This window comes from Maniola hyperantus, chromosome 21 (genome assembly GCF_902806685.2).
Source record: "Maniola hyperantus chromosome 21, iAphHyp1.2, whole genome shotgun sequence".
NCBI classification, from domain to species: domain Eukaryota; kingdom Metazoa; phylum Arthropoda; class Insecta; order Lepidoptera; family Nymphalidae; genus Maniola; species Maniola hyperantus.
The window spans coordinates 9,324,893-10,154,210 of NC_048556.1; the positions used below are offsets into that span (position 1 = coordinate 9,324,893).

At 37.9% G+C, this 829,318-nt stretch overlaps 12 protein-coding genes across 19 annotated transcripts; 6 read left to right on the forward strand and 6 right to left on the reverse strand.

Annotated features, from left to right (window-relative positions):
- Window positions 1-33,436: 33,436 nt before the first annotated feature.
- Window positions 33,437-47,152, forward strand: LOC117992615 (uncharacterized). Its single transcript, XM_069505951.1, has 17 exons — window positions 33,437-33,792; window positions 34,847-35,002; window positions 35,856-35,946; window positions 36,344-36,536; window positions 37,386-37,583; window positions 38,436-38,655; window positions 39,140-39,359; window positions 39,869-40,088; window positions 40,302-40,563; window positions 42,671-42,856; window positions 43,000-43,090; window positions 43,247-43,439; window positions 43,865-44,062; window positions 44,993-45,212; window positions 45,525-45,744; window positions 46,018-46,237; window positions 46,829-47,152. The coding sequence occupies exons 2-17, from the start codon at window positions 34,850-34,852 to the stop codon at window positions 47,091-47,093; spliced, it is 3,150 nt and encodes a 1,049-aa protein (XP_069362052.1). The 5' UTR covers window positions 33,437-33,792; window positions 34,847-34,849; the 3' UTR covers window positions 47,094-47,152.
- Window positions 47,153-48,500: 1,348 nt separating this feature from the next.
- LOC117992486 (UDP-glucosyltransferase 2-like) lies at window positions 48,501-53,447 on the forward strand. 2 transcript variants are annotated; one of them, XM_069505834.1, is made up of 9 exons: window positions 48,501-48,598; window positions 48,754-48,909; window positions 49,363-49,453; window positions 49,624-49,816; window positions 50,274-50,471; window positions 51,408-51,627; window positions 51,940-52,159; window positions 52,439-52,658; window positions 53,088-53,447. In XM_069505834.1, exons 2-9 carry the CDS (start codon window positions 48,757-48,759, stop codon window positions 53,350-53,352), a joined length of 1,560 nt encoding a protein of 519 aa, XP_069361935.1. In that variant the 5' UTR covers window positions 48,501-48,598; window positions 48,754-48,756; the 3' UTR covers window positions 53,353-53,447. The 2 variants fall into 2 exon arrangements, with proteins under 2 accessions (XP_069361935.1, XP_034836076.2); XM_034980185.2 differs by having other exon boundaries at window positions 48,550-48,602.
- Window positions 53,448-60,180: 6,733 nt separating this feature from the next.
- LOC117992484 (UDP-glucosyltransferase 2-like) lies at window positions 60,181-75,880 on the forward strand. Its single transcript, XM_069505952.1, has 14 exons — window positions 60,181-60,283; window positions 61,080-61,229; window positions 62,013-62,097; window positions 63,556-63,748; window positions 64,175-64,372; window positions 65,660-65,879; window positions 67,268-67,417; window positions 68,201-68,285; window positions 69,752-69,944; window positions 70,371-70,568; window positions 71,857-72,076; window positions 72,576-72,795; window positions 73,307-73,526; window positions 75,314-75,880. The coding sequence occupies exons 1-14, from the start codon at window positions 60,281-60,283 to the stop codon at window positions 75,588-75,590; spliced, it is 2,412 nt and encodes an 803-aa protein (XP_069362053.1). The 5' UTR covers window positions 60,181-60,280; the 3' UTR covers window positions 75,591-75,880.
- Window positions 75,881-76,339: 459 nt separating this feature from the next.
- LOC117992617 (UDP-glucosyltransferase 2-like) lies at window positions 76,340-96,168 on the reverse strand. The gene is made up of 8 exons (XM_069505860.1): window positions 95,974-96,168; window positions 89,802-89,892; window positions 84,538-84,730; window positions 82,268-82,459; window positions 78,856-79,072; window positions 77,520-77,739; window positions 76,782-77,001; window positions 76,340-76,641 (listed from the first exon to the last, which is right to left on the reverse strand). Exons 1-8 carry the CDS (start codon window positions 96,121-96,123, stop codon window positions 76,371-76,373), a joined length of 1,554 nt encoding a protein of 517 aa, XP_069361961.1. The 5' UTR covers window positions 96,124-96,168; the 3' UTR covers window positions 76,340-76,370.
- Window positions 96,169-101,784: 5,616 nt separating this feature from the next.
- Window positions 101,785-111,240, forward strand: LOC117992482 (UDP-glucosyltransferase 2-like). Of its 6 annotated transcripts, none has more exons than XM_069505829.1 (9): window positions 101,785-102,014; window positions 102,927-103,082; window positions 105,277-105,379; window positions 106,064-106,253; window positions 106,652-106,846; window positions 107,206-107,428; window positions 107,907-108,126; window positions 109,951-110,170; window positions 110,670-111,240. In XM_069505829.1, exons 2-9 carry the CDS (start codon window positions 102,927-102,929, stop codon window positions 110,938-110,940), a joined length of 1,578 nt encoding a protein of 525 aa, XP_069361930.1. In that variant the 5' UTR covers window positions 101,785-102,014; the 3' UTR covers window positions 110,941-111,240. The 6 variants fall into 6 exon arrangements, with proteins under 6 accessions (XP_069361930.1, XP_069361931.1, XP_069361932.1 ...); XM_069505830.1 differs by having other exon boundaries at window positions 101,785-102,006; XM_069505831.1 differs by having other exon boundaries at window positions 101,785-101,970.
- Window positions 111,241-112,770: 1,530 nt separating this feature from the next.
- On the reverse strand, window positions 112,771-161,603 carry LOC117992618 (uncharacterized). The gene is made up of 11 exons (XM_069505972.1): window positions 161,371-161,603; window positions 145,082-145,175; window positions 125,692-125,838; window positions 121,489-124,677; window positions 118,668-118,962; window positions 117,570-117,738; window positions 116,510-116,664; window positions 115,501-115,600; window positions 114,776-114,879; window positions 113,746-113,804; window positions 112,771-113,167 (listed from the first exon to the last, which is right to left on the reverse strand). Exons 3-11 carry the CDS (start codon window positions 125,778-125,780, stop codon window positions 113,041-113,043), a joined length of 4,287 nt encoding a protein of 1,428 aa, XP_069362073.1. The 5' UTR covers window positions 125,781-125,838; window positions 145,082-145,175; window positions 161,371-161,603; the 3' UTR covers window positions 112,771-113,040.
- A 6,723-nt stretch (window positions 161,604-168,326) lies between these two features.
- Window positions 168,327-170,868, forward strand: LOC117992492 (uncharacterized). The gene is made up of 2 exons (XM_034980198.2): window positions 168,327-168,999; window positions 169,659-170,868. The coding sequence occupies exons 1-2, from the start codon at window positions 168,798-168,800 to the stop codon at window positions 170,306-170,308; spliced, it is 852 nt and encodes a 283-aa protein (XP_034836089.1). The 5' UTR covers window positions 168,327-168,797; the 3' UTR covers window positions 170,309-170,868.
- Window positions 170,869-193,073: 22,205 nt separating this feature from the next.
- On the forward strand, window positions 193,074-823,927 carry LOC117992619 (dystrophin, isoforms A/C/F/G/H-like). Its single transcript, XM_034980350.2, is given in 65 exon segments — window positions 193,074-193,294; window positions 213,289-213,350; window positions 215,239-215,331; window positions 215,756-215,894; window positions 216,226-216,347; window positions 218,366-218,564; window positions 219,317-219,498; window positions 220,292-220,507; window positions 221,122-221,229; window positions 222,005-222,129; window positions 222,909-223,093; window positions 223,470-223,636; window positions 224,146-224,364; window positions 225,262-225,465; window positions 225,781-225,949; window positions 226,488-226,909; window positions 226,911-227,235; window positions 227,767-227,909; window positions 228,569-228,956; window positions 229,933-230,041; window positions 231,022-231,166; window positions 231,960-232,112; window positions 232,468-232,605; window positions 233,284-233,409; window positions 234,201-234,434; window positions 237,473-238,102; window positions 239,699-240,883; window positions 241,258-241,491; window positions 242,601-242,813; window positions 243,864-244,343; window positions 245,011-245,157; window positions 245,872-246,038; window positions 247,259-247,400; window positions 248,378-248,538; window positions 250,190-250,340; window positions 258,047-258,160; window positions 268,061-268,225; window positions 270,458-270,719; window positions 324,087-324,175; window positions 330,987-331,085; window positions 340,537-340,642; window positions 441,890-442,101; window positions 443,519-443,673; window positions 443,889-444,030; window positions 720,138-720,310; window positions 727,809-727,953; window positions 735,267-735,390; window positions 742,077-742,243; window positions 806,292-806,551; window positions 806,907-807,065; window positions 807,658-807,794; window positions 808,571-808,689; window positions 809,722-809,891; window positions 810,884-810,965; window positions 811,657-811,789; window positions 812,646-812,868; window positions 813,333-813,444; window positions 814,323-814,443; window positions 815,045-815,192; window positions 815,434-815,580; window positions 816,275-816,401; window positions 816,864-816,992; window positions 818,225-818,357; window positions 819,079-819,165; window positions 820,355-823,927. Coding segments are annotated over 65 exon segments (12,351 nt in total). The 5' UTR covers window positions 193,074-193,182; the 3' UTR covers window positions 820,471-823,927.
- On the reverse strand, window positions 434,392-436,817 carry LOC117992490 (uncharacterized). Of its 2 annotated transcripts, XM_034980194.2 has the most exons (3): window positions 436,304-436,817; window positions 435,111-435,325; window positions 434,392-434,990 (listed from the first exon to the last, which is right to left on the reverse strand). In XM_034980194.2, the coding sequence occupies exons 1-3, from the start codon at window positions 436,606-436,608 to the stop codon at window positions 434,437-434,439; spliced, it is 1,074 nt and encodes a 357-aa protein (XP_034836085.1). In that variant the 5' UTR covers window positions 436,609-436,817; the 3' UTR covers window positions 434,392-434,436. The 2 variants fall into 2 exon arrangements, with proteins under 2 accessions (XP_034836085.1, XP_034836084.1); XM_034980193.2 differs by having other exon boundaries at window positions 434,392-435,325.
- Window positions 565,767-585,521, reverse strand: LOC138403858 (uncharacterized). Its single transcript, XM_069505953.1, has 24 exons — window positions 585,384-585,521; window positions 584,114-584,155; window positions 583,812-583,883; window positions 582,754-583,203; window positions 582,291-582,329; window positions 582,020-582,145; window positions 580,163-580,981; window positions 577,534-577,945; window positions 577,100-577,167; window positions 576,990-577,019; window positions 576,853-576,909; window positions 576,020-576,289; window positions 575,231-575,368; window positions 574,847-574,879; window positions 572,817-572,957; window positions 571,980-572,105; window positions 571,707-571,772; window positions 571,076-571,213; window positions 570,969-570,989; window positions 570,857-570,883; window positions 570,265-570,436; window positions 568,352-568,497; window positions 567,126-567,143; window positions 565,767-566,896 (listed from the first exon to the last, which is right to left on the reverse strand). The coding sequence occupies exons 1-24, from the start codon at window positions 585,487-585,489 to the stop codon at window positions 565,767-565,769; spliced, it is 4,647 nt and encodes a 1,548-aa protein (XP_069362054.1). The 5' UTR covers window positions 585,490-585,521.
- LOC138403859 (spidroin-1-like) lies at window positions 586,067-588,965 on the reverse strand. Its single transcript, XM_069505954.1, has 4 exons — window positions 588,908-588,965; window positions 587,622-587,722; window positions 586,250-587,254; window positions 586,067-586,183 (listed from the first exon to the last, which is right to left on the reverse strand). Exons 1-4 carry the CDS (start codon window positions 588,963-588,965, stop codon window positions 586,082-586,084), a joined length of 1,266 nt encoding a protein of 421 aa, XP_069362055.1. The 3' UTR covers window positions 586,067-586,081.
- On the reverse strand, window positions 823,747-828,479 carry Cks85A (Cyclin-dependent kinase subunit 85A). The gene is made up of 2 exons (XM_034980201.2): window positions 828,288-828,479; window positions 823,747-826,940 (listed from the first exon to the last, which is right to left on the reverse strand). Exons 1-2 carry the CDS (start codon window positions 828,344-828,346, stop codon window positions 826,694-826,696), a joined length of 306 nt encoding a protein of 101 aa, XP_034836092.1. The 5' UTR covers window positions 828,347-828,479; the 3' UTR covers window positions 823,747-826,693.
- Between the last annotated feature and the right edge of the window lie 839 nt (window positions 828,480-829,318).

An 829,318-nucleotide genomic window follows, 5' to 3' on the forward strand; every position in this document is an offset into this window, starting at 1 on the left:
TTCCTTTTGAGGTACGGAACCCTAAAAAGAGAAGGCGGCCGCTTGTTAATTAAGTAGGTAGATATACTTTCCTTCATAGCCTAGAGCGGTGATAGCCGAGTGGTTAGGATATTGTCGGTATTTTCGGGAGGTCGGGGGTTCGATCCCGGGTAAGCACATCTAACTTTTCGAAGTTATGTGCGTATTGTGCGTGCGATAATTAAATATCACTTGCTTTAACGGTGAAGGAAAACATCATGAGGAAACCTGCATGCCTTAGAGTTCTCCATAATATTCTCAAAGGTGTGTGAAGTCTGCCAATCCGCACTAGACCAGCGTGGCAGACTACGGCTTAAGCCGTAACCCGTGCTCAGTAGTGGGCTGACTAGCTTGATCATGACTTTCCGTCATCATGATCAAACCATCGCCCGATTACTACTGAACATGGGTCTTCTCTCAGAGTGAGAAAGATTTAGGCCATAGTATGCCACGCTGGTCCAGTGCGGATAAATTCGCGTGCATAAGTAGATTTCAAATAAAATTAATCAAATTAGAAAATATGAGTATTCCCCTTACAAATTACAAAATTCAATTTGCTCGTGACAGATCTCAAGGTTCTAAGCACACTCAAAGTTGTTAAGGTCGTTAGGTAGAGAGGTTCTCAAGATAGGGACCCTACTTTCACTAATCATTAGGGTGACCAATCAACACTGAGCTATGCTGCGCTATGCTGTGCTTGTGGTCTGTCGCTCCTCTAAAATTATACAGTACCTATGCGGCAGAAAATAATGTATATCGACCTTTAGAAAGGTCAGGCAAAGGAAAGAGATTGTCTCTGTCGTTGAGACCGACAAAACATCACATAGGTTAAGGTATAAGTGACAAAGACAGCGCTCTACTAAGCCGAAATCTCATTCTAAAGGTCGATGCACATTATTTTCTGCCGCGTACTGTAATGAAGATAAAAACAAACCCTGCTGCGCAGTGCTTTGTACGGCTGTTCTGTGGTTAAAACCACGCGATATTATGTATAGGTCCTTACTGTAGCCTCTAAATATATTTACAATAACATAATTTTTGTTACACAAAATATTGTTAATTACAATAAAAGACCCCTTTTTGGTAGGAAAGGCATTCTGAACCAGTGGTAGATGCATATTTTGACGATTCACAACTACTATAAAACTACTTGTAAAAGTTTAATTGAATAAAAAATATTTATATATTTTATTTATTAAAGGATCACGTGATAGTCAGTATGATTCGCTCGTCATCACATTGCCCATCTCGCTCAGTCTTCCATCTATCTCGCTTGCACTTGTGCGCATGCATGTCGCGCTGTCACAGTCGCACAGCGCACCGCGCAAATGTTGTTTGTAGAAAAAACATAGCACCAGAAAGTTAGCTTAGCTGAGTACAGCACAGCGCAGCATAGCTTGTAGTTGATTGGTCACCCTGTCGTATTAAAGTTGTTCAAATGGCCCAACTACGTAATCAAGTAATGGATAATCTTAGCGAAGTGTGTTTACAGTTTCGTTTACTTTCGTCCTTGAAATTCACATGGGACACTTTCTATATCCCTTGGTGAATTGGCGTCAATCCTGGTAATTTTTATTTTAGAATAAAAACGTTTTGTTATTTACCAAAATACCTAGCCTACTAGTAGTCGTAGATAAACATTTACAACTATTTACAATGAAAAACTAAGTAGGTAGGTAGGTACGTAAGTATATGAAATAATCAGTACCCTTATTATCAATGCGAAAGTGTGTGTTGTTTGTTAGTTTGTTAGTGTGTTGGTTTGTCTTTCAATCACGTCGCAACGGTGCAACGGATTGACGCGATTTTTTGCATGGTATAGATAAAGAACTGGAGAGTGACATAGGCTACTTTTTATCCCGGAAAATCAAAGAGTTCCACGGGATTTTTAAAAACCTAATTCCACGCGGACGAAGTCGCGGGCATCAGCTAGTCTAAATATAGGTATAACAGGAAAAGGTGACTGACTGACTGATCTAACAACCCATAGCTTACACTACTGGACGGATCGGGCTGAAATTTGGCATGCAGATAGCTATTATTACGTAGGCATCCGCTAAGAAAGGATTTTTGAAAATTCAACCCCTAAGACACCGACACTAATGCAAATAATGCTAAGATTGGTAGGCTAGGCTAAAAATATGTAAGCGCTATAGCACGGTAATGTATGAATTACCGTGGCTATAGTCTAGATTTTTAAGAGAAGTGCGTCTAGTAAGGTAGGAACATAACGATCAACCTATCACCGTTCCACTACTGAGCACGGGTCTCCTGCATATTTAGGCCATAGACTGCAACGCTTGCCCAATGCGGATTGGCAGACTTCATACACCTTTGAGAACATTATGGAAATCTCAGGGGTGCAAACTAGTAAGGTTATTTCTATTCAATTATTTAGTGATTTGGATCAAAATTGAAATGGACTTAAATACGATGTCTAATTGGGCCACACAATTCCCAAACGCTGTTATCTATGTCAGAAATATCTATACCACTAAAATGAAATTAAAGCATCAATAATTTCCTTAATTTCCCTTGTCGGACGAATCAATTGAATTTTGCGTATGACAAACCTCAAAGTTGGGAAGAACACTCAAAGTCGTTTGGGTCGTTAAGCTGAGTGGCCTTTAAGATATCGGTCCTAATTTCTATAACTTTTGTTTGTAAGTACGAAATTGTCTTCAACATTGTCAAAGGACTAAATTATTCGATTAACTTAATACCCTACTTATTAATACTTCCATTACTTATGTGCATTTTAATTAATCACTACCCATATTATAATGCGAAAGTGTGTTTGTTTGTTGGTTTGTACTTCAATCACGTCGCAACGGAGCAACAACGCCTCAACATGTTTTTTGCATGTGTACGTATATACCTATAGTTGAAAAGACCTGGAGAGTGACACTACTTTTATCCCGGAAAATCATGGAGTTCTCACGGGATTGTAAAACACCTAAATTTCATCCCAAAGCTCAACCGAGCTCAACTTTACACCCACTTTAAAACACTTTTTACTACCAAGAGATATCGTTTCATATTTTTTACGATTGCATTAAACGATGCCGTTACGTCGGCAGTTAAATGTAAATCGATTGTTACGTTTATTGCTCAGTGTAAGTACCTACTACCTACCTAGGCAAGTAGGATGAAAGCTTGTACCTACAAGATGCCTCAATAGCTCAGAGGCTCAATAGCTTCAGGGCCGGACTGAAACTCCGAAAGGTCGGCGCTTCAAACCTCATCCGTTGCACTATTGTCGTAATCACAAAAAAATTCCGACCACAGTAAAAACATTTAGTTTTAAGTTAACGTAACTACAATTAGCACTACTATCATCTACATCCCGACCATCAACAAGAGTACCTACAATAGTATCGACTTTGAATAAATGATTTGAATTGAATTGAATATCCGATCAAAACCTATTAACTGCAAAAAATAGTCCAAAGTAGGTACTGACCGCGCCTTGGCACTACAGAACCGAGATAACCGCAACATTCGACGACCTCCCTGGCGCAGTGGTGAGCGCTTTGGTCTTATTAGTGGGAGGTCCCGGGTTCGATTCCTGGCAGGGGTCTGGAATTTTATAATTTCTAAATTTCTGGTCTGGTCTGGTGGGAGGCTTCAGCCGTGGCTAGTTACCACCCTACTGGCAAAGCCGTTCCGCCAAGCGATTTAGCGTTCCGGTACGATGCCGTGTAGAAACCAAAGGGGTATGGGTTTAATAAAAACTGCCATACCCCTTCCAGGTTAGCCCGCTATCATCTTAGACTGCATCATCACTTACCGTCAGGTGAGATTGCAGTCAAGGGCTAACTTGTATCTGAATTTAAAAAAAAAAATCCTGAACGCATTATTGTATTGGACTCGCAGCGTTTATACTCGCAGTGCGGCAAAATACAATAGTAAAAACATAAAGAACTTTTGTCCTTTGCGGACAATAGTCCTTCGTCTGTGCAGGCCCTAAGTCACACATCCCTCCAGTTATATCGAGGGTAACTCAAAATGTCCATGCAGAAAATTCCAGTAGAAAATTTATACGTGGACCGTTACGTATTTGGCAAGCAGTTACAATTAATCTGGACATATTATCGTCCGTGTTACGTACCTTTGGAATGATGCCAGTTTCAACTAACGTTGCCTAGTACAGTACCCGTAGTACAAGATTTTACGTCTCAACTCTCACCAAACCAAACCAAATTCGAGAGTCGAAATACTTCCGCGTTACAGTAAACTGGATCTTAAATGCATTGTCTTAAAGCTCAAGTTAGTCTACACTTCTACAGCCAGCGCTCCAAGCGGAAACATTGCGAAATTAAAATTGGCAGTGGCATTGAATATTTGACTTCAATTCAAGGCTGTTTAGGTCCATTTTACTGTAACGCGGAAGTATTTCGACTCTCGAATTTGGTTTCGTTTGGTGAGACGTAAAATCTTGTACTACGGGTACTGTGCCTTGTACAATACAGTACGGTAGGTATATTATATGGTACAATACAGTACGGTATGTATACCGCTGTGGCACGCATTAATACCTGAGCCGTTTTACAGTGTTGATACACTTCGAAAAGGATATTTTTTTTATTCAGATACAAGTTAGCCCTTGACTCAATCTCACCTGGTGGTAAGTGACGATGCAGTCTAAAATGGAAGCGGGCTAACTTGGAAGGGACATTACAGTTTTTAATAAGCCCATGCCCCTTTGGTATCGTACCGGAACGCTAAATCGCTTGGCGGCACGGCTTTGCCGGTAGGGTGGTAACTAGCCACGGCCGAAGCCTCCCACCAGACCAGACCAGAAATTAAGAAATTATAAAATTCCAAATCCCTGCCAGGAATCGAACCCGGGACCTCCCACTAATAAGACCACAGCGCTTACCACTGCGCCAGGGAGGTCGTCTAAAGGATACTGTGCCTAAGTTTATAATATTTTCTTCAGAATAGTATTAGAAATCACGTCATGCATTGCCTGACACTTAGGGTGAAATCTATAGAGCGCACTCTGACTTTGCTTAGACTTAAGACAGAGTTAAAACGAGACAGATGTATATCTCTCACATAAATCTCGTTTTAACTCAATCTTAAGTCTGAGCAGAGTCAATGTGCGCTCTATAGATTTCAGCCTGAGTGTCGTGGCAACTCCCCCCCCCCCCTGCCAGACATCCCTAAACTTTAATATTATGTCTTGGGTGTCTCTACCTCACCTCTATCTATACTAACTACAATAATCTATGTATCATGTCCAGTCATAGCTTGGACCTATTGTAAAATAAATTCTCCTATATCGTAGGTAGAAATTAAAAACTAACTGTATGGGTTAGTGTGGTACGTACTACTAGAACTACAGTTTGCACTTGCTAGATTTTCCTTAAAAGCAACCGAATAGCGTAGAAAATACATTTTGGGAAATTTATGGCGTATTCTACCCAGCCCGGTCGGATGCTAGGTGCTTTACACAGAATAATTCTAAATGAAATAGAAATAGTATCGCTTACATGTCTTTAATAGCGGGACAGGTGTTGCAGGTTTCTAGCAAATCACGCATACAAAAATAATTCTTAACCTAACTCTTGCATTTAAAGTTAAGCTTCAATATATAAAAGGAAAAGGTGACTGACTGACTGGCTGACTGACTGATCTATTCAACGCACAGGCTGAGGATCAAGCTGAAATTTGGCATGCAGATAGCTATATGACGTAGGCATCCGCTAAGAAAGGATTTTTGAAAATAGAACCCCTAAGGGGGTGAAATAGGGTTTTGAAATTTATGTAGTCCACGCGGATGAAGTCGCGAGCATAAGCTAGTAGGTAAATAAAACTATAGCCCCGCTGTGCAAATAAGATACGTATGTTTTTACATTGCATTAATTAATAACATTGTGAGATTGCAGTCAAAGTGGTTAAAGGTTGAAGTTTATATGGAAGTCGCCGTGCCCATGCGCATGGAGTTGCGGCGACTGCGAGCGCATAGACACGGCGACTTCCATATAAATTAGAGATTCTAACGGTCATCGTCGTAGGTCACCGACAGTCCTCTGTGCAGGGCCTGCATGGAGGTCGATGAAACACCGACGCACGTGCTCCTGAAGTGCACGGGCGTAGCAGATCAACGCGAACGCCATTTAGGTTCCCCGACCTCACTCCATGAAGCCCTCGGCAACCTAGGCGGTCTATTTGGCTTCTGGAGCGAGCTTGGATGGCTGGAGTGAAGACTTCGACGGGAAGGGGCGATGCACGCACAACATACGGAAACGTTTAAGTGCGGAAACCAGCCCAGAGTGAAGAAGAAGAAGAGGAAGAAGGTCATCGTCGACTGAGTTGCCAGGCGACTAGTCGACCGTGCGTAATGGGGCTTAAATTCTGTCATATATTATATGTAAGTCGCTGTGTACGCATGTGTAAGTTGCGGCAACTGCGTGCGTATACACAGGACGACTTTCTTATAAATTACAGATTCTAATCGAGCGAGTTGCCGGGTGACTAGTCGACCGTGCGTAATGGGGCTTTAACTAAGCGATGACAATAGCTTACACACTTTCTTTACCACTTCTATCCCTATTCTGAAGTTTGTGATTCCACAAGATACAATGTTAGACACGTCATAATAATAATATGTAGAATAGCATGTACGGCGTACCCACCATAGATAAGATAACAGCGTCTAGCCCATTGTTATTCAATTATTCAACGTTTTGCATTTTGCCCGTCTTCGCCAGAGGTAATATTTTATACTGGCGACACTGCGAAGAGGTAACTGTAAAACGTTTATGATAAGAACATCTTGCATTTTTAGTGAAGAATGCATAGCATTTTGTACAAAATGCATATGGTTTTTACTTTGTCTAATCTCGAGGCTACGGTATTGGAATTGAAACAAAAAGTGCCAACAGGTTATTTATAAGTGATTAATGCTACATCCACACAAACTCTAGAGAGTTTTTGGATGTAAAGCGGATAAATGTACATTTATTATTTTGGTCGAAATAAAAAAAAAAAAAATGAATCCCTGATTAATTGCTCCCTTTGAGGTCAACGACTACCACTTGATAAGTTAAAGCAAGAAAAAAATCGGCCAAGTGTGAGTCAGGCTCGCGAACCGAGGGTTCCGTACTACAGTCGTATATTTTCGACATTTTGCAAGATAAATCAGAAACTATGATGCGTAAAAATAAATAAATCCTGTTTTAGAATGCACAGGTAAAGCCCTTTCATAATTATGATATCCCACTTAATATAGTTATCTTACTTTGAAAGTCGAAAATAGCAATATTTGTCCATGAACACATTTTTAATTTTTTCTTGTGATGTTCACGGTTTTCAGATTTTTCTCCTAATGTTTGCTGTAAGACCTGCCAAGTGCCAAATTTCATCATTCTAGGTCGACGGGAAGTACCCTGTAGGTTTCTTGACAGACAGACAGACAAAGTGATCCTATAAGGGTTCCGTTTTTCGTTTTGAGGTAGCGAACCCTAAAAAGGCACCCGAACTGTACCAGCGGCAAATGATTTCGTGGAAGGTCATCGTCGAATCGAAATATTTGCTAAAATTATTGAAATAACAATTGCATTACCAAAGTCTACAATAATAACTTCATTACAAGGGCCGCTACTATTGATTACTGACGAGTAAAGGAAACAGTAATTTACTCTGACAAAGGCAAACCCGACAATCTATCTAAATAAACATCGTGCTCGTTACTATAGATATTTATTTGGGCAAGAATTCCAAGAATGAAAGTCATCATCATCATCATCATCATCATCAACCAATAGACGTCCACAGCTGGACATAGGTCTCTTGTAGGGACTTCCACACGCCACGGTCTTGCGCCGGCGCCGCCTGGATCCAGCGGCTCCCTGCGACTCGTCTGATGTCTTCCATCCACCTAGTGAGGGGTCTTCCAACGCTGCGTCTTCCGGTGCGAGGTCGCCATTCCAGCACCTTAGGACCAACGTCTATCGGTTGTACGAACTATGTGCCCTGCCCATTGCCACTTCAGCTTCGCAACGCAGAATCAAAAGTACTTACATTCCAACAGAAACTGTAAGGTAGTAAGGACAGGCACAAAAGCAATGGATAGCCTAGAACTAGGATGTCGGCCTCTTGGTCAGGGGGTCCGGAGTTCCCGGTCACACATCTCCAACTTTCAGTTACATGCGTTTTAAGATCAGTCAGTCAGTCAACTTTTCTTTTTATTTATCTGATGATACCCGCGACTTCATCTGCGTAGATTTAAAGTTTTTTTAATCTTGTGGAACTCCTTGATTTTCCGTGATAAAAAGTAGCTTATGTCTTTCCCGGGGATGTAAGCTAACTCTGTACCACATTTCATCAAAATCAGTTAAACTGTTGGGCCGTGAAAAGCTAGCAGACAGACAGACAGACCCACTTTCGCATTTATAATATTACTAGCTGATGCCCGCGACTTCGTTCGTCCGCGTGGAATTAGGTTTTTAAAAATCCTGTGGGAACTCTTTGATTTTCCAGGATAAAAAGTAGCCTATGTCTTAATCCAGGGTATAATCTATCTCCATTCCAAATTTCATCCGAATCCGTTCAGCCGTTTTTGCATGATTGAGTACCAAACATCCAAACATCCAAACATCCACACTTTCACATTTATAATATTAGTAGGATAGTAGGTATGGATATGGATTAATCCATATCCAAGTACCTATGGATGAGTATACTATTCAAATTTTAGTCATAAGTAATCCATTACAAGTCTGACTACCCTAATGCTGTTATAATATTCTATTTAAGCAAAAAAACGGCCAAGTGCGAGTCAGGCTCGCGCAATGAGGGTTCCGTACTACAGTCGTATTTTTTCGACATTTTGCACGATAATTCAAAAACTATGATGCATAAAAATAAATAAAATCTGTTTTAGAATGTACAAATGAAGACCTTTCATAATATGGTACCCCACTTGATATAGTCACTCACTTCGAAAGTTGAAAATACTAATTATTAGTTCATGACCACAATTTTTTTTTTTTTTGTGTGATCTAACCCTAAATTCACGGTTTTCAGATTTTTCCCCAAATGTCAGCTATAAGATCTACCTACCTGCCAAATTTCATAATTCTAGGTCAACGGGAAGTACCCTGTAGGTTTCTTGACAGACAGACAACAAAGTGATCCTATAAGGGTTACGTTTTTCCTTTTGAGGTACGGAACCCTAAAAATGACCTTTTTGATAAATTATGTTTGGACCTAAAAAAAAGGTACCTAAATCCCTTTTTGATACGACCTAGAAAAAGCAAATAATTAAAATGTGCTGTGGTAATATTTCACCTGATATAAAAAGGATTTACTTACTTAGGGCTTTTGGGCGTTGAAATTAATCGGTTTAGGTACCTATAATATAGTTATCCAAAACATGCCAACCTTTCAAGTTAGTATAATAAAGGTATTTTATGATAGGCAAAAAGGCCTAAGCTTTAACTCTTTTAATATTAAATCCATTAAGTATGTTATTACTTAAATGTTAATGTTTTTTACATAATACCTATGTTTTGGTGAAACAAAAAAAAATTAAAAATCCTCAAAATCGAAGCTTTTCCTGACGACTTTCGAAGATTGCCTGTTTTACCTATTTATTGACGCGACTATAGTATAGTACGTGACAGGTCAAAATGGCAATCGGGGAGGGATTGCCATCTCGACCTGTCGCATACTATACCTATTTGTCACTTGTGCTGATTATCTAGAATCAGTCAGGTATATGATAGGTACCTATCTATGCTAAATCACTATAATGACATTACGTCCAATCCCAGTATTCTATATTCAGCGATAAATCTAATCTCATCAAGCCTAAATCCTAAATAGATAGGTACCTAAAACAGAATATTTTAGCGTTTAAACAACAGAATAATTTCCTATTGACAGATTAATTTGCAACAGCTACGCTTAGTCACTGCATACTTGTCATAGTGAACTATAGTTCGCGACAGATCGAGATGGCTATCGCGGTGTGAGGCGAGGGGGATGCCCCGCACACCAGCACGTCACTCGCGCTCGCCCGCACCGGGTTAGCGCAGGGACTGTGCGGGTGTGCGGGGCACCCCCACCCCGATTGCAATCTCGACCTGTCGCGTACTAGGTTTATTTAATTCGCATACCAATTTCGTTTAAAGTTTTACCTGCAAAATTCATTAAAATAGAAACCACTGAAATTACTGAAACATGTTCAAACCCACCCAAATGTTTTACTGATGTATGTTTATAGTTTATTACGTAGTACTACGAATATGCCTGAAATAATCTAAAACAGATTCAGAATTACTTACCTACCTACTACTGAAACCATGTTTCTACTAACATCTGAATCATCATCATCATGATCAAACCATCACCGGCTCACTACAGAGCGCGGGTCTCCTCTCAGAGTGAGAAGGGTTTTTGGCCATACTCTACCACGCTGGCCATGTGCGTATTGGTAGACTTCACACACCTTTGCGAACATTATGGAGAACTCTCAGGCATGCAGGTTTCCTCACGATGTTTTCCTTGACCGTTAAAGCAAATGATATTTAATTAATTAAAACGCACATAACTCCTAAAAGTTAGAGGTGCGTGCCTGGGATCGAACCCCCGACTACCGATTACAAGGCGGACGTCCTCACCACTAGGCTATCACAGCTTATATATTATGAATACTTATAAATAAAAGTCTTAATCCCAGAAATAGCAGTAAAATTTAGCCTCAATAGCCAAATGGTTAACCACACATGGTTATAGTTTCGATGTCTTACGATGCCGTCTTGGTTTGGATAATTCTACCACTGGATTCCACATACTTGCTAGTTTAAAACCATCCTCGTGATTGAAATTCTGGTATTTGCGAATTTCAATCGTGAGGATGGTTTTAAACTAGTAAGTAACTATGTGGAATCCAGTGGTAGAATCTTGCAAACCAAGACAGCATCGTTAACCAGCATAGTATAAACAACTTAACCTCCAATCCGGGTTTATTAGTCTTGGGATGACCCTAATATGAATCAAACGCAGTTCCGATGTCCACAGTCTTATATTCAGGTACACTTGTAACATCCACTTAGTTTATATCTAGCTTAATTAATCACCTAGTACTTATATCTCGCTTAATTACTTTTATCTCGTCCATCTTTTTCTCTCACTGCGTCCGTCCGACGCCGCTACCACTGTCACACCTCCACTCACGGGTGACAGATGGCAGGTTTTCTGTGTTGCCTACAGTCGTCCATCCTGCTCCAGATATGTCCTCATATCTGACCACTCGGCCTTCCAACCGAGGGTAATGCCCTCATACCCATAACTCAATAGGAGCAACATAGAATACCTTAACAGTCCTATATTATAATTAATATGATTAGTATAATAATTCCTCTAACAGATCAAAGCTAACATTGTTAGATTTAACAAGTGCACAAAACAAGTGCCAATGAGACCTACAAAATACTGGTATCAATAATCATTATGTACATTGCAATCAACATCTTTAAGTCTAATTCTTATAAATACACAACAAATCACACTGAGATAAGTAAATAGTAAATACTATAAGTCATTCTGATTTAAGCTTGATATTAAGAAAATTGTATGATCTAGTTATTGTTAGTGATATACGTATACAACCCATTCACAATAGTATAATCAAATATTGAAATCAACACAATTTATGTTAATACTTAATACAAGGAAATTATAGTGAAATCAATAATTTTATTTTTAAATATTATTATGAACTACATATTCTTCAAGTTTGTATTTGTATTTAGTAATACGTGAATAAATATTTGCATGGCAAATGTGGCAATACTAATTATGAGAATTATAAAACATCTTTGGTAATTTGCATTTAAAGCGAATAAAATATAATCAACCTTAAACAAAACAACAACGAGGAAAGAAAAGAAGGATAGTGAATTATCACCAACTTGAATTCTGAGTGCTAAGTACTCTATGATTTTAAACAATGTCACTATCAGTTTTCAATTAAAGTAAGTTTGTTTGCCCTTTCCTTCTTACCACTGTAATGACATGAATTCTAATCCTACATAATGCTCTAATGCAACACAAATTACAATATTTTCACTAGTATATACATTTTAAGAGATATGGTAAGAGTTGTTGGATCCCATTGACCATTACTAACACTTTATACAAAATTAATCACAAAGTTTTACAATATACTAATGAACCTAACTACTTCTGTAGACTTCATAATTTCTTTAAACTTAAAAATAAATTAAAAGAATATCTTATAATCCAATGTTCTCATACAATTGATGAATATTTGATATGAGTTGACCTTGATTATAATGTCTTTGTAGTGTTTCATGCATTACCAATTTGACTATCGTGAATTGACATTTAATTATTCTCAAGTGGTACCTACTGATTGACACCGTTGAAAAAAAAAATAAAAAATATATATATATATATATATTACAATATAAGTATGTAACGTAAAACAAATAATAAGAAAACAATATGCCAATCTTTAATTGCATATATGTAGTATTATACTAAGCAATATCGGTAAGTATATGAATAATGATTGTAAAATAATTTTGCAGACCAGAAAGGCAGAGATGTCGGCACAGATATTATGTGACCATATTTTGTACTCTACTTGAATAACAATAAAAGATAATTACCTATCAAATTGAGTTATTGAATATTGAACCTATGTCTACGAAGTCAAGATAAATAATATGGTTAAATGTAGTTGTTATTATTAATAAGTACTAAGATCGAAACAAACCACAATGTATTCTAAGGAGACCCCAATAATCATATTATTCCAGAAATTTAAAGAAACATGAATCCACTAATTGATAATGATACACACAGTACAGATCACTATGAGATCTACAATGTGTAAAATGTAATCCTATATTTTCAAATAACTGAGACGACTGCCTCTGACTGTATCTCGATTGTAGCACAACAAATACTATTATTAATATAACAAAATAAGTCACAATGATGTTAGCCAAGGTATTATTGTATTATTATAAACTCGTTACCTGTGATGCCCCATATCATCCTTGCACTAGGGGCAGATGCATGCATAACTGTGTCTACCATAAGCCCCGTAAGTGCGATAGAGAGCGCAACAGACGGCGTTTTGTTGCCCCATTTTATTGTCTCGCAAGCAACGAGTCCTTCATGGCACTATAGACTTAATTGATGTAACATACAATAAAATCTGATTTCTGGAAACTTCCATTCTTGTACATTCTTGAGCGCGTAAGGACGAACGATGCCAGAGACCCTCGTCCTCTTATGATAATATGGTTAACTTGAACACGGTGATTGAGGACAAACAGCACCAAACGCTGCACCAACCCAGCGTCATGCTGAGCCGTGAATTGCCGCATCGGTCACCGTTGCTTGTCTCGTGTCAGTGTGTAACAAATGAATGACAAAGATGTAGGAAATTATTTCGTGATACATTGGTGTACTTATACGCTTTAATAACATATCAGCGATCCATACATTAATACCTAGCGAGTGAAGTAAGCAAGCCTTCGTGCGCGAACTGCTTATATAGTCTATTGGAATAGATGTTACTTGAAATAGTATTTAAGAATTTGCTCTTTACTGTGCTGTTTCCACCAAACATCAACGTAATACAATGAGTGACTGCGAAGATGTACATTAACATGAACCGATATTTAGCATTTACAATCAGCATGTCATTTTAGATCTACTTTAAAGGGTCTATACAACTTCTAGCTACTACGTACCGAATTCAGCAAGACATAATTAATATATCATAACGGAATACGTCAATTATAAGAACTTTAATTTGAATTTAAGTAACCCTTGAACATTAGTGAGTATCTGCTAGAACAGGTAAAGTGATTTCCAACCATGATATCTACTTCTGTACCTCTATTCTGTAGATAAATCTATTATTATTAATAAAAAGGATACACCCTTTCCACTTGCCGACCCCGAATTAGTCTGCTTGTTTTCCATCAAATTAACTAGACTCGCTCTTGTCACCATCGCGACCCGATCAGTTGCTGAAGTTCATACTGAAGATCACCGTCCACTCGCATCGGGATTATCGAATCAGGTTTTACCAGACTATTATTGTTCGTCATTTTTCAGACGCTTCGTCAGCCGTTTTCCAATTCGTTTGTTGGTTCTTACTAGGACCAGCTTTTGTCACCGGAATACGATCCATTGTTTACGTCAGTATTGCCACCTTCCATTTGTCATTCTTGATTCCTTATTCTTAGGTCTATATTATAGTCAATGCTGCCCTCCTTTGGCACGATTGCTACAAAATCAAAAATTTCCACTTGCTGTATGTCACAATTGGGACATGAATTAAATTTTCCAATAACAATATGTCTCATTTGGAACATATAAAATAGACAACCTTTGACACAATTGGGACAAGTTATATTACATAAACTATTCTCAGTAATTACCGCTTATCACACCAGGAATAAGTCCATACATAAGTCGGTATTCTTTTCTCCCATTTGCCACTTGGTTCATCATAAAATATTCTCAGGAATCACCGCTTATCACACGAGGAATAAGTCCATACATAAGTCGGTATTCGTTTTTCCTATTTGCTTGTTGGCTTATCATAAACTATTCTCAAGAATCACCGCTTATCTCACCAGGAATAAGTCCATACATAAGTCGGTATTCTTTTCTCTCATTTGCCGGTTGGTTCATCATAAAATATTCTCAGGAATCACCGCTTATCACACCAGGAATAAATCCATACATAAGTCGGTATTCTTTTCAACTATTCTCAGGAATCACCGCTTATCGCACCAGGAATAAGTCCATACATAAGTCGGTATTCGTTTCCCTTATTTGCTTGTTAGGTTACCATAAAATACTCTCAAGAATCGCCGCTTATCACACCAGGAATAAGTCCATACATAAGTCGGTATTCTTCTCTCTTATTTGCTCGTTAGGTTATCATAAAATACTCTCAAGAATCACCGCTTATCACACCAGGAATAAATCCATACATAAGTCGGTATTCTTTTCAACTATTCTCAGGAATCACCGCTTATCGCACCAGGAATAAGTCCATACATAAGTCGGTATTCGTTTCCCTTATTTGCTTGTTAGGTTATCATAAAATACTCTCAAGAATCACCGCTTATCACACCAGGAATAAGTCCATACATAAGTCGGTATTCTTCTCTCTTATTTGCTCGTTAGGTTATCATAAAATACTCTCAAGAATCACCGCTTATCACACTAGGAATAAGTCCATACATAAGTCGGTATTCTTTTCAGATATTCTCAGGAATCACCGCTTATCGCACCAGGAGTAAGTCCATACATAAGTCGGTATTCGTTTCTAATATTCTCAGGGATCACCGCTTATCGCACCAGGACTAAGTCCATACATAAGTCGGTATCCTTTTCTCTTATTCACTGGTTGTCAGTTCGTTTAGAGTCTAAAAATAATAATCACATTCATAACAATGACACGTTATATCATAACAATATTAAACACCATTTTTTTTTTTTATTAGCTTCCCCAAGACAGCCACCAGAAGCGATTATTTGTGTACAGTCAATAGAATGAATATTATAGTGTCAACGTTTATGGCAAACCCGCTAAGTGTTTGCTCCCTTAATATCTCATTTGATTAATCTTCTTCTTAATTTGCTTTATGGCTTTCAGTAATTTGATTAATGATTTGAAAGACTAGTTATCGAGACTATTGAACTCAACACTCAAATCGATATTCTCAACTATTTGTGGAGTATCTACAGTAGTAAACATCTTTAGTTCACCGTGGGCTCTACCGCGGTTGTTTGACAGCTACAATGTCACGATCGCAATCATCTCTGATTGGTTAATGCCCGCCCACTACTGGCCACAATGCATTGCTGCAACAAGAATCGCACAAATTCAGCCAATCAGAACAATAATGATTGATGCAGGTTTTAGACAATCGCCCTACGTGTAATGTCTGCAGGTGATAATAATTGTGCAACTCGTTTGAAATTTTAATATAATTTAAGGGCACACACACAAGAGACAAATCCGTCTTTTGTTTATAATAATTATATTAATAATTTATTTATTTAGTAAAAATATGCATCTCATAAGCTCCTTTTTCCAAAGTCAAATGGCTAGTCAAAATTTGGGCAGTAAAGGTAGGGAATCCGTTTCTCCACTATTTATCCGATGGGGCTTGCAAGGTTAAGATTTACACTTCTCTGTATACTGACAATTTCATTTCTTATTTCAGATCTAAACCTAAGTCAGAGATCGAATTATTCGTGCATTATTTATACCCGAGAAACAACGATATGATAAAATTATGTGTTAGTAGGCTATATAAAGAAATACAACAATCCAGACCCTGTTATACATAACATTGCCACAGTCATTGCCGCTTCATTTAATAACACCTTCGTAACTCTCTTTTGTTATTAGAGACACATGTTTTAAAGTTTCCTTTACTCGTACATAAAAATTGAACTTCGTAACTTAGTATTTCTTTCTAATTTCTATTATTACAGCAGATAGTATCATCTATTAAGTTGGTAAGCCAATCCAATAATAACAACAGTAAATATGATGTACTTGGTAGTTAACCTGTTGTTCAGTGTGTGTTTTTCCGAGGTAGTAAGTACCTAAAGGCTTTGATTTATGAAAGCAGATTGTACAACAAGGGCACCAAACAAGCCACTTGAGCCGAGTTATAAACACTGATTTTCACTTCGATTGCGAGGAAATGTAACAATATAATATTACTATAAGTACATATCTATAGATTGACCGAAAAGAGTAGGGATTAAATGAGGGTGCTGTAATGAGTTTGTAGGTAGGTATAGGTCGCAACCTCAATACAAGTGCAAAAGTTCACTGGCACCATAGAAATTACATAAATTCTTTCTCATCCATATGTCATTCAGAGAGACTGTTGTTTACCTCTAAATACCTTGTGTATAACAGCATGAAACGCACTTTAGTCCTCTTATAGCCTGCGTAAAATAGAACCTTACGAGCATGAGAAGTGGAAACGTGTTTTTATTTTATTATTATTTTTATTTTCCAAATTCTAAAAATCACGAATGCATGTCATCTATTAGTATAAGAGGATGTCAGCTACTAGTGACTTTATATGAATGTGATAGCTCACATAATTTTACCTTTTTTAATTATAAAACTCTAAGAACATTTGAAAGAACCACTGTTATGCTGATAAATAAATATTTTAATTCAAGTCCATTTATTTATTTTCATCTGATCTGATCAGTTAAATTCACTTTAGGTTAATATAATAATGATTCAATTCATTTTCCTTTCATAACCTCACCTCTCCTTAAATGGTGGTTGCAGCAAATGTAATTTATAATTTCCACAAGGGTGAGCAAACGGAACAAAAGTACATACTAGCACTTAATATAAATTTTATTGGTATAAGAATCAAATAAAATTCCAACATCCACATGGCTACTTTCGTGAGCATGAGTGTTGTATGTCTTTCTGTTTCTGGTATGTACATAGTTAGATTAATTCAAACCTGATATTTCATACCCTATACTTACTAGGTATTCAAAGTAATCTAATAACTCTAATTTGGTCGAATAAGTAAACCTACAGATTCAAAATAGGTTCAATGTTACCTACTTTATCTAGTGGACCAATTAATTATTTATTAGCTGATCCACCCCAGGTCTAATTTTCCAAAATCTTTTCTTTATGTCCAGTAGTAGCTTAGTAGAGAACTCAAATCATATTTGATTATGCAGGGCCTGCGGGTTGATCTATGTCTGTCAGTACATAATACAGACTATTCAGTCGGTAGATAGGTATTCAATGGGTGCATCTGGCAATCGACTCTATTAGTCTCCCTATCACTGTCTATCATTCTCACAACCATACCATGCCTACCATAGACCCAAATCCAAAAATCTTACATTAAATGGTAGGTAATGAAAACACATGCACCTGACACATATTTCAGGCATTCTATCCTTAAATTGTACTAAAATATTACTATGTGTATAGTTAAGTATGTAATTATTTAATTAAAGAAGAATAACTACTCATATTGAGACTATTCAATTCAAAGTTTTAAGACTTTATTTTAGTTACTAGGTAAACTAGATTTGCCTCAATTAACCATAGTAGTATTCAGATGTTTCTTACCTTCTTATTACTGTATTACATAACAATACCTTGAGGTTACAGCCTCCATCATAATGAGGCAGGCCGGGATGGCTTTTTTTTCTTTTGTATCATTACAACAGGCCTCACACCAAGAGTTACTGTGTTCTTATCCGATCCATGCAGGTACATGACTGCTTCCAATCACAACTTGAAGGTTATGTGCACTTCTCCACCACAGATGCAGGCCAAAACCACTTGTTCATCTCACATTCGTCGACCTCATCGTCAAGTCGGGGTCACAGGGTCGTGGACATCATCAGAAAAGTTGTCAAAACATGAAAAAAATGGTAACAGTTGAATAATCTCGGAAATATTTCATTTAAGTGACACCAGTATCAAGTACATACCTACTTGATTATATCAGACCCCTGTATATAACCCAAATTTTGCACTAAAACCATTGATTGACCCATTGATGTAGATATGACCGTTGTTATTGTAAGATTATTATTTCTATTTTTAACTAAAGCACATGTACATATTTCTTTTTTTAAAATGATTGTTGAATGATTTAAATTAAGACTTGAATAAAATTATATTGTTAACATTACTTCCTAGATAGATAAAGTTAAGTAGATATTCATTCTAAATTTTCACATTTTATTATGCTATGATAATGTACTATAGGTAATAATTTACACACTCAGTTATTGGTTGAATGTGTTAGATCAAAACAGATTTAAGACCAAATTGTACCACATTCTAGCAAATAAACTCTATTTTTTATATTTCTACACTAGCTCATGTATCAAGTACTTACCTACATAATAATCTAATTGTTTTCTTGATTCTACTTTAATATAGGTAGGTGCCTATTTGGTTTAAAGTATTTCATATCACTTATTACCTTATTTCGATTTTAAAATACAAGGTGTTAGTACTACTCTACTATAACTTCATAGATCAAATCTTGGGCTAGGTATGTCCCTACATAATAATCCATTAAAGCAGTCAGAACAAAACTATAATCCCTTACTTTGAACTCTCAAATAAGTCATAATGCTGATATCTACTTACTATTAATAATTATAGCCTTCACTTACTCTGTTCTAAAAGTATCAATTGGTAATATTGTAACTTATCAAATACCTACTTAGGTATTTTGATGCAGTAATCTAACATTAGGCACTCTTAATATTCACCCATGCTTTAATGAACATCCACTGTAAGAAGGTAAGTACACAGATTCACCGTTTCAATACAACCTATAGATGCATTGGACCCATCGACCTACGTACTTCTGCTTGTTCCAGACAGTGCAAGGTGCTTTCCTCAAACCAATCTCTTGAGTAGTTGCGTTGGAGACAAGCCCTCCAACTCGATACAGGTCTACTCAAGTACTCCCAAAGTAATAGTGTAGCACCATTGCAGTTTGTATATATTTCATTTTCACTTTGTTATTCGTTCAGGTAGGTTTCTTCATATAATTTCCGATATAAGTACCTAATAAATATGTTGCTATGCGTCTTGTACAGGCACTTTTAACATCTTCCAGGATAGACCCGCATTTTTGGGCATGAATCACATCCAATCTTCTGATATAAACAACTTAACCTCCAATCCGGGTTTATTAGTCTTGGGATGACCCTAATATGAATCAAACGCAGTTCCGATGTCCACAGTCTTATATTCAGGTACACTTGTAACATCCACTTAGTTTATATCTAGCTTAATTAATCACCTAGTACTTATATCTCGCTTAATTACTTTTATCTCGTCCATCTTTTTCTCTCACTGCGTCCGTCCGACGCCGCTACCACTGTCACACCTCCACTCACGGGTGACAGATGGCAGGTTTTCTGTGTTGCCTACAATAGTTAACAGTGACGTTGTGACTTGTGAGTGTATTTTGCTGGACAGCTCGTGAAGTTCCAGCGAAAAGAACAAGAAAGAGAGTAGATCGCTACTGCCCATGATAGCTCGAACTTTATCTCTCGCAGCACCGCTGTCCCGTCGTGACCACGACCCGTGCAATTGGGTTGAAATATCGACAAATAAAAACTTCTAAACTTTAGACCGTTGGCAATGGGTTAGAAGATCTAGTTATCACGCAAAAAGGATCATAGAAGATTATTGGGTAAGAGATTATAAGGCGGCCGAAGGTCTTACCCTTCTTACTTAGTATGTAAATAATAGACCCTAAACTTGAAAAGGGGTCTTCAATGTACTTGTACACGCTTTAAGGGTTAGACAAATAACCCGCGACGAAGCACATAAGGTAGGAAATATTATGACTCGAAAATTTCCATCAACGTCATAATCATCATCAACCCATCGCTGCTACCTCACTACTGAGCACGGGTTTCCTCTTAGAATGAGAATGGTTTGACCATAGTCCACCACGCTGGCCAAGTGCGGTTTGTAAGACTTCTGACACAGCTTTGAAAACATTATGGAGAGCTCTCAGCCATGTAGGTTTCCTCACGATGTTTTTTATCATCGTTAAAGCAAGTGATATATAATTGCTTAAAATGCACATTTAACTCCAAAAAGTTAGATGTGCGTGCCCGGAATCGAACGGCACACCGCCCCTGAACAGGAGGCGGATGTCTTAACCACTAGGCTATCACCGCCTTTTTGCTGCTTGCCGGACTACTACCGGTTATTTCAAAAACTTTCACATCAATAATCTGCACATTGATGCTTTGGCTTGCCCAATCTAGTACTTAGCGGCGTCCGCGGAAGCAATTCGCAGCATGCGTATATTTGCTTCGAGTTATTCACTCGTTGACGTTATGGCAGCAGCGTATGACGCCAAAGCGTCTAAAGTGGCTTCTAGTGATTTAAATTAATATTAAAAATCTAAATATATAAAAGGAAAAGGTTACTGACTGACTGACTGACTAACTGATCTACCAACGCACAGCTCAAACTACTGGAAATTTGGCATGCAGATAGCTATTATGACGTGCGCATCCGCTAAGAAAGGATTTTTGAAAATTCAACCCCTAAGGGGGTGAAATAGGGGTTTGAAATTTGTGTAGGCCACGCGGATGAAGTCACGAGTATAAGCAAGTATTATATGTATAATCCGCCTGCTTCTATACAAAAATATTATAATTATATTGAGTAGGCACAAACACCAAAATGTATATTGCAAAGTGGGCTCCCGCGTTCAGCGATATTACACGTTATATACAATTCCTTGAACTACAATGTACACGTATTCTGTGTTATTCTGCCATACTTTGCCGTCGCGCTTTGTATTCGACCAAGGCTTTAATGTTCTCGCAGACGGGTTTTATCGAAGGGTCGCTTCGAAAGGTCAAATTGGCTGAAAAATTACAATGGGCTTTACCCTTTAATATGTGGCAAGTAAATTTAAGTAATATCTTGCTGAACACATTTAAAAGACTTCACAACTTCTTTAATCTTCATAATACATAGAACTTTTTGTTTTTCACGTTGTAACTTAGAGAAACTTGTTAGGTACCTACCAGACTAGTCAATTTTAATAATATTTGGTAAAGAGATAGCATGTACTACCCTTTATTGTAGGTATATGGATTTTCCCTTGGGTTTTTAAAAAACCTAAATCCATGTAGATGAAGTCGCTAGCATCGTTTAATCAGTATCTCAGGCCTCAGTACCCATATTATAAATGTGAATGTGTATTTGTTTGTTGATTTGTTGGTTCATTGGTTTGTTGGTTTATTGATTTGTTGGTTTGTTGCTTTGTCTTTCAATCACGTCGCAACGGAGTAACGGATTGACGTGATTTTTTGCATGGATATAGGTTTTTTTTAAAGAATATTAGCCATGTTAAATGACTAATATTCCCTTTACCTCTCCAACTAAGCGTCAAGCTTGTGCTAGGTGTAGGTTCGACAATAGTGCAACGGGCGGGGTTTGAACCGTCGACCTTTCTGTTTTCAGTCCACTCTTTTACCGGTTGAGCTATTGAGGCTCTAGTTAAAGACCTGGAGTGTGACATAGGCTACTTTTTGTCCCAGACAATCAAAGAGTTCCCACAGGTTTTTTAAACATAATTCCACGCAGAAGAAGTCGCGGTAGTATTAATATAAAGTAAAGGTATGCAAATTTTAATTTTCCTCTAAATGCAAAATGTCTGCGCCAGGCGAGCTAAATGAAAAAAGAAAACAGAGCACAAATGAAAAATAATGGTTCCTGACTGTAAAGCTGGTTGGTCCCCAGGGGAAACCAGTGGACAAATTCTTTTTTATAAACCAGCTTTTGCCATACGGATTTTACAGAAGCTCCAAACCTTGGCTTTTTAAGGTTTCGTAATTTATCAAGACCCCTGTATCACTTGCTCTAAGTGTAACATCAAGTTGTAAGCAAAAACGAGTTGCAACTTGCAACAATGATTCCTCTTGTCTATAGCTCGGGGCAAGTGCCTATAGTCCGCGACAGGTCGAGATGGCAATCGGGCTATGAGTCGGGGGGACGCTCCGCGCACGTCACGCCCGCTGTCTCGCACCGGGCTGGCGCGGGGGCTTTGCGGATGTGCGGGGTATCCCCGCCCCGATTGCTATCTCGACCTGTCGCGTTCTATAGATACATAGACGTTTTACAAGGGTTAAGTACCGACAAGTTGTTCAAAGATTAGTTAAAAGCTATTACACAAACTGTATCCAGCTATCTGCTGTTAACAGTCACTAAAGTCGTAGATCGTCCGCGAATAATGGCGCCAAGCCAGCCGGGAATAGGCAACAGTTCGCACTAATTGCCTATCAGCACTTTCGGCTAAATTGCCGCTATCGCCTACAAGTGCCTACAACTTGCGTGACTTATAGTTTCTGATTTACAGTTTGACTTTGAGAGGACTTAAAAGTAAAAAGCTTTTAGCGAATGTTGCTTTTATCTCTCCATGCCTCTGATAGTAGGTACAGTACGCGGCAGAAAGTAATGTACATCGACCTTTAGAAAGAGACAGGAGATTTGTAGAGCATTGTGTCTGTCGTTGAGACCGACAAAACGTCACATAGGAATGAGTGACAGAGAAAACGCTCTACATGAAATGTCATTCTAAAGGCCGATGAAAGTACATTACTTTCTGCCGCGCAAAAATAAAATTAGCACTTTAAAACATCATATTTTTTGGATCTACAGTACCTACATTATTTTTAAAAGACCTATTTAACGATACCCCACACTATGGGGTAGACGAGACCAAAAAAAATCATCCCCACTTTACATGTAGGGGAGCTACCCTAAAAAAATATATTTATACCAATTTTATTTCACCACTTTGTCGGCATGTTAATATTTATTTCCATGCCAAATTACAGATTTCTAGCACTAATAGTCTCTGAGATTAACCGAGGACGGACGGACAGACGGACAGACGGACGGGCATGGCGAAACTATAAGGGTTCCTTGTTTACTACGGAACCCTAAAAAGCTAGTGTGAATTCACTGGTACGTACGATCAACCGCACACTTGGTTATTCCTGCGTCATTAGGCGACCTGAATTCAGGTCAATTCGGTAATGCAATTATCTCACCTGATACAATTTGTGGTTTCCTGTTTTACGACTATTTAGCTATGTAGACAAGTAACATTGAATTATTTTTAGGGTTCCTTACCCGAAGGGTTGCCACCTTGATGGACTAGCTATGGTTGACCAGCCTGGTGGACTATGGCGAAACCCTTCTAATTCTGAGAGAAGATCGATGCTCAGTAAGAAAGAAAGAAAGGAAAAACGTTTATATTTGAAAGCTCAAGTAATGCCACACATTACTTACCAATCTGAGCCTCAATAGCTCAACTGGTAAAGGAGTGGACTGAAAACCGAAAGGTCGACGGTTCAAACCCCGCCCGTTGCACTATTGTCGTAGCACAAGCTTGACGCTTAGTTGGAGAGGAAAGGGGAATATTAGTCACTTAACATTGCTAATATTTTTTTTTTTTTTTTAATATACCTACGGGTTTGGTTATCTTACCAATGATTCTTCTTGGTTGGTTACCTCTAATACTTACTTGAACGTTAAAACCAAAAGACCTCAAGCAGAAGAAGCTTCGGAATATACTATGTCGTCTGTGGCACAATCCGGAAAAAGTCACAGTAGTGAGATAGGTTGATGATGATGACGATGATGTGGATTTCAGCCAGTCAGTTCCTTCTTTTATATTTTGCAGGAAGAATATAAAGATACCGCCGAAATTCCTTAACACGTGTTGCGGAAGGAATATTTATAAGTCAAGGAAAACCTTCAATATATTCGATATTTGATGCCACGATGAATAAAACGGGGCAAAAAGTGGCCATGGATATTTCATATTCGGGTGTTCGAAGATAGCACGACTTGAATACGAAGTTGTATAAAGGTCTGTACGCACCTGAGCTGCGCTGCGCGGCACAGAGCGTCAAAATATTATTTCTATCATTTTGTAGGGCGCATATCGCACTAGAGCGGCGCTGCACAGCGCTTTACTGCGCGTTGCTGCGCGTCGCGGCTGGGAGAATAGTGTGAAGCACAGCGCAGTAATGCGCTGTGCAGCGACGCCAGTGCAACATACCCAGCGGTGCGTCTCGTCGCTTCAGTATGCGTACGGCGCTCGGATAAGATTAGGTATTTAATGTACATAGTACACAGGCGTGATAGACCTCAAAATAAATAACATAGTTTTAATTTTTGGCACAAGACGTGATCCTTATGCTTTTAGAAGTATATCCTCAAAAGTCCCAACCCCTAGGATGTCGGCTTCCACCCTTTCCCTCTTCACTGTCGCTCATCTTAAGATGTTGTTGCTCGTACGCGAACGGGTATAGAAGTGACGCGCAAGTGACGCGAGCTGTCGCTTACTGCAGTTGTAGTGCGATAGGTACAGTCAAGCGGCCTGAAGTGACGCGCTCTGCAGCGACGCGAAGCGCAGCTCAGGTGCGTAAGCAGCTTTATTAGATCATCGGCTGCTGGCTCAAGAGGTGCAAGGCTCAAGACAACACAAGACCAGCTATAGACTAAGAGCCAGCGTGGGCCAGACCTTCGTAATTTTATAAAAACTAAAAGTTTCTCGGCGTATTGTTTTCGAATAAATGTCCTAATTGACATTCGCGCGATGGTCGCATCGTTTACTCGCGCGATGACCGCGTAATCGCGTTGTATTAGGACGACGCCTTAGACTTATCCACGCGTACAATGTCGTGGGCATCAGCTAATAGAAAACACTAGCTTATGCTCGTGACTTTATCCGCGTTGACTACACAAATTTCAAACACCTGTTTCACCTCGGGGTATAATTTTCGAAAACCCTTTCTTAGCGGATGCCTTCGTCATAACAGCTATCTGCAAGCCAAACTTCAGCCCGATCCGTCCAGTAGTTTGACCTGTGCGTTGATAGATCAGTCAGTCAGTCAGTCATTCACTCAGCCAGTCAGTCAGTCAGTCAACTTTTCCTTTTATATATTTAAGAAAAATAAGTTCAAGTGACTCATATTGCATAACAATTTTTTCAAACTATAGGTCTCAATTAACTGTAGCATGTAACATAATATAACTGCCTGACGGATTCTTATAATTCAAATATGTTTATTCCTAACGATGCCTTTAGATCGCTCAATAAGACTTTCTTATCATAGCGACAGGTGCTAACGAGGAAGCCCGCGTCTCGTTATCAGTAAAAGCTCGCAACATTGCTTTTTATTATGGTCTAGCCCGCACTGTGAAATAAAACTGCCCGAATTATTATTTTGGAATTTAGTAGCTTTACTCGGCTGTGTTTGTTGTAGGCTTTCTCTCAGGTTGCCTTAGGACCCTGGTAGTTTTAGTTTTAAGTTTAAAAAGAAATAAAGCAAAATGTTTATTTTGTGCCATATTATCCATACTAACTTTACTATTACCTACTATTACCATTTACTATTTACTACTTTACTACATCTAAATATATAAAAGGAAAAGGTGACTGACTGACTGACTGACTGACTGACCTATCAATGCACAGTTCAAACTACTGGACGGATCGGGCTAAAATTTGCATGCAGATAGCTATTATGACGAAATGATTTTTGACAATTTATTTGCTAAAGGGGTAAAACAGGGCTTATTATTAAGTTATCCAATTTATGTTTAATTTTTTTTCATAATAATAGCAAGCAAAGAGCAAGCAATCCTGTAGGGCGATTGTCTAAAACCTGCATCAATCATTATTACAATCTCAATTGATCTGATTGGCTGAATTTGTGCGATTCTTGTTGCAACAATGCATTGTAGCCAACAGTTAGCGAGGCTTTTAACCAATCAGAGATGATTGCGATCGTGACATTGTAGCTGTCAAACAACCGCGGTAGGGCCACTGATGTTAAGTGATAACCACCGCTAATAAAAATTTACATCACCAGAGGAACCGCTAATGCGTTGCAAAATTGCCGGCCTTTGAGAAATTTGCTGAGCCGCCCGGTGCCCCTTGAATAACCCCATGTTAAAATCTAGTGGGAACACCGCCGATGGGAGTTGGTTCCACAATTGGTGTGTTTATCCTCTTTTATCTTGAAAATATTTATTTAAGTACTTAAATATTTTGGAGTTTAGTTATATTTTTAGTAAGCTTTGTACAACAACATCATCATCATCATCATCAACCGATAGACATCCACTGCTGGACATAGGTCTCTTGTAGGGACTTCAACACGCCACGGTCTTGCGCCGCCTGAATCCAAAGGCTCCCTGCGACTCGTCCGTCCACCTAGTGGGGGGTCTTCCAACACTGCGTTTTCCGATGCAAGGTCGCCATTCCAGCACCTTGGGACCCCAACGTCTATTCGGTTTTACGAACTAGTGCCCTGCCCATTGCCACTTCAGCTTCGCAAACCGTTGAGCTTTGTACAGAGTAGGTATCTTAATTATTTTTTTAAAATTCAGATACAAGTTAGCCCTTGACTGCAATCTCACCTGGTGGTAAGTGACAATGCAGTCTAAGATGGAAGCGGGCTAACCTGGAAGGGGTATGGCAGTTTTTAATAACCCCATGCCCCTTGGTCTACACGGCATCGTACCGGAACGCTAAATCGCTTGGCGGCACGGCTTTGCCGGTAGGGTGGTAACTAGCCACGGCCCAAGCCTTCCACCAGACTAGACCAAAAATTTAGAAATTATGAAATTCCAAATCCCTGCCAGGAATCGAACCCGGGACCTCCCACTAATAAGACCACAGCGCATTACCACTGCGCCAGGGAGGTCCTCAATTAAGAACTTCTAACAGCTTATTTACTGGATGTTGGCGAAGTCTTTACAATATAATCAGGTCAGTAATAATTGCTCTAGCGCGGTTTTTGAGAATGCAAAACACGTATTCAAAGTCGCATAACTAGCTGGGTATACTGCAAAGCGAAGCGCTTAGGCTCGAGACATATTGACACAGAGTTGAAACGTAGCGAGGCGTATTTTTAGTGAAGTGAACATTAACTCCAAAACATTAACTCACCAGTGACCGTGATTAATGGCCTCATCTGGTCACAGAAGGGCTGGCTCATTTTTGGGCAACGGATCAGCTTGGCCATCCAGCGCGCAAATGCAGCTAGTATTCTTGACACCATTCCACGCGGGCATGATTTGTACAGTAATTAGATAAGGCTAGCGATAAGTTTTATCAAAATATATAAAACTAGCTTTATATATACCTAGCTATAATTTCAAACCCCTATTTTACCCACTTAGGGTTGTCTTTTCAAAAATCCTTTCTTAGCGGATGTCTACGTCATAACAGCTATCTGCATGCCAAATTTCAGCCCGATCCGTCCAGTAGTTTGAGCTATGTAAGTACTTGTAACAGTTTATTCGAATAAAAAAGATTTTTATTTTTATTTATTTTATTTTTTATGCGTTAATATATCAGTCAGTCAGTCACCTTTTTCTTTTATATATTTAGATTAAAAGGTGACTGACTGACTGACTCGTCTATCAACGCACAGCTCAAACTACTCGACGGATCGGGCTGAAATTTGGCATGCTGATGGCTATTATGCCGTAAACATAATATAAGAACGGATTTTTGAAAATTCAACCAGTGCGATGAAATAGGGGTTTGGAACTTGTATAGCCCACGCGGACGAAGTCGCAAGCATAAGCGAAGTAATATATTTTTAATATGATATGGATGAGGAAGGCTGAGGACCGTGTTTGGTGGCGCGCTCTTGGAAAGGCCTATGTCCAGCAGTGGACGCATACAGTCTGATGGAATGGAATGGAAAATTGCCATAATAAATATGTACCTACATGGATTTTTAGGGTTCCGCACCTCAAAAGGAAAAACGGAACCCTTATAGGATCACTTTGTTGTCTGTCTGTCTGTCTGTCTGTCTGTCAAGAAACCTACAGGGTACTTCCCGTTGACCTAGAATCATGAAATTTGGCAGGTAGGTAGAACTTATTGCTGACATTTGGGGAAAAATCTGAAAACCGTGAATTTAGGGTTAGACTTAGATCACACAAAAAAAATTAAATTGTGGTCATGAACTAATAATTAGTAGTTTCAACTTTCGAAGTGAGTGACTATATCAAGTGGGGTATCATATGAAAGGTCTTCATCTGTACATTCTAAAACAGATTTTTATTTATTTTTATGCATCACAGTTTTTGAATTATCGTGCAAAATGTCGAAAAAATACGACTGTAGTACGGAACCCTCATTGCGCGAGCCTGCTTGGCCGGTTTTTTTTAGATACAGAGCAATGTTAGTGTGAGTTAGTGTCTGCGTGTCTGAGTTAGTTATAATGTTATTATGTTATCTATTATTGACACTGGACACACATTAGGTAGAAGGCCAAACTATTACATACAAGTACCATAGTTATCTTACATCTCTTAATATCCGGAGAGCCAGCTTGCGTATAAACGTTTATGGTCCAAAGAGAGCAAAATGACGATAAAAGCTATGGCCGAACCTGTTTAAAAGGTTTCTTGGAGCTTATTCAACGAGAAATACACTTCTAACTAGTTCTGTAGTAACGTTTGGTGAGACGTAAAATCTTATACTACGGGTACAGAATCTGTACCCGTAGTATAAGATTTTACGTCTCACCAACGTTGCTAGAATTCGAGAGTCGAAACACAATAACATCAAAGTAAAATGGACCTAAAGAGCCTTGAATTGAAGTCAAATATTCAATGCCACTGATTTTAATTTCGCAATGTTTCCGCTTGGACCGCTGGCTTTAGAAGGTGAGACGTAAAATCTTAGACTACGGGTACTGTTCAATCCCCATCGTTTAGATTACTATTATTTCGTCGATAGCTCAAGGCTGAAAGGAGTGGACCGTAAACCAAAAGGTCGCCGGTTCAAACCCCACCCGTTGCACTATTGTCGTACCTACTCCTAGCACAAGAAGAGGAATATTAGTCAGCAATTAACTTGGCAAATATTGTTTAAGTTTTTGTATTTCGATGTATCGATTTTAAACTTTAACGGCGGATCAATATTATAATAGGTATTGTTAAGACTTTGAAGGGGTTCCGGTTGATAAAAAATATATCACCAGTGAGGGTATCTACCCTATCTAAGTATAGCAGATTTGTAGAGCGTTGTCCCTGTCACTGAGACCGATAAAACGTCATATAGGTATGAGTGACAGAGACAACGCTCTACAAAGCCGAAATGTCATTCTAAAGGCCGATGTACATTACTTTCCGCCGCGTTCTGTACGTTATATAGAGTATGTATCTACAATCTAAAATCTCTAGTTTGTAGACCTAAGTACGTTGATAATAATTAGGTTAATCAATTTGACCTTTTAGATAATTTACACATATCTACCTACGAGCGGTAGTAATAGTACGTTTATGATATAATATTTATTCTTATCTTGTTTCCAGTAGGTCTCTACTATCTATCATCAAGGTTGGTAAAGCTCGTTCACCATCTTATTAAACTTTAAGCACTTTTCTTTTCATTAACAAAATAAAATGCCTACACCTTATCTGCCATGTCACGTATCTGCCATTGCGGAAGGGAGAAGTAGAATAAATACGTATGGTTCATAAAAATGTATTTAATTCACTACGAATAATAATAATTCTAAATATATAAAAGGAAAGGGCATTTACTTATTATATCACTGGGAAAGGTGACATACAGCTCAAACTACTGGACGGATCGGGCTGTAATTCAGCATGCAGATAGCTATTATAACGTAGGCATCCGCTAAGAAAGGATTTTCGAAAATTCAACCCCTGAAGGGGTGAAATAGGGGTTTGAAATTTGTGTAGTCCACGCAGACGAAGTCGCGAGCATAAGCTATGATTAATATAAATACTTACGGTCATACTTCACCTATGACCTATCTGACTTTCGAAATGTGTAGGTACCTATTATTATAGTTAATTTAGTTGTGGGTCACATACCAAAATTCAAACTTTTAGATCTGCAAGAGATAAGTTTTATAGCTCTGCAAGCATTTTCCGTGCCTTTTAATATTTTAGTATCTGTGTAGCATCCATATCAGTATCCCTACTGATAATAATAAATATACCTATTATGATATTCTTATGTTAGGTCAAGTGCGTGTTAGAACACGCATAAGGAAGGGTTCCGTATTCATGCTAGTTACATAAACAAACACTAAAAGCCCCTTACAAAATGTCAGATTAAAAAAAACACTAAAGTTTGTGTTGTGGCGTCATAATTACTGCTTCAATGTGTTGCTACCATAACTTCAAAGTCACGATTGTTAGGGTTCCTTTGAAAAATAAGGGAAATAAAAAAAACATGGGCGGCAGTAATCACTTAACACCAGGTGACCCACCTGCTCGTTTGCTCGCTATTTTCATTTTAAAAAAACCTACAGGGTACTTCCCGTTGACCTTTTTTTTTTTTTTTTTTTTTTTCGTAGGAGGGGAAAATCCTCATGGACATAGTGCCGGACTCCTACCGACTAAAAACCCCTCCTTTCTTCAAGCAATAACGTTCCCGCCTTGTTGGCCTACCATTACTGCCGCGGTCTGACTCATCTTCCTTCTCTTTCGTCTTTCTCTTTTCTTTCCATTATGATTTCTATATATCTCTGGATTGTCACCCACTTCTTTTTCTCTTCCAGAATAGTATTTACGAGGCTCTCCACCCTAAACTCGTCTCCCAGCTCGTCCACGACATTCTTTCTTTCTACCTCAAACTGAGGACACCGGAACAATGTATGTTCCGCATCGTCTATTGGTTCAATGCAGTACATACATTTACTACTGTCCCTTTTTTTTATACGCTCTGTGTACTGCATAAACACCCCGTGTCCTGTGAAACATTGTGTCATCCGGAACGTCAGTACACCGTGTTTCCTGGATACCCAGCTCTTTATATCTCTAATCAGCCTATGTGTCCATCGTCCATTTGCGGACTGGTCCCATTCTTCTTGCCATCTAAGCAGGGTTCTTTCTCTGGCAGCTCTTCTTGCATCTGGCAATTTTAATCCATAGCTTTCTGATCTTTCCCTCGCCAGGAGATGAGCTGGGATTAAATTCGCCAGTACGAGGGCAGCGTCGGTGGATGTTGTTTTATAGGCGCAGCAGGTTCTCAATGCCATCATACGCTGCGTGCTCAACACTGTCCTCCTGTGTGTTACCTTGTCCATGGCCGTAGCCCATATTGGAGCCGCATACATTATGGTGGACTGCATTGCTAGAGCTAGGGTCCTTCTTTTTCGCGAGTTCGGTCCACGTGTATTTGGTAGTATTGAGGTGAGTGCCTTAATAGTTTTTTGGGCTTTTTCACATACCAGGTTTATGTGCTTACCGAAGTTCAGGCTCGAATCCAGAGTCACTCCTAGGTAAGTAACGGTAGAGGTGCCTATAAAATAGTCAAAAGCCAACTTCAGCTACCTAATCCTAAGACAACCCTATCTCTGGAAGAGAAAAAGAAAGTTTTTAGTGACCTGTTTATAGTATCAAAATGTGAAGAACTGAAAAGAGAATATATAGATAAAGAATATGAAGATTTCGAAGGCTTGAAGTTCTCAGTGAAGGATATAAAGGATGCTGCGGACAGAATAAAGAAAGGAAAAGCCCCGGGCCCAGACTCAATACCACCGGAAGTTATAAATCAGGTTATACTAAAATTTCCACTCTATTTTACCCAGCTATTTAATGGGCTCCTAGAGAGCGGAAAGTTCCCTGATAGCTGGAAGCTCTCAAAACTCATCCTTATTGACAAACCCAAAAAGTCGCCAAGGGAACCTAATAAATATAGACCAATTTGTCTGATCAATGTCCTAGCAAAGACCTACGAAAGACTTCTTAACACTAGACTCATACAGGAAATAGACAGAAACGGAGGATTCCAGGAAAATCAGTACGGCTTTAGGAAAGGAAGAACGACAGTAGATGCAATAACGCAAGTAACTAATATCGCAAGACAAGCAAAAAAAGACAATAAATGGAACGGTTTAATCCTGGTCGATGTGCGAAATGCGTTCAACACTGCATCCTGGTCGAAAATAATAGCTATGCTGAAAAGGAAGAACGTAAGCAAATATCTAATAAATAGCATAATAGACTACCTAGATCATAGAGCTATTCAACTACAGAAGGGAGTTCTAGTCGAGATAGGAGGAGGTGTTCCCCAAGGTTCAGTCCTTGGTCCAACCCTATGGAACATATTGTACGACGATGTCATGTCGGTGGAGGTTCCGGAAGGTGTCAAACTAATTTGTTATGCAGATGATTTAGCAGTGTCAGTGACAGCCAATAATGTGGAAGATCTAGTTAGGAAAGGGGATGAAGCTCTGCATAACATAATTTTATGGATGACCCACAACCGACTAGAAATCGCTCCAGAAAAAACGGTGGCTATTATTTTCAACAGAAGATTAAACGCAGAGTACGTCTTCACCTGCGGCAACACACACATAAAACCCACCTCTACTTCCCGTTGACCTAGAATCATGAAATTTGGCAGGTAGGTAGTTCTCATAGCAGACATTAGGGGAAAAATTTGAAAACCGTGAACTTGTGGTTACATCACACAAAAAAAATTTAATTGTGGTCATGAACTAATAATTAGTATTTTCAATTTTCGAAGTAAGATAACAATATCAAGTGGGGTATCATATGAAAGGGTTTCACCTGTGCATTCTAAAACAGATTTTTATTTATTTTTATGCATAACAGTTTTGGATTTATCATGTAAAATGACGATAAAATGCGACTGTAGTACGGAACCCTTGGTGCGCGAGCCTGACTCGCACTTGGCCGGTTTTTTTATGTTTATAATACATGACTAGGCAATTCTATATGTAATGAGTATTCTGCTGGTTCTGACGTGCACTTGATTTGTTTACATAAAAGTTTACAGTAGATACCGGTTTTATATAATGTTATATACCTACTAACTGCTAACACAGACATCATCATCGTGATTCTTTTATATTAATGGTATTTTATCTACAAAGCCCTGTAAAGGCAGACCTGTTAACTTTAATCAATGTTTTCGAGTACAATAATAGTTGCTATCATTTTTATCACATCCATTTATCGTTTCACTACGGGAGTAATTAACTAGTGAACTTAATATTCTTTATAGTGATAAGTGTTATGCATGTTTAATGTGATAGTTTTTTTAATATTAATTATATTGAAAGTGCGATACATAATATTAGTAGGGACTAATTTAGTGCTTTCATGTGAACTCGCAGACTCAATTTTTGACATAAATTGTAAGTATAGTTGTGTTTTATTTAATTTAATAATATTATAAATGGTGTTTCCCACGCGTATTTCTAAATTTTATAGCTTTGGTCTACACAAACTTTGAACCCTATTTTACCCCATTAGGGGTTGAATTTTCAAAAATCCTTTCTTAGCAGATGTCTACGTCATAATAGCTATGTGCATGCCAAATTTTATCCCGATCCGTCCAGTAGTTTGAGCTGTGCGTTGATAGATCAGTCAGTCAGTTACCTTTTGTTTTGTATAATCAGATTAATCTTGTCTCGCCTCTGTGTCATATTAATCATTGCTAAGGGGCGTGATCGCTTCCCACTAATCACATAATGAAAGGAGTTTTCTTAGGATAGGTTCCCAGGTCCTTCCAACTTGATACCTAAACGCGTTCCTGAGAAAAGGAGTATTGACAGCATATGACAGATTGAACGAAGTGATCCTAATTATAGGATCACTAATTCCTTCCACTAAAAAAAAAAAAGAGGTAGGCTTATTTATTTATTTATTTATTAATTCCTTCAATCCTTTTTAGGGTTCCGTACCTCAAAAGGAAAAACGGGACCCTTAAAGGATCACTTTGTTGTCTGTCTGTCTGTCTGCCGGTCTGTCATGAAACCTACAGGGTACTTCCCGTTGACCTAGAATAATGAAATTTGGTATGTAGGTGGTTCTTATAGTAGGCATTAGAAGAAAAAATCCTGAAACCGGGAATTTGTGATTACATCACACAAAAAAAATTTAATTGTGGTCATGAACTAAAAATTAGTATTTTCAATTTTCGGAGTAAGATAACTATATCAAGTGGGGGTATCATAATTATGAAAGGGCTTCACCCGTGCATTTTAAAACAGATTTTTGCGCATCATAGTTTTTGAATTATCGTGCAAAATGTCGAAAAAATACGACTGTAGTTCGGAACTCTTCCTGCGCAAGCCTGACTCGCACTTGACCGGTTTTTAATTTGCTAGGAACGTAACCCTAAAAACTATAAAGAGCTTTAAATTATAACCTGTTATTATAAGAATAATCATCTTAATTTTTTTACAGAAGATGTATAATCCGGTGCTTTGTTGCGTACTCCTTCTGGCTTCAGCGTATGAAACAAATGCCTACAAACTTCTAGTTGTCAGCCCGATCCCGGGCAAAAGCCATTCAATCCTGGGAGAGGGGATGGCTGAAAGTTTAGCGAATGCTGGACACGAGGTAAGTGTTTTTTCATCATCATCATGATCAACCCATCGCCAGCTACTAAGCATGGGTTTCATCTCAGATTCAGATTGAGAAGAATCGAAAATTGAGAAGAGACTCGTCTCAAAATGAGATTTGCCCATAGTCCACCACGCTAGCCAAGTGCTGATTAGCAGACTTCACGTACCTACCTCTGAGGTTATGAGAGCTCTTAGACATGCAAGTTTCCTGACGATATTTTCCTTCAACGTTAAACGTCTTTTTTTCGAGGGGGGAAATCTTCTTGAGCCCATTCGGGTGATGTGGGATTTCTACCCTCTAAAACCCCCTCGGTGGCCCACCTCAGCACGTTATTGAGAAGCTCCGGGAACTCTAAAGAACGTACGTCGTCGGTGCCTCTCTCGCGCGACGCCCATTGGATCATCCTGGAGAAAATATTTCTCACCTATAGACACCTATAACCGGACACTCCCGATCGCCAAGGCTGGCTTGGCATAAAAATCGGCCCAAAGCCCGTTTGGTACCCTCATTCCGCACATTGTCTTGATTATGTGACTTTTGATTCCACCAATCACAACAAAGCATTCTCCCCTGTCCCCGTCAACATTTTACGATTTTGTTTTTATGAAAATCCTTGTATAAGTCCCGCAAATTGCTATTGCGCTGGAACCATGTCTCATTAACATCGAAATGACGTCGTTTTGACGTCAGCTGAAATAAAAATATACCATCAGCTCGAAACTTCAGTCTTGTGCTGACGTCACTAAAATGGCAGCTACGCGCATTAGCGATTTGCTGGACTTATATATGCGTACTCTTGAGTTTTAATTCTCTGTGTTTGTTACTATTCTAGTTTTTATATCCACAGGTAACTTACATAACAGTTTACCTGCCGGACAAGCCAATACCCCGGGTAACGGTGGTTGATCTAAGCGATAACCTCAAATATTTCCCTACAGGTACGAACTTGCTACACAAATAATTATCGTAGAGATAATTGCTTCCCTGTCCACTTTTACTCTTCTTTTCTCTTTGAACTTATTTACTACTAAAATTTAGTTGTGTTCAGAATTGACAGTACCTATATCTATTCAAATACCCATAGAATACTTATTTTAATACTTCGTAATGCCATTGAACAAGCAAAATGGCACCGAGTCATTGGATCTAAAATATTTATTTAGCACCAATGCAACCTCAGTGACGTCTGGATTTCAAACGGGTCGTTCATTAGTATATCTAACAGGTGGCGCTGATTTATTTGGTTCCAAAACCGTGAAAAATTTTGTTCGCTTGGGCATATCTTGTCATTTATATCGATGCAAATACCTAAATATTTTATTAATTTCATTTTAGATGGAGCTCTAAATTTAAAGAATGTTTTGGACAATACAGGAAGCGGTAGTAGTTTCTTCGCGTTCGTGCCAATGATCATGAATATGAGCAGAAATACACTAGAGCATCCAAACGTACAAAAGCTAATGCGTGACAAAAACCAACAGTTCGATGCTGTGGTTGCAGAATGGATGTTCAGCGAGATGAATGCTGGGTAATTGTATACACCTTTTTGTGGAGAGTGGTGATAGACTACTAGTATGAGCCTCGATAGCTCAACCGTTAAAGGAGCTGACTGAAATCTAAAAGGTCATACATTATATAATTGTTGTATTGTATACCAGAACACTAGCAAAAATGAAGACAGGTGGTAGTACTGATGATTACTGATAATATGATACCGCAAAAAAAAAAACGGGAAAAAAATTTAAAAATCCTACATTTTGTAAAAATTCACGATATTTATATTGCAAATAAAACTTCTGACTGACGCTAGAGGTTAACGAACGTTGCGTAAGTAGGCCACTCGGAGTCAATGCCGCGTCGTAAGTGGGACATTGACCCGAGTTTTGCATGCTATACATTGCGGGTTTGAAAAATACTAAAACTAGAAAATGAGACAAATGGTCATCGGATTGTGTTTAGGTAGTTAAACAATTACATTAAGTTTTTGCTAGCGTTCTGGTTACACCCTGTATAGTACGCGACTGCTCGAGATGGCAATCGGGGTATGAGGCGGAGGGACGCCTCGCACACCCGCGCTACCCCGCATCGGGCTAGCGTGTGGGTTATGCGGAAATGCGGGGCGTCCCCACATACCCGCCAAAAAAAAGCCAAGTTTGTCATAATGATGATAAGGGGAATATTAGTCATCATGACAAACTTGGCTTTTTTTAAGTTAAGACATTGCGTCAGCCTCCTATTTGGAGGGTCGGGGGTTCGATCCCGCACGCACGTCTAACTTATTGGAGTTCTGTGCGTTTTAAGCAATACTTATTGTATCTAGTTACAGGATCTCGTGCTATGAGTGCTTAATATACCTACGTTATAATTTATGTTTCAGATTTGCAGGCGTGTTCAACTGCCCACTAATATGGTTATCTACAGTGGACCCGCATTGGATGGTGTTGCAGCTGGTGGACGAGATGCCCAACCCTGCGTATACAGTGGATATCTTGTCTGACAGTATCCCTCCCTTGACGTTTGTCCAACGAGCGATTCAGTTGGGCTTACAAATTATGGGCAAGCTTCTTAAGATATTGTAAGTAATTCTAAGTAATTCTAGTCAAGCTGTGGTAGCCTAGTGGTTAGGACGTCCGCCTTCCAATCGGAGGTCGGGGGTTCGATCCCGGGCACGCACCTCTAACTTTTCGGAGTTATGTGCGTTTTTAAGTATATCACTTGCTTTAACGGTGAAGGAAAACATCGTGAGGAAACCTGCATGCCTGAGAGTTCTCCATAATGTTCTCAAAGGTGTGTGAAGTCTGCGAATCCGCACTTGGCCAGCGTGGTAGACTATGGCCAAAACCCTTCTCACTCTGAGAGGAGACCCGTGCTCTGTAGTGAGCCGGCGATGGGTTGATCATGATGATGATGAATTTTAGTACTTCAATACTTATCCATATCCATAGTTTTTTAGGGAATCGTACCTCAAAAGGAGAAACGGACCTCTTATAGGATCACTTCTTTGTCTGTCTGTCTGTCAAGAAACCTACAGGGTACTTCTCGTTGACTTAGAATCATGAAATTTGGCAGGTAGGTAGGTCTTGTAGCACACATAAGGAGAAAAATCTGAAAACCAAAAAATATCGATAAGATAATAAGATTAAATACTATAGAATGACTGTTCCTAATGAAAATCGTACTCCACAAGCTGTTAACTCATCGTATTTATTAAACACCAAACAGACTAGGGCCATGAAGAAGCGAAGGCTTCAACTCGCCTCAAGAAATCCTTGTTTGTATATAAAATAATCAATCCATTACCATACATACATATCAATTTGATTTCTACTTCTTACGGTATTTAAAAAAACGACATGGGCCAAGCTGCAAGCATAATCTAATATTGTAAAGAGGTTAATCTATTTTGTTATATTTTCCTTGTTTACAGTTGGGTATCTGGCCTTGAGCACGACATGTATGACGAATATTTTGTTCCGGCTATTCGTCATAGACACAATTCTGTACCATCTTTTGAGACGCTAAGGAATAATGCTTCTTTAATTCTAAGCAACTCTCACGTGTCGACGGGTAGTCCTATTCGATTGCCTCCTAACATTATCCCTATAGGAGGATTTCACATCAAGCCTAATGTAAAACCTTTGCCTGAGGTACGTCTGAACGTTGTTTTTTTCATTATCATTATCATCGTCAACTGTACATAGGTCTCTTATAGGGACTTCCACATGCCACGGTATTGCACGCGCTGCCTAAATAGCGGCTCCCTACGACTCGCTTGATTTCGTCGGCCCACCTAGTGGGCGGTCTCCCAACGCTGAGCTTTCTGGTGCGAAATCGGCATTCTAGCAGCTTAAGACCTCAAAGTCTATTGATTTGCGAACTATGTACCCTGCCCAGTGCCACTTCAGCCTCGCAACTTGTATATAACAACAAGCTATATCGGTTACTAAGTTTACAAAGCATGGTTCTCTCCGTAGCACGCTGTCGAAAGGTTGATTTTTATCATCAAAAATTATTTCACTTGTTTTGGCAGTCTTTGCATAGTTCCAACTTTAATCTCGCTAATCAGACGATTGAAAAATCAGCCCTAATTAGAATTTAAACATTAACAATACACTTAACTTTCTATTTTAGGATCTGCAGAAACTTATGGATAAAGCTCAGCATGGCGTTATTTACTTTAGTATGGGTTCGAATTTACGAAGCAAACATTTCCCTGATGTAATGAAACAAGATTTGTTAAAAATGTTTAGTAAATTCAAGCAGACAGTAATATGGAAATTTGAAGAAGACTTGCCTAATACGCCTAGCAATGTCCATATTGTTCAATGGGCTCCACAACAAAGTATTCTGGGTAACTACGGAATTTTATTTTATCACGAAATATCGACTAATCTTTAAGTAGCCTCTAAAATTCTATACTCTAGACTCTATTTACATGTAGTTATCAAGAATATATCAGGGTAATAGAAAATATGGAAAAAATTGAAAATGTAAAAGTTGGATCGCGCCTGCTAAAATATACTCAATAGATAGACTTACATAAAAATAAAAGCTATAAAGGTCATGAAATTCAGGGATTGGCAGCCAACGAAATAAAATGGAAGTGCTTTAATGATGACAATAACCACGGAAGTGGGAATAAGCTGCTTATTAAAAACTTCACATTCGAATCGTCAAATGAATCTACCACTGTTTCAGAAAGATCAGTTGGAACTTAAAACTTAGAAAAAAAATCAGTATTATGATTAAATTTATCTTAGAACAAAACTTTTCTATTGGACATTACAGCTAAAATACTGAAGATAAAATAATAGAAAAAATTGAGTTAAGATCTTCAATAATAGTAGTATTTTTTTACAGCACATAAGAACTGCATCGTATTCATCACTCATGGAGGCTTACTCTCAACTACCGAGTCGATGCATTTTGGAGTACCAACTATTGGTATACCAGTTTTCGGTGATCAATATGTAAATGTACAGAGAGCTGTTAAAAAGGGCTACGCTCAAAAAGTAGATTTATCTTATTCGATGGCTGCAGACTTGGGAAAAGCTATTCAAAATTTACTGGATAATCCAACGTGAGTTTCATCAAATTACTTTGTTTAAATTTAGTTTTTATTTCAATAACATTATATTGAAATTCATTAGTGATTGTTCAAAGTTTACCTACTAAGTTGAATCCGTAAGCGAAACATAAAACATTAAAAAAAAATACTAATAACACATTTGAAAACTCGGAAATATTTTGGTGAAAGTGGTCACCCTTGTATAACCCCAAACTTTGCTTCCAGATACGCAGCGAGAGTCAAGGAATTGTCTCAAATATACCACGACAGACCCGTGCTACCTGCTAAGGAACTAGTTCATTGGGTTGAACATGTTGTAAAGACTAGAGGAGCACTACATCTACGCTCTCCAGCATTTTTGGTACCCTGGTACCAGAAGCTTTACTTAGATCTTATTTTAGTTTTACTAGTCATATTTCTAACTTTAAAATATGCTTTTGTATACATTGCGAGTCGTTTATTTACAAAAAGAAAAGAAAAAGTTAATTAGATTACATTGTTATAGAAAAGATTTTATTCTGAATTAGATTAGAGTATGTTCCAGAAGTATAGGGATGGTCTTCAATAATAGTCAGTTTCCAATTTCACTTCACTGTATTTTTAAGCATAGCTTGCGCCTTAGACTTAATTCTCACAATTGACGCCATTTTTATTAAACCTACGCTTTTTATACTAATTTGACAGGACAGCAAAACTGATATATTTTAAAGGTTGGTATTATTTAACTTCCGGTATTTTACAAATTGCAAAGTGATTGAACTAAATGATACTTCCTGTGACGTCACAAATCATTAACGTAACAATTAAATCAGCTAGATGTTAAACATGACACAAAATATGTTGATTCAAATAGTTAACAATTAAATATGACTCATAGTCCATTCCCGCCAGATATAAATAACAATCAATCCATTGTATAAGTCTGGATGCTTCATGATGATGGCAGCCATGGAGATGTGGTTTTTGACAAGTAAAAATAAATTTTGTAATAGTCGTTTGTAATTAAGGGTTAGTGAATATGTGAAAAACAAACAAAGACAATAAATGACATAATAACTATGTGATTTTGTTTTAATTATTTCTTAGAATAAAGGCGAACGTCATTACTACGAACGTATACAACACGCACGTTTTCTTTGTAAGAATTATTGTATTATTTTCTCGTAGCTTTAGTTTTTTTTTAGTTAAGTGATTACCGCTGCCTTTGATTTAAATGATGAACATTTGCAGCACCAGAGGAACCGCCGCGCCGATGCGTTTCCGTCCTTTCAGGAATTTATTAGTCTGCCCCTTCAATAACCACATGTTGTAATCCAGTGGAAACACCGCCGATGGGAGTTAATTCCACAGTTTTCATGTGCGTGGAAAAAAGGATCTGGCACAACGGGCGGTCGAAGTGCACTAGACAGTGTCGAAGTGTACAGTGGTGAGGGTGAAATTGCTAACGGGTCGGCGTGAATTATATAATAATTTAACACCTAGGATTTGAATAATGTAATTTTTTGTATGATTCTGTTGGCAGTTCAATTAATAAAATTGTATCCAAATGATGTACTAACCGCATTAAAGTCAAATTAGAAGATTCAAAAGAAGAGAAATTACAGTCCCCACGCTAACCCGGTGCTGGATAGTGCGACGTGCCGTTGTGTAGGGTGGTCCCCCCCCCCTCATACCCCGATTGTCGTCTCGATCTGTCACATACTATAGACGCACAGCGTTCTACCTTAATCTTAAATCTAATCAATTTGATAGAGTATCAAATAGGGGCTTATCATTTTGATTTTCATTATCATTTTCTACAGATGATATAATATTTCTACATATGAAATGATAGTGAATAATTATAGTGCATATGGTGTGTGATTGTGTTAATGTTTTGTCATATTAAAGAGCAAAAAGTTAGTAAGTATTTCGTATTTTATTAAAATTCTGAAATCTGGATTGTGGACAATAAAGTTAAAACTTGTAAAAAGACATACTTTGTGTGCTTCAAAGATTATTATTATAAAACTTAATCCATACTATTAATATTATAATTGCGAAAGTATAATATCTGTCTGTCTGTCTGTGTGACTGTCTCTCTGCTAACCTTTCAAGACCCATCCGTTCAACCCATTTTGACGAAATTTAATACAGTGAGCTTGCATCCCGCGAAGGACACATGCGACTTTTATCCCGGAAAATCAAAGAGTTCCCAACGCATTTTAAAAACCATATCATACCATAAATCCACGCGGACATCTAGTTTGAAATATAATCAACTGAGAATTTAACAATAATAGCAGAAAGACCGGGAGCCGCAGCAGAAATTGCTAAAACCGTTAAGCGGCGCAAGTATGCCTCTGTTATCGAGAGTTACATTTTTGTTCCGTTTGCCGTTGAGACCCTGGGGCCATGCAGTCTTAGTGCTAAAAAAAATTACAAGACATTTCACCGCGATTAATTGCCTCATCTAGTGACAGAAGGGTAGGCTTATTTTTCGTTCAAAGGATCAACCTGGCTGTCAAGCGCGGAAATACAGCCAGTATTCTTGGCACCATTACACGCAGACATGATTTATATTATAACATTTTCAATTTAAAAAAGAATTTTAGGATGAATTCAGTAAAGTTTTCCACTTGCAGAAAATGTTGAAGAAGATACAGTGCGTGGTGTTAATTCTAGCTTCCCTATATGAAGTAAATGCCTACAGATACCTGGTTGTAAGTCCGATACCAGGCAAAAGCCATGCAATATTGGGAGATGCACTTGTTGAATATCTAGTTAATGCTGGGCACGAGGTAAATGATTCACTTCTGTGGTAAGCGATTCACAGGTCATTAAAAATGCACAGGCAGTGCGTTTTATAAACAAAGTGTTACAAGCTCAAGTGTCCAATGACACCTCACGGTTATTTGTGTTAATTTACTTATTCATTTTTCAGGTAACTTATATAACAACATTTGTCCCAGAAAAATTACCATCACAAGTTACTATTGTTGATGTTACTGAAAATTTCAAGCATCTTCCTACAGGTATAACATTTAATTTAGTAATAAATCCCGATTCCTTTATAATATGATGCCAATTGACGTCAATTATTCTGTTAAGTCATTTAATATACAGAAAAATATGAATCCATAAAATATAAATGAACTGCAGATGATATAATATAGATTAATATATTTTAGATGAAACTTTTAACATAACAACAGTTATGGATAATACAAATAAGATCACTTCCATTGTTTATGTTTTATCAATGATGATGGATATTAGCAAAGCTACAATAGAGAACCCGAATGTACAAAAGTTAATTGCTGATAGAACTCAAAAATTTGATGCTGTGATTTCGGAATGGATGTTCAATGACGTCTACACTGGGTAAATATATATCTGCATCTTTTGAAAGAATCGTTTTTATGGTTCATTCGCATTAAGAGAATAATTCAGCCAAAATCGTTCATTAAAGATTGATAAATTATTTATTTTTTCAAGGCAAAACACGTGGAGAAGGTAAAACTCATCTATGTGAACACCATTCTATCAGTATAGAATGGTGTTTACAATCGATCGTCAACAGTCAAATTACAGAGACTAAGAGAGTCTACACATCTCCTCTGTGAAATAATTACTTCCAAAAAGAAGGAAATCATCACTGATATCATAAGTACATCCGCTAAGAAAGGATTTTTAAAAATTCAACCCCCAAAGGGGTAAAATAGGGGTTTGAAATTTGTATAGTCCACGCGGACGAAGTTGTGGCCATAAGCTATTTAATAACATAATATGGTATTTTTATGTTTTAGATTTGCGGGAATTTTTAACTGTCCTTTAATTTGGTTCTCGTCAGTAGAACCTCATTTCGGGATGTTGCAATTAGTAGACGAGTTACCTAACCCTGCGTATACGGCCAGTTTAACATCTGATTACGTCCCTCCTTTGACGTTCAAGCAACGAGTCACTGAATTGTACTATCAAATTACGGAAAGACTCATGAAAATTTTGTATGTATAATGTGGCCGATTCTCTTGTACAAAATCTCCAAACTAAATTGACAGGTATAAATCTAGTGCTATCTTTTTCTGCAAGTGACATTATAAAAGAGGTAACAATAGATTTAGACGTGTCATTTTTGTTTAGTCTAGAGATTGTGTACAACGGAATTAGCCCCACTGTATAGGCATAACGCATAACAGAGGAGGATCCTGCGATAGTGGAGCTGCAGTGCGAGATGGTTGTGATGACGCGACACGAGAGCTCAGTAACTCCTCAACTTGTGGAAACTATAACCCCTCCTTCACCGCTCCACTATCGCAGGAGCTTACGGAGTTATGCACTATATCTATAATTCAACATGACTTCAAATAATAATTGGATCCAGTTATGCCAAAATGTACGAAATGCAAGTAACGTCGCATTGATTTCGAAAAATTACATTTTTTGTTCACTTTAGGCACACGCTTAACCACAATTATATCTGATTGAAAGTGATAAAGTGGCCTAAGAGGCAGTGATATGATATCTAGGAGAAGACTCATTTACCTAGAAGATGCTTATTCACTCTTGTTCGAAAGATGCCCGGATTGTAAACGGACCTATGCTTATGAGGAATGATGACATAAGGATGGAAACTCGCCCAACACGTCTTGCAGTACGCTAATCTAATATTCTATATCTATGAGTACGGTGGTGAAAATATACGTTTATTAAAGTTACACTTTTGATTACGCATGATCCAAATGTAATTATGCTTTTTGATTTGAGTTTTGATACATTCTTAGCTTGTTTATGTAATTATTTAGGATTTCCCAATACTTTAATTTTATTAACTAACTTTATGTCAATGTGTGGGTTGGTATATTAGGGCATAATTGGATCCAATTTACCATAGATCAATTTTAACACAATTTTTTTGCTACAATGTTTTTTTGCAGTTGGATATCTGGCCTTGAACATAGTCTATACAATGATTTGTTTGTACCGGTTATCCGTGACAGACATAATTCTGTGCCACCTTTTGAAACGTTAAGGTATAACGCGTCTTTGATTTTGAGCAACTCACATTTATCTATGAGTACCGCTGCAAAATTGCCACCTAACGTTATTTGTATAGGAGGATATCATATTAAACCTAACGTAAAGCCTTTATCTAAGGTAATTTTATACGTTGTTTCTATTCGATGAATTTAATAAAACTTATTTAAAAATTAAATAGATATATTTTTTATGGTTATTGAAAATGTTACAATAAAACTTAAAGCTAGCCTTATCTAATTACTGTATAAATGTTGCCCACGTGGGGTGGTACCAAGAATACTGGCTGCATTACCGCACTAGACAGCCAGAGGTGATTCTTTGCGCAAAAAATGAGTCAGCCCTTCTGTCACCAGATGAAGCTTTTAACCGCGGTGAAATGATTCGTAAAAGTTTAGCACTAAATTAAATATTGTATTTTTATATTTCAAGGATCTGCAACAACTTATGGATAATGCCAAGCATGGCGTGATTTACTTTAGTATGGGTTCAACTTTAAGAAGTAAAAATTTCCCAGATGGTGTCAAGAAAGAACTGTTGAAAATGTTTGGCAAACTCAAACAGACAGTCATATGGAAATTCGAAGAACAACTACCTAACAGCCCTAGCAATGTTCATATTGTTCAGTGGGCTCCACAGCAAAGCATTTTAGGTAAATATGGGTTCTAATTTATAAAAATAGTTTTTTGATCTGGGCTACTTAGGCGGACAAGTGTCCAGATAGTGGTTGTAAGTAAATAGTTTCATTATAGATGACATAATATTATGGATCCGAGACATGGCCGCTAATTAAGTATGATGCACACTGATGCCTCATCAACAGAGTAAACTATCTTCTGCGCAGTGACAACCAAAAACTCCTTTACTACTTCTGTATATATATCTATGTAAAACTGTGAGATTATGCCTTTAACATTATTTACAGCACATAAACACTGTGTCCTGTTCATCACACACGGTGGTCTTCTCTCAACTACAGAAACAGTGCACTTTGGAGTACCAATAATAGGAATACCAGTTTTTGGTGATCAATTTGTAAACGTAGCGAGAGCTGTCAAAAAGGGCTTCGCTCTGAGAGTTGATTTGTCTTATATGATAGCTTTAGATCTCGAGATAGCTATAGGAGAAATACTTGATAATCCAAAGTAAGTACTAATGAATTTAAATTTTAACATGAAATGTATAAAATATGTCCTAGGCTGATACTGTAACTAAATAAAATACGTTACTAAATATGGAAAAAAACCTTGACTCACTAACTGACTCACCAACGTCCAGCCCAAGCCTTTGGACCTAGAAAGCTGAAATTTTGCAGAGACGTTTCATTTATAATGTAGACAAATGTTCATCGGTTTACAATATTTGTTATTGTAAGATTTCTATACTCAGATACATAATATTATTATAATATGCGGTGGTGACTTCGGTCACCTATTATATAGGGATCCAGGGTACGTTCCTCTAATATTGCAGAGTTTTGAAAAAAGATTAAAAGATTGATTATGCGTGTTCTCCACAATTCAAATGTGGGTGAAGTCTGTCATACCGCACTTGGTCAGGTGAACTATGGGACTATTGTCTAAAGTTTAGACATTAGATTTAGACTTTAAACCCTTTTATTTCTGAGAGAAGATCCGTGCTCAGTAGTGGATCAGCGTTGGGTTAGTCGATATTATGATACTCAAATACACCGGTGACAATAGGCAACCTTGTATAACCCCAAGCTTTTATTCTAGATACACGACGAGGATAGAGGAATTGTCTCAGATATACCACGACAGACCAGTGCCACCGGCCAAGGAACTAGTTCATTGGGTAGAGCATGTTGTGAAGACAAGAGGAGCGATACATCTCCGCTCTCCGGCACTCATGGTTCCTTGGTACCAAAAGCTTTACATAGATCTTATTTTAGTTTTACTAATCCTATTTCTAGGTTTGAAATATGCTTTTGGATACATTAAGAATTGTTTATTTACAAAAAGAAAGGAAAAAGTTAATTAGATTAAAAGTTATTAATGTTCAAATTCTTGATTAGATATTTGATTATTAGCCATAATTATATCATAATTAGAGTAAAAATAAAATTTTGTAATTTTCGTTTACAACTAAAGGTCATTGAATATGATGAAAAAAAGGAAACAATGAAAATAAATGACATACATACTATGAGATTTTGTTTTAATTATTTCTTATAATAAAGGAGCCCGTCAATTACTGCGCACGAACATATTACTACGAGAATTTTGTAAATTACTGAGAAAAATGGTCAGCAATATCACCGCTAGGAAGAATACTTTCTCGGACCATGTTTGATTGACAAACAGTCAAGCTAATTTTTTTATTATTATTAGAACAACCAACAGAATAATACACATAAAATTTTTACATAATTTAAATCTTAGGTGCTAGGTAATAATTCCATTTGTACAGCTTTTTACTTTAGACTAGATAAATTGTACGAGAAAGGTAAATTCATGTTTTAAAATGTTTTTAATTTTATTCGTGGTGGTATTTTTTAAAAGATTTATGAATGTGTGATTGCCGAGGTTTATCCAGGTGCTGACGAAGACATATTTACCCATAAGTAGGTACTTCCTATTTCTATAAGTGCTGATTACAAAATGAGGTCAGGGCATTAAACCTTTATTGTAATGAGTATAATTATTTACAAAACTACAATAATATACCTACTACATAGCTGATGGCCGCAACTTCATCGGTGTGGGTTTAGGTTTTTAAAAATCTCTTAGGTTTTTAAAACTTTTTGAATTTGCTCACTTTACTTGATACTTTGCGTGAATGTATGTTGAAGTCGGGCGAGCTTTGATTTCTAGTTTTTTTTTATTATGGTCGCAAAACCACTACGTTTTGGAAGTCGGTTTTTTAAGCTTTTTTGTGTATGTAGTCAATGCTTGGTACCTAAAATATCAATTCAACAGCAAAACTTTCCAAATCCACACGGCTTAGGAGTTCAGCACGTTGTAGCATCAGGATTGAAGAGTTGGGACTTGTAATTCAAAAACAAAGTTTTTGCTCGGCATTTACAATATTATTTTACCAAGAACAGTTCCTGAATCTCTACAGTTTAGGAGTGCTGTACCATGCATCATCAGGTTTGAGAAGTTCGGACTTAGAGAGTAATCATGAAGCCGTTGCTTAAGTATCAATTCACCATCAGAAATTCTCCCGAATCTCCACGGCTTAGGAGTTCAGTACTTTGCAGCATCAGAATTGAGGGATCCGAAGTTCAAGGGTGTAGTAGATGCTTGACACCAAAAATAATATTGCATCACCCGCAATTGGATCCGCATCAAGTGGATGCGCATACAAAAGCGTTTTTATCTGAACCTAATCAAAAGATTGAGCTTATCGTTTTGCTTTTCACTATCATTTCCAATAAAATATAACAGATAATAATACCATAAGAAATGATAATAAATAATAATAGTGCATAACGTGTGTGATTGTGTTAATGTTATGTCATGTAATAAATATTTAAATAAAGAGTAGGTAGATATTTTATACTGAAACAAAAACGAATAATAAAGTTATACTTGTAAATATACAGATTTAGTGCGCATTAAAGATAATCGTATAACTTAATATCAAATATAATCAATGAGAAATTCAGAATGAATTCTATAAAGTTTTCCTGTTGCAGAAAATGTTGAAGAAGATACAGTGCGTGGTGCTAATTCTAGCTTCACTATATGAAGTAAATGCCTACAGATATCTGGTTGTAAGTCCGATACCAATCAAAAGCCATGCAATATTGGGAGATGCACTGGTTGACTGTCTAGTTAATGCTGGGCACGAGGTAAATGATGAATGATTCTGCGGTAAGCGATTCACAGGTCGTTACATTGTAGCTCTACCTGACACTGTTCACATCGAGATGCAACCACTGGGTGAGCACTCTCTATTCCATGGACTCTCATAGTTCCCTTCACCTCTGCTACCTCGCGCTGTTGATATAGACCTCGAGATGCAACCACGGTGTGAGTATTCTCTACTCTGTAGTCCCTGACTCTCATAGTTCCCTAGGGCCCCCTCTGTTGGTCATATAGTATGGTCTACAGCTCTAGCAATTCATTCGATATGGCATATATATGAGTTTAAACCTTATTATGTGCGATCTGGTGTACGCCAGGGTTCTATCTTAGAGCCCCTATTCTTCCTAATAATAACAGGAAATGCACAGGCAGCGCGTTTTATAAATAAAGTTTTATAAACTAACGGTTTTTGTGGTAATTTACTTGTTCATTTTCAGGTAACTTATATAACAACATTTGTCCCAGAAAAATTACCATCACAAGTTACTATTATTGATGTTAGTGAAAACATCAAGCATCTTCCTACAGGTATGACATTTAATTTAGTAATAAATCCTGGCAAGCCTGGTTCCTATATATGATGTCAACTCTGTCAACTGCTGTCAATCTGTCAAGTCATTCAATATACAGAAAAATAAAAATCTATAAAATGTGCATGAACTGCAGATGATAATATAATACAGATTAATATATTTTAGATGAAACTTTTAACATAACAACAGTTATTGATAACACAAATAAGATCAATTCTATTGTTTATATGATATCAATGATGATGGATATTAGCAAAGCTACAATACAGAACCCAAATGTACAAAAGTTAATCGCTGATAGAACTCAAAAGTTTGATGCTGTGATTTCGGAATGGATGCTCAATGAGGTCTATGCTGGGTAACTTTATATTTGCATCTTTAAAAAATCGTTTTTATGGTTCATTCTCATTAAAAGAATAATTATTTAAGAAAAATCGTTCATTAAAGATTGATAAACTATTTATTTCTTCAAGGCAACATAATTCACTAATATGTACATATACTTTACTTTATAGTAGCTACACCTGGATAAGATAACATCTTGATATGGACTGATAGAATGGTGATCACAATCAATCGTCAACAGTCAAGTTACAGAGACTATAAGAGTCCTACACAGCTCCTCTGTGAAACTAATTACTGCAAAAAGAAGAAGGAAATCATCACTTATATTATAAGTTGTGTCGTAGACATCCGTTAAGAAAGGATTTTTAATAATTCAACCCCTAAAGGGGTTTGAAATTTGTATAGTCCACGCGAACGAAGTTGCGGGCATAAGCTATTTAATTACATAACATGGTGTTTTTATTTTGCAGATTTGCGGGAATTTTTAACTGTCCTTTAATTTGGTTCTCGTCAGTAGAACCTCATTGGGGGATATTGCAACTAGTAGATGAGTTACCTAACCCTGCGTATACGGCCAGTTTATCATCTGATTACGTCCCTCCTTTGACGTTCAAGCAACGAGTCACTGAATTGTACTATCAAATTACGGAAAGGCTCATAAAAATTTTGTATGTATAATGTGGCCGATTCTCTTGTACAAAATCTCTAAACTAAACTAAATTGACAAGTATAAATCTAGTGCTACCTTTTTCTGCAAGCGACATTATGAAAGAGATAACAATAGATTTAGACGTGTCATTTTAGTTTAGTCTAGAGATTGTGTACAACGGAATTAGCCCCACTGTATAGGCATAACGCATAACAGAGGAGGATCCTGCGATAGTGGAGCTGCAGTGCGAGAAGGTTGTGATGACGCAACACGAAAGCTCAGTAATTCTTCAACTTGTGGAAACTATAACCCCTCCTTCACCGCTCCACTATCGCAGGAGCTTACGAAGTTATGCACTATATCCATAATTCAACAAGACTTCAAATAATAATTGGATCCAGTTATGCCAAAATGTACGAAGTGCAAGTCACATTGCATTGATTTCGAAAAATTACGTTTTTTTGTTCACTTTAGGCACACGCTTAACCACAATCATACCTGATTGAAAGTGATAAAGTGGCCTAAGAGGCAGTGATATGATATCTAGGAGAAGACTCATTTACCTAGAAGATGCCTATTCACTCTTGTTCGAAAGATGCCCGGATTGTAAACGGACCTTTGCCTATGAGGAATGATGACATAAGGATGGAAACTCGCCCAACACGTCTTGCAGTACGCTAATCTAATATTCTATATCTAGGAGTACGATGGCGAAAATATACGTTTATTAAAGTCAGACTTTTGCCTACGCATGATCCAAATGTAATTATGCTTTTTGATTTGAGTTTTGATACATTCTTAGCGTGTTTATGTAATTATTTAGTATTTCCCAATATTTTAAGTTTATTAACTAACTTTATGTCAATGTGTGGGTTGGTATATTAGGGCATAATTGGATCCAATTTACCATAGATCAATTTTAACACAATGTTTTTGCTACAATGTTTTTTTGCAGTTGGATATCTGGCCTTGAACATAGTATATACAATAATTTGTTTGTACCGGTTATCCGTGACAGACATAATTCTGTGCCACCTTTTGAAATATTAAGGTATAATGCGTCTTTGATTTTGAGCAACTCACATTTATCTATGAGTACCGCTGCAAAATTACCACCTAACGTTATTTATATAGGAGGATATCATATTAAATCTAACGTAAAGCCTTTACCTAAGGTAATTTTATACGTTGTTTCTATTCGATGAATTTAATGAAACTTATTTAAAAATTAAATAGATATATTTTTTATGGTTATTAAAAATGTTACAATAAAACTTAAAGCTAGCCTTATCTAATTACTGTATAAATGTTGCCCACGTGGGGTGGTACCAAGAATACTGGCTGCATTACCGCACTAGACAGCCAGAGGTGATTCTTTGCGCAAAAAATGAGTCAGCCCTTCTGTCACCAGATGAGGCTTTTAACCGCGGTGAAATGATTCATAAAAGTTTAGCACTAAATTAAATATTGTATTTTTATATTTCAAGGATCTGCAACAACTTATGGATATTGCCAAGCATGGCGTGATTTACTTTAGTATGGGTTCAACTTTAAGAAGTAAAAATTTCCCAGATGATGTCAAGAAAGAACTGTTGAAAATGTTTGGCAAACTTAAACAGACGGTCATATGGAAATTCGAAGAACAACTACCTAACAGCCCTAGCAATGTTCATATTGTTCAGTGGGCTCCACAGCAAAGCATTTTAGGTAAATATGGGTTCTAATTTATAAAAATAGTTTTTTGATCTGGGCTACTTAGGCGGACAAGTGTCCAGATAGTGGTTGTAAGTATGAATAGTTTCATTATAATTATATGACATAATATTATGGATCCGAGACATGGCCGCTAACTAAGTATGATGCACACTGATGCCTCATCAACAGAGTAAACTATCTTCTGCGCAGTGACAACCAAAAACTCCTTTACTACTTCTGTATCTATATCTATGTAAAACTGTGAGATTATGCCTTTAACATTATTTACAGCACATAAAAACTGTATCCTGTTTATCACACACGGTGGTCTTCTCTCAACTACAGAAACAGTGCACTTTGGAGTACCAATAATAGGAATACCAGTTTTTGGTGATCAATTTGTAAACGTAGCGAGAGCTGTCAAAAAGGGCTTCGCTCTGAGAGTTGATTTGTCTTATACGATAGCTTCAGATCTCGAGATAGCTATAGGAGAAATACTTAATAATCCAAAGTAAGTACTTTAATTTTTAACTGTAACTAAATGAAATACGTTACTAAATATGACAAAAAAGCTTGACTGACTGACTGACTCATCAACGTCCAGCCAAAGCTTTTTTGGACCTAGAAACCTGAAATTTTGCACACAGGTTTCATTTATAATGTGGACGGAAGCCTCAAGCGGTCATCGGCTTACAATATTTCTTATTGAAATGTTTGAATAGTCAAATACATCCATAATTTTGTCATATCGCACATGGTCAGGGGAACTATGGGACTATTGTCTAAAGTTCAGACGATAGGGTTTAAACTCTAAACCCTTTTCTTTCTGAGAGAAGATTTGTGCTCAGTAGTGGATCAGCGTTGCGATAGTCGATATTATAATACTCAAATGGAACGGTGACAATAGGCAACCTTGTATAACCCCAAGCTTTTATTCTAGATACACGACGAGGATAGCGGAATTGTCTCAGATATACCACGACAGACCTGTGCCACCGGCCAAGGAACTAGTTCATTGGGTAGAACATGTTGTGAAGACAAGAGGAGCGATACACCTCCGCTCTCCAGCGCTCATGGTCCCCTGGTACCAAAAGCTTTACATCGATCTAATTTTAGGTACAGTCGTCATTGTTTTAGTTTCAAAATATGTTCTTAAATTCATACACAGTATTTTATTTATGAAAAGAAAAGAAAAAGTTAATTAGTTCATATACTTATTAAAATAAAGTACCTACGTGTGTCGTGTTTTTATAATAGGTACCATAATTATTCTATAAATAGTTTGTAACAATTGAAGATAAACGACACAAAAAAACAATAAAAAGATTATAATGACAATGTGATTTTTTTTTAATTATTTCTCATCATACAATAAGACATATCAATATATTTAAATTACAAAAAATTTCATAATAAGCACTGACTATTTATATACTTCGTAGTTTTTTGCTAAAAGTTTGCTAATAATTGATTGTATCTACAACATAAATAGCAAGGAAATGGTTCTAACTTAGTGATACGGTGTTAGGTAAAAAACAAATACGAAGTGTAAAGTGATGTAATTCGACTAATTTTATATTACGTGTGACGAATAATACTTACTATTTCAATTTATTTCTGAATATTTTATACTCAGTTAGGTACCTAGTTGATTGATTTACCCATGACCTCGATTACAAAACCCAGATTCGTTTTTAACAAGGTTAAGGTTTTTTTTAATAACTTTTATAAGCTTGCAAGAAAACATTGCAATCGGGACTACATATTTAGGTGCAAATAATGCATCTTTATAAAAGTCTTATTCGCAGTATCCTAGAATATGGTGCCCCAGTTTGGTCCCCTTACCAGAAAACGTATGCCGACGCCGTTGAATCCGTGCAAAGACGTTTCTTACGAAGACTTCTCTTTAAATTCAATAGAAAGCTTGTCAATTCCTCTTATGAAGACAAGTTAAAATATTTTAAACTCGATTCTCTATGCTTGCGCCGTATGCTACTTGATACAATCCTACTGCATAAAATTATCAACAATCAAACGGATACCACACTTTTGTCAAAAATAGGTCTAAATTGTAAAATCCCAAAACGAGCAACTCGCACTTACAACGTATTTCCAACTAAGCCCTGCCGCACTGTTTTTGCGACGCACTCTTTCCTCAATCGCATTTGTCATCAATTTAATACGCTTCATCAGAAAGATCGACAGCTAAATATTTTTAATTCTACGACAACCTGCTTTCGTCGTAACGTCATTATCTCCCTACGAAAGGGAGCTAATTAATCAGTTTGTAATGAGACTTAACCGATTTAACGTGCTAATTCCTTATTACATTTTGCTTTACTTTACTGCCTTTTAAAGTCATAACATCATTGTACCTAAATCTTTTGTACTAGCCAGTTGTTAATGTTTATGCTATGTGTCCTTTAGTTATAAATCCTTTTGTATGTAAATACTTGTGTATGTGTAAATGTTGTTGGTTAGTCAAATAAAAAAAATAAAAAAAATACATATAATGTCAGTGCGTCGCCGTTCTTTATTAGAATTTTTGTCTATAAGAATTTGGTGGATACACTAACGTGTAGATAACGTATAAGATCTAACGTATAACGTATAGATAACGATACCAAAATTATTAATTTGATGATTTTAATTTATCGATATTTCGACTTAGTTGCATGTATCACAACGGGACTGTACGCTTACTACGAGATTTTATGTTACACCAACGTTGATAGTATTTGAGTATCGAAACACTTCCACGTTATAGTAAACTGTTTTATAGCTCAAGTTTGACTACACATCTACAGCCAGCGTTGAAATGAAACGTTGCGAAATTAAAATCAGTGGTATTGAATTTTTGACTTCAATTCATGGCTCTTTAGGTCCATTTTACTTTGATGGTATTGTGTTTCGACTCGAATTCTAGCAACGTTTGGTGAGACGTGAAATCTTATACTAAGCATACTGCTATGTCGCGAGCGATGAAGTTTGAGCTCTCATGGGCAGTACGGAACTACCTTTCTTGTTCTTTTCGCTGGAACTTCACGTTCCGGTAAAATACACTTACAACGTCAAATTATTAACTTTGGACGTCGTACTATGCTGCTATGGTTTTCAAAATTCTACTACCGGATTGGACACTAACGTGTGTCTTGATCATACATCGCAATCGTCATCTTTGTCCAATGACGTCCATTGCTGGACGCAGGTTACTTGAAGGTATTTCCACACTTTGCGGTCTCTTACTGCTTTGTTCCAGCTCCATACGACTTGATGTATGATGTATTTTTTAATACAACAACAACGCAATATTAGTTAAAATCAAAAAATAAAAAAGCCAAAGAATAAAAGGTACTTATAAGTTGAAACGGGGGAATAGAAATTGCGAAAATAAACTCGCTAACTACATTTCGAAGTTGTAGCGAATTGTCATCTCGGGAACGCTAAATTAAATACGAGTTTCTCGCTTCATAAACTTGAAACTTCCGGCAACTTGAGTTGTCATCTTAATTTATAAATGTTCATTTAAGTTACAAACATTAGTAAGTTTCTTAATGGAACGAGTTGTCATCATGTCGTCCGAAGATATTATAAGGTATCGAAATTTTTTAATAAGTTAAAGTGATCTTGTAAAGTGGTGATAATAAAAAGAATACCTGGCTTTGTTGTGGGCTCTTCTCAGACCTGAGCGCATTTGGAACCCTCGTAGCTTTAATTTTTAAGTTCGCGTAAAAATTATCACCACTATAATAGGTATCATTTTACAAATGCAACAACTTACTTTCAAAAAGTGTAATTTATTAGCTATTTTGAATAAACTACTTGATTTGATTTGAATGACTATACAGCGTGTTTTTTTTTAAATGGGAAGTATGGAGAAATCCAAAACTATAGCCGATTTTTACAGGGAAACTGTCTTAGGAACAATTAAGTAGGTCTTCTTTTGTGAAAACAATCTTAACATAGTCGTACCTACTCCTAGCACAAGCTTCACGGTTAATTGGAGAGGAAAGTGGAATGTAAGTCAATGGCTAATATTCTATTTTAAATAACCTACACTGGCAGGCATCAAATAAAGGCTATCAAACGACTAGGTATGTGACATGGGCCGTCATGGCAAAGAGTTTTAATATTTAAAACTCTTCGATTTACGTCACCCCTTGTGATCAAATATCTAATATTTTGACAGATGCTGATTCAGGATCCAATAGAGAGCTCACTCACTCTAGTTCACTCTGCTCTAACAACGGCAACTCTCTGTTACAAAGAATGAAAGGACAATTACTGTCTGAAAGTTTTCTTTTATTGTTTTTCTTATCTTTAAAGTTTCGCTTGACTCTGTGAGGTCTCGAGCACAGAATTCTAAATAAAATAATGGTAAGTTTAAGCTATCATATTACGATTATTAGGGTTCCGTAGTACAAATAATAAACCGTGCGAACCTGCGAGCCAATATACAGAATGTAATAATTAGAACGCTAGCAAAATCTTAACGCTATTATTAATTTATTATACTACCTACACACAATCCAATACCAATAACCATTTAACTTATACTTGTAGTTTTAGCGATTTAGTATTTTTAAAACCCGTAATGTATAGCGTGCAAAACTCGGCGTCACTGACCCACCTACGACGCGGCATTGACCCCGCCGCACCTATCTACGCAACGTCAGATGTTTTATTTGCAATAAATTGCAACTATTAAAAATACAAGTTTTTTTTGCCTATTTGTGGTATCATAATAGTAATCATTAGTAGTATCCTTTATTAGTATTACATGTCTTAGTTTTTACTAGCATTCCAATTACACCCTGTATATTACATCGAACTGCTTTTGCTCTCCTTTCCCTTTCCACATCGAGGTCGTTCTTTAAATACTCAGTTACAACATACATCACACAAAAAAAATTAAATTGTGGTCATGAACTAACAATTAGTATTTTCAATTTTCGAAGTAAATCAAGTGGGATATCATATGAAAGGGCTTCATTTGTGCATTCTAAAACAGATTTTTATTTATTTGTACATGCATCATAGTTTTTGAATTATTTTGCAAAATGTCGAAAAAATACGACTGTAGTACGGGACCCTCGTTGCGCGAGCCTGACTCGCACTTGGTCGGTTTTTTAATATTATCAGTAGTATTGTTATCTCAAACAGCGTGATACGGCAAAGAAGATAACATATAACTCAAATAGACGTGACACAGCAAAAAAGGCTATATAATCTTGCTAACGTTATAATTATTTTGTTTATGTTGCACGTTTGAAGGCCAATGTACTTGTTATCCTGGTAGTAAGTATGTGTAAACCTCATCATAGAATCATAGGTTCACAATTACATCAAAGTCAAAGTCAAAGTCAAATGATTTATTCAAAATAGGTAATAAATTACTCGTATTGATGGTCTGGTATGGTGTTAGATTTGTAAGATATAGTGGTGATAATTATTACGCAAACTTAAAACTAAAGCTACGAGGGAGAGGGACAAACATAGTATAACCCGAACACTTTCATTAGCTCGTCATTTTATCTATGAACTTTTGTATTTTTAATTTTGTGTTTGATTACAGATGATTAGCTGTTGGTGATCCTAATAAATGAAAAAAAAAAAAAAAAAACGCGAACAGTGGTAATGGGTACTGGTACTGGGTAGGGAGCATTGTTAAATCAAGCGGGTCGCAGGGAGCACTTAGGCTGAGATCTATAGAGCGCCCTTTGACTTTGCTCAGACTTAAGATTGAGTTAAAACGAGACAGATTTATGCGAGAGATATAGCTGTGTCGTTTTAACTCTGTCTAGATTCAGGTGGCGTGCGCAAGTCCGCGGGAATTGAAACCCAGCTGTGGACGTCTATTAGTTGATGACACAATCACATCAAAGGCTCTGTCTAGGGGCCAGAACTACTGTTATACTGTGACTCTCATAGCCATCGAACTATGTAAGCGAAAAGAGAGTGCACTTGTGTTTGGGACAGCAACCCAACACGACCGGAGAGAGATCAGGAGCACCATAGCTTTTTTGCTATCTACGAGACGGGGGTGTAACACTTTCAACTTCCCGAGAATCCACTGAGAATTTCTTGACAAAAAAACCCAATTCGGTCCAACACGGGACTCGAACTCGGTACCTCGTGATCAGCTGAATACCTAAATGAATAATTGATGTAATTTTAGTTTCCATATCATCACTTATCACTTAAGGGAACCAAGTTCAAGCGGTCAATAATAATGGTATCATTGTACCTACAACTTTGAGTGTATTCACTAGCAACACAAATTGCAGAAATCAGCCGTAAATAATTGCCATGTCAATGTCAACCTTGATACGTAAAATCGTAAAGTTCTGTGCCGGCTTTCGGTTAAATCGTATCTGTATCGTTCACAAAATATTATGTGATTATGAAACGCGTCGGCGATACGGATACGGTCGCGGTGATCGGATCGGGCAAATGATGATACATAGATGGCCAGTGCCGAATTAGGCAACGCCCTAGAACGTTTGAAATGTAGGTGCGGCTACAGCGACTGGCAAAGGCACAGAGGGGCGCTGAAATGCCCCCTTTTGGACAATATTTAAAAAAAACTATCGCACTTTATCGATATGCGAGTAGCCGAGTAAGTATTCAAATATTACATTTTGATTCCCAAAATTCAGTAGAAAATTAGCACTATAAATAACAAAATCTTTGCTCGCTGCGCTCGTACTCATGATCAATTTATGTCTATTTTATAGGTACTTTATTTTTTTTATTTTTTTATACTTTATTGCACACAACACAAAGTAAACATTGGAAAAACATACACGGATCTTAATCTAATAACTCTAGCATGCAAAGGCGGCCTTATCGCTAACGCGATCTCTTCCAGGCAACCTTTGACGAAAGGAATCACGAAAACACGGGTTGGTGCGGCAGCCGAAAATGGCCCTATATTATGTTATAAATTGGCTATACTTTGTTACGTTTTGTCAGTTTTATTGCTAGTAGACACTTGGATTAATATGGCCAAGACCACGGAATAGACTGTTCCGTGGCCAAGACAGTAACAAAACAAAAAACAAATAAATATTATATTATATTGGTTCTTATCAGTAAGTATTTACGAGTAGGGTAAAGTTCTAATTTGTGGAGCTTTGAATTTATTATTTAACTAGCATATGCTCGCAACTTCGTCCGCGTGGACTACACGAATTTCAAACCCCTATTTCCCCCCCTTAGGGATTGAACTTTCAAAAATCCTTTCTTAGCGGATGCCTACGTCATAATAGCTATTTGCATGCCAAATTTCAGCCCGATCCGTCCAGTAGTTTGAGCTGTGCGTTGATAGATCAGTCAGTCAGTCAGTCAGTCAGTCAGTCAGTCAGTCAGTCAGTCACCTTTTCCTTTTATATATATAGATATAGATAAAAAGGAGAAATTGACTAACTGATGTATTATCAACGTACACATGGCAAAATTATTAAGTACTAGCTGATGCCCGCGACTTCGTCCGCGTGGAATTAGGTTTTTTACAAATCCCGTGGGAATTCTTTGATTTTCCGGGATGAAAGTAGCCTGTGTCACTCTCGAGGTCTTTAACTATATCCATGCAAAAAATCACGTCGATCCGTTGCTCCGTTGCGACGTGATTGAAGGACAAACCAACAAACCAGCAAACCAACAAACACTTTCGCATTTATAACAGTACTGATGATGATGATGATGATGATGATGATACTGGTGGATGATGGATTATCTAAGAGAGATGCCGCGCAGAGACGAACAAGTTGACTGCGTAACAGGAACATCGCATATTTAACCGAGACGACGTTTTTAGCGCGACAACGCGACACGAATATTCGCCCGATAATGTAACCCCAGCATTACAAGTGAGAACCGGACTATGTTTGTAAGAGACGAGACCGAGAGTCCTCTGTTAAATTATTAACTCCATTATCGCTTAATTCTAGTTTTATTATTAGTATCTATGTATCATTATCATTAATTTATCTGCAGGGGCCATACAAAACGTTCGCTATACAAAATAATTAGATATTTTTGTTTAAATCAATCTACAACCTATGTTACCGGTATTAAAACGTTTAAAAAGTGTTTCTATTCGATGACAACGCTTGGCCGTAATTTTATCTAATGGTAAGTGACAATACAGTCTACTTAGTACGCTAACGTTTAGTGTCAGATTCTTGTTCAAAATGGATTTGAATTTTAAAAACCGGTCAAGTTCAAAATCAAATAAAAATCGTACAAGTAGGTACCTACTTATTAATTATTTTTATTTACATGGGGGTTGGTCATGTTGATTTCTTTATTATTTGTTGTCATAGCGGCAATAGAAATACCTACACCACACTCTGTGAAAATTTCAACTCACTACCTATTACGGTTCATGCAATACGGGCCCCGCTGACAGACAGACAGGGGGGTGGACAGACGGACGGACGGGCAGCTAGTAATATGGTCCCGTTGGCACCGTTCGGTTGACCTAAATATCATTGTAAGATTATCATAAGCTAGCTGATGCCCGCGACTTCGTCCGCGTGGATTTAAGTTTTTTTTTAATCCTGTGGGAACTCTGATTTTCCGGGATGAATAGTATGTCCTTCCCCGGGATGTAAGCTACCTCTGTACAAAATTTCATCAAAATCGGTTAATCCCTTGGGCCGTGAAAAGCTAGCAGACATACAGACACACATTCGCATTTATAATATTATAGTATAGTATATAGTATGGAAAGTTATAGAATTGATTGGTGATTTTGCGGGATAAAAAGTAGCTATCGCAATCGAGCGGCAAATTGTATCACATCGAACGAGTGAAATATCAATTTTATTAAACTACCTTCAATTAGTAAATTAATAATTTTGTATCATTTCTGACAGTTTCATTCAGTCATCAATTTTTAAAAATAACCTAACATGATATGTTTCAGAAAATGTGGAAACCAATGCTACCTATACTATCAATGCTAGTATGTTTCTCGGAAGCCTACAAGATTCTGCTAGTAACTCCAACTCCTAGTAGAAGCCACGATATCCTGAATCAAGGGTTGATCAGACATTTGACTAAGGCTGGGCATGAGGTTAGATGAGAGAAAACAATACAAAGTAATATACAGGGTGTAATCAGAACACTGGCAAAAATGAAGACGGGTGATACTACTGATGATTACTGATATCTTCTATATATATAAAAGGAAAAGGTGACTGACTGACTGACTGACTGAATGACTGACTGACTGACTGACTGACTGATCTATCAACGCACAGCTCAAACTACTGGACGGATCGGGCTGAAATTTGGCATGCAGATAGCTATTATGACGTAGGCATCCGCTAAGAAAGGATTTTTGAAAATTCAACTCCTAAGGGGGTGAAATAGGGTTTTGAAATTTTGTAGTCCATGCGGACGAAGTCGCGAGCATAAGCTAGTAATACCATAAAAAACGAGAGAAAATAAATATAAAAAATCCTAGAATTTTGTAAACGTTTACAATATATTTACAATTGGCACAATTTTAAAAAGACCTTTTAAAATAAATAAATCATTTCATTTCATTTCATTGCAAATAAAACATCTGACTGACGCTAGAGGCCGACGAACGTTGCGTAAGTAGGCCACTCGAAGTCAATGCCGCGTCGTAGGCGGGGCATTGACTTGTGAGTTTTGCACGTTATACATTGCGAGTTTGAAAAATACTAAATCACTTAAACTACAAAATCAGGCAAATAGTTTTTGGTATTGGTTTATGTTTAGGTAGTATAACATAGATAGATCCAGTATACATAGGTAGAAATCTACCTATACATACATAGAGCGTTGCGTTGAATTAAGATTTTGATTTCCTTTACTATACTTGTTACAGATTACTTATATCGCTTTCATTCCACAAGAAAACCCCCTACCAGGAGTAACTGTAGTCGATATTAGTGATGCATATTATCTTACAGGTATTTAATAATAATAATTAATAGCTATATTATCACTTAAATTAGGTTTACCCCACGGCCATATTATAATAACTAGCTGATTCCTGCGACTTCGTCCGCGTGGATTTACGTTTTTTAAAATCCCGCGGGAACTCTTTGATTTTTCGGGATTGTTGTCGTTGCTTGGTACCTACAATATGAATTCACTATTAACACTTCCTGAATCTTGATAACCCAGGCGGGCAGTAACCCTGCAGCATCAGGATTAAGGAGTTGAATCCAGAATTTTTTATGTGACCACGACGTAAACTTTTTTTGTTGATTTAAAAAAAAAATTTGCAAATCGGTCCAGAAACCTCGAAAAAATCGATGTAGAAAAAAGAACCACCTCCTTTTTGACAGTCGGTTAAAAACCGATGACCTTGAAATATCAAAAACACAATCTTTAAAATATCCCCTTTCTAACAAAAAAAGAATGAATGAAATCGGACTACGCGTTAATGAATTACAACTCAGTATACATTTTAACTTTCATCCCCTCTCCTACGGGAACCATGCTGAATTTCGGGATAAAAAGTATCCTATATTCTTCCTCATAGTATGACCTCAAATCGTACCAAGTTTCATTGGAATCCATTCAGTAGTTTCAGTGTGATGCGCGGCCGTGATACAGACAGACAGACAGACAGACAGACAGACAGACAGACAGATAGACAGACAGACAGACAAAAATGAAAAAAATTACAGTTTTGGGTTCAGTACCGATTATAGAGTGCCCTCGAAAAAAAATTTTCAAAATATCTTCAATGTACAGAATTTGACCTGTTACAGTTTTATTATAAGTATATTGATTGATTGATGATAATTCCGGCCACGGCGCGCGACGGCCAATCTCCACAAAGATTAGTGCGCGGGAGACTTAACAACTAGAATAACAACGGGAGATATAAGTACAGTACGCAACCAAAAGTAATACTACTACCACTACTACTAACAGTACTAATAGTACATCGAGCTTTAAAAGGAGATAGCAGATTTGTAGAGTAATGTCTCTGTCGTTGAGACCGATAAAACGTCATATAAAGGTATGAGCGACAGAGACAACGTTATACAAAGCCGAAATGTCATTTCTTTCGGCCGCGTACTGTAGTGCACGTTATACATAGGTATAAGTCACTCAAATTGCTATTGCGCTGGAACCATGTCACATTAACATCGAAATGATCTCTCATTTTGGCGTCAGCCGAAATATAAATATACCACCAGCTTGAAACTTCAGTCTTGTGCTGACGTCACTGAAATGGCGGCCACGCGCATTAGCAATTTGCGGGACTTATACGCGATGAATTTAAGTAACGAAAATAACTCGCAATTAGTGTAAGAGTTTAGTTTAGTAAACTGTATATACTATATACTCGTAAGTAAATATTAAATGGGTACAATATTGTTTATTTATTAACATTTTTGTTAAATTTCCAGATGATTTTCTAAACGTTCAAGATATTATGGAGAAGAAATTTGATATAAATGAGGTAACTGGTTTTCTGCCATTGATTTTGCAAACGAGTAGAGTTGTAATAGAACATCCGAGGGTACAAAAGTTAATGGCAGACAAAACTCAAGAGTTCGACGTTGTTATTGCAGAGTTTTTATTTAATGCTGTCTATGCTGGGTAAGCAGAATATCTAAATATTATGGAAAAGGTGACTGACTGACTGATCTATCAACGCACAGCTTAAACTACTGGACGGATCGGGCTGAATGGGCGCATATATCCAAGCATTTTGAATTAGAAACGAGGAGGCAAAACGCTTCGTATACGACTAAAACTCTTACCTATCGCTCTCCATCGCCTGCTGAATGACCCTGAGCTTTCTTATGAAGCCAATAAAGCCACTGTAACTCAACTGATCATTAGCAATACGCGTGTTTCGAAGATTTTGGTTTCAGGCTCTGAAGGATTTTCGACAATCTTTTTCTTTCATGAATTCAAATTTCTTGAAATTTACCGAACGCTACCCAGTCGATAAAAATTATTTTAAACAACAATAAAAAATAATTTAAACTAAGAATTATATACTTTTTCATACATTTACAGATTTTCAGGGCTGTACAACTGCCCATTGATCTGGTTTTCACCAACCGTCCCCAACTGGATGGTGTTCGAGCTGATAGACGAGGCTACCAACCCTGCGTACAGTGTTGGAGTAGCATCTACCAGCATTCCTCCCCTGACCTTCACAGAACGAGTTGCTGAGCTAGGCAGCCTTGTCTTTAGGAAGCTAATACAAACACTGTACGTATCGATTTTCAACAGATGACAGCTAACTGCCGTACTCAGAGTCGCTAATCGGTACTTAAGATTGAGTTAAAACGAGACAGATTTATGTAAGAGATATAGTTCTGTCGTTTTAACTAAACTTAAGTAACGATTAAGCGACTCTGAGTACGGCAGTTAGACGCTTAGATGAACGACTGATTTTACTCTGGTTTTGTGGGATATCTACTATCTGCATTAAAAAATGGTCATGTGCGGGTCGGACTTGCACACAAAAGTTTCGCGACGGTACGAAAACTTTTGTGTGCAAGTCCGTCGTCGTGTAAATAATAATGGATTCTCTTGCCAAAGGACCTCTGGTAGGCTATTTAGGCATGGCTCTCTTAACGATACGATTAAAAGGGCTCACTAAGCCGGCAGGGATTAGTCGGTGGCAAGAGACCTGATGGATTGACGCTGGTTTCCTGGGAACAGGGACGGGCGCTAATATGGGACGCAACTTGCGTTGACACATTGGCCCCGTGTCATATCTGGGAGATAGTATCAAGACCGCAAGCCGCAGCAGAAACAGCTGAAAACGGCAAGCGGTATGTAGTATGCCTCTCTTATCGAGACATTTTTGTTCCGTTTGCGGTGGAGACCCTAGGGCCATAGTCGAGTCAGTGCAAAAAAAAATTGCGAGACATTTCACCGCGATGAATAGCCTCATTTTTGCGCAACGGATCAGCCTGGTTGTCCAGCGCGGAGTATTCTTGGCACCATTCCACGTGGGCATGATTTGTATAGTAATTAGATAAGGCTAGCTTTAAGTTTTATTGTAATATTTTCATTTGAAAAAAAACTTTATTTTTCCTCCGGATTTCATCTCAAAGAGTGAGATGTCAGTGTAACCCAACATATAGCTCGCTCCATAGTGCGCTGAGCGACATTTAATTTGTGGACCAGGCGAATCCTTGGTGTTCACGTCCCCGCTCCCTACGTCACATTACTCATCCATGGTTCCATACTTCCATACTATAATATTATAAATGCGAAAGTGTGTCTATCTGTCTGTCTGCTAGCTTTTCACGGCTCTGCTAGCTTTTCAAGGATCATCCGTTCAACCGATTTTGACGTAATTTGGTACAGAGGTAGCTTGCAACAAGGGGAAGAACAAAGCCTACTTTTATCCCGGAAAATTTAGGAGTTCCCACAGGATTTTTAAAAACCAAAATCCACGCTTACGAAGTCGCGGGCTAGCTACTTACTGATATGATAGCCACTCTTTAGTCTCAAGGCTTAAAAAGTTGCCATGATTTATTGCAGGTGGAGCTTAAGATTTGACAACGATATGTACGAGAAAAATTTCGTTCCGTTGATACGACAGAGAAGAAGCGCCGTGCCAACTTTCGAGAGTCTTGCGTATAATGGATCTCTTGTGTTGAGCAACTACCATTATTCGACGGGAATTTCTGTACGGGCGCCGCAGAATCTTATATCAATAGGAGGTTTTCATATCGACCAGAATGTCACATCCTTACCAAAGGTAAATTAGTCCCGCAAATTGCTAATGCGCGTGGCCGACATTTTAGTGACGTCAGCACTAGACTGAAGTTTCGAGCTGATGGTATATTTTTATTTCGGCTGACGTCAAAATGAGATCATTTCGATGTTAATGAGACATGGTTCCAGAGCAATAGCATTTGCGGGACTTATAACGCGTAAATTTAAACTCTTCTCTTTTTGTGTTAAATTTCATGTCTTTATTTTAAAGGTAAACCTTACTTTTGACATGACAGTGTACCCCTGGAGTTAAAATAGTGCGCGACTCCGTGAAGAGTATTTTTACGGACTATACACTTTTTGATTGTCAATAATAATTATTGTGGTTGAATGAAATGCTTTAACTTTTTTTGGAATGATTTTGCCAAAACCAAAACCATCCTAGCTTTTGTTTTTTATGAACCAAAGGCATACAATTATCATTAATTTATCTGCAGGGGCCATACAAAACGTTCGCTATACAAAATAATTAGATATTTTTGTTTAAATCAATCTACAACCTATGTTACCGGTATTAAAACGTTTAAAAAGTGTTTCTATTCGATGACAACGCTTGGCCGTAATTTTATCTAATGGTAAGTGACAATACAGTCTACTTAGTACGCTAACGTTTAGTGTCAGATTCTTGTTCAAAATGGATTTGAATTTTAAAAACCGGTCAAGTTCAAAATCAAATAAAAATCGTACAAGTAGGTACCTACTTATTAATTATTTTTATTTACATGGGGGTTGGTCATGTTGATTTCTTTATTATTTGTTGTCATAGCGGCAATAGAAATACCTACACCACACTCTGTGAAAATTTCAACTCACTACCTATTACGGTTCATGCAATACGGGCCCCGCTGACAGACAGACAGGGGGGTGGACAGACGGACGGACGGGCAGCTAGTAATATGGTCCCGTTGGCACCGTTCGGTTGACCTAAATATCATTGTAAGATTATCATAAGCTAGCTGATGCCCGCGACTTCGTCCGCGTGGATTTAAGTTTTTTTTTAATCCTGTGGGAACTCTGATTTTCCGGGATGAATAGTATGTCCTTCCCCGGGATGTAAGCTACCTCTGTACAAAATTTCATCAAAATCGGTTAATCCCTTGGGCCGTGAAAAGCTAGCAGACATACAGACACACATTCGCATTTATAATATTATAGTATAGTATATAGTATGGAAAGTTATAGAATTGATTGGTGATTTTGCGGGATAAAAAGTAGCTATCGCAATCGAGCGGCAAATTGTATCACATCGATCGAGTGAAATATCAATTTTATTAAACTACCTTCAATTAGTAAATTAATAATTTTGTATCATTTCTGACAGTTTCATTCAGTCATCAATTTTTAAAAATAACCTAACATGATATGTTTCAGAAAATGTGGAAACCAATGCTACCTATACTATCAATGCTAGTATGTTTCTCGGAAGCCTACAAGATTCTACTAGTAACTCCAACTCCTAGTAGAAGCCACGATATCCTGAATCAAGGGTTGATCAGACATTTGACTAAGGCTGGGCATGAGGTTAGATGAGAGAAAACAATACAAAGTAATATACAGGGTGTAATCAGAACACTGGCAAAAATGAAGACGGGTGATACTACTGATGATTACTGATATCTTCTATATATATAAAAGGAAAAGGTGACTGACTGACTGACTGACTGAATGACTGACTGACTGACTGACTGACTGATCTATCAACGCACAGCTCAAACTACTGGACGGATCGGGCTGAAATTTGGCATGCAGATAGCTATTATGACGTAGGCATCCGCTAAGAAAGGATTTTTGAAAATTCAACTCCTAAGGGGGTGAAATAGGGTTTTGAAATTTTGTAGTCCATGCGGACGAAGTCGCGAGCATAAGCTAGTAATACCATAAAAAACGAGAGAAAATAAATATAAAAAATCCTAGAATTTTGTAAACGTTTACAATATATTTACAATTGGCACAATTTTAAAAAGACCTTTTAAAATAAATAAATCATTTCATTTCATTTCATTGCAAATAAAACATCTGACTGACGCTAGAGGCCAACGAACGTTGCGTAAGTAGGCCACTCGAAGTCAATGCCGCGTCGTAGGCGGGGCATTGACTTGTGAGTTTTGCACGTTATACATTGCGAGTTTGAAAAATACTAAATCACTTAAACTACAAAATCAGGCAAATAGTTTTTGGTATTGGTTTATGTTTAGGTAGTATAACATAGATAGATCCAGTATACATAGGTAGAAATCTACCTATACATACATAGAGCGTTGCGTTGAATTAAGATTTTGATTTCCTTTACTATACTTGTTACAGATTACTTATATCGCTTTCATTCCACAAGAAAACCCCCTACCAGGAGTAACTGTAGTCGATATTAGTGATGCATATTATCTTACAGGTATTTAATAATAATAATTAATAGCTATATTATCACTTAAATTAGGTTTACCCCACGGCCATATTATAATAACTAGCTGATTCCTGCGACTTCGTCCGCGTGGATTTACGTTTTTTAAAATCCCGCGGGAACTCTTTGATTTTTCGGGATTGTTGTCGTTGCTTGGTACCTACAATATGAATTCACTATTAACACTTCCTGAATCTTGATAACCCAGGCGGGCAGTAACCCTGCAGCATCAGGATTAAGGAGTTGAATCCAGAATTTTTTATGTGACCACGACGTAAACTTTTTTTGTTGATTTAAAAAAAAAATTTGCAAATCGGTCCAGAAACCTCGAAAAAATCGATGTAGAAAAAAGAACCACCTCCTTTTTGACAGTCGGTTAAAAACCGATGACCTTGAAATATCAAAAACACAATCTTTAAAATATCCCCTTTCTAACAAAAAAAGAATGAATGAAATCGGACTACGCGTTAATGAATTACAACTCAGTATACATTTTAACTTTCATCCCCTCTCCTACGGGAACCATGCTGAATTTCGGGATAAAAAGTATCCTATATTCTTCCTCATAGTATGACCTCAAATCGTACCAAGTTTCATTGGAATCCATTCAGTAGTTTCAGTGTGATGCGCGGCCGTGATACAGACAGACAGACAGACAGACAGACAGACAGACAGACAGATAGACAGACAGACAGACAAAAATGAAAAAAATTACAGTTTTGGGTTCAGTACCGATTATAGAGTGCCCTCGAAAAAAAATTTTCAAAATATCTTCAATGTACAGAATTTGACCTGTTACAGTTTTATTATAAGTATATTGATTGATTGATGATAATTCCGGCCACGGCGCGCGACGGCCAATCTCCACAAAGATTAGTGCGCGGGAGACTTAACAACTAGAATAACAACGGGAGATATAAGTACAGTACGCAACCAAAAGTAATACTACTACCACTACTACTAACAGTACTAATAGTACATCGAGCTTTAAAAGGAGATAGCAGATTTGTAGAGTAATGTCTCTGTCGTTGAGACCGATAAAACGTCATATAAAGGTATGAGCGACAGAGACAACGTTATACAAAGCCGAAATGTCATTTCTTTCGGCCGCGTACTGTAGTGCACGTTATACATAGGTATAAGTCACTCAAATTGCTATTGCGCTGGAACCATGTCACATTAACATCGAAATGATCTCTCATTTTGGCGTCAGCCGAAATATAAATATACCACCAGCTTGAAACTTCAGTCTTGTGCTGACGTCACTGAAATGGCGCCCACGCGCATTAGCAATTTGCGGGACTTATACGCGATGAATTTAAGTAACGAAAATAGCAAAATAACTCGCAATTAGTGTAAGAGTTTAGTTTAGTAAACTGTATATACTATATACTCGTAAGTAAATATTAAATGGGTACAATATTGTTTATTTATTAACATTTTTGTTAAATTTCCAGATGATTTTCTAAACGTTCAAGATATTATGGAGAAGAAATTTGATATAAATGAGGTAACTGGTTTTCTGCCATTGATTTTGCAAACGAGTAGAGTTGTAATAGAACATCCGAGGGTACAAAAGTTAATGGCAGACAAAACTCAAGAGTTCGACGTTGTTATTGCAGAGTTTTTATTTAATGCTGTCTATGCTGGGTAAGCAGAATATCTAAATATTATGGAAAAGGTGACTGACTGACTGATCTATCAACGCACAGCTTAAACTACTGGACGGATCGGGCTGAATGGGCGCATATATCCAAGCATTTTGAATTAGAAACGAGGAGGCAAAACGCTTCGTATACGACTAAAACTCTTACCTATCGCTCTCCATCGCCTGCTGAGTGACCCTGAGCTTTCTTATGAAGCCAATAAAGCCACTGTAACTCAACTGATCATTAGCAATACGCGTGTTTCGAAGATTTTGGTTTCAGGCTCTGAAGGATTTTCGACAATCTTTTTCTTTCATGAATTCAAATTTCTTGAAATTTACCGAACGCTACCCAGTCGATAAAAATTATTTTAAACAACAATAAAAAATAATTTAAACTAAGAATTATATACTTTTTCATACATTTACAGATTTTCAGGGCTGTACAACTGCCCATTGATCTGGTTTTCACCAACCGTCCCCAACTGGATGGTGTTCGAGCTGATAGACGAGGCTACCAACCCTGCGTACAGTGTTGGAGTAGCATCTACCAGCATTCCTCCCCTGACCTTCACAGAACGAGTTGCTGAGCTAGGCAGCCTTGTCTTTAGGAAGCTAATACAAACACTGTACGTATCGATTTTCAACAGATGACAGCTAACTGCCGTACTCAGAGTCGCTAATCGGTACTTAAGATTGAGTTAAAACGAGACAGATTTATGTAAGAGATATAGTTCTGTCGTTTTAACTAAACTTAAGTAACGATTAAGCGACTCTGAGTACGGCAGTTAGACGCTTAGATGAACGACTGATTTTACTCTGGTTTTGTGGGATATCTACTATCTGCATTAAAAAATGGTCATGTGCGGGTCGGACTTGCACACAAAAGTTTCGCGACGGTACGAAAACTTTTGTGTGCAAGTCCGTCGTCGTGTAAATAATAATGGATTCTCTTGCCAAAGGACCTCTGGTAGGCTATTTAGGCATGGCTCTCTTAACGATACGATTAAAAGGGCTCACTAAGCCGGCAGGGATTAGTCGGTGGCAAGAGACCTGATGGATTGACGCTGGTTTCCTGGGAACAGGGACGGGCGCTAATATGGGACGCAACTTGCGTTGACACATTGGCCCCGTGTCATATCTGGGAGATAGTATCAAGACCGCAAGCCGCAGCAGAAACAGCTGAAAACGGCAAGCGGTATGTAGTATGCCTCTCTTATCGAGACATTTTTGTTCCGTTTGCGGTGGAGACCCTAGGGCCATAGTCGAGTCAGTGCAAAAAAAAAATTGCGAGACATTTCACCGCGATGAATAGCCTCATTTTTGCGCAACGGATCAGCCTGGTTGTCCAGCGCGGAGTATTCTTGGCACCATTCCACGTGGGCATGATTTGTATAGTAATTAGATAAGGCTAGCTTTAAGTTTTATTGTAATATTTTCATTTGAAAAAAAACTTTATTTTTCCTCCGGATTTCATCTCAAAGAGTGAGATGTCAGTGTAACCCAACATATAGCTCGCTCCATAGTGCGCTGAGCGACATTTAATTTGTGGACCAGGCGAATCCTTGGTGTTCACGTCCCCGCTCCCTACGTCACATTACTCATCCATGGTTCCATACTTCCATACTATAATATTATAAATGCGAAAGTGTGTCTATCTGTCTGTCTGCTAGCTTTTCACGGCTCTGCTAGCTTTTCAAGGATCATCCGTTCAACCGATTTTGACGTAATTTGGTACAGAGGTAGCTTGCAACAAGGGGAAGAACAAAGCCTACTTTTATCCCGGAAAATTTAGGAGTTCCCACAGGATTTTTAAAAACCAAAATCCACGCTTACGAAGTCGCGGGCTAGCTACTTACTGATATGATAGCCACTCTTTAGTCTCAAGGCTTAAAAAGTTGCCATGATTTATTGCAGGTGGAGCTTAAGATTTGACAACGATATGTACGAGAAAAATTTCGTTCCGTTGATACGACAGAGAAGAAGCGCCGTGCCAACTTTCGAGAGTCTTGCGTATAATGGATCTCTTGTGTTGAGCAACTACCATTATTCGACGGGAATTTCTGTACGGGCGCCGCAGAATCTTATATCAATAGGAGGTTTTCATATCGACCAGAATGTCACATCCTTACCAAAGGTAAATTAGTCCCGCAAATTGCTAATGCGCGTGGCCGACATTTTAGTGACGTCAGCACTAGACTGAAGTTTCGAGCTGATGGTATATTTTTATTGCGGCTGACGTCAAAATGAGATCATTTCGATGTTAATGAGACATGGTTCCAGAGCAATAGCATTTGCGGGACTTATAACGCGTAAATTTAAACTCTTCTCTTTTTGTGTTAAATTTCATGTCTTTATTTTAAAGGTAAACCTTACTTTTGACATGACAGTGTACCCCTGGAGTTAAAATAGTGCGCGACTCCGTGAAGAGTATTTTTACGGACTATACACTTTTTGATTGTCAATAATAATTATTGTGGTTGAATGAAATGCTTTAACTTTTTTTGGAATGATTTTGCCAAAACCAAAACCATCCTAGCTTTTGTTTTTTATGAACCAAAGGCATACAATGTTATAGTGGTATTGTTATTAGTTGTGTGTACTGTGGGGACCAAACAAAAGATTTCTTGATTTAGGATTTGCAAAAACTTATGGACGACGCGAAAGACGGCGTGATTTACTTCAGCCTGGGTTCTAATATGAAGAGCAAGCATTTCCCAAGCGAAATAAAACGAGACCTGTTGAACATGTTCGGTAAACTCAAGCAAACAGTTATATGGAAATTCGAAGAGGATTTACCTAACAGACCGAATAATGTCCACACTGTACAATGGGCGCCACAACAAAGTATTTTAGGTAACGTACTCTTTTTTTATACACCTGTATAACAGATGTCTGTCTATCTGTCTGTTCCTTCCTTTTTAGGGTTCCGTAGCCGAATGGCAAAAAACGGAACCCTTATAGATTCGTCATGTCTGTCTGTCCGTCTGTCAGTCCGTCCGTATGTCACAGCCACTTTTTTCCGAAACTATAAGAGCTATACTGTTGAAACTTGGTAAGTAGATGTATTCTGTGGACCGCATTAAGATTTTTACACAAAAATAGAAAAAAAACTATAAATTTTGGGGTTCCTCATACTTAGAACTATGTGCCCTGCCCATAGCCTTAGCTTCGCAACCCGTTAGCTACATCGGACCTCCTACGAATCTACTATTTTCTGATTTGATCACGTAGAGAAACTCTAAGCATAGTTCTCTTTATCGCCCGCTGAGTGACTGAGATTTCTTATGAGGCCCATAGTTAGCGACCATGTCTCGGATCCATATGTCATCACTGCCAAGGTAATAATGATATGATCTATTTACAGCACATAAGAACTGCGTAATCTTCATCACACATGGAGGTCTTCTATCGACTACAGAAGCAATACATTTTGGCGTGCCCATTATAGGTATACCGGGTTTTTATGACCAGTTCGTAAATATTCAAAGGTCTGTTATTATGGGTTTCGCGAAGAAAGTTGATCTTACCTATTCGATTGTTAAAGACCTGGAGTTGGCCATTGAAGATATACTTGAAGATCCCAAGTAAGTAATTCAATCATAATTAAAACGGCTTGATCATAAGTTTTTTTTATTTGAAGACTAATTACGGCAAATAAAAACATCGTGAGAAAACGTGAGAATTCTCCATAATGTTAGCTGCTAGTTGTTGCTAGCTCAAACGTAAATGATATTTTGCTAATAGCACTTGGGCAACGTGGTGGACCTAAATCCTTTCATTATGAGAGGAGATCCGCTAATAAAAAAGAAGATGTGTACCTAGTAATAAAATTACTTTATTTTTATATTAAAAAACTGTCGTTTACGGATTGTGACATCATTTTTCACCTTCCGTACAGCGTGACGTTCATGTTAAAAATAAATAAAAATCATATTTTTTTTTAATTATTCTCTACCAGCAGTTGCCCGCGACTTCGTCCGCGTAAAATTTCTGGTTTCTCATGAGCTCTGAAATTTTCCCGCTGCAAAAGGCCTCACTTACCTACTCACTCAGTCTCACCTTAAGGCACGGAACCCAAAATACCTAAATGCCAATTTTCATATTATATCTAACTTCAAAAACATAGGATTTTCATATAACTTTTCAACCCCCATTTCACCCCCTAAGGGGGAGAATTTGGTTAGATCCTTTCTTATCTGATACCTACCCCCTAGAAAGAACCTACGTTTCAAATTTCAAGTAAAAATAACAATAGTTGAAAGTTTTCTATAAAAACTTTTCCGCCCTATTTTACCACCCTTAAGGGGGAATTGGCCAAATTGACTTATACAGATGTTTATTATTTAAAGCTAATAACCTAAATGTCGATTTTCATGTCTCTAACTTCAAAAACATAGGACTTTCACCCCCTTAGGGGGGGATGTTCTCAGAACCGTTTCTTCTGACACCTACGTCCTAGAAGGAACCTACCTTCAGAATTCCAAGTTTGTAAGCTTTATAGTTCCTGAGATTTCGTGATTAGTCAGTGAGTGAATGAGTGAGTGAGTGGTATTTCTCTTTTATATATTTAGATTCTAGCCCCATAGACTACTGCTATACAAAAAATTATGTCATTCAGTCCTAGAAGCTATTGTGGACTGGCGATGGATAGAGATAATGCAAATCACAAGTGGTGATCTCACCTGTGAGCATGTAAGTACCTAAGTGACAGTCTAAGATGGAAGCGAGCTACCTAAGAAGGGGTAAAGCGTCTAGCAGTTTTTACACCTAAATCGTACGACTTTATCTGTAGGTGATAACTCGCTATGGCCAAAGACGCTATCATTCTGTTTCGATTTCAAGTAAAGCATCCGCTATGGAGGTTTCTAAGTCTCATTACATTACAATCCATCTCCAGCCACTATTGAGATCTCGGACTATAGTCCACTACACTGAACGAGTGCGAATAGGCAAACTTCACACATCTTTTTATAACATTATAGAGAACTCGCAGCCTTGCAGGTTTCAACGTCATCTTTTCCTTCGCCGTTAACGTTGGACGTTGGTATGTGATATTTAATTTCTTAAAACACACAAATTTACCTAAGTCCGAAAAGTTAGAAGTGCCTGCCCGTAATCGAATCATGTCCTTCTTCTTCTTCTTTCTTCTTTGGGGCTATACAGGTCCTTACTATCCCTGAATCACTGCGACCGTCTCCGATCTATTGTGTTTGCCTCCACTTCACACTTCCTTATCAAATCCTGTGGCCGCCAGATACAGCAGCACCTTCTTGACTGGAATTGAAGTAACATCCTCCGGATAAATGATGTGTCTCCCTAGGTGGACGCTACGGACGCTAATCATGTCCTTGGTTATGTTTTGTTGTTCCAGGTACACCTCTAAAGCCCATGAACTATCAGAGATATACCATGACAGAACAGTTCCTCCAGGAAAGGAGATAGTCCACTGGGTAGAACATGTCATAAAGACGCGAGGGGCGATTCATCTGCGCTCTCCTGCATTTCTGACGCCCTGGTACCAGAAGCTATACCTAGATCTTGTCTTGGTACTGTTGATCGTAGTTTTAATGTTGAAATATGCATTACGGTTCATGTGTAGGTGTACAAAAACTAAATTAGTAACGAAAGACAAACAGAAGAAGAATTAACGCCTATTTATCTTAAATGAATCGCTGAATGTGTTGCTGATGGTAAATTTCGAGAACAGCTGAATTTTCATAATATTCCTTGAAGTACGGGGATGGTTCTTACGGAGAGAAAAATTTAAAAAAAAATCCTGAAAAAGAATCGACTGTTCGGCGGTACGAAGTACGCCGGGGCAGCTAGTTTTTGTATAAAAGCCATAATATGCCAAGCGAAAGCCATATACATATTATATATAGTCCGTAGAAAATGAGAACCCACTCGCCACGTGTCAACTGTCATGTCAAGAGTACGATTTTAATCCTTATTTCATAGGTGAACCGTACTTTTGACATGACAGTTGACACAAAAAAATAAAATGGCGAGTAAGATCTCAAAATGTACGCAATATACTTTTGAATTTCCCAACATACCTACATAGGATTTGATTTGAACAAATTAAATATTGTAAAGTAATGGTGATGTATTATTCCATACGATCCATACTCCATACTAATATTATAAATACGAAAGTTTGTCTGTCCGTCTGTCTGTCTGTCTGTCTGCTAACTTTTCACGGTCCATTCGTTCAACCGATTTTAATGAAATTTGGTAAAGAGATAGCGTTCATCCCGGGGAAGGCCATATGCTACTTTTATCCCAGAAAATCAAAGAGTTCCCACGGGATTTTTACAAACCTAAATCCACGCGGACGAAGTCGCGGGCATCATCTAGTACCTACTCAAATAAAACTACTTATACTGTGCGTAGAAAGTAAACTGATTAAAATAAAATTTAATAATTAACTAAGATGTTTTCTTCTTATGACTTCCGCCTATTCTTACTAACCTATACAGATATTTACAAAGTTTCAAACTTAAAATAACTCCTAATAGTAAAACGAGTACTAAATCCAAGTGAAGCGTTTTGTACCAGCTGACTTTGAGTGCTGGTGACCTAAGATGGAAGGCACCTTTGGTTTTGACCACGTATTCGACCCAGTAGGCTAACTGTTGACCAGGAGTTGCAATGTTGTTTTTAAAGATGGCAGAAAATTCTTTGGCGCGTTGCCGGTAACTGGAAAAGAAAGCAATTTATTATATAAGAAGATATGGTTAGGACGTCCGCCTTCTAATCGGAGGTCGGGGGTTCGATCCCGGGCACGCACCTCTAACTTTTCGGAGTTATGAACTCTGAAACTGAGAAACTGGCCTCACCTTGGCTTTTCCACCATTTCCTTTATGGCAACTCTTAGATTCTTAGGACCGTTTTCATCAAAGTCCATCCGCATTCCAAAGCCCCTAGCCTCTGCTCTTTCGCTGTTGATGTATTGGTCAGCGAAGAACGGCATTCCTATGATGGGTACACCAGCGTGCAGGGTTTCCATTATAGACAGGAGACCTCCATGTGTGATAAATAGTATGCAATTGGGATGAGCTGAAAACAGCAGAAAAAAACCGGGTCATTGACAACCTTCCTGTAAAAGCTTTTAAGTGGGAGGATCAGGTTCGACTCCCGGCAGGTGCATTTGGAAATTTATGATTTCTAAATTTTTTCTGGTCTGATCTGGTGGAAGGCTACGGCCGCGGCTAGTTACCACCCTACCGGCAAAAACCGTGCTACCATTGTGCATTGTACAAGATATACCTACCTAACACACTGCAAGTTAATGATATGTATATATATATATTATAAATATGTGATTTAGCAAATTAATTTTATTAAATAATTTCGTGAACTCATTTTCATTTTTTTTGTGATGGAACCACAAATTCACAGTTATCGGATTTTCCCTTTACGTGTGCTATAAGACCTACATGCCAAATTTTATGATTCTAGGTCAAGGGGAAGTAACCTGTTGGTTTTCTTGTCAGACTCGACAGACAGACAGACGGACAGACAGACAACAAAGTGATCCTATAAGGGTCCTATTAGGGTAAATGGAAAGGACGTACCCAAAATGCTTTGCTGTGGAGCCCAAGTGATAACATGCACGTTCTTTGGCAGGTCCGGTATAATTTGTTCCAGCTTCCAAATCACAGTTTGCTTCAGCTCCCCGAACATATTCAGTAGGTTTCTCTTGATATGGTCTGGTATCCCACTACTCTTTAACATGGAACCCATGCTGAAGTAGATTACACCGTTCTTAGATTCGTCCATGAGCTTTTGCAAATCCTAAAAACATTGACTTATATTATATTATTACTTCGTATGGACAGGGTTATTGAACAAACAAAATTTCACCGACTCATTGGTGCTACAACACCAATGCAACTTCAGTGACCCCTGGATTTAAAATGGGTTGTTTATTAGTATCGAAGAGTGGCGCTGATTTATTTGGTTTCTAAACCGTGAACAATTTTGTTCGCTTGACCATTATCTTGTCATTTATATCGATGCCTAAAAATAATATTCTGTTAAGTGGTTGTAAAAAAGCGGTGATAACTGATTTTCGGGAGGTCGGGGGTTCGATCCCGGGCACACACCACTAACTTTTTGGATTTATGAGCGTTATGAGCGAACCTGCATGCCTGAGTTCTCCATGTTCTCAAAGGTGTGTGAAGTCTGCCAATCCGTATTGGGCCAGCGTGGCAGACTATGGTCTTAACCCTTCTCACTCTGAGAGGAGACTAATGCTCAGTAGTGGGCCGGTAATGGGTTGATCAGGATGATGATGAAGTGGTTGCAAAAATTGAAATTGTAAGTCCTTCTCCAGCAGGTCATGAAAGTTTTAGCAACACCTTGGTTATAAGTATTGCAATCTCATGTGATAGCTGACTGTTAAGTTTAAATAAAAAGTAAAATAACTGTCTCCGATAGAGAAAATTTGACTAAACCATCTCTCACTAACAATAAAAATTTCGATTTATCGAATTTAGCAGATTTAAGCTAAACAAGCCCTGGTATAATATCATAGACGTTTGCAAAATACTTGATGCCTGTTTCTAACCAATAAATTAAAACATTCGACCATCTTCGATAGAGAATACTTGGCATAATCAACCCTAAGTACTTATTGCTGAAAAATATCATGCATCAAAAATATATATAAAAAAAGCTAGTTGTCCCCTAGGGTATCCACCTTAAAACTAAAAAATCTACTTGGGGCTTAAAAATGCAGCGTTGGCAGACCCTCACTAGATGGACAGACGAATCGCAGGAAGCCACTGCATTTAGTCGGTTCAAGACCGTGGTGTGTGGGAGTCTCTATAACAGACGTATGTCCAGAAGTGGACGTCTATGATGGTGATGCTGAAAAAGATAAACTGTTTAAGAGTTCCCAGTTCCTACCTTTGGTAAAGGTACATCCACATCTTTCATATGGTATCCTCCTATATGCTTATAGTTCTCTGGTAAGGCGACACTGTCACCTGTGATCAGGTGAGAGTTGCCAAGTATTAGGGATCCGTTGTATCTGAGGTCATCGAAGTGCGGTAGTTGGTTCCCTCTTTTGATTGTGGCCGCTCCGAATACGTTCTTGAAGTTTTCGTTATATTCATTGCTCAACCTTAAACATTATAAGTCAGTACCCTTATTATAAATGCGAAAGTTTATTTTTTCGTTGGTTTATTGGTTTGTTGGTTTGTTGGTTTGTTGGTTTGTCCTTTAATCACACCGCAACAGTGCAACGGATTGACGTGATTTTTTGCATGGGTAAGTATAGATAAAGACATGGAGAGTGACATAGGCAACTTTTTATCTAGAAAATCGAAGAGTTCCCACGGTATTTTCAATAACCTAAATCCACTTGGCTGAAGTCACGGGCATCATCGAGTGCATAAGGCATTCAGTCAATTCTCTCCATCAATTACCTACAGTAAATTTTCTTAGCAAAGTATAATTTGTGTTAATTGCAGCAAATTGCATAGGTTTCATTTTCTATCGTTTTTACAACTCACTATCTAATTATTTTAAGATAAGTGATGACAGGTGAAGGAGCAGAAGTATTAATTATTTATTATTATTAATATTACAACCTCGTTTATTACAACGATTAACCAGTTCGTTTAATTGCTGTTAAAAAAAATCGGTCAAGTACGAGCTGGGCTCGCACAGTAACACCCGCACTCAGAGTCGCTAATCGTTACTTAAGATTGAGTTAAAACGAGACATATTTATGTGAGAGATATATCTCTATCTGGAAGGTGGTGGGACTCATAACAGGGCATAGCCCACTAAACAAACACCTTTTCGTTAAAGGTGTTACCGACAGTCCTCTGTGCAGGGCCTGCATGGAGGTCGATGAAACACCGACGCACGTGCTCCTAGACTGCACGGGCGTAGCAGATCAACGCGAACGCCATTTGGGTTCCCCGACCTCACTCCAAGAAGCCCTCGGCAACCTGGGCGGTCTATTTTGCTTCTGGAGCGAGCTTGGATGGCTGGAGTGAAGACTTCGGCAGGGAGGGGCGATGCACGCACCACAGACGGAAACGTTTAAGTGCGGAAACCAGCCCAGAGTGAAGAAGAAGAAGAAGAAGCTCTATCTCGTTTTAACTAAACTTACGTAACGATTAAGTGACTCGTAGTGCGGCAGAAAGAGTTCCGTACCACGGTGACAGATTATATACTTTTAATTTTGTTTTCATTTACATGGCGATCATTTTAAAATTTTCATTGTTGTCAAAGCCTCTCCACCTATTACGGTTTATGAGATACATCCCGCTGTGTCTGTAAGCGAACAGATAGATAGACGGACGGACGGACAGCGGAAACTTGATAATAGGGTCCCGTTGGCATTCTTCGGGTATAAAACCGTAAAAAAATGCGAATAAGCGTTCTTGAAACTCACCATCTGTAATACGTTAGTTTAGTGATGAAATGCCAGTGGACCAATCTGGCCCACAAGGAGGTGGTGTAGTGGCGGGATAGATGATGGACGTTATACGCAGGGTTGACGTGTGTGTCTATCAGGGACAGCACTGCTGTGTGCGGGATCATTGAGGATGCCCAGATGTAGGGGCAGTTGAAGACTGTCGAGAGACTGTCATTGAAGACTGTTCATGAGATAGGTATGTGGCGGTCACCACAATTGCAAGCAGATAGCGCTTCACATTCATGCAAAGAAATCAATCAGCAATCACTGGATACGAACCCAAGCCTTGATTACTCACGACGCTCTCACTAGATGACAGCACCGGTACCTTCATCGTTAGTGAAACTAGAACATGCATATCTGAATCGCACTAACGGTGTGTTTAGAAATAAGGGACAGCACTGCTGTGTGTGGGATCATTGAGGATGCCCAGATGTAGGGGCAGTTGAAGACTGTCGTTGAAGATGGTTCATGAGATAGGTACCTACATCTCGCTGACAGACAGACAGACGAATAGGGGAAGCTCAGTAATAGGGTCCCGTTGGCATTCTTCGGGTATAAAACCGTAAAAAATGCGAATAGTCGTTCTTGAAACTCACCATCTGTAATACGTTAGTTTAGTGATGAAATGCCAGTGGACCAATCTGGCCCACAAGGAAGTGGTGTAATGGCGGGATAGATGATGGACGTTATACGCAGGGTTGACGTGTGTGTCTATCAGGGACAGCACTGCTGTGTAGTATCATTGAGGATGCCCAGATGTACGGGCAGTTGAAGACTGTCGAGAGACTGTCATTGAAGACTGTTCATTAGATAGGTATGTGGCGGTCACCACAATTGCAAGCAGATAGCGCTTCACATTCATGCAAAGAAATCAATCAGCAATCACTGGATACGAACTCAAGCCTTGATTACTCACGACGCTCTCACTAGATGACAGCACCGGTACCTTCATCGTTAGTGAAACTAGAACATGCATATCTGAATCGCACTAACGGTGTGTTTAGAAATCAGGGACAGCACTGCTGTGTGCGGGATCATTGAGGATGCCCAGATGTACGGGCAGTTGAAGACTGTCGAGAGACTATCATTGAAGACTGTTCATGAGATAGGTATGTGGCGGTCACCACAATTGCAAGCAGATAGCGCTTCACATTCATGCAAAGAAATCAATCAGCAATCACTGGATACGAACCCAAGCCTTGATTACTCACGACGCTCTCACTAGATGACAGCACCGGTACCTTCATCGTTAGTGAAACTAGAACATGCAAATCTGAATCGCACTAACGGTGTGTTTAGAAATCAGGGACAGCACTGCTGTGTGTGGGATCATTGAGGATGCCCAGATGTAGGGGCAGTTGAAGACTGTCGTTGAAGATGGTTCATGAGATAGGTACCTACATCTCGCTGACAGACAGACAGACGAATAGGGGAAGCTCAGTAATAGGGTCCCGTTGGCATTCTTCGGGTATAAAACCGAAAAAAATGCGAATAGTCGTTCTTGAAACTCACCATCTGTAATACGTTAGTTTAGTGATGAAGTCAGCAATCACTGGATACGAACCCAAGCCTTGATTACTCACGACGCTCTCACTAGATGACAGCACCGGTACCTTCATCGTTAGTGAAACTAGAACATGCAAATCTGAGTCGCACTAACGGTGTGTTTAGGAATCATGGACAGCACTGCTGTGTGTGGGATCATTGAGGATGCCCAGATGTAGGGGCAGTTGAAGACTGTCGTTGAAGATGGTTCATGAGATAGGTACCTACATCTCGCTGACAGACAGACAGACGAATAGGGGAAGCTCAGTAATAGGGTCCCGTTGGCATTCTTCGGGTATAAAACCGTAAAAAATGCGAATAGTCGTTCTTGAAACTCACCACCTGTAATACGTTAGTTTAGTGATGAAATGCCAGTGGACCAATCTGTCCCACAAGGAGGTGGTGTAGTGGCGGGATAGATGATGGACGTTATACGCAGGGTTGACGTGTGTGTCTATCAGGGACAGCACTGCTGTGTGCGGGATCATTGAGGATGCCCAGATGTAGGGGCAGTTGAAGACTGTCGAGAACCTGGAAAAAACATTTCACATTTTTGTTATTGCAATTTTGTATGATAATGGTACTATTCTAAGCACAACTAAATTTTAGAGTACTCGCATCCTCTTCTTACTAATGTAATATGAAACGGATAGATACAGTTTGACAGTTTAAAATTTAATTTAGAGCTGACAAACCTCGTGACTTTTACTGCCAAACGCGAGCCTATTGTTTTTTGTAGCGTGCACTAAAATTTAGAGTCTTTAAATGTAAAATTCATGTTCCGTCCCTTTTTAGCAATATTAAAAATAAAAAGATGCAGTTACTCTTTATTTAGTTCAGAGAAAGACTAAAGAACCAGCACCACTAGAGCTTAAATAAAAACCGCCTCACTAGTTTTTTTTTTATTCAGATACAAGTTAGCCCTTGACTGCAATCTCACCTGGTGGTAAGTGACGATGCAGTCTAAGATGGAAGCGGGCTAACCTGGAAGGGGTATGGCAGTTTTTAATAAACCCATGCCCCTTAGGTTTCTAGACGGCATCGTACCGGAACGCTAAATCGCTTGGCGGCACGGCTATACCGGTAGGGTGGTAACTAGCCACGGCCGAAGCCTCCCACCAGACCAAACCAGAAATTTAGAAATTATAAAATTCCAAATCCCTGCCAGGAATCGAACCCGGGACCTCCCACTAATAAGACCACAGCGCTTACCACTGCGCCAGGGAGGTCGTCAATATAACATTCTTTCACCTCATAATGTAAACGCTCCCACTCCCATAGAACTTAAAAGATTCCGAACCAGTGGTAGATGCATGCGACTATTCGTAAGTACTTGTAAAAGTTTATACGAATAAAAAAGATTTTTATTTTATTTTATTTTATTAGGATCGGCCGTGTCTTTTCGTACGTGTATATCTATGCCGGCACTACAACGCGATGCAGAGCAGAACACAGACTGACACATGTCTGCGTCACACGTGCCGTGCCTGCGCCGTAGCTGTTATCCGTACCCTTATATAAATGCGAAAGTGTGTTTGTTTGTTGGTTTGTTGGTTTGTTGGTTTGTCCTTCAATCACGTCGCAATGGTGCAATGGATTGACGTGATATTTTGCATGGGTGTAGATAAAGACCTGGAGAGTTTTTTTTTTATTCGTTATAGGCGCACGCTTGACCACGATCACACCTGATGGGAAGTGATGATGTGGCCTAAGAAGTAACGCGTTTGCCTAGAAGGTGCCTATTCACTCATGTTTTAAAGATACCCGGATTATAATTGACAGGAAACACTGATCTAGGAAGAGTATTCCAGACCCTAGCCATGCGTATAAGGAATGATGACGCAAAGCGTTTCGTACGCGTGACATAGGCTACTTTTTATCCCGGAAAATCAAAGAGTTCCCACGGGATTTTAAAAAACCTAATTCCACGCGAACGTAGTCGCGGGCACAGGCTAGTTAGTACATATTTCATGCATTACAAAATCTGCTCTGCCCTGCACTGCTCTGAATTACGTCGCCTGCGTGTCAGCAATACAGCATACGCTTCGCCTTGTGGCCTAGTTCTGCGGCCCAGGTGGGAGCGGCCAACGTGTAGAACAAACTTACAGTACGCGACCGAAAGTAATGTACATCGACCTTTAGAAGGAGATAGCAAATTAGTAGAGCACTGTCTCTGTCGTTGAGACCGACCAAACGTCATATATAATTAACATGCACTTAAATAAGACTATTTTAGGTTTTCTTTGACATCATATTTTAATTATTTTTTTTTGTATGTTAATTGTAACTAAATGTGTAACTGACACTATTGTAAAATTGCGCGCCATTGATGGCAGATTTTAATTGGACTTTTATATTTTTGAGACCCTATGTACATACAATTTTTGAAATTAATAAACTTATCTTTTCTAGGTAAGAGTGACAGAGACAACGCTCTACAAAGCCGAAATGTCATTCTAAATGCCAATGTACATTACTTTCGGCCGCGTACTGTAAAATTTACAAGAAATTGGAAGGAAGATGCGCGGACGCGTCCTAATCGAGAGCGGGTGCCGAGCGGCATGGAGAGTATGGCATCGCAGCTAGGCCGCAGAATTTCTATTGCTTACCCAGCAGACAACTCCGAGTACAGCCATTCCGCCACAACAACGTCATATCGCTCCTTCGGGTCATTTAGAAACCTCTGTATGACAGGCAGTTGGTACGTTTGGTACACCAGACCTTGCATCACATCCTGGAACAGGAAATAGTCCTGCACATCCAACTCCTTGCTCATCAACTTCTCTATGTCGAAGACTTCATCTGGAAATAAAAAAGATCTGACATCACTACCTATTTTTAGGGTTCCGTATCTCAAAAGGAAAAAGAACCCTAAGGCGCGTCGCTCATACACTCAAGAGTCGAGACGACGTCGAAGCTAGGGCGCACAAGCGGCGCGCCGCGTCTAGGTTTATAAATAACTAGCTGATCCCCGCGGCTTCGCCCGCGTAGATTTAGGTTTTTAAAGATCCCGTATAGCCTATGTCACTCAGGAATAATGTAGCTTTCTACTGGTGAAGGAATTTTTAAAATCGGTTCAGTAGTTCTAAAGATTACCCCCTACAAACAAACTTAACGACATTAATCGTAATATTTTAATTTCGCCATAACTTCAAAACCAAACGTCCAATTTTAATCATTCAAAGACCAAATATTATCTCCATAAACTGTTCTTAGTGATGAAATCATTTATTTTGATAAGGATTAATAGCATGAGTAAAATAAACGCGTTTAAATGTAGTCCAAAAAAAATTCAAGATTTTTTTAAATAAAAAAATGGTTGCTGTGCCTCACTCGACATAGATGGGTATAGTGTGTCGCGGACTTTTTTGTAGATATTTATAAGATCTACAATTAATTAGAACATTTTATGGTTCTATCTTTTATAGTTTAGGCAGCGTACGCAAAATAAGTAACTTTTCTGGTTGATTTTTTACACCTTGTGTCCGAAAAACCCAAATATCTTACGGAACCCTATTTTTTTCCAAAATAAAATATAGCCTATGTTACTCGTGGATAATGTAGCTTTCGAATGGTGAAAGAATTTTTAAAATCGGTCCAGTAGTTTTTGAGCCTATTCAGTACAAACAAACAAACAAACAAACAAACAAACAAACAAACAAACAAAGTTTTCCTCTTTATAATATTAGTGTAGATGTAGATAAATATCGGTGCGTTCATTATGTGCAGTCGCGGCACGGGCGAGGTACAGGTGCGGCGGGGGCCAGGTGCAGGCGCAGCGGGGTCGAGGTCCAGGCGCGGCGGGGGCGCTATATTATGTGCCCACGCCGCCACATTTTGAATGATTTAAAAAAAATTACAAAAAAAAAAAAAACCGACTTCGTTACATAAACACTAAAAATTGAAAAATAATTTAATTTATTACCGAATATATTATGTATACAAGAGTTAATATAGTTCCATAATAATACTTTTTGGTGCCGGTGCCAATTAGCTTTAGCTGCGCGAATCGTCTAGACTTCATATTTTTAAGGGACTCCACAATGGCACCTCATTGGCACCGACCCCAAAAAATATTATTATGGAACTATATTTACTCTTGTATACATAATATATTCGGTAATAAATTAAATTATTTTTCAATTTTTAGTGTTTATGTAACGAAGTCGGTTTTTATTTTTTTTGTAAAAAATTTTTATTTCACAATTTTTAGTGGCCCCATGGAATTATGCTATGACTGGTTAAAAATCTACTGTTTACTAAGCTATTACACTGATCGCGAGCAATTTACTCTTATCCGTTGAGGAGTTCCAGTATCTATCTTCGAAGGTGTTCATCAGATCTTCACCAAATTGAAATGGGACCAACTTTGAAGTATACCCTTTCAAACAAAAAAAGAATTTTCAAAATCGGTCCAGGCGTTTTTGAGTAATCGGGGAACATACATAAAAAAAAAAAAAAAAAAAAGAAGATTCCGACGAATTGAGAACCTCCTCCTTTTTTTGAAGTCGGTTCAAAATTAAAAGGAAGCATAGCGGGTCGCGCCCCGACTGCTGCAAAGACTACGCCTCGACCGTGCCGCGACGACGCCGCGACGCCGCCTCGACTTAGCAGTGAGCGACGCGCCTTATAAGACCACTTCGTTGTCTGTCTTGTCTGTCAAGAAACTCGTGTACTTAGTACTACTTCCCGTTGACCTAGAATCATGAAATTTGGCAGGTAGGTAGGTCTAAGGTCAAGTAAAGGAAAAACCCGAAAACCGTGAATTTGCGGTTACATAAAAAAAATCTAATGTAGGTACTTGATGGTAGTTAATAAATCATAAATCAAGGAAAACATATTATTATGCATTACAAAAAAACAGTCAAGTACGAATCGGACTCATACACGAAGGGTTCCGTACCGCCGTACAAGGTAAAGCACTATATATTATGTACTTTTTAATTATTTTTTTAATTTGTACCGCAGCCATTTTGATTTTGTTATTATTATAAGTTATAACCTATTAGAAGCAATAGAAATACGCACTCTGAAAATTTTAACTCTCCACCTAATTATCGTTCATGTGATACAGCCCGCTGGCAGACAGACAGACAAACAGACAGACGGCGGACAGACGGACGGATAGCGGAGGCTTAGTAATAGGGTCCCGACTCCTGTTGGCACCATTCGGGTACCAGTGGCGTGCAGTTCATAGAGGCATAAATGCACTGCTTACCCCAGTTGTAATAGCTTAATGCATATTTTTCATTATGACCTGCCAGTGAACAGGTTCCTACTTAACTAATGCCTACCCTGGCTTCAAACTCTGTGCACGCCACTGTCGGGTACCTTCCTAAAACTTAGACATTCGTAGTGTTCGGGTTATATTTTCAAACTTTATGTCCGACTTCGTCCGCGTGGAATTGGGTTTTTTAAAAATCCCTTGGAAACTCTTTGATTTTCCGGGATAAAAAGTAGCCTATGTCCTTATCCAGGTCTTTATCTATACCCATGCAAAAAATCACGTCAATCTGTTGCACCGTTGCGACGTGATTGAAGGACAAATCAACAAACAAACAAACACACTTTCGCATTTGTTGGTATCCTACGTGTATGGAACCCTAAAAACTAATAAGGTACCTATAACGATTTTACTATTTGTGTGATTTATTTCTGTAATTCATAAATTATGCCACTAATAACTAATAATATATCTATGTCAATTTTTTGTTGATTATCCATGGATTTTACATAATACACATTTTACAAACCTATTTACGTAATGACTACCAACATAATTTACCTATTATGAAAACACCAGCAATTATTGTTTCTTACTCAATGATGCCCGCAACTTTGTCCGTGTGGACGTTTTTGTTTTAAATTCTCTGTGATTTTCCACGATAAAAATAAAAGCTTATGCTTGTCTCCAGCAGGGCGATTGTCTAAAACCTGCATCAATCATTATTACAATCTCAATTGTTCTGATTGGCTGAATTTGTGCGATTCTTCTTGCAACAATGCATTGTGGCCAATAGTGAGCGAGCATTAACCAATCAGAGATGATTGCGATTGTGACATTGTAGCTGTCAAACAACCGCGGTAGGGCCACAGGATGCTGTACCAAACAGAATATAATGCCCGCGACTTCGTGCACGTGTTATTATCATTTATAACCATCAGTAAGTACCCTTATTATAAATGCGAAAGTGTGTTTGTTTATTGGTTTATTGGTTTGTTGGTTTGTTGGTTTGTTGGTTTGTTGGTTTATCCTTCAATCATGTCGCAACGGTGCAACCGATTGACGTGATTTTTTGCATGGGTATAGATAAAAACCTGGAGAGTGACATAGGCTACTTTTTATCCCGGAAAATCAATGAGTTTCCACGGGATTTTTAAAAACCTAATTCCACGCGTACGAAGTCGCGGGCATCAGCTAGTATTATTTATAATGTACTAGCAGTTGAACTCAACTTCGTCCGCGTAAAATTATTGGTTTCTCATGAGATCTGAAATTTTCCCGCTGCAAAAGGCCTCACTCACCTACTCACTCAGTCTCATTTTAAGGCACGGAACTCAGAATACTTTCATTATCTCTAACTTCAAAAACATAGGGTTTTTATATAACTTTTCAACCCCCATTTCACCCCCTTAGGGGGAGAATTTAGTTAGGTTCTTTCTTATCTGATACCTACCCCCAGAAAGATGCTAAGTTTCAAATTTCAAGTGAAAATAACAATAGTTAAAACTTTTCTATAAAAACTTTTCCCCCCTATTTTACCACCCTTAGGGGGGAATTTCCCAAATTGACTTATACAAATGTTCATTATTTAAATAATGACCTAAATGTCGATTTTCATGTCTCTAACTTGAAAAACATAGGACTTTCATACAACCTTCGACCACCCCTATTCACACCCTTAGAGGGGGAATTTTTCAAAACCGTTTTGAGCTGACACCTACGTCTTCCAAATTTCAAGTTTGTAGGCTTTATAGTTCCTGAGATTTCGTGATTAGTCAGTCAGTCAGTCAGTCAGTCAGTCAGTCAGTGAGTGGTATTTCGCTTTTATATATTTAGATAACCATATTATAAACCATATTATATATTATACCTAACCATATTATAAAAGCGAAAGTGTGTTTGTTTGTTGGTTTATTATTGGTTTGTTGGTTTATCCTTCAATCGTTTCGACGTGATTTTTTGCATATTAAGTAGGTATATTTAACGACCCGGAGAGTGACATAAGCTACATTTTATCCCGGAAAATTTAAGAGTTCCCACAGGATTTTAAAAAACCTAAATCCACGCAGACGAAGTCGCGGGCATTAGCTAGTCATTTATAGTTTAGCTTTTTTTTAAATCCAGTGGTAACTTCTTCATTTTCCTAGATAAAAAGATGCAAGCTTCTTCTGTATCTTTCATTAAAGTCGCTTAAAAGGATGGGCTGTGAAAAGCTAGTGATGTCTTAGGGTGAGATCTATAGAGCTCACTCTGACTTTGCTTAGACTTAAGACAGAGTTAAAACGAGACTCTCACGTAAATCTGTCTCGTTTTAACTCGAACTTAAGTCTGAGCAAAGTCAAAGTGCGCTCTATAGGTCTCAGCCTTAGATTCACTTGACGATACAGAATAATTTGTTTAACTGAATAGGTAATAATTAGCTACTAATAAATAATAATTTGTAAAAGTTTAATTGTTTTTTTTTTATCAGATACAAGTTAGCCCTTGACTGCAATCTCACCTGATGGTAAGTGATGATGCAGTCTAAGATGATAGCGGGCTAACCTGGAAGGGGTATGGCAGTTTTTATTAAACTCATACCCCTTTGTATGACTAATAATAAAAATTATTTCGTTTTCATTTCTAGTTTTGTTATACTTAGGTACTTACCTACTGGGAGATATTTAGTATTTTCAGATACATCCACCTGGCGCAGTCTTGGAGGTGGTTCTTTCACAGGAACTGGTGTTATGTAAGTCACCTGTAAAAAAATTATTACATGTAATCTTTATGAGTCGTGAAAAAGTAACAGACTGACAGACAGACACACTTTCACAATTTATAATATTAGAATGCATGTTAATATGGATAATTTTAGTATGGATATGATACACTTCATCATCATCATCATCATCAACCAATAGACTCCACTGCTGGACATAGGTCTCTTGTAGGGACTTCCACACGCCACGGTCTTGCGCCGCCTGGCTCCCTGCGACTAGTCTGATGTCGTCCGTCCACCTATTGGGGGTCTTCCAACGCTGCGTCTTCCGGTGCGAGGTCGCCATTCCAGCACCTTGGGACCCCAATGTCTATCGGTTGTACGAACTATGATACACTTATTCGGAGTTTGTTCGGTGAAGAAATCGACCAGTAATTCTAAGGTGCTAGTAATCTTTCAATTAGAAGGCTGCTTCGGAGGAACTAGCGCTGAGTAGACACTAGAAACCATCGATGTTAGAAACATTCTAGTGCGGGCAGTAATGGGGCTAAAATTCATTATTAAAGAGAATAATAATATTATTTTAAAAAAATCATGATTTTTTATTTATTTTTAACATACTAATTTTAATTGATACTAATGATAAAAGAGCGTGGATTTGACCTGCAGCTCGTTCCAGCAACGCACAGGACTGCAAACACTTTTTATGGCATACTTAATATTGTATATCAAATATTTGAAAAGAGCAACCGCCGAGTTTCCTGCTGGTTCTTATTGGTAGGAATGGCATTCCTACTAATAAGAACCAGCAGACTATTCGAAATCGCTTTTGAAAGTTTACTTGAATAAAAATAAAAAATTATTTGTTTTTAGGGTTCCGTACCTCAAAAGGAAAAACCAAAAAAAAAAAGGAACCCTTATAGGATCACTTTGTTGTCTGTCTGTCTGTCTGTCAAGAAACCTACAGGGTACTTCCCATTGACCTACAATCATGAAATTTGGCAGGTAGGTAGATCTTATGTCTGAAATTTGGGAAAAAATCTGATACCGTGAATTTGTGGTTACATCACACAAAAAAAATTAAATTGTGGTCATGAACTAATAATTAGTATTTTTAATTTTCTAAGTAAGGTAACTATATCAAGTGGGGTATCATATGAAAAGTCTTCACCTGTGCATTCTAAAACAGATTTTTATTTATTTTTATGTGTCATAGTTTTTGAATTATCCTGCAAAATGTCGAAAAAATACGACTGCAGTACGGAACCCTCATTGCGCGAGCCTGACTCGCACTTGGCCGGTTTTTTTTATTTATTTATTTAATTATTAACGTCACGCTGTACGGAAAGGGAATAATGACGTCACAATCCGTAAACGGCAAATATTTTTAATTTTTTTACATAAAGTAGAATAATTTCTGCTGGAAAATAATTTTAATAAAAATAAAAAAAACATTTGTCGTTGACGCATTTTGATGTAATTAATCGCTTTCCGTTGCAGCGTGACCTCTATGAGCGTGACGTTAATAATTAAATATGTTAAAAATAAATAATAATCATGACTTTTTTAAATTCTAGCACCATAATAATTTATGGGGCTAGAATTTAAAAGTCAAATATATCTATCTACCTATAGAAAAATAACATCATTTTATTGCTACAGTCCAAGACCCTATTATGTGCCGAGATGAAATAAACAAAGCGAAGCTGGGCGGATCAGCTAGCTATGCTAGTAAAGGAATGATTTTTAGAACAGACTGATAAGATAACTTACCAAAGTCAAATAACGTCTCGGACCACAGATATGTCCAGATATGCAACTAGCGCGCGTGGCCCCCTCAGTCCCTCTCGCTCAAGCAGAGGTACTTACTTGTGAAATGTTATTCCGTCTATTTTACGTTCGCTTCGGCTATTGTAGCCTAGTATACTGCAACCCACCATTGCACAATAACTTCAAAAACAAAAAACAACAAAACGAATCAATTATTTATTTACAATTCTTGAGTCAACATAACCTCACTGTTATGTTGACTCACGGAACAGAAAAAACAGTGGAAGTGCTAAGTAGGCGTGGCACGCGTGCCACAATTAAGCGTAGTTACGTAAAACTGATCCCAGTCGCGTTCTAACATCGCGTGGAGTTGGTAGTCTCGCGACAAATTCATATTGCCCTAGCAATGTTACTGTTCCGTTTTGGAGTGTAAAAATGATAGTAGGAGAAAAAATCTTAAAATGGAGGTGTTTCGTATCATCGGTAAGTACGATTTTCATTGTTTTCTATAAAATCTTAATTTATTTCAATTTACTAATATTTAATAGAACGGTTAGTCAAAATCAACCTTAAACAATTAAGATAAAGTTTATTTTGGATTGATTCTATTCCGAAAGTACTTCGCTCCGTGTTCGCTACTCAAATAGTGATGTGGCCAAGTAGAATATTGAATTTATCGATTGATATCGATACAAGGATATAAATAAATAGTAACGCAATAATTATAATTTATTAATGAGTGAGACGTTGCATTGATCACTAATAGACATCAGTAGTTCCTCTAACCTTCATTTAAAATATTTTTAGGTTTCCCAAAGATGCAAGCATCAAAGAGAAATGGATAGATGCAACGGGTAGAGTTAATTGGATGCCAACCAAATCAAGCATGATATGCTCTGAACATTTTTTTAGAAGTCGATTTTATAATATCAAATAAAGGATATAGATATACGAAACCTACTGCGCTTCCATCAATGAAAATCGTTAAGTCTTTTAATCAAATAACCTTGTTTTATTTTATTACTTTCAGTAAGTATTGAAAATACTTGATATTATAATACAAAACAACACACCTCTTAGTTATATTTTTGTATGAAGATTGACTGACTAAATATCAAATTTAATTCATAAACACACTAATTAATTTTTCTCCTATTCATTTTTATATAGGTACTAGATGATGCCCGCGACTTCGTCCGCGTGGATTTAGGTTTTTAAAAATCCTGTGGGAACTTTTCAACTTCCTATGTCCTTTCCCGGGATGCAAGCTATCTCTGTACCAAATTTCATCAAAAACGGTTGATCGGTTGAGCCGTGAAAAGCTAGCAGACAGACAGACAGACAGACACACTTTCGCATTTATAATATTAGTACGGATTTATTCTCAAAATTTAATTTTGGTTTCAGCCACAAAATGATAAATGTGGTCACTCCAGGTTCTTCAAAAAGACAAAGTGATTCGGAGATTCCTGCGTCTAATCACGTTACCGATTTGATGAAGGCAATAGTCGAAAAATATATACATAAATGTTACATAAATGTACATAAATGTATTAAAATTAAAAATAAGACTTTCGAAACGCCAGTTTCTTAACAAATATGTTTTATTTCAAGGGCAATAAATAAAATTTATCTATTTTCATACGTTGCAGTATTTATTGTGCATACTTGTAAAAGGCATGCATACATACCAGCACTTTTATTCAATTTTATAATTACCTTTTTTAATTTTATTTTTGCGAATGAACAAAATAACGAGTATCTATCGATATCGATAGGTAATTCATTGAGCTACGTGGTGCAGCCTTAACTGAGGAGGAAAAAAAATCGACCGATCACGCAAATGTCAACCATATGTTTAAAGTAATTAAGTTTATAATTGCTACTACTTAGAATACCGCCATCTATGGTCAAGTAGCGGAATTAATTGGACAATTGAATCTAGTGTGACGTGAGTGTGACTATAGCTCGTAAATACGTTCTTCCGCTAAAGCAAAATAAATCTTATTTCTAGAGCGTCAGGGTTTATTTCCAAATCTGTGACGTAGGCTAGTTTTGACTAAACTTAAACGACAAATCAAATGATTTGTTTCTTTGTAGTGCAATATATGACTATCGGTATATTTGTATGAGTTTGGCGACAGCGGTTCCTATAGTAATTTTGGTGAATTGCACTTCCACTGTTCTTTCTGTTCCGTGTGTTGACTCAATTGTTTGCCAAAATCTCACGTACAAATACATTTTGGCAAACAAAAAAAGTGGCCACGGTGATAAGGACAAAACATAATCATTTAGTCACGTTCTAACAAGAGCTTAATGCATTTAGCTATCTCGCTCTAACAGTGGTGTACAATAGGGCTACTTCTAATAGTCCTTGTTCCGAGTCTCGGACGAAGATCAATCCATAGTTCCATACTTACTAATATTATAAATGCGAAACTGTGTTTGTCTATTTATCTGTCTGTTAGCTTTAATAAGGTAAATATAAAGATAGCTTGCATCCCAAGAACGGTCACAGCTACACTGCGACAAGGCTCTCTTGGCACTTGAATGACATCGACAGGGGGGCGCTGTTGGAGAACAAAGGCTAAGAATATGCAAACAAGAACAAACGGGACACTTGACGGTAACGTTAGTTCCGATTTTCGCCACGCGCCAAGATAGCCTAGAGTTCCCACGTGATTTTTAATCTAAATATGTAAATGAAAAAGCTGACTGACTGACTGATCTATCATCGCACAACTCAAACTACTGGACGGATCGGGCTGAAATTTGGCATGCAGATAGCTATTATACGGACGAAGTCGCGAGCATAAGCTAGTCTAGTAATAAATATTATGAGTAAGATAAACTTTGCAATAGGCGGTTGTGTGTGTTTGTTTGTTTATCGGTTCATCTCGTATTTGCTAAATACCTATAGAACTCACTATAGAACACAGGTCTCCTCTCAGAGTTAGAAGGGTTTTGGCCATAGTCTGTCACGCTGGACATGTGCTGATTGGTAGACCTTTGAGAAAATTATGGAGAACTCTCAGGCATGCAGGTTTCCTCACGATGTTTTGCTTCACCGTTAAAGCAAGTGATATTTAATTATTTAAATAAAATAACTCGAAAAGTTAGAGGTGCGTGCCCGGGATCGAACCCCCGACCTCCGACTAGAAGGCGGACATCCTAACCCTTTCTATCACACTATCACAGCTTTGATACCTTCTTTTATCTATGTTTGATATCACAGATTAGAGAACTTCTTTTATCTATGTTTGATACTTATATTATGCTTATATTACACTGAAATATATAGATTTCAGTCATAGATAACAGAGTTATCTACGATTTCAGTATTAGCACAGTATTAGTATCAGACGAATCTCTCTAAATAGATAATAATTTTGACGACGTCCCTGACGCAATGGTGAGCGCTGTTGGCTTATCAGTGGGAGGTTCCGGGTTCGATTCCTGTCAGGGGAAAGTAGAAATTTTATAATTTCTAATTTTCCCTGCAGACTTCGGGCTATGGCTAGTTACCACCTTACCGGCAAAGCCATGCCGCCGAGTGATTTAGCGTTCCGATGCCGTGTAAAAATCAAGGGGTTTAATAAAAATAACTGCCATAAGTAGGGATAGGTATATCTTCCAGGTTAGCCCGCTTCCATCTTAGACTGCATCATCTTACCACCAGGTAAGATTGCAGTCAAAAGCTATCCCGAATATTCAAGAAAAATACCTATGTCCCGTGTTTCAAATCTAAGTACTACAACAAAATCTACTCGGATGAAACACGACGATATGACGTGGCTATAGGTTAGTTATACATACCTACCATTTATGTGTTTCAATGAGAAGAGACATTTTTTTTTAAATAGAGATAGCGAGCAAATGGTCATCTGATGTTAAGTGATTACCGCCGCCCATGAACATTTGCAGCACCAGAGGAACCGCCGATGCGTTGCCGGCCTTTTAGGAATTTGTTGGATGGATATATTACTTACCTTAAATTCATAAGTTATCAGTGCCAAGGCTAATTTAAAAATAAATGATTTGTATTTACTTAATTTTTTAGGTGCGGCCTACAAATACTCGTTTAAGTAAACATAAAAATATCAACATTGCTAGGTAGATACTTTCTTGGAACTTTAATTTAGGTAAATGTAATCACTACAATATGTCATGCCTGTAGTCTTTAATTATAACTGTTTATACTAAATAATGTAGTGCAAGCTGTGATAGCCTAGTGGAAATCGGTTCAACTGTTCTCGAGATTTGCGATCAGCAACACATTTAGCGATTCATTTTTATATGTATAGAGAAGATAAATATCTGTGCCAACCTACTAAAATAATGATTACCTACCTCATGTCCAGCGGCCAGCAAATGCCTGATATACCCCTCTCCGAGGATTGCGTGACTCTTCCCAGGAACCGGAAACACCACGAGCACTCTGTACCCATAACAATAGTTAACCACTACACACAATAAAATAGCTATTCTGATAACAAACATGTCTGTTACTGAGCCGTTATCGACTAAATCTGACTGTAGTTCACTGCTTTTTTGTTTGTATAAGTCCGCGACAGGTTGAGATGGCAATCGGGGTATGAGGCGGGGGAACTACCCGCACACCCGCACGTCACCCGCGCTCGCCCGCACTGGGTGAGCGCGGGGTCTGCGCGGGTCTGCCAAGCGTTTCCTCTCCGATTGCCATCTCGACCTGTCACCGACTATATTATGACTGCAAAATTACATAATATATTATACGTATTACCATCAGTAGTTCCGTACTAATATTTTAAAACCATATTGTGGCTAATTCCATTGTACACAATCTCTAAACTAAACTAAAATGTCACGCCTAAATCTATTGCTATCCCTTTCATAATGTTGCTTGCAGAAAAGGATGGCACTAGATTTAGACCTGTTAATTTAGTTTAGTTTAGAGATTGTGTACTAGAGAATCGGCCCCAATGTGCGTCTATTTGTTACTTCTCTGACACCTCAACTACTTGTGTCTTCAACGAAAGACAATTGAATGAATTTGGAGGCGTGGTTGATTTGCAGGAGTGTGTGTTGGTTTGTTGGTCTGTCTTTCAAGAACCATTTTTTTTTTCATTAAAAAAAAGAATATTAGCCTTGTAAATTATGACTAATACTCCCCTTTCCCCTCCAACTAAGCGAAAAGCTTGTGCTAGGAGTAGGTACGGCAATAGTGCAATTGGTGGGATTTGAACCGGCAACCGTTCGGAATTCAGTCCGTTCCGCTCCTCGACCGTTGAGCTATTGAGACTCTATGAGACAATGGATCGACTTGATTTTTTGCACAAAAATATACTATAGCCCTGGCATATTTAATGTCCCTGAAAATTGAAACTCACGGGACTTTAAAAACTAAAACCACGCGAACTCAATAGCGGACATCAGCTAGTAGAAAATGAATAGAAATAATCTTAATCTATATAAAATACGAATATATGCAAAAATATGCGAATATCCGCGAATGCAATACTTGTTACATCACTAATAATAATATATCCACGAAAACGCTACCCGCCATCTTTTTAGGTTCATGAGCTGTCATGACGTGTTTTCTTAGTGAAATCTATATATCTATACCAATATTAAGAACGTAAATTCTCCATTATACCACCAGCTATACCTACTTTAGTAACTATCCATGTTGAATTACATTACAGCTTTTAAATAGGTACCTACTAAAAGTCCCTGAGCTAAGCTGCGGGCGGACAAGGCGAAAAATTAGGGGTTCTTTGTTTACTACTAAACCCTAATTTGGGGCACATCGCATCGGTTGGATTGTTTCAAAGTCCATACCGGACATACGTAGAACAATTTTTGTGTTTTCAGTTTATATTAAAAAACTATCTACCTACCTAGTTCTTCTTTCTTTTTTCGGCGAAGTACCTAACGCCATTTGGTAGGATTTTTTTTATTTATGACTAGATGATGCCCGCGACTTTGTCCGCGTGGATTTAGGTTTTTAAAAATCCCTTTGGAACTTTTTGAATTTCCGGGATAAAAAGTAGCCTATGTCGTTCCCTGGGATGCACGCTATCTCTGTACCAAATTTCGCCAAAATCGGTTTAACGGACGGGCCGTGAAAAGCTAGCAGTCACACAGACACACTTTCGCATTTATAATTTATATTAGTAGGTACTGGCGACCCGCCCCGGCTTCGAATGGGTGCAGTTGTAGATACTAATGTGGTGTCAGTGAGATTTCAATTTTCCTACGGATCTCTAATTTTTTTAAACTAAAACTATACCTATAAACCTTCCTCTTGAATCACTCTATCTATTGGTGAAAACCGTATTAAAATCCGTTGATACATACAGACAGCGGGAAGCGACTTTATTTTATACCTACTATGTAAAGATTTTTTATTTTTTTATTTTAGTGACATCTCTTGGTCGCTGTAGAAATTAACTAAGTACGCTTAAAGAGCTGATTACCATACGTCATCTAGTGCACACTTAACGTACTACAGTGACTAGTTCTGAGCTTTGACATAGATGGCGCTCCAACATAATGCAATATGGAAGTGACGTAAGTATAACCGTACCTAGCATGGAACACAAATTATTTACAAGGTACATAGGTAGGTACCTTGTAAATAATTTGTGTTCCATGCTAGGTACGGTAGATAGCTTGCATTCCAGAGACGGGCATTATAGAATGCCCGTCTCTGGAATGCAACCTATCTAATCTTCGTCATCATGAGATCAACCCATCGCCGATCCACTATTGAGCACGGGTCGCCTCCCAGAATAAGGAGCCGCCTTATCAATTTTTTTTTCCGTGGGGAAATGGATACCACCGTGCCCGGGGAACACGGAGGTTATGTCGGACTCTTACCGACTAAAACCCCACGATGTTCCACGCATCGCATTCGCCTGGTGGTTGGGCTACGGAGCCAAACACGTTCACGCTACCCAGCCAGAGACACCTGCTGAGGACCCACCTCAAGGGACCAATATAGTCCCTACACACCGTCTGAGGCGCACCAGGAACACGAATGTGCGACTCCCGACTTGAGGACTGGTTTCTATCCAGACGATAGACTCCCCGTGTCTAGGGTTGCCAGGCGTCCGGATAAAGCCGGACATAGGTAGGCTTTTTGATTGCATGTCGGGCCAAAATAAACTGTGTCCGGCTTGTCCGGCTTTTGTTAGGCTTTTTACATTTCACAAACGAGCGTGGCCGAGCGCAGGCGAGTCGACTGTCGGTCACTCCCGTAGGCGGCAGTGCCGCCTGAAAACAAGATTTATGACAATAATAAAAAAAGCTTGATTTTACATACAATCTGTTTGTCGTACCTATTAATATTAAGACACAAAATCCTCAATAATGTAGGGTGTCCGGCCTTTCTACCCAAATGTCCGGCCAAACTGGCTGTTCTGTCCGGCTATTAGATTTGACGACCTGGCAACCCTACTCGTGTCTATTACCCAAAAGCCCTTCTCAAGGGGGTAGGCGGCGGTCGTGGACGGGGTCTATCTCTTTCCTGCATCCAAATCTGATAAGGGGGTGGGCATCCGTGAAAGGGTAAGAAATAGACACACACTTTCGCATTTACCTACAATATTACCTACAAGCGGATGCCCGCGACTTCGTTGGTACTTTCAAAGTCTATAGCGGACATGGATTGATTAAGGAAAACCGATCCATGTTATTCCCCTTTATAGTTTGCAGTAACCTACTACCTGCTTGTTAGTCACAACTCAAGAAGGCCATGATAACATTACCGTGCCATGATCGTACGTGTAAAGAACTGGTCACACAGAAAGCGGCATGACAACGAAGCATAACGGCATCGACTCAATAACTTTTTGGCAACCTCCCAGGCGCAGTACTGTGCTCTTATAAACAAGAGGTCCCAAGAACAGTTAGTACCATTTGATAATACCAAGGACCAAGCTCTCTTGTGCGTGTTCTATCGCCTTTGTTTACGGGGAGTGTTCTGAGATCTTTTTCCATGCACATGCAAATTGTCAAACCAACTACTTTCGGCGATATTCTAACAATTTTTCAACATGGGGTTATTCAAGGACCGGATCAACAGATTCCTGAATCTGCTGCTAATGTTCATGGACGGCGGCGGTCACTTAACACTCTTACAGCCGCACTCAGAGTCACTTAATCGTTACTTAAGTTTAGTTAAAACGAGACAGAGTTATATCTCTCACATAAATCTGTCTCGTTTTAGCTCGATCTTAAGTAACGATTAGCGGCTCTGAGTGCGGCTGTTACCACTTAATCACTTAACATCAGTGACTTGCTTCCTTGTTTGCTCGCTATTGACATCAAAAAATCTATGCGTTAGTGTAGAATGTAAGTAAATACTCGATGACAAGTCAGTCGCTAATGGTACCTACGATTACACCTAACGAGTACAGTGGCGAGTCAGTGTCCTCGGCCGAGTACTCGGTTGCAACAGTGTTTCATTTGACCAAAAAAATTTCCCTCTTCTGTTTTCAGTATTAATCGATTAAGGGATGCATTTTAAATGCACGAGTAGAACACCCACGTGTCAATTTCAAATACTTTTTTTTATAAAAAATGTTAAAGTTTGAGTGACCTTTTCATGAAAAAAAATTAAAAATATTCCTGAAACTTAACTATCCAAGATATTTATTTCCGATGATTTTAGGCTGATGAAACATCTTTAGGCGCATGTTTTCCACTTTTTAATTTTGGAAAATCACCTCTGGATACCGAGTAATTAATTTTTTTCAGATTTTCGTTTTCATTTTTTTTCTCCTTAAAAACTCAAAAGTGGGACTTGTGACTAGCACTAAAAGATAGCTCTTAATAAGGCCTATCACTGATAAAAAACCCACGTTCCACTATTGCGGCCTTTGGGAGTAATTACACTTCAAAAAATTGTGTTAGGGTTGTCACTCTATTTGACCTTTTCTCGCTTTATTTTTGGACTATATTTTTCCGATATTACAATATTTTATCTCATTTAGAACCTAACTACTAAACATCGAAATATATGCATTTGCATGTTTGCATATGCAAATGCATATAAAGCTATTTTCATAGCGTTATTGCATATTTTCGTGCTTTTTCATTGATAGTGCATATTTCAGTATCATATTATATCGGAAAAGGTCCGTGGCAATTTAAATGCTGTTCCATATAAAAAGGTCCAGGTCTTGAAGGAATAAAGTAACTTAACGCATTTACAACATCACCGGTTAAACTGTGCATATAGAGGTCCAGTAACGTCAGTTGAGGTAGAGATAGCATTTTCAACCTACAAATTAATGTTAAATTTCAAACATCACAAGTTTCCTCTAGAATATCTGAAGAAAAAATTTAATTTTACCTACTTATATTATCAATGATGATGATGATGATGATCCATCGTATGATGATGAAGACTGCCCGTTATTTCTCGACAGCTTATTTATTCATATCAATATTTATTCATACAAAAAGAAGTTAACCTTTAGCGACAACCCTATGTTGTATTATTTGACCTTAGAATAAAATGATATATTCCTCCCAAGGGCCGCAATAGTGGAACGTGGTTTTTTTATCAGTGATAGGCCTTATTAAGAGCTATCTTACAGTGCTAGTCACAAGTCCCACTTTTGAGTTTTTAAGGAGAAAAAAAATAAAAACGAAAATCTGAAAAAAATAAATTACTCGGTATCCAGAGGTAATTTTCCGAAATTAGTAATTGAAAAAAATGCGCCCAATGATGTTTCATCAGCCTATAATTATCTGAAATAAATATCTTGGATAGTTAAGTTTCTGGAATATTTTTAATTTTTTTTCATGAAAAGGTCACTCAAACTTTAACATTTTTTATAAAAAAAAGTATTTGAAATTGACACGTGGGTGTTCTACTCGTGCATTTAAAATGCATCCCTTAATCGATTAATACTGAAAACAGAAGAGGGAAATTTTTTTGGTCAAATGAAACACTGTGGGTTGGTATAAACACTTTAACGAGTGCAATTTCTGCAAATTCGCCACAATTTCTCAGCCACAGCACTGTCTCGGCCAAGTGACATTTTACTGTCTCGCTTCACTACTCGGTAGGTGTAATCGTACCATAAGTAAGTAGATACCCGCTAACATTGGAGTAAAAATACGCTGCTGCACAGGTTTGCTGATGGCTTGATACCGGGAGATCGTGTCGTGTAGTTACATTCAGTCCGTCATGGGAATCAGGTCTGTGTTGGTACTTGGTGTGAGTGCTAACCGATAGTGCATTTAAATACTATGGTGACGAAAGTGTACCTTAGCGTAAAAAGAAGAGAATAAATTGTTATTTAAGGTTTTAAAAGCTTTTATCAGAATAATAATTTAAGTGTAAAGAAAGTAGGTATAACCTGGTGCAACAGTAAATTACCTACAGTAAGTAGGTATGTGTTTATAATTAATTGTAAGAGGCATTTTTAAAAGTAAAAGGTAGTGTACAGAGACAGACTAAAAAAGTGCATTTTAACAAGATAAAGTTGAAAACTAAAACCCGACTACGAGAGTATCTTCACACTCTGGCATAGCGTGTGAGGAATAACAAAAAATATCATAGGCATTCTAATAATAAACACGTGCGTGTGAGCACACCTACGACGAAAATGACTTTTTATTCTGCTAAATGGATGTCGCCTCGGATTGGCTACGGAACCCCCAAAAACCCGTGAACGTGTTCCTTTCTATAAGACATTATTATCGAGCATTAGCATTATTAGACGTTTTATATCGTAAATTGCGACATCTTCGTATTTAGTGTGCTGACATAGTTCTAATCTATTCATAAGCGATTACATCCAATATGACGTAGGTACTTACTCATGGTGTACCTACTTGACCATGACTACAAATCAAAGATTAAACTATTCTATTTATTCTATTGTAACACAACTTCACGTGTATTTTTTGCAATAAAGAATTATGAATTATGAATGGAGTAGGTAGGGTAGGTATTCTTCAAAAATATTCGATACGTGAAATCTTTCTCGATAACAATTCTAAACTGAGCGCTGAGCGTTAAACTATCGTGATTGATATCCATCTCTATATATAAAAATGAATCGCTGTATGCTGATCGCAAATCTCGAGAACAGCTGAACCGATTTTGCTAATTCTTTTTTATAATATTCCTTGAAGTACGAGGATAGGAGGAAGGAGGAAGTAGGTCACGAGTTTAATTTGTTACTAAAAAAGAATTCCCTCCTCTTCACTCCGTCTGTATGCACTGACTCTAACAATCCTTTTGCATTGATACTTTTTTTTTTTTTTGGAAATATTTTTTATAAAATCTCTCATTACAGATGGCTTCAAACGTCATCGCTTTTGGTTTAGCCATCGCATTGCTGGTGTCTTCCAGTGAAGCTCTGAGGATCCTCGTGTTCTTCCCACTTTATTCCAAGAGTCACAGCATATTGGGGCATGGCGTCGTCAATCGATTACTAGAAGCTGGCCACGAGGTATGTTTTGATGCTTTAGAAAATATCTTATACTAGCTGATGCCCGCGACTTCGTCCGCGTGTACTACAAAAATTTTAAACCCCTATTTCACCCCCTTAGGGGTTAAATTTTCAAAAATCCTTTCTTAGCGGATGCCTACGTCATAATAGCTATCTGCATGTCAAATTTGAGTCCGATCCGTCCAGTAGTCAGTAGAAAATCACGTCAATCCGTTGCACCGTTGCGACGTGATTGAAGGACAAACCAACAAACAAACACACTTTCACATTTATAATAAGGGTATTTTTTTGTAAATAATAACTCAAAAAAAAAATCAAAAAAATTAGGGTAGGTACTGATTGAGCAAGTTCTGGATATGAAAGATCTCTTGGGTCTTCTTCTTGATGCTGAACTCATGACAGTGCAGGTTGTGGTGGCTGGTGTAACTTCAGTCTAGAGATAAATATAAGGTATTTTTAATATCGATAGTAATCAATAGAAGGTATAGAATATTTTTATCGATCTTATCCATAAGAATTGATTTTTCAATCGCTCGATAAACATTGACGTTTTGAACGTTTGACAGATTTCCTATAAGTAGGTACAAAAAACTGTCAAAATCTGAAATCTAATTCCTCGGATCAAAGTTACATTTGGCGATTGAAAAATCCGTGCTCAAAAGTCAAACAGCTATGAGCTAGTTATTTTTATATACCTACGAATGCATTCGGCGTTACTCAACTTTTAACAGATGGTAACGTTGCGGGAGCATTTCTTTTAATGAATCTCTAAATATCTCCATTGTGTACACACATAGAGATTCTATTCACAAAAGATTCTAAAAATAAAATTTCTATATATAAAAATGAATCGCTGAATGTGGTGCTGATAGCAAATCTCGAGAACAGCTAAACCGATTTCGCTAATTCTTTTTTTATAATATTCCTTGAAGTATGAGGAATGGTTCTTACGAAGAGAAAAATTTAGAAAAATTGCCTGAAAAAGAATCGACTGTTAGGCGATACGAAGTTCGCCGGGGCAGCTAGTAATGTATAAATTTTGAGTTTTCACTCGCCATTTTAACTGTACGTGCCAACTTCATGTGAAAGTACCTACGACTTAGTCCTTATTTTAAAGGTGAACCGTATTTTTGACATGACAGTTGACACATGGAGTTAAAATGGCGCGTGAGTTCTCTTTTTGTACGGACTATTATATCCAGCGAAGGAAGGTGGCATTACTGAGGCCGAGGTTCGCTGCTTCAAATTTTTTTTGGATTTGATTCTCAAAGGAATCCACGTAGTCAAAGTCACAATAGGTATATTATGCAAAGGTACATTGTACACTTTTTGAACGTGAAATAGTAATTTAATTCCATTCCATACTAATATTATAGATGCGAAAGTGTGTCTGTCTGTCTGTCTGCTAGCTTTCCACGGCTCAACCGATTTGACGAAATTTGGTACAGAGCTAGCTTGCATCCCGGGGAAGGACATAGGCTACTTTATATCCCGGAAAATTTAGGAGTTCCCCACAGGATTTTTAAAAACCTAAATCCACGCGTACGGAGTCGCGGGCATCATCTAGTATTTAATAAGTGATAACAATCCATCGCCAGCCTACTACTGTACGCTTAGTACGAGATTTTATGTCTCACTAACGTTGATAGTATTCGAGTGTCGAAAACCTTCTGCATTACAGTAAACTGGATCTAACGAAGTGGTCAGCACGAAGTAATGTGATACGGTTCCGTGCTGATCTCGCTGAGGGGGAGGTCGTTTAGTCCGTGCGAGTCGGACACACCCTGTCGATAGACAGAAGTCCGTTAGGGATTTTTCCTCCTAGAGAAAAAAAAAAAGTAAACTGGATCTAAATTTCCAAGTTTCTCTACACATCTACAGCCAGCGCTCCAGGCGGAAACGTTGCCAAATTAAAATTAATAGCATTCAATTTTCGACTTAAATTCAAGGCTGTTTAGTTCAATTTTACTTTGACGGTACTGTGTTTCGACTCTCGAATTCTAGCAACGTTTGGTGAGACGTAAAATCTTATACTAAGCGTACTGAGCACGGGTTTTCTCTCAGAATTTATAGGCAATGATGCAAAAACCACGGCGTACATTATTATTGGTATTGATTTTTCTCATTGTGATTGACTTCTCCGTATATTTATAAGTATGTTCTATAAATAGAGACGTTGCTTTCATGGTTTCAGGTGGTGCATATAACTTCATTTCCCCGGGAAAAATCAGTAGCGAACTTGACTGAATTAAGCCTGGAAGAGACGGGGAAACAATGGAAGGCTGCGAAGGCAAACGGTAAAGTAGCAACCCTTTAATTACAGTATAAAACTCGGGTCAATGCCCGGCCTACGATGCCCCATTGAGTCTGAGTGGCCTACTTACGCAACATTCGTTGACCTCTAGCGTCAGTCAGATGTTTTATTTGCAATATATCGTAAACTTTTACTAAATTATACCTTGGATTTTTTAATATTTTTCGCGTTTTTTTGTGGAACCTATTTAATAACATAAAACTCGGCTCCACTCTATGACGTACCTAGAATAGGATATATTTTAATTCAAGTAAACTTTTTCTAACTTTAAGCTAGTAAAACTTAAAGCTAGCCTTATCTTATTACTATGCAAATCATGCCCGCGTCAAATGGTGCCAAGAAAGTAAACTTCAGCACGAGACTGAAGTTTCGAGCTGATGGTAGGTATATTTTTAAAAACATATACGTCAAATGACGTCAAAATGACGTCATTTCGATGAGACATGGTTCCAGCGCAATGGCAATTTGCGGGACTTATACCACAGATATTACAGAATCTTTTTTTTATTCACATACAAGTTAGTCCGTGACTACAATCTCACCTGGTGGTAAGTGATGATGCAGTCTAAGATGGAAGCGGGCTAACCACCTGGAAGGGGTATGGCAGTTTTTATTAAACCCATGCCCCTTTGGTCTGAAATCTATTTAATACACACTTTACTTATAGATGAGACATATAAAATCAAGAATCTAGTGGGTAAAGGGAACTTCGGTGACTCCATATTCTTCGTGTACTTCACTTACGAGATCCACAAGGCAATCTTCTCAGCGCCAGAACTGGTGGAGTTCCTCAAGGATCCATCACAGAAGTTTGATGCTGTCATCTTAGAGTGGTTCTTCTCTGATGTTATCGCTGGGTAAGTAACTAACAGGTCTCTTCATACTGAAGTACGAAGTACCCAGTGGCTATGTAGATTAGTTGTGTCCATCAACATCAACTAAGCTGTCAATCTTCAAATTTTTAAAAGCTTTTTACTTCAGAATAAATACCTGTAGAAGACAGCCCTATTAGGTATTCTCGCTCGCTCTAACGAGCGTGATAGCTGAATGCATTTAAGCTCTTATTAGAACGTGACGAAATGATCATTTTTTGTCCTTATCACGGTGGTCACTTTTTTTGTTTGTCAAGACACAAGATTTATTTTGTACAGGGGGTGAAATAGGGGTTTGAAATTTGTGTAGTCCACGCGGACGAAGTCGCGAGCATAAGTTCGTAGTACATACGTATTAGAAGATAGATTAATTCTTTTTTCAGAATAGCTCCGCTTTTCCAATGTCCGCTGATCTGGTTCGGGTCTACCGAAGCTCACTGGCAAACCCTTAAGCTCATCGATGAAGTACCCAACCCGTCTTATAATGTGGACATATTCTCCGTCAGTAGGACACCTCTGGGATTTTGGGAGAGGACTGTAGAACTTTACACAATGATCAAAAAGATGATTATACTTAGGTAAGCAACAATTGAAACTATTTCGAAACTATATATACAACAAATAATACCTAATATATATACAACGTTAGTTTTAGTATAAGCAAAACGTAGTTTGTTCAGACTCAGAAACAGAACTAATTGCAATCATTTTTACAACGGGTTATATTTTGACCAAAAAATACTTTAAAATCCTACAAGTTTGAACACCTAGTTGAATGACCACATGTACCAGTTGATTCAAGCTGCAAGCTTGCTTGATAACTAATTAATAAAATGTGGTAACTAGCCATGCCCTAAGTCTCTATCCAAATGTGCATATTATGTTACTGATGTACAAACAATGGACATGTGAGCAATGTTTGTTTAAAAAATTTCAGTGTAATATTCACACCACTGGAGAAATCATTATACAGTGATGTATTTCCGAGTATCGCTGCTGCAAAAGGACTTACCATGCCTACTTACAATGAAGCTATTTACAATGGATCATTCATATTTTTCAACTCCCATCCATCTATTGGCACTCCGTTTAGACTTCCACAGAGTGCTAAATATATTGCTGGGTACCATATTGATAGTAAAGTCAAGCCTTTGCCTAAGGTAAGCGTCAATTATCATAATACATTAGTTAACTTTTTTTTTAATCAATGGAATCGTTTGAATTAAGTACTAGTCACAAGTAACGCCACCTATCTGGCAGTGACGCACATAATATGATAATTATTTTTTTATAGTGAAAGTGACTCACTCATATTCGCTGTCCAGCAATTAATGAGTTTCACTTTTTACCCGACTGCGGCGAAGCCCAAAAAGGATATTTATGTGTTTGACCTGCATGTGCGTTCCTCATTCCTATGTCCGCTCGTAACTACTCAACGGCTCAACCAATTTTCATAAATGATACATCATGTGATTTGTCTTGATGGCATGAGTGTCACTGTAAAATTCTTAAAGAATCAAAATGGCGGATTTTATGCGCTTTAATGTACGAACTGAAAAGATGCACAGTAAAAACCGCAGTTGGGTATTTTTATTGAAAAATTTCATCGAAACGCTTCAAAAATATTTGAAATTCCAGGATTTACAGAAACTTATGGACGAAGCGAAGCATGGGGTGATATACTTCAGCATGGGCAGTAACTGGAAGAGTGTGGATATGTCGGACAACATGCAGACTTCTCTATTCAACATGTTCGCCAAGTTGAAGCAGACGGTGATTTGGAAGTTTGAGGAAGATATGGAGAAGGTGCCAGCTAATGTTCATCTGGTGAAGTGGGCACCACAACAGGCGATACTCGGTAAGTCAACTGATGAGTGTGATCAGTAACAGAAATCTAACCAATCTAAAACTTCGGTATATACTATGTACCTCACATGACAATGACTTAGTTGTCTAAGATTGGTTTCGCTCCCAACCTCCTACATCTAACGGCAAATTATCTGCAAGATCGAAAGCAATTTGTACGGCTTGGCATGTATGAGTCCAAACCCTACCACACTCGTTCAGGCGTCAGTCAAGGCTCGATTCTTGGTCCTCTCCTTTTCTTGATAATGGTCAATGACCTGCCATTAGTGCTGGAAAGGGCCAAGTGTTTACTATACGCTGACGACCTGAAATTGTTTATGGAAATAAAATCTGAGGCCGAATGTGTTGAACTCCAGGATGATATCGATGCTGTCATCAAATGGAGTGACGAAAACAGAATGGAGTTCAACACCAATAAATGTTCGGTCATGACTTTTGGACGCGGAAGGTGTCCAGTTTTCTTCCCGTATAAAATGAGCGGAGTTCAATTACCCAGACAAACTAATGTAAAAGACCTGGGAGTAATATTTGACCATAAACTGACATTCCATGACCATATTTCTACACTCGCCTCCGAATCATTCCAGCGGTTGGGGTTTGTTTTGCGTAATACTCGAGATTTTCAAAATTGTTACACGATAAAACTGCTATTTGACGCTTTGGTTCGTGCCAAGCTAGAAACCAGCGCTTGTATTTGGAATCCATATGAAAGCACGTACACCTTGCTACTTGAAAAGGTTCAAAAAGCCTTTCTAAGGTATTTATATAAAAAATTGCACGGGTATTACCCATTTATGTATCCCACAAAATTTCTCCATGGGCACTTGGGTTTCCACTCGCTCAAAACCCGAAGAGACTGCGACCAAATTGGTACAATTTGCAAAATTCTTAGGGGTGTGATTGACTGCTCTGAACCACAGAACAAGCTCTGCTGCGTTTATGCACCATCTAATTTCTTTTCTCCGCCACCGCTCCAAATTTTTCGTAAGTCCGTTTAGTCGCACGGTAGCGCGTTCCAGGTCACCCATACCGCGCACTTTGGCTGCGCTCAACGCACTGCTGAAGGAGTCCCCTCGCTGTGACATATTTGCTGACAAATGGGCTGACCTCATGGGTCAGATCTTGCACTTTTGTGAAAATTTATAATTTTGCTTTTTAAAATTTATAATTTTAAGTTGTTAATTTTTGTAAGTATGTTTATGTTAGTTTGTACTAGTATTTTAATTAGTGTAATTGGCTTTATGGCCGTTCTAATTAAATAATAAATAAATAATAATAATAATAATAATGACCTCCTGGGTGCAACAGAGACTCATCAGTTTTATGAATAGGAAGTCCAGTGGGAGACCACTGTCGCAATTAGTTGTACCATCAAATAATTAAGTGTTCCTATACTTTCACGTTAACCAATTTCCACCTTAACATCCAATGGCATCCTCACTTACCAGTAGGTACTTACCACCAGCAGAGATCGCAGTCACGAGGGAACTAGTCATTCAATTAAAAAATCCAAGACAAGTTGGTACTTTTACCTAATATGAAATTGTCATCGCTCAATATTGGAAAATAAATGACCGCGAACTCTTGGGTTATAGAAAAAGCCTTAGCATTTAACGTTTAAACATCTTATCCCCCCATCATCTTTAAATAACCTGTTCCCACCAATTTTAACTTTCATAATGTTATCACCATCATCATAGTCAGCCCGTGGACGTCCGAGTGAGTGCCACCACACCCGGTCCTCGCAGACTTCTTTGTTCAGCCACATCCCACCACCTTTTTTGTATCGTATCAATTCTTTTTTTTCTAATTTCAGCTCATCCAAACCTGAAATTCTTCATCACCCACGGAGGTCAGCTATCAACAACAGAGGCTATACACTTCGGAGTGCCCGTCATTGGCATACCCATAGCGGGAGACCAGTATGTAAACATGCAATCTGTGACCAACAAGGGATTTGGTTTAACAGTGACCTTGGCGGAAGATATGGCTGACCACATTTATGAGGCTATCCAGAAGATGTTGGGAAGTACAGCGTAAGTAATTTTTTTTTTAAACTCTCTGGTGAAGTTGTTTGTGGCGTTAAAGTAAGAAGGCCTGGGCTTCATCCTGGCTGGGTCAATCAGAGTCTATTATAATAACACTAAGTTTTTGTTAGCGTTCTGATTACACCCTGTATTGCAGTGTTAAATGACTCCAATGAAACCGTACCTTCTTTTCAGCGAGAGTTTTCCATTCTGCTAAGAGCAGTTTTAAGTCGTCATTGCAGTGTTGTGACTATTTAGTTCTTCTATCTCTCTAGAATCTTCTTCTTCCTGTCCTTATCCCACGCAATGTGGGGTCGGCGCAACATTTATTTTTCTTCCACTCACTTCTGTAATCCGTCAACGTATTATCCACTCCTTTTACACGCATATTCTCTCTCACGCAATTCATCCACCTTTTCTTTAGTCTTCCTCTCCTCTTTTGTTACGCACCATTTGGGTTCGGACCCTTGTGTTGTTCATTTACCTACCAAATTTTTTGATGTTACAGGTACAAGACAAAGGCTAAAGAACTATCGTTCATCTACCACAACCGCAACCAGAAGCCCGGTGATGAGTTGGTCTTCTGGGTCGAGCATGTGGTCGCCACGGGTGGCGCCAAGCACTTAAAGTCTCCCGCGTTATCTGTACCGTGTTACCAGAAAATGTATTTAGATGTGCTTGCTGTACTGGCTGCAGTATTATTTATAGCTTTTAAGTTGATTAAGAGGGTAGTTAGGAAAGAAAAGAGTTCGAAAGGCAAGAAAGAGAAAACAAAGTAGGTAGGTAAATGTGATAATTAATTTTGAGCCACCCAATAGTAAATAAATGGAATTCTATTTCAAGCAACAAAGACACTACAAAGGGAATCACGCTAAGTATTATGACTAAATAAAATATAATGAACTAAACGTATGTGGACTATTTTGCGTTAAACACAGTCATATCGCATAATTAAAAACTTTATTAATTGAGGGCTCACCAAAACTTCAATATTCTGCTACTCATTTGGTAAATTAGTTAAAGAAAATAGATATTAAAAAATATTTTTATATGCCAATAAAGACACTATAATATCTTAATCTTGTTTGTGTATTTAATATGTAAAAAAAGCTCAAATATGGAAATAACGACATAGTACAATTAAAAACAATGTTTAATAATTTGGTTAACATTTTTGTACTTAGATAACTATAATTGAAATCACTACTTTCCATACAAATTTTAACAATAAGTACGCGTACAGTACCAACCACTTTTATAAATAGGCAAAATTCGTTGGAACAGAAAAGGGCAACCTACCGCCGACTAAAACCACCAAAGAAATACAGACCGTATTGCTTGACGTTAAGGTTTTAAACACAAGAACAGAGACTCGTGCTATCTCGCTCTTAATTTGTGTGTAAGAAACATGGCGCATAAGCAACAACCAATAGCTGATGAACGCGCACTATGATTGGCTGAGATATTATCACCTCTTTTAGAAATAAGATTTCTGCGCAGGTACATTGGCGTAACTTATAAAAGTGGTAGTGCTGTATTAAACCATATTTACCTATATACTGTACTATTTTTATATCTATTAGTACTTATGTTACTACTTAATTTTCCAACTTGACCACAATCAATTGCCATGAATGGCATCATAATTAATTATGAAGGATAGAGAAGAAAGACGCAGGTATGATAATTAGGTTATGTTTTACACAATCTCTATACTAAACTAAAATGGCTGACCCAAATAATATTTTTGCGCCTTTCATAATGCTCCATGCGAAAAACGATAACACTAGATTTACAGTACGCGACATGTCGAGATGGTAATCTGGGTGGGGACGCCCCGCACACCTGCACAGCCAGCGCGATAGCGGTACGAATTTAAGATTGTGTACAACAGAATTAGCCACATTTTCCTCAAAAAAGAGATATCTGATCTGTAATATTATTTAGTAGGTTCCACGGGTTAGAACTAGAACTGCCTTATAGAACCGGGAGAGCAAAATAATTAGTTTATGTAATACACTAAATTTTCAGAAATTACATTCCACGGACTCGTACGAAGTGATTCGCTTCCTCGTTCTTTAACATGCAGTTCTAGAATACGGCAAGCCCTTTCGACTTCCGCTTTCTCTGCCAAATATTGGTAGGTACGTACTACGTAATTTCAAAAGACTAGTGAATAGGCACCTTCCAGGCAGGTGTGCTCCACCTTAGACTACATCATCACTTACTAGGTGTGATTGAAGTCAATGCAAACTTATTGAACAAAGCACAATAATTCACAAATCACAAGAATTTCAAAAACAGGATAACAGGAAAGGAAATAGGAATATCAATTCCCAGGCTACAGCATAGGCAAACCCAGAATGGTTGATATGGTCTGATCATAGAGCAGAAACAAAGAGGAGATGTTGTATTAAGATTTCCCTATGAAATATCGAGTGAGATTTTGCGGGGTGAGGGGTTGTGGAACGCCGCCCACTTCTCAATTTTCCATCTGCGGGTTAGTAGCAAAACTACTCGCTTAGCGACCTAACATCGATATATTGATGTCACTACATAGTTCAGCTATCTCACACTAGATGTCAATAAGTGTAGAAAGCAATATAAAATTACTTACAAATGAAATGTGATACCATTCATAGCATCAGAACGTCTGTCTGAATAACTTTGACACGATAAAACACAACACTTCATCCTTTTGTTCTTAAAAACGCGAAAACACACCGATAATACGAGTCTCAATATATGTGAACCTGACGAACGCAGACAGCATACTAACTAAGGCCCCGCCCACAGTGATGACGTCAGGACCTAGTTGAAAATCACAGTGCACAGTTGCTTAGGCCAACTCCTCTTTGTTTCTGCTCTGTGGGTCTGATCTAGAAGAGATGTCGTAGGTGTCTGGAGAGAGGTCCACGGGTGAGGTCTCGTTCACTCATTGAAGGCACTCGCGGTTTGCGATGGGGCACGATAGCGCTTCCTTCCACAGCCAGGCCGTTACGTGCTCTGAAAAATATAATTTTGTACATTTTAGAGAAGCAACTAACCAAGGGACGTCTGCAAAACATTGCCACTTTACAGATGTCCATAGTACAGTGATCGCAAAACAAACCATGTAGTCCAATCTGAACAGGTTCTTATTGAGAGTTACATTTTTTTTCCGTTTGCCGTGGAGACCCTGGGCCCATAGAGTCTTAGTGCTAAAAAAATACGAGACATTTCACCGCGATTAATAGCCTCATCTGGTGACAGAATCACAGACATGACAGACTCATTTATTGCGCAACGGATCAGCCTGGCTGACCAGCGCGGATATGCAGCCAGTAGGTATTCATGGAAACATTCCACGCGGGCATGATTTGTATAGTAATTAGATAAGGCTAGCTTTAAGTTTTATTTTAATATTTTCAAAAAAAAGGTGGTTCTCAAATTTATTCTCAAAGGTTTGGGAAGTCTGCTAATCCGTTCTTAGCCAGCGTGGCAAATTATAGCCAAGCCCTTCTCATTCTGAGAGAAGATCCGAGCTCAGTAGTGAGTCGGCGAGGGAATGGGATGGGTTCATAATGATGGTAGTGTTCTCTAACCTTATCGGCGTAGGTTCTTCTTCTGGAAGCCAGCAGTGCAGGGAGTACCCCCGCCGCGTCTGAAACAACCGCCTTCTTACATTGGTAAATAATACGTTTGATCACGTGCCTTTTGCTAACCAAAATTATTTGTACCGCCATTCTTTTAGATTTGACTATCAAAAGTGGGATTGAATCCTATAGATCCTATAGCTAGTGGGATAAACACTGCCTGTATATATTTTTGAAGTATGTAAATTGACAAGCGACAAGCACACTTTAATCTTCAGCAGCTCGATTGCGACACGAACGGCAGCGACAACGTCACGATCGCAATCACCTCTGATCGGTTGACGCTCGCTCACTATTGGCTACAATGCATTGTTGCAACAAGAATAGCAAAAATTCAGCCAATCACAACAATTGTAATAATGATTGATGCAGGTTTTTCGGAATCGACCTGCCGTAAGCAATATGTGTTGCTGGTGCACGTAGATCAATAAAGACCTTCAATCCCAAGCCTTGATATTTTACAATAATTCGCAAATTTTATTTTGCAAAATATGTAAAGGTACAGATGGTATTTCCCTTAAAATTGGCAGGATTCATTGAACCAAAATATGGTTGTTTTAGTTCAACGCGTTGAAACTATCGTTATAAATATAGACGAGTTCGTCTGTATTCACGCCGGCATAAACCCGACTAGTTTTGAATCCATGCGGGGTTCTTTTTTACAGGGACTCAGCACGCCACGCGTCGCGATTGAGACCATAGATAATATACTAATACGGGTAATTGAGACTGACAACCTAACTGACTGAGACAAAGGACCCCGGATGGGTTCGAAACTAGTCGGGCTTACGTCGACTCAACACGTGAGTAGGTACAGCCGGATTCTTCTATATTTATAATCAAAAAATGGTTCCTCTATTTCTCTAGGGCAAAATCCAGTTACGGTGCTGCATGATTCATAAACTGTAGTAAAATCTGCCTCATGTCAGAAAAGTTTAGCAAAGTACCTAAGTAAAGGATTATGACGTAGAACTCCTACCTTGACAGAGCTTCGCGTTTTGCTTCGAGAGGCGCGGTACGTGTGCAGGTCAGGCAGGAGATCCGATGACTTCTTAACACTCTTCGACGCTACGATTGAAGAGTCTGAAATGTGTAACAAGCATCCTATAGATGAATTTAATTTTGACGTAAGTATAGACTTTGGTGGCACTCAAGAAATCGTGAACTTTGAATGAAGTTAACTGAGAACACCTCCACTCAGAGAGAATACAGTCTGCAATTATATTGTTTTATTAAACTAATCTTTAAAAAACCGGTCAAGTACGAGTTCGACTCGCACACGAAGGGTTCCGTACTGTCATACAAAAAACACTTGAAAGGCATACCTAACCCTAAAAAAATGTAGCATCAACTAACGGCAAGATACAAAACTACGTTTTAAACTTGTAAATAAAGACATCTAGCGGTAAGTGTTGAAACTCTTGCGACTCAAACGTTCGTCAATTGTTTAGCAAAAGTGACATAAATACTTGCCAATAGATGGCGCCCTAAATAATATTTTTAATTTCATTTATTTATTTTTCAAATTTTTATTATTTGTTGTTATAGCAGCATTTAACATTCTAGAAAAATTTCAAGTCTTGAGATACAGCCCCACTGACAGACGGAAGAACGGACGGACGGATGGACAGCGGAGTCTTAATAATAGGGTCCTGTTGGCACTCTTCGGGTACGGAACCCTAGAAAGTAAAGAGTAGGACTAACCTGAAGCCTCTTTCTTCACAGTAAGGGTGAGCCTGCTGGTGTCGTCCAAGACACGCCGTGTTGTGTGGCCGCTCTGCGTGCATTGCGCGCTGCATTGCACCTAGGTATCAACAAAAGAGTAACCATCATCAATCTTTTAATAAGTATACCACCTCAAAAAAACTTAGGTACCAAAGGTTCCATACTTTGTACTTACCTACGTGTTATTATTTTGTTGCTCAAACTATCTCGAACTGCAAAATTAGTTTGTAATCTCTAATGTGATAGGTACAATAATGATAGGTAGGTATATCATAACTTTGACGACCTCCCTGGCGCAGTGGTGAGCGCTGTGGTCTTAATAGTGGGAGGTCCCGGGTTCGATTCCTGGCAGGGGTTTGGAATTTTATAATTTCTAAATTTCTGGTCTGGTCTGGTGGGAGGTTTCGGCCGTGGCTAGTTACCACCCTACCGGCAAAGCCGTGCCGCCAAGCGATTTAGCGTTCCGGTACGATGCCGTGTAGAAACCAAAGGGGTATGGGTTTAATAAAAACTGCCATACCCCTTTCAGGTTAGCCCGCTATCATCTTAGACTGCATCATCACTTACCACCAGGTGAGATTGCAGTCAAGGGCTAACTTGTATCTGAATAAAATAAAAACAATAAAATAAAACTACTTTCGGTATTTCTCTTTTGAAATGTGGTGCGAACGGTAGGTACCGGTCTTTTCTTTTTTTTTTCAAAAATAAAAATGTAGATTAGATTAATGCCCGCGACGTCGCGTCGTCCGCGTGGATTTAAGAAAATCCCATGGAAACTTTTTGATTTTCCGGGATAAAATGTAGCCTATATCACTGTCTAGGTCTTTAACTATCACGTCGATCTGTTGCTCCGTTGTGGCGGGCGTGATTGAAGGACAAACCGACAAACAAACACACCTTTGCATTTATAATATGGGTAATGATGTAATATGGGTAGTGATGGGTAGTGATAATATGGGTAGTGAAGAGATATGCAAAATATGCTTACGGCGCGGGGGCAAGCGGGCGGCGGAGGAGGCTTGGCCTGCGGGGTGGACGCGGGCGCCGCAGTCCTGCGACACGGGTCGGGGAAGCGCAGTCGCATCTCCACGTCGTTGGGCAGCGCCGCCGGACACGAACCCGCCACCGTCACCGCCCATTCCCCTGCGGTCACACTGATCCTTTATCTATAGAAAACTGATACAGCTCGCACGGATTGCTGTTAGCGTCAAGTACAAAAACTGTAACCTTGAACTTGCGCAGTAGATAATTTATCGATCTAAGTATTTGGTAATATGAATTGAGGCACAAAGGTGAGAGTGTCTGCCCTGCCGCGCAATTGGTTTATTAGACAACCTTTTGCGTCCTATTCTGTAGGCAAGAACAGTAGGTACCTACAACCATTGTAGACACATCTCCTTTCTGTCTATGGTCCGAAGCTCTTTTTTCCTGCCGCCTTCTGAACGTCACGTTTGTGATAGAGCTCGTTCGTGATCACGGCGCGTTTAGCTAAACGTCTTACCTTATTGTTTGTTTATAAGTTATACGCGGATCGGTATACTATCATGATTTTACTTGACCAGTATTTTGATTTCATCAAAGGAGAAGTCGAATTAATTCACTAAAATACCTTTGAACTACAAAAGAGTCGTCTCAATCCATGCAGAGATGGATTAAAAAATGAACAGAACAATTTTTTAATAGTAAAGCTATGGCATGTGCACACCTGGCGGTGCGGCGCGCCGGCGTCGGTGCCGCGCGGTGAGCCACGCGGGCGCCAGAGAGCACAGCAAGCTGCCACTCGACTCGCTTGAGTTCCACATCTCTTCCGCTCCATCCATAAGGCGTTTGTGCACTCATCCGTGAAATCACGGATTCCGTAAAAATACGAATCGAATGAGTACCCACGTATTTATATGACGGCCACTTAGAAGAATCACGGATATGAACCGAATACGGACGAGTGCACAAACGCCCATACGCGGCTTTTTGTACTCGCTCCTTTCTTTGTAACACCAGCTTTATAATTTTATATTTTAATAGTAGGTACAGCTAAGGCATGTGCACACCTGGCGGTGCGGCGCGCCGGCGTCTGCGCCGCGCGGTGAGCCACGCGGGCGCCAGAGAGCACAGCAAGCTGCCACTCGACTCGCTCGAGCTCCACATCTCTTCCGCCCCGTCCTCCTCGCTCCGTCCATACGCGGCTTTCTGTACTCGCTCCTTCTTTTGAGACTCGACCTTTATAATATTTATATTTTTAAAAGAAAAAAATATTTAAATAAACAAAAAAACCTATACCTACAAAAAAAAATTAACTTTTTAGTTTTTACTGAATAGATTTTTCGGATGTACATATTCTGAAACAAACTACGTGCAACGGCATAATTAGTGCAATAATGGATTCATCTTGGCATATAGTATGATGATGATATGTAAAGTACGTCACAGTAGATTGTGTGAAGGTTACTTTAGAAGCCTTTTTAGAAGCGCTTGCCTGTAGATTGTAGAAGCACGACTTAGAGCTAGCGCGCACCACGCTGCGGTTAGTTGCGGTGCGTTTTAAAATCCGTAAATTTTAATTTTAACGTATCAAAATCCGGTGCGGATTGACTCCGCAGTGCGTGCGCTTCCATATAGTTCTATAGTTCACAGATTTTGCGGGAAAAAACGTACGGAAATTTACCGTGGTGCGCGCTAGCTCTTAAGGCAGGTAGGTATAACTTGAATACCTTCAAGGCAAGAATGAATAGGCATCTTCTAGGCAAGCGCGCTCAAACCTAGACCTCATCATTGCTCTGTTTCTCAGGCATGATTGTCGTCAAGCGCAGGCCTGTCTCTCAAAAAAGGGTCAGGTTTGTGTACATTATTCGTTCTACAAATCTAGAGCTTTAATTATGCGCACTGTAAACGCCTTCAAAATATCTTGCATTATAAGGCCCGAAAATTGCTAATGCGCGTGGCCGCGATTTTAGTGACGTCAGTACTAGACTGAAGTTTAGAGCTGATGGTATGTATATTTTTATTTCGACTGACGTCAAAACGACGTTCGATGTTAATGAGACATAGTTCCAGCGCAATGGCAATTTGCGGGACTTTATACATTTTTGCTGAGCAATGTTTCTCAGTATTTCATAATACTTCTTACCATAAAATAGTTTTGGAATTACCGTAACTTCCGTTTTTCCCCGTCTTCCACCCAGTACATCTTTGACTCTCGTCCGCTCTTTCCTCCGATCTCTATCCCCGATGGAGGACACTTCCTCCGAAGAACGTCTCTCGCTCATTAAATTGGACCCAAGTAGTGCGTCCTTCTTTCCACGTTTGAGCCGAAAAAGGGGATTTGATTCAGTTTCGCTATAACCCCCACGCAAACGTCTAGTAGGTTCATGTTGTGACGATATAGATGCACGTCTTGTTGAACCTTTGGACATACAATATAGGAAAAGGTGACTGACTGACTGACTGGTCTATCAACGCACAGCTCAAACTACTGGACAGATCAGGCTGAAATTTGGTACGCAGGTAGCTATTATGGCGTAGGCGTCCGCTAAGAAAGGATTTTTGAAAATTCAACCCCTATGGGGGTGAAATAGGGGTTTGAAATTTGTGTAGTCCACGCGCGTGAAGTCGCGAGCATAAACTAGTACCTACAATATATTATGATTGTACCACATACCTCTCATAAAGTATTTGAGAAGGAACTTCGCACTTTAACAACACTAACACGATCAAAGTTTTGTAAAGGTGGCGGTGTTCCCACTAGATTACAACATGGGGTTATTCAAGGGGCGGACAAACAAATTCCTAAAAAGCCGGCAACGCATCGGCGGTTCCTCTGGTGCTGCAAATGTTCATGGGCGGTGGTAGTCACTTAACATCAGGTGACCCGCCTCTTAATTTTCTATTTAAAAAAAAGTTTCTATTTCTATCTATACATATAGTCCGCGACAGGTTGAGACGGCAATCGGGGTATGAGGCAAGGGGACGCACGTCACCTGCACCGGGTTAGAGTTGGGGACGTGCGGGTTTGCGGGGCGTTCCCTCCCCGATTGCAGACTCAATTTGGACTGTAAGTCAGCAACAGTTTGGTTGTGGTTTATTTCAGTTGACATACCTAACTTCTTCAAACCTACTTCAACATAAGCAATGTGTTTGTAAACTAAACTATTAAAAAACCATTTAAAAACTATTAAATTAAAACAATAAAGTTACTAGCGTGTGAAAATCTTAATATTCTGGCAATCGATACTATGAGTGCCTGCAAAAACCATAGCCGCTTTTTGAAAAAAAAAAAATTTTTATTAGGTAGGTAGTTAAATATTTTAGCGTTTAAACTATCGTGTTGTGACTCGTGAGTGATTTCCATTATACAATATCTCACACTCGCCTTTACTCACGTGTGTAAAGCCGGGTGTAAGATATGTATTATAGCTAAATACTTTTGTGTGAATAAACAACAAAAAATACAAAAATAAAACTACATTCTAATTTCAATATTATTTTATTCAGACCACAAAAATATAATCTAGTCTACAAACAGTGCTTGCACGTGCCTCTCGAAATGCTGTGACGTAACAAATAACAATGTTAACATAACTTTGGTGTTCAAAATGTGATATACAGGATGTTATATTTTAGTAGGACAATTTTGGAAACTATCAGTTATTAAATTAAATAAATTACGCAGTATTAAATATTGATCTGTCTTTTATGTTTGTATTCTTTTTCACAGATGTCAGACACGTATGTCGCATCTATCTATGTCGTCTATAGACGATTAAACATTGTGTGTAAGCACCTGACCCCGATGGTCACAATACTGACAGCATTTTCACCATTAGAGTTACTGACGTACGCGACCAACATCATTATTAAAAGAGGGCAAGCTCGTCAATACCAATCCACCTATCAGTATAACTATTTAACAATTTTTTATGAGGGAAGCTGAGTGAAAATCTAGTAAATACCATCAAAGTTTTAAAATATAGCTTGTCTAACATCTATTTTAATTTAAGAGCTCTCTCTTCCATAACGTATCTCATAAATAGAAGCACCCTGTATTTTCTATCTTACAAATACATTATAATATGAAACGTAACTATATAATTTGACGTAAGCGATATTGCACGACGCAAAGAAATGCTCTAATTAATTTAACATGTGCAAGAATGCGGCAAAATTCGTGCTCAAATCGCGAACAAGAAACTTTTTTAACATAGTAAGATCTATGTACAGATGGTTCGACCCTTTTCATTAAAAATCCAACGTTCTATTTATGCCTCCAATAACTAAAATATATGAGGATACTCTTTGCATAGATTGTGCGGGCATTAGTCAATTTTGACTAGCCTAGAAAGGGGCCAAGAAATGATCTAATCATACATTGACATCCTATAGTTTAATAGAAGTTAGTTAAATTATTTATGATGCCATACTAACTTACTCATTTTTATAACTTTTATGATAGGTAGTGTTTTACCTACACTTTAAAAATTATTTAGTAACTTACTCATTTTCCAAAACAAGACCATGTTTCAATTAAGTAGCAATTTTTTTAAAGGCTTGCACTTTTTACAATCGTACCTTATGGAAAGCAATGATGAGTTTTAGGTTGGAGCACGTACGCTTGCCCAGAAGATGGATATTCACTCTTAGCCTGAAGGCAAGTGGCACTGCCACGTGGCAAGAAACACGGACCCGAAAGGACGTTCCAATTTTCAAACCTTAGCGATTCATATTAGAAACGTTGAACAAACGCATAACCAAAATGAGTTAATGATTGCAAAACTGAACTATTTGTGTTTCAGGTGGTAAGAATACGCTGCTAAGAGACACTGGTCCCCAAAAAATTATTTAGTTCGCTTAGGTTTAAATTACTAGTAATTTAGAAAGTTGGTCTGTTTACCCAAATACGTTTAACTATAGGAGTTCACTAGAACGATTTTATGTGAGGGTGTAAATCTCCACTTTGGCCGTATTGGTCGGAGCTATTCTACAAATATGGTGGAAGCTGTGCGGTGAGATAGCAGCGGTGCGAGAGTGCGCGGGATACCTTCTTCTTCCCGTCTCTGTGGGGTCACCCGCTTGGTTTTTTGCTGCTGCTGGCTTGTGGGTGACTGATAGTGAACTTTTTCCTTCATCTCCGCACTGGCTATTCGAATCGGGCTGGTCCCAGCAGATTTGCGGATCGGAGACGTCATTGCACCTACACTAACTTGCAGTCGATAAGGATCGGCCATTGGAGATGTCCCAGTATTCCTCACATCAGGAACTCGTGACTCCTTCGACCGGTATTGAGTCTCAGGCGGTCGAATTCTCCTTTCATCCTGATCAGTGGAAAGTAATCCTTCGCTCAAACTTGGCGCCGATGCTCTACGGTTATATGAGTCATCAGTCGATTCTATACTTAGACTACTCCTTTCTTCTGGTATGATGTCGAATACGTTTTTGAAACGTAAAGAGTTCGATCTGGCACGTGTTTCACAAGGCACGGAAGCGCGACGGACTGGCATGTCATGGGCGATATCATCGTCTTCGAGCACATCCAGCAACATATTGGCTAGCAGGTGACTCGGCTTACCGTTTCTCTCTCGTGAGAGGATCGGCGGAGTTATTCTGCTACCGTTACTCCTTTGGCTCTTCTGGGAACTGCCTTTATGTGTTCTTTGAACTTTTTCACTAACAGGGACGGGGATTCTCGACTTTTTATTCCTTGAGCTCAAATTATGGTTTTCATCTGAATTAGTTGTGTCAGAATTTTGCGGACTGTTCACATATTCGAGTATTTCGAGAATTTCTATACATTTGTTCCCATCACGTATCTCGGATTTCTGATAGATTCTTTTAGGAGGGCTCTCATCAGTCGATGAATTTGAAGTCTGGTGGGATTGAAGAGAAAGTTTCCCTCGAATGAAACGCTCTCCTTTACGATGTTCTTTATCAAGGTTTTCTGAACATGAATGGGAAACTATATTTTTGGACAATTTGCGAGCGTTCCTGTTGTTGTTATTTTCACTGTCTTTCTTCCAGTGTTTTCTTAACAGATTTTCATCTGACTTAGCGGCACCTAATTTATTTGATCTTTGACTTATACGCATACATTTATACTCATCTTGTGCAATTTTTGAAATTACATCGTCAATAAGTGCATTTATTATGAGCATGCATTCTTTTTCCATTTCTTTCTTTGACTTATACACTTCCTTTTGATTTTTATGATTTTCATTTTCAAGTTCCCTTTTGAGCTGTTTTACTTTACTTCGCCTAGCACATTCCATGCGCATTTCTCTTTTCCTATGTCTTTTGAATAACCTTTGTTTGATTGTTTCTGGCATATGATCAGCTACAGTAATATTTTCTTTTTCACAATCACAATCATCATCTTTTATTCTTATAAAGAATGCTTCACCTTTCTCTTTTGGAGATAAACTTTCGTTTTTATCGGCATTTTCTGGCAGTAAATCTAAAACATCTATAGCTGAACGCACAAGCTCACTTCTTTTATTATTACTGTTAAAAGACCTTCGAAGGAAAATTGATCGTGGCGAGTTTGGGTCATCCAAGCTATCGACAAGACTGGTGCAATCCGAACCCAGGATTTCAGCATCATCTGATGACGAAGTGTTAACCTCCATTGATTCTGTGTGTGGAAAAGCAGAAAACCGTGGAACAATTGCATTGTCATCATTTTCCTCGAAATAATTTCCTGCGCCAACACCACCCAACACTTCATATTCAGAAGAATTTCTTTGTGTTTGCACTTCAATGGCATCACTGTTCAAGAAAGAACCTCCGTTGTTGTCTATGAATACATCTACATTTGAGATTTCAATATGCGAGATGCTCGGCATAGGTCCGTCTGGCGAGTTTATATCAGGTTCCATACTCTGAAGCTCTTCCTGGAAGAGTTTTTGTATCTGTTGTAAGACAGCTTTATTCACTGTTTCACCTGAAATATTTAGAAACGGTTCTACTTTAGATTGATTGTTAATATGCGTTGTATCATTAATTCGTAAGCTCTCCGCAGATGTAAAGTTGTTATTGGTTTCGATGCTAATTGCACTTTCACGGATATTGCTGCTACAGATGTCGCGTGGATTGTTACAATCATCGCGTCTGTTATCACTTTCATAAAGTTCCTCATTACCAAAAATTATTTGATTGTTTGACGTTGGACTCAAATGTACAATAGTGTTAACGCCTGTATTCTGAAGCTTCACCTTTATTTCTTTTTCAACTATACTCATTTTTCTATCATTGCCAATCGATGCATTCATTGACTCTAGTTGATCTGTTAAAGAATTGAGGCTCTCTACCAATATATTTGAAACGTATTCATCTAAATCTATATTCGGTGGTGGTGGTGGCTTCTTGTGATTAAACAGCTGTGGATTAATCACCTGATTTCGGACTATCTGTGGAGGTGATTTTTCAGGCGACATACTTTTAATAGCTGGAGGTGGTCTAATATCTAATGTTTCCGATACAACAATTTCTAAAACATCGTAAGGTGTTTCTACCGTCAGTGGTTTATTATACGGTACCATATTGCTTTCCTCATTCTCAGCGCTAACAGATCTTTCACTTACTCGACCATCAATATAATCGCTTGTAGAAATCTGGGCATACGATTCCGAACCTCGGTATCCAACTTCTTTCATAGTAGGCATCGATGTCGTGAAAGCATCTGAGGAGTCTGTAAAAGATCGATCGTCTACATGGAGTATTGGACTATCGACCGGGGTACGAACGATTCTCGTCTCTGGCATCCGTCTTGGTGATATCTCTCTAGGGATTGATACATCCGGTATGGGATCTGTGCAAGATGATGCAACTCGGGCTGGTGATCCTGACGAGTCTGAGTTTCGGTCTCGAGATGTATCTAAGCGTAACCGACGTGGTGATGTATGCAGCTCAGAGTGGGAAGCATCGAGTGACCGAGTTCCACACGGAGCACAAGGGACGCAAGGACATGCTCTGGCAGGAGATGCTCCTGCACGTCCCCAAAGGCGTAAAAGCGCAGATTTGCGCATATGTTCTCTTTCCCTTCGTGCACCGTTGCCGGCTCGAACACCGCACCATGCGCAAGAAGCTCGCGTTCCTGATGATGCCTCGGTAGCGCTCCATCTGCCAGCGTCATCACCCTCACCTTCTGATCGTTGCTGGGCTAATCGATATCTGCAATGAAAAAATGATTGTTTGAACAACATTATCTAGTTCTATACATCAGTTTGTCAAAAGAGTGAATTGCGATTTGGTTGATATCAGGGGTTGGTTTGAATAACTAGCTCTCGGTTATTTAAGTAATCGATGTCTACTGCTACGGAATTGCAACACGCAAAAGAGATTTTGTCCTCGATAAAGGTTACGTCGTTAAACTAATTGTTTCTTGGCAATGTAACTTGTTAAAGCACCCAAAAAATATCACGGTAAATATTTTAGCGGAACTAGCTTCTAAAAGCTGTTGCTTGAAACTCTCAGCACAAATGCCCATTATTCCGTAAGACAAGTTCTTTGCTACAATTGTTGAAGACTTGACTGAAGACAGAAATACGTTTACCGTACCTCAGCCTACTAGGCGAAATATTTGTTGTGTTTCTGAAAATATCTGATGGATTTTATTTAGGTCAACATGCGTCACGTCGCATGACAGAGGGTGGCGTGTTGAAAATTAATTGGCATTATTTGACCCATTTAGCAAGCATTTAGCACACGGTAGATAGTTACTTACGCATCGTGGTATTTATTACCTTCGATGCAGGAAGTTAGGCTAGGTGGAAGGAACAACGATGGAACCTCGCTGTTTCAGATATTGGCTTACATCTTTCACCCTAGTTAATGACGATCAGTAGGTATTTATGGTGCAAAGATAATACGTACTTCCTCATGATGTTTCAGGGATGGAGTACCTCCAACGGACGAGGCGTAGAGCGGCAGTGGCACCTCCACACTCCAAATATTGGTGCGCACCTTCCACCCTAGTTACTGGATGATCTAGTGTAAAGATGATACAAAATGGTAATGGTCTGTGGCACGGAGTATCTCCGACGCAACAGGCTAGGCGATGCGGAAGGCTGTATTGTACGTCTCCACTCCACGAATTAACTCTCACCTTCTATTCCTTCCATTATTATTCCTCCTATTTACTGGATGATCAGAGTTTATACTATCTGGTGCGTAGATGTTACTTACTTCCTCATGATGGTCTCTGGCATGGAGTACCTCCGACGCAAGAGGCCAGGCGAGGCGGAGGGCCGCGCTGGGACCTCTCCACTCCACATGTTGGCACGCACGCTTGCCTGCTCACACGTTTCACAGGAATCTTCGCTCACCGCTTTCCTGAAGTTAAAAAAGTGCCTACATGAATATTTGTATTTTTTTATTTAGATATAAGTTAGCCCTTTACTGCAATTTTGCCTGGCGGTAAGTGATGATGCAGTCTAAGATGGAAGGGGTATGACAGTTTTTATCAATTAATCTACATGCGTGTTTGTTTCTTGGTTTATTGATTTGTCCTTCAACGTAAGCAACGGATTGACGTGATTTTTTGCATGGGTATAATTAAAGACCTTGAGAGTGCCATAGGCTACTTTTTATTCCGGGAAATCAAAGAGTTCCCACGGGATTTTTAAAACCTAAATCCACGCGTACGTAGTCGCGGGCATCAGCTTGTTAATTATGAAAACAGAAATCCTGAGCAAAGTACATTTCACCGCCTAATTTTTTGACGAGGGTTTGGGACAACGACACAAAATGTAGATCACAATGAGAAGAACATTCGCACCGCATATCGAATTCAGTCATTAGCGCTGCGGTAACTCTTAAAACAGTGTTACCCCGATATGGGACGAGGTCAATGTGTCAAAGAGGTGTCAAAGTAATTAGGGTCCACCCCCGTTCTCAAAAACATGTGCCAACCCATCTCGACTATTCTCTAATTACGTGCCCTCATTTATAATACCTATTACCTATTTAATTACATACATATCAACTAAGTTTAAGTGATCTTGTAAAGTGGTGACGATAAAAAGAATACCCGGCTGAGTTTGTTGTGGGCTCTTCTCAGGCCTGGGCGTGTTTGGAACCCTCGTAGCTTTAGTTTTTATGTTCGTGTAAAAACTATCACCACTATATAATAGCATCTTACAAATGCAACAACTGACTTTCAAAAAGTGTAATTTATTTTATTACCTACGAATGATTAGCCCGTTCAAACAGTTAAAACTTAAATTTTATTTATTATTATAGAATTTGAATAAACCATTTGATTTGATCTGACTAGTGACTAACTCAGACTTATAGGAACACTGGTATTTATGGGAGTTTGTGTCTAGCATGGGTAAATAACAATAAATTTAGGTACCTTCTCACATTTTATTAACAACTAGCTTCTGCTCGCGGCTTCGCCCGCGTGGCCTACAGGAAACAAATGGCTTTTTTTTTTCTTAGCTGACACCTCAAGAAAAATTTCCAAAACTTTCCAAATTTCAAGTAAATAATATCAATAACTAAAACTGTCCCATACAAACTTTCATCCCCTATTTTACCACCCTTATGGGCGAATTTTCCAAAAATCCTGAAACACGTATTTCTTCATTTGTCACCGAAACCCTAAATACCAATTTTCATGCAAATAACTTGAAAAATGACGGACTTTCATACAAACTTCCATCCCCCATTTAACCCACTTCGGGGTGGAATTTCGAATAATTATTTCGTAGTGGATACCTACTCTTTATAAAGAATAGACCCTTAAAATTTCATGTCTTTAGGACCAGCGGTTTAGGCTGTGCGTTGATATATATGTCAGTCAGTCAGTCAGTCAGTCAGGAATTTTATATATATAAATTTAGCTAATTTCACTAATAATATGCTAATACTTCAAATAAATCGGCCTTGAAAGCCTTTCATCTAAATACGTAGATAAACCTGGCGTAGACAGCTATTTCCGATGGAAAACTGATTAGAATTTAATGCTACTTCAGGTAAAAGCAATAAGGCGAAGTAAAGGTACAAATTAATTACGTAATAGCTTTTACAAACCAAGCACCTACCTACCTACTTTTTTTTTTCTTCGGGGGAGGAAAAAATCCCTACGGACTTCTGCCTGCTGGCAGGGTGTGTCCGACTCGCACGGACTAAAATAACCTCCCCATGCCTACCAAGGTGAGCACGGAACTGCGTAAGCATTACTTCGTGCTGACCTCCTAAATTTCTATCTTCCTCTTTTCTTCTTTTTCCCTCTCTGAGGTAACCTACCTACTGAGGTAACACACAATAATAATAATGAAGTTAAGTATTTTGTCTACTAGCTGCCCTGGCGAACTTCGTTCCGCCTAACAGTCGATTCAAATTTTTTAATTTTTTTCTCTCCGTAAGAACCATCCTCGTACTTCAAGGAATATTATAAAAAAAGAATTAGCGAAATCGGTTCAGCTGTTCTCGAGATTTGCGATGACCAACACATTTAGTGATTCATTTTTTATTATAGAAGAAGATATACCACACTACACTTTTTTTGAAAAAAAATTAAGTGATGAAAAGCAGACCACTTTAAGCATCGATGTACTTTAAGCCACCTGAAGTACCTATCAGCCAAATAGTGCTAGTCGTTCAAATTGATGAGTTTTCATATTTTACAAAGGCGTGCAACCAACTAACATGGCATATCAAACAATATGCTTTCCATTCCGCGCAGGTTATTGGAAAATGTAATAATTTATGGAAACGCGATGGTAGAGGCCGAGGAAACGGAGCGTGGTAAGAAAATATGCTGGCTATTTATGAGGTGTTTGCTGGTCTGTATAGTCCATTGAAAATGCTTTTCTTTAACTTTTAAAGATAATGGACTAAGAGCCAGGGCATGCCAGACCTTCGTTATTTTATAAAAGATAATAAGCCTCGGAATGTATACTTTCACAAAAATCCATATTCAGCACTACTCAGCATAATTCCCTGCTTTCGTACTAGGAATTTATTGCTTTGTTTACAGCGTCTGAGAAATAAAGGGGAGTTCTCAGAATTTATGGCTGTCAACACGAAGGCTGGGCCACGACTCTTTATCGCTACTAACGGTATTTGTATAAGCGGCAAGCGGAAGCGTTGAGACATTTGATCCCCTCCCTAGCGCAGCAGTGTAAGCTGTGATCATAAGTAACTGTGGCTTCGGGTTCACCAATTCGGTCTGGTCTTGGCCGTTGAGCCGTTGTTTGTGCCATTCTATCGTGGAAGACGTACCGGCACGAGAATAAGAAATCAGCTGGTCAATTAAAAAAAGCAGCAACAAGTATTGTTACAATCTCAATTGTTGCGATTGGTTGTTGAAGTATTTTTACTGCAACAATGCTTTGAAAAAACTGTACTTAGAAGTGGCGATGGGTTGCATTAAACTCAGAAATGAGGAGATCCGTAGGAAAACCAGAGTAACCGACATAGCTCAAAAGCGAAGCTGAAGTGGCAATTTGCAGGTTACATAGATTGAAAACTGATAGACGGTGGGGTTCCAAGGTGCTGGAATATCAACCTCGTCTTGGAGAGCGCAGCGTCGGAAGATCCCTCAGACGTGGACAGGCGAAATTCGCAGGGAGATTCAGGTGGCGCAAGACCTTGACGTGTGGAGGTATCCAGCAGTGGACGTTTATCAGTTGATGGTGATGATCAACCAAACTATTTTATTCAGGATATTTACATAATATAGAGATCGCAAAACATGTAGTCCAATCTGAACATGAGGCGTATATTATGACTGCGCAGTGTAAAAAACAATTTTTCAGCGGATTTTTTATAGTTTATCCACCACTAATTGACGCAGACTGAATGTAGAAAATTCAGAACTACTTCTTTTGCAATCACTAAGTAGGTATAGCATTCATCCGCTATAGTAGACGCTACATTCATGCCACCCGTGACCCTACTGCAAGGGTGTTCAAGCGTCAGTGCCCGAGCCGGGAATAGAACTGGCATCCCAACAAAAGTATACCAGGATCAATCGTCCGTGCAGTCGCAGCTTATGTGACTCATGGAGAAGCTAAGTGGAGCTTAGTAATATTCATATATCTAAACGACTTTAAGTCGAAGAAATTTCCCTGAGAAATTTCCCCACGCGATTTTCCTGCAGAATTCTGTGACACCACTTATAAATGCGAAAGTGTGGTTGGTTTAGAGCGTGATTTTTGCATGGATATCGTTCAAGACCTGGAGAGTGACATAGGCTACTTTTTATATCGGGAAATAGAAAAGAGTTCCCGAGGGATTTTAAAAACCAAAATCCACGCGGACGAAGTCGTGGACATCAGCTCGCAATTTTATATTATGGAAATTGTATAAAGCCATGCGCGCGTATTTTCTTCGCGAGTGTCTGCTTCGTGCAATTCCCATACGTCACAGAATTCTGCGGGAAAATCGTAGTGAAATTTCGCAGTGCAGTGAGATTGAAGTCAGTCGAAGTTACGGCAGAACAGTCAATTAGGATTAGGATTTTCCTGATTTACCAAGCCATCAACTAAATATGAGATCTCCTCTGAGGAGAAGAAGGGCCCATATCACGTATCACCACGCTGGCCAATTCTGGATTAAGAGTTCACACACCTATAAAATATTATGGAGAACTCTGGCATATAGATTTCTTCACGATATTTCCCTTACTGTTAAAGCAAGTGATAATTTAATTGCTTAAAATGCACATAACTCCTAAAAATCAGAATTGCTTGCCCGGAATAGAGCCCCAGACACTCGGATGATGTCATAGCATCAGCAAACTAATAATGCACAAAGGATATTGTATGATGTATCCTTATTGCATCTTCTCACGACCATGAGCAGACGGAAGCGAAAAGCAAAATGACTAAAATAGTCTACTACTTATATTAGAACTAGACGCTGCTCTAGAAGGAATCTCTATATCGATGCGGTCTTATTAGTCTTTGCTGGAATGTTGGGTCATGGATGTTTATAAATATAACTGCAACGCTACGGTGTTACACCTTTTCTTGCATACAGCGGAAGTTACGTAGGTATAAAATCTACACTATATAATGTTCAAAGTATGATTCCTTTCTGCATTCAGGTTAAAATAATATAATATCTTCATTTATGATTTATCTGATACCAAATATCACAAAGGCAGTATTCGTTTTACTTTTTTCAATTAAGTAAACTATTTTTTTAGGGTTCCGTACTTCAAAAGGAAAAACGGAACCCTTATAGGATCACTTTTTTGTCTGTCTGTCTATCGGTCTGTCAAAAAACCTACAGGGTACTTCCCGTTGACCTAGAATCATGAAATTTGGCAGGAAGGTAGGTCTTTTAGCAGACATGAGGGGAAAAATCTGAAAACCGTGAATTTGTGGTCAAGAAAAAAATTAAAATGTGTTCATGAACAAATATTGCTATTTTCAACTTTCAAATTAAGATTACTATATCAAGTGAGGTACCATATGAAAGGGCTTCACCTGTGCATTCTAAAACAGATTTTCATATAGTTTTAGGCATAATAGTTTTTGATTTATCGTGCAAAATGTCGATAAAATACGATTGTAGTACGGAACCCTCAGTGCGCGAGTCTGACTCGCACTTGACCGGTTTTTTTGTGAAAATACCAACGATATAAGTGATTTACGTCACTCTCGTCTTTTCTTCTCAAAAAAAGAATTAACTACTGGGTAGGTATATGTAATTCCTTTTCAATGAGGACCACAAACAGTTTGGAAGCTATCCAGTATACAGGATTCTCTGAATCACCGCCAGAACGGGACTAAGTGTTCTTTATCCTATTGTTTGTTAACTGATTTGGTGCTTTGCCAATTGCCAGTGAAATTATATTTAGGAAGTTCGCGCTCCGTCTGAACTGAAGTTTATTTACTTATTATTTTAATGTTCTTCCGGTTCGGTGCTGACATGACGGTGAAAATGGTGGCATTGCTCGGCAATCAAGTAACTAACTGGTACAAGTCAGAGGCGGATTAAATGCCGAGAGCGCTCTAGGCAAGCACCGCATAGGCTCCCCACTAACAGCCATATTATAAACTAGATGATGCCCGCGACTTCTGCGCGTGGATCTAGGTTTTTGAAAATCCCGTGGGAACATCTTTAATTTTCCGGTATAAAAAGTAGCCATGTCCTTCCCCGGGATACAAACTATCTCTGAACCAAATTTCGTCAAAATCGGTTGAACGGTTGAGCCGTGAAAAGCTAGCAGACAGACAGACAGACACACTTTCGCATTTATAATATTAAGTATGGAAGTATAGATTACTAACTAACTTCGAAAGAACAAGGAATCTTCTCATGGCATAGCTGGTAGTTAGTGATTATACTATTTATATGAACGAGTGGAGAACATCACGTCATGACTTTTGGTCACTCCAAGATAATATTTGTAGATTGAACTCCACATGATCGCGCGCGCCCCTTCGTAATCTCACGCCCCTAGGCACGTGCCTAGTTTGCCTTAGGGATAATCTGCCTCTGGTATAGGTATCATCGTCATCATCAAGATCAACCCATCACCGGCTCACTACAGAGCACGGGTCTCTGAGAGGGGTTTTGGCCATAGTCTACCACACTGGCCATGTGCGGATGGTATACTTCACACTCCTTCGAGAACATTATGGAGAACTCTCAGGCATGCAGGTTTCCTCACGATGTTTTCCTTCACCGTTAAAGTAAGTGATATTTAATTACTTAAAACGCACATAACTCCGAAAAGTTAGACGTGCGTGCCCAGGATCGAACCCCTGACCTCCGATTAGAAGGCGGACGTCCAAACCACTAGGCTTCACAGCTTTTTTTAAACTCAATCAGAACGATAAAATGTTTGGAAGTTTTCCAGCTTAAACAGCATCTAGCATAGCTTTCAGGATGTCCTGAATCATCGCCAGGATAGGTTCAACTGTTCTTTATCTTATTGTTTGTTATCTGGTTACAGCCACGTCATATTTACTCTTACTGGCTCTTAGTCCATATTGGCCGTTTGCCAAATACCAATGAAATAATATTCAGGAAGTTTACGGTCCGTTTCAATTCAAGTTTATTACTTAAAGTAGCTTATGCTCGCGACTTCGTCCACGTGGACTACAGAAATTTCAAACCCCTATTTCACCCCCTTAGGGGTTAAATTTTCGAAAACCTTTCTTATCGGATACCTACGTCCTACGTCCTAATAGCTATCCGCATGCCAAATTTCAGCCCAATCCGTCCGAGATAAGAACGTTTTTAACTGACCTAGTTGAGTGAATATCATCATCAATCATCAATCAATATATTATATTATATTATACTTTTAATAAAACTGTAACGGGTCAAATTCTGTACATTGAAGATATTTTGAAATTTTTTTTTCGAGGGCACTCTATAATCGATACTGAACCCAAAACTGTAATTTTTTTCATTTTTGTCTGTCTGTCTGTCTGTATCACGGCCGCGCATCACGCTTAAACTACTGAATGGATTCCAATGAAACTTGGTACGATTTAAGGTCATACTATGAGGAAGAATATAGGATACTTTTTATCCCGAAATTCAGCATGGTTCCCGTAGGAGAGGGGATGAAAGTTAAAATGTATACTGAGTTGTAATTCATTAACGCGTAGTCCGATTTCATTCATTCTTTTTTTGTTAGAAAGGGGATATTTTAAAGATTGTTCCGTAAATATTTCAAAGTCATCGGTTTTTAACCGACTGTCAAAAAGGAGGTGGTTCTTTTTTCTACATCTATTTTTTCGAGGTTTCTGGACCGATTTGCAATTTTTTTTTAAATCAACAAAAAAAGTTTACGTTGTGGTCACATAAAAAATTCTGGATTCAACTCCTTAATCCTGATGCTGCAGGGTTACTGCCCGCTTGAGTTATCAAGATTCAGGAAGTGTTTCTAGTGAATTCATATTGTAGGTACCAAGCAACGACAACAATAACGAAAAATCAAAGAGTTCCCGCGGGATTTTAAAAAACGTAAATCCACGCGGATGAAGTCGCAGGAATCAGCTAGTGTGTTAATAAGTAGGTATGTGGAATCTGATGAGATGCAGTTTCCAGGCTAACGCGGTCCGATAAGTATAACCGTTGTGCTCCGGACTCCGGAGCCGTTCAAGTGTGAACGGAACAATTTCTCCGCATTGCTAATCACAGCCAGTGCGGAGTGCCAAGCAAACGTTCTCATTAAATCTCTATATTATGCAGTAATGTTCAGAGAATGCCTTTCCATGGCTACAAGAAAGAGGGGTGGGGGAGGACCACCAACTACAGTAGAAACTCGATTATCCGGCCCTCAGTTATACGGATTCGCGATTATCCGGACTACCAACCGCAAATTGTTCGGCCAAGTGCGAGTCAGACTCGCGCACCGAGGGTTCCATACTCGGGTATTTTTTTCGCCATTTTGTACGATAAATCAAACTCTATTATGCATAAAAATAAATGAAAATCTGTTTTAGAATGTACAGGCAAAGCCCTTTCATATGATATTCCACTTGGTATAGTTATCTTGCTTTGAAAATTGAAAATACTATTATCGTGAACTACATAATATGCACAAAACCCGCTTTTCTTCATACATTCGATTAGCCGGATTTTCGATTATCCGAATCCCTAACGACAACAATTACTCCGGTTCATCGACTTTCTACTTTACCTGGATAACAAACGTCCAAAGGGACATGAAACGCCTCGGCCTCAATGACGAAGACGCGAACACGCAAACTACATAGCTTTCTTTAACATGGCGCCGCATGATAAAGAAAGCCGACCCCGCGTAACGGGATAAGGCGAGGACAAAGAAGAAGAGAAGAAGTTCAGAGAATGCCTATCTAGTATCTACCCCTCAGAAGGCCTACCCACTTTGAATAATAACATTAGCTATGTCTTATAACATATTCTTCGACCAATTTGTTGATCTGAGTTGAATTGAATTATGAAAACGTGTAATTTAATTTTCAGGGCGGAAATGCAGCCAGTATTCTTGGCACCATTCCACGCGGTCATGATTTATATAGTAATTAGATAAGGCTAGCTTTAAGTTTTATTGTATTAAAAAATTTTGAATAAAATATTTGACTTTGACTTTGACTTTGACTTTGACTTATCGTGAACTGTACTACTTGCACTATTCAAACTTATATAATAGATGCGAAAGTGTGTCTGTCTGTCTGCTAGCTTCTCACGGGTTTGGATGAGTATAAGTCCCGCAAATTGCTATTGCGTTGGAACCATATTGTATTATAAACATCGAAATGACGTCATTTTGAAATAAGCCGAAATAAAAATATTTCAACCCGATTCGTCCAGTGGTTTAAGCTGTGAGTTGATAGATCAGTCAGTCAGTCAGCTTTTCCTTTTATACATAGACTAGCTTATGCCCGCGACTTCGTCCGCGTGGACTACACTTCCTATCCTATTTGAAATTTTCAAAAATCATTTCTAAGCGGATGTCTACGTCATATACCTATAATAGCTATCTGCATGCCATTTCAGCCCGATCCGTCCAGTGGTTTGAGCTGTGCGTTGATAGATCAGTCAGTCAGTCAATCAGTCAGTCTTTCACTTTTCCTTTTATATACCCAAGAAGGTGTACCTTTCCTTGTTTAATTAAGACTCCGTTACAAGAAGTTTGGAAACGCGCCAATTTTCTACGTGAACATCTGCCTTAGTCTCGGGTACCTACCTATAGTCGGATATAATGTCTTACATAGTCGGATATGGATAATCTCATAGTTCAAGAGTGTCGCGCACTTTAAACTCGGAACGGACCGATCTTCTAAATTAAGCGTCCCCTATTAGGCACATGGGGACAGATGATTCACGCGACGACCTAAAAAGGGAATAACAGTCATGCGAACCGAGAAACTAAGTTATTTTTTTTCTTTGTCACGGCACGCAAACCTAATCTTATTCTGTAACAAAGTAGAATTTACGAACTTAAGAAATTCCAGATATTGTATTTTATAACAAAACTACTCATAGCTTATGCTCGCGACTACGTCCGCATGGATTACACTTTCAAACCCCTATTTCACCCCCTTAGGGGTTGAATTTTCAAAAATCCTTTCTTAGCGGACGTCTACGTCATACTTAATAGCTATGTATCTGCATACCAATAGCCCGAGCCGTCCAGTAGTTTAGGCTGTGCGTTGATAGATCAGTCAGTTAGTCACCTTTTTAGTATACCTACCAAGTATACCTACCTAAGATTTTCTTTAATCATATAACGAGAAATCTTACCTGAAACACAAAATACTATTAAGTAATTTGTGCCTGAAATACCTACCTTGTGACATTCTCAAAGCTGGGACAAAAAGTATTTGATGTAGGTACAAGTTTCTTACTTCGGAAACATACGCATGAACCTCACTCGTTAAAGTCGGTTGAAAATCAACACAAAATGTAAACCGTCATTCGACTCATAACTCAAATAAGCGATCGCGCGTTAAAAATAATAAACTGAAGAGAAGAGGTATGTGCCAGTCAGATAGAAATGTCCAACCATTACTTATTATGTAGGTCTAACCTACATAATAAGTAATGGTTGGACATTTCTATTCTACTAGTAGAAGAGTAGTAGTAGAGTAGTCGGAGTTCTATTAGTAGAACTTTGGAAAAATCTGTACATAATATTATTAGGGTTCCGTACCTCAAAAGGAAAAACGAATCACTTTGTTGTCATGTAGCATGTGTCACGTAGCTGTCTTCTTTAGTAATTTTTAGGGTTCCGTACATCAAAAGTGCAACAAAGTGATCCTATAAGGGTATAGGATCACTTTGTTGTCTGTCTTTCTGTCAAGAAACCTATAGGATATTTTCCGTTGACCTAGAATCATGAAATTTGGCAGGTAGGTAGGTTTTATAGCACACGTAAAGGGAAAAATCCGAAAACCGTGAATTTGTGGTTACATTACAAAAAAAAATTAAAATGTGTTCATGAACAAATAATTAAGTAGTAGGTATTTTCAACTTTCAAGGTAAGATTAATATACCAAGTGAGGTATATATGTAATAATCATATGAAAGGGCTTTACTTGTACATTCTAGAACAGATTTCTATTTATTTTTATGCAGTATGGTTTTTGATTTTTTCGTGCAAAATGTCGAAAAAATACGACTGCAGTACGGAACCCTCGGTGCGCAAATCTGACTTGCACTTAGCCGGTTTTATTATATTGAAAATTACGCTGAGTTGTTCGAAAGGAATTAAATTTAAGTGGAGATTAAACTTAATAATCGCGAGACGCCATAGAATTTAGATTAAATTAGTTTAATCTCCACTTTTGAGTTTGTTTTGAAAAAAGTAAAAGATTTCATCCAACTGTACAATCACGGAACAGCTGTTCCGTGTGTACAATATCCGTAAAACAAAAGTCACAGTTGGTAACCTAAGTCAACGTAACGGAATATCATTTTTTTTTAAATTCTGATAAAAATATTTTGTACTTACCTACTTATCAAAATTTTCAAAAGTTTTTAAATAAGTAGGTACCTACCTACTTAGCGTATTAAAATTGGAAATTTCTATATGACCAGGGCATAAAATATAGGGCTTACCTTTCAACGTCCAATAATAAAGCATCCGTGGCGCTACATTTCGAAAATAAAAGTTATATTTGAGTCACACACTAAACTTATTTAATTTCGGAGTTTGCACATGTTCGTTCGTAATCGTATTATATTTTTAATTTATTTTTAATACAAGACCCTACACGACCGTTCGGCGCGATAGTAAGATCATGACTGAAGAGTAAAAACTGAAGACTGAAGTGCGGATCGGATTTTCTGTAAGCACTGAAGTGGAATGGTTCATTCATAAATAATATCTTTTTAGCGCAGGTTAAACTAATTTATAAGTGAATAGAGCAATACAAAATAATATAAAGTTTATGTATGGCTTTAAGATAATGTTTTAATATATAGCATCTCTATATAGTATAAAATAAAGTTGCTTTCCGCTGTCTATATGTATGTATGCACGCGTAGATCTTTTAAACTACGAAACGGATTTTAATGCGGTTTTCACCAATAGATAGAGTGATTCAAGAGGAAGGTTTATAGCTATAGTTTAGTTCCCTAAAAATTAGAGATCCCTAGAGAAATTGAAATAATGTGAATTAGGTCGGAAAAAAACCTCTTCATTTGAGAGTTTCCGAGGCAAATACACCTCAATGACACCACATTAGTATCTACATTGCACCCATGCGAAGCCGGGGCGGGTCGCTAGTATTTTACTGTCAGTTATAAGTAGAGCAATACTAGCCAAACTTCCCCGGCTTCTTATTTATTTATTTAAACATCCTCTTTGCTAACTACAATATTACAAAGAATAAAAATAAGGGCGACCTTATAGGTATAACACTACAGGCTACAGCGATATAATGGATGAGTGTTCATAAGAGTGAATTCCTGAAAATCCTTTCTTAGGAATGGTTTATTGAAAAACCTCAGGTCAAGTCAGTCAGTGGTTGAAGAACAAACCAACAAACAAACACTTTTGCATCTATAATATGGGTAGGGATTACAGTACGCGGCAGAATATTATGTACATCGACCTTTAGAAAGAGAATAGCGGTTTTGTAGAGCATTGTTTCGGTCGTTGAGCTTGAGACCGACAAAACGTCACATAGGCACACGAGTAGCCATAGGCACAGAATATATAATCGTACCCATAGGTATGAGTACGACAACGCTCTACAAAGCCGAAATCTCATTATAAAGGTCGATGTACATTATTTTCTCCAGCTTACTGTACTTACCTATTATTAACAGTAAGCTCAAATCTCTGGAGGTTCTAACATGGTATCGGCTATTTTAAACAGCACGGTGGATCTGGGTTTCAGATCTTATCGTAAAAATGTAACTAAATCATACTTTCTAGTCTATCTACAGTTCAACGCAGAGTTTAACTGAGTCATCCTCCAGGATTCCTAAGTAATTACAAATATACTTAAGAAGATAATTTAGAGAATCATTTAGCATGATAAGACACGTCTTGTGTAAATGATATTCTGACTAATGCGGTATGTATAATTTTTAATTGTAATGGATTCTCCAAACTGCTAAATATGACAAATGTTTTTTGAATTTTCGTGTCTAACTAGATATAGGTACGTAGGTACTTTTTTACGCCATGTTTAATATAATATAATATAATATATTTATTTATTCAAAAATGTTGTACAAGACAAAGACTCCTTAAAACTAGTACACATAAAAAAGGTAGAAACAATAAAAATATGAGAACCTGAAGGAGTGCTTTGGCGTCCGTGCTAGGTAAACCTGTGTTACGGGCGCCGCAGCCTTCCATTACAAGTTAGCCCTTGACTGCGATCTGAACTGGTGGTAAGTAAGCGATGATGCAGTTTTGACGACTTCCCTGGCGCAGTGGTAAGTGCTTTGCATTAGTGGGAGATTCCGGGTTCAACTTCTGGCAAGGGTTTGGAATTTTATTATTTCTAAATTTCTGATCTGGTCTGGTGGGCGGCTTCGGCCGTGGCTAGTTACCACCCTACCGGCAAAACCGTGCAGCCAAGCGATTTAGCATTCCGGTACGATGCCGTGTAGAAACCAAAGGGGTGTGGGTTTAATAAAAACTGCCAACCCCTTCCAGGTTAGCCCGCTTTCATCTTAGCCTGCATCATCACTTACCACCAGGTGAGATTGCAATCAAAGGCAAAACTTGTATCTGAATTTAAAAAAAGATGATAAGGTTTTTATTACACCCATATAGGCCATACTACCGTGAAATGTAAAACAGATAAGGGTATCAGTTTCAACACGTCACGGTTTTAGTGAACACAAAACCATTTAGTGACTCGGCATTGCCGATGGGGTGGTAGCCACGTCAGTAGCCTCACACCAGACTAAACCAGAGACAATTTAGAAATTATAAATTCCTTCCACTTCATCTAAAATCACATAAACATAGGGCTTTTGTTGAGATAATAACGGCGAGTTACATCCGTTCACGTGACAGTATATAGTCAACAACATCAAAAACAAAATATTTTACAATAAAACGTAACGATTTTCAGTTTTTCTTTCATTCACCGTTTCATAACTCCATTACGCCGACGTAAACCAACTAATCCATACGGATTAACTGTCACGAAATCCCTATCGAGCTGGGCGCAGTATGGGCTCGCTTTGTTGCTCATAATTGTTTATTGGCTTCTTAAGGCTTAATACTTTTGTCCTGAAGTGTGTGTATAGGCTGCTTAATAATGTATACTACATGTTCATGTAACGCTGAAGAAAAACATCGTGAGACAACCTGCAAGCCTGAGAGTTCTCCATAATGTTCTCAAAGGTGTGTGAAGTCTGCCAATCCGCACTTGATCAGCGTGATAGACTATGGTCAATTAGTCAACCCTTTTCTGTTCTTCAAAGAACTTTTCTACTCTTTCTTTTACGTATTTATGGATAAGAAATTATACCTATAAGTATTTTTTTTAAATGAAAAGTGAACATTTTACACCATACTTTTAGACCGAAGCACTCTGTGAAAGCACTAGATAAAAGCTGAGACTGGTGTTTGCAATTTGCAGCCCAAATAGACCGTAGTCTGTACTAGGGCTGACAAAGGTCATCGGTCGATGATTACACGATTTATATATTTTTAGGTACGAAAACTTACATACAAAATATGAACAAGTCTTTTTGCTATTCAATATGTACATATTCACGTTGAATCCGCTAAACCACCATATTCACCACAATCCGACTTTGTGCTTCACTTAGATGAGTTATTATACATCCCCATTCCCTAAACCAGAATCACAATTATTCACTACAATCACAAAACAAAGCACGAGCCATTGATCAAACGACATTGTTCCAGAAACTGTGATTGTGTTCAGAATTGTGTTGAGTTTGGACTATGCGATACGATACTGTGTTTTGTGTGGAGTTGTGTGGATTTCGCGGTAAGCAATTAGCGAGATATGTCCGCGACACTTGTATTCAGGTTACCTTCATTACTGACTCTTGAAAAGCGAGAATATAATGTCTTAGGTTCAGTATATTATTTATTTTTTACTAGATGATGCCCGCGACTTCGATCGCGGGGATTGAGGTTTTTTAATTTTCCGGAATCAAAGGTAGCCTATATCCTTCCGCGGGATGCAAGCTATCTCTATACCAATTTTCATCAAAATCGGTTAAACGGATGGCCCGTGAAAAGCTAGCAGACAGACACACTTTCGCATTTATAATATTAGTATTAGTGTGGATAACTTCTGTAGGTGTCGGTATACTTGCAAGCTAAGAGCTTTTAAAAATAAATTTGTAAAATGAAGTTGTAAAAACTTTTAATTTCAACAAAGACTGGATTAACTCTTTTAAAAAATAAGAACCAAAAAGTATAAACAACAATGATTCCGGTTTACGAGTACTTTAATTTTACTTCAAGTAGGTTCTCGGTTGTTTGGCTTACGCTATTTTTAAAAGAAAAATGATTTTATTTTCGAAGTAAAGCAAAATTTTTGTATTGTAGAGCATCTTTGAATGGCCATTTTTATTTTCAAGCTAAAATATATTTTAGCTCGAAAATAAAAATGGCTATTGTACAGATAGAATGAATTATTTTACAATGGGAATAATTTTGCGTGAATAATTTGTTATTATAATAACATTTTAATGTACAGTAGAGTATTATAAAACGACTGAACCGATTTTGAAAATTCTTTCACTAGTAGAAAGCTACATTATTCTTGAGAGACATGGGCTATATTTTACTTTCTAAAAAAATAGAGATCCCTACGAAAATTGATGCACCCGTGCGAATACTATCCCGTTCTGTGCCTCTACGCTCTTCACGCATTTGCCCAAGAAGTTTTCAGGGATTTGTCTAAGAAAAATAGTTTATATGTTAGTTTATATAGTAGTACCTATAGCTAATATTCTTTATTAAAAACAAAAAAAAACAAAAAAAGAGTTGCCTGCCTAAAAAAGTTAAAAAAAGTCTTAAAAATTAATAACCTTTCTTATCAGCTACCATTTATCAATCAGAACCAATTTGTGAGTCATAAGCACGTCATAGTTCGTTTGTATTCTGTAAATACCTATAACCTACATAATATATTCCAACTAACTGCGGTGTAAAGGCTTGGACAGATAGAACGCGCGACGAATGGGACGCGAATGGCAGTACGAAACACAATGCAAAGGCGATAATTTACGGGCTCTATCGCGCGTTGCTGGCCGGTTGGACACTTTTTAAATTTAGAACTAATTCAAAATTCTGCCAGTTCTTTGAGACATCGAGCGATATTTTTCCCGTCTAGGCTTCAGAAGACAACAGATCTTCAGTTAGTGTGACTAGCATCTGAGCAATTCAGCCAGGACTTGCTGAATTTGTTCTGTGATTTTAATGTAGTCACGCAAGTGTTCGCTAGAAGTTTGTGTTTACAGCATTTCAGATATTATGTTATGATTATAATGAAATAAATACTAAAGTAGCTCTTGCAAGTCATCATCATGATCAACCCATTGCCAGGTGACGGTTCTCTTCTTAGAATGAAAAGGGGTTGGCTATACGCATATCCTTGAGTGGAGACCGCGTTTAAGCAAGCGTAGTGTGGTACGCCCTCCAGCACGATGGACCGACGATATAAAGAGGCTGGCGGGAAGTGGCTGGATGAGGAAGGCTGAGGACCGGGTGTGGTGGCGCTCTTTAGGGAAGGCCTATGTCGAACAGTGGACGTCCACAGGCTGATGATGATGATGATACGCATATCTAGACTACCGCTAGGGCCTTTAAGGCTACCAGAGATGTGTTTCCACTAATGCTGACTGGTGTGGCGGAGCGGGTAAGATGTGCTATGAACATGCGCCCCCGCGAGGTAGCTGGTGCGAGGAAGATGCGCCATTCGAGCAACGCGACGATAGGGAGAGCATGTGGTTTCACCCCTCATTCATCTGTAGCTGCAATCCGTAGCTCCCATCCGCAGCTTTCATCCGAAGCACGCATCCCTCCATAAAAAACGTTGAAACTGTTTACATCATTGGAGCTGTGGAGCGATGAAAATTGATGGATATCACTTACATCCGTAGCAACGTAGCATAGCACTTCTTTGGCGGAGAAGCAGCCTAAAGTTGTCGCGACTCGCGCACCGTAACGCTCTGTGTTTGTCAGGCCTTACCTGCGGTACTCTAAAAGTATTGTGAACGAGCCACCCGTGTGGTGACACTTTCCCCCCTCTCCCCACTCCACGGGACGGTAGCCAACAGAATCAGATCACGACCGAGATTCCAGTAAAAATATTAACATATTTTTATTTTATTATACTTACTATAATATTTTTGTGTAACAAACTACAGATTTTTATCTAGGACGCACAGTCGCACATAATAATACCTATTATGCAGTTACTTAAGTAAATGTTGAAAAAAATACGATTTAGCTTGCATTAACATTCATCATGATTAACTCATCGCCGGCTGACTGCAGAGCACGGGTCTCCTCTCAGAGTGAGAAGGGTTTTGGCCATAGTCTACCACGCTGGCCATGTGCGGATTGGCAGACTTCACACACCTTTGAGAGCATTATGGAGAACTCTCAGGTATGCAGATTTCCTCACGATATTTTCCTTCACCGTTAAAGCAAGTGATATTTAATTACTTAAAACACATAACTCCGAAAAGTTAGAGGTGCGTGCCCAGGATCGAACCCCCGACCTTTGATTAGGAGGCGGACGTCCTAACCACTAGGCTATCACAGCAAAATGGAGTTAGGCGTTTTTGCTTTGCTCTGTAATTGCACTGCACAAATAGAAACGTATGTCAGTTCCAAGAGCGCAGTCTAATAATAACCATAGGAAAGGAAGTAATTGCATGTACCGGCAGTTATATTAATGCACATGTTCGCATTAGCTCGAGAGGCGGAATTGATGCTGTGCAACTCATCTCCCATATAGAGACGCCTTGTAGGGGATAGGTACTGTATTTATAAACGGACATTGGGGAGCAATATGTGTACCTACACTTAGATGTGATAGCGTAGTGGCTAAGACGCCGGCCTCCTGTTCGAAAGGACGAAGTTCGTTCCCAGGTACGCACCTCTAACTTTTCGGAGTTACCTATGTACATCTATCATCTATCCATCTATCATGACTAACATACATTATATTATAATATAGTTACTAACATAGGTTAAGATGGTGTTAGTAACCATCTATCATCTAATATTGTGGGCCTTTGTTGTCTGACAAAATAAAGATTATTTATTATTTATTATGTGGGATTTAAGCAATTATTAAATATCACTTGCTTTATCGGTAAAAGAAAACATCGTGAGGAAACCTGAATGCCTGAGAGTTCTTCATTATATTCTCAAAGGTGTGTGAAGCTCGGCGGCACGAATTAGAATTATAAAATTGACTCAGCCGTGAATCGAACCCGGGACTTCCCACTTAATATATGAATAACGCTGCGCAACACACCAGGGAGGTTGTCACACACATTATTGCTAGAAAAACAAGACCTCTTACATAAAAACCATTTAGAAAGTAGCAAACCACTAAAGTCTGACTACAATAATACTATAGGTAACTTAAGAGCCGGGTAAAAGTGGAAAAACCTCCAGGGTGGCATTACAAACTTATATAAGAAACCAAACTACGCACAAACATACCCTGGCTCGTATTGCCTTCGGAGTAATGCGGGGGCTACGGTTTATTGCTATAGAATTACTTGTAGGCGGTAGGAATAAATATATGTAGATTACGAGTATTGTAAAAGTTTGATAAGTTTAGTGGTAAGTAATGAATATAGAAGCTGTGATAGCCTAGTGTAATAGGCAAGATTTTATCCCAAAAAATAAAGAGTGCCCATAGAATTTTTAAAAAACCTAAATCCACGAGTATAATGCACCATAGTCTAGGACTCTAGGTATTTCGTACAGCTTGCATCCTAGAGACAGACATAGTTAAGTACTTTTTTTTCCCGGAAAATCAAACATTTACGGTATTTTCAAAACCTAAATCCACGCGGATGAAGTCGCAAGCATCATCTATTTAGTTATCTATAAAAATAAAATTGAAATGTCTCTCCAACACCCATTAAAAAAATTATCTGTGTGGCTTATTTAATTATTAACAAGATTTTTTTTTAAATTCTTTATTCAATCAATTCTTTACCCTCCCTTATTTGATTATATTATCGTCACCCACTCAAGTAAATAAATATAACTAAATTAAAATATATATTCCCAACGAGTCACACCCAGAGTAACATGTGACTCGTTGGGAATTACCACAGATTACTTCTCTAATCTGTGGAAATTACGCTGGATAAAAAAGTTGAGTACCACTGTGACACGATTGAGTGTGACTCGTTGGGAACCCACCCTGTTTATCCGGGCTAGTTGACGGTTCAATGGAAAGTAAAATAATACAGAGCAATAAAATATGGGTGCTGAGGCAGACGTGTTCTGGAGTGTCCAGACCGCGTACCAGCGAACGCAGTGTGGGACGATGGACTGACGAGCTCACAAAGGTGGATGGCGGAAGGCCGTGTATGGTGGCGCGCTCTCAAGTCTCAGGAAGGCATATGTCCAGCTGTGGAAGCAGACAGACTGTTCGATTGATTTATTGGAATTCTTTCTTACCAGCGGTCCCTGAGCGCTCTAGGCTCGGTCCACGCCTCTCGCAGTACTCTCAAAGCTTCGCGCAGAGCTGGCGACGCGTGCCTCACCCTTTTTCCTGGAAAGATCGAGAAAATTCATATCAAATCAATGAAAAACACTTTTTTTTTACACAATTGCAAGCAAAAATATCTAAACATATAAAAGGAAAAGCTAACTGACTGACTGATCTTTCAACGCACAGCTCAAACCACTGGACGGAGTTGAAGTTTGGCATGCAGATAGCTATTATGACGTAGGCATCCGCTAAGAAAGGATTTTTGAAAAGTCAACCTCATAGAGGTTTGAAATTTGTGTAGTTCACGCGGACGAAGTCGCGAGCATAAGCTAGTTTATTATAAACTAGCTGATGCCCGCGACTTCGTACGCGTGTATTTAGTTATTTAAAAATCCCGTGGGAACTCTTTGATTTTGATGTGATTGAAGGACAAACCAACAAACAAACACTTTCGCATTTATAATATGGGTAGTGATGCGAAAGTGTGTTTGTTTGTTGTTTTATTGGTTTATTCTTCAATCACGTCGCAACGGAGCATAGGATTGATGTGATTTTTTGCGTGGGAATATTTAAAGACGTGGAAAGTGACATAGGTTACTTTTTACCCCGGAAAATCAAAAAAAAACCATGGGATTTTTAAACCTAAATCCACGTGGACGTAGTCGCAGGCATCAACTAGTACCTAGGTATAGTTTATGAAGCAAGTTCTTTATGTTCATACAATAAAACAAAAAGCAAAGTTTCAGTACAGAGAAGGAAAATGTTTTCATTACGAAAATTGAAATGTTTCATATTCTCTTTGCGGCCGAGCCATCTCTTTAATAATACAAATTAAAAAGAGGAGAGGAGGTTGTTTATCGCATAAAAATGTTAAGTGGGTATAAAATTTTCAAATTAAATTTCCTATTTCCTTACTGTTAATTAATGTTTTCCCGACCAAATTTCTTCCACGGAATCGTTGGATTTGGATTGCTATACCTACCTACAGCACTTACGATTCTTAAAATTTGGATGGCAGCATAGTCCGATGGGCAGTGGCGTGCAGATCATAGAGGCATAAATGCACTGCTTACCCCAGTTGTAATAGCTCAATGCATATTTTTAATTATAACCTGCATGTAAACAAGTTCCTACCTAACTGATGCCTACCCTGGCTTCAAACACTGTGCACGCCACTGCCGATGGGACAGAAATCCGATACAACCGGAGAGTCAAAAAGTGACAGAATTACAAAATTTTACTAAACCCTTACTAAATCAGTTAAACGCTCCTTGGCGGCACGACTTTGACTTGCTTAAAAAATAAGGCTTGTGCCCTATTTTTTAAGCAAGTCAAAGTCGTGCCGTCAAGCGATTTAGCGTTCCGGTACGATGCTGTGTAGAAATCAAAGGGGTGTGGGTTTAAAAAAGCTGCCACACCCCTTTCAGGTTAGCCCGCTTCTATCTTGGACTGCATCATCACTTACCACCAGGTGAGATTGCAGTAAAGGGCTAACTTGTATATGAATTTAAAAAAAGCAATACGTATACTAATCGATAAATAATCGATACTATTTAGTCTGATAGACTAGAATGAGTACTTAACGATTATTTACTTCCAAAGAACCTACTAAGTAATAGCACGTCCTAGGAAGTAGGGCCCAAGAAATGAATCATAAGTGGTAGTAGATCATTTATGTATAGTATAGGTCTCAATCACAGGTGTCCTAGGTCGTTGACCGTAGAGTAGAGAGTCGAGACCTACATTTGGGTCACTCGCGTCGGCCACTTGGTAACCTACTTGAATTACCCTTTGGAGCTTGGAATTAAAATGTTTTTCATGTGAAAAATATTATGTTGGTTATTTTAGTTTTTTTTAAGCTGGTTTCTGCGTTCATTATAGCAGTCCAAAAATATAAGGATTTTCTGGGTGGCCCATTTCTTTCATTGACAAGTGAATTTATTAAGTACACTAGTTACTAATAGGTTTTATTCATAGGCATATACCTACCTACATATTTTATGGTTCAGTATACATATATATTATAACGTTTTAAATAAAAACATTACGTGACAGGCGAATTCTTCAGGGCCAATATGAAAAAATTAAGTTTTGTTTTTTTTAATTAGAAGCTTACCTACTGTATATTTGTTTTGTCCCTAAAAGTTACAAAGTAAAAAGTACTGTACATAATTTTACCAGTTCTTTCCCAGCACCGCTTCTTGTAGAGAGCCACTCACCAAACACTTTTATTGCTCTACTAGCTTATGCTCGCGACTTCGTCCGCGGGGACTACAAAATTTCAAAACCCTATTTCACCCCCTTAGGAGTTGAATTTTCAAAAATCCTTTCTTAGCGGATGCCTACGTCATAATAGCTATCTGCATGCCAAATTTCAGCCCGATCCGTCCAGTAGTTTGATAGATCAGTCAGTCAGTCAGTCAGTCACCTTTTCCTTTTATATATAAAGATTAGCATATGCGACATTGGCGCTTACGACTACGAGTATGAGTTAGGACGTGACTCATAAGTGTTCTTGTTAGGGATGTCACCACAGGTTGTCACAAACTCAATTCATCTATTTCAGGCGTTCATATAATTTACAGGCGTTTTTATCAACTTTTCGCACCTTCAGAATTATAAAGACCTAATTCAAAATTTAAGGATTTCGAATTTGAGTGATAAAATGACTTTGGATGATCATTTCCATCGACTCCTAATAAAACCACCCATTTAAGTGTAGAAAGAGACAAATTTTCTCTCTACTTTATTTTATTTTGAGTTGATAGAAGTCATCCAAAGTTCATACAAATAGGCTACTTGACAATTTTTTTAAGTTGGTCTTAAATGGTTAATATTTGTCCTATTATATCAAAAAAATTAACACTATATTTTTTTGCGCCCTAAAAACCGTAAAACTTTAATTTAAAAAAATATTTTTCTTAGACAGGTGAAAACACTGTCGGCCATGTTTGGCCGATAGATTATCTGTGCTCTGACGTCATGCATTTGTAAACAACAGTATAACCACAGGACAGGTGAAAACACTGTCGGCCATGTTTGGCCGATAGATTATCTGTGCTCTGACGTCATGCATTTGTAAACAACAGTATAACCCTGTGGTTATACTGTTGTTTACAAATGCATGACGTCAGAGCACAGATAATCTATCGGCCAAACATGGCCGACAGTGTTTTCACCTGTCTAAGAAAAATATTTTTTTAAATTAAAGTTTTACGGTTTTTAGGGCGCAAAAAATATAGTGTTAATTTTTTTGATATAATAGGACAAATATTAACCATTTAAGACCAACTTAAAAAAATTGTCAAGTAGCCTATTGTGTAGATTTTAGGTCTCTATAATTTTTTCGTTTTGTTGAGCATGACTCCTTGTAGAGAGCAGACACTTTTATTGCTCTATTAGCATGCAACATTGCCGCATACGACTACGAGTATGAATTAGTTAGTAGATTATGGATGTAGAAGATCCTTAGTTCTTACAATCTAGCTGGGTCATTCTGGCTGAACCCCTTAGGATATCAACTGACCTGAACTGACTGGTTGTGTAACCAAAACAAAATAGCTAGGTATAGATTGTACGCAATAGAAAAGCTAGACGGTTAGGGATCTAGATTCTAGAATAAAATAAGATTACGCAATGTCGTTGGGGTGAAGTGAGTCATACTCTTAATACTAGTGTTGCCATATTATGTGACGTGTTTCGCGGAAGTTTCCCGAAACTTGGGGTATTTTCGTACCGGGGCTTCATATAACAAGGCACAGGTTTTAATCGCTACAAGGGCGGTGATAGCCTAGTCTAAATATATAAAAGGGAAAGGTGACTGACTGACTGACTGACTGACTGACTGACTGATCTACCAACGCACAGCTTAAACTACTGGATGGATCGAGCTGAAATTTGGCATGCAGATAGCTATTATGACGTAGGCAACCGCTAAGAAAGGATTTTTGAAAATTCCACCCCTAAGAAAGGGATGAAATAGAGGATTGAAATTTGTGTAGTCCACGCGGACGAAGTCGTGAGCGTAAGCTAGTGGTTAATAAGACTTCGACATCCTATTAGGGGGGTCTGGGATTCGATCCCGGGCACGCATCTTTGACTTTTCGGAGTTGTTTTTAAGCAATCTTTCATTTGCTTTAATGTTGAAGGAGAACACCGTGAGAAAGTCGAATGTTTCCATAATAGTCTCAAAGGTGTGTAAAGTGTCTGCCAATCCGCAGTTTGCCAGCGTGGTGGACCATAGCCTTTGACCCTTCTCATTCTGAGAGGAGACCAGGTGCTTACTTGTAGGCCGGCGATGGGTTGAGACTGTCACTATTCTCTACCCTTATCTCTACCCATATTATCACTAAGGTACCCATATTATAAATGCGAAAGTGTGTTTGTTTGTTGGTTTGTCCTTCAATCACGTCGCAACATGTCGCGGCATGATTCAAGGACAAACCAACAAACACACTTTCACATTAATTATGTGAGTAGTGATAAATAATTAAGTAATTACCACCGGATGAGGTCAAGCGCAATAAAATTAAATTATAGCTAATAACTAAATAATTTGACGACCTCCCTGGCGCAGTGGTGAGCGCTGTGGTCTTAATAGTGGGAGGTCCCGGGTTCGATTCCTGGCAGGGGTTTGGAATTTTATAATTTCTAAATTTCTGGTCTGGTCTGGTGGGAGGCTTCGGCCGTGGCTAGTTACCACCCTACCGGCAAAGCCGTGCCGCCAAGCGATTTAGCGTTCCGGTACGATGCCGTGTAAAAACCAAAGGGGTATGGGTTTAATAAAAACTGCCATACCCCTTCCAGGTTAGCCCGCTATCATCTTAGACTGCATCATCACTTACCACCAGGTGAGATTGCAGTCAAGGGCTAACTTGTATCTGAATAAATAAATAAAATAAATAATAGGTAAGATAGGTATGAAATGCTAGGTCGAAGGAGATTCACTATGACTGTAATGATATCTTATGATGACAGACAATGTCAGGGCCGACCACTAGTCGCTTCGTAAGTCATTCGTTGGCCTTGTTAGGTAATTGTGCACTGACCGGTTTGGTTTCATGATAATTTTCCATCTTGGTACACTTACTTACTTAATAAGGTCGTGGTCATTCATACTGGACATAAAGGCGAGGGATAATGGAATAGCTTGGGGGTCTAGGGAATACAACAATATGGAATCAACATTATTAAAGTACGCGGCCGAAAGTAATGTACATCGGCTTTTATATTGACACTAGCTGATGCCCGCGACTTCGTCCGCGTGGAATTAGGTTTTTCAAAAATCCCGTGGGAACTCTTTGATTTTCCGGGACAAAAAGTAGCCTATGTCACTCTCCAGGTCTTTATCTATACCCATGCAAAAAATCACGTCAATCAATGATTGAAGGATAAACCAACAAACCACCAAACAAACACATTTTCGCATATTTTTTTTAAATCTTTTATTATTAGTCTACCAATCCGCATATGGCCAGCGTGGTAGACTATGGCCAAAACCCTTATCACTCTGAGAGGAGACCCGTGCTTTGTAGTGAGCCGGTGATGGGTTGATCATGATGATGAATCTTTTATTAACAGGCTTTTACACTTTCGCATTTATAATAAGGGTACTGATTTCGGCTTTGTACTGTCACTCATACCTATATGACGTTTTGTCGGTCTCAACGATAGAGACAAGTGCTCTACAAATTTGCTATGCCCTTCTAAAGGTCGATGCACATTAATTTGGGTCGCGTACTGTACTAGTTATTTCACCCTCACCGCCCAGGGTTCCTGATGTTTTTAGACCACCCGTTGTGCCATAATATCTTATTTTTTTCGACGGACATGCAAATTGTGGAACCAACTGTCTCAAAACGGTCTTCTTAGGTTTTATTAAGAGATTACCTTCACCGAAGCATTAAAACCACGCAAACGCAAAGCTAGAGGTGCATGCCCGGGATCGAACCCCCTACCTCTCGAATAAGAGGCACTAAACACTAGGTTATTACGACTTCTTTATTAGCATGTCATGTTATGCACTAATTTGTTATGGAATAAAAAAAAAATCAATATATTCGCATTTTTAACTAAGAATGTCAAAGCATCCGGAAAAATTTGCAAACCAAGCGAGTGAGACAGCAAAGTTTTGAATTTAAAATCTAGGGCAGACACGAGCCGGCCTACGCCTGCGGTTTAGGTATTGATAAAGATGAGATGAGAAATGCAGCGGGAAGCTTCATTGGTGGAGCTTTAATAAGTAAGTAAGTAGTAAGTAATTCGAACAATGCGAAGTTTCAATCAAATTGTGGAACTATGGAACTAATATTATAATGTACCTACTTTGTGCTGTAGAACTAAGTAAGTTAAATTTTAGGAAGTTTGTAACTTTAGGTTGAGTTACTATTCGCTTTTGCTTGGAGTCGGTATGGCTAAAACCTCTGACGTAAAAAGAGTATTGGAACCACCAGAGCCAGAGCGCTGTATAATATTTTGTCCTAGGTATAAACAACTAGGTATTTGCTTACTTCACGTATGTAGGTGTAGTCCGCGACAGGTTAAGATGGCAGTCGGGGTGTGAGGCGGGGGAACGCCCCGCACACCCGCACGTCTTTTTATTTGTTACAGCACACTTATACTTTGTTAAAAAACCGGCTAAGTGCGAGTCAGGCTCGCGCAATGAGGGTTCCGTACTACAGTCGTATTTTTTCGACATTTTGCACGATAATTCGAAAACTATGATGCATAAAAATAAATAAAAATCTGTTTTAGAATGTACAGGTGAAGACCTTTCATATGATACCCCACTTGATATAGTCACTCACTTGGAAAGTTGAAAATACTAATTATTAGTTCATGACCACAATTTAATTTTTTTTGTGTGATCTAACCCTAAATTCACGGTTTTCAGATTTTTCCCCAAATGTCAGCTATAAGATCTACCTACCTGCCAAATTTCATGATTCTAGGTCAACGGGAAGTACCCTGTAGGTTTCTTGACAGACAGACGGACAGACAGACAGACAGACAACGAAGTGATCCTATAAGGGTTCCGTTTTTCCTTTTGAGGTACGGAACCCTAAAAAACGTTGTAACCCAAGAAAGTGTAATTGATCGCGTCATACTCGTACGTACATCATACGATAGTGTTATTGTAACGGAACAGCCGCTAATGGGGTCTTTAGATCACTTTAGATCATCCCACGCTTCAGTGGTACTGAGATAATAAACACATTGTAACGGGTAGGCTGTTTGGTATGTAATAATTAGGCAGTAGGCTCTGTTATGTTAGGCCAAAGTTCAAAAGATATTGTGCAAATATCAATTTCTCTGGTCCGTGATCAATACAAAGTTATAAAGTGAGATTAGCTAGAAATTAGAATTATCATCATCATGATCAACCCATTGCCAGTTTACTACAGAACACGGGTCTCCTCTCAGAGTGAGAAGGGTTTTGGTCATATAGTCTACCACGCTGCCCAAGTGCGGATTGGCAGACTTCACACACCTTTGAGAGCAGTATGGAGATTTCTCAGACATGCAGGTTTCTCACGATGTTTTCCTTGACCGTCAAAGCAACGGAAAAAAGGGACCCTTATTATATCCAATAAGGGTTCCTTTTTTCCGTTGCTTTAACGACGACGACAACAAAGTGATCCACTTTGTTGTCTGTTCGTCTGTCCGTCTGTCCGTCTGTCTATCGTGTCTGTCAAGGAAACCTATACCGTTAATAGGTAGGTCTTATAGCACAAGTAAAGGCAAAAATCGGAGAACTGTGAATTTGTGGTAACATCACATAAAAAACTAAAATGTGTTCAGGAACAAATATTGATTAGTATTTTCAACTTTCAAAGTAAGATTACAATACCAAATGGGATATCACAAAAAAGGGCTTTCCCTGTAGATTCTAAAACAGATTTTTATTTATTTTCACGCATAATAGTTTTTGATTTGTCGTGCAAAATGTCGTAAAAATACGACTGCAGGACGGACGGACATAGGCTACTTTTCCCGGAAAATCAGAGATATATGGCATGTATAATGGATGATGGAAGGAAATTCGTCCGTCCGTTTTCAGCCCAATTCATTTCAGTTCAGCTCCGATATTATGCTGAGCTGTACACCCATGTGGGGTGGTGTCACAGATGAAAATGTTACATTTGTACTTTGTTTTTATCTGTGACACCAACAACAAATAAATGCATTTTCTTTTTTTCTTTCTTTCTTTCTCCGTCGTCAGTCGTCCGTTTTTTGTGGTTTCTTTTCATAAAAAGAAACCACAAAAAACGGACTCATCAAATAAATCCGCAAAGAATGGTCACCCCACAATAGCAGCTCCGATGACCTTCTGCTCAAAAGTCGCATAAGTCGAAACGAAGTTGGTATTTACCGAAACAAATTAGTGGCACCAAGTGTGAAAGCTCGCCATTCTCTGTACTCTGTAGCCCTATTTTCAATCACAATCTTTTTAGGGTTCCGTACCCGAAGACTGCCAATGGGACCTTTTACTCCACTGTCCGTCCTTCCGTCCGTCTGCCTGGCAGCGGGCTGTATCTCGTGAACCGTAATAGGTAGAGAGTTGAAATTTTTACAGAATGTTTATTTCAATTGCTGCTACAACAATAAAAATTTAAAACTGGTCGCCATGAAAACTACAAAAAAAGTACCAACGTAGTTATAAGTAGATATAATTATATTGTATATCTTGTACGGTGGCACGGAACCCTTGGTGTCCGACTCGCGCTTGACCGGTTTTATTTCCTTGAAAATTAAATAAATTAACTTTAATTAGGTAATTAAGTACTTAATTATTTTATTTATGCAAGCTCTACTTTTTTGAACACAGAATAATGGTCTTACTTTTTACTGCATTACTTTTCCTAAAGAACCCAAGTAGGCATTATTCATTGGCTATACGATATATCACTTTTATGGCACTCTTTATGCCTACCTATCATTTTATTCGTTGGCCTCTTTTTATCGCAAGCACAGTAATATTAGGATTAAAAAAGGCCAAGTGCGAGTCAGACTCGCGCAAGAGGGTTCCGCACTAAAGTCGTATTTTTTCGACATTTTGCACGATAATTCAAAAACTATGATGCATAAAAATAAATAAAAACCTGTTTTATAATGTACAGGTGAAGCCCTTTCATATGGATACCCCACTTAATATAGTTATCTTACTTCGAAAATTGAAAATACTAATTTTTAAGTTCATGACCACAATTTAATTTTTTTTGTGTGATGTAACCACAAATACCTACACGGTTTTCAGATTTTTCCCTAATGCTGCTATAAGACCTACCTACCCGCCAAATTTCATGATTCTAGATCAACGGGAAGTACCCTGTAGGTTTCTTGACAGACAGACAGACCGACAGACAACAAAGTGATAAGGGTTCCGTTTTTCCTTTTGAGGTACGGAACCCTAAAAATTTAAAATGGTTCAACTCAACATTAATTCCTACCTACTTAGATTTAGCTAGATAGCTAATCTTTAGGCGCAATGCACACCGGCAGAGTGTGGTGCAGCGTTTATTGATAACCAAGACTTTGCTTAGGAAAATCCTGGCTGACTACAAATTTTGTTATGCTCAGCATAATCTTTGATTCGGAATTTTCAGTCGTATCTGGCTAAGATTTGCTGAGCTTATGCTCTACCTTTACTCGCTTCCTGTAAGTTCGGGCCACCTGTTTTATTAAAGAAAGAAAGAAAAGACGTTTATTTTTCAAACAGTGCCACACATCACATCTGATAACTAAGAGCTGGTTATTTCGGCGCTTCTTCCACCTGAGTATTAAGCCCAAAACGGTCCAAGACACCAATGTAACACAAATCAAGCAAGTATAGGTTGTTATGGCTATACACACGTCGACGTAAGCCCGACTAGTTTCGACCCCACCCGGGTCCTTTTTCACAGGGAGAACAATATAAAGATCAAGTAATTTCAAATTGTTGTGTTAGCGACATTTATCAAAACTCAACAGTTTCTTGACAGACAGACGGACAGACAGACAGACAGACAGACAGACAGACAACAAAGTGATCCTATAAGGGTTCCGTTTTTCCTTTTGAGGTACGGAACCCTAAAAACTGTAACAAGACACAAGTGTTATAATGCGGTCATTACAATACGCATCAGTGAACCATTAGCAATGAAAAAGCCCATTGAGGAGTTATCTCCCCATCAAATAAAGTTCATGGGAAGACAGACTCGAAAGCTCTCGAGGTTGTTAACATTTGCCATGGGAATATATGGCAATGCTAAGCTTAGGACACACTCAATAATGGTACTGATTTAGAGTATTCACATCTTTCTCTTACCAAAGTCATAAGAAAAGCTCAGATAAACTTAATTTAATTTTCACACCACTCGTTCTAGAATGCCTTATTACAGATCTGTTAGCTAAGGGTAAAGTACCTACGTCAAAACATTCCTATGACTTAGCCGGGTTGTAATGTTGGACTGAAATCCATTACGCCTTAATGTATGTAATGTTGTACTGATATCTATTACGTCTTAAGGGATGTAATGTAGCCGAAGCAAATTTTGTTCCTTACAAAGAGTTTTTAGTTCAAGCTGCTACTGCTGTCTCTTTTAATTTGTATATTTTTTTATTTGTTTATATTGTCGGGCTTATTGTAGGTAGATAAAATATTGGTCCGAATTTGTAATTTATTCATTTATTATGAGGTTTTCGCAGTGGATTATCCCATAAGTTTTCTGTCAATGGTAAACACTGGTAAATGACAGATTCTCACTAACTTGAAAAGTCTTCCGCTGCTGGTCTAGACTCGAGATCAAGCATTTCTACGGGAACGTACGAACGTAGGTATAAGCCACGCAAATTGCTATTGGGCTGGGACCATGTCTCATCGAAATGACGTAATTTTGACGTCAGCCGAAATAAAAATATACCATCAGCTCGAAACTTCAGTCTAGTGCTGACGTCACTAAAATGGCGGCCACGGTCATTAGCTATTTGCGGGACTTATAATTACCTTTTAGTCAAAATAAATTCGTACTATATTATGTGATTGTACTCTAAGCTTTACATGAATTGGCAATCTTGCCTGCATCCGGCATAAGTCTGTATTACTCATGTGCTCATACCACACTGAATTGATACACTTTATAGTTCACACGAAGGATAAACCAATGCTAAATCAGATCATTATAATATTATTACTAGCTTATGACCTCGGCTCCGGGCGCGTAGAATTTGGGCCAAGAACTCATTTTATCGGGATCTAGGTATGCAAAAATTCAAATGATACAGTAGTGGCGTGATCACAGGTTATCTCTCAGCACAATTATTAACGACAGTTATGAAACTTCTAACAAAACATCGAGGCTTCATCCACAGTGTCACACGTCAAATGTTACTTCACTCTAGTTCACTCTGCTATCAGTAGTATAAGATTTTACGTCTCACTAAACGTTGCTAGAATTCGAGAGTCGAAACACAATAACATCAAAGTAAAATGGACCTAAACAGCCTTGAATTGAAGTCAAATATTCAACGCCACTGATTTTAATTTCGCAATGTTTCCGCTTGGAGCGCTGGCTGTAGAAGTGTAGACAAACTTGAGCTTTAAACCAAAGGGATTTAAGATCCAGTTTACTGTAACGCGGAAGTATTTCGACTCTCGAATTTGGTTTGGTTTGGCGAGACGTAAAATCTTGTACTATGGGTACTGTATGCATCATAGATATGCATAGTCAAAGTGTAGATTGGCAGCCTTCAAACACCTTTGAGAACATTATGAAGAACTCTCAAGCGTGGTGATTTCTTCATTAAAGTAGGTACGCTGCAGAAAATAATGTACATCGCCTTTAGAAAGAGATTGCGGTTTTGTAGAACATTATCTCTGTCGATGAGACCAACAAAACGTCACATAGGCATGAGTGACAGAGACAACGCTCTACGAAACCGAAATCTCATTCTAAAGATCGATGTACTTTATTTTCTGCAGCCGGGTACTGTACTTGTTATTGGCTTAAAATGCGCATTGCATAGGTAATTCCGAAAACACATGAGTAGACTACTCGTGTGCCTGGACTTTAGGTAGTGTTTGCTAATTTTGCACCGAAAGTGACAATTTTATGCAAAGAAATTAGTGCGCTGCTTTAATTACTCCTGTTTGCAGTAGGTACTTACTTATTGGCTTTACCCAAGGTCAAACGGTAATCGCTATGAGGAAAAGTTAATCCGTCAAAATATATAGGTAGTCTTAGAAACTTCTGTAATCAATGGCGGCATGAGGCCTTGAACGGGGTGATTCGCTAAGTCAGTGATCATCACTAAACGAAAATCATCAAATCAAACTCATTTGAGTTTAGTTAGTTTGCTATATTCTGATGGTAGGAATGATTGATAAATACAGTTTTTTCAGCCGGCAGCCGGTTTCTTATTCAATATTTTGAAATGAAATTAATTTTATTTTATTTCATGTAGGACAGCATAATATATAGAGCCTCAATAGTTCAACGGGTAAAGGATTGGACCGAAAACCAAACGGCGGGCAAAGTCGACAGTTCAAACCCCGCCCGTTGCACTATTGTCGTACCTACTCCTAGCACAAGCTTGACGCTTAGTTGAAGAGGAAAGGGGAATATTAGTCATTTAACATGGCTAATATTCTTTTTTTTAAAAAACATAGGTATTATGTCAAAACTCTATCACCAGATCGGAAAGAAAATTCCGAACTCCTCTTTAATTAAATTATTAATGTGCTTTACCTACTTCAATTACTGAGTGGATTAAAATCAACGTCCCTATACAAATATCGTCAGAAAGATAGGCGTAATTTGCACCATAATCTATGCTAATGTAACATGTGGATTGTGGAGCTCCGGTTGGCTTAGTGTTTAGGTATCGATTTAGTCATGGCAACTAAGCTAGCAGTTCTACCACTAAGTTAACCTAAAATAGGACTGGATATTAAGTATTAGGCTGTCTGTCCACTGGTGAGGAGAGGAGAGGAGACAAAAATATTAATCAATAGCATTTAAAAAATCCCGCTCCGCTTAAGTGGACAAGGATTTGCAGACTAGTTAGAATAGTAGTAGACAGAAAAATCATACATTTTAACGCGGAGCGGGTAAGCGCAGCGGGGAAGCGGAGCGAGGAAGCGAATATTTCGCGTAGAACATCCATTCATTCATTCATTTCATTTATTGTATAATTGTCAGTATAAAAAAGATGTTACATAAATTATTAAGTAGGTACATGTCACAATCTGCCATGCAATGGCGTGCAATATAAATATATAGTAGGTATACACTAGCTGCCCTGGCGAACTTCGTTCCGCCTTTTAATTAGTAAGTATTTTCAATATTTGAAGTAAGATTACTATATCAAATGGGATATCATATGAAAGGGCTTCACTTGTGCATTCTAAAACAGATTTTGATTTATTTTTATGCACCATAGTTTTCGAAAAAACATGCGAGCATGACGTTTTCGCTCGCGAAGTTCTGTTATATTCAAAAACAATAGTTTACTGGGATAGATTTCTTATTCTTTCAGAAACTAGGTTTTAATTTACCGATAACAAATGCATAATACAGCGCAGCGTACGATAACAATGATAGGCAAACCGTGACCGTCAAATCACGCCACAAAATACCTAATTTGTCATCCACCTATGCACGTGTTCTTAGTACTTATCAAACAGCATATAAAACCTCATCATCATCATCAACCGATAGACGTCCACTGCTGGACATAGGTCTCTTGTAGGGACTTCCACACGCCACGGTTCACACGGACACGACTCGTCTGATGTCGTCCGTCCACCTAGTGGGGGTCTTCCAACGGTTTTAGAATTTATTTAGAACTAGATGATGCCCGCGACTTCGTCCGCGTGGATTTAGGTTTTTAAAAATCCTGTGGGAACTCTTATATTTTCCGGGATAAAAAGTAGCCTATGTCCTTCCTCAGGATGCAAGCTATCCTTATACCAAATTTCGTCAAAATCGGTTGAACGGTTGATGAAATGAAAAGCTAGCAGACAGACAGACAGACAAACGGACAGACAGACAGACACACTTTCGCATTTATAATATTAGTATGGATTTTTTTATTTATTTAACTAAAAAACTAGATTTAGGAACTACCTAGGTATGTGCCCTGCCCATTGCCACTTCAGCTTCGCAACCAGTTGAGCTATGTCGGTAACTCTAGTTCTCCTACGGATCTCGGATCTACGTACGGATATAAAACCTACTTTATGGTAACTTAGTAGGTAAGCGAATTCATGTATAGTTCGCGACAGGCCAAGATAGCAATCGGGGTGTGTGACCCGCACAGCTCCCGCGCTAACCCGGTGCGATATAGGGCGGGTGACGTGAGGGTGTGCGGAAAGTCCCCCGCCTCATACCCAGATCGACATGTCGACCTGTCGCGAATTATTATACAGGTTGTAACCAGAAAGCTAGCAAAAACTTAGCGTTATTGTTATACTGTCTAAACACAACCCAATACCCAACCATATACCCAATAAATATTTGCCTCATTGTGTAGTTTTAGTGATTTTGTATTTTTCACCCGCAATGTATAGCGTGCAAAACTCGGGTCAGTGCCCCACCTACGACGCGGCATTGACTCTGAGTGGCCTACTTACGCAACGTTCGTTGACATCTAGCGTCAGTTAGATGTTTTATTTGCTATATATATGATGTAATATATCGTGAAGTTTTACAAAGTATAGGATTTTTTCCCGTTATTCATCAGTAATATCACTAATAATATCATCTGTCTTCGTTTTTGCTAGCGTTCTGGTTACATCCTGTATACTTAACTAGAGACGTTTAAAGCTATGTGCTAGGAGTCCATCCACTCCTTAATTTTCCAACTACTTAATATAATTCCACTATTTGGATCGTACCTATTCCTCCTTGCTGAGGGTTGTGATCCCTTTCCATTTATCACGAGGGTAAACTTACCCTAGTAGTAGTTTTCTTGGCATTTGGGATAGTAGTAGGTATTAGTAGTAGTAATGCGGTTAGGGTTGCCAGGCGTCCGTATAAAGCCGGACATAGGTAGGCTTTTTGATTGCGTGTCCGGCCAAAATAAACGGTGTCCGGCTTGTCCGGCTTTTGTTAGGTTTTACATACAATTTTTTGTCGTACCTATTCAGACTCAAAATCCTCAATAAAGTAGGGTGTCCAGCCTTTCTACCCAAATGTCCGGCCAAACTGGCTGGTCTGTCCAGCTATTAGGTTTGGCGACCTGGCAACCCTAAATGCGGTGGACTCCCAGATTCATCCGCATACGACTCGGCTAATACATATTAAGTAAATTGGGTAGTCAATTGTTTAACTTGAAAGATAAAAGAAAGTACCTACCTACCTACCTCGAATAATAAAACAAAGGTAACCTTCTATTTAATCATACATAGGTACTTACTACCTTCTTAGTCACAATCATAAAATACCCGATAATCTTAAGCTTGACAGGCAAAAGGGTAAACCTTGAAAGCGTATAATAATCCAACGTACCTACCTACATATATATATATCCTGGTAGGCTGGTAAGTGGTAAGTGGTAACTGCAATTTTACTGAAGTTCACCTGAAGGATAGCTACGTATAAAGGCCTGGACACACAAGCAGCCGTATCGCAACCTTTAGCTCAATAGTTTGGGGTTGATGATAATTTCTTAGATTCAAATCCTACACGTCAGAGTTATAGGTAGATAATTATTGTAAGTTGGTTGTAAATTTTGTCGGTATCAACGACAGGGATCGCTACCTCTTTCTAAAGGTCGATGTAGGTACGCAAACCCTGAAAACGAAGGTATATAGAAACTGGCATACATACATAAATCCTGAAAACAATACACTCGTTTTTTGAGCAGCCGTTTAAAAACTCAAAAGTTTCAAACTCGCTATCGTTTAGTAAGAAACCTTACGTTTTAGCACTACGCGTGGATTTCCGATTTAGGTTTAAAAAATCCTGTCGGAACTCTTTGATTTTCCGAGATAAAAAGTAGCCTATATCACTCTTCAGGTCTTAAACTATATCCATGCAAAAAATCACGTCGATCCGCTGCTCCATTACGACGTAATTGAAGGACAAACCAACAAACCAACAAACCAACAAACAATCACACTTTCACATTAAATTTATAATAGGGGTAGTGATACCGAATCTAACTTAACCTATACGTAGGCATCCCTAGATCTACCTAATAAAAAGCTTCACTAACGAAAGCTTAAAAAGTAGTGCACGCTATTAGCATATAACAAAAAGAAATCGATACTAACTTCAAACAACGTACGGTGACCACTCGTTGACCACTCGAATTAAAAATATTCAAAACAACAGTAACTTTAAAAAAATTATAATAAAATCGGTACCACGTTCAACACCCTTCAGGGATTTCAGAAACGCGGCGCCTATTCGATTTATTTTTAATTTCGTTTTTAAGTTCGCTCGATTCAGTTCAGCCCAATGGGCTCTAACTGATTGCGCGATCCACGTTCGGCCTGCTTTAGCGGCCGGCTGATACTGTTGGGCCGGCTTTTTGTTTCTTGGATCGTGGGCTTATGTTGCTATGTAGAGCCTTCCAAGTTCCCGAAACCAAATGAACACTTCAATCTATCAAAAAACCCGGACAAGAGCGAGTCAGACTCCCGAACCGAGAGTTCCCTACTACAGTGGTATTATTTCGACATTTTGCACGATAAATCAAAAACTATTATGCATAAAAATAAATAAAAATCTGTTTTTAAATGTACAGGTAAAAAGCCCTTTCATATGATACCCCACTTGATATAATTATCTTACTTCAAAAATTGAAAATAAGTAAGTAGGTACTAATTATTAGTTCATGACCACAATTTAATTTTTTTGTGTGATGTAACCTTGACAAATGCACGGTTTTCAAATTTTTCCCCTAATGTCTGTTATAAGACCTACCTTCCTGCAAATTTCATGACTCTATGTGAACGGGAAGGTTTCCCTGAAGGGTTCTTGACAGACCGACAGACAGACAGACAACAAAGTGATCCTATAAGGGTTCCGTTTTTCCTTTTGGTGTAGATACGGAACCCTAAAAATAGGTAGGTACTAGGTAGGTAAGTTTTCAATAAACGTAGGTATATTATTTTTTATGCATCTACTCTATAATAATAATCACTTTATAGTTTATTATAATAATCCATTTATTTTCAGCAAACGATAACAACATTTTATCGAAGCCATCAGTATATCTATTATTTATGCATTAATTTAACCAGATAACTTTCCTTTTTACAGATAAAATGTTTTGTTAGTGATAACAATGTACTTGAGCCGCGGCAAGTGCATGTACAATAAAAACAGATAGGTATTAGGTGAGCTGGGACCACAGATATGTCCAGATTTGCAACTAGCGTGGCCCCCTCAGCCCTCAGTCCCTCTCGCTCAAGCAGTAGGGCGATTGTCTAAAACCTGCATCAATCGTTATTACAATCTCAATTGTTCTGATTGGCTGAATTTGTACGATTCTTGTTGCAACAATGCATTGTAGCCAATAGTGAACGAGCGTTAATCAATCAGAGATGATTGCGATCGTGACATTGTAGCTGTCATTTTCCCGCAATCGCGCAGCTGATTTTCTTACTTGTGAAATGTCATTCCTTCTACACTTCACGTTGTTTGTCAAATACTCACGTACAAATACATTTTGACCTCTATGATTTTGACCAACAAAAAAAAGTGGCCACGGTGATAAGGACAAAACATAATCATTTTGTCACGTTCTAACAAGAGCTTAAATGCATTTAGCTATCTCGCTCTAACAGTAAGTGTCACAATAGGGCTACTTCTAACAGTCCTTATTCTGAGGCTGGGACCCTTTTTCGGGTTGTGCCATCCATGACAGTTTGTTCCGGCGCTTTTTTGCTTGAAGCGCGTTGGGGATGCTCAGGTGGAAGAAGCGCCGGGATAACCAGCTCTTAGTTGTAAGATGTGATGTGTTTCTTTCTTTCTTTCTTATAGTCATTGGCAAAATGCTCTGCTTTATAGGTTGGATAGAATCAGGCGTTACTTTGCAGAAGTCCATGACACACAAGGAGTAACAAGATTCATCATGATCAACCCATTGCTGGCCCACTAATGACCACCGGTCTCCTCTCAGAATAAGAAGGGTGTAAGGCCATAGTCTGCTACGCTGATGCTACGCATCTCTTACTTTTCGGATTTTTATCAGAAATACATCGTGGGGAAACCTGCATGCCTGAGAGTTCTCCATAATGTTCTCAAAAGTATGTAAAGCGTTGTGGCCAGCGTGGTGGCCGGTGGGCCAGGTTCAGGATCTACTCTTCTGATTCTGAAAGGAGAGCCGTACTCAGTAGTTCACCCGGCTGAGTTTGTTGTGGGCTCTTCTCAGACCTGGGCGCGTTTAGAACCCTCGTAGCTTTAGTTTTTAAGTTCGCGTAAAAATTATCACCACTATATCATCTTAAAAATGCAACAACTGACTTTCAAAAGTGTAATTTATTACCTATTATGAATAAGCCATTTGATTTGATTGATTTGATTTGATTTTTAGGGTTCCGTACCTCAAAAGGAAAAACGGAACCCTTATAGGATCACTTTGTTGTCTATCTGTCTGTCTGTCTGTCCGTCTGTCTGTCAAGAAACCTACAGGGTACTTCCCGTTGACCTAGAATCATGAAATTTGGCAGGTAGGTAGATCTTATAGCTGACATTTGGGGAAAAATCTGAAAACCGTGAATTTAGGGTTATATCACACAAAAAAAATTAAATTGTGGTCATGAACTAATAATTAGTATTTTCAACTTTCGAAGTGAGTGACTATATCAAGTGGGGTATCATATGAAAGGTCTTCACCTGTACATTCTAAAACAGATTTTTATTTATTTTTATGTATCATAGTTTTTGAATTACCGTGCAAAATGTCGAAAAAATACGACTGTAGTACGGAACCCTCATTGCGCGAGCCTGACTCGCACTTGGCCGGTTTTTAGGTAGTGGATCGGGGATTGGTTGTGATGATAATAGTGGTTCCGCATGATATAGGCAGTTGATTTGAGTAGAGCAACACTGGTTGCCGTGGTGCGGCACTCTGCGACCTCCGCGCGAGGTCCCACGGAAGGAAGTAGCCACTTACCGGACAATAAAACTTATTGGGCAAACTAATAGCCTATGATAGTCTAATTAAGAAAAAAACCGGCCAAGTGCGAGTCAGGCTCGCGCAATGAGGGTTCCGTACTACAGTCGTATTTTTTCGACATTTTGCACGATAATTCAAAAACATAAAAATAAATAAAAATCTGTTTTAGAATGTATCTACAGGTGAAGACCTTTCATAATATGATACCCCACTTGATATAGTTATCTCACTTCGAAAGTTGAAAATACTAATTATTAGTTCATGACCACAATTTAATTTTTTTTGTGTGATCTAACCCTAAATTTACGGTTTTCAGATTTTCCCCCAAATGTCAGCTATAAGATCTACCTACCTGCCAAATTTCATGACTCTAGGTCAACGGGAAGTACCCTGTAGGTTTCTTGACAACAAAATGATCCTATAAGGGTTCCGTTTTTCCTTTTGAGGTACGGAACCCTAAAAACTGGTAACTACTTATAATTTGTAAAAAAAATGCTGCTATCCGAATTGACACTTTGATAGTACCTAAGTAATAATTGTATGTAGCCTGCGCATATCATTCGATCACGCTGTGCTGAGCAACCTTGACTGATAACTGGATGGGTTGGACTGATTTTAGATGTCCGAATTTCGGAATCGAACCCAGAACCTCCCATTGATAACCTCACAGGGCAAAGTTACCACTGCGTCAGGCAGCTGACTGTTTTAGGTGTAATAGCTCTAGCATCCATGACTCTACTACATCCAGATCGCTTTAGCGATAAGGCCGCCTTTGCATGCTACATCTATTAGAATAAGATCCTGTATTGTGTTTTTTCAATGTTTACTTTGTGTTGTGTGCAATAAAGTGTCAATAAATAAATAAATAAATACTCTTCGATAGCTGTAGTAGTAGCCTGTATGCATCCACTGCTGGACATAGGCCTTTTCATGAGCGCGCCAACATACACGACTCTCGCACCTCACTTCTGCCTTCCTCATCCACCCGCCTTCCGCCACCTTCTTCAGGTTACGTATCAGTCCAGGGGATTGGAGGTTGAAGGTCATCCTATAGCTCTAAAAATGCTAAGTTACACTTAGTTGGAGAAGCGTTCCGAGTTTTTAAGAAGAACCTAGAAAAGATGTGATGTGTGGCACAGTTATGTAAATAAACGTCTTTTCTTTCTTTTTTTTCTTTAAATTACTGGTAGTGTACTCTAGCATTGATTTACCAAACCTATCGATGACTTGTAGCTGTAGAATATAGATTTTATGGTCTTCAAACTTATTAATCTGCTACTACATATAAGTGTGTAGCATTATGAAGATGCTCACGATATGAAGGAGTGTCTCCAGTCCACGCCCATCACTCATTGTTTCATTCGTGCTGGTCTCATGTCAATTGGCGATTATAATGATATCAGTCACATCAATGACCGTGGCACGTCTCGATCCCAGGGGGGCTAGCACGGAACATGTGACTATCACATTGCAATCAGCGCAATTTCCAAGTTCTAATCATTATCATCATCATCATCATCATCATGATCAACCCATCGCCGGCTCACTACAGAGCACGGGTCTCCTCTCAGAGTGAGAAGGCTTTGGCCATAGCCTCCCGACTAGCGCAGGTGACGTGCGGTTATACGGGGCGTCCCTCCGCCTTATACTCTGATTGCCATCTCAACCTGTCGCGGACTATAGGTACAGGCACTTTATCTGTTCGAAAAACTTAAAGACGTCGAAGTCCCAAGGTACCTACTACAATGGTGACCTCGCACCTGAAAACGCAGCGTTGAAAGACCTACTAGGTGGACACCGGACAGGCGATATCAAACAAGTCTCAGGAAGCCGCTGGATTCAGGAGGCGCAAGACCGTAAAAGTTCCAGGAGACTGGAGACAGAGAGAGTTTACAAGATAGCTAAATCCAGCTGTGGACATCTATCAGTGGGAATTGACAAAAATCTGGACCTATTCTGCATCACTGGTACCACTATTCGAAAAGCTCTGGCCAATGAATTCTTTAACGCTCATACTTTAGTTAAATAATTCGTTGGCCAGATCTCGTTTTTTATTACTTTTCCCTGAATTTTCTCTCCCCCAGTCGAGTTTTTGTGTTACTCTTATGTTTATTCTATCTGTGAAAACTTGTCATTAGCTTTAACCTTCTTCTGTTTTTACCTATTCAGTTTTTCATATTAGCTGTAAGTTTTCCTGTTAAATAAAATAAAAATAAAATAAAATAAATAAAATGATGGTGAAATTCAAAAATTCAAATTATTTATTTAAAGTAGGTAGGTACACTAGGTACCTACTATTAGGTAGGTATTCTCGGTTTTGCTGTGTATTTAAATTTTTATCCACCAGTAAAAGTGTCAGCAGATTTAATCACTGATTGCGATCATCGCATTTAAGGTGTCAAACTTTGGTGCTAGGCCTACAGGCAGACAGGATGAGCTTATCAACTTTAAGTGGTGATATTGGTATAGCTATTTAGCTACCTACATTCTTGCACGTATAAGTAGGTAAATCCTACTATGGTTATTTTTTAAATAAAACCTCTAGGCTATAAATTATAATGCATGCTGGCCTAAGCAGTTTCGTAGACTACCGTAAAAATGGAATATGTACCTATTCGGTAGTAATTATAGATTCATATAATATATTTACCTATTATTCTATTTAAATGTATCATTTTTATTGCCTAGAAGTTAATATCATTCCTATTTTAGGTAGGTAAGTACTTAAGTAGTTTAAATATTTAGATGTAGGTACCTACTTGTGCATATTTTCAATAATTTCTTAAAATTATTTCTGGAAATATGAAAGCGCCATCTTTCAATTGACTAGGAACTAACGTTCTTCTTTTCGTGCTTTCTTGCTTACACAAAAGATGGCGTTAGCCGCGCGTACATGATTTGAAAAAATTACAGAGGAATAAACTCGAAAAATAATAATATAGGATGTATAAATAATGAATATTTAATTAGAAGCTTAATTAATTATTATTTAAATTATTATATAGTAGTAGGTAGGTATAACTAGCTGACCCGGCGAACTTCGTACCGCCTACAGTCGATTCTTTATTTTTTAACCGACTTCAAAAAAGGAGGAGGTTCTCAATTCGTCGGAATCTTTTTTTTTTTTTTTTTTTTTTTTATTTTTTTTAATACCTACCTACCTACTTATTCTGCTATTCGGGACACCGGGTCCGGGGTCAGCCTTCCCGGAACCCCTCCACTAACACTTAAACTTACCTACCCAAAAGTACCTACATAGGTAGGTACCTATAATATAATCATACTCAGCATAAATATAATTATATTAATAACTAGCTGATTCCTGCGACTTCGTCCGCGTGGATTTTCGTTTTTTAAAATCCCGCGGGAACTCTGATTTTTCGGGATTGTTGTCGTTGCTTGGTACCTACAATATGAATTCACTATGAACACTTCCTGAATCTTGATAACTCAGGCGGGCAGTAACCCTGCAGCATCAGGATTAAGTAGTTTAATCCAGAATTTTTTATGTGACCACGACGTAAACTTTTTTTGTTGATTTAAAAAAAATTTTGCAAATCGGTCCAGAAACCTCGAAAAATCGATGTAGAAAAAAGAACCACCTCCTTTTTGACAGTCGGTTAAAAACCGATGACCTTGAAATATTTACGGAACAATCTTTAAAATATCCCGTTTCTAACAAAAAAAGAATGAATGAAATCGGACTACGCTTTAATGAATTACAACTCAGTATACATTTTAACTTTCGTCCCCTCTCCTACGGGAACCATGCTGAATAATTTCGGGATAAAAAGTATCCTATACCTATTCTTCCTCATAGTATGACCTCAAATCGTACCAAGTTTCATTGGAATCCATTCAGTAGTTTCAGCGTGATGCGCGGCCGTGATACAGACAGACAGACAGACAGACAAAAATGAAAAAAATTACAGTTTTGGGTTCAGTATAAAATATAAAAAAAAATTCAGAATATCTTCAATGTACAGAATTTGACCTGTTACAGTTTTATTATAAGTATTGATATTGATTGATTATACTACGTCGATACCTACTTGTAGGGATTAAAACTACGCAGTATCTTTGGAAAGACCCTGATTCGGAACGGTCGATTGCGGATGGATGCGATGCGAGGGGCCAGCCGCCAGAGAAACGAGGGGAAGAGGGGCAACCTCGCCCGGTCGCCTCGCTTCGCTTCGTATGTCATCGCACCGTGTCGTCACGTACACACGCTAACCGACCAAGCGCATAGCTCATGTAACAAGACGTAAAACCAGTCATTCATTTGTGTTTTGAGTTAATTCGTGATTAATCTTACAAGCTTTTAGTTTTGTGATGTTTAGATAACAATTGAAAGAAAATTTTGTGTTGTGTTATGAAAAGTTTGCCTTTAAAAACCTTCGTGCGTATTCGTCTACATTCGGCGTCACTTGTTAGCGATGTGATTGTTCATTGTGACATTGTGGTGCGACTGTTGTTTTCATCTCGCTCTTGCGCCATCAAACCCGTTACTGTAGGAGAGAGAAAACAAATCTAAACCCGCGAGTTTTAAAAATATAACAAAAAGGCAAAACGATGGGGACGAAAAGTAGGAAGATTTTAGAAGAAATCCATCCACTAAGTTTGATCCAAGAAGTGCAAAAATGGCCGGTTCTATACATGAAGGACAATCCGGACAGATTAAATATTCACTTTAAGAATAAAGTGTGGCATGAAATAGCAAAGACGCTATTCTCGAATTGGGAAACTTACACAGATTGGGAGAAGGAGTCCAAAGGTACGGTCAATCTAGATAAATAATAATTTAAATATTGGTCTGTGTATATTAAATTGTTTGCACGTTATAATTTTTAAAAATCGAACAGCGTTTCGTGTCCATGTGTGGACCCTAGCTAAGTATAGCTCCCAAATGAATGAACCGATTGCGATTTAGTTTTTATTGTTTTGGTTTTTGATTTGTCCATTTCTAAGTAGGTATAGGTATAATTTATAATTAACTTATGGGTTTGTCTGTCTATTTGTCCCATGTTACATAAATACATGGACGAACACTATCCACAGAGGACAATACTACCTATCGTTACGGCGATTACGCACTGCACTTCCATCATCTGAGTTCTATCCGTCATCCGTGAAAATACCAGCGATTATCTCTACGACATATTATGTCATAAGCTAGGTACCATACAAAACAAAAAGGAACGTATTTTCACGGACTCGGATCTGATGCAGTGCGTAACCGCTCCTATTGGAAATGAGCTGTTATTTAAGTAAGCATTATAACCTACCCTACCTACCGTTGAGTCATCTAGTCTAGAAATAAATACTGCCATAAGTACACTGTACAACTTTCAGAACCTTTATTTTGACTTGTCACTCAGCAGTTCATAAGAGCAACCTATTACTTAATTAAAATAACATTAGGTTTTTTTACAGTTACAGATTTAATAAAAAAATGGCGGAACCTTCGTGACACATTCAAAAGACAAATAGAAACGGAGAAAAAGATCAGAGAAGGCCATGATATTAAGAAAAAAACATACGTTTTTTTTAAACACATGTTGTATCTGCTACCTCATATGTCGACTTCTGGGGACGCAGCATCAGATCCTGTTGTCGAACCTAAACTCAACGAGTTCTTTAAAAGATCAATCAAAAGAACATCATCAGACAAACAACAAGATATAAAGATTAAGAGAAAGAAGCGTCTTGAAAAACACATGCCTATAAAATCTGTAATAATCCCCGAGATGCCTTCAAGATCTACAGATATAGAAGGTTTAATTGACGAAGACAAACATTTTTTAATGTCTCTTGTACCGTCTTTTAAACGAATGAATGACGATGAAAAGCTTGAGGCGAAAGTCAAAATTCTTAAAGTTATTAAAGGTATAAGAAGAAATAAGAATTCCGCTGATTCTGGAGAATATAATAACGCTGATCCTGTAACAGATTCCTTGTCATATAATTTAGATGATATTGTTTATAACAACGTAAAAATGGAGATGGTCACAGATGATCGTGATGAATGTGAGAGTCAGTCCAATGCATCTGAGTCTAATGATATTGATAATAATTCCGATTAGATAAAGAACTGAGTTGACTCTAAGGTAAGCTGAAGAAGATAGAAAGTGGAGGGAGACTGGTTGAATTGTGTTAAGATAATTATTTATGATTATTATTTTTAGCCAGATTGCAATAAGACAAGAATACGTTGTGGCTAATAATAAAATGTAGTGATTTTTTGTATAGCGGTAGTTCATAGGGCTAGAATTCATATTAAAGAGAATAATTTAAAAAAAACACGATTTTCATTCATTTTTAAATAATCACGTCATTTAATTACTACAGTCCAAGACCCTATTCTATAAAGATTGTGTACATTACAGAACTAGCCACAATGCGTTTTTTAAAATCTAATTTAAGTTAGTAAAAATATTATAATATTTAAGTTGATTAATAAGTATTTTATGATAGTTAAGTTAGTCTATTCCATCGTTTCGATATGTTGTGTTAAAAATAAGACGGTTTACTTAATTACGCAAAAGAAAAAATATATTTTTTGTAAACCTTTTTTTGTGTTATAAATAAATAGGTAATACTTTTATACTTAAAAATGAATTTTAATTATACAAATTGTACTAGTTTGGCTGTTTCATTCAAAAACTACGCATCGATTATTGAAATCAATTTATACATCGATGGCATCGATTGAAATAAAAAATTCACAACTCATTCCTTCAAAATCGGATAATCAAAACATCAGATAAGTAGGCACCTGAATTCGGAGCAATGTGAAAATCGTACAAAGCAAACGAATTCATTAGAGCTTTTTCTGTAATCTACAATCTCTGTAGATTGAAATATTATTTAGAAATCAGTGTATTTTTCCTAGACAACTGCTTGATACTAAATTATTGTTATAAAAACTGAAGATCTATGCCGTATGCCAGATGAGTTATGGGCCAAATCTGCTTCTTTCTGGACGATCCAGAATCTAAGGACTAAAAGAAACATACCTCTGACATTTCGCTGTATGAGATACGTGATCATCCTTCGCACACTGCCAGCCCGCGTCTTCCTTCTCTGCTTTCTAACTCCGAATACACGTCGATGTCTCTTAAACGCTTCACTATCACACACTGACACTTTATCATCAAAAAAATCCTCACTCGCACTACTCACGGGCAACTCGATTGGGGGTAAAGAAAACTTTCCAGGATTCAAACACTTTTTAGGCCAAACATCGTCCGAACTGTCAAAATCCAATGGTAAATCTCGCGGAGTAGGAAGTTGGAGCGGTGGTAATATCCTATTGTATGGGACGACGCGTCGTTCACACCCGAATCTAGAGCTAGCACTCGAACTAAACCACATATCACTCGAAAATAGTGATGAAGATACGGAATCTCTTCTGATATCTAACTCATAGTTCCGAACTAGATTGATAGGGTTTCTGTGAACTGTTGCATTTCCAAGGTCATAGCTTGGACATGTAGATGTGGTGTCATATCCCGGGGAAGAAGATGAGGTCCAGAATGGTGGAACGGGTTCCATGTTGACGTAAGTGCGCGCGATGTTTTGCGGTGCCACGGTAACCGTGGGCGGCTCTGGAGAGAGCACCCCGAATGGATGCGTGAAGTAGAACAGGCAGAGTGGCCGTCCCTGAAAACGTAGAATTTAATAAATTTTATTGGAGGATACAAGGAAATGTGTAGAGCTTTTTATATGGCAGTACCATCGATGTAGGCAGTACTTAAATAAAGTCCAAATGGCCCCACTGTGATTGCTAATCATCAATAGAAGAATAGGCTTAGGATTCCCTTGAATAGCCATCAGCGCTTAACAGAAGTTAGTGATAAGTAAACCAATAGATTAAAATAATTAAGGGGAATTTTTGTCTTCTTGAACAAAGTTGAAACTTAATCTGGTTTCAATATTCACATACATTGAAAAGATTTTAATAAGCTGCATACCTTTACATCATCGGTAGACGTAGATGCATCAGCTCTGCCACCATTCATGATTATAGACTTTTTACTATCAGACAAAAATAATCTCTAACACTAGCAATAAAATACAAAAGATCAAAACACAGCTGTTGTTGCATTTTTTGAGATCATAAGCATGGACCTAGATTGATAAGTTTATGAAAGGATTATAAACTTTTCACAATAGATTCTAAAATGAATTAAGTAGTTAAGCACTTAACAATTACTTTTATTCCGTTTTTTTAATATTGAATCCGAGAATAATTGATTTGAAATTAATTAATTTTTGAATTTTGATTTTGAATGAATTTCAAGGGACAGTACATAACAAAATCGAATAATAACGTCTTTTTTTCAGACACTTTCACACGAGACTCGAGACTAAGGTACCGATTGCAGGAGGTTTAAAACTTGGTCGTGGAGGGTTGATGAGTTAGGAGAGGTATCGGAACAAGACTGAAGGTTTGTTTGGCTCACGAGGTCGGTGTCAGGCACGCGTCGCGCACGCCCCGTGCCGCCTTTCAGCCGTGGCCCGTGGGACGGACTGATTATAAAATTGTTTAATCGAACTTCAATTTCTTTTTCTTTTAAATCACAAGACTTTGTAATAGTAATGATTGTAAGGCTCGTCTACAAATAAAAGGATAAATTGACTGAACAAATCTATGTACAAGTTACAGAGGCTTAGTTAAGAAACATTAGCTGTTAGCATGGTTTTCTCTATAAGGTAGACCCTCAATAAGAAAGGATTTTCAGAAATTCCAGCTGAGCAAAGCCGGAAGCTTAGATTTTCTATAGTAGAAGAAAGATCACGCTTCTCTACGGCAGGTATAAAATGCTCAAATACTTTGATTTGGATGAGCCCCGAGCTCGGGCTTTCGGAGCTTAGGCTTCCATAGAGGGCTATGGAAGCCTAAGCTCCGAAAAATCAGTTGCTCAAAAAGAAGCGATTACTCAGGTGATAGACGCCCACTTCAGTCTCGCATGCTAGAGACATTAAATTGTGGCTTCTCAAGGTGCATAAATTATGGATAATATCACCAACAGAGTAAGCTACACAGCTCAACAAATTACAAAGCGAAAGCGGCAAACGGTGGGCGCACAGATTTCTGAAGGGCTTGAAGGAAGTTGCTTGAACGGTGACCACCACAGAGATTTGTCTTATTAAGGATTTCCGTGGTAACCACACTAGAAAACGCAGAATCCCAATTCTGCGTACTCCACTCCCTCCACTGCGTAGTCCCTCCACTGCTGGACATAAATGATTTCAAGAGAGTCACTAGGAATCGCTGGACACAAGCGCCCTACAACTCCTACAAGTAGGTTCTGTGACTATCCGTGTAAGAGACCTATCTATATCTAGGAATGGACGTCTGTCACTTCAGACCACGATAACAACTATGGACAGTTGCACATCACACCGAAAGGCAAATGATGTGTGAAAGGATTTAGACAAATAGAGGATCAAGAAAATGTACAAAAACTTTCTCGCAGAAACGGGCCTGTGGCATTCAAAAGATTTCATTCAGCACATTATTTCAGGAACATCAGTTCAGCCGCCATTATTCCGTAATGAAGCGGTGCCGGGCCGCGACGTCGCTGCCACCTAATTCATCGGCCTTTCTTTGCCCTCGCACCACAACGTCCCTCCGGCCCTCTGCCGCCCTCTGCCCTCCGACAACAAACACTTTCAGACCGTTCGCGATTGCTATTTAGCGCTACCTCAACTCAATGTGCCCATTCTATCGTACGTATAATTACTTACTTGACTTTAAAGTCTTTGTCAGAGTTAACGATTGTTGAAGACAAATGATAACTAGCTTATGCTCGCGACTTCATCCGCGTGGACTACACAATTTTCAAAACCCCTATTTCACCCTCTTAGGGGTTGAATTTTCAAAAATCCTTTCTTAGCGGATACCTACGTCATAATAGCTATCTGCATGCCAAACAGCCCGATCCGTCCAGTAGTTTGAGCTGTGCGTTGATAGATCAGTCAGTCAGTCAGTCACCTTTTCCTTTTTAGATGACTTCTATGTATACCTACTATAGTAGGTAAACGTCAGGTTGAAATATAATAGGAATCGGGGAGAGAATGCCCCGCACACTCGCACAGCCCCCGCGCTAACCCTGTGCGGGGCGTCCCCCTGCCTCATACCCCGATTGCTAACTCAACCTGTCGCGGGCTCATAAGTCATTGGTTAAACCCCGTGGTTAAACCACACAAATCAACCTCTTTAGCACACTAACGTATTCGCACGCGTGTAGTGTAAAAACCGGCCAAGTGCGAGTCGGACTCGCGCACGAAGGGTTCCGTACCATTATGTAGATAATGGTACGGAACGTTTATTCTATGCGAGCCCCCTTAAATATTTATTTTATTCTGATTTTAAGTATTTGCTGTTATAGCAGCAACAGAAATAGATCATCTATGGAAATTTCAACTGTCTAACTATCACGGTTCGTGAGATGCAGCCTGGTGACAGACGGGCAGACAGACCGACGGACAGCGGAGTCCTAGTAATAGGATCGTTCGATTTGTGGTCAAGCTTGAAAAAAAACACCTGTACGTTTACCATTTGAGCTGCAGCTACCCTTGCCCCACTTGTGATTCCTTTTAAATTTTTCTTTTTGGTAACAACGCCATCTTTGTGAATCAAGTAATACCAAGTACCTACTAGCAGTCTAGCACCAATACAGTTTACGAAGTAACCATTTTTTTAGTGAAGAAGTTCCATACTTCGACGCTAGATGGTGTATCGTGTAACCTTTGATTGCTGAAAATTGTAATCCATCGCTGAAATCTGAATTCTAACTTCTTCTAAAAAATCTTACGTCCAAGTATAAACTTTTTTTTTTTTTTTTGGGTTTTTGTTTTTTTTTTAATACAATAAAACTTAAAGCTAGCCTTATCTAATTAACTAGTAACAAGTATAAACTATTTTTTCATATTATTTTCTTCGGTATAGTCAATGACATTCTAATAAGCATGTCATTGGGTATAGTATTAGAAATCACGTCATGGCCAGCCCCTTGTCAGTCGTGGTAACCCCCTGCCAGATGCCCTTAAAGTTTAAAAGTTTAAGGGTGTCTCGCTTGGCAGGGGGTTCCACGATACCTACTAAGTGTCTGGCAATGCATGAAGTGATTTCTTCCGAAGAAGATTTAAAAAAAAGTGTTGGGGACAATACGCAGAGAAACTTTCAGCTTTTATAAAATAACGAAGGTCTAGCACGCACTGGCTCTCTCTCTATTGCATTGATCTGATCAGGCGGCACCCTGGCTTACCTACTAATTAAATGCTAGCTAAATACGGAAATTCCTAATTACTTTAGAGTTCAGAGAAACTCTAGGACTCCTAAGTTTGACGTCCACTCAAGTCCACGTGCTGTTCTCAAATAGACCGTACACATTCTCTAATGAATATTAAATATTTAGAACAATGGCATACACGAGGTAACAAATACCTACTAGGGTTACCACCTAAGATAAGTGGGTTACCACGTAAAGATTTCCCAGCGATAAAAAACGCTACTTGTAGGAGGATTTAGAGCTACTACGGCCTGTCTACGCTCCATCAGATTTATGACAAGTGGTTCAAGTGGAGTTGGAAGGTTAGCGAATCTAGGGCCCTTTTTCCCCAGTTCTAATGAACCATGGCATTTCACAAAACAGGTAATTTTTGATAGACAGCCCTGACTATTCCGTTGAACTTCGAAGCTCTGTTCGAAGTATCTCGGTCAAATATTAATTTAATGCGTGATCATAATTCGTAACCACTGCTTACTATGAGCACTATGATGACCTGTTGGGCAACGAGATGCGGAACAATTAAATTGCGCTACAAATGATTTTGATTCCTATAAATAATTGAACAGAAGTCGCTGTACTTTATTTCTATCAATTGATGAAAGTAGGATGCCTACTGCATTGACTATTCTAGGGTCACTATAAAATATTTTTTAACTATAGATATTATGTAAGTATCGGCAGAGATTCGGCGCCGCGCCGGAGTGCGAAAGGCCTACCTGCCCGTACACCCGCACGTCACCCGCGCTCGCTCGCACCAGGTTAGCGCGGGGACTTTGCGGGTTTGCGGGGCGTTCCCTCCCCGATTGCCATCTCGACCTGTCGCGAACTATACTATATTATTATACAGCCTATAAGCGCGAGCGAAGCGAACGCGAAATCAATTAAAATTTAAATAGAGAAATATCTCGGAAATAAGGGAAATCTAGGGACCCTAAAACTCGAAAATCACGAGCGAAGCGAGTTCGATTTTTTTTAAATATCGCTCAAGGGACGTGGAAAGTTGTGTCCTTTTCGGCATCCCCAAAATCAAATCTAGGCACTCAGGAAATAAAAAAAATTACCTACCACCTAGTCTAATAGATTAACTGATGCAGGTATCAAGATCAGACTGAGGGCTCTTCCCACTAAAGTGTACTTACATAAAAAACTTGATGGCTCCACTTCTTAAATCGTTTCAGCTTTCCTAGGTTCTTAGGATCAATCCTACCAAAAGAAATTCACGAAACGGCGGGCCATATAAAATGCATTATATTACAGCCTGTGAATTACAAATGATAAGTCGCGGACAAAACTTACCTACACCTAACTCACTCAAACTATTTTTCTATTCAACATTTCTACAGTGTCTAACATGTCTATTGCACATGCACAGCATCCCGGGGCGCAGATGTTATCTCCGAGCCTCAGGCGGTCGTTGACCCCGCCGCTTATTAATTTAGCGGCTTTGTCAACCGCATCACTTGCTGTGCCCGCTAGTTTCCTGGTAATTGAAAGTGTGCCAGAAAATTTATCAGTGGGTAAATGAGTAAGTAGGTAGTTAGGTATACGCACCTTGCTACTAGCTCTACATAATATAGTCTATGGAGGCCTACATTATAATCTGTAGACCAAGGAATAGGTACCTACTCTAGCTGTAGAAGATGTAACGACTAAGGTAAATAAATAGGTAAATAAAAAAAAAATTCAACACAAGTTATAAGGTACCTAAGTAAGGTAAATTAACTTCATCATCATCTCATTGGTGGCCTACTACTGAGCACGAGTCTCTTTTTTTTTTTGGATACAAGTTAGCACTTGACTGCAATCTCACCTGGTGTTAAGTGATGATGCAGTCTAAGATGAGAGCGGGCTAATCTGGAAGGGGTATGGCAGTGTCACTTCTCAAAATAAGAAGACTGTGTGTAGCCGACAGTCTTTCTCTTACAGTACGCGGCCGAAAATAATGTACATCGACCTTTAGAAGGAGATAGCAGATTTGTAGAGGCTAGAACACTGTCTCTGTCGTTGAGACCGACAAAACGTCATATAAGTATGAGTGACAGAGACAATGCTCTAGAAAGCCGAAATGTCATTCTAAAGGCCGATGTACATTACTTTCGGCTGCGTACTGTACGTCCTAAGTTATTTTAAGTCCTAGTAGACCCTCCAGATTTAGATCATATTAGGAGGTAGGTAGGTATGACTACGTATCGATGCAATCTCACGAGTCCCACGAGTCACCAGTCCACACATGGGAGGCATCAAGCAATAAACAAAACGAACCCGATTAATGGGACAGCCGAATTAATTACTGACCGTTTTTGTACGTAAACAACATTTTGACATTTGCGGCTACATTCGAAGAACACGCATAAAATGTGTAGAGTATGGATGCCGATTATGAGATACCACTTTTATTTTTGGCCATAAAAACAATATAAATGCACTAACGACTATGAAAATGGCAATATTCAATAGGGTATTTAATGAGGTTTACCTATAAAAGACCGTTTTGTACTAAGTATGATAGGTACTTTTTTATTATAACAGATAATAATTATCAGAAAATGCAGAAATTACGTCTCCGGTAAAAGGTTTCATTTTATCCAAGGCTGTCCAAGGTAAGCGTGGATATAGGTTTTTACAAATCCCGTAGGAACTCTTTGATTTTCTAGGATAAAAAGTAGCCTATGCCCCTCTCCAGGTCTTAAATTATACCCATACAAAAAAATCACGTCAATCCGTTGCTCCATTGCGACGTGATTGAAGGAGAAACCAACAATCCAACAAATCAACAAACACACACATTTATAATACGGGTAGTGATTAAAGGTTCATTCGTTGACTTTATTGTCGATTGTCGTGATTTAGCCTCAGAAAAAAACTATAAAGGTGTTGTTACCAACCATATTAATACCAACGCTGAGCTTTTTGAAACAAATTCAAAGATTAAGTAAACAACTTTAATCAGAAGAATCCATTAAAAAGGTAGATATCATGCATAAATTACTTTGCGGAGTGGAAAAACTAAACCTCCACTTAAATTTTAGTTTTTTTTCGAACAAGTGAAGAAAGTAGTTTGCTTCAAATTACATGTGGTAGTTTAAAAAATAGTAGTGTGAGTATAGCGCAAGTGGATTTACGGACAAGTGCCAAAAAGTCAAACAACCAAGATCCAAGACGGATAGTTTCGGAAATATTGATGATTGACCATAAAACATAATACTTATTGTAAACGATTAAAAAATGAACTACTCATTTCTAATCTTATTGCCTAGAAAATAAAGAAATAAAAAAATAGATTTTTTATTTTATAATTTTTTATTCGATATCAAGTAAACTCTTTGATTTGCGAACTCTCCTGTAAATGGCGATGCAGTCTAAGATAGAAACCGATAATACTTTAGAGATTATAGTCTCATTTTCCAGGGAAAATCGTCAAAATTGAGCATTATTTATCATACATAATACACGGATGGAGCCGCGAGAACATATTAGTTTATAAATACAGCACGCGATCGTCTCGCCTGTATTTATTTTATTTACGCTATAACAACGCGAAAGTTGCATTTCAGTGTTTACTATGTACAATCGAAATACATTGAGCAGACGCGGATTCCCGCGTTTTTTGACAGTTGCCCGCCGCGCACTCGACCGTAGACACGCGTTCTACGTTCAGGAATTCGACCGATATAAAATCGAACGCGAATCGTATCGTAATTACTAAACTTGTCATTTTATCTTGATGATAGGTACTTTATCTCTAATTTGTAATCGCAATTGTTTTATTGGTGATCATTCGTTATGTATACAAAACTTAACTAAACTAAATTGCTATTACCAAATTTCTGTTTTTTTTTTTCAAAATATGACACTGCAAAATAATGTAAACGTACAAATTTACAAAAAAAAACCATAGCTTAATATTGCACTCTAAACATGTTCTGAAATAAGACCGTTTAATTTTTTATTAGTTCTTGTCAGGAGGACGAAAATCATTTTATTAATTACTACGTGTTACTACCAGACTCATTATCACCTGACAGCCGTTGGACTTTTTTTATGCTTCAGTTGGTAATTTCAACTTAAGTTTAAAAATTGGCTCTACATTTTGTATTATCAATTTTTTTTAAATAGAGATAGCGAGCAAACGAGCTGGCGGGTCACCTGATGTTAAGTGATTACCGCCGCCCATGAACATTTGCAGCACCAGAGGAACCGCCACCGATGCGTTGTCGGTCTTTTAGGAATCTGTTGGTCCGCCCCTTGAATAACCCCATGTTGTAATCTAGTGGGAACACCGCCGATGGGAGTAGGTTCCACAGTTTGCATGTGCGTGGAAATAAGGATCTGGCACAGCGGACGGTCGAAGTGCACCAGACACCCAGGTGGTGAGAGTAAAATTCCTTACGGTGGCGCGCAATTATTTTGCGATGTTTAATAATTTTGTTACATACAATCAAATTATCATTGGTTGAATTACATTGTTACAACTCTAAGTTTGAACCAATAGCGTAAAAGTGTCTGTTTATCAGCCAATCAGAAGAATTGAGATTGCATTGTTTAGTTCAAAGTTTAGTACTAAATATTAAATAGTGTACTGTTTAGTGTTGTTTATATTATGGTATGCTGTATGACAAATTGATGCACGACAATGATAGCCTGATATAGTGCACTGTGCCAGTGATAATTGAAATTTACTGCCTCTAGCGTGCTACATAGCGCCGCGATTAGATAAAAATATTACGACTCGTATCGATCTATTTTGTCACAAAATTTCTACATGATCGACTTAGATAGCGTTTGTTCAATTAAAATATTATTAGTAGCAAAGTTGACGTGAAAATTTAAATTTAAGTTCCTGGTAATTTTTACTAGGGTCACCAACCTTTTCACATTCCCCTGGAATAAATACTCTTTGGAATATAAAACGAAGATTATTTTGAGTAGTGTGCACGAACCAAAATCCTCTTCATCCGATTCAATCTTCTTACGATCATAGAATTGATAGTTTTTAGGGTTCCGTACCTCAAAAGAAAAAACGGAACCGTTATAGGATCACTTTTTTGTCTGTTTGTCTGTCTGTCAAGATAGGTCCCGTTGACCTAGAATCATGAAATTTCGCAGGTAGGTAGGTCTTATAGCAGACATGAGGGAAAAAATCTAAAAACCGTAAAAATCTAAAAATTTGACTCGCACTTGGCCGGTTTTTTTTTAAATTATGTCTTATTTCATTTCAAATGAAAGGCGGCTCTGGCTTTAAAATCTTTAAAATAACTTTATTTAGCCAAACTTTTTTGATGTTTACGGTATCTAATACTCAATAGTCGTACAAATATTATTATGTGAAAGATTACAATATAATACCTAACACTCCAGTTGATTGTATTGTTATAATTAATACTTATATCGTTAATCGAATTTTAAGTGGTTTTGAATAACAATATGAATTTGAGTAGCTCCGCGTTATAATTTTCCTAAAAAGGGTAACTAAGTAATTCATATTATTAATTCATGCTTAACATTATTATATGTTTTTTTAATTAATTTTTTAATTGAACCAAATAATAAATGTACTTACATTTTTCAAATTGACATCCTGAAACTCTCTTGAGTTTATGTGGATATTGCAAATGCAAAAGTATGTCTCCCTGTCAGTTTACATAAACTAGTAAATGGTAAGTGATAATTACATAAAATCATTAAAACATTTGAATTTTGTGCTAATGAAAAGTGCTAAAAAATGTTTTCTTACGAAGTAATCATCTGTGTACCTAGAACAGAAAACTTAATCTAAGTATATCTACGCAGTTTCGCAGTTTTTAATAATATTATGTACTTACTTATTTGAAATTATTTAGGAATTTCCTTGAAGTGTAGTTAGGACTCAATCATAAATTGAATCAAGTTTTTTTGTTGTATATTTTGCAAGTTATCATTGTAACTATTTTTCACCCACCAGGTAATAGGTACTTGTTGTTCCACCTACAGCCTCTACATAAGGTGCTGCGATGCACAAGGTTGCGAAAACCCACACTTGTATGATTTTTAACATACAATTTTTTATACATACTCATATTATACATTCTCAGCGTACATATTCAAAATCCTTTGATCTTTTATCGTTTTGTATTTTATGTCTTTTTTCTTGTACCTTTATTTGTATTTAAATTTATTATTAATCATCTAGTTAGTGTAAGTGGCACTGTCGTTCTAATAAGATATAAAAAAAAATAAAAAAAATATTAATTAGGTCCATCTTCAGATTTTTGTTCGTTTCATATATTTTTGGATGGGGACCATTTTTTACCCAGGTAGAGTACCTACCAAAAAAATTTAAAAATGTTGCTTGTGTTTAACGTTTCCAATTTTAAAAATTAGACACATCCTTAAATTTTGAATTGTTTCTTTTTCCTCTTACGTCCTTGAAACAATTCTGTTCGATAGTAACCCTATCTCTATTAATAACTAGCGTTTAATTGGCACTTTTTACTTGTCCATACAATAAGCACTAGTCATTTCACGCATGAATTTTACGATAAAAAATATCGTTATGCCTACATTAAAAAAATACTCATACAGTAAAAAGTTAATAATTATCCCCTGTAACATTAAGTAACATCTAATTATATCCTACTTCATTCTTTATAAGTAGCTATCGAAGCGAGAAATTCTATGGTTGACAATCCAGAATCCCGAAAATTATTCACCCCAACCCAGAATGTAACAATTTAGATTTTCAGTCAAGTTTTACAGATTTCACGATATTATATTATTTTGTCAAGAAATGATATGCGTTTATGTACAAAATGTATACATACATACATACATACATACATACATACATACATACACACATAACATAATAATACGTACATAGTATTTAAAAGGAGTCCCTTTAATAGCACACGAAGTACGAACATGTAAAATTAACTTATAATAAAAATGGATTTCGACAAAACATATTATCATAGGTATAAGTACTAGTTTGAATATTTTTTGAGAATCTCTAGAAGATTGTCTTATAATATCTATATTGTACTTTCTAATAATCAAAATACATAAACATCTTACACGATACAAAGCAGGGATTAAGTAAAGTTGAAGGGCTTAAAAAAGGAAAAAATAAATCTGCTGAGTCAGCGGAATTCGAGCCGTTCGGCTGTTATATCAAAAGTTCATTTACCTACCTGATACCTACCTCAAACTTACGACTACGACATTTAAATTAATCGCTGTATTAATCAGGGCGGTATAGTAAGTTATAATATGTAATGACCGTGAATTCATCCGCGTGGATTTAGGTTTTCAAAAATCTCGTGGGAACTCATGATTTTCCAGAATAAAAAGTAGTGGGCATCTCTGTATCAAGTAAATGATGTCCGCAACTTCAGCCATGTGGAAAAGCCATGTTTTTTGAAAACCCCGTGGGAAGTTTTAGATTTTCCGGGATCAAAAGCAGCCTATGTCCCGGAATTTAAGCTATCTCTGTTCTAAATTTTGTCGAAATTGGTTGGCCGTGAAAAGTTAGCAGACAGACAGACGGACATACAGACAGACGGACATACAGATACATACACTTCAGCATTTATAATATCAGTATGGGTTAGAATGGATAGTATTAGAGGTGTTCAGGTCATAGAGATATAAAAGAGGAACCAATGCCTGCCTTGGCTTAGGACCCTATGCACACCACTGACTATATTATAGATATGGATTTAAAATTTTATCCATTATGTACCGTAATTCACAATTTTTAACGACAACAAGTTGAGCAACCATGCATGGCGATCAATTAAAAATGATGATGAAGTTTTATGGAATGTGCTAATCTCTAAAGTAGTAATATCAAATGAAAGTAAGTTACTATTGTAAATGAATAGAAGCGTAGCAAAAACACATTTAATTTGCTGACTCAGCTACATGAGTAGATACCCCCTCAGCTAGGCTTAGTGCTAGATTCATCTCATCAACATTGATAGAATTCGAGCATCGAAATACTTCAGAATGAAAAAATAATAAGTAAAAAAGTAATCAGTCGTAACTAAAAAATTTAAAAAAAACGACTGCTCTGCTAAAAAACGTACTAAAAAGTAATATTTTTTACATTTGAAAATTGCACCATACACCAGCCAGTGTCACTTCGGATGATGTATGGTTTCTAAAATATCCCTTACTGGATGTAATCTGTTCAGACATTTAGAAGTTATGGTGGAATAAAGAAACTCAAATAATATTATTATATTATGTGTAACATACATGTGTGTCGTGTCTAACATGAATACTGAAAACATTACACTACTTTTTTTCAGCAGTCGTGTAAATTGATTTTGGTCTGGTTTGAAATTCAAATTCGTCCATACATCTACAGCCAGCGCTCCAAGTGGAAACATTGCGAGATTAAAATGATATTACTGATTTTTCGACTTTAAATCTTTACTTTACTTTAGGTCCATTTTACAGTAACTTTATTGTATTTCGTCGCTCGAATTCTATCAACGTTACGCGTTGGTGAGATGTAAAATCCCATACTAAGCACACTGGTGGAGCTGTTTATAACAGCTCAGTTAACTGGCTTCGCTGACAAGTCTACCGACCCAAATTGATTACAATATAGCCAGACAGACACCATTTAAACTTATAGGGATACCTATACTTACCATGACTATGCACTGAATTGGTGCGTAAAGTAGGCGCATTCTAGGAGATTTTGGCATGGTGTACAGGCTTTAAGGTTGCGTCACCGACGACGCCGATAGATGTAAAAACTAAATGAATGTTAATGGTTTTATCACTATTAATCTACCATTTATGAAATTTTAATTTTTGATACTACAATTAATTTGAATATCCAGATAAATACTGCTATTTCGGTTTTAATATTTTACTTTTATCAGCTTTTTACATTTGCCAATTTTTTTAATTCTCTAAAAAATATGTGACCTTTTTTACAATAAAACCTTGCTGATTTTTGAAAAATCCCGTGGGAATTCTTTAATTATTTGGGACACACACACACATCCTATCTGCATCCCCAGGATGCAAGGATCTCTGTGTCAAATTACGTTACAATTGGTTCAGTGGTTTTGTCGTGTAGTACTTAAGTGTAGTTTTAAGATAGACACAATTTAACATTCAATAAAGTATCAATTTAACTTTGTACTTATAATTTAAACTAAGTACCTAGGTATTTATTATACCTATAAGTTATAATAAGTTATGATTGCGTGGTGTGGCGCCAAGAATACAGCTGTATTTCTGCACCGAGGTAATTTTTCTATAACATTCTCTTGGTTTTTATTTAATTTTTAGTAATTTTTTTAACGAACAACTAACAAAAGTTCACACGAGAAAAAATCTCATTCGGTTTGTTAGTTTTCAAATACTGTCCCAGATAAATAAAAATCATACACGCCCTAATTTTCTTTAAACTATTTAAATAAATAAAAAAGATTCATTTATAGTTATTTATTTATACCTACTGGATGGAACAAACATTAATATAGGTAAGCAGATTTTTGTCTGGTAGGAGGTTTTACGGCTGTGGCTAATTACCACATTCCGGCAAAGCTGTGCCGCCAAGCAATTTAGCGTTCCGGTACGATGCCCTGCTCAAAGTAGAAACCGAGGTGTAGGTAACAAATTTGCCACACCCCTTCCAAATTTACCATGATGACACCAAGTGATATCACAGTCAAGGGCTAACTTGTAATGGAATTTAAAAAATTCAAACTTTCTGAAATAAATAAATAGTTGACATTAAGTAGGTACAAGTAAATCGTGCGTGAAACCAGATATACAAACAAACCAATATAATTGATTGCTTGGCTTGTACGCAACTCTCTAAAGACTAAATAGATTCTGTATGATGTTATGTCCGTCTGTATACATAGTTGGTACCTATAATATATCTAACACAAACTCTCTCTGCGAGTAAGTTGTAAAAGCTGAATGGCTTAGCCATTAAAATCTTCACTAACACTTTGCCCATGTAAACTATAAAGCACTAGGCACACAGCCACATAGTAACCAGACCAGGCGGGGTGATTCGCTAACTCAGTTTCTAACACTGAATGATAGCCACCGAGCTCATTTTTTAATCCGTTGAAGGTTTTCTACGAAAAAATAAACCTACCTCGGTGGCTATCATTCTGTGTTGGACACTGAGTTAGCGAATCACCTAGCTGCAGGGTGATTTGCTAACTCAGTGTCTAACACTGAATGATAAAACATTCATTCATTCATTTATTCATTCATTGATTAAAACACTAGATTCACAAAATGTACCTATTTTGACTTGGGCTACTAATAGAGAGCCAGCGTTATTTTATAAAGTCCCATTGGTCCCATGTGATATGTGAATGATTTGACGCCCTTGACTTCGGTTCCCATCGAAGTGGATATGATTTCATTATTTGACGTCCTTCATGATAAATATCTAAGTCCTTATAGCAATCAGTCGAATAAGTCATTAACATTGATTAAGTTGCTAAGAAGGTAATTAATAGGTGGGTAGACAACGCAGCGAGAACTTATTGCATACCAAGGTACCGTAACTAATAACCGTCCTCTTTAGGAAAATTACTCTAGACTAGATGAAGCTCGCAACTTCATCCGCGTGGATTACAGTTTTTAAAAATCCCGTGAGAACTCTTTGATTTTTCGGGATAAAAAGTAGCTTGTGTCCTTCCCCGGCTTGCATGCTACCGTTGTACCATATTTCGTCAAAATCGGTTAGACGGATGGGCCGTGAAATGGTAGCAGACAGACCGACAGATAGACAGACAGACAGACAGACAGACACACTTTCGCATTTATAATATTAGTATGAATTTATTGAGGGCAATCTAAAATAGACAAACTGGTTTTTTTCGCAGATTCATTTTTATAGGATAATTATATGTTAATAACGAGTAGGTAAGTACAGAACGCGGCCGAAAGTAATGTACATCGGCCTTTAGAATGACATTTCGTCTTTGTAGAGCGTTACTCATACCTATATGACGATTTGTCGGTCTCCTCGACAGGGACAACGCTCTACAAATGTGCTATCTCCTTCTAAAGATCGATGTACATTACTTTCGGCCGTGTACTGTACCTACGACGTGACTATTCCACAATATCCTTCAACTATTACCTACCTGTGTGCTGTGATAGCCTAGTGGTTAGGACGTCCGCCTTCTAATCGGAGATCGGGGATTCGATCCCGGGCACGCACCTCTAACTTTTCGGAGTTATGTGGGTTTTAAGTAATTAAATATCACTTGCTTTAACGGTGAAGGAAAACATCGTGAGGAACCCTGCATGCCTGAAAGTTCTCCATAATGTTCTCAACGGCGTGTGAAGTCTACCAATCCGCACATGGCCAGCGTGGTAGACTATGGCCAAAACCCTTCTCACTCTGAGAGGAGACCCGTGCTCTGTAGTGAGCCGGCGATGGGTTGATCATGATGATGATTACCTACCTACCTACTCTAGGATAGGAGTGCATGCGTCCAGAGTAAACCTCCCTACCTTTTTAAGGTTCCGTACCTCAAAAGGAAAAAAGGAACCTTTATAGGATCACTTTGTTGTCTGTCTGACGTCTGTCTATGGCCAAAACCCTTCTCACTCTGAGAGGAGACCCTTGCTCTGTAGTGAGCCGGCGATGGGTTGATCATGATTGTTGCCGAGACGGGCATCCATCCCACTGAGTCAGTACGCTTATTATAAGATTTTACGTCTCACCAAACGTTGCTAGAATTTGAGAGTCGAAACACAATACCGTCAAAGTAAAATAGACCTAAAGAGCCTTGAATTGATGTAAAAAATTCAGTGCCACTGATTTTAATTTTGCAACGTTTCCGCTTGGAGCGCTGGCTGTAGATGTGTAGGCAAACTTGAGCTTTAAAACAAGGCAGTTAAATCCAGTTTACTATAATGCGGAAGGTTTTCGACACTCGAATACTATCAACGTTGGTGAGACAAAATCTCGTACGAATTGTACTGATGTTGTTATTACAGTAAATATATCCCAGTTACCAGAGACGGGGAGATCTAAAACAGGCGCGAAATGTCAGTTAATATTAGCCCCCTCAGTCACACATATACCCTTGTACCGGTGCTTATTGTCTCTTCTTCGAGCTGATACTGTCACAAAAGGTATAAATAGTAGATTATTAACCAAGGGGATAAAGCAGTGTCTTCTGTCGCGGGTGACGATTTAATCGTGAGTGTAGCGAGGAATTTAAGTTCACCCATAGACAGCTTTATCACCGAGGAAAATACTCTACTTTTCGTACCATTTGCGAAAAAATTAACACTTAATAATAATATGAGATAAGCATTTATTAAACGTATTTTTAGAACATTAACTTATTTATAAAAATAAATTAAATTAAACTTAACGTATATGTATTTGAAGGAAACAAAAACGCGGCAAATTCCTAGACTCATATTTTTTGTCGGAAAAGCAAAGGCATCAAGCTCACACGGCCTCGTCGGTTTTCGTAATTTTATTTAATAATCATAACTGCATAATAAATGCGTATTCCTTTTTCAAAAAGATGTATAATATAATGCTTTATATACAAACTCAATGGTGTAAACACAGATGTAGTTCAGTATAAATGTCGGTAAGTATTCCAAATTTAAATTACATTCTTTCCCTAGAGGATGAATGAAATTCAGTTCAATTTTCTTTCCCTGTTTTTAACAGATTAAAAATGACTATTGTTATGTTCGCTTTTTGTGGCATAGAATGTCACTTTTTGAGCAAGTGGTACGAAAACGAAATTTTCTCTAAAGATTCCTATGCGACATGTTTATCGAAATTCGAAATTCTAAACACGTACAGTACAGCAAGATTTTTTAGGAATCCGTAGTATAAACCAATGAACCCTTAGGCCGGCCTTACACGAGCAGCTTGATGCCCTGACGAGGCTTCATGTTGTAATATTATAATGTACTAGCTGATGCCAGCGACTTCGTACGCGTGGATTTAGGTTTTTAAAAATCCCGTGGGAACTCTTTGATTTTCCGCGATAAAAAGTAGCCTATGTTACTCCAGGTCTTAAACTATACCCATGCAAAAAATCACGTCAATCCGTTGTTCCGTTGCACGCGATAGAAGGAAAAACCAACAAAACAAATACACTCTCGCATTTATAATAATATGGTTAGTGATATTCTTTAGTTGTTAAGATAGCCTGATTCCTCTAATGATTAGGGTTCCGTTTTTATGGCAGACGTATGGAACCCTAAAATCTAAAATGTCACCCAATTATTTTGGGATTCTATAGAATTGCCCATAAAGTAGGTACCTAAGTATGTATTTAGGTGTGATGTGTGAATGAATGTTGGTTGTGTAATGTGTAAGTGACAAAATGCTACCGGACTAAGAGCCAGCGCGTGTCAGACCGTCGTTATTTTATAAAAGCTGTAAGTTTCTCGGCGTACCCAACACAGGAGGAACGATCAGCGACTACGAAGGCTTTGGGAGATAACAGGTAATTCCTCCTGTGTTGGGTACAATACGCAGTTAAACTTTCAGCTTTTATAAAATAACGAAAGTCTGGCACGCGCTGGCTCTCGCTCTATACCGTTATGCGGTATGGGTTTTGTTGCTATTGTGTTGTGTCGAGTGATTTATGACGCGGCGGAATACGCACCGTGCATAGCTAATTATTATAGTGCGTAAAAAATGACTCCACACGCACCATTTATACTCTATGGGTCAACTGTCATGTCAAAAGTACAGCTGCGCGATTGCGGGAGAATGACAGCTACACTGTCAAGATCGCAATCACCTCTGCATTGGTCGACGCTCGCTCACTATTGGCTACAATGCATTGTGCAACAAGAATCACATAAATTCAGCCAATCACAACAATTGAGATTGTTATAATGATTGATGCAGGTTTTAGGCAATCGCCTTTAAAATAAGGACTGACATGAAATTCGACACAAGTTAAAATGGCGCGTGAGGAGTTAAATTTTACGCGTTACACCAAATTTATTAGGTAGGTACTTACCCAGTTAAAAATATCTAATTTTTAGCTAAGTATATTTTTCATGATTACACAGTTTCTACTACTACGTCGAGATTTCAAGCACTGTGATTGGCCTATTCACGGTCCGTTCCGCTCCACTCCAGCCAGCTCCGCGTCAGTGGAAAACTAAAGTATAATACGCGGCCGAAAGTATTGTATATCGACCTTTAGGAAGAGACAGTTAGCTAATTTCGGCTTAATACTTTCTGCCGCGTACTGTACAGCAATGTTAAAGGTATGATTCCGAACCACGCTGCACGCAGCAGCGCTGCCGCAACAGTGCTGTCACCAGCTGTCACAGTCCTGTCGCGGCACTACTAGTCCCCATACAATCTCTATAAGCTTATATGACACTAGCTTATACTCGCGACTTCGTCCGCGTGGACTACACAAATTTCAAACCCCTATTAAACACCCTTAGGGGTTGAATTTTCAAAAATCCTTTCTTAGCGGATATGCCTACGTCATAATAGCTATCTGCATGCAAAATTTCAGCCCGATCCGTCCAGTAGTTTGAGCTGTGCGTTGATAGTCAGTCAGTCAGTCAGTCAATCAGTCAGTCACCTTTTCCTTTTATATAATATTTAGATTACATTCCGAGCTAGGCAGCAATGTAGCGGAACATTGCTGCCTAGCTCGGAATGTAATGTCAATTATAAGCTTATAGAGATTGTATGGGGACCAGTAGTGCCGCGACAGGACTGTGACAGCTGGTGACAGCACTGTTGCGGTAGCACTGCTGCGTGCAGCGGTGGTTCGGAATCATACCTTTAACCAAATGAGATTGTTACCAGTAACCAGTAACACGCCTTGTAACTGTCACTATATCGTAATATTATGGAAGTATTTTAAAAGGCTTAACCGCGGCAGACGCGTGACAAAACGAAACGTGCGAGTCGAGAGAGCAGGTGATGTTAGATTGAAAAAAGATAAAAAAATCAACCGCCCGCGTAAAGCGCTCCCAGACTAACATCATTATTATCGTAGCTGGATAAAGTTAATGCACTTACTTAGGCATACTTAGTAGGTAGTTAGTTATACATATTTTAATTTTTAATTATTATCAACATGTTTTTTTATATGGGTCCCAGACCTGAAATAAAATGTTTTTATTTTATTTATTATTTATTTATTTAGTACGCGACAGATCGAGATGGCAATCGGGGTATGAGGCGGGGGACGCACCGCACATCGGAGCTATGTGCGTTTTAAGTAATTAAATAGGTACTACTTGCACGGTGAAGGAAAACGTCGTGAGGAAACCTGCCTGCCTGAGAGTTCTCCATAATGTTCTCAGAGGTGTGTGAACTGTGAAGTCTGCCAATCCGCACTTGTCCAGCGTGGCAGACTATGGCCAAAAGCCTTCTCACTCTGAGAGCTCCGTGCTATGTAGTGAGCCGGCGATGGGTTGATCATGACGATGATGATGACCATGAAAAAAAAATTGTAACTACCTACTCGCGCATAATATAATAATGGTCGCAAATAATTATCCGCAAACAATTCGAAGTTCGAATAGCTATAAGCTACAGCCATTGACTTATATGTTACTTCTTAAGGGCAGGGCCATTGTGTTAGGACTTGTGAAATAAAAGTAGTTTTCTGGAAGCTTGAATATCTGTATAATTTAGGTTCAGAGCTAACATGTCGACTTCTTTTATAAAACACGCAATGATTCCTCACACAACTAGGTCGGACATATTAATAGACAAAACCAAAGACAACTGTGTTGCCACTGTTCAAAGTATTGTATTGTATTGTTCACACATTGAACAAGCAAAATGGCACCGACTCATTGATCCTAAAATGTTTATTTAGCACCAATGCAACCTCAGTGACGTCTGGATTTCAAACGAGTCGTTAGTATCTAAGAGGTGGCGCTGATTTATTTGGTTCCAAAACCGTGAAAAATTTTGTTCGCTTGGGCATATCTTGTCATTTATATCGATGGCTACAGCTGTTCTTGCCCAACCTTTAAATGTAAAGCCAAGCAATGTTGTATCTTATCTGTTTTATCAGATAATTTCCTACTCTACACGCGACGACGTAGGAATGCTTGCTTTTAGAATGCCATTCAAACATTCCTATTGAATAATATTTGTACAGTTTCTTTAGTTCTATTAGATAGGAATTAGGAGTTAGGGCCAGCGCATACTTACAATGTACGGATGTAGACACTAGAGTAGATAAGGGTACGTTTCCACTGACTGAAACGTAAGCGGAGTAGAGACCAGACTCAGCTCCGCTCGACGAGTTCCCCACCACACTATTGTAACACTACTCTGCTGGTGTGTACACTTTGAACTAGCTTTAGAACGCGACTTCCTCCACGATGATTTTTTAAATCCCATGGGATCTCTTTGTTCAGGTGGGTAGGGAAAAAGTAAGTAGATATCCTATTTCCGTCTCCGGGATATTATAATCTATTTTTAAATCCTAAATTAGGTAGTTGAGGACGTGTCGTTGCGTTACGTCGTTACATCGTCAGTGTATGACACACAGACAGTTAGACATGTGGTGAAACCGTAAACGCTGGCACCCTTAGATATTATGTGGTGAAACCGTGAACGCTGGCACCTTTAGACATTATGTGGTGAAATATGCTGTGCGGGGCGTTCCCTCCCCGATTGCCATTTCAACCTGTCGCGTACTAGGTATATCTAGTTATGAACTCTGAAAGATAGGAAGAAAAACTTTTCTTAAATTAATAGTTTGTTATATCGCACGCAACCTCCAACTTGAACTCTGCTAAACGGGCCTGCAAAAATCCGTCGATGCACTTTCGTCATGGCGGTCGGCGCGGTCCATTTCGTTTTATTCGTCCTATTTTATCTCCTCCGGCTATTTTAAGCGTGGTTCACCTTGAGACCGCATCCACGATCCTGCTCCCTTGGTCTCTTGCACCTACGAATTAGCCCCGAGCCTAGGTATTTGCGTGATAGTAGGTACTTACTTAGTTACCGACCTTTCCAACTGGTTCATCATTAAAAAGCTTTAAAATACTTAGTTCTCGCTTATAGGTACGTAGGTACCTATAGTTCGCGACAGGTCGAGATGGCAATCGGGGCACGAGAGGGGGACGCCCCGCACACCCGTATGTCACCGCTACCCCGCACCAGATTAGCGCGGGGGCTGTGCGGATGTGCGGTGCGTTTCCTTCCCGATTGGCATCTCGACCTGTCGCGTACTGCATCCCAGGGCGAAATGTCATTCTAAAGGCCATTTTCTACCGCGTAGGTACTGATTATTTATATTCTGTGGTACTGCACTTTTATCCATAATTTTGTGTAAATACCCGCAACAATCAATCAATCTGTGCAGGTTTTGTAGGTACACTAAAAAATTGTAGAAATTGATTTGCTGCGAGTGTTTACCTACACTGTGAAAGTGACTTGCCAGAGATGATTTCTGGAAGTTTTTTTGCTAATGGGGCACTTAATTTTTGTTTGAAATTTAAATCGTAATCAATAAATTAAAATTGAAGTCAAGTCTACTTATTTGTGTGTTTTCAATAAATTTTCAGTGAAAAACATTTGTACCTATTGTAACTTTTAGTGAATCCTTTGTAAACGCCATCTAGTGTACAACATGGATATTAAGTGGTGTGCGTGATGTAATGTACGTTGTGATGTATAGCGCTGCCACGAGATGGCACTACCATCGCCGTTACGCCAACGCCAGCTGACATGGATCGTTGAAATCGGCGAAGTACCGCCCTACAGGACTGGGCCTTACGAAATACATCTCAACAATAGCAAATGTAAGTACATAAAATACCTTACAGGCTACAAATGATTATTTACAAGAATTTTATTATTTAATGATTTTATTGCGTCTATATTATGTCACAACCACAGAGTACATTGAATAACTCACGACTCGCGTCTACTCTCCGCTCTCCGCGATATTCGATAAGACAGAATGATCAGAAAATTAATAAGAATGGTGTACCTACAGTGCAACAATATAGAGCGAACTTTAGTGACTTTAATATTTTGGAAGTAAAATGTTATTTGTAGAGCAACCTTAAAATTAATGTCAGTGCTGTCAAAGATAAAAAATACTTTGTTGATTTAGATAGGTTTTTCGGCAAATTTTAACAACAAGTATTAGTTATTGCCGAAACTTATTGTTGTTTGTTGATAAGACTTGTTGCGGACACTTGTCGTTGAAACTTGGTGACGAAACTTATTGATGGAACTAATTGTTGTCGATATTTGCTGCCGAAATTAGTTGAAATTGCATTTAATCAAAATAATAAACTAGGTTACGATGTTTCATTTTGAATACCAGTATCAGGAGAATAAAGAGGTAGCGCACCCCGAATACTCGAATAAATGTTAGACTTAAATCACTCAACCGATGTGCCACAAACTGGTATAATTATAAAGGCAATAATGTGCAGATGGTTTTAGAGTTTTTTTATTAAGTGTAGTAGAAAACGCTGGACATCCACTAGTGTTATATATATTCAAGAAGTAGGCAAGTTAAAAGTGAATTATTAACTACTAGTAGTAGTTTTGTTTGTAAGTTGTTACAGTGTCCATTCAATTCACCAGTTTATTTCAGTGTAAAAGTTTAGAATATTATGGAGTTTGAATAATAATTGATAGTCTACACGAGGTATAATATAAATACAATAATTTTACTATTATTACGATATAGGTTTCTCCAGTGTTTTTCATAATTACAAAAATATCAAACTTCGGTTTCTGTACATGGTGCTACCACAACAAACGACCGAAAGTGGCGCCCTCATTTAATTTCTGCTCTTTTCGGACAAATTATAAGTGATATTTTTGACGTTTTAAGTTTGCCGCCACCAGACGTAATTTAAATGCCAAAACAGAAACAAACGTACCTACCAATTTGATCGGAGAATGGATCAGACGATTTTATCATCAATTTTTCAAACATTCATGACACTTATAGTTACTTAGTACAGTGCCCGGTAGGAAACATTGTATGCTAAGCTTTAGAAACAGAGTTCAACTTCGTAGAGTGCCGCCTCTGTCATCACACCTGTGTGACGTGTTGTCAGTAGCAAAGAAAGAGACAACGCTCTACGAATATGTTATCTCATTCTTAAGTTCTATATGTACAATGTTTCCACCGGGCACTGTACAAATTAATGATTAAAATGTGTCACAGCTGTCTCACACCCGACTCTATCAGAGACAACTAAATTGGTTCGTCTGTTAATAATTTTAGCTATCTGTGGTTAGCCGGACGGCGAACGACGTACCTACGCGGGTGCTCTCCTGTCATTGTGCCTGTCATTTTGCTTGAAGTTTTGTTTCGATAGTTTCGAAGTTTGGTGGTTTGGTTGTTGGAATTCGCTGCGATAATGATTACTACAATTTCGAGCGCTTTTTTCGGCATATCCCGCGCGTTAATGTGAAAGAAGTGCTTAAAACTCGTGTTTTAAGTTGTGATAAACTTAACGAAGAAGTTCGTAAAAAAGTTTTGTGATTGTTTCAAAGTTTGGAATAAGTTTGCTGTGGGAGTGGTTTGTGTTGTCATGTCTAAGAAAGTTGGTATCATCACATAAACTTGGATCTAAACGGATTATCTAGCGAAGATAATAGTTTTGAGAAGATGGAGCCGAGTTGTGTGGGTGAGTGAACTAATTTTATTGAGCGGACGCGCTTGAGCGCCAAAGCAGTCTTATTACTTAACTTCTCAAGTTATTAAGACCTTGATTCCGGCGTTTTATGTCTACTTGTGATGCAACTATGTATCGCCGATCGCGTCTCAAAAGTTACGCATATTATACGCTATAGATATATAGTTATAAAATTATACTTTCAAAGTAATTCTGAAGCAGTGATGTTATCTTATCTCAACAATGTACACATACATAAATATTTGATAAGACTTTCTTCTCAAACTTTTAATAGATTATCCAGTAGTTTGTTTAACATGTGATACTGAAAAGTGTATGTAGGTCACACTTTTAAATACTTTAAAGGTTAAATGTTAAATCAATTAAAATTTTCAATAATGGTTTGTCAGAATGGGTCTATGTTCTTTGTAGATTATTCAATTTAATAATATGTAGAGGAAGTAGAGGTAATTACCTAGTATATAGTCTTATTTACTGACCATACAAAACCTTAGTCAAGTAATGTAGTGTGCCTTTTAGTATTTATAAATTGTATGCAAATGCAAAGAAATTCTATACTTCTGTCTGCCTGTCTGTTAAGTTTTCACAGTCCATCTGCTCAACCTATTAATTTAACAAATTAATAGGTTATTATTATAACAAAATTTGGTAAGTACAGGGTTAACTTGAACTTAAAGATAGACATATGCTACTTTTGATCCCAGAAAAGAATTTCCACAGGATTTAAAAAAAAATACCTAAATCCATGATGACAAAGTCATCCACACATCATCTATTTAATACAGAAGAAAAAGATCATCCCCAAGAAAAATATAAGACCTACCTACCTGCCAAATTTGATGATTCTAAGTCAACGGGAAGTACCCTGTAGGTTTTTTGACAGATGGATAGACAGACAGACAACAAAGTGATCCTATAAGGGTTCCGTTTTTCCTTTTGAGGTACTGAACCCTAAAAATTAATTTGATTGCTTGTTAATAATAGAGCAAAAACATCACAAATTGTTAGGTTCATGCATAAGTCTGCATATTGTATAAGCCTACATTAATCAATGTTGTTAACATCTTTATATATGTATACTGAACTATGAATAATACAGTTTGTGAATGATAAACGTTGATCATAAAGGTCACACTTCTCTTTTAGTATGTTTGGGTACAAGGCTAAAGCATTAATTTACTAAATAATAGCCTATCTAAACAATCACTCATAGAAACAAGGAGCTAGACCTAGTGTTTAAATGTACAGTAACGCTGACTATTAAACTACAGTAGGCACCTTTATAGGATTACACGATGATTCCTGTAACTTCATCTACATGGATTTATTTATTGTTTAAATCCTGTAAGAACTCTTTGATTTTCGGGACAAAAAGGGTTTTTGTGCCCAGGATAGAAGCTATCTCTGTACCGAATTTCATCAAAATCAGTTAGACAGATGAACCATGAAAAGCTACCAGATCGACAAAGAGAAATGCAATAATTATAATATTAGTAAATTAATACTTAATATGGAATGTGAAAGTAATTATCACTTGCTTTAACGGTGAAGGAAAATATTGTGAGGAAACCTGCATGCCTGAGAGTTCTCCATATTCCCAAAGATGTGTGAAGTATGCCAAACCACATTGGGCCAGCGTGGCAGACTATGGCCTAAACCCTTCTCACTCTGAGAGGAGACCCAGCTCAGTAGTGGGCCAGTAATGGGTTGATCATGATGATGATCTGTATGGATGTTTTAAAATAAATATTTAATCTGGAACCTGGCCTAAAATCATCCTCAAAATACTACTTAACTGTATGTGATAAAATTGTAGCATTCCAAGTCATGCTCCAATTGCGCTAAAGAAAACAAACTCAAAGTCTTCAGACACTGCATCTTACAAAAAGACCAAGTTTTATACACTAATATAATGTAAAGCTACACGGCTTTATGTTACTGCATACTGAGCTGACCTGTTAGTTATGCAATATTATGTTACTAGTTAGGTTCCTATTTCACTTTCATCATACAACTTTTAATTTCAATTTTTTGTTTAAATCTTGTAGTGTTGTAAGAACTCGTAGTAGGTATGATGCAACTCACACTCACTTGATGTTTGGACAACCAATGATACGTAATTATTTTGTCAATCATGATAATGTGACAAACAAAAATATTGTGTTGATAACATTGAAAACAGTCAGTGGTTGATAAAATTAAACATAAGATGAAATTATTACTTACTCTAAAACTTAACCATACTTTCGCTAAAGCTTAAAAAAAATATATAAAAAACTAGCATAATATTTATTACATTAAAGTGTCATAGTTCAATAGCTTTTTTTAATTCAGATACAAGTTAGCCTTTGACTGCAATCTCACCTGGTGGTAGGTGACTTGCAGTCTAAGATGAAAGCAGGCTAACCAGGACGGCGTATGGCAGTTTTTAATAAACCTATGCCCCTTCGGTTTCTACACGGCATCGTACCGGCTTTGCCGGTAGCTTGGTAACTATCCACGGTCGAAGCCTCCCACCAGACCAGACCAGAAATTTCGAAATTATAAAATTCCAAATCCCTGCCAAGAATCGAAACCGGGACCTCCCACTAATAAAACCACAGCGCTTACCATTGCGCCAGGGGGGTCGTCAATTCTAATTAAAAGTATTTCATGTAAGAGAACTTGTGCCACTTATGATATGTCAGGATTTTACCACCACTGGTTTGGAAAGAAGGTTCCACTGAGAAAAGCCGGCATGCAACTCAGCGGTCACACAGCTATATCAATGCCTAAAACAGGGACCAAAATTAGGTGCAAAACCATACTCTATTATAAATTACGACAAGCCGATAACACAGCTAACTCGACAACACGCGTCTGTGTGCGTGACAATTACCAGTAGGTACAAGTGATGTCATGACACTAATTTTTTGAAGCAATTTACAGTCTACTGCTATTAAAGTTGGGAGACCTTCGATTCTATTATTGTCTAGTTTTTAGGGTTCGGTACCTCAAAAAGAAAAACGGAACCCTTATCGGATCACTTTTTTGTCTCTGTCTGTCTGTCTTTCTGTCAAGATACCTACAGGGTACTTCCCGTTGACCTAGATTCATGAAATTTGGCAGGTAGGTAGATCTTATAGCAGACATTAATAGGGGAAAAATCTAAAAACCGTGAATTTGTGGTTACATCACAAAAAAAATTTAAAATGTGTCCATGAACAAATATTGGCTATTTTCGACTTTCAAAGTAAGATTGCTAAACCAAGTGGGGTATTATATAAAAGAGCTTTACCTGTACATTATAAAACAGATTTTTATTTATTTTTAGGCATAATAGTTTTTGATTTATCGTGCAAAATGTCCATAAAATACGATTGTAGTACGGAACCCTCAATGCGCGAGTCTGATTCGCACTTGGCCGATTTTTTGTCTTAATAATCAGTCTTTGTTTAAATTACAAGTTACGACCAAAAAAATTAATTTAGTTGAAAATCAGAGTTCCCGCGGGACTTCTTGAAAACCTTAATCCATGCGGAAGCGCGATTAACAAATGCAATCAATATTTAAATGCAACATCTTCATTATTAGATATAAGTAAACCACAAAGTCCGATATAAAAACCAGTTGGTAGTGATTTATATCGGGATTTGATCCAAATGGTTATACACGCAGAATGCCATGCTACCGCCGAGCCGCGCCAGCCGGCATCCAATAGGGTTAGTATGAGACTGTACATCTCATAAATGTTTATAGAATTCGGGCGTCGCAACACTCCAGCTTTAAAGTAAAAGGAACCTTAATTGCCCGACGCTCTAACCACTAAGCTACGGCACGGTTGCCGCCAGTGACGTTTGATGGTGTTGAATTTTTGACTTTAAAGTATGGTCCTTTAGTCCATTTTACTCTGGCGTTATTTTATACTAGCTTATGCCCGCGACGTCGCGTGGATTACACTTTCAAACCTCTATTTTACCCCGTTAGGGGTAAATTTTCAAAAATCTTTTCTTAGCGAATTACTACGACGTAAAAGCTATCTGCATACCAAACAACATCCGTCTAGTATTTTGATCTGTGCGTTGATAGATCAGTCAGTCGGTCCTTTGATAGATTTCAACACTCGTATTCTACCAACGATGGAGGGATATAAATCTCATACTAAGCACTCAGGCTATGATAAAGAAAATCTTTCGTGCGTGTTATTACAATTCGCTGAGTTTATTTCTTCACTACTACAGACAGTCACGATGCGATGAAGTCAATGAATTATGTATTAATTAATTATATTGGTTTAATTAGAGAATGGGAAGCATTTCAGTTAGTAGTTGCTTAGTTTAATGAATTTACTACGTAGGCATGTTTCAATATTCGGCCGTTAAATAATTTTATTTACTTCCTAGATGATGGCCGCGACTTCGTCCGCGTGGATTAAGGTTTTTTAAAAGCCCCGTGGGAGCTCTTTAATTTTCTATACCACATTTCATCAAAATCGGTTTAACTGTTGGGCCGTGAAAAGCTAACAGACAGACAGACAGACGCACTTTCGCATTTATAATATTAAACTAGCTTATGCTCGCGACTTCGTCCGCGTGGACTACGCAAATTTCAAACCCCTGTGTTACCCCCTTAGGGGTTTAATTTTCAAAAATCCTTAGCGGACATCTACGTCATGTACTCATAAGTTATGACTCATAAGTCATAACTCATAATAACTATCTGCATGCCTTTCAGCCCGATCCGTCCAGTAGTTTTAGCTGTGCGTTGATAGATCAGTCAGTCAGTCATTCAGTCAGTCACCTTTTCCTTTTATATTTAAGTTTCTATTTCGTAAATAGTAACCAATTTACTATTTACGATTTTATAATTACTTGTAAAATAAATACCGTGCCCCCAGACTTGGTATCTTAAAGTAAACTAAAAATAGTCATAGAATGCGTAGAATTCAAACGAAGGATTCTGTTTATTGACGGAAATGAATGTTTTGACAGCCGGCTTCGATGTGCGTGTGCGCGCCGGCAAATATCCTTTTCCTAGCTTCTAGCGTACAAGTTTATTTAATCAAGTGATTAATAAATACCTAGAGATACGAGCGATGATGGCGTGTTGCAATGTTTGTTCATAAGTTGATTAGGTTTACGCTTATCTCCTACATTGTTATCTCTTGGTCAGTGATGATCAGTTCCTAAACCTTCTGCGGTAAGACTTAGGTAATACCTACTCGTATTACGTCGAGTTGAGTAAGTCAAGTACTACTGAGTAAAAATCCGTGATAGCCCAGTGGTTAAGACATCGGCCTCTTATTCAAGGAGTCCGGAGTTCGATTCCAGGCGCACACCTCAACTTTTCGGAGTTGTCTTAGCTGTCACTTGCCTTAACGGTGAAAGGAAACCTGCATGCCTAGAGTTCTCCATAACGTTCTCAAAAGTCTGTCAATCCACACTTGGCCAGTGTAGTGGACTATCACCTACTCCCTACCTAACCTACTCACGATTATAATATGTTACATACTTACGTGATTCTTCGCGTTATATACCTACTGTTGATTATTTCTTTAAGTAATTAGTTAATAGGTACCTTCGTTGCAGCTAGCCACCGAGGACAAACCTCTGTGGTTTTTTCGGTGTTTTTAGTTTAAGCTTTATTTGTATGTATTTTGATTTGATAATAAATTAAAAAAAAAAAAAAAACCTAAAACCTTTTCACTTTGAGAGGAGACCAGCTGTGCTCATGGGCTGGCGGGGTTGGGACTTGTGAGTTGTGTTTGTATTTTATGGCATCTCGTATACTCCCGTTACTGAGTAAGTAGATACTACAGAATTTATGTTAGTCGTCTTCATCTCCATACTAAAGTTTTAAATATATTCCACAAAGAAAGGTGACAAACGATAAGCAAACAAAGTATAACGTAAGCTCACACCCGGTATGCATCGACGCGGAAACACGTGTCACCCAGTTACGGGGAACAGTTAGGTGGTTACACAAACGTACGTAGGATGAGCCGACCACGCTGTGAATAATGATGTGTGCTGATGACTTTGTGACGTGACTGATGACTTTGTGACGTGACTGATGACTTTGTGACGTGACTGATCGTAGCTATACGTACTACAGAGATGCCGAATAAACAAGATTACAGTGAACCAACAGCTCAGGAGATGTCAGGGGATGTGCTCCGGTGTCGGGGCGAAACACAGACGTTTATACGTGCGTCGAGTGTGTTTTGGGATTTGTGTGGTGCTGCGTGGTGGCTGGTTTTTCCTACATGTTTAGCAGTGGGAGGGCGGGCGGTGTACGTCGCATGCTGCATGTTACATACATACAGTTTTGATCGGTTTCAGCGGATTATAGCAAATTAAGCTTTTGTTTCATTGTATATCAGGGGGCGCGTCAGTGCCCCCGCGAAGACGAGCCAAACTAAAGGACGGGACACTACGTACCTTTTCTCGAAGTGTTTTGTCGTATTTTCGAGCAGTCAAAGCTTCGGTCTGGATTACGCTAGAAAGTTGAAATTTTCAGGGTCATAGATTTCCGCAAAGTAACGCCTGCTTCTATACATTTAAACAAGATTTGTTTGATGACGTAGTTGTAGGTAGGTCAGTCTCAGTACCTAAAATGCAGTTATTTGCTCAGTAGCAAGTAACTGCATTTACGTAGGCAGTGTAGGCACATAGAGATCTTCATTAAAAAATTCAGATCCTCATGAATAAATAACTTCTATAAAAAACTGATTAGGGGGACAGATAGGTATACCTATCTAATTAATCCATCAGCCTGATTGGTTCACTGCTGGACATAGGCCTTTTCGCGAGAGCGTTATCAAAGACGTTTCTTCGCCTTCCTTATCCACCCGTTTCTTGCCACCTTAGTCAGGTCATTGGTTCAGTGGACTGGGGGTTGTCCACAGGGGTTGTCTTACATTGCGCGGTCTCCACTCCAGAACACGTCTACCCCATCGGCCGTCGGTTCTGCGTTTCTTATCACGCTCTTTCTCAGCTAGCGACTATTTCACAGATCCGTAGGGCCATTCTAGATTTAGCAGTAAGGCAAAGCATTCATTTAGTCACTATCATGCACAAAAGAAATTGCATTTACGGGCCCATAATATAATTCTTTCACACGACTTTCACGTACAAAACGGGGCATAGTTCCACTCGGACCACGTTCTTTGCACATGTTTCGCTGAGTACCTACATACAACGCTGGGCTTTTCTCTTGTCAATGATTTTCGAGAAAAACTTGCACAATCCATTGCCATGAATGGGTTGATGTAACTACTTGATGTTGACCGGAATAAAATATTTTTGGGCAAGCTTAAACGTTATTGCCTGTAATGTCTGAGAGTTCTTTATAATGTTGTCAAAGGTGCGTGAAGTCTGTCGACACGCATTTGGTCAATGTGGTGGACTATGTCTTAAGCAATTTTTATTCTGAGAGGAGACCCATGTTCAGTAGTGATGGAGGATGATTGACGTAAAGTACGTTTATTTAACTAGGTGGTTAACTTTAGTACGCGACAGGTTGAAATGGCAATCGGGGAGGGAACGCCCCGCACACCCGTACAGACCCCGCGGTGACGTGCGGGTGTGCGAGGCGTCCCCCGCCTTATACCTACCCCGATTGACATTTCAACCTATCGCAGACAATAGGTAAGTACATACTTAGTAGTTATCGTTATTTCCAGAGTTTCTGGTTTATTTTTCTTCTGCATCTTTTCCCGGTCTTCTTTTTTATTCAGGGCCCATTTCCGTGCGCTTGACTGTGATTTGGGCCAATAATGACATTGTCAAGAAATCGAAACCTCAAATGAAACAATTCGTTGAAATAGATGCGCAAGCGCAAATGGTCAAGGAGTTATGATTGTCGTGTGAAAATGATTGTTGGATGAATGACTTCACTGATGGAATAGTGCATGACTGTTGAGATCAACGACCTCTATATTACGCACTAGATGGGTTATTGCGAACAGGAACGTGTTCCATGAAGCTGTCAAAATTAGTATGACACTGGCTTGGACGAATTCGTCCAAGGGCACTGGCCATCACGTTACAGTTCTTGCAATTCAAGAAGGCGTGTGAACTTTACTTGTGGTTACGTCGTTTACATGGGCATTCCATAAGTGTGCGTGCGTGTCGGACCAATCAGTCGCGAGCAAGCGCTCGCAAACGCACACGTTTACTTTACCTCACTTATACCGATACGGCTTAAACACAAGCATGAGCCACTCGTCCTCGTGAAATGCAAGAAAAAAAAAGTAACAACCCGCGAAAATTTTGGGTCGGAATAACCCGTCTAACTAACTGTGCGGTGTGCCTAATAATATGCGGGAGCTGTGCGGGTGTGCGCCCCGCATTGCTTTAATGAAAGCAACTAATTAGTTAGTAAGAAAGGCACGCGAGAATGTCATTAGCTAAGGAAGAAACGGTCCACTTATTACAAATGCATTAGGACCAATTGTTACAAATAAACAAGTAGAAGTAACTATACTTAACTATTGGTTCGCCCCGAAGCAAGACCTCGCGGTATTCCATAATGAGGAAGTTTCCAGGCAGCAGGCTCTGAATACTACCACCTAATACCTAATATGTAATTATATACAATACTAAAGACGAAAAACAATACCTATAATATATCTATATGATCTATGCTTTAATGTTTAGGTCGTGTCAATCAATGACATAGATGAAGAGTAAAAGCTAGCGTGCAATTTTCCTTACGTTTCTTCCCCACAGAATCTGTGAACTATAATAGAAGTAATTCATTAATTTCGCATCGGATTTAAATTTTAAGATTTAAATCATAGATTTTTTTTCATCAACCCATCTATGGATAGGTCTTCAAAAATTATATTGAGGTTTCTAATATCATTTTTTTCTAAACTGAATAGTTTGCGCGAGAGACACTTCCAAACTGGTAAAATGTGTCCCCCCCCCCCCTGTAACTGACATCCATAGACTGCTAAAATCATAACCCTTCCGTCAGTCGTAGTCGGGTAAAAACACCGGTGCATTGAAAAATGACGCGGCACCTTGTCGCCGGCGCCGCACGTCGTAGCTATTATGCAGGCGGTATTCAGTGGGTGTTATGTAACGCAGGTAATTCATTCATAGCCATTATCAGTAGATAGGTACCTAGTAGCTACACTTGGGCATGACCTTACGTACTTGCATCATAACTAGTATTACAAGTAAATAACTTATGTACATTAAACATCTATATTAATATTATAAAGAGGTAATGTCGTTAAGTTTGTTTGTAGGGGGGTAATCTCTGGAACTACCGAACCGATTTTGAAAATTCTTTCACCAATAGAAAGCTACATTATTCCTGAGCGACATAGGCTATGATATATATACACGCGGGCGAAGCCGCGGGGATCAGCTAGTAGATTAATAAATCAGTTATTATTGGCGACCTCTCTGGCGCAGTGGTAAGCGATGTGGTCTTATTAGTGGGAGGTCCCGGGTTCGATTCCCGGTAAATCTAGTATGAGGATGATGTTGCGGTCATCATCCATACTAATCTATATCTTCTATACTATAAGAGGTAATATCGTTAAGTTTGTTTGTAGGGGTTAATCTTTGGAACTACTGAACCGATTTTAAAAATTCTTTCACCAGTAGAAAGCTACATTATTCCTGAGTGACATAGGCTATACGGGATCTTTAAAAACCTAAATCTACGCGGGCGAAGCCGCGGGGATCAGCTAGTAATATAAAAAGTGTGTCTGTCTGTCTGTCTATCTGGCTGTCTACTAGCTTTGTAAGGCCCATCCATTTAACCGATTTTGATGAAATTTGGTATAGAGATAGCTTGCATCCCGGGGAAGGATACTTTTGATCGCGGAAAATTAAAGAATTCCCACGGAATTTTCAAAAATCTAAATCCACGCGGACGAAGTCATGGGCATCATCTTTCATGAATAAATAACTACAAAAAGTCTTGTAAGTTGACAACTTGTAAGTTAAAAAGACAAAGTTAACAATCTTCTATCTACATAGTAGTCGATGTTGTACGTAAACACTTGTGGAATTAAGAGAGGATTTTTTACGAGGAGAAATCTCGTCGGCAGCGCAGCGTGGCGCGGTCGGCATCCCGAGCATGATCCGGCCCGTTTGTCTACGAGTGCGCTACTAAAAGGAGAATAAATCGCCTCACGACTCATTCTATCTGACAAGTAGGTAGTTAGATTGTGTGCAACAGAATCACGTACATTCAAAAACCTTTGAATAGAAGAATTATTACGTCCTATTTCCATGGCCACATTATAGTCTTATTTTGCGACTTCAATATCAAATCGAGTTGAAGGTGATAATTAAATTATTTATCAGCCCAAGCAATCCTTTGTATCACATCACAACCACAGATCACAACTAAATCAATTGTTATTTAGCCGTACCTATTTTTTTTATTCAAATACAAGTTAGCTCTTGACTGCAATCTCACCTGGTGGTAAGTGATGATGCAGTCTAAGATGGAAACGGGCTAACCTGAATGGGGTTTGGCAGTATTTTTTTAAACCCTGTGGTTTCTACACGGCATCGTACCGAAACGCTAAATCGCTTGGCGGCACGGCTTTGCCGGTAGGGTGGTAACTAGCCACGGCCGAAGCCTCCCATCAGACAAAACCTGGTTGATCTTGTAGAAGATACGCATGAAGGAACAAGAAAGCTGAATCCAACAGTAAGAAAGACATTTTTAGCGAGGCGTTTAAAAAGTGTTCCAATCTTGGTTTCAATGTAACTTACCTTACAAGTTTAATTGGACTCATAAAATTATCCAAGTTTCTTCACATAGACTGAAATGTTCTCAAGAAAAAAAACCCCGGCCTAGCACGAGTCAGACTCGCGCACTGAGGGTTCCGTACTACAGTCGTATTTTTTCGACATTTTGCACGATGAATCAAAAACTATTATCCATAAAAATAAATAAAATTCTGTTTTAGAATCTACAGGTAAAGAACCCTTTCATAATATGATACCCCACTTGATATAGTAATCTTACTTTGAAAGTTGAAAATACTAATTATTTGTTTAACACATTTTCATTTTTTTTTTGTGTCATGGTTTCGGATTTTTCCCTTTACTTGTGCTATAAGACCCTACCTACCTGCCAAATTTCATGATTCTAGGTCAACGGGAATTACCCTATAGGTTTCTTGACAGACAGACAACGAAGTGATCCTATAAGGGTTCCTTTTTTTTTGGTACGGAACCCTAAGAACATGCTTAAATGTCAGCGAGCAAGAATTGACTAATTTGGACGGCTGGCGAGGATGGATATGGGCATAACTTTCCATTAACTAGGGGCTTCACCCACGTGTGACCGCCCGGGCGTGACGGCTACGCGGTTATCAGAATGATAATAATATGGGTGAATCTTTAATTTTTTTTGTATTATACGTACTTATCGCGTGGAATTAGGTTTTTAAAAATCCCGTGGGAACTCTTTGATATTCCGGGATGAAAGTAACCTATGTCACTATCCACGTCTTCAACTATAACCATGGGTATAAATACCCATACCTATTATCCATATTAAAAAGCGAAATGCCAGTTTAACTAAATCCGTGTTAATTTTCGTTGGCGCGACACAACATACATGCCGTACTCAGAGTCGCTGAATCGTTACTTAAGATTGAGTTAAACGAGACAGAGCTATATCTTTCACATAAATCTGTCTCGTTTTATCTCAATCTTAAGTAACGATTAGCGACTCTGAGTGCGGCTGATAGAGTTTAACCATTTAACCCGTAGTTACTAGACCCGGTGTTATGTCATTTAACCCCGCTCTTTGACGCAAGCGGGCCTGTATTCTAGATTATTGTAGAGCTCTAAAGGATTATGAGTAAGTAATAAGTAGAAGGTAGAACTTATAGATTTTTTTTTTTATGATTTATGATTTATTTATTCATTTGCTTTCATGGTTACATGAAGCCCCGTTAGGGCATTGCAAAGTTAGGTACATTAACAATACATACATGCTAAATATAAAATTACATGCAAGCTACTTGTTACATTAATTTATAATAGACTAGCTGACCCTGCGAACTTCGTTTCGCCTAACAGTCGATTCAAATTTTTTAATTTTTTTTTAAATATCAATTCACTATCAGAAATTCTAAAATCCCCACGATTTAGGACTTCAGTACTTTGCAGCATCAGGATTGAGGAGTTAGGATCCGAAGTTCAGTGATGTAGCCTATGCTTGGTACCTAAAATAATTTTGCATCATCCGCAGTTCCTGAAACATTATAGTTTAGGAGTGCTGTACCCTACATCATCAGGGTTGAGGAGTTGAGACTTGAAGTCTGAGAATAAAGTCGTTGCTTGGTACCTACAATATGAATTTACTATGACCACTTCCTGAATCTTGATAACCCAGGCGGGCAGTAACCCTGCAGCATCAGGATTAAGGAGTTAAATCCAGAATTTTTTATGTGACCACGACGTAAACTTTTTTTGTTGATTTAAAAAAAAATTTGCAAATCGGGCCAGAAACCTCGAGAAAATCGATGTAGAAAAAAGAACCACCTCCTTTTTGACAGTCGGTTAAAAACCGGTGACCTTGAAATATTTACGGAACAATCTTTAAAATATCCCCTTTCTAACAAAAAAAGAATGAATGAAATCGGACTACGCGTTAATGAATTACAACTACATTTTAACTTTCGTCCCCTCTCCTACGGGAACCATGCTGAATTTCGGGATAAAAAGTATCCTATATTCTTCCTCATAGTATGACCTCAAATCGTACCAAGTTTCATTGGAATCCATTCAGTAGTTTCAGCGTGATGCGCGGCCGTGATACAGACAGACAGACAGACAGACAGACAGACAGACAGACAGACAAAAATGAAAAAAATTACAGTTTTGGGTTCAGTATCGATTATAGAGTGCTCTCGAAAAAAATTTTTCAAAATATCTTCAATGTACAGAATTTGACCTGTTACAGTTTTATTATAAGTATATTATTATTATATTATATTATTATAAGTATTGATGATTGATATTGATTTTATCAGGTACTATTAGATACTAGATGATGCCCGCGACTTCGTCTGCGTGGATTTAGATTTTTAAAATCCCGTAGGAACTCTTTAATTTTCCGGGTTAAAAGCCTATGCCCTTCCCCGGGATGCAAGCTATCTCTGTACCAATTTTCGTCAAAATCGGTTGAATGGATAGGCCGTGAAAAGCTATCAAACAGACAAACAGACAGACAGATAGGCAGACAGACACACTTTCGCATTTATAATATTAGTATGGATTTAACATAATATTATGAAACTTGATGACCATTTAAAACAATAACATCGAAAAGAAGGGATGTACGTCTATATTATGCAGGTAATTAAGACGTAAGGAAAATGGTGGAATCATTATAATACCAAGTGCGCAAAAAATGACATTGACTCTTGTCTCGTAGTGTTATTAGGTACCTAGTTAATACTATAGTAGTTGTTTTATCAACATTGTTTTTCAAATGAACGTCACGCTGTACGGAAGGTGAATAATGACGTTACAATCCGTAAGCGACATTTTTTTTACATTAAATAGAGTAATAATTTCAAATGTCAAAAAATGAATACAATTCCTCATTTTTTTGAAATTAATTCTATAATAATACCGCCCCATAAACTACCGCTATACAAAAAAATCACGTCATATTGTGTTTTATTACTACAGTCCAAGACCCTATTGCTCTATTTTGCTTTATCTTGTACTTAGTACTTAAGTATAAATGAATCATCATTGGGTAGGTAGGTACTTAAATAAAAGTAGTTTCAAGTCATGTTTTTTTATTACGAAATTTTGTTGCTAGACAGTTATCTGAGGCTCGGATGTCGGGCACAAGGCCACGGGCACGGGCAAAGGTGCGGTGTAAACTTAGGCAGGGACTAGACGATTGTGATTGTCGCAAAACTCTTGAACAGCTTGGGTATTCAGATTATAAACATATCTCCCGTACAGATGGACAAACTCCTCATGGATATCCAAATCGAATAGTGTCGGAATCCTGCCGGCAAAACCCCCTCCTTTCCTCAAGCAGTAATGTCGACGCCTTTATTTGGCCTGCGGAAAGTGCAACAAGACTGTAATCTGTGGAGATCTTTGCAAGAGACTTTCGTCCAGCTGTGGGAAGTTTATCGGTTGTCATACGGTTTCACTCTTGATATTTAAGTGTATGATTCCCGGAAATCTAATGCGCGTGGCCGCCATTTTAGTGACGTCAGCACTAGACTGAAGTTTCGAGCTGATGGTATATTTTTATTTCGGCTTACGTCAAAATGACGTCATTTTGATATTATGAGACATAGTTCCAGCGCAACAGCAATTTGCGGGACTTATACTTATGTAATTTGCATGCGAGCCCATTGCGGCGTTACATAACAATGCAAACATAGACTTATATCCGTCGAAGCGCATCTAACGGGATCTGTCATTTGCTCCTGTGCATATCCAGTCCGCGATATATGCTCGAACAGCTGGCTATGTTAGTGAGAGTGATTTGTACTAGTGATATAATTGTAATTGAAATATTGGGGGCAAAAAATTGTGCATATTAAAATCCCTTAAACGAGAGTTGGAAGCAGGGTTACTTGGCGAAAGTTCACAAATCCACGATACATACGAAGATTCAGTGAAAAATTGCAATGGTTTAAAGATCCGACGTAGATTATGGCCACCCCGCTACGTGACTGAAACGCCGTCTGTTATGAACAATCTGCTGTCTTTACTTCATCTTTCTAGTAGAATCGAGGACAATTTATAATCACAGTCGAGTCTTGACGACCTCCCTGGCGCAGTGGTGAGCGCTGTGGTCTTAATAGTGGGACGTCCCGGGTTCGATTCCTGGCAGGGGTTTGGAATTTTATAATTTCTAAATTTCTGGTCTGGTCTGGTGGGAGGTTCGGCCGTGGCTAGTTACCATCCTACCGGCAAAGCCGTGCCGCCAAGCGATTTAGCGTTCCGGTACGATGCCGTGTAGAAACCAAAGGGGTATGGGTTTAATAAAAACTGCCATACCCCTTCCAGGTTAGCCCGCTATCATCTTAGACTGCATCATCACTTACCACCAGGTGAGATTGCAGTCAAGGGCTAACTTGTATCTGAATAAAAAAAAAAAAAAAGGCATCTATGAATTCTTCTTTTCTTCACTTCTTCTCAGAGATGTCTGGTTTGATCAATCTCTTGTATGTATGTATTTCTTCACTTCCTGTGATATCGAGGACAATTTATTACAGTTGAAACATCTCCTGGGCATTCTTCTTTTCTTCTCTCCTTCTTCCCAGAGATGTCATGTTTGAGCAATCTCTTGTTTTTCTTCACTTCCTGTGATATCAAGGACAATTATTTATTACAGTTTAGACACCTCCTGGGCATTCCCCTTTTCTTTTCTCCTTCCCAGAGATATTTAAGCAGAATTCAGTAGAGACATCCTTGAAGATTTTGTTAAAAAACAAGGGTTTGATTTAGTTTTGAAAGGCTTTTTCATTTCTTGCTAAAAGAAAAACTTTGCAATGAGAGTTTTTGTTAATTATCATCTCGACACATCGCCCGGCTCACTACTGAGCACGGATCTCCTGAAAGCATGAGAAGGCTGACTTCACACACTTTTTAGTTAACTAACAATGCATCAAGCAAACAATATCTTTTGATTGATTTTCCCACTTATCAATTGATTGTTTTCCATTCATTGATTGGATGAAGGAGCCCTCCGTCGTCCAATTGGCAGTCTATTTCTGATCTATTTCAATTCATTGTTTAGTGCCACTTTAGAGAGGAATCAATTCTTAGTGATAATTTCTCTCAGTGGTTAGAGAAGTGGTTTCTTCCTGTAGATCTTTCTAGATTTTAGCCCTTAATTTGTAACAGCTCTTATAGCACTGCCGTCTTATACTATCTAAAAAGCGTTAACTGCAACAAATAGTTTCTAAAGAGTTCTTCTCAATCGTTCACTCTTCTCAGAGTCGTCGTGTCTATGAATTGGGTCTTGGACTGTAGTAATAAAATGATATGATTTTTTGTATAGCGGTAGTTTATGGGGCTAGAATTCACCATTACAGAGAATAATTAAAAAAACATGTTTTTTTTTCATAATTAATTCCCTGGTATGCACCTCTAACTTTTCGCAGTTATGTGCGATTTAAGTAATTAAATATCACTTGCTTTAACGGTGAAGGAAAACATCGCGAGGAAACCTGCATGCCTGAGAGTTCTTCATAATGTTCTCAAAGATGTGTGAAGTCTACCAATCCGCACATGGTAGACTATTGCCAAAACCAGTGGCGTGCACAGGGTTTGAAGCCAGGGTAGGCACTAGTTAAGTAGGAGCCTGTTTACTGGCAGGTCACTATGGAAAATATGCATTGAGCTATTCAACTGGGGTAAGCATTGCATTTATGCCTCTATGACCTGCACGCCACTGGCCAAAACCCTTCTCACTCTGAGAGGAGACCCGTTCTCTGTAGTGAGCCGGCGATGTGTTGATCATGATGACTATGTCGTTTGAATGGTCCTCTATAGAAGCCCCTATCTGGACTATGAATTCCAGTGTTAGTTATGATTATCGTCTACTTGCTAATTCGGTGCTAAATCACTCGTGTCCAGTATCTTGGTCAGTATCTTAGTCAGTCGGATCAATCGCATTCACCTCAATGCCCATATTGGTTTCAAGTGTATAACTAGACATTTTTGCAATTTGTTGTGATTTCTATGTTGTTATAAATTTTGGAAATATCAATTCGTTTCTTGTGGTTTACTCTGAACAACATTTGAAAAGTGTGGTTTTTTATCATTGAAAGAGTATAGAGGTTATCTTCTCTATATATAAAAATGAATCGCTGAATGTGTTGCTGATCGCAAATCTCGAGAACAGCTGCACCGATTTCGCTAATTCTTTTTTCATAATATTCCTTGAAGTAGGTACGAGGATGGTTCTTTAAAAAAAATTAAAAAATCCTGAAAAAGAATCGACTGTTAGGCGGTACGAAGTTCGCCGGGATAGCTAGTATATATAAGAGAAGTTTCCACGTGAAAAAGGAGGAGAGGAGAGATCCGGTACGAGACGAAGATCTCGAAAACTTGATAGAATGACGTTTTGAATCGAAAGTTCTAAGTGGTTATAGGAATTGACTGCTTACATTTTTATTGATAACTAATTAGGAATACAAAAATTAGAGATTCAAAAGTTTATTGAAGCAAGAAATATGCTACCTGAAGAAGAGTTTAAGAACGCAATGATAGAATGTTGACACTGTTGAAAACTTGGGAAGTGTTGGTCGGAACTAAAGTACAATCGGAAGAGAGTGACAATCACTTGTGTAATTAAGCTTATTAAAATATAAATTGATTAGATGAAGTAGACTTTTTATGCTGTGTATTTGAATGGTTTTAAAATTTAAAACATGATGCATTTCTAAAAAATCTACTCCACGCGAATAATCTAAATCTACGCTAGCGAATCCGCGGGTGTTGTTTAACTATATTTACTTACTTAACTTAGTTATTTATAATTCATTGATGCGTGACATTTTCTCGTAAATGAAAGATTGATGCGTATTAATTAAATAAATTATTAACTTAGTACAATACTTAATATAAATTTCTAACGTGTTTAAGAAAGAAATAACTTATGTTGTTAATTAGATACGATATTATGATAAACTACAATTATTTAAGTATTTCTAATTCAAAAATACTTGTAAAAGTTTAGTTGAATAAAAAAAAGAAATTTGATATATTCATTTTATTATATGTGGTTACAGCGAGCTGGTCCAAACAAGAACACATAATGTACCGCAGCAGAAAGTAATGTATAGGACATTTAGGAGATAGCAGATTTGTAGAGCGTTGTCCCTGTCATTGAGACCGACAAAACGACATATAGGTATGAGTGACAGAGACAACACTCTACATTGTAGAGTGTTGTAGAGTCTACAAAGCCGAATTGTCATTCTAAAGGCCGATGCACATTACTTTCTGCCGTTTATACGTACGTACCTACCAATACATATAGTGAATCATAGAGAGATAGAATAAACAGACTAGAATAAACATAAGGTACTAACTTAAGTAATTAGTAATTAGGTAATAGGTACATTCTTATCTATCTGAAAATTCAATGTGGTTTTCTTTATTTTTCAGATGAGCGGGAGGATGTACAAAAGAAAACATTTGCCAAATGGATAAACTCACAACTCGCCAAGGTTTGTACTTGATTACTTTATTAAGAAATCTTAAAACTAGAAAACAACAATTGTCAAGTGCTTGTAAGGTAGGGAGGTCATGCTAGTTGCTAAAAACTTTGGTGTTCATAATTTTTTAAACGGTAGTTTTTTTAAGGTTCTCTACCCAAAGGGTAAAACGAGACCCTATGACTAAGACTCCGCTGTCCGTCCGTCTGTCACCAGGCTGTATCTCATGTTTTTTTCAAATTACCACAAATTCATGGTTTTCAGATTTTTCCCCGAATGTCAGCTATAAGACCTACCTACCTGCCAACTTTTATGATTCTACTATTTATATCTTCAACGGGAAGTACCCTGTAGGTTTCTGGACAGACAGACAGACAACAAAGTGATCCTATAAGGGTTCCGTTTTTCCTTTTGAGGTATGGAACCCTAAAAATATCTTAATTTTATTACTACAATCCAAGATCCTATTCTAAGCTTCAAAGTTTGGAACTTCGTCTCGTCTCGTCTCGTCGTCGGAAAGTCTCTCATTCTACAGGATATATTTCGGAGATTGTGCCCAAGAACTTTTTGCCCTGGTTCCTCCTTCACCTTTCTACTATAGTACCGCAAGGCATTGCCAAGGTCTGCACCTGTACGTAGTCGAAATTCCACGGATACGTACCTACTTCATGTAGTAACTACAAAAATGTTAATCGGTTCACCATTAATGTAACCAGCGTGTGAATTGGTCTAAACTAGTTTATTAGAATATAAACTATTGTTACTCATTGACTACAAATTAGACTAAAACCGCGTATCGGATTTTTATTAATATTGATAGGGGCTTCAATCGCTTGAAAAAACCGCCGTTCTATTCACATCACACATGTATCAATTAAGGACAATTAGAGTTTCCATTGTAGTTAGCTGTAAAAAGTTTACTCACGCTGAAAACTAATTTGCTAACTTCCCGTTATAGATAAAGTTAGACCTAGTATTTACAGTAAGCGTGTGTTTCCACAAAAGAGGAACGGAACTGAGACGTGGCAATAAACCAAACTAGTTATTAATGATTTTAAGCTTATTTTGTTTTGATGTAGACTACCTAATGCTCGCGACTTAGTCCGCGTGGACTACACAAATTTCTAAACTCTATTTCACCCCCTTAGAGGTTGAATTATCAAAATCCTTTCTTAGCGGATGCCTACATCACATTAGCTATCTGCATGCCAAACAGCCCGATCCGTCTCGTAGTTTGAGCTGTGCGTTGACCCGCTAAAAAAGGATTTTACAAAATTCAACCCCTAAGAGGGTGAAATAGGGGTTTGAAATTTGTGTGGTCCACGAGGACGAAGTCGCGAGCATAAGCTAGTTCGTAATAAATAAGTATAGAGTTTTTCTGCAAGCTAATAGGCCTGTAACAACTTTTGTTAAAACGTTTGCGTTGTTAAACATTTTGTGAACTTCCCGTTATTTTGAGTTAAAAATACTTGAGCTTGCATTTAAGAGCATTAATGTAATGTTACACGTCGGTTAATTCAACCACTTAAACTAATTGTAAGTGCAGAAAAAAGGAAAACTCTAGAATCGGCGATAGCAAGTCATATATATATTTAAGACATTATCTAGTTACAGCGGTCGCCGGCCGACCATCAGATTTTATTTATTTATTTAAACAACTTTATTGTTCGCAAAATTACAGAGAGTAAGAATACAGGATACACTAAAAAAAACAAAGGGCGACCTTATCACTAAAGTGATCTCTTCCAGGTAACCTAACTTATAGAACTGTAAGATCTTATTAGTAGAAAAGATTTTTCGCCTAAATTTTTTTTCCGACCTTTTAGCAGACTATACAGGTGTTGGAAATGTCCTACTTAACTGATAGTTTACTGAATCACTTTACTCTTGTGTATTTCAGAATGGAAAGCCGTTAGTAGAAGACCTATTCCAAGACCTGCGCGATGGAGAAGTGCTGCTGTCCTTACTGGAGATACTCACCGCACAGCAGTTTGTGAGTAATATCTTTTGAGATTTTAATTGTATTGAATAAAGAACTAGCAAACTTAGCGTTATTGTTATACTGACTAAACACAATCCAATACCAATAACCATTTGCCTCATTTTGTAGTTTTAGTGATTTAGTATTTTTCAAACCCGCAATGTGTAGCGTGCAAAACTGCGGTCAATGCCCCACCTACGACGCGGCATTGACTCCGAGTGGCCTACTTATGCAACGTTCGTTGACCTCTAGCGTCAATCAGATGTTTTATTTGCAATATATCGTGAACTTTTACAAAATATAGGTTTTTTTTTTTGCGTTTTTTTGTAGTATCATATCAGTTATGTACTATCACCTGTCTTCGTTTTTACTAGCGTTCTGGTTACACCCTGTATAAAAAACTGTAGATTGTTAAACATGTCTCCACCTGTCACAGAAACGCGAACGCGGACATATGCGTGTACACCAACTCAACAATGTGAACGCAGCGCTACGGGCCTTAGCTGCGGCAGGGGTGCGTCTCGTCAACATCAGCAGCGGAGACATTGTCGATGGCAACCCTAAGCTTATTCTCGGTAAGGCTCAGCCCTATTTCCAATTAATAAAGCTTCCAACTGAATACGGTCGCTTTTAACTTTAATTTGTCTGTTACTCGTTGAAACTAAAACTGAACCGTTTGAGTGAATCACGATTTGGTCCAGAATAATATGTTTAGAATTTAAAACTGGTGACCCTGATGCTTGCAGATCTTCTGCACCAAACCATAGAAAAAATCTTATGAAAACTGTAGAATTCAAAAATTCGTTACGTAGAGGACATTGTACAATATGCCAGCAAATAAATCCAAGATGTTCTACTCATTTAAACTAAGTAAATTTTTTAATGCTAAAAGAATTTTAATTCCAGGTCTAGTATGGAGTATAATTTTGCACTGGCAAGTACATTACCATCTAAAGGAGTTGATGTCAGAACTGCAACAGACCAATTTGGAGAAAACGCTACTCGCCTGGTGCCGGACACACACGCAGGTAAGACAAAAATAGACTTTCTCTGGGACTTCCACTTCTTCTTCTTCTTTCTTCTTTGGGGCTATACAGGTCCTTGCTATCCCTGAATCACTGCGACCGTCTCCGATCTATTGTGTTAGCCTCCACTTCACACTTCCTTATCAAATCCTGTGGCCGCCAGATACAGCAGCACCTTCTTGACTGGAATTGAAGTAACATCCTCCGGATAAATGATATGTCTCCCTAGGTGGACGCTACGTTTGTGCATCAGAGCAGGGCAGAAGCAGATAATGTGCATCAGAGTCTCGGGAGACTCGTGGCACAGCCTGCAGATGTCCGAGCCCTGGAGCTTAAGGTTATACATGTGCCTTTTCAGGCCACAGTGACCCGTTAAAGCTCGCACCAGGATGCACATGTTACTTCTGTTAAGCGACAGCACCTCAGATGCTACCTTCTTGCTGAAGGATTTAACCAGCGCTTTCGAGTGGTTTAACCCTGGCAAGTTTCTCCAGCGGTTGAGTGTGTCATAGTAGCAATAGGTTAGAAGGGTGAGTTGAACCAGGCTTTTAGGTATACCGCAGACAGGCTCTGGGCCTATCTGAGGACTTCCACTTAGTCTAGCTAGGAGTTTTTCTAATTAGATTAAAATTCGAAAACTACTCTGACGAAATTTCTGATTTGATTGAAACCTGATCATCTATTTTTTTTTTTATAAAGTTGTTACAGGGATGAATCAAGTAGCTCAAATGCGATTTGGGTTATGCTAATCATCGAGGAGTATGTTTTCTATCAAAAGCCGTAGTTCTGGAATAAACATAAGCCAGAACCAAATGCAGAAAATGTACTCTCTAAAACTAAACTAACTTGACAAGACTATAGAAGTTATATACTTTTCTGCAGATTACAATATTATGGCATTATTATTACAATAAAACTCAAAGCTAGCCTTATCTAATTACTATATAAATCATGACCGCGTGGAATGGTGCCAAGAATACTGGCTGCATTTCCGCGCTGGACAGCCAGGCTGATCCGTTGCGCAAAAAATGAGCCAGCCCTTCTGTCACCAGATGAGGCTATTAACCGCGGTGAAATGTCTCGTAAAAAATTTTTAGCACTAAGACTCCATGGCCCCAGGGTCTCCACGGCAAACGGCAAAAATATGTAACTCTGTATATGAGAGGCATACTTGCGCCGCTTGCCGTTTTCAGCTGTTTCTGCTGCGGCTCCCGGTCTTGATGCTGTCTTCCTGATATGACACGGGGCCAATGTGTCAACGCAAGTTGCGTCCCACATTAGCGCCCGTCCCCGTTCCCAGGGAACCAGCGTCAATCCATCAGGTCTCTTGCCATCATCCCGACTAATCCCTGCCGGCTCAATGAGCGCAGGAATATTTATGGTGGCAAGAGCTCTTTTAATTGTATCGTTAAGAGAGCCATGCCTAAAAAGCCTACCAGAGCTCCTTTGGCAAGAGAGTCCGTGGATTCCAAATTTATCAACCTCTTTTCCACACGGACATCTGTGCTGATGGCACAGTGGTGTTGCCAATCTGAGACCTAGAGCCACACGAAAACTTTCGTTATCTAAAAGTGTGCCGAGATTTTTTGATGGCCAGGCATGCAGCCAATACCCAGATTCCTTATTTGTTAGTACTACCAATTACAATAGTATGGGGCAGAAAGTAATGTACATCAGCCTTTAGAATGACATTTCGGCTTTGTAGAGCGTTGTCTCTGTCACTCATACCTATATCACGTTTTGTCGGTCTCAATGACAGATACAACCATCTGCTATCTCCTAAAAGTAGATGTCCATTACTTTCTGCCGCGCACTGTAGATGGTAAAGAAGTAGAAGTTATAAACAAATAAAACAAAGTATAACAACTAAATCAATATAATCATAAGATCCTTTTTTTGACTAAAAATAATAAACCCTTTCACAATGTTCTCTACATTGTGAAAAGGTTGATATAATATTATTTTTAGTCCTTTCAACTAAATCTAATAGCAACCCTTAATTGTAAAACATCACTTTACAGAACTACATGGGTGTTAAAGTCGAGAACTTCACATCGTCATGGTCAGACGGGCTGGCATTTAACGCGTTGCTGCACAGATGGAGACCACAACTCTTCGACTATTCCACGTTATTGCGCTTGACAGCCGCGCAAAGGCTCGAACACGCTTTTGCTTTGGCCCAAAGACACCTGGGGATTGACCGCCTGTTAGACCCTGAAGGTAACAATTTTTTACACAAGTTAACAAACATAGATTTTGATTGTGACTGAAAGCCAATTGGACGTTATAAAAACGCGCGCAGTCTTAAATAAACGTGACGCGTACGCGAACTGACCCCCTTGATAAAAGACCCCGGATGGGTTCGAAACTAACGTCGACTGGATACGTGAGTATAGCCGTAGAAATATACTATATATAATGTTATAAAAAAGCCAAAATAAAATCGGTGTCTCGACTCTCAAGGAAAGAGCTGATATGGTGTACAGTACACGACAGAATGTACATCGGCCATTAGAATGACCATTCGGCTTTGTATAGCGTTGTCTCTATCACTCATACCTCATACTCAACGCTCTACAAATCTGCTATCTCCTAAATGTCGATATACAATATTTTCTGCCTCGCATTGTACACATACTCTTTCTTACCCACACCCCTTGAAAAAGATTGATGATGCATGGCAGATTATCTTGACGTGTGGTAACCAATGCGGGAAGCAGAGTATCCACGTGATATGCCAGCCAACTACAAAGACGGAATCACGGTAATGACCATCTATATGAGAATCAAACCTAAAATATGAGTTCTGCTCATTCAAGCCCTTAGATCCTTGCCTTGAATCGAAGTTACCGAACCCATATCTTTCCGAAAATTTTCTGAAAGATTCAGTTGATTAGATTTAACTCCTGTTTATTGTAAGCTTATTATAGTTCACCAACTCACTTCGATAATATTTTTTTCTTCCATTTCAGATGTGAACACGCCAAATCCAGATAAAAAGTCAATAATGATGTACGTAATGTGCCTGTTCCAATCATTGCCTCATGCAAGTGAAGAAGTCGCCCATACAGAAAATGCAGAACAAGTAAAGCATACGGAAGGACCTTCAGACACTGGAGATGAACAGACTAGCCCTGTTGATGCTAATGCTGAGGTACAGATCTAAATCTTGTCCTTATATCTTGTTCTTTATTATTGCCAATATTCCTACCAGAATTTGTTGACCAGGAATGTTATAAAATTATGTGGTAGTAAGGAAAAAAGTAGTTAGGTGTCGAGGGACTCCTGAAAGAGGAGAACCATACTCTGTTTCACTCACTTATACCAGGTGATGTCCGTTCGTACTTTAGTTTCACTATTTTCCATTTGCGTCTTCATACCAAGCAACCGTTTAAAAAAGGTGGGATATTTTTTGTAAGAATTTTTATCCCACTTCTGATGTTTTATTCAATGTGTCTGAACCCAGCGGCTCCCAGCAAATGCGAGTCGCTAAATCCAGGTGACGCAAGACCGTGGCGAGTGGAAGTCCCTACAAGAGACCTTCCATGAGATGTCCAGCTGTGGACGTATATCAATTGACAATGATGACGATTATGTTTATTTTAAATCTGCAAAAATAAAAAAAAATAAAAAAAATAAGCCTTTTATTACTGAAAAAGGTACAAATTTACAATATTATTACAATTCTAAATGTGTAATTAGATACATGCTTTTAGGTATAAGTACATAATATAGTTGCTTATAGTTACAGTAAACAAGTTGGTTTACAATATTTTCTGGTTTTTGTTTTATTTTATAGAACACAATTTTTAAATTTATTAATACATCTGAATATTTAAAATTTTTGATACTAAATCACAATTTTTAAAAATTTGAAAAAACATTTATTTTTATTTTTATGGTAAGCTTAGACTTTTTAAAATCTGCAAACGTAAATCTTATTTCAGGTCGGTGGCGGAGGAAGTGGCGCGGCATCCCGCCCAGTATCAGTAGCAACAACTTGCTCAGTAGAGTTAGGCACGTATGGCGCTGCATTAGAGGACGCACTTGCTGCTTTATTAGATGGGGAGGAGAGATTGAACGCTTCGCCGCTGCCGGAGGAGGGAGAAGACCAACCGGGCGCGTACCTTGCTGCACTCAAAGAACACTTCCACTCGCATGAGGTAAATATAGTGTATCCGGTTCGAAGGACCATTCTATGGAATTACTTATTAGAGTTACACATCCTCAAAGTCCCCCACTAGCATGTTAGTTAAATTCTAGTGATGAGCCAAAATAATGTAGCTAATTGCATCTACTTATATGCAATTAATGACTTTTTATCGCGATGCGACTTGGTATAGAGACATCCGTGTATTATTTTGCGAATTACAAATATCCAATACTTTGTGGTACAATTTAAAAAATCATGTGACTTAGGCTAGTGTCCCATTACCTCCAGGTTATACATTACATACTTTATTATATGTTATCCCACTTCTGATGTTCCGAATCCTACTATCCTACTAATATTATAAATGTGAAAGTGTGGATGTTTGGATGTTTAGATGTTTGGATGTTTGTTACTCAATCACGCAAAAACTATTGGACGGATTTAGCTGAAATTTAGAATGGAGATAGATTATACCATGGATTAAGACATATGCTACTTTTTATCCCGGAAAATCAAAGAGTTCCCGCAGGATTTTGAAAAACGTAAATCCACGCGGACGAAGTCTACGACTACGACTACGACTACTTACGTCGTACGTAATAAATAATTAATTATTCATTACAGAAATTCCTATTGGAATTGTCAGAGCAGCAATGTCGCGTCGGAGCCGTGTTGGAAGAAGGCGCACGTTTAGTCCGAGAACAAGCCTTATCTAGAGATGAGGCCAATGAGGTGAAGAATCTTTCAGATATATTATTATTTGCTAATCCTTCATTTTCTTAGCTGCGATAGCCTAGTGGTTAGGACGTCCGCCTTCTAATCGGAGGTCGGGGGTTCGATTCCTGTGTGTCGAGTTATGTGTGTTTTAAGTAATTAAATATCACTTGCTTTAATGGTAATGGACCAGCCCCCCAATTGTGTAAGAATAACCATTTCATGGCTATCGCAATCGTCCAGAAATTCTGCCATTTGATTGGTTGATTTGCTGTTTACATTTTTTCACAGCCAATCAAAGGGCAGAATTCTTGACGATTGCGATAGCCATGAAATGGTTATTCTTACACAATTGGGGGGCAGATCGTGAGGAAACCTGCATGTCTGAGAGTTCTGCATAATATTCTCAAAGGTGTGTTAAGTCTGCCAATCCGCACTGGGCTATGCCCTAATGAACTATGGTCTAAACCCTATTCTCATTTTGAGAGGAGATCCCTCATTTTCAGAGGAAATCACTCATTTTGAGAGGAGATCCCTTTCAAAATGAGAGGGATCTCCTCTCAAATGAGAGGGGCGCGTGCGCGAACGGACTCCCTTGAAAAAGGACCCCGGATAGGTTCGAAACTAATCAGGCTAACGTCGACTAAACACGTGAGTAAAGCCGGGACAGATATTATATATAATGGAAATCACTCACGATAGTTTAAACGCTAAAAGAGATCCCTCTCAGTAGTGAGCATGATGATGATCATGAATACTGTAAATCGCGCTAAACTTTGTTGATATTTTGCAGGTCCGGCTCCAAATGCGTTTGCTCAACCAACGCTGGGAACAGTTACGTTTAGGCGCTATGGACAAACAGGCGCGCGTACACCGCGCACTGATGCGGGCGCAACATCAGCAGCTCAATGCTTTTCGGTACGTAAAGACCTTTTGAATACAGTACTACTGCTAGGCAAGTGCGCTCCATCTTAGGCTGCATGCTCACTTGCCAGAAGGTCTGATTGCAGCCAAGCGCTAGTCTAGAAATTAAAAAGAAAAAACCGGCCAAGTGCGAGTCAGGATTTTGCACGATAATTCAAAAACTATGCATAAAAATAAATAAAAATCGGTTTTAGAATGCACAAGTGAAGCCCTTTCATATGATACCCCACTTGATATAGTTATCTTACTTCGAATATTGAAAATACTAATTATTAGTTCATGATCACAATTTTTTTTTTTTTGTGTGATATAACCCTAAATTCACGATTTTCAGATTTTTCCCCTAAAGCCAGCTTTATGACCCACCTACCTGCCAATTTTCATGATTCTAGGTCAATGGGAATAGACAGACAGACAGACGGACAGACAGACAGACAACAAAGTGATCCTATAAGGGTTCCGTTTTTCCTTTTGAGGTACGGAACCCTAAAAACTATCACTTTGATAAGTTGCATCAGCATAAATCGTCTAAACAGAAAAGCGCAATGTAATATAAAACCCAATGAAATACAGACCTTATTGCTTGATGTTAAGATTTTAAACACAAATACAACAGAGACTCATGTTATGACACTCATGACATCATTGACAGCTCGAACTTTATCTCTCGCAGCACCGCAGTCCGCAGTCCAAACGTGACAAATGAAAACAAAAATTAATCGTGGTATGTACCCGTTATATACATTAAAATATATCCCACTCATTATTTGCAGGCAATGGCTGACATCGACCGAGGACCGCATGTCTCGGATGGAGACGGAGGAGCAAGCTTCAGGGCCGAGTACCGCTTTAGACAGCACGGTCGCATTGCACGCGGACCTGCGGCGCCAGCAACCGCTCGTCGACGCGCTCGCGGACTGCGTACTTGTAGTCGACGATGATGACGCGCATTTGGCCAGTGAGTAAAACCAAGATTCACTGTTACATAATATCGTTTTTAGGGTTTCGTACCCGAAGGGTGCCAACAGGACCCAATTACTAAGCATCCGCTGTCCGTCCGTCCATCCATCTGTCTGTCAGCGGGCTGAATCTCGTGAATAGGTAGAGAGTTAAATTTTCACAGAATATGTTCTATTGCTGCTATAATAGCTATAACAGCAAATAATAAAAATTTTGATTAGCCATGATGAAAATTTAAAATATAAATAAATTGCTATTTCTTGTACGAGGTACGTATTAAAATTTTGTGCTCGCTTCGCTTGCGCTGCAGTTGAAGTTGCCTTGCAAAACAATATTTTTACTAACTTATTTTTAAAATGTTCATTCTTTAACAGGTGTATCAGAAATCGAGGACCAACTGCGCGCTCTGGGCGAGCGTTGGTCGCACGCGTGTCAGTGGACGCTCGCCCGCCTCGAGCGGTTGCAGCGCGGCGCGGCGCTCGACCAGCAAAGCGCCGAGTTGCATGAACAAGTGCATACACTTGAGGCGGACCTCAAACAGGTATGTGTTCAAGTTCGAGCTACTAATATAACGATGTAGTTTACGCTTCTTGATCATAGATGTCGCTGTAATATACAGGCATCGCGCTATCAATTTTTTTAATATTTATTCAGTATCTATGCCCCGCGTGGGGGAGCCCCGCGTGGGGGTGAGCCCTGGGGCTCGAAGAAATAATCTAAGAGGTCGAGGGGCAACGTCTTCCTAAGGGCGCCTTCTGTGTTCCTGTGAGGCTCGGACCACGGCTTAGGATGGCGTTGGGATGGGTGGATTGGTTGGACTACTGGTTAGTCCGTACGCCCCCGAGGCCGTGGCGTGAGTCCACGTCCGGGTGACGACGTTAGAAATCGGGTACCTCGTCGTCGCCGGTGAAGATGCTGTACTAAGGTTGGATTGTGTAGCCCTACGAGATAGGGAGCATTGTCGGTCATGATTTGATCGTCGGGATCGTTAAGGACGTGCTTAAGGCGCCTTTTATCTTTCAAATGACTTCAGTAAATACTGTTTTACAGATGGAAGCATACCCAGCGAGCGAGATCGGCGAAGTCCTCGAACGCATTTCAGCGCTGCAGCGCTGTAGTTCATCACTAGCAAGTCAAAGACGGGGACTCGCAATGCTACTGCAGCGCTTGTCAGCGATTGAAGGGACAGAGCGGCTAGCGGACAGTGCGGATGCCTTGCATGATCGGCTTGACGCTTTAGAGTTGATACTTCGAGTGCAAGCTGATAGAGTAAGTTTTTTGTAACTAACAAGTTGAATTATCTTGGTGAGACAACGCTCAGTCGACGAAAGATACGTTTTTACATCAAGTAACGTTTTTATATGAATTTTGATGCTGTTTTGACTATAATCGAATCACCATTCCGACATTAACTAACCTAACCTAACGACCTAGGCGTCCGAATCACACACTTTGGTTTATTGGACGCGTAAATAGTTGAATACTCTAATAGTAAAACTGCATATGAAAAAAAAATGCAGCGATGTGTGAAGTCATGGGTCAATCGATAGCTCAAGGACGTAACCCAAACAAATTGTTCTTCTAGGTAAACGCGTCCCATCTTAGGCCGCATTATCACTTTCCATCAGGTGTGTCATAATGAATTAAAAAAAAAACTTCGAAACTACTTTTGTCCAAAAAAAGTTTAAAGGCAGAAACAAACTATAAAGCGTAAAACTAACTATGGGACACGTCCGTAAGCTGTCGTGTGCACAGTCGTCTTGCGAGATAATAATATGTCTTGGACATCCGCAAACGTCCTAGCGCTCAAGGTTACATCTGCGACTTTCGTCCGACAGTGAGTGTGTACAGTTCAGTGTATTAGTATTGTCCAGATACCTATAAGTCGCGGCTGACGGACGCGTCCCATAGTTTGTTTCACGCTTAAAGTCGTTACACTTTCAAGTTGCACTGAAGAATTTTTTTTTTTTTTTTTTTAAGAATATTAGCCATGTTAAATGACTAATATTCCCCTTTCCTCTCCAATTAAGCGTCAGGCTTGTGCTAGGAGTAGGTACGACAATAGTGCAACGGGCGGGGTTTGAACCGTCGACCTTTCGGTTTTCAGTCCACTCTTATACCGGTTGAGCTATTGAGGCTCTTTGAAAACTTTTTATTTCTTTACAGATAAAGGAACTAGGTTTTGAATTCGACATCACGACGGAATCTAGTGCTGATGGTACCACCACTATAACTACCACGACCACCACGTTGGAACTCGACCATCGAACGAAGAAGCCACGACTTAGCGACAAATCCAGCGCAGACTTCCAGATTGGGTACAAAGTGTTTGACAACTGGGCTGAGGCTACTGAGAAGGCTCTTGCAGAGGTGAGTTTAAACCCCCCTTTTATATTGTCAAGGGGGCCCCCCTTTGTTTTATAACTTGTGAAGTACCTTTGGCATTTGAGAGGGGGGGGGGTTGGGGGGATTGACTGTTTACTGGATTATGTAGTTTGATTTTAATTTAGTTTGTAACGATGTTTGCTGGAATATAGATCGTCTTTAAAAGCCCCTTACAAAATGCCCCTTAAAAAAGGTTTTTTTTTAGTTCAGGTACAAGTTAGCCTAACTAACAAAACCTGACGGGCTAACCTGGAAGGGTTATGGTAGTTTTTATTAAACGCATATTTTTGTTTGTTCCAGTGTATGCGAGAGCTAAGCGAAGGATCGAGCGACCAGTCTCGCGACCAGTCGCGCGACTCGGCGCGTGCGTTGCTACAGCGCGTACAACGCGAGAGCGAGGAACAACGCGCGGACTTCGCTAACGTTGAGGAGATACAGAGGCGATTGGCTGCTGACTCTTCTCTCAGAGGTAATTTTTTTATGGTTCCGTACCTCAAAAGGAAAAACGGAACCCTTATAGGATCACTTTGTTGCCTGTCTGTCTGATGTTAAGTGATTACTGTCGCCCATGAACATTTGCAGCACCAGAGGAACTGCTGATGCGTTGCCGGCCTTTCAGAAGTTTATACTATATACTCTATCTCTTCACTCGGTTCAGGGTCCTGGCTGAAAATCAGCGCTGTATGCTCTTGTGTATCAAAGCATACAGCAAAATGCTGAGCTGGAACCATTGAATTTATTCCGTCGGCAATCTTACAATTTGTTGCCAAATATTTAAAACTAGGCGATGTCCTCGTAAGTTTCGGTTTTTAAAAGTCCCGTGGGAACCCTGGACTGTAGGCTATCTATGTACCAAATTTTGCCAAAATCGGTTAAACGGATGAGCCGTGAAAAGCCAGCAGACAGTCAAACAGACGGACAGACAGTCAGATAGACAGACAGACACACTTTCGCATTTATAATATTAGTATGGATAAGTATAGATATGTAAAACATTCTTCTTTCAGACGAAGCGAAACAACACGCGGACAGTATAGATGAACTTAAAAAACGATGGGAGAACATACAAGAGACCCTCCTTAGCATACGAAATATGATGAATCTTCTAGAAGATAAAGAGAACTTCTACAAGAACGTAGAAGGTTTGCAGAGGGAACTTGACGACGTCCACAAATGGAAAGACAAGATGTTGAAGGAACCACCTTCGAATAACCAATTAATACACTTACGAAACCGAATACGTGCAGTCAAACAACTAGAGATGAAACTCAAGGAATTAAACGCACAATCGATTATATTACTAACGAAATCGATATCGAAATCGCACAAAGACGATATCGAGAGAGACGCGAAACGAATAAACGAAGACTTCGAAGAGCTATTACTATATCTAAGCAAACGAGAAGTGGAGATTAAAATAGCTTTGAACAAAAAAAACGCCGACCTTACCAACTGAAGATGATTATAAAACTGTTCAAAGAAAGATTCAGGATATGGAGTCACAAATTATTGCAGAACACGCAATTATATCTTCAAAGGACGAAATGGCGAAAAAGTTGGAGGATTTAAAACAAATGCGGAAACAATTCGATGATCTGCAATCCTCTTACGATAGTGTAGTGAAACAGAAAAGGGAGAAGTATGAAAAAGGAAGTGTTGAGGAGTTGAATTTGAGGAGCAGCCTTGAGAACCTGGTGATGAGATTCTCGGATTCTAAGACGATTCTGGAGCAGAAGATAAATAAAATAGACAAAGGTAAGGTTTTTAGGGCCTAAAGTTTGGAAAATAATGCGTCTTATACTTCTGGCTCCACGGAAGAGCAGAGTTGTGTCTATGTTCTCACCACAGGCGCAGAAAATGCTGAGTGGAGTCCATTTTGGTACTACGTACCAGGCATCTTATTTTGAGTGAATTTTAAATTTTTTATGTGTACTTTCTGTGGCACCGAATAAACACTTTTTCTTTCTTTCTTTCTTTATAATTTCGTACAAAACGGCGGCCTCTTTTGTCGATTTTTCTTAAATTTTCAAACTCACCTGAAATCGTGGGTTTTTGGTTCGTATAGTCGTAGGTTGACCTAACCCTCGTTAAGTCGACATAAAGAATTGTTCACTACCTCATTTCTATTTTAACTAAATTCAACTATTTCGATTTTTACTTTTTATTTTTGATTTCGAAATAAAGAATTGTTCACACTACCTTATTTCTATTTAGTTATTAAACTCAACTATTTTGATTTTTACTTTTTATATTTGATAAGTTGACCATAAACAATTTAATTTTCAGCCATAGAGCTACTAGATAAACTAGATGTGGAGCAACGGGAGTTGACTCAATGGCTGGACAAGGCACAAGCGTTTGTAGACAGCAATAAGTCAGTGCCTTTTGGCGATGTACAAGAGTTGGAACGGCTATTGGATACTAGCAATGTAAGTTGTAGTCATTCTTAACAATATGAGCAATTTGATATAAGATCAAGACTTTGATACTTCAAAATTCCAATGTTTTCATCTAAGACCGTATCATCATTCATCATGTATAATCACAGTCAAGTTTTATCCATTGATGGAAAAAAGTTTAGATTACAACACAGGTGTTATTCAAGGGGCGGACCAACAAACTCCTAAAAGGTCGGCAACGCATCGGCGGTTCCTCTGGTGCTGCAAGTGTTCATGGGCGGCGGTAAACACTTAACATCAGGTGACCCGCCTGCTCGTTTGCTCGCTATCTCTATTAAAAAACAGTTTTGAGAACGCCATTTTTGCTCTCATGTCGAAAGTATGGTTTACCCTTAAGGACTAAAGTCGTCTTTCGACATGACTTTTCAACAAGAGGTCTTGGTCTATGAATCAACTGATTCATAGAGCGATACCTCTCAAAATGTTTGGTTTTATAAAAATCCTATGAGTACTCTTTGATTTTTCGGGACAAAAATTAGGTTCGTCTTGGTAACTAATTTCATAAAAATAGGTTAAAAGCGGATGTGTCATGAAAGGTAACAGACAGAGTACAGACAGACACACTACATTTATATTATTAGTATGAACCAAAATCGTACGACTTATTTTATAAAACTGATTTGTTTTAGAAATTCCACGACCAACAAGCTACCTACAAACAGAAAATGGAGAGCATCGAAGCAACCAAAGAAACAATACTAGAAGACTGTGACGAAACCCTAACCAAAACCCTAATGACGGATGTCAAAGAGTTGCGAAAACGATACGAAACCCTTACCGAGACTTCTCTTAAACTTAACGAGGGTTTAAGAAGGGGTTTAGAGAAATCTGAAGGACTGTTCCGTAGGATTGATGAAATGGAGAGATGGTTGGCGGATTTCGAACAGGAAATGCCGAAGGAAGATGAGTGTAATATAACAGATTCAGCTGAGTTGTATCAGATGAAGACGCGGTTCCAGACTCTGAAGGACAAGTGTGATGATAAGACGCCAGAGTTCAGGAATTTGAATGAAGATGGTGAGTTTTGTAAACTTTATGCTTTTACTAGATACGGGCTTTTTCGTCGGCATAGGTTTAAAAGTGTACCATATGTATGTATGCAAGATATCTCTGTACCAAATAGATGATACGCACAACTTCTTCTATGTGGATTTAGGTGTTTCCGGTACAAAAAGTAGCGAATGCCGGCTAAATCGGTTAAATGAATGGATTGTGAAAAGCTAGCAGACAGACACTATTTCGCATTTATAATATTAGTATAGAGTAAAGGTCTGTACGCATCTGAGCTGCGCTGCGCGTCACTGCAGGGCGCGGCACAGAGCGTCAAAATATTATTTCTATCATTTTGTATGGCGCATATCGCACTAGAGCGACGCTTCGCCGCGCGTTGCTGCGCGTCGCGGCTGGGAGAATATTGTGAAGCACAGCGCAGTAACGCTCTGTGGACTGTGCAGCTACGCTAGTGCGACATACCCAGGCGTGTCGCGTCGCTTCAGAATGCGTATGGCGCTCGGATAAGATACACGCGCATCGAGTTAAGTATTTAATTTACAGGCGTGATAGACCTCAAAATAAATAACGTAGTTTTAATTTTTGGCATATGACGGCTCTTAGAAGTATATCCTCAAAATTCCCAACCCCTAGGATGTTGGCTTCCACCCTTTCCCTCTTCACTGTCGCTCATCTTGCGACGTTGTTGCTCGTACGCGAACGGGTATAGAAGTGACGCGCAAGTGACGCGAGCTGCCGCGTAGTGTAGTTGTAGTGCGGTAGGTACCGTGAGCGGCCTGAAGTGACGCGCCCTGCAGTCGGACTGCAGTGACGCGCAGTGCAGCTCAGGTGCGTACGCAGCTTTAGGGAAAATGTTTGAAAAACGATAACGATACTTTTTTAATGATTATGGATGCTATTGTGGGGAAAGTTGTTTGGGGTGCTCATTACGAAAATAATGCCCATTTCATGTATCTACGCAACTTTTTACTCTATTGTTTAGGAAACGAAGCGTTACTCGCAGCGGAAAGTGCTCCAGCGTTGGCTAGACGTCTCACGCAACTCAATGCTGGTTGGACGCGGGCCACGCATTCTGTGTATGAGAGATATAAGTGAGTATGATCGAGTTTTACGTAGTTATAGTAGTTGATATAAACTTCTTTATGCAGTGGTCCGACCGCCGGCGAGAAAACGACTAACTATCGGCGATTTTCTCTCTCAAGAAACGCACAATAAGTGTACATTCCGTGTAAACGAAACAGATGCATATATCAAAAGTTGCTTACTGAGTGCCGGCGACGACTCGCTTTACTAGTTTAGCTGAGCGACGAGCTTTCAAAAATAAACTCGCTCAGCGATATTCGTTCAGTGATGCTCGCTGTTTGTAAACACGTGTAGGTTTGCATAGGACTGAGCGACCGCGGGCGAATGGCGCGCGTAATCGCTCGTCGCACTTGCACACTCGCTTATAGCCCAGCGACAAAACTATCGAAACTACACACTCGCTTCCCGCTGATCGTCAACTTGTTTATAGTTTCTAGTTCTACTCGTTTCTCGTTCATCGTCGGCGGTCGGACCACTGCCTTAGGATTAATTAGGGCTTTGGAATGGATGGAAACTTTTAGCTCACGACAAGCGACATGCTAATGTTAATAGTATATCTGTATATGCTATAAGTTTGACGTATGATATACGCATTAGATAATATATTATATACCTATCTGTAATTTTTGAAACTTCAAATAATTTGAAAATCCAAAATACCCAATGTTATTTCATAGTTTTAAGTTTTCACTTGTGTCAGCAGTCAGCACTGATTGCCAATTTTTTAAATACTTTAGTTTCTTTATACTTTACTAGTGCTCCGCCTCGACTTCACCTAGGTTGAGCAATGAAAAAAGTACCTTTCAAATGGTAAAATAATTTTTCAAACAGGTGCAGTGGTTCCGGAGATAACCCTCAACATACATACAAACTCATAAAATTAGCACTCTTTCTTTATAATATTAGTATAGTATTTTTCGTGAAATGCAGCTAATTTGAGACCAGCTGGTCAGTGTCCAAAGTTTAAAAACGTTGGTCTCTTTACCAGGGTCCTGGCAGAAGCATGGCACGAATCAGGCGAGCTACGCGCATGGCTGGCCCAGCAAAGCGCATGGTTAGACGGCTTACAACGACGACTGACCAAGGAGACGAGAGCTAGAGCTGATGCTGAGGACATCTCTGATGAGCTTTATGTGAGTTAATTGTAATAGCCTCGATAGCTCAACGGTTATAGGAGCGGACTGAAAACCGAAAGGTGGCCGGTTCAAATCCCACCCGTTACACTATTGTCGTACCTACTCCTAGCACAAGCTTTACGCTTCATTGGAGGGGAAAGGGAAATATGAGTCAGGAATTTGGCTAATATTCTTTTTAAAAAAAAATCGCTTTTTACTGTTTGATAACTTTTTAAAGAATCTCGGATAGTGTATCATTATCAGATTACTCTTTCAACGTCAGAAAATTAATGTACATTGTACATCGACCTTTAGAAGGAGATAGGATGTGTAGAGCATTGTTTCTGTCTTATAAAGAAAGTCTCTTTTTATTAACACTTTTTTCCACGACCGAAAGGCGGACTCCCTGTCGGTCGTGGAAAAAGTCTTTATAAATACTTCTTGTAGATTTTTATGGCAGGGCAGGTTATGTGTGCCGTATGCCAGATGAGTTATGGGCAAAATCTGCTTCTTTTTGGACGCCCCAGAATCATCAACGCCAGCGTGGTCGGCCGAGGCGACGTTGGCGTGATGAATTAGATAGATAACTCTACAGTTACGTGGCCTGAAGAGGCACGAAATAGAAAATTGTGGAAGGATCGGAGGGAGGCCTTTGCCCAGACGTGGGACAGCACAGGCTGATTTAGATTAGATTAGATTTTTTTACTCTCTGGTTGTCAAAATTTAGTGCTAAAGCCTCTTTTGTACCCTATTTTTGCGTTAAATTTTATTCATAAATTTATTGTAGTCACGTTAATTGTTTTTGGTATAGGATCTAGAAAACTACGTGTCGAACCGCAGCGAAGAGCGTATGTCTCGTATCGAGGCGGTGGGGCGACAGTTGGCGGATGCACACATCATGCCCAACTGGATCAGAGCCGAGATCGATGCGCTCACACGACGCTGGGAATCGCTGCAGAAACAAGTAAGAACAGTCTCAGACGTTAGTCATCGGAGCGCCTAATCTAAATATATAAAAGGAAAAGGTGACTGACTGATTGACTGATCTATCAACGCACAGCTCAAACTACTGGACGGATCGGCTGAAATTTGGCATGCAGATAGCTATTATGACGTAGGCATCCGCTAAGAAAAGATTTTTGATAATTCAACCCCTAAGGGGGTGAAATAGGTGTTTGAAATTTGTGTAGAACACGCGGACGAAGTCGCGAGCATAAGCTAGTCACATCTATATATATATATATATTTGAATAGTAGGCACCATCCGTATTGGATGAACTGTTTGAATTAGGTGATTCTAAGACATTGTTTTTGAACAGGCAGCTGATAGAACCGCGGAGTTAGAAGCCGCAGCTCGGGAGGCGGCGCGCTGTGAAGTCTCTCTCGATAACCTACAGCAATGGCTGACTTCGGTGCAGAACAGGGCCTTTAGAGACGAGCCTCTGGATGAACAACAGGTAAAAATTGATATATAGATATATTTAACCTAGCTGTAGCAGTATAAGCAGTATAAGTGTAGAATTTGATAGCTACAGTATGGTAATCTTTCCGGATGTCTCCCTTAATTGGCTAAAACATAGTAGCAAGAATATAATATACTTTTAACCAATAAAATTGTTATTAAATTGGCGAAGGTCATAATTTAAATATTACTAGGGGACTGTTGACATAAAACAGAGAGGTTACTGAAAGCCCGTTCAAAACAAAGGCGATAACAGGTGCACTCGAATAGGATGGATTTAAGTTTTTAAAAATACCGTGGGAACTCTATGATTTTCCGGGATAAAAAGTAGCCTATGTCCTTCCCCGAGGATGCAAGCTATCGCTGTACCAAATTTCGTCAAAATCGGTTGAATGGATAGGCCGTGAAAGGCTAGCAGACATACAAACAGACACACTTTCGCATTTATAATATTAGTATGGATAGTATGGATTATTTTGTGCGTCAAAAAAGAAACTAAATTAAATCGTTACCTATTATAAGTTTTAATAATAGCTTTAAAAAAATAAACTAAACTGTTGACCATTATCAGTTGATATTTTGTTAGGGGTACCAGATTTCATGAAAAACATGCGATACCCTGTTTATAATTCTTGTATGAAAAACTGTAACTGAAAGTTTGTTTTTTTCGTAGTTGCCCGTGGAGTTCGCAGCACAGCGTGAAGTATTGCGCGAGGTCGAGCAACAAGTCGAGGCGTATCGCGAAGCGGGAAAACTGGAGGCGGCCGACCGGTTGCGCGACCAGCTAGATCATGTCCGGGTAATGTATAATTTACTAAGTGCTTAGCAAGCTAAACTTTTTTGTTCGGAATATCCGACGCTTCATTATTTAAAAAAAAATCTGTTTGTAGGTGGGCATTTTGACTTTTCCAGATGTTTGTACTCAGCCCTGGTACTCATACACAACTCAGGATTTCTTTAGAAATGTAGGTATCCTCACTACGTTTTCCCATACCGAAAAGCGATTTAGCCCTATTAATGTCTTAGAGGGCATGATGCATATTCAGGATTCTAACTCGTTATTGTCAAGCATTCTAACCACACTGGGCCATCGCAGCTCATTTCTATCTTCTCTATATATAAAAATGAATCGCTGAATATGTTGCTGATCGCAAATCTCGAGAACAGCTGAACCGATTTCGCTAATTCTTTTTTTATAATATTCCTTGAAGTACGAGGATGGTTCTTACGGAGAGAAAAATTTAAAAAAATTGCCTGAAAAAGAATCGACTGTTAGGCGGTACGAAGTTCGCCGGGGCAGCTAGTAATCCATACTAATATTATAAATGCGAAAGTGTGTCTGTCTGCTAGCTTTTCACGGCTCAACCGTTGAACCGATTTTAACGAAATTTGGTACAGAGATAGCTTGCATCCCGGGGAAGGACAAGGCTACTTTTTATCCCGGAAAATTGAAGAGTTCCCATAGGATTTTTAAAAACCTAAATCCACGCGGACGAAGTCGCGGGAATCATCTAGTATAATATAATATAATATTATGTTAAAGAAAACGTTTCATTGTGAAACGGCTAATGAACAAAAACTTCTGAACAGCGCAACTTAAACGAAACGGAAGAACAGCTTAAAATATTGAAGAAAGAGCAAGACGAAGACTCGAATAGCGCTACAGAGGCTGGAACCGAATCGGAGTCAGAAGCAACGCGACTTGCGACGAGACTGACGCGTGCCACTGACGCGTTGCGGGAAGTGCAGCGCGGCGCGACTGCTGCGTTGTCTCTGCGCGCTGCTGATCCTGATGCAGTGCGCGCTCAACTGCGGACTTGCCTTGTAAGTACTGTCTTTTGTATCTAGTGCGAAAATAGCATCACGGAACAGAAGCAGAATCAGAAGCAACGCGACTTGCGACAAGACTGACGCGTGCGACTGCGGGAACCGAGAAGATAGGGTTCATTTTTAGCGAACAAAATCAATGTGATGGCGGTTACTTTAAAAAAAGTGGGAGGTCTCTGAATTTTTTTGCTATCCGAGTGGGATGTCAAATAAAAGAGGAGAATATTCTGAGTTCATAAATATAAGTAAGTACAATATTAAAACAAACCAAGTGACAGAAAAACAATTGAAGACGTGATTGAAGGACAAACCAACAAAACAATAAACAAACACACTTTCGAATTAATAATAAGAGTACTGATTTAAGTTTACAGTTTAGTTTGAATAACAGTTGCATTATCATTTTTATTTTTGAAGCTTTTGCTTGAAAAATTTAAAGTTCTGCGCGAACCACCAACTAGTTTGGACAAATGATGAGTACAGTGTTCCGAACCGTCCATGCGGTGCCACACCGCATGCTAAGTAGGTCCAAGTATTGTATTAATCCCATCAATAACTACGATGAGCAGTTCAATAAACTACTGTATCGTGCGGCGGTTGAAAGGATTCTGGGCGCTCGTTGTGATGTACGAATGGATGGAGTGGGTTATAAATACTGATTCAGGAGTATATTAAGACTTCTTCGCAACAAAGTTTGAATTTGACTCGCTCCAGCAATGCGCGGGACTCACAATTACTATATTGTTAATTGAATGGTACTGATTCTGAGCACAACCTAATTTTAGATTATTCGCATGCTCTTCTTACTAATGTAATATCAAAAGGAAAGACGCAGTTTGACAGTTTTAAATTTTATTTTTAGTTAGTAAAACCCGTGATTTTAGCGCACAGTCGCGAGCCTACTGTTTAAATTTGTAGCGTGCACTCAAATTTAGAGTCTTTAAATGTAAAGTTCATGGTCTGTCCCTTTTTAGTATTGTTAAAAAGAAAAGGATGCAGATACTCTAAATTTAGTTTAGACGAACGACAACGGAATCGGTGCCATTATTTAATTAAATCTGAAGAGCAACCGCTGAGTGTCTTGGTAGGAAAAGCATTCCTAACATTCAGGCATTCCAGCATTAGTAAAACACAATTTATTTTTATAAATTCTGTATTATCAATAAACATTTTACAAAACATTATACATAACGTTATATTATAATGTTATTCTTAAATTATTTGTTACACGTTTAATCATAGATAGGTACATTTATAGGAAAACTTATTAATTTAATGCTATATACTTAATTGGTATATTCGCTTACATTCTATTTTATTTATAGTCCTAGAAAAAATTGTCTGTATAGTCCTAGAAGAAATCAGTTTGCAAAAATCAGTCAGATCAATGCTTGAATTTTTATAAAAAAATTGTAATATATACGCCGTCACTTTTATTTTCGAAACCTATATCAACAGATATGCTCAATATTTACTTCGATTGTATTATAAAGAATGCCGCCTCCAAACGTTTAATGCATCGCTGCCTAGAATCAATCGGCGTAGTACAATAGAGCTACTCATTTGATTCAGCCGCGCCTCCGCATACCGTTAACTAGTACTAGCCAATTATTATTGTAGTTTAAAATACGATCTTTTTTGAAGTCGGTTTAAAAAGTTTACGTTTCCATGCTGGAAATGAATGTGGACCTTTTCTATTTGATTGTCGTCCTGTGTCTCGCTTTGCTCAAGTGGATTGTAAGATTTTTTTGCAATTTTTTACTTTACACTGCATCATGATGATCATGATCAACCCATCGCCGGCTCACTACAGAGCACGGGTCTCCTCTCAGAGTGAGAAGGGTTTGGCCATAGTCTACCACGCTGGCCATGTGCGGATTGGTAGACTTCACACACCTTTGAGAACATTATGGAGAACTCTTAGGCATGCAGGTTTCTTCACGATGTTTTCCTCCACCGTTAAAGCAAGTGATATTGAATTACTTAAAACGCACATAACTCCGAAAAATTAGAGGTGCGGGCCCGGGATCGAACCCCCGACCTCCGATTAGAAGGCGGACGTCCTAACCACTAGGCTATCACTGCATACTAATGTAGTATTAAGTAAAGACAGTTCGCAGCGTATGTCTTCGCGCAGCTAAAGCTAATTGGCACCGGCACCAAAAAGTATTATTATGGAACTATATTAACTCTTGTATACATAATATATTCGGTAATAAATTAAATTATTTTTCAATTTTTAGTGTTTGTGTATCGAAGTCGGTTTTTATTTTTTTTGTAAATTTTTTTTATTTCACAATTTTTAGTGGCCCCATGGAATTATGCTATGACTGGTTAAAAATCTACTGTTTACTAAGCTATTACACTGATCGCGAGCAATTTACTCTTATCCGTTGAGGAGTTCCAGTATCTATCTTCGAAGATTTTCATCAGATCTTCACCAAATTTAAATGGGACCAACTTTGAAGTATACCCTTTCAAACAAAAAAAGAATTTTCAAAATCGGTCCAGGCGTCTTTGAGTAATCGGGGAACAAGATTCCGACGAATTGAGAACCTCCTCCTTTTTTTGAAGTCGGTTAAAAATTATCACCACTATATCTTACAAATCCAGCAACTGACAATCAAAAAGTGTAATTTATTACCTATTTTGAATAAATTATTATTTGATTTAAATGTTCCAATCTCCACTTTTTTAGACTATGTTTTTTTCTACTTCTTACCCCTTAGTAGAAGTTAAATTTGTTAATTTTTTTTAAACTAAAGCTACGAGGGTTCTAAACGCGCTCTGGTCTGAGCAGAGAGCTGACAGTGTTTGGAAAAATACCTCTATATCCATAATACTTGACAAGAAGTAAAACTAATAAAAATATTTATGTGATTCTAAAGTGGGAATTCGTCTGTAAGCCTAAGCCTATACTTATAATTAAGAGGATTAAGAATCAAGCTCTCTCTTTCTACAGGGCACTTTCCTAGATTGGCATTTAGCTTTTTTAGGATTTGAGCCAATTGACTAACGTAATTTATTGTCCACAGAGATTTTATCGCACACTAAGCGAAATCAAATCAGAAGTTGAATCAATAATAAAAACCGGCCGCAAGATGGTCGAAGAGAAAGCCGTGCCAGGACCACAAGAGTTCTCCAAAAAGATCGACATGTTAAAAGAGCTCTATAATAGACTCGGGGCTCATGTCACTGAATCCAAGACTAAGTTGGAAACTGCCTTATTAACGGCTAGGGAGATACAAAACGACCTGCAATCCCTTACATCCTGGCTTCACGGCTTAGGCAATGTTGGCAAACAGACACTAGAACTAGAAATGTCTCGCATGGAAGCTATTAAAGACAAACTAAACGCAAATTACGTAGAGTTCGGCAAAAATTGTGATCAGGTATACTTAGAAAGTCTTCGCGAACAAATCGACGATATTAACACAAGATGGGACAACTTGAAACGACATGGTTTAGGAAAGAAGGAAACTGAAGTGGAAAGTCTTCAAAGGTACTTAAATGATATAGAACAGGAGTTGGAGTGCCCTGAAACTTTGTCGACTGCGAAATTGAGGTTACTGAAAACTGAGGTTCGAGGGAAAGCTAGCGATGTTGACGCTATGGACAGTAAGGCGTTGTCCAAACAGTGGGAGAGGATATTGGAGAAGATTACTGTAAGTATGCGCTTTTATATTTAAAGCCTTTTAATTTATTCCTGGGTTCAGACAGTTAATAAATATCGTGATATTGATCAATATAATTAATTAATTTTATTTATGAACTAGCTTTACTGGGTTAAATTTCTAAAAGCTCCTTTCTAGTTGCGTTAAGTTGTACGTTAAAGAGAAAATACACATACAAAATCTTGTTGAATAAAACAAAATAAAAAAGTTGTTAGTACCGTAATCTTCTAAATATATAAAAGGAAAAGGTGACTGACTGACTGACTGACTGACTGACTGACTGACTGACTGACTGACTGACTGACTGATCTATCAACGCACAGCTAAAACTACTGGACGGAGCGGGCTGAAATTTGGCATGTAGAAGAATTGTTTAAAATTTAACCTCTAAGGGGGTGAAATAGTGGTTTTAAACTTGTGTAGTCCACGCAGACGAAGTCGCGAGCATAAGCTAGTAATAATTATTATTATTGATGAGAGCGTAAATCTCGCGATATTAATTGACCGTCTGACCCTTGTCCTATACCAGATTCAAGGCTTTGACAGCCGCAACTAAGTACGGCAAAAAAGCTTCAAAACAAGCTAGTACTGTTGAACTATCTAGTTGAACAATAATGTGTCTTTCTACAACATACAGTATTCATGCTTTGCCATTAAACTTTGAATTGAAATCTTGCTTACTTCGACTTTCTTTGTCGACGGATAATTTTCGCAAAAGCAAAAAGCCTTGGCTCTGGGATTGAATAATTGCAGTCAGATAAATAATTTATCAAAAAGTCATCTATCGATTACGTAGCACTTTAAAAAATACTCGTCAAATTAAGAAACTCTTTAAAAATCGGTTAAAAATTTGTAGCGGATCATGTTTCACTGTATTATACAATATTGCACCTCCACAATGATATGAGTAACTCTGCAAGGGATGGGATAAAAACTACAAAAAATACAGTACGTAATTAATGGATGACTGTAAAATAAAATATTTGTGCTTGATAAAGTTTTTCATATTATTGTCTCTGGATGTTTTAAACTTTCCTATCATATAAGATCGTTTTTCCGCAAGAAATTTTCTTTTACGCTTTTGAGCACTGTTTATACACGAGAACACATAAACGCTTCGTCGGCCGGCATTCTGTATTGTTTACCCGTGTTTACATGACTGTGCAAGTGGACTAGTTTAATAATAAACTAAAACATACTTATAAACAGTTTGTTGTGTGCCATTCATTACTAAAAACATCGGTATGTACAAAACACTACGCTACGTGAACTTTTACAATTAAACAACGTTACTTATGGTACTTCATTTGTAAATAACTAGATGTGTAAATAAGTGAAATTGGTGTTGGTGTTATTTTTGTGTGGTGTAAAAACGCTTAATGTATCACAGCATAAAGACCATTATACCGGAAAGGCTTAAGGAGTCACAGGGATCATGCTTTCACTCATCACGCGATGCTTTGGGAATCATGCTATAAGATCATCTCGGTCATACACCGAATGGGGATCATTGAGATTTCGACTAACATGTAAATAACAAGTTTTAACAAACATTAACGCAAAGTCTAAGACGGTTTGTGCTTGCAGGCCGCAACAAGTATCAATGACAAAGAATCGACGGTAATCGAATACGAAAACGTCACTGACACTATTAAGAGGCGATTAGAAAGTCCAGTAAACTCACCTGAAACTGAGCGACCAGAATTTAAAAAGTCCAGAATTCCTCTAGCTTTGAAAAGTCCCGTTCCTATTAAAAAAGACGTCAAAGAAGGCGGTAATAGAAGTACAGGATCTTCGTTAGAACGACGTAAAAAGAAAGCCGATAGTCCAATGACTGATAGCATAACAAGTACAATGTCGACGGATTCTATGGAAGGGTCTATGTCATTGATGGGTTCCGTACCATCAACTCCGGAGACGTCGCGGAAGGACAGTAGCACTTTTAATTTGCTAAAGGATAGTGATTTGTTCACGCAAATATCTAAGAACAAAATAGAGCCAAAACCACCTCTTCCCCCAAAAATGTCAAAGCAGGATACCTGCCATGTGGTAGAAGTTAAAGAACACGAGATTGTCAAATCCACTGTTAGTCCGATAGAGCCAATGGAAATATATCCGTCTGATGCAGTAGAAACCGTTATGGAGTTTATTCCTCAAACTGTAGAAACTGTCAATATTATTGAGGACACAGAGAATGAATCCATCGAATCCGATGAAGATACGGATTCGAAACGATCATCGGTCGACTTGGGAACTGAACCGAAAACTTTTGTTGTTGAAGTAAAAACGTTTGAACAGCGAATGAAACCAACTCTTGGGATACTAAAACGCAGAGGTGCTAATGACGTAGAGAAGGCTAAAGTCATGAAAGTTTCTATAGTTGATGTTCCTGATATAATCCCAACATCAGAGAAGCAAGACCAAGACGTATCTATGAAGACACCGCCTCCCACACCTTTAGAAGAAGTTAACCTGGAATGCCCATTATTGTATGATCTTGCGGTAAGACAGACCGAAGCTCAGAAGCATTTGTTGAGGGACGAAGTCAACGAGTACTTGATTTTAGACGAAGTGCCTAAAGACCAGGCTGCGTTGCCAGAACCTTCTGCTACAGAGACGTTAGCTTCAGATATAGTTGAAGATTTACGTACTGGTAAAGCTACAGAAGTAAAACAAGGAGAATCTGAACTTGAGTATGCTGATAATAGCAAGCCATCGGGTAGTGTTGCAGAAGAAGAAGTCATATATTCAGAAGTTGAATATGCAACGCAGGTATTGAATTTGAATTGATAAAAAAAACAGTGCAACATTTAGTTTTGTCTCAATCCTAAACACAGAACATTACTAAAAAACTGTTAAAAGTCATAGTTGTTTATCAAATAAATCTTGGCGTAGGACGCGCAGTTTTAACATCAATAATTTCTGTCACTCATGATTAAAAATGCTCTGATTATTTATAGTTATATTTTAATTAACCCGCTAAACTTACAGAACAATGCTCAAATTGTTTTCTTGTAATTTTAATTAATGTAATTGGAAAATGTCCGTACTAATTGAACAATTAAAAATAATAAATTAATGTCGTGAATATATGTGGTAATTTATATCTGTTAAAGCTTTTTGCTATAAATTACAAATATTTATAGGTCCGTCTCTCATCATCGGAGTTCGATGTAAAAGAGCCGTTATCGACATCGACACCAATTAAAGACGACAAAACTAAGAAACAAGTACAAGTAGTCGCCATGTCTCCCAAACCACCTCAAGAAGATGAAGTGCCCTCATCACCAAAGACCAAGTCCTCCGCTAGTCCATTATTGGTACTGAAGTCACAGATACCTGTTAAAGAAAAGTATCAGCGCACGGATGATTATTCGCAAGTAAGTGTCCGACTTTCCAGTTTACCGTTAAACCTATATTTTATCCCCATATCCCGTTGTATTAAAAGAAAAATTCGCATTTCTAATTTGTTGAATTTATTGTGGTTTTTTCACTTTTATATAGAAAAAATGTTGACTATAAAAAATATATTTATGTCTTCGTAACTGTTTTAATTTTCATTTATATGAGGATTATATCGTTGATTTATAAAATTAATGCTTAGATTGATAATTTAAAAATGCTTTGTAGTTCAAGTTTGTCTAATCTGTTATCGAGTTTAGCTTACCCGAATGCAAGTAAAATCGTATCATATGTTTCAAAATAGCAACAGCAATTAATTAGAACTAGATGGAGGATCTTTAAATTAAAAGTGTATGTAAGCTTTGCTAGACTATCAGTTAAATTATTTTTATTTAGATTTTACATCATCTTTTCCCGTCCTAAATAAGCGTAAAGCATATTATACGGTTGCCGTTTGAGATATCGGAGTTTCGGATTTCAGTCTGTTCCTTGACCGTTGAGTTATACGTCGCTAAAACTTAGAGCTTAATGTTGAGTGGTATTTTAAAAATCTCTCTTATCGGGTCACAATCGATTGATCGGTTAAGCCGTTCAATTTTAACAGACAGACGAACACTTTCGCTACAATATTTATAGCCCCAATAGCTCACGGTTAAAGGAGCGGACTGAAATCCAAAAGGTAGACGGTTCAAACCACACCCGTTGTACTATTGTCGGACCTACTCCTAGCACAAGCTTTACGCTTAGTTGGAGGGGACAGGGGAATATTGGTCATGATAAAGATAGCTAATATTCTTTAAAAAAACAATATTAGTGTAGAATGTAAATATAAAAGTATAGATAGTGATTGATACATCGATACAAATGACAAGATATGGTCAAGCGAACCAAATTTTTCATGGTTTATAAACCAAATAAATCAGCACCACCTCTTAGATACTAATGAACGACCCGTTTGAAATCCTGACTTCACTGAGGTTGCATTTTGGTGCTTAAGCACCAATGAGTCGGTGCCATTTTGTTTGTTCAATAACACTGTCCATACGAAGTAATATGTCAATGGTTTGACCCGTTTCTTTATTACCAGGGATCCAAATCCGAAATCACAGACGACGATATAAGTGAGACCTCAGAAGTTATCGAGGTCACATCAGAGTTAAAGAAACGGTTCCCCACTGCCTGTGACGAGGAACTAGAACGGTTTGAGGCCGCGGCAGAACGTATGGCGCGTCGTATGCATGTTATGTTGCTCACTGTTGGCGGCGTGGCCAGTGAACGGGATCCTGCTAAACGACTTGAGGTTAGTGTACTTAAGAGCTCTTTACGCTTTCTTAGATATAAGAGATACCTTAGAAGTTATGTTTCAGCTACACAGAGCGTTTCTAATAGCATGCCGCTTAAAAGGTTTAAGGTTAGTAACTTCACTTAGTTTGCTAGCTCAGTGATCCAAAGAGGACGACACCAGAAGCATTTTACTGACACCACCCATATGTCTTGTGTTCTTAAGACCGCAACCGTTTCTTCTGAGGTCGTCAAAGTCTTTACAAACTTCGATGGTTCTTGCGATATCCAGGACGTCCAATAGGACCATTTTCTTTGTAAACGGTATAAGCGAGACCTCAGAAGTTATCGAGGTCACATCAGAGTTAAAGAAACGGTTCCCCACTGCCTGTGATGAGGAACTAGAACAGTTTGAGGCCGCGGCAGAACGTATGGCGCGTCGTATGCATGTTATGTTGCTCACTGTTGGCGGCGTGCAGTGAACGGGATCCTGCTAAACGACTTGAGGTTAGTGTACCTAAGAGCCCCTTAATTAGTTTCTTAAGGATCATCGGCCAACGATGTAGCCTTGAACGCAACTTGTTAATTGACCTTTGATACCATAAGTTGCCTGTCCTGCGTTATCTTAAGCCATTCAGCCATCTGTTCTTCGAGGATTTCCAGGTCAAAATTGACATTTGATATCATAAGTTGCCTGTTCTGCGTCATCTTAAGCCCATCATCCATCTGTTTTCAAGGATTTGTAGGTCTCAAGAAGCGTTACTAATCCAGTGATATCTACTACGACCACTGAAACGGACGCTAAACGCCTGACGTAATACCCCAAACACTATAATAAAATAGTATTCGACTACTGCGTTGGCGTTCATACGCACCTTTAGAGATTTTTGTACATCTTTTTTAGAATAGAATAGAATTTATTTTATTCAAGTAAACTTTTTACAAGTGCTTTTGAATCGTCACCACAATCTGAATCAGCACCACTATCAGAAAGTCTAAAAAAGTTTTTCCTGATTTTTCTACTGGTAAATCTACTTTAAACCCTAATGATTGTATTTTTGCCATTCAGATCCTAAAGAACCAATTAGGAGCCGTAGCACCAGACGCCGCAGCGTTAATATCACGCGGAGACAGTCTAGTTTACGCCAAACACAAAGACAACCCACAGTTAGCAGAATACCTCCAAACACACTTCCAAGACAAACTACGCAACAAATGGTCCATGGTCATGTCTGAAATTGAGACCAAAAGAAACGCTGCCATAAAAGCTGAAGACGATGTCAAAGAACTAACCAATCTAATAGAGTCTATCCAGAAATGGGGGGTAGGCAAGGATTACGACATGAAAAAACAAAACGGCGTTGAAAATCTCAAAGCGGAACTACTCGATCGGGAGAACGATTTGGAAAGGATGCAGGATCTGTGTCGGGAGTTGAGGGTACAGAGAGTTGCGTTCCCGGAAAAATCTGCAACGGAGGTGGCAACGATTGTTAGCAAGATCAGAGATGCATATGAAGCCACCGCGCCGAAGAAGGATAAGAAGAAATTGGTAAGTTAAATCGTATATTTTTCTCACGAGAATAGAATTTTTTCGGCTGGTTATAGAAGTTCAGTAAAAACGTGCTAAAAACTAATAAGAGTTCTGTCTTAGTGAGTCACTTAATGACCTAGTCACTAAATGCCTTAATCACTAAATGGCCTAATCACTTAATCATTTAATGAGCTAATCCCTTAAATATCTAGCAAAACTATATTCTTAACTCTATCTTATACAAGGCAGAATACTTCTGCCCAATTGTGGGGTTTTTATAGACTTAATGAAAAGTGAACATTTTACAATACGCACTTTTAGACCAAAACACTAGATATAAACTGAGTGTCGTGTTTGCAATTTGCAGCAATTAAATGCAAGTTGCCATTTTATTTTGCCTAAATCACCTTTTTCATACAATCTGAGTTGTAACTGAGTCCTAACTCCTATTTTTTTTTTATTTTTTTTTTATTCAGATACAAGTTAGCCCTTGACTGCAATCTCACCTGGTGGTAAGTGATGATGCAGTCTAAGATGATAGCGGGCTAACCTGGAAGGGGTATGGCAGTTTTTATTAAACCCATACCCCTTTGGTTTCTACACGGCATCGTACCGGAACGCTAAATCGCTTGGCGGCACGGGATTTGCCGGTATTTGAAGTAAACAAGTTTATTTGTGTACATAGGATACATCCGACGCCCGTAACGGCGAGTTCGTAACCCGTACGAACCGCGCCCGTGAGGCTATTACCACTATCATGTCTGCGCTCCGATCGCCTCCGCTCTCCGGAAAGGACTACGATGAATTCCCATTACAGGAGGACGCTTTGGCGGTAAGACTCATCTATCTTACTCTATAATATTATTATGTATTTTGGGTTGTTTGTAAGTTATATAAGTTTTAGCATTCTGAAGCTCTAAACTATTTTGGTAATAGTAATTTTGAAAATTTTTCGGTACTTGGTGATAATAGGTGATAATATAATTTCATCATCATCATCAACAACCAATAGACGTCCACTGCTGGACATAGGTCTCTCCTACTAATATAATTTATAGTCTACTAAATTATCATGCCTACAACTTCGTCCGTGTGTATATAGGTTCCGTGGGAACTCTTTGATTATTCGGGATAAAAAGTAGCTTATGTCCGTTTCCAGGATGCAAGCCGTCTTTGTATCAAATAAGTAATGTCCGCGACTTCGTCGGCTTGGATTTAAGTTTTTCAAGAATCCCGTGGGAACTCAATAATTTTTTGGGACTAAAGTAGTCTATGCCTATGTAGGTAAAGCTGTAAATCATAAAATTTACACGGTTGCAAACAGAAGACAGACAGGCGGACAAACAGACACACTTTCGCATTTGTAATATTAAGTAAGGATCACTTCGGGATAATGTAGCTATCTATCCCTAGGGTAATCTCTCGATCTGATTATTAGTTCCGGAGATTACCCCTTATATACAGGCGCACATACTGACAAATTTTTAATATTTAAATATGTTTCTGCTGATACTGTAACATTTGATATTGGTTGTTATCTGTACAGAGGATAAAATCATCAATGGAGGACGTACAATCCCAAGTGGAAGAAATAGAGAGTTCCTACTCTTGGGCTGTACGGAAGTCTGGTGCGGAGCAAGTGCGTCGAGTACGGGATAAGTTACGGACCGAGTGGAGCACGCTTCTGGACGCCTACAGAGATCGACATGAAAGGTAATTTATTAATTACGTGTGGCCATAAAAAGCTGTGATAGCCTAGTGGTTAGGACGTCCGCCTTCCAATCGGAGGTCGGGGGTTCGATCCCGGGCACGCACCTCTAACTTTTCGGAGCTATGTGCGTTTTAAGTAATTAAATATCACTTGATTTGGTGAAGGAAAACATCGTGAGGAAACCTGCATGCCTGAAAGTTCTCCATAATGTTCTTAAAGGTGTGTGAAGTCTACCAATCCGCACATGGTAGACTATGGCCAAACCCTTTCACTCTGAGAGGAGACCCGTGCTCTGTAGTGAGTCGGCGATGGGTTGATCATAATGATGATGATAAAAAAATTAATCGACGCAAAGCATTCCGTCTCACTCATATACTAAGCGCAGGTATACTGTGCAAGTGAGATTGAATGATCCGTAATGAACCATTAGATTCGTTGCATCCAACACAACACTGCCAACATTTTTATCGAACTACCCCCGGGAGGGTTTAATGTTTGGCACTAAAGTGTGTGTGTGTGCGTGCTTGCGGGCGGGCTTGCGGGCATGCGTGAGTGTGTGCGTGCGTGCTAGATTCTAGTATTTCTAAACTGTAAATAAACACATCTGAACAGGAAGGATGTAGCGTTAATCTTTTTTTTTTTAATTAGCCATGTTAAATGACTAATATTCCCCTTTCCTCTCCAACTAAGCGTCAGGCTTGTGCTAGGAGTAGGTACGACAATAGTGCAACGGGCGGGGTTTGAACCGTCGACCTTTCGGTTTTCAGTCCATTCCTTTACCGGTTGAGCTATAGAGGCTCTAATTTCAATTTCAAGCAAATATCTGGAAGTTTTTATATCGAATTACAATTTTCTTGTTACTTATTTGATTACTTTATAAGTATCACAGTATAAAGAAAGACACAGTAGTCCGACACCTTAGATTTCGTGGTAAACCACTACGACGACCCTTTAACGTAGGGCCCTAACTACGTAGACCAGTTTGGGTCGCTCCTTCGTCCTGCACTTACTGCACGATTGCTCTGTCTACGTAATAATCGTAATATCATATCCTTAGCGATAATTTATGCCATAGTTTATACAACACCAATAAAATTTGCCATCAGGTGTTCCGAATCCGAGAAAAAGGCAAGCACTCCACAGTCCACTCCTTTACCGGTTGAGCTATTGAGGCTCAAATCTGCATAAAAATAGATAATTAATAACAAAAATGTTCACACAGATGGTCTCGCTGCCAAACATCTTGGGCTGCACTATACGCGGCGTTGGAAAAGGGAGGTGAAGCGTTGGATTCCCTCGAACGTGATCTAGATTCCGCCGTGGAGAATGTCACTTCGCAACAGCTGGAAGAATTGGAGAAACAGGTATCATAGAAAAAAATCTAACATGGTATAAGTCCCGTAATTTGCTATTGCGCTGGAACCATGTCTCATTAACATCGAAATGACGTCATTTTGACGTCAACCGAAATAAAAATATACCATCGGTTCGAAATTTTAGTCTAGTGCTGACGTCACTAAAATGGCGGCCACGCGCATTAGTAATTTGCGGGACTTGTAGCAGTAGTTCACTGAATTAGAATGGATCCCCAAAAGGAGCTATTGGAGGATATGCTCCGTAATCTAAATATATAAAAGGAAAAGGTGACTGACTGACTGATCTATCAACGCACAGCTCAAACTACTGGACGGATCGGGCTGAAATTTGGCATGCAGATAGCTATTATGACGTAGGCATCCGCTAAGAAAGGATTTTTGAAAATTCAACTCCTAATGGGGTGAAATAGGGGTTTAAAATTTGTGTAGTCCACGCGGACGAAGTCGCGAGCATATGCTAGTTTTTATAATAATACTAAAGTCATGTTTTTGTCATGAAAACTGAAGACAGTAGAAACACAGAAGTCGAATACTTTTAAAATATAATGTATAGGATTATTAATTGACTAATTGATACCCGCGACTTCGTACGCGTGCATTTAGGTTTTAAAAATCCCGTGGGAACTTATTGATTCGTATAATAATATTGTAAATTGATGACTTGAAAAGAGCAACCGCCGAGTTTCTTGCTGGTTCTTCTCGGTAGGAACGGCATTCCGAACCAGTGGTAAATTAAACTAGTTAACGATTCAAAAGCACTTGTAATAAGTCTACTTGAATAAAATAAATTCTATTCTATTCTATTCTATTCCCGGGATAAAAAGTAGCCTGATGGCGCTGTTGTCATTTACTTGCAGTGTTGCACATATCAATGTTAAAATCTTGTACGATGGTACGGAACCCTTTGTGCGCGAGTCGGACTTGCACTTGACCGAATTTTATTTGATCTTATGGTATTTAAACAGGTCCGAGCCCGTCAACGCGAAGCCAACGAAATAACAGCGATGGGTCGAGCTGTGGTTCGTTCGTGTGGAGGAACCCTAGCCAACGCTATTCGCGAGCAGCTCGACGCGCATCACTTGCGAGCCAGGCATGCTGCGCTCGGATTGAATAAGCTGCGTGACAAGTAAGTCTCTTTACATACTGTACCATCATCATCATCAACCGATAGATGGCCACTGCTGGACATAGGCCTCTTGTAAGTAGTTCTACACGCCACGGTCTTGAATCCAGCGGCTCTCTGTGACTCGTTTGATGTCGTCTGTCCATCTAGTGGAGGATCTTCCAACGCTACGCTTTGCGCTGCGAGGTTGCCGTTCTAGCATCTTGGGACCCCAATTGCATCCTTATCGCACTGCATTCGATGTGAATTCGAGAATTCTCGATTTTAAGTAGCCATGTATGAGTGCGAAGCCAACGAAATAACAGCGATGGGTCGAGCTGTGGTTCGTTCGTGTGGAGGCACCCTAGCCAACGCTATTCGCGAGCAGCTCGACGCGCATCACTTGCGAGCCAGGCATGCTGCACTTGGATTGAATAAACTGCGTGATAAGTAAGCCTCTATGGAGTACATCATCATCATCGACCGATAGACGTCCACTGCTGGACATAGGCCTCTTGTAAGTAGTTCTACACGCCACGGTCTTGAATCCAGCGGCTCTCTGCGACTCGTTTGATGTCGTCTATCCATCTAGTGGAGGATCTTCCAACGCTTTGCGCTGCGAGGTCGCCGTTCTAGCATCTTGGGACCCCAATTGCATCGTTACGCATTGCATTGAATAAAATGCGCATTGCGCTTGGATTGAATAAACTGCGTGATAAGTAAGTCTCTATGGAGTACATCATCATCATCAACTGATAGACGTCCACTGCTGGACATAGGCCTCTTGTAAGTAGTTCTACACGCCACGGTCTTGAATCCAGCGGCTCTCTGCGACTCGTTTAATGTCGTCTGTCCATCTAGTGGAGGATCTTCCGCTACGCTTTACGCTGCGAGGTTGCCGTTCTAGCATCTTGGGACCCCCAATTGCACCCTTACACACTGTATCCAATCTGAATTCGAGAATTCTCGATCCCAAGTAGCCATGTATGAGTGCGAAGCCAACGAGATAACAGCGATGGGTCGTGCCGTGGTTCGTTCGTGTGGAGGCACCCTAGCCAACGCTTTTTTATTTGTTCACTAGCTGCCCCGGCGAACTTCGTACCGCCTAACAGTCTATTTCAGCCAATTTTTTAAGTTTTTCTCTCCGTAAGAACCATCCTCGTACTTCAAGAAATATTACAATTTTTATTTTTTATTTTTTTTATTTTTTATTTTAAAAAAGAATATTAGCCATGTTAAATGACTAATATTCCCCTTTCCTCTCCAACTAAGTGTCAGGCTTGTGCTAGGAGTAGGTACGACAATAGTGCAACGGGCGGGGTTTGAACCGTCGACCTTTCGGTTTTCAGTCCACTCCTTTACCGGTTGAGCTATTGAGGCTCTAATTTCAATTTCAAGCAAATATCTGGAAGTTTTTATATCGAATTACAATTTTCTTGTTACCTATTTGATTACTTCATAAGTATCACAGTATAAAGAAAGACACAGTAGTCTGACGCCTTAGATTTCGTGGTAAACCACTACGACGACCCTTTAACGTAGGGCCCTAACTACGTAGACCAGTTTGTCCTGCACTTACTGCACGATTGCTCTGTCTACGTAATAATCGTAATATCATATCCTTAGGGATAATTTATGGCATAGTTTATACAACACCAATAAAATTTGCCATCAGGTGTTCCGAATCCGAGAAAAAGGCAAGCAGCGAGAAGAGTGTTGTGAGTGCTGCAGAGGCGGCTTTACACAGCGTACGAGAACTACTGCTGACTACCAGCGCCAACCCTTCCGACCACACTAGCCTGGCCATCAGACTGAGTCTAGTTAAGGTAAGCTATAACTAGTAAGTAGTATTAGTTTAGCCTTAAACGAATACCATACAATACATAATAGACTACTTCCAGGTACAAAAGTTTCACTCCGATGCGACGTTTAAATGAATAGCGGCCCCAATTGTACCCGGCCGGGTACACTTGGATACGTGTCACGATAGATAGATGTACACACACACACACACACACACACACACACACACACACACACACACACACACACACACACACACACACACACACACAACCACACACACACACACACACACACCCACACACACAGAGATAGAGAGAGAGATAGAGAGAGATAGAGAGAGAGAGGGGGGGGAGAGAGAGAGGGAGAGAGAGAGAGAGAGAGAGAGAGGGAGAGAGAGAGAGAGAGAGAGAGAGAGAGAGAGAGAGAGAGAGAGAGAGAGAGAGAGAGAGAGAGAGAGAGAGAGAGAGAGAGATCAGAGTTTACGTGATAGAAAGACAGGCGTTTGTTAAACTTTAGACTGCAGTGCTGTGCGAGCTGAATTGAACTTTATTGTGTCGTAATAAAAACCTATATTTATTTAAACTGCTTTGGCCTTTGGTCTGGATAAGGTGAGTTACAGAGAAGAGTCTGAGTAGTCGAAGGATTTCAAAGGGATTTAAAACCGTAAATAGGTACACGCGGGAAAGCACTTGATAAATAAAACTGACTGATACCGTATAGACAGACGGCAGACGACAGACAAAGTTGATTACACGTCCACTCGATGAGCGGTCGACGAAACTTGAGCAAATAACGAGCATGTCTAAAACAGAAGCATGGAATGGGCTTACCCCGAGCGAAACGATGTGGATCACGATACGACATTCAGCCAGTGAGATGATCTCTATAGAGGAGCAAATCTTATAGGTGTCGCAGGTATATTGTCAAAGCAGTGATATTACAGTTTCACTAGTGATATAATTAGATATCATCTCACTCAAAAGAGTAACAGCAAGCGCGCACCACGGTTCGGTGAGTTGCGGTGCGTTTTAAAATCCGCAAACTTGAATTTAAGTCTATCGAAATCCGGTGCGGAAATAAATGCAGTGCGCGCACTTCTATGTAGTTCTATAGATTTTGCGGAAACAAACGTTCGGAAATTTTCCGTGGTGCGCGCTAGCTAACGGCGATTTAATTATTTCTTGGTTAATTTATTATAGGTAGATAATTATTATGTGGCATGTGATATTATATTATGTGATATGTGACCGTTGAACATTATAATTCTAAAAAAGTTATAAAATAGCTTATTAATAATCTAAATATATAAAAAGAAAAGGTGACTGACTGACTGACTGACTGACTGATTGACTGACTGACTGACTGACTGATCTATCAACGCACAGCTCAAACTACTGGATGGATCGGCCTGTAATTTGGAATGCAGATAGCTCTTATGACGTAGGCATCCGCTAAGAAAGGATTTTTGAAACTTCGACCCCTAAGGGGGTGAAATAGGGGTTTGAAATTTGTGTAGTCCACGCGGACGAAGTCGCGAGCATAAGCTAGTAGATAATAAGAAAATAAATTTTGCATGCCCACTGTATGGTGGATTGTAGCTGTAAATAAATCACTGTAACACCATCATTGTACCTGCAATCGTGCAAACAAATAATTTGATTTGATTTGATTACGCACTGCACTTCCGTCATCCGAGTTCTATCCGTCGTCCGTGAGAATACTAGCGATTATCTACTACATATATGTCATAAGCTACAAAACAAAACGGGACGTATTTTCACGGACTCGGATCGAATGCAGTGCGTCGCTCTTAATGTTGAGTTTCTTGCAAGCTCTTCTCTAGAGTTATGAGGTAGAATAAGCGCCACATGTTGGCCTCCATCAAATAAAGAAGTTTGAATTAGAATTCAACATTAGACTCTCCTGGGGCTCGATTGCGGTAAAATGACAGTTACAGTGTGACGATCGCAATTAGCAGAGGGCCGTACTCTTGTACACAATCTCTAAACTAAACTAAATAAATCAACATGTCTAAATCTAGTGCTATCCTTTTCCGCAAGCAACATAATAAAAGGGATAGCAATAGGTTTAGACGCGCCATTTTAGTTCAGTTAAGAGATTGTGTACAACGGAATTCGCCACTTTAAGTAATAGCTTTTAATTGGCATTTGAGGCCACTTGATTCTTTGAACATCCGAAATGTGTCTCAACACCGCTTTTGGGACGCATATCGCCTTAAGATTAGCTCAACGATCATAGAACGGAAATCCGGTAGGTCGTACATAACCCCGTAGCAGTATTGCTGCTCTAGTAATGTGACTATACATCCAGCCACGATACTCGAACAAATAAAAACAAAGCCTGTATCAACACACCGCCAACTTTAAACTTTATTGACTCTGTAATACGAACTAAATAGCTGTAAAGTTTGTTCCAATATTTGTTTCAAACAATCGCAAACATGCCATTGCAATTTCAACCGTAAACCACTGTTTTGAGAGTCTGTTTTTAAATGCGTCAACTATTGTGTACGCCTGGCGTAAAGCCAGAGTCATGGGGTAAGCCAAAACTGTGACAGTATAGGTTTCAGATTTAGTACCTATTGGTAGTTGGTGCACTGACATCTTCTAATGTACCTATAGCAACGAGGCGCCATCGGCAGTTGTATTTATAGACTTTCAAAAGAATGTTTCAGCTTCAAAAGCTTTAAGGGTGACTTTCTTCCTACAGTACATTCTGTAGTTAAAGTCAGATTTTTTTATTTATTTCAACTTTTCGTATTTAAGTATTCACTAGCAAGTAGCCATAAAACTAGCCGAAGTCAACTGACATTGTCATGTCATTGTCAATTTATGCTAGTTTTAGTTGCTATAGTAGACACGGCTTTAAGATACTTTCTATTTTCGCGTGATTTTTGCGCAATATCAAAAACTGTCACCTTCGTAAAAACATGATTGGAAACCGTCAATAGTCGTTGAGATTTGTATGGAGATGACAGCCTTCGACTCAGTGGCCCTACCGCGGTTGTTTGACAGCTACAATGTCACGATCGCAATCATCTCTGATTGGTTAATGCTCGCTCACTATTGGCCACAATGCATTGTTGCAACAAGAATCGCACATATTCAGCCAATCAGAACAATTGAGACTGTAATAATGATTGATGCAGGTTTTAGACAATCGCCCTACAGTTGTTAAATGTCAAAACGATTCAGTCCCCACTGAACTTCTACTGAAGATGTTATCAAATCTGAACCAATCGCTCAGCTAAAGAAAAGAATAAAGTTAAACTAAACTACTTAAACTAGATTCTAGTTTTAGATTATATTTCTGCAGCAAATCAATTTTATTTGTACAGTACATAAGTCAGAGCGAAAATAAACTGAAAATATGATTCGCAAACGAAATATTCTCCGCCCGGTGCGGGACAGGAAGTGAGAGACGCCGCCGGAAGTTGTCTCTTGCGATCGCGACGCCCACCGGACCTCGCCTTATTGCGAGTTTTTAAACCTTCCGCGCTTCAAATACTGGAAGCAAGTGATAGGTATTTGCAGTTTTATTGGTCTTGTTTTTGCACTTACAATTATAGAAATATCCGAAATATCTGAAAATCAGCGCTGCAGTAGTCAAATACTGCAGCATCATGCTGGGGCAGTAGCCCTTTCAGCTCAAACAAGACATCCTTTTTTTTTTAGTATCTACTGCCGAGCTCGTAGTTTTAAGTTTACCTAGTTTTAATTGTTAATATTTGGTTTATATGTTTTGCTTTTTTTTGTCTTTTCTTGTTTTGCGAGCTGAATAAACTTTTATTTATTTATTTATTTAAATAAACTATGAAATAACGAAAATTTATAATTTTGGTAGTTATTTTATATGTGGTGTTTTAGTTTTGTTAGTTTCTCCATCAATCACATCGCGACAGAGCCACGGACCGACGTGATTTTTTTGCATAGTTACAGACCGGGATTTTAGAAACCTAAATCCACCCGGACGAAGTCGCGGGCACCAGCTACTGCCATAAATCGATGGCTACTGCATTTATTTTTACGACCTCCCTAGCTCCGTGGCTAGCTGTGAAATAGGCACGGCCGGAGCCTCCGACCAGACCAGACTAGAGAAAATTTGGAAATTATAAAATTCCAAATTTCCCCTGCCGGGAATCGAACACGAAACCTCCCACTAATAAGACTAGCGCTTACTTCTGCGCCTGGAAGGTCGTCGATTATTGACTTACCGGGACTCCAGATTGAAAGTAAACACAGACTTGCCAGTGTTTAAACAAGACTTTTTGAACATTTTTTCACTTGCCAATGTTTAAACAAGACTTTTTGAACATTTTTTCAACGTGAATTCCACGTTTCATTCTTGATTACACGCCCCATTCATTCGGAGTGGAGTGAGCAAACCCTGCGGGACCGCGATTCTGGATTGGAAAGCTGAAAATGAGTTTAAAATGTACGCTGCGAAATTACGAATTAAATAAAAGTGACGATGACGAACGGATATTTTAATACAGTTTTTGCAATTCACGAAGGCGAGTAAACTTTACTTATGGTTACGTCGTTTACACGGGCATTGCGTAAGTGTGCGTGCATTTCGGACCAATCGGTCGCGAGCAAGCGCTCGCAACCCGTTTTCAGCAAATTCGGTTGTTCTAATAGCCCTCAGAATAATAAAGAGGGCCACCCCCTCTTTATTATTCTGAGGGCTATTAGAACAAGCGAATTTGCTTCTTTTTTAGCGTTTGAACTATCGTGAGTGATTTCCATTATACTTATCTCACACCCGGCTTTACTCACGTGTTTTAGTTGACGTTAGTCCGACTAGTTTCGAACCCATCCGGAGTCCTTTTTCAAAGGGAGTCAGTTCGCACACGCGTCGCGGTTGAGACTCCCATCCGGGGTCCTTTAAAAAGGACCTCGGATGGGTTCGAAACTAGTCGGGCTAACGTTGACTAAAACACGTGAGTAAAGCCGGGTGTGAGATAAGAATTTGCTTTTTTTGGCAAGCGATTAGAAATTTCAGTTACATTCAGGTCAAATACATTTCTAGAGGCCTTTGTATAATAATTGTATGATATTATACTCGTTTCAACTCCAGGTCCTTACCCCCGCTGCCTAATATATTTTTAATATCAACTCGGCGTTGCAGTTGTCACAACAAACCGTTATTTCGAGCGCGTACCGAAATAAATGTCCACTATTTTTATCGTTACATTTACATTTTTCCTTCTACATGCTGTGTTACACACATGTAGATCATTTGTTTTTTATCTTTCACTACCTGATGCCTGATGTAAAAGTTAAATGAATAAAAAATATTTTATTTATTTATTTAATAGTTAAATCTAATTAAAATATATAGAAATAGAGATAAAAGCTAAAAAGCCGCTCAATAAGGAAGTATTAGCAAAAGAAAGTAAAAGGTGTGAAATGCTCTAGTAGCGTAACGTGCGAGTTATTTCTGAAACCATGAAAATATTCCTGTCCCATCCTCCTGATTGTATCCCAAACACTTATAGTCATATCCCTCTATATTAATCCAAGGAAAATTCAACTTTATCTCAAAAGGATTAGCTTTATAATCCTTTGGTTGGTGAATGTTTGAAATGATATGTGCAATGAAATATATTGGTACACATCGCCGGTCTTAGTCGCACACGCGGCTTTTCAGTGAGTGTCCGCTCATTCGTTTTGTTTTCCGCATTTTTCCTATGGAAGGATTATTTTGAAACGTGAAAAAGTGGTCTTGAAAAAGTGAATACAGTGTACAGGTTGTTTCAGCAGTGTATGAACGATATAGTGATTTGAGTGGGTTTAAAAGGATATTTTGGGTTGAAACGTTCAAGGTAATATTTTGTTCAATTTCGAAAAAAAACTTAGTTAGTATGTGAACTGCATAGACGTATTTTAAAAATTAATTAGGCATTTATCTGCTCAAAGTTGTAATTATGCATGAAAAACACATTTTAGTGTCTGAATCCTCATTCTAAGTTTTGGCATAGGAATTCCAAAAAAGTCCAAAAGTCATTTGTGGGTATTGGTATTACCTTTTATAATAAAATCCCGCAAACTATTTTGGACTTACCTTTGCACAAGTTTAAAAAATCTATTAAAAATATGCTCCTGAAAAAAGCATATTACACAATTGAAGATTATCTAAATGATAAAAGAGCGTGGATTTAACCTGCAGCTCGTTCCAGCAACGCACAAGACTGCAAATACTATTTTATACATGACATAATCTTGTACCTATATCAAATATTTGAAAAGAGCAACCGCCGAGTTTCTTGCTGGTTCTTCTCGGCAGGAAAGGCATTCCGAACCAGTGGTAGATGCATCCGACTATTCGTAAGCACTTGTAAAAGTTTATACGAATAAAAAAGATTTTCATTTTCATTTTTTTTCATACTTCGCTCTGATTTTAATCCCCGCTAGAATGTTACGGTTTTTGGAAGCACGAAAGATTTCGAAACAAGGGCGCTTTTCCTGAAAAAATCATAAAATACTATAAATACTATCACCTTACAGGATACTAACTGAACCGATACGGCTTCGCTTCGATGAAATTTCTGAAAATCATTTCCTAGTAAAGTTCTTCGTTCTAGAGAAAGCCAACATGAAAAATCTCAAGTTTCTAGACCTGACGGTTTAAGCTGTACGTTGATATGTCAAAAAGTCAGCTTTTCCTTTTGTCGCTCTTTCTCTCTCCCCCCGATCGTTTCCTCATTGTCAAGGATCGTGATCATGGCGGGAGCCTCTAACGGATAACTTGTTTCCACCGAATTGGTGGCCATTTTTACGAATTGTAACGATAAAGTCTACTACTACTCAGCTGGTCAGAATACCTGGCTAATTAGCGCTATAGAATAAATAACTTGTCACAGTCTAGAGTCATCCCCACGGCGCATGATACCGAAATACGGAATTCTCTTTTTTATTAGGTGCATACATAGACTTATATAATATTATGGGTGCATATAAAATTTTATAGATAGATTCTTCCCATTTTTGTCTATTTTAGAATGCAATTAAAACGTATTTCCTATCTACACAATATCTCGTCCCGGCTCCGCGCCTAATGCAAGTCGAGGCGCGCGCCATAAATTTGTTTTACGACAGTGCAAGCCGCCGCCGCGACAGCGTTTTGGAGCGTTCCGATGAGATGGCAAGAAACTATTTAAAATATTTTTGGGCAAAGCTTTCCATTTTACATTGTTTTTATTTGTAACTCGATAACTGTAGAAAGCGTGAATCAGAACAGCTCAAAACTGAGTCTGGTCTCTATAAGGAAATTCCATACCAAATTGAAATTTGCAAGCTATTTTCAAGGCGACTTTTTAGTGTGCCAGATTAGTATTATAATTCTAATTATTTTTACTTTATTCAGTTTATGTATAATTTGATTTTAAATGTTGTATAGAAGCAGGCGTTATTTTGCGGAAATCCATGATATACAATGAACCAAAAGCTTAATTTGCTATTATCCGCTGAAACAGATCAAATCTGTATGGTGCAACATGCAGCATGCGACATGCACCGCCCACCCTCCCACTGCTAAACGTGCAGGAAAAACCAGCCACCAGGCAAGCAGTACGTGTGGTGCTGCGTGAGGGTGGTGCGTATTGCTTGCCTGGTGGCTGGTTTTTCAATCTTGTTTTATTCAATAAGTATTCATTTTGTTTGTCTAATAATTCTAATAAAAAATTGCATTATCTTCTACCCAGGCTCGAGAAGAGGAGTTGGGCCGCGCCGCTCGCGAAGCAGAGTCTCAGATACGAACATCGCCTGACTCACCTGATGCACGCCGCTTGCGAGGTGTTCGCGACGAACTAGAAAAGGTACGCTAAAATTACCCTACTTATACCCTATCCGCGGACTGGATATTAGCTTCATTCAGTGGATAGGGATGGATTCCCAGCGTGATAGACTCTGTCCAAAACCCTTCTCATTCTGAGAGGAGACTCTTGCTCTGTTGTGAGCTGGCAATGAGTTGATCATGATGATGAGATGCTTCCAGGGACTTAATCCGCGTGGATTTAGGTTTTTAAAAATATCTCTGTAAAAATCGGTTAAACGTATGAGCTTTTAAAAATCTTGTGGGAACCCTTTGATTTTTTCGGGATAAAAATTAGCCTATGACCGTCCCAGGGATGTAAGCTAGCTCTGTACCAAATTTCATCAAAGTCAGTTAAATGTCTGGGCCTTGCAAAACCAGCAGACAAACAGACTGACTGATAGACATACACACAGACAGACACTTGCATTTATAATACTAGCATAAGCTAATCCATCCATATGGATTAGCTGATGCCTGCTACTTCGTCTGCGTGGATTTGGGATTTTAAAATCGTGAGGGAACTCTGATTTTCCGGGATAAAAAGTGGCCTATCACAGTGTAGTGTCTCGGACCGTAAAGGTATAAGTCCCGAAAATTGCTAATGCGCGTGGCCGCCATTTTAGTGACGTCAGCACTAGACTGAAGTTTCGAGCTGATGGTATATTTTTATTTCGGCTGACGTTAAAATAACGTCATTCCGATGTCAATGAAACATGGTTCCAGTGCAATAGCAATTTGCGGGACTTATACGTAGGTGGGCCCAATTCTCCGAGGTCTTAATTCAAGGCGAACCACTCGTTCCAACGGTAAAATATTGTTTGAGAACAATCTATTCTGTTTCTGATACCTACGCTCCTAAATCCCTTTTGGAGATCGGCCTTTGAGAAATCCCTTTTGAGGAAATTGTATGTTACGAAAGAAGATACCTTTCCGATCCCAAATTCCACGTTGCACGTTGCTTCAATGGTTTACGAGTGTTCAGGATGTAATGACTTTATTTGTATACAAAAAAAGATATTCGCCTAAAATGTTTTTGGAAGGGACGCCAGTTTTTAGAGTTCCGTACCTCAAAAGGAAAAACGGAACCATTATAGGATCACTTTGTTGTCTGTCTGTCTGTCAAGAAACCTACAGGGTACTTCCCGTTGACCTAGAATCATGAAATTTGGCAGATAGGTGGGTCTTTTAACTGGCATTAGGGCAAAAAACTGAAAACCGTGAATTTGTGGTTACATCATACAAAAAAAATTAAATTGTGGTCATAAACTAATAATTAGTATTTTCAATTTTTTTAAGTAAGATAACTATATCAAGGGTATCATATGAAAGGGCTTCACCTGTGCATTCTAAAACAGATTTTTATTTTTTGTTTTGGTGCATCATAGTTTTTGAATTATCGTACAAAATGTCAAAAAAATACGACTATAGTACGGAACCCTCGTTGCGCGAGCCTGACTCGCACTTGGCCGGTTTTTTTAAATGGAAACATACAGTATTATACTCAAATGATAGGTAAGTAATACTTAAACCTAAATTGATTCCAATGAAAGATTAGCACTTATTGCATAATTATATGCCCAAAACTACAATAATTACGTATAGCAGTGAAATATCCCGCAATGTTAGGCCGGCCGCACTTTAGATGCGTACGAATTTGATTCGTGCGAACACGTACTGAACACGCGCGAACAATCCCGACCTTCCGAGTACACATTAGCACACACATTGGGTGCGAGTTAGAGCGGTTACGCACTTATCCGTTCCGAGAAAAAAATGAAAATACAGATATAAAAACCCGGACCGAACTCGGATATTGCTTGCTCTACGTTTCCTAAGTACTACCTATAGAGAAAAGAATAAGAAATAAGAAAGCTCAGAGTCACTCAGCGGGCGATGGAAAGAGATATGCTTGGAGTTTCTCTACGTGATCAAATCAGAAATGAAGAGATCCGTAGGAGAACTAAAGTAACCGACATAGCTCAACGGGTTGCGTAGCTGAAGTGGCAATGGGCAGGGCACATAGTTAGTAAAACCGATAGACGTTGGGGTCCCAAGGTGCTGGAATGGCGACCTCGCACCGGAAGACGCAGCGTTGGAAGACCCCCCACTAGGTGGACGGACGACATCAGACGAGTCGCAGGGAGCCGCTGGATCCAGGCGGCGCAAGACCGTGGCGTGTGGAAGTCCCTACAAGAGACCTATGTCCAGCAGTGGACGTCTATTGGTTGATGATGATGATAGAGAAAAGTATAAGATTGTAAACTTGGCAGATTGCCCAGTTTTCCCCGGAAGTATCAGTTTGTTACGCATCGCTTCGCTTAAAGTTCTATCATAAATTGTGGTGTAAAGAAATGTTTATTGCGGTTATTAATTATTTATTGTTTGTAAAGAAAATGAAGCGGTTGTAGCCTAGTAGTTAAGACTCATCGTCGGTCTTCTATTTGGGAGGTCGGGGGTTCGATCCCGAGCACGCACGTAACTTTTTGGAGTGATGTGGTGCAGGAAAACATCGTGAGATTGCAGTCAAGGGCTAACTTGTATCTTAGCGTTTCAACTATCGGGAGTGATTTCCATTATATATTATATCTATCACCAGCTGTACTCACGTATTTAGGCGACGTTAGTCCGACTAGTTTAGCGGCACGCGCAGCTCGCAGTCTCAACCGCGACGCGTGCGCGAACTGACTCCCTTGAAAAAGGACCCCGGATGGGTTTGAAACTAGTGGGGCTAACGTCGACTAAATACGTGAGTACAGCTGGTGATAGATATTATATATAACTTGTATCTGAATAAAAAAAAAAAAATTTTTTTTTGGTTCCTTGAGTATTATAACTTATAACAAGGCGTGTTATAATTCAAATTTAATTTCAAAGCTACTCCTATCACATTATAACAATTTGTAAATACCCCATCCTCACTACATCTCAATAGTTAATGACCAATTCAAATTAACCCTAAACTGCTGACGACAGCTAACATACAGAACGAAAGCCAATTGAATACCACAACAATGATTAAAAGTACCCCCTCCGATAGCGTGCGGCACAGAATTAGTATGCACCGATGATGAGAGCAGCAGCCTGTGATTACTACACAATTTAGGAGTGTGCACACATGAGATTTTGTGTCGCTATACAAATTAACTGAGATTTATGCGCAAATGTTATCATTCTTCAAATAGGGTCTTGGACTGTAGTAAAATGGCGTGTTTTTTTTGTATAGCGGTAGTTTATGGGGCCAAAATTCTTCACTAAAGAGAATAATTAAAAAAAAAACATTTTTTTTTCATTTGTTAAGTCCAAATTTTTTGATTGCAAATAAACTTTAACTGAGAACGTTTTGGCAGTTATGTATTACAAATGGACGAAAATTACTAATTTATTCATCGGTTAAAATTTATTTGGCGATTGAAAAATCAGCTACAAGTAAATAAATGAACTGGAATACATATTCAGAATTATGTATTGTTGTCCTCACATAATATGGTCACACGAGTAAATATAGAAATCTACTCATGTGGCATGGTTTCGCGCAAACGCTTCCGTCACGCACGGAATACCATACAGTAAACACAACAAATATTACACTAACATAGACATAACCACTGTTAGTCATTGTTCAAGGGGAGAAAATAGGAAAAACTAAAATTACAATCGGTTAGGGACACACCTACCCCATGCAATAACCTGGCTGCACTCAATTTGCACGCGCCGGTTGATGCAGTCGCTGACGACACATTATAGCGCCGCGTAAATTAGTAGGGGTCGCGTCGGCCCCCGCTCGTATTTTGGGGTTGACTAGAGACTTAGGGTGGGCTTACACAGTTTAATTTTATACTACAAAGAAATATTGTTATTGTTAGGCACGATGTTTTTATAGCACTTTTAGAAGCTTATTTACATAAATTACAATAAAATAAAAATGTATGTAAACAAAAAGCGGAAAATGTAACTAACTTGCCATGCTTAGGGAGGGCTTCTTCTCCGTGATAGAAATATAGAAAATCAACTAACTATTGTAACCTTCAATGTAAGTAAGATGGTAAATATACCCCCAATATTCTTGCAAAATATGCAACCCCTATATAACCCCTTCTCATTTTGAGAAGAGCAGTGTTCAGCAGTGAGCCCGATGATGGTGATGCAGGATAATATTATTTTGAACAGTCTTAAAACTAAACGAATCCAAAAAACATTCAAGATTTCTCTCGATCAGGGCATGACCTCTGTGGTCATCTTCAAAAAATTCAAAGTCCTGACTGACGACTGACTTATATATCAACGTACAGCCTAAACCGCTGGTCCTAGAGACATGAAATTTTGAGGATATTGAAATTCTTTGTAAACAATAGGACTATAACTAAGAAAGGATTTTTCGAACATCAACCCCTAAGTGGGTTAAATGAGGGATGGAAGTTTGTATGAAAATTCGTTATTTTTGAAGTTACGTCGATGAAAATTGGTATTTAAGCCTTCTATTAAAAATACAAAAATACGTTATTCATGATTTTTGAAAATTCTACTACCATGGGGGTTAAACAGAAGATGAAAGTTTGTATGAAAGTCCGTCATTTTTCAAGTTATTTGCATGAAAATTGGTATTTGGAGTTTCGGTCACAAATGAAGAAATACGTGTTTCAGGATTTTTGGAAATTCAACCCCCACCTCGATTTTCTAAATTCCACAGGACGGGTCAGCTAGTAAGTAAAATCGTCCCCAGAATGCAAATTCTCTTAAAACTAGACAAGCTGATCAATCTCTCACGAATACGTCTGGTCTCACTTTATTTATGCAGTGATATTGATGTTTTTGTACTAGAACTGTGTGATGTAGCTCAAACTTAACAGACAGAAATTCCCAGGGGGTGTATGGGTCCGCGCCTCCTTGATTTAACGCGGGTCCGCGGCGGGCTATTGTTGTGACCTAATCCCAATCGCTACCTTTTTATATCCTACCTTTACCTTTCATACTCGCTTTTGTAATATGTTTGTTTTGATCTATTATATTATGGCAACTCTACACAAATTTTTAAAACCTCTGAAGCATCTGTTATCCCTTACCCTTATTATCAGTACCCTTATCATAAATGCGAAAGTGTGTTTGTTTGTCCTTCAATCACGTCGCAACGGTGCAACGGATTGACGTGACTTTTTGCATGGGTATAGATAAAGACCTGGAGAGTGACATACGAGTAGGCTATTTTTTACCCCGGAAAATCAAAGAGTTCCCACGGTATTTTTAAAAACCTAATTCCACGCGGACGAAGTCGCGGGTGTCAGCTATTTTATGAATAAGGCAGTATTTACACAATCGTACAGTTTCAAAGAAGTGACAGAGTATCGTAGACTTTATAACATTACTAGCTGATGCCCGCGACTTCGTCCGCGTGGAATAAGGTTTTTAAAATCCCGTGGGAATTCTTTGATTTCCGAGATCAAAAGTAGCCTAATTTTTTCGGGATCAATGTCAAAATTTCCGATAACACAATTTTCGGAATGTGTAAACTGTAAGACAATAATGCGTAGGTTCGGGTGTAACAGACCGTCCCAGGGGGTGTAAGGGAACACCCGTAGTGGGCCATTGTTGTTTCGTCCGGCCGATTTAGCGACAACTCTTACCAATGTGAAATGTAATCGTACTGATTCAAGCTTTTGTCACGCTCTTAATTTTGCCTGCAATTTCGTCTGCGTGAATTTTGGTTATATAAAAATCCACTTGAAATGAAATTAGAGAGATAGACTCCTTGTGAAACAATAGATAGATAAGTAAATAGAAAACTTTATTGCACACAAAACTAGAAACAAAAACACAAAGAATTATTGCTTAAATCAATCTCTACCAGGCAATCATGGGGCGAGAGGAGATATTATATCAATATAGAAACTGAGTCATAGTCTGTTCAAGTGCACTAGTGTAATAGTGCGTGACTCGAAAAGGAATCTAATTAGCATTGCACTCGCAACGAGTGGTCGGGTTGTCGCGACTGCACTCCACGACTCTCCGCGCCCTCCGTCTGTGCCGATAGCCGTATCTGATTCACGAGGACGTGCCTAGACACTATGTACGAGTATTGTACATGTCTAGTTGTCAAAGTAATGTACATCGGTCTTTAGAATTACATTGCATTGAGCCTTACGCGTATGTTTAGCTAACAAATAGAGTACAAAATGTTTCATTCAAAGCTCTAAAGCTCAAAATACCCATGACCCATCATCATTCATTCAATTCCTAGATATCAACATGAAAATTCCATAAAGTTCTCCATACGATCCCAAAGGTGGCCTGCATCGTTTGTGCGTCAAAGATTATCTCATGCACAAAGCATTGCCTCGGGCCTTAAGCGTATGTTTAGCTAACAAATAGAGGAAGAAAGCACTGCGGTGCATTTCTTAGAATTCCTTCCAAGACTCAGAGCTTTATTTATGCAGTATTTTCCTTTGCATTTATAGATACTCATATGCTAGGTCTGGAACTGTCAGGTTCAGAAGTGGGATTCACGTAGATATATATTTTTAAAAACGTCGTATCATTATTGTAATGTATGGTTCAAATGCTTCGAAAAATATTCTTGGCTAAATGGTGCCCGCAACTTAGTCCACGTGGATTTAGGTTTTTAAAAATCCCGTGGGAACTCTTTGATTTTCCGAATAAAAAGTATTCCATGCCCATCTCCAGTATGCAAGGTATCCCTATCTTCCAAATTTCGTCAAAATCTAACAGGAAAACTAGCGGACAGAGAGACAGTCAGACACACACACACACTTTTACATTTACAATACATATTAGAATGGATTTCTAAATACCGTTTGCCGAGATCATTGAATTATATTGCGATGGGCGCCTGGAGATTAAACTAATAATAATCACAAGAATGATGATTTTCTGTTATGATTCTTGTGATTAAATTAGTTGCGTCCATGGTTCCTTTTACCTACTAGTTATTTTTAAGAATCCTTGTTACCTCCATGTATGGAACAAAATTTTTAAAAAAACTTCCTTCGTTTCGTTATTGCATACTCGAATATCGATGTTCAACTTTCAGTTCACATTCGGTTCTTTGTGAACTTCGCAGACGGCACTCCCGGTAAAATGACAGAATTCCGGAAGTACAAAATTATCTTATCGAACCAAACCAAAGGTACGTAAACCTTTAAGTACTAATATGGCGGGCCAACCTGCCTGGAAATGTCACCATGGTTTTTGTGACTATCGACAGATTTTTAAGATATACAAAAAATTCTATACCAAAATTTCAGGAACGTTCGCCGCGCCGCGACGGCCTGTATTCACACTGATAGAAAAATAATAATTCAAAATGAGCTTAAAGCACAAGCCTAAGCTGCTGAGTACTAAGATCTGTTTTTATACATTACGCAGTCATACACCTCGTGTTCTGGTTAAACTACTCGTTTTGCGCAATCTATACAACTAACATCTTGTGATATTAATTTGTTTTCACGTATTCAACTTTACCACTCGGTCAAATTGCCCAGCAGAATCGGTTTTTGCGGTAAAGCCGGCCTCATTCTAGAGAACGATCTCTCCTAGATCTGATCTGTCTGGTCGTGTCGGATTGCCGTCCTATCGGAAAATCCCGCGGGAACCATAGATATTTACGGGATAAAAAGTAGCCTATGTATCAATCCAAATTTAGAATGGAGATAGATTAATTCTAAATTTCAGCAAAATCCGTCTTTCCGTTTTTGTGTGAAACAGTTACAAAAATACACACACACACACAAACTTTCGCCATAATAATATTAGTAATGTGATTGCGTTCGGTCTAAGATACGTACTAACAACATCAACAAAGTTCTTTAATACCCTCAAAACTTTGGCCGTGAAAGTTGAAACATGGAAACAAACCACCTTAAGTCCTTTCGCCGTCAACATGCTAAAATTCCGTAGCGTCGTACTTTGTACGTAAGTTGCGAATTTATTTTATGATAAACAGGAAATATGGTTCCGCTGGTAAATAACAATGATAAAACTACTGTTCTCGAATAAATCATGGTTATATGAGATTTTGAGTTTGTTTAAAATTATTATTGTAAGTATATGTAGAACACTAGTTTATGGATTACACAAATTGCAAACCCCTATTTTACCTCCATATAGGTTGAATTTTCAAAAATCCTTTCTCAGCGGAGGTCTGCGTCATAATAGCTATCTGCGTGCCGAATTTCAGCCCGATCCGTCCAATAGTTTGATCTGTGCGTTGCTAGATCAGTCAGTCACCTTTTTCATTTTCTTCCTTATATTTAATCATGATAGACATCTGTGCCACTGTGTAACATACTTTGAAGAGATGTTTTTACTTGACTGGAAAAACTGATTTAAACTATAAACTATGTGTGTGGTTTAGATCAGTATTTTTCATTCCTTTTCCAGGGTTTGAGAGTTCTATTTTAAGATGCCGTCTAGACAACAAAATATTATTAAACTGATAATAAGATCGCAAAGCAAACTTTGATTTCTTTAATTTAAGAAAAACAATATACGAAAATTTCAATATTCAAATTCCTAAGTCTGAAACCCCAAAGTTTGTTCACCAAATTCGACTACTATCAACATCAAATTTCTTTTAATACTCGCGAAATTTGGCCCGCCAAAGTTAACCCAAGTTAAATAAATAACCGTGTTAAGGTGATCGTATACCAGTAGGGCGATTGTCTAAAACCTGCATCAATCATTATTACAACCTCAATTGTTCTGATTGGCTGAATTTATGCGATTCTTGTTGCAACAATGCATTGTAGCCAATAGGGAGCGAGCGTCAACCAATCAGAGGTGATTGCGATCGTGACATTGTAGCTGTCATTCTACCGCAATCGACAGGCAGGACACGTCCAACAAGAGCCGCGGTAGACGTAATAGCCGTAAGGTGGCCACGCTGACACGCTGGCAACGATTTTTTTATTGAAAGTATTTATGTCAGCAGCAAGGCAGAACAAAAGCTGCAGATATCAGCACAGGTTACTGCTGACGTGGTCTCTAGCTTTACACGGACCTATAATATACTGGTACTAGCTTATGCTCGCGACGTTGTCCGCGTGGACTACACAAATTTCAAACCCCTACCATTACTAACCCCTTAGGGGTTAAATTTTCAAAAATCCTTGCTTAGCGGATGTCTACGTCAAAATAGCTATCTGCATGCCCAGCCCGATCCGTCCAGTAGTTTGAGCTGTGCGTTGATAGGTCAGTCAGTCAGTAAGTCAGACAGTCAGTCAGCCAGTCAGTCAGTCAGTCAGTCACCTTTTCGTTTTATAAATTTAGATAAAAAGTGTACATTTTGCGGCTCTTACGACTACTGCGAGTCTTGCAACCATGTATGCGGTCTTCTTGAAGCCCACTTTTCGTAGAACATGTTAAAATTCCTGCGGCGTACTCCGCAGAAAACTTCCAAGTTTATTTGCGGCTAAACAGGAAAATATGCTCCGTCCGGGAAGTAAAAATAAAGATAAAAGTAAACATCTTGAATTAATGCTGACTAAATGTGTTCTTAAGACGAAAATTCGTCTACAGTTAAAACCCGGATCTTGCGTATTCTTATTTGGGAGATAAGGCAGCTTGATTTTACATTTTATATCTGTTTTTAGGTGGTATTTAGTATAAAAATATAGTCGAATTATGTTGTTGATTTTAAATTTTTAGCATATTTTTTCATCGTGCATCATCATCATCATCATCATCAAACGATAGACGTCCACTGCTGGACATAGGCCTCTTGTAGGCATTTCCACACGCCATGCCTGAATCCAGCGGCTTTCTTCGACTCTCCTGATGTCATCCGTCAAAAATTCCCCCTTTCCCCTCCAACTAAGCGCAAAGCTTGTACTAGGAGTAGATTAGACTACTAGTTTTTCGATAGCTGTATAATGTGACATTTTGTCAACAGGCGCAAGGAAATCTATCAGCGCACGGTGAATACGTGAAAAGTAAACTAACGGCTTTGGGCAAATACACGACGCGTCTCGACGCCGCACTTGCCTGGACCATGGAGACTCGGGCTCGACTGGCGCTGGCTGATAACTTGCCCAATGCTGCGCCAACGGATTTAGACGTAAGTAAAGAATACGAGTGAAATATATTTGATCACTATTCTTATTAAGGCAAATACACGACGCGTCTCGACGCTGCACTTGCCTGGACCATGGAGACTCGGGCTCGACTGGCGCTGGCTGATAACTTGCCCAATGCTGCGCCAACGGATTTAGACGTAAGTAAAGAATACGAGAGAAATATATTTGATCACTATTCTTATTAAGGCAAATACACGACGCGTCTCGACGCTGCACTTGCTTGGACCATGGAGACTCGGGGTCGACTAGCGTTGGCAGATAACTTGCCCAATGCTGCCCCAACGGATTTAGACGTAAGTAAAGAATACGAGAGAAATATATTTGATCACTATTCTTATTAAGGCAAATACACGACGCGTCTCGACGCTGCACTTGCTTGGACCATGGAGACTCGGGGTCGACTAGCGTTGGCAGATAACTTGCCCAATGCTGCCCCAACGGATTTAGAAGTAAGTTAAATGGAATGGCTCTTTATCTGGCTTTACGGAAGCTCACATCTGTGTCTAAGAGATAGAGTATAATATGCTGAGTGAAGACCATTTTGGGGATCTTAGGATGAGGATCATAATATTTTATTGCTTGTATCTCAAATAAACGTTTCCTTCTTTCTTTATCGTATAGCATATTCGACTCTGAGAGTCGTGTCCTGTCTCCCCTTCTCTATTGTACCGTCGAACCACAAGATACCATGCTACTATGTCATCGATGTCCCACCTACTCTGCAAAGCGTTGCCCGTCTTCCTTACAAGCTTACTAGGGTTTGGAAAACTCTTTTGAAGTCTTGTCTTTTGACATTTCGGGATATTTAAGTCGAGAGTTAAAAGGCATCATCTTTAAAAACACACAAGTCCCGTCGTACAAAAGTATAAAAAAAGTTCAGGAATTGCCCATAAACTGCTAAACTTATCGTAAAACTTATCTAGCAATTGTCTTCTTCAATTAAGATTCTTTTATTCCCAGCTTTATGTGTAGGACCAGCTGTTTAGGCCTTGCAGTCTGCTTTATTAGTCGGCATAAAAATCAAGTTGGGATTAATTTGTATAAAATTTCGAATCAGTTGCAAATAAAATAAACACAATAAAAAATATCGCACATTTATAAGAATCGACTGAGTAAGAAAAACAGAAGCGAGCAGAAGGGGCCTTATTACTAAAAGCAATCTCTTAACAGGCAACCTTTACAAAAGAGAAATTGTTATTTAATAAGCGGGATAGTGAATGATACAGAATGAAAGGTCTGATCTAATCTTTCAATGAAAATCCAAATGCCTCGTTCCTCTTTTTAACCGACTTCAAAAAAAGGAGGAGGTTCTCAATTCGTCGGAATCTTTTTTTTTTTTTTTTTATATATTTTTTTTTTTATGTATGTTCCCGAGTACTCGAAGACGCCTGGACCGATTTTGAAAATTCTTTTTTTGTTTGAAAGGGTATACTTCAAAGTTGGTCCCATTTAAATTTGGTGAAGATCTGATGAACATCTTCGAAGATAGATCCGGAACTCCTCAACGGATAAGAGTAAATTGCTCGCGATCAGTGTAATAGCTTAGTAAACAGTAGATTTTTAACCAGTCATAGCATAATTCCATGGGGCCACTAAAAATTGTGAAATAAAATTTTTTTACAAAAAAAATAAAAACCGACTTCGATACACAAACACTAAAAATTGAAAAATAATTTAATTTATTTCCGAATATCTTATGTATACAAGAGTTAATATAGTTCCATAATAATATTTTTTGGGGTCGGTGCCAATGAGGTGCCATTGTGGAGTCTAAGTCTAGACAATTCGCGCAGCTGAAGCTAATTGGCACCGGCACCAAAAAATATTATTATGGAACTATATTAACTCTTGTATACATAAGATATTCGGAAATAAATTAAATTATTTTTCAATTTTTAGTGTTTGTGTATCGAAGTCGGTTTTTATTTTTTTTCTAAAAAAATTTCTTATAGAGGTACAGTTCTTGCAATTCACGAAGGCGACTGAACTTTACTTGTGGTTACGTCGTATACAAGGGCATTGTGTAAGTGTGCGTGCATGTCGGACCAATCAGTCGCGAGCAAGCGCTCGCAAACGCGCACATTTACTGTACCTTACTTATATCGATACAACTTAACACAAACATAAGCCACTCGCCCTCGTGAAATGCAAGAACTATACGGAAACCTAAAAAAATTGTAGACTTTAATTTCAACCCAAAGTTTTCTTTACAGACAATAATAAAGGACAAGGAAACAGAAATCCGCGAAGTTCTTGAAAACTACAACAACATAGAACGCGAATGCGTCGCCGCGAAACAGACTGTATCCCCTGAAGTTCGCGAACGAGTTCTCAAGCTGAAGGAAGACTGGGCGTTCATTCGAGAAGCTTCCAAGCCGAAGGTTCGGGAAGAATCGGTGCAAACTCGGGCGCCATCGGTCCCTAGAGCAGGAAGCCTGTCGTCGGAGAGCCAGAAGTCGTCGGAGAGTCAGCTAGGTAAGTGTCGCTTGCGTGTCGGCGTCACTTAACACTGTAGTTAGTGGGATTTGGTTTTGCTATTGTGCTATGCTACTAACACTTGGTGCCGTGTTTTCTAGCATTCTATCAGAAATTGTCTGTCAGAAAAAAATCTGACCCACGCTTGAACATACTCTGCTCATACATTTTGTATACCTACTATGTCCCTAGACTAGCAGCATTTTGCTGGATCGGATGTATGTTTCTGATGCTCGCAGAGTGATTGGGACAGAAAGTTTTCTGATAGATGATTTCTTCTAATATGCGGTTGGTCTAAGGGTTTTAATAACACATAGGTATTTCCGAGACGTGAGGCCTAAAAATGTTTTACAGTGCGTACATTTTGAGATTTCACTCGCCATTTTAACTCTATATGTCAACTGTCAGGTCAAAAGTACGGTTCACCTTTAAATTAAGGACTAAAATCGTACTTTTGACATGACAGTTGACGCAGAGTTGAAATGGTGAGTCATCATCATCATCATCAACCGGTAGACGTCTACTGCTGGACATAGGTCTCTTGTAGAGACTTCCACACGCCACGGTCTTGCGCCGTCTGAATCCAGCGGCTCTCTGCGACTCGTCTGATGTCGTCCGTCCACCTAGTGGGGGATCTTCCAACGCTGCGTCTTCCGGTGCGAGGTCGCCATTCAAGCACCTTGGGTGAGTTAAATGGCGAGTGAGATCTCAAAATGTACGCATAAAGGTCCAATGCGGAAACGCTGGCGTATCGTGAACGTGATTAGGCTAGGCAATTCTCAGAAATGCTGAAATAGATAACTCAAAAGCTAAACCTTCGGCTTAAGAATTTTTGTTCCATCCTGAATGCCTTTTGTAGTCCAAAGCCGATACTCAATTTTGCCAACTTTATTCTGGCGCTGCACATGTTCATGGATGGCGGTAACCACTTAACATTGGGATGGCTATGAGATTTTACACCACCGTTGATAGAATTCGAGCGTCAAACACTGATTACGTCATAGTAAAATTGATCTAAAAAGTCGAAAATTCAGTATCACCGGTTTTAACATTGCAAGGTTTCCGCTTGAAAGGCTAGCTGTAGATATATGTATGAACAAACTTGAGCTTTAAACTAAGGCTGTAAAGTCCATTTTACTTTAACGCTAAAGTGTTTTGTTGCTCGAATTCTATGAACGTTGGCAAGATGTAGAATCTCAATACTAACCCTATAGATGGGCGGCCTGCTCGTTTGCTTGCCATTCATATTAAAATATTGTAAATTATTCTGGTTCAATCATATTTCGTACCTACTACATAAACGTCTCTGAATACGGTAATCAATGGGTGACGGATGATTTGTGATCGTTGGTCGAAGTGTTGGATCAAATGTTTTTGGCCACTATGCTTTTACACTATAGGTAACATCTGGTAGAACCTTGGGCTTTGATTAGTTATTACTTGAAAACTTGCAGTAGGTACTCGGCAGTATATTTCACACCAAATAGAGCTTTAGAAAGAGATAATCGACAACTTCGGCTTTACAAAGCACTAAATGATGCCCGCGACTCCGTCCGCGTGGGTTTAGATTTTTAAAAATCCCTTGGGAACTTCCGGGATAAAAAGTAGCCTAACGCCCTTCCACCGGATGCAAGCTATCTCTGTACCAAATATCATTAAAATCGGTTGAAATGATAGGTCGTGAAAAGCTATCAGACAGACTTTCGCATTTATAATATTAGTATGGATTATCTCTGTCACTCATACCTATGTGACGTGTTATCACTTATCACTAACTTGTCAGTCTCAACGACAGAGACGACGCTCTACGAAGCCGAAATCAAATCAAATCAAATTTTATTCTAGTAGTGTCTACTTGAGTTCGAAGCTTCTGGCTATCTCTTTCTACGGCTTGATGTGTAATATACAGTGTGTTTTTTTAACTTGCACAGTGCAATACTGCTGGGTACTGTAAAACTAGAAGAAAATTGAGAAGTTGACAAGAATAGAGCATAAATACATCATTAACTCGGCTTCTTAAGACGATCCAACATTTCGTAGAATTTATGACTAAGCTAGCAATACTGTTACTTGGAGTAAAGTTTGAATTCCCTTTAACTTTGTTTTAAAATTAAAATATGAATTAGCAATCACGATTGATTAAATTCGTTCCAAATAATATCTGTCCCGGCTGTACTCACGTGTTTAGTCGACGTTAGCCCGACTAGTTTCGAACCCATCCGGGGCCCTTTTTCAAGGGAGTCCGTTCGCGCACGCGCCGCGGTTTTGACTGCGGGCCGCGCGTGCCGTTGCCCGTAGAGCCCGTTGTGAGGGTGGCTAAACACCCACGTCGACTAAACAGGTGAGTACAGCCGGGACAGATATTATGTAGAATGGAAATCACTCACGATAGTTAAAACGCTGATTAAATTCGTATTGATTATTGATAAATCATTCTTTGCTCCATACGTGTGGCGTTTTCCTCCATGTGCCATTTGTAATAAGTCTTGTGCTGTTTTGGCAAATAAATGGTTCACCTACTAATTGCTTGTTTCATTCGCTAACCTGTTACACCGAACTAAAATTATAAGGCTGAATACATTCAAAAGTGCTTGAAAAAGGGCTTGAACTCTATGGGTGAGATCTATAGAGCGCACTCTGACTTTGCTTAGACTTAAGACAGAGTTAAAAAGAGACAAAGCTATATCTCTCACATAAATCTGTCTCGTTTTAGCTCAATCTTAAGTCTGAGCAAAATCAAAGTGTGGTCTATAGATCTTAGCCTAAAAATCATTTATCATAGGTGCAACGCACATCTGTAGAGTGAAGTTGAGTCGAGGCGCAACGTCGTGTAAAAAAAACTAAAATTCAGCTGTATTTATTTTTACATACAGTCGAAATTGGTATCATCATGATCAACCCATCACCGGCTCACTACAGAAATTGGTATATCTCTACCTAAATTATAAATGCGAAAGAGTGTTTGTTTGTTTGTTGTTTTGTCCTTCAATCAAGCCGCAACTGAGCAACAGATTGACCTGATTTTTTAATACATGGCTGAAGTTGACAACCTGGAGAGTGACATAGGCTACTTTTCTTAATGTGTCCAAGTAAATAAAGCTGGATTTAAGTGTTTATAAAAAAAAACTCGGGCTCCACTTCGGTCTTTAAGTGTGCGTTGCTCTTTTATCTAAAGTTGCTGATGTTTCTTTGTATGTATTTTGCCTTATAAACTACTATTGGTACGCATTTGTAAATATAAGTGATAAGTTGCACTTTACTATTAATACTTGTAAGACATAATAATTAACATATTTAAACAAATTGTTAAATAGGAAAATTATTGACGTGTTAGTTTAGGAGAGGGTAGAGGCGAAAATTTAAATTTAGACTAAAGAAAATTTAAACTTAGACTAGAGAAAATTTAAACTTAGGTTAAATAAAGAAATTTCGCCGAGGCATCGATTTGAAAGAATATAAGAACTGCATTCAAACATTGGAAAATATCTCACAAACACGTCCGGACTCAAAAAATTTGTTAGTTGTTTTTCTGTGGTAAGTTGGTATCTAATCGATGGACTATGTTGTTAAAAATGCTACTGACTCAAAAAACCGGCTATGTGCGAGTTAGACTCGCGCACCGAGGGTTCCGTATTACAGTCGTATTTTTTAGACATTTTGCACGATAAATCAAAAACTATTATGCAAAAAAAAATCTGTTTTAGAATTTACAAGTAAAGCCCTTTCATAAATATGATACCGCACTTGGTTACCGTACAGTTATCTAACTTTGAAAATTGAAAATACTAACATTTTAATTTTTTTTTGCGATGTAACCACAAATTCACGGTTTTTGAATTTATTCCTTTACTTGTGCTATAAGACCTACCTACCAAATTTCATGATTCTAGGTCTATGGAAAACCTATAGGATACTTCTCGACTCTAGTATCATAAGGTCGGATGTGGATTTTTGCTACTTTTCAGGAGAGCCAAAACAAAAATGCTAGGGAAATCGGGTCATAATTTCTAAACTACTAGAGATACAATTTCAGTTGTTTTTGTAATATTTAACACTTAACTGTACCTATCATTAACCATTACTAGAAATACTTTATCATTAATAAATAAAATATAAACTCACAATTTCATCAAAATGGACGATATGCGACTTTATGCTGGTAATATTCGTAACTGTGCTAAAAAATTGTGTGCATAAGTTGTAAACCGACTTTATGGCTGCAATTTTTACTATTACAAATTTGAAATAAAAGTCGGATCTATTACTTAATATTTCATAATACGTCTTAACTGATTATACATAAGTAATATTCGGACAAAAGATCACAGTAGTTATCTCACAAAAATCATTTAGGAGTTTTGTGAGATAGCAACAATGTACCTATCTGATTTTTCTGAAACTGATTAGTTAGATCTGAAACATAATAATTGCATTCGCCCGATAGTCTGACCATTGCATCCGTGTAAACCTTGTGACTTCTGAATGAATGAAAATAACATTAACAAATTCACAAATAAAGCCCATTAATTAAAAACAACGGCCAAAAATTGGAAAAAAAAATTACAAAGTAATTAGAAACCTACAGTGGGCCAAAAATTTTTTGTGGAATTGCATACATGACGGTTACATCAATATAGAAATCTAAAACATGCCAACATAGCCTGATTTTCCTTATAATGATTAGGTACGTAAAGTAAGAATGGAGGTCAACAGGTACCTACTGCAAAAGTTGGTTATATTTTACAGTGGATAATGGTTTCTCATTATGTCGTATATTGGGCGAAAGCGGGGAAGAATTTTAAGTTTATATGTACCTATAACATACTAATGAAATACAAAAAAGTCTTTATAAATTAATAACACCCAACATTATTGCGTTAGTTGTAGCCAGAATTCTGAAAATCCCCGCCGTTCTTATTTTTTTTTTTGATATAACAAACGGTCCTGATATATCACCTTTGTAAAGGGATGTGGTCTTTAAAAATATGTTGTAGTGCCAAATCAAACTTATCAAAAAGTTTTGTTCCTTCGCATGTTCTTGTAAACTGTGACCAATCTCTTAGTTTAGTAATCTGCATTGTTTTCAGCTGTTCCCTTTTTTTCTATTTGTGCATGGATTACATCTTACTCCACGTAGGTACATGTTGCATTTTAGCATAAAGCTTGTGATTTATCACCTTTTAGTGTGGTAATCCTTATAATAATCATAAGTAAGCCATAACGATTATCGTGCTCCGATTTTTGTGACACAAAGTCAATTCTTCAACAATTTCGAGAATACTTTGTTTCTTCTCTAGTAGATTAATGAAATAAGACAAGATACTGTTTTATTCCTTCCGCTGCAGCTGATGTTTTCAGACCACATTAAAGTAGCAACACTGCTGGTAGCATCATGAATCGTTTTTAAGGTGCAGAAACTACGCAGGTATAAGGATTTACTGTTAGTCAAATCCGGCATTGCCACTTTTGTAATAAAAAAATACTTTCTGCTTTCTTGAAAACTCCATTGCTTCGGTTTCGACTGTTCTTTTTAACAGATACTTTTTTAAACTGTTTCTTTCGTGTTTTAGTTAAGTTTTTTTATTTTTTTACTTTCACTTTTATTAGTTGTTTAATTAATTAATTAATTTATACTACATTTATATTTAAATTAACATAATCTAAAGCTTCCTATAATTAGGTGTGTTTCGTTAGAATCACTATCATCACATATTGTAGGTGCCTTATAATTTCTGCTCTCGATTAATATCAAATTCGGTCGATTATAAGACGGGTAACGAAGAAAAAAATTGATTAGGTACTCTAATTTTTTAAGGCTACCTTAAAAACTAGGGCAATAAATTTTTGAACTGATGATTTGAACTATGAATCATAAAAAACACCATAAATGCACGGTTTTTTGCTTAGTGGGGTATTATTATAATATATGTTTAGATTTCCATGCTGTGATTTTCGTGGTCCTAAAAGATTTTCTAGTCTATATTTTCAAAATGTCTTCAGCTTTATTCTGGCTCTTTACTTTTTTCCCGCAGTTTAGTCCAAAATTTTGGTGAAATAGGATGGATCTCTTACCTATTAATCACATCAACTTTAATGTAGTCACAAACAAAAAGCTTTATTTCAACTTACTTCCATGAATTTTATTGCAAAATCATTTATATTACAAGGCAAAAAGTCTTAAATGATTCACAGTCCAAATATTAATACAAAAAATTCGAAGCATAACATCTGTTGTGATTTTACCTAACAAAATTATTACATATTTTAGAAGCAGAAGTGCGTAACTGCAGTACCAGCTAGTATTACAAATAAACTTATTTCGTAGCATAATGGTCGAACTCAAAATACATCTATCATTTTTCTCCATTGCTTTGGTGCATACATACGCAAGTCAAAAAATATAATTATGGTTCTCCAAATTTTTAGAATGTGTTCAGATACGACATTATGCATGTATTTATCTTTGCAATGAAAAGAGATAGAAATACTGGTGTCAGCTTGGCAGAAAGAGCCCGAAATGCTCATTACCTTTATGTAAAAAAGTGAGTTTGGTCGGAGGTACACATCCGACCTTATGATACTAGAGTCGAGACTTCATCCTATAGGTTTTCTTGTCAGACACGCAGGCAGATCCTATAAGGGTTCCTTTTTTCCTTTTGAGGTATGAAACCCTAAAAAAGAGTAGGTGTGTACGGGAGCAGTGTGCAGGCTCGACCGTACCAAAGGGAGATCTCCCACCGAGCGGTTGGTTGTGCTCGGTAGCGCCAGCTGGGCCGACGGTTGTATCTTGAAACTTCTATAATATATAGTCCAGATTGCAGAAAACTCCGTTAGTGCGAGTACTGTCGGCGGTACATTTGTTCTGGACTACTTCATGAAATGTCATCGATTGAACAGCGCCATCTAGTTTCTACTGTGGCAACCGCCACAGGTGCAATAGTATAAATAATTTTGACTTTGACTTTTAATAATGTTGTGAAGTGAAGACACCTAGCCGTTGTGCGTTCACACAGCGATATGCACATTATAAACACATTAACATTTTTGATACAAAGCAGATGCTCTTGTTTACTTTACCTACTATGCATCCACGAGGCAGTTTAGTCTAATTTTAACGTTTAGCCATAGTTCAGCCACGATAATTCGATGCAGCGTCGCTCGTTGTAACAATGTTTGGTACTAACTAGTTAGCTAAAAGATAATAGCGCGGCCAGCCGGTAACGTAAGGATCAAAACGTACTTGCGACTTTTTGTAGCAACACTTTTTGTCTCGTCGCGTTACTACACACGCTTCAGATACTTAGGGAGCTAGCGTAAATAATCAGGTTTCCAGAACCTATCGGTTCAGGTTGGTACCGATCGGTGCAGATAAATAAGTCCCATATTATCTTACTAGATGATGCCCGCGACTTCGTACGCGTGGATTTAGGTTTTTGAAAATCCCGTGGAAACACTTTGATTTTCCGGGATAAAAAGTAGTCTATGTCCTTCCCCGGATGCAAGCTATCTCTGTACTAAATTTCGTCAAAATCTGTTTAATGGTTGGCCCGTGAAAGGCTAGCAGACCGACAGACAGACACACTTTCGCATTTATAATATTAGTATGGATGAGCTCTCGCATAAAGAGACCGGTAATACGTATAAGACAATAGAAGGCTATTTTATCCGCACCGAGTGGTACCGATCCGCACTAACCTGTCGGTACTGGAAACCTGCTTCTTTATGTAAGCACCCAAAGGCACTATGACTCGCTGTAAATGCTGTAAAAATAAGTTCATGGCTGGTTTAGTGGGAAGTTTAGGTGATCGATCAACCGAGTGTTCCGGTACGAATATATTTCGAATATCTACCTATGCGCTCTGGGAAGACTGCAGATATTACGATCAGGCTGATTTTCATGTTAGAATCGCAGAAAACCGCCGAGCTTCATCGAATAAATAAATATTTTGCAGTGTTTGGCAGCTGAGCTTATTTTCGTGTCGACGTAACCCTTGTGTGTGTGTGCATCTTTATGATTTTCCATGTAAAATCCAGAGCCTGTAGCAACTTCGTCGAGCAACATGTCGCTAGTGTGATCTTGCTGTAGGTATCAGCAATTCTAATTAAACTGTCGGATCCACCAAACTGTGTTAAGCCAAAATTTTCACAAAGTGCTGTTTGTTCAAATTCAAATATGATTTATCTTCGAGTAAATTGGCTTTCCAAATAAGTTCACCTATTTTGTTGTATGTGTATTGCAAAATAGAAACCGATAGTCGTTGGGGTCCCAAGGTGCTGGAATAGCGACTTCACACCGGAGAGTGCAGCGTTGGAAGACTAGGTAGACGAATGACATCAGGTGAGTCGCAGGGAGTCGCTGGACCGTGGCGTGTGGAAGTCCCTACAAGAGAGCTATGTCCAGCAGTGGACGTCTTTCGGTTGATGATGATGATGATGATGATAATTTCTTATTCAAATGTTTACAATAAGGATTGGCTAACGTCCAAAAGGCTTACAAAATATACCTAACTTATAGTGCATAGGTATGTACCTACATAGAGTCGATATATTTAAAACGCAGGCTTGCAGCTTGCAGCCAAGTTGGAAGTTGGAACTAATGAAAAAAGTTAGGCTACTAATTCGTGATCAGTTGTTAGTGACATCCGCCCTTTTGTTTAGCTCCATTTGTTTAATTATAAATATAAAAAATAAATGATTATGATAAGCTGCCTTCTGAGCACGGGTCTCCTTTCAGAATAAGAATGGTTTACGACCACACTGGCCAAGTACCTACGAATTATGGAGAACTGAATGTTCAGGTCAAGTTTCCTCACGATGTTTTCCTTCACTGTTAAAGCAAGTGATATTTAATAGCTTTGACCGCATAGCTTTGAAAAGTTAGGAATCTCACGCACTAGTAGTCCAAGTACAAGACCATTAGATGCAAGCTAAATGCTTAGGCCAAAGCGACCAACTGCGCGATAGAATAAATAGTTTCATAGAACATCTATTCTAATCCAGTAGACTTGGATTTGCGTGTAGATCCCTTAAAGGTGCGTAACCGGGAGGGAATACTGTACCTCTCGTAAAAGAAGCCCACGACTTAACTACTAGACTATCACTATTATACCATGCAAATAAACTTAAATGAGATAACAATGTGGTTACTTAGCAAAGTCCGAACCAAACTACGTTCTCCGACCAATGGGAAAGTTAGTGCTTGAAACTTCCAAGTTTCGCCTTTAATTTCTACGCCTTTGTGTAGAACCGAGACATTCTATGAATGCTAAAGAAGATAATGGTATTGTTTGGTAAATTAAGGAGCGTGACTTTGCATAGAAAAGTTTAAGTTGTTAAATTTTGTTTGATCTAGGTCATAAAGCTAGATTATAGCCGAGTGTACTAGATAGAGGAGCGAAGAGAACAAAGAGCTTTTAACATAGAAGCAGTTTTATTTTACTTATAATATAAATACTTCTATGCAAATATTATAAACGTGAAAGGCTGTCTGTCAGTCTGTCTATCGGTTACCTTATCACGGCCCAGCCGCTTAAAGAATTTTGACAAAATTTGGAACAGAATATCTCCTGCGTCCCAAAGACGGACGTAGGCTACTTTCCCCCCAGAAAATCACAGAGTTCCCACGGGGAAAATAAACAAAGTCTACTTAGTCGTAGGCATTATCTAGTAAATCCAGAAATTACTATATATTCTATCTTCACGGATTATGCGAGTTTTCAAATTCAAATGAAATTATACATTACTAGATGATACCCGCAACTTCGTCCGCGTCTATTTAGGTTTTTGAAAATCCAGTGGGAACTCTTTGATTTTTCGGGATAAAAAGTAGCCTATGTCACTTCACTCACTCTCTAGGTCTTTATTTATACCCATGCAAAAAATCACGTCACTTTGTTGCGGAGTGATTGAAGGACAAACCAACAAACAAACACACTTTCGCATTTATAATAAGGGTACCTACTGATAAAATGTAAAATTCGATTTATAAGCATCTCTACTCGTAACTGCTTGATCCGCTCTGATTTTTCTTGAAAAGAATACTTTTATCTGTTTAAAAAAAATGTTAAAAACATTTTACAAAGAGATGAAAACACTGTCATTTTAGGTCAAAGTTTAATACCACTCACAAACAGAATTAAAGCCAGAGAAATGTACAATTACTTTTGTTTGCTCGTCCGCATTCCCATTCATTATGTAGTAGCTTTCATGCACATCGCAAAGCGCATACCAGAAATGTTTGCAGAGAGTTTTTAAAGAACGACCCATTTTACATCAGCGCTGAAATGACAAACAACAATGGCACAAAGAGCCAGGCCACGGAACCAGGCCGCCAATAGCGGATACTGGGGAACGGGGAAATGGGAGGAAATGCGGCGTGTTCGGCTATCAAACATAACCTATATATGGGGAAAAAGCGGATATTTAATACTAGCTTTTACTTTTCTCAGTAGTTTTTTTTGAATGGGAGAAACCAGAAATAGTTATTTGTTATGCAAGGGTGCAAAGTATATATTGACTAGTATTATATCGGGTATTATATCGGGTATAATACTGGTCAAGCTTTATATCTCGAGTTCTGCTAAACTGATTTATATCAAATTTAGGTCTATGTCTTTACTTTTGCTTTAAGACTGTGAAAACCGAAATAACTGCACGTGAATCTAATACAAAAAGAAGGGCTGCAATGCCTGTACCTCAATAGTTCAGTGAAGTCTAAAAGATCGTAGGTTCAAATCCCTGACATTTAAATGACTGTCATACTCAAACCTAGCACAAACTTTACGCTAAGATGGAAAGGTGAATATCAATATTAGTTGTTTATTCGTTTTATTTCAGTGCATTTTTATAGAAGGAAAACCCTATACTCCAGAGCCTAACTAGCAGTATGAGAATTAAAAAAAAGTAGTAAAATTTTCATAAAATATAACGCGGTATAGCCATCTGCAGATTGTTGCGGGACCGCCAGACGCTTTATAGTCCCATCGTTGACTATTAAAGTGGTGATAAATTCTCAACTTTAACACCATTGTAATAAAGGTCTTGCACTTGACAGTCTTTGCTTAGTGCTCCGACAGACTAGAGACTTTTTATCTTAGAACTCTTAGGTTTAGCTCGAGGTACTTTGAATTTGCTAAGACTTTGTTTGAAAGTTTAAAAGAGACAGATTTATATATATGCGGTTCATAAATCCGTCTCACTTTAACCATGTGTTGTCTGAGCAAAGTAAAAGTACCTACGCTCTACAGATTTTCGCCTTAGTCCTCTGCTTATAAATTTTATCATTACAGTAACAGATCTTACGCAGAAATTTAGGTATAGAGCTTTAATTTTGCTCAGCCTTTGCTTAGAGTTAACACGAGATAGATTTATATCTTTCACGTACATCTGTCTCATTTTAATTCAAAGTAAAGACTACTTTGAAGTACTTTACTGTAAAGTATGAGTAAACTCTAAGTAGGTATGCTCTACAGATCGCAGCCTTTGAAGACTTACTTAAAACTCTGCAGACTAGACTTGTAAGATTTGTCCTAGTATTTATTTTGATTTACTGAATAATACAAATAAGAGACATTCCGTTACGTTAGATATAACATCATGTATACAGTGTGTGCTACATTTCTTTCATACAAAAATCGCGCAAGCAATTTTTTGTCTTGCGACATAATGTCTCATGTGATCTCTTGCCTTTACAACATTATAAGGCACTGGACTTGTAAAAGTTACCCATGGTACCTAGGCGAGCCATAAGCTTGCGGTAAAGATTACTGCGGTTTTGCGACGGTTCACCAGCGAGCTACCGGCCAGACACCAAAACGGTAGCGAAGATAGGTCGTCTATTAGGGCTTTAATGGAATTGTTTACATACTTAAAACAATAGCGTCTGATCTAAGCAAGCATTAAATTCTAATGTGTAGGAACCCTAAGTCTTGGCTTAGTGCTCTCGGGCATAGTTAAAGATTCAATGCCCCGCAGTAGGTATCGGTTCTCGAGGTGAGCTACGGTCTACGCTTTGAACTTGCTACGACGCTACGGACCCGTAGCAGCCGTAGCATGGTTAACTTTATTGCCTTCGGTGGTCGTATGTCTTTGAGGATGTACTTTAAATATAAAAAATGTAAGAAGTAAATAATTCCAAACCGCAGCCAATGCCCATTTTCGTTTGCTGCATCCGCTAATGTAGAGATTCTTTCAGTATGTACTATGCATACATAATAAAATATAAGACGGTATAAGGGTGCATTTGCATTGACGCGGATCTGGGCGGAGTGGAGCGGAGCCAACCTTGAATTAGCCAATCACAATGCACGAAATCCCCAATCCGTATCAGTGGAAACTGTGTGATTGGCCAATTCACGGTCCGCTCCGACTCGGGACAACACGCAGAGCAACTTTCAGCTTTTAAAAAGTAAGGAAAGTCTGGCACGCGCTGGCTCTTAGGCCAATAGTTCTCTTGTACGGATTTCCTAACGCCACGATCTTGCGCCGCCTGAAAGTAGTACCTCCTGTCCAGTATGGATTCATCATCATCATCATCATGATCAACTCATCACCGGCTCACTACAGAACACAGGTCTCCTCTCAGAGTGAGAAGGGTTTTGGCCATAGTCTACCACGCTGGCCAAGTGCGGATTGGCAGACTTCACACACCTTTGAGAACATTATGGAGAACTCTCAGGCATGCAGGTTTCCTCACGATGTTTTCCTTCACCGTTAAAGCAAGTGATATTTTAATTACTTAAAAACGTACATAACTCCGAAAAGTTAGTGGTGCGTGCCCGGGATCAAACCCCCGACCTCCGATTGTAAGGCGGACGTCCTAACCACTAGGCTACCACAGCTTCATGTACCAGTATGGATTGCACGAAACAAATAAATAATTTCCGTTTCAATTACTTACTTACTGATTAGACCACGTAGAGAGACTCCGATACGCATATATTGCAGATAATATATAAATTAGCTAACCGTAGCATAAATTCGAAACATCATTAACATAAGTTCTAATAGAGATCTGTGAATAAACGTAAATAGTAAATATTAGGCCATAACAAAGTAACCTGCGTAGAATATTAATTCGTATTTACCATAGTATTGGGGAACGATCCACAGAACTAAAGAAAGGTAATAGAAAAGGTATCTACTGTTTTGCTTTTTTAAGCAACTCATGCAAAAACAATTCGAAAGGTCATATCTCTAGCAACCACAAAACTCATATAAAACTGGAACGCTATGTAAATAAGTCTGTCACCAATTATTTGGTGCAGTCGTTCGAAAGTTATGCGCTTAGTTACATACTATTCGGGAATACATTTTTATTTATACATATAGATAAGATATCTTTTCCCGTATATTTACCAAACAAAAAAATTCACACTAACCTCTTCCTGGCAGTAACAAACACAACAAACAGAATTAACCAATTTAAAACCTCGACGTTACAATTACGGAGTACGAAATAGCATCAAATGAAATAATCGAAAATTTGAGATAGGTCATGTTGCCAGCTCACTGTTTATAATATTATGCTCCTTTAACAAGTCTTTATCTGTTCTATACCTGAATTCTGTGGTCGTAATCCATATTGAAATAATAATGTGTAGGTACCGTTTAACATTTGTATACATGGAGGTGAGTACATTTATTGAATAAAATAACAAGATCAAGTGGATTGGATTTGAATGGCATCCCTTGACTCGGACGGCCGACCTATTTAGTATGCAGCTTGTGTTTGTGTAGTCTTTCCCGCGACTTTCTCCGCGTGGATTTAGATTTTAACCGAAGGTACAGAAACAGCTTGCATCCTGGGGATGTTTAAAACTGCTTTTTGTCCTGGAAAATCATAGAGTTCCCACGGAATTACGACGACGACTGAAAAACCTAACTCCAGAAGGTCAAAACCACCGGAAAAATCGCGTGCCTTACTCGTTTTTCTGAGGAGGTTTTTGCGATTTTTTTATCGTTTGAGTTAACTAAGGAAAACTAGAGTAGGTACTTATACACATATTTTTGTCATTACCATGGGCGCTCGATGCGAAAATAGCATAGTAAGCATCTGATTAAAAATCTAATCGGCTAACAGGGTGTCATGTAAATAGATGGTAATGATAATGTCACAGTCGCCAAAGCACCACTTTGACATTCATGAGCCGCTCATTACCATCCGCCGGCTCAGCGAGATTTTAAATGAATTTTAAATAAGAGTGACCTGTGTCAAACTTCTTGTTTTTAAATTTTAAAAATATTTAATTTAACCATTTACGTTAACGCACAAGAAAGAAGAAGAAGTCGGGAACTAAAACCCGACTTCTCTTAATAAATGCTGAAATATAATAAAATTGTTTTTCTGCCGCTTGGTATATTTTAAAGTCAAAGTCAAATTCATTTATTGGATTATACCTTATACATTGCTTTTTAATGTTCACTAGCTCTACTTAGGTCATCGCAGAGACGATATCGCATGATGAGCAAATCTTCTTCACGTCGAACCTTGGCAAACTCGCGTCCACACAGACCTGAAGAGAGGTTCTGAGCGCGATAAACTCAGTGAACCTGGAAAAGTGAAAAGGTCGAAGGACTTACGAACGACTGACATCGTGTCTTAGGGTGCCCAGTGTACTACAGGAACATGTGTGCGGAGGCTATACAGCACTCCACAAAAGCTGCTTCACTTTGAAATAAAAGATGATCCGCAATGCACGGAGGAAGCTTTGCTGAAAACCTTACGAATTGTGGCATGGTCCGTAGGAGTTTGTTGTGAATGGAACCATGGAACGGAGAGATTAGTCCTCTTCATACATCACGTCGGGGTCACCAATTATGTAGCTGAAGGGTTGATGTAATGAAGAACCAGCTACATATAGTGATGTTTATTTTACACTTTACAATTGATATGTTATGTACAATACAGACGGGCTCGCGAGCTTTATATAATACAATGGTAGAAGATGTTGACGTGACGAGCGGATGATAGGGAATGTGGAATCTTGTAACGTGCGTGACCAGGAGGATTCTCTACTGCGTTCCAAATTTGAATATTGTTGTGTGGCAGCTGCGAAGTTTTCCTAATAGCTGCCAGCCAAGTAACGGTAGAGGTTGCACCTCTACAATATCCAAGGCGCCCTGAGGAGGGATCCAGGTTTTATAAGGACATTATTTCTTCTGTGCTGAAAAACAATTTCTAACGATAATATTTGTGACATTGCATTTTGTTTTGTGAAAATTATTTTTGAGTGACGTATTTTTGTAATTTTCAAATTCAGTGAAAAAGAACATTAACATTCCATAAACAATATAGACAATAAGTGACGTCTCATCATCTCATTTTAAAAAGGGAATTTTTTATAGACGTTTTACTTTTTTAGAACAATTTTATTTAGTTATATTGTCATGTCATAATTGCCATTGTATTTTGTAAAATTTTCCTGTCATAACAATTTAAATTTTAGCAATTTATAAAGAAACAGTATTACATGTATGAGGAGGATTCTCTACTGCGTTCCAAATTTGAATATTGTTGTGTGGCAGCTGCGAAGTTTTCCTAATAGCTGCCAGCCAAGTAACGGTAGAGGTTGCACCTCTACATCAAAAATAATTTTCACAAAACAAAATGCAATGTCACAAATAATAACATTATCACCCCCCTACGGAGTGAGAAACAGAAAAAAAAAGAAATATTAAGTAAGGCAAGTATTATATACATAAGAATGAAGGAAAAGAACCCTAAAACTAGAACATGTATTGATAAAAATGAGAAGGCAAATAGGATTGAAAGTTGCCTCAATGTTGAGTCTTCTGTAGCAGTATCTGGTAATGGTGTAATACCTCAGGTCATTGTGTACACAATGACTGGGAGGCAGTACTTAAGACCAGAGAAATAAGCAGTGGACCTGTATGCCTAAGTGACACGGAAAAAATTAATTACAATAAATGAAGCGTTCGGAGTGCAAAAAGGTTGATGACGGAGGAGACGCATGATGAGCAAATCTTCTTCACGTCGAACCTTGGCAAACTCGCGTCCACACAAACCTGAAGAGAGGTTCTGAGCGCGATAAACTCAGTGAACCTGGAAAAGTGAAAAGGTCGAAGGACTTACGAACGAGTGACATCGTGTCTTAGGCTGCCCAGTGTACTACAGGAACATGTGTGCGGAGGCTATACAGCACTACACAAAAGCTGCTTCACTTTGAAATAAAAGATGATCCGCAATGCACGGAGGAAGCTTTGCTGAAAACCTTACGAATTGTGGCATGGTCCGTAGGGGTCTGTTGTGAATGGAACGGAGAGATTAGTCCTCTTCATACGTGTAATACTGTTTCTTTATAAATTGCTGAAATTTAAATTGTTATGACAGGAAAATTTTACAAAATACAATGGCAATTATGACATGACAATATAACTAAATAAAATTGTTCAAAAAAGTAAAATGTCTATAAAAAATTCCCTTTTTAAAATGAGATGATGAGACGTCACTTATTGACTATATTGTTCATGGAATGTTAATGTTCTTTTTCACTGAATTTGAAAATTAAAAAAATACGTCACTCAAAAATAATTTTCACAAAACAAAATGCAATGTCACAAATATTATTGTTAGAAATTGTTTTCAGCACAGAAGAAATAATGTCCTTATAAAACCTGGATCCCTCCTCAGGGCGCCTTGGATATGTACTCACAAGGCATGCACGTATGAACCTCGCGTCGGGTTCAGGAGGTTGTGTTGTGGTCAGCGATGTAGGACAGGGTAGGTTGCGTAGCGTGCCGCGTCGAGTTGACTGGATTGCGTCCACGAGGGACACCATCTGTGGCGTCCATGTCGAGTCGCAGTCGTAACTCGTAGCTTTCGCGTTCAGAGGGTGCAGCTAATGTGGCCGCACGTCGTTGCTTGTTGCGTTGAGTTGCTTGCACGCCGGAGATGTACGGGAGCAGTGTGCAGGCTCGACCGTAGACGCAGGTACCCAATGTGGCTGATGTGTTCCTCAATGATGGGTCACCAATTATGTAGCTGAAGGGTTGATGTAATGAAGAACCAGCTACATATAGTGATGTTTATTTTACACTTTACAATTGATATGTTATGTACAATACAGACGGGCTCGCGAGCTTTATATAATACAATGGTAGAAGATGTTGACGTGACGAGCGGATGATAGGGAATGTGGAATCTTGTAACGTGCGTGACCAGGAGGATTCTCTACTGCGTTCCAAATTTGAATATTGTTGTGTGGCAGCTGCGAAGTTTTCCTAATAGCTGCCAGCCAAGTAACGGTAGAGGTTGCACCTCTACATCATCTATAGTAGGCGACAGGTCGAAATGGCAATCGGGGTGGGGACGCCCCGCACTCCCGCGCAGCGCTCGCGCTAACCCGTTCGGATATTTCGGATACGGCCTGCCGAATTTCATCATTGTAGTTCAACGGGAAATAACCTATAGGTTTTGATTCCCTTGATTAGTCTTGGTAGACAGACAGATAGATAGACAACGATCCTATAAGCGTTCCTTTTTCCCTGGAGATACGGAACCTTATAAAAGCAGTAGTTCAATGGACTGGTCTGTATTAATTTTGATTCATTTATTTACTCTTCGCATAAATCCCGAAAAATTTATTACGGCGCTTTCATGGCGCGTCATAAATTTCAAAATTTAATTAATAGGGGCGTTCATGTGAATATTTTAAAAATCAGTTTTAACTTGTTTTTAAAATTTTCTCTTTCAAAGGTTTTGCGACTTTTTAACTGCTTTGCAACATGCAAACTTTTGACAATTCAGCTATTTTCTTTTTTAAACATTGATATAAAAAACAAAGATATATACAGTCAATTTTACATAGGAAGAATTTATAAAGCCTTAACAGGAAATTCGACGCAAAGAGATACACATAAAAATGTACTACCAACTTTAAAGTTATGATTTTCTTTATTTTTTGCACATTTTAAAAGAGAGAACGTGTGACATTACCGACTTCACCTATAAAAATAAATACTGTTATAGTTTATTCTGATAAAAACTAATGCTGTATGCAAGTCACGCTGCGCGTTCGTTTTCTCTGTATGTTTTTTGCTTAGTTTTCGCACTAACGCTTTTCCCACGTCTTTTTATTATGAGCTCATTTTAGGCTGTAAGGGTTTGTTAATGACTCGTCATTGAAATTAATATTGCCATGCAAACGTACACGACTGATAAAAATAAGGTAACTTCACTAAAGTTATTGTTGTTTAATGAACTAGCTTATGCCCGCGACTTCATCCGCGTGGACTACACACATTTTGAACCCCTATTTTACCCCCTTAGGGGTGATTTTTCAAAAATCCTTTCTTAGCGGATGTCTACGTCATAATAGCTATCTGCATGTTAAATTTCAGCCCGATCCGTCCAGTAGTTTGAGCTGTGCGTTGATAGATCAGTCAGTCAGTCACCTTTTCGTTTTATACATATATTTAGATGACAAGGTAGCCCTTGACTGCAATCTAGCATGGTGGTTAGAGGCGATGCGGCCTATGATGGATGCGGGCTAACTTGGAAGGGGTATGGCAATTGTCATTTTGGGACTTGTGAGGCTGTATATCTTGGGTTTAAATATCTCTATGTTTAAGTAAGAATCTTGACATGGCTTGCGAGCGAACCCTTTTCACTATCGCTCCACCTGTCAGCATGAGTTAAATTTCTTTTTTCTTTTTTCAGGTATGTTTGTTTTGAGTTTTCCTGTTAATGGTATGTTTTCTTTTGTTTGTATAATAGACAATTAACTTTTCCGGTGGGGGAGAGGTGGTACTTACAGCAGAATGAGTTTATTCTGCCTATTTTAAATATGTTTTATTATAATTTGTTAGGTCTATTAACAGGGCTGGAATATTAAATATAAAAAAAATCAGTTTTAGACATGTTTTGTATTCCAGTTTGAAACGCGTTTTGTTCTTTTTTTAAATGCATTTTCTTTTCCAACTGTCTATTAGTTTCATAATTAAAAACCATCGGTATAAATGACAAGATATGCCCAACCGAACAAACATTTTCTCGGTGACAGTGATCTAAAAGATAGTTACATTTATTTTCTTTTTGCCACGCATAAAAATATATGCAAATTTTATTTACTTAATTTAAGAAGCTTAATCAAGTTATTCTGACGATATCTTAAGAACTCCTGTGATTTTTTGGAAAAATAAGCCCGTGTCAACCGGAACGTCGAGGGTCGGTAGGTGGTACCGTTCGTTACCTACTCGTAAGTTTACACTGCAGTCTGCAACGTAAGTGTTTAATAGCGCACTTACAAGCAATTTGCATTACAGACCGTCTAGACGTATACAACTATACACCAACGTTGGCTGTAGTCTCAAGAAGTTCTTGTGGTACTTTACCACAGCTCAGCAAAATACAGTCGTGAATCGTGAAACTAAAGAACTTGCGTGGACTTTTAAACACGACCTAACTTTGACAGGTCCACCGTCCAATGAGCGTCATTCAAATGTTTTGATTTTTGATACAAAAGAAATTTAGGCGGAACTTTTTCGGACGAACGTGGTCTTAATAGTAAAGGTAAGTACATTTTATAAGGCTTCTATTTCCGTTGTTTAGTTCTGCATTAACTAATTGTCTTACCGTTTACTTCCACAGTCAAAGGATTTGTAAGATACCCAACTGTACGGTTGCTAATCTGTCTCTATACCTACCATGTAGATTGTTGCCATCTACAGTACGCAAACAAATGTGTGCGATTTATTAGACGACGGTATTTGGCGTCTCTCGTGACAATATTACGGCGTACGTCTGTATAACAGGCTGATAACTCGTGCGGGATCAACGCGGGATTCATTTCGACGCGGATGGTGTTGTGCAGTAGGCAACAAAGATGAGTATGGAACACACATTATCGCTTAAACCTAACCATTTGATTGCTACACTATTTTTCGAAAAACATAAATCGGGATATTTTAATAACATCTTTGTGAAAATTAATTAACTAAATCTTTAGGCTTCTAAAAGGCGAGCGATGTTTTTTTGTATGATGAAAGGGACGGAAAAGTTTTGTATCCGTTTCCCGTCCATATTAAATACCAAAACGCACAGCTTACGTTACCTTGAAAAGTCACATATTCTGCACGCTATCTATTTACTTATCGATTTGGAAAAAAGAAGAGAATCCTAATCTACAGACCTCAGTCCTTCCTTAGATCTGTGGTATAGGTCTCGCAAATTGCTATTCCGCTGGATTCTAGTGCTGACGTCACTAAAATGGCGGCCACGCGTATTAGCAATTTGCGGGTTACTTATAAACCGGTAACTGCTTAGTTTTTGCTAACATTAATTTGTTCTGTACCGGGTTATGCCTATGCATGGCATGACATCTCCCTGTGTTGCATTTGAATAAGGTTAAAGAGCTAAGATAGGAGGTACCTACTATACTTATTATAAATCTTTGCAACATTTTATTCAACCGAAAAATACAGACGATTGCATACAGCTCGCCAGATAAGCGATTCAGCATGTAACTGTTTAATTAAAGGGAATACAAGCCGTGAATCGCTGCGCTGTCATTACATTTAACTTCCATACCTTGTATAACATTCATTGATAAGTATGTTATGAAATAAATATCACATCCTGTGTATGAGTAATACACGATGTGTTCTTTATCTTACCTTTTAAAAAAATAACCTAACCTAAAGAATATGAAAAATATACCAAAGCTTATAAATACTAAAAGAATATTATAATGAAATGAATAGTTAGTTAAAGAGAGCTGGTGCTTATTTCGCTCAACGGTTGAGCCTTGCCGTTCAGCGAGGTAATAGCGCCAGTATTTTGGGCACAATGCCCATAAATGACCATTTGGACGGCGTATATTTTTTGTAAATATAAATTTTTTAGTGATAAGTTTTTCTGTATGTATATACTATATATAGTTTTTTTTTGTTGTGTACATACATGTGAATTTATAAACAAATTAAATGAAGTTAAGTTAGTTAAATTATTTATTTTATTATACTTACAACTAGGGCCTGACATTATTATCCTACTTAGGAATCATGCCTATTGCCTTATGTAGAATTCTATGGCTGACAGTAAAACTCTAAACTCAAACTCAAATTATTTATTCAGAACTAGCTAACCCGGCGAACTTCGTACCGCCTAACAGTCGATTCTTTAATTTTTTTAATACTTAAATTAAATAATAAAAAATTAATAAATTTTTCTCTCCGTAAGAACCATCCTCGTATTTCAAGGAATATTATTAAAAAAGAATTAGCGAAATCGGTGCAGCTGTTCTCGAGATTTGCGATCAGCAACACATTAAGCGATTAATTTTTAAATACAGAGAGAAAGAAGATATGTAAAATTTTACGCTTCCTGATTGTCAAAATTTTAATTTGTAAGATGATATAGTGGTGATAATTAATACGTACGTAAAACTAAAGCTACCAGGGTTCCAAAGGCGCCCAGGTCAGTTTCCATCTACTACGTAGAAGAGAAATTATTGTAGCAAAATCTTCTTTAACTAGAACTCGCGAGGAATGTTGGAGCCTGGAGGGTACTCAGAGGGCATCTTGTTTTGTCAGGTTTTGTGCTTCAAGGGCGTGAGGGCCCTCGCCCGCGTCGCTGCGGTGTCGTTTTTCGCGACAACTTTTTTTATTTTTATAAAAAAGGAATCACGGTTCAGGAAATTGGTTAGAGGTTTAATTTAAAATTGAGCGAGTTAGTGGTTTTTACATGACTGTCCAAAAAGGGAGAGTATTGTTTTCATGGTTTGTGTAGTTATGTATGTAATGTGTGTATGTGAGTTTTTGTTCCACCTCGACTTCTAAATGTCTGAGCAGATTTGGATGTATGGGTAATCATTAGAATCCCTACATCATCCCGAGTGCCACTTGCTATTCTTTAAAAAAAAATCAGTAAAGTACCTACTGTTTTTTTTTTAAAAAAGCTCACATTACATTTTATCATTTTTGTGTGTGCTCGAAAGCGTTATAACGAAATGGTTAAAACGTCGACCTTCTTTTTGGGGGGTCGGGAGTTCGATTCATCATCATCATGATCATCATCATCATCATCATCATCATCATCATCATCATCATCAACAACCAATAGACGTCCATTCCAGCACCTCGGGACCCCAACGTCTATCGGTTGCACGAACTATATGGCCTGCCCATTGCCACTTCAGCTTCGCAACCCGTTGAGCTATGACGGTTACTCTAGTTCTCCTACGTTCGATTTCGATTCGGAGTTCAATTATTAAGTATTTAAGCAATTAGATAACACTTGTTTCGGTGAAGGAAGACATCGTGAGTATTTTCTTATAAAAAGTAAGGATATTTTAGGACAAGGGTGTGTGGACATAGTTCGAAAATAATCGGCAATTTTCCGCTTTCATGTCAGTCCGTGTGACATGATTAATGCGCGGGTCATGTCACACCGTGACTCGCTTATCTTTGTACCTGCTAACGTTAAGTCACGGGTCAAAGGAGAGGGTCATATCAAATGCCTTGGATTTTATATGTAAACCTACGCATATTAATTGTCCACGTTGATTACATTTTTTAAAGATCTTGTTAGAAAATTTTAAAATTCTTTCGGTAAAAAAGGGAAAGTTATCGTAAATATAAAAAAACAGGCAAGTGTGAGTTGGCCTCTCCATTCGAAGATTCGAAGTGGGGGGGAAATAGTTTCAAAGCTGACAAACAGGCACACGAGTGATCCTATAACGGTTCCGTTTTTCACCGGAACCCTAAAAACTAGAATTAAAAAAATGGCTGTGTCGCTAATTAGAGGGGAAAGGGTAACCTTTTCTATCGAACAAAGCGTTTAGCTTGTTCTAAGGGTAGGTACAACATCAGTCCAATAGGTTGTCCGTCCAATTTGGTCTTTTGTCGGCCCCTTGAACCATTAAACTTACATAGGTTACAATTAGGTAAAGTATGCGTGAAGTTAAGTCGCCGGCCGGTGGTTTTTTCAGCGATGAAAAGCTGGCAAATACTTTTATTCAATCTTAATCTTAACAATATATTTTGGTAGAGCTTATTAATTTACGCTTCACTAGGTATATCTTTTTCAAACAAATTGATATGATGCAAGTAGGTAGGTATATGTTCAACATGTCGAATATCGTATCCTATTCAATATTCCAGGTTCCAATATGTTCACGTAAAAGCTGTTTGTATTGTTCGATACACTTAAATTGCAATTTTAATAAAATTCGCGTGCAGTTTTCATAAAAAAGCTCCATTGTATTTTCCCGTTATATCCTTTTTATTAATAAAGCCAATGTTCATTTGGCAAAGTCTATAAAATTCCACGCCCGCAATACGCTCAAAGAAATCGCATAAAAACCCGGAAGCTGCATTTTATAATGGAAGTTAGTATCACAGAGAAATAATACGCGCGAATTCTCCCTAAAAACTTTTTTTGCTAAAACTCAAAAGGAAATGTGCTCTACCTTTTGAAGGTTAAGGATTATTTTTGTTTAAACGATTGAAGTCGTACCTTAGAGTCCACGGTGAGGGGCAATAGGAAATATATTACACTCCATATTTCGAACAACTGTGAAAGAAAACAACATTTAATCTGCTAGCGTCAATGAAACGACGAGCGCATTGAAAGTACCACCAGGAAAAGTCGAAATGAGATGTAGATATACCAGACAGAATGAGAAGAAAAGAGAGCTGACGCTAAGGGGAAAATTTCCCTCTCGTTTGGGAAAAGCTAAGCGTCAGTAATACCACGGCATTCGGGGGAGATAGACGTGTGTGAAAAATCATTTTCAGTGCCGACCACGTGTGTTTTTGATCGTAAATCTATGTGTTTTTTTACGTGTTAGTGTTGTGCTTTCAGGGGATTGAATTTGGTTTTAAGAGCTATATGAAGGTACGTGTTTGAAAAAAAAGGTATATATAGTTAATGGGACCTGTAACTTAGTTAAGGGAAAATTCAGGATCAACGCATGATGGTTTACATTGTTTGTAATTTGTATCAATTTGTTTGTGTCTATTATTGTGAAACTGTTAACATTGTATTTATTGTACGCTGTTTTGTACTTTACATTGTCGGCTCTTTTGAAGATTCATTGAAATAGTCCACAATGACCGTAACTAGCGATGATAGCCTAGTCGTTAAGACGTCGGCCTCGGGAAGTCAGCGGTTCGAACCCGGGTACGTACCTCTAACTTTTTCGAGTTACTGCATTTTACGCAATCAAATATCACTCGCTTTACCTGCTCGCATGATAGTTCCTTATAATGTTCTCAAAGGTGTGTGAAGCCTGCCGATAAGCACTTAGCCAGCGTGGTAGACAATACCTCTCATTCTGAGAGGAGATCCGTGGTCAGCAGTGCGCCGGCGATGGGTTGTTCATAATGGTCTGTAAATAATGGTTTAGTCCGGTTATTTATATAGAAAAACTATCTAATTTTATTTTGAAAGAATAAATTAGTATTAATAATTCAAAATAAAAGTTTTTCCTAAACTCAAACTGATCTTTATATCTTTGAAGAATTATCTTACTGTTAGATATAGCTTTGGTATCCCGAAAAAGTACGATAGTACATAATATATTAGTATTCTATATCTGAGGAAAAGCAATTTACCAAAATGATAAATTATAATCGGTTTGTCAAATTCAAATTATTTGGCGTAAAATTCAGTGGTGCCAGAGAAGAGCTATTCCTACAATTACAGCCGATAGAAGTCTTGGACTAAGATACTGTGAGAGCCAGACATTCGTTATTTTATAAAAGCTGAAATTTTCTATATGCGCATTGTCGCCAACACTGGGAGGAATAGCGACTATGAAGTTGGAATCATGATCAGGCTTTGGCAGATAACAGGTAATAAAGTCGTATACATCTAGCAAGGGGTTGCCACGATACTGTCAGGTAATGCATGACGTAGTTTCTAATACCATTCCGAAGAAAATATAAGAAAATTAGACTTTATATTTTGCCGAAATATTTTATACATCTTTGTTACCTACCTGTTATCTGCCAAAGCCACCATGATCCAAACTTCATAGTCGCTGATCGTTCCTCCCTGTGTTGCGGACAATACGCAGATAAACTTTAAGCTTTTATAAAGTAACGAAGATCTGGCGCTCACAGCCTCCAAGTCTGTTTCGACCTAAATATGAAATTTGTTCAGTCAGAATAGAAGTTAAGTTTTTAAGCCTGTCGGTTTAGGGGTACCCTGTTTATGATAGAGATGAAATTCCAAGTTTAATTTCCAAAATGAAGCCTTCCACCGCTGTGACCGCAGAGTAAACACCCACGCGCTTTTATAAGTCCCGCCCGCCGCTGATGCCCGCGACTTGGGCCACGTGGAATCAGGTTTAAAAAAATCCCGTGGGAAGTTTTTGATTTTGGCTCAGAAAAGCCGCTATTCCGACAATAATTTTGTAAGAAAAGAGAAAATCTCTGATCGTTATGCACCGCCAGCTTTAGCATATACAGGAAAGTTCTGAGCAGATCCTCTATTACACATTCAACGCACGTTTCGCTCCAAAGCATCCTCAGGATACAGAGTTTGGATAAACACAGATATGAAAGTGTCTTGTGTCACTTTAAAGTGTCCGTCATAATGAAGAATGTAAATTGATCTTTTTTTTACTAGGGTAAGCGATGCTTAAGCCTTTATGACCCGCACGGGCTGCACACACACACTGTGTGTGTGTGTGTGTGTGTGTGTGTGTGTGTGTGTGTGTGTGTGTGTGTGTGTGTGTGTGTCTATGTCTCTGTGTGTGCATATGCATGTGCGTCATTTATGTAGGAAAGTGTGTTTATGCAAGAAAAAAGCAAAAAAAGTCTGAGTGTAAACAATACAGACTTTGAAAAGTCACCACACAGATCCTCTGAAGCATCCTTAGCATATAGACTCAGAACAAACAGCTACGCAAGAACAACGTTTCCAGTACGCTTAGTATAAGATTTTACGTCTCACCAACGCTGCTAGAATTTGAGAGTCGAAACAATAACGTCAATGTAAATAACCTTATTTGTTCCACATAGACACTCCCGTAGTTTTATATCCCCAAAAATCTTCCATATACCTTTCACCAAATCTCATCTAGGAAATCAAGCCCCAATTATGCGTATATGTGCGAAATTTAACGAAATATCAAAAAAAATACCTGGCATCGACATATTTCATGACTCAGCTACTGCATTCAAAAAAAGCTCTTATCATTTTACGGTGGATTCATCTCCTAAGTAACTTAGTTATTTGTTTAGTTAATTAGTTAGTTAAGTTCTTTTTATTTGTCTAGATATTTTGCAAATGCTGTGTACACATTTTATAGATACATTTATCAGCCTGTGTTTGTTTATAAGTGTCGTAGTTTGTGTTAAATTAATGTATTGTGTGTGTTCCTAATAAATAAAATAAATAAATAAAATGTAAAATGGACTTAAACGGCCTTGAATTAAAGTAAAAAATTCAATGATTTTAATTTTAGCGTTTAAACTAGCGCGAGTGATTTCAATTCTAAATAATATCTGTCCCGGCTGTACTCACGTGTTTAGTCGACGTTAGCCCGACTAGTTTCGAACCCATACGGGGACTAAACACGTGAGTACAGCCGGGACAGATATTATTTAGATTTTAATTTTGCAACGTTTCCGCTTGGAGCTCTGACTGTAGATGTGTAGACAAACTTGAGTTTTAAAACAATGTAGTTAAGATCCAGTTTACTATAACGCAGAAGTGTTTCGACACTCGAATACTATCAACGTTGGTGAGACATAAAAGCTAGTACTAAGCGTACAGTTATCTGAATCCTGAAATGAAACGTTTAGCGTCCCATCATCGTCCCATTCAAAACGTCGCGTGTGTCAAGTTCATAGCTTTTGATGGCCATAAAAGGCAGGAAGTGCGTATGGTGCTTTGAAAAAGGAAAAGATATAGACGTTATTACAAAAACATTACCTACCGTGACTGACTGACAGGAAACGCACAGCCTAAATTAAATCTAGAAACTTGAGATTTGCACTTAGGTTATATTCGACGACCTCCCTGGCGCAGTGTTAATTGTGGTCTTAATAGTGGGAGGTCCCGGGTTCCATTCCTGGCAGGTTTTGGAATTTTATAATTTCTAAATTTCTGGTCTGGTCTGGTGGGAGGCTTTGGCCGTGGCTAGTTAGCACCCTACCGGCAAGGCCGTGCCGCCAAGCGATTTCCGGTACGATGCCGTGTGGAAACCAAAGGGGCATGCGTTTAATAAAAACTGCCATACCCCTTCCAGGTTAGCCCGCTTCCATCTTAGACTGCATCATCACTTACCACCAGGTGAGCGGGCAAGGAAGTGCAAGGGCTAACTTGTATCCGAACTAAAAAAAATATCTACGACGTAAATCCCCAGTCAGCACTAAGAAAGGATTTTGAAAAACTTCAATGGTACCTATCTTTAAAAAACTTAAATCTACTAGAAATCTAGTCGACTTCGAGTCGAGTCGAGTCTTTTTTCAAAAGTCTAGTCAGTAGTACCTACAACCACAGAGGCCAGTTGGTAATTTTCTCGGCTTAGTTATTAGGTAATAGGCATTTTAGTCGCATAACGGCTTAAAGTTTAAAGAAACCTTAGGAGTCCTAAACTGCTGACTTCAAAGAGGTTTAAAATAAACCACGGTTAGGGTTGCCTCATTTTTAAAATGTATTATTATTCTGTCTTGTCGATTGTAGGGTAATTTTTTTTTTTAATAGATATAGCGAGCAAACGAGCAGGCGGGTCACCTGATGTTAAGTGATTACCGCCGCCCATGAACATTTGCAGCACCAGAGGAGCCGCCGATGCGTGGCCGGCCTTTTAGGAATTTGTTGGAATTAAATATTGATTACTTTTTAAATTAAATTTTTCTAAAAACCTGTAGAACTCGCAATGGGATCACTTACTTATATTACTTATATATTTGACGATGCATATAGAATACTAGCTGATTCCCGCGACTTTGTTCGCATGGATTTTGGTTTTTAAAATCTTAGGGGAACTCTTTGATTTTCCGGAATAAAAGTAGCCTATGTCACACTCCAGGTCTTTAACTATACCCATGCAAAATCACGTCGTTCCGTTGCGCCGTTGCGACGTGATTGAAGGACAAACCAACAAACAAACACACTTTCGCATTTATAATAAGGGTACTGATAGTATAAGGTTACATCTAAAATAGTTTTTGTAAGAGACAACCCTGAGCGAAAGGTATAAGAGTCAGGGGTGAGCATGGCAATAAATAATCAGATAATGGCAAAGGGGTGAAGCCATAAGGGTGCCAGGCACAAGTCTTAGTGGCCTGGCATTTCGGCTCTATTAAGACGTTCAGGTGTTTTGTTTTCTATACTATACTGTTATATGAAGCTATAGTGGAGTAAAACCCGACTAAATGGCTGATTAGTTAAGGAAGAGGACTAAAAATTAGAAGTTGAACCCTAAAAAATGAAAATAAAATAAGTAAAATAGTATTCGATTTTTTTTAAATAGATATAGCGAGCAAACGAGCAGGCGGGTCACCTGATGTTAAGTGATTACCGCCGCCCATGAACATTTGCAGCACCAGAGGAACTGCCGATGCGTTGCCGTTCTTTTAGGAATTTGTTGGTCCGCCCCTTGAATAACCCATGTTATAATCTAGTGGGAACTGCGCCGATGGGAGTTGGTTGCAGCTAATGATGTGAAAAGCTAGTGTTTCCTAGGAAAACGATATCGTAATATTGCGGGCGTTATAAGCGTCGACCAAATTTTCTGTGGAAACAAGATTGCTTACATATTTGCATGGCCAATTTCAATAAATGCTTTGAGTTTGGACTTTGGAACTACGCTTAGGAATATGCTTATTTATTTACTAGCTTATGCTCGCGACTTCGTCCGCGTAGACTACACAAACTTCAAACCCCTATTTCACGCCCTTAGGGGTTGAATTTTCAAAAATCCTTTCTTAGCGGATGGCTACGTCATAATAGCTATCTGCATGCCCAGCCCGATCCGTCCAGTAGCTTGAGTTGTGCGTTGATAGATCTGTCAGTCAGTCAGTCGGTCACCTTATCCTTTTATATATTTAGATTCTGTGGATGTTATAAACAAAAGCTCTATTTTAAATTGTTCTTTGTTTACTTTAAAGATTTATCTAGTGCTAACGAAACGCAATACATTACCTGAATCAAAGCAAATGGAGGATTTTTATGGTTTTTATTGTTTCTCGTGCGGGGTATAGCCATTTGTGTTATTTATTGCCGAGGTTCGATTCTCGTTTGAATCAATTTTAGTAGTATTGTATATCTCTTAACAAAACTAGGGCTAGTTTTGTCTAACAACTCAAAAATCTATAATAATAATCTATATACTCGTATATGAACGGAAAAGCTGACAGACTGACTGACTTACTGATCTATCAACGCACAGGTCAAACTACTGGACGGATCGGGCTGAAATTTGGCATGCAGATGGCTATTATGACGTAGATGTCCGCTAAGAAAGGATTTTTGAAAATTCGATCGCCAAAGGGGTTGAAAAATTGATTTCGGCCGTATACTTAATATCAAGTTGATTCTCACTTTTGATATTAAGAATGTTCTAAATTAACTTTTTTATCCGGTAAAGTTAATAAAAATAAAAGGTGCAAATATTACGAGAAATATTGTCTGTTTTTCGTTAAAAATATGATATTAGGAAGCGTCTCTTTTACGCGGGTAATAAACTTTTATCTTTTATCCAATATCTTACAGTGTCGCAGTTATTTGTATATTAAAAATCACTGGAATACCACTCGGAAATGGGAGAAAAAAGTAGGTAAATAAATATAAAAAGTTCTCGCGACTTTGTCCGCGTGGATTACACAAATTTGAAAGCCCTATTTTACCCCCTTAGGGGTTGAATTTTCAAAAATCCTTTCTTAACCTCTGCATGCCAAATTTCAGCCCAATCCGTCCTGTAGTTTGAGCTGTGCGTTAAAAGATCAGTCAGTTAGTCAGATTTTCCAGGCGTGCAGATGGCTATTATTAGTTTTTACGAAGATATCCGCTAAGAAAGGGTTTTTGGAAATTCTGCCCCTAAGGGGGTAAAACAGGGGTTTTAAATTTGTGTAGTCCACTAGGCCTAAGCTAGTACGAATAATAAAAGAAATCACCCCTCTTTTTACGACGTGAAATAAAGTAGGTCCCACGAAAGATGTTAAGACACGTGTACCGAGATAATGAAATGAACTTAGGTGCAACCTTGACACTGCCTGACTGGTACGAGTATAAGATCATTTAATTAAGAAGATTTGTGTAGTCCACACGGGTGAAGTCGCGAGCGTAGGCTAGTCTAAATATATAAAAGGAAAACGTGACTGACTGATCTATCAACGCACAGCTCAAACTACTGGACAGGTCGGGCTGAAATTTGGCATTCAGATGGCTATTATGACGTAGACATCCGCTAAGAAAGGATTTTTCAAAATTATACACCTAAGGGAGTAAAATAGGGGTTTTAAATTTGTGTAGTCCACTAGGCATAAGCTAGTAAAAAAAATAAAAGAAATCACCCCTCTTTTTACGACGTCAAATGAAGTGAATCCTACGAAATACGTTAAGGTACGTGTACCGAGATAATGAAATGAACTCAGGCGCGACCTTGACACTGTCTGACTGGTACGAGTAAAAGATCGTTTAATTAAGAAGACGAGCCTTTACTGTACGAAATAAATAAACTTGAACGCACATTTTATTATTATCAAAAACATGGCTGTGAATTTCGTAAGTAATAAGTGCTGGATACAATTTTGTTCCGTTAATTAATTTTAAATTATAGGTCCAAAAAGGAGCAAATTCTGACTTCATGAGGGGCTTTGAAGTTTTGGCCTAGATTGTAGACTTTGTGGCTAGACTGTTGTACTGCTGACGCTACCAGTACAACTTTGATAGCTTATATCTCGGAAAAGTGACACTTTTGTCTCATTCAAATTTCAATACCTGTTTGTATTGATGCCATTTCATGCGTGGCCGCTATTTTAGAAAAAAAGTAAAATGGCGGACTACTAGGTAGGCTATGCTAGATTTCTACTAAAAATTCAAAAGTAGGTAGGTACACCGTACAATTTAAGAATGATATACCAAGCGACAGAAAAACAATTTTACTATAATATTTTAGAGTTTAGTTTTTAACTTTATATTGTTTTAAATTGAAAACTTAAAATCGAGGCCAATCCATTTTATGACCTAGTCATCTCAACTTAGATGAAGTGACAAGATTGTAAAATTAATCTGCGGCGTTGACAGTCTGCCTGGGAGGGAGACCGTTTAATTAAGAAAATGACGTTCAACTTAGTAGAAGTAAAATAAATAAGTAGAATAAATGAAATGAATTTGCTTTTTTAGGGTGTCAACGGTGCCCCCTCCACCGTACTTACCTACCTACTTACTCCGCGTAAGTGGAGGCTTAGGCGGTGTACTAAGCCTCCGCTGTCTGTCCGTTCGTCCATCAGCAGGCTTGTATCTCATGAACCGTAATAGGTAGAGAGTTGAATTTTTCAATGAGTGTGCATTTCTATTGCCGCTATAACAACAAAATAACAACAATTTCAAAATGGCCGCAACGCAATTTTTTATTTTTTTTAAAGTGTATCGCGTCCTACCTTGTACCATTGTACGGAACACTTGTGTGAGTCCGACTCGCACTTGACCTTTTTAGGGTTCCGTACCTCAAAAGGAAAAGGGAACCCTTATAGGACCACTTCGTTGTCTGTCTGTCTGTCTAGAAACCTATAGGGTACTTCCCGTTGACCTAGACTCATGAAAAGGTAGGTAGTTGGGTCTTATAGCACACATTAAGGGAAAAATTTGAAAACCGTTTTGTGGTTATATCACACAAAGAAGAATTAAAATGTGCTCATGAACAATAACGTACTATTTACTAAACTTCAAATGTTTTTAAGTTAGATTTAGTTGCAATAGCTGGTACTTATTGGATGAATTGATTTACCATTTTACTATTTCACTATCTCTAGTCTCGTAGACGAATTTCAAGTTGGAATATTTATTCTAATGGTATCTGGAACGACCGGGAATCGAACCCGGCGCGTCGTAAACGTGATTTATGTGAGTTTGACGTGCCGTCGCGTGACGTGCCTTTGCCTTTGTTTTGTTGTGTCGATATCAATGTTAGCCCAATATCCCACTAGGATACTATGGCGACACCACCGGTCGCGCTACCATGGTGTCTTGAGCTACCAAACGGGAAACGCCCGTGTTAAGACACCTAAGACAGACACCGTGTTAAGAACAATCACATCAACAATGTATAGTACGCGACAGGTTGAGAAGGCGATTGGGTAGCGAACGCCCTGCACACCCGCACAGCCCCCGCGCGAACCCAGTGCGGGCGAGCGCGGGTGACGTGTGGGTGTGCGGGGCGTCCCCCCGCCTCATACCCCGATTACCATCTCAACCTGTCGCGACCTATACTTGTGGCAATGATATTCTTACGCATGAACAGTATGCGACAGGGGCGCCCTTTTTAGCGCAGTCGGTGATCGAGTGAGTGAAACGCCAACTAGCTCTGTAGTCTATACATTATTATTAGTGGTTCAGCCACCATGGTGGGTGGGTGATCGCGGCACTAAATTGGTTGCGCATACAAGCGAACACCAGGCGAGGTATTCTCCATAGAGCTGTATGCATTTTGTTGGTAGCGCCACTGCTTGCGCCGCCACTGGCGTCCTAGTGAGATAGTAGCCTTAGCTGCGAGTACGTAGGTATGACTAGCTCTCGATATAAAATGCAGTGTTTTTTATTGAAATCGATGAAAGGTTTGTAGAGTCCCAATAAAATTGGGCTCTTGTATATTCCAGTTTTAATTATATTTTTCCAAATGGTGGGGTGTGCAATTTTGATTTTGAAAATTTCTATAAATAGGAAATAAGTGGTACAAGTCTCGCAAATTGTTAATGCGCGTGGCCGCCATTTTAGTAACGTCAGCACTAGACTGAAGTTTCGAGCTGATGGTATATTTTTACCTAAATATAGTCAAATGACGTCATTTCGATGTTAATGAGATATGGTTCCAGCGCAATAGTAATTTGCGGGCTTTATAATTTAAAAAGAGCCATAATTAAATTGGCAAATGGCATGACTTAATTTTTTAATTTAAATCCCTTGAAAGCACAGAAATATCGATTCCAATCATGTGGGGTTGAATGTTGGTTAAGATTTTTTTTCTTGTTTTGTTCTTCCTTTTATTTATACCATATATTTCATATAATTATAACTACATATTATATACTAAGTAAACATAAAAAACCAGCCAAGTGCGAATCAGACTCGCGCACTGAGGGTTCCGTAGTACAATCGTATTTTATCGAAATTTTGCACGATAAATCATAAACTACTTACTAGATCTCGTTCAAACCAATTTTCGGTGGAAGTTTGCATGGTACATCATATATTTTTTTTAGTTTTATCATTCAGTTATTTTAGAAGTTACAGGGGGGGGGAGGGGGCACATTTTACTTTTCTTAAAAAAAATGATATAAGAAACCTCAATATCATTTTTGAAGAACTATCCATAGATACCCCCACACGTTTGGGTTTGATGAAAAAAAAATTTAGAGTTTCAGTTCTAAGTATGGGGAACCCCAAAATTTATTGTTTTTTTTCTATTTTTGTGTAAAAATCTTAATGCGGTTCACAGAATACATCTACTTACCAAAAAAGTTAAGTTTCGGAAAAAAGTGGCTGTGACATACGGACGAACAGACAGACGGACAGACATGACGAATATATAAGGGTTCCGTTTTTTGCTATTCGGCTACGGAACCCTAAAAAGTTGAGGTAAGTTTACGCTAGACTAAATAATTGACTTATTGCTAACTTCCAAGTGGCTGTGACATACGGACGGACAGACAGACGGAAAGACAGACAGACAGACATGACGAATCTATAAGGGTTCCGTTTTTTGTTATTCGGCTACGGAATCCTAAAAAGTTGAAGTAAGTTTACGCTAGACTAAATAATTGACTTATTGCTAACTTCCAAGTTCCAAACATATCAAAGCTGTCTCTCTCACAGACCCCACGCTGTCCGTCACTACACCTGCAATGCAGCAATATTCGATCACCCGTTAATTGCTCTGATCTAGCCCACAGCTTTGAATAAGGCGGCTCCTTTCAAATTCATCTGTTCGCTTTTGAAGGGAGCTTAAAATATTTTAGCGTTTAAACTATCGTGAGCGATTTTCATTATATTTCATATCTGTCCACGGCTTTACTCATGTATTTAGTCGACATTAGCCCGACTAGTTTCAAACCCATCCGGGATCCTTTTTCAAGGGAGTCAGTTCGCGCACGCGTCAACCAATCAACGCGCAGTCTCAACCGCGACGCGTTGAAACTAGTCGGGATAATGTCGACTAAATACGTGAGTAAAACCGTTGACAGAGCTTAAAATAGATCTAGGAGATGAAAATGTTGACAAAAAGAAAATACATCAAATTTTCTTTTAAACTGTCTCATTTTTTATCGGAATGTCCTCATTTCTGAGGGTCGCGAAGCGTGCGCGAACTGATTCCCTTTGAAAAAGAACCCCGGATGGGTTCGAAAATAGTTGGGCTAACGTCGACTAAACACGTGAGTTAAGCCGGGTGTGAGATTCGTATAATGGAAATCACTCACGATAGTTCAAACTCTAAAATAGTTCTCCATAATGTTCTCAAAGGTGAGTGAAGTCTGTCAATCCGCACTTGCCAAGTGTGGCCAAAACCCTTTTCACTCTGAGAAGAGACCCGTGCTCTGTACTGAGCCGGCGATGAGTTGATCATGACTATGAAACTATGGAAAACTAAAGTATAAGCATACAGAGCTCGGGAATTTCATAAGGCGGTCCTAAATCCAAATCTCGCGTGTAATCCGTATCACTTGAAACTTTGCTCGCTTGGTATTTGTTTTCGCCTGTTTACTATTCGGCTTTGTTCTCAAGTTAAGGATTATGCCATTTACAGCGTTGGGAATTTCATACTAACCTACATACTCGTCGTTATATAGGTTGTTACTGAATTCAACAGCCTTTCTGACTGTAATACATACTAAGTAATATAATTAATGTGAAAGTCTGTCTGTCCAATAGCTTTTTACTTTAACATCATGTACCTAGATTGTAGACGGACATAAACTACTTCAGGAAAACCTAATTCTATACGTGAACGTCATCGCGACGCGGAAGTCGCGGCATCATCTAGTTCTGTTATATACAGGGTAGAAAAAAATTATGATCCCTAAAGTACTAAATATTCAATTTTGTAGATATCTTCTGGAAAAAGCTGTGACAGCCTAGTGGTTAAGACGTCTGCCTTCTCGGACGTCGGGAGTTCGATCCCGGGCACGCACCTCTAACTTTCGGAGTTATGTGCGTTTTAAGTAATTAAATATCACTTTAACGGTGAAGGAAAACATCGTGAGCAAACCTGCATGCCTGAGAGTTCTCCATAATGTTCTCAAAGGTGTGTGAAGTCTACCAATCCGCACATGGCCAGCGTGGTAGACTATGGCCAAACCCTTCTCACTCTGAGAGGAGACCCGTGCTCTGTATTAAGCTGGCGGTGGGTTGATCATGATGAAGGATACTTATCTTGTGCGACAGACGAGTGTAAGACCTAATGTTTCTCGGAGAAATTTTGTCTGTATATCGACTAGTGGAGTTTTAGCTGGTTTGATTCCCGGGTGAGACAAGCGAATTTTCGAAAATCTTTGAATGCAGTTTTGTTTCTTTTTAAAAATATGAGAAGGTTTTCTTTAAGTAAAATGATCTAACTTAAGGATTTAAGGTAGTTCCTCTGGAGGGCCTATACTTTTTTCACCCTGTATATAAAAGCCTTCTTTGGACAAGAACACTAAAGCTGTGCCAATAGTTTGAATAGGATCATGTTTTAGATAATTAAATTTAGTCTGTCGGAGAACTGTTAATTAAAATATAGACATTGCTTTTGAAACTCCATTCAGGGCTTCCATTTATAGCAATTTAGTATAGCTAAAGCCCAGATGACTTAGGCAGAGTGAACTAGAGTGAGGGAACTCTCAGATTGATCCTGAATCGACGAAATGTCAAGTGCATTGACTTAAATATTACTTCGTATGGACAGGGCTATTGAACAAACAAAATGGCACCGATTTAGTGGTGCTTTAGCACCAACGCAACCTCAGTGACGTCTGGATTTCAAACGGGTCGTTCATTAGTATCTAAGAGGTGGCGCTGATTTATTTGGTTCCAAAACCGTGAAAAATTTTGTTCGCTTGGGCATATCTTGTCATTTATATCGATGGTCAAAGAAAAATAGGGCAACCTTAGGGCTAACTAGCGCCAAATGTAGTAACATTTGACGCTTGCCAGCATTGACGGAGGATACTCATTAAGGCCTTTGAAAATTTTGTATTGAAGTTTAGACGTTACTAGCTTTTGCACGGGACTTTTCTCGTGGATTGAGGAGGTTTCAATTTGAACCCTTTAAACTGATAGCTTTTTTTAATTATCAACGCTTTAGACACGGCAAAAAAACTACGAACTATGTCACTCCGTCTACTCATCAATACATAATAGTGCTTCTATATAAATAATTGCTTACATTGTTTGTAGAAGCACTTATTACGATATTAAATTACATTTAATTCAAAAAGAAAGCTAATGATATTATAAAACTTCAAAAGTGTACATAGTTTGACAAATGATTTTTGTAAGAACAGGCAGTTTCGTTCCTGTTTCGCTAAGCGAAACGTGTAGCGGTTTCGCTATGATTTCGCGGCTGTCTGCTACGGACATTAAACTTAGGTTTGGGCGGACAGTAATCCAAAAAGTTCTAGATACAGATTAACTTATTACATTTAAAAACTCGCAATTTTTTTTATCAAGATAAGCTTTCTCATACGGTGCATAGTTACTTTATCACTACCACCCACGTAGCCATAAATTTTGAAAATAAGATATCTCAAATCAAATGACTCGGACATCGAACCTGAATCCTTTAACGAGCGTGATTGTTTGCAGGTTTGTTTTAAATTTATAGACTAGCGCATAGTGCAGCCAAGCGCTAGTCTATAAATATTAAAAAAAAACATATAGTCGAATTGAGAACCTCCTCCTTTTTTTTAAGTCGTTTATAAAAAGAAAATCAGACCTCTTGGCATGTGATGATGCAGCCTAAGGTCTTCTGATTTTCATGGAATTTCTACTCAGTTTTCCGTTTACGCAAACGAAAGTCATAAAAAAGTTACGTCTCTTAATATAAGTAGAGTAGCGGCAGTTCATCTTCTGAGAAGAGTCGTAAAAACTAATAAAGGAACGTGACCTGGAAGCTTGAGTCTAAAGACAACTCGGCTTGAATACCGGTAGTAGGCAATGGGTGGGTATTAGCCGGGATGAACCGGGGAACTTTAATATATCGAGTTCATCCCGGATCAGACTTCGCTAATCTGCGAAGATCAATTCATACTCGCTCGGATATCGAAGCCTCAACTTATACGCGGGACCACGGAAAAGCTAGATGCAACATTTTCATGTGATTTGCCTCCACATTTCTGATTCGAAGCGCTAAGACTTGGCACACCCTTCCAGCATCAGTTTTCCCCTCCAATTATAATATGGGTACCTTCAAGTCAAGAGTGAATAGGCATCTTCTAGGCAAGCGCGCTCCTTCTTAGGCTGCATCACTTGCCACCAGGTCTGATTGCAACAAAGCGCTAGTCTATAAATTTAAAAAAGAAATCTCCGGCTAACTACTAAGAACGAGTGTCTTGGAATGAGAACTGTTTGGTCATAGTCTACCATGCTGGCCAAGTGCGGATTGGCCGACATTGGGAACATTATGGAGACTGTTAAAAGCAAGTGATATTTAATTGCCTAAAACACGCATAACTCCGAAATAAAAGATGCGTGCCTGGAACGAACCTATTTCTTTTATTAACCTGGTTCTATTCAATTCAATTAGGTATATTGGGTTGTTGGATTTGTTACAAACCTCACTTAAATGCATGTTAAATAAAATTTATCTTGAGAAAGGGAGTGTAAAAGCAAAATGAAACAAAATTAGCATTTAAACTATTTGCAGAAAATTGTTCCACTTAAGGTAAAAGCGTACTCGACTATCAGTCAATGGATGCTGCGCGTTTTTCATTCCAGGCTACTTTCAGGTGGCACAATTTCTTTGAGCTTAAAGAAAATGGCGCATGTCATAAGGGAAGATCTAAAAGTAGATTGATCACCTATAAAATCCAAACGAGTTCTGTCATTAGTTTGTGTTTGCACTTTCCCTGTGATGTCACCGATAGGAAGTTGCGATATAGTCTAAGAGCTAGCGCGCACTACGGTAAATTTCCGTGCATTTTTTTTTACAAAATCTGTGAACTATAGAACTACACAGAAGCGCGCGCATAGCGGAATTAATTCCGCAACGGATTTTGATAGATAATTTAAATTTACGAATTTTAAAACGCACCATAACTCACCGCAGTGTGGTGCGTGCTAGCTCTAAGGTAACTAGCTAACTTGGAACTCTCTCTCTAATTTTTTGAGAGTAAAACTATAGCTATAAACCTTCCTCTTGAATCACTCTATCTATTGGTGAAAACCGCATTAAAATCCGTTGCGTAGTTTAAAAGATCTACGCGTTCATACATACATACATACCGACGCGGGAAGCGACTTTATTTTATACTATGTAGAGATGTAGAGAAGCGCACTGTGAGGTCAAAACATACATCTTGGTTACTGGTTCTTATCTTGGTTTGGTACTTATTGACATACGGGGTGTATTGCTAGTTTGCTTATTGCTATTAGGGTTGTCAATAAGCAGGGGTGTCATTAACTGGTGATTTACTACAAAAATGTTGCGCTTCTCTCGCATCTTGCGGCGGTGTCAAGTGACACGCTTCTTAGCTGATTGATGTTGACAGGGCTTACAGTACGAGGTGACCTGTTGGCGTTACCCCCTATCAGGGTTGTCATTTAAAGAATATCGACGTTCGGTTGTGTCATAAGGACTTTATTAATGGTGATACACAAAAAGTTCGCGTTTCTCTCGCATCTTGCGGCGGTGTCAAGTGACACGCTTCTTAGCTGATTGATGTTGACAGGGCTTACAGTACGAGGTGACCTGTTTGCGTTACCCCCTATCAGGGTTGTCATTTAAAGAATATCGACGTTCGGTTGTGTCATAAGGACTTTATTAATGGTGATACACAAAAAGTTCGCGTTTCTCTCGCATCTTGCGGCGGTGTCAAGTGACACGCTTCTTAGCTGATTGATGTTGACAGGGCTTACAGTACGAGGTGACCTGTTTGCGTTACCCCCTACCAGGGTTGTCATCTAAAGAATATCGACATTCGGTTGTGTCATAAGGACTTTATTAATCTTGATTCACAAAAAGTTCGCGTTTCTCTCGCATCTTGCAGCGGCGTCAAGTGACACGCTTCTTAGCTGATTGATGTTGACAGGGCTTACAGTACGAGGTGACCTGTTTGCGTTACCCCCTACCAGGGTTGTCATCTAAAGAATATCGACATTCGGTTGTGTCATAAGGACTTTATTAATCTTGATTCACAAAAAGTTCACGTTTCTCTCGCGTCTTGTGGTGGTGTCAAGTGACACGCTTCTTAGCTGATTGATGTCGATAGAGGTAAGTACAGAAGATGCGATGACTTGTTTGCGTACCTTACTACTAGGGTTGTCAGGTACGTCAAAATACTACCTACTTGCTTTTTCTTCTATTGCTTCCTTTGCTGCTTTCATACAAAATGCGAGTAGTTGTTGTTATTAGCGTTATCTTTTTTAATCTATTCTTGTTTTATTTTAGAACAGTTAGACCATTTCATTGAACGCCTATTTTTTGCGAGCTACAATTTAAAATTGTATAATAAACCAAAACTTAATTTCAAACCTGCCTTATCTCGTTTTTAAAAACTTGTCAGTCATTAATTATAATGTTTACAATCAGAACAGGTGGCTTCCGGTATGTATGCATACATCGCGAGATGTTCACCGTTTAACAAGCATACAGTCATCACCCGTCCCGTTTCTTGGTCAATTTTAAATATTCTGGGCCTTGACTATGATAACGTTAATATTACTTGTAATTACATATTTGAGGCGTCAAACTTGACAGTTCTTTCATGAATAAGTTGGCTTTTAAAAATGTTTTTTTTTAAATAAAAATAGCGAGCAAACAAGCCTATACTTAATCATGATTTCCATTGCATGAGCTATCCCTGATGTTGTAGTTGAATTATAACCTCAGTGAGTTGAAATAAAATAATCAAAAAACAACCAATATAAATGCCCATGTTGCGCCATTTCTAAATATCATTGAAGTAATGTAAAATCAAAGAATCTATAATTTGTTCTGTGTTAAAGATAGAAGTTTCGAGCATCTTCGCAAAGTTGCCTGTCTATCAGTTTTTTACAGGATATATTTAGAAGAGTGTGCCCAAGAACTTTTCGACCTGGTTCCTCCTTCACCTTTCTACTATCGTACCGCAAGGCATCGCCAAGGTCTGCACCCGTACGTAGTCTAAATTCCACGAATATGTACGAAGAGATTTGCCTCCTCATTTCTAATTCGAACCCCCATGATTTGGAACACTCTTCCAGCATCAGTTTTCCCCTCCAATCATAATATGGGTACCTTCAAGTCAAGAGTGAATAGATATCTTCTACGCAAGCGCGCTCCATCTTAGGCTGCAACAACACTTGCCACCAACCTACTGATTCGCTAACTCAGTGTCTAACACTGAATGATAGCCACCGAGCTCATTTGACATTTATTTTTAATCCATTAAAGGTTTTCTACGAAAAGTTATTTTAATGTCACTCACTGAAGCAGCAATGCAGAACCAACCAGTATCAAATGAGCCCGGTGGCTATCATTCAGTGTTAAACACTAAGTTAGTGAATAACCCCGCTGATCTGATTGCAGCCAAGCGATAGTCTATAAATTATAAAAAAGTACATTGTACTAAAGATGTGCCACGCTTATCTATCTACACTCATTGTAGGACTGTATGATAGCTAATCTGTGGTGATGCTAAAGTAACGAATCGCTGTTTCAAATTCATCCTAAAGTTTAGACAGGGAGGGGTGCGTACAACGTTGTATTGAAAATATTTCGCTCATGGGAGTTATCTTGGAGCGCGTTTTTCCATAACTCATTAGGTGCATGATTAATTGCCATCCCGTCCGGAGAGAGCATATTTTCATCATCATCATCATCGTCAACCGATAGACGTCCACTGCTGGACATAGCTGGTCTCTTGTAGGGACTTCCATACGCCACGGTCTTGCGCCGCCTGAATCCAGCGGCTCCCTACGACTCGCCTGATGTCGCCCGTCCACCTAGTGGGGGGTATTCCAACAATGCGTCTTCCGGTGCGAGGTCGCCATTGCACTAGCACCTTGGGACCCCAACGTCTATCGGTTTTACGAACTATGTGCCCTGCCCCTATTTTACTGGTAGGTTAAAAGGCGGACGTCCTAACCACTAGGCTATCACAGCTTCTATTTCACATCCACACTCAAACAATTATAATATGAAATGGCACTCAAAATTTATAGGTATGAGTGAACATAACAGTTTTTCACGCGCGGATGTAATTAAATTCCTCGCCCGGGATAGAATTCCCGAATGCACTACGTGTGAACATTCGCCCTCTGTCTCATTAGTTACCTGTTGGATTCGTATGAGTTTTACACACAGAACACCCCCGTTTTACATATCGCTAACGTTAATGGAATTCGAGCATCGAAACACAGTAACGTCAGAGTAAAATGGACCTAAAAGTTCTTTATTTAAAGTCAAAAATTCAGTACTACTGATTTTAATTTCACAATGTTCGCGCTTGGACCGATGGCTGTAAAATTAGATGACGTATGAATGAACTTGACTTTTAAGACAAAGCAGTTAAGATTAGTTTTGAATTAACACTTAAATTCTATCAACGTGGATTAAATGTAAAATCTCATACTTAGCCTACGGAGTACCTACTTACTTTTATATTCATTGAGCCTTACTTCAAGTTATTGGTCTCGTGCTCATACTTGCAACTTGTACTAAATCTACTGATGGCTAGTTACGAGTTTGCATATCTCGATAACATGAATATATTTCGTGTATTAAAATAAAATGTCAATAGTGTGTATTGTCAAATTAAAATGGTCCTATTGCCTTGTTTTAGAGTTCACCCATACATCTACATCTAGCCCCCTAAGCGGAAACTGCATGCTGAAATCAGATATTACTGAATTTACGACTTTAAAATAAGTAATTTAAGATTTACATACATATTATTGTAACAGTGTAGTTAAACGGTACTCGAAATCTATCATTGATATCGAGATATCGAAACTCGTGCTAAGGGTAGTTAGGCAACTGGGTTGCTCGTGTTAAGATATTTTAATCTCTCTGGGTATTTTAATAGGGGCTAAAATTTGTTGACTAATTTTAACGTTTCTAATACTAAGGCATTTAATGCCCTGAGCAATAAAATTATGAAAAATAATTTACCTAAGCTGCCTTCCAAACATTTGCAACAAGTACTTCCGTAATGTACCGACAATTTCGGAACTGAAAGTATAGTAGTAGTATTAAAGTTAAGCTAGGTAAGAAACATACAAACCAATAGTCCCTGGCGCTAGGACTTCGAAGTCGTGAGTGGCTGCACTTTCTCCAGGATGTGTCCAACGGGCGTCGCGCGAGAGAGGCACCGGCGTACGTTCTTTAGAGTACCCGGAGCCTCACAATAACGCGCTGAGGAGGGCCACCGAGGGGGTTTTAGTGGGTCGAAATCCCACATAACCCGATTGGGTATCTTCAGAAGACTTCCCCCTCGAAAAAAAAAAAGGCAAGAAACGTACAATTTTTTACGAGGATTTTAGTAGGGCACCATTACTTAGCGATGTAATAATATTATTATTAAAGTAAAGGTTTTCGACTAATTTCTACGTAGATTTCCTTTTTAACTGTCTGCCTTATATCTTGGGTGCTAAAAGACTTTCGTACAAATACTTAAAAAACTTGGGCTAAGCTCGTAGACTGAGTCTTTATGCACGTAATTTTATGCAAAAAAAATATCAAGGTGTGGCTGCTTTTATGTAGAAAAGGGCAATCTGGCATTTTCATTAGTAGACGACATGGAGTTGTAGATCATAGAGGTGCAGTTTAACATAAGATACAACAAGACAAGCTGAATAAAACCGTTAAAAACCTCCACAATGAGCTAATAATGAAATAAAATAAATAGAAGTTTATTAACGTTTATAATATGTTTATTTTTGTTAACGTAACTAAGATTCATGTAGGTAGGCTATTTCGCTAAATATTGTGGCTAATTCCGTTGTACACAAACTCTAAACTAAACTAAAATGACACGTCTAAATCTATTGCTATCCCTTTCATAATGTTGCTTGGGGAAAAGGATAGCACTAAATTATGACCTGTTAATTTAGTTTAGTTTAGAGATTATGTACAAGAGAATCGGCCCCACTAAATACTACGGCATGGTTTTTGTACCAGCTGATACCTTTCAGCAGTGGCTTGCTAGTAATTAAATTATGTTAAGTAAATCCAAGTAGGAAAATGTGTTTCTTGTTTTGTTGGTTTTTCCTTCAATTACGCCGTGACAGAGAGGATCGACGTGATTTTTTGCTCGGATATAAAAACCTGGAGAGTGACATACCTAGTCTACAAGAAATAAAACTTTTTTTTTTAATTTTCATAGCAACCATTTTGAAAAATTTAATATTTATTGTTATAGCGGCAATAGAAATACACATTCTGTGTAAATTTCAACTATCTACCTATTATAATATTGCGCTTCACTGGCCCCTGACAGACAGGCGGACGGATGGATGGACAGTGGATGCTTATTAACTCGCACATTTCGGGGTACGAAACCCTTAAAATGGCGGCACATTACTAGAGTGCCAGGTACTAAAAAAAAAAGTTTCGGGCCGTTTTATGAGACATCACCGCCTCTATTAAGCTGGCACCTCTCTGGCTGACGACATTATAAAAGAGGCTATTGTTCCGCCATGTTGTGACGTCATGCTCTAATGGCGGCCGGAGGTTCACGCGTTTCACGGTGCCCCCTTAATTGCATAATTACTCGGGCTATTTGACGGCTGCATGGCGAGGAAAGTCTGGATGAAAGTACTGTTTTATTTATTACTAGCTGCCCTGGCGAACTTCGTACCGCCTAACAGTCGATTCTTTATCAAGATTTTTTAAAAAAAAATCTCTCCGTAAGAACCATCCCCGTACTTCAAGGAATGTTATGAAAAAAGAATTAGCGAAATCGGTTCAGCTGTTCTCGAGATTTGCGATCAGCAACACATTCAGCGATTCATTTGCACCCGCCTGTACAAGCGACTATGGACAAGTGCAAACATAGCTTTGTTGCTGACCCTACCTAAGGGTTTAGATAACAAATATCCAAAATGCAAGCACGGGGAAATAACTTTTTTTGTAATCGACAAGTCTACCAGCACCCCAAATCGCTTTCACTTGGTAAATAAAAACGCGAGAATTCAAATTACGTATGTAGATAATATGTAATGCAATTTACGCTTCAATTCCATTTGATCACGCCAATGTATTTCATTTTTTTTCTCAATTACTTCGAAAATCTCTATGACGATATTACACTGTACTCTACCCCAGGGGTTCCCAATTTTATTTGGCCATGGAACCCTAATTGATCATACTTTTTTTGGCGGAACCCTAGCTGGCTGTTTTGATAATGATAAATAATTATTATTATAAGTATTGCAAAACATTTATTGTGACAAAGAAATACTATGTCGTTAATTACCTCCGTGGCGCAGTACGTGCACTGTTGTATTAAAATTTGGTGGTACCGGTTCGATTTCCGGCTGGTCTGGTCTGGTGGGAGGCTTCGGCCGCGGCTAGTTACCATCCTACCGGCAAAGACGTAACGCCAAGCGATTAAGCGTTCCCGGTAAGATGCCGTGTAGAAACCGATTAGGAGTACCTATACCTACGACGTACGACGTACGAGTACGGTGGAACCCCTTTGACCCTTCCACGGAACCCCAGGGTTCCGCAGACCACCAATTGGGAATCGCTGCTCTACCCCATACAACATGCATGAATAATAAACTTTAATGGAATAAGTTTAGAGTTGATTTTCGTATGATTTGGATGCAGAAATTGGTTGGTAAATGTCATAGTAATTTGGAGGGTGTAATAGCACTTGGTACGCTATTAGGTGACGTCATTTGAAATCCTTTTTAGGGTTCCACTACTACTATTCTAGCGTACTGCGTACTGCAGGGGCACAGAACACCCCCAGGGGACTCAAAAAAACACTAGACACGAAATCTTGAAAAATCTATTTTATTTTTTACTACATAGCTTAAGTCCGTGATTTCGTCGTCGCGGATTTAGGTTTTTAAAAATCCCGTGGGATCTCTTTGATTTTCCGGAATAAAATTATCCTATGCCACTCTTCAGGTCTTTAATTATATCCGTGCAAAGAAATCACGATGATCCATTACTCTGACATGGCGTGATTGAAAGACAAACCAATAAACCAACAAACAAACTCACTTTCGCATTTATTTAGGAAAGAAAGGAATTGAATGCGACTTATAGCCACGCTATTCAAGCAACAATGTATGGTTATAATAAAAATGATCTACCGAACCTTATTTTATGACCTGATTCGCACTTTACCGATTATTACGATATGAAATTGAAAGGTGCAAGGAAAGCCACTTTCTTTGAAGATGCTGTCTGGTGTATTTGGTTAAGGTTATTCACAAGGGGGGGTTGATATTATGGGAATAATATTGTTAAACGTACAGCGGGAAGATATTTAAAATAATTCACATCAAAAATACCTTTTAAGATAAAAATTTCAATTTTTTTAAGTGTCTAAAGCACGGGAATTTTTAAAGATTCCCGTGCTTTCTTATATCATGTAGAGAAAACTTACATACTAATATCGCAAGTTTCTTGACCGAGCTAATTAAATAAACTAATTTTATGTCAGTCAGTCAGTTTATCCTTTTTATGTAAATACTTAGGTAATCATTGTATAAATGCGAAATTTTTTCTGTCTGCCTGCTAGCTTTTTACGGTCCATCTGTTTAACCGATTATATGAAATTTGGTTATAGAGATAGCTTGCATGTCGGGGACGGATAGGAGCTACTTGTTATTATTTATAAAAAAAATCAAACATTTCACGAGATTTTTAAAAAGCCTAAATCCACGGATGAAGTTGCGGGCATGATGCCCGCGACTTCGTCCGCATGGATTTAGGTTTTTTTAAATCCCGTTGGTATTTCTTAGTTTTCCGGGATAAAAAGCCTATGTCCTTCTCAAGGGTGTAAGCTAACTCTGTACCAAATTTCAGTAAAATCGGTTAAACTGTTGGGCTGTGACAAGCTAGCAGACAGTCAGACACACTTTAGCATTTATAATATTAAAAATATGGATTAGAATAGAAATGCTCTAAAAAAAGTCTTCACATTCACCTTCTAAACTGCCTCTAATCAATAGATATCTGCCTCTATTCATAAAACAGGTTGTATGCAAAGGTTGTATATACGCGTACGGACGCATGTGCTCTCACAACTAGAGCGTGAACACAATCGGCGTACTTGCTTACTAGAAAATAGTCCCTATCTCTTACAAAATTAGAACCATTCTCAAACCCTCGGACTTTAAGAAAACATGTGTTTATTCGATACTAGGCTTTAAAACGATGGCAATAGAAGTCATTAGAGTAATAAAAGCTTTGTTCTGATCAAAGGGTAGTTTTCTGTGAGTCTTAAATAACGCTATTTCTATAGAATTAGCTCGTTCTGTTTGTATTAGGATGCTGCGAGGGCGTTTTTTAATCAATTGGTATTGATTATTAATAAATTAACCGCTTCACAAAAGCTTCCATTAGAATTATTGAAATTTCATATCTAAGGGCTGATTTTTAGGGTTCCGTACCTCAAAAAGAAAAACGGAACCCTTATAGGATCACTTTGTTGTCTGTCTGTCTGTCGGTCTGTTACTTACAGGGTACTTCCCGTTGACCAAGAATCATGAAATTTGATAGGTAGGTGGGTCTTATAGCTGGCTTTAGGGGAAAAATTTGAAAACCGTGAATTTGTGGTCACATCACACAAAAAAAATTCAATTGTGGTCATAAACTAATAATTAGTATTTTCAATTTTCGAAGCAAGATAACTATATCAAGAGGGGTATCATATGAAAGGGCTTTACTTGTACATTCTAAAACAGATTTTTATTTATTTTTAAGTATAATAGTTTTTGATTTATCATGCAAAATGTCGATAAAATACGATTGTAATACGGAACCCTCGGTGCGCGAGTCTGACTCGCACTTGGCCGGTTTTTCAATGCTCAAATAACTTTTATCGCAGGAATTTTGAGGTTTTGACAGTTTTTACAAAGACAATCTGTCAAAATGTCAAATTTATTCAGACAAAATCCATAATCACTCTCAGTTAAAAGTTATTTGACGATTGAAAAAGGGGCCCTAAGAACTAAAAAGTCTCGACTTTTTTACCGACTTCCAAAAAGGAGGTGGTTCTCAATTCGGCCCGTTTTCAAAGGTATCTTTGGATAAAGGATAAATCCTTCGATTCGTATTTTTTACCTTTGCACCTACTTCTAGCAGCTTGCTCTTAGTTTAGAAAGAGGAATTAAAAGTTTATCAAAAATTTAAACCAAAATTTCTTTAAAATTAATCAGCTGGTCGATTGTGGAAAACCTTCATTAATCGTTATTACAATCACAATTGTTGTGATTGGCTGAATTTATGGTATTCTTAAATATATTCGGTGCGGACTAGCGCGGATGACGTGTTGGTGTGCGGGACCCCCACCGCCTCATACCCCGTTTGCCATCTCGACCTGTCGCGGGTAAAAGTAAAAGTAAAAGTAAAATATGTTTTATTGTACACCAAAACCAAAACAATAGACATATAACAAAGATAGCATGTACAATAGGCGGCCTTATCGCTAAAATAGCGATCTCTTCCAGGCAACCTTAGGGTAGAGGATATTATAAAAATTAAAGAAAGCGGAAGGGGTGTAAAGCTATAATGTTTTCCAAAATGAAAGCACTAACAGCTGTAGATAGTCGTCGATTATGTGTAAAGCCCGCGCGCTTTGGCTTGCTGTTGACTGCCATTGAAATCCTGGAAGCCATTAGTTAGGCTTGTGGTATACTAAGAGTTTTATAGTGACTCTCCTAAATAAATAATGCAATTTTTTAAATATTCAGAGGCAAATAAATACTGTACATCGACCTTTATAAACAGTAAAAGTAGAGCGTTGTCTCTGTCGTTGAGACCGACAAAACGTCACATAGACCGTATGAGTGACGGAGACAACGCTCTACAATGCCGAAGTCTCATTCTAAATGTATCGATGGTCGATGTACAATATTTCTTGCCGGCTACTGTATAGACTTTTTTGTAATTCAGATACAAGTTAGCCCTTGAGTTGCAATCTCCCCTGGTGGTAAGTGATGATGCAGTCTAAGATGAAAGCGGGCTAACCTGGAAGGGGGGGAACTTGCCAGCAAATCTTATTGGAGCCTTAAATGGAGTTTAACTCAGGTGCCATGTTTTTAGGTTAAAATAAATCCTTATTATTTCGTTTAGTCTTTGTCCAATTAACAACAAACTTCCTATATAATTAATTTTACATTCGAACTATGTTTAGTAAACAAAGAAAATAGATATGAAAGCGCAAACTCTCAGACCTGGACGCGTTTGGAACCCTCGTAGCTTTAGTTTTAAGTTTGCGTAATAATTATCACCACTATATCTTACAAATCTAACACCAGACCACCAATAAGAGTAATTTATTACCTATTTTGAATAAATCATTTGACGTTGACTTTGACTTTGACAAACTTTTAACATTACTTCAAAATACATAACCCGGTGTGTCCACAGCCTAAAGTCCTTAGTACGTACCTACCAATATTGTTTTTGTTCGGAAAGCATTTAGCAATTTGCATTACATGCAGCGCCGTTTGAACACTTGTCCATGGAATCGCTTTCTGATAACATTGTTTGATCTCAGATATTTTACGTGATAATGTGTTTTACACGCTTTATATAGTTTGCCTCTAGCTACTTTTCACCCGGTTTTAAGGGTCAAAAGTAAACGCATTTATATAATATCTGTCAACGGCTGTACTCAATCTACTCGGGCTCTGCGGGCAGCGGCACGCGCGGTGCGCAGTCTCAACCGCGACGCGTGCGCGAACTGACTCCCTTGAAAAGGACCCCGGATGGGTTCGAAACTAGTCAGGCTACCGTCAACGTAAATACGTGAGTACAGCCGTTGACAAATCTATATATATAAAATTCAAAGACCTGACTGACTGACTGACATATATATCAACGCCCAGCCTAAACCGCTGGTCCTAAAGACATGAAATTTGGAGGGTATATTCTTTGTAATAAGGCTTTTCGAAATTCCAGCCCCAAGTGGGTTAAATGGGGGTCTAAAATTTATGTAATCCGTGCAGACGAAGTCGCGAGCATAAGCTAGTATATAATAAAAGCCTTGTTGCTTTGCAAGAAACAAAATAATTTTCTTGATCCAGTCCCACGTAGGCGAGTAGCTCTGCATACCAAAATTCTTCAGCAATACATAAATTTATCCCTTTTCTGCCGAGGAATTTTAATTATGTTTCAATGTGAAAGGGTCTGGCAACGAATAATCCAATATACCTACGACGTGACGACATTAGCTATTATATATACTAAAGTACTACGTAATATATGTACTTACTTTTGTGTTTAGGTCGCTATTTTGATTATGTGGTTACAATAGCAATTGTGCCCTAATCAAGTTAATATTGCAGTAAGGTTATTATAAAGAAAGCCTCTACGCGTTGTGATCTATATCCACGCAAGCTTTATATGAGGGAACATTTTAATAACTTATAAAATTAGTTAAATTTAACCTGTTTTTCTGACTTACGCTTAAAGTATTGAAAACAACGATTCTTGAAGTAGTCCGTAAACTAAGACCAAAACATAATGGTGTAGGTACGCAATCACGGAACCTTGAAAGAGCAAGGCCTGACTCGCACGTAGATGGTTTTTTTAACGTTACTGTCATTCGCAGTTGTGTAATAAAGCAAAACCATGATAAAGCTGAAAATAAGCACATTATAGTATGATGGCCGAGTTACTCGTGGGTGAACTGAGTTATTCAGGTCGCTGCATTTACCCCGTATCTATGTTACCGATTCACATTTCACGGGCTTCGCTGGTACTAACAGTTATTTACAACGACCTCGGAAGGGAAAAATGGTATTTTTGAACGCTGTAGTCTTGTGCAAGACTGTACTGTACTGTAGTACAATAACAACAGGTATTTAGTACAATAATTACTATTGTTAGTATTGTCTCAGAATATATCCCTAGTGTAGGATCTAGGGATTCTGAGACATTACTAACTTTGCATAAATCTGCCAAAATTCTATGTCTTTTGGCTTTTTACCCGACTGCTGTAGTCAGGTAAAAAGCCAAAGGAAAGGCCTACGATTTTGACAGTCTACTACGGATTTTTAATAGTGTAGATTTTTTTTTGGAAAATAATAATTTAATAGTAGAGTTACTAAGTACGAATAGTGTAGTATTTTATAGAAGCAGGTGTAGCCGACTCGGCCACTTTACACACGTTTATAATATATATTTAAAGCCAATATTTATATTTATATAGTATGTTATAATATACACAAATATTTATAATATACTTTGTAATATCACGTATATATAACATTACGGCGTTACTTTGTGGAAGTACATGATATACAATGAACCAAAAGGGAGGGCGGGCGGTGCATTTCGCATGCTGCATGTTGCACCATACAGATTCGACCTGTTTCGGCGGATTACAGCAAATTAAGCTTTTGGTTCGTTGTATACGAATAGTGTAGTATAAAATATAACGTAGGAATAGCAAGATATTTTTGTAGATAACTTAGTACGATAACATAGTATGTGTACATATACGGAACTAGGAATCAGCTTAGATTTGGAACTAGCTTATGCTCGCGACTTCGTCCGCGTAGACTACACAAATTTCAAACCTCTATTTCACCCCCTTAGGGGTTGAATTTTCAAAAATCCTTTCTTAGCGGATGCCTACGTCATAATAGCTAGATATCTGTATGCCAAATTTCAGCCCGATTCGTCCAGTAGTTTGTGATGTGCGTTGACAGATCAATCAGTCAGTCAGTTAGTCACCTTTTCCTTTTATATTTAGATAAATAATGACAAAATCTGAAGACAAATTAATCATACAGTCGTCATACTGAAGTGATAAAATGTGTGTAAACCGAGCCCTCATGTAAAACAAAGCCGCGCAGTAATCTGAACCCTTCCCAAAGGGTTCGGTGTGAGCCTCTGTTAATACGGATTAGGGAGGAACCGGCGACGGATTAGCGGGGCGCGCCCGCGGTTATACCATTAATACTGCGTGTATTAGCTCTATGTGGTATCTGATATTAGCAATAAGTACCGTTAATACCGGTTAATCGTACTAAGTATTTTTAAATACGAAGCTTTGAATACGAGAATCAGATAAGTTCGTTTATCTTCTTCTATCTATTTATATATATATATATATATATATATATATATATATATATATATATATATATATATATATATATATATATATATTTGAATTATATATATATATATATATATATATAATTCAAAGTCCTGACTGACTGACATATATATCAACGCACAGCCTAAACCGCTGGTCCTAAAGACATGAAATTTGGAGGGTCTATTCTTTGTAAAAAGTAGGTATCCACTAAGAAAGGATTTTTCGAAATACCACCCCTAAGTGGGTAAAATGGGGGATGGAAATTTGTATGAAAGTCCTTTCTATTTTTCAAGTTATTTGCATGAAAATTGGTATTTGGGTTTTCGGTCACAAATGAAGAAATGAATGAGGAACGTGTTTCAGGATTTTTGGAAAATTCCCCCATAAGGGTGGTAAAATAGGGGATGCAAGTTTGTATGGGAAAGTTTTAATTATTGATATTATTAACTTGAAATTTGGAAAGTAGGTTTTTTCTTGAGGTTAGGTGTCAGTTAAGAAACGACTATGAGACCCCTCCCCCTAAAGGGATGAAATGGGGGTTTGGGGGTTGGAAGGTTAAATGCCATTTGTTTCGTGTAGGCTACGCGGGCGAAGACGCGGGCAGAAGCTAGTTTTATAATAATTATTCTAGTACCTAAGACCTATTCCACTTTTTAATACACCTTACTCACAACCTTGAATGGGAAGCTGGAAGAAATCTCTGTTCAGATATAAGCATTTCCAATGTAACTTTATTACCACCATGTAACTACAATATCGGCACATGAAAAATAAATAAATAAATACGAGAATAGCAAATACTAGTAACAAAAGTTTATTTTTGTAAGCAAAGTTATTTTAAATTATGTTAATTTGGAGCTGCAAACAAACTGCAAGAAAAAAAATTTAAGAATTTGTGAACAGCTATTTTTCTATTCGAAACTTGTCCACTTATTAGTCAAGTAATTTTTGTAAATTCTTTTTAAATCTCGTACAACAATCGAAAAAATATCACTTGAATATATTTCAGCTCTTTTTCAATGTTTAATTAATTAATAAGTGAAGATACAAAGATAGAATATAACTTTTCTCCAGTAAGTAATATAACTACTTTACTAACTTCTTTGGCGAGTTTAATTTAACTTTGGCTAACTTCCCACTGATAAGTTTTATTTCGTGTAGGTACGAGTACGTGACTTCTCGATCAATCTGCGTGTAGTGGTAACTTACTGAGACCTGCATTAAGTAACGTAACTTGCTACTTTTTAGGGTTCCGTACCTACGGACTTGGATTTTGGACTTGCCTTTACACAAGTTAAAAAAATCTATTATAAGTATGCTCCTGAAAAAAACCATATTATACAATTGAAGATTATCTAAATGATAAAAGAGCGTGGATTTGACCTGCAGCTCGTTCCAGCAACGCGCAGGACTGCAAATACTTTTCTTATACATGGCATAACATTGTTTATCAAATCTTTGAAAAGAGCAACCGCTGAGTTTCTTGCTGGTTCTTCTCGGTAGGAAAGGCTTTTCGAACCAGTGGTATATGCTGTTGACGATTCAAAAATACTTGTTAAACTTATTTAAACGCTATACGGCTTGTAATAGTTGTTTAAACGCTAAAATACTTGTAAAAGTTTAATTGAAAAATATTTTTATTTTTCATTTTTATTTTTATTTTTATTTTATTCGTACAAATTTTCAGCTCTATGCGAATTATAGTAACCTTGAATGTTTAATTTGACTGGGCTATAATGAACCTTTTCTGTGTTGTTGCAGAGTGGGGCGCGCGGGTGGGGTCGCGGCGTGGCACGTCGCTGAGCTCGCCCGGCGCGCTGCTCGCGCACTTCGACACCAGCGTCTTACAGGTAAGCTACTTACTCATTATTGCTAACTGGGGGAAAATCTCCTCAAGATAAGCAACTTCGTAGGGGGAAAATCGGGTGACATGAGATTTTATTGTTATCCCTTAAACCCTCTAGAGTCTAGGCGGTCACCTCGTATTCACTAGAGGACAAATGCCCCGTGACATGTGTCGCAAGAGACGTCGGGCAAAGTCACTTGATGCGCCGCGCGTTGGTGCCTATCGCACTATAACTACAGTAAGCGGCAGCACGCGTCATTTGCGTGTCACTTCTATACCCATTCGCGTACGAGCTACAACGTCGCAAAATGAGTGACAGCGAAGAGGAGAAGGAGGATAGACGTTGGGGGTCCCAAGGTACTGGCATGGCGATCTCGCACCGGGAGGCGCAGCATTGGTATAACCCCCCCCCCCCCCCCCCCCACTAGGTGGACGGACGACATCAAGTAGCAGGGGGCCCCCCCCCCCCCCCAATATGTCATATCACCCTCAGCGCTTATTAGAGCCTTATTTCGACACCAACGTAGTACTTACCTATTACTGGAAAATTACCTTTTTCTATTGCTAACTGAGGAAAATCTTATCCACTAAGCCGTATTAAGACTAGGTTATCATCACCTTTTTCATATTTCACCCTAAAAAGCTTAACTCTTGGTTCGTTTTCCACGCCACAATACAATATACCTACCTGTTCAACAAAGAAATAAAGAAAGAAAGAATGAAAAGTTTTTATTTGATCACAATGAACACTCCAATAAACCTTAAAGCTTTAATTAACTACATAATAATTATACTTATAGGTAAAAAACTATTCTAAATAAAGTGTCACATGTGACTCAATATAGGTCTCCCACTCAGCATCATGCTGCAGCAAGCTGCAGGAAGCTGCAGCGCTGGTTGTCAGTGGGAGCGGTATAAATCATTTGTACCCGCGGTATAAAGGACGTTCGTTAATATCTCGCGACCTAAAAATCTAGGCTATCACAGCTATCACAGCTTTATGTCATTACCCGGGGGAAATTTTCTTAACTACTTTTTACCTCACCTTATCCTACCTTTTTCATATTTCACCCCTTAAAAAGCTTAACTTTCGGTTCGTTTTTATGCCACGGTATAAATACAGTATACCTGTTCAACAAAGCGGTATAAATCATTTGTATCCGCGGTACAAAGGCGCGACGTTCGCTTATATCTCTCACTCCATTTATTCCTTCCGCACAGTTACGTTGACTGGAAAGGCGGCAATTTTTTTTTTGGAACGCATTCGAGATGTTTGAACTTGGCAACCTAAAAAAACGCTTTATACATCTATGTTTCTATATAGGCTCGACTCTTTTAAGGGTTCCGTACCTCAAAATAAAAAGAAATCCTTCTAGAATCACATCGTTATTCATCTGTCTGTGTATCGGTCAATAACCTTTTACTCAGACTCGCATGGAGGAATCAAGTTGAAATTAATATCAAATACTTAATATTGTGTGTAAAGTCTTTTGATGCTTCAAAAGTTAAAACAAAATCAAGCTCCTAAGTCATCGCTTCAAAAAACACGATCATTAATTTTAACACTGGCAAGTAAATCAAAACCTATGTAGGGTACTTCCCATTCACCTAGAATCGTGAAAGGCAAGGAGCAAGGTCTCACAGCACCATCAAACAAGGAAAAAAATCGAAAATTGTTTATTTCTAGTCATAATCACAAAAAAAATACTTAAATCATCTCGAACTGCAAACTTACATTTGTAGTTGTAAATAATTGAAGTACTTAGCAAAATAATTACACGTATCCATTCAATGTAGGTACAGAACCCTCGGTGCGCGAGTCTGGCTCGCACTTTGCCGTTTTTTTTTCGTTGCCTTGACTATAAAACTGTAAAATACACAAAGGAAGAAACAAGCATTTGAAAACAGAGCTGGTAACTATAGATGGTAGGCTAGGCTGGTAGCTACGAATATTCGTAGAGGTAACGTTCATTCGTTTAATTTGATAGACCCAAAAACTCTAAATTGCGGTCCCCAACCCAATAACAATGTAGTCGGACATTGTTCAAAGAAATAGGAGTGAAGCCGTTACAAATGTAATCACGGCCAATTCACTGGTTAATCTGATATTCGAATTGAAATAAGGGTGTCTAAAAACTGAGCGTTTTCAACGCTACAAAAACGCTGAAGATAAACTACAATGTTCTAGAATTTTATACATTTTTTTTGCAATTTTTTTTCCAAAGAAGATTAATGGTTGTAACTGGCTTATAGTTGGGCCAAATGATATGCCGTTACAATGCCGTATAAAAACCGGTTTTTATGCTTTAAAAAACTTTCCAACTGCGATTCGGACTCGCGCACCGAGTGTTCCGTACTACAGTCGTATTTTTTTACTATTCTTAAGCTTGGTCACCAATTAATAGTTTGAAATTTGAACGCTATGTGTATTAGTTTTAAGGCAAATTAATTCAATAGTAAATTCACTGAGCCCGATCTGTGCCTGCATTCAATTCCTCCTTGAGGCAACGCGATTTATTCAGACAACGTTCCAGTGTTGTTCTTTTTGGGCTAAAAGCGGTAAAAGGATCCCGTTTGTTACTCTTCTGGTACGGAATCCTAAAAATGAATTAACTGATTCCGACCTGTGCGTAAATCTTAAAATTAATCATTTTGTCCTATGATATTATAAAAAACGCTTTTGTAACATCAAATAATAGTTGGAACGTTTGAAGGCTATATGTGTAATATGCTCTAGGGGAAATTAATTCAATAGTAAATTCACTGAGCCAGATCTGTGCCTACATTCAATTCCTCCTTGAGGCAACGCGATTTATGCAGACAACGTTCCAGTGTTGTTCTTTTTGGGCTAAAAGCGGTAAAAGGATCCCGTTTGTTACTCTTCTGATACGGAATCCTAAAAATGAATTAACTGATTCCGACCTGTGCGCAAATCTTAAATTTAATTAATCATTTCGTCCTGTGATATAGAAAACGCTTTTGTAAGTAGCATCAAATAAATAATAATAGTTGGAACGTTTGAACGCTATGTGTATATTATGCTCTAAGGCAAATTAATTCAATAGTGAATTTACTGAGCCTACATTCAATTCCTCCTTGAGGCAACGCGATTTATTCAGACAACGTTCCAGTCTTGTTCTTTTTAGGCTAAACGCGGTAAAAGCGATTTTAAAATACGTTTCACCGTTTGGTACTCGGCAAATGGTTTTAGTGCTTTAATAAAAGTGGTTGTGTATCCGAAAATTGTACTTTGGCGCATAGTTATTTCAAGCCTCGAAAACGGTGATATCCCAGTGGTTAAGACGTCGGCCTTCCAGTCGGGGGGGTCCAGAATTTGACCCCGGGCATGCATATTCAGCTTTTCGTAGTTATGTGCGTTTTGAGCAGTTAAATATCACTTCCTTTAACGGTGAAGGAAAACATCGCGATGAAACCTGCATGCCTGAGAATTCTTCATAATGTCTTCAAAGGTGTGTGAAGTCTGCCAATCCGCACTTGGCCAGCGTGGTGGACTATAGCCTAAACCTTTCTCATTCGGGGAGGGGGCCTATGTTTAGTAGTGGGCTGGCAATGGGTTGATGATGAGTGTAGAACTCAAAATCTTATCAAACTTCTTGGTATGGGTGACGTGAAATCAAAGAAAAATTAGCGGTTTGTAGGCTACCTAGCGTCAAATATAGGAACATTTGACGCCTGCCAGTGACGTCGAAGCCACGAATTTTTCTTACAAGTCAGTTGTGAACTGTGATACTATATCTACACGTCATAAAATACGGGATCAATATGTTTTTAATCCAAGCCCCGACCAAAGCTATAGGACGGAATAGCTCAACCTTCACCCGGCGGATCGCCATCCCGACAAAACGATATACTAGAACAGAAACTTTGTAAACATACGGGCTAAAATGTACATAAAAAACGTAGTGGTGTTTGTATCTAAGAACTTAAGCAAATTATCAATTAATTATAATGTACCTATATTTTGTTATCCCCTTACAGGGTCTCATAGTTATGTATCTCATGTTATTATTGTAAGTGGATGCATGTGAAATGCATAATTAAAGAAAAAAGAATAAAGAATACTATTCTTCAATATAATATATCAACAGAACGACTAAGCTAAACAAGTTATTCAATTTGGAATTCAATTTTTTTGCAGGTTTTTCTCTTGTTATGTTTATGGTTATCGAGTTTATCATTTTGTAGATAGTGTTTTTTTAATATTTCAAAAGTATGTTTTATTTTTCATAATAAACATTATTACATTGACAAAAATTATCAACCAAAGCTGCTTGAAATTTAAAAAAATGTCTGAAAGTGTAATATAATCCTAATCACGAAAATCAGATGCTTATCTCCACTTTAAACGCGTACGTAATGCGCCGTAAAAGCGTACGAACGCAGCAAAATAATGTGTGGATGGTTTCTGGTTCGCGCTCTGCAACGTTGCCTGTCCGAGGATTTGTTGCCAACGTTATTTTTGATTTATTTTTTAGAGCAAAAATTATTAAAATCACCACACATATTATAAAGGCGAAAGTTTTTGTGTGAGAAGTGTGTGTATGTTTTTTACTCTTTTACACTAAAATAATAGTTTTTGCGTGAATGGATTTGGCTGAAATTTGGAATGGAGATAGTTTATACCCTGACTATTCTGCTTTTTATTCCGGAAAATCAAAGAGTTCCCGCGGAATTAAAATAGTCGCGAATATCATCTAGTCATAAAATAAATATTTGGAACACGCTACGTTTTTTTACATTTATTGAAGCGTGTGTTTAAAATTTCGGCATCAATATTGTAAATCAGTATTCGTAATGGTGACGTAACGGGCTGCGGTCCCAGATGACCGTAACCCGTGAGACCTCCCGCCCTCCCAGGGCCTCTCTCATAAATAAGTAATCCGAGAGGTCATGGATTTTATTTAGCAGGTGTTTGATAAAAACTAAAAGTTTGGTAGTTAATTTTTCTGTGCTGTGGTCCGTGGTAGATTTAAAAAATAATAATTAAATATTAAATACTAGCGCTTGACTGTAATCAGACCTGCTGGTAAGTGATGATGCAGACTAAGATGGAGCGCACTCCCATAAGAACATGCATATTCACTCTTGACTTGTATGTATATTAAAATTGGAGGGGAAAACTGAAAACTGATGCAGGAACGGTGTTCCATATCTTAGTAGTTCGAATTATTAACGAAGAGGCAAATTTCTTAATACGAGTCTTTGGAAATTCGACTACATATGGCCGCAGATCTTGGCGATGCCTTGCGGTACGATAGTAGAAAGGTGAAGGAGGAACCAGAGGAAATACCCATACCCATGCGTCTTTACTTCTACAACTCCTTAGAAACAGCCTGGTATATGCCCATGAGCCGTTCCAAAAATTGTTAGTGAAATGAAAAATAGTTAGAATTTGAAATGATGAATGAATCTTCCCTCGAGATATCCATTATTGCAAACAAAAGTGTGACAGATTTACTTTTTAAAAAATATTAAAAAAAATAACTACATATATCTGGCCAATGATTTTTTAGCAAAGAGAGTTTTTATTCTGTAGCTAACAATTTTGGGAACAACCTAGTATATTGGTATTATGCTATATCCACATAAAGATCTAGACTAGAGGGTTTATATTACAAAGTTACTGCTTTATGTCAAGCACTTCGGCGAAGTTTCCCACGGCCTCTTAAGCTAAGAGGAGGCCTTTGAAAATGACTGTGCCATTTTATAGATATTGTTTCCGTAAATTATTATCGAAACCCGATACATTGTACAGTTTGAGGATGCCTTTATTGTTTAGGAAAATCACTTTAGCTTGATAAGCCAAAATATGAGTGGGGCTTTAAGAATTATGATTGCATTAATTTTTTTTTTAAAGAATATTAGCCATGTTAAATGACTAATATTCCCCTTTCCTTTCCAACTAAGCGTCAAGCTTGTGCTAGGAGTAGATGCGACAATAGTGCAACGGGCGGGGTTTGAACCGGCGACCTTTCGGTTTTCAGTCCACTCCTCTACCCGTTGAGCTATTGAGGCTTACAGGCTACCTTGAGGATATTTTTTAATCGGGTTTCTTTTTTTCAAACTCAGCTTAAACAGTTTTAAAATTATTTGATACTTAATAAGTTAATTATTTCCCCTTCGTTCGATTAGCTAATTAGGCTTATTGGGTTTTCTGTCAAAAATTCGTAGTACTTACCTGGAGTTAAGAAGTTAGCGGTGTTTCAGTATTTCGCCATAAATATATTATCTTCTTATACAACAAAATTAATCATTTAATCATTTCATACTATTCGGATCAGCACCTATCGTTTCAGCACTTATGCCGCATATTATATTGCACTTATTATTTTTTACAATGACTGTCTAATAATTCCGTTATACCTCTCCTCATGTTTAAGAGCCTCAATAGCTCAACTGGTAAAGGAGTGGATTGAAAACCGAAAGGTCGATGGTTCAAACCCCGCCCGTTGCACTATTGTCGTACCTACTCCTAGCATAAGCTTCACGCTTAGTTGGAGAGGAAAGGGGAATGTTAGTCATTTTAACATGGCTAATATTCTTTAAAACAAATGTTATTTCTATGTACGGTCTAAGTTTTCTTATATTGCTATTTTTTTTAAAATTATTTGTATAATCTTTATCTGCGTATTTTTTTCATAATATTCTGTAGTAGGTAAATACCTCGTTGTCCGTGACTTCACTTGTTAAGGCTTCCACTGAAAACCAGCGCTGCAGCTTGCTGCAGCATGATGCTGAGTGGGAGACCTATATTTGGTTACACGTGACACTTTATTTAGTATATTTTTGTCTAGATCCGTGACTGGCTGTCGGTGGAGGTGGACATGCTGCGGGCGCAGCCGGTCGCCGTCGGCGATGTCGACGATATCCTGCAGCAGCTCGACAAGCAAAAGGTATGTACGAAACGTGAGGTATGTACGAAAGGTTTTTTTTTAAAAATAGAAATAGCGAGCAAACGAGCAGGCGGGTCACCTGATGTTAAGTGATTACCGCCACCCATGAACATTTGCAGCACCAGAGGAACCGCCGATGCGTTGCCTGCCTTTTAGGAATTTGTTGGTCCGCCCCTTGAATAATCCCATGTTGTAATCTAGTGGTAGGTATGTACGAACGGCTAAGTTGCCATCTCCACGGAGGAGAGAATCGTAGTGATTCTCGCCGTGTGACAAAATTCGATACAAACTTACAGATTTTGCGGAAAAAAAATGGAAATTTTCCGTGGTGCGCGCTAGCTTTTACGAATTTTAAAACGCACCGCAACTCAAAACACCGTGGTGCGCGCTAGCTCTTACTAGTTATCTGGAATATTGAAGGGACATAAATAATTTGGTTTACATCAAAGGAACGCGCGTTCCCGATGTATCGATCGGTCCATGAGATGAATTTAAATTAGGTAAAAATAGAATTTGAGGTGACATATACTTGAGTGTGTATGGGGTGTGGGCCCTTGTTTAAAGCATCAATCGATTCCACATAAGAGCCGAACCACTCTAGTTCACTCTAACACTACTCCGTGGGTATACGTCGGCCGTTAGTCGCAAATTTTAAAAAAGAAAAAGTTGAAAACTAAAACCCGATTACGATCGTCTTAATAAACGCTGAAATATTACAGTAAAATTGTTTTTCTGTCGCTTGATATATTTTAATGGTGTAATATATTTATGAACTTGAAATTTTACGTTTATATAAAAAGTTTTGAGACCCCCACCTTTTTTGGGTGCTACATCCGCCATATTGATTTTGTTCAAATGTAGTATATGCCACCCGGACCATAACAAGAAATCAATTGACACCTCATTAATCAAAATCGGCCTAATAGTTTAGCCGCTGCAGTGGAACACACATAAATACAAACCTACATACATACATAGACTGCCAAAATCATAACCCTTCCTTTTAGCTTTGCCGTAGTCGGGTAAAAAGGGTTCCTTCTGTACATATTCATCATGATCAACCCATTACCGGCTCACTACAGAGCACGGGTCTCCTCTCAGAGTGAGAAGGGTCCGCACATGGCCATAGTCTACCACGCTGGCCATGTGCGGATTGGTAGACTTCACAAACCTTTGAGAACATTATGGAGAACTCTCAGGCATGCAGTTGTCCTCACGATGTTTTCCTTCACCGTTAAAGCAAGTGATATTTAATTAATAAGAACGCACATAACTCTGAAAAGTTAGAGGTGCGTGCCCGGGATCGAACCCCCGACCTCCGATTAGAAGGCGGACGTCCTAACCACTAGGCTATCACAGCTTTTTTACACTGTACATATTACTCATGTCTAATCTATGATGAGAATCAAATTGCAGAAGATTATGCAAAATAACCAAAGTTATAACCCATTACTTTTTTGCAAGTTTAGGACGGATTCGGAATATTCAATAACATAAATCGGGAAATGCGTTCAAAATGATTGAATTATTTAAAGACGTGATTTGGTTTGATTTTCAGGAATTGGGAAACTTTTTAAATTTATTGTAGAATATCTGTTCGGAATATGAATATTTTTTGTACTCATCATCATCATCATTATCAACCGAAGATGCCCACTGCTGGTCATAGGTTTCATTTAGGGACTTCACATGCCACGGTCTTGCACACCCTGAACCCAGCGGCTCCCTTCGACTCTCCTGATGTCGTCCGTCCACCTAGTGGAGGCGTCTTCCGGTGCGAGGTCGCCGTACCAGCAGCTTGGAACCGTTTATCGGTTTTTAGAACTATGTTCTCTGCCCATTGCAACTTCAGCTTCGCCACCCGCTGCTATTGTCATTTCTGATTTGATCACGTAAAATAACTCCAAGCGTATAATATATTGTGCTGTATTTATAAAGATATTATATCTAAGTAAGAATAAATCACTGATAAAGATTTTCTAATCCATTCTTCCATACTAATTTTATAAATGCGAAAGTGTGACTGTCTGCTTGCTTGTCACGGCTTATCCGTTCAACCGATTTTGATGAAATTTGCCACAGAGATATCTTGCATCCCGCGGAATGACATAGGTTTCTTTTGATCCCGGGAAATCAAAGAGTTCCCACGGGATTTTTAGAAACCTAACTCCACGCGGACGAAGTCGCGGGAAAATTTCATAAAACGTAAACTTATTGATAAATCCTATTACAATGTAAAGGATTATTTTTAAGTGATAAGAAAGTTTGGGAATGAGTTGCAAGTGGTGATATTAAAAAGACAATCACGACTACCAAATTCGGCTTAGAATAATTAACAGTTCTTGATTAAATACCACGAACATGCTCTGAAGCAGACTATGTAAATGTAACTAAATGTATTTAACGGAAGCTCCACCATTGTCTAAACCGTTAGAGGATTTCTCTACTATGTAATCCAAAATCAATGGCGTTGGAAACTGAGCTAACCGAGCCTCGTGGTTTTGTATGATGGATCAAATATCCTTTGTAATCTTACAATCAAATATCAACTTTATTATTACCTTAATAGAGTTGCTTTCCTTTGGTAAGTTTTTACATTCACAAATTGGTGCGCATCCTTATTCCTTACAATGAGTTTTTTTGAAAAATGAGCCTTATATGCATTAAATTGCGGATTGTTTTCCAATAGCCAAAAAATGTTCGTTTCTAAAATTACTCGTAATAACTGAAATGATAATTTAATTGTGACTGAAACTAAAAAAGTTGGTTATTAACTAACTTTTCTGAAATATTTGTTGATTGTTTAATGTTGTCAGAATAAAGACTGAGCAGCTCAAATAAGTACAAGTTGGCGCTTACTACTGAAACTTAGTGGTAGAGTAACCGGCATACATAGCTCAACGGGTTGCGAAGCTGAAGTGGCAATGGGCAGGCACATAGTTTGTAAAACCCATAGACATTGGGGTCCCAAGGACCTAGAATGGCGACCTCGCACCAAAAGACGCAGCGTTGGAAGACCCCCCGCTAGGTGGACGGACGACATCAGACGAGTCGCAGGGAGCCGCTGGATTCAGGCGGTGCAAGGCCGTGGCGTGTGGAAGTCCCTACAAGAGACCTATGTCCAGCAGTGGACGTCTATTGGTTGATGATGATGATAATTTTTAAGTTAGTTCTTGACTTTAACTTAGTGGTAGATGACGATATGGGTAGTTATGTCAGTTTTTCTTCGCTGTTTACATTTTTAAATAAAATGACTTATATGATGATTTTTAATTTAAACTAGCTTATGCTCGCGACGTCGTCCGCGTGGACTACACAAATTTCAAATCCCTATTTCCCCCCCCTTAAGGGTTGAATTTTCAAAAATCCTTTCTTAGCGGATGCCTACGTCATAATAGCTATCTGTATGCCAAATTTCAGCCTGATCCGTCCAGTAGTTTGAGCTGTGCGTTGATAGATCAGTCAGTCAGTCACCTTTTCCTTTTATATATTTAGATGACTGTTTTTATTTCTATTTTTTTTCTCTTGTTTTTGTATGACTTAATTAATCTATTTTTTGAATATTATTATTCGACCTATTCTATTTCTTGCTATTTCGACCTGTCGCGTACTATACCTACCTACTCAATTTGACTCAGCTGGGTTGAACCCGGGACCTCTTTATAAGACCACGGTTCTTACCACTGCGCTAGAGAGGTCATGAAACCCTATAATTTGAAAGCCTGATATGGCAACGCGCTAGCAATTGTATTATTCCGTGCACGTAAATTATTTTCTTTATTCGGGGACGCGTAGCAATCGATAGAAATTTGATGTACGCTCCGCTATCACACACGGGCACAAATTGGAAATATATTTGACATCTACATCCACAGAACATTGAATACCTATCTAGAGGATGTAACCAGAACGCTAGCAAAAACTTAGCGTTATTGTTATATTACCTAAACACAATCCAATACCAATAACCATTAGCCTCATTTTGTAGTTTTAGTGGTTTAGTATTTTTTTAAACTCGCAAAGTATAGCGTTTAAAACTGGGGTCAATGCCCCACCTACGACGTGGCGAGTGGCCTACTTACGCAACGTTCGTTGACATCTAGCAATATATCGTGAACTTTTATAAAATATATATCTATACTATTATATAAAAAGGTTATGTCGTTAAGTTTGTTTGTAGGGGGTAATCTTTGGAATTACTGAACCGATTTCAAAAATTATTTCACCAGTAGAAAGCTACATTATTCCTGAGTGACATAGGCTATACGGGATTTTTAAAAACCTAAATCCACGCGGGTGAAGCCGCGGGGATCAGCTAGTATATTATAAACGTCTAAACTCCAGAAATATAAGCACGGTTCTTTTCGTATTGTTGATTTTTACCTAATTAATAAACGGCACTATGAAAATGCAAACAGTGGGCCGTTTCCTTTGGGCTACTCTGTTTACAATTTGTTAATGAATTAATAGTTCTGTACCGGTCTGCATTCGCTTGCAGACTTCGCGTTTTGTGGCTTAATTTGCTTAGTAGGAAATAAGGATACCTTGTATACGTTTATATTATTTTGTAACCACTAGGCTATCACCGTTTATTTTTAAACAATCCGGTATTTGATAACTAGTCAAAACAGTAACTTTTTATCAAACGTCGCGCGCTTAGTATGAGAGTTTCTATGAAGTACTCTCTATGAGCTTTTTGATGCTGCGAATAATGTTCTCAATTAATTAGCTCAACCGGTAAAGGAGTGGACTGAACACCGAAAGGTCGACGGTTCAAACCCCGCCCGTTGCACTATTGTCGTACCTACTCCTAGCACAAGCTTGACGCTTAGTTGGAGAGGTCAAGGGAATATTCGAAAGTACTTGTAAAAGTTTATTCGAATAAAAAAGATTTTTATTTATTTACTTATTTATTTATTTATTATTAGTCATATAACATGGCTAATATTCTTTTAAAAAAATAAAAAAAATAAAAAAATATTTGGCACAGTGACAGCTTGCATCCTACTTTAATATACACAATTACTTAGATACATAATACTTTAGTCCTAGGAAAAACAAAGATGTCCTACGGGATAAAGAAAATCCACGCTAACGAAGTCACAGCATTAACTATGTAGTACTAAATTTTTCGATTTATATTCTGTAGTTAGAATACATTAGTATACACCTCGTACACTTAGTGGCATGCTCTGAGCGTTTACATTGCGGATCTGTGTGTAGTGATTATGCCCACAGAGCTTTTAGCTTTAACTCTAGACATAGTATTCGCTTATGTTCATAGTAGCTGGCTGTCTGTGGTGTTTCTTAATGGTACTATAGGTTTTCCTTATTACGTAGACCAAGTTTTAAGGAAAGCGACAGGTCGAGATTGCAATCAAGGTGGGGACCCCCGCACTAAAGCGGGTGACTTGCGGGTGTGCGGGGCGTCCTCCCGCCTCGTACCCCGATTGTCGATTGCTATCTCGACTTGTCGCGTACTAAACATACAAAATCGCAAGTTTCTTGACCTAGTAGTGAACTATAAGTTGATATTGTCAGTCAGTCAGTCAGTCAGTGTCTCCTTTTATCTATATATACGATTTAATATCCTTCTTACTGAATTTTTTGAAAACAACTGAGTATTTTCACGTGAAATCTGGTTTATATAACGCGGTGGAAATAGCTACGACGCATGCGCGAAGTTTAGTGATGGAGAAATTCGATAGAATTTACTCGATAGGTTTGGACGCCCAGAATTGTTTCCAAATAAAAAAAAACACTGTAAATAAGATAGCGTGGTGTTTTGTGCAGATTTAGGACTACTTAAAACCAAAATAAACAAAAAGACAATCTCTAAATTAATAGTAAAAAACATAATCACAATCCATGTTTGTCTGGATTGACTGCTCCATTGTTCCTGAGTAACATAGGCTATATATTTTTTTTAAAATAGAGATCCCTATAAAAGTTGGAATAAGCTGCGAAGCTGAGGCGGATCGCTAGTTTCTAAATAAATATTTTTAGATATTGTGGTTTTTAGTACTAAACCACGATACATAATATACATAACAAGTTGACTTTTTGATCAGTTAAAGCAATATCAATAGCAAATACATACCTATTCATTTACTTCAATTGTTTTGTGTCAAGTCATTGTAAGTGTTTAGCTACCGATATTTTGAAGTTTTGGAGATATTCTGTGTCCAAGTTATTTTCCTATCATTTTGAATTCTTGATATGTAAATACTACCAGTATATGAGACATTGATTTTAAGTTTCTCTTTTAAAAATCATTTGTTTAATAAATCCTTTATTTTGGAAACTATTCGATTTATCGACAGTCGATGTATTTTAAAATGTATCGATAGAACACTTGCCATCACTATAGTACTGCACATGCGCTGAAAAGCTCTAGTGGTGTGAGCGTGGCGGGGGTGGTTGCTAGGCAACCGCCGCGCCGGCTAGCTACGAATGCTACGATACTATTTCTGAACGTAAGCCGTAAAATGGGTTCATACTTTATCAGTCGGGCTGTGCCCCTCAAAATGGAAGGACCTATTCTAGCCGTTGATTAATTTGCTTATTTATTTTACTCAAAACTATTTTTTTAAAGAAATATAATGCGTTTATGCTACTATTTATATCCTTTGTATAAGCCACTGTAATTAGGCAATAATATTTTTAGTTAGAGGATGAATTTCAGTCGTCGATCCTTAGATTGCTTTAATTTCGCATGAGGAGATTCCAAAAATAAGCCTTTTTATAAAGAAAAAACTCCATATCTATATAGGTAGCCATTCCATGTTCAAAATAGAGTTAAATATAAGCCAGTGAAGAAAATAGGGCCTTGGACTGTACTAATAAAATGATGTGGTTTTTTAATTAAAGAGTACCCACAGGATTTCCTGCGGACAAAGTTGCGGGCATCAGCTAGTACTCATATTATACTTGTAAATAATACTAATTAACTAAATTACTGGTCGAAAAACTATCTTGAATTTACTTTTAAATAGAAAACGTCCTTTGTAGAGCCCTGTGACCCAGATGTTATATTTTTAATATTTTACATGAAAAGCTGAAAAACGACGAGCTCGTCAATTAGTGTAGTGAGGTTACGTTAAACCAATTTGCGTGTTATATGATTCAGTTGCACTCATTAATGTGATGCTCGTGAGAATCGTGAAGCGTTTATTTTGAATATTCGACGGTGCAAACGGGCAAAAATCCTTAATTTTCATATATCATACTAGCTTATGCTCGCGACTTCATCCGCGTGGACTACACAAAATTCAAACCTACTAGGGGTGAATTTTTAAAAATCCTATCTTAGCGGATGCTTACGTCATAATAGCTATCTGCATGCATAATTTCAGCCTGATCCGTCCAGTAGTTTGAGTTGTGCGTTGATAGATCAATCAGTCAGTCAGTCAATCAGTCACCTTTTCCTTTTATATATTTAGATATTCGACGCGTGGTGAAAACGGCAAAATCCTTAATTTGGTGCTAAGGCTATATGCGTCCCAAAAGTGGTGTTGAGATACATTTCGGATGTTCAAAGAATCAAGTTATGACCGCAAAAACCACAATTTGATTTTTTATTTTTTTTAATTATAAAAATTAAAGATATTCTTTAGTGAATTACGAGAGCCAAAACACGATTGGCACAATTTTACAAAAAAATCGCGAAGTTTACAAATAGTTTAAAAATACGCATTTTTCACACGAGCATTAAAAGAAAAACCAGTTTTATTCGATTAATATAAAACTAATTTCAATAAAATTTCTATAAATCTCTAAAAATGCCTATGTCGATTCAGGATAAAACCGAGAGTTTCCTTTCTAGTTCACTCTCCGGTACTACTAGGTAAGAGTTTGTGAAGTTCTACGTATCCCCAGGGCGTCGATGCGATTAATATTACCTACCATAAAAATTAGCTAAGTGTGGCGTTTATTAATCTCGTAAGTATTAATAATAATTTTAAATATTTGACGACACGAAACGAAGCGGCGAGCGTGCCAATTAGCTCAGTCGAATATCGTTAAACCAAAATGAATTACGTTCTATAAATTCATTTGCACTCATTAATATTGCACTCCATATTAATAATATAAATGCTAAACCATAAGTTGATTGCAAAATTATGGGCTTAATTATTCATTACCTTTGTGTATTAGAGTGAGATGAATATCAAAATAAAATTGTATCGGATTAGTGCTCGATACAATAATATCGCATTGGAATTATATGAATTATTTTATTTACTCTCTGAATTATTATATTCTAGTTGAATTATCGAGTTTGTTATAGTATGATTGCCTTTAATCAAAAGAAGTTATCTAAGACAGGAACGATCGCATCGATGGACTGGGTAATTGATGGTCTTTCTACACTACACAAATTTTAAACTCCTATTTTACCTGCATAGGGGTTGAATTTTTACAAATCCTTTCTTAGCGAATGTCTAACGTCAGAATAGCTAACTGCATGCTCAATTACAGCCCGATCCGTCCAGTAGTTGATAGATCAGTTAGTCAGTCAGCTTTTCCTGTTATTTAAATGTAGATTGTACACCATATTTATATAAAGAAACATGTTATTATCTTTCTCAATTATAGCGATCTATTTTAATGTAGATAACGGGTACATGCCACGATTAATTTGATGTTTTTATTTGTCGATATTTCAACCCAATTGCACGGGTCGTGGTCACGACGGGACTGCGCTGTTACGAGAGATGAAGTTCGAGCTGTCATGGGCAGTAGCGAAATACCCTCTTTCTTTTTAAAATCATTAGTGTATAGCGATCTCTTCCAGGCAACCTTTGGCTAGAGGATATAGTAAAAATTAAAGAAAGTGGAAGGGGTAAGAGACGCTTAAATAAACCTGTACCTGTAATGGATGAAATCGATTCGAGTATTTACTACGTAATAGAACCGAGCAAGCCTGGAAGGTTTCCCGGGCGAGTGTTTACTTTCCTTCCTTTATGTGCCTGATAGCTCCGAGCAAACCTTTGCGCACGTAGGTTTCTTTAATAACGCTTAGGGCACGTCTTTTTATCTTTGACAAGTTCGTGGCTGGGCTTCGTTCGGTCTCTCTTGATGATAAATGTATGAAGAAAAAAGCTATTTACATATTTTGGCATACTTACTTTAAATATTTAAAAATAGATGATGATGATGCCTACGATTTCACATGTAGAAAAATACAACTCCTCCTTTTTTGAAAGTCGGTTAAAAAAAGCCTATGTTTCTCCTTGCTTAATCTTCAATTTATCTGTGAAAGTCCCGTCAAAATAGGTTTAGCCGATTTAGGTAGATCAGAAGATTAGCCCGTTCAAACAGTCAAAAGTTATTTATTAAAGTATAGATAATACCCAATTAATTATTAATGAATATTAAAAGAAAGAATGACTTCTTTTGAATGAATTCTTTGCCTGAAAGGATGGCTTTAACTGATTGTTCTTTCCAGGGTGTACTTCGGGAGCTGGAGCAGAAAAAGCCGCAGTTGGACGAACTCCTGCACACGGCGGAGAGTCTTAAAGGCACCGAGAATCGGCAGCAGCTACATGGGAAAGGTAAGTCTAGACTCTAGAATCTAGATAATAGTTTTACCTTTAGTATCCATTTTCATCTTCTGTGCTATACGCACGAAGCGGGCGTGGTCATCACGGAGTGACTTATTTAAGGTGACGCAGTACGCTCGACCTAACCTGTTTGCTTTTCACTTGACATTGTATGAGTAAGGTAAGAGGCACGATGATTTTCACTGAAATCAAGGGTTTAGGAAAAGTATTTTTGAGAAAAAACTACTGAGTTTATGTTTGCATAGTATAGTTATTTCAACTAATAAATAAATAAACTATGTCTAATGTTACATTTCTTTAGAATTTTCATACCCCTAATCTTATTTATTTACGCCCAAAGTCTGTCATAAATTTAGTGTTAAAATAGAAATCTTTTGAGGCTCGTAACTTTAAAATCAAATTTTTTTTTTTAATGTTTTATATATCAATAAACCTAGATAACGACGAGATTAATCGATATAATACTTAGTTTTGAGCGTACAAATTAAAAAAATGTAGTAATTACCCTCCTACGTTTGTATGAAGTAAGCTCCGTCCTGAGCCCTCTTAAGGGTAGATGTTGTTTGCCTTACAAAATCTGCCACTTCTGCCTGCTGGCTGACTGCCTGGTACACTCTTGCCAAGGCCCGCTCACAGTAGACTTCATTTGGTCGAATGGATTGCATGGGTGACCTTTCTCGCTCTATGACGCCCGCACCTTGCCTCGCACGACAAGTCGCTCGATGGAGGATCGCTCGAAGGATTATTTAAATGATAAGCAAGCTTGGGAATGAGTTGCTTAACGGCTATGTGATAGTTCTAATAGGTTTAACTAATTTTGTAAAGTGGTGATACTAAAAAGAATACCCAGCTGAGTTTTGTGGGCTCTTCTCAGACCTGAGCGCGTTTAGAACCCTCGTAGCGTTAGTTTTAAGTTTGCGTAATAATTATCACCACTCTATATTACAAATCCAACATCTGACTATCAAAATGAGTAATTTATTACCTACTAGATGATGCCCGCGACTTCGGCCGCGTGGATTTAGGTTTTTTTAAATTCCCGTGGGAACTCTTTGATTTTCCGGGATAAAAAGTAGCCTATTTTTTTTCCTTGTCCTTCCCCGGGATGTAAGCTACCTCTGTACCAAATTTCATCAAAATCGGTTAAACCGTTGCGCGTTGGGCCGTGAAAAGCTAGCAGACAGACAGACAGACACACTTTCGCATAATAAATCATTTGACTTTGACTTTGGAGGCACTCTTGTAGACAGATGTGTCCGACGAACTTTAATATGCGACTCAGTCCTAACTCGGAAAGACGCTGTTTGATGCCAAGTAGTTCAAGTTAGCCCATGACGGCAATCTCACCTAGTGGTAAGTGATGATGCAGTCTAAGATGGATGCGGGCTAACTTGACTAACTTAATAGGTAATGCTCGCAACTTCATCAGCCTGGACTTAGGTTTTAAAAAAATCCGTGGGAACTCTTCTGTTCCGGAATAAAATGTTGCCTATGTCAATTTTCGAGACGCGAGCTACCTCTGTATAAAATTTTATGTAAATCGGTTAAACGAATGGGCCTTTAAGAATCCCGTGGGAACTCTTTGATTTTCCGGAATGAAAAATAGCCCGTTATTGTACCCATTGTTATTTCTAAGAATAACTAGCTGCCCTGGCGAACTTCGTTCCGCCTAACAGTTGATTAAATTTTTTTAAATTTTTCTCTCCGTAAGAACCATCCTCGTACTTCAAGAAATATTATAAAAAAAGAATTAGCGCAATCGGTTCAGCTGTTCTCGAGATTTGCGATCAGCAACACATTTAGTGATTCATTTTTAAATTATAGATATACAAATCCGTCAAACTTTTTTTTTAAAGATATTAGCCATGTTAAATGACTAATATTCCCCTTTCCTCTCCAAATAAGCGTCAAGCTTATGCTAGGAGTAGGTACGACAATAGTGCAACGGGCGGGGTTTGAACCGTCAACCTTTCGCTTTTCAGTCCACTCCTTTACCCGTTGAGCTATTGAGGTTTTAAATTAGAAGTTAGTGTAGGTTGGGTATTTTCTCTTAGGTTAAAGTAAATTCGAAGTTTGCCCGAATTCATTATAAGTCCGTCGGCAGTTTCAAATATGTTTATTTAACAATATGAAGCCATAAACTTTCTCTCTAAACAAATGCTTTTCTTTTACCACCCTTATATAACCAATTTCACTTAAACAGGCTCTGAATTCCACTTTTCTTTTTTTACTTTTATAGTACTTACCTACTCCACCGTATCTTAGGGTGTGGCACTCAAGTTTTGTTCCACCATGTGTAGGCAACACAGAAAACCTGCCATCTGTCACCCGTGAGTGGAGGTGTGACAGTGGTAGCGGCGTCGGACGGACGCAGTGAGAGAAAAAGATGGACGAGATAAAAGTAATTAAGCGAGATATAAGTACTAGGTGATTAATTAAGCTAGATATAAACTAAGTGGATGTTACAAGTGTACCTGAATATAAGACTGTGGACATCGGAACTGCGTTTGATTCATATTAGGGTCATCCCAAGACTAATAAACCCGGATTGGAGGTTAAGTTGTTTATATCAGAAGATTGGATGTGATTCATGCCCAAAAATGCGGGTCTATCCTGGAAGATGTTAAAAGTGCCTGTACAAGACGCATAGCAACATATTTATTAGGTACTTATATCGGAAATTATATGAAGAAACCTACCTGAACGAATAACAAAGTGAAAATGAAATATATACAAACTGCAATGGTGCTACACTATTACTTTGGGAGTACTTGAGTAGACCTGTATCGAGTTGGAGGGCTTGTCTCCAACGCAACTACTCAAGAGATTGGTTTGAGGAAAGCACCTTGCACTGTCTGGAACAAGCAGAAGTACGTAGGTCGATGGGTCCAATGCATCTATAGGTTGTATTGAAACGGTGAATCTGTGTACTTACCTTCTTACAGTGGATGTTCATTAAAGCATGGGTGAATATTAAGAGTGCCTAATGTTAGATTACTGCATCAAAATACCTAAGTAGGTATTTGATAAGTTACAATATTACCAATTGATACTTTTAGAACAGAGTAAGTGAAGGCTATAATTATTAATAGTAAGTAGATATCAGCATTATGACTTATTTGAGAGTTCAAAGTAAGGGATTATAGTTTTGTTCTGACTGCTTTAATGGATTATTATGTAGGGACATACCTAGCCCAAGATTTGATCTATGAAGTTATAGTAGAGTAGTACTAACACCTTGTATTTTAAAATCGAAATAAGGTAATAAGTGATATGAAATACTTTAAACCAAATAGGCACCTACCTATATTAAAGTAGAATCAAGAAAACAATTAGATTATTATGTAGGTAAGTACTTGATACATGAGCTAGTGTAGAAATATAAAAAATAGAGTTTATTTGCTAGAATGTGGTACAATTTGGTCTTAAATCTGTTTTGATCTAACACATTCAACCAATAACTGAGTGTGTAAATTATTACCTATAGTACATTATCATAGCATAATAAAATGTGAAAATTTAGAATGAATATCTACTTAACTTTATCTATCTAGGAAGTAATGTTAACAATATAATTTTATTCAAGTCTTAATTTAAATCATTCAACAATCATTTTAAAAAAAGAAATATGTACATGTGCTTTAGTTAAAAATAGAAATAATAATCTTACAATAACAACGGTCATATCTACATCAATGGGTCAATCAATGGTTTTAGTGCAAAATTTGGGTTATATACAGGGGTCTGATATAATCAAGTAGGTATGTACTTGATACTGGTGTCACTTAAATGAAATATTTCCGAGATTATTCAACTGTTACCATTTTTTTCATGTTTTGACAACTTTTCTGATGATGTCCACGACCCTGTGACCCCGACTTGACGATGAGGTCGACGAATGTGAGATGAACAAGTGGTTTTGGCCTGCATCTGTGGTGGAGAAGTGCACATAACCTTCAAGTTGTGATTGGAAGCAGTCATGTACCTGCATGGATCGGATAAGAACACAGTAACTCTTGGTGTGAGGCCTGTTGTAATGATACAAAAGAAAAAAAAGCCATCCCGGCCTGCCTCATTATGATGGAGGCTGTAACCTCAAGGTATTGTTATGTAATACAGTAATAAGAAGGTAAGAAACATCTGAATACTACTATGGTTAATTGAGGCAAATCTAGTTTACCTAGTAACTAAAATAAAGTCTTAAAACTTTGAATTGAATAGTCTCAATATGAGTAGTTATTCTTCTTTAATTAAATAATTACATACTTAACTATACACATAGTAATATTTTAGTACAATTTAAGGATAGAATGCCTGAAATATGTGTCAGGTGCATGTGTTTTCATTACCTACCATTTAATGTAAGATTTTTGGATTTGGGTCTATGGTAGGCATGGTATGGTTGTGAGAATGATAGACAGTGATAGGGAGACTAATAGAGTCGATTGCCAGATGCACCCATTGAATACCTATCTACCGACTGAATAGTCTGTATTATGTACTGACAGACATAGATCAACCCGCAGGCCCTGCATAATCAAATATGATTTGAGTTCTCTACTAAGCTACTACTGGACATAAAGAAAAGATTTTGGAAAATTAGACCTGGGGTGGATCAGCTAATAAATAATTAATTGGTCCACTAGATAAAGTAGGTAACATTGAACCTATTTTGAATCTGTAGGTTTACTTATTCGACCAAATTAGAGTTATTAGATTACTTTGAATACCTAGTAAGTATAGGGTATGAAATATCAGGTTTGAATTAATCTAACTATGTACATACCAGAAACAGAAAGACATACAACACTCATGCTCACGAAAGTAGCCATGTGGATGTTGGAATTTTATTTGATTCTTATACCAATAAAATTTATATTAAGTGCTAGTATGTACTTTTGTTCCGTTTGCTCACCCTTGTGGAAATTATAAATTACATTTGCTGCAACCACCATTTAAGGAGAGGTGAGGTTATGAAAGGAAAATGAATTGAATCATTATTATATTAACCTAAAGTGAATTTAACTGATCAGATCAGATGAAAATAAATAAATGGACTTGAATTAAAATATTTATTTATCAGCATAACAGTGGTTCTTTCAAATGTTCTTAGAGTTTTATAATTAAAAAAGGTAAAATTATGTGAGCTATCACATTCATATAAAGTCACTAGTAGCTGACATCCTCTTATACTAATAGATGACATGCATTCGTGATTTTTAGAATTTGGAAAATAAAAATAATAATAAAATAAAAACACGTTTCCACTTCTCATGCTCGTAAGGTTCTATTTTACGCAGGCTATAAGAGGACTAAAGTGCGTTTCATGCTGTTATACACAAGGTATTTAGAGGTAAACAACAGTCTCTCTGAATGACATATGGATGAGAAAGAATTTATGTAATTTCTATGGTGCCAGTGAACTTTTGCACTTGTATTGAGGTTGCGACCTATACCTACCTACAAACTCATTACAGCACCCTCATTTAATCCCTACTCTTTTCGGTCAATCTATAGATATGTACTTATAGTAATATTATATTGTTACATTTCCTCGCAATCGAAGTGAAAATCAGTGTTTATAACTCGGCTCAAGTGGCTTGTTTGGTGCCCTTGTTGTACAATCTGCTTTCATAAATCAAAGCCTTTAGGTACTTACTACCTCGGAAAAACACACACTGAACAACAGGTTAACTACCAAGTACATCATATTTACTGTTGTTATTATTGGATTGGCTTACCAACTTAATAGATGATACTATCTGCTGTAATAATAGAAATTAGAAAGAAATACTAAGTTACGAAGTTCAATTTTTATGTACGAGTAAAGGAAACTTTAAAACATGTGTCTCTAATAACAAAAGAGAGTTACGAAGGTGTTATTAAATGAAGCGGCAATGACTGTGGCAATGTTATGTATAACAGGGTCTGGATTGTTGTATTTCTTTATATAGCCTACTAACACATAATTTTATCATATCGTTGTTTCTCGGGTATAAATAATGCACGAATAATTCGATCTCTGACTTAGGTTTAGATCTGAAATAAGAAATGAAATTGTCAGTATACAGAGAAGTGTAAATCTTAACCTTGCAAGCCCCATCGGATAAATAGTGGAGAAACGGATTCCCTACCTTTACTGCCCAAATTTTGACTAGCCATTTGACTTTGGAAAAAGGAGCTTATGAGATGCATATTTTTACTAAATAAATAAATTATTAATATAATTATTATAAACAAAAGACGGATTTGTCTCTTGTGTGTGTGCCCTTAAATTATATTAAAATTTCAAACGAGTTGCACAATTATTATCACCTGCAGACATTACACGTAGGGCGATTGTCTAAAACCTGCATCAATCATTATTGTTCTGATTGGCTGAATTTGTGCGATTCTTGTTGCAGCAATGCATTGTGGCCAGTAGTGGGCGGGCATTAACCAATCAGAGATGATTGCGATCGTGACATTGTAGCTGTCAAACAACCGCGGTAGAGCCCACGGTGAACTAAAGATGTTTACTACTGTAGATACTCCACAAATAGTTGAGAATATCGATTTGAGTGTTGAGTTCAATAGTCTCGGTAACTAGTCTTTCAAATCATTAATCAAATTACTGAAAGCCATAAAGCAAATTAAGAAGAAGATTAATCAAATGAGATATTAAGGGAGCAAACACTTAGCGGGTTTGCCATAAACGTTGACACTATAATATTCATTCTATTGACTGTACACAAATAATCGCTTCTGGTGGCTGTCTTGGGGAAGCTAATAAAAAAAAAAAAAATGGTGTTTAATATTGTTATGATATAACGTGTCATTGTTATGAATGTGATTATTATTTTTAGACTCTAAACGAACTGACAACCAGTGAATAAGAGAAAAGGATACCGACTTATGTATGGACTTAGTCCTGGTGCGATAAGCGGTGATCCCTGAGAATATTAGAAACGAATACCGACTTATGTATGGACTTACTCCTGGTGCGATAAGCGGTGATTCCTGAGAATATCTGAAAAGAATACCGACTTATGTATGGACTTATTCCTAGTGTGATAAGCGGTGATTCTTGAGAGTATTTTATGATAACCTAACGAGCAAATAAGAGAGAAGAATACCGACTTATGTATGGACTTATTCCTGGTGTGATAAGCGGTGATTCTTGAGAGTATTTTATGATAACCTAACAAGCAAATAAGGGAAACGAATACCGACTTATGTATGGACTTATTCCTGGTGCGATAAGCGGTGATTCCTGAGAATAGTTGAAAAGAATACCGACTTATGTATGGATTTATTCCTGGTGTGATAAGCGGTGATTCTTGAGAGTATTTTATGATAACCTAACGAGCAAATAAGAGAGAAGAATACCGACTTATGTATGGACTTATTCCTGGTGTGATAAGCGGCGATTCTTGAGAGTATTTTATGGTAACCTAACAAGCAAATAAGGGAAACGAATACCGACTTATGTATGGACTTATTCCTGGTGCGATAAGCGGTGATTCCTGAGAATAGTTGAAAAGAATACCGACTTATGTATGGATTTATTCCTGGTGTGATAAGCGGTGATTCCTGAGAATATTTTATGATGAACCAACCGGCAAATGAGAGAAAAGAATACCGACTTATGTATGGACTTATTCCTGGTGAGATAAGCGGTGATTCTTGAGAATAGTTTATGATAAGCCAACAAGCAAATAGGAAAAACGAATACCGACTTATGTATGGACTTATTCCTCGTGTGATAAGCGGTGATTCCTGAGAATATTTTATGATGAACCAAGTGGCAAATGGGAGAAAAGAATACCGACTTATGTATGGACTTATTCCTGGTGTGATAAGCGGTAATTACTGAGAATAGTTTATGTAATATAACTTGTCCCAATTGTGTCAAAGGTTGTCTATTTTATATGTTCCAAATGAGACATATTGTTATTGGAAAATTTAATTCATGTCCCAATTGTGACATACAGCAAGTGGAAATTTTTGATTTTGTAGCAATCGTGCCAAAGGAGGGCAGCATTGACTATAATATAGACCTAAGAATAAGGAATCAAGAATGACAAATGGAAGGTGGCAATACTGACGTAAACAATGGATCGTATTCCGGTGACAAAAGCTGGTCCTAGTAAGAACCAACAAACGAATTGGAAAACGGCTGACGAAGCGTCTGAAAAATGACGAACAATAATAGTCTGGTAAAACCTGATTCGATAATCCCGATGCGAGTGGACGGTGATCTTCAGTATGAACTTCAGCAACTGATCGGGTCGCGATGGTGACAAGAGCGAGTCTAGTTAATTTGATGGAAAACAAGCAGACTAATTCGGGGTCGGCAAGTGGAAAGGGTGTATCCTTTTTATTAATAATAATAGATTTATCTACAGAATAGAGGTACAGAAGTAGATATCATGGTTGGAAATCACTTTACCTGTTCTAGCAGATACTCACTAATGTTCAAGGGTTACTTAAATTCAAATTAAAGTTCTTATAATTGACGTATTCCGTTATGATATATTAATTATGTCTTGCTGAATTCGGTACGTAGTAGCTAGAAGTTGTATAGACCCTTTAAAGTAGATCTAAAATGACATGCTGATTGTAAATGCTAAATATCGGTTCATGTTAATGTACATCTTCGCAGTCACTCATTGTATTACGTTGATGTTTGGTGGAAACAGCACAGTAAAGAGCAAATTCTTAAATACTATTTCAAGTAACATCTATTCCAATAGACTATATAAGCAGTTCGCGCACGAAGGCTTGCTTACTTCACTCGCTAGGTATTAATGTATGGATCGCTGATATGTTATTAAAGCGTATAAGTACACCAATGTATCACGAAATAATTTCCTACATCTTTGTCATTCATTTGTTACACACTGACACGAGACAAGCAACGGTGACCGATGCGGCAATTCACGGCTCAGCATGACGCTGGGTTGGTGCAGCGTTTGGTGCTGTTTGTCCTCAATCACCGTGTTCAAGTTAACCATATTATCATAAGAGGACGAGGGTCTCTGGCATCGTTCGTCCTTACGCGCTCAAGAATGTACAAGAATGGAAGTTTCCAGAAATCAGATTTTATTGTATGTTACATCAATTAAGTCTATAGTGCCATGAAGGACTCGTTGCTTGCGAGACAATAAAATGGGGCAACAAAACGCCGTCTGTTGCGCTCTCTATCGCACTTACGGGGCTTATGGTAGACACAGTTATGCATGCATCTGCCCCTAGTGCAAGGATGATATGGGGCATCACAGGTAACGAGTTTATAATAATACAATAATACCTTGGCTAACATCATTGTGACTTATTTTGTTATATTAATAATAGTATTTGTTGTGCTACAATCGAGATACAGTCAGAGGCAGTCGTCTCAGTTATTGAAAATATAGGATTACATTTTACACATTGTAGATCTCATAGTGATCTGTACTGTGTGTATCATTATCAATTAGTGGATTCATGTTTCTTTAAATTTCTGGAATAATATGATTATTGGGGTCTCCTTAGAATACATTGTGGTTTGTTTCGATCTTAGTACTTATTAATAATAACAACTACATTTAACCATATTATTTATCTTGACTTCGTAGACATAGGTTCAATATTCAATAACTCAATTTGATAGGTAATTATCTTTTATTGTTATTCAAGTAGAGTACAAAATATGGTCACATAATATCTGTGCCGACATCTCTGCCTTTCTGGTCTGCAAAATTATTTTACAATCATTATTCATATACTTACCGATATTGCTTAGTATAATACTACATATATGCAATTAAAGATTGGCATATTGTTTTCTTATTATTTGTTTTACGTTACATACTTATATTGTAATATATATATATATATATTTTTTATTTTTTTTTTCAACGGTGTCAATCAGTAGGTACCACTTGAGAATAATTAAATGTCAATTCACGATAGTCAAATTGGTAATGCATGAAACACTACAAAGACATTATAATCAAGGTCAACTCATATCAAATATTCATCAATTGTATGAGAACATTGGATTATAAGATATTCTTTTAATTTATTTTTAAGTTTAAAGAAATTATGAAGTCTACAGAAGTAGTTAGGTTCATTAGTATATTGTAAAACTTTGTGATTAATTTTGTATAAAGTGTTAGTAATGGTCAATGGGATCCAACAACTCTTACCATATCTCTTAAAATGTATATACTAGTGAAAATATTGTAATTTGTGTTGCATTAGAGCATTATGTAGGATTAGAATTCATGTCATTACAGTGGTAAGAAGGAAAGGGCAAACAAACTTACTTTAATTGAAAACTGATAGTGACATTGTTTAAAATCATAGAGTACTTAGCACTCAGAATTCAAGTTGGTGATAATTCACTATCCTTCTTTTCTTTCCTCGTTGTTGTTTTGTTTAAGGTTGATTATATTTTATTCGCTTTAAATGCAAATTACCAAAGATGTTTTATAATTCTCATAATTAGTATTGCCACATTTGCCATGCAAATATTTATTCACGTATTACTAAATACAAATACAAACTTGAAGAATATGTAGTTCATAATAATATTTAAAAATAAAATTATTGATTTCACTATAATTTCCTTGTATTAAGTATTAACATAAATTGTGTTGATTTCAATATTTGATTATACTATTGTGAATGGGTTGTATACGTATATCACTAACAATAACTAGATCATACAATTTTCTTAATATCAAGCTTAAATCAGAATGACTTATAGTATTTACTATTTACTTATCTCAGTGTGATTTGTTGTGTATTTATAAGAATTAGACTTAAAGATGTTGATTGCAATGTACATAATGATTATTGATACCAGTATTTTGTAGGTCTCATTGGCACTTGTTTTGTGCACTTGTTAAATCTAACAATGTTAACTTTGATCTGTTAGAGGAATTATTATACTAATCATATTAATTATAATATAGGACTGTTAAGGTATTCTATGTTGCTCCTATTGAGTTATGGGTATGAGGGCATTACCCTCGGTTGGAAGGCCGAGTGGTCAGATATGAGGACATATCTGGAGCAGGATGGACGACTGTAGGCAACACAGAAAACCTGCCATCTGTCACCCGTGAGTGGAGGTGTGACAGTGGTAGCGGCGTCGGACGGACGCAGTGAGAGAAAAAGATGGACGAGATAAAAGTAATTAAGCGAGATATAAGTACTAGGTGATTAATTAAGCTAGATATAAACTAAGTGGATGTTACAAGTGTACCTGAATATAAGACTGTGGACATCGGAACTGCGTTTGATTCATATTAGGGTCATCCCAAGACTAATAAACCCGGATTGGAGGTTAAGTTGTTTATACATGTTTTAGTCTCTATTAGAATGTATTAAGAACTGTTCACAACATTCAGGACCATTGTACTAAGAGGTTGTAAATCTTGGACCGGCGTTGATTCACGAGGTAAGTGGTGCTACATTTTGCAGCAAACAATTGAAGGTTTAATGCTAATAGGTTTAGGGGTTAAGTTTGCGTGAAATGTTTTAATTTTTGTTACGTTGCTCAGTGTATAAGAATGGCTAGATGTTAGCCGGTAAGTAGCAATATCTCGAGGGGTTTTATTCTCACCTGGTAATAAAGGAAGCTGATTGTACTTTATATTTATGTCTACGTATACGGATGTATTTATGTTATACAGCTGACTTCCGCCAGTTTCGCATGGGTTGGGTTTACCTATTCTATAGACTGAATGTTGAATATGTTATTTAATCCATACTATATACTATTATACTATCTCTGAATCGCTGAATGTGTTGCTGATCGCAAATCTCAAGAACAGCTGAACCGATTTCGCTAATTCTTTTTTTATGATATTCCTTGAAGTACGAGGATGGTTCTTACGGAGAGAAAAATTTAAAAAATTCCTGAAAAAGAATCGACTGTTAGGCAGCGGAAGTTCGCCGGGGCAGCTAGTAATATTACAAATGCGAAATTGTGTCTGTCTGTCTGTCTGTCTGCTAGCTTTTCACGGCCCAACAGTTTATTCGGGAGAATTTGTTTCCCTGGGAATCGCGCTCGGAGCGCCTTATAGACCGCTAGACCACGGTTCACTTGCTTCACGAGTTTATAAAATTTCATTGACTTTGGTGACTTAATATTCAAATGAGAATAAAACTACGTTTGTATGAAGCGTATGACAGAGAGTCCTTTGTTAAGGCCGCAAAATTAATGTTTCCATTTGTAGAATTTAGTATTGTCAAATGTTTTTTCTTCAGCGTAAAACAGTCTTTAGATACGACCAATGTAGAAGGCGAAAATAAAACTTATTATCCGTATCAACAAAAGCTTGGGGAAAGAAAATCAGGGGCAAAGTGTGGTCCTTGATAACACAATGGGGGGGACATTCGAGCAGATAGCACTAAAGACCCCTCAGCGTCGGGTGTATCTCGAATCGAAAGCCATTCATCTTTCTAAACGATTTGCAAATTAATTGATAGGAATTTCGGTCCGTTTTGTCTCGTTCTGAAATACAAATCTTGACAATATTTATTTACAAAGGCTTCGAAATTATGTCTGTTAAGATAATTTTCTGATAAGAGACTACTTGACTAGCTTTTCCTACGATTTCGTCCGCGTAGATTAAGGCTTTCAATCCGTCAAATTCTTTTCTTATTGAGGTTTTACATTACGCAGAGAATCATCGTGCAAAATCTTAAGTTTTTCATAAGTACTTTTTTATTTTTTTATTTGGTTTTTTTTTTTTCTTATAATGCATCAACACGTAAGGTAACAATTTATTTCTCGCCAAACGGTATATCAGTTTTTGGCGAGTTTGCGCTCATAACGGATTAACTATTATTTATAAATAAACTTCACTGTATTCAGTAGGATATCCTTGACTGCAATCTCACTTGGTAGTGATGATGCAATCTAAGATAGATGCGGGCTAACCTGGGAGGGTTATGACAGTTTTTATTAAACCTCTACACGGCATTGTACCGGAACGTTGAATCGCTTGGCAGTACGGCTTTGCTGGTAGGGTGGTAACTAGCCGCGGCCGAAGCCTTCCACCAGACAAATACGTTGATAGGTCAGTCAGTTTAGCCATCCATCATCATGCCAATCTATCACTGGCACACTACTGAGAACAGGACTCCTCTCAGAATAAGAAATCATGTTGGCCAATTTTATTGTGGATTGACGTACTTTACACACCTTTGAGATCATTGTGGAGATTTCTCAGGCGTGCAGGTTTCCTCGCGGTGTTTTTCTTTCACCACTAATGCAAGTGATATAAATTACTTGAAACGCACATACTTAACTGTGTAAAGTCCGGGATCGAAATCTGGACCCCTAAATAGCTACGAGGTTATCACCATTTATTTATTCATAAAGATAGATAAAGTTTAAACGCTAAGATATATATATTTTTTTTAGTAGTCCATAATAAAAACTGAAGAAAAAGTTAAGAGGAAAAAAGGGGATTTTTATTATTCAAGATTTGCATATTTTAAATTGTAGGTATTCAATCGATATCTCTTCGTAGTAGCGGACGAACGGGTCCCTGCATAGATTATGATTCCACTTTCGTATCTAGCGAAAAAAGGTATGAAGGAAAAACATGGGTTTATGAAATATAATGGAGCTTTTTAGAGCTAGGTGTGTTTCGTGAGAAATATAGAGTACCGGGTAGGGATACCCGGTACTCTGTATGAACGTTATTTGTTTCTCAATGAAAATTTGTATAGTCCATACAAAATGCCTCCTTACGTGCCATTTTAACTCGATGGTTCAACTGTCATGTCAAAAGTACGGTTCACCTTTGAAATAAGGACTATAATCGTACTTTTGATATGAAACGAAATGGACAAAATTTGCCCCAGGCTGAACAAATATAAAGGTATTATAATAAATTCAGATAAAATATACAATGAATTATGAATAACTATTTACATTTAAAAGCAGTTGCTGAAAATAATTGAAAAAAATAAATAAGAATTTAAATCGATTTTGTGCAAGATTTTCCCTTTTTTTACTTTACGGCCCTGGATGAAAGTCTTTTTATGCGTATTACAAACTTAATGCCACGACTGCAAAACAATATGCGACTTTTTTTTTTAAATAAAAGCTTTTTACTATTAAATGGCACATATATCATCTCTTTACATTCTGGGGCACGTGTCTATACAATTTTTATTTCTGAGATTTTTATCAAGTTTTTATTCATCTCCTTTGACACAAATAGCTAAACAAAGATGGCTAAGTTCTTTTCATGTTTTCATGCAACATTTCTTTTCACGGAGTCTATGACAGTAAAAACTCTTTTAACATCGACACTCATACAGATATTGAGTAACACCAAGAACTTAAATCGAGGAAAATAATTACCAATCGATGATTGATTAGATATCGATAATCAATATTTAATAGATCATGGGTATGCGGCTCTTAAGTCAAAGTTTTCTCTTTCTAATTACTAAAAAGCAAACGCCCCGTTTCTCAAAGGGAAGTCGACATAGAATGTTTATCTTTGCCAAAGTACCGGATCACTGGATCAAAAAAATATATTGTCATTGAATTTTCCGTGAATTTTCGTTTATTTGTGTATACTGTGTCGATCGATGGTAAAACACAATGCACGAAAATAAAAAGCAATCTATTTGGTATTACATACTTTGTCTTTGTATAATTAATTAGGAAAATGTGTTGAATACGTTTTACTCTTATATTATTGATCGAAGTCTAATGAAAATATGACAATAAAACTTAAAGCTATCCTTAAAATACAAATCATGCCCACGTGGAATGGTGTTTAGAGTACTGGCTGCATTTCCGCGCTGGACAGCCAGGCTGATCAGGTTCAAAACTGTCGTGAACTGGGACTTTCAATATAACCTGTAAAGTAGATCTATTTGAATTTAGAATCTGTTTGGAGGAGTCTATGTCTTCTCTTAGACTTCTTACTTGATGCTAATTACCGTTGCTTTGCTCAGCGTTAACGAAATTGAATCCTTTCCCTGGAGATGGTACACTGTATATTATATTAACTAAACTACCAAGCAACAATAAACTCTATTTTGATAGTACTAAGGTTTATGGTATATTGTGATTCCTTTACGAAGATTCAAAGAAGTTAACAGTTGAATGATACTGAACTTTAAGTAGCGTAAGCTAAGATTGAAAATTTCTTCCCGTGGACGGTTTTAAGTTGGGATGGGATGCAGATTCAAAGTTATGCATTAAGATTTATTTAACAAGTATTGATTTCGTTGTTTGTCTGTCTTTCCATCTGTCTGTCTGTCTGCTAGCCTTTCACGACCTATCTGTTCAACCGATTTTGACGAAATTTGGTACAGAGATAGCTTTTTTTTATCCCGGGGAATTAAGGGGTTGCCACGGGATTTTTAAAAACCTAAATCTACGCGGAGGAAGTCGCGGGAATCATCTAGTAATCCTATATATCTGGTATCCAGTATTGTTTCGTTATGTGGTTTTGAAGTTTTCAAGAGATGGCCATTCACAACAGAGATTTTATAGAAGTAGTTGGTTGATCATGATCAACTCATTGATCGGCTCACTACTGATCACGAGTCTACTCTCAGAGTGAGAAGGGTTACTTATCGAAAAAATATTTTTCTCTCAAACAATGGGACCCCCCGAACAGGAAGCCTACGTCTTTAGGCTATTACCGCTAACCACGAACTCAAAATCAAGATAGTAATGGGAGATCCTTCATACCTGGAATCGACATACCATTTTTCAGTATCATTTTCTATGCAATGAGCTCTATATTACCACCACTCCCTATTTATTAGAGATCAGCGCCCAGCGGTTAAAATATCACGACTAACCCATCGCCGCGCCACTACTGACCACAGCTCTTCTCTCACAATGAGAAAGGCTTGAACCATAGTTCATCACGCATACCAAGTGCGGATCGGCAGACTTCAGATACCTTTTTTTTAAAGAATATTAGTCATGTTAAATGACTAATATTCCCCTTTCCTCTCCAACTAAGCGTCAAGCTTGTGCTAGGAGTAGGTACTACAATAGTGCAACGGGCGGGGTTTGAACCGTCAACCTTTCGGTTTTCAGTCCACTCCTTCACCCGTTGAGCTATTGAGGCTGATTGAGAACATTATGGAGAAATCTCAACCCTTCGATATACACGTTTCCTTTTGATGTTTTCCTTTACCAAAATCATCTTAAAGCAAAGTACTTATACACAAAATCAATATTTTTTATTTTATTTATTTTGTTTATTTGAAAGTAATCAACAGCGTTAATACATAATTATTATTTAAATTTAAATCTAGGTATAACAGAAGGCCAAAAGAGATTACTTAAAATTATAATTAAACTATTTTAACAGAATAGAGTTAGAATAAATGTAGGTATATACAATAATAAAATAAAATTACAACAGTGTGTGTATGATTGTATGTGTGTGTGTATGCGTGTGTGAGTGTGTGCTTATGAGTATGTGTGATATGTATAATGTGTACTTATGAGAGATATCATTTCCTTTCCACCTGGAATCGACACACCATTTTTCAGTATCATTTTCTATGCAATGAGCTCTATATTACCACCACACCCTATTTATTACTCGGTGCCCAACGGTAAATATATGGTAGGCTCTATTTTCACTTCCGACACGCATAGGTAGCTACTAGCTATAGTTACACCGCCAAGACCCCTATTAGGGAGTTAATGTGATTCGTCAGTGTGAGGTCCTGAATTTTATTCCGGGTAGAAAGTTAGGAACCATGTTTTGTAAAATGGATGATTGGCTGTTGTCAATCAATCAAACAATCAATCAGCCTGTTTGCGTCGACTGTTGGACATATGCCTTCCCAAAGAGCACGCCACCACACACGATCCTCCGCCTTCCTCATTCACCCACTTCCCGCTATCTTCTTAAGGTCGTCAATCCAGCGGGTTGGAGGTCGTCCCACACTGCGCTTGCTGATACGCGGTCTCCACTCCAGAACACGTCTGCCCCATCGGCCATCGGTTCTGTTGTCAATGCTACTTGTCAACTAACGGCTAAGATCCAAGTTCCGAAAAACTAAGATTTTAGTCAGGAAGTCATCTAGCAGCCTATCGAAGTCTTGTTTAAGTATACCATTAATTATTGCTTTTACAAAATCTTTCTTGGAAACGGCTCCATTCGGAAAAAAATGTATTTAAATAATGTTGTACTTTAAAACACCCGGCTGAGTTTGTTATGTGCTCTCAAACCGATAGACGTTGGGGTCCCAAGGTGCTGGAATGGCGACCTCGCCCCGGAAGACGCAGTGTTGGAAGACTCCCCACTAGGTGGACGTACGACATCAGATGAGTCGCAGGGAGCCGCTGGATTCAGGCGGTGCAGGACCGTGCCGTGTGGAAGTCCCTACAAGGGACCCATGTCCAGCAGTGGACGTCTATCGGTTGATGATGGTGATGATGATGATGGCCAGCATGGTGGACTATGGCAAAACCCGTCTCATTCTGAGAGGAGATCCCTGCCCAGTAGTGACCATGATGACGGCCACTCCTGGTAACTACAAGGGATTACCGTCATCATGTGTCATCATCAGAAGAACAGGTTTCAAATTGTCTTGTCGTAGTCGTGTCGTTGTTGCGTCGTAATCGTGTCGTTGCTGTGTAGTTGTTGTGTCGTTGCTATGTCGTTGTTTTGTCGTTTTCGTTGTCGTGTCGTTGCCTTGTGGTTGTCGTGTCGTTGTCGTGTAGTTGCCGTGTCGTTGTTTTTTCGTTGCCGTGTCGTTGTCTTGTCGTTGCCGTGTCGTTGTCTTGTCGTTATCTTGAAGATATCTATACAATCGGGTGTCTATTTTAAGCGTTTTAATGCTCAATTTATTATTAAAGAAGTTTTTGCGGCACTTGCGTTAGTCTCTGGGCCCGTGTTCATTAGATATTAATGCCGTGTAGCAGAAGTTGATCGTGGACCTCAAGTGAATCTGACTGAGCTTGGCTTATATTTAGACCGACGGCTTAGCTTTGTAAATTATAATCCAGGGAGGAAATAGCGGTAGCGTCTGGGCACCACGCCCATGAGTGGTTATTGGACGGTGTATATCCATCCATAATTCCATACTAATTTTATAAATGCGAAAGTGTGTCTGTTTGTCTGTCCGTCCGTCTGTCTGTCTGTCTGCTAGCCTTTCACGGCCCATCCGTTCAACCGATTTTGACGAAATTTGGTACAGAGATAGCTTGCGTCCCGGGGAAGAACATAGGAACACACAACATTTTTTATTCCGGAAAATCAAAGAGTTCGGGGTTTTTAGAACACCAATGAAGCAAGAGTCACGGGCATAATCTAGTTTTGTACAAATCCATCTATCACCTTCATCATGACTTACTCATTACCAGTGGTAAATGAAAACTACCTGACTATTCATAAGCACTTGTGAAAAGTTTACATGAATAACAAAAACATTCTATTCTATTCTATTCCAGCCCACTACTGAGCACAGGTCTCCTCTCAGAATGAGAAGGGCTTAGGCCATAGTCCGCCACACTGTGTGGATTTGTAGACTTCACAGGTCTAAATATATAAAAGGAAAAGCTGGCTGACTGACTGATCTATCTACGCACAGTTTAAACTACTGGACGATCGGACTAAAATTTGGCATGCGGAATGTAGATAGCTATTATAACGTAGACTTCCGCTGAGATTTTTTTTTGAAAATCCATCCCCTAAGGGGGTAAAATAGGGGTTTGAAATTTATGTAGTCCACGCGAACGAAGTCCCAAGCATAAGCTAGTATTAGTATAGATAAAGCGTACCCAAGCATATCTAGTATCTACTCCTGTATTTTTGATTTAAATATCGACATGATATACCATAAAGTGAAATCGTATGTGACCCAATCTGTTACAAGGAAAAAAGCAAAGAGAAGAATGTATAGGGAATGTTCAATAGAGGGCAACCGCCGTTGTTCATATTGACACGTCTGTTGGTAGGGAGGGAATGTTTTCCTAGAGTTGAAATATTACTGTCGATAATACATCCGATATCGATAATTTAGCACAGTATCATAAACCAAATTAGGTCTTAATAGTGTTTTAGCTTCGACCCAAAAGACCCTTTTAAGTAGCTTAAGCTCGCGACTTCGTTCGCGTGGACTACACAAATTTCAAACCCCTATTTCACCCCCTTAGGGGTTAAATTTTCAAAAATCCTTTTCTACCGGATTCCTACGTCATAATAGCTACCTGCATGCCAAATTTTAGTCAGATCCGTCCAATAGTTTGAGCCGTGCGTTGATAGATAAGTCAGTCAGTCAGCCATTCACCTTTTCCTTTTATATAATTAGATTCCAATGCTTAAAAAGCTTCTAAAATAAGATTTAACTTGAACTTCATTACATCTGTTTCTTATCAAATGCTGTATATTTTAAAATGAGGATTGATTTTTTTTCCTAAAACTGATATTAAATACAAAAAAAAAAAATTTGCTTTACAATCAACGACTTCTATATACAATGCACTAGATAGGTCATTTAAAACAAAAATGTTTGCGAGCTGTAGGTCGCTTTTGCATAACAACTTAATGGTAAGTGTCCAGTGATGTGGCCTAGTATCATAACTCTATGTAAGTGACAAGTGTCATACTAATTTTAACAGTATAGGCTATAAATTCGTTCGAAATGGCCCATCTTTTTTATAACGTTACTCACAATACTTATTAAAAGTAATCAATTAATAATATATAATCGATTTAAAGGTGATATCGATTAAATAGTATCCTATTACTGTAAAGAAGTCGAGTGCGGCAATGTCAATAACGATGCAGTTACTATCGTTATTGACATTGCCGCACCCACGAGTTTAATGTTATTCGATGTTACAGTTATCGTTCGATAAATATGTGCTTATATTGAAATATCTGTATCCAAAGCTTTAAAAGCAGTCGGCTTAAGTGTAAGGGGTTAAGGTGGTAGGATGTTACTACTGCCAGCTTCAATATAAACTATTGTCACGGCCACGCCTGCGTAGTGTTGAGAACTAAAATGTCGATGAACTATCTCAACGTCGATAAATTATAAAAGAGTTCTCCATAATGTTCTCAAAGGTGTGTGAAATCTGCCAGTCCGCACTTCGTCAGCATGGTATACTATGCTCAAACCCTTCTCATTCTGGTAGGTGACCTGTGTATCACGGGTGTCCTCGCTGGCTCACTACTGAGCCCGTATCTCCTCATTCACGGATTTTTGTAACGTAACAAATTTTCAATGAAATTAGTGCGTAGCTTTTATCGAATATTTTGACGAAAACGAAAATATCATGGGATGCCATGTACGAGTATCACATGGATTGAAGTTAAGAGCTAGGCGACTTTGAAAAGCTAGATATTTTGAATTAGTTTTACAGTCGGTTTTTCTGTATACCTACTTAACAAATTAATTTGTTATTATGTATAAGTATGTATTAGTAAGTAAGTATGTATAATTGTACCTATGTTTTTTGATCAATAAATAATTTATTTATTTATTTATTATTAGTTTACATAAGAAAACAATAATTATAGTACAGTAATTCCGTGTTACTTGAAGTAAGTTTTACCGACTCTCAAGTTATACAAGATCAATGATCTTAAATACGACCTCAAAGATACAGAGAAAAGTCGATGCTATAAAAAATATCGACCATGCTACATCACTTTACTACGCCCCGTAGCAGTCTACGCGTCTCTTATCTCTACGACCCTCGCGTAGCCCCACGCAGCTACGAGCCCTCTACACAACTCAAAGGGACTTTCAAATTCACGTCTATGCATTGTGCCAGTTTCATTCATAACCCACGGTAATTTGTGTACGTTACACATGCAGTTTGCTAAAATATTTATCTGGTTTATTTTACTTAACGTATACATATAGCTTTTCAATGTTTTTAAAAAGATTTTTAGAAGTTGAGATTCTTGGCGGCTTTTCTCAGTAGATTTTGATTTCCGAACTTGTTGGTAGGGCCTTGACATGTTATAATAGTGACACGCAGCTAGTAAAATTTGAAGATAAAAGTCTGGTTCCAAGAATAAAGTTGAGACTTGGAAACATCAACTGTAAAAAGCAATAGCACAGATTTTTTATTTAGATGTAAGGCTAACTTGTAGTTGATAGAGAGAGACTTAAAAGGAAAGAAAAACAAGGTAAGTCGCTGTCGGAAAGCGATAAGCGTCCACTGTTGGGCATAGATCTCTTGTAGGGACTTCTACACGCCGCTTGGACCCTGCGACTGGTTTAATGTTGTCTGTCCACCTAGTGTAGAAGAAAAGTAGTTTTATTTTTATTGTTATACAAGTTGGCTCTTGACTGTGACTCACCTGATGGTAAATCATGATGCAGTCTAAGATGGTAGCGGGCTAGTACAATCATTTATTTTTATAATTGGCGGCTTAACTTTGTTGTTTGCTTCAATCTATTGTGTAAGATAAAGTTCACGATAATTAGGGAACTTCTAACAAAGCTTCGACGTCACTGGCAGGCGTCAAATGTTAGTACATTTGACGCTAGGTAGGTATTTTTCTTTGATTTCACGTCACCATAGCCTAATAGTTGACAAAATATCGTCGAATTAGGATCAAACCTTTCCCTCAATCTACATAGTTCACTCTAAGATTTGAGTGGTTTTAAAAGATTTGTTGATAGGCTCGCCCAAGGGCTGTTACCACCACCGGTGTTCAAGGCCAGGCACCGCTGCCCGGCACAAGACGAGCTGTTATCGGCGGGACGTGATCGTTAACCTATTCCGAGGGGGGAGCAGTCGACGCTGGCCCGCCCGCCTGGCTACACGCGTCCACGGCGAGGCCTAAACCAAACATATCATAGTGTTTCTAAGTGTTTTTTTATAAGCGTGAGTTTTATTGTGATGTTTTACCACCTACTAGTGGTTACACACCCTGCCTCGGATTTTTATGTGAAAAAAAACCGCGTGAAAATTGATGAAAATTAATCGAAAATATGTCGTATGTATTGGCTAGGAAGGGCGAAAGTTATGGTTTTTGCATTTGCCTTTTTTCACCGAGGAAATATGTACCATATTTGTAGCTAGTTTTACTTTATGTTTTATTAGAGCTTACTCAGCTTGCCTCGGATTTGCTACATACTATCCGAAAATTCACGTGTGAAAATTGATGAAAATTACTCGAAAACATGTCATAATATTATTGTTTGTATATCATCATCGATATAGTATTACTTTTTTTCATTTTTCTCTAGCTAGCTCAGATTTACGCTACATAATATGAGCCGCAAAGTAAGCGTATACTCGGAACTAAGACGTATGTTTTGGCTAGGAAGAAGGAGATTTGTGAATTATGCCATGTTTGTATCTAGTACCTACTTGATGTTTTATTAGAGCTTAGAGCCTCGGCCTTTAGCTACATATAACCAAAAAAAACCGGCCAAGTGCGTGTCAAACTGTCAAACAACGCGCGCCGAGGGTTCCGTACTACACTTACAGTCATACTTGGTATAGTAATCGTACTTTAATAGTTGAAAATACTAACTATTTGTTGTGAACACATTTTAATTTTTTTTTTTATTATGTAACCACAAATTCACGGTTTTCAGATTTTTCCCCTTACGGCTGCTATAAGACCTAGCTACCTGCCACCTACCTATTTCATGATTTTAGGTCAACGGGAAGTACCCTAGATTTCTTGGCAGACACGACAGACAGACAGACGAGGTGATTCCAAAAAAAAAACCTTTTCCGTTTGAGGTACGGAACCCTATAAATTACATTAAAATTGATGAAAATTACTTGAAAACGTGTCGTATGTATGGCTAGGAAGGGTGAAAGTTTATTTAGGTTCATTTAGCTCGCCTAGTTTTTTTTTAGTTTTCCACATGTTATCTGAAAAAATGCGTGAAAATGTATGAAAAATGATTCGAAAACACTTCATATATCGTAGGTATATGTTAGTAAAGAAGAGTGAATATTTTCTTCTGTTTGAAAGTATATTTTCCATGTTTGTTTCATACCTATCCAAATTCATAGCGCGCAGGTGTGACCGTACTTTATAATTCAGAGTCAACCGTAGTGTTGTGTTGTCACGAAAAGCAGCAATTTATTATATCGATAGTACATTATATAAGGGTAATTTAGGCGGAGCTTTTGCGACGTCATCCATCAATTTGACTTGTTGATATCGAGCACACACAATTTAAATAGGTACAATCTGCGTGTTCGAGTAAATTATAGTATTAAAATAACTGTCGATAAAAATTACTTATTTTAGTTTAATACTCATTTTTTTCCTATTACTCAAGATCTTATTTTGGGCGATTTTGGGATAGGTAAAAATTTTACCACTGACAATGCTAATTTTATTAGCTACTAGACTAGATGATGCCCGCGATTTCACAAGCCTGGATTTAGATTTATAAAAACCCCGTGGGATGTAAGCTAACTCTATACCAAATTTCATCAAAATCGGTTAAGGTGTTGGTCCGTCAAAAGCTAGCAGACAGACAGACTTATGATATTGGATTGGATTAAAAATTGTTCTTTAAAGCTTCCTATTAACCTTCAAAAATTAATAACTTATGTTTTTAATAGACGGGAAAGGCAGATACAGGTAAAAGGCCATTGCCTATTCTGTAATTAAAAACCGATGCAGTTCAGATATTATAGTGAAACGCGATCTTAATTAGTTTCCAACTAGTAGTTGTGCAACACTGTAATTTAGTTCCCAGTCGTTGCTAAATTAGGTTTTAATACTAACTAGGGAACTTTATCAGGTCTTTTAGCGCAAAAAATATTTGTTTAGTTTATATTCTTTTTAACAATATTTACACACTATATTCTGATGTCCGCAACTTCGCACGCGTGGATTTAGGTTTTTAAAAATCCCGTGGGAACTCATTGATTTCCCGAAATAAAAAGTAACCTATGTCACTCTTCAGGTCTTTAACTATATGCATGCAAAAAATCACTTTAATCCGTTGCTCCATTGTGACGTGATTAAAGGACAAAACAACAAACCAATAAACCATCAAACAAACAAACAAACACACTTTCTCATTTACCGGGTAAGTATCCGCTAGTCTGGTAGGGGCTGTATCTCATATGAAGCAAACTTAACGTATAAGCTTTTCGTAGCGAGATAATAAATTCGCACCGGTCAAGGGTTGGCCTGATAAACAAAAAGCCTTTGACCCCGACCTGTCCCAGGTGATAACTTATTTAAGGCGCAGTTCTGACCCGGCAAAGAGGATTATATCCGAGAGCCAGGCGTACCATACTCGATCGTACGTACCTATATTAATAATGACTAGCTTATGCTCCCGACTTCGTCCGCATGGACTACACAAATTTCAAACCCCTATTTCACCCCCTTGGGGTTTGAATTTTCAAAAATCCTTTCTTAGCGGATGCCTAAGTCATAATAGCTATCTGCATGCCAAATTTCAGCCCGATCCGTCCAGTAGTTTGAGCTGTGCGTTGTCAGATCAGTCAGTCAGTCAGTCACCTTTTCCTTTTATAGGAATATTTAGAAGATTTCTGCCTCTCGCTATGTTTTTTTTTTTAAATACTAGTTAGCTCTTGACTTCAACCTCGGTAAGTGATGATGCAGTCTAAGATGGAAGCGGCTAAAGGGGTGTTGCAGTTTCATTAAACCCTTCATAGTTCATACCCCTAATCGGTTTCCACACGGCATCGTACTGGAACGATAACCATCGACTGGCCATCGACATTTCGGCTTTGTAGAGCGTGTCTCTGTCACTCATACAACGACAGAGACAATGCTCTACAAATCTGCTTTCTCCTTCTAAAGGTCGATGTACATTATTTTCTCCCGCATACTGTACTTGTGATATTGCTTATATCTTCGCAGAGATATCATCCTTTTTACAAATACAAATGCAATTATTACAACTAATTATTTATTTGCTGATTGTAGGTAGGTAGGGTCAGCAACAAACCTAGGTTTGCACCCGCCAGTATTAGCGACTATGGACGTGCACACCTAGCTTTGTTGCTTACTGTACATTAATAAGTGAGCAATTTTAGTGAAGTGAATGTATCGATATACAGGATGAATTAGCTTGAAAGGGCTGAAAACAGCTGTTCTGTTTAGCAACCATTTAAAATACGGACTCAGGTAGCGTTCGCGTTATTTCCAACCTAAAAAAATTTGAGCTCTCAAGTCGCCCCTTAAGAAAAATAAGTTTCGAATTGAAAACCTCGTCCTTTTTGTGAAATCTGTTAAAAACATAATCCTCTTGTACCCAATTAGTGGCTTCGACATTTTGTACGTTAAATCGTTAGGGCCCAAGACACGGGTCTGCCCGCGAAATTCAAATTTAATTTGATTTTTCACAATTTGTAAACTAATGCGACAGAGTAGACTTATCGCATTCAAATTTCTCCCCTAGCGATATCATCTTCACAGGTTTATATAAAAAAATTTAATTAAAGTGTCTAGTTTAAGAAATTAGTCAAAATAATGAGAGTGTAGTCAAGGTCATTATTTTGACTAATTTCTTAAACTAGACACTTTTAATTAAAGATTTTTATATAAACCTGTGAAGTTGATACTGCTAGGGGCTCAATTTGAATGCCATAAGCCTATTTTGTCGTATTAGTTTATAAATTGCGAAAAACCAAATTAAATTTGAATTTCGCGGGCAGACCGTGTCTTCCACCTTAACGTGAAGTGCTTAATTATTGTCATGTTAAAATTATCTTTATTATAATGACCGAGACGGGGTAAAAGAGTTTTAATTAACAACTTTGTCGTAGCTTGATTTTAATTAGTACCTCCCTAGTTTTGACGACCTCTCTGGCACAATGGTGAGCGCTGTGGTCTTTATAAGCGGGAGGTCCCGGGGAATTGATCCTATAAGGGTTTCTTTTTCCTTTTGAGATACGGAATCCTAAAAATCAATAAAATTTTGTCAAAGTTCATACTATCATAGAATGATATTTCATCTTATTAGAGCGTTGTCTCTGTCACTCATACCCATATGACGCTTTGTCGGTCTAAACGACCGAGATAGTACTCTACAAATCTGCTGTCTCCTTCTAAAGATCGACGTTCATCACTTTTGGCCGCGTACTGTACACTGTACAGTCGACTCAATCGATACGTGTAGGTTGGGCCCACTTCAAGTGAAGTACAAGCGGCTTAAGGGGCCGAATTCGGGTCGTATTTCATGAGACATGCCTCCAGTACCTTGAAGTCGCCTTGACCTAATTGTGAACGTATATTGCCAAGCTATTGGGTATTGATACAATGCTAATCAGGAGAGAAGGATTTCTAAGGTAAGTTAAGGACTTAACACCATGCACACGATGTGCTGTGCCTCGATGGTGCAATAAATTGTCAATACTTACGCGCAGCACGGTTTATATGAATTACTAGCTGATAGCTGATGCCCGCGACTTCGTACGCATGAATTTAGATTTTTAAAAATCCCGTGGGATCTCTTTGATTTTCCGGGATAAAAGTAGCCTATGCCCTGCCCCTTCTTCAGGTCTTAAATTACTATGCATGCAAAAAATCACGTCGTTCCGTTTCTCCTTTGCGACGTGATTGAAGGACAAACTAAACGAAATAAACTCACATATTTTATAATAGGGGTAGTGCCAGTACCTTGTCCGCGAGAACTACACAAATTTCACACCCCTATTTTACCCCCTTTCCTTGTTTATTTATTAACATTTCATAGTAGGTACCATATCACAGATTCTTTCCACCGTGCCCCGTCCTTGTACTGACCCTGTCTGAGCTAAATTGACTCTAACAGATTACAGATGAGCTGGAAACAGGCCTTAAATTCTTTAAATCAAAATCGGCAAAGTATATTTTTTCGTAATATTTTTATTTTGGTTTGAAACTGTAATGATAATTTCTTATTTATAATGACTAATGAGTACATTTACAAAAACTGGTACGATTTTTTTGTATAGACTTTTGTAATTTTTAAAACAATATACCTACTTCATTTGTTTTTTTTTCTAACTTCGCGGCCAACTAGCTCCATTGCCTTGCTCTTAAAGTACACGAAAGTGAATAAATTTTCCATTTTACTTAAAATTAGTTTTTTGCAGCCCCTAAAACTATAAAAAACATATCTGTACCCGTAGTATAAGATTTTACGTCTCACCAAACGTTGCTAGCATTCGAGAATCGAAACACTTCCGCGTTATAGTAAACTGGATATTAACTGCCTTGTTTTAAAGCTCAAGTTTGTCTACACATCTACAGCCAGCGCTTCAAGCGGAAACGTTGCGAGATTAAAATCAGTGGCATTGAATTTTTGACTTAAATTAGTTTAAGGCAGTTTAGGTCCATTTTACTGTGATGTTATTGTGTTTCGACTCTCGAATTCTAGCGTCGTTTGGTGAGACGTAAAATCTTATACTACGGGTACTAAGCATTGAAATTGCCTTTGAAATATGCGAATATAGATGTCGATATTACGATATCGTAAGTTCACCATCACTACTCGTATTCGTATCTTGGAAAAGGTCCAGGCGGGTAGAGTTGACTCAATAAATATGTATAGATTGGACCACGTATCGCGAGACTTGGAACGTTCAATAATTTATAATTTGTATGAGAATATCGTGATATAGAATTTCAGGAATCTTGGAGTCCGATATTTTGTATGAAGAAATGTTTGCAATGTTAGAGCTAATGTATCTTAAAGTAAGCAACGTATCTGGGGTACTACCATCTCATAATTTCTGTTTCATCACAAAAATTACAGATTAGAAAAACTTAATCAGGTTTTATATAGTAACTAGCTTATCCTCGCGACTTCATCTGAGTGGATTACACGAATTTTAAACTTTTACTTTTTAAGGGGCTGAATTTTCGAATATCCTTTCTTAGATGTCTACGTCATAATAGCTATCTGCATGCCAAACTTTAGCCCGATCCGTCCAATAGTTAGAGCTGTGCGTTGATAGATCAGTTAGTCAGTCAGATTTTCCTTTTATATATTTAGAAATAGCTGCACAAAGCTATGAAAAAGCTGAGTGGTAGTGGTGAGTGGTTTTTCCTCGATAAAGATGGATGTTTCATTCGTTCTATTAAATAACTTATAGGGGCACTCTTAAAAGGCAATCCAGCAAAAAAGCTGTGTCTTCTAACAAATCACTTAGGTAACCTATACATATTGTACAGTTTTGTTAGGGCGTTTGCGCACTCATTCGTACGCGTGCGTACCTACGTTTTGTATGACGGCCAACCGAAAACTAAAAGATGGGATTATATTTTCACGAATCACGAAAATGAACCCAATGCGAATGAGTGCACTAACACCCTTAATGTAGGTAGAGTATTTTTGTAAAGAGTTACCATAACGCGCTATCTAGCGCTTTCCATACAAACGTAGTTTGGATCTCATTTGTACATTAACCAATTAGTAAAGTCAATGAAATTTTGTAGATTTTGAATATCTAATGTCAGCTGTGTCTGTGGTTAAACAGATTTTCATAAAAATAAAGTAAACAGTTTTTTTTGCACTGCACTTCTTCAAAAATTTGTATGTAAATACTCGACTCTGTAACTAAATATTTTAACGGAAGTCTGACAAACCGCAGTCACAGATGTCTAGAATATGTATACAAAATTACATTGAGTTCGATTGGTTAGTTTTCAAATGAAAGGCAAACTACGTTTGTCTGCAGCGCGCTGCGGATAAACTCCTCTTAAGTGAGCGCATAGGATGGAACGCATAAACATCGCGGTTTTGGAAATGTCTGTCATCGCAACGGCAGTAAACGTATTTATACCAACAAACTGAAGGTAAATACAAGTTTTCAAACAAAACTTTATACTCCCAATCTACTGGCAAAATATTTACGATCGACAGTCATAGAAATCAGTTCAAACTAATAAAATAAATAAACGGACAGTAAAACAGACGTTTTAGAACTCGGTATTAAAATATATTATGTATGGACTACAGTCGAAGAGCTGGTTAATAAATTGATACATTTTCTTTTAAAGAACTAGCTTATGCTCGCGATTTCGTCCGCGTGGATCACACATGTTACAAACCTCTATTTTATCCCTTTAGGGGTCGAATTTTCAATTGCCCTCTATCCCCTGAACCCGACAAAATCCATATCGGTGATGGTTACCAAATTTGTTGTGACCTGCCGGACCATTAGTAATGTAATTGTAATGTCTATATCATAATAGCTATTTGCATGCCAAATTTCAGTCCGATCGATCCGTCCAGTAGTTTGAGCTGTGCGTTGATTGATTAGTCAGTCAGTCAGTCAATTAGTCAGTTTTTCGTTTTATATATTAGATGCTCTATGTTATGTTAAGAATCATCCACCGGTTCAGAAAACCGATTCTGTTGAGAGGAATCCATGAGAAACGCGTGAGTAATTTTAATGGTGTGTTAAAAAACCATTTGAATAAATGTTTCGTCAGCTCTTAGTAGAATATTTCGTACTCACATTAGTTATGATATGATTTTCGTTGTGATTTAAAATTCTATGATTTATTCAAGGGCAATCCTTCCGGTATAGCGATAAAATACCTAAACATTTTTCAGGTTTGTTTTCAAATCTGTATCAATTCATTTTTAACCCACTTTAAAAGAAGGAGACGAGGTTCTTAATTCTCATTTTTTTTGGTAATTAATGATATTTTTATATCTTTTAAAAGAATATTAGCCATGTTAATCGTAACTAATATTCCCCTTTCCTCTCCAACTGAGTGAAAAGCTTGTGCGGCACTTAGTGCAACGGATGGGGTTTGAACCGCCGACCTTTCGGAAAAAGCTATTGAAGCTCTAAATCAATCAACTGTAAATCAGGGTTCGATGATAGTTTCTTTTAATTAGGAGTGATGAATGATTGATGTAGTAGATAAATATCCAGATCATCATCATCATCATCAACCAATAGACGTCCACTGCTGGACATAGGTCTCTTGTAGGGACTTCCACACGCCACGGTCTTGGGCCGCCTGGATCCAGCGGCTCCCTGTGACTCGTCTGATGTCGTCCGTCCACCTGGTGGGGGGCTAATATCCAGATAGGTCATTATAATCAACAAATTGCCGTCCCCATACTGAGCAAGCACAGTGAGAAGGGTTTAAGCCATATTTAGTCCACCACACTTGCTCAGTGGCAGATTGGCAGACTTCACACACCTTTGAAAACATTATGGACGACCACATGTAAGTTTCTTCACGATGTTTTCCTTCGTCACTAAAGCAAGCGATATTTAAATGATTTACACCCACATAAAGAAAAGCTAAGAGTTGTGTGCCCGGGTACCCCCGACCTGCTGAAAAGGAAACCAACGTCTAAACTACTAGGCTATCACCGCTGGACCACACGAGTAGATATATAGACCAGAGGGGAAGCTTCATACTAGCGGCTGGTGGTAGGTTCACTCACTCACGCACACCACGACGTGTCACGGACGCTCTTTGCCGCCGTTTGCCATCGAACTGGGTGTAAACGGAGCGTCCGTGACACGTCGTCGTGTGCGTGAGCTAGTGTGAAGCTTCCCCTCTGGTCTATAATATCTACTCGTGTGGCTGGACTGGCAATACTGACAGCGGAACCTATTACCTAATGGATGCTTTGTAGACTGTCTTGTGAATTCTATTAGAACACTGTCTGTACTTCGCGACAAGTTGATATGGCAATCGAGGTGGGGACGCCCCGCACACCAAAACAGCCCCCGCGCTAACCCGATGTGGGATAGTGCGGGTGACGTGCGGGTGTACAGGGCGTTCCCCCGCCTCATACCCCGATTGCAATTTCGACTCGCGTACCATAGATACTTAGCTATGTGCCTGGTTGCTTAGACTCCTGAATAGTGGCGCGGCTATTTACCTCAGTGACAAGACGCGTGGAAAGAGGAGACGGGGAATACAAAACACCCTGTTTAGGTACCGACAGCAAAAATCACATGGCTTTAAATTTTGAAGTGAAAACTTGTATAGTATCGTTGTGATTTGAAACTCAATGAAACGAAAAACCGCTTGAAAAAGTGTCTATTTTTGTCAAAAAAAAACCGGCTAAGTGCGAGTCAGGCTCGCGCAATAAGGGTTCCCGTACTACAGTCGTATTTTTCGACATTTTGCACTTTACAGTTCAAAAACTATGATGCATAAAAATAAATAAAAATCTGTTTTAGAATGTACAGGTGAAGACCTTTCATATGATACCCCACTTGATATAGTTCTCTCACTTCGAAAGTTGAAAATACTAATTATTATTTCATGACCACAGTTTAATTTTTTTTGTGTAATCTAACCCTAAATTCACGGTTCTCAGATTTTTCACCAAATGTCAGCTATAAGATCTACCTACCTGCCAAATTTCATGATTCTAGGTCAACGGGAAGTGCCCTGTAGGTTTCTTGACTGACAGACAGACAGACAACAAAGTGATCCTATAAGGGTTCCGTTTTTCCTTTTGAGGTACGGAACCCTAAAAATAAATGTGGCGGCTGTACGGCGGTTTTCATATCTTCATTTTTTTCGAATTTCCTTCATTTAATCAGTTATTTGCACGGCAGTCGTGTTTTTTTTAATTCACGACTTGTTTTAAAAGTTACGTTATTATTGGGAAATGGGGATATTTTGAAACGGGGAGATTACGATCTGTCGGGGCGAAATCGACACCTTTTTAGGTAATTTAACGGGTCCGACCCGTTAATCTGGGGACTAATCCCCGAACATTATCCGTAACACAAACTCGATTAATTGGGTCTGACTAAACGACGATGACTTGACGGATTAGATTTTCAGCAAACTAGTCCGGTGATGCTATGTAATGGTAGATATTTGACGATTTATATTGAAAGAATGTTCAGCACATGACGTCTATCGGTTGATGATGATGATAATGATGATGATTGAAAGAATGAATGAATGAATATTCTTGTTTATGCGTACAGTTCTTGCATTTCACGAAGGCAAGTTGCTCATGCACGCAACTGATTGGTCAGACATGCACGCACACTTACGCAATGTCCGTGTATATACGACGTAATCACAAGTAAAGTTCACTCGCTTCGTTGTTGTAAGTTCTAAGTTGAATTGCAAGAACTGTACCATCCAAAAATAAGAAAATTTACGCAAAAAAATCGATAGGCATCCATATCTACTAATATCTGCAAGCTTTTCACGGTCCATTCGTTTAACCGATTTTGACTAAATTTGGTACAGAGATAGCTTGTATCCCGAGGAAGAATATAGGTTACTTTTATACCAGAAAATAAAATAATAAAATAATAAAAATAATAAAAGAGTTCCCATGGAGTTTTTAAAAAAACCGAAGTTTCCGTGCTCGAAGTCGTTACCATCTGTAAAATATAAAAGGAAAAGCTGACTGACTGACTGATTTATCAACGCACAGCTCAAACTACTGGACTTGTCGGGCTGAATTTTGGCATGCAGATAGCTATTATAAAGTTGACATTCGCTAAAAAAGGATTTTTGAAAATTCATTCCCTAAGGGGATAAAATAGGTGTTTAAAATTTGCGTAGACGAAGTCACGGGCATCAGCTAGTCATCTCATATTATTCTAAAAGTCAGGTAGTCTTTCAATTAAGAAAGTAAAAGTTTGGACTCCGAGTTTGAATGTTTTGTTGGTAAACAAATAGTTTTCCATTTACCACACTGAAAAGAAAATTTCAATCAAAAACTCTTTCTATTTTACGAGTGTAAGCTCTTACAGCTTGTTTCACGACAAAAAGAATCTTATCTCGTACACAATAAATAACTGTATCTAAGCCCGTATAGAAATGCATCGAGACAATTTTCTCGTACACCCGGCGTCTACGTCGGCGAGGAAGGGGGGTGGGAGGGGGGATGTCGTGACGCGTTCTGAATACGGAATAAGCACTATTTGATCCTCTTTCGTACTTGCAGTGACAACTGTGTGTAGCTGATGCGAAGTATATTGAATTGAACGAAATTAATTCGTATTCGAGGCATCTATGGTTCGATCCGTGTCGTTGTGGCTCCAAGGTGCTGTAGAATGGCGACCTCGCACTGGAAACCGCAGCGTTGTAAGATCCCCCATTAGGTGGATAGAGGATATCAAACGAGCCGCTGGATAAAGACTGCGCAAGCCCGTGGCGTGTGGAAGTCTCTACAAGAGACCTATGTCCAGCTGTGGACATCTATTGGTTGATAATGATGATGATGGTAGTCTAGATCGATTCTCCCTCTCTCTCTCTCTTCTCTCTCTAAACTCTTAGTGCAGGTGGTATCACGACAAAAATAATCTTATCTCGTGCGCAATAAATAGCTTTATCTAAGCCCCTATAGAAATGCATCGAGACGATTTTCTCGAACAGAAACTCAGACTAAGATTCTTAGTCTGAGAACAGAAAGACGCGTGTCGCGGCGAGAGAGAGGGCGGGGGAATGTCGTGACGCGTTCTGAATATGGAATAAGTACTATTTGATCCTGTTTCGTACTTGCAGGGATAACGTATAACCATAGAACAAGGGTAGAATGTATATTACATACATTTTCATCCATTTATCTGCACTTGGCCAGTGGCACGTGGGGACTATGGGAGAGGATACCCATGCTCAGTAGTGGGCTGGCAATGAGTCAATGATGATGATGAATCCTACTTTATAAATAACTAGTTAATGCGCGCGGATTTGTTCGTGTGGATTTAGGTTTTTAAAAATCCTATGGGGATTCTTTGATTTTCCGGGATAAAAAGTAGCTTATGTCACTCTCCCGGTCTTTAATTATACCCATGCAAAAAATCAAGGCGATCCGTTGATCCGTTGCGACGTGATTGAAGGACAAGCCAACAAACCACTAAACCAATATACACTTTCGCATTTATAATATGGGTAGAGATAACGACTATATCTAGCTTATTGGATGAAACGACTACATTATTTCTGTATCAATGGATGAAACTATTAAAACTGTCTGCCTGTCGAATTAGTTGACTTTTCATAAAACGAAGCTTAAAACAAGCTTAAGCACATATATGTTTTTTAAAACTTAATAAAAATTTAATGTAATAGTAGCTATTTTTTATATAAAAATGTATTCTTTGCTGACGCTACCATTCTCTTAAAAGCTCCTTTATTGCGAAACAACTCGGATTCGGGTACTTACCTACTATAGAGAAAATCCGAGAATTATGTTTCTGTTTCTTATAAAGAAAGCGTCTTAGTGAAAAAACTTCCATAACGGAGTTAGAGCTTTTCTACTTTTCCTGCATTACTTGCCGTCAGAGTTCTGAGTGGATTTTGTCTGTTTTTGTTTCTTGCCGGCTCTTTCTTCTCAGTAGAAGCTGATAATATACAAATCATGCCCGCGTGGAATCATGCCAAGTATACTGGCTGCATTTCCGCGCTGGACAGCCAGGCTGATCAGTTGCGCAAAAAATTGAGCCAGCCCTTTCTGTTACCAAGTTAGTTTATTTAGAGATTGTGTAAAATAGAATTAGCTACATTATTTCAGTATTATTACTTTCGTGACAGCTGTGATACCCTAATGGTTAAGACGCCGGTAGGGTGGTAACTAGCCACGGCCGAAGCCACCCTCCAGACCAGACCAGACCAGAGATTTAGAAATTATAAAATTCCAAACCCTTGCCAGGAATTTGATTTGATTTGATTTGAAAAGTCCAAATTTAGAATGCAGGCTTGTTGTGACAAAAAAACTGAATCCGTTTCCCATTCATACCAACTTTTTATATTGTTAACGAGTGCTAATAACAGATTTGCGCTAGTGTGCGAGTTTTAACGCTTAAAGTTAGAGTGCAAACTTGTTGTGACAAAAAACCCGTTTTCTATTGCTGAAATTGTATCACGTCAACAATAAACGATTTCGGAGTTCGTGCATTGAAACTATAGAATTAGGAATATGTATAGAAATGGTAAAAGAGCGAGAGTTTAAGCGCACAATATATATTAATACAAAGCTGAAAGTTTCTCTGCGTCACTACGCAGATAAACTTTCAGCTTTAATAAAATCCCCAACACTGGGAAGAACGTTTGTTTGGATCATGGTAGCTTTGGGAGTACCAGAGCTTTTACCATAGTACAGGTTAGGTTATCCCGTATTGATTAGATGAAATAAGCAAGCGTAGAGATATTATGGTAAGGTAGCTAAAGTAGGCGGTCCCGGCATAAAAGAACAGCAGATACCATCTCTATTGCGTTATTTAGAATTCTGCGAATGGAATTGAAACGATACATTTTTGTATTCACTTGAATATAGCCTTGCGAAGTCCTCCGAAAGCAAAATTAAACTACAATCCGAAATGAAAGCTATCAAAATTCATTGAAAACGTTTCGATGGCTACGTGGATTTCGTAGAGAGGTGAATAAACGGAACGCTTATTACTTACTAGCTGACGCCCGCGACTTCGTACGCGTGGATTAAGGTTTTTAAAAATCCTGTGGGAACTCTTAAATTTACCGGGATAAAAAGTAGCCTATGTCCTTCCCCGGGTTGCAAGCTACCTCTGTACCAAATTTCGTCGAAATCGGTTAAACGGTTGAGCCGTGAAAAGCTAGCAGACAGACAGACAGACTTTCGCATTTATAATATTAGTATGGAAGTATGGATTAGGCGACTGTCCAAAAAAGGAGTGTAATTTATTTATTTATTCATTTATCTTATCATAATGTTCATTATCCTTACAGGAAGTCCTAATGCGACAATACTCTAATAAACTATCTTATACCTCCTAAACAATAATTATAACAAACATTAAACTACTACTTCAGTAATGTTTTGCGTGTACCACCCGAATCAGGGGCGCGTCATAAAAATCTATACTAATATTATAAAGAGGTAAAGTTTGTAAGTTTGTTTGTAAGGGGTAATCTGTGGAACTACTGAACCAATTTTGAAAATTCTTTCACCAGTAAAAAGCTACATTATTCCTGAGTGACATAGGCTATTTTTTATTTTAAAAAAATTAGAGATCCCTACGAAAATTATAATAAGCTACCCATGCGAAGCCGGTGCGGGTTGCTAGTATTACATAAAGTGTAAGTTCAATATACATCAAATTTTATTTTTATATCAATCTTTAGGTATTAGGTATATTATTTTTATTATGTTATTAGGTATATAGGTAGGTGTTGTAGATTTTTTGATGATTTTTTTGATTTTTCTCAAAAAGTTTGATTTCGGATCGTTTTGATGTAGCGCTCAATCGTTTTACTCAGCGTATATTCAGGCTCGGTCGATACCTGCTCACCGTATACCGGGCAGTGGATACGAGCTGGATAGACGCCAAGTGTTTTAACTCTTGCCGCGAGAGTGGCGGTACTGCATTAGTGGCCTAAACGACGCGGTGTCTATAAAGAACCCAGACGCCGATTGCAGTGTACTTACAGCTATATCGTGAGATTTTTCACAATCGAACTGCTGAGCACCTATAACCCTTTTGCGCAATTACGCTACGTAAGGCAGCACCGCCAACGATGAACAAGAAACGAGTAGAACTAGAAACTTAAACGAGTTGGCGATAAGCGGGAAGCGAGTGTGTAGTTTTGATAGTTTTGTCGCCGGGCTATAAGCGAGTGTGCAAGTGCGACGAGTGATTACTCGCGCCATTCGCCCGCGGTCGCTTAGTCTAGTGCAAACCTGCGCGCGCGTTACACGTGTTCAAGCGAGCGAGCATCGCTGAACGAATATCGCTGAGCGAGTTTATTTTTGAAGGCTCGTCGCTCAGCGACAAAACTAGTAAAGCTAGTAAAACGAGTCGTCGCCGGCAGTGTGAACAGTCAGAGAGCAACTTTTGACAAATGCATCTCTTTCGTTCACGGAGTGTATATTTATTGTGCGTTTCTTGAGAGAGAAAATCGCCGATAGTTAGTCGTTTTCTCGCCGGCGGTTGGACCACTGCCTAATGTTAGTCTAGCGGTAACAGTCTGTCTCAGCCTAGGAACAAATAAGTGGAATAATGCATGCACAACGCGCTTCCTTAACATTTTGATGCGACAGTGGAGCCGAATTCCACACATTTTTTCGTTTGATGTTTTTTTCTGGATTTGCCCCAAACCTTACATAAAGGATATTTAAGACTGTACAGAGTCCATGACGTGGCTCAGGATTTTTTAGGTATATCAAAATCATTGTTTGGTATATTCGTTCACACACGATTTTTTCCATGTCTTTGCCTTGGATGTATAATCGTTTTGATGCAGCGCTCAATTGCATTACTCGGCGTATATTCGGCTCGGTCGATACCTGGTTACCGTCGGGCAGTGGGCACGAGCTGGATGAACGCCAAGTGTTTAACCCTTGCCGCGAGAATTGTAGGACTGCATTAGTGGCCCAAACGATGCGGTGTCCATAAACAACCCAGAGTATATAATTATATCCCTTTTGTTTAAAGTTTAACAAGCAAAGTAATCTTATTAAGCTACTGACAGACTGTCGAAGACTGAGATCTATGGAACATACTTTGACTTCGCTCAGACTTAGGGTGAGATCTGCAGAACGCACTCTGACTTAGCTTAGACTTAAGACAGAGGTAAACGACACACAGCTATTATATCTCACATAAATCTGTCTCGTTTTCACTCGATCTTAAGCCTGAGCAAAGTCAAAGTGCGCTCTATAGATCTCAGCTTTCAATTTCGGTTAAAATGAGACATATTTATACTAACGATATAACGCAGGCATATATATAGTGTGTATTATATGTAGTGTGTAACCACGTCCCGCGTGACAGTGTCTTAAGTCTGAGCAAAGTCAAATTCCTGCAATGCATTGACCTTTCCTCCGTTGCTACAAATGTTCATGAGCGGCAGTCATGCCGCTCATGAACATTTGCTCGCTTTTTTTAGTAAAAAAGAAAAGTGCACTCTATAAATTTCATTTTTGGTTCAGGACAAATCTAGCGAAGTAACCTTTTCTACGTTAACTCCGTGCAGAATATGGCGCTCCGTTTAACATTTTAACGTGCGGATTTTTTCCAGATTTGCCCCAAGCCTTACATAATGTATATTTAGGACTTTGCCACAGTGCAGTGTGAATGACATACATGGTCGTGGTAGGAGCTCTCTACATCATTTATAGACTAGCGCTTGGCTGCAATCAGACCTGAATTTTTCGCATGCTTTGTTCCGTATCTTTATCATTAACCGACTTCAAAAAAAGGAGGAGGTTCTCAATTCGTCGGAATCTTTTTTTTATTTTTTATTTTTTATGTATGTTACCTGATTACTCGAAGACGCCTGGACCGATTTTGAAAATTCTTTTTTTGTTTGAAAGGGTATACTTCAAAATTGGTCCCATTTAAATTTGGTGAAGATCTGATGAACATCTTAACGAGATGACGATGACGGCACCAAAAAATATTATTATGGAACTATATCAACTCTTGTTTACATAATATATTCGGTAATAAATTAAATTATTTTTCGTTAAGTCGGTTTTTATTTTTTTTTGTAATTTTTTTTTTGATATAGCGCTTAATTGTAGAGGCATTATATTCAGGCTCAGTCTTAAGTACTTAAAAAAAGTCGCAACTAAAATTAGTCTTTGATAATAGCGCTAATACATAGAAGTTATTACAATGTACTTGCCTACTATTAATTTCTGCAATAAATCATTTCCAACATACTTTATCGACCGTAAAACGCGGTTACTCATTAGTAGAGAACCGGCGAGCTGAAATAGAATTCCCGTATATTATACAACAATACCTTCATTATACAATTCATATACATAGTTCACATCCAGACTTCGCTCCACAAATAAATAAACTGGATTATCGCGGACGCCTCGGGGTGTCTAACGAAGTGTTCACTTAAATCTGCAACCAAACATCAACTTAATCTTTTTAACCATAAAACACAAGTTCGCTTGGCAGGACCTATTGTCGGAAAATCTATTCGCTACTTTTCACGTCCCGACCTAAATATTGCAATAGAATTTCAACCTTAATTTTATAGCAATAGATTTCGTTATTGTGTTACGTTTACAGTCAAAGTTACGCACTTTTAAATCGAAGTAAGAAAAAATAAACGTTAAACTACATAATAATAGAATTGGTATTCGATTCGCGCAATTTGTGTATTGCAGAGGAAAATATTTTTTAGTTATGAAATATCTCTCGTATCAATGCAATTTGAGACTTAAGTATTTGTTGGGAGAGCCTAAATTCGTTTGATATTTTTCTATAATAATTGGAAGAAGGCACCATGTTGTCGAATAATAATTTTTAGGAGTCTATTTTGTTAGGGTTAAACATGCGTATGTGTATCTTTGGCTTTTGCGTTAATTAAAAAATAACAAAAGCTATTAGGTGATAGAAATTATTATCTACTCTAACCACGTTGTTTTTATTTGTTTCACGGATAAAGAATAATTGCTAATTGATTCGTTTTCAAGTTAAAAACAAGTTAAGTTTCAAGTTAACAAACACATACATTCGTATTTTTTATAATAGGATTTTTTTTTAATATTAGGATATTTTTTTATATCAGGAAAAAGGAAATATTTTTTATATTAGGGAAAATTAGCGTTTAGTACGCGACAGATCGAGTGGTAATCACGCACGTCACCCGCGCTCGCCCGCACTAGCACTAGCGCGGGGGCTGCGCGGGTGTGCGGGGCGTTCGCTCCCCAATTGCCATCTTGATGCCAACTGTATTTGATGTGGGCTCTTGTCAGACCCGGGCGCATTTGGAACCCTCGTAGCTTTAGTTTCAAGTTCGTGTAATAATTATCACCACTATATCTTACAAATCCAACAACCGACCATCAAAAAGTGTAATTTATTACCTATTCTGAATAAATTATTTGAATTGAATTAATCTGTGGCGTACTTATAATAATTAATTACGTAAACTTTAAACTAAAGCTACGAGGATGGATAATTGATTAAAACATTAAAAGCTGTCTGTCACTAATAAAGAAAAACCGAGGCAGGCAAATCTAGCTACTGAATTACATGGTACATTAAAACTTGATTACGTTAAAATAAAACTCACGCAATTAAATTTCCATGTACAGCCCATGTGTATACGGTTGTGATCATTTTCCTAAACTATTACAAACATTTTGCACATTATAAATGTGGTGTATATATAAGGCACTTTTGATATGCTTTACGTGTAGTCAATTTTACGGTAGTGATTTATAAAAAAAAAAACATTTTGATGTCGTTTACGTAGTGATTATTAAAAAACTAAACAAAAATGACGTCTCAGATGCCGCAGCAGGGTTTTGTGCCTGAAAAAATCCAGGAATTCAATCGACGAGCGTCGCAAGACGCGACTTCTACTACTGAATCAGGAAAAAGAAATTCGCAAGAATCCACTCCTAAAAAAGAACCTACTCAAAATGAAGTAGACAAGCCAAGCGATAAACCTAAAGTAGAAGACAAGCCAATCAATAGAACAGAAGTGACTCCCCGTCAAAACCATGACGGAAAAAACCCATTCTCTCCCCATTTTTATAGAAGCGGGAGAACTCATGGACACTTCGAAATGGGTCCTAGAGGAATTGATTACTCTCCTCATAGAATGGGAGTAGATTACTCCAACCGTATGCGTGATTACGGACCTCAGCGCTCAACATCTATCCACGGCCATGAATTAACTGATGGACCCGTTCCAATGAAGCCTGAGTATTTAGGCCATCGAAGTCATTATGGAAGCCAGATTGTGCCGGGTGGTATTAATCACCCGGATGTAGTGTTCCGTCAGGATTATTATGGGCAAGTTGGGTTTTCACCGCCGCGTGCTTCAAGGTTTTCTTCCCAAGAGTATTTGAATGCCCCGGCCCAGTATGGACGATGGCCGGATTATAGGGCTGAGTACCGACAGCGGAGACGGTCTCAGCAGGATCTTCATTCTATTGGACACAGCCCTGAATCAGGTATGTTTTAACTCTAATCGTTTGTATGGAATTAGATAATGTTAAGAAAGGTATAGCGTATATACATTAGTTATATAGGCGACCATATATTATTTTTAAATAGTTCAATCATTATCATCATCATCATCATGAACCAATAGACGTCCACTGCTGGACATAGGTCTCTTGTAGGGACCACACCACACATCCACACGCCACGGTCTTGCGTCGCCTGGATCCAGCAGCTCCCTGCGACTCGTCTGATGTCGTCCGTCCACCTAGTGGGGGTCTTTCAACGCTGCGTCTTCCGGTGCGAGGTCGCCATTCCAGCACCTTGGGACCCCAACGTCTATCGGTTTTAGGAACTATGTGCCCCGCCCATTGCTAACATTCTAACATACGTTAAGGAATTGTTTCTGTACTAACACACAACTATACTTTATTTATTTATTTTTTATTTATTTATTGCCACTTCAGCTTCGCAACCCGTTGAGCTATGTCGGTTACTGTAGTTCTCCTACGGATCTCCTTATTTCTGATTTGATCACGTAGAGAAACTCCAAGCATAGCTCTCTCCATCGCCCGCTGAGTGACTCTGAGCTTTCTTATGAGGCCCATAGATAGCGACCATGTCTCGGATCCATATGTCATCACTGGCAACACGCACTGTTCGAAGACTTTGGTCTTCAAGCACTGAGGAATTTTGGACAAGAAGACATTTCGAAGCTTCCTGAACGCTGCCCAACCGACACTGTATGGCATACATGACATGATTTCTAAAACTATTACGAAGAAAAAAAATGCTTATACTCTAACGTAAGATTTTACACGTCTTTGCTACCTGTTATCTGCCAAAGCCATCATGATCCAAAGTCACTGATCGTTCCTCTCTGTGTTGGGGACAATGCGCATAGAAACTTTCAGCCTTTATAAAATAACGAAGGTCTGGCCCTCACTGGCTCTTAGACCTTTAGTAAATGACACATATTTTAAGATTCTGATAGTGGGCGTGCTTATATTACGACAATTCTTGCAAATGTTCGAGTTGTTAACTACAAACATTGTGTATAATATGTTCAAGTGAAATATTATTCTGTAAGTAATTATGATTGTTATAGTTATTATTAAGGGAAATGAGTTTGTTGTTCGCCTCAAGAATAGTTTATACTACGTTTGAAGAGTTGCTGAAAATTTCATTTCGCCCAAGGGAGCGACAAATTGTGTTTTGTAAGCATTTTAGAGAGAGAGCCAGCGAGGGCCAGACCTTCGTTATTTTATAAAAGCTGAAAGTTTCTCTGCATATTGTCCGCAACATAGGGAGGAACGATCAGCGACTATGAAGTTTGGATCATGGTGGCTTTGACAGATAATAGGTAATAAAGACGTGTAAAATCTTACGTCGAAGTATAAAGTCTATTTTTTATATTTTCTTCGAAATAATATTAGCAATCACGTCATGGATTGCCAGACGCTCAGTATCATGGCAACCCCCTGCCAGACACCCTTAAAGTTTAACAATTTATTAAAATTCGTACGTCTTTGTTACCTGTTATCTACCAAAGCCACCATGATACAAACTTCATAGTCGCTGATCGTTCCTTCCTGTGTTGGGGACAATACGCAGAGAAACTTTCAGCTATTATAAAATAATGAAATTCTGGCCCTCGCTGGCTCTTAGTCCATTTTGTAGGTAATATATGGCGTGCCCTAACTATTTTAATCAGTTGTTAGGTTGTTTTATTACTGTTTCACGGGACCTTTATTATGGCTTGCTATATATTTATGATTACATTAATTTGCACACGAGACTTATTCTAAAACTAGCTTAAGCGCGCGACTTCGTCCGCTTGGACTACACAAATTTCGAACCCCTATTTCAACCCCTTTGGGGAGTAATTTTCAAAAATCCTTTCTTAGCGTATGCCTACATCATAATAGCTATCTGCGTATCAAATTTCAGCCCGATCCGTCCAGTAGTTTGAGCTGTGCGTTGATAGATCAGTCAGTCAGTCACCTTTTCCTTTTATATATTTAGATTGAGTCTACTAAGCAGTATATTACCTTAAAATACTGTTTAACATAAAGTGGCAAGTGTAGTGGAATGTTGCAAGTAGAAAATCGCACGCAAAAATTTGAAAAGAAGTGAATCTGGCCCCCGGAGCTCGCCAAGGGCAGCAGGATTTTCGAATCGTTCCGAATTCAAATGGTGTTAAGTGGCAACTGCAAAGTGCAATGTTTTCTTCGCAGCTGCCAGCCTTAGGGCACCTACGCACTATGTGGTTAGCCGGAATGCGGCCAGCCGTGCGGCTGACCGCAGGGCGCAGTTGCGCTTGCGGTTAGCCGGGTGGCGGAGAGCTGCAAGTTGCAACCCGAACCGGAATTTGCAAACTAGCACTATCCGCGTAGTGTGTAGGGCAACCGTCTGGTTAGCCGTCAGTCGGGCCACAGCGCTCAGAACAACCGGAGCGGTCAGCCGGCAGCCGCATCGCAGTGCGAATAAAAACTACTTTCCCGCACAAATTTTAGATTACGGTCAGCCGCATGGCTGGCCGCATTCCGGCTAACCGCACAGTGCGTAGGTTCGTAGGCCGCACGCCTCTACAACAGAAACGTTGAGCAAAAACGTGATTCAGTTTATTAATTTCATAATCAAATTCAGAGCGTTCCGGGGAATTTACACCGAGGGATGCTCGCGATTATCCAAAATTACATTTTACCCGGATATCAGTTTTCACGGATAAACTTGTAATGAACGTGCCCCTTTTGCTTACCAAATTTCATCGATGTGTAATTAAAAGTTTAAGAAATGCATAGCTCTTAGAGTTTTGTCTCATTATTTATAAATGTCTGCGTGGATTTAGGTTTTTAAAAAGCCTGCATTTCGTAAAAAATGCATTCGCATTTTGCATAAAACGTTGCTTTTTATGTCAATCTCCTAAAGTATCTAACAAGTACCTACGGAATCTACCTCTATACTGTACCTGCCTTTCGTCAAAATCAGTTAAACTAATGGGTTACGAATACTGACGGACTGACATACACACTTTCGCCTTACGTATGAGAATGGCTTAAATAAATAATAATATGTGTGTATTGATAATATTTCTAGCTGATGTCTGGGACGGGTAATTTCCATTTTGTTTTCAAATCGTATGAAATATAAATAGAAAGATTTTCAATTCATATGAACTTTAACAAGTACAGTACGCGACGGAAAATAATGTACATCGGGCTTTAGAATGACATTTCGGGTTTGTAGAGCGTTGTCTCTGGCACTCATACCTATATGACGTTTTGTCGGTCTCAACGACAGAGACGATGCTCTACAAATCCGCTATCTCCTTCTAAAGGTCGATGTACATTACTTTCTGCTGCGTACTGTACCTACTTTTGAGTGGGAAATCTTTGATTGCAATGTCCGGTATGAAATGTAACTAATTCTGTCGGAATTTCGATTTATAGTAGTTAATATCAAAACAAGTTTTTTTTTTAAATAGATAGGTATAGCGAGCAAACGAGCAGGCGGGTCACCTGATGTTAAGTGATTACCGCCGTCCATGAACATTTGCAGCACCAGAGGAGCCGCGGATGCGTCGCCGGCCTTTTAGGAATTTGTGAATGTGAAGTGAATTTGTGCAAGTGAAAACTTTGTAACTAGGTACTTGGTTCCGTTAATTTGTTGTTCTAATAAGCGACCGGGTGGCGAGTGCCAGCTGTTCTAAAGGAGCTGGCTTCCGGTATTATTGCTTTCGTATTATAACTGTGGCTTTTGGTTTCCGATTCAAAACCTTATTGGAAAACTTTTAATAATTGGATCAGTAAAGTAAAAACCAGCCAAGTGCGAGTCAGGCTCGCGCAATGAGGGTTCCGTACTACAGTCGTGTTTTTTCGACATTTTGCACGATAATTCAAAAACTATGATGCATAAAAATAAATAAAAATCTGTTTTAGAATGTACAGGTGAAGACCTTTCATATGATACCCCACTTATATAGTTATCTCACTTCGAAAGTTGAAAATACTAATTATTAGTTCGTGACCACAATTTAATTTTTTGTGTGTGATCTAACCCTAAATTCACGGTTTTCAGATTTTTCCCAAAATTTCAGCTATAAGATCTACCTACCTGCCAAATTTCATGATTCTAGGTCAACGGGAAGTACCCTGTAGGTTTCTTGACAGACAGACGGACAGACAGACAGACAGCAAAGTGATCCTATAAGGGTTCCGTTTTTCCTTTTGAGGTACGAAACCCTAAAAATCAAAAGTAAACTGTGGTAGCCTATTGGTTAAGACGTCTGTCTTCTAATCGGAGGTCTGGGGTTCAATCCCGGGCACGCACCTCTGACTTTCTGGAGTTGTGTGCGTTTTAATTAATTAAATATCACTTTCTTTAACGGTGAAGGAATACATCGTGAGGAAACCTGCATGCCTGAGAGTTCTTCATAATGTGCTCAAAGGTGTGTGAAGTCTACCAATCCGCACATGGCCAGCGTGGTGGACTATGGCCAAAGCCCTTCTCACTCGGAGAGGAGACCCGTGCTCTGTAGTGAGCTGGCGATAGGTTGATCATGATGATGAAAGTAAAAATCGAAACTAAATTCATACTACATTATTATAAAATCCGGCCGAGTGTAAGTCGGGCTCCCGCACCGAAGGTTCCGTAATCAAAGAGTTCCCACAGGATTTAAAAAAACCTAAATCCACGCGAGCGAAGTCGCGAGCATCACCTAGTCCTTTATAAAGGTAGTCAAATGAAAGATAGGCAGATAGAAGATAGAATTTATTCAAATCTTTGTAAATCCCAAGTGTTCTGAACTTTTTCAAAGTCCCTTTTTCAGAAAAGCATTTCCATGAAGACGTGATTTAATTTATTAATTTCATGTTAATTTCATAATCAAATTGGAAGTGTTCCGGGACACGTTTTACACTGACGAGGTGCTTGTGATTATGCCATTGAGCTACACGTGTAAGAGTAGACAAGGTTGTCTCATTGGAAACAAGAATGTCTGTAGCTTGAGTGTTCGATAACATTAGCGTTGGCACTAACCTTTCACTAAGACGCGTCGCAAATAGTCGGATGGGAGAGGAGTCGAGTTTTTTTTACTAACTCTAGTTCTAACTTAATCTAAATTTAGATATATTTATCATTAAAATTAGTATAGGTACTTAAAAAAGGATGAAGACGTGCGTTGCACAAAAGTAAATAACGCTTATTTTGAGTTGTTATTACAAAGGATTTAACGCCTCGACTCTGTTGGTGAGTCTTGCGCTTAAACGCTTTGGGTTTATTGCGAGTGGGACCTGTATAACAAAAGACTCACACACAGTAAATAAACCGTCCTTCACGTCTTATCCTAGAACAAAAGTATATACTAGAACAAACTCTTATCATTTCAAACACACTTTAATGACACATCTACGTAGTTTTCCGACCACGTGGTCTTATATTTAGAAAGAGAGCAACGTTACGTATAGCATATTTTAATGTATATAACGGGTAGTTACATACCAAGATTAATTTTTGTTTTTATTTGTCGATATTTCAACCCAATTGCACGTGCCGTGGTCACGTGGTCAAATATCGACAATTAAAAAAAAATATCGTGGTATGTACCCGTTATATACATTAAAATATGTCGTTAAGCCACGAAATAAGCTTAAAATCATTAGTTGCGTATAGCGTCTCTCCATCCATGGGTAGGAGCTCATTGCTTTTTGTGATTATGCAAAATTACTTTATACCCGTATATTGAAGTATACAGAACATGGCTTTTTACCAATTTTCTTAGATTAAAGCAAGCTTTGAAGTGAATCCAATTCCTTCGTTATATACCTGCCAGCTTTGTGGAATCTGTTTTCGAGTCTTTCGTCAAATGATTAGGTTTAATCTCATACGTCTTTCTTAATCTTAATTTGGTTCCTTATTCCGTATTTTCCGAATTCTAAATTATGTAAAGACTGTTTTTGTTTTGCTTTTTCTCATATAAATATGGGAACTATGCCGTTACATAGGGGGCAACTGCAGGGGGTGCAAAAGGAAACAGCATTTCTATAACCTAATTTTATTACTAGACATTATACTACTACTAGCTGATGCCCGTGACTTCGTCTGCGTGGAATTAGGTTTTAAAGAATCCTATACTTTCGGGACTTCCCCAACCTCCATCATACAATATATACCTACCGTTACTTTGCAAAGAAAAAAGTAAGTGTAGGAACTCTCTGTGTGTTGTTATTCTCATTACTAAGAGTTGTGATCTTTTGCGGCCACACGCTGGCCAAGTGCGGATTACTTCACACACCTTTGAGAAGATTATGGAGAACTCTCAGGTACGCAGGTTTCCCCAGGATGTTTTCCTTCACCGTTGTTTCCACAAGCGATACAATGAACCAAAATTTGCAATTGTGCAATGTAAGGTCTACATCTCCTGAGGATGCTCCGGCGTCGTGGCGAAACGTGCGTCGAGTGTGTTTTGGGATTTGTGTGGTGCTGCGTGGTGGTGGTGCGTATTGCTTGCCTAGTGGCTGCTTTTTCCTGCATGGTTAGCAGTGGGAGGGCGGGCGGTGCATTTCGCATGCTACATGTTGCATCATACAGATTCGACCTGTTTCAGCTGATTATAGCAAACTAGCTTATGCTCGCGACTTCGTCCGCGTGGACTACACAAATTTCAAACCCCTATTTCACCCCCTTAGGAGTTGAATTTTCAAAAACCCTTTCTTAGCGGATGCCTACGTCATAATGACTATCTGCATGCCAAATTTCAGCCCGATCCGTCCAGTAGTTTGAGCTGTACGTTGATAGATCAGTCAGTCAGTCAGTCAGTCAGTCAGTCAGTCAGTCAGTCAGTCAGTCAGTCAGTCAGTCAGTCAGTCAGTCAGTCACCTTTTCCTTTTATATATTTAGATTAAGCTTTTGGTTCATTGCATATCATGGACTTCCGCAAATTAACGCCTGCATACAAAACAAGCGATATTTAAAGACTAAAGCTACTTGTAACAAAATTGGGTATCACAGTAATCTCACTAGATCGCAATTTTTACGTAAGACGTTCATTCATAAGCCGGTCACGCACGGGAGCCGGATGCAAACCGGATGATACACGACACGGGTAAAGAATCGTATACTTTGGGGACTTGGCCCTACCTCCATCATACAAGGAAATAGAAGTACAGGAACTCTTTGTACGCTGTTTTCTCATTACTAATGGTCGTGACATTGGGTCGTCTATTAATCACAATCATCATCATCAACCCATCGCTCCCTGCGACACGTTTGGTGTCTATCCACCTAGTGGGAGATCGCAATTCTAGCACCTTGGGGCTCCAAGGTCTATCGGGTTTTCGAACTATGTCGAGTTTCTTGCTGGTTCTTCTCGGTAGGAACGGCATTCCGAACCAGTGGTAAATTAAAACTACCCGACTATTCGAAAGCGCTTGTAAAAAGTCTACTTGAATAAAAACATATTCTATTCTATGTGCCCTGCCCATTCAGGAAGTCAGAAAGTCATTTGTGGGAATTAATGTAATTTTTTTGATAGTAAAAAATCTACTGTTTATTTTAGACTTGCCGTTACACACGTTAAAATAATCTTTTAAAAGTATGCTTCTAAAAAAAGCATTATATACAATAATTGAATATTATGTAAATAATAATAATAAAAAGCGTGGATTTGACTTGCTCGGCAATGGGGCTTCAATCTATACTATTATATAAAGAGGTAATGTCGTTAAGTTTGTTTGTAGGGGGTAATCTTTGGAACTACTGAACCGATTTTAAAAATTCTTTCACCAGTAGAAAGCTACATTATTCCTGAGTGACATAGGCTATACGGGATCTTTAAAAACCTAAATCCACGCGGGCTAAGCCGCGGGGATCAGCTAGTTACTTATAAAATGTGGCATAATATTATTGTAAATTGAGTATTTTTAAAAGAGCAACCGCCGAATTTCTTGCTGGTTCTTTCTTCTTGTAAGGAATGGTAATAATTCTGAACCAGTGGAAAATTCTTATAACAATTCAAAAGCACTTGTAAAAGTTTATATGAATAGAAAATCATTTTACTCTATTCTAAAGATTTTTTAATAAATCAAAGTGTAGGTAGTACCCTTAACTATCCACTAAGTACCATTTCCGGTATGTAGTACTTTATAGACCCACGCGAGAATAGGATCGATAGAGATCGGGTCAACGACCTCACAGCTGATACCTGGGAGCCAGCCGAATAAATATATTATTATAAAAATTACACTTTCTCAGCTTCCTAACGGTAACTCATACATTTTTACTTAATATTACTAGCTTCTTCCCGCGACTTCGTTCGCGTGGACTACACATATTTCAAACCCCTATTTTACCCCTTTAGGGGTTAAATTTTCAAAAATCCTTTCTTAGCGGATGTCTTCCTCATAATAGCTATCTGCATGCAAAATTTCAGCCTGATCCGTGTTTCTATGGCATAACATTAGAAAAAAATATAAAAATCTTAAGGTGAAAAGCACATAACATTGTATAGTATTTTTTGCTTTGTCCCTTAATGGTCTACGTAAGTGAGTGCGACACTCAATTGGGACAAGTACACTTATGGCTCGTGGCATATATGAGTACGGTGGACATTATTTATGTAGCAAGTCTCACAATAGGTATATTATGTTACGTAAAGATAAGTTATTTAGTTTGCGCTTCTAGTGGTTTTGTGGCCCAAATTAATTATTATTATTAATCAATGGTATTATATAGGTAAGTTATTTACGAACTAAATTAATTAAGAAAAGAAAATAATCTGTATATTAGGTGCAATAGTATCGTGAATTAATTAAATTGCTGTTTAATATTTCCGTCATCATTCTGAGTTTTGAACAAATAAATTTTTTTGTTGCACCATACTGGTCGACCTGTTTCAGCGGATTATGGCAAATTAAGCTTTTGGTTCATTGCAAATAATTTTTGTCTGTAGTCTGTGTGAATGTAATCAAATGAAGATTCGAGTGGAATTATTATTTTCAAGTGGAAATTTTGACAAGAATAGTATTGATAATACTATTTGTGTGCCACGGCAACATTGGTAGACATGATAGAATTGACCAATAGCAATTGAGCGCGGGGTTTATCTACAACAAACAGGGTCAACATATTATATAGATAGATAGGGTAACAATTGATCTTCTTCTTCTTATTTTGCTTTATGGCTTTCAGTAGTGCCACACCGAGCACAATGCACTTTTCTAGAGACTAAACAAGTAATCAAGCGTCAATACCAACACGATATTGTTTATAGGTCAAAGTTTATTGGTAAACGTTAATCGCCTGTCATGCATCTGACTCTGAGTGGAGTGGAACATATTCTTTTGTTTTATCTCCACATTTGAAATAGAATGCATAATCTGTTTTTAAAGCTACATCAGTAATATCTCGTATGCTTTTGTCTGAAATGGGTTACCGAGATAACCGCCTCGCTGAGTACAGACAAGAACTCTCAAACCTCGTGACATTATGAGTGCAATGGATTTAATGCCACAGACACAGAACTCTAAAGTATAGAAATGGTATTTGCTGTTTTAATATCGGGACAGAGTGTCGCCTACTGTGAGTACCTCACTCTTAAAAATATCTACAAAAATAATAAGAAAAAACATCTCTCCAACATACCTACATAGTGTTTTTTATTACAACTAGCTTATGCTCGCGACTTCGTCCGCGTGGACTACACAAATTTAAAACCCTTATTTCACCCCTTTAGGGGTAAAGTTTTCAAAAATCCTTTCTTAGCGGATGCCTACGTCACAATAGCTATCTTCATCCCAAATTTCAGCCTGATCCGTCCAGTAGTTTGAGCAGTGTGTTGATAGATTAGTTAGTCAGTCAATCCTTTTATATGTTTAGAAGATAACGCGCACTGGTGGGCCACTGCACAGCTGCGCGGTGAGTTTTTAATATGAAATGGAAATATAATATGCTTTACTTATCTTCTCGGTAGGAAACGCATTCCGAACCAGTGGTAGATGCATTTGACGATTCTAAAGTACTTGTAAAAGTTTAGTTGAATAAAAAACATTTTTATTATTTATTCATTTATTGCACACCATTATAAAAAAGGAAGACATAAAAGTAAAACAAGCAAGGGTCGTATCTATACGCTCTATTAACACTTCTATACGGTTTATTTTTAATTCTGTGGTTACAAAGAAGCACGGCTGATTGTTCTTAGTTGATATTTTAACCTAGATTGTAGTCTTTAGTTTTTTAATTTCATATTTTAAATGATATTTAAACGTTTTTGTACATTTTTTTAGGACTTATTTTATGTGATATAAGCCCTTACATTTTTTCCTGTAAAAGTGCTCACCCACTATATTTAATCAATTTTAATAAATAGTTACAGTGTTTCATGTTTGTAAAAGTTTAATAACATTTTTTTCAGTATGTAAAAAGCTCAAATCAACTTTTGACGGAAGTAACTCTGAAACGTCACTTCCGTTTAAAATGGCCGCTAAACCGAACAGGTTTTTTGAGGTTGCTGTCTTTTATCGAAATGGCATAAAGGTGGCAATTTTTTACTTTGTCATATTATTATGATATAAACACCTTTTGCCGACTTATTTTCAAATATGGAATCTCGTGTGAGTTTTATTTTATTTAAACACTTTTTTTAAATAGAAGGTACCTTTTGAAAGAGATAGCAGATTTGTAGAGCGTTGTCCCGACAGAACGTCATATAGGTATTCGAGTGACAGAGACGACGCTCTACAAAGCCGAAATGTCATTCTAAAGGCCGAGGTACATTACTTTCGTCCGCGTACTGTACAAAACTACTGTTTACTAGAGTTTTTGTGGTCTTTTAAATTATAACACGTCTTTTGGCAACGTATTTATTACACTCACTTTTCAGCCGGTATAAGTTCTTTGGAATTCAATTCAAAGTGCTTCCCGAAGACCCATCAATTCCGAAAAGTTCGGATTGAAATACGCTTTCATAAAACAAAAACAAAACCACCTTGGCTTTTATATTTGGTTATAAACTGTTTTTTTTTTTAATTTTCTTTAAGAAAATATCGGCAATGTATATGAGAGCTTTATTTATCCTTTTATTATCCCGAGTGACGCTACTACATAGCTACATATTTTTTGAAAGAAATCACTATTACGTATGGCAGAGAAATCGTGTTTAAAAAAATAATCACTAGGCATTTATATGCGTACTCACTCGACATTTTAACTTTACGTGTCAATTGTCTTGTCAAAAGTCCGATTTTAGTCCTTATTTTAAAGGTCACTATCTCTATGGGTCAATCGTACTTTTGACATGACAGTTGACCCATAGAGTTAAAATGGCGCGTGTGAAGTCATTTTGTACTACTTACTGACTATACTTATTTGTACTTAAGTAATACTTAACGTTAATAATATACCTACCAAAAAAATCCACAGTAACTTTAGAAGGCCCAACGAGAATTTTCGGCTCTCGTTCATGCAAATTGATGCGCATATCATTATTGCCTCACAATCGGCGGTGTTTATGATGGCTCCCAATTATATTTTGACGCCATTTGCATTTACCGTGCGACCATCCCACGCGTGTTTCACGGGGGATGAATTGATTGATTCAGGCCTTTTCGTAGTATTTCGTAAAGTGAATCCATTTGAAAATTAAATTAGATCTACTCTCCCATGAGGTCTCTACGTTTCCTATCGTTTCTTGCGTCGTTCTCTCAACTTTGACGATCGTAGCTCCCCTTTGCTACGATATTTTTACATTTTTCTCTATTTTTTGCTGCGTTGATTGCATCGCAAATAGGTGTGTTCTTATTTGGTCCGACTAACGTCTCGTCTCTATGTATCATTAGAAATTTTATAATGTAGGTAGGTCTACAAGTTAGTAGGTATGGTTTTAAACATTTTCATAATAATTTTCCTTTTTCTTTTTTCAGGTAAGCGCCTAGAGACTGTACCTACTAATATTATTTGGTAAGTTTTCAAAGTAAAGGATTCTTGCTGTAAATCATCTTTACTGATTTGTGGAAACTTCCTATGCTTTTTTATTTTATACTAGAGGATGCCCGCGACTTCGTCCGCGTGGATTTAGGTTTTTAAAAATCCCGTTGGAACTCTTTGATTGTCCGGAATAAAAAGTAGCCTATGTCCTTCCCCGGGATGCAAGCTATCGCTGTACCAAGTTTCGTCAAAATCGGTTGAACGGATGGGCTGTGAAAGGCTAGTAGACAGACGGACAGACAGACAGACAGACTTTCGCATTTATAATATTAGTATGGATAATTCCCGTAAAATTTAATTGTAAACGTTCTGCCTGGATATTGTGCTGATTTTTCGATTTAAAAAGCGCTAGGCGTATTATATGTTAGGTTTTAATTTGAAGGAAAATCCAAATAAATTATACAACAGGCAATCCTGCTAACGGCCACCATTTTTTAAAGCACCCTTGAAGGTGTCCAAAATCCGTAAACCCCGCGCAAACGGGGCCGATTCTCTTGTACACAATCTCTAAACTAAAACTAAATTAACAGGTCTAAATCTAGTGCTATCCTTTTCTGCAAGCAACATTTTGAATGGAATAGCAATAGATTTAGACGTGTCATTTTAGTTTAGTTTAGAGATTGTGTACATCGGAATTAGCCACAATTATCTATTTATTCAGTGTCGCTAGTCGCTACTCGTTACGTGTGTTACATAGTTACACATAGCGTACGAATTTATCTTCTCTTTTTAAAATACAAAAATGAGTTGTACCTATCTTCAGTTGAATAATATCTTTGGTAGGTAACAGGGTACATAAATTCAAAAACTTTTTAGTACGCAAAGAAAATGACGTTACTCAAGGGGGTTCATAAAAATTTAGGAATTGAAGTCGTCTTAGGGCGAGGCTACAACACTGCGGTGAGACATCGCATCGCAAAAATTTCATCGCATACGGCATCGTACGAGAAAACTCTGACCATCAATTTCTAGTGAGCTATGGACCGCCCTACATGTATCCTACTTCTACTTGCGTTAAGATGCTTAAAAAAATACACACATCACAGGATGGCACTCAGAGAGGTGTGGACACCGACTGAATAGCAATTTTTTATTTTTATTTTATTTTATTTTTATTTCGACTTAATGAACGGATGGATGAGGAAGGCGGAGGACCGTGTTTGGTGGCGTGCTCTTGGAAAGGCTTATCTCCAGCAGTGGACGCAAACAGGCTGATGGATTCAATTGGATTGTATTAATGAACAGTGAACATTTTACACCACACTTTTAGACCAAAGCACTAGATAAAAACCGAGACTGGTGTTTGTAATTTGCAGCCCAAATAGACCGTAGTCTGTGCTAGGGCTGACAAAGATCTTTGACCTCACACGATTTTTTTTAAGTAGGTACCTTCTTATTAGGTGTTAGTTAACCTTTTATACAAAACATTCATACTTACTAGCATTCATACAAACCTGTACCTTTTTATTTTATTTTAAATTACCATTTATGTACTTACTTCTTTAAATAAACAATGCGTCGTCGCATCGCATTTTACGATCGACGTCGCATCGCAGTGTTGTGGTCTCCGCCTTAGCGTGAAGCCACACAGTGCGTTGCGGTTGCAGTGCGGCGCCTGAGCGGCGTCATCCTACATATAAATGACTACCATATGCCACACGATGCGTTACCGCATGTGGCTGCACCACACGCGCAACGGACTTGGAACGTGACAGACGCAGTGGGGAGGGGTGGTCGCACGCCATATTTTCTGCCGGCGCCGCAACGCATCGAAAACGCATCGTGTGGCATAAGTCTTACACAGGGGGGTTCACAAAAATTTGGGAAATGAAGTCGTCTTACAACGATTCCTGTTTAACGTGTAAAATTATGCGGCAAGCGGGCTGGAGGGTTGTTTTTATGGGCTACATTTAAATTTTGGTTATGAATAATGGGGTAGGTGCGTAAACAGCGTTCCTTTTTATTATTTTTACTAGTAACAATGTATGAGAATGTTTTTACTAAATTACCCATTTTTGAACACGCATAGGATGCTATTTCTTCTATCCCGAAGAATTAAAGAGTTTCCACGGGAGTTTCCAAATCCAAAATCCATGTGAAAGAAGTTTCGAACATCATCTAGTATGGTAATCTAATATCAAAACCAGGTGATAAAGGTTATAAAAACAGTTTTCCGCAGTGTCTCAATTTAACTACAAACGCCAAATACTTAATTACTTTCAGCTTTCGTTAAATCGGACTTTAGCACCCAAGTTCGATTCTGGAAAAAACCCACGACTTTCCTTGCAAAGTTTTCCAAACCGCGCCATCTTTGCGTTTTTTAAAGAAAAAAATCCTCATTCAATTTAATAGTCTAATGGACGTAAGGCTTTAATCATCAAACACTCGACCTTGACCCTGCCCTTTAGCCGACCTGGCCAAATTACAAAAAGCTTAATTATTTTTCTGAAAATCAAATCTAGAATGTCAGATTAGCTTGTATTTACGCCACTGCACATTTACAAGAGAAATCATCCACACACTACATGTTTCTTACAATCGTGTCTTGTTCACGCTCGCTTCTAACAATAGTTTCATTACTTGCACTACTACTTCAGTAATTTCACAACGTTTCACTGAAATACTCGAGTCCATGCATTGTTGAGTATAAATTCCGTAGATCAGCCCAAGCACGATCGGTGTGAAAACGCTTTCTCGCGGGTTTAGGTAAAACTTCTTTAGGCTTGACTAAAGAACTAAACAACTAAAACTGCATTAGGCTTTAACTTCATAACCCCTTCAAAAAAGAGGAGAGTACGAGTAACTCAATTGAATTTCTACAGAGGTAGAAACCGAATGTTATTTCCTCATTTAACATCGATGTCAAACAGAACAGCCGTCTCTGGAAGGCAAGCTATCTCCGTGCCATATTTCGTCATTATCGATTAAGAAGACCGTGAATAGGTGACAGACAGACAGACACACTTTTTTATGACCTCTATTATCATACCGCTTACTACAGCTCCAGGGTGGTCTTCAGGAAATTTGGATCGAAGCGTTGCAAAAGCTACGGGAAACCGTTGTCGCATTGATCGTTTTAGGGGATTAGCGTTCGCCACATGGGCTTATTTGAGAATCTAGCGCGGTCAGTCAGTTGCTTCCCTACCGCCGCCTATACTAGTCCTATCTATCTTGTTTATCGTATTTATCTTATATGTGTGTTTATAACCTATGGAAAGAATTTATTAAATCAGTAACTTATTGGTGAACTTTTGTGTCATTTACCCCGATAGACTGACAAGAACACGGTGCTACAGATTGGTAAGAGACTATCACATAAATCACCCATAAACCGGTGACATTGATAAAATTGTGCTTGGACTGCAGACTGTTCTAACTCGTATAATGTGGCAATGGAAGTTTACAGCTTTCACTTCTTATCGTCAAGGAGTTTACGTTTTTCCTCCTACGAGTATATAACAAGTTCCCGGGATAACCAGGACTCGCTTATTACTTCCTCTTTTTCGTATTTCGAGCATTTTCTTTTAATATTATTCCACCAGCTGATGCCCCCTACTTCGTCCGCATGGAATTAGGTTTTTCAAAAATCCCGTGGGAACTCTTGCATGGGTACAGTTTAAGACCTGGTGATTGACATAGGCTACTTTTTATCCACAGAGGTCCCACGGGATTTTTAAAACCTAAATCCACGCGTACGAAGTCGCGGGCATCAGCTAGTAAATCTAAATATATAAAAGGAAAAGGTGACTGACTGACTGACTGACTGACTGACTGATCTATCAACGCACAGCTCAAACTACTGGACGGATCGGGCTGAAATTTGCATGCAGATAGCTATTATGACGTAGACATCCGCTAAGAAAGGATTTTTAAAATTCAACTCCTAAGGGGGTGAAAAAGGGATTTGAAATTTGTGTAGTCCACGCGGACGAAGTCGCGAGCATAAGCTAGTTAAATATATTTGACAACTTTATGTGCTCGAGTGTACTTAAAGCGGATTAGCCCTGGATTTGGGGCCCAGGTAAATATTAATGGGGCTTGAAACATGTAAATTGTTAAAAGTCCACCTCGGGGCCAAAATTGGGTGCTTAAAAACTGAATTCAGCGAAAAGTTTGTGTGCGGTAATTGCCCTTTTTGGTAGTCCATGGAATGGAGTAAAAGTGTTTGTAACACTGAGGAATACCTAATGGTTTATGTAGGGTCAATAGGGTATTGGACTGTAGTAATAAAATGATGTGATTTTTTTGTATAGCGGTAGTTTATAGGGCTAGAATTCATTATTAAAGAGAATAATTTAAAAAATCACGATTTTTATTTATTTTTATCATAAACGGCACGCTGCGCTGTAATGATGATTAATGACGTCACAATTCGTAAACGACAAATTAAGGACAAATTATTTTCAATTTTTCAACATTTATAAAAATTTAGTAACTTCTGCGGGAAAATATTTTTTATGTAAAAAATAATTGTCGTTTACGCCTTGTGACGTCATTAATTGCTTTCCGTACAGCGTGACGTTAATAGTTAATTATTTTAAAAAGAGATAAAAAACATGATTTTTAATAGGTAATTATTCTCTATTCTAGCCACATAAACTACCGCTGTACAAAAATCACTTTATTTTATTACTACAGTCCAAGACCCTATTATTGAGTTAAACGTTTTTATAAATATTATATATCTGTTTATATATATAACCGCATATCTATAAAGTAGACCCTCACTAAGAAGAGATTTTGAGAAATTCCAAACGATTTCAAACAAACCTGATTTTACGCGAACGAAATCACACGCATCCGCTAGTATTCGTATATAAATCACTCAATTTTATTCCGAAAGATAACCAATTTTTCGATCATATCGTATTAAAACCCACTAGAGACTGGTTTGATTTATCCCCGGGAAATGGTTAAAACATAATATTTTTTGCTGAGGCGCCACTCGTATTCGGCAAGGATTTATGGATCGGGCGCTATTTGTCACAACTTACTATCTGTTTGATTTAAAGCAGTTGCGATGGATTCAGCTGCGCCGATTCTGTACCCAGTTTTTATTTACTGGATTATCATCATCATTAACAACCGATGGACGTCCACAGCTGGACGTAGGTCTCTTATGGGGACTTCCACACGCCACGGGCTTGCGCCCCTTGAATGCCTGCGACTCATGTCACCATGTCATGGACTATAAGTACCTATCCACAAGTACAATATAAAAGTGATTTTGAGTTGTTCCGAAAAACCTAAATAAAACTGACTATACATGATAAAATCATAGTTTCAAAGAGATGAAATGCCATTCATTTTCTAATTCACCATCAAAACAAGTACATCTTTGATGTCAGCAAAGCGAACACTGAAACGGCTCTATTTACGTTCTTTGTAGCGTTTTACTGGCTCGGGAAATACTCTGCCGCCTGTTTATTTATACTGTTTAGATAACCCGGTTAGTCGATAGGTGCAGTCAGCAACAAAGCTAGGTTTGCACCCGTCCATAGTCGCTTGTACTGACCTAGCTTTGTTGCTGACTGTACCTACGACCCGTTTCAGAAGGTCTCACGAGGGGCTTTTTGTTTTACAACTTTTTTAAAACCGATGTCAAAAGTACGGTTAAATTGAAGACGAAAATCGTACTTTTGGCACAGAGTTAAAATGGCGAGTGAGATCTCAAAATGTACTTATATATTATCAGCAATGTGAACACTGAAACGGCTCTATTTACGTTCTTTGTAGCTTTTTACTGGCTCGGGAAATACTCTGCCGCCTGTTTTATACTGTTTGTATAACCCGGTTAGTCGATACTACGACCCGTTTTAGAAGAGGTCACACTAGGGACTTTTTGTTTTACAACTCTTTGGTGTGTTGCGATCCTGCGCACGCCAACTGAGTGAATCGTAACACCAAGACTGAGCACAGGAAGACAACGCTTTCTTATGTTATATTTTCCTTCCTTTTAACGGACTTCCTAAAGAAGTGCCTTAAGAATTTTAGATGACTCCGTTTCATAACAATTTCTTTTACTGAACATGGGAATCTAATCCAGAACCTTCTACTTGTAAAGCTTAGATTTACACCAGAAAGTAAATGATAAAAATGAACCTAGTAAGTACTACATATTCAGTTGTAAAACAACAAGTCAAATAACTATAAAGTAAACCAAAAAAACTCAAACTGGTCCAGATTTCAACTTGTTTGAACATTTAAAAAGCTTTGTCATTGAACTTGTTACTGAGTCGATCGGAACGCAAAATTTCTGAATAAAAATATAAACGGATCAAAGTTCTTTTTTTTTCGGTGAAGCCAGCAGAAATATTGGGTTTCGGAATATTATATCAACAATTCTGAAATCTGTAGTATTGAGAAGAGCGATGTAAAGAATATATTATAGTTACCACTTAACATGACGTGCGTCGATCGTCTAGGGGCTAAGCAATGTACAAGTATATCAAATAACCGTTTCAACGAAACAGAGAAAGAAAACTTTTATGGAAATAGATATTTTATTCAAATAAATTACAAGTACTTTTGAATCGTCAGACGCATCTATACCACTGCACTGGTTCGGCATGCCTTTCCTACCGAAAATAACCGACAAGAAACTCAGCGGTTGCTCTTCAAAGATTCGATTTATAATAATCTGCCATGTAGGTATGAAAGTAATTGCAGTTCCTGGATCGAGCTTCAAGCCCAATTCTTTTATGTATCATTAACACAACCTCTGTCGGATCAGGCTGGGGCTCTGTTACAGTTGTACAAGAAGGCATTACGTAAATAAGTAATTAATATATGTGAGGCCTTACGGAGTGGCATATTCCAATAGGAAAAACTCCTGAAATTACAGATAATAAAAAAAAAAAAAAAAACAATCTTCGCTTGAGTAATTTGCTTTTGTCGGGAATTTGTGTAAAGGCCAGTCTAAAATTAATTGCGGAATTTTGTCAAGCCGCAATTACATAAGTTTTACTCACGTAATTGGCTTACGTGAATAATTTACGCCAATATGTACGTTTACGTTAGTAATTTGTTGTCAACTAATTACGTACATAAGCTGTGATAGCCGAGTGGTTTGGACGTCCGCCTTCTAATCGGAGGTCGGCGGTTCGATCCCGGTCACGCACCTCTAACTTTTCGGAGTTATGTGCGTTTTAATTAATTAAATATCACTTGCTTTAACGGCGAAGGAAAACATCGTGAGGAAACCTGCATGCCTGAGAGTTCTCCATAATGTTCTCAAAGGTGTGTGAAGTCTACCAATCTGCACATGGCCAGCGTGGTAGACTATGGCCAAAACCCTTCTCACTCTGAGAGGAGACCCGTCTCTGTAGTGAGCTGATTATGGGTTGATCATGATGATGATGAATTACGTAAGCTACGAACGTGAGTTTAACTTACAGGTGTTAATGGCGGAATCTAAATATATAAACAGAAAAGATGACTGACTGACTGATTGATCTATCAACGCATAGCTCAAATACTGGACGGATCGGGCTGAAAGGCATGCAGATAGCTATTATGACGTAGACATCCGCTAAGACAGCATTTTTGAAAATTCAATCCCTAAAGGGTAAAACAGGGGTTTAAAATTTGTGTAGTCCACGCGGACGAAGTGGCGGGAATAAGCTAGTTGTGTTATAAAATTTTACTCTCATTCTTGCAAAGCACTTACGGATTTTCTTGAGAGTGCAGGAGTCGAAAGCCTATTGCTGTTTTTAGTTTTCTTTTCGTGTAGATCGCCAATCTTTTTTTTTTTATTCTAAATTTTTTGGGATCTTTCAAGCCAATTTTCTTGTAACTAAATTCACAAACTTATAGGTATTCGTGACAAATAGGATTACACGAAAATAGTTACAATATATACCGTAATATAGCTGCTTAGTAAAATCTTTGAACGTTCATCGAGGCGAACTAATTCTATTATGACAAGCTTAGCACCTTGCATTGTGGCTATTAATCCCAACGTATAGGATTAGAGTAGGCATATGTATCAGATACGAGATCTAATAAATTTTAAATGATTTTGTGAATATGTAATAGTAGGTAATGGTGATCAGTACCCTTATTATAAATGTGAAAGTGTGTTTGTTGGTTTGTCCTTCAATCACATCGTAGCGGTGCTACGGTTTGTCGTGTTTTTTGTATGGGTATGGGTAAAGATCTGGAGAGTGACATAGGCTACTATTTATCCCGGAAAATCAAAGAGTTCCCACGGGATTTTTAAAAAACCTAAATCCACGCGGACGAAGTCGCGGGCATCAGCTATTAGATAAAATGATTCGGGGGTACGGGGTTTGATTCCGGGTACACACTTCTGACTTTTTGGTGTTAAGGGCGTTTAAATAAATATTAAAAATCATGTTTTATCGTTTAAGGAAACCGCACGAAACATTGAGATTGTTGCATAATTTTCACAAAGGTCTGTAAACACTAGTATCCTCTCAGAATGAGAAGGCTTGTCCACCACGCTGGCCAAGTGCAGATTGACATCACACACCTTTGAGAAAATTATGGAGAACTCTCAGATTTGCAGGTTTCCTCACGATTTCTCCCTTCACCGTTAAAGCAAGTGATATTTTAATTCCTAAAATATAGAGGTGGGTGCCCGGGATTGAACCCCCGACCTCCTATAGGAGGATGCCTTAACCACTAGGCTGCCACGGAAATATATAGCAACAATATAAACTCAATTAGCAAATGAAGTTATCAGTCAACACAATATTCGGGATTGGCGAAGCAAGTGGAAAAACTGTGTAGTCACGGGGCGCGGGGGTGTCGCGACCGTTTTGGTCACAGACAAACATGGCGTGGGGGAGGCAGGCAGGAGGAGGTGGAATGTATAGGGGTGAGATTTTTATCATATAATTATTAAAATGATACGGGATGTTATTTCATTGCATATGGTTTCTATCACTACCCATATTATAAACTAGCTTCTGCTCGCGGCTTCGCCCGCGTGGCCTACAGGAAACAAATGGCATTTTTTTCAGAAACAAACATTATAACATCAGGACACGCACCCTGAACAGCACCGAATATATAACATATATATAACACATACATAGGTTATAACACATATAACCTTCCAACCCCCATTTCATCCCTTTAGGTGGGGATTTTCTTATAGTCGTTTCTTAGCTGACACCTAACCTTAAGAAAAAACCTACTTTCCAAATTTCAAGTTAATAATGTCAATAATTAAAACTTTCCCATACAAACTTTCATCCCCTATCTTACCACCCTTATGGGCGAATTTTCCAAAAATCCTGAAACACGTATTTCTTCATTTGTGACCGAGAACCCAAATACCAATTTTGATGCAAATGACTTGAAAAATGACGGACTTTCATACAAACTTCCATCCCCCATTTAACCCACTTAGGGGTAGAATTTCGAAAAATCCTTTCTTAGTGGATATCTACCCTTTACAAAGAATAGACCCTTCAAATTTTATGTCTTTAGGACCAGCGGTTTAGGCTGTGCGTTGATATATATGTCAGTCAGTCAGTCAGGACTTTGAATTTTATATATATAGATTGAAAGTGTGTTTGTTTGTTGGTATGTCCTTCAATCACGTCGCAACGGGTCGACGTAATTTTTGCATGGGTATAGTTTAAGACCTGGAGGGTGACATAGGCTATTTTTCATCCCGGAAAATTAAAGAGTTTCTACAGGATTTTAAAAACTTAAATCCACGCATGCGAAGTCGCGGACATCAGCTAGTCAAGTAGGTATATTTAAACAATTGGATTCTTTTTTAAATCTGCTTTTTAAGTTTTGCTGCGTAAACGTTGTTTTTATATACAGTCACTTAGTAAACATAATTAAAAATATCTATGTTGTAATATTTATTTTTGTCAGTTAAAATAAAGATCATCGATCTACTCAAAATTATTTTATGCCCGCGACTTCTTCCGCGTGGATTTAGATGTTTAATAATTCCCGTGGGGGAACCCTTTGATTTAAGATTTAATGGATGGGCCGTGAAAAGCTAGCAGACAGACAGACAGAACACAGACATACACTTTTTCGCATTTATATGCCCTTATCTGTATTTTTGTAATAGAACAAAAATCTAGCATGAACCTTAACCTTTCGATGTTAAACTATTTGTACACTACTGAGCTATTGGGGTTTTAATTCATCCTGGTTTTAGCTTTTAAGAAGCTAAGTATCCTTTGTAGCCGTAATAGTTCCCGTATAAAGATAGGAATGTCGCGCTGAAAGCGCGTTGTCACAAGCTTTGTCATAGAGATGTACTTAAACTATAGAGCGTCTATTAGACATCATTAGCATATCAAAATACTAATATCTAGCTTCAGGAAGGCGATCTAGAACCCTTTACTCTTTTTGACTTATGTTGTATCTACTAGCTGATACCCGCGATTTCGTCCGCTTGTCTTAATAAGGAGTCAGAGATTTACGTTTTTTTTAAATAGATATAGCGAGCAAACGAGCAGGCGGGTCACTGGATGTTAAGTGATTACCGCCGCCCATGAACATTTGCAGCACCAGAGGAGACGTCTAAATTTTCTTCCGTCTTTGAGAACAAATATTGTAAAAAATCAATAAAACTTCGATTTCAAGTCTCAGAAAGTTGAAAAACTAGCAATCTATTTTGTCGACAAGTATCGATATGGAAATAGACAATTGACCATTTTCTAGTCTTTGGACTTTGTTGCCTTATACTGTGTCATTGCGTTGAAATATCTTTGAGCGCGTTTATTTTAGGCGCAGACAATCTAAAATGGCGGAAAGGGGAGGCCGGGGGTAGATAAAGTATAGGGGTGAATGTTTTTGAGAATTCCAACAGCAGGAATTAAGCTTGGTTGTTATCAAAGTGTGAACAATTACCTAGTTAGGTAGTTAGAGATCGTTTAAACTAAGTGCTTTTTTATGATTGATTTTTTGAGTTATGACTTTTTGATTGTTTGAGAGTAAAAGTTTTCCAGTTGCCTGTTTAAAATTAAAATACTAAATTCATAAATCCGTGATAGCCTAATGGCTAAGACGTCCTCCTTCTAATCAGGAGGTCGAGGGTTCGATCCCGGGCACGCACCTCTAACTTTGAGAGTTATATGTGTTTTAAGCAATTTAATTAGAAATTTACGATTCTGTACGGAGATTACCTTGATAATATAGACCCCAATTAAGAATTTAAAAAATCCAACCGAGTGAAGTCGGGCGCATTAGGTAGTAAAACGTACGAGTATATGAGTAAAAACGTTTTTAACGCGTCACAGAGCAATAAAAGAAAATAAAAAGCGCGATATAAAACGTCATGGGAATACTTTAGACACAGACGGCCGAAAATAGCGTCGTGAGGAAGCAGGGGCAAATACAACATAGGGGGTGTATATTCTTGGTCCTTCACCGCCAAATCAAGTGATACACTGACATACCGCTGAGTCTTGAAACTTAAGATTTTGTTCGTAGGTTTACTTGATAACGTGGAGCACCATTCCAACCGCGTGAAACCGGGTGCATTAAAATAGTAAACAGACAGGCAACAAAGTGATCATATAAGGATTCCTTTTTCCCTTTTGAGGTACGGAACCCTAAAAAGTCCGGTATCTCGGTTATCTCGGTAAAAAATTTTTTCGCGCGTCCCAACTCACAGATAAAATAAAAGAAAATAAAAAGCACGATATAATATGGGACTATTTTAGACACAGACGGCCGAAAATGGCGTCGTGAGGAAGCAGGGGCAAATACAACATAGTGGGTGAATATTCTAGAATATTCGAGAATTTACAAAATATGCTTGAAATCGCTTCCGGATTTAGGATGATTGATGCTGAATAATGCATGAGGTAACGAGTAATGTTCATATTTTGTTTCAAGTATATTAAGTGTTGATATTTTGCTTGAACTAGCTTATGCTCGCGACTTCGTCCGCGTGGACTACACAAATTTCAAGCCCCTATTTCACCCCCTTAGGGGTTGAATTTTCAAAAATCCTTTCTTAGCGGATGCCTACGTCATAATAGCTATGCATGCCAAATTTCAGCCCGATCCGTCCAGTAGTCTGAGCCTTGCGTTGATAGATCAGTCAGTCAGTCAGTCAGTCACCTTTTCCTTTTATATATTTAGATAAAGTGTTTTTTTTTTGGTAAAAATATGCAATGAACTAGCTTACCCACCCTGGTGTGACTTGAATGAAATTTTGGAAAATCGGTCAGGAGGTTGAATTTCCACAAATCCTTAAACACTTCTATAATTTTTCGAAAGCCCAAATACCAATTATCATACACAAAACTTGAGAAAAGATGGTTTTTCATACAAACTTTCATCCCCTATCTAACCCCTATGTATTTACATGTTTCTTTACTTTACCCACTGCCTAAATACCAATTTTCATGAATAAACCTTGAAAATGGCGGACTTTCATACTCAACCCCTATGTAACCACTTTAGGAGTGGAATTTCCCAATATCCTTTCTTAGTTAGTACCTGCCTACGTCATAAAAGGAACCAACTCTCATAAATTTAAAGGCTGTGCGTTGACAGATCAGTCAGTTAGTCAGTCATTCAGGACAAGTCTATTTATATGTCCCGACTTTGCATACCTTACCTTGTGTAATAAACCCTTTTCTTGACTTCGTAACACCCGTGATACATCACGAAATTCTATTCTCTACTGTACGAAAACATCTTAGGGCCCTTTAACAATAATTGCGGTGCGACGTCATTCCTGCGATGCGCTGTCGCACCGCGAGTATTGTGGAAAGACCCTTAGTCCCATGGGAAAGTAGAAAGTTTTGAAAAATACCCTAATTCCATGCGCAAGAAATCGCAGGCAACACGTAGTCTTCAATAATAAATATTTAAGCATTGTTTATCATCCCTTTTAACCTTCCTGAGGGAGTCGTTAATGTTTAATTGTGAGAAAGCGGATAATTCGAGGAGTCTCCCTCGTGTTAGGTGTTTGTTAGTGAGGGACTGACTCGCCTAATGCGAGGGTGTAACGAGCCATCTCCCGCCTGCTTTGACACACTACGATACTGTAAGTAATTTTTCTTCCACTTGCTTGTTTAATAAAACTCTTTCAATAGTATCGATATTAATATATAATTCTGCACACTTATTATGAACAATAAATACAATTATGAACAACACGTTTTGTAGTACTTAGGAGACACTTTTACTAACCTTTCGGTTTGGATGCTCGGATCGGATTAACTTAAAAACTAAAGAGCTGTCCGGACCGAATATCATGTTTTACATTCATTCAACTGAACTAAAAAGAGTATGTGATTGAACTGAACTGAAACTGAATTGACCAATGAGATTCCACTTAAAATTCCATCCAATGCGATCCTTCTAAAATTCAAGGCCGTTTTAAAAAGGTACGTGATTTGACTCAAACAATAAATTATTTAAGTCAAATCTTGCACCCTTAATTTTTAAACCGTAACAACATGTTGGACTGACCAATGAGATCCTCTCAAGATTCCATCCAATGAGATTCCTTCTAAACTTCAATGTTATTATTAAGAAAGTACGTGATTTGACTCAAACCATAAATTATTTAAGCCAAATCACACACCATCAGTTTTAAAATCATCACAGAATATTAGTATTATTTGGAAATCATGACATTCGGCCATCAGACACTGTGTAGCCTCCTGGCACACACAATCATCATTTGTACTTTTAAATAAATCATGACATTTTAGTTTTATTATAACACAACAAAAATACTATGACCTTACATTTTCCGGGAATATTATTGACATACAGAAAATAAAAATCATCTTTGTATTAGGTATATCACTCATACAAAATCAACTTCCTGTGTAAATAATAAAAACCACTGAACATAACATTTTCTAGGACATTATTAAAGAAAATAGGTAATTACAATTTATTATTAACATAAATAAAATCATCTTTGTATATATCATTCATACAAAATCAAATGCCTGTGTAAATAATTAAAAAAAATCCCTGAACATAACATCTTCTAGAACATTATTAAAGATAATAATTACAATTTATTAATAACAAAAATAAAATCATCTTTGTATATACCACTCATATAAAATCAAATTCCTGTGTAAATAAAAACCCACTGAACTTAACGTCTTCTAGAACATCATTAAAGATAATAATTACAATTTATTACTCGGATTCACTTTTACCAGCATCGTCAGAGCTACTGCTCTGATCGGAGCTATGTAACTCTAAAGCTTTTATATGTATCCAAGGTCGGATTCTATCAGCTGCAATGACAGTTTTATAAGGTTTGCCTTTCTTAATGAAACCAGGAACATCTGTTATCCTATAGCGGTCATTGCCTAGAACTTCAGTAACTTTATATGGACCCACAAACTTCGACAGGAGCTTTGTACTTTTCTTTTTGTTATCAAAATTATTTCGTGAAATTTTCACTAAATGACCGATCTCATACTTAGTTGCGGGGATTCGATCTACATCATGTTTTTCTTTTTGTTTTACTTGATTTTTCTGGATATTATTACTAATTTGCTCTCTAACTTGTTGTAATTCTAAATTATTACTCGAATAGTTTTCGGTATTAAGTTTATTCGATAAAACATCGCGCAATTTAATTCGAACATAGCTTCTGTCGCAGTTTTCTGTGTTGAAGCATTTACAGTGTTGTTGATGCCCCATTGAATTTTACTCAGACACTTGTCCCAGTCGCGTTCATGGCTTGCAAAGTTTTGTGCTGACAATGAATTCAAGATGGTTTGGTTAAACCTCTCTGCTTGCCCATTAGCTCTGGGACAAGCTACTGCGTTCAATATATGCTTAATACCAAGTGTCTTACAAAAGGTCTAAAAAGCTGTTGATGTAAAACTTGTGCCTCGGTCAGAAACAATTCTAGCCGGAACACTAAAGTCATAAAATAGGTTTTCTAAAACTTTAATTGTGTTTTTCGTTTTTAAATTTTTCACCGCTCTTACGAACACATATTTAGTAAAAGCGTCTACTACCGTTAGAATGTGGGTATTACCGTTTTTACTCCTAACAAAAGGCCCAAGATGATCTATATGAATCGTGTGAAATGGTATTTGTACTTTTTCTATGGGATACAAATGACCAGACTTTTGCTTTGACGCGCTATCTTTATTATAAGCACACTCTAAACATGCTGCAAGATATTTTTTTACAAATTTTCTTAGTTTAGGGAACCAGTACGAATGTTGTATTATTTCTAGAGTTTTTGAATACCCTAGATGGCCAATTTCATCGTGGTTGGCACGACATATTTGCCATCGAGCACTTCGCGGAACGACTAGACATAGCCTATCATCTACCTTCCTATACACGGTATGGTCTCGTATAACATAACTGTTGCGAATGTCCTTACTTTCTTGGTCATTTTCGGGCTTAAGAATTTTGTATATGCGGGATATTTCGGGATCTGCTAATTGCAATGATAAAATCCAGTTTTCTTTGCTTATAGCATACACACCGACAGAGGGGCTATTATCTGGCTCCGCAGACAATCGGGTGTTTCTGCTCAGTGCATCCACGTGTGACATTTGAACACCAGGTCGATATTCAATATCAAATATGAACTCACTGATTTGCAACCACCACCTCGCTATCCGCGGAACGAGATCCCTCTTGGTTAGTGTAGTGCGTAAAGCGGCGCAATCTGTATAAATTTTGAAATGAATGCCTAACAGATACACGCGGAATTTCTTTAAAGAACATACGACAGCTAGCGTTTCTAGTTCGTAAGAATGCAGGTGTTTTTCTTCGGGAGTAGTCTGCCGACTGAAGTAAGCGACTGGTTTTAAAACCCTAGTATCCTTTTGCCATTGCATAAGTATACCTCCTATGCCTAATGCACTAGCGTCCGTGTGGAGTTCTGTCTCGAGGGTGGGATCGTAAAGAGCTAAGACAGGCCGACTGATCAACCTATCCTTTAAAGTTGAAAATGCTTGGTCTTCTGTATTAGACCATCGCCAAACAGAGTCCTTCTTTAACAAAGATGTTAATGGACGAGCAATCTCCCCATAACCCTTAATAAATTTCCTAAAATAACCAGTTAAGCCTAGAAATTGGCGGACCTCATGGACATTTTGTGGTGTCGGGAATTCCCTAACTGCCCTAATTTTTGATTCACTAGGCTGAATGCCTTGTGGGGAGATTTCATATCCAAGATAGCTGACAGTATTATCAAAGAATCGACACTTGCTCAGATTTAAGGTCAAGCCATATTCTCTAAGAAGTACTAACACGTCTTCTAGTCGTTGAAACATTTCATCAATACTTTTTGACGGAATTAAAACATCGTCTAAATAAGCTAACGCGTATTCAAACCGCCGGTTTCCGAGTATTTTGTTAACCATTCTCTGAAACACGGCTGGAGCATTTGCTAGGCCAAAAGGCATTCTTTTAAACTCGTAATGCCCATCGGGCGTAACAAAACCAGTGAGATGTTGACTTTCTTGGGCCATGGGGATTTGATAATACCCTGAAGCGAGATCAAGAGTCGTGAAGAAACTATTGCCACTGAGATTTGAAAGTTGGTCTTCTATAAGCGGCAACGGAAAACGATCCTTAATAGTCTTATTATTCAAGGCCCGAAAGTCTACGCACAGTCGCTGCTCTCCCGTTTTCTTTTTAATCATTAAAATCGGGCTGGCGTAGTCAGACTTCGATTCCTGAATAATATCATTTTGAAGTAATTCGTCAATAGTTTCTCGGACTTGCTCTCGTTCATGATGTGACAATCGATATGGACGGTAAAAAATTGGCTTATCATCTGCTAAATCAATTTTCATTTCTACATCAATCGCGCAACCTATTTCACTAAGGTTTGTAGCAAAACAATCGCGGTAGTCTTGCAGTAACAAATACAGTCTATCCAATTGTTCACTATCCAATCCTGGTCCCGTTTTAATCTCATTTTTATTGAGAGGATTTACAGTAGATAAGTCTTTCACTATTCGATTTACATGACAGACTTTTTGTTCGCTGAACGGCGTGGCTCTAGCTATTAAAACGTTTGGTTTTAACGATATGGTATACGGCGACAAATTAGTGATAACAACGGCTCCCTTACCATTGGTAATACTAAAAGCACCCTGCAATAGACAAAACTCTTTACCCGTTTCAACACTATTATAACCTTCGATAAACACATCACCCGTGAAGCTACAGTTTGAATGAACAGGGACAGTACTGGTTTTTGAAACTTCAATCGTATTAGTAATATATAGCTTTAAAGTGCCTTTTGAATCTTCAGAAAAGGCTAGGTTTGGGCTTTTATAAAATGTAAGATTAGAGCTGTCTTTTAAAACGGTAATAAATGGCAATTCCGTAAAATTCTGTCCGACAATAAGCGAGGTCTGCATGTGAACATCATCTATAACTAGAACCTCAAGATCCGATTCAATTTCATCGACCCTAACAAACAAGTTTGTCTTATATAGAGGTACAACTGACGATTGTCCAAAACCTTTGACTACTGGAACATTATCAAAACTCTTAACTACATTAAGTTGTTCGGCATCAGTACTACGCAAGAGTGTACACTCGCTACCGAAGTCAATAAATGCTTTGAAAGATTTATCATTGATTACCACGGTTTTAAAGAATTTGGCGTTACTATCATTGTTAGAATCAATTTTTAAAATATTTTTCTCCGCTGTACTCTCCGCTTGGTTAGATTTAAGATTTGGGGACGCACGGGGCTCTAATTTACATGCCTCAAAATCGTGTCCTATTCGATTGCATTTTCTGCATTTGATAATGGGCCTAGGACACTTATAAAAAGGATGTCCCCTAGCTCGGCAATTGTAACAAGAGAATGAATTGACGCTAGTACCATTGCTGTTGGAATTAGTACTGTTAAAATTTGTGTTGGGATTAATAGAGCTTGGCCTCTGAGTAGTACGTTCATTTATTCTACTTTTAAGCGGTGGTTGAACTTTTTGGGATGCAAGAAAGCAAAGTAAATCTTCAGGTTCCGAACTATTTTGTGCCTGCGCCCCATTCCTAATCGAACGATCACTAATACCGTATATAATACAGTCAACAGCCTTTCGTCCACTAATTTCACATCTATTTAGTAATCCTAGTTTATCATAAAAATACTCACGAAGGCTTTCATCAAAACGTGAAGTCCGACTTAACATTTCTTCTAAAAGACGTCCATAATTTTCTTCACTAGGGAAAGCCTTCCTGAGTTTAACTTGCCACTCCTCCCAAGTGAAGACGACTGTTGGCAATGCCTCGAACCATCTTTTCGCTAAACCCGCTAACTTTTGCAAAGAGAAGTGAACAGTTTGTTGCTCGTCCCATCCATATATAGCCGCACATTCATTAACCTTTCGGAGCCAGCTTTCGATATTTTGAATTTTACTTGACGGATCAAACTCCGGGATAACATTGTTAAGGTTGTTGTAATTCCAGGAGTTTTTGGAAGGACCTCTTGAAACATGCTTAACTAACTTTAGGATATCCTTAGCAGAAAGTTCTTTTACACGCTTACGCATCTTCTTAGGTACAACCTCTTCACTCGAACTAGAAGGAGACGGACTTCGCCGCCTATTCTTCTTTTTCTTAGAGTTACGCCGCGATCTCGGAGGCGTATCAGGTGGAGTACCGGGCTCGTCATCAGACATCATCATCATTACACCTCCCTGAAACACATATTCGGGACATAATCTATTCACACTCCTTACATAATAGGGTCTTGATCTTTAAACTGATGAGAGAATCGATAAATACAATATTTGAGAATAAGTCTTCTAAGTAGATAAATTTATGCAAAAATGTACAAGTTTTCTATATAAGTTCTTCAATATAATTGCAGTAGTTTCATAAAGCAATTCAATTGACTTGATTCCAATCGTTAATACATAATACTAGCTGGCTCAAGCTACTAAAGGGTCCATAGAATAAGTATTATCCGACGACTAGCGACTCACTCAAAAAAAAAACCAGTGGGAAGCATACCCACTCAATACACCAGTGAAGCCACTAGTACGTCCCCTAACCTAACACTATCTGACGGCCAGTGACTCACTCAAAAAAAAACCAGTAGGAAACATACCCACTCATTAAATACACGAGTGAAGCCACTAGAACGTCCCCTAACCTAACACTATCTGACGGCCAGTGACTCACTAAAAAAAACCAGTAGGAAACATACCCACTCAATAAATACACACCAGTGAAGCCACTAGAACGTCCCCTAATCTAGCACTATCCGACGGCCAGCGACTCACTCAAACACCAGTAGGAAACATACCCACTCCAACCAGTGAAGCCACTGTACGTCCCCTAAATTACTATAATCCGACGACCAGTGACTCACTCATGAACCAGTAGGAAGCATACCCACTCAATAAACTAGTGAAGCCACTAGTACGCCGCCTAAGCTAAATAATCCGATGAACAATTACGCAACGTGATGTTCATAATAATATGAATTAGGCAACTTTTCATGAAGACTATTATTAGTGAGAATAAATAACCTTACAGTTTATTGCTTGTAAGTAATTTTACAAAAAAAAATAGATCATCAAAATAATTAGTTAAGGGTATGAGATAATGAAGCAGAAATCACAAAAGGGAAAACGTGGTTTCGTTCAAAGTAGGTATCAGAAAATCACGATTATTGGTTCCATTTAGCTCGAACATATCCCATGCTATCGGAGGGTGGCCCCGACCAAGCTCAAGATATGTCATGCTAGTATATGTAACAATGCGCGCTACCGTACTGCTAGAGAGTAGCCCTAGCCACGTACATGCACACACACACTATTACACATAATTTAAACACTAACACATTATCAGAGAGTTGCCCTGACTTAATGTGCAGCGAGTCACGTAACCAACAAATCGCAACAGTGTAGATACATTATTTTATTCAAAGTGGGTAGGTAGGTAACAGAAAATTACGATCATTAGTTCCGTTTAGCCAAAACACATCCCGTGCTAACGGAGAGTAGCCCCGACCAAGCACACGATATGTCCCACCAGAATATGTAACAATGTGCGCTATAGTACTACCAGAGAGTAGCCCCAGCCACGTACCCGCACACACCGTTACACATAACCTAAACAACCACACATTATCAGAGAGTTGCCCTGACTTAATGTGTAGCGTCACGACTCACGTAACCAACGATCGCAAAATAATAAATTTGATAAGTTTGTTAAAAAAAAAAGTGGGCGTTTAGCAATCTCGTTTTAGAATAAAATTAATTACAAGCAACTCTTTTTTTTTTTTTTTTTTTGGATTCTTTGTCACTTCTGAGATTTAATAAAACTCTTTCAATAGTATCGATATTAATATATAATTCTGCACACTTATTATGAACAATAAATACAATTATGAACAACACGTTTTGTAGTACTTAGGAGACACTTTTACTAACCTTTCGGTTTGGATGCTCGGATCGGATTAACTTAAAAACTAAAGAGCTGTCCGGACCGAATATCATGTTTTACATTCATTCAACTGAACTAAAAAGAGTATGTGATTGAACTGAACTGAAACTGAATTGACCAATGAGATTCCACTTAAAATTCCATCCAATGCGATCCTTCTAAAATTCAAGGCCGTTTTAAAAAGGTACGTGATTTGACTCAAACAATAAATTATTTAAGTCAAATCTTGCACCCTTAATTTTTAAACCGTAACAACATGTTGGACTGACCAATGAGATCCTCTCAAGATTCCATCCAATGAGATTCCTTCTAAACTTCAATGTTATTATTAAGAAAGTACGTGATTTGACTCAAACCATAAATTATTTAAGCCAAATCACACACCATCAGTTTTAAAATCATCACAGAATATTAGTATTATTTGGAAATCATGACACTTGGAATTTGCTACTTTACTCAAGAGAGGTCAGGACTTCAGAGGACTGTTATCGGGTCTTTACTGACCGCACGCCAGCAATTGGGTATTTGACTCCAATTTTTTTATTACTTCATTATAAACTTGAATAACTCCCGCGACGACCTCCCTGGCGCAGTGGTGAGCGCTGTGGTCTTATTAGTGGGAGGTCCTGGGTTCGATTCCTGGCAGGGGTTTGGAATTTTATAATTTCTAAATTTCTGGTCTGGTCTGGTGGGAGGCTTCGGCTGTGGCTAGTTACCACCCTACCGGCAAAGCCGTGCCGCCAAGCGATTTAGCGTTCCGGTACGATGCCGTGTAGAAACCAAAGGGGTATAGGTTTAATAAAAACTGCCATACCCCTTCCAGGTTAGCCCGCTATCATCTTAGACTGCATCATCACGTACCATCAGGTGAGATTGCAGTCAAGGGCTAACTTATATCTGAATTAAAAAAAAAAATTATGTAAAGTAAAGTATTGAGTTTTTAAACTAAGTATAAATAAATTAAGTATAAATATCTTAAACTAAAATAAATAGCTTAGACTTAAGTTTCGGTTAAAACGAGACAGATTTATACCAGCGGTATAACGTTGTCTCGTTTTAACAGTGTCTTAAGTCTGAGGGGGCTCTATTATATAGATCTCGGCCTATGTGAGGACAAGCTTGCCTAATGCGAGGGTATAACAAGGCATCTTCCGCCCACTTTTACTATTATACTGTACAAGGTTATGCTTGCGACTTCGTCCGCTAGGACTACACAAATTTCAAACCCCTGTTTCACCCCTTTAGGGGTTGTATTTTCAAAAATCCTTTCTCAGCGGATGGCTACGTCATAATAGCTATCTGCATACCATATTTCAGTCTGATCTGTCCCGTAGTTTGAGCTGTGCGTTGATAAATCAGTCAGTCAGTCACCTTTTCGTTTTATAATATTTAGATTTGTATGCCGGAGATCGAACCCCGGAGTCCCCGACTAGAATGCCGACGCGACGTCTTAATCACTAAACTATCAACCCTTCAATAGTTATATTATCTTTGAAGAAATAGCCCTTATTTGATAGTACGTAGAGGAGGTAGGGGTGCTAGGAACATTAATTACAGCGGCGCAGTATCGCGATATGGTAATCGCGCATAATGGCGGCGGTCAGGCGATAGCCAGCACGCACACTCAAACATACCATAAACACTGGCACAGCAATTCGCGAATGAAAGCCTCAACAAAGATATACATAAGAAAGGCATTCATATTTTAAAATGTTAAGACAAAGTCGTACGCTTGGGTGTGTAATGTGTATGTGTGTGTTCTTTCGTGCGTGTGTGGGGGGGGGGAGGGGTTAGCATTTCATCATGCCGTGATCTACCCCTCACCGACTTACAACTGATCACAGATGCCCACTTAGAATGAGAAGGATTTATGCTATAGAACCTAACGTTGATCGGTATTTCGAACTATGTACCTATCGACATTCCCATTGCCACTTCAGCTTCGCAACCCGTTGAGCTATTTTGTGGTAAAATATAAGCAAAGACTATTCCTCGTACTACATTTCAAACAAGGTCAAAAATAACTGAAAATTCACTTGAATACGGCGAGCGAAAGCTGTCCACGGCTTACGGCGACCGTCCGGCATTTGAATTATTAAATAGGTGCCGCCCGCGACCCAAAAATGCTAAAATAGAAAACAACCTAAAAGAACCTGAAATCTGCACACAACAATGTGGTGTGATAAAAGAAAAATCTCGTACCGTCCAACAGCATAGCATAAACTATGCGACAAAGCCGCGATAGTCGTGATAGAGTATAGTACGCGACAGGTCGAGATGGGAACGCGGGGGAGGGAACGCCTCGCACACCCTCACAGTCCCCGCGCTAACCCGGTGCGGCCGTGCGCGGGACACGTGTGTAAGCAGTCTCGCTCCGACTCGAAACTAGACCTCGAGGCCCTAAGCCAAGAAGGCAGGCCTTAGCCAACAACGGCTTAAAGGACGTTACCGGGGAAGCGTTCTTCCCCGCGCCTCACCCGGGCAAGGAAGCCATGCCTCGAGGCCCGTACCCCCGTCTTGGCCTAAGTCAAACGGAGAAGACCCCGCTGCTGTGAAACTAGACCAACTATTAATTAATACTTTTTGTGTTTAGGTTGTGATTGAAAGGTTGCAATAGCAATTATTGAGCCCTAACCAAATTAATATTGCAGTTACATTGTTATAAAAGGTAAAACTCTCGATAAGCCTCTGCGCGTCGTGATTAATATTTAACTTCACTTCTGGTATGTTTATATTATCTTAAATTGGAATTAAAAACATCTCCTCAGATCCGTTTCACATCTCAATCGATCCCTTCCTTACAGTAGGCACTTTCTGCTGAGCCCTTTTCACATAAACTTAATTACGGCTGTAAAACGCGCGGACAGAATGCAAATGGCCGAATTGAGAAGGATTCCGAGTTTCGACAGATGTTCCAATTAGTTAATAGCAGTGTTTGATTGAATCCATAATTTGTTGGATTATGGGAAAGTGTGCGCGTGATTGCCTAGTGGTTAAGACGTCCACTTCCTTTATTCGGAAGGTCTGGGGTTCGACTTGGGGCCTGTAACTTTTCAGAATTTTGTGAGCAATTAATATAAGCTACTTTAACGGTGAAGGAAAACATCGCGAGGAAACCTGCGTGCCGGAGAGTTCTACATCATGTTCTCAAAGGTGTGTGAAGTCTGCTAATGCACACTAGGCCAGCGTGTTGTACCATGGCCAAACCCTTCTGAGAAGAGACCAGTCAGTCAGTCACTCAGTCACCTTTTCCTTTTATATTATTTAGATGACGAAAGTCTTTCCATACGAGAAGTCAAAAGGAAAAGCGCTTGTCGTCTCCCCCTTCACTCCGGCAAGGGCGTTACCCCAAGACGCTCCCATTTCCCAATCATATCCCTTATTGTCCCGAATTTCCGTCAATAAAGGGTTTATTCTAGGGTTCCGTAATACAAAAAGGAATTCCTATAGTTCGTCCATGTGTCCATTTTATTGAGAAATTAGCTGATGTTCGCGACTTCGTTCACGTCGATATAGGTTTTTAAAAATTCCGTCGGAACTCTTTGATTTTCCGAGATACAAAGTAGCCTATGTGGTAATCCAGGGTGTAACCTATAACCATTCCAAATTTCGACTAAATACGTCTCGTAGTTTTTGCGTGAAAGATTGACAAACATACATACACACATACTTTCAAACTTTCGTCTTTATAACATTAGTGTGATGACGAAAGTGCTTGTCATCTCCCCCTTCAATCCGGCTCAAATCCCAATCATATCCTTTATTGTCGTGAATTTCCGTCAATAAACCCTTTCTAAAGATTCCGTCGGTGATAATATGAGCGGTGAGTCTATAGTGATTAAGACGTTGGACGTAGGTTTCCTATTGTAGGTTCGATCCCGGGCACATCTTTTTTTTTTCTTTATTTATTTCGGGGCTTTTATATTTATAGGGCACATCTTACTTCTTCGGATTTTTTAAAAATCTAAATATATAAATGGATAAGGTAACTGACTGACTGATCTCTCAACGCACATCTCAAATTTCTGGACGGATTGAGCTGAAATTTGGCATGCAGATAGCTATTGTGACGCAGACATCCGCTAATAAAAATATTATAGCTATTTAGTAAAGGTTTGAATAAAGTCACGCAGACGAAGTTCATCAGGTAGATATTAGTTTTACCAAGTCCAAAAGCCATCTATATAAATGACAAGATAATATGGTCAAGCGAACAAAATTTTTCACGATTTTGGAACCAAATAATTCAGCGCCGCCTTAGATACTAATGAACGACCCGTTTGAAATCCAGACGTCACTGACAGGCCCAAGTCGGTGAAATTCCGACTTAAAAACACTCACCAGGGCACAAAGTTGTCCTGCGCCGCACCCGGGTAAGGAGGCCATGCCTCGAGGCCCGTACCCCCCCGCTTGGCCATTCCGGCCAAACGGAGAAGACCCGCACTACGTCACTGAGGTTGCATTGGTGCTAAAGCACCACTGACTCGGTGCCATTTTGTTTGTTCAATAACCGTCCATACGCAGTAATATATAAGTGAATGCCAAAAAATGAATAAAGTGTCTGACTTTGACGTGACGTAAGCCACCTGACGCGGAGGCAACAGTTAAGGAGATTACGGTTTGCGCTTCAATGAATTAGTTTAATGCGCTAACTTGACACGACACAACTTAGCTACGAAGTTAGCTACAAAAGATTTATCTTGCTAAGCAATTCTATTTTCACTTACATTTTGATGGTTAATGGACTGGTAAATGGTTTTATTTTTCTTATACTCCACTAGCTGACCCCCGCTCTTGCTTAAGTGGAAATACCGATTCTTTATAGATATAACTTGAAAAACGAATGATTCTCAAATTTATCATCCTCTATTTAGTCTCCTTTAGGATGGAATTCCCTAAAATTCTATATTAGTCTATATACATATCTACAAATACGTCATAAAACGATTCTACTGTAAGATCCAATTTCTAATCCCAGTTGTGCATTGATAGATCAGTGAATCAGTCAGAATGTCTTTTTATTTATATAGATTAGTGGAAATGACATAGTATATAAATAGTCGTCGTCTACGACCTTTCCAGCCCTTGAGCCCCCAACATCTATCGGTTCTTCAACTACGAGTATATACGTATGTAAGCTCATTACTACTTAAGCTTCTCAAACCGTAGAGAAATGTCGGTTATTCTAATTCTTCTATGGATCTCTTCATTTCTGATTTCAGAGAAACTCTGAGCATGCTCTTCATCGGCCAGAAAGCTCAGAGTTAGCTTTCTTATATGATATCATCATCATCATCAAACTCTGCTTATAGAGATTCTGCTAATGTCATTGAGCATTGTATTTAAGGCTTTCAGAGTATTTGCCAAAACAGCTATGTCATCGGCAAATCAAATGCTAGTGATGGACTCGCCGTTGACATTAATGCCAAGTCTGATCCAACCCTAAAGCTTAAAGACGTCTTATAAAAAAGCGGTAAAGACCAAAGAGCTTCGGGGAGATAACGTCTCCCTGTCGCATTCCCCGCTGCAATTAAATTGGTTTCGTAGTGTAGCATATGATACAAAGCTTATACAATTTTAACTTTTATAATAATATAAACACTGGTTTGTGTTTATAATACCCCTTTGCGGTGGCAAATCAGCTTAGCAGCTTATTCTCCGAGGGAGGTAAGTTAGTTATCTCAACTTAATCCGCCATCTTAGACGTTGCGTTACGCTAATCGTGTCTGATAAGTGATGTTATGTGACGTTCCTTTCCTTACCTACTTAGTAAATCTAAATTTATAAAAGGAAAATGTGACTGACGGACTGACTAATCGATCAACGCACAACTCACACTACTGGACGGATTAGGTTGAAATTTGCCATGCAGATAGCTATTATGACTTAGAAATTCGTTCAGAAAGGATTTTTGAAAATTCAACCCGTAGGCCTAAGGGCTGAAAGGGTTTCATTTCGCTCTTCATATGTGGGAATGAGTGTAATATTTTATAATAAAATTCCACAAGCAATTTTTTATTCTTGAAACAAGAATATTATGTTATTAAATATTAAGAAAAAGAATTTAAATTATTGTAATTGACGTATAATGTGTATTTATGAATAAATGACTATGACTATGACTATGACTATGACTAGACTTGCCTTTACACAAGTTGTTTACAAAAAATGTGTTAAAAGTATACTCCTAAAAAAAGCATATTATACAGTCGCAGACTATGTAAACGATAAAAAAGCTTGGATTTGACTCCAGCAATGCACGGGGCTGCAATGGCTTGTATAGTACGGTATAATAACATTGTAAATTGAAAAGTTAAAAAGAGCAACCGCCGAGTTTCTTGCTGGTTCTTCTCGGTAGGAACGGCATTCCGAACCAGTGGTAAATTAAAACTACCTGACTATTCATAAGTACTTGTAAAAAGTTTACATGAATAAAAAAACATTCTATTCCGATTCAGTGTATAGACACCCTAACACTAGATCGAATAACGCCGCCTTATTGGAATGTCAGCCTGTACGTGTTTGCGACGCTTGGTGAACGCTTTGAACGTGATTATGGTGTATTGTCTTGGCAAAGCTAATTTTCTTCAAGACCTGTGAAACTTTATGAATATTATACAGCGTTTAAACACAAAGTGGCATACATGAAAACTACTAGGCAATTAAATGTTAAGACTAACGGAGGTTTAAAATATACTTCTATACTTCCTTCAAAGGATTTATGTATTTACGGCCAAATATTAAAAATATTTTAGAATCTACATATACGTTGACATTTTGGTCTTTTGCTGTGTAATAAAAATGCTTTCCTCAATCACTTTGTGTTAAGGAAACTCTTAAATATGTATTAAAAAGTGTTTTAGATAGTAGGTAGGTACATGGCCGTAAAAATCTAAGTAAAGCAAATTTTGCAGGAATAAACTTTTAAAACTAAGTTGTCACTATCGATTAGTAAGATTTGGAGTTTAGGAATCGGAAATTGTTTTAGCACCGACGAAAAGCCGTATCTTTAAATATTTAAGAGAAATAGCCAGTGGCGTGCACAGGGTTTGAAGCCAGGGTAGGCATTAAGTTAGGTAGGAACCTGTTTACTGGCAGGTCATAATGAAAAATATACATTAAGCTATTCCAACTGGGGTAAGCAGTGCATTTATGCCTCTGTAACCTGCACGCCAGTGAAAATAACCCGTGGACCTGAAGACAGTTATATGGGCTCAAAGATTAGTATGTAACTCTTTGAGCTCGTGTCACTTTAAAAGTACACATTTCTACAGAAATCTGAAAAACTACAGACAACTATAATTTGTAGAACATAATATTGTCTACAACATTTTATTGAGATTTATTGGTGAGTATTCAAATAAAAAACAAACCACGTTTGTCTGGAGCGCGCTATGAAGAAAAAATTTTTCAATTCACTTATGTAGAACAGTGTTATGATTATGTATTTTTGTATTGAATGTCTCCCATATTTTGTAAATGAGACTTTTTTTATTTTTATTAGCGCGATTAGTTGTTTAAATTTTTATGTATAGTTTAGTCGTTTGCTTGTATTTTTATATTATTATATATATGTATGTATTGTATATGTTTGTTAATGTTGTGTCGCCCTAGTTGTTTGTAGTAAGCTGTGGATAGTGTAGTGGATTACATATTTATCAATTTTGTTAGATTTAAGTCGTACCTAGTTTTAACTTTTAATATGCAATTGTTTACTGTCCCAAATAAAAAAAAAAAAAAAAAAAAAACTCCTCTAAGACAAAACATTATGATAAAAGCTTGATGTATCTATCTACACTAATATTATAAAGAGGAAAACTTTGTTTGTTTGTTTGTTTGTTTGTTTGTTTGTTTGTTTGTTTGTTTGTACTGAATAGGCTCAAAAACTACTGGACCGATTTTAAAAATTCTTTCACCATTCGAAAGCTACATTATCCACGAGTAACATAGGCTATATTTTATTTTGGAAAAAAATAGGGTTCCGTAAGATATTTGGGTTTTTCGGACACAAGGTGTAAAAAATCAACCAGAAAAGTTACTTATTTTGCGTACGCTGCCTAAACTATAAAAGATAGAACCATAAAATGTTCTAATTAATTGTAGATCTTATAAATATCTACAAAAAAGTCCGCGACACACTATACCCATCTATGTCGAGTGAGGCACAGCAACCATTTTTTTATTTAAAAATCTTGAATTTTTTTTGGACTACATTTAAACGCGTTTATTTTACTCATGCTATTAATCCTTATCAAAATAAATGATTTCATCACTAAGAACAGTTTATGGAGATAATATTTGGTCTTTGAATGATTAAAATTGGACGTTTGGTTTTGAAGTTATGGCGAAATTAAAATATTACGATTTCTGCTGCACGGCCCGTTGTATTATATAAAGAGGTAATGTCGTTAAGTTTGTTTGTAGGGGGTAATCTTTAGAACTACTGAACCGATTTTAAAAATTCTTTCACCAGTAGAAAGCTACATTATTCCTGAGTGACATAGGCTATACGGGATCTTTAAAAACCTAAATCTACGCGGGCGAAGCCGCGGGGATCAGCTAGTCCTAAAATAAAATCACGGTGTTCTCTCTGAGTATGAAACATCCTATTATCCCTTGAGAAAGTGTATTACGAACTCTCTTTTATTTAACTATGACAAACGACCGTAATATTCCGCTGGGTAGGCGATTATTCCGGAATACCAAATGTTTTCTTAAGGGATCCTAGGTCCCTAATATTTTCAACACAGTTAAACAAACATACAGTTGGGTTACGTTCATACATAGCGAATTATACCCACCACCGACTAAAATTTATTTAAACAACATTTATACGACTCCAGCTTAAGGCAGCTATGCACTATTAAAGTACCCATATTGCCTAACTTTATGGTTGCTAAACTGTGTCTAATAGTGTCCCAGAAAGATATTGAACTATAAACAAGCGCCCGGTTATTACTCGGGCAACGTTCTATAGATAACTGTTTCATTTGATTTTAGACTCTATGTCAAAGAATATAAAGTCCATTTGGATAAAAGATTAACTTTTTTAATACTATAGAAAGATGTACATGATTTTCAACTGTATCGTGAGGGTATTAGGTGTATATTGGCTTGATTCCGTTAGCAAACTTTATTATTTATCAGTGAAAATTGCGTAGCGGATATAAAAGTTCTATAGTCAATGCACTTTTTGTGTCATAATTTTTGTTTTAGACGCTATTTTTATACGTATTTTACTTTTTAATTTGAGCTTCTTAAATATTAGAATTTTAATTTAGAAAAGAAAGATCAATCAAAAGAAGATATCCTGAATTTTGATTTTTTTAAACAAAATTGTTTAAATGTTAGTCTAAGTTTTTAATGGTCGTATTTAAATGTTAGTCTAAGTTTTTAATGGTCGTAGGATATTGTATCGTTCTTAGATTTTTTTAAATTTGGGTATTAATCAATACTTCTTTATGTCCTCTCTCTTTTTCTTCGTTTTTTATACTCATGACCCCTCAGGACCATACATTTATTCCTTATGTAAAAAACAACACGTGTTTCGGTTTCTGCGTATACTAAAACTAACGTTGTATAGGTCCACTCAGTACCTATGTACTTTTTTTTTAAATTTGCAATATGGTCATTTCGAAATTCGCCATATTGATTTTTCATTATTTGTTCTTAGAGCGGCAAAAGAAATACACACTCTGTAAACAGAAGGACGGACAACGGAGGCTTAGTAAGACGCACCCTTTGGGTACGGAACTCTAAAAACGACAGAAAAATTACTGAAGTTCTAAACAAATACAAACAAACAAAAATGATGGGTGGAGGTAAGTCGTTCCAACAATTTGTAAACATATACAATCATTATATTAAAAGTATTAATAGTATACTCACCAGTCACAACACGTCCCCTATCAAACATTACATTACAGCAATATAAACCCTAACATCTATTAATTAAGGCTCGAAATCCCCTGCAGTTGTATTTCCACGTGATTACACCCCTATTGTAATTCATCCCCCGTCCAGATACAAGTTGCTACATTACCCTGAGTTATGAGATACGTATGATATTAATAACATCATTCTTTATTCGACTGTGCAACGTGTGTTGCTGCTTTAAAATGTACTATGATTTTCATACTGTATACCAGACCAACGATGTATTGCTACAATTATATTTTATAGCAAAGCTTTTTGCTGGTCGTCATGGATGAAGGGATAAGTGGCAATAACTGGCTTCCTTGTTCTCATAAAAAGCGGCGAGCTTCTGAAAGCACTTTGTGAGCTATCGTCAAAAAATATGGCTATTAAAAAAAAACTTGTTTCTAGAAAGGTTGCTGCGTAGTTTTAAACAAATAATTAATTAAAAACCATAATCCTACATAGCATTCTGGCTATTGATAGCATGATGGCTTAAAATTTTATACAGGGTGTAACCAAAACGCTGACAAAAACGAAGACAGATGATTACTGATAGGATAAGTACCACAAAAAAAACATTGTAAAAAATTACGATATATTGCAAATAAAACATCTGACTGACGTCAGAGTTCAATGAATGTTGCGTAAGTAGGCCACTCGTAGGCGGGGTATTGACCTGAGTTTTTGCACGCTTTACATTGCGGGGTTGAAAAATACTAAATCACTAAAACTACAAAATGAGGCAAATGGTTGGTATGAGATACTGGATTGTGTTTAGGTAGTTTGACAATAACGCTAAGTTTTTGCTAGCGTTCTTGTTACACCCTGAGCGGGTGGATGAGGAAAGCGGAGGCACATAATTAGTTATCCCTATCAACTCGTGTGGCGGAGGACCGTGTTTGGTGGTGCGCTCTTGGAAAGGCCTATGTCTAGCCGTGGACGCAAACAGGCTGATGGAATGGAATGGTTCCAACAATAGCAAATATATTACGTGTGGGTATGTAGAAGTCTGAAGTCAGAACTCCAGACTGTTGGAAGTATTTTCAACATCTTAGAGCAGATGACGAAGTAGAACTAATTAAGGAAACAACTTATAATTACTTCAACGAAATGAAAAAGTTTGCATCCGTAGAAATTTTATTAAAAAGATTTTCTTGTTATAAAGAGAAGTCTTTCAGTTGGTGGTCTTCCATCTTCGGACGTCTAATTCCTAATTACCTTATTTCTAAGAAATATACTCCACCTTGAGTAGTAACACTATGCGCTTTAAATGAGTAGGACAATCCGGATTTTAAAACATTTCGAGCTGTTTTTTTAAATCGTCAAATACATTCTAACATATGAATAAATTCGACGTTTTGACAGATTCTGTTATACAAAAACTGTATGTGATTACAATCTTAATAATTGCTGAAAAATTATGGTGTTCTTGTTGCATCAATGCATTGTAGAAAATAATGAGCGAGTGCCGGAAAATCGGACGTGATTTTGATCAATACACTATACAGTACGCGGCAGAAAGTAATGTACATCGACCTTTAGAAGATTTGTAAAGCGTATGTCTCTGTCGTTGAGACCGACAAAACGTTATATAGGTATGAGTTACAGAGACAACGCTCTACAAAGCCCAAATGTCATTCTAAAGGCCAATGTAGGTACATTACTTTCTGCCGCGTCCTGTAGCTGTCAAACTACGGCAGTTGACCTGTTAGATGTAGTAAGCTTGATAGATGCCTAAAAGTTGCTATACTGAAACTTTATAGTCATGCAATAGATACCTATCTCCCTTTTCGTCGATTCATAAATATAAGAGAAAACCACACCCTTAACACGTAAGCCACCCGCAAAGCGAGGACGATTTAAACAATATGCCTAACCGCGGGGCCCGAGGGACCACGACCGTAATAGAAAAGTGCGATGACGGTTGCGTCAGATAGCTTTATATGCCTGAAACGCTTACAAAAGCAATACCATCAAAGTCCTGTGCATAGACTGTCTAATAAGATGTATGAATTTATTTTTGCCTAGAAAAATCTAAATCACTCCGCATCACTACCCGTATTGTAAATACAAAAGTGGCTCATTGGTTTGTTTTGTCCTTCATTTTTTGAATGGACAAAATACCTGGAAAGTGATACATACTATTTTTTATCCCACAAAATTAAAGAGTTCTCACGTTATTTTTAAAAACCTAAATCCACGTGGACCAAGTCGCGGGTACCATAATAATATAGTGTCTTATAATTTGTATGAATTTGTTTTTATCTGGAAAAAATCTCTATTTTTCATAAAGTGGCTCTTTTTTAGTGTTTTATCCGTCTTGAAATAATTTACTTGATCAAACGATTTGCATGCAAACAATATAAAAAATATGTAAAGAAATTTTAAAAGAATAACTGTCTATTTTTTACTAGGCTAAATATTAGACAGCTATCTTTAATAAAAGCGTATGCCCACAATTTTTTTATCTCGAATATTTTTGTGTGGTTATTGTTACACTGATATATCTAAACAATATGCAAGACTGCGGGGCCCGAGGGACTGTGACCGCAATATAAAAGTATCATGAGAGGTTGTCGGGATAGTTTTATAGCCCTGAATAACCCTTGCAAAGCCAATCCCATCAAATCTTTTTGAAGAGACTGTCTAATAACTTCTACGAATTTATTCTTATCCCAAAAATATTTTTTCATAAATGTGTACCCTACGATAATGAAACTGCAAATTGTGGAGCTGTTGAAAAAATTTTCAAAGTATTTTTTTTTTCAGTGTTAAAGTATTTGTTTTGTCTAGCATATTTTTCACATTATGATCGGTGATAGGTGGTTAAGACATCGGTCTCATATTCGGAAGGTCCATAATGTTCTAAAAGGTGCTTGAAGTCTGCCAATCTGAACTTGGCGCCCATGGTAGACTATGCCCAAATTCTTCTCATTCTACGAGGAGACCCGTACTCGGTAGTGAGCCGATGATGAGTTGATGATGATGATGATTTTTATATCAAAAGTCAAGTCAAGCTGACTAAGACTTGATTTACTTAATGGTATTTTGGTCAAAACGCTCTTTTTCCTGCCTGCGGTACCCTAAATGTTAAAAGGAAGTTTCGAGATGAATCTCATTACTTATGAGGCGTCTTTATTTGACCCCCTACTTGGACGGAAGTTACGTCATGGGGGTCACTAGCCTCTCGGATTATGGGACAGAAGAGATTGCTCTAAGAGCTGGTGGAAAATGTTAATAAATGCATAAAATCTAATCCAAAACACGTGCGTAAAATTATCAAATCGAAAATAAATTTTAGACAAACCATCCGGTTTAATTTTTTTTTTATTTAAAATTTTTTCTTCTAAAAGACTTATATTCATGTTTCAATTTGGTTTCAAAGAGTGACAGCTGAGTTACTCCTCTGTAGAATCTGCATTCTGAACTGGGGAACCTTTCGTCAGTCCGTCCGTCAGTATGTCAGCGGACTATATTTCATGAACCATAAAAGAGTGAGAAGTTTTCTCATAGCGTGTATTTCTACTGTCGCTATAACAACAAATAATTAAATTCTTAAAATGGTGACCATGCATAAATTCACTTACGTCATTATTATCCAAGTTATCCTAAAACAATCACTAAAAATTGTTTTTGACAGTTATTTTTCGCTTTGATTTGATTTGAATTGACACATTGCATATAGTGTTAAAAAATCCCATGTGCACTGATTTATGAAAAATACCTATATAGGTTCGTGGAGGTAGTGGACACCACTACAATTATGGAATTCCTCCTGAAAATTTAACACCAGCTCTTGAGTTATAATTGTAGGGCGGAAAAGATTGCTCTAAGAATTTCCCTCTTTTGTATCGAGGACTTCAAAGCAGATTTTTTGTGGTTTGTCTTTGTATTGTGTTTTTTTTTACGTTTTCTCGAGCGAAAAGGATTTTTGAACAAAGTGGGCATTTGTGGTGAAGGTGGAATGGAATGTCTTTTTAAAATAATTGTTATATGAATTCATAATTTGTCTCAATGCCAAGGGTGTCCATTTTTTCCATTTTTTTCTAAAATAAAGGCAAGATGAAACTCACTAAATAGGCATGTGCCTGACTATTGTACCTGATGATACAGCCTAAGATGTAGTGCGCCTGCCTAGAAGATGCCTATTCAATGTTGTTTTGAAGGTATCAGTATTGTAGCTGGCAGGGAAAACTGAAGTTGGTAGGGCATTCTATATCTAGCGGTGCGTGGAAGCGAATCGCTTTGTACGGGTTCGTGAAATTTCGACCATGAGATGAAATTCTTGTTGTTAATCAACAAGAATTTCGGTAAAATAGGGAAGCTTATTAATGCTAATTCGGTTTTACGCAAATTAACTAGCAGATCTTAAATTATATTATCCTTATTTTCCACAATATTCGATATGGAAAATATGGCAATAATTTTAGACACTAATTTTGTATTCACCTATTTAGTTAGTCAAGAGAGAAAGAGGGAGATATTAACAGACATTACTCAGAGTCACTTAATTGTTACTTAAGGCATTCCTTATACATACATACTAATTCATATCTTAAGTAACGATTAAGTGACTCTGAGTGCGGCCGTTAGTCTGACTTACGTTGACCCAAGCCATTAATTGGATAGGTAACCAGCTTTGAACTCTCAGCGATCAGTTTTACCATACGTGCACATGTACAACTTAACTAGCATTTTTATAATTTTTATGATAGTGTTTTAACCTACACTTCAAGGAAATTTCTAAATAAATTTTAAATACATATCAAGCTGGCAGCAAGCGAACCGTGGCCTAGCGGCTAGGACGTCGGGCGTGACTCCAGAAGACGCAGGTTCTAATCCTGCCGGTTCTACATTTTTGATATGTATTTAAAAATTATTTAGAAATCTAATTAACGCACTGTTACAGTCAACTTTTCAAACGAATACGAGTGTATTGTGACCCTTCCCGTTAAGGAACAAAAAACGTTTAATCTTGGTAGTTGTAGATTACGGTCGCAACAAAAACCCTCAAATGCTTCCTGGCCTTTTTTCTGTACTATGGCCTAATTAACCCCTGTCGTCGTAGCACTTTGGCTGTAATTTTTTGCGAACAAGGTTACGTCGTACGCCAGAATTGTATTAGACGGTGCAAAATTTATGATATTTTCGTTTCTTTTGTTATATTAAATATAAATCTTAAATCTAAATATATAAAAGGAAAAGGTGACTGACTGACTGACTGCCTGACTGACTGATCTATCGACGCACAGCTCAAACTACTGGATGGATCGGGCTGAAATTTGGCATGCAGATAGCTATTATGACGTAGGCATTCGCTAAGAAAGGATTTTTGAAAATTCAACTCCTAAGGGCGTGAAATAGGGGTTTGAAATTTGTGTAGTCCACGCGGACGAAGTCGCGAGCATAAGCTAGTTAAATACAAAATTTAATACAAGTTTTGTAAGAGGCGGCCGTCCATCTTATACCGGCTTCCCACGGTGCGTGATATTCCGGACAGACGCGGACGAGCCCGCACTAACGGACCATGGGAAGAGTATCGTCTGTGGTAGCGCAGACACGTCGTCGTCGTCGCCCGAGCCTTGTGCGCGGCGCGTGGCTGACCGTAGTCGTCGGCCATGCGTGATAATCCGCAGAATTACATACCGTGGGAAGTAAGCATTAGCCACCGCTCACCGTAAACATTGAATTTGTGTAGGACCATCGGATATTATCTCGGGTATAAAATGCAACACCGGAATTCAGGAAAACTTCGTGTCTATTTGCCCACTCATAATTTACAACAACTTTACAACTATGTACCAGGTACTTTTACATTATTTTTTAGTCTAGCATGCGGATGTACGGAACGGGAACATAGTCAGCATTTTTGAAACTGCATATCCATACTAATATTATATTATATATGCAAAAGTGTGTCTATCTGCTGGTCCGTCTGTTTGTCTGTCTGCTCGCCTTTCACGGCCCATCCGTTCAACCGATTTTAACGAAAATTGGCACAGTGATAGCTTGCATCCCGGGGATGGACATAGGCTACTTTTTATCCGGGAAAATCAAAGAGTTCCCACGGGATTTTTAAAAACCTAAATCCACGCAGACGAAGTTCTCTATAAAATCTAGTTTGCGTATAAAATTTTATTGATTTTGTTGGTTAATCTAAATAATATACAAAAGGAAAAGCTGACTGACTGACAAACTGACTGATCTATTAACGCACAGCTCAAACCACTGAATCAAATCTGAAAGATCGGGTTGAAATTTGGCTAAAACTACGTAGGCTTCCGCTAAGAAAGGATTTTTGAAAATTTAACACCTAAGGGGCTAAAATAGGGATTTGAAATTTACGTGGTCCACGCAAACGATGTCGCAGGAATGAGCTAGTATTCAAATATGAATTAAATTTCGTTTGTATAGGGTGTGCCCGGGAGTGCTCGAAGGAGCTCTAAGCGGCTGACCCTTTTACGCCTCTACTTTATCCCGGGGCATAATTAACCCCTTGCGGTGCTTTGCCCATAGTTTTTGTGAACGGCGTAAAATTATACACCCTTGTTTAGCAAGCCGTGGAAATTTCATTGTTAAAGTTTTGTTTTTGTTAAGGAACGAAATATTTTACATGGTTTCTTGTGAAACTGTGCATTTGGCACAAAAGTTTACTGTTTTCTACAATTTCACCTAAATCCTGTCTACATCGATATAAATGACAAGATATGCCGAAGCGAACAAAATTTTTCACGGTTTTGGAACCAAATAAATCAGCGCCACCTTTTAGATACTAATGAACGACCCGTTTGAAATCTAGACGTCACTGAGGTTGCATTGGTGATATTAGCACCACTGAGTCGGTGCCATTTTGTTTGTTTAATGGCTCTGTACATACCTGTGTATAAATGCCTGGAGTTCTTCATAATGTTCTAAAAGGTGTGTGAAGTCTGCCAATACGTACTTGGCCAGTCTTGGATTATGGCCCAAACCCTTCTCATTCTGAGAGGGGACCAGCGATAAATTGTAATAATGATGATGATGACGAGGAATTGGATATTATGCTTCTTAGGTAGGTATGTTTTTTGAAAATCTGTTGAGCTGTTTACAGATTTTATTTCTTTTTCAACCGTTTTAAGAATCTTGGCTTGTTATAGGGTGAAATAGGGGTTTGAAATTTTTGTAGTCCACGCGGACCAAGTCGCGGGCATAAGCTAGTTTGGATATAATATCGAAATAAGAAAAGTAAAATAGTCCATAACTCTTTTCGTATTTACAAGGTATGTTGGACCTACCTTGTAAATCCTAAAAGAAAATGGTTGAATTAAGTTGAATGAGATTTTACTTAATATTTAATACAGTTCAGTAAACATACGTTAATAAATGTTATAATACCTTTATCTTACAACCCCGAAGGCTTTCAAACAAAAATTTACTCAAATGTTATTCTTTGGATAAAAGGGGTTGAACTAACCGAATTCAATTATAACTTCCTTGGAACGTCTTAGAAGTGGCCATGTTGAAAAGCAGTGTAATTTAGTCTCAGCGAAGTGCCGCCTTAAGGCTCGGATAAACAGGGAGTAGCACGATAGAAATTCGCATAAAACGCAAATGCTATTTGTAGTACAAAGTACTGTATAAACTATGAAGTATTGCTCTATTAAAGCCTGTTTAGCAAGAACATTCAGTTTTTCATCACACTGCAAAGATCATTTAGGCCCGGTATTCACCAAAGCGGAGATGGATGGATATAAGATAAGCACACAGACACAAGATTATTGATATAAATGCGAAAGTGCGTACTTGGTTTTTTTGTCTGATGGTTTGTCTTTAATTACGTCGCAACAGAGCAACGGATTGACGTGATTTTATGCATGGGTTTTGTCAAAAACCTGGATAGTGACATACTTTTTATACCGGAAAATCAAAGGGCTTTAACGGGATTTTCAAAAACATAAATCCACGTGGATGAAGTCGTGTGCATCAGCGGCAGGAACACGGTGCGCACTCCGCGTTGTAAACGTCTTTCTTGTACTATAACTTCTAGTACCCATGTTGGATTACCGTCACGCGTTGTGTCTGACCAAACCTTTGCTTAAAGTGAAGAGCCTTAGTTTTAGCCCTTAAGGAAGTTTAAATAGTAGGTGAAGCTTGTTGGGGCGGTGATGGCTTAGAGGGGTTAGTGTATGAACCCTGGATTAATTATTAAATACATATTATGAAACACTAGTTTGAAGTTTCTACACACGGAAAGTAATCTTGAATATTTCGTTACTTTATAATCTTGAGATGAATATTACGTTACTTTAGCACTTAGGAGCTTTTAGAGCTAAGATTTGAAAACATCTCTATATATAACAATGAATCTCTTAGTCTAAAATAGCTGTCAAGGAATTGTTCCAATCGACAACCCTCACCCGGCGGCGCTGGCCATTATCATACAACCGTCTCCTCTCGGTCGATTAGACCTCGTTAAAAAAAGATTTGTATGCCTGCGGTGCCGTTTGTAGCAGATTAGAGATTACGCGTCAATAGGGCTCCCCGATAATACGCATCTTTCTGCGCTCAAATATTATATTTATAGCCCTTTCCGTGTTAAATTAAACCTTTAATATCCTTGTCGAAGTAAGTTGAATATTTATAAATAATATGACGTGTTAAATAAATGAAATAGCCCAACTTTACCCTCAGTTGGATGGAAAAAACACTACGGATTCTTTATTTGTATTTATTTATTCAGTAAAAAATGCATCGTTCCTCCGTTTAAAATATTCAAAATAAATAAAAAAATCCGTGATGACTGAAAATATTGAAAAAGTAAATTTTGATGTTAAAAAAATAAAATAAAGTTTTTTGTTTAGTCAAAAAAGTGTTATTTTATAATTCAAATTTGAATATATTCATTTCACGTAGAACAACTTGTTTCACTGCTTCCTTAAATATCTACTAAGTACCGGTTCAGAAAACAAACCCTACTGGGACACTCGACTCGGCAAGAAACTTATCAGTTACTCATTTCAATACAAAAATATATATTTCAGTAAAAATATATAGCTATTATCAATGTAACGAGTTTGAAGAGTTATTTCACTTTACGTGCACACAGGTTAAAGTTAATAAACAGGTATAATTAATACATTGATTTTTTCCATTAAAAGTAAAAACTGATTTTTTTACAATTTAAACGTATTATGTTTTTCTTTCAGCTGATATAACCGGGTTCCCGGTCTCAAAGACCAACGCTCAGTTGTTGCACTTAAGGTCGCTATTGAAAGGTTCGGTTTCCGTTTTATGTAATTAACTAACAGTGTGATAATTAATAAAATTAATGTAAAAATTAATGTGAAACATTATTGTTTGTTAATTTTCTTCACTTAATTTTTAATAAATAAATCAAAAATGTAGTTAATATAAACCAATATTTATATTGTTACTAATATTATTTCAAAATTCATGATATCATAACACATTAAATACACAAAAAAGAATGACATGAGCACGCTAAAACGCTTTTTTGATCGTTCACTCATAAATCATAATTTAAAAAAAACAAAAGTCCAAGGGCAAAATAACATCAAAAATTCACCGCCCATGACTATTAAAGAATTAGCATTATTCATGTCTACGTCAAGTATAAGGATCCTAATGCTAAACCAATTTCACTGAAAGCTGATTGTAAAGCTGTTTTTTTTAACTTCTGTAGGTATATACCTACCGTCGAACTATTTATATGGCTGTAGAAGAATTAAAAGAAAATATTTTGAACTAGCTGATGCCCGCGACTTCATGCGCGTGGAATTAGGTTTTTAAAAATCCCGTGGAACTCTTTGATTTTCCGGGATAAAAAGTAGCCTATCTCGAGGTCTTCAACTAGGTATCTATTGTTTATTATTCAAGTTAGTTGACATTGTAACTAGACATTGACATTGTAGTTAGTTTTGAGATTGTGTACAAGAGAATCGGCCCCATTGCTACTCATTCAGTTAAAAATTAGATGCCAAAAGCAACATTAAACTTTAAATTGCACAAGTTTAGTTTGCACAAAGCTTGAGAACAAGAAAAATCCAGCGCCACTCAGCACTAACAACTGTTCGCAAAGTTGCAACGACGTATAATTAATCTCTACTGGTGCTTCAGATTGTTTGAGTTCATTTATTTTCCAGCTTAAGTTCATTGGATCATTAAAGGCCTACGCAGACCGGGACGGCAAGGCAAGGGATTTTAATTTTTACTAATGGACATTCAACCGTACTGGTACAGAAATACGACATAAATTGCTATGCTTTAAAATGATGCCGTGGCATTGAAAGGGATTTTATCGCAACACGCGCCACAGGCTCCCGTGGCGGGATGCCGTGGCATACTGCGGTAGGCAACGGCATGCCACGGACTCCGGCGCTCGTAGTGATATACTGCGGGGTGCGGCGGCGGGAGTAGAGAAGCGGGGAATGCACACCAATATTGACCATCCATTTGCGCCCGCGTCTTTGACGACTGTGCTACGTGATTTTTTCGGAGACCAGTTTTTTACGTTTTTTATTCCAACATGGAGGAAAAATTAATAACTTTAGTTCAAGACTATGATTATTTATATAATATGTCATCAAAACATTATATGAACACTCAAATGAAGAACAATGCGTGGAAAAGAATTGGAATAGAAATGAATAAAACAGGTAAGTAAATATTTTTGCACTATAATTATATTTTAAGATTTAACACAGTATTAATGTCTATTTACAATATCGTTTTGCCATGGAATAGAGCCCTCATCAGACCTAAAGTAATCTTTAAACATCTCCCGTACTGTCATACCATCTAATGCATTGTTCATATTATTATCGTTTTCTAAATTAATGCTTACACTTGCTATATTTTGGCTTTCTGTGCTTGTACCACCTATGATGAAATTGTGTAAGCAAGTACATGCTAAAATGATATTATCAACATATTTTGGTTGAACCTGAATTCCTTTTTGACATAATTCGAAACGTTCTTGAAGTATACCAAATGCATTTTCGACGATACGCCTGGCTCTACTCAAACGATAATTGTATATTTTCATTGCTTCATCTGTCAATCGATCGCCACTAAATGGTCTCATAATGTTTGTGGTTAACGGAAAAGCCTCGTCTGCTACAAAAACATACGGCAACTCAAGATCAGTCCTCGGTAAACGTTTTTTTGGGGGAATATCGAGGGCATTAGAAGTCAATTTTTTTCCAAATATTGAGTTTTGCATTATACCTCCATCACTATTTCGTCCATATGATCCTACATCTGCAATCACAAATTTATAATTTGCATCCACAACCGCTAGTAGTACGATACTGAAAAACTTTTTATAGTTTATGTAGAGACTTCCACTATTGCGAGGTGCTTTTATCCTGAAATGTTTACCATCTATTGCACCGATGCAGTTCGGGAAATTCCATTTTTCATCAAATTCCATCGCGATTCGCGTCCATTTTTCCCTTGTTGGTTTTGGCATAACACTAGGTCTTAGGACATTCCAAATGACTCGGCAAGTTTCATGTACGATAGAGCGCACTGTACTAAACCCCATGCGATAGCTGTAACCTAGAGACTTGAAGCTACTTCCCGTGATCAAAAATCTGAAAGATAATATACCATTTTACCTGCTTATGTTTTGTTTTAGGTGAAGAATGCCAGAAAATATGGGGTAATATACGTAATAATTTTAGGAAAGCTCTGAATAACAGAAAAACAAAGAGTGGTGACCCGTACACAAAGCGACGCCCTATCAAGTTTGAAAAAGAGCTGGAGTTTTTGAAAAAATTCATTCAGCACAGAAAACAAACCTCGAATCTGGACTCCTCTTCAGAGGATACGCAGACTTCTTTCGCAGAATCCGCTGTCAATGATAATGATGAACGTTCAGTTTCGCGAATGACCAATGATTCACACCATTCCTTAATAAGACCAGAACCTACAACAACTGCTGAAATACTAAATAAATACATTGAATCGAAAAAGGAGGTGGACCCCATTGATTCGTTCTTTCAAACAATGGCTGCCACAGTAAAAAAACTACCAGAAAGAGTGCAGGTCCAAATAAAGAGACAAATATTTAATGTGGTAACTGACGCCGAATTAAAATACATAGAGGGAACTCCAGCTCCAACATCTGAAGATGTCTCTAGCTATGAAACCACCTCAGGCTCTGGTTATGAAGCTGCTTCGGGGTCTGGCTATGGAACCGCCTCAGGCTCTGGTTATGAAGCTGCTTCGGGGTCTGGCTATGGAACTGCCTCAGGCTCTGGTTATGAAGCTGTTTCACGGTCTGTTTATGGTACCGCCTCTGGCCCTGGCTATGAAGCTGCTTCAGGGTCTGGCTACAAAACTGCAGTTTCTGAATACGAAACTAATCTAAACTAGTAGGTACTCTAAATTAAGTAAAAACAAATAAAGATCCAGGGATTATCAGTGAGAAGGTTTATCAGTGCAAAAACTTGAAAATCGTTATTATGTGTCTACAATACATGATTGTACTTGGCAAAAAATATTGTTTTTTTTTTTTAATTTAATAAAAGAAGAAAAAATAAAACTTATACAATCATTTAACTACCCACCTCAAACACAAGGATAATCTCTGATCGGCTTCAATGGGGTTGCGAAAATTGGTCCTCTGTTTTTCGATATATGGTCGACATATATTCAACAGTGCTTGAAATTTCTCATAATCCATTCTATGATAGTCATAAAATTTTTGCACGTCGTATTTTAAATCATTAAATAAATTATTGAATTCACCCTTTGATTCCCTTTCTTTCCATAAATTATCAACCCAAAATCTTCTTCTATCCCTATTATTAGCCTGTGCACCTTCTTCTTCATCTGCAATAATCGATATCAACACCAAATCCCAATCTACCATTTTAAAACTGAGGCACACCAACACTCGATCAAACGCAACTGAAGACTAAAAGTGTATCAGGCAGCAGGAGTCGCTGAGGCGTGCTTTGTCGTGCCGCGGCACGCCGTGGCATGCCGTGGCAAAGTGCTGGAATGCCGCGGTATCTAAGCGGCCAGTGTGCGCTGACTCACGGCAAAATCCCTTGCCTTGCCGTCCCGGTCTGCGTAGGCCTTAAAGTTACTTGTAGTAATTTAATATTGTAACGTTTGATTTAGGAATTACTTATGGATACTTTGCAGAATTTCGTGACGTACTACAGTAAGCATCGTTTTGCTTTTATAACTTTGCAACAGTCCACAAAAATTAAACTGCAAATCACGATGTAAGTTAAAGTAAGATGTAAGTCAAAATTAGTGACAAGAGTGATATATTTATCACACTACTCAGCACTGGTTCGCAGTTGGTAAAGTTCCAAAGCAAAAGTAATTTTAACCTTGTTACATTTTTTGATGTAAAATGCTTATATTATTTTGCAGAATTTCTTGTCATACAAAGACAAATAAGCTGTATTTGCAATAACCCGCAGGTCGCAATAAAAAGCTTTTCTTGACAAACTTATAGTAAACCTTAGATGATGTAAGTGTTATACAAAGCTGGAAACAAGATGTACTCAGCACTAACGGTCCGTAGTTGGTAAAGTTCCAAAGACGTTTAATTACTCGGTGTCGGTGCTTGAGATTGTGCTTGGGTCCGTTTATTTCGAGCCTGAAATACGTTGTATGCCATTAAAGTTGTAACCGGTTAGTATTTTCATAGCACTTTATTTCACTTGTTAGCCGACTGTACAAGAATTAAATTCCTACCTCTGTGGACTCTACCAGTAGGTACCTACCTAGTACCTACCTACAGCTTTTGAGCGCGGTAGCAATACTTATAAGTGATACCCGCGCAACCGCCAGTCTGTCGAGGGACAAACACAGGTTTTAGTGGGTGCAAGCCCCACCCTTCCGTTTCCTTGACCGAGGGGTATGCGTCAGGCATTTCCGGTGTATAAAAAAAAGATACAGCTTTTCAATTTCCATTATTCTTTCACAATAGAGACACTAGTTCATATAGGCTACTTTTAATCCCGGAAAATCAAGGAGTTCCCTCGGGATTTTTAAAGGTCCATACGTATAAACGATTTTAACGAAATTTGGTACAGAGATAGCTTGCATCCCGGAGATAAATTCGTCCTTTCGTGGTATTTGTTGTATTAGTAGTCAAAGTTACAAAAAAACTTAATAAAGATATCTGCTAAAACTTCCAGTCAACTATAATATTGTTATCATCGCTTGTTTACAAGGCTCAACTACAAAAGAAAAAAATGCCAGTCAAGTTCGAGTTGGACTCGCACACGAATGGTCCCGTACCATCCTACAAGAAAAACACTTTTTAACAGTAAGGAAACAGAAATTCCACGGCAGAGCGTCCCAAATACAATTACAATTTTCCAGATTATCCGGGAGTTTTCCCGGGAAAATAGAAAATGATATTTATTACGTTATCCAGCCGAACTCCTTTCAATCAGCATTACGTTCCGTGTTACGTACGTCATGCATAATTTAATAATATATTTTCTCATGCATATACGCTGCGTAACAGACAGCGCGTGAAACGGAATGCATTGGGCTTATATTTTATATGGTTCTGCACAACATCGATTTTTTATGCACTAGTTTATGCCTGCGACTTCTCTCGCGGGGATTACACATATTTCAAACCCCTATTTTACCCCTTTAGAGGTTTAATTTTCAAAAATCTTGCTTTAGCGGATGTCAACGTTATAACAGCTTGGGTATCTGCTTGCCAAATTTTAGCACGATCCATCCAGTAGTTTGAGATGTGCGTTGATAGATCAGTCAGTCACGTCAGTCAGCTTTTCCTTTTATATATTTAAGATAGATAGATATCTAGGTATATCTGTCACTGACCTGTACTAACATTTGTATGCAGAACTTGTGATTGCCGACCTGTTTTTGAAAAACTTAAAGTTGAAAACTAAACATATATAGGTATAGGACAGCGTCCCTTGTAGGGACTTCTACACGCCACGATCTTGCGCCGAATCCAGCGGCTCCCTGTCTCGTTTGATGTCCTCTGCCACTTGGTTCTCCCACGGATCTCCTAGTTACTGATTCGATCACGGAAAGAAACTCCAAGCATAGCTCGCTCTAGTCGCCCGTTGAGTGACTCTGAGCTTTCATAAGGCTCATAGCTATCGACCATGTATCGTCAGATGTAGTCGTCCATATGTCAGAACTGGCAATATACACTGGTTTGAAAATTTTGGTCTTCAAGCACTGAGGAATTTTGGAGGAGAAAACATCTCGAAGCTTGCCGAACGCTGTCCAGCTGGGAGAAATTGACTGACAGACATATTCAATATTCAAAACTCAAATAATTTATGGAAAATAGGTAATAAATGACGCCTTTTCATGGTCGGTTGTTGGATTTGTAAGATATAGTGGCGATAATTATAACGCGAACTTAAAACTAAAGCTACGAGGGTTCCAAACACGCCAAGGTCTGAGATGAACCCGCAACAAACTCAGCCGGGTAAATATCAGTGCAAACCTCTGGGTTTACAAAATTGAGATTTTGGATTGAGGTTTTCTCCTAACGTAGAGACAGATAATATATTATATAAAACCCAACGCAAATACATTTCTCTTTCCAAAAATTCATTTGGCAGCCATATTTGCCCCCGTTTTCTTTGAACATTCGTGTATTATTTGATTTCATGTTTTGTTTTGTCAAGGATGGCTTTCCAATCTGACTGCTGAATAATGTTTCGCCCGAGGCGAGAAATCAGAAACCTTGGAAAAGGCCTGGTATATGTTGGCCAAAGGTTTGGTCCAAATTATGTTTGGCCAATGAACTTGAGCAAGGTAGATTTCGCAGATAACATGGGACGAATTTGCTGACCTACGTGTTTAGGCAAGATAAGGTTTTTTAGAATAGTTTTACATAAATAAATTTATTATCCCTTGAAAATACATTTTATAGGACTAGGCATCTTATTTTGTTATCTAGGTACAAAGATACAAGTTACACAAAATTTAAGATATCTTATTACTGAGATTCACTCACTGAAATTTGGCATGCAGATAGCTTATGCCTTATGACTACACAAATTCCAACCCCCTATTTTAACCCGTAGGGGTTGAATTTTCAAAAATCCTTTCTTAGCGGATGCCTACGTCATAATAGCTTCCATGCAAAATTTCAGCCCGATCCTTCCAATAGTTTGAGTTGTGAGTTGATAGATCAGTCAGTCAGTCAGTCAGCTTTTCCTATTAAATATATTTTTTACACTTTTCTTCTATAACTTAACCAAAATATATATGTATTTGAGTTGCACGCTCCATAAAAGCTATCTAAATAATCCTTATAATAGTGTCACAATCCACGGAAAATCAAAACGTTCTATCGCAGTGTGCTTTAAACCTTAGGACTGATGCACACTGCACTCTTTCCCGCATCGATGTGACATCAAAAGTGAATTGACAGCGTGCACCGTATTCCTCGCCTCTGATTGCACTGGCATGACAAAATTGCCAATTTTTTATATGGAAATGTGTCCACTGGGCACTGATCGACACAGCACAATATCGTAGCAAACAAGACTAGTAATTTTGCCGATGTCCGCTACCAAAAACTAGCAAAACCCGTTTTGCTAGTTTTCTAGTTAACGATTGGTTCAAAGATGAAAGTATAGAGTCACAGTTCTATATTTCATTTGGTGGCAATTTTTTTTAAGCTGAAAAATATTGTACGTAACTAGTTATCACTATCCACATTATTATAAATGCGAAAGTTTGTTTGTTGCTTTGTACTTGTAAAGGTTTCTGAAGACAACAAAATATTTTTTTTCCTTTGATCATGTTATAGGTATTCCTTTTATTGACTATTAATTTTTTGTTCCTAATAATTATGAGGAAGGACGTCGTGTCTTGGAGTATGCAGCCCTATGGGCAGTTATAGGGTATTGATAATTGTGACAGGCATGAATCGGTTATAAAACATCTGGATCTTAGCCATAGATTTCTCAATCACCGGATGATACTCCTTATGTAAGCAATACATTTAACATTTTGAAGGTTTTTGTACAAAAATCCTGTGACTCTGTTATTTTATAACCTGCTGATTAGAGATGGCTATAAAAGTTGAACTCAAGAAGTCGGTTTGGCCTTCTAAAAGGCCGCGTTTTCAGATTATTGTAAGAGCTATGCCCTGTCTATCTATCTACCTAAACAAAAAAGAAAATGTATCTGACAGTTAAAAACTCAACCATAAAATCTTATTGCTAGTCAAACGCTTTATGCGTATTGGCCCTTAGAAAGATTATTGCGCCCAGTTATTGCTCTGCTTATAGAATTGACGTTGCACAGCGGATTAGGACGTCGAGTCTTGGAGTATGCAGCTCTATGGGTAGTTGTAGAGTATTGATAATTGCGAGAGGCATGAATCGGTTATAGAACATCTGGATCTAAGCCAGGGAAGTCAGATAATAATTGGTTTAGTCTAGACCTAGATTGAAGCTGTCTATAAATGTAAATGCCTATTAATCTATTACTGTTGAGCAAATACAGTGGTAGGGCAAATAAAATGTTGCATTTGTATGTAATTTGTCTGACTTTCTTTCCAACAGATTTTGCTAAAGGTTCTCGGCTGAGTTTGTTGTGGGCTCTTCTCAGACCTGGGTGCGTTTGGAACCCACAAGCTTTGAGTTTATGTTATTATTTATCACCGTTTTTTCCTCTTTATTTTTTTAGGGGTTGAGTCATAGCTGACTATGTCACCCCCGTAAGTTAAACAACGCATCGTCAAAAACACACAAAAAAACAATTTTAAAACAACAAAAAAAAACAAGCACATTGTTATTAAATATCACTATTCATAATACTTACAAATCCTTGGACGTATTACCAACCAACTATTGACAATCAAAAAGTGTACAATAATGGTACCTATAGTACGCGACAGGTTGAGATTGCAATCGGGGAGGGAATGCCTCGCATACACGCACTGCTCCCGCGCCAACCCGGTGCGGGCGAACGCGGGTGACGAACGGGTGTGCAGGCCCTGCCTCATACCCCGACCTGTCGCGGACTATACCTATTTTAAATTTATGATTTGAGTTTCACTTTGGTGCAAGAAAACAAGTAATTTCAGGAGCTTCCCATGTTCTTGACCAGGAAATGTACCTTTTGTAATACTAAAAGCCATGTATTCATAAAACTATTCTCTTCTATTCCAGTTACAGCGCTGCGAGAACACTGGGATGAGGCGAACGCCCGCGTGCTTCAACGCAAAGCTCAGCTCGATGCGATGCTGGGCGACTCCCAACGATACGAAGCGAGACGACGCGACGCGGACGCCTGGCTTACGCGTATGGAGACGCGTCTGGCCGCCATGACAGCACCCGGACATACTGCTGATGTTCTGGAGATGCAACTTAGAGAACAAAAGGTAAGAGAACAATGTACTTTTTTCGTCTTCGTAGTGGGTTCAGACCCCCGATAGCTCAACGGGTAAAGGAGCGGACTGAAATCCGAAAGGTCGCCGGTTCAAATTCCACCCGTTGCACTATTGTCGTACCTACTCCTAGCACAAGCTTTACGCTTAATTGGAAGGGAAAGGAGAATATTAGTCAGCAATTAGCTTGGCTAATCTGTACATATAAAATTCAAAGTCCTAACTGATTGACTGACTGACTTATATATCAACGCACAGCCTAAACCTCTGGTCCTAGAGACATGAAATTAGGAGAATGTGTTCTTTGTAAAGAGTAGGTATCCACTAATAAAGGATTTTTAGAAATTCCACCCCTAAGTGGGTTAAATAAGGGTTTGAAGTTTATGTAGTCCACGCCGACGTAGTCGCGAGCATAAGCTAGTATTCTTTATAAAAAAAAAAAAAAAAAGAGAAAATTTCTGTAACCATTCGACTTGAGGTTGCTGCTACGCGTTGACGCTAGATTACCTTAGCACCTGGACTTACTCTACGACCTAAATACTCCAGACTGATTACCCCAGATTTGCACGAAAGGCCCCGCCCCACCCGCCCCGGCGATTCAGAAACAAATTTTTGTAGAAATGTAATCATTATTCCAACAACCACAACTACAGTGAACAATTGATATAAACTCAAATTAAATACTTAGGGTGTGTTATAATTTCAGACCACACCAAGTTCATAAAATTTTGTCTATACCTCTGGAAAGTGTCTCGAAATCATTGGTAGTCTTTTTTTGATGCCATTTTGGAGTCCTGTTGTGCTTGTTCATAAAGTCTGGGTAATCAGTAAAGCCCTGTGTAAAATAAATGCGAAAGTGTGTTTGTTTGTTGGTCTGTTGGTTTGTTGGTTTGTCCTTCAATCACGTCGCAACGGTGCAACGGATTGGCGTGTTTTTTTTGCATGGGTATAGATAAAGACCTGGAGAGTGACATAGGCATACTTTTATTCCGGACTTTTAAGAATTTCCACGGGATTTTTAAAAACCCAATTCCACGCGGACGAAGTCACGGACACCAGCTAGTGGTCCAATAATACGAAGCCATCTGATCATATTATTACAACACTCAGAAATAAAAGAAGTCAATTTGTATAAATCTACAGGAATTTAATTTCCACATTCACAAGATTATGATGAAGCAAGTACATCACTCAAAAATACACGTTATAATGCGCACACGCGGCCCGACAACCGCTTTCATACATCGCATTCACTCTTCCCCTCTCCTCTCCTCTCCTCTCCTCTCCTCGTTACGCTACGCCTCTTCTACCCTCTCCTCGCCTCGCCTCACCACTACTCACTCACTCACTCACTATCCCCGCACCTCGTTCGTTACAATATTTTCAACACTGCGTTAACTTCTATTTCCAGTCGTTCCATGCTGAAGTGCATCAATACAAGCACCAGATCGAGCTGTTTGGGCAGCTGACCCAGCGCCTCATCGCTGTGTATCGCAACGACGATACCACACGCATCAAGCGCGCCACCGAAGCCATAAACCATCGATACAATGAGCTGAATAACAGGTAACTCCTATTTTATCACTCCATGTCTCTTCAAGGGAGTTACTTCAAGAATTCCTAGGGGTTTTCAAAAATCTAAATCCACGCGGATAAAGTCGCGGGCTTCATCTAGCAATTTGTATCTAAAATCATCTAGTTTTTAGCACCATTTCACGTGGCCAAACATCACGTTCATTGCACAGTCATAAGAATAAGACTTATTAATTTTTCTGTTGCAGCATTGTGGCACGTGGGAAAGCACTCCATTCAGCGGTTTCCTCGCTGCAGAACTTCGACCGTTCTTTGGAGAAATTCGTCGCATGGCTGAGCGAAGCGGAATCGTTGCTGGACGCGGCTGAACGGGATCCACATCTGCTCAAGGTAAGAGAAGTGCTAGAACTATGAATGAATGAAAAAAAACCTATATTGCTCTCTAAACAATAGTAACAAAATATACAGGAAGATGTAATTAATTAAGTAGCATCCAAAATTGAGCATTACGGCTGTAAATTCTAATTCATAAATATTTAATTCACATATAATTTATACCAACTTGTGTCTCTTATGACAAGACTACATCGATTCGGAAAACAAATTCCACCGGGAGTACGTAAGAAATGTCTTCCAGGCAACTCTTGGCTAGAGAAGAAAAATGGCATTAAACTCTTTCTTCTCGCATATTCTGCTCATTTACCGACGGAACTAGGCACTCATGTTTCGGGCTTACAAAGTAGCTTATACGATATTTGCCATTTGCGGCAACCTCGCCATATTCTAACAAGATAAACTAGTTAGTACGAATATGAAGCGACTGCCATCTTACTAAAGCAGTTCCTAGCTCAGGTTTAGAATAATTTGCTTTTTTTACGTAACATATTACCCGTGCGCGATAAGTTGAGACTCGCCTGGAATGCATCCCTCCGCCCGCTTCCCCTGTAACTTCCCCTCAAGCTCCCGTGTTGTACTGTAGACAACGCCATTTTTTTAACATCTTAGTCTCGTACTTGCTTACGTGACGCAACGACGACGCGCTCCGATTTTTGTCTACAGTACAACCACGCGTCTGTGGCGTCACCGCCCCCCCCAGGTCTCAACTTATTGCGCACGGGTAGTACTAATAAACCCCAAAGACCAAGAAAGAAGACAAATAATTTTAGTCCTGTGTAATCAACGCCATCTAGTAACTTCAAAAATAGTACTCAAAATCTTTGTATCTTTTTTTTGTAACTAGCGGCGTCTCTAGGAGGACGGTTAAACTATGCCAAGCAAAACCAAATGTACACAAAGTTTCAGTTCAAAAACATAGATGTCTCTGAAAAATTTAAATAGATGAATAATAATTATTTTTGGAAGTATTGAAACTTTTGCTGAAAATTTTCTTCAAAGCGACATCTATTGCATGTACTATGTTATAAAATGGTTCATAGAAATAAATGACGCATGAAAATTTTCTTCAAAGCGACATCTATTGCAGAGTGTTTGTACTACGTTATAAAATGAAATAGTATGTTGAAATAAAAGAAACCATGAAAATTTTCTGCGAAGCGACATCTATTGAAGGGTGGTTGTACTACGTTATAAAATGGTTCGAAAAGAAACCATTTAACGTTCTCTGGAAATATAACGTTATCTGAAAAGCGACATCTATTGTAGGGTGGTTGTTTTAGGTCATGAAAAGGTTTGTAGGTACAGGTCTGGTAAAACTTGAAACAAAATGTAGGTAGGTAGTTCATTGGGTTAAGGGATAAGGGATGGGTTTAATAAACAACTGCCATAGCCCTTTCAAGTTTCCACCTTAGACTGCATCATAACCTTACTTACCACCAGGTGTTCAAAGTTTAACTTAATATAAAGGAATAAAAAATTGATTAAGTGCAAGTCGTACTTTCACACGAAGGGTTCTATAAAATCAAAAAATAAAACTTTTTAATTTTTTTAATTTTCGTGGCAGTTATTTTAAAATGTAATTATTTGTAGTTATAGCGGCAATAGAAATACAGATTCTGTGAAAATTTTGACTCTCTACCTATTACGGTTCACGAGATATAGCCTTCTGACACCGTTCCGTTAGCACCCTTCGGGTATTGGACCCTACAAAATACCCAACCAACAATGCAGCAAAAAAATTGATATCAAGAACATACTAATAATTAATTAATCCAGGCCACAAGTTGGATCAACAAGTTTTAAAATGGGAATTAGTTAATAGTTCACAACTGAAGTTTTAACGACCGCCTCCAGTCACTTCGCTAAGCAAACGAAACAGTAAATGTGAAAATTGTAAACTGCGAAAATTTACGATGAAAATTATTTCATTCACTACATAATTTTGATAAACTCAAATTATTATTTGTTCAGATTGGGTATTATTGTATGTCTATGTATAACACAATGTGCAGGGCTGCATAGTTCGAAATACCGATTGACTGTTGTATAGAAGCAGGCGATACTTTGCGGAAGTCCATGATATGCAATGAACCAAAAACTTAATTTGCTGTAATCCGCTGAAACAGGTCGAATCTGTATGATGCAATATGCAGCATGCGAAATGCACTTTGCAATTGTGCATTGTAAGGTCTACATCTCCTGAGGATGTTCCGGTGTCGGGGCGAAACGTGCGTCGAGTGTGTTTTGGAATTTGTGTGGTGCTGCGTGGTGGTATTGCTTGCCGAGTGGCTGCTTTCCCCGCATGGTTAGCAGTGGGAGGGCGGGCGCTGCATTTCGCATTCGACCAGTGGCCCTACCGCGGTTGTTTGACAGCTACAATGTCACCATCGCAATCATCTCTGATTGGTTAATGCTCGCTCACTATTGGCCACAATGCATTGTTGCAACAACAATCGCACAAATTCAGCCACTCAGAACAATTGAGATTGTAAAAATGATTGATGCAGGTTTTAGACAATCGCCCTGCCGATCATACAGATTCGACCTGTTTCAGCGGATTACAGCAAATTAAGTTTTTGGTTCATTGCAAACCGATTGACGTTGGGGGTCCCAAATTGCTAGAATGGCGACCTTGCACCGGAAAGCGCAGCAATAACTAGCTAGACATACGACAGACGACATAAAGCGAGTCACAGAGGGCTCCCTGCTGCTCGGACCTACTATCCAGCGGCTGCTGGATTCAGGAGATGTTGCAAGACGTGACGCGTGGTGGCGTGTGGAAATTATGCTAAAAGAGATCTGTGTCCAGCAGTGGACATCTATCGGTCGACAATTATGATTATTATGATGACGATCATGATAGTTATATTATAACGTACTAGATGATATTGGTTTAGGTTTTAAATATTCTATAACTCTTTATTTACGGGATAAAAAGTAGCCTATGTAACTCAGGTTTTTAACTATTAGACCTGGTTATTTTACAAAGATGCATTTTTGTTTTTCCATGAACTGAAATGTAGCCTACATATCATTCATTTCTTTTTCACTATAATTTCACGGTAAAGAATAAAAATCAGTACCCTTATTGTAAATATGAAATGGTGTTTGTTTGTTGGTTTGTCCTTCAATCACGTCACAACGGTGTAAAGGATTGACGTGATTTTTTTGTATGGGTATAGATAAAGACCTGAAGAGTGACATAATATGCTACTTTTATCCCGGAAAATCAAAGATTTTCCACGGGATTTTTAAAAAACCTATTTCCACGCGGACGAAGTCGCGGGCATCAGCTAGTATGTATATAAGTACTTATATTTACTTAACTTAGTAAAAGAAATAACATACTTTCTTACCAAGTTCGTGAAAGTGCGAACATTGTATTCGTGATTATTTACAAGTAAACTTCGAGAGCACGGCTTCCTTTCACGCCCCTGTTCTCAACTTTTGCTAACATAATATTTCGCGATAGCAACTTGCATTAACAAAATAATATTAACAAGTTCAATACGAATTTGTTAATAGTTCGCAGCAGAAGTTTTAACGACTTGCAGCCACTTTGCTAAGAAAACGAAATAGCAAATGCTAAAATCGTTTGGGTCCGTTATGACCACTTCCATTTCGGTGTGTATGTGTGTGTCTTAGACGCAAAAACTACCGGACTGATTTTGCTGAATTTGGAATGGAGATAGCTTAATACCCTGATTACTTTTCATCCCAAAAATAGAAAAAAAAAAAAACAAAGTATTCACGAGATTAAAAAAACCCATATCTGTGCGGACGAGGTCGCGGGTATCGTCTAGTTATATTGTCTGTCTATCTGCTAGTTTTTCACGGTCCATGCGATTAACCAATTTCGGTGAAATTTGGTACAGAGATAGTATCATCTCAGGGACGGACATTGACTACTTTTTGTTTCGAAAAATCAAAAAATTCCCATAGATATTTAATTGCATAAAACGCACAAGTTTATAGACATGCGTGTCTGCGATTGAACCCTGGACTTTCTGACCAGACTCAGACTTGATGAGTAGGCTTTTAGGAATTCGCGATAATGGTTTTTTCAAACGAAAAAATCCATAGTCATTCCTCTAGAAACTATTCTCAATACTGTTTCATTTTAAAAATACACAAAACTCCAAGAACGAAGCTTTACAAATAGAAATCCAACTTTGAAAAAATACTTTTGATCTTTGCGCTGGTTTAAAAGTTTTCAGCAAAACGCATCAGTCGGCAACTGTGTTAAGTGGCACCATGCTTTTTACTATTCTTGGACATGTTTTTAATTTTATTTTGCTGAATTACTTTGAAAAATATGGATGTTTTAAAATTCAGCTCGTTGTCTATAAGTACTTACTGTTAAGTACATAACACAGAACCTCATAAATAATATAAAACAAATATTTTCTTATTATTGTTGCACACAGTTTACTTACTTCTCCGATTTACCATGAATCCCACTAATATTATAACTATTGAGAACCTGTTTGTTTCTTTGATTGTCTTTCAATTACGTCGCATAAAGGATCGGCGTTATGTTTCGCAAGGAATACATAGTTATATAAAGACCTGGAAAATGTCACTGACTGATTTCTGTCCCGGAAAATTGAGCTCTCATTCTCGCAGAATTTCGAATCTCGAAATCTAAAATCTCGAATTCACGCAGATTAAATCGTGGGCCTATCCACCAGTTTGGCGAGATAGAGATGTAAGAAACCTGTACAATTAATAAGATTTTTTTTAAAACCAGCCAAGTGCGAGTCAGGCTCGCGCAATGAGGGTTCCGTACTACAGTCGTATTTTTCGACATTTTGCACGATAATTCAAAAACTATGATGCATAAAAATAAATAAAAATCTGTTTTAGAATGTACAGGTGAAGATCTTTCATATAATATCCCACTTGATATAGTCACTCATTTCGAAAGCTGAAAATACTAATTATTAGTTCAGGACCACAATTTAATTTTTTTTGAGTGATCTAACCCTAAATTCACGGTTTTCAGATTTTTCTCCAAATGTCAGCTATAAGATCTACCAACCTGCCAAATTTCATGATTCTAGGTCAACGGGAAGTACCCTGTAGGTTTCTTGACAGACAGACAGACAGACAGACAACAAAGTGATCCTATAAGGGTTCCGTTTTTCCTTTTGAGGTACGGAACCCTAAAAACCTAGAACCTATTCACGCGGACGACATCGCGGGCCTCATCTAATATTTTATGAGAATTTGTCCTGCATAATATCAGTCAGTTGGTCACCCGAGCGCTACAATAACATTGTAAAGGCGACGTCTTTAAGCGCAAAATTATACCGAGCTCACTTGTGCTCAGCGAAATCATAACTTTGCATTATATTCAACATTTTTACATTGATATTATTTTTCCTTCTATTACGGAAAAGCTGTAATAAATTCTGGATATTATTTTTGAGTTCCATCTTCACTAGCATATTTCGTACAGTTTGCTACTTCTAATACAGAGATTTTATGGGGACCAGTAGTGCCGGGACAGCACTGTTGCGGCAGCACTGCTGCGTGCAGCGTGGTTCGGAATCATACCTTTACTAAATTCGTTCACAGAAGTTATCGTAATTTGTGTGGTAATCCAATGATGTTCGAAAGACTCCGCAAAGATCATCACCTCTCTCAAGCTGGCCCATTACTCTCACAAAGAATGAGAAAGGCTTAAGCTATAGGCCACCACGCTGGCTAAGTATTGTCAAACTTCACACACTTTGAGAACATTTTTTTAATTTCACTTTATTGCACAAACAAGTAAGTCATCGTACAAACTGCCATGGCTGACTTGAAGCTCGAGAACCATATCTGCCAATCAAACTTACGAATGTGTGATAGGCGAGAAGTGGATGTGCTAAAAAAATTACTGGTATATTGTATTATTTTAAAAATTAACTTTTAAATAAAGCATTAAAATACAGATCTTTCTCTAGTTAAAGTTAATTAAGAGTATCTGCATCTTTTTCCTTTTAATTTTGCTAAAACGGGACGGAAAATGATTTACATTTGAAGATTCAAAATTTAAACAGTAGGCTCGCGACCATCTCGCGACTGGCAGCTAAAGTCAGGCGGTTTGACAGCTCTAAATTAAATATAAAACTGTCAAACTGTCCTGTCTGTCCTTTTCATATTACATTAGTAAGAAGAGGATGCGAATACTCTAAAATTTAGGTGTACTCAGAATCGGTACTCTAACAGAATAAGCTAAACTCTGCCGCACTTTTAAATTGCTAAGTAAAGTTAGATTATGTGCGGCGCGCACCGTTTCGTTCGCTCTAAAAGGGGAGCTCGGTAATTGCTTATTAGCTATATTTTAAACTAGCTTTGCCCGCTGCTTTGCACGTAAAATTTAGGTCAGGCTGTTAATACAGCTCTTGTTATATTAACTATTAAAGTTGGAGCAATATTTGAATCTTATAGATATAATATTAACTGTTATAATTTCGAACTGCGAGAAAAAAATATTTCAGTTTACGAGGAAAGCCTTCCTAATTCAAACTCAAAATTCTTTTATTCAATTCAAAACGTATAATGTTAGTTAAACTATACACTTTTAAAATTTTGAAAACTAAATACTTTTGATTTCGAAAAAAATATCCTTTAACCGTGTTTTTTATAGTTTTTATTGTGGTAAGATCTGATAACTTAAATAAACTCAAGGCACGAGGGTTTTAAATGCACCCTGATCTTAGAAGAAGCATTATAATTTTTTTGACTTCGTGCTTTATTTAAGGTTTTATTTTTTGTATTTTTCTCTTTAAAATGTTTTTCTTTGCAGGTAAGTTCCGAAAAACATTAGCAGAATAGTCTTTACTTATCGGTAAGTCAACTTTTAAACTTCATGATTGAGATCTATGACTAAAGCGCAACGCATACTTGTAGTGTGGAGCGTATAAACGCGACGCAGCGTCTTTTTGATAATAAATGAAACATAGATCTTTGTGAGGCGTTGCGGATGCGTTTAGTGGACATAGAGTCAAGTCGAGAGCAAATAGGCATCTTCTAGGTAAGCGTGCTCCATAGAGTGCATCATCACTTGCCAGCAGGTCTGATTGCACCCGTACGCTAGTCTATAACCTAAAAAAAACGGTTCAGTTTGTAAAACTTTAAAAAAAGATGACTTCTCTCTGCCTACTTCCACTATACTTAATCTCCAAAGACAGACTTTTCATCTAATCCAAATCTGCAAAAAAATAAGGGCAAAAAAAAAACTCACCGGAAAATATTACTTACCTACCGATATTTTCTTTATTCTTAAGCCTCTCATACACTTGATGTGATTTATCTCAGCCAGCGAGTTAGTAATAACAAAATCTACATAAGGCGTCCTCCACATGCGACGGGCGTTTGTGACAATCGTCTCATAAATAATGCGCATATCAATTCGAATCAATTGGGATTTGTCAAATATTAATTCACAGGCGTGTACAGTCGCGAACGAACACACCTGCGATTCTCCGGTGATATCATATAGAAATTTTCCCAAGAGATTATAATATTGCCTTTTTATGAAACAGAAATTAATATGTTTAAGTAGCGATATGTTAAAAAGCGCTGATAGTCTTGTGGTTAAGACCTTGGTCTCCTATTTCGGGAGGTTTACCTCATTTCACTACCAATTTATAGTGGTATATACTATACTATAACAAAATTGTAATATATTGCAGTCTTATGATGTTGCATTCTTACAAAGGATTTTTGAAAATTTAACCCCTAACGGGGTTAACCCCTATAGGTGTTTGTAACTTGTATAATCCGCGCGGATGAAGTCGCGAGCATAAGCTACATTAAAAGTACTTATTTATGAAGTTAGGTATACCAAATAATATTTTCGTATTACCGAAAGCTACAAAGCGAGATTCGAAAGTCGATAAAACGATTCCCAAACGACCTTCACGAATCAACGACGATTAGAAGAATCGTTTTGAAGTCGTTTAAAAACAATTCTAGCCCTGGCATCCCGATTTTGTGCGAGCGAATGCATTTTATATCGAGGGGCCTTTCAGACTAGGGACCTGGCGAAAAATACCGGCATTTCAGCACGGACCAACAATCTTACAGTTCGATTAATAAGGTCACGCAATGCTAATACGCGTGGCCGCCATTTTAGTGACATTAGCACTAGACTGAAGTTTCGAGCTGATGGTATATTTTTATTTCGGCTGACGTCAAAATGACGTCATTTCAATGTTAATGAGACATGGTTCCAGCGCAATAGCAATTTGCGGGACTTATATATTCGTGATTGCATGCCACTCCATGGCAGATTGTAGCTACTGTACCCATAAGTATAACATCTATTATACATCAATCTATGCAAATAAATAAATGAAATGAAATGGAAATATGTGATTAACGACTCATAATAGGGGCATAGTTCAGCGCAATATCATACCAACATTTTTAAGGTAGAAATGAGCAAAATACGGTGTAGCTAAAGCATGATTTATTCAAATGCGATGAGTGGCGTGAATATGTTTACCATGCCTCCTTCATAGATTTCTAGCAGCGTTATACGCAACGAGTGAAACCCTTGTATGGGAACGTGTACCGCTCGTTGCTCTGCGCAACTGAATTCACACCAGTTTCTGAACTGTACGCTTTCTAAACTACGATTTTAGTGAGGAATTACAATATTTCCGCGCGGACGGCCCCAAAGAAAGACGTTCGATAATAGGCAACCCTTGTTATCGATAAAACGCGCGCTCATACTCTTGAGAAGCCATCAGTGCGACCTTTTGTTTCCAACTTTTAATTCAAAATGTTCGGAATTCTTCTAAAAAAGATAAGGATCCCTGTTTTGGCTCGTTCAACTGTTAAATGTATTTTTGACCCAAAAAAGCTAAAAAGAAAGGTTCGGAATTGGGCTGAATATCTTATATCTATTTTCGCAGTTTAGAGTTATATCTTCATTACGACTACACTAGTTATTATAATTGCAAATCCTCAAGTTCTGTGGGCACATTACAAGGAAGAGTGGTACCATCGAACACCTCGTGGTACAAGGTCGAGTGTAGGGCACACGTCCACGTGAGCGTTCCCCAACTAGGTGGACGGACTTAATCCGCTCTGCAACAAACACGCCTGTCTCCGTGTGTGCCCATAATGCCACCAACATGTCGCTGGAGGGAGATCGCTCGAGCAGCAGTGAAGAATTCATAGCCACGACCACTCAAGAGTAAACGATTGAGAAGAAGAAGTTATTATAAAATGTGAAGTGGTTTTTTTGTTGGTTTATCCTTCAATCTTGATGTTATGAAGAACGCAACGGATCTATGTGATTTTTTTATAGTTACAGACGTGGATAGTGGCATAGAAAATTAAAGAGTTCCCACGGAATTTTAAAAACTTAAATCCACGCAGATGAACTTGCGGGCAACAGCTGTATTTCACAAAAAAGAAACTGACTGTTTGAAAATCAAAGAGTTTCCATGGGTTTAAAAATTAAGTCCACGCAGTCGAAGTTGGTAATATTTGAAACTTCCTTCGTTCATCGCGATGAACCTAAACCAGCCCCAATAATGAAGGCATGGCTCGCTTTCCTTAAAAAAAAGTTTGGAATCATAAAATATCTAGTACACACAATCGGTATTTAAGTTTTGGTTCATGCTCTCAAATAAATTGAATTTTTCAATATAAATTTCATTTGTATGGTAAACATTTAAAACTTTCATATTCAGGGGCCGCTTACATAAAATGCCGAATTTTGAATGTTACAATTTTATAAATAACTTCCATAGAGTAATTTACAAATAAGTTTTTAGTTTGCATGGCAGCAATTATTTTAAACTAGATGATGCCCGCGACTTCATCCCCGTGGATTTAGGTTTTTTAAATTCCCGTGGGAACTCTTTAATTTTCCGGGATAAAAAGTAGCCTATGTCCTTCCCCGGGATGCAAGCTATCTCTGTACCAAATTTCATCAAAGACGGTTGAACGGTTGGGCCGTGAAAAGCTAGCAGACAGACAGACAGACAGATAGACAGACACACTTTCGCATTTATAATATTAGTATGGAGTCGGCATCTTAGTTTTTATTATTTCTTGTTATAACAACGGCTGCGGCAGTTCCAATAGACACTCTGTGAAAATTTCAAGTCTCTACCTATTACAGTTCATGAGACATACAGCCGGAGGGACAGACGGATGGACAGCTGACGCTTTGTAATAGGGTTCCGTTGGCACCCTTCGCGTTTTGTACCCTAAAAAAATGCTTTAGTAAAATATTTCATCAGAAAGAAAATAATCCGTAAAAATGTTATTAAAGTAACTGCGCTAAGTCGCAAAGCTGATTAAAATTTGTGTTCCATTCACAAGTTGTCGTTCGACCACTGCGGGGCTTAAGTCTTCCAAACTAACATAAAGGCTTGGCTATACAAAACGTAAGGTGGCAGCGTGTCAAACGCGATTTCTAGGCGTTATTCAAGAAACTGTACAGAGGCGTTAAAGTCTCGGAACGACGGTGGCAGAGCCTGTCTGCGCTTGTGTATGTGGTTGTTTGTAACTTTGTACATAAGTACCTATAATGGTTTAGTACTTACATCTCGCGAAGTGAATTGTTGACTATAATCAATTGTTGAGTCAATAGCGAATAGAAACTCCGCCGTTCGTTGACTTCGCACTACGATAAAAAAAATTGGCAATGTGACACTGGCTGTAACGACATGTGAATAGAAAATCTATATACCAGCTTTTTTCACATGGGACTTTGTCTAGTATGCCTGGTTTTCGTACGCGTGAGTTCAGTTTTAAATCTTGTTATGCAGTTTCCGTCGTACCGCGGCACCGCTGCGCTTTGTATCTGCCCATGCCTTTAATACTCCAAACTAACTAACTATAAACTCGTAAAGTTAAAGTAGCCTTTTAAAATGTAATATTAATTGTAACTTAATCACTATTTCTCCTGCGAATGACTTTTATAATTAATGTTTTAGATTTTGTACAAAAGCTTAAATAGTATTTAATTACTATTTTCGTCTGGAAATGAGAGATTCTGTAATTAATGTTAAGATTTTGTAAAAGAGCTAAATACTCCTAATGGAATATTTTAACTAGCGGCCCATCCGGGCTTCGCACAGCCTATTACAATTTTCGTACGGATCTATAATTTTTTTAAATAAAATGCCCTATGTCACTAAGGAATAATCTAGCTTTCTACTGGTGAAAGAATTTTCAAAATCGGTTACTCCCTGCAAACACACTTACAAACTCTTTATAATATTAGTATAGAGTATAGATATAGATATATAGGTATACACAGTAATACAAATTGTAAGAATGCGCCATAGCCACGGTGTAACTTTTAAGTAATCTATATATATAAAATTCAAAGTCCTGACTGACTGACTGACTGACATATATATCAACGCACAGCCTAAACCGCTGGTCCTAGAGAGATAAAATTTGGAGGGTCTATTCTTTGTAAAGAGAAGGTATCCATTAAGAAAGGATTTTTCGAAATTCCACCCCTAAGTGGGTAAAATGGGGGATGGAAGTTTGTATGAAAGTCCGTAATTTTTCAAGTTATTTGCACGAAAATTGGTATTTGGGTTTTCGGTCACAAATGAAGAAATACGTGTTTCAGGATTTTTGGAAAATTGGCTCATAAGGGTGGTAAAATAGGGGATGAAAGTTTGTATGGGACAGTTTTGATTATTGATATTATTAACTTGAAATTTGTAAAGTAGGTTTTTCTTGAGGTTAGGTGTCAGCTAACGTAACTTATTACCAATTTTGAATAAAAATGACTTTGACTTTAAGCAATTAAGTATCATTTGCTTTGACGATGAAGGTGTGAAGTCTGCTAATCTGCACTAATTTGTGTAGAGCCATTTAAAATATTATCCGCTATTTTTTAAAATCTATAGCGGCATTCCTTTAAGCATGAATTCTACACACGAAGCTCGCAATAAGTTATTTTTTATCCGCAAAAAGAAATACAGACGTTTAAGCCCAGAAAACAAGCTCGTTTCCTAAATCGAGCGAAAAGAAACTCGAAGGGGAAAATGTAGTGAATTGTAGTTTATTTCATTGCTAAGCCATTTGCAATGGAGTTTTGTCCCTTGTATAAACAACTGCGGATAACGGGACGTTACCAGCAGTGCTGGATTGTCGATAGCGAATTACCGTAGTGTTGTACCTACTTGTCGATAATTTGGATTGAATTAGGACAAAACTTATGTTGATATAATTTTAGGTTTACTAACAGTCGCCATTCATTCATCATCAACCCATCGCTGACCCACTGTCTATAATGAGAGGGGTTTAGGTCATAGTCTGCCACGCTGGCCAAGTGCGGAATGGCAGACTTCACACCTTTGAAAACATTATGGAGAACTCTAGGCATGCAGGTTTGCTTACGCACATAACTCCGAAAAGTTACAGGTGTGTGCCCGGGATCAAATCTCCGACCTCCCGAATAGAAGGTGAACGTCTTAACCGCTAGGCTATCACGGCGAGTAACAACTGTGGATAACGGAACGTTAGCAACAGTGCCGGAGAGTCGATAGTGTTAGCCATTCGGACAGCGTTTCTGCAAGACTGCCACGGAATTGCAGTAGTGCTGCGCCTACTTATCGATGTAATAATCCATGGCAATATTATAAATAAATGCAAAAGTGTATCTGTCTATATGTCTGTTTGCTGCTAGCTTTTCAAGGCTCATCCGTGCAACTGATTTTGACGAAATTTGGTACAAGAATAGCCTTTATCCCGGGTAAAGATGAAGACTATTGCTTACTCCGGAAAATCAAAAAATTTTCACGGGATTTTAAAAAACCTAAATCCACGCGGAAGCAGTTGCGGATATCGTCTAGTTTTTTAATGAAATTAAAAACTCATCCATATTAAATTGATATGTAATTGATTGTGATGTGATAGGTGACTTAGTTAAATGACGCTGATTACCAAAGATTTTTATAGCTAACTATTGACCCGCGACTTTGCTTCCGTGGGAATTTCGAAATGAATGTGGGCTAGTTATGGAACCACTCAAGAAACGTCTGTGCCAAATTTAAATTGACTTTTTAAATTTTTGCCTGAAATATTTATAAAAAAAAACTATGCAAATATTGAACTTTAACGTTTACATGTCTTATTAGGTACACACAGCAAAATCATTCGCTGACCAGAGCATACTAATGCGCGTGTAAGAATAACACACAAAGATGCGACGCGATGCTATCCGATATAAGATACACTCACTCTCACTATACTCAATTTTACAACATTTGTTGTAGTTCTGGTGTCTCTTAATAGTCTCAAATCAATTTTTTTATTAAATTAATATTACAATAAAACTTAAAGCTAGCCTTATCTAATTACTATATAAATCATGACCGCGTGGAATGGTGCCAAGAATACTGGCTGCATTTCCGCGCTGGACAGCCAGGCTGATCCGTTGCGCAAAAAATGAGCCAGCCCTTCTGTCACCAGATGAGGCTATTAATCGCGGTGAAATGTCTCGTAAAAAATTAAATTGAATATCGATATCTTACAATTACAGCACATCACTACCCCGAACAAGCATTGCCTGCACCACACAGCCCTTTCCGAGTAACAATCTAGCAAATTGATTTATAGTTTTACATGAGCATTCGCACTGAGAATTTCTAATATACCTAACTAGAAACTCAATTCTGTGTATGCCATAAATTATTATTTTTCTTCTTATTTCTTCTCTACTTGACCCAACCCAGTTTTGTTCAAATTGAATTTTTGACAATCTGTAGTCTATATATATAAAAGGAAAAGGTGACTGACTGAATGACTGACTGACTGATCTATCAACGCACAGCTCAAACTACTGGACGGATCGGGCTGAAATTTGGCATGCAGATAGCTATTATGACGTAGGCGTCCGCTAAGAAAGGATTTTGGAAAATTCAACCCCTAAGGGGGTGAAATACGGGTTTGAAATTTACGTAGTCCACGCGGACGAAGTCGCGAGCATAAGCTAGTTTGTAGATATAAGTGCTTCCCTGTCCACTTTAACTCTCTTTTTCTTTTAAATGTAAAGGTTTTCAGTACAAACGATAAAAAGCATACCTACATGTAAAATCTGAAGTTTTAAGTTCCAAAGTAGTGATTTTATAAAGCCTATTCGTGGAACGGATACATACCACGATTCATTTGATGTTTTTATTTGTCGATATTTCAATCCAATTGCACGGGTCGTGATCACGACGGGACTGCGGTGCTGCTAGAGATGAAGTTCGAGCTGTCAAGAGCAATAGCGAACTACCCTCTTTAAAAACATCAAAACATCCAATTAATAAAAAGATCAAACTAATCGTGGTATGTACCCGTTATCTACATTAAAATAAGTCCCAAAAGTTTGAGCTGTACGTTAGTATTATGTCAGTCAGTTTATCCTCATCATCATCATCGTCATCATTATCATCATCATCGCATCGCCAGCCCACTACTGAGAACAGGTCTCCTTTCAGTGTGAGCCAGTTTAGGCTTAAGTCCACCTCGCTAGTCGCTGGTCAAATGCGGAGTGGCAGATTTTTGAGAACTTTAAGAGAACTAGTCATCATGTTTTCTTTCGTCATTAATGTGGCCATAGCTTAAAATGCACATAACTCTTTCAGAGTTATAGGTGCGTTGCGCAAGATCGAACCTTGGACTCCCCAAATAGGAGACAGACGTCTTAACCTCTAGGCTATCACTTGTTTAAATCCTTTTATGTAAGATTCTGGGTCTATCCCGGGGTCTCCTTTGATCCTTCATTACGTTTTGTTTATGATCGGGATTTAAAAAATCCGCCCAGATTTTGCCTTTGCCCGAAAAACAATGTACCGGACCCTATAGGTTTTCTTATAAGCTGAAGATTTATAGCGAGGGTGAAACCTTTTTTCTAAATAAGTTCGTAAGTATCTAAATATTTTATAATGTGAACCACAAGACCTTATTTCTTAACTAGCTGTTGACTGCAACATCGTCCGCGCGGGTTTAGTTTTCTTTAAATCCCAAGGTAACTTTTTATTTTACGGGATAAAAAACAGCTACGTCCGTTTCCGGTATGCAAGCTATCGATGTTACAAACGTCAAAATCGGTTAAACAATTTAACATAATACAAGGTGTAACCAGAACGCTAACAAAAACGAAAACAGGTTATAGAACTGATGATTACTGATATGATACCACAAAAAAAAATGCGAAAAAATATGTTTAAAAAAAATCCTATATTTTGTAAAAGTTCACGTTACATTGCTAATAAAACATCTGACTGACGCTAGAGGTCAACGAACGTTGCATTAATAGGCCACTCGAAGTCGACGCCGCGTCGTAGGTGGGGCATTAACCCGAGTTTTGCACGCTATACATTGCGAGTTTGAAAAATACTAAATCACTTAAACTTCAAAACGAGGCAAATGGTTATTTTATTGGTATTGGATTGTGTTTAGGTAGTATAACAATAACGCTAAGTTTTTGCTAGCGTTCTGGTTACACCCTGTATAGAGTGGATATAGATTAATTATAAAGGCAAGCGTTGTTTGGGATTCTATACTATTTAGAGATTCATCTCTTCAGATCAAAAGCTCATAAAGTACTTGAACAGTTGTAATAAATGGCACGGAATAATAACCTTTTAGAGTACTTACAGGTACCAAAAATAACTATCCTTGAGATTTATAAGATATAGGAGTTCGTTGCTACCACTTTTATGTGCAGTAAGGATACAAGTACTTTACCCGTTCTATTGAAAGCTGATAAAAACCAAAGACTACTTAGATTTAAGCACATTACGCGGCCGAAAGTATTGTACCTCAACCTTTAGAGTATTTGTAGAGCGTTATCTCTGTCGTTGAGACAGACAACTCATATAGGTATGATTAACAGAGACAACGCTCTACAAAGCCAAAATGTCAATCTAAAGGCCCATGTACATTACTTTCTGCCGCGTACTGTAACAAGTTATGACTAATATAATACTATAATAATTGATACTGATAATCCATACTAATATTATAAATGCGAAAGTGTGTCTGTCTGTGTGTCTGTCTGCTAGCTTTTCACGGCCCATCTGTTTAACTGATTTTGATGAAATTTGGTATAGAAATAGCTTGCATCCCGGGGAAGGACATAGGACTTTCGAATCCCAGAAAATGAGAGAGTTCCCACGGGATTTTGGTTTCTTAAAATCCCGAAGTTAGACGAGCCGGAATCATCTAGTACCTACTATAATAATTGATACTGATACCAGAGAGCTTTCATATTAAAATAGCGCACAACATTATAATCTTTCCAAAAATGGCAAATTGGCGAAAAAATGGCGGAGGTGCTACGGGAGGAAATCTTTAGCTTTTTATGTTACATTGTTGTTATAAAATGCCTGATATTATTTTAAGATAAAAAGTTACTAGTAGGGTCTTGGACTGTAGTAATAAAATGATGTGATTTTTTGTATAGCGGTAGTTTATGGGGCTAGAATTCATTATTAAAGATAATATTTTTAAAAAATGATTTTTATTTATTTTTAACACAATTTAATTAATATTAACGCCACAATGTACGGAAAGCGAATAATGACGTCACAATGCGTACACGACAATTTATTTCCGTTTTTTAACACAAAAATATAGAAATTTCTGCTACAAAGTATTTTTATGTAAAAAAATTGAAAAGTATTTGTCGTTTATCATGATTTTTTAAATTATTCTCTTTAATAATGAAATCTAGCACTATAAACTACGACTGTACACAATAAATCACATCATTTTATTACTACAGTCCAAGACCCTATTATTAAGTATATTTCCTACTACTAATCGTCATCATTCTAAAAATCCATAACTAAACACTTGCCTCTTGCAAGGATTTCTACAGAACACGGCTTTGTGGCAGCACAAAACTGTGTTCTGTAGAAATTCTTGCACTAGCAGCTGTGTCCAGTGACTGGAAGTGACTCGCTGAGATCGTCCATCCACCTAGTGGGGGTCTCCCAACGCTACGTATTTCCTTAATTGCAAATTAATTATTCAGCACTATTATAACTAAAACAAAGCATCTATAATTAAGTTTTTTGTACTCCATTATTATTTTTGTCCTCACAGAGTTGCAGGGGAAGTATTTTTTTCAAAAGTCAGTGCCCACTGTTCGGGCTAACGACTTTTTAATGCGAGGTAGTTACTTGATATTATTTTGCAGAGTGAATTGTTTTCCCAGGCGTTCCCGAGTGTCTTTATTAAAAACTCGTTGATGCCCGTGACTGCAGTGACTGTCTGTGTCCGATCTATAAGGCTTTGATAAATTAAGATAAGATAAGATAAATTTTATTTTCGGCACAACAACAAAATATATAACACTTAGCTTACGCTCGTGACTTCGTCCGCGTAGACTACACGCATTTCACCCCCTTAGGGGTTTAATTTTCAAAAATCCTTTCTTTGTTGATGCCTACGTCATAATAGCTATCTGTATGCCCGAACCGTCCAGTCGTTTAAGCTCTACGTTGATAGATCAGTCAGTCACCTTTTCGGATCGAAAGGAAAATCGGAAACGAATCGGTGTAATTTTATCCATGGATATTGTTAAAGGCATGGGGGCTTTATTATACAATCCCTACAATTTGCAAATCAAACAAAATATGCATCATTCGATACTTTATAAGTTTCCATGTATGAGAATATGTTGAGAAATAATTCTGCACTATGAAATTAGCAATAGCCTTATACCTAGTAGTTAATTTAGTTTTTTTAACATATTTATTCATTTTACAATAGAACGTTTACCTACTGTTTACTTTTTAACCATACCTACAGACATACTGTATGGAATCTTTACTTAATTTGTTATCCCCTTTGTAACTCTGATATCTGTACGGAATTTGCATGCAGTGTTAATTTTAAATGATTTAACATAGTTGTGCATGATAGAAAAACCTATGTATTTATTATAGTTAGTAAGTTTTATGTTAAAACCGCTAGTAAACCATTCAATAAAAAAAAAAAAACAATAATGGTTCTTATAATACTAGCTATACTTATTTATAATTGAAAATTATGAAATGCTAAGTATTTCACCAAAGAAGTAATTTATTAAGGTTTTCAACAATACCTTACGCTGGCTACTTCCTGAAGTACAGTTGTTAGAAACTTATTACACAAATCGTAACGTTTTACTTTCTGACTTTGCGCCATTAAATTAATTCTGATTCTCTACTATTATGGAATAGTAAAGGTAATAAAATTACCACTTTTAACTATTATTACGCTTAATTGAACGCTCAGACTCGTACCCATACGAGTCTGATTATGGAAAATATTCAAACTAGCTTATGACTACGGCTCAGACTACACCAAACCCCTATTATTTCATAAATCCTTTCTTAACGGATGCCTACGTCATAATAGCTATCTGCCTGCCAAATTTCAGCCCAGTCCTGTAGTTTGAGCTGTGCGTTGATAGATCAGTCAGTCAATCAGTCACCTTTTCCCCTTATATATATATAGAATACTTATGTGTTGTTTTTAAATAATTAGCTATACCTTCACATACATTAAAACATTTGCAACTCCAGTCGCGTTAGCTTCTCAGAAAACTTGTTTATATATAAATGTCGCAGGGGAATATCTATTATCAAAAAAATCTATTTGATTCTACCGGGAATCGAACCTAGAATCTCTAGCTTGTTAAGTGAACTCTCTGGTAACGTTAGGGAGATCTTCGCAAATTGCATTGTCCAGTAATTCATGTGAATGTATGTCTGCAGGCTACAATGTAGGCAGTCGTAGGCGCCTTCAAAGTGTTTCGTAGAGCTGCCGTAGCGTCTCGTAGACACACTGTAGCTAGTAGCTGCATTTTGGCCTTTGGGTAATTACTTTTCTGTTTCATTAACACATTATTTTTTATGAAGGTATATTTATGTATGATTTAATTAATTAATTTTAAAACGTTTCCGAGAGCTTCATACCTAGTTGATAGATATAGTATCTCATTTTTTTTAGGTTTTTGGAACTGTTAAATGTTTAACTAATGGATAGTTAAATCCGTTCTCTTTCATAAATCATATTCCAAATAGTGACTGTACAATAAAAATAATACGTATCTAAATATATTATGCAGGTTGTTTAGAATTTTTCTAATTTGTTCAGAAAAGTAATTATGAACAGGGCACGAGTGTTTTCGGCATTCGAATTTCTTCGCTTCGTTATCTTTAATTAAAAATCTGCGCTCTCAACCTCCGCGTGCACGTAAATAGAACGGAAACCCTTCAATGCAATTCCCACCTATGAATCCGAACTCAAACAGGGCGCTAAAAACGTGAAACCAAAACACGGGCGTCGATGCGGGGGTGAGGCGTCGCGACGGCAGTCGGCCGGCGGACGCCGCGCGCGACGCACGCCCCGCGCCATGTGACCCTGCCGGCGCCCGCCATGACCGAGGGGGCGGGCAGGCCCAGGCCCGCGCCGCCCCGGAAACCCGACTCGCTGACCCTCGCCTGGCCGCGCTGGGACGACCCTCCCCCGCCCGCGCCCGAACCCACTAAGCCGCCGCGGACGGTTGCCGACGCGGCCGACTTCGGCGGCTTCTCGCCCTACACGCCGCCTGCCCCAATACAACCCGACAGGCGGCCCAGGAGACCCCAGAGCGTGGTCTCCCCGCGTCAAATCCCACCGGTTCCACGACGGCCGCACTCGATCGGCTCTATAGATGATGAGTGGTCCGTACCGATCCTGCAGCCGGTGCCGCGGCGCCCGGTGCCCAACTTACAAAACATTGCCACGCTACCGCGCGCGAGTTTCAACTTACCGTCCTCGAGAAGTGATTACCAGTTGCAACGGCCCGCGATTATGACGAACGGTTACGGCGCTGTGCCGCCGGCGACGTCTCGCAGGCTGTCCCTGCCTGGCGGGGTGCAGAGCGCCCCGAAGCTGTCCGCCACGTTCCACGGGCTCTCGGGGCTGATGGGGCCCGTCCCCACGCTGGGGACGCCCGGGACCCCCAGCACGCCAGCAGCGGTGCGAGAGGCCGTGAGACATCTCTTGGCGCAGCCGAGGAACGGATTCCCCATCATGGACCACAAGCTGTCCCTCTTCATCGACATTCTCGACGCCCAGGAAAGGTTTTCACAGGTGAAATGTTTAGCGCGTTTATGAATTATAAAAGCACACCCTTTAGCTGTATTTGAGGTCGTGTTTACATCGCTGTGGACTTATTTTCTAGCCCGTTATACATAATGCAGAGTTCGTTAGCGCGGTATTTAAAAAGGACTAAATCCAATTTAAGTAGGGTTTCAAAAACGGTGTTTACGTAGTCGAGTGTGTGCTCGCAAGTTTATTTTGTTAACTGTTGTTGGTTTGTTGAGCGCAGGACGTTTCTTGGAAACGTTCATTATATAGATGTACGAGTACAAGTGTGGTTTTGGTACAGGTAAGTATCAAAGTTTAATTAAGACGAATGCAGTTAAGTGTTATTTATTTATTGCCAAAGTAGACCTACTTATTCATTTTATCTGAAGATTTTCCAGAATCTTTCCGACTACGACTGGTAGACATGTCAATAAACAAACAACTTTTTGCTTCGAACTCTAAACCATATTAAATAATTTCGTGATATCTAAATCTAAATATACAAAAGGAAAAGATGACTGACTGACTGACTGACTGATCTATCAACGCACAGCTCAAACTACTGGACGGATCGGGCTGAAATTTGGCATGCAGGAGATAGCTTTTATGACGTAGGCATCCGCTAAAAAAGGATTTTTGAAAATTCAACCTCTAAGGGGGTGAAATAGAGGTTTGAAATTTTGTATAGTCCATGCGGACGAAGTCGCGAGCATAAGCTAGTAATTAATAAAAACACGAACGCCGAAACGCCACATCTTAGCGATTCGTATCAGAAACGTTCAGCAAAAACGTTTCGTACGAATAGCAGCAGAAAAGGATGCCAACGTTCGTGGTGTCTCGTTTTTCTGTGGTAAAACGGTGAAGGCGGAAAAAGGTTGTTTTTACTATTAAAAAAAATTAGAAAAAAAGTAACATAACTTTCCACTAAGGTATACGCGAAGTGAAAGAGTGCCAGTCGGTTAAGTACAGTGAAATGAATGCTCTGGCCAGGCATGCCGAGCAGGCTTTTTGTAACATACAAATTTAAAGCGAAAACGCAAAAGTTCACCTCTTAGAATATTACGAAATGGCTGCAGGAAAGGTACCCAAGTATTGCAAGCTATATTTTCATGCTGTTATAGTCTACCCTTGTGATGTACAAACTAGTGATGTAACGAATATTCGCATTCGCATTCGCGGATATTCGCATATTTTTGCATATTCGCATTCCGCTACGAATGTTTAGCGAATTTAAAAAAAAATTGATGTAATAGTTTTCTATGTTTTTTGATGTATTTACTATTTTTTTTTAATGTATTTCCCATGTTTTTTAATGTAATAAAAGTAACTTAACCTCGTGATCACATTATCAGTCTTCTCTTTATCATTTGGTAACGGGACTGCCGCCAAGGTCACCAAGCCAGAGACTAATGGCGTCAAATTTAAACAGAAACTGAATATTCGCACGCATTCGCGTTCGTGAATGTTGGCAGCAGATATTCGCAGCAGATATTCGCATCCGCATTCGCATCCCCGAATGTCGAAAATATGACATTCGTTACATCACTGCTACAAACTTACCTTATTTTTACACATACAGTAAGTAATTATTGAACATCGTGAGGAAACCTGCATGCCTGAGAGTTCTCCGTCATTTTTTAAAGGTTGAAGCCTGCCAATCCGCACTTGGTGTGGTGGACTTCTCATACTGAGAGGAGCTCCGTGATGGCGATGGGTTAATCATAATGATGGTCATCATCATCATCATGATCAACCCATCACCGGCTCACTACAGAGCGCGGGTCTCCTCTCAGAGTGAGAAGTATTTTGGCCATAGTCTACCACGCTGGCCATGTGCGAATTGGCAGATTTCACACACCTTTGAGAACATAATGTGGAATTCTCAGGCATGCAGGTTTCCTCACGATGTTTTCCTTCACTGTTAAAGCAAGTGATATTTAAATAATTAAAACGCACATAATTCCGAAAAATTGGAGGTGCGTGCCCGGGATCGAACCTCCGACCTTCGATTAGAAGGCGGACGTCCTAACCACCAGGCTATCACAGATTCAATTTTTTCAAGATTTTCAAGATTTTCCATACGTAAGCTTTTTACTCTACAAGATTCATCAATGCAGCCTAGGCTTATTCTACTTACTTACTTAACATTCAAATCGTATCAGACTGAATCGAACCCCCGACCTCCGATTAGAAGGCGGACGTCCTAACCACTAGGCTATCACTGCTTATAATGATGGTTATGATGGTAATGATGATGAATCTCTCAAGAAGTTTTACTGCAAAAAGTTGTAGCACATAAAGCTAGTATGATTTTACGCGTGTATGACTATGTTACGAGAGTATGATAACAGTTTCAGCTCTGTGACATGTTATACGTCGCGTGGCGCTGGTAGCCCGGGGCGGTTCCCGATTCACGGTGTATTTACTTAACCGACTGACACTGTTTAACCTTGTATGGAGAAGTTGGGAACTTTACGCTGTAAAACATTCGAGGAACTATATTTGAGCCGTCAAATATACAGGGAGTACCCAGAACGCTAGCAAAAACGAAGACAAGTAATAGTACCTACTGATTACTGATACGATAACACAAAAACACAAATAAAATATCTGATTGTCGCTATAGGTCAATGAAGGTTGCGTAAGTAGGCCACACAGAGTCAATGATGCGTCATAAGTGGGGCATTGACACAAGTTTTGCATGCACATTGCGGGTTTTTAAAAATACTAAATCAATAAGAACTTTAAAATGAGGCAAATGGTTATTGTTATTGGATTGTGTTTAGGTAGTATAACAATAACGTTAAGTTTTTGCTAGCGTTCTGGCTACAGCCTGCATAGAGAGAGAGTAGTATCACACGAGTAGGTAGTGTCGCCGCTTAAAATAAATAGAAGATAGATTGTATCATAAAGTATTCATAGAGAAGACTTGCTTGAAGAAGCTTGTATCATAGAGAAGACCTGTATCATAAAGGTGTCGTTTAGCTGATATCTTTGATGTAGATCTAGGTTTTAATCCATACTAATATTATAAATGCAAAAGTGTGCCTGTCTGTCTGTCTGCTAGCCTTTCACGGCCCATCCGTTCAACCGTTTTTGACGAAATTTCGTACAGCGATAGCTTGCATCACGGGGAAGGACATAGGCTATTTTTTATCCCGGAAAATCAAAGAGTTCCCACGGGATTTTCAAAAACCTAAATCCAGGCGGATGAAGTCGCGGGCATCAGCTAGTTATTAAAACATCGTGAGGAAACCTGCGTGCCCGAGAGTTCTCCATGATGTTCTCAAAGGTGTGTGAAGTCTACCAATCCGCACATGGCCAGCGTGGTAGACTATGGCCAAAAACCTTTCTCACTCTGAGAGGAGACCCGTGTTCTGTAGTGAGCCGGCGATGGGTTGATCATGATGATGACGAGATCTAGGTGCTCAGCAAACTAACATGTGTTAGAATTTGGATTGAAACAAACTTAAGTACTTCAGTTAGAGATTAAAGCAACGCGTATAGGCGCTCAGACTCAGGTAAATTTAAGCACGAAACCCATTAAGCTTGATTATGTTTTAATTTTGTTTCCAATTAAAACTCATTAATCCGACCTGAATTTCTGAAATTCACGAATTAATCTCAAATCTGCAGCTAATTCAAATACATAATTACATAAAATATTTACAATGCCGACAAGAAATTTAATTACATATTAATTTACCTTGATAGCTTAGTCATTAGTGGTTAACGTTCGCCTCCCATTCGGGTCGGGGGTTCGATCCCGGGGCACGCAAGCAATTTAATGTCACTTGCTTTAACGGCGAAGGAAAACATCGTAAAGGAACATGCCTGCGATTTCTCCATAATGTTCTCAATGGTGTGTGAAGTCCACACTTGGGCAGCGTGGTAGACTATGGCCAAACTCTTTTTATTCTGAGACCCATTCTCGGTAGTAGTGGCGTGCACAGGGTTTGAAGCCAGGGTAGGCGTTTGTTAGGTAGGAACCAGTAGGACGATTTCGTAAAACCTGCATCAATCATTATTACAATCTCAATTGTTGTGATTGGCTGAATTTGTGCTATTCTTGTTACAACAATGCATTGTAGCCAATAGTGAGCAAGCGTGAACCAATCAGAGGTGATTGCGATCGTGACATTATAGCTGTCATTCTACCGCAATCGCGCAGCTGTTTACTGGCAGGTCATAATGAAAAATATGCATTGAGCTATTACAACTGGGGTAAGCAGTGCATTTATGCCTCTATGACCTGCACGCCACTGCTCGGTAGTGAGCCGGCGATGGGTTGATCATGATGATGATGGTGGTGGGATTCCAAATCCTTTCGCATACCACTCGACTAATAAAACTCTACAATTAAAATCAGATGTTAATAATAATCACCGGAAACGACAGCTTAACGTGCTCTCCGATGCATGGAGAACAGGCCAAGGTCAAATTCAGTCCTCTAATAATAATAATAAATTAATTAATAAAATAAATGAATCTCTTTATTTTGTCGCACAAGGGTTATTCCCGTTGAGTCACACCCCCGTGTGTAACACTGTGACACAAGGTGCCAACAATTTCAAAACATTCCCGTTAAGTAACACTGTTACACAACGGGAATTTTTTGAAATTGTTGGCACCTTGTGTCACACCTACATAAATACATATTATTGCGCGTGTAACAAGTATTAACTGAATGTGCACTTTTCCGGGATGTTAAGGCCCACAATATTATGTTAGTAAATAGTGTAATTTCTGCTGGAAAATATTTTTTATGTTAAAAAATTGAAAAATATTTGTCGTTTACCTATTGTGACGTCATTATTCGCTTTCCGTACAGCGGTGACGTTAATAATTAACTACATATGTTTAAAATAAATAAAAATCATGATTTTTTAAATTATCCTCTTTAATATGAATTCTAGCCCCATAAACTATAGCCTCAATAGCTCAACGGGTACAGGAGTGGACTGAAAACCGAAAGGTCGACGGTTCATACCCCGCCCGTTGCACTATTGTCGTACCTACTCTTAGCACAAGCTTTACGCTTAGTTGGAGAGGAAAGGGGAATATTAGTCATTTAATATGGCTAATATTCTTAAAAAAAAAAAAAAAAAACTACCACTGTACAAAAATCGCATCATTTTATGACTACAGTCCAAGACCCTATTCCGAATGTTTTTTGAAACAAGTTCTGATTGGTTGGTGTCTCAAACTGGTTAACGCACACTGAGATTATTGGCTCAGTCATTTGTATGGGATACGTATACTAACTTCTTTCCGTGGACAGTGTATAACTAGGTTATCCACTTAAAAATCAAACAAACCCATACCTCGCGTCCCGATTAAATAACAATTATGCCCGAAGTTGGAAAAGTTCGGCTACCGTTTCCAGTTGCCTCACAAACAATGCAAATAGACCCGTGTTCGATTCCCGAGTTGGTAAAGTATTCGTGCAGGTTGTCTGTTACATTGGGTCGAACATTGTTTACCTTTGCTTCTGTATGCCAAAGTTACCAGGAATTTTTAGGTTGTATTTTAGGGTTCCGTACCTCAAAAGGAAAAAGAACCCTTTTAGGATCACTTTGTTGTCTTTCTGTCTGTCGTGTCTGTCAAAAAAAGGAAATCAAAACTTGTAATTACCGCGACTTAGAATCGAAATTTGGCAGGTATAGGCAGCATATTCGACCTCTAATTAATTTTTATCGGAAGTTATAATATACTTCCGATTAAAATTTATCGGAACCGAAATCGAAAGTGCAAAATCAATCGGAAAGTCTGAACTTTCGGAAGTGGATTTGAACCCTCCGCACATCCCTAGAATGTACCACAGCACTGGTCCGTTACAATTCGGTCTATAGCCCAAACCAAAGTTTACTTATCGGGACCACATGTTATTTATGTTTTAAGATTAATAATAATTAAGTAATAACATGACGCGGGAAAATAAAAAATACTGAACAAAAAACACCAACTCCGTGAAACAAAATTCATCACAAAAGCAGTGTTACCAGTTTTTAGCACAATGTTACTCGTAGGCATCCCATTAAAAAATATGATTTCGCTAAAACACTTAGCCTGAAAGTGTGGGGTACCCCCCAACAAGCAACACACCTAACAGTAGGCATTGCTCTCTCGTATATAACATTTTTTAATGGAAAGTAATTTTACACTTTCGGTTACCTTAGTTTGCTTATACTTTAGGTTTCTAAAAACTGACTGACTGACTGATCTATCAACGCACAGCTACTGGTTGAGCTATTGAGGCTCTGAAACAACTAAAAACGAAAACTATCAACGCACAGCTCAAACTACTGGACGGATCGGGCTGAAATTTGGCATGCAGATAGCTATTATAACGTGGACATCCGCTAAGAAAGGATTTTTGAAAATTCAACCCCTAAGGGGGACACGCGGATGAAGTCGTGAGAATAATCTATTAGATAAACAAATTGCAGAAACCTTCTCGGACAACAAAGTAAGTTAGTTAGGTAGAGTTAGATTTTTCACTCGTATCATGATTTTACTGTCAGTTCGCGGTAACAAGGTCGTATGGAGCCCGTAGACTGCGCTTTCACGCATTTCACCGAGAAACTACTTGTTTACTAGTGTATAATTTAGTGTATAATAGTGTAAAGTGTGTTCTGACAGTGAAATTATTACATCGGTACGAAATTCTCACACAATTCCATACTCGTATATTCCTACCCACCCACCTAGTGACCCAGTGGTCTGGTGTCTTTGTAGAGTGGAAACATGCGTATTTCACATCCCCCAGGAGGGGAATGTCCGCTCTATGAACCCCACACCGCATTGTCGACTGAATTTCAGCCTCACTTGACCTCCTTCTTGAAAAATACCTTTTGTTTCAATATGAAAAATCCGTGGATCGGGATGAAGCGGTTGAAATGTTAAGACCCCCGCTTCATTATATTTGGTCCATCTATTTCAATTTCGCTTGTCGTAAGTCTTTGGGGGTGATCGAGGTTTCTATTTTAGTCAGCAGAGTGTATAAAATTTTAAAAGTTTCTGTAGAAAGTACTTATAAGAAAGTAAAAATTGTTGATGATTTTATGCATGATGAAGTGCTTAGAATGCAATAATGTAATGCTAGGTTTCATTGATTAAAAAAAATAGGAAATCAATACCACATAAATGACTTATTGTACTTTAATTTTGTAATAATTAATGAAAATAATTTAGGTTTCTGAAATAAAATATTGTACAAGATTATAATGCGTCAATACATACTTTACGCTTATTTCCGCGGACCCATATTTTGCCCCCTTAGATGATGAATTTTCAAAGTCAAAGTCAAAGTCAAATGATTTATTCAAAATCCATACTTAATATTATAAATGCGAAAGTGTGTCTGTCTGTCTGTCTGCTAGCTTTTCACGGCTCAACCGTTCAACCGATTTTGACGAAATTTGGTACAGAGATAGTTTGTATCCCGGGGAAGGACATAGGCTACTTTTTATCCCGGAAAATTAAAGAGTTCCCACGAGATTTTCAAAAACCTAAATCCACGCGGACGAAGTCGCGGGCATCATCTAGTAGGTAATAAATTACTCTTTTTGATAGTCAGATGTTGTGTGATTTGTAAGATATAGTGGTGATAATTATTACGCAAACTTAAAACTACAGCTACGAGGGTTCCAAACGCGCCCAGGTCTGAGAAGAGCCCACATCAAACTCAGCCGGGGGAACCGGACAAAAACCCTTCTTTTACGTCATAATGACTATCTGCATGACAAACAGCCTGATTTGTCCCGTAGTTCGAGCTGTGCATTAATAGATCACTTTTCCTTTTACATATTAAGATAAAAAAAATTGATAAAACTTTTGCTTAATCTAAAGTGCTACTTGTTTTATTTATAAGAGCGCTCCTTGTAACATAAATTAAAGTCTTCCGTCTAAAAGCTTCAGGGTGTAAGATGACAGAATAAAGGGATTAAAAAGAAATATTAACAAGTGAAGCCGTTGGATCGCCTTGCACAACAGCTTCTGTGTCCGCGACAATTCTGCCGTCTTATATCTAACTAGCGGATACCCGGCGTGTGCTACTACGCTTGAAAAACCGGCCAGTTGCGAGTCAGACCCGCGCACCAAGGGTTTCGTACTACAGTCGTATTTTTTCGAAATTTTGCATGATAAATCAAAAACCAATTAACATAAATACCCCACTCGGTATAGTAATCTTACTTTGAAAAATTAATGCGCCTAATCCTTCTTTCCACGCACATGCAAACTGTGTCGTCAAAACGTACGTACATACGTACATACGAAGCGATTTTCCTCCTCATTTCTAATCTGAACCGCTAAGATTTGGAACACCCTTCCAGCATCAGTTTTCCCCTCCAATTATAATATGGGTACCTTCAAGTTAAGAGTGAATAGGCATCTTCTAGGCAAGCGCGCTCTATCTTTAGCTGCATCATTACTTGCCACCAGGTCTGATTGCAGCCAAGAGCAAGTCTATAAATTAAAAAAAAATGGAAGTGGGCTAACTTGCAGTAATTTACATTGCTTGTAAATTACACGACGCCATTCATTCTAATTTCTATTCCAGTGCTGAAAAGAATGTACTGGATCGAGTAGCTAGAATAATGTAAAGCGGCTTTAATAGAATTAAATTAAAAAAGAAATGCTATCACGTAGAGTTGTTGCATCGTCTTGCACGACCGCCTGTGTCCACGACAATTAGTTGATTGTATAAGTTTTTACATCGTACGATCACAAGTTTTGAAGTAAAATTTTACTATGCGCGACTTGAGAGTTTTTTTTTTTTTAATCAGATACAAGTTAGCCCTTGACTGCAATCTCACCTGGTGGTAAGTGATGATGCAGTCTAAGATGATAGCGGGCTAACCTGGAAGGGGTATGACAGTTTTTATTAAACCCATACCCCTTTGGTTTCTACACGGCATCGTACCGGAACGCTAAATCGCTTGGCGGCACGGCTTTGCCGGAGAGAGAGATTGCTTGAATGTAACTCAGAATAGATTTTTTCAGATATTTTTAAGTTTGGAATACACACATAAATAATTGTAATTTATTTTTGTGTTTATTTCAACTCAATAACCTAAATAAATTGTTTATAAGTTATCTTGACATAAAAAGCTCATGCAGAAGGAGAAAAAAAAACAAAAAAAGAATCTTATTTTTAACCTAGTTTCATATTCTTTTGTTTGTAATAGCCATATTGTATTTCAAATACACGAGTGGGTATTAGAATGCAACAAAATATATCTTATGCGAACCAAATCTATAAACTCCCCACTACTTCATTCCATTACGCATTCCACGTACGCTATTCAATAATGGAACCTTCCAACCGAAGCAACGAATTTTACGACAGCACTACTTGATAAAATAACCCAAACTATAAAAGTAGTTGTAATCCAGTCTAGCACTCAGCTCATGGATCCTTACGAAGGGTTGTTTGTTCGAATCCTAGGTATTTGAGCGGTGTTCTCAGACTTAATATTGACTTTTATGAGTACGGAGACTCATTTAAAGGACCGATAAATATATTACAGAGCTTTTTTTAGCTGCGATTATGCATGGTTGGCATTGCTTTAAACATTTTTTGTTTAAATTAAAAGACAGATTTAAACAAAAACCGTTTTGTTGTTTTAAACTGTTTTTATTCTAATTTAGCAAATATATGCATCACATAAACATTATCTGCTCGATTAATTTAAAAGAAAATTAAACTGTCTTTTAAAATCGTGCATGACTTGATGTCTCACTCAGAAAGTAGGGCTCAGGCACAGCCGATTTTCATAAAATGTTGCACTGATTACAAATCTTCAAGCGCTTGGTGAAGGAAACGTGGTAAGAAAACTTGCAAATCGCCTACCTATGTAAAACGCACCAAGGTGCTTTTGCGTAACGTAAACCTAGTGCTACATGCTAAAATACAAGCCATAATAATATTATATCGTATCGTAATCGTCTCGTTTGGTTTAAATTAGTTAAAATATCCGCCGCTAAAAGCACAGTGCTCTATTTTGTTGGCCGACTTAAAATTAGTAGGTGCACTTGCTTGCATTTACGGGTACACTTACTTGAATTTTATTTGAGTTAGTTTTTGCTGTAATGCGAGCTGCCATTGACGTAAAAATATGTTGATGCTCTTGTTGGTAGTCTTAGTTTTCCTATTTTAAAATTAAAATTTGGTTTTTGAGGGTTCTGTGTGTAAAGTTTTTAACCCCTATTAAATACATAGTTTTCGTAGCTCAGTTGCCTCGGCATGGCATTGGCAGTGGCGTGCACAGGATTCAAAGCCAGGGCAAGCATTAATTATGAAGACCACCTATTAACTGGAAAGTCATTCATTAGGGTAAGCATTGTGTTTATGCTTCTCTGACCTGCACTCCTCTGGGCATAGGTAGGCCAATGTTATATATTTATAATATAATATATTTTTTACACATAATATTATAAACATAGGTATAAGTAAATTACATGTAAAATAACAAAAATAATAGTGATTAAGTGAAAATTGTTGCATCGAAACGCATACACGAAGTTCTAAGCAACATATGAACGTGGATTGCGATTTTGTTTTAAGTACCATTAGAGGCGAAATAGCAGATATATTATAAAACTAATGGCTTGACTAGGATTTAAACCCATCACTGTTTAAATCCTAATCAGGCCATTAGTTGCTGTGCTTAAGATCCACATTATGACCATTTACTTTTAACCATAAAGTTTTTCTTTGCAACAGTTGCTTAGAGTCGTTCCCAATCTTTGATTTGATATTTCAAAATCTTAATAAAAATATCGACGTATACCTAAAAACAAAAATTAATCGTGATATGTACCCATTTATATACATTAAAATATGTCGATAAACCACGAAATAAGCTTAAAATCATTATGTAGTCTAAACTAACCTGATTTACTGTCCCACGACTGAGCAAAAGCCACCCTCCGATTTTTCTATAACTCCGTACGATCCCTCTTTGGCCACCTAACTGTTTATAGGGTTTTGTACCTCAAAAGGAAAAAGGAACCCTTATAGGATCACTTCGTTGTCTGTCTGTCCGTCTGTCGTGTCTGGCAAGAACACCTATAGGATACTTCTCGTTGATCTAGAATCAAGAAATTTGGCAGATAGGTAGATCTTATAGCACAAGTAAAGGAATATTTCCGACAAACCGTGAATATGTGGTTATACCACAAAAAAAAGTGTTCATGAACAAATAATTAGTATTTTCAATTTTCAAAGTAAGATAACTATACCAAGTGGGGTATCATATGAGAGGATGTTACCTGTACATTCTAAATCAGGTTTTTATTCATTTTTATGCACAAATAGTTTTTGATTTATCATGCAAAATGTCGAAAAAAGTACCCGAGCGCGGAACTCTCGGTGCGCGAGGCTGACTCACACTTGGCCAGTATTTTTAATTTTTCACACCTTCGTCGGCTTGGCTGACCACGCTAGCATTGATGATCTTGAGAGAGAAAGAGCCAGATATTTTACCCATAAGTCAATTTCAATCCATCGCCGGTTCACTACTAAGAACAAGACGTGTCCTTTCAGAAAATTAATAATTTTACTATGAAAATCAAAGCAGTTTAAAACTATCGAAATTAAATTTAGATGTTAGTAGGTATTATAAATCCATACTAATATTATAAATGCGAAAGTGTGTCTGTCTGTCTATCTGTCTGTCTGTCTGCTAGCTTTTCACGGCTCAACCGTTCAACCGATTTTGACGAAATTGGTACAAATATAGCTTGCATCTCGGGGAAGGACATAGGCTACTTTTTATCCCGAAAAAATGAAGTCGCGGGCATTCATCTAGTAGGCTATAAAGTAAAGCTTACAAAATTGTATCGTGCAAGTTTAAAAAGCCCGAAGTTTGTAAAGTTCTGGGAATATTTTTTGCTCTCGACTCAATATTTCAAGTGCCTCTACAGTTTTTCTAGTCTCGAATTGCAGTTCCTGCAGTGGTGCAATTAAGCGTGTCTTTTAATAAAACCTAGATCTATATAAGTGCGCTGTAAATATAATATGCACCTATATTTTAGTAGGTGCACCTCCACCTACTTGGCGCAGTAATAAGTGCTGTGATCTTATTAGTGGGAGATCCCGGGTTCGATTTCCAGCAGGGGTTTAGAATTTTATAGTTTTTAAAATCTCTTGTCTGGTATGATGGGAGGCTTCGGCCGTGGATAGTTTTTTTAAAGAATATTAGCCATGTTAAATGACTAATATTCCCCTGTCCTCTCCAACTAAGCGTCAAGCTTGTGCTAAGATTAGGTACGACAATAGTGCAACGGGCGGGGTTTGAACCGCCGACCTTTTCGGTTTTCAGTCCACTCCTTTACCCGTTGAGCTATTGAGGCTTAAAGTGTGTGGCATGGGCCACACAATGCGTTATGAGGTCGTGCGGTGCCGCGCACGCACGCGCAACGGACTTGGGACCAGAGAGACGAGGCGGCAGAGGTGGTGCGTTGCAACGCTATACTTTTTGCTGGAGAGACTACGCAGTGCCCGTATGGCACCCTATACTCAAATCCATACTAGTGCGGCGCGCGCCGCAACGCATCGGAAACGCATTGTGTGGCTTCAGTCTTACTCACCCTATAAATTAAGCAATCTAGATGCCTATATTGATATAAAAATAAACCATGCAAGTCGACTTATCAACCTATCCACGCTTAGCTGGTAGGGATTTATAGGTATGGATTATACCACGGAAAAATCCTGGTCTATTAATAGAAAATTTTGAATGTTATTGTTATTTCTACTAAACTATGCGGTACGGCTCTATATAATGGATGAAGACCTTTATTATCAATTTAATAAGATGTGGAACTGTATGCGACGGCATTTCTTGACCATTTATCAGGAAGAAAGCTATGCGGAGACGGAATGAGTTCTCATTTAAGTTACTTTGTAATTGAACGTTTATAGCGTCTGTTTATAGAAAGTTATTCCTATGAAACGGATGAACTCCTATTGCGCAAAGTCTTCAATTCGTCGACACCCCAAAGCCTAAAGACGAAAATCTTTAATGAGTGTGTCCTACCTGTGATGACGTATGGCGCTGAGACGCGAACACTGACAGTTGGCCTTGTCCACAAGTTCAAAGTCGCTAGCGGGCTATGTTGGGTGTCTCCCTGAGGGACAAAATCCGTAACAAGGAAATCCGTTGGAGAACCAAAGTCACTGACATAGCTCAACGAATTAGCCAGCTGAAGTGGCAGTGGACAGGCCACGTCTGCCACAGAACCGATGGCCGCTGGGGTAGACGTATTCTGAAGTGGAGACCGCGTATCGGCGAGCTCAGTGTGGGACTACCTCCAACCCGCTGGACTGACGACCTTAAGAAGATAGCGGGAAGTGGGTGGATGAGGTAGGCAGAGGATCGTGTGTGGTGGCGCGCTCTTGGGAAGGCTTATGACCAGCAGTGGACGCAAACAGGCTGAATGATTGATTGATTGATTGCTTCCTATGAAAGAGTTCTAGAATTTAAGTAAAAACAAATACTTACCTAATAATGTTTGCGCGAGAAAAACCACATAACCTCAAACCACCACGATCGCCGGTTAGCGAACTCAACTGGAAATCACGTTCACTCACTCGAAGTTAGCCGAATGATGCGCGACAATTCACGAACACCTAGTTTCGGTGGGGTGGAAGGTTCGGCCAATTATTGGCCGAATAAATAGCTGCAGCCGAACCTTCGGTCGGTCCTCAGAACCCAGAGTCCTTTTATAACGTGACTAACTTTTCTTCGCGCTGCGTGATAAAATCTAGAGCCTATAGCAGTTAGCACTAAAAAGAATTTTCAGGATCGAATCAGCAGTTCTGAATTATCCCCTACATCCACACTTATACAAACTTTACCCCTTTATAATATTTGTGCAGATATTCAAATAATTTGTCGAATTTGTCGTCAAAATAAATAGCTGTAACGGAGTAGGAGAATTCCCAATTCCCGTAAATAAACGTTGCCCGGCGTGGTATTAATTTTCTCTCGATTGCTGCTATTTTTCCTTCGCCGGACTCTTTTCCAATATTACCGGTACGCTTAATATAAGATTTTACGTCTCGCCAACGTTGATAGTATTTGAGAGTCGAAACACAATAACTTCGAAGGAAAATGGATCGTAAGATCCTGGAGTTGAATACAATGAACCAAAAGCTTAAGATAAGATAAGATAAGATAAGTTTATTAATTGCAAAATTGTATGTACATAGGGTCTTAAAAATATTAAAGTCCAATTACAATTTGCCATCAATGGCGCGCAATTTTACAATAGTGTCAGTTACACATTTAGTTACTATTAACATAGGTACTAAAAAATAAAAAATAAATTTAAAATATCGATACCTCTGGGCTCAAAGGTCGTAAAGGACAAAACGCTACTTTTCAGGAGAAGCAAAAAACGAAAAAAATAAAATTCTTTTTTCTCTAGCACCTTCGTTTCTTTAGCTATTTAAATGAAACCTAGGAAGAAAGTGCTTAGAATTTATAGTGTTTTCTAAGGCAGTGTTCAAAAATTGCGCTAGTGCTGTATTTACTGAAATAGATTTCCTTTACGACCATAAATTTGAAAATAAATGTCCTTTACACCCTACAAATTATCGTTCTATGATATTACCTAAGGGCGTAAATCTACTTTACTGCACAAAACTGAACAAAATAAGGAAATAACCGACATGTGTAATAATTTTTAGGTTCTTAAGGGTCACCCGCTAAGGTATTCTGTAAGGATAAAATAATAATTACAGTTAAGTATTAAACGCATTATGTAATTTTGTATGTAATTATGCATAAACTATTATATTTTCTCTAAAAATAATAATGAAATAACATAATTGTTCAAATAAAACGTATTTTTTCTAATCAAACCGAGATCATTTATTTGGATTTGAACACGAAGCCTTACAATAAATCTTATAAATTAATATTTTGGTAACTAATTATTTTTTTATCCACTCTCTTCTTTAATGTTATAATTAGTTTCACTTCTTTCGTAAATCAACTTAATAAACATAAGATGATTTATTTATTCATCTTCCTTCTCACTTTCTTCATCATCCTCTTTATCTGTTTCGTTCAAGGTTTCAAGTAGCTCATAATCGCATGGAAGTTCACTGTATTCGTTATCAAATCTTTTACGTGTTGTTCCATTTCCACACTAGCTTATCAGGTAAATATAAAGGTAAATATATTTAACTAATGATTTTAAGCTTATTTCGTCATTTAACGACATATTTTAATGTATTTAACGGGTACGGGTACGGGAAAGACACATGGCCTACCTACCTTTTGTAAAAGGAGTAACTGATAAAATAGGTACATTGTTAAAAAAACAATACAACATTAAGATCGTGTTTACTGCCTTACAAAAGATTGTCCATTTGATGCTATCAACGAAGGATCGTCTGCCATACCAATGTCCGGCTGTGTATAAGATCGACTGCAGCTGTGGGAGCTCCTATATTGGTCAAACGAAGAGACCCACAGCAACTCGGGTATTAGAACATTTCAAAGCGGTGCAAAACAACGATCCTCAGAAGTCTGCGATCGCGGAGCATATTCTACAGCCAGGCACAAAACATTGGATTGAACTCCACAATCCTCGAGTTCTCTCCATAGACCTCCACTATATACCTAGACTAGTGCGCGAAGCGATTGAAATTCGCAAACACCAGAATTTCAATCGTGAGGATGGTTTTAAACTAGCAAGTAGGTATGTGGAATCCAGTGGTAGAATTATGCAAATCAAGACAGCATCGAACGACATCGAAAGTTAATAGTGACGCTGTGAGTGTATTTTGCCGGACAGCTCGTGAAGTTCCAGCGAAAAGAACAAGAAAGAGGGTAGTTCGCTACTGCCCATGACAACTCGAACTTCATCTCTCGCAGTACCGCAGTCCCGTTGTAACCACGACCCGTGCAATTGGGTTGAAATGTCGACAAATAAAAACAAAAATTAATTGTGGTATGTTCCCGTTATATACATTAAAATATACAGTATTTATATAATCTTTCTTATTACAATTTACTTACTTTAATTCTAAGAACAATAAAGTACTTGCTTGTACTAGGTATCTTAACCTCATTAGAAAAAAGTCATTTATATTAAATAAAAAATGCCCAAAAGTAATTATACTTCTTTTTTCTATGTTCATCTTACAGGAATTCTGAGACCAATCATGTAAATTCCTATAAATATCCTTATTTACTGCTAAAATATTTCTACTATTTACTTCTGTGAGATGTGTAAATTTGTCTGGTGTACTAGTACTATCATAGATATAATTTTGTCTGAAATTAAAAGTTTGAAATCACTGGAAAACTCGAATAAACCCTCCAAAATTATATGTTCTATCGAAGCAGGCGTTACTTTGCGGAAGTCCATGATATACAATGAACCAAAAGCTTAATGTAGACCTTACAATCCACAATTGCAAAATTGCAATTGTGGATTGAAGGTTTTAAAATTGATGATAAAATTGAAGCTGAGCCAGCACCTACATTAGATAACAGTGAAAGATGTTAATATGTTGGCCAATCTGAAGTATTTGTAATAAACGCTTTTTGTAGTCGAGCGAGTAGTGTACATTTAAAGATACATAATATGTAAAAATGACATCATAAAACCATTGGAATTGTTTTATAATATTGACATTTATAGATATAAAATATTGTTGTTCATATAATTTTGTATGGTTATTTCAAAAATTTGACAAGAATAGTATTAAAAATCAATATTTTTACTTCGCGCAGACACCGACATGCAGTTTATCAATTTCAGGTTCTGCTGAAAATATGATGTTTCAAATAACGCATTTATATTTTTTTTGTAATTTAGTAGTGTATGAACTAATACAATATTAAAAAAATAAAATTAAAAAAGGTTTCGTGTAGTGTCAGGATTTTTTGAAAGTGTGTTGTGCATTACAATGCACACTGCCAAGAATAGGGTTAATCAAGTTAGGTAGTATATTCTAGGACTTATGGGACTATTCCTCATCTACTTTTGTTTATTTACGCCCTTAAGGGCGCAAACGAAAGCGCATTATTAAAATGAAACTAGGTAGTAAAGAACGCTTTCATTTTTTTATTTTAAATTGTAAGGGAGTACAAGACAATTTGTAAACGTGATGTCCTTTACGTCCAAAATTTTGAGGTGTTATATTAACCATCTAAGGTGGTATAAGACAATTGATAATTTATTTGTATGTTACGCCCAAAGGTTTTTTTTATACTTTGCTTTACTACCAAAAGGAGTAGACTCTGGTAACCAAGTGTTACTTACACCCATATTTTCACGGTAAACTTTGTTTAACGTGCCAAATTATGTGGGTCGTAAAGGCATTTTTTTTACGAATTTCGTGAAACGGAATATACAGATCGATAGAGAATTAAAAACTGAGTAAAGCAGTGTCAAAAAGTCATTTTCGACCAAATGTCCTTTACGACCTTTGAGCCCAGAGGTATCGATATGATGATCCGCTGAAACACGCTGTTTCAGCGGATTACAGCAAATTAAGCTTTAGGTTCATTGTATACCATGGACTTCCGCAATGTAACGCCTGCTTCTATACAACCTGGAGTTGAAGTCAAAAATTCAATACCACTGATTTTAATTTTGCAACGTTTCCGCTTGAAGCGTTGGCTGTAGATGTGTCGATAAACTTGAGCTTTAAAACAAGGCATGTAAAGATCCAGTTTACTATAACGCTGAAGTGTTTCGACACTCGAATACTATCAACGTTGGTAGAGACATAAAATCTCGTACTAAGCATACGGGTCGCTCGTTGTTACACAAACTGCAGTAAATATTGCGTGTGTAAGATTAATTCCTTTTTATTCCGGCGTAATATTAGTGAAAAATTGTTGGGAAGTTATTCTAAAGGTTTGTTAGCTCGATTTATTTTGAAAAATTGAGTATGTCTAGAGAAGTTTTTTTTGTAAGGACTTGTACGTACACTAGCTTATGCCCGCGAATTCGTCCGCGTGGACTACACAAAATTTTAACCACTATTTTTCCCCCTTAAGGATTGGATTTTAAAATCCTTTCTTAGCGAATGTCTACGTCATAATAGCTATCTACATGCAAAATTTCAGCTAGACCCGTCTAGTAGTTTGAACTCTAGAAGTAGCTCTAACAGTAGAAGTCGCGTTCATAAGCTAGTCAATCTATAAAGTCAATTTCTATCCACTTCAAACTGTCGGATTAATTTGGACCATTGCAAACTTATGCAAGTCTGTAGACAATACAATCAATTCTGCTATTGAACTGTGAAGATCGTTGGTGTAATTGTGCATCGCACTCGCAATCAGTATGGCTTTGACTGTCGGCTGTAGGGCGATTACGCACTACATTCGATCGGAATCCGTGAAAATACGTTCCGAAATAGTCATAGAACTATTTGTATGGTAGCTTACGCACTAGTTCGACTTCCGTCATCCGAGTTCTCTCCGTTATCCGTGATAATATTTCGGATGTGCTTTGGATTCAAATCGGACTTATGACGTAGATAGATATATCAAAGTGATCGGATTAGTGCGTATGCAATGTCCGAGTTCGGTCCGAGTTTTTTATATCCGTATTTTCACGCATTCGGATCGGATGAGTGCGTAACCGCTCTAACACACTTGACTTGAGTTGTCAGACAATTTGATATATCAGTAAAGTACGCAAAGAACCGCTGACTCAAAGAATTAAGATGGTGAAAAAACACGTCTGTGAAAAAATCAAGTACTCTCTTATGAAAGAGAACGTCTTTTTCTAGGATAATGGCAGCGTATATTAAGGGTAAAATATAAAAGTCAGTCAAGTGGGTTCTATGGGTTCCGTAGCATCGTATAAGATAACACTATTAATTATTCTACTTTTTAAATTGCATGGTGATTGGTGGCCATTTGTCATACATATGCTATTTGTTTACTTTTTCTTTTGCGTGTTAAAAAGAGGGAAAAAACATTTAGTATAAATCTGTGGAATTTTAGCTATGATTTAAAACTATGAAATTGGGTACCTACCTAATTTGAGTTGTCAAGAATATCACAAAGCGAGAATTTAACTTAGTAGGTATGTACACAAACGAAGTGCTGACTTAAAGAATAACTAAGAACACCTCCCTCCCTGTGAAAAGCCAAGTAGCTCTCGTATGAAAGCGAACGCTTTTTCCTAGGATAATGGTAGCGTATAACATAAGTCTTGTAGGAGTACGACTATAAATTAAAACCCCTTTTCAGGGTTCCGTAGTAAACAAGGAACCCTTATAGTTTCGCCATGTCCGTCCGTCGGTCCGTCCGTCCATCCGTCCTCGGTTAATATCAGAGACTATTAGTGCTAGAAATCTGTTATTTGGCATGGGTATAAATATTAATCCCGCCAAAAAAGTGGTGAAATAAAATTGTGAATTGAAAAACTATCATGGCTAAGTAGGGTTCACAGGTCAAGGAGTTATATTTGTTTTTACCTACGTATTTTTTTTAATTGTTACCGAAAAGCCAAATATCAATTTTCATGGAAGTAACTTGAAAAATGACGTATTTTCGAACAAACTTTCATCCCTCATTTGAATTTTCAAAAAACGTGAAATATGTATTTTTTATTTTTAACCGAAAGCCAATTATCATCGATGTAACTTTATAGACTTACATACAAACTTCCATCTCGTATTTCCGTCCCCCTTAGGGGTGGATTTTCAAAAAATCCTTTCTTAAGGGATACCTACTCTTTACAAAGTACACAGACACACCCTCCAAATTACATGTCTCTAGGACCAGAGGTTTAGTCTGTGCGTTGATATACATAAGTCAGTCAGTCAGGACTTTGAATTTTATATATATAGATTCAGAAAAAAGAGAAGATAAGAGATTAGATATCTTTCAGAATTTGGTCGAAGCGGGTGAAACAACAAAAAGAAACCTAAATAATGTTTCAATGCTGACAATATTTTACCCAAAGGTACATTTACCACATTTTCTTTTCAATATGAAATACGCTGTCCCGTTGTTCCCTGTAATATTTCTCGGCTACCTCTTTCGATTTCCATCATATTTCGTCCTTTATCAGATATCCTCGAGGGTGTGACATTTCGGCAATATTGTCCCATATATCTATTGTGATAAAGCACATATTTCTATATCTTTGTTTGAGGATAGTACCCGTTTTGAGAACCCCGGGTCCGAATCAATCGATGGTCAGACGTATCTTAAATTATAAATTTTTAAAAATGATCTTTAAGAAGTAATGTGTTTATATAAAACTAAGTCAGCAAGCAGTGCAATGCGACTCATTGTATCACCTACGTTAATGTCGAAAAACCTAGTCGCAGATCCCAACAATAACTGTACAAATTCTCAATTCAATCAGATTAACTAATAGACTAGACACTAGGACAATCAGTCAGTCAGACAAACTTTAATTTTTATGTATGAATGAATGAATGTTTTATTCAAAAAAATTATTTATTTAAATCCGCGTGCTACGAATTAAAAAACACCTTGGTTTATATCACTGAAACAAGATTACTCTTCAAAACTTTTCTTACTTATTACACACTACCTTATGGCCGCGACTTCGTCCCCGTGGAATTGATTTAATTTTCAAAAATCCTTTCTTATCGGATGTCTGCGTCATAATAGCTATCTGCCTGCTAAAATTCAGCCCGATCCGTCCAGTGGTTTGAGCTTTGCGTTGATAGATCAGTCTATCAGCTTTTTCTTTCATATATTAAGACTAGCTTATGCTCGCGACTTCGTCCGCGTGTACTACACAAATTTCAAATTCCTATTTCACCCCCTTAGGGGTTGAATTTTCAAAAATCCTTTCTTAGCGGATGCCTACGTCATAATAGCTATCTGCATGCCAAATTTCAACCAGATCCGTCCAGTAGTTTGAGCTGTGCGTTGATAGATCAGTCAGTCATTCAGTCAGTCAGTCAGTCAGTCACTTTTTCCTTTTCAATAAGTATATAAGATAATCTACTACATACAATATTAATCTACTCATAGGGCTATGGAGTAGGTAAGTATATTATGCGACAGCACCCGCACAGCCCCTGCGGCAACCCGGTGCGGGCGAGGGCAGGTGACGTAGGTGACGTGCAGGTGTGTGGGGCGTTCCCCCGCCTCATACCCCGATTGCCATCTCAACCTGTCGCGGACGCGGAGCTTTGCTGTTAGCTCTTCACATTTTTTCACTTTTAGTGATACTTACGCAAAACAAACTTAATACTAAACTTACTACTTTTAGCGCCTTTGAAAATAAAACAATGCATTTTTTATATTATTATAAAATGTATTTAATACTAAAGAAGTGGTAATATATCGTATTTTATAACATCATTTGTGCTATACTCACTTGGCAGGGTTGCTCGAAGTAATATCTCACTGAGATAAGCTTCCCTTTGTGTACTGTATTCTATAACTTTTTTAATAACAGAATTCCTTAGTACATAAAAGATAATAATGAGAAAATATTTTATCAGTTAAATGTATCGTTAACAATTTGAAGGATGGAAATAATAAGAAAAATATCCTCAGCATAGGTAGGTAATCTATATATATAAAAGGAAAAGGTGACTGACTGACTGAATGACTGACTGACTGACTGACTGATCTATCAACGTACATCTCAAACTACTGGACGGATCGGGCTAAAATTTGTCATGCAGATAGCTATTATGACGTAGGCATCCGCTAAGAAAGGATTTTTGAAAATTCAACTCCTAAGGGGGTGAAATAGGGTTTTGAAATTTTGTAGTCCACGCGGACGAAGTCGCGAGCATAAGCTAGTAAGTAAATATAAACAAACGCCAACAAACCAACAAACAAACACACTTTCGCATTTATAATATGGGTGCTGATTAGGTATCGTAGGTATACGCGACATGTTACGGAAAAATCAGTATCTCAGTATCGCACTTATTATAAATGCGAAAGTGTGTTTGTTTGTTAGTTTGTTGGTTTGTCCTTCAATCTCGTCGCAACGGAACAACGAATCAACGTGAGTTTAAGACCTGGAAAGGGACATAGGCTAATTTTTATCCCGGAAAATCAAAGAGTTCCCACGGGATTTTTAAAAATCTAAATCCTCGCGTACGGAGTCGCGGGCATCAGCTAGTAGGTACATAATAAATGAGATTTTGTATGTTGGTTTTCTCTATAACGTATTCTATGGAAGAATGACACAGCGTTTGCAGAAATTCTATGAGCGACGCCGGGATAGGTCAGTTAGTTTATTTTTAAGTAGCTTATGCCCGCGACTACGTCTGCGTGGACTACACAAATTTCGAACCCCTATTTTACCCCCTTAGGGGTTGAATTTTCAAAAATCTTTTCTTAACGGTTGTCTACGTCATCATAGCTATCTGCATGCCAAATTTCAGCCCGATCCGTCCAGTAGTTTGAGCAGTGCGTTGATAGATCAGTCAGTCAGTCAGTCAGTCACCTTTTCCTTTTAGATTTAGATAAGTTGACCGATACCACACATATAAAACATGAAAACAGGAAATTAGGGGGAAATATATCTATACTAATATTATAAAGAGGTAAAGTTTTGTAAGTTTGTTTGTAGGGGGTAATCTCTGGAACTACCGAACCAACTTTGAAAATTCTTCCACCAGTAGAAAACTGCATTATTCCTTAGTAACATAGGCTATTATTTTATTTTCAAAAAATTAGAGATCCATACGGGAATTGTAATAAGCTACCCGTGCGAAGCCGGGGCGGGTCGCTAGTCATTAATAAAATTAATTTAAACGAAACACAATTACATTAATGAACAAAAAAAAATGTCCTTATTATGCACAGCGGATTTTCGTCAATCATAGCGGACCTTTAACAAGCGGCGAAAATGAAAATTGGAGGGAAATTACAATTTTTAAGCCACTAAAACTCATTTTTTCCCCTACGCTAATAATAATTAGGTCAATTGGGAGAAATCGCGGGGACTGCCACTCCTCAAATGAGGGTAGATTTTTTTTCTGCTTGAGGTTGAAAAAAGGGAAGTATTGAAGCTTTGGTTTGCATTTTTGTATGAAATTTTGTATTTTGTAAGTTTAAAAATTGTCTTTGAGAGATCTGCCTGAAGTTGAAGCTTTTTATTTTTCCAGTAAACTAGGGTTCAATCACAAATGATGCTAAACGATAATGTGGGGTGGAGAACCACAAATATCGAAAATAATAGTTTGTTGGAGATGTCTGTACCCATAGTTCAAGATTTTACGTCTCACCAAACGAAACCAAATTCGAGAGTCGAAATACTTCCGCGTTACAGTAAAATGGACCTAAACAGCCTTGAATTGAAGTCAAATATTCAATGCCACTGATTTTAATTTCGCAATGTTTCCGCTTGGAGCGCTGGCTGTAGAAGTGTAGACAAACTTGAGCTTTAAAACAAGGCATTTAAGATCCAGTTTACTGTAACGCGGAAGTATTTCGACTCTCGAATTTGGTTTGGTTTGGTGAGACGTAAAATCTTGTACTACGGGTACTGGTAAGTAACTCACACCTTGTATCGAAATTCTGGAAAACATTCTGAAATAGCATTTTTGGTTGGATAAAAAACATTACGAAAATATAATTATAATAAATAAATAATAACTAATCGAAATTTTAACTTTTTTTTCTGTAAAGTGATGTCTCCATAAAATTATCTTCAAATTCAAAATAAAAGATTGGTACGAGTAGAACCGGCTGTCTCCCTGGCACGCACCACCAACTTTTTGAAGTTATGTGCGTTCAAATATCACTTGCTTGGCATGCTTGAGTTCTCCATAATGTTCTTAAAGGTGTTTGAAGTTTGCCAATCCACACTTGGCCAGCGTGGTAGACTGGTCAAACCCTTCTCATTCGGACAAAACACCCGTGTTAAGCTGTAGTGAGCCGGCGCGGCGATGATCATGATGATGATGAAATTAAATGTAGGATGAAATTAATATTTAATATTAAATATGTTAATATAAAATCAAAGGACTGAGCAGAATAATAATAACATCTTATCATAACTAGCACTATGGGATCAAGTCTCAACGGTCCTCAGACGTTACATTACAGAATTTAGCTGAAAGGGTGTCTCTTATTGAATTACAGTTGAAAGATGATACTCGGTCCCTCTTCACGCTCTATGAAAAGGGACCAATTACTGCATTTATTCAGTTCGTGGGGTCTTTTGGGTACAAAGTATGCCTGAGACCCTTATAGGGTAAGATATTGTTGGGGCTATAATATACGATTTCCATTGACTGCGTCACGCGTTGCTGACCGCAAAGAGAATAAGGCTAAGTACCCACCAAAGCGGAGATGGGCGGATACGTTTTTAACAGACCAATCAGATTCACAATAAACTTTCTTATGCCCATGACTTCACCCACATGGACTACATAAATTTCAAACCCCTAGGGGTTGAATTTTCAAAAATTGTTTCTTAGCGGATGTCTATGTCATAATAGCTTAGAGTCAATTACGGTCACAATATTATGTCCAAACCAAATTTCATCAAAATCGGTTAAATTGTTGGGCCGTGAAAAGCTAGCAGACAGATAAACACACAGAATGAAAATAGTATAGCCCTTATTTACTGAAAAATTTCGTTAGATACTTATACTTATCCTAGTGTAATCCTATTAGTGGCTGGATGAGGAAGGCAGGGTGTGGTGGCGCTCTTTAGGGAAGGTCTATGTCCAACAGTGGACGTCCACAGGCTGATGATGATGATGATGATGATGATGATGATGATGATGATACTTATCCTATAAATAATACAAATTTACATTTACATTTCATTACCTACTTTACACAAACACTTTCGCAATTATAATATTAGTAATTATTAAAGCAGGTTTTGTTTTGTTAACTCCTAGTTTTTGAAGTCGTTTAATAAATGCAAATGGCAATAGATCACGGCAGAATCGTAAATCGCAAACAAACACCCATTATGTTTTTTTTTATTAACCAATAAAACACTCCGACTAAAATAAATCCCCCATTACAGTGGAGTACACAAATTAAAAGTACATCAGTCTAACTGACATTTTCGTTCAACTTGTTTACAACGATGTGATTTGTTATACCACATGCCATTGTAAGAAGACCTCTGGCTAGCGTTGACATGATCTTTGGCAGTGGTCCGACCGCTGACGATGAACGAGAAACGAGTAGAACTAGAAACTTAAGCGAGTTGGCGGTCAGCGGGAAGCGAGTGTGATGTTTCGATAGTTTTGTCGCCGGGCTATAAGCGAGTGTGCAAGTGCGACGAGTGATTACTCGCGCCATTCACCCGCGTTCGCTCAGTCCTCGCGAGTCCAAGCGAGTCTAACTACGTTGGAATCTACTACTCGCGTCTCCAACGTGGGATAGTTTAGGCATTCCAAGTGGAATACTTTTACAAATGGTATTTTATTAGTAATCATCATTACTATCACCTGTCTTCATTTTTGCTAGCGTTCTGGTTACACCCTGTAGATAGAGTTCCCAATAAACTGGTACTTAGAGATGAGTTAACAGAATCGATGGACGCATCATTAGGCGCCGCTTTATGCGATACGATCGTTATTTACAAATTACTCGAAAAATGATCGATTTCGGCTCTTTTTGTGTGGCGCTAAACTCGAATGTAATTTACTTTAATTTATTACTCAAATTTTGAAAGTCAGGTTGCTCTACGCTACTGAAATTTTTGCTTTCCATAATAAGCAAAACGTCGTGAGGAAGCCTGCATGCTTGAAAGTTCTCCATAATGCTCTCAAAGGTGTGTGAAGTCTGCCAACCTATACTTGGCCAGCGTGGTGGACTATGGCCAAACTCTTCTCATTGTGAGAGGACACCCGTTCTGAGTAGTGAGTCGGCGATGGGTTGATAATGATGATGCGTTAATTCACGGTATACAATATCACGAGATGGCTTCTCCATTTCTCAGCCGAATCGGTTCTTTCATTATGGCATGAAGGAGTAACAAATATCCATGGATTAGAATCAAACTTTTGTTCAGTTCATACTTCGTAGCATTGCTATTATACAATTTTTATCACCTTTTACCTATTTTCCTTTTCCTTGATATCCTGACCTGTAAAAAGTATTTTCAATTTTCTCTTTATTATGTAAACATCAGTCTGCTATTTTCTGCCATTATAGGTTTTCCAACAAAAGGCCCACTGCAGTTTTCCTATATAAACAAAAGGCGTAGAAAAACTAGTTCACGTTTAAAGTTCCGGTACAGGGGTGCGCAGTCGGAACAAAGGGCAGTCTTTATGAGAAACGCCATTGCCATAGGTTGGCGAGGAGAGTAGGGCGAAATAAATAGAGTTTTTAATTAAGTAGGTGTTTTTAGTTTTTTACTTAGATGTGTCATCATCATCAACCGAGAGATGTCCACGGCTGGACCGTGGACATATCTCGGTACTCTCATAGGTCTCTTGTAGGGACTTCCACACGCCACGGTCTTGCGCCGCCTGAATCCAGCGGCTCCCTACACCGTCGAATTATCGATACCTACTCAGATGATTATTCACAATAAGATTATTGTCGTCTTTTGATACTAACACGAGTAGGTACCTTCTTTAAAATAAAATAAAAAATAAAAATAAAATAATCATTTATTTGCAAGAATGTTTGTACAAGAAAGATGAAAATTACACTATAATCAGAGGCCATAACATTCTACTAAATTAATAGTGTGCAAATATTTTTGATTACCAATTTTTAAAATAATTACTTAATAGTCAATGAAACCAAAAAAAAAAAAAAAAAAATTAAATTAATAGTCAAAACACAATTACAAGCAAAATACATAATAATGATTAGGTACAATTTTATAATGTCACAAAGTTAGAAATTATACCATGGTATTAATATTATCCTCGAAAAACTCATTTACCGCATAATAGCACCTATATAACAATAGTTGAAACAGTTTTGATTTAAAAATACTTGTATTCAGTTTTTTTAAGCTTTCTGGTAACTTATTATAGATGCGTATGGCCATGCAATACACGTTTTTTTGGTATAAATTTATTCTTTGTCTTGGCACTACAAGTTTGTTTTCAAATCTATTCGACCTTGAAATTGTGTCAGCCGTACTCAAAAAATAATTTCTATGCTTATGTACAAAAACAGATGTTTCGAGTATATAGAGGCACGGGAGAGGTAATACCTTGCAACTTTTAAAAAGTGGCTTACAAGTTTGTAGGGGTTCAGCTCCACATATAGCTCTAATACATTTTTTTTGGACCCTAAAAGCTTTTGAAACATATTTAAAAGTATCGATACCAACTCGTATCGATACTTTTTAATTTTTTTATGTTAATGAATTTATCAGTAGGTATCGGTAACAAGTACTTTCAGGACATTATTTTATAGTTTAGTTTTTTATTTTGTTAGTAATTTATTAAAACACAAATTGATTGAACAATGGTTATTGCTAATTTTAGGTTATATTTTGCTTTTGAGTATATTTTTTCTCCCACTTTTTTAGACTTACTTACTATTTCCTTTTTTCTTAGTTTTGTTACGTTCTCTAATTATTATTAATAAGTTTCCATGATGAACGCTACCCCATTTCAGTGGGTCCCAAAATACATGCATTCTCGCTATCCTCCGTTAGAGCGGCGCACCTTGGATTGAATCCCCAACCTCCTGAAAAGAGAGCGGACGTCTTAACCACTAGGCCATCACCGCCTCAATTTGTCTCTACAGCATAATTATATTCCAAGTCCATTACAAAACAAATTAAAACCAAATAAAAGCTATTCATAGAATTCAATTTCAGTTCCAGAAAGAGATAAACAGGTTTATTATTTTTTCATAGAAAAACTTATTCATTTCCACAAAAAGAATTTTCTTTCACAACTCAAGTTTATTTTGTTGAAAGTTTTCAAGTAGTTATAGTATATTCGTACTACTTGGGAAGTTTTTTAGGTCTATGGGGCGTTAGTTTTGCAGGGAGTTAAAAAGTTAGCGGTGTTACACCCGCTTGCCTTGTAGAGCACGTAAACCCGCTTTATAACTCTATGGTCAATTGGTCATTTATAATGTTATAATATGGTCATTATCATCCCTTCGAACTATTTTGTACGATAATTAAAACTATAGCATAAAAATAAATAAAAATCTGTTTTAGAATGTACAGGTAAAGCCCTTTCATATTATGATACCCCACTTGGTATAGTTTGGTTACTGTGAAAATTTAAAATTATTATTTATATTATATAATTATTTGTTAATGTTATTTTAATTTTTGTTCTTGTGATGTAACCACAAATTCACGGTTTTCCGATTTTTAGGGTTCCGTACCTCAAAAGGAAAAACGGAACCCTTATAGGATTACTTCGTTGTCTGTCTGTCTGTCCGTCTATCGTGTCTGTCAAGAAAACCTATAGGGTACTTCCTGTTGACCTAGAATCATGAAATTTCGTAGGTAGGTCTTATAGCAAAAGTAAAGGAAAAAAATCGGCCTAGAAAATCTGTAATTCAGTCGTATTTATTCGACATTTTGCATGATCACTCAAAAACTATGATGCGTAAAAATAAATAAAAATCAGTTTTGGAATGCACAGTTTTTGGGGTACGGAACCTTAAAAAATACTGTGAAGAAAAATATAGTTTCGATATTCTGTAAGATCTATAGGCAAGCCTAAAATAATGTCCAAAATTGTATAAAAATTTTACTACAGCGGTGTTCTTTATAAAATATTTGTGGCATCCATTCATCTCAACACCAGTAGCGCAGGTGGGAGTAATATCACAAAAATACACCGCACGACACCCGACGGGCTATGTTTCAATATTGGATACTGTTTTACACACCTTTGCAGGATACTGTGTCAAAGTTGAGAAAATACTGGCTGTTGTTTGTGACTTGAACTTAATTTTTATAATGCAGACTATAACATAGTCATAATCAATTAATTTTATTACTAACTAGCTTATGCTCGCGACTTCGTCCGCGTGGACTACGAAATTTCAAACCTCTATTTAACCCCCTTAGGAGTTGAATTTTCAAAAATCCTTTCTTAGCGGATGCCTACGTCATAATAGCTATCTGCATGCCAAATTTCAGCCCGATCCGTCCAGTAGTTTGAGCTGTGCGTTGATAGATCAGTCAGTCAGTCAGTCAGTCAGTCAGTCAGTCACCTTCTCCTTTTATATATATAGACAAGATGGATGTAATACCTATCTGGAAAAAAGATGATTTTTTTTTCTATCATTTATTAATCTCTTTCAATTTTATTATATTTAAAAAAAAACAACAAACAATAAAATAACAGAAACAACAAACGATAGAATAACAGAAACAATCACAAAATTAAATTAAAATAACGGAAACAACATAAAATAAAATAACAGGAACAACAAAAAATAAAGTAGCAGAAACAACAAAAATTATGATTATTTTTATTATTATAACGGATAGAGCTTTAGATGTAGTTTTATGAAAACCTAAATACAGTGTTTTTTGAGAGCGGTCATGGGGCCAAAATTTGAGCTATTCGAGATAAAGGTGTTTTTTTCTAAGGATAATATCACTAGCTGATGCCCGCGACTTCGTTCGCTTGGATTTAGATTTTTAAAAATCCTGTGGGAACTTTGATTTTTCGGCATAAAAAGTAGCCTATGTCACTCTCCAGATCTTTAACTATATCCATGTAAAAATCTCGTCAATCCGTTGCTCCGTGGCGACGTGATTGAAGGACAAAGCAATAAAACAACAAACCAATAAACCAACAAACAAACACACTTTCGCATTTATAATATTAGTATGGAAGTATGCATTATAAAGGCGAAAGTTTGTGTGTATGCGTGTCTGTATGTGTGTGTATGTTTGTTACTCTTTCACGCAAAAACTACTAAACGGATCTGGTTGAAATTCGTAAATGAGATAGAATATACCCTGGTCTAACGCATAGGCTACTTTTTATCCCTGAAAATCAAAGAATTTCCGCGGAATTTTGGAAAACGCGGACATCAGCTAGTTGTTATGAAAGTCACAGTGCTATGAAAGTAAGGCAATGAACAATACACCACTGCACGTTAAAAGGCTCCCACTTAAAAATTATTCCGTCCACACTATCCATTATTCCGGAAAATATTTTCAAAGGCTTTTCTTTGTCGGCGGTCTAAAAGCCAAAATCGATACCCCTTACATTTAAGTGTAGGGTTTCCCGCTACTTTTTTTACAAAAATTATTTGATTTTGGCTGTATTTTTCTGGCTTCTTATCACCATTTTGAAATATCAGATTACTTTCCGGCTGTCAATGATATGCAATGGCCTAAGAGCCAGCGCGTGCAACACCTTTCTTATTTTATAAAAGCTGTAAGTTTCTCTGGTTATTTTTCCCCAACACTGGGAGGAACGTTTGTTTGTATCACGGTGGCTTTGGGAGATAAAAGGCCATCAAGGTGAAAAAATCAATTCAAACTCCTATTTTACCCCTTCAGGGGTTGTATTTTCAAAAATCTTTTCTTAGCGTATGTCTACGTCATAATAGCTATCTGCATGCCAGCCTGATCCATCCAGTGGTTTGAGATGTGCGTTGATAGATCAGTCAGTCAGACAGTCATTTAGCTTTTCTTTTTGTATACAATAGAGTTTCTCTCTCTCTAGATCTTTCATACAAACCTTGTCCTGACCGAACAAAACAAAAAAATCGGCCAAATCGGTCAAGCTGTTCTGAAGTGGTAATACGTGCGGTACCTAAGTATATTAGATTTTTGTTTTTTTAAATGTGAAAATATTACAATAAAACTTAAAGCTAGTTTTATCTAATTACTATACAAATCATGCCCGCGTGGAATGGTGCCAAGAATACTGGCTGCATTTCTGCGCTGGACAGCCAGGCTGATCCGTTGTGCAAGAAATGCGCCAGCCCTTCTGTCACCAGATGAGGCTATTAATCGCGGTGAAATGATTTTTTTAGCACTAATTTCTGATATGTGAAACGATTTTTTTATCTGTCCGTCTGTTACCTTAATTTTCACGTTTAATTCAAAAATGTATTTTGGCATAGCTTGCATGAAAATCAAATTTCCTCGCGGGTTAAAAACATCTGAATCCACGCGGACGAAGGCGCTAAAGTCATCTTATATTATCTAGAGTATTCAAGTAGAAAATTCTCAAACCAGTTGGTACAAATGGTACGTAGAAATGTAAAAGAAAACAAAATCTTAATAGCATAATAAAAAAAACCGTAAATGCTAATTTTCGTGCGCGTGGGCTTTGTATTCCAATGCATTTTTAATCATCCAGAAAGTTGTTTATTCTGGCTATTCTTATATAACGGCTTAGTGAATTCTGTAATTTCGACCTTATTTTAGAGGATAGTTATCTGAGTAACATATTTAACTGAATCGCAAGATAACAAAAAAAAATCACACTTAATCGATTTAAAAATATCAATTAAATGTGATTGCTTTGACTTCTCACTCAGCCAAATGAGTAAATCATGTTTTGCAACTCTTAAAATATTCATCATCATCATCATAGTAATCAATCCATCGCCGGCCAACTACTGAGCACGGGTTTCTTCTTAAAATGAGAAGATTCAGACCATAATCCACGATGCTGCATGTTTTCATTCTAAGACGAGACCCTTTCTGTTTATTTCATTGAAACCCCTATTTCACCCCATCAGAGGTTGAATTTTCAAAAATCCTTTCTTAGCGGATGCCTACGTCATAATAGCCATGTGCATGCCGAATTACAGCCCGATCCGTCCAGTAATTTGAGCTGTGGATAGTTTTGCGTCACAGACACGCATTCGGGGACAAAATTAATTTTTACTGTACTTATTATTAATTTTTGTGTTTTGTATAACTGTATACTGTGCCCTATGGTCCTAAATAAAAGATTATTATTATTATTAGTCAGGCAGGCACCTTTTCCCTTTATATATTTAAATTCCATCCTTTTAGGTTGTGGTCCTTTCTCTTTATTATTTAGCACACCCAGTGCCTCACACACTTTGTATAAATCCAGAATATAACATATCGTGCTTAATTATGAAATACTGTGGAAAAAAAAACATTAATTAAAAAATAGTGTCAAGCGCCCCATAGAAAGTTCGTAGCAAAAATTAGTTCGCGGTTGCAGTGTGCTTTTATTCCCTCTTGGAAAATATTGTATTTGCCTACTCTACTCTCTGGTTATCTGTTCTATGATAACAATCTTTATGGAGAAAATGGGTTTCATCATCATCATCATCATCAACCGATAGACGTCCACTGCTGGACATAGGTCTCTTGTAGGGACTTTCACACGCCACGGTCTTGCGCCGCCTGAATCCAGCGGCTCCCTGCGACTCATCTCATGGCATCCGTCCACCTAGTGGGAGGTCTTCCAACGCTGCGTCTTCCGGTGCGAGGTCTCCATTACAGCACCTTGAGACCCCAACGTTCATCGTTTTTACGAACTTTGTGCCCCGCCCATTGAAGACTTTAGTCTTCAAGCATTGAGGAATTTTGGACAAGAAGACAGATAAACAGACAGACACACTTTTGCATTTATAATAGTTTATTAGATTAGATGATGCCCGCGACTTCGTCCGCGTGGATTTAGGTTTTAAAAAATCCCGTGGGAACTCTTTGGTTTTCCGGGATAAAAAGTCGCCTATGTCACTCTCCAGGTCCCGGGATGTAAGCTAGCACCAAATCATCTAGGATTAATTAATTAATTTGCTAGGATAGACCAAATTTTATCAACTGTTGGGCCGTGAAAAGCTAGCAGACAGAAACACTTTCGCATTTATAAGTAACTAGCTTATGCTCGCGACTTCGTTCGCGTGGACTACACAAATTTCAAATCCCTATTTCACCCCCTTAGGGGTTGAATTTCCAAAAATCCTTTCTTAGCGGATGCCTACGTCTTAATTGCTATCTGCATGCCAAATTTCAGCCCGATCCGTCCAGTAGTTTGAGCTGTGCGTTGATAGATCAGTCAGTCAGTCAGTCAGTCAGTCATTCAGTCAGTCAGTCAGTCAGTCACCTTTTCCTTTTATATATATAGACTAGCTTATGCTCGCGACTTCGTCCGCGTGGACTACACAAATTTCAAATCCCTATTTCACCCCCTTAGGGGTTGAATTTCCAAAAATCCTTTCTTAGCGGACGCCTACGTCTTAATAGCTATCTGCATGCCAAATTTCAGCCCGATCCGTCCAGTAGTTTGAGCTGTGCGTTGATAGATCAGTCAGTCAGTCAGTCAGTCACCTTTTCATTTTATATATTTAGATATTAGTATGGATATGCATAATATTTCCTCACATCAAACGAACCCCTGATGTTCAGCCCCTGCACCATGAATAAGCAACCCAGTGGACACTTCATTACGTATTCACCATTTCAGCGGCCCCGGCTGCTACGGTGATGCAATTTGGATTTGACTTGATTACTTCACTCATTTACTATTAATTGGAGGTTCGCATTAAGTACCACCTGTTCCTTAGTGCTAGGATTAAGTTAATCATTGCGTTAATTAATATTACTAGGCTATCCTTAACACAGATCTAAAAATCTAGCTAGGATAGCCAGTTCTTGATCTTGTAACATTCTTAAAATTGTAAATGCTTATTCCAACAAGCATGCAAATTGTTCAAGATCAAATCCATGTATGTGTGTAACTTTTGTTGTGTAACTCTTTAACATGTAAAGAGAAACAGAAAGCTGCGCATCTTACCAAACTACAAGAAGTTTAAATTACCTAAGAATAATAATAAGTATGGAACTAGAACATGTTCATATATCTTAGCAAATATAATGAATAACTTACCCTTAACTCTGCAAAATACCTACAGTAAAAGAGCGATTTTTATAAGAAATCGTAAGAGGCACTTCCTGGATCTAGGTGCCTCTTTGGATGCCTAGTCTAGGTCTAGGAAGTGTTTCATGTAACGATATTTTATATGTACAAATATGCACTAATTAACAGCTTTTAATTTTTATAACAGTTTTTTACCTAGATTTTATTAAATTTGTATAACGCGAACTCGCCATCCTCACATAAACTTTAACAGTTTCTAGAGGATGGCGAACTGTTTATTTTAAAATGTATTATTGAAATTTACGTGATCAATAAAAAAAAAAACTAGATGATTGAAAAATAAACGTTTTATTTATTTTATTTATATATTGTCTGTCAATACACCTGAGAATCATCATCATGTCATTGCATTAATTAATAATGTCTGTCAATACACCTGATAATCATGATCAACCCATCCGCGCCGGCTCACTGCAGAGCACGGGTCTCCTCTCAGAGTGGGAAGGGTTTGGCCATAGTCTACCACGCTGGCCATGTGCGGATTGGTAGACTTCCCACACCTTTATGAACATTATGGAGAATTCAGGCATGCAGGTTTCCTCACGATGTTTTCCTTCACCGTTAAAGCAAGTGATATTAAATTACTTGAAACGCACATAATTCTGAAAAGTTAGAGGTGCGTGCCCGGGATCGAACCCCCAACCTCCGATTAGAAAGCGGTCGTCCTAACCACTAGGCTATCAAGCACACATATCGCTTCACTCATTTACTATTAATTGGAGGTTCGCATTAAGTACCGCCTGTTCCTTAGTGCTAGGATTAAGTTAATCATTGCATTAATTAATAATGTCTGTCAATACACCTGATAATAATTAGGCTTAATTAATGACGTATGATCGAAGTGCACTGTTGTCACGTGCTTTACTTATCAACTCGTGTTAAAGTAGGTAGTTACTACTTACTGTCAATTATTATTTACTAGACAAGCTTATGCTCGCGACTTCGTCCGCGTGGACTACACAAACTTCAAAACCCTATTTCACCCCCTTAGGAGTTGAACTTTCAAAAATCCTTTCTTAGCGGATGCCTACGTCATAATAGCTATCTGCATGCCAAATTTCAGCCCGATCCGTCCAGTAGTTTGAGCTGTGCGTTGATAGATCAGTCAGTCAGTCAGTCAGTCAGTCATTCAGTCAGTCAGTCAGTCAGTCAGTCACGTTTTCCTTTTATATATATAGAAGATGATGCCCGCGACTTCGTCCGCGTGGATTTAGGTTTTTAAAATCCCTTTGAAACTCTTTGATTTTTCGGGATATGAAGTAGCCTATGTCCTGTCGAAAATCGGTTAAACTGTTGGGTCGTGAAAAGCTAGCAGACAGACAGACACACTTTCGCATTTATAATATTAGTATGGATTTAATAATAGGCTGGTTATGAAGACGGCCCAGAAGACGAGTCCATTTAAGCAGCCTTAGTTGGAAGCTAGAGAAATCTGTTTAAAAAAAACCGGCCAAGTGCGAGTCAGACTCGCCCACTGTGGGTTCCGTACTACAATCATATTTTATCGACATTTTGTACGATAAATCAAAAACTATTATGTATAAAAATAATTAAAAATCTGTTTTAGAATGTACAGGTAAAGCCCTTTCATATGGTACCCCACTTGATATAGAAATCTTACCTTGAAAGTCGAAAATAGCAATATTTTGTTCGAAACACATTTTAATTTTTTTCTTGTGATGTGAACACAAATTCACGGTTTTCAGATTTTTCCCCTAATGTCTGATATAAGCCCTACCTATCTGCCAAATTTAATGATTCTAGGTCAACGGGAAGTACCCTGTAGGTTTCTTGACAGACCGACAGACAGACAGACAACAAAGTGATCCTATAAGGATTCCGTTTTTCCTTTTGAGGTACGGAACCCTAAAAAGATCAAACAGAAAACTAGAGGGTGCAAGACAAAGTTTTTATTACATCCACGTTGCATTCTATTCTCAGAATCAGACAAAGGCCGAAGAGTCTGCAGGAAGTGATATTACAATTGACCTTCCCGATTTTATATTTAAAGTCCAGCTGCAACAGAAAACTATTTTGGAGACAAACCAAGAAGGGTTTTCTTCGGAAAGTTTCCTCTAGTTCCAATTGTCTTACACTGCACACGGACAACTTTTGCGTCGCAAGATTAACTTGCAAGTGTATTTTTAGTGCAAGGCTCGGGTTTTGTTACCAGAAATAGTTTAATTGGAGGATAGACAATAAAAAAAGAATGTGAAAGAAAAAGAGGGGAAATGATTGCATTTTCAATATTATTTTGTATTTGGACTATAATGTTGATATTAATAATATGATTACTTGCTGGTTCGTCTCGGTAGGAAAAGCATTCTGAACCAGTGGTAGATGCATTTGACGATTCAAAATTATAAAGTTAAATAAAGTGTAAAGTAAGTTTAAGATATTTTATAATAAATATATTTTAAAATTTAAGGTTTGCCAATATAATAAATTAATTAACGGTGCGTGTTTCGTTTACTTAGAACAGTTTACAAATAATATATTTGCGTTAGTCACAACAAAGTGTTGCCAATATTTTTTAATTTTGTGTATATTTTTTATATTAGCTATTTTATTTTTACTACATTTTCATATTAATTAACTTGCGATTGTCGCAAGTCTACAGCGTACTGGGGCGACTTCCTCCGGTGGATATTTTTTAATTTTTCCTCGCGCTCTTCAAAAGGAGCTCGCCCATTGTAATTACGCACTCATTTGCCACGGAGCTCTATTTTTAGGTCACTGGAGTGTAACTTTTCAACTTTATACTCGTATTTATCTTTCTAGCCAGTTTTTTTATGATGAATTCTGTGTTGTACCTATCTACTTTTGCATTCAGTGGGTTAATTTATGTTACGTTTTTTTTTATAAATTAATAGTCTAGCGCTTGGCTGCAATCAGACCTGGTGGCAAGTGATGATACAGCCTAAGATGGAGCGCGCTTGCCTAGAAGATGCCTATTCACTCTTGACTTGAAGGTGGTGGTGCACTTCGACCGTCCGCTGTGCCAGATCCTTCTTTCCACGCACATGCAAACTGTGGAACCAACTCCCATCGGCAGTGTTCCCACTAGATTACAACATGGGGTTATTCAAGGGGCGGACCAGAAAATTCCTAAAAGGCCGGCAACGCATCGGCGGTTTCTCTGGTGCTGCAAATGTTCATGGGCGGCGGTAATCACTTAACATCAGGTGACCCGCCTGCTCGTTTGCACGCTATCTCTATTTTAAAAAAAAGGTATATTATAATTTGAGGGGAAAACTGATGCTGGAAGAGTGTTCCAAATCTTAGCGGTTCGAATTAGAAATGAGGAGACAAATCGCTACGTACGTATCCGTGGATTTTTGACTACGTACGGGTGAGGACCTTGGCGGTGCCTTGCATTACGATAGTAGAAAGGTGAAGCAAGAACCAGGTCGAAAATGCTTTTTTTATGACGCTCGTTTAGTCATCATCATGATCAACCTATCGCCGGCTCACTACAGAGCACGGGTCTCCTCTCAGAGTGAGACGGGTTATGGCCAACGTCACTTAGCACCAGGTGAGATTGCAGTCAAGGGCTGACTTGTATTTGAATAAAATAAAATAAAATTGCGTTTGGACCTTTAGCCTCTTCTGAAATCCTCTTTGGTCTACACCTCGTTAAGCTAATGTTATCGCATTTATATTTGGCGCCTTTTGGAAATGAAGTCGCGTGATCTATGGCGTGGCGAGGCAGCCATCTTGAGTCGATTGCATAAATACGGGTGGTTGGTGGTATTTAAACTAGTCTCGTTCCGACGCAAGACTCGATCGACTATTAAATGCTTTTTGTGTTTAGCTCGCCATTTTGATTGAGTGGTTGCAATAGCAATTGTGCCCTGATCAAGTTAATATTGCAGTTAGGTTATTATAAAAGGTAAAACTCTCGATAAGCCTATTTGCGTCGTGATTAATATTTAAATTCACTTGGTGTGTTTATACTAGTTTAGTAACTTTAAACTAGGTACTTCACATTTTAGTATGCGTTTAAAATTTGAATAATATTTAATTAGGGTGGACGGTATCTGCATTTTTGGTTTGCAAATAAAAGCGGAGTGTGAACAGTCAAACGGTTTTAACATTTTAATTACTGGCGAGTCGCGGTGAAATATAATTCATGCTGCCGGGGTATAATTGTGATGGTGTTCCAGTAGAAGCTACTTCCGATGTGACATAATATGCTAGGCCACAGACACTATTTAAATGCCTTAATTTATTTAGGCTATAAAAATACACAAGTTTGTGATAATGTTTACACAATAATCGTGATAAACCTTGTAAGTATTTTTTTTGTAAACAAATAAATAAAATTAAAAAAAGTCCTGGCGAATGGTGGCCATGACTTTAGAGTTGCAGTGCAGCGAGTGACGATGCCGCGAGAGAGCGTACATTTTCACTAAACAATTTCAACCATTTCAAAGTAAAAAGCTGAGTTTTAATTGATGAAAGACTTCGCGGTGTGTGCGTTGCGCTTGAGAAAGAATTTTGAGAAATTCTAATGCTTTCTTTAAAAAATTAAAATCCACACTGGCGCGAATAAAGCTAGTTATCTTAATACATATTGTAGAGCTTATAAATACGCACCTGCTCCTTCAAAGTGTGTTATAAATTATAAAGTTTTCTTAAGTTATTCGAATTTTGAAAAACATGGAGAATAATAACCATGGTTCTTTACTAAACACAACTTTATAGTATGCAGATTTTGTCACCATGTTTTCCCACGTTACAAGTGCGAAGTGATAATATGCGCTTGGGTATAATTTTGTACTAGGTATATCTTTCGAGGGAAAGGCCGTCACGTGATTAACGTTTTTCTTGAAACTTGTTAATTAAAAAAATCGTAGTGAAAAAAATAGCTTCTCTTAAAATATAGCACGAACTTTACAAATAGTTGAAGCTGCGGTGTTTTATACCTACCTAACTACAGTTCTTGGTGCGTTTAAATTTTTACCCCTTTGCACGGTTATAACTTAAACATTGAACTGTGGGTAGTTTGAGATTAGAAGACTGACTGAACTTTAGCTATTAATGTAATATTTCTTTTTGAAGTTGTTCTCCGAGTTTGATTTTTACCTACCTACAGGAGACTATGTCCAGCGGTGGACATCTATCAGTTGATAATAATGATGATGATGATAACTGTAAATAATATTTGACTAGGTAGCTTTAGTACCTATTCCATCAGAATGTTTAGTAACTATATATACTCTGATTTTTAATTTGGTGGAATTCTGACGTTGTCATTTTTATACATCAGGGGAGTTATTTGTATGAAAAACAGTGTGACCACCACCTGAAGTTCGATTTTACCCCAAATTACATTAAATCCCTATCAATATAAAAAGCCCTAAGACATAACTTCGCACTAAAATAGGGTGCAATCTTTAACAGTGGAAAGTGGAAACTGGCAGCAATGGGATCAGTTGATTTGAGGATGTAATCTTGACTTATATGTTGAACATTTCTAAGTTTATTTTTAGTTGCTTTTGATTTTAATCATCTTGATGTGCCTAAAAGTACACGCTAAGATTATCGTTCAGGATTTTTTAAGAAACTTCTTTCACAAAAACCTTGTTCTTTACGAAAACAACAAAAAATCGGCCAAATCGGTTGATTCGTTCTCAAGTGATGATCTTACATACATGCGGCAATTGATTTATGTACTTAAACTTACCTATGTACAATATTTAAAGTTTTCCTCTTTGTGGGAATTGTTTTATCTCTGGTAACATTAAGAAACGCCAGAATTCCACGGAATTAAAAATCAGACTATAGACTGAAATGTTGGTTGAACAGTGAACAGACAATAATAACAACCGGCATCGGCTTAACGTGCTCTCTCAGAATAATCGAATACAAATAAACAGACAAAATAACCGATCTATATTTAAGGCGATGCCTCGCTTCCAGACCGATCGATAAGGAGCTAAAATTATCATCGCTCGGCTAACACCGTTTCCGAATGCACTTAACTGCATCGCATTGAACGACTTTAACAGACACTCAAATTGTATCGATACAAGATGCTCCTACTACCTTCAAAATATGATATCCGTAAATATAGTTCTCACTACATAATATTACATAAGCTGTGATAGCCTAGTAGTTAGGACGTCCGCCTTCTAATCGGAGGCCGGGGGTTCGATCCCGGGCACGCACCTCTAACTTTTCGGAGTTATGTGCGTTTTAATTAATTAAATATCATGTGCTTTAACGGTGAAGGAAAACATCGTGAGGAAACTTGCATGCCTGAGAGTTCACCATAATGCTCTCAAAGTCTACCAATCCGCACATGGCCAGCGTGGTAGACTATGGCCAAAACTCTTCTCACTCTGAGAGGAGACCCGCGCTCTGCAGTGAGCCGGTGATGGGTTGATCATGATGATGATGATGATGACATAATATTATGATATTATTTTACATAAGTATATGCACATGCTTTTTCTAGGGCTTAAATCATTTGATTAGTGCTAACTTACTTATAAATACTACTTTCATAAATCTATCATCCCTACACATATTAATCATGCGAAAGTGTTTGTTTGTTGATTTATTGGTTTCTTGGTTTGCTGGTTTGTCATTCAATCGCGTCGCAACGGAGGAATGGATCGACATGATTTTTTTCATGGGTATAATCAAATACCATTTTAGCTACTTTTTATCCCGGAAAATCAAAGAGTTCCCACGGGGTTTTTAAAAACCTATATCTACGTAGATCGTCCAAGATCTACGTGGAGGAAATCACGGGCATCATCTACCCCAAAATAATTTATAACTCAACAAAAGAAATATCATGTACACTTAACAATATGTCGTGACCAGGACCCGAAAAAGGTGAAATGAAGCGATATTCAGATAATTGCATGGGGTGCCCCTTTTTACGTCGTACGGTGAATAGGCGTATTTATGTTAGTCGAGGGGTGTATGCCCGAATGAAGCAACTCAAGATTATGCGTACACTTGACTAGCGACATGACGTCTTCTTCTCAATCGTATTCCTCATTCCTGAGGGTCATGTCCTCTTACCATCTATGCAAATATGTCCAATATTATAAAGAGGTAAAAATAAGAAGTAGTTTGTGAGTTTGCATGTTCTGGTATAAGTCCCGCAAATTGCTACTGCGCTGGAACCATGTCTCATTATCATCGAAATGACGTCATTTTGACGTCAGCCGAAATAAAAATATACCATCAGCTCGAAACTTCAGTCTAGTGCTGACGTCACTAAAATGACGGCCGCTCGCATTAGCAATTTGCGGGACTTATAATCTTCAGAATTTTTTCAAAACAAAAAAGTCATAATTTTTTTCTAATATATAGCTATATTAAACCAGAGTGCTATAGATATAGACCGCGACAAGTTGAGATGGCAATCAAGGTATGAGATCACCCGCAACCGGTTAGCGCGGAGGATGTGCGGGTGTACGGGGCGTTCCCTCTCCGATTGCCATCTCGACCGGTCTACCTATAGGCCATAAATGATATCACGCGGACGAAGTCGCAGGCAAAGTGTTTGTTGGTTTGTCCTTTAATCACATCATCACCTGCCACCAGGTATGATTGCAGCCAAGCGCTACTCTATAAATTAAAAAAAAAGCTATTCCACCTGAGTGTTTTATGTTAACAAAACGATGGATACAAAATATAGAAAAAAGGGCGATGGAGAGATTTTTGAAAAACACAAAAACCATGGTGTTTAGGTTTCGAAAACTTCCACGGCCGCAACCCATAGACTCTGAAGAAGTTTATTAAGTTTTACCCCTACATTACATTCAGAAGTAAAGACATTGTACATATTTAAACACATTAATACGGTTTAAACCGGCTAGGCTTATTCACGAGACCCGGTTAACCGGCACACGAGGGGCTTAGCCGGATCCGCTGTGGTTTGCGTAATTAACCGGGCATTTGTTACTTGTCCGCGAAATGGTTTTACTAGTTAGTTCTGCCATAATTTCTACAATATTAATTGGAGTTTTTTTTATTATTAACTACCGAATAACACATATAACCTTTCCAACCCCCATTTCACCCCTTTCCATCTTGAATCGATTTGTATAAATACCGGTGTTTGAAGGTTTTTAAGCCAGTCTCGTTCCGACTCGAGACTCGACGACTATTAAATACTTTTTGTGTTTGGGTCGTTATTTTGATTAAGTGTTTACAATAGCAATTGTGCCCTAATCAAGTTAATGTTGCAGTTAGGTTATAACAAAGATTAAATCTCTCGATTAGCCTCTACGCGTTGTGATCTATATCCACGTGCAAGCTTTATATGAGGGAACATTTAAATAACTTATGAAATTAGCTAAATTCAACCTACTTTTCTGACTTATGCTTAAAATCGTGAGGAAACCTGTAGGTATGCTTAAGAGTTCTTCATAATGTTCTCAAAGGTGTGTGAAGTCTGCCAATCCGCACTGGGTCACCGTGGCAGACTCTGGCTTCTCATTTTGAGAGGAGACCCGTGCTGAATAGGGGGCCAGTGATAGGTAGATAATGATAATGATTAGATAACTGATGAACAGGATTAAGAGAGTGCTCGGGATCGAACCCCGACCTTCCGAAAAGAAGGCGTATTTCCTAACCACTAGGCTATCACCGCTTCTATATCATATCACCACGTTATATACAAAGTTAATCCTAAGTTCTTTGCTCAGGTGCGTCATATTCTTAAGTGGTCGCGGTAACTTTTTCATCTATAAGTCCGCGACAGGTTGAGATAGCAATCGGGGTATGAGACGGGGGGAAGCCCCGCACACCCGCACGTCACCCGCGCTAGCCCACATCTGGTCAGCGCGGGGGTGGTGTGGGTGCGCGGGGCGTTCTCTCCCCGATTGCCATCTCCACGTGTCGCGTACTATAGCTCCCCAAGTGATTGATGACACGTGATTAAGAGGCGCGGAATAACATTGTCATGGTAACGGAGTGCCTTAAATCCTTAAAGCATATTAATGTTGAGCGTTTAGGATTTTGCCTTGAAGTGGATAATAATATCAAGCTCAATATGAGTTCTTGTTGCTTGTTCATCTAAATATAAAAACCGGCCAAGTGCGAGTCAGGCTCGCGCAATGAGGGTTCAGTCCTACTACAGTAGTATTTATTCGACATTTTGCAGGATAATTCAAAAACTATGATACATAAAAATAAATAAAAATCTGTTTTAGAATGCGCAAGTGAAGACCTTTCATATGATACCCCACTTGATATCGTTGTCTTACTTAGAAAATTGAAAATACTGATTATTAGTTCATGACCACAATTTAATTTTTTTTGTGTGATTTGACCACATATTCACGGTTTTCAGATTTTCCCCGAATGTCAGCTATAAGATCTACCTACCTGCTAAATTTTATGATTCTAGGTTAACGGGAAGTACCCTGTAGGTTTCTTGACAGACATACAGACAACAAAGTGATCCTATAAGGGTTCCGTTTTTCATTTTGAGGTACGGAACCCTAAAAATGAAAAGGTGACTGACTGACTGATCTATCAACGCACAGCTGAAACTACTGGACGGATCGGGCTGAAATTTAGCATGCAGATTTTATGACGTAGGCATTCGCTAAGAAAAGATTTTTTAAAAATTCAACCACTAAAGGGGTGGAATAGCGGTTAGAAATTTGTGTATACCACGCGGATGAAGTCGCGTGAGCTAGATTAGCCTCAGAATATAGAGATAATAGAGCCAGGAAATAATCTACAAGAGCCTAGACCTGAATTATTTACCATTAAGCTTGGGCGTGGTTTAAGGTAGAAAACAAAATAAAAGATTGTATAAGTAAATAGACTGTTTTATTCAGGGAAAAACACCTTCAAAATCAAAGTTTATCTTTACCATTTCTCATCTCTTATTTACTTTATCATTAAATAATTTATTGTTCCTTTTTATTTAAGTAATTTTAATTGAGAGAAATCCAGTTATCTACACGTGCATAAGCTAGTTTAAGAATATATATTTGTCTGTTCATTTCAAAAACTTGGCCGCTTCAGCGATGTCATTTTGTACCCGATCTGTACCCGTAGTACAAGATTTTACGTCTCACCAAACGAAACCAAATTCGAGAGTCGAAATACTTCCGCGTTACAGTAAAATGGACCTAAACAGCCTTGAATTGAAGTCAAATATTCAATGCCACTGATTTTAATTTCGCAATGTTTCCGCTTGGAGCGCTGGCTGTAGAAGTGTAGACAAACTTGAGCTTTAAAACAAGGCATTTAAGATCCAGTTTACTGTAACGCGGAAGTATTTCGACTCTCGAATTTGGTTTCGTTTGGTGAGACGTAAAATCTTGTACTACGGGTACTGTAATCTATACTTACCTACCTACTACTATTCTATATCAATGGTTTTAATAACGTTGTTTTTTGTTAACAGGTAATTATACTCAATACCTACGCGTCTACTAGAGTATCATTTATGTCGGAGGCATCTAGGCTTATCGTGAATATAATCTATACATATAAAAGGAAAAGCTGACTGACTGGCTGACTGACTAATCTATCAAAGCACAGCTTAAACTACTGGACGGATCGGACTGAAATTTGGAATGCAGATAGCTATTGTATTAAACTCTACTTTTAAAGCTATTATCCCTTGAAAAAGAACCCCGGTTGGGTTCGAAACTAGTCGGGCTAACGTCGACGAAACACGTGAGTACAGCCGGGTGAGAGATATTATAATGGAAATCACTCACGATAGTTTAAACGCTAAAATACTAATACCTGTTAGTAGTAAGTTTGTTTTAATTGAATTTAATACCAAACAAGTTCACGAAAGATCTAATCTAAATACCTATTTCACTGACTGCTTCAAGTTAGCAGGAATTAGTTACATAGCCGGGCACGGGGAGCATTCGATAAACTTATCCGGATCCCCGTTCCCAATTACCGGACAAGTGGCAATTTTATCTGGATGTAATAAAAATTACTAGGTTAAAACTGTTTACATGCGGTCGACTCTTCATGCTACCTTATTACCCTTTACTTGTCGCGAAGGTAAGATTGCTCTAAAGAACTTGGATTTTAATCGGGTGGAGTGTAATCTTGTTTTAGCCTGATCAAGTCATTATCGAGATATGATTCCATTATTTAATAATAAAAATATGTAAGCATATTTCAAATAAAGTTTGTAAAATACTAGTTAAATACCTAGTGAAATAATATCAAACAAGTTCACGAAAGATCTAATCTAAATACCTATTTCACTGACTGCTTCAAGTTAGCAGGAATTAGTTACATAGCCGGGCACGGGGAGCATTCGATAAACTTATCCGGATCCCCGTTCCCAATTACCGGACATGTGGTAATTTTATCTGGATGTAATAAAAATTACTAGATTAAGGCTGTTTACATGCGGTCGACTTTTGATGCTAGACGTTTATCCTTTATTTTGTCGCAGAGGTAATATTGCTCTGTAAGAACTTGGAGTTAAGTCGAGTGGAGAGCCTGATCAAGTCATTATTGAGATACGATTACAATAAAATGACATGTCGCAAGATAAATAATGCTGGACTGATAAACTAATATAATATGTAATTTGCAAAAATAACTATATCGTATTTTGCTATTTCTACCATCTTATTTTGTTTAGAAACTAGGTGGCCTAACAAAGGTAGACGTATGAGTTGATATTTTTGACAAATGTACATAATATTAGGGAATTTGTCCATAACCCTTTCGCATTTATAATCTGTAGCCATATTATAAAATATGCGAAAGTGTGTTTGTTTGTTGGTTTGTCCTTCAATCACGTCGCAACAAATCGACGTGATTTTTTGCATGGATATAATTAAACACCTAGAGAGTGAAATAGGCTACTTTTTATGCCAGAAAATCGAAGAGTTCCCATGGGATTTTTAAATAACTGAATTCCACGCGGACGAAGTCGTGGACATCAGCCAGTTACTAAGAATAGAAGTGAAATTTTTTTCGAGTTCCGTTTGAACCGTTCCGTTAGTGTCTTGAAACGATAAACTAATTTACTAAAAGCGTCAAGTTTCAAACGTCTTTCCCCTAACTTTTTTAATTAGTTACCTCTTGCAATGCTACTTTCTCGCTACTCGGTTAACTATTTGTATTGTGTTAAGACATCTTTAAATTAAATTAGGGTCTTGTTAAAGGACCTTTGATCGTCGTGTCTAAAGTAGGTAAAGTATTGCTTCTTTTAATTTTTTTTCATTTGGGGGAATTATTATTTTTCTTCACAAGTGATTTTTGCACAGTAGTTTGCTTCTTAATTTAAGTAGGATTTGTGAATAAGATCCTCTGATATTTTACTGGTGGGTTTTCAAAATCAATTTTCACGCTTACAATCGTTTGCTATATTAATTTAACTTTATGTTTTTCTTTTCAAAACGAAGCGATGCGAGTGTTCTTGCTCGCTTGCTTTAACTTTTTAACTCGGATATGATTATGTGCGTGTCGCATGTAGAATCATGATATTTGGCAAATAGGTAGGTCTTATAGCACAAGTAAAGGGGAAAATCCGACCGAAAAACCGTGAATTTGTGGTTACATCACAAAAAAATTAAAACGTGTATATGGACAAATGGTATTTTCAATTTTCAAAGTAAGAAACTTTACCAAGTGGGGTATCATATGAAAGGGCTTTAGCTTTACATTCTAAAACAAACTTTTATTTATTTTTATGCATAATATTTTTTTTTTATCGTGCAAAATGTCGAAAATAATACCCGAGTACAGAACCCTCGGTGCGCGAGTCTAGCTCGCACTAATAATAGAAACTAGCATGTGAAAAAACCGGCCAAGGTTTTTTCACATGCTAGTTTCTATCTGTGATATCACATATAATTCATCTCTAGTCTTAAGTATGTAGGCGCCCTTAGCTATCGTGAACACTCGTCTAATCTGCCGATCGATTGCCGGATTAATTTGAAACTGGTGGATTAGTTAGTTCATTCAACTAAAATTCATATTTTTCATTTCGAATTGCAGTTTTTATTTTGCTATGGATTGTAATTTATGATTTTTTTATGATTTTTTTATTTAAAAAAAGGAACATCTTGTCAAATGTTACTTATGACTACTACTAGATGATGCCCGCGACTTCGTACGCGTGGATTAAGGTTTTTTAAAATCCCGCGGGAACTCTTTGATTTCCCGGGATTAAAAGTAGCCTATGTCACTCTCCAGGTCTTTAAATATACCCATGCATAAAATCATGTCGATCCGTTGCTCCGTTGCGACGTCATTGAAGGACAAACCAACAAACCAAAAAACCAACAAATAAACACACTTTCTCATTTATAATATGGGTACTGATAATAAAGCTTGTGCTAGGAGTATAGGTACGACAAATACGTACGTACGTAGATACGTAGGTAGGTACAGGTAGGTACGGGTTTGAACCACCGACCTTCCGGATTTCAATCCGCTCCTTTAGAATTGCTGTAGAAGTTGAGAAAAAAATCTTTTGTGAAGTTTTTCAATTAAATAGGTTTTTTGTTTGTTTGAAAAATATCTTTATTAATAATTAACAAAAATATATACATAGTTTATGACCTATTAACCTAGGATAAACACATAAAAATATAATTAAACATAGTTTGGCAGGCTAAGACGCCCCTTTCAAACTTACCAGCTTCATATTTTACCGTTCTATTTACACCATAAATACACCAACAATAGGATAAAAATTAGTTATGCTAACCTTAGTACACCGGTTATCACTTGTAAACATATTTTTTTACATTTAAAGCACTATTTCTTATATTCAATTAAATAGGTACCTACTTAATTAAACTATTTAATTACAAGATGATTCCGCGCGGATTTTGGTTCTTTGAAATCCCGTGGGAACTCTTTAATTTCCCGGGATAGAAAGTAGCCTATGCCCTTCTCCGGGATATAAGCTAACTCTGTACCAAATTTCATTAAAATCGGTTGAACGGCTGGACCGTGGAAAGCTAGCAGACAGACAGACAGACAAACGACAGACAGACAGACAGACTTTCGCGTTTATTATATTAGTATGGATTTCTATTCCATTTTAACTTCCACTATACATTTAACAAGAACTTCACTTTCAAAGAACTCAAGATCATTTTATTTTATCTCACCCTTAATGATATTATTAATTAACACCCCCCTTTTACCCCTTTTGAACAAATTCGATCCCCATTTCAGATGAATATATTTAACAAATGATTACTTACCCCTGTTTTAAATTGAAGTTTAATTTGTAATGAACTTTAATTCTAGGTGTTACATTTGATAGTTGCGTGGATTAAAACTTAGCTTTGAAAGCGCACCTGTTGCCTCCCGACAAGTTTTCTTTGGTGTAAGAAGTTGATAGTGACGTTGTGAGTATATTTTGCCGGACAGCTCGTGAAGTTACAGCGAAAAGAACAAAAAAGAGGGTAGTTCGCTATTGCTCTTGACAGCTCGAACTTCATCTCTCGCAGCACCACAGTCCCGTCGTGACCACGACCCGTGCAATTGGGCATAAATATGTACAAATAATGCCAAATTAATTGTGGTATGTACCCTTTATTTATATTAAAATACATACAACATAAATTCCAAATTCGATTGCGATTTCGATCCAAACTCGTTCTCCGATAAGTATGTCGGAGGATTGCCTGCGAAACATATAACAAAAGAACGCGACCGATCTTCATACGAAACTAAGTCCCAAGTTAGCAAATAACACGACCTCAATTAACCGAGCGCGGCGGCGAAATAATCTATTTAAAAATTCAAATCCGCCCGTTCCGTTCCACTCTCTACACTCACTTTACAGAATCGTAGGTACAACTGCTTCAAATCAGAACGCTGTAACTACATTAATAAAATGGTCCAATGTGAGTCGGAATACGCAAAGGTAGAGTTCTGTAGCCATGCTAGTTGCTTCTTGCTAAAAACTTTGGCGGTAATCTTCGATCATAAACGGCAATTTTTTTTTTCAAAAACTGTTAATATATATATATGTCAATATGTATAGTGTCCGGCATACAACTTGGACCTGAAGCAGCGTAGTGAGTGAAAGTGAAAGTTGACGAATCCGGGAAGCGAAAGTCGGCGTATCAACCAATCGCGTGCACTCGCGCCGATTGATCAACCAATCGCGTGCACGCGTCAATACTCAAGTTGTTTTTTTTAATTCATTATAGGCAAAGCTTGACCATAATCACACCTGATGGAAAGTGATGATGTGGCCTAAGATGGGACGCGTTTACCTATAAGGTGCCTATTCACTCTTGTTTTAAATATACCATTTGCCAGGCACTGTAAACCCATGAAGTAGAAGAGAGAGGAAGTAATAATTCTTATTTGGGAAAACCTAATTAAGAACTCTCTTTCGTCTCTTTCGACTCTTTTTTTTCATCAGGAGATATCCTGAAAAAATTTTTTTTTTGGATTTTTAATATGCCTCTGTGTATATAACTGTTTCAATAAACGCGCTAAATTTTCATTTTACATCACTTTCCACTATCCATATTATTATAACATATGGCTGTAGATCAGTGGCGTGCACAGGGTTTGAAGCCAGGGTAGGCACTAGTTAAGTAGGAGCCTGTTCACTGGACGGTCATAATGAAAAATATGCATTGACCTATAACAACTGGGGTAAGCAGTGCATTTATGCCTCTATGACCTGCACGCCATTGCTGTAGATGTATGGACGAATTTGAACTAGGTATATTAACGATGGCAAAATGTTATATCTGTTTTCAAATAGATATCATTTATTAAAGGAATATAGTTTGGAACCATTTAAAATTAAAAGTTAATTAATTAATAATTTAAACTAAAACTAAAACCTTAAAAAATATAATATTATCACTTCACTAAAATATATTATTAAAAGGAGTCCCTTTAGGCAAGGTTCCGAAAATACTGGCAGCGTTCCCCCTTTGAATAGCTAGGTTAATTCTTTGTCCGAGGTAGCTGCCAGCTCTTCGGTCTCCTGTGAAGTCGACTAACCTTTTTGCTATTTCCTTAAAAAGTCTATCTGTTTTAATATTTATGTATATTGTATATGTATATTGCTCGTAATTCCATACGTTTCTATAATAAGCTTCCAGAAGACATATTGGAGATGTCTCTCAACAAGTTCAAAGTTTTCATAAAACGTAAACTAATTGAAAAATCCTGTTACAATGTAAAGGATTATTTTAATGATAAGCAAGCTTGGGAATGAGTTGCTTAACGGCTTTGTGATAGTTCTAATAAGTTTCAATAATTTTGTAAAGTGGTGATAATATAAAGAATACCCGGCTAAGTTTGTTATGGGCTCTTCTCAGACCTGGGCGCGTTTGGAACCCTCGTAATAATAATTATCATTATATCGTAGTAATAATTATCACCACTATATCTTACAAATCTAACACCATACCAGACCATCAATAAGAGTAATTTATTACCTATTTTGAATAAATCATTTGACTTTGACTTTTGACTATATTATGTGTTGCCAAGTAGTAGATATAATATGTTGTATTAATTGTCTACCTGCATCTTCATCTTCTCGAGTCGACACGGTCACCTCAAATGCGGGCAGCCCAAAAAGCCGCAACCGCGATAGCTCGGTCGGTAGCCTCGTGTAGCTCCTCGTTCGTGCAGGTTGTCAGGCACGCAGGGCACCCACTCATGTGCGCAATACCCCAGATTCTACCTGCTAAGCCAGGGGTCTAACCTTTTGCTATAGCAGGGCCACAATGTTACTAGAGTAACAGTGCGGGCCGCACTTATTTTTATATGTTCAGACAATGATAAGCGCAAAAGAAATTGCCAAAAATTGAATACAGCAAATCTTTATTTTCGGTAGAAACAATACATAACATCACAGTCTTGATAAACAGTTCTTAAGAAATGAAATAGGTAGGTATATTTTTATCACCCGGCGTAGGAGCGAGCTTTCAAGTTCTCTCATGGTCCAGCAGCATGGCTGTATAAATTCTATTGAATATGGCCTTTTGCTTTGGTATTTTTTCTTACGGACCTCAGACTTGCGGGCCGCACCGAGAAAGTCCACGGGCCGCCGATTGCCGACCCAATTTGTTTGTTTGCAATTTACTTTTCGGCCCCTAAAAAGAATTAGTTATGCACTTACTGAGTTTTGATTTACAGTAGTCGCATGCAGACCACACACTCAAACCTACAATCAAAATTCAACCCAAAACACATGGTATTAAAATACATTTTTGTTCGGTCGTTTCCGCCGCTAATAAAACCCCTGGGCTAATTGAGTGCCGGTGTTTGGGATACACCGCGCAATCGGATAAACGCTGTTTGCATTTGGGGGTAGATAGAAGTTATTTCGAAAAAATGTAATATTCATTGCTGTTAAGTAAATGATTTTGGAGCTTACATACACTTTTTTTAAATTTATCCAAATATATAAAAGGAAAAGGTGACTGACTGACTGACTGACTGACTGACTGACTGACTGACTGACTGACTGACTGACTGACTGACTGACTGATCTATCAACGCACAGCTCAAACTACTGGACGGATCGGGCTGAAATTTGGCATTCCGATAGCTATTATGACGTAGGCATCCGCTAAGAAAGGATTTTTGAAAATTCGACTCCTAAATAGGGGTTTGAAATTTGTGTAGTCCACGTGACGAAGTCGCGAGCATAAGCTTGTTCATACTAAAAGGCATATAACTTTATTAAAATAGTTTGAATACTAATATTTTCTATTTATCTTCAATTAAGTCTTTATTTTACTAGACTATTGTATAGCCACAGGTGGATATGGCAATCGGGGTATGACAGCGGGGCGCCCTGCACACCCGCACGTCACCCGCGCTATCCCGCATCGGGATAGCGCGGGGTGCGTCCCCACCCCGATTGCCATCTCGACCGGTCTGGACCAGATTTTTAAGAATGCTGTGGGAACTCTTCTTTGATTTTATAGGATAAAAGTAGCCTATGTTCATCCTCAACATAGAAACTATCTCTGTAACAAATTTTACCAAAATCGATTCAGCGAATGGGCTGTGAAAATTCAACAGACTAACAGACACACTTGAACATTTATAGAATTAGTATGGAATATTTTAGCGTTTTTTTTTTAAAGAATATTAGCCATGTTCAATGACTAATATTCCCCTTTCCTCTCCAACTAAGCGTCAAGCTTGTACTAGGAGTAGGTACGACAATTATTAGTGCAACGGGCGGGGTTTGAACCCGTCGACCTTTCGGTTTTCAGTCCACTCCTATACCGGTTGAGCTATTAAGGCTCTAAAACTCTCTTTAAACTTCCGTGAGTGATTTCCGTAAGTACAGCCGTGACAGACATTATTTATATTATTTATAGTAGGTGGAAAACTGAATAAAATTACACTTATTCTAAGTAAGAATAGGTCTGCACCAGGTTTTTTTGGCATAATTTGTGTTATTTGCCCTCACAATTTCATTTACTAGTGACAAATACCTTTTTTTAAAAAAGAGATAGCGAGCAAACGAGCAGACGGGTCACCTGAAAAAAAATTTTTTGATGCCAATTTTATCGATGACAAAAAATAAAGTGAAATTACTATCTCAGTCTCGAATCTCTATTTCATTAATCGCGACCTTTTCTTCACAAAGATTTTTTTCGTCTAATAAAACCGAAATCCCCAAAAACACAAAGGGCAAAAAAGAGAATCGCAGCAATTTGCTACGTATTGTCATTCCTTGCATTAGCCGACAATGCCGACAATGGTTGTGAGGTATTCTCACACAGAGGGGCGTGATCAGCATTAATTCCGTTGTATTACATTCATTCCGTTCATTTGTTCGTTCAGTTGTACTTTAGTATGATTCGTTTTTAGCTACAGTAATTTGCCTCGGAAAAAGTAACTCTAGTTGATTTAATAATAAAAATATATTTTAATTTGACTAAATATTTTTAGTCCACAAGACAGACGTTGGTATATAATAAAATTTATAGCCTAATTATGAGCTATTGAGAGCCTCAATAGCTCAACCGGTATAGGAGTGGACTGAAAACCGAAAGGTCGGCGGTTCAAACCCCGCCCGTTGCATTATTGTCGTACCTACTCCTAGCACAAGCCTGACGCTTAATTGGAGAGGAAAGGGGAATATTAGTCATTTAATATGGCTAATATAAAAAAAAGCACAATTTAGACACAATTTGCTACGTTTTTGTGATTCCTTACATTAGCCGACAATGCCGACATATTAGTGGTGTATTGTTACACAGAGGGGCGTGATCAGCATTAATTCCGTCGCAGTACATTCATTCCGTTCATTTGTTCGTTCAGTTGGGAACAACTGAACGAACAAATGAACGGAATGAATCTTTTTTGGGCAGTCGTATAAAAATAATTTTATACGACTGCCCAAAAAAGAGTGTACTTGCCTAAAAAGGAGTAACTCTAGTTGATTTGGAGAAGGCGCAGGTGTCATCACCTATAATATCTAGAAGTGAAAATAAAAACTTGTACTCCCATATTGTGCGAAGTCCTTAGAGTAGGTCCAGTCCTAGTGTATTGTCCACTTTTGTTTGATCCCCAAACAAGTGGTCATTGAGTTGATAGATGTTAGACCCATTGCCACAAATCTTTGTTCACACTGCTTTTGACCCTTGAAATTCTTTTTAACCTGCGACATAAAATTTAGAAAGAATAAGTAAAGCGAAGCTTTTTAAGACTGTTCTACGTTGCTCCCATTATAGTGGATTTTACTTTCACTTCTATAGTAACATCACCATAGAAGTTTTTTTTTCAGATTCAAGTCTAAAGCTGAAATCTATAGAGTGCACTTTGACCCTACTCAGACTTAAGTTTGAGTTAAAACGACACAGATTTACGTAAGAGATATAGCTCTGTCTCGTTTTAACGCCGTCTTAAATCTAAGCAAAGCCAGAGTGCGCTCTATAGATCTCACCCTAGGATCCACTCAAACCCCCCTCTCCTTCATGGAAAAAAAGGAAATAGGTACTTGAAAAAACTATAGACTTAAGGTCAGGCGTGCGACTGGCTCCCCATAGCACAGGGAATCCTAGTTTGGGGGCCAGGAACTTTGCTGTTATTACCATGGATTACTTAGTGTACCTATTGTATTGATTCTAAACATTCAATTTTTCTTTCACTTCTTTAGTAACATCATTATAGAAATTCCCTAAAAATAACTAGCTGAAGAATACACCTTATTTAACAACTATCCTTATTTAACTATTTTCTCGGAACCCCTATTTGGTAGATCCTAAATGTGTCAATTCACTGTTTGTGTTTACGGGGGCCAGGAATTTTGCTTGTTATTATGCATGCATTAGTTACTTAGTGTACAACTTTAGTGTACCTATTTTATTGATTCTAAACATTCAATTTTTCTTTCACTTCTTTAGTAACATCACTATAGAAATTCCCTAAAAATAACTAGCTGGAGAATACATCTTATTTAACAACTATTCACATTTTCCTGCAACCCCTATTTGGGAGGTCCCAAATGTGTCAATTCACTGTTTGTGTTTACAATGGACGTCTATTCGGAGTACGGCCCGGGGTCCAACGGTAATTTGCCGTTTTTCGCAAATCATTCTATCTCGTTATCCGGCTTGGGGATGTCTATTGCTTTCGCACAAAGAGTTAAAATACGTAATATTTTTGGATTTTTTTTTTTTGTAGTAATTCAATAGAGTTTGCTGTACCGATGGCTTTACAGTACGCGGCCTGATAGTAATGTACATCGACCTTTAGAAGGAGATAGCAAATTTGTAGAGCGTTGTCCCTGTCGTTGAGACCGACAAAACGTTAAACGTCATATAGGTATGAGTGGCAGAGACAACGCTCTACAAAGTCATTCTAAAGGCCTATGTATGTGTATTACTTTCGGCCGCGTATTGCACGTGCTCTTTTAAACATAGGACATGTATGACAAACCGGCTTCACTCACGCATAATAGAAATCACTCACGATAGTTTCAAAGCTAAAATAGGGTGTAACATCGCCAACTTACAAATTTGTTGCCGTTGCAAAAAAATCTAGACAGAATGACCTATTTTTTTGGCTATACCCGGGTCTTGAACCTGGGACTTCATAAGCCGTGCCTGAATAAACTAGCCACTTGACAGACCAGTCGCCGGCCTATAACATATAGGGGTCTCTCCTCAGAATGAGAAAAGTTTAGGCTATACTCCATCACGCTGGATTAGTCCAAGTGCGCATCGGCTGACTTCACACACTTTTGAGAACAATATGGAGAACGCTCAGACATGCAAGTTTCCTCACGATGTTCCATTTCTGTATGTGTAATCAACTATTACAGGGGCAGACTACGGTAACTTGACAGCTACAGTGTGACGATCACAATCATCTCTGATTGGCTGATTTCCCTTTATTTGCTAAAAACATTATTTTAGCAAAAATTTCATAAATTTAGCCAATCACCACAATTGGGATTGTTAGATTGATGCAGCTTTTCCGGAATCCGCTCGCGGATTTAAATCTGCGACGTTTACGGATACCTACCTATTTCAGTCCACCCCCTCAATCGATGAGCTATTGATTAAATTGGTCACGCACTTCTAATCAAATTAAGGCACCATTCAAAATGTCATCAAGACGTTCCATTGATGGAAAAAAACGGGCGCAATTTTTACAAACGCCCACGAAATTGTCTAAATTTCAATCTCCCTCAATTCAATTTCACTGTGCAAATCTTCAGGAATTAGTTACTCGAGTGAAAATGCCAGTTGGTCCTGATCCTTGCTGAAAGGTGTCCGTAATTTTGGTAACATTTTGGTAACATTCCGGGAACATTTCGGGAACGTTTCAGGAGGGTATCACGGTCCCCTAACGAGCTGTCTGATAGATGGGCGATAAAAACGGAAGAGGCGTGGGACCTTGTTTGATTTAAATGGGAATTCTTGAGAAGGGGTGATTTTTCGTGTATTTCTCACTTGTATCTGTGAATTTTCGACTAAATGATTTGTAGGAATTTGTAGTCTCAATTGAATTGTGTTTAACTTTTGCTATTAATAACATTCACAATACAATTAGGTAGAAGCAATTTCGACGAGGAAGCCAACAGAAGAATTCGGCTAGGTTGGGCAACTTTTGGGAAATTAAGTCAAGTCTTCTCATCGCCAATTCCTCAGTGACGAAAATCTTTAACCAGTGTGTTTTTCTCGTCCTCACCTATGGTACTGAAACGTAGACACAGACAAACAGCCTTGTTCACAAATTCAAAGTCTCTATTGTTCAAGGTGGGTGCTGTGAGGTGTCACAGTTACCTATCTCTTACAGTAAAAAGCCTTACGGCTTCGAATAAATAGAGACTATTTTTATGATTCGATAACTATGAAGCGAGCTATAGAGAGGGCTATGTTAGGAGTTTCCCTGAGGGGTACGATCCGAATTGAGGAGATCCGCAAAAGAACCAAGGTCACGGACATAGCCCAAACTATTAGCTAGCTGAAGTGGCAGTAGGCAGTTCATGCCTGTCGTAGAAGCGATGGCCGTTGGAGCCGGAAAGTCCTTGAGTGGAGACCGTGTAGTGTGGGACGCCCTCCATCACGATGGACCGACGATATAAAGTGGTGGCTGGTGGGAAGTGGCTGGATGAGGAAGGCATAAGGCACCCAACTTTTTTAATGTAATACACGATGCTCAGGATGGAATACATAAATTATATCGCGATCTACCTTCATATTACTGATGCAACAAATCAGCAGAAATTATTTTGTTTGCCTCCCGAAGTTTTTTATTACGATCAAAACCTTCCAAAGTTTCTTGTTCAGTTGAACCGTGAGATAGAGTTGTGTTTTTTCATTTGCTGTCAAAAGTTTCCCTTCTGCTTTTTCATTTAAAAGTGTACTGTAAAAAGAAGGATCAGCCTATTCCGGTGTTTGTATTTGCACACATTTGCAAACCTGGCCACTTGAGCGATGTAATTTTGTTTGTGATCTGTCATCTATTCCTATAAGTACGGGTCAGGTCGAGATGGCAATCGGGGTATAAAGCGGGTGTGCGGGGCGTTCCCACCACGATTGCCATCTGGACCTGTTGCGTGCTATACTATCCTACATCAATGGAATACGAAACGAAATACGGTTTGTAATTTACGAAGGCTCTAAAGGACTTCGTAATTTTGACATTAAAATATCTCCCTCATGTTAAGGCACTCCTGTCTTCATAATAATACTTTGTGGATCGCATGTCACTCTCACATAATTTGCTAAATTAAGATCGCACTACACAGAATTATCCACAGGCAAATTTGAATCCAACCTGTTGAACTTTAAAGTTGAAAATGGATTGCGGGGTAATAAAGCTTACGCTCAACTTTGGCCGTTTTGAGGTAAGAAGAGTATTAGTTCGACAAGTTGTGGAGGTTTTCGAGTTATCTAGAGCATTTGGCGGATTCTGTTGGAATTTGCACTTTGTTGTTTGTGTCGTAAGGTTGATAGTTGTGTGCAAGTTGTTGGCGATAAACGAATTCACGCGAGCGCAGGCACTGGATTCCAACGCCTGGCTTTGTTGTAGTTAGGACTTAAACTATTACAATACCGTGTTATACAGTCTAATAGTATAAAGTCATTGTGGAATGACGTTATGGCGCTATATTATGTTAATTGGATACAGAAATTGTTTAGTAAGTTGTGCCAAAGTTTGGTTTAAGTACAAATACTTAGGCAGCTACCATAGAGAATAGAGATACGTACGTTAGTGCTTAGTTTAATAGTAGCTACTATAGAACCAATATAGAACTATATTGCATTCATTGAAGTGTATATTTTTTTGTTTACTAAAATTTTATGTAAAGACTAGCTTATGCTTGCGACTTCGTTCGCGTGGACTACGCAAATTTCAAACCCCTATTTGACCCCCTTAGGGGTTGGATTTTCAAAAATTATTTTGTAGCGGATGCCTGTACATCATAATAGCTATCTGCATGCCAAATTTTAGCCCGATCCGTTTAGTAGTTTGAGCGGTGCGTTGATAGATCACTCAGTCAGTCAGTCAGTTACCTTTTCTTTTTATATATTTAGATTTACTATTAAAATAATCGATGATAATGGTTAAGATTTCGTCCGTCCATTTGGGGAAGTCGGAGTTTGATTCCGGGCATGCACCTCTAACTTTTCGGAGTTATGTGCGTTGTAAGCAAATAAATATCACTTCTTTCCATGGTGAAGGAAAAAAGATGTGAGGAAACCTACGTCATGTCTGATAATTCTCCGTAATGTTCTCGGAGGTGTGTCAAGTGTGTACACTTGGTGCTCAGCTTGGTGGTGGTCAGCTTGGTGGACTAAAATCTTTTTCATTTACAAAGGAGAGCTGTGTTCAGTAGTGGACTGGTGATGAATTGAGATGTAGGTTAAAGGTGATAATATTAATATTTTGAGACGAACAATAATTTCTTTTTTTTCTCTTGCAATGTACTTCTTCTTAATTTGCTTTATGGCTTTCAGTAGTGCCACACTGAGCACAATGCACTTCGCCAATGTCACGTAGAATTGCAATGTATAAGTCCCGCAAATTGCTATTGCATTGGAACCATGTCTCATTATCATCGAAATGACGTCATTTTGACGTCAGCCGAAATAAAAATATACCATCAGCTCGAAGCTTCACTCTAGTGCTTAGTAAAATGGCGGCCACGCGCATTAGCAATTTGCAGGACTTATAGCTATAGTTCGTGCTAATAGTACTTGTATTTAGGATGTTAATAATATGGATAATATAGTTGTATACTTAAGACCTTTAGCAATTTACCCGGCCTTTATACAGTAAAACAGTTTGTTAAGTGGTTTCGTTTGTTATTCAATGATTCCGTTTACAAAACCCTTACATTTGTGACATCAAAGCTTGGCACCCCCCTTAATTGACATTCCGGGAATACGTGTAGGGATTCTCTTCCTCGTTTTAAAGGGCTGGGCAGATATAAAGCGATACGACAGTTTTTTATTCGATGCCCTCCAACTCTCTCTTTCCCTGCTTCGTATTAATTGCTGAGGGACGTGACTGATTTCCATTACACTTCACGCTGACATTATAAAGGTGAAAGTTTTTGTGTGTGTGTTTGTATATTTGTTACTCTTTCACGCAAAAACTACTGGACGGATTTGGCTGGTAATGGAGATAGATGATAATATGTGGATAAACTCATGGGCTACTATTAATTCCGTAAAAATCCATGGTTTTTGGTGGATTGGTGACTCAAAATGTTTAACACTCATTGAGATTTTTGTCTCTGTCATTTGTATGGGATTAGCTAACAGAAAGAGCGCTATACTGATTTCTTTCCATGGATATAGTATACCTAAGAGCTGCATTTTTTTTAAATTCAGATACAAGTTAGCCCTTGACTGCAATCTCACCTGGTAGTAAGTGATGATGCAGTCTAAGATAAAACCGGGCTAACCTGGAAGGGGTAGGCCAGTTTTATTAACCCCACGCTACACGGACAAATTCCAATTCCGCGTCGCTGCCGTCATGTGGTTTGTTTACCCAAGACTTAATACGCACTTCTAAAATATAAAATCTTCTTCCGGAATCCGTTTGCTTTTCACGTATACGTATAAATAAGTACACAAGTGACTTCAAAGTAAAAGTGAGTAAGCATATTCTAAGGAAGCGAACTCTAGATTTGCATTATTACTTGAGATCTGAGCTACAGATCTAATCCCTGAACAGGTTGTCGAGTTTCAATGTATCGTAATTTTTGGATAAGTTATTCAGCAAAATGTTATTTGACAAAAAATGTATGGTGTTATAGCAACGTGCTTATTAACTTAGGTACCTAATTGTTGACATATTATCCATACTAATATTGTAAATGCGAAAGTGTGTCTGTCTGTCCGTCTGTCTGTCAGTCTGTCTGCTAGTTTCCACGGCTCATAAAATTTGGTACAGAGATAGCTTGCATCCCGGGGAAGGACATAGGCTAGGGGGCATAAGCTTTTGATCCTGGAAAACCAAAGAGTTCCCACGGGATTTTTAAAAACCTAAATCCACTCGAACGAAGTCGTAGGCATCATCTAGTTACAGCTAAACTGATTATGTATTACTTACGGTTGTAATAGCTCAAGCACAGCAGTGACAAAAACTTTTTTCTGGCATACAAAAAGTTCGCCTAAGGCACTTAATAGTTTATATGGAGCCAAGACTAGGCTAGGACAAGGCAAGTCTGGCTTTCTGAGTGACGCCAGACGCATCGCACAGACGTTTTGTGCTGTACAATCCAAATCAAAATTAAAAGCTACGAAAAGCAAATGGCAAACAACTTCGCTATAAAGATCAAAATCACAGCACGTCGTCCGCACTATTAAAAATCTCAAATAGAACCATATTATACGCCATTATTTTTAATTACGTCCTTTGAGAGGGTCGTAAATGGCTGTAAAAGGCCGTGAGCGTAATATCGGGTTATGACCGAACGTTTGTGTTTAGTTCAAATCGGTATTTTGATGATTCTGGAACATTCCAGTACTAAATGTTGCGGCCGGCTGACATTACTCTAGTAGCGTTCCAGTCTTCTAATGTAATTCGGTCTTTGACTACATCAAAAATAAATTATTTCACAGTGATGATTAAATAAAGGGTCTTTCGAAATACGTAAAATTCACGTACTTTGTTAGTTTACGTCTCACCAACGTTGATAGTATACGAGTGTCGGAACACTTCCGCGTTATAGTAAACTGGATCTTAAATGCCTTGTTTTAAAGCTCAAGTTTGTCTACATATCTACAGCCAGCGCTCCAAGCGCAAACGTTGTGAAATTGAAATCAGTGGCATTGAATTTTTGACTTCAATTCAAGGCTCTTTGGGTCCATTTTACTTTGACGTTATTGTGTTTCGAATCTCCAATTCTAGCTACGTTGGTGAGACGTAAAAGCGTATAGGTACTAAGTGTACTGTAATAATGTAAATCGTCCACATCTTTCATTTGGGGGAACAAAACTGCCTCTTAAAGGAAGGTATTTTAATGAAGGTACACATATGGAAACACTTAAGCGGATCTACCCTTATTATGGTTGTATAGAGTTCTTAATACGAATTTGGTTGTATTATGGTTATATAATGGTTTGTTCGTAGCTCTTTGGGTTGGAATTTTGGTCTTTGTGATTTCTTGGTGCAAATTTATTCTAATTTAAAGCTAAATTAAGATTTTGATTGTTTGCGTGTTGTATCTACGAATATACGTCCCGCAAATTGCTAATGCGTGTGGCTGCCATTTTAATGACGTCAGCACTGGACTGAAGTTTCGAGCTGATGGTATATTTTTATTTTGGCTGACGTTAAAATGACGTCATTTCGAAGTAATGAGACATGGTTTTAGCGTCATAGCAATTTACGGGAGTTATACCCGGGCTTATGGTATTAAACTGTCAATCTTAGACAAAAGCTACGGATAAAAGTGAGTTAAATTATAAACATTTGTTTACGATTGGCTAAATGCTAGAATAGCGTAAAGTCCACCCAATCTAAGTAACAAAAAATACTTAAAAGTAAAACCTCTTTTTATGGTTCTGTACCACAAAAGGAAAAAATGAACCCTTATATCCTATAGGTTTGTTTGTTTGTTCTTCCTATTGACCTATAATCATGAAATTTTGCACGTAGGTAGGTATTATTGCACAATGAAAGGAAAAAATTCAAAAACCGTTAATTTGTGGTAACATCACAAAAAAAATTACAACAATTGACAATCAAAGAGCGTACAATGGTACCCTTATTTTAATTAAATGGCTTTGACTTTGACTTTTGATTTTGAAAAATATTTTTAATCTGTTATCTGAGTAACAGCCAAACTCGACTCTCACACAAGTCTTTTTTGTTGAAGATATTTACAAAAAAGATGTAAAACATTCATCATAAAATTCGCTATCTGTATCCCAAAAAGCATTACAGGCTTACGTAATCATGCAATATGCCTACTGTAGGATTAGTATGGGTTTTTATGTCTCGCCAACGTCAATAGAATTCGAGCGTCGAATTACTTTAACGTCTACATATTTTTGTCCTCGTAACTTCGTAAAATAAAGACAGATTATTTTGTTGTTAGATAATGGGTATATACCACGATTCATTTGATGTTTTTGTTTGTCGATCATCATCATCATCATCATCATCATCATGATCATCTCAGAGTGAGAGGGGTTTGTCGATATTTCAACCCAATTGCACAGGTCGTGGTCACGACGGGACTACTACGCTACGAGAGACGAAGTTCGAGCTGTCATGGGCAGTACTCGTATATAACCGTTATCTACATTAAAATATGTCGTTAAACCACGAAATAAGCTTAAAATTATTAAAGACAGATTGTACAGAAAACATGACTTTAAATCAAGGCAATCACATTATTGCGATTCGAATTCTATCAACGTTGGCGTACAATCTCATACTAACGCTACTGTTATTTGACGTCAAAAATTCAGCCGATTTTTACGTACGCTACCTTGCCTTTACTTTCTTGTCTGCTTCAATGTTATTTAGGGTGCAGGTCTATGTAGCATTGTTTTTATGGTTTTGTGTATTGCTATAATACGTGTTCATTCATTTTATATTTTTCCCGTGGGCGGGTGCTATGACCTAGTAATGAGAGCGCACAATATAAATTTTGATCATCAAATCAGTAACTGGATAAATGGCTGAGTTAGGTTTTACTTTTGCTTGAAGATTACATTTTTTTTTTAAAGAATATTAGCCATATTAAATGACTAATATTCCCCTTTCCTCTCCAATTAAGCGTTCTATACAACCATTATATAACAGTTAGTAAAATATGAAATACTAGCTTATGCTCGCGACTTCGTCCGCGTGGACTACACAAATTTCAAACCCCTATTTCACCCCCTTAGGAGTTGAATTTTCAAAAATCCTTTCTTAGCGGATGCCTACGTCATAATAGCTATCTGCATGCCTATTTTCAGCCCAATCCGTCCAGTAGTTTGAGCTATTATGACGTAGGCACTAAGAGGGTGAAATAGGGGTTTGAAATTTGTAGTCCACGCGGACGAAGTCGCGAGCATAAGCTAGTATTTCATATTTTACTAACTGTTATATAATGGTTGTATAAAAGCTGCCATATAAATAATTACGATATTACCATGTCTTAGGAACTTTTTATTTTTCTTTGGTCCTATATCTGTTTATTTACATTAATCCCCATCAGCTAGAGCCCAGCAATTTTGAGACATGTTCTAATCCGTCCGCTGTAATGACCGAAGTTGGAACGAGGCGTCCCCAGTGGAAAACTTTCCCTTTTTATGTACGAATTTGGGTGAAAAGATAAATAAAACGAAAGTAGGGTCTGACCAGAGATGGTTTGAATTAAAATTTAATATTTAGCTTTACTTTTTAAACAGAAATTTTAAGGTAACCAAACGCACGATAAAATGTAGAATTTTAAAATATATTGACACAATTTCGACTGGCCAAAAATGTTTCACTCGGAAAAAGGTAAAATTTAACTGAAACAAAAATTCTGTACTTACTATCACTATCATCATCATCTTAACATCTGAACCCATCGCGCCAGTCCGTTACTTAGCATAGTTCGCCTTTCAGAATGAGAACCGTTTAGGTCAACAGTCCACTGCCCGAGTGCGAATTGGCAGGCACGCAAATTCCCTCACCATGTTTCCTTCACCGTAAAAACGAATACTTAGTATTTTATTGCTTACTGCTATTAGTAACATTATATCATTGCTATTGCATACAAAATTTAAAATGGTAAAATAAAGAGCGCAAATTTTGTTTAAACTGCTCCAAAATGGAACTACGATCTTGCGATATTTTTCTCGCAGTGCTGTGAAAAGTGAGTTACAAGAAACGCTTTACCTTATAAAAAGTGCCACTCACGATACTAGGGGAATCTTTTCAGATAATGGGAATCTAGACAGCGAACACCTTGTAGAGGTATTGGCGATAAATTGCTTCACAATGCAATTGCAAGGACGTGACAAGGTATGCTCCTGAAGAAAGGCATATTACACTAATGAAGATTATGTAGATGAAAAATAAACCGACCAAGTGCGAGTCTGGCTCGCGCAACGATTGTTCCGTACTACAGTCGTATTTTTTCGACATTTTGTACGATAATTCAAAAACTATGATGTACAAAAATAAATAAAAATATGTTTTAGAATGCACAGGTGAAGATCTTTCATATGATACCCCTGATACTTGATATAGTTATCTTACTTCGAAAATTGAAAATACTAATTATTAGTTCATGACCACAATTTAATTATTTTTTTGTGTGAAGTAACCACAAATTCACGGTTTTCAGATTTTTCCTCGAATGTCTGCTATAAGACCTACCTACCTGCCAAATTTCATGATTCTAGGTCAACGGGAAGGATACTCTGTAGGTTTCTTGACATACCGACAGACAGACAACAAAGTGATCCTATAAGGGTTCCGTTTTTCCATTTGAGGTAAGGAACCCTAAAAAGTAACCGCCGAGTTACTTGCTGGATAAGACTCTTTCTATAAAAAATCTTTCTATTACTATTAAAGTCTACATAATAAACGAAAAGCTTTGTAGAATTCAAGTACCTAGTGGTTAGTTAGGTCAATTTAGGTTACGATCTCAGGTAATTTAGCTAAGTTCTTGGCTCCCTCAAGTGGGAAGTTTAGACTGCGGTTACTTACCACCCTACCGACAAAACCACACCGTGTAATACGGGCCTGTAATGTCTTCTGTTTAAGCAAACTGTCTTTAAATAAACCTTTGTATTATAGAGTCTGTTTTTCTTAACTAAAATAAATAAAAATAAAGTGATCTTATAAGGGTTTCTTTTTTCCTTTTCAAGTACGGAACCCTGAAAATGTACCTATATAAAAAAAGTGCCTCGCTAGCAGTAAAATATTTCTCATCGTGAAAGTGCACTTTGAGAAGTGCGACGTTTTCAAGATATAGGAATCCGGCGACGTTTACCGCACCGGGCGTCGCTATTGAGTACAAATTGCCCCACAATGCGATTGCCGAGACGTGACACTTTAGCCCCTCATGCCACGTGCAGGGGACATGCATTCACCTGCAACAAGGTTGCGAGATAATGCCGTCTTGATAAATGAAAAGACTTCTGGTAAAGCAACTGTAGTTAGGACCACTTTTAATCCCGTTTGAAATTCCCAACTTTTACTTACTTAAGTATAAGTATGCCAATTCCCTGTGATACCAATCGGTGAAAACTTATAAACTTTAAGAGGCGCGACTTAGCCTGTAAATCTATAATAATACTTCTGTCTGTGTAATAATTTAAGTTTAACAGTATAATATAACGTTATATATGTTTTGTAAAATGTTTATTGATAATAAAGAATTAAAAAAAATAAAAAAATCTGTGAAAAAAATATTATGATTGGCTTTTTTCAAGATTCTCGCGACTATCACTCGAATTGATTTAGGTTTAATATACCGTAGAATTTAGGTTATCTGCAGTAAACAGCAGCCTATGTCATTTTCCAGGTCTTTAACTAGCAGAATAACAAGTCAATCTGCTGACGATCTGTGGCTCTACAGCGGTTGTTTGACAGCTACAATGTCACGATCGCAATCATCTCTGATTGGTTAATGCTCGCTCACTATTGGCCACAATGCATTGTTGCAACAAGAATCGCACAAATTCAGCCAATCAGAACAATTGAGATTGTAATAATGATTGATGCAGGTTTTAGACAATCGCCCTACAGATTTATAATACCAGTGGCATAAAAAACCGGTCAATTATTATCGTACAAGATGCAACACTATGCATTTTGCACTTTTATTTTAATTTATTACAAGGCGGCCGTTTTGAAATTTTTATTATTTGTTTTTATAGTGGCAATAGAAATACATACTCTGAAAATTGTAACTATTACGATTCATGAGATACAGCTCGCTGACATACAGCTGGATAGAGAAACGGAACGAACGGACAGCGGAGGCCCTTTCGGGTACGGAACCCTAAAAACAAGGTTGTAGAATCTGAGTTATTGTAATAACTAGTTTAATATGGATATGCAAGTTGAAATACTGTATACCACTTGCAGTTAGCGCGCGTCCATAATTTGCAATTACCTGCCACGGCAATCAAAGTGGATGTTTTTTTTTAATACTCCGCCAGGGTTTTGCATAAGTAACGTTTGCGTAGTCATAATTTAATATTAAATTTATGCTTATGCTGTAGGGTTGCCAAAGCAAACGTTATTTTTCTAGGACGTGTCCGTGGGGCAAGTGTAGCACATACACTTTCCCAACTTGACCTAATTATTATTTATTAATATTGTAGGTTTAGCTGAAAGAAGTCGCTAAAGAAGAAGTATCTGCCCCGGCTGTACTCACGTGTTTAGTCGACATCAGCCCGAACTAGATTCGAACCGGGTCCTTTTTCAAGGGAGTCGGAGCCCGTGTGAGGGTGGCTGGGGTGGGGGGGTGGGGGAGGAGACAGCTGCCGATCGTCTCCCGACAGTTCTTGCTGATCTTCATCGCTGGAACCGTCCGCGTCACCGTAATCCAGGCAAGCGGAGCTAATGGTGTCTTGTCCCACGACTGATGCCCTTGTCTTAGCGTCAAAAAACGGTTTCCACGCTGAGGGTAGCATCCATCCATTGTCACGATTGAAATTCGTTCCGCAGTAGTTTATAAAATTACTAGCTTATGCTCGCGACTTCGTCCGCGTGGACTACACAAATTTCAAACCCCTATTTCACCCCCTCAGGGGTTGAATTTTCAAAAAATCCTTTCTTAACGGATGCCCTACGTCATAATAGCTATCTGATGCAAATTTCAGCCCCGTCCAGTAGTTTCAGCGTCAGTAGTTTGAGCTATGCGTTGATAGATCAGTCAGTCAGTCACCTTTTCCTTTATATATTTAGATTACTACCTTATACTACATATTACGTAGCTTCCAATAAATTAGTTACTTGTTTGTTCTAACCACTGCCCTCATCAACGCAAAAGTCAGCGAATATTGCAATGAGGATTAAACTCTATAAACTATTGTTTGGTTGCTAGTATGTATATACCATTTTTGGAGCAGTGCATAAAGTTTATTAATGTAAACTGTACTGTCTGTACGCGAGACCCAATACACTGTATTGATTTCCATTTGGCCCGCCGCCCAATGGCTGATTTAGTTTTGATATATGGCTGCGCCGCGGCGTTGCTTGACGTACGCGTGATTTATCTACGGCTGAAAAAAGTATGGTTTTTCTATGTTGTTATATTTTTGTGAGATTCTTATTAGCAGTGGTGCTATCTAGTCCACCTCCTGTTCGGGAAATCCAGAGTTCAAATACGATCTGGGCAAGAACGTCTTACTTTTCGGAGTTATCTGCATTTTAAGCAATTAAATATCACTTGATCTAGACATCCTCAGTGCTTCGAACAGTGATGATATGTTATGGATCCGAGACATGGTCGCTAACTATGGCCCTCATAAGAAAGCTCAGAGTCATTCATCGGGCCATAGAGATTATACTTGAGGTTTCTCTATGTGATCAAATCAGAATGAGGAGGTCCGTAGGAGAACCAGAGTAACCGACATTGGCACCGATTCTAAGCACAACCTAATTTTAGAGTATTCGCACACTTACTATTGTAATATGAAAGGACAGAAGCAGTTTGACATTTCTAAATTTAATTTTTCGATGGTAAAACCCGTGATTTTAGCGCGCAGTCGCGAACCTACTGTTTAAATTTGTATTGTCTAAAATTTAGAGTCTGTAAATGTGAAAGTCATGTTCCGTTCCTTTTTTAGCATTAGTATAAAGAAAAGGATGCATATACTCTAAATTTAGTTTAGAGAGAGACTAGAGAATCGGGCCATTGCCATATTAGGTCGTCAGTTTCCATAGCCTACGGTTTCCAGATCTGTACTCTAAACAATAGTGAATACCTCCGCGATTAATGCTTTTCAATTTACTGTATGAGTTATTTGTTTATTATAAACCGGATTACGAATACTATTATATATCATTTAATAATATGCAATAATTCTCTTCATTTGTAAAACACAGTGAACGTAATTAAAGTAACATTATTTTTGCTTTTTCTTATGAAGAAAATACATGGAAAAAGGAACTTAAATCGTTTGTATAGAACTCTATTTGTGTCAAAACAAAAGGCTCCCTCATAATGGCAGGCTTCTAAGAACCTTTTTATTATTGATAATTTTCCGCTTTGCGGAGCGAATTTATTAAAAAATTGCGCGGATGCCGCAGATGGCGGCCGAGTGTGAAATGTTCATCATCATCATCATCATGATCAACCCATAGCCGGCTCACTACAGAGCACGGGTCTCTTCTCAGAGTAAGAAGGGTTTTGGCCGTAGTCTACCACGCTGGCCATGTGCGGATGGTAGACTTCACACACTTTTGAGTACATTATGGAGAACTCTCAGGCATTCAGGTTTCCTCACGATGTTTTCCTTCACCGTTAAGCAAGGTGACATTTAATTACTTAAAACGCACATAGCTCCGAAAAGTTAGAGGTGCGTGCCCGGATCGAACCCCCACCTCCGATGAGAAGGCGGACGTCCTAACCACTAGGCTATCACAGCTTTCTACTGGAGAAAAATATACTTTTTGACCCCTCTTGTACAGCGCTGAGAATTTTGGAGGACTCCACTCCAATCCCACCGTGTGGGGATGGCAAGGATGGCATTTTGGAGGCTGAGACGAATTCGACTTTCGGTATAGCACGCTGCACGCTCCTATAACACTAGAGCAGAGTACAGTGTACTTAAATAATCAATTATACTATGTTGTATACGGTAATTATATCACGAAGGAGCGTATCTGAATTTTATAAATTTTACCTATTGCCATCGATATAAATGACGAGATATGCCCAAGCGAACAAAAAACTTCACGGTGGTTTGAACAAAATAAATCAGCGCCACCTCTTAGTTACAATGAACGACCCGTTCGAAATCCAGCGTCACTGGGTTGCATTGGTGCTAATAACATTTAAGGACCAATGAGTCGATACCATTTTGCTTGTTCAATGGCTCTGTCCTTTACGAAAAGTCAATGCCTATTGCGATTTTAATAAAGTGTATATATATCGTGATGCATATGTCGTAAAACTTTATATCTGAACTATAACGTATTTTGTAGGATCGTCGTTTAGATTTAAAAAAAACAAAAAAAAATTCCCAACTAGTCGCTTTCGTCTACTCTAGTCTATTATACAGATATCACACAACGGCTTTACCTCACTTAACTAAAACTAATCGGGCTACTATTTAAACTAGTCGATCTCACGTGTCTATTTAGGTACGATCAACTGAGGTTTGAATCAACTGCGCCTAAATATTGGCACCGATTCCGTTGTCTTTCTCTAAACTAAATTTCTAGAGTATCTGCATCCTTTTCTTTTTTAACAATGCTAAAAGGGACAGAACCATGAACTTTAGATTTAAAGACTAAATTTTGTGCACGCTACAAATTTAAATAGTAGGCTCACGACTGTGCGCTAAATCACGGGGTTACCATCTAAAAATAAAATTTAAAAACTGTCAAATTGCGTCTGTCCTTTCAAATTACATTAGTAAGAAGAGTATGCGAATACTCTAAAATTAGGTTGTGTTCAGAATCAGTACCATTGTTTACCTAAACAGAAAGTTACTGAGGCAACATCCTCTTGCGGTTTCGTATAAAGACCATGGGATCCTGGTTGGTTATATAAATTTTATTATGGGTTTATGCAACATAGATCCCTTGGTTATGTTGATGTGTAAAAACGGCGAGCCCGCTTTATCCGGTGAAAAATACACATCCCCCGTATGTTTTTGTTGAGTATCAAGTTCATATGGTTGAGAAGCTAAGAAAAATAAACAAGTTTGTTTGGTAACTGTCATTTGTCGGTTACAAGTTTCCGTACCTACTACAATATAGGTATTGCAGGTTAGTTTAACGGGAATCTGAATTTTTAATTGATGAAAATTCTACATCTAATAAACGAAAAGCTAACTGATGACAGACTGATCTACTATTAACGTACCTATATCTCAAACTACTGGACGGATCGAGCTGAAATGGTATGCAGATAGATAGTTATTATAACGTAGACATCTGCTAGAAAGGGTTTTTGAAAATTCAATCATTAAGGGGGTAATTAGGGGTTTGAATTTGTGTAGTCCACACGGACACAGTACGTAGGCGAGCTAGTAAATAATCATCATCATCAACCAATAGGACGTCCACTGCTGACATAGGTCTCTTGTAGGGACTTCCACACGCCACGGTCTTGCGCCGCCTGGATCCAGCGGCTCCCTCGACTCGTCTGATGTCGTCCGTCCACCTAGTTGGGGGTCTTCAACGCTGCGTCTTCCGGTGCGAGGTTGCCATTCTAGCACCTTGGGACCCCAACGTCTACCGGTTGTACGAACTATGTGCCCTGCCCATTGCCACTTCAGCTTCGCAACCCATTGAGAGTAAAATATATTATGATAAAAAATCATCATTTTATTCGGAGCTGTTGAGCTTTTGACTGTAGAGATAGGTAAGTTGGTACACCTCACAGCACCCACCTTGAACAATAGTGAGATTATAGAAAATCTATTTCGCGGTGTACGACACCCTTTTATTAGATTTCAACGCCATCGAGCACCCATCTATTCGTAAATAAGAAGCCACTAGTGCGGAAATCGAATTGTATCGTAAAAATGAAATAAAAGCGCGAGGTGGCGAAATTCTACCTGTGGATTATAGATGGGAAACAATATAAAGTTTGTTTATGTTTAAAAAAAAACTAAATATAAGTAATTTAAAAATACAAATTTGCATGTTGGTCACATTACGCGAAATGCCGAATCGCGTGATTAGAACGCCAAAACGCATACAATATACCTACGCAAGACGCTAAAGCACTTTGATAGTAAAAAAAAATAAACCGAGTACCTAGATAAACTAAATTAGAATGATAAAAATATATGGCATGGTCTTTCTCTAAACTAAATTTAGAGTAGTATCCTGCATCCTTTTCTTTTTAACATGCTAAAAAGGAACGAAGCCTGACTTTCACATTTAAAGAGTCTAAATTTTAGTGCACAATACAAAATTAAACAGCAGTTCGCGACTGCGCGCTAAAATCACGTGTTTTAACATCTAAAAATTAATTTAAAACTGTCCAAAACTGTGCCTGTCCTTTCATATTACATTAGTAAGAAGATCATGCGAATACTCTAAAATTAGGTTGTGCTCAGAATCAGTACCAATAAGGGTTTAAAAATTTACGAATTTAAGAAGTCTTAATAATGTTTAAGAGCAACTTGCAGTAGATACGAAATTCTGGATTCGGTATTTCTAAACATTACAATTTTGGGCATTTTACTTGTTTGGCGACAGACTTGTAGCTTATTTTGGGCAAGTAATCATTCAAATTATGATAAAATACGGCAATTTTAATTTTGGTAACTTATTAAACGACGTAGAAATCTAAGAATAGAAGAAATGACGGAGGACTGGAGATTCTACCCAGTGGCATCGGCAACGTATTCAATTCGTGTAAAATTCAGCCCACAACATATCCCATGCATTAATATAGACGACAACATAATCCTTGTCGTGTTAATTACCCAACATGGCTCACAGTTTAATAGCTTATGCTTATGGATGACCACACGCGGCGAGTGTACTTGCTTACTAATAAATAAGCTTTAAATATGACTAATTAATAACAACTCTTACTGACACCTTTCCAATTGTGGTAGCTGATTAGTCAACTCATTAACATAAAGGTAATTTAAAATCCAGAGTTTATTAGTGCTAGCTTTATCTTGCGCGGCAGCTGACGTACAGCGGGGAATCAGATTTTATAAGGTCCTAAGAATATAATAATAATTTCTCCAAATCCATTGGTACTGGGGGGTCTATGTTATAGTGAAACCTGCAATGTAATGCAAAATTTCAAGTATCTTGACGCACTGTGGTTTCCCATTATTGGTGGCATTACTGTCTTTATTAAATGTAGAGGCGGGTAAAATTAATATAAATTAAGAAAGAATGGTACTATATTTGACTGCGATCCCCCTTGCTGTCAGCAGACAGTGCAAGAAGTAACAGTGCTCGTACAAGTTGCTTGAAACTTAAGGTCATGTAGTCCAGCCATTATCAGGGATTCCGGATTAATCAAATATGCAGGAGACTGGCCCAACTAGAAGCACGGTATCATACACATCACATGTCAATTATGCGTACTAGCTTGGGCGACATGACCAAGCTCATAATAATTATTGTGGCCTTAAACTAGTGAAATAGGTTATAAGACAACTTGGTAAACAGACAGTATGGATGACTTATACATTACTAGAGTCTGGTTAGCGAAAAATGAGACTGAAAAAGCGCGACAAATTAAAAAAAATATAAGTATGGCAGCTCTGAAATTAGTATGACAGACCTATAATAACGTCATTTGATAAACAGAAATAAAATAAGTAATTCTAAAGTATTTAGTTCTGTCTGTCTGTCATGTCTGTTCAGAACCTACAGGGTACTTCCCGTTGATCTACAATCATGAAATTTGGCAGGTAGGTAGGTCTTATAGCAGCTATAAGGGGAAAAATCTGAAAACCGTGAATTTGTGGTTTCATCACAAAAAAATGTGTTCACTTCACAACAAATAATTAGTATTTTCAACTTTTAAAGTAAGTTTACTATACTGGCTTGGAAAGGACTTTACCTACAGGTAAAGTCTTGTAGTACGGAACCCTCGCGTGCGCGAGTTTGGACTCGCACTTGGGCGGTTATTTAAGTAAGTCTGATGTCTAACATCATCTTAAAACGTGAAAAAGGTATATGATATAAGTCCCGCAAATTGCTAATGCGCGTGGCAGCCATTTAATTGCGTCTGCACTAGTACTAAGTTTGGAGCTGATGGTATATTTTCATTCGGTTGACGTCAAAATGACGTCATTTCGATGTTAATGAGACATGGGTTCCAGCGCAATAGCAATTTGCGGGTCTTATACACCGATGCATCCCTATTAACGATCAATGTTACGCTTCGAGGCTACGTGATCATAATGTGGAGAACAGCCTAAGAAAATAAGAAAAAAAAAGCGCCTGATGAAAATTGATCGCATGAACATCAAAGCAAGTGGATCCGACTACGAGACTCTCCATGTGTTTAATTCCTAGCTACGAAGCGCTTGAATGCTCTAAGGGAGTCACGTAGGGCCGTGTAACTATTTAAGAGGGGGTTTCCGTAGTGCGCTCCAAACAAACGAAGTTTGGCTCCATTAATTGAAACACCAGTCATAACCTCTATAGCTTAACAGTTACAGGAGCGGAATGAAATCTGAAAGAACGGCGGTTCAAAGCCCACCTGTTAGATGGTCGTACCTACTCCTAGCACAAGCTATACGCTTGAGGAAAAGTGGAGTATTAGTCATGATTAACATGGCTATATTCTTTAAAAAAAGAAACTCGATTAAATTTTGTAGATACGTTCTAAGAACTGATACTAGCCAGTATTTTCCAGATTTCCGTTGTAATTTTTTTTTTTAAAGAATATTAGTCCATTTTAAATGACTAGTATTCCCCTTTCCTCTCCAATTGTGCTAGGAGTAGGTACGACAATAGTGCAACGGGCGGGGTTTGAACCGTCGATCTTTCGGTTTTCAGTCCACTCCTATTACGGTTTGAGCTATTGAGCCTACGTAGTTTCAAGATACGTGGTCTCAAGAATTTTCATACGTTAATTTTTAAACTTGTGTAATTTTAAAACTTTACCTACCTATAGTTATTTTTAGGAAAAACTGGTAAACTACCTATACAACCCATTGAACCTAGTAAGCACATAGAATCAATTTCTTGAACGTAGCTCCAAAATGACGTCGAGTTTAAATTAGTATAAGTCCCGCAAATTGCTATTGCGCTGGAACCATGTCTCATTCGGCTGACGTCAGCCGAAATAAAAATATACCATCAGCTCGAAACTTCAGTCTAGTGTTACCGTCACTAAAATCGCGGCCAAGCGCATCCGCAATTTGCGGGATTGATACCTAATGTTAAAATACTAAACAAGAGCCAAACTACGTTTGTATGGGGAGAGTGACGTAGTGTCCCTTGTTAAGGGCTGGAAAACTGGAGCGGTACTAAAATATTTACAGCCCTCGCCGACACTTAACCGATTTCTGAGCCTGAGATCCTTAGCCCGATGATCCTGTAAGTTACGATCTTGGAACTTTGGAGATTTAAAGTTCAGCCGAAGATTGGCGGGAATCGCTTTTTGATTTACGCCGGAAATGAATTTTAGATTCGGATGTCAGTCTGTCGTTGGGTTGTTTGGATTTAGTAGGGTCTATGGACTGTAAGTACCTATTAAAATGACTTGATTTTTGTATAGCGGCAGTTTATGGGGCTAAAATAATTTAAAAAAATCATCAGTTTTATTTATTTTTAAAAATAATTAATTATTAACGTATCGCTGTATCAAGGCGTTTTATGACGTCACAAGGCGTAAATGACAAATATTTCAATTTTGTGAACAAAAAATATTTTCCCGCAGAATTGCTCTATTTCATGCTTCCATCTTAGACTGCATCATTACTTACCACCAAGTGAATTGCAGTCAAGGGCTAACTTGTATCTGAATAAAATAAAACAAATTAGACAAATCTCAGATCTGCAGGTTTCCTAATAGTGTTTTCCTTCGCCAATAAAGCAATTATCAACATAAATCCAATATTTTGAAGATTATGCCCCGAAATCGGCTTCGGGTCCCCCGTTTAGACAACGCTATCACAGCTTCTTATAGTATTTGGGGTTTATAGTTCCCTCAAAATAAACACAATTTATCATTAGTAAGGACTACGTATCACGGCCGCTTGCGTTTGAGACTCGACACGAAAGCTTTTATAAACGTCGTGTCCCAAAAGCTGATCCACGCGTCTGGTGACCCAAGAGCTGGTGCTTATTTCGCTCAACGGTTAAGCCTTGCCATTCAGCCAGGTAATAGCGCCAGTGTGTTGGGCACGATGCCCATAAATTACCATCTGGACGGCGTATATCTTTTGTAAATATAAAATTTTTAGTGATAAGTTTTGCTGCATGTACCTAAATATACTTTTCTTTTACTTGTGATGAAATATGAAAATAAACAATTTATCTCCAACGAATAAACCCTGTCAAAATCATTTGCACTCGGTTCAGCAGATCCTAAAATAGTTTTCCCGTTGTTGTTTAGTTTGTACCAGTTTTCATTGCTCGTTGCTTCGCCTTAGTCCATTCCTTCGCGAATAGTTTTTGCTGTTTCCCTTAGTTGTAGAATGTAGACAGTAACACAAATTTACAATGTTCCATGGTCGTTTGTATCCCGCGCGATTGTTTGATCTAAACTTTTGCTATCTAGGACTCTTTTTTTTTTATTTATTTCTTTCTTTTCATTTCTAACTTCCGACTCCTACTCCGAATTCCTTATAGTGTCTGCATTCTAATAGCTTAGTTAAATTACTTAGATTTTCGCACTGATTAATACATTATTTATTAGTAATAAATTGTAAATCTATGGATTTTTAATTCGCTTTACTAAAAGTCTCATGTTGCACAGCATAAGTCCGCCATGTTTTGTTTGTGTTCCAATTTCAACCGTATGACAAAGAGTATAAAGCTGAGTTTAGTTAGTTATCAAAAAGACCTGAATATCCACTCTATCTATACATGCTCGTGAGCTACCTTTCTGTAGAATCGGCATTTGAACTAGACCTAGAATCACTACCAACAGAATTGATATTTCAAAAGAGCATGTAAACAAGGCCTTTTATGAATGCGAAAATGTGTTTGGTTTTTATCCCGGAATGTCAAAAACATCAAAACCTAAATCCACGTGGACAAAGTTGCGCGTATCGTAAATAATATGTTTTATCACGAAAATGTTACGCCACAAGAATTAAGCGTATATATAAATAGTTACATAGCTAAACGGAACGACCATTTTGTATTCGCACCATCCATCTTGCAACACAAATAAATTGCCCGTTAACACATTGCATTGAAAAAAAGCACCACAATGGCATTGTGATGATATAGGCGGTCGGTTCGTCATGCCCCGGCAATCTATTAACCGACAAAAACGCCCCCCCCACAACGCGCTCTTAGATCGCATAAAATATTTATGAGACCCCTCCCGTAGTTATTGTGGTATAAAGGAAGAGATCTTGACGTTTTGGGCGGTTTCGTGTCTATGGAATCGCTGTTTCATTTTGTAGTTTGTGGTTGGGCAGATCTATAATAAAACCCACGCTTGGCAAAAAAATATTATTATGCCGAATGTAGCGATTTTTACTGTTCTGTAGAAAGAACTTCCTATATTAGTAATTTTAAATTTTTTTATTTATTTATTTCTATCAAACTTTAAGATAAAGAAGAAAAACTAAAGACTTATTAAAACACTTATCTCTTTAATAAAAGGTCTTTACGAATGCGTGTTAGGTACGGAAGAAAGAAAACAAAAAATTGTTTAAATGCTAAAACAAAAAATGCATAATAAGTAATGTACATCGGCCTTTAGAATGACATTTCGGCTTTGTAGAGCGTTGTCTCTGTCACTCAAGTCATACCTATATGACGTTTTGTCGGTCTCAAAAACAGGGACAACGCTGTACAAATCTGCTATCTTCTTCTAAAGGTCGATGTACATTACTTTCGGCCGCGTACTGCACTTTCATTGATGACTGTTTTTAATAACCGCCTACCTTTTATAATTTGGACCACCCCAAAACCCGAGTGGTACGGATTAAAGTTGGGTTGGACAAGATCCTCGGAAATCACGCTACATAAGTGAATTTTCTGAGTTCAACTGAAAACTCTCACGTTGTTTGCCATGTACCTATGTAGTTGTGTGTCGTGTACGCTCGTTGTAGTCGTTTGTGTTTTGTATGTATGTGAGATGCGGAAACTTCCTGAATGTTCTGGAATTTTTGAATCGTTTTATGTATTGAATATTGTTTGTGTTTATATGTACCTATGTATTTTGTTTTGCTTCTCGGGGGTTTGTGCCAACAGGGCCCTATTACCAAGCCTCCACCGTCCGTCCGTCCATCTGTCTGTCAGCGGGCTGTATCTCGTGAACCGTAATAGCTGAAATTTTCATTTTCTATTTACGCTATAAAAAAAAAAAAAATGGCCGCTATGAAATTTAAAAAATAAAAAGTGTTATATTATCTTGTGCGATGCAACGAAACCCTTCGTATGAGAGTCCGACTCGAATTTGGCCGATTTATTGACATATACAACAACAGTAGCTTTAGTTTTAAGTTTGCGTTATAATTATCACCACTATATCTTACAAACCTAACACCATACCAGACCATGAATAAGAGTAATTTATTACCTATTTTGAATAAATCATTTGACTTTGACTATTTTATATAATAATATGCTGTTATTAGGTGTTCACAAAACGAAGTTTTTTGTTACATCATTTGAATGCACCTTAACTTGAATGTTAAAATTATGATAAATCTTAATCTGATCACATATAATACTATGAGGCAACTCACATGAGGCTCAAAAGTCGCAAGAAAACCAGATGACGTCAGCAGAGGCTGACCTTCATGCGACAATAATTAGTATGCGATTATCTTAAAATTATTCTACTCTAAAAAGAAGCACCCGATAGTTCATCATAAATAGCTCTCCCTTAGTAAAACGACGTGGCATCAAAAGACTTTTGAAACAAATAAATCAAAGTCTTTGTTCTTTCATGTAATTTTTTCACAAAGTGGTTAATGGCTCACTTTATTAGCGCGAACTGCGTAAAAAGTGATGAAACAACTTTTTATTGCCGGTAGATGGTACATTTTCAAAAGTCTCTGAATATTTGATGTTTAGGATCTTAACTTTACCTTGTAGCTTTTATCTAATCCTTGGTTGCTCTCTTTAGATGATATTCGAGAGGGTCGTGGTCCTTACCATGGTAGAGGCTATCCTGGGAAAATTTCTTTATTAATTAATTGTAAGAGTAACGTTGTTAGAGTAGAAAAAATCTATACTATAATATATTGTATGAAAGGAAAAACTGATTTACTGACTGATTGACTGATCTATCAACGTATAGCTCAAACTACTGGATGGATCGGGCTGAAATTTGGCATGCAGATAGTTATTATGACGTATATCTATATATAGGTTATCCGCTAAGCAAGGGTTTTTGAAAATTTTACACCTAAGGGGGTAAAAATGAGGTTTGAAAGTATGGTACACGTGGACGAAGTTGCGAGCATAAGCTAGTTAAGTATATTTTCATCTGAACAATGAATAAAATTTTAACGTATGAATGTCCCTCCCTAAGTATGCCAGCTGGATTAGATTCCAGATGTAAAGATGATTATTTCAAAAAGGGCATCCGTCTATCACACCGTTACTTTATATTAAGCATAGCCAGAATAATCAAAATACTCTAGCATCGAATGATATGGATCTTTATATATAATATCTGTCCCGGCTTTGCTTTTTGTCGTGTTTAGTCGACGTTAGCCCGACTAGTTTCGAACCCATCCGGGGTCCTTTTGACCCCCTGACTCCCTTGTCCAACTGACTCCCTTGAAAAAGGACCCCGGATGGGTTCGAAACTAGTCGGGCTAACGTCGACTAAACACGTGAGTAAAGCCGGGACAGATATTATATATAATGGAAATCACTCACGATAGTTTAAACGCTAAGATACGGATCTTATTAAACAAAACATTCACCGCCCAGTAATCATTCATAATCAGATACTGTGCCCAAGACGATGTTGCTATTTTCAGATTTATGTTAGCGAAATATGTAGATTGCAATGATGTGATTTTAGACTTTCGAAATTCGAAAATGATTTTTCACAACATCGCAGCAGCCTGAAGTTCACAGTATGCCTACTCATTTCTAATTCAAACCGCTAGGAATTGAAACGCCCTTGCAGCAGCAGTTTTAACCTCCAATTATAATATGGGTACCTTCAATTCGAGCGTGAATTGAAGGTAGACGAAGACGAAGGTAGAAGGCATCTACGCAAGCGCGCTCCATCTTAGGCTGCATCATCACTTGCCACCAGGTCTAATTGCAGCCAAGCGCTAGTCTATAAATTTTAATCTGAAAAATCTCTAAAGTTAAGAACACTTCAGGCTGTATAACATACCACCTTAAATAAAGGACGTGAATTATAAAATTAATTAATGCCTAAAATTAAGCTTACAAAGTAAATGAATCCCCCATGTATGACGGTGTCATGTACGGCCGGTAGCCCTTATAAATTTTTATTAGGTCCAGTTGTTCAAATTAACGACAGCGGGCGCCCCTGGGCCGGGGCTGATAAAAGTAACACCCTTTTTATTATCATACTTGTTTAATATAGGTACTTGTACCTTACAATTATGAACCTTACCTACTCGTACCTTACAAATTATGGACCTTACCTACTCGTACCTTACAAATTATGGACCTTACCTACTCGTACCTTAAAAATTTAGAGCCTCAATAGCTCAATCGGTATAGGAGTGGACTGAAAACCGAAAGGTCGACGGTTCAAGCCCCGCCCGTTGCACTATTGTCGTACCTACTCCTAGCACAAGCCTGACGCTTAATTGGAGAGGAAAGGGGAATATTAGTCATTTAACATGGCTAATATTCTTTAAAAAAAAAAAAAAAGAAAAAAAAAACATGGACCTTTCTGTATGAATACGTCACCGAATAATATAATTATTGTAAGCATCATCATCATCATCGTCATAAGACGTCCACTGCTGGACATAGGTTTCTTGTAGGGACTTCCACACGCCACGGACTTGCGCCGCCTAAATTCAGCGGCTTCCTGCGACTTGCCTGCTATCAAAACCGTTTGATTACACTTGCAAAGCACAAAAAAAAACGGTCAAGTGCGAGTCTGATTTGGAGACAAAGCGTTCCGTACCATCTTACAAAATATAACACATTTATGTGCAACACTACAAGTTAATAACGGACAGCGCCATATACCTACATGTAATTTAAGTAAACTAATAATCCATACTTACTAATATTATAAATGCGAAAGTATGTGTCTGTCTGTCTGTCTGCTAGCCTTTCACGGCCCATCTGTTCAACCGATTTTGACGAAATTTGTTACAGGGATAGCTTAAATCCCGGGGAAGGATAGACTACTTTTTATCCCGGAAAATCAAAGAGTTCCCATGGGATTTTTAAAAACCAAAATCCACGCGGACGAAGTCGCGGGCAACATTTAGTTAATTATATTTTGTTCATAAACTTAGACACATTTTTTTTTTGATGTAACTACAAATTCATGGTTTTCGGTATTTTTCTTTACTTGTACTTTAAGACTTACCTACCTGTTAAATTTTATGATTCTAGGTGTACTGGAAGCACCCTATATGTAGGTTTTGATAACCTTTTCTTGACAGACACGACGGACAGACAACGAGGTGATCTATAAGGTTCCCTTATTTCCTTCAATTTTGTAATTACGCTTGCTACTATCTAAACTCTCCAATAACATCTTAACCGGATTTCACCCTCCAATAGGAAACGAAAACAAAATGAAACTTATTTTTAGGAAAAACAAAACCGTCCAAAACAATCTACTGTACAAACAACCTTTGTCAGTCCACCACTCAGAATAAATATCGCGGCAAAAACCGACCTGAATAAATAAAGTGCTCGCGTATTTCTTCAAACTTTACCAGGTGTGTCGCTTCCAAACAAAAATTCGCCTTAAATTTTTGATAAGTCAAAAGGCGACATCTTAATATCCATATAAGCGAATTTTTTTACAGACGGACAGACAGGCAGACAACAAAGTTATCCTATAATAGCTTCCTTTTCTCCTTTTGAGGTACGAACCCCTAAAAATCTCTCGTTTAATTGAAATATAAGCAGACCAAAAGCAGACATAAGTCTGAACTCTGAGCAAAGTCAAAGTTCGCTCTACAGATCTTAATGAGCTGTGCGAACTGCCATGTAACTGCAGACTGGACTACTTTTTTACAGTACGCCGCAGAAAATAATGTACATCGGCCTTTATAATGACATTTCGGTTTTGTAGAGCGCACTCTACAGAGCGTCGTCTCTGTCACTCATTACCTATGTGACGCTCTGTCGGTCTCAACGACAGAGACAATGCCACAGAGACATTACTTTTTTCCCGCGTACTGTACGCGCATTGTACACTCACTATTTTTTTTTATGACAACTTAGCTCTTGACTACGATCTAATCTGGTGGTAGTTTTGTTAAACTAAACTAATCGGTTTATTTTAGCCTTTCCTCCTACATGTATAATTGGTTATTGCTGAAACGTTGCATTCTGGTTTGTATACCTAGTTCTGCCACTAGATTTCACACGCTTGCATAATTGTTTTAATGCAAATAAGCTTCAAGTACATAATAACGCTTTGTTACTGAAATATTCATTACTAGATGATGCCTGCGGCTTCGCCCGCGTGGAATGAGGTTTTTGAAAATCCCATTGGAAATCTTTCATTTTTCGAGATAAAAAATATGTAGCGTATGTCCTTCCCTAGGATACAAGCTACCCCTGTAGCAAATTTCATCAAAATAGGTTGAACGGATGAGCCGTGAAAAGCTAGCAGACAGACAGACACACTTTCGCATTTATAATGTTAGAATGGATTTCATTCATATGGATAACAAAAATGTTACAATTAAACAAGAAAAAAAGCAATTGCGATATGATTTTGTTTCGAAATTACATCATATTAATTGTAATATGAAATTCTTCAATATTCCAAGTTCCTCGACCTAGAAACATATTAGCATACTTGCTTACTTGTGTCGAAAATATTTGGTACTCCAAGCATCCTCGTTGCTAAATTGATTTCCACATGGGTTGAGTTTTAATAAAATGTAATTAGGGCCGAGGTTGGGGAGGTCCACCGCGGAATTAAATTTTGATGTTGTTATTTTTGTTACCTGCTTAGGGTTCCGTACCCAAAGAGTAAAACAGGACCCTATTACTAAGACTCTGCCACTGCTGTCCGTCCGTCTGTCACCTGTATCTCATGAACCGTGATAGTTAGACAGTTGAAATTTTTACAGATGATGTATATATCTGTTGCCGCTATAGCAACAAATACTAAAAACAATGTTTTAGGGGGATCAGATACAACAAACGTGAATTTTTTTTGCGTGTTTTTATAAGTAATGGTACGGAACCCTTCGTGCGCGAGTCCGACTTGCACTTGGTCGATTTTTTTAAAACTGAACTAATGTATTAATGTTATCTTTTCAGGTAAGCCAAAGGGTCCAAGAACACGCTCTGAAACATCTCCCAACACAGTATGTTTATACGATTGAATATTCTTAATTTTACTTATCGCCTTTGATATAGAATATAAAAATTAAAATCCTTTTACAGCTGATGAACAAAATCCTTTTACAGCTGATGAACAAATTTTTTAAATCAGCTGTAAAATTAAAATCCTTTTACAGCTGATGAACAAATTTTTGGGTGTTCAATTAGTACCCTTATTATAAATGCGAAAGTGTGTTTGTTTGTTCACTCACGTCGCAACGGTGCAACGGATTGACGTGATTTTTTGCATGTGTATAGATAAAGACCTGGAGAGTGACATAGGCTACTTTTAATCCCGGAAAATCGAAGAGTTCCCATGGGATTTTAAAATAACTGAATTCCGCGCGGACGAAGTCGTGGGCATCAGCTAGTTACTAAGAATAGAAGTGAAACTTTTTTCGAGTTCCGTTTGAACAATAGTGTCTTGAAACGATAAACTAATTTACTAAAAGCGTCAAGTTTCAAACGTCTTCCCCTAACTTTTTTAATTAGTTACCTCTTGCAATGCTACTTTCTCGCTACTCGGTTAACTATTTGTATTGTGTTAAGACATCTTTAAATTAAATAAGGGTCTTGTTAAAGGACCTTTGATCGTCGTGTCTAAAGTAGGTAAAGTATTGCTTCTTTTAAATAATTTTCATTTGGGGGAATTATTATTTTTTCTTCACAAGTGATTTTTGCACAATAGTTTGCTTCTTAATTTAAGTAGGATTTCCCACGTTCCCACGGGATTTTTAAAAAACCTAATTCCACGCGATCGAAGTCGCGGGCTTCAGCTGGTTTCTACTAAAGCAATAAAATGACTATTTCTTTTTTGGCAGAATATATTATAACCTTACCATATAGATACGGAAAACCGCTGTAAAATTAAAATATAGTATAATCTCGTAATAAATTGACCCGCCACTTCGCAGCCTGTACAGCAAGGTACTTGTTCGCCATAATTGAGCCGTGTGGCGTTGATTGGTCAACTCGTTGACACTGTATAAAGATGGCCGCAGACTGAGCAGTTTCGCACAAAAAATAAATAATACCATTATGAACAGCTTTTTTACTTGAACCTAAACTACTTTAAAACAAATTAAAAAGAACATTTACTAGAACACCAAAGTACAGTACGCATCCGAAAGTATTGTACATCGGCCTTAGAATGACATTTCGGCTTTGTAGAGCGTTGTATCTGTCACTCATACGTATATGACGTTTTGTCTGTCTCAACGATAGAGATAGTGCTCTACAAATTTGATATCTCCTTCTAAAGGTTGATGAACATTACTTTCGGCCGCGTACTGTACAAACTTATCAGGCCATTCATCTCGATGGCGCGCAATGTCGTCACTACCCAACACTGGCCTGTGCTATCTATCCAGTCTCCCTCCATTATGTCTACGTAAAAAAAAATATTCAAGACAAAGCCACTAATTGGTATACAAAATTTCAAATTTCCTAAGTAAAACTATTGTAAACGCTTTTGTATACAAATGCAAATACTTAAAAAAAATATTCAAAATTAAAAATTAAAATTAAGAAGTCCATAACGCATACTCATATTATGTGCGTTTTATAAACTACTAGCTTATGCTCGCGACTTCGTCCGCGTGGAATACACAAATTTCAAACCCCTATTTCACCCCCTTAAGGGTTGAATTTTCAAAAATCCTTTCTTAGCGAACGCCTACGTCATAATAGCTATCTGCATGCCAAACTTCAGCCAGTCCAGTAGTTTGAGCTGTGCGTTGATAGATCAGTCAGTCAGTCAGTCACCTTTTCTTTTAATAATATAATTTGATTTTGATAGAAAACATTACGATTCTCCTGCGTTGTTCTTATTCATTTCCATAGTTATATTGCAATGAAGACACCGTGAAATTATACTTGTAGGGAGAGGGGTGCTTCATACCTGTACTCAATATAGCGGTAATGGACTTAATGCGTTTAAAACTCTCCGTGTGTCGGCGCCCTTGAGGGCATGATGCGACAGAGGGCTGAAATGGGGTTGTCGTTGATTACCTCGCTAAATTAATTACGCAGTTAATATCGCTGTAGAATAAAATATAAGGTAAAATAACGGGCTAGAGTTCTGAGTTCTGCATTCACTGTAATTTATGCACATACTAGTTGATCGCGACGGTCATTTCTGCAACTATTTGTGTTTTTAGTTGAATATTATATTATAGGGATGTAGATCTTACATTTCAAAATTCTAACTGCAATTTTATAGGTTTTTGAATTCAATCTATATCTAAATATATGTAAGGTAAAGGTGACTGACTGACTAACTGACTGATCTATCAACGCACATCTCAAACTACTGGACGGATCAGGCTGAAATTTGGTATGCAGATAGCTTTTATGACTTAGGCATCCGCTAAGAAAGGATTTTTGAAAAATTAATCCCTGAAAGTACGAGTAAAATAGGTTTGAAATTTTTGTAGTTCACGCGGATGAAGTTAGGTATAAAGTTAAACTAGTTATCTATAGATTTTGTCACAAAATCATAATACAACTTACTATTCTGTTACCTATATTATTATTATTTTTCGTAAACTTTCCATACCCTTTATTCCCATTTTTATAGAACAAAGCTTCCGAGAGCCAGCATTCAAAAGAGAACGTATAAAGAATAATTGTACCAACCCTCCAATATCGTGGGGTAATATGGACCCGGCGCGAATTTATTTCGTGTATTATTGTAACCCTATATTACTTTCTTCCCTATTCTTTGACATGCCGGGATTAAGGCTGGGTTATTATTTTTGGGGCTATATTGTGTTTTGAGATGGGTTTTCAATAGATTAATCTGGAGTTTTTTTTTTTAATATCGATGAAAACCACTATAAAACAGGTTATCTGTGCAAAATTTCAGCTTTCTAGGTCCAAGGGCGTTGATGAGTCATTCATTGACCCAAGCCTTTTATTGTATTAGATTTGTTGCTTGTCTACCGATCCGCACATGGCCAGCGTGGTAGACTATGGCCAAAACCCTTCTCACTCTGAGAGGAGACCCGTGCTCTGTAGTGAACCGGTGATGGGTTGATCATGTTGATGCCCGTGACTTCGTCAGCGTGGACTACAAAAATTTCAAACCCCTACTTCACCTTAGGGGTTGAATTTTCAAAATTTTTTTCTTAGCGGATGCCTACGTCATATTAGCTATCTGCATGCCAAATTTCAGCCCGATTCGTTCATTAGTTTGAGCTGTGCGTTGATAGATCAGTCAGTCGGTCAGTCAGTCACCTTTTCCTTTTATGTATTACTAGATGATGCCCGCGACTTCGTCCGCGTGGATTTCGGTTTTTAAAAATCCCGTGGGATTTTCCGGGTCAAAAAGTATTTCCCAGGATTTAAGCTATCTCTGTACCAAATTTCGTTAAAATCGGTTGAACGGATGGGTCGTGAAAGGCTAGCAGACAGACAGACACACTTTCGCATTTATAATATTAGTATGGATTTAGATAAAGGTCTAAAGTATATATAATAACTGACACTTTTGTATGCACCTAATGCAATTACATTTTTTTATAGTTTACATAAACATCAATGAAGTGCATTAAAAATTGTTTCACCTGGAAACTGGAAAGTATCAACTATTAAACATTTTCTACAATATAATTTACCGAGTACCACGTCCACCATCTTTGCTTTTAGTCGAAAAGTGTATTCTGCGTTTAAAAGGATTTATCACAACGATTTACCGTGAAAATAGTTTAAAATACCTTCCAGCAAAACAAACCACCTCAGATACCTTCATACTCTTTTACCCGGTCCATTACCAGCGTATTTACAGCCTCAGCACTCATTTGATCTTGCCACACGAAAATCACCTGTATCGCCATATAAATAAAGTTGAAACAATCGGCAAGTGTAATCCTACCCTCATTTTACGCTATACAAATTTAAGTGAAACACCCGTACAAAGGAAAAGGTTCTTTGTGCGTGTTATAATAGGGGTGGATGAAGGAGCACTATTATTTTGGATAGCGTTGTGCACTTAACGTTTCATTGTAGTCTGTCTGTCTGTCCGTCTCGATGACAAATTGTTCACTTGGCGCGATTAATGTAGTTGTGATGTTATATGTATTTATGATGTGTGAGATAATAGATCGTGTAATACATAAGTATTGAACTCCAAGTTTCTATTGGATTTTTGGTCTTCTAATCGCAATCCGAAAGATCGACGGTACAAACCCCGCCCGTTGCACTATTGTCGTACCTACTCCTAGCACAAGCCTGACGCTTAGTTGAAGAGGAAAGGGGAATATTTGTCATTTAACTAATATTCCTTAAAAAAAATGCATGTTAAAAGGCTAAAAGGCTTAGTATGGAATGAGGGATCATGAAATATTACAAAATATACCTAATACTGTCAAAAATGAAGTGAGGTATAAATAAAACACATTCATTTGTTCATTTTAACAATCTTTCATTTTATTTAAGGTGGAAACTTATTTTATCACACAGCAAACTGTCGATGCAACTTGCTATCGGGTGTGTAGAATGTGATTCTAGCATCATTTATATTACCACTATCGAGTTTCCCAACCTAGTACCCAACAAGTCACCTGCCATCGGGTGGTGTTACAAAATTCTTCCTTTCCACCTTTAGAGGAGTGTATTCAGAGCGAGCTCCATACAAACGAAGTTAAATTCTTATTTCAAAATTAACCAATCACATTACACTCAATGAAGTTTTATAGACATGCTTTAGAAACTAATAACTTTGGCAGTTGTCAGGATTCTGTAGGTTTGAAGTAACATGCAAAGATTTGTTATTGGTAAATCTTTAACACCGCCTAAAAATTTCATGTCTCTAGGACCAGCGGTTTAGGCTGTGCATTGATATATAAGTCAGTCAGTCAGGACTTTGAATTTTATATAATATATAAAAGAAGAATAGGAGTTTGGTTGATTTTCGAAAAGGAATCTTTCATTTGTATGGGGCACACTTGAGAGAGACTCCTCTTATGCTAGTCTAGTAGCTATCCGTGCTGTCATCCGTCTCTACTGAAGAGTCGTCGGTAGACATATCTGTAGAATCACCAGGTAGGGGAGCCTTGTAGTCGTAAAAGAAGTGTATGCCGTGAGGCCTTGGGTCTGTCGGCGTGTCATTCGCACATCTGTGGTCGTGGATTTTTATAAACACTGGAAATTTAACGGGGTGGATCAACAAATAGTACTAATAGTACTAGTAGTACTAATAGTACTAGTAGTACTAATAGTACTAGTAGTACAGTACGATTCAAACGTAAATGTGCCCCTGAAGTTTGCGCACGACGTTGCGCAATGCGCACCACACACATTTTGGGTGTCAGCAACTTCACGCAGACGCATTTAAGTTTGAATTGTACTGTACTAATAGTACTGATAGTACTAATAGTACTAATAGTACTAGTAGTACAAATAGTACCAGTAGTACTAATAGTACTAGTAGTACTAATAGTACTAGTAGTACTAATAGTACTAATAGTACTAGTAGTACTAGTAGTAAGTAATACAGTATGTCAGAATAAAATTTTGTGCTTAGTAAAAATTAATATTTCTAAAAACCAATGGAGTAAATAGGAATGATCTTGTAATATCATTATGTTAAAAATAATGAAAATTCCCGCCTCATACCCCTATTTTTTTTATTTATTCAGATACAAGTTAGCCCTTGACCGCAATCTCACCTGGTGGTAAGTGACGATGCAGTCTGAGATGGAAGCGGGCTAACCTGGAAGGGGTATGGCAGTTTTTAATAAAGCCCTTTGGTTTCTACACGGCATCGTACCTGAACGCTAAATCGCTTGGCGGCACGGCTTTGCCGGCAGGGTGGTAACTAGCCACGGCCGAAGCCTCCCACCAGACCAGACCAGAAATTTAGAAATTATAAAATTCCAAATCCCTGCCAGGAATCGAACCCGGGACCTCCCACTAATAAGACCACAGCGCTTACCACTGCGCCAGGGAGGTCGTCAAAAATTGCCATCTCAACCTGTCTCGGACTATACTTACTCGTTCCATCCTGACAGTTCCTGTAATGCATCATGCAGAGACTCTTGAAGGACCTCCTAGCTCGCTGGTATGCCCCGCAGATCCATTTTATGGTTGGGTCGCGCCACTTCTTCGACATCTCCTCTGGACAGGCTTGGCATTTTCTGTGCCATTTTCTCCTTACAATTACAGATTATTTATAAAGTATAATCCATACTTTCAAACTTTTCCATACTCATATTATAAATGCGAAAGTGTGTCTGTCTGTCTGCTAGCTTTTCACGGCTCAACTGTTCCACCGATTTTGAGGAAATTTGGTACAGAGATAGCTTGCATCCCGGGAAAGGACATAGGCTATTGTGGAGAATTCCCACAGGATTTTTAAAAACCTAAATCCACGCGGACGAAGTCGCGGGCATCAGCTAGTAGGGATATACGCTTAACCTGATTGCCATCAGACTAGCGGATACCCGGCGAAGGGCGTGTGCTACTACGCTAAAAAATGAATGTGCCTAATGCATTGTTTTATAGGTCTAAAACTATCTTCGCATTATTGCTTTTCTAATGAAACCGGTTTGGGACACATCGGACAATCATTTTATATATCGAGATAATATTGTAGACTTCATACGCGTGGATATGGATATTGAAAATCCTGGAAAATATTTTTTTACCTACAAACTATCTCCGTCTCACATTTTAGCCCAGTCGCTTCAGTCATTGTGGCATGATAGCCATTGTGAAGACGCCTCGTATTCGATCGGGTCGGGTGGGGTGCAATCCCAGGAAATTAAAGAGTTCCCTCAGGATTTTTAAAAACCCTAAATCCACGCGGACGAACAGCTGAACTATACGGAAAAGAAAGAAAGTAACAAAGCGTACCAGCCTGTCCTTTCCACAGAAGACTTGATTTCTGGTCTCTTTTCCGACGAGCTGGTGTATGACGTGTCATCCGATGACAGCCCCAAGCTCTCCCCATCTCCATCGCCGGAACTACTTCTACCTTTAACAAATGATGCGAATTTTAGGGTTTCGTACCTCAAAAGGAAAAAAGGAATCCCTATAGGATCACTTCGTTGTCTGTCTGTCTGTCGGGTCTGTCAAGTCTGTCAAGTCTGTCAAGAAATTAGCTTCTGGTCTCTTTTCCGACGAGCTCGTGTAATGACGTGTCATCCGATGACAGCCTCAAGCTCTCCCCATCTCCCTCGCCAGAACTACTTTTAACAAATGATGCGAAGTTTAGGGTCCCGTACCTCAAAAGGAAAAAAAGGAATCCTTATAGGATCACTTCGTTGCCTGTCTCTCTGCGTGCCTGTGAAATAAAACCTATAGGGTACTTCCCGTTGAATCATGAAAGGCTAACTTAATTTTTTTGGATGTACCACAGTTTTTTTTTTTTTTTGTCAATTTAAAGGTTTTAAAATTACATACAAAACTTTTGTAACTGACTGTACCTTTTATCTTTGAGCTTGTTTTGGTATTTTCTATTATTTTACCATTGTATTAAGTTGATACAATGGTATCCGTTAGGAATAGAAAATAAATATGAGTTCAAACAAATACCAGTGATATTAGTTTTTGGTATTAGAATGGAATAAATTAACGCTTCGGAATAAATTAAATAAATAGGTCATGTGCGAATCGGACTCGCACACGACCGATTTTTTACAGCCGTTTTTTTAGTTTGTAAATAGAACTATTACTATTGTCTCCTTCGGAAGATGTTGATCTTGATTTACTTGACTTCTTTCTTCTAGTTCTAAGTATTCTTCTAGTTTTGACTCCCCTTAATTCGTTCTCGACTTCATCTACTTTTGTCTCATTTGGTATGAGAGATATTGTGACGTCAGCTAAAACCAAGGATTTCTTATTAAATTATATCAATATCAATACTTCCAACTAATATCCATACTTCCATACTAATATTATAAATGCGAAAGTGTGTCTGTGTGTCTGTCTGTCTGCTAGCTTTTCACGGCCCGGAAAACGGAAATTTGGTAGGTACAAAGATAGCTTGCATCCTTGGAAAGACATAGGCTACTTTTTATCGCGAAAAATCAAAAAGTTCAAAATTTAAAAAAAAAATGGCGGCTGTATTGTGCCATTTTCAAATGTGTTTTTTTGCACACTCCCGTAGCTTAAAGTATAGGTATCATCATCATCCTCATCGCCGGCTCACTACAGAGCACGGGTCTCCTCTCAGAGTGAGAAGGGTTTGACCATAGTCAACCACGCTGCCTATGTGCGGATTGGTAGACGTCACACACCTTAGAGAACATTATGGAGAACTCTCAGGCATGCAGGTTTTCTCACGATGTTTTCCTTCACCGTTAAAGCAAGTGATATTGAATTACTTAAAACGCACGTAACTCCGAAAAGTTAGAGGTGCGTGCCCGGGATCGAACCCCCGACGTCCAATTAGAAGGCTGATGTCCTAACCACTATCACAACTTGTTAGTATAGGTATGGAAGTGCAGAACTTATAATAATTGCAACCAAGACAAGTTCCGATCTATAAATTAAAGAAAAATGTGTCAGCAACACTGGCTAAATTATTGTTTATATTCAACTTTTGTTTAATAAGTCTATGATAAGTATTAATAAGAATAATGTAATTAGTTATTGTTAAATTAGTTTTTGAATTGACACAACTGACTAGAGCGGGGCAACTCTCTTGACCAATCAGAAACGGTGGCTCTTTCGACCAATCAGAGACGTTCACGAAGAAAGGGTAATTAATATGTGAGTAAATTCTATAAAAATTTTTACAAAAAAAATAAAAACCGACTTCGTTACACAAACACTAAAAATTGAAAAATAATTTAATTTATTACCGAATATATTCTGTATACAAGAGTTAATATAATTCCATAATAATACTTTTTGGTGCCGGTGCCAATTAGCTTTAGCTGCGCGAATCGTCTAGACTTCATATTTTTATGGGACTCCACAATGGCACCTCATTGGCACCGACCCCAAAAAATATTATTATGGAACTATATTAACTCTTGTATACAGAATATATTCGGTAATAAATTAAATTATTTTTCAATTTTTAGTGTTTGTGTAACGAAGTCGGTTTTTATTTTTTTTGTAAAAATTTTTTATTTCACAATTTTTAGTGGCCCCATGGAATTATGCTATGACTGCTTAAAAATCTACTGTTTACTAAGCTATTACACTGATCGCGAGCAATTTACTCTTATCCGTTGAGGAGTTCCAGTATCTATCTTCGAAGATGTTCATCAGATCTTCACCAAATTGAAATGGGACCAACTTTGAAGTATACCCTTTCAAACAAAAAAAAAATTTTCAAAATCGGTCCAGGCGTTTTCGAGTAATCGGGGAACATACATAAAAAAAAAAAAAAAAAAAAAAAAAAAAAAAAAAAAAAAGATTCCGACGAATTGAGAACCTCCTCCTTTTTTTGAAGTCGGTTAAAAAGGAACGCTGCCCCGCTCCGCAGTGGATTTGTGTGCGAGACATTGTGAAGTATAAAACGGCAGGCTGAGATATGTGAGTATAAAGTGGCCACAATATAATATTACGAGTAAGTTATCTTTTATTTCACTACTATTAATTAATAATATAAGATTATCTATCATTGGATCACAAAATGTAGGTTTTTGTTGACGCAGTCATGAGATAGCGTCAACAAAAGATATGTTTCCAATAGTAACATAGTACATACCTAGCACCAGCAAAATAACTACGCGCGTTCTCAATAGCATCTTAATGGCGGCTATATTATAACTAGTATTTTATTATCACGAGTATGTTTCTCAAGAACCATTCGGAAAATCATAAATTCGTTTACTCACCGCGTTTATCGCTTTTCAATAACGTTTTGCGGAACGCCGCGCCGATTCGATAGATCTTTTGGTATTTCGTTTTGTATGACTTTACATTGCATTCTTTAGAAATTGGATTTTTACTTTATTCCCTTTCCCTTTTCGGTAGACACCGTTCGGGAAATAGAGCTGATTCCATAGACTTATATATTACTTCGTAAGGACAGGGCCATTGAACAAGCAAAATGTTGTTCCGACTCATTGGTCCTAAAATGTTTATTTAGCACCAATGCAAGACGTCTGGATTTCAAACGGGTCGTTCATTAGTATCTAAGAGGTGGCGCTGATTTATTTGGTTCCAAAACCGTGAAAAATTTTGTTCGTTTAGGCATATCTTGTCATTTATATCGATGGCTGATGTGTAAAGATTTTTTTACAATGTAGAAACCATAGAAACAGCCCAGCGTTTATCAAAATAATGTAATTATATAGCTAGTACTGGGTGAAAGTTTTTTATTTATGTATAGTCTAGCGCTTGGCTGCAATCAGACCTGGTGGCAAGTGATGATGCAGCCTAAGATGGAGCGCGCTTGCCTAGAAGATGCCTATTCACTCTCGACTTGAGGGTACCCATACCCCGCCCGTAGCACTATTGTCGTATCTACTCCTAACACAAACGTTACACTTAGTTGGAAGGGAAAGGGGAATATTAGTCATTTAACAGAGCTAATATTCTTTTGTAAAACGCTTAGTATGAGAGCTTAAATGAAATAGTAAAACTATCTTCTTTTTGTACCTATTCTACTCCCTCTACAACCTCTCACACTGCCAAGGGTCACTGGTAGAGATCTCCCACAGAGTTAAGTGCTTCCCTCTTCACTTTTACTCTCTTTTTCTCCTTATAATTGTAGGTAAATGTTTTTGGTACAAAAGAAAAAAAACATGTGACGTCATAAATATTTGTCATACTTACCTACATTTTTTAGTTTAATCGTTAATTGAAAATAATTATTTTACTTAAAACTAACAGAGGGCGTGGATTTTGTGTATAATAACAAAGAAATATTCCCTTTTTCACACTGCAACATCCTTATTCATTCAACATTAAAATGCAAATAAAACGATGCGCATTTAAATGACACAGCCATTATTCGTTTATATTACGTTTTACATTTAAATGCTATTAAATGTAAAACAAGTATCTGCCATGATCGAATCGTCTTGTCATAATATTGTTAAACATAAAATAATATCCAAATGAAAAAAGAAATGTATTGTTGATTTATTTTATTACTTTATTTATTATCAATATGTATTCTTAATTAAAAACTGATAAAAATAAAGCGCAATTAAATGAAACGGTCACCATTCATTTACTTCATTTATTTTACGTTTTGTACACATAAAACCAGTGTCTGCCGTGGTAGGGATTGTCCTTACAGCGGTGATGGTACAGTTTCACGAACACTGAAATAAAATAAACAACATGAATACAAAAAAATTAAAGAAAACTCAACTTGAATATTCTCACAATCACTCATCGCGGTTAGAAAGCTAGCTAGCTGCATTAAAGTGTTTTAGGGTTCCGTACTCGAAGGGTGCCAACGGGATCATATTGCTAAACCTATCTGTCTGTCAACGGGCTGTATTTTTCTTCTTCTTATTATTATGGCTTTTATTAGTGCCATACCAGCACAATGCACTTCGCACAAAGTCACGTGGAATGGAATAGCCACAGAGGGGAGAATTTAAAAAATAAATCTGTTAATATTGACAACTTTGAAAATTGATTTTGTAATAGGTAGATTTGCCGCCATAACAACAAATAATAAAAATCAAGATGGCGAGTTCAAAATGGCCGCCATGTAAAAAAAAGTCGGTGGTCTTAGAGTACGAGGGTACGGAACCTTTCGTGTTTGACTCTGAATCGCACTTGACTTGTTTTTACTTATTCTGAAAAGGAGATGAAAAATTTGTATAAAGTCGGATGAATGTATAACAAAAGCAAGATTAAAAATTGTGTCATTTATTTGCGGAATTAAAGTTAATTCTATGAATTCAGAACATGGTACTGAATAACATGCATGTATTTAGTCTCCACTAGCGTCACATTAATTTGCATTCCTACTTTAAAGGGAAAATAAAAGTAAGGTTGCATTTGCGTTGAAGCGGAGCTGAGTGAAGGCGTTATGGAAATGACGTGACAAAATTATATCACGTCTAAATATCTAAATATAGGTACACGCTGAAATTTTAATGGTTGTTTTCCCGAAGCGAAATGATTTTGTCGTGGTATTACAATCGATTTATAAATATTAAAAAAATATTAGGAGTCAAAAATGTCAAATTTACAATCGAGAAAAATAAAAATCGAATGATACCTTAAACCAATAGCGATACCGCGTGCGCGCAGGCTAGTTTATGCCGTATCACTACGCGCGAGAGCTTATTTTGCTCTAAACTTTTTCACTTTATTGGCAGCGCGGTTCGAGTGGATGTACCTACCTACTATTCACGTTTCGTCTAGGGATTTACTATTGTTTCTCACACTTTCGAGTTGTCGTTTTTTTTAAAACAAAAACATTTTTATTTTTAAGTTTAACTCAAAATTTCAATAGTATCTTTGAGGGCAAATCGTTCTGCCGCGGGAAGACAACCACTGAAACTTCACCGTGTACATATAACAGGAAAAGGAAAAACGGAACCCTCATAGGATCACTTCGTTATCTGTCTGTCTGTTTGTCTGTCGTGTCTGTCAAGAAACCTTGAGGGTACTTCCTGTAGACCTAGGATCACGAAATTTGGCAGGTAGGTAGGTCTTATAGCACACGTGCGAGGAAAAATTCGAAAACCGTGAAGGAGAGAGTCAGAAAGAAATTCCTCTCAGTGTACCTACTAGAAACATTTTGTGTAATCTAATATTTTAAGAGCTTTTAAAGGTTACTAGATGATGCCCGCGACATCTTCCGCGTGGATTTAGGTTTATTAAAAATCACGTGGAAACCCTTTAATTTTTTCCGAGATAAAAAGTAGCCTATGTCCTTCCCCAGTATGTAAGCTGAATCTGTACCAAATTTCATCAAAATCGGTTGAACTGTTGGGCCGCGAAAAGCTAGACAGACAGACACATTTTCACATTTATAATATTAGTATGGATCTATATGCAACCCTTTAGTTATACACCAAATTAAATCTAACAGAATAACAATTTGAGAGAGTCACTCTCATTGTTGAAATGCTCATAGGGGTGCTATAAAATAGAAAGATACAATTTTTTTACGGTAAATGAAGTTTCATAAAACACATGCTATTGCTAGAAGCAGTTTAACATAATATCTACAAGCTATTAATAAAAGAGAACTCCATCTAGTGAGACAGGAAATTTTGTCTTCTGAGACATAAGGTTGTCACTTTTCTATCCCCAACTTTGTCGTGACAAATTGTATGAGCTTTACTAAAAGACTAAAGCAAAATACAATTTCTTATTTCATTTTTCATTCTTTCGTAGCGCCAAAGAAATAATAGATGATTCAATAATGTCACTCGGACTTAAAAGTTAATTTGAAAATTTATTTCAGAATGGCAGTGGACTGATTCTTAATGAAACTTTAATATCACTACAAAATATCTCTGTGTATAGTTTTTGAACTGTTGGTGTTAAAAATAAGGCTTCGGATTTTTACTTGAAAAGTTCTTGGGTCTGACCCATTGAGTACTATCGGTACTTTGTATTGCAAAACTTTTAACAAGGTAGGTAGGTACATCATGTTTGTTTTAGCCATGTTTTATTAAAAAAAAAATTCTTACATGCCATAGATGAAAATCTAAAATACCTACTCGTATGTATTAACTCGCAAAATGATACTTTGCAGATACCTTGTCACTATTAAATTAATATCATCCTAATGGTACCAAAAATATACGCCTTACAAAATTGGAATTTAAAACAAAAATATTTGTATAAAGCGGAGTTTCATTAAACGCTATTATTTATAAAAAACTTACCACTAATTACGAGCAAAACAATCCACGGCCTCATTCTTTTCATTTAATAACCCTTTCAAGTTGAAACGTCACATTTTTATCACAAAAAGTATGAAAGTTGCTGGCGATATCATTTTATTGCTTATTGTTAGAATTATTGTTCTGTAACATTTTTCTGATATTTATACTAAACTAGTATTATTATATTCCCGTATGTTAGCAAGTCTTGTACTTAATAATTCAATTTCATGGATGATTATACTCGACATTTATCGTTATTTATTTACAACAAGTTTAATAAATGAGATTATTTATTACTATTAACTATAGTTATACATATAAAATTACTACATGATGTCCGTGACTTAATCTCCGCGTGGATACAGGTTTTTTTAAAAACCCAGCGAGATCTTTTAAAATTTTGGGGGAGAAGAAGTAGTCTATGTGTTAACTCTGAGTATTAGCTATCTCCATTCTAAATTTTAGCCAAAACCATTCAAGGAGTACAAACATCCATCCGTCACCTACACCTTCACATTTATAAGCCATATCTATAGGAATAATATAAATGCGAAAGTGTGTCTGTCTGTCTGTCTGCTAGCTTTTCACGGCCCAACAGTTCAACCGATCTTGATGAAATTTTGTATAGAGTTAGCTTACATCCCGGGGAAGGACATAGGCTACTTTTATCCCGGAAAGTTTAAGAGTTCCCACGGGATTTTTTAAAACCTAAATCCAAGCGGACGAAGTTGTGGGCATCATCTATTTCTAGTAGGTATTAAATTAAAATTATGATGGAAAAAAATTATTTAAATCTACGATTTTTTTTGTTATTCGTAATAAATTTCCAGTATTATTTGGTCCCTATAATTTGGTTTCGAAGCTTCGTGTGTCTTATTTAATTTATCTACAACTGTTTTAAAATCTTTTCTTTGATTACGTTTATTATAATATCGTACGGTTTTTCTTATATCTACTTAAACTTATGTTCGCGACTTCTCCGCGTGGGCTACACAAATTTGAAACCGCTATTTTACCCTCTTAGGAGTTAAATTTTCAAAAACCCTTTCTTAGCGGACGTGTGCTTCATAATAGCTACCTGCCAAAATTCAACCCGATCCGTCCAGTAGTTTGAGCTATGCGTTGATAGATCAGTCAGTCAGTCAGCTTTTCATTTTATATATTTTGATAAATAAATTATTATTTAGGGTTCAAGGGTTTACTGGAAATAAAGGAACCTGTAATACTTTATTTGATATATAATATACAAAATGTAATTTCATTTGCAAATGTAATTTTATTAGTTGTAAGCGTGCTGTCATTATGCTAATCACACGTGGTTATATTCTTCTGGTACCTTTACATTGCCATATTACTATTGATAGTAGTTGTAGTTATATATTTAGTCGTCTAGTGCTGATGTTACTTCCACATCTTTCTATGCCTCTGGTGAGTTTGAGGTATTGTCATCTTCTCGACCTGAAAATTGGAAAAATTGATGTAGGCTTATTGTGCTATCAAATTTTTTGTTAGTATTGATGCTTGTGCTTTGTTTTTTAAAGCCAATTTTGTGCCAAATTAGTTATAATTTTAGTTTGCTTGAAGCGATTTTATTTTTAGTGTATTTTCCCGCCTGATAATATTTTTTTATGATCAATAATATATTTATACAACTGAAATAAAGCATGAAAAGGAAGTATAACAAAGAGAAAGAGATAGAACAACATTTTGGATTTAAATAATGAAACATTTGGTTATTAAGTGCTTTAATGTGATTGTTAAATTAGAGAAAAGCTTGAGTGTGAAAATGTGAGTCAATAAAAAATAGAGTAATTAATTCAAAATTGTCTTAAACCAGACTTAATTGCCAGGCCAAAATCTTATAGTCCTTTTCCACAAATGATGAAAAAGATGGCAGAAGTTTTGGATCTTTCAGCTTATGTTTTGTGTTCAACTGTATTAGCACTGTTGCATTTGAGATTAGTACTGTGGAAAATGGCTATGGTACTACCATTTTTATAAGTTACGCTGATGTACTTGCACAGAAGTCTTATGTAATGGCGCGAAAATATTTCAGCCAATCATAGCGCACGTCCGTCCGCTATTGGTTGTTGACTGCGCGCCATGTTTTGAATGCATGAATTATGAGCGAGATAGCACGAGTCTCTATTGTGCTTGTGTTTTAAATCTCAACATCAAGCAATAATGTCTGTATTTCATTGGTATACATTTGCGCCGATTTTGTTGTCTTTCTCTAAACTAAATTTAGAGTATTTTACATTTATAGACTAAATTTTAGTACACTCTACAAGTTTTAACAATAGGCTCGCGACTGCCAGCTAAAGTCACGACGTTTGACAGCTCTAAATTAAATTTACAAATGTCAAACTATGTCTGTCCTTTTCATCTTACATTATTAAGAAGAGGATGCGAATAGTCTAAAGTTTAGGTGTGCTCAGAATCGGTACTATTCAGTTGTAATATTCGTTCGGTTGTGCTTGTCTGCACAAACGACTTTTGCCGATGCAACTTATAAAAGTGGTACTACTTTTGGTATAAGTAGTGGTTTTGATTTGTATAGTAAATAAAGAGAATTTCTTAAAACCTTGTCCAGGAATCCTACGCGCAAGGGTTGCCCAGACAAAGGGTGTAAATTTTGCCGCTGGCCTCCGCTAGGCAGTAACATGCTTGACAGTTGTGATGGTATTGGTCACCAGCGTACTTGCAAAGACCTTTTCCTATAACAATATGGACCAAATAGGTGTGTCATAGGTAGAGGTTTCAAGGACGGAATTTAAAATAGATTTAGAAGTGGTAAAGCTGTGCAGATGTCTAGTGAAACATCAACGCGCGTAAAAACAGTAGTATATTGCGTTCAATATTCCACTTGAGACCGTCATTTGAAATAACAATAGAATTAAGTCGTGGCGGGTGAATTCAAAAGTATCAACACTGGTTGGTTTGCAACAAAATATATAAGGTTGAACCGGATCCTTTAAAAATTAATGGGCTCTATAAGTGTTTGGTTTAAATTACCCCTATTGTTTAAGTGGCATGTCGAATGTAATCCTATTGTTATTGCTAATGACAGTCTCAAGTGGAAACACGCCAGTTAATATTGAATGCTCTATACATATTTACTTAGCGTTGCAACTTAGATTAAAGATTGGTATCCGCTGCGTAGCAAAGACCAATCCTTACAGTTTAGCTGCTTTGGATGCTAGAGATATTGGCGTACCTAATATTCTATGTATGTATGAATAGCAAAAACTGATAACACTCTTTGTTGGTATTACAGAGATAGGAAATACCATTTCTATTATTCTGTTTAGAATTCAGTGGTGTTAACATGAACTGCAACTGTATCTTAGAGCGGCAAATTAATAAAATTTTCAATACCTTACATTAAAGTAAAAAGAAAGTAATTTTCATTAAAGAAAAAAGTTGTAGTATAACTTGTAGTTGGCATTTTTGAATTTGCTCGTATTTTTGTAAATATGCTTGTAGAAATTGTAGTATTTAAAATAAGAAAACATTAAGAAACAAGTTTAAAAGGAAAACAGGAGATAAATCTCAGATTATATTCTTGCGAAGCTAAAGAAAAGTATGATAGAGATGGATTCGAGGCAACGGGTATGAGAAATTATATTTACAGCAGTCTTGCTTTTACAATTTGACTTAATGAATTACAACTAATTTTACTTAGAGTCTTGATTTGATAAATTAAATTAAAGAATAATTTCTTATTATTTTAACGGCGGTCTCTCCGCCACTCGCACCATACAAACTAAGTTTGGATCTCATTTGGATATTAACCAGTCAAACTCTATGTAATTTTGTAGACGCGTTTTAGAAACTAGGATCTATGTCTGTGTTTTGCCAGACATCCGTTGAAATAACTAGCTTTAAAGTTACATGGCTTTAAAGATTTGTAAATTCTAGAAAATATTCAGTTTCAAAGTTACACAACTTTGAAACTGAATATTTTGACAGCAATCTTGAAAATCACAGACATAAACACTAGTTCGTAGAACATACCTATATTATTATTACACCTACAAAATTTCATTGAGCTTGATTAGTTAGTAATCAAATGAGAGCCATTTTGGGATTTGTGTGATGCTGCTTGGTGGTGGTGCGTATTGCTTGCTGACTAGCTTTTCCTGCATGTTTAGCAGTGGGAGGGCGGTAGGTGCATATGGCATGCTGCATGTTGCACCATACAGGTTTGATCAGTTTCAGCAGATTAAGCAAGCAAGCAATTTTAGCAAGTTAAGCTTTTGGTTCATCGTATATCATGGATTTCCACAAAATAACGCCTGCTTCTATACAACTTATTTATGTTATTCTGCCTCCTGAAACACAGTTTATACTAACTACCTCAGGAGGCAAGGCCTTACACTAAAGCTTGTTAAACTACATGTTTGTAAAGATATTAACGATTTTATTTATTGATTATTTATTATTATTTTCCATCTAAGAGCATTTGCATAAAAATGTATACTTAATAACTTTATTAAATTTCATTTATGGTTCATTATGTAAAGGATAACATAGCTTCTGCTGATCTTATAAAATATAGACTAACCGTTGCAAGAAAATCTTTCTGAAATATAAGTTGTGTACGAAAAAATTCAATAAGTAGTAAGCCCCGACCTGGGGGATCCAGTGGAAGTTTGATTAAATAGAATTTGCATGAGATCCCCACGCCATCTGCTCTGGCTAATATATTTTTAATTTATATCCCAAAAGTTGACGGGGCTCACGGGGCTATTACAGGGATATGCTTGTTGAAAAATTGTACGTAACGTCGGCTCAATGGTCCCCTCAGAAAATCTCTGGGCTTTTGTCCGTGCCACAAAACTTCTTAACCGTAAGAGGTGTTTCGTATAAAAAAGTCTATAAAGTGATCGACAGTTTTTCAAACTCACCTGATTTTATTAAAGGTCTTCCCGATAATGCTGCGGCTTGTGTTAAACTTTGAGCAGCTGAAAATATATAATAAACAAATCAGGATAACTGTAATCATAGTATAAGGAGAGTAATATATACCACCCCTACTCTATGCCATTGTCTTCTTCTCCGAAACAAACAAACGGTAATAGCCTAGGGGTTTAGACTTTGTCCGGCTATGCTAGTCGGGGTGTCCGGGGTTCGACCACCTTTAATTTTTCAGAGTTATATGCGTTCTTGCTTTAACGGTGAAGAAAAACATCATGAGGAAACCTGCACGTCTGAAAGTTCTCCATATTGTTCTCAGAGGTGTGTGAAGTCTACTAATCCGCACTTGGCCAGCGTTTTGGACTTCATTCTGAGAGAACCCGTGCTCAGCACTGAGCCGGCAATGGGTTGACGATGATAAGCCGAGCCACATTTGTTAAAAATGTACGGATTCTTTCATAATCATTGAAAATGTTAGAATATGTGAGAGAGCAGGAATTCTTTTCTTTTGTTTTGTTATGACCGTCGTAAAATGAAGATGGAATAATAATGCACATCGCGTCCAGTATGGAATATCGCTCGGCGTGTGTTCCGCTAATGGAGTTCAGGCGTTAATACCGAGGGTTTAATCAAATCCCGTTTTGTTGAGAGCTTCACTTTCGGGGCTTCCATCAACGGCCGGCCATTTCACTTGATGACCAGCCTTTTCGTACTAAATTATTAATAACCCTACGTGAAGTTGTCATTTTTCTATGGTAACGATCTTGGGACTATAGTCAAAATCCATACTAATATTATAAATGCGAAAGTGTCTCTTTCTGTCTGTCTGCTAACTTTTCACGGCCCATCAGTTTAACCGATTTTGACGAAATTTAGTACAGAGATTTCTTGCATCCTGTATATGTATATTATGTAACAATCTTACTTGCGCTTGAACTGCTTTGTGCTATAGCTTGCGACTGAGCACTAGCTGAAGATCCGCCAAATAATGATGATTGACTCAAAACATCCGCTTGGGCCTGTGCCTGTGCTTGTGCTGATGCCATTGCTTGTGATTGACTTGCGCTGTCCCATCCGTTGACTCCAGTCTGATACAGTTGGCCTATATTCGTGGTTGGATAATGATACAGTGATGGATACAACTGAGACGCAGCGATCGATTCCGCTTGTGCCTGTGCACTAGCTTGACTACCTCCAAAATAGCTGCCATATGGAGAACCTAAAGTTTGGGATTGGGCATTGGCCAATGCTTCAGCCTGCGCTTGGGCAGTAGATTGTCCACCTGGATAAGGCTGATTAATACCGTATGGCGATGTGCCGAGGTTGCCTAAAATTTGTGCGTTTGCTAACGCCTCAGCTTGGGCACTAGATTGACTTTGTCCAGGGGAATAAAGACCACCATATGCGCCACCGTATGGAGCGCCATATAATGATAGACCGCCAGATTGGGCTAATGCTTTAGCCTGTGCCTGCGCACTTGACTGACTTTGGCCATAACTACTGGACTGGGAGAATGCTTCTGATTCGGCAAGAGCACTAGATTGACCACTTGAGGAATATGGATACATACCATATGGAGACATGGAAGAAGATTGAGCATTCGCTAAAGCTTCAGCTTGGGCTTGTGCACTGGACTGTCCACTTGGAGAATATGGATATGAATTATATGAATTGCTATATGGATATGTATTTACATTTCCAGATTGAGCATTGGCAAAGGCTTCTGCTTGAGCCTGTGCACTAGACTGCCCTGTGGTATATGGATAAGAATTGTCAAAAGGGTATAGATTTATATTGCTAGTTTGAGCATTTGCTGATGCATCTGCTGAACTGTAGCTGGAAGGAGATCCGCCAATAAAAGGGTATTGGTTGCCAGTATTGGCAAACGCATTTGCTATCGCAGAACTGCTGGCTTGGCCTTGATTGTAAAATCCTCCTGATATGGCATTAGAAAAAGCGTCTGCGGATGATGACCCAGTTCCACTAGCTTCAGCGAACGCTGTTGCTGATGCGTCTGCGTTGCTACCTGGTATTAAACCTAAAACAGAATAATATAATAATCAACCATTATACATATTTTTGTACCGAGTACCCACCACGCTTTTGAAGATTGAATTAATTATTGTTGTCTTGCGAGTATTTCTAAATACAAATGAATTTTTTTAACAATGTTTGAACTTAACTACGTAAATTCATTTATCTAAAGGAGGGTGAGAAAAAGATGGTAAAACAATACAAATTAGAAGAAGATAGGGATTTTTACATACCATATGGCTGTATTTGGCCTGGAAAAAATAGTATTTCAAAATTAGACCATTTAATTAAACTTTTTGGTAGATACATGACTCAAAATCGAAATATATTCCTACTAACCTATTTGATTATAGTATTGTGGTAATTGTCCTGAAAATAAAAACTAAATTAATGTAATTAATTAATGGAAAAAATTGAGAATTGGTGGATGATGGAAGGGTGGTGATGGGTGGACTTTAATGTAGATCGTGCCTAAAGATTATCCATGGTCAACAAATTGTATATAAAAAACCGTTACACGTTCCGCTGCAGAATACGTTCGTGTTCCTTCTCTGTACCTGAAATTAGAAGATCTGCCTATCGGCTCTTCGGTGTTAGTTCCAATAACTAACAGCTGTATATTTTTGTATTTCATACAAGCTCCCATACTAAGCGAGCGCTTTAATGTTTGATGAAAAGATGCTGATTTGACTAGTAGGCAACATCCCTATTGCACAAAAGATAAATAAAATATAGTATATAATATTAAAGCCTCAACGGTCAAGTATATGTCAAATGTACAAAAATTTAGTAATAAATTAATATTCATTCATTCATTCATTCATATAATAATAGAGCCTCAATAGCTCAACGGTTAAGAAGCGGACTGAATTCCGAAAAATGGCCGGTTCAAACCCCACCCGTTGCACTATTGTAGTGCCTACTCCTAGCACAAGTTATTCGCTTAGTTGGATTGGAAAGGGGAATATTAGTCATAATTAACACGGCTAATATTCTTTAAAAAAAACCGGCCAAGTGCGAGTCAGGCTCGCGCAATGAGGGTTCCGTACTACAGTCATATTTTTTCGACATTTTGCACGATAATTCAAAAACTATGATGCATAAAAATAAACAAAAATCTGTTTTAGAATGTACAGGTGAAGACCTTTCACATGATACCCCACTTGATATAGTTATCTCACTTCGAAAGTTGAAAATACCAATTATTAGTTCATGACCACAATTTAATTTTTTTGTGTGATCTAACCCTAAATTCACGGTTTTCAGATTTTTCCCCAAATGTCAGCTATAAGATCTACCTGCCTTCCAAATTCTACGGAACCCTAAAAATTGCCGGTTCAAACCCCACCCGTTGCACTATTGTCGTGCCTAGCACAAATTATTCGCTTAGTTGGATTGGAAAGGGGAATATTAGTCATAATTAACACGGCTAATATTCTTTAAAAAAAAATGTAATTACCACAGTTAGGTTGAGGATTACACTTCGCGTACACGTATTGGAACACCGTTTCACACACGCAGATGTCGCAGTCTACGACGTACGGCTCGTTGGGGGCATGGTAGCGGCATTTTGGCTCTGGATAGTTGAAAAAAAAAATTACGTAACTTAGAATTTTAATAATTGGGTATTTGACTCCAATTTTTTTGTTACTTTATTATAAACTAGAATAAAAATAATGACGTAAACTGAAAAAACTAATTAAATCGATCAAATAACAAAAAAGTTATAAGCATTTAAATATTTCTGATAAGACAGAGATAGCGATACAGCAGTTTGACGTCACACCTACTAATGCCATAGTAGCTTCGTCCGGTTTCATACAAATTTTCATTTTGCGAGAAAGGGATAGAAGACCATCCCACTCCAAAATTAAAATGCCTGTACCTTTGTCAATCTTTGTTGGATTTTAATATTTTTTTCAGTGTACGTCTTTATTTTTATCCTAGTTTATAATAAAGTAATAATATTTATCAAATTCAAAAGTAGTAAAATACCCGATTCCAAAATGTTACAAATTTTAGCGTCTAACTATTGTGAGTGACATCCATCATAAATATAAATATCTAACGGCTAGACACATGTGATTAGTCTGAGTATGCCCACTAGTTTCGAACCTCCGGGGCCTTTGCTCGCATGCTAGTTAGACTAGTTTAGCTAGCTAGACTAGTTTAGTCGGGCATACTCCGACTTATCACGTGAATCTAGACGTTAGATATTTATATTAATAATGCTACAAATTTGTTTAAGAATATTATAGGTAACTAGATGATGAAGTCATCCAAAAACTTCAAATTCGCCACTAAATTCATACTCGTATGGTATTAAGATTTGCTTATTATCTCACCTATTATGAGTATAAATTACTTACCAATAAAGATTAGGTTCCCTGAAAGGAAAAAAATACGATTGGTCATTACTGTCCTCTAATAAAAATAAGTTATTTCACGCAATAACTCTTATAAGTAACACCCTCACCTGAAATGAGCGAAAATACTACGTGAGTACAAACATAAAGATCCATCGGAATTGGGACCCCCTGGGGTGAGAGGCCGATAAATGGGCATCGAGAAAGCAATACACTTAGCTAGCGGTCAATCATTGAACGTTTGCCGTTTGATGGTTACAATGATTGGCCAACAATCGGTGGGACCTCTATCGTTATTTCGTTTGCTGTTAAAGCGCCCCTTTATTCGATCACTGCGAATTTTTGGCGTTCATATTATTTGAGCCTTTAACGACACCTGTGGCGATTGTGTACTGCCCCAATTTTTTCACTCGTTAGTCAGTTTTGATGGTTGCGTCGTTTGTCGTTTTATATTCTTCACGTTGAGCACTACAGTTAACGCCTTTCTTTTTATCCTGTTGTTCCCTATATCTGATCTGAGTTTTGATGATGTTCTACTGTTGAAGATTATAAGCGTCAATGTTTGTTTTAAATTTAATTGCTACTACGATTGCCCGAAAATAAATTTTTTGATGCTCTATCATCAATCTATTCTTTATTGTGTTTGCTTTGAAAGCTCCCCTTTATCCATCACTGCGAATTTTTTGCGCCCATATTTGAGCCCTTAACGACACCTGTGGCGATTGTGTACTGCTCCAATTTTTACACTCGTTTGTCAGTTTTGATAGTCGCGTCCTTTGTTTTATATTTTTCACTTTGATCAGGTACTACAGTGGACGCTTTTATATTTACCGTGTTGTTCCATATACCTAATGTTGGAGTTTTGATTTTCTATTATGATTTTCTATTATTGAAGATACACTATTTGATCAACAGCCAGTGTTTGTTTTTAATTTGATACAACAACGATTGACCGAAAATAAATTGTTTGATGCTCTATCTTCCATCTGTTCTTTATTGTGTTTGCTTTGAGAGCTCCCCTTTCTCCGATCGCTGCAAATTTTTCCCGCTTATGTTTTCGCCCTTAACGACACCTGTGGCGATTGTGTATTGCCCCCACTTTTTCACCCGTTTGTCAATTTTGACGGTCATGTCGCACGGCGCGTCGTAAATTTTTCGTTTTATTTGCTTCCCGTTGCCTGCTGGGGATAAACGCTTTTATTTTTGCCCCTTTCTGTATTTTCATGCGGGTCCGTATTGCTTTAGAATTATTGTTTGGCAATTTCATACTTATTGGACTTTTTCCGCATATTAATTAAACACCACAGTTGATCTGTTTCAGTAACTATAACTATTACGTATATTCAACGGTCTCCTTGTACGACGTGTGTTTTTGGATGTAGTTTTCACTATTATACTCGTAGCACTAATATTGCTTTAAGTTAGTATATAATGCGTAAGTTACTAAAGCTAAACGGTATAATTTATTTATATTATTGAATGCATACCTATTACACCCGGTGAAGGCACCGCTAAAACGAAAATAATAAGTCTTTTTTAATTATTGTCATAGATACAATAAAAAAAATTGAATATCTGAGATTATTTTTGTTACTTACGTAGATAAGGTAGAGCTGGTACAGGTTCTGGAAAATCAAAATTGAAATATAATATAGGTCTATTAAAAATATTAATTATACTTTTAAAGATTAAAAATAAACGACTCCTTACCCGGTATTGGTGGCTCGATACCTATAAAAATTAGAAGACGGGTATTTTATTGTTTTTTTATTTTATTTTATACATTCATACTCCAGTTTTGTATAAGTTATACGTACAGCATGATTTCTTAGTGTAGCAGTTAACTTCGATGTTGACTACATTGGTGCCGTGAATCTCGCTGCAAATACAGATTTGACATTCGTCCCATGGATGCTGGAAGGGTGTATTTGGAGGATATGGTCTGCAAGTCTCATCTGCAATTATAAAGTATTTTTTTAAATACATTTTTTTTTAATAATATTATGATGAGGTGATTGAGAATAGGTAGGTAAAAGATGCTAAAAATGCTTTTGGTTTTTACTATTAAGTACCTACCAACTTAAAGTTGGGTAAAAACACTTTAAAACCAAAACGTGAACCTTAAATTTTACAATTAGACGATGTTTAAACTATCGTGAGTGATTTCCATTATAAATATAGATGATTCCGGATGTACTAACGTGGTTAGTTGTCGTAAGCCTGACTAGTTTCGAACCCATCTGGGGTCCTTTTTTAAAGGGACGCGCCGACGATGATGCTTGTGGTCTTATGGTATCAAAGTTCTAATTATTTTATTTTATTTTTATTTTATTTTATTTGGAAAACCAACAGCTTAAATTAACATATTATAATCTTAAAAATTAAATAACTAGAAGCTAATAATAATATGTTCTCCCAGGCCAGGACCTGGCTATAGTTTTGACTTACGCGGTGGTGGTCCAGGAAGCGGGCTTGGTAGTCGTGGCATTGGTGTCATGACTGGTGGCCAAGGAACTAAAAGGTATAACGCAAAAATCACGTGTTGATTGATGTAATAAATTTTCAAGCTGTATTAGTATGAGTGTTTAAGCACTCCTTTGTCAGGATCACATGTGAAACTAGCATAATATAATACCTATGTATTATATATAACGAGTAATAAAAAATTTATACATTTATTTTTTTGTGAAAAAAAAAAACAATTAGATTAGAAACATTTACCTGGATCTATGTCTCTGGGTGGTATTGGGGGTGGTGGTGGAACTGGGTATGGTATTATTGGGAACTCAGTAGTTGTTGGCTGTGGTGGTAGTGGTGGTGGCGGCACAATCACTTCGTGAATTGTTCCTGAAAGAGATAAAAGTATTAGAACGTGATATACTCGTATGTAAACTCATTACATCTAAAGTGAAGAAAGAATAAAATAGCGTTCTATATTTGTAAGTCTGTCACTTATGAGTTGTCGTTATCGTTGGAAAAGTAATGTCTTTCTGTTAATATAATAAATTATATTTATGTATTTACGATGATTGAGTTTCATGGGTGATCCACCTCCTGATCATAAATAAAAAGTCACTCTAAAATAATATAACTCTAAAGATTGGTAGTTTTTTGGATCTACTAGTTTTGGTGAGTTAAATTAATTATTAAATAATAGCAAGTCAAATAAAGCTAATAATATTTAATAATAGATAATTAGGAGGGGATGAAGGAAAACGTCTTGAGGAAACCTGCATGCCTGAGAGTTCTCCATCTTGTCAAAGATGAAACGAAATTGTTGTAAACTGCGTTTGAGCTGCCACGCCCTCTTCCTAAACTTATAGAAATTAACAGAGTATTGTTGTTGTTTTCTTTTAATTTTTAAATAATATAAACTAATAAATATAAAAATGTGCAGCATACAACATATAAATACCTACTAAGTGTGAAGTCTGCCAATCCACACTGGTCCAGTGTGGCAGAGTATGGCCTAAACCCTTCTCGTTCTGAGAGGAGACCCGTGCTGATTAGTGGACCGGCGATGGGTTGATCATGAAGATGATGATTAAAATTTCTTACCACATTCAACATCTGGTTCACATAGCATCCTCCTTTCTGGAATGAGGTAGGGAGTCATCTCTACCACGCACCTACATATCATACAGTTCTCAGTGGGATGAGGGAACTGCACGTTGACAGGTAAGCTCTCGCAGAGCGACACTGTGGAGTTATAAATCCATAAGACCTTGTCCAGAAGGAGCGAGTTAGCTGCAAAGCGTTCTGCGCGAAACTATACGCGCGTTCGCGAGGTATTTGGCGCCAATAAATCGCGTCCACAAGCATCACGCGAATTTAAAAGTCGCGCCTAAATGGCCTGTAGTAATTAGCATATGTAGGTTCATTACAGTATTTGACAAATAGTCAAATCAGTAACTTTTTATCAAACGTCAAAACGCGCACTCAGTATGCGATATTCTATGAAATACTGGAATGTCACATCATAATGACGTACTTTTTTAGTTAAATCGATAATTAAAAATGGATGTTACACTTAAAACTAACAAAGGACGTGGATTTTACGTATTTTGGAAGACCTTGTATTTTTTAAGTACCAAATCCCCAATAAAGATAAATTCCGTGGCGCAACCCAAATCGGGAATCCGGCTAAAAATCAGCGCTGTATATATGTGTGTTTGTGGAAGGCGTACAGCATCATGCTGAGTTGGGACCCTTTTTTCAGGTTGTATCACACCTGGCATAGTTTATTCCGGTATCTTGTAGAGAGAGTAGAGAATGCTTAGTTGCATACAGTTCACGCGCGAACTTCAGAGCGTGTTTCATGGGAAATGGAGCGACATGAATTCTCGCGCGTTACAACATACGCACGTATACGCGCGAAATAATTCACGGCGAATTCGCTCCTTCTGGACGAGGTCTAATATTGTAAATGCGATTGTGTGTCTGTCTGTCTGTTACCTATTCACAGCCAATACCTATGCTTTTCCAATTTCGACGAAATTTGGTACAGAGATACCTTGCATTTGGGAGACACAGACTGTTTTTATCCCAGAAAATCAAGGAGTTCCCACTAGATTTTCAAATAGGTACCTAAATCCACGCGGATAAAGTCGCGGTTTTCACTTATAACAAAATAGTTTATTACAATAAAAAATTTGCCGATATTATTAGGTAAAATATTCATATTAAAAATATTGTAAACAAAAATTTAAATTGTGGAAGTACCTAGTAGAGTACTTAATATTGCAGTAAATTATCTTAGCACATAATATTATTGACCATCTAAAAATTAAATAAAATTAATAAAGTACTAAAACTAATCTAAAAAATTGTTGGTAGACCTAGAAAGTTAAAAAAAACTAGTCAAATAATCACTATGGCAAACTGCCTTATCTGTTAAACTATGTTATACTAGCTTTGTTTTATTACGAAAACAAATGTGCAGTTTTAAACTTGTAATTTAAATGAATTTAAAATTTAAAGTGAAATTAAAGTAAAGTGAGTTGGAGTAAAGTATTGTCTTAGTATACTCTGTACTGAGTTTGTAATATTGGTCATTTCATTGATAATACTTCTTTACACAAAATCTATTAAAAGTATGCTCCTGAAAAAAGCATAATGCACAATCGAAGATTAGATAAATAATAAAAGAATGTGGATTTGATCTGCAGCTCGCTCCAGCAATGCATGGGACTGCAATTACTTTTTTACATGGTATATTGTACACTAGCTTATGCTCGCGACTTCGTCCGCGTGGACTACACAAATTTCAAACCCCTATTTCACCCCCTTAGGGGTTGAATATTCAAAAATCCTTTCTTAGCGGATCCCTACGTCATAATAGCTATCTGCATGCCAAATTACAGCCCGATCCGTCCAGTAGTTTGAGCTGTGCGTTGACCTTTTCCTTTTATATATTTAGATAAAAATTTTGAAAAGAGCAACCGCCGAATTGTTTTGCTGGTTCTTCTCGGTAGGAAAGATTCGTCAGTATTAGATGCATTTGACGATTCAAAAGTACTTGTAAAAGTTTGTTTAAATAAATAAAAATCTATTTCTGTATCTATATGTATTTCTATTTTTATACGCACTTGGCTGGCGTGTTGGTGGCTCTGGTGGAGGAGCTGAAAATAAAATTAAAATCACTAAGTGGGTCTACAAAATAGCATTTATAGGTATTTATTTCTTGTTGTGTAGTTCTAAGTTTTTTTTATGTAACCTGTTGATTGTCCTTTCAAATAAAAAAATAAAAATAAAAAACAAATATTTGTTAGTTTCATCATACCGAGGGCTAAAAGCAAATTTTTATTATTGATATTTTTGTCATCATACTTACGTATCGGAATAAATCCAGGCGGTGATACTGTAACAAAAACGTTTGGTTTATATCCCGTCCAATTCGTTCCCTGAAGTTTAAAGTATTTGAAGCTTAACATAAGTATGATAAAATATTTGGATAAAATAATGGAACCTACCGCAAATTGGATTTTCTTCGCATTTGATCAGAACATCCTCTTGACCATAAGCGTTTACAATGTTCTGGCATATGCACGTTTGGCATGGGTTCAATGGATTTTCGAATGGCGTGTTAGTTGGTAACGGTGAACAAGAAACTGAAAAATATGTTATTGATACAGATTCTGCACATGTTGAAATTATTTTTGTTCTTGGTACAGTTTATTGAAAAGTCAATAAAATATTAAAACTAAATTTTCAGCTCCGTGAAATGATGAGGAATTTAATTTTTTTTTTTTGCGAGAATACTTTGTATTTTAAACGTGCAAAATGCAAGATTACATTGAAGATTAAACAAGCACATCAAATTTTTCTAGTACTTGTAATAATAAAAATTAAGAACGATAGTTTAAAACTAACGAACTGGTATTGATTTCATAAATTGGCGTTTTTTAAAGCCTCCAACATTGAAAACACTCTGAATTTTATCGTTACGTTACTCGATCATCATCATGAGCCACTACTGAGCGGAGTGTAGGCCACAGTCCGCCATATTGGACAAGTGCGGATTGGCAGATTTCAAACACCTTTGGGAACATTATGGGGAACTCTCGGACATGCAGGTTTCCTATGTTTTCCTTCACCGTTAAAGCAAGTGGAATTTAATTTCTTAAATCACACATAACTCCGAAATGTTGTGCCCGGGATCGAACGCCCGACCTCCTGAATATTATGGTTATAAAATTTATCAAACGCAAAGAACTTTAGTGCCTGAAGAAGAAATATAGAAAATATTATTAATTTTGTACCTTGTGACTCAGGTATTAAAGGTGGCAATGGTGGTGGGAATGGAATTGGAGGCTCCGTTGGTGATGGGAATGGAATTGGAGGGTCCGGTGGTGGTGGTAGTGGTGGTAGTGGTGGTGGTGATGGTCTTGTCGCACACGAGCTACAACTGACACATATAGATCTTAAAGCCCATCCATCTCGAACACAGACGCAGACCAGACATTGCAATGCCGGAGCCCAAATAGTGTGAATTTCATTTTCTCGCGTACAATGAATCAAGTTTAGTCCTCCTGCAAGTTAATCATAAAATTAATTTCACTGATTTTTATTAAAATGCAAAACATAATGGAATAAAAAATAGCGATAGGCAAATTAGAAATCGTAGTAGGCTCGCGACTCCTACGCTCTGCTTCAGGAAAGTCAAAAAGTTATTTGTGGGAATGAGTGTAACATTTCATAATAAAATTCCACTCCAATCAACAAATTTCAAAATATATTTAAAGTATGCTTCTAAAAAAACATAATAAGTATACAATCGTAGATTATGTAAACGATAGAAAGGCACGGATTTGACTCGCTCCAGCAATATGCAGAGCTGCACATTATTAGAAATTGAACATTTGAAAAGACCAACCGCTGAGTGTCTTGCTGGTTCTTTTCGTGAAGAATGGCATTCTGAACCAATGAATTTGTTTGACGATTCAAAAGCACTTGTAAAAGTTTATTTGAATAAAAATCTGTTATATTCTAACAAATATCTAACAGTCTAATGATTTGTGTTTGATCAAAAATGAATTTTATTTATTTTAGCAAACAAATTCTAATTTTCAACGAATTACCCGTGTTTTATTACCTGGCATCAAATCTGGTTGTATAATTTCATTTTGTGGAACTACTCTTGATACAGCACCTGTAAAAATGTTGTGTTTGAAGTGCTCATAGTATATTAGCCTCAACATATTAATTTATCGTTAGTCATTTCATCATTACCAGTGAAAGCTCCGTAATTACTAAAGCCTCCTGAAAAAAAGTTTTGGTTTAATATTTTCAAGGGTATCTGTTAAATTATGAGACAAATATAAATCAATTTGAAGTCGTACCTCCCATTCTGCTTTCATCATCAGCAGTGTCGTTGCTATCAAGCTCCTCTCTTTCTGCTAGTTTTTCTCTGTGTTGGATAGAAAAAACAAGTTTAAATTAGATTGATGGTATGCAAAAAAAACTTAATAAAATATCATCATCACCAACCCATCGCTGGCTCACTAGTGAGCACGAATTTATTCTCAGAATAGAAAGAATTTGGCAATAGTTCACCACACGTGTCAACTGCGGATCGGCAGACTTCAAACACCTATGAGAACATTAAGGAAAACTCGTAGGCGTTTAGTTTCCTTCACCGTTAAAACAAGCGACAAACACACATAACTTTGAAAAGTTAGAGGTGCGTGCCTGGGATCGAGAGTAGGAAGTGGACGTCTTAATTACTAGGCAAGGCTGATACAGTTTATTAAACTTGATAAAATTGCATACTTACCCTACCGCTAGGTAATCAGAGTTTAATTCAGATTCATTTTGAACAGTATCCGACTTGAATTTTGAGGGGCCATACGGAAAACTATCACCTGGGTTAGCTTCATTTACACTAGGATAATTGTAGCTATATACAGGATTATTATTGCCAGTATTTCCTGACGCTTGCGCGTTTGCTGATGCTTGTGCGTTTCCTTCTGTATATGTATTTGTATATACATTTGATCCCCAAGGTGGAACAGCCCAGTTAGGTCTTACCGAGTTTCCTGGATTACCGCTTTCAGCATGTGCAATAGAGTATGCGACATTTGATCTATCATTAGGTTCAATTTCGTCCTGGACAGATTTGTCGTTCGAGTCATCTCTATTTTGTTCGAAACTAGCTTCTGCAACTGCTTGTGCTTCACTTGTTGAACCTTGAAATTAATTTTTGCTTAGTAAGGAACTCCCTTAGCTAACTTTTTATGTATTATGTTAACACTCTTCCTATACAAATAATTTATACTATGCAAATTATTTTTATTTGTAAAACTTTACATGTGTAGCGTAAAATATCGGAATCCAAAGTTCATATTTCCAATAAAAATACTTTAATAACATATTTTTTTCATAGCAAAACTAATATGTCATGCAAAAACATTAGAAGCTGCAAGGTCAATTTCAACAGAATATATTCAAAATAATTTCGAATATATTCGTAAAACACGATGTGAAAATATAATATGACTATCCTCTCTGTAATGTAAAATCCTAATGTGCTTATATCTTTCATTATTCAGATGTAAACGAGGTGTATGGACCTTACTATAACTTTAATAAATATTTTACTTTATCCTTCAAACTACTAATCTGTACAATTTAAACTTATACTTGTTTCATGTTGAATTTGATATTTTTTAAGTAATTAAATTTAAGGAAATAATCTTACCTTGGAGATCTTGGGAATTTAAAACATTTTGACCTTTGGTACCCGAAGATAACAGGAAGGCGAGGAAGCACAAGCCTCCAACTAAGCCTCCCCGCATCTTTTAACTAATTTAGATCTTCGTGGTCCACTTTTTCTTAGATTTATCCCTAACGATGTTATTTAGGCTTCTATTTAAACTGAACGATTTGCACCACGTTCCTCGTTATAAATACTTGACAGTGTTCCGTGAAAATTGCAGGTCATATTGATTTATGGTTTACAAATGAAATTCTGATAAGGAACTAATATAATTCGTTCTATCAATATGATTTGTTATACTCGTACATATCAGCACAAATTAGCCTACATTACGTTTAGTGCTTGATTTACGATTGATGTAAATATTAAACCGCTTGATACAATAATCAATACATATTATCAAAGAAAGTGTACAATGTGCGTGCCGCTAAAACTCAGAAATGAGTCCCGGTACGATCAAGGTAGATATGGTGTGATAGCTCTCTATCTCCCGTCCATGAAGAAGGTTCCCGTTTTTACCTGAAGGGTGTGCTTTTGAAGATATAAGGGTTGGAAGTTTCGCCATATAGAAATTTCTAGAATAGTCGAGAGTTTTCGAGATAATTCCACAGAATATCCCAGATCATTGTAGAGCATTCCAGAACATTCTAGAATGTGTGTCGAATATTCTGGAATCTGGAACATTGTGGACCATTTTCGAATGGTGGTGGTGGACTTTTCTCTATGGGTAAAGCTACCTGCTAATAGGGGTATATAAAGCAAGATCTGTCGTAAGTTCGAACGTTCTAGAACATTCTGGAATGTTGTGGAATGTTCGGGAATAGTTTGTAATGTTCAGGAATACACTTACTACGCGGGCGAAGCCGCGGGGCAAAAGCTAGTATATAAATATTGGAGTGTGTCGTGTATTTTCTATTGGGTTATTTCAGGTTTTTGAATAAAATAGTTTTCGTATCCCACTAATTTATTTATAAAATTTATTATAAGTATTGATTACGAAGCGTGCTTATGTGTGTTTTCTAATGCTTATCTTATACTACTTTTGACGGATCCAAGGTACGTGCCAAATCATTGGAAGGAGATCATATTGAGGCTTACCTGTAACCAAGAAAGTAGTATTAAACATAGGCTTTAATTACTATACTTATAATAATAACAGTTATCAATCTTTATGATGCCCGTGACTAAGTCCGCGTAGATTTAGGTTTTTAAAATTATAAGGCAATAATAAAAAGGGTAGTGTATGCCACGCTCCAGGTCTTGAACTATATTCATGCAAAAAATCACACCGATCCGTTGCTCCATTGCGGCGTGGTTGAAGGACAAACCAACAAATAAACACACTTTCGTATTTATAATATGAGTAGTGATTTCGAAAGACTATCGCCAAGCGATTCAGCGTTTCCGTACGATGCCGTGTAGAAACCGATCAGAAATATGGATTTCATGAAACTGCATACACTTTCCAAGTTAGCTTGCTTACATTTTAAACTGCATCAGCACTGGTGAGATCGTAGTCAAGGGCTAATTTGTAGTGCAATAAAAAAATGCAAGTTTTCTCCAAACGTCAAACCCCACTTAGTAAGGTTTTGCGTGCGAAGCCAGGACGGGTTAGCTAGTCACTAATAAAAATGAAAAAGAAAAAAATACGTACTTTGTTATTTACAATTAGGTGCTCCAAATATTCATTCTTCATCATCCTCAGCGCTCTTGAATACAGGTCCCCAGCCGCCTCCTCCAGTGCTAGCCTGGGCTAAAGCGTTAGCTTGTGCGGATGATCCTCCACCCCAACCGCCGTATCCTCCTAAACCTGCATTGGCTAAGGCGTCAGCTTGTGCGGATGATCCTCCACCCCAACCACCGTATCCTCCTGACATTGCATTCGCAGTGGCATCGGCTTGTGCGGATGTAAGACCGCCATAACCACTATACCCTCCGGCTGCTGCGTTGGCAGCAGCAGCAGCTGAGGATAATCCACCCCATCCACCTGTCGCTGCATTAGCTGCAGCGTTAGCGTCTGCGGATGAAACACCTCCGTAACCACCGTAACCACCTAAGCCGCCGTAACCACCTAAACCTCCATAACCACCAGATACCGCGTTAGCAGCAGCGTCAGCCGTAGCCGATGATAAACTGCTGCCTAATATTCCGCCATATCCACCGCCGGTCATTGCATTGGCATTGGCCATGGCATTTGCATCAGACCAACCACCGCCTCCCATGGCTGCAGCGTTTGCTGAGGCATCGGCTTGACTTCCTGACCAACCATATCCAGGCATTCCGCCGATACCACCATATCCGCCGCTCATTGCGTTAGCGTTGGCATTGGCGTTGGCTCCTGACCAACCGCCTAAACCACCTGAATAAGCGTTTGCATTTGCGTTTGCTTCGGCTGAACTTCCTCCATATCCTCCCCAGCCACCAGCGTTGGCCATAGCGTTGGCTTCAGCATTGGCAGATGATCCACCCCAACCGTAAACAATAGGACCTGGTGATGGCCCTGGATCTAAAAAAAGACAATAACATTTTACCAAAAAAAATGATCTTGCAAACCAAAAAGTTAGGCATCTAAGGATCAGTTCCGAGACATGTGGTTAAAGTTCTATTACGGTTACCCCTATACTTTTGGCGTCAATAATAGCAAAATGGGTTGCTCGTGGGTAAGTTTAGTCTTTCTAAGTTAAATAATCAAGAAGGTAAAGTTCAGTAAATATCCGAAAATTGTCAAAGTCAATATAGAAGATCTTTTAAAAATGCATTTTGTGATACGAAGTGGTTGCTAGCTAATATTTAATTTAGAGCCTTAACCCGTTAAGGCTCTAAATTAAATAATTAGTGGATGAAAACCGAAAAGTCGACGGTTCAAACCCCGCCCGTTGTTGCACTATTGTCGTACCTACTCCTAGCACAAGCTTGACGCTTAGTTGCAGAGGAAAAGGGAATATTAGTCATTTACTACCTAATATTCTTTCAAAAAAAATCCACGTCTAGGCAAAGGCCTCTCTCTAATTTTTCCACCATTCCCGTAACTATTTTATTTAATTCATCACGCCATCGTCACCTCAGTCTACCACGCTGGTGTTGATGATTCTTGGGAGTCAAGAATGAAGCGGATTTTGCCCATAAGTCATCTGGCACACATGACCTGCCAAGTCCATTAAGGTAAAACGACTGCAAGAATCTTCTATCTATATATATAAAAGGAAAAGGTGATTGACTGACTGATCTATCAACGCACAGCTCAAACTACTGGACGGATCGGGCTGAAATTTGGCATGCAGATAGCTATTATGACGTAGGCATCCACTAAGAAAGGATTTTTGAAAATTCAACTCCTAAGGGGTGAAGTAGGGGTATGAAATTTGTGTAGTCCACGCGAACGAAGTCGCGAGCATAAGCTAGTATATGTATAAAAGAATTCGTGACGGGATCTGCTAGTTTTATTCCAAGTATGCTGCGTTCTATTGCTCTCAGACCAAGTCTGAGCACCATATGTGAGAGTTGGTAGAATGCACATAATATGGTAACAAAAACAAAAACTTACAGCATCCTGGTATAACTTGTGACTCAATGTAAACGTAGTTGTATCTGATCTTGCAGACATTTATGTGGCAGTTGTCTCCAGGAATCGTAAAAGGAACTAAAGGCCTTTTCATTCTGCATAGTGGCTCTAAAAATATAATTATAACTCTTGTTAAATGTAAGATCGTTAATGTTAAATGAAGATTAAAGGTATACTCGAATTAAATTTCTCTGAAGCTATTTGTCGTGAAATCTCGCAAAAATTAATTTAGTGAAAGATTTAGTTTACTCACCGACGTAGATGATGTAGGGCACCGTGTATATCTTCGTATCTGTAAGACAAGGATATCAATAAATTCTTTGAACAGAAAATTTTGTGAAGTAGAAAACATGGTAGCTAAATAAATCTTTTGATGACCTCCTATTCCTGGCGGAGTGGTGAGCACTGTGCTCTTATTAGTGGCAGGTCCCGGATTCGATTCCCGGCAGTGGAACTTAGGAATTTTATAATTTTTAAATTTTTTCTGGTCTGGTCTGGTGGGAGACTACGGCCGGTGCTAGTTACCACCCTAGCGGTAAAGCCGTGCCGCCACGCGATTTAGCGTTCCGGTACAATGCCGTGTAGAAACCAAAGGGGTATGGGGTTTAATGGGAACAACCATACCCCTTCCATCATAGACTGCGTCATCATCACCAGATGAGGTTGCAGTCAAGGGCTAATTTGTATCTGAATCAAATAAAAAAAATTAAACTCACTAGTTATAGGCACTGGAACCGGTATCAATCTGTCTCTGCCTGGTACAGTGATATATTTGGGTACTGGGTAAGGTACAGGCATGGGCGGGGATGGCACAGGCACAGGCACTGGGCGGTTTATGACTGGTCCTGGAACTGGGACCGGTACGGGTACTGGAGGTGACGGAACTGGGACTGGCACCGGGATGTCCCTTGTAGGACCTGGTACGGGTACAGGCTCGGGTACTTGGATGATTCTCGGTGGTGAAGGCACCGGGTAAGGACGAGGTACGTCGACTGGATATGGCCTATCAACTGGGACGGGCACGGGCACAGATGGTCCAGGCACGTATATCTTCTCCGGTGGTGATGGCACGGGTACCGGTACACGTACTATAATGTTTTTTCCTGGAACTGGGACCGGTACAGGGTAGGGTCTAGGTGGTCCGGGTATGACCACTGGTGGTGGACCTGTCAAAATCAACACGGAAATTGAATACGAAATTTTTCCGACTGTTAAAAATAAAACCGGTGATCTGGGTTCAGCAAAAAACTATCGTCCAATCTCACCGGTAAAATTCTTGAACGTTTGATACAGCCCGAACTGCTGAAGAATATTGTGATCGATGATGCGTAATTTGGTTTCCGCCCCGGTCTCTCGACAGACTCAGGCAGTTCTTAGTAGCATGCTGTGCTACTACACAATTCGGAAAATATCTGTGTACGCATGTTTTTTAGACTGAGCCAAGCTTTCGACCTGGTGAATTATAATACTCTCTGGGCGAAATTGAATTGATCTAATGTTTCAAGTGAGGTAATGCATCTTTTGAAATACTGGTGCGGAAACCAAATCAACAGTATTAAATGGGGCGACACGACATCTAATTCCTAAAAATTAGATTGTGGAGTATGTCAGATAAATTTTATGTATCTTTACTTTACTTTTATTTGATTTTATTTTTAATAAAATTGTATATCTTGTGAACAAAAAAACTTATTGTATAAATCTTTTACAAATAAAGCCAGAATTTTAAGAATATAATGCTTTAACGTTAATATTCTTTTAATACCATACTTACAGATTGGTTCTGGATTTGGTGGTACCGGTACGGGCCATGGATTCGGTGGTACTGGCCATGGATTCGGTGGTACTGAAAAAAAAGGTTGATATTTTTAAAATTTATAAACATAAGTGATGGTATATGCCAGTACGTGGCGGGCGCGGGCCGTGCCACGTACGACGCGCGGACGAGGCATGGATTCAAAATATCACGAACATTTTACATGAAGCAGTTTATGCTTCACCGTGCCGTGTTCCTGTACGGACGCCACACGGTGACGGATGAAACTGATGACGTCAGAAATAGGTTAGAAAACATACCTGGGACTGGCATCGGCGGCACAGGTACTGGTTGTGGTTGAACTGGAAAAAAGTATAGTTATATTAAAAGGATCTTTGAATATCAATTATTGATTTTAATTAAAGCCACACACTGATCAATTAGTAGGAAAAGCATTGAATATGCTTCTTCTACTTCTTGCTATGTATAAATAAAAGAAATAAAAGGATTATAAGGAAAATTGCCTAAGGATGTGGTTATGTCAAGTTCTGTTAACCAGTTCAAGAATATATTAGACAAACATTTGAGAAAACTCGAAGCACTTCTGATATAGACGCATCAGCGAAAGCTGCTTAGACTATTAAAAATAATAATAATAATAATAAAAAATCTACGACGAAGCTCAGTTGGCGATTTGGTGATCTTAGGAATTAATTAGGTATATGGAGTTAACTACCTCGTTGGTCTAGTGCATACTTGACTGCGGATAATGAGGTCCTGGGTTCGATTCCCGGGTCATGCCAAAAATAGTTAGGCATTGGGTTTTTCTGTTTAGAAATTCCCAGTACTAGCCCGGAGTTAGGAAGTTGGCGACGGTGTAAAACTGTCGGTCCTGTGCCTATTCTCTCTCGGGTCGTTTCGGGCTTACGTCTCATCGGGCTATGAGGGAATAGAGAGTGCACCTGTGTTTGCGCACACTTTTGTGCGTTATAATATCTCCTGCGCAGTTGGCTCATCTCTATGGAGATTGGCCACATTGACTGAAATTCGATCGATAGGACATTGTTGTTATTATGGGTTTAATAAAATTGCCATACTCAGTCCAGGTTATAACCCGCTCGCTTCTTAGTCTGCATCAACGCTTATCACCAGGTGAGATAGCAGTCAAGGGCTGACATATTGATGGACGTTTGACGACCTTTCTGACGCAGTGGTGAGCGCTGTGGTCTTATAAGTGGGAAGTTCCGGGTTCAATTCCCGGCGGGGGCAATTTATAATTACTATATTGTCGTTGATCTGGTCTGATGGGAGGCTTTGGCTGTGGCTATTTAACCCTACTGGCAGAGCAGTACCGCCAAGCGAATTAGCGTTCTAGTACGATGCGTGTAGAACCCGATACCGATTAGAGGAATGGGTTTAATAATAAAAAACTGCTAGACCTCTTCCAAATTAGCCCGCTTTCATCTGCTGCATCATCACTTAAAGTCATGATGCAGTCTACGATGAATATCACTTAAACATCATCACCAAGTGAGATAGGACTTAGCATGCAATGGCTAACATGTAATAAAATTAAAAAAAAGATCTTACTTCCACAATTTCCGCACGGTGCGCATTTAGGGTACAGTAAGCCAGAAGGCGAAGCGAAACACGCACAAATATAATAGCAGTCAGTTTCCGTACGCCTGTAGAACATGTCACCGACGTTTGTGCATCTCTGGCCTGGTACTACGAAAATAATATGATTAATTTTATTGTTGCAACTACCACTTCACGTACTAGATGGCGCTGTATGGAAATATATCACGCTAACGAAGTATCAAAGATTAAAAAATATTTTTTTATGGAAAAATCAATCTTTTTGGTTAGAAAATGATAATGTGGAGAAATGAAAATTTATTTTATGATGTACAGGTACCTAAAGCCCTTTCATAATTGTGATACCCCACTTGGTATAGTATTCTTACTTCAATGAACACATTTTAATTGTTTTTGTGATGTATCCACAAATTCACGGTTTTCAGATTTTTACTCTCATGTTTGCTATAAGATCTACCTACTCGTACTTGCCAAATTTCATGATTCTAGGTCAACGGGCCTGTAGGTTTCTTGACAGACACGACAGACAAAGAGACAGACGTTAATATTATTTTAATACCATACTTACTGATTGGTTCTGGATTTGGTGGTATCGGTACCGGCCATGGATTCGGTGTTACTGGCCATATATTCGGTGATACTGAAAAAAATGTTCGATATATTTAAAATTTATAAACATAAAGGTAGATTTATGCCAGCACTTCATCATCCTCACCGTTCTTGAATAAAGGTCCCCAGCCGCCTCCTCCTGTGCTAGCCTGGGCTAAAGCGTTAGCTTGAGCGGATGATCCTCCGCCCCAACCGCCGCCGTACCCTCCTGCACCTGCATTGGCTAAAGCGTCAGCTTGTGCGGTTGATCCGCCCCAACCACCGTATCCTCCTGCACCTGCATTGGCTAAAGCGTCAGCTTGTGCGGATGATCCTCCCCAACCACCGTATCCTCCTGCACCTGCATTGGCTAAAGCGTCAGCTTGTGCGGTTGATCCGCCCCAACCGCCGTATCCTCCTGCACCTGCATTGGCTAAAGTTTCAGCTTGTGCGGATGATCCGCCCCAACCACCGTATCCTCCTGCACCTGCATTGGCTAAGGCGTCAGCATGTGCGGATGATCCGCCCCAACCACCGTATCCTCCTGCACCCGCATTGGCTAAGGCGTCAGCTTGTGCGGATGATCCGCCCCAACCACCGTATCCTCTTGCACCTGCATTGGCTAAGGCGTCAGCATGTGCGGATGATCCGCCCCAACCACCGTATCCTCCTGCACCCGCATTGGCTAAGGCGTCAGCTTGTGCGGATGATCCGCCCCAACCACCGTATCCTCCTGCACCTGCATTGGCTAAGGCGTCAGCATGTGCGGATGATCCGCCCCAACCACCGTATCCTCCTGCACCCGCATTGGCTAAGGCGTCAGCTTGTGCGGATGATCCGCCCCAACCACCGTATCCTCTTGCACCTGCATTGGCTAAAGCTTCAGCTTGTGCGGATGATCCTCCCCAACCACCGTATCCTCCTGCACCTGCATTGGCTAAGGCGTCAGCATGTGCGGATGATCCGCCCCAACCACCGTATCCTCCTGCACCTGCATTGGCTAAAGCGTCAGCTTGTGCGGATGATCCGCCCCAACCACCGTATCCTCCTGCACCTGCATTGGCTAAAGCGTCAGCTTGTGCGGATGATCCGCCCCAACCACCGTATCCTCCTGCACCTGCATTGGCTAAGGCGTCAGCTTGTGCGGATGATCCGCCCCAACCACCGTATCCTCCTGCACCTGCATTGTAAAAGTAAACCACGTAAAACCACGCTGCACGCAGCAGCGCTGCCGCAACAGTGCTGTCACCAGCTGTCACAGTGCTGTCGCGGCACTACTGGTCCCCATACAATCTCTATAAGCTTATATGACATTACATTCCGAGCTAGGCAGCAATGTCGCGGCAGCAATGTAGCGGAACATTGCTACCTAGCTCGGAAATTAATGTCATATAAGCTTATAGAGATTGTATGGGGACCAGTAGTGCCGCAACAGGACTGTGACAGCTGGTGACAGCACTGTTGCGGCAGTGCTGCTGCGTGCAGCGTGGTTCGGAATCATACCTTAAATAGGCATCTTCTAGACAAGCGCACTCCATCTTAGGCTGAGTCATCAAATACCAGGAGCTCTGATTGAAGCCAAGCGCTAATCACTAAATTAAAAAAAAACATTAAGTAGGTATAGATATATTTACCTAGTACCGGTGATGGTCCATAAGGGTAAATGTTAGGTGTAAGAGAGCCAGCGTTGGCTAAAGCCGATGCTGCTGCTTCAGCAAAGCCACTGCGATCGTCTTGGTCATCTGAAAAATAAGATTTTCTACTTATTTTATTTTATTCAAGTGCACAGGGGTAGTTTTTAAATAGTTTAACTTTTCTATTAAATACTAGCTGCCTGGGCGAACTTCGTATCGCCTAACATTCGATTCCTTTTCAGGCAATTTTTTTAATTTTTCTCTCCGTAAGAACCATCCTCGTACTTCAAGGAATAGTATAAAAAAAGAATTAGCGAAATCGGGTCAGCTGTTCTCGAGATTGGCGATCAACAACACATTCAGCGATTCATCTTCTATAAATATATAAAAGGAAAAGGTGACTGACTGGCTGACTGACTGATCTATTAACGCACAGCTCAAACTACTGGACGAATCGGGCTGAAATTTGGCATGCAGATACCTATTATAACGTAGGCATCCGCTAAGAAAGGATTTTTGAAAATATAGCCCCTTAAGGAGGGTTGGGGGGTGGGGTTTGAAGTTTGTGTAGTCCGCGCGGACGAAGTCGCGAGTATAAGTTAGTTTTTATATATAAAGATATAATTGAATACTTTTATTTCTAGATTATTTTATACTATACCTACATGTTTTGTTGACTTAAATCACGTTTCCGTTAGAAGAATTTGAGTGTTTTTTTCATATTTTTTTAAATAACAAAGTCAGCATTCTAAAAATTCTTTTATACTCAGTGTTATGATTTTAGGGTCCGTAACCGTCTAAAAGGAACCCTTACAGGATCACTTCGTTGTCTGTCTGTCGTGTCTGTCAAGTCCCGTCAAGGGAATCAAAAGGTACTTCCCGTTGACCTTTTAGTCAGGCAGATGGCCAATGCCTTACAGAACAAGTAAAGGGAAAACTCCGAAAACTGTGGATTTGTAGTTACATAACCAAAAATTAAAAATGTACCTTTTTGTTTTGTAATATCTGCACTGTTTACCCATATTCGCAATAAAGAAATTTGATAGAAAAAAAATATTGATTTCTTGGTACGGAACCTTTCGTGTACGAGTCCGATTCGGACTTGACTGGTTTTTTATGTTAGATTACAGATACCACAACAAAAGTTTGTTGTTTCTGAGTTTAAAGTGAAAGAACGAAATACAACAACCTATACAATTGTAATAAAACCTTGTATAAATAGAAGTACTCAAAGCGATTTTCAAAATTATTTTGAGATCAGGAAGTTATATCCAAAAGAAAAAAAAAACTTACCATCCGCGTACACCGCGGCCGCTGCGGCGATGCACAACAGCCAAATTTGCCACGACATGGCACCGAACCTAGGACCCAGTGAGCGGAGACCACTCACCAAAGATACCAAATACGCCCATACCTTTGTATTTAAACAAAATACTCTTTACGCGTTGATAGGTGCGTCCAATCAATTCACTTATTAAAAACATTGCTTCATATTGTAAATGAGGCGTGGCGAAATATTGCAACATCCATGAAGGGGTAAAATTAAAATTTTTCATATCAACCGACGTATGACATTTTGTATGCCTATTTTATTTATGTAGCTAGCTTTTGCCTGCGACATCGTCCACGTGATATAATTTATAACCTGTAGCACTCGGGGAAAATTAAGTTGTCTATCAGTGAAAGTATTTTCATAATCGGATCATTTCCGGAGATTGTTACCTAGGTACTTACAAAATCACAAATATTACTTGTATTTATTTTTATTTCGATTTAGACTTATACAAGCGCTTACGAAAGTCAGATCGGCATAGATCGGCGCAGCTTGCCTTAAAGGTGCCTATTCACTCTTCTTTTTAAGCTCCCATTATTAAAATTAGCGAGGAAAACGGAAGCCGAAAGGGCATGCAACATTAGTCTTCCACTAGGAGGGAAGCCCAGTGAGGTGACTGTACCGCTGAGACGGTATAGTAGTATGCACTAAGCAAACTGTGTTCCTGTGCCGCCTCATCATGGCGTTGACGGGTCCGCTGGGTTTTAGTGGGTATTCTGGTATGTTACAGTGAGTCCCACGACCCACATACCTCCCCGGAAGAAACGTGGTCAACTGCGTTGCTTCCGGGGAGGATGCGTAAAAGCATTTCCCAGCGAAAAAAAAAGGTGGACAGACGACATCAAATGAGTTGCAGGGAGTTGCTGGATTTCCAGTTCTTGAAGTAAGTTATCCGACAAGAAATTAAACAGTTACTTTTCGAAAAGCTTATTATTACATCTCGAACAAAATGAGAATAATGAAACTTTTAAGTTACAGAGAAAACGTGATTTTTAAGAGTGCCTTAACTTTTTGGATAACATGAAGTTCGCATGTATCGTAGAACTGCTATTATATTGAGATAGGCGTAAGGTATTTCTACTCACCAATTTATTTTCAAAGACCTCTATGAAGTAATCTATTACTTACAAGTTACAAAACGGGTCGTTGATCAAAAATTATTGCGAAGTGTAAGTAGTTTTTTGCTTAAAACTTTATGTCCACAGTCATACTATTTTTAACAGATCCATTGAACACGATTTTTGTTTAAAGTAGTCCTTCTAAACCCCCCCCCCCCCCTCCCCTCATTCCCATTAGTCGTTTGTCGTTTGGGGGGTTAAAGGTACCAATTTTGATCAACCTATTTTATTTTCAATAGATCAAAAAAATCACTTTTAGTTTGTAACGATGGGGCTGGCATATAGGTTACCTATAAAAGTTTCTTAAAAATATAAGAATTAAAAAAAAGACTTGCTGTAGACATTCAGACACGTACCTACTTATTACATATTTAGATGATGCCTTCGTCTAAAATAAGATTCTTAAAATATCCTGTGGGAACTCTTAGATATTCCGGGATAAAAAGGAGTAGCCTATGACTATCTCCGTATCGTCAAATTTCGTTACAATCAGTTAAACGGATAGACCGTGAACAGTAACAGACATGCAGACACACTTTCACATTTATAATATTAACATACTTAGTGATTGTGTTCATTTTTATGGCTTTAAATTATTAATGGTACTATGTATAATGACTTTTATTGAAGTTAACTTTTTTCTCTGTAGTACAAGTGATTTTTTTGTAAGTACACAACATAGTTATATTTAAATAAAACAAACATACAGACAATCTAATTATTAAGTTTAGTTTTGCGCGTTGAAAACTAGAACGAATTTGTTAAATATATTATTATTAGATATACCTAGTCTAGTTATATTATTCAGCATAATTACTTTCATTCTCAGTTGAAAACATCTTATTTTTGACCAACTGCCAAAAAGGAGGAGGTTCCCAATTTGGTGTTTAGGAATCCGTACCCGAACTGCGCATATTACTAAGCCTCTGGTGTCTATCATCATCATCACCATTAACAACGTCCGCGTGGACTACACAAATTTCAAACCCCTATCTACCCCCTTATTATCGAAAATCCTTTCTTAGCGGTTGTCTACGTCATAATAGCTACGAGTATCTGCGTGCCAAATTTCAGCCCGATCCGTCCATTAGTTTGAGCTGTGCGTTGATAGATCAGTCAGTTAGTCACCATTTCCCTTCATAATACCCACTTATTAAATAACTCCATAATGGTAGAAGTACGTGCCCAGCTAGGTGATTCGCTAACTCAGTGTCTAACACTGAATGATAGCCACCGAGTCCATTTGACATTGGTTGGTTCTACATTACTGCTTCACTAGGTGATTTTTCGTCGAAAACCTTCAATGGATTAAAAATAAATGTCAAATAAGCTAGGCGGACGTCTTAAAGCATACTTTCACCGGTATTTGACGTTATCATTTATAGCAATTTGCTAATTTTATCCCATATTTTCACCTTTTCCACCTAAAACGCATGATGAGATTCACGGTAGATGGCGTTGCCGTCATTAGCGGGCCGCTTCCGCTTCCGGCTCACTTCCGGTTGGGCGCGAAGACTATTGTGTGTGCTGTTATATCTTTGTTCGCAATTTTTAATTTTTCCGCTGAAGATTTGTAATCTTGGCTTGAACTTTGACCTCTTGATAATACTAACGATCGCCCCCGGCTTCTCTCGGAAAAAATATAAATCTCCACTTCTACACAAATAAAAAGTGGTGATAGCCTAGTGGTTAAGACGTCGGCTGCCTTTTCGGGGGTTGCCAGTTCGATTCCGGGCAGCAATGACCAACCTCTAACTTTTCGTGTGTGTGTTATGTGCGTTGTAACTTGTTAGAAATTGAGTAGGTACATATATCATATTTTGCTTTAACACTCAAGGAAAGTCATCGTGAGTAAATCTGCATGCTTGAGTGCTTGGGAGTTTCCGTAATGTTCTCATAGGTGTGTGAAGTCTGCCAATACGCACCTACTAAGCCAGCGACCAGTGTGGTAGACTTTGGCTAACCTCTTCTCATTCCGTCCTCAGTAGATAGTGTGAGCAAGCGATGGATTGATCATGATTACCCTAATAATATTATGGTAATCAATCTTTATAATATTAGGCTAATATTATAGCTACCAGTGCTATACTTAGGCTAAGAAATTGTATCACGTGGACAAAGTCACGGGCAAAAACTATAAAGTCGTTCCTCACGCATTCGCTCGAATTACCATTCGAGTAAAAACCAAATGTAATTCCGTTTTTAGATAGAAAACAGATAAAAGATAGATATCGACGTTATTTATCATAATAATTTAGACGTCAAAACGTCCGGACAGTGTAAACAATAGCCGTGAATTGTAAACAACGCCGCACTTGTCCGCCGTGTGATTGATTGTAAACAGAAACAAGATGGCCGACAACAGCGCCGATCGTTATTTTATATTTTATCGACAATGCATCTACCTCATCTACACATACTGAAGAATAAACTGACCGACTGAAATGCTTATCAATGTAAAAAAATCCATATGCCATTGCCGAGTTTCTTGCTGGTTCTTCTCGGTAGGAACGGCATTCCGAACCAGTGGTAAATTAAAACTACCCGACTATTCGAAAGCGCTTGTAGAAAGTCTATTTGAATAAAAACATATTCTATTCTATTCTATATAGGTTTCAAAATTTTTCATCTGTATTTACCCATATAAAAGGAAAACCTGACTGACTGACTGATCTATCAACGCACAGCTCAAACTACTACCAACTATCCAGCACGCTTAGTACGACATTTTATGTCTCATCAACGTTGATAGTATTCGAGTGTCGAAATACTTCGGCGTTATAGTAAACTGGATTTTAACTGCCTTGTTTTAAAGCTCAAGTTTGTCTACACATCTACAGCCAGCGCTCGAAGCGGAAACGTTGCGAAATTAAAATCAGTGGCATTGAATTTTTGACTTCAATTCAAGGCTCTTTAGGTCCATTTTACTTTGATGTTATTTTGTTTCGAGTCTCGAATTCTAGCAACGTTTGGTGAGACGTAAGATCTTATACTACGGGTACAGATAGCTATTTTGACGTAGACATCCGCTAAGAATTTAAGCTTTAGTTTTAAGTTTACGTAATTCATTATCACCATTACATTATTATCTTACAAATCCAGCTTATTGACAACCAAAAAGTGTATAATGTTACCTATCTATATCTATACTCTATACTATTATATAAAGAGGTAATGTCGTTAAGTTTGTTTGTAGGGCGTAATCTTTGGAACTACTGAACCGATTTTAAAAATTCTTTCACCAGTAGAAAGCTACATTATTCCTGAGTGACATAGGCTATACGGGATCTTTAAAAACCTAAATCTACGCGGGTGAAGCCGCGGGGATCAGCTAGTTTTTAATAAATTATTTGACTTTGAGTTTTGACTATTGTCGAAGAAAACCCAATCTTTTGTTTGAAACATTTGTATGAATTTATGAGCATTTTGATACAAACTGCACGCTCGTTTCACAAACTAGATTCCTCATAGGATACATTCCAACGATTCGTAATAATTTCTTAGACGACATGCCTCGGAAGGTACACAAGTTTCCGACGTGGTAATAACATCGAGCTGTCAAATAGATTATGTACCCGCCTGTCTCAAATATTAATACACAGCCTGTCACAGACAGACAAGGTGGCCCCTCTGTGAATTATGGACACGGACGGTGATGATATTTCATAATAGGAAATAATAGGTTATTTGTCATTTTTATCCGGATTATTGGATTATTAGCTTGTAACATTAGGCATTAGGTGGTTACTTTCCTGTCTGCGCAAAAGTTAGTCTATGACATTTTGCGCTTATGTTATTGGATTAACTATCTGTAAGATTAAGAAAGTTTTCTGTATGCGCAATGGTGAGTCACACATTTTGCGCCAATGACACATCGCGTTAAAATGAGTCTGAGATACTTTTGCGCAAAAGTCACTCTCTTTGCGCTTGTAAAAAAAAGTAGAATAAATTCCCTACAGTTCCATTCCCGTAGTACAGATGAAAGCGTATCAGGCACCAGAAAATGAGATCATCTCGAAAGGCGGAATTTTTGAGTTGAAACAGTTTTCATTTAGTGGTACGTTATGATCCTTTGACTAGGGTAGATTGCTCAGACATCAAGGTACAGATAAAAACGATTTAGAAACCAGAAAATGAGACCATCTCGAAAGACGAGGTTTTTGAGTTAAAACAGTTTTCATTTTCGTTTTCAGTTATGATCTTTTGGCTTGGGTATATGCCTCCGACCTGAATGATTAAATCTATTCTGGTTTCAGAATGGGCTATATTACATTGTGTAATAGGTATTTGAAATTGCTTAGTCGGCATAATATCACCATAATTCAAAACAGCGGAAGGAAATGCCTACTATCAAAGAGACTATATTGCTAAATTTAATACAGTTTGACAGTTATTTATCCTCTTATACGGAATATTAAACACCCTGTAGCAGACAGCAGGGGGGATTTATTATGAGTTATAGTTTGGGAGCTTGGGGACATTTTATGAGTTAAAAAAAATCGTCATATAAAGGTAATAACTTGTTAAAACGAGACAGCTTTATCATCTTCATCATCAACAATAACAACCGATAGACGTCCACTGATGAAGATAAGTCTCTTGTTGTGACTTCCACACGCCACGGTCTTGCGCCGCTGAATCCAGCAACTCCCTGCGTCCCTCGTCTGACGTCGTCCGTCCACCTAGTGCCCCCCACTACTATCTTCCAACACTGCGTCTTCCGGTGCGAGGTCGCCATTCCAGCACCTCGAGACCGCAACGTCTTTTGGTTTTACGAACTATGTGCCCTACCCATTGCCACTTCAGCTTCGCAACCCGTTGAGAAATGTCGGTTACTCTAGTTCTCCTACGGATCTCCTCATTTTTGATTCGATCACATAGAGAAACTCCAAGCATGGCACAGCTTTATGTCGCTGGCATAAATCTGTCTCGAACTTAAACTTAGAGCAAAGTGCGCTCTATAGAACTCACCCTAACAACGGATCAGCTGGTATTCATTAATTAATGACAGTAATCTTCTCTATAATATAAAAATGAATCACCAAATGTGTTGGTCATCGCAAATCTCGAGAACCGCTGAACCGATTTCGCTAATTCTTTTTTTTAATATTCCTTGAAGTACGACGATGGTTCTTACGGAGAGAAAAATTTAATTCAACTTCCCCTCAATTTTCTAAACTCCACCCGAGCGAAGCCGGGGCGGTTCAGCTAGTTATGTTTATAAATGAAATTAACTAAATGATATAGCAATGATTAATGAGTCAATAGACAAAAGCAAAGCTCTTAAGTTCGATGATGCTACAAATCTTCGTTTCCATCACCTTTCAAATGTTGCATGAATTTAGCTCGTAAAGGTGAGGCGAGCTTAATTATACAAAACTGTTATTCGAAATTCTTGAAAACTAACAAAACGTCGGAACTTCTAACAAAACGACGAGGCAAAGGCAAGGACGTCACTGGCAGGCGTCAAATGTTCTAGTATACGTATTGACGCAAATAGCCCTAAAGTAGCCCTATTTTTCGCCATAACTGTCTAAGGCTTGAAAAAAAACACGAGTTACGCTAAGATCTGTTTTTGTACACTGCAGTCATAGGCCTCGTTTTCAGATTGAATCGATCACTCTAGATACTTACTCTGTAACATAATAATAACCTAACCAAAGACATTTTAGTTAGGTTTTGTGTGTTTTAGTAAAGTGTAAGAGCAAAAACGAACGAACGAAAAGGTTATAGTGTTAAGATTTTAATACACCTGTGGATGGATGGCGTAATTAATTTTAGAATCTTTCTTTGTTGCAGGTAATTTTCGACATGGTGTCATTACAGGGGGGTATCTACAGGATGCTCCCTATATGAACGGGCCCGTAACATTAAAAGGGTAGGTATACGCAAACAATACGAGAGTGTTCCCGTGACCCCGTCGCCAGGCGAAGTGCAGGAGCGCCGCCTTAGGTTTTAGTGGGTATACCGGTCGCTCCTCGGCCGGCGGGTCCCACATACCCTCCCCGTTCCCTGGGCAAGTTGCAAAAAAGGCAAACAATACCAGAAGCAGAAATGGGATAAGTAGGATTCACTTCTAACATTTCTACGACAACAATGCGTTCGGAGCTCTACACTCCTTTTTCCACAATAAGTTGCATAATATAATATATATCTAGGTACCTAAGGGCTGTTTTACCGTTTACGTCTAAGCAACAAGTTGCGACAGTACGGCATGCTGCAAATGGAAAAATTAATTTGAATTTTGCGCTTTAAAAAGCATGCGACAATCTAATTAATACCTACTGAAAAAACCTCGAACAAAAAATGTAGAATAGAATGGCTACGGAATAATACGGTATGTCAGTATTGCTGCATGCGTGGACTACACAAATTTCAAATCTCTATTTTACCAGTTTAGGGGTTGAATTTTCAAAAATCCTGTCTTAGCGAATGTGTACGTCATAATATTTATCTGCATGCCAAATTTCAGCCCGATCCATCCAGTAGTTTGAGCTCTGCGTTGATAAATCAATCAGTCAGTCACCTTTTTCTTTAATACAATATTTAGATGCGGCCCTGTGGCATGCAATAATATCGCAATATTATGTTGCTCTGGTTTAAGTGAAGTTTAACAAACAGTAGATATGTCTTGTATAATTGAAGTTGCATACAAATTAGACCGTTCAAACATGTTCCACTCTATCCCACCTTAAGCCCGGGGGTCGGACTAGACTAGTCACTAATACGAACATGTTACTGTACGAGATAAACATGTCCCCAGCGAGTTTATGAACGATAAGTTAACTTGCGGCATAATTTGTGCTGCATTCATTTGTTTTGTTACCTATTAACACAAACTACTATAAGAATTTCTAATGTGGCCTACATTATTTAGCTTGTGTTTGTATTATGTTAACCTCTTGCCATGGCATGACCGCCTGGTATCAATTTGGAATTTGGTAGGTACCTAAATACTCTATCTTTGGTACTCTATTATTATTTTGTCTGAGGACTGAGGTTAAGAGAAGCAATTTTATAGGAAGAAAAATTACTCTTGTTTTAGTTTGCAAAATAAATAAGTACATACAAACTGCAGGATGCACTTAGTTTTTTAGGGTTCCGTACCTCAAAAGGAAAAACGGAACCCTTATAGGATCACTTTGTTGTCTATCTGTCTGTCTGTCTGTCTGTCGGTCCCTTTCGGCCAAAATTCATGATTTTCGGTCGTTGACCTAGAATCATGAAATTTGGCAGGTAGGTAGGTCTTATAGCTGACATTCGGGGAAAAATCTGAAAACCGTGAATTTGTGGTTACATCACACAAAAAAAATTAAATTGTGGTTATGAACTAATAATTAGTATTTTCGAAGTAAGATTTAAACTGTATCAACTATCAAGTATCATATGAAAGGGCTTCCCCTGTACATTCTAAAACAGATTTTCATTTATTTTTATGCATCATAGTTTTTGAATTATCGTGCAAAATCTTGAAAAAATACGACTGTAGTACGGAACCCTTGTTGCGCGAGCCTGACTCGCACTTGGCCGGTTTTTATCATTATGCTGTGTTCCTATTTCCTTAAATAATCATATAATCAATAACCACTTTATATGATAATCGAACTATAAAACCATACGCTTGGATTGCAATACACACATCCTGAGCTACCGAAACCGCAACCACAGGCCGTAACCAATTCAAAAGGCCCTTATTGAATTCAGCACTACCCACTTACTCAGAAACAACCACATCCGTTCCAAAACCAAATCTATCAATCAATAAATAAAGTCCATATTTCACTACAGCCATCAGAATTATAAATGCTATTCTGAATTGAATCTTATATTGGAATGTTTTAGTTTGATATTCAAATGCAAGCGGTTGAACCGGTGTGCAAGTATGAACGCCATCTGTCGGTGTTAATGGGTAGCGAGTTAGTACGAACACATGACGCGGTAGACCTCAAGACGCCCACCGTGGAGGAGTACGTCCGTACACTTGCGCGGCGCATGTTTGCGCGCGCGGATTACGGACCTTACACACACCTTCACGGCATCGCTCCGCTGACCATTCGACCACCGACCGGGCGTCCTCTGCCTCGGGAACTCCTACGATCGCCACCACTAGCGTGGCACGCAGGCGATCCTAGCGATGATGATGACGACGCGAGACCCACCGGATTTGACACTATCTCCGCGCCTATCTTCCGCAACGCGGAGATCTCCACCGGACCAGACACCACCCCCGCGCGCGACGGCGACTCTATCGCCCTCAGCGCGGGGAACACAACCAGCCACGAGGCCCCAAGCCAATGATGGCGGGCCCTAGCCGGTGAAATTCCGGCTAGAAGACCAACACCGGAGTAATTGAATACCCCGCGCCTTGCCCGGGTAAGGAGGCTACGCCTCGAGGCCCGTACCCCCGCTTGGCTTTCGGCCAACCGGAGAAGACCCTGTCGTCGTCATGACGCGGTTTTCGCGCTATGCGTTTATTACCCCTACTACGAATGCATCTCGATTTTAGTCACAATTTGATATGGATTTAAAGCGTTCAAACTAAGAAAGGAACCCTTTATCTGTCAACGGTCAATAAAAAATTACGGACATAAAACGATTTTTTTCTACATTGTTTAACTAATTTTGCTCGCTATTTTTATTAAAAAACATTAAAATTTTATTAAATGAAAATTGGCGGAAAATTCCTATTCTTAGTTTAAACGCATTATAATTAAATTTATTTAATGGTACAAAACAGTAAATTTTGTGGTATTTATTAAATTGTGACAGTGATCATAACTAACAAAAATAAATATAAAAATCTGTCTTCGTCCCATTCTTGTTAAAAGTAAAAAAATAGTACTAATTTAAATTTCACTCGCTAACAAACAATTTTAAAGAAATGACTTTGCTAGGATTGAATCTGAATTCAATTTTATACTAACAAACTTGATTTTTTGTAATAAATGTATTTTTGGATTCAATTTTATATATACTCAGGTACCTACTTGAATCTTTCGTAATAAATCATTTTTTATAAATAAATAGATGTGAGCTTAATATTATGAGTTTTGAATTAAGTAGGTAGGTACATATTATTATAACTAAATATAAAATATTCTGCAATGAAATAAAAATGTAATATTTTAAACCTATCAACGAGTAAATTTTTTTTCTCTCTTCACAGAAGTCGAGTAGAATCAAACGCAAACCGTTAGTATCGCCCTTTCATCCTTGAACAGCCATGCATTTTTAAATTATGCATTGCATACAAATTCATATCGTAAATTGCAGACATAAAGTTGAAATTGGCTTGCTAATAAAGTTATTGCACTCGGAATTATATCAAACGAATTATAGTTTTACTTTGTCGGATTTAAGGTTGGAAATGCATTGGTTGGTGATGTAGTATTAAATATCATAATTTGCTGTATTTTATAGTTCCCTTCGGTGCAGGCATGATGGCCCGTGTCTTCATAATAAAACCGCGCTAGCAATTTGTTTGGGTATTCTGTTACTGTATCTAAGTATTTTTCAGCATTTTCAGGGGTCGTCTTTTCGCTGGGGAAAATGCAATTACGCACAAATAGGTTAAGTCTAAATATATAAAACTAGATAAAGCCTATTTCCTTCCCCGGGATGCAAGCTATCACTGTACCAAATTTCGTCAAAATCGGTTGAACGGATAACTAACGGATCGGCCGTGAAAGGCTAGCAGACAGACAGACAGACAGACACACTTTCGCATTTATAATATTAGTATGGATATGGATGAAAAGGTGACTGACTGACTGACTGACTGATCTATCAACGCACAATTCAAACTACTGGACGGATCGGGCTGAAATTTGGCATGCAGATAGCTATTATGACGTAGGCATCCGCTAAGAAAGGATATTTGAAAATTCAACCCTTTAGGGGGTGAAATAGGGATTTGAAATTTGTGTAGTCCACGCGCACGAAATCGCGAGCATAAGCTAGTTGTAATAACAAAAACAAAGGGTTTTCATAAAGGCAAACAGGATTGAGCTCACTTCCGGGCGGGATGCGGAACCCTAATGACGGTTCCGCACCTCTCTGATTGTGCCGTGCGACTGCGGATATTGAGTCCTACATACTTTGCATATCCCCATTTTGCTTCTCACCTGTATCAGTATTCAGAGTGAACTAGATGTGACTAATGACTTTCTTAGGTCTAGTTCTAGTTTCTTTTTACGTCTCACCAAACCAAACCAAATTCGAGAGTCGAAATAATTTATTCGATCATAGGTATTGTATGTCTATTATAATATATGAAGGTATGTAGTTATATATATAACTACATACCTTCATATATTACAGGTGAGAAGCAAAATGGGGATATGCAAAGTATGTAGGACTCAATATCCGCAGTCGCACAATCAGAGAGGTGCGGAACCGTCATTAGGGTTCCGCATCCCGCCCGGAAGTGAGCTCAATCCTGTTTGCCTTTATGAAAACCCTTTGTTTTTGTTATTACAACTAGCTTATGCTCGCGATTTCGTGCGCGTGGACTACACAAATTTCAAATCCCTATTTCACCCCCTAAAGGGTTGAATTTTCAAATATCCTTTCTTAGCGGATGCCTACGTCATAATAGCTATCTGCATGCCAAATTTCAGCCCGATCCGTCCAGTAGTTTGAATTGTGCGTTGATAGATCAGTCAGTCAGTTAGTCAGTCAGTCAGTCACCTTTCCCTTTTATATATATATATATAGATTATACTACTTCATTTTTCTGTATTGCGTGTAAGTACTATCCAACACACCTAGTTTCTCCTTTCACCAAAGGTTGCCTGGTAGAGATTGCTGTGAGCAATAAGGCCGCCTTTGCATACAATTATTTTTTAGTTTTAGTTTCTGTAATAATTATGTAATATTTTTTATATGCAATAAAGTATTTCTATCTATCTATCTATTTCTACCTCCGCGTTACAGTAAAATGGACCTAAACAGCCTTGAATTGAAGTCAAATATTCAATGCCACTGATTTTAATTTTGCAATGTTTCCGCTTGGTGCGCTGGCTGTAGAAGTGTAGACAAACTTGAGCTTTAAAACAAGACATTTAATAGATCCAGTTTACTGTAACGCGGAAGTATTTCGACTCTCGAATTTGGTTTGGTTTGGTGAGACGTAAAATCTTGTACTACGGGTACTGCGTGCCAAGTTTCAGCCCGATCCATCCAGTAGTTTGAGCTGTGCGTTGATAAATCAGTCAGTCAGTCAATCCTTTTATATATTTAGATAAAGCTTATACCCTGCGACTTCGTTCACGCCTATACTCTCGGTACGAAAGGCATTCCGAACCAGTGGTAGATGCAGCTGACGATTCAAAAATTCTTGTAAAAGTTTAATTGAATAAAAATATTTTTTATTATTTATTTATTTATTTACTAAGAATTTATGATACCTATACCTACACTGATCCTCAGTTTATTTCGCGGATCCGGTGAAATACGACCCACTTACCTGATTGGTTCGCATCAATATATCGGATGTTATTTGAAAAAATTCCAAGAGGGAGGCTCATGTATCATAATACTACTTAGCCTAACGGTCCGGCAAAATAAAGAATTCCCACGGGATGTTTATAACCTAAATCCACGCGACCAAAGTCGCAGGCATTAGCTATTAATAAATCACTACCCATATTATAAACTAGCTGACCCGCCCCGGCTTCGCTCGGGTGCAATTTAGAAAATCGAGGTGGGGGTTGAATTTCCAAAAATCCTGAAATACATATTTCTTCATTTATTACCGAAAACCCAAATGAGTACCAATTTTCATGTAAATTTCTTGAAAAATGACAGACTTTCATAAAAACTTTAATCCCCTATTTAAAACCCCCTTGGTAGTAGAATTTCCAAAAATCGTAAAATGCGTACTTTTTATTTTTAACCGAAAGCTGAAATAACAATTTTCATCGATGTAACTTCAAAAATGACGGACTTTCATACAAACTTCCACCACCCATTTAACCCACTTAGGGGTGGAATTTCAAAAAATCCTTTCTTAGTGGATACCTACTCTTTACAAAGAACACACCCTCAAAATTACATGTCTCTAGGACCAGCGGTTTAGGCTGTGCGTTGATATATATGTCAGTCAGTCAGTCAGGACTTTGAATTTTATATATTTAGATGCGAAAGTGTGTTTGATTGTTGGTTTCTGGGTGTATCGTTTTGTCCTTCAATCACGTCGCAACGGAGCAACGGATCGACGTGATTTTTTGCATGGGTATAGATAAAGACCTGGAGAGTGACATAGGCTACTTTTTATCCCGGAAAATCAAAGAGTTCCCACGGGATATTCAAAAACTTAAATCCACACGTATACGAAGTCGCGGGCATCAGCTAGTAATGAATAAATAATACTAACTGTTGGAGTGATGTACATTTTAAGCAATTCAATGCAATAATAAGACGGCATCATCACTTACCACCAGGTGAGATGCTAACTTGTATCTGAATAAAAAAGAAAAAAAATCTCCAATAGGTACAAAATGAAGAAAACTCTATAAAATATTTCACAATTCGCTTTATTAACAATTTTCCGATATTCAACAGCGGGAAAACCAACTTCGCAACTTAGCCACAGCATTTATCGACTAACTAACTACATTCAAAGTTTTGTTTAGTTAACGTGAATATAATTAAAATTCATTGTGGAGGTATTTGTCTAATGAACCTATTTAAATGTACCTACTGCTTACTGAAAAAAGGATGTAAAAAACCTCAATAGTTCAACGGTTGATAAGCGGACTGAATTCCGAAAGGTCGGCGGTTCAAACCCCACCCGTTGCACTATTGTCATACCTACTCCTAGCACAAGCTTTACGCTTCGTTGAAGGGGAAAGGGGAATATATTCAGTCCTGATTAGCATGGCTAATATTCTTTTTCACTCACGATGGAAATCACTCACGATAGTTTAAACGCTAAAATATTTTTTTTTTAAACAAAATAAAAATTTCTGTCTGTCTGTTAGCTTTTCACGGCCCAACAGTTTAACCGATTTTGATGAAATTTGGTACAGAGTTAGCTTACATCCCGGGGAAGGACTAATTTTACCCTGGAAAATCAAAGAGTTCCCACGGGATTTTTGAAAAACCTAAATCCACGTAGACGAAGTCGCGGACATCATCTATTAATATATAAAAGGTTATTAATTACCACCATTACGGACGTGTTGTATTTTGTTTTTGGTAATTTGTGCAGTGTCATGGTGGTCGTGCGTAGTGCTTGCTCGGTGGCTGGCTTTACCTGCATATGTAGCAGTAGGGGGGCGGGCGGTGCATATCGCGTATTATATGTTGATTATAGCAAAATAACCTTTCGGTTCTTTGTGAATATTTCCGAAGAAGCTCGGTGGCTATCATTTATCGTTGGACACTGAGTTAGCGAATCAGCATGCTGGGCATATTTATGACTTTTTCTTCTAACAAAAAATACAATTTAACTCCATAAAGTTCATAGAGCGTACTAATTATCATACTTGTGTTGTGTACCAAGCGGCGCCGCGGGGGAAAGTTAGTGAAAGATGCCTACGGAAACTAGAATATTTCAGCTTAAATTATGAACAGCTGGCAATTTCAACATGGCGCAGGATAACGTCCGACTTCGGAATGGGGTGCGACTTGATTCCGAGGTGTTACAAAATGGCTGAATTTTTAATATTACTCTTTGACTGGGCGCACATTTGGCTACTTTTTTTTTCTTCGTTTGGGGAGGAGGAAAATCCTAATGGATACCTTGCTTTATTGTACACCATCATAAAAGATAACACTACAAAAATAGTCTGTAGTACAATTTATTTCGCCACAATAAACCAGCCTCACCGTTGCCACTGCGGTGACTGTTGATGCCTACGGTCACCATGGGCTCTCTTGTTCGAGAAGCGCTGGTCGCTTCTCTCGACCCTTGCCACTGCCCATGTGCCAGCTGTACTAGGACCTATTGGTTTGGCACGTAGCGATGGCAAGAGACCGGATCGTATGACGCTCGTGCATGGAAGATGGGCAGGTCGCTTGTTTGGGATGCAAGGTGTGAAGACACTTTAGCTTTTTAGGTTTTTTAAAATCCCGTGGGAACCCTTTGATTTTCCAGGATAAAAGTAGTCTATATATCTCTCTAGGTCTTTACCTATATCCATGCAAAAAACCACATCGATGCGTTGCTCCGTGGCGACGCGATTGAAGGACAAACCAACAAACCAACAAGCAAACAACACACTTTCGCATTTATAATAATGGGTAGTGAGGGAGTGATAGAATATGAATTCAACACAGGCTAAGTCGCGGTTAACTTCTGATACAAAATAAATAAAAGCTTTCTTCTTCTAAGCAGGGTTTTATTTTTATACCTTTCCGGATACGCCAAAACCTATCAATGTTAAGTAGCCACGAGAAAGAGCATCTAATCCTCCTAATGGATACCTACTAATAACTTTCCACCATTATTCGCGGATAGCTTAACGAAATAAGTTTTTCGTTAATAAAAACCAATAATAGGTATACCCAATAGGTTTAATCTCTTACCTTACAAGTTACATCCACACTCTCGACGAGCCGCCACGATGAAACACGAGTGCGAAAGTGTGGTCGGCCGTCGCCTCGCCTTGAAGTTTTACTTTTGATGTTGGTTTTTGGCTAGAATAAGGCTATGTTAGGGCTAATTTTGACTTAGCTAAGATTAATGCTGCTAAAACAAGACAGTTTTATGGCTCTCACTTAAATTTGACTCTAAATTAAAGTCTGAGCAAATTCAAAATCCGGTCTATAATATCGAAGCTTTAGAGCTTACTTTGAATTTGCTCGGACTTAAACAGTTAAAATGAGACAGTGATATGGCTCTCACATAAATCTGGCTCTTAGTAAAGTCTGAGCAAACTCAGTGTTCACTCTCAGCATTAGAGTTTACTTTCACTTTTTTCAGAGCTAAGACACTATTAAAACAGTGCAGCGTTGTATCGCTAACATAAATCTTCCTCGTTTTAACTGAAACTTAAGTCTGAGCAAAGTTAGTGTACGCTCTATAGATGTCAGTCTTAATAATGAGCCAGTGATTTTAGGGCAATTTAGGGCATAAAGGAAGTAAGTAAGTGAATGCATGAAAAGTGAGGAGTGATATAGCTTGCGTGGCCTCAGTTTGGCAAACTCGCGTGAGGATCTCGGGGAAGCGTGTAAGCGAGAGTGTAGATTCCGGATAGATTCTTTAGAAAAGTATATGTTCTCCGGAATATAATGAGGTACCTATAAAAAGAAATATTAGTTTATAGATAAAAAAAGAACTTTGCAGCCATAGTTTTAATACCACCAAAATTCTTAACGAAACTATGTACCTACAAATTTAAAAACTTCACCTTTTATACTTAACACACTTACGTATAGTATTTTTAAAATAGGACTTCTTATTTTACTTCTACAGGAGATTTTAGAAAACTAAAATCCGTTCCTTTGTATCTCTATAAATTGGTGTATAATTATTTCTCCAAGCCCAATCAAATAAAAAGCCCTGTATTATGGAATTCCTTTACCCTAATACAAATCTCATAGAGGTTTTATAGAGTATTCGATTGCGTTCTCTCTATAGCGAGGGAATCCAGGCCACTGTACTAGTGCGGGAATCGATACACTTTCAGGCTCGAGTGTCGAATCGTCTACATATGACGCCGAGCCTGGTGTAGGGTGACGATCATTCCTTTTTATTTATTTTTCCAATATGGCTTCTAGTAGGCACCATATTGTTTTTTTTTTAAATAGAGTGTGGCGGTTACCACAATAGAAACTAGATGGCGCTGTTCAATCGATGACGTAGTCCCGAACAAATGTACCGCCGATAGCAATCGCACTAACGGAGTTTTCTGCAATCTGGACTATATATAGAAGTTTCAAGACATAACCGTCGGCCCAGCTGGCGCTACCGAGCACAACCAACCGCTCGGTGGGAGATCTCCCCTTTGGTACGGTCGAGCCTGCACACCGCTCCCGTACAAGAGATAGCGAGCAAACGAGCTGGCGGGTCACCTGATGTTAAGTGATTACTGCCGCCCATGAACATTTTCAGCACCAGGGGAACTGCGGATGCGTTGCCGGCCTTTCAGGAATTAAACTTTTAAATCTTATTTAAAATCTAAATATATAAAACGAAAAGGTGACTGACTGACTGATCTATCAACGCACAGCTCAAACTACTGGACGGATCGGGCTGAAATTTGGCATGCAGATAGCTATTATGATGTAAGCATCCGCTAAGAAAGGATTTTTAAAAATTTAACCCCTAAGGGGGTGAAATAGGGGTTTGAAATTTGTGTAGTCCACGCGGACGAAGTCGCGAGCATAAGCTAGTATATTTTATTTTCCCAAAATCCTGGTCACCCTACACGCCTTTATCACCCACATAAGTCGGCAGCACCGCGTGGAGAGCTCTCAGCGAATATCGTAGCTCGACGTACTAATAAAGCATAGCTTTTGTATCCCGCAGGATAGCAGGTGCCGTAACTAATGGCTTTATACACCAATTTTCCCACACAATTGACAACTATATAGTGGAATTGTTTGCCACCTCTAATAAACAAGATTTTACATAATTTACATGAATTCAATTTCTACATAGATTATAATATATTAACCTACTAGCTGATGCCCGCGACTTGGTCTGCGTGGAATTAGGTTTTTAAAATCCCGTGGGAACTCTTTGATTATCCGAGATAAAAAGTAGCCTATGTCACTCTCCAGGTCTTTATATATACCCATGCAAAAAATCACGTCAATCCGTTGCACCGTTGCGACGTGATTGAAGGACAAACCAATAAACCCACAAACAAACACACTTTCGCATTTATACTGGGTACTGATCTGTGAGCTCTCCATGATGTTCTCAAAGGCCTAAAATTTAAGCCATAGTCTGCTCCGCTACCTCAAAACACTTATCTTTCTGATAAGAGATCCGTGCTAAGTAGTGGGCCGGCAATGAGCTGATCATGATGATGATGATGATGATGAAACTGATAACATTTGTTGATTTTTCTTTCAATCAAACCGCAACGAAGCAACGAATTGGCATGCTTTTTGCTTGAATATCTATAGCTTTACCTAAAGACCTGGAAAGTGATATAGGTACCTATTTTTATCCCGGAATGTTTAAAAACTTAAATCCAATTCAAGTCGCGAGCATCTTGTGTATAAATTACCATAAGTCAAGATGAGATAGAAATAATAATAATCGATTTCAAATAATTATGCTTAATCCATAAAAGCTCATTTGAATCATCAAAGACGTATATTCTGATATTGAATCTACGATCATTCTTTAAGAGCCTCAATAGCTCAACCGGAAAAGGAGTGGACTGAAAACCGAAAGGTCGACGGTTCAAATCCCGCCCGTTGCACTATTGTCGTACCTACTCCTAGCACCAGCCCGACGCTTAGTTGGAGAGGAAAGGGGAATATTAGTCATTTAACATGGCTAATATTCTTTAAAAAAAAAATCATCGATCAATGTTAAATCTAGATTATGCAAGAAGTCAAGATGAACGCCCACCGTACATCATTTATATGGAAATATAATTTTCGCTTACGAAATCATCAATGGACCGACTGTCTAGGGCACACGAGGTCTTTACGCATGGCGTGTACTATTTGTTTGAGTACCTATTTAATTTTCACTTTCGAGATTTAAATCATCAAAATTTTATCAAACTTCTGCGTACTAAAGTAGCTTTTATTCGATTGGTTGTTACGGCTTAATTGCTCTGAACCTTTGTTTTAAACTTTTGATGACTTTTGTTTTTTTACTCTACTCCAAAAAAACGTGACGTTTTCAGGATTCATGTATGTATGTGAGTTTCTTTATTCCACCATTAATTCTAAATGCCTATACAGATTTGGATGTATAGGGTATCGTTAGAATCCTTATATCATCCCGATTGACTATAAGTTTTTTGGAATAAATCAATGTGGTAGAGAGGGCCGTCGTGTTTTCAATAATTTTTATTATTCTTGTTCATAGATCATGCAGTTGAATATTAGCTAGCTATTACTCTTTATTCTAATTTAAACTAATATGCAATGAATTATTAACCGACTTCTTTTCGTTCCTATTTAATTGTAAAATGTAGTTCTAGGTTGTGATGTTGCAGTGATAAATCCATAATTCATACACTCTCTCACAGAATTATTATTTCGAATCACATTAATCGATGTTCCATGGTAGGGGTCACACATATCTTCATTCATAAAATATATCGAGAAAGTGCGTAGGAGTCGAACTTTGGTCCCGTTAGGTGCCTGTTTAACTTCTAGCTGTGTTTACGAGTTTATTTTGATTTTATTAACACCTTATTTTACGTAGATGCCTAATATAATTTACTTCAATTACTATAACGTTTTTAAGAGTCCCTACAGTGTTAAGTTTTTCGAGAAAATTCTAAATGGGTACAACCCATCGGAAATATCTGCGCACCTCGCTGGAATGGGCTTCCCCGCAGCACACCCATTTTCGCCTATCCAGTACTATTGCCAACGCAAGCGCGTTGCATGACGTCACTGAGCCAGATTCTCGGATATTTCCGACGGGTTGTAATTGACCTGACTCTTATCAAAGGCTTGTGTCGTGTCGTGGCTACCTTACTTATCCTTTCGGCAAAGTCGTACCGCCATACCATACGGATACCGACTGCCATCTCGTCCTGTCGCGTACTATACAATAGAGGTTATATAAACTTCCCACAATGGGAAAGTAAAGCCCGCGTTGAATTCGGTCAAGCACAAACCTGTCCACTTGTCAAGTGGCTGCCATCAATCTATTACTGGCTTCCTACGCAGTATTTGAGTATTTAGGTACACGTTGTATGGTCGAAGCTATAATATGGAAGAAATAAAAAGCGTTTTAAATGTGTTTCTTGTGTAGAAGAAGAAATCTACGTAAAATTTATTTCACAAAATATAAATATCCATAAAATTCCCAGCTATGTCAAGGAATGCATAGAAAAGTCAAATCCAAAGTCCACATCTATAAGAAGTCAGAAAGCTAAATGGTTTATTAATGATTTAGAAGCTTAATTTTCTGTGAAACCAGGGCGGGTCCCGAGTTAATAAAATCTAAATTACATGTTCCAAAACTATTGAACACTAGCTTATCCCCGCGACGTCGTCCGCGTGGACTACACAACTTTCAAACCCCTATTTTACCCCCCTTAGCGGTTGAATGTACAAAAATCCTTTCTTAGCGGACGTCTACGTCATAATAGCCATATCTTCTTTAAATATATAAAAGGAAAAGGTGACTGACTGACTGACTGACTGACTGACTGACTGAATGACTGACTGACTGACTGATCTATCAACGCACAGCTCAAACTACTGGACGGATCGGGCTGAAATTTGGCATGCAGATAGCTATTATGACGTAGGCATCCGCTAAGAAAGGATTTTTGATAATTCAACTCCTAAGGGGGTGAAATAGGGTTTTGAAATTTTGTAGTCCACGCGGACGAAGTCGCGAGCATAAGCTAGTAAATGCTAAATTTCAGTCCGATCCGTCCAGTAGTTTGAGCTGTGCGTTGATAGATCGGTCAGTCAGTGAGCTTTTCCTATTGTATTATACAGATTGAACTCCTATTATTCTTTACATTATAACCTCTTATTATTTACATGATACAGGTAATCAGTTTTCTAATAGCTTTTGTTTTAATTTCGCGTAAAAATTATCACCACTGTATCATCTTACAAATCCAACAACCGACCATCACAAAGTGTAATTTTTTACCTATTTTGAATAAAATATTTGCCTTTGCCTAATAATATAGAGGATATCTGTAAGAAGGTGAAAAGGAATTTGTTCCCTTTTTATTTTTAGACAAACAAATGTGTAACTATTGTATTATTATAATAACGAAAGCTTTCATATTTTATATCTTTCAATGGACGCGGGGCTTTAGGCGTCAAGCGCGCGGTATCGTGTGAAACTAGTAGGCCGATAAGTGCGCCCTTAAATGGTATGGAATTTAATTGTTTTTGATTTGAGGAATTTTAATTGAAACTTAACGCGCTGATTGAAAGTCTGAACAACATACTGGGAAATAATTATTTTGATTAAATCTCATGGAATTTTAATTCAGTTTATTTTTGACCGCTTTGAAAATAAGGTTAGGCATAAGCACAGGTATAAGTTAGAACGGGTAGGAATTTGAAATGGATCTGTAAGCAATAGTCACAATTCTGGGTTAATTCCTCCTATCCACCCTAGGGTGTAGGACTGTAGGTATATTGAATACTAGCTTATGCTCGCGACTTTGTCCGCGTGGACTACACAAATTTCAAACACCTATTTCACCCCTTCAGGGGTTGAGTTTTCAAAAATCCTTTCTTAGCGGATGCCTACGTCATAATAGCTATCTGCATGCCAAATTTCAGCCCGATCCGTCCAGTAGTTTGAGCTGTGCGTTGATAGACCAGTCAGTCACCCTTTCCTTTTATATATTTACATCCAGAAACGTGAGTCCATTTATGAACCCTGGACTTAATAATAAGAGGTATACAAATTCAGTTCAGTTCAGAGTGATTCAGACTGACTGACTGACTGACTGATCTATCAACGTACAGCTCAAACTACTGGATGGGTCAGGCTGAAATTTGGCATGCTGATAGCTATTATGACGTAGACATCCGCTAAGAAAGGATTTTTTTGAAAATAATTCAACCCTTTAGGGGCTAAACTAGAGGTTTCAAATTGGTGTAGTCCACGTGGAGGAAGTCGCGGGCGAAAGCTAGTGTTGTTATAATATACTTTCCTACTTGCTTAAATTCTTCATCAAGATAATAGACATCTAACTTCGAGGTTAATCATGAGACCTTTATGTCAACGAAAAGTCCTCGACCCTTAATGTCAAGGCTTCACTTCCTTTCACATAATAATGACCTTTACACTGTTGTGATAAAGGATATAATAGCGTGAAATGTAATGCGTAAATAAACGTATTATGAGCTATGTATTACATCTTAAAGAATTTAGTAGGTTGGTAGGTTTACCGAACATCAAAAGTATTTCAAAAACAAAGGAGATTTTTTTGGTTGTTATTTAAGACCCTAAGCTCACAGTTTTATTATAAGTGTAGATTAGACAAAAATTATGCATCCTAGTCTTTACGCGCGATTGAAGTATCTAAAACTAGACGCGCTCAGTCGAGCTATTAATCTGTGGCACTAGCTAGGCTACTTGGTAGTTAGTACATTAATGGAAAATGGTGGCATATAAGCAACTGATATGTTTGGTGGTCATTTTCGGCGGAAGTGACTTATAAACGTTTCTTCCGTCCGAAAAAGGATCTGAGTTACTCCCAAGCAATTTCTCAAGTAGCGCCTAATGAAGCTTTACTAGACGAAGTCTTATCTAGATACTAAATAAGACTTCTTCCTGCACGTGGATGAGGTTTTTAAAAATCTCGCGGAAACTCTTTGATTTTCGGGGATAAAAAGTAGCGTGTTAGTTCAGGATAAGTATCTCTATTTACTAGCCAAATCGGTTCGTAATTGTGACGTGAAGGAGTAACAAACATCCAAAACTTTCACTTTTATATTATTAAATACTAGCTAATGCCTGCGACTTTGTACACGTGGGTTTAGGCTTTTAAAAATCCCGGGGGAACTGTTTGATTTTCCGGGATAAAAAGTAGCCCATGTCACTCTCCAGGTCTTTAACTATACCCATGCAAAAATCACGTCGATCCGTTGCTCCATTGCGACGTGATTGAAGGACAAACCAACAAACCAATGGCATTTATAATATGGGTAGTGATTAGATAAGGTAAGATTCCCTTCCAACGCAAGTGTTAAGTGTAAAGGATTTCCTAGTAGTAGGCAAAACTAATTTATCGGGTAAGATTCCAACCTAAGATCTGAGTTTGTTGTGGGCTCTTCTCAGACCTGGGCGCGTTTGGAACTCTCGTAGCTTTAGTTTTAAGATTGCGTAATAATTATCACCACTATATCTTACAAATCCAACATCTGACTAACAAAAAGAGTAATTTATTACTTATTTTGAATAAATCATTTGACTTTGTCTTTGATCCTTCGATTTGAAATCCGTATTTTGAATCGTTGAGCTATTGGAACTTCTAATGAATTTGATTTCACTCATTGCTTATTTATAGACTTCTCATAACAACTTCAAACAATCGGATTAAAGAAACGCATAACCCAAAACTTGTAATCCTATATTTATACAGTGTAACCAAATGTACCAATCGTTACACTATTATAGATTTTAATGTATTCCGTTTAGTGCTAAAACCGTGTGCTATATTTAACGTTGTTACAATGTGGCATATTGTAAAGCATTCCGTATTGTTCCGGGTTCAATGCTCAGTTAAACAGCAACTAGGGATTGCGTATGGATCCGTTTTATAATAATTGTGTCATGGTTTGTGATTTTGCTGCATCGCATTTTCATCCTAGCGTAGATTTTAACAAAAATTAAATCTACTCAAAAATGTTTGCTGTACCGTACCGCTAAATTATCACTTATAGAATTATACAGATCTAATTGAAAATTTGAAGATTTTGAGTTTGATTGATAATGAACATTTCCATCGACTCGTATAAGATATGTCTCTCGTATGAGACAAATAATTGTATCTCTTTCTACGCTAAATGGGTCTCTATTTTATTATGAGTCGATGGAAATGGTCATCCAAAGTCATTTTATCACTCAAACTCGAAATTTTTAAATTTTGAATTAGGTCTCTATAACTCTAAAAGTTGATTGTTAGATTTTAAGGTAGAATTTCCAAAATACGGTGGCGCTCACGTCACCTGGAACAATTTATTAATTTAAAGGGTTATCATTTGTATTTTAAAAGAAACCTACATCGCTATCTAGGTATAATTTTCTCAAAGGTGTGTGAAGTCTGCCAATTCGCACTTGTACCGCACCAGTGTAGTGTACTAATGACCTTAACCCTTCTCATTCTGAGAGGAGACCCAAGTCTTTCTGTGGGCCGGTGATGGGTTGATAATGATGTTTTATCATCATAATACCTACCCTTTTTTACAACTATCTCAAATAATGACCTAACTGAATCTAAATCATTTTCAAACACTAACGTTTGCAGAAGTAAAACTTTAATTAATTATTATTTTCTTATTTTATTCTGTCCTATATAAAACATCTCTCTATAATAAGTCATTAAATGCAAAGTTTTCTACGATATTTTTTATCTTTTACTTAAGAAGTTACTACATCTACTGATGACTTTTAACAACGATTTAATTACAATGAGAAATAAATTCTCCTAACCACTTTGCCATATGGGTAAAATTTAAATGAGGCATTTATTAAAACAACAATCGACACAGTCTATCATTAGTCTATCAAATAGATAGTCATCACGGAACCGCGTTTATTAACCAAACGAAGCTTCAAACTCCATAATTAATCATCCACTTTTTAGCCTGTAATTATTTTTAATCTATGCACATTCCTGACACCCACATGACAGGCCACAGACAAAATAATATCCCTTCATCAGCTCGCTAGTACAGCCAGTGTTCAAAGTGTGTTTGTACGGTATTTAGTAGCATGTGACAATGAACTGTGCGCCTACGCGAAGGTGCGATAGACCATGGAAACAAAGAGTTCAATACCATTTTGTTTCTTAGACTAACTACCTATTTTTGGAGGAAATGAATTGCGTTTAGAAATAACAATGGAAATCGTGATTCAACAGCCTTTATAGAGTTTGTTGGAAGAATAAAGGTTAGGGAATTTGAGTTGGTTTAACTTACACACAAAAGATTTATGTTTTTTAAAAAGATAATCTCAAAATATACATTTTGCTTTGTTTTTAGGGCTTCATACCCAAAGGGTGCCAATAGGGCCCTATTACTAAGCCTCCGCTGTCCGTCTGTACGTTGCCAGCGATCTGAATTGTATCTCATGAACTGTAAAGTAGAGAGTTGTAATTTAAAATTTTCACAGTGCGTCAACCGCTATCAACAAATGATGATGATGGCGAATTTCAAAATGGCCGCCATGCAAATTAAAAAAGTACACTAATATTATATCTTGTATGACGCAATGATACGGAACCCTTCGTGTGCTAGTCCGACTCGCACTTGACTGGTTTTTATATTAACAGCCAACAGAATTCTTTGTATAGGTAGACCGGTACCTTGTACCTACCTAATTAATTAACGTAATGAAAGCTATTCTTTCAAGAATAAGCTGCAATATTAAAATTAACATAATATTGACATTATAAGACCAGAGAGGTAAATGGCATTTTTTTAAAATACCTAGTTGAAAAAGTAAATATTTTGTCTAGACAACTATTTAGTTTTAATTCAATCAACAAACTAACCAAAAGTTTGATAAAGCTCGAAATTTTATTATGTAATTTCTTATTTTGGAACTTCGGATAAAATTTAAAAACTTCCTCTTTGCTGAAATTGTTTAAATATGTGCTGTTGAAACTCAGAAATTAGTCGTGTAAATTATGAATATTAATGACGTCTCCCAATAAGGCGAGTTCACACTTAAGATTACCGTTCTGTACATAAAATCATACTCTGTGACCCGTTAGTGTTACGCAACGCTAGAGCGGGACGCACGGACGGACAATCGGGCCGTTATTCAGTCAATGTGATCGCTTGAAACGGCGAGCGCGTGAACTTTAAAAAAAAACTTTTTTGATTTGTCTATGTACCCGTGTGACAGCGCGCGAATTTCAAGATTCAAGTTCCATTTCTCCACCATTTTGAATTAGGTTGTTTATCGTGTACAGATTGGATTGTTAGGTCTTTTATCATACACCGATTGGATTACTAAGGTCTTTTTGAAAAGTTTTTTTTTTATGTGGGTGTTTTGTAGTGTTGTATCTGCAGTGGTTTAAAGTGAAGTGAGAAAAGTTATAGCGTTGAATGAGATGTGTCAATGGAGTGTGCGCATGCGTAAGCGCGTTTCCATTCATAAGATTATGTTAGGTAAGTAACTTACTACTTGTAACTGAAGATGTGGTGGGAATTTTTTAATAGGTGCTTGATCCTGTTATAATTATCTTTTTCTTATTCTATGCCTGTTAGCCCTTGACTGCGATCTCACCTGGTGGTTAGTGAAGATCCAGTCTAAGATGGTAGCGGGCCAATCTGGAAGGGATATGTCAGTTTCATTAAAGCCTAATGGCCATACCCCTGGTCGGTTTCTTGGCGGAATTGTATCTAATATAGTATTTTACCTAAAGGAAACTTAGACTTCTCAGCTAATCTGGGGTTGTTCATGTATTATTTCCAAACTTACCTTAAGGTCTTTCGACCTCTTCAGTAGTCTTTGCACCAACATTTTGTGCTGCTAGATAGTCTATGGTGGGTCCATTTAATGACAGCTTTAGTAGTTAAAACTGCCAAGTTATTCGCATCGCCTCATTTGCATATCTTTGTAAACATAAAAAACTACTAGTATTCTATGCCGAGATGCTCTAAAATTTATTTTTTGAACACGTCTGATCATCGTCGTTATCGCTTCAACTGATACACAAACAACAAAGGTCTTTTGTAAACATCTACACAGAGCACAGTCTTTTGCCGCTTGTGTCGAGAGGAAAGGGAGGAGAGCTCCCAGAGTTTTGCTTGAGATCATAATATTCCGTCCATCTATTGATAGTGGTTTTTCAACGCTGCGTTTACGCCATTGTGAGGTCACCATTCGAACACCTTAGAACCTTAACCTAAATCGGTTTTTCGAGTTTTATCAAGCGCCTCGCAAACATCTACCACCAGCTCTCTTACCAATTTTTCATGACGCATTCGTTAATCACGTTAAGGCTTTGACTTACGTCATTTTGTTGTAGCTAAGTTCGCAAGGTCGACCTTGTAAGGAATTAGTAACTTGACAGAAGCTGTAATCAACGTACCTCTTTCGGCATGTTCAAAGGTTGTATTGGACGTTTTAGAATGGCATTCTTTTAAGGCATTCTTTTATTGTACTTATCGAGGTTATAGGACCTTCCATTATAGTTCTTTGTATCGTCAAAAGTCTCTAAAATAACAGATCATCAATTCAATTGAATTGTTTACAATTTGAAAAAATACGATCTTCTAGTTCATGTACAAAGGAGTGCTTAAACACTACAGAACAGTAGCTGGCAGAAGATAATGTACATCAAACTTTAGAAAGAGACAGTTTTGTTGAGCATTGTCTCTGTTGTTAAGACCGACAAAACGTCACATAAGGTGACGGAGACAACGCTCTACAAAGCTGAAATCTCATTTTAAAGGTACCAAGACGTATCTGCAACCGATCAATCCATGCCCACTACTGAGCACAGATCTTCTCACAATGATAATATGGATTTTGGCCATAGCCATAGTCCACCACGCTAGCCAGTGTCTTGCTAATGCGAATTGGCAGACTTCAGGTACCTTTGAGAACATTAAACCTCAGGAAAGTCCAAAAGTCATTTGTGGGTATTGGTATTACCTTTTATAATAAAATCCCGCAAACTATTTTGGACTTACCTTTGCACAAGTTTAAAAAATCTATTAAAAATATGCTCCTGAAAAAAGCATATTACACAATTGAAGATTATCTAAATGATAAAAGAGCGTGGATTTGACCTGCAGCTCGTTCCAGCAACGCACAAGACTGCAAATACTATTTTATACATGGCATAATTTTGTACCTATATCAAATATTTGAAAAGAGCAACCGCCGAGTTTCTTGCTGGTTCTTCTCGGCAGGAAAGGCATTCCGAACCAGTGGTAGATGCATCCGACTATTCGTAAGCACTTGTAAAAGTTTATACGAATAAAAAGATTTTCATTTTCATTTTCATTTTCATTTTCATTTTCATTTTCATTATGGAGAACTTTCAGTCATGCAGGTTACCTCATGATGTTTTCCTTTAACCTTAGAGCAAGCAATATTTATCGTTTAAAGATTATTATCTAGTTGATGGGTTTGAGAGATGGACTTTAATTCAAAGTCCATGACTGTGATCTCATGGCGGTAAAGATGTGATCTAGATGGTAGCAGGTTAACCTGGAATGTGTATAATATGACAGTTTATAATTAGTCGCTAAATCTGTCAACGGGAAGTCTTTTCCAGTAAGTTGGTAACTAGATACGTCTGAAGCCTCCCACCATACCAGACCGGAGATAACTTAGGAATTATAAAAAGACATTTTTTGTCCATATAATATTTTACTTGTGAATCTACCATTACCGCGACCCAAATTGCCCCTGCCAGAAATCGAACCTGAAACCTCTTGAAACTTCATAGCTTACCGCTGTATCAGGGAGATTGTAAAAGGTTTTTGGCTTGGCCAGAATCAAAACACGCATAGTTCTTATCACTATACCTATTAAAAGAGATCATTTCTGTACAACACACAATAGGCTACTTGACTCATATCTAATTTCGTCCAATAAATGATTATTTATTATAGTATTTTGCTTAAGACAACGAAATATATCAATAACAATTATTAATGCAGGCAGGATGGATATATAAATCCAATTTAAAAAAATACAGTTTTTATTTTTATTTGAAACGCAGAAAACGCTGTCAGCCATGATGTGACGTCATTAAATATGTAAACAAAGAAATGTCATCCCGATGTGACGCAGGGACTAACGTAGTATCCATATATATAAAATTTAGAGTCGTGACTAACTTATTATATCAACGCACAGCCTAAACATCTAAACAGCTGATCCTAGATACATGAAATTTGGTGGGTGTGTTCTTTGTAGGTAAAGAGAAGGTATCCACTAGGAAAGGATTTTTTGAAATTCCACCTCTGAGTGGGTTAAATGGAGGTTTGAAATTTATGAAGTCCACGCGGGCGAAGTCACGAGCATAAGCTAGTTTTTATATATTTCTAAAAACTCATAGTAAACGTAAAAAAATATCGTTTTCTCTTTATAAATTGAATAAGTTATCAAGTAAGACTTACAACAAAGTGATCTTTGCAAAAATAAATTTGGGTTGAAGTCGTTAGTCATATAGGATCCCTTTAAGCAAGTCTTCGCGTGTTACGTATATTTATTTCACTGGGCACTCTAATCCACAACTTTCCTGTGGTCTTTATCGATGCGTTTTTTACATTCTCGGATGATACAATAACGATAATTACTATATTTTTCATGTAAACTTGTATAATAGAAGTCATGTTTATTAACTTTGGGAGGTTATGCTGTTGTTTACAAATGCATGACGTCAGAGCACAGATAATCTATCGGCCAAACATGGCCGACAGTGTTTTCACCTGTCTAAGAAAAATATATTTTTAAATTAAAGTTTTATGGTTTTTAGGGCGCAAAAAAATATAGTGTTAATTTTTTTGATATAATAGGACAAATATTAACCATTTAAGACCAACTTTAAAAAAGTGTCAAGTAGCCCATTCACAAACCCGACCTAACTTTTCCAATAAAAATAAATTAAGTCCAAATGTATTCCCCCCTTACACCCCTTAAATCAAACTCCATTTAATTCCACAATAAATACGTAACGACCGCTATTAATTCCGTTTTCAATTTCAAAAATTTCCATACATTAGCATCGGTAACGCGTTTGTAATTACAACGGATTTGTATTACGACTGTAATTATTGGTACAATTCGTTCCGCCATGTTTAAATTCGTTCCTTTTTTGTTGTTATCCTTACTTCACTTTCTATGTTATTTTATTGATGTATCATAATCATGATCAACCCATCGCCGGCTCACTACAAAGCACGGGTCTCCTCTCAGATTGAGAAGGGTTTTGGCCATAGTCTACCACGCTGCCCATGTGCGAATTGGTAGACTTCACACATCTTTGAGAACATTATGGAGAACTCTCAGGCATGCAGGTTTCGACATGATGTTTTCCTTCGCCGTTAAAGCAAGTGATATTTAATTACTTAAAACGCACATAACTTCGAAAAGTTAGAGATGCGTGCCCGGAATCGAACCCCCGACCTCTTATTAGAAGGCGGATGTCCTAACCACTAGGCTATCACAGCTTATTGATTGATATTGTATAGGTCAAATTAATTGTGTAACTTGTAATATTAGGCTTTTATTTCATGATTTGGGGGCACGGGAGTCCCCCCGCCAAGACGAGCCAAACTAAAGGACGGGTATATTTATTTTGCTAGTTTCCATATTCCGATATCACAAAGATATCATAAAGACTCATACTTTAGTCGATTATTTAGTCCATAACTCGCTTAATACCCAGCATGCGGGGACTCCCCACAAACCTAAAATACCTAATGCAGATCTTATGGCATGCTTTCTAGAAATCTACCGCGTACCGAATGCTGTATCAATGCAAATATTTCCTTAATACAAGGCTTACAGCATTCACTTTATAAATCTTCTACAACCCGAATGTAGATTTAAAAAAAACATCGAAGCTCGACTGTAAATGTGGGGCCTATGAGTAAAGGCATGCGTTTATGAAATTTTCTGTATCCAGAATGCATTCCGTATCGACTAATGAATGGAAAGAAGTCTTTATTGTAGATGTATTACCATTACGAAAAAATAGTTATAATTAGTTTTCTTTAAAGGATCGTACTCTTTATACCTACTGGAAGAGACTACAATACATTTTAATAACTTATTGTTTGGCTTCGAAATAATATAGGCGAGTGGGTAGAAACTACTAACACCACGGGGTTCTATTATTGTGCTATTATTACGTAAGTTTGATGGAGTACATAAACAAACACTTTCACATTTAAGACTAAATATCCGCGTTTCTGTCTTTCTGTATCTAACGGTTAATTCAGCGAACAAAGTGGGGTTATTCAAGGGGCGGAGCAACAAATTCCTAAAAGGCCGGCAACGCATCGGCGGTTCCTCTGGTGCTGCAAATGTTCATGGGCGGCGGTAATCACTTAACATCAGATGACCCGCCTGCTCGTTTGTTCGCTATCTCTATTAAAAAAAAAGCGAGGTCTCTGAGTCAAAATCATCAAGCTATAATTATAAATCTTGTTACAGCAGAGATGCTAAGCTATATAATAAGAGAATGCTCCCGAAAACATCTTAAATGAGGCTGTAATTACGTGAACCTTGTCCTAATTGCAGCGTTTATTATCACTAGAGATGGCCGTGATAAGAAGTTAGGGCCGCGATAACGGTTTGTACGTAAGACATCGGTTTCAAAACGTTTTATAGAATAAAAAATGTAGTTAAAAAATTGTATTTTAATTAATTGTGCATTGTAAATATTACTTGTCGTTACGCATGCGGGATATCCCCACTTGTCTTGTATCGACCGGATCTGAAGTTGTTATCTCGCCTGCAGGGAGTCCCCGCATGCTGTGTAACGACCGAGTTGTCCACCAATGAAAATGCACTTTTCACTTTGACTGTCACTTGGCCTACTAAGTAGGTACTAATATAACTAAGCCCAAGATAAAAGAGTAATTAGCCGATAATATCGATAAGAGAAAGCGCTTTTAAAGTTTTATAATTAATCAGATCGCCCGCAGTCAAAAATACAATGTATTTCACGTTTAAGCCCATCGCAGACGACTAAAAATTTGAGTTGATATCATACTACAAAAGTCTGTGAAAGTAGAACACATGATATATTTTACTACTGAATTTCAGACGTAAGAAAAACAGACGGCCTTACAACAATTTGATGTACGATCAGCCTCAGAATTCGAGTAGCGATTCAGCAAAACTATTGCATGAAAAACCAGTTGCACTTATGAACTTTTACTGTAAACACGCCACACAAACACTCAGATGTGCGCACAACCGTGCCGTGCAGAGCAGCTGAATTTTTGATCATTAAGGTGCTAAACGAGTTTTGACCTTTGACTGTACCTAAGTAATTTCAACTTCCGCTGAAGTGATCCCATTTATGACGGAGACACAATAATTAAACGAGTGAAGTTTTTTGAAGAAGTAGACGGAAGTACATTAAGTCGGCGTTAAATCGGACCCATTAAATCCATCTAAGATGGCTGAAATAGAAATATAAAGATTTTTCATTTAGATAAAATTTTACAAGAGCTTTAAAATCATCAAGTGAATCTACCACTTGTTCGGAATACCCTTTTACCGTTTCTACCGAGAAGAACAAGCAAAAAATTAGATGATGGCTCTTTGTTGATGTCGCATTAAATCGGTTTCAGACAAAATCGGTTATCTGCGTCGGCTCTTAACTGAAACGTTAACATCAGACTGGTTATGTTTTTTTATCGTTATCGATTTGGCATGGAATCGATTTGCGGTTTCAAGTAGGTAGGTATTCATTAATTGGATTTCAGAGTTTTTATCGTGTAGTCGAAGGTTTTAATGATTTTTAATACGGCCACCGCGATTGTAGAGTGCTCAAGTGTTTGTGGGAAATTAATTATTTACTTTATTATTTTTTGATAAAGACCTGGAGAGTGACATAGGCTACTTTTTATCCCGGAAAATCAACGAGTTCCCACGGGGTTTTTAAAAACCTAATTCGCGGGCATCAGCTAGTTCTAAATAATATGTATAGTATGCGACAGGACGAGATAGCAATCGGAGAGGGAAAGCCCCCCACATCCCCACAGGCCCCGCGCTAACCGGATGCGGGCAACGCGGGTGACATGCGGGTGTGCGGGGCGTCTCGATTGCCATCTCGACCTGTCGCCGCCTATATTCACTTAATCTATTCACTCTTGACATCTAAATAATTCGCAAACGATTTTTTCCATCAAACCATAACATTCCCATTGTTGTTTTTATCACCATACGAAGGCGGGGTCTCAAATGTATTTGACAGGTTTTTGTCGTCCGCGTCGTCCGGAAAATAAGTTTGTCGTTTGCCATTGTAACGAATATGCTATGCTCAAGTCATTATAAGTCCCGCAAATTGCTAATGGCGGCCACGCGGCCATTTTAGTTACGGCAGCACTAGACTGAAGTTTCGAGCTGATGGTATATTTTTATTTCGGCTGACGTCAAAATGACGTCATTTCGATGTTAATGAGACATAGTTCCAGCGCAATAGCAATTTGCGGGACTCATACTTTACTGCATTCCGAAAGAGTAAGAAAGTGTACGGGGTGTCCTCCCAAACCATATCCTGATTGCCATCTTGACCTGTCGCATACCTACTATAGTTGCAATACTTATTATAATAATAGGTTGATATGACATTGGAGAGATCTAGATGCAATAATAAATTTATCATAATAGGTAGATACTAGATATGTATTGGACAGATCCTTCAGCATACGATTCAACCCGAATCATCTTTTTAACCTATCACTGGCCCACTACTGAGCACGAGTCTCCTCTCGAAATGAGCAGCGTTTAAGCCATAGTCCACCTCGTTGGCCGAGTGCAAAAAGGTAGACTTCAAAGAATTTTGGAGCAAAAGGCCAATTAAATAGGACTTTCAAAACCCACTAAATACTTGAGTCAACGTTGCTTAACCAGCGTAAACAACTGATCTACAACTACACTACACGACCCTCTCAAATTTCTTTGACTCTATAAGGCGCTTAAGTATAACCACAGTAGAACCAAATATCGTATGTCAAATCTATCCTCGAAATTCTATTATCTTATTTGTGCAGAGCGGTTCAAATCACGTTGAATAATGCTCCTGGTTACTATAAATTTATTACACGCAATATTCACCCATAAACTGGATTGCATAAAGGTTATATTCGGGTCTAGATTTAATTCGAGCCAAGTTTATAGAACAGTAACTGTCAAAGGCATGCGTTGTAGAGACTATAATATTTTGTATCGCGCACGGGAATCTATGCTATATTTCACAGGTGAGTAGGTTGAAAATGGAATGTTGCAGTTTTTTAAGTCGGCAAAGCCTAGGTTTGTAAAAGCCCGTCATACGTTCGACTATGTTTCGTTTCGTGTGATCATTAGTTTCGACTTCAGTTACGGCTTTTTGAAAGTTTTTTCACGGCTTTATATGGGGGGCTTCTGGAACGTAGTTTGAATAGTCTACGTCGAACTATTTTTTTAAGGATGAAATACATTTTGTATTCATTTTAAATGATGAATACGTAGGCATTTATTTAGTGTTCCCAATATGCAAGTAATAAAGCGAATGGATGCAATACATTGGGCAGATGTTTAAAGATAACGTGATGAATAAGTCCATGTAGATTTTTCATTATACAGGGTGTTAGCCCCTTCATATGATACCACACTTGGTATAGTTATCTTACTTTATAAGTTGAAAATACTAATTATTTTGTTCAAAACCCTTTTTAATTTTTTTTTATGATGTGACCACAAATTTACAGTTTTCAGATTTTTCCCCTAATGTCTGCTGTAAGACCTTCCTACCTACCAAATTTTATGTATCTAGGCATGATTCATGACAGACAGACAGACAACAAAGTGACCCTATAAGGGTTCCGTTTGTCCTTTTGAGGTACGGAACCCTAAAAACTAGGTGTTGTTGTGATTAATGAGTGTTTTGTGTCACTAATAAAATAAGTGTAACCGCGTTTCAATCCAGCAATCGAAACATCCTGTATAACGCAGCAACTAGCAAGTAATAAATCTCAACGATGTGACTGCACCAATCAGCTACAGAATGTCCCAGCCCAAACTGTGTACAGGATGTTACTATTATCGCACGCGTATAAGTGACAACTCCGACTGCACCACCTTGTTTATTGGGCAATTTGAAACAATATAACCTAATCGCTCGTACTAGGGTACAATTGGGACACGACGACCTAAAAAGATAATTCTCACACTTTATCTATTTAGGCACTTATATCGTAGGTACGCGACAGGTAAGTCCATCAATGCCTACTTGTTGCCAAGGTTTGTATAGAACTTTTCTCAAATAATACGTGGAATTTAAAACTAAGATACCTAGGCAGAACTTTTTGATTTTGATGTTTGATTTTGGCGGTAACAAGTTTTCTATTACGGCTATTTGTTTTCTCTAGACATTTACAGCATAAATTCTCTTAGTAAAGGTAGAGAAACATCAAGCATGTCTCCTGTCATATCGCGCTGACCTAGTCTTACGGTCTCTATGTACTAGGTGTATTTCAAAGTACAATCTATGTACGTACAAAACGCAAGTCAGCAAGTGAAGTGACTTTGTACATTTCACGCTACTATCCTGGCAGCTTGAAGGACCTTAGTTCGTGTTACAAAGCTTTGTATAAGGGTGACAATTGGTGCTGATTCTGTTGTTTTTCGAAATTCAGATTATCTGCAACCTCTTCTTTTTAATATTGCTAAAAAAGGATGGAACATGAAAAACTCTAAATTTTAGTGCACGCTACAAATTTAAACGATACGCTCGCGACTGTCAGCTAAAGTCACGCGGTTTGACTGACGGCTCTAAATTAAACTTAAAACTGTCAAACTATGTCTATCCTTTTCATATTATATTAGTAAGAAGAGGATGTGAATGTTCTAAAATTCCGTTGCGCTCAGAATCAGTACCTACCATTGTTTTGCTCCATCTTTGTGTTCTAAATGTTCCCATGCTCTATTACTCTACATTGTTACACATGCTAACTACACACGCAAATCCTACTTAGACCATTAGATCAAGTTACGACATCGGTCTTCCACCTTCGAGCAATTACTTCTTCGTTACTTGGATGGGAATTGGGATGCGTCGTAAACTGACCGACAGTTTTGATCGACATTGTTGCTGCATCGTAGACCGTAGTTAGAGTGTAGACAGTTCGACAACACGTTGATCGACACTAAAAGATTGCCCGACATTTTAAATCGACACTGTAGCGGCCTTCATGATAATGGTGATACTTTACAAAAGAATTTGTACCAAACAGTTGAATTTCCGAAAAAAAAATGTAAAAAAATTAGACATAATATTTGACGTTGTAGTTCGCTTCATGATGTGATAAAACATAGGCATAATAAACAGTACGCTTAATACGAGATTTTATGTTTCGCCAACGTTGATAGTATTCGAGTGTCGAAACATTTCCGCGTAATAGTAAACTGGATCTTTACATGCCTCGTTTTAAAGCTCAAGTTTGTCTACACATCTACAGCCAGTGCCCCAAGCGGAAATGTTGCGAAATCAAAATCAAAGGCTCTTTAGGTCCATTTTACTTTGATGTTATTGTGTGACTCTCGAATTCTAGCAACGTTGGTGAGACGTAAAATTTTATACTAAGCATACTGAGATAAAAACGTGTGACGATTTCTGCTTTGCAAATAAAATTAGTATTGTTTTAAAGAATTGGATTTTTCGAAAAAAAAAAGTATGTTAGATGGCTTTATAAATGAGACCACTTTAAGGTTAAGTGAAATTCCCAGGCCTGTAGGTGGGTAGGTATATATGTGTAATACATAATGCTTGGGAACTTTTCCTAACTTAAGCCACATTGGGCCATTAGACCGCGTTACGACATTGCTCTGCCATCTTCAAGCAATTACCTCCTACGTTACTTAGGTGCGTCGTAAACTGACCGACAGTTTGATAGACATTGTTGCTTAAGCTGCTTTCATCTACATGTCACACAGGTCTATTTGTAGCATTCAGTAAAAAACCGGCCAAGTGCAAATCAGACTCGCGCACTGAGGGTTCCGTAGTACAATCGTATTTTATCGATATTTTGCACGATAAACCAAAAACTACTTAGTAGATCTCGTTCAAACCAATTTTCGGTGGAAGTTTGCATGGTAATCTACATCATATATTTTTTTTAGTTTTATCATTCTCTTATTTTAGAAGTTACAGGGGGGGGGGAGGGCACATTTTACCACTTGAAGTGTCGCGCAAACTATTCAGTTTAGAAAAAAATGATATTAGAAACCTCAATATCATTTTTAAAGACCTATCCATAGATACGTATAGGTTTGATGAAAAAAAATTATTGAGTTTCATTTCTAAGTATGGGGAACCCCCAAAATTTACTGTTTTTTTTCTATTCTTGTGTGAAAATCTTAGTGCGGTTCACAGCATACGTCTACTTACCAAGTTTCAACAGTATAGCTCTTATAGTTTCGGAGAAAAGTGGCTGTGACATACGGACGGAAAGACAGACAGACAGACAGACAGAAAGATATGACGAATCTATAAGGGTTCCGTTTTTTGCCATTCGGCTACGGAACCCTAAAAACCGGTCAAGTGCGAGTCGTACAATATACAATACAACCCGTTGTAACACCCGTTTTATAAACGGTACGGATAAAACGGGTACTGCAGCCCCGTCGTGAGTCGTGACCACGACTCATACAACTGAGTCGAAATATCGGCAGTTAAAAATCGCCTAATTAATCGTGGTATGTACCCGTTTTATACAATACAATATGTATGTCGTTAAACCACTAAATTAGTGTTAGGTATATCTTAAAGGGTGGTACGGAACCCTTTCTGTGCAATCCGACTCGCGTTTGACCGGTTTCTATACCTATTGATGATGTTTTCCTGTTTCCTAAACACGAGGAAAATAAAGCATAGCATAATTTCCAAAAAGTAGCTGCAATACCTCTATCAAATCACGCACACAAATGTTAATTACTCATTCACTTTTCAATTAAGCCAACGCATAAATTAACGAAATTAACATAAATTAACGAAATTAACATAAATTAAGCGAGCGTATTGCGCGTCGATTGCGTAACCTGTGCGTAAATTGTTCGTTTTATTTATGTGCCAATTATTTCATGCGTTCGAAGGAAATGAGGAACCTAATTTCGTGTGTTACATCCTATCCTACTAATATTACAAATGCGAAAGTGCGTATGTTGGTTTATCCTTCAATCATTTTTTTAGGGTTCTGTACTTCAAAAGTAAAAAAGGAACCCTTATAGGATAACTTTGTTGTCTGTCTGTCTGTTCACTTTTCAATTAAGCCAACGCATAAATTAACGAAATTAACATAAATCAAGCGAGCGTATTGCGCGTCGATTGTGTAACCTATGCGTAAATTGTTCGTTATATTTGTGTGTCATCTGGGAGGCAGGGATGAGTTTACCTAAATAGTAAATACCATTTCAGTCTTTTTGCTCCGGTCTCTAACAAAACGTTAACACTGTATTAGCAGGATTCCCGTCTGAATTAAACTTGATAATATTACCTACTATTGCAGTGAACAGAACGGTTTGCGGTCCTAACTTAACCGTGCGAATTTAACCTCTAAACCATATAGAATAGGAGCTAAACTTAATTTTGTATCACGTGTAATATTGACTACGATCGTCGCTTTTAAGACCTGGTCACATAAAACGCGGGAGGGCAGCGACGCGTGATGGCAATTACTTCATAGCGGCTAATATTGGTATGTAATACCAATAACATAAAGTCATTCGCAATAAGGAGCTTCGCGTAGGAAGATGGCGTGGTTGGATTGGGTAAAGAGCGGTTTTTGTAACCATTAGTATGCGCTTAGTTTATATACTTAACAAAGTCGTCGCACTAGTTTTTGACAAAACAAATGTCACACTAGTTTGCGACAAAACAAATCAAATGTCAATGAATGCTATGTAATTATTTTAGACATTTTTTATTTATGTATTGTGTTAGAAAACAGGATTTAACTTAACTTTTTAAAACTTTCGTATCAAACTTCTGCCACTAGTTACTTGTTTTTGGAGTAAATAAAGTCAAAATCAATTAATCTATGCAAAGTAGGTGATAAAGTACAATTTTTGATTGTCAACTATTGTATTTGTAAGATGATATAGTGGAGGTGATTAATCACATAAACTAATCTAAAGCTACGAGGGTTCCAAACGTGCCGAGCCCACTGATTTTCTAACTCAGTGTCTAACTCTGAATGATAGCCACCGAGCTCATTTGACATTTTTTAAATGCATTAAATATTTTCTACGAAAAATTATTTTAATATCAGTCAGTGAAGCAGCAATGTAAAACCAACCAATATCAAATGAGCTCGGAAGATATCATTTAGTGTTGGACACTGAGTTAGCAAATCATCTGGCAGGTCTAAGAAGACAAAAATTAGCAACAATGCATGTTGTAAACGCAGTATTACGTGGATTTTAAAATAATATGATGGCACCTCTTATATAGGAAACCAGAGCTTTGCCGAACTGCTGGATCCACGCGTCTTGTGTGACCCCGGCTTTAAATTGTATAGTAAAAGAGCAAGATAGTACAGGAGCTAGGGTTTGATAGGGGTGTGTAATAATCGCCTGGCAAGCGGCCAAGTTTAATCTCTGTTTAGTTTATTTGTTTATTATTGTCCCGCCTTAGTCGCAGTGTCATCGTATGGCGTTATCAGTAGAATTACTCGTATATTGTTAGGGTTCCGTACCTACCTCAAAAGGAAAAACGGAACCCTTATAGGATCACTTGGTTGTCTGTCTGTCTGTCTTGTCTGTCACGAAAGCTATAGGGTACTTTCCGTTGTATCTACAATCTACATAGTACATAGGTACACGTGCGTTGCTTCAATATTGTGCTTTGTGTCTGTATCCTTTAAGGATCAAAATGCAGGCATCTCAATGCATCATGACAGATGAGCAGGGTATATGTGATAATGTATGGTACGTATTTCAGACTGTGATGGCCGCACGTCTGCAAGCTTTACAGTGCTTACCATATTCATGTTTCACTACTGTAGCAAATGACCGCTAGTTTTAGTGAAATCTCTATATCTAGTAACTTAAAGAGTATAACAATTTCAAAAATCTATATAAAATCTTGTCATAGTTGTAATCATGCTCGAAATTTACTAAAAATCATAGGTACTATTGTAGAGTAATCGTGTAAAAAATTTAAGGATCAAAATGCAGGCATCTCAATGCATCATGTCGGATGTGCAGGGTATATCTGGTAATGTATGGCGCGCGTATTTCAGACTGTGATGTTCCCACGTCTGCAAGCTTTACAGCGCTTACCATATTCATGTTTCACTACTGTAGTAAATGACCGCTAGTTTTAGTGAAATCTCTATATCTAGTAACTTAGAGTATGACAATTTCAAAAATCTATATAAAATCTTGTCATAGTTGTAATCATGTTCGAAATTTACTAAAAATCATAGGTACTATTGTAGAGTAATCGTGTAAAAAATTTAAGGATCAAAATGCAGGCATCTCAATGCATCATGTCGGATGTGCAGGGTATATCTGGTAATGTATGGCGCGCGTATTTCAGACTGTGATGGCCGCACGTCTGCAAGCTTTACAGTGCTTACCATATTCATGTTTCACTACTGTAGCAAATGACCGCTAGTTTTAGTGAAATCTCTATATCTAGTAACTTAGAGTATGACAATTTCAAAAATCTATATAAAATCTTGTCATAGTTGTAATCATGTTCGAAATTTACTAAAAATCATAGGTACTATTGTAGAGTAATCGTGTAAAAAATTTAAGGATCAAAATGCAGGCATCTCAATGCATCATGTCGGATGTGCAGGGTATATCTGGTAATGTATGGCGCGCGTATTTCAGACTGTGATGGCCGCACGTTTGCAAGCTTTACAGCGATTACCATTTTCATGTTTCACTACTGTAGTAAATGACCGCTAGTTTTAGTGAAATCTCTATATCTAGTAACTTAGAGTATGACAATTTCAAAAATCTATATAAAATCTTGTCATAGTTGTAATCATGTTCGAAATTTACTAAAATTCATAGGTACTATTGTAGAGTAATCCTGTACAAAATTTAAGGATCAAAATGCAGGCATCTCAATGCATCATGTCGGATGTGCAGGGTATATCTGGTAATGTATGGCGCGCGTATTTCAGACTGTGATGGCCGCACGTTTGCAAGCTTTACAGCGATTACCATTTTCATGTTTCACTACTGTAGTAAATGACCGCTAGTTTTAGTGAAATCTCTATATCTAGTAACTTAGAGTATGACAATTTCAAAAATCTATATAAAATCTTGTCATAGTTGTAATCATGTTCGAAATTTACTAAAATTCATAGGTACTATTGTAGAGTAATCCTGTACAAAATTTAAGGATCAAAATGCAGGCATCTCAATGCATCATGTCGGATGTGCAGGGTATATCTGGTAATGTATGGCGCGCGTATTTCAGACTGTGATGGCCGCACGTCTGCAAGCTTTACAGCGATTACCATTTTCATGTTTCACTACTGTAGTAAATGACCGCTAGTTTTAGTGATACCTGAACATATATCTAGTTACAGAGAGTATGCCAATTTCAAAATCTATAGGTACTTATGGTAGAGGGGATTTTGGGATTTACTCGAGCGCGTCAGATTAAGACAAGGTCATTAAGATGGAAGCGGGCTAACCTGGAAGGAGTATGGTAATTTTTATTATACCCATACCCCTTTGGTTTCTACACAGGGTGGTAACTAGCCACGGCCGACGCCTCCCACCAGACCAGACCAGCAATATAGAAATTATAAAATTCCAAACCCCTGCGGGGAATCGAACCCGAAATCTCCCACTAATAAGACGTCGTACAGCTCAAACTATTAAACAGATCCGGCTGAAATTTGGTTACGTAGACATAAGCTAAGAAAGAATTATTGAAAATTCAACCCCTAAAAGGGTTATATAGGGTTATAAAGGGTTATATAAGGTCGCGGGAATAAGCTAGTCTCTAAATACAAATAAAACAGATTTCCAACAGATCTTCACCAATCCCCATACATCAGGCGGTGTTATCTAACACGTCGCGGCAGACATCTGACAAATTACGATTCACCGCCATTAATCTAACTCGCATTGTCTACAACAACCTATTAAACGAACGTCCAGTAGTAGCATGTTATTAAAAAAAAAGATTTTACGAATGTCAAAATGTTTTATAATCTAGACGTTATTTTGTTAACACGTTTTTTTGTTAACACGTTATTTTGTTAACACGTTTTTAAAGTTCCGTATCTATTGTGCCACAGCTGTCCGTCCATCTGTCAGCGGGCTGTATCTCGTGAACCGTTATAGGTATAGTGAAATTGTCACAGAATGCGTTACCTATTTCTATTGCCACCGTGAAAACAAATAATGAAAACTTCAAAATGGCCACCATAAAAAAGTGTTATTTATGGTACGATGTTACGGAACCCTTCGTGTGTGAGTCCGACTCGAACTTAACTAATTTTTATAAAACGTTTTTCTTGTCGGTCTGTTTGTTTGTTTGTTTGTTTGTCTGCTCAGCAAAAATATTGCAATCGATTTTAAACTAATTTCCTGATTAGTCTTTTTTTTGTTGTTTGTCGAAAAAAAGTTTGCAATATAACAAGGTGAAAAGATCATACAGACATTTAAAAGTGAGCGAAAACTTCCAATTAAACCGATCCTAATTGCAACGGCAGTTATTGATCGCATTCCGTAATAGATCGACGATCGACCGCAGATATGTTACACGGATCGATCCCCGCATACCGCAAGACCGCATATCCGCTACGTTTCATGCTTAATACCTATGCGAGACCGGCCACGCGCTATGAATATACTTATTAGGGTTCCGTACTTCAAAAGGAAAAACGGAACCCTTATAGGATCACTTTGTTGTCTGTCTGTCTGTCTGTCTGTCTGTCTGTCTGTCCGTCTGTCTGTCAAGAAATCTGTAGATTTCTTACAGGGTACTTCCCGTTGACCTAGAATCATGAAATTTGGCAGGTAGGTAGATCTTATAGCTGACATTTGGGGAAAAATCTGAAAACCGTTAATTTAGGGTTAGATCACACAAAAAAAATTAAATTGTGGTCATGAACTAATAGTTAGTATAGGGATAAAAAGTACCTAATCTATGTCACTCTCCAGGTCTTTGACTATACACCAATGCAAAAAAATCACCTCAATCCGTAGCTCCAGTAGCAATCTCACCTGGTGGTAAGTGATGGTGTAGTCTAAGATGGAAGCGGGCTAACCTGAAAGGGGTATGGCAGTTTTTATTAAACCCATGCCCCTTTGGTTTCTACACGACATCGAACCGAACACTTAATCGCTTAGCGGCACGGCTTTGCCGCTGGGTGGTATCTAGCCACGGCCGAAACCTCCACACAACAAATTCAGCCAATCAAAATCGACCTACAGGTATTCGACCCCCAAAAGGGTAAAATAGGGCTTTATAATTTGTGTAGTCCACGCGGACTCTGGCATAAGCTAGTACTAACATCAGTACCCTTATTATAAATTCGAAAGTGCGTTTGTTTGTTGGTTTGTCCTTCAATCGCGTCACAACTGTGCAACGCACTGACGTGATTTTGCATGGGTATAGATAAAGACTTGGAGAGTGACATAGGCAGTGGCGTGCAGGTCATAGAGGCATAAATGCACTGCTTACCCCAGTTGTAATGGCTCAATGCATATTTTTCATTATGACCTGCCAGTAAATAGGTTCTGCTAAAGCCTACCCTGGCTTCAAACACTGTGCACGCCACTGGACATAGGCTACTTTTTATCCTGAAAAATCAAAGAGTTCTTACGGGATTTTGAAAAACCTAATTCCACGCGGACGAAGTCGCGGGCATCAGCTAGTAATAACATAATTATAAAAACGTGTCCACCGTTATAATAATAGTTCATCTGTGACACATAACTCTCCTTCCTTATAAGTCGAGTGATAATTTTCCCGGACCGTTACTGTGTCGAATACCTCGGCCCTGTAAGGGAATCTGGTTGATCTATCTCTAATAATTTATAATGTGCCTTATATGTAATAGAATAAGATTCATTTTGAAACCATAAAAGGGATGTCGAGACGATAGGCTACAAACGTATTTATAACAAACAAGCTCTTCGATAAGAAGTCTTACACTAGAAATCATAGTCAAGACAGAGGCTTCTTCAGGGGACCATTCACATGACATGTGTCATAAATAAATTGCATAAAGGTTGAATATGACACATATCTGAATGGCTCCCTCAATAAAGAAACATCTATCTAGACTATACAGGGTGTAACTAGAACGCTGGCAAAAACTAATACAGGTGAAAGTACTGATATGATACCACAAAAAAACGTGAAATAAAATATAAAAATCCTATATTTTGTAAAAGATTACGATATATTGCAAATTAAATATCTGACTGACGCTAGAAGTCAACGAACGTTGCGTAAGAAGGCCACTCGGAGGCAGGTCATTGACCCGAGTTTTGCACGCTATACATTGCGGGTTTGAAAAGTACTAAATCACTAAAACTACAAAATGAGGCAAATGGTTATTGGTTTTGGATTGTGTTTAGGTAGTATAACAAATGACGCTTTTTCTAGCTATCAATTTACAGCAATACCTGAAAATTTTAGGAATGTTATGCAAAATAATTGCTCCAGATTGCTGCACTTATTGCTTCAGATTGATCCATACGTGTTGCCGAGCAACAATTTGCTTAAAAATTGCCAATGGGGCCGATTCTCTAGGCGGTTTTCTAATTTTAAAATGTCTAATATTAGACTTAGAAAGGTGTGTTATTCTGAAAACCCACTTAAATGACAGGTCTAACCTAAAATTGAATTTGACAGCACTAAACTATTCAATTTAGATTTTAAAGAGCAAAAGTTATTCTGTTGCACGAACTAAATGCCTAAATTAAGAAACGTCGACCTAAAATTTTCTAAAATTAGAGTGGACCTCGCGAGGTGCCCACTAAATTTAAAGAGTCTGCTTAAATGGCAAAATGGACGTGTTTTGAAAGAAATATTTTTATTTGAGTTTAGAATTGTTATATTTAAGATAAAAAAAAGTGTCTTTTAAGTGTTTTAATTTAATTTAAACTTTATAAAATGGAAATATACGTGGTTTCTCTGGCTCGTCGTTAATTCACAAAAAATAATTAGGTTGGTTATCTACTTTGTTGTCTAAGAGTATCAGACACCTCCACAGACATCCTGGCGGCTTCAGCAAGGCAAACCTAAGATCCTTAAGTCTCCTTATTTCTTAACTAGCAAGTGGCAGCTGTTCGAAAATCCTGTGGGACTAGGATACTTTTCTGTAGGTACTTAGCTTACCTACCTACCTAATAAAAGTAGCCTATAAGTATATCCTTCACTAGTATGTGTCCTTGTGAAAAATCTCTGTGCCCAACTAGGTTAGATGCATAAAGGAACATACCCAGAGACAAAAACTTGCATAGGTAGCTACCTAAATATTAGTGTGAACATAAATCTTTGCCAATTAGGTATGCCAAGGTAAAACTTGATGCCTTGTTATCATTATCAATGAGATTAATTCCTACTACCTACTACTTATTGCTAAACATATCAATAATAAAGCAGAATAAGTGTGGTGGTAGAGTAGGTACTTATAATAAAGTTTAAGTTCTAAAATCTTAATGAGTTCACCTAAAGGTTTATTTATAGGCTAAATTAACAGATTTTACATTTAGTTATGTCTTATACTTACATACCCCTAGTATTGAACTAAGTACTTGAGTAGTACCCAGTTACTTCTTTATTTTCAACTCAGTAGATACCTGCTTGAAAGACTACCTATTACATGCATAAGTAGGTACTTATACTAGCTACAGTACAGTATAGATAACTACAACTAACTGACATAGCCTGGGTTCACTTTAATCATCTGATAAGTTTTAGTTGAGAAGTACCTAGTAGATACATCTTGTAATTCCTAAACATATCATGATAGGATCTTGTTGAGTTTACCTATATAGGTATACCCATAGCCATATGGGTATCACATTTCAGGTTAACTAGCTGACCTGCCTGAGTTGTACCTGCCCCAGCTTTGTTCAGGTGGAATAAGTACCTATGTAAGTATCTGAAAATTATGTCGTAGTGGTCTATATAGGTACTTAAAGTAAACGTTCCTTACATGCAAATTCTCAAGTTTTTAAACTCAGCAGCTTAATAAACTACTAGACTCAGGAGTCAGCAGCTTATATGCTGATGTCAGTCAGTCAGTTTATATTTTTACATTTACATAATATGTACAGAAGAGAGAGAGAAAAGCTAGGACTTCTCCATAACATCCTCAAAAATGTGTGAAGTCTGCCAATCCGCACTTGGTCAGTGTGGTAGATTATGGCCAAAACACCTTATTCTGAGAGGTGACCCGTGCTCAGTAGTAGTGACCCGGCGATGGATTGATAATGATGATGATGATGATGATGTACTGACCTAGCTACCTGCCTTTAGGTCACAAGAAGTATATAGGGTACTTCTAGTACCTAAAGTGATCCTATAATGGTTCCTTTTGAGGTATGGAACCCATAGTTAGAAGAGAAATAACGTCAAAAAATAATTTGATTTCTTTTATCTTTTCTAGATCTATTTTATTGAAAACGGACTAAAGTTTTCTACACATTCCTATAATTCTACAAATTAATACAGAAATCTATAGACTCAACCTTTATTTAGTTTGAAATCTATAGATCTCTGACTTTGCATAGACTTAAGATACTGATAAAAGAGACAGAGTTATATCATTGGCATAAATCTGTCTCGTTTTAACTGAAACTTACGTCAGAGCAAAGTCAAAGTATGCTCTCTATACATATCTGTGCTTAAAGTATTATGTTTTAACTATGTCTAGTCTGAGCTAATTCAAAGTATAAGTACTCTATAGATTTTAGCCAAAGAATATGCAAACCTCAAAAAATGATTTTATAATTGTTATGGTGAAGACTGCATTGAAATTGATATAAATAGGGACTGAAAACTAATTTTGAACTATTTATACCTATAGATTATAAATTTCATTTTTCAGGTAGTACTAGTACAACTAAGTCATACTACAGCTGCTCAGTATGATGAAGGCAAGAATTTCCTAACAAAAGCAAGAAAACTTCAATCAGATACTTAATTAACAATTACTTTTATTAAATAAAATAATAAAATATATACATATGTTTCATTCTGTACTGTACATAATTAATATTTATTTCAATAACATTTAAATAAAAATTAAGTTTAGGAAACAACTGTTCATTTTTGGTAGATGAGTGACGGAACATCTTTTTAACTCGCAGACTCCATATACTTGGTTTCATGAAATGGGCTGAAATAAAAATTATCAACGTTGAAAGTTTGTTATGATGATGTGTTGAAAGGTGTAATGTATCCTACACTTCAATTTTTTGCTATGCATACTAGCTGTTTACTATGCAATTAAGCATCACTTTCTTTAACGGTGAACCAAACCATTGTGAGGAAACCTAAATGCCTGAGAGTTCTCCATAGTGTTCTCAAAGGTGTGTGAAATCTGTCAATGTGCACTCGGCCAGAGTGGTGGACAATGGCCAAACTCTTCCCGTTTTGAGAGGAGTCCCCTGCTCAGTAGTCAGCCGGCAATGAGTTGATCGTGTGATGATACTAACTGTTGCCTGTAATTATTATTTTTATATAGGTATGCTACACTTCCATTTTTTGCTATATTATAATATGTACTAGCTGTTTAATAAGCAATTAAGTATCACTTTCTTTAACCGTGAAGGAAAACATTGTGAGGAAACCTACATGCCTGAGAGTTCTCCATAGTGTTCTCAAAGGTGTGTGAAGTCTGTCAATCTGCAATTGGACAGAGTGGTGGACTATGGCCAAACTACATTTTGAGAGGTGAGCTGGCAATGAGTTGATCATTATGATGATACCAGCTGTTACCTGTTATTATTCTTATTATACACGTAGGTATATACATTCAATCTTGATCTTGTAGGTACTTTCATGCCTTAAATCACATTACCGCCTTAGTTTGTTGAATTCATAGCAGAATTCATGGATACCTCGTTCCACGTCCTTGCACGCCAGATTTGTAAGTATACCGCCAAGTTTCAGAACTTCCTCGCTGTATATTCCTTTACCTGTATATTCAATGTACTCTGTGGCAGTCAGTTATTTAGGATGATTGCTTTTCATCTGTTTGCATTGATTTCCTAGCAAGAGTTTGACAATTAGGTACCTCGGTGATTTCAAGGTAAGGTAGGTAGGTAAGATTCCAAGCAAAATTCTTTGCTTTTATCTATTTTATGCACATAACCACTATTTTCACAAAGTTTTGTAACAAAAACTAAGATTCTTTAACCACAAAACATAAAGAAATTAGGTTAGAAATTATATTTGCAACAAAAATAATAGATCTGTTTTTTTAACTGGTTTTACGGCTCTGGGTTCTAGCACTTTTGATCAAACACTTAAGCCTACTTCACACGATAAAATGAACAAAACTTCAATTTTCGACACTTTTATTGTGATTCGACCTAAATAAATCAAGTTAAGTTATTATTTTTGTATTTCAAGTAACATCGTTCGATATTTTTCGCAAAAAATAGTTTTAAGATTAAAGGGGAAAATCAAACACAAATTTAGTGCAGTTCTTGTTATCTTAAATAGCAACACTTACTATTCAATTCAAACGTCATTTTAGACGGCCATTTAGGATGTTTAAATTTAGTTGAAGCAAAAAAGCGAATGCAGTTTAGAAATAGAAATCCTAAAATTAAAGAATCTAAAATTTAGTTTAGGTTTAGGTTAGAGTACAACAGAATTAGCACCAATGTAAGCGCAAAATTACATCGTTAAAGGAGAAGCTAAAACGCGTAAAAATAAGTCTGGGCTGTAATGTGCGATCACCATATTTTTTTTTTATTACCAACATAGAGAATGTTTAACAAATCCAATTTAGACATAGCAAAAAACCACGAAGGTTTAAAAAGTGTGTCAAAGTATATACCAGCCCCTATACAAGCCATGTCAATCATGTCTAGTTCAATAATCTACACTGAATTTCATAAGCTAATTTCCTATACACCATGTCATATTCGTCACTCATCTTAGACATTGATTAATAACGTTCAACCCCACTTGCGAAATTGATCCCTACATTGATATCATTAAAGTTGAAATTACATTGAATAGTCGGCGTGTAAAGGCGTGAGCATATTATAGTAATTCGTGCAAGTAAGTTGTATTACATTAGGGAGTATATTAACTTGAAATGTGATAGTTTGTATTGTTGATACATTTAATATTAACGTAGGTAAGTGAACTAACTTTAACTTAGCTTGAACTAAGTGCATCATCACTTCCCACCAGGTGAGATTGCAGTCAAGGGCTAACTTGTATCTGAATGAAAAAAAAAGAACTTAGCTTTTTTTGTTTAATACATACTATACAAAGACTTGTCTTGACTGACTGACTGACTGATACTATTACTGCACAGCCGACGACTTTCGCTGGAATTTCACGAGCTGTCCGGAAAAATACACTCACAACGTCACTATTAAATTTGATGTCGTACGATGCTGTCCTGCGGAGTGATTACGTAAAACGTTGCGGTAGCGACAGCAACGCGACAGCAGTAGCAATGCGACAGTTCATTTGCTGTCTCTCTTCTTCTTCTTCTTATTTTGCTTTGTGGCTATTGCTGTCTCTCTCTAGCCGCTGTTACGTGTGACGTTTGACAGCAATGATCGCGAGATTTACGCTTGTCGCAAGCCTGTCGCGAGGCACGTAATCGCCTCTCGCAGCACTGCAGTCCCGTCGTAACCACGACTCATGCTGAGTCGAAATATCGGCAGTTTAAAAATCGCCTAATTTATCGTGGTTTTTAATACCCATTTGATACAATACGATTTGTTGTTAAACTACGAAATAAGCTTAAAATCATTTTCGTCAAAAGCAGTTGAACGCGTGGGCCGTGAAATAAAAACAGACCGACAGACAAAATATCAGCAGTTTTATACAATACGATTCGTCGTTAAAGTACGAAATAAGTTTAAAATCATTCAATTTCGACAAAATCGGTTGAACGGATGGGTCGTGAAAAAATAACAGACATACAAACACACTTTTTAATTTATAATATTAACAGTAGGTATGGATAATGTAATTTCAGTTCAATGGTTTCATCCCATTAGTGAAGCTTTCCACTTGTATCCCATCCCCTTCTGCCATCAACTTGACAATAAATTCAGCTATCAGAAATTGGATATGAAAAAATACAATTCCTGACGTGAAAAACAGTTGCTGATCCACGATCGCATTGTAAAATTAACCTTAGTGTACTTATAAATTGGGTCCCTTTTCGTTTGTATAGTTCGTGATGTGGTACAATTTTTCATTGTGGATGGTATGGTATATTGATTCTGATGTTGTTTTTGAGTTGTTCTAGTGACTAATGTCTATATTAGATAACCTATACTTCATTTTGATGTTCTTCTACTCGAGTGCGTTTGGAAAACGAATGTTTCCTATATTATCAAGCTGTGCTAGCCTAGCAAGATGTGTTGGACTAGTGGTTAGGACGTCCGTCTCTTAATCGGAAGGTCGGGGTTTCAATCCCGGGCACGCACCTCTAACTATTCTGAGTTATGTGCGTTTTAAGTAATTAAATATCACTTGCTTTAACGGCGGTTACGCACTCATCCGATCCGAGTCCGAGAAAATACGATCCTTTTTGTTTTGTATGGTAGCTTATGTATGACATATTATGTCGAAGATAAGTCGCTGGTATTCTCACGGATGACGGATGTGCAGTGCGTAATCGTCGTAACAGTGAATTATTCAACTTAACGCAGGGCTAGTAATTGAAACCTGCGTGCCTGCGAGTTCTCCATAATGTTCTTAAAAGTGTGTGAAGTCTGCCAATCCGCACTTGGCTAGCGTGGCTATGACCAAAACCTTCTCACTCTGAGAGGAGACCCATGCTCTGTAGTGAGCCGGCGATGGGTTGATCATCTAGCCAAGTGCCCTGCACTAGCAATAAAACTCAATCTCTCACCGACCCACTACTGAGAACAGATCTCCTCTCAGAATAAGCTGGGTTTAACGGTTAGGAACGGCATTCCGAACCAGTGGTAAATTAAAACTACCTGACTATTCATAAGCACTTTTAAAAAGTTTACATGAATAAAAAAACATTCTATTCTATTCTTTTCTATTCTAAGCCCATAGTCCACCAAGCTGGCCAAATATGGAATGTAAGCTTCACATACCTTTGACATGACAACATTAAGGAGAACTCTCAGACATGCAAGTTTTCTCGCGATGATTTCCTTCACAGTTAAAGCAACTGATATTCAATTACTTGAATCACACATAACTCCAAAAAGTTAGAGATGAGTGCCCGGGACTTTCCGAACAGAAGGCCGACCGAAGTTTTTAACCATTACGCCTCTTCTGAGCCCCACAAATTCATAAAGCTTTCAACCATAAAATGTGGAGACTTAATTTGCCTAACAAAGATTTATTTTTCGCATCCCGTCTTTCAAGTCAAATAATCCCTTATTTAATCTAACCACATAGTGGAGTGACGCGCGAAATGTAGTCCGCACCCCCCGGGACTCGGGCGAGAGTAATGAAAGCGGGTAAATTCCGGGATGCGGGATACGGGATACGCCCGGCTAACCTAATATCGCTGAAGGCAATTACAAAAATTAACACTGCGCGGACCGCACGCGTCCGAACTAGATATGGGATGGGAGATCATTTTCATTTGGTGAAATTATTTTTCATTCTTCACAGTGATTTTTCACAGAAAGAGATTTTTCAATATTTAACTTACAATCATCTGCGCTGTTATGTTTAGGAATTATTATATCTTCACCAACTATCTTCGCCTCACTGCTGAGCACAGATATCGTCTCAGGATGAGTAGGGTTTAGGCCATAGACCACCACACTAGCCAAATATGGATTGGCTGACTTCACACACCCTACTCAGGCATTCAGTTCCTATCGATAAATAAATTTGATAAATACAACTTACAAATTATGAAATCTATATATATAAAAGGAAAAGGTGACTGACTGACTGACTGACTGATCTATCAACGCACAGCTCAAACTACTGGACGGATCGGGCTGAAATTTGGCATGCAGATAGCTATTATGACGTAGGCATCCGCTAAGAAAGGATTTTTGAAAATTCAACTCCTAAGGGGGTGAAATAGGGTTTTGAAATTTTGTAGTCCACGCGGACGAAGTCGCGAGCATAAGCTAGTTTTAATTAAAATTGAAACTAAGATTATGTGATATTTCTATTATTGCCTTACGTTTTCTACATTAAGTTAAGTAGAAATTATCATCAAGATCAATAGAGTAGATACTTCACCGGTGGTTTTTACGCAAAGTGAATTACACACTTACGGAATTACGCACTTACGGTAGTTTGCTACATTAATTTTTTTTTAATGAACTAAAGGTTTTTCTTTCTCTAACTCAAAGTGGTTAGCGTCTTAGCTCGGATAGATGACCATGCTCGCGCGAAATTTAAAAAATGAAGTGCGATTAAAGTAATAATTTACAAACTTTGTAAGACTTTGCTTAGTGATTTTTCACAGTAAGGTGGCTACAGGCATAACGCATAACTGACTAGGTTCTTGCGGGAGTGGAGCGATGCGGGAGGGGAGTGATGACGTGACGCGAGAGCTCAGTGATTCGTCAACTGTCACCGCCTCACTACCACAGGAGCCTACTCAAATATACGCTATATCTATAGCGTTACATTATGAAGAGGCTTTTCGCGTGATTTTTCACATGCTACCTACAAAATGGCCCATCTCTACTCAAACGCTCGCGAGCCCGCAAACGATTTCACGGCCCGCTTATTAGTTCCCCCGGGAACTACTGTTAATCACGCTGTCTTACATTCTCGCTCGCACACTCTTTAGTGTCCTAGCTCGGATATATGACTATGCTCACGCGAAATTTAAAAAAGCAGTATTTAATGTAATAACGTTGAAACTTTCTGAGATTCTCCTTGTAATTTTTGATAGGTTTCGTAACGTAAGGTAGCAGTGTTACATGAAAAATGCTTTTCAAGTGATTTTTCACATGCTACCTGTGAAATGACCCATCTCTACTCAAACGCTCGCGAGCCCGCAAATGATTCCACGGCCCGCTTATTAGATTCCCGCGGGATCTACTGTTAATCACGGCGAGATTACGCCGTCTTACCATCCCGCTGCGGGATTATCCGGGATGACGTGTTATTTATTGACTTATTTGATTGGTTTTCCATGACCTATTTTTTCGTTCTTGGCTTATTATAATCATGCCCGATTGTTATATTATTTAAGGTATAAATGTGATAGAAATGATTGATTTGAAATGGATTGTGTATTGTGTGTGACAACTTACTTCTCTAGTCCGTGGTGACAACAATCATTTTAGAATACAAAAAGAAAAGGTGACTGACTGACTGATCTATCAACGCACAGCTCAAACTACTGGACGGATCGGGCTGAAATTTGGCATGCAGAAAGCCTATTATGATGTTGGCATCCGCTAAGAAAAGATTTTTGCAAATTCAACCCCTAAGGGTGTAAAATAGGGGTTTGAAATTTATGTAGTCCACGCAGACGAAGTCGCGAGCATAAGCTAGTTGTTAATAAAATTAATGGTTCATCCGTCTCTGAAAATGTGATTTCTTTGTGAACCAAAATTATTTTACTTTTATGAAAGCCGAATGAACACTCAGTTAATCTAACCAACCGTGTAATTTAGTGACGACGCAAAAATATAGTCCGCTTCCCGCGGGACTACCTAGACCGACGAGCGAAAGCCAGAAAATGCTTAGTAATCTAATATCATCATCATCACCACCCTACCGGCAAAGCCGTGCCGCCAAGCGATTTAGCGTTCCGGTACGATGCCGTGTAGAAACCAAAGGGGTACGGGTTTAATAAAAACTGCCATATCCCTTCCAGGTTAGCCCGCTATCATCTTAGACTGCATCATCACTTACCATCAGGTGAGATTGCAGATAAGGGCTAACTTGTATCTGAATTAAAAAAATTAAAAAAAAAATCATCATCTTCAACCGACAGTCGTCCACTGCTTGACATGCTTAACTTTGACGACCTCCCTGGCGCAGTGGTAAGCGCTATGGTCTTATTAGTGAGAGATCCCGGGTTTAATTCCTGGCAGGGGTTTGGAATTTTATAATTTCTAAATTTCTGGTCTGGTCTGGTGGGAGGCTTCGGCCGTAGCTAGTTACCACCGTACCGGCAAAGGCGTGCCGCCCCGTTACAATGCCGTGTAGAAACCAAAGGGGCATGGGTTTAATAAAAACTGCCACACCCTTTCCAGGTTAGCCCGCAACCATCTTAGGCTGCAACATCACTTGCCACCAGGTAAGATTGCAGTCAAGGGCTAACTTGTATCTGAAGAAATAAATAAAAAGACTCGCGCCGCTTGTAGACTATGCTAGATCAAATCAAATCAAATCAAATGGTTTATTCAAAATTGGTAATAAATTACACTTTTTGATAGTCGGTTGTTGCATTTGTAAGATGATAATAGTGGTGATAACTTTTACGCGAACTTAAAACTAAAGCTGCGAGGGTTCCAAACGCGCCCAGGTCTGAGAAGAGCCCACAATCGTGCCTAGTATATAACTTTCTTCGGTTTGGTGTCCCTTTCTCATGTAACAAATAAGTAGCTAACCTTTATGCATTTTTAAGAACCCGAGCCGAACAAAGTTTTTAGAGTGGTCTTAAAATCCGGATATATAAAGCTCTGCTCTGGTCACCCATTTCGCCAAAAGGCAGTGAAAAGTGACTCTAAAGCGGTTTCAAATTGCTATTCACACTGCATAAACGCATATATTATTAGCCAACACACAGAATGGCTTATAAAGTTTTATCCTTTGTTTATTCACTGCACTGCATCATTACTTTGGTAGTACAAGTAAAATTTGGCATTTTTTTTAGTCAGGCAATTAAATTGTACAAATATAATGTCATTCACTAACTTCGCTATGTCATTGGAATACCCATTTTTGGGCATAGGCCTATGCCCAAAATTTGGCATACAGATAGCTATTATGACGTAAACATCCGCTATAGGAACGGATCTTCAACCCCTAAGGGGGTAAACGAAGTCATAATCAGCATGCTAAATTTCAACCCAATCCGTCCAGTAGCTTTGCGTTGATAAATTAGTCAGTCACCTTTTCCTTTTATATACATATATAAAGAAAATTTAGATTTCGTGCGATTCGCTGCTGTAGCCAAAATTCGGTCAGTGGAACACTTCTTCAACAATTGTTTTGCTGCTGTTGCCGTGAAGCAATGCTGCAGTCCCGCTTTAAGCGTGACGTGCTGCTGTCATGCGTTGTTTGAAGAGGGCTTTACCCTGTGAATATTTAACAACATTTGTCCACGCCGCGGTGAGCTAACTCGACGTGGGACGGACAACCGGACAGGGCAGTTTTGTAGATATACGGGCGATTGTTTAGTAGTTTAGAGACTTTAAGTACTAACGCGTATCTACCTTCTAAGATTCCTACGCTTTGTATAAGACTAGCTTATGCTCGCGACTTCGTCCGTGTGGACTACACAAATTTCAAACCCGTATTTAACCCCTTTAGGGGTTGAATTTTCAAAAATCCTTTCTTAGCGGATGTCTACGTCATAATAACTATCTGCATGCCAAACTTCAGCCCGATCCGTCCAGTAGTTTAAGCTGTGCGTTGATAGATCAGTCAGTCAGTCAATCCTTTTATATATTTAAGATTTTACGTCTCACCAACGTTCCAAGAATTCGAAAGACGAAACACAACAACGTTAAAGTAAAAATGACCTAAGGAGCCTTGAATTGAAGTCAAAAATTCAATGCCGCTGGTTTTTTAGGGTTTCGTACCTCAAAAGAAAAAACGGAACCCTTATAGGATCACTTTGTTGTCTGTCTGTCTGTCTGTCCGTCCGTCTGTCTGTCAAGAAACTGTCTGTTAAGAAGGGGCACTTATGTGAAAACGTCGTGTTTGAGGTATCCATAGTTCATACAATTGTCATATTTATGCATTGAACATGAAAACTTACAATGTAACTTTCTAGTTAATATTAACAGTAGGTAGGTAGGTACTGTACGCGATACATCAGCACAGCCTCCGCGCTAACCCGGTGCGGGATGAATGCAAGAATCCGCAGTTAATACATGTACATACAAAAAGATATATAATATGTCTATGGTATCTAATAAACTACATAAATATCTCATAATAAATACCTAAATAAAATACTTACGTACAATAATTATATATTTAATAAGCCTCAATAGCTCAACGGGTAAAGGAGTGGACTCAAAACCGAAAGGTCGACGGTTCAAACCCCGCCCGTTTCACTATTGTCGTACCTACTCCTAGCACAAGCCTGACGCTTAGTTGGAGAGGAAAGGGGAATATTAGTCATTTAACATGGCTAATATTCTTAAAAAATATATATATATATATCAATTTTTCTTTTTTTTTTGTTGCAGGTAAGAGGATCTATGTTAAACGTACAACTAGCTAGTACGATAACTGTGCTCGACATTTTACTTCACAAGGTAACAAAACCACTCTAAAGTCATTAATTAATACCTACTTGTTAATAAACAATAATTCTAATTGCGATTAAATTAGCTGCAGGAACATAGTTGTCAATGTTAAACAATCATTAGATTTAATCTTTATCCGTACTAATCCATACTAATATTATAAATGTGAAAGAGTGTCGTCTGTCTGTCTGTCTGCAAGCCTTTCACGGCCCATCCGTTTAACCGATTTTGACGAAATTTGATAGCTTGCATCCCGGGGAAGGACATAGGCTACTTTTTATCCCGGAAAATCAAAGCGTTCCCACAGGATTTTTAAAAACCTTTAACCACGCGGACGAAGTCGCGGGCATCATCTAGTTAACAATAATTATTTCATCTGATCCCGGATAAATCTGCGCAAGTATAAGCAAAATTAATTAACGAAAATCTTCTCGGAGAAATGCGTAAGCGACGCAATGTACCCGGCGCTTTAGACCTTCTGGAGTTTGGCTGTTTATTACTCGTATCATGATTGCATTGTCAGTACACGGTAACAACGTCTTCTTACGCCATATTTTAATGTAGATAACGGGCACATACCACGACTAATTTGGTGTTTTAAATTTTCGATATTTCAACCCAATCGCACGGGTCGTGGTCACGAAGGGACGGGCAATTGGGTACCACGAAATAAGCTTAAAATCATTAGCTTCTCACACATTTCAGCGATAAGTTGTTTACCTTTTAACTCAGTTAAGGTAAAATAGACTATACCTGTTAACGTTAACACACAAATAATCTGATTGCGATTAAATTAGCCACAGAAACATAGTTGCTAAGCGTTAATGTTAAACAATTATTGGATTTAATTAACAATTACACCCGACCCCGGATAAATCTGCGCAAGTATAAGCAAAGCCGCACGATTTTAATTAAATTAATTAACGAAAACGTTTGCGCCGCGGTAAAGCAAGGTATTCCCTATGGTGCAAAGTAAAGGCGGTACCTTTTTATATTTATTTATAAACATATAGCGTTCATTTTGATAAATGACTCGCCATAATTGGGTATTTGACTACATCAAAAAAAACTCAGTGTTTATTAAATAGTTTATTAAATAGAAAATCTTCCAAAATACGTAAAATCCACGTCCTTTGTTAGTTTTAAGTTTAATGACCATTTTATATTATCGATTATACAAAAAAAGTACGTCATTATGATGTAACGTCACATTCCAGTATTTCATAGAATATCGTATACTAAGTGCGCGTTTTGAGTTAAAGGGTGTCTGGCCGGAGGTTGCCACGTTACAAAGTGTCTGGCAATCCATAACGTGATTTCTAATACTATTTCAAAGACAATATAAAAAATACTCTAAACTTTGACGTAAAAAAAAATAAACCTTTATCACCTGTTATCTCCCAAAGCCACCATGATCCAAACTTCATAGTCGCTGATCGTTCTTTCCTGTTGGGGAAAATATGCGGAGAAACTTTCAGCTTTTATAAAATAACGAAGATCAGGCACGCCCTGGCTCTCTCTCTCTATTATTCAGTGTTTACTAATGATTTCTAAAATATTGCATGTTTAAAGTAAACACAGACATCAAATAAGATTTCAGAGTTAAGTCATTTAGCTTATAATAATATTTTTTTCTGATAGATCGTTTTTCTTGTAACTTGTACCACACATCAACCCTTTACTAATCCCTAATAACAATAATGGAGGTATGTAAATGCGTGTGTGTTAAAACCTTGTCTGCATCAGCAGTGTACGAGAAACAATATATTTTGATAATTTCTTTAATTATGTAGGTTATACATATTTTATTTTGTATTATGTACTACCTATGTTTGTTACATCTTGTAATTTATTTAAAACTAGCTTATGCTCGCGACTTTGTCCGCGTAGACTACTCTAGTTTCAAACCCCAATTTCACCCTTTAGGGGTTAAATTTTCAAAAATCCTTACTTAGCAGATGCCTACGTCATAATAGTTATTACTTTTTAAGATTTCGTCTTTGAGTCATTAAACGAATTTGGATGACTATCTTCATCGACTCCCAATGAACCAATAGCCTATTTTTTGACGTTTGCTAAGTTTTTAGGATTCCGTACCTGAAGGGACACTAAGCCTCCTCTATCCGTCGGTCTGTCCATCAGTCTATCTGTCAGCGTGAGTTGAAATTTTTCCAGAGTGTGTAATTTTATTGCCGCTATAACAAATAATAAAAAATTCAAAATGGCCACCCTGCAAATTAAAAAAATTAAAAGTACATAATCTTGTATGATGGTATCGAGTTCTTCGTGTGCGAGTCCGACTCATACTTTGTCAGTTTATTTCAAGAAGATATATATAGATCTGAAAGTGTGAAGTGTTGGTTTCTTATACCTTAGACCACAAGATAGGTGTAGAACTAATCCCCCAATAATAATAATAGGGGATGTACATTGTACATGCGTGTGTCATATCAGGATAAAAATATATCCAAATTATTATGCTAAAATTGACCCAATCATAAACTTGGAGTCTACAATAAATATTTGTAGTAATAATTTAAACAGAATCGTTATCCCGCGACAGGATATCAACGTCAATGTTACCCAGCCCGAAGGATTATGATTTAATAGTGTTTTATATTCTTAATTGTTGTCCAATTTAATATCTAGGAATGTGACAATACGATAAATAATATTATGTGAATTTTCAATACTGGTAACTAATTATTCATTGTAAATTAAATACTGTCAATGTACTAAGAGTGACATTATACTAAGCTATTGTCAACATACAGTTGGCAATAGCTATTATGTGAAATAATAATGTTGTGTAAACTGACAATTTAAGTCGCTTATTATTATTGTAAATTATTAATACGTAGACCATCAATGTCACTGATTTTATTATTGTAAATTGGGTGTGTCAACATACCTTTTGTCAACAAACTTAAAATAAATAATGATTAATATTAAGATCATGTGATAGTCGATATCCGCCTTGTTTGCGATGGCAGTGTTATAAAAGTACCCTACCTCGACAGAGAGGGGACAGTCTTGTATCGACAGCCCAGAGCAAACACAGCGGACCTTACTGAAGTTAAGTATTCTTATATTGTATTATAATGTAATGTAATCATTTGCCTTTTGTAGGTTACCTGTTGTAACTGTGTACCAAATATGTACCTACTACTTTACTCAACGTTCTAATGTTTTAAAAGATGTGTGTTATGGAGTTTCTTTGCCCTTTCTTCTCCATGACTAAACACCTTAGCGAAATGGGTGGTAGATTCTATTTTAATATAAATAGATCAATGCTGAACAAATACAATTCAGTTATTATTCGACTTGGTTGGTTTTACTTCTGTATTTATCACCTACCCTCTTGTGCTATTTATTTTATACATTGAGATAAAAGTAAACACTAGGTTGTTAGCTTCTAATTATTATAGAAGCCTGTTTAGATGATTAGGATTCTTACTTTGAAATAATACAGCAGATGCTTTGCTTGATTTTTAATTACTTAGTATTTGGCCTTACCTGACAAATAATTGATAAATGATAACTTTCATTAGTAATCATTGGATTTAATTTATCATCACTATTAAAGCCCACTGTCTTAACTTCTCTCTTTATCTAAATTTGTCACGTGCGAGGTGTTACCTTGTTCAAATTAACACTCCACGCCAAATATTTGGTGTTCGCATTATGTAGAATTATAGGGGCTTGTGTGTTATTTTGTTAATTTAGTTGGTTCTCATCTTGTTCGACGTGTTTGGCGAATGTTTGTACAAAGTTTGGCTATAACAATTTATGTCACATAAATTCTTTTACGTTGCTTTTTTTTGTTACACATAATAGTAGGCTTACGATAGAGGATAAGAAGATGCCTATATGCTTACTTTAAAGAGATTTTTCATACTTACTTTTTGTAATGAAAAATATTGAACTCTTACTATGTTTAGATACGCTCTATAATAAATTCTGAAAGTGCGTAGTGTAGGTTTCTTATACCTTGGACCACAAGATAGGTGCAGAACTAATCCACCAATAATAATAATAGGGGATGTACTTGCGTGCGAGGTGGTATGACGTCTTCATACTAAATATTTGGTGTAAGCATTTAGTACAATATTATAGGGGCTTGTTTATTATCTTGTTAATTATGTTTGGTTTTTGATACGAATTGTTTGCTTTGATTTGTTCGAAGTTTTTGGCAAATGTTTGAACAAAGTTTGTGTGCTGGTTCAAACTGAAAGAATGCTGATTGCGAAGAAACTTGTAAAACTTATAATTGAGACTAATAAAACAACGTTATAATATAACAACTTGATTAATAAAGAGGTCCTCAGCCGAGGACGAAGATAAGTATAAACTATTGGTCTTGGTCGTTGAATATGTCCCCGCCTGCGACACTCATTACTTCTTTTCTCTTTACCTTTTATCAAAGTTATTATCAACCAAGAGACGTCCACTGATGTACATAGGTCTCTAGTAGGGACTGCCACATGCCACTGTCTTATGTCGTCTGCCCATGGAGTCTATCAACGCTGCGTTTTCCTGTCACCATCAACATGATCAACCCATCTCCGGCTTACTACAGAGCACGGGTCTCCTCTCTGAGAGAGCGGAGTTTGGCCATAGTCTATCACGTTGGCCAAGTGCGGATTGGCAGAATTCACAAACCGATGAGACCATTATGGAGAACTCTCAGCTAGCTTTATGACGTAGGCATCCGCTAAGAAAGGATTTTTGATAATTCAACCCCTAAAGGGGTGAAATAATTGGGAGCATAAGCTTGTAATAATATATTACTTAACATACCAAAATAACAGTAATATTAATTATGCTTACATAATACAGCTGTTAAAATAAAGAACGCCATATCGATTTAAAAAATAACATTTTAACACCTACCTACTTCCTTTTAAATTCGAATCCATATAAGGGAGCCCTATAATAGTATATTATTACTTAAAATTTACATACCAAAATAACAGTAATATTGATGCTTACATCAGTTGTTAAAATAAAGAACGCCATATTGATTAAAGTAAAACATTTTAACACCTACTTCCTTTTAAATACGAATCCATATACGGGATGCTCCAGTGAAATGTAAACGGTTTTGCGGCATTACCTACTCGCATCGGTTTTATTTGTTCGGCGAACGAGTGAATGAATGGACTATTGAGCGAATGGACTATTGAACGAATGATCGGGCCGATAATTGTTTAAATGGGGGTAATCAATGCACGGGCGAGCGGTCACGAGTGGTTCTTGAATACGTTTAAATGTTGCATTTGGATTCGTGTTGATATTGGGTTTTCTGGATTCGGTGAGGTTTAAAAAATATCTCTTTCGGTGAAAAATAAACTTGATAGAATTTTACTGAACATTTCTGTAGCAGAAAATTTCTGTCACTGACTTTGGAGTACTAACTGATGCTTGAATTTCCAGCATAAAAATCCTTTGTCCGTTTCCATAATGATACTTATATGTCTAGGGTTGCCAGGCGTCCGGATAAAGCCGGACATAGGTAGGCTTTTTGATTGCGTGTCTGGCCAAAATAAACGGTGTCCGGCTTGTCCAGCTTTTGTTAGGCTTTTTACATTTCGCAAACGAGCGTGGCCCAGCGCAGGCGAGTCGACTGTCGGTCGCTCCCACAACAAGATTTATGACAATAATAAAAAAAGCTTGATTCTACATACAATTTTTTTGTCGTACCTATTAATACTAAGAGACAAAATCTTCAATAATGTAGGGTGTCCGGCCTTTCTACCCAAATGTCCGGCTAAACTGGCTGGTCTGTCCGGCTATTAGGTTTGGCGACCTGGCAACCCTACTTATGTCTATGCAGCATAGTGGGGCAAATAGTAACAGATTTAACTGTCATATGCCTTCATATTTATACGAGTACTATAGGTACTAACTTCTTTCAGCGGACAGAGTAGGTATAGACCATGGATTTCCATCTAGTTATTTGAAAACACATTTTTTGCTGTATCTTATACTGATTAGTGCGTCTTCGCTGATAAATCATGAGAGTGATTTATAGCTGCATTGTAATATGGGCCTTTGCCAGTCAGTCAGTCAGTCACCTTTTCCTTTTAAATATTTAGATTTTTATAATTGCTGTAACATACAGACTGACGGATAGATAGACTGGACAATGGACGTAACTATAAGATTTCACTAATTTACTATAGAACCTTAAAAAATTCCTTCGCAACAAAACCATTATCGATGTAAGGTAATCCTGTGTAATTAACGCATAGGCCAGTGAACATTATCGATAATGCGTTAATCGCGAAATGGCTTAATGGCCGAAGTACATCACTAGCTCCACTAATGTGTGCTAATCATGATGATAGGCTGTGGGCACAATGAGTTCACATGTGTAACAGAGCTCCAGGTCTTTATCTATACCCATACAAAAATCACGTCAATCCATTGCACCGTTGCGACGTGATTGAAGGACAAACCAATAAACCAACAAACAAACACACTTTAGCATTTATAGCAAGGGTACTGATAAATAGGCATTTTCACCTGCGCAACGTATAGCTATACTCTATCCGCGGAAAGGAGTTAATATAGCGCTCTCTTTGTTACGTAATCCTATACAAATGACAGAGACGAAAATATCATTGGACGTTAACCATTTTGGGTGATGTCCTTGTGTTGTTGTCTTTCTTGTTTTAACTTTGCAATTGACATGCAATTACATGATTTAGATGGCTACAACGGCAACCCAATGGCTAGTGAGCTGTTGAAAAATGGGATTTTAAACCGTATATTTGTTTATTTTGGTTTGTCCCAAGTACGTTCCTGTACCATTAAAACACTCAAAATAGTAGCTATGCAATTAAAAAAAATTAATAGTTACATAGCGTTAGGTATATCTTGTAAGATGGTACGGAACCCATCGTGTGCAAGTCTGACGCGCACCAGACCGGTTTTATTAACAATCTGTGCATAAGAAACGTGATCAATTTACGACCGCGCCACGTCTCTCTATATGATTCGCAACTCGGTGTGACTCCATCTCAAAATTCGATCGGAATCAATCCAACCGGTATCGGTTCGATAATCGCAGTCTAACCGGCGGCTACCGAGCTACCGACGTCGGTAATTGTTCTAGTTACCGGTATTAATTGCACCATCGCGTCCGACGTGTCTGTCAGCAGGCTGTATCTCTTGAACCGTAATAGGTAGGCAGAAAATTTTCACAGACAGTGTATGTATTTCTATTATTTCTATTATAAAATTTTCATCGTACAAGTTATAAAATGTGTTATAACTTGTACGATGGTACGGAATCCATCATTTGCATGTTCGACGAGCAACAACCCAATGGCTAGTGAGCTGTTGAAAAATGGGATTTTAAACTGTATATTTGTTTATTCTGGTTTGTCCCAAGTGCGTTCCTGTACTATTAAACCACTCAAACTAGTAGCTATGCAATTTAAAAATATTAATAGTTACATAGCGTCATATCTTGTACGATGGTACGGAACCCATCGTGTGCCCAACAAGTCTGACGCGCACTAGACCAGTTTTATTAACAATCTATGTATGAGAAATGTTATCAATTTACGACCGCGCCACGTCTCTCTATATGATTCGCAACTCGGTGTGCCTCCATCCCAACATTCGATCGGAATCAATCCAACCGGTATCGGTTCGATAATCGCAGTCTAACCGGCGGCTACCGAGCTACCGACGTCGGTAATTGTTCTAGTTACCGGCATTAATTGCACGATCGCGTCCGACGTGATCCGATTTGTTGCGGTCGCCCGTCCGACCGAATTATTTATTTTTAGGGTTCCGTACCTCTAAAGTAAAAGCGGAACCCTTATAGGATCACTTTGTTGTCTGTCTGTCTGTCTGTCAAAAAACCTACAGGGTACTTCCCGTTGACCTAGAATCATGAAATTTGGCATGTAGGTAGGTCTTATAACAGATATTCGGGGAAAAATCTGAAAACCGTGAATTTGTGGTTACATCACACAAAAAAAATTAAATTGTGGTCATGAACTAATAATTAGTATTTTCAATTTTCAAAGTAAGATAACTATATCAAGTGGGGTATCATATGAAAGTCTTCACCTGTGCATTCTAAAACAATTTTTATTTAAGTATTTTTAGTCATAATAGTTTTTGAATTATCGTGCAAAATGTTGAAAAAATACGACTGACTGTAGTACGGAACCCTCGTTGCGCGAACCTTACTTGCACTTGGCCGGTTTTTTTTATGTTTTAGCCCTTCAACGGCATTTTTTGCGATTTTTCTCGCCCTGCCTTTCTTGTTTTAACTTTACAATTATTCAGAGTGGCTAGTGACGTGCCGTCGATAAACGGAATGTAGATTTAACATTTTTGATTAAGTCCTCCTGACATATCGACATATGCATGCGGAAACTTGGCATTTAAATCATCATCATCATCGTGATACTTAGATATTTTTATTCAAATAAACTTTTTCAAACATTTGAATCGTCAAGTAAATCTACCATTGATTCGTAAAATGTCGTAAATCTGAATTTTTAATTAAAACGGTAATACATTTCCCTTTTTCACACAACTCCACAATCTTAGCAGAGGGCAGCAATAAATTCTGTTCTAATGGACATGGGTAGGATTTTTGTCCGGACAATGCTCGGATTAACCTGTCCGCAACCGGGATTACCCCGGGTGTATTCCGGCGCGGGACACCGGGAATCCGGGATTTCCGGGTACAAGTGTGCCGTTAGCGGGTAGCAATTTGTCTCTAATATTAATTAAGATTTAATATTATTTATTTGTAAGTAGAATTCAATCATATTCAATGAACTAAAAGCTTAATCTATATATATAAAATTCAAAGTCCTGACTGACTGACTGCCTGACTGACTGACCGACTGAGTGACTGACTGACTGACTGACATAGATATCCACTAAGAGTGGTAAGTATCCACTAAGAAAGGATTTTTCGAAATTCCACCCCTAAGCACCTCTAAGTGGGTTAAATGGGGGATGAAAGTTTGTATGAAAGTCCGTCATTTGTCAAGTTATTTGCATGAAAATTGGTATTTGGGTTTTCGGTCACAAATGAAGAAATACCTACGTGTTTCAGGATTTTTGGAAAATTCGCCCATAAGGGTGGTATTGGAAAGTAGGTTTTTTCTTGAGGTTAGGTGTCAGCTAAGAAACGAAAAATACCCCCCTAAAGGAGTGAAATGGGGGTTGGAAGGTTATATGTGTTATTCGGTTCTGTTCAGAGTGCGCGTCCTGATGTTATAATGTTTGTTTCTGAAAAAAAAAATGCCATTTGTTTCCTGTAGGCCACGCGGGCGAAGCCGCGGGCAGAAGCTAGTTTGCTATTATCCGCTGAAACAGGTCGAATCTGTATGGAGCAACATGCAGCATGCGACATGCACCGAGGATGCTCCGGTGTCGGGGCGAAACGTGCGTCGAGTGTGTTTTGGGATTTGTGTGGTGCTGCGTGCTGGCGGTGCGTATTGCTAGCCTGGTGGCTGGTGGTTTATATAACCATAGCCATATCGTCGATTCAGGATCAAACCGAGAGTTTCTTCACTTTAGTTCACTTTGACAGTGGTGAGTTACGTGCTCTTGTAAAGGAGAGGTCTCAGATTTAATTCCCGTAAGGCGAAAACAATTTATACATAGGCTTCGACCATAGCTAGTTACTAACCTACCGGCGAAGATGAACTGTGAAGTGATTTAATGTTTTTTAAGATGCCAAGTTTTAATTGAAACCGATTAAAGCTAATATTGTAAGGGTGGTAAATTGGGCGGAATAGAAATATACCCGGATACGGAATAATCTACCACCTTACAAAGATTAGAGGAAAAAAAAATAATTTTACTTACTTGATCTATCTACCTAGTAAAGAATAGAAGCTAGCCGTCGACTCCCTTGTAATGTATATGAGGTGTTATAAATGAAATTTGCTAGATGTTAGGCAAAATTGTTTTTAATGTAACTTTTACCGGGGTCGCTTAATACATAGTGATGGCTAATAATGCTTAGTTATTCTAGCTTAATGCCAAGACTTAATTTAGATACATTAGAATGCCTTAGGTAGATAGTACATAAAATCTATGTTTTAAATTTAAGATGCCATTGGCATGGAATAGACAATGACACAGTAAAATTCATAAAATGGTTTCAAAATAAAAGCTCAGTAGTAAAGACAGGGTTCTTACTTTACACATACACTAAGAAGGTTCACTAAACTGTTCCAGGATACAAACATTTGCTTACTTGTAGGTGCGAAGACTGCAAGGTAGCTGGACGGCATCGGCCAAGATCCAAAACTCAATTTATTTGATTCTTCACAACCGAAATGTTTCATTACAAAGATTTTCACCAAGTCTTATCCATAGAAATTAAGTTGCCAACGTGAATGTGCAAAAGAAATAAATACGAAAACCGAAAACTAAAAACGGAAACGCAAACGGAAACGCAAACGGAAACGCAAACGGAAACGCAAACGGAAACGCAAACGGAAACCCTGTAACAAAGAAAAACAAGATTATAATTTGTGCTGTGTGAAAATTTCGACACGTGGAATTTTCCCGATCAAACACAACTCACCTATTGAACTCCTGGCCACCAATGGTTTTCAGGAGTCCACCCACAACCCATTATCCTCATTTATTTGGGAAGGTAAAATAAACTGGAACTGAAAGGGAAATCATGAAATTAGGATTTTCTCTAACCAAACCGCCATTTTGTCGAATCCACATTACTTGATTTTTCACTCACCATAATTGATGAAACATTGAAATACGTTAGGATGACTAAATTTATAACAATTGTATTTTCCCAGGCGAAGCCATGGGCGAAAAAGAGTGAGATTTTCCTGGAACGAAAAAATTCGTCTTCACATGTTGACTCCAGAAAAATTCTAATTCTCACCAATCGGTGTTGCCAGACGCAACCCGAGTGTGGCCGCTCTCAGTTAGTTTGATCATAAGGCCAATTCATTTTTGAATATTTGCGGAACCTAAGGATATATTATAAGAACCGTTTTGTTAATGACTTAACAATAAACAAATGATATTATGGTTTTATTTAATTATTTTGTTTTATTTTTACGACAATTGACAACGAAGCAAACGCCATCTATTGTGGCTCGAATGAACTCTGAACATCGACCCACGCGTAGTTCTGCACCTTGATGCTAGGTGGCACCAACATACTTTGAACAAAATTGATTTTTATTAAAAACGAAACGCTAGTTAGTAGTTCAAAATTTACAACGTCACAATACTTCCCCTCCTACGAAAAGGTTCAACAGGTTGAACCACGCTGCCCTCAGCGTCATCCAACAACTACTAACAATTTGCCTGAAACAAACAAGAAAAACACAGAAGTTACGCGTGAACGCACATCTACTACTAACAAGGAAAATTGTCTAACAAAATAAATATACTGAAAACAGTGTAAGGATTTATACATTATACTTAACTACACAACCCTAACTTCTAAAAAGAATATATACAAAAAAACTTCATGGTGTCTAAGACACTTGAGTGGAAACATCTTGGCATCATTCTTCAGCTGACTGATAGAATGCGTCTAGGCCTACGGTGGTTCACTCTTTTAAACTACCATCGTAATATTTGTTACTCAACAAATACGGAAAATCTGGTTGTGAACGGGTCCATCTGATATGGCAACCGTTCTCTATCCCATTCGGAAAAATAAAACCGAATCAAAATCGGAATATGAGAAAAAAAACGAAATAACTCTCCTAGAAAATAGATCTCGGAACAGAATCGGAAAAATAACAGAAATGATCCATTATCTAGAAGGAAAACGAAAACAAAACACAAAACCCCCCCCTTTTCGTTATCCCCAAAGTACGATATTTGCATTTTTACTTTCTCAACCGGTTGGTCTACCACAAACATTCCAATCATCACATATTCATCCCTACATACATCCACTACATTCATCCTCAACTGAACCATGGTAATGTTACTGTTAATTCAGAACATCACTACACTCATACAAATTCCTAATTGAATATTGATAACTTAAATATTCAAACAGTTTAGACCAAACTAAGTAATGGCAAATATCTACTTCTTAATATCCTTAATATGCCAAGTGCCTATTGGGTGGTTGTCAGCTACTCTAACTAGTTCGTAAACCAAAGGTGACAAAACCTTGACAACCCTGCACTTTTCATACTTAGGTGCCAGCTTAGCTGCGAAAAAATTTGTAGCGTCGCTTTGTGGATAGGTCTTTTTCCACACTATATCCCCAACAGAATAGCTTGCAGACCTACGCCTTAAGTTGTAATGCGTTGCATACTCTGCATGAGCCTGAAACAAATTTCTCCTAACCTGACCAAATATGTCCTCCAAAGTTCCAAACTTTCCTGCGTATTCCTCCCTTGGAATTCCGGCCTCGTACTCCTTATCCGTGTCCTTATAGAAGGAACCATTTAAGACCGGTTCTCTAGCGTGGACAAGGAAGAACGGGGAGAATCCAGTGGATTCATTAACCGCACTGTTTATGGCGAACTGGACCTTGTACAGGTTTTCGTCCCAGGACCTGTGGTTATCTTTCACAAAAGCGGCTACAGCAGTCATAACAACCTTATTGTACCTCTCAACAAGGTTAACTTGCGGAGTGTACAGTGGTGTGTAGTGTAATTTCGGAATATTATAACGCTTAATGAGATTACGGAATTCAGATCCTGTAAATTGGGACCCATTGTCCACAATCACAGTCTCTGGAACACTATGGTTCAAAAATACAAAATTCTCTAGCGCTTTAACAACAGCGGCACCTGTGGCACGCCGTAACGGAAACAACATTGTATATTTCGAAAAACAACACGTCACCACAAAAAGAAATGTAAATCCTGATTTAGACCTAGGCAAAGGTCCGACTAAATCAGCCGAAATGACCTGAAAAGGTCTCTCGCAGACTTTAGGCTTCCCTAGCAGACCTGGAGTGGCTGATGTCGTGTGTTTATACGCAGAGCAAGTATCACAATTCTTAACGTACTCAACCACGTCCTTATACATACCACGCCAAAAATATCTGAGGGATAATCTGCGATGAGTTTTGAACACACCAAAATGACCTGCAGTTGCGTCTGCATGGTTTTGTTGCATAATTCTAAGGATGTCGTTCTTGTGGACTACCTCTTTCCAGTCGAACTCACTGAGAAGCTGGTATTTACATTTACTGTAACGATATAGTTTATCGTTCAAAATACAAAAATTCGGAAAATTTGCTGGATTGATTTTACAGCCATTAAATGTTTTGTCATACCAGTCATCTACCAAAACTTGTTGACTAGAGTTATCATTACGATCACCAACTACATCTACGTGTATGAGTCTCGACAAGGTATCCGGAACTACATTATCACAACCCTTCCTATGTTCGATAACAAAATTATACTGTGATAATCTACAACCCCATCTGGCGAGTCGTCCTGAGGGATTTTCTAAATTTAAGAACCACTTTAGGGATGCATGGTCTGTGATAATTGTGACTGGCTTGGAACCAAAATAAGCCTGAAATTTCTCCACTGCAAAAATCACAGCTAGAGCCTCGCGTTCCGTCGCGCTGTAATTCCTTTCGTTTTTATTTAGGCTCCTACTGACATACGCAATGGGATGATCGCAACCATCGGTTTCTTGCGTTAGCATACCGCCAACACCATATGCAGAAGCATCACAATGTATTTTGAATGGTTTTTCAAAATTCGGTACCGCAAGAACAGGTGCGGTTACCAACGCATTCTTCAATGTATTAAATGCTACCTCTGCCTGTTCGCTCCACTCAAATTTAGGTGCGTTCTTTCCTTTACTCGTTAGTCTATTGAGTGGTGCAGCGATGGTTGAAAAATTCCTAATAAAGCGCCTGTACCAAGAACAAGTGCCTAGGAAAATCTTTACCTCCTGTGCAGTTTTTGGGGTCGGAAAGTTCAAAACTGCGGCAACTTTTCCAGGATCTGTGCGTAAACCAAATTCATCCACTATATACCCTAAATATTTCAAAGAGTTTCTAAAAAAATTACATTTATCAAAATTTATGGATAGTTGAGCCATTTTTAGTTTATCCAGAACTCTGTTTAATAAAATTAAATGGGTTTCAAAATCAGCAGAACAAATAACAATATCATCTATATAACAAAATACTATTCCATTTTCAATATCACTACAAAAATTTTGATTAAATAACTGGTCCATTAACCTCTGCTGTCGTGCTGGTGCACCGCATAGGCCAAACGGCATGACTTTAAATTTGAATAACCCTCTACCAGGAACTGTAAAACTGGTTTTTTCCTGAGAGTCGTTAGCTAACGGAATTTGCCAGAAACTTGAACTTAAATCAATCGATGATAAAAACCTTGCCTCTTTCAAGCTATCTAGAATTTGTGGAATGTACGGTATTGAGTATGAATCCCCCTTTGTCACTGAATTTAATTTCCTGCAATCTAGGCAAAATCTCCAGTCTCCATTTGCCTTTTTCACTAAAATTGCTGGGTTATTCCAAGGGCTTTCACTCGGAGTAACTACGTCCATTTCCAGCATCCTATCTAACTCTTTACTTAAAGCTTCCTTCTTTTCGGGAGAAAGTGGATATTGTTTTATTTTTATTGGCAAGGCATCACCGGTGTCAATAACATGTTCAATTAATTTTGTTCTACCCAATCCAATTTTCTCTGAAGAAATATCTAAAAATTTATTTACTACAGATTGGGCTAATTCTTTCTGTTGAGATGATAAGTTTTCAAAAGAAGTGATGGTATGAATTTGTTCATTATCAATCGCACAAATATTGTAAAATTGAGAAGGTGCCTTAATTAATTCTAAATTATCAAAAATGCCAGGGGCTAACTGAAATGTTTTCCAAAAGTCACAGCCAAAAATAACATCCGCTATTATAGAGGGTACTACAAAAAATTTTATTATGTGAGTTACGGAATTATAAGTAATCGGAATAAACATATAACCCATGCAATCAAGTTTGTCTCCATTTGCCACTGAAAATGTGGTATCAATACTGCTATGCAATTTATAACCGAATTTCAAAAAAACCTTGTGCGCCTGGTTACCCAAAATTGACGCGCAAGCACCGGAATCTAGTAAACCTGTAATCTCAAAACCGTCAACAAAAACCTTTAAATGTGGCCTAAAGTCTCGTTTATCCACTGAATACAGAACTGTGTCAGGTAAAAGGGATGTTTTGTTGTTAATGACCAAGTTATTTACTTGTGTCTCTGCACAGTTCTTACTAATTAGTTTTTTGAATTTTTGTCCGGAGCGGGTTTACTAATCGCCTTTTTACTACAACTTGGACATGTCTTTACTGTAAAGTTCTGACGTCCACACGAAAAACATCTAATAAATTTCGGAACTGTCCTGCAAAATTTAAAGGAATGGTTACCCTTGCCGCACTTGTAACATAGTTGTTTATTTGTTTTCGTAAAATCAGTGCCTTTACTTGTATCAACCTTAGGTGCAGGTGTGACTGAAAGTGTGTTTATCTGTTTTGTCACTTGTTTGTAAGCAAACTCTGAACTTAAAGTTGCCTTACTGTTAGTAGGCTCAGAAAATAAGGCGGAACGCTGCCTCGCAGCCTCTAGTTTGCGACACTTTTCCTTCAACATTGCGACAGACTTAATGTCAACAAGAGCTAATTGTTCTGAGTAAAAAGGGCGAATATTATGTAATAAAATTTGTAACTTTTGTTCTTCGGAAAGTGGTGTTGACAACCTTGAAAACATGCCAAACATTACAGCGAAATAGATAGACACAGGTTCTTCAGAGCCTTGTGTTCTTGCTCGAATTTCACCTAGCAACCTGTAGTCATAATCTACTGCATCAAATTCCTCTAAAAATAAAGTTTTCAATTCTGACCAAGACGAAACTTGACATTTGTTGCCTCTGTACCATAACAATGCTCGGCCTGTAAAAAGATGAAATGCAGAAACAAATAATTTTCCATCTGAAACGCCATAAGATCTTTTATATTCCTCAACGCGTTCGATGAAACTGCGCGGATCACCCTGTCCGTTGAAATGTAACTTCCACTTGGCAACATTTTTATCACCAGTGCAGTCAACGGCGGTACTCTCGGAATCCAGTGATTCGTCGTGAGACGACTCATTGTCAGCATCTAATCTGGAAATCAAACTCTGCAACTTTGTATGTAATTCACTCTTCCTACTTATTAAGCTGAGTTCGGAACACTGTATTCTCAAAATTCTAAAGTACAAATGTGAAGCTAAAGCTTTAGACCTACAGAGGGCATGTCTATCTTTAGTGTCAGAACACTTTTTTAATAAATCTTCTAAGTCTTGAAGTTTTTTAGTAATAACCCCTAACTCACTTTCAGAAGTGAAATCCGTCTCTAAAATTGATTCAGAAGGAATTTCCTGAATTAATTGTTTTAACTGTTTCTTTAAACCTAGCACTGTAGGTGCTGGAGTTTCGGAACGAATGGATACCTCATAACACAATTCGTCCTTCAAAAGTGAATGAAACTGGGCAAAAGTCTGTTCCATTGTGTTAAGTCAAAACACATTTAACAAAATATCGAGCTTGTGTAACTGTCTATGTTTAGCCTTATACAAATTGGTTAAACACAAACACAAAAGAAGTTATTTAAACTATTAAATATACACAAGCAAAATACACAACAAAAACAATATTCTTAAGTCTATCCTAACTATTTTATCAATTATGTTCCTATTCCAAAATATCGTTAATAATACAAGCACATATTATTACTAAAGTAAACAAAATATAACAAAATAAAACTTCCCAAAATTGAATAAATGATTGTAAGGTGCAGTATCACCTTTATGAGTACACAGTGTGTTACAACCTTTACAATTACAAAAGTAAACAGGCAACAAAGTTGCAATGAACTCTGAATAGCATATTATCTTTAAAAAAAACAAAGAGATTGTGCAATGGTTTGATGACTGTTACTTTACACTTTTAACACATAACCTAAAATACAACAAAATCTGTTTCTAAATGTCACTTTAAACTACCAGCATTCAATTAAACTTAACATGTTTTGTGTGTGAAGTAGCTTTTATCATAACCTTAACACAGCTCTAAACAAAATTTCAACAAAATAATGAAGTATCAAGTCACTGAAAAAAAATTGTTCATAACTTCATACTTGAACTTAATGTAATCTCTGAATATAGTTTATATATTTAGTTTCACAAGTTGTAACTCTTAGTATTTATAAATGTATGTGTGTAACTAGTTAACGGCACATAGCGTTTCAAAACTTTAATTATACTAAGTTACCGGAATTTTCAAACATAAGATGTACTTACTATTGAAAGCAATACCCAACAACAATTCAGTTAAGCAATGTTTATTACTAAACTGAAGGCAAACATTCACTTATACACCTCAAAGGTAAGTCAAATAACATAATTGAACGGCATAAGCACCATTTATAATGTGTTAATTAAGTAAGAAAAAACAAATGTTGGACTATACTCAGAAAATTACTTAAACTATCAAACAAAATTTCTAACTATTAGTTATTATTTAGTTAGTTAACCATAAAAAAACAGCTTAGTGCTCTTTGCAATGTGTCACTACTTAGAAAATTGTACAATCAGCGGAGTACATTTCATAAAATTTACAAAATTTCTCAAAATATACAGAAATAACTATATAAAAAAACGTTCGGGCGCCATTTGCAAGTAAGTAAAATTATTATTTTTTCCTCTAATATTTGTAAGGGTGGTAAATTGGGCGGAATAGAAATATACCCGGATACGGAATAATCTACCACCTTACAAAGATTAGAGGAAAAAAAAATAATTTTACTTACTTGATCTATCTACCTAGTAAAGAATAGAAGCTAGCCGTCGACTCCCTTGTAATGTATATGAGGTGTTATAAATGAAATTTGCTAGATGTTAGGCAAAATTGTTTTTAATGTAACTTTTACCGGGGTCGCTTAATACATAGTGATGGCTAATAATGCTTAGTTATTCTAGCTTAATGCCAAGACTTAATTTAGATACATTAGAATGCCTTAGGTAGATAGTACATAAAATCTATGTTTTAAATTTAAGATGCCATTGGCATGGAATAGACAATGACACAGTAAAATTCATAAAATGGTTTCAAAATAAAAGCTCAGTAGTAAAGACAGGGTTCTTACTTTACACATACACTAAGAAGGTTCACTAAACTGTTCCAGGATACAAACATTTGCTTACTTGTAGGTGCGAAGACTGCAAGGTAGCTGGACGGCATCGGCCAAGATCCAAAACTCAATTTATTTGATTCTTCACAACCGAAATGTTTCATTACAAAGATTTTCACCAAGTCTTATCCATAGAAATTAAGTTGCCAACGTGAATGTGCAAAAGAAATAAATACGAAAACCGAAAACTAAAAACGGAAACGCAAACGGAAACGCAAACGGAAACGCAAACGGAAACGCAAACGGAAACGCAAACGGAAACCCTGTAACAAAGAAAAACAAGATTATAATTTGTGCTGTGTGAAAATTTCGACACGTGGAATTTTCCCGATCAAACACAACTCACCTATTGAACTCCTGGCCACCAATGGTTTTCAGGAGTCCACCCACAACCCATTATCCTCATTTATTTGGGAAGGTAAAATAAACTGGAACTGAAAGGGAAATCATGAAATTAGGATTTTCTCTAACCAAACCGCCATTTTGTCGAATCCACATTACTTGATTTTTCACTCACCATAATTGATGAAACATTGAAATACGTTAGGATGACTAAATTTATAACAATTGTATTTTCCCAGGCGAAGCCATGGGCGAAAAAGAGTGAGATTTTCCTGGAACGAAAAAATTCGTCTTCACATGTTGACTCCAGAAAAATTCTAATTCTCACCAATCGGTGTTGCCAGACGCAACCCGAGTGTGGCCGCTCTCAGTTAGTTTGATCATAAGGCCAATTCATTTTTGAATATTTGCGGAACCTAAGGATATATTATAAGAACCGTTTTGTTAATGACTTAACAATAAACAAATGATATTATGGTTTTATTTAATTATTTTGTTTTATTTTTACGACAATTGACAACGAAGCAAACGCCATCTATTGTGGCTCGAATGAACTCTGAACATCGACCCACGCGTAGTTCTGCACCTTGATGCTAGGTGGCACCAACATACTTTGAACAAAATTGATTTTTATTAAAAACGAAACGCTAGTTAGTAGTTCAAAATTTACAACGTCACAATATGGAAACTGATTAAAACTAATATGGGTTTGGTAAACAACTAAAATTACTGACATACTCTAAGTTAGTCCACCTCAATCTTAGACTGCATCATCATATTATATCAGGAGGCTAACTAGTCATCAAAAAAAAAACCCTGTGGTTGCGTTTACGGCCATAATTTTGTCGGTATTAATTACATATCAGTACCCTTATTATAAATGCGAAATTGTGTTTGTTTGTTGGTTTATTGGTTTGTTGTCCTCCAATCACGTCGCAATGGAGCAACGGGTTGACGTGATTTTTTCATGGGTATAGTCAAAGACCTGGAGAGTGACATAGACTACTTTTTATCTCGGGAAACCAAAGATTGTTAAAAACCTAAGTCAGCTAGTAAAATCAATAAAAAACTGTGAAGTGTTTTGTAAAAATTGTATTTTGGAAGGACTAAATTAGCGATGGAAAAAATGGTAAATTTTCGAGCTTTACCTACACAAAAAGCTTCCAAAATATGATATCGCCAATTGCCCATTATCACACGCTGCGAACTTTTGTAATATTCCGGTGTTTTGTAAAGGGCTATTGTAACATAAACGCTTAAAAAGTTAAAATAATTGATTTTTTACAGGAAAGTCATAAAGTATTCACAAAATATAAGTATTTACAATCTTTTTAGCTCCACTATTTTACACTGATATTAAGCTGTGATAGCCTAGTGGTTAGGACGTCCGCCTCCTCATCGGAGGTCGGAAGTTCGATCCCGGGCACGCACCTCTAACTTTTCGGAGTTATGTGCGTTTTAAGTAATTAAATATCACTTGCTTGAACGGTGTAGAAAAATATCGTGAGGAAACCTGCATGCTGTGCAGAGTTCTCTATAATGTTCTCAATGGTGTGTGAAGTCTGCCTATCCGCACTTGGCCAGCGTGGTAGACTATGGCCAAATGTCAAACCCCTTTTCACTCTGAGAGGAGACCAGTTCTCTGTAGTAAGCCGGCGATAGGTTGATCATTATGATGATTAAAAAGAGTTAGGGTTTGAGAAAAAACCAAGAATTATTAGTACTTCTTCCATGGCATCAGACGAGTCGCAGGGAGCCGCTGGATTCAGGCGGCCCAAGATCGTGGAGTGTGGACGTCTATCGGTTGATGATGATGATGATGATGATGATGATGATGAAATAGTAATAGGCTTAGTATATTTTTGTTTAAGACTTCGATATCATAAAAATAATACGATCTGGAAGATACCCAATTTAAGCTGTCTGTTATAATAATAAAGTGAGAAATTAGAAACGTAAGAAAACGATTTTAAATACATAAGATTCGCAACTAAAAATTATACGAATATTGAGTGAACCTTACTGAAAAATAAATTATAAAACAAAAAAACTCCAACCCGATGTGATAAAAAAACACTCAAAATTATTATTTATCAGTCACCTTTTACCCAAAAAATTAGGATAAAATCTATGAAAAAGGTAAGTATACCTAACATACCGTAGGAAAATTAAAGTTAATGAGTGAGTAGGTAAGAGGAAAATGGGTCGTAACGAGCTCGGCGCGTGCTTTATCTGCCTTCAATCTTGTCCAGCTGGGCACGGGCGGTTTACATTGTACTGTGGGTTTTGATAAGTACCTATATTTGCTTTATTTTTTTACCGAAATATACTACTATAGCTGATGCCTGCGACTTGGTACGCGCGGATTTAGGTTTTCAAAAATCCCGTGGGAACTCCTTGATTTTCCGGGATAAAAAGTAGCATATGTCCCTTTCCAGGTCTTAAACTATACCCATGCAAAAAATCACGTCGATCCGTTGCTCCGTTGTGACGTGATTGAAGGACAAACCAACAACACACTTTCACATTTATAATAGGGGTAGTGATGAATTTCACAATTTAACAGTCAAAAAGTGTACAATGATACCCAATTTGAATAGATGATTTGATTTAATTTTTCTAAAAAGAAGAAAAAAGTAAAATATATTATAATAATAGGTATGACTAATAATATTCTATAAAGAACGGGCCAAGTGCGAGTCAGGCTCGCGCAATGAGGGTTCCGTACTACAGTCGTATTTTTTCGACATTTTGCACTATAATTCAAAAACTATGATTCATAAAAATAAATAAAAATCTGTTGTAGAATGTACAGGTACAGTACCTTTCATATGATTCCCCACTTGATATAGTCACTCACTTCGAAAGTTGAAAATACTAATTCTTAGTTCATGACCACAATTTAATTTTTTTTGTGTGATCTAACCCTAAATTCACGGTTTTCAGATTTTTCCCCAAATGTCAGCTATAAGATCTACCTACCTGCCAAATTTCATGATTCTAGATCAACGGGAAGTACCCTGTAGGTTTCTTGACAGACAGACAGACAGACAGACAGACAGACAGACAGACAGACAGACAGACAGATAACAAAGTGATCCTATAAGGGTTCCGTTTTTCCTTTTGAGGTACGGAACCCTAAAAAAATAACCTGGAAATTGAATTGAATCGTTTTCTTGTATTTCGATACTTCTTAGGTACTACTTTACTTTTTGAATTGTAGTTTAACCCGATACACAAAGTTTCCCCAAACTTACAAAATTTCATATTACTCTCTCCACTAGGGTCCTGACGCTTCCATATGAATCCATAATGAAAATGAGAGGAAATCTCGGGAAAACGCTTGAAAATGAAAGAGCACGGGCCAAAATAATGCTTACACAGCAACGTCGCTGCAAACGGACGGACGGCGCTGATTGATCGTCGAGCGAAAACCATTTAGGGTTGCCGATTTTCATGATTTTATAAGCCACTTCAATAACTCGATAAAAAACGGCCACACCCCTTCCACGTTCGTCCGTTAGCATCTTAACTGCATCATCTAAATATATAAAAGGAAAAGGTACTGACTGACTGATCTATCAACGCACAGTTCAAACTACTGGATGGATCGGGCTGAAATTTGGTATGCAGATAGCTATTATGATGTAGGCATCCGCTAAGAAAGGATTTTTGAAAATCAAACCCCTTAGGGGTCATCCCCTTAGTATAGGTTTGACATTTGTTTAGTCCACGCGGACAAAGTCGCGAGCATAAGCTAGTTATTTTCATGGGTCTTAAGAATTAGGTGATTACATATCCTGGCAACTTCGATTCGTACCCACCCACTGAAAACCAGCGCTGCAGCTTGCTGCAGCATGATGCTGAGTGGGAGACCTATATTTGGTCACACGTACTCGTATATATATAGTATATTTTTATTATTTTTATTTTTTACTTATCAGTTTAATTATGTAGATTAACTTAATTAGCTTTTAAGGTTTATTGTAGTATTGTGATCAAATAAAAGTTTCATTTCTTTCTTTCTTTCTTACCCGTCAAAATCAGTTAAGCAGATGGGCCGTAAAAAGGTATGAGATAGGTATTGTTGACGTAGGTATTGTTTGTACGTAAAGACACTTTCATATTTATTATATTGTAGTAGACATAGGTATGGATTAGACATTTTAGCGATGCGTTTATTTGAATACTAGCTTATGCTCGCGACTTCGTCAGCGTGGACTACATAAATTTCGTACCCCCATTTAACCCACTTAGGGGTGGAATTTCGAAAAATCTTTATCTATTGGATACCTAATCTTTACAAAGAACACATCCTCCAAATTTCATGTCTCTACGACCAGCGGCTTGGGCTGTGCGTTGATATATAAGTCAGTCAGTCAGTAAGGACTTTGAATCCATACTAATATTATAAATGCAAAAGTTTGTTTGTCTGTCACGTAAATAACGATGTCGAAAATGCATAAAATTAGGAGTTTTGAGCTTTTATTTAATCGTGGTACATTTCAGCCTTCCGGCTAGATCAGATAGGTAAGCTAGAGCCTACAAAAACATTTTGCGCAACGATATTAGAGCTTTGTAAACATTTTGTTTTGCAGTTAAAATGACTGGTATAAAATTTATTTTTTCACTGTTAACTGACGTTGATCGATCGATCGTGTTTAATGGCTCAACGTTTGTCAGTGGCCGTGTTCCCGGCTCATGATGTATTGGTTTCGGTAGCTGGCTTTTATCAGTGCATTGCTTTAAAGCGCTGATAACGTACTAACCAATGTTATAGAGATAGTTATGTAACTCTCAATTAATAATTTTTTAGCACACTTGCTCATAAAGTGGCTCTAATTTCACCGCAATTAGGCACATAATGACACCTATTATAATCAAACTGTGACTTTTTCATTGCTATTATTCACAAGTGAGCTATAGGGATCCGGCTAAAATTTGGCATGCAGATATTCTTTATTCTTTATTATTTGCGTTTCACATGCATCTGCTTAAAATAATAACATGAGATACACATGAGACCCTGTTAGGGTATTGCAATTATGACGATAGCTATTATGACGTTAAGAAAGGATTTTTGAAATTTATATCACTAAGGGGGTAAAATAGGGGTTTGAAATTTGTACAGTTTTCGCGGACAAAGTCGCGAGCATAAGCTAGTAGTAATATCTATCGTATTAATGTGACAACCCTAAGGTCGATGGTAAAACTAAGTCGGGAAGCGAGTGCGCTGCGAGTTGCGACTTCTTAATCTTTGAAACGGATTTCCGCGAATGTTGAAAAGGATTGCGAACAGAAGGATTTGCGATTCAACTACCAATGCATCACCGTTATCTCATTCGCATTTTTGTGATTCAAATTCTGAATTTGTTCTTTTTATCTAATATCGGTTTGAACTATTTTCGTTGAGACTGAAGCTTCAAGGGAAATGAGTTATACACAAGCGACCACTTTACCTTTGATAAATTCAGGAAGTCAGGTAGTTTATGCACTATTCACTTTAGTACTTTAGCATTATTCATAATATACAAATATTGATAAGATAATGCATCCTCAATAGCCTCAATAGCTCAACCGGTATAGGGGTGGACTGAAAACCGAAAGATCGACGGTTTAAACCCCGCCCGTTGCACTATTGTCGTACCTACTCCTGTCCTGGCACAAGCCTGACGCTTAATTGGAGAGGAAAGGGGAATATTAGTCATTTAAAAAATGGCTAATATTCTTTTTAAAAAAATTTTGTATGAATGAATAATGAATCGAAGCTGTGATAGCCTAGTGTTTAGGACGTCCACCTTCTAATCGGAGGTCGGGGGTTCGATCCCGGGCACGCACCTCTAATTTTTCGGAGTTATGTGCGTTTTAATTAATTAAATATCACTTGCTTTAACGGTGAAGGAAAACATCGTGAGGAAACCTGCATGCCCGAGAGTTCTCCATAATGTTCTCAAAGGTGTGTGAAGTCTACCAATCCACACATGGCCAGCGTGGTAGACTATGGCCAAACCCTTCTCACGCCTGAGAGGAGACGCGTGCTCTGTAGTGAGGCGGCAATGGGTTGATCATGATGATGATGAATAAGATAATGCAAATGCATATTGGTTAGGTCTGAAATTAACGTTACTCAAGTGTTTAAACAAATACAGTTGACAAATCACAACCGTCGGCCGCGAGGGGAGGTTGGGGAGTGATTGATGATGGCCGCTCACGTGTTTACTCGAGGTAATTTGGTAGGAATTGAATCGGGTATAGTTTATCCACTACTATACCCGATTCAATTCCTACTCACTCTAGTATCTCTACCTTAGCATTATCCATTCTAATCCATACTTTCATACTAAAAAAAAAAAAATTATAAATGTGAAAGTGTGTCTGTCTGTCTGGTACAGAGTTAGCTTACATCTCGAGATAGGACATAGGCTTCTTTTATCCCGGGAAATCAACGAGTACCCACGGGATTTTTAAAAACCTAAATCCATGCGGACAAAGTCGCGGGCATCCTCTAGTTCATAATAATTAGGCTTATTAATATAAAGGTAAAGTTAATATTAGCTGTCTTAATACCCTTGGCTTCTGAACCTAAACAAATGAAATAACTATATTACCCGCAGTGGAATGGATGCAGCAATTTTTTGAGCAGATTGAAAGCAGTCTCTATAGAAAATAAACAATTCCCGTTAATTCGTACACGTGGATATAGATTTTTTTTAAATCTCGTAGGAACTTTTAGATTTTCTGAGACATAAAGTAGCCTATGGCCATTGCAGAGATGCAAGTTATCTCTGTACCAAATTTCGTCAAATTCGGCTGTAAATATGGGTCGTTAAAAGCTGACAAACAGACACTTTCGCACTTATAATGGTAGTATGGATATGGATAGATTACACAAGTTATTAGTAAACCTGTAATGTACACCCTTGCACGTTTAGGTATCACTTGCTCAAGTGAACTTAAACACACACTCTTGACAAATCACAGCGTTCGGAGGGGAGGTCGGGGAGTGATTAATGATGGGCGCTCACATGTTTGCTCTCGAGGTAATTCGGTGGGAATTGGATAGTTTATAGATAGCCGGCCCGACCCGCCCGACCCTACTCTGCGATATAGTGCGCTATTGACGGATACCCTTTCAGAACACTTCTCGGTTTTCTTAGGATATAATGGTAGAGCTGAGTTGGGAAAAATCTAAAGTGACTTTAATTATATCTAGTTAGTATGCTGCTAATGGCAGGGAACTATCCGAACATAGTTTGAAAACCTGATCCAAGATGCTAAGATGTTAGAAGACCTCCTGCCACGTCATCAAACAAGTCGCAGGAAGCCTCTGAATTCAGGAGGCGTTGAGTGCCCTTTCGGAACATTTCTCGGTTTTCTTAGGATATAATGGTAATGCTGAGTTGGGAAAAATCAAAAGTGACTTTCATATTACGTAGTTGAGTTTAGTTATAGTGAAAGTGTAGTGCTAGTGCAAATCAAAGATCACACGAACAAAGTGAAAGCATAGTGCTAGTGCAATTTAAAGAACACAAGAACAAAGTGTCTTCCAATAAGGTATCTTAACTATAAACTAAGCTAAGTCAATGGACAGATTCTTAGGTATAAGTACGTTTATAAGCTTAGGTTAATATAATATTGCTTATTAGCCTCTTTCATAGGCTAGATTGTAATGGTAGTAAAGTACTGGTGACAGTGCTTTACGACAAAAAAAAAAAAAAAAAAAAATATTACGTAGTTAGGTACTATGATAGCATATTTGTTAAAATGTCGATTTCCATTTCGAAAGATTTGGGACTCAATTCCTAGCACGTACCTACGACTAATTTTTCAGGGTTACTTATGAGTGTTTTAATTAAATATCACTTGCTTTAACGGTCTGAAAAGTCTGAAAGTTCTTAATATAGTATTTTTAGAAATATAGGTATGAAGTCTGCTAACCCGTACTTGGCAAGTGTGGTGTACTAGGCATAACCCCTTCTCATTGTAAGCGTAGAACTTCTCAGTAATGTGCTGGCCTTGGTTGATGATTATGATGATGATGAAGTGTTAAAGTAAGTTCTTTAATATAACTATTTAATTTAAAACATCTTCATTGCTTAATACTATGACAAAGAATAAAAAATACAGCATATAATTAACCTTATCACTACCAATGATTTCTTCCAGGTAACCCATACTTAAGAACGTATAGAACTGTAAGACAACTGTAACAATGTGTGGCACAATTTAAGAAATGAACATTTTTCTTTCTTTCTTTTACCGACGAAAACTGAAATGACAAATAATAAATAAATAATAAATAAATAAAAATCTTTTTTATTCGTATAAACTTTTACAAGTACTTACGAATAGTCGGATGCATCTACCACTGGTTCGGAATGCCTTTCCTACCGAGAAGAACCAGCAAGAAACTCGGCGGTTGCTCTTTTCAAATATTTGATATAGGTACAAGATTATGCCATGTATAAAATAGTATTTGCAGTCTTGTGCGTTGCTGGAACGAGCTGCAGGTCAAATCCACGCTCTTTTATCATTTAGATATTCTTCAATTGTGTAATATGCTTTTTTCAGGAGCATATTTTTAATAGATTTTTTAAACACTCATTCATTGTTATGGCCAACTCAAATAGTTAATGATGTTTCAAAAATAAGCATATTGGTTTACAGGAAACATTCTCCAAAGAAGAATAAATCTACCTTCTGAGATTTCCTTTGAAGTATTCAAAGGAATACTCCAAGACATAAAGTTTTAGACTGTAGAATAGTTCTCGAGGGTCGTGTTTTGTCTAAAACTATTTATACACCGTCTAGTATCTAAACTGAGCTGCATTGTTTCAGAATTCAGCATGCTTGGGAACTACCCGAGATATAAGAAACAATATCTAAATCTTTATATCCTTTGAGCAACGTGCCTTGAGAGGAGACATAAGCGCTCTCGGTGAAACAAAAATTCTAACATTTGACACGCGGTGGATATTTTTGAAAAAACCGGCCGGAAATAATTCGTAGTTATATTTATTTAGCAAACTATTGTAAGTTTAAAACTAAAAAAAGTGCCAGTCAGACTCGCACACCGAGGATTCCGTATTCGGGTATTTTTTGCGTCATTTTGCACCATAAATCAAAAACTATTATGCATGAACATAAATAAAAATCTGTTTTAGAATGTATAGGTAAAGCCCTTTCATATGATACAATACTTAGTATCTTACTTTGAAAATTGAAAATACTAATTATTTGTTCATGAACACATTTTAAATATTTTCTTTGTAATGTAACCACAAATTCGCAGTTTTTGAATGTATTTCTTTATTTTTTCTGTAAGACCTACGTACCTAATAAAAATGTGTTTTATTTTTATATTTTTTTTATAATGGTCTGGTAATTTGGCAGATATTAACGTCGTCAACAACGTATCTCCTTCGAGGATAGGGTCTCTAATTTTACCCGTAGTTTATAGCGGAGATTTTCCGCTATCCAGAGAACAATGTCTGCCGTCTGTCCGTTTATTATAAGCTAGAGACCTACTTAACAGGATTGTTGCTATTTCGGTTGATTTACGGTGTACAAGTTGCTTTTTAGGGTTCCGTACCTCAAAAGGAACAATGGAACCCTTATAGGATAACTTTGTTGTCTGTCTGTCGGCCTGTCAGTAAACCTATACGTTACTTTCCGTTGACCTAGAATCATGAAATTTGGCAGGAAGGTAGGTCTAATAGCATACATGAGGGGAAAAATTGTGGTTACATAACAAGAAAAAAATTAAAATGTGTTCATGAAAAAGTATTGCTATTTTAAACTTTCAAAGTAATATTACTATATGTCAAGTGTTTTTATTTATTTTTATGCATCATAGTTTTTGAATTATCGTGCAAAATGTCGAAAAAATACGACTGTTACTACAGTTGAACCTCTCCTTGGGCGAGCCTGACTCGCACTTGGCCGTTTTTTTTATTTAGGTACGTGCACAATGTTCCTTATTAAATATTAATGTGGGAAAAGAGGCCATGTTGTTCAGGAATAGCATAATATGGGCTTTATACAATACTTTCGAAATATAACTAGTAGTAGATATTATTAGATACATAGTTCAAACAGGTCACCGATAAAAAATCCTGACACCTCAAATTAGCTTGAACAAAACGCATGCAGCTTATTCGTCCGCATATATTTAGGTTGAAAATCACGTGAGAACTCTATGCTTTTCTGAGATATAAGTAATCTATGATCGTTTCCTGAATGCAAGCTATCTCCGTCAAAATAGGTTAAATGGATAGGACGTGGATGTAAACGTTCATATTTTATAATATTAGTATGGATACACAAAAAATAATACTCAAACTCATACGAAGGATTCTACAGCCGTTACTTGCTTCGATGAAGTAACTTACAACGACCAAACTAGATGTCACAACAGGTTTCTTCAACCTCTCGCCATTGATCCTAAATCGCGCTAACAAATTTTCTGATGTTTCATAGGTTTTGTCGTCCTAACTTTTTTTATAAAAAAGAATAAGTAATATTTTTGATCGTTTTACCTATCTGTTTTCTCTTTGTCGACAAGAATACTTCTAAAACTATTCAAATATGAAACTAATGAAAATATAAGCGTCCAAATATACAATATTATCGAGGAGCACCAAATTCGCGCCATCACGAAAACTAGTGCGGGGTTATAAAAGGATTTACGAGCAATTTATTCCGCGCGAAGTCCATCGGTGATTTAGTATGGGTGAAATTGGCACATAAGTTAACACGGAGCAGTGGACATGCGACATTTGACAACGTACTTCGCGAATAGGGGGGAATATTGCTTTTATTATAAAAAGGTTGGACGGAGATTGAAGAGTTTCTGAGACTTGGAAATGATATTTTGAATGAGTCTCTTTATTTTTCCGGTCTTCGTGAAAAGGTCGAAAAGATTCGTGTTTATATTTTTCTGATCATGTTTTTTTCGAACATTGACATAAAATAACCGTGTACATAAGAATTGTTTTTTATAATTTCTGAAGCTCGTGATCCTTGCCATTTATAGCTAATTTCTTGGAATTATAAGTAATGTAATGTATTGTTTTAAGAATATAGCCAATGATGACTAATACTCCCTTTTCCCCTCCAACTAATCGCTAAGATTGTGCTAGGAGTAGGTACGAATATAATAAAACGGGTGGGGTTTGAACCGGCGACCTTTCGGGTTTCAGTCCGCTCCTGTAACCATTGAGCTATTGAGGCTCTACCTACTGTTATAGACTCTCTGTCCAGAAAGTTTAAAATTAAAAAGTTTGGAGCATCGCATCGGCGCAAAGTTGCCTGTCTTTCGGTATTGTACAGGATTTTAGAGGGTGCCCAAAAACTATTTGACATGGTTCCTCTTTGACCTTTCAACTATCCTACCCCAAGGCATCGTCAAGCTCTGCAACCGTACGTAGTCGAATCTCCATGGACACGTACGGAGCGATTTGCTTCCTCGTTTCTGATTCGAACTTCCGGCATCTGTTTTCACCTCCATCAAGCCTAGGGTGAATAATAGGCATGTTTATTTTATTTATTTATTTTATTTTTTATTTTTATTTTTCATGTAGGTACCAAAATTGTAGTTACATAGTAGTAATAAATTGGAAATGCTTATCTCTAAACAGAGATTTCTTCCAGCTTCCCATTCAAGGTTGTGAGTAAGGCGCATTAAGAAGTGGAATAGGTCTTACGGTACTAGAATAATTATAAAATGAATACAAGAATCCTTAGTTAATATATGTAGGTATATACAAAAAAATATTTATTATATTTATGGCAAGCGCGCTCCATCTTAGGCTGCATCTTTACTTGCCAGCAGGTCTGATTGCAGCCAAGCGTTAGTCTATGAATTAAAAAAAATAGATAGAAGATTTTGGTAAATTTTGCACACACAGATATATCGATATTGATGAAAGTAGTCTCAATACGTAATCGAGAAGGCACACAGACGTTAAACGATCAATTAGTCGATAACCGTGGCGTGTCCTCTCAAAATGCAGATAACGTTTGCCATAATGGCGTCTCTTTAGCATAATTCTGATAAGAGTTCTTTGCAACTGACAGTGTGTTTGACTACAAAGCATTTTAGTGTTAATGTCTAATTAATATTATAATACATATAGCAAGTGTATTATAATATTATGTGTATATACAGAGTGTAACCAGAACGCTAGCAAAAACTCAGCGTTATTGGTATACCTACTACCTAAACCAATAACTATTTACTCATTTTGTAGTTTTAGTGACTTAGTAATTTTCAAACCCGCAATGTATAGCGTGCAAAACTTGGGTCAATGCCCCGCCTACGATGCGGTATTGACTCCGAGTGGCCTACTTACGAAACGTTGCAGGTTGATCTATAGCGTCAGTCAGATGTTTTGCCTTTAAAAACTCTGCAAAACTTTACTTACTTGATAGAAGAATTTGGTTGCAACAAGTCGTACATGTGTATTAGACCTAACACGAACGACTGGTAAGTTGCAAGTGTGTATTAGGCCTAAGTGGGTGTGCGGAATTCAGATGGTCAGCGATCAATTAGCCGATAAGCCGCGTGCTCACTGACAGCGCGCAGATATCGCGACGTGAATAGCCGGCTTTAGCATAATTTCACTCAATAGACACTTTGTGCGGAGGAAATGATTGGACGATAAAACCAGAGTAAATTGTGATAAAACTGAAGTGATAGATAAGAAACACTTTAGATGGCAAACTTAATTCTAAATTTAAAGATGCTTTAAATTCTAAAGGCTCCTGTACGCGTTGGCCTAATTTGTTCGGCCAGTACTGGCTATTGTGTAAAACCTGTACCCAAATTGCTCCTAGATCGTTTTATATTTGTATGAAAAACCCAGAAAATTTTGCGAGCGCGCCCGCGGTTGCCACATTTTCTGGTGTGGACTAACCTGGAAGGGGTTTGGCAGTTTTATTAAGTTGGTTTCTACGTGGCATCGTACTAGAACGCTAAATCGCTTGTTGGTACGACTTTGCCAGTAGGGTTAACTAGCCACAGCCAAAGCGTCCCACCAGACCAGACTTTACTTTTTTCTCAGGTTTGCCGAGTGCATTGAGTCAATGTGAACAGTAGCCTTAAAAAATTTTAGGTAGGTAAGTATAATATGACACAGTTTATTCTGGCGCTTCTTCTGCTTGAGGCTTGTTGGCTTAATACTGCTCAAGTGGAGGAAGCGCCGGGATAACCAACTCTAAGTTAAGTTATAAGATGTAATTAGTCTTAGTGGCACAACTTAAGAAATAAACTTTTTTCTTTCTTTCTTCTTTCTATAATATTAAATTATGGTACCGTATGAACAGTAAGTTATGTATGGTAGTAACTTACCGAGTTTATAGTAAAATGCAAAGTAATTCGAAGGAGTATCGAATTAAAATTTGTTTTGTTACAACCGGTAAAAATGGATTCAGTTTTATCAAAAGGATTCCTTTCATAAATATTTACTCAAAGCCATTGCGAATAACTCAAAGGAGCTTCGGAGCTGTTCAGACACGGAATATCTAGACAAAGAGCCGGTGACAAAAATAGTTTTAGATAAAGTCTTTTTGTCTAGTGTTGTAGTTTTTAATGTAACTGTTTTATGAAAAGTAGCTCAGCCTATTGTTTACATAACTAAAATGCTGCTAAAAATATGTGTCGTTTATCGCCTTGTGATGTCATTCGTCGCCTTCCCTACAACGTAACGTTAATAATTAGTTATGTTAAAAATAAAAAGATTTTGCTTTAATTATTCTCTTTAATAATAAATTGTAGCCCCGTAAACTACCGATATATGTACAAAACATCATATCATTTTATTACTACAGCCCACGACCGTATTCGTGAAAAATCAACTTTTTGCATTGTGGCCTCCAAAAAATGTTTGCCGAATAGGTACATTTGGCCGAGTGTGTTGGGACAATGTGAACTGGAGCTTTGAGCAATAGCAAAACGAATTTATAGTACTGTCAGTACCTAGGTAAATAGGCTTTAGTTCGTGCGGACACGGAGAGTACCTAGACAAAGGAGTCTGTAACATCTGGTGATTTTTTGATGGTCGGTTGTTGCATTTGTAAGGTGATAATTTTTACGCGAACTTAAAACTAAAGCTAAGAGGGTTCCAAACGCGCCCAGGTCTGAGAAGAGCCCACAACAAACTTAGCAAACCCCGGACCCTCGACTAGAAAGAAGGTTGACGTATTACCGCTCGCTGTTGAAATGAAATGTTATAGGTATAGATAGTAGGTACTAGCGGATACCCGGCGTGTGCTTCTACTACCTTAAAAAAAGAATATGCGTAATGCATTCTTTTAGTGCTCTAAAACCATTTTCGCATTATTGCCTTTCTAATGAAATTGAAATTGGCACACAGTACCTACTCAAACTACGAACATAGCTAGAAACATTTTTTGTGTTTTTTATATATTAGGAGGACTGAAACATGCATGCATTCACAAACTGATATAAAAAGCGGTAGAATCCTTTGACAGCGGGCCGAGAGGTCGAACGGTCAACGTGGCAATTTTCCGCCTCCATTCATACACGGCGTACGAATGCTGGGGAATTTTTCACCTTTTGATGTCAACGGATATTATTCTATTTGTCGTTTAAGTGCCGGCAAATGTTTCGATGGTATGTTTGTATACATTTTTTTGAAGAGTTTAGTAGTCTACGTGGGTTGAAGACCTCCCTGGCGCAGCGGTGAGTGCTGTGCTGTGTGGAAGTGGAAGGTTCAAGATTTGATCTTGTCTGGTCTAGTCTGGGTGGAGGTGGAAAAATGGCAAAGACAAGCTAAACGATTTAACGTTCCGGTGCGATGTCGCGTAGAAATCGATTAGGGGATACATTAAACAGTTGACTACCATACCCAAGTTAGCCTGCTTCTAACTTCGGATCTAATTTTTTTATTTAATAAAAATAGAGAGCAAGCAACCAGGCGGGTCAACTTACTTTAGTTAAGTGATTACCGCTATCCATGAACATTTGCAGCACCAAAGGAACCGCCAATGCGTTGCCAGTCTTTCAGGAATTTGTTGATACGCTTTTTGAACCCCATGTTGTATCTAGACAGAAGAACTGCATAGCAACTGCAACTACAGTTGCTCTGCAGTTGTGTCAAATGCAATAAAACTGCTTCCCAACCCCCCCCCCCCCCCCCTCCAAAAACCTCCCCCCTGCCAGGTCATTAGCCATAGGCAACAATATTCCCGAAGGAAAAAATTATTAGCCATGTTACCGGGGTGCACCGGCCCGAATACTGTTCTTCTCCTCTGTGCCTTGGTGCTGCTCGTTCCATCCGGGACCAGCAGCGCCCAGGCACACTGGTAGGTTACCTGTCTGGCACCCCATATACCCTAACACTGCATCATCACTAAAACACGTAAGACCGCAGTCAAGGGAGCTATTTTGAAATGTCACAAATAAAAACATCGATATTTGCAACTACTGACCTATTAAAATTCAATACGGTACCATTATCGATTCGTAAAAGCATTGGCAACCCTTCTTCGCTTTCAGTATTTCCCATGTATTTTCTGTGAATAAAAAGCGAAATAGCAGCCAGCTGAAACAAGATAAAACTCCAACCCGTTGATAATGACTGTCAGTCAGGCAGTTTGGAGTGGGATTGCTTTGCGCGGTTTTTGCGAAAGCCCTCGATTCCACCTGACGTAGGCGAGCCGAAACGAATCCCGTTAATGGCTGACGGCCGGGATTTTTCCTCTTATTTTAGTGAATATCAGAATAATTAATAATGAGAATAGTTTAGGCCATAGTCTGCCACGCTGGTCTATTTGGGATTGGCAGACTTCTTACACCTTTTGAGATAACCATTAAATAAACAATAATACAACAAACATTTCTAAATTCTAATAAGCGTTAAAATCAGTTATGAAACAAGATTTAATTGCATTTCTGTAATATGGAAATATTCATTAATATTGCATATTCAAAGCTGTGCGGTAACCGCAATATAATTTAATTACGGACCAATTGATTGTATCAATTACACTTGATTAATATGTTATTACAATTATGGAATGCTTTGATTTCGTAGTATGATATGGGAAAATCCATTATCATCATCAACGCATCGCCAGCTACCTTTTGAGCATGGGTCTCCTCTCAGAATGAGAAGAGTTTGGCCATAGTCCACCTTGCTGGTCAAGTGCGGATAAACACACTTTTGACACGCCTTTAACGACATTATGCAGAATTTTCAGGCATGCAGGTTTCCTCGCGATGTTTACCTGGTAATTACTTAAAACGCATCCTTCGAGTATGAGGCCGTCATCTCAACCCAATGGACTATCACCGCATCCTTCGGGTATGAGGCCGTCATCTCAACCCAATGGACTATCACCGCATCCTTCGAGTATGAGGCCGTCATCTCAACCCAATGGACTATCACCGCATCCTTCGAGTATGAGGCCGTCATCTCAACCCAATGGACTATTACCGCATCCTTCAAGTATGAGGCCGTCATCTCAACCCAATGGACTATCACCGCATCCTTCGAGTATGAGGCCGTCATCTCAACCCAATGGACTATCACCGGTCTTTTATCTTTTTTGGGAAAATTATTTTGTCCACATGAAATTTTGATCAGCCATTAACTACGTGTAAAACGAAATACTTAGTGCTAAATCTATTAATTAATCTTCTAAATATATAAAAGGAAAAGGTGACTGACTGACTGACTGATCTATCAATGCACAGCTACTGGATGGATCGGGCTGAAATTTGGCATGCAGATAGCTATTGTGAGATATAGGCATCCGCTAATAAAGGATTATTGAAAATTCAACCCCTAAGGGGGTGAAATAGGGGTTTAAAATTTGTGTAGTCCACGTGGACGAAGTCGCGAGCATAAGCTAGTATTATAATTATACTATTGCGTATGATAAAATTAGTCATAATTTAATTCATACAAATCCGAAGGTTTAACTTTCTTACTTTATCAGCACTAGCATAATTTTTTTTTCCAAAATCCTTCTCTGTCGAAGTCGGTGCAAGACATATCGTAAGAAGTCATTAACACGCGCGAACACAGGCCCGCATGAATATTATTCACGGTTCAACGCCGCGCCCTTGTCTTCCCTACATTTGCTTGAATACACACGGCTGACTTGTTCAGCTAGCTTAGAACATACCATATTAAACAACAATGTTGCGACTCAGGTTTATTATGATACCAACAGACTTGATATTGTATAAAACGGGATTTATTTACACATTAATCCTAAGCTTACATAATACTAGCTTAATCCCGCAACTTCATCCGCGTGGACTACCCAAATTTCGAACCCCTATTTTACCCCCTCAGAGGTTGAATTTTCAAAAATTATTTCTTAGCGGATGTCTATGTTCTTTGCATGCCAAATTTCAGCCCGATCCGTCCAGTAGTTTGAGCTGTGCGTAAAGGGTGTAGGCCGTGAAAAGAAAAGATTTAAAAAGGGATCAAACTAGATTTAATTAATTATTTGGGAGCACATATAAAAACACAGCGAGTCGGTGGCCAGTCGCAGGCAGACAGAACATAGACGTTTGACAGGAGTAAAGACAATGCAACACCATAGAAAAACCACCTACTCTATAATGCTTCGTTTACACTTCCAACAGTGCGTCGATAGATCAGTTAGTCAGTCACCTTTTCCTTTTATATATTTAGATTGCAATTTTATGTTTAACATTTCATTCATTTGGTATAAGGATTCGACATTGGATAATCTACCAACAAAACCGTGTTATATAAGTTCGTTTTCATCTTAGAAATCATTAACACAAGCCCGTATGAATATTATTCACGGTTCAACGCGGCGCCCGTCTTCCCTACATTTGCTTGAATACACACGAGCGGCTTGTTTAGCTAGCCATACTTTTCGCCTCGAGACGCGTGGCGTTGCGAGGCCAAAAGCCGAATGAGATAAGTTCATGCAGAAGCGTTGTCACATGTTTGCTCGCGGTGGAGCACGCGGTGGAAACCGCCGCATATGGCGTAGCTTCGTCAACCGCGTTCCCCGTAGGCACTTAATAAAGTATGAGAAATTGTTAGAACTGGCCAAATAAGATCGAGCGAAATGTAGATCATGTTAGCTGAAAGTTACGTCCGTATGTTCACAGCACATCACAGCGAAGGTGGGTGTAACAGCGTGGAATGAAAAGAGGCTGTTCGCGAGCGATTTGCGCCGGGAACTCTTTGATCGCGGATAACTGTGGACGTGGAGAAATCTTGCTTTCGTATTGTTCGAGGTTTGCGTGGTGAATACCAGCAAAAAATACGTACCACTCATTTCGGTAGGGCTACAATGTTTTGCAAAGATTCCGCTCATCAGCAATACGTACGTATTTATGTACGTCAAAAATAAATTATTCCTCAGTGATTATTAAATTGACGGCCTTCCAAAATACGTAAATTCCACATCCTTTGTTAGTTTTATGTGTGACAACCATTTTAAATTATCGAAAAGTACGTCAAATGATTGTGACGTCACATACCGGCATTTCATAGAATTTCGCATACTAAGCGCGCGTTTTGACGTTTGATAAAAAGTTACTGATTTGACTAGTTGTCAAATACCGGAATATTATATACCGTATATTCAGGGTATAACCAGAACGCTGGCAAAAACGAAGACAGGTGATAGTACTGATGATTACTGATATGATACCATTAAAAAAACGCGAAAAAAATTAAAAAAAAACCCTATATTTTGTAAAAGTTCGTGATATGTTGCAAATAAAACATCTGACTGACGCTTGAGGTCAACGAACATTGCGTAAGTAGGCCACTCGGAGTCAATGCTGCGTCCGCGTTGTAGGTGGCATTGACCCTAGTTTTGCATGCTATACATTGCGGGTTTGAAAAATACTAAATCACTAAAACTACAAAATGAGGCAAATGGTTATTGGTATTGGATTGTGATATAGATAGTATAACAATAACGCTAAGTTTTTGCTAGCTATAATCTTGTATATAGTAAAAACCTTTTTACTATTTACATCCTGTATATAGTAAAACCCTTTTTACTGAGACGGCTCGTGAGGTAGAACGCGGGTTGCGGGCGGGTGAAAATTGACGTAAAAGTCAAGAAATTCAAGGTTGCTGTCACCCTCCCGCAACCAACACTCAACTACTCTACGAGCCGTCTCTCAGCCGAAATCAACTAATTTATCTACAGTTTGAGATTAAAAGCAATCTCAGATTGGTCGATATCCACTGGTACAATCTTCAATATGCAAACTTGGCAATTATGATCTTTTTTTCTCCGCTGATCGCATGGTAAGCTATTCCCTTCTGAATGTTTATTTTTAAGCCCGAACCATAAGATTTTACTGATAATTGTAAACGAAACGTGGTGGACTATGACCTAAACCTTTCTCATTCTAAAAAAAATCTTTTTTTAGAAAATAGAGACACTAATAGTACCTATTTTGAAGTTTTGTCAAGAGATGCATATTGTAAGTTCTAGGCGTATAAAGTACGATACAGAGTAGAACATGATAGAGAGGCGTAGGTACATAGTATAGCAAGGTATTCAGGCGTACAGAGTAAGGCACAGTAGAGAGGAATGAGTATAGAGGGCATAGTTGTTCGCGTGTCTTACTGAACGCTACTGAGGGAAATGGCGGTGTGTGGTACAAATCATAAGAGAAAATATCGCTGTGACGTGACAAACACGAACGGCCTTACTTTAAAATTGTTTCTCATATTCTGTCACTTTAAAAAAGAAGATAAAGCATTGTTTGACTATATAACTCTATAAAACGTCAATTTAAATATAACTATCAAAACAGGGCAAAGAAAAACTGTTACGGATTAAGTGGTTAGCAAAATGTTCTGTGAATTAATTTGTTAGGAATTGATTATTTTTCACCTAATAAAATCATCGCGTGAATGATAGTATCTTCCAACTTTCATTTTCCTAGCATATTTTTGCAAAATAACTAGGTTTTCCTTTAGTGGTTAAAATCCCAAGCAGAATTTAGCAGCTATTTAAAAAATCGGCCAAGTGCGAGTCAGGCTCGCGCAACGAGCGTTCCGTACTACAGTCGTATTTTTTTGACATTTTACACGATAATTCAAAAACTATTATGCATAAAAATAAATAAAAATCTGTTTTAGAATGCTTTCATATTATAATACCCCACTTGATGTAGTTATCTAACTTCGAAAATTGAAGAGACTAATTTTTAGTTCATGACCACAATTTAATTATTTTTGTATGATGTAATCACAAATTCACGGTTTTCAGATTTTTCCCCTAATGTCTGCTGTAAGACCTACCTACCTGCCAAATTTCATGATTCTAGGTCAACGGGAAGTACCCTGTAGGTTTCTTGACAGACCGACACACAGACAGACAGACAACAAACTGATCCTATAAGGGTTCCGTTTTTTCTTTTGAGGTACGAAACCCTAAAAATTCAAACAATAATAAAAATTATCAAAAAACCGGTTTTGAAATGCTGTCTATACCCTTATTGTCAGCTGACATGCTATGCTATCTTTAAATAATATATGAGTAAAATTTGAGACATTCAATTTTACGACCATTTTACGACCAAAATAGAGCGGCGAAATAATCCAAACCTAGTCGAAAGATAAAGACTTCGATCACATAACGCGTTCAGGTAGAAAGATCGTGAAAGACAGAACAGCTAACGTAGGCAACGGTTTTGCTAAGCGATAACAATGAATAAAATGTTGATGGTTCAAATTGTAAGCGGAAAGCTGCGGTCGGTTTTTATACATTTTAAAGAAAAATAAGTGCAATATTATTTTAAAACTTTTCAATATAATCTCCTTTCTAAAAGTAAATAAAAATATTTTTAATAAAACTATTAAGAAATCATTTAATAACGTAAAAAATTCGCAAGTGAAATAATAATAAGCTGGATAATTTTAGTATGGTACTCAAATATTCCAAACTAGCTGCTGCCCGCGACTTCGTACGCGTGGATTTAGGTTTTAAAAATCCCGTGGGAACTCTTTGATTTTCCGGGATAAAAAGTAGCCTATTGCTCCAGGTCTTTATCTATACCCATGCAAAAAATTACGTCAATCCGTTGCTCCTTTGCGACGTGATTGAACCAACACACTTTCGCATTTATAATAAGGGTACTGGTTATTACAATAAATGTGTTTAGTTTGCCGTTTGTGACTTGTTCCACACTCCAAATAGGAAATAGCCGGGAAGTGGATGGAAATAAGAGCTAAACGCTACGAAGACAGATTTGTTTTATTCACCATTCGGAGGGAATACACGCCGAAATTGTGCCACTCTCCTAAACAGCTTCGAGGCGTTTTCTGAAATACTATATTCTTTTGCTGAACAAAGTGCATGGGAAAGGATTTGTGTGCAAACTCGCGTATCGAGTCTTCGTTTGTTCGTGTTTCTTTCCTTTGTAGCTGTAAGGAATTTCTTTATGTGTAACTAGATGATGCCCGCGACTTCGTCCGCGTGGATTTAGGTTTTTAAAAATCCTGTAGGAACTCTTCATTTTTCCAGGATAAAAAGTAGCCTATGTCCTTCCCCGGGATGCAAGCTATATTTGTACCAAATTTCGTCAAAATCGGTTGAAAGGTTGAGCCGTGAAAAGCTAACAGACAGACAGACAGACAGACACACTTTCGCATTTATAATATTAAGTACGGATAATGATAGTTTTGATAGGTATACCTACCGTTTCTAAGAAACTTATAAGATAATGTTCTGAAATGTTGCCGTCTATTCCGGATACCTAAATATATAAAAGGAAAAGGTGAATTACTGACTATACGCTTAGTAAGAGATTTTATGCCTCACCAACGTTGATAGTATTCGAGTGTTGAAACACTTCCGCGTTATAGTAAACTGCCTTGTTTCTTGCCTGTCCTGTCTTGCCTTGTTTTAAAACTCAAGTTTGTCTGTATCATCTACAGCCAGCGCTTCAAGGCTCTTTAGGTCTTTTACTTTGACGTTATTGTATTTCGACTGTCAAATTCTATTCGAAAACGTTTGTGGAGACGTAAAATCTTATACTAAGCGTACGTATGCGTACCTACTGATCTATCATTAAAAAAAAGTCTTTTTAACGGAGCTTATTGGCGGATTTGACGGACGTTTGGGATGGGGACTTAACTCGCAAACAGTGAAACGAACAGACAAACAGACGAAACCGCACAGCTTTTTTAAAAAGCCGCTACATCACTACCAATCATAAAAGTTTACTTAAATACATACTAAAATCAAAATATTAATATCACAATATTAATAAAGCAATCAAACAATTAAAATGATTAAGTACCTACTTAAACATCCATTTAATCATTCCCATAGATTTCACGTTCAGTGAATCGCGACGACGATAATTTTCCCATAGGACCAGCTTTAGGAGAAACGTAACAAAATGGAATAAGTCATTGGTATACCCTTGGTACCTTAAAAAGCTTGTGATTTATATTTTCTTTAAAATCCACCTAAGGTGTTTCTTTTAATTCGTATCGTGTGTTTGTTTGCCAGTCTGTTACGCTTCCACGGCCCATTATAACCGATTTTGACGAAATCTGTATTTCATACATATGAAATTCAAAATCCTGACTGACAGACTGATCAACGCACAGCCTAAACCGCAAGACCTAAATACATAAAATTTGGAGGGTGTATTCTTTGTAAAGACTATACCTAGGTATCCACTAAGAAAGGATTTTCCCACCCAAATTCCACCCCTAAGTGGGTTAAATGGGGTCTTGAAATTTATGTTGTGTTATTTTGCAAAATATAAATCCACGCGGACGAATTTGCGTGCATCAGCTAGTATTTAATAAATAATTTTTTTTTTCTTCCTACCATAAAGCACCATTATAAAATGGCAGCTTTATTACTACTACCATCTAGCCGATGGGCTTATAAGTAATATTATTCTAGCTTAACCTTCTACTTATGATTAATTTTTAAATCTAATTTACAGTCCAGTAACTGTCCTTAGTTTATTCTAACACGTACTTACAGTTCACTATGTTCTTGTGACCTAGAAAAATAAAGTAGCACAAGCACTATTACACAAACGCTGCACTTATGTACTTTTTAACACTAATTCGAACGGCTTGGTTCTTTTGAGCCTCCTTTTGAAGTCCATGTTATCTAGAAGCTTCACAGCCTCCAAATTAACATGATGGCGAAGTCGATGTTGGTGAGCTTCTGCGTAGAAAAATAAATAAATAAACAAAATATAAAAAATCAGTTTTTATCCCGTAATGTTTCATAACAATTTTATTCAATGTTTTTTTTTTTGTTTCAGGTACTCACTGAAGTAAACTGCTTGAATCTGTATTACGGTAAACTTAACTATATTCCGCGAAAGGTTGAGATGGCAATCGGGGTATGAAGCGGGTGGACGGCCCGCACACCCGCGCGACTGACTTGCGGGTGTACGGAGCGTCTTCTCGCCTCATACCTCAATTGCCATCTCAACCTGTCGCGGATTATAGTTTTTTTTTTAAGAATATTAGCCATGTTAAATGACTAATATATTCCCCTTTCCTCTCCAACTAAGAATCAAGCTTGTACTAGAATAAGTACGACAATAGTGCAACGGGCGGGGTTTGAACCGTCGACCTTTCGGTTTTCAGTCCACTCCTTTACCCGTTGAGCTAATGAGTTACTTGTAGAAATCGACAAACTTTCGTTCACTCTCATCACAACTTTAGTTGCAAAAGTTCAACTTGATGAACAACAAACTCGTTGGAGCAACTAAACTGCTAAGTAGACCACAGACTAAGTAGACCTAAACTGCTAAGTAGACCACTATTTATTTTAAGTTTCAATATAATATACCTATCTAGGAGTGTATATTCTGGGTCCTGACCTAGGTGTACCTAAATAAAATAAAATAAAATAAAAATCTTTTTTATTCAAATAAACTTTTACAAGTACTTTCGAATAGTCGGATGCATCTACCACTGGTTCGGAATGCGTTCATCCAAATCCATACTAATATCTAAATACATAAAAAATAAAAATAAAAGATTCCGACGAATTGAGAACCTCCTCCTTTTTTTGAAGTCGGTTAAAAAGGAAAAGGTGACTGACTGATTGATCTCTCAACGCACAGCTCAAACTATTGAACGGATTGGGCTGAAATTTGACATGCAGATAGCTATTATGACGTAGGCATCCGCTAAGAAAGGATTTTTGAAAATAAGGGGGTGAAATAGGGGTTCGGTCCACAAGGACGAAGTCGCGAGCATAAGCTAGTTATAAATGCAAAAGTATATTTGTATGTCTGTCTGTCTGTCTGCTAGCTTTTCACGGCCCAACAGTTTAACCGATTTTGATGAAATTTGGCACAGAGTTAGCTTACATTCCGGGAAAGGACATAGGCTTTTTATCACGAGAAATCAAAGAGTTCCCATGGGATTTTTAAAAACCTCGATTCACGCAGTCGTAGTCGCGGGCATCATCTAGTAAAATATACATCTTGAATTTTAATTTTTTCTAACCGTAGGATTAACGAATTTATTTAATTGTATCTTCAACTACAACTGCAAAGTTTTAGTTGTAAAAAAAGGAACTAAACTTGTTGCAGCAACTAAATCGGCAACTAGACCACAAACTTAACGTAAACTATTTATTTTAAGTTCAAATAGAACCCAACTCGGCTAACTAGAAAGATTAGTTAGTCAAGTAACCGTATCGAGTCGCTATCTTACAGTATTGAAGCCATCAGTGCACTTCAGTACCCGTAGTACAAGATTTTACGTCTCACCAAACGTTGCTAGAATTCGAGAGTCGAAACACAATAACATCAAAGTAAAATGGACCTAAACAGTCTTGAATTGAAGTCAAATATTCAACGCCACTAATTTTAATTTCGCAATGTTTCCGCTTCGAGCGCTGGCTGTAGAAGTGTAGACAAACTTGAGCTTTAAAACAAGGCATTTAAGTCCAGTTGACTGTAACGCGGAAATATTTCGACTCTCGAATTTGGTTTGGTTTGGTTTGGTGAGACGTAAAATCTTGTACTACGGGTACAGTAAAATTGAGAGGAAGTTACTAAGATGTATGGACGCTAGATGTGACAGTTATTTTATGAAATATATCTGTTTATAACTGTAACAAATTTTATTTGGCAAGCTTCCATTCTTCTTTTAAATCTTTCTATTCAAATTCTTTTAGTTTCCTTAATGTTTTCTGCAATGTTTTGTTCAGGATTTCTGATTGAAACAGTTAATTCGTTATTATTTCGTAAATTCGTTAGTATCCATTTTGTGCTTACCTTAAGTGAATTAGGTTTATTATTCGCTTGCGACATTAGGACATAATATTTTTAGGATCTTAAATGAAGAATCATTGATATTTCGTTTTAAGAACCACCTTCCTTACTTTACTTAGCTTCAATTTGAATGCTCCTGATTATTCTTAAGTGATATAATTATAGCGTAGTGCTTAAGACGTCGGCCTCCAGTTCTGCGGTCCGGGGTTACATTCCGAGCACGCATCTCTAACTTTTCGGAATTATGTGTGTTCTTAAAGGCACATAGTTAAAGGTGTGTAAAGTCTGCCAATCCGCACTTGGCCAGCGTTGTAAACTATAGCCAAACTCTTCTCATTCTGAGAGGAGACCCGTTCTCAGTAGTAAGCCGGCGATGGGTGGATAATTTTTTTTTGTAAAGAATATTAGCCATGCTAATCATGAATAATATTCCCGTTTCCCCCCCAACTAAGCTTAAAGCTTGTGCTAGGAGTAGGTACGACAATAGTGCGACGGGCGGGGTTTGAACTGCCAGCCTTTCGGATTTCAGCCTTTGCCTTAACCGTTGAGCTATTGAGGCTCTTGATAATGATTATAACTTTCCATCAGGTTATCATACTAAACCGCAAACTACGCTCTAATTCGTTGTCTTATCTAGTAACTCTAAATCAAAGTCTGTTTTAACAGAGATCCGGTTAGCAATCGTAAATCGGAAACTCGTTCCGAGCGATTGTAGGCAAAGGAGGATTGGAATTTATGCTCTGTTTAAATGTTCCGTCGACTCACAGGCTGACCTGTTTGTTATTGACTTTTGGGAGGGACTTTGTACTAGAGGACGCTCTGGGTTCGGCATTTTAATTGTCATCTCAAAGGGAATTGTGCAATTCATTCAACTCTACCAGATTAACTGCCGGAATAAATAATATAATCAATCCTATCTGTAATCGATGGATAGGTTAGGTACCTTGCATCAACGTTGTTACAATACGACAAGGCTATTTTGGCAAGGACAGGGAGGCGTAGTTGTAGAGCTAAGGCTGCCAGCAAATAAAATCTCCTCAATTTTACGGTATATAATCAAAATGTCGAAAATCGAGTAAGTTTTATCTAATTTTATAAATAATCTAATTTTTCCAAATCGAGAAAGAATAATAAAAACCATGGACTTATCATGTTTACCTGCTCCAATACTATATTTACCTAGTGCTAAATATACCTATTAATTCAGACATCCGCAACGCATCCGTGGATGTGAACTTCTAATAAACCGCATTCGCATCCGCATCCACGGATGTCAAAATATTAGCATCCGTAACAACCCTGCTATGTATCAACCTCCTATAAGTCGTCGCATCCGTCTTATAATTTGGTTTCGCTTTAATACTGACTGCCCTATCCTATCTGATTGTATTCCAAAATACCATGTTATAATTAATAGAACTGTTGTTACAATTTTGAAACAATTTTTTGCAGTTAACGGCTTTTAGTTATAAAAGAAGCCTAGGTAGGTACATGCATGATCAAGTTTCTATTATCCAGCCGTTTGAGCTACAGTCAGTCTCGATTTTCTTTATGGCATATTATATTACAGTAAAAGGACTGAGGATTTAAACGATAAAACATGATTTGTACTTTAATCCCGATTATAATTACGACGGCCTGCGCTACGGAACGCCGCGTGCTATTTACGAGTTATAACGAACATTTGCAGCAACTCTGCTGTACGGTCTTTGTTTCGATTCGTTTTAATTTTTTCGTAACGAATGACGCTTTTACAAATGAAGGCGTTTTATACGCAATGTCGTCCGCGCTGATGTAGGTTTTTTTAAAAATTCATGATATTATTGGTCAAATACTATAGCTGTGTCCTTCTACAGACATACTTGATACAGACACACTTTCGCATAATATAAGTATGTATTTGTTGGACTATTGGGTAGTCCGTACGCCCCCGAGGCCGTGGCGTGAGTCCACGTCCGGATGACGTTAGACAACGGGGACCTCGTCTTCGCCGGCGAAGACGCTGTAATAAGGTTGAGTTGTGTAGCCCTACGAGATAAGGAGTATTATCGATCATGATTTGATCTTCGGAATCGTTAAGGACGTGCTTAGGACGTCTTTTATCGGGGGGTCGTTTCGGTCGGGGGTATGGAAAACGCAGCGTTAAGATCCATTTTAGGCTACCCCCTTCTAGTTCAAACTGCGTGATCAGAGGTTTAAACGTAACGCATGAATTATTTAGACAAAATATTATGAACTGTTACGTTAATTATATCAACGTTTAAATACCAATGGCGGTTCGATCACAGAATCAGACAGATCACAGAACTGTCGCAGTGGTATTCGCTAACAACCGCTAACAACCAATAAACTGTGTCGTACGTATAAAACTTTCTTCTTCTCAATCGTTCACTTTTGACAGAGAGATCGCGGCTATGAATTCTTCACTGCTGCTTGGGCGATCTCCCTCCAGCGACTTCTGTTGTTGGAATTATGTGCACACACGGAGACAGGCGTGTTTGTATAAAGATTTACTGTTGTAGCAAATATTCCGAGCTAGTCCCTTAAAAGATAGTAAAGTACCTACAAACAAGCTCCCTAGAAGTGTATTAGTCGGATCGTTTAGGGAGGCTCGGAAATGAAGAAATCCGGTTCGGGGGATGGCTGAATTAATGGAATCTTGTTCCAGCCGTCTACGAGATGAAAAATGCCCGCCGGGGTCTCATTTTACCCGCGATTTTCGAGTGGACATTTTTAGATTATGCTTCATTTAATGTCGTTAGTCTTGGGTGACGGGAAATTGGGTTTAGATTGAATTTGCTAAACAACCGATTATGTAACTTTGCGGCAGTTCGCAATGATTAGATGGTAATTTGGAAGCCGGAACAGGGAGATCGCTAACCGAAACTTTTTGCAGCGATACAATAGCGATGCAGCTACAAAAAGGTCGCGCTACAGTAGCGATGCGTCGCTGGCCTGTCTACCTATAGTACCTACAATTTTGTATTGCCACTGTTGCGATTCAGAATCGTGTTCAAGATACGCGCGGCTGTATCGCCCTTCTTCTTCTTCTTCTTTGTCGTATCACTCTTGGCAGAGCGGCCGTGGTCATCACGAAGCAACGTCTTTGAGGGCAGATGTTATACGCCTCACGAGCATTCGCCATTTCTCCCTGCTGGCCGACAGCCTGGTACACTCGTGCAAAGGACCGCCCACAGCAGACTTAATTTGGTCGGTCCATCGCATGGGTGACCTTCCTCGTCCTCTGGTGCCCTCCACCTTGCCCTGCACGACATATCGCCCTACAGATAATAATAATCTTTAAGTCTTTATGGTACCCACCAATCTTAGTAGAATTTTATGTGGAAAGATCTGGTAACTTACTGCAATATTATCCCAAGGAAACTCCTTCGATTCGATGATTATCCTCAGCCAACATGACGCGCAGAAAGAGAGAGATACTCTGACATTAGAGTTTCTATAATCGAAATCTATCAGCGTTGTCGAAACTTGTTAACTTGTACTAGGCCTACTGATCGATTTTCGAGTCTTATCTATGAAGCCCACATCGGACAAGCCCCCAGTGCAAGTTGGTCAAAGTTCCCTTCCGAACTTCATCTCTAATCAGAACTCAAGTTTGTGACTGGTCAAATATCTTTAATGGATTGTGATTCTATGGATACCTTCTTGCTAACTCAGTAATTTAGGGTCAGTTAGCTAATTTTATGACGGAAATTCTAATAAAAAAAGATGCAACTTAGATGATAGACTGAAAAGTAGGTACTGCTTAACTCTAGTTACTTGTATCAATACCACCAATATAAAAAAACGCTTTATTTTTCTTTCTGATGTTTCGATATGCGAAATCTATCATCGCAGTATCATAACTGATTGATTTTCGAGTTTTATCTGGAATGAAACTTTATTATTCGTTTTTTGTGAATTTTGCAAGTTGGTCAAAGTTCCCTTCCGAACTTCATCTCTAATCAGAACTCAAGCCTGTATCTTATGTAATATCTTTAATAGATTGTGATTCTATGGGTATCTTCTTCATGATCAACCCATCGCCGGCTCACTACAGAGCACGGGTCTCCTCTCCGAGTGAGAAGGGACATGTGTGCCAAGCTGTGACCTAGTGGTTGGAGGTCGTGGAATACAGCTCTAAAGGCTAGACTAATACAGAAAATAATTTCGTTAGGTGTTTAAAAACCATCGGAATTCGCGAAGCATTTTATTACCACCCACAGAGTCTGCCAGAAGCGCTTTATACATTAAGTGAACGCTAAACGAACCACAACGATGCTTTCAAGCACGAAGGACACTCGAAAATGTGCTCTAACACCGTCGCGTTGATATACAAAGCCGAAAACTTCCAGTCTTATGTAAAAATGTTGAAATAAAAAGTAAAAGTATTTATTTACTACATTTATAATTTTATGATAGTGTTTTTACCTATACTTCAAGGATATTTCTAAATAATTTTAAATATTATTATTATCATTATTTATTTGTACCAAAAACATTTACAGTAAAGAGAAAAAGAGAACAAAAGTGGACAGGGAAGCTTTTATCTCCATGAGACATCTCTACCAGTGACCCTTGGCAGTACGAGAGGTTGTAAAGGGACTAGAATAGGTACAAGAAGAAGATAGAAATACTCATGAAAAGAACATAATAGATACTATGTAATATATCAAAAATTTCGGAACCGGCAAGATTCGAACCTGTGTTTCCTGGGATCGCACCCGACAAGGAATGAGGCCGATTTTTGGAAAACGGAACTTAACAAACATGTACTTACGCGTTAGCTAGTCGCAAGTTCTATCACAATACAAAATTTACATTATATAAAAGGAAAAGGTGGCTGACTCACTGATCCATCAACGCACACCTCGAACTGATCGGACTGAAATTTGGCATGCAGATAGCTATTATGACGTAAAAAGAATTTCTGAAAATTCAACCCCTAAGGGAGTAAAGCCTATTTACTCCTTTTATGCTCCCGAATTTCTTCTCGTGCATTCGCGAGCATACGGTAGTTTCAATTAAAAGAACTAGGATTTGTACATTTTCTTCGGTTTTTTATATCAATGTGTAACGCTTTGGATACCAAATGAAGTCGGATACGTCCTGAAAAATCCGGTCTTAGCGAGATTTATACGCTCGAATCGTCTACTCCTTTATCTGGTTTATGAGAAGCACCTCGCAATTATCATAAAGTCTCGATGTTGGATTTTGAATCGAAAATCGAGACAATTTGTCTTATGCAGACTGACGGTCAAAATTAATAACAATCTATCTGTAATCTGTCGAGTAGTTACTTAGCAAAGTTATTTGTCAGAAATTGTATGGTTTTTAGACAAATAACAACGTTGCTAATTAAGTTATCGACAGACGATTTCAAATAGCTTGATTAATCATTATTATTTTCTTTGTAAATTGGAATATATTATGGTTTAACTTACGTATTTGTCGGAGTATGCCTAAGAAATTTCGAATCTCCCTTTTCTTTTGAAAGACTAGCCACGGCCGAAGTTTTCCACTGGACGGACCAGAAATTACAGACTAGACCGAAGTGATATAATTACATTTAGATCCCTTGCCGGGAATCAAACCCGGCATTCTCACTTATAAGACCTCCACCACCACCACTGCGCCAGGACGGTCGTCGTTTAAAGCCTCAATAACAATAAAAGGTCATAAGACCACTAACTAGAGTCTTGGGTCCAAAAACCCCAGGATAATTGAATCGCGTAACCATGAAACAATTGTGAATTTTAAGTGCACCGCCGCCCGCCCGCCCTGGCAGGAATCCAGTGGCTGCATAATTGCTGGCCATGAAGCAATTGTAGAATTCTGTTTGTATGCATTGGAACTTGGAAGACTAATTAAGTATCTCGCTAATAGACCAAGAGCAGGCGTGCTTTTTGTTTCAAGTTTTTTTTCGTAAAATTTGGAGACGAATTAGCCCTTGACGTGATCTTTCCGGGTACATATTTGACGTTAAGTTAACGTTAGATGAAAGTACTACTTTGTGGAATAGTAGCATTTTATAGTGTATATTTTTTTTAGTTTTTTTTAAAAAGAATGTTTGCCATGTTAATCTTTAATCTTAATATATAAAAGGAAAAGGTGACTGATTGACTGACTGACTGACTAACTGACTGACTGACTGATCTATCAACGCTCAGCTCAAACTACTGCACGGATCGGGCTGAAATTTTGCATGCAGATAGCTATTATGACGTAGGCATCCGCTAAAAAAGGATTTTTGAAAATTCAACTCCTAAGTGGGTGAAATAGGGGTTTGAAATTTGTGTAGTCCACGCGGATGAAGTCGCGAGCATAAGCTAGTTGACTAATATTCCCCTTTCCTCTCCAATTAAGCGAAAAGCTTGTTCTAGGAGTGGGTACGACAATAGTGCAACGGGTGGGGTTTGAATAGAATAGAATAGAATGTTTTTTTATTCATGTAAACTTTTTACAAGTGCTTATGAATAGTCAGGTAGTTTTAATTTACCACTGGTTCGGAATGCCGTTTGAACCGGCGACCTTTCAGAATTCAGTCGGCTCCTTAACCGTTGAGCTATTGAGGCTCTTATTTTAGCATAAGCGTTTAGTTCTCGTCGTCGCCAGTAACCGGTAGAGGTCCACAGCTGGACATAGGTCTTACCTTGTCTACCTAGTAGCACAAGTAGGTAATGCGTTTACTTGTACTTGCTAAATGTCTTCACCTAAACCGTGAAACTGTTCAAATAGCATGTTTTAAATGGAAGATTTATAGAAACAACTAATGAAACATTAATAATTAAGAAAATTAAAAAAACCATACAAAACTAGATGATGCCCGCGACTTCATCCTCGTGGATTTAGGTTTTTTAAAAATCCCGTGGGAACTCTGCTTTTCCAAGATAAAAAGTAGCCTATGTCCTTCCCCGGGATGTAAACTAACTCTGTACCAAATTTCATCAACATCGGTTAAACTGTTGGGCCGTGAAAAGCTAACAGACAGACAGACACCCTTTCGCATTTATAATATTAGTATGGATTGTCTTTGTTTCCCAATGTAATAGATGCGTGAGGTGCCCATTAATTAGACACTTAATCTAATTTAAACGTAACCTTTAGGTAAAATCAGTAAATCATCGTTCACCCTCCATTTCCCCCTCCCCCTAATGCCATTGGAGGCCTATTAATCAAATACTCCCTTGTGATTAATTAGAAAATCAGCAATTAGACGGAAATCGCCAAAATTAAGCCCGATAGTAACCAGGGATGGTAAAACCAAGACGCGGCGGATAAGATACAGGACAAGATTCTTCAGAACTGCATGCTAATATTTTAAATGCAAACATGTGTATGTCTGTCTCACGGCCCACCAGTTCAACCGATTTTGACGAATTTGGGACACGGATAGATTACATCCCGATGGCTACTTTTTACCCCGATAAATCAAAAATTTCCCACGGGGTTCGTAAGGCCTATTCGTTTAATCAATTTTAACGTTTGGTATAAAGTTAGCTTGCATCCCGAAGAGAATTTTTTTTATACCTAAGTCCGCGCGTTATCTTCTTTTATCTTCTTCTTTGTTAGCCTTTATTTATCCATTGTTTGGCATAACCCCCCCATGTGCACGTCATTCTTCTCGGTGTTGGGCCAATCCCTTCCAAGTCTTTCCCGGTGATATCGTCGCAGCAACGGAAAAGTGTTCAGTTTTTCCCGGTTTTTTTCTGTTGTTTTTTTTTTTTTTAGTTTGATTAATTTTAATATTACAATAAAACTTAAAGCTAGCCTTATCTAATTACTATATAAATCATGACCGCGTGGAATGGTGCCAAGAATACTGGCTGCATTTCCGCGCTGGACAGCCAGGCTGATCCGTTGCGCAAAAAATGAGCCAGCCCTTCTGTCACCAGATGAGGCTATTAATCGCTGTTTTAAAGAACAACCTTGACGACTTCCCTGGCGCAGTGGTGAGCGCTGTTGTCTTATTAGAGCGAGGTCCCGGGTTCGGGTTTGGAATTTTATAATTTCTAAATTTCTGGTCAGATCCGGTGGGAGGCTTCCGCCGTGGCTAGTTACCACCCTATTTGCAAAGCCGTGCTGCCAAGCGATTTTGCGTTCCGGTACGATGCCGTGTAGAAAGTCATCCCCTCCCAGATTAGACCACTTACCACCAGGTGAGATTACAGTCAAGGGCTAACTTATATCTGAATAAAAAAAATCTCGCCTCTGTATTTCCACATAACATAAAGAGGAGACAGAAAACAGAATTTAAGGATTTATACCCACTCAAGCAAAAACATTTAGCGCATCCAAACATAAGCAGATTTTGTGGCTCCCTAAGCTTAGTCAGTAAGAAATGAATTTGATGCTGTAATCCGTTTTACTTGGGATTAATTTCTTATTGCGGGTATTTTGTTCGGAGCAATGGTTTCGACTCCGCCGCTAAAAATATTGCGCTAAAATAATGCGAAGAAGCCTTCTTGTTATATTAAATACATCGTCATCTCTATAATCCATACTGATATTATAGGTAAATGCGAAATCTAAATATATAAAAGGAAAAGGTGACTGACTGACTGACTGACAGATATATCAATGCACAACTCAAACTACTGAACGGATTGAGCTGAAATTTGGCATGCAAATAGCTATTATGACGTAGACATCCGCTATGAAAGGATTTTTGAAAATACAATCCCTAAGGGGGTGAAATAGGGGTTAGAAATTTGTGTAGTCCACGCGGACGAAGTCGCGAGCATAAGCTAGCATATACATATCTGTTTGTCACGATTTTAAGGCTCAAAGACTATTCTTGGCATAAATATAGCTTGCATCCTGGAGATAGATGTATACGATTTTTATGGTTGAAAATGTTTAACGGGATTTTAATCTAAATCCAAAAAGCTTTAACTGCTTACATCACTCATCAGTTAGTTATCTATCAGTTTCTAAAACTCCATTGACATATCTCAAAACCAAAATCTACAAAACAGTGCTAAATGACATCGCGTGACAATCACGAATGATAAGAATTATGAGAAGACCAGTCTAACCAACAGTCCAAAATTAGAATCAGTGATCTCAAAATGGAGATGGAGGCCAGACCAACCAGCTGATAGGCACACCGAAGCGTGGAAGCTGCAAAGGACTCTACAAGGCCTCAGGCCTCAGAGCAGCTCGGGGACATGGCCTGGCCGCCCTCGGTCCTCGGGGGCGGCCTCGCTTTGGACTGGGACCTTCCAAACCCTCGAAAATTTTGGGCAATTCGAAAAATTCATCACAAAAGGACTCTGTCAAGGCTGCGGTGGTGACTACAAGTTCAGAGGTGCCTTAAAAGTGAATATAGACAGTTCGGAGTATACGGGTTACAAGTATTTCTACAATAGACCTGGCTACAGGGTCAGGGCCAAGTCCTGTGAGGACGCGCGGTTCATACATATCAACTTTGTGCTGTTGGCTGAGATGCGGTGCTTCGAAACGGTAAGTTTTATTGATAAGATAGTTTTTACCTTAACTTAGGTTTGAAGTAGTTGGAACTTCTCCAATTCCTTTAAAACGCCAGCGCAAACAGACGGAGTAAGTCAAGTCTTTTTGAGACCCAACGTTATGAATTTACCTTATGACTTTATTTACCCGACTGTTTTAATTAGATCTTGAAATCTAAAAACTCTAACTAGCTAAACGCTAACGGGGTCGTCGATTTGCAAAAATCTTATAAAGTAATTTTTTAATCAAAATAGTTAGTTAGTACTCCTTTTTTAAGAAATCTTTATTGCACACACATATTATTTACATGAAAACAGGATCAGAAGAAACTATACAAAATGGGTGCAAAGGCGGCCTTATTGCTTAAGCAATTTTTTACAGGCAACCTTTGGTGAAAAGATTAAATTGACTAGAGCACGGGATAGTATAAGAAGTAAAATAATAAGCATATAAGTACATATACATATTATATACCTACTGCATATATAAACTCCTTGTATCACGCCTTGTATGTAAATCTTACACGCGTACGTGCGCGTTTTATATGACGAATACGTCAATACACGGCACGAACAGAGCATTGCGTTACAGAAACTGTAAGGATATTTCCTTACAGTTTCTGTAACGCAATGCTCTGTTCGTGCCGTGTTAGCAAACGAGTTGGTGTTAGGCTCCAGCTACTTAGTGAATTAAAAAGTTAAAACTACCATACTATATTTCAATAGAGAAAGTCCAGAAATTCAAGTTGGTAGTAGGTAACTAATGAAAATAAGCTTTGATAAATTAGTTTACGTAAAGTAAACAGTGTTAAAACTGGAAGCGGGCCGGGTGAGCTAATCCTATTATGGGTGGCCGCAAACATCCCGGTAAGGGTTGGTCCCTTGATTATGCTCCCAATATGTCGAAAATTGCGTACATTTTTTGCTGATTACGGCTGAGTTAGAATGAAAAGCGAAAAGATGTTTTTGCAATATTTACAACTAGCTAAACGCTAACGGGGTCGTCGATTTGCAAAAATCTTATAAAGTAATTTTTTAATCAAAGTAGTTAGTTAGTACTCCTTTTTTTAGAAATCTTTATTGCACACACATATTATTTACATGAAAACAGGATCAGAAGAAACTATACAAAATGGGTGCAAAGGCGGCCTTATTGCTTAAGCAATTTTTTACAGGCAACCTTTGGTGAAAAGATTAAATTGACTAGAGCACGGGATGGTATAAGAAGTAAAATAATAAGCATATAAGTACATATACATATTATATACCTACTGCATATATAAACTCCTTGTATCACGCCTTGTATGTAAATCTTACACGCGTACGTGCGCGTTTTATATGACGAATACGTCAATACACGGCACGAACACGAGCATTGCGTTACAGAAACTGTAAGGATATTTCCTTACAGTTTCTGTAACGCAATGCTCTGTTCGTGCCGTGTTAGCAAACGAGTTGGTGTTAGGCTCCAGCTACTTAGTGAATTAAAAAGTTAAAACTACCATACTATATTTCAATAGAGAAAGTCCAGAAATTCAAGTTGGTAGTAGGTAACTAATGAAAATAAGCTTTGATAAATTAGTTTACGTAAAGTAAACAGTGTTAAAACTGGAAGCGGGCCGGGTGAGCTAATCCTATTATGGGTGGCCGCAAACATCCCGGTAAGGGTTGGTCCCTTGATTATGCTCCCAATATGTGGAAAATTGCGTACATTTTTTGCTGATTACGGCTGAGTTAGAATGAAAAGCGAAAAGATGTTTTTGCAATATTTACAACTTTACTTGCTAATATTTTAATGCAGATAACAAGTAAAGACCACGGGAAATATAGACAAATAAAACCATCAAATTAATCGTGGCGTGTACCTATTTACTGCATTAAAATAATATGTCGTTAAACTATGAAATAAGCTTAAACTCCCAAATTTAACATCCCGGTAAGGGTTAAACTGTTCCCTTGATTATGCTCCCAATATGTGGATTGTGTACATTTTTTGCTGGTTACGGCTAAGTGAAAATGAAAATATACATTTTTTACATGCATATTTATAACTTAACTTGCTAAATATATGATGAATATCAGGTTCTCCAATCCATTCTAATAATATTAGAATGGATTGGAGAAATCTGAATAAATGAAAAAATCTGTCTGTCTGTCTGTCTACTAGCGTTTCACGGCCCAACAGATCTTCCACTAATGTTGATGAAATTTGGTTCAGAGTTAGCTTACTTGTCGTTAAAGGACATAGGCTACTTTTTATCACGGAAAAGCTAAGAGTTCCCACGTGATTTTTAAAAAACCTAAATCCACGCGGATGAAGTCGCGGGCATCATTTAGTGTTCTATAAAGACGTATAAGAAGAATTTATTGTACTTCGTGAGAAGGGTTTTGGCCATAGTCAACCACTTTGATTTCAGATTGGCAGACTTCACACACCTTTGAGAACATTATGGAGAATTCTCAGGCATGCCGGTTTACTCATACTAGACTTCTCATAATGCTATGGTTTTTTTCTAAACTTTTGTGAATTTATTCTTTGCGAATAATAGAACCGGAGCGTGTGCGGCTATGCTAACTATGGTCAGCTAGTCAGCTTCCCTCTGTGATGCTCTTAGGTTTTTATAAAGCCAATAGCGAGCGCAAACAACATCAATATAGCCCTGCCGCCGGGTGTTGGGCGAGTGAGGGATGGGATGTATCGATATCGATATGGATTAAAATAATAGAGTAATATTTTTCACTTGAATATTCGAGGACGTAGAGTTTATCAAGAGCTTGTATTCTTTGTATTTGCTAGCTTCATACGCTCGGATTGCCTAGTTAAAAGGTCACTTTAGTGATAAGGCTGCCTTTGCACCCTAGCAAGTCTAAAGCCCGTGTAAACTACGCTCGAGTCGCCTAAGCCTCGGACTCCGGTACCGACTACCGGCATTTATTTATCCGTATCTGCCGGCTACGTACACCTGCGACTCGATACTAGTGGTGTCAAATACTGTTAAACTTACATAATATAATATCAATAATTGTTATTAAAATTTATTGATAAATAAACACGTTAAAAATATAACACTGACTAAAAAAAAAAAAAAACTCGATACCTACCCCACTTGATTTCATCTTACTTTGAAAATTGAAAACACTACTTTCATGAACACATTTCAATTTATTTTTGGTGATGTAACCAAACGAGTCGCAGGGAGCCGCTGGATTCAGGCGCCGCAAGACCGTGACGTGTGGAGTGGAAGTCACTCCAAGAGACTTATGTCCAGCAGTGGACGTCTATCGGTTGATGATAATGATGATGATGATGATGATGACGTGACCAGAAATTACGGTTTTCAAATTTTCCCCCTTGCGTGTGCTATAAAACCTAGGTACCTACCTACCTGATAAATTCAAGATTCAAGGTCCATGGGAAGTACCCTGTAGGTTTCTTGACAGACAGACAGACAGACAGACGGACGCACAGACAGACGGACGGACGGACGCACAGACAGACGGACGGATGGACGCACAGACAGACGGACGGACGGACGCACAGACAGACGGACGGACGGACGCACAGACAGACAGACGGACGGACAGACAACGAAGTGAGCAAAATAAACTACACCATCAAATTACCCGAAAAAATAAACTAGCAAAAAGTCTATGAACGCGCACTATCGTTAATCGAACAGTATCGGTAATAAACAGAAATAACAAAAATTTCGACTATTGTATTATTTATGTATCAAATCAAAGCATCAACAAAAATAACAAAATTATTTAACTTATTTATTAACACTTCGTAGGTATTCGATGGGAACAACAAAATCATTTGATATGCTAAATTTATCATCATATCGATGTGGTGCTATTTAACATTAGTTGACTTGTTATTTTTAACCATATTCAATGCATCGGTATTTTTAGCGCATGACGTAATCGGTCGCAATCGGTAGGTATAATGTCGTCGCGCGCGCGTTTAGCACCGCGCGCCCCCTTCGAAATTTAATTTCCTGGAATCTTCGCGCTACCTACTTAAGCACCTACTGCAGCTACTTAGAACGTAGGTATAGGTCCTAACTCCTAACTATAATAATTTGTATTTTTTGATTTAATAATATTTTTTTATTTAAAATTGTTAAGTTTTAGTATCGCAGTTAATCAACAAACTTTAATATGTGTTAAATTAACAGGTTAATAAATAAATTGGTCACCTCTACTCGATACAGAGTCATTAATAAATAGAGAACTTTAATACTTTAAACTACAATATAGTCTTTGGAAGTGTAATCTACAAACAAACAACAGTAGAACTGTCAAGTCTAAAGTCCGTGTGAACTACGCTCGAGTCGCCTAAGCCTCGGACTCCGGTTCCGACTACCGGCATTCATTTACTCGTACCTGCCGGATACGTACACCTGCGACTCGATACAGAGTGATTAAAACATAGAGCAATGTAAACTACAGTTTATGTATAGTTGTAGATACACTATGGTAGAATTGTGAACAAACAGCAATAGAACTGTCAAGTCTAAAGTCCGTGTAAACTACGCTCGAGTCGCCTAAGCCTCGGACTCCGTTTCCGACTACCCGCATTCATTTACCCATACCTGCTGGCTACGTACACCTGCTACTCAATACAGAGTCATTAATAAATAGAGAACTTTAATACTTTAAACTACAATATAGTATATGGAAATGTAATGTACAAACAAACAACAGTAGAACTGTCAAGTCTAAAGTCCGTGTAAACTACGCTCGAGTCGCCTAAGCCTTGGATTCCGGTACCGACTACAAGCATTCATTACCTGCTGGATACGTACACCTGCGACCCGATACAGATTCAATAAAACATAGAAAACTATAACACATTAACTATAAACAACAGTTTATATTTAGTTGTAGATACACTGTGGTAGAATAATTGTGAACAAACAGCAATAGAACTGTCAAGTCTAAAGTCTGTGTAAACTACGCTCGAGTCGCCTAAGCTTTGGACTCCAGTACCGACTACCGGCATTCATTTACCCATACCTGCTGGCTACGTACACCTGCGACCCGATACAGATTCAATAAAACATAGAGAACTATTAACTACAAATTGTATATCGTTAAACAGGGTGGATTTTAATCAATGAGGAGTCTATCGATTTGAATCCTATTACAATGTAAAGGATTATTTAAATGATAAGCAAGCTTGGGAATGAGTTGCTTAATGGCTTTGTGATAGTTCTGTTAGTCTAGTTGTAAAGTGGTGATAATAAAAAGAATACCTGGCTGAGTCTGTTATGGGCTCTTCTCAGACCTGGGCGCGTTTGGAACCCTCGTAGCTTTAGTTTGCGTAATAATTATCACCACTTTATCTTACAAATCCAACAACTGAGTACTGACAATCAAAAAGAGTAATCTATTGCCAATTTTGACTAATCATTTGAATTTTGAATTTTTTGAATTTTGAATTTTGTCTAAAACATGCGATGGCTGGTTGACTGGCTGGGTTTTGTTTTTTTTTAACCACAATGGCATAAAATACAAAATGGTAGTAGAGAAGAAAAAAATTGCATATCATATTGAGGGTCATATCACTGAATAGGTCTTTCAAAATCAAGACAATGTTTCTTTGATTATTATTTCCCAGTCATTAGCTCCGTTTAAGAATTAGGTACACAACCTATATAGGTATATATATCTATATAGGATCTCTACATAACATCTCTTATTTATCTATCTCCTTCTTCTTGTTCTTCTTCTCTAAATATATAAAAGGAAAAGGTGGTTGACTGACTGACTGACTTGACTGATCTATCAACGCACAGCTCAAACTACTGGACGGATCAGGCTGTTAGCTATATTGCGGCGCATGCGGATAGCTATAGTTATGTAGGCATCCGCTAAGAACGGATTTTTGAAAATTCAACCCCTAAGGGGGTGAAATAGGGGTTTGAAATTTGTGTAGTCCACGCGGACGGAATCGCGAACATAAACTAGTTTAATGATAAACATTGGATACCATGATGTAGTGCAAATTGCAATCGGATTTTTTGAAAACTTATTGATTTTAAATAGCCTCTGTATTAACATTACTCTGTGCTAATATCCGATATAGTATAAAAGTGGGCAGCCAGGTAAATGCGGAAGATAATAAATCTCTCCTAAAGAACCCCGACGCAAGATGGATCGCGCTTCGGCTTGCCAATAATAATGAGCCATCGCTGAGATTGCGTCGGGATTTATCAAAACAATATATTATAATGGACCATTAATTATGTTACGGGACTATGTAGTTTGTGATAAGATTGAGTGTATGAGCCTTTAATGAGGCTTTAGTTACAGCGAGACGCCGTTGTAAACGTTGGCATCCTTATGTGATCGACAATCGACATCTATTGTTGTATAGAAGCAGGCGTTACTTTGCGGAAATCCATGATATACAATGAACCAAAAGCTTCATTTGCTATAATCCGCTAAATCCCATCAAATCTGTATGGTGCAACATGTAGCATGCGACACGCCCCGCCCGCCCTCCCACTGCTAAACATGCAGAGAAAACCAGCTACCAAGCAAGCAATACGCACCACCACCACGCAACACCACACAAATCCCAAAAGACACTCGACGCACGTTTCGTCCCGACACCGGAATATCCTCAGGAGGTGTGGATTGTTAGGTCTACATCTCCTGAGGGCGGGCGGCGCATGTCGCATGCTGCATGTTGCACCATACAGATTTGATCGGTTTCAGCGGATTATATTATGCACCCTCTAATTACAGCTATCTCCGCCACCGCTCCAAATTTTTCGTAAGTCCGTTTAGTCGCACGGTAGCGCGCTCCAGGTCACCCATACCGCGCACTTTGGCTGCGCTCAACGCGCTGCTGAAGGAGTCCTCTCGCTGTGACATATTTGCTGACAAATGGGCTGACCTCATGGGTCAGAATTTGCACTTTTGTGAAAATTTATAATTTTGCTTTTTAAAATTTATAATTTTAACAATTTTTGTATGTATGTTTATGTTAGTTTGTACTCGTAGTTTAATTAGTGTAATTGGCTTTATGGCCGTTGTAATTAAATAGTAAATAAATAATAATAATAATAATAATAATAATAGCAAATTAAGCTTTTGGTTCATTGTAATCGACAACTAGTCTACTGGCACTTAACGTTTTTGCTCAATGTTTCTGATACAAATCGCTAAGGCTTGGAACGCCCTTCCAGCGTCTGAATTTCCTGCCATGCATAACTTGAGTAGGATCTATTTTCAAGGCAAGAATGAATACGCATATTCTTGGCAAGCGCGCTCCATTTTGTCGTCAAGCGCAAGCCTATCTATATTATTCTATGTCTATTAGCTTTTCACAGCCAATCCTTTTAACCGATTTTGACGGGTATAAAAATGGCTTCCATTCCGGAGACAAACAAGCTTCTTTCATCCCGCAAAATGAAACAGTTCCCACGGGATTTTAAGACCCCTAAATCCCTGAGGACAAGGTCGCGGGTATCATCTAATAATTATGTGATCTATATTATAAAAGGAAAAGCTGACTGACTGACTGATCTATCACACTCAAACTACTGGTCGGATCGGGCTGAAATTTGACATGCATCTATTATATGACGTAGACATCCGTTAGGAAAGGATTTTTGAAAATACAACCCCTAAGCGGATAAATAGGGGTTGAAAATTGTGAAGTCTACGCAGATGAAGTCGTGGGAATAAGCTAGTATGTATATTTAGTAGTGGGGTAAAAAATGTTAACTCAGTCTCAAAAGTAATATTTCACAACTCCGTTCCGTGTGTATTTGTTAGTCAGTTCCACGAATCTCTGAACAAATATGGCGGGAAACTAATAACAGTTGCGAACTCAAATATAGCTGCAACAGACGTTACTTGCTCTTTGCCTATATTGTTATGCATTCGTTTGTGTGAAGTTAATACTGTAAGTAAATGTTTGGTTTGTACGAATGGAGTTTTAGCTATTGGCTCTTACTCTTTGTTTTCTCAATAAATAGGGTGTAGACAAGACTTTATCTGTAGGGTTAAACCATCGACCTCTATGAATTCAATTACACTGGACTTGCGATGGCCGAACTGTTTTTGAAGCAACTTAATTTTCAGGTGATTTGATACAACCAGAAGCGAAAATTCAAATTTTAGTTAGTTTTTCGAAAATAGTAGGCTAATCATACATCGAAGGCTTAAGATAATGAGTTTTGCGGGCATAACATATTTTATGCATCTGCATGTTTTTTCAGAAAAACTTTGGTCAAAAATGCTCATTTACTTCATATTTCTTCCGGACCGATAATTTTCTGAATTTTCCCAGATTTGCACAAATATGAGTATTTTTGACCAAAGTTTTATAGAAAAACATGTAGGTATGGTAAGTCTACTATTTTCGAAAAACTAACTAAAATTTGAATTTTTGTGGCTGGTTGTATTCAACCACCTTAATAGCAGCAGTGGGCATCATGTGAGCGTACTCGTAACTGGATGTTAGTGATGAGAGAAATCTGTCAATACACGAGGACCATTTGACACAAAGTGTCAATTTTGATTCCCAATTCGCTCAGTGTGGCGCTTCGAATCGGCACAAAAAATGATTGTCATTTTGTATGGCACACCTCTTCCAGCGTACTTGTATGTTTCACTTTCAGTGGCTAGAACCCAGAGCCGTGATGCCGGTTTAAAAATATAGTTATTAGGTGTTCAATTCAAAATCCAATCGCTACATCACCTTTTCTTCTCTAATCGTTAATTTTAAATCATCATCGCCTTCATATCGCTGACCTACTGACCTGCTGATCTACCTCCTGTCAAAATGACAATGGTTTAGGCCACAGTACGCCACGCTGGCCCTGTGCGGCTTCACACACCTTTGAGAACATTATGGAAAACTCTCAGACATGCAGGATTCCTCACGATGTTTTCCTTCACCGTTAAGCAGGTTATTTTTAAAGGCTTAAAAATAGACTACTAAAAGTATAATCCTTCCTTAATTCAGTAAAATTAGTAATAAATAACCGGGCATGAATATTTACAGAAACCTTTTATAACCTACTTCTCTATGGGCATTTAAATTCTAAACACGCACGTTTCGAACCCACGTTAAATTGCGCGAAAAATGACAAATGTGACAGTTTACGTGATTTCGTCGACAATCCGCCATTTTGTCCGGCCGATGTCCGGCTGCGACGGGCATAATCCGGTTCATTAGCGATTCGGGACACGGTCAAACAAATATCTCAACACTTTATGTGCTGTCATATCCGGATTTTATGTTTTGCACAATCTCGATGTTTTTGGATCTGACGGTTTAGATTGAAGCCACACGATGCGTTGCGTTGGGGGTGCGGCGTATGAGCGGTGCCGCTTCATCATCCTACATAGAAAGTGCTGTGCAGTACGTGGCCGAATGTAATGTACATTGACCTTAAGAAGCAAATTTGTAGAGCACTGTCTCTGTCGTTGCACCAGCCCGAATACGGCTCTTCCCCTCGGATGCCCGATGCATCCAAAAATGGACCAGCAGCACCCAGGCACACTGGGAGGTTACCCGGCTGGCACCCCAGAATGAGGAACCTATTACAAGTTCTAGCGACAATTTCTAACCCAAATTTTCTCCCAGACCAGAATGCAAGCTATGCATCATGGAAATTACTTTGTAAAATGTTACCTTCAAGTTGCCTCCGTATTTCGCTAAACCACAAACCGCAATAACTATACGCATTATTAAAATTCTAGCCTCAAAATATTTCACTATCCATCTTGGATATTAAATTTTTGCTCCACCGCGTTTTTGCTTCAGGCTGAAAATGTTAACTCAAAGTAATGTGTACAATGTTTTTTACATTGAAACGGTTTGCTTTTGCCGAATTTCTTTTAATTTTTTGGTTAATGAAGTGAGAGAACTTTAATAACGTGTAATACTTCGATTTCAGAACAATAAAGAAAAACAATTTTCCAAGTTTAATCAACTTATCTAACATAATCATCTGTAAATAGTACCTACAGGTTGTCTTTAAAATACTGTGGAAATAAATCACAGTATTGTAAAGTAAGTCGTGTGGTGACGGACTTTTCTGTCTGTTATAGATTTACTTAGTTGTTTCCTTATTGACTACTTTCAAAATCTCAGAAACCTAATAATCTTTGTTGTAAGGAACTACCTTCCATTTTCCATCATATAGGTAAAAGCATAGGTAAAATAAATAATAATAAAAAAAAACATTCATGCAGGTAGAGTTACATACACTTTAAATATAATCTAATAGAAGCGATAGGTACCTACTTACCTGAAAATATTTAAAAAAAATATTGGTATTCATGTGATATAACTATGTAGCACTTGAATAAGTAAAAAACATACAGTACACATTTGACCACCAAAAAATGCGGGAAGTGAATAAATCAAGTCGGAAGCGACTGAAAACCGGATCAAGGCGGTAATCCCTAGCCTGGTAACCGGTTGTAACAGGATTTAACTGGATATAACCGGCCCGGGCACCTGAGATAACGACCCGGATGTAGGGTAGCCAGGTAACTTTGAATGAACTTCAAACAAGATAAGAAAATAGATGAACGCGTTGTATATTTTTTATTCTTCTGCTATGAAGGGTAATAAATTTAATCCGGTTGATTTTCCATACGTTAGCTTTTTACTCTACAAGATTCATCAATGCAGTCTAGGCTTATTCTTCTTACTTGACATTCAAATTGTATCAGACTGACTTCACGAAGAAGCTGACTGGCATATTATAATAGTTGGGTCTAGATATAGTGTAGACTCTCACTAAGGATTTTTGAGAAATTTCAGCGGGATTTTTAAATATATCGCTAAGAACATGTCAGAATGTGCCCAATGCATTGTTTATGTCTATCTATGCATTTATTGCCCTTCGAATAAAACCGATTTGGGGCACATCGGTTGAATAGTTTCAGAGTCTATAACGGACATAGGTAGAACATTTTTTGTGTTTTATATATTACTAGCTTATGCTCGCGACTTCGTCCGCGTGGACTACACAAATTTCAAACCCCTATTTCACCCCCTTAGGGGTTGAGTTTTCAAAAATCCTTTCTTAGCGGATGCCTACGTCATAATAGTTGTTAATGACGTCCAGTAGTTTGAGCTGTGCGTTGATAGATCAGTCAGTCAGTCAGTCACCTTTTCTTTTTATTTATTTAGAAAAAAGAAGATTAGGTGGTAACCCTACTAGAACCGCAGCAGTCAGTTCGCCAACTTGCTCATTCACTCGGTCGATAGCTGTTCTATCTTTGGATCGTTGTTGAGAATTTATGTACTCTCGATCTCTACTTTTCAATCCGTTTGTGGTAGACTAATCTATCGGTGTACCTTTTTATTCCAATTAGAAGGAAAACAATTATTTTCCGAGCAGATGTAAAAAAGGAAAGAAAAACCGGCCAAGTGCGAGTCAGGCTCGCGCAATGAGGGTTCCGTACTACAGTCGTATTTTTTCGACATTTTGCACGATAATTCAAAAACTATGATGCATAAAAATAAATAAAAATCTGTTTTAGAATGTACAGGTGAAGACCTTTCATATGATACCCCACTTGATATAGTCACTCACTTCGAAAGTTGAAAATACTAATTATTAGTTCATGACCACAATTTTTTTTTTTGTGTGATCTAACCCTAAATTCACGGTTTTCGGATTTTCCCCTAAATGTCAGCTATGAGATCTACCTACCTGCCAAATTTCATGATTCTAGGTCAACGGGAAGTACCCTGTAGGTTTCTTGACAGACAGACAGACAATAAAGTGATCCTATAAGGGTTCCGTTTTTCCTTTTGAGGTACGGAACCCTAAAAATTGTTGTAGAGTTACTTAGTTGTATTCTTTAGTACTAGACTCTACATTGTTATATTGCTACTGATAAACAGCATTGGGAGCTGCTAATCAGCTCTCAATGCATATGCTTTATTCATACAAAACGCTGCTGCTTTGACTGCCTTCAGAGGCTACCAAGCTTTAAGCTCCTAACTCCGAAAAGTGCTACCTCACGGACTCCCATATAGGCTAATGTTAGGAAGTTTTCAAGTTAGAATCGTCATCATTATCATGATCAACCCATCGCCGGCTCACTACTGAGCCCCGGTTTCCTCTCAAAATGAGAAGGGTGTAGGCCGTAGTCCATCAAGCTGATCGAGTGCGGATTGGTAGACTTCAAACACCTTTAAGAACATTATGGAGAACTCCCAGGCATGCAGGTTTTTTACGATGTTTTTCTTCACCGTTAAAACAAGTTGTATTTTAATTTTAATCGTGAGTGATTTCCTTATGAAAAAAGGCATCGGATAGATTCGAAACTAGTCGGGCTAACGTCGACTAAACACGTGAGTATAGCCGTTGAGAGATATTCTATTTTAATTGCTTAAAACTGACCTAACTTCGAAAAGTTATTACAGCTATCACCCGATTTTATTAAATAGTTCACAAGTATATGAAAATGTTCGCCTTTCTTTAAAATATAGAAGAAATTGGTACTCGTACCTGAATTTTCCGAGCAATTAAATACAATTTGAGGAGCTCAGGTGTTCGCCATTTGGTATTCAGCGTGCGGCCCGTGCCACGTGCGACGTTCCCACACTAGAGCCTTAGTGCTCACGTAGTCACACTAACCACATGTCAGGCTATTATGCTATTTAGAAAATATATACGCTTTACATGTAGGTACTACTGGTAGGTATAATAAGTAATTTTACCCAGAAGATGCAGGTTCGATTCCTGCCGGTTACGCAATTTTTGATATGTATTTAAAATTATTTAGTAATTTCCTTGAAGTGTAGGTAAAACTCCAAAAAAAAATAAAAAATATGGTAGGTATAATAAGTGTTAAAGCGAGTGTTTTAAACCAAAAGATGTATAAAAATTGTATTGCATCTTTTTCGTCACCATCATCACCTCAACCCGTCTCCGGCCCACTACTGAGCACCGGTTTCCTCTCAGAATGAGACGGGTTTAGTCCATAGTCCATCACGCTGGTCAAGTGTGGATTGGCAGACGATAACATTATTGAGAACTCTCAGGCATGCTATCACGATGTTTTCCTTCACCTCAGGTGTTCGGCTCTGGTGTTCGCCACTTGGTATTCAGCGTACGGCCTTTGCCACGTGCGACGTTCCCACACTAGAGCCTTAGTGCTCACGTAGTCACACTAACCACATGTCCGGCTATTATGCTATTTAGAAATGTTAGCTTTACATGTCAACAATATATTAGAGCTTTCTAGCGTTTTATGCTAAATTCAGATTTAAAAACCCGTCCAAGTGCGAGTCAGGCTCGCGCACGCTTCGAGGGTTCCGAATTACAGTCGTATTTTTTCGACATTTTGCAAGATAAATCAAAAACTATGATTTTTTTTTATTCAGATACAAGTTAGCCCTTGACTGCAATCTCACCTGGTGGTAAGTGATGATGCAGTTTAAGATGATAGCGGGTTAACTTGGAAGGGGTATGGCAGTTTTTGTTAAACCCATACCCCTTTGGTTTCTACACGGCATCGTACCGGAACGCTAAATCGCTTGGCGGCACGGCTTTGCCGGTAGGGTGGTAACTAGCCACGGCCGAAGCCTCCCACCAGACCAGACCAGAAATTTAGAAATTATAAAATTCCAAACCCCTGCCAGGAATCGAACCCGGGACCTCCCACTATTAAGACCACAGCGCTCACCACTGCGCCAGGGAGGTCGTCGGATGATGCATAAAAATAAATAAAAATCTGTTTTACAATCCACAGATGAAGCCCTCTTATATGATACCCCACTTGCTATAGTTATCTTACTTCAAATATTGAAAATACTAATTATTATTTCATTACCACAATTTAATTTTGTTTGTGTGATATAACCACAAATTCACGGTTTTCAGATTTTTCCCCTAATGTCTGCTATAAGACCTAAGGCTCGCCACCATCTTAGACTCCATTTTGCTTTACTACCATGTGAGATCGCAGTCAAGGGACAGCCATCGAATAATAAAACTGGTAATAACTCTTCTAAGTTGAAAAAAATAATATACCTACGGAACTCTAAAAAGAAAACCATGTAAAATTTCCCTCTCAGGAATTCCACGCCCGCTCATTGCAGAGTACACAGCGAGAGGATTCAATCTCGACGTGCCATACATTCCGTAGGTTTCAAAGGAACGTATAAATAAAACTTGTTTAAATCGTATAAAGCCTTGGGCAGATATAACGCGAGACGGCAGATAGGCGCGACCAACAACCATTATCCATTTTTCTTCAAAAAACTTGTCGTCCTGACTGACTTATCTGTCAACGCAAAGCCTAAACCGTTGGAATTAGAAACTTGCGTCAAAATTGATTGAACGCACGGGCCGCGAAAAGCTAGCGGACATACAGACAGACACACTTTCATATTTATAATATTAGTATGGATAGCATTTGTACATACAAAGTTCGACATTATTACACACATGTAAAATTTCCGTCCTCGGAATGCCAAACGCGCATTTATTGTACTGTAAACAGCGTGCGGATTCAATTCGGACGTGCCATACATTCCGCAGGTTTCAAAGGAACGTATTAATAAAACTTGTTCAAAACGTATAAAGACTTGGACAGTACGTACGCACGCACGCCTTAAGAGGGGTTTATTCGTAGTGTGATCAAAAAAATCATAATTAGGCTCTCGTTTGAATATTTGCCACAATATAGTAGTAGTTACGATTGCTTGGTGCGATTGTAGAAAGTGAAGGAAGGACCAGGTCAAAAAGTAATTTTTTATTTTTTATTCGGAACAGTAAATTATTTATTAAAACTATAACTTAAATCTATAAAACAAAATTGGTAAATATGTAATCAACAACACTATCCACAGCTTAGCTACAGAACTGAGGCGACACAATATAAACAAACTGCTTAGCGTAATTTAAACAAACTACTTAAACTATATACAGAAATTTAAATTGTTGGGTACACACTCCGAAATATTCTATTCTCTAGAATACCGATAGACAACTTAGCGCCAAACTTGGAAGTTTAGAATTGATCAGCGCTTTGCTACCTTCAGTGTGACGTTCTGCAGAGCGTACCGTGACGCGTTTTGTTTCTCCAGGCCTTAAAACGTAGATATAAAAGTAAAAAGCCTCTTGCAATCAACGCTTTCCCACTACAGAGGGCCGATCGCGCTTTTTTCGATTGTATTTTTAATTAATACTGCGTTATTGTATTAATTTTCACATTTCGGCACGCCTGATCTGAATACGAATATAACTTTTTCGGCGAGTCCCGAAATTCGATGTGATAGTACGTGATTATTGAATTCAACAGCGATGGAATATTTCGCGTGCATTTAAAATTGATAGAGAGTTATTGATACTGATGTTATATCAGTTATTCAGGAATGGACACGTATAAAGCGATTTGCCTCCTAGTTTCTAATTCGAACCTAGTGGTTACGATATGGAACGCCTTTTCGGCTTCAGTTTTCCCCTCCAATTTCAATATGGGATACTTTCAAGTCAAGAGTAAAATATAAGCATCTTCTAGGCAAGCGCGCTCTAAAAAAATCACACCTTACATTATGTTGTCAGTACCCGTAGTATAAGATTTTACGTCTGACCAAACGTTGCTAGAATTCGAGAGTCGAAACACAATAACATCAAAGTAAAATGGCCCTAAAGAGCCTTGAATTGAAGTCAAATATTCAATGCCACTGATTTTAATTTCGCAATGTTTCCGCTTGGAGCGCTGGTTGTAGATGTGTAGACAAACTTGAGCTTTAAAACAAGGTATTTAAGATCCAGTTTACTATGACGCGGAAGTATTTCGATTCTCGAATTCTAGCAACGTTTGGTGAGACGTAAAATCTTATACTACGGGTACTGATATTTTCCGCAACCGAAAAATCCCGAATGCGTTTACTCTAGTGTAAACAAAGTGCGAATTGAATCCCGGTGTAGCGTGCATTCTGCAGGTTTTTGAGCGAAGCGGTTTTTAAAGCCCACAATCAACGCTTTTAGACTGCCAAAAATGACGATTTTCCGAATTTCCGAATTTTTAACTGTCTATTGTTCACCATTCTCGCAGAAAATAATCGATCCCATTTTTTATATTTTACTAGCTTGTGCTCGCGACTTCGTCCGCGTGAACTACACAAATTTCAAACCCCTATTTCACCCCCTCAGGGGTTGAATTTTCAAAAATCCTTTCTTAGCGGATGCCTACGTCATAACAGCTATCTGTATGCCAAACTTCAGCCCGATCCGTCCAGTAGTTTGAGCTGTGCGTTTATAGATCAGTCAGTCAGTCACCTTTTTCTTTTATATATTTAGATTTGATAACAAGTGGCTTGACGTAAAGTCTAAAGTTGAACTAAAAATATAGTGTCTGCATAGAAAATATTATTTTTGTCTGTTTTTCTATTGAATAAGCACACTTGTTTTTCAAAAAAGCTCAAAATACATTCTATATCGTGACATACCTACTGTAAATCATACTGCAGTTTTATATTTTAGTAAAAAACTCTTTACGTAAGTATATTTTATTTCAAATACGGTATTTGACAACTATTCAAATCAGTAACTTTTTATCAAACGTCAAAACGCGCACTTACGATATCCTATGAAATACTGGAATGTGACGTCATTCATAATGACGTACTTTTTTTAGGTTAATCGATAATTTTAAATGGTTAAAACTAACAAAGAACGTGGATTTTACGTATTTTGGAGGAGACCCTCTATTAAATAATCACTGAGAATTTTTTTTTTAATTTTTTTTTAATGTATCAAATACCCAATTGTCTAATAATTTTCGTAACCAAAAAGCCCCGAATCCATTAACTGTAATAAAAACAGAACTGCTGTAGTGCATGCCGCAGGTTTTTAAGCGAAACGGTTTTAAAAGCCCACAATCAACGCTTTTACTCTGTCGGAAAACCAATAATGATTTTCATCCGAATTTTATTTCTATTGTAAAGTTTTTACAATTCTCTCAACAAATAGTCTCACTCATGTCTCTGTACCTTAAAACTTTGATACAATCAGTGAATAAACCAAACTGGTGATGTTTATTATTAGCCGAAATATCTTCACTGTTTTTTCAAAAGTACAATTGGTGGAAATTGAATTAAAACGAGTTAATCTGGTCACTTTTTTGGGCAGACCATTCAATGGTAAGATCGCGCCTTACGCCTCCAGTTTACATTGGCCCAAAATGTTTGCCGAGCGCCAGCCAGTGGGTAAATTATATTTGCGCATTGCGCCGACTTTCAACAATAAAATGTGTGTTTGAAACTACGAAAATAGTGCTCACGAAGAAGAAGAAGAAACCAATTTTGTAAATATTTTATTTGTAAATTTAACTCATAAAATAAAATGTTCTGTGTTTGTACAGGTGCAAATGCGCAAGGCCTATTACACAATATTTTTAGATAGCTTTTGCCGAATGGCTTCGGCCAACGTGAACTAAGCCCTCTACAAAATGTCTATCTACTCGATTCCAAGTTTGAATAGGCATACCCAAATGATAAGCGTCAAATTAAGCAAATTATCTCCTCAAATACGTTCCCTTCAAGTCTTAAGTCACTTTAAAACAGTTGTGTTACTTAAATAAGTTGCAGACGAAGAAAAGCGTTTAAAAGATTAAGTTCCTGAACCGATTGACGCAGAGCAAGATAAATGAGACGGTGAAACTGAGATGTGAGTGAAATTAAAACGAATGAGCATTGTAAAATTGCGAAGCATTAATCAAGTTAGCGTGAATTAAGATGTGGACGCCTGTGGTGCTTTTTTTTTTCACTTTGAAATAAAGGGTGATTTAGAGTGGAAGACTTTATTAGGTGTGTTAATGATTTTATACTTATTTCGTGGCTATACAATTACTATAGCTGATGCCCGAGACTTCATCCACGTGGATTTGATTTTTTAATCCCGTGGGAACTCTTTGATTTTCCGGGATGAAAAGTAGCCTTTGTCACTCTTAGCGGGAATTAAGATGTGGACGCCTGTGGTGCTTTTTTCACTTTGGGATAGAGGGTGATTTAGAGTTGGAGACTCTATTAGGTGTATTATCGATTTTAGAGGTATTTTGTGAATACATTTATGCAATAACTATTTCTGATGCTCGTGACTTCGTCCAACGTGGCTTTAATGTTTTTTTTTTTTGGGAGTGGAGAATGGAGATAGATTACGGTAATAAACGCAAAAAAAGTATTTTTTTATTTACTAAGAATATGGCTGTAACTCAAAATCGTTAATGAGTAACGATGTTCTACCTTGCTGGTGTCGAAGAATGACTTACTTTGACTGCGTGCTAAGAAAGTACTTACAAATGAGTTAATAGCACTTCAAGGCAATTCAAAGAAAATTGTATATAATCCACACGTAGGCGCAAATTAATAACGTTTAATTAAAAAGTTTCCAGCTCTCACAATGCTTATAATCCTCAGCCCTCAGGCGTGCTGAACTCTCCGTTTTACTTTTGCACAGATTTTGCGAATACATCCCGGCCTAAGGCCATAGTCCGACCGCCGACGATGAACGAGAAACGAGTAGAACTAGAAACTATAAACGAGTTGGCAATCAGCGGGAAGCAAGTGTGTAGTTTCGATAGCTGTGTCGCCGGGCTATAAGCGAGTGTGCAAGTGCGACGTGCGATTACTCGCGCCCGCGGTCGCTCAGTCCTGTGCAATAATGCGCGCACGTTACACGTGTTCAAGCTAGTGAGCATCGCTGAACGAATATCGCTGAGCGAGTTTATTTTTGATAGCTCATCGCTCAGCGACACAACTAGTAATGCGAGTCGTCGCCGGTAGTGTGAACAGTCAGAGAGCAACTCTTGATATATGCATCTCTTTTGTTTACACGGAATGTACATTTATTGTACGTTTTCTCGCCGGCGCGGGTGGTCGGACCACGGCCTAAGAGAATATAATATACGGTTGTTTGTTTCGAGTTATTGAGTTTTAGAAAGTAAAATTTTACTATTGGATTTAGTTTTCTATATACAAGCTTAGGCCCGCGGCTTTGTCCGCGTGGACTACACAAATTTCAAACCCCTATTTCACCACCTCAGGGGCTAAATTTTCAAAAATCCTTTCTTAGTGGATGTCTACGTTATAATAGCTATCTGCATGCCAACTTTCACCCCGATCCGTCCAGTAGTTTGAGCTGTGCGTTGATAGATCATTCAGTCAGCTTTTCCTTTATTGTAATTTTTATGATATATTTAGATTGCAAACAGGTAAAGTTTATAAGTTTGTTAGTATGGTATAATTTCTGGAACTACAGAACCTATTTAGAAAATTCATTCACCAGTAGAGCTCCTATTCGGGGGTTTTTTTTGTTTTTCTTCTGACTTTACACAGATGTACGAAGTTTCCCGGCCTTTTCCTCTATTCGGGGTTCCCACGGGATTTTGAAAACTATAGTGTCTTTACCCCCCCCCCCCCCCTTGTACTGTAAGTAGTGTAGACTGCAGATGAAAGGCATTAGACCCACAGTAAAATGAAACATACGAGACGTATAGAATAAAATCTTTTTGGACCGTAGTAGACTCAGCTGATTACGGAGTCTACGGAAGAGTTATTGTTTTGCTAGTTTTTCTAAGCACGCCATTTTTCTCTGAGCTCTGAATCCCGGTACAAATTGGTGCCTTTTCAATACTGACGCGGGAACTTATTTTTGGATTCCCGGTAATACCTTACGATCAAGCGCTCGAAATCCAATGGGGTTTTACTCAATGTTAAAGTAGTAGGTACCGATCTAAAATAACATATAGCACATGCAAGCTGTAGAATCAATTCCCTTCGGCGGTGTTCCCATTAGATTACAACATGGGGTTTTTCAAGGCGCGGATCAACAAATCCCTGAAAGGCCGGCAACGCATTGGTGGTTCCTCTGGTACTGCAAATGTTCATGGGCGGCGGTAATCACTTAACATCAAGTGATCCGCCTGCTCGTTTGCTCGCCGTTTTTATTTAAAAAAAAAGACTATCAAACTAACACAAGGCTAGTACAGTACGCGGCAGAAAATATTTTAGACCTTAAGACAGAGATAGCGGTTTAGTAGAGCGTTGTCTCTGTCGTTGAGACCGACAAAACGTCACATAATATGTATGAGTGACACAGACAACTATTAATATATAAAAGGTGACTGACTGACTGATCTATCAACGCACAGTTCAAACTATTGGACGGAGCGGGCTGAAATTTCGCATGCAGTACCCGTAGTACAAGATTTTACGTCTCACCAAACGAAACTAAATTCGAGAGTCGAAATACTTCCGCGTTACAATAAAATGGACCTAAACAGCCTTGAATTGAAGTCAAATATGATTTTAATTTCGCAATGTTTCCGCTTGGAGCGCTGGCTGTAGAAGTGTAGACAAACTTGAGCTTTAAAACAAGGCATTTAAGATCCAGTTTACTGTAACGCGGAAGTATTTCGACTCTCGAATTTGGTTTGGTTTGGTGAGACGTAAAATCTTGTACTACGGGTACAGATATCTATTATGGCGTATAGGCATCCGCTATGAAAGGATTTTTGAACATTCAACCATTAAGGGGGTGAAACAGGGGTTTGAAATTTGTGTAGTCCACGCACACAAAGTCGCGAGCATAAGCTAGTGTCAAATATAACGCTATGGTGACGTAAAATCAAAGAAAATAGGGCGTCAAATGTAACTAACGTTTCACGCCTGCCCAGTGACGTCGAAGCCTCGGCGTTTTGTTAAAACTTCCCTAACTGTCGTAAACAGACCTATTGGCTAAAATGTGGCTACACGTGCCGTAAGAATAAATTAAGCCAATCCCAACAATTAGGATTGTAGCAAAGTGATAATTACAATGATTGCGGGATAAAAATTAAAGAAATCCCCGGAGATCTTGCGTTTACGGGCGAGTAAACAAACCTGCCCCTCGTAAAATAATGATGTCTCAACCCTCGTTAACGAATTCACAAATTACCGGCATACGATGATCGCTGTATTAATATTCATGGGCCGGCTCGTCACAAGACGTTAAATTGAATTCGTTAAGGGAAACCGCGTCTCATATTGCTGTTACTTCACGTAGTAAAATTAAGGATTAACTACTCTAGACATTGTGGCTAATTATGTTGTATTGTACACAAATCTCTAAACTAAGCTAAATTAACAGATCCATCCTCTGAGAGCATTATGAAAGGGATAGCAATAGAGTTAGACCTGTAATTTTAGTTTAGAGATTGTGTATAGCGGAATTAGCTACATCTAATTCGAAAATATATAAAAGGAAAAGGTGACTGACTGATCTATCAACGCACAGCTCAAACTACTGGACCAATCGGTCTGAAATTTGCCAAGTAGATAGCTATTATGACGTAGGCATCCGCTAAGAAAGGATTTTTCAAAATTCAATCCCTAAAGGGGTAAAATTTGGGTTAAAAATTTGTATAGTCCACGCGGAGGAAGTCACGGGCATAAGCTAGTTATGTCTATAAGTACAAACACATTATTATGTTTATGTCATAACAGCAATCTACATGTCAAATTTCAGCCCAGTCCGTCCAGTAGTTTTAGCTGTGCGTTGATAGATCAATCAGTTGACAGTCAGTCAGCTTTTCCTTTTATATATTTAGAAGAGTAAAGATTATGAACTAGGCGGCCAAATCAGTTACTTAATCATAATATATCTTTGTTCCAGGACCTACAGTCAGAGATCGAGACGCACAGAGATGTGTACGCCTCTCTCACGGGGACGGGGCGGAGGCTGCTGGGCTCCCTGTCCTCGCAGGAGGACGCTGTCATGCTGCAGAGACGACTGGACGAGATGAACCAGCGATGGCACCATCTCAAGGCGAAGAGTATGGCCATCAGGTTAGTACAACATCATCATGATCAACCCATCCCCGACTCACTGCAGAGCACGGGTCTCCTGATGTGATAACCGCCTTTGCCGCGGCCTTTCAGGAATTTGTTGATAACATAATAACAAAATATTAGCTAATCCGAATTCTGATGGAGCTTGCAATCTGTTCAGATTGCTACAGGGTACCTAAGTAACATTGTTGTGAAGTTTGTGTGATGGGATGGGATTGTAGGATAAGTTAGAATTGTATATATAAATAGAATTGTACAATAAGATATAGTACAATAAGGCTGACATACATAAATGTAAAAGCCTGTTAATAAAAGATTAAAAAAAAAAAAAAAAAAAGTATAGACGAGATAGCAATCGGGGAGGGAACGTCCAGTACGCTTAGTATAAGATTTTACGTCTCACTAAACGTTGCTAGAATTCGAGAGTCGAAACACAATACCGTCCAATGTAAAAAGGACCTAAAGAGCCTTGACTTGAAGTCAAAACTTCAATGCCACTGATTTTAATTTCGCAACGTGAGTGCTGGCTGTAGATGTGTAGACAAACTTGAGCTTTAAAACAAGGCAGTTAAGATCCAGTTGACTATAATGCGGAAGGTTTTCTGCACTCCAATACTATCAACGTTGGTGAGACATAAAATCTCGTTAAGCGTATACTGTACACCCGCTCGGACCCCCGCTAACCTGATGCTAGCGAGCGGGTGACGTGCGGATGTGCAGGGCGTCCAATGCCTCATACCCCTATTGCCATCTCAACCTGTCGCGGACTATAGGTACAGTGCGACAAGACTCTGGAGAACAAAGGGTTAGGATATTTAAACAAGAAAAAAGGAGACACTTGACGGCAACGTTAGTTCCGAATTTCGCCACGCGTCAAGATAGCCTTGCCGCACTGTAGGTAGGTATAGTGCACGATTCGACGGGACGTCCAGCAAAAATGGCCGCCCTCGGAAATGAAATTCCCGGCGGATATTTATCGCGCTGTCAATGAGGGCTGTTCGCGTACAAATCGCCTAATTTTCGCTCACTTCATCGAAACGTCACAAATGCGAAGTAATTTAATTTTGCTATGAGTTTTGCGAGATTTTAATAATGGCTTTGGCGTTTGCTAGTAGCTTAAATAAGTATTTTTAGAGTTCCGTACCTCAAAAGGAAAAACGGACCCTTGTGGGATCACTTTGTTGTCTGTCTGTCTGTCTGTTAAGAAATCTATAGGAAGGTAGGTCTTATAGCAGACATGAGGGGCAAAATCTGAAAACCGTGAATTTGTGGTTACATCACAAGAAAAAAATTAAAATGTGTTCATAAATATTGCTATTTTCAACTTTTTAAGTAAGATTACTATACCAAATGGGGTATCATATCATATTTTTAGGCATAACAATTTTTGATTTATCGTGCAAAATGTCGTTAAAATACGACTGTAGTACGGTACAGTGCGCGAGTCTGACTCGCACTTAGCCGGTTTTTTTTCAACTCGGTCTTTCTGTTTCCTATTCCTTACGGCTGAGAGTCGTGACTCTTTAAACACATGATGGTAGGGATTTTTTTCTCGGGATACGTGGAAAACTGCAAGTTCCTTCAGCATCAGACTCTTCTAAAAGCAACGGATTTCGATTTCTATAATCGAATTTTTCGATAATCTTTATTTTTCTAATTTTCAGCATTAGTGACTGATTGACTGACTGACTGATCTATCATCGCACAGCGCAAACCACTGAACGGATCGGGCAGAAATTTGGCATGCAGATAGCGATTATGACGTAGACATCCACTAAGAAAGGATTTTTGAAAATTCAACCCCTATGGGGGTAAAATAGGGGTTCGAAATTGGTGTGGTCCACGCGGCCAAAGTCGCGGGCCCAACTAGTTATAACTACGGAGTTGATTATCACACTGTATCTTCTCACTAAACTGTGCACTACTGATACAGATATGCCTGCCCGGCGTTAACTTCGTCTGCGCGATCAGTCAGACCGCAGCTAAGCCAATTACGATGCAGCTCTAATTGGCATTAAGTCCCGATACCACTCCGCTCGCAATCTCTGTAAATGAATTACCGATACTGCCGTGTTTTACAAATAGAACGAAATAAATACATGAATCTGGTGGCGACACCAACAGATGGAGAGATGTATGCTTGGAGTTTGTCTACTTGATCAAATCTTAAATGTATAAAACCAAAAGGTGACTGACTGACTGACTGATCTATCAACGCACAGCTCAAACTACTGGACGTATCGGACTGAAATTTGGCATGCAGATAGCTATTATGACGTAGACATCCGCTAAGAAAGAATTTTTGAAAATGCAACCCGTAAGTGGGTAAAATAGGGGTTCGAAATTTATGTACTCCACGCGGCCGAAGTCGGGGGCATAAGCTATGTGTACCTGTTAAGAATAAATTATTTGACTTTGATCTGTGGCGGACTATACGTTTGTATGGAGATCACTAGGGAGTGCGCTAGAGAAACTATGCTTTTAAACTAAATAGACTAGCTTTACATTCTTCTAGTACATTTTATCGTAATAATATTATCATAAAAGCGGATAGCTATATAAGAGAGCTCGCTAAAGTCATTATAGAAGCTCATAAACCGATTATACAGCCTACTTTACACGCAGTAGCTTCAGATAAGATATGTATAGGACGTAAAGTGCCTTTATTGCCTTTCAATTGCATATATAAAAGTTGCTGAGGCGCGGCGTTAGATAGAGCGATAAGCTTTTTCGTACTGCCTTGTCGACACAAATGAATAAATTAGTTATTAGATAAAGGTAAAAGTATCACGAAAGAAATTAGAAGATGAGTTTGATGAGTTTGAACTTTAAATTTATTCGGGCACTCTGACAAAACTTCGTATAAAACCGAATCATGATCAACTTGTGTTTATGGAGAACTCTCGGGCATGCAGGTTTCCTCACGATGTTTTCCTTCACCGTTAAAGCAAGTGATATTTTAATTACTTACTTTAAAACGCACATATACCTCCGAAAAGTTAGAGGTGCGTGGCCCGAGATTGAACCCCCGACCTCCGATTAGAAGGCGGACATCTATCCACTCGGCTATCACAGCTAAGTTGAATTAACGTATTAGTATTGTTTGCTACGGATTTATCTTCTATCCTTATTCTTGTGAACATTTTATAAGAAAAGTATTGCCAGTGTAAGTCAGATTTTACTTGCTGTCTGCTTCAAGACGAGCACAAACTCAAGGTTTCACTAAAAGGAAAATAGGAAGTTTTAAAAATCGTCTGTACTGTACCTCTTAATATACTGACACCACACCCTATCTAGAGATAGGGTATTTTGCATACGTAGCACCATAAAGAAAGCTGTTTAGTGATTTCATAGTGAAATAAAAGTGGGATTGTGCGGACATCTTTATTTCGAAGTTTTACGACCAGGAGCGAGCGTAAAAGTTGTTTATATTTATTTTTGATAGTTAAGGAGGGCTATGAACCCTGCCAATTCAACCCTTAAATCGAGTGGGTATTAGGTAGGTATACTGTAGAAGCTGTGATAGCCTAGTGGTTAGGACGTCCGCCTTCTAATAACTTTTCGGAGTTATGTGCGTTTTAATTTATTAAATATCACTTGCTTTAACGGTGAAGGAAAACATCGTGAGGAAACCTGCATGCCTGAGAGTTCTCTATAATGTTCTCAAAGGTGTGTGAAGTCTACCAATCCGCACATGGCCAGCGTGGTAGACTATGGCCAAAACCCTTCTCACTCTGAGAGGAGACCCGCGCTCTGTAGTGAGTCGGTGATGGGTTGATCATGATGATGATACTGTAGAAAAACTTCAATTAGGTATTTTCTTTTCAAGAAGGTTTTTTAAGTTTCGGTGACAATATCTCAAAGATACGAGTACGAATGTCTTGAGATGTCAATTATTAATAGCCATAAAACCAAGTTCTTTTAACTCGTTCTTAAGAATATTTCAAAAAATGTCATCGAGTAGGTACCTCGAGGGACCCTAGAGCGGTCAGCTATATCTTGGACAAACATTTGGCTATCCAATGCTGTCGGCATCTCGGGCACAATGCCTCGGGTATGTCGGGTATTGATGAGGTTTTAGATTTAATTTCATTTATTTTAGTTTTTATTTAATTCTCATTGTCTGTGTAAATATCGCCCTTGTCACACACCTATTTGAGTTTCCACGGTCTGCCGCCAGGTGGCGCCTTTCGCGGTTAGCCCTTTGATCCCTTTAGATATGCGGGGATGAGCCCTTCGTGCATGGGTTGTTATGTAATTTTGAAGGTATTTTTGTTAAGGATTTCTGTCTTTTTTTTTGCTTCTGCGGTATTTGCGTGATTCTATTTTGACTATTGGTATTTCGGGGTGTTATTTGAATTTCAACTATAGATAGATACAGATATCTACATACTGACATTTTTGTGTGTTTATTTAATATAGATTGTGAAAAATATGAAGAATATTTAAGCAGCACAATAAATTAAAAACAAATCGATATCACATAAAACTCTGAATAAGTAACTAGTTCATAAATTAATAAAATTAGGTTTAGGTTTAAAAATCCCGTGGGAACTCTTTGATGTTCCAGTATAAAAAGTAGTCTGAACAAGTAACAGACAGACATACACTTTCGCATTTATATTAGTATGGATAATTTAATCTCCTTTTCCCGTCCAACTAAGCGTAAATCTTGTTCAAGGTAGACACAACTATAGTAGTAGATGTAAAACTTAAATCTACAACCTTTGGCACGAGATAGTCTCTTTGATCAAGATAAATTTAATGTCGCCTACGTCTCGACCCGTATTGTGGAACCAGCTTTAACCTCGTTATCGTCGCTTTCAATCGACAGACCTCCACTGCTGGACATAGATCTCTTTTAAAGCTAGCGCGCACAACGTTGGGATGAGTTGCGGTGTATTTTAAAATCCGTAAATTTTAATGTAAATGTATCGAAATCCGGTGCGGAAATAATCCCGCAGTGCGTGCGCTACTAGATATCGTTTACAGATTCTGGTCGGATCGGGCTTAAATTTGGCATGCAGATAGCTATTATGACGTAGGCATCCGCTAAGAAAGGATTTTCGGAAATTCAACCCTTGAGGGGATAATACAGGGGTTCGAAATTTGTGTAGTCCACGCGGACGAAGTTGCGAGCATAAGCTAGTCGTCAATGTAATAATTCAAAGTGCTGTAGATACCAACGTCATATATAAAGTTAAAATCCTCTGATATACGATTTAAGACCCTAATCTTTTATAATAAGACATGTTAAGTTAGTAATGCATATTCAACTTGGCGTACTTAAAGTTTAAGGCATTCGTGCCAGAATAAAATTCTTTGCAAACGTTGAGATTTATACAATTGTGTAGTGATGGGGCATGTAGACTTCAGCGTATCGACATCGATAAAAAACAAAAACAAAATATTATCTAACAACCAAAGCAATATAATGATTTTAATCGCTAAAAGAATATATTTATATATATTTATCACTACAATCAACACCTGATGTTTAAAATCCTTGGCCTTTCGAACCTGTTCAATCCAGATGCTAGCTTAGGTTACTTTACAACCAACACTAGAAGCTGCTACTCACGGGTGTCCTACGCCGTTTTAGCCAATCGGCTCTTCCAATATTCCAGGTCTTGGTCTTGGTCTTGTCGATTTATCCGTCGTCCATCTAGCGGAACTTAGACAACCAACGCGACGGGGTGTTTTTATTTATTGGACTACCCAAGTATGTTCTATCGATAAAACTTATCCATATTCTGCCATCTCTAATTCTATGTAAATCCTTGGCTTTACATATTAAGAGTGTCGGCCAATTCACCAATGTAGCCAAGTTTCCCGCAAGTAGCTGAGACTCGAAAATAGAGAAATAGTTTAGAAAATGTTTCTATCGATACAATTTATCGATATTCCGCCATCTCTAATTCTATGTAAATCCTTGGCTTAACATATTAAGGAGCTGAGCGTCGGCCAATTCTCAACAATCGCAGTCATAGCACACTGCAGCCAAGTTTCTAACATTGTTTCGGGCCACGAGACCATGTCGGGACGATAGCTTTTATGGGGAATTATAATAATATCTTGTTTAACCTATTATGTTCCTGGTATTTAAACAGAGTTTGTTTGTTATTATCCTTATGTTTTTTGGTTACCTACATTTTATAATGGGCTGTAATAAAATTAGTGTGCATGATCCAAACTCTGGTTCTCCAACGGATCTCCTCATTTCTGATATGATCACGTAAAAAAACTCCAAGCAAAGCTCTCTCCATTGCCCGCAGAGTCAGTCTGAGCGTTCTTATGAGGCCCATGTTAGCGGCAATATGTCTCGGATCCATATGTCATCACTGGCAGTGGCAACTGACGACATCAAACGGGTCGCTGGGAGCCGCTAGATCCCTTTAGTTTCTTTAATCTGTACGCTGGATTCAGGTGGCGCAAGGCCGTGACGTGCGGGGGGTCTTTCAACACTGCGTTGTGAGGTCGTCATTCGAGCACCATAAGACCCCAAAGTGCTCGAATGGTGGATTACCATCAGATGAGATCAAATTGTTAGTGAGACCATGATCATACCTATCGTAATAGTCTGATCGCTTGGCGTTATACTATTGCCTTCAGCACAACATTCAACAAGCCGGGATGAAATATTGTACATCGACATTTAGAATGAGATTTCGGCTTTGTAGAGCGTTGTCTCTGTCATTCATATAGTACGCGGCGAAAAATAATGTGCATCGATCTTTAGAATAAAATAGCGGTTTCGTAGAGCATTGTCTCGTTGAGACCGACAAAACGTCACATAGGTATGAGTGATAGAGACAATGCTCTACAAAGCCGAACTTTTCATTATAAAAGTCAATGTATTTTCTGCCACGTACTGTAGCTACTTACCTATGTGACATTTTGTCGGTCTTAACGACAGAGACAACACTCTACAAAACCGCCCATCTTTTTCTAAAGGTCGATGTATAATATTGTTTGCGCGTAAAAGTTTGAAATGATAGAGTGTGCTGCTCCAAATAGACTTCTAATTTCGTTTTTACAATATAAAAAACCGGCCAAGTGCGTGGCGGGCCACGTGCAGTGTAGGGTTTGTACTACTGTGAATTTTTTCACGTTCCTATATACTGCCTAAAAATTAGCACTTTAAAACATCATAATATTTTACAAACGGATCTAGAAATCGAAAAATGATGTTCCCACACCCACAGTATTTTTAAAAGACCTATTCAACGATACCCCACACTATGGGGTAGACAAGAAAAAAATTCAACCGCAACAATATTTTCTGCCGCGTACTATACCTACCTATTTCCTTAACAAGTTTTTTTTTTATTTTTATTTTTTTATTCGTTATAGGCGCACGCTTGACCACGATCACACCTGATGGAAAGTGATGATATGGCCTAAGATGGGACGCGTTTGCCTAGAAGGTGCCTATTCACTCTTGTTTCTTGTTATTTTCGACTAGTGTAATTTAATTACGTCATCAAATTTCCAGGAATCGTCTGGAGAGCAACGCGGAGCACTGGTCGGCGTTGCTGCTGTCCCTCCGAGAGCTCACGGAGTGGGTGATCCGAAAGGAGACCGAGCTGAATGCGCTTGCGCCGCCTCGGGGGGACCTGAACGCACTCATCAAACAACAAGTAAGAATTCATTTCCGTTTTTCTTCAAATCAAATGTTTTATTCAAAATAGGTAATAAATTACACTTTTCGATGGTCGGTTGTTGCATTTGTAAGGTGATTATATAGTGGCGATATACGAACTTAAAACTAAAGCAACGAGGGTTCCAAACGCGCCCAGAGGGTCAAACATGCGCCCCGCGAGAAAATTTTGTCTACGCATTATCTCGTGTTTTTTCATACAAATAAGACGAGTAAATGCGTAGACAAAATTTTCTCGTGGTGCGCATGTTAGGCGTGCAGGTCTGAAAAGTGCCCACAACAAACTCAGCCGGGTATTCTTTTTACTATCACCACTTTACAAAATCACTTAAATTTTGTTTTAAAACCTCAGAACCTCCTGACGACATTCCTGGCGCAGTGGTAAGCACTGTGGTCTTATTAGTGGGAGATCCCGGGTTCGATTCTTGGCACAAGCAATTTGGTAATTTGTATCTTCTAAATTTTCTTTTACCTGGTCTGGTGGGAGGCTTCGGCCGTGGCTAGTTACCACCTTACTTGAATTTGGCAAAATGATGTCGCGGCAGCAATGTAGCGGAACATTGCTGCCTTTTTTTTCTGAAATCTTCTGAAGATACCCAATCGGGTTATGTGGGATTTCTACCCACTAAAACCCCCTCGGTGGCCCTCCTCAGCGCGTTATTGAGAGGCTCCGGGAACTCTAAAGAACGTACGCCGGTGCCTCTCTCGCGCAATGTAATGTGTCTTATCGGAATGTAATGTCATATAAGCTTATAGAGATTGTATGGGGACCAGTAGTGCCGTGACAGGACTGTGACAGCTGGTGACAGCACTGTTGTGGCAGCGCTGCTGCGTGCAGCGTGGTTCGGAATCATACCTTTACAGATGAAATTCGCAAGATGACAATGCGCATTGCCGGATTTGTTAACACCCCAACGCACGGACGCGAGCTTTGCATCAACAGTGTAGTATCTTAGATCCACGAACTATGGCCAAGCCCTTCTCATTCTGAGAGGCCGGGTGACCCACGGTCAGTAGTGAGCCATGACATTGCTTGACTTATATATTATGTATATTTCTTTGTATGGACAGGGTTATTGAACAAACAAAATGGCACCGACTCAGTGGTGCTTTACCACCAATGCAACCTCAGTGACGTCTGGATTTCAAACGGGTCGTTCATTAGTATCTAAGAGGTGGCGCTGATTTATTTGGTTCCTAAACCGTGAAAAATTTTGTTCGCTTGGCCATATCTTATGGCTAAAATAATCTGCAAAGGGAATCCAAGTGCCAACTTAGTTTTATACCACTACAATTGCTGTACATTATTAATTAAAATGTCAATTGAGCTATCGGAATGAAGAAGAGGAAGAAAGGAAGTACAATAAAAACAGTTCTTAGAGAAAAGGAGACAACAAAAGGGATTACTGTCGATGGCAAGAAAACAGATTAGTTGCCGACGTCGCATCAAGTGAGGCTTAAGCGCCAGGCTATTTTTGGAGTCCGTTTAGACGTGCCACACAACCAGGTATACCAGGCCGGGAGTAATGTCATGAAACTGTATGAAAATGCGTAGTTCTGTCACACGTACCGCAATTTTTGTTTGTAATAATGAATACCGACAAAATTGTGGCCGTAAACGCAACCATTGTTTTTTTTATTTATGACTAGTTAGCCTCCTGATATATGATGATGCAGTCTTTGATTGAAGATTGAGGTAGACTAACCTAGAATTTTTTACTAAACCCATATTAGCTTTAATCGGTTACTAATTACTATTAAAACTTGGCATCTTAAAAAACATTAAACCACTTGACAGTACGTCTTCGCCGGTAGGCTAGTAACTAGCCATGGTCGAAGCGTAAATAAATTTCGCCTTACGGGAATCAAATCTGAGACCTCTCCTTTATAAGATCACGTAGATCACCACTGTCAGTGTGAACTACAATGAGGAAACTCTTTGATCCTAAATCGACGATATGGTTATGGTTACGTAAAATCAAAAAAATTGGGCTACTTTAGGGCTACAACCGCCTGCCAGTGACGTCGAAGCCTCGACGTTTTGATAGAAGTTGCCCTAATTGTCGTGAACTGTGCCACTGTGCCAAACAGCGCTGGGTAACTGTTCACCGCTGTGTGGTCCGTCTGAATAGACGCTTAAGCAGCAGGCTATTTTCTTAGCACCAGGTACCTTGTCGAGTAGCTTTTCTCTCTATTGTTAGTAGTATTGGGAATTGATGGCACTTATTTCCGGAGTGTCTCTTATGTTGGTAATAAGGTTCTTTTTCTTTGAACTTCTGATAGGCGTTGCTAAATTGGTGTTAAGGTGAAAGTTCTGATAGATTTGCGATCAAAGAAAGTGACGAGGAGCTTTTTGAAAATAATAATGGATCTATCAGTCTGGAAGAGGAATAAATAGAACCTAATCCTTCGTCACTACTTTCTATTTTATATTACTAAATGATGCTTGCGACTTTGTCCTTAAAGAATTTAGGTTTGAAAAACCTGTGGAAACTCTTTAATTTTCCGGAATAAAAAGTCGTCTAAAAAGTCGGGGTGCAAACTAGTACCTACTCATAGCTCTGTACCTTTGACCGTGAAAAGAATTATCTTATCTATTAAGATAGATAGAGAGATACACTTTCGCACTGTCTGTACGTCCGTACGTCCACCTGTCTGTCTGCTAGCTTTTCATGATACATTTTTTAATCGGTTGTGACGAAATTTTGTGGAGAGATAGCTTGCATTCCAGGAAAGGGTACTTTTGTCTCGCAAAATATTTTTCCCACGCGATTCTTATAAAACTTTAAATCCACATGCATGAAGTCGTGAGAATCATCCGTTTCTAGGTACAGGAATAATTTGCATTCTGGAGAGGGGATATAGGCTAGGTACTTAATTTTCATCCCGGAAAATCATACAGTTCATTTTTAAAGAAACTAAATCCACGCGGATAGCGGGTATGTTATAGTTTTAAATAAAGTATAAAATTAGTATTTCAAAAGTAAGCACCCAAATAAAGATATCGCAATATTATGTGATAAACAATTTAAACTAACCGCAACAATACGTTAAATCACCCGGTGAAAATCGTTTCGGGTGCGCGGCCATTTTGGTTACAGTCGCACCGCAAAATGGCGTCTACATAGCTATAACCATTGAGTTATAGTCTATAGAAATAGAGACACGGACCTCTCAATACCTCGTATACCTACTACTGACTTAACAGTTTATTTAAGCTAGTGTCACATTACACGAAAGTTATGAAACTTCGAGGCTTCACCTAAACTGGCAGGCATCAAATGTTACCTACATGTGACACTAGGTAGGCTATGGAACGGTTAGGTATCTTTTTGTTGATTTCACGGCACCGCTAGCGTAATATTTGAAAGAAAGAAAGAAAACTAGTTTATTCATCCTGTGCATAACGTATTAACAAACTTCAAATGAATGGTTAGTAGGTAGTAGTTAGTAATAAAATACTTAATAATAATTATTATTAATATTTATTTGACAAATATCGATTTTAGGATCAAAACGAAAGTTTCCTCACTCTAGTTAACTCTGCTAGGTGTGACAACCGCAATCACCTGTAATTGGCTATCACTTTTACTGTGGGCCAGAAGGCTTAGTTGCAACAAAAATTACCACCGCGACAGGTTGAGATGGCAACCTAAACAGCCTTGAATTGAAGTCAAATATTCAATGCCACTGATTTTAATTTCGCAATGTTTCCGCTTGGAGCGCTGGCTGTAGAAGTGTAGACAAACTTGAGCTTTAAAACAAGGCTTTTAAGATCTAGTTTACTGTAACGCAGAAGTATTTCGACTCTCGAATTTGGTTTCGTTTGGTTAGACGTAAAATCTTGTACTACGGGTACTGAGGTTGAGATCTATAGAACGCACTTTGACTTTGCTCAGACTTAAGACTTTGTTAAAACGAGGCAGCGTTCTACCGCTGGCATAAATCTGTCCCGTTTTAACTGAAACTTAAGTCTGAGCAAAGTCAAAGGGCGCTCTATAGATTTCAGCCTGAGCCTCTAGTATACGGCAGCTCCTTACAAAATGGCGTTCACATAGCAATATCGGCCGCATGGATGCTGTAGATTTATCAACAGCTATTCCCATATCCCAACTGATTGTAATTTCGCAGTTAGTTAGTGCGTTTATTTTCTAACCTGCTGCGTGTAGATAATTGAATTAAGTTTGGAAAAACTATAAAATTCGCCGTGATAAAATGAACAAAGAATAAAATCGAATATATTGTTTTTATTTTATGCAAGCTTTGGACATGCCTGTGGAAAACGGTAGGATAGTTCATTCATTCATCATCAACCTCTCGTAGGTTCACTACGGAGCACGGGTACCCTCTCAGAATGAGAAGGGTTTGATCAAAGTCCACCACGCGGTCCAAGTGCGAATTGTTAGACTTCACACACCTTTGAGAGTATTATGTAGACCTCTCAGGTATGCAGGTTTCCTCACCGTTGTTGCTTTCCTTCACCATTAAAGCAAGTGATATTTAATTGCTTAAAATGCACATAACTCCGAAAAGTTAGAGGTGTGTGCCTAGAAGCGAACCCCCAATCCCGAATAGGATCCGGACATCTTAACCATTAGGCTATCGTGGATCTACCCACACTATTTAGAACTAATTCGGCGTCCATTCGGTTTCGGAATTTAACAACGCTTCTATTTACCTATCCTATGATAAAATGTTTCGTATAAATTGAATTTATCCGCTCTGCTTCCGAATTGGCTCTCCGCTAATCCACTTACCCCGTTATCAGAAGAACGTTATTCTCAAAAGGCCTGTTCGTTTCTCTGATCCTAATATAGTTAACTCCCACGCTTAGGTTAGATACACCAAAATACCTAGGAATTTAACTACACTGAGCAAACAAATAGCTGCTGTGATAGCCTAGTGGTTAGGACGTCCGCCTTCTAATCGGAGGTCGGGGGTTCAATCCCAGGCACGTACCTCTAACTTTTCAAAGTCATGTGTGTTTTATGTAATTAAATATCACTTGCTTTAACGGTGAAGGAAAACATCGTGAGGAAACCTACATGCCTGAGAGTTCTCTGTAATGTTCTCAAAGGTGTGTGAAGTCTACCAATCCGCACTTGGCCAGCGTGATAGACTATGGCCAAACCCTTCTCACTCTGAGAGGAGACCCGTGCTCTGCAGTGAGCCGGTGATGGGTTGATCATGATCATGATCATGATGAGCAAACAAATTGTTGAATAATCATCATCAAAATGTCAGTAGAATCTGTTTCCAAAAATATCTTTAGTGCCCATAGATAGTCCATTGGATAGTGGATTTTTTTTGGAACTAGATGATGCCCGCGACTTCGTCCGCGTGGATTTAGGTTTATCAAAATCCCGTGGGAACCCTTTGATTTTCCGGGATCAAAGTAGCCTATGTCCTGCCTAGGGATGCAAACTATATCTGTAGGCACCAAATTTCATTGAAATCGGGAAAATGGATGGGCCGCGTAAAGCTAGACACACAGACTGACAGACAGACAGACAGACACACTTTCACATATTTTATAATATTAGTATGGATTTTCAGTAAATCTGAATTGATCTAAATTGAGTAGAGTTTGATAGCATATTTTAAAGATGGCCTAATTTTTTGGTCCACCAATTTATTTTGAAATGAAATGAAATGATTTATTTGTTTTAAAAGGTCTTTTTAAAATTGTGCCAGGGACCCTGAAGTAAGTTTGCAAAACCTGTATCTCAGGGTCCCCGCTCTCCCTCCTCCATCATTAACAAATAAACACTTATACAAAACTAAATTTAGTGATATGATATGAATATGAAACTTAAAAATAAAGTCCAAACTAAAAAATAAAAATTTTGGATATCTACGAAGTAATTCTTGCTGGTATCGACACCTTATCTTCGTGCAACATTGCATCCTCGGCCATTAATGTCTGTACCCGGCTCAGATAATGCCGTATCGATTGGCACCGAGGGCTCGTTATTCATAATTTCCGCACTTGCCCGCGATTTATTGCGAGCGGCGCGGCGGCCGAGAACAGAAATATGCTTTCCGTGAACCGTATCCGCTGTCAGCTGCGGTGTCGTTATCGTAAACAGTGTCTTCTTTGTTACAAAGTGGAAAAATAACTGTTTTATTTTATATTTTACTAGCTTATGCTCGCAACTTCGTCCGCGTGGACTACAAAATTTCAAAACCCTATTTCACCCCCTTAGCAGTTGAATTTACAAAAATCCTTTCTTAGCGGATGCCTACGTCATAATAGCATGCCAAATTTCAGCCCGATCCATCCAGTAGTTTGAGCTGTGCGTTGATAGATCAGTCAGTCAGTCATTCAGTCAGTCAGTCAGTCAGTCATCTTTTCCTTTTATATATATAGATATTCTGTTCCTGTATCTCCGGTCAAACACTGAATAGTCTATTTATACTCAGGAGCAATCTTCAAATTCCGCAATCTATTTTGGACTTGCCTTTAAACAAGTTTAAAAAATTTAATAAAATGCTCCTGAAAAAACATAATATTATTACACAATCGAAAATTATGTAGATAATAAAAGAGCGTGGATTTGACCTGACGCTTGTTCCAGCAATGCAATTACTTTTATAGCTTAATATTCTACTTATATCAAATCTTTGAAAAGAGCAATCGCCGAGTTTCTTGCTGGTTCTTTTTGGTAGAAAAGGCATTCCGAACCAGTGGTAGATGCATTTGACGATTCAAAAGTACTTCTAAAAGTTTAATTGAATACAAAATATTTTTATTTATTTATTTATCTAAAAATGTAAAATCGCTGATTATAAATAAGAGGCTATCAGTGATTTAAATCAACCGTCTTTTTTTTTCAAAGCAATCTGAACTGAATGTTTTTTTGATTGTAGGTTAATTTTCGTAGCCGTTATCAAACTAAACTTTGTAACAACAGTTTCAAAAATAGTTTCCGACACAGAAGCTGAAATTGTTTCTTTTGTGTCTGAAATAGCTTCTGGTAGTTCTTACACGGATGCTTTAATTTTACCATGTCACCTATTTACCATACCATTTCCAAATTAAATATTTTCATCTTAGACTGAGATCATGGGTTTAATAAAAACTGCCATACCCCTTCCAGGTTAGCCCGCATTCATCTTAGATTGCATCATCACTTACCTAACACCAGGTGGCATTGCAGTCAAGGGCTAACTTGTATCTGAATAATAAAAAGACTGCATCGTCATTTACCCGTAGTTCATGTCTGTGAAGAATATAAACCTTTAAACGGATTTCCTTGCGTTTTTCTAATACAATACTTTTCTTTTCTACAGGACGACCACAGAGCGTTTAGAAGACAGCTGGAAGACAAACGACCAGTTGTCGAGAGCAATCTACTGAGTGGCAGACAGTATGTTGCCAACGAACCTCCGCTCTCTGACACCAGTGACACTGAACGTAAGTAGAGGCAACATAATTTTAGAAAACTCTAGAAAATCTTCTACTGGATAGATATCTTTCAAAAAACGTCACAGAATAAAGTTGTGGCACTGGTTCCCATCGATTTTCTTGAGGTCGTCTGTCAACCTACTAAAGATTCACCCAGAAGTGCGCATTCTGGTTCAAGGTCGCTAATTAAGCACGTTAGGACCCTAAAGTCTACTATGGGCCTTGCTCATTGCCACTTCAGCTTCGCGACTTTTCAAGCGATTTCGGTAAGTTACTACTCTCAACTAGAAAAAATCTAGTAGAAAAAATTTCTGCGGGCTTTATTTTGGAGAGTTCGTTTCTTCGTCCTTGAGCACTCTCGGAAAGTCAACCTCTACAAAATTTTCCAAACTTTTTTCAGTAGAAGTATTCAGGGATCGTCGCATTTTGTAAAAATAATTTAGATCAGGGATTTAGATTTAGGAATATCTGAACGGTATTTTGTCTTTACGCTTCTCTGATTTTTTTAATTTTAGCAGTAGTTTACGTCGTCATTTATCCCAAAAGGCTCGATATACCGAGCTCCACATTGGTACATCATCAAATCAGTCAGGCTTAGCTTTTTGATTGTTATCGTTGTTATCTCAACCGATAGAGGTGAGGGCGTAGGTTTCTTGCAAGGCTCTCCACAGAGTACGGTTTTGTGTCGCTTGTGAACGTTCTGAGGTTCCAGCAATTTGCTTGGTATCGTCCTCTAAATTTTGGATCGTTTTCGTCTCAACAGTTGTTCATTTTTAGGGTTCCGTACCTCCAAAGGAAAAAAGGAACCCTTATAGGATCACTTTGTTGTCTGTCTGTCGGTCTGACAAGAAACCTACAGAGTACATCCCGTTGACCTAGATTTATGAAATTTGGCAGGTAGGTAGGTCTTATAGCAGGTTAGTCGTTCTTTAGTATCTAAGAGGTGGCGCTGATTTATTTGGTTCCAAAATCGTAAAAAAACTTTGTTCGCATGGGCATATCTTGTCATTTATATCGATGCACAAACCTCATTAAATTTATTTTTAAGAAATAGAACCGGATATTGTATACAGAAGTAATTAAGACTTTGAAGTATTCCGTTCCGGTACCGGATTGAGACCGGCTTTAATTAAAAGAGTGCTTGTGCATTCAAAGGCTTGCATCGTTTTTGAGGTAACTTCGTTACTTGCTTCATTTCTGTTACTATTTCTTTTTGTTTCTACCCACAAATCTCAAATCCTCTGGTGCTGCAAATGTTCATGGGCGGTGGTAATCACTTAACATCAAGTGACCTGCCTGCTCGTTTGCTCGCTATATATAATAGTAGGTGATTGAAGTTTATAGTTTTGTGTGCAGTTAAGTTTTCTATCTATATCGAAGAAAATATATGGAAATGTCTAAGTGACACAGAGCCTGCGAAGTGTTCTTCGCATATTAATCAGTTATGCATTATGCGCTGCGATTATGCATATGCAAGCCATGCTAATTCAGTGTAACGAACTGTGATACGATACACGGACTCAGACTCTGCCAATAATACCATTGTTGGACTTAGGATATGATAATAAAGTACATAGTAATATCGTGATAGAGCTCTATTAAGCTTCACTTACGCCAGAGAGATGCAAAAAATTAAAAAAAATAAGTTTTACTTAACCTGGTGATTAATAAAAATACTATTTATTGAATACTAGCTGCCCCGGCGAACTTCGTACGAACCATCCTCGTACTTCAAGGAATATTATAATAAAAAAAGAATTAGCGAAATCGGTTCAGCTGTTCTCGAGATTTGCGATCAGCAACACATTCAGCGATTCATTTTTATGTATAGAGAATTACTAACTCATCTTTTGACAGTTTGTGTGTTAGTACATTTTGGCATAACTGTATTCAATTCCACTTGATTTGAAAGAGAAGCGAGGGGCCCCGAGGTTTGTATTGCGTAGGGGCTTCCACATGGCCTAATCCGGCCCTGTGTCTGACCCTTTCTAAACTATATTCAGTGTAACAGTGTCACTAAGCCCACTAATTAATGAGTAAACCCATTCTCCTAATGAATTGCAACAATGATATCGAGCCATGTCAATTCACAAAATAAGCTTGTAGGTATTACTGTAGTCTAAAAAGGATGTGAGGGACCCCAAGGTTTGCATTGCCTAGAGGCGGCCCTATGTCTGACCCTTTTCTAAACTCTATTCAGTGTAATTATTGCCACCAAGGCCACTAATCAATGAGTAAACCCACTCCCCAAATCAATTGCAACAATTATATAGAGCCTTGTCTATTCACAAAATAAGCTTGTAGGTATTACTGTAGTCTAAAATGGACGAGAAGGGCCCCAAGGTTTGCATTGCCTAGGGGCCTCAACATGGCTTAATCCGGCGCTATGTCTGACCCTTTTCTAAACTCTATTCAATGTAATCATCGCCACCAAGCCCACTAATCAATGAGTTTACCCCTTCCCTAGATCAATTGCCAACAATTCAATCGAGGCTTGTCCTTCGCATGACCGATTTCTATCAACACACGTAATTACTGTCAGACTTTAGTCTACTTACCTCTTTACCATGTAGTACTTCTAAATAAACGGAATCACTAAACAAAATCATAGTTTTGACGACCTCCCTGGCGCAGTGGTAAGCGCTGTGGTCTTGTTAGTGGGAGGTCCCGCGTTTGATTCCCGGCATCGGTTTGGAATTTTGGAATTTCTTAGTCTGGTCTGGTAGGAGGCTTCGGTCATGGCTAGTTACCACCCTACCGGCAAAAACGTGCCGCCAAGCGATTTAGCGTTCCAGTACGATGACGTATAGAAACCAAAGGGGCATGGGTTTAAAAAAAACTGCCATACCCCTTCCAGATTAGCCCGCATCCATCTAAGATTGCATCATCACTTACCACCAGGTGAGATTGCAGTTAAGGGCTTACTTGTATTTGACCTCCCACTAATAAGACCACAGTGTTTATCACTGCGCCTTATCGTTGGATTCACTCATACCTATGTATGTGCCGTTTTGTCGGTCTCAACGGCGGAGATGCTCAACAAAACCGCTATCTCTTTCTAAAGGTCGATGTACATTATTTTCTGCCGCGTAGGTACTATTTAGTAGGTATAGCCTCCGTTGAGATTGACTGCCGTGCCCGAAATTCGGTTAGGAATTCATTAATAGTTATTATATACGAGTTATATACGGGTGTATTGTTTAGGGCCTTTGTTACCCGTCAGTTTGTTTGTACCGATTGTTCTGCCGCCATTTTATTGTAGTTGAATTGATTTTGATTATTTCGGCACGAACATTTGGCCTCTGGGCATAGGTCTGGGTACGGTTCATTGGCATTTAGTGTTTGTGGTTCGAGTACCTATTGTATCTAACTATAATTACCTATCTTTAATTAATAATATACCATAGCATTATATTTACTATATAAAATATATCTTTTTCTTATAATTTGGGGCTATGCAGGTTCTTGAATATCACTGCGACCGTCTCCGATCTAGTGTTTGCCTCTACCTTATCTTACATGTCATTGTATCCTACTAAATCCATACCAATATTATAAATGCGAAAGTGTGTCTGTCTGCCTGTCTACCAGAATTTCATGGGCCATCCGTTTAACCGATTTTGATGAAAGGTACAGGGTTCTATTCTATTCTAAGTACACGTGTTAATCAAGCTTCATGCAATGCATTAAGGTTGTGTATGACACATGTCATCTGAATCGTCCTCTAAAAAAGCCCGTATCTTGACTATGAATAATGAATTCCAGCGTAAATGGTTGTTGAGTAATCAAAAAGATTCGGCTCAACTCCACTCTGTCTGTGTGCGTTGGCCCTAAGGCAGTGGTCCGACCGCCGACGATGAACGAGAAACGAGTAGAACTAGAAACTTAAACGAGTTGGCGATCAGCGGGAAGCGAGTGTGTAGTTTCGATAGTTTTGTCGCCGGGCTATAAGCTAGTGTGCAAGTGCGACGAGCGATTACTCGCTCCATTCGCCCGCGGTCACTCAGTCCTGTGCAAACCTGCGCGCGCGTTACACACGTGTTCAAGCGAGCGAGCATCGCTGAACGAATATTGCTGAGCGAGTTTATTTTTTAAAGCTCGTCGTTCAGCGACAAAACTAGTAAAGCGAATCGTCGCCGGCAGTGTGAACAGTCAGAGAGCAACTTTTGATATATGCATCTCTTTCGTTTACACGGAATGTTCATTTATTGTGCGTTTATTGAGAGAGAAAATCGCCGATAGTTAGTCGGACCACTGCCTAAGCCGGTAATGAAAAAATTCAGAGATAAAAATTCAAAATATTCCTCAACGAACCTCGCCAGTGAATGCCTCGTTTACTCTCGCTCGAGTACTGGCACGCGCGGTATGGAATTCATCGAATTTTTATTTTAGAATTTTGTTGCCCTCTTGAAGTAGCTACCTAGGTAACGTAATACCGACGCAAGTGAGAGGCCAATTTAGGCAACGCTTTTTCTGAATTTACTGTGTCTACATCATATAATACTCGCGAATTCGTCCGCGTGGATTTAAGTTTTTTAAAATACTGTGGTAACTTCAGAATACCATAGGATAGAGTGACATAGGATACTTTTGATTATTTCAAAGATCAGTCTTTGAAATCAAAAGTATTCTGTGTCACTCTCCAGGTCTTTCCGGACATATGTCCGTCAATGGGTTGCAAACTATCTATCTTATGTGTATACATTTCGTAAAAATGAGGTAAGCGGATCAGCCGTGATTAGGTAACAGATAGGAACACACGGGCCACACTTGGAAGTCATATATGGTCCCCAAAATACACGTTACCTTGTGTAGAGACCACTATTAAACGATACTGTAACGACCTTTTTTGAAAATAAAGATTTTTTAAATTGTTAAAACATTATATCCAGACAAAATTTTACATGTATAATATTCTTAGTGAGTATGTTTTATATAATACCAACATCGTCAAGACAAAGCAGTTCAACGCACGAAATCCAATATGTACCGCCATTTGATACATTTTCACCTAAGAACTCTCTAATTTTACGTAAGTGAGACTTAAGTAAGTAAGATTCATTTCATAGTGAAAAGGGACCTGATTTAGTGAACGAACATCTGTATTATTCCAAAAATAACCACTAGAAAAAATCGTCATGACACTAGAAAAATTACGTTTAAAAATAAAACCCTTAAAATTTATTGGAAGCAACGGCGTTTTCCGTAGATAATTTTATTGTGAGTTGTTGAAACGGTTGGTAAAGATAAAACACGAGCCCATTGGTACAGAAAGTGCAAAGCCAGTGTTCCTTGGTGCGGAAGTAACGAGGTAATTATTACATTCCTTTCGACTGCACGCGCCATGTATTATATTAATTGATCTCTTCAACCCATTGAATTAAATGTATGGAATGGTTTACGAATAAAAATCGTGTTCTATTAAGCTGTTCGGAATGTCTAGTTTGTTCAGAATTCTTTGTTTCAACCATTTGAATAAAGTCAGGATGTGTATAAACATGTGTGGATGTGTGTAAAGTGTATAATGTGGATTCGCCGATAAAAAATATTTACCTATTATAGGATGGTAAGACTTCGCGTGGATTTGGATTTTCAAAATCTTATGGGGACTGTTTAATTTTCCGGATTTGGAAATGAAACGGCAATAGAGACATCACACTTTTTAGCATTTTACTATTATTAGTAACATTTTGAGTTTTCAAAATTCATCCGCGATGGAATTGGCTTCATTTATATGTAGAGCTGTTTACATAGTTCTACATTGGTTGTCATCGTGTACTGATCCACGTTAATCACTGAGGGCCCGTGTCGGTTTAATTAAGTGGCAACTCGAACATTTGCACTGCGATGTCATTACCTATATTGATTCGTGTAGGGTTGTAGACAACAATGTATTCTGACTGATCTGACTGATCTATTTCGTCGCCGTCGTTGTCGTCTCAAACGATAGGCGTCCACTGCTGGATATAAACTTTCATGTATGTTCACAGAGTATTATTATTGTAGCGGTTGCATATCATGAGGTTCCGGATTCTAATCCTGGTCTGGGCAAGAAAATCATTACTTTTTGGCAAAAAAACTCGCAGCAGCAGTCCGGGGTTGACAAGATAGCGATATTACACCCATAACAGCATGTAAAGGCGTCGGTATTTCGCTTAAATTCTCTTCGGTTGTACCTATTAGATTGCTCTCCCATTGGATTAAGAGAGTGAGGAAATTGAAAGTGTAAATATCGATCCACACTCTTTACTTTATGTTGTGGTAAAAGGTCAGGAGCAAATTAATAATAATAAGTAATATGTATAAAGTCACCCACCTGTAGGTTGATTCGCTAACTCAGTGTCTACAATGAGTTAGCGAATGATAGCCACCGAGCTCATTTGACATTGGTTAGTTCTACATTGCTGCTTCACTGAGTGATATTAAAATAAGTTGTCGCAGAAAACCTTCAATGGATTAAAAATACCTAAATGTCAAATGAGCTTGGTGGCTAACTTTGTTCGGGTGGAATATATGCGAATTCTTTAATAGTTGAAGTTCATATTTTTTTATAATATACACATCCAATCCACATTATTGGTAATACACATGCGAAGTATCATGTTTTAGACCCAGTGGTTTGAACACTACGTTTATTATGTCAATCAGTCCGTTTCTCCTTTTATTAGTTTCTGATCAAAATATTTGTCCAGCAGCAAGCCGCGACAGCGAAGGTGACTCTCGTAGCTACAGGTCCGCGGAGGAGCAGGCCCGAGAGCTGGCGAGGTCGATACGCCGTGAGGTTGCCAAGCTAGCTGACAAGTGGAACACCCTGGTGGACCGCAGCGATGCCTGGGGACGGTGCTTGGATGACGCTGTACAGGTAAGCAAACTATAGATAATCTTTCAAATAAAAATACCGGCCAAGTGCGAGTCTGGCTCGCGCAACGAGGGTTCCGTACTACAGTCGTATTTTTTCGACATTTTGCACGATATTCTTTTCCGCAATCAACATCATGAAAGGGATAGCAATAGGTTTAGACGTGACATTTTAGTTTACTTTAGAGATTGTGTACAGCGGAATTAGATTAGCCGCAATAATCATCCTTAAATCTTAAGAGATAACAAATCGCAAATACTTATTATAGTTGTATGTTTTTATAAAAGAATATAAATGTTACTTTTAAATAAATTAAATTAAATAAATCATATTAAATTAAATTTTCTTTTATTCATTAATTAACTGCCAAACTGTCCGAAAACAAGCAGACTAAACGAAGCATAAAACACCGCGCCATCTATGAGAACACGCTTAAAGTGACATAGACAATCGATCGCAGTTTCTAAACCAACGTCGCAGTTCACTTACTGAAATGTAGGTGGCGTCACAAGGATTGAATATAACTAGCCCATTCCCGCAAAGTTACATCCTCGTGGATTTAGATTTTCAGGAATTAAAAAAAATCTCTTTTTTGTTATTTGAAATTTCCATTCCTTTAAAATAGTTAGTATTCTTTGACTGTACGTTCAACCACAGAATATATAAAGTACCTAGTTACTAGCTTATGCTCGCGACTTCGTCCGACACAAATTTTAATCCCCTATTTCACCCCCTTCTTAGACTAGATAGACTTCCAACCAGCCCGTTATTTTTTTTGTACACATAAACATAAGTATGATACAGTACGCGACAGAAAGTAATGTACATCGACATTTAGAAGGATGTAGCAGATTTGTCCCTGTCATTGAGACCGACAAAACGTCATCAAACAACGCTCTACTAAGACTAAATGTCATTTTAAAGGTCGATGTACATATTACTTTCTGCCGCGTAATGTACGAAGGTACGGTTAATGTACTTAATTCCCGTAGAGTATGTACTTACCTATGTTAGAGCGCTCGCGGTGAACGCTTGAGTGCAGGCAGTTTCTAGGCTGTGTCTCTAGGTTAAGTGGGAAAGGGTCAGACTTAGGTTGAAAAATGCCATTTTGATGTGAACCGTACCGTTAACATTTTAATAATTCTAACTTTCATCGTCATCATCAACCGACAGACGTCCATTGCTGGACATAGGTCTCTTGTAGGGACTTCCACACGCCACGGTCTTGCGCCGCCTGAATCCAGCGGCTCCCTGCAACTCGTCTGATGTCGGCCGTCCACCTAGTGGGGGGGTCTTCCAACATTGCGTCTTCCGGTGCGAGGTCGCCATTCCAGCACCTTGGGACCCCAACGTCTATTGGTTCTATTCTAACTTTAATTAATATACCTTGCTAGCGACCCGCTGATTAGCCAGGGCCAAAACCTAAATCTCGCCGCGCTAACTTTATGCCATCTAGGTAGGTAGGTACTGGTACTGATTCTGAGCACAACCTAATTTTAGAGTATTCGCATCCTCTTCTTACTAATGTAATATGAAAAGGACAGACGCAGTTTGACAGTTTTAAATTTTATTTTTAGATGGTAAAACCCGTGATTTTAGCGCGCCGTCGCGAGCCTACTGTTTAAATTTGTAGCGTGCACTAAAATTTAGAGTCTTTAAATGTAGAGTTCATGTTCTGTCCCTTTTTTAGCATTGTGAAAAACAAAAGTAGTACTTTAAATTTAGTTTAGAGAAAGACAACGGATCGGTGCCATTCGGGGCCGATTCTTTTGTACACAATCACTAAACTAAATTAACAGGTCTAAATCTAGTGCTATCCTTTTCCGCTAGAAGCATTATGAAAGGGATAGCAATAGATTTAAACGTGTCATTTTAGTTGTCATTTTAGTTTAGTTTAGAAATTGTGTGCAACGGAATTAGCCACACTGTATTATGTAGAGATGATTTAAAAAAAAATTGTAACCGGATTTCCGACTTTACTCTCAAGTATAGAAATAAGTTATTATAATAACAAAAGGCTATTTGCTCAATAGAGCACGTGAGCGCGCTTTAGTTTACATTTATTGGTCAAAGATTATGTTATCTAAACACCAGATATGGCTGTTTAAAGTTTAAACATAGATTAAAGTTAATCAATTGGTTTATTATTGTTACATAATATGAATAACTATACAAGTATGGAATAAAACTTATGATAAGTGCACAATTGAATAATTTACAATTTAATATCACAAAGATAAGACACAAAATGATCAAATCACGTAAAAAATTCGAGTATATAGTCAGTACCCTTATTATAAATGCGAAAGTGTGTTTGTTTGTTGGTTTGTCCTCTAATCACGTCGCAACGGTGCAACGGATGGATAAAGACCTGGAGAGTGTCATAGGCTTTTTATCTCGGAAAATCAACGAGTTCCCACGGGATTTTAAAAATCCTAATTCCACGCGAACGAAGTCGCGGGCATCAGCTAGTTAAACAATAAATCGTCCTGTTAGCTATACCTGATAATATAGCTTATGACGAAGCCTCATCGTAGCAAGACAGGGAATTGAAATTTACCCGTCTATTGTTGTTAAGCCGAGCGAAGGAAGATTTTGCATACATCAGCTATTGTCGGCTAGCCGCCATTATTCTGTATGACAGCCATTTAGAATTAAGGCCATGAATAAAAATATCAAAGGAAATCGAACCTAAAAATGAGTCAAAAATAGACATTCGATGCCAATATGACTTAGAAGTGCCGAAAATTCTATGAAATTGACGTTTTGAGAGTGTGTGTGAGTGTTTAATTGTATTGCTGTATGTTGGTTGGTTCGTTAATTGCATATATTAATAATATACTTACAACAACAGAAAAAATTAAGATGAACTTATTTGTGAATAGGTACATTGAACCTATTAATTAAGAACACGATGGGTAAGTGCTAATTTTTATCTCTACAGGCGCTTGTAGTAATAATTATTTTAATTTAACAAAATTAAATGGTTTGACTAAGTATATTTAACATTAACAATATTTTCCAATCTAGGTACTTTGTCATGTGGGTCTCTCTGAGTAATCTGCAAATTAGGCATAAAACTCGACACTACTTGATAGACACCGTCATAAATGTTAATTATTTAATCTATGTGAATCAGGAAACGTGCGCATGCTCAATGCTCGATTAATATCCATCGTGAAGTCCAGATCACGCCCATGCTGACCTGAATATCTTATATTCAATGCATGCTTGATAATATGCAATAAACATGGGTGGCGCATTAACTAGATACGTTAATAATTAATTAACAAGAATAGTTGTATATGGCGCCAATTCTCTTGTCTTTTTCTAAAATAAATTTAGAGTATCTGCATCTTTTTCTTTTTAATATTGCAAAAAAGGACGGAACATAAATTTTACATTTAAAGACTCTTAATTTTAGTACACGCTACAAATTCAAACAACGCGACTGGCAGCTAAAGTCACGAGGTTTGACAGCTCTAAATATGAAATTTTAAACATTATCCTCAAGACTGGTGCCTAAAATCACGAGTATTGATAGGTTTAAATTAAAATAAATTTATCTGTTCTTTTCTCATTACATTGTAAGAGAAATCAGTGCCAGAACCAGAAAAAAGAATCAGTACCAATATGGCTAAATGTGCATACAACTTCTCAAACAAAACTAGAATGACAGGTCTAAATATATTGCTATCCACAACATAGTAATTATAATGCTCACTGCAAAAATGATAGTACTAGATTTAAACTTGTCATTTTAGTTTAGTTCAGAGATCATGTACAAAAGAATTAACTGTACCTAATATCAAAAACGCATTCTTTTTTATTAATTCTACAAAATAATAAACTAGCGCGCTGCATGCTGTCTCTCAGAGTCTTTGGCAAAGTAGGTAAGTATATGTAAACTCGTTAGTAAATAGAATAGGCATTAATTTTTAATTACTTAATCACTATTGCTCAATACAAAATATCCATCGAAGTCCAGATCACGTCCATGCTGACCTGAATATCGCATGTTCAGTGGATGCCTGATAAAATATGCAATAAACATGGGTGTCGCATTAACTGGATACGCGAAACTGTAATTATTAATACTCATAATTAAAGAGAAAATCCACATAATTGAAGAAATTTTATTTTAATTTGTACACCAAATAATATTGGGACCATTAATTTCGTTTCATAAAATCTCAATATTATCCTTATTAAACTTTATCATAAACAGTTTTTGTCATAATCTTCAACGCACTTTGGCTGCGCTCAACGCGCTACTGAAGGAGTCCCCTCGCTGTGACATATTTGCTGACAAATGGGCTGACCTCATGGGTCAGATCGTGCATTTCTGTGAAAATTTATAATTTTGCTTTTTGAAATGACAAATTTATTTTTAATTGTTTTTTTTTTTTTTTTTTTTTTTTAATAGATATAGCGAGCAAGCGAGCAGGCGGGTCACCTGATGTTAAGTGATTACCGCCGCCCATGAACATTTGCAGCACCAGAGGAGCCGCCGATGCGTTGCCGGCCTTTTAGGAATTTGTTGGTCCGCCCCTTGAATAACCCCATGTTATAATCTAGTGGGAACACCGCCGATGGGAGTTGGTTCCACAGTTTGCACGTGCGTGGAAAGAAGGAATTGTAATTTTGACTTAATTTAAATTTTTTGTAAGTAGGATATATTATGTTAGTGAGTAGTTTAATTAGTGTAATTGGGCTAAAAATCGAACCTGGGCTCTTTACAAGTAATCTGCTGCGCTTAAAAGTTCGTCAAATGGCCGATTCTACGCTCACTAGACCCTTCCATTAATTCTATGGTTGTTAATTGCGGGCCATGTTCAGATTAATTGCATCGACCATTGTCTGCCTTCGCCCTAATCCTATACAAACGGAGCTTTCTAAGGAATTGTACATACAATTTATAATTGTATACGCTTAGTTTGTTTTCATTAGATATGGGGTCGCTTACCTCTATTTAAAACGCAGTGGTTAAAAATATATTCGCTAAGTAAAATGTCGGGAGTTTGATTCCCAGCTGTGGCAATTAAATGATTGGATTTAAAAATACTATCAAGTGCGTGACAGGACATGGATAAAGTAAGGTTCCGTAGACATTCTAGTTGCTAAAATCTTTGATGCTCAAATTTCTTTAAAGTTAGTAAGTAGGTTTTCATAAACTGTCTAAGAAACCTTATAATGGGTTTAAAATACTCGTATTTAACGATGCCGTTACCTACGCGAAAGGATAAACCAAATTTTTTTTCGAGCTGACTATTCTTTTTTTTTTTAATTTAATACGTAGGTACTTGCTTGCTTTCGATGTCTGAATTGAGCTTCCGTGTTTTAGACAGCATAATTATTATCTTACTAGCTGATGCCCGCGACTTCGTACGCGTGGATTTAGGTTTTTAAAAATCTCGTGGAAACCCTTCGATTTCCCGGGGTAGAAAGTAGCCTATAACACAGGTCTTTAACTGTACCCATGCAAAATATCTCATCGATCCGTTGCTCCGTTGCGACGTGATTGAAAGACAAACCAATAAACCAACAAACCAACAGACAAACACACTTTCACGTTTATAATATGGGTTGGTACTGATTATAATAATGTAACAATCGATAAACCTAAATCGGAATCCTTGAAGCCTCAATAACTCAACGATTAAAGGAGCGGACTGAAATCCGAAAGGTCGGTTGTTCAAACATTAGCCGTTGTACTATTGTCGTTCCTACTCCTAAACATACAACACATAACTCGAAAAGGTTAGAGGTGCGTGTCCGGGATCGAACCCCTGACCTCCGATTAGAAGGCGGACGTCCTAAACACTAGGCTATCACAGCATATCACAGTTACACAGAGATATACAAGGCTAATATGAACTTGAGTATAGGTAGCATGTACGTATGTAGAGTAGAAATGCATTCTCTACGCTGATCCGTAAAGGCTTTGTGAATAGGCAGTGGCTGTAACGTTCTGTAAAGCACACTGTAGAATGGTACCTACTCATAACACACTGCACAGTCTGTTCTCTCTATACTCTATAGTTATACAAATTACAGCTGCAAGATTTAAACATCAGGGTGCAGTACAATGATGCCTACAGCATCCTGTAGGTCGATTTCGTAAAGCCTGCATCTATCATTAGTACAATCTCAAATTGTTCTGATTGGCTGAATTTGTGCGATTCTTGTTGCAACAATGCATTGTAGCCAATAGTAAGCGGGCTTCAACCAATCAGAGGTTATTGCGATCGTGAAATTGTAGCTGTCATTCTACCACAATTAAGCAGCTAGCTGGTCTTTAATTTGTCTACCTGTGACGGCCGACCTCGTCACAATAGCTATACAAATTACAGCTGTGCAGTACAATGATGCCTACCGCATCCTGACGAAATAACCGCGAGTTTGTAGTGCATCGAACAAGTTCGCATCGGCAAGAATGCCCGATTTCTTCGCGATGATACGTTCCAGAATCCAGAATAGCTTTCGTTTTGGGAGCGACTACGTCACTCTAATAATGAGATTCTACGGACGATCTATGAGCACTTAGATGTCGCCATTTTCCGATATTGGTTGACGCAGCATCGCAGTGCGAATCGAAAAGAAAGATCGAAATATTAGACATAATACATTATTGAACTTGTAATAATGTATGTTTGTTGGTTTATTGATTTGTCCTTCAATTACGCCGCCACTAGAGCAACGGACCGGGTGTGATTTTTTGCACCGATATAGTTATAGACCTGAAAAGTGAGATAGGCTACTTTTTATCCCGGAAAATCAAAGAGCTCCCACGCGATTTTAAAAACCTAAATCCACCTAAGGCAGCCACTTATAATATATTATATATAACATCATAATATAACTGATAATAATTATACTAGTATCTATAATAGTACATAAATCCGCATAATATCATAACCCACAAGCACGCACTCACGCATACTCTCTCACGTATTCTCTCTCTCCCACACACAAACACACACCTACACACACACAGACACACATACACTCACACATACACACACACATACATATTATGTTGTGAATCACCTACTAGGTATTTTTACTAGTTAATTGACTTTTCATATTATTATATTATTGTAAAGCTTGTTTAAATTATCAAACGTACTGTTATAAATTTATAATTAATATCTATTTAAGTAATCTGTAAAAAATTGTAATCCTATTTGGCCTTATTTTCAGTCTGTTATTATGTAAAATTATATTGTATATATCGCTGTTGATTGCAAAAAACGAATAAAATAAAATAAAAATAAGGAAATTTGTGGAGAATTGATAGAAATCTTGGACGATAAAGGAAGAAGGATTTTTCAACAGACAGCACAGCGGCTCAAAACTTTCTCGTCTAAAATAAAAACTCAAAATTAAACCTTGTTTTTCCGGTGGTCTATTTTGTTAACCCACGAAAAACTTTGACGGAGCTACTAGCTAGATCCTTCTCTTATCTCAAAAATCCTTGAAGCAGGTAGCTCGCTCGCGTTCTTTTTAAACTCTTTTTAAAACTACCAACCAACTAATTTACAAAACTTGTTGGTATCTCCAAAAGGAAGAGGTACAAAACCACAGATTAGCTACTTAGTATATAATATTTCAGACTTATCTGTCGTCTTTTCCTCTTTTATTTACTGTTTTATTTTTATACATATACATTATACATATGTATATTATGACGTCTTTATTTAATTTAATTAGTACACAGTCGCGCTCACAGCACAGAAGTTGCGAGCATCATACATTGGATTCTATTTTGTAAAAGATTCTGACGAATTGAGAACCTCCTCCTTTTTTTGAAGTCGGTTAAAAAGGTTGTGTACTCACTGTGTAGCTATAAAACTTCCCCCATATGTAATTTTTGACAGAAATGTGCTTAACTAGCTTATGCTCGCTACTTCGTCCGCCTACAAAATTTCAAAGCCCTATTTCACCCCCTTAGGGGTTGAATTTTCAAAAATCCTTTCTTAGCGAATGCCTACGTCATAATAGCTACCTACATGCCAAGTTTCAGCCCGATTCGTCCAGCAGTTTGAGCTGTGCGTTGATCAGTCAGTCAGTCAATCTGTCACTCAGTCAATCACCTTTTCCTTATATATATTTAGACTAGAGCCTTATCTTCTCCTAAGCGTCTCCTCATATTATGATGGGTTTATGATGAGGACTGTCGTAGATAAAATAATACATGCATATCTGTCACAGAAAACAATTTTCATGTTGCTTTACATAGATCTTACGCTTGCTTGGAGCGTACAAGGCTCTCTGTATGTTTGCTACACTGTGCAAGAACTATGGCACAGATAAACTGGAAAAAACATAAAGCACCGGCCTTTGACATTCATTTCAATATTTCGCTTTTCAAAAAAGGATCCTGAAGGGGGTCCTTTTATCTTAGAGCCTCGCCCGGCCGAGATCGTGAAATAAAAGTTTGGAGTGCTCTCAACGAATATAATTAAAGTGCTTTACATTTAAAAATCGGTCAAGTGCGAGTCGGACTCGCACACGAAGGGTTCCGCACTATCATACAAGAAATCTTAAACCAGTATAATAAGCAAGTTAATGCCGTACAGCGCCATCTTGATGTGATTTAGTAAACTAGATTACAACATGGGGTTATTCAAGGGGCGGACCAACAAATTCCTAAAAGGCTGGCAACGCATCGGCGGTTCATGGGCGGTGGTAATCACTTAACATCAGGTGAACCGCCTGCTAGTTTGCTCGCTATCTCTATTTAAAAAAAACAACTAATAATTTCACAAAACACGAATCTTTAATTTTTGTGATGGACCTACAAAACGGTTTTCAGATTTTTCCTTTACTTTTCTGCCAAATTTCACTATTCTAGATCAACGGGAAGTCCCTATACTATAGGTTTCTCTCCAGAACCAGATACGACAAACAGACAGACAGACAACAAAGTGATCCTATAAAGGTTCCTTTTTTTCCTTTTGAGGTACGGAATCCTAAAAGTTTAGGAAACTGGTTAAGATAAGGTGGGATTATTATTTAAAGGATTCCGTAACCTTTAGAGCTAGCGCGCACCACAATGCGGCGAGTTGCGGCGCGTTTTAAAATCCGTAAATTTGTATTTAAATCTATGAAAATTCGGTGCGGAATCAGTTCAGGCATTTAGAAATGATATCCAGTAGAATATTATAGAAACTCATATACCTACATACATACAAAATGAACCGTGAAAACATTGCATTCCTTTTTTCAAGCAGTTGTGCATTAAAATTAGTTGAGGGTTCCCTTAAGTGCGGAACCCTAAAAGCATATAAAATAAGATATAATTGTGGCGAGTCAGCGTAGCTTTGCATGTCGATAACAATGCCAGGCTCGTTATCGATGTCGTTATGCGGCCACTTGCGATGAGTGCTAGTGACGTCACTTTATCGATACTTTGTATGTCGATAACAATGCCAGGCTCGTTATCGATGTCGTTATGCGACCACTTGCGATGAGTGCTAGTGACGTCACTTTATCGATACTTTGCATGTCGATAACAATGCCAGGCTAGTTATCGATGTCGTTATGCGACCACTTGCGATGAGTGCTAGTGACGTCACTTTATCGATACTTTGCATGTCGATAACAATGCCAGGCTTGTTATCGATGTCGTTATGCGACCACTTGCGATGAGTGCTAGTGACGTCACTTTATCGATACTTGGCATGTCGATACCAATGCCAGGCTCGTTATCGATGTCGTTATGCGACCACTTGTGATGAGTGCTAGTGACGTCACTTTATCGATACTTTGCATATCGATAACAATGCCAGGCCTGTTATCGATGATGATGATGAGTGCTAGTGAAGTCTACTTTATCGATACTTTGAAAATATTTGTATCAGCTTTGTACGGGTTTTGTTATCATCATCAACCCGTCGCGCACCCACTACTGAGCACAGATCTCTCTTCAGCATGAAAAAGGTTTTGATCACATTCCACCATGCTGGCCAAGTGCAGATTCGCAGACTTCACCCATGTTTGAGAACATTATGAAGAACTCTTAGGCAAGCAGGTTACCTTACGATGGTTTTCGTCTTCTTTCGGTCGTTTTCGTTCGGTCTTTTTTAATTGCTTAAAACGCCATAACTACGAAAAGTTGTTGAAATGCGTGCCCGGGAATCCTGGACCTCCGACTAGGAGACCGATGTTTTAGTACTCGGCTATAACCGCTTTTTAACATTAATAGCAAAAAAAACAAATTCGGTAACCCAAATTCCTTTTAACAAATTTCCGAATTTGATTTATTCAAGTGTCACCGAGTGTCAGATAGTAAGTATAGGTAGGTAGGTAGGTATATACAAATACCTACCTACCTACCTATACTTACTATATATATATATAACATATATATATATATATATATATATATATATATATATATATATATATATATATATATATATATTTTATAGTTCAGAATTTTCATCGATAGGTATATCGTCCAAAAACATGAACATCACTACCGTAGAGCTTCAGCGCAGCCCCGCAGCTCGTTAGTATTACGAGCCACAATCCATTTCGGATTTTTCCTGATTATCTATTTTCTCCCTTCCGTACTGTAAGTGACAGCAATATAATATCCACTGAGAGAGTTTCGGTCAACCTAAACCTGATATTTTCCGAGGAAAACTCCACTTTTTTTCTTCAACCAATCATTAAGTCAGTAGGTAATGATTCTACCACAAGTTGGACCAATTTGCTTCAAGATTTGTTGATTACCTATACCAAACTATATAGAGGGTGTAACTAGAACGCTGGCTAAAAAACGAAGACAGGTGATAGTACTGATGATTACTAATATCATACAAAATAAAACTAAAACGAAAACATGTAAAAAAATCCAATAATTTTGTTAAAGTTTACGATATATTGCAAATAAAACATCGGGGAGGGTGGGGCCTTTAGAAATAGATAGATGATTTGTAGAGCATTGTCTCAGTCGTTGAGACCGACAAAACGTCACATAGGATCATGTTAACAGAAACAAACAACGCTCTACAAAGCCGAAATCTCATTCTAAAGTTAGCTAGCGGTGAACACGGAAGCCGGATAGGATAGGAATGGGCGTCGTCCACTTTTTATAGAAACGCCGTTTATGAGAGTAAAAACTTAAAAAGTGTCTTACGTCCAGGATACAACCTAAAATGTCAAGCCACACATTTCGCTTATGCAATACATACATAGCATTATAATTAATGTGTGCGTATGTACGTCAGCATCAATATCACGTGCCACACTCGACGAGGCGTCATAGTGTTAATTTATGCGCGCGCACGCTTCCCGACCATCCATCCAGACATTATTATGGGAATATGCAAGCCGTGCTTTAAAAAACATTCTGTATATGGTGCCTTTATAATGGTAGCACATATTATGTCTAAATAAATAAGTCTCGAAAATTAGTTCGTAGCAAACTTTAAAATCGGTTAAGTGATGGGACAGACAGATAGACGCACTTTCTCATTTGAAAATTAAGTATGGCTTCAAAAATGTGTAGTGCGTATTGCTTAGTTTTCCTGCATGTTTAGCAGTGGGAGGGTAGACGATGCATGTCGCATGCTACTCATCTGTTTCAGCGGATAATCGCAAATTCAGCATTTGGTTCTTTGTTCAAATCCTGAAAGTAGACATAAGATAACAATAGGTATATTTTTTATCACGAAAAATTAAAAAGTTCTCGCCACGAAGTCGCGGATATAATCTTTCATCTAGTATGTAATACAGAAAGTATACGCAGCAGAAAATAATATACATCGACCTTTAGAATGAGATTTCGGCTTTGTAGAGCGTTGTCTCTGTCACTAATACATATGTGACGTTTTGTCGGTCTCAACGACTGAGACAATGCTCTACAAAACCTCTTTCACTTTCTAAAGGTTGATGTACATTACTTTCTGCCGCGTACTGTAGGTCTATAAGCAGAATAGTAGGTGAAGATATCAATAAAATAGTCTTAGACACTTTGTTAGTGCGAATCCGGCGCAAGTCATGCGGAATGAATGCGCAGGCGCCGGCAGGATCGTATATCTGTCACTTGTAATCACGATCTCACTCAAACTCGACTAAACTCACGCGGCATAGGCTCTGGTAGAAACAACAACTGCAACTCATATCTATATATTTATACAAAAGGAGGAATTGACTGACATCATCAACTTACCTATACCTAACTCAAATAGCTGAGTAGGGACCTTTTTTTTCGGGTTGTGCCACATATGACATAGTTTATTCCGGCGCTTCTTCTACTTGAGGTCTTTTGACGTTACTACTCAAGTATTAGAGGCGCCGGGATAACCTAACCAGGTCTAGCTGGTAATGTGTGGTACAGCCTTAAAAAATAAACGTTTTTCTTTCTTTCTTTCTTTTCTTTCTCTAAAAACTAGAGATTTTACATGCATTGTTCTTAAATATATAAAAGGAAAAGGTAACTGACTGACTGACTGACTGATCTATCAACCCACAGCTCAAACTACTGGACGGATCAGGCTGAAATTTGGTATGCAGATAGCTATTATGACGTAGGCATCCGCTAAGAAAGGATTTTTGTAAATTCAACCCCTAAGAGGGTGATATAGGCGTTTGAAATTTGTGTAGTCTGCGCGGACGAAGTCGCGAGAATAAGCTTGTTCTTTATAAGAAGGTAGATCCCCATTAGGAAAAGGTTTTTAGAAATCCCACCCAAGTGCTGCTGGGGTGGGTCAGCTAGTTGCTAAGGATTGCTATACTCATAGTCGGCTCGGTACAGTCAGGCGTTAGAATCGGATATAATATTATTATGCGAAAAATACACACAATATACCTGATGCAGATGCCGAGCGAGGACGATCTAAAGAAAATTTAAGCACTAAAAGCGCTGATAAAACTGAAAATCGAATATAGTTAGTAGAAGTAACATCAAGTCGGTTTTGTTCTTCAATAACTCCATAACTAGTTACCGGCAAATCCGTGGCGCCTAGAGATTTAGCATTCCAGCACGATGCTGTGTGCTCAGAATACGGAATCTGTGTGTGCCGATAAGTGGTAATTTTTTTTAACTGGTTTTACGGCTCTGGGTTCTAGCCCTTTTGAGCCTTAAGTGGTAAACTGTCATACCCTTCCAAGTTAGCTCGCTTCCATCTTAGACTGCAAATCACTTACCTAGCACCAGGTGAGATTGCAGTCAAGTGCTACCTTATAATGAAAATAGAAAAAAAATTGTCGAATCCAATGTGGCGACTCCACTATGTGTAAAGCAATTCTAATAAACTTTTCTCTTATAAGAGTTTTATGTAACCATTATTTGTACTTAGTGCCACATAAATATGATTAATGTACCAAATGACTGAAAATTTTAATGTTTTTCTTCTTTTTTTGCAGGTAAGCGCGCTGTTTAAAATACACGTAAATGGAAAATTGTTGGTAAGTACACAAATAAAATGTTAAATTTCGTTCACAGTAAATGTAATTTTCTACAAAACACACTGCTTGCTAAAACGAAGAAAAATTGAGCTTTTTTTAAAACATTTATGAAGCTTTCAGAAATGCTTTATATTTTCCAAATGTCTGCAAAATGTTTTGAACTTTTTGCGACCCTAAATATCTTCAGGGTAAAAGGATTCTGATTTCGGATTCTAGCTAGATTTTTCAAATGCTCCAATGAATTTTCAATAGATTCTTACATGCTACGTTAAAAATAAAAAGCTGTGATAGCCTAGTGGTTAGGAAGTCCGCCTTCTAGTCGGAGGTCGGGGGTTCAACCCCGGGCACGCACCTCTAACGGAGTTACGTGCGTTTTAAGTAATTAAATATCACTTGCTTTCACAGTGAAGGAACAAGCCGCTGAGATAGCCTAATGGTACAGAGAATTCCATCTCAAGAGTAGGCATGGCATATAAATAACTAAATAAATAATTTTTTTTATTTATTTCTTATTTAGATACAAGTTAGCCCTTGACTGCAATCTCACCTGATGGTAAGTGACGATGCAGTCTAAGGTCGGAGCGGGCTAACCTGGAAGGAGTATGGCAGTTTTTATTAAACCCATACATACACCTTTGGTTTCTACACGGCATCGTACCGGAACGCTTTAATTTTAGGTTAACGCGCAGAACGCGTAAATTTCAGGTTAACATACCCATAATTACAAGTCCCTCTTAAGCGTGATTGTAAGAAACTTCGTATCACATCTGCATTACATATAATACCTAAAATAATCAAATTACTACCAATGTACTTACAACATTTAATATTTGGATTTTGAAAAAAAGAAAAGGGACATAGACTATAAAGTATGCATTGCTACCTCAGACTAATACCTGTATTTTAACAGTCCGCGGATGAGTAAAGTGTTATAATAATTTATGAGTAGAAAATTACTCGTCTTTTTTTTTTTTAAAGAATATTAGCCATGTTAAATTACTAATATTCCCCTTTCCTCTCCAACTAAGCGTCATGCTTGTGCTGGGAGTAGATACGACAATAGTGCAACGGGCGGGGTTTGAACCGTCGACCTTTCGGTTTTCAGTCCACTCCTTTACCGGTTGAGCTATTGAGGCTTCAAAAGGCTTTTCCGACCGCCATTGTCGCTAATTGTGATTCTAGTTGTAAATCGCTTTGTGTTATTTATTGTGCCATAAATACGGGGCAGGATGTCGTCAATTCACGGCACAATGGTGGTAATTATGTAATCATGGGTGTGGTACAAACGGGACACGATTTAGAATGGAACTTCGCTACAACTACATAGAAGGTTGGAAGACCTATGTACAGGGCCCTTCTGTATGAGACGCGACGTTCAAATCGTCGCAAAACTTGTTTTTTAATAGAGATAGCGAGCAAACGAGTAGGCGGGTCACCTGATGTTAAGTGATCACCGCCGCCCATGAAAATTTGCAGCACCAGAGGAACCGCCGATGCGTATCTATATATATATAGTATCTAGTAACTTGTTAGTAGTGTTAGATTATCTTTAAAAAACCCGTCTTACCGGTACTTTTTCCGACATTTTGCACGAAAAATAAAAAAATAAAAATCTAGTCTAATTAAATTTTTAATCTATTTAAATTTTAATGTATAGATTTTAATCCATGGGTATTTCTCTTAAATAAAGTTAATTATTAACGTGTTTTTATTGGCAACTAGCTGCCCTGGCAAACTTCGTTCCGCCTAACAGTCGATTAAAATTTTTAATATTTTCTCTCCGAACCTCTCTCTCTCTCTAAGAACCATCCTCGTACTTCAAGGGATATTATAAAAAAGAATTAGCGAAATCGGTTCAGCTGTTCTCGGGATTTGCGATGACCAACACATTCAGTGATTCATTTTTATATTATAGAAGATAGCCGTATTTGATATTAACTTACAGAAACAAAACTAAATAACATGTGTGTAAAATTGAATAGTAGATAGGACATACGTGATTCATTTGTCAAAATGCGCTTCTCAAATACAGGAGCATTATTTGTTTAGCTCGCTGTAAGTGCCGCTGGTGCTCACAACAGTGTCTTAATTAACCAGACACAGTACTAGAATCAGTATAGGCATAAGCAGAAGCGGCTTGAGTCGTCTAAGTCATGAGAGGTAGCGGTTTACTCATTTTCATAAAAGTGCGATGGCAAAATAATAAAAAAACATAAATTTCATTGCTGTTTTCTATTCGTTGCGCATAACAGAAAATGCTGGTTAAATTTGTTGTCTGCTCACACGCTGGAACTGTTGTGCTTGATGACTATTTCAGTTGCCGAACTTACTTATAAATTACTTTGGTCGATTTCAAGTTTAAGCGATCTGAATTGAAATGGACCCTATAAATTCCTAGTAAAATTACGGATTAATTGAAAAAAAAATTACTATTTATTTAGCGCTTGCCATTATATTATGCCAATTGCGAATATGAAACCGCTCGTCGCTATGTTTTGGTTATTTAAACGTTACCGCTTATGCCTTGTTCCCGTTCACTGTCCCACATCTTCGCCTAGGTTTGCATTTTCCCCGCTGCTCATAAATTCATAATTAAATAGCGAACTACGGCTTTGGCTCGTTACGGAGGATTTTATTTAATTTTTCCCTCCCGCTACCGTCTCTCTGAGTTACAGACTTCTCAGTTTTCAGTCGCAGTATTAGCGGATGTACTCGTAATGGAGAGAATTAAGAGGTTTTTTAGTCCTCTGCTAACTTAGTGGTGTACTACACCTGGGTAAACAGTGGAGATGTTACAAAAACAAAAAGGTACAACCAAATTCTGCCTATTAGCATGTAATACGTGTAGATAGTTTTGATAAAATTAGTCACATCAAATACTTAGTCACAAAGAAATTAAAAAAATAATATGTTACGAATGTCAAAAATTAAAATAAAATTTAAACTTTTCTCAAAGGTTTGAAATTGAGTATGGTACATATTGTCGTATTTTGGCTGGGTAGTTGTTTTTCCATACTTATAAATTATTAATAGCTGGGCTTTGCAGGCGTGGATTAAGGTTTTTAAAAATTCCGTGGGAACTCTTTGATTTCACGGGATAAAAGTACGCGGACGAAGTCGCGGTCATCAGCTAGTCTAAGTAGAGATATTCAAGTAGAGTAGTTACGCGCAAAACGATGTAAACCCACTCGTAATCGCCGCAGGGAGTGTGCGGTGAGCTTTATTTCAATTTCATGCTGCGAACTGAATTGCTTATGTCCGTATGATAGTTTAGTTTTGTTTATTGGCTTATTTATTTTAATAGTTATTCGTAGTTTAGTCATTTAAGGTGCTAGTTTACGGGTTAAATCAGAGGTTAAGTCCTATAAATGTATAACTTAATTACTTTAAAAAAGAATGATCAGGTTCTCGACCACTCGGCGGCACTTGAAAATGTTTCTTTGTCAGCAAAGCTCGAGCTTACAACTTAGCTCAACTTTCCATTACTTAAAAGCTAACTTAATTAAGTGCTTTAAGCGCCATAGTTGCCGAAGTTCATTAATTATTATGGATGATATTACTGGAGAAGATTTCAAAAGTTCAACGGCAAAGAACTGTAGAGTTTATGGACTCTTAAGATAGGCTTATAATTTAGTTATAATAATCATCAGTACCAAAGCAATCGATCAGTTTCACCTTTTATAATAGTTGTATATAGATAAAAATAAAACAAAAACAAAATTTTACTGTCGAAAATATGCGTAACAAAACATAAAAGTTTAGTAAAATCAAAGTCAAATTGAAAACAAAGGAAATTCAACCATACAAATCAACATTCATACAATAGAAGCCCGTTGGTAAATAATAGATATTGAAAGCCTAAAATAGTTCCCTAATAAAGCAGAACTCGAATGTGCCTAAAATAGTCAAACTGTTCGTATAGCGAGCGAGCAAAATTAAAAACTAGAACACGCTCAAACTAGGGTATCCATTAATTACAGTTTTCTATGACGTCCGCCTTCTACTCGGAGGTCGGGAGTTCGATCCCGGGCACGCATCTCTAACTTTTTTTTAAAGTAATTAAATATCACTTGCTTTAACGGCGAAGAAAAACATCGTGAGGAAACCTGCATGCCTGAGAGTTCTCTAAAATGTTCTCAAAGGTGTGTGAAGTTTACCAATCCGCACATGGCCAGCGTGGTAGACTATGGCCTTTCTCACTCTGAGAGGAGACCCGTGCTCTGCAGTGAGCCGGCGATGGGTTGATCATCATGATGGAGAGTTCGAGACTCTTTGTGAAAGTTATAAAAACAAAGTCCTATTTACACTAGGTAAACATTTTTATTTTTAACACTTATAGACGGACGGACGGACAAATATGAATTCAGCCAAGTAGACTCGGAAGGGTTTAGTTTAATATATTCTTTATTGTACACCATTATAAAAAGATAGACACAAAACTAACACAAAATCTTAATATATAAAATGAAAAGGTGACTGACTGACTGACTGACTGATCTATCAACGCACAGCTTAAACTACTGGACGGATCGGGCTGAAATTTGGCATGCAGATAGCTATTATGACGTAAGCATCCGCTAAGAAAGGATTTTTGAAATTTCAACCCCTAAGGAGGTGAAATAGGGGTTTGAAATTTATGTAGTCCACGCGGACGAAGTCGCGAGCATAAGCTAGTCTAAATATATAAAAGGAAAATTTGACTGACTGACTGACTGATCTATCAACGCACAGCTCAAACTACTAGACGAATCGGGCTGAAATTTAGCATGAAGATAGCTATGATGACGTAGACATCCGCTAAGAAAGGATTTTTGCAAATTCAACCCCTAAAGGGGTAAAATGCGGGTTCGAAATTTATGTTCCACCCGGATGAAGTCGCAGAAGTATATGATGGGGTAAAACAGGTTGTAAAAAAGGCTTTCCAGTTCAAATATAAACCGATGGTGCCCCTAGCGGCGTCCAGATTGTGCATGCAAATTGACAGAGCAGGCAATCACGCGTATTGCAACGCTAAACGTGAATTAACTTTGTTTTAACAGATTTGTATGAACACTGCTTTTATGTTATTAGTATATAAGTAAATAGTACTGTTTGTGACTGGCGTATAATTCGCCATTGGCCGAGTGATGTCCAGTGTTATTTTTATCATTGTAATTTAAATATATAAAAGGAAAAGGTGACTGACTGACTGTTTATCAACGCACAGCTCAAACTATTATGGACGTATTGGGCTAAAATTTGGCATGCAGATATAGCTTTTATGACGTTGCCGTCCGCTAAGAAAGGAATTTTGAAAATTCAACCTCTAAGGGGGTAAAACAGGGGTTTTAAATTTGTGTAGTCCACGCGGACGAAGTCGCGAGAATAAGCTAGTTGCTACATACAATATGTAACCAGAACGCTGGCAAAAACAAAGACAGGTGAAAGTACTGATGATTACTGATATGATACCATAAAAATACGAAAAAATTAATAAAAATCTCAATCTAAATAGCTATATAAAAGGGAAAGGTGACTCACTGACTGACTGGCTGACTGATCTATCAACGCACAGCTCAAACTACTGGACGGATCGGGCTGAAATTTGGCATGCAGATAGCTATTATGACGTAGGCATCCGCTAAGAAAGGATTTTTGAAAATTCAACCCCTAAAGGGGTGAAAGAGGGGTTTGAAATTTGTGTAGTCTACGCGGACGAAGTCGCGAGCATAAATAAGCTAGTATCCTATAATTTTGTAAAAGTTTAAGATATATTGCAAATAAAACATCTGACTGACGCCAGAGGTCAACAAACGTTGCATTAGTAGATCACTTGGAGTCAATGCCGTGTCGTAATCGAGGCATTGACCCAAGATTTGCACGCTATACATTGCGGCTTTGAAAAACACTAAAACTTCAAAATGAGGCAAATGGTTATTGGTACCTATTGGATTGTGTTTAGATAGTATAACAATAGCGCTAAGTTTTTGTATAAATAAAATTCAAATTCTACTTTTTTAGCCATAGTGGCCATAGACCGACGCGATCGTTTTGTTTGAACCACCAATTTGGTTTGTAGTTTTTGGCTATAATTAAACAAAAGTCTAAATGGGTATGTACCTACCTACCATTTAAGTATACCTACCTACATTGATTTGAACGCGGAACTGAACCGATGACCCGTGACTGAGAGCGCATTGTGTCCGTGATCTGTTTGTTAGCATCCTGTACTGCAGTCTGTATACAAACATTGCAACAGACATATTCATATGGACTAAGAGCCAGTGCGTGCCAGACCTTCGTTATTTTATAAAAGCTGAAAGTTTCTCTGTGTATTGTCCCTAACACAGGGAGGAACGAACAGCGACTATGAAGTTTGGATCATAGTGGCTTTGGGATATAACAGGTAATAAAGAAATAAAAAATCTTACGTCAAAGTATAAAGTCTATGTCCTTCCCAGGGATGTAAGCTAACTCTGTACCAAATTTCATCAAAATCGGTCGAACTGTTGGACTGTTAAAAGCTAGCAGACAGACAGACAGACTGACACACTTTCACATTTATAGTATTAGTAAGGATATGAATTTAATGAACCTACACAGCGCATACCGCAACTTTCCTATGAACTTTACACTTAACAGCTACTTATAACCCGCATCATACCAGCCCCTACAGCGTAGCTAAAACTCATTACTCCCCCTTTCGCAGTAAAAAACGCCCTAATTTAACAGTGCGTTGAAAAAAATTAAATAAAACCTCGTATGGTTTATTTGTGTCGCAGAATCACTGCTTCTGTCTTTGGTAACTCTTAAAAGGGATGCGCGTGTGTGGTGCTTAAAATTATTATCGATATTTGGTCGCCATGTCTGCCTGCTAGCTTTTACGGCCTATCCGTTTCCGGAATTTGGTAGGTACAGAGATAGCTTACATCCCGGGGAAGGACATAGGCTTACTTTTGATTCCGAAAAATCAAAGAGTTCTCACAGGTTTTTAGAAACCTAAATCCACGCGAAGTCCCTGGCGTCATCTAGTAATAAATATTATTATGTTTAAGACTTTTGTTGTTAGGTATGTGTTTTTTAATTCATTATAGCTGATAATAAAATAGGTCAACTATTATGGTGTGACATAGTTCCCAGAATAAATTTCCTTCATTTCAGATTTCGCGCTAGACGTTATTAACTCTAGTTAAGTCTAGTTCATATTTGTAGCAAATGGAGAAAATTCGCAGTTACATAAGTCAACACAAGCGATTTCTATGCTGATTTTATTTTTGCATATTTTGCATTATGACACGATACTATTCTATGTTGCACTCTTTATTATAGATTGCAACATTTATACCAACCAGTTCAAATTCACTAACTGTTCAGAGCCTGCGCCGTTTGTCAAAATTAAAACAAATACAGTCGATTGGTGTCGATAGTAATGAAATAGCGAATAAAAAGCAAAAAGTCTAGGCCAAACATCTCAAAATTCGTAAAGTCAGAGCCTGGAGAGTTCGTCAAAATCAAAAAAAATTAAGACATCTAGTACAGGATAGTGAGCTTTTTATGCCAATTCACGGGACGGATTTTGACGGGTACAGAGAAGTTTCCATACCGGAGACGAACATAGATTTCTAAAACTTAAATCCATGCGGACGAATTCTCATCTGCCAATCAAGTGCCATTAAAGTGCCTATTAAAAAATAAACACAGTTCAACCTACTGAGCTTTTTATCGATAAGTAATAAATAAAGTATCGGTAAAGACCCGTCTCTACGCTGAGATCATGTATGGCAGGAGCAAACCAAGTACAATAACGATTATGTAAATACATGCGCCGGCGCAGGGCGCGCTAGCTTTTGCATTTTGACGCGTCCAGTGTAATGGCGGCCGGCTGCCAGGCGCCCGCGCGTTCGCGCCTCGCGCCATCTTGAATAAATAAACAATTAATTAAAATATCTCCATTTCTCACAACTTTTTGAATTTACCACATAGTTTTTGTGAGACATCTATGCAATTTAATGATAATAAGTGCAATACTGATAATAAGTTTACATTCGGATAGTTTATAATTTCCTAAACGGTAAATTGTCACTTTTTTTCGTCTGCGAACTTTTTTGCATGCCGATCGGATTCTTGCGGTTTTGATCTTCCTTTTTTTCGTTGTTTTCTTTCAAAGTGACTTTGATATTTGCGAAGTGGTGCACGGATTAGGCTTCAAGCTGTTTTATTTTTTGTTGTTTCTTTTGTTTAACAACTGTATTATGTTTGTCAGGGTCCCAGCTAAATAACAGCGCTGTATGCTCTTGTGTATGAGCTTTATGCTGACCTGAACTTTTTTCTGATTTAGACAAATAATACTATGACATCTGATACTGCTATCACTTGGGAGTTTTAGCTCATTATTCAGGTGTTGAAGGCGCCGGGATAGAATATAGGGATGGGTGCTCGTTGGGTCTTGAGGAACCAAGGAGCATAAACCTCGGGGTTTGATTGGCTTTTTAGTTCCCTGAGGCTTAGGTACTCCATATTCCATTAGTCTCCATCATTGTCTTTGGGGAGCGGTGATAGCCTAGTGTTTAAGAGTTAAGACCTCGATCTTCTATTTGTGAGGTCGAATTGTAAATAAAAGTTTGTTTCTTTCTTTATTTCTTTATGTTTATATCTGGAAGGATTATGGTTGAAAGCTCAAGTGGAATGTCCCGTTTCTGATATCAGTGTAGAGTTACTGCCATTTGTCCGTGTGTCGGTTTACATTGTGCAGTGATACGGACGGATTAGAGGAATTGTGTCAAGTGATTAATTCAATATTTGTTTATCATTAAATTTTATAACTATTTGTCTGTTATCACTTATCAGTATTAGGTACTATTTGGGCCTGATTTAAGTAATAGGTACTTCAAATTATTATAGGTACAAATTAGTGTTTAGAGGCGGACAGAATTTGTATTTTGAAGAGCCTCAATAGCTCAACCGGTATAGGAGTGGACTGAAAACCGAAAGGTCGACGGTTCAAACCCCGCCCGTTGCACTATTGTCGTACCTACTCCTAGCACAAGCCTGACGCTTAATTGGAGAGGAAAGGGGAATATTAGTCATTTAACATGGCTAATATTCTTTTAAAAAAAAAAAAAAAAATTTAGAACTTTATTCATTGATTGCTATAATATAAGCCTTACTATAGATTGTTGAAGAAAATGAATAGGTATATATGTACCTATTGGTCATATTTCAAGTCAAACTACTTAAGTACCAACCTTCACTATTTAAGTACCAATTTTTGCTTTGCTTACAAATTCATCTCACACTTTTACTTCTGATATTCAATATCTGAATTTATCACAAACTATTTTCGCTTGGGTGAACTTTATAAATATCCTCCTCTTTTTTCCTTCCACATGCATATTATTATTAAAAACAATAAACTACTTATACCTATATTAAATACAATTTTACCTAATACTTTCACGAGGTCTATTTAGTATCTTATTTATTCCACCTTGACTGTTTATAGTAGCAGTAGCAAATTAACGGAGTGCAACGATATTGTTTAATTAGCTTAGATTAATATGCAATAGTAGGTATCGGTCAGCGATGCCTGACCTTAATAACTGCTAATAACACTAACGAAGATTGATTTGTCCTGTCTGTTCATATTTTAACGACCTCAATATTATTATTTTTAGTTCTGACGGTAGATATCCTCTTTTCTTCTAATATCATTGGTAGATATCCCCAAAATCAAAACAAATTACAGTAGGTTATACTTACTGCGAAATGTTTAAAAAAACCGGCCAAGTGCGAGTCAGACCCGCGCACCGAGGATTCCGTACTCGGGTATTTTTTTCGACATTTTTACGACAAAAATTATTATGCAGAACAATAAATAAAAATCTGTTTAAGAATGTACTGGTAAAAGCCCTTTCATATTATGATAACCCATTTGTTATAGTTATCTTACTTTGAAAATACATATTAACTTTTTTGTGATGTAACCACAAATTCACGGTTTTCGGATTTATTCCTTTACTTGTGCTATAAGACCTACCTACCTACCAAATTTCATGATTCTAGGTCAACGGAAAGTAACTACCGGGTTTTCTTGACAGACACGACGGACAGACGGACAGACAGACAACGGAGTGATCCTATAACTTTTTTCCTTATGACTTATGAGTTACGGAACCCTAAAAATTGCTTTGGATGCTAAGTATATAATATGTTATACGAATCATTAATTGTGTACATTTTTGAATGAGTTTCTCAAAACCGACGACATGCGCTCCGATAGATATCAGATTGCAGACACCATATTTTATATTACCTTAATAAGCCTCAATAGCTCAACGGTTGAGGAGCGGACTGAATTCCGAAAGGTTTTAACCCCATCGGTTGCACTATTGTCGTACCTACTCCTACCACAAGTTTTACAGTTAGTTGGGGGGGAAAGGGGAATATTGATCATAAAATAACATGGGTAATATAATATTCTTTAAAAAAAAAATAGAGTTCAGTTCTGTTTATGTAGATGTCTCCTCAAAGAGTCCAGGTATCTCGAGAAGATTTCCCCCCGTCAAGAAAATAAGGTATATCTACTCAAAACGATTTTGTTCTTCTGCTAAGGCCCGTAACCTAAAAAGTTAACTAGAGAATAGAGTAAACGTTACTCATTAGTCATTAGCTACCTTACTCATTATGTTATTGTAAACATTCTTCTTCGACTCAGAATGTTATCAGTATACAGCACCATATCCGTTTAACTTTATTTAGAAAAGACAGAGTCATTAGGTCTTGTCTACGTTTAAGCCTAAAGTCCTAAATTCTCCAAATCTTTACATTGCATTACGAGGTTTCACTTAAAATGTACGTTAGGTACTCAATAGAGCCTCAATAGCTCAACGGGTAAAGGTGTGGACTGAAAACCGAAAGGTCGACAGTTCAAACCCCGCCCGTTGCACTATTGTCGTACCTACTCCTAGCACAAGCTTGACACTTAGTTGGAGAGGAAAGGGGAATATTAGTCATTTAACATTCTTTAAAAAAAAACCACGTCGCAACGGTGCAACGGATTGACGAGATTTTTTGCATGTGTATAGATAAAGACCTGGAGAGTAACATAGGCTAATTTTTAACACGGAAAATCAATGAGTTCCCACGGGATTTTTAAAAAACCTAATTTCACGCGGACGAAGTCGGGGGCATCAGCTAGTTACTGATAATCTAAATATACAAAAGGAAAAGGTGACTGACTGACTGACTGACTGATCTATCAACGCACAGCTCAAACTACTGGACGGATCGGGCTGAAATTTGGCATGCAGATAGCTATTATGACGTAGGCATCCGCTAAGAAAGGATTTTTGAAAATTCAACTCTTGAGGGGGTGAAATAGGGGTTCGAAATTTTGTGAAGTCGCGAGCATAAGCTAGTTAATGATAATAATGAAAACCAACGGTTATGGTTAAATCTTATTACTTTATGGTGCAGTATCCACATAAAATGATTGCATCGCAGTGCTATTATAGGTCTGTGAACCGGTAAAATGAGTCACAAAGTAAACTTCCGCGCATGGCGTTTGAATGTGCTCGCTGCACGTGAAAGTGTAGGCCCTACAATGTACCATTGTGTCCTGAGAGACTATAGGGCCGGGTACCTAGCAGGACGTACAACGCTTTAGATAAATGATTTCGAATGAAATGAGAAATAATAAATGAATGAATTTGGGCCTCATAAGAAAGCTCATAAAAAGCTGTGATTGCATAGTGGTTAGGACGTCCGCCTTCTAATCGGAGGTCGGGGGTTCGATCCCGGGCACACACCTCTAACTTTTCGGAGTTATGTGCGTTTTTTAATTAATTAAATATCACTTGCTTTAACGGTGAAGGAAAACATCGTGAGGAAACCTGCATGCCTAAGAGTTCTCTATAATGTTCTCAAAGGTGTGTGAAGTCTACCAATCCGCACATGGCCAGCGTGGTAGAAGACTATGGCCAAACCCTTCTCACTCTGAGAGGAGACCCGTGCTCTGTAGTGAGCCGGCAATGGGTTGATAATGATGAAGAAAGCTCAAAGTCACTCAGCGGGCGATGGAGAGAGCTATGCTTGTAGTTTCTCTACGTGATCAAATCAGAAATGAGGAGATCCGTAGGAGAACTAGAGTAACCGACATAGCTCAACGGGTTGCGAAGCTGAAGTAGCAATGGGCAGGGCACATAGTTCGTAAAACCGTAAAAGTCGGGGTCCCAAGGTGCTGAAATGGCGACCTCGAACCGGGAGACGCAGCGTTGGAAGTAGAATTGCTTGGCGGCACGGCTTTGCCGGTAGGGTGGTAACTAGCCACAGCGGAAGCCTCCCACCATACCATAAAACAAATTGAAATTGAAATGAAATTATTTATTTGCAAGAAACATTGTACATACGATGTTAACATACTAAATATTATTAATTATCTTATATACTTAATAATATTAATGTTTCGTCAATTGACATGCAATAGTAGATTATTAACCATTTCGTACCATTTGCGAAAAAAATAACACAATAATAATATGAGATATATTGTATTTTTAGAACATTAACTTATTTATAAAAAAATAAATTAAAATAAACTTAACGTTTATGTACCTATTTGAAGAAAACAAAAACGCGGCAAATTCTTAGACTAATATTTTTTTGTCGGAAAAGCAAAGGCATCAGCTCATACGGCCTTGTCGGTTTTCGTAATTTTATTTAATAATCATAACTGCATAATAAATGCGTATTCCTTTTTCAAAAAGATGTATAATGCTTTATATACAAACTCAATGGTGTAAACACAGATGTAGTCTGTCTGTCTGGTGGGAGGCCTCGGCCGTGGCTAGTTACCACCCCACCGGCAAAGCCGTGCCGCCAAGCAATTTAGCGTTCCGGTATGATGCCGTGTAGAAACCAAAGGTGTATGGGTTTAATAAAAACTGCCATACTCCTTCCAGGTTAGCCCGCTCCCACCTTAGACTGCATCGTCACTTACCATTAGGTGAGATTGCAGTCAAGGGCTATCTTGTATCTGAATAAAAAAAAAGAAATAAAAAGTTCAGTATAAATTTCGGTACCTAAGTATTCCAAATTTAAATCACATTCTCTCCCTAGGGGATGAATGAAATTCAGTACAACTTTCTTTCCCTGTTTTAACAGATTAAAAATGACTATTGTTATGTACGCTTTTTGTGGCATTGAATGTCACTTTTATGAGCAAGTGGTACGAAAAATATATTATGAGTTGTCTACATGATCATTATTGACCCCATAGATTAATTATTGGTCTCGCTCCGCTCTACATTGACCCATTAAGAGTACTTCCCTTTTTTGCACAATTACGATAATTAGGTACATAAAGTATTGCATTGCACCTCAATGGGTGAATGTCAGTATCTTACGTAGGTAGTAACTTGTAATATTATTGTAAGTAGGTAGGTATAAAGTAAAACATAACATTTTATTTTTCTGGATCGTAATAAATGAGCTCTCAACGAAAAATTTATGTAGCAATGCCCGGCGTCCATCTGCAAAAATGTCGCGCCATGAGTCACGGGTGACAGATAAAAAAGCAGATGTCCTGTCATTTCTCCCGCGCAAACCGCAGTGTTGCCACACCGCGCATACAAAGTGGCGGCCATCTTTATTCAAGGCAGGCCCGTCTCGAATGTCGACCGATTTATTTTCACTCGCGTTTCAAATGAAACTCACTTTCTGCTCGGTTTACTTGGAACAATCTATTTTCCTGAACGAAATGGAAATTAATAATGAAGACTGTATTCATATCCAAGGCAGGTCCGGTTTTCTATGGGTATCCTTTTGACCTAAAATGTTATATATGAAACTTTTGTAATAGGTATTTAGGTAGGTACATGGACTAAAAGATTAAATAAAAATTAAGATTAACTTTTTAGGGTTTCCTACACAAAGGTTAAAACGGGACCATATTGCTAAGACTCCGCTGTCTGTCCATCTGTCACCAAGCTGTATCTCATGAATCGTGATAGTTGGACAGTTGAAATTTTCACAGCTGATGATATATTTCTGTTGCCGCTATAACAGCAAATACTAAAAAAGAATAAAATAGATATTTAGGTGGGCTCCCATACAACAAACGTATTGTTTTTGCTCGTTTTTTTTAGATAATGGTACGGAACCCTTCGTGCGCGAGTCCGACTAGCACTTGGCCGGTTTTATTGAATCCGGTTTCCGGACCTCCTTTTTTCCTTTTTTTCGTTCCTACGATTCTCTTTCCTAAGCTATGAATCTATCCATCCTTCTCAGGTATTTTTCCATAGATAGGTACATTCAAGTTTTTGGTCTGTTTTTTGTCTTTTCTGTTCGAGCGTCCACCTACTTAATAAGATTCTTATGGTCCTTTTGTAAGTATATTATCTGAATGCCTACTACCTAGTTACTTTCAAACTGTAACAACAGTATTTTACAAATGTAAATGACTAGAAGACCTACTCCGTGCCAACTCGGTCGAGTTTAGTAAGCCTCCATGAAAGCTAGATAAATAATCTAGGCCTTGAAAGTTGAAATGTACTTAGTATTAGATTATAACTCTTATTCTAATGATATCTTTTCAGTTTTAGGAATTGCATTACTTTACTCTATTTTTAACATTAAAAACATTCTCTTCTAAATGCATTTGCAGAAAATAGTAAATTTTACTCACTTCATAAATTAAATTGTGGGCAAAACTGCTAACTTGTACTCAGACGCTGAATGCACACGTAATTTGCTGCGACACTGCAATTTGTTTATACATTGCCGTGTTGGTTCCGCGAACTTTGAAACGTTCACTAATTTACCCAGCAGTGGACCGAGTTGAAACAGTTTGCGCCGGTTCCGGGTGCGAAATGTTAAACTAATTATGTGTGCGCTTCCCTTTAGAAATGTACACATTCATACATAATTTGCGTGTTATTTTTAACTTTTTAATTATTGTTGTGAAATGCAAAGGTTTTTTCCATTTTGTCACAATGTGTAAGATGACAATTGACTAAATGTAGCAAAGTTCATTTTGATTTTCAATGATAAAAATATATAAAAGGAAAAGGTGTCTGACTGACTGACTGACTGATCTATCTACTGGACGGATCGGGCTGAAATTTAGCATGCAGATAGCTATTATGGCGTAGGCATCCGCTAAGAAAGGATTTTTGAAAATTCAACCCTTAAGGGGATGATGAAATAGGGGTTTGAAATTTGTGTAGTCCACGCCGACGAAGTCGCGAGCATACGCTAGTGGTAAATATTTTGATACCTTGGTAAAGAGAACAGTTTTCTCCAGAATCTAAGAAGTAGGTACGTATAGGCAAGAACCACCGCCCTTGCTGCATCAGTTTTCCCTTCCACTCTTAATATCATCTTCTAGAATTGTGCTCTACTTTAGGCTGCATCATCACTTGCCAGAAGGTCTGACTGCAGCCAAGCGCTAGTCTATAGGTCCTTATAATAATAAATATAATAATAAAAAGCTTTACTTTTATCCCTTACTAATTAATTTTATATTTTTATCTATTGTTTATTTAACTAGATATTCTTATTTTTATTCTTCCCAACTTACTTAATATTTACACTAAACAATTTAAATAATCTAATCTCTAGAATAAAAGTTTTATATTGCACTTTTTAACTTAAGTTCTATGTAAGGGCCGAGACTGGCGGTAAAAGCCTCCTCCATTTTAATCCATGTACACCTATCTCTGGCCAGCGTACTCCAAATCTTCCCCGCAAGGTCCTTACCAAGTCAATTTATTCCGAATTTCAGAATCTATCTTCACTTTCTCAGTAGAATCTGCTTTCCGAACTGGTAGTAGAGTCACAACAGACGTGGACATAAGATACAATAGTGGTCTGCACATGAAATCACTTCACTACCCCTATTATAAATGCGAAACTGCGTTTGTTTATTGGTTTGTTGGTTCGTCCTTCAATCACGTCCCAACGGAGCAACGGATCGACGTGATTTTTTGCATGGATGTAGTTCAAGACCTGGAGAGTGACATAGGCTACTTTTTATCCCGGAAAATCAAAGAGTTCCTACGGGATTTTCAAAATCTAAATCCACGCGTACGTAGTGGCGGGCATCAGCTTAGGCAAATAAATTTTTGAATATGATTTTTTTTGTACCTCTAAACTCCAAGCTATGCTTATCTATTGTATTTTAAAACAACCCGTATTAAAATTATAATATTATGAAGTTGAAAATAGTTTGGCATGCAAATTCGAGCACTTTAAGGCAATAAAGTAGGCTAAGACAAATCAGTGCTCCTCGGAACCCCGTACCTAGATCCTTTGGGATGCTGCCAACGCAGTGCTATTATTAAATTGGTCTCAAAGTGGATTTCATTTGGTTTGGTCTCATTTGGTTTGGGTCCTAGTCACACCTTGTTAAGTTAATATTATTCAAGCGAAAATACGTAGTTACCTAATTACCTCTGTGTTTTTTTTGCAATACGTGCTGCCGAATATCAATTTTTTTTGTATGTTGATAATATAAAAAGAAATTATTACCTATGTGAAGTGACCTACCTTTGTGCATTAAAGTAAGCGAAGTGATAGCCTACCGGTTAAAGATGTCGTCGGCCTCTAATCAAGGGTCCGGGGCCCAATCTTGGACCCCGGTGCCACCTCTTTCCGTGACTGATTGATTGACTGACTGACTGTCTATCAACGCACAGCTCAAGCCACTGGACGGTTCGGGCTGAAATTTTGCATTATTAGCATTAGCTATTATGACGTAGGCATCCGCTAAGAAAGATTGTAAAAAATTCAATTTTACCCTATTTAACCGTCGGTTCGGTTCGGTTTAAAAAATTTGTCGTCCACGCGGACAAGTCACGGGAGTGAGCTAGTTCGATATAATCCTGTTGTTGTTCCTTGTATACCTATATTTATCATGGACTTCCAAAATTCGAACTCCCTCGACTCGGAATTGAACCTGCCCCCCAATTGTGTAAGAAAAACGTTTTCATCGTTATCGTAATCGTCAACAAATTCTGCCCTTTGATTTGCTGTGAAAAATGCAAACAGCGAATCTACCAATCAAAGGGCAGAATTTTTTGACTGATGAATACGATACGTTTTTTTCTTACACAATCGGGGGGCTGGGATTAGGTGCAACAGAGATTATTTAAGAACGACCGATTCCTACTTAGTTGAACAGGATCAGGTTACGGCATACGGACGTTTTCTTGGCTCTTTAATAATGTGGCGGTGACGCGACAAATTAGTTTATTTCTGACTGACCATAACTTATGTAGAGTTTAGACGTTGACAAACCGGTGCTTAAAGTATTTTTAGACTAAAACTCAACTAATTCCTAGGATAGAATTACTGCAAGCTCACTATAATGGTAGAATAACAGCAACAAAAAGATGCGATGTATAATTTACTAGCTTATGCCCGCGACTTTGTCCGCGTGGACTACACAAATTTTAAACCCCTATTTCACCCCCTTAGGGGTTGAATGTTCAAAAATTCTTTCTTAGCGGATGCCTACGTCATAATAGCTATCTGCATGCCAAATTTCAGCCCGATCCGTCCAGTAGTTTGAGCTGTGCGTTCATAGATAAGTCATATAATATAGACTACGTGGCATGGGTCTGTGCAATTCACTCAGTCAGATTTCGCACACCTTTGTCAATATTATGGAGGATTCTCGAGCATGCCAGTTTCTTTGCGATGTTTTCCTTCTTCGTTTAAGCAAGTGATATTTAATTGCTATAAACGCACATAATTTCGAAAAGTTAGAGGTCTTAGCCAGGCTATCACCGCTTTTAAAATATACTTACTATAGTATACATAGAGTCTACATATATTAGCATTTACCATTCACGATTAAGATAAATCAATATGGCAATAAATCTCCATTTTCGAAATATAAACAACTTCTAGCTAAATGTCAAATTAAACTGACATTTTCAGTGCTAGTATGCCCATGTTCTATTTATATACAGTGTGTTTCAGTAAGTTTTTATTCCTTTTTTTATTTTCGAGATAAAAATTTCCTGCTTTTTACATAATATTATAGTACAACACTTAAATATTAAGAGTATGTCATTACATTAAATACATATACTTTTGAAACTGAAATCTTAAATAGTGACTAAAGGTAATATTGTAAGCCTCAACCATGCTCCAACTTTATTTTAAAATAACTAAATAATGTACGAAAAAGTACTCCTTGCATTTCAAAACATTTCAGCAATAAAAATAAATTCTTATGACTTTCAAAACGAGGCAATGACAAAATCAACAGGCAATCTTTATATGCAATTTTGATAAGAATATTACCTACATGGAGTTGGTACAAAAATTAAGCAATAAAATATTTCGTAAGAGGTCCTTTAAGTGTGTCAAAGTGACTACAGAAACAACTTTGATTGCAAAATTTCAACAAATTACACCAAAATATTATATCCAATAACATTTGCATCTCGAAGGTAATTTTGAATTACCAAAACTCGTTCATTTATCCACTTTTTTATCATATTTTGTCACCGTTAATATTGTAAAACAATTTACTGTGTAGTTTTCTGTAGATAATTGTATATTTTTTTAATATCCCTATATCTATCTATAGATTTATATTATTTTTTACTAATATCTATAAGAATTCTTTTAATATATTACATAATATTCATAACAATTCCACGAGAACTGCACCATTTCTCAAATATTACTATAACATAAATAACACAAACCAAAGATTATGTTAAAACCATAGTTGATAATAAAGTGATGTTCACTTTTTCCACATTAATATTTTTTCATTTGAATCTCTTCTTACCCAGCACCATGTATCAAATACTTTCAGAATAACCTAACATTTAAGCAAAATATACATATGTATATATACGTATACCATAACCATAGCCATAGTAAGTTAAGTGACATGAAAAGTTACACGTTGGTGAAAAAGTGACTATAAGTAGTATACTTATCGTTACTGATAAAGTGAAGTGAACTGAAAGTGAAAGGTCTAAAAGTGAATTAAAAGTAAAAGGTTAAAAAGTGAATTAAAAGTGAAAGGTTAATGTAAAAGTGAAGTGAATAACACAAACAAAATGCATCTCCAAACGGATTTGACGTGCGAGATCACCTGCTGTGAGGGTGAGAAGGTGGTGATATCGAAGGAGGCTGAAATGCTCTACTATGAGCTGATGCGAGCTTTGGAGGAAGATGAACTGGTAGGTACAGCGACATTCAACTATACTCATTTAAACTGATCGTATGCCATGAGGAGTTTGACCCATAAAAAGCAAAAGCCGCGCCGCGCAGGTTTGTCAGAAACCATCTGAATCAAACGTTATAGTTTATGTTATTATGACCTAAATAAAAATATTTTTTCATAATAAAAATAATTAATTATTAGCACGGAAAAAATATTCCAAAAGTGACAACTGTCACAAATGAGCCCTGAAGATGACATAAGGTCGTGTTAGGTAGTTATCTAACAGCACCGATATCGATATACATAGGGAAAACACGTACGTTTCGCTATTTACAAGGCCATCTATACTCGACAGTTTACAAAAAAGGCAAATTAATATCGATATTATATTCTTGACCTAATTTAAAATTTGCCACCGGCCGATATCCCTAGAAAACTGCGAAACGAAGATGAATTAGTGAAGCTGAATGAAGGAACGAGCATTCAAAAAACTTTTTAAAAGACTCCAAGGGTATACAGACAATATAATTTGCCTCAGTATTTTGAAAATGGCGACTCTTTATTGAGACCATTATAACAATTACAATTTAATTTTGGCATTTTACAACCTAGCCAGTGTTTTTTACTGCCAACGCCGTTAATCAATAATAATAATATGTCCATACAAGGGAGGTTATAGTCAAGTGCAAACCTGTCAATAATAATAAAAAAACTATACTTATCTTTTATCTTAATAGTGATCTCAAGCCTTTCATCTTTGTCTTTTGATCTCGTTCACGCATCCGTTGGTATCGAATTTCCAAATTAGTTCTCACGACCACGCCGATATTATGGTGGTCTTTGTACACTTTTGCTTATTGTCACTTTTTATTTGCGGTTTTCTATGATGGTATTGTAAGAAATTGATATTCCGCGGAAAAAAATGTTTGAAACCACAATAATTTAATAATATTGCTGTAAGTGTTATTCGTAGATTGTATTGTGGCAATAAGATAGAAATATGATATACAGGTTGTTTTTGTTTCAAGCTTATTTTATTCTCTTTATCTTTTTATTTATAGTAAGTTTATAATATAACACTTGCTGTGGTAGTCAACTATTTTAAAATAAAATATTATTAACTAAAACAGATAATTAATCTAAAAGTTAGTTTAAAACGGATTTAAAAAATTCTACTAAACAGACAACAAAGCAAGTCAATAAAAACTTGTTAATAATTATAATACAATCAGTAGTTATATGCTCAATATAAATAAATATACTTACTCAATCGTTGTAATAAAAAATAACAAACAATAGCAAACCTAATTTAAATAATTATTAAGTACATTATTTTAACTCGCGAGCGCTAGCAAGTGGTGATATTTTGTGTGGTTTATAGGTGACTAGATGATGCCTGTGACTTCGTCCGCGTGGATTTAAGTTTTTAAAATATTCCGTGGGAACTCTTTGATTTTCCGGGATAAAAAGTAGCCTATGTCCTTCCCCGGGATGTAGGCTACCTTTGTACCAAATTTCATCAGAATCGGTTAAACCGTTGGGTCGTGAAAAGCTAGCAGACAGACAGATAGACAGACACACTTTCGCATTTATAATATTAGTATGAATTAATTATATTAGAAGAATTCAAATAAATAAAACAGTATTGAATTATTTAAAGAGTAGTTAACGTAATTTAAAATACGAGTAACAAGTCATATCAGTAATTGAAGCACTATATAAAATTATAGCTGATCCCCGCGGCTTCGCCCGCGTAGATTTAGGTTTTTAAAGATCCCGTATAGCCTATGTCACTCAGGAATAATGTAGCTTTCTTACTTGTGAAAGAATTTTTAAAATCGGTTCAGTAGTTCTAAAGATTACCCCCTACAAACAAACTTAACGACATTACCTCTTTAGATAATACAACGGGCCGTGCAGCAGAAATCGTAATATTTTAATTTCGCCATAACTTCAAAACCAAACGTCCAATTTTAATCATTCAAAGACCAAATATTATCTCCATAAACTGTTCTTAGTGATGAAATCATTTATTTTGATAAGGATTAATAGCATGAGTAAAATAAACGCGTTTAAATGTAGTCCAAAAAAAATTCAAGATTTTAAATAAAAAAATGGTTGCTGTGCCTCACTCGACATAGATGGGTATAGTGTGTCGCGGACTTTTTTGTAGATATTTATAAGATCTACAATTAATTAGAACATTTTATGGTTCTATCTTTTATAGTTTAGGCAGCGTACGCAAAATAAGTAACTTTTCTGGTTGATTTTTTACACCTTGTGTCCGAAAAACCCAAATATCTTACGGAACCCTATTTTTTTCCAAAATAAAATATAGCCTATGTTACTCGTGGATAATGTAGCTTTCGAATGGTGAAAGAATTTTTAAAATCGGTCCAGTAGTTTTTGAGCCTATTCAGTACAAACAAACAAACATACAAACAAAGTTTTCCTCTTTATAATATTAGTGTAGATTAGCTCTCATAATAGTCAGTCAATTCGGAATTTGGATACTTTAGAACTGTAAGCAGCTCAAATATTTATTTAGTGCCGGTTCGCGAACGCTTCATTAGTCTGCACCAAATAAACAACTCACACGGACGGACGGTACGAACTCGTTTGTATATACAGGATGTTGATAAAAATACACTGCAACATTTCAATTTATAAGTCAACATTACTTTAACTCTATTTTAGAACTCGTAAATTAGTGTGCAGATGCTCTTTTCCATGTAGATTTATTATATCCAAACAGTCATGAATTTATGTACCTTACCTATATGTCCTACATATTTTTTATTATCTCCCAATTTTGGTCTTGATTATGATTTCGACTTATAAGTAAGGAAAAAATATTTTTTTTTGATTTATTGATTTATTGATTTATTGATTTTTTTGAAGATGTAAACTAGAGCAAAGAATATGTTCTGTTGTATGTATTTTTTTTTACTTTACTTTATTATGTTGCTTTACTTTTTAATTTGAGTAAATTTATGTGCCTAACTAGGTACACTTTTACATTTATAATCTTATTTTATAGTATTTTAATTTTCACAAAAAAATTTAACAGACTTTTTGCAGAGTCACAAATAAATGAATAGTAACAAACGTAACATTTTACTTAGTTGTTTTCTCAGCTCAAAAGTTTCAGCCTGTATATTAGAAGTGTGAATGAACTTTAGGTTCTGGTGCTATTGTGATTGGGCAATCGCTATCGGAATCATAGAAGTTTCGGTGGTTGATTTATATCGATTCGGATTATAAAATCACACTTGAACCGAGAGCGAGACCCATATATCGTCAAGTTGATTGCTACGGTATCCTACGTTAAAATATTCACGGAGAATGCAAAAACCTGTTTATTTGGATAACAGGTTCGAAAAAATCTAGAGTGGAATAACTGGTTTGATAATATTGGACATCGTTTTAATTTAAATGATTTATAACCTCTGCCAAATGTATTTAGCTGTACGAATTAATGCATGAGGTGACGGGTGCAATGACCGATTAGGTCAATCTATGTAGGTACGTCATATATAACTAACTAGCCTATTCCCGCGACTTCTCCGCGTAGACTACACAAATTTCAGACCCCTATTTTACCCCCTTAGGGGTTGTATATTCAGAAATCCTTTTTTAACGGATGTATCTGCATGCCAAATTTCAGCCCAATCCGTCCAGTAGTTTGAGCTGTGCGTTGATAGATCCGTCAGTCAGTCAGTCAGCTTTTACACAAAAATTAAGTTATGCTCGCGCCTTCCGCATGGACTACATAAATTTCAAACCCCCATTTAACCCACATAGGGGTGGAATTTTGAAAAATCCTTTCTTAGTGGATACCTACTCTTTACAAAGAACTTTCATGTCTCTAGGTCCAGCGGTTTAGGCTGTGCCTTAACATAGATATAAGTCAGTCAGTCAGGACTTTGAATCTAAATATATAAAAGGAAAAGGTGAGTGACTGAGTGACTGATCTATCAACGTAAAGCTCAAACTACTGGACGGATCGGGCTAAAATTTGGCATGCATGTAGCTATTATGACGAAGGCATCCGCTAAGAAAGGATTTTTGAAAATTCAATCCCTAAGAGGGTGAAATATGGGTTTGAAATTGTGTAGTCCACGCGGACAAAGTCGCGAGCATAAGCTAGTTTTAATATAATACAATATGTGATTCGTTTAGTTTTGGACACAAACCCAGGTTCTTTGACCCATGGCCGACTAGTAAGTAGTGACTACCGGGAAATTGCTGAGTTGAAGAGTAATGGCTCGTAAACGGGCTGTAAAAATTGCATCTTGCTATAAATCTTGCTGACAATTACTGTCTATAAAAATACAATGTTTTATTTTTATCCATTTATAGATAGACCTTATTAAAGATTAAAAGATTGATAGATCGACTTCTTTAGAGAATATATAAAAGGAAAAGGTGACTGACTGACTGACTGACTGATCTATCAACGCACAGCTCAAACTACTGGACGGATCGGTCTGAAAGTCATGCAAATAGCTATTAAGACGTAGAAACTCACTAAGAAAGGAGTTATAAAAAATCAACCACTAAGGGGGTGAAATAGGGGTTTGTGTACGACCACGCGGACGAAGTCCGGGGCATAAGCTAGTTTTATATAAAGCTACTTGTATATTTCTGTTACTTATTTACTTATTTTTATTTTACTTTTATTTTTTATCCCGGAAAATCAAAGAGTTCCCACGGGATTTTATAAACCTAAATCCCCGCGGACGAAGTCGCGGGCATCAGCTAATAAAATAATCAGTACCCTTATTATAAATGCGAAAGTGTGTTTGTTTGTTGGTTTATCCTCCAATCACGTCGCAACGGTGCAACGGATTGACGTGATTTTTTGCATGGATATACATTATACAAAGTTAAAGACCTGTAGAGTGAGATAGGCTACATTTTATCTCGGAAAATCAAAGGGATTTTATAAACGTACTTTTTATCCCGGAAAATCAAAGAGCTCCCGCGGGACTAAAACCACGCGGACGAAGTCGCGGGCATCAGCTAATAAAATAAAATGTATAGTTTCAAGAAGGTAGCGTATAAAAATATTGTATTTGAGTAGGTACGAGTAGCTAAGCATACGGCTGACCACAAAGTCGGGCGGAATCCGGAATGACCCCTTTGTGCTCATTTTAAATCCCCTAGAGGTCCGACCCCGTCAAATTCCCTCTTAGTGGTTACCTGGATTACACGAACTTGGCGAAAATTTCATCTTCCCGGCCTATCCTGGATATAAATGACAAGATATGGTCAAGCGAACAAAATTTTTCACGGTTTTGGAACCAAATAAATCAGCGCCACCTCTTAGGTACTAATGAACGACCCGTTTGAAATCCAGACGTCACTGTGGTTGCAGTGGTGCTAAATAAACATTTTAGGACCAATGAATCGGTGCCATTTTGCTTGTTCAATGGCACTGTCCTTACGAAGTAATATATAAGTCAATGTTCCCGGCTAAGCTGTTTGTATTCTGCGTTGATTTTAACATTTACACTTATTGGGGTGCCACTAAGTTACTAGGTTTAACTAAGCCTCCGCTGTCCTTCTTGTCCGTCCGTCCGTCTTTCACTCTGTCTATCAGCGGAATGTCTCTCTCTCTCTCTCTCTCTCTCTCACTCTAGGTATATCTCATGAACCGTAAGAGTTAAAACGGTAGAGAGTTGAAATTTTCAGAGTCTGTATATTTTCTTTATAACAACAAATAAAAAAAAAACAAAATAGCTGAGTTATAAGTGCCTCTTTAGCTACTTACTTCAGAGTTTTCCATTATGTTCTCAAAGAAGTGAAGTCTGCAAATCCAGAATGGGCGATTAATGCCCAATGGCCGTACACCTATAGAATCAAACTACATAATATTATAGAGCGGAGCGAGACCATTAATCTATGATTTTACCTATATAAAAGTTTTTATATGGAACTGATGATTATCGAACCCAGGACCTTATTTAGCAAAGTTTAATGTTTTGTATTATTATTTATTTTTTAATCTGTAGCAAATTGTTATATTTCTTATTATATTTAGACTTAAATCCATTATGTGTCAAGTTTCATTACTCCAGGGATGGGCGATAGAATTGCGACGCAGTGTTTCACTAATGCAGTTCTATCGATTGTGTTGTTTTTGTTTACACATATTATTTTACTGATTATTAATTATTATAGTGGTTTTGTAAATTAATTGATTGTGTACCAAGTGATTAATAAACAAATTCTAATTCTAATTCTATTTCTAAAGTGCCAGTCCGCTACTTGACAAATATCAATAAAAAATGTGTCATTTTTAACAGTTACCCACATGTTACCATTGGGCATTGACACCTAAAATAAACTGTCACACGTCAGAGTACACTAATCAGTTTAATCAACCGTTAAATGCGATTCTAACTCTTGCTAATCCGGTCCGAAGATTGGCGTATGAACCAGTTTCATAAAAAGGTGGCGTCCCAATGAAATACCTACATTAATTTCACGGACAATACATTTTTGTGGCATGAACAACAAAAATATAATAATAAATTAAGCAAAACAATTATCATGTAAGTCAAGTATGATATGAGCTTTTTACACGACTTTCCAATAAAAAGAATGTAATGTTTTTAGGTTGTTGTTTGTAAGTATATTTACTTATGTGAGTTTCTTTATTCCACCATAACTTCTAAATGCCTCTACAGATATTTATGTATAGGGTATTAATAAAATCAATGAGCCGAAAGTTTAATTTGCTATAATCCGCTGAAACAGATCGAAATCTGTATGATGCAACATGCAAAATGCGAAATGCACCGCCCGCCCTCCCACTGCTAATCATGCAGGAAAAAGCAGCCACTCGGCAGCAATACGCTCCAACCGCCACGCAGCACCACACAAATCCCAAAACACACTCGACGCACGTTTCGCCCCGACACCGGAGCATCCTCAGGAGATGTCAGACATTGGGGCTAATTCTGAGCACAACCTAATTTTAGAGTATTCGCATGCTCTTCTTACTAATGTAATATGAAAAGGACAGACACAGTTTGACAGCTTTATATTTAATTTTTAGATGGTAAAACCCGTGATTTTAGCACGCACTCGTGAACCTACTGTTTAAAGTTTTGTGCACAAAAATTTAGAGTCTTTAAATGTGAAAGTCATGTTCCGTTCCTTTTTTAGCATTATTAAAAAGAAAAGGATGCAGATACTCTAAATTTAGTTTAGAGAGAGACTAGAGAATCGGGGCCATTGTAAGGTCTAAATATTAAGAACGCTATAATATTATTATGTTATGTACCTATTATACTCATTCAAAAGATTTAGAGCGTAATCTCTGACTTTACTGCAACTGTTTTTACTGATTTACATTTATGGTAAAGGCTTCCGCAGTATGTAAGCAGTAACATTTACGTTCACTTAACTGTCACGAACGTAAAGTAAACTTGGTAAGAATAGTCGGGAAGTAAAGTAAACATCAATATTAGCTCGAACAACAGGCCCACGTGGTTTGGAGTGAGCGCCAAAAAGTAGTAAGCCAAATATTTGTACTGCACTAGCTACCCGCCCCAGCTTGGCTCGGGTATATTTAAAATCATTTTTATGGTTCCGTATTTCAAAAGGAAGAAATGAACCCTTATAGGATCACTTTGCTGTCTGTCTGTCTGAAGACTGCTCAAGGGAATCGAAACCTATATCTTTGAAATCTTTCAAAAGAGAAACCGCCGAGTTTCTTGCTGGTTTTTCTCGGTAGGAAAGGCATTCCGAACCAGTGGTAGATGCATATTATGACGATTCAAAAGTACCTACTTGTAAAAGTTTAATTGAATAAAAAATATTTTATTTATTTATTTATTGGGTAATTTGACCTAGCATCATGAAATTTGGCAGGTAGCCCAAGTAAAGATTTGATTTTGAACTTTTAAAGTAAGATTACTATACCAAGTAGGGTATCATACGAAAGGGCTTTACCTGTACATTCTAAAACAGATTTTATTTATTTTTTGCTTAATAGATTTTGATTTGTCGTGCAAAATGTCGAAAAAATACGACTGTAGTACGGAACCCTCGGTGCGCGAGTCTGATTCGCACTTGGCCGGTTTTTTTAACAAAGAGATGCAAACAATCCCATATCAAAGCCCATAATATGAGTCACGCGCATCCAGACGTGACCCGCACACCATACCATAACGTCATTAATATACATTTCGACACGGTCCTTTGTCAGTAAGTGACTTATTAGATTATGGAACTTTGTTATAGTAAACTAGATGATTAGCGCGATAAACAGAGTCCGCGTGGATTTGGATTTTATAAAAATTCCGTGGGAACTCTTTGATTTTCCGGGATTAAAAGTAGCCTATGTCCGTCTCCAATATATGAAAGTTAATTTCTATCAAACGTCAATAATCGGTTAAGCGGTTGGACCGTGAAAAGAGCAGTTTTGCATTAGGTAAGTAGGTACCTATAATATATGTATACTAACATGAATATGCGATTTTTTTTATCTCTATGATAGAAAGACATCTACGTGGTTCTTCTTTATCTATCGACTTTAGATTAAGGATTGGTTCTATCATTATACTTAAAATATAGTAGGTAGGTAATATCATAATCTCGCACCCGGCTATACTCACGTGTTTAGTCGACGTTAGCCCGACTAGTTTCGAACCCATCCGGGGTCCTTTTTCACTGACTCTCTCCTTACTGAACTGACTCCCTTTAAAAAAGGACCCCGGATGAGTTCGAAACTAGTCGGGCTAACGTCGACTAAACACGTGAGTATAGCCGGGTAAGAGATATCTTCTCTATATATAAAAATTAATCGCTGAATGTGTTGCTGATCGCAAATCTCAAGAACAGCCGAACCGATTTCGTTAATTCTTTTATAATAATCCTTGAAGTACGAGGATGGTTCTTACGGAGAGAAAATTTTAAAAAATAGCCTGAAAAAGTCTAAAAACAACACTTCTATATTCCCATACAATACGCGAAGTTCGCCGGGTCAGCTAGTTACCTATATAATATAATCGAAATCACTCACGATAGTTTAAACGCTAAAATATCATAATCATCTTACTTACATAAAATAAGGTAAACCTATAATAAATGCGTTTACATAGTTCTAGACACGAAAGCTTCAATGTATTACATGAAACCGAGTCTTAACTCTTAATACTCCTAAGTAGATAGGTAATATTGTTTCGCCGTTAACTTTTAGCGTCATCTATAAAGCTGCTAATATAACGTTCAGGCTTCTTGACAGTTAACTAATTAGCTCAAGGTTCAAATATACAACTAACAATAACTTATCTTCCAAAATGTTAACTTAGAGTTTGCTAGTTAATCAATATATCTGTAGTCTGTCGATATATTAGGCTACGTTATGTATAACGTTATTATTTGTTGAATATTAGCCATATTTATCATAACGAATATTCCCCTTTTCCGATAGAACACGCAAAGAGAGCTTTTTTCACGACTGTGCCCCTAAACGATCTTCATGGGTACAGAGATGGTGAACATCCTGGAGACGGCCATAGGATAATATTTTTTATCTCAGAAGATCCCATGTAAAAATCAATGAAGTCGCGCTTTAAAATTTAATATCATGAAGTATTGTGTTACTTGACATTCTAAATTGTGAAATAATGAATTTGGGTATTTTACTCCAATTTTTTTATTACTTTATTATAAACTAGAATAAAAATAATGACGTAAACTGAAAAAACTAATTAAATCTATCAAATAACAAAAAAGTTATAAGCATTTAAATATTTCTGATTAGACAGAGATAGCGATACAGCAGTTTGACGTCACACCTACTATAAATGCCATAGTAGCTTCGTGCGGTTTCATATAAATTTTGGTTTTGCGAGAAAGAGATAGAAGACCCTACCACTCCAAAATTAAAATGCCTGTAACTTTGTAAATTTTGTTGGGTTTTAATATGTTTTTCAATGTACGTCATTATTTTTATCCTAGTTTATAATAAAGTAATAATATTTATCAAATTCAAAAGTAGACAAATACCCAATTCAAATTGAAAACAGTAATGAATAATGATACTACAAAAGCATGTACATAGTACTCTACTACCTATCTACCGACTTTTTTATAACAGCTCAAAAATAATAGTCAAGGTTTTTATAATAAAAAATACAATTTCAGAAAGCAGATGCTTCCCCAAGGTTTAACATTCCTAGATAACGATATGAATAATAATGTCATTTCACATTCAAATTTCAACTTTATTTCAATAATCGCAGCTTACATTTTTAATTTGTATTATAATAATTCCACCGTTGATTGAATTTCAACTTTGTCCTGATGAATTTAAGACACTGAATTGGCAAGGTTCGTTTCAATCAGGGGATGAAATCACTAGACGTTTTTCATGCCATAAAAAGTTTCTGAATACAAACTCTATTGCTATGCGATAAAGTGTGTTTTTGTTTGTATTAAAACGTATTTGCAGGATAACTCATATATTGACGATGAGTCAGGCATTGCTTTGTGGGTGTTCCTTAGAAGAATGCAGATTTTTATTTTGTCAGCTATGCCTTTAAACTATAGCGGCACGCTATGATGGCCGGTTTGACGTTTGTCCGCTCATGAAGTTCCGTATTAATTGATAACGACTTTGAAGGAAATAATTGTATTACTTTATTGACGATAGTGATGTGCAGAGATTCATAAATTTTATCGAATGTAGTTTTAGGTTTAGGACTCAAAATTTATTTATTAAATTGATTTCTTAAATGTATACAAGTGTAGAAAAATCAGTTTGCACCATTTAAGGGGTGAATGTACTTGTGAATATGAACAATTTTCACTATGTGGACAAACCTCTGAAATCGCAAAAAAATATCAATAAATTTTTAAAAATGGAATCTAATACGATCGTCACATAGGATCGCTGGCTAGCACAACTACTACCTCCGGCAAACTCGCGTCAATGCTCAATGCAAAACAAAGCAGTTTCGAATTGACGTTGCTTCGAAAAGTATAAACTGTCAGTGCAATGCGATTGTGATATAGTTTTGACCTGGCTTTGGATTTCAAATATTGATACTGCATTACTGTTGACCCTTGCTCGTTAATTTGGACTCTGTTCAAGCCCTTTGTTGTGGATTTCGTCGATATGACCGAACGTACGCAGAGAACTGTTCTAAATAGTCAGACACGTGAGTTCCTAATACGCCTTCGTAACTATTTCGATCGTGAAGCTCAAATGGAGGGCCAATTTTACCTATAACGTCAGTGGTTGAACGCGTAGCTGATGCGCTTAATATTGGACAACGAACTGTTAGACGGATAACTAAAAAAAAATATGGCGAGACTGGCACAGAAGAAAATAAACTTCACACACCAAAAAAGAGAAAACGAGCAAAACCAGTCGTAGGCATCGATAGCTTTGATGCCGATGCTATCCGAAGACATGTTTACGGCTACTATTTACAGAAGGAGTATCCAACAAGAAAAAAGTTGGTGCATTCACTGAAGGAAGCTGGATTATTCTTCGGTGGGGAAAGTTCTTTAACGAAGATTTTGAAGACCATTGGATTTCGATACAAAAAATGTAACAAACGCAAAATATTGATGGAAAGATTTGATATAGCGATGGCAAGGTATACTTTTTTACGGCAAGTGAAAGAAATCAAAAATTGGCAAAATGTTGTGTTCTTGGATGAAACATGGCTTAATGCTAACCATACTGTAGGCCGTTCTTGGAACGATGACACAGCAGCATCTACTTCCAAAGTTCCTGTAGGAAAAGGATCGCGACTTATAATTTGTCACGCCGGAACCATCAACGGGTTTGTCGAAGGTTCTCTCATGGCTTTTGCGTCAAAAACCACTGGAGACTATCATGAAGACATGAATGGAGAAAAGTTTACTGAATGGTTTACCTCAATGTTGTGTAGCCTCCCTGAACCATCTATTATAATTATGGACAACGCCCCATACCACTCGATGCAAATTGACAAGCCACCTGCCCAATCCCAAAAGAAAGCTGATATCGTCGCATGGCTTCGTAAAAATGGCGTAGATGCAAACATGAATATGTTAAAAGCGGAATTAGTACGTCTTTTAAAAGAAAACAAACCAACCAAGATCCGATACGTCATTGACGAAATAGCATTAGAACATGGGCACAGAGTTATACGGTTACCGCCTTACCATTGTGAGTATAATGCGATTGAGTTGGTGTGGGCTCAAATTAAGGGATATGCTGCAAGACACAATACAGAACCCCCATTTACCACAAAAAAAATGCTAAAATTATTAGAAGAAGCTTGTGAACATGTGACTAAAGGAGACTGGGAAAAGGTTGTGAATAGAACTGTTAAATTAATAAGGGAAGATTATGAAAGAGATGTGAAAATAGATAATATTATAGAAAACGAACATATAATTATTAATGTATGTGATGATAGCAGTGACGACAGTGAAAATAGTAGTATGGACGAATCTGATTAATTATGGCCTTTTGTGGCACCTTTTTCGGTATCTTTTGTATTCATATGTTTCTTGTGTGCATATAAAGTATGTATATTCATTTTCGTTCAAATATTCAGTTCGTTCAAATAAATTAAATAAACATATACATTTTTGTTTTATTAAACCTATTTAATCAGGTACAAAAACAAAACTTAATTGTTTTTTGTTCGAGAATAAATTGACATTCCACATCACTATTGTAATGTGTCAAACCGGCCATCATAGCGTGCCGCTAGTGGTGAATCCTTTTGTGATACGATAACGGCGTTTTGTTCTTTGCTTTTAATTTCTATTTCAATTGCACAAACAATTATTGTAGATCGATTTTCTAAATTAAAAGTACCTCTACTCATCCAACGAGGTCCAATAGTCAGTACCTTTCTTACCTACAATATATTTTTCCCTAGCAGACTTAAACGGTAAAAAGCCACTTATTGCAGAAACGCGTAAGCGACGTGCTATGCAGACAGACAGCACTAGGCAAGGCGCATAGGATGTTTTTACTAAACTAGCTATTATCATCATCATGATCCAAAAGATTTTATCTTACAAGACGACTGTGCATAGTTTATTTCGCGCTTTTTTTAATATAACAAAATAACCACACTGATACCAATTTAGTATCAAGTTACATTGCACCCGTGTGAAGCCGGGTAGGGTAGATAGTTAAAAATACCACTAAAATCGGAACACTTCCGTATTCGGCAACTTTAATAGTATCCCGCTGTACAAAGTCATATCTCCAATATACAGCAAAGCCGGGCAAATCCGCGCGCCATAAACCAACAAACATGGACGTCGCGACGGATATCCGGGATTTGCGGGGCCAATGGAAACGGAATCTTCGAGATTGCGAGGCCTTAGTGTTTTATTGTTCTTATTTGTGGTTTTGTAATAATAGAATCTAATAAAGAAAATCTTTTTCTGTTGCCGTCTGTGAGTTGCTATAACACAATAAGTAAAACGCTCTTGCGGGGAAATGATAATAATTAATAACTAAATTATGCCCGTGATGAGATTTCACACCCCTTTTTTACCTCCTTAGGGGTTGATTTTTTTTAAATCCTTTATTAACGAATGTCTACGTCATAATAGCAATCTGCATGCCAAATTTCTTTCAATTAAAATGATATAAAATGAAATAGTTTATTTGTTTTAATATGGTCAGTCAGTCAGTTAGCTTTTCCTTTTATATATTTAGAATAGGATTAGGATATGATTCAAGTTCTTAAACAATTATTGTCACGTAGTACTTAGCTTAGAGAATAATATTGCCGATTTGCTTCTACCATTATTTTATCCGCGGAGAAATCAATTTGTCTGTATGTACCCACGTATCTAGGGAACTACGCCCACGCAATACAAACTGGTAGGTACCCAATTAGACAGACTCGGGCTGTGCCTGACTAGACCAAGACAACTTGTTACCTATTTTACCTAGAACCAACCTAGAACACTAATTAAGACTGATATATTTACCACAGGCAACGTTTATGTCCGTACGTTGCACAATTTATAGACTCTATTTCCCTAATATAAATGCTAAAGTGTGAGCGCAGTGAGTTTTTGAAAAATGATTTTGAAATCGAAACGGATCCGAACATCAAACCATCCTAAAATTTTATTTTTAAAACACCTTTCGAATGAGAAAACTATGATGAGACCAAATGCTCGAGCATGAAATTTTATTTTTACTAAAAAAACTGGCCAAGTGCGAGTCAGGCTCGCGCAATGACGATTCCGTACTACAGTCATATTTTTTCGACATTTTGCAGGATAATTCAAAAACTATGATACATAAAAATAAATAAAAATCTGTTTTAGAATGCACAGGTGAATACCTTTCATATGATACCCCACTTGATATAGTTATCTTACTTAGAAAATTGAAAATACTAATTATTAGTTTATGATCACATTTTTTTTTGTGTGTTTTGCAACCCTAAATTCACGGTTTTCAGATTTTTCCCCAAATGTCAGCTATAAGATCTACCTACCTGCCAAATTTCATGATTCTAGGTCAACTGGAAGTACCCTGTAGGTTTCTTGACAGACAAACGGACAGACAGACAGACAACGGAGTGATCCTATAAGGGTTCTGTTTTTCCTTTTGAGATACGGAATCCTAAAAATATTGGGAAAATCGATAAGCTTTTTAGAAACCCTTTAGAACCTTTTTTAGGGAATGTTATTTACATTCCAAAAAAGTTCTTCAATTTCTTGAAACAAGAAAATTTTTAGAATGTAGGATAACATTTTAAAATTACCTGTTTCGTAAAAAGGGAGGCAGAATTTTTGACCCTCAAAATGCCCGCGTTGCCTACGGCCATGTACCGTGGATGCCATCAGTATTTGGAACGTTAACTATAAAAAATTAAAATCTACAAAAAAATATAAAAACTTTCTGACTACTGTCAATATGTTTGTTTATTCAAAAGCACGTAAATTGGAGCACAGACGTAGTAATCTACAAGTGAATAAATTCAAATGAATGCACTGAAGCCGATTGAAATTACAAATCCTTCCTGTATGAATTAGTTCATTCACCGCTGGACTATTACGTAACGGCTATCGAAACGTTAGACTACTAATATCTAAGTATATCGCTTAGATCAAAACTGTATCAACTCAAAAGTGATACAACTCAAAAAAATTATTTTAAGCGTATTTCGTTGTTTAACGACATATTATAATGTGGATAGAACATGATCATCGTCATCATGATCAACCCATCGCCAGCTCAGTACAGAGCACGAGTCTCCTCTCAAAGTGCGGGTACAAAGCATGATTAATTTGATGATTTTAATTTATCGATATTTCAACTCAGTTGCATGAGTCATGCTATGTACCCGTCAACTACGTTATATATATATTTGAAACTAAGAAATTGACCACTTTTACTTTCTTTTTCACTTTATTGTTACAACTTTCTGGTACAAATAAATTAAAACAAAACTGCTTTTTATAATCTAAAGAAGATATTAAAATTCTTATAATTATATAGAAAGAATTATTGTACTTTGAATGATACTTAAAACATAATTATCTACTACAGTTTTCCAGAACAGAATATAATCGAGACAGAGATCAGAAACTGAGATTATATATACCTACCTACTCGTATCAAAAGACAAATAGGCTAGCTTTTTACTGAAATTAGTTGCGTGCCCGTGAACTCTTCTATGCAACGAGCTTATTGTAATTTAATATTCTTCCTGACTGATATCAAAAGACAAGGATTTTGATTTGAAACAGTTTTGTTCTAAGGTGCCGAGCTTTTGATCGTAGCTTTTTACTGCAAGTGATAAAGCAAGTTATATTTGATTGCTTAAAAATGCACATAACTCCGAAAAGTTAGAGCTGCGTGCTCGTAAACTTTCCTAAGCTTATTAAAATTTAATATTCTTCCTGAATGATTCAATCCGTTCACCGCTGGGCTGTGCCTGGGCTATTATATAACAGCTTTTGTAACGATATGCTGTTATTTATGATAATCGGTTCATACTTATCAGTATTGCGGCTGCAGTTTTATGTTCCGCGATATATTGTATTGTCTGTGGTATTAAATATTGCCGTTTTATGTAAATGGCAAAAAGCTTATTTCCAACTTTAATCCAAAATATATAAATCGCTAGATGATGCTCGCAATTTCATACGCGTAGATATGGTTTTTAAAAATCCCGTGGTTTGGTTCTCTATCAAACTATCTCTAGGAATACGTGGAGTTAGGCTTGTTTGAAAATCCTGTAGGAACTCTTCAATTTTCTGGAATTAAACGTAGCATGTCTATTCCCTGAAAATGCAAGCTATCTCTGTACCTTTTGTCACGATCGGTTGAACAGATGGGCCGTGAAAAGCTAGCAGACAAACAGATACACTTTCGCATATTTATTTATAATATTAAATCATGGAATATTATCATGGGTTTGCTTACTTTTAAAATAGGTTAGGTTTTCTCTGTGGGTATTGCGTATTTTTTGAAACACATAATTTAGATGATAGATATTTCCACTCCAAGCAAACCTGTCAGCCTGCTTATTAGACCATTTTATTAGGGTTCCGTACCTCAAAAGGAAAAACGGAACCCTTATAGGATCACTTTGTTGTCTGTCTGTCTGTCTGTCTGTCGGTCAGTCAAGAAACTTACAGGGTACTTCCCTTTGACCTAGAATCATGAAATTTGGCAGGTAGGCACTTTCGAAGTGAAATAACTATATCAAGTGGGGTATCATTTATGAAAGGTCTTCGCCTGTACATTCTAAAACAGATTTTTTTTTATGCATCATAGTTTTTGAGTTATCGTGCAAAAGGTCGAAAAAATACGACTGTAGTACGGAACCCTCATTGCGCGAGCCTGACTCGCACTTGGCCGGTTTTAATCTTTAAGTAAACTGGTACATTGATTAGGTCCTAGGTGCAGGTAAAAAAGTTGATTGAAATTTCACATCGTTCCTGAGCTTTAATCATCTATGGAGCTAATACTATTATCTAACGGCTTTTCGTTAGGCTGATGTTTTTATTATCAGCTATTCTAAACCACTGTTCAGTAAAGTATGCGAGTAATTAATTGAAATTGCTCATCAATTCTGAATTTTGCTAATTTACTAGCTATTACGTAACGTAACGTACGTATATTATTCGGGTATTAATTTTGCGTGAGTCCATCGTGCAGTAAATTATTCGTAAAGTTCGAAAAAAAATAATGAAATTTTGTATCGTTTTTCGTTACTGAATTTTATCCATTCTCAAGCGTCCAGATTATTATTAGTAATATTGTGATCTTTAACGTCACAATTAGGCTACTATCTAAACATATAAAAGGAATGGGTGAATGATAGGGGTTTGAAATTTGTGTAGTCCACGCGGACGAAGTTGCGAGCTTAAGCTAGTTTATAATATACTAGCTTATGCTCGCGACTTCGTCCGCGTGGACTACACAAATTACAAACACCTATTTCACCCCCTTAGGGGTTGAATTTTCAAATATCCTTTCTTAGCGGGTGCCTAACGTCATTATAGCTATCTGCATGCCCTGCCCGATCCGTACATTAGTTTGAGCTGTGAGTTGATAGATCAGTGAGTAAGTCAGTCAGTTAGACATTCAGTCAGTCAGTCACCTTTTACTTTTATATATTTAGATTAACTAGGTCAGACAAGTCGCAGGGAGCCGCTGGATTCAAGCGGCGCAAGACCGTGGTGTGTGGAAGTCCCTACAGGAGACATAATAAAGTCCAGCAGTGGACGTCTATCGGTTGATGATGATGATGATGATTTATGTATTAGCTTTTCCCTTCACATATTATACCTTATACTTTGAAATAATTTATGCCGCTTTATATTCTGTTAGTAAAACCTCATCGTGGCGGATTCCAACTAGCGAAGATTCCTACAAGATTACTACTAGTTTACCTTACAACTAGTTACAACTAGTTACAAGGTCTAAATATGACCGAACGTTTACTGCTAGTTTTTACTGGCGTATACCGTTACACCCATAATAGGTATAAGTCCCGCAAATTGCTATTGCGCTGGAACCATGTCTCATTAACATCGGAATGACGTCATTCTGACGTCAGCCTGACTGACTGACTGACTGATCTATCAACTCACAGCTCAAACTACTGGACGGATCGTGCTGAAATTTGGCATGCAAATAGCTATTCTGACGTAGGCATCCGCTAAAAAGGATTTCTAAAAATTCAACCCCTAAGGGGGTGAAATAGGGGTTTGAAATTTTGTGTAGTCCACGCGGACGAAGTCGCGAGCATAAGCTAGTATTCAAATAAGAACCAAACTGTGTTTGTCTGGAGCGAGTGACGGAGAAGCCAGTGTTAATCATGATCATGATCATGATCATGATCATGATCATGATCAACCCATCGTTGGCTCACTGTAGAGCACGGGTCTCCTCTCAGAGTGAGATGTAATGTAATGTTCTCAAAGGGGTGTGAAGAATGACTAATATTCCCCTTTCCTCTCCAACTAAGCGTCAGGCTTGTGCTAGGAGTAGGCACGACAATAGTGCAACGGGCGTGGTTTGAACCGTCGCGACGGTTCAAACCACGCCCGTTGCACTACGCGTCGACCTTTCGGTTTTCAGTCCACTCCTTTACCGGTTGAGCTATTGAGGCTCTATCTTTGAGAACATTATGGAGAACTGTCAGGCTGACAATAAAATAAAATTTCCAGGATAATTCCAGGGATTTATTTTGTGACATCACCTAGCTGGTAATCAGTTTGTCCATATAGTACAATTGGGTATTTGACATCAAAAATAAATTATTTCTGAGTGATTATTAAATAGCGGGTCTTCTAAAATACGTAAAATCCACGTCCTTTGTTGGTTTTAAGTGTAATAACCATTTTAAATTATCGATTAAACTAAAAAAAGCACGTCAAATGATTGTGACGTCACACACCGGTATTTCATAGAATCTCGGCGTTTTGACGTTTGTCAAAGTTACTGATTTGACTAGTTGTCAAATACCGTATTTTGATTTAAATGTGAGTTCGACAGTATGACTTTGTTAATAGTTGTTGTAAGTAACCTACAAGGTAGGTGATTACCGTAATCAGCTGTTGTCGTCATTCCCAGTAATCATTAACAGTAATTAGTGGTTAGGACGTCCGCTTTTTAAGCGGAGGTCGGGGATTCGATCCCGGGCACGCACCTCTAACTTTTCGGAGTTATGTGCGTTTTAAGTAATTCAATGTCACTTGCTTTAACAATGAAGGAAAACATCGTGAGGAAACCTGCATGCCTGAGAGTTCTCCATAAAGTTCTCAAAGGTGTATGAAGTCTACCAATCCGCACATGGCCAGCGTGGTAGACTATGGCCAAAACCCTTCTCACTCTGAGAGGAGACCCGTGCTCTGTAGTGAGCCGGTGATGGGTTGATCATGATGATGATGATGATGATGTAAATCCTTGAGCCCGTGTAACTTTGTAACTAAACATGTAACGGAAATCTGGAAAACCACAGACATAGAACATACAATGTTCTCAAAGGTGTGTTAAGTCTGCCAATCCGCACTTGGCCAGCGTGGTAGACTATGGCCATAACCCTTGCTCTGTAGTGAGGCGGTCATGGGTTGATCGTGATGATGATGATGATAATAGAACACTTAAGTACCTACTTAGTTTTTATTTATTTTTCATATTTTTTGTTAAAACCAATATTGCATACAAATTTATTAATTTGTTTTTATTTTCAGTCCTATATTATTTAAAACTAGCTTATGCTCGCGACTTCGTCCGCGTGGACTACAAAATTTCAAAACCCTATTTCACCCCCTTAGGAGTTGAATTTTCAAAAATCCTTTCTTAGCGGATGCCTACGTCATAATAGCTATCTGCATGCCAAATTTCAGCCCGATCTGTCCAGTAGTTTGAGCTGTGCGTTGATAGACCAGTCAGTCAGTCATTCAGTCACTCAGTCAGTCACCTTTTCCTTTTATATATATAGATTATATTGTCTGTATCGCTGTTGATTACTAATAAACGAATAAAATAAAATAAAAAAATAAAATTGCATGTGCCTAATAGATATATTAAGTAACTTTTAAAACGTGGTTAATCGACGTAATTGACTTTAGCTGTCTCTATTCTGTATAACCAATTAGCACGTTTCTAATGTTGCGAGAGTTTATTGTAAAGGTTAATTATTGCTGAAATTGTATTGGAAACTATTGCGAGAAGGTTCTTAGACAATTGGAAAGAGAGATATTCAGAGTTTTGACTGTAACTTTTCAAGTTGATATGAAATGAAATGAATATTTATTTACCAGAATTATTACATTTTTACTTGTGGAGTCCTGGCCCCTAAACTAGGAGATCCCGTATCTTAGGGGCCATTGCCTTCCCATACATAGTGATTGAATTTAAACTTAATTAAGTAGTAACAAATACAACGGTTGTGTGTTTGTGTAAGTGTGTGTGTGTTGCTGTGTGTGTGCTAGTGAGCGTGTTTAACGGTAACTTTAAGTCAATTTGTCATTATCATATGGAGGTGACAAATCCGTAAATATAAAATTCATAGTCCTGACTGACTGACTGACTTATATATCAACACAGCCCAAACCGCTGGTCCTAGAGACATGAAATTTGGAGGGTGTGTTCTTTCTAAAGAGTAGGTATCCACTAAGAAAGGATTTTTTGAAATTCCACCGCTAAGTGGGTTTGAAATTTATGTAGTCCACGCGGACGAAGTCGCGAGCAAAAGCTAGTCTCTACATAGTAGAAAACAAAGTCTTTTACCACCGTTTGTCCCTCTGTATGTGTAGATCTTTTAAACCACCCACCCAAGCGATTTTAATGCGGTTATTATTTTATCAATTGATAGTGATTCAAGACTCAAAAGGAAGGTTTATACGCACAACTAACCGCGACTTCGTCCGCATGGCCGCCAACAAACTGGCTCACCAGTTTGGCGATGTATATATCTGGTAGGTATACGCTTGTTATAAATACATTAAAAATACTCTTTTTAAAGTAAGGTAATTAAACGGCAAATTGGGACACTTAACTCGGCAATGGATAAGGATTTTCCATTGCGCCACCTGAAAATGATGTCAATTGGGAGATCTTTGAAAAGTCTATTATATTCCCGCATAGGCCTGTTCACCGGAGAGCTGCGACCTAGATCTATCCTGGCTACAGCTTCCGAGAAATACTTTCATTGCCTAGATAAAGGCAGGTAACAGAAATGTTAATTTGCAACAAATTCAGTCTACAGGGCATTTACCTAGTATAACTTTTCAAGTTAACGTTAACAGCTATGCGTAAACCTGTCATTTATTTGTTTAATAAGCTATTTCATATGGGAGGGCTTTGCTTAGATTATAAATTATATACAATTATTGTTATTACCTGCGTTTAGTATTAGATATATATTATTACCTCCAAAATTGGTGGAGAAAGTCCTAATTTCGAATTTTTTTTTTTTATAAATTACATATTAATATTATAAATTTTAATTATACTTATAAATTTAAATCTTAATATATAAAAGGAAAAAGTGACTGACTGACTGACTGACTGACTGATCTATCAACGCACAGCTAAAACTACTGGATGGATCGGGCTGAAATTTGGCATGCAGATAGCTATTATGACGTAGGCATCCGCTAAGAAAGGTTTTTTGAAAATTCAACCCCTAAGGGGGTGAAATAGAGGTTTGAAATTTGTGTAGTCCACGCGAACGAAGTCGCGAGCATAAGCTAGTCTAAATTAAAAGTACTAAAAAAATGTTATCCTGTCATTTAGTTTAGACTATTACGAATTGACTACCTACCTACCACTACACATATTATAAATTGCGAAAGTGTGTTTGTTTGTTGGTTTATATCACGTTGTGAGGAACGAATTGATGGGATTTTTTGCATGCTCATAACCTGGAGAGTGACATAGGCTACTTTTTTCCCGGAAAATCAAAGAATTACCACGGGATTTTAAAAATCTAACTCCACGCGAACAAAGCCATGGGCATCAGCTAGTAATAAATAAGAAAACATACAACTACAAATGCAAATAGGTACCATCTGCGTCCCTTCGCGTCGTGGGTAATAACCACAGGTAATAACTTAGAAAGATTTCGTGACAATCCCGAAAAATTCAACCGCATGGCGCTCCTAATCTCATGCCAGAGGCGGAAATTACTTTTGCTGACCAAAATAAGCTACCCACGTTATCTGGCATAACGACTCGTATATTTTTTGTTCGCTTATCTCTATGCGACACGATGTCTTAAGGGACCCATGATGTCTTATGTCCGTTCTGGGGAAGTCCTGATGTTTTGCTTTATCTCTGTACACTTTCGTGGCTGTGGGTAAAGTCACAATATAATCTTGGTATAGTAAGTGGCTATTACTGTCCGTATAACCATAGTTTGATAGCTTTATTTTCACACTGTAGTATTCTTTACTTCGATGAAAAACTGGCCAAGTACGAGTTAGACTCGCACACCGAGGGTTTCTTACTAAAGTTTTGCACGATAAATCAAAACTATTATGAATAAAAATCTGTTTTAGAATGCACAGGTGAAGCCCTTTCATATGATATCCACTTGGTATAGTTACTACGAAAATTGAAAATACCTAAGTACTAATTATTAGTTCATGACCACAATTTTTTTTTGTGTGATTTAACCCTAAATTCGCGGTTTTCAGATTTCCCCCGCATGTCTGCTATAAGACCCACCTTTTTGCGAAATTTCATGATTCTAGGTCAACGGGAAGTATCCCTATAGGTTTCTTGACAGACAGATAGACAACGAAGTGATCCTATAAGGGTTCCGTTTTTCCTTTTGAGGTACGGAACTCTAAATACGCCGTCTATTGCACTTTTTAGTCGTGTATCCACAGATTCACTATAACAAGACAAAAATGACGAGAAACGTGCTAGAAATCTATTATTTGAATGTAACGAAATATCAGGACCCTGATCGCACAATTTCTATTATTTTCTAACTATAAATGCTAAGCTAAATCCTATTCTAAGTACAATCTTGACACTCGTGACCGTGTTCTGTGTGGTCTGTCTATCTGTGTTCGTGCATCTAACTGCGGAACCAAAAATAGAGACTAATGGAAGGATTGAGAGATTTTAAACTTCGACTAGGAAGTCGGAATGGTTTGCTATTAACCTATACACATATAAACTTAAGTTTTAGTTATTTTGTAGTATTTTATCAACTCACTAGCTTATGCTCGCAACTTCGTCGGCGTGGACTACACAAATTTCAAACCCCTATTTTACCATCGGGGTTGAATTTTCAAAAACCCTTAGCGGATGTCTACGTCATAATTGCTATGTGCATGTCAAATTTCAGCCCGATCCTTCCAGTAGTTTGAGCTGTGCGTTGAAAGATCAGTCAGTCAGTCAACCAGCTTTTCATTTCATATATTTACAGAATATAGATATACATGTTATACCTACTTCCATAAATACCCTACCACTTAAGTTATATCAAAATGAGAGCACAATTAGTTAATTGAAAGCATCGGCAAAGGGTGCAAAGTGGGTGTAAATGCATCTGTCTGAGAAGGGACAGGCTATAATTAAGACGTAAAGGCCGTCTGTACGTAATGGAATAATTGGTAGGTATTCAATACCAATTTATCGTAAAGGACAGTCCTTGGGTACTGGGAATCGAGTTACTTTTGAAATTTTGTACTTTAATTGATTTTACAGTGTACTTACTTTGATTAAGGTTACATTGAGTGTTTTAAAAGTTTTTTATATAAATAGCGAGCAAACGAGCAGGTGGGTTACCTGATGTTAAGTGATTTTCGCCACGGGCTACCCATGAACATTTGCAACACCAGAGGAACGGCCAAGGCGTTGCCGGCCTTTCAAGAATTTATTGATCCACCCTTGAAAATTGATTTATTCCATATGAAAATCGCGTAATTTTAATAATAAAATATAATATTATACATATCTACTTGTGAAGCAATTAAAATACATCAAAATGAGAGCAGATAAATTAGTTAATTGATAGCATCGACGAAGGGTGCAAAGTGGGTGTAAATGCATCTGTCTGAGAAGGGACAGGCTATAATTAAGACGTAAAGGCCGTCTGTACGTAATGGAATAATTGGTAGGTATTCAGTACCAATTTGTCGTAAAGGACAGTCCTTGTGTACTGGGAATCGAGTTACTTTTGTAATTTTGTACTCTAATTGATTTAACAATGTTGGTACTTTCAAGTTGGATTCAAAGTCCTTCTCGGCGCCATATTTTTTCTCATTGCTGTTGGCCGTTTTTCATTAAACACAAAATAGTAGCTAGAGCCGTTTGCTAGCCATTAAAAATACTGGCCCGCCCCCTCGAGTAGTGTTTTGATAATCGATGTGGGGGTGGAATTTCCAAAAATCCTTTCTTTGTGGGCGCCGCTGCCTACGTCATAAAAGGAACCAAAGTCAAAGTCAAACGATTTATTCAAAATAGGTAATAAATAACTCTTTTTGATGGTCAGATGTTGGATTTCTGAGATATATACTTTCATCTCAAGTTTGTAACCCCAGCACTTTAGGCTGTGCGTTGATAGATCTGTCAATCTGCTAGAACATCGACTTCCAAAAAGGAGAGTGGTTCTCAATTCGGCCTGTTTCTTTTTTTTTATGTATCTACATCGATTTTTTCGAGGTTTCTGGACCGATTTGCAAGTATTTCTTTTTAATCAACAAAGAATATTTCCGTGGTGGTCCCATAAAAATTTCTGGATCCAACTCCTCAATCCTGATTCTGCAGGGAATTATGTGTGTAAGCCAAGTATTTTTATAAATAATGTAAATTGTCTTGTGAAACCCATTTCCTTTTTTATTCTTAGTCAAACTTTAACGTTAACTATTGCTTAACTTTAACCACCTGTCGTACAACTGGACCGTAGTAAAAGTGGCAAGAAAAACGAAAGTTATCCCATTAATGTAGGTGAGTTTGTAGATTTCACGTCTAATGAGGAGCTTGGGTACTGTTCACTGTACCTAACTATCCCTGATACGCGTCAAGTCGAAATGGCAATCAGGGAGGGAACGCCCCGCACACCCGTACAGCCCCCGCGCTGACCTGGTGCGGGATAGCGCGGATGACATGAGAGTGTGCGCGGCGTCCCCCGTGTCAAACTCTGTTTGCCATCTCGACCTGTCGCGGACTATACCTACCTACTCAGTGGAAGCTGATCATTATACCATATAGATTATAGATACCTCATTAGCTACAGTAATGTGCGGAACTGCAATTACTTATACATGGTATCATGATGATGATGATGATGATGATGATGGTGTGTATGATGCCACACACCTTTGAGAACATTATGGAAAACTCAAGCATGCAGGTTTCCTTACGATGTTTTCCTTCGCCGATAAAGCAAGTGATATTTGATTGCTTTGAATTCCCGAAAAGTTAGAGGGATCGAACTACCGACCCCCCGAATAGAAGGCCTAATTTTGAACCACTAGGTTATCATCCCTTTTGATCACTACCCATATTATAAACGCGAAAGTGTGTTTGTTTGTCTTTCAATCACGCTGCAACCGAGCAACGGATTGATGTGATTTTTCGCATGGATATCGTTAAAGACCTGGGAAGTGACACAGGGTACTTTTGTCTCTCGTACAATCAAAGAGATCGCACTGGATTTTTAAAAACCGTGGACATCAGCTAGTAAGGAATATCCAAAACGTACAGTGCGACAAGGCTATCTTCACGCGTGGCGAAAATCGGAACTAACGTTGCCGTCAAATGCCCCCTTTGTTCTTGTTTGAATATTCTAAGCCTTTGTTCTCCAACAGCGCCCCCCTGTTAATGTCATTCAAGTGCCGAGAGAGCCTTGTCGCACTGTATTCAATTCTTATACATTTTTTCTTCATATTTGCCCAAACACCCAAATACCAATTTTCATAGATATATAACTTGAAAAATACGGACTTCAATACAAACTTTCATCCCCTATTTAACGGTCCACTTAGGAAAGGAATTTCCAAAACCTCCTCTCTTAATGAGCGCCTACGTCATAAAAGCATCGATGTAAATGACAAGATATGCCCAAGCGAACAAAATTTTTCACGGTTTTGGAACCAAATAAATCAGATACAAATGAACGACCCGTTTGAAATCCAGAGTCCAGACGTCATTGAGGTTGCATTGGTGCTAAATAAACATTTTAGGGCCAATTAATCGGTGCCATTTTGCTTGTTCAATGGGCCTGTCCTTACAATGTAATATATAAGTCAATGCATAAAAGTAATTCAATTCTAATACGGGAGGACGAATCTAGTTTAAATACATGAGATTCATAAATTCATTGTCTTAACAGATTTCCCGATTCGAATTCAAAGCAACGCATACGCTAAAGGGTTTGACAAATGACACAGGAACCCGAAAGCTCTGTAAAATTTCCCTAAACGCCATCGTTCTATTGCTCGGGGAATTGGGACTGTTATAAAAGAAATTGTACAAGGGAAAACAGGCTTTATTATAATTTGGCTAAAGGTTTATTTATATCCTGGTGAAATTGGCTTCTGTTGTATAAAACACGCAATCCGTCACGCCCAATCCAACCCTGAATATTAAGAAGATAACCCAAATGTACGCTCGCTAGAAATACCTTGACAACAGTATAATAAAGGTAAAAAAATCAAAATCGAACACAACGGATTTTAGAGTTAATCCGGAAAATGTACAATGGGGCCAATTCTCTTGTACACTATCTCTTAACTAAACTAAATTAACAGGTCTAAATCTAGTCCTTCCCGCAAGCCTCATCCGCCTTTAGTCTTTTCCGCAAGCAACATTATGAAAGGGATAGCAATAGATTTAGACGTGCCATTTGAGTTTAGTTTAGAGATTGTGTACAAGAGAATAAGCCCCAATATTTCAGTAAAATTAAGAACGCAGGGAACGCGACATTCTTTTACTAACTTCTAAAAAGGGAGAGGTTCTTAATTCGGTGCATTTTCTAAATATATGAAAAGAAAAAGTGACTGATCGACTGAACTATCAACGCACAGCTCAAACTGGACGGATCTGGCTGAAATTTGGTATGCAGATAGCTATTATGACAACCCCTAAGGAGGTGAAATAGGGTTTTGAAATTTATGTACTCCATATATAAGCTAGCATGGTTATATTTCTAAAGCATAAGGCAGTGGTGCGACCGCCGACGATAAACGAGAAACGAGTAGAACTAGAAACTATAAACGAGTTGGCGATCGGGAAGCGTGTAGTTTCGATAGTTTTGTCGCATTCGCGAATGTTAACAGCAGATATTCGCATTCCATTTCAAAAATATGACATTCGTTACATCACTAGTACCAACCTACGTAAACATGGGTCGGTTCCACCACTCTATAGCTAAGGTATGCGGGAGCGTACCTCAAGTGTGTCGATTACGGGCCTAATGGCGACGTGAGTGGCAATCGTAAAGGGAAAAGTCTATGTTCCCCGGGACAGGTACAGAACAATCTGAATCTGGGATGTTAATGGGGCATCCAACACGCCATTTGCATGACAAGTCCGTTGTTAGGTTTCTAGAAGTTGTGGCATCCGTTAGATTACAGATTTTGCGTCAGTCAATGCATCAGTCATGATTGACGAATGATTGATTGGGCAAAGTACCTATTATCCAGATACTACAGTGATATGATTAGGTATACCTTCCTAGTATAATAGTCTATGAGATACTATGGCTAATTCTGTTGTACACAAACTAAATTGACAGTCTAAATCGTTGGACTTATCGTGGTACTATTTTATATATTGCATGGATTATGCAAGCATTTTTGACGATTTCCCTGGCATTGCGCTCTGTGGTCTTATAAATAGGAGGTTCCGGATTCCATTCCCGGCAGGAAAAATTTGGTAATTTATAATTTCTAAATTGTCTCTGGTCTGGTCTGGTCTGATCTGGCTGTGGCACCCTGCCGGCAAAGTCGTGCCGCCAAGCGATTAAGCGTTCCGGTAAAATGCCGTATAGAAACCCATAAGGAGTGTGGGTGTAATAAAAACTGCCACACCCTTTCCAAGTTAGCCCGTTACCATCTTAGACTGCATCATCACTTACCACCAGGTGAGATCACAATCTAGGGCTAACTAAGAATAAAAAAAGCAAACATCAGTCATCGTAACAGACGGTAGGTTATCCGTCAGTTGACTGTTGCAAAACTTACAGCCAAACCTGTTGTATAATGGGTTCCTTAGGTTCTCAGAATTTGATACATTGGCATGCTTGGTGACATTGGCATTAGAAATTCAATTGAAGGCGTTGTTGTAATACATATCACGCATTTGTCGGCTTGTCAATGTCTTTTCTAGATGCCTTTTAGACTGGGCGCCTGCTTTTCGCCTAAGCGAGTAAAGAATATTAGTCATGTTAAATGACTAATATTCTCCTTTCCTCTCCAATTAAGCGTCAGGCTTGTGCTAGGAGTAGGTACGCCAATAGTGCAACGGGCGGGGTTTGAACCGTCGACCTTTCGGTATTCAGTCCACTCCTATACCGGTTGAGCTATTGAGGCAGCTAACATTTAGCAGCTTAGGATTTCTTTGAAATGCTCTGGAGTTTGGGCGTTGGGATAGAAGCTAGCATTTAATAATAGGTATCTCCGTTTAAAACTTCAGCCAAATCCGTCCAGTAGTTTTTGCGTGATTGAATAACAAACATCCAAACATCCACACTTTCAGATTTATAATATTAGTAGGACTAGCTTATGCCCGCGACTTCGTCCTCGTGGACTACACCGAATCCCTATTTTACCTACTTAGGGGTTGAATTTTCAAAAATCCTTTCTTCATCCTTTTAGCGGATGCGTCCACGTCATAATAGCAATCGGAATGCCAAATTTCACCCCGAACTGTCCAGTAGTTTGAGCTGTGCGTTGATAGATCAGTCAGTACTCAGTCACCTTATTGTTTTATAAGTATACTAGCTTATGCTCGCGACTTCGTCCGCGTGGACTACACAAATTTCAAACCCCTATTCCAACCCCTTAGGGATTGAATTTTCAAAAATCCTTTCTTAGCCGATGCCTACGTCATGATAGCTATCTGCATGCCAAATTTCAGCCCGATCCGTCCAGTAGTATGAGCTGTGCGTTGATAGATCAGTCAGTACTCAGTCACCTTATTGTTTTATATGTATATTTAGAGAGTTATGGGTATATTGTACAACATCGGACAGCCGTGATAAATAAGTGCGAACAACCTTGGTAACCAGAGTCGCGCCGCCAAGGCTATGCCGTGTTCCCTTACAAGGCCGATGTCGGGAATCTTGGACACGATCCGACGGTTTTACTTGCTTCATATCTTTTTTTATTTTATGATAATTATAATTTTACTCCGACTGATATCAATTAACGGCCGAAATTAATAATAATCAATCACTAACCCCTATTATAAATGTGAAAGTGTGCTTGTTTTGTCCTTCAATCACGTCGCAACGGTGCAACGGATCAACGTGATTATATTGCATGGTTATACCTAGTTTAAGACCTGGTGAGGGACAAGGCTAACTTGTATCTGAATTAAAAAAAGAAAGTATTGTTAAGAAACCGTTGAAGTTTTTGAAAACCAAAACAGCAGGTTTAACTTTATGGTTAAGGATAGAGGGTAAAATAAGTTATATTCAATAGTTGAGGTACGTACCACCTTAAGCCGAGGCTAACAATTTGATGAATTCCTTAACGACAAACATGCATGGAAACTACCGGTTGAGCTTTCAGTTTCCCACGAATTGGTGCAGGGAACGGTACATTGAATATGGTATCTATTTATGATTTAAAAAGAGGGACAGCTGAGTTTCTTGATAACTCTTCTCAGTAGAATCTTTATTCCGAAACAGTGGTAAAGTCACAGACACATAATAGACCCTAGGTGTCCTTCATGAAATAAATAAATTCAGATTTCATGAGAGCATTTAGGTATTTCATATAAGATAGGTAGGTAAGTACCTACCTACTAAAGATGGGCGTTATTGGCTATTTACGGCAACGGTTAATCAACAGTTACTTAGTTTCAATACCGATATTGTTAACCGTTGCCGAATATCGGTATCAGAGTTGTGTTTCAACTAATTTAATATGCGCAACGCGCACCGGTTTCCGTAGTAGTAACTAAGCTAGCTGCCGTATCAATACCGTCTGTATAGCTAGCGCGCGCATATTCACTAAAATAAAACCAATTTTACTTTCATGAATATCGTGAAGTAATCACAACCTTAAGTTCATAGCAGTAAAGTTTAATTTGATCATTGACATAGGTCAAACTATAGTGGACGCCTGCACGAATAGTTTGCCACAGTCCAGTTAACCAAAAACATTTCATGAAGATTGATAAACCAAAGAGGACCTTATCTCTATTAATCTAAGGCTAACTGTATTAAGAATGATAGATCAAAGTGTAATGGACAAGTACTTGTACAGTTAAGCCTTAGCGTAATAGAGATAAGGTCGGCTTTGGTTTACCAAGTTCTTAGTTACTAAGCCGGTAGCCAATAACCGCTCCTTCTCAGCTTTCAGTGAAAGAAAGAAAGAGAAGGCATAATTATTGCGTTTCTAGTTACCAAAAAACCAAACAATGCATTGTCAGTTGCCAGTTGGCAGTGTTGCGTTGTCAGGTGGTTCGTCATAGATGATAACTGAAAACCGTTGCTAGCTACGACAATAACGCTACGGTACACTATAGGCACGGCAGCGGTTTTCAGTTAAGTTAAGCTATAGCGGACACATGTCTACTACCTACTGCGCAATGAGTTCGCTAAATATTATTGAAAATTAAATTTACCAGCCCAAGCACAATCATGTGACAACTTTCATTATCGCGTTATTTTCATTGACTAAGCATTACAAAAGTCGCGAACGAGATATCGCACTGATTGTGTTAGCACTGCTGGTAGTAAATAGCAACAAAGTTTACAAGTTTTGGCAGCCGCATCGAGCTGAATTTTATGTAAACATTGATTTTACAGGAAGTTAGAAAATATTACATATTTTATAACGGTATTCCTCCATCAAATCCCGCCAATACCAGACGTGTTTAACATCTTGTTTTATAAAAACTATAGTTCAATCAGTGGCAGAAATGATAAAGGTATTGTACCTGAAAAATTGATTAAAATAGCTCGGAATAAAATTAGTGCAAAACTTACTGAAGTATAACAAGGTTTGTTACCTATAAAGCTATACCTATAATACCATGGGCTTCAAGAAAAAGAAACAGTGTCAAACGGAAATATTCTAGTGATCCTATTTCACAGTAATATGCCTAAAGGCATCACATCAAATTTTTTTTGTTATGATCGTTCGTCAAACATGCGGTAAATGCCTATTTCATTGGACTTTACAATAATTTGATACAAAAAAAGTCTAAACATCAACACTGAACTGTAATTTTAGCATTTTGACAAAAATATATCTTTGTTCCATTTCGTCAAGATGATTAACAAATTCTTTTATTCTTTCCAGCGCGTCCGAACCTTCACGACATCACTCGACGAGCTAGCATCGCGGGTGCAGACTGCAGAGGCCGCGCGAGCATCATGGCGAGCTCCTGGAGACGCGAGAGACGCGCGAGCACAGCTGGACGCGGTATCCAGAGCCAGAGCACAACTACCACCTTTGAAGAGGCTGGTGGATGAGCTCAGAGGCCAGGCGCAAGCGATGGCAAGGGATAACGTCCAGTTACCTGAACATTTGGTTGCGAGACTTGAAGATTTGAATACAAGGTAAAATCTAGGAAAAAAAACCTGAGCATTATTGGTTGCATTGGTAAATGAAATTAAGGATTTGAATACAACATTTACCGAAGGTAATAAGGAAATTCTATCCTGCAACAATCAGACAACCACTTTTTTCGTCGATTCATTAAACTCATCGATATGAATCTTTGTACCTATATCTTCATTGTTACAGAAATTATTATTAACTCAAATATTTTGCGTGCAAATCTAAACATTCTGATAAAAATTCGGAAAATTAATATTTTTGATGACGCTAATGTATTTTTTTCTAGTTAGCAAAATGGTAACCCTGAAACTTGACTGTGTCATTCGATGTTCCATAGTCATATTCTTCTTCCAGGATATCAGCTTTAACATCTGGTGGTGAAGAGCGGGCAAGACAACTTGCTGGAGTGGCCAGGGACGGCGGAGCGGGTGCCGCTCAAGGCTTCCTCGCTGGATCTGTGCGTACTCCCTGGGAGAGGGCTGTCACACCGGCTAACGTACCGTATTATATTAAGTGAGTACTGAATAATATTGCCAAATCCAAGCACAGCCAGATCTTGCAAGCAATCGGGCTATAAAAATGGCATCTTTGCAAAGTCTTGCTAACATCAGTTACCCAGCAGAATTTGTCAAATGTCTCGAAAACGAAACATGCAAACAACTTATAAGTCCCGCAAATTCCTAATGCGCGTGGCCGCCATTTTGGTGACGTCAGCACTAGACTGAAGTTTCGAGCTGATGGTATATTTTTAATTCGGCTGACGTCAAAATGACGTCATTTCGATGTCAATGAGACATATCTCAATACTATTGCTAATGCTAATGCGCAAATTTGCAATGCGGGACTTATACCAAATGGCAATGATTTAAATAACAAAAGTCTTGAATTTGTAAATTAAATTAGTTTGCTTAAAAATGCCTATTAAATAAGCTGAATAAAAAAATGATAAAGTTCGAGATGAAGTAAATATATATATATGACAGAAAAAAGTAGATGTAATGGCTTATAGAAACAACTAAAGGGATTTAAAACAGAGCATAACACACTTTAAAAGACAAAAATATTACTGAACTCTAAACGTAAATCTTTTTCCATTATTTTTCAGTCATGAACTGGAAACGACGCATTGGGACCATCCAAAGATGATAGAGCTGATGAACTCACTAGCTGACCTGAACGAAGTTCGGTTCTCCGCATACAGAACTGCCCTCAAACTTAGAACTGTCCAGAAGGCACTTTGCAGTAAGTTATTTTTTCAACCATCAAACTAAAGGTTCTCTAAGAGAGTAAACTAAAAGGGGGGACGTGTTGTGACAACGCATATCAATCGATTGCGATTGTTAAGCAACGTTGACCCAAGTCGGTAACTGGATGGGTAACCGATTTTGGAAGTCCAAATTTGACCTTTTCGTTTCCTCCGTGCCTCAGAGAGCACGTCAAGCCTTCGGACGTTATCACTAACATCTGATAACAACTGTAAAACCTAAGAATCTAAATCTTGTCTTCTTAAACCCACCGCATTGTTATCCCAAGAGAACTCCTGCTATTATGTGATTAATGGAATGGAGTCGCAACCCTCAGCAATGAGGAATACGAATATAAAGAAAGGTTCTCAATTTCTTGAAAACTGTGTATACCTAGTAATTCTAGCGCATAGCTGTTCTATTGCTATACGGGCAGCTTTAAAATTGCCTGAAACCTGCAGTTCTTCGGAGAGCGATTTGTCGTTCTGATAATAACCCGTCTAGGAAACGACGATAAAATAAGCTTCTATAGAACATAAGGGGTTTGATTGGGCTTTTGTTCTGGAAGGCTCTTACCGTCCAATATATGTAGTTACAACATCTAGGTACAATCATCAAGGACCACTTAACACTTTGTTATTATAATTTAAAGTTATCTTAAGGCCAAAGCTTTTATCAATAAATAACTCCCTGATTTGGATCCTACAGTAATAATTAAAGTAACAGTTTTTTCCTTATAGAATTTAATTTTAAACATTTTTCTTTTATTTTCAGTGCACATGCTCCAGTTGCCAGCTGCGTTGGAAGCGTTCGACTCGCACGGGCTTCGGGCGCAGAATGACCGCCTGATCGATATCCCCGATATGATCACCGTTCTTACCTCCTTATATGAGGTAAGTTCAGAGCAAATCTACCTCTGGTATTACAAGAATCATCAATAGAATCAAAGAATGTGTTCTATGCGATACACAGTATCTCTACATAGTATAAAATATAGTCGCTTCCCGCGTCTTTATGTATGTATGAACGCGTAGATCTTTTAAACTACGCAACGGATTTTAATGCGGTTTTCACCAATAGATAGAGTGATTCAAGAGGAAGGTTTATAGGTATAGTTTAATTCTCAAAAAAATACAGATCCCAAGGGAAATTGAAATAATGTGAATTAGGTCGGGCCTACGGGCGGTGCCGCGGCGCCTATAATAATCTCCTCACTGACACCACACGAGTAGATATCTGACACCACATTAGTTATTAGTATCTACGTTGCACCCATGGAAAGCCGGGGCAGGTCGCTAGTACTACATAAAGTACACGCGACATCAGCGAAGGGAATTCAGGCCAAACGATTCTCTCCTTCTTCGACTTAACGTTGTCTAAATCAAAGCTTTCTGGTTCTACTGCCCGCTTTCCTACATTTTGCCATCCACTTCATCTGGTTTTGTACCTATTTTTTGAGAGGATCGGCTTTCAAGACTGTGGTAAAGATGGTAAGTTGAGACATCTGTTACCTGGTTTTTGGTTACCTGTTTGTTGGTTTTGTCCTTCAATCATGTCATAACGGAGCAACGGATCAACGTATTTTTTGCATGGGTACAGTTAAAGGCCTGGAGAGTGACATAGACTACCTTTTATACCGGTAAATCAAAGAGTTTCCACGGGATAAAAACCTAATTCCACTCGAATAAAGTCGCGGCCATCAGCTAGTCACCTATAACTTCAACGCTACCTACTCTATTGAGCAAACCTATAAGGACCAGATCAGATGGTTTGTGACATAAAAAAGTATGGGTCTTAAAAAGCTAGTGGAATAGGATAACTAGTCAATTTTCAAGATAGCCGATAACTTTTTCAGTAAAATGGACCCATCATAAATCCAAAACTAAAGATGCTCAAAAACTTTACACTTGCATTCTGTTTTCCAGGTGATAGCAGCAGAAAACCCAAGTCTAGTGAACGTGCCTCTATGCCTGGATCTGTCGATCAACTGGTTGCTCAACGTGTACGACAGCCAGAGAACCGGCCAGATCCGCGTGCTGAGCTTCAAAGTTGGCCTAGTGCTGCTGTGTAAGGGACATTTGGAAGAAAAATATAGGTGAGCTTTAGTAATACTTGTTTGATAATTTGATAAAGACTAGTGCCTAGCTATACCTGTTTTGCGGAAAAAATTAAAAGGCCAAAGCAATTTAGCGTGTCCGGTACGATGCCACATAGACACTAATCAGATATAGGTTTATCGGAACTGCCCCCCCCCCCCCCCCCCCCCCAAGTTAATTCCAAATTGGTCCATTTCCAACTGCATCTAAATATTTTTAAATACATATAAAAAATCCGATCGGGTGCGATCCCAGGAGACGCGGGTTCGATTTCTGCCGGTCCGCAATTTTTAATATGTTACCTATTTAAAATTATTTAGAAATTTCCTTGAAGTGTAGGTAAAACACTATAAAAATTATTAAAAAAGAAAATTTAGACTGCATCGTCAGTTACCATCAGGTGAAATCGCAGTCAAGGGCTAAGATGTATCGGATTTAAAAAAATAGAAAGAAAGAAAGAAAACTAGTTTATTCATCTTATGCCTAAGGTATAAATTAGGTAGATAAATTAGATACATGAACATTTTTAGGGTTCCGTACCTCAAAAGGAAAAACGGAACCCTTATAGGATCACTTTGTTGTCTATCTGTCTGTCTGTCTGTCAGTCAAGAAACCTAGAGGGTACTTCCCGTTGACCTAGAATCATGAAGTTTGGCAGGTAGGTAGGTCTTATAGCAGACATTCGGGGAAAAATCTGAAAACCGCGCATATAGGGTTAGATCACACAAAAAAAATTAAATTGTGGTCATGAACTAATTAATTAGTATTTTCAATTTTTTAAGTAAGTTAACTATATCAAGTGGGGTATCATATGAAAGGGCTTTAACCTGTGCATTCTAAAACAGATTTTTATTTATTTTATGCATCATATTTTTTGATGTCGAAAAAATACCACTGTAGTATACGGAACCCTAGGTGCGCGAGTCTGACTCACACTTGGCCGGTTTTTTATTTATTTTTACATTACTTTAATAGAATTATTTTATTTCAGGTATTTGTTCCGGTTAATCGCCGACCCATCGTGTCGTGCTGACCAAAGAAAACTGGGACTATTATTGCACGATTGTATACAAGTAAGTCTTCTTTCATTTCACAAAAATATCCTTTTTTTGCCGTCTAATAATACAAAACAAAATAGCTGTGATAGCCTAGATAGCTGTGATCTGTTTTTGACTTTGGACTATAATATTCTTTTTTCTTTTTTTTTAATTTAGGTACATTTATTTATTTCAATACAAAAGAAAACTATATATAGTATATACATACAAAAACTTATCACTAAAAATTTTATATTTACAAAAAATATACGCCGTCCAAATGGTCATTTATGGGCATTGTGCCCAAAACACTGGCGCTATTACCTCGCTGAACGGCAAGGCTCAACCGTTGAGCGAAATAAGCACCAGCTCTTGGGTCACCAGACGCGTGGATCAGCTTTTGGGGACACGACGTTTATAAAAGCTTTCGTGTCCGATGACCATTGGCCCAGAGTCTCAAACGCCATCGCCGCGAATACATAGTCCTTGCTAATGACTGAGTATTTACGGCGCTTAAGTTCTTGAGCAGACTCGGCTGCTGCAGCCGCTTTTTGGCACGTGCCCGGTAAATGGGACGCTGCCAACGTACAGACGCAGGTTGCATCCCACACCAGCGCACGCCCCATCGACCATGGTACTATAGTCATCCCATCTGGCCTCTTGCCGTCATCCCTGAACAAGCAGGACAACATAATATTCTTATACTAATCTATTTTTATAATACCAGGTACCGCGACAATTGGGCGAAGTGGCAGCGTTCGGTGGATCGAACATTGAACCTTCAGTGCGGAGCTGCTTCGAGCAAGCCTCCGTCGCTACCAAGGAGGGCAATAGAGGAAGCACGCTGGATAGGAAAGCAGGTAAAACCTAATAGTCACTCTAATAGTTCTGAGCATTGATAACTTAACGATCTAAATCTAAACTGATTAGTATACGTCTGGTTGTAGCAAAATCCTGGTAAATTCAACCTTAGTTGTCGAAGCTGTTGAGACTTGAGAGCTTCGACAACTGCAATAATTGTACTACCTAGGTAAATCCTAGAAAAAGCTTGAAACATTTTATTTTTTAATTAATAAGTACTTACTTACAACCCGTCGGAAATATCTGAGCACCTCGCTGGAATGCGCTTCCCCGCAACTCGCCCAGTTTTCGCCTATCCAGTACCATTGCCAACGCAAGCGCGTTGCATGACGTCGCTAAGCCAGGTTATCATATATTTCCGACGGGTTGTAAAATAAACAACTTACTCGCAAAGTCTTTAACTGAATGTTTAAGTGAGTGGGTACCTAGTTTGGGAAGTTACAAGTCGGCAAGAATCACCTTTTTCTGCTTTGTCTAGGATTTGGATCGGGTCAGTTTAGGCGAATTTATCAATCATGAAAATACACACCAATAGTAAATTGTAAACTTTTAAAATGTTTGTGAATATAGTTACTTTTAAATATTTTCAGGAAATTTTCAAAATCTTTTCGGAATAAATTCTCATAATACACATAGGTATATTTGTGTCTGGTTACACCAAACTATTGCAACTCGTCGAATTTTCACTGTTTTATTCGTTCATACCCGTCTGCCAACCCGCACTTGGCCAGCGTGGTAGACTATGGCCAAATCCCTTCTCACTCTGAGAGGAGACCCGTGCTCTGTAGTGAGCCGGCGATGGGTTGATCATGATAATTCGTTCATACTAATTGGTTCCATCCAATCTGTCAGCAGGTGAAAAAGAGAAAGAGAAAGAAGACACCAAAGAGAAGACTCTAGAAAGGGACGCAGACGGGCAACTCCAGTTCATTGAAGCGTTCCACTTCCTGCAATGGTTGCAGAAGGAACCACAGTCCATGGTGTGGCTTCCAGTGCTGCACAGACTGGCGGCGGCGGAGAGTGCTAAACACCAGGCCAAGTGCAATATATGCAAGGAGTACCCCATTGTTGGATTCCGGTGAGTACAGACGGGCGATACAATTTCTGGCAATATAGCCCGGCAATACAAAAGAATATTGATCTGTTTGTGATGTGGGCTGTAAAATTGCTGGCTTATGTTATAAAATGTAAATGATTTAAGGGGGTGTTGCGTATGTGAAAAAGATCGGAAAAGTGCTAAAAAATTTTTGAAATCATACTTCGCAAATACTTAAAAATTAAATCTATTTTCAAAGATTCTAGAAAATTTGGTTTAAAATTCCTCGAAAACTAGCCGGCAAGTTAAAGAGTAGTTTGTGCATATAACTAAAAATCTGCGATTTTAGACGAGTCAACTATTATATAACCCTGGGTGGGGAGAGTTGACTCGTCTAAAATCGCTGATTTTTAGTTATATATGCACAAACTACTCTTTAACTAAGTACCTATCTATTTGGTATTTAGGGTAGGAGCAACAAGCCAAGTATAAATCTCAATTTCCAGATACCGCTGTCTCAAGTGCTTCAACTTCGACATGTGCCAGAAGTGCTTCTTCAATGGCCGGAAAGCCAAAAACCATAAACTTACGCATCCCATGCAAGAATACTGCACGGCTGTAAGTTTGAATAATTCTCTTACATGTATTGTAAACTACAAAAAAATCATCTCTACCTGTATGATACCTACTAAGTCCAATCCAATCCATCAGCCTGTATGCGTCAACTGCTGTACAAAGGCCTTTCCAAGAGCGCGCCGCCAAACACGGTTTTCCGCCTTCCTTATACATCCGCTCCCCACCACCTCCTTCAGGTCATCGGTCCATCGGACTGGAGGTCGTCCGACACTGCGCTGGCACGTGGTATCCACTCCAGAACACCCTACTAAGTAATCGCACTAAATTACTTTAGTTAAACAAGCAACTTTTCTATACAACTCAAGATCCTACCATTTCTTTGAGACAATTTTGTGAATCGTGTTTATGGATATCATAATTAATAATGCCTCACTTAAATCTTTCTACTTGCATATTGGTTGTTTAGACAATTTGAAAGGATCCCCTTTTTGCTTAGTATTTGAAAACTCATGGTCTTCAAAATCAAAACAAAATACACAATAGCTGGCAAGAAATATTGTACATCGACCTTTAGAATGAGATTTCGGCTTTGTAAAGCGTTGTCTCTGCCACTCATACGGCATACCTATATGACGTTTTGTCGGTCTCAACGACAGAGACTACGCTCTACGAAACCGCTATCTCTTTCTAAAGGTCGATGTATAATATTTACTGCCGCGTACTATACGTACCTACTTTCTACTTACACTATTTCGCCGAAACCTTGTTGATAGGATGATGAGAGTGACGTAAAACCAAAGAATTCAACGTCATTGTCCCCCTCCCGCTACCCGTAGGGTACTCTACGACCTATCTCAATCAATATAAAACTATAGTTAAAATATTGATTATTATTAAGTCACCATTAAATTCTATTGCAGACAACATCTGGTGAAGATGTGCGCGACTTCACGCGAGCCCTGCGCAACAAGTTCAAATCAGCGAGATACTTCAAGAAGCACCCTCGAGTTGGATACTTGCCAGTTCAGACTGTTCTTGAGGGTATGTCTTTTTGTTGGACTGTTGGACTTAGAACTGTAGGCAACTCTTTTTGTGTACCTTCCACACCAAAGCAGTGCCAATCGCTTTCTGGATTCTTATCAGAGTTGTTTCGGATGCCAATTGCCAATATTTTATCTTCATTAATCCCGATTATATTAATTGGAAATGTAAGTTTAAATAAATTGAAATATCAGATTGTCTATTACGGATAGCGAGGAAAAGATGGACTCCTCTGACGAGGAGGGAGCGCTGACACCAAAGAATCCACCAATACGTTCCCAGCTTTTAAGAATTTGTTTGTTCTTCCCATATCAAAAGTAGTGGAAATACCGTTAAAGGAAGGTAGTTCAATAGTTTTATAACAGAGTAGAATTGTTTGTTATTTCTTACCAGAAGTTTGACGGAGCCATCTAAACAGCAATCGTGCGGTAAGAGAGCGACCCGAGCTATATCCTCACTAATTCTGGATCCTATATGGCAGAGTTATGGCAATCGTTGTGGTCGTTATTTACCACGAGAGCAAAGGCATTGGAGTACACACCTTATACTGTGGTTTTATTGTATGTGGAAAAAAAGATCTTTAATTATAATGCATTTTCAGGTGATGCATTGGAATCCCCGGCGCCATCACCCCAGCACGGCGCGGGCACAGGCACAGGGGCGGACGATATGCATTCCCGCCTGGAGCTGTACGCCTCGCGACTTGCACAGGTCGAACTGGGGGCCAGAGCTGCTGATACCCCCGATAGGTGAGAACGAACAGCTATTTTCCATGAAATATTCCATGTCTCAATCACAACGCGACTGAGTCCCTGTGAAAAAGGACCCCGAATGGGTTCGAAACTAGTTGGGCTAGCGTCGACTAAGCACGTGAGTAAAGCCGGGTGTGAGACATGTATAATGGAAATCACTCACGATAGTTTAAACGCTTAAAAAGACCATTCCTGAATCGTTTATAAAATCTGGTTTCACCGTTGTGTTTGATTCCAGCGATGAAGAGCACGCGTTAATAGCCCAATACTGCGCGTCCCTCAATGGCGCCTCGGAGGGAGAGGGTGAGGACGCGCCTCGGTCGCCTGTTCACGTTGTGTCCGTCATACATCGCGAGCAGAGACACGAGCTTGAAGCCATGATCAGGTTAGTTTGGATTTTTTTTTTTTTTTAATTTATTTATCACCGACAACTTCCATACATAAAAGACCGCACATTTAAATACATACAATAAACAGTATGGTCGTCAATTACAGGTGAAACTTTGCTTATAAACTAACATGCACTAACTTACAGACTAACAGATTAAAGTATAGATTAACTTAATAACAGACAGACTTAATAACGTACAGAGTAACTTGACAGATTAACAGTAGGTAAAAATAAAATAGTTAAATATGTAAAGGAATTTAAATTCAAAGAAAAATATAGATATACCTACTTAACAAAATATAACTAACAAAATATCCACGATTATGGAATTATGGATTTATGGAACCAGTATAATTTCCTTTTAATGTTGTACCCTATGCAATGTGCGTTTTAAGCAATTAAATATCGGTTGTTTTACAGGCCAACCTACCGGAAAAATAGAGCCCCTACCGGAAAAATAGAGCCCACCATCTTTAATTTTGAAATGGATGTCGTTTTCATCACTTCGAAAACTTTTAAAGTGACATCAAATGCATTTTTTCAACATTGTGATCTCCAAATTGCAAATGGCGTTTCGTAATCAACATTCCGAAAGACTATACATTTGTGATTTGACAGAAGGATGAGTCATTCTACACATTACCAAGTAATTTCCATAATTTAACCCCGATTTATTTGTGAATTTCAGGGAACTGGAGGAGGAAAACGCGAGTCTTCAAGCGGAGTATGAGCGGCTGAAGGCCAAGCAGACTCCGGGCTCTACGCCCGAGGAGCAACATGCGCATGGCGACGGCAGAAACGCTCCTGTTGATCAGGTAACTCTCATCATCATGATTAACCCATCATTAGCTCACTACTGAGCACGGGTCTCCACTCAGAATCAGGAGTTGGGAAGTTGGTCAAGTCTGGCCATAGTCTACCACAATGATCCAGTGTGGATTGGCAGAATTCACACTGGATCATTATATATCACACACATTTGAGAACATTATGGAAAACTCTCCAATGTTTTCCTTCACCGTTAAACCAAAAATTTAATTGCTTAAAACGCATATAACTCCAAAAAGTTAGAGGTGAATCGTGCCCAGAATCGAACCCCCGACCTTCTGATTAAGAAGCGGAGGTCTTTACCAGTAGACTATCACGGTCTTGTTTAGATTTAGGAGTCAATTTTGCTAAAATCTTCAAGATACCAAGCGCTTTCAAATGCGCTCTAAATGATCCCACAAATTCAGACAAAATTTTCAATCACTGAAAATAACTCTTATTTTTTCCAGGACATGATGGCCGAAGCCCGTCTGTTGAGGCAGCACAAGGGCCGGCTGGAGGCTCGCATGCAGATCCTGGAGGAACACAACCGGCAGCTGGAGGCGCAGCTGCAGAGACTGCGCAGACTGCTGGACGAGGTAGGAATACGGATTATCTAGGAAGATACTCCATGCCCTGAACCTATAAGTTGTACTTTCATAGGATAGACGATAGATAGTCTGCGAAAGACAATTGCCTATTATAGATTCCTATTATAGTTTTTGCATATCACGAAGGCGAGTAGCTCATGCTTGTGTTTAAGTCGTATCGGTATAATTAAGGTACACTAAATGTGTGCGATTGCAAGCGCTTGCTCACGACTGATTGGCTCAACGTGCACGCACACTCAGGCGCCGTCCTATTAGATGCGATGTGATTTCATCGTGCGATGAATAGACAATATGAACGCATCGCATGATCGCGCGATCTTCAATAGGACATTCAGTAGAACACAGTTTGTTTGAACGCACGGGACGCGCGATCATTTTCGTCGGACGCACGCATCATCGCACGAGCGATGACAATAGGGCGGCGCCTTACACAATGCCCATGTAAACGACGTAACCACAAGTAAAGTTCACTCGCCTTCGTAAATCGCAAGAACTGTACAACATTACAATATTACTCATATTTAATCGTTGTAGTATTAATCCATCTTAATTCATGGCCATAGCCATAATTGATTTCGGGGTATCAGGGCCAAGCCGAGCATTTTTTCGCTGAGCAATTTTTGTTATATATGTCGGTAGCGCTATTTTTTAGCTGTCAACACTCTAATCAATCGATCATTACGTCATCATCCTTGCGACTTGCGATGCATTCTTCGTCTAGCTCTTGCCAAAGTCGCATCTCTGTAGACACGATGTGTTGTGCCGTAAGGGGCTTGGTTATGGATATGCCTGAAAGTAAGGAATTGCGCATTAAAAGCTAATTTACATGCATAAAGTTGTTAAGTAGTTAACTTACAAACATACATAGTAAACAGTGAATTTAGTAACAAATTGCAAGTTAAAATTTAGTGTGCGAGTAAACAAGTAGAATTTTGACTCCGCGCGCAACCCCCGCCTGTCTACAGCACATTTGGATAGGTTAAAATAGATACTTAGGATAAAATTTAAAATTTCATTGTCAATTTCTTCTGTGACTTCACACATAAAGAATTAGAATTTATTGTTTCACGCCCTTCGGTGTTCATCTCGGAATAAACTTGAGAGCTAAATTACTTGTCTGGATGCGTGAAAACGCTTATGTACTTAAAATTAAGTTAATTACTTGACAACTTAATATGTGTGAATTAGGCTTAAAAGCTAAAACGTAACTTTTTCACCAGCCGGCAGTGACAGGCGGCGCGCAGGGCTCGCCAGGTGCACGTACCGGCACGCTACAGACGCGCTCCGTCACCGCGTCGCAGCTAGCTACTGACTCGCCCGCTAAGCTGCACAACGGACATTACCATGATACCAGTAAGTAGATTACTTTGTCTTCTTTTGGTTATTTTCTATGATTTAGGGTCTGGCTGCGGAAAAAATACCCCTTTACAGTTCATCACTCGATATCTCCCAGTAATGGAAATGTTTCACGAGAAATTTTGTATATTGTATAGAAGCAGGCGTTACTTAATGCGGAAATCCATGATATACAATGAACCAAAAGCTTAATTTGCTATAATCCGCTGAAACAGATCTGTATGGTGCAACATGCAGCGTGCGACATGCACCGCCCACCCTCCCACTGCTAAACATGCAGGAAAAACCAGCCACAGCACAGGCACACACCACCCGTGCTAACCCGGTGCGGCCGAGCGCGGGTGACGTGCGGGTGTGCAGAGCGTCCCCGCGCCTCATACCCCGATTGCCATCTCAACCTGTCGCGTACTATACGTTCGTTTGAAATTCCTACATTTAAGCGCCTGAAAGTGAGGATTTAAATGAGGCGAAAAACACGAACAAGATCTACTTATTTCATCCATCTACTACGTAGGCAAGCCACAACATAGATAGAAATTCGTTAGAAAGGGCAGATTTAAAAGTTCAATTTATTTGTGGGTAATATTATTACTTTCACATGTTAAAAATAAAAAATATGTAGGTATCTGTTAATAAATTTCATCTGTATTGGAAATACACATAAACGCTTGTAAGGTGGATAGTGGCCGCCATTTTAACGCGTGACGTATATTGTAAGATGGCGGGCGAGCAGAGCGCGAGGCGCGCGAGATGGAGCGACCGCCGCCGCCGCCACACGCCGTGCACTCGCTCATGCACTGCGCAGGTCAGACACGGCTACTGGTTGCTCAACTGTCGCCCATAATTTAAAAAAAAATGAATCTTTATTGCACTGATCTCTACTAGTAATACACGTCTGCTGGACTTGCCATTGTCGATCTGTGTTTGAAGCAACTCTTTTTTCCGTCATTTTGACGCTGATAGTAGCAGTGTCATGTGAGCGTACACGGAACTAATTGAGCTAGCGCGCACCACGGAAAATTTTCGTACTTTTTTTCCCGCAAAATTTGTGAACTATAGAACTACATAGAAGTGCTCGAACTGCGGAATTAATTCCGTACTGGATTTTGATACATTAAAATTTCAATTTGCGGATTTTAAAACGCAAATCATTGAACCAAGGTGTAAAAAGCGCTGATTAGTTTACGCATAGGGCATATTTTAGTTCAGGGTTGCCATATTTAAAAAAAAGTTACTACCATTTCGAACATTAAGTGATAGTAAGTTTAGATAGGTATGTATTTTAAAGTAAAACAAATAATGTGTAAAGCTGACGTTGAGCAACTACAGCCAAGTGTGATTAGAGGAATGTCATCATTTTCGGTTTTGCTTTTTCCTAAGGATCTTTTGCAAATTATTTTATTGAATACATTTACTTTGTTCACTTTTCTTGATTTGCAGCGTTGTTACAACTCGACAAATTTTTTCGTTTGTTTAATAATATGTACTCACCCACCTTAACAAATCCCTACCTTCATATTTTTGAGAATTGCATGTTTATTTATTTTTAAAAAACTTAATGGTAATATTTGTATGTATAAAATGTATATCGTAATTTTTATTTATTGTGCAGAATTTTCTTATTTTTTACTATTTATATATTTAACTAATATTTGTTTTTACTTTTATACTATAATGATTAATAATAACATGTTATCTTTTTATTGCTCTCATACAGGACGTATACCTTGAGGTAATCTACATTCCAGATTATAATAGTTTTTTTTATTTCATTTAGAAAAATATTAAACCGTATTTTTAATTTAGAAAATCAATTATTAAGAAATTACGACTAGCGTGGCAATGTCCCGACTCCAACGGGATTGGCGATATTTTAACCACAATAGGGATAATATTACTGAGCCATTTTGCAATCAATACAATACACACAGCAAAGTGTTATATTATTATCAATGGAACAAAATATAATATCAACCTTGTTTTATTTTTTCCAGATGACCTTGGCCGAGCTGTCGAAGAACTAGTATCAGTAATGACGGAGGATCAGTCCCAGAATCCAATTGCTCCTCCTCAATACACCAACGGGAAACCAGAAGAGAAGGACAAATAGGTTTCCACTTCGAGAACATTCGATCCAACGCGCTATGGTGCTGTAACGGGCAAATGTTGCCATAACATATTTCATGGTAGCATTCTGTAACCGTTTTTTCGCTTTGGCAACACTGCTGAGTTATCTACTAAACCTACCAAAGATACAGTGCTTTATTTACCCTTGAATATGATTTTATTGCACAATTTTTTACTTTCCCTTTTGTATACAGTTTTAAACACAATTCTTGTTTACATAGTAATGTTTTAAATACTAATTTTCGACTCATCACTAACAATACTAGCACGTGCTTATCTGTACAAACTTAAAACCACTCTTACTCCTTCCGCACACGGGACCTTCTCTATTGTGTAACTATTTTTTTAATAATACTAAATACTTTCTGTAGGTCATTATATTATATTAGTATCACAGTTCTGATATTAAGTTTGGAATAGGCTCAAAATAAAAAGCCATGTTGAATTACTTATAGTACAATTTATTGTGATTACATGTCACTCCAAACCATCCCTTTAGGGTGTTTCCACCGGATCACTCCACTAGGAGCGGAGACGTCTTCAACAAACCAATCAGATTACATGAAGATAAATAATTTAATAAACTAACACGTCATCTATGAATAATCGGTTGGTCTATAAACAATAGGTATATCCGCTCCGCTTCAGTCGCCAGGCACCTTAACGTGCGATGTAATTAAAATATGGTTCCGAAAGGCTTCATGTCCATTCTCCTATTTAATAACAGAACCGAGCTTTCTATAATTTAGCGGGTCGCCGGAATTTATTTCCTTTGGATCGGAGCCTCAAGTTGATCAGTTGTTCAGATGAACAAACTTATGATAGCTACGGTTACGAATAGACGATATTCGTATGCAACGCTTATTGTATAGATAAGGGCATGCCATTGTTGCAGTACGTATCGTGATTGAGTCTTAACCTTATTTAATTTTTTTACCCTTTCCTACCATTTAGTAGTATTTCCTCAAATTTTGTACCAAATGGTAGCATTTTTTCTACTATGGTAACTCAGCACTGATGCCCAAGCGAAGCGATTCAACGAAAAAGACATTGTAACGAGCATTTACTTGTACTTTATTAAAAAATGTACCAAACTTGTCAATACTAATATTACTTGCGAGAAAACATTTTTATTAATCGTTTAAGTACATATCTATTAGTACAATTTCCATATATCATATCACTTCTTGTAAATTGCCATATCATTTTTTGCTGTAAAATAAATACTGATGCGATAAAAAAATGTCACGTTTAAAAAAACGCGCGAACGCCTATTTTCACGCGAAAAGAGATGTCATTTTTGAAAGACAATTTTCTTATAGTCTAAAAGCTGGCGAACGATTTGTTCAACGTTTTTATACGGCTACAAATTTTACATTATAACGGCGATGAACTACTTTATCAGCGATATTGCTCTAATAGATTTCTAATGTCTGTCTTGTGTATGTATAAAATAAAAATTGTATTGTAAAATTTGGACCGCTGAAATCACTTGCCAGCTTCTACGGCAGCTTAAAAAGGGCTCTGAAGCTTTAAATACATATATTATCACAATGTTAGCTTTAATATACCTACCCTATGTTGACATTATTGATTGCAAACCGGTAAATTTTACCAAAAACGCGACGTAAGGGCCTAAGTTCTAGTGGAAAGTGTATTGTTATTAGGTGAAGTCCCGTTTTTCAACGTACAACATTATGCCATTCCCAATATGGCCGTAGTTAAAGAATTCGTTAAACGGTTTTGCAGTAGTATTAGATGTAGCCAAATAAATATCGAGCATGTTATTTAATGTATGTTCCCTTAAAAATTTCCAATTACGTAAAATGCCAGAAACCACAAATTCGTCATTCCCTGATGTACATTCCGCCATAAATTACATTATTCATATTATTCACTTATATTTCAGGCTTGAAATACTGAAAACGACTTAGATGGTTACATAAAAAAATACTTAATTGGAAATCTTTAAGTGAATACATCTTATGTGCATATTATGTGTATGTTACATATATCGAGTTATCAAAAATGTATCGTTAGATGAAAAAATATATGAATAATCCAGCTTTCTACTTCATTAGTCACTTTCTGTTAACTATCGAAGTCTGAAATAGTAGGAAACTCTTCTTAGTGGCTATGGAAAACATGTAACCAATCTTTTTTCACTATTACAAAGGCATTACACCTTTCTTCCTGGCGTGGACGTAGCCAGACATTTCGTATGAGGTTGGCCTCAGAGGGGGTCTAGTTACTATATTTTTTTTTTTGTTATATTTGGACTACCTGCAATACTAACTGACTAAGGATCCCATGAAAAATGACACAAAGTTTATTTTTTTATTTTGTGTTGTTGATCATATTGTACATTATACTGTACACAGTTTAATTTTAAAAGCATGCAGGCTACGTGTGTGTAGAAATTATACAGATTTTTTATCTTAACAGAAGAATTTTTAATTTTTATACAAAATGATACTTAACCATTTGATACCAATTCCAGTTAACGGTATAAGATTGCTAAGTGTTTTTGTGGTACATGCTTGAGCTGTATGAGACGGGTTGCGACTAACCGTGCTCCCCTCCTGGCTACGTCCACGCTTCCTAGTTATATTTGAATGCGACAGTCTCTATGTCCCATTCGTATGTTCGGATATTTTGTATCGTGTCTACTTGTAAGATGACGCCTACCTTTTTTAGATAAGATTATATTGGAGAGATGACTTTTATACGAATGTTAAGTAAACTGTTGACGCTAACTTTACAATAAGTACTTCCAATTAACCATATCAATATTTGTTTTAATATTCGGCCAATATTGTTTGGATAGTCACAAAATATAATATTTCAATATTCAGATAAAACTTGCATAACTTAATTACTTAACAAAAAAGTTGATACTATAAAATGTGTAAAACTATTGACCAAGCTTTTGATGACCGCTCTTTGACTATGCCATTAGTAAACTGAAAACAAGTTCTTATTCAAAAATGGAATAAAACTAATAATTGAATTCGGAATAATATACTTTGTGTCTATCTAAAGTATTTTATTCGTACGGTTTTTTTTAAATTGGTAAGTATATTTTTTTAAAACTGGCAACTCGTTATGAATTCCGTTCCGTTTCACGACGGTAATTCTAGTTTTAATTTGGCTAATATATAATATTATTATTATTATTATTATAGATTTTAAGAAAATATGAAAAGCACAATTTATTACTTAACGAATGAAGAAAAAAATGTTATTAAAACAACACTAATATATTGTTAATAATTTTATTGTATTTGTTTAACGTGTAGGACGAGTTTATTTCTCTTTTTTGTTCTAAAAGTATTGGCAAAGTTATATAAAATATACTACTTTCGCATTTATTTGTATATTTTTACTATGTTTATAATGTTTTAGAAGTTACATCCAAATAAACGTTCTGCATAGTATTTCATATTAATTTTATTTACCTACATTCCCCTTAAACAAAATAATAGTACCACAGCCTCCCGTACGGGTGTGCGGGGCGTTAATAGATGTTAGGGTTCGCAAACATTGGGCAAAGGTTACTAAATGTCAAAAACTATTTTTGTGGGCAGACTAACCCTACTATTAACCAAGAGCTTACGGCTTACGCCATCATCAGTACCCTTATTATAAATGCGAAAGTGTGTTTGTTTGTTGGGTTGTCCTTCAATCACGTCGCTACGGTGCAATGGATTGACGTGATTTTTTGCATGGGTATAAATAAAGACCTGGGGAGTGACGTAGGCTACTTTTTATTGCGGAAAATCAAAGGGTTTCCACGGGATTTTTGGAAACCTAATTCCACGCAGACGAAGTCGCGGTCATCAGCTAGTACCTAATAAATATATCAGTGTAAGGCCACATATTATTACATATTTATCATACCTGTTTTAAGCACCTATTATTAGATATTTAATAATATAGATAGGATAACATTTAGATTACCAGAGTTGGTCAGCCAGTCAATCCAGCTTAGACAAACATTATGTCTTAGCATAAGTCAAGCTATATGTGATTAGTGACTTAAACATGACATACATATTACCACATATTCCTATCATATCTTAGATGTGTATAAATCATAAACTAAAATCTTTATTAGTAAGGGCTAATTACTCAAATAAATAAAAACCATACTTCGTTCGAACCAGGAAGTTTGTTCCTATCTATTTGGGGTGCCGCACTTTTGGTTCTACAGTCAATCTTTGCTTCTCATATTTATTTAGTTTTATTTTTATCTGAATACCTACATAATATTTTGTAATACCATACCAGAAAATGAGCTACAAAATGCCCATTTTATGGCTGTATAAATGTATTTATTATTAAATTAAATATATTTATAAATGCATACTTAGAACTAGGTACATACAAGTTAAATATATAGGCACTTTAATAATCACACACTTATGACAGCGTGGCTAACTCTGTTGTACACAAACTCTAAACTAAACTAAAATGACACGTCATAATGTTGCTTGCGGAAAAGTATAGCACTTAGACCCGTTAATTTAGTTTAGTTTAGAGATTGAGTACAAGAGAATCGTCCCCAGTGTGTAGTAAGTCTATGTAGACTATGTAATAAAGTATGTCTATTTACTATGTAGAATACAGAAATAGGCACTACTATAATAATTACATCAGAAAGCAATAACCGGGTTATAAAATTCATGTGGGAAAACAATCTTTAAAAAATTATAATTTAAATAAATTAAGTAGCAGCCTTTGGTTTTACAATGTGGCTAATTCCGTTGTACACAATCTCTAAACTTAACTAAAATGCCCTTTCATAATGTTGCTTGCGGAAAAGGATGTCACTAGATTTAGACCTGTTAATTTAGTTTAGTTCAGAGATTGTGTACAAGAGAATCGGCCTCAATATCCTGCAGTATTCCTGTATCCAATAGACTGGTACAGCGTCACATTTAAAAATCGTCAAGAATTTAACAGCGATATGACGAAAATAGGGTGATGTACCCTGCTGTTGACGTGATTCGGCCATATTTCAGTTTTCTCATAACCTGTTTTATTTCATAAAGCTGATTGCATATTACGAGACCATCTGTAAGAACTGCACACTGACTTTTTTTAAATGAAAACATTATAATGCGTCCAAACTAAGAATGGGCAAAAATTCCACCATGTTGTGACCTCTTTCTCTAGAAACGTATTTTTATACATATAATACATTTTCAAGGTAATATTATTCTTTGGCAAAAGAGACCTATGTCCCAATGGATGTTTTTGTAGACAGGCTTTTTATCTAGTCTATTGATATAAATCTTGTCTATAGTCTTGTTTTAGCTCTGTCTTAAGTCTGAAGAAAATCAGAGAGAGCTCTATAGATCTCACTCTAAGATTTTAGCTATTTAATGTAGAATTACAGCAAAAAAAATAAAGCAAAGAATTTTCTGTGCAATCCGCAATTTTCAAGTGACAGGTGACAGATGCAGAACCAGAAAAGCTGTGATAGCCTATTGGTTAGGACGTCCACCTTCTAATTAGAGGTCGGGGGTTCGACCCCAGGCATGCAACTCCAACTTTTCAGAGTTATGTGCGTTTTAAGTAATTAAATATCACTTGCAGGTGAAGGAAAATATCGTGAGGAAACAAACCAGCATAAATAAAATTTGATATTATAAAATTGTACCTAACTATCATTATGTATTTTGCTTGTAATTGTGTTTGGACTATTAATTTAATTTTTTTTTGTTCACTGACTATTAATTATTTTAAAAATTGTCACTCAAAAATATTTGCACACTATTAATTTAGTAGAATGTGCCTCTGATTATAGTGTAATTTCCATCTTTCTTGTACAAACATTCTTGCAAATAAATGATTATTTATTTATTTATATTTATGCCTGAGAGTTCTCCATAATGTTCTCAAAGGTGTGTGAAGTCTACCAATCCGCACATGGCCAGCGTGGTAGACTATGGCCAAAACCCTTCTCACTCTGAGAGGAGACCCGTGCTCTGTAGTGAGCCGGCAATGGGTTGATCATGATGATGATGATGATGATGATGATAAAAGTATTTTTTATGCAATTTGCAATTTTCATGCGATAGTTGGTAAGGCTTTCCTATTATTATCAGTTTCAATACATTATACAATAATCACAATTTTTTTTTAATAAAAAGTTCTACAGTGTGAGCAACTATTTATGGTAGTCTCATGATGCAATCAGCTTAATTACATAATGCTTTAACTAAGGCAGTAACTTTAACTGAAGCAGTATTTCCATATTCTAACACATCTACAGGTACTGCATTAGGTCTAGGTCTTCGGAACAGTAGAACGTGGGGTTCAGGGTTATGCACCATGAAGTGTAGCCAACCAGGGCTCTGCTGGACTCCGAGGTTACGCCATTCGGTCTCCGTCATTAGATGGGACTTTGGGACTAGCCGGGCAATATCTGGCGGGAGGATGACATGTCTGAAATAATAATAAAGGTCAGTCAAGTGTGTGTTGGACTCGCACATGAAGAGTTTCATACAAGAAATAACACTTTTAATGAAAATATTACAATAAAACTTAAAACTAGCCTTATCTTAGGAGATCTATTAGAGCGCACTCTGACTTTGCTTAGACTTAGGACAAAGTTAAAACGAGACAGAGCTATATCTCTCACATAAGTTTGTCTCGTTTTAACTCAATCTTAAGTCTGAACAAAGTCAAAGTGTGCTCTATAGATTAAACCTTAAACTTAGCCTTAGCTATCTATACAAGTCATACCTGCGTAGGATATAATACTGGCTGCACTTCCGCGCTGGACAGCCAGGCTGATCCGTTGCGCAAAAAATGAGCTAGCTCTTCTGTCCCCAGATTAGTAGCCTCATCTGGTGACAGAAGAGCTGGCTCATTTTTTATACGTGCTTCTATAAACAATTTACATTGTTACTTTGTTACTACTGTCGTTTACTTATTAAATTACATTTAATTCAAAAATGGGGATCTTTACAATTTGTTAATAAAACCGGATCCGGAAACCGGAACTTATTAGTTCGGTTCTAATTTTATTTTCTAAACTATTTATTACTTGACAAACTAGTCAGTAGACCGCAAGAAGTTATATTGAAGTTTCAGTTATATTGCATCATCCAATTTATCACATGCATCTTATATTAATGAATATAAGTAGGTAGGTACATAAATAGCTACGATTCTTTTATAAATGCTCTTGATCGTGGAATAAGTAGGTATTCTATGCCTTCAGCCTTTTTATTCATAAGTACTTACTTATGAATACATAATATGTGTTATCACTAACTTGAATTATCAAGTTATAAAATTATTATCAATGGGGCAGATTCTCTTGTACACAATCTCTAAACTAAACTAAATTAACAGGTCTAAATCTGGTGCTATTCTTTCCCGCGAGGAACAATATGAAAGGGATAGCAATAGATTTAGACGTGCCATTTTAGTTTAGTTTAGAGATTGTGTACAACGGAATCAGCCACAATGATTACCTAACTAGGTATTATTTTATGTTATGGTATGGCAATGGTAGATGAATACTCGATATCCTAAGTTAGCAATATATATTTTAAATCAAGAAAGTTATTATTTCAAAATTCGGTACTTATTTCGATTTTCTTGAAAAAATTTCAAGAGGTTTTACCATAACATATGGATGTCAAATTTATACAAATTCACTAAATTATGACTAAATTAATCAATGCAGCGAGGTTAGAATGCCCAGATCATGACTCTTCACACATTGATGAGTCGTAAATTGATTTATGCAATTAATTTTTAATAAAATCAATAAGAACATACCTGTATTCGTAAATATCGTCCGTGTACCTTTCTGAGTATTGTATTTGATCTACTGGCATTTTACTTCTACTCTTTGTATAAAAATATTGAATTACTTCGAAGCTCTATTTTTAAAACTGTAAATTATTTATCTCATTTAAGTATTTTAATATTAGAAATGTAAATTACAAAAATATCGATCTCAGATTTCGTTTCCCAGCCACAGATTAATAGGGATACTACGTATTCCCAGCTGTTTCAATTTCTTTCTTCAAAGTCACAGAGTACCTACCTACATTGTAATATATGAAATTCAAAGTTCAACAAACTTCAAATCAAACTGTCAACTGTCAAAGTTAATTGTCAAATTCATCGACTTGACATTTTTGAATTGTGTTCGAAAATCATAAAATTCTTTTTTTTATTATTATTATTATTATTATTTATTTTATTTCAGATGTTTCATCCATATTGTGTTAGTAACAGAAGACCTTATTAACTATGTTAGTAACTAAATAAGATTACAATTATTATTATTAATTACAATTATTATTATTAATTAATTCAAATTATAATTAATTCATATACCCCCTTGACCACTTGGTGTTCATGTGTATGTACACCCAGTGTTTCATAAAAGGGTTTTCCCATTTTGCAGCCAATGTTCTCAGAATACTGTTGGAGCTCCCACGCACCCTGCTCATCACAGATGCAGCTCTTTTTCTCACAATTGCGTTTAACCCATGCTCTACAGTCTACACTCTACAGTCATGGTTGGATCTTGGTTGGATACTCATGGTTCACGGCATCATCGTAGCGGAACGCTATCGCTTGGCGGTACTTCTTTGCCGGCAGGGTGGTAACTAGCCACGGCCGTAGCCTCCCACCAGACTAACATTCTAGGTACTTATCAATTTATTATTTTTTCCTCGTTTTATGCGTAAGTAACTAGGTAGTTAGTTAGTTAGTTAGATATTAGTTAGGTACCTAGTTTGTCAACGCGAAATCATTATTCATAAGTACAGGAACTTACGTATGGGAGGTGGGACACC

Excerpts from the sequence above, each read along its gene's own strand:
- LOC117992615 (XM_069505951.1), top strand. The coding sequence starts at position 34,850 with ATGTATAATCCGGTGCTTTGTTGCGTACTCCTTCTGGCTTCAGCGTAT. Across the intron at positions 35,003-35,855 it reads TAGCGAATGCTGGACACGAG|GTAACTTACATAACAGTTTA; the intron begins GTAAGTGTTTTT and ends TTATATCCACAG. Across the intron at positions 45,213-45,524 it reads ACGTAAAGCCTTTATCTAAG|GATCTGCAACAACTTATGGA; the intron begins GTAATTTTATAC and ends TTATATTTCAAG.
- LOC117992486 (XM_069505834.1), top strand. The coding sequence starts at position 48,757 with ATGTTGAAGAAGATACAGTGCGTGGTGCTAATTCTAGCTTCACTATAT. Across the intron at positions 48,910-49,362 it reads TAGTTAATGCTGGGCACGAG|GTAACTTATATAACAACATT; the intron begins GTAAATGATGAA and ends GTTCATTTTCAG. Across the intron at positions 49,454-49,623 it reads CATCAAGCATCTTCCTACAG|ATGAAACTTTTAACATAACA; the intron begins GTATGACATTTA and ends AATATATTTTAG.
- LOC117992484 (XM_069505952.1), top strand. Across the intron at positions 68,286-69,751 it reads TGATGCATATTATCTTACAG|ATGATTTTCTAAACGTTCAA; the intron begins GTATTTAATAAT and ends TTAAATTTCCAG. Across the intron at positions 69,945-70,370 it reads TTTAATGCTGTCTATGCTGG|ATTTTCAGGGCTGTACAACT; the intron begins GTAAGCAGAATA and ends ATACATTTACAG.
- LOC117992617 (XM_069505860.1), bottom strand. The coding sequence starts at position 96,123 with ATGTTTGTTATCAGAATAGCTATTTTATTGTGTGTAGTGGTTAACTAT. Across the intron at positions 77,002-77,519 it reads TCCACAGCAAAGCATTTTGG|CTCATCCCAATTGCATACTA; the intron begins GTACGTCCTTTC and ends TGCTGTTTTCAG. Across the intron at positions 76,642-76,781 it reads GAAATGGTGGAAAAGCCAAG|TTACCGGCAACGCGCCAAAG; the intron begins GTGAGGCCAGTT and ends TTTCTTTTCCAG.
- LOC117992482 (XM_069505828.1), top strand. Across the intron at positions 105,380-106,063 it reads GAAGGCTGCGAAGGCAAACG|ATGAGACATATAAAATCAAG; the intron begins GTAAAGTAGCAA and ends CTTTACTTATAG. Across the intron at positions 106,847-107,205 it reads AAAAAGATGATTATACTTAG|TGTAATATTCACACCACTGG; the intron begins GTAAGCAACAAT and ends AAAAAATTTCAG.
- LOC117992618 (XM_069505972.1), bottom strand. The coding sequence starts at position 125,780 with ATGTGGAGTGGAGAGGTCCCAGCGCGGCCCTCCGCCTCGCCTGGCCTC. Across the intron at positions 124,678-125,691 it reads CCAGAGACCATCATGAGGAA|ATATCGATTAGCCCAGCAAC; the intron begins GTAAGTAACATC and ends TTTTCATTGCAG. Across the intron at positions 116,665-117,569 it reads CCGGCGCGCCGCACCGCCAG|GGGAATGGGCGGTGACGGTG; the intron begins GTGTGCACATGC and ends GTGTGACCGCAG.
- LOC117992492 (XM_034980198.2), top strand. The coding sequence starts at position 168,798 with ATGGGGACGAAAAGTAGGAAGATTTTAGAAGAAATCCATCCACTAAGT. Across the intron at positions 169,000-169,658 it reads TTGGGAGAAGGAGTCCAAAG|TTACAGATTTAATAAAAAAA; the intron begins GTACGGTCAATC and ends GTTTTTTTACAG.
- LOC117992490 (XM_034980193.2), bottom strand. The coding sequence starts at position 436,608 with ATGGTAGATTGGGATTTGGTGTTGATATCGATTATTGCAGATGAAGAA. Across the intron at positions 435,326-436,303 it reads AGATTATCCTTGTGTTTGAG|ATTTTTGATCACGGGAAGTA; the intron begins GTGGGTAGTTAA and ends ATTATCTTTCAG.
- LOC138403858 (XM_069505953.1), bottom strand. The coding sequence starts at position 585,489 with ATGTTCTACAGGCGTACGGAAACTGACTGCTATTATATTTGTGCGTGT. Across the intron at positions 572,958-574,846 it reads GCCACCAACACGCCAGCCAA|TGTCGCTCTGCGAGAGCTTA; the intron begins GTGCGTATAAAA and ends ATAACTCCACAG. Across the intron at positions 568,498-570,264 it reads GAGAAAGGGGAGCTCTCAAA|TTACGTAATTTTTTTTTTCA; the intron begins GCAAACACAATA and ends TAAAATTCTAAG.
- LOC138403859 (XM_069505954.1), bottom strand. The coding sequence starts at position 588,965 with ATGTCGTGGCAAATTTGGCTGTTGTGCATCGCCGCAGCGGCCGCGGTG. Across the intron at positions 587,255-587,621 it reads ACCCTTATGGACCATCACCG|TGCCGCGACAGCACTGTGAC; the intron begins GTACTAGGTAAA and ends GGGGACCAGTAG. Across the intron at positions 586,184-586,249 it reads GATACGGTGGTTGGGGCGGA|GGATCATCCGCTCAAGCTAA; the intron begins TCAACCGCACAA and ends GGTTGGGGCGGA.
- Cks85A (XM_034980201.2), bottom strand. The coding sequence starts at position 828,346 with ATGCCAGTAGATCAAATACAATACTCAGAAAGGTACACGGACGATATT. Across the intron at positions 826,941-828,287 it reads GACGATATTTACGAATACAG|ACATGTCATCCTCCCGCCAG; the intron begins GTATGTTCTTAT and ends TTATTATTTCAG.